General features: G+C 44.8%; 3 protein-coding genes and 2 long non-coding RNA genes across 13 annotated transcripts; 3 read left to right on the top strand and 2 right to left on the bottom strand.

The window, feature by feature from the left end:
* The first annotated feature begins 55098 nt into the window (after nucleotides 1-55098).
* Nucleotides 55099-81746, top strand: LPL (lipoprotein lipase). Its single transcript, XM_084628937.1, has 10 exons — nucleotides 55099-55340; nucleotides 65146-65321; nucleotides 66380-66559; nucleotides 69572-69683; nucleotides 72710-72943; nucleotides 73470-73712; nucleotides 75384-75504; nucleotides 76275-76457; nucleotides 78449-78550; nucleotides 79609-81746. The coding sequence occupies exons 1-10, from the start codon at nucleotides 55244-55246 to the stop codon at nucleotides 79625-79627; spliced, it is 1467 nt and encodes a 488-aa protein (XP_084485063.1). The 5' UTR covers nucleotides 55099-55243; the 3' UTR covers nucleotides 79628-81746.
* A 34086-nt stretch (nucleotides 81747-115832) lies between these two features.
* LOC311520288 lies at nucleotides 115833-123878 on the bottom strand. Its single transcript, XR_014711543.1, has 3 exons — nucleotides 123748-123878; nucleotides 117345-117500; nucleotides 115833-115897 (listed from the first exon to the last, which is right to left on the bottom strand). It is a non-coding gene; the product is annotated as an uncharacterized lncRNA (long non-coding RNA).
* A 73445-nt stretch (nucleotides 123879-197323) lies between these two features.
* On the bottom strand, nucleotides 197324-259029 carry LOC311521119 (uncharacterized protein). The gene is made up of 6 exons (XM_084629249.1): nucleotides 258988-259029; nucleotides 224418-224523; nucleotides 201895-202038; nucleotides 200254-200387; nucleotides 198083-198253; nucleotides 197324-197692 (listed from the first exon to the last, which is right to left on the bottom strand). The coding sequence occupies exons 3-6, from the start codon at nucleotides 201911-201913 to the stop codon at nucleotides 197567-197569; spliced, it is 450 nt and encodes a 149-aa protein (XP_084485375.1). The 5' UTR covers nucleotides 201914-202038; nucleotides 224418-224523; nucleotides 258988-259029; the 3' UTR covers nucleotides 197324-197566.
* On the top strand, nucleotides 234702-241293 carry LOC311521098. Its single transcript, XR_014711790.1, has 2 exons — nucleotides 234702-235519; nucleotides 240226-241293. It is a non-coding gene; the product is annotated as an uncharacterized lncRNA (long non-coding RNA).
* A 106656-nt stretch (nucleotides 259030-365685) lies between the features above and the next one.
* NRG1 (neuregulin 1) lies at nucleotides 365686-1073184 on the top strand. 9 transcript variants are annotated; one of them, XM_084628932.1, is made up of 14 exons: nucleotides 365686-365867; nucleotides 658457-658531; nucleotides 873499-873676; nucleotides 885167-885291; nucleotides 896175-896225; nucleotides 900103-900153; nucleotides 1036504-1036633; nucleotides 1046008-1046066; nucleotides 1052716-1052739; nucleotides 1058866-1058968; nucleotides 1064019-1064145; nucleotides 1064709-1064839; nucleotides 1065647-1065850; nucleotides 1071903-1073184. In XM_084628932.1, exons 1-14 carry the CDS (start codon nucleotides 365759-365761, stop codon nucleotides 1072552-1072554), a joined length of 2019 nt encoding a protein of 672 aa, XP_084485058.1. In that variant the 5' UTR covers nucleotides 365686-365758; the 3' UTR covers nucleotides 1072555-1073184. The 9 variants fall into 9 exon arrangements, with proteins under 9 accessions (XP_084485058.1, XP_084485059.1, XP_084485060.1 ...); XM_084628933.1 differs by lacking the exon at nucleotides 896175-896225; XM_084628934.1 differs by lacking the exons at nucleotides 896175-896225; nucleotides 900103-900153.
* The last annotated feature ends 7942 nt before the right edge of the window (nucleotides 1073185-1081126 follow it).

Here is a 1081126-nt window from a genome sequence, read left to right as displayed (position 1 = left end):
GCATGAAGAGCTGTTTAAGCTAAAGGACAATGCTGGTACAAGAACAAACAGATGACCTGGCCGTGAACAAATTCAGGTTGGAAATAAGGAGAAGGTTTCTAACCATCATAGGGGTGAGGTTCTGGAACAGCCTCTATGATGGGTTCGGTCACAGAGACCCCCTTGGGACTGTCACCTGATGTGCTGAAATTACCTGAGCCCCTTTTCTCTGCCAGTTTGGGCCTCCAGAACCCTGCCTTGTTGAGCCAGACATGCCAGCCTGCTCCAACACAGAGCAGGGTCTGACCCACATGCCCCAAATCTGCAGACTTAACTGAAAACAGCTTAAGAAGTGTTCCTGTCTCCAGTGCCCAGTATTCAGTCTTTCTGGGAGCCTAAACCCCAAATAAATCCGTTTTACTCTGTATAAAGCGTATACAGGGTAAACTCATAAATTGTCCGCTCTCTATAACACTGATAGAGAGAGATGCACAGCTGTTTGCTCCCCCAGGTATCAATTACTTACTCTAGGTCAATTAATAAGAAAAAGTGATTTTATTAAGTATAAAAAGTAGGATTTAAGTGGTTCCAATAACAGACAGAAAAAAGTAAGTTACTAAACAAAATAAAACAAAATGTGCAAGTTTAAGCCTAATACAATAGGAAACTGAATATAGGTAAATCTCAGCCTCAGAGGTGTCCCAATAAGCTAGTCTGGGTCCAGCAATCACTCACACCCCCATAGTTACTGTCCTTTGTTCAAGTTTCTTTCAGGCATCTCTTGGGGGTGGAGAGGCCATCTCTTGAGCCAGCTGAAGACAAAATGGAGAAGTTTCCTGGGCCTCTTATATTCTTTCTCTTGTGGGTGGAAACACCTTTGTTCTGTGAAAAATCAAGCAACAAGATGGAGTTTGTAGCTACTTGGGCAAGTCACATGTCCATGAATGATTCAGCTTTTTGCAGGCCGATGCCATTGCTTACATGTTAGTTTGAACATTCCCAGGAAAGCTCAGATGTGGATTGACGTCTCCCAAAGTCCATTGTCAGTGAAGTTTCAGAGTAGCAGCCGTGTTAGTCTGTATTCGCAAAAAGAAAAGGAGGACTTGTGGCACCTTAGAGACTAACCAATTTATTAGAGCATAAGCTTTCGTGAGCTACAGCTCACTTCCACATCTGAGGAAGTGAGCTGTAGCTCACGAAAGCTTATGCTCTAATAAATTGGTTAGTCTCTAAGGTGCCACAAGTCCTCCTTTTCTTTTTGTCAGTGAAGTGTTTCTTGATTGGGTACTTACTGAGAATAGTCCTTTCTCAAGGAGCTGACCAAATGCTTCACTGAGGCTGCTTAGAATCAAACACATTGAGATACAAGTACATAGCCAATATTCATAACTTCAAATACAAAAATGATACACACATACAGACAGCATAATCATAACCAGCAGACTGCAACCTTTCATAGACACCCCACTTGATCTCCTCTGTACAAGACCTGGTGCAACCATAGGACCCTGGTTGCAACAATGATCTATATGGTCACAGTTCACGTCAATAATGTCACAGCCTCCCAATAGAAGTTGTGGGTGCAAACAACTTAATTAGTTGTAAGAGAGAGCTGGGCAAATTTATGAGTGCAATTGCGTGATGAGGTTGCTTGTGATGGTAGGAGGCAGGGCTCAGCAGGCCTGGGGCTCACTTACAGTTTGTCTCTGATGTTCCTAAAGCTCATGTTTCAGGGTTTCAGCCTGCCACTAGCAGGGATCAGGAAGGGATTTTCCCCCTGAAGTGTATTCTGGGAGAGGGTTTTTATGTCCTTCCTCTGAAACATCAGGGATGTCCACAACTGGAGATGAGATGTGGGGGAGGGCAGGGTGGGCCTCTGAGGTGGCACCGAGCATTCTCTCAGGTGCTTGGCTGGCTGGTTCTTGCTCACATGCCCAGGGTCTAAGCATCCTATGTGGGGTTGGGAAGAAATTTTCCCCCAGGTCAGGCTGGCAGTGACCTGGGTGGGCGGGGTTTGCCTTCCTCTGCAGCGTGTGGATGTGGGTCACTTACCAGGGTTATCTGGGTATATCTCACTTGATCATTTCCCTGCCATTGTGGGGGCCTTAGGCACTGGTGCACCTCAGTCCGTCCTATTCCCTGCCTGCGGCTGCCTTCCTCTAGTCTCCTTTGGGCTGTAATAGTTTGATCTCATTTTGATTGTTGGGTTTAGTGTGTTGGTGCTGGGTGGTATTGGTCTGACATACAGGAGATCAGACCAGAGGATCTAGTGCCCCCTCCAGGCCTTAAAGTCTACGACTCTGTAAGTATTACAGTTCAAATGGATGTTCACATTCTTAGGATCATCGTTAGTGCTCGGAATTGAGGACTGTTGCACTCTGCTACGATATTCCCAATTCCCATTCAGGGAGGAGCTGATGACTTGAAAATAAGCAGATTGTTAATTCTAGCACATGGTATGTTGATTTATTCTAGTATAAAGGACCAAATATGGTGTGTATGCGGAAGCCCATAGAGAAAATCTATGAAGTGTCTCACATGAGCACAAGTTAATTTAACTATGCCTGAAAATATTCTCCTCACTTATGAACGTTACTCTCAGGGCTATTCACAACTCCTTTCATTTTGTTTTTCCTGCTGACGCAGGCTACTGTGATAAGCATTTTCTGTCCGTAATCAAAATACATGTTCACAATGCTTTAAACTATAACGAAATGTCAAAACAGCAGCTTCCACCTGCAAACTGGAAAACCGACGCATTTACATTCACTGGCATTGTCCTGAGACACACCACAGTAGGAGATGCTGGAAAGGGTTCGGTTGTGGATGCAGGTGGAAACCCAAAGGCCACTGCTGCATTGGGGCCCCAGTTGCTCCAGATCTGCTCAGCCCATATATAAAGAATCCAGTGAGGGGGTGGTGATTTAAGCAGGAGGTGATCATATGCCTGCAGCTAAATCCATGCTATTATTATGTGTATTGTGCTTTAGCACCCAGGAGTTGTAGTTATGGACCATGTGACAGGGTGCTGGGCAAGGGGTTGCTGATTCAGCCCTCTGTCATGCCAGCACCTATTTAGGGGGATAGATTAGAGCTGGCTGGAGATTGCCTCCCCAGTTAGGGCCAGGTTGAGACAGCTGCTGCATAATTAGCCTGGGGGGGTATAAAAGCCTCAGGGCAAAGAAGCTAGGGGAAGAGCAGAAAGAAAGGGAAAAGTCAGGGAGTGGAAGCAGGGAGGTAGCTCTTCCGTCCCTCCCTCCCTGCAGATGGTGAAGGGCCAACTGTGCATGGTGAGACGGCAATGAGAACAAGTCTGTGAATAAACTGCACCAGTGGATACTAACCCCAGGGTCTCAGAATGACTTTGTGGACTTAGTAGAGGCAGGAGCTACGGGGGCTCTGCCATGCTCTGCTACAGACCAGGACTCCATTGTGCTAGGTGCTGTACAAACACAGGACAAAAAGATGGTTCATGCCCTAAAGAGCTTAAATCTCTAATGCAATAAGGTTAGTAACCACACAGAGGTACACAGGCCAACCTGGCATGGTGCTGTGTAATAGTATGTTCTCATCTAGCAACTCAAAGGTGGAAACCAGCAGTTTGAGGTACTATAAAGTATAAATGCAGGAGGGCTGCTGCTAAGATTCACTGTCATTATCATGTTTCCTTGCAGTTATCGTATGAGTTACTCCTGACCTCATTTTGGACCTGATGCAAAGCACACTGCAGTTAATGGAGAGACTCCCATTGACTTTAATGGGCTTTGGTTCAGGTTCTTAACTGGTCATAAGACAAACTCCATTTTGTGATGACCTCCAAAGCAGCCTTCCTCCTTAGCACCGAAATCATTGTTATTGCTGCTTTGCATGGGGAGACCGGCTCAACAGCAAGATAACTTCCATCCCTCTCCAGAGAAACTTAAGCAACGATAAGGTTAATGATGACCAGTAATGGAACATGCCTCAGGCCAACCACTAAAGGAGAATGTACCCATGTGCAGAAGCTAGAAACCACTGATCACGGGCTATAATAAAGGGATGAGTTTAGAGAATGCAAAAATAACAGGAAAGAAGACACTCTAGAAAAACAAGTACTGTGGAATTAGAATACCGGGGTAGTATTTTACAACGCACATGTGCAAAAGTGCTTGTATATGCCCCTCACTAAGGGACAAAAATACCCAAACTGTTACATGCAAGCTGGGGTCTGCAAACGCATGTACCTATTCATGTGCATCCACCAGCTTGAATGCACATAGGGTATTTGGGCAACTAGGTCAGGCAGGGGGAAAAATGCATGAGTACTTCAGCATGTATGGATTTGAAAATGCAACCCTTCAGAGGATGTGTTGAAATCCACTGGTATAGAAAGCCGGGGGATTCTAAAAGAAATCAGAAATATGGCTCAACATACTAGATTTCCTCTGCAAAAAAGACTGCAAGGAACAAGACTCATTCCAATGTGAGTGCAATGAGGCTGGAGGAGAAGAAACACAACATGGCCATACTGTAAATGACAAGCATGGGAGACAAGTTACACAGTCAGTGAAGACTTGGAAAAAAACAGAATTAGTTAATGCTAGCCCAGGGGGAATCAGAAAGGCTTTTCGTAGGGGCGGGGGGGGGGGGGGCAGCAGCCAGCCTTGTCTGAAAGTTGCCTAGTGCTTTCTATTGTAAAAATTCTTCTGACCACATTTTGAAGATCTCTGATGCCTCCATGTTTTGCTGCAGAGCTTTGAAAATTGGCAGGCAGACCTGAGGTCAGGGAGGTGCCTTTTGTTGGCCATTCAGATTGAACCAAGTTAAGAGCAGTCCATTTTTCCCCTTATTTGTGTTGTGTTGTCTGGAAGAGTGAACTACCTGGAGCTGAGCATTGTCACCGTAACATGGAGCAGTTTGTTCGGAAGGAAGTCTGTACAGTCCAAAGGGCTACAGACATCACTGAAAAAAACCTAAATCTCCATGTCTGAAGAAAATGTCATTCCCAGAAAACATCTTTTCAATCTCCCCCTGATGCTCAGAACTGCTGTACTAGCAGCATTCATCCCCCTTGTCCTCTGATGTTTTTCATGTTCGGTCTCCACTGGAAGCTGAATATTTTTAGAACGATTGAGCAAATTCCACTGTTCAGAGGTTCGGCAAAGGTGCAAAGACCACCCGTGTGCCTTTTACAACAATTCTAACGACGCTTTGTCAGAGAAAGCACAGCAAAGGCAGCTGACAGCTGTAACTGGAGACTCGGTGTAGATACAGCCCTTGGGGGAGATGAGCGCCTCTGCTGTGAGAAGCATTGGTTTTGGTTTAGGTAAGTTAGGAGAGTAGGAAAGCTGCTGTCTGAGCACGTGTAGAGAATATCGCTGTCAATCTGATAAGCGTGCAGATCACAAGCTACATGCTGAGCATGGCTCCTGGAATGGATTCCCCTTGTGTCTCATCTCAACGGCTGATCGCTGTTGGGCATCTTGGGACTGTACTGCCCTGATGCTGGGTAGATGGGGCCAGCTCCATCAGGTCTAGCTACTGCTCTCCCTCAGCCGCTTCCAAATGGATTTTCATGAAGTGAGGGAGGAGTGTTGCAGGGGCACTGCCAGAGAGGAGGGCTCGGGCAGGGGGTTGGGCTGTTCCCTGGAGGCTTGAACTTTGAAACTGGCTGATAGGAGGAAGGGTGAAGAAGTGAATACCAGTTACCACAGCAATGCCCACGTCACGTTTCTCGGGCAACTGAGATCCCTGAGGTGTGGGCGGCAGTTAGCGATTGTAATTGTTTCTGAAAAACAAAAAATGCTCTTTCTCTTGAGCTACCGTTTGCAACGACACTTAAGACAAATTGGCAGAGTCCAATTCCGGCTGGCAGGAAGCCGGGTGCTGTGGCAGGCTGATTAGGCTGTGTGGGCACAAAGAGGCTTGGGACTGAAATGCAGGTAGAGTGAAATCGCTTGGGGGCTGGTTTTCTTTGCTGCTTTTCTATAATTTCTCTTTAGACTGAGTGGAATGAGGCCCCTGGTTGGGTCAACTGTGGGGACTGAACCTGCGACCTGTGGATTTAAACTCAGGAGTGGCTACTGCTTGAACTAAATGACCCAGCGCTGGGGGGAAGCGGCGGGGCTATAAGACAGCTGCTTGTTAGTCAGTCTGCCCTTGGAAGCATACACAGACAAGGTGGGTGAGGTAATATCTTTTACTGGCCAACTTCAGTTGGTGAGAGAGACAAGCTTTTGAGCCACAAAGAGCTCTTCTGCAGGGCTGGGAAAGGCACTCGGAGTGGCACAGCTAAATAAAGGTGGAACAGATTGTTTAGCATCAGTAGTTAACACACATTTCAAAGGGACCGTTCAAGGTGAAGTGGCCCATTAACCCCTCTCCAGTCATATTTCAGTCAAATACCCCCTGACAAATTGCCCTAGAGAACCTGCTTTGGTACAGAAATGCCCCCTGCCCCCCACTAATCGCACACCCCTAGTTGTCCCCACATCGGAACCCGTATGGGGTATCATCAAACAACTACAACCCATAGTCGATGGGGACCCCATCCTGAAAGAAATATTTCCTGAACCCCCTCTTCTGGCCTGCAAACAATCGCCCAACCTCTCCAAGCTCATCATCAGAAGCAAGCTCCCCACAGATCAGGACACACCAACTCAAAGAGGCACCAGACCTTGCCAGAAACAACAGATGCAAAACCTGGAGACAGATTTCCACTGCTACAACTATCAACACCCCCACAACACACCTTTCAGGATCCCTGGGTCCTACACATGCCTATCTCAACATGTAGTGTACCTCCTCCAGTGCACTAAATGCCCCAACAACAACTATGTGGGTGAAACGAGACATCACTATGCTCTTGAACGAAAACGATAAAAGACAAAAACACCCTGTCACCTGTGGAGGAACACTTCTCACAAAGTGATCACTCTCAGTCCTCATCCTCAAAGGAACCCCACCCCCCGTTTCTTCCCCCCCACCACTTCCTTCCTATGACTGGAGCGGGTTAACAGGCCACTTCACCTTGAATGGTCCTTTGAAATATGTTAACTACTTACAAGATAGAACAGACTGTTTAGTACGTTTGGCTGACACTCTGGGGCCAGATCTACACAACCAATTTGCATCAGTATAACTATGCTGCTTAGGAGCATGAAAAATCCACATCCCTGAGCACCATAGTTAGACTGACCTAACCCCCAGTGTAGACTGTGCTATGCCAGTGGGAGAGCTCCTCCTGTCGACATAGCTACAACCTCTTGCAAAGGTGGATTAATTACATCGAGGGGAGAAGCTCTCCCATTGGTGTAGTAGCGTTTTTCACTAAAGCGTAAGTGTAGACCTGCCCTCTGTAAGCTTCCTGCCCTGAAGAAGAGCTCTGTGTGGCTTGAACGCTTGTCTCTCTCACCAATATAAAAGATACTACCTCACTGTGATGAAATATGCCCCTGTATTCACACCCTACCCACGATTGTAGTAATGTTTGTACAAAATATGCCTTGTAAGGTATCATCTGAAAACTAATAACTCACTGGTCAATAATATCATGGTGAAATGTATGTAACAACATTATATGTAAAGTTATGAACATAAGCTGACATCATGACTGAAGCGTGTTTACCAGATAAGTCTGGGACATGAGTAAACCTGTTTCTCAAAGACAAAGGACAAGTGGACGCCCCAGCCAGGTGTCATCAAAGCTGATGGGCCATCACCTATCAAGTGGCCATTCTTTGGCATGGAATGGGGAAAGCAAGAGACAAGGCATACACAGGTGAAAAAAACCAGCGTGAAACTTCTCTCTCACCAGACTCCATGGCTCCTTGTTCTTTCCATCTGAGAGCTTTATCTAGGGGTCACTCTCAGGAAAATGCCTTTCAAAGGGTGACTGAACTATAAAAGTGAGGGGCAAAACACCCCAAGTTCTCTCTCCCTACCCCCCTCTCTCTTTTCACCTAAAAGGATGAAAGAAACAGCCATTTGACTTCGGGAGCAGATCCTGGCCTGAGAGTTTGGGCATCAGTGTTACTGAAAACATGTGGGAAGGGAGTTCACCTTGAACCAAGCCTAGTTTGTTAAGTTTAGAAAGTATTTTATATTTATTTTTCTTGTAACCATTTCTGACTTCTGACCTCATTACTTCTACTCACCTGAAACCCACCTCTTTATAGTTAAATACATTTGTTTTATTCTGTAATCAAAACTAATCCAATGTTGTGAACTGTGTGGGTTAGTCCATTTAGGGTGGCAAATTGTTGCATCTTGAGCCCCTTAGTGGTGAAATGGACCTAATATATCTGAACCATCCAGGAGAGGGCTGGACAGTGCAGAACACGATTTGGGGATAAGACCTGGGAGTGGGCTGGCGTCACCCTGCACATAATAACTCAGGCTGGTGGAAGCCAGAGCGTGACTGGTGTGTTGCTGACAGGCTGATGGCCCATGGCTGGGGCTATACACAGACACTCAGGGTGACCTGCAGGCTGTTTGTGAGGGGCCCAGGTTGGGAGCTACAGCAGAAAACCATTGCGAGGCAACCAACGTCGCAGGGCAGGGGTGACCCAGCCCCTCACTGGTCTGGATTGCACCCCAGAATCTCGTACTCACCCACCTTGTCTCTAAAATATCCTGGGACCCACAGGGCTCCAACAACACTACAGAATTTTCTGTAGTATCTGGCTGATGAATCTTGCCCATATGCTCAGGGTTTAGCTGATCGCCATATTTGGGGTCGGGAAGGAATTTTCCTTCAGGGCAGATTGGAAGAGGCCCTGGAGGTTTTTCGCCTTCCTCTGTAGCATGGGGCACGGGTCACTTGCTGGAGGATTCTCTGCTCCTTGAGGTCTTCAAACTACAATTTGAGGACTTCAATAGCACAGATATAGGTGTGAGGTCTTTTTTAGGAGTGGTGGGTGAAATTCTGTGGCCTGCATTGTGCAGGAGGTCAGACTAGATGATCATAATGGTCCCTTCTGGCCTAAATATCTATGAATCTATGAATCTAAACACTGCATAGAATTTGAAGCTTACAGCAATCCTTCTAGGGAAGCTTTCCCGCTCAGTCCCCATGAAGATGTAGGGCAGTTGCTTCATTCTCAAGGCATCTACCTGCCCCTCAGTGTTGGCAGCAGTTGCTCTATAATGTTTGTGCATAGCTTGTTAATCTTTGACCTTGTTTTTGTTAGGGCTTGTCTACATAGGGTTGCTCAGGGAAGTTAAGACAAATTAACGAAAGATGTAAAGTTACCCCTGTGTGAATGCTCTCATTCAGGAGCAAAGTGGTTTGACTTCACTTAAGCTTCCCTGTATGGGCTTGTCTTCACGTATCAATGAGAGCTTAAGGCACAGCAACCTAAGGCTGCTCTACTTCTGAAGGAGATCGTCCACATGGGTATTGTGTGCTTTAACTTTGCACCTTTAGCTCAATCATCTTCACTTCCCTGAGTGTGCTGGTGTAGATGAGCCCTTAGCGGAACTGGCTGCTTTCAGCCTCCACCCTGCATGTGCTTCATCGGAGAGCGCTTGAGTGTCCCGAGTGTACCATGGGAAACAGCAGACCCCCTTTCCCACGGTCACCACACCACTGGCCTTGCTGACACTGGCTCCCCTGCCTCAGCCTAGCAGAAGGCTCTAGAAGTGGGACACCGGATGGCCATGACAGGCCATTGACCTCAAAAAGAGCCTGAGCACTTGGCCCAAGAAGGACGTGGGCGCTTTGGAGGGACAGGGAGCCAGGCCCTGACATTCAGCACGTGGGTGTTGGGTGGGAGGGCAGAATGGTACATGGAGAGCGGAGAATCGATTGATCTGTGCCGGGAAGGGGGAAGGAGCTCTGGCACCGGTGCCTGGCAGGCCGAGGTACTTCAGCACTGGCATTAGCATCCAGGGCTTGGGCCATTCACCTGCCTCCGAGGTCTGCTGCCTCAGCAAGGCGTGAAGCCTAGCAGTGCGGTGAACCTGTCTGGGCACCTGGTTGATCTCTAAAGCTAGTCACCCCAGAGCACTGGGCCCTTCCCAGATGAAGGTCATTACAAGTTCCAGGTGGGCTTTCCAACATAGCCAGAGTTGGCCTCTTTCTGTTCCCACTGAAGTCAGTGGGAGTTTTACTTTTGATTTCTTTGGGCTCGGAGTTAGGACACCTTGAGTGTTTAAATTGTAAACTCTCTTGGGTAGGGACCTTGTCTACACATTCATCTGGATCAATTAAATAGTAATAAATAATAATCTGTGAGCTGCAGGGCTTTTGGGAACCAGTATCTTTTTCATGCAAACATCAGGGCCTATTTTATGAGCCCTGGGGATGGCTTTACTTGCATTTGTACTTGGCTTTGAATCACAAATGTGATCAATTCAAGGAGTTGTGTCTGACTCATGAAAGCTGTCTAATGACTTGAAACTGACGGGTTTAAATATCAGCTTGAATTTCTATCTCTTGATTCAAGTATTTAGAAGTCTAAAAAAACCCTGAGACCAGGGTCTCAGCTGGTGTAAAAAACTCTCGCTCCAGTGGTCAGATGAAGGACATGAAAGTCAGTGGAGCTATGCCAGTTCATACCAGCTGATTAAGAATAGGCTCATTTCTGTGCCAGGTCTGGAAACACTCCCCAATATTTTTGTGCTGCCCCCCTTCTTTTCTAAGTGGATTGTATTTTGCAAGAGCCCCCAGAAAGGATTGCTGTCCAATTGCTAACAGGTCTGATTTTTCTGTAGGACTGGTTTAGGACTGTAGGATCTAACATAAATAATTCTTTCTCCTCTTTGTCTGTTCAGGTCACTTCCAATTAAAGGGTAATCTTCCTTCTGTCTTTCCCCAGCAAGTACCCTTAGGCCCAAATGCATTTCTGCAATTCCAGACACATCACATCTCAAGGAAGAAGGCTGGCATCATTGTTATCATTCTTGCCAAGGTCTATGAGAGAGATGAAGAAGTTGTAAAATTCTTTAGTTACTGGTATTTCTAGCTCATTGTTAGCAGGGTCATACTATCAGACCCTGGTGAGGTAGGAATCAATTATCTCGCTTCACTTATCAGTAGTAATTACAGCCATCACTGTTGCTGTATCTGAATGCATAATGCTCCTCAGTGCTCCTAGCCTCCTAATGCTCTGTGCAGTAGGGAAGTGCTATTATTCCCATGGTACAACAGGGAAACTGAGGCACAGCTAGGATAATTCACTTGCCAATGGTAACATAGGAAGTCTGTGGCAGAGCAGAGAATTGACCCTCACCCTACCAAACCCCACGTTAACACCCTAATCACTGGACCATCCTTCCTCTCTAGCTGAAATTTTCAAAGCCACCTAACATAGCTGGGGGCCCACTTCTCACTGGTAGATTGGGTATTCATAGATATTAAGGTCAGAAGGGACCATTATGATCATCTACTCTGACCTCCTGCACAATGCAGGCCACCGAATCTCACCCACCCATTCCTGCAATAAACTTCTCACCTATGTCTGAGCTACTGAAGTCCTCAAATCATGGTTTAAAGACTTCAAGGTGCAGAGAATCCTCCAGCAAGTGACCCGTGCCCCATGCTGCAGAGGAAGGCGAAAACCCCCAGGACCTCTTCCAATCTACCCTGGAGGAAAATTCCTTCCCGACCCCAAATATGGCCATCAGCTGAACCCTGAGCATGTGGGCAAGATTCACCAGCCAGGTACCCAGGAAAGAATTCTCTGTAATAACTCAGATCCCACCCCATTTAACATCCCATCACAGGCTATTGGGCCTATTTATCATGAATAGTTAAAGATCAATTAATTGCCAAAATCATGTTATCCCATCATACCTTCTCCTCCATAAACTTATTGAGTTTAATCTTGAAGCCAGATAGGTCTTTTGCCCCCACTGCTTCCCTTGGAAGGCTGTTCCAGAACTTCACTCCTCTGATGGTTAGAAACCTTCATCGAATTTTCAAGTCTAAACTTCCTGATGGCCAGTTTATATCCATTTGTTCTTGTGTCCACATTGGTACTGAGCTTAAATAATTCCTCTTCCTCTCTGGTATTTATCTCTCTGATATATTTATAGAGAGCAATCATATTTCCCCTCAACCTTCTTTCGGTTAGGCTAAACAAGCCAAGCTGTTTGAGTCTCCTTTCATAAGACAGGTTTTCCATTCCTGGGATCATCCTAGTAGCCCTTCTCTGTACCTGTTCCAGTTTGAATTCATCCTTCTTACACATGGGAGACCAGAACTGCACACAATATTCTGGATGAGGTCTCACCAGTGCCTTGTATAACGGTACTAATACCTCCTTATCTCTACTGGAAATACCTCTCCTGATGCGTCCCAAGACTGCATTAACTTTTTTCAAGGCCACATCACATTGGCGGCTCATAGTCATATTCAGATCCTCTAGGCAGTTTTGAATATCTCCGACTAAACTAACAACATTTGGTGTTTGAGCCATGGATTCCTGATTGGTGCCTGGGGCTTGCTGAGTTCTGAACGGTTACTAGCTGAGATATGTCGCGTGTCCGTCTCCGTGCAAAAATGACAAATGCATTTCACTGCAAGTGGCCCACCAGTATTGGTCCATTATTAATAGCGGTTTGTATTATGTATTGCTTAAAGGCCGCAGCCAAGATCTGTGCTAGACGCTGTGCAAACACACAGGGGGAGACAGCCCAGGCCCCAAGAAGCTTTCAGTCTGGACTCTGCTCAGTGAAGATTTAGGTATGTGCTTAACTTTATCCACATGTTCCGTCTCATCGGGTGAAATTCTGACCCCACTGACATCAGTGGGAGTTTTGCCATTGATTCCAATTTCAACCACTGACTTCAGTGCGACTACTTGCAGTGCATAAAGTTAAGCATATGCACAAATCTTTGCGAGACCAGGACTAAATAGGCCGGACAGATAATGACAGGGAGGGGAAACAGGCACAGAGAATTAAAGTGATGCCCACGGCCTGAGCAGTATTATTTGTATTTCTTCAATCATCTTTCTACTTGGACCAAGAGTTCTTCCCTCTAAATGCACTCCTGTATTGGGAAGGGGAGTTGGGCATAGCATGCCAAGCTTCTTACCCTGGCCAGCTGAGAACAGGGGAACATTGCTCAGGAAATGTGAGCACCAGCCCTGGTTTTTCCAGTGTAAATAATAGCTCGACATTTGCCAAACCTCCCTATTAATTTTACTTTGTATCCCCATTTGGTTTCAATATAAAATAGTGAAGTCATTCTGCGATTCATTTTGAAGCTTTTATATACATGTTTAAAGATAAAAGTCATTAAGGATAGAGGTACCCTGATAGTAAAATATCTAAAGAGGGGGGTTTCAGTGATAAAAGGAAACAAGTAATAGTTACAGATTTTTAAAGCCAAAAGGGAGCAGTTTGGTCAGCAATTGGAAGCAGTGTGGCCGACTGGATAGTGCTTGGGACTGGAACATAGGAGCCGTGGGCTCTATTCCCTCTGCTGCCACTGGCCTGCTGGGTGACTTTGTATGACTCATTTCACCTCTCTGTGACTCAGTTTCTCCACCTGCAAAATGGGAATAATGATCCCGACCTCCTGGGTAAAGTGCTTGGAGGCCCCTAACTGGACAGTGCTGTGTAAGAGCAATGGAGGATTATCTAGTCTGACTTCCTCTTGGTGCAGGCCACAGAATTTTCACCTAGTGATTCCTCCGTCCAGCCTTGTAGCTTGTGCTTGACCTACAGCATCTTTTAGAAATGCCTGAGCAATCTTGATTTGAAGGCTCCAAATGATGGAGAATCCACCACACTTCTAGGTAAGTTATTTCCATGGTTAATTATCCTTGCTGTTAAACATTCATGCTTTATTTCCAGCTACATTACATCTGCCAGCAATGTCCCAGTGAAGAAACGCCCATGGTATAAATAAGCCATTAGTCCTGTTACCAAAACTAGCATCAGAATTCAAAACCAAATGGAAGTTTAGTGAAAGAGCCCAATGCCATGGCCCTGTAATTCATTCCGGGAAGAGCTGGGGTGAATCTAATGGTTCTCTATAAATATATTTTAGAGTAGCAGCCGTGTTAGTCTGTATTCACTAAAAGAAAAGGAGTACTTGTGGCACCTTAGAGACAAACCAATTTATTTGAGCATAAGCTTTTGTGAGCTACAGCTAAATAACTAGAGGAGGGCATCTTCCGGGTTTAGGACCTGGTCCTGCAAGCAGAAAGGCATGCACATGTGAGTAGTCCTGTTAGGTCCAAGAGGACAACCTTGCCTGAGTAAGCTGTGCACGTCCTTAAATGCTGCAGGATTGGAGCCCTACTGTATGCTCCCGCCATGCTGGATCTTCCTTCTGGCTGGGCCCACTATCTGCAGTACTTCTGCTACAGCAGCCGTTTATGATCGTTGTTATTTCTATTATAGCGGTGCCCTGAGGCCCCAGACAGGGAGCAGGGCCCCCCTGTACAAATGTAGCCAAGAGCCCTGCCCTCAAAATCTTACTCTCCAGGTTGCAAGGCTGTGCTCCATTTAAGGCAGACTTGGAGGACGGCTTTCCTGCTTTAGGCCCCTCTTTTTGCAGAGCTTAGTCTCTCTGGAGCCACTGATCTCTCTTCTGCAGATGTCTGCCTGCTGTGGCTCTCGGTCCCACAATGCCCCAGGGCTCTATATGTGATTAGACTCAGGCTCTCCCCCCGTGACTTCTCGATGCAGGGTCCTACTGCCTACAACCTTCTAGCTGCTTTGTGGGTGTTAGTTTCCCAGTCAGGACCCCCTGCTTCTTGTCCCAGTTGTCCTGGAGGCAGAACCTGGCCTAGGTCCTTTTCCTGGCCTCTCACCGTCCAGTTTCTCCTGCCCACTGTAGCTGCTGTCCCCTAACCTATTCAAGGGTATATGTCTGGTTCTCCACTAGTCTTCTGGCTCCTGCCCACAGCACAGTCCTGCCCTTTGGATTATTCCATTGGAGTACAGGTTGTTCAGGGATGAATCTCTTCCAGATTTGACTCCTTCCAAAACCCCATTCCTGATTCCCAGTTCCCTCCAAAATCCTGTTCCCCACCACCACACAGCTGCCTCAGCATCCCTTCCAACAGCTTGCTTCTGAGGAGGAGTATGAGGAATTCCCTCACTTCTGCTCCCACTGCTTGGGATTATTTCTTACTGTGTAAAAATGTCCCGCCCTGGAGCTGCACAATCCTCTGCAGCTCTGCTCTGCAGATCACACTGAATTCAGACCAGGCCTGGGAGAGTGAGTGAGAGGACTCTGAGTCCCAGGTCCCCAGAGGTATTTTGGCTCCTAACTCACATTGATTTCAATAGGAGTTAGGCACCTAAATAACCTGTGAAGCTCTGGGCCTGAGTGATCAAATGTAAGGCAGAGAGTACAGGGGAGCGATGACTGAGCGGGGTGAATGGGCTGGTAGTGAGCAGAGTTGGGTTAGAATCAGGGGAACGGGGGCAGCAGGAGAATGCCAATGAGAACAAATGAGGGCTCCTGTGACCCTCACCTGACAGCTGTTAAAAGTCTGTGACTCACCTTTCTGAGCCCATGGCAAATTACCAGCATCAGTAACACAAAAGCCGACGTCCTGGGAAATGCCATTCATGACAGGGAAATGAATCCCACAGCCTTATAAGTTTCCCACATTATTGTTTTAGTTTTATTGTGGAGTATTAAGGAGGAGAAGAAGCAGCCCGATGCAACTTGATGTTATTTTGGGGGAAATTGTGGCTTTTGTTGCTATCCAGCCACTGCTTTTGAGTCTGACCCATCATTAGGCTTTGGGAGGTGTTGTAGGGTCAGATCTCAGATGTACTTAGCACCACAGTCCGAGCCTGATTCTCCAAAGAGCTCCGCTCCCATTTAGGCACAGAAATAAGACCCAGCAGTTCCCTTTATTCCCAATGGGAAGCCAGCACTTCCGGAAGAGTGGCCCATTGTTCCTTCCTTTGGATTGGAGATCTGGAGGTGGAGCCAGGACAGTGGCGGGAGCTGAGAACTCCCGTTATGCATTGGCTTTCACACCAGTTAGCAGCCGGCTCTGCTCAGGAGCACGGGGAGCCATTTTTGCCATGTGGCACAGCAGAGAAGAGAGACGGGTATATGTGGAGCTCCAAACTAACATCAGCCGCTTCACATGAAATCTTAATTCCTTCTTCCCTGACAGGGTTTCTGTTTAAGGGGGAACTGAAAGAAATAGTGGCCACCTTGTATTAGGAATGCAATTCTTGATCTTGGAGGAAGGGGGGCCCCTTGTGAAATGGGTAGCATTCATGCCCTGTGTTTGCGCCACAGAAAAATTGAGAATTTAACATTCTTTCCAAGGAAATGAGTGGGGGGCGTGCGGGGAACCACAATGCATTTTACACCGTTCTAATCCTGAGCTGCAGCTTTAAGCTAAATACCTTGCTTCATCGCTATTTATTTTGTTAAGCAGTGAGCAAGCAAAAGTCTAACAGCTGAACTGATGTGCCTGAAAGACTCCTGGCAGGCAATCCATCAAGCAAGTATTGATTAGAGCTGCCGCAGCAGCCATTTTGCACAGTAAGCCCTTTATTCTTTACTCTGATAAATGCTCGCTCAGAGGTAAATTAGCTGAGGGTGTCCTTCCCTTCATGTGGTGGGGCTGAATGAGCCTCTGATTCCCCAACAACAGAATTAAAGCCAATGAGTGGAACCACAGCCAAAGCCTCTAGTGCTCCAGAAAAGGGGAAGGGACCCAAGAAATAAAACCTATACAAATGCCTTGGCATTGTATGACTGAGCAATTCCCTGATGAGACTGAAAGCTCCTAAGGGGAATAGCCAAGGGATGCATTGATAGAGGTGGTACTCTCCCAAGCTCCCCTCCCACTTTCATAGCTTCCTAGGTTTTAAGGCCAGCATGAACCATTCGCTCATGTAGTCTTCATAACACTGGCCATTACATTTCAATTACCCCTGTGCTGAGCCCAATAATGTGTGTTTGGCTAAAGACTATCTTCCCAAAAGACATCTAGTCTTGGGTACCTCTGCTGGATTCCTGGAGCTTGGCTCCTCCTTAGTGGGAATGGAGGCTCACTGGGGTTGGCTTCTTTCTCCCAGTCACCACTCATCCCCCCCGACTCCTGGCACCAAAATGAGACATCACTTGCGGTGGAGTGAGCACATCTGCAAGCTGCGATACTTCCTCTCTTCCTTGCTTTTCTGAGCAGGGAACTAGGCAACATTTAAACTGCTATCACTGGACAGCTGGCTTTTCACCTTGGTGACATGAATGAGGCACTCACATCCTCTAACTACATTTTCAGGCTCTCCACCGACCTGCACAACCGCGAAGGCTCAGATGCTGGAGGCCATGGCAGCTGCACGGAAGAGATGCTGGAATGCTTTTTCACTACATGTCCCCCAGTTACAGCCTCGGGGGCAGCTATGAGACGGTGGATACAAAAGAGTATTCTATTTTTATTAACATCCCCTGCAGATAGAGAAAAAGAAACCAACGTCAGGCCTGCTTTGTGCTTTCTTCTTTCTTCTTCTGCTTTCTTCTTGTGGCCCTTCAATTGCAAAAGGAACCTCAGGCGAATGGGATTGGGAATACTGCCAAATTAATAACACACGGTCACTTCCCAGTGTCAATGAGTGGGAGAGCTGCATCTCGCTTTATTGTTGTCAGGTTTTCCTGGGTAGCTGGAGTTGGGGTTCCCTTATTTCCTCCAGGCCAGGGGGGCAAAGTGGGAAATTCTTTGTTGATATTTTGATCATTAAAAACAAAGAGTTACGGGGCCGCGGGGGTGGGGGAGCGAGGGAACTAGCAGGGAAACATGAAGGGGGTTGTTTCGGTGAAACAAACAAGAGGTGGAAGCTAAGTACTCTACAATTAGTCTCCAGGGCCTAGGTGGGATAGCTCAGATGGGAGTCCTGCTCAAAGCCAAGTCCTGGAATAAATCCGGCTGGTTGAAAAGAGTAATAATCGTCCAACTTGGTATTGTCAAACTGTTAATGGGTTTTTCAGGAGAAGCGGCACCATATGTTTGGATGCCTAAGAAGACGTCTGAGTTATTTCTGCCCTGCTTCATTTCGCTGAATGAGATGGGTTGATGGCCCTTATTTCCCATGCTACAGTTGTAGCAGCGGGCCATGACCCATTGCCTCAGTGTCAACCCATGTCTAGATACTTTTCTCAAGGTCCAGTGCTTGCACCAGAATTAAACCTTTCTTATGTCCCCTGTGGCACAAAATACCAAGCATGTGTGGTGGGAAATGATCAGTGGAGCTGACATTTGGTTATGTGCAATGGACAGGTGCGTTACCATCTAGTTGTATTACAGTGGCAGCCACAGGCCCCAACCAAAATCAGGTTATAATAGAAATATCTCTAGTGCAGCAGTTCTCAAACTGTGGGTCGTGACCTCATTTGAATGGGGTCACCAAGGTTGGCTTCGACTTGCTGGGGCCCAGGGCTGAAGCTCCAGGGCTTCAGCTCTGGGTGGTGGGGCTCAGGCTACAGGCCCCTTGCCTGGGACTGAAGCCCTTGGGCTTAATCTTTGCCCCCCATCCCCTGTCTGAAGTGGTGGAGCTTGGGCTTTGGCCCCTGCACCTGGGTTGGTGGGACTCAGGCGGGCTCAGGCTTTGGTTCTCCCTCCTGGGGTCGTACAGTAATTTTTGTTGTCACAAGGGGGTCACGATGCAATGAAGTTTGAGAACCCCTGCTCTCGTGTAAGGTCTGTCAGTGATAGAAGGAAGCAAGAATTATTCATTGATTTAAGGCCAGAAGGGACAATTCTGACCCAGTCTGAGAGGCAGTGTGGTCTAGTAGCTCTCTGGAAAGACACTCAGCAGACCTGGATTCTATTCCTAGCTCTGCCACTGGCTTGCTGGCCTACCTTGTGCAAGTTCTTTCACTGCTCTGTTCCTCAGTTTCCCTATCTATAAGACAGGGGAAATGATGCGACCCTCCTGTGTAAAACACTTTGAGCTCTATGAAAGAAAAGTGCTATTGTAATTATTTATTACTGCGCTGGACAATGTATATACACATAGTAAGAGACAGTCCCTGCCCCAAAGAAAGGGAGAAACTGAGGCACACAGAGGTGAAGTGACTTGCCCAATGTCACACAGCATGTCAGCGGCAGAGCTCTGAAAAGAACCAAAGTGACCTGAGTCCCAGTCCAGTGCCCTATTCACTGTCTTAGGCTTTTCTATTTATGGGCAGCATATCCTTGATATGTAGCAATTAATTCTTCCCCCGTCTCCATTAAAATTAGTTAAACGCTGGCAAATCAATAGCACGTTCCTAAACTGGGCAAGCTTATCAAGCGTTTCTCTATGTGCAGTGCTGTATTTGGCTATGTTGGAAGATGTAGCGATACAACACACTAAGAGGCTACCCAATAAAGTGACACACCAAAAAACTTTCCCTATGGACCAGGGCCAGCTGTACTGTGACCAATACTCAGACTCTGAGCCAGTCGCTGGGAAGAATTGCCAACAGACGGCTGGCAGGAGGCATGGTTTAAAAGACACAGGAGAAGTTCTGCGCTTGAGCTAGACAGCAGCGTGGTCTTGGGGGTACAAATGGGCGGAATACAGCAAACAGTACCATAAATATCCATGGCATATTGCAGAACACAGATAAGATTTATTCCCTGCCTTAAGGGACATACAAGCCAAATAAATCAACACCCAGCTTGGTTATTTATTCTGAATATCAGGACCTATTGTAATTCAGACAAATAGCCTCATTATGTTCTGATTAAAACATGTCCAGTGAAAAGCTGGTTCCTCCCAGCCTGCAGAAAGGTCCCTTATTACAACATGGGGAAATATATGACTCTTTCTAGAGCACGACTCTGCCCATAGAAGCCTCAGTTTAGGAAGCGATCCAAGGTCCAAGTCTGGCCCTCACGACCATGTCTTTCATGTCACAGCAGCCCTGGGAGGTGGGGAAGTGCTGTTATCCCTGTTGTACAGATGGGGAACTGAGATTCATGAAGGCAAAGTGACTTCCCCGACGAAGTCTGTCGCAGAGCAAAGAATTGAACCCAAATCTGCCAAGTCCTAGCCTCTCCCGCTCACCATTGGGCCAGCCTGCCTCTCTTTAAAAGCCCCTTTAAGCATGTGCTTCAGTTCCAGTGATGTCAATAAAATAAGAGCCACTGGCTTCAGTGGTTCTTGAGCCTCTCTTTAAGGCCGAGATCTGCCAAGATATTTGGTGCCTAACTCCCATTGCCTAAATGCATTTTGAGGATCTGCATTGAAGTGCTGTCGTGCATCAAGGCCAGAATGAAATATAGTTTTACGGTTAGAAATGTCCACGCTTTCTTTTTGTTGTTGTTTTTTTTTCCTTCTGTAATTAATGATCCCAGGAACAGGGGGTGGAGAGAGTGCAAATGCACCTGTAAAGATGTTCTGAATCTCTGAGCCATTTAAACTACTGATAACAGCAATCTCTCCTACCTTATTAATGTCTGCAGTGTCTGGTCTCACCAAATAGTAATGGGGACTTCACCTGTCTACGTTAATTGAATTAAATGGTCGGTTTACTAACCTGCAATGACGAATGCCTGAATTTAAAGGCTCTGGACCAGAACCTCAGCTGATGTAAGTCAGTGTAGCCCAAATGACTTGAATGCTGATTTACACCAGCTGAGGATCTGCCCCCTCCTTCCTTATCCTGTTATAAACTTCAGGATTGGCTTCATCTTTATCCAGTGAGGCAACATGTGGAGTGCACGCTCTGCGGGATACTTGTGCATTGAGACCTCTCAATAGGGCCAGAGGAAGGAAACCCAGGACCTGGGACCCCAGGGCTCTGCCCAGTGCTGTGATCCCACCCCTGTGCCGTGGCCCTGCTTCTTTTTGGGGTGCTAGTTGGCCGGGGCGACCTGCACATCAGCTGTTTGCTGGGCAGATTGTGGCCCACCACCACTGCTCTGTGGGCATGCTGGGACCCATCCTTCCTGCACCGACACCCCTGGCCTTTAGGCCGGGCCACAGTGGGTCCCAGAGGAGGGAAGCTTCACCACCCATCCACCCACATAAAGGACTTTGCCAGGGTGTGTGTGAGGGGGACTCTGCTGACTGCACCTGTGATAAATGATGGGGGCAGGTATCTCCCTTTTATGGACACCCAGCCAGCCAGTAGCTATAAAATCCCTCTTAGTAGCTGTTCTCTAATTGCTCTACCTTTGAAGGGTCAAAAAGTCTCACTGCTATCCATAGCTAAAAGGAAGTGAGTGGGCGCCTGGCCAAAAAAAACAATGGGAAGGCTAGAACTTTTTAAAATGGAGAAAAAACTCCCCTTTTGTCTGCCTGTGGCTGTTCTCCCGGGGAGAGGCGGACAGGGCAGAGCTATGCTGTAAGAAGCTTGGGCCAGGTATGAAAAATCATCTGTATCATACCTAGAAACTACTCATTTAAAACCCCCGATATGTAAGTGACTCAGGAAATGTCTAGGGAGACGTGATTAGGTTTATTCCTTTTATTTCTTTAGGGCTTGTGGATTCCTCTGTGCTAACCCCAGGTGCTTTTGTTTTGCTTGTAACCTTTGAGCTGGACCTCGAGAAAGCTATTCAGGGTGCTTAATCCTTATAGTTGCTCTTTTAAAATCTAGCAATAGCCTGAATTCCCAGATATATTTTCTTTCTTTTTTTTTTAAATAAAATTTACCTTTTTTAAAGAACAGAATTGGATGTTTGTGTCTTAGGAGGTTTGTGCAGATGTTGTTTAATTAGCTGGTGGCAACAGCTGAGTTCTTTCTTTTTTTTCCCCTTCTTCTTCTTCCTCAGCTCTCCCCTGGAGGGGTGGCGGGTGAGAGGGCTTGAGGGCACCCCACAGGAAGGAATTCCCAAGTGCGCCTTCCTGGGCTCTCAAAGGGGTTCTGCACTTGGGGGGTTGCAGCATCTACCCATCCAAGGTCAGAGAGAAGCTGTAACCTTGGGAGTTTAATACCAGCCTGGAGTGGCCAGAATTAATTTTTAGAATCCTTGCGGCCCCCACCTTCTGCACGCGAAGTGCCAGAGTGGGGAATCGGCCTGGACAGTGCCCCAGCAGGGTCACAAAAGGTAGGTGGCAGCAAGGGCCCTGCTGTGCCAGGTCAGGCCGTGCAATGAAAGTGGGTAAGAGGTGGCAAACGCTGAGGCAGCGGTTTACAAAGTGGGCGATGAAAAGGCTGGCCCAGGCTGGGCTCTCTAGAGTAAAGAGGCCTGTTGCTATGAGCCCCCTCTGCAAGGACTCCTGTGACGTCACAGGCTGGCATAACGGTGAGCACAAACGGGGCCGTTCCCTGCCCAGTCTGAAACGCTGGTGCCTTTGTAACCCGCATAGGAGTGTGTGTGTCAGGCCCACTCTGGGCGTCTGAGCTCAGGCAATGGCAGCTCATGCTTTTAGCCCTCAGCCAAGATGGCGGCCATCACACCATCCGCAGGCTGGCCGCACGTTATTACGTGCACTGGAGAAAATCAACAGGTGGCTGGTAAGTACCTTACCAGCAGCCACAGGATACCAGCAGCATTTAGTGCCCTAACCCCATAAGTTTTGAGGGCTCATTGTGCCCAGGGTCTTTCTCTTTCTGAAGAGTCCATGGTCTCTTTAAGGAGGTAAGCCCCAGCCTGGGTGCCCAGCGTCTCAAATCCAGCACCTTCATACAGCCAGCATGCTCTGCCCACGAGATAGCACTCCTTGCGTGGCCCAACTTTCCCTCATGCTGGCTGCGTTCCAAGAGCCTGTGTTTTATAAGGCTGCAGACTCCTCCCATTCCCAGCATGCTTTGCGAATGGATACTTACAGCCAGCACATCCCTCCCTGACTGCCAGTGAGATCAGCAGGATTATGCTGTATCCCAAAGCAGACATGCACACACTTTCTATGTGTCTATTTTCTGGTAAGTTCAGTTTCTCAGAGTAAGGGCTTGGGTTTTTCCTTTCTTTTCCCCAGGATCGTTCACTCTCTTACATCCTTTATTTGCTCCTTTTCAGACCTCTTGGAGACATGGCCCTAGAAGGAGACCGCAACGGTACCCCCACAAAGTGGGCTGGTCCTTGTGCACATTGCTCCCTTGGGCAGGTGATGTGTTGCCCTCGGAGTGCCTCTCTATCAACCCATTTCTCCAGATACTGCATTGAAGCACGTGCACGTGGCTGATTAGCATATGTTGATGGACAAGTGGGGGTTGAATGGGGTGGTTATTTGCAGAAAAACCTTCCCCAAAGCCTGTTGGTTTGTCTAACCCAGGAGGAAAGCAGCATCCCCAGCATACTAGCTGCAGCCTTCTGAGTATGGGATCCCATTGCGGAGGGAAGGTTGCAAGCCCAGACAGACCGACAAGCTCTCTGAATGGAAATTGTGGCGAGGCGAGCTGCTGCTGCAGCACTGTGGTGCCTTTGGTTCCCATTGTTACCAGGTAATATCTGTGATCCAGAAACAACAGGCAGAGGGAGGTGAGCGTATCAGGATCCCGGTGGCGAACCAAAGGACATAATTAGGATGAGGAGCACTGGTGCTGTGTGGCAGTCACTGCTGAGCATGTGGCTCTGTCCGAGACTGGAAAGAGACAACTCGGTGCAGCCTGTCCTTTTGGGTGGGGCAGTGTCTTTGATTGGCTCTGGAACTGCCCCAAAAGTGTCCTGCCTCTCATATCACCCCCCCTCCCCCCGCCCTGTGTCTGGCACAGATGGGCCTCCCAGCAAGTAGGGGGAAAGCAGTGCTGGGCATCCTGAACTCCGAGTCTGCCCTGGTGTGACAATATTCTCCTATATGCCCACCCGACGTACTATTGTAATTATCTTTGTATGAAGTAGGCCTTGTAAGATATCATTTGAAAACTTGTAATTTGCTGATCATTATTGTCCTGGCAAAATATGTGTGGCAACAGTGTGTGTGACATTATACAGTAATAACCCTGTATGGTGATGTTAACACACGTTCCAAACCCCACAGCCCTGCCCAAACAGAAGTTGGCAAACAGGTCTGTCCTAATCAAAGGAATGTGTGCTGTGCTTAGTTTGTATTTAAGCAGTAAACCGAGTCATAAATCAGGAAGAAAAGACAAAGAAAGTTCAAACAGGTGAAAAAACCAGCAGGGAGTATCCTTCCACAAAGACTCTCTGGCTCCTGGGTCTCAGGTGGAAATGGTTTTCAAGAAGATGACTGAAAAGGATGGACATCACCCCCCAGGCATCTGCCTATTGCATTCCCTGCACCTGAAGAGACAAAGGAAGCAGCCACTGGACTCTGAGAGTTTGGTCAGTAATCTGCTGGAGCATGTGGTGAGAAACTCTGCTTGAATCTAATATAATTTGTTAAGTTAGACATTAGTAAATGTTTTATCTTTATTTTTCTTTTATTTCTGACTTTTATGCCTTATTACTTGTACTCACTTAAAATTTCTCACTTTCTAGTTAATAAACTTGTTTTACTGTTTTATCTAATCCAGTGTGTTTAAATTGAAGTGTCTGAATAACTATTTGAGATAATAAATTGGCATCTTTTTCCCTTAAAGGAATAATGGACTTAAAATAGCTGTACTGTCCAGTAGAGGGCTGGGCAGTACAGGAGATACATTTCTTGGGGAAATCCAGGACTGGGAGTGTGTTGCAATCACCCTGCAGTGTAACCCAGGCTGGTAAGAGCCAGAGCGTAACCCAGGCTGCAGTTACACACAGACACTCAGGTGTGGCTTGCATGCTGGAAGGCTGTTTGTGAGCAGCCCAGGTGGGAGCTACTTCAGCAAGGCATTATAAGGCACCCAAGGGTGCAGGGCAGGGGTGACACAACCCCCCACTAGTCTGGACTGTGCATCCCTGAACTTCCAGTCTGCCAGAGTATGTGCTCTATTTGCAGGAGCAAAACTACTGCATAGTGACACAGAACGCAGGAGGGTAAAGACCGAGGAGTGCGACTTCTCCTGGGAGCTGAGTGGTGGCTCTTCCAGCAGCGAATAAGCTCTCTCCCCAGGGTTGGTGTTGGAAGAAGAAATTCATTTCCCACCTTATCTTCCTTGAATTTAAAATGGTTAAAAACCTACATTTCCTCACATAGCCACGTCAGCAGAGCTGATTTAATGAAAATTAGGAACATAGAAATTACCAGACTGGATCAAACCTCAGGTCCATCTAGCCCAGTATCTTGTCTCTGACACTGGCCAGCACCAGATGCACCAGAGGAAGGTGTAAGGACCCTTCTGTAGTCAGAGGTAAGATAATTTGCCCCCAACATTAGAAATCAGGATGAGATCAAATAGTTAGAGATTGACTTAAGCCTTGAAGCACGAGCTTTAATAGCCCTTCCAAAATTTTGGTGTCATTAATTATAACTCCGGATGGTTTTGTTATCCATATAAATGGCCAATCCCTTTTGTGACTCTTGCTGTTCTTGGCCTCAATGACTTCCTGTGGCAGTGAGTTCCACAGTCTAATTACATGTTGTGTGAAAAAGTATTGCCTTTTATCAGTTTGGAATTTGCCCTTTTTTAATTAATTTCATTGACTGCCCCTTTGTTCTTGTGTTATGAGACAGGGTGAACAGAAGCTCCTGAGCTACCCTCTCTAGACCATTCATTATCTTATATACTTTTATCATATCCCTTCCTATTCTTCTCTTTTTTAAAATTAAAATGTCCCAATCTTTTAATTCTCTCTTAAATAGTTTTTTTTCCAGGCTCTTGATCATTGTCATGGCTCTTTTTTGAGCCCTGCCATGGTTCTGTGGAAGCCTTTTTGACTTCCCCTCCCTCCAGAAAAGCTTCTTGGGAGGGTAGAGGAGCCATTGATACCAACAGGTTTGGTGTAACATCTACATGCCAGGTTTTGGGCTAAGGAATGGTTCTGTTAGCCAGCTGGATAATGTTGATTAAAATATACTCTCCCCCACAAAATTAACAGAAAATGTGGAGAAATGGGTCCTGCTTCAAACACTTTGAAATGAAAACATCAAAAATCAGCATTTTTCATGAAAATAGGTTTTCATTTTCTGAGCAGCTGTATTCTGAGCTAAATAGCTGATCCAGTACGCTGGCATGTCTGGTATGCTGGCACCGTGATGCCAGTCCAGGTGCAAGCCTGCCTCCAGAAGACACTAGTAAAGACAGGACTGTGGCCGAGGGGCAAGGACAAAGGCCTTCTGTGGAGAAGGGGCAAACAAAGCCTTCAAACCAGGGAAAACACAACTGGTTTCTGACCTGGTTAGAAAGTTCCTGAGGCTCAACAAAATGTTGGCCGCACTTCAGTAACTTTCACTTAGCTCTGATGTGGTCCCATAAATCCCTGCTCCAACCAGTGCTGGAAAAAATACCACACAGCCAGCATCCTGACCTGCTTCCTCTAGAGTTAGGTTTGACAGAATTCAATTTTTATTTTATAATTTTGACAGACAATATCAACATTTAGTTTTAAGCACTTTTAAAAAAAATCTATTTTAAATTTTCACAGTTGCACAAAATTATGGAGTTTCAGCATATTTTTCTATTTTTACCTATTTAAATTTTCATAGTTGCAGGAAATGATGAGGGGGTCAGTTAATTATTTAACCATGGTGGATGCTGAGACTCAAAAAGTTAAAAGCTTTGTAAACTGTTAAACCACAAATTGTCAGCATCACGTGTCAAAATATACAAAGTAAATATCCGGTTTCAGAGTAACAGCCGTGTTAGTCTGTATTCGCAAAAAGAAAAGGAGGACTTGTGGCACCTTAGGGACTAACCAATTTATTTGAGCTCACGAAAGCTCATGCTCAAATAAATTGGTTAGTCTCTAAGGTGCCACAAGTCCTCCTTTTCTTTTTTTAAAGTAAATATCCGCAACTCAGCAAGTCAGATCCATTTTTACTATTCATTCGCTCGTCTATTGGTAACAAGTCTGATTCAAAAATATACAGCCCTGGATTTTGGCTCTAAGAAGTTTCCAGGCAGCATATTTCTTACTTTGCCTGTCTGTACATTTCAATTATTATCAGTGGAAATAGTTTTCCATTGGTTTGTGTGGGGGTGAAACTGACAGTTACTGATAAAAACCTAATCCTTCTAAGCCTTTCTAAGCTTGTGGATCCACTGGTGCGGCTTCCAAGGTCTTCAGCAACAACCATCCTTAACATAGTATTTATGCCCTTGATGTAGTGCCATCTGCCACACTGAACTGGGCCAACGCGCTATCCGATCTGGCACCCATTCGCACAGCCGGAACTGTACTGGATGCAGGCGAAAGAACAAACACAGCCAAACCTGGCACACTTTGCAGGTCTCTACCAAATGGAGGAATCTCTTTCTACGCGTAGCTGGTTGACCCCCTTGTGGCCTGAAGCATGAGAGCCCATAGGAGTCGGAGTTGGAAAAGCAAACTGAGCTAGCCTAGCTCTGCGCCTGTTGAAGTCAGCGGTAAAAAACTCCGAGCTAGACTAATGCTGAGTGCCTTTGAAATCCCACCTTTTGTGTTTTGCCCTGCCTAGTGCAGGCACTGACCTCCTTTCACATAAATGTATCGTCTTTGGGGGTCAAATGTACAGCGCTACTTGCCTCAATAATCTCCTGTAACTGCGACTTCCTGGCTTAGTTATACAGCTGATTAAAGTCTTCCTTGTATCCATCTTTAATTTAGTGCTTGCAAATGAGTTAATTTATCCTGTCGTCTGTGAACGGGCTAATAGAGTTACTCACCTGTACAGCTCCAGGCCGTTCATTATTTTATAGATTCCCATCAAACCTCTACTTCCAATTCCCCTTTCTAAAACAAAGGCCTGCTCCTGCAGTCACTTACTCACATGATGTGCTGGCTTTACTTAGGCTAGTTGTGTTTCTGAAGTGTAGGGGGCTGCCGGCATGAGTCAGGTTTACACACGTGGGTAACATCTTCAGGGTCAGGCCCTCAGCCATCCTAATCTTTTGGTGTCCCCCTCCTAAGGAAGCCCCTCAAGTGGTTCTCATTACCAAATGCACTTTGGCTGTCTGGGCCTGTATGTTCCTGCCATTCAGCATCCCTGGGGAAAAATGGGAAGGATGGTGCAGTGGGAGACCCGGGGTTAGTTCCCTGCTCTGCTGCACGCTTCCCGGGTGGCCATGGGCAAGTCACGGGCGTGGGGGTGCAGCAACGCTGCAGGGGGGAGGTTGCATCTGCAGAGCAGGTAGCCAGACATGAGCTAAATTAACTAGCAGTGTGGCTGCAGCCGCACCGACAGTGGCTCAGGCTAGCTGCTGAGACCAAACCTGCCTGCCCCCTGGCTACATACGCGGGCGGCTAGCCCTAGACAATGTGGCCAGGCTATTTTTAGCGCATCTGTCTATCCACATTAAGGAAGCACCCTCCCTGCTGCTCTGCAGAGATCCCTTAGTCTGGCTGGGCCTCAGTTCCCTGTCTGTACAATGGGGATAATATCACTTCACACCTCACAGGGGTTGGTGAGAATAGATACGTAACAGATCAGGCAGCACTCAGACACTACAGGAATGGCGGTTAGCTAAGTACCGCAGCACGACTAAGGCCGTGTCTACACTACCACTTATGTCAGGGGTGTGAAAAAAACACACATGCCCCTAGTGACGTATGTTTTGCCAGCATACGCGCTTGTGGGCACAGTGCTATGTCGGCGGGAGACGCTCTCCCACTGACAGACCTACCGCTGCTCGTGAGCTGGTTTTATGATGCCGATGGGAGCGCGCTCTCCCATCGGCACGGCACGGCTACCCGGGCGCTCTTACAGAAGGGCAGCCATCTTGTCACCCCTGTGCTGCTGTAAGTGTAGACATGGCCTGAGCCAATGCCAAGCCTTAAAGTGTTTCCAGTAAAGACAGCTTGAGCTGCTAATACTCACAAGGAGAGACAGCATTTACTTCCAAGGTATTCGCATTTCACATAAAACACACTAGCATCATCTAAGAGCACGCTGACAGCATTTCCCTTGGGACCCTTATTAGTGAGTATCTGTTCGATGGTTTGTTGGAGCAGGCTAATAAAATATATAATCCTTCCCTTTGGTGCCAGCAGGTGGCACTGTTTACTCTTTTACTGCTGTGAGGTTCTCTGTAGGAAGCTAGACCCCTCTCTGTCTAGCAAAGAGCATATTAAACGGTCTCACAAACTTCCCCAGGATTGCAGCTGTGTCCAGCTCACACGCAGGATCTCAGCTCCTATGATGAGAGGCGCAGTATAAGAACCTATATGTAACAGAACCCGGTGAACCCGGTGATGCTGAGGAGCTGCATTGGGCTGGCACAGAAGGTTGCGGTAATACCCTACGCTGTGGGTGACAGAGAACTGCCAAAGATGTTTACTGGAATAACCCTTCTTCACAATTAACACTGTCTCCTCTCTGTGATATATTAAAAACAATGGACATGTAAGACCGTCCCCAGCTATAAGACATAAGAACGGCCATCCTGGGTCAGACCAATGGTCCATCTAGCCCAGTATCTTGTCTTCTGACAGTGGCCAATGCCAGGTGCTTCAGAGGGGATGAACAGAACAGGGCAATTATCATGCGATCTATCTCCTGTTGACTTCTCCCAGCTTCTGGCTAGGGACATCTAGAGCATGGGGTTATGTCCTTGATGATCTTGGCTAATGGCCATTGATGGACCTACCCTCCATTAAATTATCTAATTGTTTTTTGAACCCCATTATAGTCTTGGCCTTCACAACATCCCCTGGCAATGAGTGCTGCAGGTTGACTGTGTGTCGTGTGAAGAAATACTTTCGTTTTAAACCTGCAGCCTATTAACTTCATTGGGTGACTCCCCACCCAGTTCTTGTGTTATGTGAAGGGGTAAATAACACTTCCCTTTACACTTTCTCTACACCAGTCATAATTTTATAGACCTCTATCATATCCCCCCTTAGTCATCTTCTTTCCAAGCTGGAAAAAGCCCAGTTTTATTAATCTCCCCTCATATGGAAGCTGTTTCATACTCTGAATCATATTTGTTGCCCCTTTCTGTACCTTTTCCAATTCTAATAGGTCTTTTTTGAGATGGGATGAGCAGAACTGCAAACAGAATTCAAGGTGTGCGTGTACCATGGACTATTATATTGGCATGATAATATTTTCTGTCTTATTAGCTAGCCCTTTCCAAATGGTTCCAGATATACTGTTAGCTTTGTTGACTGCTGCTGCATATTGAGCGTATGTTTTCAGAGAACTATCCACAGTGACGCCAAGATCTCTTTCTTCAGTGTTAACAGTTAATTTAGAGCCCATCATTTTGTATGTATAGTTGTGTTTATGTTTTCCAGTATGCGTTACTTTGCATTTATCAACATTGAATTTCATTTGCCATTTGTTCTCCAATCACCCAGTTTTGAGAGATTGCTTTGTAGCTCTTCGCAGTCTGTTTTGGATTTAACAATCTTGAATAACTTTGTATTGTCTGCAAATTTTATCACCTCACTCTTTACCCCTTTTCCCCCAATAATTTATGAATAAGTTGAACAGAACAGAGCCCTGGGGGACACCACTATGTACCTCTCTCTGAAAACTGAGCATTTATTCCTATCCTTTGTTTCCTGTCTTTTTAACCAGTTACTGATCCATGACAGAACCTTCCCTCTTATCCCATGACAGCTTACTTTGCTTAAGAGCCTTTGGTGAGGAACCTTGTCAACAGCTTTCTGAAAGTCCAAGTTCGCTATATCCACTGGATCACCCTTGTTCACATATTTGTTGACCCCCTCACAGAATTCTAATAGATTGGTGAGGCATGATTTCCCTTTACAAAACCCAGGTTGCCGCTTCCCCAACAAATCGTGTTCATCTGTGTGTCTGAATGTTCTGTTCATTACTATAGTTTCAGATAATTTTCCTGGTACTGAAGTTAGGCTTATCAGCCTGTAATTGCCAGGATCACCTCTGGAGCCTTTTTAAAAAATTGCATCACATTAGCTATCCTGCAGTCATCTGGTACAGAAGCTGATTTAAGTGATATGTTACATACCCCAGCTAGTAGGTCTGCGATTTCATATCTGAGTTCCTTCAAAACTCATGGGTGAATCCCATCTGGTCCTGATGACTTATTACTCTTTATCAATTTGTTCCAAAACCTCCTCTACTGACACCTCCATCTGGCACAGTTCCTCAGATTTGTCACCTAAAAAGAATGGCTGAGGCGTGGGAATCTCCCTCATATCCTCTGCAATGAAGACTGATGCAAAGAATCCATTTAGCTTATCTGCAATGGCCTTGTCTTCTTTGAATGCGCCTTTAGCACCTCGATTGTCCAGTAGCCCCGCTGATTGTTTGGCAGGCTTCCTGCTTCTTCTGTACTTAAACAAAGTATTGGTGTTAGTTTTTGACACTTTTGCTAGTTGCTCTTCAAATTCATTTTTGGCCGGCCTAATTATACTTTTACACTTGACATGGAGGTATAGGAGACATTTCTCTAACAGACATTGAAAGCTTTTACTATTGGCATCTCAAATATATCTAAATTTATCTTGTTTACCTAGAATTAGTAAGTCCAGAATCTGAACTTGGCATGCTATATGCAATTGCCTTTCCACTGCTAATAATAGATGTTACATTTTTATTGACCTGTAACTGGGAGCAGAGGTAATCCTAAATATGAGAGCAAAGGTAAGCAGCGCAAAGGTAAACCACAAATAAATATCTAAAACCTTTTCGACTGACATCATCAAATTGTATATAACAAATACAAATCAGAGCATTCTCAGGGAGACAGAAGGGAAAAGTCTTCTCTAATAGCGCTGGTCCTGATGGGAATCTCTGTATATACTTGTATTGCCCGCATTGTCATGCAGTCTGAGCTCTGAGACAGAGAATACTGCCCCCATTTTACAGGTGTGACTTGGGAGGAAATCTGTAGTTGAGCCAGGAATTAAGCTCAGGTCTTCTGACTTCAAGTCCCCAGTGGCTTATCCACAAGACCATTCTTCAAACCCTAGATAGATGCAAATTCAACTCTCTGAGCCAGTTATCTCTGCAACACCAAGGACACTTTATCTGTTTTGAGGCACAATTCAGTTTTTATAAACCTATTATTTTCAAGGGCTGGGTCTCTTCAGATGGGCTAATAGCATAGAATCATAGAAGATTAGGGTTGGAAGATGCTTCAGGAGGTCATCTAGACCAAAGCTCAAAGCAGGACCAACACCAACTAAATCATCCCAGCCAGGGCTCTATCAAGCCAGGCTTTAAAAACCTCTAAGGATGCAGATTCCACCACCTCCCTAGGGAACCCATTCCAGTGTTTCACCAACCTCCTAGTGAAATAGTGTTTCCTAATATCCAACCTAGACCTCCCCCACTGCAACTTGAGACCATTGTTCCTTGTTCTGTCATCTGCCACCACTGGGAACAGCCGAGCTCCATCCTCTTTGGAACCCCCCTTCAGGTAGTTGAAGGCTGCTATCAAATCCCCCCTCACTCTTCTCTTCTGCAGACTAAATAAGCCCAGTTCCCCCAGCCTCTCCTCATAAGTCACGTGCCCCAGCCCCCTGATCATTTTTGTTGCTCTCCACCGGACTCTCTCCAATTTGTCCACATCCTTTCTGTAGTGGGGGGCCCAAAACTGGATGCAGTAATCCAGATGTGGCCTCACCAGTGCCGTATAGAGGGGAATAATCACTTCCCTCGATCTGCTGGCAATGCTCCTACTAATACAGCCCAATATGCCGTTAGCCTACTTGGCAACAAGGGCACATTGCTGACTCATATCCAGTCCACTGTAATCCCCAGGTCCTTTTCTGCAGAACTGCTGCTTAGCCAGTCAGTCTCCAGCCTGTAGCGGTGCATGGGATTCTTCCTTCCTAAATGCAGGACTCTGCACTTGTCCTTGTTGAACCTCATCAGATTTCTTCTGGCCCAATCCTCCAATTTGTCTCGATCACGTTGGACCCTATCCACACCCTCCAGCGTCTCTACCTCTCCCCCCAGCTTAGTGTCATCTGTGAATTTGCTGAGGGTGCAATCCATCCCATCATCCAGATCATTAATGAAGATGTTGAACAAAACTGGCCCCAGGACTGACTCCTGGGGCAGTCCACTTGATACCGGCTGCCAACTAGGCATTGAGCCGTTGATCACTTCCCATTGAGGCCGACGATCTAGCTAGCTTTCTATCCACCTTATAGTCCATTCATCCAATCCATACTTTTTCAACCTGCTGGCAAGAATACTGTGGGAGACCGTATCAAAAGCTTTGCTAAAGTCAAGATATATCATGCCCACTGCTTTCCCCATATCCACAGAGACAGTTATCTTATCATAGAAGACAATCAGGTTGGTCAGGCATGACTTGCCCTTGGTGAATCCATGTTGACTGTTCCTGTTAACCTTCCGCTCCTCCAAGTGCTTCAAAATGGTTTCCTTGAGGACCTGCACCATGATTTTTCCAGGGACTGAGGTGAGTTTGATGATCCAGAATTTTTCATGTAGGATGACCCAAGGGACAAATGGCTGTTTTTTGAAGAAAGTGAGCAGCTAACTAAAATTCAGCCCAGGAAAACTAGAGGTGAAGCTGACAGGAGGAAAGGAAGTTGATCACAGGAGGATTTCATCCAGTAGTAAGGATTGTTATTTGTTACTTGTGGTTCTGTCTCAGTAACCTCATTTTGCTATAGGTTTAGTTGCTGTACAGAGTATCAGGGACACATGCACTGCTAGAAAAATTCTCTCTCTTGTTTGTGGGGCATCTGCTTAGGTATGGTTAGAGTTCAAGTTCTAAGAACAATTGCAAGGATCCCTACGGCTCAGACTCTCTCTCCTTCTGCCTCCTCACAGTGTCTGCAGACAAACCAGTACGGTGGCCTGTAAAAATGAATGAGGAGCCTGAAATTTGCCTACTCACCTAGCCTGGTTACGTGAAAGGTGCCAAGGACATAGTGAACTCACCACACACTGGGCCAACGGGGATGGACCAATCACTGTGGGTCCAAGAGACCGCACCCCCTCACCCTTGCTGCGCATGCTGCAAGTAGAAGGGATAGATAAAAGGAGGAAGCCCATCTCAGTGTTGGCTGGCTGAGGAGGAAGACGGATATGTGTTGCAAGCTCCTGCAGAGATGCCTGAGTCTCTCCAGTTGGTGGGAATCGTCAACCCGGACTACGCTGGGGACGACCAGATGACTGCAGAGATTTATGGGGACGCCAAGCTGCTGCCAGCCAGGGAGATGCCTGAGATGCACCTTGCAGAAGGAAGTGACCCAGGGAATGTAGTAGAAGTCAGTGCTTAAAACCTGACTGGAGAATCCCCTGGCTTCATAGGGCCCTGGGTTTGAACCCAGTGGAGCAGGGTGTGCCTGGGTTCCCCTACCCCACCCTACTTGCTACTAAGTGTGGCTACTGTTTGTTTGCCTGCCCCAGCCAGGAGGCTGAGGGTCCATAGACTGTTTGTTTACTCTGCCCTGCCTGGGGGCTACAACTTGACCATTTGTTCTGCTCTGCCCAGAAGGTCAGAACCCCGCCCAGTTGTTGTTGCCTTCCCCACCCAGGAGGCTCGGGGGCCATAGTCAGCTTGTTTACCCAGCCCCACTCGGGGGGTGCAAACTGACTGTTGGTCCTGCCCTGCCCAGACCCACAACTGCTGTTGCTTGCCCCAGCCAGGAGGCTTGGAGGCTACAAACTGATGGTTCCACCTTGCCCAGGGGCCACAGGTGGATTATTTGCTTGGCCCCACCAGGGGTCCTGAGGCCACCTTGTTACAATTTTTTGATCCCACAGGGAGTCCAGATGACTGTGTGATGGGATGTACCAACCCTGCACTGGGCCCGGCCCCAGTCAACAAACAGGGCCCTCGTCACAACCTCCTCATCCCTGCTTTTCTCTTGGGGCTCAGTTTCCTCATGTTCTCCTCTCTGAACTCTCTCTCTCTTTCTGAGAGTGACATTCTGCTGCCATTTTACTGGTGGAAACACCACTAAGAGGCTGCAGGAAGAGTGTTTTAGTGTTGGCCTAGCTGCTCCTAAGCTCTCACTGACTTCGGCGAGAGCAGCGTTAGGCCAGTGCTGAGTGCTTTTGAAAAATCTCTCCCGTACTGGCCCAAAGCAGGAACAGAACCTGTGGCTGTGGAACCAAAAGCATATGTACCACATTTAAGCTCAAGATATAAAGCGCTGATAAAATCTCCACCAAGACATGGCTACTAATGCTATGCTGGGACATTCCCAGCGTCCAGGGAAAAGCTGCCATCGGCTGAATTATCAAGGCTGCTTTTGGCACAAGCTCAGTTTTCCTTGGAGGTCTCTCAGTTAACTATTGAGTAAATCTAGCGCTACCTAATCTATGAAATCTGACAAAATTGCAGCCCAGGCTTGTTTGGCTGCCGGTGAAATATAATTTCACAACCATGTAACGCCCACAGGCATCTTGGAATTGTTTTGTTGCAGCATAAGATGCCTTTTATTTAGGACTGAAACTCACTTGATTGCACTAGCAAAATGGGAGTGGACCTTCTTTAATCACTTTTGATGAAAGAGGGCAACAGACCAAATTTAGGGACAGCTTTTGGTCAAACACCATGTTTGCAAGAGCCAGGTTATGGTGCCATTCAATGTAACAAAATGTTGGGAACAAATTCATGTAGCTACAGCAGCACCCCCTCGTGCTTTCTGTGCCCAGCATTCCAGGTGATGCAACCCAAAGGCTGGTTCTCTTTATAAGACAGCAAAACTATCTAATAGTTGAGCAATTAATATACTATTAGGCCAAAGGGCATTTCCCCCAAGTTAGGAAATGAAATTAGGGAGGGAATTAGGCTGATTTAGGGGTCTGTACTTTTTTTGATGCAAGAATGTGTAATGAGCTGTATCTGTGAACCTTTTGTGGGGGCTAGCCCCTGGAAGGAGACTGGCTCACATGCATTAAACCAGCATATTACATACATGTGAATGCAGCAGGGCTTGCTATGCATGTCATTCTCCAGTGAGAACAGATCCCAAAGTAACAACTAGGGGCTGTAGCTCGGCAGTAACTCAGAAATGAGTACAAATAAAAATAAGACACCAGAGAATTAAGCTACAATGAATGTGACGCTCCAACGTTCACAATTAATGAATTCTGATCATTATCCGATGCCAATTATATTCTTCATCCAAACGCCCTCAGTGGAGGACAAAAGAATATTAGGATACCGGTATTTAGTAACTGTCACCTGATCAAGCATCATCCAGCCGGGGCGATGTATATTCTTCAGCCCTCCCTCTAACTGCATGGGGTAAGGCTACAAGGCCCAGCACCTCCCCAGCCCTTCTCAGCAGGGGCACATCACCGGGCCACGCTGCTGTTGTCCCAGCACGAAGGCATGCCCTCAAGGGGCTATGGTTGGAGCCCATTCTGAGGGGACGATTTGCTCATACGGAGGCCCTGCTGCCCAAAAGCCCCACTCCTACTCCCTGGGACCCTTGCCCTGTGCTCTATCTGCTGTAGAGCTCCCAGCTGTACAGACCAGAGACGCTCTGAGAGACAGACGAGGCCTGGGCCATTGAGGGCTTTGTGCATTAATCCCATGGTCCAGCTGCTGTCCTCACCCTGCACAGGAAGCCACGTGGAACCTGCAGCAGCAGAGGAATGTAAGCGGGTTAGCCTTTCCCGCTTACAAGGTGGGCCACAGCGCGCTGTGCGAGGTGTCTGGCCTTTGTAGCCCCAGGCACAGCAGGGCTGTTTGCTTAGCTTTCCCCACCAACACCCCCGCCCCCCCCCCCCCCGCCCCAGACCACCAAGTGCCCTTTGCGTACAGTTATAAACACAGCAAAGAAGAGCAGGGCCAGCTGGAGGAGGCAAGGCTAATCCAGGCTTTCCTGGCAGAAAGACTCAGGCACAAATCATTCTCCTCTTCAGCGCTAGGATTTCATTTCAATAAGGAAAAAAATTAACAAGGTAATTCAGGACTTGAAATGTTGTTTAATACTGTACTGGGCTGTACGGGAGCCTTTCCACTATCTGTACACTAAGGATGAATGACACAGTTCTGCATCCTGTCTGGTTTCCTTAATTACATGATTAATACTGTTCCTTCCTGCATTTCCATAAAGCTTGATGCACCTTGCTAGCCCAGCATCCAGCTGAGGCATGGTTATTTTTTGTTTCTTCTTTTGTGATCTGCTGAGTTTCGCCAGCTCTCACCCATGGGTGCTGATGCTGTTGTTTATACAGGAATAACCAAGTCATCTGCATTTTGTACTTTCACCATCTCCCTGCAACAGCGGCAAGAAATTTGCTCCTTACCATATCAGAGAACCAGAGGGTTAGAAAGGCCCGCAAAGGTCATCTAGTCTAACCCCCTGCCAAGATGCAGGATTTGTTGTGTCTAAGCCATCCAAGACCAATGGCTAGCCTGCCTTCGCTGCATCTCTGGTGATACATGGTTTTGTGCTGCAAAGACTTCTTTTCTTTGTCAGTGTTTACACCAGCCTCAGTCAAAGCAGCAGAGATGTCCTTGGGCTTCTTGCCTAGGGCATGCAATCGAATGTTCAAAACGGTGTGTCCTTTTAATGCCATGTACTTAGATCTTGCATAAGCTGGAGAATAAAAAACAACTTGTTGTGTGGTTCTGCTGCAGGAGACTCCAGCCAGTTCATGCTGAAATTTCTCTGCCATGCTGTCAGAGTGGTTCACAGCTGAGAGTGCCAACCTCAGGGCAGCCTGTCAAAAGCAAGGCAGACACCCCAAACTGGGGCTACATTCTATCATTTGATTTCACCAACCCAGCAACAAATGTGAACTCCTAGAACACTGTAACAGTCTTACCATGGAGTCACAGACAGTCCCCTTGGGCACACCGATCTAGCTTGCCACCCAGGCAAGCTGGACTTAGTCACTTACTCCAAAAATATTCAAGTTGCTGCCAGTCCAAAGAGACCAATCACTTACCCCTGGTCAATTTGTATCTTAGATCGCATATCAGCGACAACGCCAGTAGCCAATCCTGTAATAAACTAACTAAAGGTTTATTAACCAGGAAAAGGAAATGTGAGTTATTTACAGGTTAAAGCAAGCAATCATATATACACAAACGAGTTTCCATCTGTGATTCGAAGAGATGGAGTAATCTGTCAGCACTGAATGTCTTTTTAGGGCTTAACCCCGGTCGGCCTGGGAAGCTCTGTTTTTTTTGTTTCTCAGCGTTAGCCCTAGTGCAGGTCCAAACAGCAAAGAGATGAAAAAGCTTTTTGTTAGCTATTTTTATTTCGCCCTTCCAGCATTCAAACTGGTGGGACAAGTCCTTCTGCCCATACTTCTCCTTTGGTGGATGGGGCAGTCAACAAAGCTTTTGTCTTACAATGGCCCATTTAATTTTTGATAGTACCCCTGGATAGGTGGGGAGCCACTCTTCCCATCTGGGTTCACAAGTTCAGAGCAGGTGTTTTTACGATTATAAAACAAACATATTTTACCAGGTGACATGGGCTACAGACATTACCAGTAAGATTAATGCAGGCAGCCACTTACATGCATTTCACTGTGTAAACACTAAATACATTCTTATAAGACCAATAGTTTTGTTCAAAACAGGTAACATAGAGGTGAGCTGGTTTGGTTTCCAGCGATGAGTTTCTCAGTTCTTAGCTAATGCCTATGGCCCTGGCCAGAGCTGGCACTTGGTTTACCAGTGTCACAGTAACGTGTTGTGGAAGAGCAAGGCTTCGCTTTTCCAAGTTGCCTAAGGGATTTGGATGCTCAATTCCTATTCATTTGTGAGCTGGGCGTCCGATCGTGTCAGTTTTACTCAGGCAGCACTCAGGGGGTAGTCTGAGGGGCAGCCGCCCCATAATCATGCCTTCTATTTGATTGTTGCGCCATGCCACTTCATTAGATCCTGTTAGTTTTCCAAGGGAAACAACTGATCATCTCTCTTGCAGTGTTAATTGGTGCACTATTTGAGTCTGCATTTGCCGATGATTGAAGGCCAAATTCTGCCCTGGAGAGGAGGAACTATGCAAGTGCCTGCCAAAAGTTGCTGGTGTGTGGGTGGATGTGTGGGGGGATTGCATGGGTCTAGCATTCTCGTATCCCCCCCCGAGAGCCGCAGCGGGATTTGCGGTGCTGAGCTTGGAGGTAGAAAGGCAGTGAAGCTTCTTGCTCTTCCTGGCACTGCCTGGCTCTGGAAGCTGCCGAGATTCCTGAGCACAAGTTCCCCAAGGAGGGGAGGGTGCAAGTCAGGGAGATTGCATGGCTCTCTCTTTGTGCTGGTCCCTTAATGAGCCCCAGTGTGCATATAGAGTCTATAGCCTTGATTGAGCAACTCACTTTAAGCATCTACTCAGCTTTAAGTGAACAGATGTAGCCCACGCTCAAGTGCTTTGATGACTAGACCTAGGCTGAAGCGTGTGCTTAGGTGTTGTGCGGCAGTGGGGGGCCTTTCTTTGTAAGACCCTGATGCAGATCACAATGGTAGAGCTCAGCTTGGAGCCCTGGCTTTGAATCCAAAACACGGATTCGTGGGAAAGGATCAGATAAAGAGCGAGCTGCTTTCTTGTATAACATCCTCTTTATTGCTTTATATAATGGAGAACAAAACAAAAAGTCCTGACCAAAATCAACAGTGCAAAGAGTCAGACTAATAAATAACAGGTCTCACAAGATGCTGGAAATGTAGCACCCCCCTGTTTAAGCACTTATTCCCCGACAGGGGGCTTAAATCACGGGCATGCACATATATGAAGTGATGCTTGCTTGGCGCGGGGGAAAGACCTCACTGAATCAAGTAGCTAGGCCCAAAGCGCCAAACCCCGTGCTAAATGGAAAAAACCCTCCTCCAGTCTTACTGCACTTCGCACTCACTGTGTCTGCTTGCCAAGGGAGTCCAGCCCGCACCCCACATCCCAGACCCACGTGCTCTCCATGGGGCTGCGCCAGAAACACGACGCGTATTGTCGCAGTGTTTAATTAGGGCACCAGTGGGCTCCCAAAGAACTCAGGCGGGGCTGCTCTGCTTCTTCACTTGTGGAGTAAGCAAAGGAACGCGAGCAAGGATGGTGCAAGGACTTGGGACAAAAGAATACAGCTGCACTCCAAGAGCACGCGCAGCTGTTTGAGGATGGAAGAGAAAGGGCCGTAGTCACCTCTCAGCTGCTGCAGCTTCACATGGCTTTAGCTCCATTGACTTTGATGGCATGATTCCCAACGTACCGGCCCTGGAGCCAGCAAAGCACTTAAGGGCACATTCAGCTTGAAGTGTCTGAGTAGTCTCATTGTATTCAGTGTCTAACAGACAAAATACTGAGTCAGCAGAAAGGGGCAGGGAGAGCTGGGATCTTAGCACATCCTAGACAGACCAATAGGTGGTGGAAGGGAAAATGGGGGCGGGGGGGGAGCATGACTTACTGCATGAGATTTTGGTACTGTACAAAAATGAGCACCTTCAGCCTTAATTTAGTAGAACAGTTCGCCAGCACCGAGCCCACCGTGGGTAGCAGTGTGACAATAATACTACCATTAAAAATTAGAGCTGGTTGAAAAAAATTGAACTTTACAACAGCAATAGGGGCCACTGGGATTTTCAATTTTAACAAAAAGGGCAACAACATTTTCATGAAAACAAACCTTCCCTGGCCGTCGCTGCTGAGTGTTTTAATGGCTGGCAGCCTTTACATCTTGGACTGTGCTCACGACAGATCACGGGAAGCTGCTTCAGGTTGTCTCAACTCCGCTGGCTGGAGCACCTGCCGGGGCTGCGCGGAGGCTGCACGAGTTATTCACCACAGTAGGTAGTACCCCTTTATCTGACTCAGGTCTGCACCAAGGCCCCTGCACCACCTTAGCAGCCCCTGAGCTGCTCAAGCTGCCATGTCACAGCTGAGGTGCACAGTTCAACCCAAGATCTTGAGCCTGGCCCCGTTCGCACAGCTAGGGATTGGTGTCTTGGTTGAATTCCAGTTTGGGAGACATGGAATTAGGGGTGCCAACTTTCTAATTGCACAAAACTGAGCACCTTTGCCCCACCCCTTGCCCTGAGGGCCCCCCCAACTCACTTGCTCTCCCCCACCCTCACTCACTTTCACTGGGCTGGGGCAGGGGATTGGGGTGTGAGGGGGAGGTGAGGGCTCCAGCGGGGGGTGCGGGCTCTGGGGTGGGGCTGGGGATGAGGGCTTTGGGCTGTGGAAGAGGGTTCAGGGCTGGGGTACGGGACTGGGGTGTGGAAGGGAGTGCAGGGTGTGGGCTCCGGGCGGGAGTTAGGGTGCAGGAGGGGTTCCAACCTGGGGTAGGGGGTTTGGGTGGGTGTGCGGGGTCTGGGAGGGAGTTTGGGTGCAGGAGGGGGTTCTGACCTGGGGCAGAGGGGTTGGGGTGCGGGAGGGGGTGAGGGGTGTGGGGTCTGGGAGGGAGTTTGGGTGCGGGAGGGGTTCCGACCTGGAGCAGGGGGTTTGGGGTGTGGGCTCCAGTGCTTACCTCAAGTGGCTCCTGGTCGGTGGTGCAGTAGGACTAAGGCAGGCTCCCTGCCTGCCCTGGCTCTGCGCTGTTTCCAGAAGCGACTGGCACGTCTGGCCCCTAGGCAGAGGTGCGTGGCCAGGCGCCTCTGCGTGGTATGTGCTGCCCATGCCCACAGGCAATGCCCCCACAGCTCCTATTGGCTGCGGTTCCCAGCCAATGGGAGCTGCGGAGCTGGCATTGGGGGCAGGGGCAGCACATGGAGCTTCCCTGATTGCCCCTGCCCTGGCCACTTATGGGGAGCTGTGCAAACCTAGGGCAGGCAGAGAGCTTGCCTTAGCCCTACTGTGCTGCCCACTGGACTTTTAATGGCCCGGTCCACAGTGCTGACCAGAGCCGCGAGGGTCCCTTTTCGACTGGGCGTACCAGTCGAAAACCGGACGCCTGGCAACCCGACATGGAGTGCTCTATACAAGACCAGAGACCAGAACTGTGCATATGTGTCTGTGTCCATAGTTAGATCACCATCTGCTGGCACAAAAGAATACACAGTTTGTTCATAACAATAAAGTTGTTGTTCTACCCTGCAAGTGGCTTCCCGAGTCCACCTCTTATCGAGGTTCTACCTGTATAAATTCCACCTGCAGTTTCAGTTGGAGACAATATTCTCCTTCCTCTAAACTACTAAGTAGTGTTGTGTTCTACACCAGAGGTGGTTGCATTTCTCTAATGGGTGGAGTGACCCGTAGATATCCCTGACCTAACTCACAGCAGCATTTGAGGCTTAATTTGTGGTTACAAAACACTTTTAGACCAGCAGAATGACAGTAGAACAGGCTAAAGCACTATGCTTGCTCTAAAACCTGTTGCTCTCTGAACCAATGCCACAACCCTTGTGGAAAAGGGTATTGCTTAGTACATGTGAAAGCACAGCATGATCTCTGGAGGTAGGCAGAGCTGTACAGCATCACACATGGTGACACAGACTGATTGATCGCAGGGAGGAAGCTCACACTGGTGCCACTCAGGCCAGAACAACTAGTCCTTTACTTTTATGAGCATTAAAATTCATTTACAGACTTGGAGGAAATTGTGGGAGGAGCAATACAGTTCCCTTGAGTACTTAGCTGGATGGACAGTGAGTTTCTTTTACAAGGAAGTGTTGTTTTATTTTGTTGCCACACAAATTAACCCATCACTATAAAACGGGCTTCATTCCACTAGGAGAGGGGCCATCTGACAGCAGATTTCATTTTGTCTTAGGGCGTGTTGGCTCTTCACTGCTGCAGTTCCAAGGGGGGCACTGGCAGATGGTTAGAACTGATAGAAAAAAATTGGAATTAAAAGAGAAACTAGCCAAAGACTCAAAAACTATCAGCAAATTTCACTGAGCAGTAGGAAGTCTGCCAAACAATCAGTGGGGCCACTGGACGGCCGAGGTGGTAAATGAGAACTGAAGGATGATAAGGCCTTTGTGGAGAAGTGAAATGAATTCTTTGCATCAGCCTTCACTGAAGAGGATGTGAGGGAGATTCCCACACCTAAGCCATTTGTTTCCAGCGACAAAACTGAGGAACTGTCCCAGACTGAGGTGTCAGTAGAGGAGGTTTTGGAACAAACTGATAAATTAAACAGTAATAAGTCACCAGGACCAGATGGGATTCACCCAACAGTTCTGAAGGAAATCAGATATGAAATGGCAGAACTACTAACTGGTATGTATCTTAGCACTTAAATTAGCTTATGTACCAGATGACTGGAGGATAGCTAATGTGACAGAATATTTTAAAAAGTCTCCAGAGGTGATTCTGGCAATTACAGGCTGGTAAGCCTAACTTCAGTACCAGGCAAATTCATTGAAACTATAGTAATGAACAGAATTATCAAACACATAGATGAACACGATTTATGGCTTCTGTAAAGGGAAATCATGCCCTACCAATCTACTAGAATTCTTTGATGGGGTCAACAAACATATGGACAATGGCGATCCTGTTGATATACTGTACTTGGACTTTCAGAAAACCTTTAACAAGGTCCCTCACCAAAGGCTCTTAAACAAAGTAAACTGTCATGGAATAAAAGGGAAAGTCCTCTCATGGATCATTACATGGTTAAAACAAGGAAACAAAGGATAGGAATAAACACTCAGTTTTCAGAATGGAAAGAGGTAAATGGTGTCCCCACCAGGGATCTGTACTGGGACCAGTGCTATTCAACATATCCATAAATGATCTCGGAAAAGGGGTAAACAGTGAGGTGGCAAAATTTGCAGATGACACAAAACCACTGAAGGTAATTAAGTCCAAAGCAGACTGTAAAGTGTTACTAACGGATCTCACAAAACTGGGTAACTGGACAACAAAATGGCCGATGAAATTCAATGTTGATAAATGCAAAGTAATGCACATTGGAAAACATAATCCCAGCTATACATATAAAATGATGGGGTCTAAATTAGCTGTTACCACTCAAGAAAGAGATCTTAGAGTTGTGGATAGTTCTCTGAAAACATCCACTCAATGTGCAGCAGCAGTCAAAAAAGCGAACAGAATGTTGGGAATCATTCGGAAACGGCTAGCTAATAAGACGGAAAATATTATAATGCCACTCTATAAATCAATGGTTCACACACACCTTGAATACTGTGTGCAGTTCTTCTCATCCCATTTCAAAAATTATCTATTAGAATTGTAAAAGGTACAGCGAAGGGCAACAAAATTAATTCAGGGTATGGAAAAGCTTCAGTATGAGGAGAAATTAAAAACACTGGGACTTTTCAATGTGGAAAAGAGAGGACTAAGGGGTGATATGATAGAGGTCTATAAAATCATGACTGGTGTGGAGAAAGTGAATAAGGAAGTGTTATTTACCCTGTCATATAACACAAGAACCAGAGGTCACTCAATGAAATTAATAGGCAGCAGATTTGAAACAAACATAAAGAAGTACTTCTTCACACAATGCAGAGTCAACCTATGGAACTCGTTGCCAGGGGATGCTGTCAAGGCCAAAACTATAACAGGGTTCATAAAAGAACTAGATAAGTTGATGGAGGATAGGTCTGTCAATGGCTATTAGCCAAGATGGTCAGGGATGCAACCCCATGCTCTGGGTGTCCCCCTAGCCTCTGACTGCAAGAAGCTGGGAGTGGATCACTGCAGATGGATCACTTGATGATTGGCCTGTTCTGTTCATTCCCTCTGAAGCATCTGGCAAAGGCCACTGTCGGAAGACAGGATACTGGGCTAGATGGACCCAATGGTCTGGCCTAGTATGGCCCCTCTTATGTTCTTACAGAGCTGGAACAGAGCTAGTAGGCCCCATCCTGACACTCTCCTAGGAGCCAATGCACACGTGCTCTCCAAGGTACATTATCCAGGGTTTGTCCAGGCTAGATTGAAATATCCCAGGTGATGGTGCTCTCATCAGTCCCACGGGAGAGATGATTCAACAGATCTCACTGTCAGGGCGTTAACCTGATAATCAGCTTCTATTTTCCCATCTTTAACACTTTCCCTTCACAGTTGGTTATGGCCCCTCATTCCACCCTAAACAATTCTTCTCCCTTCTTGTTTACGACCCAAGGCCTGGGCTCTTATCCTGTCTCACATCTCCTGAGGCGCCCCTTGGTCAAGCTAGACTTGTTTCCTGGAGCTCTTTTCATCTCCCCTGATGACTCAGTCCCTCTATTTCTGTTTCCCTTCTCTGGCCAGCCTCCAGTTTTCCCTGATCTTTCCCTCTGCCTAGCCCTGGGCTCAATAATTCAGGTGCTATAAACCCAGACTCTTGTAGCCAAGGCACTTCGTATTTCAGAGAAAGCTGGAGCTGATTTCCCCCCATTCCCAGGCACTCGAGTGCAGCAGATGGAAGTGCATTTTAATTAAAATAGCAGCAGGTTGAGGAATTCAATCTGATCATGACTAATACAATCAGTACAGTAGCTCCCTTTGCAATTTGTTATGCAGTAAATTCCTCTCTGGGGGGAAACTGAAATAGTTCAGCCAAAAACTGAACACTTTGGGGTTTTGGACATTTGGATTTTTGATGAAATATCGAAATTGTCTGCAAAATGCAGACACTTTTCTCACACACAAAAAAATTGTTCCATCAAAAACTCAATTTTCCATCGGAAACCAACTTGGAGGGGAAATTTCTAACCCGTCATAGTTTTCCCTTTGAGTTATCAGCTTGTATTTACAACCCGGACTCCATCTTAGTGCATTTGTTGTTTAGGGCTGGGAATTTCCTTAGTTCTTTGCTATAGACGTCAGGGAAAAAGCCTGGTTCCCACGCTGAGTCTGGCTCTCCTCTCTCAACATCTCCGCTGACCTGGCATGAGGGTGGGAGGGATGGCACACTCCTGCTACACACAGCAGCACTTGGGGGAATTGGCCTTTCTTGACCCCTCAGAGGTCTCAAAACTGGAGAGGAGTCAGATATTGTGGTTCTCCATGGCCTGGCGATGGGCAAGCATCTCTGCCCCCTGTACTGCTTGTCATGGTGCTCATCTTGTTCTTTCCTCTGTTGAAGATGCTAACAGACATTTGCCTTTCTTAGGTTTGGCTGCAGAAGGAGAGCCAATTGACAACAATATTTCTTGCATTTCTTCCGTTTCCTCCTCTAATCTTAACCCCTTTCAATCCTAAGGATGCTGCTTCTGCGAGAACAGAAACGGATGGTTCCTACCGCTGAAAAGGATAGATTTGGCATCCATGCGTTGCTAGAAGCAACACTAAAATATTTGTTTGTTCTTTCTCTCACTCCCAATTCTGTCAATCTGCAGAGGGAACAATTTAATGGCTGGTCGAGGGATGGCAGCCAAGCCATTTTGCCTTCCTGCTCCTTTTATGGAGATGTAAATTACAAAGTATATGTCGGCTTGATGGTTAGACTGATAGATTTCAAGGTCAGAAGGGACCATCGTGATCATCTGGTCTGACCTAGTTCTTTTCCTGCTGGTAGAAAGAACCCTCTGTGGTAATAACTGGGTTTACGAATTGACCCTGATTGTAAGCTCAACTGTAAAAGTAAGTAAAAGTTTATAAAATGTTATCCTAACTGACAACAATAAACATTGGAAAAAGGTACAAAAGGAAAACAAACAAACAAAAAAAAGAGCCACTTATATAATTCAAGAACTGTGTTAAAATCATGCCTGGTAAACAAGGGACATATGAGAGCAGAAATCAATGGACCAAAATTGGTGTGGCAAAAATGAAGCCTAATTGGTAAACCAAATAATAAGGCGATTCCACCCATCACTCCCTTCTGGGGTCTTTAAAAGAAAAGACGTTGGGGGAAAAATGAGGAGGGAAGTGAACGCAACAATTGCTGACTGAAAGAAGGGAAGGAATGAGATTAGCCATTATGACTGCCACCCCCACTGGGTCCTAGGTTCTACTATAACACCACTGGGCCTTTGATCCTGAAAAACGTCCTGACCAGGCCAGGCCAAAAGAAGAGACCCAGATGACATCGCTACCTCCACCTGCTTTGACTAATTCCCAAGCATCACCTGGGACGTAACATTTTGTGTCCTTTTCCTTCCCTGCCTTATTTCTTCCCTTTCCTATCCCTCTCCTTTTACCTTCTGTCTAATCAGAATCTGGCTTAGCCAGCCAAGACTGCCTCTCTGGTCACAGGCTTACATCAGTGTTGTAAAATATGCAAAGAAAAGTAATGACCAAAACAGCCCGATGCTGGTAGAAGGTTGCCAGGTCTTGGAGTGGCTGATAAGAAGGCGTGTATGCCTGTATTTTTCCAACACTGAGGTTGCAAGTAAAAATCAGCAAGAGACACAGAAGCTGCATTTTCTATCTTTGCAGTTCTTTTCTCTCCTCTCTTGTGTATGTATTGTTCTCCCTTCTAGAAAATGGGATCAGACTTGAACAGCAGCAGCAAGAATGACAGCTCCAGTCCAGTTCAACAATTTTTTTTCTTTTCCACAAAAACCAACAGTTTTTACTTCCTAGTACCATCTAAAAGACTGTCAAATGGGGAAGGGGGGTTCTTTTTAAAAATTTTCTCTAGCTAAAGGGAAAAGGAACAAGAGATGTTAAAACACTCAAATCTCACTTAATACTTTATATTTCAAATGCTTTAACTATTTTCCTTCATTTCTGTTTCTTTAATAAAAGGTTAAAAAACAATAATGTATTTGCCATGGTATTAAGCAGGCTGAGGTCTCTGAATACCAAACCCTGAACCTTGCTTAAATCTGTTTAATGTTGGTCAGTTTCAGGGTCATTTTAACACTCTTGGGGCCCATTTATTCCATCTAAATTAAAACACCACCACTACCCCTTTCAAATTGTCTCACTGCAATTTCAGCATATCCCACCCCTTGAAACAGTTCAAGAGCTAAAGGCTTTTTCCCCACTTTAGTCAGCTTTTATTTCCTTAAGATTTTTGGGTCAGAGACCATCTTTTTTGTTATATTCTTGTACAACCCCTATCACAATGGGGTGTTGGGACTCTAGGCGCCACTGTAATAAATATTAAAACTGCTCCATTGTCTTTATTAAAGATTATGATCCTGGAAAACTTTGGGGAAATATTTTTTAAAAACAAAAACCTAGATTGCTTACGAAGCAGCTTTCCCAGAATTCTTATGACATCAGAAAAACTAGAGTCAAACTCATGTGTCCCTGATTATCTAACTAGAATTCTTGAAATCCCCCCAGGAATAATAATTTGAAACAAACCAAACTATTTGCCTGTTTCCTCAGTCATATTTATGTCACAGTTTGGTTAGTTACAATGTTATCAGCCGCCACACAAACCAGACTACCCAAATACGACTATTATCTAACTCGCTCCCGGAGTTTGAGCTTCACAGAATTCTAAGCCTCTTAGTGAGTCTTTGAATGGGCTCTTTATGAACACAGGGCCGGTTATTACCTTAACTGCACTGGATATTAAGTAAACAGGAAGATTTGCAAGAATAGCCATTTTCATTCATCAACCTCCCATCTACGCAGCTTCAGATTCATGTATAAACACAAATGACGGACCCCTAGACACGTGAGCACAATTCCCATGGACTTTAAGCATGCAATAGGAGCTGTATACATGCAGGAGAAGGTAAAGTTGGGCACTATGAAATAAGCCTAAGACCACGGCCACTTCTACAAGATGACTGACAACCCTCAGTAGCAGAACTGAGCTCTCGGCGACTTAAAAATCAAGTGAAAGTTGCCAGAGATTTGGTGACTGCAGAGTGATGACAAAGATGCCTGAATCTGAACTCTCTACCAATAGAGTGCAGAGCATACAGTCATACCTCTTACTTCAAATGCCCTTCCTGAACAGCCTCATGACAAAAAAACATTTTTTGATACATTTCTTTTCCATCTTAAGGATGCATTTGATGCAAACTGTTTATTGTACATGTAGTCCTCCTGGCATAGGCTGAAATGAATCCGGTCAGTAGTTTTAAAGTTAGGAACACATGAGTGCTCCCATCATGTGTATTTTGAATTGGGATAAATTTAGTAAACCGTGCAGTCTTATTACTGAAATTCTTGTCCATCCTCTTCCCTTCCCCTATGGTCTATGTATATTCCTCATTTGCTATCATCTCTGAATTTGGACAGCAATCTCTTTGGGGCAGGGTCTGTAACTTTAAGTGATCCCATTATGTGATCAAAACTGACACCCAATAATAATATTCATAATAAAACTGGACAGAAAAAATTCTACTGAACAAGTGCAAAACTTGCCTGTTTCCATGATTATAGCTTTCAAACTGCTTGGCTGATTTAATTCAATCTTTGCTTGAACCTTAGGTCTTAATGAGAGCTACAAGACAAGGTGGACATATCTGGCTTCATTCATGTTTTCGCTGTGGGCCAGACTGAGCTCGAGTTCTAAATCTTGAGTAAGGGTTGGCATATCATCATGCCGAGTTGCAAGAGGTCCAGAAAAGGAATAGCATAATAAGAGCACCCAGCTATTATCAAATGCTTTTCCATGAGCAGATCTCAAAGTGCTTCATTTTACAGATGGGGAAACTGATGTACAGAGGGAAAGTGACATGCCCAAGGACACCCAGAGGCAGAGCCAGAAACAGAAGCCATGTCTCCTGTGCCGCAGCCTAGTCCTCTGTCCGCTAGCCACATTCCTCCCAAGTGTCACTATGCTCTCCTCCTTGCAGCTTAATTCTCTCCCTCAACTAATGCTGCTGGCTCAGCTCTGCTAGCCAATGCTTGCGGGTGGAGCACGTTCTGTTCACAACCTACTCTTCTCTCTCTGTCTCACCTTGACCATCTGTTTCGTAAAGAAGTATTGCAGAGGCAGATGTTGCTGTTCCCTTTGTACTTGAACTGGGATGCAGGGAGCCCTAACATGGACAGCTGCTTTAAGGCAAGTCCCTCTCTGGCTCTGTATGAGCACAAAATGTCCACTCAAAACATGGGGGGCGAAAAAGGCTTTATTTCTGCTTGAATAACTCCAAAATGGCTGTGCCAACTTGTCCCAAACATCTTTAAAAACTCACCTTTGAGCTGAGTCCGAGTATAGAAAATGTCAGCCCAAGAGGTCTTTTTCAAGAAAGTCACAGACACCTGAAAGAAAGGTGTGTGGGGGGAGGAGGGACGGACACACACACACACTAGGAGTTGAAATTCAGCCTGACTTGCAGCATGCACCACTCACCATCTGTTAGAATTTTACTGGAAAATAAAGGGTAAGCAGAATGTGCATGATTTCTGGCCCCAGCCGGAGAGCCCAAAGATAAGGGAATGTGGCTCATCTTTCTGGGGTGTTTCTTAATAAAGAAATGATAAATACATTTCCCCACACGCACCGCTCTGGCTCATCCTACTCCCTCTTTCCTTGGCAAGCAAGGATTCATATTGGCAAGCAGGACCCAGAGCACAGAGGCTCTGTTCCCGTTGCTAAAATTATGCGTTTAATAAATATAGGAAGCAGACAAAACGGAGTGGGAACCGGCTCAGTTCCCTAGCTCTGATCCTGCTGGCATGATGAAGAAACTTGAAGCTCGTTGTAACTGCTAGGATGAAATTCTATCACTTAGACAAAGACCCCTCCTGCCTCTCTCTTTCTCTTGCATATTTTCCTAACCTTGCACAAGTTTTCAAACAGTGGCATCTTTGACCTACTGCAGCAATAAGGTAGGAATCTATCATCTGACTTCAACTTCAGTGGATCAGCACCTGATCACCATACCAGCAAAACAACCAATGGGAGAGGCGATTTGGCCTCCACACCCACCCCCCACCCCCTCCAGAAGGGAGCCCTATCAGCAATGTCTGTGTTATTGCATTGCATTTTGAAAGCAGTGTCTGGCTGGAGGATTAGATAACTCCGGCAGGCAGTATCTGCAGCATGATTATTAATTAGAGCACAGTTACCAACACCGCAGTGTAAGCTATTTTAAACCCAAAGCCTGCAGTTTACTGGTGCAGAGGAGAGTTTCTGTCTATTGTCCAATTCTGTTTGCTTGAATAAACAAGAGGATCCCGTTTAGCATTAAAAATAAGGCGGTGGAGGGTGTGGAGGAGGGTGAGGAAGAGTGAAGTGAAACTGTTGCAGGTATTTATTGGTGACAATCACAAAGGCAGGATGTGGGCTGCAATGGGAGACTAGAAAAGGAGAATCTCAGCACTGTAGCACAGGAGTAATTTGAAAAATATTTAATTTGAGTTTTACAGCAGCTATTTACTAAGGGTCAGATCACGCATGCAGGGAAATAAGGGGACAAAAGGAGCCACATTACTCCTTTGTCATTGTTCCCCATACTGCAGGTAGCAGCATGAGTATAAGGGGGAAAATAGATTCCTGGGCTGCTACTGCCCCTATTGACAGGTGGGCAGGGAGTGGCTCTGCCCCTCATTATCTGCCAGTCTCTCCAATTTAGCTAGAATTTAGGATAAGTAGTGTGTGCTAGGAAAAGGGCTGGTGCAGATTACTTTCCCCATGGATCAAGCAGAGAGCTAGAGGACCACACGGATGGAATGATAATGTAGTCCCTTCCTTTGCTCCTGGGGCAGGCTAACAATGTGTTGCTCCTTACTCAGGGCAGATCACAAGGTTACAGTCCCTCTTTCCTTGGCAAGCAGGACCCAGAGCCAGGAGACTCTGTTCTAAGAAATCAAATTTGTATGATGCTGTTGCAGTAAAACAAATTTGGTACAGAACTAGGGACTAGGCTGGTAAAAATCTTTTAGCCAAAAAATGGAATTTCATTAAAAAAAATTTTTCAGGAAAAAAGATCAATTTCAATAAAATATATGTTTTTGAACAAATTTCAAAATGAAAAATTTTGATTTTTTAAATTGAAACTTTTGTCTTCAAATAGTGGGGGGAAAATTCCACTTTCTCTTCATTTCTTTTTTTTTTAAACTACCCCCTCTTCCAGTGGACAAAAAGGAAAAAAGCTGGAGAAAGTGAAGAAAAACACTTCTTCTATTCATTTACTTTTTCTCAGTAGAAAAAGTTGGGGGAAAGTTTTGTTAAAAAGTGAGAGAAAGTGTGTGTATGAATGGGCAGCAGGGGGATAACACATTATGACACTTTCAAAATATTTCCCCTGGAAAAGTGTGAAAATATTAAAAAGTGAGAGTGTTACTTTTTCTCAATTTTTTAAACTTCACCGTTAGTGTCCCTGCTAGATCAGAGTACAAGTGAAATATTTGAATCTGATTCTCCCCTCGGTTGCAGTGGTGTAAATTAGGAGTACTGCTTTGGAGTTAATGTACTTACGCCAAAGTGAGGGGTGAATACAACCCTTTTGTCTTTGGGAACCTTGGCATTTCTGCTGGCTTGTTTTGATGTTAACCTTCTACATTGTCTTTTGGCGCAATTAACAGCATCATTTTGCAACTCCAGTGTCTGCTAAATTCCATTCCACTAAACTTTTTTTTTCTTGTTAGCAATAACATTATCTATATTTTGGAGAACTTTATTACCTTCCACCCATTTCTATCTTTGCCAGTACTATAAATCAGTTTGTGTTTTATTGATTTAACTATGCTTTCCCCCATAACATTATTTACTTTAAGAGGTTCCAAGATTCAAATCTGAATAATAGTTGGACTGAGTATATTTAGATCTACATATGAAGATTCTTCTCAATCTGATGACAATTATCTGCAGCTGAAAGGAAAACTTGGTAGTACTGGGAAACGTACACACTGAGAAGAGCACAACTGCAAACCATTAGAGTTAAGGGATTCATTCTTCCTTTATCACATCCCACATATCTCAGATTTTCTTGTAATTGGGTGACTCATTTGTTCAAGTTACAAGAAGCTGGTATTCTTCCCCCTTGAATTTCATAAGCAGGAGGGGATTTTGTATGGCATTGGAGGGGCTGCAGAAAAAGGGAGAAATTGATTCCAGTAACAATTTCTTGGTAACACACTTGATTGTACTCAAGTTTGAGGAGCGACATCCTACCCCGCGCAGCTGGTATTTACAAGATGTGCAAGCGAGTGAGTGCAAAAACCAGAGAGCCCCAGTACTAATTCTGTTCTGGAGATTGGTGCTTGTCTGTCCAACACTTGCTGATGATCTATAAAGAGCTGGCTCATTATGCGGTACTGGCTCCGCCTCCTCATTTCTATTTGCTAAATCACATTAAAAGGCAGCTAAAATATATTAAACACCTTCCTTTACAACACAAGTAATTGCTGGAGTCCCAGATGTGAGAAGAGGTAGGTGTCCATCAGACAAGCTCTCTGTTTTAGATGTAGCTGGTAGCACCACCTGTCGGATGACTGCCTGATGTTTTCCATGAGAACAGCTTTTTTTAAGTTCCTTATCGTTTTGCCAAGCTTTACCATTTGGGCTGAAACGTTCTATGCCAGATATCTGCCTCAGGCTGACGTTTTTTGGCGGGGGAAAGTTGTATCTAAAACAGTTCAGCTCTTTGCAAGAATTAGATGAGGGACAAATATGTTGTTTTGCCCATATTACAAAAAATAATCATCTTACAATTGTTTTGCTGAGAAGCTCTAGCACCTCCTTGCTTTACAGCAGGGACTTGAAATTTGGCAGAGCGGTCACTCTGGTGCCAGGGATGCGCCTTTGGTTGTTCCCGTTAAATGCCACTCAAATTTGGTCACCTTATGTAAGCCTTTGAAAAAATCTCAGTTTGCACATACTTGGTAAAGCCTATTTGGAGCTTAACAGCTAAATTCTCCAAAGATGCTGTCCACAGTGAACATGCTGCAGCCGAGGACTGCAGGGACTGAGCAGGATTTTCCTTGCAATTGCTGTTGCAGGCTGCTCTAGTGCCCGGCACTGGAACTGAGAGCAGGGAGACAGTCTCTCCTATGTTCTCAGGGCTCCCCCTGAAGGCATCCAGGCAGCATTAAGGCCTTGGAGGAGAGCCCTCATTCATTGCAGAGGGGGCAAGGAATGGAGGCAAGAAAGGGACATCGGTGCTGGAACTAGGTAAGCACCCTCTGGCTTGAACGGTTTCCATTACATGCAGGGTTTACAATTTGGTTCAATGGCTCTCAGCACCCCCACTATAAAAATTGTTCCAGCACCCCTGGAAAGGGATGCAAAAGTATCACTAGGAAAAGGGAGCTTGACTGAAATGCTGAGGGGACAAGAACTGGACCAAGAAGAGGGGGCAGAAGGAGTAGATTGAGACAATGTGCCGTTAGGGAAGACTGGTACTGGGCGCCAGGGATGGAGATGAGATTGGAATGAGGAGCCAGGGAAAGCTGGAGGAGACATGGACAGAAATTTGCCAGGCTTCAAGAAAGGGAGTCTGTGTTCATGAGAGAACACTCTCGTTTGGAACCCAAAATGGAATCCAAGGTTCCGGAGTCCCAGCAGTCCTCCTCTGTCAGCAAATATCTCTTGAAACCAACTGGCAAAGCATGTCACTTTCCCCTCTGGTGCCTGGCCCACACAGAGGGTGACAACCTACTTCTACAGTCACTCTTTTAGCTCAAGGGGTGGAGGTCTGTGCGGAGGATCTAAAGATTCCAATCCTGCTGGTGGGTCAAGTGGGTATCAAAATGGTCCCACATGATGGGACTTCTGTTTTCCCAGTTTGCTTTTTAAACCTAGGAAATTACACACAAACCCCCTATATTTAAGGTTGCAAACTCAAGCACTCAGAAGTTAGGAAATGCCAGCATTGGCCTTCACTCATACTCAGAGCAAGGTCCAGCCCGTGCATTGAATGAGTCCGGCATCTTGGGGGGGAAAAAAAGAGTATGTGATTATGTAATTAAAGACTGCATCATAATGCATACACGCAAGGAGGTTGAACAACGGTTTCACAGGCAACCTCAATTTTAACATTTCCTAACTTATGAGTCCTTGACTTTGCAACCTTAATGTTCTTTTCATTCAGTTTTGCGTGTTTAAGGGCTTACCTACGCATGGAGTTATTCAGGAATAGCTATTTGAAAAGGCTTTGGAAGTGGATTATGCGACAGGAACACAGCACTCTTGTTCCAGAATAAGAATGTCCACATATGGCATTAATCAGGCATTATTAATCCAAATTAACTCAAGTGTAGACAAGCCCTAATTCTATATAGATTCTTATGCTGTACTGAGTGCTTTCCAGAAGTGCATGCCTAAATTGGAGGATCCTTCTGTAAAGGTTTTTAAAACTGGGCTCCCTAGCTGACAGAAGAGCTCAATTAGAGGATCTGGGTTTACAAAATAAATGTGCCGGAGGAGTAATCATCAGCCACTGCTCCTCGTGCAGGAGACTCCTCAGCAAACTGCTTAAGCAAAGGCAGAGCAAACTGCAGCTGAACTCCAGCTCTGTAAGGACGCTCATGCTTCCCATCTTCTTGCAGGGAGAGACTGAGTGCTGGTATTTGGAACTGAGCATGGGGCCCCTCCTCCGCCCTCACTTATGATTTTATAGCCAATAGGTGGTGAGGGTTATTTGCATATTTCCATTCACATAAGGAGCCTGAAGCAGTGACAGAAAAGGGTCCCTCCTACTCCAGGAGACCTGCTGGCACTTTTTGCACTTAACTTTAGGGAAACTTTGCACGGAGCTGCAGGCTGCACAAACTGCACTCACTTGATTTCCTCTGGACACTGGAAAAGGGAGACCTCTCCAGTGATGGCAAGGGGAGCATTGCTGGCAGCCCTGGGCCTGTGGATCCACTACCTCGCTGCTCTCTGCACAGCTACTGCCACGACACAAGCCACTGTCCCAAGTAAGTCTGAGTCCTTGGAGTGGGAGAAGCACTAGAAGCTGCAAGACAATATCGCTTTTGCAAACATCAACTGAACTTCTGTTTGTGACCTTATACTAAAGGGATGGGGGGTGCTGGGGATGTGCACAGGGGAAAGGGGGGCTGCTGGGGACGTGCACAGGTGGGTATCAGAGCATGCATGGGGGAGACCAGACTGAGGTGATGGGGCCATGTACAGGTGGCTGTTGGGGATGTGCATGTCAGAAAGAGAAGCAGTGTTGGGGGCGTGCATGGTGGCGCCCAGGGATATGACTAGTGAGATGCAGGGTGACGTTGGGTGGATGCACAGGAAGGAAAAGAGGCATCGGGGCATGCACAGGGGAGATGCGTGGGGCATACATGGGGGAAGTTGTAGAGCGGGCAGGAGGCATGCACAGAGGAGGGTGTGGGGCAGATAGGAGGCTGTTTGGGGGAGACACAGGGAAGGTTTTTGTGGGGCAGGCAGGAGGGGGCTGGGGGCACGCACAGAGGAGGGTGTGGGGCAGGTGGGAGGTTGTTTGGGGGAGACTGTGGGGCAGGCAGGAGGGGGCTGGGGGCATGGATGGGATGGTTGGGGGGCAGGCCCCAGGAAGGGGCTGGAGCCATGCACAGAGGAGGGTGTGGGGCAGACAGGAGGGGGCTGGGGCCGTGCACAGAGGAGGGTGTGGGGCAGGCGGGAGGTTGTCTGGGGGAGGCTGTGGGGCAGGCGGGAGGGGGCTGGGGCCGTGCACAGAGGAGGGTGCGGGGCAGGCGGGAGGTTGTTTGGGGGAGACTGTGGGGCAGGCAGGAGGGGGCTGGGGGCATGGATGGGATGGTTGGGGGGCAGACCCCAGGAAGGGGCTGGAGCCATGCACAGAGGAGGGTGTGGGGCAGACAGGAGGGGGCTGGGGCCATGCACAGAGGAGGGTGTGGGGCAGGCGGGAGGTTGTTTGGGGGGAGGCTGTGGGGCAGGCGGGAGGGGGAGGGGGCTGGGGCCATGCACAGAGGAGGGTGTGGGGCAGGCGGGAGGTTGTTTGGGGGAGACTGTGGGGCAGGCAGGAGGGGGCTGGGGGCATGGATGGGATGGTTGGGGGGCAGGCCCCAGGAAGGGGCTGGAGCCATGCACAGAGGAGGGTGTGGGGCAGGCGGGAGGGGGCTGGGGCCGTGCACAGAGGAGGCTGTGGGGCAGGCACAGGGGAGGTTGTAGGGCAGACAGGGGGCGGCTGTGGGGCGGGTCACGCACGGCGGTGGGGGCCGAAGAAGAGGGGCCCGGGGCTCGCAGGGGGCCGGTCGCCCCCGTCCCCAGCCGGCTGCGAGGCCGGGCGCGCCGGGGGGCGGGGCGGGGGGCGCGCCGGGGGCGCGTGCGGGGCGGGGCGGGGCGGGGGGCGCGCCGGGGGCGCGTGCGGGGCGGGGCGCGCGCCGGGGGCGGGGCGGGGCGCTGGAATGCCCGGCACGCGGGCCAAGGTCACCGGGGCGCGGGGCCGGGCGGGGAGTCCCTGCGGGCTGCTCCGCTCCTGCCCGCCCCACGCTGCCGGCGGGCCCCGGGCTGCCCCTCACCGCTCCTCGTCCCGGGGGCTGCCGAGCCGAGCCGAGCCGAGCCGCCGGCGCCGCGCTCTCCGGCCCGCCCGGCACGTCCCTGGTGGCGCTGGGGTCCCGCCTGCTCTGCCCCGGGGAGACGGGGGTCAGGCCCCCAGCCCGGGCAGGGCACCTGGCTGCTGGCCCCAAGTGGCTTCCCCATCCTTGAGGTGCGGGTACTGACTGCAGCGAGACGCCTCCAGGGAACAAGCCGCGGGGACTGGGTTATTTTTTGTCATGAGCAAGGTGGCATCTGATTGCCCCGCTAGTGAGGACGGCATCTCCTGGGTGGCAGTCGGAGCTGGGTACCGCACAGGAGCCGGGCCCTACTTGCGTGTACTGTTTATTTTGGTGGGTCAAGTGGCCTGCCCAGTTGCACAATAGAGCCTTCATGTAAACACAAAACCAAGTGGCAACATGGGTTGGTGTTGTAACAAATGCCTTTCAAGAAGATGAAGCAATTAGAGTCAAGTTTGAAGATGAATATTCTAATCCCACAGTGGATATGCATATAGAGCACACACCGAGCATGGCATAGAGGAATATATCACCTAGAGAATAGTCGACTTTCACTAATTTTCACTTTGCTAATCCACAAAACTAATACACTTTCAACAAAGAAACTTTCAACCGACTTTTCATCAAAGGCGGGAGAGAGACTAATGTTTTTAAAAGTCTGCGCAGTTAGAAAAAAGTTTGGACACATCTGTTGCAAACCACCGAGTGAAGCTAAGATGGTAACTAACTATGGCCCAGATTCTTAGAGGTACTTAGATGCCTAACTGCCTTTGAGGAGCTGGGTCTACATTTTTTTTCTCATTATTTTTCTTATAGCTGGCCTGAGCCTTCCCACACATCTCCCACCCGCCGATCAGGTTGGCAAGAGCAAACAGGACAAATGCCCGCTTTTGCCAAAAAAGTCGGGACGGCCGGAACAGGGCATAAAAAAGGGACTGTCCCGGCCGAAACATGACATATGATCATCCTAGGCCACAGTGAAAGGAATAGATTCTCACCTTGAATCTAATCTTATTCTATCAATGGTAATTCTAGAGCACCCATCACAATAATAGTTTAGTGGCATAAAATGAGAATTCTCTTCCCTCCCAGAGCAAACTTATAAACGTCGTTTTCATTCCTTGCTTTGAAGCCTTTCTACTTAATGTGTTAGTTCTCCCTAATAATAGATGATGTGGGACCCACCTGTAAGAACATCTCAGATCTAGCCATGCCATAAACTCTCACTGAAGTCAATGGGTGTTTTAGGAGCAGGGGAAAGCAGGATCTGGGCCGCAGGAAACAACGTCTGAATCCTTAATAAACAGGGCACGGTATAATCAGAGGAAGATTATATTTATAGGGCTAAATTCTCAGTTTAACCAGTGTAAATCTGGAGTAATTCCATCTAAATCAAAGGAGTTACACCAGTTTACATTAGTGTAAACGATTAAAAATTTGGCCCCCAGCTTTTAATATTCCTTGTAAATGCTGTGTTTGGGATAGCTCTGCCCGAGCTGCTACTGTAACAACTTTCCAACAGAATCTTTGGCACTTCTGAGAGGGTATATTGGAGAACTAACAGCATAGTGCAATCATAGGATCCTGCTGGATTTATAATGTGTGAGAAAATCTCCTATTTGGGAAACTGGCCTGTACATATACTCCTTGGGCATCATTATCAAAAGGGACCTTGTATTTATTATTGTAGAAGTCGGCCCACAGCTGCACTTTATCATCTTAACACTGTTTTAAAGAGTGATTCTTTACAGTGTTTTAGGATGCTAGGACCACTGAGCTTTGAGGACGGTCCTAAAATGTAGGAGAGATGCTCCAGGGCGTCTAAAGGATGGGAAAGTACTCCCAGTGTATCATTTTACAAGCATACCAAATGCACTTGAGGGACGCAGTCATTCCGCAGGGAATGACTCAGGCTTGGAGCCAGCATGTGTGCCGACATTTGTGCCCACGTGGAGTCCTGCTGAGTCCAAGGGAGCTCTATGCAAGTGCAGCAGTTAGCCCATGTAACATTTATTGCAGGATTAAGGCCACGGAGTTCTTTCCTCACGTGTGGGATGAACAAACTAAGTTGGAGCTCTTCGACAGAGTAGTTAAACAATAGCCTGCTTTATGGGTTGTGTTGTGGAGTTGTAACGAACAGTGTGATTTTATTGTATTGTTTAAACCACTCAAATCAAATCAAGATTGATTGTTTCTGTAATTTAGCCCTTGCAAAAGCATTTCACTTGTCTGAGTTACAAAACTTTACTTTGTTAGGGAACATGGGCTAATATAAGAAGCTTGGTGGGGTATTCAAGGTGACTGATACGTGATGTTCTATTGCGCTTTATCAGCTGTAGGACTAGTTATCTCAACAGAACTCTCACTGTTGTTTGTGTAAATATTTGAGCATGTGTGTGTTGATTTCAATGGAGCTGTGCCAGCCGAGGATCTATCCCATGATGTTTTTATGTATCTAACAATTTGAATTTCCACATCCGTGTACAAATGATGAAATTCTTGTTTATCCAAGATTCCTTCCTTAATCCACAGTTCAAATCCATTGATCCATAGTGAATAATTATTTAGATCTTATGATACTTTATATCCTGCACCTAGATGGGGTAGTTCAACTTGCTCAAAATTCAGTTCTCAACCCACCTGACAATAGCGATAAATTCAATGAAGGGCACAGTCTTGCTGCCATTGAAGTCAATGGTAATTTTGCCATTGACTTCAGTCGGAACAGGATCGGGTCCATAATGCTTGATTCTCCTCTTATTGATACTACCCTTCTACTTGAGTCAGGAGCCATTTCAATGTCTAGAGAAGTCAATGGGAGTCTTTCCGTTGGCTTCAGTGGGCAACGGATCAGGCCGTAGCGGGACTGGAGTTCCTGCTGATTTTCACAGCTGCAGCGCTGCCAACATCACGTGGTCAAAAATCACAAGTGAAGCCTCAAAAAATCATGAGATTGACTTAAAAATCACAAGGATTTTTTTAAAAAAATAAATATTTATTTTGCTTATGGGTACTTATGGGCACACTTGTTTCACTTATAGATTTCCCGCCCCCTTCCCGCCACGCTCCCAACCAAGAGGGCTAGAAAAGTTTCCTTTTTAACAAAAGGAAGGTGAAGATTCTCTTGTCGCCTCCTGATTCCAGCACCAGGGCTTTAAGAAAAACACCAAATACTGTGAGACTTGGGATGAAATCGCGAGAATGGGCAACATAGCTAGGGCAGGATCAGAAAAGCAAGTTCTTTCAGAGCAGAGTCTGTACTTGGCCTATTACTCATAACACTTCTACTCCCTTCAATTACAAAAATAAAATAAGCCAAGCATTGTAGATTGCATTATTTTGACTGGCTCCCAGACAAATATTATGGTTAAAATGTGTACAATAAAAAAGCCAGAGTGAATTTCATGGCAAGAAAATGGAATTTCTTTATAGTGCATCATCCCTACAGAGATGACAAAGGCCAGAAAATTATACTTTGTATTTAAAAGTATGCATCTGAAAGGTACTGCAACACTGACTACAATGATATTATTCATGTGCTTAAAGCAACATACGTGCTTTCGTACCTTGCTGAATCAGGACCAGAGCAAATACTAATTTTTAAAAAGGAATAATTTTGCTTTTAAAGAGCACTTAAGTCACATTCTCTGAGGCTTTGTCTAAACACAAAGTTGCACCATCTTACCTAAGATTAGTTGAAAACCTCTGTGTGGATATTCTTCATTTGATTGAAACCTGACTTCTATCAATTTTAGCTTATGTCCATTCAGTGCCAAATTCAGCTAAATTAATACAAGCCATTTTAAACCAATAAATGATTAGAGGGGGGATGCAGCAGTTTCACTAAATTGTTTTTAAAACTCACCTTTAGTTAAACTGACATGAGTTTGTGTATAGACAACCCTACATTTCTTTGGCTCTATGTAAGAACTCAACGGTTAAAACCCTGCATCAGAATTTCCTTTCAGCTACTTTACAAATATTAAACTAAAGTTGTGTGATGAGATTTTCTTCTCATTATGGTCGCTACAATCATTATGCCTTCAGGAAAAGGTAGTATTATTTGAACTAATTTGTGCTGGTACAACAAAAGACATTGCATTTGGGGGAGGTTTAGATTGGATATTAGGAAAAACTTTTTCACTAAGAGGGTGGTGAAACACTGGAATGCGTTACCTAGGGAGGTGGTAGAATCTCCTTCCTTAGAGGTTTTTAAGGTCAGGCTTGACAAAGCCCTGGCTGGGATGATTTAACTGGGAATTTGGTCCTGCTTTGAGCAGGGGGTTGGACTAGATGACCTTCTGGGGTCCCTTCCAACCCTGATATTCTATGATTCTATGATTTATACTTTGAACAGGGGTACAAACTGAACTGGCAAATTTTAGTTTTCTGAGTGGCTGTACATGGCTGTTTAATAATGTGTCTTAGGTGGGCCTACTTTTAGCCCATAGAACCTCTTTGTTATTTTAAAGCAGTATGTAGTCCACATGTATGTAAGCACAGTTCACAGGGAGATCTAGGTTAGATATTAGGAAAGATTTTCCTAACTATAAGGGTAGTTAAGTACTGGAATAGGTCACCAAGGAAGGTTGGGGAATCCCCTTCATTGGAGGTTTTTAAGGATAAGTTAGACAAACACCTGTCAGAGATGGTCTAGATATACTTGGTCCTGTCTCAGAATGGGGTGAGGGACTAGATGACCTCTTGAGGACCTTTGCAGCCTATATTCAGTGTGTGTGAGATATGTATACGAATGAATGTGTACGTACAAACACACACACACACACCCCCCACTGAAATTGCAGATTCTAAATAGAAGGGGGAAAGAATTGTAATTGTAGTGAATTCTAGTTTTAAGATGTGAGATGCAGCCAAATCATCTTATTCTGTGATCTAATCAGATTTGGCATGCCAATGGGAGGTCAGGACAGAACTTGAGGAAGACCTCCAATGAACACCTCAGAACAGCAGGAAGTAATTATTGGTGACTCGCATATACATAATGTACTCTGAGTAAGTAACTACCTGGTGTACTTTGCTGCTGGAGATGCTGCCCTTCAGCTGAATCCCTGACCATTTGTGGCCACTGAAGAGTCCGTGGCACTTATTGTAAGTATAGGGGTGCTAATCCTGGCAGTCTAGATGTATCCTATTCATTTTGACCTCCTAGCTCTCCCCTGCGATTTCAGCTGGACACAGTAACCACCTTCACCTCCTCTAACCAATGGCTTGTGGCTTTGCGTGGTTACATGATTGATGTGGCCGCAGAGGTGACTGCATTTCAGTGGTGGATGAAATGGTCCCTATGTATAAAGGTGTTTTATGAGGCTGAGTTAATGAATATTTGTAAAGCACTTTGAGCTCCTCCAGTGAAAGGTGCTATAGAAATGCAAGCTCTTCTCGTTAATAATCACCTACACTTCAACGTAAGAGCATCCCTGGGAGTTAAGTTATTACAAACTAGAGGGTCTATTTCCTACAGTGTTGTAGCTGTGTCAGCCCCAGCATATTAGAGAGAAGGTGGATGAGGTAATATCTTATATAAAATATCTTTTAGAGGGTATACTCCCAGCTACTCAGAAATAATAGCCTATGTATTGGAATGGACACACTATTAAGCAGATGCCAGTTTAGTCTATATTTTGGATGATTATCAAATAGTTTTAATGCAGTGGGGAATTGCCATGTAATAGCTAAATACAAAGAAAATAGTATAAAGGGAATGCAGGTGGAGTATTCTTGTTTGTCTTCCTGTATGAAAAAGGAACTTACATATGCAAAGTCTTTATGAGGTTCTATGCATTTCATAGTTGAAAGCTGCTTTTATTCCTTTTTAAGACTTTATTGAGTCATCAGTGAGTGGAAAGTTAAACAGTTTGATGTTTAACTAAGAACTAGTCAGCCTCCAGGGCTTTCTTTTTCTGGGTGGAAGAAAAATGATCCTAGTTACACTCAGACTGTTTTTCAGAAAGAAGGTAATGGATTGAAGAGATAATTAATATTTGTGGTGAGAGTGAGAAGTTCTGAATGGGTTGTACATGGTGGGGAGGGGGGGAAGGAAATCCCCAAAGGGGGTAATTTATAAGGAATAGATAAAAGCCAGGTCTACACTAGAAACTTTTACTGGCATTGCAATGTCAGTTAGGGGGTGTGACTTTTCTTTCTTTCTTTATTGCCAGTATACAAATGCCCTAGTGTAGACAGTTCTATTGGCATGAAAGTGCTTTTGTGTGTATAGCTGATATTGCTGTATCACTGTTAATTTGTGATGCTGGATGCTAACACTCACAGTAACAGCAGTGTTTTGTTTCCAGGACTTCAGGGCACATGCAAATACTAACAGTTTAGGCCTCAGTTCAAGAAGGTAATTTAAGCACAGGTGTAACTTTAAGCACGTAAGGAATCCCATTAACTTCAGTGCATCTACTCAAGTGCTTAAAGTTAGGCACTTGCTTAATTACCTTGCTGAATAAGGCAATTTAACTGAACACAAAAGGTTGGGTTTTAAATCAATGAAGATATATATATATAATACATGAAATTTACAGAATGACAGTATTGAAAAATATAGATACCAGGCAGGAAATATTCTCTCATTCTTAACATCTTCCTTCCAGAAAATCAACTTTTTGTCATGGAAAAAAATCAAGCAAAAATGGCTATTATTTGTGTGTGTCTTGTAAAAATGCCATACTTTGTATCTTTGTGTTCCCTGCTCTGGGTCTGAGCATTTAATGATTATATTTAGTGATGAGCTGCCAGAAGCTGAAGAACCGGTTCCTTCAGACGCTCCGGGTCTTCGGCAGCACTGAAGGACCCACTGCTGAAGTGCCGCCGAAGGCCCGGAGCGAGTGAAGAACCTGCCACTGAAGGCGCGCAGTGCCATCAGATGAGTAAAAATTCACAGGGGAGCCTCACCAACCAAGAGCTCAGGTGGGACAGACAGGACGGATGGACAGGACAGGAGTTTGCCCACCCCTTTAACAACTGGTTCTAAACCGGCTGCAAAATTTAACAACCGGTTCGCATGAACCAGTGCGAACCGGCTCCAGCTCACTACTGATTATATTCCCAGAACTCTGTGAAATCCTGCCGCAAATGGTGCCAATAAACAAACTGGTAAACAGAACTGAGAAGTACTGGCTTTTGCTGGGTTGAGAAGAGGAGAAATCAGTACTTGTTAAAAGGAAATCTGCCAACTAAGGCCCCAGTTCAGCAAAGCATTTATGCACATCTACATACATCTCCGTTCAGCAAAGCCTGTAGTTAATCACAAGCTGAAGTACTTTGCTGAGAGTAAGGATGGCCTGGATACATCAGGGCCTAAAAAGGGGGAGAAATATTGGTTTCCAGTTTTTAGGAGCGTATTCCAAACAACGGAGGAAATTACTATTATAAAAGTGTATACTTTTTATACTGCACTGAGTGTGAAACCACTCTCTTCCTTCCTCTTGTCATAAAAATGAAAAGCAATTTATATGTTTATTTTGAAAGCAGAGAAATTTCTCCAAGGAAGAACTGCTCATTGCAGGCATAGCATACCACATGCAGTGTCATTACTAATATGCCCTTTCTCCTTCACTAGGATGGAGAGAGAGCAGCTTTTCTTAGAAAGTTGATTATCAGATTGTCTGACGCAATATTGCCTTTGAAACATGGGCTTCTGTTTTGTTAGCTCAGTTTTAATCCCCAAGGCTGGCTTTTGACCTTCCCACTTGCTTTTTTTTTTTAGTCAGAACAAACCTAGACACCCACATTGCATAAAAGCAGGGATGAGTTTGCTGCTACTAATGAATTACTGAAGAATCTGTTTGTTATTGCTTAAGTGATTTTCATTAAAGCTGAAATTATGGGGAAGATACCTCAATAATATGAAGCTTATCAGTGATTTCTCCCTCTTCCCCAACCCCCTAATTTGAAACACTTGGGTATTTTTCCACAATGCAGTGCGAATTGCTTTTCAGATGCACCAGTTTTATATCTTTTCCATTACCAGATTAAAATAAACGCCTAAAATAAACATACTCCTACAATTGGCCAGATTTTACTGTCCTTATTCTGGCAGGGAAATGGGCCTTAGAGCAGGATGAAATTGATTTTACCTTGTCTTCTGACCTCTTTAGATCTGTGACTATCAAAATGCTTGGTTTTTTTTATTATGCATCTTCCTGAACCTGTTTTAATACCTGTTCCCAAAATGCTGCCTCCACTATAGGAAGCACCAGAGAAACAAAGAGAGACTTTGAGGGGATCGAGAGCAAATTTTCTCTAAGGACAGCTGACGAACCTGATGATGACATCTGCTACTTGGTCCCTGGTCAAGAAGACACCGTGGCACGATGCAACTTCAACCATACCAGTAAAACCTTTGTGGTGATCCATGGATGGACGGTAAGAGAAAACTTCTCCCGGAGCTGAGCTGTACCCAGAACTCCTATTGTTGTCAGTGGGAGCTCCACAGACAACGAGCAATTGCAGTGTCCAGCCCTGCAGTGAGTTACTTAGAAGCATAGAAGATTAGGGCTGGAAGAGACCTCAGGAGGTCATCTAGTCCAGCCCCCTGCTCAAAGCAGGACCAACGCCAACTAAATCATCCCAGCCAGGGCTTTGTCAAGCCAGGCCTTAAAAACCTCCAAAAAAGGAGATTCCACCACCTCCCTAGGTAACCCATTCCAGTGCTTCACCACCCTCCTAGTGAAATAGTTTTTCCTAATATCCAACCTAGACCTCCCCCACTGCAACTTGAGACCATTGCTGCTGCTTCTGTCATCTGCCACCACTGAGAACAGCCGAGCTCCATCCTCTTTGGGAACCCCCACTTCAGGTAGTTGAAGGCTGCTGTCAAATCTCCCCTCACTCTTCTCTTCTTCAGACTAAATAACCCCAGTTCCCCCAGCCTCTCCTCGTAAGTCATGTGCCCCAGCCCCCTGATCATTTTCATTGCCCTCCACTGGACTCTCTCCAATTTGTCTGCATCCCTTCTGTAGTGGAGGGACCAAAACTGGACGCAATACTCCAGGTGTAGACTCACCGGTGCCAAATAGAGGGGAATAATCACTTCCCTGGATCTGCTGGCAATGCTCCTGCTAATACAGGCCAATATGCCGTTAGCCTTCTTGGCAACAAGGGCACACTGCTGACTCATATCCAGCTTCTCATCCACTGTAATCCCTAGGTTCATTTCTGCAGAACTGCTGCATAAGCCTGGTACATTTCAGTGCCATACAGTGAAATGCATTACTGAAACTTGAGCCCATGACAGAAGTATGTTTACAGTAAAAAAGGTTTTACTTTCCCCATTGTATGGCTCCTTCAGCATCTGGTGGGGGCGGGCAGTGACTCTCTCTCACGATGTGTCCGTGCAGCATCTAACCCAGTGAGGCTCCAATCTCAACCGAGGCTTCTGGGTGTTACTGCAATACAAATAATAATGCGACATCTCTTTTCAGGTAACTGGAATGTATGAGAGCTGGGTCCCAAAGCTGGTGGATGCTCTGTATAAGAGAGAACCTGACTCTAATGTCGTCGTTGTAGATTGGCTAAGCCGTGCCCAGCAGCATTATCCAGTATCTGCTGCCTACACTAAACTGGTGGGAAAGGATGTAGCAGTATTTATTGACTGGATGGAGGTAAGCACTTGTACAGAGGGCTAGATGACATGGATTGTGTAGGTGCTCAGAGTTAGAATAGTTTAACAGTACAGTTTAGTTTGTTCTATCTCCATTCTAGATTTCTTTCAAGAGGAAGTTCAGGCCATTCAGAAAGTGTGTGTGTGTGTGTGATTTTTCTAGCCAAAGATTTAATAATAGAGGCAAAACTAGGTAAATGTTCTACGTGGCCCACACACACATCTGAATTGCTTTGGAGAGATCACAACTGGAAGAGTTTGTGTTCATTTGTAGTCGTTTCAATAGTAGAAAGATTCTGATGAACCAGAGGGAATTCAGAGAGGAATGGAAAGGGATGGAGGGGTTGAATGGTCAGGAAAAGTTAAAAGAATTGAAATATAGCTTTCCTTGAAGACAATGAAGGCAGGGCACATGGTAAGAGAAACTGACATTGAAGCAGACCAACGGTCTAAAGTTAGGTGCCTACATCTGTACTTAGGACTGATTTCATAGATGCTGAGCAACCCCAGTACACAACAAAGTCCACAAAGTTCGGCTGGTGCAAGAAAGAGAATGCTGTCCCTTTTGGGGGCGGTGGGGGGGAACAGGACAAATTAGCCTCCCGCTAGTCTCTTTGCCATCTGCCCAGCCGCTGCTCACCTCCTCATGCCCTGTGCCGGCCCGCCCGCTGCTCTCCTCCTCACTGCTCTCCCAACCCTGCTAGTCTCCTCAGTGTCCGTCCGGTCCTGTTCCCCCCCAACGTCTGCCCACCACTCTCCTCCTCGCCGTCTGCCTGCTCGCCTCCTCACCCCCTCCCGCCTGCCACTTGCCTTCCCGTTTGCCTCCTCATCCCGCTTGCCCTCCTGCCTCATCTCGCCGCCCACCTCCTCACTTGAATATCGGGACAAATATCAGGACCAATCGTACATCGGTTGGGTCACAGGACAAAGGGCTAGATATCGAGACAGTCCCAATTTTTATCAAAGCGTGGGGCCCAGGGCGGCTGCTCCGATTTGCCCTACCCAAGGGATGGCTCTGAATGGGGCATATTGATTCCCTGAGCAATATTGATCTACTGCTCAGCATCTTGTTTGATGGAGGCCAATACCACATGTCTCGGGAGAAGGTGAAAGAAACCCCATAGTTGGATAATTAAGGAACAACTTGCCCTCAGAAAATCTCTTCCTAAATCCCATGTGTCAGTGATACGTTTCAGGACATACGTTCAAGTGTTTATATGCATAAAATGTCTTAATACTCTCTGCAACTTTGGATGTTCTCATTATCTATCTAAATGTCTAAGGCCATGGCTTCACTGGGGAAAAGGGGTGTTCTTAAATCACATTATCTAACGCAAGAGAAAATCCTAGTAAAAAGGCAGTTCGGAGTCTTCACACGAGTTAGCAGGTCAGGTTCAGAATCCCGCATCCCCGTAGGCTAATTCCACTCCTTGCTGGGAGGGGTTTCAGAAGCACTCAATGCTCAAAAGCTGGCCTGCTCTCCTCCCACTGATGTCAGTGGCCAATGCCAAGTGCTTTTGAAAATCCCCCCTACACTGTTTTAAAACCCCATTAAGAGCTTAGACTCAGCAATCCATTGTTCTTGTATTATAAGAATAGTCTACCAATATCTGAATGGCAGAAGGAGAGGGTTTTTTTTATTTTAGGGTGGTACTAGGGGACAAGACTAAGAAAAGGAAGATATAGGCTAAAAAGCAGGAGACCTTTCTTAGTGGTGAAATCTCTTAAACCAGGGGTGGGCAAACTATGGTCCGGGGGCCGCATCCAGCCCTCCAGATGTTTTAATCCAGTCCTCGAGCTCCTGCCAGGGAGCGGGATCCGGGACTTGTTCTGCTTCGGCGCTCCAGCCAGAGAGCGGGGTCAGGGGCTTGCCCCACTCCGCGTGGCTCCCGGAAGCAGCAGCATGTCCCCCCTCCGTCTCCTACGTGTAGGGGCAGCCAGGGGGCTTTGTACACTGCCCCTGCCCCAAGCGCCAGAGGGCAGGGCAGCATACAGAGCCACCTGGCTGTGTGCATCCATGTAGGAGCCGGAGGGGGGACATGCCGCTGCTTCTGGGAGCTGCTTGAGCTAAGTGCCACCCAGAGCTTGCACCCCAAACCCCTGCCCCAGCCCTGATCCCCCTCCCACCCTCCAAACCCCTTGGCCCAGTCTGGAGAACCCTCCTGCACCCCCAACCCCTCATCCCCAGCCCCACCCCAGAATCTGCCCCCCCAGATGGAGCCCTCCCACACCCTAGCCCCCTCACCCAGCCTGGAGCCCCCTCCTGCACCCTGAACTCCTAATTTCTGGCCCCACCCCAGAGCCTGCACCCCCAGCCACACCCCAACCCCCAATATTGTGAGCATTCATGGCCCGCCATACAATTTCCATACCCAGATGTGGCCCTTGGGCCACAAAGTTTGCCCACCCCTGTCTTAAAATGTGGAATAGCCTCCCAAGTGCCAAGTGGAAACCGTGTGCCTGGGACCCGTTAAACTTGACTGGACAAAGCACCAGAAAATATAGTACAGGGAACAATGTTGCTATGGTAGCAGGGTAGTGCTGTGATTCGTATGAAAATCAATGATGGGATATGTGCACAGCTCACCCCTCTCTGAGATGGGCAGTGATGAGAGCAGCATATACGAGGACAGCCTATGATTCTATGATTCTATAGCCTTGCTTGACATTAATTTTCTTTAGGAGAGGATTTTCAAAAGCACAAATGGGAGTGAAGTGCCCAACTCCCAATGGCTTTCAGTGGGAGTCTATCTGCCCTTTGTGCCTTTGAACTGTAGAACCACAGGGTTAGGAGGGATCACAAGGGTCATCTTGTCAAGCCCCCCAAATCTGCCCTTAATCTTTTACATGGCACCTAATCCTGTCCCCACTGAAATAAACGTCAAACCCTATTGTCTTCAGTCAGGGACTGAGTAGGTTTACATTAAATTGCAATTTTTCAGATACCTTTTTTGTCTTGTTTTGGTTTTGCACCCTTGGAATTTAAACTTTTTTTTTTTTAAATCTTCCATAGGAGCAATTCAATTACCCACTCGACAACCTCCATTTGCTGGGCTATAGTCTTGGTGCGCATGCTGCTGGGATTGCTGGAAGTCTGACCAAAAATAAGATTAACAGGATCACTGGTAAGAAACACCCTGCTGTTTATCTGTTTGTGTGCTCACAAAGAGAGAATGGGGGACTCTGTTTCTCCCCTGGCTTCTTTCTCTCCTACCTTCGTCTTGACATTTGGTTTGGTTTTAGTTAGGGCTGTTGATTAATCAAAGTTAACTCATGAGATTAACTCAAAAAATTAATTGTGATTAATTGCAGTTTTAATCGCACTGTTTAACAATAGAATACCAATTGAAGTTTATTAAATATTTTGGATGTTTTTCTACATTTTCATATATATTGTTCTGTGTTGTAATTGAAATCAGTGTATATTATTTCTGATAAACAAAAGAAATAGTATTTTTCAGTTCACCTCCTACAAGTACTGTAGTCCAATCTTTTTGTCATGAAAGTGCAACTTACAAATGTAGATTTTTTTTGTACATAACTGCACTCAAAAACAAAACCATGTAAAACTTCAGAGCCTACAAGTCCACTCAGTCCTACTTCTTGTTCAGCCAATTGCACAGGCAAACAAGTTTGTTTACATTTTCAGGAGATAATGCTGCCCATTTCTTATTTACTATTCCACCAGAAAGTGAGAACAGGCATTTTCATGGCACTTTTGTAGCTGGCGTTGCAAGGTATTTACGTGCCAGATATGCTAAACATTTGTACGCCACTTTATGGTTCGGCACCATTCCAGAGGACATACTTTCATGCTGATGATGCTCGTTAAAAAAATGTGTTTTAATTAAATTTGTGACTGACCTCCTTGGGGGAGAATTGTATGTCTCCTGCTCTGTTTTACTCACATTCTGCCATATATTTCATGCTATAGCAGTCTCTGATGATGACCCAGCACATGTTCATTTTAAGAACACTTCCACTCCAGATTTGACAAAATGCAAAGAAAGTACCAATGTGAGATTTCTAAAGATAGCTACAGCACTCGACCCAGGTTTAAGAATCTGAAGTGCCTTCCAAAATCTGAGAGGGACGAGGTGTGGATCATGCTTTCATAATTCTTAGAAGAGCAACGGTCTGGTGTGGAAACTACACAACCTGAACCACCAAAAAAGAAAATCAACCTTCTGCTGGTAGCATCTGACTCAGATAATGAAAATGAACATTCGTCGATCCGCACTGCTTGGGATTGTTGTTGAGCAGAATCTGTCATCAGCATGGACTCATGTCCCCTAGAATGGTGGTTGAAGCATGAAGGGACATGTGACTCTTTTGCGCATCTGGCACGTAAATATCTTGCGACGCCAGCTACAACGGTGCCATGAGAACGCCAGTTCTCACTTTCAGGTGACATTGTAAACAAGAAGCGGGCAGCATTATCTCCTGCAAATTGTAACCAAACTTGTTTGTCTGAGCGACTGGCTGAACAAGAAGTAGGACTGAGTGGACTTGGAGGCTCTAAAATTTTACATTGTTTTGTTTTCAAATGCAGTTACTTTTTGTACATAATTCTACATTTGTAAGTTCAACTTTCATGATAAAGTGATTGCACTACAGTACTTTTTACAGTGCAAATACTTGTAATCAAAAATAGATATAAAGTGAGCACTGTACACTTTGTATTCAGTGTGGTAATTGAAATCAATATATTTTAAAATGTAGAAAACATCCACAAATATTTAAAGAAATTGTATTCTATTATTGTTTAACAGTTCGATTAATCACACAATTAATAGCAATTAATTTTTTTAATCGCTTGATAGCCCTAGTTTTAGCAATGGTGATTGTGCCTATGTTTTATGCCTTTTATTGTTGACTTGCTTGGCCTATTGTGATTATTGATTTGTGTGATGATGGGCCCCAGAGGGCTGAACCCCACTGTGCTAGGCCCCACTGTGCTTGACCTATAAAGCAAGGAAAACCCCCAGTTTGTCTGTGGGTCTGTCTTCACTGCAGAGCTAGTTCAGGTTGTTACTCTGATATTGCCTCTAACCTCCTTCCTGTCTACCCGCAGAGTTTTGTGTTGCTTTAAACCTAGGTTGGTTGGCCCTGCTGGGGCTATTGGCTAGATCACAAGTGCTGCTTTGACTTGGGTTGGTAACCCATCCACTTTGCAGTGAGAACACAGGCTAACTCACTTGAGTGCTGATAGTCCTCCAGTTCCTTCCCACAGTTTTGTTCCCCTCTTCCCCCACTTTTGCCCAGAAAGACAGAACAAGACTTCACAATTCACTGGGACTCCTAGGAGAGAATTGTAGAGCAGCTCAATTCACTGCAACACAAGAATCATGGATATGCCCCCAGAACCCCTAGTGTTCCCCCCAGATGAGTGCAGCACTGTACCAGTGAGGACGGAGTAACTTGGGTAGGGTATTGCAGTGTCGATGCTCACAACCAGGTGAAGCTAACCCCGGTGTTCAGACCCAGGTGCTGAGCCCCTGAGTTAAACTTAGAACTGTCCTAGCAAGGTTAACAATCTGTTTTAGACCCGTTTTGCCATTTTGCTATGGGAATTTGCACAGTAAGGGAAGTGGATGCAAGTGCCACAATTGAAACTTTTATTTACTATTAGAGCAGGTCACTTTTTTGACTTTGATGCAATTTTGAAATTAGAACTTTCTTTAAAAATCAGGAACACTGACCATCTTTTCCCCCATTATTCATCTCCCGTTCTCCCCCCCAACACACACACACACACACGCTTGTTTTTGTACCAGCAGTTGAGCTGGTTGAAATATTTCAATTTTTTGACATTTTGAATTTAAAAAACTTCAAATTTTCAAAATCGTGGAAAAATGGGAAAACATTTTGAGAAAAGTCATTTTTTTCACCGGCTATAAATACTGCAAACATGTAACAGTTAAACTGCCTCTTTTATACACACCATATTCTGTGTATTAATAATAATTAATGAAGCTTTAATGTCTATTTAATGCTTTAGCATACATGAATGTGTGCTTTCATTAATGTATTTAAGGAGGTGACAATGCAAACAAAACAACTTTTAAACTAAGGCTCCCAAACTTGGGGCCTGTAGCACAGATTACATCAGTTTCATCTATTGACTTGGATGTTTTTTACTCCCATGAAGGTTTAGATCCAGCTGGACCTAACTTTGAATATGCTGAAGCAACCACACGCCTCTCCCCAGATGATGCTGATTTTGTCGATGTCCTACACACCTACACCAGGGGGTCTCCAGATCGCAGCATTGGGATACAGAAGCCTGTTGGGCATATTGACATCTACCCAAATGGAGGAGGCTTCCAGCCAGGCTGTAATCTAGGTGAAGCTCTGCGTCTGATTGCAGAAAAAGGCCTTGGAGGTAAGGCTAGTTGGGAAAGAGAGGGCTAACACCTGCCCAAGTGATCGTGGGGTGGGGGGACTTTCAACAGCGCCTAAGGGCTGGGCTACACTGCAGCTGGAAGTGAGTTCCAGCTCGGGTAGACATACGTAGGCCAGCTTTGATTGAGCTAGCATGCTAAAAACAGCAGTGTAGCCATGTCTGTGTGGGCCCTGGGGTGGTCTAGCTGGCCCAAGCAAGGACCTAGGGCCCGGGATGGGACAGTACTTGGGCAACTCATCTGTCCCGCCCCCTGCGCCGCTGCAGCTGTGCTGCTATTTTTATCGAGCAAGCTTAATCGAAGCTAGCATGCTGCATCTACCCAAGCTGCTCCTTGCTCCTCCAGCTCCAGCCGAGGTGTACCCTGGGCTACTTAGGAGCACTGCAAGTCAATGGGGCTGGTGCGCCCTAGGCACTTGTGACCATCTCCCCATAAAGCCCTCATCTCAAATAGATTGTTTTATCACTGATCACTCTGACCGGGGAATCTGATTATCTTCCTTCAAAGATGTGGATCAACTGGTGAAGTGCTCTCACGAACGCTCCATCCACCTCTTCATCGACTCCCTCTTGTACGAAGACAAGACAAGCCTGGCCTACCGCTGCAACACAAGGGAAACCTTTGAGAAGGGGCTGTGTCTGAGCTGCAGGAAGAACCGTTGCAACAATCTGGGCTATCCGGTCAACAAAGTGAGAGCCAAGAGAAACAGCAAAATGTATTTGAAGACTCGCTCTCAGATGCCCTATAAAGGTAGGTGGCAACCGTTTCATTGTGGAAAAGATATTTTGTTCACACTGCATTGTGTGGGAGGAGAATGATGATCTTGCCTCTCTGCAAACTGATGTCAGGAGACGCTGAGCTCCTGAAGATCTTGGAGGTTTTTCCGTTAAGGAGAAGAGGGTGGGGAAGTTGAAGTAACAAAATGTTAAGAGATCCAAAGGGAAAAGGACCTATCTTGTCCAGTGTAGTCAGTAACTCTGCTTGGAATAGTCTGACTCTCTGAATTTTTCCATCTCTTTCTTTTCCAAACCAATTCTTACTGTTGCTGGAAAAACTAAAAGCAAACCCAAGTGTGGTGAGTGACTTATTCTGAGATGTGCAGTCATCAGACTCAAACTCGGTACAGTAATGTCTGTGCCAGAGCCTGTCACTGCAAGACGTACACTTTTTTTTTCCTGATTGCCACAGTGGCTGGTCTGAAAAGGAAATTTCTGGAAAGAATCTGAAAGCTTTCAGCTAGGGAAGGAACTGTTAAGGTAGATGGCTGGCTAGGGCAGCCTAGTAGCATTGACAGTAACATATGAAGGACCCAGTTATGGCTTTGCCACAAGCACTGAGTAAGGAGCAACAAGAAGCTGCACTACTGCAGAAGTAAGCCGAGGACAAGCAGTACTCCAAGTTTCTCTGGTGTGGCCAGTGTTGGCACAGTGGCCAGACTGGAGTTTGTGGGTGTTTACAGTGCAGTGGTGATTCGCTGAACCAGTTACAACAGGGGTGGGCAAACTTTTTGGCCCAAGGGCCATATCGGGGTTGCAAAACCATATGGAGGGCCGGTAGGGAAGGCTGTGCCTCCCCAAACAGCCTGGTCCCCGCCCCCTATCTGCCCCCTGACTGCCCCCCTCAGAATCCCCGACCCATCCAACCCCCCCGCTCCTTGTCCCCTGACTGGCTCGTCCTGGGACCCCCCGCCCCTAACCGCCCCTCTGGGACCCCACCCCCTATCCAACCCCCCTGCTCTCTGTCCCTGCTCCCCGTTCCCCCTGACTGCCCCCCGGGACCTCCTGCCCCTTAGCCACCCCCCCCCCCCCACCATGCCGCTCAGAGCGGGAGGACAGGCTTATTGGAAAGCCTGGGAGGTGGGTGGGTGCAAGCCACACTACACGTGCAGCGGCATCCCTGCTGGGGAGGGGGCTCAGCGGTGGAGGGGCTGGGGGCTAGCTTCCCCAGCCGGGAGCTCAGGGGCCAGGCAGGATGGTCCCGCGGGCCACATGTGGCCCGTGGGCCGTCGTTTGCCCACCTCTGAGTTACAATCAACTTCACAGGGACTCTTTGCATGAGAAAGAACTACTCCTTTGAGTCTGGGCGTGCAAGGTTAGCCCCAGCACCGAGACACTTGAACCTTTCCCGTGAAATGATACCAAGCCAGTACTGAAGCCCAAGCGAACAGTTTATATTGCCATTCCAATGCCAAGCGCAAATAACCCTGAAGTATTTGATTCGGCCATCCTTGCTCCTGTTAAGTAATCCTTAACACACGAGAGTCCCCTTGATGTCCGTGGAACTACTCACATAACAAAGGGCTAGTCGCCTTGAGCAAGGGTGGCAGATTCAGGGTTGTCAGGTTTGCTAGTTTCTTTCTCTCTCTGTCTGCAGGCTGTTTGTAATGATGAATTTTCCTTTTCTGTTCCTTCCTCCACCCAGTCTTTCATTACCAGGTCAAGGTCCATTTTTTTGGCAAGGTGAATGTGACCAAGACAAATCAGCCATTCCTGGTCTCTTTGTATGGCACGGCCGATGAAAGCAAGAACATTGCTTTGATACTGTGAGTATCAACGGAAATCCAGACAAGCACAAGTACAACCCACTGCTCACAGGGTCTCCTGCTAGGCCTCAGTCACAGAGGGTATGAATCTATTGCAGCCCCAACTAAAGAACCTGGCTCTCTAGCACGAACAGTAGAGACTTCTGCTTTGAGCTCTTGTGGTTCAAATGTGGCTAAGATAGCAGCTGTCAGCCGTGCAGTACTGAGGCTTAGCATATAGGCTCCCTAAGGGCCACTTTGATCCAACAGAGATTTGAAAAAGAAACATCAAGTCACGCTTGTGGCTCGTCATAATCAAAAATTCTCCAAGCCAAAAAAATTCAAGACCTTATTGTGGCATCAGTCTCTTCAAGCAGAGCTCTCTGTGGAAAGCAGTGGAGAGTTCTGCTTACACTAGGATAGCTTGGATTTGCTGTTATGCAAGAGTGGTGCTCTTCCCCCCCCCCCCCCCCCACTGTAGAGCCTTAATGTCATGTTCCCATTGAGTTAAAGGCAAAGACTTACATGTAACTTAACATAGTTTTGTTCAACATGGGTCTGCCACAAGCCACACAGATGGGGGGAGAGGGGGAGGCGCGTAGGAGCTGACTAGCAACAGATTGACTCAGAGATGGGAGCTAGGGTGGGTTGTAAGGGCCTGAGCTGAAGTCAGTGGAAAGATGCCCATTAACTACAGTGGACCTTGGATCAGGCCCGGAGTGAGACACTTGCCCATCTCTGAAAATACACAAGGGCCCACTCACAGATTGTAACTTTTTTTTTTTCCACAGACCTGAAATTTCCACAAACAAGACCTACTCCTTCTTGGTTTACACCGAAGTCAATATTGGAGACCTCCTCATGCTGACATTGCAGTGGGAGAAGGAATCCATTTTCAGCTGGTCGGACTGGTGGACCTCCTACGCTTTTGACATCCAGAGGGTCAGAGTGAAGGCAGGAGAAACTCAGAAAAAGTAATTCAGTTTAAATTGCTTACAGTAAAAGTTCAAGATTGGATTTCATTGCCAGTGTGTCAGGACTCTCAAGATACCTGGTGGGGGCGGCAAGTAATTAGGAGCATTTGTTTGAATAAAAGCCAGGGGTCAGATTCATAGATACATGCTGGTTGTTTTGTGCTGCTGTAGTGATGCAAAGAGCCATGAACCTGGCTCAAGCAGCTAATTAGGTTAGGTTTACAGATGTTTCACATCACCATAGCAGCTACAGCATCTCAGGGATTCTGGTCCCATAAATTCCACTCAGCACCAGTCAGCCATGCACTTAAGTATGTGGCTAACATTAAGGATATGAGTAATCCTGTGGACTTCAGTGGAACTATTCTTGTGCGTAAGAACCTTGCTGAATCAGCGACTTTGATCGTATTTGCAGCCCCTCTAGCCTGCCTCCTTCTGAGCATTTGTGTAAATAACATTTTCATCACAAAGAATGCTCATGAGAAGGGAGGGATTCCTGAACACCGTTCCACATTTGTATTCCCACAGGAAGTGTGTGTGTGGCCATCTTGGAAGCTCTTTATTTGTTTGGGAATCCTCCAATCAGGAGGGCAGCAACGGCAGCATGTGACTTTGTTGCGAATGAATACCGCATACCCAAAGCAGCACTCATCAGTAGTTCAGAAGCAGAAATACATTCACATAAACCAAATTTAGAACAGTGACCATATTCATAAAGCTTGAAATCTGTTGGCAGAAAATCTGAACTGAAAAAGGGACTTAAATCTGTCTAATTGTTTGTAGTGTAATACATCCAGCTCTGAATTTTGTACAGTAGTAAGTTTATCAAAATACACAGTAAAAGAGCTGGACAAATATGGAAAATATAATCAACAAGTAGCTTTGGCCAATAAAAGCAGCTGCTGGGTTTGGGTGAAATTGGCAGCATACTTCATTCACAAAGGTTCAGGAGAGCAAGGTTTTTAACCAAGAATGTTCAGAGAAAGCAAAAGTCACATGAATATTCATGTGTGTAAACTCCTGGGCCAGAATTTGCACTGGAAGTGAGGTTCTTCCAGCCATTTAAAAAACATGTCATTAATCACAAAGGGTGAAATTTGGTGCAGAGGGCCTGCAAAAAGTCAAATTTACCTCCTTTCCCAAATTTCTTTCTGCTTGTATAGAAGTGCTTTCCTGAATCATGTCCCAAGAGCCTGATTGCTCAGCACCTTACACTATAACCTTTTAGGAGTTGAGGTCATTCAGCACTTTGCAGAATTGGGCCAATAAATGACAGTTTGGGAGCATGCAGAATTGTCACTCTAAGTGGAGTAGCCATTTGTCCATAACAGTGCATTGGAACAAGTCAGTGTCTTTTTAAAATCTCTTACCAATGAAGTTTCATTGTACCTAAGTTCACTAGAAACTGCCTGGGCTGTTTGAAATGTTACAAATGACACTACGGGAATGTTTAAAAACAAATACCCTATCTGAAAAACAAAACCAGTATCTTAATGTTCTTTTTAGCACTGTATAAATAGATTTTTTTGGTTTGTTGGCATTTTTAAAAATTTTTTAGTTTGGACAAAAATGTTGTGGTAAAATAGTTTGTTTAGACTTTTAAAGGAAATTCTGAAATGGAAACTTGTTGCAAAGCGAAATTTAAATATTTTGTTTAGAAAGTGTCAAAACAAAATTTTCAAAGTGTGTTCTTTTTAGGGGGGGGAGAGTGAGGGGGAAGCGTAGGGTTGAAACTAAAAACTTGGCCAAATTGACGCAAATTGGTGAAATGTTTCAGTGTTGCCAAACCTACCTTTTTTGCTTGGAAAAAAATTTCAGCTGAAAAGTTTCTCCCAGCTCTAGCCGTTCCTTAGCCAATTGCTCCTGCATTTAAGAAAGAAACGATACCATCCTTGACAAAGGCACACTGGTTCTGGGCATTGATTGCATTCTCAGAGCTAAAACGGCTGTCCCTGCTCAGCTGTGTGAACAATCTTATGTTTGATCTGCAGGATGGTGTTCTGCTCTCAAGATGGGATCTCTCACCTCAGAAGAGGGAAGAAGGCTGTGATGTTTGTGAAATGTGCTGATAAGCCCAACAAAACAGACAAAGGGTAAGAGCTCTCCTGGAACATATGATGCCACACAGACAAATCAATGAATGTAGAACATTGCTTTAGGGATGGTCTCAGTATTGGCTGAAACCAGGCAGTACCAAAAGCCTGGTGAGAAAACTGACTTCCATGGTTATGCTGGTCAGTGCTTGGTGAGCTTTGGGGAAGCATATGAACTTTGCCAAGGTTATCAAAACTCAAGTGACTGAATATTTGGGCCTGGTTCTCTGCTACCCTGTATAGTCATTGACCCCTGTGCAAAGGGAGGGCAGAGGGGTCGTAAATCCCTACCAGGCTTACATCCATGCTTTGCACATGAGCGGCCAGGTCAGGTATAAAGTGATGCCTTCTAACTCATCAGGAAGCAAACACACTTTTTTGTCTTCAGGACTGTTTGCGCTTTCTTTTAAAACATGTCCATCTTTGTTTGGGCTTTACAGCTAGGTTTCAGGCCATCAGTGGTGGGGCAGTATTTGATATAGTAGCTCTTTTTAGGTCTCATGGGTGCACCTGTCTATTTAGGTCTCAGTTCTGCATAGTGATGTACCAGACCCTCGCTCCAGGGCTAAGTTCCAGTGAAGTCAATGGGAACTGTTGGTGCTCAGGTTTCAGAGTAACAGCCGTGTTAGTCTGTATTCGCAAAAAGAAAAGGAGGACTTGTGGCACCTGAGAGACTAACCAATTTATCTGAGCATAAGCTTTCGTGAGCTACAGCTCCCTTCATCGGATGCATACCGTGGAAACTGCAGCAGACTTTATATACATGTCTGCTGCAGTTTCCACGGTATGCATCCGATGAAGTGAGCTGTAGCTCACGAAAGCTCATGTTCAAATAAATTGGTTAGTCTCTAAGGTGCCACAAGTACTCCTTTTCTTGTTGGTGCTCAGGACTCCTCTAAAAATCAGGGGTGTGTGTGTGTGTGTGATAATTAGTGACCAACAGCCCTCAAAGAGTTGAGCAGCTAACATATTGTCCCACAAAACAATTGTTTAGACTTCTTACAAATCCCACAAATAAGGCTAATATAGGTTATAAACTGTTCCTATTTCTCTTTTAGAGACCAGTCAAGACCTTAAAGAAAGATCAGCTCTTGAATTTTCTGAAGAATGAAGTGAATGAAACATTTCTGCTTTGGATGGAAAAATAATCCCCATTATGCTGGGTGTTCAGAACTGAATGTATTGAAATATTTAGCAGCTGTAATATTGCTGGCCTTTTAGTCTGCTATTCCTAGCTATTCTAGGAGACGCTTTTGTTCAGTGTCTCAGAACACACAAAGTGGTTACTTAACTATAAAGAACACATTAGCCAAGTAGTTTAAAATACTTCTACAGAAAGTGTAACATCTTGATTACCGGGAAGAATTAAGAGTTATTTTGCCTCAAAATACCACCTTGTAACAAGGTTTCTTGATATAATGTACTGTATAGCAAATTCCTAGTATTTATTGAAAAGTCTCATTTCTGGGCCTGTATTTTGGCTTTTTTAACTTGATTTCTTAATTTTTAAAGACTTTTCTAAAACTGGACAGATGTCTGTTTTTGTGGTTGGGCAACTACCATTCAGCTAATTAATGAGTTTAAAGACCCTTCGCTGACCCTAGCTCAAGGTGGTCAAATACATATTTAGCATGTATTCCTCATTTAGCATTTCCTCATTCGGGAAAGCATGCACCTGCTCTTGCTAAGGCTGGTACTCAAAAGATGCCCAGGACTGAATGAATATGGAAAGAGAAAATTCTGGATAATAACGAATCGTACTTGAGGTAAACTCCAGAGCTGTGAGTACCGATTTAGCCTTAGGTATGACCTGTTCATCTCTACTCTGTTAAATAGTTCATCCTGCAATACCTTTCCAATCATGGGAGATGCTGGCATTTTCTTTGTCCTGCGATGATATTTTAACATTAATGGGTAACCTCTTTTTCAAATAAAGCCATCTAAACTCTGACATTGTGCTAGATTAGGGGCTTCAAAAGAAGCAACAAACTGGAAACTGCAGGAAACTTATTTTTATCACCTGTTTACAACAGCAATGCAAAATGAGGTGAAAACCAGGCCATTCTGCTCTGACACGGAGTTTCAGTCATTCGAGCCACAGCTGTTCTAGCCTCGTGTTCACCTGTATTTTCCAGACATGAAAATGGATCAGCTGTATGATCATCATTCCCTTTGCTGATAGTCTTGTTTCCAAAGACCACTCTCTATTTATTTCTTGCCTATGACATAGGGGTAGAAGCTGTGAGCTGCAAGATTGTCTGTCTGAAATGTCACAAATTTCAGTAAGGTGCAGCATCTAGGCCATTCAAGGAGCCTGAGTGTATTGTTCACAAAACACAATGCTCTGAGATCGCTTGAATTAGAAGTGTCACAAACACACACACACAAGTACTGTAAAACTGAAGGGTTGGCTTTTTTAAAAAATAAATAATGTACATTTATTCTAATGCCATGAAAAGTTCAGTAGCTTTCTTTTATTAAATCATAAATCAAAAACTGGGGAGGAAATCCTGAGCTAGAATATGATTACATATCCGTGTTTTATAATCCTTGCATTTATTACAAAGCATATGGTGAAGGTAGCATTTGTGCTAAGTCATCCAGAAGAAAAACCTACGCCTGTCTGTATGTTGTTTTTCTCAGTCCGCATACCGTTCATTAGCTGATCAGGTGAACAAAGAGCTAACCCAGTGCAATAGGTTGGAATGCCCACAATTCAAAAGGTGCTAAAAATGTGATGTCTTAACCCAGTGAAGTATGGCTGAGAGGATAAGAGAGCTGCTTGGGATTTGGAGCATGTCACTCAAGTCCTCTAAAAGTGAAAAAACAAAGTGATTCATGTTTCCAGTTGACGTTGCTTTTACTTGCATTTTCCTGAAAGTTGAGCTCTTTGGAAAGAAGACATGTGAGGACATGTATACTTTTAATACAGGATGTAATAAAACACCTACAGCACTTGAATGCCCAATGGTGAAAGGTTTCTATACATGAGGACACATGATTTAGCTTGAAATGTTATTTATTACCTGTAAATATATATATTTTTATGTGTGTAAAGGTAGTTTGTATATATTGCTGAGATTATCAAGACTATCTCCATTTATACAGCTGTGTGCTATTAATCCTGTATATAGCTTTCAAAGACCTACTTAACCATGCTTATAAAATAATGCAGTGTAATATACATTTTCTAAAGAAAGCATCTCAATTTTGTACAGAATGGAAACCCTAGACTTCAATAAAATTGTCAAATTAATTCCCTAGTTAAACTAGTTTTGTTTTGCGGAAATAAGCATTGAAACATTAGTAGTATTTTAAAACTGACAAAATTTGCTGGACTCTGGGAACAGGTAGAGGGAGACATTTTCAAAAGCAGCTAGTGATTTTCAGTGCTTCCAGTTTTGGTTGCCCTCCTTGAGATGCCTTAAAGGGGCCTGATTTTAAGGAAAAGGCCGAAAAAATCAGAACCTTTTAAGATGGGCACCCCAAATCAAGGCTCCTCAAATTGCTAGCCACTCCTGAAAATCTTGGCCCAAAGGAAAAAAGTAGTTAATCAAATGTTGGGCCTTCCAAACTTGACACTGTCCATTTCTATAATGTTGAAAGTCTTGTTTTGTTTTTTTGCATATGGCATAATTACATTTCTAGGGCTACCAAACACATGACTAGAAACTTGCTCATGGCTGAGGTGTGCTTGGTGCAGCTAGAGGGATGGGTGGCTGTGTGGAGGACAAAGATAGATGTAATCCACTTCACATTTCCATCACTACCTCCTGCTGTTGAGGTCGTTCTGCACCATAATAATTCACCCAGGACAAGCTAGAGCAGCCTGCAGGCGGCTGGAGCACCGCAGTGCCAGTGTGGATGTCCTGGTCTATTAATGCGCTCTGATCGGCCTCCAGGAAGTGTCCCACAATGCCTGTTCTAGCCATTCTGGTCATCACTTTGAAGTCTACTGCCCTGCCCTCAGGTGACCACCTGTCAGACCTGCCCTTTAAATTCTCTGGGAATTTTGAAAGTCCCCTTCCTGTTCGCTCAGCCAAGCGTGGAGTGCTCTCAGCGAATCTTTCCAGGTAATCATGCCCCCCCGCGCCAGGCGATCCCCAGTATGGAACAATGGCGAGATGCTGGACCTCATCAGTGTTTGGGGGGAGGAAGCTGTCCAGTCCCAGCTGCGCGCCAGCCCTAGGAATTACAGTACCTACAGGCAGATATCAAGGGACATGATGGAAAGGGGCCATGAGCAGGATGCAGTACAGTGCAGGGTTAAAGTGAAGGAGCTGCAGAATGCCTACCGTAAAGCCTGTGAGGCAAACAGCCGCTCCGGTGCTGCCCCTGTGACCTGCCATTTCTACAAAGAGCTGGACGTGATACTTGGGGGCGACCCCACCTCCACTCCGAAGACCAGATGGACACTTCAGAGGCCGTGGCAGCTCAGAGTGCAACAAGGCAGCAGGAGAAGGAAAGCGGGAGCGAGGGTGCTGAGAAGGAGCGGGGGCCAGAGCCAGAGGACGGCCCAGCATCCCTAGATGCATGCAACCAGGAGCTGTTTTCAAGCCAGGAGGAAGGTAGTCAGATGCAGCAGACAGTGCTCGGGGAAGAACAAACAGCAGATGAGGTGCCTGGTAAGCGGCTTTGATTTTGTGAAGGGAGTTGTTGGGTGCGGGCTGTCGGGGAGAGGAGGGTGACAGAAAGAAGGGTTAGGGCTGCATGCATGCCTAGATGCGGAATAGGGCTTTGATGTGCTCTCTCACATCGCAGTAATCGACCTCAGTGATCTCTTCAAAGGTCTCATGCAGAAGCTGGGCAAGCCACTTGCACAGGTTCCTTGGAAGAGCTACTGTGCTCCTTGTCCCAGTCAGGCTAACATGTCCGCGCCACCGTGCTATGAGGCCCGGGGGGACCACTGCAGCACACAGGCAAGCTGCATAAGGGCCAGGGCAGAAACCACATTGTAGTAAAGACCCTCCCTTGCTTTCGAGGTCACCCTCAGCAGCGAGATAGCTTCCAGGATGAACTCATCCGGTGGAAAATGAGGGGACAGTGTTGAGTATAGGGGCCCCAAGCAGCTGTTGGCTCTCCCCAAGGCACAAGATCCCAGAAGACGGTACGGCCCTGGAACAATCAGTCCCCCCTGCCCCTGTGGTTACTCATCATTTCAGGGTACTTGTGGGTTATGCGCGTTCACTGTGGAACAGTTTGTTCTATTGTGTATACTGTGCTTGTCTATAAGTTCGGCCAAATCATTGCTCTGTCTGGTGTGAACAATGCTGCCTCTGTAAAATGTTGCATTTTGGCTTTACAGATGCAACCCTGAGATCCCAGCCGTCCTTGTTATCAACGGCCAAAAGGCTGCAAAGACTCAGGAAGTGGCTGTGAAGAAGCAAAGAGGACATGATACATGAAGTCATGCAGCAGTCCCTTACGGAAAATCAAAAAGCACAGGAGTGGCGGGAGACCAAAAGGAGGCCCCACCAGGAGAATGCAGATCACTGGCAACAAACCATGTAGCAGCTCCCAAGCATTACGGAGCACCAAGCGGACGCGATGCAGGCGCTGCAGACAGAGCAGATCCGCGCCCGCCCCCCCTGCAGCCCTTGTTCCAAAACTCTTTCCCTTGCGCCCCCATGTCACCACCAACCCACTTTCCCCAACATCCGGGTTCTTTTTGCCACCAGCTGCCTCCAAAACCTTTAGCTTCACCACCCAGCCCTGCAAACTACGACGCTGACCCACTGCACTCAGCCCCAATCACCCTGCACTTTAGCCAGCCTGAAGTGCAGCACTCATTGCACAGCCCTCCAGACAGGAAGGCTGAATATGGTAACAGGACATATGCAAATCTGTGATTGTTCCATTTCCCCACCCCACCCCCTTCCTTCCTCCCACACAGCACAGATGTGTCACGCCATGTGCGTTTCCCCAGCAGTTGTGTTTCTTTTCAATAAATGAATTTTTTGGTTTTGGAACATTCTGTATTGCATTAAGTAAAAGATAGCATAGCCCAGGAAAGCAACAGGTAGTCCTGTCCCTACTAGTCAGTGCATCATACATAGCAAATACAGGTGCCTACTAGCATTAGAACCACTGCACTTCACTCCCGTGCAGGGCACCAGACGTTACTGGTGGCTTTCAGCATCACATTGCTCCCTCAACACATCCCAACTCCTTACAGCCCTGCGCTGGACCCCTCAAATAGCCCTGGTCTCTGGCTGTTCAAATTCAGCCTCCAGGTGTTGGTCCATGCCCGAGTGAAGCTTTCACCCTTCTCTTCACAAATGTTATGGAGGGTACAGCATGCGGCTATAACTATTGGGATGTTGTCATGGGCCAGGTCCAGCTTTCCATACAGACAGCACCAGCAGCCCTTTAAACAGCCAAAAGCACACTCAATGATTATTCTGCATCGACTCAGCCTGTTGTTGAACTGCTTCTTGCTGCTGTCAAGGCTCCCTGTGTATGGTTTCATGAGCCATGGCATTAAGGGTTAGGTGGGGTCTCCAAGGATCACAATGGACATTTTGACTTCCCCTATGGTGATCTTCTGTCAGGGAAGAACGTCCCAGCTTGTAACTTCCTGAACACACCTGTGTTCTGAAAGATATGTGTGTCACGCACCTTTTCAGACCAGCCTGCGTTAATGTCCATGAAACGCCCATGGTGATCCACAGGCACCTGGAGAACTATAGCGAAATACCCCTTCTGATTTATGTACTCAGAGGCGAGGTGGTCTGGTGCCTGAATTGGAATATGCACGCCCCTCTACAGTTAGGGAAACCCATTTGTGCAAAGCCATCCACAATGTCACACACATTGCTCAGAGTCGTGGTTCTTCTGAGCAGGATGCGATTAATGGCCCTGCACACTTGCATCAACACTATTCCAACGGTTGACTTGTCCACTCTGAACTGGTTAGCGACAGATCGGTAGCTGTCTGGAGTAGCCAGCTTCCAGATTGCAATAGCCACCCACTTCTCTACCATCAGGGCAGCTCTCAATCTCATGTCCTTGCGCCACAGGGTGGGGCCGAGCTCAGCACACACGCCCATAAAAGTGGTTTTCCTCATCAGAAAGTTCTGCAGCCACTGCTCATCATCCCAGACTTGCATGACGATGTGATCCCACCACTCAGTGCTTGTTTCCTGAGCCCAAAAGCAGTGTTGCATGTTGGTGAGCATGTCCGTGAATGCCACAAGCAATCTCGTGTCGTATGCGTTACTCGAGTCGACATCATCGTCGGACTCCTCACTGTCACTTTGTAGCTTAAGGAGTAACTTGACTGCAATTCATGACATGCTGGTGAGACCCATTAGCATATTCCTCAGCAGTTCGGGATCCATTCCCGCAGACCAAAAGTACAAAAAACATTGAAAGATGGCACCAAATGTGGACAGAAGCACAGGGATTGCTGGGATGCGAAGCGATGCATCACGGGGCATGAGGACAGGACCCAGGATACCCCGTGCCCCCCATCCTCCTTCCCACAAGCCTCAGGGCCAGAATGGGAAGAGGTGCTCTGTGGGATAGCTGCCCATAATGCACCGTTCCAAATGCCGCGGCAAGTGCCGCAAATGTGGCCACGCCACTGTGCTTGCACCTGACAGTGTGAACACACTCCAGCGCTTTCCCTACTGCGCTCTCCGAGGGCTGGTTTAACTCCCGGCGCTCTACATCTGCAAGTGTAGCCAAGCCCTCAGTGAATAGTTTCAGCCACATGCACAAGGGGAAAAAAATCAAAAGTTGAAATCAATTTCAACTTTCCATTTTGAAACAATGTTTCATTCTGAAATTTAGCTAAATTTGTTTAAAAAAATTAAGTGTGAAAATCCCCTGAAAATATGACAACTCTCCACAACAAAACTTCAAGTCAAGCAAAATGTTTTGTTCAAACCAAAACTATTTTTTTTTTCAGTTTGGCCAGTGAAGTGAAAAAAAATTATCCTCTCAGCTCTAGCTGGATGGTCAGAGGCAGAAACGTAGGAACCAGGTCTGAAGTCCTGAGATGAGCCATAAGAGAGGTTTGGTTTGAGGGATGGGATAAAGCTGACCTCACTCTTATTGTAGCTGACCCAGCTCTCCTTTCTTGATGTGGGAGAGGCTGCTTTGGCTGTTCATATCAAACTTTTGCCATTTCATAGGAAAGTTACAGCAGGGCACATCTCCCTAATTCAGGGGTGGGCAAACTTTTTGTTTGTGGCCGAGGGCCACATCTGGGTGGGAAAATTGCATGCAGGGCCGTGAATGTAGGGCTGGGGCAGAGAGTTGGGGTGTGGGAGGGGGTGTGGGTGGGTGGTGTACAGGAAGGGGCTCAGGGCAGGGGGTTGGGGTGCAGGAAGGGTTCGGGGTGTGGGTCCAGGGTGGCAGCAGCACGCAGTGGGGCTAAGGAAGGCTCCCTGCCTGCCCTGGCCCCACACTGCGCCATGCTGCTCCCAGAAGCAGCTGGCCCCACGTCACTGGGGCCCCTGGGGAAGGAGGGGGGCAGAGGGCTCTGTGCACTGCCCTTACCTGCAGGTACCTCCCCCGAAGTTCCCATTGGCCGCAGTTCCCAGTTCCCAGCCGGGGGTGGGGGGCAGCACCTACAGGTGAGGGCAGCGCGTGGAGCCCTGTGTTCCCCCCCCACAAGGGGCTGCAGGGCTCTGGTGCCAGCTGCTTCAGGGAGAGGTGCGGGGCCTGCAGCGCCACGGGGGGTGGCAATCCCGCAGGCCAAATCCAAAGCCCTGATGGGCCAAATCTGGCCCATGGGCCGTAGTTTGCCCACCCCTGCCCTAATCTCATAGCAGTGCTTATCTGACCCTGCAATGCTCTCCAGAATGTTGCAAGAAGGAAAGGAGACAAGAGATTTCCAAAGAAAAGTGTGGAAAGGAAGATGGGAGAGGGTGGGTCAGCTGGGAAAGTGAAATGGGAGGTAGAGAAAGGACAGGAGAGAAGGAGCATTTAATGTGAATATAGGATGCAAGAGGAAGTGGTGACCTCAACATTTTTGTTGCAGTCCCTCTGTTGGATGTTTGTTTTTCCATCAGCACTAAGAGAATCTCACAAAACAAGAGCCAGGGGAGATTCTCCTGCCCATGTGTCTTACTTCTCCTCCCGCACACTGAAGGAACTCAGGGCTGCCAGCTTTCACTATAATTATATGAAGTCTCACAAAATCTGGTGTAGTCTTAAAGCACCCAGGTCCTGGAGTCATGGATTAAGTGAGGCCCTGTTACTAAAATTAGTGTGTAGCCCTCAGTGTTGCAGAGAAAAGCTCGGGAATGTGACACTGAAAGACTCAAAACCCCAGACCCACAAGTTAAAAGAAATGCACAATTTTAAGCCAATCTCATGAATTTTTGAGGTCCTCACTCTTGATTTCTGAATGTTTGGGATGGGCAATACTGAGAATTGAAATATCAGGAAAACCACAGGGCCAAATTCTGCCCTCTGATCCTATCTATCTAGCATCTGAGCACTTCGCTGTAGCATGAGTGGAAATGGGTTTCAACCAACTTGGAGAAATAGTAGACAAGGTCCCACGAAGAGACCAATTAGGAAGAAAAGGAGTCAAAGGGGGCTGGCAGTTCCTAAAAGATGTAATACTAGAGGCTTAAAATCAAACTATTCCGATGCAGAAGAAAGGTAAGAGCTGCCACAGGAGCTTTTTAGCTATCTGAAACCCAAAGGGGATACATACAGGAAATGGAACTAAGGAAGTATACATGGGAATAGCACACGCGTGTAGGGACAGTCAGGAAAACCAAGGCAAGGAATGAGCTACAACAGGCAAGAAATGTTAGGAACAAAAAGAAGGGGTTCTACAAATATGTTAGACAAAAAAAGAATGGCGTGGGTCTGCTTCTCAGTGGAGAAGAGCTGATAACGAAAGATAAGAAGGCGGAGCTGCTCAATGCCTACTTTGCTTCAGTCTACACACAAAAAATAACATGTGACCGGATGACTACTGAGCTATGATAGACAAAGGGGAGGAATGCAGATGAGGATAAATAAAGAGCACGTCAGAGATCTTGTGACTAATTTGAATGAATTCAAATCAGCAGGGCCTGATGCTAATTCACTGAAGAATACTGAAGGAATTAGCTGTAGAAATCTCACAGCCACCAGCAATAATATTTGCAAACTCCCAGATGACAGGAGAAGTCCCAGAAGACTGGAGAAGGGCTAACATAGTGACCATCTTTACGAAGGGGCAAAAAGGAGAAAAAAAGCAACATATAAAATATTCAATTTGCAAATACCTGGGAGGATGAAGGGGTGATCCCTAGCAGCCAAGAATGTACCAAGAACAAGTCATGCCAAACCAGCCTGATTTCCTTCTTTGACAGGGTAAGTGGTTTGGTGGATAGGGGGAATGCAGTGGATGTCATATACCTGGACTTTAGCAAGGCTTTTGACACAGTCCCACATGAGAGTCTCATAGGTAAGCTGGAGAAATGCAGGCTCAGTAGAACTATCATTAAGTGGATACATAATTGGTTTTGTGAAATACTGCACGCATTCTGCTGCTTTGGGTGAATGAGGCATTATCTGAATGGTATTGTTTCTGTAGACATGGATGACATCCAAAAATGTGGTCCAAATGTATTTTTAATAAAAAGAAAGACTGAAGAATAAGCTTAAATAAAATATTTATGCTTTTACATTTTAAGTAGAGACACCTATCTGAGGCTTTAGCTGCCCTAACGTGATTAATTAATTAAACTAAACCTCAGCAGCATTAAAAATCATCTCTGCTCCAGGAACTCAGCCAGCCATCTACATCTTTATCCTCTAGGAAGCTCGCCCACAGCCCTCTTCCCCAAACCCTCCAAACAGATGCCTTTTGCAGAAAGTCACAAATAAATGAAGGAGGGATTTGAGTTCACAAGGTACACAAAGGGAACATGGGAATGGGAACTGGCAGGGGAGGGAGAATGACTTTTGGCAGGGTCCAGTTCAGCAATGCTCTCAAGAACATGCTTAGCTTTGAGACTGTGCTTCTCACCACTATTCAGCAAACCTCACTGCTGAATAGGGATGCTTCCTTGAACGGAGGACTTAGCGCTTTCAAAGTTAACCCAGCTAGAACAATGTGTACAAATCAGGAGAGCAGCTGCTCCAGAACTGGATACAAACTTCGTTGGCGCCTTTAGATAATATAATCAAAAAGTCATTTGCATCACATGAACTCTGCGTTCTTAGAGTTCCACAGGAACTTCTCATGTAACATGCATTTGTAACTTGATACCTTTTTCTTCCTTTACTCAGATTGGATCAATTATTATTACTAGGGCCCCACCAAAGTCACGGTCCCCATTTTGGTCAATTTCATGGTCATAGGATTTAAAAAATAATAAATTTCACAATTTCAGATATTTAAATCTGCAATGCCAAGGTGTTGTAACTGGGGGGTTCCTGACCCCAAAGGGAGTCCTGGGGGTGGGTGTCACGGTATCACCACCCTTAGGTCTGCACTGCTGCTGGCGGCGGTGCTGCCTTCAGAGCTGGGCTCCGAGCCAGCAGCTGTGGAACTGCCTGCAGCTAGGGGCAGTTACTGAAGATGGGTCTGACCCAACCATCAGAGCGGCCCTTGCAGGGGAAAAGGAAGTCCTGTCCCTCCCCAGCCCAGCTGGGACTAGCATCTGGAGACCAACACATGGTAAGAGCCCCCAGCGCTGCCTCTCCCCTACACTAGCCAGATTTCACGGGTGAGTCCGGATTTCATGGTCCATGACACGTTTTTCATCGCAGTGAATTTGGTAGGGCCCTAACTATCACCAACCCACCAAATCAAACCTGTTGCTGAGCAGCGAGGAAGCCTGGCTGGCTTGTGTGTCCATTCTCAACAAGCCACAGAAAGTCAGGAAGCAGCACCCCTGCTAAAGATATTTACCCACAATTATCCTAGAACCCGAAACACTCTAAATAGGGGAGCTATGAAAACCACGAGTGATGTTGCTTAATGACAACCTTATTTCTACAAATGCAACCTGCCCAGAAGCTTCTAATGAGATTTAACTAGCTGGAAAGCATGAAAGCAGTCCTATGGTGTATCAGGTGAGGTATTTCTAGTAGAGACAGGGAAGCGTTAGTACCATTGTACATGGCACGGGTGAGCTCTCATCTAGAATAGTGTGTGCAGTTCTGGCCTCCCATATTTAACAAAGATGAATTCAAACTGGAACCAGTGCAGAGAGGAGCTACTAGGATGGAATGGAGAACCTACCTTAAGGAGCTTGGTTTGTTCATCTTAACCAAACAAAGGGTGAGGGGAGATAGGATTGCTCTCTATAAATACATCAGAAGGATAAACAGCAGGGAGGGAGAGGAGGTAGTTAAGGACCAGTGCTGGCCCAAAAACAAACAGAGATATAAACTGGCCATCAACAAGTTTAGGCTTGAAGTTAGACAAAGGTTTCTAACCACCAGAGGAGTGAAGTTGTGGAACAGCCTTCCAAGGGGAGCACTGGGGGCAGAAAACCTAACTGGTTTCAAGACTGAACTTGATAAGTTTCTTGAGGGGGTGGGATGAGGAGATGGGCCATATTTTAGGCAATCCTCAACTGCTATTGGCAAATATCTCCAATGGCTGGTGCTCGGACACAGATGGGGAGGGCTCTGAGTTACTACAGAGAATTCTATCCCAAGTGTCTGGTGGGTGGGTCTTGTCCACATGATTGGGGTCTAATAATTGCCATATTTGGGGTCAGAAAGGAATTTCCCCCCAGGTCAGATCAGCAAAGACTCGGGGCGGGGGTGGGTGTTCACCTTCACATGCAGCATGGGGCACAGGTCACTTGCTGGTTTGAATTGGGGAATAAACGGTCGATCCTCTGTAACTTGAAGTCTTTAAATCAACCTCAGCCAGAGATTATGGATAAGGCTCTGAGTTTGTCATGGAAGTCATGGATTCCGTGACTTTCCGTGACCTCCGTGACTTCTGCAGCAGCCCAGGCAACCCCTGGGTCAGTCGCACCGGCTGCTGCTGGGGCAGTATCAGGTCCCGCCAGCCCCCAGCAGCAGGAGTTTTGGGGAGAGGGGGCTCAGGGCCGGGGATTGGGGTGCGGGACCGTGCTTACCTGCCGGAGGAGGGTGTTCCTGGAAGGGCGACAGGAACTCCCCTCCCTCAGCTTCTAGCTCCACGTGCTGCCTCCACCCGCAGGTACCGCCCCCGCAGCTCCCATTGGCCAATGGGAGCTGCAGAACCAGGGCTGGGGGCGGAGCAGAGGCAACACTGGAGCTAGGAGCTGGAGGTCGCTGCACTCGCAACCCTCCCAGTACCCGTGGCAACCCCCAGACCGCCCCCCCCAGCACCCCCTGGGCCACCCCCACCCCACAGAGTTTAGTCAGGGGTATACAGTAAAGGTCACGGACAGGTCACTGGCCATGAATTTTTGTTTACTGCCCGTGACCTGTCCATGACTTTTACTAAAAATACTTGTGACTGAAATGTAGCCTTAGTTATGGGCCTACTACAGGAGTGGGTGCATGAGGTTCTGTGGCCGGCGAAGTATAGGTCAGACTAGATTAGTGGTTCCCAAATTTTAACACCCTGTGAACCTCTTGTGAGGTTGCACTCCATATGATTTTATGAAAATATGCTAATGAGTGTGAATATAATGTAACTGGAATATGCTTCATGCAAAAGGTCTCTTGTAAGGTATCATTATAAAGCTTATAATCTACTGAGGGTGGTCATCCTATTTGTATAAATGTATCACTCTTCTATCTGAAACTAGAAATATGAAATATAACTCTGAGGCCCTATTGTAATTATGCAAAGTGTGGACCATTAATGGTCGTTTGGAATCTTGATGGTTCCAATTAACCAGGACAATTGACTGTAGATGGCTCTGTAGATGACTCGCAAGCTGTCAGGATTCCTTCCCCACTCTGATCTCTGGGGTACAGATGTGGGGACGCGCATGGAAGACCCCCTAAGCTTATTATTACCAGCTTAGGTTAAAACTTCCCCAAGGCACAGATTCCCTTCTTGCCTTGGGATCGCTGCCACCACCAAGTGATTTAACAAAAAATCAGGGAAAGGACTACTTGGAGTCCTATTCCTCTAAAATATTCCCCCAAGCCTATACACCCCCTTTCCTGGGGAGGCTTGAGAATAATATCCTAACCAATTGGTTACAAAATGATCAAAGACCCAAACCCCTAGGTCTTGAAACAATGAAAAAATCAGTCAGGTTCTTAAAAAGAAGGATTTTATTTAAAGAGAAAGAAGTAAAAGAATCACCTCTGTAAACTTAGGCTGGTAGTTAACCTTACAGAGTAGCAGAAAATTGAAAGAGCACAGAGGAACCCCTTCTAGCCTTAGATTTAAAGTTACAACAAAACAGGGATAAACCTCCCTCTAGCAAAGGGAAAATTCACAAGTTGAGAAAACAAAGATAAACTAATACGCCTTGCCTGGCTATTACTTACAAGTGTGAAATATGAGAGACTTGTTCAGAAAGATTTGGAGAACATGGATTGATGTTCGGTCCCTCTTAGTCCCAAGAGTGAACGGCCACAGAAACAAAGAACCCAAAACAAAACCTCTCCCCCCCCATCCAGATTGGAAAGTATCTTTTGTCCCCATTGGTTCCTTTGGCCAGGTGCCAACCAAGTTACTTGAGCTTCTTAACCCCTTACAGGTAAGGAGGAATTTAAGCTACCCCTATGGTTATGACACAAGCCTTCCTGTGAGTCAGGATGAATGAAGGGTTGGGGTTTCACAGGACTTGTGACCATGTCACCTGGTACTGGAATCCATCTTAAACCTGGTGCTTTTCCATTTAGAAGGAGGGGTGGGGACCCAGAGAGACAAAAGATTCCCGCCTTGTGCCAAAGCTATACGAGGGGGGTGGAACAGAACAAAGGAGGCTGCAGTCATTAGAAATCCCCTAGCTACCACCTGAGCTGGAACAAGGACTGTACAGGGGAAAGGATTGGGCCCAGGCTAGAAAGGAGTCTAGTCTGTGAAAGAAGCTTATTGGAACATCTCTGAGGGTGAGATTTCATCTGTAATCAGTTTCTTAATGTATTAGGCCTAGATTTGCGTGTTTTTGTTCTATTTTGCTTGGTAATTTACTTTGTTCTGTCTGTTATTACTTGGAACCACTTAAATCCTACTTTTTATATTTAATAAAATCACTTTTTGCTTATAAATTAACCCAGGCTAAGTAATTAATTCCTGGGGGAACAAACAGCTGTGCATATCTCTCTATCAGTGTTATAGAGGGCAGACAATTTATGAGTTTACCTGGTACAAGCTTTATGCAGAGTAAAATGATTTATTTGGGGTTTGGGATCCCATTGGGAACTGAGTATCTGGTGCTAGAGACAAGAGCACTTTCTTAGCCATTTTCAGTTCGGTCTGCAGTTTTGGGGGGATGTGGTTCAGACCCTGGGTCTGTGTTGGAGCAGACTGGCATGTCTGGCTCAACAAGGCAGGGTTCTGAAGTTCCAAGCTGCCAGGGAAAATGGGCTCAGAGGTAGCCTCAGGACATCAGGTGGCAGTCCCACGGGGGTCTCTGTGACCCAACTCATCACACCCCTTTCACTAGAATGTCAAGTCTCGTGAACCCCCTCCTAAAAATGAATATTTCCAGGGATTTTCTCCTTTACCTGAGTATAAATTATAAAAGCAGGGATCTTGGAAATAAAAAGTTTGTTTTTATGACATGTTTATTACACACTATTTATTATTAATTATTATTTATCATTACAGTATTTTTATTACATCATGAAAATGGCAACACTGTTCCAAGATATCACTTTTGTAGCTTGTATCACATTGAATAAGCCTGTTACAAGACAAGGCTCCTCTGTTTCATCAAGGAGTATCAGATGTGAAACAGCATGAAGGTATTTAAGAAGCCAACTCAAAGAGTTCCTCCTACACAAGCATTCAGGTCTTGAGCAGTCCAGGCAAGCAACGCACATTACAACAAAGCTTAAACTTGTTCTTCATAATAATTTTAAAAACAATAAAGCTGCCTATTTAATTTTAAAAACAGCAAAAAATATCTACCTCTCTTTCCATTTCTTATAAGGAGTCTTGAAGTTTAAATCTCCTCAATGTGATAGATATGCTTGCTTTGATCTGCTTAGCTCTTGGAAGTCCAGGGGCTCCGTGCTGCTGGCCCTGTGCTGCCCAGTGTCCCTAGGGACAGCTCTGTCCACCATTAGGGAATTTTTTCCCGAGAACCCCCTGTAACATTTCATGAACCCCCAGGAGTTCACAAACCGCAGTTTGAGAACCACTGGACTAGATGATCCTGATGCTCACTTCTGGCCTTAAAGTCTAGGAGCCTATTTCAAAGCTAGTAATGAGCTATTTTTGAGCTAGAGAGAGCCCTGAAGAAATGTTAAGAGAGCCCATCCATTTTAAAAAGAAGCAATTTTAATTCTTTAGAGCTCCTAGATATTTTGAAGTATTTCCTTGTTACTTTCCCCTAAATTCCATCTCTACCCTACCAGTGAACATGTGAATTTCAATTAGGCTGGGAGGTGGGGGTATTCCTTACTGAGGGACTGATCCAAAGCGCAGGGAGGTCAAGGGGAGTCTTTTCATTGATTTCAGTGGATCAGGCCATAACAGACAGAATAGTATCCCACTTTAACAGGAAAATTCAACTTACCCTTACCTATGGCAAAAAAAAGTATGCAGCTACTGAATTTGCTTCCCTCCTCACAGGTGTATTTTAGCCGACTCACTGCAGGAAGTGGCTGTGAATGCTGTGGGATACCCACCCCTTATGGTCTAGATTCACAAATGTATTTAGGCACCAAACTCCCATTCAGAGGCCCCGGAGCTGGGGACTACCTGGGCCATGGACTGATCACTTTTTGGCCAGGTCAAACCTGGGACCTGGTCTACACTGGGGGGGTGATCGATCTAAGTTATTCAACTTCAGCTACGAAAATAGCGTAGCTAAAGTCGACATACTTAGGGTTACTTACCACGGTGTCTTCACTGCGGTAGGTCGACTGCTGACACTCCCCCGTCAACTCTGCCTACATCTCACTCCGGTGGAGTACCGGAGTCAATGGGAGAGCGCTCGGGGGTTGATTTATCATGTCTTCACTAGACACGATAAATTGATCCCTGGTGGATCGATCACTACGGAGGTAAGTGTAGACATGCCCTGAGGGGCTGTCATAAATATAAAGGGAAGGGTAAACCCCTTTTAAATCCCTCCTGGCCAGAGGAAAAACTCTTCTCACCTGTAAAGGGTTAAGAAGCTAAAGGTAACCTCGCTGGCACCTGACCAAAATGACCAATGAGGAGACAAGATACTTTCAAAAGCTAGGAGGAGGGACAGAAACAAAGGGTCTCTGTCTGTCTTTATGCTGTTTCTGCTGGGGATAGACCAGGAATGGAGTCTTAGAACTTTTAGTAAGTAATCTAGCTAGGTACGTGTTAGATTATGATTTCTTTAAATGGCTGAGAAAAGAATTGTGCTGAATAGAATGACTATTTCTGTCTGTGTATCTTTTTTGTAACTTAAGGTTTTGCCTAGAGGGGTTCTCTATGTTTTGAATCCAATTACCCTGTAAGGTATCTACCATCCTGATTTTACAGAGGTGATTTCTTTACTTCTATTTACTTCTATTTCTATTAAAAGTCTTCTTGTAAGAAACTGAATGCTTTTTCACTGTTCTCAGATCCAAGGGTTTGGGTCTGTGGTCACCTATGCAAATTGGTGAGGCTTTTTATCCAACATTTCCCAGGAAAGGGAGGGTGCAAGTGTTGGGAGGATTGTTCATTGTTCTTAAGATCCAAGGGTCTGGGTCTGTAGTCACCTAGGCAAATTGGTGAGGCTTTTTACCAAACCTTGTCCAGGAAGTGGGATGCAAGGGTTTGGGAAGTATTTTGGGGGGAAAGACATTTCCAAACAGCTCTTCCCCAGTAACCAGTATTTGTTTGGTGGTGGTAGCGGCCAATCCAAGGACAAAGGGTGGAATATTTTGTACCTTGGGGAAGTTTTGACCTAAGCTGGTAAAGATAAGCTTAGGAGGTTTTTCATGCAGGTCCCCACACCTGTACCCTAGCGTTCAGAGTGGGGAAGGAACCTTGACAGGGGCGTTACAACCCAGTGTGCCAGGTTCCAATGCCACTCACTCAGATTTGGAAGGGGTGGGTGTAGGGGTCAGGCTGATGGTGGGGGGAATGCTTGAGAGGGGGAAGAGGTGGGTCTGGTGGGGGGAGAAAATCTATAGTGCTCCCCTTTAAATGGTGTGCCGCAGCCCCCAGTTCCATTGAAAGTCAAGGAAGTTAAACACATGCTTAAGTTCCACTGACTTCAATGGTATTTAAGCCCACACTTAAACACATGCTTGAGCACTTTGCCAGATGGGGCTGTATTGTGGTGAATTTTATTAATTATTGCAAAGCAAATAAATATATATATAAATACTAAGGAAAAGTGATGAGTCAAACTATTGTATAAAGATCACCCAGACAACACAATAACAGAGTAAGATACACATCAGATAGAAATAAAGAATAAATTAATAGAGGCTACATTTGCAGTTCATTAATTATTAGGTGTGTGAAATGAAGGTATGGGAAAGTAGAGGAGTGTTTTGGATGAAATATTTTGCTAAGGCAGAACACCCACCCACATATTTTGGAATGTAATCAAAATTATTTATATATGCACTAATTTTTAAAAAATAGTGTTTTTAGTCCAGATCCAAAATTAAGCCAGATTTCCTCGTTAATTTTGGTAAAGTTCTGTCTGCAGTTTAAAGGAGTTTGGCTTATTTTCTTTGCCCTGCAATCTTAATTTCTTTGAAAAAGGGGACATAGGCCAAAGCTGGGCCCAGGAAAAATATGGCCCCATATCAATCCTATTTTAAGTTTTCAGAGCAGAGAGAAGTCATGGAATATGGTGGATGTAAAAATGTAAGCACAATGACTTGCTCAGGATTTGGGAGATGGCTTGCTTTTTCATTACGCAACTTGGGCAGTAATTCTTTGTTTCTCTTTTTAACTTCAGCACATTAAAAGACCCACTGACAACTCATGAAGAACTTTGAAAAGATTTTACACAACATTTTTATATATTAATCATTTAGATTTAAATTTGAAAAAAAGGGGACTTTTTGAGGCTGGCATTTAAAGAAGCTATGCACCCAAATCCCACTGAAATTCAATAAAAGTCGAGGGCTTGCTCTTTTGAAAACCCCACTCTGAATTTCCACTATGTGCTTCAGAACTGTTAGGTGTTACTCCTTTATCACCAAGGTTTAACTAGTGTGGCGCACACCCTCATGTCCAGTAAAGGATGACTACTTTGTGAAAAAGTCTCTCCTTTTTCATTATATTTTTGTTGTCTCAGCAAATAGGAGAGACCTTGTAGTCAGACTCTTTCCTGCATTATTGGATGGCGTTTTCAGCAATTTTGACACAATGCATGTCCTGTGGTTTTCTTGTCTGACATCTTACTTAATGCTATTGAGCATAACACATTTTCCCCTGTATTGATGTATGCAGCTATTATTGGGTCATGTCTCTTATCTGACCAATCATCATGTGTTAATATCAGGGTAGATACTTTTAGTTCTTCCTTGAATTTTTCCTCTCTTCCTTCATTTTCACCACCTAGAAATGGGCTTGTGAGATAGGCTATGTCCCTCCAGACAGATTTAGAGGGCTTCAACTGTTCCTTTAAATCACTCAGTGTGTGCTACATTGAAGGTAAGGTTGTTTGCAGAACGGAAGATTGCGACTTGTTCATCAAGTTCATGTCTCCCTTTCCATTGTTTTCATGATCTCATTGCAGACTGGTTGTTGCCATTTTTTGGATGTTGAAGATGAATGGACTGTTTCCAAATGAAAATGATATGGAAGAGCAACTGGATGGTCTGGAACAAGGAATTAAGTCATCATGGCTTTATTAGATGATGATTATAAAACATTGAAAATGTCGCACTAACAGTACACTCGTCATCAAACTTATCAGTATTCTGCTCCTTCCACTTCAATGGACAAGGCTTCATTCAATGGCACATTTGATCTTGAAGAACCCAAAGAAATCAATTTTCTACATAAATCCTTTGCATAGCATTGCTTAAATACATTTCACTTCAGAGGAATTATCTACTTTCATTTCTTCAGTCCCTTTGAGTTTGTCTCCTACCACTTCCTTCAGCGTCAGCTATGCTGGGTCCCAGATTCACACACCTGGGTCAGTGATCTGTAAATATTAATCACACATTTGTGGTATTTATCAGCAGCTTTTACAGACAGAATGAGGAAAAAAAGCCTCCTAGTGAATTCAACATCCTGAAGACCGAAGCCTAGACATAAGCTAGTCATCTTCAAATATAACCAGGATATCACATGTCCTACTCACTCTCCAGGGGCGATTCCACAGTCTAGCCAATCAAGTCCTATTTATCACTTTCTGACTCCACCCAATTTCCTCTCCTACTACCAATGACAGTTCATACAACCTACCAGCCACACACTTCCCTCCAATCACCAGCGTCTCCAACCATTCCCCTTCCCCTCTAGGCGTCTAGAACCGTCTCATTCCCTCACAGGCCTGAAGGGAATAACAAGAACTGCAGTGGTCTCATCCTTTCCTGTTTAACTTTTCAGAATGTAGTTTTCATTCACAAACCGAAATCCGAGCTGAATGTTTCTAGCCTCTCTTTGTTTCATCTCTTTGTTTAAGTTCATTGTAAACACTACAGAACGACTTGAGAACTAAAAATTGAACAGATCTGGAAAAATCCTAAAATATCTTTTAAAAAATACAAAATACAATGTAGTTTTCTGTTTGGAAAAAAGAGAAAAAACAGGCAGAGGGCAAGAGGTCATTCCACAACCCTGACTGCCAGTGTGACTGAGCCATCCTAAAAGACAACTTGTTAAGTAAGGGCTGGGAGGTGGTGGTGAAACCAACTGGCTCTTACCCACAGCACAGAGCACTCTGGCAGGTATAAATAGAGGACAACCCTTATTAGAAATCAGGAAAGCTGGCACTCACTCTTTCTTCCCCTCCCCATGAATTTGAGGGGAAATCTTGATTTATGGATTGCAGGCTCACAGCCTTTTGCTGGCCATCCTGTAGACAGGGACTAGCTTCACGGGTTTGCCCACTGCATCGCTGCCGTATTTGCTACTGATTTTATTATAATTACTATTTTCTACCAGCTTTGAACAAAATGATTGTCCAGGAGTGCAGCACCACTGCTCCATGCCACGCAGCGTGCTCCAGCTTCCACCTGAATCACTTCTCCTGGGCCAGCTCCTGTGCTGTGCTCTCTCCTTCTTCCACTTCCCGGCAAGGAGGGGTTAGAGGCCTTGGAGGGAATATCTACACTGCAGTTAGACGCCCTGGGCTGGCCTGTGCCAGCTGCCTCAGGTTTGTGGGGATCGGGCTGCAGGGTTGTTTAACTGCAGCCGAGCTCTGGGACCCTCCCACCTTGCAGGGTCCTGCAGCCTGGGCTCCAACCTGAGCGTCTACATTGCAATTAAACAGCCCTGGAACCCTGTGAGCCCGAGTCAGCTGGCACGAGCCAGCTGTGGGTTTTTAATGGCAGGATAGACTGAGGGGGCTAATGGAGTGACCCAGGAGCCTTTGGTTGGTTTTGAGGGATGGCGTGGCTCCATCCTATATTGCTCACATGGAGCAAAGCAGGCTTTGAGTGGCCCTGTGATTGTCACAGGCAGGGTGTCGGGAGGGGAGCGGCGCCTCAGGCTGCCGGGCTTCCTGCCTGACCCCACCAGACGTTAAACATGCAGCGGCTCTGCTCCCATCTCCAGAAAGCACTGCAGCTCTGAGGCCACAGACAGCTGGGTGGCTGAGGGCCTTCTGGGAAACATGAGGGGATCTGGGACAGGACAGCAGTGAAGAAGCCCTGCCATGGTACAGCCAATACTAAACCATTTGACTGAGGGAAGCATTTACTGTACCTTGCGGCGGTGGATGGTTGGAGGGGGAGAGCAGCATACACTGCATTTTTGAGGGGAGGGAGAGCATTTTTACCTTTTTGTAAACATTTTAGATGACTTCTTCCACAACTGCCTCTGGTGAAACAGGGCTACTGAGCTGCGTGGTGCATTCCCATAGATGTCTGAGGTCCCCATTACTGCCAGCCTCAAATGTTCAAAATCAATGAGTCAGCTGCCTTCCCTCCCCACAAGACATTTTTAAGTAGTAATACATTATTGTTTGCTTCTAGTTTCTGAGCCTTTAGGATGCCAGCAGGCAGGGAGGCAGGGGCAGGGAGGGAGTGGAATTCTGATTCTAGGGCTTAATTTGTAATGAAAGAGGTGCTGGGGCTCAAGCAATGTTTTTACTTTATAACTGACGCAGCAAGCTCAGAGGTGCCAGGGCTGTGAGCTGCCAAGCCTAGAGGTATTTGGACTCAGCCCTGGCAAGCCCTGGAACAAAGTAAGTACTGCTTGACTCCATCTTTCCAGTCCATTAGCCGGTGGAGCGGCTATAAAAAGGGATGCAATCTGCAACTGATATAGACCAGTAGCAGATGACATCCCACTGGAACAAGGTGGGAGAACTGGGAAATGAACTCTCAGCACCCCAGCTCATTCCTTGGCCCTCTCTGTGCCACCCCTTATCGGGGGGGTTGGTAAATCACAATCTAGCTGCAGCGTGGCGTGCAATTCCGTTCCCATGGGAACTTTCACAAAACAGAGGGTGTGGTCAGGGAAGTGCACAAGGGGGCAAGTACCCCCCCCCCCAGTAACTAGTGAGGGCACAGAACTCCTCCAGCCCCAGGACTGTGGAGGGGGCACAGAACATGCCCCTCCAAAAGCAGTGAGATTTAAATTCCTGCACATCCCCCTGGGCATAGTAAATAGCAAAGAGAGGTACATGAAGGTGTACACCAAGGAATCCCATTCAAGTCAACTCCTTAAAGAAAATTAAGGCTTCTGCTGCCTTAAGGAGAAAGCAGTGGCTGGTTAGCATGAAGCACTATTGATTTCTGAAAAAGGAATAATACCAACTTCCCTTACAAAAATAAATTAAGTTGTGTCGAAATACTGAGTTCCTTTTCCTACTTGATTTTGACTCGGGAATCGTCTGTCCTGACAGCTCACCATGATGTTAACTTTGAGATCTGCGTTAAAACAATCCCACTGCTTCAGGGAAGAAAGGTTACTATAGGGCAAATTCCTGCTGAGGCTGCAGGACTGTTACTCCCATGTGACTATTGCTGGCATGGGAACAAACATAAGGTCTGACATTCGGAAGGACTCTGTGTACTTCTTTTTGCTATTTTTGCGATTTTATTTAAAGTGCACAGAGCCAGAAGTGCAGTGGATAGGCATAAAGAGTAGATGTCTTGAAAGACTCTTAGTCCTAGACTGAAGTCGGAGACTATTTTGTCTCCAAGAAAATACCAGTGAGCATGGCTTGGAACTAGCATACTTAAAAAACAACTGTTAGTATCCAGGTATTACATGGCACTTATCACCTTATCACCTGGCAGTCATTCCTGGGTGGTGGGTGGCTTGAGAACACACTGTGAGATAGGGGGATATTATTCGTGCTCCTGGGGACGAGAGAAATACAGGGTAGATAAAATGACTCATCCAAAATCTGTGGCTGAACTCCTAAATCATAGCTCAGCACCCCATCCACTAGTTTATTCTCCCTCCCTAAGGGCTTCATACTTTCAGCCTAATTAAGAGCAGACTGGAGCCTGGTGGATCAAGGTGCAAAGAAATTATGCCCTTGGGGGCCATAATGAGAAAGCAAGCACATGATCTGGGCTATAACAATTCATTAAGCAGGTATATTCCCAACTACACAACCACCGCAAACTAGAGTCATGAGCCACAGATTAGCAAAAACCGAGACCCTCAGTCCCTGGGTTGGAGCCTTAGTGACACAGGCCCAGATCTTCAAAGGTATTTAGGCACCCAACTCCCATTGATAGAGGTGCCTAAATGCCTTTGAGAATGTGGGCCACAGTCCATAGGCCCATGAGCTTTGGAGGTCCAGTGCACATCCATCCCACCATCAACCTCAGCCTAGACCAATCCACACAAGCAGTCCATTTCCTGGACACTACTATGCTAATAAGTGATGGTCACATAAACACCACCCTATACCGGAAACCTACTGACCATACTTACCTACATGCCTCCAGCTTCCATCCAGGACACACCACATGATCCATTGTCTACAGCCAAGCTCTAAGATACAACCTCATTTGCTCCAATCCCTCAGACAGGGACAAACACCTACAAGATCTCTATCAAGCATTCTTACAACTACAATACCCACCTGCTGAAGTGAAAAAAACAGATTGATAGAGCCAGAAGAGTACCCAGAAGTCACCTACTACAGGACAGGCCCAACAAAGAAAATAACAGAACGCCACTAGCCATCACCTTCAGCCCCAAACTAAAACCTCTCCAGCGCATCATCAAAGATTTACAACCTATTCTGAAGAATGATCCCTCACTCTCACAGATCTTGGGAGACAGACCAGTCCTCGCTTACAGACAGCCCCCCAACCTGAAGCAAATACTTACCAGCAACCACACACCACACAACAGAACCGCTAACGCAGGAACCTACCCTTGCAACAAAGCCCGATGCCAACTGTGTCCAAATATTTATTCAAGTGACACCATCATAGGGCCTAACCACATTAGCCATGCCATCAGGGGCTCGTTCACCTGCACATCCACCAATGTGATATAAGCCATCATGCGCCAACAATGCCCCTCTGCCATGTACATTGGCCAAACCGGACAGTCTCTACACAAAAGAATAAATGGACACAAATCTGATATTAGGAATCATAACATTCAAAAACCAGTAGGAGAACCCGTCAACCTCTCTGGCCACTCAGTAAAAGATTTAAGGGTGGCAATTTTGCAACAGAAAAGCTTCAAAAACAGACTCCAACGAGAAACTGCTGAGCTTGAATTAGTATGCAAACTAGATACCATTAACTTGGGTTTGAATAGAGACTGGGAGTCGCTGGGTCATTACCCATATTGAATCTATTTCCCCATGTTAAGTATCCTCACATCTTCATGTCAACTGTCTAAATGGGCCATCTTGATTATCAGGACAAAAGTTTTTTTCTCCTGCTGATAATAGCTCATCTTAACTAATTAGCCACTCACAGTCTGTATGGTAACTTCCAACTTATCTGTAGGTATATAGCTATCTATCTATCTAACTATATGTTCCATTCTATGCAGCCAATGAAGTGGGCTGTAGCCCACAAAAGCTTATGCTCTAATAAATTTGTTAGTCTCTAAGGTGCCACAAGTCCTCCTGTTCTTTTATCCTGAAGCTGCAGCTGGGCCTTTCCAGTGAGAGCCTGACTTCTTGATGCACCAAAAACCAGACTGGTCAGCTAGACCTGTGATCAGTCCTCCCGCTGGAGGCAGGTGCTATAAAGCAGAACAGGTAGTTAGACTACTCCCTGCTCATGCCTGGCGTTCCTCCATATGGGATTCCAAGCCTTCATTCCACCAGACTGCAAGGCTAATGGTAGAGCTCACTGAGGCCAATCCTCTGAGGGATGGCTCTCCCAGCCTTTCCCTGGTCCACGTGGGGACCTCAGCTTCTAACTCCAGCCATGGTGGGGAGAGTGGGGGCTGCTCACTCATGTGCCCAACTGGGTAGGGATGGGGCACAGACAGGAGAGGACCCCAGGCTCTAAAGCTAAATTGGTCTCATCACTCCGGGATGAGGAAATTAGAGACAGCTGCTTTGTAAGGGCTTTGGAATGCCTTGGTAGTCACAGCAATGTGACGTAAAATGAAGATCCTGAGGTTTCGCGGCTTGCGCCTGAGTGGGAGGACTTGCCAGCATATCTGTCTGCATTAGGCTTGGAGAGGATGCCATGAGAAATGTCAGTTGCTCCTGAGGCAAATCCAACTTTGCATGAGAGCCTGGAAATAGCTGGCAAAGAAAAAAAAATACTTCCAGAGCCAAAAGATAGGTGCTGTAACGGGAAAGGTGCCACCAACTCCTGGGGCTAGATTCTAGATTTGCCAATAGTCCCGAGTAAAGGCCAGTACATAGCTATGCTAGGCCAGCCACAGGGCAGGGACTGAATTGTGCCCCTGGCTCCCAAGGGACAGTAATCTGTACCAAAGCTTTTACCAGCTGTAGATTGCTCCTGGGACCAGGTATACCCTATGCATGCACAGACAGCTTGGAGACGCGCTGCTTGGAAACCCCGGGGGTGGGTTATTGACAGCGTTCCCCCCGCCCCGTCACAGCATGCCCAGCACCTTGCTGACAACAACAGCACAGAGTTCCTCAGCCGTCTGTACCAAGGCTGGGAGGGGGAGAAGATCTCTCTTGGCTCTGGTTCACACAGCCTGGTTCGCTTTCTCTACTTCCCCATCCCCCTTCCACTCCTTGCGCTCATGGGCCAATTAGGGCTTTAATGCTGCCCAGTCCCTTCGAATCTGCCCCTTAGGCAGAGCTCTGTCCCTCAGGTTTACTCCGCAGCCGTGTAGCTGGCCATACAGTGACCAGAATGCTGGTACAGGTGTGATGCCCAGTGCCCTGGCACAGCAGCCAATGCACTGTGTGGGTGAGGAGTCAAGGCTGCACCCACTCCGCACCCACCTGTGCAGGATGGGGAGTAGCAGCCCTGCAGAGAGCTCTCTCACCTGGCTTGTGACTCATGATACGGGTAGCTGGGTAAGAGGGCACCCAACCCCCACTCTCTCCCCTGAGCGGGCACGCAGGGCAAGCCGTAGTCTTGTCCATAATGAACAGTCATAGCGTGGAGTGTTGCTTGCTGCTATCCCAGAGGAGGCACATTAGTGCAAGCACATACCAGCAAATGCTGGCAGGGGTGCAAAGGCTACACCCACTGGGAGAGGCAGTCAGACTCAGTGTGCTCCCCCTAAGGCCCTTGGAGACATCACCTGGGCTCTTCAGCTGCTCCCTGCAAGTGTTCCAGGGAGGCTGCATTTGCAGAAGCCAGAGACAGCTGTCACAGAGCAAGTCAGAGAAAAGCTGTATGTTACTACATGGTTAACAGGGTTAAGGGAGCTGCCTGGGGAGGGAACAGAGTAACAGCCGTGTTAGTCTGTATTCGCAAAAAGAAAAGGAGTACTTGTGGCACCTTAGAGACTAACCAATTTATTTGAGCATGAGCTTTTGTGACCTACAGCTCACTTCATCGGATGCATACCGTGGAAACTGCAGAAGACATTATATACACACAGAGACCATGAAACAATACCTCCTCCCACCCCACTGTCCTGCTGGTAATAGCTTATCTAAAGTGATCATCAAGTTGGGCCATTTCCAGCACAAATCCAGGTTTTCTCACCCTCCGCCTCCCCCCCCCCCCGCCCCAAACTCACTCTCCTGCTGGTAATAGCCCATCCAAAGTGACAACTCTCTTCACAATGTGTATGATAATCAAGGTGGGCCATTTCCTGCACAAATCCAGGTTCTCTCACCCCCTCACCCCCCTCCACCACTCTACTTCCCCATCCCCCTTCCACTCCTTGCGCTCATGGGCCAATTAGGGCTTTAATGCTGCCCAGTCCCTTCGAATCTGCCCCTTAGGCAGAGCTCTGTCCCTCAGGTTTACTCCGCAGCCGTGTAGCTGGCCATACAGTGACCAGAATGCTGGTACAGGTGTGATGCCCGGTGCCCTGGCACAGCAGCCAATGCACTGTGTGGGTGAGGAGTCAAGGCTGCACCCACTCCGCACCCACCTGTGCAGGATGGGGAGTAGCAGCCCTGCAGAGAGCTCTCTCGCCTGGCTTGTGACTCATGATACGGGTAGCTGGGTAAGAGGGCACCCAACCCCCACTCTCTCCCCTGAGCGGGCACGCAGGGCAAGCCGTAGTCTTGTCCATAATGAACAGTCATAGCGTGGAGTGTTGCTTGCTGCTATCCCAGAGGAGGCACATTAGTGCAAGCACACATGGAGGGTGGTGAGGGGGTGAGAAAACCTGGATTTGTGCTGGAAATGGCCCAACTTGATGATCACTTTAGATAAGCTATTACCAGCAGGACAGTGGGGTGGGAGGAGGTATTGTTTCATGGTCTCTGTGTGTATATAATGTCTTCTGCAGTTTCCACGGTATGCATCCGATGAAGTGAGCTGTAGGTCACGAAAGCTCATGCTCAAATAAATTGGTTAGTCTCTAAGGTGCCACAAGTCCTCCTTTTCTTTCTGGGGAGGGAAGTGCACCACCTCCTCCTGCAGGGTGAGTTAGATTTCTAATGTACTCATTAGCCTTTCAGCCAGTGCTGCACTTTGACAGTTATACCCTGCCGGGACCTGATTCTGGCCCCTGCCAATCAGGAGTCACTCCACTGAAATCAATGGAGTTCCAGCATGGAGAACCAGGCACCCATGGACCAGATCCACAAATGCGTCAGGGGAACCAAACGGAGGAAGTGAATAGTAAGACATCTCAGACGACATTAGGGATGAGAGAGTTGGGCTGTATATACACGTCATAAAAGTCACCAGGGTGACCTCCAACAAGCCGCTGCTTGTTCAAGTCATCTGGCCAAAGGTCCCTGGGTTCAGACAGAGCAGTCCCGATGATTACCACTGTTACGTGTGTGACTGTGTACAAAAGAGGAGTGTGGGCACTTTGTTTTCTTTTTGCTGTCTCAGAGGTTTCTCTCGTGAGTTTTCGGATGTTTTTCCTTCCAACGGGTAAAGCGGTAAACGAGAAACTGCTGCCTCTGGCAAAACTAATATAAGACCTGACAAGGAGAGAAAGCTGTGGCTTATACATCCTCTTCTGTCTGGCTCCAGCAAACACCTTCTGAAGTAATGGTTTTTCAGTGCGGTGATGCTATGGCAGATGAGTGGCCATATCAGCAAATATTTGCTTTGCTGATTGCAGGATCTTGGAACTGATTTGCAATAGAAGGCCAAGTAGGAGCAATGGTGATCTGTGAGAAAAAACAGACAGATTGCTTTGTCAGCCATCTGCTTTAGACTCAGACAGTCCCTTTCTTGTCGCTTCTATCTCATTAGACTCTGACCTGGATCACAATTTGTCCCTATCGGTTGTTGCCTCTTTCCCGCTGTGTCAGAGGCTGACCCATTATTTCATTCCTTCCTGACCTCAATCTGCCCCTCTGTCATTGGCTGCGACTTCAAGACATCTATGGAATGAATGAAGACTCAGGCCATTGTCTGAACACGGCCTCTGAGCAGAGCAAACCACAGCATCACAGTGTCTCTGAGCAGAAGACTGGAAGAATGCGACTGGTGATTTGCACCCCACCCCTGAACCGGTACTCAGAGGTTTGTGAGAAGGTCGCTAATCCTTCGGACAGCTCGTAGCAGGGAAGGTGGGAGATGGAGGCCACCTGCTCTATAAAGGGCATTGCTCCCCATCTCCAGATTCCAGCCCGTTAAATGGGTTTGCAGGCCAGTGGCACTGAGACAGCAAAGGGGGAAAGTGCCAGAGACCCCTTGAAGCCTACTAGGCTTTTCTATTGCCGTTCTAATCACTGTGGCAAGTGCTCAAAGCTCTGAGGGCCAGATTGTGAGGCCCTTCCTTCCTAGTGGTGAATAGGATCTTACTCCATGGGCATGCTCATTGACCGGAATGGGACTAGCTGTGGGTAAGGTGCCACTTGCGGGGAGTTAGGCTCCTAATAAAAGAGATGGCTGGACAGCACACTCCAGGGTGGTCTGTATTCCCCTCTCCCCACCCCCCATTCAGTATTCAGGACAAAGTAACATTTTCTTTTGGCTGCTGCCCGGCATGCCTGGTCCCATCATACAGAGAGCAGACCTTGAAGCGGGAGCCCTCTGTGGCTGCCGGGGAGAGTTTATATGCAGAGGAGGGATGGGGTGCTAGTGAGCTGTCGATTTCACCTAATAAAAGCCTTGGCTGCAATGGCTGGTGTTAACCCAGCTCGCTGCGCCCTTCTCCCAAGCACGCCCACACAAACCTCCCAAAGACCTGGGTCCTTGGGGAGGGGACAGAAGGAACCATGGGGAAAGGTGAGGCTCTTGCCAAGGGAGGCTAACTACCCCAAAGCTGCGCCGGTTTTCTGTCTGGCAGAATGGATTGAAATTCTTCCCACCTCTGACCCAGTCAGTTGTATTAATCATCAGCAGAGTGATTTGAACAGCATCATGAGAGTTCCCTCTAGAGGAGCAAAGGGACAATCTACATGCCAATGTTTCCCTACTCTCCGCTGGAGCCGTTATTCTGCACGTCTGGCAGCAGGCGCACGTGGCGAGGCACAAGTGCCGACGGCCAGGCGTGGCGTGGCACGTGGAGCGGTGGGGCTGCTGGAGTCCCTCAGCAGCAGCGGTACAAAGGCACACCTCTTGGCGAAAGGAGGAACAGACAAGATGCTTCGGCCGACGCTGAGCTCAGCGTAACGTGGTCCTTCAATTAGCGTAATCCACATACTGTACCGAAGATTAAGATCACAATCACACCGAGGGGCACAGCTGAGATCCTGACATCATTGCGCTAGGCACTGTACAGACACAGGGAGAGGCAGGCCCTCTCACAAAGGGTTTACCATCTAAATAGGCAGAGGCTAGGCAGGGAAACAGAGGCACACAGAGGTGAAGTGACTTGCCTAGGGTCACACAGCAGGTCAGTGGCATGAACAGAACCCAGGTATGGCAGGGACCAGTCCAGTCCAGTATCCACTAGCCCACGCTACCCCTCCTTTCCCCATAATTATATACTCAATCCAACTTCAAGGAGATACGCTACACACTCTATAAACGTTGTACAAGTGTCAGTTTTTAAAAGAGGTGTATGCTACTATGCAAAAGCTGAAATACTATAAAATGCCTCTTATTTACTCACTTCTCCCTCAGATTCCTAACTGCGATGGAAAACTCTGACAGCAGAAGGTCTGTCACTCCTGCAGACAAGCACAAATGTTTCCTGTTTTAGTAATAGGTGTCACGAAATCTCGACTCCCTAAGACAAAGGATTAAAATTGTCTGTAAAAACGCACATACACAAATACAGTGGGGACACTGAGCACACTAAATAGACTAGGTGTAGGGACCAAGAGGGCAATCAATACAAGAACAGGAGGAAAAGGAATATTCCTAAAGGAATTTCACACTGTGACAGACTGCTTTACACAAAACCTGGGAGTTAGGTGCTAAAATCCCACTTCGTGCCTTTGGAAATTTCAGCCTTTTTTTAAAGCAAACTAAAGTTCAATGGCTTCCCTCATGTGGAAATATCTTAAGTATAACAACTTGCATTCACATAGTGCTTTTCAACCCTCCCTCCCCCTCCCCAAATATCACAGCACTTTACACATGTGGGTAAACATTATGGTTGACATTTTACAGATGGGGAAACTGAGGCACAAAGAGATTCAGGGTAACACTGTCAAAAGTGCTAAAGGCACTTTGCTGCTTTCGAACATTTCACTCTTAGTAACTTGCCCACGGCCAAACAACATATCCAGGGCAGATCTGGGACTAGAATGCTACTGTGTTTGTGTGATAAAAGAAATGTTAATACATCCACAGTATAGAGAAAAAGAAACCCACCAAAAAGAGAACTTCTGTTTTAGAACTTAAACCAAAAAAGTCAGTGGAAAATGTAAGACTTCACAGGAAACTCTTGAAGGATGATATTCTGGAATCCCTGGCAATGAAATAAGTAATGTTTTCCAATTCCAGACAACTTATGACATTAAATATTAAATGCTAAGATCATAATTTAAAATATATTTATAAAAGTTAGCAACATTATAAAAGTTTAGCTAATTGTTCTAGGTCTACCTCTTGGAGTAAAGTGTCTGTTAGTTCTATACTGCCACTACTGGCATGGCAGAGTCTTTTGTAGTACTTCTTTATTCCCACCACTTGACAAAAAAGAGAATGAATAGGAGTGGGGAAGGGGGGCTTCAGCACTGGCCTAACTCTGCTCCCGTTGAAGCCAATGGTAAAACCCCCATTGACTTCAAACTATGATCTCCATATATACCATTGCTGTACAAAAGTGTGATATGTCTGCAGGAAAAATTGGGATATCTGCTATGATTCACTGAAAAAGATGGTTTGGAGAGATTTCAACACATCACTTTTCAGTTGTGAATGAGAAGGTGCAGCAGCATGCAGAGCCCAGATGACCTTTCCGTCTGTTTATCAAAGTGCTTCCAGCTCCCTTGTCAAGGCAAGTAAAACAATAATAGATATGAAAGCGAAGACAGTTCAGCTGCATCCAGAACACTTTGTTACATAAAAAACACTCTCAAAAGGTCAATGTGGACCTGATGGCTCTTGTTAACTCTTATTTGTTGTGGCTGTGAGTGCAGAACAGTGATAACCAATTTATGAATTAAGATAAGATGTTACAGTAGCACCAGAACCTGCCCCATCAAATTTGGGTTTTGGTGAATCAGTTCTAAGTGGTATTTAATTTCCTTACATAGAAAAGGAAAATATAAGGCTAGGTTGATCCTGACAATGAAAAGAGGATGGGAAAGCTGGTTAAGACCCTTGACTGGGCCTTATGAGATCTAGGTTCAGCTCTCTGCTCTGCTACAGACACTCCTTATGACCTTGGGCAAATCTTTGAATTTCTCTGTGCCTCAGGAAAAACAGGGTTAAATCTTGCCCCACTGGAGTGTGGTGAGGGTAAATTAATTCCTGGGAGGTGCTCAGATGTAATGACAACGGTGGCGATATAAAATCTAGCTAGAGAGAAAAGCCAAATACTGTGATTCTAAGCACAAAGAGGCCTCAGAAAAAAATGAACGCAAAATTATAACATCAGGCCAGCTTCTCAGCTGATGTAAATGGTGTCACTCCATTGACTTCAGTGGATCACTGTCTAGTTACACCGGCTGAGGATCTGGCCCACTCTTTTCCTCTTGCTGAATACATTACCTCTGTAGAATATATTTCATACTAGGCCAATTTACTGTTAAATTAGACAGTGAAGATCTTAAGAGATAATAATATTTGAAAGAAAGCCCACCCCTTTCTTACTCTAATACATCGAATTTATACTGTGCACGCCAAAGAAATCAGTCCTGTCTGGAGTACTCTAGTATTGTGAGCCTATGCACAAAATTAGGATGTTGCTAAGAAACCTGTTACTTTAGCAACATTATCCCTAGAACGATGGGAAAATGGCTAATTGTGAGAAACAAACATTGTTTCAGTCTATTGTATGTCATTGAATTATTACTGTTGGATTGATCGCTTAGACTAATTGTGGAAAATACTTAATATTTCAGATTGTTTCACTGTATTTTGTCTACTTCTCCATGATTTCTTCTATGCTGCCCCTTATTGCATGAGAAAAGCTCCCCATCAATATTAATTAAGTAGGCACTTTATGTTTTAAATCCATCCTTAAAGCCTACCTCTGCCTTGACTTCTGTCTGGTATTTGTTAGGCAAGTGGCGAATTCTGATTTCTGCTTTTATGCAAAATATGTTTTTGCATTACATCCTTCTCCTAACATTCCACTTCTGTTTCTCTATTTTTTCCTCCTGTTGCATTCTGTCTAAAACCTATATGGTGATCTCTCTGGGGCAGGGGCTGTCGTCTTTGTTACTTGTTTGTACAGCACCTACCACAATGGGGCTCTGATCCTTAGTTTGGGTTCCTACATGCTACCATAATAGACAGTTATTTATTGTTATTGTCCCTTCTTTCAATGCCAGAGTTCTATTCTGATGTCAGCAATGCTCATGTCCAGGGCCTTTGCAAGTAACCTCCCAGTGTGGGAGAAATCAGTGAGGTGGGGTCTAAGTATGCTCTAAGTTTAACTTGTTTTACTTACACGTGTTCACTAGACCTGGAGAGAAGGGCAATCCCTTCTCTCAGGAACCTCAGTGCAACACCAATAATAGGTCCCAGCAGGAAGCAACTCTGCCTCAAGAACTGACTCCAATGAGAGCCCAAGGCAGAGAGCAAACCCTCCTGTTGTCTGCACAACTCCCTTTCAAGGACCACTGCCTCTACCAGAATAAAACTCATAACACAGCATGTCTTCCATAGGCTCAACATTTGCTGGCATGCCATGAATTTGGAAGACGCTGTAGCAACACCAACTGGCAATGCCTGTCATAATGTCATGAATGCCTGTCATAACTAAAGGCATTTTTTTTGCATCGGTCTTCACTGCAGAGGATGTAAGGGAGATTCCCACATCTGAGCCATTCTTTTTAGGTGACAGATCTGAGGAATTATTCCAGATTGAGGTGTCAAGAGAGGAGGTTTTGGAACAAATTAATAAACTAAACAGTAATAAGTCACCAGGACAAGATGGGATTCACCCAAGAGACCTGAAGGAACTCAAATTTGAAAATGGAGAACTACTAACTATGGTATGTAACCTATTCCTTAAATCAGCTTCTGTACCAGATGACTGGAGGATAGCTTATGTAACACCAATTTTTTAAAAAGGCCCCAGAGGTGACCCTGGCAATTACAGGCCAGTAAGCCTGACTTCAGTACCAGGCAAATTGGTTGAAACTATCATAAAGAATAGAATTCTCAGATACATAGATGAACACGATTTGTTGAGGGAAGAGTCAACATGGCTTTTGTAAAGGGAAAAATTGTGCCTCACCAATCTACTAGAATTCTTTGAGGGATACAACAAACGTGAACAAGGGTGATCCAGTGGATATAGTGTACTTGGACTTTCAGAAAGCCTTTGATGACGTCCCTCACCAAAAGCTCTTAAGCAAAGTAAGCTTTCATGGGATAAGAGGGAAAGTTTTCTCATGGGTCAGTAACTGGTTAAAAGACAGGAAACAAAGGGTAGGAATAAATGCTCAGTTTTAAGAATGGAGAAAGGTAAATAGTGGGGTCCCCCGGGGGTCTGTACTGGGACCGGTACTATTCAACATATTCATAAATGATCTGAGAAAAGGGGTACACATTGATATGGCAAAATTTGCAGATGCTACAAAACTATCCAAAGTCCAAAGCAGACTGTGATGAGTTACAACAGGGATCTCTCAAAACTGCGTGACTAGGTAACAAAATGGCCGATGAAATTCCATGTTGATAAATGCAAAGTAATGCGCATTGGAAAACATCATCCCAACTCTACATCTAAAATAATGGGGTCTAAATTAGCTGTTACCACTCAAGAAAGAGATCTTGGAGTCATTGTGGATAGTACTCTGAAAATATCCCCTCTATGGGTAGTGGCAGTCAAAAAATCTAACAACGTTAGAAACCATTAGGAAAAGGATAGATAATAAGACAGAAAATATCAAAATGCCACTATATAAATCCATGGTATGCCCACACCTTGAATACTGTGTGCAGTTCTGGTCACCCCATCTAAAAAAAGATGTATTAGAATTGGAAAAGATACAGAGAAAGGCAACACAAATGATTAGGGGTATGGTACAACTTCCATATGAGGAGAGATTAAAAAGATGGGGATATTTGCACTTTGAAAAGAGATGACTAAGGGGGGATAAGATAGAGGTCTATAAATCATGAATACTGTGGAGAAAGTGAATAAGGAAGTGTTTATTTACTACTTCACATACCACAAGAACCAGGGGTCATCCAGTGAAATTAGTAGGCAGCAGCTTTAAAACAAAAACAAAAGGAAGTTCTACTTCACACAACACGTAGTCAACCTGTGGAACTCGTTGCCAGGGAATGTTGTGAAGGCTAAAACTATAATAGGGTTCAAAAAAGAACAATATAAATTCATGGAGGATAGGTCCATCAATGGGTATTAGCCAAGATGGTCAGGGATGCAACCCATGCTCTGAGTGTCCCTACTCTCAGACTGCTAGGAGCTGGGAGTGGACATCAGGGGATGGATCCCTTAACGATTGCCTGGTCTGTTCATTCCCTTTGAAGCACCTGCATTGGCCATGGTTGGAAGACAGGACACTGAGCTACATGGACCATTGGTCTGACCCAGCGTGGCTGTTCTTATGTTCTTCTTATTATATGTACATAAAAGAAAGATAGCTATACATGAGCTCTAGGAGCCTTGCCATGACATTTAACAAGCAGGGAGCGAGACTGAGCTGTGCAGGATTTCACAAGTGTGTGAGAGCCTGTGTATGAAAAGGAACTGTCTGTTCGAAGTGCCACAGAGTTAGAAGCTTTCTGAACTCGGCAAGAGCCCCAAACTGGGCCGGAGGACATATATCTGAAGACTCTCCAGTGAGTGATCTGAGAGTGTCAAGGGAGCCTGAATCAGCAGGAAGTGGTGGTGATGGCGGGGGTGGGGAAGAATGAGATTTGTGGGACAGTAAACAAAAAAGCGAAAAACAAGTACAGTTGAACCTCAGACTTACGAACACCTCAGGAATGGAGCTTGTTCATAACTCTGAACAAAAAAATTATGGTTGTTCTTTCAAAAAAGGTCACAACTGAACATTGACTTAATACAACTTTGAAACTTTACTACGCAGAAGAAAAATGCTGCTTTTAACCATCTTAATTTTTTTTTAAACTTCCCCCCTTTTTTTAGTAGTTTACATTTAACACAGTGCTGTACTGGATTTGCTTCCCCCCCCCCACCATATCGCTGCTGCTGCCTGATTGCATGCTTCTGGTTCCAAATGAGGTGTGGGGTTGACCGGTCAGTTTGTAACTCTGGTGTTCGTAACTCTGAGGTTCTGCTGTAACCTGCTCTCCAGCAAAGCACGCCTGGCCACGGAATAGCTTGCTTGGAAGTTTCCCAGAACATTGGAGGTTTCCATTCTTAGACAATGACTGAAAAATATTAGGTGAGGTGTTTTTTTTTTCTAAGCTACAAAACGTAAGCAGTGGGTCTCAACCACTTCCCAGGGCACCTTTTATTTACTGCAAACAATCATTTGCAGCCCCTCCCCCTTTTCCAAGCACAATAAAAACAAATTATTAAAAGCATCTTGTAACAAGCTGTGATGAAGTCCTAGCTGACAAAGCTTGGTCCAGTCAGGATTCTGCCAAGTGAGAAAGGAGAGACTGGCGAATCCTGAGGGATACTTCAGTTCAGCCCCCTCTCTTAGGCCAAGTGAGGTTTGGTTTCCTCTCCCAGCTTTTGCTGCAGAAGCCCCTTGGAGGCTGACTTATTGGGGTCCTCAGCCCCTTCTTTCCACACTGTGGAATTATTCCCTCTTGAGGGCACATCCCCTCTGCTTCTGGGCAATGGCATTACCTTCAGGGCAGCTGGCCTCAGGCTTTGAGCAAGAAGCATGGGTCTAGCAGATAGAGGTTACTTGGCTACAGGAACCCTTTCCCTCTGGTATTGTTGATGCCGCAAAAGCCACACTCTTGCCCATAGCCCTGGGGCCATTTTCGAAGCAGTCGACGGCCATGAGGGAAGGTGCACCGAAGGGTTCTTGTTTGGCGGCCATTACTTTGGCCTTGGCAGTAGCTCCTCTTATAATACAATCCCCAGGCAAGGTGGTTTTTACACCTCACCCCAAATTCCTGTTTTGGGAGAAACAATGAGAGGTCAAGTCAGCTCATGTCACAAACTCAAGACCAGGTCCTCAGCCGCTTAAACGGACAGAACTGTGTCAACAGGGGAGCTCAGCCCCCTGGGCTTCTTCTCACCAGCCGAAGGGGTGGCTATAAAAGCAGTTATGAACTACGGATATTCCTGTGGCTGAACGCCTCAGGACCCTCTCAGAAAGGGGGTAACAGTGGCCTCTGTGGCCTATTTCTGCACTATGCCAGTATCTGGAATCTGTAGGGATGTTCAATGGCGCTCCCTCTCACAAATCATGGCTTGCTCAACACAGCACAGGGAGGGATGGCAGCGCTTCTGTCACTGTTCCCCTAGCAGGACCCTCAGTGTCAGCCCACTGCCCCAGGGAGTTCCCGCCTAGCTCCTCTCCCGCAGCGTGACCCCCTGGAGGCAGTGTCAGGAAGGGGAAGAGGGCATTCCTGGCAGTGGTGGGTATTTGTGTCATGTTACAGCAGCAGGGCTGCTCACTAGGCAGACGGCCAGAAACATCAAGAAACCCTTACATTAGAAAGCAAGGAAACATCTTAAGAGAGAGAGAGAGAGAGAGAGAGTGCGCAAGACCAGATGCAACCTCACAAAGGAGCCAGTAGGCTCAGAATACACACAGCCTATGAAACTATCCCCTCCCCACCGTCCCCACCCTGTTTGTCCGGCAGAAAGTCAGCCAGCGAGTCAGCTTTTCTTTTTTCAGTCTTTTCCCCATAAGCCCGGGGAGTGTTCTCTGCTGCGGGGTCAAAAAGCAAAGAGTGCCCTTCTTTTACTGTGTTTCTGAAAGCAAGCCACATTTGCAGCTCCAGATTTGCTTTGTCGATATTCACCATTCATTCTGAATGCAAGCTTTCCAGGCCTACACACAGCAAACTTGCTGATATGACTCAACAGGCATCCTGCTTCCAGGGAGAGGTTCTGCACTGAAGGGGGCCCTCAGAAAAAAAAAATCCTCCACATGTGAAATCAATGGCACTGCATGCAGGGGCAGCAGCCTCTGGCCCTATGCATTGAGTTGCCAGATTGGGGCCTTGCAAGGGCAGAAAGCAATCATTCATTCATCGATAATTTGCCATGTTGGTATCAGTGATGGGTTTTGTAAAGCACCTAAGGTATAGATGAGGCATAATAAATGCCATGGGCTTGGTTCTTATTGACACTCTGGCAATGTACAGGGGCCCTGAAATGGGTCTACATTTAATTCCTTTTTGCATACATTTACACTCTCTTAAAGGATCCTGTCCAGAGTGGTGTAAAGGGGCCCTAGCATCAACAACAATCAGAACCCACATCTTTTCCTCTTTTAAAATAAAGACCTGCATGTATTTTTAATCCCAGAAATGCAAGGGAAGGCATTCACGTTTTTTTTTTTTAACAAGAGTTTTCTAGTCTTCACGATCAAGTTTCTCCTAACATAACCTGTTCCTGTGCTGGGCAGCACAGAAGCATGCCCAGAGAGTTGTCACCAGCAGTGCTGAATTGCAGCACGGAGATGTGGGAAGGCAAAGTTAAGGTCCACCATCGCTTCCTCCAAAGAGGCACATGTTCAGAAGGGCGAAAAACTGGCACCAAAAACTGGAAAAAATAAGAAGCAAAATGTACAGGTTTTATTACTGACATGAAACCACCCAGTCTCACAACATGCCTTTGAATAGTGCTGTTTTCAACTGGAGAAGCAGAGCAGAGACCCCACTTACTATCATTGCACGACCAAGAAACTTGATTAATATTTGGCTCTAAGAGTGCTGATTTGGTGGGCTATAGATGTCGGCGCCTATTAAAGGACAGTGGAGGATTCTTATTTTAAACTACAATTTTTCAATAATTTGATCTCTTCTTTTTCATTCACTCAAATCTAGGGTGGCCTCGTGGCCGGTTTTCGACAAGAAAGTCCGGTCAAAAAGGGGGCCTGACAGTGTCCGGTCGGATCTAGTGACCAGACACCCAAAGTCCAGGTGGAGAGGCGCTGGGTCATCATCACTTGTGCCAGCCCCTACTCAGCTTCCTACCTGCATGGGCGGCTGCAGCTCCAGCCCGGGCTCTGCAGGCAAGTCCCTCCTGACCTGGGGGGTGGGCGCGGAGGGAGAGGGGACAAAGCAGCTAGTGACAGGAGGAGGAGGGAAGAGGTGGGGCTGGGGCGGGGAGGTTCCGACACTCCTGCTGAAGCATCCAGTTTTTAAATATTACAAAGTTGGCAACCCTACAAATCAAGTGTATTAATTCAGATTTAAAACAAGTCTGGGAAATATCTGAAGAATTTCTAGTGAAATCTTAATGGATTCTGCCCCTCCACAACCCAAATTCTAATCTAGCCAATGCTGACCCTTACACTTCCTCAACATCAAGACTTTTCAGAAATAAAGATAGCAGATTTTTCTTTTTATTATATGGATTTTAACATTAACACTTCAGTAACTTTTTTGCCAACAGTAGTAGTTTTGATTGTCCTGGCCCCCCAGACTGGGATTTTCAAAGGAATCTAAAGAGCCACAAATCTCACTCTGAATAGATACAGTCATATAATCTCCAATTACTTCTCTACCAGAAGCAAAAGAGAAATATAATTTGGTTTCTATGCTGCAATCAGATAGTTCCATTCCCCAAACGGTAATTCCCCCTAGATAGTAGAAGACCCAGGTCACTCTTTAAAAAAACCCTCTGATTTATCACACATGTATTTATTGTTCAAAGATTGAAAAATCAGCGTTTCCTGATCTTCTTTATTCTCTCGTGAATCTCACTGCATCTCACTTCTGCTTAATTCAAAGCCTAATAAGAGGAAATTAAAAAGCCCCCAAACTTAGGTCACTTTCTCTCCTGCCGCTCTTCACCGACCAGGTCACAACCTGTTTGGATGTCTCTATAATCCCCAATTAAAGAGTTTTCTCGTGTGCTAAAAATTTAGGCCTCTGTTCAGCACAGTGTATAAATCACATGAGTAGGGCCCTGTGCAGATCACAATTTCTTTTTAGAAATTAGAACATTTTTTAGAACATTCATGAACATGTAATGGGCAAAACAGTTAATTTCAAGGAGTATGCATCGAAGTAATTTTAAAACTAAAAGCAGCAGTAATCAAGCATGTGCAGTGTTCAGTTATTTGTTTATATTTTTAAATGAAAGTTAAGCCTCATTAGTTGGTTGGTTTGTTCTGGACCAGATCTGAGTAAGTTGCATTGCAACCTAGCACACAAGGTCGATGAACTACTCACCTTTGGCCCAGCTACCCTTCCGCTAGGGGCCGGGTCATACCTTAGCGGTGCTGCTACCCTGTGTGTCAGGTTGCAACACCCAGAGTGGGGATCCAGGCCCAGCCCCTTAGACCAGAGCCACCTTTGTACAGTGAGTGCAAAATGGGCTCACTCTCCATCCCTGCCTGCACCACGCTGGGATTATGGTTAGGGTGCCAGGATGGAGGGTGTTGCTGTGGGTGGGCAGTGGCCCATGGGCAATCTAGTATAGTGCCCCCATTGAATCAGGAGGCTATATCTGCCCCCCGTAGTGGTATATGCTCTTTTAGGCCTCAACCCTGCAATACTTATACACGTGCTTAGTTTTACTACCAGGAGTAACAGAGCTAAGCACATGCAGAAGGTTTTGCAGGCTCAGGCCATACATTGTCAGACAAGTCTATAGGATGCTGCTTCTTGAGTGATATGAAATCAGCAGTGGTTCTCAACCTGCGGCCCAATCAGCACACAGCTGTGGCCCATGTGACATACTCAGGACCATCCTGGTAGTACTGGATGCGGCCCACAATGGTAAATAGGTTGAGAACCACTGTGGTGGGGCCTTGAGCCCCCTTGGAGATCAGGGCCCCATTGTGCTAGGCGCTGTATAAACACACAGTAAGAGAGTCCCTACCCCAAAGTGCTCACAACCTACAGAGATAAGATAGACAACAGGTGGTAAGAGAAAAGGAGGCTCAGTGAAGGGGAGTGAGTTGGTCAAGGTTACACAGTAGGTCAGTAGCAGAGGTAGGAACAAACTCCAGGTCCCCTGAGCCATGCCTTATCCACTGGACCACATTGCCTCTCAAGAATTATAGCGCTAATGTGTCAGCTAAGCAATATCTAAGTTCTGACCACATGCAGTTTACACTCAATTATCTCTAATTTATCTCCAGATTAAGTTATCTCCCATTATGACCTTTTTTTTTTTTTGCAGACAAATCCAAACAGACCTTGCCTATTATCAGGGGTATGCTCACAGATTCTTCTTTGTTCCCAAGAAAAAAAAACATTTCAATTTGAATATCCCATCAAAGAAAAAAAAAAGCTTTTAAGTAGGTGAAAAACTAATGAAAAATCATGCTAATTTAAAAAAAGAAAAGGAGTACTTGTGGCACCTTAGAGACTAACCAATTTATTTGAGCATGAGCTTTCGTGAACTACAGCTCACTTCATCGGATGCATACTGTGGAAACTGCAGTAGACATTATATACACACAGAGACCATGAAACAATACCCCCTCCCACCCCACTGTCCTGCTGGTAATAGCTTATCTAAAGTGATCATCAAGTTGGGACATTTCCAGCACAAATCCAGGTTTTCTCACCCTCCGCCCCCCCACACACAAACTCACTCTCCTGCTGGTAATAGCCCATCCAAAGTGACCACTCTCTTCACAATGTGTATGATAATCAAGGTGGGCCATTTCCTGCACAAATCCAGCTTTCACCCTGACCACACAACATGATCTATCGTCTACAGCCAAGCTCTGCGATACAACCACATTTGCTCCAACCCCTCAGACAGAGACAAACACCTACAAGATCTCTATCAAGCATTCTTACAACTTCAATACCCACCTGCGGAAGTAAAGAAACAGATTGATAGAGCCAGAAGAGTTCCCAGAACACCTACTACAGGACAGGCCTAACAAAGAAAATAACAGAACGCCACTAGCCGTCACCTTCAGCCCCCAACTAAAACCCCTCCAACGCATTATTAAGGATCTACAACCTATCCTGAAGGACGACCCAACACTCTCAAAAATCTTGGGAGACAAGCCAGTCCTTGCCTACAGACAGCCCCCCAACCTGAAGCAAATACTCACCAACAACCACACACCACACAACAGAACCACTAGCCCAGGAACCTATCCTTGCAACAAAGCCCGTTGCCAACTGTGCCCACATATCTATTCAGGGGACACCATCACAGGGCCTAATAACATCAGCCACACTATCAGAGGCTTGTTCACCTGCACATCCACCAATGTGATATATGCCATCATGTGCCAGCAATGCCCCTCTGCCATGTACATTGGTCAAACTGGACAGTCTCTACGTAAAAGAATAAATGGACACAAATCAGATGTCAAGAATTATAACATTCATAAACCAGTCAGAGAACACTTCAATCTCTCTGGTCACGCAATCACCGACATGAAGGTCACTATCTTACAACAAAAAATCTTCAAATCCAGACTCCAGCGAGAAACTGCTGAATTGGAATTCATTTGCAAATTGGATACTATTAATTTAGGCTTAAATAGAGACTGGGAGTGGCTAAGTCATTATGCAAGGTAGCCTATTTCCCCTTGTTTTTTCCTACTCCCCCCCCCATGTTCTGGTTAAACTTGGATTTAAACTTGGAGAGTGGTCAGTTTGGATGAGCTATTGCCAGCAGGAGAGTGAGTTTATGTGTGTGTGTGTGTGTGTGTGTGTTCCGGGGGGCGGGGGGAGAAAGCCTGGATCTGTGCTGGAAATGACCCACTTTTATTACCATGCACATTGTAGGGAGAGTGGTCACTTTGGATGGGCTATTACCAGCAGGAGAGTGAGTTTGTGTGGGGGGGACGGAGGGTGAGAAAACCTGGATTTGTGCTGGAAATGGCCCAACTTAATGATCACTTTAGATAAGCTATTACCAGCAGGAGAGTGAGTTTGTGTGTGTATGGGGGTGGGGGGGGGGTGAGAAAACCTGGATCTGTGCTGGAAATGGCCCACCTTGATTATCATGCACATTGTAGGGAGAGTGGTCACTTTTGATAAGCTATTACCAGCAGGAGAGTGAGTTTGTGTGTGTGTTTTTTTGGAGGGGGGTGAGGGAGTGAGAGAACCTGGATTTGTGCTGGAAATGACCCACCTTGATTATCATACACATTGTGAAGAGAGTGGTCACTTTGGATGGCCTATTACCGGCAGGAGAGTGAGTTTGGGGGGGGGCGGAGGGTGAGAAAACCTGGATTTGTGCTGGAAATGGCCCAACTTGATGATCACTTTAGATAAGCTATTACCAGCAGGACAGTGGGGTGGGAGGGGGTATTGTTTCATGGTCTCTGTGTGTATATAATGTCTACTGGAATTTCCACGGTATGCATCCGATGAAGGGAGCTGTAGCTCACGAAAGCTCATGCTCAAATAAATTGGTTAGTCTCTAAGGTGCCACAAGTCCTCCTTTTCTTTTTGCAAAGACAGACTAACACGGCTGCTACTCTGAAACATGCTAATTTAAGAATCACACAATCTGATTCACTAATATAAAGGATACTAACTCTTTGGATGTGGTGGTTCAAAGTGCATGCTGGAGTAGCACAAACCCCTGTTGTGCTGGCAGGCTGTCTCTTGCTTAACACATAGAATCAAAGTCCTGTTCTCTTGGGGTAACTGAAAATGCAATAGCTCTTTCTGTAAGTGGAACTTTTGTTAGTCTGAGAGTCTTGCCAGGAGCTATATGTCAACTGTAGTGGGTACACAAGTTTACTAGGAGATTTATAGATTCATAAGGTATCTACATGGCAGCTGGGAGTGCGCTGCCCAGCTGCTTGGGTAGACAGACACATGATAGCTCTGGTCACCCAGCTATTCTTTTACTATGTTCTAACTCAGCAGTTCTCAGCTGGCCCGTACAAAGCCCCTAGCTACCCCCTACCTGTGCCCTGACCTACCCCCTGCCCATACACAGAACCTAGTTCCCTCCGCCTGCACCCTGAGCTTGCCCCTTCCTGCACACAGGACTTAGCTACCCCCTGCTTGCACCCTGAGCTCCCTCCTGCCCGTACCTTGAGCTACTCCCCTCACTTCACACAGCCCCTAGATACCTCCTGCCTGCACACAGACCTAATTACCCCCTTCCTCTACCCTGAGCAGTTTTCAAACTTTTTGAACTGAGTCCGCCCTTGGAGTTATATTTTTTGGTATATTTCAGACAGGCCGGGTGGCTCCAGAGTGAGTCAGAGGGTGGCTGCGGGGCTACCTCCATGGACCCTGCTGTGCGGCGCTGGCTCAAGCCCCAACAGCTCTCGCCCCCCTCTAAAATAGAAGTAAAACTACTCCTATGCCCAAGGGTCCCGCTCTGCCCCGGAGCCCCGAGCTCCCCCACTCCATTGGGCCCTGGCATTTTTGTGGCATGTTGAGGGGGCCTCAGCCAGAAAAAGATTGAGACCCCCTGCTCTAGCTCAACCAGAAATTAAGAGCTCTTTCTTAGCAAGTCACCCAGTCTCGATTTAAAGACTTCCAGTGATAGAGAATCCACCACACCCCTAGATATAGTGTTCCAAAAGTTAATTATCCTCATTGTTAAAAATGTGCACCTTATTTCTAGTCTGAGTTATCTAGTGCCAGCTTTCAGCCATTGGATCTTGTTAGATCTTTGTCTGCTACGTTCAGAATCTCTTAGAGAGCTTTTCCCTCCTACAGATACTTATAGACCTGGATAGTCACCCCTTTAACCGTCCCTTCCTTAAGCTAAATAGACCAAGCTTCTACTGTATATGGACAGTTTGAATTGGCAGCAACAGCAGCTTTTGAGCTAAAGGGAGACAAACACACAGTTGATAAAAGTCAAAATATAAATGAAGATAATTTCTTAATACCTGGTGACCCAAAAACTGTAACTGAATCTTCTTCAAACTTCTCTGTTGCTTTCACAGTGAGCCTGGCATTTTTCAGACCATGTCAATTCTTCATACCAAAATTAGAGGGTGTCTAAATAGAGCTTTACAGAGGAAGCCATTGGCAACCTGAACTTTGGAAGGGCACTGGCCTTTTCACAATATCGTTGAAGGGGAGCATGAGCTTTTTAATAGTGAAGGACTTCGAGCCTTCATCTTGCACCAGGATTTAAAGTGACAGGTGGTTACCTAATAATGAAAATAATGGTGGCTTTATTGCTTCTTTGGAGATGCGATTATTGCTTCTAACGCATGATGATATCATTACAAGTGAGAATTCACTTCCAAATCAAGAATCTTCCAGTTACCTGCACACTTGGGCTGAGATTCCTCAGACTGGTGCTCAGTCCAGAGACGACTAGTTTTTAAGTTTTACAACATTCTGTTATTGTTTGAGACATCTGCGTGTCACAGACATAGTTTAACAGAGGGAATGACGGGAAAGCTAGGGCAGGAAGTGTTACTGACATTAAACTACACGTGGGTGATTTTTGGGTCAGTGCCCAAGACGTGATAGAGAGGCGAGGGAGTGCTGGCATCTCCATCAGGCAGCCAAGTCCGCAAATTTTGCTGCAAAGACCATGGCCAGGATCCAACAGAAGCTGTTTGGATTTTTGCTTTGCAAGATTACAGAAGAAGAGGCTGAACTGACATTTTCCAAGAAATGTTCAGATACTGTTCTATTCCATTGCCCATTTCTCCCTCAAGCTGGATTGTTATTTCTTGTACAACAGTAGCACCCGGGGTTCCCAACAGAGAGTAGGGCCCTGTGGTGGTCAGGGCTGTACATACACATAGTAAATGAGATAATAGACAAGACTGACTCAGACTTTAAGGCCAGAAGGGACCATCAGGATCATCTAGTCTGACCTCCTGGCCATTGCAGGCCACAAAGGGTGGGAGAAAGGAAGCATTACCGAATAAAGACAATACCAATTTAGCGGAAGGCAAGGGTATTATCATCAGTGGCCATCTTTAAACACTCACTTGAGCAGTCCATCCCTACTCAACAGAGCACTTAAGCATGTGCTTAACTTTAAGGATACACTTCAATGGGACTTACATGCCTGTGTGTGCTTAAGTGCTTTGCTTAAATGCCTTGTTGAATCAGCCCCTGCTCCAGTCCTTATCACTTCACTGGAAAGACCCACCACCACCATCGGCCATGCAGAAAAGAAAAATTTCCCATTTGCTTGTTATGAAGGTGGGGGGAAAGTCACTCTTTCCATTAACCGGACTGCTTCCTGCTATAAGGAGAACAGATCTAACAACAGACAGCAGGATGGAATGAGCAGGTCCTTACGTAAATGTACCTTTGCGTGGATTGTGAGTACACGTTCCAATTTATACTCCATCCCTGAAGATATTTCGCCACTAACCTTTCTGTCCCTGCCATCCTCTCTTGCTGCTGTTCTTATCTCATCAATTCTACCTTTATCATTAAAGGTCTGAAATAGAACATTCAGATACCATCCCAGCCATGTTGAAGCCACAGACAAAGATCATCATTATAAAGAAAAACCGTAAAGTTTTCATTTGTATTAATCTGCGCACATTGTGACATCGCTGATCTGTCATGAAAGATTGGATTTTTTCCTTGCTTTGCAGCGGTAACACGCTTATCTGAAAAAAGAAAAAGGGATGGATTTTCAGAAGTGCTCCGCTCCCAGGTAGGTACCTATTATTATTTATTTGTATTTCAGGAGCTAGGAGCTCTAGCCCTCCCCCCACCCACCCCACCATGGCCATGAAAATTCCTGCAAGAGCAAGTCCCTATTTTCTGACCAGCTCTAGTCTTCACTGACATATTTGAAGAAACCGATGGAGACCATGGCCTCTGTCTCCATCCCCAGTCAGTTGGCCTTATGAAGGAAAGGGGGGGTGGGGTGGGGGAGAATACAAAGTTAACAAGGAGCTGGTTCTATGGTTGTATGGTGTAACACTTAGAAGTAATTAATATAAGTCTAAGTGGACCTGCTGGTGGCTCCAGGCTGGGTTGAGCCACAGGCAAGGGGTGTGGATATGGGCAAAGGGCCCAGGAAAAATGGAGACGGCCACGAGGCATAGAAGGGGCACAAGGCTAAAGGCTTGTCTACACCTGAACTGCAACAGCAGCATAGCCGCAGCTGCACCGCTTCAGTGTAGACATTGCCTAGACCAGTGGGAGGGGTTCTCCCGTCAGTATAGGTAATCCGTCTCCCCAGGGTGCAGGAGCCAGGAAGACCGTGCACCTGCTCAAGGGAGCAAGAATCCCCCCTTACATCCTTACCCCTTGGTCCTGGGCCCACAGGGGTAAGCAAGCCTCAGACAGTGCAAGGGGAGCAGAGACTGGTCACATTCCCCTCGTTGGGGAATCTTCCGACATGAGGCAGAGCCCTACACTGGCCTCTCTACACCCCCTGGCACGAGGGAGTGGGTTGGGGGCTGGGAGAGGTGGGGAGGAGATGTGGCCTGGGCGTGGTGCACTCCAGCAATCCTAAGGCAGTGGATGCTTTGTTGGGAACCATCGCCAGCTGGTGCAGGCTAGAGGAGCCCGTAGGGTGCTGTAATGTGTGGTTAGGCTGGGTAGAAAAATCAGAGAGCTGTAATAGCTCTGGGGCCTCCCATAACGTCTGTGAAGCAGTGGCCCCAAGGGACAGATTTTCCAGACAGCTCATTTTCTAGGGTGCTCAGATCTTTCGAAACTCCAGCCATGTGTCACAACAGGACCTGCTGGATGCTGAGCTCATTTGAAAAAAACCATGGGCCCAGCTGAGGGTATTGATGAACTGGAAACCTGGTCCTTGCGTGTCTGATGTGAGTGCCTAAATACAGCGCGCCCAGCTTTGGGAAACCCAGTTTAAAAACCCTGTCCACAGCAGCCTGTTGCTAACTTGAGGCACCACTGTCATTCGGCACCTTTTCATATTGTAAAATAAAGGATGGATCACTTCGTGGGCTGGGTCTGGCCTTGTCCTTTCCAGCAACGATATGTTTTCTTGGGCAAAACAAAAAGTACATGCTCTGACAGGAACTCGGGGGGGGGGGGGGGAAGAGAAGGGGAGGAGGAGAGGGGCGGGATACAAGCAAGGGAAATTCTCAGTTAAAGCTGCTGTAACCACCTTGGTTTACTGTAGCCAAGTTGTTCCTATGCATCCCAGACCAAGCCATCCATCTGGTGTTCTCACCCCATCTTCTGAGCTTTCTGGTTGCATGTGCAGCCTTAAAATCATGTTCTTCCTTCACCGAGTTTAGCTCAGGCTAACTGTTATTCTAACAGGGGGCTGGCAATTCGGTTTGAACAGCAAACAGGTTGGCAGGGACATATAGTGTTTGTGCTTATGTATCATGGGGTCCCTCCAGACCTGTATTGAAATGGGTAGAACACTACTGTGTGTTATAACGAAGTTCCCCTTGGGGATTGGTTGGACCCGTTTAGATGAAAATGAAATGAAATCTGAAATGTTCTTGGAGGTAGGGGAGAGCAAGAGTGCAATTGTTCTGCATCCTGCTGTCTCGCTGTGGCTGAAATGTGTGTGTGGGGGGGAGGCCAGTCTCCTGGCATTTCTCAGGCTGTGTCTACATTAAGGACATTCTCACCAGTATGATCAATACCAGCCCCATCAGAACGTGGTGCTCTGGCATGAAGCAGGGCTTACACAGCACAGCTTCGTTGAACGGCATCCAGGACTCAGCAAAGCATTTCATCACGTGCTGAGTATGTTACTATTCAGCAAAGCACTTAAGCATGTGCTTAACTCCCACTGACTGCAGCCTGGACCAGTTCGGCCATCCTCATCACCTGAGACATGATACACCTGAGCACCTCACAATCATTAGAGGGCCAGGGAAGTCTGATCCACCTTGGAAACGGAGGCACCAGGTGGATTAAGTGACTTTCCGAAGGTCACATGGGCAATCTGTGGCTGAGTTCAGAAACTGAACCCTGTCTACCATGTCCTAGGGAACACCGGCATGAATTTCTTCAATGTAGACAGGGCTTAAATGCAGCCATACCAGGAACTATTGCTAACCCGACCTCACAAGACATCGAGCTCTGTCTTTGCCTGTGTTTTAACACCAGCTTCTTGTCTCAGCCTCATCTCTGAGGAATGGGAGCAGAGGTGCTCTGGCAGCTGTGGGCGGTCGCCCGCCAGAGACACAGCAAGAGACCCTAGTAGCTGACTGAAAGGAACGCTCCCCCGTAGGCAGCTGTTCCACTTGAGCGTGATTGTTTCAAAGCAACTGCAGCTATAACAACAATGCCGTGGTGCTTCAATAATTACAGCCCGACTCACTGTATTTAACATTTTGGGACAGCAAATTTGCCTGCCAATCATAAAATAAATACCTTCCCCTTTGCAGGAGCTCAAGAAACAATCAACTCAATTCAAAAGCTCGTTCCTCTCGCAAGTACTACCAAGATGGGCTCCGATGAAGCAGAATGACTGTAGTGACCATGTACAGTGTGATTTGGGTCATACGCAGAATCCTCCAGGGCTACCTCTTTAGCTAAGGACGAGGACAAATTCCACTCTACCAATGTTGCTTACCAAGGTGAAAGAGAGGGGTGAGGAATCAAAGGAAGGGTGAAGAGACATGGTTGAGGGAAGGGAGAATGAAACTCCTGTAGGGAAGCAGGAGACTGGGGCAGAAGCACTGAGAGAGATTGATGGGAGATTGAGGAGAAAGAGGAGAGATACAGATGGATTTTGGTAAGGGGGAGAGCAGAAGATGGAGGAACTATAGTGAAAGAGAGAAATGGGAGAGATCTAGAAAGGAGGAAATAGAAGGAAATGAGACCCAGGAATTGGAGAGGGAATAGTAAAGAGAAGAGGGAAAACAACAGAAAGAAAGTGGGGAAAAAACAGCAGAAAGATGATAAGGTCAGATGGAGGAAGAGAGGATGAACTGGAGCGAGAGAAGCAAACTAAATGAGGAAACGGAACGAGAAACAGGCCCCTAAGTAGCTGAATAGTAGTAGCTAAACACATTCTTTACTTCAATTAAATTGGAAGGGCATAAATCTGAAACCGAGACCATTTCACACAATGACTAATGGGACTGTGGAATTCACGGCCACAAGATATCCTAGAGGCCAAGAACTCAGTAAGATTCAAAGAGGGACTGGGCATTTATATGGATCAAAGCATATCTAGAATTATCACAGGTCAAGGAAAATACAGTCTGAGGTTTAAGCCAATCTTTAACTGTTTTGGGTGAGACGCGTCCCCTAGCAGATTATCCCATCTTTACCTACTGGGAGGTTCTTGCTCCTTCCTCTGAAGCAGCTTGTAATGGCCACTGCTGGAGGCAGGACCAGATGGACTACAGGTCTGAGCCATTATGGCAATTCCTATATAACGTTTGGTACGTTGTTAAGTCCTGAGGACTTCAGTGCTTAAGTGCTTTGCGGAATTGGGGTCAGAGCAAGGACACGCACAGAGATACCCCTAACAGATAAATTCTTTTAGAGATTTTATTGTATTTCTCCTGGGAGGAGAAGCCCAGGTTAAATCTCCAGAGGTCAGGGACTCTTTGGGGAAACATCAGGTCTGGGGGAAAGAGGACATTTTCTGGTTGATGGGGCTTCAGGAACCATTTCAACAGCCTTCCCCCACCCCCAGCCCCCTGCCACATACACTTTATTTGGCATGTTAATTTGACATACATCTGTAATGATTGCCACATCTATTTGTTCCCAGCATTTCTTGTTCCTGTAGTGATCGCTCTCTCGGGACATGTGATTATGGAGTTTTTCTCCCATTCAGGAGATTCCTATAAAATGATGTTTCTTCTGTGCATTCTTTTTTCTATGGACATCTGGAAATGCTCAGAGAAGTACATTCCCAGGAACAATGCCCTAGGAGTGTTATGACATATCTGCCTTTAGATGTATGGCTGTTTGGAGCCAATCCAACCTCCAGACTTTCCTGATAACATTTATTTGCAGGGCTCTGACCCAAAGATCTGTTTCAGGAGGCAGGGAAGAATCCACATTTCGAGCCCAGCTATGCAACTCTTTCTCATGTTGATAAGCTCCGATGCGTCCTCGTTAGCACTATTCAAGCCAGCTAGAGGCAGTGGGGTCCAGTGAGTAGGGAACTAGTGTGGCAGTCAGTACAGCTGGGCTCTGTTCCCAGCTCTGCCCCTGACCTGCTGTGTGACTGAGGCAAGTCCCTTTCCCTCTCTCTATTATTATGATCATCATAGCATCCAGGAGGCCAACTCATAGCCGAGGGCCCCATGGCGCTAGGTGCTGTGCAAACACAGAAGAAAAAGACAAGCCCTCCTGCACAGGGATTATTTCGTCTGCATACTCTTCAGGACAGAGACTCTCTCTTACTGTGTGCATAGCCTGGGCCAGCCCTGACCCCCACACGCCCCACCCCCCAAGGGTGGTAGGGCCCCTTATTCTTCCTTCTTCAGGGCTCCGGTGATCCACCTTCTGACCAATGGCTTCTGGGTTCTTTATGCACAGTGCTGCCACTAGGTGGCCAGGTGCATAAACTAATGCACAGCCCCTATGACCTCTTGGCAATTACATCAGGGAATCAAGGACCAACAACTCACAATAAACAGCATGTGGTCCCCCCTCCACCCCCCGAAATGACAGCGGTACCCTGAACAAGGGAGAAGGGGACAGGCAAAGGAATCTCACCCTTATCCCACAGCAACAAACACTAGATGCCCATGAACTAAGTGAATATAATGGAAGCAACCCGCCAAACTCTCCCGCAAGGCCTTACCTGGGTGGTGGGGTTGGAGCTTGGTGTGAAGCGCTGGTGTCTCTTGCTGGGAAGCCAACAGCTGTCTTTCGGCTACAGTGAGGTCAAGCCCTGGCTCCTGGTGCAAGGGACGCTCCACCCCCACCCCCACCCCCAGCCCTGCAGGCAGCCAGTCTTCCCTGGCCAAATGGAGTCTCCAGTCCTCTGCAACAGAGAGCAACTGCACCCTCTCCAGTTACTCTAACCCACCTCCCTCTGGCCAGAGCTCTGTCTACACACACTGCTTCCACCTGGGCTCAGCTCACACCTCAGGGCAGTCCCAGCCACGGGCAGGCTCCCTGGGGCCTGTAGTAGGTCATCTTGACTGTCAGTCAGGCTCCTGGTCCAGCCCCTATCAGCTGGGTGTGTCCCTCAAGTACAGGTGAGACAGGCAGACTCAGTGGCACCTCTTGTCTCTGCCTCCAGGCAGAGACTGCATCTTGCTGGGAAGGGGGCTGTGTATATACAGAGCCTAGCACAGTGGGCTTTTGATCTAGGCTGGGGCTTCTGCACGAGGGATGCCAGCATCCCCAAGGAGCTACACTCTCAAAACTCACAAAACTGTTACCTGTAGAGAGTTTTCTAGGTGAGCTATTGTAGTGTCTTCAGTGACAGAAGAGAAATGGTGTTTGTGGATTTAAGGCCAGATTGTGTTATTGATTTTTCCTTTCAAAAGACTTTGTGCCTTTCTTTGCATCATTGAAAGATTTTTGTAAAGGGTTTCTTCAGTTTCTTTTTGTTAACCTTCAAAATATGAGGGATGTCCAGTCTGGTCTTCCCTAGTTTTGCACTTCTTGGGGATTTGAGAGCTGTGTATTGCAAACTCTCAGATATCCGTTGATATGAACTGTTAACAAAGACGTTATTTCTCACAAGTGTTCTTCAGGCAATTGAGTTAAATAGGCATTAACAAACAACCAAGGATCAGGGACGTGATCCAGCAAAGCTGCTTAAGCCTCTCTGAGGAGAAGCAAGTGTGCTCGGCACAGTGCTTAACTAGCTCCTGCTCCTGCACAAGGCAGTACAGTTACGCAGCATCACCTTGCACAGCGACCCAGCGAATCTGCCGTTGCTCGCCCTGCTGCGAAAGTGACAGGGCGCAAAACTCAGGGGAGCCAGTGTTACCGCTGCTCTACGCAGTCTACACAGTAACCTGAGATTTGTTTAGTGACACAATCTCTTGCATGCAGCTTGAATATTAACTGCAAGGAAAATTACAAGGGAAAATAATGCACTTTTGGAGATTGTGTCTGGTGTGATCTCAGCAGCCAGCCCCCGCTTTCACCGCACTTCTTACTAATCACACCCACAAACACCAACAAACATACCCCTATATTCTGGGAGGCATTACACTGGTTAGCAGTGGGAATGGGTTATGTGCACTGTTTTGCCTTGAGAAGTTGCAGCTGGCTTATCTTTCCAGAATGGCTACGTCCTACTGCTGAGACCACTTGCCTGAGAAGTTACACCCCCTTGGGGCCAGCAGTGACATTTTTTAATGGCAAAATGACATAAGCACCCTCTTTCTTTCCCTGTGGATTGTATGCATGAAGCACATGGAAACAAGGAGATTAGGATTCCTCCCCTCTGGTGCCCTACTGTGAGCGGAGTTAAACTTCCTCCTGCGTGTGCGGCTGCTTAGATTGAGATGGACCCATTCTAGGCACTCTGAAGTAGGAGTGGACTCTTAGACGAGGCTTGCCCCAAGGTTCTGGTCTGCACATGTTATGCTCTGACTGTTACAGCAGAGTTATTATGGAAGAGGGAAAATCATTAAGATTATTATTAGATCTCTAATTTCTGGACCCCTAATTTTTGGCAAGAAATCCCCCTTGGGCAAACAAACCAATTGCTTTGCATAAGCGGAAGCTCTGAAGTGCTACAGCGGCACAGCGGGATGATTCCATGTTGGGATGTGGATCAGAGCGAGACAGGTTGGGGGGGTCACATCCCCCCCCCATATTTGTGGCTTGGCTTGTACTGAGTACAACATCTGCTGAAACCACGGCCTTCACTCTGTCCCCCTACCCCCCCACTATGAGCAGGTAGGGGTCATCGCTGGTGTGGGAGGTCGTGTGCTTACTTCCTCATCAACCCTAGCGTGCGAGGTATAAGTAAAGAGTCTTTCCAATTCCCATCAGATGTGTCTCATTCTAAACAGGAGTTTGGTGCCCAACTTGGATAGGTGCTCTTGAAAGTGCCACTACACACCTGTCTGCATGTTTAGCCATCTTCTGAAATCTACCCTTTTGGGGCCTAAATCCCTTAGACACTTATGAGCCTCAGTGTCTAAGCCATTTTTGAAAATGGCACTTAGACCTTACAAACACTCAGCACAGCAATGCCTAAAATACCTTTCAGAATATGGGTCTCAGCACATCATTTGAAAATGAGACAAAGGCTCCTAAATCCCTCAAGCACTATTGAAAATTTTAATCTACATGGACTGTATGCAGTGGTGGGATAGCCATGTCTGTTCCAGGATATTAGAGTGACAAGGTGGGTGAGGTCATATCTTTTATTGGACCAATTTCTATTGGTTGGACAAACTTTCGGAAGAAGAGCTCGGTGTAAGCTGGAAAGCTCGTCTCTCTCTCAGCAGCAGAAGCTGGTCCAATAAAAGATATGACCTCACCTCCCCTGTCGCTCCAATCTTCATGGAGTGAGTATTCAGGCCCTGCTTTGAGGGCAATTGTGAATATCAGAAATTGGATCTCGACGGCTTTGGGCGAGACTTGAAAAGGCGAGAACTGTGAAGTTGCCAAGTCTGTGATGGTGTTTAGGGGTGAGGCATGAGAAATGAGGTGGGTGTGGACATTAATGTCAGCTTAATTGGTGCTTCCCCTGGTCCTCAGTGATTTGTTTGATAGGAAATACATTAGAGTAGCCTTAATTCGGAGTCAATAACAGTTTATGTGTGGGTGTAGAAGTGAGGGTGTAAATCTGTCATTCCACTGAAGGCAAGAGGAGCTACCCCTGTTTGCACCAGCAGCGGATCTGGCCCCAAAAGCATGTTTCCTTTGTGAGAGCAAAGTGTTAACACAGCCAAGATAACATTCAAGGTTTGTTTGAATTCTTTCCCAAACGAAGAGACACAGCACAACACGGCATACACTGTACTGGTGGTGATTTAAAGTTAACCTTAGAACATCAAATCACATCCCTCAAATAAACAGATTTTAAGATATAAAGTCAAAGTCCTGCCTGACCTGAAAGTTATTCTCATTGTTCCTCTTAATACAGCACCTTTATCAGCCAGCTTGGAAAACAGCATCCTCTAGGCAATGTAATGGGTTGTGCCCACCTCCCGGCCTAGGTTTAGCTGCATTCATGAGTAAGGTTAAGATTTTCTCATGGGGCTTTTTATTAAAAGTCATGGGCAGAACGTGGGCAATAAACAACAAATCACAGAAGCCCTAGCTCCATGCCGCAGGGCTGATGGCTGGAGCTCATTGCCTGAGGCTGACAGCCTGAGCCCCGCTCCTGCACGGGGCTGACTGCTGGGAGCCCTGCTGCTATGGTGGGCTGACTGCTCAAGCCCGAGCCCCGCCACCTAGGGCTGAAGCAGAATCTGGAAGTCACGGAGGTTTCCACAATTGTATCCTTAGTCATGAGTAATTCAACAGGCATTGAGCAGACCATACAGCCGTAGTGAACAGCTGATAGCAGAGGCCAGACACATTTATATTGAAATACAAGTGAAACTGGACAGCTTTACAAAACTGATTTCTACTTGGCCACTCCCCGCTCCCAGTCTGGTGCCTGACCGCTAAAACTCTCCAGCAGGACATGTGTGTGACCTTTATTCCTTATGAAATGGCAATGTACTCCTCTGAACAGAATTCCCTTGCCCGCTGTCTCTGTTTCTTTCCCAGTCCCCCTCCCCACCATGCTCTAAGGCCATAATTCATTGCAATAACTCTCCAGGTCCTAATCCTGCTCCCACCGATGTCAGTGACTCAGCTCCCATTGATTCTGTCAGATCAGGCTGGACCTTTTGATTGTCACCCCCTCAAGGCAGGGGCCTCCTTTTTCTATGGTTGTCTGACAAGCGCTATGCGCACCAGTCAAGCCCAGTGATATGCCAGGATAACTGAAGGGAGTTCAATGGGCTGTGGGTGGGACTGGAGATGTTGGTAGAGGCACAGATGCACAGAGCTCCCCCTAGAGGTTCCTGATGCTACTGGCTATCAATCTACACCTGGCCACCCCAGGCCCTTGGCATGGAGCAAAGTTCTGTTCCTATGAAAAGTAAGAGCTCCATGGGTCTGGCACTAACTCCCAAGGGGCTCCAGGAGCAGAGCTCCCAGCTTCTCTGGTCATCTGAAGGTTTCAGGAGTCCACCCCAACCTTGGATGAGCTGGGGGTTAATCCAGTGTTAATAGACGGGAGCGGATTACCTGAGAGCAGGACGGGATGAACAGTACGAAAGAAGAAGATAGTTCCAAGGATGGGCTGGATTCGATGTGGTGACTTTTCCAGCACTCAGAGTTTTTAAATTGAGAATGAATCTCTTTCAAAAACACATGCTGTAACGCAACCACCCCTATGGACTTGATGCATGAGTCACTGGGTGACAATGTCTGGCCTGTGATATGCAGGAGGTCAGAAGAGATATGTCCATAAGGGTCCCTTCTGGCCTTAAAATCTCTTCAGGGAGGCTGCAAGGGGTGCTGGAGGAGCTCTGTGTCATGCTTTCCAATGCAGAAGACAGTGCAGGATTTTTGATCAAAGAAAGATGTATTGAGTTAGGGGACCTTTGGAGGGCACGAACATTCTGTCCCAAAATTCTGAGCTCATCCATTTGCACGCACAAATCAGACCCCATACATGGGCATCTAGCTGCCCAGTTTGCATGCACAGGTGTCTCATTTGAACGCACAAATACGGGTGGGCCCCGAATTCACAGATATGTCTGAGACAGTGTTTGAAACTTAAGTCCTCCCTGCCTGCCTCAGACAGTCATGCTGCTTAGGTGCTCTGTGCCAGTTACAGAAAACGTGCACTTGTGTACTATATTTTAAATGGCACAACAAGTAGCTACAGCAGATTAGCCTTTCCCACAGCATGGCAGCCTCCCAAAATAAAGACTAGGCCTTGCTTTGTGCATTACAAAACCTCCTTCAATTGGAGGAGAAAACCTTTAAGCAGCATTGGCTGGTGTATACTGTTCTCCATAGGGTGAGGATTATGAAAGTGGAGATAGACATTTGGGAGTCTGGAAGCAGAGCAAAGGGTGTGAAGAAACTGACATGCAGTTTGTGTCTCTTGTGCCATCTAGTGGCCAGTTACAGAACTGCGACAACATTTATTTTCTACAGCAACATCTAAGTCAAAAGCCAAGTGCTCTCCAAAAACAAATGTGTTCAAACAAGGCTGTGAAACATAACGGAGGATTTGGGCTTTGCTGTACGCATTCTGCAGCCAGGGAGGACAAAGATTCAAGGCCACAGGGAGGCTACAGACATAAGGAGAATCAAGGACAGGCACAGAACATAATCCTGCTATGCGCTCAACCGCTCACTCGTCACAAAAACGGTTCAGCCACTGACTCAGTAGTGACCAGGTGAGGTCAGCAACCGGACGGCCTGTGAAGCCACAAGATGTACCATCCAAAAATGTTCCTGCTACTTACTGCGTTGCCACTGACTGTTTTTCATTCAGTTGTTAACGTCACATGGAGGGTTGCCAATTTTGGTTGGACCTATTACTGGAGGTTTTGTCACATGGCATAATCTTTAATTAAACATTAATCTCTAATTCCTGGAGGCTCCAGGACAATTGGCAACCCTAGAATCACATGTCCTTGCTGAGGGGTTATTTTCTCAGATTCTCAGAGCCTGCTGTACACAGATTTCCACCAAGAGTGATTGTTAGGCGCTCTCCAAATACTCTAGAAAGAGCTCGTAGTCTCAGGACAGACAAACAGACAGAGGTTAGCAGAGGTGAATAACAAATAGGCCATTTATATACATACCTATTCTCAGATAAACAAGGCTGGTGAAAAACATAACGGGGCCCTAATATTTTGCCCAAGCAACAAGTATATAATTCAACCCTAACATCTGAATGCTTTCCAGTGGGGAAAGTTCTGTTTTAACCTCCTAGATGAGAAACAAACATTACCATGTTCAAATTCTGGACCCCATTACTCACCTCCATCAGAAGTGTTGCTAAGCCTCACGATTTTATTGGAAGTCTCATGATATTTGGTGGTGTTCTTTAAGCCCCTGCACCCCCTCCTGGAATCAAGTGATTGTGTGAAAATCTCAGCTTTCATTAAGCCTTCGCCCCCAAGTTTCTAGCCCTGATGTCGTGTTTTCAAGCTTTTCTCTACAAACACAAGTGCACCCTGAAGGCTCAGAAGCCAGAAGACAAATAAAAGGAAAGCCCATTTATTCTTTTGTAAAATCTCTTGATTTTTGGGGGCCTGGCTCACGATTTTTGAATGCTCAGGATGGGCAGTATTTCAGTTGTTTCAGGGAGTTTAATGTCATGACTTTGCGACAACTCAAAGTCTGTGCGATTACCCAGACACCTTTCTTGGGCAACCTCCAGGGTTAAATAGGACAGCTGGCCAATCAGAGGGCCGCAGGATACTGTCACTCTGGCTCTGTTGGGCGGTACTTCCTGCAGCACCTCTGCTCCACAGTGCTCCCTGGCTGTAGCTCTGCATGACCTCCCAGAGGCACTGTGGGAACGTCAACCGTCCCAGGTGCTAGTCCAGGGATGCTTACAGGGCCTTATCCCCAGACTTAGGGGCCCATGCCTTGGGTTTGGGTATCTAAGTCCCAGTTTAGGTTTCACTGTGATCCATAAAACCCCTGCCAAACCCTGTAGGTGCCTAAATTCACTCAGTACCTAAGTTTTCAGGGTGAAAGTCCCCTTGGTGCCGACATTTCTACCTCTGAGCATGTGCACTGCTGCCTCCTCCGTGCGTCCGGACACCTGGTTCCCACGTGAGCTTCAGAGTGATTCATGAAGTAGGGGAAGACAGGTGTGTTTGTGTGCAGGGCCCGATCCCATAGGCATGCTCAGAAGCTGCCTAATGGATTGGGTCCCATCCAGAATCTGGCTGGAGGAGGTGGGCGGTGCCACCCACTTTATAACTTTTAGCCCAGTGGTTAGACCCTCACTTGGGATGCAGGAGATGCAGGTTCAATCCCCCCTTTGCCAAAGGGGGAGATCTCCCACCTCCCCGGAGGGTGCCCTAAACGTTGAACTCGGGGATTGTGTGGCTTCCTCCGTCTCTCCTGTTGAAGCTGTTCCACTGTAAATAAATACTAAATAATACAGACGGCAGGAATGACTCTGCACTCCAGTGAGGAGGGCTCCCAATGGGGAGACCCAGAGCCCAGGTCCCCTGCTCCAGTCACTCCTTCATTAGCTATCCACAGTGAATCAGCTTCCACAGCAGAGCCCCAGGGAACCCCACAGCTGACTATCCCATAGCTCAGTGGTCAGAGCGCTCCCTCAGTGGTGGGAGAGCCCTGTCCAAACAATGGCAGAGGAAGGGATTGAACCTGGGTCTCTTGCATCCCAGGTGATTGCGCTAACCACTGGGCTAAACATTATAAATTGCGCACCTCCTCCTCCCCTGGATGTTTTGTGTGGGCTGAGGCAGGTTCCTAACTTGTTCCCACAAGACATGCCGTAGCTCCTAAGCCACCTGATTCCAGGCGCCAGGTTCCCATTCACGGATAGCCAGCAGAGATACGTGCCTCCCTGCAGCCTGGACTTAGGCGCTTACTTCCCAGGGAAGGGTGGTGCCTAGCACATGCCCTTCATGTAGGCAGCTCCCAATGGTTCCCTTAGGCAGCTTCCCACCTAGCGTGCTGGCTTTTATGGATCCTATTCTAAGGGCTTGTCTACAAAATTAAATCAACTTAAGTTAAGTCGCCCTACAGCCAGTGCTGTTATTAAAGCGGTGGGTCATGTCCACACTATGCTCCTGTCAGCAGTGCGCATCCTCACCAGGAGCGCTTCCACTGACTGGAATGAGTCACTGCCAAACACGGACAGCTGAAGCCCAGCAGCCCGAGCTGGCAGCCCTGCACGGGGTTCACAGCTGAAGCCCACCCACCCCCGCCTGGGGACTGACAACCCAGGCTGGCAGCCCTGGGGGCAGCAGTGGGGCTCCAGCTGTCAGCCCCGTGGGCTGACAGTCAACAGACACAGTGTCGCCCTAATTACTTTGACCTAAGCTCTGCGCCCCTCACGGCGGTGGAGTTATTAAGTCGATGTAGTGAGCGACTGACATTGGCAGGAGCACCATTGCAGCATAGACACCTAGAGAGTTAGGGTGACGTAAGCAGTAGCGCAGACCAGGCCTCAGATGCTTAGCTCTCCTCATTCCTTGAATAGGGACATACATTGTACAGGCAGCTAACTGGGCTTTGCGGACCGCAGTGCTGTTCCTGTGATTTTCTAGGCCCCTAAACATTAGACACTGTGCTGCTCAGCATTGTAATGCCTAACTCCCTGCAGGGATCCAGGCCCAAGTATTGAAAACTCTTCTGAAAATGAGAGAGGCTCCTAAATCACTTAAGCATTGTTGCACTCAGTGTTACAATGCCCAACTACCTTTAAAAATCTGGGTCTAGATGATTTGCCCGACGTCACACAGGAAGTCTGTGGCACAGCAAGGAATCCAACCTGGGTCCTAGGTTAACAGTCTAACCACTGGACCATTCTTCTTTGATGGCCACTATCTCGGTCTCACTGAAGAGTCATGCCTTTGACATATTTGAAAGAATTATGGTTAAAAATCACTGTCATTGCTGTTTGAAAACTGTACGTGGAGCATGTGAAGTACGTTAATTTCCAATCACTAACTCAAGTGGGTTTGGAAGAAATGTCCCCTCTGGGTGTTATTCCATAACTGACCATCACAGGCTTCTTACCAAGGCATCTATTAATGGCCTTGCACAAGCTGGAGTAGACGCACCATTGGTTTAATTGAGTGTGGCCTTTCCTATGTTCCTTAACGTTTTATGCATGTGCTAAATACAGTACCTGACACATGTAGTTTGCACTAAACAGCACAGGATGGATAAAGTGGATCTTTCAGCCTTTACATGATTTCATTGTTCCAGATCTTAGCATGTCCTAGGACTGCTGTGAAGGGAACCCAAGACTCTGTGTTCTGGATCCCAAGGGTGGTTCAGGTTCCTAGAGCCTCAGCAAGTTGCAGCACAGGTCCCTCCCTTGGCCCCTCTGGCACATTCCTTGGGCTCGGACTCTCAGCCTGTTACTTCCCAGCCCCAGTGCTGAGCCCCAACATACGCCCACCCCTCTCCTGAACTCCACCCCAAAGATGTGATGCTTCTGGCGACAGTTGAATTCTCTCAGGGGCACGCAGCAGTTGTGAAGCGGACAACACACACACACTTGGCATAGTGTCTAAAACCTTCCCACTCTTATATATTTAATCACGTAAAGCCCAAGAGAGTACATCTCACACAAAACAACTGACACTAAACCTATGTCCCTGCCTCAGTTTCCTCACCACTCCCATCAGATGAGTCAGCAAACTGGTTTTCTTTTCTTTTCTGCTTTTCTTTTCTTTTCTGCTGTGTTTGAGAGTTGGAAAACAATACCTTTAAGACCTGGTGTGCCTAGGGCAGCCCTTATTGGAAATGCCAAGATCAGAGCAGGCTGCAAAAGGGAGAGGAGATACCCACCAGTCTTGAGAGTAACACTGAAGTTAAACTTCCCAACCAGTCACAAACTGTGCCTCCCATCCCCCACACTCATTATCAAGAAGCAAAAAATTAAGTTCAAAAATTAAAACAAATCACACAAGCCCCCTCATTGCATTCCAATTCTCTGGCTCCCAATCAGCACCTCGGTCCAGTACAGTGAGAACTTATTTTAAAACTCTGCTCACATATACAAAATATTCTTCTGCCCAAAGGGTCAGCCATGTTACCAGGTCAATAGGAGTTTGCATCTAACTGAAAATACCACACTGCCAGCTAATCCTTTAGCATCTAAAACTAATGGTTTATTATAAAGAAAAAGAGAACAAACAAGAAGAGAGTTTGTTAAATGGTAAAGCAATCACAAACATACAAAGACTTCAAAGTCCACATATCAGGTTCTTAGCAGTATTGGTGAGTTTTCTGGCTTGAAAGTCCGTTTGAAATATATCCACAACTTTGATGGGTCATTCAGTCCTTTGTTCAGAGCTTCAGTTTGTAGCATAATTCCTCCAGGTGTAAGAAGACAAAATGGAGACGATGCAGCTGGCCAATGCCATCCGATTTGGCTCACCAGGCTTGGGCTGCAGGGCTGTTTCTCTGCTGTGGAGACTTCCGGGCTCAGGCTCTAGGATCCTGTGGCATGGGAAGTCCCAGATCTGGCCTCCATATAACAGATGAGGCAAGGGGCCCTACAGGACCCTTGATGCTGGATGCACATCTCGCAGCACTGAAAACTTTATATGCTGGGCACTTAAACTTTCTAGAAAACTCTCTGTACGTGCAACGTAACTGTTTCAGTGTTGCCAGCAAATGAGACAGATTCCACTTCCAACAGACATGCCTAAAATCCTGCTTTACCAAGGTGAGCCCAGAGCTAAAAGCTGCCAGGGGCCTCTTGGATTAGTGTTGATTGTTATTTTCTGTATTCATGAATATTGTGTCAATTTTAACCATAGGAGACAAACAAAAGACAGAAAAAGTCTGTTTACAGAGATATTCTAGCAGGAGGTAAACAGCTTTGCATTTGGAGACAAATACCCACTCTTGTCTCTATCCACCACAACTTGTGCTTCTTACTATTGAAAAGATAAATGGGGAGGAAGGAAAGCTGCAGAAATTCAGATAATCACCTAGTGATAGTCAACTCCCTTTTTGTAACACAGACATCTGTTAATCCATTGATGAGAAGATTGGAATAGGAAGGCCCAGGTCTCACTGAGATCTTATCTAGTCATAAGCTTCTTCCTAGCGTAGACCAGTTTCTCCTCCCTCCATTTTTAATACTAGTTGTTACACTGAATGAAAAGCGATCATTATGCTGGTTCATTGAATCACTGTCTTAAGGTAACTTAAGGTAAGAACATGATGGAGAAAGTGTGTAACCTGTTTTATTTGCACAGACCTATGGACCCATATTATTTGAGGTTGCCAGCGTTTTTTAGATCGCTATTCTTCTGGCACGGTTTTGATTCCCATCGCTAAGGCCCTGATGACCACTACTACTGCATCTCCTACAGTGGCTGCAACTCGAGCAGTTGGTAGTGGAGGAGGAGGTGGTGGTAATGGAGAAGGAGAACCCACAAGATGACCAATAATAATGAGCCAGCTGTTCTGAGGATAATGAGGGTTTTAAGAGAAATGTAATGCAAAGCGCACTGGAAGTCAACAATGCTCTGAGATTTCACTCTACTCTGCCCCTCTCCCCCGACATGAACATTTGACAAAGCCAACCCGAATTGAGGAATGTTTTGATGCTGATGAGTACATATTTAAGCGAAAAAGTTTCAGACATATTTTACCCTGCTCTGGTGCAGAGCACTTTTGCAAGCCTGACCCTGTGTGTCAAATTGCACACGAAAAATAATACATTCCTCCCCACCCCCCAATTACTACTAGTTAACTTGGGTTTTTGCAGAGGACACAGATGACTGCAGCAAGACGACAAAACGCCTCCAGAAACATGGCCCATACTCTCTACTGTTGCAACTCCACTAAAATCAAAGGAATTACGCTCATCTGAGCAGTAATGTTGGCAACAGATGTCATTAAATAGCACTTGCTTTTCTGCCTGTGAACCTTTTCTGAAAAAAAAATTCAGAGCAGTTTAAATTCCATTCAATCAATCTTTTTGTGCATCATCATTTGCCAATAAAACTACAGGAGAGAACTGAAGATATTAGATATGGAAAGATGCACTGAGTTCGCTAGCTGTGTACATATTTCTATTGCACCCATGTATTAGCTACCCCGAAAAATGCTGCATTGTTCCCTAGGGTATATTTGCCAAAGTATTGTCCAGTCTAATATTAAAATGGTTTCTTCAGATAAGGATTTACATGTAATCCAATCCAAAGTCTCATTTTAGTAATAAATCGTTATAGGCTCCTGGCTCCTCAGTCTTCTCTTCTCTTGGGTAGAGAACCATGTCTATCTCTCCATCCTGACTGGGGATTTTTTCAGGCTGCACAATCCCCTGCCTACACTGTGATATCCCCAGCAAGCCAGACTGCCTAACCTGGCCAGTGTCTGCACGTTGCTTTCTCCCCAGAGGCTATGAACAGCATTTTTGCCGACAGTTATGAGTTACCACACACCGCTTTCTAAGCGAGCACACCTACTCTGAAGCATTACAGAGAACACATATTCAAAACAGTTAAAGAACCCACACACATGCTAATAAAGCTTACCAGAACACACCCCAACTCCAACAAGGGCTCAGGTAGGAGTCAGTCCTTCAAACCCCACCAAGGGGGTTTTCTGGCCCCACAAGTTCAGAACAAGCACCCCCATACATAGTCTTTCCTTTATACAGCCGAGGCCTTTGATCTTCAGACTCTGGGAACAGCAGACAATGGTTCCCTCCCCAGGGAACCATTGTGGCAGATGTAGCATCAGAAGGCTGGGCTTTTGCAGAACCTTTCCAAACGTTTCCTCAAAACCGGTATGTTCTCATGAAATATTTCAGTTCTGACAAATGAACCTTTTCTGGCAAAAAAAAAAAAATTTAATGACTAATAGTCAGCTTTTCAAAAGGGCTCAGTACCCTCACTGAGATCCTGATCTCTGCTGGGGCCTCTAATCACTACTGTAACACAAATAATAAGTATATGGCTGTGGTATGTTCCTCTTCCCTACTATTCTCCTTTGTAATAAAAATAATTTAAAGCAAAGCAGTCCAACAGCGTTTAAACACCACATCTATATTGATTTTTCCCACACAAATATTTGCCCCAAATGAGGCCCAGGCTGCCATTATCACTGATTTTCATCATCATCATTTTCCCCGGTAAGTATTGTGAGCATTAAGTACCCTACAGAGGCCATTAAAGGTTCTACTACACTCTTGCTCGGAGATACAATGCCACCACCTGTGAAGTCCAATCCCCACTGCTTAAAAAAATTCTCCTTGGTGCTTGTAGGCTTGGGCTAAGATTTTGAGAAGCGTGGAATTAAAGTTAGGCTCCTAAATGCATAATTAGGTATCTAATTATTTGACCTAATGCCTGACAGAGGGGCACTCAGAACTCAGAGAAGGGTCCAAAGTGCAGGTCGCCAAAGTATCATCCAGTCTAATATTTAAATGGTTTCTTCAGATGAGGATTTACATGTAATCCAACCCAAAGTCTCATTTTAGTAATAAATCATTTTGGGCTAAATTCTTCACAAACATTGGAATTTCCTGAAATGTAGGGCTGGAAGGGACCTCGAGAAGTTATCAAGTCCAGCCCTCTGCACCAAGGCAGGACCAAATAAACCTAGACCATCCCTGGCAGGTTTGTCCATCTAACCTCTTCTTAAAAGCTTCCAATGAGGGGGACTCCACAACCTCCCTTGGAAGCCTATTCCAGAATTTAACTGTTCTTACAGTTAGAAAGTTTTTCTTAATATCTAACCTAAATCTCCTTTGCTGCAGATTAAGCCCATTGCTTTTTGTCCTAAACTTAGTGGACATAGAGAATAATTGATCACCATCCTCTTTCTAACAGCCAATAACATATTTGAAGACTGTTATCAGGTCCCACCTCAGTCTTCTTTCCTCAAGACTAAACATGCCCAGTTTTTTAACCTTTCCTCATAGGTCAGGTTTTCTAAAACAGTTATTTTTGCTGCTCTCCTCTGAACTCTACAATTTATCCACATCTTACCTAAAGTGTCCAGAACTGGACACAGGACTCCAGCTGAGGCCTCAGCAGTGCCGAGCAGTGCAGGACAAGCACCTTCCATGTCTTATAGACAACACTCCTGTTAATATACCCCAGAGAAAAAAACAGTTTTAAGTAAAAATGAAAAACATTGATAACTATTTTGCTAAAAACTGATTATATATTTTTTTAAAGAATTTTTCGTTATTTTTAGTTTTGATTATTTTTTAAAAGTTCTATTCACAAAAAAGAAGGGGACGGACATTACCGTTCTGCAATCACAGTGTAATAAAACACATCTGATAAACTAGAGAGATCTTGGAGTTTTACAGATACAAGATGCACCACTTCAGAACAGAAAGCAGGACTACTGATTACATTTTGCAAAACAGACAAAAGCCATAACCAAGATTTCTGGGGCTCTTTAAGCTGAGTGTAAAGGCAGTTATAACTATCCAGGTGAACAAAAAGAAGTGAAAGGAAGATGTCTCCTATAAAATGCGTATTGAGTGAAACAGTTTCAACTATTTTAGTGCCAAAAAGATAGAAAATCTCTAGACAGAACAGGTGGGATTTTCAAAGGTGGTCTAACTGTGCTCCCACTGAATTCAATGGTAAAACTCTGACCTCAGTGGGAGAAGAGTTGTGCCAATATTGAGTGCATTGGAAACTTCCAGCTAATTCAGATCATTTGGACGTGCAGCCAAGTGCTTGAATGCTTTTCTGCAGGGTCCTTCTCAGTCTTCTCAGATTTTTCTGTCAAACAAATGACCTAGCACTTGTTTATTTGGGATAGAATTTGTCAAGCTGTCTGGAATGGATCACTACCGTGAGAGCCAACCTCAGGGAAGATTGTGCCCTGGTTTGTAACAAACGCCAAGCAGGTTATGAGTTCTATACTTAGGTTTCTCCAACCAAGTAGCAAGTGAGAGCTCCTTACTCACTGTAACTGATTTAACAAGGAGTCACAGACAGTCCACTGGGTACTCTGGTCTATCTTACCACCCAGGCAAGCTTGCCTTTGTGATAGATAGTCCTTTACATTAAAAAAAAAATCACAACATTCACAGCAGACAGTTCCTTCTGGTCAGAGATTTTTATTCCCTTTCCCCAGAGTTGGAACTGATGGGACAAGTGTTGGCACCTGTGTCCTCTTCATGGTTGCGGGCAATCAAAGTCTTTGTTCTTTGATGTTTCACAATGGCCCATTTGGTTTCAATGGACATTCTTGTGTGTAGGTGCAGCACTTCACATTAATTAATGCCTGTTTCCTGTTGGTAAGTTACGCAGTTACAGAGGTTTACAATGCAAACACTCAGGCCTTGTCTACACTGCCACTTTACAGAGTTGAAACTTTCTTGCTCAGGGATGTGAAAACACCGCCCCCCCCGGAATGATGCAAGTTTAGCGCTGTAAAGTAGCCATGTAAGCAGCGCTGGGAGCTACTCCCTTTGTGGGGGTGGAGTTTTTACAATGCTGGGTGGGTGTGCTTTCTCCCAGTGCTGGTGCCACGACTACAAAGCCATGTTCAAATGCTGCTACGGCTGCGCTAGGGTGACCAGACAGCAAGTGTGAAAAATCGGGACGGGGATGGGGGGTAATAGGAGCCTACATAAGAAAAAGACCCCAAAGTCAGGACTGTCCCTATAAAATCGGGACAGCTGGTCACCCTAGGCAGTGCTTTAACATTGGTAGTGAAGACATACCCTAAGCATAACTTTATACCATGGGTTACAGATTGTATACGTGAGATCAATACATGCAGCTTCCTTTCAACTTTCTTATCAACTTAGGATCTATTTTAACCATGGTAACACACAGGTGAGCCAGCCTGGTTCCCAGATGTGAATTTGTCCGTGTTCAGTGAGGCCTGGGGCTTTGGCATGAGCTGGTGCCTGGTCTGCCAGCGTCACAGAATTCTCAAAACTCCTTACTACAGCCAGATTCCTAACTCCCTTTAACTGCCAGTGGGGGTATGTCTACACTACGAAATTAGCTCGAATTTATAGAAGTCGGTGTTTTAGAAATCGTTTTTATATAGTCGATTGTGTGTGTCCCCACACTCTAAATGCTCTAAGTGCATTAACTCAGCGGAATCATAGAATCATAGAATATCAGGGTTGGAAGGGACCCCAGAAGGTCATCTAGTTCAACCCCCTGCTCGAAGCAGGACCAATTCCCAGTTAAATCATCCCAGCCAGGGCTTTGTCAAGCCTGACCTTAAAAACCTCTAAGGAAGGAGATTCTACCACCTCCCTAGGTAACGAATTCCAGTGTTTCACCACCCTCATAGTGAAAAAGTTTTTCCTAATATCCAATCTAAACCTCCCCCACGGAGTGCTTCCACAGTACCAAGGCAAGCATTGACTTCCAGAGCGTTGCACTGTGGGTAGCTATCCCACAGTTCCCACAGTCTCCGCTGCCCATTGGAACTCTGGGTTGAGATCCCAATGCCTAATGGGGCAAAAACATTGTTGCGGGTGGTTCTGGGTACATGTCGTCAGGCCTCTCCCGCCCTGTGAAAGCAACGGCAGACAATCGTTTCGTGCCTTTTTTCCTGAGTTACTTGTGCAGACGCCATACCACGGCAAGCATGGAGCCCGCTCAGCTCACTGTCAACGTAGGTCTCCTGGGTGCTGGCAGACGGGGTACTGCATTGCTACACAGCAGCAGCAACTCATTGCCTTGTGGCAGAAGATGGTGCAATAGGCCTGAAATCCATTGTCATTGTGTCTGAGGTGCTCCTGGCTGCCTCGATAAGGTCAATCAGGAGCATCTGGGCAGACATGGGCGCAGGGACTAAAATAGGAGTGACTCAACCAGATCATTCTCTTTAGTCCTGCAGGCAGTCCTATCATACCATCTTATGGTGAGCAGGCAGGAGATGAGGATGGCTTGCAGTTCTACTGCACCGTCTGCTGCCAGCCAAAATGGTAAAAGATAGATGGAGTGGATCAAAACAAGAAATAGAGCAGATTTGTTTTGTATTCATTTGCTCCCCCCTCCCTCCCTTTGTGAAATCCATGGCCGAAAATCATTTTGGTGAGGTCTGTCAGGGGCACCTTGAAAACTTTAATGGAGATTCAGTCCTGCCTGAAATACCAGAGGGAGGGATAGCTTAGTGAGTTGAGCATTGGTCTGCTAAACTTAGGGTTTTGAGTTCAATCCTTGAGGGGGCCATTCTGTGTGACAGTTGTTTTTGTTTCTCATTGATGTAAAGCCACCCCCTTTGTTGAGTTTAATTCCCTGTAAGCCAACCCTGTAAGCCATGTCGTCTGTTGCCCCTCCCTCCGTCAGGGCAACGGCAGACAATCATTCCATGCCTTTTTTCTGTGCAGACGCCATATCACGGCAAGCATGGAGCCCACTCAGATCACTTTGGCAATTAGGAGCACATTAAACACCAGGCGTGTTATCCAGCAATATATGCAGCACCAGAACCTGGCAAAGCGAAACCGGACGAGTAGGCGACGTCAGCACGGTGACGAGAGTGATGAGGATATGGACACAGACTTCTCTCAAAGCACGGGCCCCGGCAATGCGGGCATCATGGTGCTAATGGGGCAGGTTCATGCGGTGGAACGCCCATTCTGGGCCTGGGAAACAAGTACAGACTGGTGGGACCACATAGTGTTGCAGGTCTGGGACGATTCCCAATGATTGTGAAACTTTCGCATGCTTAAGGGCACTTTCATGGAACATTGTGACTTGCTTTCTCCTGCCCTGAAGCACATGAATACCAAGATAAGAGCAGCCCTCACAGTTGAGAAGCGAGTGGCAATAGCCCTGTGGAAGCTTGCAACACCAGACAGCTACCAGTCAGTCGGGAATCAATTTGGAGTGGACAAATCTACTGTGGGGGCTGCTGTGATGCAAGTATCCAACGCAATCTAAGATCTGCTGATATCAAGGGTAGTGACCCTGGGAAATTTGCAGGTTATAGTGGATGGCTTTGCTGCAATGGGATTCCCTAACTGTGGTGGGGCCATAGACGGAACCCATATCCCTATCTTGGCACCGGAGCACCAAACCAGCGAGTACATAAACCGCAAGGGGTACTTTTCAATAGTGCTGCAAGCACTGGTGGATCACAAGGGACATTTCACCAACATGAATGTGGGATGGTTGGGAAAGGTACATGACGCTCACATCTACAGGAACTCTGGTCTGTTTCAAAAGCTGCAGGAAGGGACTTTATTCCCAGACCAGAAAATAACCGTTGGGAATGTTGAAATGCCTATAGTTATCCTTGGGGACCCAGTCTACCCCTTAATGCCATGGCTCATGAAGCCATACACAGGCAGCCTGGACAGTAGTCAGGAGCTGTTCAACTGCAGGCTGAGCAAGTGCAGAATGGTGGTAGAATGTGCATTTGGATGTTTAAAAGCGCGCTGGTGCAGTTTACTGACTTGGTTAGACCTCAGCGAAACCAATATTCCCACGTCTTCTGTATTTTCCACAGTATGCATCTGATGAAGTGAGCTGTAGCTCACGAAAGCTTATGCTCAAATAAATTGGTTCGTCTCTAAGGTGCCACAAGTACTCCTTTTCTTTTTGCAAATACAGACTAACATGGCTGTTACTCTGAAACCTGTCAATATTCCCACTGTTATTACTGCTTGCTGTGCGCTCCACAATATCTATGAGAGTAAGGGGGAGACGTTTACGGCGGGGTGGAAGGTTGAGGCAAATCGCCTGGCCACTGGTTACGCACAGCCAGACACCAGGGCGGTTAGAAGAGCACAGGAGGGTGTGGTGCGCATCCGAGAAGCTTTGAAAACCAGTTTCATGACTGGCCAGGCTACGGTGTGAAAGTTCTGTTTCTCCTTGATGAAACCCCCCACCCCTTGGTTCACTCTACTTCCCTGTAAGCTAACCACCCTCCCCTCCTCCCCTCGATCACCACTTGCAGAGGCAATAAAGTCATTGTTGCTTTACATTCATGCATTCTTTATTCATTCATCACACAAATAGGGGGATAACTGCCAAGGTAGCCCAGGAGGGATGGTGGAGGAGAGAAGGACAGGGCCACACAGCACTTTATTAGTTTAAAACTTTAAAACTTATTGAATGCCAGCCTTCTGTTGCTTGGGAAATCCTCTGGGGTGGAGTGGCTGGGTGGCCGGAGGCCCCCGCACCGCGTTCTTGCGCATCTGAGTGAGGAGGCTATGGAACTTGGGGAGGAGGCCGGTTGGTTACACAGGGGCTGTAGCAGCGGTCTGTGCTCCAGCTGCCTTTCCTGAAGCTCAGCCATATGCTGGAGCATGTTAGTTTGATACTCCAGCAGCCCCAGCATTGAATCCTGCCTCCTCTCATCACGCTGCTGCCATCTTTCAGCTTCAGCTCTCTCTTCAGCCTGCTACTTACTCTCTTCAGCCCGCCACCTCTCCTCCCGGTCATTTTGTGCTAGCCCTCCCTCCTCCCCATGGCTAACAGCGGGGAACTTTTCTGTTCAGCCACAGGCAAACAGCCCAGCAGGAACGGGCACCTCTGAATGTCCCCTTAAGAAAAGCACCCTATTTCAACCAGGTGACCATGAATGATATCACTCTCCTGAGGATAACACAGAGAGATAAAAAACAGATGTTGTTTGAACGCCAGCAAACATACACTGCAATGCTTTGTTCTACAATGATTCCCGAGTACGTGTTACTGGCCTGGAGTGGTAAAGTGTCCTACCATGGTGGACGGAATAATGCTGCCCTCCCCAGAAACCTTTTGCAAAGGCTTTGGGAGTACAGCCAGGAGAGCCGCGAATGCCAGGGCAAATTAATCATTAAACATGCTTGCTTTTAAACCATGTATGGTATTTTAAAAGGTACACTCACCAGAGGTCCCTTCTCCACCTGGCGGGTCTGGGAGGCAGCCTTGGGTGGTTTTGGAGGGTACTGGCTCCAGGTCCAGGGTGAGAAACAGTTCCTGGCTGTCGGGAAAACCAGTTTCTCCGCTTGCTTGCTGTGAGCTATCTAAAATCTCCTCCTCATCATCTTCCTTGTCCCCAAAACCTGCTTCCATGTTGCCTCCATCTCCATTGAAGGAGTCAAACTACACAGCTCGGGTTGTGGTGGCTGAACCCCTTAAAATGGCATACAGCTCATCATAGAAGCAGAATGTTTTGGGCTCTGACCCGGAGTGGCCGTTTGCCTCTCTGGTTTTCTGGTTGGCTTGCCTCAGTTCCTTAAGTTTCACACGGCACTGCTTTGGGTCCCTGTTATGGCCTCTGTCCTTCATGCCCTGGGAGATTTTGACAAATGTTTTGGCATTTCAAAAACTGGAACAGAGTTCTGATAGCACGGATTCCTCTCCCCATACAGTGATCAGATCCCGTACCTCCTGTTCGGTCCATGCTGGAGCTCTTTTGCGATTCTGGGACTCCATCATGGTCACCTCTGCTGATGAGCTCTGCACTCACCTGCAGCTTGCCACACTGGCCAAACAGGAAATTGAAATTCAAAAGTTCGCGGGCCTTTTCCTGTCTACCTGGCCAGTGCATCTGAGTTGAGAGTGCTGTCCAGAGCGGTCACAATGGAGTACTCTGGGATAGCTCCTGGAGGCCAATACTGTCTAATTGCATCCACAGTACCCCAAATTTGACCCAGCAAGGCCAATTTCAGTGCTAATCCCCTTGTCGGGTGTGGAGTAAGGAAATCGATTTTAAGAGGCCTTTAAGTCGAAAAAAAGGGCTTCATTGTGTGGACAGGTGCAGGGTTAAATCAATTTAACGCTGCTAAATTCGACCTCAACTCCTAGCGTAGACCAAGGCTGGGAGTTGTGTGGCTAACTCCCTTCAGCACTTTTGAGAGTCCCATCATTGTTAAAAGGCTAATTTGTAGGGAAAAGAAGTAGTCTCATGGCCCCACAGTAAAGTTTCCATTGCATTTTCCATTTAAAACAGGGGGCACATTCCCTTCAACACAAATCTTTCCCCAAATAATATCCCTTTCAAGCTGAATTTTTCTAACTCAGTCTTGGACTCCAACCAGCCCTGGTTTTTAAAGAAGGAAGAATTTAAAAGTCAGTTGATTTTGAAATGTCTTAGACACTTATTTTTTGATCCCCTCAACATTCATAATGGAAACATTTATGGATCTGACATTTCATACAATATTTTAGGCTGCAAGACGCAATATTAAAGCAGCTAGGAAGCATTTTAAAATTGGTGAGAGTTGTCTTCACCTTCCCCCTTTTCTTTTTGCTACAGAGGTCAGTAGAGCACTGCATCTTTACAGACAGCTTCTGTTCTCCCGTGCTGCTTGCCCAACGCACTCTCTCTCTGGCCCTGTATCACTCCAGACTCTTAGCGACAAATTCTCATGTTAGCAGCCTCTAGGCCTCCCTCTAGGACAAGGCATCAGATTGGCCCTTGGATGAGGCCCTAAAGGAAGGCTTCTGTCTGTAGAACTGCCAGTGATCCAAAGGTCCATTGACTTCAACAGGCGTTAGACTAGGCTCTTTGTGCTGCATAGGCACCAGCAATGGAAAATGTCCTTCACTACCCCACTGACCACCTCAACCTTATTCCTGAAGATTGTTCTGAATAGGCAAATTGAGCTGGGTTCAACCAGAACGTCTCATTTCTCACTGCATGGTACCACCCATAAGAGTTCCAAGCCAGCACCCTTTTAGGAGGTGCATGCAAGATACAGTCTCACCTTATGAATCAAAAGTATTTAGTGGTTCTTGCCCTTTATTATAGAGTATCATGTGAATGTTATGTTACCTTATCAATTATTTCTACAGGACATACCCATGATACATGGTAAGCCACGACTCTGGTTTCTTTGCTCCCAGATAGCGTGACAAAATTGCGGGAGGTAGTTAATACAGTTAGACACAAACATTCAAATCCTCTTCTGAGTCATTACAAACTAATTAAATGAGTTTGCTGCTTTGCTGATGCTGTGGATTTTGTTTTAGTCTCCTGTTGGTCCAGGCAGCTAATTACACTATTACAGCTGGTTAACTAATTCCAGAATTTGGTGGATTTTGTCTGACAAATGACTTATTTGCCTAAAAATCTCACTTGTTTATTGCAGCATGATCAATAGAGAGGACACTGAGCAGCAGGGAGTACTACATGGTGCCTGCAGATAGTTGAAGGAACATCAGCACAAAGTTAAACAAGTTCCTCCTCTAATTTTTAAAGTGAGTTAGTGCTCATGAAAGAGGCTGGCCTATCTGAGAAAGGGACAACTCATGAAGGTTACTGGCCCAAGAGATCTAGAGTGCTCCAATTCAGTTTGAGTAACGGTGGCAGAATCTACCTTATAATATTAGAAATGTTTCTATTGATCTGTGTATTTCTCAGATCCTTTTTAATCAGGCTGCAGAAAATTCAGGGTGTGTCATATTTTGACTATGAGGACTGGCTCCATGGATCACATTCTGGGCAGAACTGTTGTAAAGTGGAGCTGCTCAAAACATGGCAAGATACTACAGAAATGACTTTCTACACCAAAGAGGAATAAAAAGTCACACGATCAAATTTTTTCATGAAACAAGTAATTCTGAAAAAATTCAAACTGGAAATGTTGAAAACAGAAATTTGACAGTTTTGACTGAAAGAAAACAATGCAGCATGTTAAAATGCCATTTCAAAAGAAAAATGTTGTATACATATATATGGATACTGTTAGGATATAGATATTCAGGCCTGTCTGCAAAGGCCTGTACTCTAAGAATTTAGGTGTATTCTTATCACTTGGCTAGTGATAGAGGTATAAAAGAAAGAATCAAAATCACTGTCTGCTGGTGTAAGGGCCTTCTCTTACTGTGACAGTCTGAGGCCCTGTTCTTAGTCTAAGGCCTTTGGCTAAGCAGCAGAGGCAGCCATAAGCTGGGAAGCGACCGGTCACATCCTCACATTCCAAACTAGTCACACTGAAATAAGGTGCTATTGGGCTGTTAGGAATACAATCCTGTCCTGATAGTTCCTATCACCTCCAGAGAAAGGGAAGTGCCTAGAAAATGTAAAAGGAAACTTAGTTTGATAGCATCCTGTCTGGCAAGAACTCACTTATCAATAGCTGGGATGTGAAATCCTCACTTCTGTGTTGTCTTGTCATTATAGTTCCCACTTTGCTATTGTTTGTCTGTATAATCTCTGTCTGGTTCTGTGATTGTTCCTGTCTGCTGTATAATTAATTTTGCTGGGTGTAAACTAATTAAGGTGGTGGGATATAATTGGTTACATAATCATGTTACAATATGTTAGGATTGGTTAGTTAAATTTCAGGAAAATGATTGGTTAAGGTATAGCTAAGCAGAACTCAAGTTTTACAATATAATCTGTAGTCAATGAGGAAGTGACTGGGTGTGGGTGTGGGTGTGGGTGTGGGTGGGGGTGGGCATGTGGGTGAGGGAGATGGGAACAGGGAATGGGGGTAAGAAAATTGGAATCATGTTTTGCTAAAGGGGGAAATGGGAACAGGGAATGGGAGTAAGGAAGTTGGAATCATGTTTGGCTAAGGGTAGTAATGGGAACAGGGACACAGGTGTAAGGCTCTGTGGTGTCAGAGCTGGGAAGGAGGATACTAAGGAAGGAAACTGGAATCATGCTTGCTGGAAGTTCACCCCAATAAACATCGAATTGTTTGCACCTTTGGACTTCGGGTATTGTTGCTCTCTGTTCATGCAAGAAAGACCAGGGAAGTAAGTGGGTGAAGGAATAAGCCCCCTAACAGATACTACAATTTATGTGAGATCATTCCAAAGCCTATTCTATAGACACAGATGTCACTTTTCATTCTGATTCTTCCAATCTGAAAATTGAATAATTTAATAAGCTGAACATTTTCCCACAGCAAGATTCAATTCTGCCTAACCCATGTATTCCAACAGGGAAAAAAGGTCTTGCAAAACTTTTTGCCCCGCTGTAGTGTAGGTGTGGGGTGAGTCTGGCCTTTCACAGTCTATCCCTTGTCAGTGCTGGGGGATGCAGGCTTGATTTTGTTTAGGTCATGATTTTTTTTGGTCTGTTTCATTCAGAAGAGATTTTCCTAAATACCTGCTGATGCTATGGGGCATAATGGCATCTGCGGCTAATAACACAACTAATGAAGCGTTTGGCAATGAATGAAACCCAAATGACTTCATGTGGGTTCCTCTCTTCTAACTGGTTTCTCAGAGCAGTGTTTAAATTGAAGTAGGACTCTCAAAGGGCCAGGGATATTGAGAGAAGCGCATCAGAAATCATTGGGGCCTGGTGAATCTGTTCATTGGTATGGTGCTGCTTGAGAACAGAGAGGTCGAAGTAAGTTTCTTCACCAAGGCAGAGATCACATTAGACTACGTTATAGGCTATTTTCAGAGTAGCAGCCGTGTTAGTCTGTATTCGCAAAAAGAAAAGGAGGACTTGTGGCACCTTAGAGACTAACCAATTTATTAGAGCATAAGCTTTCGTGAGTGAGCTGTAGCTCACGAAAGCTTATGCTCTAATAAATTGGTTAGTCTCTAAGGTGCCACAAGTCCTCCTTTTCTTTTTGTTATAGGCTATGTTATTCAGAAATCAAACAAGAGAGAAAGAGTAACATTGGTTTCTTGGCACAGGTAGCAAATCTTAATACCGGTAAGTGTGTTTACTATGTCTTCTTTGTTAACCATGGTAATCCACTTGCTTGATTTGGTAAGCAAAGCAAAATTTAGGTTGAGTATTTTTTAAAAAAAATCTCCCCAACAGTGAGAAGTGTTAGGCTTTGAAATAATCTCCCTAGGGAAGAGCTAAGGGCCTCAGCATTTGTCATAGTTAAAACCGGCTCACAGTCAGCCACGTAGTACTGTAGAAGCAATTGTACCTAGGCAGAGAGATGGTCTGCTCATAGAACTCTACCATCCGTAAGCGCTGTGGTTCAGTAATGTGTCAGACAGCTGAAAACTAAGAGGCAGAGCGGTGAAGTGGATAGAATAATGGACTGGAACTTAGATCTGGATTCTCCATTAACTTCAGAAGAAGGATCCTGAACCTGATAGCTTAGCTGACATATTCGTTGTAGCAACTACTGTGTTCCTAGCTGAATTACATAAGTGATGCTGTCTATTAGGTTTCAGAGTAGCAGCTGTGTTAGTCTGTATCTGCAAAAAGAAAAGGAGGACTTGTGGCACTTTAGAGACTAACAAATTTATTTGAGCATAAGCTTTCATGGGCTAAAACCCACTTCCTCGGATGCATGCAGTGGAAAATACAGTAGGAAGATATATATATATACACACAGAGAACATGAAACAATGGGTGTTACCATACACACTATAACGAGAGGTTTCAGAGTAGCAGCCGTGTTAGTCTGTATTCGCAAAAAGAAAAGGAGGACTTGTGGCACCTTAGAGACTAACCAATTTATTTGAGCATAAGCTTTCATGAGCTACAGCTCACTTCATCGGATGCATTCCGTGGAAAAAAAATGAATGCATCCAATGAAGTGAGCTGTAGCTCATGAAAGCTTATGCTCAAATAAATTGGTTAGTCTCTAAGGTGCCACAAGTACTCCTGTTCTTTTTGCTATAACGAGAGTGATCAGTCAAGGTGAACTATTGCCAACAGGAGAGAAAAAAAAACCTTTTGCAGTGATAATGAAGATGGGCCATTTCCAGCAGTTGACAAGAACATGTGAGGAACAGTAGGGGGAAAAATAAATATGGGGAAATAGTTTTACTTTGTGTAATGACCCATCCACTCCCAGTCTTTATTCAAGCCTAAGTTAATGGTGTCCAGTTTGCAAATTAATTCCAATTCAGCAGTCTCTCGTTGGAGTCTGTTTTTGAAGTGTTTTTGCTGAAGAATTGCCACTTTTAGGTCTGTAATTGAGTGGCCAGGGAGATTGAAGTGTTCTCTGACTGGTTTTTGAATGTTATAATTCTTGATGTCTGATTTGTGTCCATTTATTCTTTTACTCACTGCCAGTTAGGCTACAAAAATATGTCAGCTTTAGTTAAAATATATATTGTGTTTCATTGCTCGTCTGTGCTGTGGAAATTCAGTGTAATTTTGTAGTCTAAATTATACCCAAATGGGAGCTGTCTTTGAGTTGAAGCGTCTGTGTCATAAAAACAGCTCCAATAATGATACACATGAGAAGAAACTGATTGAGCCCAGAAAATACCGCCTACCTAAAACTATAGCTCTGGTTCCAGTGGATTGTTTCTTTTAATTCATGAGGAGTAGTTAGAGAATGTATCATAAAGCCATATTGTCTGAAAATCTCATCTCCAATTCCTAAATGCTGCAACTCTACAACATTCCCCAAATGCAGGTATTGTGCCCTAGCTCTATTTTGCATTGGAGTTCAATCGGATATAGAAGATTAGCTTCTGGTGCTCAGCACGTGACAGGAGCCTTTAGCCAACAGCAGGATGAGAGAACAAGCCTCATCCTCCATCTGTTTATACTAGTTTTGTGCCACTATAATAGAGAGAAAATCAGAAAATGTCATATTTCCTTCTACAGTTCAGTTAGCTTATATTATAGCAGTCCCAGAGGCCCCAGCTGAGAGCAGGACCCTATTGTGCTAAGTGCCACACACACACACACACACACACACCCACCCCGTAAGGTTCCTGACCCAAAGGGCTAACACGCAACACAGACATAGTGAAGGAGGAAGGAAATACCATAAAATCCTATTTTACAGAAAGGGAACTGAGTACTGCTCCACCAAAACTGTATTTTATTTACAATGAAAAACAAAAAACTTTCCAAAATTTCTCACTGAATATTTCAGTGTTTTGACAAATACCTGAAAAATTTCAGCAAGACCAGCAATGTTTGAAAACCAAATCGAGAGAGACAAGGTGGGTGAGGTAATATCTTTTATTGGTCCAACTTCTATCGGTGAGAGAGACCAGCTTCCGAGCTCCATGCCAGGTCTGATGAAGAGCTCTGTGGGGCCCGAAAGTTTGTCTCTTTCATGGACAGCAGTTGGTCCAGTAAAAGATATTACCTCATCCACCTTGTCTGTCTCCTTTCCTCGGACCAACACGGCTATAACAAGACTGCAAAAAAAACCAACCCCCCCCCCCCCAAAAAAAAAACCCCAGACCAACTCTATAAATGAGACACAGAGAGGTTAGATGACTTAACCAAAATTTCACATCAAGCCTATGAGAGGTCCTGGGAATTGGACCCAAAAAGTCTATACTTTACTTCAGTGGTTTAACCACAATCCCTGGTGCTTACTGATACCTAGTGAAGTTTTCATCTGTAGATCAGAAAGCTCTTTACAAAGGAGGTCATATCATTATCTATTGTTTTACTGACGAGGAAGCGGGGCCCTGTGCGGGGAGCGGGGGAGGATGACTGGCCCAGGGGAGCCCCGCAGGCCAATGTCATGCTGAGCATGGAACCCAAGTCTCCCGAGTCGCATCCTATCCACTACACGACACTGTCATCCACCAGCCCCAGACCAACCTTCCTTGGCTACGGGCCAGGTGGAAGCCTGTCAATATAACGTTTATTCAAAATATCGATAGCTGCAGGCTAATGAAATGTGTCTTTAATTACTGCTTGTATTCCTTACGGACACAGGGAGTGTGGGTGGCACTAGCTTAATTTTAGGAAGAAAGCATCCAATATAAAAATTCAAAGATAGGATTTTTTCCCCGCTTGCAGTCAATTTTTTTATTTTCATGTTCACTCATTTATTGCAAAAGGTTCAGTTAATAGCAGAGATACTGCTCCAGTTCCAGTGTATGATGAGCAAGACAAAGAATTATGCAACGTTCGGCATGTAAAAGGGTGTGTGTGTTCTACAGAAGGGTAAGGGTAACTGGCCTAGTCTTTCAGATTGCAAGCCTCTCATTTGTGTACTGGCAGGGGTGAATGAGATAACATGTTTTTTCCACCTGGAATTTCTGGGTCTGGGATTAAAACTCTAGGAATCTGGTTGGATTTTTAGCTGGAATTTAAACAAACTTCTACTTTGTGTAGCATGTGTTTCTTCACTTCTGCGTGAGGTTGCTTCTAACCGTTAGAAGCATCTCGTTCCCCGTCATGTAGCTTATGGCTGCAACAGGAATGGGGCCAGTGACAGGCACCGCCGAGAGCAGGAAATGGGGTGAATGTGCAACAGCAGCTGCTGCCACAACAATCAGTAAGTTCAGTCACAATTTCCCTGACACCTTCATGAAGGCAGCTCTGTGTGTGGCTCATGCTCAGGCCTATAATCACTGTCACGCTGTGCTAACAGCCCTCCTGGCTGCTGACTGCGTACAGAAGATCTTGAGAGCAGCCAGCCCCCGGAGTAAGAGTCCTGCTGGCAGCCTGGCCCGCTGAGGCTCCTAGGCACGCATGAGCTAAGCGTTGCGGTGAAAATCCACCTGGCACTCCAGCGGGGTAGGGTTGCCAGGCATCTGTTTTTTGACTGGAACGCCCTGTCAAAAAGGGACCCTGGCGGCTCCAGTCAGCCGTTAAAAGTCTGGTTGGCAGTGCTGTGGGGTCTAAGGCAGGCTAGTCCCTACCTGTCCCGGCACGGCGCTGCACCCAGGAAGCAGCCGTAGGCCCGGCTCCTACGCGGCGAGGAGGTGTACCCACTGGGCTCTGTGCGCTGCCCCTGCCCCAAGCACCAGCTCCACACTCCCATTGGCCCAACCCTGAGCCCCTGCCCCAGCCCTGAGCCCCCTCCTGTACCCCAAACCCCTCATCCCTGGTCCTACCCCAGAGCCTGCACCCCCAGCCCAGAGCCTATGCGCCCTTCTGTACCCCAATCCCCTGCCTCAACCTGCAGCCCCCTTCCACGCTCCAAATCCCTCACCCCACACCCCAGCCTGGAGCCCCCTCCTGCACCCCAAACCCCTCATCCCCGGCCCCACCCCAGAGCTGGCACCCCCACTTAGAGTCCTCACCTCCTCCTGCACCCTAACCCCCTGCCCTAGCCCAGTGAAAGTGAGCCACCGAGTGACGGGGAATGCAGTGAGTGGGGGCGGGGCCTGGGGGAAGGGGCGTGGCTAGGGTGTTCCATTTTGTGCGATTGGAAAGTTGGCAGCCCTAGAGCTGGGCAATTTTTTCCCCAGCGAATAGTAAATTCACTGGTTGATGATTTTTTCGGGCCACCAAAACTATTTGCAAATTGAGAACAAATTCAGCCAATAGGTTTGGCTGAAAATTTTTTTTTTTTAGGAATTTGAAATGGTTCCTTTTGAAATGACTGGCTTGACTTTTCATTTTGAAATGATGCTTTGTTTTGCAATTGAATTATATTTATATTAAAAAAGGGTAAACGCTTCCCTCTCCCCCTGCTCTGATATAATGAAACACTGAAAAAAGACTGCTTAGACCTAAAGCAAAATTTTGTTCTTTTGTTTCAGAAAAAAAAAATCAGTTTTGGTTCATTAAACTGAATTTTTTTTTAATAGACTTTTTGGTTTGTCCCCAGGAAAAAAGCAAACCAAAAATTAAATCAATTATTAACTCGGCACTAAAGAGAACTTTAAAAGTCAAGGGGTTCTGTTTTCTTATCTCCCCAACGATGCTTTTTGCTGGTGGGGCAGGAATACTGAGAGAGAGAGAGATCAAAATTTCAGCCACGTTTTTTCTCTAATACAGTTTATCGTTGTTTTTTATATAATCAAAATATTGTGATGCCCTAAAAGTCCACATATGTTCACATGTTTTTACTGCGTCAATGAAATACTTTTCCTATTCCTTAGTCAAATACATTGTAGCCATGTGGCTAAATGAATGTGAAGTGCTTTGTCTACCCAGTCCGTCTCTCCAGTCTTAGTCTTGTACAGATTTAACTGAATTTGGCTCAACAACCTCCATTTAATTATTTATCTATTTTTATGCAGATGTTTCCAATTATAGTAGCACAAATGGGGCCACAGGTAAGGAGGATGCGTTATGTCCTATAATATAGAATATCCTTGTTGTTGGTGCTATTGAAATTGAGAGTGTGTGCTTACGTCCATAACCATAATTTCTAGTTCTTTACAACGTATGCTTGAAAGTTCCCATCTAAGAAACAGGCATCATGAGAATGGGCAAAGTAGCATGATTTCTAGGATAAAGATCAAATGACCTTTCCTGTGACATTCAGGTCCCAACAACCTCTGAACTGTGTGTGTGAGAACGCATCACGCACAGCACTTCTGGCAGAGTGCCCAGTGAACACCCATATTCATCAGATAACCTTGTTTGCACAAGAATACATGTATTTTCACAAACATCAGCCAATCCAGGTGTTTATACTGACAAAAACCTGCTTCAGGTAGATGTATGTAGCTGAGTAAACCAAGAGGAGCACGAAAGGAACAAGTCAGAGATGAACTGAGAAACTGCAATTAGTAGATCGCTTTTCTGCTGCTTGCCCAACTCTAGTTTAAATATGCAATTCTGCAGCGGTTCCACTTTCTCCTAAAGATGGACAATGGATAATACCAGTAAGTTCCTTATCAGTTCCAAGGCTACTGAGAAGAGAGAATTCAGGGCTAACTAAATCTTCTGATGCCAATAAGGGCTTATCTGCTAGAAAAATTGCACCCATTTAATGATATTGATTTCAAAGTCAATCATGTTAAACCAGTACAAACCCCTAATGTAGATGCCATTAAACTGTTTTATCTCTTGTTGTAATTGATATAACATTTGCAGGAAAGTCACAGAATTAAGTTAAATTGATTTAATCAGTTTAAGTGCAGCAGCACTAGGGAGTTGCATTGGTTTAACAAGATCAATTTCAAACTGATGTAGTTAAACCAGTGCAATTTTTCTAATGTACTCCTAGCTCCCCCTAAAGTCCCGATTTTAATTCTGAATGTCTTTCTGGCCCATATGGTCAAAAGGAAGAATCCATTGCATCTCACTTAGTGGACCTGTTAAGATTTTCACATCTTTTAAAGGTGAAAAGAAAATGTCTATACCTTAATCCCAATTTTTGCTAACTCCGATTTTGTGTTTCTTGGTTGGGTTCTAGGGAGCTGTGCCGGGCTCTGAGGACATGGTAAATAACCACTTTATTTTAGAATATGTGCTGATAAGAAAACTCAGTGCAGCATATAAACAGGGGAACTGCTGGACCGGATGACATGGCATCTTGTCTCGGACAGTGGCCAGCATGAGCTGCTTCAGAGAACTGCAAGAAGCTCCACAGTGGACAATAATGGAATAACCACAGAGGACATTTCTTTCTAGGCTTTAGAGATTGGATGCATAAGGGTTTGTCTCCCTTCTAAAAACAACTGGCATCCTCACAACTGGGGATGTTCTCAGTAGCCTTAGAAATGTTTCATCTTTTATAAAAGAATCTTTTTAAACCTCAGTGATCTCTTATGGCTGAGAGTTCCAGAGGCTAGTTAGGTGTTGTAAAGAAGTATTGCTTTTCATCTGCTTTACCTTAACTGCCTTGCAATTTCATTGAAAACCCCTGTGTTCTGCAACAAAACATGAAGTCTTTATCTCGTGAAGCTTTCTCTACTTCCATCACCAGATTCTGGAAGAGCAGTTCACGTAACATTCATCAGTGATGTTAACGTTCATTTTACTGACCTAGCATAGACATGGTTGGATGTTGATTCATTAGGGCTACTGTTTTCACTTAGTGCACTAAGCTGGCCCAAACCGGCTTCTGCTGTCAGCAAATTTTCCCTCAGCTTGGGACATAACATCAGTAATCACCCCTCCTTTGGGGAATTAAAATTTGTGGGACTGCATGTCTACTGTTCACCAGTACTGTTCACCAGATAGAGTAAACAAAAATAATCAGAGCCTTCATTTTGAAGGTACATAGGAAAACGATCACCATGAGTATAGACAGAGCTCTGGTTTACTTAGATAGTCTCCTTACTGTGAAAACCTGTAGCTATAATTGGATTAATCTGTACCTTCCATGACGCTTAAATGTTTGAAGACAAAAAAAGCAGAGTAGAGTATTAGTGATAAAAATAATTCTGTAAACAGCACATAGGCACATTTATCAGTCAGCAAACATTGAAATTTCATGTTTTACCGTATGTTCCCTTGAGTGTTTCAGTATAAACCAAATTATACCTGCGTTCCCATAAAAGATGCATTACAGCCTGTAATCTCACAGTGTATTTGAGCACTCCACAGAATTTCAGTGATTGGAAATTAAGAGGATTTTCAAGGAATATGGCACTCGTATTGAATATGTTGTTGATTCACTGCACACTATTTCATTTCCAGGAGCTAAAACTAATTAGCAATTCTCCCAACATATTTCTGTTCCAGATAGAGCTCTGAAATTTAAATGACTGGAGGCTGATTATATGCCTCCTAGACACAGATTTTGCTCTGCCAGTAAGTCATATCTGTCTATCAAACTATAAGTTGTTCATTAGCATAAAACATCAAAAAACAATCTGTCATTCTCTTTGGATTCCATGCATGGTATCTGGTGTGATTATACTGCACAAGTTGTACATCTGGGTTTATACTGACAAGATAACAGCTGTTTACGGTCAAGATCTAGGACCAGATTTTCAGAAGTGCTCAGCGTCCTGAAGCTCCTATTGTTCTCAGTAGGAGCTACCAGCTGCTGAACTGTTTGGGAAGTCTGGCTCCTCATGGCTTTATTTCTCTAAAATTCAGATAATCTCAAGATATTGTAGAGGTGGTATAGCAGTTTATTCCTTCTTAACAAAGTATGTTCATTTAAGAAATATATCTGCATCCTTTGCATTTTAAAAGTATATAACCCTCAGAAGAAAAATTGCAAGGATCGCAAGCGTTTCCTACACTAGTTGCATGTTTTTTTCCATTTTGTTTATCTAGTCACACCCATTCCGTTGAGTGAACAATATCTAAAGAGTCCAAAAGCTGAAACTGAAGAAATCAGTCAAACCACAGACACACTTTCCTGCAATGTCCATGTTCTTCATTACACAGATTACGTGTGCGCTCTCTCTCATAGGACAATACCTCTAGTGGCATTTGATTGAGCAAATTAGCACAGGCTAGAGTAGCTATAACCACAGACGTTCACATGATCAGCGACCATGCTGTTAAGACATGTAGGGTGAGATCCAAGCCTCACTGAAGTCAATGGCAAAACTCCAATTGACTTCAGTGGAATGAGGCTTTCACCTGTAATTTTGCCATGACACACCTAAAACACAAAGGCATATAGAAAACACAGAAGCCACACTAAGTATTAACGACTATTTTTGTTGTTTGAAATATATTACATACAAGGGGTGGGATTTTCAAAGGTACTCAGTGTTGGCCTAACTATTTCCATGGATATCAATGAAAGTTTTGCTTGTTATCTTGAGAGCCACAGCTGAAATCATTCACCACAGTGGTTCAGGGGCATTTTCAACAACCCAGGACCTAAACGACAGCAGTGCTGCCTTGACCCAACTTCCTTCAAAAATCTTCCCCGGCAACAAATTATGGCTATTGAGTAAGAGCTTAGCTGCTACCCAGCTAAGTGAAGAGAGCCTCCTGTACTCCTCTAAGGACTTCTCATTCTCTGTCATCAGTAGGTCTGATGATACACAATAGAGTCACCAATACAGACATACCTACTTATCTGGCCTCCACCTGAATAGTATCAAATGCTTCCCGAGCATCAGACAATAGACATAAGAATAGCAATCTCTCCATTCTTTCACAGCCAGCAGGATAATAAGTTTGATATTAGGGAGGATTTATTGTGTGCTTATGGTCTTGATGAAAGAAAACCAAGCCAAGGTGTCAGTACATTTTCTTACATTCCCTGATCCTTAAATTATTGATACATATTTGCAATCTGAATTCCATCAAGTTTTAATCGAGGGGAATCATAACATGGTGCTGAGCATCACTTCTTACGTAGATCTATTAGTGTCAGAAATGAGCATAGTACTACAGAAAACAAATCCTCTGCTTTTGCTATTCACTGAGTAAACTCAGTACAACTATGGTGAACCATGTAATTAATTTTGGCTGCATGGGCTCCTGCCACCACACTCTTCATCTCCGTGGTTGCAACGAAGACCACATGAGACCCAACAGGTGAGCTCTTCATGCCATTGCCATCTGGACAGGACTCCAGAAACTGTACTCAGTGACTCAACCAGGGCTCAGGAAGGTTAGGTGCATTATGGGTTTGTGCCTTACTTTGAAGCATCCAAAATGAGTCACTCACAGAGGCATGGTAGCACACATAAGGGACTAAAGGTGTGCTATGTTCCTATGAATGTCATTAAGTCACCCACAGGAAACAGACTATGAAGGCACATTTTAACAAGGATAGCTGGGATCTTCAAAAAATGCCTAAGGGAGTTAGGTGACCAAATCCCTTTGAATTGGACACCAAACTTCTCTGAGCCCTTTGAAAGATCCAGAAGATACTGGAGGGGAAGGAATATCCAGTGGCCAGAGTTAGTAGTTAGTCCAGTCCCTATTCTTGGACTCAGGGCACTCAGGTTCAATTTCCTGAATGACCGTGGCCGAGTCATTTAGCTGCTCTGTGCCTCAGTTTCCCATCTGTACAATAGGGATAATAGCACTGCCCTGCCTTAGAGGGGTGTTGTGAGGATAAATGCATTAAAGATTGTGAGGTGCTCAGATACTATGGTAATGGGCAGGCACAGAAATACCTCAGATGGATAAGACTTTTTATAGAGAAATAAGGATTTTTCTTTTCAATGTAATTGTAAAACAGGACATGTGAATTCAGTGTTAAGGATGCAGAATTAAACAGCTCAAATCAGGAAATGGGAAACTGGGGGCTGAACACACAGTTCTGACTCTGCCATTATGTGTTCACAGTTTATCTTATATATAGGCTTGGCTCAATTGGATTTTTTAAAATCATTTTGGTGCATGATATCTCTGTTTATTTTTAAGCCATTTAGATTTGCACAGTTGTGGGAAATTGTGTGTGTGTGTGGGGGGGGAGACAATGGGGGATCAGATAATTATTTAATGACCCTAGATGTGAGACTCAAACAGTTAAAGCTTTATAACCATGGAAACACAAAGTGCCACCATCACATCAACATATACAGCGTAAGTAGCCTTAAATCAAACACTAATACGTTCTCAAGCAGCATTTTGCTTACTTTGCCGATCTGTAAATACCAACGATCATCTATGGAAATATCGATTTTATCCTGTGTAAAGTGAAATCGGCATTTACGGACAAAAGTCTAATCCTTCCAACCCTACTCATATATAAATGTGAATCTAATATTGCAGAAAACGGTGATTACGTTCTGTCACATTATTTGACAGACAGGGTGTTATCACATAGACTCTGGAAGGGCCACCTAGACCAACCCCCTGCGCTGAAGCAGGACCAAGACTTTAAAGTTTGCATTGTAATGATGCATGGGAATAGGGATTAGCGTAATTACTCTAATACAGAGTAAGTGTAGCACAATTCAATGCTATAAACCATAGATTGTCCATCTGTGGGCCTGTGACCACACCTTTTCTCCATGGCTAGTTGAGAGTGGGATCCTGAACTCTATAGCAAGAGAGGCCCTACATTGTACTCTGTTGTCGTAAAGGATCATGGTATGAAGAAGCTAAGGACCACAGCTATAAACATTGAGAAATGCAATCAACAACCTTGGGAGAATTCTCGACATGACCACTCCAGGCAGCATTGCTGAGCTCTCATTTTTTCATATGCTGACGCCATGATATTTCTTTAATGATGTTCTTGATTTAGAAGAAAGAAAAGGAGGACTTGTGGCACCTTAGAGACTAACCAATTTATTTGAGCATAAGCTTTCGTGAGCTTATGTAAAGTGATCTCTTTACATAAGCTATTACCAGCAGGAGAGTGGGGTGGGGGGAGAGAAAACCTTTTGTAGTGATAAACACCCATTTTTTCATGATTTGTGTGTATAAAAACAAACATCTTCTGTATTTTCCACAGTATGCATCCGATGAAGTGAGCTGTAGCTCACGAAAGCTTATGCTCAAATAAACTGGTTAGACTCTAAGGTGCCACAAGTACTCCTTTTCTTTTTGTGAATACAGACTAACACAGCTGTTACTCTGAAACTTGATTTAGAAGAATGCTCCATCTGTGACATAATTTATTAACACTCCCTCGTCCTTCCCAACATGGCTACATCTCCTTCCATCTCTCTGCAGTACTATAAATATGCCTTGCCCCTGCACCCTCCACCTCTGCTATCACAGCAGACGGCTCTTCAACTGCAACAACCTCGATTACAAGCACAAAATCCTTTCCCACAACCAACTCAGATGCCTGCAAGGCAAGGCCGCAGAATGAAGTGCACCAACCATGTCCAGCAGGGACAGCCATCACTGCAGCTAGGAGAACTGCCGGGAGTCCAAGAACAGCTGGTTCTAGCTAGCAGACAACAACAGGCCATTTCCATCTGCATCTACTCCCTGATCCAAAGCCTACTGAAGTCAACAGGAGTCTTTCCATTGACTGCAGTAGGCTTTGGATAGGGCCTGTACAGTATTTAATAATTTGGATGTACCTACATAAAATGAAACCAGTCAATATTTATTTCCAACTGTACGGGGAGCAGTTGGAGACTCAGCACCACTGAAAATCAGGCTACTTGTTATGTGCCTACGTTGGGAGAGATGAAGTAGGCAGGCTGGGCATGAGGGGTATATGGGGGGACTGGAGGAATCCATTGGCATAACCTGATACAAAGGGCCAGTCCCTTCTTTGCGGGCAGAAGATTTGAAATGCTCTTCTACATAGCCTAATAAAAACACTTTACAGTCACTCAACTTTGGGAAAAATATGTGCGTCTATAACCGTAACAGGGCTGGCTTCTCAGCCACAGAACATCAGTGTGGCTTCATTGACTTTTATAGACCATGCTGACTTACACCAGCTCAGTTGGCAGCCTGTAAATTGGAGGGGGGAGGGATAGCTCAGTGGTTTGAGTATTGGCCTGCTAAACCCAGGGTTGTGAGTTCAATTCTTGAGGGGGCCATTTAGGGATCTGGACCAAAAATTGGGGATTGGTCCTGCTTTGAGCAGGGGGTTGGATTAGATGATCTCCTGAGGTCCCTTCCAACCCTGATATTCTATGACCCTCCTTCTAGCTGAAGAGGGCTGTATGCAGGTCCCTCCAGCACCCATCATGCTCCAAAGATGAGAAGGGCCAGATTGAAATTCCTGTTTCTCCAAAAGTCAGAGGTTTTTCCCTCCAGAGGACAGGATTTCTGATAATGACGTCACAGCACAGGCTGATCTCTTCCCAGGATATAATTCTGGAAATGCCGTTATCACCTTATTTCAGGGAATAAAGGAATACAAGATGACAGAAGCTCATAGTGTGGAGGAAAGTCAGGTAGCAAAACTCCTACCCCTATAGGCAGAGGTTCTCTAGCCAGGCCAAACTTATCTGGCTGGTGTAATGTATAGTGAAACCTTTCTTCTTTTTCATTGCCTTGGTCAGCTTAGTTCAATCCTTATTAGCTCTTAGCATTTAAGGTCTGTTTTATTTATTGTGCAATTTTTGTATTATTATATTGCAGTTACCAGCACTAGAGTATTCAGAGCAACTGGATCAGGCCATAAGTAGAGATATTTATTTTATGTCTTGCCTGTTAACCAGAACATGATTATCTACATACCAAAGACTTACAGGCAGACCCTTAACTGGTGTAAATTGCCATGTTGCTGTTTGGGAGCTATGACCAACTGGAGAGCTGCCTCTTTCTGTACTATATCTCTAACAGCAAAACAGAAATTCAAAAGAGCATGTGCAAAATATTCATTTTCAATGCGGGACATAAATTCCCTTCTGTTTGCTACAAGAGTCCAAATGTTTGTTTGTTTGTTACTAAGGTATCTATGATATATTCATCATTCTTTGTGTATCTTTCTTGCATTTATCAGAGCAATTGTGTTATCTACCATTTTGTCTTGTGTTGCACTGCAATATTGTTTCCCTTTTTTCGTTTCTAAATGTACCCAGGTATAGATCAAGTAGCTCAGCAAGACCTGATAGAACAGCCACAAAGAAGCTTCTTCCTATCGCCACCCCACAATTCATTCTTTGCTCTTGTGCCGCTGTCTGATTTTAACATTTTTTTCTTAAAGCAGACAACTTTTTTTAAACGATTACTTTCTTTTATGTCCAGCTTTACCCTGGGCTGTATTATGCGCCCTATACAGCAAACCAAGGAGCAAGTCTCTCTCTTTTTTCCTCAATCCAAGAAAAATATTAATTGAACTATTACAGTTGAAACACATATAAATGAAAGGCTGAGATTTTCAAAGCCATTAAAGGGATCTGGGTCCCCAATCCCCCTAATATTTAACGGCAACTGGGCAGTCAACTCCCTTACGCAGCTTTGAAAATCTCAGCCGAAGTTTTAACAACAGCAGAGAATTGTGTGCACTAGTCTAGACTGATCCAGGCTTTGATATGTTTCCTGTGGGGTCCTCCTCTTAGACTTGGCATCACAAGCTTCGAAGAAATGTGATAAAAACGGGTTCACGTTGATAAATCTATTGCCACTAATAGACACCACACTCTTCCTCCAAGCCTTACAATAAAGTACTCATCTCCATTCCCATTACAGCTTATGATCTCTTAGCAGATCGAACACCACAGGCCTCCCAGATTATCTGGGATTTTGAAGATGTATTTATGTGTATTTCGGGGGAAGAGTTACACATTTTCCCACCTGTCTTTTTAATCCAGTGTTAAGCAAAAGCTCTATGAACCTTGTGCCAAAAAGCTTGCTCTGCCAGAGAGTGTATATACAGGGCTTACTTCGAACTTTACACAACTTAAATTATTACAATTTATATGTCATTGACAGCCACTTTACACACCTGAGCAGTGTAAAGGGGCCTTAGTGTAAATGTGAATCAGGCTTTAAGGCCCAGATCCTCAAAGGTTGAGCTCACAATGATTTCAAAGGGAATTTAGGCACCTAAATACCACTGATGATCTTGGCTCTGGTGTCCCATCAATGACAAAACCAGAGGTGAAAGTAAGCCCTTACAGTCTGGTGCGTTGTACCGGCAAGAGCCGGTACACAGCCGACCCTATCGGCAGGGGGCAGCTTCCCCAGGCCAGCAATTTAAAAGGGCCCTGGGCTCCGGCTGCTGCCCCGGGCTCTTTAAATCGCTGCCAGAGACCCAGGGCTCCCGGCCACCACCACAGCTATCGCTATCATGGGATTCCAGTGGTGATTTAAAGGGCCCTGCCCCTTCCGGTTGTGGCCCCACCCCCCTGTTCAGGACCCTGGCCCTGCGCACCGGTAAGTCCCTTAAGTTACTTTCACCCCTGGACGAAACAGATAGGATGACCTGAAACCCTTGAACAGAATTTTAATGTCCTTCAACAGAAAAAGTAGTAGTTTGGGGTTGTTGGTTTTTTTTAAAGAAAAATGGAGCAAAAATCCGTAAACAGATCTGATTAGGAGTATAGGAAGATGGAAAATACTCCTTTCCCATACCTTAATGAAAAAGCCACAGAAACATTTTCTTTCATTAACAAGTGTGAAGAATTAGTAGACAGAAGACAGACAGACAGACAGATACCCCTGTGGCTGCGTGAGAAAGGTTTCTATTGCTTCTGCCTGCTCTGTGATCAGACGGCTGTCAAGCCAGCAGCTTTCATCAATTGCATGAAAACCACAGATATCGAGGCTTTTGTCCAAGCATGGCTGCTTTCTGCACCGCTGGAGCAAGTCTGACTAACCAGGATGATGGGAATGTGGTGAAACAACCTGGGTTTTTCAGAGAGGTGGAGGAGGTGCGCCTGCCTATGGGGACATGGCTCCCGGTTCTATAGGCATGGGCGCTGGATTTGGATGCCACAAAACCCAGCCCTGCAGGGAGATTTTACTGTTGAGGATGATTCACCAGCCACAGCACTCAAACCAGCAGTCCAAGGAAGGTTCAGCTTGGTTCCCCAAGGAGTCTCCCCACTTCCTGGAGTTAATCTGGCAGGTCCTGGAACTGCTGTCATCCTTCCAGAGGGGACCCCAGTGGGCCAAGAAAGCAACAACAATTTGCCAAGCCCGGGTGGTGAACCTGCAGCTCAGAGCAGAGGATCTTCAGGGGCTACTCCAGCAGCTGCCACCCCTGAAGTAACTCAAGCGCTCTCTGATAGTTTCATGCCCTTTGGTGGCGAGAGCACGCTGCCTCTGGATGTCCAGCAAGGAGCTGCTGTGGATCCTACCTTGCCCCCTGATGCCCAACATATGCTCGTGGCAGGGAATGAGGCCAACAGTTCATACAAGATGCCTGGCATTTCCAAGAGCCCTGAGTGTACTGAAGAAACACACCACTTCTGTAGTGTTCATGTATTTGCTATACCTGATGCACTGGCAAAAAGATCGACAGTCTGCTTCTATGGAGTGAGGAACAGAGCATTAAATATGCTAATCAATGTAGACAGCCATGGAAATGCTGGTGCAACCTTTTGCTTTTTAATCTTAGCTGCAGAAAAAATCACCGACCTAAACAGGATAATGGTTCATACACGAAATTCTGCTGTTCATTATTGTCAGTTTTCTTTTCTTTATTTCAGCACAATTTCAGGTGCTAGGGGAGTGCTCATGTGTATAAAACCGACACGGCGTCTGATAATCATTATTATTCATTAAACCCCCGACTTTAGAGAACGGAAAGGCATTCAGAACCACAAACTGTTTCATTAAAATTGTGAGTGTGTGTAACCCAGGCCCCAGCTCTCACTAGATGTCTTGGTCTATTCTATTGCATTGATAATTAGGTGGTGTGTAACAAACTTTTAATGAATCATGTAAGTGTTCGTTACTTTTTAAATAAAAGTAACTCAAATAAAGCATTGTTCTCATGGACTGAAGGGATGGCATGTGGAGGGAGCTCCCTGTCATCCAAAATGCACCCAGCCAAACTCTCACCTTGCATCAGAAAGGTGCATAAAGACAATTTCAGCCTGGCCCTGGCTAGGATAATAGAATTTCTGCCCTATGATTTTCATTTGCTGTTCAGGGTTGCACTGTCACCAAACACTATCAGTGACTAATACAGTTACACACATGTGAATACACTTAAGAAAAGGCCACAACATAGTGAGATGTATTTACAATCTGGCATCAAGTTCTAAAGAAATTGTAAAATGACTCCAGCGATGTCGCCAGTTTGAACTTTAATCCGTCACCCCAGGCGGCCAGCACCTCTTGAGGGCAGGCTGTGTCAAGAATTGGAGATTTAAAACTTTTCTGACACCCTGGTCAAACAATGTGTGTGTTGGGGGGGTACCATTGTCTGGGACCCCGCGCTATTGCTATTTACAGCTGTAACCTATCCCGTTGCAAGGAGCGCTGCTCTTGAGGTGTGTTGTGCTAAGGAGTTGTGCTGGCTGGATGTTGCACTGGGGGACAGCAGATTCATTACACAGCTTAGACATTCAAATAAAGTTCCCAGAGGCAGTGATCTGTGCCCACCTAATCCGCATGCTGTGAGTGCACAGAGAAACTCCAGCAGAGACTGTCTCTCCCCATGCTGTCCCTGCACATGGCAGTATCTTGGGTTGGTAGAGTGACAAGGAATCAAAGGCAGGAGGATGATGTGGGTGAGGTAGAAAGAGGCTGAAAGCTGAGGGCTGCTGAGAGAGGCAGACAGAAAAAATGTCAATCAAAATGGAAAGGGAAATGGGGAGACTGTATTTAGAAAGAGAGACAAAAAGGGTAAAGAGAACAGCAATGGGAAGGGGGCAGTAGGAGAGAACATGGATACAATCCTGAGGAGAGAGAGATGCCAGCCCTCATTATAGAAGCAGGGACATTGGGGTGGGGGGCCCCTCAGGTACATCCCAAATGGAGAACTGATGCTTCCAACAGTAAAAGGTCCCCCACCCCTGCTTGGATCAAAAGAGACGTTCAATCTGAGAGCAGTGCCTTGGGGATAAACTGTCACATTTTGAACAAAAGACTTGCTCCAAGCTGTTCTGCCTCAGCCAGTGATATGTGATATAGCCTTTGTACGACGCGCTTTCCCTACCCCTGAAATTCCACCAAATCCATCCAACCCCCCTGAAAAGCCATCCGTCCTTCCACACTCCCGCCCAGACCCTTCAGACTTTCTACCCTTGCCTGAGTGAACACCCTCCAGCTCAGCCCCGCCTCAGAAAGGGCTGAAAATGCTAGGAAACAAAGCCAGCCCTAGCATTCTAGGGGTGCCTCTGCGAGGCATATTTTGGTTGCTGTCCTTCTCCCCTTTCTCAAAGAGAAACCAGTTCCTGTACCACACGATCACCCCATTAGGCACAGGCCCAGCCTAACAGGCATGAGGAAGGCCAGCAAGAGAAGTGCTTGGGATTAAAAGTGCACAAAAATACTGTTGGTTTTATTGGTTCGCTGGCTGTTCTCAAAAATGGGGGGGGGGGGGGGAGGGGGAAGGGGACGGACGACGGGACTCCTTGTGGGTCAACTTAAAAATGATTTTTTTCAGTATTTCTGGCAAATTGAAAAACCAGAAAAAAATTCACTTTGGGTCAAATGAAGCATTCAGGACGTTTCACTTCAGAGGACTCCCCCAGCATTCCCCGCTGTATTTTCCACTGTATTTTATTAAACCCAGTTTTTGCAGTTTCTAACTGGGGTGGGGCAAGAAATCATGCATATCTCTCTTCACATTGAGGAAGAGAGCGGATTTACATAAGAACAAAAGAACGGCCCTACTGGGTCAGATCAAAGGTCCATCTAACCCAGTATCTGGTTAGTGGCCAATGCCAGGTGCCCCAGAGGGAATGAACAAAACAGGGAATCATCAAGTGATCCATCCCATGTCGTTTATTCCCAGCTTCTGGCAAAAAATTTATGAGCTTATGCTGTGCAGATTTTTCTCTGCAGCGCAGGACAGTATTATTTGGGGTTTACCTCCCAAAAGGGGTGAGCACGTGAGTGCTGGGGGAGTCCTCTGACACCGAGCTGACTTCAGTCTGTGTCTGCAGCAGGGTGTGGCCCTACCTGCGTGTGTGCTGGAAGAGGCCGGAGAGCCTAATCCAGCAAAGCGGAGAGAGGGAACCCAGGCCGGTTGAGCAGGAGAGGCTCAGTGAAATCCCAGTAGATCAGGTGGCATCCCAGAAGGGGGTCCAACCTGTCGCCACATAGACTTGGGTGTTGCAAATTTGTGTCTATTTTGTCAAACTGTCTCAGTTGAAGGAGAAAAACAAATTGGAAATGCTCAAATGGTTCATTTCAATATTTCTGAAGTGAAACATCTTGAATGCTTCATTTGACCCAAAGTGAATTTTCTTCTGGTTTTTCAATTTGCCAGAAATACTGAAAAAAATCATTTTTAAATTGATTTATATAAATCTCCCCACTGTATTTTCCACTGAATGCATCCAATGAAGTGAGCTGTAGCTCACGAAAGCTTATGATCAAATAAATTTGTTAGTCTCTAAGGTGCCACACGTACTCCTTTTCTTTTTGCGGATACAGACTAACACGGCTGCTACTCTGAAACCTGTCATTATGCTTGTGTACAATTCTTCAATAAGCCACTAACATTGTGTGGCGTCATCCAATGTAGCTCATATGGTCAATATTCCCAGCTTCAGATACACAAATGATACATGCATACAAATTAGATATTCACATTCAGTAAATCATAACCTTTCCAATGATACCTTACATGAGCCATCTTGAATAAAGTACATCTCAGTTCTGTCATAAGCATATTTCCATAAAGAATATGGAGTGTAATGTCACATATGGTTTTCAGCGAGAAAGAATTTCAGCACAAAAAGTTTCTCCCAGTTCCATTCAAGACATATCCCCAAATGTAACTGTCTCATTTACATTGCTGGTGTGGGTTCTTCATGTTCCATCCCAAAGCTGCCTGATGCAGAAATGGAACCCAGCTGCCAGTTCCCTTCAACCCCGAGCAGACACCCCCAAACTGGTGGTATGTTCTATAATTAGATCTCACCACGCTAGTAACAAATGTGAATGCCCAAAGTACTACAATAGTCTTATAATGGAGTCACAGACAAGTCCCCTTCCACATGTCTATCTTGACAACCAGGCAAGTTGAACTATGTGATGAATGGTCACTTACACCAAAAATCACAAAATATTCAGGTTACACCCAGTCCCAAGAGACCAGTCACTCATCCAGGTCAATTTGCATCCTAGATCTCACACCAAAGACAATGCTGGTAGAAAATTCTATAGTAATCTAACTAAAGGTTTATTAGATAGGAAAAAGGAATGAGAGATATTGAGAGGTTAAAGCAGATAAAAATATATGTACAGGCGAGTCACAATCCATAATGTCAAAAAGTAGCAGAGAGGTAGTAATCTGCCAGTTTCCCAAAAGTCTTCTAGGGCTACCCAGAAAGATAATGGAACAAATAACTATGCAATCAATTTGCAAACATCTAGAAGATAATAACACGATAAGTCACAGTCAGCATGGATTTGTCAAGAACAAATCGTGTCAAATCAACCTGATGGCTTTCTTTGACAGGGTAACAAGCCTTGCGGATGGGGGGAAGCGGTAGATGTGGTAGATTTTGACTTCAGTAAAGCTTTTGATACTGTCTCTCATGACCTTCTCATAAACAAACTCGGGAAATACAACCTAGAGCTACTGTGGAGCTACTATGAGGTGGGTGCATAACTGGTTGGAAAACCGTTCCCAGAGAGTAGTTATCAGTAGTTCACCGTCAGGCTGGAAGGGCATAATGAGTGATGAGGGATCAGTTCTGGGTCCAGTTCTGTTCAATATCTTCAGCAATGATTTAGATAATGACATAAAGAGTTTGCGGACGATACCAAACTAGGAGGGGTTGCAAGTACTTTGAAGGATAGGATTAAAATTCAAAATGATCTGGACAAACTGGAGAAATGGTCTGAAGTAAATAGGATGAAATTCAATAAGGACAAATGCAAAGTACTCCATTTAGGAAGGAACAATCAGTTGCACACATATAAAATGGGAAACGACAGCCTAGGAAGGAGAACTGCGGAAAGGATCTGGGGGTCATAGTGGACCACACGCTAAATATGAGTCAACAGTGTAACGCTATTGCAAAAAAAGCAAATATAATTCTGGGATGTATTAGCAGGAGTGTTGTAAGCAAGACACGAGAAGTAATTCTTCTGCTCTACTCCATGCTGATTAGGCCTCAACAGGAGTATTGCGTCCAGTTCTGGGCACCACATTTCAGGAAGAACGTGGACAAATTGGAGAAAATCCAGAGAAGAGCAACAAAAACAATTAAAGGTATAGAAAACATGACCTACAAGGGAAGATTGAAAAAATTAGGTTTGTTTAGTCTGGAAAACAGAGGACTGAGGGGGGACATGATAACAGTTTTCAAGTATGTAAAAGGAGGAGGGAGAAAAATTTGTTACAAGGAGGAGGGAGAAAAATTGTTCTTCTTAACCTCTGAGGACAGGACAGGAAACAATGGGCTTAAATTGCAGCAAGGGCGGTTTAGGTTGGACATTAGGAAAAACTTCCTAACTGTCAGGATGGTTCAGCACTGGAATAAATTGCCTAGGGAGGTTGGGGAATCTCCATCATTGGAGGTTTTTAAGAGCAGGTTAGTCAAACCCCTGTCAGGGATGGTCTAGATAATACTTACTTCTGTCATGAGTGCAGGGGACTGAATTAGATGCCCTCTCGAGGTTCCTTCCAGTCCTAATGATTCTGCGATTCTATGATTCTAAATCTGGGACTCCCTGCAGTGTTCCCTCCAATTTTTTACATCTGTGTGCGGAATGAATTTTGTTATGTGCACCAGTATGGAGGTGATGTGTGGGGCTGAGGCGTTCGGCGTGTGGGAGGGGGATCAGGCTGGAGCAGAGAGTTGGTGTGGGGGGGTGAGGGTGCAGGCTCTGGGGTGCAGGTTCTGGGGTGGGGCTTGGGATGAGGGGATTGCTGTGCTGGAGGGGGCACAGGAGAACGGTAGAGGGTTGGGTGCAGAGGGTGCGGGCTCCAGGTAGGGGTGCAGGCTCTGGGGTGGGGTGCAGGGGCTTGGGGTGCAGGCTGCCCCCGGGCAGCTTGGGGCTGGGTGAGTGGCACCTCTCTCCAGCCATGACAGCTCCGGCAGGCCTGGGCTGGGTCAGTGGAGGGGCTCCTCTCTCTGGCAGCTCTGGCTGGGCTGCGCCAGGCTGTGCTGGGTGAGGGGCACCTCTTCCTGGCAGCTCTGGTGGGGCTGGGCTGGGCTGGGTGAAGGGCACCTCTCCCAACCTGCGTGGCCCTTGAGAGCCTACTGCACAGCCACGCGGCTGCACTGCTTACAGGGAACTTAGGCTCCCCGTCTTCTTGTTCAATTATTCTACGCTGTTAGAATCCAAACAGTCCAGGGATAAAGCATTTTTCCTCTTCTCCATATTTATAGCTTCTTCTCACAGAAACCAAGCTGACAGCAGCAGTTCCCACACAGGTCCCTTCATGGAGTGCGGGGGGAGGAATGCGCGTAACAAAGTCTTTGATCCTTGATCTTCCACAATGGCTCATATGCATTTAACGAACAGGATTTAACATCTTCCGATTAGAGCCCATTTGTAGTACACAAGGCTTTTCCCCTGCTTGATAACTTACATAGTCACAGAGGTTTACAAAGCAAATGCTTGCTCTCGCTTTCTAACATGGGGTAAAGCTGAATGAGAATAATACATGCTATGTCCTACAGCCATATCTTAAAACACCAAACACATTCTTTTCAGTTCAACATCTAGTATCTATTTTGATAATGCTAACACACAGGTAAGCCAGACTGGCTCCCAGCTAAGCATTTGTAAGCGTTCAGTGAGGCCTGGGGCCTTGGCATGAGCTGGCGCCTAGTCTGCCAGCGTCACGGAGCAATTGCATAGAACATAAGGAGAGGTGTAAAGTTAGGGGACCCCCAGTGCTTAATTTGTGCCAGGGCAGAGCCCCCGCACTTCCAGGGTTGGCAGTTCATAGCCTCGGCACCTCTGGGCTGGCTGCATCAGTTATGAATGTAAAAAAAATTTCTTGACCCCTGGTACCTCTTTCATTACAAATTAAGTACCAGGGACCTCATACTGTGGTGAAGTGCATGGCATAAGGAACTGAATGGAACAGAAATGAGTTAGAGAACAGGAAAGGCAGTGTGGGCCAGCTGATTGGATTGGGAGTCATAGAATCATAGCATATCAGGGTTGGAAGGGACCTCAGGAGGTCATCTAGTCCAACCTCCTGCTCAAAGCAGGACCGATTCCCAATTAAATCGATCTATTACTGGATCTACTGTGGGATCTTGAGCAAGTCATTTGATTGGATTGGGAGTCAGGAGACTTGTGATCTATTACTGTATCTACCATGGGATCTACTGGATCGACTCTGATCTACTGTGGGATCTGCTGGTTCTACTGTAGGATCTTGGGCAAGTCATTTGCCACTGAGCATCCCTAGAACACCAGACATTCCGGTACTTCTGGGAACGGCATGGACTCCCCGTTGCCTGCGTGACCCTGCCCCCTCCAGCATGATCTTGCACGCCTGGTGCATATGAGCTCATGCTGCCTAGGGGATGCCATTGTGAAGAGCTCAGCAGTGCACTCTTCAAGATGGCATCCCATGTCCACAATGACCAACAAAGCCATGTCTAGTTTTGTCCCAATACCAGATGGGGACAACCATAGACAAAGAGGTCTATCCAGCTTAAAACCAGACTAATGGCCTGCCTGGGTGCACTGTAAAAATAATACTATTCTGCACAGACTGGATTGAGCCATATGAGCAGAGAAGAAGAACTGGGCACAGATTGGCCCCTTTATTTATCGGAGGCTTATTTCTGCCATCCTTATCTATGCTAAAAGCGCCTGACTCCACGAGGAGTCTTGCTGTAGTCAACAGGACTACTTGAAAGAATAAAGTATCACTCTACATGGGAGAGGTGCAGGATAGGATACAGAGCATCATTAGCCCTAGATTGAATGCATTACAGTAATGCAAGGAACGGACTGGGAGCTTCGTGAATGGTATCTGGAACTGCTGGGCTGTTCAGATGCTCCTTGTGGGGGCCAAGCATCCCGGAGAGATAGTGGCTATATAAGAACCTGTTCATCTGGGGACTTTAATAGTCTGTCTGAACTGGATTCAGAAAGATATAAAGTCAAATATACTGCAGTTGCATGAAAGTAGCTAGCAACTGTCTTATTCCTGGCCCTTCTTATTAGGCATCAGCGTGAGACACCTCCCTGATTGGTGCCTCTGTGATAGAGATGGGCCTCAACCACAGAATTCACAGCAGCCTCTGGATCCGAAATTCATCACCAGAACTAGTCTTTTCAGAGTGTGAATCAAATTGCCAAACCCAAACAACATGTGACCCAGGTCATTGCACAGACCTGGCCAGTAGAGAAATTTGGATTCACACCCAGGTTTGGTTTCTGAATCTCTGCTATGTTTGGGGTGTTAGGATCCTGGATTTTGATTTGCAACATTTACTGCAGAATTTCTGGGGTTCAGAAAGTAGCAACGAGAATGATCTAGGGTCTAGACAGCGTCTTAATATGAAGAGAGATTGAAAAGGTTGGAACTGTTTACCTTACAGCAGTGGTTTTCAATTTTTTTTTCATCTGCAAACCCCTAAAAATTTTCAAATGGAGGCGTGGCCCTCTTTGGAAATCTCAGCCATAGTCTGTGGACCCCCCGGGGTCCATGGACCACAAATTGAAAATCACTGCCTTACAGGAGAGAAATAAGAGGGAACATATTAAAATTATATAAAGTAGTGAATGGTCTAGGAAAGGTAGATCAGGAGCTTCTGTTTAACCTGTCTTGTAACACAGGAACAAAGGGATGTTCAAGGTGGGACATTTCTAACCCGATAAAAGGCAGGACTTTTTCACACAGTGTGTAATTAGACTGTGGACAACAGGGACCAGATCCCTGGGTCCAACCAAGCTGTACTTGCTGTGGGACCTGAGGTTGGGGAAGTAACCTTACCCTTGAGCCTGCTCTAAATTACCCCTGTTAATATAGTCCCCGGGAGATTGCACCCTCAGCTGGGGATAGCCAGAGCACATTGCCCTCTAGCTCCACACCAGCAACGCCTCCAGGTGTCTGGACATAGCGTCGGCGACGCAGCAGGAGGTAGACCCTTGGGGGATCACCCTGCACACCAGGAACCCCCAGCAGATCTGTTAAAGCCGTTCTCCAGCCCACTGGGGAAGCACAAAGGGAGCCAAGTGGGGCAGGGGCACAGGCAGAGGGCTACTCTGTGGGTTAGCTACATACCCAATGTACAAAGCTGCCGAGTGTACCGGGTGTCACCAGAAGTGCACTGAGCAGTTGCACAAATCGAATAATACTGCAATACCACTGGTCCTGCCATATAGCTGGCCCAACGACACACGGGCTGTATGAGAAAGTCTGCTCTGACTAAATTTGCAGCCCAGTTTGCAGCTTGAATGGAGGCATACATTTACCAGCCACAGGGAACACTGTGCTAATCTAGTCTGACTCTTGAATAAACACAGGCCACAGACTCTCACCGGGCCATTCCTGTACTGGTGAGAATTATTCTTCCCTATTAACTAAGTAAAAGAGTCCTCTTAGCATCCATAGATTATAAGGCCCCAGGGAACAATTATGATAATTTATTCTGATCTCCTGCATAACACAGGCCACAGAACTCCCCTGAATTCATGCTCTACTTTGAACAGGAATAGCTTTTAGGAAAACTTCTGACCCTAATTTTAAAGTAGCCAGAACGCTGGTGAATGATTCCAATGGTTAATTACCCTCCCTGTTAAAAATCTGCCCCTGATTTCCAGTCTGAATTTGTCTAGCTTCAGTTTCCAGCCATTGGCTCTTGTTACACCCATGGACTTATCTGCATAGAATCAATCCTCTATCTTTGGAGGATAATTACCCATAATTAATTAGGAGTATTAGCAAACTGTATGCCGTGCTACCAGCTTACTAATAAATGTCGGTGTTTGTAAACTATATAACCAGCGCAGCTGTTTTACGGACTGATTAAATAAGGTCAGCTGCCATAAAAGCAGAGAGCTTTGCATTGTTACCTCTTTTAGCTAGAGGAGCAGCCTGTGAATGTTACTGTTCTAAGCTGATTTTTTGAACTTGTTATTAAACCTAATAAGAGACTTTCATCTGGCAGTTCATATAACACCACATTCTAAACCATACACTGCCAGATGTTGGGTCGAAACCTAGAATGATATGAGGATCATGTTCCTGACCGCTGATTGGTTCTGCAAATTTGGAACAGCATTTAAATGTCGCCCTGCTAATAGCTTTTAAACAGAAATAAAATTATCTCACCCATCTCAGCTATGGTCCCAAGAGAACTTTCTAAGATTTATAGGTGATTCATTTATTTTTCACAATTCCTTCAAACTTTTGAAATTTAGAAATCCGTTTTTCCCCAGGTCCAAAAGAAAATAGTTAATTATAGAACAATTAAAATTAAGGCATTATATATACTGCTAGTTCAGATTTGGGTTATTAGGCTTTACTGTAGAATGTCATTTAAGAGAAAATATGGGTTTAACTGAGAAATGAATATCCAATAACATTTTGGGATCCAGCTGAAATTTGGCAATTTTGGATGTAGAGGAGTACTGGTGAATTTGAAAGGAAAATCTCTCATCTAGCAGTACAACTTGTGATTTTGTGTCCATTACAAACAGTGAAGACAGACAGATTGGAGATTCAGAAATTCCTGGAATGCCAGCAGGTAGTATTTGACAAAACAAAAAAACTGCAAAACTGTCTCTGAAAATAAATTCTGTCCTGTTCACACCTCTCTGAATAAGTTTATTTAAACTCCACATTATCCTTAGTCAAAAACATACAGGTAGAATAATTCTTTAAAGAACGCATAGATTCTAAGCAGTTTTTATTTGCTTGCTTTACTTACACTCTTTTGCTTATTAGGTCAATTGAAAGCTCAGTTGATTCCAGAGCTTTCCACAGCAGAAACAGACACTCTGTGCCACCATCGCACTGCAAACCCCCTTTCAAAGTTTATTTAAAAAAAAAAAATCTTTCTTAGGTGTCCCACAGCTCTGAGCGAATGTGATTTTACCCCTTTTATTACTGAGGCTCTCTGGTAAAGCACCAATTATCTAGAGTAACTAGGCATAGCCAGGTGAGTTGTGTCTAAATGACCATTTAAACCTGTCTTAGCTTCAGCCAATCTATCAGCCTGTTTTTCTACGTCTCATATAAATTTCCTGGAGGAGACTTGTGGAATGATGCCCTTCTAGATCTCAAAGCATGAGACTAAAGAACCACTCTATTAGCATGGGGCTGTGGGAGACTCAAAGTTCTTATTTGAGTCGGCCACTAGAGGGGGACAAAGAGACCTGCAGGGTTACAGTGAACCGTTCACTTTTGTCATTTCTTCCCAAGTGCAAAGGTGAAGGATGTTCCTCCAGTTCCTGTTCCTCTTGCTGTGCCGGTGAGAATTGCAGTCTTTCGCCCGCATGATGTTATTTTTCTTGATTTCTAGAGTTACTTGGATACGTTCAGCATTTCTCTCCCCCACCCTGATAGAAAATGTCTGATTTTTTTTCCCCCATGAACATTCTTTTCAAAATGTTCCATTTTAGATGAAAAATTTCAAATGAAAAGTCTTTTTTAAATGCCGTTTCAGTGACGGGGAAGAGGGGGGGAAGAGACTGTCTTGCATTTGCTTTATTCCCCCCTTTTTACCTCCAATGGAAAAACAGTACAGCGAGAGAAAGTGGTTCTTATCCCGCTGAAACAAAACACTTTTTGAACAAGATGTTTTTAATTTTTGTCAAAAAATGAAAAAAATTGCGGAAAAATTTCAAATGGAATGAAAAATTTCTTTGGATTATTTTGCAAAATAGGTTTGTTTGTTTTTTCAACCAGCTCGAACAATTTTTTTAAACAACCTGTTTGTGTTAATTCTGCAATGACGTATTTTTATTATCCTAAATGCGCCTGCCTCATAAGGCTGGATTTGGAAGCAAAAGAGAAGCGGTAACTACATGTCCCACTTTCTTTGGTCCTGCTTTGAACAGGGGGTTGGAATAGATGACCTCCTGAGGTCCCTTCCAACCCTGATATTCTATGATTCTTTCATTACAATTGCCTCCAATAAACGTTGAGGGCAAATTAGAAGGCCTCATCCAAATCCCATTGTAATCGGTGGGTGTCCTTCCACTGACTTCATCAACCAGCTTTGGATCAGGCCCAGAGATTGGTGTAGTGAAGAATTTTGTTTCTTCAGATATACTGTTCAAGCTGAAGTACAGGGCTGGTGATGGCAGTGCTTATTCCTCAAGCCTACCCTGAAGGACGGGGTCAAACTGGGAAAAAAGCGTGGCGGAACTCCTCTATGCTCCGCCTACAAAACCAAACTCCACCCACAAAAGCTCCACCCCTATGAGTTGCAAAAAATGAGATTAGGTGATGCCAACAGTCAAATGAGGATTTCTCTCTGGGGTCGGCTCCCCTGGGGTTCATCTCTACTCATGGGGGTCTGCTGTTGGGTTTTAGTGCAGGGGTTCGCAAAGTGAAACACATGGTACGACCAGATTTCCATGCTAAGAGATGAAAATCGGACGGTGGCTTATTTTTAGGCAAAGGGGATCGGATGGAATTTTCAAAGGACCACACGTTTCATTGGAAGAGCGTTAGTGAATTAGGAGCAAGAGTCCCATCCACTGGCAAGGGGATTTCTGCTGCTAAATGATCCTGCGCCTTGGAAAGTCCCTCCCTTAATCAAAATACATATTTTACGTTTGAACTGGATTATTTTAAATCCCACTTGTTTAAAATTGTGAGGATGAAACCCTCGCTCCCACAGCATAAACTCACTATCAACTATCATGAATAACAAATTAGGGGGGGCAATTAGCTCAGCTGACAGTATTGGGTCACACGTCCTGCACTGCTGGGCCGCAATGGAGTGCACAACGGGACTCACGACACATGAAGTGATCCACACTACAGCCTTGTAGCTGGGCTGTTACCCTGCTCCTGGGATAAAAGGAGTGAGAGCAGCTGAGGGAGGCTGGCTGAGTAGCTGGCCCCAGGTGTGGCCAGCTCAATCAGGGCCCAGCTGGCCCTGATAAGGGGGCTGTGAGTCAGGAGCCGGGACAGTCTCACTCCAGCTTGGAGTGGGAAGAACCTGGCTGCCTGGGAGCACAGGGCCCTTTGGGCAGAGCAGTGCTGGGGAGGGGTAAGAGGAGCTGGGAAGCTCCTGCCTGGCAACTCCCCAGGCTGAGGCCTTGTTAAAGGCCTAAGGAGGTACTGGGGCTGTAGAGGTGTGGCCCAGGGACAGGCAGAGGCAGCCGGTCCAACCCCTTTTCGATGATGAGTGGCCACTACAGACTGCAGTTTGCCCCAGAGAAAGGGGGCTAGATGAAGACTGGTAGTAGCCACTGAGTCAAAGTGGGTATCGGGGGGTTGGGGAGACCCTGAGTGTGGGGGCACTGCTGTGGGGCAGCACCCCAAGGGTGTGGGAGAGACAGAGGGCCAGAGGTGGTGGAGACAACAGGGCTGGTAACCAAAGGAGAGAAACTGACCAGCTGGAGGTGCTCTGAGGCTGGAAGGAGCTACTTCCCGGACTGACCAGCAGGAGGCGCCACGGCGGTGAGTGCACACAGTGCTACAAGCCTATTAAACAGAATAAATAAAACTGGATTTAGAAATCTGGATTGTGGAGTAGTTATTAATGGAGCTGGTCAAATAGTTTTTTAAAAATAAATATTTTAGAAACAAGGGAAAGTCTGAACTGGAGCCTAAAGGGAAGAGAGAGCTAGCGGGACAGGGGGTGATGCAGTCAGAGTTCTTTGAACGTCAGACACCAAAGCACAATGTTCTGAACATGCTGGAGTCTGGAGAGGAGGGACGCGGTAGCCCACTGGGAAGCGAGATGCATTCAATGAGAAAGGCGAGACACACATGGAGGAGGCCTCTCGGCAGAAGTGGCCCTGAGAGGGTGGAGTGCAGATGCAATGTGGCGCTGGGGATAATAGGCAGAGCTGTAGGAGATATGAGAGGAGCTGCAGAGTTCAAAGTCAGCAATTACCGGAGCCAGATTAAAGCTATCCAAGTCTCTAGGCACACCCTCCAAAGGGGAACCCCAAGGCCCTGCCCCCACATGGGGTGGTAGCCGTACACACTGCTCCACATAACAGCCACCTGCAGGTCTGGTGGGAGTTCACCACCTCACCTCTCCTCCAGGATCACCAACCCAAAGCAATCTCCAGGACCACCTCTTCTTGTCTGAGACAGGCGTCAGGCTGCCTGGAAAGGAGAGAGGATTCAGCCCCCATTTCACCTGACCAGAGGGCTGTGTGCGTGATGAATCCTGCCCACACCACGCTGCATTCATGAGGGGATAGTGGCAGCAGGGGCCTACCATGTTCACAGTCTTCTCCTGGGGGTCTGCTGTTGGGTTTTAGTGCAGGGGTTCACAAAGTGAAACACATGGTACGACCAGATTTCCACGTGGTGGTCGGTTCGGGAACCTTGTGCAGTGGGTCTTGGAGTAAAACACCCCTTTACGATGAACGAGGCAGCGCATACTTCACTGAGCTATTGTTTTAAGCTGTCTGCTTGGATCATAAATGAGGACAAGAAACACAATATTTTTTAATAAGTGAAAGTTTCTGTTCTGCTGTCACGTGGGACACCAGGAGCAGCCCTAGGCTTGAGCTTCTAGTGGCCATGCCTGAATCTGGGCCTGATTATTAGCGGAAGTTTATGGAGAACGGATGAAAATGGAAGGCCAAAGTCAAGAAATTTGTTCTACTAGCCACACGCTATGCTGTGAACATAGAAATGTAACCCCCGTTTGGTGCTCAGTTAGTGCTTAATGGGCACATCTCAGTTAAACACAGAATTTATTTGATTGCAGATGGTGCAGTATGGCCAATCTGCCTAGCTGAACTCACCCCAAGTAAGTTTTTTCTTTACTTGGTTCTAATATTATTGCACATATCAAATTCTGATGCATCTATTGTTCATCCTTGGTGTCACATAAGCTGCCAAATAGATGTCGAATGATAATGAATTTGGTCCCCACCTACCTGAGCTAGAGGCAGAAGACCTTATCTAATTACACCACGCAGTGCCCTCTGACAAGGAGTTAGTATTCCTGGCAGAGACTGGTGGAATTCTGAAGATTAAACCTGGAGTTTCTTCCTTTTCCATAATATCTATGGGGGCGGGGGGAGGGGGGGGGGTTCCTCAGGGCGAGTTAGTTCACTTTTGAATACATAGCACTAGGACACTGCAGAAGAGCAATGCACCAGCCAGCATGCCCCCTCATGGCTGGTCATGGCATAGCAGACTGTCCTCCTCCAGTACCTGGAGTGATCTGCTTCTTGCCAATTTGCACTCCGGACAGGTCCCCCACCCCTTTGTGGGGTAACAGAGATCTGCCAAACAAATAATCCAGCAGCTTCACACCAGGTCTTGGGCCTGATTCTGGACTCAACACCCACCGTATCAGGGAGTTTCATGCCATCCTCCTTGGGGTCTGGTTGGGGAACCCAGCCCCCCCACACTGGGTTCCAGTTCAGGAACACTGGAGCAAGCCTCTAAGCAAGCCTTTGCTTCCTCACTCCTGGCTGTCTTCTTGGACCACTTCCTCACTGATCCAGTCTCTAGGCTCTTTCCCTCAGCTCCTTTCTAGGCTCTTACAGGCCTCCAATAGCTTTGTCCGTGGCGATCCAACGCTTCTCTGTCTCGCCTCAGGCTCTCTGTGTGTTTGTGTCTCTCTGTTGACCCTTTGGTAGAACTTCTTTCTCAGGAGATCATCCCCAGGCCCTTCTGCCATGAAGTCCTTCCTGTATCAGTCACGCAACTCCTCCCCAGTTGGGCCTAATACTAAATTAGGCCTGGCCCACCCTACGGGTGCAACCAGGTTCACTAATTGGTCTGCACCAGTTAACCCTTTGACTGCCAATGTGGGGGTATACACTCCACCACAGACACAAATAGCATGAAAGATAAATCCACACCAGTTTCCCCAAGTTTATACTGTATCATGTCTTCTTGCAAGAAATTAGACGTCGAAAACTGGTGTCAGTAGAAAGCATATACCAGGCATGGGCGGCACGTAATGGAGGCTGTGGGAGGGGCAATGGCGGATTACTGCATTGTCTCATGGGGCCCTTGCCCAGGGGCCCTGGCCACTTAGGGGCCCTCAGAAAAATCTCCCCCGCCACGGCCCCGGGGCTGGAGGAGCTCTTGCTCCCCAATGCAGCCCCAGGGCCATGGTGGGGGCACAAAGCTTGTCCGGTCTCAGGGCCACAGTGGAGTGGGGGAGGGCAGAAAGGAGTGAACAGGGGACCGGGCCTTGGGGGAAAGAGATGGATTGGGGGCAGAACAGGGGCGCTGAAGGGAGTTCTCCAGATCCCAGCTTTACTACCTTAGGGCAAACTGAAGTGAGCTGTAGCTCACAAAAGCTTATGCTCAAATAAAAATTTGTTAGTCTCTAAGGGTATGTCTACACTACGAAATTAGGTCGAATTTATAGAAGTCGGTTTTTTAGAAATCGGTTTTATATATTCGAGTGTGTGTGTCCCCACAGAAAATGCTCTAAGTGCATTAAGTGCATTAACTCGGCGGAGCGCTTCCACAGTACCGAGGCAAGCGTCGACTTCCGGAGCATTGCACTGTGGGTAGCTATCCCACAGTTCCCGCAGTCTCCGCTGCCCATTGGAATTCTGGGTTGATATCCCAATGCCTGATGAGGCTAAAACATTGTCGCGGGTGGTTCTGGGTACATATCGTCAGGCCCCCGTTCCCTCCCTCCCCCCGTGAAAGCAAGGGCAGACAATCATTTCGCACCTTTTTTCCTGAGTTACCTGTGCAGTCGCCATACCACGGCAAGCATGGAGCCCGCTCAGGTAACAGTCACCCTATGTCTCCTGGGTGCTGGCAGACGCGGTACGGCATTGCTACACAGTAGCAGCAACCCCTTGCCTTGTGGCAGCAGACGGTACAGTACGACTGGTAGCCGTCATCGTCATGTCTGAGGTGCTCCTGGCCACATCGGCTGGGAGTGCCTGGGCAGACATGGGCGCAGGGACTAAATTTGGAGTGACTTGAGCAGGTCATTCTCTTTAGTCCTGCAGTCAGTCCTATTGAACCGTCTTATGGTGAGCGGGCAGGCGATACGGACTGCTAGCAGTCGTACTGTACCATCTTCTGCCGAGCAGCCATGAGATGTGGATGGCATGCAGTCCTTCTGCACCGTCTGCTGCCAGCCAAAGATGTAAAAGATAGATGGAGTGGATCAAAACAAGAAATAGACCAGATTTGCTTCCCCCCCTCCCCTTTCTAGGGGACTCATTCTTCTAGATCACACTGCAGTCACTTACAGAGAAGGTGCAGCGAGGTAAATCTAGCCATGTATCAATCAGAGGCCAGGCTAACCTTCTTGTTCCAATAACGACAATAACTTAGGTGCACCATTTCTTATTGGAACCCTCTGTGAAGTCCTGCCTGAAATACTCCTTGATGTAAAGCCACCCCCTTTGTTGATTTTAGCTCCCTGAAGCCAACCCTGTAAGCGCCCCTCCCAGCGTCAGAGCAATGGCAAACAATCGGGCATCTGAGAGTGCTGTCCAGAGCAGTCACAATGGAGCACTCTGATGGGGCTAAAACATTGTCGCGGGTGGTTCTGGGTACGTGTCGTCAGGCCCCCGTTCCCTCCCTCCCTCCGTGAAAGCAAGGGCAGACAATCGTTTCGCGCCTTTTTTCATGAGTTACCTGTGCAGACACCATACCACGGCAAGCATGGAGCCAGCTCAGGTAACCGTCACCCTATGTCTCCTGGGTGCTGGCAGACGCGGTACGGCTTTGCTGCACAGTAGCAGCAACCCATTGCCTTCTGGCAGCAGACGGTGCAATACGATTGGTAGTCGTCCTCGTCGTGTCCGAGGTGCTCCTGGCCACGTCGGCTGGGAGCGCCTGGGCAGACATGGGCGCAGGGACTAAATTTGGAGTGACTTGACCAGGTCATTCTCTTTAGTCCTGCAGTCCTATTGAACCGTCTTATGGTGAGCGGGCAGGCGATACGGACTGCTAGCAGTCGTACTGTACCATCTTCTGCCAGGCAGGCAAGAGATGAGGATTGCTAGCAGTCGTATTGTACCATCTTATGCCAGGCAGGCAAGAGATGAAGATGGCTAGCAGTCGTACTGTACCATCTTCTGCCAAGCAGCCATGAGAGGTGGATGGCATGCAGTCCTTCTGCACAGTCTGCTGCCAGCCAAAGATGTAAAAGATAGATGGAGTGGGTCAGAACAAGAAATAGACCAGATTTGTTTTGTACTCATTTTCCTCCTCCCCTGTCTAGATCACACTGCAGTCACTCACAGAGAAGGTGCAGCGAGGTAAATCTAGCCATGTATCAATCAGAGGCCAGGCTAACCTCCTTGTTCCAATAACAACGATAACTTAGGTGCACCATTTCTTATTGGAACCCTCCGTGCAGTCCTGCCTGAAATACTCCTTGATGTACAGGCACACCCTTTGTTGATTTTAGCTCCCTGAAGCCAACCCTGTAAGCCGTGTCGTCAGTCGCCCCTCCCTCCGTCAGAGCAACGGCAGACAATCGTTCCGCGCCTTTTTTCTGTGCGGACGCCATACCAAGGCAAGCATGGAGGCCGCTGAGCTCATTTTGGCAATTAGGAGCACATCAACCACCACACGCATTATCCAACAGTATATGCAGCACCAGAACATGGCAACGCGATACCGGGCGAGGAGGCGACGTCAGCGCGTTCACGTGAGTGATCAGGACATGGACACAGATTTCTCTGAAAGCATGGGCCCTGCCAATGCATGCATCATGGTGCTAATGGGGCAGGTTCATGCTGTGGAACGCCGATTCTGGGCTCGGGAAACAAGCACAGACTGGTGGGACCACATAGTGTTGCAGGTCTGGGACGATTCCCAGTGGCTGCGAAACTTTCGCATGCGTAAGGGCACTTTCATGGAACTTTGTGACTTGCTTTCCCCTGCCCTGAAGCGCATGAATACCAGGATGAGAGCAGCCCTCACAGTTGAGAAGCGAGTGGCGATAGCCCTGTGGAAGCTTGCAATGCCAGACAGCTACCGGTCAGTTGGGAATCAATTTGGAGTGGGCAAATCTACTGTGGGGGCTGCTGTGATGCAAGTAGCTCACGCAATCAAAGATCTGCTGATATCAAGGGTAGTGACCCTGGGAAATGTGCAGGTCATAGTGGATGGCTTTGCTGCAATGGGATTCCCTAACTGTGGTGGGGCTATAGACGGAACCCATATCCCTATCTTGGCACCGGAGCACCAAGCCGGCGAGTACATAAACCGCAAGGGGTACTTTTCGATAGTGCTGCAAGCTCTGGTGGATCACAAGGGACGTTTCACCAACATCAACGTGGGATGGCCGGGAAAGGTGCATGATGCTCGCATCTTCAGGAACTCTGGTCTGTTTCAAAAGCTGCAGGAAGGGACTTTATTCCCAGACCAGAAAATAACTGTTGGGGATGTTGAAATGCCTATATGTATCCTTGGGGACCCAGCCTACCCCTTAATGCCATGGCTCATGAAGCCGTACACAGGCAGCCTGGACAGCAGTCAGGAGCTGTTCAACTACAGGCTGAGCAAGTGCAGAATGGTGGTAGAATGTGCATTTGGACGTTTAAAGGCGCGCTGGCGCAGTTTACTGACTCGCTTAGACCTCAGCGAAACCAATATTCCCACTGTTATTACTGCTTGCTGTGTGCTCCACAATATCTGTGAGAGTAAGGGGGAGACGTTTATGGCGGGGTGGGAGGTTGAAGCAAATCGCCTAGCTGCTGGTTACGCGCAGCCAGACACCAGGGTGGTTAGAAGAGCACAGGAGGGCGCGGTACGCATCAGAGAAGCTTTGAAAACCAGTTTCATGACTGGCCAGGCTACGGTGTGAAAGTTCTGTTTGTTTCTCCTTGATGAAACCCCCCGCCCCTTGGTTCACTCTACTTCCCTGTAAGCTAACCACCCTCCCCTCCTCCCTTTAATCACCGCTTGCAGAGGCAATAAAGTCATTGCTGCTTCACAGTCATGCATTCGTTATTCATTCATCACACAAATAGGGAGATGACTACCAAGGTATCCCAGGAGGGGTGGTGGAGGAGGGAAGGAAAATGCCACACAGCACTTTAAGCACAGCACTTTAAAAGTTTACAACTTTAAAATTTATTGAATGACAGCCTTCTTTTTTTTGGGCAATCCTCTGTGGTGGAGTGGCTGGTTGGCCGGAGGCCCCCCCACCGCGTTCTTGGGCGTCTGGGTGTGGAGGCTATGGAACTTGGGGAGGAGGGCGGTTGGTTACAGAGGGGCAGCAGTGGCAGTCTGTGCTCCAGCTGCCTTTGCTGCAGCTCAACCATACACTGGAGCATTCTGGTTTGGTCCTGCAGCAGCCTCAGCATTGAATCCTGCCTCCTCTCATCACGCTGCCGCCACATTTGAGCTTCAGCCCTGTCTTCAGCCCGCCACTTACTCTCTTCAGCCCGCCACTTACTCTCTTCAGCCCTCCACCTCTCCTCCCGGTCATTTTGTGCTTTCCTGCACTCTGACATTATTTGCCTCCACGCATTCGTCTGTGCTCTGTCAGTGTGGGAGGACAGCATGAGCTCGGAGAACATTTCATCGCGAGTGCGTTTTTTTTTCTTTCTAAGCTTCACTAGCCTCTGGGAAGGAGAAGATCCTGTGATCATTGAAACACATGCAGCTGGTGGAGAAAAAAAAAGGGACAGCGGTATTTAAAAAGACACATTTGATAAAACAGTCGCTACACTCTTTCAGGGTAAACCTTGCTGTTAACATTACATACATAGCACATGTGCTTTCGTTACAAGGTCGCATTTTGCCTCCTCCCACCGCGTGACTACCCCCTCAACCTTCCCCCCTCCCTGTGGCTAACAGCGGGGAACATTTCTGTTCAGCCACAGGCAAACAGCCCAGCAGGAATGGGCCATACTGAGTGTCCCTGAAGAAAAGCACCCTATTTCAACCAGGTGACCATGAATTATATCTCACTCTCCTGAGGATAACACAGAGAGATAAAGAACGGATTTTGGTTGAATGCCAGCAAACATACACTGCAATGCTTTGTTCTACAGTGATTCCCGAGTACGTGTTACTGGCCTGGAGTGGTAAAGTGTCCTACCATGAAGGACAAAATAAGGCTGCCCTCCCCAGAAACCTTTTGCAAAGGCTTTAGGACTACATCTAGGAGAACCGCAAATGCCAGGGCAAAGTAATCCTTTCACATGCTTGCTTTTAAACCATGTATAGCATTTTAAAAGGTACACTCACCAGAGGTCCCTTCTCCGCCTGCTGGGTCCAGGAGGCAGCCTTGGGTGGGTTCGGGGGGTACTGGCTCCAGGTCTAGGGTGAGAAACAGTTCCTGGCTGTCGGGAAAACCGGTTTCTCCGCTTGCTTGCTGTGAGCTATCTACAACCTCCTCCTCATCATCATCTTCTTCGTCCCCAAAACCTGCTTCCGTATTGCCTCCATCTCCATTGAAGGAGTCAAACAACACGGCTGGGGTAGTGGTGGCTGAACTCCCTAAAATGGCATGCAGCTCATCATAGAAGCGGCATGTTTGGGGCTCTGACCCAGAGCGGCTGTTCGCCTCTCTGGTTTTCTGGTAGGCTTGCCTCAGCTCCTTCAGTTTCACGCGGCACTGCTTCGGGTCCCTGTTATGGCCTCTGTCCTTCATGCCCTGGGAGATTTTCACAAAGGTTTTGGCATTTCGAAAACTGGAACAGAGTTCTGATAGCACGGATTCCTCTTCCCCATACAGCGATCAGATCCCGTACCTCCCGTTCGGTCCATGCTGGAGCTCTTTTGCGATTCTGGGACTCCATCATGGTCACCTGTGCTGATGAGCTCTGCATGGTCACCTGCAGCTTGCCACGCTGGCCAAACAGGAAATGAGATTCAAAAGTTTGCGGTTCTTTTCCTGTCTACCTGGCCAGTGCATCTGAGTTGAGAGTGCTGTCCAGAGCGGTCAGAATGGAGCACTCTGGGATAGCTCCCGGAGGCCAATACCATCGAATTGTGTCCACAGTACCCCAAATTCGAGCCGGGAACGTCGATTTAAGCGCTAATCCACTTGTCAGGGGTGGAGTAAGGAAATCGATTTTAAGAGCCCTTTAAGTCGAAATAAAGGGCTTCACTGTGTGGACGGGTGCAGGTTTAAATCGATTTAACGTTGCTAAATTCGACCTAAAGTCCTAGTGTAGACCAGGGCTAAGGTGCGACAAGTACTGCCTTTCTTTTGACAACTTCTGTCATCCAAGGGAAGATACTGGTTGAATCCCAGGTTCTGGGACACAACTGACAAGCCAGCCATCCCTTCAGGGTGCCTTTTTAGATACAAGGAGACATCTGTCTGAGCCGGTAACCAGTCAGCATGACTGGGAGAGACAGACAGTTAACCCTTCCTATCCTGAAAGAGACGTTTTTCCCTGTCCAGAAGGTGAGGTGTGGCATCACCAGCAAAACTCCCCGGTCTTTCAAGCAGGCACAATGGGGCAGTGCAAAGGCTCGGTGTACCCATCAGGTACCTCGTTGGGCCAGAGGGGAGCATTTCCTACCCTGACAGTTATTCCTATGGTCAAAGGGGAGATGTGCTTTACTCTAGGGGCAGATTTTGGGATGGCAGAAAAAACTCTCCTGGCATCAGCTCAGGAGGGCAACTGGGAAATCCCTTTTATCCTCCAGATTCTCCTTCAAGTCAGAGGCAAAGAAGCTGCTATTATCAAAGCGAACGCTTTGATCAGCTAGGGCATGAGTCTTACCCTGGACAAAGAAAATGGGGCCATGAGCAGCCCTTGCCTGAGGGCAGCCCAGCTGGACAACATGGGAACCCACAGTACATCCCATGTGATCTAACAGAGCAGCAGGTCTATTTCCAGTACTCTACAGACAACCCATCTAGCCTTGGGGGAGATTTACAGTATAATGAAATTAACCCCTGGGCTCCTGAAGAGAATTTTCCAGCTTATGACATGCCCCTCCCTCCCAAAGCAAACGGGAAATATTCCATTTAATTCTAGTGGTGTGTTTGGAAGGAGAGAGCACCCCCTTGGGCAATTCGTGGGACTAGGAGTATAATTCCCAGCTACAGAGCCTTCCGTCTCACCAAGGCAGATCGCGATATTCAGAATGATATTCCTGGGGCCCTGAAATAGGTTTATTGGGACAGACGGAGACCGCACCGTACCCCAATAGTTTCCCAGCTGGGTTTAGAGAGAACCTAAAGCATCTGGCTGGGATGGCCTGGAAGTACGGGTGTGTCCAGATGAGAGGGTTTGGTTCACTGGAGCAAGGACACCAGAAAGTCACCATGTCAGTCCCAGATGGCAACCCAGCAGATCACAGAGGGAATGCAGCGTATCCTTCCTCTGGCCGTTTGTGCTGTGCAGGGAATTCTCCAGCACCAAAAGAAAATCCCTTTTTCCGCTAGACTTTCCCCCAGTCAGATTCTCTTCCTGGGAAGAAAGAGGAAGCTCACAATATCCTGAATGTAGTAACTCAGAGCATGCCAAGCATGTCTGATACCCAGCTGGTATTCAGACTAGTCAAAGGAACAGCTCACTGGTGCTTGGAAACCACCCCCTCCCCTTCCCCTCCCCCCGCACCTAGTCCACAAGAAAATGGAGATGGAACATCAGATCAGGAAAGGAATACGCCATACTCTAAAATCACATTAGGGAAGAAAGAGAGACATGGATTCTACCCTGGAGCAGGTGCAGATCCAATTAGAAATGCCGTAAAGGGGATGGACACAATGTCCTTGCACAAATCTTTGGAGCAAGTCAGTTCAGTAGGAAAAATGGTGAAGCGGTGCCTGAAAAGCTTGTGATGTTCCCAAAGAAGGGCTATTGCAGGAAGGAATCCAAAGTGCAGCTCTGGGTAGCGAAGGTGATAGGAAACAAAACCATGCAGCACATGGCTTTGGAAGGGTACCATGCTTTGGAAACAGGTTACCGCAGTATTTGGCCAGCACTGTAGCACCACCTGGTGACAAGACACGAGAACAAATAATGCCCCCTAGAAAAGCAAACACTTTGCTTTGGAAACCAAGGCACTGCTAAAGGCTGAGCTATCAAATGGAGAAGAAAATCCTTCTCCATCCAGTTCTCTAACAGGAGATATGACAAATGATCCAGAGGAAAGGATGCCAGACTGTCTACTATTGCAAAACTAACAAGTGCAAATTGGCCTTTAAGATCAGAGAAATAAAACTGGCGGATACCTTTGTGCTGATGTTGCAATAAAAATGATGCTATTATCTTTAATCTCATTAGAAACATACAGGCAGAGTGTGTGGGTGGGTGTAGTTTTCATGCATGCTCTTGTCTGCTAATTTTCAATACGTGTAAAATTTCATTAGTATAAATCTAATGCCATCCTATCCCTTTAGAACGGATTTGTGCTTCGCACCAACTGCTTTTGGAACAACAGCAATGTCTGTTCTGCACCAAGGGTCCCCCTGGTTTTGAAATGTCCATATTCTTTCCCTTGAGGGACCATGTGACATGAGCATACAACATGAATGGGATGAATTCTCAGCTCTGATACTTGGATCCTTCTCTGCTTGCACCAGATGCGAATGGTGCTGAGATGCAGTGTGTGGATCTGAGAGGGGAATAATACCCTTAGGAGAGCAGAGCAATAAAAGCATTGTCACTCTTCCTGGAAACAAATCTTTAGCATTCCTTGTGCTACACAATGGCATCCCTGAATAGAGGCCCTGACTCAGCAAAGCACTTACTGCACGGCATTAAAATCAATAGGACTTACGCACATGCTTAAAGTTAATCATATGCTTGACTGCTTGGCTGAGAGGGGCTGGTTTGCTGAATCAGGGCCACAGAGCAAGGGTCTGTGTTGTGCAGAAGGTCAGATGGGATAATTATAGTGGTCCCTTCTGGCCCTAAAATCTGTTGAGTAACTTTCACATAGGACATCCAATAGTCATGAGATGATGATAGCTAGCAGCCGCTGGGGCTTGACTTCACAGAACCTTGCTAATGAACATATTGCTAGCGGTACTATTGAAACCATGGCACTGATCAGGATAATGCTCGGTAAGCATTCGTGGGATTAAGCCTCTGGGCTGGCTTGAAACAGGCAGTCTAGGGGGGAAATCTGTATGGCCAGCTGACCTACTTCTAATAATTCTACCTTCAGACAACCCAGAGAGTAGGTCAAAAATGCTCCAGTAACATCCCCAGACACTGCACCCTACAATAGGGTTTCTACAGGGGTTTGAGGCCAGCACTGTGGAATTGTTTTAATTAGAAAAGTAACAAGTTTAACAGAATTTGGAGTTTGACTAGATAAGTTAGATACTGCAAGGCGTTTTATTTCTATTAACCTACTGCCAATGCTGCCTATTCCCAAACAAAAGTTGTCTAGACAAAAACCCTAAAAGGATGTCTGCTGCTAGGAATCAACCCTCCTTTTAAAACCAGTGCTTAACCCCCTGTGAAACAGGGCAGCTTTGCATATCAGCTGCATTTGCTGTACTCAGCATAAGTGCAATCAGTGCTTTTGATAACGAACGGATTTTCTAGCACTTTCAGTGATATGCACTGTGGCTGCAGAAGCTAACAAGCTTGAAATACAATCAGTTAAAGGTTCACGGGTGGTTTTTTCCATTCATATACAACACAAAGACTTTCTCTTGCAAGAGAGCAGTTGATGCACTTGTAGCAAGTGAATCCATAAAAGATATATACTAGAATAATGAGAATGGTTTGGAAGGATGGAGATAAAACTCCCTATTTCTGTTTGTAAAAGGCAGTTCCTCTACTACAGAGGTGGGCAAACTACGGTCCGTGGGCCACATCCGGCCTGCGGGACCGTCCTGCCTGGCCCCCCGAGCTCCCGGCCAGGGAGGTTGTCCCCAGCCCCTCCCCTGCAGCCGCAGCGCGACGTGATGCCCGTGCTCTGCAGTGCCGGGCATGCGGCGGCAGCGTGGCTGGCTCTGGCTGGGTGGCGGGGCTTTGCTGCTCTGAGCAGCACAGTAAGGGGGGGTATTGGATAAGGGGCAAGGGGTCCCCACGGGCAGTCAGGGGACAGGGAATGGGGGGGGGTTGGATAGGCATGGGAGTCCCGGAGGGGGGCCTGTCTGGGGGCGGGGGTGTGAATAGGGGTTGGGGCAGTCAGGGGACAGGGAGAAGGGGGGGTTGGATAGGGGGTGGGGTCCTGGGGGTGGTTAGGGGCCGGGGTCCCGGGGCGGGTGGACAGGGGACAAGGAGCGTTGGATGGGTCGGAGGTTCTGAAGGGGGAGGGAAGTGGGAGGGGACAGATAGGGGGTGGGGGCCAGGCTCTTTGGAGAGGCAGAGCCTTCCCTACCCAACCCTCCATACAGTTTTGCAACCCCGATGTGGCCCTCGGGCCAAAAAGTTTGCCCACCCCTGCTCTACTATGGTATCACAACACTACTGTTATACTTCTAGGGTGAAACTCACTCATATGAAGAGGATCAGCACTGGACTATACCCCATTTAAGTCCCAATTAAAAGCCCTCAAGCTTATGCATCACTTAAATCCTATGTTAGCTTTGTGCTGGCCCACTGTGCAGGGAGAATTTCACCCTCTGTCCTCCAGTGGAGCTAACGTGGAAGGATCAGTTAGATTGGATCAATTAGAGCTGGGCAAATGCAACAGAAGAAGCCCTAGTTTGTAACAGGAGTGGAAGGTGGCACTTCACCCACTGAGGAGATCTGTAATCTAGTCCCTCTCAGCAGAGGGGTAAGAGATAGCTCTTGACTCATTCTGACACGATTGCCAAAACAATGCCATCCTCCCAGATACCCATAGCAATGGGCCTTTCACAAATCAAGCCATGAAGATATTGAAGGGAACATGCTTCCCTCCCCCCCCCCCCCACACACACACAAACCCCCAACAGGTTGTAAAGTAAAACTACTGCAAAGAAAATCAAAACAATTTAGGACTTCCAGCTATGGGGCTAGATTATGGTTTTACTGATATGATAGACAGATGGTATGACCTGGCTCTCAGTATCTGAATGGGAGAGAATGCCCGGCACTGCCTTGGTCCATTAGATAGCAAATTCATATTTAATATAAAAATTACAGCTCACTTTTCAAAGCCATTGCTAAGAGATTTGGATGCCCTTTCCCATTAAAATTAACGGGCATCAATGTTTGCTCTCCCAAGGAGAATGGCCGTGAGTTCCCGCCGCTCTTTGAAGTGCAGTGTGTGCATTTCTCTCTAATTTGCACACTGCCCACACGGGAGCTTCAGAAGTTCAAGGAAAACACTTCATTGCAAATGTCTGTGTTGCCGCTGTGTCTCAGCGCTGCTTGCAGGAGAGGAAGCGGGGCTTCCCGACAGGTCTTCAGCCAAATCTGCAACGTTGCCAGGATCTGCAGATAAATAAAAGGAGAGGCAAGGGTTATTGTTTGACCCTGTCAAATAGTCACAGCACGGTTATGTGTTTCTCACAGAAGTCCGCATACAATAACTCCTGAACGGATCAAACAGATACTGCCATTCATTTCATTACAACAGTCTCCAGCATCCCCAACTAATCAGTGCTGATTCTACACACAGGGCAGGCTATTTCAGAAGGTATTAGTAATCATAGTATTAGTTACAGTAGAAACAATACTCAGTTGGGGTCAGGGCTTCATTATGCTGGGCACTCTACACACACTTTTCAGGAGGACTTCATTCCTGCCCCAAAGAGATTACAATTTAAAACAGAAATGATCCAAATTAAGTGCTCACTTTTTCCATTGGTGTTTGGTTTTTACCTGGCTCTTCACATCCAAATGCTGGCGCTCCAGACAGGAGCAGTCCTTGTCCAAAAGGCCCAGGTTGTTTGCTAAGAGCTTCCAGTCTCTGTGCTTAAGGGACATCTCCACTGCAACCCTCAGGAGCTGCTTGTCATCCAACCCTGATCGGTCCTTGAAATCGACAGCTGCCTTCGAAAACAGTGGGAAAGAGGTTGCACCTTCTCGCTAACTGAAAGGGGTTGTCATAAAGCTAGCAGACCCCTTACAATGCACTTAGGGCCTCATCCAAACCCACTGACGTCAATGGGGTTCTTTCCTGATGGACTTCAATGGACTATGGATCAGGTTCCTAGTCCGATGTGCACCATCCCTGCTGGGAGCACTGGCAAAGGTTCAGCAATGTGAGCTATTATAATTCCACATGTAATTCTTTTGAGACTCACCTTGGCTTCTAAAGAGGTTCTATAATGTACCCCAGCACTGAGTTCATGATTTGGCTGGAGGGCTAAATCATTTGGAGACCCTGAAATTGGCCTATGGAAGAGCAGGAGATGGAAGTGTCCAGAACCAGGAGAATGGGCATGGAGCACCAAGCAGGGTAAGGGGATCTTGTAACAGACCCTCTTTCCAATCAACTCCCGGCTGCTCCCTGGGCAGCCACAGCTAGTTCTTAGCACTGCTTCTGCAGGAGGCAGACGATTTCCCTATTACTAATGCCCTTGTAAGCCCTCTGACAGGGCCAGGCTCATGTGGAGAGGGGGCACATGCGAGTTACTGTTTCCTGTCTCTGTAATTTGCTTGGGTTTGCCCCATGGATTTGGTAGGGCAGAGGAATTTGGCAGAAATTCTCTGGCACTGTAGCCTGGCTTCCCTCCCAGAAGCCTCTGTGACGGTGGGGGAAGAGGGGAGTATGCCACAGAGTCAGTTGTAGGTCCTCTTGGCTCACAGCAAGATAAGCATGCTTCCCTCGTTCTTTAATTTCACAGAGTGACAAACAGCATGGTAGATCTACTGAGGATTAAAGGTGGGATTTTCCAAGGGAATCAATGAAGCTGGGGACTTAACTCCCGTCAGCTCCTTGTAGGTTTGATTTTTCTCAGGAAACCCCAACCCCAGAAAACGCTCTGTAAATTAGAGATGGAGATTAATGCTCTCATAATGCTACTGGGGTTCAGGGCCTACCCCTGCAAGGGCTGCTGTCTCTGATGAAAGAGAGGCTACTTCAGTAGTGAATCGCAAGAGGCCACCTCTTGTGGGGTGTTATATGGACGTTTATAGTTCCACAGTAATTCCCTTAGTGAAAACCCACATCAGTTATGAACTGACACCAAGGTTTTCAACCATGACTAGTGATTCAGGGGCATCCATCTCTGAGTGCACATCCTGCGACATCTGAACTGGCCCAGATTTTTCAGAAAGTGTCAAGCCCTCTGAGTCTGGCTCCTTTATGGTGCCTCAGCCCGGGTGCCTGAAATCACTAGTCACTTTTAAAAATCTTGGCCTGCTACTGTTGGGATTCCCCCCCAGAGCCAAAGGGTTAAAGTTTTATTTAAAATGAAACTTTTTGCATTAAAAATCTTGAATTTAGAGATCACAGAAATGTAGGGATGGAAAAGGGATCTCGAGAGGTCATTGAGCTCATCCTCCCATCCTGAGGCAGGACCAAGTGAACCTAGAGCATCCCAGCCAAGTGTTGGGCCAATCTCTTCTTAAAAACGTCCAGTGAGGGGGATTCCACAACCTCCCTTGGAAGCCTATTCCAGAGCTAAACTATCTTCATAGTTAGAAAATTGTTCCCAATAGCTAACTTAAATCTCCCTTGCTGCAGACTAAGCTGTTACTTCTTGTCCTACCTTCAGTGGACATGGAGAATAATTGATCACTGTCCTCTTCCTGACAGCTCTTAACATATTTGAAGATTGTTATGTCTCCATTCAGCCTTCCCGTCTCTAGTTGAAACATGCCCAGGTCTTTCAACCTTTCCTCAGAGGCTATAGTTTTTAAACCTCTCATTTTTGTTGCTCTTCTCTTGATTTTCTCCTACTTGTCCATATCTTTCTTAAAGTGTTGTACCCAAAACTTTACACAACTCTTTAGCTGAGGCCTCACCAGTGCCAGGTAGAGTGGAACTTGTTTGCTGCCTTCTCTAACCTATCACATGGGTGTTGAAAAATTGAAAATTTACGTACAGGAGGAAAAGATGGCTGTGAGTCCTTAAGAAGAGCGATGTTTGATGGTATTATTGGAAAATGCATCGCTGATGTCAGCATATGTTGTGGAAGGGTCCGCATCCAAGCAACAAACTGATCTTCATCAATATAACCTAATCAGATATTAATACAATCTAAGAACACAGATATACGGTTTTTGTTCTTCAAGGTTGTATGCCGCCAACTGGAGGTATGCAAATTTCAGAGATAAACCATGCAATCCGAAAGCCATTATTCACTAGCAGTGGTCCCAATTGTTTGCTAAGTCAAACTTGGAATTACACTGCACTGTACAGTATTTGGATTTCATTTTCCCCCTTCATTCCCTGGGAAGTATCTTAAGCGATAGGACTATATCATCAAAAACTGTTCACATGACAGGTTTCAGAGTAACAGCCGTGTTAGTCTGTATTTGCAAAAAGAACAGGAGGACTTGTGGCACCTTAGAAACTAACCCATTTATTTGAGCATGAGCTTTCGTGAGCTACAGCTCACTTCATCGGATGCATACTGTGGAAACTGCAGCAGACTTTATATACACACAGAGTGTGTATCCACGGTATGCATCCGATGAAGTGAGCTGTAGCTCACAAAAGCTCATGCTCAAATAAATGGGTTAGTCTCTAAGGTGCCACAAGTCCTCCTTTTCTTTTTGTTCACATGACAATCTTTCCAGTTTCAAACATGACAGTATCACACTGTAAGAAAAAAAAAGATCAGTAAGTTTTGGCACTGCTTTGCTACTATTAAGGAATCATACACTTGCAGCCATAGTTAAGGTTGTACCTACTTTACATCATAAATGTAACTGTGACCCCAATACAGCATTCTCATTCTCTCGCTTTCAAAGGACAATGATGAATTTGGCCCCGAAAGCTCATTATCAGAGTCCAACTCACACGTCCTTGACTCTCCATCTATTAGCGTGCGAGATCCTGACTCCCTGCTGCTGTGCGCCGTGGGCAGTCACTTACACCTGCCCAGTGTGAAGGTAGCCAGGGGGTAAAATGCTTCCCAATCAGAACAGTATTTCTTGTATCATGCACGTTCTCACAGAGATAAGTGAACACACAAGCTTCAGAGCAATGGGGAATCAGGCATCTCTCCTCTGCTGCCTTCTACTCTTGCTCCCCTCTGAACCGTGATGGTACTTTCAGAAAGTCCTCCTGCAGGGGAGAAGGTAATGTCAGTAATAGGAACCAGAGGGAGTCAGTGTGGTGACTGGCACCGGCTGGTGGAATTGACAGGCTGTAATTATGGGTTTCTTGTAATATGCACAGGGGAGGAGGGAGCTTCAGCTGTCAGTAAAATGTCTTGAGCTAACAATTACATCAGCAACATGGCTGGAACTAGGCCTCTGTCTTATCCAGGGAACCCCTAAATTCCATCTGTCTCAGTTTCTCTCAGGCCTAGATACCGGCAGGGTCCACAAGATAGCACTGTGCTATATCCCTGAGGGAACAACAGATGTTTTCTTCCAGTTTCTCAGGCTGTCCCATCTCTCTCATTCTCTGAAAGCAGGTAGCTCCTGCAGCTGCTATCAAGCCAATAACTCTTCATAATCATGATGTATTCCCTCCCAAACATGGCAAATCATTAACTCAGCAGCTGCCAAATTACCTTGATTGCTTTTATCCATTTCACTGAGGTAAAGAGTGGCAAGTTCATGAATGGTCTTTGGGTCTTCTCTGGGGTACAGGTTCTGCAGCAGAGTCAGCAGCTGGTCCTTGCCGATGGTGCCAGAAGTTATGGTCTGAAATAATCCTGCATAAGAAGGATCAGAATAAAGCTGTCTGTTACATTCTGATTGGCTTAAACTATTAACAAGTTCTTGACATGGTGCTATGTAAAGTTGGTTTGTCTCATTGATTCTGCCTCTGTAACTGCCATGGGATGGGTTGAGGCTAATTCTTGCCAAATGGTTTGATCAGGAGACACAGGAAAGCAGCCAGTATCAATGTTTCTCTAATTTCTGAGAAATACTTCTGATGTCCCCAGATTGTCTCAGAGTGCCCTCTCTGTTCCAGTGTACCCGGCTCTCCTGTGAGCAGCCAAGCTAAAGACACAGCATGCTTCTGGCCATTCATAACTCATGACACTCTTCCCAAAAGCAAGGGACGTTAGCCCCGGAATCCTGGCTAAATATCTTGAGTCACTGCATTTTGCTTTTCTCAATTACCTTGTGCTTCCCCTGGACATGGTGTTTTCTTCCTGTCCTAAAACCATTAGTGTTGATGGTACTGTTATAACGGCTGATAAAAAACCCTTCCAGAGGTGGCTGCATTTTAATAAGGGATCAAATGAGGAGAGCCCTATAATAGCATTCTGAGTAGTGAATGCTGGGGCTAAGATGGTCCACGAACTTCTGTTATATAAATGCATGTTTGCATTTACCCAGCTCTCAGGACAAGCAAACTATCTGTGGTGAATAATGTATTTGGTGAATGACTCAAAATCTCTGGGGGAAAAGCTGATCTACAAGATCATAGAATATCAGGGTTGGAAGGGACCTCAGGAGGTCATCTAGTCCAACCCCCTGCTCAAAGCAGGGCCAATCCCCAATTTTTGCCCCAGATCCCTAAATGGCTCCCTCAAGGATTGAACTCACAACCCTGGGTTTAGCAGGCCAATGCTCAAACTACTGAGCTATCCCTCCCCCCAGTTTAATAACAGAGCCAAATGCAGTCTCTCGGGCAAACCCTTCGTCTTCAGGTGTTATAACTTTCTAAGCCTGATATTCTGATTTGAAAAAGGGAACACAAGAGGCCGTACGGTCCAGGGGATAGAGCCCTGGATTGCAACTCAGGAGACTTGGGCTCTATTCCTGGCCCTACTGTGTGAGCTCAGGCAAATCATTTCCTTCCCCCCTCCCCTTTGTCCTGTCCATTTAGACTGTAAACACTTCAAGGCAGGGCCTTTCCCCAGGTAGGTACAGACACACACATATCTCTGCGGGTCCTCCGGCTGCTAGTGTAATACCTATAGAGGACAGCACAGAACTGCCTCACAGTGAATATAAACTGGCCTAATACACAGGGACCACTGCAGGGCACTAATGTTACTGTCTCACTCATAATTCCCTTCTCAAAATCAAATACCAGGCTTATTAATTATAACACCTGCAGGCAAATGATTTGCATGAGAGACTGAATTTGGCTCCATTACTAAACTGACCTCATAGCCCAGCTTTTTCCCCCCAGAGGCGGAGTCACTGAAGTTACATCTGTCTTACTTACATTGGATTAAACCATTTTTTTACACTGACTCTGCGTTGGAGATACATCTTACAATACCATTATGATCTGTGGAATAGCTGTGCATGTAAAATGCCTCTATAAACAGCTCAGGAATACAGAGGAAATATTGTACTTAGATTGTAAACTCCTTTGTTCCCTGCTTGTACAGAGCTTAGCACAATGGGATGCTATTCCCTGAGTGGGGCTCACAGGCACCACAGCAATATAAATAATAATACTAGGTCTGAGTGGACTTTGCTGTATTCTCAAGGAGACTCGGGTTTCAGCAACATGCCTTTATGTAACTATCACATCAGCAGCGTAACAGATGTGTAATGTCACCAGTCTGGTATCAGACACCGAAGCCGCTAACAGACACAACGAAGGCGGCTCGAACGAACAGACCTTCATTGTCATCTCCTGGAGAACACACTGGCTATGCCACAACTGAGTATTTCCATTAGCCATTTCACTTCCCGCAGCTCTCAAAGACCGACGGCATTACAGCTTGAAACTGGACTCCGGCCAGACCCTCAGCTAGTGCAAGTCTACGTGGTTCCATTTAAGTGAATGGAGTTATAGTGATATGTACCAGCTGAGGGTCTGGTCTGCAGGATCTGAAAGATTGTAGCCCAGATGGATGGGAGCTAATGGTGGCTTTTTAAGCACCTGCCAGATCCTGGACTGCAGAGGCCCAAGGCATAACTTAGACAGCTCTGAGGGCCTGTCTACATTATAGCAACCTCCCAGGGCGATGGTGCTGCCCAGAATGTCAGCAGTGCTGTGTGCTGTAGTTCTACCCCCCAATGCTCCCCTCCCAGGCTGGCCTAGCATGTCCCTGTGCTAGGACTTCTGATAGAATCCCTGGGCGGCAGCTTTAAACCTGGCTTCTGCACCACTGCGCTTGGCTGGATGTAGAGTTTTTCAGGTCCTTTGATTCTGCCCTGGCTCGTCTATGTGGAATAAAGGGGCCAGAGTGCAGTGTGAGGCTCTCACCCTGTACATCTTCATCTCTCTCTCTAGTCTACATCCTCCTGCCTCTACACTTCCAAATAGGTGCTTGCCGTGTCCACAAGATGGCAGTACGCCACAATCCTCCCTTTGGTTTTATTTACCTCACATAAACATATCAATACATCTATTAGGTCTTCTGACAATTCTTCCATTTCTACTAATAGTGCGAACACGAGGATCTCCTGTATTTAGAACTCAAAACCTAGCTGCTGAATTCCAACGAGACAGAATTCCAGCCAGGCTGGGGATTCTCCTCTCCATTAGAATTAGAATCTGGAGCGGAGTCTGAAGCCACTTGGGAGGAGTCGTAAGCAAGGTCTGGCAGTGCTTATCTGAATACCTGGCATTGTGCCTCAAGGTGCATCCATCCTTTGTTCATCAGAAACGAGTGGTCTGACAAATTTCTAATGATGACACATTGCTCCAGTCTTTGAGGTCGATTCCAGATTTCCCAGCCCTGTTGCACTGCCAACATAAAACTCAATCTCCAAACTGGAAATCACAGCTCAAGAATTTAAAAAATGGTTAGCGATTTTAGGTGCCTCGATTTTGGGGTCTCCAACTTGAAGAGAATTTAAAGGTGCCTGACTTAATAGCCACCCCCTCTGAAAATTGGACCCCTTTAATGTGTCTCATATTTAGCATGCAAACACAGAGCACTAGCCAAAATCACTAGCCACTTTCTGAAAAATGAAACCATGCTCTCTAGCCCTATGTATTTGATCAGCATCTTATGTTTTCTCTTTATACCCTTGCTGGAGTTCATGGACACGGCCCTTAGCTGCGCTATTGGACGTTGGGCAGGAAGGAGAGTGGGTTTCACCTGAGAAATAGCTGAGCAGGGGTTTCCTCTGACGCTCTATTTACAGTTGAGCCATGTGCCCCTGGGACTTTTGGCAGCTCTGTTTTCCGGACCTTTCCTTCACGTTAGCTGCTTTGAACCATTCGCAGTGAAAAAGCTCCTTCCCTCACGCTTCGGCTAGCACGGGGCAGCTCTGATGTCTTGGAGCCCATAGTCTTTAAAGAATTTTCCCGTGAAACCCCTCACACCCTGCTGCTGTGACAGACACAGCTGGAGGTGATTAGTAAGGGGGAGATTAAAGCTGGCAGGCGGCTAGAGGTCAGTCAGACAGTTCTAGAGGCAGAGCGATACGCCGACCCGAGCCAAGCGGGCTCTGTAGTAAAGTGACTTGCTGCTGCGGGGTTCGATCTGGGGAGAGAGTTGGCTTCTGCCTAATAGTGCGTCTAACGCCCTTGCAAATAAAAACTTAGCTACTGCTGGGCCCAAGCAGTTTGACTGGCAAACCTTTCCTTCATTATTTTAAACGCATCGGTTTTGGACAAAGTGCACAAAGACTCAGCTGAGCTCTCCAAATATGCCTATAGTGAAGCATCTGGAACCCTTCTGCAGAAATATCCAACAGCTGGAATAAATGTTTAAGGAACTCGGATCAATTCTATTTTATAAACTCACCCTCCTTAACTAATTCACATGGCAGTTCAGAGGGCTAAAAGCATGACTCAGGCCACTTAGAATCATAGACATGTAGGTCTGGAAGGGACCTTGAGAGGTCATCCAGTCCAGTCCCTTGTGGTGTGACAGAACTAAGTATTAGCTAGACCATCTCTGATGGCTATTTGCCTAGCTTATTCTTAGAAACCTCCAATGACGGAGATTCCACAACCTCCCTAGGTAGTTTGTTTCAATGCTTAACTATACTCACAATTAGGAAGTTTTTTTCAGAATGTCTAATCTAAATCTCCCTTGCTGCAATTTAAGCTTATTACTTCTTGACCCATCCTCAGCAGATAAGGAGAACAATTTACCACCCCCCTCTTTACAACAACCTTTTACATACTTGAAAACTGTTATCTTGTTCAACCTCAGTCTTCTCTTCTTCAGAAGAAACAAACCCAATTTTTCCAATCTATCCTCATAAGTCACATTTTCTGGACCTTTAACCATTTTTGTTTTTCTGCTCTGGACTTTCTCCTATGTGTCCACATCTTTCCCAATGTGTGGTGCCCAGAAGTGGACACAATTTTCCTGTTGAGGCCTTATCAGTGCGGAGTAGAGTGGAACAATTACTTCTCGCGTCTTGCCTACAACACTCCTGCTAATACATCCCAGAATGATGTTTGGTTTTTTTGCAACAGAGTTACACTGTTGACTCTCATTTAGTTTGTGATCCATTATGAGACAGTCATGTGAAACTGTGTCAAAAGCCTTACTAAAAATCAAGATACATCATGTCTACAGCTTCGCTCCATCCACTAGGCCACTCACCATGTCAAAGGCCCCTTAGGTCCCTCTGAAAATTCTGTATACAGGGGACCAGATTTAGAAGACATGACTGGAAAAAGAGCTTGTTAAAAGAGTCTAAGATTTCTACCAAATGAGGCAATTAGCAAGGATGGTTCACTATGGCAGGGTCTTAAGTAAGGTAAACTGGTTTCTAAAGAAAGATAGGAATAGCTAGCTGTTAGGTAATGGTATAATTACAAAAGAGACTAAGCATTTAAAACACTATCACTTCCACAAACCGAATACACCTTCTAGGCATGGAATCAATCCAAAAGTCCTGAGCACTTCTTGCATTTGCAATTATTAGCACTCTTAAAAATAATCAGACATTTGGGAAATCAGTAAATCTTTAGCTGTACATCATTATCATTTTTATGAGGTGTTCGATGAAATCACAGATGCTCCACCCTGTTTGTTTAGCGTAATTGCACTGTTTGCATGCAGCCAGGAAATTGGAGCGTAATAAGCCTAATTTATTGATTTTTAAAATGAAAGACTAGGGACTTGTGTGTTAAACGAGATTTTAAAAAATCAGCAGTTTGAACAGCCAGATGTGGCCAAAGCCCTTGTCACTTACTGGATTTTGCTTTAGAACACTTAGATGGGAGCAAAAGTATTGATCTGCTAAAGTGGATATACTTTTCTAGGATTTTTTGTCCTATCTTTAGGGGAAAAAAATATAATCCTCCGTAGGGGTCTCAACGCTTAAAGGTTCTGAGCATGCTGGCACCAATCCAGCAAAGCACTTTAGGGCCAGGTTTTCAAAGGTATTTAGGCCCAGAAGATGAAGACAGATGCCTAATGGGATTTTCAAAAGCACCCAAGCAATAGACCTTCCACAAATTAGGCACCTAAGCTGCTTAGGCACTTTTGAAAATCCTAGTTGGTGCCTATCTGCATCTTTAGGCACCTAAATACCTTTGAAAATCTGTCCCTTAACTCCCTGCCTAACGCTAAGCACAGAAAGTAACTGAAAGCAATGGAACTACTCACGTGTGTAAAGTTGGCTGCTGCTGCTCCAGCCTGCGTCAGGGCCCTAAGGGTCGGTCCACACAGCTTTCTGGAGCAGGCTAGCAGGGCTCACACTAGCGTTCTACGAATAGCCGTGTAAACAGTGCTTCGAAGCTGTGGCTTGGGCTGAAGCTTGGGCTCTGAAGCCGAGGGAGGTGGGTGGGCTTAAGAGCTGGAGCCACAGAATCAAAGTGTCACCAGCATGGCTGTTTTTAGAGCACCAGCGTGGGTCCTGCTAACCCAAGTCTATCGATGCAGGCTGGGAGGCTCCCTCCAAAACGCCAATTAGACATCAGCGTCGTGTCTGCTGAGTCAGCGGGAGTGCCAGCAGAACGAGCAACCCGCCCAGCAAGGATGCTCGTTTCACTCCCTTTTGCTACTTCTCTCCCATGTTTCCTTAAACTCAGCTGTAAGCAGAGCAGCCTAAGGTCTAGAGATGAGCAACTTCCACTGAACTTCTGCGGCTCCTTTGAAAAGGCCAGCCATGCCTGCTGGGACCATTACAATGAGCATATTTCCCTTTTCATAATACAACCAGCTTGAGCTAAGTCACGGAATAATAGCTCTTTTAGAATATTGCCGTGGAAAGATCCATCTCTTTGTGACATTTCTGGTCACCTCTGTTTTCTGTGAAGAGTGGCACCTACCGACCCATGAGAGTGTGGGCCAGTGTGCTGTAGCAGAGGGGGACAGCAGCATTCTTCCCATTACCAAACTTACTTGGGGCGGGGGTGGGGGGGCTGGCTTTAATGATCTCCTCTCAAAGCTTTTTTGTCTTTTCTAACAGCAGGAGAGCTCAACTGAGTGCGCCTGTGTACTGAGCAAAACATGCAGCCATGAATGCATCGACCTACCTGCATTCTTTCTATGCCTTGGAGAGGTATACGCCATTTCATCTCCCACTTACTCCTCACTAGTGTCAGTCCACAAGACAAGGAACAGGAAAAGGCACGGTCATTGTTTTGCAATTTGGCCATATTGGGCACTAATTTCATTTTCACTGCACAACATTACACACGCTTAACCAGCTGTTGAGGCGACATGGTAAATCTTTAAAAGCATTCTGTTCAGGGAACCTTTGCTAATGACAGGTTTCAGAGTAACAGCCGTGTTAGTCTGTATTCGCAAAAAGAAAAGGAGTACTTGTGGCACCTTAGAGACGAACCAATTTATTAGAGCATAAGCTTTCGTGAGTCATGCTTTCTGTAGTCCTCTTCCCTTTTCAGCAAGCATATCTAGAAAGGAACAGGATAGCTGTGGATTTTTTGCCTTTCAATTAAAACCTCAAAAATTGCAGGATCACAAAGTAAATTCCAAATGCATAAGAAAGGAGGTGGCAATTACAAGGTTGGGGACAAATACAAGAACAATTTAAGGTAAATTCTCAAGTTCCTGCAGCTGAAGGTAAAGGATAAATCTGCATTAGAGGGAAGAAAAGAATATAGACAACACTTTGCAGATCAATCTTGTCTAACAGGAAGACTTGATATAACATTCTAGAGTCAAGCATAAATTATTAAATATACACAACCCCCACCTAACCTGAGGCTAGAAAGGCTGGGTGACAACCAGTTACTTCAAAGAGTCTCAGATAAGTGGAGACTGGATCACTTAAGGGTAACAGAATACAGAGCCTTTCCCATCTGAGTCACAGCTTCACATCCAGCCCATAATTGGTAGTGACTGAAAAGTCATCACCGTCCCATGGATTATTCAGTAGTTTATGTAAAATATTGGCGATTTCAATCTAATGCTTAATAATACCTAGACAATCCTTTTCATCAGATCGCAAAGTGCCTTACCAACAAGGACAGTATCATTACTGCTGTTGTACAGATGGTGAAACTGAGGCGCAGAGAGGCAAAGTGATGTGCTCAGAGTCACCCAACGGGCCAGTGGCAGAGTGGGAATAGAACCCAGGGCTCCTGAGCCCCAGTCTAAGGCTCTGTCCACAGCCTCCTTAGAGACAAAGGTCTGCATTACAAGAGCTCCGGCTGTTTGGCTTCTTAGTGGAAGGCGGAGATGCCAAGAGCAGAATGGGCACAAGGACTGAACTACCCCCAAGGTGGGCCCACCAGGACAGCATGGAGGTACGTCTGCAGGGCAGGGCATTGTCCCTACCACCCCTGTTGCACTTTCAGTGCTGTGATCAACTTCCATGAGCACAGCTGGGATTGCTCTAGCTCAGGGGCTCCAGGCACGGCCCTGCGTATACTGCAGCAAATAAGACCTAAATGTTGGCCAAGACCCCCTCGACTGTGCAGCAGGCTGGAGAATATGTGGCACCTTCAAGGAAGAGGAGTAAAGCAATCAGCATGTTATTCTGATAACTAAAGCCAACTTACTCTGTTACCACATTTTCTGTTGTTAATTTTTCCACTGATCACACCAAATGGTGTCATTAGAAACCATCAGAGACCCAATGGAGGATTTGGCAGGGGGAAATTGGGGACATTAGCCCGCATGATGGTGTGACTTTGGCCTGCTCCCAAAGAAGTTAATAGCAATCATAGGACTCAATGAAAGCAGGGTTAAGCCATCTCTAAAGGCTTGATTCTCATTTGCCCAATTTACACTTTCAGAGTGGTGCAAAGGGGTCACAGTGTAAATGAGAATCAGACCAAAATGTTTTAGAAAATCCTACCCCGAAATTAGGTTTCAGATTTATCAATCCACTGAGATGAATGCGTCAATTTCCAGCTCTCAGAGCTCTAGTTTCAGGCAGGGCTATTAGGGCTTAAAATAAAGATAAAATAAAGAGTTAGATACTGGATCACAATGCTATGGGAAGTGGAATTTTGTGCCTGTCGATTCACAGAATAAGTGGGGCCCTGTCACCCTGATCACGGTTCTGCAGTCTTTGCTGTATAGCAGGTTTGTACCAGATGAAGTAAGAAGGAAGGTGGATAGCATGTGAGGGACAGAGGTCTTCCATATGCCTCCTAGCAGTGCAAGGATCATTCAAAATCCTATGCTGTGACCATTCAAGAGGCAAAGAAATCTCCTTTAGTATTGGTAGAGTCTTGACTAGCAGAGCTGTGAACTGAAAACAACCGGGTTATTCTGGCTTGTCTCCACTTGGCTACAAACTAGGACCCTTCTCGCGGAGAGCAATATTCAGCTCACTTTGCAGGTAATGGTGCAGCTGAGTGATATAGTCAGTGCCTGGTTGAGGCACCCAGAGCAGCTGACTGGCCCACTGCTATGTCCTTGGTAAGAACAGTGGATGGGGGAAGGCTGCACTTGAATCTTTGGAGCCACCTTCAGCATCTCCTCTTCCCACTGTCCACACACGCCCTGCCAAAAACAGGCTGCATCACCTTGAAGATGTTTCCAGGCAGTGGGTGAAACCCTGGCCCCAGTGAAAATGACACAAGCTCCCATTGACTGCAGTGGGGGCAGGATTTCACCCAGAGAGGAAGGAAGGCCCAGTAGTTAAGGGGTTAGCCTGGGCTGGGGACTCTGGGTTCAAGTCCCAGTTTTGGCACAGACTTCCTGTGTGAAGTTACACAAGTCACTTTGGTTCAGATCCTCAAACATATTCAGGCTCCTAACTTCCACTGAAATTACCTACGGTTGGTCTACTCTGGCACAGACTAACGCACCATGCAGACATGCCTGACGTGATTTTACTTAGGAGTTCCCTAGTGCACATTCACTAGCGCATGTTAATGTAGTCCCATTTCACACAGTACGACAATAATACACAGTAGGGAACTTTTAGTGCATGTCGCCAGGGTCCACGTGGGCCAGGTAGTATGTGACACATAGGGGCTGACTAAAGCTTACACTGCACCAGTACAGACTAACACAGTATGCAGGTGAGCCCCTGACTTTCTGTGCCTCGCTTCTCCACCTCTAAAAGGGAGATTGCACTTCCCTTCCACACAGGGGTGTTATGAGGATAAATACATTAACAGATGGTGAGGCCCCCACCTGCTATGGGCCATATAAGTATTTCATCTAGATGGAGAAGTTTCAGATGGCCACTCAGTGCACTAATAGAGGGGCAGAACTTCTTTGGTAGTTACAGTACTTCAGAGGAGACTTGTCATTGCACATGTCCAGAGTGGGTTCTCATGGAGTAACATGGACAGAGGGACATGACAGGCAAAGGATAGGGTAAGCACTACCTGATGATCAGATGCCTTTAAAAGGCAGAGCACCAAAAAAGCTTGACACCTGATCATAACCCCCTAGAAGTCTATGGTAAGACTCCCATTGGCTTCTGAAGGGAGAGGGGGGAAGGGTTGATTCTGGCCACTTCAGCTAGGTTGTCGAGAGAACTCAGTCCCCATTTAGTTGCCTAAATAAGAACCAGTGCATCTCCAGTGCTCCACACCCAGCACTGCTGAGCTGTCTGGAAAATCTGGTTCTGATTTAGGTGATTTAAATGAGAGCTGAGCTCTCTTGTGGGTCCGGATCACATATGAAAATGTAGCCCTTAGCGTCCAAACCTCTAATCATCAGGTAGTAAGCAGGAAGAGGTGATCTGTAGCGTTTCTTGCCTCAGTTACCCAGTGTTTCAAGGGAACAGGATCAACCTAGACATGCTCCCTGTGGCCTTATTGATGGATTGGTGATTGGTTATTAACACTGATTAACTGATTAGCCTCTTTGACTGTAGTGGTCAACAAAGGTTCAGTGTCCTGCAGGCTATAGCATCAGGAATATCATCAGCAATCTCATTAGAATGAGAGACCCTAGAAGCGTATGAGAAATAATTTCCATTTTTCTCAAGTTCCTTTATTAACAAATCCACTGATGATGGGTGATCACTCGTTACCAAGTATGATCGTCTTCCATGGGAGTTAGAGGTCCTCAGGTGGCTAATAAGGCCAATCCTTGAACCATAAGTTCTATTACAATGAGGGCAGATGTTTTCAGGCTCAGCAGGAGGGTGTTGACCATGATTGGAAGACAGTCTCTCCTTCCTCCTGCAACTCTTGTCCTCTTCGGCTTGTCAGCGAGCAAGTTTAAAATGCAGAGGACCATCACATAGGACTTCACTCCATTTTAAACAATCCTGGGCAAGCGTCTCCCAAGTGTCAATGTCAATATTACACTTTTTTAGGTTGTCCTTCAGCAAGTCCTTACAACGCTTCTGTTGTCGACCCACGTTACGGTACCCTTCTTTCAGATGAGAGAACAGGACCTGTTTTGAGAGGCGATGGTCTGGCATCCGGACAACATGACCAGTCCAGCGGAATTGCTGATGGATGATCATTGCCTCGATACTGGTGGTCTTTGCCTCTTCCAGAAACTAATACTGGTGCGCCTGTCTTCCCATTTGATCTTCAGAATCTTACGAAGGCAGCATTGATGGTGCCTCTCAAGGACTTTCAAGTGGTGTCTATAGTTTTGTCCAAGTTTTGGACCCATACAACAGTGCTGGGAGCATAACGGCTTGATAAATGAGAAGCTTGGTGTCTGTTCGAATGTCATGATCTTCAAAAACTCTGTGCCGTAAACGAGAAAAAGCTAGATTGGCACAGCTCAGGTGATGTTAAATTTCTGCATCAACATCTGCCTTGGATGAGAGATGACTTCCAAGGTAGAGGAAATGATCAACATTCTCCAGTGCCACACCCTTGATTTTGATAGATGGGGCATGTAATACTTCATTTGAAGAGGGCTGATAGAGCACTTTAGTCTTCTTGATATTAAGAGTGAAACCAAGACATGAGTAAGCATCGGCAAACACATTCAAGATAGTTTGAAGATCTTTCTCAGAGTGGGCAAAGATTGCGTTATCATCAGCATACTGGAGTTCCACCAGAGATGGTGTGGAGATCTTACTCTTGGCTTTCAGCCTGCTAAACCTGAACAACTTTCCGGCCATTCTGCAAATTGATTTCAACCCCAGCCGTAAACTTACCAGCAATTAGGTAAAGAATGACGGCAATAAAAACCGCAAACATGGCTGGAGCAATGATACAGCCCCGTTTGACTCCTGTTTATACTTTGAAAGGTTCACTCTGGGAGCCAGTGCTGCTCAGAACAGTCGCTTTCATGTTATCAGGAAGCAATTTTAGTCGCTTCAGGACATCCAATCTTAAATTGATGTATTCATCAGGACACCCAATCTTAGAGAGTACAGTCCAGAGGGCACAGCAAGTCACCGAGTCAAAGGCTTCAGTTAGATCAATAAAAGCCATGTACAGGGGTTGGTTTTGCTCCCGACACTTTTCTTGCAGCTACCGTGCTGTGAAGATCTTCACACATCCACTAAGCAGATAAACAATCCCACCAACTCTGAAATACAATAGCAGATAGAGAGAGTATGCAAAGCATTCAGCCCTAGGACAGGCATCACTCACATCTCCTGCTGGGGGACCCTGGAGCATCAGTCATTCTCTTCCTCAGCACCATCGCCACCCATGGTTGTCACCTGGCGTCTCCCCGTGGGTCCCTGTGTCCTGCCCCCCAGCACACAGGCCAGGTAATACCTTTTTATCCTGAGTTATGCTTACATCTACTAAGGCTCATACATATGCATGTGTTCCAACCCCTTTTTTCTTACCTGTACTTCCACACCCCACTAATGTAGGGGTGTCCCATTTCTCACTGGCTATCCCCTCAGTTCCCATTAAGATCTACATCAATGTATTACCATAGCAACTTGAAGATATTACAAAATCCCTCAAAGTCATAGAAATGTAGGACTAGAAGGGACCTCGAGAGGTCATCTTAGTCCAGTCCCCTACAATGAGGCAAGACGAAGGGCTTGTCTACACTGGCCCTTTACGGCACTGCAACTTTCTCGCTCAAGGGTGTGGAAGAAAACACCCCCCTGAGCGCAGTAAGTTCCAGCACTGTGAAGTGCCATGTACACAGTGCCCCAGCGTTGGGAGCTACGCCCCTCCTGGATGTGGTTTCTTTAGAGCGCTGGGAGAGCTCTCCCCCAGTCCTGTGCCGCCACTACACAGCGCTTTAACGTTGCCAGTGTAGACAAGCCCTTAGTATTATCTGTGTGGCCAACTCATGCTGAAGCCCCAGGCCAATTCACTTGTGTATTAGTACAGATCAAAGTGATTGTTACATGTATCAGAGTGTATTAGGTATTTACACTTCATGAAAACTAGTGGGATGTTACTTGCATTGTTTTCACTTATCGGTATCCTATTATAACATAGTAGCAAACATTTACATTGTGAATACCCCGGTAATGAAATAACTCGCCAAAGGAGAAAGAAGCCTTGTGGAATGCAAATGAAGAGCTATCAGAAAAGTGCTAATTTCAAAGCAAACGATCATTGTGTGTGATGATCGGAGGCCAAAGACTCACAATGCGTTCCTCACGCTCTGTCATCAAAGGAAAAGCCCATGTGGGTAGTGACCCTGTCAGCTTGTTTTCTGTGAGAAGAAGCTATAAGTATGGATTCAAGGACAGAGCCTTCATCTCTGGACTGTTTGAACTCTTACAGGGAGGTGTACCAAATGCAAAGTGGAGATTCCCAGAGACAAACTGAGTACCCTGAAAAAACTTTTGGGAAACTAGCAGTTTATTACATCACTGCCACCATTTGGAATTACAAAAACTGTGACTCACCTCTACATACATTTTATCTGCTGTAACCTCTCAATAACTTCCATTTCCTTTTCTTAGCTAATAAACTTTCTGTTAGTTTACCATAGAATTGGCTGCCAGCATTGTCTTTGGTGTAAGATCTGGAGTACCAATTGATCTGGGGTAAGTGGCTGGTCTCTTGAGACTGGAAGCAACCTAAATGTGGTGTGATTTTTGTATGTGTAAGAGAGCATTTTATCACAAACTCCAGTTTGTCTAGGTGATAAGATAGACTGGAGAGTTTAAGGGGACTGTCTGTGACTCCATGGTCAGACTGTTATAGTGATCCAGGAGTTCACATTTGTTACTGGCTTAGGGAAATCTAATTATAGAACATACCACCAGCTTGTGGCATCTGCCTGTTTTCTGACAGTCTGCCCTGAGGTAGGCACTCACAGCTGTGAGCCACTCTAGAGCTATGTCAATCTAAACCATACCTGACAGGTGTTTGTCTAACCTATTTTTAAAAATCTCCAATGACAGAGATCCCATGCATCCGATGAAGTGAGCTGTAGCTCACGAAAGCTTATGCTCAAATAAATTTGTTAGTCTCTAAGGTGCAACAAGTCCTCCTTTTCCTTTTTTAGAGATCCCTAGGTAATTTGTTCCAGTGCTTAACTACACTTTCAGTTATGAAGGTTTTCCAAATGTCCAACCTAAATTTTCCTTGCTACAATTTAAGCCCATTGCTTCTTGTCCCATGCTCAGTGCATAAGGAGAGCAATTTATCACCCTCTTCTTTATAACAATCCCCCCCGCAAGCTTTTGTTCGTCAGACTCAACAAACCCAATTTTTTCAATCGTTCTTCATAGGTCATTTTCTCAAGACCTTCAATCATTTTTTGTTGCTCTTCTCTGGACTTTCTCCAATTTGTCCACATCTTTTTCAACATGTGGTGCCCAGAACTGGACACAATACTCCAGATGAGGCCTTATCATCACTGAGTAAAGTGAAGAATTACTTCTTGTGTCTTGCTTGCAACACTCATGCTAATACATCCCAGAATGATGTTTGCTTTTTTTGGCGACAGTATTCTATTATGGACTCATATTTAGCTTGTGATCCACTAGAACACCCGGATCATTTTGAGTTCTAATCCTGTCCTCCAAAGTGCTTGCAACCCATTCCAGTTTCGTATCATCCACAAACTTTGTAAGTGGATACCTCTGCCATTATTCAAATCATTTATGAAGATATTGAATAGAACCAGATCCAGGACAGGTCTCTGTAGGATTCCCAGGGGGGAGGGATAGTTCAGTGGTTTGAGCATTGGCCTGCTAAACGCAGGGTTGTGAGCTCAATCCTTGAGGGGGCCATTTAGGGATCTGGGGCAAAAATTGGGGCTTGGTCCTGCTTTGAGCAGGGGATTGGACTAGATGACCTCCTGAGGTCCCTGCCAACCCTGATATTCTATGCCCTTCCAGTTTGATTGTGAACCATTGATAACTACTCTCCAAATACCCTTTGCCAACCAATTGTGCACCCACCTCATAATAGGGTCATTTTAGGCTATATTTCTCTAGCTTGTTCAAGAGAAGGTCATGTGAGATAATATCCAAAGCCTTACTATTAGACATTTTACAGTATTAACTGGCATGTTGGAAAATATACTGCAATCTATTGCTGCATAGTTTCTGGAACGTAGGCACTTCACGCATCTTTTACTGTAAAATGTAGCTTTAGAGATGCATGGTTCTCTTTTGGTCAACTAGTCACGCCAGCCTGTTTCAGGTCTAAGGCAGTGTGTGGCTAAGCTGAATATCATAGAGACTGTAGACCATGTGTTACAACATAATTCATACTTCTATTTCACCTCTTAACTTTTATTACATACCCTGCAACTCTCCTTTATTGCACAGTCTAGAAATAATGGGAGGGAAACCTATTCATGGAGGAAAAATTAGCATTCACAATTTTAATTGGAATGATGGGGAGATGATAACCTCACAGAGAATGTTGCAAAGCAAGAAAGGAATTGTGCTTGGCAGCTTTTATTTAATGGACAAACTCAACAACAAACTCATAAAAAAATGGAGACTATTTTTCTTATGACATGTGCTCATGCAGGAAAGAAAATAGGACTTTTAATGCTTATTTTTTAAACAAAGAGGTTTAACAGCAACAGTAATTCCAGCAAAGCTTGGTTTGAAAAGCAGCTGGGATTAATAGTCTGAATTTTTTTTTTTCTGTGCCCATCAGCTTTCCCCATCTGGTCATTAGTGTGCAGGAAATGTACTGTGTGCTGTAATTGTTTAATTAATCAAATGAACTCTGGACTTCAAAAATGGTATTGTTGGACTTCTCATTTCAGGCAGTTAATCCTATTGGGCATTTCAACAAAGCCTTTCTTACTTCAGTCCTTGCTAATTAAGCACTAATTTTGTTTTGACTTCAGTGAAGTAAGGTAGGCGATTGATTTACATCTACAGTTAAGTGATGCCTCAGCATAATGTTATCTAACATGTTTCTTGTATCTCTCAGTCACGCTAATCCAATACGATTTATAGTTTACCAATTACGGAACCAACCTGAATATAGAAATGTGTGATCTGATTTGAGAAACTACAAATTAGAAATAACATGCCTACACACGTATCATTCAGGGGGTGATGAGGGTGTGATGTTGGCAGACCCAGTGCAGCTCTTGCCAAGGCGTTAGGCGTCAGCTGAGCTCTGACAAATTCATTGCTGGAAACCAGTCTGTTAGTATGGTTTAGATGGGGACTGGGATTATAATAATGTGTTTATGACTTTATGAAATGCTTGTAAGTTGCTGCATGCATTAATCACATGTATAATTTCTTTATCATTTGCTATAAGGCAATATTTAAGTATTTGCTTTGTAACTGTAAAAAAAAAAAAAATTTGCTCTGAAACTGTGAACCCGGTCAGGAGGGATCGTCTCCTGCCCCTCAAGAAGGCCTAATCAAAACTAAATGGACCACTGTGGAACATCACAATAGAAAGACTTTGTTAATTGCCTCCTTGGGCCCATGAAGACTCTACATGCAAAAAGGACATGTGGGGTGGGAATAGGTATTGTTTCATATTCTCTGTGTATATATAAAGCCTGCTGCAGTTTCCACGATATGCATCTGAGGAAGTGAGCTGTAGCTCACGAAAGCTTATGCTCTAATAAATTGGTTAGTCTCTAAGGTGCCACAAGTCCTCCTTTTCTTTTTGCAAATACAGACTAACACGGCTGTTACTCTGAAACCTCTACATGCAAAAGGGCTCGTCCCATCAGCTTGAGTTCTGGAAGAAGGAAATAAAAATAACTGACAAGAACATTTTTCATTTCTTTTACTGTGTGCTCTCTCACAGGGCTCAAGCTAGGAAACAGAAGCAGAGATCTCCAGGGTCAACCTGGGTTAGCCCTGAAAGACATTCAGAGCTGACAGATTACTAGGACTGTCATCTTTCGGAACCATTGACTGTAACTCATTTGTGCCTGTATGCTTGCCTGCTTTAGCCTCGTAATAACGTTCATTTCTTTTCCTAGCGAATAAATCCTTACATAGTTTACTATCGGACTGACTGAAACCATTGTCTGTGGTGTGAGATCTAAGGTGCAAATTGACCGAGAGTAAGTGACTGGTCCTCTGGGAGTGGGAGTAACCTGAACACTGTCGTGATTTTTGGTGTAAGGGACTATCTATCATTAAGTTCAGCTTGCCTGACTGGCAAGAAAGACTGCAATGCCCAAGGGGCCTGCCTGTGATTTTATGGTAAAACAGTTTGGGGTCTCTGCCCTGCTTCTTGACAGGCTGCCTGAGATTGCCACTCACTGCTGTGAGCCACTCCAGACAGCGTGACAGAGCCACTCAGTCAGAACTAGATACGTCTTCTGCAGTGCCCGCTCTGGTACTCCTCTTCCCGGCTGTTTCTCAATCTCCTGCTGCGGAGCAGAGGGAGAAAACGGCAGCTGCAGAAGCTAAAGAGAAGTCATGTCACTGCACAGGGCTTCAAGGAGTTCTCATGGTGAGCCTCATTGAGCTGCTGCTTTTTCAAGGGTTGGAAGTGCTTTGGTGGATGCTGTGGGGCAAATTTATCACAAGGGTAAGTGGGCAGAACGGACAGTGTCTTCAAAGGGAGTTGTGTCTTCCTATACCTGAGCTCAGTTTGGCCTAGTGATAGATCCTCACGTGATTACATTTGTTGCTAGGGATAGGCAACTTGCATGACACTGGTATATTTGCCAAATATGAGCCATATTTGGTCATCCTAAGTTAGCTACATACTCCTGGCTGCCAGCTGACATCCCCAATGTCAAGTCACTCCTACTGGAAGTGACTGTGCCATATCCCTGAAGCAGAGATGGAATTGGGGAGAGAGAGGGAAAAGTGAGTACTCTGCCAAGCCCTGCCCACAAAGAGTGCCCACCTCCTTGAGACTAAGTGAGACACCATTCACTGTAAACTGTGCAGTTCTTTGTAATACGGACCATATCTATTCCATGCTTGGATCAGCAGTGAAATAGTTAATATTGACATTTTAACTTGTCATGGAGACTGTGAGCTCCCTGGGAAGAATGGAGCAGGTCATACCTCCAGAGGCAGGAGTCACAGAGACATGTGGCAACAATCTAAGGGTTAATATGATCAGTTTTGTTTTCTACAACGCTAGGCTATTTTATAGTTAGGAAGTGAAGTCCACCTCTCTCTAGGTAACTCACTGATTATATTCAAGAGTCCTGCTATTACTGAACTTCACAAGCCTTCTCATTCAAAATTCAGCCAGACAGGGCAATTTCCTGTAATATTTTACTGTACAAGTTTATGTATCTGGGGTAAAGGGGAGTCCCAGGGATTGCATGTATGTGACCACAGTTCCTCCAGGAGCTAAGAACAGAGAGGGTGATTAGGCAAATTCACTCAGGTTGTTTCACCTTCAGGAACATGTCCCCTCCTGGAGTCGCTTGCATATACTGGTCAAAGTGGATGCCCCGGAGACCACCAGACAAAGAAAGGATTTTTGGATAAATAGCCTGAATTTAAATGGACTCAGGGCCTTCTTTCTGATCCACCAAATTGCCAGAGCCTTCTGTCCGAGGGGGTCCTCAATTCTTCCTGGGAAGTAGTGGAAGGAATTTAGCCTAGTGGGACCCCACACAACTGAGAGTGGACCTTGAGCAAGCTTTTTAGCATGTGTATAGGAACTGTCAAAAACTGGTTCTCTCTCTAATGCTTTCACCTTATAAGGAAGTCTCTTTAAGAATAAATATCTAGGGCCTCTGAGGAGCTGGGAGCCTAGAGTAGATGTCCTCAAGGAACCCTGCCAGTGTGGATGCCCTGAACTGTGACAAATAGCTTAGTTCAAACCAAACCCACCACACTAATGGAAGACAGGCATTTAAAACAGACAGTGTTTGCAGTGTCTCTTCATTTTCCAATTTGATGTACTCAGCTAGGAATATAGTAAGAGCTGCTTCAAGCTTTCAGGTAGCTTTTATGACTGGCTTCCTTTTTGGCATTTTCCTAATGTCCCTTATGACACAGCTGTCTGGCAATATCCACAATACAGTACGGATGCGCCTCAACTCCATGCTAGCTGGCATTTTATTTTTCTGACTCCAATACACTTCAAATAATTATGTAGGTTTCTGGAGAATTCTTAGATGATATCAGTGCTGTAGGACTCACACAGTCCCATTGCCATCATTGGATCTCCAATCACAGCTCAGCTATAGAGAAGGTTCCCCATTCACAATGCAAATTTTCCTTCAGGGGTTTTAGCTACCATGGGTGGGGCAAACCCCTAGTCAACTTCAACTCCAGGCTGGCCTGTTTGAAAAACGAGACCAGCTATTTGGCAAAGGTGGCACTTTCATTCTATCCCTCTTACTAAGGGCCACAGCTGTACAGGAGCAGGGGAGGAAAACAGGCCTCATACAAGCTATGACAGGCCAGTATATATGGAAGGGGTGGGGCAGATTAGGCCGAGGGCGATCTCCCCTTCCCATCCAAAAATAAGGGCGGGTGGAGGTGGACATGGACCAGAGTCTGTGGCATTGTAACCTACTTCGTGTGGTGCTCTGTCCCTCTCTATTGGTAGCTGGGCCAGCTTTAGCTTTGGCTAAGAGAGCTGGGTCTTTTTTGCTTAGACAGAAGCTTGTGTAGAAGTCCCAGGTTCCATCCTTGCTACAGATGACCCACCACGTGTGTTGTGGTATTAAGCCAGAGGGGGCTACACGATACAAAGTGATGTTGAACTTCAGCATGATCACAGACTATCAGGGTTGGAAGGGACCTCAGGAGGTCATCTAGTCCAACCCCCTGCTCAAAGCAGGACCAAGCCCCAATTTTTGCCCCAAATCCCTAAATGGCCCCCTCAAGGATTGAACTCACAACCCTGGGTTTAGCAGGCCAATGCTCAAACCACTGAGCTTGCATGGAGCCTCGAGCCCTGCTTCTGGTGGCTCCGACTACCTTGCTGCACCGGTATTACAGTGCCCTGCTCATGGGCTACTGCAGGATAGCTCCGATGCCAGCTTCGCTGCCCCGCACATGTACAGATGAAAAGTCTGCTCTCTCTGACTGGGTCTTTCCAATAATGCTGTAGGCCTCCAGGGCCTATTTTAAGCCACCTTGCCAGCACCCTCTGCAAGGGTTGTAACTCTGACTCAGTGATTCTCTACCTATTTATCATTGTGGGCTGCATATGCAGCTCTCTATGTGTTATGTGGGCCACATCCACACAATATATATTCTACCTGTATGGACCTGAGGATGTCACAGGGGCCACAGCTGTGTGCTGATTGGGTCATGGGTTGAGAACCACTGCTCTGACTGGATGCGGCTGCAGAAACTGCACTGACTCAAAGTCAGCATTTTCTGCCTATCTTCCACTGTCCCCCAGTAATGCCGGAGGGCATGATTTATCCTCAGCACATGCCATCTGGCAAAGGCCTTTGTTTAGTAATTAATGGGAAAGGAACTGATCCCCTACAGACAAGGAGAAGAACCTAAACAGTAGCTGTGTGAGGAGTGATTTACTTGGGTCACCCTGCCATTCCCCTTTCCAGGTTGTCACAATGCTTATTGCTGGACCTGGAAGGTGTAGTCCCAGCTGAGGCAACATGCCCTCACCTTTGCTAAATGTGCTTATGGCCTCACTGACTTTATCTGCAGTGCTAGGACTTATTGCAATAAAAACACGTTCTCACCAGGAAGAAAAGGAGGACTTGTGGCACCTTAGAGACTAACCAACTTATTTGAGCTACACGAAAGCTTATGCTCAAATAAATTGGTTAGTCTCTAAGGTGCCACACGTCCTCCTTTTCTTTTTGCGGATACAGACTAACACGGCTGCTACTCTGAAATTCTCACCAGGATAGCCATAAAAACCAGACATGGCTGAAACTTGGCCCACAATGCAGAAAACTCTTACCTGCCCCAGAACTGGAGGGGACCAGGCATACTGCTCTCCTTGCTGCAGCAGCAGAGGCTTATAATTAAGCATAGCATAAAAGGAATTCAAGCTGTTCTTAAAAAAAAAAAAAAAAAAGTAAGGCTACCAAACCCCACCAGTAAATTCAACACATGACTCATTAAACAGCAAGTGCACCCAGCAGGATCCTTTATTGCTTCACTGGCAACAGCAGGTGGGGGAAGCAGCATTGCAGTCCCTCATAAAGGATAACAGCCTCAGCCTGGGAGCAAGTTCCCATCCAGCTCTTAGCTACCGGAGTTTAACTCTTGGGGTCTTCTACTGCTCATGTCTAGCATCAGTGTAACCACCACCACGACGCTGGTTCTCCCTCAGTGCTAGCTCGTATCCCACCAGATGCTTCACCTTCAGCAGTGGGCAGGGCAGGGACAGGCCTTCCCACAATTCATATTATGCCAGTCTCTGTTCTGACATCCCGATAGAATTCAACTTGCACCAAGACAATAGCAGCTACCAGCACTTCCCATTTAGAACAATGCAGAATATCCTTCCCCCACTCCCTCAACCCCACTGAGAACAAAGGGCAGTGCTTGGCTCGAGCACTCTTGAAAATCTGCCATGTCATCTGGGTGCCTAAATAGGTGCTGAGCACTTGCTGCAAGTCAGTTGGGCCAGATCTGTAGCATAACAAAACTTTTTGCAAGGTCCCACTCAAAGTGGGGGAGGGATAGCTCAGTGGTTTGAGCCTTGGCCTGCTAAACCCAGGGTTGTGAGCTCAATCCTTGAGGGGGCCATTTAGGGATCTGGGGCAAAAATTGGGGCTTGGTCTTGCTTTGAGCAGGGGGTTGGACTAGATGACCTCCTGAGGTCCCTTCCAATCCTGATATTCTATGATTCTAATTCTATAAAGTAAAAGTCAATCAGGAAGATGCTCCACCATGAACAAAGTTACATTTTTGATGGAACACATTTTTGGACATTTTGTCTGGAATGTCTTAGAAAACCATCCTTCTTTGAATTAAGGGACTGGAGTCACACTAATCTACCCCAGCAAAGGATATGAGCCAAGTCACTGAAGCAGATCCCCCCCGAGGATCTGATGTAACAATCCCACCCTTCTTTATATTTTTTAACTACAAAAAATCCCTTTAAATTCATAATTCTTGGTGGCTATTCAACTAACCATGAGGTCATCCACGTCAGATTGTGATTTAGGGTTAGGAATAAAGCTGCAGAAACCAAATCAATTCTAAACAAAGGAATAGGGCCAGACCCACAGCTGGTGTCAACTGATAGAGTGCCGTTAACTTCAAGGGAGCTATGCTGATTTGTACCAGCTGAGGATCTGACCCACACCAGAAGTGGGGAGGAGGATTCTGGGAATTGGGTCCAGCTCAATTTTTAGGAAAAGCTGCCGAGTATAATACTGTGATGTGAATATCAAATTGCTCTTACCTGTGGGTGGACAGCTGTGCCTTTATTCCACGCTACCTGCCATGGAACAAAGAATTCTACAACATAGGTTTCTGTCGAGGGTATTGGCGTTGCAGTGCGGTGAAGTCAGATAAAACTGAGTGCAGATGTGTTATTGAAGGAACTAAAACACCTTTGTGTTACCTTTAAGCCTGGTTTCCAGAGGGCTCTTCGACAGTCAGCACACAGCATTGCAGTAGGCTTGGAATGTTACCTGGTCTTCATCTGCAAGAGGAATTTGATCCAGCAACTGAAATAAATAAGTCGCACCAGCCAATGAGCTGCAGGTAGGAACGCTGAGGAGAGGCAAGACTTCCCCCTCAAATCTAACTTGCCTTTTCCAATCTAATCCAACCTCCCCCTCTTCCTTTCATCTCTATCCTTAGGCCTCAGGGATCCTTCCCATTTGCAAGAGGCTCTTCTGAGACTAGTGCCTGCCTTCATTTTCTGATGGTCTCTTAAACTGTCAGATTCACAGCCTGAATCTTCAAAACCATGTCATTGGGGTGAGCCAGCAGGAGAGCGGCCAGAAAAGACGTCTGAGTGCAGACACTAGAAAGGCTGCATTTCCGTGTATCCACTTCATTCTGCACCTGGAGCCAAAGTGCCATTTCCTCTAACTCGATCAGATTTTATAAAGGAAGCAGCCGTGGGCCCAGATAGCTCTTGGCTAGGAAGCCTGTAAGAAAACCCCAGAATATGGTAGCTAATTAAGAAGCTCACCCCCTCCCCCCGCCCCAAAGCAGTGTCCTACCATGGCACTGTTGTGTGGAAGGGGCCATATTTTAGCTGAGGCATAAAAGAGAGGTGCTGATTGTGACAAGAATGCTGTACAAAAGAGGTGCCTGTGTGCATGCCAAGAGAAGATTTGCCAGTAGATGGCATTCAAGGATATGCAACATTATTCAGAGGTTTTGTAGGACCGATAAGAGTTGCTGGGCACTGCACACAGCTCTTCACGTGCACCTAACGCTCATGACTTGTCATTAACGATCCTGTGGTAATTGGAGCACTAGTCTGAGTGTTAGCCAAGCTGACGGTTGCTCCAGAAAAGGAGGGCTAGCTACATTCTGCCTACCTAAATTGCCCATCATTCCAAATTAATGTGGTTTATTAAAATCCCGCCTTAGCTGTCGACTAGAGCTGCTGTTCTAGGCTCTCAGAGAGCAGATTCCTGGCTACACAGGTACATGTGAGCAGTGGTTGAATTGGCTCATATGCTCGTTCCCTGGAAGTAAGTCATGGGCAATCAAAAACAAAGCCTCTCTTCCTAGGTGACAGGTGTGCACCCTCTGCTTTGTGCACAAGGGATTGCCCCTGATTTTAGGTGTCAGGTGAGCTACAAAACTACCTCTGCTAACTTAGTTGCCTCTGCTTAGGCTAATGGTCTCCAAGTACCCCAGTGTATAATCCACCTCTATGTGAAGGAGACGGTGTGCTTTTTAACACTAGTGCTTGCTGCTAAATGCCTGCAACACTTACGGGTCATATGAATAAACTGTGGTGCACTATAGGGTTATTAGGAAAGGAGGACTTGTGGCCCCTTAGAGACTAACAAATTTATTTGAGCATAAGCTTTCGTGAGCTACAGCTCACTTCATCGGCTGCTGTAGGTCACAAAAGCTTATGCTCAAATAAATTTGTTAGTCTCTAAGGGGCCACAAGTCCTCCTTTTCTTTTTGCGGACACAGACTAACACGGCTGCTACCCTGAAACCTGTCATTATATAGGGTTATTGCAATTTTCCAAAATGAACCTGTTATCTCCAAGGGCTGTCGGGCCATAAATCTTGTTTGAGATGGAGAATCAGAGGGGCACAGACTACTCCAGCTGAAGTCAGCAGGAGCTGTGGGTACTAGCACTCCTGGAAGTCCTGCCCAGTTTTATTCCTCTTTATTTTTACAATCCTAAATTACTCTTAAGGGTTGGGCTATACAGAGGGCACAGAGAGGGGTTACTCACTAATCAGTGCACCCCCTTAGAGCAAGGCATGGTATAGCAGCCTCCGTGACTCTGGCATCCCAGAAGCCACTCCAAGGCTGCAGTGATTTGCACCTTCTCATCACTCAGCCCTCCAGCCAGGTTGCCTATGGTCCCATCCCTCCCAGGGTGATAGAGGCTAACAAGGACCTTATGACCCATCTTCAGCCCCATGCTGGGCTCAATTGTCCCTAACCCTTGCATCAGGAGGGCTTTACATCCCCTTCCTTAGAGGCAGATATGGGAACCCAGACCCACCCATCCTCCTTCCCCTCCGGATTCCATCCTAGGGACCCTGAATCAAGCAGCTAAGGTCAACTTTCTGCTACTTCCCCAGGCCACTTCCTACCTTCATCAACCTCCAGGCCCCCAGCTCCTTCCAGTGCTTGGTATTTCTAGCGCCTTACACCACTTCCTCCCAGCTTGCCGCCAATGCAAAGTCCTCCTCAGGTATCCCAGGAAGAACAGTCTCTGCCCTAACTGTTGCTGGTCAAATAATGAGCCACAGGTGGGGAAGTAGCAGCTCTGTCCATTAACCCCTTGGTGGCTGTTGAAACATAGGGTCTATATACCCCATCGCAGTGCATTGCAGTGTATGTTCCCTCTAATTGTTTACATCCATGTGCGGAATGAATTTTGTTATGTGCACCAACGTGGAGGAGTTGTGTGGCGGGAGTGGGGCCGTGGGGTTCATCGTGTAGGAGGGGGCTCAGAGCTGGGGCACAGGGTTGGGGTGCGGGGGTGGGATCTGGCTGGGGATGCAGGCTCTGGGGTGGGGCCGGGGATGAGGGGATTGGGGTGTGGGAGGGGGCTCAGGGCTGGGGCAAAGGGTTGGGTGCAGGGGGTGAGGGCTTGGCTTGGGTGCGGGCTCTGGGGTGGAGCAAGGGATGAGGGGTTTGGGGTACAGGAGGGGGCTCAGGAGTGGGGCAGAGGGTTGGAGTGCAGGACTCTGGCTGGGGTTGTGGGCTCTAGGGTGGGGCCAGGGATAAGAAGGTTGGGGTGTAGGCTGCCCCAGAGCTGCGGCAGGGAGAGAGGACTCCCCCAGCTCTCTCTCGCCGCAGTAGCCCAGGGCTGGGGGAGAGGTGCCTCTCTCTGGCCGCCACAGCTCCGCGCCTCTCCTTGCCTGCACGGCCCTCGATAGCCTGCTGCACGGCTACACAGCTTAGAGGGAGTTTAGAGTGTTGTGTGTTGCTGTCATTAGCTTTCCTGAGAGCTGGGGTCAGAAATATTTTTATTTGTCTTGTCTGGGGCTTGTAACCATGACAGCAATTCAAATAATAAATCTTAAATTATGAGCACTAATCTGTCTGACTATTTTTTCCATAATTTTCTGAGAATAAATGGTGTTTCATCAAATTGCAGACTCTAAGACGGACACGTCACCAGATCTGCTCCATGCTGCTTTAACAGAGCTTCCTGCTGAGGAAGAAAACCTTTTCAGCTTTTCACCTCTTGCCTTTCCTGTGTCATTATGATTAAGTGAGGAGGAAGAGCAGAGTGACGAACCCTGGTTATGCAGCCTGCAAGCAGAGTGTGGAAGATTTCAACCTGGTGGCTGGGAGACAGGAAATAAGTGGCTGCAATAGCTACAAAGAAAGAAGAACCAAGCACCCTCAGAAAAAATCTAGGGCCAGATTCTGATGTAAATCAGTAGAGATCTATTAAGTCAATGGATTGATTTATATTATCTGGCAATTTGTTTTCAGGGGAGTTAATATGGACAGTACTCCTCTGATGCTGTATGACACCCATTAATAACACTTGTGGCACCTTAGAGACTAACCAATTTATTTGAGCATAAGCTTTCGTGAGCTACAGCTCACTTCATCGGATGCATACTGTGGAAAGTACAGAAGATCTTTTTATACACACAAAGCATGAAAAAATGGGTGTTTACCACTACAAAAGGTTTTCTCTCCCCCCACACCACTCTCCTGCTGGTAATAGCTTATCTAAAGTGATCACTCTCCTTACAATGTGTATGATAATCAAGGTGGGCCATTTCCAGCACAAATCCAGGTGAGCTGTAGCTCACGAAAGCTTATGTTCAAATAAATTGGCTAGTCTCTAAGGTGCCACAAGTCCTCCTTTTCTTTTTGCGAATACAGACTAACACGGCTGTTACTCTGAAACCTGTCATTACTAATAACAGATACTAAACTGGGAGGAATGGTAGATACGCTGGAGGGCAGGGATAGGATACAGAGGGACCTAGACAAATTGGAGGATTGGGCCAAAAGAAATCTGATGAGGTTCAATAAGGATAAGTGCAGGGTCCTGCACTTAGGACGGAAGAACCCAATGCACAGCTACAGACTAGGGACCGAATGGCTAGGCAGCAGTTCTGCGGAAAAGGACCTAGGGGTGACAGTGGACGAGAAGCTGGATATGAGCCAGCAGTGTGCCCTTGTTGCCAAGAAGGCCAATGGCATTTTGGGATGTATAAGTAGGGGCATAGCGAGCAGATTGAGGGACGTGATCGTCCCCCTCTATTCGACATTGGTGAGGCCTCATCTGGAGTACTGTGTCCAGTTTTGGGCCCCACACTACAAGAAGGATGTGGATAAATTGGAGAGAGTCCAGCGAAGGGCAACAAAAATGATTAGGGGTCTGGAACACATGAGTTATGAGGAGAGGCTGAGGGAACTGGGATTGTTTAGTCTGCAGAAGAGAAGAATGAGGGGGGATTTGATAGCTGCTTTCAACTACCTGAGAGGTGGTTCCAGAGAGGATGGTTCTAGACTATTCTCAGTGGTGGAAGAGGACAGGACAAGGAGTAATGGTCTCAAGTTGCAGTGGGGGAGGTTTAGGTTGGATATTAGGAAAAAAACTTTTTCACTAGGAGGGTGGTGAAACACTGGAATGCGTTGCCTAGGGAGGTGGTGGAATCTCCTTCCTTAGAAGTTTTTAAGGTCAGGCTTGACAAAGCCCTGGCTGGGATGATTTAATTGGGTATAGGTCCTGCTTTTGAGCAGGGGGTTGGACTAGATGACCTCCTGAGGTCCCTTCCAACCCTGATATTCTATGATTCTATGATTCATTAATAACACTGAGTAGTGAACTTGTGAAATTGTGACTGTACATTGTGTGACGTGAAATTGTGACTGTACATTGTGTTTTTCTCCTGAAACTATTGCTTTCAGTGATTGGTAAAAGCTTTGTTTTATAAGGTGTTTTTATAAAGGCTTTTAATATTCAGTCACCCCATATGATTCTGGTCACCATGCAGAATGTTTAATGCGTCTTTGTATCTGCCACAGTGGAAGAGGAATAGTACGACCCGTGTGTAACGCGTTGCTGCTTGTGGGGTGCCAGGATTGAACCTCGAATCTCTACATCAAAAGGCACACCAGAATTGCGTGAGCTAACAGACCGAGATCTAGACAAAGCTCAGCGTGGAAGACAGAGAGCCACACCATAGGGGTTACATATATAATGATGATGATGCATGGCCACCCCTAATGTAATGTAACTGTACATTTACTTTTTCTCTCTGTAATGTTCTAGCAAAGCTGTACTGTCGGCAGAGGATAGATTCTCACTTTAGGTTTTATATTTATTCGTTTTCTAAATGTACAAGCCTTGGAAGTTTTTGAAGTTTGAAATTCACTTGTTTTGTTTTTTGGGGTTTTTTGTTTTTTTTGCAGGAAAATGCAACATCTATCAGTGTCCACGATTAAGACATTCTGACAGTCTGTGTTTGCTTCATCTTCTATTCCGTATAGAAAGAGCACTTCAGAAAGAATCTCATTAAAGGAGATGGAATAAATTGTCAATACAAGGTGGCCATATAGAATACCTGTAATAATATGTGCTAAGAGTGATTCTTTGACGTTATTTACATCGTTTCCAGCCTTGACCCCTTTTGCATTGCACTGAAAGGTTAATGCAGCTTTCCAATGTAAAGCACCTCGCTGAATCAGGCTCTTACCTTTATCACGATTTCAGCCCACAAACTCGTCTCCTTTCCAACAGATTGGTCGATTGTTCCCTGCAGCACTCGACCGGCCAGTGCCTGGGAGCCACTAATAAAACACCTTCTCTAGGCAACAGTCCAGTCATGTGCTATTTCCCCCATTTTCAAACTAATACAGAATCTATTAGAAGTGAATCTAATCATGTGCAGAAAATAGTTTTTTCCCCAATTCTAATTAATGTGATCCTCTGAGCTACCCCAAATGAACACACTCTGCCTGGCTGTGTAAAGAAACTGCATCAGAATCCAGACCAAGAGGTTATTTACAAGCCCACACAGAGCAGCGGGAAAGTGGAGATGGTAACCTGGCAGGCAAACTAAGTGATGCTGACAGATACAGACACAGCTGGACAGCAGAGAACATGAGCCAGAGGCATAAGTTGTCTTCTCATTTGCAATGCCTACAGTATGTGTCTTTGATTATGCTCCTGTTGACTTCAGTGGGAGCAAGATCAGGGATTACTCACATGCTTAAAGTTAGGTACGTGCTTACACACCTTGCTGCATCAGGGCCTTAATCAAGTACAGGGAGTCATCACCACTCATTGCCCACCTGAGTACTTTGATTACTTGACACAAAACTCCTTTAGCCCTAGGAACTGGTCTTCTTGTCTGGCTTCCTTGATTCCAGCACAAAAACTCATCTCCTTCCCAACAGATTGGTCTATTGTTCCGTGCAGCACTCGACCTGCCAGTGCCTGGGAAACACTAATAAAACACCTGTGCTAGACAACAGTCCAGTCATGTGATATTTCCCCTGTGATGAGAGTGCTGGAAACAATGACATAATGAAATATTTGTTCATCAAGGAAAGTAAATAGTAAAATGGTCTGTTAAATAATTTTCTAATCTATTGGACAGACTCATACAAGTAGACTGAGGAACATCAAACATTCAGCAAGTCCAGTAACCTGGGAATGGGTGACAGGGGATGGATCACTTGATGATTCCCTGTTCTGTTCATTGACTCTGAAGCACCTGGCATTGGCCACTGTCAGAAGACAGGACACCAGGTTAGACGGACCTTTGGTATGACCCAGTATGGCCGTTCTTATGTTCTTATATTCTTAATTCTTTCATGAATGATTTTTTAAAGCTATGACATTTGGGGACTTAGTTTGATTTATGGCTAATTGTAATGTGAGTTCTTTAATTTTTGAACAGTACAATGTTAATTTTTCAGAAAAAAAGGAAGGGGGCACCTTTCCCATGTGCCTCATGATAGAAGGGTACAAATAATAGTATGGTACAAGAACTATCTATTCACCTCTTCTCAGAATCTATCAACAAGGGACAAATTCACGATGTATGGATGAACAAATGAAGGATAGCAAATTCAAATGACACTTTAGGAGTGTGAGTGTTCAGTGGAACAGGGGCTGGACCCTGCAGAGAACCCTGCGAGGACCAGGGCCGGATTAACTCTCCTGTGGGCCCGGAGCTATTAGATTTTGTGGGGCCCCTGTATACAAGCCTTTTTCCTGGGAGGGAGTTTGGTGCAGGAGGGGGCTGAGGGACGGGATTGGGATGCAGGAGGGGCTGCAGGGTCTGGGAGGGAGTTTGGATGCAGGAGGGGTCTCTGGGCTGTGGGGAGGGAGGTGATACGAGGTGTAGGCTCTGGCCAGGAGGCGCTTACCACAGGTGGCTCCTGGGCAGTGGTGCAGCAGGGCTCAGGCAGGCTTCCTGCATGCTGTAACCCACGCCGCTCCCAGAAGTGGCTGGCTGCTGGCGCATCTCTGTGTGCCCCTGGGGGAGGACAATGTGTCTCCGTGCATTGCCCGTGCCCGTAAGCGCCGCCCCCACAGCTCCCATTGGCCGGACTGCGGGGATGGTGCTGGGCCTGGGGGCAGTGTCCAGACCCACCTCTCCACCCCGCCAGGGGCCGCAAAGACATGCCAGCAGCCAGCTGCTTCCGGGGCGGGCAGGCAGTCTGAGCGCCCCTTTTAGCAGCCCAGGGATCACTGCCTCTGATTTATTTTTGCGGGGCCCCGCTTGTGCCGGGGCTCCAGGCTGCAGCTCCTAAAGCCCCTGCCTTCATCTAGCCCTGGTGAGGACTAGGGGTTGATGTATGCCTATCACTACCTGTCCGGAGAAAGGGAGGCCTGCAGAGGGCTGAAAGGCCATGCTGGTGCAGCCAGAGGCTGGTGGTTTCAGGGATCTGATCCCAGCAGACACAGGCAAGACTTAATTTTCTAGCACAGACCAGGTCTAAGTGTCTAAAGTTCCTTTGTCCCCCTCTTTCTTCCCAATGAAATTATATTGTGACACCATGTTGGAAACTCAGGGAGGTTTTGACAATGGCTCCAACAAGGGGCGCTCTTCAAGGTGCAGGAGTTTCAAACATTGGCATTATTTGGAAACTAGACAAGACTGTCTGTCAATTAAGCTGATGGAAGAAAAAACCTGGCCCCAGAGACTACCTTCATCATCTACCTTTGAACAGGCTGAGGAGGCTACATATCAAAAATAAAAGGAAAGCCCAGGGCCTTGTAAAACTCCTCCTCTTGCATCCCTCACCAAAATGCCCCATGGCCTAGACCAGGGGTGGGCAAACTTTTTGGCCCTAGGGCCACACCGGGTACAGAAATTGTATGGAGGGCTGGGTAGGGAAAGCTGGGGGAGGCTATGCCTCCCAAAACAGTGAGGCGTGGCCTGGCCCCCAACCCCATTCCAGCCCCCCGCAACTCCCACCCCATCCAACCCCCCCTGCTCCCCACCAACTGCCCCCTGGGACTCCTGCATCCTATCCAATCCCCCCTGCTCCCCACCCCCTGACCACCCCTCCTGGGCCCCCCCCACCCCATCCAACCCTCCCTGCCCCACGTTACCTGTGGGGTGGGGGAAAGGGGGGCTTAGTCCTTTCCCTGTGTGTTTCCCCTGCACCTTTGGCTGCTCTCCCTGGCAGTCGGGCAGGGCTCGCTCCCTGTCTGGGCTTGGCTGATGGGGACAGGGGCCAAGCATGCTGGAGGTGGCTTGCTCTGCCCCTGTCTCCGGCAGCAGGGCCCAGGCCCCGCAACCCACCTCCCCCCGACTGCGCTGCCCTGAAGCACCAGGTCTGGTGGCGCTGCAGCCATGCTGCCCAGGTGCTGGGGGAACTGTGACTGCGAGAGAGGCAGGGAAGGAGGGGAGCAGAAGGGGAGGGGCCAGGGGTTAGGCTCCGCCCCGCTCAGCAGTCTGTCGAGGAGTTGGGCTGGCTCCTCTGCAAGCCTGTCCTGACCCTGCACCCTGGCAGGAGCTCAGGAGCCAGAGGGAAGGGTCCTGCGGACCGGATGTGGCCCGCGGGCTGCAATTTGCCCCCCTCTGGCCTAGACATTGGTGCACTGACCCATTTTCCAGAGGGATGCCTGGACTTTGTGGCAAAGAATTCAAGTGCCAAGCTGAATAGTAAGGGGAGAGAGGGCATCTTCGTCTGGTGCCCTTCCCCAATCAAAGGCAAAAGAATACTGGCTGTTGGCAGTAATAATCAGCGCTGGTTTAGTATACTGGGACACACTCCAGGGGTAGCCAGGGTAGGGAGGTACCTCCATCCTCAATGTACTGCTAAGCTGCTAATAGGTAGGTACTTTTCTGCTGCTTTAACTGGTTTTTTGTTTCTCCGGTGTTTGCTTTGCAGCTATCCATCCCCCACATGCGCACTGTGCTTTCCTCCACAGGTGCTACACTTCAATTGTGTCCCATCCAAATAATTGTCATAGGCGGGCTCCCCTCCACATTTCAGCATCTGATCTTCCCTTTCATATATTCACCACACGTCTAAACCTTCGGCATCTGTAGCAAGTCACCGGGGATGGGACATATGGTTTTGTCCAAAAAATGTGGTATACTATTGTTACCCTATTCGGAAGGGTTTCTCCCTTAAATGCAATTAGCACAGGTGTTGGTAGCTTTCCCCCCTCCCCCTGCCTTTTGCTAAATTAGCTGCTTAGCACAGAGTAGTAGCACATCACCCCTATGCCTTTATCTTTAGTCATGTGGATTGTAACCCCCTATACAACTTCTTTTGTCTTGGTTGGATACTTAGGCAGTTGGCAGTTTACTTTCAGTTTTCCTAATAATTTAATCTTTATTGTTTCCCCACTTGTTTGTTGTTGTTACACTCAAAGCTCTTTCTAGGTCTCCAGCACTTTTTTAATCCACTCAGCCACTTTCAGAGGGTTTCTATCCTCTATCTCCACATCCTTAACTAGTGATTTTATGATGATTGCATTTACATTTTTTTTCTTTACTCTTTTCTGTCTTTTGGCCTGTTGTTTCTTCTTTGAGCTCTGTCACTCCGCCCCCCACCCCCCCCCCCCCGGTTCTTTTTCCTAACTTGTGGACCAGGCTTCTCCTCTGCTATCTCCTTCAACTTTCAGTATTCTCCATTATACCGTCCATCTCCCACAAAGAAGAACTCAGCCAGCCAGGCCAGGCCACCCAGTCAGCACCTGGAGAGACTGCAGCTTCCCTTGGGAGCCTATATACCTGTTGGGAACACTGGGGCATGGCCACTAGGTAACTCGAGGGGATGGAAGACCACAAGTGTCGATGAAGCCCCCTCGCACTAGGCCCCTGTGTCCTTGCCCCCCCCCCCCGCCTGGAGGCACTCGCAGCAGCTCTGCGTGCTAGGCCCAAGTGTCCTTGGCCCCCCCGCCTGGAGGCACACACAGCAGTTATGCTGAGAATCTGCAACAGTATGTTGCAGAGTCAGACTGCCTGAAACTAAGCAAGGCCAAACAGGGGAGATATGGAAGAACAATGCTGAATAAAGCAGCTTTATGTATAGTTTAACAAATGATACAGAGAATCAGGGAACTAGCTGGGAACTGGATTGGCTGGCTATATGGATACTTGGAGCAGCTTGCTATTGGATAAGTATGCTGGGAAAAAGGATGTATAAAAGCCTGTGTAACTTCCTGCTCTGTTGTGCAGGATTTGAGATTTTATTCTCCCTGTACCTTTTTGAAGCTTCAAATAAACTTTTCTGCTTCTCCACCCCGTTGTGATTATTGGGTGCAGCACACCGGGTAACGAACCACTCCAGCTGTTGTTCAGCCTCTCGGCACTGGGTGCCGGCAACAGCTTTTGGCGTCCCTGGGTGGGCGACGAGGCTGCAATTTAGCCTTGCCCGGACCCCTCCTGGAGGTCGAGGATTGCGGCGAGAACCGACGCCCAGCGCGCACCGGTGAGTTCATCGGGGGCCTCGGAGGAGACGCGATTTGATCGACCCCAGAGGGCACAATGGTGCAACGCACTCATATAGTGGAGAAGCTGTTGTGGACCACGGTGAAGAACCGGTTCCTTGGATCAGGTAGGATCCTTTTAAAATCCGGATTATATGCTCTGTTGGAACCTGGGGACGCCCAGAGTTACCCTGTAGGTATGGGACAGGGACAGAGCTCAGAGGTTAGGGCACGGTGTACGCCCCTAGAGTGCATTCTAGCAAACTGGAAGGTATTTGGTGCGGATCCGATGACTAAGAGCCAATTAAAACGATTCTGTACAGTTGACTGGCCTCAATATCAACTAGAGGACCAGGAGTGGTGGCCACCAGGAGGGTCAATTAATTACAACACGATCCTTCAGTTACTCCTGTTCTGTCAGAGAACAAGGAAATGGAATGAACATATGTATGCGCATTTGTTTCTGACTTTATGTACTCGACCAGATATTTTACAGCGCTGTAATCTGACTCCAACTGATTTGGTAGCAGCTAATGTTAGTCCCCAGACCCCCACCCCCACTGTAATGGCAGAGCCGGTGTCCCCTTCGGCCCCTACACCCACACCTTGTAAGTCCCCAATGGTTGGCCTATACCCCTTAATCACTGAAACTAAAGTCGCCCGGTCTGGATCAGACAGGCGTCCTGCCACAACTATGCAGGTTTATACTCATGTGCCCTTTAATCCTGTGGATTTGGCTGCTTTCAAAGCACAGGCAGGAGAGTTTTCCACCAACCCAAGCAGGTTTATATCAGTCTTTGAGGGGTGCCTCAGTAGTCACAAGCCGGACTGGGATGATTGTAACGTCCTCCTGCGAACCCTATTGTCTGAGGTTGAAAGACAACAGGTTGTGTCCAAGGCAAGGGAGGAGGCACAGAGACGGTACGACCGGGATCGTATTAATGTCCCTGACCCGGATGCACAAGTCCCCCGAGCAGACCCCAGGTGGGATCCAAATGATCATGGGGATATGACCCGCCTTACCTCCTATAAGGAGTTGCTTTTGCATGGACTCCGTCACTCGGCTGTCCGACATAATAATTGGGCAAAGCCATATGAAGTAATGCAGGATTTAAAAGAAAGCCCAGGGGCCTTTCTACAGCGTATTCGGGACACCATTCGACAGAACACTAATGCAGACCCCGATGATCAGGCAACTGAGTCAATTATTAAGGGAATTTTTACGAGCAGAGCATCCCCTGATATTAAGAGAAAGTTACAGAAAAAGGAGGATTTAATGGGTATGACCATGGCACAAATTTTAGAGACTGCAAACCGAGCTTATAGTCTGAGAGAGACAGAGAAGGAGAGAAAGCAAGTGAGATTGATGGTAACAGCGGTACAGGCCGGCACTAAGAGAAGTGGCCGGGGAGGAAGGGGCCGTGGACGCGACCGTCCGGGCCTGCAGGAGAGACGACTGGGTCGCAACCAGTGTGCCCTGTGTCGACAGGAGGGACACTGGAAAAATGAGTGCCCAAAGAGGAAAGAAAAGGGGGGTGCCCCTATGATGGCGATGGTGGAGCAGGAATAGGGGTGTCAGGGGAGACGGACCACCCTACCCCCGGAACCCCGAGTAAAGATGCGGGTGGGAAGCTCAGAAATAGATTTTTTAGTGGACTCTGGAGTGGCCCGAACTGCCGTAAATCAGCCTCTTCAGTTGCCAGTAGCAGATTCCCTTACTGTGGTGGGAGCCACAGGCAGGGACACCAAGTGCCCAGTGTATGCCCCAGCGGAATGTGCTTTGGGAGACAGGACTATATCCCACAAGCTGGTATACCTCCCTGAGTGTCCAACCCCTCTGCTGGGACGGGATCTACTTTGTCGCCTCGGTGCCACCCTGCATTTTACTGAGGACGAAATAACCCTTACCTTACCCCCTGAGAATGCCTGGATCATGACCCTTGCAGTTGAGCCCTCAGCCATGCAAGCCCCAGAATGGAGCCCGTGGGAAAACCAGGTGTACCCCCTCGTGTGGGCATCAGGGATTCCAGGAAAGGCCACCCACCAGACCCCTATTACTATTCAGCTCATACCAGGGAAAGGCCCAGTGCAAGTAAAACAGTATCCAATCAAGAGGGAAGCCAGAGAAGGTTTACAGGAAACTATAGATCGATTCCTAATGTATGGTATTCTCCGGGAATGTCAGTCAGCCTGGAACACTCCCATTCTACCCGTACAGAAGCCTGATGGCACGTATCGGCTGGTACAGGACCTAAGGGCAGTCAATGAACGGGTTAAGACTCTGCACCCTCTTGTCCCTAACCCGTACACCTTATTGGCTTCTATAGGGGGACAGTATACCCATTTTTCAGTCCTTGATCTGAAAGATGCTTTCTTTACCATCCCAGTTGCCACCCCATCACAGGAGATCTTCTCCTTCGAGTGGGAGGACCGAAAAAGGGTTAAAAAGCAACTTTGCTGGACAGTGTTGGCCCAGGGATTTAAAAACTCTCCCACCCTTTTTGGCCAGGCTCTGGCCAGGGACCTACAGGAGTGGGATAATGAGGAGGCTCTCCTTCTGCAGTATGTAGATGATTTGTTAATTGCCACTGTGGGCCAAAAACCCTGTCTTAAAGCCACCGTGAGCCTCCTGAATTTTATTGGACTTCGGGGATATCGTGTAGCACGGAGTAAGGCTCAAATTGCCCTCCCAGAGGTACGGTATCTCGGGTTTCACATACGGCAAGGGGAGCGTCAGCTTTCAAGCGAAAGAAAGGAAGCTATCTGTCAAGTTCCTACCCCAAGTAACCGTAAGCGGCTCAGGGCATTTCTGGGTATGGCAGGCTTTTGCAGAATATGGATCCCAGAGTTTGGACTGTGGGCTAAACCCCTGTACGACTGTGTAAAAGGAGCAGATCATGACCCCTTCTATTGGACCCCAGAGGCTGACAGGGCATTTAAAATCCTGAAAAGAAAATTGATGGAAGCCCCGGCTCTGGGCCTGCCGGATCTCTCTAAGCCGTTTCAGTTGTATGCACATGAACGAAGGGGGATGGCCCTAGGAGTGCTCACACAGCTGTTAGGAGCATGGAAGCGTCCTGTGGCTTATTTTTCTAAGCAATTGGATCAGGTTGCAAAGGGTTGGCCGGCATGTTTACGGGCGGTCGCAGCTACTGCCCTAGTGCTTGAGGAAGCCGAGAAGCTAACATTGGGAGGGGTTATGCAAATCTATACTCCCCATATGGTCCGAGCCTTATTGGATGCAAAGGGAGGGCTCTGGCTCACCCAGGCTCGGATTGCTCGGTACCAGGCTAAGCTGTTAGAGAACTCTGAAGTCACCCTACAGCCTTGCCCCTCCCTTAACCCAGCCACTCTCTTGCCAGAAACAGAGGAACAGAAACATGACTGTTTAGAGATCATAGATGTCCAGTACTCCAGCCGTCCGGATTTAAAGGATGCACCCCTCCCAAATGCAGGTTATGAGTGGTACACTGATGGTAGCAGTACTGTAATAGATGGGCAAAGGAGGGCGGGTTATGCTGTTGTGACCCTCCATGACACTGTGGAAGCTGAAGGTTTGCCTGCTGGGACCTCTGCCCAGCTTGCCGAACTAATAGCCCTGACCCGTGCACTTGAACTGTCAAAAGGAAAGCGGGTCAACATTTTTACTGATTCAAAGTATGCTTTTGGGGTGCTGCATGTTCATGCTGGCCTATGGAAGCAAAGGGGAATGCTGACAGCCCAAGGCTCCCCAGTCAAGTACGGGCCCCAAATCCTCCGGCTCCTAGAAGCCGTACAACTCCCCTCGGAAGTGGCGGTGGTACACTGTAAAGCCCATCAAAGGGAGGATCAAGATGTGGCCAGAGGTAACGCCCGGGCAGACAGAGAGGCTAAGCATGCTGCCACCCTGCCATCCCCTCAGGCTGAGAACGCCCATATGCATGCCCTTATCCCATCAGTAGGGGAGCTTCCAACCCCTCAGTACTCTGGGGAGGAGAGACAGCTAACCGACAAACTCAGTCTCTGGGAAAAGGAGGGATGGCTCCATTCCCCAGAAGGGAAGGTCCTCTTACCAAAGGGCCTAATCCGGCCGGTGCTGCAGAAACTACATCAAACCACTCATGCTGGCAGGGAAGCACTTATCCAGCTAATGGGAAAATACTTTATCACTTCCGGACTCCGACCCCTGGCTGCCCAGGTACAAGCGGACTGCTTAGTCTGCCAAAAAAAATAACCCCCGACCGGGACATCCTGTGCCACCAGCTGCCCTAGAACCCACTCCGGGCCCCGGACAAGTGAGGCAAATAGACTTTACCGAGTTTCCCCGGACCCAAGGGTTCAAATATCTCCTTGTTATAGTGGATCGGTTCAGCGGATGGCCAGAAGCCTTCCCATGCCGTAACTGCACTGCCAGGACAGTGGCCCTCAAGTTTGTTAAGGAGATCATTCCTCGCTTTGGACTCCCCCTGTGGATGGAATCTGACAACGGGACACACTTCACGTCAAAAATCATTCAAAGCATCTCACATGCCTTACAGATCCCCTGGAAACTCCATACGCCCTGGAGACCGCAAGCCAGTGGGGTAGTGGAGCGTACCAATCAGACCCTTAAACGGCATCTCTCAAAAGTGTGCCAAGAAGCCTCACTGCGATGGCCTGATGCTTTGCCCCTCGTCCTACTCCGTACCCGCGTTCTCCCAAAGGGTAGATTAGGGCTCAGTCCCTTTGAAATTATGTTTGGAAGGGCATGGCCCATGAATGGCACCCCGGTTCTGTCAGGGGAATGGGAGTTGGGTAATGTTTTTTTGTCTCAGTATATGTGTTCCCTGTCTGCTGTTCTCTTGTCTCTTCACAGGTATACCAAGGATTCCCAGCCTCTCCCCTTGGACTCTCCCGTCCACTCCTTACAGCCCGGTGACTCTGTGCTTGTTCGCACCTGGAAAGACGAGCCTCTCCAGGAAAAGTGGAAAGGACCCTATACCGTCCTGCTGATCTCCCATACAGCGGCAAAGATCGAGGGACACAAGAACTGGATCCATCACTCTCGTCTGAAGGCAGTACCTGCCCCCTCGTCAGCAGAACAGTGGACCGTCCAACCTGCTGACTCCTCATCTAGTGACGATCTCGGGCTAAAGCTACTGTTTAAAAGACACAAATAGCGGGCTGGGGTTTGTCGTCTTGGCTTGGTGGTTTATTTAGCCTGCTATTGAAACTTCTCTTTCCTGTACTGCTTGTATTACTGGTATTATGCTGTGCAGTATCATGTGTCAGGGCCCTTTTGCAAAAGTTAATAAGTCATTCTCTTCAGGGCTATCACAAAGTGCTTATGCAAAGTCCTATTGTAAAGAAATAAGTAGCCCAAGTGAGAAAACTCAGAGCCAAGGCTGTTGAGTGTTCTCAAAGGGGGGAGTTGTTGGGAACACTGGGGCATGGCCACTAGGTAACTCGAGGGGATGGAAGACCACAAGTGTCGATGAAGCCCCCTCGCACTAGGCCCCTGTGTCCTTGCCCCCCCCCCCCCCCGCCTGGAGGCACTCGCAGCAGCTCTGCGTGCTAGGCCCAAGTGTCCTTGGCCCCCCCGCCTGGAGGCACACACAGCAGTTATGCTGAGAATCTGCAACAGTATGTTGCAGAGTCAGACTGCCTGAAACTAAGCAAGGCCAAACAGGGGAGATATGGAAGAACAATGCTGAATAAAGCAGCTTTATGTATAGTTTAACAAATGATACAGAGAATCAGGGAACTAGCTGGGAACTGGATTGGCTGGCTATATGGATACTTGGAGCAGCTTGCTATTGGATAAGTATGCTGGGAAAAAGGATGTATAAAAGCCTGTGTAACTTCCTGCTCTGTTGTGCAGGATTTGAGATTTTATTCTCCCTGTACCTTTTTGAAGCTTCAAATAAACTTTTCTGCTTCTCCACCCCGTTGTGATTATTGGGTGCAGCACACCGGGTAACGAACCACTCCAGCTGTTGTTCAGCCTCTCGGCACTGGGTGCCGGCAACATACCTGCCTTTGGATCCCCTGGATGAGTCCTTGCCTATGGCTTGGCAAAACCCTGACTGAATGACATGGGGCCTATTACAAGCCCAGCAGGTAAATGCCTCTGAGGACTCTCACCAGAGATCCTAGAAATCTGTTTGCCATGGAAAAACACGGAATTTGCTTTTTTACAAAGACTCTTTAGTTTTTACATTTTGCAAAAAAATAAAAACATATACAGTGGAACCCTAATTTTCCGATCTAATTGGGACTGGAGCCAGACTGGACCATCAGAAGAATGGGCAGGGCTCGGGGCAGTGTCCGCTCAAAAATGGTAAACATCTCAGTAAAACATTGTGTTCCGCTGATACCTATCTGTGGTGTGGCTAGAGAAACTAAAGGTCAGTGTTTCGTTTTAATTGTGGAAAAACGTGGCTTTGTATGTTTTTTCATCTGATCATTTGTGTTTTTTTATCACGGAAAACTAGGATCCCTGCTCATCACAATCTCTGGTTCAGGGATGACTCATCAGGCATAAACAGGCTCAGAAATAAGTGGGATGACTCAGCACACAATGGGGTCTGGCCTGCAGGCCCTACCACAGTATAAACAATAATAAGGTATCTCTCTATTTGTTATTACCTACAGAATGACCCTTACCTCCTTTCTAAGTTACGAGCTGAGACAAGGTAACAGACACTCACACATAGTGCCTGATCCTTTCCTCGCCAACATCAAAGAGCAAATACTCCCACCGACACCAATGCGGAAAAGACTGGCCCCATCATTCCGACTGGAATCAGTGAGAGAGGATGTGGACCCAAAGACATATGCAAAATAACTCACAGTTTTGCTGAATTACAACTGATTTTCTTAAAAAACATGCATCCCCAGTCAGATTTATTTATATGGAAAGTTTGAAGAGGTCACAAGAAGTTGTGATTGAACTATGGAGATACAAAGCAGGTGTTGGACTCAAGAAGAGAAGCTATAGAGTTACGGGAGGCAAAAATATGTACTTAATGTAAGCTGGTCAGAGCTTTAGGCATGGAACAAGAGTAATCTCTTTATTTTTCTGTAAGAACACCACAGCCATTTGGACAGAAGCCAGCTCTTGTTTGATTTCCCCTAACAAACTGAAATTTACAGAGAGTAGTACCAATAAGGGCTACATCCTCTTGGTCACAATATCTTTAAAATAGTGTTTTCCATTGTTGCCATAGTTATGTTATATATTTACATGCACATGTCCCTTTGGCCACAGGAGGGGGTATTAGGACCAAATTTAAACCAAATGCTCCCTTCCTTAGTGAAAATGCAGCTACTGTAATTTAAAAGCACCATGTTAAATGTGTTAACTAATGCTGGGAAGCACCAAGAAGTGGGTATTAAATTATAACAAAGCATTCTAGCTTGATGGCTCACCGTTCATATTCTGGTGCACACGCTATTCCTTTTTTTTTTTTTTCTTTTTAAATGAGGATTTTGTTCTATTTCAATCAGCACCATGTTCCAACTTGGCTAATGCAATGCACTCACAAAAGGCAGCCCATTAAGCTAAATACAAATGTCTCTGAGTCACTCTAATTCCTTGGATCAGGGACTTTGTCTTCCTACATGTCTGTGAAACAATACATAGTCCCTGGTGCTAGATGAGTAACAAGGCCAAGATTTCCCTACGTTCACAATTGGGCACCTAAATAAGTGGAATGATTTTGAAAAGTGCTCAGAACCCCCCACTGCCATTTCCGTGAGTGCCAGATGCTGGCTGCTTAGTGCCATGGACAATCAAGACACTTTACACAGGTGCATAAATAAGCTAACTTCCCGCCTCCATTTTTTTAAGAAATGTAGGTGTAACTTTTTCTTCCCTTTTTTTTAGACCCAAATGTAACTCATGCCACTGCATCCTGCTTCCAAGGGAGCTCTGAGCACAGCAACATTTCAACACAACTTTAGCACTGAAATAAGCCAACAAATTCTATTTCCCGGGCACTTGCAGCAAGAAGGGTTTGTTCCCAACTTGTGACTTACATTAATGTCGTGTAGCCGAACAGAAAAGCTAGGGGAGGCAGTGTGGTTTATTAGATAGGTTTCCTGACTTCCAGTCTTGTGCCCTGGGTTCTTGTTCCTTGCTTTGCTGTTTGACCTGGTGCAAGTTACTCCACTTCTGTTTCTCCTTCTATCCTTGATCTTGTCCATTTAGGATTCAAGCTCTTTGGGAGAGAGACTATTTCGCTAGGTGTTTATACCCTGCCACATACAACGCAGGCCAATCTTTGTTGGGGCATCCATATAAATGATAATAAATGACATGCTGTGACACATAAGGATAGAGGCATTTCAGCAAACATTTTGACCATCAGCTTTCCTGGCTCAGCATGCACCCTGTTTAGGCTGATGAGAAAACTACCCCATTGGTGGCTAAGGTCCTGGCTATACTAGAAATTCCCTTTCCCATTCTTGCCAAGTGGCAGCAGTTAAAATGATGGCATCTGGTCTACAGTAGCACTTCCAAAGATGCTACAACCAGAGATTATCCCCTGGTAATAGTCAAAGTTCTTCATTGGGCTGACACAGTCAAGGCACACAAGTTTTATAGCCCACGGCACAGAGGGCAGTGGCTAACACCACACCCGACCACCTTTGTCTGCCCTAACCCGACGGATCAGGTACCCAGTTTGCAGCTGGGTGAACTGGAAGTGGCCTCTCAGTTTGCGATCAAGTGAGATATACACCCACAACTTTCGGGAATGTAGTCATGCACCTTAACCATTCAGCCATTGCACCTGGTAACGCTGGCCGAGATCATTTCTAGTGCTCTGTGCAGAAGAAGCCCTGCGGGGCTTGGAGGATGTGATTAGGGCAGGAGGGGAGAGGTGCTTTACAAAGGAGAGCAGTATCATCAACCCCATTTCACAGATGGGGAAACTGAGGCACAAAGCAGGGCCTGCCCAAGGTCACCCAGCAGGCCTTGACAGAGCCAAGAATAGAACTGAGGTCTCCTGAGTCTAAGGAGTGCTCAGAAGAAGTAGGCAACACTGCCTTGATTTTAACAATATATGACAAATATAGTTGGCAAATATGGCAGATGATACAAAATTACTCAAGATAGTCAAGTCCCAAGCAGACTGCGAAGAGCTATAGAAGGATCACTCAAAACTGGGCAACAAAATGGCAAATGAAATTCAATGTTGATAAATGCAAAATAATGCACATTGGAAAACACTGGGATCTAAATTAGCAGTTTCCACTCAAGAAGGAGATCTCGGAGTCATTGTGGATAGTTCTCTGAAAACATCCACTCAATGTGCAGCGGCAGTCAACAAAGCAAACTGAATGTTGGGAATCGTTAAGAAAGGGATAGATAATAGGACAGAAAATATCATATTGCCTCTATATAAAGCCATGGTAGACCCACATCTTGAATACTGCGTGCAGATGTGGTTGCCCCATCTAAAAAAAGATATACATGTATTGGAATTGGAAAAGATTCAGAAAAGGGCAACAAAAATGATTAGGGGTATGCAATGGCTTCTGTATGAGGAGAGATTAATAAGACTGGGACTTTTCAGCTTGGAAAAGAGTCGACTAAGGTGGGGATATGACAGAGATCTATAAAATTATGACAGGTGTGGGGAAAGTAAATAAGGAAGTGTTCTTTACTCCTTCTCATAACACAAGAACTAGGGGTCACCAAATGAAATTAATAACAGCAGGTTTAAAACAAACAAAAGGAAGTATTTTTTCATACAACGCACAGTCAACCTGTGGAACTCTTTGCCAGGGGATGTTGTGAAGGCCAAGATTATAACAGGGTTCAAAAAAGAACTAGATAAGTTCATGGAGGACAGGTCCATCAACGGCTATTAGCCAAGATGGGCAAGAATGGTGTCCCTAGCTTCTGTTTGCCAGAAGCTGGGAATGGGTGACAGAGGACGGATCACTTGATGACTACCTGTTCTGTTCATTCCCTCGGGGGCCCCTGGCACTGGCCACTGTCGGAAGACAGGATACTGGGCTAGATGGACCTTTGGTCTGACCCAGTATGGCTGTTCTTATGTTCTGGTTCACCTAAACAAGACCTCTGGCCTCCTGTGACTGAAACAAGTGCAGCGCCTCTGTGCCAGAACAGGTGTTCTCAGTTGAGCCAGTTAAGGGGACAGGGCTCCTCCTGAGCTATAAAGGGTCAGGGGAAATCAGTGAGGGCAGAGCTGGAAGGAGAACTGCAGAGTGTAGCTGCAGGGAGAGCTGACTGTTCAGATAGCAGGAAGGGCTGTGCCCAGCTTCAGGCTGGGTGGTAGATTTATTTCTGTTTGCGCTTGTTTGGAACTTTCTGTTAATAAAGAAATCAGATTGAGAGTGGTGAGCAAGAGTGCATGAAGCATGGTCTCAAGAACCCTGAAGAAGGGGAAAGCAGGGGCAGGGCACTGCAAAGGCAGCCCAGGCCACAGGGGAGGTTTGGGTGGCAGCCATCGTGTTACATATCCCATGAAAATACAGATCTGACCCTTTCCAAAGATCTCATCCCCGAGAAATTCAATTCATTTCTCTGCAGTGCTGCTCTTGGAGATGACTCAGAAGCTGAGCAGTAGATCACGACTTCATCGGAAATGGCGCCTGTGAAACTCCACCCATTTTCTTCTTCGTACAGCAGCCCCAGGCCACTCACTATCATGGATCTTTTCTTTCTCTCTAGAAAAAGACGGCTGCTTGGCTCCACTGACAAGGAAGCAATTATGAATTCCTGAGACTCCAATTAAAAAGTGGATTGGTTTCCAAAACGCTATTAAAAACACACGGGGGGATAAGGATTTCAATTTATTGTCGTGAAATATAAAGCTTGCCGCCTTATTAGCAGCAGAACAATGAAGAGGAAGTGTTACAGAGACAAATCTTTCTTTTTAACAATGTAAACTAAAAGTACCCCCAAACTCCAAAATGGTGGTTGCAATTAAAGCTTTGTTTCACTTGTAATATATCTAGATGAAATGAATCAGCACTAAGGAGAAATGCAAACCAGCAGGAAATGTTATCTTCTCAACCAGCTAGCAAATTTTGCATACTGCTTTTGTTTGGATCGTTTAACTGGATTTCTGGGGCTTGATTTTTCAAAAAAGCCCAGCACCCAACTCCCCAATTAAATGGCTAGTTTTCCAGAAGTGCTCAGTAACCAGAAGCTCCCGTTGTTCTCTATAGAAGCTACTCTTGAGAACATCTAGCCCTTGGTCAATTAAAAAAAATGTTTTTTTTAACACTTTTGAAAATCCCACCCTAAAGCCTCTTCCTTTCTTGGCTGTGAGTAGATGGGCCATGCCCTCTTCAGAAGGTCATGCAGAGAGGGATCCTGCTGGACTAGCAGTGGTTCAAATAATAGTCCGCTTCTTCTTGATGTTATTCATTAAGACCCCGATTCAGCAAAGCACTTCAATACATGCTTAAAGTTAAACGCATACTTATGTGACTTGCTGAATCAGGGCCCAAGGCCCCAGACCGACCCCAGGATCCTATCACGTGGATCTTTAATCTGTATGGAGGTCAATAGGACTCCACACAGGGGTCCTGCTAGCAGATCCTCATGCATAACAGGGGCCTAAAGGTCCAATCTTGGTCCCCTGTACAAAACCTAAGTACAAAGATTTTGCATAAGGAATAGAATCCTCCTCCATTTGGCTCAAGGGCACAGTGCAAGGGGGTGAATGGAAAGGCGAGAGGATAGTGAATAGGAACTACACTAATGTAAGGTCTGCTTCCTTGACTTGTCCCTACTGTGCACATCCTTTGCCAGCTAAGTGAACAGGGTGAAGTCCCAAAGTTCACACTAGAATTTGGGCAGCCTCGTACCAGAGACAGCTTCACAAAGAGCAAGAGATGGACTTGGTGCTTGTTCTCAGTCGTTATTTTACCTTGTGGCCAAATGCATCTGTCACATTGGCAAGCTGAGCTCGAGACAGGTTTCCCTTCAGATCTGGCCGCAGCATGAGGAATCGGCTCCAGCATCTCTGCACCTCTGGGACCGTCAATGGGCAGAAGGAAGGAAGGAGAACATACAGGGTTTCAGAATGGTCTGCAGCCAAAGGGGGGATGCTACATTGGGAGTTCAAAGCGATCATCTTTCGGTGTTCATGTTTTTATTAGAGGATTTTTGAGAGAATGAAGGAAGAGAATAGTTACTGAGGAACAAGACACCATATAAGGATCGGGCAAAGAGGAACGTGATCGTTTGTGCATATACTAATAAAAACAGCAAAACTGGTATGATGAGTCAGTGTGAAAATCCCCATTGATTTTGATGGGTGCAGAGTTAAGCCAATGTTCAGTGCTTTGGAAGAATCTCCCCCTTCCACATACTGACTCCTAGAGGTAGGACTGGATGACAAGAATCCATCCAAGTCTCCACCACGCCACCTCTGCTGTGGAGAAGAGCAAAGCTCACAACAAGAAAACTATTAAATAGCAAAGGAAAACATTAGCATTTCCACGGCAACTGCTTGGATGATAAAGAGTTTTTTTTTTAACAACAAATCTAACATGTCAGCACCATGGACATTTTGGTCAGACTGTCGAGGCCAGAAAAATTCTGACTCAGCTGTAAGAAGAAAATGACTTGTTCAAGAATCAGCTTAAAGAGGCAGTTCTGAGTCACTGAAGCTTTACCTATTACTTGCTTGAGAGCCTTCTAGAACAACCAAGAAAAAGAAGAGATCCTGTGCAGAACCGCATTGAGAAGAGCAAACTAGGAAAGACAGATGCTGACTTCTCTTCCACCCGCAGGAATCCTACTGCCAGTTTTATTGCTGAATTCTGCCCATCTAAAACAGTATGTCAAAAGTGCTGACAGAAATTTCAACCCTGGGAGGCCTCTTAAAAATCTTCCTCTGTGAAACTGAATATACTTGGAAAGCAAAAAACACAACGTGGCAATCACTCACCAGGACCAGGCTGCCTTCTAGCTAGCTTTACCTTCCATAGTCTCCAAACATTTGGAAAGAAAAGTGAGTGAGTTGAAGGTGTTGCCTGAACTGGCTCCAAAGTATAGACTGGACACCATGCCTTCCCATAGCGACCATGATTCCCCCAAAAGACAAAGCCAAGATTTTCAAAAGCAAGGTGCCTCAGTGTTGAGATGCCTGACTTGAGACATGTTATAAGGTCTGACTTTCAGAAGGCAGGCGCTCAACACCTGCTGAAAATCTTAAATGGGGCAGCTAAAAATTAAATGGCTAGTCACTTTTGAAAACCTTGGCCTTCATTTTTGGAGCATCTCACAGTGCAAAAGCCATGAAAACCCTGGAAGGGGCTTTTGGGGTACACATGGAGCCCCTTGTTAAAATGTTGTCCCTAAATGGAAGAAGATCTGCGGTGATTTCCTTGATAATGATGTTCACCTGCCCTGCAGATGCTGCTAAATCATGCACGGCAGAAAGTATTCATCCTTTAGCTCCTAAATATACTTCCCAAGAGTTCCAGGTTGCACCAAATCTTGGGAATTGTCCCAGCAGAGGGCAATGCTAGGATCTCTTGCAACCTCTTTATCTCAGTGCATGTCTTATTGCATAAGCTGAGCACCATGCTAAGTAGTCAGTACATATTTCCAGGATCAAAGTATAAATCTTTCCAGCAACGTCCACATGATGTGGTTTTCAATACATGATGGTTCCTCCTCTTTGTCCAGGGGAATGAGAAAGTACTGTGGTTGTAATGGGAAAACAAATGGAGAGAGTCCTCAGTTGCTCACCCCTCCTCTCCTCAAGCTCAAGCACGTTGCGCATACACTTAGAAGACAGGCTCCAGGGACGAATTTTGGGGACCCCTTTATTAAAATGTTGGTGGCACATTGGATTGCTGCTTGTTCTGATGACCACTAGAACAATAGCAGCCACAGCAGCAATAATAAAAATGGTCAAGTGTTTCCCCACAAGCTGAAATCTTCACAAACATTGCAGGAGAGACACCCTAAAAGAACACCCTAGAATCTGGAGAGCTTCCTTACTGGTCTGGAAGTGCTTGAGCAGAGCCTATGAACACAGGGAGACAGACATTTTGTCACCAGCTCACAGAAGGGAAACAAATTCCAGCTACAACCCTATCTGTGACCATATTAAAAGCAGATTTTTCATGGAAGATCTGTAGGTATCCCCTCAGGGTGGGACCTTCAGCTGGCTCCCTGCCACACGTAATTCCTTCCTGCATGCACTGGGAATTAAGAATTCAGTGACACCAGTTTCTGCTGTATTCTACCCACTGGCCTGGGTGTACTCCAAGCTTGCATTCATTAGCAGTGCATTTAAACCATGGCATCTGGGGACAGAAGGCCAGGCTGGGGGGGTCCTTGTTTGGGCCCAATGTAGAAAAGGGTTCTAGCAACAAAATTCAGATCCCGACCTGGAACCAGATCCAAAGCTCCCCAGAATTCAGACTGCTGGGATTTGTTCCGGCCCATTTCTGATACTCACAACATAATACAGAACATGAATGATGAGCTGAGGCTTCCCCCATTACCACACCACACTCTTAACCTGTGCTCAGGTCAACCCTGCACGTCTGCAGCTGTAGCTGGGGCTGTAGTTGCGGTTTTGCGTTATATGTGTACCTTATTTTAGGAACTTGTACAATAGGGTTGCCAACGCTCTAGGATTGGCCTGTAGTCTTCTGGAATCAGCATCCATCTCCCGGTGACTACTGAAAGCAATCCAGGAGATTTTAATAGGCTATTTTAAGAAAATGACATTACATCATGTTGGGGAACAAAAATCTCCTGGAATAGCTTCAGTCAGAATTGGCAACCCTATTGTACAGGCCCCATCACCACAGTATCTGAGTACCTCCCAATCTCTAATGTATTTATCCTCACAACACCCCTGCTGAAGTAGGGAAGTGCGATTATCCCATGGCACAGGTGGGGAACGGAGGCACACAGAAGCTAAGTGACTTGCCCAAGATCACACAGAGAGTCAGAGGCAAAGCAGGGAAGTCAAATCACAGGCTAACACCCTAACTCATGGCAATCGGGGGAGGTCCCGGATGACTGGAAAAAGGCTAATGTAGTGCCCATCTTTAAAAAAGGGAAGAAGGAGGATCCTGGGAACTACAGGCCAGTCAGCCTCACCTCAGTCCCTGGAAATATCATGGAGCAGGTCCTCAAGGAATCAATTCTGAAGCACTTAGAGGAGAAGAAAGTGATCAGGAACAGTCAGCATGGATTCACCAAGGGCAAGTCATGCCTGACTAATCTAATTGCCTTCTATGATGAGATAACTGACTCTGTGGATGAGGGGAAAGGAGTGGACGTGTTATTCCATGACTTTAGCAAAGCTTTTGACACGGTCTCCCACAGTTTTCTTGCCAGCAAGTTAAAGAAGTATGGACTGGATGAATGGACTATAAGGTGGATAGAAAGCTGGCTAGATTGTTGGGCTTGACGGGTAGTGATCAATGGCTCCGTGTCTAGTTGGCAGCCCGTATCAAGCGGAGTGCCCCAAGGGTCGGTCCTCGGGCCAGTTTTGTTCAGTATCTTCATTAACGATCTGGAGGATGGTGTGGATTGCACCCTCAGCAAGTTTGCAGATGACACTAAACTGGGAGGAGAGGTAGATTCACTGGAGGGTTGGGATAGGCTACAGAGGGCCCTAGACAAATTAGAGGATTGGGCCAAAAGAAATCTGATGAGGTTCAACAAGGACAAGTGCAGAGTCCTGCACTTAGGACGGAAGAATCCCATGCACCGCTACAGAGTAGGGACTGAATGGCTCGGCAGCAGTTCTGCAGAAAAGGACCTAGGGGTTACAGTGGATGAGAAGCTGGATATGAGTCAATGGCATTTTGGGATGTATAAGTAGGGGCAGATCGAGGGACATGATCGTTCCCCTCTATTCGACATTGGTGAGGCCTCATCTGGAGTACTGTGTCTAGTTTTGGGCCCCACACTACAAGAAGGATGTGGAAAAATTGGAAAGCGTCCAGCGGAGGGCAACAAAAATGATTAGGGGACTGGAACATATGACTTATGAGGAGAGGCTGAGGGAGCTGGGATTGTTTAGTCTGCGGAAGAGAAGAATGAGGGGGGATTTGATAGCTGCTTTCAACTACCTGAAAGGGGGTTCCAAAGAGGATGGCTCTCGACTGTTCTCAGTGGTAGCAGATGACATAACAAGGTGCAATGGTCTCAAGTTGCAGTGGGGGAGGTTTAGGTTGGATAGTAGGAAAAACTTTTTCACTAGGAGGGTGATGAAGCACTGGAATGCGTTACCTAGGGAGGTGGTGGAATCTCCTTCGTTTGAGGTTTTTAAGGTCAGGCTTGACAAAGCCCTGGCTGGGATGATTTAGTTGGGGATTGTTCCTGCTTTGAGCAGGGGGTTGGACTAGATGACCTCCTGAGGTCCCTTCCAACCCTGAGATTCTATGATTCTAACCAATAGCTCATCCATCCAGGCACGTGAACACAATGCATGCAGTATATTTTCCTGTCTGCTGGATGGCAGAAGTAACTTGACATGGTGACATTGACATTGTGACATTGTGGAGGCATCATGACATTGTGAAGGCTATCACTGCCCATGGAAACGTGCTGCCTGGGCATTATAGGGCAAAGTTATGAGTCCTCATATAACTTGGTATTTGCTTGCTTTCTAGGGCTGTGTTGGCAAGAATGTCACTCTTAACCAAACTTGAACCCTTTTCAGTGACAAGTTATAGAAATACAATTCTGTTTGATTTCATTGGTGCATCTCTTGTCATTCTGCATGAGAGCAGATTTTTGATGCACCAATTAAGATAAATTTCTTGCCAGTTGAAGAACTGTTGATGATATTTTTATTAAACAAATCTGTTGAAGAGGTGACTTTCCCTCTGACATGGCTTTGCCATTTCATTGTGGTCAGACATATACAAGACCTTTTATAGCCTTCACTGCTTACTGATTCAAGATACTTATAATTTGATTCCAGTGAAGTGCATCACTAGAAAGCAGAGGCAAAGACATAAAACCATTGATTTACATCAGGCCATATGAACTGAGATTGTTTTCTCTATCCCTCTCCTTTCCTCTCATGAGCACGGATTGTGTGAGAACACCATCTGCTGTCTTTATGGCCTAAAATGCCTCATATACTTACAGGGATTTTGTGCTGTGTAAGTTCCACTGAATCACCTTCCATTCCTTTTAAAAAGGCACTTGTTTCCTTCAACAAAAACTGAATTTTCCAGAACAGATCAATTTAAAAAGGGGTTGGGTTACTTAACGTTTATGCACTGGGTACAGCTAGTTGAAACTTTCTGTTCCAGACATTTCTGATGAAAGAGACTTTCAGAAATTTCCATTAGAAAATGTCCATTTTTATTTGTTTTCAGGTTTTCATGAAAAAATTGAATAATTGAGTCCAAAAGCTGATTCCTGCCCCCTGGTTTTTCGCAACTATAAATTAGAAAATTTTAGCCAAAAACTGAAAAAAAAATCAGTTTTGTGGTTTTTCTTTTTTTAAAAAAAATCCCAAAAAGTTTGAAGGAAAATGTTAATGAATACAAAACCAAATTTCTTTAGTAAACATTTTCACAGGGACAAAACACATTTTCCAAACAGCTAAAACATTCCGAACAGTTGAGAACTTGGTCAAAACTTTTGGTTAAAATGTTAACCCTTTCTTTTGACAAAATTTGTGAAATGTCTATGAAACATTTGGTTGAATTTCAAACATTTTCAACCTGTCTCCACAGCCACACTGTTCACACCAGCATTTGGTATTTTGGGGATTTGCACGGCAGCCTATTCTTTGGTGCGGAAGTGCATTTGGAGGTGAAACAGACAAGCACCATTTGAGTAATGGGTAGCAAATTTCTTTGCTAACTAAAGCAAATAAAGGGTATTATTAAGGGATAAACATTGCTAAATAAATACAAATGCACATGAAGGGGAAGGATTATATTATAAGTAGCTTGTAGATTAATATCCGAGGTGCAACAGAAACAAGCTTTGATGATGTCATTTGCTACTTTGTTCACTGATGGTTTGAAATATGTGCATATGTATGTCTGTGTTGTGCAGAATAATATTGTGGTGGATTTAATGCTTATAACACCATGGTCTACAGAGTGCAAATTATTCCCAAAACTCATCAGTCTGGAATGGGAACTTCAGAGTAAAGCTCTAAACTGAAGCATGATTCTGTAAAACTCACGTTGTGAGGCCCTCCTCATTCAGTGAGGTAATTAAGCGTATGCCTAACTTTATGCCTGTGAGTCTGAAGCAGACCCTGAAAGGTTACTGAATCTACTTCCCTGTCAGTCAATTCAAAAGAATTTGCCCCAAACAGTTCAATCAAGAAAACCACATTAACCTGAGATCTCAAGCCTTCATTGCAAGCTTTTTAGAGAATGCATTCCCTCCTTTAGTCATTTCCTTGTTGATGTGAAGAGGTTACATCATCAGCTATGAACATTCCAGTGTCGCTATACATTTTCATGATCGGCAGGCCTAAAACAAAGTTGGGAGGAGAATGTGGCCTGTTTTTCCCTCCCTTCACAGATGCAGCAAGAGTTAAGCATGCCCATTCAGGGAGAACGGGCTTCTCTGTGTTTATAAGGCTACTGAGAACTCGTGTTTTAATCTCCCTTAGTTTCTCCTGAGCTGAAGAGTCACATTCAAGCTGCTGTTAGATAATGCTGCTCTTTGGCGGATTTGCTATCTATTTCGCTCTAGGAAGAAAAATCAGTAGAATTCCACATTACGTACCCGGTGTATAGCGGTGATCGATTCCAGAGCACCCCCCGTGGCCAGAGGTTGCTTTGCAGGCACACTGCCATTGTTAGCCCCCTCTTGTCTGCCACCCAGTCTCCCTTGTGGCTAACAGCACCCCCCCCGCCCCCGGCATCTGGGTTAGTAACACAAAAGGTTCAGACAACCCCCAGAGTCCATAATAACAAAATGGTTCAAACAAGCAGCACGGAGTCCCCCAGATAAGTCTGTAAAGATAACACTGAAGTTCACACTCAGCCCTCATTCTCCTGCCACATTGTGATGGGGTGCCTGAAGGGGGAGAATTAGGCCAGTTAACTTAAAGGCTGAACCTGGAGGAAAGCCAGGGAGTGCTAAGGCCTTATTTGCTGATGAAGTCCAGCTGAGGGAGGAGCTGGCTGGGCTTATACAGCCAGGAAGCTGGCAATAGAGAGGGACTGCATGGAAGTAGGCTGGGAGTAGGGAGTTTGAGCTGGGACATCCCGGGGGAAGGGGGGAGGTTGTGCGGGGACGATGACCAACAGCTGTAGGATGAAGCCCAGAGAAGAAGCAGCAGGGTCTGAGCTAATGTGGACCATGATTGCCAGATACAGGATCCTTGGACTGGAACCTGGAGTAGAGGCAGGCCTGAGTTCCCCTACCAGCCACTGGGGAAGTGGCACCATCAGGGCAGCGCTGGAAAAGATGGCCGAGACAGGTCGTGCAGAAGGGCTCTTGTCCCCCAGAATGGGGAGTGACCTGTCTAGAGGGCCGAGTCATGAAGAGGAGGCTGCAGTCCCTGAAGCAAGAGGGGTCTGCAGGTCGAAAGAGACAGAGCGTGGTGGAGTGCAACCACAGGAAGGGGCATTGGCTGCCCAGAGCTAATCCCCAGAACAGTCAAGAGGGAGGGAAACGTGTGGTCAGTACAATGCCCTGTCACACATGCAGAACTCTTCCTTTGGGGGTCTGTTCCACCTGAGGCCACCAGTCCTTGCCCTTTCTGGTTGGAAATCAGCCCTCTGCCCCTGGCTTCTTTCTCCTGTCAGTGTCTCCCTGGTTCTGACTTGAGGGAGAAGGCTGTCTATATATTGCCCTCCTCCACAGTCTCCTCCTCATTGGCTGGAAGAAAAGGAGCCCTGCCCCACCCTACAGGGCCCTTAAAGGAACAATGTCCTAGGGTTTCCCCCTGTACCTCATCCCACTCCTCATTCCCCGAGACTGTTCCCTCTCTTTTACTGCCTGGCCATTTCCTGAGTTTGTGTTCAATCTGACTCCCTGGAATGGGGCCCTCTGGCTCCCTCCATTCTTAAAGGGGCACTATACCTGATTGCAGATGGTCTACTATCTGGAGATGGACAGGAGTCACCACAAGTTCACAGTATTCCAGTTCCTACGCATGCTTAGTTAGTGTGCCACTCTTCATGTTAAAGCAATGAGAGCTTGCACTGAACAATTCTATTATTTGTATTCCAGCATCACACCACACGGAACCCAGAGTGGGCTGTAAGCTGCAACCTGCCTCTCTCAGATCTGCATTCTGCACCCAGAGCCCTACCTCCCACAATGCCCTCTGCAAACGCACCCCACCTCCTTACACACCACAGCTGCTCCACCCAGGTAGATTACATTTTCCCATTTCCCCTGCTTGTCAGTTACGAAGCTGCCTGACTAGAGGAGAGCATGCTCTGCGCTTTCAGTCAGGGAAACTTCTCAAGCTCTAGGGATGTACCATGGGTCCCTCTGGGACAAAAAAACCTCAGTAGATCTGCTTGCCAGTTACTCCCCAAGGCGATTCTGAGTGACAAAGAGAAGGAGACTTATGTAAATTGAAGCGAGTCTCTCATCCGAATGATTGAAAAGGACAGTGGCACATTTTGCCCCTGCTGAGCATGGCATATCGTTTTGCAATTCTTTTCTTCATGGTGGTTTCTTTTTTACTGCTTTGTTGAAGTGACAAATTCGCTGCCTACCAAGGACATCAAGTGTCTCGCTGTTTCAGCCCACCCCAGGAAACTATCTGCAGCAGGACTGTGGAGTGGCATGTGTGTCAGCCTGTCTCCAAGGCCACACTGTTCACACCAACATTTGGCATTTTGGGGATTTGCACGGCAGCCTGTTCTTTGGTGCGGAATGCATCTGGAGCTGAAACAGACGAGCACCGTTTGAGTAACGGGTAGCAAATTGCTTTGCTAATGAAAGCAAATTAGGGATATTAAGGGATAAACATTGCTAAATAAATACAAATGCACATCAAAACAAAATGTTAGTTCCTTAATTACTGAAAACACATCCTGAAATGAGTGCACAGGCATAGAGTTATCAGTCTCCATGGAGACCATTGCAGTCTCTTCTAGTGATAATCCACACCCAATGCAACCTATCTTTCCATTTGCTCTCATCTCTTTTAAGGGCCTCCCTTCCCAAAGGCCACTTCTCCCCATGAGCAGGCCTAGAACCTGCTACAGCTAGAGCCCACCTTTGCTGATCCTAAGACAGCTAAAGTCGTCATAGGAGACAGATATAAGGTAGTCCCTCCCCCCTGAGACTGAGATGCTGGCTTCCACAGCAAACTGCAAGAAAGATTAATTTATTTAACCAAGTAACATTTGAGGGATGGTCTGGCCTTGTTAAAAGCACAGGACAGAGACTCTGGGGATCTGGGATGGGATTTTCAACTGCACCTGCATCACTTAGGAGCCCATCAGTGGGTTCACTTCTCAGGAAGTTGTGATGTTTTGTGGCACCTTGAGTATATCACTTAATTTTGCTGTGCCTCAGACCCCTTCTGTAAAATGGGAACAATACTTCCCTACCTCACAGAGTCAAGGTGGATGAGGCAATCTCTTATTGGACCAACATCTGTTGGCAAAAGGGACAAGCTTTCAAGCTACACAGAGCTTTTCTTACCTGAAGATGATGTCACCTCACCCACCTTGTCTCCCTAATATCACCCTAATGTCACCCACCTTGTCTCCCAGCTACAACAACGCTCCTCACGGGGCACTATGAAGCTAAATTCACGTTGAGAACTACGAGGCTATGCATCCATTTCAGAAACCCCCATTGAGATGCATGAGCAAAGTGCACCCCTCCAGAGGCATATTTGGTTTTTAAACTAAAGCTTCAACTTTACAAATGCCGTTCAATTTCACTGGGACATCCGCTACCCCCATCTTTGGTAGGAGATAAATGGCATCCCATACCAGGAAAAGCGGGTTGTGAGTTCAATCCTTGAGGGGGCCATTTAGGGATCTGGGCCAAAAATTGGGGATTGGTCCTGCTTTGAGCAGGGGGTTGGACTAGATGACCTCCTGAGGTCCCTTCCAACTCTGATATTCTATGATTCTATGATTCCTACATCTTTCATTTCCAGCTGTCTGGCTGCTATAGATTTAACACACCATGTATTGGCACTTGGATGGACTTCTTCCAGAGGCATATTTGGTTTTTAATCTAAAGCTTCAACTTTACAAATGCTGTTCAATTTCACTGGGACATCCACTACCCCACTCTTTGGTAGGAGATAAATGGCATCCCATACCAGGAAAAGCAGGTTGATAATTTTGGAATCATTTCTTTCATAGAATCATAGAATATCAGAGTTGGAAGGGACCTCAGGAGGTCATCTAGTCCAACCCCCTGCTCAAAGCAGGAGCAATTCCCAATTTTTGGCCCAGATCCCAAAATGGTCCCCTCAAGGATTGAACTCACAACCCTGGGTTTAGCAGGCCAAAGCTCAAACCACTGAGCTATCCCTCCCCCCAACTCCCATCTCCCTGTTCATTCATTAGGCCCCAAATCAGAATCAGCTAGGTACCTGACCAGATGCTTAACTTTAAGTATGTGAGCAATCCCACTGAAATCAAAGTGCTTAAAATTCATAGAATCATAGAATGCCAGGGACCTCAGGAGGTCATCTAGTCCAACCCCCTGCTCAAAGCAGGACAAATCCCCAATTTTTCCCCAGATCACCCCCTCAAGGATTGAACTCACAACTCTGGGTTTAGCACGCCAAAGCTCAAACCACTGAGCTATCCCTCCCCCCAAAATTAGCCACATGCCTAAGTACTGTGCTCAATTGGCTCCTATATGGGCGCACGCTGTAGTGCTTTTTCCTACCTTTCCCACTGAGACCTGTCAAAGCCCATGTCTTTGAATTTACTCTGCCTCGTTTCTCCCCATTACCTTTCCCTGAAAGGCAACATCTGTATATTTTTGTATGGCTCCATTTTTGAGTACAGGTATCTACAGGGAGGTCAATGAGCACCAGACCAGAAGCCAGGAATACTTGACTCGGCCACTGATCTTTTCTGGGTCTCTGTTTTTAACCATCTGGAAAATGGGGCTAGAATATTTATCTAACTCAGATGTTGTAAACCTGCATTAATATCTGTACATTTTTTAAAAGACATAATGCTCTGTAAAAGTGCTAAGTATTATTCAGGGACTGAACTGAAGTGACTCATGGTGGCTTAACAAGCTGGTATTTTTGGGAGAGAGTTCCCATCTTGTACTCAAAAATCTAAGCTTTAGTTTTAAAAATCAACTCTAGTCCTTGTAGTAGCAAAGATAACCTTGGAAACATGAACCAAGTAGAAACTGATGCAGTGCTGACTCCCTGAGTCTGCAGACATCCTGAAATAATAACTGAAGTGGGAACTACCTCCTTTCACCGCTGAGGCTGTTTCTACCGAAGCCTAATGATGACCTCTTAAATGTCAACATTGTGAACTTTGCTGCTTTGAACAGCAGTGAAATACCAAGAAAAAAGAAGGGAAATCACGTTATGAAGATCTGTACAATCTACTCTGTGTGCCCTGTCATGTTGGGTGTGTGAAGCTTGGACTGTGAGCAGAAGACATTGCAAGGTGAGCCCCGCAAAGGAGGCCCTTAGAATCAAGCTTAAAAAAAATATCATCTTACTTTTACAGGTCTCCGCATGTGCTGTAATCCAGTTTGCCTGAGAAGGATCTGTCAGGTCTATAAGCATTTGTCCTTTGCTCTTGTGGAAATAACTTGCATAGACACCCATAGTCCAAACCTTGCAAACTGAAACACCCTTTGAAAACAAGAAACTGTTTCATTCTGGGACATGATTATTGAAAAGAAAAATTGCTTTAAATTGATTTAAAAGATTTAAACTGAATCTTTATTTAAAGATTTCCAGCCTTTAAATATAGTGATTTTACAAAAATAATTCTGTAAATGAAATCACATCCAATTAGAGTTGGGAAGATACTAAAATAAATGGCAATGTTTGATTTTGTTTTTTTATAGCTTCAAAGAAAACTTGATCCACTAGTTTGTTTCAATCACCCACTATGTCTAGTCTTTTAAACTGGAATATCTTTGGGGCAGGAACCGTAATTTACTATGTGTGTGTATAGCAGCCAGCAAAACATGGCCCTGAACTGTGTAAGGTCGATAGATGTTGATTTAGTATAAATGTTAAATAAGAATAAGAATAAAATGAGTGATATTTCCATTCTCAGCATGGGGAATACCTTCTTATATCATTAATGCCTTGCATAATGATAAAAAGATTAAAGGAAACTTTTTAAAGATACATAGTGTAAGTCACGTATACAATTTTTTATATACAGGTCAGAAGAAAGAATTTATCTGGAGAAAACAAAAGGAAGGCAAAGTATCAAAGGAATCTTCCTTCCTGTAAAATCTGTTGAAATTAGTTTGATTTCAAATATTATTCAGGTGATATTGATGAAATAACATTATTTGGAATACAAATTAACCATCGGAGATGATTAAAGTAGTTTTCTTTGTTTGACCTTTTTCAGAACTACGGTTGCTAATTCTGTAATGGTGATGCATGGGCTCATTTACTATTGTGTGGGGAGTTTTCCCATTGCATTTTAAACTGGTCAGAGGACATTTACTGGATTGTTTTTTTAACCTTTATAGCTCTAACTACAGGGGCTGAAAAGTGAAAAAGCACAAGAAAAAACTTCTTCAAATTAACAAAAATTGATTTTCAAAAATGGCTGCCTAAAGTTAGGGCTAAATATGGCTTTGGGAGACTAAATAAATGACTTGATTTTCAGAAATGCTGAACACTGAGCAACTAGGACTGAAGTCGATGCAATTAGTCTGGAGTTGCAACAGAGGCCCGGTTTACATGCTGAAATTGCACCAACTGAAATAAATCAATTTCTAAACTGATTAGTTAAGTCCCTGCAAGCCCCTCGTGTGGATATAGAATCTTTAGTTCAGTTTGTTACCAAGTTAAACTAAATCAAGATCACTCACTCTGACACTGATTTATGAGGTTACACAAGGGGGCACACTAATTTAACTAAATCAATTAAGAAACTGATTTAGCAAATGGGTGCAATTTGTGTGTGGACGCTAAGGTACGACATGGAGCCAGTATACAGTCGTCTCACTTTGGCCTCTAGAAAATGTCTCTTGCTGTTAATGGACTAAGCAAGTGCTGAAAAACATCCAGGAAGAAAAGAACTAGCCTTGCTTAGAAAGGCCATGGGCTCCGAAATCAAAACTGGTGAACAAAGGAAATGAGAAGATGACGGAAAGGCAATAAAACTCTTACCTTCCTCTCACTGTGTCTCTCTTGAGTCTGTGTGACAGACCTGGAGTGTGGAATCCAGGAAAAACAGCTCTCTGCTTCTCCATTGGACTGAAGTTGCCAAGACTTTACTCTGTCTAGGACAGTGGTGTGGGAGGGAAGGAGAAATCAACATGTGAATAGAAGCTGCCTCAGCTCTCCCTTCTTTCTCCCACAGTCACCGGCACTGGTGGGGGAGGTTGAAAGGGAACTCTACTGCATGTGCTATACAGTGTTGTTGTAGCCACGTCAGTCGCAGGATATTAGAAGGACAAAGACACAGAGCTCTTCAGGTCACCCCGAAAGCTTGTCTCTTTTACCAACAGAAGTTGGTCCAATACGAGATATTACCTCACGCACCATGTCTCTCTTGCACAGGTGCCGACTTTCATTTTTTTGGGAGGGTGCTCCACCCTGAGGCCACACCCCCACTCCACCCATTTCCCCAAGGCCCCACCCCTGCTCCACCTCTTCACACCACCCCATCACCCACCATCTCCACTGCCAAACAGCTGATCAGCAGGTGGCTGGTGGGGGCTGAGCACCCACAATTTTTCCCCCATGGGTGCTCCAGCCCCGGCAAAGGCATGCTGGGTGCCTCAGACAGAAGAGAAACAACACATGGTCCCTGCCCCACATTGCTTATCATCTAGGGGCCAGATTTGCCCAAAAAATAAATGCTCAGCACCCACTGTTGGGGCTAAACTGGCAAAAAAAGCTCAAAAAGAAAAGGAGTACTTGTGGCACCTTAGAGACTAACCAATTTATTTGAGCATGAGCTTTCGTGAGCTACAGCTCACTTCATCGGATGCGTACTGTGGAAAATACAGAAGATGTTTGTTTTTATACACACAAATCATGAAAAAATGGGTGTTTATCACTACAAAAGGTTTTCTCTCCCCCCACCCCACTCTCCTGCTGGTAATAGCTTATGTAAAGTGATCACTTTACATAAGCTCACGAAAGCGTATGCTCAAATAAATTGGTTAGTCGCTAAGGTGCCACAAGTCCTCCTTTTCTTTTTGAGAATACAGACTAACACGGCTGTTACTCTAAAAAAAGCTCAGTTACCTCTTAGATGTCAACATAAATGACCAGAATTTCAAACGTGCTCATCATGTTGAATGCCAGGTTTAGAGACAGGAACAGAGCTTGGGAGATCCCAGGCACCCAAATCCACGTGAGAGGAAGGGGGGACTTGTGACGAAGGCACTGGCCCGGAACTGGCCAAATGATTTATTTCTTTCAGTTTGCTGGAAATTCTGACTCTGCCATGCACTTCCTGCGTGAGCATGGACAAGTCCATTAATCAATCTGTGCCTTAGTCCCTCTTCTTTAAAATGGGGACAGCAGCATTTTCCTACCTGACAGGAAGCTGTGAAGATGCAGTAATTGAGGTGAGTGAGGTGCTCAGATTGACTGCTGACTGAGGGCCATATAAGTACCTAGCTAGACCACTGAGGGCCATATAAGTACCTAGCTAGACCAGGGAAGGGACCTGGGGGAGGGAAAGGGTGCAAAACAACTTGAGAGGCAACATTAACATTAAGAAGTGCTGCAAAGTGAATGAAAATAATGATGAAGAAAGGCAAATGTTCAGGAAGCTTCTCACAACAGCAGACTGAAGAATAAGTACTACAGGGGAATGCTGTCTGGTGCCTGACCCTGCCAATCCTCACCCTTTTTGCTAGGAGGAGTCACTCATAGCAATCCTTGGGTAGCACTTTAAAAGCATAGCTGCCACGGATCTCAAGCACTGCTTTTCTAATGCCACACAGAGTTTTGTAATGGATTTCACTTGGATTTAGGCAATAGATGCATAATACACTGCCTCAAAGTCAACAATCATTTACATTAATCAATTATGTTAATTAATCAACACAGAGCAGCTTCCAGCTGTATGCAGTTACAAACTTGACCAGATGATGTCTTCCTTTTATTAGTCTGTGATTTATAGAACAGACAAGAATATTGTGCTACAAGCAACTGAAAATGGGGGGAGGGATAACTCAGTACTTTGAGCATTGGCCTGTTAAACCCAGGGCTGTGAGTTCAATTCTTGAGGGGGCTATTTAGGGAGCTGCGGCAAAAATTGGGGAATGGTCTTGTTTTGAGCTGGGGGTTGGACTAGATGACCTCCTGAGGTCCCTTCCAACCCTGATAGTCTATGACTCTATGAAATAGCTCTGAGTTGCAAGCTATCTTTTCATTTGTTTAAGTGTATAATATAGTGTGCTAGCAACAGGTCCTTAGAATGTGTGAGTGAAAACACTCTGTCTGGGATTCAAAGGAACCTAAGGAGATTAGGTACCCAAATTCCATTGATTTTTCAACATAATTTGGGCACTTAAATCCCATAGCCTCCTTTGCAAATCCCAGCCTTAAACACTCTCGACCAGATCCTTAGCTGGTGTAAATAAGCACAGCTCAGCGGAAGTCAATGGAACAATGAAGTTCCTTTGTTGGATCATATTAAAGAAGTTCTGTATTAAAATCACAAATGAGTTTGATTCCCCATAGTTTCAATTCCAGGGTATTACTAATGAAGAGGTCTCTTGGTTTTTGGTGCTGTTTCTCTCCCTCTATGTGTGAAACTTGCAAGCTGCTAACTGTGTTAGTACATTCTAAGACAGAGTCTGTTCTCAAAGCAGTTCACAGAGAGAGAGACTCAAAGCAATACTCGAACAACAGAAACAGCACCCAGAGACTCCCCGCCCTTTCCTTGTATTAACAATTGTGATTAAAATAGAGATAGAGGATGTATGTGGATGGATGCTTGGTGTGGATAATAACTGAATGATCAGGGAGGTGCCAGCCTAAGAATCCAGTGTCCATCAGCTGAAGAAGGTGTCAAGTGGAAATAACCAGAGGACCCCCCAGAGGGCAGACTGGAATCCACCCAACAGCCTCAAGAATGGGAGAACCAAAGAACAAGATAACATCTTGGAGCCGTCAGGAATGTGCTATCTTCTGATTGATTCAGCAACAGCATGATGAAGCAATTCCCATAGACTGGCATAGGAAGAAATTCCTATAAAAATAGACTCTAAAAAGTGAGAACTTTGGGGTCTGATTCTGCAAACCAACTTCCAGGAGCATCAGATGAGCATCTGACAAGGCCCTGCTCCCTCCTCATGTCCAGGCCACCTGGCCAGTGGCTTGGCATGAGCAACTCTAAGGCTGGTAACTATGATAACAACCTTGCAGAACCTGTGTGTGTGGGTGTGTATGTGTGTGGGTGTGTGTTTGTATGAATGAATGTGTGAATAAATATGAGATTGAATGGAATGTTATAGCTATAACTAACTGCTTACTATGATTCTTTCTGTATTCACAATAAATGTGGTATTTTGCCTTTTTCCCTTTAATAAGATCCTGCTGGTTTTTATTTTATTGGTACAACATTTTGGTGGAGAATTGCGAAAGGGGGAATATTGGTAAAAAACCTCAGTTATTGTAAATATTGGTGTGCACACCGCCAGCTCTATTGAGCTAGGCATTTCTATTAGGTTAACCAGACCTGCTGGCCTCCGAGAAGGTAGCAGGGAACCTGCTGGCCTCCGAGAAGGTAGCAGGAAAAACAGATTAAACCAGACCTGCTGGCCTCTGAGAAGGTAGCAGGGGACCTGCTGGCCTCTGAGAAGGTAGCAGGAAAAACAGATTAAACCAGACCTGCTGGCCTCCGAGAAGGTAGCAGGGGACCTGCTGGCCTCCGAGAAGGTAGTAGGGAAAACAGATTAAACCAGACCTGCTGGCCTCCGAGAAGGTAGCAGGGAAAACAGATTAAACTAGACTTGCTGGCCTCAGGGAAGGTAGCAGGGGACCTGCTGGCCTCCGAGAAGGTAGCTGGGAAGAACAGGTTAACCGGACCTGCTGGCCTCCGAGAAGGTAGCAGGGAGAAACAGGTTAACCAGACCTGCTGGCCTCCGAGAAGGTAGCAGGGAGAAATAGGTTAACTGGACCTGCTGGCCTCTGGGAGGGTAGCAGGGGACCTGCTGGCCTCCGGGAAGGTAGCAGGGGAAAAACGCATAGATTAAGCTATGATTTCAGAATCTAAGCTGTGTCACTTGCTAAGTAATACCAGCAGTGACAAAGAGATTGAAATATCCATGTTAAGATGTTTAAAAGAAAACAGGGTAAGCCAGTACTAGAGGGAGGAATGGAGTCAGAAGGAACTCCAACCTCACCTTTTGTTAAAGAAATTACACCTTTTAAACAAATCCTTCAAAAATTTGGGCACAGTCCTTGGACTAAACAAGCCCTAGCTGATGTCTGCACTATTTCGGACCTAGAGGATAGATTGGCTCAGTATATCCTCATATACAAACCTTCTAGTGCTGCCAAAAGAGATGCAGCAGCAATTTGGTTGTTGTGGGAGGCATGTAAGGATTCTTCCCTCCGCTTGTCTTCATGTAAAGAGGAAAAGGCACAAATGGAAAAGGGAGCAGACAATTGGAAGGTGCTGGCTACAAATACCCAAAGCCAGCTGAAAATAGTGAAAGAGGCACTCCAGGAATACAAAAAGAGTGAAAAAGTTAACTCTGCAGAGGCTGGAGGGAGGCAGGTAAAGGGGGAGAAGGTCCTATGTACGGCACCACCAGGCATAATTACAAAGAGAAAAGAGAGTAAAAAAAAAAAAAAAGTTAACTCTGCAGAGGCTGGAGGGAATTAAGCAGTTAAACTTTGTATTTCACCCAAACAACTTTTAACCGAAAATGTTAAAAAGGAAAAGTGTTAGAGCATTCTTGGTTTCTTTGCAGCCATTCTGAAAGAAAAATGGGCCCTTTTCCAAAGGAATGTCTGTAAATTAGCCAGGCAAAAATAAACTATCTGATTAAAATAATTTGACTGGACAATTTAGTCAAATTTGCTAAAAGAACATAAGAGGGTTCTATTGGAACTTAACTGCCTCAAATGTATAAAGGGAATGTAAGATGTAAAAAACAGAGCAGTGTGGAAGGGATGTTAAGGAAAAGAAAATGTGTATGTATCTGTCTGTGTGTGTGTAAATATGTAAAGTTCTAAGGACCAGTTAGTTTTGTTTTTGTTTTAAATAATACCACTAAAAATCCATTTGACTCTTTAATTCAAAGTTGCAAAACTGACAGACCTTTTTTGCTAGACACAGGTAATTAGTGTTGTTTGGCTTTGGGATTTGGCATTTAACCCTTAAAAGGTAACTCAGTGCTTTACAAAATTTAAAATGTTTTTAAGTTGTGGCTGCAGCAGGGCAGTCAAAATCAGGAGAATATAAAAAAAAAAAATTTGGATTCTTTTTGGTTGTTTTTTGTTGGTTGTTTTTGTAACAAAATAGCAGATGAGAGTTGTAGTAAAAAAAAAAAATTAAAAAAAGACAGTGCCTCTCTGAAGCAACAGCAGGGGTGAGGTGCACAAAACAAAAAGAAGCAATGTTAGAAATACTGAGTCTTAAAATGGCTCTGAGTAATCAGACTGTCACTTTGATAAAGGTACATGAAAACTCTGTAAGCAAAAAAAAGAAATAGTGACACCTTATGTAAAAATGGATCTGGATAATGTTATAGAAGTTAAACTATGGAAGGAATGTGCATTTGCCCCAGAACATGTGCAGGGTATATTGTAGAAGGGGCAAAAGAAATGCAAACATACCATGCTACTTAATTAAAATGCTATTAGGGCTCCAAAGGGAGCCACAATAGGTTGGGTTTTCTTTTTCAGATTGCTGTGTGTTTTGGAAGCAGAAGTTAAAAGTAATCAAAACTCCGGTGAAAGTTGATTGTGTCCCTTTTAAGATAGAGTCTCTGAGCTGCTGATGGCTTTAAATCCAAAAGCAGGAAGTTTCTGTGAAAATGCAAATTACCTAAATGATAAAGGAAGGAAAGAACTAGCAGCACAAAGGAGCTGCAGATAAAGGACATGCCTGGTCAGCAAACAAATTGTCTAAATAAAAGGCATGGGATAACAAGATAATTTTAATAAATTTAATGATAATAAGTATCCCTGTAACAACATATAGTGTGTATGATTTTTGGAAAAATCCTTTAAGGTCGTATGGTAATGATGCTTCTCAGTTATTACCTGTAAATAAAACTTAAAGCTTAACACAGCAGGAAAAACATTATAAACTTGGTCTGCTGTATAAGAAGGAAAACTCAGGGATTTAATGACTAAACAGTGGGATAATTTCCCCATAACCCTTAAAAGATAAAAGCCTTTGAAACCTGGCCTGCCTATAGAACAAAAACAGGAAAATATGGGGGCAATTTTTCTGTTTTGCCTGCAATCAGCAAGGGTATTTGTAAAAGAAATATTTTAAGCAATAATCTGCCACCCCAAAAGGGGTAGAAACATGTTCTTTTTGTCTTTCAGAAAATCAGGAAAAGCTGCCAGCTGAAAAGCAACCCAATACCATGAATCTACTGTCACAATAGAAATTGTGTTCTGTGTTCTATGTTTTGTCTTGTGTTTTGTGTTGTTGCTAGCACTGTTGTGTGTTTAAAAAAAAAAAATACAGAAGACCTGCAGGAACTTAAAAATAAATTAAGCTTTCTGTCCCAGCTACAGGACAGCCTGATACAAAAACAAGTACATGCCAATGTAGACTTGGTCTAAATTGGTCTGGGTAACCTAAAAGGCCAATGGAATCTTTAGTAATGGCTTAATACTACCATATGGCTTATCCATAAGAAAAAAAAATATTAGAAATAGGAAACTACACAGCCATAGCTATGGGATGCACTGAAATGCAGATACTTGCACTAGCTACTTTGGAACACAAAATGTTCTGGGTCATATTGGGAAATATTAAGGGTTTGATGCATTTGTTAAAAAAGAAAGAGATCATTGTTTGACACTTATCAATATGAATGGATGCAACATGTTTCCACTATTGTAAACCAGACTTGTTAATGGGAGAAATTGTTGTCAAAATTGCACACCAACAGTCCCTGGAGGCAAAGGTATTGAAGGTTAACCCACTCCCCATATTACACATGGGATCCTTTTGGCTACCCTGGACCTTGAGCCAGTGGGCTGGGGAGGGAGGGAAGCTATTGGACACTAGAGGTTGTACCGAATGGACTCCTCAAAAGTGGGTGTGCCTCACCTTGCCTGTTGCCCCAGAACCTTGTAGTAAAGATACATCACTAGGATCATGTATGTGGCATGAATTGGAATCACAAACTCAAATTGCCTCACAGTACTTTCTCTTGAATAGGCTACATAGAAAGTGACACTGACGATTATAAATCTTAGTGTCAAAAGGGGGATTATGTTGGATCATATTAAAGAAGTTCTGTATTAAAATCACAAATGAGTTTGATTCCCCAGAGTTTAAATTCCAGGGTATTACTAATGAAGAGGTCTCTTGGTTTTTGGTGCTGTTTCTCTCCCTCTATGTGTGAAACTTGCAAGCTGCTAACTGTGTTAGTACATTCTAAGACAGAGTCTGTTCTCAAAGCAGTTCACAGAGAGAGAGACTCAAAGCAATACTCGAACAACAGAAACAGCACCCAGAGACTCCCCGCCCTTTCCTTGTATTAACAATTGTGATTAAAATAGAGATAGAGGATGGATGTGGATGGATGCTTGGTGTGGATAATAACTGAATGATCAGGGAGGTGCCAGCCTAAGAATCCAGTGTCCATCAGCTGAAGAAGGTGTCAAGTGGAAATAACCAGAGGACCCCCCAGAGGGCAGACTGGAATCCACCCAACAGCCTCAAGAATGGGAGAACCAAAGAACAAGATAACATCTTGGAGCCGTCAGGAATGTGCTATCTGCTGATTGATTCAGCAACAGCATGATGAAGCAATTCCCATAGACTGGCATAGGAAGAAATTCCTATAAAAATAGACTCTAAAAAGTGAGAACTTTGGGGTCTGATTCTGCAAACCAACTTCCAGGAGCATCAGATGAGCATCTGACAAGGCCCTGCTCCCTCCTCATGTCCAGGCCACCTGGCCAGTGGCTTGGCATGCGCAACTCTAAGGCTGGTAACTATGATAACAACCTTGCAGAACCTGTGGGTGTGGGTGTGTATGTGTGTGGGTGTGTGTTTGTATGAATGAATGTGTGAATAAATATGAGATTGAATGGAATGTTATAGCTATAACTAACTGCTTACTATGATTCTTTCTGTATTCACAATAAATGTGGTATTTTGCCTTTTTCCCTTTAATAAGATCCTGCTGGTTTTTATTTTATTGGTACAACACCTTTCCAGCTGAGAACCCGATCTTTAGAACCCAATTCTACTTCCACTGAAGTCAACATCAGCTGGCTCACCTTCAGTGGGAGAAAGCTTGGGCCCTTAATCTCTTGACTGCTCTTTTAATGTACCTGGTATGTCTTTGACCGAGGCTAAAGCTGTGCAAATTAACTGATTTTTAGTTTTCTGGCCACACAAGAAGGAAATAAAACTATTTTTGGGTTAACACCAAATGAATGTTTTATGCGTTTTTTGATGAATGACAAAGGTAAAAGAAAAGAAGCATTCATTGTAGATCAAACAAAATGTTTTGTTTGACCCCAAATGGACTGTTTTTATTTTAGAGAGGGGTTTTTCTTTTTTACTTTTATTTTTATAACATTGAAGTCAATTTTGAAATGGTTGTGAATCAAAAATTCAAAATGTTTCTTTTCAAAATGAAACAATTGGATTGTTTTTGATTGAAACAATTCAGTCAGTTCCATACAAAATCATGGAAATGGTTCCATTAATCCAAATCTGCATTTTTTTCCATGAAAAAAAATTTAATTTGAAAAATTTCGCTCAACTTTCATTGAGGCACATCGCTGTGTTAATACACTAGCCACAGCCCTAGGTCCTTGCTTTATTGTGCTTCATTATCTTTTTCTTTATATTGCTTCCACTGGACTTCTTCAGCCACGATGGCCAGGGCCGTCCCTACCCATACGCAAAGTACACAGCTGCGTAGGGCACCAGGACATTTGGCACCAAATTTCCTGGTGCCCTGCACAGCTGCATGCTGCTCCAGCCCCTGCCCTGCTTCTTCCCCATGGCCCCCACCCCTGCTCTGCCCCAGCCCCACCTCTTCCCACTCCTGCTCTGCCCCAGCCCCACCCCCACTCCTTTGAGGACTGAAGCAGGGCCGAGCCTGCACTCACTGGTGGCAGGAAGTGCAGCAACCCGTCTGCAGCCGTGCCACCGGTGAGTGTTGGGAGGTGGTTCCCCCCTGCCCCTCAAGCCAGCCCTGCCCCCCCACCCGCAGAGGCCTGGGGGCTGCATAGGGCCCCAGAATAGGTAGGGACGGCCCTGATGACAGCATCACAAACCTGTAAAGTCAATGGGCACTTGGATAACTGTTCATTTCTTTCTCCTCCCCACATTATTTTGTTGTGCGTTCCAGAGAATTCTAGCAAGAATTTCTGTCCTAGTGACTCCTCTTGAGGGAAGAAGTCATCGTGTGTTACAGTGATAAGCGCAGCAAGAATGTGATGAGGCATCAGTAGTAGGAAAGCCTTTTGAATCTTGGCATGGTTGGCCGATCCCAATAATCTCTCAAGGGTATTCGTGTTTCTTCTTTTATGACAGCGGTTGGTGCCAATGCCACCATTGTTTGCAATGGAATAACAAACCCAACTAAATTACAAGCTTTGCAAGAACTGTACAGCTTGTATGGGATCCAAGAGCTTGTCCAGAAATGTCTCCTCACTGAACACCTGGTATAGGGTGACCATATTTCCCAATGCTGAATATGGGACACCTGGTAAAATCACTCGTGTTCAAGTGAGTTCAACGGCAATCAATCAGTACTATGTAGTACAAATGTTAAAATTAACATCAAGTTGAGTGAGCCCCCGTTAAAAAGAAATACTGCATAGCTGGATTCTTTTTATTTTCTGTCTTATCTTTAAAGCTTTAGGGTTCAGACGGGGAGGGATGACAAACACAAGGAGAGATTACACACACACACTGCCATACACCTCTCTCATACTTGGGGGGGTGACCGACTGACTGGACCCTCCCTGCCTGGTGCTCTACGCCCTCCATGACTGGCTGGGCCCCTGGGACGGACCCGACTCTCCTGGTACCTTCCTGAGGCAACACGTGGGAGGGGAGTGCTGGGTCACATGTCCCCCCCACCCAATTTCTGCCAGGGTTCACATCAGAATGTGGCCAGCAGCAGACTTTCGGCACTGTGTGGGAGGGAAGGGATGGGAGCTGCGGGTTGGGGGTGGGGGAAGGGGTGACTTGGCTCATGTCTTTGCACAGCTCATCTCTCTCCCTCTCCCCTCCCCCCCCCCTCCCCTGTGGCTGGAAGCAGCTTGTCCCTGTCAAAAGGCAGCTAACACCTCCAGGCTGCTGCTGGCCACCAACATAACCCAGCCACCTTCTGTTCCCTGGCTACAGTGGGGGCAGGAAGGGGTTAAGCCCTAAGGCTGCATTGTGCAGCAGGGCCCAGGGAACCGGACTGCAGGGGCTTCAGCGAACCTGGCCAGAAAGGGGGCTCAGCAGGGGAGGGTGCCTAGGGGAAGGAGCAGCCCCGCGCTCCCTGGGGGCAGGACCCAGGGTGGGGTGGGGGTGGGTGAGTGAAGAGGGTGCTAAGCCCCTGCCCGGGGGGCTGCTGTGGAGCCTGCAGGGTTGGGGTGTGAACAGGCTGGAAATCGCTTTCCCGCCGCCACTCCAGAGCTTAGCTGAGGGGCAGAGAGGCTTCCCCATGCCAGCGCTGTAGGGGGTTTGGCACATGCAGGGCGTGGCTCCTCCTGGCCAGCGCCCCAGGCCGGAGGGTCTTGGGCTTTCCCGGGGCACGGGCCCAGCCAGAGGCGGTGGGGGAAGGACGGAGCCCGCCGGCCAGGCTGTTGGTGAGCTGAGCGCTCGGACCAGGGGCTGGTTCTCCGCACAGTGCTGGGAGCGGGACGTGCCCCGCCGGGGGGGATATGGAGGAGCAGCGGGGCTGCGGGGCTTGGAGGGGGTGAAGGGGAAAAGCAGGGAGAGGACAGTGCGAGGGGGAGCATGTAAAGGGCAGACGGGTGGGCATCAGAGGCGACACTTAACCGGCTGCCGCCTGGCGCCTGCCCACACTCACTGGCCACCGCAGCTTGCAGCGTGCAGCCAGTGCCGGCCAGAAACGGGATGGGGGCAGGGCCCGGCTGGCCGAGAGCCGGCACGTAGCAGGGGCTGCGCTGATGGACCAGCACGGGGAGCGGCCGGCCCTGCATGCTGCAGCTTGGCCCAGCCACCAGCCTTGCACACCCACCCACATCATCGGCCACTGGACCCCTCCACTCACTGCCGATGGGTGGATGGATGGTGAGCAGGGTTCCCACCATCAGCAGGACGCACCAGTGCCGATGTGTGTGTGTGGGGGGAGGAGTCAGAAAATATGGGACAATTTGCCCATTTTTAAGAAAAAGTTGGGACACCTGCAGGAGGGCATAAATACAGGACTGTCCCTTTAAAACAGGTCGTCTGGTCACCCTAACCTGATGTACAGATTGTTCTCCTCCTGCCTCCTATATGTCCACTAAGGAGACCAAAAGGCTAGTTTCTGCAGAAGATCATTTCTACTCTGGAGAGCCATAACGCTGTACATACAGCTTAACTCACCTGCTGTGACCCAGCTCTATTGGGGTCAGCTGAGTGAAGAAAACAAGCAGCAGTGCACTCCCTCACGTTTCCACCGGGGTCAAGCAGCTATAAATGTGTGGTTGATGCTCCTGTAGTGGTTGTCACAGGTTGGCTGTCCCTGCAGTTGGAGCTGGGCCTACCTAGCCTCCTCCTGTGACTAATCAGCTACCTTGCACCTGATGCTGTGGGGCTAGGGATCAGGCAATAGCTTGAAGATTCCCCGGTCCTCATAGAAACCAGCATAAGCTCAGTTGCTGGGCAGGTAGACAGGCTCCTGTGGAAATCTCAGGGTCAGCAGAAAAAAACCCAGGCCCAGAAACTTAAGGCCAGATTTTTAAAGGTACATAGGTAACAAACTCCCATTAATTTTAATGGGAGTTAGTGCCTAAATATCTTTAAAAATCTGGAACTAGGCCTAACTTCTAGGCACAAGAATCCCCGAACCTCGGCTCTCTATACAACCCCTGGGGAGTGAGAGGCACCTGAGAATGGGATGCACAAAAGGGAAGCTGCCCGTAGTGGCTCATCTCTGAAAGCTTGTGTGACATGTGGGCTTTATTAACAGAGAGCGTTTGATTGTCATAATGTAACCCACACACCTCCTGGGTGTGGGGCTCTGTCCCATCTAGTGGCACCAACACCACTTACAGAGAGAGATAAAATGAGTCTGCTCCACAGCCTTAGCGAACAGCCAGTTGGCTTTTAGCTCATGCTGCAGAGGCTTATGTACTAAGCTCTAGAGGTCCCTGGTTCAATCCTACCCACCGAGGACTGGGGTCTGTCAGTGTTACAATGGCAACAGGAATCATGCGGTGATTTCCTGAGTGGAATACAATGACATCACAGTGGTTGTTTGGGAGCAGCTTCTCTGTTGGGGGTTCAGTTCATTTCACCTGTGTGATGGAAACTTGCCCTGATGTCTACCTTCTGACACTCTTCCAGAGATTATCCCATTCATCCGACTCTCTTGTTGGCTCTGGAGCAGAAATTGTGGCTGAAGTGAGTGGAATTTCCTGTTCCTAACTTGAAAGCTGCCATTATGACAATGAATCATACTGGCCCCTCTTCTGTTAGTGGGGAGACAGGAGGGCTGACATGGACCTAGTAACCCCCTCATGATAATGGTACAATGGGCTCCTGGGGGCAGGAGCGTTAGTGCAGGATGGTGCTTGTTGATACTCCCCTGTAACTGGAAAGGACAGGAGTGCCCAGAGATGTGGGGGTGGGGGAGGGGGGCAGGGGGAGAGGAGCAGATAGAGAGATTGCTCAAGGGCTCCCAGAATGCCAAGCTGCAGATGTGATATCTCAGTCTTACCTAGCTGGTTCCTGCTGTGCTGATGCCAAGTAACAAGCTTCACTGATATTCTGACCTTATCCAGATTTACCCTACAGGACTTGCAACAAGCCATAGCCATTTCATAGAATCATAGAATATCAGGGTTGGAAGGGACCTCAGGAGGTCATCTAGTCCAATCCCCTGCTCAAAGCAGGACCAATCCCCAACTAAATCATCCCAGCCAGGGTTTTGTCAAGCCTGACCTTAAAAACCTCAAATGAAGGAGATTCCACCACCTCCCTAAGTAACACTTTCCAGTGCTTCACCACCCTCCTAGCGAAAAAGTTTTTCCTAATATCCAACCTAAGCCTCCCCCACTGCAACTTCAGACCATTACTCCTTGTTCTGTCATCAGCTACCACTGAGAACAGTCTAGATCCATCCTCTTTGGAACCCCCTTTCAAGTAGTTGAAAGCAGCTATCAAATCCCCCCTCATTCTTCTCTTCCGCAGACTAAACAATCCCAGTTCCCTCAGCCTCTCCTCAGAAGTCATATGCTCCAGTCCCCTAATCATTTTTGTTGCCTTCCGCTGGACTCTTTCCAATTTATCCACATCCTTCTTGTAGTGTGGGGCCCAAAACTGGACACAGTACTCCAGATGAGGCCTCACCAATGTCGAATAGAGGGGAACCATCACATCCCTCGATCTGCTGGCAATGCCCCTACATATACATGCCAAAAGGCCATTGGCATTCTTGGCAACAAGGGCACACTGTTGACTCATATCCAGCTTCTTGTCCACTGTAACCCCTAGGTCTCTTTTTTACAGAACAGCTGCCTAGCCATTCGGTGCTTACTCTGTAGCGGTGCATGGGATTCTTCCGTCCTAAATGCAGGACTCTGCACTTGTCCTTGTTGAACCTCGTCAGATTTCTTTTGGCCCAATCCTCTAATTTGTCTAGGGCCCTTTGTATCCTATCCCTACCCTCCAGCATATCTACCACTCCTCCCAGTTTAGTGTCATCTGCAAACTTGCTGAGGGTGCAATCCACACCATCCTCCAGATCATTTATGAAGATATTGAACAAAACCGGCCCCAGGACCGACCCTTGGGGCACTCCACTTGATACCGGCTACCAACTAGACATGGAGCCATTGATCGCTACCTGTTGAGTCCGACAATCTAGCCAACTTTCTATCCACCTTATAGTCCATTCATCCAGCCCATACTTCTTTAACTTGCTGGCAAGAATACTGTGGGAGACCATGTCAAAAGCTTTGCTAAAGTCAAGGAACAACACGTCCACTGCTTTCCCCTCATCCACAGAGGCAGTTATCTCGTCATAGAAGGCAATTAGATTAGTCAGGCATGACTTGCCCTTGGTGAATCCATGTTGACTGTTCCTGATCACTTTCCTCTACTCTAAGTGCTTCAGAATTGATTCCTTGAGGACCTGCTCCATGATTTTTCCAGGGACTGAGGTGTGGCTGACAGGCCTGTAGTTCCCAGGATCCTCCTTCTTCCCTTTTTTAAAGATGGGCACTACATTAGCCTTTTTCCAATCATCCGGGACTTCCCCCGATCGCCATGAGTTTTCAAAGATAACGGCCAATGGCTCTGCAATCACATCCGCCAATTCCTTTAGCACTCTCGGATGCAGTGCATCCAGCCCCATGGACTTGTGCTCGTCCAGCTTTTCTAAATAGTCCTGAACCACTTCTTTCTCCACAGAGGGCTGGTCACCTCCTCCCCATGCTGTGCTGCCCAGTGCAGCAGTCTGGGAGCTGACCTTGTTCATGAAGACAGAGGCAAAAAAAGCATTGAGTACATTAGCTTTTTCCACATCCTCTTTCACTAGGTTGCCTCCCTCATTCAGTCAGGGGCCCACACTTTCCTTGACTTTCTTCTTGTTGCTAACATATCTGAAGAAACCCTTCTTGTTACTCTTAACATCTTTTGTTAGCTGCACCTCCAGGTGTGATTTGGCCTTCCTGATTTCACTCTGCATCCCCAAGCAATATTTTTATACTCTTCCCTGGTCATTTGTCCAATCTTCCGCTTCTTGTAAGCTTCTTTTTTGTGTTTAAGATCAGCAAGGATTTCACTGTTAAGCCAAGCTGGTCGCCTGCCATATTTACTATTCTTTCTACACATTGGGATGGTTTGTCCCTGTAACCACAATAAGGATTCTTTAAAATACAGCCAGCTCTCCTGGACTCCTTTCCCCCTCATGTTATTCTCCCAGGGGATCCTGCCCATCAGTTCCCGGAGGGAGTCAAAGTCTACTTTTCTGAAGTCCAGGGTCCGTATTCTGCTGCTCTCCTTTCTTCCCTGTGTCAGGATCCTGAACTCGACCAACTCATGGTCACTGCCTCCCAGGTTCCCATCCACTTTAGCTTCCCCTACCAATTCTTCCTGGTTTGTGAGTAGCAGGTCAAGAAGAGCTCTGCCCCTAGTTGGTTCTTCCAGCACTTGCACCAGGAAATTGTCCCCTCACTTTCCAAAACTTCCTGGATTGTCTGTGCACCGCTGTATTGCTCTCCCAGCAGATATCAGGGTGATTGAAGTCTCCCATGAGAACCAGGGCCTGCAATCTAGTAACTTCTGTGAGTTGCCGGAAGAAAGCCTCGTCCACCTCATCCCCCTGGTCCAGTGGTCTACAGCAGACTCCCACCACGACATCACCCTTGTTGCTCACGCTTCTAAACTTAATCCAGAGACTCTCAGGTTTTTCTCCAGTTTCATACTTGAGCTCTGAGCAGTCATACTGCTCCCTTACATACAATGGAACTCCCCCACCTTTTCTGCCCTGCCTGTCCTTCCTGAACAGTTTATATCCATCCATGACAGTATTCCAGTCATGTGAGTTATCCCACCAATTTGTTATTCCAATCACATCAAATAATTCCTTGACTGTGCCAGGACTTCCAGTTCTCCCTGCTTGTTTCCCAGGCTTCTTGCATTTGTGTATAGGCACTTGAGATAACTCACTGATTGTCCCTCTTTCTCAGTATGAGGCAGGAGCCCTGCCCTCTCATGCGTTCCTGCTTCCTCCCGGTATCCCACTTCCCCACTTACCTCAGGGCTTTGGTCTCCTTCCCCCGGTGAACCTAGTTTAAAGCCCTCTTCACTAAGTTAGCCAGCCTGCTTGTGAAGATGCTCTTCCCTCTCTTTGTTAGGTGGAACCCGTCTCTGCCTAGCACTCCTTCTTCTTGGAACACCGTCCCATGGTCAAAGAATCCAAAGCCTTCTCTCTGACACCACCTGCGTAGCCATTCATTGACTTCCACGATTCGATGGTCTCTACCCAGGCCTTTTCCTTCCACGGGGAGGATGGACGAGAACACCACTTGCACCTCAAACTCCTTTATCCTTCTTCCCAGAGCCAGGTAGTCCGCAGTGATCCGCTCAAGGTCATTCTTGGCAGTATCATTGGTGCCCACGTGGAGAAGCAGAAAGGGGTAGCGATACGAGGGCTTGATGAGTCTCGGCAGTCTCTCCGTCACATCGTGAATCCTAGCTCCTGGCAAGCAGCAGACTTCTCGGTTTTCCCGGTTGGGGCAGCAGATAGATGACTCAGTCCCCCTGAGGAGAGAGTCCCCGACCACCACCACCCGCCTCCTTCTCTTGGGAGTGGTGGTCGTGGAACCCCCAACCCTAGACAGTGCATCTCATGCCTTCCAATCGGCAGAGTCTCCTGTTCCCTTCCCTCAGATGTATCATCTAGTCCACTCTCCGCATTAGTACCTGTGGAGAGAACATGAAAACGGTTACTTACCTGTATCTGCACTGCTGGTACATGGACGCTCCCCTTTCTTCTTCTGGAGGTCACATGCTGCCAAATTTCTTCACCGTCCTCCTGTCCCCTCTGCGCAGCCTGCTCTGAATCTTCAGGACGTTGTGTCCGTAGAAGCATATCCTGACATCTGTCCAGGAAATCTTCAGTTTCTCTTATGCAACGCAGGGTCGATACCTGTTTCTCCAGACCTTGAACCTTCTCTTCCAATATGGAGACCAGCTTGCACTTTGTACAGACAAAGTCGCTTCTGTCCTGTGGAAGAAAGACAAACATGGCACATCCAGTGCAGGTCACAACAGCTGAATGCTCCCCATCCATATTACCTTCCTTCTACGAGCTTCCTCAGGAGTTGTAGTAACTACTCAAAGAAGCCGGCAAGATGTAAGCCTCAGCGGGCTCTCCCCAGGCAAACTCCCAGGCAAACTCCCTCTGTTAGCTGCTCTGCTGTTTGCTGCTCAGCTGGTTTGCAGGGCTGATGTAAAGAAATAGGTCTTTGACGTCTTGGTCTTACCCAGATGTGTCCTGTAGGGCTTATGTCAAGCCAAAAGAATTTGTACTATTGCCTCAACGGCCTTACCATCTCTGCCCTTCAGTGCTGATGTCAAATAACAGGCCTCTTCAGTGTCCTGGCTGTTCAGTGTTCAAGCATAAAAAGAGAGAAACTGCTTTATTCCTTCCTCTTCATATACCATCCTCCTTCATGAAGCACTTCCTCACAGCAGAGTTCTCTAGCTTCTTAGACATTCCCCTATGCCTAAGCATGCTATCATACCAGCTGTTCAGAAGCTATCTGTCAGAACATGGGCCTTGCCCAGGTCTTCTCTACACAGTTAATGCAAAGCCAGAGGCTTCTAAGATATCTTGGACTTTCCTACCTCTGTCATGCAGTGCTGATATTAAACAATAGATTTGAGTCCTGGCTGCACTCATTTCTGTCTTCCAAGGGTTCTGTAAAGCAATAGGCCCCTGTCATGCCTTGCGTATCCCACTGGGTCCTCCAGGGATGATGTCTAACCAGAGACCTCTGCAATAGCCTGACTTTATCCACTTTTCATCTTCAGAGCTGATGTCAAGCCATGGGCCTTTGTTATGTCCCAGCCGTAGCCAACTCTCCCCTACAAGACTAAAGTAAAGCAACAGGTCTCAGTGTCATCCTGGCTTCACATGTCTCTGCCTTCTGATATCCCAGTCTTACCCAGATCCATTCTGAACACTTGATGTCAAACAATAGCCCTACTCCTTACCCACCTCTGCCTTGCAGGGCCAGTGTCAGCAACAGGCATTTGTGATGTCCTGGCCTGACTCTCCTCTGCCTTCCAGAAAGGATGTCAAACCACAGGTATTTTAATGCAATGGCTGATGTCAGGAACCAGGCCTTTGGGATGTCCTGCTCTGCCCCACAGGGTTGATGTAAGGCAACAAGCCTTGAATGTCCTATGGTTACCCACTACTGCTCTACATGTCAAGCAACAGGACTTTGATTCTCTGGCCTTCCCCATGTGTGGTCTGCAGGATGGATGTCCTCTCTCCGTAGCCATGTCCCTACACACACCCTCGGCTGGCAGCTGTGAACCAAGTGTAGTTAAACCGGTTCTAGATTACAAGAGGATTTCCCTACACCAGTCAATCCTCTCCTGGCAGGTTAGGTCAGCCTAGTGGTCCATTTATATTGGCGGAACGACACAAAGCAGCCGGAATATCAGTCCTGTTGCCTCTTCCAGGCTCCTTCTCACAACTGCATGATCTCACCACTTAGCTGGGGGTTACCATCTGTCACTCCCCTGTGCTATTCTCAGTGCAGTCAAAGGCTGCTGTCTTTACTGTTTTACCATTAAAAATTCTGCCCATGCCACCAGCACTTTCTTCCTTGTCCCCTTCCTGCCAGCCCAGTTACATGATTGACTCACTGGGTAGAAGGGAATATAGACTGTCACTCAAATCCCATTTTGTCCTCACAACCCACCTCTCTCCACTTTGAAGAGACAGCAAGATAAATTGACTCTTAACCTCCAAAGACTCATTTGCAATAGGTTGCAGCATCTTAATGGGTTTGAACATCTCCAAAAATTCAGTCTTTTGGCCAAGTCCTGTACAGTAAATAAATCTGTTGTACGTTTAGTGCTGCAGATAGAAGAAAGTTACCCAAATTACAGAAGAATGAAATGATCTTTCTCTCTCTGGGGAGGATTTTGCATTTCCTCTTTCTAGCGGCAGAACAAATTGCTTAGATGTATTTGTTGGGGTACTTGACTGAAGTACTATAAGGTTGGTAATATAAGATGAATAGAGAACATGCTAGTGACTTAACTCTTTGCCCTGAGGCTGGTTTTGCCTTTTGCACAATTAGATTGATCCCTGCTAGACACAAATGAACAGGGAAGGGGCTCTCAGAGGCTCAGGGAGCCCCTTGTTAAAATACTGTCAGCACAGGGAAGGCAAGGTTGGGGTGATTTCTCTGCCTCTGGTAGAATACTACCAACCATCCAGACATTCAAGCTGTGGGGCTCATAAAAATACCAAAGAGCAATTTTTTGGTGTGGGTCTTTCCGCTAGGTCTCAGATATTTTCAAAAGAGTTTCCCACCAGAAGGTAATCTCAGGACCCCTCTTACAAAGAGACCAGATCCTCAGGTACTGGAAACCAGCATAGCTCTGAAGTCAATGGAGCTACACTGATTTACTCCAATTGAGGATCTGGCCCAGAGCCTATAATTGGCAAAGAATCAGGTCATCACCAAAAATCTCAGCTTTCCTAGACTGGCCCCATGGATCAGTATATAATGCAAAAGAAAAACAGATGCTTTATAGCTGAGTCTTGAAAGGGGCTGAGCAATTAATGGAAGGTACAGGAGCAGAGGAACATTCAGGATTGTTCCCAATATAGTACGCTACTTCAGCACGTTTCTTCAGTAACGAAGCGCGTGGGTTCAGTGGAACTATTCACATGCTTGAAGTTAGGTATGTGTTTAAGAAGCTTGCTGAACTGATGTCTTGGGCTTTGCTGCTCACTACATCATATCAAGTAGCCTTGCAGTGCATTTCCTCTGATGACACAAATGATTAAAAGCCTCAGAACTAGATGCTTTGCAGTTTTGAAAACTATACAGAAGAGAGATTTCAAAGACTGTCCTCTGAGAAAAAAGGATAAAATGCATTTATTGGGCAATTTCCATACTCGAAGGTGCTAAGTGTGACACTTCCTGATCTTTTGGGTCACATGAGGCCCCCAATGGCAGCAAAGATGAAGTCCCAAAAGCTACAAGAAAAAGACATCTTTGTAGGGTAATCATATGTCCCGTTTTGGCCGGGACGGTCCCTTTTTTAAGCCCTATCTTTCTTTTGGCAAAACTGGGCATTTGTCCCATTTGCTCTTGCCAGCTGATCATCAGGGGCATGGAGGAATGTGTGTGTGTGTGGGGGGGGAGGCAACACCAGCCCCGCATGGGGGGGGAGGGCTCAGGAGAGTGGCTTGGGCTGGGCTGGCCATGAGCGGGCGGCAGGGGGACTCAGGCTGCCCCGTGCGTGGGGAGGTGAGGGGAGCCTCAGGCTGGCCCCGCGTGGGCAGGCGGTAGGGTGACCAGATAGCAAGTGTGAAAAATCAGGACGGGGGTAGGGGGTAGTAGGCACCCATTTAAGGAAAAGCCCCAAATATTGGGGCGGTCCCTATAAAATCAGGACATCTGGTCACCCTAGCAGGCAGCACGGAGGGCTGGGGCCGGCCCCGCGCTGGGAGGGGGGTATTGGACCGACTTCTGTCCCGTTTTTCCCTTGGGAAAATATGGTCACTTGATCTTTGAGGCACTGAAGTACTCTTTACTCATAAGTGACTTTCTCTTGATTATTCTGTTTTCAAGACATGCACAGGGCTTGCAATGATCTTGCTATGTCTATCTGTAATGACCTCACATACCTGCGTGATGCCACGTACTTTAACTGTTCATGTTTCTCCTTTTCAAATGGATTCTTTGGGGTTTTAATAATCAGGTAACTGCTTTTCAGGAAAAATGACTAGCATTGGAGCATGGCAAGTGGCTGCCTTGGAAACATTCAGCACTTATTGAAATACAGCAGCACACCAATACTTCAGTCACTTGGTTCCCCACTCATTTGTTTTCTCCTTGGAGCTCCTCTGTCTTTACTGATTTCAACAACAAATTCTCTCTCTGTCTATTCTGCAGAGCATTCAATCAATCTGCCCACTCTCAGTGAGAGAGATGTTGCTCCCAACTTGTTTGCTTGGAAGGGAAGTAATGTTTTTAGAATCCCATTAAAATTTGGAATGCTGGGCTGTATCAGAAAACAAACTGATTATTTTCCTTGTGAAGTCTCTCGAGATTAAACATCTTGTTAGACAAAGAGGGAAATAATGAAACCTGAGTATTTAAAGAGCAGCACGCAGGATTAGGACTCACTTGTAAATCCTTTAATACAAGTCCTCTTTTCCTCCAGTCAATGACATTGGTAAGCAAAAGTCTTTTTAAATTATGTTGTAGCAGATCTGTTTTTTTGCTGTGCCTGCCCCCACAGCTGATGGAGAAATCGCTGAGCTAAGCTTGTGATTATGTTCTAAACCAGAGTCAGGGAGGAACCCTGCTGTAACTGCTGCTGTTTTAAAGGAATATTGGGTCACAAAAATATGATTTCCAGGTAGCAAACAGGCTTGTGCAGTTGCCTGCTGTGTGCAGACACACTCAGCAGGATTTCCCCGGCTGACATCATGCACAGAAGACCATCTGATTCCCTGAAATATTTACCAGTCTTCATTTTGCTGCAGATACTGAGCGGGTGAGGGGTTGTCCAATGTGTAACATTTTTTTACCTTACATTCAAAGTTTAATAAAACAATCTACATCATCGTCTATTGATTAAATCTATCCACAGTCTGTATTTAAAGACCCTTTATTTGAAGCACTCTCGTAGAACTTTCTCTGATTATTCTGTATATTACAGTAGCACTCAGACGTCTCTCAAGACCCAGCTGGGCTGGGCACTGAATGAACACATCTGGTCTATATTTAAACGTTTCACTGAAGTAGCTATGCTGGTTATGAGTGCAATTTTTTTTTACCAAAATTGCTATGCCGGGGAGAGCCCTAGTGTAGATGCACTTATACCAGTATAACTGTGCTTCTACAGGTAGAGTTTATGCCAGCTGGGGGGGAATTAGCATAAACTATAGTCCTGGTTTACACTTAAACGTTTTGCTGGCAGAGCTATGTCAGTTAGGAGTAAAAGAATCACAACACCCTCCCTGACATAGTTATGCCAGTAAAAACCCTACTTTAGATACAGTGACCCCGGCAAAACAGTGCTTTTGCCCCTATGGCTTATTTTATTCAGGGAACCCTAAAAGCTATACCAGCAAAAGGACGCCTGCCAGCATAAGCTGCATCTCCACGAGGTGGGTGTACCAGTACAGTTATACCAGTATCACTAGATCAGCAAATCCTTTGTAATCTAGACAAGGCTGTACTGATATAAGCACTCCTACACTACTATGTCTGCATTCACACTAGAGTGCTTTTCCAGTTTAACTGTGCGGGCAAACCTGTCCTCGTGTAGACAAGGCCATAGTAAGGGACATTCACTGCCCCAAGGGGCTAACAATCTATACAGACAACGGATGGGACAGGAAAACAGGCTCAGAGAGGGGAAGTGACTTGCCTAACAGGTCAACAAAAGAGCTCTGAGCAGAACCAAGGTCTCCTGACTCCCAGCCCATTGCACCACACTGCCTGTCTCTCTGAGAAGAGTTTTAACCATATGGTTTTGATAACGTTCATTGTGTGATAGTTAGCAGTTTGTACTAGAGAACACACATCAGTTGATGCCATACATTTACCCTAAGCATTGAGACAGAAACACAAAAGTAAAGTAACTTCTCCAGTTTTAAATGTATAAGAACATCTTGGTTTTATTGATCAATGAGATTAGAAAGGCAACACATGTTAACAGAGAGGCAATTAATCCTGACACATTTTTGAGATAATTATTTTCTTTAAATTTAATTTAGAAATTTTGAGTGGCATTTTCAAAAATGGGCTCAGTATTACCTAACCCTGCTCTTATGGGAGTCAGTGGGAGTTTTACCACTGACTGTCATGGAAACAGAGTCAGACCAACATGGAGCACTCAGGAAAATCCCACCTTTTCTGTGGAAATCTGGGCTAAAATGTATAGGCTTGGATGCCTAAAGTTAGACAGCAAAATACAAGTAGCCTGTGTGACGGTGCCCCCCATAAGGCTTTATGGAAACATGCTTATGAATATATATGACATAACTGGAATATGTTCTATGCTACATATGCCGTGTAACATCTCTATGTAAAGATTGCGATCTACTGAATCTATTCATCCTATTTGTATGCATGCATCATTTTTGTATTTGAAGTTATGAATATTGGCCGTGTACTGGCTTGATTTCTAAATAACCTTAGTAGAGCATTTGGTCAGTTCCTGGAGAAAGGAATTCGCAAAGTTAAGTGCCCAATCGAGAAGCACTTAAGGAACAATGCATCTTGGAAGGCTCCAGTCCACATAAAAAGTCTTCCTGGAGACATTCAAAAATACCATGTGGGCAATGGCTTCCGCCTGTAAAAACTGTGTGTCATGCATGGACCTGTGACTGGCCCAGGTGACTCCAGAACTCCATCTTGGAGCTGGACTTTGCATAGGCGAGAGGAGGGGGTCTTCACCCACAAGAGAAAGTCTATTTAAGCCTGTGGGAGATCCCTCCATTTTGTCTTCACCTGGCTAAAGAGAGAGCCTCTCCACCCGCAAGAAAGAAACTGGAACAAAGGACAATAACCACAGGGGGTGTGAGTGATTGCTGGACCTGAACGAGAAGGAGATCAGTCTGTAAAAGGAAGCTTACTGGAACTTACTGGAAGCTTACTGGAACTGGTGAGGTTTTGTCTGTATTCAGTTTTATTAGACATAGACTTGTGGGTTTTATTTTATTTTGCTTGGTAATTCACTTTGTTCTATCTGTTACTACTTGGAACCACTTAAATCTTACTTTTTATTAAATACAGAATCACTTTTTATTTATTAATTAACCCAGAGTATGTATTAATACTTGGGAGGGCAAACAGTTGTGCATCTCTCTCTATCAGTGTTAAAGAGAGTGAACAATGTATGAGTTTACCCCGTATAAGCTTTATACAGGGTAAAATGGATTTATTTGGGGTTTGGACTCCACTGGGAGTTGGGCATCTGAGTGTCAGGGACAGGAGCACTTCTGTAAGCTGCTTTCAGTTAAGCCTACAGCTGTTAGGGGACGTGGTTCAGACCTAGGTCTGGGTTTGCAGCAGGCTAGCGGGTCTGGCTCAAACCAGGCAGGGCACCGAAGTCCTAAGCTGACTGGGCAGGAAAGCAGGAGCAGGAGTTGTCTTGGCACACCAGGTGGCAGCTTACAGGGGGTTTCTGTGATCCAACCCATCACAGCCTGATCTTCAGAAGTGCTGAGCACCTGCCGTTCCCGATTAAGTCAAGGGGAGTTGCAAGTACTCAGCAGTTCTAAGTATTAGGTTGCTTTTATTTAGGTATCTAACTGTGGATTTAGGTGCTTAACTTTAGGCCCCCAACTCTGAGCATTTTGGCATTGGGTTTCTGTGTATAGCAACACAATACTCTTTCACCCCACAGCTACAGTGAGTATTTATTTATTCACTCCTGCTGATATTTCCCAATTCCAAGGCCACACAACTCCCTTTGGAATCAATGGAAGTTCTATGGCTAAATACCAGAGTCACTCTAAAAATCTCAGCCTCTACTAGGACATTGTGGCTCAGGATTGCTGACAGTAGGGGAGGGTTTCTAAGCAAGATGAGTGAGTGGTAAACTCCCATAAAACGTTTCAAATCCACCCACAATGAACAATCAGTACTTGTACAGGGCTTTTTTTTTTTTTAATTCAGAAGACAAATATTGCTTAAGGAAGAGGCAGAAAAAACTCAAGATTTGTGTGTGTGTGTGTATCTGTGTGTATGCACGCACAATTTTTCATAGAATAGTAAAATTAATGCTGGAAAGACTCTTACCAGGTCATCCTCTCTTCCCTTGTGACAGTAAAGGTCTTTTCTAACAAACAGTTAATATCTATTTCAAGCCAATTATTTATTCTAAATCATTGCACTGAAAAACCTGCAGAACTGGAAAGATTTTTGCCCAAATAATTGTACAAGGACATTGATCCAACTCAAATTAATGTTTTATCAATAGCTCCCTGCGTATTTCAGATGTCACCAGTTATTAGCACCGCATAATGGTTAATTAGACGATGCATTGTTTGCAATGGGGAGAAGTGAATATTGAAACTAGACTAACTCTGCTCCCGTGGAAGACAATGGGAAGTCTGAGCAAGAAGGCAGCTGATCGGGGTGTCAAGGAACATTCTAAGGCCTGATCTCTACCACAAAGTTAGGTTGACACAAGGCAACTTATGTCAACCAAGTTATGCATGTCTCTTCACTTCAACTGGGCTACCGCAGACATAAGTGCCCCACTATGCCAATTTACTAACACCACTTCCCCAAGCAGTGTAGAACCAAGGTTGGTGTGTTTAGGTCAACACAGTGCGAGTGTAGACACTGCATTATTTATGTCGACTGTTACTGACCTCCAGCAGTTGTCCCACAATGGCCCACACTGACCACTCTGGTCATCATTGTGAACTCTGCTGCCCGGGTCTCACCTAGACCGAAAGCCCCCCTTTCACCTATAAAGCAGCATGAATTTTTGAAATTCCTTTTCCTGATTGCCCAGCTTGGCAAAAACACCTAGCAGCTCTCCACTGTTGAGTGCAACTGCCCAGCTGACCATGCTGGCTACATGCTCCAGATGCACTTCTGCCTGGAATAGACAGGAGGGGGTGGCTCTCCTGGGCCTGTGTGGAAAAGAGGGTTTGCAGACACAGCTCCAAACAGTCACAGAAACTTGAACATCTACAAGCAGATTGCTTAGGGGTTGCAGGAGAAGGGCTATGAGAGGGACCAGCGGCAGTGCCGCGTGAAGAAAAAGAGCTGTGGTGGGTGTACCAGAATGCCAGGGAGGCCAACAATCATAGAATATCAGGATTGGAAGGGACCTCAGGAGGTCATCTAGTCCAACCCCCTGCTCAAAGCAGGACCAATCCCCAATTTTTGCCCCAGATCCCTAAATGGCCCCCTCAAGGATTGAGCTCACAACCCTGGGGTTAGCAGGCCAATGCTCAAACCACTGAGCTATCCTTCTCCCCCCACCCATCCCCCAATTGATCTGGTTCAGAACCGCAGACCTGCCACTTTTAGAAACAGCTGCATACCATCCTCAGCAGAGACCCCACCACCATCCCCCAAAGCACCCTAGATACCTCCGAGAAGCTCGAGTCACTGGCCCCTGCCGTGAATAGCGAGGGGGAGGAGTATAGGGGATAGGTGACCAGGGGATCCAGCTGCAGAGTGAACCAGGACCCTGTGTTTGATGCCACTGTGCTCCAGCCAGTCCCACCAGTGGAGCACGGGTGAACCCAATGCAGGGGAGGAACGTCGGGTAAGTGTGCAGTATCATTTTCAATTACAGGGATGGCCCCCCTGAAGTAACAGGACACATCTTTTGACTTATCATTAATTGACGTGTGCTAGAAGAGGCGATGGTACAACCCAGAGGGATAGCGTTGCTATCTGCTTTTCATTCCCCTCTAGAGTTAGGTAGTGGGGCGGCCACGGGGGCAGTTTGCTTATGTTCACAGGGATGTCTCATGAATCCTCCTAAATAGCTCAATGAAACTTTCCATGCAGGTACTCTGCAATCCTCTGCTGAAGGTTTCTAGGCAGGGCTGCCTTATTTGATATGGGAAATTGGTTAATTAAAAGCATCTTAACTAGGCCTGTATTACCATATGTCCTCAATTCTTATAAGAGAAATGTACATATATAATGTAGTCAGCAGCACTGAGATTGTGCAGTATCTTCTCTGTTATCAGCCATCTCCAGTATACACTTGGTCGTTACACGTCATATACACATCTTAAAAATAGGAGCCCGGATCCACTACTACACTGCGTACCACCCTAGTAATGCAAAGCCGCACTTAGCCAGCCAGCTAAGCCTCATTTATAGTTGTCTAGGGTCACCAGAACAGTGCAAAGCAAGGGGAACTTCTTGGTGGATGTGGGTAACATAACATTTTATTTTGCCATTAGCACTTCAAAGTTTGTGTTATTTGGGGAAAGATGCACTGACTTTGTCAAAAAAGAGCAAGGCTGTTAAGCCAGGGAGTCCCACAAAGCCAACTGGCAGAGGGGCCACCATACTGTAAAACATATCAAACCTGACACACTCATTACCCCCAACACACTGATGTCATAATACGTAGCTGAAAGGTGTCTTGTAAGGTATTGGATGTAAACTGGTGACACCCTGATCCTGGAAATCAGTGCACGATGTATGTAGGGATTGTGTACAAAGTTATAGATGGGTACTGGAAATATGTCCTTAGACTGTGTTTGGGGGGCAGTGCATGAATTTAGCCTGCCCTAGAGAAAGGAATGTAGATTTACCTGTCTGACTAGCTTGATTGCTAGCACGAGGATAATGGAAGTACATTTACAGAAATGGTAAACAAAGCCATCAAGCTAACAAGCAGCAGCTTAGTGAGCACACCAGGGGACAGAGTTTGCACTCCAGGAATCATTCCTGGTTCTTGAGGCAGACACAATGGACTTTGGGTCATATAAGGGGAGCAAAAAGCCATTTTAGTTATCCATCACTTAGGGAACAAAGGGGACAGCAGCCTTGGATTCTGTGAACCTTGGGTACTGGCCTGGAGAGCTGGAGATGCCCGTAACTTGATGTGAGTAAGAAAAGTGCTTAGTCAGATTGCAACTTGCTAAGATTAAGTCACTAGAAAGTATGTTTTGTTTTGTTTGTGTCCATACCTGCCTCTTTCTTATTTAATATCACTTACATCTCTGTTCTTGGTTAATAAACTTATTCTTGTTTTATTACCAAATCATCTCAGTGCTGTGTATTAAAGTGAGTCTGAGTCTTCAGCTAACCTAATAGGAGGCTGTGGGCTCCATCTCTTTGGAGACAGCAAACCAAATTTCTGTGAGCATCCAGTGAGAGGGAGTAGACACTGCAGAGAGACATCTTGGGGGAATTCAGGAACTGGGGTTCACTGATTGCCAGTCTAAACCTTGCCTTGCAGGTAACAGGAGTTTGCAGGCAAGGCAGACAGGCTGGTGCATCAGGTGCAACCTGTTTCCTCTTGTTTTTTCCTACCCGCCCCCCCAGATGTTCTGATTTAACTTGGATTTAAACTTGAAGAGTGGTCAGTTTGGATGAGCTATTACCAGCAGGAGAGTGAATTTGTGTGTGTATGGGGGTGGGGGGGATGTGAGAAAACCTGGATTTGTGCAGGAAATAGCCCAACTTGATTGTCATGCACATTGTGTAAAGAGTTGTCACTTTGGATGGGCTATCACCAGCAGGAGAGTGAATTTGTGGGGGGGGGTGGAGGGTGAGAAAACCTGGATTTGTGCTGGAAATGGCCCACCTGATGATCACTTTAGATAAGCTATTACCAGCAGGACAGTGGGGTGGGAGTAGGTATTGTTTCATATTCTCTGTGTATATATAAAGCCTGCTGCAGTTTCCACGATATGCATCTGAGGAAGTGAGCTGTAGCTCACGAAAGCTTATACTCTAATAAATTGGTTAGTCTCTAAGGTGCCACAAGTACTCCTAACCTTTTCTTTGTTATGCTGGGGCCACAGATACCATTTATTTATCCCCTCGTTGACATGAAGCTGTTACCTCCTGGTGACTCAGTGCTGAAAGGTAGAAAAGAAAAGAATAAAAGCCATTCTGAAACATATCCCCTGATGCGTTTAGCTAGGGAATCAGGTGAAAAATATCAGACTGTGCTCTTCAAAACCACATTTTCCTGCACTCTACAGAAGATATTTTAGGAGGAGACTTTTAAAAGCACAGAGGGTAGTTCCCATTGGCTTTCAATGGGAGTTGGGCATTTAATACTCAGCTGTGCCTTTGGAAAATCTCCCTCTATTTTTTATTTTGAAATAAGCTCTTAAGTTTTAAACCAGCCCATTTGTCCTCTTCTGGACAGTTCCACCCACTTTTCTATGTAGCTTTATGATCACAGCACCTGTTGGATTAGACATTAAGGGTAGGGCCTATTTATCAGAATTTGACTTGTATAGGCCTATCATTTAGGTCTTCCCTGGGACTGGAAGTACAGGACAGCATTTCAAAAAGTATAAAGAAGAAGCTGGGTTTGAACAAGACTTGCAAACATGGATCCATGAAGAGACTTCCTTTTCTCTGCATAACGCTCCTGGATAAATGAAGCTGTGTGATAACTTGGTTAGCCCAAAGAAAGGTTCCTGATTTCTATCGCAGCTAAATCAATGCTCCCTTTTAATTCTATTAATCCCTTTGGAAAACTTCAGGAATCAGGACCCTCACTAAAAATCTGATGTGTCATCTGAGTTGAACGTGGTAACTCAGGAGTGTCAAGGTCTAAAGATGGCCACATTTTGCATTATTGTCACGGTATATACATTTAGCACTACCCCTTTGCCTCAGTCCACAGCAGACCTCGACTGCTGTCAAAGGGGAGGTTTGCACAAAGATCAAGCTACAGAGGGGTCTTTATTTCATTAAAAACATGGCTTTAACCATCATCGCTATGCTGATGACTCACAAGTCTGAGTCTACTACAGCTATGTCTCCTTCCATCCAGACTAAAATCTCAGGCTCTCTTTGGTGGCTGGATGCCTAGGAGGAAACATTCCAGTTAACTCCATACATGGTCAAAATGGAGCTCCTGATCCTTTCCCCCTCCTTCCTTCCTTAGTCACTAAAGCTCTTCCTTTTCAGCTTTTATTTTTTATTTCCTGGGAATGTTTTGGATTTTACTTAAAAAACATTTAAAATGGGAGGCAATGGTAAAAACCAAAAATGAAGGGCAGCAGGCCGGGGGAGAGGGTTCTCTGGTACCCATGGGGATGGACGGATACCCACCGCATGGCAGTTGAAGAAGCCTTCCACTCCTTGCAGTGGTCAGGTGGTCTCTGCTGCCAGGACCCAACTTCCTGCCTCTCTCGCTTCCCCAATGTGCAGGGAAAGGAAACACGGCTGGGGTCAGAAGGGAAGTGGAAGGCTGCACCCCATGTGCACTGACCCCCTGACTGACAGAGCCCCCTCCTGACCCCATAAGCCCTTCAGGGCAGCCCTGTTTGCTTCCTCTGCAAAAAAAATTCCTCCATCTCGAGAAATCAAAATTTGGATGAAAAACGGATAAAACCCAAACACTGGCTTTTGTAAAAACCCAGGGACTTTGGGAGGAATACAAAACAACAAATACTGAGAATGATGGGCCTTAGTCACTGTGGACAGTATCCTGCTCCCTGTTGCTCAGGCCCATAAACTGGTTGTCATCTTTGATGCAGACCTCTCCCTAGACCCGCACATTCAAGGGGTATTGAAATCTGGCTGCTTCTGCACTCATCCAGGCTCTCATCTGGTGTCCCAGTTTCTGCAACCTTCCTCCTCCCTAGCCTAGAGAAATGCCATTCTCACATCCCCTTTCAATCCATTCAAAATGCTGCTGTAAAGACTAGGCATCCCCACCTTGATGCTCCAGCCACCTCTCGGCATCCCTACACTAGCTCCCTCACTGCCACGATAGTCACCTCCTGGCGATGGGGGAGGTGGGGATGACTACTTGCCTTGCCTTTCAAAATCCTTCATGGCCTATGTCTGCTCCATTTTTCTCTTATACTCTGTCAAGCTGATGACTCTGGTTGCACTCTGTCCACAACGCCAGGCTTTATTGCTCATGAGGCAAATGGGGACGTTGGTTCGGGCTCTTCTGCTATCACACAGCTCAGGTTTTTGCATGCCAACAAGGGCAACGTGAACATTAGTTCACAAGAGGTACAGTTAAATGTATCAGGAAGATTTGCAAAGCAAGAGGTTACTGAGCCAATATCACAAATCAGAGCATGCTTGAGCAGAGGAATGGCAATCTCTTTAGGCCCGAATCCAGCAAAGCACTGATTGGAGCATGTAGGGTTACCATACGTCCGTATTTTCCCGGACATGTCCGGCGTTTTAGTTCTTAAATCACCATCCAGGAGGAATTTTTAAATATCTAAAAACGTCCAGGATTTTGCCATTATTATTTTTCCCCAAAGAAGAGCTGATCATTCAAGAAAGAAAGTGAATGTTGATCACGCGAGAGAGTGCCCGTTTCCCCTGCCTAGCTCCCAGCGCTTGCGCTGCGAAACAGCTGTTTTGCGTGGCTGGGAGGGAGGAGGGAGAATGCGGCACACTCGGGGAGGAGGTTGGGCCGGGGCGGGGATTTGGGGAAGGGGTCTGTGATGTTATGAGTGTAATATAATATCTCATTGAAAGGTGACAGGGCCAGAAAGAGTTAATTAACTCACAGACTGACCTGACCCATGGCCGAACTTTAGAGACCGGTTAGGACGATATTTAAATGAATAGAGCTTTGAAATGCAAGCCTGTATTATTAGCAATAGAAGAGTAGACGTTTGCTCAGGTCTTGTGATGTAAACAAGTCTTGTCTATTGCTTAGCTTTGATTCAAAGATCAAAAGAGGAATATTAACAGTTAGGAAGACACTTGAGTGAAATAGTATTGTCAATATGTCTCTTTGAAGGTTGTGATAACCTGTAGCTAAACTGTTTAATGGATAAATTATCCTGTGCTAATTGCCAGGATGTTTAGGAGAAGGAAGGTTAAGCCTATTATTTTCTCAGGCCAAAAGGCTGCTGGAAATGTATAAAAACCCTGGGACACGATCCTTCTTCATCTCAGATCTGCTTTGGGTTTCAAGAAGGGAAAACCCTAAGCCATAAGGATTGAGATCCCCAGTCACTGACTGGAGTCACCCTGAATATGGACATTGGACTATAACCTATGGACTATTTGTAAAATAACTTTTGGCAACTACAAGCTCATCTCTGCCGTGTATCTGAACCTCAAGAATTGAATTCAAGTCTGTCCTTATATTGATCTTTTAACCAACACTCTCTCTCTTTTCTTTTTTTAATAAATTTTAGTTTAGTTAATAAGAATGGACTATAAGTATGTATTTGGGATAAGATCTAAGTTATCATTTGACCTGGGTCTGGGGCTTAGTTCTTTGTGGTCATAGAATCATAGAATATCAGGGTTGGAAGGGACCCCAGAAGGTCATCTAGTCCAACCCCCTGCTCAAAGCAGGACCAATTCCCAGTTAAATCATCCCAGCCAGGGCTTTGTCAAGCCTGACCTTAAAAACCTCTAAGGAAGGAGATTCTACCACCTCCCTAGGTAACGCATTCCAGTGTTTCACCACCCTCTTAGTGAAAAAGTTTTTCCTAATATCCAGTCTAAACCTTCCCCACTGCAACTTGAGACCATTACTCCTCGTTCTGTCATCTGCTACCATTGAGAACAGTCTAGAGCCATCCTCTTTGGAACCCCCTTTCAGGTAGTTGAAAGCAGCTATCAAATCCCCCCCTCATTCTTCTCTTCTGCAGGCTAAACAATCCCAGCTCCCTCAGCCTCTCCTCATAACTCATGTGTTCCAGTCCCCTAATCATTTTTGTTGCCCTTCGCTGGACTCTCTCCAATTTATCCACATCCTTCTTGAAGTGTGGGGCCCAAAACTGGACACAGTACTCCAGATGAGGCCTCACCAATGTCGAATAGACATTCAGGTCAGGAGAACCTTTTCTTTTAGAGGATGAAATAAGATCTTCAGAATTTATCATCCTGTGTTTGACAGGTGTGTCTGGATGGAGGCCTGAGGATGGGCACTTTAAGGGAACTGCATTATTTGGGCATCTGAGTACCCAGGGAGGTGCTGTAGAAGCTGCTTTGGGCTGGCTGGGTAAATCTAAATATTGGAATATCCACCAGCGTGTGGGGTTTGTTTGCCCTGTTCTGTTTGCAGTTCACGCTGATTGAGTGACCTTCACTGGCTCCCACAGGCAGGGTCACAGGGTCCAATGGGGCAGAGAGGGGGCGGAGACTTTGGGGAAGGGGTTGGAATGGGGGCGGGGAAGGGTGGAGTTAGGGCAGGGCTGGGGGCAGGAGGGTGCAAGCAAATACCCCCTCCCCCCCGTGGAGTGTCCTCTTTTTTGAATGTTCAAATATGGTAACCCTGGAAGCATGTGTTTAAGAGCTTGCTGCATAGGGTAGTCCTTCCTCTAGGAGTTGCCAGAGCAGTCGCTTGGAGTTCTAATCACTCTTTTACCAGACAGTATTTCACTGCCAGTCTCATCTTCTGCAACCGTCTTTGGGACAAAAACGAGACAGTAGCAGTCTCGTTTCCTCTCAGCTTACTCGCGGGTGTCTTGTAAGGACCCTAGTAGTGTAGCTAAGATGTCTTGTCCCCTCCCTTCACCCCCTGGGGCTGAACAGAGAGTTGAGCCTCTCTTGTTAAATAAACACAGAAAAATCAGCGTGTGTGTGTGAGATCGGGCCGAAGCTAAAACTAGCATTTTCAAAGCTGAACAGGCATCTAAACATTATGGATCTGATTTCAGGATCGGGGCCTTATAATAGGCGGGCCGAAGCTCGGACCCCTCTAGCAAGGTTGGGAGTAGTTATATGAACTAGAAGGGATCTTAACTTTGGTGAATATAGAAAGCTGCAAGATCAACCTACTGTACATTTGTGGCAAATTGCCGGTACGATTATGATGGGTCCCGCACTTCCTCTTCTTGGGGTGCGGGGGGGGTGTTCAGGGCACAGTTTCCTGCCCCTGAACTAGGGTATCTACTGTCCCACTAGTAACCCAGAGAAGGGTAGTGGAGAGGGAGGGACCCGGGCCCGCCCTCTACTCCGGGTCCCTGCCCACGTATAGCAGTAAACTGCTTGAACTAGTGCTTCCTTCCCCCGGGCTACTTCCCTCTCCTGCTCTTCAGCTTGTGGGGCTTCCTGCCCTCTCTCTCTGCACAAGCTGGGTGTCTCTTTACCTAGGGTCTTGGTCTTCTAGCCAGCCATGGCACTCCTCCAAACTGCTCTCTGCTCCAGCTCCTTCCCCTGGCTGATTGAAGCATGGGGTTTTTATCAGGTGACTAGCTTCAGGTGCTCTAATTGACTTCAGGTGCTTTTAATTAATCTATAGAAACCTTTCTTCTCTCTACAGGGAATAAGGCTTCTCCTCATCCTGGGACTTCCATAGCTCTCCTGTATCACTCTCCTGCTGCCTTCTGGCCATGCTGTATCACACATTTTACAATTGATTTGTTTATACTTTGCTTGTGAAATAGCCAGGGGTGAAAGTAAAATTGAACTTACCGGTACGGAGGCTGGCTCCAGCCCCCCAGAAGGGGCAGGGCCTCGGGTGGAAGGGGCGGGGCAGGGGTCAGCATCCCCCAGCCAGCCCATCCGCGCTGCCTAGCCTGCGCCCCCCGGGTCCCCAGCGGCGAGGTAAAGGGCCCGGGGTGCCGGCGGCTGCTGCCTTGGAAAGAGGGTGCTGGGAAGTGTCAAATAACTTTGTTTTTAAGTCTGGGACTTAATGTGATGAACTAAGAAGTCATTGAGTGTGTTCTTGCCACCTGGCATGAAAACAGATGACTCTGACCAGGAGTTTCTTCCTCATCCAAGTTGAGCTACTTCTGTGATGAGCTGACAATGAGAATTTTTGTCCTCAGAACTCACAGGGCAGCAACAAGACCTATGACATATCACACCGTTAACATTAAACAAACCCAACCAGCAAGTGAAGGGCAATCATACTGCGGACGAGGTGAGCAATGCTCTCTAAGATTTGTGACTATCTATCCAAAGGAGACCCTCCTCCTTATGCTATAAAACTGTAGATGGAAGCTTCATGCAGCGAGAAGACTAACCAAATACTAAGGATGTGAAAAACAAAAGCATGAATAATTCAGTGGAGTGTCCTGCAGCTTAGCACACATTGTTGGATCATATTAAAGAAGTTCTGTATTAAAATCACAAATGAGTTTGATTCCCCAGAGTTTAAATTCCAGGGTATTACTAATTAAGAGGACTCTTGGTTTTTGGTGCTGTTTCTCTCCCTCTATGTGTGAAACTTGCAAGCTGCTAACTGTGTTAGTACATTCTAAGACAGAGTCTGTTCTCAAAGCAATTCACAGAGAGAGAGACTCAAAGCAATGCTCTAACAACAGAAACAGCACCCAGAGACTCCCTGCCCTTTTGTTGTATTAACAATTGTGATTAAAATAGAGATAGAGGATGTATGTGGATGGATGCTTGGTGTGGATAATAACTGAATGATCAGGGAGGTGCCAGCCTAAGAATCCAGTGTCCATCGGCTGAAGAAGGCGTCAAGTGGAAATAACCAGAGGACCCCCCAGAGGGCAGACTGGAATCCACCCAACAGCCTCAAGAATGAGAACCACCAAAGAACAAGATAACATCTAGCAGCACGGAGCCGTCAGGAATGTGCTATCTGCTGATTGATTCAGCAACAGCATGATGAAGCAATTCCCATAGACTGGCATAGGAAGAAATTCCTATAAAAATAGACTCTAAAAAGTGAGAACTTTGGGGACTGATTCTGCAAACCAACTTCCAGGAGCATCAGATGAGCATCTGACAAGGCCCTGCTCCCTCCTCATGTCCAGGCCACCTGGCCAGTGGCTTGGCATGAGCAACTCGAAGGCTGGTAACTATGATAACAACTTTGCAGAACCTGTGTGTGTGTGTATGAATGAATGTGTGAATAAAGATGAGATTGAATGGAATGTTATAGCTATAACTAACTGCTTACTATGATTCTTTCTGTATTCACAATAAATGTGGTATTTTGCCTTTTTCCCTTTAATAAGATCCTTCTGGGTTTTATTTTATTGGTACAACAACATGGAATCCCCAACTATATCCTTCCTTTCTGTACTCTGCTGTAGATAAGTACTTAGGGCAAGATTTTGATCTCTGCGACCTTTGTGTGAATCTAATAACACTCCAATGATTTTAATGATGTTACTCTTCATTGATAGTGGTGTAATTGAGATAGGTTCAGGCCCCTAGTTCTATAATAATGTGCATTTTCCCAGCATTGTGGATTTGCCTCAACATATGAGCATAGTTTCAGCATCATTTTTACTGAGTGAACTTCCTATTTTAATGACAATTTTAGTATATTTACACTAAGAAAGTGTGTCTGTTCACCATTAATTACAGTAAAGAGAAACACAGGACTTGCCAGACTGGATCAGACCAGCTGTTGGCTTCATCTAGCCCAGTATCGTGTCCTTGACAGCGTCCACTACTTCCTCTGTAGCAGTCTTTGCAGGCCAATAAGGACTGGCCATGTGTTAAACGACTGAGTTCAGACGGGGCTGATAATAGTTCGTTAGGGAAGGCCTTACAGCTGTCATAGAGGTATTGCTTCATTGTCAACATTTTACCTTGAAGCAGGTGCTTTCTTTTTAAGTCTTGTCTCCTGGACCTGGCGCAGCTGTGCACACGGCAATTGCTGTACCTCAGAGCTTACAGTGCGTTTGAAGCTGGGACTAGACGAAGTACACAAACCTTCAGTAGTAAAAAGCATCAGAACAACTTCATCTATTGATATAACTTGCTATGTTTTCTTCTGCAACTTTACAAAACTGCAGCAGCACAGGCACAGCTGCTCCATTTTAAAGAAATGCGCGGGGAAGAGTTCTGAAGGATGGGAATGTCCACAAACAGCCTCCTATGGCAGGGGTGGGCAAACTATGGCCCGAGGGCCGCATCTGGCCCTCCAGATGTTTTAATCTGGCCCTCAAGCTCTCGCTGGGGAGTGGGGTCAGGGGCTTGCCCCGCTCTGGTGCTCCTATGCATAGGGGCAGCCAGGAGGGTCCGCACACTGCCCCTGCCTCAAGTGCTACCCCCGCAGCTCCCATTGGCCAGGAACCATGGCCAATGGGAGCTGCAAGGACAGCGTCTGCGGACAGGGCAGTGCGCAGAGGTGCCTGGCTGTGCCTCTGCATAGAAGCCAGATGGGGGACATGCCGCTGCTTCTGGGAGCTGCTTGAGGTAAGCGCCACCCGGAGCCTGTACCCCTGACCCTTTCCCATGCCCCAACTCCCTGCCCCAGCCCTGATCCCCTTCCCACCCTCCGAACCCCTCAGTCCCAGCCTGGAGCACCCTCTTGCACCCCCAACCTTTCATCCCCAGCCCCACCCCAGAGCCCACACCCTCAGCCAGAGCCCTCACCCCCTCCCACACCCCAACCCCTAATTTCATGAGCATTCATGGCCCGTCATACAATTTCCATAACCAGATGTGGCCCTTGGGCGAAAAAGTTTGCCCACCCCTACCCTATGGTGATATTCCTGGATTATTACATTGGTAGGGTTGGATTTGGGTAGTATATTAGAATAGGGGAATATCCCTTTAAAGATTTTGTTAGCCTTCCAGTGATGCTTGCTGTGTTCGATGTTGTAGAAGCTGCCTGAAAGCAGCCAAGGCAGAAGTGCGTACATAACTTGGCCTTGCATGTTTCTTCCTGCTTAGTAAACATGGTGATTTGGGGCCCAACTGTGCCAATGAGGTGTCTTTGTATTGTTTTTATTTTGCAAATAAAACTTTACTTTACTTTACACTTTACTCCCCTCCTCTTCCCTCCCTGGGTCTACCCCCTGTAGGGGATTCTGGCCTGCAGACAAAGATTAAAGCCATAGGTCTACTGACTAAATAAGTTCTGTGTTTAAACCATTTTCCAGCTTGTTTGTGTCTCACCAAACTATGCCTTTCATCTTGCGAAAGACATTTGAAGATGTACGTAGGCAACAAGGTTTGACTTTGAAAACACGGTCCAGGACAAGATGGACCCTGGAAACTGATGACATAAAAGCTCTAAGAAGGGAATATTGAGCTGCACAAAATTCCTGACACTCCTGGCATCTGAAAGACACCAGCAGTCAGACTACAATCTGGGTCATTTCACTCAAAGTGGAGGAAACTGTAAGATAGGCGTGATGGCAGTTTTGTAGGATAAAATTCTGCAGAGCTATAAAAGCATCAGCAAAACATTGCAAGCAAGTACTGGGACTCTCACAACAGTCCCCTCAAACAGATCATTCAGCTGAACTGCGCTAATTACAGAGTTCATTAGGGCTGACATTGAAGCTGTAAATCCCCAAAAGAATTGCACAAAGGCATGGAATATTGGATAATTTTGTCGATATACAGCATAGGACAGATTTCCAGCACCCACAATTGGAGTGAGAGTTTCAAAAGAGCTTAGTTCTGGATCCTAAATCAAGGCCAGGTTTTCAAAGGTTTTGCTCATCTTCCAAAATACCAAACAGCTGCAGAGAAACCCGCTCCCATAGAAGCATCCTGCTTCAGCTTTTACCTTCACAAAAATTGCACTACAGAGAGACGCAGGCTAAGTTGCTCACAACTAGCACCAAAACAGCTTGTTGATCTAGAAGTGTGAACCTCATGTTGTATGTGAGGGCAGCTGGGTTCAAAACCCAGACAAGCCCTACTTTCTGGGATGGACCTATTAGGACCATTCCATCTCTCACAACTTCCCTGGCAATTTATTTGGAAACTGACTTTTTAGACTTTTTCCATCCCCATGCCAGCACTAGAGACCTGTAACCAGTGCAGTGGAAACACTAGGTAACAAGAGGAAGTTAATTTAGAACACCCCAGGCCAAATCCTCAAATGGTGAAAATTGCCATAGCTCCATCCACTCTCTTCTATACACCAGCTGAGGATCTGGCCAACTTTCTCAGATATAATGCTTTTTACATATCCTGATACTTGACATAGACAATTGCACATGTAAACTTACATTTCTGCGTTAAAGTCACATGAGTTCAGTGATAAATCAAAGGAAATCAGCAGCTCTGGTTGCTTGGTGCACCAAAGGAGAAATGACTGCAGCCTTGGCACGTAAGAGTTTGATACTTTTGCTTCAGTACAAACTGGGAGAAAACCACTTTAAATAACGTATTTCCCAGAATTGTCACCTTTCAATGCCAGATCAAGTCCAGTGGCTGTGTAACTTTGGGATAATTATTATTTGAATTTTCAAGTCACCTACAGCAGTATGTCCTTCTAAGCAGGGTGGAGTCTAATGAGCCACAGCTGCCCTAATGAAGCAGAAGTAATTAGCCAGCATGATTCCATCACCTGGAGCAAGAGGTGACTCCTATCACTCCGTTACAGGCATATGCCACTTGATCACAATGAGCTTAATCGGCAAATTTGCTTCACTGGGACATCTCCTAGGCAGCTAATTAAATCCAATGATAATGAACAACTACTGTTTGACTGTGACAATATTAACAAAAGTTCTGCTAAAACACAGAGGAGAGAACACCCTCTAATGAACCACCAATAGCCATTTAGCAGCAGCATGCCTCCTAAAATCACAGTGGGATATTGGGAGCAGTGCACTTGTAGAGGGAATAGCTGCACAACTTCCTGCAGCCCCCTCCATGCTCCTTGGAGGTCTCCCATGCCGACACTGACCAAGCTTGACCATTCTTAGTTTTTGACAGGAGCATACTTAGAAACATTTTGAGATGCTGGCAAATGTCATGAGTGCCAGCAACTGGGACATGGGCAGTCTGACCTAGTGGTTAGAGCCAGAAACAGGCCCCTAGAGTCAGAACTAAGAGTCAGGAACCAGGAGACAAGCACAGGATCACAGTCAGAAGCCAGCCAAGGGAGCAGGGCTAGTTATGTATTAATTACCAAAGGGAAAACGGCCACTTTGGAGCCTTGGTCTGTGGCATCCTCCAGGCTGCAGAGCAACGGCAACGGCAGTGCTGAGCGTACTGCCAAGGCTGTGAACTGTGTTCTGCTCTGGTTTTCTAACAGTCCAGCAAGCAGGAAAACATAGCGAAGCAAAGGGCTCCATCCTCAGATTGCAGGAGAGCTCCACTTGCAGCTAGGCAGAGAGGTTGGGGCAGAGGTCATAAATCTTTGGGGTTCCCCAATCTTAGGGGTGCCTGGAGAGTGACTCAGACTCTGGTGCCACTTACAGCAGCCACGTGGAAACTGAGCCAAGGGGCCTCGATGCCAGCAACAGGGGTGCTCCAGCCATGCTACTTTTCACTAGCCACACCCCGATATGGCCTCTGTGCCAGGAGCTATGAAGCAGGGGCAATATAGAGCTGCCTACATCTTCTCAATAGCAGCCAGATATTCCCTTCCACCCACGGAAACTTCAGCTGCCTTGTTGGCCGGTCTGTATGGTCCCTTTGCATTGCTGGAGCAGCACAGTGGGGAATTCGTTGTCCCAAGTGTCCAGACCCCCAAAAGGTATTGATTTCAATGGGAGTTAGGCGCCTGGAGACTTTTAAGGATCCAGAACACAATGGTTAATTTGTAGACAGTAAGGAGGTTCTCCCATCCGTATCAGATCCATCCAAAAGCCACGGCATTCCCCAAACACCCCTGCCGTTCTCCCCAAACAACCTAGTACAACCTGATATCACAAAACTGTCTCTGTCTAGCTCACTCACAAGAAAGGTGTGATGTAGGAATTCCTCTGTGAAGTCCTATGGCCGGCGTCATGCAGGAGCTCAGACTAGATGCTCCGAATGGTCTCAGAAGTCTGAGAGTGTTGCATGTGATTACAAACATTGAGCACTGCTGTAGTAGTTGCTTGTCAGAGGCTGAAATGGGGAGGAATGCAGGTAACCTAGTTAAACTAGACAGGTTTGCTTTGTAGGGTGCAGCACAGTGAGCAAAGGGGAGCTGATCCTCTTGAATGTTTCCCACTGCAGCCCTGTGAGCAGTGCCTATTAGATTCCAGCCTGTCTCATGCCACCTCCAGTGGATAGCCTCTCTCCCTTGCAAGCCTTTTTTCCCTTCCAGGCTGAAGCTGGAGGAATGGTAAGTGCCATTTATTCAACTCTTAAGGGGATGGAATTCGAACGCGACTCCCTTGTGAATATATTTATACTTTCCATCATTGCTTTTATGCTCTATGAATGGCTGGAGGAAAAGGATTTCTCCCCCCAGTCTGAGTGAGTAAAGAGAAAATAGGCTCTTAGCAAAGCACTTATGTTCAACTTAATTTTAAAAAGGGTTAATAAATGCAGCTGCTGTACGCTGCAGGCCTTGGCAGGAGTAGACTTACTTCAGCAGGGCTGCAAGTGCAGGAGGTAATCCCAGGTCTGGAAAGAGGAAAAAAATCTCCACTAATAAAGGATAATGGGGATAATATGCATGAACTATTTAAGGCACAATCCTACACCCTCAGGCAGGAGAGTAAGAGAGTGTAAAGCATCCCCCTACTCCCCTGCGTGGACTCCTGAGGGTATGTCTCCCCTAAGGTCAGAGGTGTAATTGCAGCACATGGAGACATAATCCAGCTAGCTCATGTCCCACAGCAGGGAAGCCAGGGCAGCATGGGCTGGCCCCTGAGTAAGCACCCAGTGCCGCGGGCAGTGCACGGAGCCTGTGCTGCCGAGCTGCCTCCACGGGCTGCAGTCACACCTCTGATGGCAGCGTAGGCATCCCCTTTGTTTGTAACCTTTTCAGGACTGGGACGCTGTCTCACTGTGGGCTTGTACAGCACCTCGCCCAATGGGTCCTTGACTCAAGGGGCCCCCCCACCTCCTTCAGAACGGACACATCTCACCCCTGGGAGCATCGCCTCACCCGTGACAGATCTGCTCGGACCTTCCCTTCGCCTGGAAATACAGGGAGTCCATTGAGGAAACAAGTGGATAAAACCCCATGGATCAGTTCTGGCGGGAGAATCATTGACCTGCATCCGCGCCTTACTCCAGAACCGCATGGGACCTCTCCCCTCCCCCACTTTGCGGTGTCTTTAGGAAACTCGCTTGCCATGTGCATACTATTTAGATCATGAGGTCCTCAGAGCAGTCACTTATTTCTGAAGCTCCTTTTGAGCTTCCATTGCTTCTTGTCCTTTCCTCAGAGGTTAAAGAGAGCATTTTTTCTCCTTCCTCCTTGTAACAACTTTTTATGTACTTTCTTCTCTTCTCCAGACTAAACAGACCCAATTTTTTCAATCTTCCTTCATAAGTCATGTTTTCTAGAGCTTGAATCATTTTTATTGCTCTCCTCTGGACTTTCTTTAATTTGTCCACATCTTTCCTGAAATGTGGCACCCAGAGCTGGACACAATACTCCAGTTGAGGCCTAATCGGCGCAGAGTAGAGCAGAAGAATTCCTTCTCATGTCTTGCTTACAACACTCCTGCTAATACATCCCAGAATGTAGGCAGGCAGACCCTACTCCTTGGGAAAAGACACCTGGTTTCCAAAAATCACACCGTTTTCCTGTTTTCTGTTGAGCATCAATTTCATTGACAAACCAGAGTCCACTGGCCACACAGTCAGGATGACCCTCACCCAACACATAACCTCATAATTCTGATGTCCTTTCATGAGTACAGTAATAATAATAATAATCTCCTTTCACCCCTATAAAGGGAGCAGACAGCTCCAGCCCCCTGAGTCTTTTGGCCCTGCAGCTTATAAAACCAACAGGCTTGTGTGATGTTCCAGCTTTAGCCCTGTGACCATAGGCACCCCTGCATTCACACCCTATACACTACCATAGAATCATAGGATATCAGGGTTGGAAGAGACCTCAGATGGTCATCTAGTCCAGCCCCCTGCTCAAAGCAGGACCAATCCCCAACTAAATCATCCCAGCCAGGGCTTTGTCAAGCCTGACCTTAAAAACCTCTAAGGAAAGAGATTCCACCACCTCCCTAGGTAAAGGTGATAAACAGTTCTATCCTAAACAAAGGAAAGTGTGTTTACTTCAATTTACATATTAGTCAAGCCTGACCTTAAAAACCTCTAAGGAAGGAGATTCCACCATCTCCCCAGGTAAAGGTGATAAACAGTTTTATCCTAAACAAAGTGTTGGGGACACTGGGGCATGGCCACTAGGTAACTTAAGGGAATAAAAGACCACGAGTGTCAATGAAGCCCCCTTGCACTAGGCCCCGGTGTTCTTGGCCCCCCCCTTTTGCTTGGAGGCACTTGCAGCAGCTTTGCGTACTAGGCCTAAGTGTTTTTGGCCCCCCTGCCTGGAGGCACATATAGCAGTTATGCTGAAAATCTGGTAATTATTGGGTGCAGCACACCAAATAACAAACCAACTCAAGCTGTTGTTCAGCCTCTCGGCACTGGGTGCCGGCAACAAAAGGAAAGTGGGTTTACTTCAATTTACATATTAGCTGCAAGCAAAGTCAAAGCCATCAAACTAAACCAGGAGGGGTTATACTGAGCTTGAACTCAGAGAATTAACATGGCTCATACAGTCCAGAGACACAGAGGAGTTGCTAAGACTGTAATTTCATTACACCAGTATTACAGTTGTCATTAAATGAGTAAAATTATATTTATTACAGTAGTGCCTAAGGACTAGCCAAGAATGGGCCCCCATTGCGCTAGTCGCTGTACAAAAAGAGGAGCAGATGGTCCCTGCTCCAAGGAGCTTGCCATCTAAACAGACAAGACAAACGCAGGGCAGGGCGCAGGGTGTAACACACAAGCAGAGTACTCAGTGGGATGGTAGCAAGAATCATTTTAGTTCTGGGAGTGGTGGAAAGAAAAGTACAGGGAGAGGAGACATTGAAAGGAAGGCAGGTGAAGGGGGGAGGGCAGAAGAGGGTAAAAAGGGCAGGTGTGTGGTGAAGCTGAAGTGAAGAGACCAAGGGAGAGGGAGGGTTGGAACAAACAGCCAATCAGCACAGGGCCGAGAAAGTCCAGTCAAAACTGCAGAAAGTTCTCTGAAGGTCTCTGCTCCTGTCCCTACTGGCTGGAATCTCTGCTCTCTGGCTGGTTCCTCCTTACAATTTTCCCTCAAGGCTATATGAAGGGGGCAGAATCCCCTGGGTCCTTGTGCCCCACAATGGGGAAGGTCTCCTCTCACAATTCTCATTCCAGGGGCTACTAGAAAGAGGGGTGGCCTCCCCACAGTGCAGCAGTCCCTGCAATGGCTGCATCTGCAAAATAAATAAAATAGTATTGGAAGGGTGGAGTTACGGCTGTGCAGTGCAGCATGCGATGTTGGTTTCTCTGACGTGTGCATTGCGGGGGCTAGTCGCAGTGACTGGAAAGTGAGCATGATGGAGAATGTATTTAGTGTCCTGGTGCTGGTTTATTTCACAGCCAGTCCAGGTCAGGATATACATGCTGTTTCTTTATAATTGCAGCCAGAAGTCTGGCAAAGTGGGGGGTAGGGGAAGGTACTGGAGTAAAGCTCTGCAGTGAGACAGATAGCTTTACGGGTAATGCTTGTTTTTCCTTAGAGCGTCTCGTTCGTGTTAGGGGGAACTGACTCTTCGGTCTCTGTGGTTCTCTACCGTTGTCATACCAGTGCCTGGAGACTGATATTGCGTCAGGTGTGAATATTGCCTTCACGTATGCTTTAAAGTGTTTGCTGTGGTGTGGGGAAATAAAGTTTCCCCAGTGTAACACCATATCAATTAAGTGTTTTGTGTGAGAACAGAAATTAGAAATGGAAGAGACCCCTTAGGCCACAACCCACTCATTCACCTATCCGTTAAGTCTGGCTTCTTGCTGCTGTTCTGCCAAGCTGAAATGCAAATTGGCATCCATTACCACAGGTAGGCTTGAAACATTCAGGCGCTGTTACTGTGCAGGGGAGAGTGTTTACCTCTGCAAATGTTTTGAATAAGTATCTAAGACCCCTTAAAGTGAACAGGATGCTGCTTTTAATGGGACTTTTCCTAGTAGGTCCAAGCCCTCGTGCTGTGTAGTATTGCCTGGAAAAGCATTTCAGTGCGGGAATCATGCCATTATGGTTGTGCCTTACGTCTGTAGGATAACAGGCATAAGCAATGACTCCGTGGGCGCTCTGGGGCTAGAGCACCCATAGGTAAAAAATGATGGGTGCTGAGCACCCATTTGCAGGCTCCCTATCAGCACCAACCCCTCCCCCCAGTGCCTCCTGCCCATCATGATCAGCTGTTTTGCAGAATGCAGGAGGCTCTGGGGGGTATGAGGGAGGAGCGAGGATATGGCACACTCAGGGGAGGGGGCAGAATGGGGCAGGAAGAGGCAGGGCAGGGGTGGAGAGGCTGTGGGAAGAGGGGGTGGGGTCCTGGGGGAAGCAGTGGGGCCTGGGGCAGAGCCAGGTGTCAAGCACCCCCAGGCACTTTGGAAACTTGCCTCCTGTGATAAAAGGGCTTTTGGTTTAACAGTTTTGTGATTATTTTTATTTGGTGCAGTCTAATAAAGCCTTAGTAAGGATCAGGTACAGAAATATTATTGTGAAAGTAGCCTCTAGAGGCCCCAGCTGGGATCAGAGTGCCATTGTGCTGAACACAGAGACAGTCCCAGCAGCACAGAGTTAACAATCGAATGAAACAAGATGGACAAAGAATAGGCGGGAGGGGAAACAGAGTGAAAGGACTTGCCTGGGGCTGAGCCAGAAAGAAGAATCCAGGTCTCCCAAGTCACAGCCCAGCGTCTTATCCACTACCTCCCACCTATGTAACACTGTCTAGAATGCTATTGAATAGTAAGCAAAGTAAGAGCATGAGTCTGGTGGTTTGAATTGTGCCTGGCTTTGCACAGGTGCTCAGTGAAGGACAGGGTGAAAGGAACCTCCTTCCGGACTCGTGGTGCTGCTAAGGGGACAGACACACTGACAGTACTTCTGTTCACGTGAGCAACGAGGACTGCTGCAGTTAGCATGGCCAGTTGTTGTCTATAATTCGACTAGATGATCTCTCATTCCGCTGTCCAGCTTGCAGGCCAAGGCTGCAAAGAAACTGAGTTAAGAGATTTTCTCATGCTGCTGCTAAGAAAAAGACCACAAATGAAACCTTTACTATGTTCATGGTTAGGGACTGTCCCATGCCAGTCCTGGTGAAGAGAGAAAGTCATGGAAAGGTAGTTTAAAAATTCAGCTGAAGGTCACAAGAATTGCTTTATACCCAAAATAACTTCTGTCTTTCCATAGCTGGTGATAACAGTGACCTATAAGGGCTGCTAGATCAGAGCCAATCCTTTACCATCTAACTGGATTGCATTCTCCCACTGTAATGATCTCTGTATGTGTCTGGAGGAGGGGAGGAGATCTGAGTTCTAACCAGGAGGCCACAGGGTTGGTTCTTGCTATGGCTGCAGTTTTGTTCTTAAGTTGTTTTGTCCTGCTCGCTGCACTTTCTGTGCAGTCCAGCTTTTAGGGAACCTTTCCTGAAGCTCACATGGCACACTCTTCAACCACTAGTGTCCTACCCATTCACAGCATGTCCCAAAAGTTTAATGTCATGGGGTGAAACCCTGGTCCTATCAAGCCAAGGGGAGTTTTGCCATTGACTTCAAACAGGGCCAAGCACTCTGTAGTGGTGTGGCCACTCATTGAGCATCCCCTTGTGGCCAGGGGTTGCTTTACAGGCCCCCTGCCCTAACAACCTCTTCTTACAGGCCCCTTAAGCACTCCTGATGGTCATAGCACTCCTTCCTCAGGGCGGTTTAATGGCAGACAAGGTTCACACAAACCTCAGTCCTTAATAGCAAAATCACCCAAATAGTGCTCAACACAAAGTCCAGCATCTTAAGCAGTTGTGCTAGGGTTGCCAACTTTCTAATTGCATAAAACCGAACACCCTTGCCCTGTCCCACCCCTTCCCCAAGGCCTCGCCTCTGCCTCGTCCCTTCTCTGAGGCTGTCAAGGCTGATTCCCCACTCTGGCACTTCGAGTGCAGAAGGTGGGGACCCACAAGGATTCTAAAAATTAATACTGGCCACTCCAGGCTGGTATTAAACTCCCAAGGTCACAGCTTCTCTCTGACCATGGATGGGCAGATGCTGCCACTACCCAAGTGCAAAAAACCCCTTTGGACCCAGGAAGGCAGATTTGGGAATTCCTCCCTGTGGGGTGCCCTCAAGCCCTTTCACCCCCACCTCAGGGGAAGAGCTGAGAAAGAAAACAAATGAACTCAGCTGTTGCCTCCAGCTAATTAAACAACATCTGCACAAACCTCTTAGGACAGAAAAAACCCAATCCTGTTCTTTAAAAAAAGGTACATTTTATTAAAAACAAAAAGAAAGAAAATACGTCTGGAACTTAGGCTATTACTAGACTTAAAAAGAGGAAATGTAATAATTAAGCATCAAGAATGGTTTTCTTGAGGTCCAGCTTAAAGGTTACAAGCAAAACAAAAGCATTTGGGTGTTAGCACAGAGGAGTCCACAAGCCCTAAAGAAATAAAAGAAATAACCCTAACCGTGTCTTTCTAGACATTTCCTGGTCTACTTACATGTCTGGGGTTTCAAATAAGTCAGTTTTAAGTATGATTTAATGATTTTTCAGACCTGGCTTAAAGCTTTTTGCAGCATAGTTCCAGCCCTGTCCTGCCCTGTCCCCTCTCTCCGGAGAGCAACAACAGACAGACCAAAGGGGAGTCTTGTTTCAATTTTAAAAAGTTCTAGACTTCCCATTGGCTCTTTTAACCAGGTGCCCACTCAATTCCTTTTACCTATGCATGCAGTCAGACTTTTTAACCCTTTACAGATAAAGGAAGTAGAGAACAGCTACCAAGAGGGATTTTCTAGCTAACTGGCTGTCTGGGTGTCCATAAAAGGGAGCTCCCCCCAGCCTTCATTTATCACAGAGTCCCTGCCTCCCACTCACTCCAGCCCCGCTCCCTCCATCACTCGCTCTGCCCCGCCCTCACTCACTTTCACTGGGCTGGGGCAGGGGGTTGGGATGCAAGAGGGGGTGAGGGCTCCAGCTGGGGGTGTGGGCTCTGCCGTGGCTCTGGGGATGAGGAGTTTGGGGTGCAGGAGGGGGCTCAGGGCTGGGGCAGAGGCTTGGGGTGCAGGTGGGGGTGCTGGGTCTGGGAGGGAGTTAGGGTGTGGGAGGGGGTTCTGACCTGGGGCAGGGGGTTGAGGTGCAGGTGGGGGTTTGAGCTCCGGCCAGGCAGCGCTTACCTCAGGAAGCTCCCAGTCATTGGCACAGTGGGGCTAAGGCAGCCTCCCTGCCTGCCCTGGCTGCACACTGCTCCTAGAAACAGCTAGCATGTCTGGCCCTAGGTGGAGGCGCAACCAGGTGGCTCTGCACTGTTCGCGCTGCCCACACCCACAGGCGCTGCCCCTGCAGCTCCCATTGGCCACAGTTCCTGGCCAATGGGAGCTGCATTTCTGGCACTGGGGGCAGCTCATGGAGCTACCCTGATCGACCCTGAACTTAGAGGCCGGACATGCTGTCCACTTCTATGGAGCTGCACAGAGCCAGGGCAGGCAGGGAGCCTGCCTTAGCACTGCTGCACTGCCAACTAGACTTTGAATAGCCCGGTCAGAGGTGCTGACTGGAGCCACCAGGGTCCATTTTCGACCGGGCATTCTGGTCAAAGAACAGACGTCTGGTGATCCTAAGCTGTGCCTGAAGCTGCCAGGCCACACCCCTCTCTGTGCTGCCATACACATTCTCCCCCTCAGCTAGTCCCCCACTTCCGCTTCCTGCTGCCTTTTATATTAGCTCACCTGATTCAACCCAGGTGTAGCTTGTCCTGCAGTCAGGGCTGGCTTAGCCCCAGGCTCTTCCATCCATGGGCAAACCACCCTGTTACACAAAGAAGCATGAGAGGTGTGCCATTTGTGATTGCCCTAATCATGAGAAGAGTCCAGACTTAGGTGCCAGTCCAACACCACACTTAAGGACATGCTTAAAGTTAACCCTGGGAATAGTCCCACTAGCTGTATGGCATCCAACATGTATACTTATATTAGAGTTCAGTTGAAGTCATATGTGACAAATAATTTATAAAGAGAGGCCATGTTTCAAGAGAGAACAAGGGGGCCGAATTCAGGTTCAGCTTATAGCCTGCAATGAGCTTGATCCCTGACAGATGTGCTATACAAGGTCAAAGGTCCTACTGCGCCAAACAAACAATTTTAACCAGAAAAACGAAAGGAATGATTTCTCTCTCTCCACTTTTATGGTGTTTGTCTAGTAACATGTAGTTCATACATTAGCAATACTATTCTAGATACAAAATTACTAGTTTTCATATAATTACATTTTAAGATTAAAAAATACTCAAAAGCCACTTGCTGTTCCTATAAGCCTTTGACTATATTACAGCAGGCACAGAATCATTGTGACATTACACTCCATATTCTTCACAGAAATATTGTTCGGATATGAATATGGCACAACTCAGGTATGTTTTATGCAAGATTGGACATGAGATATCATTGGAAAGGGTATGTTCATCCAATGTTCATCCAATGTTCATCCAATTTGTATACATGTATCATTTCTGTATCTGAAGTTGGGAATATTGTCTATGTAACAACTACAACTGTGTGGGTACGTGCTTGGGAAACGCCCACCAGACAGTAAGCAATCAGACTTAATGAGCCATTAGGAAAAGACAATGAGTCTTTGAAGATGTGGATCTCCCATCTTCCCGGGAGTTCCTTCCTGTGGACCTTGCAAATAAACCTTGTTTCATGGTTGCCCTGACACTGCAAGATAATGTGATAATGTCACCTGGTACAAAATACCACCATGGACACTGCTGGTACTTTTCCACTGGAAACAAAGGCTTCCCACCTTATGTAAATTCTATTTAAGGAAGGAAGACATTCAGGACTTTCCTCCATTGCCTGTCCAGGAAGGAAGACTGCTAAAAACACCTGAAGGGAAAGGCAGGATGGAGTCCAGGCTGAGACAGGGGTCCAGTCTCTAAAGAGAAATAACTGGAACTCTGAGCTACAGAAACTCTGCAACTTGCCTAAAACAACATCTAGGGTGAGAAATTAAATTTTGTAACCTGTTTCTTGAGCGTATTAAGCTTAGCTTGCGTGTTTTGTTTTATTTGCTCAGTAATCTGCTTTGTTCTGGTTGCTATCCCTTATAATCACTTAAAATTTACCTTTTGTATTTAATAAACTCATTTTTGTTATAATACTAAGGCTGTTACTCCATTAAGGGAATAATATAAACATAACTTGCCACCCTACATGAAGTTACTCAGACACTTTAGCTTAAACACACTGGATTAGATAAAACAATAAAACAAATTTATTAACTACAAAGATAGATTTTAAGTGAGTACAAGCAATGTGACATAAAAGTGAGAAGAAAAAAGTTAAAGAAAGTTACAAGAAAATAAAGACAAAAATGCTTTCTAGTGCCTCGTTTAACAAACTATATTAGATTCAAAGTAAAGTTTCTCACCACATGCTTCCATCAGCATTACTGACCAAACTTTCAGGTCAGGACCCCTCCCACACAGTGCAGGGCTGCTTCCTTGGTCTTCTCAAGTGCAAGGAGTGAGAGAAAGAGAGAGAGCAAGAGGAGGGGTGTCTTGGGGTGTTTTCCCCTCCTTTTTTATAGTTTCAGTCCCTCTTTGAAAAGCATTTCCAGCTGAGAACCAAGAAACAGTGGGTCTGGAGGAAGAAGGAGACCTAATGCTGTTTCTTTGCTAACATGCAAATCTTTGTCCCTTCCCCTCTTCCATGCCAAAGAATGGCCACTAGATAGGTGATGGCCCATCAACTTTGACACCTGGCTGGGGCATCAGCTTGCCCTTTGTCATTGAGAAACTGATTTAGCCACTCCCCAGACTTGTCTGGTAAACACACTTCAGTCATGATTTCAGCTCGTGTCCATAACTTTACCCCTAATGTTGCTACTTGCATTTTACCATGATATTACTGATCAGCAAGTTACAGGTTTTCAGATGGTACCGCACAAGGCATGCCTTGTACAACAATTACGACAATAGGGTGCGAATACAGGGTGCGTCACAGTATGTTTCCACTACAGGGACTATACAGGCATAGCTATGGCACCATATAGTTATGCCAGCATAACCCTGTCATGTAGCCACAGTCTACACCAACAAAAGGGGCTTTTCTGTCTGTGAAGGAACACCACCTCACTGAGCAAGAGTAGCTAGGTCACCAGAAGCATTCTTCCATTGAGCTAGCTGCAGCTATGCTGGGGTTTAGGTTGTCATAGCTACAGTGCTCAAAAGTGGTGAATTTGGGGGGAGGGAGAGCTCAGTGGTTTGAGCATTGGCCTGCTAAACCCAGGGTTGTGAGTTCAATCCTTGAGGGGGCCATTTAGGGATCTGGGGCAAAAATTGGGGATTGGCCCTGCTTTGAGCAGGGGGTTGGACTAGATGACCTCCTGAGGTCCCTTCCAACCCTGATATTCTATGATTCTATGAATTTTTGACACCTCAGTGATGTAGTCATGTCAACCTCAATTTTAAGTGTAGTCCAGGCCTTAGATCCAAAGCAGGGAGCATTAGACAAGTCAAGCCAGAGGTATATGCAAACCCCATTTTTTGGTGGAATGTAATAAATGAGCAAAGAGAGCATGTGCATGGCTTTAAATAAGATTCTAAGAGGATGAATGTGCGGCTCCATCATTGTACAAATTAGCCCATGATAACTTTGCTTTTGCTTGCATGCTCTGATTATAAAGCTTCCATGATTTTATCTCTGCACCAACCAATAAGGTAGCCATCCACCTTTAACAACTTCAGAAAAAAAAACAGTCTCCAGGAGGCATTCATACCCTCCTTATTATGTAAATACTGCACTTGGCTGAGACTTTGCTCCAGGGAAATTCATTCAGAATGAAGCAGTTCACAAAAGAGGATATGAGCTTGCAGAAGTATAAAAACACAATCACCAACATTTGCTTCCATATGTATTCAAACAGCAGCTGCAGATTTGTCATGGCACAAAACTATGCTACATATACCCGTCAACAATGGTTGCAAATTCCAATCTTTGCTGGCATATTCTAGTGATTGAAAACAAAAAGTTGTTTTAAATGGCTGAGACAAGACATAAAAATTGGAGCTCTCACTGACACATTTAGATCACAGAGGGATTATTACAAAGCCAAATTGTTCTTCCAAACCACCGTTTCCTTACAAACAACACATTTGCAAATATGACACTTTTGTGCCTCAGCTTTAATGCTAAAAAAGGGTCTATTTCCGATTCCTTCTTCTTCCTCTGCTTTAGATTGCTTCTTTAACAAAGCAGATTGTCTTGGATATAATTTTGCTACCTTTTCATCTGGTTATTTTAGAGTGTTACTGTCATTTTAGCTTTTGCTTACACGCTTATGTCATTTAATTCTTAGGTGTGTTAATGTAACATGTAACAGCCCTGAGGTTCGAGTGCCATTGTCCATACCATAATATGTTTGGATTTCTTGTAAATATAACCTTAGACCTATGTTTCCTGAATGCTCGTATTTTTTATCCTAATGTACTTAACATTAATAACTGTCTTAAGTTTCTGTCTGGCCCCTTAGATTTTTAAAATTATTACTGATTTCATACATGAACAAGTAACCCAAAGAGACTGTTTCTAATGCTCTGTAGATGTAAAAACATGTTAACTTGTAGTAGGGTCATATTCAGTGGTAGGCTATGGCTGCTTTCTGTCCCACTGCAGCAGGGCAAAGCAGCCGGAGCACACTGGCCAGTTAAGCTGGGTTTACTGCTTCTTTACATTGCCAGATCAGTTTGAAGAGTCTATGCTATTCCATTACTGAGATTAGTCCAGGCAAAAAGGTTTGGCACAGGGCAAAAGATCCCATTTTTAAAATTAATTTTAATGCATAAATCAGTTAATGGATTTACTTGTAAGTTTTCAGAGTGTTCATTCCAAGCCTAAAAAAAAAGGGCTGTAGTTTTGGGGAGGAGATGCCGTATTCTTTCTCCATAACCGTGAGATTGAATCTCTGCTTCAAGAGGGAGTTCCCTAAGCCACAAAGAGGAAGCACTGCAACTCCTAGAGCATGAGGGGCCACAGTGTGAACCAGAGACAGAAGGGGATGTCAAACTAGGTGGAGCTATTCCCCAGAGGCAGCCACAAGGCCATGCCCCAGCTGTGAGCTGTGACAGGTTCCCTAGCCTGCAATATCCCAGATCACCCTTACTGCTTTTTTCAAAAGGCTAGAAAATTTTGCACAAAACTCCAGTTCTCTGGAATAGTGAGTGATTGTGTAACACCGACAGACCCCAGTCAGCAGCAGGTGGGATTGAACCTGGAACCTCAATGCATAGCCTCTACTGCATGAGCTAAAAGCCACATGTCTCTTAGCTAAGGCTGTAGCAGACTCATTAATTTCTAAGTGGTCTTGGTGCCACTAGAGGGGCTGGAATACCACACCCAGGAGGTGTGGGGGTTACAATTACACAGCTCCTTCCACGAACACACAGCAGCAACCTCACTCACTCAGAGGCAATAGCTGTGAATCCCCCCAGGGCCCTGGCTCATTCTCTAACCAAAGGGGTGGACTCACTCCTTGCCTTGTCTTGTGTTTGCCCTTTCATCTGGTGTTTTGCATCTACCCTCCCCTATTTCTTTTCCTCCTCCTTCCCCACTGTTTTCATTCCTTGTTTTTGTTTTTTTCTCCCCATCTTGGTACTTTTCTGCTCTGAGGCCTTGTGGGAACACCAAGCCTGGTGTTCAAGACAACATTATCTCCTTGTTTCCAGAGGTGAAAGTAAGCCGGTACGCCCCGGTACGGCGTACCGGTAAGAGCCGGTGCGCCGTACCAGGACTGGCTTTCCCAGAGGGCAATTTAAAGCCCTGGGGTAGCGGTGGCGGGGCTGCGGCAGGTATTTAAAGGGCCCTGGAGCACCAGCCGCTGCTACTGCCCCAGCCTTTTAAATCTCCACCTGAGCCCTGCTGCCGAAGCCCTGGGGTAGTGGCGGCGGGATTCTGGCAGGGATTTAAAGGGCCTCGGGGCAGTAGCAGCGGCTGGAGCTCCAGGGCCCTTTAAATCCCCACCAGAGCCCCGCCGCCGCCGCTACCCCAGGGTTCGGGCAGCAGGGTTCAGGCGGGGATTTAAAGGGCCCCGGGGAGGTAGCGGCGGCTGGAGCTCCGGGGCCCTTTAAATCCCCGCCTGAGCCCTGCTGCCCGAACCCTGGGGTAGCGGCGGCGGCGGGGCTCTGGCGGGGATATAAAGGGCCCTGAAGCTCCAGCCCCAACTACCCCACCCCCGGGGCCCTTTAAATCCCCGCCTCAGCCCTGCTGCCGGAGCCCTGGGGTAGTGGCGTTGGGGATCCGGAGTGGATTTAAAGGGCTGGGGCAGTAACGGTGGCTGGAGCCCCAGGGCCCTTTAAATCCCCGACGGAGCCCGGCCACTGCTACCCCAGGGCTCGGGCAGCAGGGCTCAGGCGAGGATTTAAAGGGCTCGGGTCTCCGGCAGCTGCTACCACAACTTAGCCCCAGGCCCTTTAAAGCTCTGCCAGAGCCCAGAGCGCCGGGGTAGCGGTGCAGCCGGGAGCCCCCAGGGCTCCTCAGTGATTTAAAGGGCCCGGGGCTCCGCTGCAGTAGTGGCAGCTGGAGCCCTGGGCCCTTTAAATCACCCCCGAGCCCTGGAGTTCCCAGCCACCTCTGCAGCTGGTAGCTCGGGGGTGATTTAAAGGGCCCCGAGTGCCCAGCTGCCACTACCGCAACTGGAGCCCTGGCCCTTTAAATCAAGATTTAAAGGGCCCAGGGATTTAAGGCCCTGCCTCTTCCGGTCAAGGTCACACCTCTTCCGGTTGAGGCCACGCCCACTGCTCAGGACTCCAGCGTACCGGTAAGTCCTCTAATTTACTTTCACTCTGCTTGTTTCCCACTTCCACACTTGTGACTTGGGCCAAAAGAGCATGAATTTGGACTATCACATTCCCAACAAATGCTGCAATACAACCAGCCAAGAACTATTCACAGAAACAAGTAGAGCTGTGTAGAGAATGGAAATTCCATTTCAGGATTCTGATTGGGAATGAAACCCGGAAACTTGGAAATTCTCCACGAAAGAAGATTCTGGAAAAAAAATTCAGGTCAAAACCTTTTGTTTTCAAGTTTTATAAGAGTTAATACTTTTCAGTTAGGTTTTTTACATTTTGTCATTCTGAAAGGAAAAAATAGAAACGTTTTGTTCCAACAATCTAAACTTCTTGTTTCAATAGGGTTGAACATTCATTCCCCTGCTTCCCCGCCACACACACACACTTTTCCCCTCTAAAACAAGATTTCAGTAAACTTGACATGAATTCACAAAGTGTTTCAATGTCGGTGGAGCTGCAGTCTGACAGAAAACGCCTGTTAACGTTTTTCCAACCAGCCCTAGAAATGAACTGGTAAATAACTAAGTCTTTAAAACAAAAATCATATTCTGTTTTGGATCACTTGTGAAGAGGAAAAAAAAAGATACAGAATTCATCTGACAAACTGTTTATTATGAACCCTTCACCCAGACATACAGAGGGGAAATTATAAGGATATTGTGACTGGCAGGAGGGAGGAAAGAAGTGCACCCACTGGGCCCAAATGGGTAGTTATTCCCTAGTAGGTTATTGTTAAGGAGTGGAGTAGGATGGAACAATAGCAAGGAAGCAAAGTTCAACAGCTGCAATGGGGTTGGAAGAATTAGGACCAGGATAATTGGAGAGTTACCTAGTGGCAGCAGCTGTTGTTCCCCACATGGTCTGTCATAAATATAAAGGGAAGGGTAAACACCTTTAAAATCCCTCCTGGCCAGAGGAAAAACCCTTTAACCTGTAAAGGGTTAAGAAGCTAAGATAACCTCGCTGGCACCTGACCAAAATGACCAATGAGGAGACAAGATACTTTCAAAGCTGGAGGGGGGGGGGGAAACAAGGGTCTGGGTCTGTCTGGGTGATGCTTTTGCCGGGGACAGAACAGGAATGGAGTCTTAGAATTTAGTAAATAATCTAGCTAGATATGCATTAGATTATGATTTCTTTAAATGGCTGAGAAAATAAGCTGTGCTGAAAGGAATGGATATTCCTGTCTTTGTGTCTTTTTGTAACTTAAGGTTTTGCCTAAAGGGATTCTCTATGTTTTGAATCTAATTACCCTTTAAGGTATTTACCATCCTGATTTTACAGAGGTGATTCTTTTTACTTCTATTAAAATTCTTCTTTTCAGAAACTGAATGCTTTTTCATTGTTCTTAAGATCCAAGGGTTTGGGTCTGTGGTCACCTATGCAAATTGGTGAGGATTTTTACCAAACCTTCCCCAGGAAGTGGGGTTCAAGGGTTGGGAGGATTTTGGGGGGAAAGACGTTTCCAAACAACTCTTTCCCAGAAACGCGGTTAGACGTTTGGTGGTGGCAAGGAAAGTCCAAGGGCAAAGGGTAAAATAGTTTGTACCTTGGGGAAGTTTTAACCTAAGCTGGTAAAAGTGAGCTCAGGAGGTTTTCATGCAGGTCCCCACATCTGTACCCTAGAGTTCAGAGTGGGGAAGGAACCTCCACCGCTGCCACCATGTTAAGGTTCCTTCCCCACAGACAATACATAATGCTGGGAAGCAGAAGAACACATGTATTAGCACTGTAAAGGATTCTTTATCCTCATATGCTCAGATGAGTGCAGACCCCTGACATGATGGTTTGGACGTCTACACCACCTTTCATCTGACGGTCTGACAGTGCATTACAAATATTATTGCACTAAAAACTGTCCTGTGAATAAGTTTCAGAGTGATAGCCGTGTTAGTCTGTATCAGCAAAAAGAACGAGGAGTACTTGTGGCACTTTAGAGACTAACAAATTTATTTTAGCCCTCAAAAGCTTATGCTCAAATAAATTTGTTAGTCTCTAAGGTGCCACAAGTACTCCTCGTTCTTAGTTCTGTGGATAGTGGCTGGTGAGAATCAGCTGGAGTACTGTGTCCAGTTCTGGGCACCACCACTTTAGGACAGATATGGACAAATTGGGGAGAGAGTCCAGAGGAAAACAACAAAAGTGATCAAAGATTTAGAAAACCTGCCCAATAAGGAGAGGATTAAAAAAAACTTGGGCATGTTTAGTCTTGCAAAGTCTGAGTGGGGACCAGATAAGTCTTCAAATATGTTAAGGCTGTGAGAAGGCAGTGATCAACTGTTCTTCCCTTCCCAAGTAGTAATGGGCTTAATCTGCAGCAAGGGAGATTTAGGTTAGGTATTAGGGGAAACTTTCTAACTATTTGGGCAGTTTAAGCTCTGGAATAGGCTTCCAGGGGAGGTTGTGGAATCCCCCTCGCTGGAGGCTTTTAAGAACAGGCTAGACAAACACCTGCCAAGGATGGTCTAGGTTTATTTGATCCTGCCTCACTGCAAGGGGCTGGACTTGACCTCTCAAGATCCCTTCCAGCCCTCTATTTAGCTGGTAATGCTCTTATAATAAACACCCATGGACCCCACACATGAGGTGGTCATGTCCATGTGATAAGTTACAGAGATGTGATGAATTGCTTTGAGCCCCTCACCTGACCTCCGTCGAGTAATCCATCAGGACTGCTTCTAGCATTCCAACCATCTGAGCAGCTCTCACACTCAACCTCATCCACTGTCCTCACCTATCCTCATGTCTCCGATTCCATGCGCTGCATGCTCACCTCTCCACTCAAGCACTGCTTTCGACAGGCAGCTCCCCAATGAGTTAGCCATCCATTTTTTTTCTGGTTTTGACCAACAGGGATGAAGTAGCTACGAACACAAAGATGGTCAGGTTTGGGAGGAAGTGATCACGACCTGATAGAATTCAAGATCCTAAGAAAAGGAGGACATGAGAACAGCAAAACAAGGACACTGGACTTCAGAAAAAGGCAGATTTCAACCAACTCAGGGAAACAGTAGGCAAGGTCCCATGGAGAAACCACTAGGAAGAAAAGGAGTCAAAGGGGGCTGGCAGTTCGTAAAAGATGTAATACTAAAGGCTCAACATCAAGTTATTCCAATGCAGAAGGATATGAGGCCAATGGGGCTGCAAGAGGAGCTTTTTAGCTACCTAAAATCCAAAAGGGATACATACAGGGAATGGAAGGAGGGGCATGTCACTAAGGAAGATACATGAGAATAGCACGAGGGACAAAGTCAGGAAAGCCAAAGCAAGGAATGAGCTACAACTGGCAAGAAATGTTAGAGACCACAGGAGGGGGTTCTACAAATAAGTCACACAGAAAAGAAAGACCAGGAATAGTGGGGGCCTGTTGCTCGACGGAGAAGGGAAGCTGGGAAGAAGTATGGGCTGGATGAATGGACTATAAGGTGGATAGAAAGTTGGCTAGATTGTCGGGCTCAACGGGTAGCGATCAATGGCTCCATGTCTAGTTGGCAGCTGGTATCAAGTGGAGTGCCCCAAGGGTTGGTCTTCGGGCCAGTTTTGTTCAATATCTTCATAAATGATCTGGAGGATGGCATGGATTGCACCCTCAGCAAGTTTGCAGATGACACTAAACTGGGAGGAGAGGTATATACTCTGGAGGGTAGGGACAGGATACAGAGGGCCCTAGACAAATTGGAGGATTGGGCCAAAAGAAATCTGATGAGGTTCAACAAGGACAAGTGCAGAGTCCTGCACTTAGGACGGAAGAATCCCATGCACTGCTACAGACTAGGGACCGAATGGCTAGGCAGCAGATCTGCAGAAAAGGACGTAGGGGTGACAGTGGACGAGAAGCTGGATATGAGTCAACAGTATGCCCTTGTTGCCCAGAAGGCCAATGGCATTTTGGGATGTATAAATAGGGGCATTGCTAGCAGATCGAGGGACGTGATCGTTCCCCTCTATTCGACATTGGTGAGGCCTCATCTGGAGTACTGTGTCCAGTTTTGGGCTCCACACTACAAGAAGGATGTGGAAAAATTGGAAGGTGTCCAGCGGAGGGCAACAAAAATGATTAGGGGACTGGAACACATGACTTCTGAGGAGAGGCTGAGGGAACTGGGATTGTTTAGTCTGTGGAAGAGAAGAATGAGGGGGGATTTAATAGCTGCTTTCAACTACCTGAAAGGGGGTTCCAAAGAGGATGGATCTAGACTGTTCTCGGTGGTAGCTGATGACAGAACAAGGAGTAATGGTCTCAAGTTGCAGTGGGGGAGGTTTAGGTTGGATAGTAGGAAAAACTTGTTCACTAGGAGGGTGGTGAAACACTGGAATGCGTTACCTAGGGAGGTGGTGGAATCTCCTTCCTTAGAAGTTTTTAAGGTCAGGCTTGACAAAGTCCTGGCTGGGATGATTTAGTTGGGGATTGGTCCTGCTTTGAGCAGGGGGTTGGACTAGATGACCTCCTGAGGTCCCTTCCAACCCTGATATTCTATAATTCTATGATTCTATGAATGGAAGATAAGACAGCAGAGCTCCTCAATGCCTACTTTGCTTCAGTCTTCTCACAAAAAACGTGACTGGATGACTAACAAAGTTACTATAGACAATGAAGGGGAGGGACTGCTGATCAGGATAAGTAACGAACACGTCAGAGATCTTCTGACTAATTGGAATGAATTCAAGTCATCAGGGCCTGATGTTCTTCATCCTTGAGGGCTGAAGGAATCAGCTGAAGAAATAGCAGAGCCACTGGCAATAATATTTCCAAATTCATGGATGACAGGAGAGGTCCTAGAAGACTGGCAAAGCGCTCACATTATGCTCATCTTTAAAAAGAGGGGAAAGGAGGAGCTGGGGAACTATAGACCAGTCAGCCTGAGCTTGACACCTGGGGAGCTCCTAGAGCAATGTAGAAAACATTCAGTTTGTGTATGCCTGGAGGCTGAAGGGGTGATCACTAGCATCCAGCATGGATTTACCAAGAACAAGTCATGCCAGTCCAGCTTGATTTCCTTCTTTGACAAGGTAAGTGGTTTGGTGGATAGGAGGAATGCAGTGGACATAATATACCTGGACTTGAGCCAGGCTTTTGACATAGTCCCACACGACATTCTGATAAGGAAGCTGGAGAAGCGCAGGCTTAGAGAACTACGATTAAGTGGATACATAATTGGTTAAACAAACAACCACCAACGGAGAGTAACCATTAATGGAATGATATCAGATTGGAAGGAGGTCTCAAATGGGGTTCCACAGGGATTTGTTTTGGATCCGATGTTATTTAACATCTTCATTAGTGACCTAGATGTAGAACTAGAGCATATTGATCAAATTTGCAGATGCTCGGAGGTGGGACGGGGTGGGGAGAGGCAGGGAGAGGTTGGATAGAGCAAAAATTCAAAAGGATCTTGATAAATTGGAGAACTGGGCATAGACAACAAAATGAAATTCAACAAAGACAAATGGGAGGTGCTACACTTAGGGAAGAAAAACCAAATGCACAAATACAGACCTGTCAGATCAACAAAAGGCTTAATGCTCAGCATTCCAACCTGTCCTGTTGCCCTAAAACACCTTTCCTCCCAGCGCACAGGAGCCTGGTCACTTTCTGGGGCCCCTGTGCTAAACAGAGTAAGAGTAAAATAAGACGTTGGGCCTGAATCCCCTCTCACATACAACACAGTCAGTCACTGGGAAGTGCATTCAAGTTGATGGATTTCCATCAGTAAATTTACTAGCTTAAATCTTTTCTGGCAGCTGGTGGGATAATTTTATCAAAGTGGGAAAGAAAACAAATATCAGCCAGAGAGAATGTTTTACTTAATGCAATTGGTTTTCAGGCAAATTATTTCTTCTCTCTGGGGAAAATGCTTTATTGTTGATGGCATGAAGGAATCAAAACATTGCACAGGAAATAAGCTGAACTATATGTCAACATGGTGTGGAGACACGACTAATGATCAAGATTTATCTTCAGATATTGTATTTGTTGCTATATTGGGCAGGAGGGGAGGGCAAGGGATGAGAAGTAGCCTGAAGTGTCAATGGAAACCAAAGTGATTTCCAGCAAAAGTCAATTATGTTCTTATCTGATACCTTATCAATTCAGTTTTCCATATCAAGAAAACCACTACTTGTGCAGTCTGTTTCTACAGCGTCTGTAGCCAATTGATTTCCAAATGTCAATGTGACACAGGAGTGTTACGAAAGCCTAATGTTTCAGAACGTGTCCTATGCAAAGCAAGGTAGCACCTGAACTAAGTGCATAGACATTTTTCGAAACTGGTTCTGCTGGTTCTACTGGTTCTGCTGATTTGTACCTCTGATTTGTACTGTCTGATATGTACCTCTGGGTTTATGATGCTGGAGCTGCGTTCAAACGCATGGCAGGGGTGCTGAAGTGGTCACTCTGGTCTTGTGGTTGGCTGATACGTTGAGGGAGATCCTATTTAACTGTTTTGACACATCTGATTTGATGCAATCAGTTAAATTTGTTAGCACCTAGGGCCAGATTGTCACCCTGGTTACATGCCCCTGCAGTGGCAGTAGGGAAAAAGCACGCCTTTGCTTAACTAGATCCCAGGTTGTGGGGAGGAGAGGACAGCATGATCTGTAGGAGCTGTTACACCCCTTCCTACACAGGTTGGCAGGAAGGGGAAGTAAGCAGAGACTTGGTATCACACTCCAGGGGATGTAGTCTGCACCAGGTATAGGACTGCGTAGTGGGGTGGTCGCCCTGCTCTGGCCCTGAAGAGGTTAAAACAGCCCTGGGAGAGGGCTGCCCTGGGGAGCCAATAGTTAAAGCAGCCCTGGAGAGGGTACGGCTGAGAAAAGGAATTAAAACAGCCAAGCTAGGCTGATTGGAGTAGCAGCCACAGCTGTGGCCAGCTCAATCAGGGCCCAGCTGACCCTTATAAGAGAGCTGGTGGGCCAGAAGTTAGAGGAGTCTCACTCTAGCCCTGGAGTGGGAAGGGCTAGTTGTCTGGGAAGCTGTGCTAGCAAAAAGGCAGCCCCAGCCCGGTGAAGGCCCAAAAAGGTATTGGGGCAGCCTGGGGATAGGCAGAGGCAGCAGGTCCTAACCCCTTGCCAATGATGACTGACCATGACACTACAGTCTGCCCCAGTGAGTGGGAGCTAGATGATGACTGGCAGTAGCCACTGAGGCAAGGTGGGTTTAGAGGGTTGGGGGTTCCCCTGGGAGGGGCTACCCAGAGCATGGGGGTTGCTGCTGGGGCAGAACCCTGAGGTAAAGGGGCACCAGGGTCCAGCAGGGACATAGGGGCCAGTGATAGGTGAGACACTGGCCTGCAGAGGGTGCTCCGATGGCTGGAAAGAGCTAATTCCCAGACAACCAGCAGGGGGTGCTGTGCCGGTGAGTCTTTGCCTTGCTACAGGCTGCTACAGCTTGCTACCCACCTACAGCAAAGGAGTCTGCTCTGTGGCGAAATGCACTGCCATACTGCCCCTTGCTCAGGACTTGGGACAACACCACCACTGAGAGATTACTGCTAGGTACAACAGATCACCATTAGTATACATACATATACATATAATACCACGGTTGGTCCACCAGTGCTATAAACACTAGGGTTGCCAGGTGTCTGGTTTTCAGCCAGAATACCAGGTTGAAAAGGGATCCTGGGGACTCTGGTCAGCACTGCTAACCAGACCATTAAAAGTTCCGTCAGCGGGGCTAAATCATGGTTTCCAGAAGCAGCAGCATGTCCCGGCTCCTATGTGTAGGGACAGCCAGGGGGCTCTGCACACTGCCCCAAGCATGGGCTCCACAGCTCCCATTGGCTGGGAACCGTGGCCAATGGGAGCTGCGGGGGCGGCGCCTGCAGATGGGGTGGCACACAGCCGCCTGCCCATGCCTCTACATAGGCGCCAGAGGGGGTACATGCTGCTGCTTCTGGGAGCTGCTTGAGGTAAGCACCATCTGCAGTCTAGACCCCTGATCCCCGCCCCCCAATACCCCAGCCCCCTGCTGCATCCATGATCCTCCTCCAAACCCCTCAGGCTCAGCCTGGAGCACCCTCCTGCATGCCAAACCCCTCATCCCCAGTCCCATACCAGAGCCTGCACCCCCAGCCAGAGCCCTCTCCCTCCCCCTGCATCCCAAACCCCTGCCCCACGCGGCGCCACCTCCAGCACCCTGAACCCCTCATTTCTGGCCCCATCCCAGAGCCCAACCCCCTGCCTCAGCCCGGAGCCCCCTACCATACTCTGAATCCCTCAGCTCCACCCACCCAGCCTGGAGCCCTCTCCGGCACCCCAAATCCTTCATCCCTGCCATCCCTCCCACATCCCAACCCCCTGAGCCAGCCTGGTGAAAGTAAGTGAGTGAGAGTTGGGAGAGTGAGCGGCAGAGGAAGCAGGGATGGAGTGAGCAGGGGCGGGGCCTCGGAGAAGGGGCGGGGCAAGGGTGTTCAATTTTGTGCGAGTAGAAAGGCAACCCTAATAAACACACACAGATTTAAACCAAACAAAGCTTACAATGCAGCTGCTGGGGGATACTATCCTTCTATTGTTTTACAATTCTCCCCCACCCAGCTCTGTGTGCACGGCCCCCAAGAACCCTGGAAATACAATCTCTTACCCTACTACCTCTCCCATTCTTCTACAGCACAAGTCAGTGTGGCTTGCCTCCATTCATCTTTTTCTTGTCATCCATCTCGGGAGCCAGATTGTACCACATGTGGCTGGATTCTGACACCCCGACTCCTCAGCTCAGGAGTACTTTATCCCAGGGACGTCCCACTGAAGGCAACAGAACGCTCGTGGAGGCAGGTGCTCCTCTGAGTAAGGGTGTCGGAATCTGGCCCTTGGCAAACAGCTTTCGGTGGGCAGCTCCATGCTGCCCCCATCTCAGTGGGAGCACCAGGAGGCACTGTTCCTCTGGGAGACACAGACCTACCCCAGCATGCAGTGGGAATACCCCTGTTGTGAGCCCTTGGCAGGGCCCCAAATATGCTCCCCTCAGCAGCCAGCCTTCTCCACTGACCATTGTGGAAGAAGGCAGGGTCATGGCCCTGCCTCCTTCTTGCACCCCTATTCCTTTTAAGGTAACTTGCAAGCCTGCGGCTGCTACCAAGCAGCATGTAGGCTCTGGTATAGCAAGATACTTAACAGGAATAACTTCAAGCATTTGAGAGGTCCCACTGGCTTTGATAGGATTACACACCTGTTTAAAATAAAGCACATGCTTAAATACCTGGCTGAACCAGGACATTGGAACCTATTATAGAAATGTTTCTGTTGATGTGCTAAAGGTAATGTTAACATAATACTAAAGGCCTAGCTCCTCTGTACTGCTTTATAGCCATAGATCTCAAAGCACTTTACAAAAGAGGTCAGTATTTTACAGCTGGGGAAACTGAGGCATTGAGCAGTGACATGGCTTGCACACAGCCGTTGAACCAATTGTATGTTTGTTACAGAGAAAACTATCGCATTTTTATAGCCCCTTTTGAAATTATTTAATGACAAATGCTAAGACTGCATTGTTCTGTCCCCTTTAGTTCAATAGACAAATGGATAGTTTGGAAGAGCTATAATATCCTACAGGAACCTACTTCTCCATAATGAAAAAAACAATTGTTTTAATGGCTGTGTATGTATTTGATAATTATATAAGGTGTATTGTACTATTTCATATAAAAATAGAGTATTGCTAACAGTAAAATTTGCTTGCATTATAAACTGGTAAAACACTACTGAACCAAGGCCCCAATGCTGTAATGTCCTGCCTTCAAATGGACTGTGTGTGCACTAATCCCCATTGTCTTAAAAGTTTTGTCCGTCCTCATGTTTTCCATTTCAGTGAGAAGGGAGAAACAAAGGGGGAAAATCTATTCTTATGCAATGTAACGGGTGCTTAAAAATGAATGTTTATAATGTTTGCATAATAATACATAGCACTTTTCATTCTCAAAGTGCTTTGGAAACTTGAATTCATCTTTAACAACCCATGGAGGTAGCAAAGTATGTTGTATTATCCCCATTTTTGCAGATGGTGAAACAGAGGCAGCGAACTGCAGTGTTAAAGCCAGCAGTGGGAGTCCGGTTGAGAACTAAGTTCTGATTCCTAGACTGTTACCCGCAAAAAAAATTCTGTTACTCACACACTGTAGGACACCCACCTTACCCAGTTCCTTGGGCTCCATGCGAAAGGCACCTAACTTTACCCCTCCTTGGGCTCCAGGCTCTAGTCCTCCTTGGGCTCAGGGCAAACACCCTTTCCCTGTGGACTCAGGGCTTAATCTTTTGCAGGTTTATGGGGTCTTTTACCAGTGAAAGAGCCTTACACGGTAATATACTACGTAACCTCTATTTATTAACGATCTCCAAAAACCAGAAGGCACATGCTACACACAGGGCCGGCTCTACCGTTTTTGCCGCCACAAGCAGTGAAAAAACCTGTCGCTGCCAAATTTCTCCTGCAATTTGGCAGGAGAGAGAGAAGCTGCTGCCAAATTGCCACCGTGGTTGGCTGAACGGAGAAGCTGCCACCGAATTCCCGCCGCGGCAGAAACTCTGCCTCCGCTTTCTGACTGCCGCCCCAAGCATCTGCTTGGAACCTGGTGCCTGGAGCCGGTCCTGGCTACACATACGGTGCTCACCACTCCCAATAAGACAGATGAACTTTCCTTGATGGCCAGTCGGGATCAGGTCCATTTGGAGGACTCCAGTTTCTGCATGGTGTCATTGGCAGAGTGTTGAGGTCAAGCAGCTCTGATCTTGGAGCTGTGTCCTGCAGCTAGTTCCCAAATAACTTCCTTTTGGACCCCAATTTATATAGTGAAACTTGAGCCCTGATTAGCTATACCAGAACCAATCATTCTACTAAACTTTTGTTAACCAATCCAACATATTGTAACAAAATTCTCTAACGAATCCTACCCCACCACCTTAATTAATTTTGCAAGGTGTAAATTAATTTTGTAACCGACAGAAACAATCAAAGAACCAGACAGAGATCATACAGACAAACAATGGGGAAGTGATGAAATCTGATGAGATTCAACAAGGACAAGTGCAGAGTCCTGCACTTAGGACAGAAGACTCCCATGCACCACTACAGACTAGGGACCGAATGGCTAGGCAACAGTTCTGCAGAAAAGGACCTAGAGCTTACAGTGGACGAGAAGCTGGATATGAGTCAACAGTGTGCCCTTGTTGCCAAGAATAGGGGCATTGCCAGCAGACCAAGGGACGTGATCGTTCCCCTCTATTCGAAATTGGTGAGGCCTCATCTGGAGTACTGTGTCCAGTTTTGGGCCCCACACTACAAGAAGGATGTGAAAAAATTGGGAAGTGTCCAGCGGAGGGCAACAAAAATGATTAGGGGACTGGAACATATGACTTCTGAGGAGAGGCTGAGGGAACTGGGATTGTTTAGTCTGTGGAAGAGAAGAATGAGGGGGGATTTGATAGCTGCTTTCAACTACCTGAAAGGGGGTTCCAAAGAGGATGGATCTAGACTGTTCTTAGTGGTAGCAAATGACAGAACAAGGAGTGATGGTCTCAAGTTGCATTGGGGGAGGTTTAGGTTGGATATTAGGAAAAACTTGTTCACTAGGAGGGTGGTGAAACACTGGAATGCGTTACCTAGGGAGGTGGTGGAATCTCCATCCTTAGAGCATTTTAAGGTCAGGCTTGACAAAGCCCTGGCTGGGATGATTTAGTTGGGGATTGGTCCTGCTTTGAGCAGGGGGTTGGACTAGATGACCTCCTGATGTCCCTTCCAACCCTGATATTCTGTCATCATCCAAAGAGGTTGCACAGAACGAGCACATGAGCTGGTATGAAAATGTGTAGTAAACAATTGACATATGTCTCTCAGGAGGTGCAGTTACAGCTGGTCCCAGAGCCAGATGCTTGGATGGCCCTGGGGTCAGCCACACTGGCCACTGCAGAAGTCACAGAAGTTGTGGATGTTGTTACACAATTTTGTCACATGTTGTCTTAACCATTTAACAGCCATGGTTATAGTTTGCAGTATTTACATTTTAAGGCCACAATTTTAGCTTTAAGAAAAGGAGTACTTGTGGCACCTTAGAGACTAACCAATTTATTTGAGCATAAGCTTTCGTGAGCTACAGCTCACTTCATCGGATGCATTCAGTGGAAAATACAGTGAGGAGATTTATATACACACAGACCATGTAAAAATGGATGTTTACCATACACATTGTAAGGAGAGTGATCACTTAAGATGAGCTATTTCCAGCAGGAGAGTGGGGTGGGAGGAGAGAAAACCTTTTGAAGTGATAATCAAGGTGGGCCATTTCCAGGAGTTAACACGAACGTCTGAGGAACAGTGCGGGGGGGGGGGGGGGGAGGAATAAACATGGGGAAATAGTTTTACTTTGTATAATAACTCAACCACTCCCAGTCTCTATTCAAGCCTAAGTTAATTGTATCCAATTTGCAAATCAATTCCAATTCAGCAGTCTCTCGTTAGAGTCTGTTTTTGAAGTTTTTTTGTTGAAGAATGGTCACTTTTAGGTCTGTAATCGAGTGACCAAAGAGACTGAAGTGTTCTCTGACTGGTTTTTGAATGTTACAATTCTTGTCGTCTGATTTGTGTCCATATATTCTTTCGTGTAGAGACTGTCCAGTTTGGCCAATGTACATGGCAGAGGGGCATTGCTGGCACATTATGGCATATATCACATTGGTAGATGTGCAGGTGAACAAGCCTCTGATAGTGTGGCTGATGTGATTAGGCCCCCCACCCCACTCTCCTGCTGGTAATAGCTCATCTTAAGTGATCACTCTCCTTACAATGTGTATGGTAAACATCCATTTTTACATGGTCTGTGTGTATATAAATCTCCTCACTGTATTTTCCACTGAATGCATCCGATGAAGTGAGCTGTAGCTCATGAAAGCTTATGCTCAAATAAATTGGTTAGTCTCTAAGGTGCCACAAGTCCTCCTTTTCTTTTTGCAAATACAGACTAATACGGCTGCTACTCTGAAACCTGTCAATTTTTGCTTTACAGATTTTATTTTATGGTGTTTTTATTATGTTTTTAATTTATATGGACTCTTTTTGAAAGCAACACAGCTTGTTTATATTCTATTAAACTTTGTGGGGATTTACTGGGAGGAGTTAAGGGAGTTTTTCATCTTGTGGTTTTTTATGTTAGATCACGATTCCTACAGAGGACAGCTCATTTACTCACCGGATTAGTGGCGGGGATCACCGATATCATCAGATGTTCAGCTGCATGTGTGTGTTCTCTCTGTGTGCTGCACTGGCTCTGGCAGTTAGCCCATACAGCAGGCTCCGATCGAACTGCTCAATAAGACCACGAGACTTGGTTTAGTAGCGAAGGCGCCCAGCCGGGTGTGTTGCTGACAAAGCACGGTAAGAGCCCCTGGCAGACTCTACGAGGAGAATAAGACATGTAGGCTCGTGACAATGGAGCTCAGTGAGTGGTGGGACTTTCCATTGCTCCCTTGGCTGGCCAAAGACACTTCCTCTGAGATACGTCTTTATACACCAATACAAAAAAGTGACCTATCACCCTTGACATATCAGGGTGCCACCCTCTGATGTATTAGGGTGCCACCCATTACTTTGTACATGTTTCAATTAAAACGTTTTTATTCATTGTGCTGTCGTCCTGACCTTATCCTTAAGAGGGGTCAGCGTGTTTCTGTTATTTTGGGGGAATGTGTTTAGTAGTAAGATATTCTGGTACCACCTTTCTGGAATGTATTTGCGTGTATATGCTTATGCCTAGCAACACTTAGAAATATGTGTTTCTGGAATATTAGCCCTGTTCTTGTCATATTCTGTGAGCAGGGCCTGCCTCTTGCTCACAGCTTCACTTTGCTTTATAGCAGCAGAGTTTAGACTACTTTAGCCCAGGCCTCAAGCCTCATACCAGGCCTCTAATCCGTGGGCTTATGATTCAGGCCCTCTTCCTATTACTGTGGAAAGTCAAAGAATCCATGACTTCCGTGACCTCTGTTACAGACACTGAGTCCTACTAATAGCTAATTTAGACCCCATCATTTTGTATGTACAGTGGGATTGTTTTCCAATGTGCATTACTTTGCATTTATTAACGTTGAATTTCATCTGCCATTTTGTTGCCCAGTCACCCAGTTTTGTGAGATTCCTTTGTAACTCTTCAGTCTCCTTTGGACTTAACTATCTTGAGTAATTTTGTGGTGTCTGCAAATTTTTCCACCTCTGTGTTTACCCCTTTTTTCCAGATCATTTATGAATATGTTGAATAGGACTGGTCCCAGTACAGACCCTTGGGGAAACCACTATTTACCGCTCTCCATTCTGAAAACTGACCATTTATTCCTATCCTTTGTTTTCTGTCTTTTAACAAGTTACTGATTAGTGAGGGGACCTTCCCTCTTATCCCATGACAGCTTACTTTGCTTAAAAACTTTGGTGAGGGACCTTGTCAAAGGCTTTCTGAAAGTCCAAGTACACTATATACACTGGATCCCCCTTGTTCACATGCTTGTTGACCCCCTCAAATAATTCTAGTAGATTGGTGAGGCATGATTTCCCTTTACAAAAACCATGTTGACTCTTCCCCAACAAATCGTGTTCATCTATGTGTTTGATAATGCTGTTCATTACTATAGTTCAGGGGTTCTCAAACTTCATTGCACCATTACCCTCTTCTGACAACAAACATTGCTACATGACCCCACAATGGGGGACCAAAGCCTGAGCACGCCCAAGCCCTGCCACCCAAACAGAGGTGGGGATGGGGAAGGCAAAGCCCAAGGGCTTCAGCCCCAGGTGAGGGGCCTGTAACCTGAGCCCAACCACCCAAGGCTGAAGGCTTTGGGGCTTTGGCTTCAGCCCCAGTTGGTGGGGCTCAGGCTTCGGCTTCAGCCCCCGGGCCACAGCAAATCTAATGCCAGCCCTGGCAACTCCATTAAAACAGGGTCGTGACTCACTTTGGGGTCCCAACTCACAGTTTGAGATCTGCTGCTATAGTTTCAACCTTTTTGCCTGGTACTGAAGTTAGGCTTACCAGCCTGCAATTGCTGTGATCAATTCTGGAGCCTTTTTAAAAAATTGGTGTCACATTAGCTATCCTCCAGTCATAGAATCATAGAATATGAGGGTTGGAAGGGACCTCAGGAGGTCATCTAGTCCAACCCCTGCTCAAAGCAGGACCAATCCCTAACTAAATCATCCCAGCCAGGGCTTTGTCAAGCCTGACCTTAAAAACCTTTAAGGAAGGAGATTCCATCACCTCCCTAGGTAACGCATTCCAGTGCTTCACCACCCTCCTAGTGAAAAAGTTTTCCTAATATCCAACTTAAACCTCCCCCACTGCAACTTCAGACCATTACTCCTCGTTCTGTCATCTGCCACCACTGAGAACAGTCTAGATCCATCCTCTTTGGAACCCCCTTTCAGGTAATTGAAAGCAGCTATCAAATCCCCCCTCATTCTTCTCTTCTGAAGACTAAACATCCCCAGTTCCCTCAGCCTCTCCTCATAAGTCATGTGTTCCAGTTCCCTAATCATTCTTGTAGTGTGGGACCCAAAACTGGACACAGCTCTCCAGATGAGGCCTCACCAATGTCGAATAGAGGGGAACCATCATGTCCCTCGATCTGCTGGCAATGCCCCTACATATACATCCCAAAATGCCATTGGCCTTCTTGGCAACAAAGGCACACTGTTGACTCATATCCAGCTTCTCGTCCACTGTAACCCCTAGGTCCTTTTCTGCAGATCTGTTGCCTAGCCATTCAGTCCCTACTCTGTAGTGGTGCATGGGATTCTTCCGTCCTAAGTGCAGGACTCTGCACTTGTGCTTGTTGAACCTCATCAGATTTCTTTTGGCCCAATCCTCTAATTTGTCTTGGTCCCTCTGTATCCTATCCCTACCCTCCAGCGTATCTACCACTCCTCCCAGTTTAGTGTCATCTGCAAACTTGCTGAGGGTGCAATCCACACCATCCTCCAGATCATTAATGAAGATATTGAACAAAACCAGCCCCAGGACCAACCCTTGGGGTACTCCACTTGATACCGGCTGCCAACTAGACATGGAGCCATTGATCACTACCCATTGAGCCCAACAATCTAGCCAGCTTTCTATCCACCTTATAGTCCATTCATCCAACCCATACTTCTTTAACTTGCTGGCAAGAATACTGTGGGAGACTGTCAAAATCTTTGCTAAAGTCAAGGAACAACATGTCACTGCTTTCCCCTCATCCACAGATCCAGTTATCTCGTCATAGAAGGCAATTAGATTAGTCGGGCATGACTTGCCCTTGGAGAATCCATGCTGACTGTTCCTGATCACTTTCCTCTCCTCTAAGTGCTTCAGAATTGATTCCTTGAGGACCTGCTCCATGATTTTTTCAGGGACTGAGGTGAGGCTGACTGGCCTGTAGTTCCCAGGATCCTCCTCCTTCCCTTTTTTAAAATCACCAGGTACAGAAGCTGCTACAAGCAACAGGTTACATACCACAGTTAGTAGTTCTGAAATTTCACAGCTCAGTTCCTCCAGTACTCTTGGGTGAATCTCATCAGGTTCAGGTGACTTATTACTGTTTAGTTTATGTCAAAGTCAGATTCAGGACTCACATAATTTGTTAGACCACTCTGTTTATTAGCAAAGTGCTTTGCCAATGCACCCAGATGTGAGCCCCTCTCTGAGGCTCATGATAACTTATTTATACAGCTAAGCCAAAGCCAAGTTAACATAAAAGACAAAAGGAAGCAGAAACTGACAAATATACATACATATCTTATTTGCATACTAACGTTTACCAATCTCCTCGCTCAATAGGAGCTCTAAGTTAATTAGTTTGAGGACCCATTGTCTCACACTCCTTAATGTTTCTCTTCCTGACAACTATATTTCAACAAACCCTTCAAGTAGCATTTCTTTAATGAATTATAATTTCAATATAATTCATTCTACTTTCACATTTATCAATCTGTTCTAAAACCTCCTCTAATGCCACCTCAGTCTGGGACAGTTCCTCAGATTTGTCACCTAAAAAGAATGTCTCCAGTGTGGGAATTGCTCCCACATACTTTGCAGTGAAGACCGATACAAAGAATTAATTTAGTTTCTCTGCAATGGCCTTATCGTCCTTGAGTGCTCCTTTAGCATCTCAATCGCTCAATGGCCCCACTGGTTGTTTAGCAGGCTTCCTGATTCTGATGTACTTAAACATTTTTTTGCTGTTTTTGAGTCTTTGGCTAGCTGCTCTTCAAATTCTTTTTTGGCCTGTCTAATTATACTTTTACTTTGATTTGCCAGAGTTTATTACCTTTCTATTTTCCTCAGCAGGATTTAACTTCTAATTTTTAAAATCCCTTTTTCCCCTCTAACTGCTTCTTTTACTTTGTTTAGCCATGATGGCACTTTTTTGGGCCTCTTACTATGAATTTGAGCCTCTATTATGGTGTTTTTTAAAAGTTTCCATGCAGCTTGCAGGCATTTCACTTTTGGAACTGTACCTTTTAATTTCCATGTAACTAGCTTCTTCATTTTTTCTGTAGTTCCATTTTCTGAAATTAAATGCTACTGTGGTGGACTTCTTTGATGTTTTTCCCCCCACAGGGATTTACATTTAATTATATTAAGGTAGATATTACCAAGCAGTTCAGCTATATTCACCTCTTGGACATGATCCTGTGCTCCACTTAGGACTAAATCAAGAACTGCCTCTTGCCTTGTGGGTTCCAGGACTAGTTGCTCCAAGAAGCAGTCATTTAAGGTGTCAAGAAACTTTATCTCTGCATCCCATCCTGAGGTGACATGTATCCAGTCAATAGGGGGATTGTTGAAATCTCCCACTATTATTGCGTTTTCTATTTTTATAGCCTCTCTAATCTCCCTGAGCATTTCAGTCACTATCACCACCCTGCTCAGGTAGTCAGTATACCCCTACCACTATATTCTTATTATTCAAGAATGGAATTTCTAGCTAAAGGGATTCTGTGGTACAGTTTAGTTCATTAAAGATTTTTAGTATTTTTGATTCTACGCTTTCTTTCACATATTGGGCCACTGCCCCCTCAGCACGACCTGTTCTGTCCTTCTGATATATTTTGTACCCCGGTATTACTGTTGATTGTCCATTGATTATCCTTATTCCACCAAATTTCTATGATGCCTATTAGATCAATATCCTCACTTACTACAAGGCATTCAAGTTCACCCATTTTAGTATTTAAACTTTTGGCATTTTTATATATACACTTGTAAAATGTTCCTTTTTAGCTGTCTGCCATTATGCTTTTCATTTAACTGCATCACCTGTACTTTATCATCTTCCAGTCTGTCCTCCCTACTAGGGTCCAGAGAATCCCCATTAATAGATTCTCCCCTGAGGGATGTCTGTCTGAGCCATGTGCTCCTCCACACCTGTCAGCTTTCCCCCAGCCCTCCATTGAAAAACTCATTTATGGCCTAAATGAAATCTGGTTCTGTTTTGCTTTAGGTGGAGCCCATCCTTCCTGTATAGGCTCCCCCTTTCCCAAAAGTTTCCCCAGTTCCTAATAAATCTAAACCCCTGCTCCCTACACCACTGTCTCATCGACACATTGAAACCTTGCTTTTCTGCCTGTCTAACTAGCCCTGCACGTGGAACTGGAAGCATTTCAGAGAAGCTGCCATGGAGGTCCTGGACTTCAATCTCTTACCTAACAGCCTAAATTTGGCCTCAGGACCTCTCTCCTACCTTTCCTATCTCATTGGTACCTACATGTACCATGACCACTGGCTCCTCCCCAGCACTGTGCATAAGTCTGTCTAGATGTCCTGAGAGATCCGCAACTGTCACACCCAGCAGGCAATTCACCATGCGGTTCTCCCTCTTATCACAAACCCAGCTGTCTATATTTCTAATGATCAAATCCCCCATTACTATTACCTGTTTCTTCCTAATAACTGGGGTTCCCTCTAACTTTTGATAAACATGTGCAGAATGAATTTTATGTGCACCAATATGGAGGTGATGTGTGGCGGGGGTGGGGTTGGAGCGTAGCAGGGGGCTCTGGGCTGGGGATGAGGGGTTTGGGGGCAGTGAGTGAGGGTTCCAGCTGGAGGTGTGGGCTCTGGGATGGGGCAAGGGATGAGGGGTTTGGGGTGCAGACTACCCCAGGGCTGTGGCAGGGAGAGAGGACTCCCCTGCAGCCCTCTCTCACTGCAGGGAGCCGGGGCCAGGGGAGAGACTCCTCTCCCCCCTGCATGCCTGTGACCCTTGATAGCCTGCCACGCAGCTTATAGGGAACTTTGTTCCCTCCCCCGGAGAGAGATCCTCACTGCGAGAGGATACCATGATATCATCTGCAGGGAGGGTTCCTATTATGGGAGAGTTTCCCTCCACTACACTTTGATGGTCTCCTTCCCTGAGACTTTCTTCCTCCTCAACAGCAGAGAGGCTGTCAGACTGGGGGTGGGACCGCACTCCTGTCTCCCTTAGCTCCTCCAGTTCAGCCACTCTCATCTCCAGAGCATGTACTGTCTGAGGGCCATGAGCTCCTAGCCCTAAATATACACATGCACCACCAGCCCGTAAAGCAGGTAATCGTACATGCTGCGATCAGTACAACAACTGGATAGCCCCCTGCTCTGTTCCTGGACTTCTGCCAGCATTCTTTTTACTCCCGCAGCCTTGGTTGTAGTTGGGTTTTGATTCTCTTTTTTTTTAAAATGGGGGGCAGGGGTATTGCCTTAAATTTAGAGAATGTTTCTTTGTACAAAGAAACATTGTCATCAGAGTACACTCTGACTGTAGGTAGTGTTAACACTCACTAATCCAGTGGGTCTTTATCCTCTTCCATTGGTTGCACCATAAAGAGGTTAGTGAGCCTGCTACTGCCTTTAAACTGAGAGATGGCCTTTGTCTAGAGCCATGAAGTCTCATTCTTTTAGATTCAGAGGTTCAGTCTCCACAGATAACCCCATTTGTCTTTGTCCCCTGGTTGGGTTATCATAGCTGACATACTCTCGCTGGCTGGGGAAGCTCCTCCTAATCATCAGTGGCCCACTGCAGTTCAAAACCCTCATATCTGTGGCTGCTTTTAACGATACCAGTAGCTGGGTCACCTTTAGGGACTGAACAAGTATCTGCTGATTAAGCTAAAGGGCCAGCTTTATTAGCTCAAGGGCAATTGTAGATCCATAAATTTGTATCTGTGGTCTAGCCACTACAGGGAGACAAAGTCATACAGGTTACAGTGGCATCTTCTGAGGTCCTTTAGGGCCATGATACCCTATATGTCTGCTGTGTTGTGTCAAAATAGTTCCTATGAAAAATAGTATTCTGTCATGATATAACATGTCATCAGTAAACATGGTTATTGAAATGTATGCATAGTTAACACATTTAATGTAGGTTGTAGATCCTATCCTGAAGGATGACCCAACACTCTCACAAATCTTGGGAGACAGGCCAGTCCTTGCCTACAGACAGCCCCCCAACCTGAAGCGAATACTCACCAGCAACCACATACCACACAACAGAACCACTAACCCAGGAACCTATCCTTGCAACAAAGCCCGTTGCCAACTGTGCCCACATATCTATTCAGGGGACACCATCACAGGGCCTAATAACATCAGCCACACTATCAAAGGCTTGTTCACCTGCACATTCACCAATGTGATATATGCCATCATGTGCCAGCAATGCCCCTCTGCCATGTACATTGGTCAAACTGGACAGTCTCTACGTAAAAGAATAAATGGACACAAATCAGATGTCAAGAATTATAACATTCATAAGCCAGTCGGAGAACACTTCAATCTCTCTGGTCACTCGATTTCTGATCTCAAAGTGACTATCCTTCAACAAAAAAACTTAGAAAACAGATTCCAGCGAGAGACTGCTGAATTGGAATTAATTTGCAAATTGGATACAATTAACTTAGGCTTGAATAGAGACTGGGAATGGTTGATTCATTATAAAAAATAACCTATTTCCCCTTGTTTATTATTTCCCCCCCCCCACTGTTCCTCAGACGTTCTTGTTAAACGCTGGATTTGTGCTGGAATGGCCCACCTTGATTATCATACACATTGTAAGGAGAGTGATCACTTTAGATAAGCTATTACCAGCAGGAGAGTAGGGTGGGGGGAGAGAAAACCTTTTGTAGTGATAAACACCCATTTTTTCATGGTTTGTGTGTATAAAAACATCTTCTGTATTTTCCACAGTACGCATCCGATGAAGTGAGCTGTAGCTCACGAAAGCTTATGCTCAAATAAATTGGTTAGTCTCTAAGGTGCCACAGGTACTCCTTTTCTTTTTGCGGATATAAATAAACCAACTCAAACTGACTGGAGAAATGAAATTTCTGTCTCTGGAGAAATTCCTATATTTTGACATTTGTTTTCATCCCAAATCAGGATGAAATGTCAAAATGGCAAAGCATTTTGTGGGACAGAGTTCAAAAAATTGATTCTAAAATGTTGAAATATTTTGTTTTTAACATTTCACATCAAAATTAAACATTTTGACATTCCTGAATCAAAATGGTTCTTTTCAGGTGAGGTCAGCATTCATCTCTGCATTTGCCTGAACCACAGCCGTGCCCTGTGGGAGTTTTAGTTCCAGCTTCCCCCATTCTCCCCACTGGGGGCTGCTCCCTAGCTGGCCTACTTCTGCCATGACACGTCACCGTCTTTCCCTGTGGCAGAGCTGCTACAAGGCCTCCTGGAACTCCCGTGGGGAAGAATGAGCCGTCAGAGGGCTGGAGGTAGAACTCTGGAGGCATGACAGCAGCTCAGATGGACACAGATCCATGTTGACCCAAAACACAATATTGGCTAGACTGTCCTGATGGAAAATTGAGCCAAAATATCTTTTTTTTCTATATAGCAGAAAATATTGTTTTGAGATATTAAAAGACCCTTTTTGTTCAAAAGGTTTTAGCTAGCACTAATAATAACCTTAGCAATGATAGTAGGCAGAATTTGTGAACTCCACACGTTTGGTGGAAGGTTTGTCTGACCAGTCCACTCAAACGTCAGGGAACCTGGGATTGCTCTGCAATGATACAAGCATTTGCAAACTAAGGAAGACGTTTAACAACATACACAATAGGGCAGCAGCGGGGCAGAATCCTACCTACCACTTTCCCTGAGCTCTGTACATTTAAACATGGTTAGGAGGGACTGTCACAGGGCATGGCTCCTCTCCTGGCAAATATTACACAAATTCCAATGGTTGTGCCTTCACCATGCCTTTTTATTTCATGTTCCTGCCATCAGCCTCTAACAGTGCCTATGCAACTGCTTATTTAGAATATTCAGCTCGCTTTTGGCCCTCTCACCAGGGCCTGAGGACAACAGAGGCCTCCCTGGCCTGGCCTGGCCTGGCCTGGCCTGGCTCGGCTAGCCCTGCCCTCTCCCCTCCCTTCTTGTGCCACCTCTTATTAGCCCATGGCTGTTGGGGTAATTGGCTCAGCTGGGCAGCCTGATTGGGTAGTTACCCCCGTCAGCTTCCTCCTGGGGAACTAATTAACAGTAGAGTGATCAGAGTGCGGGGCTCACCTGTTTGCACTCTGTCACAGGGCCTCGTAGATAAATTGTTGCTTTTCCTGGGGTATCCTGGCCCTTCCCTTCCTTACTCATTTAATTTTTTCCAGCTGCTTTTCAAATTTCCCCAAGGGATTATGTGCTATTTGATCTCCTTTCATGCCATAGTTATGGCATGGCTTACGTACTGAATGGGACAGTATTGTCACCTACTTTTTTATTCCAGAAAAACCGCCAGCTTTTGTGCCATTTTTTAACCCTCATTCTAAATGGTGACCGATGGCATCAGTTTATTTTTCTTTCATGGCAGCGTGCATGAAACCGCCAGTTTTTGTGCCAGAGACATTTTAACTCCCAGCCCTGCCGGACATTAATCATATATTGTTGGAACTAGGCCTTCCCTTATTTTTCTTCAGCTGAGAAGTATTCCCGCTCATAAATGTCCTCAAATTAACATGTACGCAATTTAGCTGTAGCCATGTCAGCCCCCGGATATTTGCGAGACCCGGGAGGGTGAGGTCATACCTTGGTTCAATAAAATATATTACTTCATCCAGCTTGTCTGTCAAATCAATGTGCCACAGAGATCCAGACCAGAAGACGAAGATGCCACTGAACACAAGCTAGGGGCTAGATTTTGTCTGTACCCCCTGCTGCCAGCAGGCCTGCCCCAGAAAACCCCCTACACCAGGGCTTGCAGAAGGGAGGGGCAGGCACCCTAGGGCTGCTTAAATTGACTATGCTGCGACTGCACTAGTGGAGTTCTTCTCTGGCTCTTTGTGGATCCTGTGTGGCCCTTATACAGCTCCAGAGCAGCATATAGGGAATAGCATCGGACCCCTAATCTGTATGTAAGCAGTGTCAGGATGAGCTCCACACTGACATCTGGTGGTGAGGTGTGGCAAGTTGTGGAAAAGAACTTCAGGGGCTGATCTCATTTGCATAGGCACACCCACCCCGCCTAGAATGAGGCCATAGCTGCCCAAATGGTCACTTTGGCTGCTGTGGGATCCCCAGTGTCTCTGTTATTGGGGCAGGAAGAATAAATTGTTATTACCCTGATTATGGGAACTGTGCTTGGAACTGTACTTGGTCTTTTGTTATGACGGAGGGACTCACCATCACCTAAGGAGCACTCGCTAGGCAAGGGTCATGGGTTCCAAAACTCTGTGAATTGTGAGTGAGTGAGTATAAATAAATACTTGGTGGCATGGGCCCTTGGGTGAGGGCCTTACATGCTAATTGCACTTCTTCCTCTCTCTATTGTAGAATATCAGAGCTAATTTTGATTCCATTAGGAGTCTGGTTATAGGCTGCTTGAGCTCGCTTTGGGCTAATGGTGCACCAGCACTGAGACTTCCATACTACAAGCTGAATTCACCAAAGAGCTGAACTGACTAAGAGCTGAAATCACTGAGCATTGTGTTAAGTAGTGGGGGAGCCTGAAGATATATTGTGGAGCAGTTTGCGGGATGGCTGGAGTGCCTTGTGGACAGGCTGGTGGAGCAGTTCATAGGATGGCAGGAGCTGCTTGTGGGACGTGGTGCAGTTCGTGGACTGGCTGGTGGAGCAGTTTGTGGGACGGCGGGAGCTGCTTGTGGGGAGCGGAGCAGAGCGGAGCGAAGCAGTTTGTGGGGTGGCTGGCGGAGCGGAGCGAAGGCCTATGGAGCTGTGGGGCGGTCAGCTTCACATCATGTAAGGTGCCCCTTACCTCTCTTTCCCCCCATCTCCACCCAGGTTGGGAGGTAAAGCTCTGCAGATAAACTTTCGAACTCTGGGGCTGCCCTGACCAGGGACAGAGACTTTAGCGTCATTGGACTTTTGGGACTTTGGGTGATTTTGGGTTGCTGGACTCAAGAACCAAAGGGAAAGGGCATGCCCCAATTTGCTCGGGGTTGTGTTACGAATCCTGTTGGTGGTGTTTCCCCAACATAATGCCCCATTGTTTCTCTCTGTTATTAAAAGGCTTTTTGCTACACTCAGACTAGGTGCTTACGAGAGGGGAAGTATTGCCTCTTGGAGGCGCCCAGCAGGGGTGGTGTATATTTGTCCCAGGTCACTGGGTGGGGGCTCAAGCTGGTTTGCATTGTGTTATTGGAATGAATCCCCTAGATATTGAACCCGGCCCTTGTTACTACCAACTCTGACGGGCAGAAGGGTTACATTTTGATTTTGTCATATAACTATAGAGGTTATTAGCGGAGATACTATAGTCAAAACATAGGGCATCCTTTAATGACGGCTCACATTCAATTAGAGGAGACAGTCATGAAGAAAAGTCATTGCTCCATATTTCTGCAACAGTCATGTCATTCACAAACACAAGGAAACATGAGGAAGATCTAGTACATGAGATTATTTGGGATAGTATGTCTGATCCACATTGGCTGGCACACAATGCAGACAAACTTAAAGTGCGTTCTGCACACTACTTGAAGCAGTTTGAGGATTTTATAAAAGCCAAACCTGAGATCAAAGAATTCCCATTACACGATCCAAGTCACTTACTACATGTATGTCCTGAAAGGAGCATTAAATTAAACCCAATAAGCATTTATATTCATGGTGCAAATGTGTTTGTTCTTCTCTTCTATCCCAGGGCATTTTTTAACTTTACTACTAAGGTGAAATGCAAATAGTTTGCTTTTTGCTTCAGACTAAGGCCCTGAATCAGCAAAGCATTTAAGTGTATGCTTAATCTGAAGCACTGGCTTAGGATTTAAGACTATTTTTAAGTGCTTTGCTGAATTGGGCCTGAAAATATCATAATAAAAACCTAACTGCAACAGGAGGTCAATGGTATTCGGTATTGAATTAGTGAACACACGCTGGCAATGTGGAGCCAATTAACATACATTTTTAATGTAGATGAGACTGGGGGAAAAATGTGGGAAATCTAGGAGCACATACTTATGTAAGTAGAGTCAGGATGAGCTCTAGCCTGACATCTGGTGGTGAGTTGTGGAAAAGAACTTCAGGGGCTGATCTCATTTGCATAGGCACACCCTCCCAGCCTAGATGGTCACTTTGGCTGCTGTGGAATCCCCAGTTTCTCTGTTATTGGGGCCGGAAGAATAAAGTGTTATTATCCTGATTATGTAAATCAAGGACACTGGAACTGTATTTGGCTTTTTCTTATGATGGAGAGACTCACCATCAACTAAGTAGCACTTGCTAGGCAAGGGACATGGGTTCCAAAACTCAGTGAAAGGAGGGAGGCTGGGGATAGGCATTTGTACTATGGACCCTTTTTGAGTGGCTTAAATGCTAACTGCACCTTCTCTTTCCACTGTGTAATAGCAGAGCTAATTTTGATTTCACAAGGAGTCAGGTTACGGACTGCAGAGCTGAATTCACTTTGGGCTAATGGTGTACCCATATGGGGGCTCCTCTCCTATGAGCTGAAATCACTGAGTACTGGGTTAAGTAGTAGGGGGTCTGAAGATATATTGGTAAGCAGCTTGCAGGATGGCTACTGAAGAGGAGCTGCTGGTGGAGTGGCTCACTGGATGACTGGTGGAGAGGAGTGGCTAGTGGCAGCAGAAACTCATGGAGAGATGAGGCAGTCAGCCATTAGAGCATGTAAGATGCTCCTTTACCTCCTTCCCCCCTCCCCATTTCCACACAGGCTGGGGAGGGGGTTTAAAACTCTGCAGATGAACTTTTGAACTCTGGACTCATCAAGGACAGAGACAGAGACTTTTGGGTTGCTGGACTTTTGGGACTTTGGGTGACTTTTGGGTTGCTGCACTCAAGAACCAAAGGGAAAGGACATGGCCCAATTTGCTTGGGGTGGGTTTTTGCTCATGGTTTGTGTTATGCATCCTGTTGGTGGTGTTTCCCCAACATAATGCCACATTGTTTCTTTCTAGTTTCAGAGTAGCAGCGGTGTTAGTCTGTATCCGCAAAAAGAAAAGGAGTACTTAAGGCACCTTAGAGACTAACATTTATTTGAGCATAAGCTTTCGTGAGCTACAGCTCACTTCATGCATCTGATGAAGTGAGCTGTAGCTCACGAAAGGTTATACTCAAATAAATTCATTAGTCTCTAAGGTGCCACAAGTCCTCCTTTTCTTATTATTCTTTCTGTTATTAAAAGGCTTTTGCTACACTCAGACTCTGTGCTTGCAAGAGAGGAAGTATTGCCTCTTAGAGGCACCTGGGCGGGGGGTGGTATATATTTGTCCCAGGTCACTGGTGGGGGCTCGAGGCGGTTTTGCATTGCGTTATTGGAACAGAACCCCTAGATACTGAACCTAACCCTTGTTGCTGAAAACTCTGACAGGCAGAAGGGTTACACTTATATCAAAGGAAAACTTCATGCATTGCATCTTGTGTACAGTCATTAAAATAAATGAAAAGGCTGAAAATGGAAGACACCCGAATCTGAGGTCTGCAGCATTGTTGGTATAAAAGCCAGATTTCTGCATGAGTGTAAGATCGGGACAATTTCAGGGGATTTAGATCAGCACCACGTGAGCTGCTGGGGCAGTATGCCTGCCACATGAAAGGCAATGTGGCATAAAGGGAAGGTTTAGAATTTTACTGTCTGCAAAGCAGAAAACAGGCAAGCTGTGCTGTCCAGAAACATTACCATCACTGTCACCAATCACAAAAAATTTCAGAGCGAATCAGACCTCATTGTGCTGCTCAAATCACAGAGTCATTTAGGTCTCAGAAGATTGCAAAGATTATTCATTTTTTCTTAATTGTTAAGGGCTCAGGTATAAGCCCAATCATGGGTCCATGCAGGGAATGGCGAGAGCATAAGGAGCTCCCTGACCCTAATAACGTGGGCTATCCACACCGCCAGAGTCTGCACAGGAAGGATATCAGCCACTGCCAGGCAGGGAGTGATTGGGCAGGAGGGGGAATGGGTGTAGCCCTGTGCCCTCCTCAAAGTCCTGGCCAGCACAGCTTAGCCAGCACACAGAAGGCAAAGGGCCATCCCTGCCCAACATACTTCCCCCATAGAGCAAGAGGGAAGCAGGGATGGACTTGTAAGAGTCACAGTTCAGTCCCTGATGCTGCTCTGGGGGCAGTGCAGCTAGATACTGCCCCATCCTCAGAATGGATTGGAAGGTGCCCAGGCAGATCTGAATGATTCTGTGCCCAATCCTGAAGTCCTTACTCCAGCAAAGCTCCCACTAACTTCATTGTGTAAGGTCTGAGATCTTATGCATCCAGTTCAAAAAATATGAACTGAGCCAATGTCAAGCATCAAGGCGTGAAAACTCTGCTCAGCTGGGAAAGATTCCTACTCCCCCAGGCCAAGTGCCATTGTCTTCTGCAGAATTCAAATTGGCTTTGCTTTGGTTTTTTAAACACAAAGTCCTAGTCTTCATGATTGCGAGGACAACCTTTGAAAAGTGAACGAAGTGTAAACAAAGCAGCTCTCTCTTGTAAGTCTGCAGGCAGATAGCAGCAGCGCCTCTGCTGCAGCTCACAGCTTTGCTGTGTTGGAGCAGAGTGAAAATCGGTCAGAATCTTAACAGTTTGCTCTGCTGCTATTCAAAACTCTGTAGGCAGCTAAGAGGCATATTCCACAGGCTGTTGGGTGCAGGATATATTTCACAAGCTCTGTTTAACATCGATGAATTTCAGCTTTGGAAAGAGAAGAGAATGGTGAGAGTCGTCCATGTGTTTTTTATATATTAGTTTTAGTTGTAACAGGGGTAAACAATGAAAAGATGGCACAAATGTGAAAGCATGTGGAGGGAAGTAATGTGATCTAGTGGGTGAGGCATTAGTTAGACAGCCAGAGGCCTGGATTGTCTTCCCAGCTCTGCCATGGGCTTGCTTGTGTGATTGTGGGCAAGTTACTTCGCCTCTCTGTGATTCTGTTATCCTTTGCCTATGGTGTCTACTTAGATTGAAAACCCACTGGGAGTAACAGCTATCTCTCGCAGTGTGCACACAGGGCGGCTCTAGGGCTAGCCAGAAAGTGATTCCATTAGGTGAAAAATTTAGAGATTCCAAATCTTTTATTCCAATGAGGAACAAAAATAAACCCTTTTGAATTTAAGGGGGAAAAAAGGAGAGTGCAAGCAAGAGCCCCACCCCAGAATAGCCTGGTGGTTAGGGCACTCACCTGGGGTGTGGGAGACAAAGGTACAAGTCCCTGTCTTGAACCAGGCAGAGCAGGGACTTAAACCTAGGTCTCCCAGGTCAGTGCTCTAACCACTGGGCTACTGGCTATTCTGGGGAGGCTCTCTCCAGCAATTCCATTATGAACTGGAGAAACCTTCAACAAAAATTTTAATTCAAATGAATACATTTCCATTAAACATTTTGATTTCAACAAAAAGTAGTTTTCCCCATGGAAAAAAAAAGACAGTTGAAAAATTTGACCATCTCTCTGTTTCTCATAACAGGACCTTGTGGTTGTGATCTCTAGGTGCTACTGAAATATAAATGATGTCATAGATGCATAGCATTTGAGGCCAGAAGGGACCATAGGAACATCAAGTCTGATCTAGCACATAACACTAGGCCAGAGATTTCATCCGACGCTTCAGGTAAAGCTACTGTTTAGTGAAACTTTTACAACGTATTCAAAGAGCCACTTTAACAGATTTGATTTATAAGCTTTGTCTAAGTCTATTTCTTTTAATTTCATTCAACCTCTATGAAAACAACAAGTTTACATTAAGTAAATATTACTTCAAGTGTGCTCTGTCTGAACTATATCTTCTTGCATCAGGGGAATGAAGTCAAACAATATCTAATGCACTTGCACTTTAGACTGCTCAGGGGATTTGGATATCTGTCTGCGTTATTCAGAGAGTTTTACTTCTATTGCACTAAATAATCAATTTCTAGATGCAGGGTTGTTAAATGCAGAACTGTTACTTTAACATCATAAGAATGCAGTTTTGTTTTGTTCTTTAAAAAGTCACAAAATGGAAAGTGTTTTTTTCCAGGGTGGCTCTGAGCCACATTGCATGTGTGTGCTATTTTTTATTCCTGATATTATGGGTCATTTAATTGGCTGAGCAAAGCAAGGACTTGCAATCAACTTAATTGCGTTCCTGCTTCTCTGTCTGTAGCACAATAACGGTTGACAAGGAGCTGGCTCCACAGATGAGGTTGTTTCCCTCCTCCTAAAAGCTCCCCCTTCCTCTCCCATAAAACTGTGTTCCGCACTTATACCATAAAACGTGCGTGTGGAGGCATTGAAGGGTGTGTTTATATAGCAATCACAGGGTGTGATTGCATCTTGGGTAGATATATTCTTGCTACCTTTACTGTAGGTAGCTCAGGTACCGGAGCAGTCAGGATGTGGCAGCATAGGCTGCAATATGGGCTAGCCACCTGAGGTTACTCAGTGTGCTTGGCTGGCTTGTACAGTCTTCACTGAAGCCCATGCTGCTGGGTCTTTGCTGCTCCAGTACCTGAGCTAGCTAGATTAAAGCTAGCTCAGTTACGTCTACACGAGCAGCAATCACAGCTCATCATTGCAGCATAGACATACCCTATGTGTATGAACGTGATCATGTCAGTCTGTGTGTAGGTGTATAGCCTTCTGTGTCCCCTGATGCTGTTTCTCCCTGCATCAGCCATCCTCCCACCACCGCCCAGCATAATGTACCCACAGCATCCACACTGTGCAATCCTCCCTCACCCACCCACCTCCTGGGTTCTGCACACAGCTGCCAAGTTTTGTGCAGCTCCATGCGTGACATTTCTGGATATCCTCTGAGGCACAAAGGCAATGGCTACCACTGGGAAAGCAGGAAAGAGCAAAGCCAACAAAACAGGAGTCCTAAAGGAGACAGGAGAACAATATGGCAAAGAATGGAATGGGTTATTAAGGGCTGTAGTAAGTGTGACAAGTTCAGTAATAGAGACCCCCTTGGGACTGTCACCTGACATGCTGAGATTACCTCTGAGCCAGTTTTCCCTGCCAGATTGAGACTCCAGAACCCTGCCTTGGTGAGCCAGACATGATAGCCTGCTGCAACACAGACCCAGGTCTGGTCCACGCCCCAAAGTTAGCACTTAACTAAAAACTGCTCAGCAAGTCACCTATCTCCAGCACCTAGACACCCAGCTCACAATGGGATCCAAACCCCAAATAAATCTGGTTTACTCTGTATAAAGCTTATATAGGGTAAACTCAAATTGTCCGCCCTCAAACACTGATAAAGAGATATGCACAGCTGTTTAATACCTTGGGGGAGCAATCACTTACTCTGGGGCCATTAATAAACAAAAGTGATTTTATTAAGTATAAAAAGTAGGATTTAAGTGGTTTCAAGTAATAACAGACAGAAAAAAGTTACAAAGAAAAATAAAGTAAAAACACGCAAGTCTAAGCCTAATACATTAAGAAACTGATTACAGGTAATATCTCACCCTCAGAGATGTTCCAATAAGATTCTTTCACAGACTAGATTCCTTCCTAGTCTGGGTCCAATCCCTTCCCCTGGTACAGTCCTTGATAGTTCCCACAGACATTGTAGGTGTTAACTAGGGGTTTTCTCATGACTGGCAGCCCCCTTTGTTCTGTTCCACCCCCTTTTATATCTTTGGCACAAGGTGGGAAACTTTTGTCTCTCTGGGTCCCCAACCCTCCTTCTAAATGGAAATGCACCAGGCTTAAGATGGATTCCAGTATCAGGTGACATGTTCACATGTACTGTGAGACCCCAGCCTCCATTCTTCCAGGGCTGGCCCGCACACACACCAGAAGATTTGCAAGTAAACAGATCCATTTACAACCAATTGTACTAGTCAGTGGGAGCCATCAAGATTCTAAACCACCATTAGTGGCCCATACTTTGCATAATTACAATAGGACCTCAGAGTTATACTTCATATTTCTAGCTTCAGATACAAGAATGATACATGCACACAAATAGGATGAACACACTCAGTAGATTATAAGATTTGTAAGGATACCTTACAAGAGACCTTTTGCATAAAGCATATTCCAGTTACATTATATTCACACTCATAAGCATATTTCCATAAAACATTATGGAAGGTAATGTCACAGTAAAATTAGACTTCCTTTCGCACATTACTAAATTCCACCCATGCTTATGGTATTTAAGAACTTTAGTGTGAAAACAAAAGGAAGAAAACAGGGAGAGAGTCAATGGCAGGTCCCCACTTGGAGTAGTAGCCGTGTGCTCTTTGTGTACAAGTGGAAATGGAGACTGTAACTCCTATGCAGGCATCTGAATTGGTCCTGCTTTGAGCAGGGGGTTGGACTAGATGACCTTCTGGGGTCCCTTCCAACCCTGCTATTCTAGGATTCTATGATCTCTAGGCGTACTCTGAGGCTTAGCAGATTCCCAGAGGGAAGGTGTTATTCAAGCACCTACTTTCAGTATTATAAACTGTATTAAGGACTTCCCCCTTTTCAGACACAAACCCCAAGATCTGTGGAGGCAGAGTCTCAATGAATTTTTTGTTATTGTGCTTGCTCTGCAACAGTGGAGAATAGGGGAGAAGAGTGAGAGAGAAAGAGGAGACTCCCTCTCACACACACAGAAAAGTTACACATTTCCTTAAAAACAGACAAACTCTACCTGAAAAGAATATTAAGACTGCAAAATCAAACACCCAGGAGTTGGAAAGTACCAGAACTAAGATTGCCGGCAAAACCTTAATTTGGCCTTTTGTGGGTTTACATTATGTGACAGTCTTTAACTTCATATACATTTTTTCCGCAGGACCCCTGCCTCATTCAATGCACAAGATAACCCGTGCTCACTGAGTGGGTAGCTATTCCATATTTCTCTTTTAGCCTTGTGATTCAGTGAGTGGCCACACGCACTATTTGCTGTACACTATCCCAAACCCAGGACAGAATTTCCTCATAGGCTTTTCTTCTCATGACAGTGTCTTAGTCCCCAGCAAACAGTAATGATTTCCTCACAGCACCCCTGTGAGGCATGGTAGTGCCATTCCTATCCCTGTTTTACACATGAGAATCTGAGCACAGAGGTTAAAGCCAAGAACCTCAATTGGCCACTGTAATGTGGGGCCTCTGTCTGTCAGCATCCCCTTGTGGCAACACATTTGTCCCTCTGGTCAGTTGGGCAGAGGAGGTGGAGGCCCAGGAGCCAGCCAGGGAGGCAGGAACATATTGTTGCATCAATAGAGGCTTTGGCATCGGTGGTGGATAATGTGGGGGGGAGAGGGAAATGTGGAGGTATCGGTGGGTCAGCAGGAGGGGAAGGGAAAAAGAGGATGAGAAGATGGGGGATGGTTGGGGGAAGGGACTGGAGCAGTTCGCAGGGGCACCTGGCTTGGCCATTGCAGATCAGTCATGTCCAGCAGTGGAAATGCACCTGTTGACTCTTAGTCCCCAGGTAGTTGTGTGTGTGTGGAGGGGGGAAGGGGTGTCCTGTATCACTGGCAGTCTTTCCTCTTGCACCCAGGTTATCCACAAGCTGTGGGGATGGGGAAAACAGTTGAGAAGCATGAATAAGAAAGCACAGGGTACGAAGGGGGCAAGTTTGGAGAGAACTGAAGGAGGAAGGATATTTGAGGCACTGAGGATGTGGATGTATAAGTGTCAGATTCCAAGGGGAGGCCTATCAAACATCCTGTAAGCGCTCCTGATAGCATCTTCCGACAGTGCAGGAGGACCCCATGAGCTGCAGAGGCATAATGGGCAGGGGGTGGATGGGGAGCCAGACCCTCTGATGGTGGGGACGCTGGATATGAATAGTATTAGAGCACCAAGGGCACAGGTGTGGACGGTGGCAGTGTTACTTGGATGTGTTAATGATTCAGGAAACCAGATTACACTGTGACCCATTGCCTGTGAAAAGGCTAGATCTAGCTGGAGGGGGGCGGGGCTGGTGGTGGTCTGTATGGTCAGTGGGTGACAGTGAAACCGATGGTGTGGGTATATTATTCCACACCTTCAAAATCCCTCAGCTGGGCACTAAGGTGGACTTTGAGTATACAGATGGCACAAGGTAGAGGCTTATTACTGTTTCTGGGCACCCTAGCTTTGGGAGGGAAAGAGCACCTTCCAACAATACTGTTACTCCTTATCTCTTCACTTCCTGGACAGTTATTTTTGGATGTAACTTTAACTCCCATGTTCAGGTACAGGAGAGAGTGTGAGCAGTGGGGCGGATCAGAAGGGGCATCAAAGGATCAGATGTTAAATAGTTACATATGTTAGTATGAAAAGCTGAATTGAAAGATTTTTTTATTTTTAAGAGGAGGATTCGGAGGACTCGACCCAGAAGCAGGAGGTGGGGAAGGGTGGTGGATGTACATTTTTTAGAGGGGGAAAGGACGCGTAGAAGTAATAGACTGTAATACATACAGCAGGGAGTGAACTGTGTAAGGTTTAGAACCATTGCACTGGAGGTTTCAGATCATTTCAGTGCAGGTCACTTTGCATTTGGAAGTTGAATCCCAGGCACTTGGAAGTAATGAGTGGCAGCGACCAGGTGAAGCAGGGGGGGAAAGAACTGGGTTCCCCACTTCCTTGCTCAGTTGAAGGAATCCGAGACCATGACCAGGATATATCGGTCCTTGGTGAGTTAGTGGTTAAATAGGAAGGAGGAAATAAAGCATTTTTTCATGCGTCTTGCCAAGGACCGACAGATTCAGAAAATGGAGAGGTATTGGCTGTACGGGCAGAGGTTGACCTGTGTGGTGGAGCAGAGGCAGGAAGGTCAGGGGAGAAGGCAATGGCTAGAGAAGGAATTGGTCGAGTTAAAGAAGTGTTGTGTTTGTATCATCAAGAGAAGCTGCAGAGTCTCAAGCAGCCATGCTTTATGGGAAGGATCCCCTCACAGCCCCAGCCTTGACCACACCCTCTTCCCAGTCAGGAACGCAGGAGGTGGTAGGGCAGGAGCACCCTGACTTGGAAGTCCGGGGTAAGAGCGGTAATCGCAGGATGGGGAGGAGAATATAAGCACCCTTCATGTCAGGGTTAAGAATAAAAGTAAAAGGAAAGTAGCTGCTGTTAGAGGAAGAGCAACCACCATTGTCACCAGCTTTTTCACCTATAAAAATGAGAGGAAGGAGACTAGGGACATGCTGGGTGCGAGAAATGCAGAAGGGAGGTATACTAGTGACCCTGAAGAGATGCTGGATGCGATCCAGGATTATTATGCCAATTATTTGATGCAGAAGAGCAACAGCAGCAGATATCAGTACAAAGGGATAGGAGAGCATAAGAACAGCCATATTGGGTCAGACCAAAGGCCCATCCAGCCCAGTATCCTGTCTCCTGACAGTGGCCAATGCCAGGTGCCCCAGAGGGAGTGAACCTAACAGGTAATGATAGAGTGATCTCTCTCCTGCCATCCATCTCCACCCTCTGAAAAACAGAGGCTAGGGACACCATTCTTTATCCATCCTGGCTAACAGCCATTATTGGACTTAATCTCTATGAATTTATCTAGTTCTCTTTTAAACCATGTTATAGTCCAAGCTTTCACAACCTCCTCAGGCAAGGAGTTCCACAGGTTGACTGTGCACTGTGTGAAGAAGAACTTCCTTTTATTTGTTTTAAACCTGCTGCCCATTAATTTCATATGGTGGCCCCTAGTTCTTATATTATGGGAACAAGTAAATAATTTTTCCTTATTCACTTTCTCTGCACCATTCATGATTTTATATACCTCTATCATATCCCCCCTTAGTCTCCTCTTTTTCAAGCTGAAAAGTCCTACCTTCTTTAATCTCTCCTCATATGGAACCCGTTCCAAACCCCTAATCATTTTAGTTGCCCTTCTCTGAACCTTTTCTAATGCCAGTCTATCTTATTTGAGATGAGGAGACCACACCTGTACGCAGTATTCAAGATGTGGGCATACCATGGATTTATACAAGGGCAATAAGATATTCTCTGTTTTAGTCTCTATCCCTTTTTAAATGATTCCTAACATCATAGAATATCGGGGTTGGAAGGGACCTTAGGAGGTCATCTAGTCCAACCCCCTGCTCAAAGCAGGACCAAGCCCCAACTAAATCATCCCAGCCAGGGCTTTGTCAAGCCTGACCTTAAAAATATCTAAGGAAGGAGATTCCATCAGCTCCCTAAGTAACGCATTCCAGTGTTTCACCACCCTCCTAGTGAAAATGTTTTTCCTACTATCCAATCTAAACTTCCCCCACTGCAACTTGAGACCATTACTCCTCGTTCTGTCATCCGCTACCACTGAGAACAGTCGAGAGCCATCCTCTTTGGAACCCCCTTTCAGGTAGTTGAAAGCAGCTATCAAATCTCCCCTCATTCTTCTCTTCTGCAGACTAAACAATCCCAGTTCCCTCAGCCTCTCCTCATAAGTCATGTGTTCCAGTCCCCTAATCAGGTTTCAGAGTAACAGCCGTGTTAGTCTGTATTCGCAAAAAGAAAAGGAGTACTTGTGGCACCTTAGAGACTAACCAATTTATTTGAGCATGAGCTTTCGTGAGCTACAGCTCACTTCATCGGATGTGAATGACCCCTAATAATTTTTGTTGCCCTCCGCTGGACTCTTTCCAATTTTTCCACATCCTTCTTGTAGTGTGGGGTCCAAAACTGGACACAGTACTCCAGATGAGGCCTCACCAATGTTGAATAGAGGGGGACGATCACATCCCTCGATCTGCTGGCAATGCCCCTACATATACATCCCAAAATGCCATTGGCCTTCTTGGCAACAAGGGCACACTGCTGACTCATATCCAGCTTCTCATCCACTGTCACCCCTAGGTCCTTTTCCGCAGAACTGCTGCCAACCCATTCGGTCTCTAGTCTGTAGCGGTGCATGGGATCTTCCGTCCTAAGTGCAGGACTCTGCACTTGTCCTTGTTGAACCTCATCAGATTTCTTTTGGCCCAACCCTCTAATTTGTCTAGGTCGCTTTATATCCTATCCCTACCCTCCAGCGTATCTACCACTCCTCCCAATTTAGTGTCATCTGCAAACTTGCTGAGGGTGCAATCCACGCCATCCTCCAGATCATTTATGAAGATATTGAACAAAACTGGCCCGAGGACTGACCTTGGGGCACTCCACTTGATACCGGCTGCCAACTAGACCTGGAGCCACTGATCACTACCCGTTTAGCCCGACAATCTAGCCAACTTTCTATCCACCTTATAGTCCATTCATCCAGCCCATACTTCTTTAACTTGCTGGCAAGAATACTGTGGGAGACTGTGTCAAAAGCTTTGCTAAAGTCAAGGAACAACACGTCCACCACTTTCCCCTCATCCACAGAGCCAGTTATCTCGTCATAGAAGGCAATTAGATTAGTGAGGCATGACTTGCCCTTGGTGAATCCATGCTGACTGTTCCTGATCACTTTCCTCTCCTCTAAGTGCTTCAGAATTGATTCCTTGAGGACCTGCTCCATGACTTTTCCAGGGACTGAGGTGAGGCTCACTGGCCTGTAGTTCCCAGGATCCTCCTTCTTCCCTTTTTTAAAGATGGGCACTACATTGTCCTTTTTCCAGTCGTCCGGGACTTCCCCCGATCGCCATGAGTTTTCAAAGATAATGGCCAATGGCTCTGCAATCACATCCGCCAACTCCTTTAGCACTCTCGGATGCAGCGCATCCGGCCCCATGGACTTGTGCTCGTCCAGCTTTTCTAAATAGTCCTGAACCACTTTTTTCTCCACAGAGGGCTGGTCACCTCCTCCCCATGCTGTGCTGCCCAGTGCAGCAGTCTGGGAGCTGACCTTCTTCGTGAAGACAGAGACAAAAAAAGCATTGAGTACATTAGCTATTTCCACATCCTCTGTCACTAGGTTGCCTCCCTCATTCAGTAAGGGGCCCACGCTTTCCTTGACTTTCTTCTTGTTGCTAACATACCTGAAGAAACCCTTCTTGTTACTCTTAACATCTCTTGCTAGCTGCAACTCCAGGTGTGATTTGGCCTTCCTGATCTCACTCCTGCATCCCCGAGCAATATTTTTATACTCTTCCCTGGTCATTTTTCCAATCTTCCACTTCTTGTAAGCTTCTTTTTTGTGTTTAAGATCAGCAAGGATTTCACTGTTAAGCCAAGCTGGTTGCCTACCATATTTACTATTCTTTCTACACATCGGGATGGTTTGTCCCTGTCAAGGTTCCTCCCCCACTCTGAACTCTAGGGTACAGATGTGGGGACCTGCATGAAAACCTCCTAAGCTTATCTTTACCTGCTTAGGTCAAAACTTCCCCAAGGTACAAAATATTCCACCCTTTGTCCTTGGATTGGCCGCTACCACCACCAAACTAATACTGGTTACTGGGGAAGAGCTGTTTGGACGCGTCTTTCCCCCCAGAATACTTCCCAAAACCTTGCACCCCACTTCCTGGACAAGGTTTGGTAAAAAGTCTCACCAATTTGCCTAGGTGACTACAGACCCAGACCCTTGGATCTTAAGAACAATGAACAATCCTCCCAACACTTGCACCCCCCCTTTTCTGGGAAATGTTGGATAAAAAGCCTCACCAATTTGCATAGGTGACCAAAGACCCAAACCCTTGGATCTGAGAACAATGAAAAAGCATTCAGTTTTCTTACAAGAAGACTTTTAATAAAAACAGTAGTAAATAGAAATAAAGAAATCCCCCCTGTAAAATCAGGATGGTAGATACCTTACAGGGTAATTAGATTGAAAACATAGAGAACCCCTCTAGGCAAAACCTTAAGTTACAAAAAAGATACACAGACAGAAATAGTTATTCTATTCAGCACAATTCTTTTCTCAGCCATTTAAAGAAATCATAATCTAACACGTACCTAGCTAGATTACTTACTAAAAGTTCTAAGACTCCATTCCTGGTCTATCCCCGGCAGAAACCAGCATATAGACAGACACACAGACCCTTTGTTTCTCTCCCTCCTCCCAGCTTTTGAAAGTATCTTGTCTCCTCATTGGTCATTTTGGTCAGGTGCCAGCGAGGTTACCTTTAGCTTTTTAACCCTTTACAGGTGAGAGGAGCTTTCCCCTGGCCAGGAGGGTTTTCAAAGGGGTTTACCCTTCCCTTTATATTTATGACAGTCCCTGTAACCTCAATAAGGATGCTTTAAAATACAGCCAACTCTCCTGGACTCCTTTCCCCCTCATGTTATTCTCCCAGGGGATCCTGCTCATCAGTTCCCGGAGGGAGTCAAAGTCTGCTTTTCTGAAGTCCAGGGTCCATCTTCTGCTGCTCTCCTTTCTTCTCTGTGTCAGGATCCTGAACTCGACCATCTCATGCTCACTGCCTCCCAGGTTCCCATCCACTTTAGCTTCCCCTACTAATTCATCCCGTTTGCTTTTTTGACTGCCGCTGCACACTGCGTGGACGTCTTCAGAGAACTATCCATGTTGACTCCAAGATCTCTTTCGTGATTAGTTGTAGCTAAATTAGCTCTCCCCCCATCATATATGTATAGTTGGGGTTATTTTTTCCAATGTGCATTACTTTACATTTATCCACATTAAATTTCATTTGTCATTTTGTTGCCCACTCACTTAGTTTTGTGAGATCTTTTTGAAGTTCTTCACAGTCTGCTTTGGTCTTAACCATCTTGAGCAGTTGAGTATCGTCTGCAAACTTTGCCACCTCACTGTTTACTCCTTTCTCCAGATCATTTATGAATAAGTTGAATAGGACTGGTCCTAGGACTGACCCTTGGGGAATACCACTAGTTACCCCACTCCATTCTGAAAATTTATCATTTATTCCTACCCTTTGTTCCCGGTCTTTTAACTAGTTCTCAATCCATGAAAGGATCTTCCCTCTTATCCCATGACAACTTAATTTACATAAGAGCCTTTGGTGAAGGACCTTGTCAAAGCTTTCTGGAAATCTAAGTACACTATGTCGACTGGATCCCCATTGTCCACATGTTTGTTGACCCTTCAAAGAACTCTAATAGATTAGTAAGACATGATTTCCCTCTACAGAAACCATGTTGACTTTTGCCCAACAATTTATGTTCTTCTATGTGTCTGACAATTTTATTCTTTACTATTGTTTCAACTAATTTGTCCAGTACTGATGTTAGACTTCCTGGTCTGTAATTTCAGGGATCACCTTTAGAGCCATTTTAAATATTGGTGTTATATTAGCTATCTTCCAGTCATTGGGTACAGAAGCTGATTTAAAGGACAGGTTTCAAACCATAGTTAATAGTTCTGCAATTTCACATTTGAGTTCTTTCAGAACTCTTGGGTGAATGCCATCTGGTCCCAGTGACTTGTTACTGTTAAGTCCAAAACCCCCTCTAATGACACTTCAATCTGTGACAATTCCTCAGATTTGTCACCTACAAAGGATGGCTCAGGTTTGGGCATTCTTGGATTCCACAGTAGTTCCCAAAATTACAGTAGAACAGGCAGAAGGTTTATGCTCCCCTGTTCAGTGTCAGGAAGTTTTAGAAGCAATTCAAGCTTTAAAGAAAGTTGTGGCCCCAGGTAAAAATGAGCTGACAAGTGAATTGCACCAGACTTTCCCAGAGGCTTTTGTATTGACAATCATGTTTAATCAGGCACTGGGTAGGAAGGAGTTGGAGAGATCACTTAATGAGGGCTTGTTGATGCTGCTAAGCAAAGCGGGGGACACATTGCTGTTAGAAAACTGGAGCTCTCTCACCCTCTTGAATACAGATTATAAGATTTTAGCAAAGGTGCTCCTGAAGCAGCTTGGCAAGGTGGCTCCAACGTTGATCTATCTGGCCCAGACCAGTGCAGCTAGTGGATTCATTGTGTGATCTTTGGGAGGCATTTGAGGCCTAGGCAGAAGGTGCCTGGTGAGGGTACCTGTATTCCCCTGGATCATGTTTCTCGAGACATTCCCTCCTCAGGGTCTTCGGCTTCTCCAAGGCTTACCATGTTCCAGGGGACTGGTTGTAATGATTGGTCCAGATCCTCACTTGCTACCCAGGCTCATGTGTTAATGACTTGTCAGAAAGAGGGCCAGTCTCAGCCTAGGATTATGGGGTATGCCAATTATTTGGTTAGGGCCACCGTTATCACTCCAGTATGATGTTCTCTCATTTGTAAATGGTGGCTGGGGTATGTTTTGACATTGCCATGTATACTCTGGGGGTGGCTTGTATTCATAGGAGTGGCATCATCTCCCACCACGGAGGCCTGAACCACCATCTGGCTGCAGCTGGAGTCCAAGAGTCCTTGAAGCTTCTTCCCTTGGACCATCCCTGGTACCATTAACTTTCCACACCCAGGTTTCTGCCATCCAGACCTGGGCGTATTCACATTCTATAAGAAGGCACTCACCCTTTGTGTCCTGTCTGCCCACAGGAATAGGCTGTTAATGGGTTTGGGTCACCGGCACCTTTCCAAGGTGCTGGTGAGGCTGGTTGTGGGGTAGTAGCAGGACCCTGGCCTGTGAGTCCTGCTTCGGTTGTTTCAGTCTCTGGCAGTCCCACTGATGGTGTTGTATTCATGCCTAACCCCTTTGGACTATCCTAAGGGGTGGTCTGATCATCTGGGAGGACTCCTTTGGGGTCAGGCCCCGCAGAGAGATTATTACTGATTCTGGCTCATCCTCCCAGGTCTCTCACCATTCCATCACCTGCCCTCCCGATGCCTTGAGGGATTCTCCTTCAGCTTCTACAAAATCCACCCTTAGCCTCACCACCGCTGATAACATTCCCAGGCAGTGCTGTAGTTCCGACCCCTTGCCTTTCACAGGTAACATCTTCATAAACCGGTCTGTCACAATGGTCTTGGCCACTTGGGCCCCTGATCATTCCTCCAGATGGAGCCACTTTCCTACAGTGGTCCCTCAACCATTCCACTACTATTCAGTGTCTCACCCCCTTGGGGCAGCTCTTGGCTCTAACTCGTTGACAGTGGGTCTCTCTGGAAATATCACAATAGTCCAAAATGACAGACTTTGTAGTCTTTTGTACATTCCAGATCATGATGGGTCTAGCACAGGCAGCCTGTCAAGTATGGGCCAGAATCAAAACCCATTGTTCTGCTAGTGCCACCCTTTCAAATGTAACTAAAAAGGCTTCAGGGTCATCATCCAGTCCCATGTTGGTTAGTTTCCCTGGTACTGGCAGGGAAATCCCCTCAGCAGAAGCATGACTCACTGGAACTCCTTGGGAGCGTAGGGCTGGCACTATCTGCTGTATCATTTTTTCGAAACTCTTGATGCTGGGCCATCAGTTCTCTCAGCAGCTGTTGTTGTTGTGAACTTGGTGGTGGGTGGTCCACTGTTGCAGTAATTGATGCCGGAACTGCTGTTGCATCTCCACTAACCACTTATACCATCAATCCAGTTCCATCTTGCATGGAGCAGCAGAGATCTATCCCCTCTAAGGCTTTTAATTTTAAACTCCTTGTATCAGGTATAGTTATGCCCACATTCACCATCACCTGTGGGGCATAAGGCTTTCCCCAAGTCTTCTCCAGCCCCTACTTCAAGTCATTTGTAATGTTCTTTGCCCCCAGTTTGTAGGATAGGAGGGGTTCTCTAAGTAAAACAGACAGACAAAAGAAAGGTCATCTCTTTTCTTCCCTCGTGACAGAGAAGAATCCAAGTGAAAGCAAAGATGACCTGTCTCTCAGGCGGTCTTTTTGGATTCAGCTGTTTGGACGTAGCCTATCAGTGGGTCTATTGTCTTTTATTAGGGTCTACCTCCAAAGCCCCTCCCCTTGTAGGATCCTGCTTTGCAGCTGGTCCATGCAGCTTTGAGGGCAGTGAGGCCTGCTGCTGTCTCCCTCTTGGCTGATTTCTTTCTGTAGTCCGTGGACTCTGAGGTGGAACTGCCCTCCTCTGTTCGCTGTCCCTTCCAGTGTCAGTTTTCCCCTTTTTAAGTTCCCCCACTGCCTACAAGCAGAGCAAGCCTTACAGATGCACCTTGTTAGCTCGCAACAGACACAGAAGAGCTCATTAGTCTCCTCTCCTCCAGTGTGACGGCATTCCCCTTCTCTCTCTCTCTCTCACACACACACACAGTGAGAAGTGAAGGGGTTGGGTGACAGGGGACACTCACCTCGCGTGAGCACCTCCTGTCAGTTGGGCGCAAACCTGCACACTGTCTCTCTGCTCCCACTGTCCCAGTCAGCTGTTAACCTCATCAGGTGGGTCTTCAGTGACCCAGCCTTCCAGCCAGGTTAAACACAGTCAATATGTGAACAAACATACACACTCTTTCCAGGGTAACAAACAAGGCCTATCACTATGGTTTGGTATCAGCAGCCCTATTTCTGAGATCAGTTCTCAGCCCCTTCTGGGCTAGCGTTAAGTCCATCCCTACCCTAGTATGGAGCAGTGCCCCCTGGCTTCCTCCCTGGAGACTCTTTGCCTTATCAGTTCTTCTTGCCCCAGCTCTCCAGCCTGGTTACTCGTTCAAGTTTGGTCCTCTTCCTGGGGTAACAAAGTTCAACAGATAGTTGGCCCCCTGCAAGGTTTTCAGGCCCATCCTAAAGCCATTTAAATTCCAGCCCTGTGTTGGGGCGTTTACACAAAACATATCCCACTTCTTAGGGCTTTGGCCATTCTGCCAGTGCCTGTTGTGGGGAACCCAGGCCTGCCCACTACTAAGGGTCCCAACCTAGGGAGCCTACAAATAGAAGCCCCATACTGCTTCCTTTAACTCTGTTGCTATTCTGCCACTTCCCATGTAGCCCCTTCCTCCTCACCCTTACCTCAGGGTTCTCTGGCTGTTTCCCGCTGGAGCAGGGTCTCTCCCAAGCCTCTTTACCAGTGGAGTTTTGCAGCCTTCCAGTCCTTCTTCCTTCATCTGGTCCCAGCTAGCAATTGACCTACTCAGCCCCTGCAGCTCGTTTTATCTGAGACTGCTTCACTCTGATTGGCCACTTCCCTTTAGCTTCGCTAGGCAGGCCTGGAGGACCGAACTTCATTACTCCTTTTCCTGCGGTGGGCTCTGGCAGGACCACAAGGCCTTCAGCAGGGGGCATCAAAGGGCACGGTACCCCCGGTCACATAGCTCCCACACACGAAGGAGGAAGGGGCCAGGTGACAGTAGGAGGACACCGCTTCCACCACACACAAGAGGAAGGGACTGGGTGACAGGAGGAGGACATCCCTCCCCACACACAGTGTGGAGGCAGAGGCCAGGTGACGGGAGGAGGACACCCCTCCCCATACACACTGTGGAGGAAGGGGCTGAGTGACAGGAGGAGGATGCTCCTCCCCACACACACAGGGAGGAGGAAGGGCCGGGTGACACCCCAGGGATATACCCCCCCCACACACACACACAGGGAGGAGGATGGGCTGGGTGACACCCCGGGCATACACCCCCGCCCCCTCCCACACACAGGGAGGAGGAAGGGCCGGGTGACACCCCGGGGATACACCCCACCCCGCCCCACACACACAGGGAGGAGGATGGGCCGGGTGACACCCCGGGGATACACCCCCCCCCCGCCCCACACACACAGGGGGGAGGAAGGGCCGGATGACACCCCGGGGATACACCCCCCCCCGGCCCACACACACAGGGGGGAGGAAGGGCCGGGTGACACCCTGGGGATACACCCCCCGCCCCACACACACAGGGGGGAGGAAGGGCCGGGTGACACCCCGGGGATACATCCCCCCCCACACACACACAGAGGGGAGGAAGGGCCGGGTGACACCCCGGGGATACACCCCCCCCGCCCCACACACACACAGGGGGGAGGAAGGGCCGGGTGACACCCTGGGGATACACCCCCCGCCCCACACACACAGGGGGGAGGAAGGGCCGGGTGACACCCCGGGGATACACCCCCCCCGCCCCACACACACACAGGGGGGAGGAAGGGCCGGGTGACACCCCGGGGATACACCCCCCCCGCCCCACACACACACAGGGGGGAGGAAGGGCCGGATGACACCCCGGGGATACACCCCCCCCGGCCCACACACACAGGGGGGAGGAAGGGCCGGGTGACACCCTGGGGATACACCCCCCGCCCCACACACACAGGGGGGAGGAAGGGCCGGGTGACACCCTGGGGATACACCCCCCGCCCCACACACACAGGGGGGAGGAAGGGCCGGGTGACACCCCGGGGATACACCCCCCCCGCCCCCCACACACACAGGGGGGAGGAAGGGCCGGGTGACACCCTGGGGATACACCCCCCGCCCCACACACACAGGGGGGAGGAAGGGCCGGGTGACACCCCGGGGATACACCCCCCCCGCCCCACACACACACAGGGGGGAGGAAGGGCCGGGTGACACCCTGGGGATACACCCCCCGCCCCACACACACAGGGGGGAGGAAGGGCCGGGTGACACCCCGGGGATACATCCCCCCCCACACACACACACAGGGGGGAGGAAGGGCCGGGGGACACCCCGGGGATACACCCCCCCCGCCCCACACACACAGGGGGGAGGAAGGGCCGGATGACACCCCGGGGATACATCCCCCCCCCACACACACACAGGGGGGAGGAAGGGCCGGGTGACACCCCGGGGATACACCCCCCCCCGCCCCCCACACACACAGGGGGGAGGAAGGGCCGGGTGACACCCCGGGGATACACCCCCCCCGCCCCACACACACACAGGGGGGAGGAAGGGCCGGGTGACACCCCGGGGATACACCCCCCCCCGCCCCACACACACACAGGGGGGAGGAAGGGCCGGGTGACACCCTGGGGATACATCCCCCCCCCACACACACACAGGGGGGAGGAAGGGCCGGGTGACACCCCGGGGATACACCCCCCCCGCGCCACATACACACAGCGGGGAGGAAGGGCCGGGTGACACCCCGGGGATACACCCCCCCCGCCCCACACACACACAGGGGGGAGGAAGGGCCGGGTGACACCCTGGGGATACACCCCCCGCCCCACACACACAGGGGGGAGGAAGGGCCGGGTGACACCCCGGGGATACACCCCCCCCCGCCCCACACACACACAGGGGGGAGGAAGGGCCGGGTGACACCCTGGGGATACACCCCCCGCCCCACACACACAGGGGGGAGGAAGGGCCGGGTGACACCCCGGGGATACACCCCCCCCGCCCCACACACACACAGGGGGGAGGAAGGGCCGGGTGACACCCTGGGGATACACCCCCCGCCCCACACACACAGGGGGGAGGAAGGGCCGGGTGACACCCCGGGGATACACCCCCCCCGCCCCACACACACACAGGGGGGAGGAAGGGCCGGGTGACACCCCGGGGATACACCCCCCGCCCCACACACACAGGGGGGAGGAAGGGCCGGGTGACACCCCGGGGATACACCCCCCCCGCCCCACACACACAGGGGGGAGGAAGGGCCGGATGACACCCCGGGGATACATCCCCCCCACACACACACACACAGGGGGGAGGAAGGGCCGGGTGACACCCCGGGGATACACCCCCCCCGCCCCACACACACAGGGGGGAGGAAGGGCCGGATGACACCCCGGGGATACATCCCCCCCACACACACACACAGGGAGGAGGATGGGCTGGGTGACACCCCGGGCATACACCCCCGCCCCCTCCCACACACAGGGAGGAGGAAGGGCCGGGTGACACCCCGGGGATACACCCCCCCCGCCCCACACACACACAGGGGGGAGGAAGGGCCGGGTGACACCCCGGGGATACACCCCCCCCGCCCCACACACACACAGGGGGGAGGAAGGGCCGGGTGACACCCCGGGGATACACCCCCCCCGCCCCACACACACACAGGGGGGAGGAAGGGCCGGGTGACACCCCGGGGATACACCCCCCCCGCCCCACACACACACAGGGGGGAGGAAGGGCCGGGTGACACCCCGGGGATACACCCCCCCCGCCCCACACACACACAGGGGGGAGGAAGGGCCGGATGACACCCCGGGGATACACCCCCCCCGGCCCACACACACAGGGGGGAGGAAGGGCCGGGTGACACCCTGGGGATACACCCCCCGCCCCACACACACAGGGGGGAGGAAGGGCCGGGTGACACCCTGGGGATACACCCCCCGCCCCACACACACAGGGGGGAGGAAGGGCCGGGTGACACCCCGGGGATACACCCCCCCCGCCCCACACACACACAGGGGGGAGGAAGGGCCGGGTGACACCCTGGGGATACACCCCCCGCCCCACACACAGAGGGGGGAGGAAGGGCCGGGTGACACCCCGGGGATACACCCCCCCCGCCCCACACACACACAGGGGGGAGGAAGGGCCGGGTGACACCCTGGGGATACACCCCCCGCCCCACACACACAGGGGGGAGGAAGGGCCGGGTGACACCCCGGGGATACACCCCCCCCGCCCCACACACACAGGGGGGAGGAAGGGCCGGATGACACCCCGGGGATACATCCCCCCCCACACACACACACAGGGGGGAGGAAGGGCCGGGGGACACCCCGGGGATACACCCCCCCCGCCCCACACACACAGGGGGGAGGAAGGGCCGGATGACACCCCGGGGATACATCCCCCCCCCCACACACACAGGGGGGAGGAAGGGCCGGGTGACACCCCGGGGATACACCCCCCCCCGCCCCCCACACACACAGGGGGGAGGAAGGGCCGGGTGACACCCCGGGGATACACCCCCCCCGCCCCACACACACACAGGGGGGAGGAAGGGCCGGGTGACACCCCGGGGATACACCCCCCCCGCCCCACACACACACAGGGGGGAGGAAGGGCCGGGTGACACCCTGGGGATACATCCCCCCCACACACACACACAGGGGGGAGGAAGGGCCGGGTGACACCCCGGGGATACACCCCCCCCGCCCCACACACACAGGGGGGAGGAAGGGCCGGATGACACCCCGGGGATACATCCCCCCCCCCCACACACACACACAGGGGGGAGGAAGGGCCGGGTGACACCCCGGGGATACACCCCCCCCGCCCCACACACACAGGGGGGAGGAAGGGCCGGATGACACCCCGGGGATACATCCCCCCCCACACACACACAGAGGGGAGGAAGGGCCGGGTGACACCCCGGGGATACACCCCCCCCGCCCCACACACACAGGGGGGAGGAAGGGCCGGGTGACACCCCGGGGATACACCCCCCCCGCCCCACACACACACAGGGGGGAGGAAGGGCCGGGTGACACCCTGGGGATACACCCCCCGCCCCACACACACACAGGGGGGAGGAAGGGCCGGGTGACACCCCGGGGATACACCCCCCGCCCCACACACACACAGGGGGGAGGAAGGGCCGGGTGACACCCCGGGGATACACCCCCCCCGCCCCACACACACACAGGGGGGAGGAAGGGCCGGGTGACACCCCGGGGATACACCCCCCGCCCCACACACACACAGGGGGGAGGAAGGGCCGGGTGACACCCCGGGGATACACCCCCCGCCCCACACACACACAGGGGGGAGGAAGGGCCGGGTGACACCCCGGGGATACACCCCCCCCGCCCCACACACACACAGCGGGGAGGAAGGGCCGGGTGACACCCCGGGGATACACCCCCCCCGCCCCACACACACACAGGGGGGAGGAAGGGCCGGGTGACACCCTGGGGATACACCCCCCGCCCCACACACACAGGGGGGAGGAAGGGCCGGGTGACACCCCGGGGATACACCCCCCCCGCCCCACACACACACAGGGGGGAGGAAGGGCCGGGTGACACCCTGGGGATACACCCCCCGCCCCACACACACAGGGGGGAGGAAGGGCCGGGTGACACCCCGGGGATACACCCCCCCCGCCCCACACACACACAGGGGGGAGGAAGGGCCGGGTGACACCCTGGGGATACACCCCCCGCCCCACACACACAGGGGGGAGGAAGGGCCGGGTGACACCCCGGGGATACACCCCCCCGCCCCACACACACAGGGGGGAGGAAGGGCCGGATGACACCCCGGGGATACATCCCCCCCCCCCTACACACACACAGGGGGGAGGAAGGGCCGGGTGACACCCCGGGGATACACCCCCCCCGCCCCACACACACAGGGGGGAGGAAGGGCCGGATGACACCCCGGGGATACATCCCCCCCCACACACACACAGAGGGGAGGAAGGGCCGGGTGACACCCCGGGGATACACCCCCCCCGCCCCACACACACAGGGGGGAGGAAGGGCCGGGTGACACCCCGGGGATACACCCCCCCCGCCCCACACACACACAGGGGGGAGGAAGGGCCGGGTGACACCCTGGGGATACACCCCCCGCCCCACACACACACAGGGGGGAGGAAGGGCCGGGTGACACCCTGGGGATACACCCCCCGCCCCACACACACAGGGGGGAGGAAGGGCCGGGTGACACCCCGGGGATACACCCCCCCCGCCCCACACACACACAGGGGGGAGGAAGGGCCGGGTGACACCCCGGGGATACACCCCCCCCGCCCCACACACACACAGGGGGGAGGAAGGGCCGGGTGACACCCTGGGGATACACCCCCCGCCCCACACACACAGGGGGGAGGAAGGGCCGGGTGACACCCCGGGGATACACCCCCCCCCGCCCCACACACACACAGGGGGGAGGAAGGGCCGGGTGACACCCTGGGGATACACCCCCCGCCCCACACACACAGGGGGGAGGAAGGGCCGGGTGACACCCCGGGGATACACCGCCCCCGCCCCACACACACACAGGGGGGAGGAAGGGCCGGGTGACACCCCGGGGATACACCCCCCCCGCCCCACACACACACAGGGGGGAGGAAGGGCCGGGTGACATCCCGGGGATACACCCCCCGCCCCACACACACACAGGGGGGAGGAAGGGCCGGGTGACACCCCGGGGATACACCCCCCCCGCCCCACACACACAGGGGGGAGGAAGGGCCGGGTGACACCCTGGGGATACACCCCCCGCCCCACACACACAGGGGGGAGGAAGGGCCGGGTGACACCCCGGGGATACACCCCCCCCGCCCCACACACACACAGGGGGGAGGAAGGGCCGGGTGACACCCCGGGGATACACCCCCCCGCCCCACACACACAGGGGGGAGGAAGGGCCGGGTGACACCCTGGGGATACACCCCCCGCCCCACACACACACAGGGGGGAGGAAGGGCCGGGTGACACCCCGGGGATACACCCCCCCCGCCCCACACACACAGGGGGGAGGAAGGGCCGGGTGACACCCCGGGGATACACCCCCCCCGCCCCACACACACACAGGGGGGAGGAAGGGCCGGGTGACATCCCGGGGATACACCCCCCCCGCCCCACACACACACAGGGGGGAGGAAGGGCCGGGTGACACCCCGGGGATACACCCCCCCCCGCCCCACACACACACAGGGGGGAGGAAGGGCCGGGTGACACCCCGGGGATACACCCCCCCCGCCCCACACACACACAGGGGGGAGGAAGGGCCGGGTGACACCCCGGGGATACACCCCCCCCGCCCCACACACACACAGGGGGGAGGAAGGGCCGGGTGACACCCCGGGGATACACCCCCCGCCCCACACACACACAGGGGGGAGGAAGGGCCGGGTGACACCCCGGGGATACACCCCCCGCCCCACACACACACAGGGGGGAGGAAGGGCCGGGTGACACCCTGGGGATACACCCCCCGCCCCACACACACACAGGGGGGAGGAAGGGCCGGGTGACACCCCGGGGATACACCCCCCGCCCCACACACACAGGGGGGAGGAAGGGCCGGTGACGAGCCAGGGCTACACCCCCGCCGATGACAGCCGGGCGGCGGGGGCCGCGCAGGGCGAGCGCGGGAGGTAAACAGAGCCCAGGGAACACATGGCCGCGGCTGCCGCTGGCGGCTCCGGCGACTCGGAGCCTCCCAACCCCGCCTCCCGGCCCCCCTCGGCCCCTGGCGCCGCAGCCTGGCTGGCAGAGGGGCTGGCGGAGCCCTGAGCGCTGGCGGGTCCCCACCTCCGCCGCCTCCCCAGCTCCATGCGGCAGCGCCGGGCTCGGGCAGCGGCGGCAGCAGCGCAGCCGGGCGGCCGCTCCCCGGCGTCTCCCGCCCGGCCCCTGCCCTAGCCCCCGGCGGCGCCCCCCGCCGCCGGGCCGGGCACCATGCGCTCGCCGCCCCCCGCCGCCGGGCCGGGCACCATGCGCTCGCCGCCCCGCGCCGCCGCCCGCCCGCTCCCGCTCCCGCTCCTGCTCCCGCTGCTGCTGCTGGGCACCTCGGCCCTGGCGGCTGCCCCGCCGTGCTCCTCCGCGCCGCCCGGCGTGGGCTCGGTGCAGGAGCTGGCCCGGCGCGCCGCGGTGGTGATCGAGGGCAAGGTGCTGCCGCGGGAGGCGGCCCGCCAGGCAGGGCTGGGGGAAGCGGGGCCGCCCCCCGCGGCCGGGCCCGGGCCCGGGCCCCCCTCCCCGCCGCCGGCCGGCAGCCCCAGCCCGGCGCCCCCGCCCTGGGAGGCGCGGGTGCGGGTGCACCAGGTGTGGGCGGGCAAGGGCGGCGGGCTGCGGAAGGACTCGCTGCTCCGGGTGCGGGGCGAGCCCGGCTCCGCCTGCGGCCGGCTGAAGGAGGAGAGCCGCTACGTCTTCTTCATGGAGCCGCTGGACGCCGGCGCCGCGCTCTTCCAGGCGTCCTCCCCGCCGCTGGAGACCGGCCGCAACCTCAAGCGGGAGGTCAGCCGGGCGCTGTGCCGGGGATGTGGTAAGTGAGCCGCGCCGTGCGCCGGGAGGGCGGGCTGGGGATGGGGGGTCCGCGCCCGCCTGTCCGCTCGGCCCCCGGGGGCTTCCCTGGCCGCTGCCCGGGGGCATGCCACGTTGCTGGGGCTGGCTGCAGAGAGCTGCGTGGGGAGGGCGAAACTTCGTAAGCCGGCCCCACGCCCACTCGTGCCATCCAGCGGGCTGGGCGGGAGTTGGGGGTGCTCGGCAGAGGCTGTGTGAGAGAGCTCTGTGCCAAGCAGCATGTGCTTTGTCTTTGCAAATCAGTGGTAGTTGGTGAGGAGAGGCTTCAAAGTGTCACCAAAGCTGGGGTGCTGGCGAGCTGTCGATTTCACCTAGTAAAGGCCTTGGCTGCTCCCCTATCCTCCCGAGAAATAGGGGCGGGGGGTAGAGGTTTGGGGGAGTCAAAGCCTGGATGTCTTGCTTCGATTTGTACGTTGCGAGTTTGGTAAAACAGAGGCGATGACGGAGCTTTAGCCCTCGGGCCATGAAGAAGAATTAAAGAGGAGCCCAGTTACAAATCAAGGGGTCTGCAAGGTTGGCCCCCCGCCTCGGACTTGCTCCGCTCCGCTTTGACAGATCAGATAACTATCTTGGTTACGCCATGTGGGCAGCATGGCTATTTCGGTCCTTTCTGTTCTACTCCGATTGCAATCATCCTTGCAATCCGGTGATTACCTTTTCACAGAAAGGAGGCAAGATCTCTTCCCAGCCCCTGTATTACCATGGCTGCACATGACAACGCTCTCTAGACACAAATAAGCTCGCCTGGAGCCTATAGGATCCGGCCAGCCAATGTGAACTGTTTGGGTTAACTGGGTTGTTTTCCACTCTCCACCTGGTCATGTTTCATAACACCTGTAATTTACAGTCTGTCACTCCTCTTTAATTTGAATGTTTCAAGGTGATTCTATTGTGTGGCTGGGGCAGGGATGGTTGCTAGAGCCCAAGCTGCTAGGATGAGGTGCTTATCAGCTTAGCTCCTGTATTTTTCAACTTTTTTTTTTAGTCAGACTTGGTTTTTTTCTCCTTCTCCCTCCCTTTCACCAGAGCAATGTAAAGCTGCCCCAGTGTGCAGAGGGGAGCTGTTCACACGCAGTGGTGCTGAGCAGGAGTGAGTGATGTTGGGATTCCCCAGCTCTGGCTGATAGATGTCACTGTAAAACAAGGGAAACACTCTTCAGGGGACCTGTCTTATTAGCTAGCATAAAAGCTGAATAATACTATACAGCAGCTTGTGTTCTCCTGTTGTAGAGTTTGAAGGTATGCCTGTTCAATCCTCCGTAATAACAACTCTGATATCATTAAATACATACAGAAAGGATTTTGTTTTAGCCACAGAATAGGCCCAGCTGAGAACTGCATGTAGAAAGTCAATACTGCTATGAACCTCGTGTGGTAAGAATCACTGTGTAAATCTTCACCCCCAGGATCATTTTGATTCAGAACATTATAACAGTATCAATGTCTAAAGAGTTTCAAATTTTCATGTCAATTTTTTCTGCAAGCCTTCAATGGCTACTTGAAACATAGAACCCATATTATCTCTGCGAGCATGGTTTTATTATTGTACTCAGAATGGGAAATATTTAGTTGGGCATTGTTCTGTGCTTATGCTTTCTAATCATCGCAATTCTGTAGCTGCAGAATCCTTCAAGCAGCTAAAACTATGAGCAATCAGTGAGAAAACAAGGTGATACAAACAGCAATTAACATAGTAGTTCAAAACAGGCAAGGATCTTGTTGTTGTTGCTGTTTCTAGTCTATACCCATGCAATGTGTGTGTATATTTACAGTATTTGTTTGCAGCCTGCAATTTGGCAAATATAAAGTAATTATAGGTTACCTTCTTGCTGCATTTGAACTTAAGAATATGCCTTGTGATGTCTGCTAATGGGTACACATACTGTTTTACATTTACTTAAGACGTAAACTGTGGAATGAATAAAACTGCCACTTTGGAATCAAATGCTGCTTCAATTACTCATGTAGGTAACCCAGTTCACTTCAGTGGAATTACTCCTAAGAGTAAAAAGATAGGGTTGTTCCCTTATTTTTGAAACCTTTCCTTTTCTCACGCATATTTATATGGTGCTGTTTCCCGCAGTATCTAGGCACTGAAATCCAGAAGAAAGAAGGACATGGTATTCCATATAGAAGTGAGCTCAGGTCTTGCCTTCCTAGGGTTTGGGTAATTGTCTTTGATTCTTAAAAAAAAAAAAACCCCACAATTTTCTCAGTTCTCTAGTGATGGATACAGTGCGCAGAAGGCACAGTCATGCAAGGGTCTCTACATCTGGCACTATCTTTAAGCAGAGGACTGAGGTAAATAGTGATAATATATTTGGTAAATAACAGTGCATAGCACAGAAATATAATGAAATCGAGGAGGTGGGGAATAAATTATCTGGCTAAGAAGTTACTGACTGATCAGCAAGATTAGCAGGGGATGGGAGGGATATTCCCAGGCTTTGTTCCCTATACAAATAAACCACAGGAAATAATACACTGTAGTGATTGTATGGAAATGATGATGATCTGTACTGGTTTAAAAATGTCAGGCTAATTTAACATTATTTGGGGGTATTATCTAAAGACATTTAACTTGCTTTTTGGAAGCAACAGAGGGCCAAATCTTGGCTCCACTGAACTCAGTGGCAAAACTCCCATCAAGTTCAACGGGGCCAGGATTTTTCCCAGAGTTTTTCAGTCTCTGGGTCAGATCCTCAGCTGATGTAAATTGTCATAGTTCCATTTTTTACTTTAGTGGTGCTATACTGTTTTATAACAGCTGAGGAACTGGCCCTCTGTCCTTTTCTTTTACTTCACTGCTTTCTCTCCCTCTGATCCTGTTCCCAAAGAAATCAATAGCAGTTTTCCTATACTTCAGTGGAAGAAGGACTGAATGCCAAGTACTTTTGATTCTTGAAATCTTTTGACATTTACTAATATGGGGCCAAACTCTGCTCTTTCTCATCCAAGTAGCCTTTGTTCATGTAAATGCTCGTATTGCATTCCAGTTGAACTACCCACATGGGTAGTGTCTTGACGATTGGGCCTCCAGTCTCTAAGACTCAGATCCTCAAAGGTATTTAGGCACCTAATCCCCATGTACAGATTCTGTGAACTTTACTCATATGATTAATTATTACTCATACAAGCTGCACCATTGACTTCGAAGGTAAAGACTAACTCACATGAGTAAGGTGGCCACGTTGCCGTCTGTCATGGTAGAACATACCGTAGTGGGCTAAGCAGGGGAGGAAAGCTCAGTCAGGATCATTTTGTGGCATTCAGTTGGTCTACTTAGACCTGACAAGCCACATGGAGCCTCCTGGGTCTGTGCCGATCCCAAGGAATCAGCAGGAGACTAATGTCATCTTCATTGAGGCCCTGTGCCTTTGCCTTGGCTCTATACCCCCAATATACTCCCCACCCCCAACTCCCTGTCAACACGGCTTCAACAGGGCCTTGCTACCAGGGAATTCCCCAGACCATGGCTGGTCTCCTTACAGGGGTTTCCCCATCATAAGTTGTTTGATCTTTCCTAGATAACATGCCTGGGGCTTGTAGGGAATGAAGTGGTGCCTCCAACGTGGGTGGCTATCTATCCCTCGTTCCTAGCCTCCATCCCTTCCATGAAGATGCCATAGAATGTCTCCCCAGCTGGGTCTAGGAAAGGGGTGGGATTATGCTATACATTTATTATGGGGGTACAGTCTGGCCTAGGGTTTGCAGGATTGGGCTACATATGATCTAAGGAATGTCTCTATATACTTCCTTTTTAAATGTATGCAGGATGATTTTCTATTTGGCCAAATTTTATCAGTAAAGCTAGCATCTCTTCTTACATTTCATTTTTTATTTGTTTATTTATTTAGGAAGTTCTAAAGGTTTACAAATCATTGGCATGTAATTATCAGAGACAAAACAATAATAATTACAACAGTGAGCTTTCGTTTAGAGAAACATTATGCATACAGTGTATTTTACTATCTTCAATTGGTGTCTACAGTATACAGGAGAAATTTTTTTAGTATAATAAGAATGTGTATCAGCTTTGTATTCCTGTATGTCAGTTGTGTGTAGAACTGTTTTGTCATACATTCTGAGATACTGTATTCAATATTTATATAATATATAGCATTCAGCACTTTATAAGTGTAATGGCATTTAAAGTATATTGACTATAAGGAGATATTCACATTAAAATACTGCTGTGGGGATTTTCTGTTCAGCATTAAAGAGATTTTTACAAAGCTATATTAAGTGATTAGCATTAAGAATAGAAACAGTTTATATATACATATGCACAAATGTAATTTGCCAAAGTAATATGCTGGTCGTCACCAAAAATTATGTTTAAACACACAAATCATGATGTCTAAAATCCATCATGTGAGTGAAGCACTTAGTTTACTGAGAAGTGTAACTTTATTATTTTTTATAGTGTGGATATTCAGTACACACCAAAATAATTTCTCATCCGTGTTCACTAAGTAAAACTGAAATATAGTCATATGGGAAAACCCCTTAGAATACAAACAATTTAAAAACACATTTGAAGCTGAGTTAAAAATTGTTGCTTTACTGTTTACTCACACATGGGAGTATATTTTCCTCTTTATATGCTAGGTTGCACACACACTATTCTAATGGACATTACATACATACTCTGTTATACACAGAGGTTAGATACAATCCCTAAGACTGTGAATCATTTCAGTGAGGTTACCAGCCCTGTCTAAAGAATCAAAATAATACACTGTACATCTCACTGGCCTATACATGTTTCTAATTAAATAAAGGAGCAAAGCATATGAATATCTGTCCTGTACTTTAAATATGTTGTCCACTTACTATTTAAATTGATTCACAGTATTGCAATGCCACTTACACAAATAGACTGAAGTTAAAAAAAAATCAGATTTAAAATATAAATACCTGGCCCTCCCTTGTACTTATTATTGTTATTTAGCTATTCCTGGAATTACTGAAAATAAACTATATTAATAATTCATTTAAATGGGTATATGAATAAATATCAAATTGTGGCTGGATAATATTAATAATGTGTCTCTTTAAAGAAAGAAGATATACATCACTACCTGGAAATGATTGTTCAGAGTTCACATGCTTAAATGCTTTGCTGATTTGAGGCCATATTCATTTTTATATATTCAGTTTCTAATTTTTATGTATATATCAACATTATTCTTGTATAAAGGATATATTTTATATCAGGTGTACATATATAGACAGATGGACATATGCACACATCATATATATATGTACAAGAATAAATACAGGGGGAATCAGGTATTTCAAAGACATTTGAAATCTGGTTTTTCTCTTCACTTCAGTCTGTTTGATTCACATTATTCCAATGACACTTTAAATAATCTAAATAGTATCATATGTAAAGTGTACGATAGACATTTCTCTCTCTCTCCCTCATATATGATTATAATTTATGGGCAAGTTACATAATAAATATTTAAACTTAAGTCTTCACAGTGTATGTCTTCCCTAAATTTAGATTAAACTATAAAGAGTTAACTTGTGTAAACTCTTACTTTACTGGACAGACTTTAAGAGCCCCATCATTTCATTATGGAGACTGTGGAAAATTCTCTACACCTGTCTCATGACTGACTGTGCTTTATGCTCCAAAGGGTTACACCCACAGAAAAATTTAGCAACTTGTGTCAAAACCCGCTTCAAATCCTCTTTGCAAATTAATGTTTCCTACAGCAACCTATGACACAAAAGTATGCGTGCATAAGAACCTTGATCTGCAAACTCTAGAAAATAATATGTGATCTGGAGAAATGAGGGCAAAGGCAAAATACTATGGGCCAGATTGTTACCCCCCACACATCCATGGAGGAGGCTATAAATAATGGGTTCTTTTGGTTATTTATTAATTGAGACATCAACTGGTCAAGCTCAAGTTTGGTTTATTAATCGAAGACTAGAAGCAGCATAAACAGAAAAGTACTGTACTGGGGCTCTGTCGCTCATCTTGTTCTGAATTATGATTGTTTCAATGGACCTTTATAGCCAAGGTGGTTTTCCTATATTACAATTTGCGGTTTTAACTAGGCAGCTGAGGATCAGTCAGCCAACAGGAAATGTAGACAGTTACATTTCCATTCATATTATCCTTCATATTACCCAGCGACAAAGAATAAAAACAGCTTCAAGCTACTTTGACATGGGTTCAGAACAAGTCTTTAACCAATCGTTATTAAATGTCATATTCTGTCATGTTTGCCTTTCATTGTTTTTTCCTTTTATAATGTTCTTATCCACTTACTCTTTTCTTGTGGTTTTCATTACAGCTTTATAACTTGTTCTTCCAGTAGTCAGTCAATTACAACCACAGAAACAACTTTAAGCAGGCTGAAAAGATAGGTCACAGAAAGGTCATGCATCTCCATTCTCTAAGCAACAGAAGTGTAACATACTCAAAGTCATATTCGCTTTTAGTTCCTGACATAAGCTGTGAGGGGTTCTGGGAGCTCTTAAGCCAATTAGGACTGTGTGAAATTTGGGGAGGGAGGGCATCAACGTGCCCTTTGTAACGTGCGGGGAAAGGGCAGGCCAGCGGCTTCAAAATATATGGTTCTTTTCAGTAACATGCATTAGAAAGTGTTCAGATTCTGAAAGCAAAGTTATGTTAAATGTATGCCTATGTTTTATTAGATATATTTGGTCCTCATTCTGCATTTTTTTCTCAGGCAAAATTCCTGCTGAAATCAAAGATGGTGTAATATACAGTCTGTATTTCTATTGCCTGGATTTTCAAAATGCGTGTCGTCACAGTATTTGTTTACTATTTTTAAACATATTTTTATGATGAGTTTTCAAAAACCTGTAAGAGTAATACATCTTTTTTATCATGATATCAACAAGTCTGTTTATGGCAACAGCTACGATTCCTTTATAAACCACCTACTTTCTATCAGGACCAGTTGTCTGTTTTTTAACAGTTATATGTATGTGTTTTTACTTCCTTTGTGCAAAAGAGCATTTGGTAGTATAGAAGAAGGGAATCAGATTCAGAACAGTGAATATGGATTCAATTAATTTTTGCAACAGCTGTCTAAAACACATCCAGTCCTTTTGCAAGGCCATTCCTTCTCGTCTTTCACATTTGTTATTTAACTATGCTGAGCTGTCTTATTAGTAACTGCTGAAGAACAGTTAATTCTATTGTTCTCAGAGCTGAAAGATATATAATTATTGAAAATGTAGTGACGCTAGATTGCATCTACCAGTGGAACAAATCAGAATGTATTAATATCTGTCATTTAAAATATTTTGCAAAAGCAGCTGCCATAAGTGAGAAGCTTTCAATAACAGTTGTGTTTTTTTAATAATAATTTTTCACATATAAAATATTTTCTATAGTAATTTTGTAAAGGGGCAGATTTGTTACAAGCTGTATCAACCATTTAAATCTAGTAGTTTACATGCAGGATATTACCACTACACTAAAATGAAATATTTGGTACTCCTTGTGTAATTACTCCACTAGTAATTGCCCTAATCTCACAGCAATGTGCAAATGAAGACAAAGGCAGAATTCTTCTCCCATTTCAAAAAACAAAAGAAAAAAAATCCATTATTTCTAGTGATTACCGTGGGCTCGGTTTTGCATCCCTTATTCAGTGAATTGACTCACATGAGGTCAGTAGGGCTCCTTGTGTGAGCAACAGTGAATCACATAAGTAAGGGTTACAGAGTTGGGGTCTTCAATGGACATTATTAACAAAAATTCTGGCATGTTAATTTTTTCTGCCACTGGTGGGAATAACATTGAACATAGGTGTCACATTTTTGGCTAATTTTCAATAAACAATTTGATCAAATGAAGCAGCTCAATTTTGTAGCATTTAAAGCCTGATTCTGCTGCCCTGGAATCAATAGGTGCTTTGCTTGATTACGCAAAGCATTTCAGCGCATGGTTGACTTTAATCATGTGAGTAGTCCCAGCAATGAGACTAAATTTAAAGTTAAGCATGTGAATAAATCTTTTTCTGGATAGGGGCCTTAAGCACATTTTGAAGTGCTTTGTTCAATCACGGACTTAAATAAACATGCATAAATCCCATTGAAAATCAGTGGAAGTTTTTTGGGCTTTACTAGATACATTGGTTGTGTTGCATTAGAACTCTAAAATATTTGGAACAAGCTGATCCTGAAAATATTGGGCAACATTATTTTTTTATCAGGTAGGATTTTGAAAGTGTTTGAACTTCCAATTTACATTAGGGTCTGCTCGTGTCTCCATTGATGTCAACAGCAAAACTTCCATTGACTTTCCCTGACAGCAGGAACAGCCCTTGAAGCTATAATTACAGTCCAGCACAAATTGGGTAAGAAAATGGAGTGGCCATTTGTGACATATTAATGAACATGATTCTGAAATTATTTTTCTCCCATCACATTTGGAACACTGAATTGCTGGATCTTTAGGCTTATGTGTATATTAATTCAGGGACATTTTTATATTTTATTTTTTAGATCAAAGGTTTTTCACGATTTTTTAATACATATATATATTTTAACAGGTGTATATATACAAAGCATAAAATAGCAGCAGTAACAACATATAGTTCATGTAAGGTGAGATTATGTTTTACTATGAAACACTAGTCTTCAAAAGCAAAAACATGGTGCCTTTCTATTAATGGTAAGCTGAATGATTGTTAAGGTTACTGAAAGTCATCAGTTACCAACCTGCTAGTATACCGCCAGCTGGTGATGAGATCCTGTGATTGAGTTTCCTTTTATATCAATTTGAATAAAAGAAACATGGAGCAAAGATAGGTTAGAGAGTATTTTCCAGAGGCACAGAATGTTTATGACAAAGTTACTGTATCAGTGGAGCTGTTGTGAGGGTCTCAGATGATTAATATTTTCCAAAAGATTGATTAAATATGAAGAGTGATACCTTTTTGCAAGGTGAACAGATCACTTGTTAAAGATTAGGTATTTGACATCACATTGATAAATACATGGTTCAAATGACCCTGGGTGTCATATTTAAGCAGACCTAAATCTTACTAAATGTATCAGCATCTGGAAAGCAAGATATTTTCTCTCAGACATTTTGAACCCTAGCAACATAAGGGGAATAAACACTTCAGAGGGCTGTTATTCTAAACATTTGTGCTGAGATTTTCAAAGCCACCTAGGGAATTTGCATGCTCAGTTTTCTTTAGGACTCCCAGTTCCTATTAAATGTTAATAGGAATTGGTAATCCTAATCCCCTAGGTATCTTTGAAAACCCCATCCTTATTTGCTAAAGCAGAGGAAAATGGGAATGGCTTGCAGGTACATACTGGCCATGCAACACACTGTTATATAAACACCCCAGTATGGGTTTTGACCGGAGCTTGGTTGGATTATGGGTGCCAAGGAAGAAAAGCTGGAAGGTGAATGTCTCATATAAATCTCTTCTCATTACTGGCTGATATTAGTAGCCACTTTCATCTGACCAGAAGGGACTTCACTGCTTCACAGGTCATTGGTAAGAATTACAGAAACCAGTTTGTCAGCTGGCATACCTGGCAGAGCTCCAGAGACTTCAACAGAGCTATACTAATTTACACCAGCACAGGATCTGGCCCAGGGAATTGTAGAAGGACATTGTCATCCCCCCGCCCCCCTCAAAATAAGTGGAAAAAGCATAAAGTACAGCAGAAAATAACTTGGCTCATGTTTTTCATCCAAGTATCTTTGTTCATCTTGTGTGAAAACCTTTCCCCATTGAGGTCAATGGGAGTTTTGATTTTGACTTCAATGGAATCAGGATTTCAACCCTTCAGTTTGTTTGGGATCTTCTGAAGGGTATTTTTCCACTATACAAATGTGAATATTTTCATTTATTGACAACAGTTAAAAAGATCAGGAGGAAAGTCCTGTCATTTGTACATGCAGAGAATTCCTCAAAGGAGTGACAATTGTAAGAAAGATAGGGAAAGGGAACAGGAATAATAAATTTAAGGGCAGCCTGTATCAGTGGAAACTGCCTTGAGTATTTTTAAATATAAAATTTTAAAAAAATTATACAGAAGACAGAACTGGTTTGTTTTTAATATGAGTTTTATCCATTCTAACTTATTTAGGTGCCTAATTATGATCCTAGGAGCAGGTTTGAAAATTGTGGCTATACTGCACTATAGCTGAATGTGCAGACTAAATCACTCTATTGACTAAATTTTCAAAAAGGCCTCCCTTTGGTGGGTGCAAGTAGCATCCACACCTTTCCTCCCACGATTGCATTGCATGTGCCTATCAGAGTGCTCGTGCTACTAATTATCTGATTTCCATGGGACTTAAGTGCGTGCGAAAAATTAAGTACATTCTTAAATGCTTTTCTGACTATGGATGCTTGACTAAATCAGAGCCTTTGAGAGCATGTAGAGAAAGAAGTTTCCCTTGCCACGCGTGGCTAATTTTTTGTTTGCTTGTTTGTTTGTGACTCAACCTGGCTGATTATCTCAGGGGTGTGACTCATAGCAAACATTTATAAGAAAGATATTTATAGAAGGAGGACAATATATTTTTCTTGTCTTCCTCTTTTGTGCAGGGAATATTTGTTCTTATCACTTCTCTCAATATTTGCACTAATAATACAGAATAACCATTGACTTCTGTGCAGAGGTATTGATTTCAAAAATCCCTTTGAAAAGTCATATTAATCTATTTAACTTCCAGACCTTGCTTCGGAGGCTCAAAAGAGTCTCCTGACCATTTTCAGATGTGTGATCACCTTTTGTCTCCCTTAATTAAGGTTTCACAACTTCCTAGCTTTCCCCCTGATCCTGAGTGAATCAATCTACCATGGTGGTTTAACGGTCCCTGAACTTTAAAAATGACGACGTAGCTCCGCCAGTTTGCACTTTGTTTCAACTAACACAACTCCAAGTGTATGCTTGTGTGTTCGATATCTTGAGCCTTGAATCTCAGTGAAGCTATTTAAAAATAAAAATCAAATACTAAATTTGTGTAGCGTGTGACTTTCCAACACTTCAGGCTTGATTTACAGTACTTCTTTTTGTTTGTACAGGTAACTCTATATACACGTAAAATACCCAGGTATGGACACAGGCTTTATTATTATATGCAGATAAGAACACAGATACTGTGTTTCCACATAAGAATATACAGAGGCAACTGATGCATATTTATTATACACAGCTATTTGGTGAAATATTGTTATAAATGGATGAATCTAGAAGAAGCTGAGGTAGAGTTTTTATACACATGTAGGTATATGGGTGTTTGGTGCAGCATGTAGACCCTTGGGCAGGCAGGTGTTATGGGAGATTAATTTCTTTCTAGATAGAGGACAGTGTAGCTGTAGCTCAAGGTCATTATATTTTGTTTTTGTTTCTTGCAGGTTATAACTAACTCACTGATTAAAGTCCAATGCTTTTCAAACCTGCTTTGTTTCTCTGGTTTCAGAGTAGCAGCCGTGTTAGTCTGTATTCGCAAAAAGAAAAGGAGGACTTGTGGCACCTTAGAGACTAACCAATTTATTAGAGCATAAGCTTTCGTGAGCTACAGCTCACGTCATCGGATGCAGACCGTGGAAAGTGTAGAAGATCTTTTTATACACACAAAGCATGAAAGAATACGGGTATTTTTTCATGCTTTGTGTGTATAAAAAGATCTTCTACACTTTCCACAGTCTGCATCCGATGAAGTGAGCTGTAGCTCACGAAAGCTTATGCTCAAATAAATTGGTTAGTCTCTAAGGTGCCACAAGTCCTCCTTTTCTTTGTTTCTCTCTTACCAATATTTTGTTTTGCCAGACTGTAACGGTATGATTTTCTCTTGTGATATATTTTTCCTGCTGTTATTTAATATTCAGAATACATCTTTTCATTTATTGTTTGGTAGATTTTGGGGGAGAGTCTGCCAGAACATAACACACTGGATTTCTTTGTGTATGTCAAATGGTTTTTTGTAAGCTTCCATTAACGTATGACTAAAATGTTTGGCTTTGTGCACACTCTCTGAAAATGTATGTGTTATGACCCAGTTGTCTTTATTCTCTCTAGCAAGGGCTTTGGCTACTTGAGTTTGTTTTGCTGATGTTGTAGAGTGTATTTACTTTCCATTAGAATTCATTCCGTGATAGTGAGGCAGTGGTGGTGTGTGAATTCTGAAGCACGTTTATCTGAAAGACATCTTTTATGGTACCATGGAATTCTGCTTCCCATATTTTTTTTAATGTGCTGTGAGTTCTCTATTTCAGCATTAACCAAAGTTATGTACAAAGTGGTCTTAGATATTAGGTGTACCTGCTTTTCTAAGTTTTTGCACTTCGCTTGCAAGTTTGGATTCAGGTTGCTGTATACCTGCCCAGGCCATTCTGATATGCCGGTAATCTTGGACCTATTTATAAAAATCTGATCTTTGAAGGGTACATGGGATAACCTGGGAAATTACAGACTCGATTAGTCTAATTTTGATCCCCGGCAAAATAATTAAAAAGTTGATACAGGAATTGATCAGTAAAGAAATAAAGGATGGAAATATAATTAATGCCAGTCGGAATGGGTTCATGGAAAATAGGTTCTGTCGAATTAACCCAGTGTTGCTCTTTGATGAAGTTACAAGTTTGGTTGATAAAAGTAATCGTGTTGACATAATATTTTTAGACTTTTGTAAGGCATTTAACTTAACCTTTCATGACATTCTGTTAAAAATAGCACTACACTAAAGCAATGTAGCACATAGTTTTTAATCCATTTAATACCTAACTGATAGATCTCAAACCCTACTTGTTCATGTGGGAATCATCAATGATGGAGGGTGGAACTTCTCGTGGGGTTATAAAACAATCAGTCCTCAGACCAACATTTTTCAATATTTTTTTATCAATAATCAGTAAGAAACAAAAAATCATTGCTGATAAATTTCGCAGATGACACAAATATTGGTGGAATGATAAATAATTACAAGGACAGATCACTGATACATAGGGACTTAGATCACTTTAAGCTGTGTGCAGCCAAACACTACGCATTTGAATACAGCCACATGCAAAGTCACATCTAGGAACAGAAAATGTAGGCTATATTTACAGGCAGGAGGGACTGTATTCAGGGGTCATAGTAGACAACCAATGAAACATGAGCTCCCGCCCGGTATGATGCTGTGACTAAAAGGGCTAATGTCATCCTAAAATGATGATGATGATGATCATCATCATTGTAATGTCTGGGTGCCCCAGTCATGGGCCATGACCCGATTGTGCCAGGCACTGTATAAACACAGAACAAAAAAGACAGTCCCTACCACAAAGACATTTACAGTGGAAGTATAAATAGAGGAATATTGAGTAGGAGTAGGGAGCTGATATTACTTCTCCAGACAGTATTGGTGAAACAAATACTGGAATAATGTATCCAGTTCTGGTGTGAATATTTTAAAAAGGATGTTGAAAAATTGGAAGTAGCTACAAGAATATCTTGAGGGCTGGAAACATGGTTTATAATGAGAGACTGAAGAACCTTAGTCTACTAACCTTCTCTTCTATAAGGTAAAGAAGTGATTTAATCATGATCTAAGAGTACTTTCACAGAGAGAAGATTTCTGGTAATAAAGGACTTTTTAATTTAGAAATATTCAATCTAGGAAGTTGAAGCTAAAAAAGCTCAAAGTAAAAATAGCAGTAAGGATAATTAATCATTGCAACAAATTACTAGCAGATGTAATGGATTATCCATCACTTGAAGTCTTTAAATCAAGACTAAATGTCTTTTTAAAAGCTATACTCTCATTTAACCACAAGTTATTGGGCTCAATGAGAAATCACTGGGTGAAGTTCTGTGGGATGTGCTATGCAGGAGCTCAGACTAGATTATCACAATGCCTCAAAACCTGTCAATCTACTGTTGAGTGCGTTGTTGAAGTGGCCTCAAATTTAAAGTCTGAAAGAGTTGATTGAAGTGAGTGTATTCTGCTTGCATCCAGCTATTATCTCATGGATAAAACCAGACATGTACTCTAGGATGTTGACAATTTTTACATTGTGAGTTTACTTGACAATGACATTTTTATGTGTTTCCAAATACTTAAGATCTGTGTGTGTAGGTCACATCCTTCTCTGTGGTGTTCGAGTGCTAGGCAAAATTAAACGGTCTTTATGAATGTCTAAACAGAGACCAGATATGTCTCTTCTATTGTTCTTCCTAGAGGTAGGAAAGATTGGTCAGAACTTCATTTAACTCTTCTTGTCCCTTTATGGTTTTTTTCCTCCATGTCTCCACAACTGTGAAAGCAGATAAAGTGGTGGGTGGGTATGTTTGATGGGTGTCGGCGAGTGTGTATTATGGGAAGGCGATATCAAAAGAGGTCTTGTATTTTGTCTTAAAGGTGTTCAGATCAAACTCATTGTCCTCAATTCTCCTGCCAGCTAGTTCCACATTCTGCCAAAAATTCTGTGTGTTTTACTTCTAACTATTGTGAGTTTCATTGATCCTGTAGGCGATGGCTACCTCCGGTGGCTCTGGAGGGAGAAGCAGTCTCTGAGGTAACTCAGTCCCAGCCCATGGAGAGCTTGGTCCAGGAGCTGATTTCCTTCAGGCATGGGGAAAGCTGGGGAATGGTGTGAATTGTACTTAAGGAGAAGGAGATGTATTGTTGGGGCCAGGATTTCAAAAGTGCTCCCCACACAGCAACCGCTGATGTTTTTCAGGGGACCTGCTGGGGCTCGTCACTTTTAAGTACGTGGCCCATGAGCATCATCTGTGTATTTGAGGCAATGGGCCAATATTTTCAAAGGTAGTAGCCTCAAGTTTAAAATGTGTAGTTGCTTAACTGGTTTGATTTTTCAGTGCTGTCTGCAGCTCCTGTGAACACCGTGAGTTTGAAGAGCTGGCATTTGGAAAATAGTACATTCTTGTTTTAAAGGGAGGAGACTTGGCATGGAATTGTACAGCGCAATAAACATGGAGCCATACAATACCATTTTTTTCAGGGAAGAATCTGACTTTTAACTAATTTAACCATCAGTTCTACACTGTTCCACTGAATGAGAAGTAAACTAAGAATGGATAAGGAAAATAAGAGGAGTGACCTTTTCCAACTCTCTTCCTTTCTCTTGCTATGTTAGTGATCAGCGCTAGCAGGGCTGCAGCGTAGCAAAGACTGCCAAGCACTGCAGGCTTTTGCCACTGGAAGTCTCTTGTAACCCAGACTAAAGAGAATCATAAAAAAAGGAAGACATTCAGCAGTGAAGAGATTCCTAGAAGCACAAACCTTTCACTTAAAATACAGCGGCATGCTGAGCGTTTCTTTTCCCATTATTATTATTTATCACGTAACTAGGCTCCTTGTTAATTTTGTAATTTTTTATCATAATTCTTTGGCATTACTGTTTGTCTGAGAAGCGTTAGAGGTTTCCAATTATATGACATCTGCCTAAATAAAATTGAAAACTGGGATATAGTTAGTAAATAACAAGGAGGTATTAGGTCAGATCTATCTCAGTCATTACTTTTTTCCAGAGTGGATTATCTTAACCCTAGCTTTATCTCTCAAATACATAGATAGGGATTGTCAGGCTTTGCTGATTCTCTTGTTTCCACATTCTTCAGTTACCACCAGCAGCTTCCTCAGGGACTCTGGTTTTTTGTTGTAAATACCGATGAGTGATTAATGTACTGTTCTTGCCTTTAACTCCTTCACTGTAGCTCCATTAATTTAATGGCTTAATATGACCTATTGTTCCCTTCTGTTTAATTCTGTTAATTTGTTCCATTTTGAAATTAGGTTACTATGCAGCCAGATACCAAAAGCATCAATGGCAGGACATAACAAGCACTGCAAAAAGAACCTTGTTTTTTATTTACAGTGTTGTAGCCATTGCTGGTCCCAGGATATTGGAGAGATGGGCAGGAGGGGTGTGTGTGAGGTAATATCTTTTATTGCACCAATTTCTGTGGGTGAAAGAGCTTGTTACCAAAAGATATTACTCACCCACCTTGTCTCCCTTGTGCATTACTCACTTTGCTCTTTAACCTATTTCCCATAGTGTCCTCTTACAGTTTGGGGTCATGTTCATGTGGGGTGCAATTCATAGTTTGATTTTGAAAGATTACCACTCAAAAATATTTAATATAAAGAAAGTCCCTCCCGTAGCAAAGAAAATGTCATCTGCTTTTCCAAAGGATACAGTAAATAGAAAATCTAGTCAATATTGTCTTGATTGCATATGTCACAGGAGTACTCTAAAAAATGAGAGATGTTTGGTATATACGTAAATAGCGAGTTAATAGATCAGGTGCCCATAGATGGTGTCAAGAATATGCAGCATTGTTCCTAGTTTTTTAGGACCAGTAAAACTTTCTTGTTCCTGTGCACTGTAAATGTCTCCTTATGTAGAGAAGAACTGCAGGTAAAGAGGGGCAATTGTAAGACAAACTGTGAAAGACCTGTCTATAAACCACAGAGCAGTTTTATGTCATTTCGTTTCATGTGTTTATTGTCATAAGATAATTTACTGGTGATTCGATGACCAACCGTAGGCCATTAAAATGTTGCATGATGGAAGAGTGGCGGTAAGGCTGGGCTCCGTTTTTGCATTTAAAGCAAGGATTCAAACTTTGTATTGCATGAAAAGTGTGGTGTATCCTTCTCCATACATGCAGCACACAATCCGTGAGTAAAGATCGAATTTTCTGAGGGTTTTCCGGTAAATCTGTTAATCGGTTTATGAGTTCTAATGAGTTAAAAACGGTCCCTCAACGGCAGTTGATATTTTTAGTCTCATGATTTTTCAGGCCCCTCAATCTTAAAAGCTAGAGACTGTAGAAGTCAGAAATGTATACACAATGAAATGTAGGTTCTCTCTCTGGAAATACGTTAAAATGTTCTTAATTAATTACTCATTGGCTGCAGGATTGCTGCTAATGCTGCAGCGGCTTGGCCCCTTCATGTGCATTGCCATTGCAGCAGTTGAGGCGGAGGTGTGGGGACTACAAGGAGTATATCGCATGTGCCCTAGCCTAGATGCAATGGTGGCAGGTTACGGGGAGCTAGGTCTTATCGTTACAGTGGCTGTGGTAATGGTGAGCATGCCCATGGCCTGAAGCTTTCTCAGTGAACCGCTGCCAGCTCCGTCCCAGTCTAAGGGTGGGCTGAATATGCTAACAAGCAAAAGCAGCCAGAGCATTTTTTGGTGGGCCTGCAAATAAAGTTTTTGTTGCTCCACCAACCTTAAACTTCACTAATTCCTGGCCATTATGGTCACACCGCTGTGCATTTGGGCTGGTGCCAGGCAGCTGGGGAGAGTCATCAAGATGTCTCTTTAGGATGCACACCAACTGTAATTGATTCGGTTTAAGAGCAGTTTTGACAACTTTGAGTGTTCAAAGATCACAAGTCAGGCCTCCCCAATAATCCGAAGATTGGTTTAAAAGTCATGACATTTAAAAAAATAATAAATTGGGTTCTTTTTATCTGCCTTCTGAGCTTTTAGAGTCTTTATAGGTCATTTGTTCAAAATTTTCTTAGCAACTAAGAAGCCTAGAAACTTATTTTTTTAAAAACAAAAGCTAAGATTCTCATGTAATTACATGATAACAGGAGCTAGGCTTCTAAGAAAAACACAAAGATGGTCAAACTCACCATAAGATTGTGAGAGTTATCAGCACTGTTCCCCTATCTAGGAACAGAGAATCGTGATTTTAAACAGTCTATCAGTTTGACAAACAGGACAAGGTGAGATTTCCAGACAGGCTAGAGCATAGTCTTCACTAAGAGAAGACCGTATAATCCAAGTACTCAATTAAAACACCTGCAGAATTATGGCACACTTCATTCCAGATATTTGGTACTTAATGTTTTCTTCTTAAATTCTCAGCTTCTGGAGTCATTAAGTATTGCAAGAGTCCTGATTTTGGTGCAAGCTGGTAATGCTGTATTAGTCTAACCCACCTGCTGCAGAAGCACAGCACAGCTGCACATGCCCTTCATCCCTAAACAATTGGTTTATGTTGGTTTATGATTTCAAGGTTCATTAAGGAAAGAAGCCAGAAATTGACTATTTTTTTAAATGAAAGCTTAGATTCAGTTTAAGGGGTGCCAAAGGCTGAGTCATTTAACCTGGTGCTTGCATGAGTCCCCATCTAGCATGCAGTACTTCTTCCTCCCCCTCTCCAATTTATGTTTCCCCAGAAGCCTTTCAGTATTAAAAAAATAAAAAACCTCTTTCTATTGTTGAGCCTTTCCATTTTTGTTTGTATCCTTGGTCTTATTGAAAGATATAAGATCACATTTGGCAGATTAGAATGTGTTTGCCTAAACCAGATGTCAGTTTTTGAAACGAAAGTCTAAATACAGTACTTTAAACATCACATAATTTGATTTTAAACTTGTTTTTAACCTTGTAATATACCTGATTGGCACATGTTGCAAAATATTTTTCTTGGAACAATTCCTGTTTATGTGAAAATAATTGAAGTAAAATATATTGATTTTTCTTAGAATACTTCAGAATTTCATCATGACTATTTTCAAGGCTACTGCAAACCTGGTGTTAGCATGTATTGTAGTTAAGGTTATCTGTGGGCTGGATTCTGCAAGTGAACGAGCACTCTGACCCTGATCTAGCCAAGCACTTAAACACATGCTTAATTTTAAGTCAGTGGGGTTACTCACATGCTTAAAGTTAAGTACGTATGTAAGTGCTTGGTTGGATTGGGGCAAAGTGCCAAGCACTTTGCAGGATCAAGACCTATCATGGTATGTTAACATTTTTCTATCTCGGACTGGCACCAGACTTGCACAGGAAGAATGGTTAGTTTGCATACAATTTCTACATAAGAATTTTCACTATGGCCCCACAACAGCACAGGGGGCATTTACCAAGATCCTCAGAGTGGTAACAGTGATTGTAAGATCACGGAGTGTAAATCTTTTTCCTTACTTAGACAACATCTTGATAAGAACCAGCTCTAGGGAAATTTGCCATCAAAGCAACACATGAAAGAATCCTGGAGTTAAAGAATCCCAGATTTATTATCTACAAAAGCAAAAGTAGCCTGATTGCATCGTAATGGAATACATCACGTGTTCTGCAAGGCAATGGTCTAGGGGGCATTTCTTCCACAAGAAAGAGTTACAAATCTCCAAGATGTGACACCAGAGATACTCGTGCAAAGTCTGCTGTTTCCTGGAGTTATGGTAATCAGTCTGGATGTAGTACTATGAGCAAGAATGTACATGTGCATCCTTCATATTTTGAAACACAATGGGCACCAAGGGTAATGACCTTGCAGTTCCAAATTCAGTGGCCCAGTCATTGAATTGGCAGCTAATGAGGGCTGTATGATCAAATTCAGACACATGTAGCTTGTGTGTGCATCTTTCCATGGAAGTCCATAAACCAAATTTGACAGTGATGTGTAAATGGTAATGTAAGCTACCTGGTGGGTGTAAATTTGTCATAAGAGGTTCAGTTATGTAAAATGAACCAATTTGGGATTCAGAGGGTGTGCGAAATTAGAGTAATTTATACACCAGTGGGGCCAGATTCTGTTCTCATTTACACCAGTATAAATCTGGAGTAATTACAATAAAGCAGTAAGTTAGTCCAGATTTAACTGGTGCAACTGAGATCAGAAACTGGCCCCATGAAGGCAAAATGGAATGTGTAGCATGAAAATCATGTAGCAGGAGGATAAAAGTTAAAGGAGAGGGCCTTGTTTGCCTTAATCCCACTCTGTTCCAAAAAATGCCAGGGCCGAAGTTAGCTGTAGTATGAGCTGTAGCACCTGTTTGTGCCAGGGCTGAATTTTGCTGACACGGAATGACAAATGGTTCTAAATTGGGCTAATTTTTCACACCCACTGATCCAAATTAAGCCTGATATGTAGTTTACACCATCACTTACACCATCACTGCATCTGTCCCACCCTGCTAAAGGAGACCGCCTTTCAAGTTCCATTACATACAAACAGCAGAGGCACTGATTAACATGTTGAAAGGATGAGTCCAAGCCACAAAAATTGGATCTAGATTTTTGAACCCTTCAAAATTCAGAGGTGCTGAGATCTGGGATTTGATTCAGGCCCATTTCGCTTGCAATATTTTTCATGAGATGGAATCAGGAATCAAAAAGAAAAAGAAAATGAGCATCAGTAAATATGCATCTATTTCTTAGAGCTAACAGCAATACACCAAGACCACATATCCCTTCAGAGCTAGTTGGAACAATACCATGTGCTGCTAATGGCATATAACATGACAAACTTATCATGGCCCATAGATGAACTAAGGAAAACTAGAGCACTGTCACTTCATCAAAAAGAAATAAAATTGTATCTGTATGCAGTGAAACATCTTTAATTTGCTAAAAGCCAGACATATAAAATGTGATGTTAATATGTAAATGGACTGGTTTTCATTAGGGAGAGTGGGCTCTGTACTAGGAGATGTTGGATTGGATCACACAGATGAAAGGACACCTATAAGTACATCTCTTTGAAATCGCTAGGAACACAAAAAGCATCTTTTTTTAGCATTCTAGAACAGTACAGCAGAAGTCTAGGGAGGAATGCCATGTTGCAGGTTAGGTCAAAACATTTAATATACACTTCTTCCCTCCCGCTGCTGTTTGTTCTGATGAGAACACTGCAGAAAATAAAAATGCAGGACACAGGTTATACTGAAAATGCCAAACTGGCCAGGCTGGCTCCTGTTTTCAACACCTATAGCAACATTAGCACTTCTTCCTCTTATGAAGAGACAAGATTGTCTGGGGCCCATTGCACTGAAAAATCTCCCAGCCTAAATATGTTAGCTTGGCTATTCAAAAGAAGAACCTTGTCAAAAGAAGATATTCTGAGCAGTGTTGTATTTCACAGCATACAAACAGAGAAGCTAGATACAACAAAAATTACTCTTTCTGGAAGTTAGCAGTGTACCACTACTTTATTTCTGAGAATTCAGAATGATAATACACAGAATCCCAAAACAGAGAGAGACAAAGCAGGCTGCTCCCTAAAAACAGCGATGCACAACTCACCCCACCTTGCTCTAGGCTGTCTGTCTCCAGACTGCTATTCCTACCTACATGCCTCCAGCTTTCACCCTGACCACACCACACGATCCATTGTCTACAGCCAAGCTCTGCGATACAACCGCATTTGCTCCAACCCCTCAGACAGAGACAAACACCTACAAGATCTCTATCAAGCATTCTTACAACTACAGTATCCACCTGCGGAAGTGAAGAAACAGATTGATAGAGCCAGAAGAGTTCCCAGAAGTCACCTACTACAGGACAGGCCTAACAAAGAAAATAACAGAACGCCAGTAGCCATCACCTTCAGCCCCCAACTAAAACCCCTCCAACGCATTATCAAGGATCTACAACCTATCCTGAAGGACGACCCAACACTCTCAAATCTTGGGAGACAGGACAGTCCTTGACTACAGACAGCCCCCCAACCTGAAGCAAATATTCACCAGCAACCACACACCACACAACAGAACCACTAACCCAGGAACCTATCCTTGCAACAAAGCCCGTTGCCAATTGTGCCCACATATCTATTCAGGGGACACCATCACAGGGCCTAATAACATCAGCCACACTATCAGAGGCTCGTTCACCTGCACATCTACCAATGTGATATATGCTGGCTAACCTAGTGAGGAGGGCTTTAAACTAGGTTCACCGGGGGAAGGAGACCAAAGCCCTGAGGTAAGTGGGAAAGTGGGATACCGGGAGGAAGCACAGGCAGGAATGTCTGTGAGGGGAGGGCTCCTGCCTCATACTGGGAATGAGGGGCGATCAACAGGTTATCTCAAGTGCTTATATACAAATGCACAAAGCCTTGGAAACAAGCAGGGAGAACTGGAGGTCCTGGTGATGTCAAGGAACTATGACGTGATCGGAATAACAGAGACTTGGTGGGATAACTCACATGACTGGAGTACTGTCATGGATGGTTATAAACTGTTCAGGAAGGACAGGCAGGGCAGAAAAGGTGGGGGAGTAGCACTGTATGTAAGGGAGCAGTATGACTGCTCAGAGCTCCGGTACGAAACTGCAGAAAAATCTGAGTGTCTCTGGATTAAGTTTAGAAGTGTGTGCAACAAGAGTGATGTAGTGGTGGGAGTCTGCTATAGACCACCGGACCAGGGGGATGAGGTAGATGAGGCTTTCTTCCGGCAGCTCACGGAAGCTACTAGATCGCATGCCCTGATTCTCATGTGTGACTTTAATTTTCCTGATATCTGCTGGGAGAGCAATACAGCGGTGCATAGACAATCCAGGAAGTTTTTGGAAAGCGTAGGGGACAATTTCCTGGCGCAAGTGCTAGAGGAGCCAACTGGGGGGGCGCTTTTCTTGACCTGCTGCTCACAAACCGGGTAGAATTAGTGGGGGAAGCAAAAGTGGATGGGAATCTGGGAGGCAGTGACCATGAGTTGGTTGAGTTCAGGATCCTGACGCAGGGAAGAAAGGTAAGCAACAGGATACGGACCCTGGACTTCAGGAAAGCAGACTTCGACTCCCTCAGGGAACAGATGGCCAGGATCCCCTGGGGGACTAACTTGAAGGGGAAAGGAGTCCAGGAGAGCTGGCTGTATTTCAAGGAATCCCTGTTGAGGTTACAGGGACAAACCATCCCAATGAGTCGAAAGAATAGAAAATATGGCAGGCGACCAGCTTGGCTTAATGGTGAAATCCTAGCGGATCTTAAACATAAAAAAGAAGCTTACAAGAAGTGGAAGGTTGGATATATGACCAGGGAAGAGTATAAAAATATTGCTCGGGCATGTAGGAATGATATCAGGAGGGCCAAATCGCACCTGGAGCTGCAGCTAGCCAGAGATGTTAAGAGTAACAAGAAGGGTTTCTTCAGGTATGTTGGCAACAAGAAGAAAGCCAAGGAAAGTGTGGGCCCCTTACTGAATGAGGGAGGCAACCTAGTGACAGAGGATGTGGAAAAAGCTAATGTACTCAATGCTTTTTTTGCCTCTGTTTTCACTAACAAGGTCGGAGCAGACTGCTGCGCTGGGCATCACAAAATGGGGAAGAGATGGCCAGCCCTCTGTGGAGATAGAGGTGGTTAGGGACTATTTAGAAAAGCTGGACGTGCACAAGTCCATGGGGCCGGACGAGTTGCATCCGAGAGTGCTGAAGGAATTGGCGGCTGTGATTGCAGAGCCATTGGCCATTATCTTTGAAAACTCGTGGCGAACCGGGGAAGTCCCGGATGACTGGAAAAAGGCTAAGATTGTAGTGCCAATCTTTAAAAAAGGGAAGAAGGAGGATCCTGGGAACTACAGGCCAGTCAGCCTCACCTCAGTCCCTGGAAAGATCATGGAGCAGGTCCTCAAAGAATCAATCCTGAAGCACTTGCATGAGAGGAAAGTGATCAGGAACAGCCAGCATGGATTCACCAAGGGAAGGTCATGCCTGACTAATCTAATCGCCTTTTATGATGAGATTACTGGTTCTGTGGATGAAGGGAAAGCAGTGGATGTATTGTTTCTTGACTTTAGCAAAGCTTTTGACACGGTCTCCCACAGTATTCTTGTCAGCAAGTTAAGGAAGTATGGGCTGGATGAATGCACTATAAGGTGGGTAGAAAGTTGGCTAGATTGTCGGGCTCAATGGGTAGTGATCAATGGCTCCATGTCTAGTTGGCAGTCGGTATCAAGTGGAGTGCCCCAAGGGTCGGTCCTGGGGCCGGTTTTGTTCAATATCTTCATAAATGATCTGGAGGATGGTGTGGATTGCACTCTCAGCAAATTTGCGGATGATACTAAACTGGGAGGAGTGGTAGATACGCTGGAGGGGAGGGATAGGATACAGAAGGACCTAGACAAATTGGAGGATTGGGCCAAAAGAAATCTGATGAGGTTCAATAAGGATAAGTGCAGGGTCCCGCACTTAGGACGGAAGAACCCAATGCACAGCTACAGACTAGGGACCGAATGGCTAGGCAGCAGTTCTGCGGAAAAGGACCTAGGGGTGACAGTGGACGAGAAGCTGGATATGAGTCAGCAGTGTGCCCTTGTTGCCAAGAAGGCCAATGGCACTTTGGGATGTATAAGTAGGGGCATAGCGAGCAGATCGAGGGACGTGATCGTTCCCCTCTATTCGACATTGGTGAGGCCTCATCTGGAGTACTGTGTCCAGTTTTGGGCCCCACACTACAAGAAGGATGTGGATAAATTGGAGAGAGTCCAGCGAAGGGCAACAAAAATGATTAGGGGTCTGGAACACATGAGTTATGAGGAGAGGCTGAGGGAGCTGGGATTGTTTAGCCTGCAGAAGAGAAGAATGAGGGGGGATTTGATAGCTGCTTTCAACTACCTGAAAGGGGGTTCCAAAGAGGATGGCTCTAGACTGTTCTCAATGGTAGCAGATGACAGAACGAGGAGTAATGGTCTCAAGTTGCAGTGGGGGAGGTTTAGATTGGATATTAGGAAAAACTTTTTCACTAAGAGGGTGGCGAAACACTAGAATGCGTTACCTAGGGAGGTGGTAGAATCTCCTTCCTTAGAGGTTTTTAAGGTCAGGCTTGACAAAGCCCTGGCTGGGATGATTTAACTGGGAATTGGTCCTGTTTCGAGCAGGGGGTTGGACTAGATGACCTTCTGGGGTCCCTTCCAACCCTGATATTCTATGATTCTATGATTCTATGCCATCATGTGCCAGCAATGCCCCTCTGCCATGTACATTGGTCAAACTGGACAGTCTCTATGTAAAAGAATAAATGGACACAAATCAGATGTCAAGAATTATAACATTCATAAACCAGTCAGAGAACGCTTCAATCTCTCTGGTCACTCGATTTCTGATCTCAAAGTGACTATCCTTCAACAAAAAAACTTCGAAAACAAACTCCAACAAGAGACTGCTGAATTGGAATTCATTTGCAAATTGGATACAATTAACTTAGGCTTGAACAGAGACTAGGAATGGTTGATTTATTATAAAAAGTAACCTATTTCCCCTTGTTTATTCCTCCCCCCTTACTGTTCCTCAGACATTCTTGTTAAACCCTGGATTTGTGCTGGAAATGGCCCACCTTGATTATCATACACATTGTAAGGAGAGTGATCACTTTAGATAAGCTATTACCAGCAGGAGAGTGGGGTGGGGGAAGAGAAAACATTTTGTAGTGATAAACACCCATTTTTTCGTGGTCTGTGTGTATAAAAACATCTTCTGTATTTTCCACAGTATGCATCCGATGAAGTGAGCTGTAGCTCACGAAAGTTTATGTTCAGATAAATTGGTTAGTCTCTAAGGTGCCACAAGTACTCCTTTTCTTTTTGCGAATACAGACTAAAATGGCTGTTACTCTGAAACCTGTCTCCAGACTGACTCTGATCCCATGCTACCCTATAGAGCCCCCTGCCTGCAGTCAGGACCAGGAAAATCCCTGCGATTTAAACTGATATATCACAATTTGAACTTATTTTCAATATACCATGTGATGGGTTGGATCCCTTAGGATGCCACCTGATGTGCTGAGATACCACTGAGCCTGTTACGCCAGTCTGGTCACCCTTTCTACCTGTCTTGCTGAGCCAGGATATTTTGTCTCCTCCAGCAAACATACAGGCAAGGCCGCACCCAACTGCAGAAAGAAACAGACACAGAGATCAGTTTTGGGAAGGCTCAGCTTAAGGGACTTGCCCCAGCACACAGGCGTCCACCTCCCTTGGAGTGCAGACCCAAAGGTACATTATGAAATCTGCCTCCTCCCTCAATGTGCAGGAAGATAGGCACAACTTCTCGCCCCACTGCCCGCCTCAGTTAGAAATTGCATAAACTGGGTTTTATTATAAACAAGAAATAAGTTTATTAACTACCAAAGATGGATTTTAAGTGACTATAAGAGATAGCAGACAGAACATAGATTACTAAGCAAATGAAAGGTTTCAGAGTAGCTGCCGTGTTAGTCTGTATTCGCAAAAAGAAAAGGAGGACTTGTGGCACCTTAGAGACTAACCAATTTATTTGAGCATAAGCTTTCGTGAGCTACAGCTCACTTCATCGGATCCATTCAGTGGAAAATACAGTGGGGAGATTTATATACATAGAGAACATGAAACAATGGGTGTTAACCATACACACTGTAAGGAGAGTGATCACTTAAGGTGAGCTATTACCAGCAGGAGAGCCGGGGTGCGGGGGGGGGGGGAAGGAGGGAGAACCTTTTGTAGTGATAATCAAGGTGGGCCATTTCCAGCAGTTGATGCAAACTAATCTAGTTTCACTACAGAAATTGGTTACAAATAGCATTTCTCACCCTAGAGATTGTTGGAAAGAGATTACATAAAGTCTTTTTTTGTTTTTGTTTTTTGGTTTTTTAATAAACGTTTGTTGATGCAGCCATGTTACAAGTTTAGAATCGCAGCTTCTGGAAGAACCACTTATTCTTGCCAGTTTTGTATCTTTCCTCAAATTTCACCTTGGCTTCGCGCCTTGCCTTGCGTTTTAGTGCAGGGTCCCTGAACACATCTTTATTGACAATGGTTTTGTCCAGAGGAATATCTTGAAAGGCAGATGCACTGGTCCCCAGCTTGAAACCTCAGTTAGTATTACTCACAAGCTGGATGCCCTTCCAGCTTGGGCTCAGTCCTTCCTCCCCAGTTCAGTTCTTCTTTTTCCAGGTGTTTTTCAGTGTCTCTTTGGGTGGGGAGGCAGAGGAGCACCATGATGATGTCACTTCCCTGCTTTATATAGCTCTTGTGTAAGGCGGGAACCCTTTGTCTTCTAGTGGAAAACCAGTGGCATTCCAAAAAGAGGAGGAGGAGTATCCAGTGCCAGGTGACTTGGACCCATATCTCTGCATGGCTGTTGCAGCCATTGCTTGTAGGCTGTCTCCAGAGTCCACAGAAAGACTAAGCTCTTTCACAGTCCATTGTTTCTGCTAATGGCCCATTAGCCCTGTCTGGCTTTTCCATTGTTGTACCTGAAAGGCTGGTTGGGGTTGACACCCAAAGTAACACATTTGAAATACAGATACGTAGTTAATATTCCTAACTTCAGATACAGAAATGATACAGGCATACAGATTAGATAATCACATTCAGTAAATCACAAACTTTCCAATGATATCTTACATGAGCCATCTTGCATAAAGTATATCTCAGTTATGTCATATTCATATCATAAGCATATCTTCATAAAGAATATGGAGTGAAACATCATACACCACAAGAAGAATATCTCTTCCAATCTATTTTATACTGTACTTTATAATTTATAATGAAGACACAGGTAATGGGAGAGGAAAGAGAGTGCCCCATGATGGAGAAAGATATGAATATTTCTACAAGAAAGCATGCAGATTTGCATGGAAATTATCATTCTCGAGATTTAAGTGGTGACCTTCTGCAACATACTTTGGAGCCAACAGGATTTCCTCTCATTTTACCCCAGACAATTCATTTTATGAAGCTTCATGGGCAACCTTAATTCTGACATTTTCTAACTGTTGAGTGTTGACTTTGGTGTTATTTTAATGTAGTGTTTTGGTATGTGATAAAATTCAAGCTAATAATGGAAGATGTAATTTTTACTTTCATATCCTTAACTGATCTTGGTTTATGTAGCTTAATTACTTGCCTCCCTGTGTATGTTGTTTTTTATACAGTGTTAGTCAGTAACAAGTCAGTTTTTACCCACCATTACTGTTCAAAGGTATCCAAAACACTGTAGCTCTTTCCCGTTCTAATTATAACAACGCAATTGGGGTGTGTTGAAGTAAATGTTTACTTTTTAATGGTGACTGCTATTTTATTATTCCTTGCTGACTGATTAATGGACACACTGAAGGAGAAAAGAAAGTGTCTATTATGATGAGTATAACACCAGAAATATTTTTTCTGGCAGGAATGTTGTAATGAGGGCCCTTTCATATGGGATGGCTGAGGCTGATAAGTGAAAATTGCCTCAGTCCCCACATAGCTCTGTCATGAAGGATTGGTGTACATGCTATTGCAGAGAAAATAAATGATCTGGTTAAGGCTAATTTGGGGATTTACTCCATGCAAAAACTTTTTAAAATTTCTCTTTCTTTCATCCAGAACTGGCATTATTGTTTCATTGATCACCAGTAAAATGGGATATGAGCATTTTTTAATAATGACAATTTTGAAACCTCAGATTTAGTTTTACCCCTGCTCCCTATTATTATCTCTATGTACAGCATAAGTGAATTGTTTTTGTATTTGAATTGGACACAGTTCTGCAACTGCTGCATAAAAACACCTTCCACTGTTGTTGTTTGTACTACGTTAGCACTAGAGGATCCAACTGGAACAAAATTGGATCTGTTCAAATGCAGGTGATATTTATATGCCAAATACTGTTTGTGAATATTCCCACTGAAGTCAATACCATTATTTGCGGGAATCATTTATTATTAACATTACAGTAGCACTTAGCAGCCCCAACTAAGACTTGGGCCCCAATGTGCTAGGTGCTGTACACACACATGGTAAGTGACAGCCCCAGTCTCAGAGAGTTTACAATCTGAATAAATAAGTCAGACAGAGGGTGGGAGGGAAAACGGAGATGAACTGATTTGCACACAGCAGGTGGGTGTCACGGCACCCAGCTGGCCTGGATGTTAGCCTATTGTTCTATCCACTGCACTACATCACCTCTCCCCAGCTCATGTGAGTTCCCTGTGTGGCTACACACGTAGGGCTCATTATCCATATCTTGCAGGATATTATGACTTCTACTTTAATGAAATTAATTTTGATGACCTGACATAAAAGAATAGCAAGGAGGGGGGAAAGCTGCTCATCCTTCTCCTAATACAAAGAGATTACAAACTTGCATAGCCTGTTGTAAAGAACGCTTTTCCAGTCCATCCTGTGTCTGAGATGGTTTGGAATGCTTTGCCAATTAAGCAATTATTTGACTAGATACCTTTAAAAACTTCATAATGCAGTAATGGAAAAAGCCTTCCAAGCTAGCTTATTGAAGATATACCTTGGATCACAAGAACACTCTTACATAAAGAAGAGAAAAAATTGCCACCAGGGAGGTATATTTTGCTTAGAAGTGAAATAAATTTCAATTCTCACTCTCAATAAGGTAATATCAACATTATTTTTTTGTCAAGAATGGTGCTCAGTCAAAACACCTCTTCTCCAAGTATGCAGCTCAGGGAAAATTATCCTTAAAATACACGTCTTTGAAACCAGCAGCTTAGAGACCTGCTATTCTACATCACAATTTATCATCATTTATTGGAATTGTCAGATGCTTTTTGCCCTGACTGCTTTATTGCTGCCTCTGTCGCTCAGCATTTATAACCAAACTAATTTTGCAGCGATACAAGCGAGTCCTGAACTTTTTGGGTCTGATTCTCATTTATGCTGTGGCCCCATTACACCATTCTGTGTACAGAGGCCTTACAATCGGAATAAATTACTTACTCTCATTTTAAAGCCTTTTCACACTTGCCATAGTCATGTAAAGGAGCCTTAGTATAAATGAGGATGAGGCCCACTGAATCTACATGTTTTACTTGTTACTCTGCTCTTGACCCCTTACATGACTGCTTCTTGGAGCAGCTAGTCCTGGAACCCACAAGAGGAGCAGCAATTCTTGATTTAGTCTTACATGGAGCACAGGATCAGGTCCAAGAGATGAATATAGCTGGACCGCTTGGTAATGGAGACCATAATATAATTAAATTAACATCCCTTTGGCAGGGAAAACATCACAGCAGCCCAACACTGCAGCTTTTAATTTCAGAAGGGGACTACACAAAAATGAGGAAGCTAGTTAAACAGAAATTGAAAGGTACAGCGCAAAAAGTGAAATCCCTGCAAACTGCATGGAAACTTTTTAAAGACACCATAATAGAAGCTCAACTTAAATGTATACCCCAAATTAAAAAACATAGTAAGAGAACCAAAAAAGTGCGACCGTGGCTAAACAAAGTAAAAGAAGCAGTGAGAGGCAAAAAGGCATCCTTTAAAAAGTGGAAGTTAAATCCTAGTGAGGAAAATAGAAAGGAGCATAAACACTGGCAAATGAAGCATAAGAATATAATTAGGAAGGCCAAAAAAGAATTTGAAGAACAGGTAGCCGAAGACTCAAAAAGTAAAAGCAAAATTTCTTTTAAGTACATCAGAAGCAGGAAGCCTGCTAAACAACCAGTGGGGCCACTGGACGATCGAGATGCTAAAGGAGCACTCAAGGAAGATAACACCATTGTGAAGAAATGAAATGAACTCTTTGCATTGCTCTTCACGGCTGAGGATGTGAGGTAAATTCCCAAACCTGAGCCATTCTTTTTAGGCGACAAATCTGAGGAGCTGTCTCAAATTGAAGTGTCATTAGTGGGGGTTTTCGGAACAAATTGATAAATTAAACAGTAATAAGTTACCAGGACCAGATGGGATTCACCCAAGAGTTCTGAAGGAACTCAAATGTGAAATTGCGGAACTACTAACTGTAGTCTGTAACCTATCATTTAAATCAGCTTCTGTACCAAATTACTGGAGGATAGCTAATGTGATGCCAATTTTTAAAAAGGGCTCCAGAGGTGATCCTGGCAATTACTGGCCAGTAAGCCCGACTTCAGTACCAGGAAATTTGGTTGAAACTATAGTAAAGAACAAAATTATCAGACACATAGATGAACATAATTTGTTGGGGAAGAGTCAACATGGTTTTTGTAAAGGGAAATCATGTCTTACAATCTACTAAAATTCTCTGAGGGGGTCAACAAGCGCGATCCAGTGGATATAGTATACTTTGATTTTCAGAAAACCTTTGACAAGGTCCATCACCAAAGTAAGCTGTCATGGGATAAGAGTGAAGATCCTGTCATGGATTGGTAACTGGTTAAAAGATAGGAAACAAAGGGTAAGAATAAATGGTAAGTTTTCAGAATGGAGAGAGGTAAATAGTGATGTCCCTCAGGGGTCTGTACTGGGACCAGTCCTATTCAAATATTCATAAATGATCTGGAAAAAGGGTAAACAGTGAGGGTAAACAGTAAAATCTGCAGATGATACAAAACTACTCAAGATAGTTAAGTCCCAAGCAGACTGCGAAGAGCTAGAAAAGGATCTCTCAAAACTGGGTGACTGTGCAACAAAATGGCAGATGAAATTTAATAATGATAAATGAAAAGTAATGCACATTGGAAAACATAATCCCAACTATACATATAAAATGATGGGGTCTAAATTAGCTGTTACCACTCAAAAAAGAGATCTTGGAGTCATTGTGGATAGTTCTCTGAAAACATCCACTCAATGTGAAGCGACAATCAAAAATGAGTACGGAATGTTGGGAATCATTAAGAAAGAGATAGATAATAAGACAGATAATATCATATTGCTTCTATATAAATCTATGGTATGCCCACACCTTGAATACTGCATGCAGATGTGGTCGCCCCATCTCAAAAAAGATATATTGGAATTGGAAAAGGTTCAGAAAAGGGCAACACAAATGATTAGGGGTATGGAATGGCTTCCATATGAGGAGCGAATAATAAGACTGGGACTTTTCAGCGTGGAAAAGAGACAACTAAGGGGGGATATGATAGAGGTCTATAAAATTATGACTGTTGTGGAGAAAATTTAATAAGAAAGTGTTATTTATTCCTTCTCCTAACACAAGAACCAGGGGTCACCAAATTAAATTAATAGGCAGCAGGTTTAAAACAAACAAAAGGAAGTATATTTTCACATAATGCACAGTCAGCCTGTGGAACGCTTTGCCAGAGGGTGTTGTGAAGGCCAAGACTATAACAGGGTTCAAAAGAGAACTAGATAAGTTCATGGAGGACAGGTCCATCAATGGCTATTAGCCAGGATGGACAGTGATTCACAACCATGCTCTGAAGTGTTCCTAGCCTCTGTTTGCCAGAGGTGGGAATGGGTGACAGGGGATGGATCACTTGGTGATTACCTGTTCTATTCATTTCCTCTGGGGCACCTGGCTGTATTGGAAGGATACTGGGCTAGATGGACCTTTCGTGTAACCTTGTATGGCTGTTATGTTCTTACTGTTTCAAAATGATGGCTATATTGTAGATCGTCCATTTTTTCTTTGTAGATTGTGAAACTGAGATCTTGCTAATTCATTTTAAAATAAAGACTCTTTACAAGAGTTTATTACATCTAGCATTGGTTACATGGTACTTACTGAAATGAATAATTTTACTATCATTGAAAAACACTAGTATAATGTGAACAAAGAAGGTGAAAACTTGACTGTAGCAAAGTTGTTGGTAAAACTACCATTGATAGGATTTCGTCCTAAATGAACGTTTGAGCACTGGAAGGCATTCGGTGGCAGGACAGGTCTCATGGGATGGACTCCACCTGAGTTGGGAGGGAAACAGACTTCTGGGATGGAGGCTGACACAACTCTTTAAAAGAGCTTTAAACTAGGAACTCAGGGGAGATCATTGGAGATACTCATGTAATCTCCATGCCTGATTTTAACATTGAGAGGGAGGAAAATCAAGTAAGAATGGATACAGCAATGGAGAAAGGAACAGCAGTGGGTAGAAGAATGGACATTAAGAGGAAGGATAGTGCTGATACCAGTCAGATGGGTGATACTGACAGTAGAATGACTGTACTCAATCGGATGAGGAATGTGGGCGAAGCCAGGCAACAATAGTTAAGATGTTTGTACACCTATGCAAGGAGCATGGGTAACAGAATGGAGGAACTAAAGCTACTCGTGCAGGAAGTGAAGCCAGATATTATAGGGATAACAGAAACATGGTAGAATAGTCGTCATGACTGGAGTACAGGTATTGAAGGGTATGTGCAGGTTCAGGAAAGACAGAAATAAAAGCAAAGGTGGTAGAGCAGTATTGTGTATTAATGATGTGGTAGACTGTAAAGAAATGAGAAGTGATGGAATGGATAAGACAGAGTCTGTTTGGGCCACAATCACTTTGGGGAAGAAAGCTACTAGAGGTTCCCCTAATATAGTACTTAGGGTGTGCTACAGACCACCAGGATCTGATTTGGATATGGATAGAGACCTCTTACTGTTTTTAATTAAATAAATAGTACTGGGAATTGTGTGATTATGGGAGACTTTAGCTTCCTAGCTATAGATTGGAGGACAAGTGTTACTAATAATACAGGTTTCAGAGTAACAGCCGTGTTAGTCTGTATTCGCAAAAAGAAAACGAGTACTTGTGGCACCTTAGAGACTAACCAATTTATTAGAGCATAAGCTTTCGTGAGCTACAGCTCACTTCATCAGATGCATATCGTGGAAACTGCAGCAGACTTTATATATACACAGAGAATATAAACCAATACCTCCTCCCACCCCACTGTCCTGCTGGTAATAGCTTATCTAAAGTGATCATCAGGTGGGCCATTTCCAGCACAAATCCAGGTTTTCTCACCCTCCACCCCCCCACACAAATTCACTCTCCTGCTGGTGATAGCCCATCCAAAGTGACAACTCTTTACACAATGTGCATGACAATCAAGTTGGGCTATTTCCTGCACAAATCCAGGTTTTCTCACATCCCCCCCACCCCCATACACACACAAACTCACTCTCCTGCTGGTAATAGCTCATCCAAACTGACCACTCTTCAAGTTTAAATCCAAGTTAAACCAGAACATCTGGGGGGGGGGGGTAGGAAAAAACAAGAGGAAACAGGCTACCTTGCATAATGACTTAGCCACTCCAAGTCTCTATTTAAGCCTAAATTAATAGTATCCAATTTGCAAATGAATTCCAATTCAGCAGTTTCTCGCTGGAGTCTGGATTTGAAGTAAAAGAATAAATGGACACAAATCAGATGTCAAGAATTATAACATTCATAAACCAGTCGGAGAACACTTCAATCTCTCTGGTCACGCAATCACAGACATGAAGGTCGCTATCTTAAAACAAAAAAACTTCAAATCCAGACTCCAGCGAGAAACTGCTGAATTGGAATTCATTTGCAAATTGGATACTATTAATTTAGGCTTAAGTAGAGACTGGGAGTGGCTAAGTCATTATGCAAGGTAGCCTGTTTCCTCTTGTTTTTTCCTACCCGCCCCCCCAGATGTTCTGGTTTAACTTGGATTTAAACTTGAAGAGTGGTCAGTTTGGATGAGCTATTACCAGCAGGAGAGTGAGTTTGTGTGTGTATGGGGGTGGGGGGGATGTGAGAAAACCTGGATTTGTGCAGGAAATAGCCCAACTTGATTGTCATGCACATTGTGTAAAGAGTTGTCACTTTGGATGGGCTATCACCAGCAGGAGAGTGAATTTGTGTGGGGGGGTGGAGGGTGAGAAAACCTGGATTTGTGCTGGAAATGGCCCACCTGATGATCACTTTAGATAAGCTATTACCAGCAGGACAGTGGGGTGGGAGGAGGTATTGGTTCATATTCTCTGTGTATATATAAAGTCTGCTGCAGTTTCCACGATATGCATCTGATGAAGTGAGCTGTAGCTCACGAAAGCTCATGCTCTAATAAATTGGTTAGTCTCTAAGGTGCCACAAGTACTCCTTTTCTTTTTACTAATAATACAAGGGCCCAGATTTTCCTGGATGTGATATCTGACAGATTTCTTCAACAAATAGTTGCTGAACCAACAAGAGGTGATGCCATTTTAGATTTGGTAGTGTTGAGTAGTGAGGATCTCATAGAAGAACTGGTTGTAGGGGACAACCTTGGTTCGAGTGATCATGGGTTAATTCAGCTTAAACTAAATGGAAGGATAAACAAAAATAGATTTGCAACAAGGGTCTCTGATTTCAAAATTGCTAACTTTAAAAATTAAAGGAATTAGTTTAGGAAGTGGCCTGGACCAAAGAACTCAAGGATCTGAATGTGGAGGAGGCTTGGAATTACTTTAAGTCAAAGTTGCAGAAGCTATCTGAAGCCTGCATCCCAAGCAAGGAGAAAAAATTCATAGGGAAGGGTTGCAGACCAAGCTGCATGAGCAAACATCTCAAACAGGTGATTAAGAGAAAGCAGAATGCCTACACAGAATGGAAGATGGAAGGGATCAGAATGGAAAGCTATCTCTTGGAGGACACAAAGTGTAGCGATAAAGTGAGACCTGCCAAAAGCCAAGTAGAGTCGGATCTTGCAAAAGGAATTAAAACCAATAGTAGAAGGTGCTATAGCCATATAAATAAGAAGAAAACAAGGAAAGAAGAAGTAGGACTGCTAAACACTGAGGATGGGGTGGAGATTAAGGATTATTTAGGCATGACCCAGTACCTAAACAAATACTTTGCCTCAGTTTTCAATGAGGCTAATGAAGATCTTAGGAGTAGTAGCGGGGTGGCTAAAGGGAAGGAAATTACCACATTTGAGGTGGAAGTCAAACTCAAACAGCTTAATGGGACTAAATCGGGAGGGTCTGGATAATCTCTATCCTAGAATATTAAAGGAACGGGCACATGAAATTGCAAGGCCAATAGCAAGGATTTTTAATGAATTTGTAAACCTGGGGGTTGTACCCTATGACTGGAGAATTGCTAATATAGTTCCTATATTTAAGAAAGGAAAACATGTGATCCAGGAAACTACAGGCCTGTTAGTTTGATGTCAATTGTGTGCAAGGTCTTGGAACAAATTTTGAAAGAGAAAATTGTTAAGGACATAGAAGTGAATGGTAATTGGGATAAGATATAACGTGGTTTTAAAAAAGGTAGATTGTGCCAGACCAACCTGATCTCCTTCAGTGGCACGTAACCCATTGGCAACTGCCAGTAGCAAATATCTCCGAAGGCCGGAGACAAGACACTAGATGGGGAGGGCTCTCAGTTACTCCTGAGACTGTTTTCCCAGGTGTCTGGCTGGTGGGTCATGCCCACATGCTCAGGGTGCCACAAGTACTCCCTTTTTTTTTAGAAAAGCTGGACGAGCACAAGTCCATGGGGCCAGATGCGCTGCATTCGAGAGTGCTAAAGGAGTTGGCGGATGTGATTTGCAGAACCATTGGCCATTATCTTTGAAAACTCATGGCGATGGGGGGAAGTCCCGGACGACTGGAAAAAGGTTAATGTAGTGCCAATCTTTAAAAAAGGGAAGAAGGAGGATCCTGGGAACTACAGGCCAGACAGCCTCACCACAGTCCCTGGAAAAATTATGGAGCAGGTCCTCAAGGAATCAATTCTGAATCACTTAGAGGAGAGGAAAGTGATCAGGAACAGTCAGTATGGATTCACCAAGGGCAAGTCATGCCTGACCAACCTGATTGCCTCCTATGGTGAGATAACTGCCTCTGTGGATGAGGGAAAAGCAATGGAAAGTTCCTTGACTTTAGCAAAGCTTTTGACACGGTCTCCCACAGTATTCTTGCCAGCAAGTTAAAGAAGTATGGGCTGGATGAATGGACTATAAGGTGGATAGAAAGTTGGCTAGATTGTCGGGCTCAATGGGTAGTGATCAATGGCTCCATGTCTAGTTGGCAGCCGGTATCAAGTGGAGTGCCCCAAGAGTCGGTCCTGGGGCCAGTTTTGTTCAATAGCTTCATAAATGATCTGGAGGATGGTGTGGATTGCACCTTCAGCAAGTTTGCAGATGACACTAAACTGGGAGGAGAGGTAGATACGCTGGAGGGTAGGGATAGGATACAGAGGGCCCTAGACAAATTAGAGGATTGGGCCAAAAGAAATCTGATAAGGTTCAACGAGGACAAGTGCAAAGTCCTGCACTTAGGACGGAAGAATCCCATGCACCGCTACAGACTAGGGACCGAATGGCTAGGCAGCAGTTCTGCAGAAAAGGACCTAGGGGTGACAGTGGACGAGAAGCTGGATATGAGTCAACAGTGTGCCCTTGTTGCCAAGAAGGCCAATGGCATTTTGGGCTGATAAATAGGGGCATTGTCAGCAGATCGAGGGACGTGATCGTTCCCCTCTATTCGACATTGGTGAGGCCTCATCTGGAGTACTGTGTCCAGTTTTGGGCCCCACACTACAAGAAGAATGTGGAAAAATTGGAAAGAGTCCAGTGGAGGGCAACAAAAATGGTTAGGGGACTGGAACACATGACTTCTGAGGAGAGGCTGAGGGAACTGGGATTGTTTAGTCTGCGGAAGAGAAGAATGAGGGGGGATTTGATAGCTGCTTTCAGCTACCTGAAAGGGGGTTCCAAAGAGGATGGCTCTCGACTGTTCTCAGTGGTAGCTGATGACAGAACAAGGAGTAATGGTCTTAAGTTGCAGTGGGGGAGGTTTAGGCTGGATATTAGGAAAACATTTTTCACTAGGAGAGTGGTGAAGCACTGGAATGCGTTACCTAGGGAGGTGGCGGAATCTCTTTCCTTAGATATTTTTAAGGTCAGGCTTGACAAAGCCCTGGCTGGGATGATTTAGTTGGGGCTTGGTCCTGCTTTGAGCAGGGGGTTGGACTAGATGACCTCCTGAGGTCCCTTCCAACCCTGATATTCTATGATTCTATGAAAATGTTATGACCACAAATAATATATTAATCATGTAAGCTAAAATAATAAATAATGTTTTTCATGCACAGCACTCAGAGTTCACAAGATGCATGATGAGTTTTTTCCTACCTTTCTCTCAGTCATCAGGCACTAGCCTCTGTTAACAGTCTGACTGGAACGTATGCTGGTGTGTGTAGCAAAGAAGGAGTTGTTTTGCCACTTATTTTTTTAAGTATTTTCTTAACTGTAATGTAGGGTTTGCTCTTGGCCCCTCCAATTAGCATGACACACATCTCAAAGTTGTATGGAAACGGATTGTATCACCCTTACTCACAATGGTTCAGTGGGACTATTCATAAAGGAAGGTACTAATCAATAAGAGTAAGGGGGTTTTTCTTCTTTCTGGCCACCTGGTGAGAATTTAGTTCTAAAGGAGCAGAAGCATGGAATCCACTTTGGCCACATGGTTAGTCCATGCTAGCAACCCTGCCAAGTTGTGTCCTGGCATGGAAACCCCAACCCCACATGAGCATTATAACACAGCTGCTAGCATGACCAGAATATATGTTCCCAGGTCTCATTCCCATGCACGGTTTCTTGCAACTTCCTTCCCAACAACAATATCGAGCCATGGGCTGGGTAGGGAGAAGAATCCAGCCATGAAAGGGGAAACCACTTTACCCAGTGTCCCACCAACTACACTCCGACACTGGGGAGCCTCACCTGCATCCCTCACCACCCATTTATCTTGCCACGGAGAAGGGGGCATTCCCCTTCTCCTTTCCGCAGCTATACTCGGGTGTATGTCACACACGCAGGCTCTCCCCGCAAATGTGACCAGCCAGAGGAGGGATACCCCACCTCTGTATCTCGTTGTGAAAGGAGACATTTTCACCTTCCTCAACTCTCCCAGCTGTATCCAGCTGCAGAGAGGACACCCACATGTCAACTGTTCAGTGCAGAGAACCCCGCCCCCTTCCTTCAACTATAGCCAAATCAAAATGAAAAAGTGAAAGATTGGCTCAAGTGGGCAACAAACCTGCAAGGTGCACAGTCGGGAGCCTGCGCTCAAACAACCACTGCCACCATCTTGTCTGAAAATTGGTTTCTTCTAGTTACAGAAGACTTGACCAGTCCCACACATGCCAGTGTAAAGCAGGTTTCAGTCTGGTTGGCAGAGCTGCTCTCATAGGTCTGTTTCCAAACATGTGCAAGGTCTTCTTCACTATACAGGCAGCCCTGCCATCTTAGTGCTCTCTTGTTTACAGCTATGTTTCTGTCTGCACAGAATAAAATGGTTTGGATGTATATTGCAGAGAATGGCCAGACTGATTCTGATATGGTAACCATTAGCACTGCTGTTCTGATACTGAGTCTTTCAGACACAGACAGGAAGAATTAAAAAGCAGAACAGTAGATTGCAATAAAATTTAATTTTAAGAAAGGAACAAATGTTAATTTCAGCACTGCCTTTAGGGTACCAGTAGAACTGGCTTGGTCAGTTTGGCAGTCATCCCTATCGATGAGGACTTAATTGCTGGGCAAGATGGCAAAATAGTTTGCTCTACAGTTAAGCTCTTGGAAATATCAAGCTAATGTAAAATTGAATCAGGATCTTGGTCTATATTTAACTGTAATACATTGTCAAAACCACTCATGAAATTAGTTCTGTTAATTTTAGATCAAAGCTGTATCCCTGATCCCATTGGCTTTTCTTTCCCAAACACAATTTTGACTATTCTTCTCAGCCCTGGCAATCAATATTCAATATTCGAGCAGGCAGTGCAGCCCGGTTCTTTCTCATCATTTTGTCTCAGATGGGAGGTTTCTGCATGAAACACAGAACAAAGCCGTAACGTGATCAGGTAGCAATTGCAAAGATGTTGACTGTAGTCACCAGAAAGGTGGGTTTAGGTAAATAATGCCAGGTTTTTGAAAATGGAGGTTTTATTTTGGGGACATCGTAATATTAATTAATGATAATGGCTCCTGAATCCTTTAGTATTTGTGCTGTGGCAGCACCTAGAGGCTCCAAACAAAGATCAGGGTCCTGTTGTGCTAAGTGCTGCATAAACATATAAATAACTCCATACCTGCCTGTGACGGGGTTTATCAACCCTGCTCTGGGCAAGTGGGGGTAACCAGTCCCTTTGGGCCCCAGAGGCCACGCCCCCTTGCCTATGCTGCATGTGGAGAAAGCCGGTAAAAGGAAGCTGGTCAGCTCAGTCTGGGCTGACCGAGGAGGAGGATGGATGTATGCGGCCAGCTCCTGCCAAGGAATGGTCAGCCGCCCAGACTGCTGAGGCAGGGATCCTGACCAGGCTACAGAGGGCACACCAGCTGTGGAGACTGAGGGGGATGCAAAGCCGCTGCCCAGAGAGCACAAGCCTGAAGTGGACTTAAGGGAGGAAATGACCCAGGGAATGTATTGTGAGCCAATACATGAATCCTGGGAGGTTGCTGGCTCCACAGGGCCCTGGGTTGGAACCCGGTGGAGAAGGGTGGGCCCGGGTTCCCCTACCTTCCAACCCGCACTGGCAGGTGGGCATTACTGCTGGATGCCCTAGCTATAGACTGTCTGTTTGCTCTGCTGTGCCCCACCCAGGGGGCTGAAACCTCTATTTGCTATTGTTTACCCCAGGCAGGAGATGAGGGCCTACAGATTGTTCCTTGGCTCTGACCGCTCAGAGGGCCAGAGTCCCTGATTGTATTTGTCTGACCCAGCTGAGAATCTTGACGACTGTGTGATAGGGTGTATCAACCCTGCAGTGGTGAAGCAGGGGGGCCTTCTCCCCCCCGCAAATGGACAGCACCCCGTGACACTGCCCCAGAGAACTCACAGTGAAGGACTGTGCCAAGACACAAGAGATGAAAGTAACAGCAAGGGATGAGGGAATGGGTTAGTGGGATGAAGTAGCAGTAAAATAAAACTGAACACGTTATGTGTAATAAATAGCGAACATCTCACCACCTGCTTTGCTGTTTGTGGATGGCAGTTTTCTGATGCATCATGGCAGAGTGGAGTGTTAAGTGGATAATATGGTAGCTTCATGGATTTGGACAGGTTTCCCCAATGTATCAGAAGCAGCAAAGGAGATAGCTCAAAGGTGCTTGTGGGGAAAATGTGCAAGCAGGCAATAAAGGCTGGTATTGTTAGCAGAGAGAAGATGGAGGTTGATATTGCGATTTTGAAATCGTAGGTCTGATAGGCAGGGCAGGGCTAAATAGTGAAGGGTTGTAAAAGTGAAGACAAGAAGCGTGTGTTTGGTGTAGTGGACAAGGAGGAGCCAGTGGAGAAACATGAGTAGGAGAGTGATGTGGTTAGGTCACTGAGCCAGCAAGATAATCACACTGAAGGAGTGTTTTGAATCAATTTGAAGGGGGCAAGGTTGCAGGTACCAAGGTCAGAGAGGTGAAGATGATAATGTACAAGAGATAAAGGCATGGACCAAGAGCTTTGGCAGTCAGGAGAGACAGAAAAGGCCTGATCTTTGAAAAGTGACAAGATTTAGACATTTTCCCTTATGCACTAATGCTCATATCTTTTGTCTTGGAAAAAATTGCTTTCAGTACTGTATGTTTTTACAGTAACAGCAAAATCATTGATCGACGATGGAGAAGTTTTAGAAGTCAAGACACATTTATGTGTAAAGCAAGTTGACTTTAAGTCACAGCTAATCCCTATCCAGTGCTATGAAACACTATCCCACAGTATCAATTATGATGAAAATTCTTACTTTGAATCACTGTTATTTACCTTCCTGGTCTTGCAGTTGGTTGGACTGACCTGGGTTAGCAACACATTGGAACTATCTGTTAGTAGAGGTTTGGTTTTTTTTAGTTCCTCTTTGAACTTGCCAGGTCACTAGAAGCAGAACATGCACATCTGAGCTCACAATTTTGGCTCGTGATATTTATTTTAGCTAAGTCTAAAGGAGCATACTTACTCTGGAGATAAAATAAAACCAACTCCTCCAGACTTGGAGTAAGTGTCGCCTGTTACTGTTTCACATGCAGTAGACAACTTCCCCATGTTGAATGGATATAGCAGACCCCCATGGCATGTTTTGTTACAAGTACAACATTCTGCCTACTCTCTAATCTCAAAATTGGCTGAAGTGAAGGTTGTTGTGATCTTTTAAATCCTTAATCAATGCTGTGTGTGATTCTTCCATCCTCTCACATATTCTTGGCTCCTGAATTTCAGCTGTTGGACCTACAAATGGGCCATGATTTGACCAAAAGAGAGTATTTTCAACAAGCATCCCTCCACCTTATTCAGTATCTAGCATCTGAAAATCAACTGACTTGAATCCATTCCAGGAGGGCAAGTTATTTCATATGCTAGATAGACTATTTCTCCCTCTGTAGCCTTTGGTGATAGGGGTCTGGCAGACAACGTTTGTGTACAAATATATTTGCAACTGTAAAGAGAATCTGATCATCTAAAATCTTCCTGTTGACTAGATAACCTTTAGTACTTTGGCTTCCATCACAAATAAAATTTGAAACAAATTTCACAGCGAAAGCCATATAATTCAAGTCCCTGTCAAGACATTTGCTAAATAGAGATGGTCAGATTTTTTTTTTCATTTGGAATATTTTAGTATTTCATTAAAAAACGGAAAACCGCCCCAAATGGATTTTTTTTCCCCAGTATCGGGCATCTGAAATGTTTGGCTGGAAAGTGCAGAAAGCCCAAATTTTCACCAAAATTTCTCCAAAGTTTTTCAGTTTGGGGATTTTTGACTTTCTGAAAAAAGTGAAAAATTTTGAGGAAGTCAACACTTTTAGCAAAAATGTTTGTTTAATCAAAAATCCATTTTTCCATGCAAAAATGTTTCAATGGAAATTTTTTGACCAGCCCTATTGCTAAGCCAATGTGAAAGAAAGAATTAATAGAAGCAGGCTCTATCTCATGCCATCCACAAGTGCAGTTATTAAACTAAAACAACCTTGCTCCTTTCCCGATTTTCAGTAAGTGTTATGACAGTTTTGCTGCAATTTTGTCCTAATCTTGTGACTTTTGTGGTACCAAAAAAACTGGCCACACATTAGAGTTGCTTATGTCTGCAATCACCAACTAGTCTGCCACTTGTGAAGCAGACCACTTCCATCATTTGCTATGAATATTGCCTTCTGCAAATACTGTGTGTCGTGCAAGATGACAAGCCAGCCATATCTCCCGCTCATCAGTGCTCGTTACTAAGGCTAAGTTCTGTCATGGACACTTTTAGTAAAAGCCATGGACAGGTCATGGGCAATAACGAAAAATTCACTGAAGTCTGTGACCTATCCTTGACTTTTACTAAAAATACCCATGAAAAAATGGGTACCCTGTGCAGCTATGGGAGCAGTGAGGAACCCCCCTGCCAACCACAGTGGCTGGGAGCAGTGGGGATCCCCCCCGCCACCAGGTTCCCCCTGCCCCACAGTGGCTGGTAGCCCTGATGCCTGCAGGGGCAGGGAGCAGCGGGGTTCCTCCTGGCTGCCTGTGGTGCCCGGGAGCGGCCGTGGGGAGCTGCAGGGCTCACCCCTGCCACCTGCAGTGGCCAGGAGTTGCGGTTGCAGACCCTGCTGCCCCTGAGACTGAATGGATCCGGTATAAAGCAGAGGTTACCAAAAGGAGTGGCTGGAGGCAGACCCTAACCCTGATCAAGGACACTAGAACAGGCAGATATGCTGAACCCCAAAGGGGTGACTGCCTGGGAGACACCACCTTTGTCTTTTTCTCTTACTCTGATTCTCCCTCTTGCAGCGGAGGGAGAGGGAAAAAATTAGTTTCTTTGTTTTGTTTAGAGAATCCCTTGTGAGCCACAAACGGGAAGGACTCTGAGCCACCCAAATGGTCTGGTGGGGATTCAGGCAACCTCCACATGCCCTACTGGAACCTAAATATGCTCCTCTTAAGGATGACACTACTTCAGACATGAGTAATAGGTGGATCACTCATGGGAAGGATGCTTGGATGACGGCAGAATCAGTGTACATTTTATAAGTATACGCTGTAGCAGAACGCATGACTGTGTTGCTTTTCTGCCTAATGCCGGTGTACACCCATGGGCAGATATGAGACTGCATTATGAGGGGGAGTAATTTGCTAGGAGGCATGCAGCTTTGCTCGCATGCAGAGATCCTCTGAGCATCATAAAATTCTCCCTGTCAGAATTTTGTTACAAAACTATAAGAAAATGAGGATGGGTGCAGCTATGTTCACATGAATCCAAGAGCTGGGGCTTTAAGAAAAGCACCAAGTATCATGAGACTCATGCTAAATGGTCAGGGATGACTTCAGAAGGGTGTACTGGGACAGAACACGTCACTCTACCTGTATGTACCAGTGGGAGCTGAGGCTGTGGGGAGAGGAGCATCAGCAAGGAATAGCTGACAACAATAGCACAGCAGGGTCTGGAAATGGCCTAATGATCCAGTGTTCAGGAAGCAGGGCATGGGGTCTTGTTGCCCAGAGAGAGAGGGTGAATCTCTTCCTGAAAGAACTAGAATGTTCCAGGCTTCTCCTGCCTGGGAATCCTGCGGAGATAACGTGACTTTTTTTTTTTAATGCATTTTCCCTCAACCCCACCACATTGTCATGTCTGAGCTCCTTGCTTCCAGTGCTCACTGGAGACCCCATCAGTTTTTCAGTGACTAAAAACACTTAAATTCATAAACCCAAGCGTTTAACTTAGCTTGTATTTATACATCAGTTTCACCAGGCACCTAAATGTCTAGTGAAATTATTATTGTTGCTGACTTTTATAGCATGTTTGCAACTGTAGCAAAGCAATTCATGATGTGCTGAGAGCTGGGAATAGGAGAAGAAGCCAAAACAACTTGCATAAAGACAGATATTCAAATGAGCTAAGCAGAACAATTAAATATGAAATTCAATGCATCACTTAGCATAGAATCTCCGGACTTCTTGACTTTCAGCCTTAATAGGTATGTAAACAAGAATTTCCAGGTAAGGAACAAAGTTGTCCCATTTGTCAGGTCTTGGCAAACTGAAGCTGTTGACTTACTCATAGCTCTCGTTCCATGTGTTTACAAATAAATTACAAGAAAGTATGTGGGAGGATCTTTTTTTGGGGGGTGGGGGGTGGAATTCTGCCCTCAGACAGGTATGTAGTTCCCAGTGACTTCACTTATTGATTCACTTGCACATCCAAATGCATAATTAGCCTTTAATAAATAAAACACTTAAAAAGCTATCAAGCCCCAATGCTCCTCTGCTGAAAGACATCACAGACCAAACTACTTTTTAATAACACCTGTCATGCCACTGTGAAGTCAGTGGAACTGGGGAGGCGGAATGGAAAGCAGAATGTAGCCCCATTTCTCTGTCTTGCATGTATAGTTATGCTCTTATTCCCAGTTGGTCCTTACAAAGAAGTGACGTTAGGTGTTGTGACAAAGTTCCTCCTCTGCCTTGGTGGGTCCTGCCTTGGTGGGTCCTGCGCTTATTGGCAGATTTGCTTGCCTCAGAGATTCACGGTAGCCCTCAGTTTGGCCACTTTTGCTAGTGGCTCAAATCTGCCGTTCAGTCAGCTAACCTCATCACTGGCCAACATGGGGAAAAGGAAGGAGAACAATCCCCTCAATCTCTGCTGGTCCACCAAGTGGGTCGGGGGACAGGCCAGGGACCTTCCCCTCTGATGGGACCCACAGTCCAGGTCAACTCCTCCTGTATCCAATAGGGAGTCGGAGGGATGGGGGGAACCCAGGCCCACCCTCTGCTCCAGGTTCTGGCCCAGGGCCCTGTGTATCACAGCTGTCTATAGTGTTTTGTGTAACACCTGTGTGACAGCTACAGCTCCCTGGGCAACTTCCCCATGGCCTCCTCCCAACACCTTCTGTATCCTCACCACAGGACCTTCCTCCTGATGCCAGATAGCATTTGTACTCCTCAGTCCTCCAGCAGCACGCCCTCTCTCTCTCAGCTTCTTGCGCACTCCACCCTGACTGAAGTGAAGTCCTTTTTAAACCAGGTGCCCTGATTAGCCTGCCTTAATTGATTCTAACAGCTTCTTAATTGGCTCCAGGTGTCCTAATTAACCTGTCTGCCTTAATTGGTTCCAGCAAGTTCCTGATTGTTCTGGAACTGCCTCTGTTACCTTACCCAGGGAAAAGGGACCTGCTTAACCTGGGGCTAATATATCTGCCTTTTATCACTCTCCTATAGCCATCTGGCCTGAGCCTGTCACAGTGTCTAAATACCTTTGAGGATCTGAGCTTACGTCCCCAGTCCTGAAAAGACTGATACAGATGCTTAATTTCCAGCACTGTGAGTGGTCCTATTGAAGTCAATGAAATGACACACAATCTGCAGAGTTAAGCATGTGTGTAAGTTTCTGCAGGATCAGCTGGTAAAGATTTGTCTTTGAACTGCTGTGAGAGCTATACAGATACTCTCCCCGTTTTTCTGTCCTTGAGTTTTTCTGTCCTTGAGTTTCACACGTAGATCAGATGGCGTGACTTGGCCTGTAGGTTGCTAAAATGTTAGCTATCTTGGCAATGCTGTTCATAGGACTCTCTGGGTTAGCTTGAACATTTGGTCCTATCAGTGTCTAAGGGTATATCCACAGTGACGTGAGAGGTCTCTTCTAGCTTGCTCAAATAACAATAGCAGTGAAGCCACTGCAGCATGGGCTGTACAAGCCCTCTCAGGACCTTGGATATGTACTCAGGTGGCTAGCCTGTGCTGCTCCCCAGACTGCCCTGGCTTCACTGCTAGATTAAAGCTAGCTCAGGTATGTCTATATGTGCTGCAGTCACATCTCTGATTGCAGTTTAGACAATGCCATAAGAGATGACACAGAACTGTGCTACCTCAGAAGGAGCCCAAGAAATGAATTGTGGCTCACACAGGTTGCCTTCCCTACCCCCCCCCCTTTACTCTGGGGAGTAGTATTGTGCTACTGCTTTCATCATCAACATAGATGAGTGTGGCCTGCATGTTGGGGAGGTGGAGCCATGGGTCTGCCCATTTCTCCCTGTCCCCACTGCATAGGAGAAAGGGGGAAATACTGAGCATGCAACCCCTGGTCTTACCACCAAGCTTGCAGTAGAAATGGAGGAGATCAAGCTGGTGTCTGTGTGTGTGTGTATGGTGGGAGGGGAGGGAATGTTTGTCCTTGTGTGGGTTGTGTAGGCGGGGCCACAGTCTGGCCCTATAGGTATTGTGAGTAGAGCTGGCTGGATGATGAGTGAGCTGGAATGTTTTCATTAAAATGTTTTTTGATGAAGAATGCCTTTGTTATCAACATTGAAAAGCCTCAATTTTGACAAAATTTTGTATAACCCCGCCACCTCAAAATGAAAGAATTTCAGTAGTGCTGAATCATCCTATTTTGACATTTTGGTTTTGCTATGACTTTTTGAAAGAAAATGAATTGTTTTATATATAAAACACTTTCATAAAGCAAAAAAAAAAAAAAAAAGAAGAAGTAAAAACTGGAACAGATTGTTCAATTTTATCTAAACAAATTATTTTGATTGATGCAAAATGAATTTATTTTTCAGAATATAATTTTGTGGAAAATTTTTGATTTTTGTTTTGTTCTATTCTGGAACAAAACATATTTCAAAATTGCAGAAATTCTTGCAAAATGGAAATTTCAGTTCCCATGCAGCTCTTGTTGTGAGTCAAAACACCTTCTGCTTACCTTTATGCAAGGTGAATTTTATATTAAATATTTTAAAATATATCAAAATGTTTGAGATGGCTTCATACATTGGATCAGTCAATCACACATTTTGATTTTTTCCAGAAAAACAAAATTTAATCTGGGCTGCAATATCAGTAATAGCATATTTCACTAGCGTATAAAAAACCCCTACAAATCCATAACTCTCACTTTTTCATTAAGAGGAAATGGAATGTTGAGTTTGGTCCAGGAAATGCAGAACTCGCTCTGCTGTGTTAAAGAAAAAGCTCTCTTGGAATATTAAAAGCAGTGCATTGGATTCAGATAGTGCAATGTTTAGAAGCGTCCACATTTATTACTGGTAATTTTCATTCACATTTATCTATCATTAATTCTGTAAAAATTGCATTTTTCAGAATGAACTTTGAAACCTTTCCCCCTCCAATGCATGCCGTTGGGTGAGGAAAGTGTGTGTATGTACATAAACATGGAATACTAGTCATACTTCCTATTCTAATCCTTTCATATGCTGTACTCTCACAGCTGCCCAAAGCAATCAAAGCGTTCAGTGTCCGTATTTAATGGGAGGGGGAAAATCCACCACCACAAATGTTGCAGTTTTAGAGAGTAAATATAAAATGTTTATCTCAAGATTGAGTCTTCTTAGGTATGTCCCAAATCTCTGTGTTTCCATTTGACTTAAATATTGACATATCATATGTAATTATTTATCAAACCCTCTCTGTGCACAGAATAGAGGAGCAAACCTAGAAACAAGGTCAGATGAAATCAGTTTGAAGGCTAGGCACACTTCTGTGCTGGGGACCCGTATGATCCCACTTATAAGCATTAGCTCTGATGTGCCTGGGTATCCTCTGATGGTTTTTAACTGTCGTTCTTTTTTTTTTTTTCAAAGTCTTATGCCAAACCAAATGCATCTTTAATCAAATTAGTTTTATTTTGGGGGATGCAGGCCTTATCTGAGACCTATATGTGTGCTGACAAAGAACAATTTAAAACACACATTGCATCCTCAACAACTTGCACATAGGGAGAAAAGCTGGCTTCTGGCATAGCCCTGGAACTGTTATAGTTAATTGCAAGGGAATAGAAACCTCTCCAGATGGATATTCAGCTCATACCATTTATGCCCTGTTACGGGCAGCTCAACACAGGAGAAAACAGTACATGTCTGAAGAGAATTCCACATGAAAAATTAAATATGTGCTTGTCTCCAAAAAAGAAAACAGAGTTATTTTCTGTTCTTTGATGCAGGTAAATGACATAAAATAATCTGCCTCTGATCACAGAAGCAAGCGGAAACCATGACAGCAAGTAACAGCAATGTTTCAAGTACTTTGGAAAGATATTAAATGCTTAACCTCAGAGAAAGAAAAAAGTAATTGGACCTTATTTTAGTGTCACTTACACTGGTGCAAATTGTGAGTAACTGCGCTGAAGTGAATGGAATTCAGCCAGTGTAAAAGTGAAGTCAATTCAGTATCGGCCCCATTTTGGTTTGGGGCGTGATCTCACAATCACTAGAACGTGTTCTCTCTCCACTTGTGCCTAGTCTAGCCCTGACATATCATAGACTCATGGAAATGTACCTCAAGAAGTCATCAAGTTGGCCTCTTGCACCGAAGCAGGAACAAGTAACCGTAGGCCATCCCTGACTGGTGTTCGCCCAACTTTTTCTTAAACACTTCCTGAGATGGGGGTCCTATAACCTCCCTGGGGAACCTGTTCAGGGACTTAACTACCCTTATAGTCAGAGAGGTTTTCCTAATATCTCATCTAAATCTCTCTTGCTGCTAATTAAATCTCTTACCACTTGTCCTACCTTCAGTGGTCATGGAGAACAACTGATCACGGTCTCTTCACAACAGCCCTTAACATATTTGAGGACTCTTCATAGATTCATAGATTACAAGGCCTGAAGGAACCATTGTGATCATCTAGTCTGATCTATGTTCTATAACACAGGCCATAGAACTTCCCCAAGATAATTCCTAATCCTGTCCTCCAAAGTACTTGCAACTCCTTCCAGCTTGGTGTCATGCACACATTTTATAAACATAATCTCCACTCCATAATGCAAGTCAGTAAAGAAAATCTTGAATAGTACTGGACCTAGGACTGATTCTTGGGGGGAGGGATAGCTCAGTGGTTTGTGCATTGGCCTGCTAAACCCAGGGTTGTGAGTTCAATCCTTGAGGGGGCTATTTAGGGATCTGGGGCAAAAATTGGGGATTGGTCCTGTTTTGAGCAGGGGGTTGGACTAGATGACCTCCTGAGGTCCCTTCCAACCCTGATATTCTATGATACATCCTCCCAGTTTGACAGCAGATTATTGATAACTCCGTAACTCCTTGCTTAACGTTGTAGTTATGTTCTTATGCGACTTTAAGCAAAACTATGTTAAGCAAATCCAATTTCCCCATAAGAATTAATGTAAATGGGGGGGCGGGGATTAGGTTCCAGGGAAATTTTTTTCACCAGACGAAAGTCTATATTTTATATATATATATAGATAGATAGATATATGTATACTCAGTATAAGTTTTAAACAATTTAATACTGTACACAGCGATGATGATTGTGAAGCTTAGTTGAGATGGTGAAGTCAGAGGGTGGAAGAGGGTGGGATATTTCCCAGGGAATGCCTTACTGCTAAATGATGAACTAGCACTCGGCTGAGCCCTCAAGGGCTAACACATTGTTATTAATGTAGCCTCACACTCTACAAGACAGCACGAATGGAGGGGGGGGAGACAGCATGGCAGACAGAGACACACACCCTGTGTGTGTGAGAGAGAGATGCGCATTGCCCCTTTAAGCACACTGACCGCACTCTAAGTACATTGCCTTTTTAAATACATCAGAAAGTTGAGACAGCGGGTGCTCCCTCTGTCCTAAACCCTGTCTTGTCTCCCCCCACCGCTCTATGGAGATGGGGTAAGCAGGGTGCAGGAGCAGGGGGGAGGGGGATATCCTGACATTAGCTCCCCCACACTTCTCCCCCCCACTCCCTGCACAGCAAGCAGGAGGCTCCTGGGAACAGCTCCAAGGCAGAGGGCAGGAGCAGCACATGGCAGTGGGGGAAGGGACAGCTGAACTGCCGGCAATTTATAGCCTGCTGGGCAGCTGTTGTACAGGGAACTTAGGGGAGCTGATAGGGGGGCTGCTGGTGCACCCTGGTTCCAAGCCCCCACCAGCTAGCTCCAACGGGCTGCTCTTCCGGCAAGCAGTGGACAAAGCAGGCGGCTGCCAAACCACATTATAAGGGAGCATGGCGCAACTTTAAACGAGCATGTTCCTTAATTGATCAGCAGCGTAACAACAAAACAATGTTAACTGGGACGACTTTAAGTGAGGAGTTATTGTATTCTTTGAGTAGTCTTTCAACCAGTTGAGCACACACTTCACAGTAATTTCATCTAGACCACATTTCCCTAGTTTGCTCATGAGAATGTCATATGGGACTGTCAAAAGCCTTACTAAAATTAACATATATAATGTCTGCCACTTCCTCCCTATCCACTGGGTCAATAACCCTGCCAGAGAAGGAAATTATGTTTGGTTTGGCATGATTTGTTCTTGACAAATCCATGCTGGTTATTATAACCTTAGTCTTCTCTACGTGGCTATAAATTGATTATTTAATAATTTGTTTCAGTATCTTTACAGGTATAGAAATTAGGTTGACTGGCATATAATTCCCCCGGTCCTCTTTGTGTCCCATTTTAAAAATAGCATTATGTTTGCCCTTCTCCAGCCATCTTGACTATAAATAATACAAGGAATGGAATGTTCTGAACTGAGCAATTAGTATTTGTCATGTTCACTTACCTTTTTTCTTCTGTTTCTGAATGTTTGTTTTCAATGACTTCAGTGGGACTTTAGCATAAGCTTTAAAGTTAAGCATGTACTTAAATGCCCTTCTTGAATAGAGCAGCTTTCCCGAATTGAGGCCTAAGTCTGTGATGTTAAAACCAGTAAATATGAAGAAGATCTGGCTGCTTACCACAGTCCTATTCCACTCAAGAAAGTTACAGGGAACATTCACTTTCTGAGTGCTGTTGGTGTAAAGATCACACTCCTAGAGTCCTAAATTCATAAATTAATTCAAGAACAGGCAGACTGATCAAATGTGCCAGATTAGTGCTGATGATTTCATTATGTGGCTTGCTCTACACAGTGGACCAAGCTCAACTCGCCATACACATTTGCTTTAGAATCTTACTACTCTGGAAACCTTAGCTTCAGGGTTCTGGGCATGATCCCACAGCAATAAAGATAATGGATATTTTTCCATTGACTTGAGCCCTCCATGAGGCCAATAGAAAAATTAACTCTTTATAGCCCCAATTATCATTATTTTGACCTTTTTCATTTCTCATGTTTACATGTTTTCTTTAATCCCCAAACCATAAACGTCATGTCTTGGCATTTGGGAAATAGCCATCATACAATTTGCCATCTGACTGATAGTCACCATCTAGTCTAATTTTAGGGTCTCATCGTGTTCCTATTTGGCTCAATGGGAGTTTTGGCACTTGTGTATTTCGGTGTAAGCAGGATCAGGTCCAAGACAGTAGGCACAAGGGTTATTTCCCCCCTACAGTACATGTATTCTAATTAGGGCTGTCAATTAATTGCAGTTAACTCATGCGATTAACTCAAAAAAATTAATTGTGATTAAAAAAAATTAATCACAATTAATCACACTGTTAAACAATTGACAATTATTAAATATTTTTGAATGTTTTCTGCATTTTCAAATATATTGATTTCAGTCACAACAGAGACTACAACGTGTACAGTGCTCAAATACAAATATTTACACTGTACAAAAGAAGTCGTATTTTTCAATTCACCTCATACAGGTACTGTAGAGCAATCCCATTTTCATGAAAGTTGAACTTACAAATGTAGAATTATGTACAAAAATAACTGCATTCAAAAATAAAACAATGTAAAACTTTAGAGCCTACAAGTCCAATCAGTCCTACCTCAGCCAATCGCTCAGACAAACAAGTTTGGTTAAAATTTGCAGGCGATAATGCTGCACGATTTCTTGTTTACAATGTCACCTGAAAGTGAGAAGAGGCATTCGCATGGCACTTTTGTAGCCGGTGTTGCAAGTTATTTACATGCCAGATATTCTAAACGTTTGTATGCCCCTTCATTCTTCGGCCACCATTCCAGAGGACATGCTTCCATGCTGATGATGCTCATTAAAAAAATAATGCGTTAATTACATTGGTGACTGAACTCCTTGGGGGAGAATTATATGTCTCCTGTTCTAATTTACCTGCATTCTGCCATATATTTCATGTCATAGCAGTCTCAGATGATGACCCAGCCCATGTTCGTTTTAAGAACACTTTCACAGCAGATTTGACACAATGCAAAGAAGGTGCCAATGTGAGATTTCTAAAAGTAGCTACAGCACTCGACCCAACGTTTAAGAATCTGAAGTGCCCTCCAAAATCTGAGAGGGACGAGGTGTGGAGCATGCTTTCAGAAGACTTAAAAGAGCAACACTCAGATACAGAAACTACAGAACCCGAAGCACCAAAAAAGAAAATCAACTTCTGACTCAGATGATGAAAATGATCATGCGTCCGTCCACTCTGCTTTGGATCGTTATCGAGCAGAACCCGTCATCAGCATGGACGCATGTCCTCTGGAATGGTGATTGAAGCATATGAATCTTTAGTGCATCTGGTACATAAACATCTTGCGCCACCAGCTACAACAGAGCCATATGAATGACTGTTCTCACTTTCAGGTGACGTTGTAAACAAGAAGTGGGCAGCATTATCTCCTGCAATATTTAACCAAACTTGTTTGTCTGAGCGATTGGCTGAAGTAGGACTGAGTGGACTTGCAGGCTCTAACATTTTACATTGTTTTATTTTTGAATGCAGTTATTTTTGTACATAATTCTACATTTGTAAGTTCAACTTTCATGATAAAGAGATTGCACTATAGTACTTGTATTAGGTGAATTGAAAAATACTATTTCTTTTGTTTTTTTACAGTGCAAGTACTTGTAATAAAAAATAAATATAAATTGAGCACTATACACTTTGTATTTTGTGTTGTAATTGAAATCAATTTATTTGAAAATGTAGAAAACATCCAAAAATATTTAAATAAATGGTATTCTATTATTGTTTAACAGTGCAATTAATCGCACGATTCATCACAATTAATATTTTTAGTTGCTTGACAGCCCTAATTCTAATTAATTTTTATTCTGGCTGTAACTAGAGACCTCAACAACACTGTTGACTCGTATCCAGCTTCTCGTCCACTGTAACCCCTAGGTCCTTTTCTGCAGAACTGCTGCTGAGCCAGTCGATCCCCAGCCTGTAGCGGTGCATGGGAGTCTTCCTGCCTAAGTGCAGGACTCTGCACGTGTCATTGTTGAACCTCATCAGATTTCTTTTGGCCTAATCCTCCTATTTGTCTAGGTCACTCTGGACCCTATCCCTACTCTCCAGCGTATCTGTCTCTCTCCCCCCAGCTTAGTGTCATCTGCGAACTGCTGAGGGTGCAATTAATCCCATCATCCAGATCATTAATGAAGATGTTGAACAAAACCGGCCCCAGGACTGACCCCGGGGCACTCTGCTTGATACCGGCTACCAACTAGAGATCGAGCCATCGATCACTACCCATTGAGCCTGACAATCTAGCCAGCTTTCTGTCCACCTTATGGTCCATTCATCCAATCCATACTTCTTTAACTTGCTGGCAAGAATACTGTGGGAAGCCGCATCAAAAACTTTGCTAAAGTCAAGATATATCACATCCACTACTTTCCCCACATCCTCAATGCTAGTTATCTCATCATAGAAGGCAATAAGGTGGTAATTCCCTTGGCATAGGCTTAGATCTTCCCATGCTGCCTTCCCCATAAGTTCCCAGCACAGGGTTTGTGTCAGGGGTGGGCAGTGGCAGAAAGGAGGGGCTTGAATACAATGTACTACAGCTATGCTCAGCTAGTGGACAATTCTTGTGGGACTGTTGTCAGCAGGCACAAGCTACAGAAGCCCCCCAGCTATTCTAACTTGTTCCAGGGCCACAACTGGCTTCCTGCCACTTCTCCTCTGATTCACCAGGGCTAATCAAAGTCATACTAAGTACCCAGATAGAAAGAGCAGCCTGAGTAACAATCATTTCCTTCTTAATTAATCAGGTTTCACTTTCATAAGTTCTCTGATGTCATGATCCTATAAGTTCTCCAGTGGTCCATAGAATAGCCCAGGAAAAGCAAGACGGAGAAGACCTGCATTTCTAATACAAAAACCGAGGAGAATGAAAAAAAAACCCAAACCCCTAACTTCTCAGACTTTCTTCATATGATCAACAATATTTTCAGAGCCAAACTGTGGCATTTAGTCATTGGTTTACAGTGATGCAAAGCCACCTAACCCTAGGGGAACTTCTGTTGTTGGGGAGGGGCAAGAGGTTGTGACCTCAGGGAGGTACAGTTCTCTCATTTTGCAGTGTGGATGCAGCTCCAGCCACTGACCTGAGTCAGAAGGTCCGTGCAGTGCAGTACAAACATGTTAGTATGGTTGTGAGACCTAGGTCCAGCAATTGTAAACCCAGCTCTACAGTGGAGTGTGGATGCTCAAGTGCAGGCTTGGAAACACCAAATCTACAAGCATAGGTCCCACAGACCCAGGTTTACAATGCAGTGTAGACATACCCAGTTGATATCCACCTAGAGAAGAGTGCTCAGCACCTTGCAGGATTGAGCCTTGACTGGTAGAAATGCTACAGTCTTCTTTTGAGAATCCTCTTCATCTCTTACAAAACATCTTCTCCATAAGATTTGAGTGAAATGTTTTCTAGAAAAACTGTTTAATAACTTTTGGGTATTGCAGTGCAAGCCCAGGACCTGGAACCCTGGGTATGTATTTGCGTTGCTAGCCTACACTGAGGCTGGGCCACTGGGGCTTCCGTGCTCTGTCTAGGTATGTTAGCTAGATGGCAACGAGCCTGGGTATGCCCGTCTGAGCTGCAGTCACACCTCTGATGGCAGTCTAGATGTACCTTCAGACAAAAGATGGCAAGTGCACATATTATGCTTTGTTACAGGTGCATAAAAGTCATAAAACAAAAGGTCTCCAGTTAGTTGTGACAGAAAGCAGAGGCTGAGCTTTCATAAAGAATAAATCTTGAAGCCAAATGGGAATCGCGAGACTTGATTTTTCTGCAGGATACACAGTTGTCTCCAAGGAGACTGAACTCAAGCACTTATTCAGAGAGAGATTGCCGCGATGGTTGCATAACATGTCATCGCAAATGTCTAACGTACACGTATCACAAATATTTAAGACATTCATTAAATGACTGAGGATTAAAACGTATTTAAACCCACACCTTTTTGTTTCAGGTGGTTGTAGGTGTTAAAATGGCAATAGCAATCCCTTCCAGGAGAGTGAGAGGCAATCTGGGGTGAGATTTTCAAAGCTGTGTAAGGGATTTGGTATCCTAATTCTCCTTAGAATTAATGAAACTGACTACATGGTTGGTTAAACCAGAGATGGGATATTTCAAAGAGCACCATTACAAACCCTCCCCCCCAAAAATAAAAAGGACAACAGAAAACAACTCAGCAGATATTGTTAGCTAAATCAAAGGACCATGAATTCAGATAACTGCAGCAAGCTTCTGGCCTCTTCAGGTAAAGGTAGTGATTAGCACCAGTTACAACTCCATTGTGATCTCAGTAGTGCAATCTCAGGTCACCGTGTATCTCATAAATTCAGTTACTGCACACAGATGTGCTGATTTTATAAGACATCATTCTGAAATGCACAAATGTTTCTGTTTTGTACCAGGGCCCACCAGTTGGGTTGGTAGAGATCAGTGTCAGTCAGCATTTCCATTCAAACCACATCTGGGGGCTTGAAACCTCAGATCAGTCAGGTTTTTGGCACATGCGCTTGGGACACTTGGGACCAGACTCTGACCTGGTGTAAATTGCTATAACTCCACTGGAGTCGGTGGAGCTACAGCAATTTACACCAGGTCAGTGGTTGGCCCTTCTCTCCTTTCATAGAATCCTAGACTCATAGAATATCAGGGTTGGAAGGGACTTCAGGAGGTCATCTAGTCCAACCCCCTGCTCAAAGCAGGACCAATCCCCAACTAAATCATTCCAGCCGGGGCTTTGTCAAGCCTGACCTTAAAAACTTCTAAGGAAGGAGATTCTACCACCTCCCTAGGTAACGCATTCCAGTGTTTCACCACTCTCCTAGTGAAAAGGTTTTTCCTAATATCCAACCTAGACCTCCCCCACTGCAACTTGAGACATTACTCCTTGTCCCGTCCTCTTCTACCACTGAGAACAGTCTAGAACCATCCTCTCTGGAACCACCTCTCAGGTAGTTGAAAGCAGCTATCAAATCCCCCCTCATTCTTCTCTTCTGCAGACTAAACAATCCCAGTTCCCTCAGCTTCTCCTCATAAGTCATGTGTTCTAGACCCCTAATCATTTTTGTTGCCCTTCGCTGGACTCTCTCCAATTTATCCACATCCTTCTTGTAGTGTGGGGCCCAAAACTGGACACAGTACTCCAGATGAGGCCTCACCAATGTCGAATAGAGGGGAACGATCACGTCCCTCGATCTGCTCGCTATGCCCCTACTTATACATCCCAAAATGCCATTAGCCTTCTTGGCAACAAGGGCACACTGCTGACTCATATGCAGCTTCTCGTCCACTGTCACCCCTAGGTTCTTTTCCACAGAACTGCTGCCAAGCCATTTGGTCCCTAGTCTGTAGCTGTGCATTGGGTTCTTCCGCCCTAAATTCAGGACCCTGCTCTTATCCTTATTGAACCTCATCAGATTTCTTTTGGCCCAATCCTCCAATTTGTGTAGGTCCCTCTGTATCCTATCCCTGCCCTCCAGTGTATCTACCACTCCTCCTAGTTTAGTATCATCCGCAAATTTGCTGAGAGTGCAATCTACACCATCCTCCAGATCATTTATGAAGATATTGAACAAAACCGACCCCTGGGGCACCCCACTTGACACCAGCTGCCAACTAGACATGGAGCCATTGATCACTACCCGTTGAGCCCGACAATCTAGCCAACTTTCTACCCACCTTATAGTGCATTCATCCAGCCCATACTTCTTTAACTTGCTGACAAGAATACTGTGGGAGACCATGTCAAAAGCTTTGCTAAAGTCAAGAAACAATACATCCACTGCTTTCCCTTCATCCACAGAACCAGTAATCTCATCATAGAAGGCGATTAGATTAGTCAGGCATGACCTTCCCTTGGTGAATCCGTGCTGACTGTTCCTGATCACTTTCCTCTCATGTAAGTGCTTCAGGATTGATTCCTTGAGGACCTGCTCCATGATTTTTCCGGGGACTGAGGTGAGGCTGACTGGCCTGTAGTACCCAGGATCCTCCTTCTTCCCTTTTTTAAAGATTGGCACTACATTAGCCTTTTTCCAGTCATCTGGGACTTCCCCCGATCGCCATGAGTTTTCAAAGATAATGGCCAATGGCTCTGCAATCACAGCCGCCAATTCCTTCAGCACTCTCGGATGCAACTCGTCCGGCCCCATGGACTTGTGCACGTCTAGCTTTTCTAAATAGTCCCTAACCACCTCTTTCTCCACAGAGGGCTGGCCATCTACTCCCCATCTTCTTTCCTTCTTTCCTTTTTTCTTGTTTTGTTTTGCAAATTAAAAACATCAGTTCAGCAATAAATATATAAAATAAATAAAAGTATCAAACTTTCAGCAACCTCCACTATTAGACTTCTTAATCATTAGACTTAAAATGTCTTCATTTGTATACCGTTTTGCTATTTTTAAGTCATGTAACTGCACAAAACCTTGTTTTCTCCTTTAATGCTTTCTTTAAAAAGAACTAGAGAATGGCTGCAGTCTTAATTTTAATAAAAGCCATAATAATATACAGGTATGTTGTATATGTGGTGTATTGAAGATTGTGTATGAATTGCAAGTTATCACTTTAAGAGTGGGGAAGTTTCCTGGTCCTGCTTGCAGACTTGGGGGCTATGTAGGGAAGTGTGTGATCAGAGTGGGTCTGGAAAACCAGTCTAGAACAGAGTGGGTTGTGTTGTGTCTATTTGCCTTGTGGAGCAGCCTACTTTCTCTGTGTGTGTGTTTTTGGTTAATATGTGGTGATGTTCTGGATTGTAAGAAATAAAGTAGTGTTATGCTGCAAGAGTATTTGATGTTTTTTATCTAACTTCTCCATGTGTATGACATAAAACATAACAGTATAGATGTATATTTTATAGTAATAATGTGCTGTTTAGGGAAAAAGCGGTGAGTGATTTGACCGTATTGCTCCTGCAGATAAATGCAAAGTAATGCATATTGGAAAACATAATCCCAACTATACATATAAAATTTTAGCTGTTTTCACTCAAGAAAGAGACCTTGGAGTCATTGTGGATAATTCTCTGAAAACATCCACTCAATGTGCAGCGTCAGTCAAAAAAGCAAACAGAATGTTGGGAATCATTAAGAAAGGGATAGATAATAACACAGAAAATATCATATTGCTTCTATACAAATCCATGGTACGCCCACATCTTGAATACTGCATGCAGATGTGGTCGCTCCATCTCAAAAAAAATACATTGGAAAAGGTACAGAAAAGGGCAACAAAAATGATTAGCGGAATGGAATGGCTTCCATATGAGGAGCAATTAGTAAGACGGGGGCTTTTCAGCTTGGAAAAGAGACGACTAAGGGGGGATATACTAGAGGTCAGTAAAATCATGACCAGTGTGGAGAAAGTAAATAAGGAAGTGTTATTTACCCCTTCTCATGATACAAGAACTAGGGGTCACCCAATGAAATTAATAGGCAGCAGTTTTAAAATAAACAAAGGGAAGTATTTCTTCACACAACACACAGCCCACCTGTGGAACTCTTTGCCAGAGGATGTTGTGAAGGCCAAGACTATAACAGGGTTCAGAAAAGAACTAGATAAATTCAAGGAGGACAGGTCCATCAATGGCTATTAGCCAGAATGGCCAGAGATGCAAAAGCATACCCTAAAGTGTCCCTAGCCTCTGTTTGCCGGAAGCTGGGAATGGGCGACAGGGAATGGATTACTGGATGATTCCCTGTTCTGTTCATTCCCTCTGGGGCCCCTGACGCTGGCCACTGTCGGAAGACCGGATACCGGGCTAGATGGACCGTTGGTCTGACCCAGTCTGGCCGTTCTCATGTTCGTATGGCACACTAATAGCATGATTGCCAGCTGATGAAGCACCACTGTTATCACAGTGCACCATCAATTGCCATTGCCAGAGTGCCTGTTTCCACTGTGATGATGCAGCACATCGTGATGACAGAATAAGGTATATCTTATTAGATATTTATGCTGATTTGCTTTAAATTTGTATTGTTAATTTCATTGGGGATCTGACAGAGTTAGTGTATAAGGCCAGAAGGGACCACCAGATGTAGTCTGACCTCCTGTATATCACAGGCCACCAACACGACCCAGCCACCTGCACACCATCCCCAAAACCAGGATTAGACTAAAGTATTGCAGTCCCTGGGAGACTAAAATAATGTGTGCCACAAGCAGAGAACAGAAGGGACTGAGATACACTAATGCTCAAAGCCCCTGCAATGGTAGGGCACTGAGATATACCCAGATGATCCTAGCAAGTGGCCTATGCTGCAGAAGAAGGTGAATAAGGGATGCAAGCTGAGTATTCTTAACTGAATGTCTGTAGTGCTAGAATATAGGGCAGTAATGATCAGCTTTTGTTACTGATTGCTACTGACCAGTGATCATCAATATTTCCCATCTGTGTTCATAGACTTGTGCAGTGCCTTTTCTTTTCTGCTACCCGGCGAGTGTTAATTATGGGATTAATAGGATTGTGATATAGGAGGGTACACAGCCGAATGTCACAGCCTAGTTAACACACGCTCAAGTTCTATCACTTAAGTGGTTTAAGGTCTTTTTATTATGAAATAAATGTCTCTTCTGAATTCCCTGGGGCACAACCCTGAATTGCTTTGAGTATGTCTGCCAATAAATGTGAGAGTCTCAGACGGTATAAATTAGTGTAGCTCCATTAGAGTCAGTGGAAGTATGTTGTTGACACCAATGAGAATTGTGACCCCTCATATTGCTAGTGCCCCAATCCTGTAGAGATTTATGTGTGTGCTTAACTTCTATGTGCTGCCAGTGTCCAGGATTCGCACAGCGTGTAAAGTTGGTCACACGCAGGGTCAGGACCTACATTTGTTAGCACTCCGGAAAAACCCCACAGTGTTTTTCAGGAAATAATACCCAGCCAGGTGTGATACCTTTTAAAAACCAGTTTTCTCCAGGTATTGTTTCTTTTTTGAATTTCTAGGTCACTTTGAACTGTTTACATCAAATGTATTCAAAATATTTGGGATATTAGGAACATTAGGCTGTAATTTCATTCTGGGAATAAAATCTTTATTACAAAAATGTTAAAAGGGAAGAAATTAATCAAGTTTCTTGATACGGCTATGAGAGCAGTAAGGAGACAAGCCAGTAAGGAGTCATGGAGCTGTCTAGTTCTGTTTGTTCTGTCTGTCACTAAATATGCTCCTACTGAAGTCACGATAAAAAAGCAAGAAATGTCAAATTTAAAATAGGAAAGCTTAGATTCTAGAGCAGAGGTGGGCAAACTACAGCCCGCAGGCCACATCCGGCCCGCAGGACCCTCCTGCCCAGCCCTAGGCTCCTGGCCTGGGGGGCTCATCCCCAGCCCCTCCCCTGCTGTCCCCCACCCCCACAGCCTCAGCTTACTGCGCTGCCGGCGCAAGGCTCTGGGCGGCCAAGCAGCGCAGTTGCAGAGCCGTGGCCTGACCCGGTGCTCTGGGTGGCGCAGTAAGGGGGCATGGGGGGTTGGATAGAGGGCAGGAGAGTTCAGGGGTGTGGTCAGGGGTTGGGGGTGTGGATAGGGGTCAGGGCAGTCAGAGGGCGGGGAACAGGGGGGTTGGATGGGGCACAGGTCCCGGGGGGGGCAGTCAGGAACGGCGGGGGGGGGTTGGATGGGGCAGCAGGGGGCAGTCAGGGGTACGGGGCCTGGGGGTGGTGGATGGGGCAGGAGTCCCGGGGGGAGCCGTCAGGAACAGGGGGGGCGGTGTTGGATGGGGCAGGGGGCCAGGCCACGCCGTCAGGGGGCGAGAAGCAGGATGGGGGGGTCGAATAGGAGGCGGGGGCCGGGCCACGCCTGGCTGTCTGGGGAGACACAGCCTCCCCTAACCAGCCCTCCATACAATTTTGGAAACCCAATGTGGCCGTCAGGCCAAAAAGTTTGCCTGCCCCTGTTCTAGAGCTGACATCAGAATCCAGGGATGCTTTGGGCCTGGGTATTTTCTGGAGCCATATGTTTCAGTTTTCCAAGGAAATGACTATAAAACTGAATACATTCAATCCCAGATTCTCAACTATGCCGAGAAGCTCTGGGTGTCAAGGAGACAAGTGCATCTCTCCAATCCTGCGTCTAGTTTAGAGTACCCTAATTCATAGAATCACAGAATATCAGGGTTGGAAGGGACCTCAGGAGGTCATCTAGTCCAACCCCCTGCTCAAAGCAGGACCAATCCCCAGTTAAATCATCCCAGCCAGGGGTTTGTCAAGCCTGACCTTAAAGACCTCTAAGGAAGGAGATTCTACCACCTCCCTAGGTAACGCATTCCAGTGTTGCACCACCCTCCTAGTGAAAAAGTTTTTCCTAATATCCAACCTAAACCTCCCCCACTGCAGCTTGAGACCATTACTCCTCCTTCTGTCATCTTCTACCACTGAGAATAGTCTAGAACCATCCTCTTTGGAACCACCTCTCAGGTAGTTGAAAGCAGCTATCAAATCCCCCCTCATTCTTCTCTTCTGCAGGCTAAACAATCCCAGCTCCCTCAGCGTCTGCTCATAAGTCATGTGTTCCAGTCCCCTAATAATTTTTGTTGCCCTCCGCTGGACTCTCTCCAGTTTTTCCACATCCTTCTTGTAGTGTGAGGCCCAAAACTGGACACAGTACTCCAGACGAATCATAGAATCATAGAATATCAGGGTTGGAAGGGACCCCAGAAGGTCATCTAGTCCAACCCCCTGCTCAAAGCAGGACCAATTCCCAGTTAAATCATCCCAGCCAGGGCTTTGTCAAGCCTGACCTTAAAAACCTCTAAGGAAGGAGATTCTACCACCTCCCTAGGTAACGCATTCTAGTGTTTCACCACCCTCTTAGTGAAAAAGTTTTTCCTAATATCCAATCTAAACCTCCCCCACTGCAACTTGAGACCATTACTCCTCGTTCTGTCATCTGCTACCATTGAGAACAGTCTAGAGCCATCCTCTTTGGAACCCCCTTTCAGGTAGTTGAAAGCAGCTATCAAATCCCCCCTCATTCTTCTCTTCTGCAGGCTAAACAATCCCAGCTCCCTCAGCCTCTCCTCATAACTCATGTGTTCCAGACCCCTAATCATTTTTGTTGCCCTTCGCTGGACTCTCTCCAATTTATCCACATCCTTCTTGTAGTGTGGGGCCCAAAACTGGACACAGTACTCCAGATGAGGCCTCACCAATGTCGAATAGAGGGGAACGATCACGTCCCTCGATCTGCTCGCTATGCCCCTACTTATACATCCCAAAGTGCCATTGGCCTTCTTGGCAACAAGGGCACACTGCTGACTCATATCCAGCTTCTCGTCCACTGTCACCCCTAGGTCCTTTTCCGCAGAACTGCTGCCTAGCCATTCGGTCCCTAGTCTGTAGCTGTGCATTGGGTTCTTCCGTCCTAAGTGCAGGACCCTGCACTTATCCTTATTGAACCTCATCAGATTTCTTTTGGCCCAATCCTCCAATTTGTCTAGGTCCCTCTGTATCCTATCCCTGCCCTCCAGCGTATCTACCACTCCTCCTAGTTTAGTATTATCCGCAAATTTGCTGAGAGTGCAATCCACACCATCCTCCAGATCATTTATGAAGATATTGAACAAAACCGGCCCCAGGACCGACCCTTGGGGCACTCCACTTGATACCGGCTGCCAACTAGACATGGAGCCATTGATCACTACCCGTTGAGCCCGACAATCTAGCCAACTTTCTACCCACCTTATAGTGCATTCATCCAGCCCATACTTCTTTAACTTGCTGACAAGAATACTGTGGGAGACCATGTCAAAAGCTTTGCTAAAGTCAAGAAACAATACATCCACTGCTTTCCCTTCATCCACAGAACCAGTAATCTCATCATAGAAGGCAATTAGATTAGTCAGGCATGACTTTCCCTTGGTGAATCCATGCTGACTGTTCCTGATCACTTTCCTCTCATGTAAGTACTTCAGGATTGATTCCTTGAGGACCTGCTACATGATTTTTCCAGGGACTGAGGTGAGGCTGACTGGCCTGTAGTTCCCAGGATCCTCCTTCTTCCCTTTTTTAAAGATGGGCACTACATTAGCCTTTTTCCAGTCATCTGGGACTTTCTCCGATCTCCACGAGTTTTCAAAGATAATGGCCAATGGCTCTGCAATCACAGCCGCCAACTCCTTTAGCACTCTCAGATGCAACGCATCCGGCCCCATGGACTTGTGCACGTCCAGCTTTTCTAAATAGTCCCTAACCACTTCTTTCTCCACAGAGGGCTGGCCACCTACTCCCCATGCTGTGATGCCCAGCGCAGCAGTCTGGGAGCTGACCTTGTTCGTGAAGACAGAGGCAAAAAAAGCATTGAGTACATTAGCTTTTTCCACATCCTCTGTCACTAGGTTGCCTCCCTCATTCAGTAAGGGGCCCACACTTTCCTTGGCTTTCTTTTTGTTGCCAACATATGTGAAGAAACCCTTCTTGTTGCTCTTAACATATCTTGCTAGCTGCAGCTCCAGGTGAGATTTGGCCTTCCTGATTTCATTCCTACATGCCCGAGCAATATTTTTATACTCTTCCCTGGTTATTTGTCCAATCTTCCACTTCTTGTAAGCTTCTTTTTTATGTTTAAGATCCGCAAAGATTTCACTGTTAAGCCAAGCTGGTCGCCTGCCATATTTACTATTCTTTCGACCCATCGGGATGGTTTGTCCCTGTAACCTCAATAGGGATTCCTTGAAATACAGCCAGCTCTCCTGGACTCCTTTCCCCCTCATGTTATTCCTCCAGGGGATCCTACCCATCAGTTTCCTGAGGGAGTCGAAATCTGCTTTCCTGAAGTCCAGGGTCCGTATTCTGCTGCTTATCTTTCTTCCCTGTGTCAGGATCCTGAACTCGACCAACTCATGGTCACTGCCTCCCAGATTCCCATCCACTTTTGCTTCCCCTACTAATTCTTCCCTAATTTATACTAATTTATACCACCCTGCACTGTTCTGGCTGCTGAGGATTGCTGGAATGCAGGGGTTCTTTGATCTCACCTGGGCTCTTCTGGCAATGTTCCCTACACCAAGCATCGGAGAGAGAGTGGCATGGAGCCAGCAGAGCTGCATCTATTCCACCCGGGAATTCCCCACTGGTGGAGATCCTATGCAAAGGGGCTTTCATCTGTGCCTGGCTGTTTACACATGCATTATACTAGCTCTGCCATACACTGTTCTCTGTGAAAAGTTATTAGTAACAAGTCAGTTAAAAGAGTAGCAGGGTTATGTGTTACTCTCCAAATGGAGGAGCCCAGTCCTGCCTTCTCTCAGCACTCCAAACTTCCATTGCCCTCTGAGGATTCTGGCTGCTTAAGGAATGCAAGGTCAAGCCCTACACTAATGATTGCTGGGTGGCTATCTGTTTTTTTGTATCATCAAAGCATCTTTACAGAAGAGGAGCATTTCAGATCACACACTAAAGTATTTTAATAAACAAAATCAAGTGTTTGCCCAAAACACGTTCTTGCTTGTAATGACACACAGTGCTAAGAAAGTCAGTGTTTTCTTGAATTGCATATTTTTACCCTAAAGTCATTTCCATAACTTGTGATCTGCTCCATAATGCCCAGAGATGAGGGCATGGATCAGCATTCATATTGCGCCCCCAGTCAGTGCCTAGCCCAGGCCAGGGAAGTTAATGATGCAACCAGCGGACCAAATCCAGTGGTGAACCCTGGTCATATGCCACCGGAGGCACATTGCGGGTACGCTAAGAAGTTGCCCAGAGAGTATGGGTTACAGAACACAAACAGATTGGCCTGATTTTCAGAGGCATTGAACATTGACTTCAATAGGAGTGTTTCTGAATACCCAGTCCATGGCTAGTAGGCAAGATTTTCCAAACCACTAACCACAGGGGTAAAACTCCCACTGACTTCCATGGGAGCAAAATTAGGTTAATGAGTACTGTTGAAAATCCCACCCAGTATGTCGCAGGGCGGCTGATGTCTTTAGGATTCACTCTCCTGATGCCAAGGGAGGCTGTGGATGCCAAAGTCATGGATGTGGATAGCAGTGGAGACATTATAGTGGGATGTAGAGCTATAGAAGTATCATATTCTACATGGCAAAAATAGCCATTTGCACTGCAACTTACAAAGCTGTTAAATATTCATGTGCCATTATGCATGGTTGTTGTCTCCCAGCAGCAAATTATTATATGTTATGTAATTCAGAATGGTTTTCAGTAGCCCAGCAGTGAGCTTTGCAATGGTCAGGGAAAGAAGTTGGCTGGCTGGCTGGCTCATCAGCCCAGGCCACATGTCGTTTTCGCTGTGTGAGCTTGTGTTTAGGGAAGGTTCATCTGGAAGCATCAGAGAAAATTAGAGAACTTCTCTGGCCCTGATCATGCAATCTAATCCACGCAGACAGAGCTCACTGACTTCAAAAGGGCCCCCTATAAATGTGGGGGTCTCTCCACATGGATATAATTACAGGACTAGGTGAAGGCCTATGTTTGTTCTCTTTCTACCACAGTATTATTTATTTATATTACAATAGCAGCTTAAAAATCCCAACCAAGATTAGGGCTCCATGAGGTTTCAGACTGGAAATAAGGCATACATTTTTAACAGTGACAGTAACCACTGGAGCAACTTACAGAGCAACTTACAGAGGATCACAGTGGGTTCTCAATCGCTGGGAATTTTTAAATCAAGATTGGATGTTTTTTTCTAAAAGATCTGTTCTAGGAATTATTTTGGGGAAGTTCTGTGGCCTGTATGAAAGTTCTACTGCTAGAAGCTGGGATCAAACAACAGAAGATTGATCACTTGAAGTTGCCCTGTTGTATTCATTCCCTCTGAAGCATCTGGCACGGGCCACTGTTGGAAGACAGGTTTCAGAGTAACAGCCGTGTTAGTCTGTATTCGCAAAAAGAAAAGGAGGACTTGTGGCACCTTAGAGACTAACCAATTTATTATATAATTATTTATTTATTTATTAATAAATTTATTTATTTTATTTATTTATTTATAAATATTTATTTATTAATAAATTGGTTAGTCTCTAAGGTGCCACAAGTCCTCCTTTTCTTGTTGGAAGACAGGATACTGGGCTAGATGGACCATTGGTCTGACCCAGTATGGCCATTCTTGTGTGTTATAAAGGAGGTCAGACTAATCACAATGATCCCTTCTGGCCTTGGAATCTATGAATTGTACATACAGATAGTAAGAGACAATCCCTGCCCTGAAGACCTTACCATCTAAATAGACCAGAGAGACAAAGCAGGAGAGGGGAATGTGATGGGTTGGTAGACGCAGAACTAGTTCTCTAGTGCCCTATCCCCTAGACCACACAGCTTCTTTATAATACATGCGAAGGTAATTCCTTCACTCTGCCATCAATAATAATAAACTGCAAATGAGATTCACCTTCTGCTATTTATTTAATCTGTAATGTTATACAGCGTTAGATTCATTTGGCAAATACAATGATTCTCAGTCAGGAGGCTGAATGATTTTAGAAGTAAATATTTACTTTACATTTACTGAGATTCACATACCATGAAGTGCTGTGTATGCTAATTTTTAAAGAATCCCTCTAGTATTTGGTCAGCTTTAATTTACTTTCAAGTTTGTATCTTCATGTTTGCATTGTGCATATGATCTTTTCTTGGGAGTCGTCTTCTGCTGTGTGAACTTTTTCTCTCTCTTAATACCACTAATTACTGTTTTGCATTATGGTAACACCTACAGGGCCCACTGTGCTAGGCACCCTGTAAGCATATAGCGAGCAGCTGTCCCTCCTCCTAATAGTTGGAGTCCAAATAGACAAGACGGGGAGTGGAAATGACTTGCCTAAGATCACACAGCAGGTCAGTGGCAGAGCTGGAAATAGACCCCAGCTCCCCGTCTAGTATCCTATGCACTGGACCACACTGTCTCTGGCTTGTGACCATGCCATCTTATTAGACACATCTCTGACGTGGGAAGACTTTAGAATGAATGCATGTACTAGATTCTAGGAATGTATAGTAAAGATTTGCCATCTATTTGTCTTCATGGAGAAATCAATTAGTTTCAACCATGGTCCTCTCCAGATGCCTGGTCCCTGCACAGCATGCTGTGTGACAAACTCAAATATGAAACAATGCTGATTTCAAAAAGTCTGTTGGGAAGAGTGTGAGTCTCCCCTTGATTTTATTCTGATTCCTTTCCTTTTCTCTTATTTGGATTTTGTTGCCTTTCAAGTCATTTCTACAGGTTGTAGTTAGCTAATTTTTCTATGTATTTAAAACTTTTTGAGAGTCATGTTGCACTTTTAGCTACAGTTGTATAAATATTAATTGTGTGCTCATTGTGGTGACATATTACTGAGAGGTTTGTACAAGCCATTTTATAATTTATAATTTCATGCAGAACTTGATCAATGAGAGAGAGAGGCATTTTTAGACCATAATAATGCAATGATATAGCCATGAAATGGACAGTAAAGTTACAAACATCTTAGCACTTAAACAGGGGTGCTTTCCCTTAGTGTTTTCATAGAGCACTTCCACCTCAGCATTACAGGTATTCCATTCAGTTGGCAGCACTGATTTTAAGTGATTGGAGACAGTTCATTTGAAATGAAAGAGAGGGCTCTGGATAGAACAGAGTTGTTCTTGTGTGCTCATCTTGCCTGAACTTTTCATCTGCTTTCCAAAAGTGTACCAGAATAAAATTCCAATTGAAAACAAAAGAAATGGGTGTTTACTGTGCTAAGATGTTCTGCACACATGAGCACTATAATTCCTAAGGAACGGATGGCCTGTCTCAGTAACACCTCATCAAATATTTAGCTAATCATACATTTTTAAGGCTGTTGCAGCTGAAATCCTTTTTTTTTTTTTAGGAGCGTTTTTGTGTTTAAATGTTTTGCTGTTTCCCCCTTTGCTTTTTCTCTGCATGTTATAACTAAACGGTATTCCTTAGGTTGTCTCTGATCTCACTGGTCTTGGTGACTGAGGTGAGATTAAACCCCATAGGGTAAATTGGGAGGGGTGCTTTCCTTTTCCAGTGTAGAAGTTCATTTGATATTTTTACTGCCCTCACATTTATTGGGTTTTTTCTTCTTAAACCTACGGCTCAGTCCTGTGCTCTAGCTGGGGCTAGTGTGTGTGTGTGTGTGTGTGTGTGTTGGGGGCACAAATGAAAGGTTCCTGGGGGGTCATGTCTCCCCCCCCCCCCGATTTCTCGGGATGCGTCTGGTGCAGACACTCAGTAGTGAGGAGGCAGCGTTCCCCCTGGCAGCAGTGCTCTGTGTGTCTGTGCAGCCCAGACACATTCCCATTCTCCATCCATTGTACTGTAATTTAAATAAATTACCAAAATAATTAAAACCTGTGTGATTATATTGCGTTATTTTGACAAATAAAATATGCAGAATTTTGCAGAATTAAAAAATATTGTAAGCAGAATTTTTATTTTTTGGTGCAGAATTCCCCCAGGAATATCCTGTGCACCAGGTGTCAGCACTGTTTGACCTGGCCACCCCTACGTTTATATGAAGTGGCAGCCGGGCCAAACTTCAGCAGCATTGTGACCATGGAGCCAGAGCGACACTCTGGACTGCTCCAGCCGCAGCCCTGCTGATTTAGTTTGGGACCACTGCTTAAAAGTGGTCAGGCCATGCCCCCCGCCCCAGCTTCATGGCCTATGGAATTCTGAGGAAGTGCAAAAACCTTGCTGCTCCCCTTCCCCTGCTCTCTTTAATTGGCACCACTGGAAGGGTGGCTGTTGAGGTACTGGCCCTCTGTGCAGATGGTCCTGTATTCCTGTGGATCTTGGGATATCCATGGAGTTTGTGGGCCAGATCTTTGCTTTCTTCTAGGGGGGCCTGATCCACTAAGGAGGAGCACAGAGGAAACTTCATAAGGGACACCTTACAGAATCTTCTGCCCACTGAGCTGCGAACAGAGGAGAAGCAAACAGAGGGAGTTTGCCTGGGAGTTCACCTGGGGGGAGTTCCCACAGAGTTTTTGCCTTTCAGGCTTCTGTGAGCAGTAAATACAATATCTGAAGAGGCTCTTAGAAGGAAGACAATATGGATAGTGAGCTATCAGCTGTTGTGATCTGCACAGGATGTGCCATGTTTGTCCTTCTCCCAGAGGATAGAAATGACTTCGTCTGTATGAAGCATAAGCTGGTCTCCATATTGGAAGAGAAGGTTAAAGAACTAGAGACCCAAGTATCACCACCCTGCATTGCATCAGAGAAAATGAAGACTTTCTGGATAGAAGTCAGCATTTGTTACTGCAGGCACCGCATGCTGAATAATCAGAGAGGACAGTGCAGAACAAGGAAGAAAACTGGCAGCATGTGACCTCCAGCAGAAGAAAGAGGAGAACCCATGTACCCACAAAGCAGATAGAGGTAAGAAACTGTTTTCAGGCTCTATTCACTGGTGCTATGGCGGAGAATGGTTTGGAAGAGTCTTCTGAGGGAAGGGATCAGAAGGAGACCCCATCGACCGGAAGGCATTGGATGCATTGTCCTTGGGATGGGGGTTCCATGATCACCACTCCCAAGAGAAGGAGACAGGTGGTGGTGATCAGGGACTGCCTCCTAAGGAGGACGGAGTCATTCATCTGCCGTCCAGACTGGGAAACTCGAGAAGTGTGCTGCTTGCCTGGAGCAACCGTTCAGGATGTGACAGAGTGTCTGCCAAGACGGATCAAGCCCTCGGACCCCTATCCCTTCCTACTTTTCCATGTAGGCACCCATGATACTGCCAAGAATGATCTTGAATGGGTCACTGCAGACTATGTGGCTCTGGGAAGAAGGATAAAGGAGTTTGAAGCACAAGTTGTGTTCTCGTCCATCCTCCCTGTTGAAGGAAAAGGCCCAGGTAGGGATCATCGAATTTTGGAAGTAAATGCGTGGTTACGCAGCTGGTGTTGGAGAACGGGCTTTGGATTCTTCGACCATGGGATGTTGTTCCAGAAAGAAGAATTGCCAGGGAGAGATGGGATCCACCTAATGAAGAGAGAGAAGAGCATCTTCGCAGGCTTGCTAACCTAACAAGGAGGGCTTTAAACTAGGTTCGCGGTATGGAAACATAAACCCTGAAGTAAGTGGGGAAATGGGATACTGGGAGAAAACACAAGGAGGAGGGTGCAACAGGGGAGGTTTCCTGAATAATGAGAAATCAGGGCTATCAGCTAGTTATCTTAGGTGCCTGTACACGAATGCAAGAAGCCTGGGAAACAAGCAGGAAAAATTGGAAGTCCTGGCACAGTCAAGGAACTATGATATGATTGGAATAACAGAGACTTGTTGGGAAAACTCACATTATTGGAGCACTGTCATGGATGGGTATAAACTGTTCAGGAAGGACAGGCAGGGGAGGAAAGGTGGAGGAGTTGTACTGTAAGTAAGAGAACAGTATGATTGCTCAGAGCTCCAGTATGAAACTGGAGAAAAGCCTGTTGAGAGTCTTTGGGTTAAGTTTAGAGGCGAGAGCAACAAGAGTGGTGTCACGGTGGGCATCTGCTATAGACCACTGGACCAGAAGAATGAGGTAGATGAGGCTTTCTTCGGACAATAACAGAAGTTTCCAGATCACAGGCCCTGGGTCTTACAGGGGACTTCAATCACCCTGACATCTGCTGGGAGAGCAATACAGCAGTGCACAGACAATCCAGGATGTTTTTGGAGAGTGTTGGGACAACTTCTTGGTACAAGTGCTGGGGGAACCAACTAGGGGCCATATTTCTCTTGACCCACTGCTCACAAACAGGGAAGAACTGGTAGGGGAAGTAGAAGTGGGTGGCAACCTGTGCAGCAGTGACCATGAGATGGTTGAGTTCAGGATCCTGAAAAAAGGAAGAAAGGAGAGCAGCAGAATACAGACCCTGGACTTCAGAAAAGCAGACTTTGACTCTGTCAGGGAATTGATGGGCAGGATCTCCTGGGTGGCTAATATGAGGGGGAAAGGAGTCCAGGAGAGCTGGCTGTATTTGAAAGAAGCCTTATTGAGGGCGCAGGAACAAACCATCCTAATGTGCAGAAAGAATAGCAAATATGGCAGGCGACCAGCTTGGCCTAACAGTGAAACCTTCGGTGAGCTTAAACACAAAAAGGAAGCTTACAAGAAGTGGAAATTTGGACAGATGGCTAGGCAGGAGTATAAAAATATTACTCAAGCATGCAGGAAGGAAGTGTAATCAGGAAGGCCAAAACACAACTGGAGTTGCACCTAGCAAAGGATGTGAAGGATAACGAGAAGGGTTTGTACAGGTATGTTAGCAACAAGAAGGTGGTCAGGGAAAGTGTGGGACCCTTACTGAATGGAGGAGGCAACCTAGTGACAGATGATATGGAAAAAGCTGAAGTACTAGATGCTTTTTTTGCCTCAGTCTTCACAGACAAGGTCAGCTCCCAGACTGCTGCACTGGGCAGTACAGTATGGGAAGGAGGTGAGCAGCCCTCAATGGTGAAAGAACAGGTTCAGGACTATTTAGAAAAGCTGGACATGCACAAGTCCATGGGGCTGGATGCACTGCATCCTGAGGTGCTGAGGGAGTTGGCTGATGTCATTGCAGAGCCATTGGCCATTATCTTTGAAAACTCGTGGTGATCGGGGGAGGTCCTGGACAATTGGAAAAAGGCAAATATAGTGCCCATATTTACAAAAGGGAAGAAGGAGAGTCTGGGGAACTACAGACCGGTCAGCCTCACCTCAGTTCCTGGAAAAATCATGGAGTAGGTCCTCAAGGAATCCATTTTGAAGCACTTGAAGGAGAGGAAGATGATCAGGAACAGTCACCATGGATTCACCAAAGGCAAGTCATGACTGACCAACCTGATTGCCTCCTATGATGAGGTAACTGGCTCTGTGGATATGGGGAAAGTGGTGGGCATGATATACCTTGAGATTAGCAAAGCTTTTGTTACGGTCTCCCACAGTATTCTTTCCAGCAATTTAAAAAAGTATGGATTGGATGAATGGACTATAAGGTGGATAGAAAGCTGGCTAGCTTGTTGGGCTCAATGGGTAGTGATCAACGGCTCGATGTCTAATCGCCATCCGGTATCAAGCAGAATGCTCCAGTGGTCGGTCCTGGGGCTGGTTTTGTTCAACATCTTCATTAATGATCTGGATGATGGGATTGATTGCACCTTCAGTAAGTCCCCCGATGACACTAAGCTGTGGGGAGAGGTAGATATGCTGGAGGATAGGGATAGGGTCCAGAGTGACCTAGACAAATTGGAGGATTGGGACAAAACAAATCTGATGAGGTTCAACAAGGACAAGTGCAGAGTACTGCACTTAGGACAGAAGAATCCCTTGCACCGCTACAGGCTGGGGACCGACTGGCTAAGCAGCAGTTCTGCAGAAAAGGACCTAGGGATTACAGTGGGTGAGAAGCTGGATCTGAGTCAGCAGTGTGCCCTTGTTGCCAAGAAGGCTAATGGCATATTGAGCTGCATTAATAGGAGCATTGTCAGCAGATCGAGGGAAGTGATTAATCCCCTCTATTCGGCACTGGTGAGGCCACATCTGGAGTATTGAGTCCAGTTTTGGTCCCCACCGCTATAGACAGGATGAGGACAAATTGGAGAGAGTCCAGCGGAGGGCAACGAAATTGATTAGGGGGCTGGGACAGATGACTTATGAGGAGAGGCTGAGGGAATTGGGCTTATTTAGTCTGCAGAAAAGAAGAGTGAGGGGGGATTTGATAACAGCCTTCAACTTCCGGAAGTGGGGTTTCAAAGAGGATGGAGCTGGGCTGTTTTCAGTGGTGTCAGATGACAGAACAAGGAGCAATGGTCTCAAGTTGCAGTGGGGAGGTCTAGGTTGGATATTAGGAAACACTATTTCACTAGGAGGGTGGTGGAGCACTGGAATGGGTTACCTAGGGAGGTGGTGGAATCTCCATCCTTAGAGGTTTTTAAGGCCCGGCTTGACAAAACCCAGGCTGGGATGATTTAATTGGGGTTAGTCATGCTTTGAGCAGGGGGTTGGACTAGAGGACCTCCTGAGGTCTCTTCCAACCCTAATCTTCTATGATTCTATGTTTCACTACGCAGATAATACCATGTAGGGTAATGTTCTGACCCCATTCTTATGTCTCATATATGATGGGTCTGTGTTTTCCTACAGCATTATTTTTATTCTGAGGAAATACAGCTGAGTATTAATTCCAGCCGTTTCAGTGTCTTGGGGAGTTAAATAGAGAACTTGGGAGGTAAAATATTTTCCTGCAAAAGGTTTTAAATGCTCTTTTCTTAAGTCTCTCAATTTTCTTGCCTATAAAATAACAAGGAAGGTAAGACAAAAGATTGTAGAGCAGGCTGTGATGAAGAGCAGTGTATTTGTTGCCTCAGGAGATTACATTGATTAAGCTACCTGCAGGAGAGCCTATCAAATTCCATACTGTTGTTCTAAATCTGTACCACCTGTCAGAGGAATTAAACCTGATAAATTCTTTTAGCACGATGAGATGCCAATAAGAGATTAGCGCTGCACCTTCTCTCTTGCAAGAGCATCACAATGACAAATGTTTTCTTTTTAAAGTTGTTTTTTCAGCAGTGGAAATAAACAAAGCCTCCCCTTTGCTGGCATGCCATAGAGGTTCAGCAGAGATTGCCTGAAGAAGTTTAACAGTCATTTTGTGCAGGGTTCTATAACTAAGTAATGTAGTCAATCTTGTGCTGAAAACTGGATCGCTCACACTCAGTGGACCCGATTCAGCAAAGCACTTGAGCACATGATTAACTTTAAGCATATGCTTATATTGAAGCATGTCCTAGAATCATAGAATATTAGAGTTGGAAGAGACCTCATGAGGCCGTTTAGTCCAATCCCCTGCTTAAAGCAGGACCAGTCCCCAACTAAATCATCCCAGCCAGGGCTTTGTCAAGCCGGGCCTTAAAAACCTCTAAGGATGGTGATTCCACCACCTCCCTAAGTAACCCATTCCAGTGCTTCACCACCCTCCTAGCGAAATAGTCCTATTGACTTCAGTGACACTTAAGCACAGCTTTAAGTGCTTTCCTGAATCAGAGCCTATTAGAACTGGATGGACCTGAGTTCAAAGTACTAAGGCACAGTGTTCTTGTTACAGGGTGGACTGGGCCTTTTAAAGCCCGCTTGTGCCTCAGTAACAGCCTCTTGATGCGGCCTCCTTGAGGGCAACTGGTCCCTAAAACATCAGCTGGGATCAGGGAATAGGAGGAGGAGGAAACTGTGGCAGAAGTTGCAGAGAACAGGAAGTTTCTATAGGAGGTCATTGACCAGGGGAGGGTTTGGGCCTGGGCCTGGAAGCTAGATCTGGAGTTGAGGGTGAGGGTCAGGAAGAGCATACTTCATGGGAGCAGAAGGACTCCAAAATGGTAGGGCTGCACATGGCCTACCAAGGTAGGGAAGACCTACAGAGAGTAGACTCAAGGGGGAAATGGGAGAAGAGAACCCCGAAGACTGTGTTTGTTAGTCTCTAAGGTGCCACAAGTACTCCTTTTCTTTTTGCGAATACAGACTAACACGGCTGCTACTCTGAAACTTGTCATTTTGTTTTGAGTTTTATGTCAATAAATTAGGCCCTGGGAAAAGGGACAAAAAGCATATGTGGAGCTTGTTTCTGGGGCCTGTGATGGGGTGTTCACCTCACACCAGTCCTGAAGGGGTTAAGATAGGCTAGATGGGCCAATTAACGGCATAGGCTGCGCCTGGAGGGGAGCCAGGGATCAGTAATGCTTAATTAAGGATGAAGCTCACCTGAGCGGGAACAGGTGGGGCATCTAGGAAGCTAAGAAGCAGAGAACAGAAGGGGGTTGCAGGGGGAAATAGTTTGCGGTCACTTCCTGACAGAAGGGAGGTTTATTAGAGATTACAGGGTCTGTCAAGAAGCTAAAGAGGGAAGTAGCTATGGGGACTGGAGGAAGCTCGGATAAGCACTAAACCCAGAGGTGCTAGAGGACAGGAGGAAGTAGGACAAAACCTAGGGAAGTAGCAACCAGGTCTGGGAGTAAGTAGGCCATAGTTGCAGAACATAGGGTCCCTGGGCTGGAACCCAGACTAGAAGCCAAGGCCAGACCTGGGTTTCCCTACCAGCCACTGGGGAAGGGGCACAGCTTTGGACATAGAAAGAGGACCACCCGGAACGGTAGAGGGACAGGTTGTCCAGAGAGACATTGACAGCCTCCCAGAAGGGGAGAACTAAGTGACCTGGCTGAAGGGCGGAGTCACAAAGAGGAAGACTACTCTGAGTCCTGGACCTCAGCAATACAGCACCTTAGCAGGGAGCATTAAAGTGGTGGGAGGGAGGACATGAGGGCCTTGTGTAAATTAAAAACCTACATTATTATAATAAAAAAGTAAAGAAAATATCGCATTATATCTGGTGTGATGATATAAAACTTTTGGTCATATTTTTCAAAAGACGAACCTCAATGGAGTGACCAGGTTTTCAACAGTAGGAACTGCTGGGGTTTGAGTACTTTGGAACCTGGCTTTTAAAGTCTTTCACCATCCAGATATGAACTAACTTAGCTCGTTACAGAGCTCTAGAGACAGATTCTCCACTGTGCATGTGCAGTCATTTATATCAGTGCAAAATTGTTGCAAAAACATTGCCCAGTCAGAATGGTCACATCTTGCATCCAATTTGTCCCAGTGTACGTGACTGCGCAAAGAAGAATATAAAGTCTATCGTCTTTGTAATCTAGGCTGTTCATTTTTTAACAGGAATGAATATAATAGATTCAATATTTTATTTTTAGTTCTCTTGAAAATTGGAGGAATTTTTTAAACTGCCCTTTATCCACAGACACTTAATTCTTTGCATTATTAGATATATTGTGCTCAATATCTTCCTGAAGTAAATCCATGGAAGTCAAAGGAGTTACACCAGGGATGAATTTGTCCCACCCTGCTGATATTTTCTACTGAAAAATGTCTGCCTAGGAGCTGTACTTGTGTTATTTTCTATTCTTAGCAGCTTTTTCCTAGAGCAACGTCCACAATAGTTGAAGCAAATTTCTCAGTAAGGAAAAGGGAGTGGGAGTGATAGATAAGTAGGGGCAAATCCTGCCCCCTCCCCATGGGCACAGGAACTTCCAAACATACTCTCTTTGCATTACAGAGCTCTGCTCTGAGTGGGGGTGTCTTGTCTCTAAAATGTGCTTCGGAGTTGGGGAGGAGAGGGAGTGAGACTAGTGGGGCTGTGATGTTACACATCAAACAGCTCTTCTCTCCCGTGGGTGCATTAGAGGCTAAAACGTGGGTCTGATACTACTCTGCAGCTGGGGAGTGAGGGGAATCTCCCCATCACTCAGCCTGTTTAACCGGGCTGTTGAGACCTGGTGGTGAGACTAGGAGCAGCTCCACAGAGAGCCAAGGCACAATGGCCTTGTGTGTTGGTACTGGCCCATGTCACTGGATCAATGAATTTCTGTAATAGAGCTCTGCTGGACTTGAGATTCTTGCAGCATTTTCAATCTCTTTTCATTCCTGCATAGTGACCTAGCAGTCCTTGTATCTGTGACAGGGAAAAGATCCGAATACTAGCAGTATTCCTTTTTAATAGAGGTGGGTCAGAGATGGGAAAATGCAAGTGCTTCACACTACTTCAGAAACAGTGGTATAAATGGATTAGGTGCTCAGAGAGAGAGACAAATGCAAGAGCAAGAGTGAGGGTGGGGATAGTGACCAAAGGAATTACAATTCAGTTTAGAAAGGGAAAAATGTATTCCCGCTACCTGAGCAAAGCTGGAGGAAGAGCATTTGACTGGAAAGAAGTGGAGATGGCCCAATTCAGAAAAAAAAACACTTGAGTGTGCTTAACTTGATACATCTGCTTAAACCACATGCATTAATGAGCTGTGGAAATTGAACTTATGCATAAATGTTGTGCTGAACTGAGTTATATAGGCCCAGTCCTGTGACTCTTACTCATATCCCCAGTATTGCCAACCCCAAGCATTCAAAAATCATGAATCAGAACCACTCAGAGAAAAAAAAATAGGCTTTAAAATCATGAGACTTTCAAAAAATATACATGTGGGGATTTTTATTTGTGTTCCAAAGTGTGTAGGTTATACTTGAGTCATGTGATCAAGCATTTAGCCATAACCACAATGGCTAGAAACGTATGCTTTTCATAGTGAAAGCTGAGATTCTCATGGAATCACTTGACTTCAGGAGTTGGGGCTTTAAGAAAAACAACTATCACAAGACTCACAATAAAATCATGAGAAATGGTGACTGTTTCCCAAGTAAGGAAAATTTATAAGTTGATATTTTCGTCTTTCACAGAAAAAAAGAGTTCTGCAACAAAGGAGATATATTTAAAAACAAAACAACCTTGTTTTAAAGGCAAACATTTCAAGTGTGTCTATTAATTTTGGCAACCTCAGCCCAGCTTGAGACTCCTAGGATTTGATCTCTAGAGATGCTGAGGTCCCACATCTCCAGTTTCAGTCAATGGAAGCTAGAGACCTTCAGCACCTCTGGTGATGAGGGCCTCTGTGTCATAAACAGGGCATCCAAAAATGGAGGCATCCAAAATTAGTGACCCTCTTGGTAGCTTAAACGCATTTCATATATCCCACAAATGCACCCAGTTCTGTTGATATTCTTTATTACTAACACTAATAACAGTGATTGTAGTTTGACCATTGGGAAGTATTTTAAAAATAACAAGGAATTTGCCAGAAAAGTTCCATCTTTTGTTCTTTTTAATGTTAGCCATCAATGATGGGATAAAAGGGGTCAGAAGGAGAAGAAAGGACTCTAACACCCATGCCCCTCAGTGGATAAATACCAAGGGGAAGGAATCCAGCAGCTGCCAATGAAATTATATGCAGGCCCAGCAGAACAGAATTCATTTATTCTATATCTACTAAATGGTTAAGAAAACTGTTGTAATGCAGGGGTCTTGCTATGGATGTCATTTGCGGTTGTGAAAATATTAAACTGTCCCAAATCTTTGGCCACTGATCAAATGTACTCTGAATATTTGCTCAGGATTGGCCAGTCTGAGTAACTGCTGCGAAAGCCTAACAGCTGCTTCGCAACTTTATTAAATACTCTTACTTACTCCAGACTAGAGGTGGGCAAAATTTTCCAGCCATTTTTCAGTGAAAAACACAGATTCAGAGACACTGAAACATTTCACAATTCATGTTGTTTCGCTCAATAGTTTCACTGTAAAAAAAAAAAAAATTGAAAAAATCTAAATGTTTTCTCTTTAGATATTTTTCGGTTAAAATGACTTTTCATTTAGAAATTTCTTTTATTTCAAAAATCAAGCAAAACCATTTCAAAATGGTTAACATTGAAACAAAATGTTTGGATCTTGTTGAAATGAAACATTTTGTTCAACCTGAAATGACTTTTTTTTTACTTCTCAGCTTGCTGAAAATGTTGAGAATTTTCTTTTGAGTTCATCCCAAACAATGGTTTCCCAGAATTGCCAGCACGTTGAAAACGCTTTGATTCACACAGCTCCACTCCTACTGCTAGCTCCTGGCTTCCAAGCAATACCCTCTGTGCTTTGTTTCTCCGCACATTTTTCTTTTATTGCTCGTACGGACTCAACCTCCCTTTGCAATATGAACAAAAATTACCAGATGTCAGATTTTTATCCCTGTTTATAGCAGAAAACCCCTCAAAGAAGCCTTTACACTTAACGGCCAATGTTATGGTGCCTTAAAGCCATAGCTATGCTAGCTAGTTAGATGAAGTTTAAAAAGTATGGGCTGGATGAATGGACTATAAAGTGGATAGAAAGCTGGCTAGGTTGTCGGGCTGAATGGGTAGTGATCAACAGCTTGATGTCTAGTTGGCAGTGGTATAAAGCTATCGGTATAAAGGGGGTCAGTCCTGGGGCCGGTTTTGTTCAACATCTTTATCAATGATCTGGAGGATGGGATGGATTGCACCCTCAGCAAGTTTGCAGATGACACTAGGCTGGGGGGAGAAGTAGATACGCTGGAGGGTAGGGATAGAGTCCAGAGTGACCCTAGACAAATTGGAGGATTGGGACAAAAGAAATCTGTTGAGGTTCAACAAGGACAAGTGCAGAGTACTGCACGTAGGACAGAAGAATCCCATGCACCGCTATAGGCTGGGGAACGACTGGCTAAGCAGCAGTTTTGCAGAAAAGGACCTGGGGATTACAGTGGCTGAGATATGAGTCAGCAGTGTGCCCTTGTTGCAAAGATGACCAACGGCATATTGGGCTGTATTAGTAGGAGCATTGTAAGCAGATCGAGGGAAGTGATTATTCCCCTCTATTCGGCACTGGTGAGGCCACATCTGGAGTATTGGTCCCCCCACTACAGAAGGGATGTGGACAAATTGGAGAGAGTCAAGCAGAGGGCAACAAAAATGATTAGGGGGCTGGGGCACATGATTTACGAGGAGAGGCTGAGGGAACTGGGCTTGTTTAGTCTGCAGTAGAGAAGCGTGAGGGGGGATTTGATAGCAGCCTTCAGCTACCTGAAGTGGGGGTTCCAAAGAGGTTGGAGCTCGGCTGTTCTCAGTGGTGTCAGATGACAGAACAAGAAGCAATAGTCTCAAGTTGCAGGGGGGAGGTTTAGGTTGGATATTAAGAAACATTATTTCACTAGGAGGGTGGTGAAGCACTGGAATGGGTTACCTAGGGAGGTGGTGGAATCTCCTTCCTTAGAGGTTTTTAAGGCCCGTCTTGACAAAGTCTTGGCTGGGATGGTTTAGTTGGTTTTGTTTCTGCTTTGAACTGGGGATTGTACTAGATGACCTCCTGAGGTCTATTCCAACCCTAATATTGTATGATTCTATGAAAGATGAGGTCAAAGTGCTCATGTTGCCACACTGGGGAGGGGAGACTTGGAAATAAAAAGCAATAAGAAATGGGGAAACCCGCTCTCCTAGCACAGGGACTGTTTGCTGGAGATGAACAAAATGGATGATTTTTTCAAAAGCATCTAAGTCCCAGTTGGAGAAGTAACTGGCACAGAGGGGCCTAAGTATCATCAAAAGTCAGTGGTGTAAAACTGGCGTTACCCAGAGGAAATCAGGCCTACATTCTTTTATAATCCCTTTAATACTTCCAGATGACCCTATAGGATAAGAGAAACCATGAAGAAAAGAAGCAGGCCACGTATTTACTTCCCTACTTTATTTTCTTTCCCCCCATCCACTAGGATCTAACTCTAGAACAGATCAGTTTTTAGGCACTCTCTTGGCTAAATAACTTAAATAAACCTGGTTGTTTATTTCACTTCTGCTACTGGCTATTCTATTGACAAGGATATTCTAGGCACTCTCATGCCATGTTCTTTGGTGGCTCCTCTTTACTCTTTGTGTAGCCTTGGGTGTAACAATAACACTGTTGCTTCAGTTATTCATAGGGGTGCCTGGCCATTTTTCCTTTTTAGGTGGATGATCTTGTATCAGTGAAATTGCTCATTTTTCACAAAGCCAACATGTGTTAGCCCTCAAAATATGGCATTAATATGAGCTAGCCCTCTGCACAGGGGTGAATTTCACTCCAACTTAACATGGTTTGCATGTTGGCACATCACACAGAATCACAGAAATGTAGGGCTATTGATTAACCTCCATTTCAGAGGTGTTCTTTGCTTTTAGCAGAGTGTGGGAAAGGAATACTTCAAAGGAACAAAAACCCAATTAGCTTAAGTGACTAGAGAAGCCTTTTATTATTATTTATTATTATATTATTGAAAAAACCATGAGGGTGCCTAGAATATCCGTGGCTTCAGGCAAGACAAGTGACCCGCTTGTGCCTCAATCAGTTCAGCTCCAAAGTTGGATAAAAAAGGCCCTTTCTGAAAAACAAAGGCTGTTTCTAAGTTGAGCTTGTTTAGAGTGGGAAAAAGCCCTTCCTATAAATGTGATATAGGTATAGACAATCTGTAGTGGAGAGAAATTCCAGCATCCTACACCGCTGATGTGCCTTCATGGTCTATTGGGTGCCCCTATTCATGTGCATCTGCTAGGGTGGCACAGTGCTTAATTCACAACTTTAATAGACCCTGGCGTAAGGACATAGGTGCCAGAGAACTATGGATTGATATGTATTCATTCGGTGCAATGCTGCAAGCTGCAGCAGTTTATCAAAAAGCTGATCTTTGGTGTTAGCAATGAATCATGCTTTTACATTATTTATTCTCGGGGGGAGGGGAACACTAATGATTAATAGATGCTTAAATATTTATGACCCAAGGGACCTTTATGATCATCTGGGGTAAAACTTCCCAAAACACCTAAGTCCCTTCTATGTGCCTAAGTCACTTTTGGAAAGTGGGAGTTAGGCTCCTAAATCACGTAAGCCCTTTTGAAAATGCTAACCTTAGTCTGACCTCCTGAATAGCACAGGACATAGGATTTCATGCAGTGATTCCTGTGTTCGAGAGAATTATTCTTCCCTACTTCATAAATGATCACTATTGGGGTTGATTTAGAGTGCATCTTGTAGAGAGACATCCAATTTCCATTTAAAGACTCAAAGTGATGGAGATTCCATCACATCCCTTGGCAAGCTGTTCTAAGGATGGGAGCTCACTTAAAATGCTGCAGCTTATTTCTACATATAGCGAGTTCTCTAGGATCAAATCACTTTTCCCTGTATAGCTACTTATTATGATGTTACACTCCATATTCTTCATAGAAATATTGTTATGATATGAACATGGCATAATTAAGATATGTTTTCTGCAAGATGGGATGTGAGATCATAGAATCATAGAATATCAGGGTTGGAAGGGACCTCAGGAGGTCATCTAGTTCAGCCCCCTGCTCAAAGCAGGACCAATCCCCAACTAAATCATCCCAGCCAGGGCTCTGTCAAGCCTGACCTTAAAAACTTCTAAGGAAGGAGATTCCACCGCCTCCCTAGGTAACGCATTCCAGTGCTTCACCACCCTTCTAGTGAAAAAGTTTTTCCTAATAGCCAACCTAAACCTTCCCCACTGCAACTTGAGACCATTACTCCTTGTTCTGTCATCAGCTACCACTGAGAACAGTCTAGATCCATCCTCTTTGGAACCCCCTTTCAGGTAGTTGAAAGCAGCTATCAAATCCCCCCTCATTCTTTTCTTCCACAGACTAAACAATCCCAGTTCCCTCAGCGTCTGCTCATAAGTCATGTGCTCCAGTCCCCTAATAATTTTTGTTGCCCTCCGCTGGACGTTTTCCAATTTTTCCACATCCTTCTTGTAGTGTGGGGCCCAAAACTGGACACAGTACTCCAGATGAGGCCTCACCAGTGTTGAATAGAGGGGAATGATCACGTCCCTCGATCTGCTGGCAGTACCCCTACTTGATACATCCCAAAAGGCCATTGGCCTTCTTGGCAACAAGGGCACACTGTTGACTCATATCCAGCTTCTCGTCCACTGTGACTCCTAGGTCCTTTTCTGCAGAACTGCTGCCTACCCTGTGGGTCCCTACTCTGTAGCGGTGCATGGGATTCTTCCGTCCTAAGTGCAGGACTCTGCACTTGTCCTTGTTGAACCTCATCAGATTTTTTGCTCCAGGCCAATGGGAGTTGCTGGAAGCGGCGGTCAGTACGTCTCCCAGCCCGCACCGCTTCCAGCAGGTCCCATTGGCCTGGAGCAGCGAACCACGGCCACTGGGAGCCGCAATCGCCCAAACCTGCGGATGCGGCAGGTAAACAAACTGGCCCGGCCCGCCAGGGGCTTTCCCTGTACAAGCGGCGGAACAAGTTTGGGAACCACTTCTCTATATAAATCCATGGTACACCCACATCTTGAATACTGCATGCAGATGTGGTCGCCCCATCTCAAAAAAGATATATTAGACTTGGAAAAGGTTCAGAAAACGGCAACAAAAATGATTAGGGGTATGGAATGTCTGCTGTATGAGGAAAGATTAATAAGATTGGGACTTTTCAGCTTGGAAATGAGATGACCAAGGGGGGATATGATAGAGGTCTTTAAAATCATGACTGGTGTGAAGGAAGTGTTATTTACTCCTTCTTATAATGCAAGAACTAGGGGCTACCGAATGAAATTAATAACAGCAGGAAGTATTTTTTCACACAACGCCCAGTCAACCTGTGGAACTTCTTGCCAGAGGATGTTGTGAAGGCTAAGACCATAACAGGGTTCAGAAAAGAATTAGATAAATTAATGGAGGATAGGTCCATCAATGGCTATTAGCCAGGATGGGCAGGGATGATGTCCCTAGCCTCTGTTTGCCAAAAGCTCGGAATGGGCGATGGGATGGATCACTTGATGATTACCTGTTCTGTTCATTCCCTCTGGGGTACCTAGCATTGGCCACTGTCGTAAGACAGGATACTGGGCTAGATGGACCTTTGATCTGACCCAGTATGGCCGTTCTTATGTTAAAACATTTTTTGCATGAAACTTTTTGACCAGTTATGGAAAGGAAAACCATTTCCTTGGCAATATGTCCATTATATCATAATGCATTGTGCCTTACCCTCAGTAGAAATGCCTCTAATTCATAGAATCATAGAATATCAGGGTTGGAAGGGACCTCAGGAGGTCATCTAGTCCAACCCCCTGCTCAAAGCAGGACCAGTTCCCAACTAGCAGTACATAGCAAGCAGTACATAGCCCATTTCTAGCATTTGAACAGACATCTTTCTTAAAATTTCCATATGACAATCTGAATAAAAACCTATGAAACTACATTAAACTAGTTATAAAACTGCTTTTTGAGAACCACGCTGATTTCTTTTTAAATGTGAGGGGCGTGAACACCCCCTAAGATCTGACATGCAATTCCACCTGAAGTAAACAGTCAATTAGGCCTCAGGTAATATCTCTGAAGTCTTTGTACAAGCACCACTTCTTTCCATGAAAGAGAAATTTTATGTAACGTGACTGGGAGAAAACAATTTCTCAATATGAACAGGGAAAAATAAATCTGCCATCTTCCACAAACTCTCTCTGAGTCTGCCCAGCCCCACTCCTGTGACTGTACACACTGTAAATTCTGATAAAGGGCTTCATTTATAACTCAGTTTCTACTAGTGGAATGTGGACTGTAAGCCCCCAAAATCAGAGTGGGGGAAGTGATGCACAAAGTTGATGAGGTCAGCTCACATAGGAGTAGAGCCAGGCTGGCTGGGAGACATTCTCATTCACTGTGTCTTCCAGGCAGTCTCCAGAGGCTAAACTCTTAAGAAGTGCCAGCTGGAATTTAAGCATCCACAGATCAGAATCCAGGGTGAAAAATGGCAGAACTTCCCTTTAGTCTTCCAGGACCTTTTTTAAGGCCTGGCTTGAGAAAGCCTTGGCCAGGATGATTTAGTTCAGGGATCTCAAACTCGAATCACCACAAGGGCCACATGAAGACTACATTGGCCTGACACCCTCCCTACTGCCCCCGCCCCCACTCCACCCCTTCCATGAGGCCCTGCCCCTGCCCTGCCTCTTCCTAGCCCTTTCCCGCCCTTATTCCAACCCCTTCCCAAATCCCCACCCCTGCCCCGCCTCTTCTCCGCTTCCTCCCCTGAGAGCGCAGCTCCCCGCTCCTCCCCCCTCCCTTCTGGAAAGCGCTATGCACCACCAAACAGCTGTTTGGTGGCGGGAAGCGCCTGGAGGTAGACAGAGGAGCAGGGATGCGGCGTGGTGGGTGGGGGTGGAGGCAAGCTTGGTGGCCTGTGGGAAATAACTCCAGCAGGGTGCGGGGGGAGGGCAGGGAGCTTGGCGGGCTGCAGGAAATAACCCTGTGGGCCGCGTGTTTGAGACCCCTGATTTAATTGGAGATTGGTCCTGCTTTGAGCAGGGGGTTGGTCAAGATGACCTCCTGAGGTCTCTTCCAACCCTAATCTTCTATGATTCTATGACCTCATTTTCAAGCCTGCTGGACCCAGGGTGATCACAGAGGTTTCTAGAATTCATTCTCTTATCCACTGACTTTCATAAAAGCTTTTTGTCCAGTGATTCTGGAGTATCATTATACCACACAACCCCCACCTCTGTGTCAAACAGTATCCCCTAGAGTTCTGTGAAGCTACATACACACCACAGTTGTCTGTAAACCTCCCACCATCAGAAGTCATGGTGACTGAATTCCAACTTTCATATCCATTGTTCCTGACTATAGGTGTTAGCTCAGTCTGTCTACACCCCTCAAAGCTGAAGATGGGATTTTTCTGTAAATTTCCTTTTACCAATCATCACCTGCTGTGAAATACGAGTTATTGACAAATACCAAATCCTCTGTCACAAATCACAAGCTGTTTTCGTATGTGAGAACCTATACAGAAAGCATCAGGTACCTAAAACTTACACAGACGCATGTAACGGGTCACTCACCAGTTGAACAGCACTATTCATTTTTATCTTCCCGTTGAGCTAGAATCTTGAAATCTGGTTGAGTACAGAAAAAATAAAATCTCAAATGTGTCCTTTCCACCTGAGGTCACGGAAGGTTATTTTTGTCAGATCTCAGCTGTCTGATGTGGAGAAATGAAGGTCATCTGAGATCACTAGTTCTATTTATCATGTTTTTGCCAAGAGAATTGCTCTAGAGGAGTAAGTGTTCTGCAGGAGCCAATACTGGCAGCCACATCCATCCAAAGCGCATGCAGCTATCTGCTAGGACAAGATAAGAGCATACAGCAGAATGAGGCAGTCTGTGCAAGGCCCTTTGTTTTCAGGCTTTACTGATTTCCACTCAGAAGTCCGAGGTTTTACAATACATATATCTACTGTCACAGTAATTGATACAGGAATGATTTTTTAAAAAATCTGCTCATCTGGTTTACATCATGTTTCCTCAGACAGTTTTGGTTGTTAATCTAATACAGACAGAAGGGCTTTTCACTTCAAATTATTTCATCCTTGTGAACCACATGCCTATAAGATATTATTTGTTTCTGCAGCCATAGCTCTGACCCTGCAGCTGGATCTGTGAGGATGGACTTCTGGGCCCTTGTTAGGTGCACGGCACTGCTCCCTAGACACCACAGGTCTGTCCTGGGCCTGTGTTCACAGCTTCTAAGGCAGCAGGGACCACCGTGATCACCTAGTCTGACCTCCCGCATAACACAGGCCATAGGACTGCCTTAAAATAATTCCTGTTTCAGCAGATCTTTTAGAAAAACATCTAATCTTGTTCTAAAAAGGGCCGGTGGTGGAGAAAATCATCCCCTGCTCAGGAAGTGCATTTAGGTGCATGCTTAATTTTAAGCATGTGCTTAATGTCATTGAGGGACCTAAGCACGGGTTTAAAGTTAAACACATGCTTAAGTGCTTTCCTTAACAGGGATGGACTATAAAGCGCATGTTTAAGTGTGATAGTGAAGGAATACTTCATGACTGTCGAAATTAATGTATTTGTTTCTGTTTAATTTAATTATATCTGGTATTTTCCTAACACAGCAAGAGCCAGAATTTGAGAGGTATGTCTTTAAAATAGCTTGCGTCAAGTATCTGCCATTGCTTAGAAGTCTTTCAATTTTGTACTTTCCCAGGACCTCTGAGGATGTTGTATGACACCGTAGCATTCCCTTCTGCATTTACTTTGTGAATTTTGTGTGTATTCTATTTTGTAAAATCAGAGTGCAAAGATATCTAAGCATTTAGCATTGATATTCTCCCTGAGAAGAGGAACTTGCATTGTATTTAATAGCATGATATCATTCCAATCCTTGTCATTGTGCAATAGTATCTCACTGTCAATCAACTCCTATGTAACCAAGGGACATCACTAATACCGTGTTTCCCTCTGCTGCCAGACTTGCAGAGGTCACCTTTAATAAGTCAGCATTAGGTGGCAGGTACCACAAAGTTACCACTTTTGTCTCCTCTCTAAGGCTTTGTCTACGCTACAGCATTATGTCAATGTAAGGCAGCTTACGTCAACCTAATTATGTCTGTGTACACACTACCGAGGATGTAAGTGTCCTACTACACCAACATCATAACTCCACCTCCACGGGAGGCAGAGGGCTTATGTTGGTGTAGTTAGAGCAACGCTCTGCTGGAGCCATGAAATTGACAAGAAAGCCGACTCCTACCTGGGCTACTGCCTGGTCTCCGCTCCAATCCAGGCTGCCACCCAAGCTCTCTACTCCCCACTTGGAGCCTTGCTGACCCCTGGGGTCCTGGCTCCCCACTCCGAGCTGGAGAACGGGGCAGCTGCACCGGGCTTCTCAGCTCCCCGCCAGGAGCATGGCAGTTGACCGGACTATGGGCGTGGATCTCCCTGATGGAATACCGGCTGCCCCCCTGGGCTCTCAGTTCCTTGCTCCCCATTGGGAGCATGGCTGTGCCAGGGGGGAGCTCCAGGGAGCAGCCAGGTTCCTGGCGGGGAGCTGCATGTGGGCTCTCAGCCCCCTACACTGCCGCTTTTAAGTTGGTGGAAGCACTTCTGGTGAGGATGCACACCACCAACACAAAAATGGCCATGTGGAGATGAACCACTGCAGTACTGCAATGGTAGTAAGTTGACCTAACATAGGTTGACTTAAGCTTATAGTATAGACATGCCCTAAGCCTTGGTGTTTTCTGAGATAACTTAGGTTTAAGCTATCTCAGAAAACACCACCTGGTAACTGCTGACACATGCTGGCTTTTTAACTGTCATAAATTAGTACACTTCCTACAAGTGCCACGCCCAATTTTCAAATCCTTATAATTCATTATTTATTTAGATTTTCTTTACAAATAAAACCAGGACCTAATTCTTGTTGACAAGCAGACATGCTGACAATTCCACATTGTATACTTTAGCCATTTTTGAGTTTGTTGTGACCAAAAGAGTATCTTAATATTTCCTTAACATCTTAACAGGGGAAGTGTATATTTTTCACTCTTAAATACTCGAGAATGGCAGAAGAGATCATTCCCAGACTTTGTCTTTCAGCAAGGAACAAACATGAAAGATTCAAGTCCAAAAGAGGATCTTTCTTAAAAATATAATCAGGAAAAACAAAGGGCAGCATCATAAGATAGTACGGCTGAGTAGCTAGGGTGTGGGCTCAGAACCTGGGTTCGATTCCTAGCTTTGCTACTAACTTACTGAATGACTTTAGGCATTTCCTCTGTGCCTATGTTTTTCCTCCCATCCTTTGTCTGTCTTGTCTATTTAGATTCTAAACTCTTCAAGGCAGGGACTATCCCTCACTATATGTTTGTGAAGACCTAGCATAATGGGGTACTAATCTTGGTTGAGGCCTTCTGGGCACTATTGGAACACAAATAATAATAAGGGAAACCTCTTAACTCTAGCAGGAACTACCAGTCCCTCACTATAACAATATGCTCATCAGAGACCACCCCGCACATTCAGATATATGCTACTGTGTTAATTATACACAGTTTGAAAATGCTTCCAAATGAATCATGATTATAAATAAATAAATAAATAAATCCAGGAGGAGGTTAGGAAATACATTTGTTCTGTTTCTTTTTTTTTAAGATCTTCCCCTCTTCTTTCTTTAATACATACTGCAGCCCTCCCCCATCATTGTACAACTTTTCCATGACCTTATCAGAAAGGTAAATTACTGCTTTCATCTGGAGCTGACACCATTGGTGTGAAGCTAACCCTCTTTCCTATAAAACTTCTCACCATCATAGGTCCATGTTCTGAAATTGATTTTTTTAAGCAGAGCTCCCAGCTGAAATCAAGCAGATGTTCTGCTTAAAAATTGATTGCACTATGCGCTCTCCAGTCTTGGATCTGCTTCTGAATGCTGGTCTGCCAATTAGTGTTCTTTTGATACTGTCCAAAGAAAGTACTTCATGTGTTTTCCAATATTTAATGATGTTAAACATTCTGCTGTAGAGAGATTTCAGAGAAACAGCCGTGTTAGTCTGTATTCGCAAAAAGAAAAGGAGTACTTGTGGCACCTTAGAGACTAACCAATTTATTTGAGCATGAGCTTTCGTGAGCTACAGCTCACTTCATCGGATGCATACCGTGGAAACTGCAGCAGACTTTATATATACACAGAGAATATGAAACAATACCTCCTCCCACCCCACTGTCCTGCTGGTAATAGCTTATCTAAAGTGATCATCAGGTTGGGCCATTTCCAGCACAAATTCAGGTTTTCTCACCCTCCACCCCCCCCACACAAATTCACTCTCCTGCTGGTGATAGCCCATCCAAAGTGACAACTCTTTACACAATGTGCATGATAATCAAGTTGGGCCATTTCCTGCACAAATCCAGGTTCTCTCACCCCCTCACCCCCCTCCCAAAAACCACACACACAAACTCACTATCCTGCTGGTAATAGCTCATCCAAAGTGACCATTCTATAATAGCACTTAGCTTTCATGCAATGCTTTTTATCCATCAATATCCGAGCACTTTACAAGGGAAGGTAAATGCTATTATCCCTATTTTACAGATGAGAATCATAGAATCAAAGAAGATTAGGGTTGGAAGAGACCTCAGGAGGTCCTCTAGTCCAACCCCCAGCTCAAAGCAGGACCAACACCAGCTAAATCATCCCAGCCAGGGCTTTGTCAAATGGGCCTTGAAAATCTCTAAGGATGGAGATTCCGCCTCCCTAGGTAACCCATTCCAGTGCTTCACCACCCTCCTAGTGAAATAGTGTTTCCTAATATCCAACCTAGACCTCCCCCACTGCAACTTGAGACCATTGCTCCTTGTTCTGTCATCTGACACCACTGAGAACAGCCCAGCTCCATCCCCTTTGGAACCCCCTTTCAGGTAGTTGAAGGCTGCTATCAAATCCCCCCTCACTCTTCTCTTCTGCAGACTAAATAACACCAGTTCCCTCAGCCTCTCCTCATAAGTCATGTGCCCCAGCCCCCTAATCATTTTCGTTGCCTGCTGCTGGACTCTCTCCAATTTGTGCACACCCTTTCTGTAGTGGGGGCCCCAAAACTGGACACAGTACTCCAGATTTGGCCTCACCAGTGCCAAAGAGAGGGGAATAATCACTTCCCTCGATCTGCTGGCAATGCTCCTACTAATGCAGCCCAATATGCCGTTAGCCTTCTTGGCAACAAGGGCACACTGCTGACTCATATCCAGCTTCTCAGCCACTGTAATCCCCAGGTCCTTTTCTGCAGAACTGCTGCCTAGCCAGTCAGTCCCCAGTCTGTAGCGGTACCTGGGATTCTTCCCATGCAGAATAACCGAGGCAGAGACCATCAAAGTGACTCACCCAGTGTCACACAGCAAAGCTGGAAAAATAATCCAGATCTCCAGATTCCTAGACCAGGGACATATTCCCTGACTGCACATCTCCTCAAATTAAAAGTTGTGGCTGTTCATTAGTACCCCTGAAAATCAGGCTAGTTAACCAACAAATTCTGGGCTTACATGCCTAACTTTAGGCATCCAGATTTGAAATTTTAGCCACCATGGGCTGTTTTTATTATATGAGGCTGTGCATCATTGTAAGATATTGACAATACTGATGTTATTAGTGCAAAGATGGCTTGATGTAGAACACTTAAAAATAATGCCACCGTTAACAATAGCAGTGATGATAATCTCTACAAGTAGTCATTACAAAAAGAAACACTTTGGGCGAGAGGGGTTCATTCGTTGCTGTCACTGTATTGTTTAAAAAAAACCTCATCCATGCATTTGCTTTGAATTCCAAAATCTATTAACTTGCTGCTTTTTGGGTGCATCTGCTAAGCTTTTCCTTAACATCTTTTTTCTTTATTTCCTCCAAATGCAATTATAATGTATAGGCATGTGTGTATTGAAAGCACTGGGACTTGAGAATACGCTTAAGGCTAAAATATTTAGCTGAATCAGGGACTAGATGATTAACTACTATGCTGATTTACCATAGTTTGAATGTCTTGCTAAATTTAAATGACAAATTTGCAGTTATATCTTACATTTAGGCCCATAGGATTCATGTTATGCACAATTTTCCCCTCCAGGCCTAGCAGAAACAACTGGATGAAAGGATTAATACAAAGTTATGCTGCTTCATATAAGGATAAAATTCTTACCATAGTCTTGGAGAGCAGAGATCTTTCATGCTCAATAGATTTGATTTCTCCACTGTGCCTGTCTATATTCTCTGCTTTTTATTTGCAAATGTCATACAGTTCTATAATATTATAGGTAATCTCTGTCAGCACAATCATTTATGTGGCTGTAAGGAAGTGATATAAAACTATGGTATAAAAGAGATCCTGTACTTCCATGAGAAAAATAAGGCATCTTAGTGCAGTTCAATTAATATTATTCGTTATATAGACTTCCTTATATCTGAGTTTCAAAGTTATGAGGCCTGAGTTGGGTTGAGTAGAAACATTTGCAGTTTAAGATGTAGAAGAATGTTAGTTGTATTGGCTATGATATTAAACAACCACTGCTAACGTATGACTGATATTTGTTAGAACTCGAGCATTCTTTCTATCTAGCAAATGTTGTAAAAACTGGTTTATAACTTAATATATCCCTACTTATCAGTAGAAGGACTTTGTAATGAATTTTTTTTAAAGTGAAGATGAATCATGTATTTAAAGATGTCAAATATAATACACCTGCTATAATAAGTCACTCAATGCTGATTCACCCAATTAATTTCAGTTTTCCTTTTGAGTGGAATATTGATTTTTGGCACACTCATATGCTATAGGCCATGGAGTGCAGGAAAAACAAACAAAAACAGATTTGAAGTTTGTTCTTTCAGCCAGATGTCATCAGACCCCATTTTGTCTATTTCAGCCATGCAAGTGCCTTAACACGTATATTTTGGATAACATTTTTCAAAAATTATATTCATTTCTTCTGTGAGCCAGGCATGTTGGGCATGGGGTCTCTGGTTTGGAGAAATTAAAAGTAATTAGATTAAATTTAAGGAAAATCATTTTCACATTTCCATTTTCAAAAAACACCTCCAGAACCCACTAGTTTTCAAGCCAAAATTTTTTACCATCTGTAGTCACAAGTCACCCAAAGACTCATCCACCATATTTGGGTGATGGGTTCCCTCCAAATTGTACTGTTTTGTTAGCAGAATAGGGACAATTCACAGTTATGAAAAGACTTCGAAATTGTTGCATACCAAATAGTGTAATCATAGACACATCCATCCTGCATGGGACAGGGGACCTACATACTCTGGTTCCATGCACAGGATACTTGGTCTGTTTAGGAATTAAAAATCCATATGTGGCAAACACACTTGAGATCAGCACAGTCCTGCCTGTTCTACAGCTATTCAGAGACCTGGTATCCCTGGAATCCCTATTCTGATTCCAATTAGAATCCCTATTCTTAATTCCAAGCAATTAAGTCTTCCTCAACAAACAGACCATTTGCATGTGGAACTGGGCAGTATTTCAGAACATACACCTGACTGCCACTTACCTAGCATGGAAGGCAAATGTGGTTATCGACAAACAAAGCAAATTTGTGCCCAGGTTGGCTCTCTGATATGTTCCCAGACTAGGTGGTGGTTTTGATTTTACTTTACTAAAAATCATCAAACAGATCTTGATTTCAACAGGCCCTATATTATTCAAGCCCTTTGAGTTCAGAGATTTGGGAAGTTTGGATAAATGTTCCAGTTCCCTCTGCATAGGAGCTCCTCCTCATTCAGTGCCCATTGGCTTGTAGAGTATACAACTTTATGGGAGAAAGAAGGACACATTTTTGGGGCAGGTTGGTTTAAAATGAAAAAAGCAGCTTTTTGTAAAGCTGCTCAGAGGTTTGAAATGTTAGAATAACTCCTGTGGGAAGTGGATCAGTGGGCAGAGGGCAAGTGCTGTGGTAAAAGGTGAAAAATAGCATTTATCACACATGGTTTGACACCACATTTGTGGTTTGGAAGACAGGTCTATAGATAGTCTGAGGTTAATAATATTAGTGCATAATAAATTGTATTACACCTCTAATTGTGAACAGTTCTGTGTGTTGTGAGTTCTATAATATGTTACAGTGGCAATAACAGTCACTAACAAATATATTGGGATCATTAATATGTTTAGTTTGTGAGGTGAGGAGGCCTTTTCTCTATTTAATGACAGAAATTATTTCAGGTAGTGTGTCATAATTGGATATGGCTCTGGAATGAGACTCAGGAGACCTGGTTTTCTATTCTTGGCTCCAACACTGGCCTGCCGGGTGACCTTTGGAAAGTCATTTCATCTTCCTGTTCCTCAGTTTCTCCATTTGTAAAATACAGGTTTGTAAAGTGCTTTGAGATCTAAAGATTAAATGCTCTATTTAATATCTTGTTATTTTATTTTATTTTATTATTAATACCCTAATTCATTTGGGTCCCAATTCAGCAGACCAGTCCTGTTCAGCAAAACACTTAGACCTCACATCAGGAAAGTACTTAAGCACCTTCTGAAAGACTTAAGTAAGTGCTTAGAGTTAAGTAAGTGCTTACTTGCCTTTCTTGAATAGGAATGGTGTTTAAATATGTGCTTAAAGTTAAGCATATGCTTAAGTGCTTTGCTGAATTGAGACCTAAGGGAACTAGCTTTTGCAACACTTAAGTTGGTGAGTACTTACATAAGTAGATCCATTGAACTCTGTGGGAGTAGTTGGGCAACTAAGGGTTGCACAGTCTAACCTCAAATGATCAACTACAACACACCAGTCTGTATAATTTATTCCTCTACCCGCTATTCAACTTGCAATTAGGTTTCAACCACATGTCATCTCACACCATTCAGTATTCAGCTCAGTGTAGGTATCCAATACCCTTCTAGTTAGGGTATCATTAAAAGCAAAGTTAATGATAAAGTCTCTTCCATAGATTGTTGCACAATCACATGCTCTAAATAAGTGATTCATTTTCTCAGGCCCAGCTTTTGAAAGGTATTTAGGCATTGCTGTGCTCAGCATTACAACACCTAACTGATTTAGGAGCCTAAGTCTCCTAAGTGCTTAAATCACTTTTGCAAATGAATCAATTGGATTTTGGCTCCCTATATTGCTAAATCACTTTTGAAAATAAAATGAAGGCTCCTAAATCAGTTAGGTTTTGCAACGCTGAGCACAGCAATGCCTAAATACCTTTCAAAACGTGGGTCTCAGTCACTTGGTGTAGTGCCATAGTTTTTAAGAGAATGAAGGAACTAACTGATGTTCCATCTTTGTAGGAATAGATGAGATGGTACAGAAATTCAGGAAAGGTTTTTTTCTGTAATTTCCTGCTCTCTAGCATATTATGGTACAAACTTGATTCCAAATTACTTAGGCAATAAGCCAGCTCTGGATGCCTGAAGTAGCCAAATCCCCAGGATCCTTATGAAACAGAAAATCTAGGGATTCAGGCCTATTATCCTGGTTTATTAAAGAGAAGGATGATTGTCTTTAACTAGATTTTCCGATTTACTGTAAGGATTACTGTATACAGAGGTATTTGCAAAAAGAAAAGGAGTACTTTGTTAGTCTCTAAGGTGCCACAAGTACTCCTTTTCTTTTTGCGAATACAGACGAACACGGATGCTACTCTGAGACCTGTCATTATACAGAGGTATTAATGCTGATGGGTTTCATGGGTCATTTCTGAATTTTAGAAATATGTATAAGAAGGCTTTTTAAAAAAAAAAAAAAATCTCAGCATCAGCTGTCTACAGAGGTGGCATCCTTTGGCCTGTGTTAAGAAGGAGGTCTGATTAGATGATCATAATGGTCCCTTTTGGACTTAAAAGCTATACGTTTAAGATGTTAATAATGATCTTTAGAAGAGCCATAATCTTTAAAAAGCAATAATATAAACTCCTTTCGAAAATCAGGTAGCAGAACACCATATTGTTAGTAACGCTTGGAGCTGTAATACCCTTTCCGTCACATCCCTGAAATGTGACGGTAATGCTTCAAAAGTCAGTATTGCTCCCTGATGATCGGAGCGCACAAGAAATGAAGCAGGTGATAATATTATGAAGATCTGCTGGGGGTGGAGTGTTGTTCTGGTGACTCAAATGGGTGGATCTTGATTTGTGGGTGAGGCTTGAGTGAGTAATAACTTTTGTCCCCCAGTTTGGTGCAAATCCTATGTGAATTAAACCCATAGGATGGAACTTAAAGAAGTTGTGTGCTTGGTTCAAATGGCAGCCTTAGGGTCCTTTCAAAATCCTGTCTGAAGCTATCATATTATTTATATTAGCACAACTCTTAAAAGCCCAGTGGTGGACCAGGACCCCAATGCGCTATGCACTGTACAAACATGCAACAAACGGATGGTACCATATGGGATCTTCTTTTCTCACGCTGCGTGGGTTTGGGACCAAGGTGTAGGTAACAGTGCTCCTATGTCATGGCATACAGGACAAAACCTAGCACTTTTTAGCGAATATCATTCTGCCCACTGAAAGTAGTAACAATGCTTTTCTTTCTACCTAGGCTACAGGGTCAATGAATCACGCTCAGATGCCTCATACACAAGAAACATAACTCACCCACGTATAATTCAAATAGCGTGTTAGGGGATGGGAAAGGATCAACAAATGACCGTACACAACAATATGCATTTTATTTAAATAGACCCTTTCAAACAGATTGGCACTGATCAGCTCTCATTACATTCCTTACAGCTCCAGATGCTTTTCATTTTTAGTTCCTTTATGAGGTCACACTAAAATCCTTTGTTTCCTGCCAAGTCATGGCAGGTTGGCAGATGTGATTATCATTGAGAGCAAGTGCAAAGCAGAGGGCTACATCTCCCAGAATGCCAGAGCAGAGCTTGGTGCATCTGGGCATAGGGGGCAGCGGGGCACAGATGTCTTTGCTCCACCGTTTCACCTCCTCAGGGCTGCTGGGGACTGAATGGGCCTCAGCATAATGTCAGGGCTGTTCTAACTTGTGTCAGCAGATAGTGGCTCCCAAAGAGCTATTTTGCTATGCAGGATTGCCAAGGGGCATTGCATTCTACTCCTGCTCCCTCCATCCCCTCCCCCATGCCTATGCTCTGGAACACCAGTTTTCCTGGGGGAAGGCAGGGGGGAGTTGGGTGGCTTAGCACTCTTGTAGTCAGCCATATGCCTGCTGAAGATTCCCCTTCAACAGGGAAATCCACAGCTGTGCTGAAGCCTGAATTCAGTAAAACATTTCTGAATGCTTAATTTTAGCACATGCTCAACTCCCACTGTGATCAATGGGAGTTAAGCGCATGCTTTAAGTTAACTTTAAGTACTGGCTCACTTGGATAAATAAGGACAGGCTGCCAAATCAGGGCCTAAATTCGCTTTGTGCTTTGTGCTGTCTGAGAATCTGGCCATAAAGTTAACCCCAACCCCATGGGAATGCAGACCCGATAAAGCACTGTGGAGAAAACACATCAGGTGTTGTCTATACGTAATAATAAGCACATTAAGAATGTGTAAATAGATATGGTTTATATGATATGTGTTTTTATATTTATGTAAGCAGTGTCAGGATGAGCTCCACCCTGACATCTGGTGGTGAGGTGTGGCAAGTTGTGGAAAAGAACTTCATGGGTCGATCTCATTTGCATAGGCACACCCACCCCGCCTAGAATGAGGCCATAGCTGCCCAAATGGTCACTTTGGCTGCTGTGGGATCCCCAGTGTCTCTGTTATTGGGGCAGGAAGAATAAATTATTATTACCCTGATTATGGGAACTGTGCTTGGAACTGTACTTGGCTTTTTGTTATGATGGAGGGACTCACCATCAACTAAGTAGCACTCGCTAGGCAAGGGTCATGGGTTCCAAAACTCTGTGAATTGAGATAGGCTGGGGACAAGTATTAATACTTGGTGATATGGGCCCCTTGGTGAGGGCCTTACATGCTGATTGCACTTCCTCCTCTCTCCACTGTGGAATATCAGAGCTAATTTTGATTTCATTAGAAGCCTAGTTACAGGCCGCTGAGCTCACTTTGGGCTAATGGTGGACCAGCACTGAGACTCCCCTACTATAAGCTGAATTCACCAAAGAGCTGAACTGACTAAGAGCTGAAATCACTGAGTGTTGTGTTAAGTAGTGGGGGAGCCTGAAGATCTATTGTGGAGCAGTTTGCAGGATGGCTGGTGGAGCAGTTCATAGGACGGCGGGAGCTGCTGGTGGGACGCGGAGCAGTTTGTGGACCAGCTGGTGGAGCAGTTTGTGGGATGGCGGGAGCCGCTTGTGGGCCGCAGAGCGGAGCTGAGCGAAGCGGTTCGTGGGGTGGCTGGTGGAGTGGAGCTGTGGGGCGGTCAGCTTCAGATCATGTAAGGTGCCTCTTACCCCCGCCCCCATCTCCACCCAGGTTGGGAGGTAAAGTCCTGCAGATAAACTTTTGAACTCTGGGGCTGCCCTGACCAGGGACAGAGACTTTTGGGCCATTGGACTTTTGGGACTTTGGGTGATTTGCGGTTGCTGGACTCAAGAACCAAAGGGAAAGGGCACGCCCCAATTTGCTTGCTTTTTTGCTCATGGGTTGTGTTATGAATCCTGTTGGTGGTGTTTCCCCAACATAATGCCACATTGTTTTTCTCTGTTATTAAAAGGCTTTTTGCTACACTCAGACTCTGTGCTTGCGAGAAGGGAAGTATTGCCTCTTGGAGGCGCCCAGCAGGGGTGGTATATATTTGTCCCAGATCACTGGGTTGGGGCTCGAGCCAGTTTGCATTGTGTTATTGGAATGGATCCCCTAGATATTGAACCCGGCCCTTGTTGCTGCCAACTCTGACGGGCAGAAGGGTTACATTTATGTAGTGCTCAAAGGCCCCAATAGGGATTGGGATCCCATTGTGCTGGGCGTTGTACAAACATTAAGAAAAGACAATCCCTGCCCTGAAGATCACATGAGTCTATTACATTTTCCATTTAGGTCTTTTCTTACTCCTTCCTTTCTTTCTCTATATAGTTTATGAAGAAATAAGTGAAACAGTGTACATATGAAATCTGTTCCTGATAGGTTTATAGACCACAGAGCAAGTACAAACTAAACATATTAATTACCCTATTTACACCCCTAAAGCAGTATTCCTTGATCAAATTCATCTGTTTAGCAATGATATAAGACATTATAAAAAGATGGTTTCTTTTGAGGTTGTGTTTATATAGTGTGCAGTGATTATGTAATTGGTCAGAATAATGAACAGTGTATTAGTCGCTAATTAGCATCTCAAATCACCACAGAAACAGACTATACATTTATTTTCATTTTAAATTTTATTTTCTAGTGTGAATAAGTGGAAAACATCAGAAGAAATGTAATAAACCCTTCTCTTACACCAAAAGGAGACTATAATATATTTAGATTGTCAGTCCGTCAAATTAGAAAAATATGACTCAGTATATGGGACATGAAAGAAAACAAACTGGTGATATCAGAGAGAATTTTAAAACTGAATATCACCCCTGAGTGTTTGTCGGTACATTTCTTATACTGTATAGTGCTGAGTAACTAAAGTTGTTTGGACATTGAGAAAGTACTATGCCTGTTAATTATGCAAACAGCACAAAAACTAAGCCACCATACAGGAAGGATGGTCTTGTGTTTAATGCACTAACTTCTAGGACTCAAGAGACTTTAATTTTAATTCATGGATTTGCTAACTGTTTCTTGTGTGACTTTGGGCAAGTCACCTGGGTCCCAATCTCTCAAAGACTTATGCACAAGCTTAATTTTAAGCATGTGACTTGTCCCATTGAATTCAATTATATTTTCCCACAAAGTATTTCAATGACATTTTTTTCATTTCTGCCTAAACATTCTCCAGAATGTTTCAGGTTTTCATTGAAAAACCAAGGACACAAAAACTTTTGGTCTTTCTATGAAAATCCTTTTTTTGTACAAAAACACCGTACTCTGTCAAAAAGATGTTTCATCAGAAAATTTTCCACCTGCCGTAGTTTAAGGGGCCTACAAATTGAAGGCCCTCAAAGTCCTGAACGTACGGGTTCAGCAGCTACTCCTACATTCCACGGGCCGTAATTGTGGCTGTGTTCGTGCTTTATCAGCACCGGGGAAAAGATTCTTCTTCCCCTTTCTCAAAGGACTTTGTGCAGGGGAGCAGAGTGTTGCCCTGAACATAGCTCTGCTTTTAAATGGGGTCTCACTCACGAAATGAGAAAAGGGCTAACCCTATCTCAGCTGTTGAAAATGACGAGAATGTTGTCAGGGCCTATTCCCTCTACCCCTTTCCACACAAATGCAGCAACAATGCATGTACGCGCTCATAATCACTGTCATCAGTTTGCTCTAACATTTGATGTAATTTGACTCCTGTATTTGTAAAAAAGCTGGGCTGGACGGAGAAGTTCTGTTGAAGATCTCCATTCACAGGAGATGCGTCTTTGTTTACTCTCCGTTTGAATGGTGAAGTGGAAATATTTTAAGAACTAGCTGACGCGGCACATTGATTTGGTGGTGGTTTTTTGGGCAATGAATGATTTCAGTGTCGCCACAGCAAAGACAGAGTAAGATTAGAATGGGTTAGATTATTCTGTGACCAAAGGTTAGACAAAGGAATATCAATAGTTTAGGGTAGGTTTTTATGGGAAGTAGCACAGTTTCTCATACAGAATAATCATGATTTCACCACTTGGGACAACAGCAGAAATACAAATAGTTTGTTCTTTCCAACTAAAGCTGTGCAAAGGCTGCCTATTCCAGTTCCCCTGGGTTTCAGCACACAAGTTTAGCTCACATTTCACCCCACCAGTTTTGCATTACATTTTGTGTTGATGTATTCCCCAATTCAAGCAAAACTCAAACCAGCAGTTGCCTCCAAATTTGGAGAAGTTCAGTAAGAAAACAATGGAACTCACTCTGATCTACTGGCTCCAAGAATGCACCTACTCCAACAAAGTCTGGATCCTGTCTTCCCTGGTTTGGTCCCCTGCAAGGGTGTCAACCAATGTACAACATTCCCCTCCCCTCCTTTCCAGAACTCTGTAGAGGGCAGCTAGTTGGTTGGCTTCTCTCCCGCATCCTTCAACTGTAAAGAGCTATTCAGGAAACCCTCACTACCTTCCTCTCTGCACATCTGTCAGTATTTTCCTGGAGCATGTGAACTGTCCACCAAGATGTTCCTCTAGCCTTAATTCTGCCTCTTATCTAGGATCTTCCATCATTTTACGATCCATGTGCCCCTGAATGCCCTACACTCATGGACAGGTGGATTCCGTAGTAAAGCTGAGGTAGTATGGAAGCAGAGTTGAAATACTAGGCAAAAATTATTCATTGTATGATAATGGAGTGGAGCAGGTGGCTCAAAGCCCTTCACCATGGAATGCTTTATTCAGGAGAATTTGAGTACACAGGTTACAACACATACAAAAGAGGTTTTGTTACATAAAAAAACTCAAACAGAAGTGTTGCTCCGGCTATATCCCAGTTCAGTCTAAAATCCACTTCCCTCTGCACAGCATTTACAGGGTGCGGAGGAGCTGCCTGAGTACTGGCAAGTGAAGAGTTAACTCCCTACTTAGCCCTCACGTAGGCTTGAGAGCATAAAGAGAAGCAGCTGGAGACTGAATGCTCACTCAGGCTCTCAGAGGGAACAAAGGAAGCTCTGGGCCAAGTCCTAAATTGACATAGACCTTTCTGCTTTTTATTATGATTTATATGAAGGTGGTGCCTAGAGATTGTAACTGACATCATGGCCCCACTACACCAGGTGCTGGGCAAACACGTGGTAAGAAACAGTCCCTGTGCCAAAGAGCATAGACCCAGATCCTCAAATGTATTTAGGCTCTTCACTTCCATTGATTTGAATTGATTCATTCATTGATCCACAACAGTATTTAGGTGCCAAGCATCCATTGATTTCATTGGTACCTAAATACCTTTGTGGATCTGTCCCTTACAGTCTAAACAGGCAAAGGGAAAGGAAACAAGCAGCGAGAGCACAACTGACTTGCCTGAAGTCACACAGCAGGTCAGTGGCAGAGCTGGGAATAGACCCCCTGTGCTCTTTAGTCACGGTGCAATGCCCTAGCCATAGGACCTCACTACATCTACTAATCACCTTTCTAAACTCTGTCTCTTCACTCGCAAGCCATTCTCTTTGCTGTCAGGTCACTAATACTGCCCAGCCAATTTCTTTCCCACCTGTTTGGTGATACTGCTCACTCCATTTCCTCTTGACTCTTCCAGCTCATCTTACAGCCCCGTGCTCACGTTATGCATGTTGTGGTGTGTTTTGCCTGTCATCATAATCATTTCATAACCTGGCTTTACCAGATCATCTTTGATGCATGCACCTCTAAAGTGTTAAAAGATCTAGATTTATAAATGGCCAGAACATTTTGGTTTCCTGTCTACATTCCAAACACACACATTTCAGCTGTAACCTTCATGCATATGAATAGCGTCACCCTGGTACAACTCTAGCAGTTCAGATAATTGGTGGTTTGCAGGTATAATTTGTCCACCATAATTGTGGGTATGCAAATTGTAAATACTCCACAAGAAAAAGACATTAGAAAGCAATTAGACAGGCTGGGGCAGTATATTAGATCTGCTGTACTGCAGGATTGTAGAGCTCATGAAAAGTACGATAGAGAAGAGGGAGAAAGAGCAGGAGATGCTTGCATTTTGTGACTCAGTCGTGTATTTGAATATTGCTAAAAGACATTGACTAACAATCTTGAGGGAATAGAATGTATAAATAATAGATAATGCAAGAGTCCATTTGAACTACTGTATTCCTGATGACACATTGTTCCATTAGCCTGGAGATAGAGGTCTGCCAAAGAGTAGCCAGATCACTGCTGAAAACAGAGCTGTGTTGAGAATGTGCTAGAGAGGTGGGAAGTTGGAGAGACTGTACTTTGGTCTCTGGAGGTTTCAAATCTTCTTTCTGTGTTTAAATAAAATGTAAGAATGTGTTAAGGAAATCCAAGTGGGGACTTTGTAGCTCTTCTCTCTCTCTTTATGTTTTGCAAATAATTATTTATCCAGTCATCAGATACAGGCACTTTTGTCTGTCCGATCACCTGATCTAAGGAAAGACCACTGCAGTGAGAGGAAGCTTACGTTATGCTTGAAACAAGACAAGATGTAAGTGCATCCAGATCTCCTGCAGCAGGGCACCTTTCATAGAGAATGCGTTGTCTCCAGTTTCAGTGGGGTTTTGTTCTAGGTAGTGACTAGTGCATCATATCTGCCAACTAGGGAGGGAGAGGCAGTCTTTTGTGCACTTGGGCTCTGGCCCTTTGAAAACTTTCAATTGGATCAGATACAGTATATAGTTTGCTGAGGACCAGTGTGATGTATTTGTGTTTACCTGTTTTCCTTTTAGGAGACACAGTGGCGGATTAGCCACTGGGCCAATGGTGCCCATGCCCAAGGGTCCCAGCCAATTGGGGGACCCTGGAAAAATGGGCCCCGGGCCCCGAACCCACTCCCTGGGAGGAGCACCAGGCGGGGAGCTGGGTAAGCCTCCATGCCCCGGTCCCATTTCCCTGGGAGGAGCGCTGGGGTGGGGTTGGGGGTGGATTTAGGCAGAAGGGGTGTGGAGCGTTCCCCACTTGCTCTGGCCCAGGCCCCCACAAATCCCTAATCCACGTCTAAGGAGACAGACCACTGCAGTTTGGACCGGCTCCTGTTTCTGTGTGTCTTCCGTTGATTTAAATGCAGTGCTGCTGATTTACCCCAAAGGAAGCTCTAGCCAGATATGTTCTTTTGTAGATAATACGAAAAAAAGCAAAAAGGAAACAAACAAAATGATTTAAGCTAAATGTGTTCTCTTCTCGGGACTCAGAACAGTTTGGGATCCCCTCTAATGCAGGTCTAATTTCTGTAGATCTGGGAGTTTTGTGTAAACACATTAAACAGGATTTAGTCCAGGAAGCATATATGTTCTTCCCCTCTTCCCCTCCTCCAAATAAGAACTGTCCTCAATGCTGTCAACATCATTATGTTAGTGGAAATTTCTCAGGAGGAGGTTATCCTACAACTGCCAAAAAACCCTACCGACACAAGACATGCCACTGCACACACTTCTCCCTCTGGGAAGAGGATGGAAGAACAAACAATCTATGACAGATGTTAGTCATATTGTTTAATACACAGCTGGAAAGTGCTCAGATACTACGGTGATGAGCCCTGTATAAGAATGCAGGAGAATAGAACTACGGGGTTCCTTAGACTTGCACTAGCTTCTGTCAGCCTTCTGGCAGGCTACTAGAGTAGATGGATTCCTGGTCTGATCTGGTCTGGCAGTTCCTGGTCTTAACCAACCAGTAAAACCAATTTATGGCTATTTTTGTGGTGCTATTGCAACACAAAGCACCTGGAACCTATTGATGAATTTACGTCTCAGTTCTTCAGGGTCCCCATCAAGGCCTAGCACGTTATAGGTAGAGACCCGCTGTGTATGAGGCTTGGAGTTTGCTTACTTATCAAAAATGAATCTTTATCATAAGCTTCTCCAAAGCTATTTCATCATGGAATGCCTCTTCTGGCTTTTACTCTGTTATTTTTTAACTATATCATTTTCTGTATGTCGGTGTTTTGGACATTACAGCAGAGGCAGGATGAAATATTATGTACCGCCCCTGTGTTTTATAAACTTCCGTGCTTGATTGTTATTAGTCTGAGCCCCCACAGCTGAGGGTGACTGATGCCAGCACTCCAAAGAAGCTGTTTCCCAATAATTGTCGCTGGCATCTTTCATTAGCTTGAGGTTGTTAAGGGTCATCTGAGGAGAATAAAATAAACTGCCTACTTTACATGATTAATTTCTACCATTCCCATCTCCATTCAGAAGCTAGGGCTTACTTCGCAGTGGTGCTCAGAAGTCTGCAGCCCCGTAGCTTGCAAGCAGGGTATCTCACAGGGCTTGTTAGAAGTGTTTGTTTCCATGGCTGGCAGTGAAGGAGTGTCTGCTGATGATTTTGGATGAGATCAAGATTTCCGTTGGTCCTTCAGTTAATTTTCTATCCTAGACATTTTTAAAACAAAAACATATTTATATTCCTGTTGTTGTGACTAAATTATGCTATTTGGGGAAAAACAATTTTGAAAATGAGATGTGTGTGTGTCTTACTGAAAATTTGTAACTCCTCCTTTAATCACCTTGGCAGTTATAAACACTCAACATTTATCCCTTTATGGAAGACTTGTAAAACCTCAGTGAAGTTAGGTGGGCAAGCCAGTCTACAAGAAGTTCTTTTCTTATTTATGAGACTAAGGAATGATGAAAAGACTCAAGACTTGGTCCTAAGCTCATTGAAGGCACTGGGAATCTTTTGATTGACTTTGCTGGTCTTTGGATTGGGCAATAACAACTTCTGCACTGAGCATCTGGACTGCAGAAAGCCATGTGGCATAGTAATAACTCTGAGCATTTTACATTAATCTTGCCTCAGCATGAGGGCTGGACTAGATGACCTCTTGAGGTCCCTTCCACTTCTGCTGTTCTGTGATTTTTCAAAGTGTTGTGCACATCGACATGTTGGTATTCTTCATGGTGCAGGTAGGCTCCAGCTGAGGAGCTACTGGAGTCCTGTGGGACACCAGATCTTTGCAGATCTCTTGGTAGTGCGCCAGATGTACCATGAGCTCAGGGGCAAGCCCTGTAGGTACTGTCACAGGGCAGCTGCCCCTCACTGGTAGATAAGGGGTTGAAGCCACCCTGGGGAGGTTGTGCGGGAGGCACCCATTGAGGAAAAGGCATATATTGCCAGCCAATCAGGAGAAGCTTTATTGGAACAGCCAATCAGGGCCAGGCTGGCCCATATAAGAAGAAGCTGCTGAGCAGAGGAGGGGGCAGTCACTCCCTGAAAGGCAAGGGAGGAGGGCTGGATGCTTAGAGGGCTGGAGCATCATGGACAGAGCAGTGCTGGGCAGGGTCAGTAGAGTAGGAGAAAGCTCCAGGCTGATGACTGCCAAACTGAGATCTAGCACCTGGGTGGGGGGGAAAGGTGTCTCTCCCGGCCACGGAAGCTCTGGGGTTGGGGCTGCAGGATAGGCACCCCTCCCCCAGCCCAGCAGGTCCTATCCAGGGGAGGGCCGCTCCAGCCATGCCTCGGTCTGGCCTGGGGGAGGGCTGCCCTGGCTGTGCCTGGATCCAGTCTGGGCTGTGCCACCCTGGCCACGGCAGGTCTGGGCCACAGGTGGAGTTGGGGCCGGGGGAAGGGTGCCCCTCCCGCAACAGGTTGGGGACCGGGCTAGGTGGGGCCCGGGGAGGGGCGCGCAGCTTACAGAGAACTTAGGCAGGTATAGTTGCATACATAAGATAAAGCTTCTAATATCCAGATGGTCCGAATAATATCAGGATGTCTGGTCAAAGTAAATGTGCTATAGTAACATATGGACTGACCTGGTAATGGAAAAGCTTTCATACCAAGTACGCCCACAAGAGAGGCTAGGTATTTAGAAATTTGGTCACCCTTTAGTGCATATTTAAAGGAGGAGGGCTCTCCAGACAGCAAGCCAGAATATTTAGCCAGGTTCTTTGACTATGAACCTGATTCTGAGTAAGTAATAAGTAATGAACAATGCAGCATTGTAATGTTTTATTGTAACTTTGCCTTAATAAAAGGGGGGAGGGGATATGCAGCACTATTCATTGGTTTGGAAGGACCAATAAAGGTTGTTGTGCAAGGTAATATGGTTCCCTAGGTGCAGCTCTTTATATGCAGCTCTTAACGAGGGTGAAGAAGATTAAGAGGTATAAAAATATGATCACATTGTTACTCACTTTACACACATTTATAATTAAAATTGTTTTCTTTAAATGAAGATTATTATTATTTATAGCACAGAAGCATGCCGAGGCCCCAGCTGAGATCAGGTCTCCTGTACAAACACATGAGAGACAGTCCCAGCCTTGAAGAATGTGCAATTTAAGAGACAAGACAGGCAAAAGGAAGGAGGGAAACAAAGGCATAGGAAGTCAAAGTGTTTTGCCAAAAGCCACAGGCAGAGCCAGTAACAGAACACACATCTCCAGAATCTGATGCCTGTGGCCTATCCATTGGGCAACACAGCCTCTCTATAATCATTAACTTACTTCCTATGGGCAACACAGAATAGGTGCTGTTCTGCAGCTGGTTTTTGTTGTTTAATTTATTTGGGAGTCTATTTAAATTCCTAATGTAGCTGCGGTGTTGAGGATGACAAATCAACCTTGACTTCAGCATAAGGAAAACTGCCACAAGACAACTGGGAAGCTTATAGAGAAAGAGAGAGAACAACTGCAGGGTAAAGATTCAATTTCCTAGCTACAGAAGGATCTGGTAAGCCGAAACCAGTGTATTTGGCTGAACTGTGTGTATTCCCAAAAGCCAGCCAGATGCTGGAATGAGAGAGAGAAGATCCCAAGAGAGAGAAGAAAGTTCTTAAAGGGGGAAGGAGTGTGTCAGTTGTAAACAATACAGAAAGAAAAAAAGAGATAAAAGCTGAAAGAGAAAAGTAGAACTGTCCATAGCAGTGGACAAGGAAACTTCACTGGGAGGCAGCTGAACAGACCTGAGAGGGAGCAGTAGAGACATGGAAGTGCTGTGAAGACACTGGTTTATTTAAATAAAATTCCTCAGGCTGGTGTCTGTAACAAGACCTGTGGGACAGTGGAGCTCCTGCATTGAACAATATGAGTGCTCTGTAGTTGCAAATGTCACACCAGAGCACCAGCTCACACCCCCATTCCTGGGTTGACTGGGGAGTAAATTTTTACTCTGTTGCACATTGTGATACAACTAGATAGATTTGGAACAAAAATCAATACAGATACTGGGCAAGAACTTAGTCACATTGCACTCTGAGACTGTGGGTAACTGCCAAGAGATTCTGTGTTCATAGAAGAAAACCAAGAAGAGAAGGGGAAGTGGTTTCACAGTTTGTGGCATTCTTAAAAGGAGCTTGCTAACAGCTGTGTTACACAACACCCTTTGCAGCATGCTTGTGCGTCGTTTACACAGTGCATGGTCTCCAAGCCGCTGCTCACAACTAGAGAGATGTGGAAACCACCATTTCTTTTACCATTGTTGCAAGGGGATTACAAATGTTCTGAATACATCTACAAAAGTGCACATGGAAGCAAGACTTTCAAGCAAACAGGCAGGCAGGAGAGACTGTTAGTAATGTGGCAAGACCACATTACTTACTAGAAGCAGCCAGAGATCTCATAGACTCGCAGATATTAAGGTCAGAAGGGACCATTATGATCATCTAGTCTGACCTCCTGCACAATGCAGGCCACAGAATCTCACCTACCCACTCCTGCAATAAACCTCTCACCTATGTCTGAGCTATTGAAGTCCTTAAATCATGGTTTAAAGACTTCAAGGTACAGAGAATCCTCCAGCAAGTGATCCATGCCCCATGCTACAGAGGAAGGCGAAACCCCCCCAGGGCCTCTTCCAATCTGCCCTGGAGGAAAATTCCTTCCCGACCACAAATATGGCAATCAGCTAACCCTGAGCATATGGGCAAGACTCACCAGCCAGATACCCAGGAAAAAATTCTCTGTAGTAACTCAGATCTCACCCCATCTAACATCCTATCACAGGCCATTGGGCCTATTTACCATGAATAGTTAAAGATCAGTTAATTGCCAAAATCACGTTATCACATCATACCATCTCCTCCATAAACTTATTGAGTTTAATCTTGAAGGCAGATAGGTCTTGAAGCCAGATCTGCTTGATGCCCACTACTGAATGTGCTATCTAGAGACTGTGTGCAATGCTCAGCCGTTATGGTCCATCAGACCACCTGATAAGTGACAATGAACCCTGTTTATAACTGATGAGTTCATACTTTTATGGAGATTAATGGTGAGCATCAGATCCAATCAGCACCATTCCATCCAGTCTCCAAGAGATTAGAAGAGACTCAATATTTTCCAATAGACCAATAGATTTTAAGAACAGACAGGACCATAATGATAACCTAGGCTGACCTGTATAACACAGGCCAGAGAATGTCATTCCTGTAGCTAGCCCATTAAGGTAGGGTTGAACATCTTTTTCAGTGAGCCATCTGATCTTGTTTTAAAGACTCCAAGTGATAGAGAATCTAACACATTCACAGCTAATGTATTTGCAGAGTATCAGAGGGGTAGCCATGTTAGTATGGATCTGTGAAAGCAGCAAAGAGTCCTGTGGCACCTTATAGACTAACAGACGTGTTGGAGCATAAGCTTTTGTGTGTGAATACCCATTTCTTTGGATGCAGACTATTTACAGAGTTAACTACCTTCATCATTATTCCAGTGCTGTACTTTGCTGACTTGAACTTGTGATCTTGTTAGGCCTTTGCTAAACTAAAAATTCCCTCTCAAACCAATATTGTCTCTTTGTGCAGGTACTTAGAGACAGTGATTAAGTTACCTCTTAATTTTCTCTTCAATAAGCTAAATAAATCAAGTTCCTTTATTCTCACAGTATAAGACATATTTTCAAGACTATGAAGCTCTGATACATAGCTCTTCTCTGAACCTTTTTCAGTTTTTCTAAACATCCCTTTTTAAATGGACACCAGAACGAGGTACTAGGCCTGCTCTGCTCCTAACTTGCTGTGTGATTGTGGACAAATCATTTCCGCTCCTTTTATCTTGTCTATTTAGACTGTAAGCAAAGACTGTTTCTTACTCTTTGTTTTTACAGTGCCTGGCACTATGAGGAGCCTTCCGATGCTACTGTAATTCAATAATAAAAGTATCTTGTTAGTCCTTTTTGCCACAGGATCATGTTGGGAACTCCCATTCACTTGGTTTACCATGACCCCTAAGTCCTTTTCAGAGTCATTACTTCCCAGAATATGTCCTGTAAGAATAAAGTCCCTCATCTTGCAAGGTATAAATAAACAAGCTTTATTATTCTTCACAAGTAAAATAAGTAGTTCATAAATGCCTGCTAGCTTATTATCTTATCAAAATAATAGCACCAGCCCCTGCAAAGGGCTTCGTCACTTCTAGTATTTGGACAGCAGCTGGGTATCTGTTTTGACTTACTGAACCCTGAAAGATGGCATCAGAGCAAGAGGCACAAGTATAGTACATTGACAAGGAATAGGAGCCAGAAATGGAGTTTTCAAACCCGGCCAAGCAGTCCTGGCTTGTAACTATGCTACAAAATATAAACCGGTTCCTTCTTTACCCCTCACCGGGGCAAAACATGTACAGCGGACACACAGTATTACTTGGCGAAGACAGTTTGATCCCTTCATTGACTGCGTCAGATGAAAGTCGAGGAGTTGCACATCCAGACGATGTGGAGGTTCTGTGCCATTGTATCAAACGTTCTTTCATTCTGGAACCACCTCCACTTTTGCTCTTTACTGATCATCTTGTATCAACTTTGTTTTCTGGGCTGTCTTTTCTGCCGTTATGCCTATTTCTGTTCCAGCTTCTTTCCACAACCAAGAGGCCAGTCAATAAAAATCAAATCCCATTCTCCTTTGAATTTAGAATGTAAGTGAGAATGCCCTGCCACAGACTTCCTATGTGATCTTGGGACAGTCATGTAATCTGCCTGTGCTCCAGTTTCCTTATCTGTAAATATAATAGTGCTTCCCCCACAACAGAGGGGCTGTGAGGGTATAATTAAAGATTGTGAGGTGCTCAGATACTTTGGTAATGGGGCCATAGTAACACCTAAGCTAGATAGCCTAAACTAGAATCCTAAATTGTCTAGGCTCACCTTATATGTAGTTTCAGAGTAGCAGCCGTGTTAGTCTGTATTTGCAAAAAGAAAAGGAGGACTTGTGGCACCTTAGAGACTAACCAATTTATTAGAGCATAAGCTTTCGTGAGCTACAGCTCACTTCCTCAGATGCATATCGTGGAAACTGCAGCAGGCTTTATATATACACAGAGAATATGAAACAATACCTATTCCCACCCCACTGTCCTGCTGGTAATAGCTTATCTAAAGTGATTTCCAGTCTGCATTAACAATTAGGAGGGATACAGATTTTCCCCTTACATGCAAATACACATATAGACTTGCTAAAAGCCATCTTATTTAGAGAAAAGACTGTAAACACACATAACCAAAGAAATGCTCACGGATCATTAAAAAGCTGCAGTCTATTGCTACCATTATCTTTAAAGGGATTCTGCTTAAAAGGCTGCCAAAAGTAAATCCTCAAACTAAAAGGAATATACCATAAATGGGATGGGGCTAATGTTTTGTGGCAGCTTGTGGCCAATGGTGTCAAGTGATTGAAATTTTCTTGTTTAATTATAAGTCGAATTCTTGCACCGTAACTATAAGACTTGAAATCAATGGAGAGCAATTGGATTATCAAGGAATGTTGCCTTTATGCGATATAAATTATTGTCAGACTGAAACCATTTATAATCTAATATTCTACTCTCTAGCATTGTTTATTTTTTAACTATAATACAAGAAAGTTAATTCACCAATTACAATTCAATAGATTACCTGGAGTTTATTCTACTGTATGGGACAGATATTAGATTTAATAGTTACTTATTTGCCAGTGGAAGAAAGCTTACTCATCTTACAGTGGGATATTTTAATTAATCTGGTTTCATGGAACAGACAGAGAATTATTCTGCTTTCAGTTACCCCTGTGTAAATCAAGAGTAACTCTGCTGAAATCACTGTATTTGCATGCCTGTAAATCAGGTCAGAATCATGCCCATTGATTTTTTTCTTTATATGATTATCTTCTGCTTTAATTATCACCCGGAAGAAGCCTCCAGTTAAATAACACAATTCTAATCATAGGGCTTGTAGTCTGAACGCTATATTTTGTTCAGATCTTGGAATGAGATGACCAGCTCATGATCTTGTCTGATTGCAATTGAAAACCAGTTATGTGCAAAATATTAATCTGACAGAGTTTTGGGGAATAGAAATTAAAATCAAGAAGCTTTTAAAGCAAAAAATAAAAATCACTCACCCCAGATGGGTGAGTGATTGGCTTAAGACATAAAAAAGTGGGGTTTTTTTCTGAATCAGTGGATGTTTTCATTATCCAGTTAAACATCTTTTGCCACTTTTTACCCCCTCCTTTACGAGACTCTTCCCTTTACTTTATTTTGAAAGTTGAACAGATACACGACTTGTTAGAACTGGGAACACAATATTTTTACCTGATAAAACAGTCCCAGTTTGGAGTTTCTCAGCATATTTCTAACCCAAAAATGTGTGTTACTCACTGGAGGCAAGAGAATTGAGGTATTTTTTAAAGAAAGACAAAAAGAAAAATAAAGAAAGAAAATCACTTTTCCGTGAGTGCTGCACTACCCTTGAACTCTACCTGCTAAAATATTGCATGCTTATGTATTCATTTTTCAGCTAAGCTCAACAGAAACTCTTTCACTTGTAACCATGCCACAGGGAACATTTTTGAGGGGAAAAAAAATCTTTCTAAATATATCACTTCCCAAGGTAGAATTCTTACTGCACAAATATCACTTGTTTATTGTTTTTCTCCCTATTAAAGTTAAAGAAAATAAATAAAAGTTGCCATTTTCAGTTGACTCAATTCTTTGTTCATATGGACTTCGCAATACATGGCATCAAAATACAATTTTTGCGGTTGACTCTTATTTAATGTGTCATGATTTAGCGAGATGCCTTTTTTCTTCCCACATGGGAAGTGTCAGAGTGATAGACAGAAAATTAACAATTTTCTTAACCATCTAACTACTCCTGAGAAAAATCATCGCTGACCATACAATTCACTATTGAATTTTCAAAATTAATTCATGATTTTGGGTACCTAAATAGAAGCACCCTCAAGGGACCTGATTTGCAGAAAGTTCTGTGCAGCCACCCTCTGCAAATCAGCCCTCTTTAAGGGGTCTCAAGTTGAGCACAAACATTGAGACACCTAAAATCACTAATCGTTTCTGAAGATCTTGGCTAGCACACAGTGAACTTTGAATATGTAGCTGTCATATTGTCTTAGAATCTAATGAAGAATGATAGACAATTAATTTGCTTATTTGTATTTTGGTGAGATTTACAAATTTTCATTTATGTATTTAAAAAATCTTATTAGTGTTGTATGCCCTAAAATAATATAGACAGGAAGTCAAATTACTGCTTCTGCCACCAACTAGAGATGGAATACAGGTCCTCCCTGTTTAACTGAGGTCAGGTTCACTAAAGCTCTGGGTTAACCAAAGATGATTAAGCCCGCTGATGTACGTTGCTAAGTTCCGTAGGAATTTCCAAGTGAAGAGACAGAGTGTAAGAGTAACCTTTGGTATCAATGGATATTGACCCTTATAGTGTGCCTTTGGTAACCCTAATCCTGGTGACTAGGTCTTGGAAATAAACTTTACTGTAAACTCCCTAGGTTAGAGACCATCTTATTGTCCTGTGTTTGTACAGCACCTAAGAATGGAGTCCTAACCCAGGACTAGGGCTCTACCAAATTCACGGTCCATTTTGGTCAATTTCATCATCATAGGATTTTTAAAATAATAAATTTCATGATTTCAGATATTTAAATCTGAAATTTCACTGTGTCGTAACTGTAGGGGTCCTGACTCAAAAGGGAGCAGTGTGTCTGTGGGGGGGGGTCCTCAAGGTTATTGTAGGGGGGTCATGGTATTGCCACCCTTACTTCTGTGCTGCTGCTTTCAGAGCTGGGCCATCATCAAGCAGCCGCCGCTCTCCAGCCGCATATTGCCATTCTTTCTTCTGCACTGCTGCTGGCAATGCTGCCTTCACAGCTAGGTGCCTGGCCAGCAGCTGCGGCTTTTCAGCCACCCAGCTCTGACGGCAGTGCAGAAGTAAGGGTGGCAATACCATGACCCCTCTACAATAATCTTGCAACTTCCTCCCTCCCCACACAACCCTATTTTGGGTTGGGACCCCCAGTTTAAGGAATGCTGGTCTCCCCTCTGAAATCTGTATAGCATAGGGTAAAAGTACACAAAAGACCAGATTTCACGGTGGAGACCAGATTTCATGGTCCATGACACGTTTTTCACAGCCGTAGGTCTGTGGTAGGTCCCTACCCATGACTGAGACTCCTATACAGTATGATTATACAAATAATAAATAATAACAATAATGACAACTGCTTTTAGCTGGATTAGAGAATCAAATTATTTGAAGTATAACTAAAGATCAGATCAATGCAAAGTTATTCTGAGAAATGAATTTGACATTGTAAAGAATATTGGATATTTCTAGTGAAAAGCTTCTCAAATGAAAGTGTTAATAAGTAGAGAAAGAACTAAGATGAATCTAATTAAAATGCACAAACCATAAAGACAAAATTCAGTAGTAAACAAATGGCAGGGACCAAATTTGTTTGTAATAAAATGTGCAGGCAAGTGCAACAAAATGTAAAGCACAAGGGCTGTCATGTCATACAAATGATGAGGGCAAATATTTTGATCATACAGATGGAGGATAAATCTCTGAGGGGAATTTATAAAACAGGGGGTTTGGTTGGGTTCTTTAATAAATCTACAGAGAAAAGATCTGTAACAGATTTGTTTGTGACATTGGAAATGAAGAAAAAGTGAATTTCAAAACAGATCCTGGAGCTGCATGTAATGTGAACACAGCAAACGTATGGAAAATATTACTGAATGCCAGGTACCAAAATTCAAAACTAAGCTCATTTCATGTAGTGGACACAAAATGAGACCCTTGGGTAAAGCCCCTTTGTATGTCTGTATAAAGAACAAGTATCACTAAGAATTTGAAATAATGGAAGAGTAGGTTCCATTTGTACTTGCGTTGAACTGCAGTCTGTAAATGCAGATGCCCAAACACGTGTATTACTTGCCTATAAAACAGGGTGTAAAAATACACCATGTACCATCCCATTGGACCTTGGAAACCAAGTGAAAAGTGAACTTGACTGGCTGGAGTAATTAGATGTTGTGCAAATTCAGACACCAATTGACAGGAATAACAGTATACTTACCATCAAAAAACCAAACAAGTTTAAGGTTTCTGTAGATCCTAAAGGAAGTGTTGCCCCAAGGTGGTCATGTCTAGGCTTCAAGATACAAGAGAAAAGGTTTAACTTGCATCCTACAAGCTCTTAGTCATGTCCCAGCTACAACCCATGAGAAGATTAGTGCCTGGTGGCCTTCATTTCAACAAGCCTGACAAATAGGGAATGTCGATGTGGTCAGATAGAAAAGGATATGTCTGGACTTTGCTATTAAGACTTACCACAAATCCTTGGTCATCTTACTGGGATCCAGGTTACCATCTAAAAGCCTTGTGTGGTGGGGTATACAAACCTCACACTGGATCTGAAGTTACCCACGCCCTTCAGAGCCTGCCGAGCATGTTCCAACTGGAGGAGCTGGTAAAAAGGGGCTCAGCAGCCCAGGCAAAGGGCAGTGGACAGGCTGCTGGAGAGAGGAACCCTTTGCAAGGAAGCCAGATGGAGGATTGAGCCAGAGAGAGGATCACAGAGCAGGTAAGGTGCCAGGCAGAGCCTTCTCCAACCATGCTTCTCCAGCTATAGAAAAGCAGACTTTGACTCCCTCAGGGAACCGATGGGTAGGATCCCGTGGGAGGTTAATATGATGGGGAGAGGAGTCCAGGAGAGCTGGCTGTATTTTAAAGAAGCCTTATTGAGGGCACAGGAAGAAACCATCCTGATGTGCAAAAAGAATGACAAATATGGCAGGTGACCAGCTTGGCTTAACAGAGAAATCTTTGGTGAGCTTAAACACAAAAAGGAAACTTACAAGAAGTGGAAACTTGGACAGATGACTCAGGAGGAATATAAAAATATTGCTAGAGCATGCAGGGGTGTAATCAGGAAGGCCAAAGCACAACTGGATTTGCAGCTAGCAAGGGATGTGAAGGGTAACAAGAAGGGTTTCTATAGGTATGTTAGCAACAAGAAGATCAGGGAAAGTGTGGGACCCTTACTGAATGGAGGAGGCAACCTAGTGACAGATGTTGTAGGAAAAGCTGAAGTACTCAGTGTTTTTTTTTTTGCCTCAGTCTTCACAGACAAAGTCAGCTCCCAGTCTGCTGCACTGGGCAGCACAGTAGGGCAGAGTTGAGCATCCCTCAGTGGTGAAAGAACAGGTTAAGGACTATTTAGAAAAGCTGGACATGCACAAGTCCATGGGGCTGGATGCACTGCATCCTAAGCTGCTGAGGGGGTTGGCTGATGTAATTGTAGAGCCATTGGCCATTATCTTTGAAAACTCATGGTGATCGGGGGAGGTCCCAGATGATTGGAAAAGGGCAAATATAGTACCCATCTTTTAAAAAGGGGAGAAGGAAAATCCAGGGAACTACAGACCGGTCAGCCTTACCATAGTCCCTGGAAAAATCATGGAGTAGGTCGTCAAGGAATCCATTTTGAAGCACTTGAAGGAGAGGAAGATGATCAGGAACAGTCAACATGGCTTCACCAAGGGCAAGTCATGACTGACCAACTTGATTGCCTCCTATGATGAGATAACTGGCTCGGTGGATATGGGGAAAGCAATGGATGTGATATACCTTGAGATTAGCAAAGCTTTTGATACGGTCTCCCACAGTATTCTTGCCAGCAAGTTAATTGGATTGGATGAATGGACTATAAAGTGGATAGAAAGCTGGCTAGATTGTCAGGCTCAATGGGTAGTGTCAATGGCTCAGTGTCTAATTGGCAGCCGGTATCAAGTGGAATGCCCCAGGGGTTGGTCCTAGGGCCAGTTTTGTTCAACATCTTCATAAATGATCTGGAGGATGGTGTGGATTGCACCCTCAGCAAGTTTGCAGATGACACTAAACTGGGGGAGAGGTAGATATGCTGGACGGTAGGGATAGTGTCCAGAGTGACCAAGACAAATTGGAGGATTGGGCCAAAAGAAATCTGATGAGGTTCAACAAGGACAAGTACAGAATCCTGCGCTTAGGATGGAAGAATCCCATGCACTGCTACAGGCTGGGGACTGGCTGGGTTTCTGCAGAAAAGGACCTAGGGGTTACAGTGGACAAGAAGGTGGATATGAGTCAACAGTGTGTTCTTGTTGCCAAGAAGGCTAACGGCATATTGGGCTGCATTAGGAGGAGTATTGCCAGCAGATCAAGGAAAGTGATTATTCCCTTCTATTCTGCACTGGTGAGGCCACACCTGGACTACCGTCTCCAGTTTTGGTCCCCCCACTACAGAAGGGATGTGGACAAATTGGAGAGAGTCAAGCGGAGGACAACGAAAATTATTCAGGGGCTAGGGTACATGACTTATGAGGAGCGGCCGAGGGAACTGGGCTTATTTTGTCTGCAGAAGAGAGGAGTGAGGGGAGATTTGATAACAGACTTCAACTACCTGAAGTAGGGTTCCAAAGAGAATGGATCTAGGCTGTTCTCAGTGGTGGCAGATGACAGAACAAGGAGCAATGGTCTCAGATTGCAGTGGGGGAGGTCTAGGTTGGATATTAGGAAACACTATTTTACTAGGAGTGTGGTGAAGCACTAAAATGGGTTACTTAGGGAGGTGGTGGAATCTCCTACCTTAGAGATTTTTAAGGCCTGGCTTGACAGAGCCCTGGCTGGGATGATTTAATTGGGGTTGGTCGTGTTTTGAGCAGGGGGTTGGACTAGATAACCTCCTGAGGTCTCTTCCAACTGTAATCTATGATTCTATAGAAACATAGAATCATATTCTATGATTCATGCCCCACCTTCTGTCTTTGAGAACCTGCAGGGCCCTGCTCCTTAGGACTGTTTTTGCATTAAATGAGTGACTGTTTGGACTGTAGGGGCCAGACCCCAAACTGAAGGGACATATAGGTAGGAAGTTGCCCAGTTCAGCAGATTTGGACTCACTGCAGGGAGAACCCTGCCAGTGTCACTTCCTACAGGACCCTGGGCTGGGACCTGGTGGACGGGGAGGGCCTGGGTCCTCCTATTACACCCTCTTAAGGACAGAAGCCTAGGTGTGGGTGGAGAGCAGAAGATTCACAGTTCAGGATCAGGAACAGGCACCTCTACTGCCTTGGCAGAGAGGCACAGGGCCAGAATTCGGATGTGCTGACCACTATGCTGCCCAGCCCCCATCACATCTTGTTTTAATAAATGCTTTCTCCATTGAAAAGGAAGAACAGCTAAGAGCAATTGAGATTAGGGATGCCAAGTTTACCAGCAACTCAGTCAAAACTTAAATAGATACAGCCAGCATGAAAAGGTGGTAGAACCTGCCAGCAAGTTTGGCAGAGACAGGTTAGCCACAAGATGGAATGGTTCTTGAAGAGTTCCCAAACCAGTGGCAAATCAGTGGAGAGTCTGTTTTGAAAAGGTTGAAGGCTTGGTACATCAGAACAGTTGAGAGCTCAAATGCTTGGATCCATCCATCACAGTCACTGAGTAACAGCAAACAGTAGAGGGAGAGCACAGCACAGCATGCAGAGTCCAGGACTATCTGAACAGATTCAGAGCTTGATGACACGTGTAATTCATGCAGAAGTAGTGCGGTACCAGTTAGAGCCATTTGAAAACCATTCCACTTATTTAGGTGCCTGAATATGGCCTTGAGCCTCACTTTAGGCCTCTATTTTTAAAACATGTTAACCATGGAACATGAGTTATTAGACCCCATACAAGCTAAAAGATATACATGTCATGGAGAGTCAAATACAAGGATCAGTGCTTGGAGCAGCAAGATCTTATCTTATAGATACCCCAACAGTTTGCTTACACAGGCACAGGTCTCAGATTTGTCCCGTTCCTGAGATACCACTGCAAAGGACATCACCACTACACTGAGGGCTGCAGCATGGTCTGGAAGGGTATCAGTATCACCAGGCACAATGGACCTTTTAGAGCATCATTTTTACAATGCATTCAAAGAGGACCATCTTAATATGAGGCATCAGGCCGCAATGGCCCCTTTTATAGTGGTACATGTTGGGAGCTGAGAGCGTACTTGAGTTAGAAAGCGTGCTTCTGCAGCTAATATAGTAGAGATATGAATGGAAGGGTTTGCAGTGAGCTGCCAACTCCAACCCCCTGAGACAGTAGAACATCAGAGCTACAAACACCTTGGGAATGGAAGTTGTTCGTAACTCTGAACAAAACATTACGGATGTTCTTTCAAAAGTTTACAACTGAATATTGAGTTTATACAGTTTTGAAACTTTACTATGCAGAAGAAAAACGCTGCTTTTAGCCATCTTAATTTATAAGAAACAAGCACAGAAACAGGTTCCTTACCTTGTCAATTTTTTTTAAAAATCTCGTTTATGTTTTTAGTAGTTTACATTTAAGAAAGTCCTGTACTGTATTTGCTTTTTTTTTTTTTTTTTTTTTTTTATCTCTGCTGCTGCCTGATTGCATATTTCCAGTTCCAAATGAGGTGTGAGGTTGACTGGTTAGTTTGTAACTCTGAAGTTCTACTGTCGTATAATGTAGGTTTTCCTCCCTCCTGCAGATTCTCACGTGAAAGGGCACAATCTAGTCTATTGTTCTGGGGAGTAGTTCATTCTCTTCTCATCTTTTTGTTGTATACATGCAGCTAAAGTTTTTACCTCATAGTAATGGAGTGGGAATGATTTAATATGAAGGGGGAGACTGCACTGGGGAGTAGATGCCCACTGGAGCGTAGGTACAAATGCATTAAGCAGGGTATCTGGTATGTCCATGTGAGTGGATTATACAAGCCATTAACATTTATCTATGTTGTCCAACTTCTTTGGTTTGTCTTTAATTCTAATTTATTTGATATAATACTATTTGTAAGCTACCAGATCATGATTACATAGCTCTGGTCTGTACTTTCCAGACAAACCATCTGCAGTTAGTTCTTTTTAGGCCAGATTAAAGCCATTCTGACTGTACAAGAGATTTACTTACAATTGCTTCCCTTTGTACTACGCAAATAAGTAATGGAAGGACAATTGTAATATTTATTTGATAGAGTGCAGTATCAGACCAGGTTAGCTTATCGAATCCATGTTACATCTTTGCTGCAGGGCAGGCTCAGGGATGGAAATACGCACAATGGCACGACGAATGAAGAATCAGATTAGGGCATTAGGTTACAGTGTAGGTCACTCCTTAAAATACAAATCTGATTCCATGCACTGAAGCAATACAGATTTGGTTTTGTCCTAATATAACTAAAATATATATATATTCTTTAACAAAGGTATTCTGATATCTACTTTTTTTTAAAAAGAAGGGGTAGTAGATGATCTTGTGAAGTTATAAATTATAAACTAAACAGTAAGAAGTCACCAGGACCAGATGGGATCCACCCAAGAGGTCTGAAGGAACTCAAATATGAAACTGCAGAACTACCAACTCTGGTATGTAACCTATCATTTAAATCAACGTCTGTATCAGACGACTGGAGGATAGCTAATGCAATGCCAATTTTTTAAAAAGGCTCCAGATGCAATCATGTCACGTGCAGGCTGGTAAGCCTAACTTCAGTACCAGGCAAATTGGTTGAAACTCTATTAAAAAAAACCAGAATTATCAAACATATAACACGATATGTTGGGGAGGAGTCAACACGGATTTTGCAAAGGGAAATCATGCCTCACCAATCTATACAACTTCTCTGAGGGTGTCAATAAGCATGTGGACAAGCGTGATCCAGTTGATAGTGTATTTAGACTTTCAGAAAGCCTTTGATAAGGTCCCTCACTAAAGGCTCCTAAGGAAACTAAGCAGTCATGGGATAAGAGGGAATGTTGTCTCATCAGTAACTGTTAAAAGGTAGGAAACAAAGGGTAGAAATAAATGGTCAGTTTTTACAGTGGGGAGAGATAAATAGTGATGTCCCCCAAAGAATATATACAGGGTGCTGTTCAACAGATTCGTAAATGATTTGGAAAAAGGGGGAACAGTGAGGTGGAAAAGTTTGCAGACAATACAAAATTACTCAAGATCGTTAAGTCCAAAGCGGACTGCAAAGAGTTACAAAGGAATCTCACAAAACTGGGTGACTGAGCAACAAAATGGCAGATGAAATTCAGTGTTGATAAATGCAAAGTAATGCACATTGGAAAACATAACTCCAACTGTGCATACAAAATGATGGGGTCTGACTTAGCTGTTACCACTTAAGAAAGAGATCTGGGAGTCATCATGGATAGTTCTCTGAAAAACATCAGCTCAGTGTGCAGTGTCAGTCAAAAAAAGCGAACAATGTTAGGAACCATTTGGAAAGAGATAGAAAATAAGACAGTAAATATCATGATGCCACTGTATAAATCCATGATATGCTCCCACCTTAAATACTGAATGCAGTTCTTGTCCCTCCACCAGAACTGTATTCAAGGCTCTACACATCTCAATAAAGATATATTAGAAGTAGGGAAAATACAGAGAAGAGCAACAAAAATGATTAGGGGTATGGAACAGCTTTCATGTGAAGAGAGATTTAAAAGACTGGGACTGTTCAGTTTAGAACAGAGATAACTAAAGTGGGGATATGACAGAAGTCTATAAAATCATGTCTGGTGTGGAGAAAGTGTATAGGGAAGTGTTATTTACCCCTTCACATAACACAAGAACCAGGGCAACCCAATGAAATTAATAGGCTGAAGGTTTAAAACAAACATAAGGAAGTACTGCTTCACATAACACACAGTCAACCTGTGGAACTCATTGCCAGGGGATATTGTGAAGGCCAAAAGTATAATGGCGTTCAAAAAAGAATTAGATAAGTTGGAGGATAGGTCCATCAATGGCTATTAGCCAAGATGGTCAGGGACACATGTGTGCTCTGGGTGTCCCTAACTCTGTCAGAAGCAGGGACTGGACAACAGGGGATGGATCACTTGATAATTGTCCTGTTCTGTTTGTTCCCTCTGACGCATCTGGCATTGGGCACTACCAGAAGACAGGATACTGGGTTAAATAGACCTTTGGTCTGGCCCAGTGTGGGCATTCTTAGGTTCTTATAAGCATATTTTATCTATCAGAATAATGGATGATTTTCTTTTATGGTGAATGAGTCAAGAAAGCTTTAGTTGGTATGGTGGTCCTGCTGAAACTCCTCAGTCACATTCGTCACAAAGAAGACCTTAGAACCCACTGGCTAAATGATGATAAGGGCAGTTAGGAAGAAAACCTCACCAAAGAAGAAATTAAGAATAAGATTCTTTTATCTTTAACTAAGTTTTTTATACCATCCTCATCAGTGTGGCATCTGCGTGCCCTACAAATATTGACTACAATAGCTTCTTTTTTCCTTTCTCTCCCCATTGAATCTGTGTTGTTTTTAATATATTGAATACATTTTATGGATATGCTATAGCTAAGATTTTTGAAGATATCAAGGGAATTTGGATGCCCAGTTTGCATTTGTTTTTTGGAAATTGGGTGTACAAAATCCCTTAGATAACGCTGCAAATCTCAGCTTGTGTATGTGTGTTAGCATTTGTTTAAACACTCAGAAATATTGACATTGCTCTTAAAATGACTGGCTACAAATACAAAAAAATCAAGTTATTTGATTCCCTTTCCTCATGTTATTTTGCAGTGGTTAATATGAATGGCTCTACACAAATAACATAGCACCTTTCAGTAGCCACCACTTTCCCATATGGTCTGTCATTTTCTTTGGCCTACCTAGTAAAGAACTACAGCTTTCCTTTTTTTACATTGCTGTAAAATGGAAATTCTTTACCCTCCCCACCCCATCAGAAAATGGAACAACCCCAAGTAATTTAAGTTCAAGGGAAAAAGTACTTGACATCAAATGAATATAATCTTTCCTATTCGATAAGTCTCCATTCCTGAAAAGACTTAGGCCTAGTCTACACTACACAGTTAGGTCGACCAAGGGCAACTTGCTTTGATCTAGCTGTGGATGGGTCTACACTTAAATATTGTTCCTGCTGACATATCTGCCCCGTTATGCCGACTTAATAACAACACCTTTCCTAGTGTCATAGACTCAGGGTTGATGTAGTTAGGTCAACACAATATCAGTGCCGACACTGTGCTATTTATGTTGATTATTACTGGCCTCCAGGAGCTATCCCACAATGCCTCACACTGATCACTCTGGTCACAGTTGTGAACTCTGCTGCACAGGGATAGGAAACTGCCCCTCCTCTTTAAAGCCCTGCAAATTTTTGAAATTTGTTTTGCATGGTGAACACACCTAGCAGCTCCCCATTGTTGGGTGTAACTGCCCAGCTGACCATGCCGGTTACATGTTCCAGGCGTGCTCCTGCCTGAAGTACACAGGAGGTGTTGGATCTCCTGATCCTGTGGGGAGAAGAGGAAGTGCAGGCACAGGTCCAATCCAGCCATAGAAAAGTAGACATCTACAAGCAGATTGCTCAGGGGATGCAGGAGAAGGGCTACGACAGGGACCAGCGGAAAGAAAAAGAGCTGTGGCACGTGTACCAGAAGACCAGGGAGGCCAACAGTTGATCTGGTGTGGAGCCACAGGCCTGCTGCATTTACAAAGAGCTGCATGCCATCCTTGGTGAAGAGACCACCGCCATGCAAGAGCGCCATTGACACTTTGGAGGAGCCTGAGTCACAGATCCCTGTTGTGAACAGGGAGAAGGAGGAGGTGGATGAGAAAGAGGAGGAGGAGTGTGGGGGACAGGTGACTGGGGGATCCAGTAAGCCCGGACATGTTTTTGACCCCACTGCAGTCCATTCAGTCCCAACAGTCAAGGTCAAATGAGCCTAATGCAGGGGAAGGAATCTACCCACCACGGTAGGACACTTTCCCACATCACTCAGCAATTACTTCAGCAGGTACCATTGCAGTGCACAGGCTGGCAGCATATGGGCCTGGGCAGCATCGGGCCACTAGCAGCAGCTGTGCTCTCTCTTGCCTCTGTTACCTCAGGAGTGAGATATCAGCTAAAATCACCACAGCCGGTGGAAAATGGTGCCAATATTCAGTGCCATTGCCCTATCTGCACATACTCATGCCTGTGAGCTATTCCCCCCCTCATTTCCCCAACCCAAACCTTAGGGCCATACTCACCTGGCTGGTGTTGTGACTGCTACCATGCTCTATCAGTCCCAAGGAGAAGTGAGGATGTAGTGTTTGCAACTTTTGGGGACCAAGGGGAGTGAGCTCACAATCCTAAGTTTTCATTTCCGTTGTGAATACACTGACAGTGGTACCTCTGTGTGTTGTATCTACAGCTGCTGCCACTGTGGCGTTCAGGTTCTCCCCCTCGACACCCACAGAATGACTGAGCCAGATAAGAAGGAGAAAGAAGATTACTTGGGATGACATGTTCCAGGAGACCCTGCAAGCCAGTGTTGCATCAGAGAACAATACCAAGGCCTGGAGCAACACCCTCACGGACCGCCTGGCCAGGGATAGAGTGGAGAGGAAAAAGGCACCAGAAAAGGAGAATGATGTGCAACAGGAGATGCTTACACTTCTCAGACAGCAAACAAATATGCTGCAGACTCTGGTGGACCTGCAGGTTCAGCAATCCTGTGCTTCCCTCCTTCTGCAGCCCATAGAGAACTCAATATCCCAACCTTCCTTTGACACTGCACCCCATATTCTTCACAGTGATATTATTATGATATGATTATGGCATAATTGTGATGTATTTGATGCAAGATAAGCCATGTGAGCTGTCATTGGAAAGGTTCTGATTTACTAAATATGATTATCCTATTTGTATACATGTATCATTTTTGTATCTGAAATTAGGAATATTGACTATATATGTGTATTACAAATGTGTTCACACCTAGGGAATGCCCACTTGGCAAGATGCTTTCATTCTGAAAAGCTGGGTGGGGAAGGGCCATTAGAGAAAACAATAGGCCTTAGAAGAAGCTTATGTCACACCTGGGGAGACATCCTGAGGAAGCTGCAGACAACCTCTGAGTAATGGCTGCTATGACACTAGAGGGACATGTGACCAGGTCACCTGGTACTGGACTCCATCTTGGGATATCAGTATTTTTCCACTGGCTGGCGTGGGAATCAAGCTTTGACAAAAGTATTCCTGCCATATGCAAAAGCTATATAAGGCAGCGGGAATGACATCATCATAGTTCTTCACTGACTTCCCACGCAAAAAGACTCCTGATAACACCTGAGGAACGAAGACTGAACTTCTCCTCCAACAGCCGCAGCAGCACAGGAGCCAGCAAGCAGAGCTGTAAACAGGGGAGTTTGAGTGGGAGTTTGAAAGGGGAGTTTGTATTGAGGTGCTCGTTTGGGTTTTGTTTTTGCTGTGGGTGCTGGTGTTTTGGAGTGGTTTGTTTCCCAGATTAACAGGGTTTAGGTGGGAAGGCTATGACAGATACAGAGGCAGCAGTGGGAGTGACCCAAGTAGTGGAAGACACAATGAAGATGACTGGATGTGGAAGCTGCGGTATGTACATGATCCTGGAGGGGGTACCTGGAAAGAATTCTGTCTGCGTGAAGTGCCGCCTGATAGAGCTGATGGAAGAAAAGATCCGAGGATTGGAGATGCAGGTGGAAAGTCTGGTTGAGTTTAGAAGGGGGTTCGAGCAGATTAAGGAGCAAAGACATGAGGCAGTTGAAGGAAAAAGCTCAGACTTGCAGATGGAAGCAGGACCGAAGAACTCTGAGGGGAGACTGCTGGGTGAAGAAAATGGACAGTGGAAGCATGTGACTAAGAGAACCAGGCAGAGGAAAAGATGGGCTACTGAAGGAGAAATAGAGCTCAAGAACAGGTTTCCAGGATTGAAAAATGAAGAAGGGGCTCAGCAGGTGGTCACTGAAGGTGGAAGGGCAAGGAAGAAGAGAAGAGCGGCTAGTCCTATAGGAAAAGGGGAAGAGTCAATGGAGACTACACCAAATATGATCCCCAGGAGGATACAGGATGGGTTGAAGAGGATTACAAGGGAGAATAGGAATGGAAAGAACTTGCAGCCAGAGGGAACAGGGGATAGACCAGAGAATTGCACCAGGAAAAGGCAGGTCTACGTGATCGGGGACTCCTTACTGAGAAGAATAGACAGGTCTGTAACCAGAGCTGATCCAGAGAATAGAAAGGTGTGCTGTCTTCCAGGTGCTAAGATATGGGATGTGGACCTGAGGTTGAAGAGGATCCTAAAGGGAGCGGGAAAGAATCCACTGATTGTCCTTCATGTGGGAACAAATGATACCGGTAGATTCTCGCTGGAACATATCAAGGGAGACTATGCCAGGCTGGGGAAGACACTTAAGGAAATTGAGGCTCAGGTGATCTTCGGTGGGATTCTGCCTGAACAAAGGTGTGACAAGATAATGACTTTCAACAGATGGCTCAGGCAGTTGTGCTATGAGGAGGGCTTTGGGATGTATTGCCACTGGGAAGCATTCATGGACAGAGGACAGTTCTCTCGGGATGGACTTCATCTGAGGGAAGGAAATAGTCTTCTAGGATGGAGGCTGGCACAACTGATTAAGAGAGCTTTAAACTAGGAATCTGGGGGAGATGGTTGGGAGATGTCCAGGTAATCTCCACGCTGGATTTTAACATTGAGAGGGAAGAAAACAAAGTAAGAAAGGATACAGCCATGAGTAGGAGAATGGACATAAGGAGGAAGGGCAGTGTGGTAACAGTCTAATAGGTGATACTGGCGGTAGAATGGCCATGCCTAATTGGGTAAAGAATGTGAGCGAGGCCAAACAGCAAAAATTAAGATGTTTGTACACCAATGCGAGGAGCCTAGGTAACAAAATGGAGGAACTAGAGCTACTGGTGCAGGAAGTGAAACCAGCTATTCTAGGGAGAACAGAAACATGGTGGAATAGTCGTCATGACTGGACTACAGCTATTGAAGGGAATGTGCTGTTTAGGAAAGACAGAAATAAAGGCAAAGGTGGTGGAGTAGCACTGTATATCAATGATGAGATAGAATGTAAAGAAATAAGAAGCGACGGAATGGATAAGACAGGGTCCGTCTGTGCAAAAATCACATTGGGGAAGAAAACTACTAGAGCCCCACCCGTGATAGTGCTTGGGGTGTGCTATAGACCGCCGGGATCTAATTTGGATATGGATAGAGCCCTCTTTAATGTTTTTAATGAAGTAAATACTAATGGAAACTGCGTGATCATGGGAGACTTTAACTTCCCAGATATAGACTGGAGGACAAGTGCTAGTAATAATAATAGGGCTCAGATTTTCCTAGATGCGATAGCTGATGGATTCCTTCATCAAGTAGTTGCTGAACCAACAAGAGGGGATGCCATTTTAGATATGGTTTTGGTGAGTAGTGAGGACCTCATAGAAGAAATGGTTGTAGGGGACAACCTTGGTTCAAGTGATCATGAGCTAATTCAGTTCAAACTGAATGGAAGGATAAACAAAAATAAATCTGCAACTAGGGTTTTTGATTTCAAAAGGGCTGACTTTCAAAAATTAAGGAAATTAGTTAGGGAAGTGCATTGGACTGAAGAACTTATGGATCTAAAGGCGGAGGAGGCCTGGCATTACTTCAAGTCAAAGCTGCAGAAGCTATCGGAAGCCTGCATCCCAAGAAAGGGGAAAAAATTCATAGGCAGGAGTTGTAGACCAAGCTGGATGAGTAAGCATCTCAGAGAGGTGATTAAGAAAAAGCTGAAAGCATACAGGGAGTGGAAGATGGGAAGCATCAGCAAGGAAAGCTACCTTGTTGAGGTCAGTACATGGAGGGATAAAGTGAGACAGGCTAAAAGTCAAGTAGAGTTGGACCTTGCAAAGGGAATTAAAACCAATAGTAAAAGGTTCTATAGCCATATAAATAAGAAGAAAACAAAGAAAGAAGAAGGGGACCGCTAAACACTGAGGATGGAGTGGAGGTTAAGGATGATCTAGGCATGGCCCAATATCTAAACAAATACTTTGCCTCAGTCTTTAATGAGGCTAATGAGGATCTTAGGGATACTGGTAGCATGACAAATGAGAATGAGGTAGATATTACCGCATCCAAGGTAGAAGCGAAACTTGAACAGCTTAATGGGACTAAATCGGGGGGCCCAGATAATCTTCATCCAAGAATATTAAAGGAACTGGCACATGAAATTGCAAGCCCATTAGCAAGAATTTTTAATGAATCTGTAAACTCAGGGGTTGTACTGTATGACTGGAGAATTACTAACATAGTTCCTATTTTTAAGAAAGGGAAAAAAAGATGATCTGGGTAACTACCAGCCTGTTAGTTTGACATCTGTAGTATGCAAGGTCTTGGAAAAAATTTTGTATAAGAAAGTAGTTAAGGACATTGAGGTCAATGGTAAATGGGACAAAATACAACATGGTTTTACAAAAGGTAGATCATGCCAAACCAACCTGATCTCCTTCTTTGAGAAAGTAACAGATTTTTTAGACAAAGGAAACACAGTGGATCTAATTTACCTAGATTTCAGTAAGGCTTTTCCCACATGAGGAATTATTAGTTAAATTGGAAAAGATGGGGATCAATATGAAAATTGAAAGCTGGATAAGAAATTGGTTAAAGGGGAGACTACAGCGGGTCATACTGAAAGGTGAACTGTCAGGCTGGAGGGAAGTTACCAGTGGAGTTCCTCAGGGATCGGTGTGGGGACCAATCTTATTTAATCTTTTTATTACTGATCTCAGCACAAAAAGTGGGGGAGTGCTAATAAAGTTTGCGGATGATACAAAGCTGGGAGGTATTGCCAATTTAGAGAGGGACCAGGATATCATACAGGAGGATCTGGATGACCTTGTAAACTGGAGTAATAGTAATAGGATGAAATTTAATAGTGAGAAGTGTAAGGTCATGCATTTAGGGATTAATAACAAGATTTTAGTTATAAGCTGGGGACGCATCAATTAGAAGTAATGGAGGAGGAGAAGGATCTTGGAGTATTGGTTGACCACAGGATGACTATAAGCCGCCAATGTGATATGGCTGTGAAAAAGCTAATGTGGTCTTGGGATGCATCAGGCGAGGTATTTCCAGTAGAGATAAGAAGGTGTTAGTACCGTTATACAAGGCACTGGTGAGACCTCATCTGGAACACTGTGTGCAGTTCTGGTCTCCCATGTTTAAGAAAGATGAATCCAAACTGGAACAGGTACAGAGAAGGGCTACTAGGATGAGCCGAGGAATGGAAAACCTGTCTTATGAAAGGAGACTCAAGGAGCTTGGCTTGTTTAGCCTAACCAAAAGAAGGCTGAGGGGAGATATGATTGCTCTCTATAAATATATCAGAGGGATAAATACCAGAGAGGGAGAGGAATTATTTAAGCTCAGTACCAATGTGGACACAAGAACAAATGGATATAAACTGGCCATCAGGAAGTTTAGACTTGAAATTAGACAAATGTTTCTAACCATCAGAGGAGTGAAGTTCTGGAACAGCCTTCCAAGGGAAGCAGTGGGGGCAAAAGACCTATCTGGCTTCAAGATGAAACTTGATAAGTTTATGAAGGAGAAGGTATGATGGGATAATATGATTTTGGCAATTAATTGGTCTTTAACTATTCATGGTAAATAGGCCCAATGGCCTGTGATGGAATTTTAGATGGGGTGGGATCTGAGTTACTACAGAGAATTCTTTCCTGGGTATCTGGCTGGTGAGTCTTGCCCACATGCTCAGGGTTCAGCTGATCGCCATATTTGGGGTCGGAAAAGAATTTTCCTCCAGGGCAGATTGGAAGAGGCCCTGGGGGTTTTTTGCCTTCCTATGCAGCGTGGGGCATGGGTCACTTGCTGGAGGATTCTCTGCACCTGGAAGTCTTTAAACCATGATTTGAGGACTTCTATAGCTCAGACATGGGTGAGATTCTGTGGCCTGCATTGTGCAGGAGGTCGGACTAGATGATCATAATGGTCCCTTCTGACCTTAATATCTATGAATCTATCTATGAAGTGCTGGACCCAGGCTAAAAGGATTTTTAACCTGTGAATGGAACACCTGGGGATTTCAAGCTGTAAGCAAGTGCAGCTTGCCCCTTAAGAATCTGCAGCCGGCTTGTACCATCAATTAGAGTGAGGATCTGCTATTCATATCCAATCTCTTTAGCATATTAAGCTTAGATTGTGTTTTTGTTTATTTGCTAGGTAATCTGCTTTGATCAGTTTGCTATCCCTTATAATCACTTAAAATCTTTTTTGTTGTAGTTAATAAACTTGTTTTTGCTTCGTTTAAAACCAGTGTGGGAGTCATAACTCGGGGCAGAAAGCTGTTGTGTATTCCTCTCCACATTGAGGGTGGGAGCGAATTTCATGCGTTTATGCTATACAGTTCCCTGTGCAGTGCAAGTTGGTGTAATTTGGCGGTTACACTCCAGAGGAGGTACGTGCCTGAGTAGCTGGGACATTCCCTAGCTGGAGCCTTCCCACACATGTAACTTCAGCTGGGTGTGTTTCTATCTATATGTGGGCTGGGCAACTTGTCACAGCAGTACGGTGTAAAGGGAGCCCAGGGTGGAAGGTCAGGGGGGCTGAGTGGTACCCCAGTTCCAGGTGGCACCCCAGGGGGGGACCTGTTATACCACCCACAACATCCCACGTGGCATCAGGGGTCAGTGCACCTAGGGGGACATTAAAGGCAATCACAGCTTCACATACAACTGACTTGTGAAAGCCCTGGTTGGTGTATGTGTACCTGAAAATGTGTGTTCTTTCCCCCTTATAACTTCTGTTCCTTTTCTTTATTAAGTTTTTAAATGGTTTTTTAATTGCCTGGTTCATGTTACCAAATAAAATTCTATTTTTGGAACAAAATTCTTCTTTATTAGTTCATAACATATGCTGTCTGATGCTGAGCAGTTACGATACCAACCGATTTCCTGTTACTTCATTTTGTCACAGAACCCATAACATCATTCACAGACAATATTTTTAAGTGCATTGACGATGTTGTATTCCTACATACTCAAAACTTACCACAAGATTCATACCGGGCTGCAAAAGAGCATGGCCATGTAGAACACACTATAGCAACATGCACTATTCTGTCTCACAATTAAAATGCTCTTTCAAAGCCTCCCTGAGCTGCATAGCTCTGAATTGAACTCTTCTAGTAGACTTAGTATCTGGCTGTTCAAATTCATCAGACAGCCACACCACCTCTGCCCTCCATCCGGTCAGAAACCTTTCCCCCTTTGTATGGAGAACAGAGCGGGCAGTTATAACCACTGGGATATTTTTTTCACCAAGGTCCAATCTTGTAAGTAAACAACACCAGCGACCCTTCAAACGACCAAAGGCACATTCAAGTGTAATTCTGCACCTGCTGAGCCTGTAGTTGAACCGCTCCTTGGTGCTGTCGAGGTGGCCGATGTATGGCTTCATAGCCATGGGAGCAAGGGGTAGGCTGGATCTCTCAGGATCACTATTTGCATTTCAACATTCCCAATGGTAATCTGCTGGTTGGGAAAGAAAGTCCCTGCTTGCAGCTTTCCAAACAGTCCTGTGTTCTTAAAGATGCATGTGTCATATACCTTCCCTGTCCAGTCCACACTGATGTTGGTAAAGCACTTGCATTACCATAGAAAAGTAGCCTTCTCTGTTGATGTACTCTGTGGCAAGATGACTGCTGCCAAAATAGGGATATATGTGCCATCTATTGCCCCACCTCAGTCTGGGAAACCCATTGCTGCAAAACCATCCACTATGTCCTGCACATTGCCCAGAATCACAGTCCTGCATAGCAGGAGGCAATTAATGGCCCCGCACACTTGCATGACAACAGGCCTTGGGGTAGATTTCCTGACTCCAAATTGATTCCTGACTGACCAGTAGCAATCGACATTGCAGGTTTCCACAGTGCAATCACCACTCACTTCTCCACTATCAGTGCAGCTCTCATTTTGGTGTCCCTGCATGAGAGGGCTGGGGCGAGTTCGGCACACAGGTCCAGGAAGGTGGCCTTGCACATCCAAAAGTTCTGTAGCCACTGCTTGTCATCCCAAACCTGCATTACGATGAAGTGAGCTGTAGGTCACGAAAGCTTATGCTCAAATAAATTGGTTAGTCTCTAAGGTGCCACTATTACTCCTTTTCTTGCTGCATTACGATGTGATTCCACCAGTCAGTGCTTGTTTCTCAGGCCCAGAGCAAGCACTCCACCATCTCCAGCTGCTCCTTGAACACCAACAACCTTAAATTGTTTCTTTCTATGTTCCACAGCAATCTAGCCTCCAAGGAATCATCATGGTCCAAGCAGCTTCTCTTGTGGCTCTGCAAATACTGCAGGATCAGGTGCCCTATGCATGCAACCTCTTTGAAAAGAGGTGTGAAATATTATGGGATGCAGATGAAATTATGGGATGGAGAACACTGCATTACGGGAAGTTGACTCAATGCTCCCAGTCATCCCTGAGTGACCCATTTCAGCCCCATGAGGCATTGCCAAATCTTCCCAAAACACCCTGCACTGGATGGTGGCAAGTTGCACAGTGGGATACCTACCCACAGTGCACTCATTCTGCATTGTATAAGTGCTCTTGGTGAGGACGTGCACAACCAACACAAGGAGCGTACTGTACACACACACGCACAGGCAGTGTAATAACTGCAGTGGCTGTATGCCAATACAATTTAGGTCGACATAATTTTGTAGTGTAGACATGGCCTTATACACATGCTTAGCTTTACACACATAGTCTTACTGAGATCAATGGGACTAGTTACTGTGCATAAAGTTAAGCACATGCTTAAATATTTGTAAGATCAGTACTTTGGGTAAGGAAATACAACTGCGTCAAATTGTGCCTTTTATTAAAAGCAGAACATCCCACAGAGCTCAATGGGGCATTCTGCTTAAAAACTGATGCACAATATGACCTGTTATTTTTCTTATGCGAGTCCCCCATCTTGCAAAGATGTAAGCACACGCTTAACTTTATGCACTGAGACTAGTCCCTCTGACCCCAGTGAGACTGCTTGTGTGTGTAAACGTCACATTTTATTCCAGGCACAGACCATTTTTTAAGAGGAGGTTGACACTCGATATAAAAAAGCAGCACTTTGATTGAAAAGCCAATAGCTGGGGCAAAAGCTTTGAGTGCAACCAAAACTAAACTAGATTTTTCAATATTTTACTTTGCAAGTAAGATAAATTTACAAGAATTTGTGTCTGTAATTAATGGGATACACGATATTTTGGCAACTCTGTGTAGATTTTATAGCACACACAAGGCTTTAAGTTGTGCGGACACCTGCTGCTGTACAGTGTCTTACTTTTGTGGTGGCAGACTGAACTGGCACCTGTACTTGATTTAGTCACATTAAAGGGTCAAAATTATTGCTGCACAGAGCTAAGTTCATGACAGAACCAAATAGCTGTGGGCACAAATCTTCCTTTCGTGCTCTGCTGGTTTCAGTAATCCCCTAAGACTGTGGATTCTGATTGTGTTTCCAGATGGTCTACTCCGATATAAACACTAGTCATGCTCTGTCCAACAGCATCAGCTGCACTGGCAAAGAGCAAAGCCGTAGGTCACAATAGCACTAGAATTACTTGGCAGATGCCACCTGCTGCAAAATCCAGGACCCTGGTATTTTCTGGTTGTTTCTCGGAACACTGTTGTTTATACTTCTATTGAGTGACAGGAATTACAATACCAGGGTTGGGGGGGGGGTAGTAATACTATCTCAGTGTGTTCTTTGTTTAAGTGCTGCCAGCGTTCAGTATATGGGGCAGGAGGGCTAGTGATGCTTAGGTAACTTGGATCTCAAAATCAACACTTAGTGCCCTTATGTCCCAAGGACGGTGTAACCCACTAGTCAGTGTGTGTGGGTCAGTGCCCAATCCACTGAGAATGTGATTCTCTTTCACTTCTTAGTTTGAGATCCTGGCTCTTTAACAGACTATAGAGGCTTCCAGCTCTGGAGGTCCCTAATTCAATCCCTATTGCCAGCCAAGATGGCAGCCATCCCAACAGCTGATAGTACTAGGCAAGACATCTGCTGTACTGCCCCAGGAAAAGATGGCTCATGCCAGCAGCAAATAACAAGCGTGCTGCCATCTCCACTCAGCTCTGGTGGCTGGTGCATTGAAGTTCTGAGAGTCAAGTCTCCACTTTTTCCATCCGTCTGATCTAGGAAGGGATTAAGTGGGCATGCAGTGCTGGTTTGCTTCTGCATACCCAAACCTAAGGTCCAGGAAGCCTGTGCAGGGACATAAATGGGATTCCTACACCCCCTTTTGCTGCCATGTGAGCATGCAGAGTCAAAATCTAGCCGTTAGCTGATAAATAAAACATTTTATGTCAATGCTCTGGAAGGTAACTTGCTTTCAAGGGGCCAGGTTCTGACAGTTTGTCTCATGTTGAATAGTACTTTGCCCCATGAGCAGTCTCATTGTAATTGACAGAACAACACATGGAGTAAGCTGCTGCCATATTTCTCAAGCTGCTGAGGCCCAAATTTGGGATGCAATATGTGATGCAGACTCTCAGTGAGGGGGAAGCATACATTATTCCTACAGGGTGTGACAAGTTCGGTCACAGAGATCCCCTTGGGACTGTCACCTGATGTGCTGAAATTACATCTGAGCCCGTTTTCCCTGCCAGCTTGGGACTCCAGAACCCTGCCTTGTTGAGCCAGACATGCTAGCCTGCTGCAACATAGATCCAGGGTCTGGGCCATGCCCCCAGAGCTACAGACTTTAACCAAAAACAGCTCAGCAGGTTACCTCTCCAGCACCCAGACACCCAGTTCCCAATGGGACCCAAACCCCAAATAAATCTGTTTTACTCTGTATAAAGCTTATACTGGGTAAATTCATAAATTGTTCGCCCTCTATATCACTGATAGAGTAATATGCACAGCTGCTTGCTCCCCCCAGGTATTGATCACTTACTCTAGGCTTATTAACAAACAGAAGTGATTTTATTAAGTATAAAAAATAGGATTTAAGTGGTTTCAAGTAATAACTGACAGAACAATGTCACCAAGCAAAATAAAACAAAACACACAAGTCTAAGCCTAAAACATTAAGAAACTGATTACAGGTAATATCTCACCCTCAGAGATGTTCCAATTAGCTTCTTTCACAGACTAGACTCCTTCCTAGTCTGGGCCCAATCCTTTCCCCTTGTACAGTCCTTGTTAGTTCCAGCAGCCATCTCAGGTGGTAAGCAGGGGCTTTCTCATGACTGGCCCCACTTTGTCCTGCTCCAACCCTTTATAGCTTTGGCACAAGGTGGGAATCTTTTGTCTCTCTGGGTCCCACTCCTCCTTCTAAATGGAAAAGTACCAGATTTAAGATGGATTCCAGTATCATGTGACATGGTCACATGTCCTGTGAGACCCCAGCCTCCTTTCTTCCTGGACTGGCCCACACTTAAACAGGAAGGTTTGTAGGTAAACAGAGCCATTGACAGCTCATTGATTCTGGAGCACCCTTAATGGCTTCCACTTAATATGTTTACATTAGTGATACAAGTTTATGTCTTATTCTCCTAACTCCAGACCTAGAAATGATACACGCAAACAAATGGGATGAACACGGTCAGTAGATCATAAGCTTTGTAATGATACCTTACAAGAGACCTTTTGCATAAAGCATATCCCAGTTACATCACATTCACACTCATAAGCATATTTTCACAAAGCATGTGGAGTGCAATGTTACACAGGGAACTGAAGATGCTCTGAGATTTACACCGTCGGGGTGATTAACTTTAGGTCCTTAGCTCCAGGAAAAGACATTTTTGACAATAGACGTGAGGCCTCACCAAATTTGTGTGGAATATGGGTAATTTTGGGAGCAAAATGAGTGATGTCTCTCAAAATAAGGTACACTTGGGGGATGGGTACTATCCAACATGAGTAAGGGTGATAGAATCCAGCCTTGAATTTCTTGTCTGAGGGATAAATTGTGTCTTTAGGATCAGCCATGGGAAGAGGCAGCAGGTAGTTACTTTGCCCCAGGGGGAGCCCTGGAGTAAAGTTATGATTCAGTTTCAGTTATTTCTATGATCGTCAAGGGAAGTAGCTTGCTGCAGCCTTTGACAGAAAGCCTTGTATTCTCCGCCTCCTACTGACTTAGCAGTTCTGGCTGGCCCATTGGGGTCGGGGTCTGCCTCCTGCCTGCCTTTCTTTGCCCCCTTCCTACCCACCTGCTAAGGTTGCGGAGTAATGGGCATGCAGCTGCAAATTAAAAATGGGGGAGCAAGGGGGAAGACAACAAAATAGCAGCCAGTTTTTCCAGGTTGGGTTTAAAACCTGTAAAGGACAAGAATCTAAATTCTAAAAAACTACTTAGTTCCTATCACATGCCTCACACTAGACTACTGGAGCTATTACTGGAATTTTTAAAAAAAAGTTATACACACACAAACACATGCCCTTCATTTTCATAAAGTCACCTAATAGTAGTAGAATGCCAAACATTAGAGCTGGTTGAAATTTTATTACAAAAAGAAAAACCCCACTCAAAAATGAGAGTTCATTAAAAGATTAATTTTTCATGGGACAAATGGTGTTTATAATGATGTTTTTCAGTGGGGAAATTCAAAATAAAATGAAAATTTTTGTTTATTTCAGGGGACATTTGTTTCAATTTTTTTAAATGTCAAAAAAAAATTAGGATTTGTTTTCCCCCACCTCCTGTCTCCTTTACCATTGACTACAAAGTAGTTAAGGATGTCTCTGTTTGTTTGGGGCTTTGGGCTTTTTTGTTGTTGATGGTGGTTTCTTAATTAAGTTTTCCTTTTGCCAACTGTATCTTTTCCAAAACTGGAGAAAAGTTTTAAAAAGACATTCATTTTAGAATGTAATTTTGTTGTAGCCATTTTGGGCTCAGGATATTGGAGAGACAAGGTAGAAATTCTCGTGGAATTAGTGGTTAAAAAGGGGAAACAATATTCAGGATTTCAAAAGTTTAAAAATTCTTGGTGTTTGAAAGTTGACTTTACAATTTCCATTTTGAATTGAAAGTTTTGTTTGAAATTTTCCTGTGCAAAAATTTTAAATTAAAATGTTTTGTTCATGTTTGTTTTCGGAAGAAAATATCTACTTTTCAATAATCTCTAACAATTATAAACAATCTAGCATTGCATAGAGCCACAGGGAGGATGCGAGGAGTTGTGCATGGATGGCGTATGTAGCTTTGATCATTATAGCAATAGCCCATCTTGGGCCATGCAGGCCCACAGAGATGGTGTGTAAAGGTGCAAGTGTTTGGTGTAGTGAAGATGATTGCACCATAAAGACCTACCATGGCAATATATGAAGAATTGATTGCATTTGTTTTACTAGTGAAGTACACTATCAGATTCAGTGCAGCGAGTCATTCAGGCCAAGTCTTCAGTGGATGCGGTTGATTCCGTACTTACGCATAGGAAAGTAGTTCAGTAAACGTTTAGTACAGTAAATGTTCAGTATTGCAGTGAAATTCGAGTGAGACATTTCCAAAAGTAGCACATTGTTGGATACTTGTCCCTTGCTACTGAAAGTGTGTCAGTAAAGTCCAATCTTTATATACGTTTTAAACATCCAGATGAGTCTGGTCTATTCAGGTTCTTATGCCTCTTCCATCGCCAGACTGTCGGAGCACCTTCCAAGAGTGCAATAAGCGACACAACTAGCATTTGTCGTGTGCGGCACTCCTTTTCCCATTCAGAAGCTCTTGTTCCTGTGAAGATGTGCTTTTAACCTGCAAAGGTAGGAAAATGGATAACTCTGTTAACAAACCTCAGGTTGTGTTCATATCATTGACCGCTTGAGGAGCATTACAGATAAGTCTGGAGCTTCCCTGGCCTCCTGAGGTACAGGGCTCCCACATGGTGTTAGACAGTGCAGGAATGCTACTGGGTATTGATTCCTGGTCCCAATGGTTGAATTTACTTGACGTGTTGCCAGCTCCATCCTAAGTTTGTCCTCTCAGTTTTTCCAGCGGCAGATTCAGGTGTGAAGAACCACATCACAGCTACGATGGCCTGTCTTGTAGTAATGGGCTATTAGAACTAAAATACTCAATATCTAGAACATTATTTTCCAAAGAATGAGCAAGAAATCAAGAGTGTAATACCCAATATAAACAAAATTAAGAAAAAGCAACAGAAATATGAGAGCAAAACTAATTAAAGCTTTTTCTCCAGCACAGCCTGCATCAAAGATTACCCCCACACATGTACAGAGCCCACTTCAAAGGTATTATCTGAGACTGTATGGAGAGCATCAGAGAATAGCTTCATGTGTTCTTCAAAACTGGCATAATTAGTAGAATGGTGGTTCATTTATTTGTATCCACAAGCGGTCCACTCCCCAAACACAAACCTTCTTCCCTATCACTAACAACAATTCTTTTTGTGTGTAGTCACAAAAGGCAGCTATTCCAACTGGCTTAAGCACAAAGATAAACTGTGCGTTGATTTCACTCTTTGTTGACTGTAGTTAGGTTAAAATGCAAAGTATAATTAAATAAATTGCTTGGGTATGTTTTCCAAAGCTCTTAATTTTCAAGCAATATAAGTCAAAAAAAAACTTTAAAACCAGAGGTACCCCATAGGTAAGCTTTAACCCAAGAAAGGATTATTCAATGCTTTACTAGAGTCTAACCCTCACACTGATAAAAAAAACCTGGCCTCCGTTTTTATTTTTCTAGTCTTCTTGTTTCTCATTTAGCAGTCAGAGCCATTCCTAACAGATCTTTACATAGCACTGGATTCACATTTCCATTTCTACCACATTCTGTTCGTCACTGCCTCTCAAAGCCTTTTGCAGACGAGTCAATTATTTGCTGGAAAGAGCTCAGAGTAGGAATTCTGTTTAAGACAACCAGATTTATTTCTTGTAGTTGTCAATTAGCTTCTAGGAAACCCTTAAAGTTCTCTTCAAACAGCAGAAAGAGACTGATGCTTTTCCAGTTTCACATAGAATCACAGAATATCAGGGTTGGAAAGGACCTCAGGAGGTCATCTAGTCCCACCCCCTGCTCAAAGCAGGGCCAATCCGCAATTTTTGGCCCAAATCCCTAAATGGCCCCCTCAAGGATTGAACTCACAACCCTGGGTTTAGCAGGCCAATGCTCAAACCACTGAGCTATCCTTCTCGCCAGATGTTATTTTCTGAGAGGTATTTATGAGAAAGCATCTCTCTAGGGCTGGGCTGGCTTGGTGTCTTCATATCAGCCAATTTGATTATATAGGACTTTACCACTTGTTTTTATGTGGCTTTTTAAAAAGCCAGAATGAAAAAAAGAGAGAAGCTATTATATTTTTTATGAGACTTCAGAAAGAAAAGCCCATGTTTCTGGGATAGGCTTAACTAAAGATGAGACAAGTATAATTACATGAATTTTTAACTTAGTATTTTATACACTTCAACTTAAGGCTTGAGGCAATGATGAGACACACAGATAGTTCATTTAGCATCTTGGAAGTTGGTTCAAGTTACCCAGCAGTTTGAGGAGGTCCCTGTGGCCACTCTCCCCACTCAGCCCTCTCCCCCTCTGTAACCCACCACCCCTCCCCTGCCCTGCCTCTTCTTCTCTAATGTCATCTTTCCATGCAGAGTGACTCCAGCATGTTCAGAGGCAGCCTGGTGTCTGTGGTGTGGTGTGGTGGGGCTACTCCCAGCTATAGGATAGTCCGTTCCCCCTCCCTCAGAGTGCCCTCCTGCAGCAGGCTGTGGCATGACAGGTGTGCCTGCTTCAGTTACCCTTCTTCTGAGGAGAAATAGTCCAAAGCATCTTCCCAAATATAAAGAGAGCCCTTGTGGGGTTCATTCATTACAAAAGTCCCATTCACATAAATCATAACAAAGCCATATCCAAACATTTCAGAGGCTCAGGAAAGACGCTGTTCAAATTCAGTTCTTTAAAATGAGCAGAGGTTTTGACAAAGAGGTAGGACTCCATTATTTTGACTTAAATCGCTTGCCTATTCCTACGGATAACTCACAATTTCATTCATTATCTCTTGGGTTAACGGCAAAGTAACCGGCGGCATCTCTGAACTGTACAATGTGTGAGAATTACAGGGGGGATTTTCAGAAGCACTAAGCATCAGCCTAGCTCTGCTCTCATTGGAGAGAATGGTTAAACTTCCACCAACTTCAGTGGGAGCTGAGTTAAGTCACCATTGTGCACTTCTGACAGTCCCATCCTACAACACACACAGTATTAAGTGCAAATTTCTGTCCTCAGATCACTCCAGTGAATCTCCATTCTTGCATGCAGCTCACCCTACATATACAGGATTACCACTGATGTCAAAATGTGCACTACAGATCTCAGATCAGAATTTTGGGTTCTGATGGGGCACGCACTCTCTTCAAATGGGGTTTTCTGCACTTTGTAAAAGATGGTTTCTAAAAACTGATTTTTATTTATTAAGTTTTCAGCTACCACTATAGAAATTGTGCCAACAAATATTGCTCAAAAACTTAAGAATAAGAAGCAGTATTGCACAGGAGAAAAATGAAATAAACCAGATTTAATGTCCAGAAAAAGAATTAACTCATTTAGTGAGTATGATTTTCACTGTTCAGTAATAATCTTTGTCAGCATTAATGAAAAGTCTGCGGAATGGACCAGGTAATTTTGCATACCAGAGCCTCCTGAGCACATAGTCCTACAGTGATGAAATTTAAGCATCACAATAGTCATAGCAATCAAGCATGAGCAACACGGACATATTAAAACGCGGACAAGCGAGCCAACGGAGGGAATTACAATAGCCGCAGGATATGTGACTAACAAGACTTCTGTGTCATTTCTCCCTTTAATTTTAATGCATAGGGTCTTTTCAATTAACTAATCCCAAGAGAAAACCGTTTCAAAATACAGATTACGGAGACATGCCTCTAATAACTCTTTTGTGACTCAGGATAGGGGACCAGAGTTTATAGATCTGCATATAAAAGTAACATCCTCAGTGACTGGGTCTTATTACCAGCTCATGATCAATGAGGATTCAAAGGGTTTGTGTTTTTTGTTCATGCTTCTTTTTTGTTCTGTTTTAAGCCTCACAGAATTTTGTGTTCTTAGTGTAATTACAACAGTAAGAACAGTTGACAAGAGACATGCATGTCAGGTAATGGAAGGAAAGGGGTAATTCCAAGCCAGTTCTTGCACTTTCATCATGAGTCCCACAGTCGCTGATGTTTTTCTTAATACCCAGCTCTTGGAGTCATGTTACTTATGTGAGAATATTTGCTTTTTTTTTTTTTAAATAAAGTAAGTTTCTTGCCCTCTTGGTTGGGGAGAAACATTTGAAAACACGCACCTGAAGTTTCATGCATCAGAAGGCAAATGAAAAAGGACCCTACATTTATTATTTTAAAATAAAAGTATATTTTATTGTCCATCATCATGTCTGAGCACCTCGTATCATGTCAGAGTGGTCCAAACAGAGGCATGCTGCAGGCGTGTCATGGCATAATAGCATCATGTACAAATCAGGAAAGGAAAGGACTGTAGCGGTATATGATAGATTTAGTATATTGAACCAATGCACTTTTCAAAGTGCAGAAGGCATTAAATATCAAGACAAGAGAATGCTTGTTCCATTTAAACAAAGCTAGCCCCATTATTTGCTCATTTATAACCCTGAAGGGATGCTTTAGCAGCATGCCCAATGGGAAAACAGAATTCCCGGAGCTCCATTTGTCAAAGGATTTCTGCAGCCTGCGGCTACCTTTCAGCTCTAGCCCTTATCTCACGTCCTCGTCATTCTCCTTCTAGCATCTCTCTGTTCACCTCTTACAAGCAGTTCATCCATCCTCCCCTCTGGCTCTCTGTAGCTATTCCCAGCTAGATCCTCATTGTCATGCCCTATTTCACTCCCATGGGCACTGCAGCTGGTTGTGTGTCCTCTCCCATACCACTGTCCTTACATCCTCTTGCTTACCTTGCCTTTTTTTGGTTTCTCTTGCTTACTTTCTTACCTTCCTTGCTGGCACTAACAGTCTTCTGGCTCCACAGAGGCCTGTAAACTCCCATTATAAGAAGCATAATTCAACTATTGGCAGGAGATACAATTTATTAAGAAAACAAAAGTGAATTGTTGGGCATTGATTATTAAATGGCTCTTTGGTAAGCCTGCTGGGGCCTTTTTATCATAATAAATATGGATAATTAAGTATACATGCATATTATTTAGTCCTCAGTATTAAGTTGGATGGTTCATTATGGGAGGAATAGTTGCTGATTTAATGGTCTAGTGGAAAAGGTTTCACCTGAGGGAATAAAGAATTAATCTCCCATCATTCAGTAGCTATCACACCAGGGATACACAGCCTGTGGCCCTCCAAATTGTAGCCCTTGAGGACAACGGTATTAAGGTCAGTCTTTGATTATAATTGAACATGTGCCCCTCTGAGCAGCACCCTGAGTTATTTAAACTAAAGTGTATGAATTGGCCTCATCCCTATGGTCATCAGGTATGGAGTGTGCCTGATGGGCTGGGGGAGCCACAGGAAGGGCAGGATAGGGACTTCAACTCAATCTGAGCCTATGGGAGACCCTAGCAAACTATGGCTCTTCTCCCTTGTGCAGACACCCAAGTCAGCACAGGAGAGAGGGAAAGGAGCACACACTGAGAACCAACAGCCAGTTATGGCTCTCTGAATCTCTGCCCTGGCCCCAGAGCAGCGGCCTGGGGGCTGCTCTAACTTGTGCCAGTTGCCTATCCCCATATGTCAGCTGGGGATAACCAGAGTGCAACATACTCCAGCCAGTTCCCCATGCCAGGGCTGTGAAGGAGGTGGTGTGGAAGCCACATATGTTAGCCTTAAGCCCAGTGGAAACTCCCCACCCTCCAAGGTTTCAGAGTAGCAGCCGTGTTAGTCTGTATTTGCAAAAAGAAAAGGAGTACTTGTGGCACCTTAGAGACTAACCAATTTATTTGAGCATGAGCTTTCGTGAGCTACAGCTCACAAGCAAGGGATTTGCATGGGGCTGGGAGGATGGAAAAAGTTGTGCTCCCTTTGCAGTGTGCAAGCCCCAGAGAATCTCTCCCCAAGTATTGATTGTGGCCCATTATGTAATGTGGGTCAAGCTCAGGCTAGGAAGGTTGGACATCACTGTGCTAGACTAGGAACTATCAGCTGTAACTGTTGGAATGGGAGGTTATTGTTATAGAGACGTGAATGCACCCAGTAGATGTACAGGAAAATAGAGGATGAAGAGATACTTAGATATTTTGTTACCATTTAGTCAATATTTGCCCACACAAATTGCAATTGAGGATTTTTTAAAATATTGCTAAGTATAATGTACTGGCTTTGATTAGGTAATTTGAATAAAGACAGAATTAGCTTTCAGTTTGACAAAATACCCAGCAACAGTTTTTCCTAGACTGTGTTGTTTTTAATGATTCTCCCAACAAAGAGTGCTGAGTTTTGTAATGGTTAACATTGTATTTTTGGTGTTCGTATGGTAAAGATTTGTAAAAATTGGCCATAATTGGAAAAGAAAAAAAACCCAGCAACTTTAAAATAGCCTGCCGAAACTTCATCTGATCTCTGGAAACTGACTTAGTCAGAGCACTGTGGTGTCATGACTAATCCAGGCATCTTGAATTAACAGAATCTTTTATTTCAACTAAATATATTTTTCACTAATACAGAAAGGAGGATGGGGGTCAGGAATTTTGGGTCCTATCCTTCGCTGTGCCACTGACCAGCGGGATGGCTTTGTACAAGTCATATAAAACCTCTGGGCCTGTGTTTTCCTGTTTGTAAAGTGGGTTTTCTACTTATTTACTTTAGAAGGGGAGTGCCAGGACTAATTAATTTTTGTGAAGTATCCTTAGATGAAGTCTGCTACCCCTCAGCCGAGGTACGATGCAATAATTATTTGATTGTACGTGCTCATTGACAATGCTAACCTGGTGTTTTCCTCTGACAGTCTCTGCATGTATACTGTGGCAGAGCGGCAGGCCCCTGCAGTATAAAAGGGACAGTTACTTGCTGACAGGGTGTCTTCAGTTAACATCCTTCACTTTGGAACATGCTTCCCTCTTGGTGTGCCAGAGCCCAGATTCAGGAAAATACTTAATTGTCTGGTCAATTTTAAGCATATGGTTAAGTCCCATGGATTTCAGTGGGGCTTAAATACTGTCCTGAACAGGGATGATTTCCTGAATCAGAGCCTTAGTAAACTTCAGGGCATGCTGCAATGTGTCTATCCTGCTAGGACTGCCCAGGGTAGGCAGAGGAAACTGAGTAGGGAAGAGTATTAAGTTGGAGTTGTTACTGCAATGAGATGAGTGGTGAGATCCTTTTGACACTTTTCTGAAGTTTGTTTTTAGTGGATTTTGGACATGGATTAGGGTTGGATTGAAAGCCCACTGAAGGGCTCCCATTGACTTGGATGGGCTTTGGATCAGGCCCTTAGAGATATTGTGAGCTGAACAGTTTAAACATTTGAATAAACAACATTTTAAAAAGCTGTTGTGATTTGTAGTGTTAGGCAAGAGTTAAAAATGTAGTTAGCAGTGAGACAGAAACCCACGTAACTAACAAGCAGGAACACCAGAAGCTCAAGGACACTGGCAACTGTAAACGCTTGATAAACTTATATGGTTAAATGTCTGCCTAGCAACTCGGCTCTTAGAACAGAACAAGTCCTCCCTTCACAGCCCTCTGGATATCTGTAAACTCTCACTCCCCCCAACCCCTTCGCCTAAAGGGCAGTTATAGATAATCAATGTAATCAAAAGAGTTTTGATGCGTATGTTCTGTTCCTGTCATTGTCATGTTCATTGCGTTCTCTGTCTGTGAAACAATGTTTGTCTCTGTAAGAACAAGATAAATGCAAATTAAGTGATAAACGCAAGTTAAGTGATAAGAGAAAGGTATATAATTGGTCACTGTAACTCCACACTTTCGAAGCAGTTTATCAGTCTTCCCAGTACCGAGAAATAAACCCCTTCAGTATTGTCTGTGCCTGCCTGATTCTTGGGAAAGAGAATCTCCTTGCTTCACCGTAGGCTGCTACTATTCATAGAATCATAGAATATCAGGGTTGGAAGGGACCTCAGGAGGTCATCTAGTCCAACCCCCTGCTCAAAAGCAGGACCCATCCCCAATTAAATCATCCCAGCCAGGGCTTTGTCAAGCCTGACCTTAAAAACTTCTAAGGAAGGAGATTCCACCACCTCCCTAGGCAACGCATTCCAGTGTTTCACCACCCTCCTAGTGAAAAAGTTTTTCCTAATATCCAACCTAAACCTCCCCCACTACAACTTGAGACCATTACTCCTTGTCCTGTCCTCTTCCACCACTGAGAATAGTCTAGAACCATCCTCTCTGGAACCACCTCTCAGGTAGTTGAAAGCAGCTATCAAATCCCCCCTCATTCTTCTCTTCCGCAGACTAAACGATCCCAGTTCCCTCAGCCTCTCCTCATAAGTCATGTGTTCCAGACCTCTAATCATTTTTGTTGCCCTTCGCTGGACTCTTTCCAATTTATCCACATCCTTCTTGTAGTGTGGGGCCCAAAACCGGACACAGTACTCCAGGTGAGGCCTCACCAATGTCGAATAGAGCGGGACGATCACGTCCCTTGATCTGCTCGCTATGCCCCTACTTATACAGCCCAAAATGCCATTGGCCTTCTTGGCAACAAGGGCACACTGCTGACTCATATCCAGCTTCTCGTCCACACTGTCACCCCTAGGTCCTTTTCCGCAGAACTGCTGCCAAGCCATTCGGTCCCTAGTCTGTAGCTGTGCATTGGGTTCTTCCGTCCTAAGTGCAGGACCCTGCACTTATCCTTATTGAACCTCATCAGATTTCTTTTGGCCCAATCCTCCAATTTCTCTAGGTCCCTCTGTATCCTATCCCTGCCCTCCAGCGTATCTACCACTCCTCCCAGTTTAGTATCATCTGCAAATTTTCTGAGAGTGCAATCCACACCACCCTCCAGATCATTTATGAAGATATTGAACAAAACCGGCCCCAGGACCGACCCTTGGGGCACTCCACTTGACATCGGCTGCCAACTAGACATGGAGCCATTGATCACTACCCGTTGAGCCCGACAATCTAGCCAACTTTCTACCCACCTTATAGTGCATTCATCCAGCCCATACTTCTTTAACTTGCTGACAAGAATACTGTGGGAAACCATGTCAAAAGCTTTGCTAAAGTCAAGATACAATACATCCACTGCTTTCCCTTCATCCACAGAACCAGTAATCTCATCATAGAAGGCGATTAGATTAGTCAGCCATGACCTTCCCTTGGTGAATCCATGCTGACTGTTCCTGATCACTTTCCTCCCATGTAAGTGCTTCAGGATTGATTCTTTGAGGACCTGCTCCATGATTTTTCCGGGGACTGAAGTGAGGCTGACTGGCCTGTAGTTCCCAGGATCCTCCTTCTTCCCTTTTTTAAAGATTGGCACTACATTAGCCTTTTTCCAGTCATCCGGGACTTCCCCCGTTCGCCACGAGTTTTCAAAGATAATGGCCAATGGCTCTGCAATCACAGCCGCCATTTACCTTACAACATTACAGCACACAGAGCTGAGGAAGAACATATGTATGCCCCAGCCTTGCTTTGTGATCTAGACAGGAGGACACATGCAGCCACCATTGACTTGAGTGTCGCTCTGTACATACGTCGCAGTCCAGCGCATGGTATCATCACAGGATTGGAGCCTCCATTGGCAGTTGGTGGCTGGATCTTTGAGTGTTCTTGTTTCTCAGTTCTGCATGCCTTAATACTGTTACAGCAGCATGGCACATATTTCCGTTTCTGTACCTTGAGCTGTGAAAGCATGACACCTCCCTAGTGATTACTGAGTTGTCACAAAGGATTTCCCGTTTTTAGTTCTTGAGTCATTTGCACTTATGTCAGAGCTCAGCAAATGCTTTTATGGGATCAATGAAAAGACATGCTCTGCGTAGACAGTTGTGCAGTAAGTCTGCTGAGCTCCTGAAAACCAGAGCGAAGCAGAGAACCTCTAGACCTTCAGTCACTTTACATTTAAGACCTTAAAAAGCTTCTTTGATTCACTTAACTGTGTGAAAGCAAATGGCTTTGCAGTAACTGATGCTCATTGGACCTGTAACTGGCTTGTGCTGAAAATGAATAACCTGAAATTCATGTGGGGTGGGGGAAGTATTCAGGATATAATTCAGGATTAATCTAATATTGAATAAAACACACTTATTCTGTAATAAGAGCGTCAATACATGAAGTTAATCAGGAATAGCTATCCTAGGGTAACTCCTCATGGAGACAGGCCCTCAGATTATGTCGAAAATTGTAAATAAAAAACTAAAACCCACAACAGGGTAAAATTTTCTAAAGCACCCAGGTGACTTAAGACCCTAAATCAGTGGTTCTCAACAAGGGGCACATGTACCCCTGGGGGTACGCAGAAGTCTCCCAAGGGATACATCAACTCATCTAGATGTTTGCCTAGTTTTACAAGAGGCTACATAAAAAGTACCAGCGAAATCAGTACAAACTAAAATTTCATACTGACAATGACTTGTTTATGCTGCTGTGTGTACTATACACTGAAATGTAGGTACAATATATATATTCCAGTTGATTTATTTGATAATTATCTGGTAAAAATGAGAAAGCAAATCTTCAGTAATAGTGACACTTTTGTATTTTTATGCCTGATTTTGTAAGCAAGTAGTTTTTAAGTGAGGTGAAACTTGAGGGTATGCCAGACAAATCAGACTCCTGAAAGGGGTACAGTAGTCTAGAAAGGTTGCGAGCCACTGCCCTAAACCACACTGAAAGTCAATTGGGCACTTATGAAAATTTACCCACAGATACATGTTGAGGAGAACTTTTGAATAAAAATGCAGGTGGGTTTGGCAATTCTTTGGACTGAAAGAAGTATTGAAAGTTTTGCTGTCCCCTTCCCCGTTATAAGAATGAGTTTGTTACTTTGTTGCACTATACGTTTCTTTTTAACTCAGCTGCTCAAACCTACCCTGGTAAAAGCACGCACAGCCAACTGTGATTTCAGTGAGATGTAATGGTGTATCTGAGGGGAGAACTGGACTGTGTCAGATCAGTGTTAATTGGTCAGTAATTCAGATTGGATATGGGGGAATGACAGGAAAAGAAAAGCACTGTCCTTTAAAGGCAGACAGTGAGTGGGATTCAGACTGACATCCCCCAGCCAGGATGCCTAACATGTAGAAGCATGGTGGACAGGTTACAGCAAAGAGCGGCTTTGGAGTGGAGCATACTTATTGGTAAATACATGTCGAATGTGGTGCTGGGAGACAACCAATGTGTGTATCAGCAAATCTGTATATCCAAAGTGGCAATTGCAATTGTGAATGATTGTGGAAAATATAAAGGGACCAACTGTGGCTTTACCTCTAGTCTTGAGCAAGCTAGACAACTCCCTCTCCAGTAGAGAAATTTCTTAAAAACTCCACAGGATGAACCTCACAGGGTTTTCTTCCCCTTATGGTCCCTCCCAGCTGGTTTTACCGTGGGCAGGCACTTTCTGGGCTGGGGTACATTGTGCTGATCCACTGACGTCAAAAAGTGCTGCAGGGTCTTACGCCATGGCTGAACTTGGCCATAAGAGTTAAATTGTACACTGATTTATGTCCTGTTTAATCCTATTGAACATAATGCAGTGGTGTGGGGTATACAGTGGGACTCAGTTTGGTCCCAGGCAGGTTAAATGTGCTTTTAAGCTTTCTTTTAACATGTGAGGGTATGAGAGGTCCATCCTCACATGCTGTGAATTGTCGCTATCACCGTTTATACCAGCTGAGGATCTTCCCCAGAGGGTCCAAAAGAATCTTTATAGCTTTCTTGCTGTTTCCATTACAAACTATGTTTGTGGGGATTAAAACTGAATCAAAGAGATGTGAATTCAGGCATAAACAATTGTATTAAAATACTTGGGCAGATTTTCAAAAGGGGTGCACATTGGGTGCTGAGCTGTCTTGAAAACCTGGTCTTTATTTAGATGCTTAAATGGAAGCTGAGCGTTGGGAAATGGAGCTCCGGTTATCGGTGCTGAGCCCTTAAAAACTTAAGGCTTAAACCAGGCATCATTTTAGGGTTTTTAATTCAAAATTTCATTCAGATCAATTTGGCAAATTCATCTGTGACTGCAATAGCATCAGGGCCAGCGTTGTTCTGGGACTTGCACGGATATTTGCACATTATACCATTTGCCACGATTTTGTACTGCCTGTATGTTAATAGCTCTCAGGGACCAATAACACAATGATGTGACTCACAGTAAATGAAATTCCATTTCAACCTAGAGGACTTCTATAGTTTTCCTGATTAGCCATGCAAGGCAGTGGCTTTAAAAATCTTTATGTAATGTACAAATTGTGACTATTCAGGAGCAGTTTTTTCAAATTGGACTGAATATTCTTAAAGCATCACAATCAGCAAAGTGAGCTGGATTGGTTTTCTAGGTTATTAGTTGTAGGAGTCAAGAAAGCATCCAGAGCTAATGTAGCCTATGCTGACCAATGCGGTGGGGTTGCTACTTTTGCTCACAAGTAGAGCTAAGTGTTTTGAAATAGTGTGGTCTTGAATTCTGGCCCTAGTATTGCAGGGACTCGTTGGCTGATGGCCTTGGTATTGGTATGTATCAATGGAACTTGGGAGAGAGAGAATTCCAACAGTCAAACTGATTTGAATGGTAAAATAATCTTATTTGGTCTGAGATATGCTCTGTCAGGTTTGCACCTGATGTGAGGATTTATCATCTAAACACTGAGGGGACCCCTAATTAAAGAGCATTGCTAATTTTATCTCATATTATGCAGCCAAACAATAGGACATCATTATTGAATGGCATGGCTTCTGACTGCACTAAGTCTTCAGGGTACAGTTTGCAAAGATGCACCTCTCTTGGCTGTAAGGTGGAAACACCTGCATGCTTCAGGGTTGCCAGTTTACGTGGTTGGCCAGTGACTTCCCAAGATTCTTTGTGTGAATGCACGGGTCAGGAGTGAACATATTGGAGCCTGTTTTAATGATTAAAGTTCAGATCTAGTGAAGTCAGGGTTAGAATGTTGAAAAATGTGAGGGTTTTAAATAAAACCCCTAATCCACAATATTACCTATCACACCTTCCCACTTCAAACTTTTCATATGCTTATAAAATCACATTTCACTTCTCCTACTTTAGAGGAGGTGTGAGGTCATTATTTATTTGAATTGTAGTTGTGCCCAGATGTCCCATTGTGCTAGGTGCTGTACAAACACATAGCGAGAGGCTGTCCTGGTCCCAAAGAGTTTACACTATAAATAGACAAGACAGACAAAGGGTGGGAGGGGAAACAGAAGTGACCCAAGGTCACCGAGCAGGTCAGTGGCAGATTAAGGATCTGAACCCAGGTCTTCTGACTCCCATGCCAGTAGCCTATCTATAAGCCCCTTCGCTTTCAGTTTAAACCGAGTTTTACAGAAAATATCCCGAGTTTTACAATAATATTACTCGTTTTTTCCTGATTTTCATCTGACTTTTGTATCGTTCAAATGTATAAAAAATAACTTGTTTTATTAGGAAATACAATTCATTGCAGGAGAGACATGTATTACAATAATACCTTGGTCTGTGTGTATATGCAAAGCTGCATGTTGAAGCAAGGCTATAAATTAGTTTAGATAAGAGTCACACAATAAACAAACAGGCACGCAGACAAGCTCTGAAGTGCGTGCGGAACTGAACGTACTGATGAATCTCAGGCCCACCACATATGCATTTCAAGTTGTTAGCCGATAACGGTTTAGAGATCTGACACGCTAAAATAGGAAGAAAATGAAAATCTGAATCAGAATATGTTTCAGAACACAGGGAAGTATGACAAAAACAAAAACAGGAGAAAAGGAGGAAGCTGAGTGTATGCGCTGCAAATGGTGTGCCCCAATTATTAAATGTAAATATTTATAGGCTAATAGTTCTAAGTCTACAAGAGTAAACTCTTTATTTAAATGAAAAGTTTTATTTGAGGATGAGAGACACATTGTTTTCTTAATCTCAGAGTCTGAGGCATTGTGTTTTGAGTTCTGTTTTAGTTCTGCAGCAAACCACAGTGAATTAATCTACTGAATACTATTTCTAGAACTCTAGGTGGAGCAAATCTAGTGCCAGACTGGTCTGCCTGGGTTGGAAGGGTCACTCCCAGCTGCAGTGTAAACATACCAGGATGTTGAATGTGAGTTCTGTTCTCCATGCTTCTATGTCATGTGACGCAGGAGAGATGAGTCATGTAAACAGGGGAAATACCAGTATATGAATCTTTGCTGGGTAATTAGCTCACGTTTTAAGCATGCTTTATCTTAATCACCACAATGGCAATGTGCCATGTCCATGGATACAGTGACTGCCAGAAGTGGAGATGTGTACTGCATTAGTATCTGGAAGAGGAGGGAACACTAAAGAAAATAAAAGTACATGAAGTTTCATATGAAGAAAACATTTGGAATAAACCAGAAAATCTCAGCTCTTGGGATTGATGCAGGAATCGCTGAGTGAAGCTGTGTTACACGGGAAGTCAGACTAAATGAACAGAATGATCCTCCTTTACTTTGCAATCTATGAAAATTAAGTATTATAACCACAATAGTTCTTTGTTTTTATCCAGGTCAACATTCAGACTTTTGACTTTGCCTTCCGTTATGTGCTTCTACCTTCAGATCAGGATGCATATAACTCATGTTGTGTTCACTTATTTTTCGTTAGTGTAAGTAACGATTGAAATTACTGCTTAGTTGAAAATCTTTCAGAGGGGACAAAAGTCCTTAACTGAAAAATGTAAAGTCTCTCTCTGATCATTTAATATAACACTTTGATTTAATATAACTCCACAGTCTGTGCATCTCTCTTTCCATTCATGCATTCAAAGAATAAAATTTAACTCTTGTGATTATTTTAATATTCTTGTTGATTTTAAGATAAAACCAGCAAACCAGACCGAAAATCAAAGAATCAGTGATTTACTCAATTCCAGCTTTTTACAGGGACGTAGGGTAGAGTTTAGTCAAACAAATGCTAGCAATTCTATTATTGATCACACATCATCAGTTTGCAGGGGAAGGAGCTTTAAGAAAGAATTTCACACTTAGAATATATTGGGTCAAATTTTGTCCGCAAGTCATACATTAAATCCTACTTCTTTCAATAGTTTCACTATTGTACATTACTTTTATTTATTATTTGTACGGCCTAGAAGCTCAATGGCTGGTGCCCCATTGTGCTAAGGCACTGTATACACACACAAAACAAAGGTGGCTCCTTCCCCAAAGATTACAGTCTAGGCCAACATAGACTAGTTTAACGTTAACGATTGTTTCTAAATTTGGGTTGTCAACTGCTGTCTTTTCAGTGTCAGCTATGGCCCAAAAGGCATCAGGGAGCCTAATTCTTCTCCTCTTTTTATCTTTTTGTCATGGAAGGAAAAATACTTGGAAAGCAAAGATTCAGGCTAACGCACCGCATATGAAAGTAGAGAGGCAGTTAGCAGCAATGGGAACTCTCAAAATAGAAAACTTGGGGGCTTTATAAGGGTCCCAGCTGGTTTTTTGTGTTTTGACCAGAGATGGGGCTGCGCCAGCTGAGGAGCTGGCCCAGTGAAGCAACACAGAACATTTGGCGTGTTAGGGCATGTCATCAGCAGGCCTAGGTCCTGGGGGGGAGGAGGGTCAAGCAGCCAGCCTTTTGCAGCTTGCACAAGGACAAGGGGCATTAGCAGTCTGAGAACAGGAGCTGTTCCCTCCATGTGTCCCTGGAGGTGCACGTTCTCCTAAAGTGGAAAGGAAGGGGTAGGTAGGAGGCCATGGCCCCAGTCCTTACCTCTTTGCATTGCCTGGAATGGGTTAGGTACGCTAGTAAGGCTGGTCCAGTGATTAGGGTGGAGGGGCATGGCTTATATTGCCTGCTCTACCGGACTTCCTGTGTGACCTTGGGCAAGTCTCTCTGTGCCTCAGTTTCTTGCCTGTACAATGAGTTTAATAGCACTGCCCTGCCTCACAGGGGCGTTGTAAAGATAAATACACTAAGGATTGTGAGGGTCTCTAATACAACAGTAAGTTGGGGCTAGAGAAATCCCCGGATAGGCTGCAGTCCATGCAACCCCTGTGTGCACGGGTTTTTTGCCCCCCAAGACCCAATCCCTCTAGCGTATCCCTAAGGTGGTATGGCTTCATAGTGCCTCCAGTGCAGGGCTGCACCTTGAGACTTGCAGGACTACTCACATGATTAAAGTTAAGCACACGCCACCTGAGTGCTGTGCTTGGTCCGAGCGCTCACCGCCTTGCACGATCTAACCCTACACGGCACAGTCTTGCCCTTAATGTCCAAGGCCCCAATCCTGAAGGGACTGGAGCTGGGCAGGGGTGCAATAACCTGTTTGCTTGGGTCCAAGTACAGGGCAGGGGCCCAAAGTAGGTGCTCCACCTTCACATAACATTGTCTTCAGATGTGGAGTTGATGCTTTTCTAAACAGAATTTGTATTACAGTGGCATTGCTAAATGGACAAATGCTTTCTGTTTCCAATCCCTGACATGCTATTGCCCAGGCAGTTCTGCCACTGCACTAGGCACATTTTAGGGCTTGCAGCAGAGTGTTAAATCTCACAAAGAAATAATGCCTGGTTTCCCACATAATCTTGTGCAACTTGGATACAGTTCCATATGTGCCATGCAGTTTCTTGAGTTGATGTAATCTGCCACCTGGTGTAGATTATGATAATGGCCTTTGAACAAAAATTCTCCTATCTGATAAGGTATCAATTTAAAGTGTTGCTCAACTGCTCTTGGCTTCATTGTCTATTTAAAAATTAAGATCCACTGTCTTGAGATGCTTCTCACATCTAGGGGGCTGGGGCACATGACTTACGAGGAGAGGCTGAGGGAACTGGGGTTATTTAGTCTGCAGAAGAGAAGAGTGAGGGGGGATTTGATAGTAGCCTTCGACTTGGAGTCTTTAAACCATGATTTGAGGACTTCAATAGCTCAGACATAGGTGAGAGGTTATTGCAGGAGTGGGTGGGGGAGATTCTGTGGCCTTAATTGTGCAGGAGGTCAGACTAGATGATCATAATGGTCCCTTCTGACCTTAATGTCTATGAGTCTATAACTACCTGAAGAGGGAAAGAGGATGGAGCTAGTTCTCAGTGGTGACAGATGACCAAACAAGGAGCAATGGTCTCAAATTGCAGTGCGGGATCTAGGTTGGATATTAGGAAACACTATTTCACTAGGAGGGTGGTGAAGCACTGGAATGGATTACATAGGGAGGTGGTGGAATCTCCATCTTTAGAGGTTTTTAGTGCCTGGCTTGACAAAGCCTTGGCTGAGATGATTTAGTTGGTGTTGCTCCTGCTTTGAGTAGGGGATTGGACTAGATGACCTCCTGAGGTCCCGTCCAACCCTAATATTCTATGAGTCTATTATCTGCTAAAATCATTTTAAAATTTTTCTCTCCCTTTTAATAATTTTTGTCATTGCTTCAGATAAATAATATTTCATAACTTTTAGAAACAGGTCAGGTTAACCATTGCGACAGGGTCGGGCCAGATGGCTACAGGAGAGTGATAGAAGGCAGATATATTAGCCCCAGGTTAAACAGGTCCCTTTTCCCTAGGTAAGGTAACAGGGGCAGTTCCAGAACAATCAGGAACTTGCTGGAACCAATTAAGGCAGACAGGCTAATTAGGACACCTGGAGCCAATTAAGAAGCTGCTAGAATCAATTAAGACAGGCTAATCAGGGCACCTGGTTTAAAAAGGACTTCACTTCAGTCAGTGAGGGGTGCGCAAGGAGCTGAGAGTGAGAGGGTGTGCTGCTGGAGGACTGAGGAGTACAAGCGCTATCTGGCATCAGGAGGAAGGTCCTGTGGTGAGGATACAGAAGGTGTTGGGAGGAGGCCATGGGGAAGTAGCCCAGGGAGTTGTAGCTGTCACACAGGTGTTACACAAAACACTATAGACAGCTGTGATGCACAGGGCCCTGGGCTGGAACCTGGAGTAGAGGGCGGGCCCGGGTTCCCCCCATTCCTCCAACTCCCTATTGGATACAGGAGGAGTTGACCTGGACTGTGGGTCCCACCAGAGGAGAAGGTCCCTGGCCTGTCCCCCGACCCACTAGGTGGACCAGCAGAGACTGTGGGGATTGTTCTCCTTCCTTTTCCCCATGCTGGCCAGTGATGAGGTTAGCTGAGTGAACGGCAGGTTTGAGCCACTAGCAAAAGTGGCCAAACTGAGGGCTGCCGTGAATCTCTGAGGCGAGCAAATCCGCCAGTAAGCGCAGGGCCCACCAAGGCAGAGGAGGAACTTTGTCACACCATGTACCTAGACCAACCCAGTTAACCTGGGTATAGAGTTGGTCAACATTTTTGTAATATTTTTTTTGGCTGAAAATGGGGGTTCTAATCACAACCACATTTTTTTTGCAAAAAATAATTTTCATTTTATTTTTTCTATCCAACAAAATTTCTCAATAAAAATTTCCTCAAACATTTTTAGAAATGTTTATTTCCAAATTGTGGGGGGAAATCCCACTTACCCTTTTTTTCAAATCTCCCTCCTAGAAAAGTGAGGAAAAGGTAAAGAGGGTTCTTTTCACCACACTTTCACTTTTACTGCAACCTCCTTTCCCCTGCTTTTTCCCACCAGAAAAAAATTAAAATCTTAGAAAGAGGGATTTCTCCAATAAAAATGAAATAAGAATGTGTAGTTAGAAATTTTTCATTGCAAAACTAGAAGCTTTGTGCAAAATGTTGAAGGAAACAAAAAACTTTTCATTTTTTACCAGTTTTTTTACTAAGTATGCTTAGCATTTTTTGTCCAGCTCTGCCAAAAAGAGCTGCAATCAGTTTAATCCCTCGGGAAAGACTGGGACTGGTGCTCCATCACCAACCCTAGCCCTACCTATTGGATTCAGACATGTAGCTCTTCCACATGTGCATCATTCACTGAATGCACTGTCCGTTCTGTATGGAGAAGGGCTACAGGATTGGGGCCTAAAAGCACATTTTACACAGCATGGGAGGGGAGCGAAGAGCCACATTTAATTATTATTTGGCTGAACTGTGGCTTTTTCACTAGCCTTGAGTTTATAGGTAACATGGAAGCTAGAGTTCCCTTTGAGGAAACATTCCAATTTGTAACCACAAACATCTGTGGAGCTTTTTGAGACCATTGTATAAAAAGCCCTATAGTAAGTGCAAAGGGTTAGATAATTATTTATGAGGCAAGTTTAAACCCTACTCACATGTTAGTTTCTGTACACAGTTTAGCATTAGCGGGGGGAGGGATAGCTCAGTGGTTTGAGCAGTGGCCTGCTAAACCCAGGGTTGTGAGTTTAATCCATGAGGGGGCCATTTAGGGATCTGAGGCCAAAAATGCGGATTGGTCCTGCTTTGAGCAGGGGGTTGAACTAAGATGACCTCTTGAGGTCCCTTCCAACTCTGATGTTCTATGACTAGTGCCTACTGGTCATGTGAAATGAGTGATGGAGAGCCTGAGCCAGCAGCTCAAGACTTTTGCCTCTCAGACTGCAGTCATTTTGGTTTTACGGGGGAACAGTGACAAATCATGGGTGAAGCAAGGTATTAGACCCTGATTCTGCAAATATTTAGGCACATGAATAAGTTAGCTCATGAAAGCAGAGCCAGTGAAAGCAGCAGTACTAATTGACATTTTCATTTCATTTTTTCTTCCAGTGAAATTTTTCAACAAAAATTTCTACAAACATTTTTGAAAATATGTAACCCGCACACTTCCTGGGTGTGATGTTCAGTCCCATCTAGCAGCATGGAGACCACTTGGAGAGAGATTAATGAGTCTGCCATACAGCATTAGCTAATAGGTATGTGGCTTTTAGCTCATGCAGTAGAGGCTCATGCATTTAGCTTCAAAGGTCCCAGTTTCAATCCTGCCCACCGACAACCTGGGTCTGTTGCTCTTACAAATGCTTATGTCAAAATTTTGGGGAAGACCCACTTAAACTTTCCCCCCATTGGAAAAATGGGGGAAAGGTGAAAATGTTTTGTTTCCTCACACTTTCTGTCACTTTGAGTTCCACCTCTTCCCCATCCCCTTTTTCCCCCACCAGAAAAAAAATTAAAATGAGAGAAAGTGGGATTTCTTCCCTCAAAACAAACAAACATTTGCAAGTAGCTTCTGTGAAATCAGTACTACTAATTACCCGAGTAAAGTTCTTTAGCAAGGAAGAATGGCCCAGTGGTTAGGATATTAGCTTGGGCTATAGGAGAACCAGGTTCAATTCCCTGGCCTGTTATAGGCTTCCTGTGTGACCTTGGGGCAGTCACTTAGTCTCCCTGTAGAATGGGGATAATAGCACTGCTCTGCGTCACGGGGTGTTGGCAGAGTAAATACGTTAAAAATGGCAAGGTGCTTTGATACCTGAAATAAGGGAAGTATTTGAACGTAAAAGTGTTTGCAGGTTCAGTGTGTTAAATCCTATTGTTCAGCTCTGAAAATGTTTCACAATGGCAGTGTATTAACATTACCTTCTGTTTATGCACTTTTAATACCAGCCCACTGAAAACAAGTAGGCGGCTAGAGAAAGAATTCACTCTCCAGTATCGGATCTCTTTTCTTGTCAGGTGTGTGTTTAACATCACGCAGGTTCTGTACAAATGTTTATGAGGCCTCACTTTCATTTGATTCTCATTTTGTAATAATGGTCTTTCCATTTTTATTTCATATTTCTTTATACGATGAGTACCATTTAAAGTGGATGCTGATAATGCTGTTTTGGTGTAATTCCCTGTATTTACTACAAAAATTGCGATGAACTCGATTGTTGCAGGTGGAAAAATGTCCAGTGCCTGATTTCACCACTCATTACTCCAATTTTATGCTTGTGTAATTCCATTGAAATCAATGGAGTTACGTCATTGCAAATCTGGAGTAACACAGTGGTGAACAGATGGTGCTTTCTCGAGTAATTCATGGAATCACTACAGCTCTCTTACATTGTTACAAAAGTTTAGGTACAGTGAAAATGTGTTAACTTACCACCATGTGCCACTGTACTAATCAGAATGCATGGCCCTGTGCGCTCAGATATGCCAGATCAGTCACCAGGCTTGCTGGCCAGTAATAGCATTGGTAGGTGAACAGCTGTGAAGGTATATTTCCAGGCTGGTGTATGGTGTATCTGTAGTAAATTTGGAGAGAGGTACCAGGTTCCACATCCAGCATGCTGAAAATGTATTCCTCAATTGGAAGAGTGACTTTAGGAGCCGATTTCTTTATCCTCTGTAGTGTGTCAGGGAATTTGGGAACTGGGCCATATGCAAAGAATGGAAGCTGACACTCAGTTTATGAATCAAAAACTCTGACTGGGTATTGCTAAAATATCAGCAATTAATGTGATCAAAATCAAGTCCTGGAGATTTGGACAAGTCTGCCAGTCCAGCTAAAATTGGTGCCCCTTTCAGGGTGTCCTCTTCAGTAATTCTATGAGCAGTACAGGAGTAAAACACAAGAAATACAGCAGTCGGACCAGAGCTTGTTCACTAATGGATTTTCAATCATTGCTTTAGTAATCAAGGATTTACTGTCACAGGTAAATCTCTTATCTTTGAATGCTTGTGTCTGTTCAGCAGATTAAAGATAAGCAAACTGGTGGTGAAATGTCCTCGATGAACAATCAAGGTCAAAAACCTTAGCCACTGAATCTTGTGTAAGTATTTCCTGATGCAATTAAACTCTTTGCAGTGTTCACCTTTAAAATGGATTGACTCTTGTTTTTTAGGTAAAAAAAAAAGCTGATGACTGATTTAGTGTAAGGAGACTTGGGACATGCTCTAGTTCAGCCATAAATTATTGGGTTCAATGAGGAATCCCTGTGTAAAATTCTACGGCCTGTGTTATGCAGGAAATGAGACTAGATGATTATAGATGCCTGTCTTGGCCATAAAATCTAATAATAGCCTTTCTGAAAGGAACCATCTGATGATGATGGTGGTGACCCACCTGCATGTGCAGCTTTGAAGCACATTAGTTTGAGAGAAAGATTTGGCTTGTCCCTTTGGGATTGGCAAACCCCACAAGCATCATGAAGACTGTAATGATAACTTTCAAGTAATACTGGCACTTCTGACAGTAGTCATTTTCCTTCAGGTTTTGGCAAAAGAATCTTTCTGGTCTGTCATTTACTACTGTGCTGTTGAGAATGTTCAAAACTAACGAGTTCAGCTGCAGGGTGCAGGGTACATGCAAGCGGAGCAAAGGTAGCTCATGAAGCCTTACTCTAAGACTCAGAAATATCTCCCTGTGTTAAAGCCGAGTCGTGGAAACGGTTTACATCTGTCACAAAGCTGAAAAAGAGCAGCAGGGCCACCCTGAGGATTCGGGGAAAGGTGATTGATTGGGTGAACCAAAAAGTCTTGGGATCAATGGCCCAAGCCTTTCCAGTGTGACTAGCTGTTTTAGGTGCCCAACTTGACACACTTTAAAGGGAGGAAGTTGACTTTCATAAAGTGCTGAGAACTTGCCCTCTGAAAATGAGGGCCCTTTCGATCTTGAGTATCAATTCAAATACATTTTACATAATGTAGTATTTATTGTGTGTTCTCTCCTGCATTTCCTCGGTCAGAATACATAAGGTTCTCTTCATTTTTTCCATAAACTATGCCTATCTGTGATATCAGCAGGATGAAGGATGTCTTTTGTTTAATTAATTAGATGGTGTTTGTAAAGTGCTTTGAACATGTAAAGCACTCTGTAAATGCTAAGTATTATAATCATGTTGTCTTTCCTACCAAGTATATTGCTAGGTGAAAATATAATGCGGCTATAATTAATCAGCTATGGTAACAGATGGAAGCTGCATGGCACTGGGATAGTGCGGGGATTGCAAGCTGCAAAAGCCTCATTAGCTCCCCATGAGGAAAGCACTTTATGTGGAGTGGGTAACAATGATAAAAAAAGCAGCAAATAGAAGCACAAAGGCACTCACATGGAATGTATACAAATCTCTGGTGTGCATATGTGTGATTGCAAGCGTTTCCCTGTACTAGCACAAAGATATAATAAACTTGCCACGGAAAGCTGTGGGGCTGGTCCTACAGTCCTAACCCAGGCGTAGCTCCCTTCCCATAGGGGCTGCAGCTGTTTAGAAGCTCTCAGGATCAGGCCCAGGTGGTAGTCTACACGTAATTTTTCAAGTGTATCATCGCTGAATGTTATCTTTGTAAAACTACTGAATAGTTCGACACAATGTGAGGTAAAACTCCGTGTCCCAGGTGCTCCGGTCCTGAGGCTGAAACTTGTGCCCAGCTGTCTGTGGCCACAAGGGGCTATTCTGGAAGCTTGCCTGAGTGCTTGGGCACCTTGGCTGGAGCCTTCTTCCTCAGTCATGCCCTCTAGAAAGGGGTTAGTGTGGAGCTACTACCTGGAGGAATCATCAGAGGGCCAGATCCATCCCATCTCTGGATGCTTTACACAGCTGGAGCAATGCAAAACCTGATACACAGAGCTCATTAAAGCTAAATGGAGAAACTAATGTCCTTAGGAAGGACAAAACTTGAGAAGCGTCATCCTCATCAGTACCTTGCTCTTTCCCCTCACTTTAGTATTGCTGTGACTTTATTGACCAATATCTCATGAACTGCTAGCGTAAGAGTAAATGAAAACCCATTTGAAAAGCAGCATACCAGCTCTTTTAGATAAATAATAAGAAAAAAGGTTAGATTTTAGCTTTTTTGGTTCTAAGTGAGTAGTCATTAAACCAAGTTGGAAATGAAGCGATGGGTGGTAAAAAGACCAGCTGGTAATCTGAGTCAGTTGGATGCTTTTAAAGTCTGATATCTCACTTCCCATCAGAGCTAGAAATATCATTGGTAGCTCACACCTGATGTGTTAGTAATATAAAGATCAGCTCCACAGGGCCTCATTCTGCCATAGAACTTCACAAAGCCCTGGCTGGGATGATTTAACTGGGAATTGGTCCTGCTTCGAGCAGGGGGTTGGACTAGATGACCTTCTGGGATCCCTTCCAACCCTGATATTCTATGATTCTATGATTCACCTGAGGAAGAACTGCGCACAGTGAATAAGCACATGCCAGCATGGCTCTTAAGAAGATGTAGGACCCATGTTCGATTTTATACTGGACAGAATTTCTTTTGTAAATAGCTCATTTATAAGGCAGGTTAAAACATTTCCATCAAAGCTTCTTTTTGATGGACAATTGGGTTTGAACTAAATTAAAAATTTCACAGAAATTGTCTGCTTTTCTCAGACAGTTTTGATTTTTTTTACCGGAAAGTTGAAAACAGAAGTTTTGGTTTTTTACAAGTCTACTTTTTCTAAACAAATTTTCAATTGCGTAGACTATTGGTCTTTCATCAGTTGAGACTGAGCCGATCACAAAACGTCTTCCAATCTTCTCTCGCTTTGGACCATCCTTTGCCATGCTTGTCCATATCTCCTTGTTAGGAAATCATCCCACCTCTTTGAAGGCTGACTGCGTGGCTGTTTCTGTTTTTGCGGATACCACTCGGATATAGCTGCGGTCCCTCTGTTGTCGCTGAGTTGGGCCACATGTCCCACCCACTGCATATTGCTGAGCCTGCTTTCAACAACAACGTCTCGCACTCCAGACTGCTGCCTAATTATTTCGTTGGGGATGTGATCACAGAGTAAAATGCCCAAAAACATTCGTTCCATCGCCCTCTGTGTGACATACAGTTGATATTCTTCCATCTTTGTCAGCAACCATGTTTTGCTGCCATATAACATTGCTGGAAGCACGGTCGAGTTAAAAAGATTCACACAAGTTGTTTTGCTGATCTTTCTTTGGAGGATGTCCTTGATGTAACTGAATGTGCACCATCCAGCTTTTTTTCTGCACGACAGTTTGCCTTTCTGATCGTGGTGCATGTTGACTTCCTGGCCCAAATAAACCTGTGTATTTATCAACCTCTTGGATCAGTTCTCGTCCAAGAGTTATTTGGGTTCTTGGCAGAACATCTGATCTCATGTATTTCGTTTTCGACCGGTTCATTTTTAATCCAACTTGACTATTTTTCGCTTTCAGTTCTTTAAGCATTCTCTCAAGCTGGGTTGTATTTTTGGCTATCAGCACTATATCATCTGTGAACTTGAGATGGTTTAGCCGCTCGCCGTTGATATTAATCCCACCTTTCAAGTCTGCTCATTGAAAAACCAATTCAAGACAGGCTGTGAATAATTTTGGTGAAACTGTATCTCCTTGTTTCACACCTTTCTTGATGGGGATTCGGAGGGGAGTATCAAACAGCGATATGTCCGTGCTGCAGCCAGAGTTCGCTTCCTTTAGTAATGTGATATATTTCACGCGGATGCCCTGTTCTGAAAGAGCTTCAAGGACAGTGTTAGTCCCTACTCTGTCGAACGCCTTCCCATAGTCCATGAAGGCAATGCACAAAGGGAACTTGTATTCCCGTGAACGCTCTAGTAGTTGGTTTAGAGTGAAGATGTGTTTTAATTTTCAATTAAAACTAAAATATTTCTGTTTTAGTGTGAATTTCCTGCTGGGTAAAAAACATTTTCCAACCATCTCTTTTTGTTTATTATAACTTCCCTAGAGTAGCTCTTTGTAGGGTTTTTACCTGATTCCCCTGAGTCTGAATATTTCTAGTGTGTTTCATACCGTATCCGTGTTTATACATACTTCTATAAGCTGTTTTCTGAATTTGCTTCATATTGTTGGTTAAAAAGACAAATCAATAATAAAAGTCATTGGGGTGCCTCCTCCCTCACCATCACATGCTTATCACCTGCTCCTCATGTACTATGTACCTCTCCACTCCTACATATACTGCTGTTCCATTCGTACACAGCATCTACTCCCCCACCTCTGCACTCTTCCCTCCCCCACGCAGGGCCCAGTCTGGAGAGCCTGGCTTTGGACTCAGTCCTTATTCAGCAAACATCTACTGCTGCCATTCAGATCTGATGGCTACATTGGAACCTGCCAGTCTGCTCTGAGTAAGGGGTAATGCATAGCTGTCCTACCCTGCGGAGCACACCAGAGAGCAGATTGTGGCTCCGAATCCTAATTCCTCCCTAAAATGGAGTAAGTAACTTCTCACTTCTCTTGGAGCAGCTTGTGTGCTCAGTGAACTACTGGAGCAGACCCGAAGCTCCTCCCACTCTCCACCCTTTCCCTGACAACTTGGTTGTGATGAGGCTTGTCAGGCAATGGTCCTACTCTACCTTTCAGAGCTGTAATCTAAACCAGGCAGTAATGGGGGCCTTAGCCTATCTCCCCGCATGGCAGAGTGAGGTCTGTGACAATCTAGCTCTAAGTGGTTATTGAGTGAGGTGATGGAGGGGATGGTATGGTGATGAAAAAGTTGTTTCAAAAGGAAAAAGTCAAAATGGATCATTTTGAGTTTTGTCTACATGAAATTTTATCAAAATCGATACTTTCCGCAGCACATTTTGATTTTGTTGAATGCACATTATCCAACAAAAGACTGTTCCCTCTGAAAAATTTTTGACCAGCTCTAAGTATTATTATTATTATTACAGAAAGGGTAATGACCGATCAAGTTGTCTTCAACGTATGATGCCTTCTTTAAAACTTAACTCTATCATTAAAACCCCGTGTTTCTACTCCAGATATGCTCTTCTGCCCTAACTATACCTGCCTGCCTTTCAGCATATTTTTCAAGGATAACGGTAAAATGGCTAAAAATATAAATTATGATGACATACAAAGGGTTTACTGACACAGATTTATTTGTGTAAAATACGATTTTCATTGTAATATCACCTATAGTTAGTACATCCATCACTACCTTAAAGCACTAGTTTTTGGATTATAGGTGTCAAAAAAAAAAGGTCTTATTTTACTGAACACTTTCAGCCTACCCTTTTCTTGCTGGCCACATCCCTTCTGTGAAGATAGGTGCATAAATTCTGAATTCTGCCTGAGCTGCAGATGGAGAAGCCATGGGAAAAATAGTGAAAACATGAATGGTAATAGTGGAAGTCTATTTCAGTTTAAATGGAAAATGTTTGAAGATTCTATGCCATATTATTGCTAGATAGCTGTAAAGAATGCAAAATCCATAGAGTATCTGCAAATGAACCAGGCTCAGATATGTTAATTTAAGTCTGTTTCCTAGCTTCCAAATGCAAGAAGACTAATGACACAATGCCAAGATCTGAAATGGGGCAAGATTATTTAACATGTTTTGGACTTGGCAGATCAAGGCTCCATTGTGCTAGGAACTGTACAGACATAGAGTAAGAGAGAGGCTCTGCCCCGAGGAGCTTACGGTCTAAATAGACAAGATGGACAAAGGGTGAGAGGGGAAACAGGCACAGAGAGGTGAATTGACTTGCCCAAGGTCGCACACCAGGACATCGGCAGAGCTGGGAATAAAACCGACGTCCCCTAAATCCAGTGCAATGCTTGCCCGATCCAGTGGAGCTCACTGTGCCTCAGCATATGTTGACATGCATGGTATATTTTGAAGAGTCGTTAATTATAGGTCTACTTGTCTCACTTTAGATAAGAATTTATGGTTACAGTGACAGATTTCTGATGCCATGTTTTGATTTCAGACACAATATGTTTTAAACTGATGAACACTCATATTAAAACCATGATAAACAGAGCAGCTGATGCGAGTAGATACGTATGGAATGAAGTTGCCTTCCTGGAACATATGACATTTTCTTAGGTAAAATCCAAAAATAGAACCAGTTACATTAAATTACCATCATTTCTCCAAATTGGAGGCCTCATACTCATGTGAGTGTGTGTATATGTGTAGAGACGTGTGTATATGTGTATATATATATATATATATATATTTCCTTTAAGTCCAATGTGGAGGTGAAGTGTTCAGGAATAAGATAGTATCCCTTTAAATATTTTGTGAGTCCTCTAGTGATGCTCACTGTGTTCTATATGTTAGAAGCCACAAAAAACCAGTCGGAGCAGCGGTCTGTGTATGGCTAGGTCTGGCATGTCTGTGTATATTTAGTAGACGTGGTTATTTGGCACCCAACTTTGCCCATGTAGTTACTTCATATTGGTTTTGCAATTTAAAGAGCAAAAGACACAATACAAAGCATATGAAAATGGTATCCAGACAATATTAAAAACTCTGCATCAGAAAAGATTAGAAAGGGGAAATATGGACACACTGGGGAGAGTCCAAAGGAAAGCAACAACAAGAACAAAAAATGATGAAAGGTTTAGAAATCTGAACTATGAGGAAGGGGTAAAAAAAACCTGATCATTTTTAATCTTGAGAAAAGAAGACTGAGGGAGGACCTGATGTTAGCCTTCAGATATACTAAGGGCTTTTAGAAAGAGGACTGTGATCAATTGTTCTCCATGAACACTGAAGGTAGGATAAGAAATAATTGGCTTAATCTGCAGCAAGGGGATTTAGATTAGATATGAGGAAAAAACTTTCTAACTACAAGGAGAGTGAAGCACTGGAATAGGCTTCCAAGGGTGGTTGTGGAATCTCCCTCACCGGAGATTTTTAAGTGCAGGTTAGAGAAACACCTGTCACGGATTGTGTAGGTTTACTCAATCCTGTCTCAGTGCAGGGGGCTGGACTACATGACCTCTCAAAGTCCCTTCCAGCCCTATATTTCTGTGATTCTATGATTTCTAAAATAGCTTTTCTGTAAAATATGTGGCATCTAAGGAATACATTGATGGGCTACTGTGAACTAAGAGTTTGACTGGGACATGTTTGTGATGCAGCTACCCCAAGCTTTTTTAACATTTATAATACACCATCACACATTGTCTCCCTCTCCTGATTATCACTGTATGGATCATTATAGTTATAACCATGAAATTATAGAAACCTCTAAAATAGCTCTTCCTCCAATAATGCCACAGTATCAGATGTTGATATTTCCAGATCATCAAGAGCTTTGAAGCAAGAATTAGAAATTCCCCCTTTCCATTAGTATAAAGTGCCCATTTCTATGTGTGAATATTTGGAAGCTGTGGGACCATAAATTGGGCACTGGGCTAGGACAGACTGCTCATTCTATGCTTCAGGCTGTTGTAATTTGGGGTGGGGGTGTAGAAATTCCTAGTTTTTTAGGTGGGAAGGAAACAATCTTATGGCTGGTGGTTTGATTAAGAAATACTGGCTATTTGCAGCTGCTCAGAGGCTTGGAATGTTGGAAGTAATCCTGGTGGAGGAGGGGAAGCAGTTGAGACCATCAAAGGTGCAGTCTATCGCATGGCCATGCAATTTATAACATAGATATCCCCACAGCATGTGTCAGCATCACAGTTAGACACTGCAGAGTTGAGAAGGAACACTGGAGAAACAGGAGACTGCACTGATTGCTGTTGTCTGCAAACATACATTGATATATACAAATACATATGACTGGTAGAAATCATTAATTGCCATGAATAGTCCCACAAGAACCAGTGGAACAATTGTTTCTAGTAAGTACTGCACATGATATAAGGGTTTGCAGTACAAGGTTCTGGTTTTTTTTTACATAGGTAATTTACATATTTCCCACCCTAGTGTGGATGAAAGGAAGTGCCGCATACCCTGAATAAAAAACTTCCGTGCTACATGCAGTGTCATTCAACAGACGTGAGCCTCTGCATCTTGCAGATTTAATCATGTGAAAGAAGCAACGGCTCTGAAATCTGGAATATTGGATTAGTCATTAGTTCATCATAGCATGCTGTGACAAATACATTCCGACTCATTAACAGCTGAAGTGCTGAGCACTAAAATATGATTGGTGCACACTCAACATTTTATGTCTTGGTACTGTTTGCAATTATGGAAATGGTGATGGATCAATTTCAATAGCTTCAAGTTGCATAGTAAAAACTAAAGTAGTCCGTAATTAGCATGTCCCAGCTAGCTGTAATTTTCGATTTTTCATTTTTAAAATGTGTTTTATTCATATTATAAAATAGTATGAAATACTACATATATGAAGCATAATACATGTAAAAAGTAAACGCTTCACTCGTGCTACATATCATTGCTAAAATGTAACTTATGTAAGTAAGGCTGCTATAGAAGTGCTCAAACACTAAGTATTGGGGGCCATATAAGCACTGACCTAGACTGATAGGTGCAACTCAAGTAGCTGTGAGTTGTGTGTAGAGAGCAGGAAAGAGGCAATGTCCCTTGTGATTTGCAGAGACACTTTGGGTGATATTAGCAGGAAGGCTGGTCACACACCTAACCAGAAGCATGGCAAGAAGCAGGACAGTGAGGAGTCAAATGAGCTCAGGACCGATGCAGCACAGTATAGTGGTTCTGCAGAACCTGCCGAGCATACGTCCCAGTTGGAAACCATCTGTCCTGAAACATAAATAGTCGCTCTCAGAAATCTGGACACTCCACACCTTGACCCAATCTCCATTGTCACCACATAATAATCCAGAGACTAGAACAGAAGAGGAGAAAAAGAAAATCAGCAGACAGCACCCAGGGGGAGCAAAGGCATAAATACAAGGGAAGGGCAGCCAGTCCCGCTATCGCAGAACTTGCAGGGGACAGTAAACGTTGCAGACTAGCACAGACGTTTGAGTTCTTCATGTTGTGCGTGTTGCTTCTAACTCTTGTCTGTTGGAAAGGTATTTGGTGATATGGTGAAAAATACGTCTCGCTCTTTTGGATGCTTTTCCACCAGTATGACTGTTTGGGTCAGAATCTGCACGAAGAGGCACCTATTTCAGTGGGTACATTACACAAAGTAGGGTGTGGGTCTGCAGTCCTTGCATCTCATTGACTAACCCGATATCACATGGAAAGAGAGTTTAAGGGTACACAAAAACTGCCCCAAGCTGAGACCCCACCCCCACTCCCACATCTTTGTGATCTGGAAAGTAGTGTATTGGCAAATTACTTGTTTATGTTCTTTCCCTGCATGCACATAATTCATTGTCCATTGAGATTTGGGCCAAAGTGGCATTGTTGGGAACTGTGGGAAATATTTGAAGGTGATGACTAGGAAAATAGCCCTCAGAATACCTGTACCTCCAAAGTTGTGTGTTATGCCCAGGCAATGTTGTAGTACCATAAGAATCTGGAACTCAAAAGAGCAGCAGCTTTCCCCTGATCATTTGCTCAGTTACTCCCGTGAAAGCTTGGGCCTTGCTCTGAATACTTGATGAGTCTCAGTGGCCATGTTCCATAAATGTTTTATGTGCTCTAAAATACAGTCTGAGAAAAGAAGATGATTGCTAGAGCTGTCAGTCTAAACTATCCAGCTAAGCTGTGGGAATAGAAATACTGGCCGGTGGAGCTGCTACTGAAAACCACATGGTGCTCAATAGCAATTGTTGAGATTGATACTTGTCGGTGGCTGCAGTGAGATGAAGGGACAGATTCACCCCTGTGGGCACCATGGTGGGGGATTCACTGCAAGGGAGAGCAGACCTGTGTGTTTCAATAGAGTCAGTGCATTCGCTGGATGCCTTGAGCCTATTGGCGCCAGGGCTGCCCCTTCCCAACTTTTGGGACTACACCAGTAGCTGGGTATATCAGAGACTGCAGGCTATTCTTTGTAATTGTTTTCATATTCGAAGGCAATCTCTGTGATGAAATGATATAATGGCCCCATATGGGACTCAGATAGGCAAGTTTGTGCTTGCCATTAATTAGCTGGTTTTAGTTCTTGATTTTGAGCCATTAAAAATAATTAAGTTTATATAAAGTCTAATAGAAAATAACCTTAATCTTCCACCTGCTAATGGCAGTGAAACTCCCGCTGTGCATACTACTTCCTGTTGGGATATTCCAGCCATTTCTGAATTTGAATTGGGGTGAGACCCTCATATCACCAAATTGAGCCATGATGAAAACAGAGAGCTAATTGTAACAAACAAATGAAGATCACATGAATATGGGACCTAATTGATGCTGGCTTGGATCTATTTTTTCTCATTAGAGCATTTTAGACACACTTTTGTTACAAAATCCAATTACCAGATGTTTATAACATTAAAAAAATTGCCCTTTTAGTCTGGAATTTTAAGCATGTGCTTAAATCCTAGCTGAACAGGCATGGTGTCATGGGGTATACGAACCCCACCCTGGGACGGAAAGGGTTAAAGGACAGTATTGGGCCTGGCAGGCTACTGCCAAAAGGGGCTGGAGGTGCCTCCCTGAAGGAACAGGACAGTATGCAGAGCCCAGACAGGGCTGGCAGTTTGGTTTGGTTTTTTCTTTTCCCCTTGTCTGGGACCAGAAGCTGAGGGAGGGAAGCAGTTGTAGAAAGCAATCCAGGGAAGGTAGCTCAGAGGGCCCGTCCTGGAGGCCATACGCTGCTGACCTTCCTAGGGCTCGGGGTCGGAGACTGGTGGAGTGAGCAGGCCCAGGTTCTCCTACCACTGCCTCATGACCAAGTGGGCGCTAACCATTAGCTCCTCAACCCACTGAGGACCCCATCACACGTGGGCTTAAATACATGCTTAAAGTTAAGGCTTTGCCCATGCCTCAATACTTTGCTGAATTGGTGCCGAATGAACATGGACAATAGCAGTCTGTCTGCTGTAATGACATTGTAAGAGGCTTTCTCCCTCTCAGAAAACTCAAAGGATTCCAATGAAAAAAGGCAGTAAACCTGTGAATGAACTTAATTCTGAATAAGGATGATTTTCACTGAGACTTAAGTTTAATTTTTCAAAAGCACCTCCGTGGCATTTTCAAAAGAAATGTAGGGTTTGTCGACACAGGGTGTTAGTGAATGGTGAGCCAGGGTGTGAACGTATGGCACACAAGCGTGTTGGGCAGTAATGTCCCGTGTGGACACTGCCAAAGCACGCTAAAAGTTCCATAGTGCTATTTAACGTTCCTGTTGTTTGAAATGGAAGTATATCAAAGCACACGCTAGGCCTTTGAATTAGTCTACACTTGAGCACCATAGCTATGTTGACCTAAATCCCCAGTGTAGACACAACTAGGTCAGCGGACAAAGGCTTCCATCAACCTAGCTATTGTTGCTTGGGGAAGTGGAGTTACTGTGATGGAAAAAGCCCTTTAGTTGCTGTAGCATGCGTTTATGCTACAGCACCACAGCGGCACTGCTGAAATGTAGATATGGCCTTTCACTGCGCTGTAGCCGTGACCACAATGGGATATTACTGCGCAGCAAGTTAGTGCACTGTCGATTCCCATCCTGGCTTGCTTTGCACTAACATCCTGTGTTGGTAAGCCGTTAGGCACTTTTGAATTTTTTACCCATAGTACACTGGGCCTAAGCCTGTTTCCATTAAATTCTGTGCCATAATTCCCACTGCTTTTAATGGAGGCAGGAGCAGGCCCATTGTGGACAAGTCTGCTCAGTTATGGTTGCACTGAGAAATGTAACAATTTCCTGAATTGCGTCTTAAAACATCAACCATAATGGTGTATTAACATCTGTCATAAAAATAAAGGGAAGGGTAACCACCTTTCTGTATACAGTGCTATAAAATCCCTCCTGGCCAGAGGCAAAACGCTTTCACCTGTAAAGGGTTAAGAAGCTAAGATAACCTCGCTGGCACCTGACCAAAATGACCAATGAGGGGACAAGATACTTCCAAAGCTGGAGGAGGGGAAACAAAGGGTCTGTCTGTCTGTGTGATGCTTTTGCCGGGAACAGGTCAGGAATGCAGTTTCAGAACTTCTGTTAGTTAGTAGGTAATCTAGCTAGAAATGCATTAGATTTCCTTTTGTTTAATGGCCGGTAAAATAAGCTGTGCTGGGTGGAATGTATATTCCTGTTTTTGTGTCTTTTTGTAACTTAAGGTTTTGCCTAGAGGGATTCTCTATGTTTTGAATCTGATTACCCTGTAAGGTATTTACCATCCTGATTTTACAGAGGTGATTCTTTTATCTTTTCTTTAATTAAAATTCTTCTTTTAAGAACCTGATTGCTTTTTCAATGTTCTTAAGATCCAAGGGTTTGGGTCTGTGTTCACCTGTACAAATTGGTGAGGATTTCTATCAAGCCTTCCCCAGAAAAGGGGGTATAGGGCTTGGGGGGATATTTTGGGGGAAGACGTCTCCAAGTGGGCTCTTTCCCTGTTCTTTGTTTAACATGGTTGGTGGTGGCAGCATACGGTTCAAGGACAAGGCAAAGTTTGTACCTTGGGGAAGTTTTTAACCTAAGCTGGTAAGAATAAGTGTAGGGGGTCTTTCATGTAGGTCCCCACATCTGTACCCTAGAGTTCAGAGTGGGGAAGGAACCTTGACAACATCTTTTTTATGTAGTTTATAGTCAAGTTCCTAAATGTTTTGTCTTTCAGTAAGTTTTGTTTAGGTATAATGCTGCTGGGGAGAAGAAAGTAATAAAAATAATGGCAGCACCAAGGAGTAGGGTCCGGTTCTCAATTAACTGTACCTGCTCAGAAAAAAAGGCCCTGGTTGTCCTTGTGGACAACTCAATGTTCAGCGATAGTCCAACAAAGTAAACAAAATGTTAAGACACATAAGGAATGGGAGAGAAATAACACTGAAAATATAATAATGTCTTTATATAAAGCTATGGGTCACCCTCTTCTTGAATACGTTAAAGATTGTGAAGCATTTTGAGATCTACTGATGAAAACTAAGTTTTGTTATTATATTGTTGTTGAGTTCTGGTCAGCCCATCTCATAAATGATATAGCAAAGGTACAGGGTGGTTCAGAGACAGGCAACAAAAATGGTTAGAGGCTTGAAGAGATATATGTGAAGAGAGACCAAAAGGATTGTGACTGTTTTGTTTAGAGAGAAGATGAGAAGCAGGGGCCATGGTAGAGGTATCTAAAGAAAGGTGTTGAGAAAGCAAGTCAGGCTCCCCTGTCAATCACTTTTCAGAATACAAGAAGAGGGGGACCATCAACAAAACTGAAAGGCAAAAAGGAAAAATGATAAAAATGATTTTGTGCAATGCATAATTCATTTGTGGAACTCATTGCCACACAATATTGATGTCAGCAGTTAGCAGGGTTCCATGAAGGACTGAAAACATAAGAACATCCACAGGTACGTGAAATATAGAAAATAGATATAAAAATGAGACGTAAAACTGATCTTCAGGACATACATCAAACACAAACAGATGGAATTAGGAAATGACTTCTCTTTTTGGCAATTCTATTGTCCACTAAAGGGTCTCCCTGTTTTGTTTGACCCGAAATGAAACATTTTGTTTCCAATTTTGACTTTTTAAAATGTTTTTAATAAAACTGAAGGGAATTTCTAATATAAAAGTCATTTCAAATCAAAAATGGAAATAACTTGTTTTGAAAATGTCAAAATGAAATTTTTGGGTGTTTTATTTACACAGTGGGGGTGAAACAGACATAAACTCACAAAGCACTTCTGTGTTACCAAATCTGCATTTTTTTTGTCAAAAAGTGTTTCAGATGAAAAATTTCACCCAGCTCTATCTAGTATGACAATTTCTCTATTCCTAATAACAGAGGGTGTGATTGTACAGCCCTTCCATGTGTGCAAGTTTAGTAAATGTGAATAAAGACACTCTTAACTTTCATTTCATTTAAATAGGCATAGCTGATATACCAAATGGATATACCAAATTTGGTATATACCAAATTGAATGGATTTAGAAAAGGGCATGTATTTTAAACATGATGTCACATGTTAATTACAGTGTAAATATGATTCAAGTCCTGTGACCCTTTTAATTTACATGATTATATGCATTTGACCTTTATACCTCTCTAATAAGTTCTGACAATTATTTTTCTACATGACATTATCTCTGTGGCTACAGATGAGATTTAACTGCATTGCTGAAGATGCAGAAACAATTCCAATACTGTCAAAAATATCAGAAAAACCCAGGGAATAAAAAAATGTGTGCCTTTGCTTTTGAAACAAGTGTTGGGGTGGATAAGAAATGTACTCTAATTATCACCTCAACTTCTGACATTTTATTTAGGATTTCCTGAATTATGTGCTGCATCACTTCAAAGCTTCCATACGTTTTAACTTCCTACCTTTGTAGAAAGAGTGTGGTATGCATTGATAAGCGCTTAAGCAGTTGTCAGAATGCAATTAGTTCATTTTGTCAGCATCTGGATGGGTCTTTTTTGAGCTTCAATATCTTTCCTACCTCCCACCCCACTCTCAAAAGTATTTATGCTTTCTGTTACTTGACAATTTGGTTCCTGTATTCTTAGTGTGTGGCTGTTTGCTGAGGGAGGGAAATTATTTCCTAAAAAGTCCTTTTCCTCCAAGTTTCAATGAATCTCTTTTGGTTACATGATGTGTTCATATCAATGGTATCTTATCTACATCATGACATGTGGCTTTCCAGAGTCCATTTCGGGCATATATGAATGCTCTGGGCTCCCCAGTATCTCGCTGCCTATTTTAACTTACTAATGGGGCTTTAGTTTGCTATCCTTTTGATTCCTCTGAACCCCCTTGAGAATCCCTTGACAAGGGAGGGGGGACTAACTTAAAGACGACAGAGGTTTAAAAAGCCAGTTGCTAAGTGGCTAAAGGAGCTAGCAAACAGGGGAGTTTTTCAAAGGGCGTTTAGAGAGGGAATGTGAGAGGCAGATACACCTAACAAATATATCCTAAACTTAGCCCCCCCCCGCACCCCCCAACCCTGCAGGAATAAAAATGATGCAGGCAGAAGTCCAGCAGCAGAGGGGAGGCTCTCCAGCACATTGCACGTGGACAGGTGGCATGTGTGTGCATGCGTGGAAGAAGCTGATGGCCCTCAGAGACGCAGTGCTGGCTCTTGAGGTCAGAGTGGCTGAACTGGAGGAGCTAAGGGAGACAGACTTGCAGGGACACAGGAGAGCAGCCAAAGTCTGACAGCCTGAGTGCTGGTGAGGAGGATGAAAGTCTTGGGGAAGGAGAACATCATTCTTTGGTGTAGGGAAACAATCCCATAGTTTGTACCCTCCTCCCAGATCATGTCATGGCATCCTCTTGCATGCAGGGTACCACTCTGTGGGATGGGGTCTTTGTTATTAGGAAGGGACAGGTAATAGTAATGAGGGATTTGAGCATTAGAAATATAGAGAGTTGGGTTTGTGATGGCTGGGAGAACCACATGGTAAATTACTTGCCTGGTGCAAGATTGCAGATCTCATGAGACATCTAGACAGACTTATGCACAGTGCTGGGGAGGAGCCAGTGGTCGTGGTACATGTAGGTACCGATGACATAGGGAAAGGTAGGAGAGAGGTCCTGGAGGCCAAATGTATCATGCTAGGTAAGAGATTAAAGTCCAGGACCTCCATGGCAGCATTCTTTGAAATGCTTCCAGTTCCACGTGCAGGGCCAGAAAGACAGGCAGAACTGCAGAGTCTCAATGCGTGGATGAGAGAGACGAAGGTATAGGGAGAAGTGTTTCAGGTTTATTGGGAACTGGGGAGCCTTTGGGGAATCCTATACAGGAAGGCCGGAACCAAAATGGAACCAGACCAAAACGGAACCAGACTAATGGCATGTAAAATTTAAAAGGTTGTAGAGGATTTTTTAAACTAAGGGTTGGGGGAGAGCCAGCAGGTGTGGAGGAGCACCCGATTTGGATGGAAACATCTCTTAGGGATGAATTTATTAAAGGGAAATTCTGTATCCTACTAAAGAGAATAGAGAAGAATTTGGTAAACTACAGGGAGGAGCTATTGAGGTCAAACATAAGAGTCCCATTTAAATACAACATATGAAGGCAAGCAACTGAATATTGACAAAATATGCAAGTGCTTATATACAAATGTCAGAAGTCTCAATACTAAGATGGGTGAACTAGAGTGGTTGTCACTACATGAGAATATTGATGCAATAGGCATCACGGAAACTTGGTAGAATGAGGATAATCAACGGAACACAGTAATATCAGGGTATAAAGTGTATAGGAATGATAGAGTAGGTCACACTGGTCAGGTGGAGCATAGAGTCAAATATAATAAAGAATCTTAAATGAATCAAAGAGTACAGCAGAAGGAATATACTGTATGAGCAGGATGGCGACAGGGATTGTGAAATGCTCAGGGAGATTAGAGCGGCTGCAAAGGCAGAAAATGCCATAATAATGGGGGATTTCAACTATCCCCGTATTGACTGGGTGTATGTCCCCTCAGGAAGGGATGCAGAGATGAAAATTTCTAGACAAGATAAATGATTGCTGTCAGGAGCGACAGAAGCTTCCTAAAAGTGGGGAGGTCACTGGCGTCCGAACCATAGCCCCACCCTCCCACGCTGCCCCTTGACCCTGAGGCCCTGCCCCTGCTCGCTCCTCTCTGTTCCCTTCCCCTCTCGCTTTCCAGGGATGTTGTTGGTAATTGCAGGCTGGTATGCCTAACTTCAGTACCAGGTAAATTGGTTGAAGCTATAGTAAAGAACAGAATGATCAGACATAGATAAGCACAATATGTTGGGTAAGAGTCAACCCAATGAAGATGATGTGTCACCAATCTAGTAGAATTATTTGAGGGAGTCTGCAACCATGTGGACAAAGGTGATCCAATGGATAGAGTGTACTTGGACTTTCAAGAAAGCCTTTGACAAAGTCCCTTACCAAAGGTCCTAAAGCAAAGTAATCTGTCATAGGATAAGAGGGAAGGTACTCTCATGGATCAATAACAGGTTAAAATGTAGGAAATAAAGTATATGAATAAATGCTCAGTTTTCACAATGAAGAGAGGTAAATAGTGGGGACATCTGCTGTTCAACATGTTCATAAATGATCTGGAAAAAGGGGTGAATGGTGAGGTGGCAAAGTTAGCAGACGATACAAAATTAGTCAAGATAGTTAAGTCCAAAGTTTACTGTAAAGAGTTACAAAGGGATTTCACTAAACTGGGTGACTGGGCAACAAAGTGACAGATGAAATTCAATGCATCCGATGAAGTGAGCTGTAGCTCACGAAAACTTATGCTCAAATAAATTGGTTAGTCTCTAAGGTGCCACAAGTCCTCCTTTTCTTTTTGCGAATACAGACTAACACGGCTGTTACTCTGAAAAATGCAAAGTGATACACATTGGAACACATAATCCCAACTATACGTACAAAATGATGGGATCTAACTTAGCTGTTAGCACTCAAGAAAGAGATCTTGGAGTCATTGTGGATAGTTCTCTGAACACTTCCACTCAATGTGCAGCAGCAGTCAAAAAGCGATCAGAATGCTGGGAACCTTTAGGAAATGGAGAGATGATAAAACAGAAGATACTATAATGTCACTGTATAAACCCATGATACACCCACACCTTGAATACTGATCTGGTCATCCCATCTCAAAAAAGATCAATTAGAATAGAAAAAGATGCAGAGAATGGCAACAAAAATGATTAGGGTTATGGAACAGCTTCTGTATGAGGAGAGATTAAGAAGACTGGGACCGTTCAGCTTAGAAAAGAGACAACTAAAGGGAGTGGTAGGAAATGATTGAGGTCTGTAAAATCATGACTCGTGTGGAGAAAGCAAATAAGGAAGTGTTATTTACTCCTTCACATAACACAAGAACTAGGGTTCACCTGATGAAATTAATAGGCAGCAGATTTAAAATAAAGTAAGGGAAGTACTACTTCACACAATGCACAGTCACTGTGGAACTCATTGCCAGAGGATGCTGTGAAGGATAAAATTGTAATTGGTTCTTTAAAAAATGAGATATGTTCATGGAGGATAGGTCCATCAATGGCTATTAGCCAAGAAGGGCAGGGCTGCAGATCCCTAAACCTCCAACTCCTGGAAGCTGGGACTAGGTGATAGGGATGGATGACTCAATTATCTCCCTGTTCTATTTATTCCCTCCGGGGCACCTGGCACTGGCCACTGTCAGAGGCAGGGTACTGGGCTAGATGGACCATTGGTCTGACCCAGGATGCCTGTTCTTGTACTCTTATGTAATGTAAAGATTGGCAAATTCATTATTACCATTTACTTGTATTACAGAAGCATCAAAGGCCCCACCCAAGATCATGGTCCCATTACGCTAGACCAGGGGTGGGCAAACTTTTTGGCCTGAGGGCCACGTCGGGGTTGCGAAAATATATGGAGGGCCGGGTAGGGAAGGCTGTGTTCCCAAATAGACTGGCCCCTGCCCCCTGACTGCCCCCCTCAGAACCCCCGACCCATCCAACTCCCCCCCTACTCCTTGTCACCTGACTGCCCCCTTCCGGGACCCCCGCCCCTAACCGTGCCCCTGGGACCCCACCCCTTATCCAACCCCTTGCTCCCTGTCCCCTGACTGCCCCAATCCCTATCCACACCCCCGCCCCCTGACAGCCCCCCCCCGGACTCCCACGCCTATCTAACCCCCCCGGTCCCTGTCCCCTGACCGCCGCCCCCTGGAACTCCCACGCCTATCCAACCGCCCCCTGTCCTCTGAATGCCCCCAGGAACCCTTTGCCCCTTATCCAACCCCCCCGCTCCCCACCCCTTTACCATGCCGCTCAGAGCAGCAGGGGCTTGTAGCTGCGCGGCCTGGCCAGAGACAGCCACGCCGCCCAGAGCGCTGGCGGCATGGTGAGCTGCGGTGAGCTGAGGCTGCGGGGGAGGGGCCGAAGGCGAGCCACCCCAGCCGGGAGCTCAAGGGCCAGGGCAGGACGGTTCTGCGGGCCGGATGTGGCCTGTGGACCATAGTTTGCCCACCTCTGCGCTAGACACTCTACTTGCCCACAGTGAGAGATGGCCTTCAGTCTAAATAGACATGACCGACAAAGAGCGAGAGAGGAAACAGACAGAGAGGAGTAGTGACTTGCTCAAGGTCAGACAGCAGGTCAGTGGCAGAGAACAGAATAGAGCCCAACTCTTGAGTCATTCGTTTGGGATGACCTGCATAGCTCAGTCATTCACAAGAGAGTCACACATGTCATCCCAAAGGAGTGCCAATCATACCTCTTCTGCCACCCCGGCCTGTCTTGAATTCCGGATACATCACATGATATTCAGTAAAACTGTATCTTTGAAATGTCTTGGAGAGATCACCCCTACAGTGAGGCTCTCTTATCTGAGCCCATGTGTTCCCTGAGGGGAACTGGGTAGGATTTAGAGGGAAAGGGGGAATAAACATACATTTTAGGCCTTGTCTATGTGGGAAAGTCATACCAGGGTAAGGTAAGGTGGGAATTTAAACCAATATTCTAGTATAACCCTTCGTGTGAAAACTCTTATTCCACTATAAAAATAACTTTTTACGTGGTTTAGCTCTTATCACTTGGGAAGAGGTTTAACCAAAGTGAAAAAAACCTACTTTTTTACCAGAATTAGAGAACCCAAATGGGGTTATACTGGTATAACTATACCAATATAATGAGTAAAACTTCCCCATGTAGACAAGCTCTAGAAACTCCCAAAGAGTTTCACTAAACATTGTAATGTGGCTTTTTCAAAATTCTGGTGCCTCAAGACTTTTCAGGGCAGGAAGCACATCCCCCAATGGAAACATATGACTCTGTCCTTTCCAGCAGTCTGGGTGCAGATGGATTAATGGTGAGATGGCGAAAGGTGCATGATAAATGCACGGTGGCTCTGAGTTTCATCTCAGGGATGGGAACGCCAGATGTAGGCTCATGTAAGACATTTGCCTTAATACCATATAACATTCCACTACGGAGTTAAAACTCTACGAAACCCACTATCCTGCTTTGCCAGCAGCTTCTAGGCTTGATTCTCTTTTCACTCACACCCACTTTATACTAGGATAATTGTCCATTTCAGATGCCACTCCTGATTCCAGCTGCTGAGAAAATCCATGGTGTGTCGGGAGGGAAGGCATTTTCCAATTATTTTGTGAAAATCTTGTGGTGGGAAAAATTTTTTCAAATAGCTCCACTGAAATCTAACAGTGCAAGATCTGAATCAGGCCCTTAAGGGCTTATTTGCAGAGGTGCTGAGCTCTGAAGTTAATAAAAATGGTATAAATTGGGCCCTTAATCTCCACTAGCCTTAGACATTAGAGCTCGCTGCTGAATAAGGAACTCAACAGGCATCCTTTGTGTGCACTGAATACATAGCATTTATCTCTGCTTGGAAGAATGAGAGTTTAAATAGACTCACCAGGAATGTTTTGTAATCTGTCCTTCTCTCAAACTAAAATATTTCTTTGGGGTATTTTTTTTTCATCGTGTAAAAAAGGGTGTGTTTATATTTATAGACGTGCTAAATCTTCTCTCTTCTTCCCAATGTTTTTTCTTTAGAAATTTCTTACAATGACCTGCATTGTACTCTGTCTTACATTACACTTCAGTTTTCTTGCAAATCTGTCCCCAGTGCAGGATGCATTTCCTTTGCTGAACAACTCACATTCAGTCAATGAAGGGGAACCGGATACCAGTAGTGTGTGTTCATAAGGCAACGTTGCTACCCAGAAATCTGTGCAGATGATCTGCTGGGAAGGCTTCAGCCCCCCGTGGAACACAGGCACCCTGCATTGATTTACAGCACCTGCGGCAGCTGCTCAGCACACACATCATTGCCAAATGTTGCATTTGCTGAACCAGATCAGATGGCGGGAGCATTTACTGGACACTTTTATAACTCAGAGTGATACAGACCTTGATTTGATAAGTGCCTTAAGAATTATAGCCGTGGAGACGGGATGGAAATTACTTTTACACTCTATGGTTCTGAATTCCAGCTGGATACGTTGACACTGTGAGATGATAAGCAGCATCCCTGGATTCACAGCAGACTAGTCAAATCAGACAAAGTGCTTTAAGCTGTCGAAAGGTGTGAGTAGCAAAATACCATGCACTTTGTGTTTAACGGACATTGAGTCCACTGGAAGATCAGAGTGCATAAGAGCTGGTTTTGCCGTGAAAATGTGGCACTTACTATTGGCTATGCCAGAATGACACTGAACTGACACTTCATTCACTTTATTATCGGCTGAGAACAGACAAAACAGACCTCCACTGGTCTCCTGTTAGTGGTTTGCAGCCTACCTGCTTGCACTTACAAGTGCTGTTCCTAGACTCAGACCCAGCCATCATGGAGAATCCAGCCCACCAATTTGCCAGTGACAACTGTACTGAAGGTACATTGGAGGGCTGGGATTGTCCAAAGCACTCAACATTGACCTAACACTATTGACATCACTGGTAAAACTCTCACTTCAGTGGGAGTGGAGTTTGGCAAATGCTAAGTGTTCTGGAAAATCCCATGCCATATGTACATCACAAATCCAGAAAGGCTATGTTTGCTATCTGGGCTAAGCCAGGTCATTGTGCCCCAAATGTTTCTATAGTTAGTGGGTAACAGGGACAAAATCTGTCTTTGTGGTAGCTTGGCTCTCCCCATGATCTGAGCTGCAGGATCTGAATTATTATTAGTATATCTAGCTTCCCTGTTCTGTTTTGTGTCAGAGTAATACGGTATGGTCTCATACAAGTGCCAACGTCAGGGCTTGATCCAAAGCCCTCTGGAGTCAATGAAAATACTCTCATTGACTTCAATAGGCTTTCCAATCAGGCCCTTGAGAGCAAAGGGTGAAACTAATTTAACCTTTGATACAAACTGGTCCACAGAACTGAATCTGTTAATTGTAGGCCTGTATGGGCCCCGGAGTGGAAGTGCAGAGAAATTGACTAAGAAATACTTGTGAGAAAACTGTCTGCTGTGACTTGGATTGGGATAGGGTTGGACCTTCTGAGTACTGAAAATTCATAGTGATTAGTGACCCTTTTATACAGTATCCTCTAGCTGCAATTAATTCTCCTGCTAAGAATTATCCACCTGTCAAACTTTAAGGATCCTGAAGGGAATTTATTATTATTATTATTCCTCCTTGTGGAAATGGGGAAATTTTAAGAAAAGATTATCCTGGTTTGCAGTGATCCAAGGACGATTTATTTCTTTTGAACATTATTTTTATAGCTGAAGGTCAACTCATGTTTATGTCCTCTGGGTGGGTTTTCCTGTGCCTTTTGCAGCCTCCGCCTCTCTTCTTCATCGGGTTTCTTCTTAACCTAATACACTATCATCAGTCAGACAAAGGTTAGTGTGCTGGCAGCTGTGTAACACATCTCACTACCAAGTGAGAGACCTGAGCTGACTAAGGATTTTGGCCATGGACCAGTGGAGGCGATTCTCTGTGTGGGAAGAGGTACTGCTTATATGAACACTTCTCTTCCTTTGCTGGGGCGACTCACATGGTAGTTCTGACAGTGAATGTTGAGAGCTGCTTTCTCTACAATCCAGCTAAAGATACTAAAATTCAGTGTTATAATGGCAGCGACCGATGAATCTGCCGCAGCTAGGCAAGTATTATAAGGTTAGAGCTGTGTTGTTTTGCAGAACAAATAGTTTAGTGAAACAGTGCGGTGCTATGGGAAGGTGATATCTTTGAATGGAGATGAAATGGAAACACTAACCCTGCAATGAAACCTCCTCTTCCTGCAAACATAGCACCTGAATCTGCTGCATTTACACTGCGTTACTGCTACCCAGCATGAGTCAGGAGCTCAGCATCTGGCCCACAATTTGTAAAAAGATACAAACAGAAACCAACAGTTTCTCTGTTTCCATACCCTGGCTGTTAGAAGGATATTGGCTTTCTACTTAGGCTCAAGCAATTTAGAAAGTTACCTAAGCTCCTCATTTCCTTCAAGGATAGATCCAAGGCGTCCACGATCTCTGGTTAGAGACTATTGAGATGGATATCTGGATGTATTATCACTTACAATGCTACATTTACTCTCCCCCAACCCCCAAAAGACTGCTAACACATTCAACCAAATCACAGGCAACATCTATGGCATTGCTTAAGAATGTGTCAGTATCTGACATATGTGGGGCTGCTGCATGGGCTTCAATACATACATTTAGGAGGAGGGAGAGCTCAGTGGTTTGAGCGTTGGCCTGCTAAACCCAGGGTTGTGAGTTCGATCTTTGAGGGGGCCATTTAGGGATCTGGGGCAAAAATTGGGGATTGGTCCTGCTTTGGGCAGGGGGTTGGACTAGATGACCCCCTGAGGTCCCTTCCAACCCTGATATTCTATGATATTTGAAACATTATGCCCTGATCCATGTACTCAGATCCGATGCCACACTTGGTTCTGCAGTACTATTTTTGGTTCTGGACTCTGTTTGGACACTCCCTCCTCCTTGGAAGCCACTTGAAGAGAAGCACCCATAGGCACACACATCTCAAAGAACTGCAATTACTGCTCGAAGTGAGGAACCTCATCTTTGTTGTAATTTGTTCCTGTCTTGCTACAGTTCCAGTATCCTGCAGTAATCAGAGAAGCTACAAAATTACCAAATGGATAAGTTTGCCAGGTTAACACATAGGTTAATGAAGGCTTTTTGTGTGGGAATAATGAATAGTAGCATTTGTGTCATTCTGTTACACACTGTGATTGCAAGGGATGGTTTTCTGTGAAATGTTGCGTACCGCTGCGTGGCATTGATTCATGCTGAGGTTGAGAAATACTGTCTCTGTGCAACAGTGTTTTAAGTGTCTGAGGTACAAAGTACCCATAGGGTTTTGGGGCATTGAACTGGCATCCATTTACTGCTGGAGACCAGGATTTGAATCCTGGCTTAGACCACAAATCAAAATGAGTTTGGTGACCTCATGCTTAAACCCTTCTGTCTACATAGAAAAACATTAACACACAACTTATTGCCAGTTCTGCGTGGGAGAGGCCAAGGGCTGGCCCCAGCAAAGGTCTTGCGGCAGGGGTTTGAGTTGGACAGGCAAAGATGTGCATGGAACGTCTGAGCAGTGCCTAACCATACTATGCCCTAGGCAGCCATTGTCCCTTTTAATGAGAGAGGCTCACTAGTAAGTGGCGTAAAATAAATGTATAAAAAGTCTAAATTACCTAGAGGGTAAACATAGGGAAACATAGGAATAGAGAGTGAGATGCTTGGCATTGGCCTGATTCTGCTTCCATTGACTTCAGGGAGAACAGAGTTAGGCCAGCACAGAGCACTACTGGGTTTCTCACCCATGTTGCTCAGAGAACCAGTACAGTTGACAGTACAGAACCACCAGTGAGAATTGGTATAGAATTGGAGAAATGACTGTATTTGGAGAGACTGCTGATAGACAGCTATTGCAGATCTCAGATGGTTGGTGTGTTTCTACTACTTGTCTAACTGAGTCTTGGGAGCAACTCTTCCTACAGGGCATTAAGGGCATGACAACATCATTAACAAGAGAGAAGGTAACCAGCGTGCAGTGAAGCCACCAAATGAAATGATCTGTCAGCTCTGGCAAGCTAAGCAAGGTGAGACTGGGTCAGTGTTTGGATGATGGCCTTCTGGTGTCTGGAGAGGTGTGGCGAGTGGCCAGACGGGCAGCTGGTGGAGAGGAGCAGCCAGCAGGGCAGCGAGTGAATGCCCAAGCGGTAAGGTGCGAGTAACGTGCCTCTTTACCACCACCCCTCCACCAAGGATGGGAGGTGAACTCTGCAGATGCACCTCTGAACTCTGGGTCTGCACTGACCAAGGACAGCAACTGTGAGTGGGGTGCAGAGAAGGGTCAGGCACATGAAAGGGATTTTTGGGTTGCCGGACTTAAGAACCTGAGGGGAAAAGGACGTTGCCCAACCTACTTGGGGGTGGGTCTTTTGCTCATGGTTTGTGTTTATGAACCCTGTTTGTGGTGTTTTCCCAAATTAATGCCGAGTTACTTCCCTTCTTGTATTAAAAGTATCTTTTCTACACTCAGACTCAGTGCTTGCAAGTGGGGAAGTATTGCCTCTCAGAGGGGCCCAGGGGTGGTTTGTAATTTTCCCAGGTTACTGGGTGGGGGCTCGAGCTGGTTCTGTGTTGTATCAATGGAAAGGAACCCCTAGATATTGAACCCGGCCCTGGTTGCTGCTGGCTCCACCTGGAAGAACGGTTACAATTATGTTTCTCATCCCCTTACAACCGGAAACAAAGAATGTCATTTTACCACCATAAATGGAAAAGGTGAAATCCTGGCCCCACTGAAGTCAGCAGAAGCTTTGCCATTGACTTCAGTGAAACCAGGTTTTCAAACTAACAGATTCGCTCCTGCTTTGTACAGGAGTTGTCATTTTACACCTGTTCAAAGTGCTGCCATTCTGATTTAGCAGGGTTTACACGCTATTTGGCACAAGTCTAAATGATGACACAAGGGGAGAGGGGGTACCAAAGCAGGAGAATATTTTCAAGCTGTCCTGCATTGGCTCAAGAACATGAGTACCAACCTCAGGGGAGACTGTTAAGAACCAAGGCACAAACCCCTCCAGATTGGCTGTAAGTTCTATACTTAGATTTCACCAACCAGTTATCAAGTGTAAACTGCTCAAGCAGTGTAAAAGCCTTAAGATGGCATCACAGACCATCCCCTTGGGTACTGCGCTCTGTCTTGCCACCCAGGTAAGTTTTCCTTTGTGCAAAATTGCAATATTCAGGTTACTCCCAGTCCAAAAGGACCAGTCACTTACCCCAGGTCAGTTGCAATTTAGATGTCACACCAAAGATCACGCTTGTAGCCAATCGTACAATAAACTTGACTGCTGCCAAACTTTACTGTTCAGGGGACAAAGAAAGTTGGCTGTAGTATTGTGGAATACTTTTGGCAGACTCCCAGAGCACATGTCAGTGGGGCTGTATCTACACTGCAAAGCAATAGGGTTTTAACCCTGGGTCCTGGCTTGATTCAGGCTCAGACTCTCCACCCCCATTGCTCCTGGGTCCTTGAGTCTGAGCCCTGTGTTCAGGTGATTCAGGTGTAGATGGAGGGGGGTTAGGCTTGAGCCTGAGTTCAAATGCCGGGCTTACAGTGCAGTGAAGGTAGAATGCGTTAGGGCATGTCTACACTGCAGTCAAACACCCCTGGCTGGCCCATGGGACTCTTACCCCCTTACAAGGTCCCAGAGCCTGAGCTCCAGCCTGAACCCGAACATCTACACTGCAGCTTTATAGCCCTGTAGCCCAAGTCTGAGTGAGCTGACATGGGCCAGCCATGGCTGTTTTATTGCGGGGGAGACCGCAAGGCCACAGCAGAACCTAGGCCAGGATATTGCGGCACCGAAAGAATTCCTCACAGGCCGACTGGATTCCATCTCAAAAGATGTTTGTGGCCTCTCTAAAGATGTATGTGATATAAAATCCCGACTGGCTCACTTGGAGAATGAGCTACAAAAGGCTGCCATTGAAACCAGAGAAATTAAAGAAGAAACTGCCTCCTTAAAGCTTAGAAAAGGCAAACTGGAAGAAAAACAGGATGACTTTGAAAAGAGACATCGAAGAAACACCCTTCGCCTCTTGGGCATTGCTGAGGGTGTAGACCGGGAGGATTGTATCAGCTTTCCTCAGAAGCTGCTCGCTACATACTTAAATTGGATCCTGAGCTGCCCCCGTTAGATATTGAAAGGGCTCATTGAATGCCTGGTACTAGAAGGCAGGAGTCTGGCAAGCCCAGACCCATCAGCCCAAGCTGCTGAAGTTCAATGATAAAGAATGCTGCCATAAAAGCTGATACCCTGATGTCCGAAGCCCACAACATTTCTCTTTTTCCTGACTTCTCAACTGAGCTTAGCAAAAATAGGGCTGCATTCAATGATATAAAGCAAATCTTGAGGGGGACCAACATGACAGCATCAAGTACCCATCCACCTTCACTGTGGATTTAGCAGGCTCCACAAGATTTTGCAAGACCCCCTCTCAAGCTTGGCAGACACTTAAAAGACTGAGACCAGATTTGACCAAAATTAGAATGTTTTTTTCATCATGAAAAGCATAAAGTTTAAAAATCAGTTTGTTTCCTATGTATCCTTGTAGAGATGGTAACGTTCACTTATAGAAGCCTCCGAGCAAATAACCAGCTGAGCTGAACTCTGCTGTTGATCGCCTTTGGAACTGAGCAGTGACAGCAACTGTAAAGGACTGCAATGCATAGAGCAGTGATACTCAGACCCCAGTGGCTCGGGAGCCAAGTTAGCGATCAGCATTCCCCAAAGGAGCCGCGGGAGCGTGAATTCATTGTTTCATGGACTGTAGTACTAGATATTCATATTTAAACAGCGTGACAGGGAAATATTTAGTATGTATCTATATCTATATTTAGTTATTCTCACAGCAAAATGATTGACCGGGTGTTATTATTTTATCAATTACAATTGGTTAATAGCATAGTAACAGCCTCCGGATGGGTTAATAATTTACACTAGGTAATTAAATCAGACCGTGTTTTTATATCATGTGCTGCCAAGAGCCACAGGAGACACGTTAAAGAGCCACTTGTGCCACCCTCTTCCTGGTGGGGAGGCTAAGGTGGGCTAGACAGAAAACTGGGGGGCCGTCCCCCTCACCATGAGGCTCCTCCTTTCTCCGTGGCCCCACTTGCTGCTCCTCTTCAGGTAAGTGCCCGCCCCGCCTCCTCCTCTCTGCCCCCCAAGCCCTACCCGCTGGCCAGGGTGGAGGCAGAAGCTGGAGCCGGGCAGTGCAGGGCGGCTGCTGCACTGGCAGGTGTCATGGTGCGGGCAGCTGCGATGCTCCCCCGTCTCCTCCGGCAGGTGCCCAGGGCCCAAGGGCTGAGGCTGCTCTCAGCTCCCCAACACCATTCGGCTGTTCACAGATGGTAACAGCTGCCCAGCCAGGGGGACTCAGCTCCGGGGCCAGCAGAGCCCCCGGAGAGCAGCGACTGTGGGGGTGGGCCCAGTAGCCCAGGCTGGAGCAGGTCAGTCCAGGCCACTGTGGGGAGCCTCTGGACCCTCCACCTGCCCTGGGCAGTACGCCCCGGTGGGTGGGGATATGAGCCAGGGGCTTCTCTTTGGCCCCCTAGTCCCCTGCTGGTGGCAGAGCTGGGTGCTCAGCCAGCAGCTGCCACTCTCTCCACTCTGCCTTCAGAGCTGGGCAGCCGGAGAGCAGCAGCTGCTCCAGGGTAGCTACAGAGGGGCTAAGAGACTGGCATTGGTGTAATTGGAACAAATTCTCAGCAGCCTTGTGTCCCTACCAGTAAAGAGCAATATGCATTTGTATTCACAGGGCATGCATAATCAAGGATATCAGGGCATCCAATAGTTTGTTGCCTTTCAAGGTCTCTCCTTTGCTCTTTGCTCAAATAAATAGGCTTATCATACAATTTATATGTGATAAAAAAAATACCCTCACTTGTCACACAAAAGCCTTAAAAATCCTGGGTAACTGGAGGCATGGGGTTGCCGTTATTATTTAGCATTCCAAGTTCATCCTACTTGCTCTGTAGGCACCCCAGCCTGGTTTGAGTTTGAAAAAAGCTTAGCTACATCATTTGGTTCTCTCTCTCTTCTTTTATATACCTTACATACAGGACAAGTGCAGAGTTCTGCACTTAGGACGGAAGAATCCCATGCACTGCTATAGCCTAGGGACCGAACAGCTAGGCAGCAGTTCTACAGAAAAGGACCTAGGGGTTACAGTGGACGAGAAGCTGGACATGAGTCAACAGTGTGCCCTTGTTGCCAAGAAGGCTAACAGCATTTTGGGCTGTATAAGTAGGAGCATTGCCAGCAGATTGAGGGACGTGATCATTCTCCTCCATTCGGCATTAGTGAGGCCTCATCTGGAGTACCGCGTCCAGTTTTGGGCCTCACACTACAAGAAGGATGTGGAAAAATTGGAAAGAGTCCAGCCAAGGGCAATAAAAATGATTAGGGGACTGGAACACATGAGTTATGAGGAGAGGCTGAGGAAATTGGGATTATTTAGTCTGCAGAAGAGAAGAATGAGGGGGGATTTGAAAGCTGCTTTCAGCTACCTGAAAGGGGGTTCCAAAGAGGATGGCTCTCGACTGTTCTCAGTGGTAGCGGATGACAGAACGAGGAGTAATGGTCTCAAGTTGCAGTGGGGGAGGTCTAAGTTGGATATTAGGAAAAACTTTTTCACTAGGAGGGTGGTGAAGCACGGGAATGCGTTACCCTGGGAGGTGGTGGAATCTCCTTCCTTAGAGGTTTTTAAGGTCAGGCTTGACAAAGCCCCGGCTGGGATGATTTAGTTGGGGATCGGTCCTGCTTTGAGCAGGGGATTGGACTAGATGACCTCCAGAGGTCCCTTCCCACCCTGAGATTCTACGATTCTATGATCTACCCACAGTCTTTAAGGAAAAATCCAATCTTTGTATCTACATAAGTCATCCTGCAATGTGTTAAGACAATTACAGCATCCGATCTTACTAATTCTCTTCTTGTACCACCGTGGGATAACCTGGGCCTCAGGGTCAAGGCCAGCTCCATACATAAGACAATTTGGATAGAAAGAGGATTAACAAAAATTACAGCGATTGAACAGGTATCGTATTACAGCAATCGTACAGGGTGCGAGACTGGCCTCCTTCAGGCACATGTCTCATGTCAGCTGCGGCTGTCTCCGAGTTGTTGCTGCACTTAGTTGAAAAGCTGCCTGGCACACGGGGCGGCGGGGAAGGGGGACAAGGGCGATGAGCTGATGTTACTTGTAAACGTTTTATACTCAATGTGTCTTTGATTAGAAATATATGTTTACAACTTGGGTTGTGATGGACCTGTGAGACAATCAAATGCCTCCTCCTCCCCTGCTCCTCTGAAAACCAGGAGATTAACTTAATCATTGGGAGAGGAGATCAGACAGCCTAGGTCGGATTTTCAAAGAGCTCAGCATGTTTGGATCTATGCTGGGCTGAACTCTTCTGAAGCTCTGGCTCTTATCAATGGATGCTAAATTCTTTTGAAAACTACTCCCCCTCCCCATCAGTAGTTATATGTGCATATGCATGTTGGTCAGAATTCATCCCTGGAGTAAACACAAGCATGGATTTGTCTCAATGCATTTAAACTCCCTGACACCAGATCCCCAGCTGACGTAAATTGTAGCTCTATTGAAGCCATTGGAACTTATGCCAGTTCATACGAGCTGAAGATCTGGTGTCAGATGTGAATAGCTCACTGTCCTTTGTATTGGACTGTTTATAAGCTATAAGGACCCTTTTTCTACATTGAACATTAAAAATCATTAAGCACAGTTTTTGAAAGTGGGTAGTTTTATTTTTGCAATAGCACCTAGACACTCTGTTGTGCTAGGCACATATTGTAAAATAAACTGTCCCTGCCCTGAAGAAGTTACATAGACAAAGGCTGGGGGAGAAACAGTTACGGAGCGGTGAAGGGATTTGCCCAAGGTCACACAGTAGGTCAGTGCCAGAACTAGGAATAGATCCCAGAACTCCAAACCAGCACCCTAGCCACACTGCCATAGTCCCCATTTGAAGAGTATTGCGCCACATCAATAAAAACTGCTACATCCATTCAGTGATCTCTTCAAGGTCTGCTACATCATCTAACTGCCAGTCATAATACGTGTGCCTGCCCAGCAATAAAACTTGACCTACAGCACCCTGAATAATGAATGAAACTGTCCTGATGACTTAAATGACTCTGTGTTGAATTAATAAACACCAGTCTTCCCACAGATCACTCCTGAATTCTCCCTGGGCCCTCGGAGAATCCTGATCCTGCTGGTGAGGATTCTCACCCCACTTCAGGCCTCTGACTGGTGCCTTGATATGACTGTGCTTTTCCTTTAAACTGCCACCAGCCATGTATTTTATACAAACCTGTTCCCCAGCTATAAGATGGTCCCTTGCACCTTTCAGGTCACTGCATTTTTAGCCTTGCTTTTGGTGTGTGTAGGTAGTTTTACTTCAAAAGCACATCACTCCTGTGGCATTCACTTTGCTGCAGGGAAACGCTGGCTACAAATTCCAAATGTAAGCAAAGGGGTCGTTCCTGTAATACGTGTGAAAGGTAACCTACAAAGCCCCTTTGGGAGCAACTCACAGTAAAGGGGGAAGGGCAGCAAGTGGGTAGAGTCATGGCTCTGTCATAACCTCCTCCCCCTCCTCTGTATAGGAGCAGTCTGTTGCATCCATTTAATGGAGTGTAGCAAATTTATTCTCCCTGCAGTGTCTTGGGTGAGCGCTGGTAGGGCTCATATCTTCCTGAGGCTCTGCTCTGCCCCCAGTGCCAAGCTGAGGCTAAAAGCCACAATCTATGCTGAGAAAGGAACTGAATTAACCTCACACCAGTTAGGGCATTTTCCATGAATTCTATTGTCATTCAGGGCTAGTTTCTGCATTCAAGGAATGTGGGTTATGGATGGATATACTCATTTGTTTCTTGGACCATTTTGTAAAATATGTCATATATATTTTCCAAAGTGTTGATGAATAAATACCACCATAACTAGAGCTGTATTTCAATACCTGTCGTTTACTCTCACCAAGTTACATGACGGATCGGGTTTCTCCCTCAAGATTCTAGGTGGGTGGAATACATAGTGCATTGTACAAAGCAAGATGCATGTGCCAGTGGCAAAAACTACCAATAGCTACCTATTGTCCAGTGAACGCACTTTTGATTTTTACTGTCAATATTTAAAGTCTTAAATAACGTAGGACTGAACTGCCTGGGAATAATTTTCTGCCTTATGTCCTGTTGTGGTGGTTAGAACTGCTGATCTTTCTCTCCCTATAATAATCTTGAGAAGGGGAGAAGCTACCTGGTGTCATCTGCAGACTGGTAGAGGGCTGTCTAGTGCTGGGAACTGGACACAGAAAGGTCACTGGGCTTTAAGACAGCTAAGTAATGAAGGGCCCATAGAGCCTGGGCCCAAGAGAGGGCCTTCCCTGTCAAGGATCAGTGAGCTGGGTGGTCTCCTGCTTCGCACATTGCAGGGTACACCTCTGGCATCCTTTGCATCGGAGCTACAGGCTCTTAGTTTCCTTTTTAATTTCTGCTTTCCTTCATTTGAGCTCTTGGGTTCTTTCTCCTACCCTAAAGTACTGATGCAGAGCCCAATGGCCTCAAGGGAACTCTCTAATTGACTTCAATGGGATTTGGATCAGGCCCTAATTCATTCTTTCATTAGGCCTTGTTGACTTTTAAAACTTAAGATATGTTTATAGTTATATTTTATTGAATGACCTGCTATCCTTGATTATGGGTGCCCTGTGACTACAAAGGTATATTGTTCTTTACTGGCTGAGACACAAGGCTGCTGACAATTTGTGCCAATTAAGCCAATGCCAGCCACTTATGACAAATAAATTTGGCAAGATCTTTTCAGGGAAAGAAATGGGATATTCTTAATATCAGGTTTCAGAGTAACAGCCGTGTTAGTCTGTATTTGCAAAAAGAAAAGGAGTACTTGTGGAGTCTCTAAGGTGCCACAAGTACTCCTTTTCTTTTTTCTTAATATCAGATTGAGCCTGCAGTGTCGTAGTTTTACATGATTATTCTCCTTCTAAAATGTCTACTTATTGTCCTCACTCCTTGAGTCGTTCCGACAAGGCTGAGTAAAGAAACACATCTAGACCACTTCTTTTCTCCCAAAGAGGGAAGAAATCTTGATTTGATGGCTCCTGAATATCAGTTTACTTACTTCCAATTGTTGCAAGGGTGCCTACTGGGCAAGGCCAGCACATGGAAGGAGAATGGGTTTTAAACAGTCCATAAAACCTGGGCTTTAATACTGTTTTCAGCCAGGAATGGAAGCAAGAAAAGGCTAACCGACGATTGATAGATCTGTCCTATGTGGTTCCATTTAGTGGTCTAGTGGGCATCAGGCACTTCACTTTCGTGTATCTTTGATCATGAAGCATGAAGGTGATTCCTGACACCTTGCATCATAAGCACATAATATATTAGGTTCTAGAACTGTTCGATTCTTGCTGCTCTTTCAACTATTCAGCAGTGAAATTAACTGTTAAAATGCACTTGCCCTGGAGGTCATTTCATGTCAGGAAAGAGTTTTGTCTTCAATTATTTGTGGAACTTAAGGAAGGGGGACTATGAAAGCCCATTTCTAATAATAAAATACAATGCCACTTAAAATAATGCTGGGAAGCATTCTTAGCTGGTGTAAATCAGCCAACTTACGCCAGCTTAGCATCTTGGCTATAAGTACTATAGAAAAGAAGTGAATAGACTTGTTAATATTAGAATTATTAAAAGCATTGTGTTATCTTTTATTGTGAATCTTTGTGTTATCTATTTATTGCAATCTATAGGTATCCATCCTATGCTCTGAGCGCCCATTACATGATTTAAAATGCATGATATCAATAATGATACAATATAAAGGACTGCTCAGTCCATCTTTTTACCCCCCAGGAAATAGTGCACATAATAATAATATGGGTTTATTTAATTTGTATTCTGGTAGTGCATAGGCTCAACCGGGATCAGTGCTTAATGCTGTACAAATACATAATAGGAGTCAGTCCCAGCCTGGAAGTGGTTACATGATAAATATGCAAGACAAAGGGTGAGAGAAAGGAGGTAGAAGTGTCCCCATTTTACAGATGAGGAACGGAGTTCCAGAGAAACTAAGGTCACACCAGAAGTCCATGGCAGAGCCTGAAATCTCCTGAGTCCCACCTGATGCCTTAGCCAAAAGACTACCCATTCTCTCAAACCCAAACCTTAGCCCAACCCTTCCCCACAATCCTGCAAAACGAGATGGGCTTTGCAGCATGCCTTGAAAGGTCACAAAGAAGGCTCTGGTGGGCCCAGGGGGAAGCAATCTACCATACTACAACTGGTGTAATTTGTTCAGACATGTCAGCTGAAGGTCACTTGCTGCAGACCGGGGGAATCTGCTGTGCAGGGCATCCTCCCTGAGGGGCAAATAATTTTCTATAGCTTTGTGTCACAGCTAATTAATAATAAATTAATTAACAACGGTGTAGAGTTGTACATATGGGGCACCAATAGTCAGGGCTAGTTAGGCTTCCAGTAAAGTATAACTGGAAGAAAGAAACAAGGTCCAATTAATGAATGAATGGGGGCCTTATCCAAAGCTCATTGAAGTCAATGCAAAAATGAATCAAGCCCCAATTCATGCATTAATTGGATCTTCTTGTCTTTTTATATTGGAAGTCTAACAGGTCACATCAGTTGTATTATGGCACTGCAAGACTGGCCAGTCTCTTGGGTAACTAGTACTAAACCATCGAAGCTCTGCTCTATAGATGAATAACACCTTGAATTCCACGTGGAAAGTCCTTGGCAGGCAGGGGAGATCCTGGAACCCGGGCAGAGATGAAACCAGAATCACAGAACAAAGACCTTGGGTGAATATTTTCAAAAGTCCCATTTTCCAAAGTGACTTAGGAACTTGAGTTCTATTGCACTTCTGTGAAACAGGCTCTTAAGTGCCTGCCACTTCTGAAGCTGGAATGGATGCTCCTAAGCCGCTTAGGGTTTTTTGCAAATTGTAGCCAATACGACTAACAAACATTAGGGAGAAATGTTCAGAAAATCATAGTAAACACCCCCTGTAGCTGCCAGATCTTCTCTTTACTTCTTGATAGCTCTTCAAATATTTCTTTGTCAAGCTATCTAGGCTTTGCATTTGGCTAAGCAACTTCAGAGGCACTAAAGCACTGAAAAGACAGTGATGTCTTAAGCCAAGATCACGTGCTGGTCCATTTCTCCCTCCCCCGTCATCCCCTTTTCTGGCACAGTTCCCATAGTGAGCTCTCCATGGAATGACTTCAAGGTGATACAATGCTGCTCATTACCATTTGTTATCTCTTTTAGCCGTCAGGAAAGGCTTCGGTGTAAGGCCAAGGCCATTTTGAGTGACTGAGTTTTGCAGATCAGTAAAAGTATGAAAAAAGCTGTACAGAATCATGGTTAGCCTTGTCTCACACATGAACTCAGTACTGTCTAACACACGCAGCTGATTCATAGGATTTGCATCACCGGAGCTGTTAAATCCCCCACACAACTTCTAGCCACCAGTGTGAATTTACTCTGCAAATATATATTGTAAATACTCCTGGCTTGTTTATCAGCATGTCTAAGGGTTGTTGTTTTTTTTTCAGTCCAGAGAGCACATCTGAGTATAACCAATGTTCAAAGACTTTTCACAATGAAAATGTGCATTTCACTTTCAACTTGGAGATGGGCACTGTGCAAGGTGGATTGACTTAAATCAAAGTGATTTAAATCACTGATTTCAGTCATGGTTTAAATCAGCAAGCATGAAACCTTGATTTAAATTGCCTATTTTATTTTTTTGTCTTTTTACTTCTTATGTTCCTAAAGAAGAGTTGATTGTCATTGATTGGTACCCGTTAAAATATCTTGATTTGCAACTAAATATAGCCTTTACACTAGATTTGGTACTTTTTTTTTTGATAACCTGGAGGACACACTATATATCTAGTTACATTTATGTAAGCAGTGATATATAGCTTAACTTACATTTACTCAAACTCTTAATTTTTACATTTTTATTATGTTAGGAAATGGTCATTTCTTACTTTCCAGATGATTAATTTTTAGGTGTGAGTTGTGTCATGTTACATTTAGAATAGAAACTGAAATTCAATTAAAAAGCACAAACCCAGCATTTTAAATTTTTTTATTAGTTGAATAAAACTATCATAAATGTGCTGGATACATAAGAACAAAAGCTTATCAAAATATATTTTTAAAAATATGATTTATTAAACAAAGGAATTCATAGAATCATAGAATCATAGAATATCAGGGTTGGAAGGGACCCCAGAAGGTCATCTAGTCCAACCCCCTGCTCAAAGCAGGACCAATTCCCAGTTAAATCATCCCAGCCAGGGCTTTGTCAAGCCTGACCTTAAAAACCTCTAAGGAAGGAGATTCTACCACCTCCCTAGGTAACGCATTCCAGTGTTTCACCACCCTCCTAGTGAAAAAGTTTTTCCTAATATCCAATCTAAACCTCCCCCACTGCAACTTGAGACCATTACTCCTCGTTCTGTCATCTGCTACCATTGAGAACAGTCTAGAGCCATCCTCTTTGGAACCCCCTTTCAGGTAGTTGAAAGCAGCTATCAAATCCCCCCTCATTCTTCTCTTCTGCAAGCTAAACAATCCCAGCTCCCTCAGCCTCTCCTCATAACTCATGTGTTCCAGTCCCCTAATAATTTTTGTTGCCCTTCGCTGGACTCTCTCCAATTTATCCACATCCTTCTTGAAGTGTGGGGCCCAAAACTGGACACAGTACTCCAGATGAGGCCTCACCAATGTCGAATAGAGGGGAACGATCACGTCCCTCGATCTGCTCGCTATGCCCCTACTTATACATCCCAAAATGCCATTGGCCTTCTTGGCAACAAGGGCACACTGCTGACTCATATCCAGCTTCTCGTCCACTGTCACCCCTAGGTCCTTTTCTGCAGAACTGCTGCCTAGCCATTCGGTCCCTAGTCTGTAGCTGTGCATTGGGTTCTTCCGTCCTAAGTGCAGGACCCTGCACTTATCCTTATTGAACCTCATCAGATTATATTAATTATAATATTATAATTATATTAATGAATTGAACAGGTTCTTTCTGCTTTTGACATCCTTCAAGATTTTAGAACTAGTAGATCTCATCCTCTCACTCCTCCATTTTTATTCATAAATTTTAAGAGGAAAACAAGCTCTCCTGCTTTTTCAACTCCCAGTTGGTTTCTCGTCTTTGAATGAACTACTCATCGAACTGAATTAGTTGAATAAACTGAAAAGAAAAAAATATTCGGTCTGCACCTGCAGACAGTTCAAAAGCTATGTTAAGACTTGAATAAACTATGATTCCAGGTGCTTAGCCTGTGACTTCTACAAATTCGGTGGTTTGAGTTTCTTTAAAACTTGGCAGCAAATATGTACTGCTTACTATTATTTTTTAAATTAATTTAAATTATTTTAGTAGATTGTAGTAAATTTAGGCCTTAACAGAGGTTGTCATAATTTCAAATTTAATTTTAAATAGGTTTATTTAAAAAACCTGTATTTTAAATTTTAAAAATCCAGTTAATTTTTTTTTAAACTGCCCATTTTAAAAACATCATTGATTTTTATCTGTCTTGGTGCTGTGTGTATAGGCTACTGGATCTTCACTAGCTGCTTCTAAACAGCTAGCCAGCCTAGCAAGCTCCATTGTGGACTTCTCCATGTATCACCAAAAGAAGTGTAGTACATGTTTCAGCCAGCAGATGGCACTAGCGGTATAGACAGTCAACAAGGAACCATGCTCAACTTACGTGATGCTACCTTTTTTCTCTGGTTTCCGTTTTCTTGCAAATCTGAAACTTAACTCAGATTCACTCAGTTTCATGAAACTTTCCAGTAAACCCTGGGCAGCATTTCAGGCAAACCTAGGCCAAGTTTCAAGCAATGTCTGCATCTGCACAGATTCCTGAGAAGAATTTATGGGCTTAGGCTGAGAACCTGTGAACCTTCTTAACAGTTTTGCTTGGTTGGTCCTGAGCCCAGGAAAATAAAGCAGGTTTGGCTGAGTTTCATTTTGAGCATGGGTGGTTGTTTTGAATCTAAAATTCAGAACATAACTTTGAAGGGAGTGTAAAGTGCACGTAGATTGAAACAGTAGCCAAGAAAATAAAATCAAGGTAAAGGGATCAATTAGTTGGTGATCTGAGAACAAAATAGGCCTGTTCCTCAGGCCATAAGGCTAGCATAGGCTCATATACTTTAACATACGTGTCACCTGCAAGCCTCACCATACCACCAAAAAAACTTAACATGGTAAAGTTAACATTGATTTGGGGATCTTAACCTTTGCATTTCTACTTAATTTTATAGAAAAACAACTTCTGGTGCAGAAAAATTACAACCACCTATTGTGTGTTCTAGTATTTTTATTGCATTTTAATCTGTTTTTGCTTGTTATACAGGGTCCTGGTCACCTTCATAGAGTGGGTTGGCTGAGATTATTACTATTTATTATTGCAGTGTGGCCCAGGAGTCCATTGTGCTAGTTGCCATGTAAACAGAACAAAAAGACGGTCCAACCCACAAAGAGATTACAATCTACACATAAGGCAAGAGACAAGTGGATACAAACAGATGGGGAAGCACAAAGAGCAGCGTGTTTCCTTTTACTTCAGTGGAATTACACCAGGGTTGAATTTGGCCCATCCTTTGTAAGGGTATGTCTACACTACGAAATTAGGTGAAATTTATAGAAGTCTTTTTTTAGAAATTGTTTTTATATAGTCGACTGTGTGTGTCCCCACACAAAATGCTCTAAGTGCATTAAGTGCATTAACTCGGCGGAGTGCTTCCACAGTACCGAGGCTAGGGTCGACTTCTGGAATGTTGCACTGTGGGTAGCTATCCCACAGTTCCTCCACCGCCCACTGGAATTCTGGGTTGAGATCCCAATGCCTAATGGGGCAAAAACATTGTCTCAGGTGGTTCTGGGTACATGTCGTCATGCCCTTCCTCCCTCTGTGAAAGCAATGGCAGACAATCGTTTTGTGCCTTTTTTCCCGAGTTACCTGTGCAGACGCCATACCACGGCAAGCATGGAGCCCGCTCAGCTCACTGTCATGGTACATCTCCTGGGTGCTGGCAGACGCGGTACTGCATCGCTACACAGCAGCAACACATTGTCTTGTGACAGCAGACGGTGCAATAGGCCTAATAACCATCGTCATCATGCCCGAAGTGCTCCTGGCCACCTCGGTAAGGTTGGTCAGGAGCGCCTGGGCAGACATGGGTGCAGGGACTAAAATAGGAGTGACTCGACCAGATCATTGTCTTTAGTCCTGCCGGCAGTCCTATTGCACCATTTTATGGTGAGCAGGCAGGAGATGAGGATGGCTAGCAGTCCTACTGCACCGTCTGCTGCCAGCCAAAGATGTAAAAGATAGACGGTGTGGATCAAAACAAGAAATACACCAGATTTGTTTTGTATTCATTTGCTCCCCTCTCCCTCCCTCCGTGAAATCAATGGCCAACAATCGTTTCAGTGAGGTCTGTCAGGGGCACCTTGAAAAGTTTAATGGAGAATCAGTCCTGCGTGAAATACTGGGGGAAGGGATAGCTCAGTGGGTTGACCATTGGGTTGAGCATTGGCCTGCTAAACCCAGGGTTTTGAGTTCAATCCTTGAGGGGAACATTCTGTGGTGACAGTTGTTTTTGTTTCTCTTTGATGTAAAGCCGCCCCCTTTGTTGATTTTAATTCCCTGTAAGCCAACCCTGTAAGACATGTCGTCAGTCGCCCCTCCCTCCGTCAGAGCAACGGCAGACAATTGCTCCTTTTTTCTGTGCAGATGCCATACCCCAGCAAGCATGGAGTCTGCTCATATCACTTTTGCAATTAGGAGCACATTAAACACCACGCACATTATCCAGCAGTATATGCAGCATCAGAACCTAGCAAAGCAAAACCGGACGAGTAGGCGACATCAGCACAGTGACGAGAGTGATGAGGACATGGACACAGACTTCTCTCAAAGCACAGGCTCTGGCCATCACGGTGCTACTGGGGCAGGTTCATGCGATGGAACGCCGATTCTGGGCTCGGGAAACAAGCACAGACTGGTGGGACGGCATAGTGTTGCAGGTCTGGGACGATTCCCAGTGGCTGCGAAACTTTCGCATGCGTAGGGGCACTTCCATGGAACTTTGTGACTTGCTTTCCCCTGCCCTGAGATGCAAGAATACCAAGATGAAAGCAGCCCTCACACTTCACAAGTGAGTGGCAATAGCCCTGTGGAAGCTTGCAACGCCAGACAGCTACCGGTCAGTTGGGAATCAATTTGGAGTGGGCAAATCTGCTGTGGGGGTTGCTGTGATGCAAGTAGCAAACGCAATCAAAGATCTACTGATATCAAGGGTAGTGACCCTGGGAAATGTGCAGGTCATAGTGGATGGCTTTGCTGCAATGGGATTCCCTAACTGTGGTAGGGCCATAGACGGAATCCATATCCCTATCTTGGCACCGGAGCACCAAGCCAGCGAGTACATAAACCGCCAGGGGTACTTTTCAATAGTGCTGCAAGCTCTGGTGGATCAGAAGGGATGTTTCACCAACATCAACGTGGGATGGCCGGGAAAGGTACATGACGCTCGCATCTTCAGGAACTCTGGTCTGTTTCAAAAGCTGCAGGAAGGGACTTTATTCCCAGACCAGAAAATAACCGTTGGGGACGTTGAAATGCCTATAGTTATCCTTGGGGACCCAGCCTACCCCTTAATGCCATGGCTCATGAAGCCGTACACAGGCAGTCTGGAAAGTAGTCAGGAGCTGTTCAACTGCAAGCTGAGCAAGTGCAGAATGGTGGTAGAATGTGCATTTGGACGTTTAAAAGCGTGCTGGCACAGTTTACTGACTCAGTTAGACCTTAGCGAAACCTATATTCTCTCTGTTATTACTGCTTGCTGTGCGCTCCAAAATGTCTGTGAGAGTAAGGGGGAGACGTTTATGGCAGGGTGGGAGGTTGAGGCAAATTGCCAGGCTGCTGGTTACGCGCAGCCAGACACCCAGGTGGTTTGTAGAGTACAGGAGAGCGCGGTGTGCATCAGAGAAGCTTTGGAAACCAGTTTAATGACTGGCCACGCTACGGTGTGAAAGTTCTGTTTGTTTCTCCTTGATGAACCCCTGCCTTGGTTCACTTTACTTCCCTGTAAACTAACCATCCTCCCCTCCTCCCTTCAATCACCACTTGCAGAGGCAATAAAGTCATTGTTGCTTCACATTCATGCATTCTTTATTAATTCATTACACAAATAGGGGGATAACTGCCAAGGTAGCCCAGTAGGGGTGGTGGAGTAGGGAAGCACCGGGAAGGGTGGTGGAGGAGGGAAGGACAAGGCCAAACAGCACTTCAAAAGTTTAAAACTTATTGATTGCAAGCCTTCTGTTGCTTGGGCAGTCCTCTGCGGTGGAGCGGCTGGGAGGCTGGAGGCCCCCCCCACCGTGTTCTTGGGCGTCTGGGTGAGGAGGCTATGGAACTTGGGGAAGAGGGCGGTTGGTTACACAGGGCCTGTAGCGGCAGTCTGTGCTCCTGCTGCCTTTCCTGCAGCTCAACCATATGCTGGAGCATATTAGTTTGATCCTCCAGCAGCCTCAGCATTGAATCCTGACTCCTCTCATCACTCTGCCACCACCTTTCAGCTTCAGCCCTCTCTTCAGCCCACCACCTCTCCTCCAGGTTATTTTGTGCTTTCCTGCACTCTGACATTGTCTGCCTCCACGCATTCATGTGTGCTGTCAGTGTGGGAGGACAGCATGAGCTCAGAGAACATTTCATCATGAGTGCATTTTTTTTGCCTTCTAATCTTTGCTAGACTCCGGGAAGGAGAAGATCCTGTGATCCTTGAAACACATGCAGCTGGTGGAGGGGAAAAAAAGGGACAGTGGTATTTAAAAAGACACATTTTATAGAACAATGGGTACACTCTTTCATGGTAAACCTTACTGTTAACATTACATACATAGCACATGTGCTTTCGTTAAAAGGTCGCATTTTGCCTCCCCCCACCACATGGCTAACCCCTCACCCCTCCCTCCTCCCCATGGCTAACAGCGGGGAACATTTCTGTTCAGCCACAGGCAAACAGCCCAACAGGAATGGCCACCTCTGAATGTCCCCTTAAGAAAAGCACCCTATTTCAACCAGGTGACCATGAATGATATCTCTCTCCTGAGGATAACACAGAGAGATAAAGAACGGATGTTGTTTGAACGCCAGCAAACATATGCTTTGTTCTGCAATGATTCCCGACTACGTGCTACTGGCCTGGCGTGGTAAAGTGTCCTACCATGGTGGACGGAATAAGGCTGTCCTCCCCAGAAACCTTTTGCAAAGGCTTCGGGAGTACATCCAGGAGAGCTTTATGGAGATGTCCCTGGAGGATTTCTGCTCCATCCCCAAACACGTTAACAGACTTTTCCAGTAGCTGTACTGGCCGCAAATGCCAGGGCAAATTAATCATTAAACATGCTTGCTTTTAAACCATGTATACTATTTAAAAATGTACACTCACCAGATGTCCCTTCTCTGCCTGGCAAGTCCGGGAGGCAGCCTTGGGTGGGTTTGGGGGGTACTGGCTCCAGGTCCAGGGTGAGAAACAGTTCCTGTCTGTTGGAAAAACCGGTTTCTCCGCTTGCTTGCGGTGAGCTATCTTCTTCGTCCCCAAAACCTGCTTCCATGTTGCCTCCATCTCCATTGAAGGAGTCAAACAACACGGCTGGGGTAGTGGTGGCTGAACCCCCTAAAATGGCATGCAGCTCATCATAGAAGCAGCATGTTTGGGGCTCTGACCCGGAGCGGCCGTTTGCCTCTCTGGTTTTCTGATAGGCTTGCCTCAGCTCCTTAAGTTTCACGCGGCACTGCTTCGGGTCCCTGTTATGGCCTCTGTCCTTCATGCCCTGGGAGATTTTGACAAAGGTTTTGGCATTTCGAAAACTGGAACGGAGTTCTGATAGCACGGATTCCTCTCCCCATACAGCGATCAGATCCCGTACCTCCTGTTCGGTCCATGCTGGCGCTCTTTTGCGATTCTGGGACTCCATCATGGTCTCCTCTGCTGATAAGCTCTGCACTCACCTGCAGCTTGCCACGCTGGCCAAACAGGAAATTATATTCAAAATTTTGCGGGTCTTTTCCTGTCTACCTGGCCAGTGCATCTGAGTTGAGAGTGCTGTCCAGAGCGGTCACAGTGGAGCACTCTGGGATATGTCCCGGAGGCCAATACCATCTAATTTCATCCACAGTACCCCAAATTCGACCCAGCAAGTCAGATTTCAGCGCTAATCCTCTTGTCGGGGGTGGAGTAAGGAAATCGATTTTAGGAGGCCTTTAAGTAAAAAAAAAAGGTCTTCGTCGTGTGGATGGGTGCCGGGTTAAATCAATTTAACGCTGCTAAATTCGACCTCAACTTGTAGTGTAGACCAGGGCTAAGTGTAGTTGAAGGTGGTAGGGGAGGTGGCAGAAGTTTTTAATGTACGACAGAAAAATCCAAGCAATCTTGTTTTGAGATAGGCTGCAAATGATAACTGTGACCTGAATTCCATGTATCAATGTATTAGTCTTTCCTGACTATGTTGAGCTTGTCCTGGCCAATTGGAGCTGCAGGAGGCCGTGCCTGCGGATGGTCAATGGAAACAAAATATCTCGCGAGCCGCCAGCAGATTACCCTGACAGGCCGTGTGCTGAAGGTTGCCAACCCCTGATATAAGTGCACTGAGGTAATTCGATTGGTACTGACTTGCAGTGTTAGCCAACCCCAAGCCTTCAGAAATCATGAGTCAGGCCACCAAAATCATGAGATTTAAAATAATAATAATAATAAGGGGGGGTTCTTCTGGTTGATGAGTCTTTAGGGTGCATTCACTTCAACCTTCGCTCCGCAGCCACAAAAACTAGAAACTTTTTTACAAACAAAAGCTGAAATTCTCCTGTAATCTCTTGGGGCTTTAACAAGAGCATCCAGTACTATGGGACTTACGATGCAATCATGAGAATTGGCAATGCTGTTATAGACTTACCTTGATAAGTCAGACTGATGCTATCCCCATCTTATCCTAGTGCTACCCATGGACCCTCGGGGGTTGCATTGATGCAAGTGTAACAGTGTAGACAGACAGGTGCAACACCTTCCCCACTCACACTGAAAAGCTATGGCCCTTTCTACAACCAGGCTTTTTTGTCATTTGGTTTGGGGTTTTTTTTATTTGGAGAACGCAGGAGCTCTTGGTCTCCTTTCACACTGTTGAGGAGCTGTCCTAAAACCAGATAATGATTCCAAAAATAGAGACAGAAGCAGGTATTAAGAGAGACTTAAGAGCCAACAGTCTCTGAGCTGTCAGCTGAATGACAGACTGAAATCAGTGGTAAACGATGACAAGGTAATCTAGGACATAAACACAATGGGAAGAGTCTTCAGGGATAGCTGCATGACTCTTATCAGTGTTTGTAGGAGCTCTTACCTAAATAACTGTTCTGAGGGTTTTCTGTGAGACAACTGTGTTCTAATGAGCTGCATATTTCTGAAGGATTATTTTGCAGTCGAGCTGGACTATTCCCCATGAGCTCTTGCTGGAATACCAAAGTAGTCCTTAAGCAAGAGTTTTTTTCTTCAAGGCTTTTTTAAAGTTCCAGAATAAGCATCTCAGGCTAACACAAAGGCTGAAATTAGAAGCAAACAGACCCAAAAGCACAAAGAACTCAAGTTCCCAGCCCTTTTCAAGATTCCTCAAAAGTGTGTTAAGCCTAGTGCCAGCTGAGATTCACTGGGTTTTTTAAATATCTCCAGAAACTTCTCAGGAGTGTTAGGAATAGAAGATGTACTCTGTGTTGGATCTTAACACAGGGGTTGATCCTGGGACCAGTTTCTTTCAACATCCTCATTAATGATCTGGAGGATGGGATGGATTGCACCCTCAGAAAGTTTGCAGATGACACTAAGCTGGGGGGAGAGGCAGATATGCTGGGGAGTAGGAATAGGGTCCAGAGTGACCTAGACAAATTAGAGGATTGGATTAAAAGAAATCTGATGAGGTTCAACAAGGACAAGTGCACTTAGGACGGAAGAATCCCATGCACTGCTACAGATTAGGGACCGACTGGCTAAGCAGCAGTTCTGCAGAAAAGGACCTGGGGGTTACAGTGAATGAGAAGCTGGACATAAGTCAACAGTGTGCCCTTGTTGCCAAGAAGGCTAGAGGCATATTGGGCTGCATTAGTAGGAGCCTTGCCAGCAGATGGAGGAAAGCGATTGCCCTCTCTTCAGCACTGGTGAGGCCACATCTGGAGTACTGCATCCAGTTTTGAGCCCCCCACTACAGAAAAGATGTGGACAAATTGGAAAGAGTCCAGTGGAGGGCAATGAAAATGATTGAGGGGCTGAGGCACATGACTTATGAGGGGAGGCTTTTCTCCACACTAGGAAGGCTAGACACTTTTTTTTTTAAATGAAAGCTGGGCATCTCACCTGATCACATGCCTCCAAGAGCTGTGGCTTTAAGAAACACATTAAATATCTCAGCTTCGCAATGAAATCCTGAGAGTTGGCAATGTTGTTTTCCAGCTAGTGTGAAAGTCCGAGGTTTAAGCATTCATCATTGTTTGTGTTTTCATTATGATGGTTGTCAGCTGAGGCATAACTAAGAAGGATCTAATAAAGATATTTTTCTATTGACTGTAGAAATGGGACAGCTAAGCACTGGGGATGGGGTGGAGATCTAAAATAATCTAGGCATGGCCTAACATCTAAACAAATACTTTGGTTCAGATTTTAATGTTTAATCAGGAAAATGTCAAGTACCTTCTGGGGATGGAGGAATGAAGGAATTCCCCAGTATTCTTTTTTCGATCGTGTACAACTGGGGCTTAGCTTGAAAAGCACTGTGATCTAGGGCAGTGGTTCACAACTTTTCCAGACGACTGTACCCCTTTCAGGAGTCTGATTTGCCTGGCGTACCCTCAAGTTTCACCTCACAAGAAAACTACTTGCTTTCAAAATCAGACAAACATAAAAAAGTGTCACAGTGCATTGTTATTTAAAAGTTGCTTAACTTTCTCATTTTTACCATATAAATATTGTACCTACATTTCAGTGTATAGTATATAGAGCAGTATAAACAAATCATTGTCTCTATGAAATTTTAGTTGGTACTGACTTCACTAGTGCTTTTTATGTAGCCTGTTGTAAAACTAGGCAAGTAGCTAGATGAGTCGATGTACCCCCGGAAAACCTCTGGATACCCCCAGGGGTATACATACCCCTGGTTGAGAACCACTGATTTAGGGGATAGTGTGATCTAGGAGTTCAGAGAGCTGGGTTCTATTTACTGCCTGCTATATGTGCTTGGGTCATTTCCCCACTCTGTGCCTCAGTTTCCCCTTTTATCCTATGTCTGCCTTGTCTGTTTAGATGGTTAGCTTTTCAGGGCAGGGGCTGTCTCTTGCTATGTGCTTGTACAGCATCTAAGCACAATGGGACCCTACTCAATTCAGGTTGCTAGGTGCTAAAACAAAAAATAAATAGTAATAGCTTCCCTTTAAAGTCAGGCTGCCATCACCTGTCTTCCAGCTCTAGTGTTTGCTAGTGAGGAGTGAAATAGAACCAACAAAGTGCATGGTGGAGGGTCTGCACTTGGCTTTCCTTGGGACCTCTGAAAAAAGGGGAACTATTAAATCCAAGTTATTTGTTGCTGAATAACCCCTTCATATTTTTATTTGCAGAATTTGCTGTGTACTACAGCGATTTTTAAATTAACTTATCTCCTGCAAGACAGTATGTGTCCTCTGCCATGACTAGTGAGTCAGGCTGAGTACAGAGTACTTGATGTGAAACTCCAGGAGAATAGAATAGAATTAGCCCTGGTCTACACTAGGACTTTAGGTCGAATTTAGCAGCGTTAAATCGATGTAAACCTGCACCCGTCCACACGATGAAGCCCTTGATTTCGACTTAAAAGGCTCTTAAAATCGATTTCCTTACTCCACCCCTGACAAGTGGATTTGCGCTTAAATTGGCCTTGCCGGGTCGAATTTGGGGTACTATGGACACAATTCAACGGTATTGGCCTCCGGGAGCTATCCCAGAGTACTCCATTGTGACCGCTCTGGACAGCGCTCTCAACTCAGATGCACTGGCCAGGTAGACAGGAAAAGAACCGCGAACTTTTTAATCTCATTTCCTGTTTGGCCAGCGTGGCAAGCTGCAGGTGACCATGCAGAGCTCATCAGCAGAGGTGAGCATGATGGAGTCCCAGAATTGCAAAAGAGCTCCAGCATGGACTGAACGAGAGGTATGGAATCTGATCGCTGTATGGGGAGAGGAATCCATGCTATAAGAACTCCGTTCCAGTTTTCGAAATGCCAAAACCTTTGTCAAAATCTCCCAGGGCATAAAGGACAGAGCCCATAACAGGGACCTGAAGCAGTGCCACGTGAAACTTAAGGAGCTGAGGCAAGCCTACCAGAAAACCAGAGAGGCGAATGGCCGCTCCGGATCAGAGCCCCAAACATACCGCTTCTATAATGAGCTGCATGCCATTTTAGGGGGTTCAGCCACCACTACCCCAGCCGTGTTGTTTGACTCCTTCAATGGAGATGGAGGCAACACGGAAGCAGGTTTTGGGGACGAAGAAGATGATGATGATGAGGTTGTAGATGGCTCACAGCAAGCAAGCGGAGAAACTGGTTTTCCCGACAGCCAGGAACTGTTTCTCATCCTGGACCTGGAGCCAGTACCCCCCGAACCCACCCAAGGCTGCTTCCTGGACCCGGCAGGTGGAGAAGGGACCTCCGGTGAGTGTACCTTTTAAAATACTATACATGGTTTAAAAGCAATCATGTGAAAGGATTACTTTGCCCTGGCATTCGCGGCTCTCCTGGATGTACTCCCAAAGCCTTTGCAAAAGGTTTCTGGGGAGGACAGCCTTATTGCGTCCTCCATGGTAGGACACTTTACCACTCCAGGCCAGTAACACGTACTCGGGAATCATTGTACAACAAAGCATTGCAGTGTATGTTTGCTGGCGTTCAAACAACATCCGTTCTTTATCTCTCTGTGTTATCCCCAGGAGACTGAGATATCATTCATGGTCACCAGGTTGAAATAGGGTGCTTTTCTTCAGGGGACACTCAGAGGAGCCCGTTCCTGCTGGGCTGTTTACCTGTGGCTGAACAGAAATGTTCCCCGCTGTTAGCCACGGGGAGGGGGAGGGTTGAGGGGGTAGCCACGTGGTGGGGGGAGGCAAAATGCGACCTTGTAACGAAAGCACATGTGCTATGTATGTAATGTTAACAGCAAGGTTTACCCTGAAAGAGTGTAACCACTGTTTTATAAAATGTGTCTTTTTAAATACCGCTGTCCCTTTTTTTTTCTCCACCAGCTGCATGTGTTTCAATGATCACAGGATCTTCTCCTTCCCAGAGGCTAGTGAAGATTAGAAAGAAAAAAAAACACTCGTGATGAAATGTTCTCTGAGCTCATGCTGTCCTCCCACACTGACAGAGCACAGACGAATGCGTGGAGGCAAATAATGTCAGAGTGCAGGAAAGCACAAAATGACCGGGATGAGAGGTGGCGGGCTGAAGAGAGTAAGTGGCGGGCTGAAGACAGGGCTGAAGCTCAAATGTGGTGGCAGCATGATGAGAGGAGGCAGGATTCAATGCTGAGGCTGCTGGAGGACCAAACCAGTATGCTCTAGTGTATGGCTGAGCTGCAGCAAAGGCAGCTGGAGCACAGACTTCCACTACAGCCCCTGTGTAACCAACCGCCCTCCTCCCCAAGTTCCATAGCCTCCACACCCAGACACCCAAGAACGCGGTAGGGGGGCCACCGGCCAACCAGCCACTCCGCCACAGAGGATTGCCCAAAAAAAAGAAGGCTGGCATTCAATAAATTTTAAAGTTGTAAACTTTTAAAGTGCTGTGTGGCATTTTCCTTCCCTCCTCCACCACCTCTCCTGGGCTACCTTAGTAGTCATCCCCCTATTTGTGTGATGAATGAATAAAGAATGCATGAATGTGAAGCAACAATGACTTTATTGCCTCTGCAAGCAATGATTAAAGGGAGGAGGGGAGGGTGGTTAGCTTGCAGGGAAGTAGAGTGAACCAAGGGGCGGGGGGTTTCATCAAGGAGAAACAAACAGAACTTTCACACCGTAGCCTGGCCAGTCATGAAACTGGTTTTCAAAGCTTCTCTGATGCGTACCGCGCCCTCCTGTGCTCTTCTAACCGCCCTGGTGTCTGGCTGCACATAACCAGCAGCCAGGCGATTTGCCTCAAGCTCCCACCCTGCCATAAACGTCTCCCCCTTACTCTCACAGATATTGTGGAGCACACAGCAAGCAGTAATAACAGTGGGAATATTGGTTTCTCTGAGGTCTAAGCGAGTCAGTAAACTGCGCCAGCGTGCCTTTAAACGTCCAAATGCACATTCTACCACCATTCTGCACTTGCTCAGCCTGTAGTTGAACAGCTCCTGACTACTGTCCAGGCTGCCTGTGTACGGCTTCATTAGCCATGGCATTAAGGGGTAGGCTGGGTCCCCAAGGATAACTATAGGCATTTCAACGTCCCCAACAGTTATTTTCTGGTCTGGGAATAAAGTCCCTTCCTGCAGCTTTTGAAACAGACCAGAGTTCCTGAAGATGCGAGCGTCATGTACCTTTCCCGGCCATCCCACGTTGATGTTGGTGAAATGTCCCTTGTGATCCACCAGAGCTTGCAGCACTATTGAAAAGTACCCCTGGCGGTTTATGTACTCGCCAGCTTGGTGCTCCGGTGCCAAGATAGGGATATGGATTCCGTCTATGGCCCCACCACAGTTAGGGAATCCCATTGCAGCAAAGCCATCCACTATGACCTGCACATTTCCCAGGGTCACTACCCTTGATATCAGCAGATCTTTGATTGCGTGGGCTACTTGCATCACAGCAGCTCCAACAGTAGATTTGCCCACTCCAAATTGATTCCCAACTGACCGGTAGCTGTCTGGCATTGCAAGATTCCACAGGGCTATCGCCACTCGCTTCTCAACTGTGAGGGCTGCTCTCATCTTGGTATTCATGCGCTTCAGGGCAGGGGAAAGCAAGTCACAAAGTTCCATGAAAGTGCCCCTACGCATGCGAAAGTTTCGCAGCCACTGGGAATCGTCCCAGACCTGCAACACTATGCCATCACACCAGTCTGTGCTTGTTTCCCGAGCTCAGAATCGGCGTTCCACAGCATGAACCTGCCCCATTAGCACCATGATGCATGCATTGGCAGGGCCCATGCTTTCAGAGAAATCTGTGTCCATGTCCTGATCACTCATGTGACCACGCTGATGTCGCCTCCTCACCCGGTATCGCTCTGCCAGGTTCTGGTGCTGCATATACTGCTGGATAATGCGTGTGGTGTTTAATGTGCTCCTAATTGCCAAAGTGAGCTGAGCGGCCTCCATGCTTGCCTTGGTATGGCATCCACACAGAAAAAAGGCGCGGAACAATTGTCTGCCGTTGCTCTGACGGAGGGAGGGGCGACTGACGACATGGCTTACAGGGTTGGCTTCAGGGAGCTAAAATCAACAAAGGAGGTGGCTTTACATCAAGGAGTATTTCAGGCAGGACTTCACGGAGGGTTCCAATAAGAAATGGTGCACCTAGGTTATTGTTCTTATTGGAACAATGAGGTTAGTCTGGCCTCTGATTGATACATGGCTAGATTTACCTTGCTGCACCTTCTCTGTGAGTGACTGCAGTGTGACCTAGAGGAATGAGTCCCCTAGATGGGGGAGAGGGGGGAAGCAAATGAGTACAAAACAAATCTGGTCTATTTCTTGTTTTGATCTACTCCATCTATCTTCTACATCTTTGGCTGGCAGCAGACGGTGCAGAAGGACTGCATGCCATCCACATCTCATGGCTGCCCGGCAGAAGATGATGCAATAGGACTGCTAGCAATCCGTATCGCCTGCCTGCTCACCATAAGATGGTTCAATAGGACTGACTGCAGGACTAAAGAGAATAACCTGGTCGAGTCACTCCATATTTAGTCCCTGCGCCCATGTCTGCCCAGGCGCACCTCGGACAAGACGATGACAGCTACCAGTCGTACTGTACCGTCTGCTGCCACAAGGCAATGGGTTGCTGCTGCTGTGTGGCAATGCAGTACCGTGTCTGCCAGCACCCAGGAGACATATGGTGACGGTTACCTGAGCGGGCTCCATGCTTGCCGTGGTATGGCATCTGCACAGGTAACTCAGGAAAAAAGGTGCGAAATGATTGTCTGCCCTTGCTTTCACAGAGGGAGGGAGGGAACGGGGGCCTGACGATATGTACCCAGAACCACCCGCGACAATGTTTTAGCCCCATCAGGCATTGGGATCTCAACCCAGAATTGCAATGGGCAGCGGAGACTGCGGGAACTGTGGGATAGCTAGCCACAGTGCAACGCTCCGGAAGTCGACTCTAGCCTCGGTACTGTGGAAGCACTCCGCTGAGTTAATGCACTTAATGCACTCAGAGCATTTTCTGTGGGGACACACACACTTGAATATATAAAACCGATTTCTAAAAAACTGACTTCTATAAATTCAACGTGATTTTGTAGTGTAGACATACCCTTAAGCTAAGAAGTTGGTTGTGTTCTGTACAAAGGGAGCAGCTGTTACATGGGCTTAAGAACCGGCTTTGGCAGACTCTGGTTTTATGCTGGCATAATGCTCAGGGAATAGGAGTTATTTAAAAATAAATCTCATGGTACTGTACTAACCTATGAAAGATCCGTAATATAACCCAATCAGCCACCACATTTTCCCTGTTCCATATTTATCATATTGCCCCACAATGGCTGCGTAATGATATTGTAGCTGCTAATTAGAAAACTTGGGCAGTGAACTTTTGAGGCTGAGCACATTTATTGGGTGGAATCTCTGGCCTATTTTATGCAGAAGGTCAAACTAGATGATCATATTGAGGGTCCCTTCTGGCTTTAAAATCTATAAATGACCTAGGGTGATGCTGTGTGCGAGGGCATGAAGTGTAGTATGGAGATGTAAAGTAATCTTGCATACAGGCAGCCCGCAGTTGTTTCCCTAGTGGTAATGGCAGAGTTATTTGATAAGCTTCCTGATAACCAACAGCTTGTGTATGTACCACAGGGGTGCAGTATAGGACATATAGGGCCAGATTTTCAAAAGTGCTCTGTGCCAGGTAGTTCCCAGTGGAAATATGGGCCTGAAGAGCTTACAGTATACGAGCCGACTGGACTGAAACTTTTCTTCCTAAAATTATTCTCCTCGGACTGTACAGTCCTGAAGCTGTAACAGTCCATTTGTCCTGGAGGAAGTGCATGCTATTTTAACCAATTCCTGGTCGTTCAGTTAAAGAGCTAGAGACCTATTAAAGCCACTGTACAAGACACTGGTAAGACCTCATCTGGGAGACTGTGTACAATTCTGGTCACCCATGTTCAAGAAAGATGAATTTAAACTGGAACAGGTGCAGGGAAGACTTACTTCGATAATCTGGGGGAAGAGAGGAAGAATTTTGGATAATCTTGGAAGACCAGAAGAACTTTGCTTGTTTAGTCTAGCAAAAAGAAGGCTGAGGGAGCATCTGACTGCTGTCTATAAATACATGAAGGGGGCAATACCCAAGAAGGTGAAGAGCTCTTTAAGCTAAAGGAGGATGTTGGTATAAGAACAAACTGATATGAACTGGCCATGAACAAATTCAGGCTGGAAGTAAGGAGGTTTCTAATCCTCAGAGGGGTGAGGTTCTGGAACAGCCTCCCAACAGGAGGTGTGAGGGCAAACAATTAGTTTTGAGAGAATGCTGGACACATTTGAGTGTGATGGTAGGACAGGGTCACTTGTGATGGTAGGGGACAGGTGCTGCAGCCCTGGGGCTCACTTCTGCTTCCTTTTACATTCCTAAAAGCTCATACTTTTGAGTTTTGGCAGCCTCCTGCCGGGGTCAGGAAGGGATTCCCACTCTCCATGTGTTCTGGGGCTTGAGAGGTTTCTATCTCCTTCCTCTGAAGCATCAGGGACGTTCACAGCTGGAGATGAGACACTGGGGAGAGCGGGCCGGGATTCTCAAGTGGCACTGAGCATTCTCTCAGGTGCTTGGCTGGCTGGTTCTTCCCTCATGCCACATGTCCCAGCTCAGGTTGGCAGTGACCTCAGGAGGGTTTTGCCTTCCTCTGCAGCATGAGGAGGTGGGTCACTTATGAGGTTTATTTGGGTATATCTCACTTAATCATTTCCATCCCCCTGTGGGGGCCTTGGGTTTTGGTGCACCGCAGTCTCTCCTGTTCTCTGCCTTCAGGACCCAATAGTCCAGTCTTCCAGGAGCTGTAATTGTTTGGTCCTATTTCAGTTGGTGGGATTAGTGTGTGAGTGCTTGGTGGTGTTGGTGGCCTGTGCTGTACAGGAGGTCAGACCAGGTGATCTTGTGCTCCTTTCTGGCCTTAAACTCTATGACTCTAAATTCATTTCAACAGTTAGGGAATTCCCAGGAGCAGTAGTTGAATGTTTAGGTTTCTGTCAAGAAAAGGACTATACCAAAACTAACCAAACAAAAAAAGCCCTGCTAAGACTTGAAGATTTCAATAAAAACTACAGGTTTCAAATGGCTAGTTACAGAATGAAAATCTACACGGGGCTAGATTATAACAAAGCAATGACCAAAAATCCAGAGTTATGGAGGTTCCCTCCCCATCACTTTCCTGATTTCTCTGTGAACTTTCATTAAATTGCTACTCTCAGATCTCTGTAGAAAAGATCTGGAGAGGTACGATGACATCGTCTGACAAGTGCTGTCTCCAGAACCATGTAGCTGTCAAAATCTGTGATGAAGTCAAATAGCCTCAAAGATGGAAGATGTCATTCGATTGTCACCATGACAAATGATACCTCTGAGCCAGTGTAATGGATAAAAGTTTATCTCAAGAATCAAGGAACTTACTTTAAAGATTGCACTGCTTTGTTCTCCTACCCACTCCCCAGAATGTCTTCCTTCTTTCTGCTTAGTTTTTCCACCCAGGAGGTGTGTCTGTGCTTCCCTCAGCCTGCAAGGATTTCATGCCTCCACCCACATCAGATTTCTGTCCGAGACAATACTACGTGTGCTCACCGCCAAGTTGTTTTGAAAGCAGCGTCTGTGACTTCTGCAGAGAGATTCTCAGTGGCAAAGTTGTCTCCTCAGAAATGTCTCTTGGAACAAGCTGCATGAAAGAGGGTTCTCGTCATCTCAGTAAAGGCTGAAGAAGACCCAGTAAGAAATCATCCGAAGCACCAGGTGTGGGGGGAGGGCAAAGGGCCCTCCTTTGTTCGCTCACTTTTGAGAGCCTGAACTCAGCAGGGGCACAAAGAAGGGGGGGCGGCAAAGTTCCCCCCCTTTGGTCCCTGACTAGAGCTGGGTGGCATAAACGTGGAGCCCTTTCTCTGTTATCATAATGGGGGGCGGTGAGGAGGGCAGGCCAATATGAGAGACATGGTGACCCCCGTGTGCTAGGTCGCAACACCATTCACTCAGATTTGGCCTGTCTGCCCTTCCGTCATGACTGGCTGAATTTGAGCGAGTGGCATCGTAACCTGGCACGTGGGGTCATAATGCCATTTCCCTCCTCCTCCCCACGTTGGCATTCCTTCCACTGCTCCCGGAAATCATCCTTGTTCAGTCATTCTGGTTCCTATGAAGAATGTAGTAGAACATGATCGCCATTACTGTCAGTGTCTGGGCGCCTCCCACTCTATAGTGTATTCACCCTCACAACACACTTGGGAGGGTGGGAAGGGCATTATCCCCTTTGCACAGATCGAGACACACAGAGGCTAAGTGACTTTCCCAAGGTCACACTAAGGAGTCTATAGCAGAGTAGGGACTTGATCTCCAGTCTCCCAAGCCCCAGACTAGTGCTCTAACAATTGGCCCCGCAATTCCCTCAACACAATGTTCATAGACTGTGATAAACCACTACACTTTAAGAGATCTACACTTCTTCATTCCCTAGAAGGCTCTGTTTCCCTCCTGCATTACGCGAGGAGAATGTTGACTGTTCTCTACAGATCTGCTTAAGATTTTATTTCACATGAAAAACTTTAAGGAAATTGAAGTCGTCCACTTACGTACTTTGCTGAACTGGAACCTTAAACTTGTGCATTCAAGGAATCTAAATTTTAAAGCTGAATTTTAGGACTCTGTGCTATCCCCTGCAGGCTGGAAAGGAGTCTTCTGTAGTGTCAACATTAGTTTCTGGTGTAATAGAAGAACAACATTCTATGATAGTCCCATGCCTTACAGCGGTGAGAAAAAATGCTCTGAAGCCCTGATTGCTTCACATAGAGCAACACTGTCACCTCCTGCAGCTGGTCAGACATGCAGTCGGTAACTGCGATCTTGGCAGACGGTGTCCTTTAGTGTAGATTCTGTCAACACCCCTATTTGTTAAGCACAATCAAACCTCCAGCCAGTAAGGTGCTGGACTGGGACTCAAGAGGCTGAGGTTCTATTCCCAGCTCTGCTATTGACCTGCTGCATGTCCTCAGACAAATCACTTCTCTCTCTCTGCCTCTTTGGCCTACTCCTCCGTCCGTCTTGCCTGCTTGGAACGTACAGGCTCTCCCTATGTGTTTGTGCAGAGCCTAGCATAATGGGGCCCTGATCTCAGTGCGGGTCTCTAGGTGCTAGTTATACAAATAACTATTACACTGTCAGCAGCAGTTGATTCAGTTGAGTAGGAGAGGCTGAGGGAGCTGGGATTGTTTAGCCTGCAGAAGAGAAGAATGAGGGGGGATTTGATAGCTGCTTTCAACTACCTGAAAGGGGGTTCCAAAGAGGATGGCTCTAGACTGTTCTCAATGGTAGCAGATGACAGAACGAGGAGTAATGGTCTCAAGTTGCAGTGGGGGAGGTTTAGATTGGATATTAGGAAAAACTTTTTCACTAGGAGGGTGGTGAAACACTGGAATGCGTTACCTAGGGAGGTGGTAGAATCTCCTTCCTTAGAGGTTTTTAAGGTCAGGCTTGACAAAGCCCTGGCTGGGATGATTTAACTGGGAATTGGTCCTGCTTTGAGCAGGGGGTTGGACTAGATGACCTTCTGGGGTCCCTTCCAACCCTGATATTCTATGATTCCTGCATTTATATTAGGTAAGAAGATTAGCACTAGGACAGAATGCCTTTGTCAGTGCTGATCAATCTCTGTTTTATTCAGCATGCCATTATTATGTGGATTTAAAACCAAAACAGTGCATTCTGGTCCCTCAGGAGATGGTTGTTAATATTATTTTATTATTTGTATTACCATAGTGATTCAGAGCCCCAGCACAGACCAGATCCCAACGTGCTGGGTTGCTGTACTAATGTGTTTTGAGTCAACTGCCTTTGTTAGGCTAGAAACCAGAATGGGAACTTAGCGCTCCTGCCTTGTACAAACTAAGGAATGTCAGACCTGATTATTGGCTTTCCTTGCCCTGTCAGTACTATAATGCTTTCATCGGGGTAGGAAAAAAGAAACCAATGAACTCACTGCTGGCCTGATGAAGGGAATCTCTGCCTTCATCAGAGTCTTGCGTGCACTGCAGGGAGAAATGATCTTTATGCCCATGGCATGCCTTCTTCCTCCCGCCTCCCAAGGGAGGAGGATCAAGTTTGACGGACAGGGCTATAAAATGTAAGCATTATGGATGGTGAAATAGAAAACAAGCTCACACTGCTCCTGTTGACAGTGGTGTCAATCCAGAGTTACTCCTCTGAAGAAACTGGACTATTCCAGTTTTACATGGGTATAAAGGAGAGCAGAATTTAGCTCCAGATTCTGAGCTATCAATTGTAAATGGTCCTGGCAATAAAGTGATAACATCCAACCTATCCTGTTACCATCTCACTTGCTGCTGGCCCCTGTGTCCCTCCCAGACCCCAGTGCCCCTTTGCCTTGGGGTGCTGCCCCCTGGCAGTGTCCCCACACTCTGGGTCTCCTTTCCCAGGGGAACCCCCAACCCTGTATCCCCAACTTGCCTCAGTGGCTACTGCCAGTCAGCATCTAGCCCCCGCTCACTGGGGCAGACTGCAGTCTGTAAATCACTCATCAGCAAGGAGGGTTTGGACCTGCTGCCTTTGCCTAACCCCAGGCTACGCCACTGTACCCTCAATACCTGCTTTGGCCTTTCTATCAGGCTGCGGCCTGGGAGATTGCCAGGCCTGAGCGCCCCAGCACTGCTCCATTCCCTGAGCTCCCAGGCAGCCAGGTCCACCTCTTTCCACAGCTAGAGAGAGATTGCCTAAGGGCCTAGCTAGCTACCCTTTTCTAAGGCCAGCTGTGGCCTGATTGGGGCGTGGCCCCAGCTGTGGCTGCTTCCCCAGTCAGCCTAGCCTTAGGCTATCTCTCTTAGGAGCGGGGTAACTGCCCCCCTACAGGGTCCCTTCTGGCCTTAAACTCTGAGTCTATGCATCCCCTAAGTGGTTGGGAATGGTGTGGTTTGTCTCTGTTTTCACACAATGGCTTGTGGTGATTGAATTTGAGAACACTTTAATAAAACCAATCTGGTAATGGAGCCAAGTGGTTTGGGGCAAGACTCAGCAGCCAGACACCTGGGAAAGAATTTTCTGTAGTAACTCAGAACCCTCTGCACCTGGTGCCCCATCCCTGCACTCTCTGAAAGGTGCCTAATGCACATTAATATAGTATTGTTTGAAACAGAACTGCAGTAATGCACACTAGTGAGCTCTTAGTGAGCACCAGCAAGGTCCCTGCAGGCCACAGCGTGTTAGTGCAGGTTAGAATTTACACCCAGCTGGTGCAGACTAAGGCACCATGTAGACAAGCCTTGAGACTCCCAAGTGCTTAAATCCCTTGTGAAAATGGAATTTACGCTCCTAAGTCACTTAGAGGCTCTTGAATATTTTACACATTGCCTTAATCTGAGGGTACTATGTTCTGCGTGAGGTAATGTATTTTGGTTTCCTAAAATAAAATGAAAAGCAGATGGTATCACTGAGATGCTGTTATGCAAACTGGGCATTGCACCTATAGAGGGAAGTTGGATGATCGCATAGTCAATCGGAGACGTGCAGAAAAGCTGATTTTCAAAACAAAGTGTCTTTATTGTGGATTGTGTTATTGGTTATGCCAGACAGAAAACTGATTTTGCCTGACATGCATGACTCTTTGCTGACAGTTTCCATTGGGAAGTGTAGCTGACATCAGCCTAGTTCCAAAAATTCAAATGAATTGGTACATTTTTTGTCCTGTACAAGAGCACTTCAGTTTGCTTCCAGTCACCTTCACACCTTTCCCCACTGATATGCTTTTCTGTGCACTTCACCTTTTTGCATTAAAGTCTGTGACATGGGTTGAAAGCTAACTTAAGGTTTAAAAAAAAATCTCCCATTGAGATCTTGTATGCTGCGAAGGTCCTTGAACCCTGATAGTAGGTCAACAGAATTATTAATAGAGTTCTGGGTGCATCGGATTTTTTATTATTATTATTATTGGGGTAGTGCCTGGAGTGCCCCAACTCAGATCAGTGCCCTGTTGTGCTAGATGCCAAACCAATGCATTTCTCCCCCAAAGAGCTTCTGGTGTAAACAGACAAAGAGTAGAAGGGGAAGCAGAACCAAGAGAGGGGGAATGTCTGAGTCAAGGTCACACCGCAGATTAAAAGCAGAGCCAGGACTAGAGCCCAGGTTGCCTTGATTCCCCATTCCCTATGCTGTCCACTAGATCAGAACTCCAGCATTCCCTTACAAACATTCAAAATGGTCTGCTGTCATAATGCTAGTGAGTTCAATGGAGTTACATCAGCAGAGAATTTGATCCATAAAACGGGCGGGGGAAGGGTCATGGTGGATTCTCCATCACTGGCTGGATGTTTTTCTAAAAGATCTGCTCTAGGTCAAACAGGAATTGTTTTGGGGATGTCCTGGTGCAGCGGTGGCCAACCTGGGGCTCCGGAGCCTCGTGCGGCTCTTCAGAAGTTAAGATGCGGCTCCTTGTCTAGGAACCGACTCCGGGGCTGGAGCTCCAGGCACCAACTTTCCAATGTGCTGGGGGGTGCTCACTGCTCAACCCCTGGCTCTGCTCCAGGCCCTGCCCCCACTCCACCCCTTCCCGCCCCCTCCCCTGAGCCTGCCGTGCCCTTGCTCCTCCCCCTCCCCCCCAGAGCCTCCTGCACGCCACGAAACAGCTGATTGGGAGGTGCGGGGAGCTGATCTGCGGGGCTGCCGGTGGGTGGGAGGCGCTGGGAGCAGGGTGGGGGGAGCTGATGGGGGGCTGCTGACGTATTGCTGTGGCTCTTTGGCAATGTCCATTGGTAAATTCTGGCTCCTTCTCAGGCTGTGGTTGGCCACCCCTGTCCTATTGCCTGCGTGGTCCAGCAGGTCAGACTAGCTGATCACAATGGGCCCTTCCGGCCTTGGAATCTATGAATGGAACCTGCTCTGTGAAGCTTGTTCAGTTTCTGTTTGCAAAGAGCCACGAGACCCTCCGGCGGCGTCTCTGTCAGTGCAGTGTATTAGCATTAACTGTTGCACAACGAGCACCGTAATTTAGAAGTCAACTGGGTACTAAATGTCAAGGCTTTATAACGTATGTAGATTTACAGTAACAGCTGCTTGTTTGTTCCCATCCCCTGCCCCAAGTGTATGCACCTGCCCATGTTCAGTAGTTCCTTTGCACGCCACTTTGTGGCAGCTAGGCAGTAAAGTTGCAATAAACTTAAGTGATGTCTCTGAGTAATGGGTCCTCTGTACCAACTCACTAAGTTAGGTGTCAAGTGCTGCCGTAGGTTTGATTTAGCTGGCTATTAATGGCTACATGTGGCTTGACACAATCGAAGCATTAAGTGTGGCTAAGCTCCCAGAAGAATTATTCTCAGAAGACCTCCAGGTGTGTAAGTGTTTGTGTGAAGAAACAGAGCAGTATCTCAGCAATTTACCACCCAGGAACTTAAACGAGACAGATTCATTGTAGCAGTTCTGCCTTTTCCCAGATTGTCCTCTCAGTATAAACCAGCACAGGTGCTGCCAGATTTCCTTCTGGGTAAGGAATCTGTTTGCATTAGAGCCAGATCAGCTGGTCAGGAGAAGCCAGAGGTATGGAAATCTGGTGAGATGGAGAGCTGGGCTGGTCCTCGGGAGTTGGGAAGGAGAGGGGTAGTGCTGTTTGGACAGGAGAACATTCTGGTATCTGTTAGTAAAGCAATGAGGTTACCCAGTAATGGAATCAAATCTATTTGAATAACTTTTCGACAGATTGGGGTAAAATGTCTGTAGGTGCCCTGGAGGTGTGTGTTAAAAGCATTGAGCAGTGGAGGAAGCCGGGAGTTGCAGTGAAAGGGCAGTTAGGACATGGAAGATAACTGTCCTGGGAGACTTAACTACCTGAGTGAGAGACTAATTTCTCCAGCAGATTGGGTGCTACTAAGCAGAGGGCTCACAGCTTCATAGGAATTCATTAGCTATCTGAGGGGTTGAGAGCCTCTTGGCAGCACAATATGATTCTTTGATAAGAACATAAGAGGGGCCATACTGGGTCAGACCAAAGGTCCATCTAACCCAGTATCCTGTCTTCTGACAGTGGCCAATGCCAGGTGCCCCAGAGGGAATCAACAGAACAGGGAATCATCAAGTGACCCATTCCCTGTTGCCCATTCCCAGCTTCTGGCAAACAGAGGTTAAGGACGCCATCCCTGCCCATCCTGGCTAATAGCCATTGATGGACCTATCCTCCATGAGATGACTCAGGAGAGATTACTGGGGAAATATACATGGGATATATGGAAAGTAAATGTAAAGGGGGTTTACAGCAATTTTATTGGTCAGGGTGTAACCCGATGTGGGTGTATCTTGGTTCTCAAGAAATAAGTAGGGCCAAAACCCAGTCACCCTATGTTATGAGCAAAGACAAGTCTTCATGAGGTACACAGGTGAGGAAGGGATGGAGACCAGTAAGGGGAGTAAATAATTGCTGCTGAAGTGTGAGGGGGGAAGATGTTGGCTGTACGCCATGAGAGAGAAAAGTAAATTATTTGTGACTGTATTAAAGGGGCTCTGTGGGTGGAGCTACCTGAACTTGTTGTCTTATCCTGAGTGCTATACTAGTCCATTCAGACTGTTAAACATTGTAATCATGGACTCTGAAGTATTGAGAAGTAGAATGAATGACCACAGAGGCAGGTTTAGTACCTTACGCTGCTTTTCACTCTTTTGTCCAGTTGAACTATATTTCAAGTTGATGTTGTCACTTTAATGATAAAAATCTCCCTTTTTAAAGATGGGTAAACTGAGTTAGAGGGACATTAAGAGAAGTCTGTGTCAGATCTGGGGAAATAACCATAGAGGGATCCATATCTGAGTATTATAGATTTGGTTTGGACTGCTGTACAGTTTACACTGATTTAACAGGTATTTCTGCAATTTAAATGTTACAGTTCATCTGGGTTTCACCTTAGCAAAACTACTGTGTTCCAACACATTTAAAAGCAAAACAAACCCAACAAGACCTAAAGATTGTAGGGCTCAAAGATAAAGCCAAGATGTTTGAAAGTGACCAGTGATTTCAGGTACCTCAATTATTAGTTGCCAAACTTATAACAATTTAAAGGGGGTCTGATTTTCAGAAGGCAAGTGCTCAGACTGGGCATCAAAAGCCACTAATCACTCTTGTAGTATCATGGCTCTAGATGTTAATAAACGTATACACAAAACACCTTCATCCTTGGTTAAAATTCTGAGCCTGGTGAGCTCTTGTAGGTTCTGAGAGAGCCACATGTCTTGCAACATTCACAAAGATGGACTGCCATGTGGTTGCTATTTTGAACACCAAAGAAGCTGTTTTCTTAGTAGCAGATGCCCTTAGAATATTCTCAGAATATTTTCTTCCCTAATGTTTTCATCTTGTGTTTATTGGTTTGTACCCGTGAGTTAGCTTCTGGATTTAATTTTTCAAGTAAAATGAGGAAAATTAAAAAACAGAATGGGAGGCTAACGGGTCAAATGGTCAACAAGAAATACACTGGAAGATCTCTAGTTTGTTGTAATGGGATAAGCAGCCATTGAAGATGAATATTATTATCATCAAGCTCGTCAGAACTGAAGATCGTCTTTGCCATGTTGGGCCAATCCTTGTGCTTGCTGAACCTCTCTTTCCAGGATGCCTGGAGCCTTTCCCTGCAGTGTCAACTTCACCATCTCTCCTTAGTACCTCAGTGCTCCAAGCTTCTTCCTTTTGATGGTTTTCTAGTTTCTTCATGTCACGTTGCACTACTCAGTATTTGTCATCTTCACTCCAAAGATACTCCCAAATTCACCAACTCTAATGAGTGTAAGGTGTCTTGGAGCTGTCAAATGCTATGTAGGCTACCCCAAGAGGCCTCAGACAGCACAGTGGACTTTTCTGTCATGCATAATGGGTGCATAGGAATCCTCTCAGTGAGTCCTCTCAGTAGGGATCCCCCTAATGTAGAGCTTATGGAGAGCTTAAGGTGTGCAGATAGATAGCTTTGGATTGGCCCTTCATGACCAGGGTGAATTTCACCCAGAGGAGCTGTCTGCCTGCAAATTGCTCTCTATGCTAAAGATAACTAAAAAGAAATTGCTGGGGAGAAATGTTTACAGCAACATTTAAGCCTGATATTCTTCCTGCATTTCCAAACTGAAAAGCCTGTCATCCCAGGGAGCTGGCATAATTGCTGTCTTAAAGCGCAGATATTACCCAAAACAAATCCAGTAATGTCACTTACCAGGCATTCAGAGCCTTTTCAGCCAGGAAAGACATTTTGATTTCATTCCCTTTCTGCACCTCCTCCCCCCTTCCCCCCCCCCCCCCCATAATTCACATTCTGAGCTGATGCTGCAGACACTTGAGCGACAGTAAATGATTTGAGGTTGATCCCTAGCCTGGGGAAGTATGGACTGCATCTGAATTGTTAAATTACAGTTATTTTTAAGGGAAAAGGCTTGAAATGTTTGCATCTGTGTCATAGCACAGTGACAATGCATGTGAGATCATCCTTACTAAATGTACTGACAATCTCATTTCCAAAGCTTATGGTAATTCAAATGGAGTGATATTATAAATGTGCACATTAACAGTGGCTGCCATCCAAATGTGTCTCTTCTGTGCACTGCAATTTCACTTTCTAGAACACACTTGTTTGGTATAGGTTGAGGTTTTCAAAGCTGCCATACCGTGGGATGGAGACACCCAGCTCCCACTGAAATTGATGAAAATCAGGCTCCATATCTGCTGAGCAGCTTTGAAAATCTCAGCCCCACTATCCACAGTCCTTTGTAAAGCATCCTGTATAATATCCCAAATTCTACTCCCTTCAATCAACTGTTTCTCTGCAGTCTTACACGGAGACTGTCGTTCTCCAGTAGCATTCCAGTGAAATCAGAATCCCGGCCCCGGTAAAACGAATGGCTGGAAGGGGAAATCAGAAACAAGGAAACTGGAGTTAAGGGCTTATCTACAAGGAGAAATTGACGAGAAGACCTATTGCAGAATAGAGTCGCATGTAGACATTCTTACACCAAAATAAGTGTGTCCAGATGGGGAGTTATTCTGCAATAGCTGTAGCATTGTAAAGTCACACACACCTGACCTTACTGAAGAATAACTTCTCCATGTTGGCAGGCCCTAAGATTCAGATGTGTAAAAGTGCGGGTAATGAACCCTTGGAACAGATTGCCAGGGCTGTGATGGAGTCTCTCATCTCTTGGAGCCTTTAAATTGAGACTGAATGTCTTTGCAAGAGACGTGCTCTAGTTCAGCCATGAGTTGGGCTTGATGCAGGAATTACTGGGTGACATTACAAGGCCTGTGTTATGCAGGAGATGGTAAAAAGATCATACTGGTCCCTTCTGGCCTTAAATTGTGTGACCCCTTTTGGCATCATAAAAGCTTAAGGTAATCTTTGCCATTCCCTCCCACACACACTGGTGCAGGGGGCATTCAGGGATGGGGAAGGGAGGGACAGAGTGTGGAAGAGCTGTCCAATGTATCCCAAAATTAATGCTCCCTGCAAAAAAACAAAAAACCCCACTGAACTTGTGATCACTGATAAGACTACAACCCGCACTGCACAGCAGCAGCTTGAAAATATCAGTGAGCAAACTTACTCATGTGTTCCAAACGAGACCGTAACTAAAGGCACAACCATGACAGTGTGCTGTGTCTGTGTCATTGTGACCAGCTCTGCCACCTTCCAGTATTTTCAACCCCCACAATCACAGTTACTGCCCCAGTTCAGCTGGATACTTGTGCACGTGACTGTGAAAAGTCAGCGGCTAGTAACATAGCTAGCATCAGATCCTTAATAAGAATAGCTCTTATTTAGTGCTTTTGATCCTTAGATCTCAAAGCACTTTACAAAGGAGGTCAGTGTCATTGTCCCCATTTTACAGATGGGAGAACTGAGGTGCAAGGAGGAGATGTTACTTGCTCAAGGTCACCCAGCAGGCTAGTGGCAGAGCTGGGACTTGAACACATATTTCTTGAGTCCCAGTCCAGTGCTCAGTTTATTAGGACACACTGCCTCCCTTAAAACTTGTGTAAACTGCCATCATGTCACTGAAACCAGTGGAGAGAGACATACCAATGTACCAGCTGAGGATCTGTCCCTCAATATCAAAAATTGCTTAGAAAAGTCATATTAATTCCTTCCCCTCTTTCGGGGAGCTCTGAGCCACCACAGGCTGCCTTTACCCCTTCGCATCCAAGCAGTCTCCTAGTCAGTCCAAAACATGGGTTGGGCAGGGAAGACTTTGTTTGATGTAGGATGAGCACCCCACCCACACCCCCAGGAGATTTCTCTTTTCCTGAATTAATATTCTTCCTAAAACACATTGTTCCAGATTTCTAATTTCTATCTTTGATCAGGCATCACTTTACAATACACCCAGGGAAATGCCTCGTTTTGATCAGCTCCACAAATAACAGAGATGCAGGCAGTGTGTTGGACTTCCGTAGTGCATTCCACTCTGGGGAGTTGGGGGCAATATACAGTTTGGGGGCCTGACTCCCTTTTCCTTGTTCCAGAGTGGGCGAGTAATTCTCCACTACGCCAGCTGTCCAAATGAACTCGGAAAATCTCTGCAGTGAGCCTCCCCTTTCTGAGAGGAAGGTGAGCTCGCCTTTGATTCCAAATTAGCTGTACAATTATACATGGGAAAACAAGATTGGTTGGAGGTTGTTCAAAACCTTCAAAGCTTTTCAAATAGGCAATGCTCAATTTGACACCCTCCCCATCTCTGTTATATCTTAATGAATATTTCAGCGCTTACTGCTCCAAGACCAGCAGTGAGCTCATCATTACATATTAAATAAAAATAAACCCAGCCCAGAAAATGTTCATGCACCTTCCTGCAGGCAGACAACAGATTCTTTATGAGGGAGCTGTGTACACACAAATTTCTTTCTTCAGCCGCAATATGCAACTGCAAATAAAAGCTTATAGCCATCTACTAAAATCTGTAAAATGTCTGTGCTCTAGTTTACTGGCAACCACATTTCGGAGACTCTTAGGGTGGTGTTTTGCAGACTACTGCATCTATGCAGACTAGCTCTCACGTCATTAAAAATTCCCAAATTTAACTCAGGCAGGGGAACTCTGTATGGGACATAATATGATGAGATTGTAATTTTGCAGCATAATCCAGTGCTGCCATGCTGTGATGCAACTTTGTTTTGAATCCCATAGGACAAGTCTCTCTAAAGCTGGCAATCCTTAAATGTCAGCACTGTGGGCCAGATTTGCAAAAGAGCTTAGCTTCCATTAGGCACCAAAAGAGAAGCCTGGGTTCTCAAAAGAGCTCAGTGAACTGGGTGCTGAGCCAGAGGAAAAGAGTCCCAGTGGGAACTGCTGGGTGCTGAGCGCTCTTAAAAATCATCTCCTGCTTGCAGCAGTGTCTGGGATGATCCCGGAGCACAAACCTCTACATTACCATTAAAGAACCATATGCCCCCAGCCACCAATACATCAATTGGTAAAGTAACCTTCTTCCATTAGAAATGGGGGGAGCTGCAGGCTTTGGTGCGGCAAGGGCCTGTTGGAATATACTCAGGCTGGGTTTGCACTCCCATGTTTTGCTCCAAGTGCAAACCAACCACGTGTCAAATTCAGACAAGCTTGCAAATTTTACATGATTCGGATGCTGTTGAAACGGATCTTTAAAGGCCCACAGCTGGGCAGATTGTTACCGGTACCAGTGAAAATTCAAATTCAATTTGCTCAATTTGCTCAGCAGTTTATTTGAGAAAGAATCACACATCTCCCTAATAAGCCTCAATTCCCCAGGCATAAACCCTCAGTAACTATGTTGGCCTTATACAGTATCCTGATTGGCAAACAAAGCAGGTATAGCTACCGGTCCTAGACGGAGACTTCTTTTCTTCTCTTCTTTTCCCCTCTCAGGTACTTGGTCTGTCAAATGAAAAAAGAAAAAGAGTACTTGTGGCACCTTAGAGACTAACCAATTTATAAGCTTCATCGGAATGCATCCGATGAAGTGAGCTGTAGCTCACGAAAGCTCATGCTCAAATACATTGGTTAGTCTCTAAGGTGCCACAAGTCCTCCTTTTCTTTTTTCTTTTTGCGAATACAGACTAATACGGCTGCTACTATGAAAATTGGTCTGTCAAATGTCATCTGAAGCAGGGTCTTGGTTATCTTAAGGCCCTCTGGTTCAAAAGTCCTACAAAAGTCCCTCGTAGCAGGGTCTTGGCTACCCTGAGACCCTTTGTCTTACAGCATCAGAGACCTCTTCAGATCTTAATTGGGGAACTAACTAACTAACTAACTAACTTTGTTTAGCATTTATACCTTTTGTCCTCAAAGGAGTCACATATCCCAGAAATATGCAGTGTGGGCATTCATTACTGGTTTTCTTTAATTAATATTTCAGAAGGGACTGCAAAACGGAGACAGTCCAAAGATCAGTTGATGTTTATCCTCTCATCAACCATTCACTTGAGCTCTTAGCTTTGTATCATCCAAAAGGGGTTATTTTGACCCAGGTCAATCTGTACCAAGCCCATTGATCACGAGTTTTTTGCGTTTTCTTTACTTTGTGAGCTGGTCAATTGGCTGACATGTTTCAAAGTCTCATGTTGAAACACACACACAGATAGAGCCTCAATTAACCATTCAAGTTCACTGGCAGCGCTCTCAGTAAATTTCCACGCCAACTGTCTGATGCTAAGAAAATCCTGCTCCCAGAATCCTCTAGCAAGTTTTGACATCCCAAGCCACACCAAACCACGCTTACTACATTCATTCATATTAGTCACTGTAATTGATAATAATTTGGCCCAGTCCCAACAGATGCCAACCCAGAAAGCATCTTGACACTGGGCCCATGTTTATTTGAAAGGCCTGCAAACCAGAGGGAATCTTTCAGCTCACACAGTTGGAGTCTTGAGCTTGTAACCCAATTTGAAGCTATGCTAATATCTTGTAGCTTCAAGTTTCTTTGCGAACGTTTCTCTCGGCCCTAGTTAAAATGTTTGTGGTGGTGTTGGAGCATTGTGCGGCTCTCAAGCTTGTATCTCCCACCCACAGAAGTTGGCCCAGCATAAGATATTACCTCACCTACCTGGTCTCTAGTTAAAGTAGGCATTTGAACTTAAGAACAAAGGACATGCTGAAACCCTGGAATGAAAACGGATGCTAGTTGTTTCAGTGCTGCCTCCAAATGTATATTTGTTGGCCAAGAGCTTTGTTCAGTATTGAAAGTAGTGTGGCTGCAGACGGCGATTAGGAGCTTAGCTGAGCAACTTATCAAACACCTATCCACAAGTAATATCTGTCAGTGGGACGCGTATAATTATAGTGATACGCTACCTTATAGCTGAGGGGATGTCAGCTGTCCCTTTTGTAAACCCCTCGTTTCAGGGTTTATCAGCTCATTTGGGCCATAACAACTTGGCCATAACAACGTGCACAGTGTGTGACGGAGCTCAGCTCTGAAACTGTCGTGGTTCCACAACTTCACCTATCATGGATGTTTTAGAGTGAAAATACTGCAAAGACAAATCCAGTCGAGGCTGGGATTGCCCTTTGGCAAAGCATTTAAGCACATCCTTAACTTCAAGCATTTTCTTAGCTTCAATGGGAGTTAAGCAAGTGATTAAGTACTCCTCTTAACTGGGGACATTGTGCCTCTAAGAGTACATCTACACTTCGAGCTGGAAGTATAAACAAGGAGAGATTAATGAGACTGGGACTTTTCAGCTTGGAAAAGAAACAACTGAGGGGGGATATGATAGAGATCTATAAAATCATGACTGGTGTGGAGAAAGTAAATAAGGAAGTGTTATTTACTCCTTCCATAACACACAAACTAGGGGTCACCAAATGAAATTAATAGGCAGCAGGTTTAAAACAAACAAAAGGAAGTATTTCTTCACACAACGCACAGTCAACCTGTGGAACTCTTTGCCAGGGGATGTTGTGAAGGCCAAGATAATAACAGGGTTCAAAAAAGAACTAGATAAATTTCATGGCGCATAGGTCCATCAATGGCTATTAGCCAGGATGGGCAGGGATGGTGTCTGTACCCTGTTTGCCAGAAGCTGGGAATGGGCGACAGGGAATGGGACACTTGATGATTACCTGTTCTATTCATTCCCTCTGGGGCACCTGGCATTGGCCACTGTTGGAAGACAGGATACTGGGCTAGATGGACCATTGGTCTGACTGCGTATGGCCGTTCCTATGTTCTTATGTTCTAAATTCCAGCTTGAGAAGACATACCCACTCTAGCTCTAATTGAGCTACCATGCTAAAAATAGAACGAAGCCATGGCTGTGTGATTGGCAGCTGAGGCTAGCCACCCCAAATACATGCCTGGCAGCTTGATCAGAGCTAGCATGGGTATGTCTCCTTGAGCTGGAAGTTGCACCTCCAGCTCGAGATATAGACGTACCTTAAATCGCAAAATAACCCAAACTTAGTAATGTGATCAAGTGAAAACATGAGCTTCTTCCTTTAGTACCAGGAGCCACATTAAAACCTCCCCTGGAGGCAATAACTGGGGATAAATAGCAGTCTTCAAATACTGGAAAGGCTGCCATAAAAAAGATGGAGACACATTTTTCTCTCTTGCCACAGGGGGATGGCTTCAAACTACAGCATAGCAGATTTATATTATATCTCAGGAAAAACTTCCTAACTGTAAGAACAGTGGGAGAGTGGAACAGACTGCCTAGGGAGGTCATGGGATCTCCTTCGCTGGAGGTTTTCAAAAGGAGGCTGGATAGCCATCTGTCTGAGAGGTTTAGACCTTGGCAGGGGGCTAGACTAGATGGCCCTTGCAGTCCCTTCTAACCCTCTTGTGCCATAGTTCTGTGATAAGAAAGGGGAGGGTGAAAGAGGAGACAGCAGCAATAGTCAGAGGGCGATGGCTGGGAGTGCAGTATTTTAGGACTCAGGGCTTGATCCAGATTGGTTGAAGTCAGTGAAGGTCTTTCCATTGATTTCAGTGGCGGGTAGATAAGGCCTTGAGAGAGCAAAGGCCATAACTGGAAGGACCCGGTGGCCACCAAGGAAAAGGGATGGCTGGGGAGAAGATCTATACCTTTATCCCAGGAAATGAAGCAGGCAGGCACAGGAAAAATATATGCTGTAGTCACAGAGGGCCAGATTTTGACACCCTCCCTCACACTGATTTCAGGGGGACTGCTTGTGGAGTAAGGGGCTGTTCAGTGAATGTAATGATATCAGAATTTGGCCCTGGGGAGCAACTAATACCAAACACAGGGGAATAGGCAGTGCCTTGGCTCCACTCCCCCAGCACAGAACCTAGTGTACATGAAGCAATGCAGTGGCATGTGTGGCATACATTGCTCTTGGGATTAGCTAGCAGCAAATCGCTAACCCTTGGAACAAGGGGAAAGCAGGGAAGGGATTGTGTGTGACTCAGAGCCATGTCTCTGCACTGTGCCTCCTTACGCACCACCCCTTGTTCAGGATGTGCCTGAGAGCACTACCAGTATTATTGATATTCCCCTGGTGCCTAGGAGCCCAACTCCTGGACTAGGACTCCATTGTGCGAGGTGCTGAACAAGCACAGAGACAGTCCCTGTGCTTCTTTCACCAATCAGACTGAATCTCACATCCAGACTGCTATACAAGTAGTTAGTTTGTACTTTATAAGTTTCGGTTTGATCACAGTAGCTGGCTTCACGTTTAAGGGACCAATCGGACAGTCAAAGGATTGTCAGGAAGTCTTGCTTTCAAGTTTCCAGAATAGCCATCTTACTTCACTCTGGTTTTGTTGCAACTCTAGTTACTACACATCCTAAATGTGCAAAGAGGTCTTTGTGGTGCACATGGTGGTTTTCTGTTAACGAGAGCCTCAGGGCTAGTCACTAGAATGACTGCATCTTTTGAAATTCAAAAGGAGACTCGGCAAACAAGAAGAATGTCATTTACTCAGTCATATCCAAATGCTGAAAAATTCACACCACGTATCACTGTGACTGATCTGCCCCCTCAGACCTTTCCTGAGCCCTGACAGGTTGAGGACTCTATTTTTCTCTCTCTTACAGTACATTCTTTTATAACCACAATCGTAATAGCTATGATGAATGCCATGTGTGCAGTAAAACGGTGCACTCGTGTGTCTGTCCACACCTATGTGTACCGCCGTCTCCACCCTGTCGTATTCTAGACATAGTACTTACTACTTCATAAGGACGAATGCTATTTATATTATGGTAGGATTTACAGCCTCTTCTGAGATTGGGGTCTCATTGTGCTAAGCATGGTACAAATATATAGAAAGTGACTGCCCTGAAGAGCTTACACCTAAGCAGGCAAAGGTGTATACAGCAGATCAGTGGTAGAGACAATAATAGAATATTTGTCTGTTAGTCCAAGGCACTATCCACTAGGTCACACTACCTCCCTATCTTCACATGTTAAGGGTGTTATCTATGCACCTAGTTTGTGAAACACAACAGGAGGTGTTAAGACAAAGATGAGATTACAGCGAAGTCCCCTACTATCTCCCATAGGAAAACTAGGTCGTCACTTTTCATCCACTTTTCCATAGTCTCTGAGGAAGGATAACAAGTATTGTAATATGTTGAGTAGCGGGTCAGTATCGTAATAGTTTTTTTTTAAAAAGGAAGGGAAAATGGTTAGCTATTTTAATGGCTGGAACAACTGGGAATACATGATAAAATATTCAGAAAAAGTTAGGAAATACAGTGTTTGGGAAATCTCTACACACAGAGTAGCTCACTCATGCTGGTTTGATGCAATACATTGTGGTGTGTGATTACTTTAAAAGACGAACTCAGGAAAACAGTGTCTTATTTCATGCGGGTGAAAGAGGAAATGAGGAAAGCTGAAGAAGTGATGGGTTTTCAGGGGTGTTTTGCGAATCTTTGATATCTGAATCTGGTTAACAGCAGATTTCCTGTCATCTGAAAATCTCCCAGTGCAGATTAGACAGGAGCTGTGGTCACTACTGATCAGTGTCCAGAGGAATTCTTGTCATTGCATCTTCCTTATTGTTCAGACATTCCAGTTCATATATGTGAGGAAACTTCCTGATGGAGGGGCTCCTTGCTGGGGTTGGTGCAGTTGGACTCATACCGGTTTTCCCTTTGTAGTGAGTGAGGAGTATAATGACTTTGTATTTATACAGTGCCTTTCGTTCATACACTCCACAAAGTACATGACACTCTTATTAACAGACTGTATACAAACTGAAAAGGAGGACTTGTGGCACCTTAGAGACTAACAAATGTATTTGGGCATAAGCTTTCGTAACTGTTACTACAACATTAAAGTCGAGAAATCCTGGAGATAAAAATGAAGATGAAGAGCAAGTTACATTTCTAACGCATCATCAGCCTGGCCATGTGGCAATTCTTTAACATTTTTAAAAGACTAAAACCATGTTCCTATGCTTCTACCACCCGATGCACAACCCAATATGTGGTTGTGCTCAAATTTCCAAAGGGGCTCAGCACCCAACTATGATGCTGGTTAAACCAAGTACCAGCTCTGGTGAAGGCCTTAGGCGTTAGCTAAGAACTGACCAACTTCTAGCTGGAACCCAAACCAGCTCACCTGTATATTAGTGTTGTTCAAATAGGTATCAGTTTTATAAGAATCTATTTGGTGTTTAGACTCTATGGAATGCTTGTAAGTTGCTGCCTGCATTAAGCTCATTTGTAAGGTCTGTATTCCAGGCTACAAGGAAATATATACATTTTGCTTTATAACTTTGAAAGTGTTTGCTCTGAGATTGTGAACCCAGGCATAGGAATTGTCCTTGCCTGTCCATCCAGGAGGACTATCAAAAATTAAGTGGGCCATTATAAGACAAAAGCTTTGTTAATTGCCCCATTCACCCATGGAGAAGTATGTGCAGAAGGCCTCATCCCATCCTGTCTGAATACTGAAAGAGGGAAATAAAAATAGTTGATGTGAAAATTTTACATCTCTTTGCTATTTGAACTCTCACAGGGCTAAAGACATTAAACGAAGGCAGAGATCCCCAGGGATTACCTCAGGTTCAGCTGAAAGACATCTGCTGAAAGACATTTTGAATTGACAGATCACTACAACTCTGTCACTCTTAGGATTTAGATTGCAACTCATTTGTTGTGTATATGTTTGCTTGCTTTAAGCTGTAAATAATACTCTTATTCCTTTTTCCTAGTTAATAAACCTTTAGTTAGTTTATTACAGAATTGGCTACAGACATCGTCTTTGGTGTAAGATCTAGGGTACCAATTGATCTGGGGTAAGTGACTGGTCTCGTGGGACTGGCAGCAACCTGAATATTTTGTGATTTTTGGTGTAAGTGACCATTTTTTTCTAAGGCCAGCTTGCGTGGGTGACAAGATAGACTGGCAAGTCCAAGGGAACTGTCTGTGACTCCATGGTAAGACTGGTTTCAGAGTAACAGCCGTGTTAGTCTGTATTTGCAAAAAGAAAAGGAGAACTTGTGGCACCTTAGAGACTAACCAATTTATTTGAGCATAAGCTTTTGTGAGCTAAAGCTCACTTCATCGGATGCATACTGATGAAGTGAGCTGTAGCTCACGAAAGCTCATGCTCAAATAAATTGGTTAGTCTCTAAGGTGCCACAAGTACTCCTTTTCTTTATACTGTGGAAAGTGTAGAAGATCTTTTTTTTTTCTCATGCTTTGAGTGTATAAAAAGATCTTATAGTGATCCAAGAGTTCATATTTGTCACTGGTTCGGTGAAATCTAATTATAGAACATACTACCAGTTTGGAGTGTCTGCCCTGTTTGTAACAGTCTGCCCTGAGGTAGGTACTTATGGTCATAAGCCACTCCAAACACCGTGACACCAACCACACTGAAATCAGGCTCCTAAATAAATGCCCAGATTTTTTTCAGCAGTGCTCAGCACTTGAGAGCTCCCATTGAGAACAGATGTTGGTAGATAAGTAAGCAATTATCACACATTGAGGAAAGACATTCTCTTTATACTTTTTTGCCCACCAGCAGCCAGGGAGTGGTCGCCCTTAAACATTATATGTTCGTTCTAAACTTAAAAGAGCATCAAATTTTTAAAATGTAAACATTTCATTAAAATACCGGAATGATTCAAATAGCAACCAATTTTCTTAGGAGTTTCTCAGTCATCCACTGTCTCCTACAAGACATGAAACTATCACTTTTACAACTCCCTACTACTGGGGGCAAGTTTAGGGAGTGTTATAAAGGTTTAGTTCCTGAAATGCCGTCTGCCAGGATAGAAATATATTTTTGGGGCAGTTGTCCTGCATGGTGCTCGAACTAGGCAAGTCTGTGTCTCTCAGATTGTAAGGCCACAAGGGATCATTGTGGTCATCTAGGCTGACCTCCTGTATGACACAGGCAGTACCTTTTAGAAAACCCTCCGATCTTGATCCTTTTCATACCCCCAGCCAGGGCTCTCGTGAGATTTGAAGGTACTGCAAGTGAGAGCTGGTCCTCTTAGCCACCTCTTGAGTGTGAATATAGAGAGGTGGTGGAGAGGCACATGCACTTATCTCATTGGCTCTGTGTTAACAATTCTGGGAAGCTCTGCAGTCTTGCTAATGTAAAATATCGTAATTGCTCTATGACTGTATCTGTCACTCATGCCCTATGTCCCCGGAACCTGCTGTTCCACCTTTTAGTAGTAGGACACCTTCAGAAAGGATTATGAGCAGACATGCTGTACTTTGGCAGCACTGGTTTGCAGTATAGATTTCATTGCTTCTTTTTGTTTTCAGTGCACTGAGTACTAATAGGGTATTGACTGTGCGCAGATTTACCAGGCAGGGAAAATGCTTAGCAACAATGACTAGCCCAGCAGGTTTATCTTGATATAGATGAGATGAAGTATTCAACATTAGAATAATACAGAGCTGGTAGCAATCAATGCCGAGTAATAACAATAATATAATAAACCGCGGGGATGGCCCATCTTATAAATCACTAGCCATCGAAGTTGGTCCAATAAAAGATATTACATCGCCCACCTTGTCTCTCTAATATCCTGGGACTGATACAACTATACTGCATAGCCATCATTCTGTGCCTTTAAGTGCCAGCTGAGCTCCACAATAAAATATACTGTATGCCTTCAGCTCAGTAATAGTAATAGACTCCGCATCACTTGTGTATTTTAGCAAGTAGCGTCTGCTAAGTGTGTCTGCATTGCTAAATTAACACTTGATTGGAAATAGCCCATCTGGCAAGAGCCCTTGATGCCAAGAGCTATTGTAACTAAACCAACAAAGGTTCTATCGGATCTGTGACATCTCTGAATGGCCCTTTTTACTTACCTCCATGGTGAACTATCAAGCACTGATCTATTCCAGCTCAGAATGCATATAATATATGCTGGACAGACATTTGTTCCATTTCCAGGTTGAATCTCAAGCTCTTTTGCATAATGAAGATGTAGTTACCTGTGTCAATTGTCTTAAGAAACTCAAGTTTCCATTCTGGCTCTGTGTGCAGCAAGGGGTAATGAATGTTTGCAAGGCTGGTCCCTAAATTAGACTGATCACTTTAGACTTTCCAAAAAGCTCAGAGCCAGGTTCCAAGGGCTTAGCTTCCAAGTAGGCACCAAAACAAGTGGCCAGATTTTCCAGTGCTCAGCACCTAATGCAGGTATCACGTTGAGAGGTAAAAATGCATATTCATCACCTTTAGGTTAGTTTGCATAGCAAACGCAGTTCTTTTATAATGACTTTGCTATAAAATCATTATTTGTGCATCTCATACAGTTTCATCAGTCCAAAAATATGGTAATCCATCAGGTGCTCTGTGAAGTGATTTTGTTCTGTAGAAACTTTGCAAAATTTCCCAAAAAATCTTACAAAACCCAGCAGGATCTTGCAAAATCCTGAAATTTACACCTCATGGTTGCAACCTTTTTCAGCTGACAGCATCGTAAATAAGTTCTGATCCTTATTAACAATGAAATGTCCTAATTGTGACATGAACAAGATGCTTGGCAGAAAACCCCTCTGTTTGACCCCTCTGTCTTTGAAATATATGATCAGTCGCTTCTCCTTGGGCAGGCAAGGCACAGAGTTGTGTTTAAACTGACAGTTTATGCTGTATTCCAGTACTGCTTGATACACAGCTTTCAAGCATCAGAGGAATAGTTTGGTAAAAGTCCTTGGCTAAATTAGGACAACGTTCTAATAAAATAAACCAAGGAGACTGGATTTTCTGAATTAAAATTCCAGGCTGGGATTTTCAGAGGCATCCAAAGGAATAAGGAATCTGTTGTCAGTCACTCTCAGCCTTCCCGTGTGTATATGGAGAACCTTCAGATGTGCATCAAACTGCTAACCAGATGAGAAATCCTATTGGAGCTAGAAGAGCACAGATATCGGAGGTACCAAAGAACCCTAAAGCCAATGCAAGTTTGATACCTAATTCCTTTAGGCTTCTTTGAAAATCCAAACCTCAAAATCCATTTCAGTTTTCTTTCCCCCATCCACAGATCAGTACTTTGTCCATCACTCCAGGACTTCCAGCCGTTACTGCCATCCTAGGCTGCTTGTCTCCTGGCCATCACAACTAGCTGTGCATGCTAGCCTTGGTTCCCCTGTGGCCTGCTCAAGTTTGATCAGTTCTTCTGACATGTGTGCTCTCCCACCTCTAGTTAATGGGGAGGGATAGCTCAGTGGTTTGAGCATTGGCCTGCTAAACCCAGGGTTGTGAGTTCAATCCTTGAGGGGGCCATTTAGGGATCTGGGGCAAAAAAAATTTGGGGATCGTGCCTGCTTTGAGCAGGCGGTTGGACTAGATGACCTCCTGAGGTCCCTTCCAACCCTGATATTCTATGATTCTAGTTGGATTTCTCATCTGGTGATCAGTTCAGGATCTTAAGGCGTCTGACATATGTACCAGGAAGGCTGAGAACGACGGCCACAGCTTCCTTATTCTTCCGAGTACTCTCTCTTCACCTGTCTGGACTTGTTTCAGCTTCACTTACTTCTCTGGTCCCTTAACACTCAGAACACTTCCTCATCCCTTCAGTGATGTGTCAGCCTCACTCCTTTGAAGCCACCGATGACTCAGTCCTGATTTAATATTGCTGGGACATGGTATATCCCCCCCACCCCCACCCCCAGACAGCAGTAACAGAAGGGAGAAAATGCAGGGAGTGCAGTTTATACAGCCTCCAGTTCCTCATTATGGGGCTGATGCTTTTCCATGAGGTCACGCTCTGTATGTGCCTGAAATCCTGAAAGTCCCTGAGACTTTCTTCTCTCATTCTAATGTAGAGAGGTTCCCTACACTCTCTGAAAGCTCTGTTTTCCATCCCCGTCTTTAGCTAACTGGAGTACATTAATGCATTTTCTGTTTAAAGAAGGGACACTGTGCAGTATGAACACGGTGTAAAGGCCATGTTACTGAGCGTGCCCCCGTCTGTCCCACTTCCTCCCCTACTGGCTCTTGTTGCTGAAACAGGCAAAGTAAGACTGATCCAGGGGCAGAGTGCTAGCCTGAGACTCTGGAAACCCAGCGTCAGGTTTTGTTTCACCAGACACGCCCAGGCAGGCTCTCTGGGCACCAGTTCCCCATCTGCAAAGTGGGGATAATGACACTTCCCTACCACACAGGGAGTGCTGTGAAGAGGAATAGATTGTGAGGCACTCAGGTACTACAGTAAAGGGGCCTCGTACATACTGTACTTCAACAGACAGAAGAAAGGAGATTAGCTCTAATGAGCACACTTTGATTGGCTGCCTTACGTCCAGGTGTCAAGTCGATAGTATCCCTTCAGGCCATCAAATCAGCACTCATAACTTACTCATTTTACTCTTGGGTTGGAAGTCGGAAGGAGGAAAATGAAGACTGGCTTTTACACCAGGCATTTATTTTTTGAGCCCAAATGGGAGGGAGAGGTGTCTTGGAGGAGGGAGAGCGGGCATGAGTCCCCCAACGTGGCACAATTAAGGGAAAAACATGGACGGGAAAGTCGGCATGTCCCTAAACCTGTGCATCAGCCCCAAAAACCCCCTGCAAAGTTTTGTTCAGTGTAGTCGCTTTGACAACGGGCAGAAGGAAGAGCTGCGGCTCTGCTCACAGCGGTACCTGGTGTGGTGTGTGTGTTGATAAACTTCCTTTTGCTCCTCCTCGTCTATGATGTGTGCAGCTGTGTTGCAAGAAGCACACATCCCTCTCTGAAGGCACTGATAGTGACAGACACTGCTTGCCGTGTACATCGGGAGCGGTGGGGTGAATTAGTGATCAGCTTCAGTGATTGAGTCATCCTTCCCCCTCTGCCATGGGAGGCTTGTAAGAGTAGCCAGGGAATCCTCCTTAACGCTCACAGGCCCTGACTGAATGGACAGGAACTGTCAGGAACTGGAAAGGGACAAAACTTAATGGGAGCTATGGGGCGCCGGTGTTCATGCTGCAGCAGGAGAAGGAAACAGTTGAAAGTGTTTTCATAACTTCACTGCAGGAAGGCTGACTTGATCATGGTGATAACATTCTGCACTGATAGGACGCTGCACAGGTTCCAACGGGAGAGGCAGTCCAGATGGTAGCGCACTGGGCTGGGAATCAGGAGGTCTGGATTGTATTTTCTGCTTGGCCACTAACCTGCAAAAGTCTCAGATTGCTGAACAAATGTCAGGCCTGGTCTACACTTAAAAAGTTTTGCCGTCTTAGCTACATCAGTTAGAAAAAATCACACCCCTAACTGACACCTCCCCTGGGAAAAGCCCTAGTGTAGACACAGCTATACTGGCAAAAGCAGCTGTAGCTTATTCTGTTTGGGGAACCAGAATAAGCTATACCAGGAAGAGAGTTCTTTTGCTGGTATAAGCTGTATCTACTCTAACGGGGTTTCCTGGGATAGCTATGCTGGCAAACCCTAGTGTAGACAAGGGTTTGATTACAATGATATAAATCATATAACTGATCTAGGCACCTGAAAGTGTGTGCAAAGTAGAAACAACTCACCCTGGGTGAAACTAACTGAATTACAGAATTTAACAATTCTTTGGTTTCTTTAACATTTTTTCTTCTGGCAGCTCAGCATAGACACGTGGTCCTGTGCTCCCATGTAATGACTCAAGGATGTGTGTAAGTCATGTAAGACAACACAATGGATATTCCCTTCGGATCGTCCAATAGAGGCTCTGATTGTGTGTGTGAGCATATATATGTTGTGGCAGAGCTCTGACCTTGTCCCCGTGGGTCCCGCGCTTCCAGGCAGTTTATGCTAGCTTCAGAGGCTCACTGCAACCCTCCATGTAGCCCGTCTCTCTCTAGGGCCAGGGATACAGTCTACTGAGCCCTTTTCATCATAAGCCAGCAATGGAGGTTGGTGAGAGAATTCCCACAGTCTTTGTTGCTCCTACGGCCTCATGCCAAAACAGTTTAGCCTCCTGTCCTGACAGGGGCCTGTTTTCCCCTTCCAGGAGGTCTTTCTGTAGTGGTGGGTTGGGGGGAACCCAGGCCCACCCTCTACTCCGGGTTCCGGCCCAGGGATCCTAATGGTAGCAGCTGTTGGCAGCCAACCTTTCACTGCCAGAGTTGCTACATTTCCCTGGGCCACTTCCCCACAGCTCTCCTGCTTCTCCCTTCTTCACCCTTACTTTAGGGCTCCCTTACTAATGACTTGAGGGTGTCTTCATTAACCAGCCCTTCAGCTGCATTTCCACTCCTCTCTGCCTGACTGGAGTGAGCCCTTTTATATTATCAGAGGGGCCTTAATTAGAGTCAGGTGGTCACATTAGCTTAATGGCCTCACCTGACTCTTTGCAGGTTAATTGCAGTCAGGTGTTCTCATTAGCCTGGAGCAGCCCCTGCTCTGGTCAGTCAGGGAACAGAAAATTGTTAATCCAGTGGCCAGTATACCTGCCTTCTGCTACTCTGCTCACACCCCAGGCCCTCCGGACATTTTCATCTGGCCCCTGCCCCGTGGACCCGACCTACCCCCCCCACCCCTTCACCGTGAGCCAGCTACGTGAGCTGCAGCCGGTCCAGTTCCAGACCGTGCCAAGGAAACTTCTATACCTGCTCGTGCTCCCCACCCTTCACATCCTCATCCTCGCGTCCTGCCCAGACACAAAGTGGCGGGACCTCCTGCCACCTCTAGAGGGCGAGGAGCCCCAGTGGGCCAACCTCTATTCCACCCTGGTCCCGAGGCCCGCCGGGGATATCAGTTGGCGGCTCCTTCACGGGGCCGTTAGCACGGGCATGTAATTGGCGCGGTGCACCCCAATCCCGGACACCTGCCCCTTTTGCAGCGTGAGGGAAACCCTGGCGCATGTATACCTGGAGTGTGCCAGGTTGCAGCCCCTATTCCGGCTCCTCGCGAATATTTTGTTAAGATTTTGGTTGCACTTTTCCCCTCACCCCCTTATTTATGCACTCCCTGTCCGTGACCCCACTAAGTCACGGGACCTCCTGGTCAACCTCCTCCTGGCCCTGGCTAAAGTGGCCATCTATAAAATCAGGGTAAGGAGGTTGGCCCATGGAGTCTCCTGTGACTGTGGGGCCTATTTCCGATCCTCCGTCCGTTCACGCCTCCGGGCAGAGTTCCTCTGGGCAGCGTCCACTGACTCCTTTGACGCCTTCGAGGAGCAGTGGGCGCTGTACAGGGTCCTCTGCTCGGTGTCCCCGTCCAGTTCTCTGCGTTTCACCCTTTGACCGCACTCCTGTCCCTGTTGTTCATTAGTTGTCCCCCGTAATTATTTGGTTTTCCAGGTCCTGTGGACCCCCCTCTTAGGCTGGGGGGGGAAATCCTTTATCAGTGGATCCCAATAAGGCTACTCTGCTGTACCCAACTGGCCTGGGTCTATCACAACGTATAGAACTATACATAATGTTGTCTTGTATTAAATGGTTAAATTAACTAGGAACACTGTTAATCTTATCGTGAACTCTGCCTTTTATACTGATGAGACGTTAGCAGAGTGTTGTCCATTTCGATATTTCTGTGTGGTTTCTCTGGGACTGCCCACCCCCAAGCACAGCGGAGGCAGTTGTAACCTACAGAGACAGCTCTGACTGCATTCTTGGAGGCAGGCAGAAGGTCACTCTTAATGGGCGATCTCAGCTCTGGAACTTGCCATCTGGTAGTTTGCATAGGCCAATGCCCACCCTCTTCCATGTGCCATGCAAAACCCATGTTTTCCCTTTCCTTTCAGCGACAGAGGTTTGGGCCTCGACAGAGGATGGGCTTGGGGAACAGAATACATGCATAGCTTTACTGGTGTTGGGGAGGAATTGATTGAGAAGGACAACATGATGCTGAGTTTGAAAAGCTTTGGTAGGATTTAAACATATTTAGTGTGTAGAGAAAAGCCAAGGATGCAACTGGTGCCTGTTTTTCTGTGTGGACTGGCACAGAGCTCAGTTGTGAGGGGCCATGCTGCCTGCATCTATTATATGCTATATATTCTATCTGCTGCAAAGAAAACTAGCTCCCCTTGTTATTCAGATCCTTCTGGATAGTAGCAGATGATAAGAAACAAATCAAAGCGTGTTGCTTCTTGGGCTGATTTTTCTTTTGTTCTTGGCAACATCATAAAACGAGTTGTGTAATGAGCGATCAAGAACAATGCCATTTGTAAACATGCAAAATTCCAGAGCATTGACCCAGCGAGTTATCTCGTGTAGGTGTAATTATTTGTAAAATAAACCAGGCCTCGGTTGTGAAATATTTGCTCTGGTGATTTTCTTGAAAAGGAAGGGTGTAGAGCTAGATTTGCTTGACCTTTCACAGTCATCCCTTTAGCGCTCTCAGTGGGTGGAGGAAATGTGGAGATGTTCTTTCTATCACTGTGAGCAGGAGAGGAAACCAAACTGATAACCCTCCCCCACCCCACCCCGCTAGGAATGTCAGGAGAGTGGAAGACTTTACACAGTGCAGGGCAGAGCATCACGGGGCTGACTGGGTGCAAAAGCCGCATCAGCTACTGACTGTGCAAGTAGGGCTGCTGCCCTTGTTCCGGTATTGGACATTCCGTGTGCATTACACGCAGACATTCAGGAATGCAGCGTCTCTACTCTGGGGGTGAGGGGGAAAGTGCAACCTACTCTGTAAGCCTGTGTGCTAGGGTTGCCACCTTTCTAATTGCTGATAACCAGACCCCTAAGGCCCCACCCCCACTCTGCCTCTTCCCACAGACTCTGCCCCTTCTCCACCTTTTCTGCCCAAGGCCCCGCCCCCATCGCTTGCTACTATCCCCCCATTACTCTCTGAATCCTATCCACCTCTTGCCTCCCCCACCAGCTGGGCTCCCTCTGCTCTGGGGCCGGGACAGGACCTGCTGTTGCCTGACAAGGAGCCTGCCTGCAGGTAGAAGGCGGCCCCAGTTGAGCAGGGACTGGTGCGGATTAATGACCTGATGCCTCCCCCTACCCTGCAGTAACCAGGCTTTTGGTGTCCAGTCAGTACATCTGATCAGACACTACCAGGTCCCGCTTTCAACAGGACTTTCCGGTTGAAAACCGAGCACCTGGCAACCCTAAATGGCACCCGGATACAGAAGCCACCGGCAACCCTACTGTGTGCTGCGGAGGGTTTGTGGAAGTTGTGTGTATGTGCGTAGGGGTCCCCTCCTAAAGGTCACAGAGTGGCCAGGGAGCTGCTTCACAGTCAGGACAGCAGTAACCACCTTGGTTGCTGACCCCTTTCTTGAGAGGGTACGGTTGGGGTATATGCCACATAATAGCAGATTTACAAGGGCTGCTCCTCACCCTCCCATTCTGCCGCTGCACCACCCCTGCACACACAGGGAATACGGATCACCGCACCGTGGAAATTCACCAGCTCTGCTGCTTTTGGCACTCCCAGAGGAATCTCCTTATAGGGTCTCTAGGATTTTGTCCAGAATATCTGAAGAGGAAATATAGTATTTAGAAAAGATAGTTAGTGCCCCATATATTCCATGATTTACAGCTATGAAACTTATCACAGAATCCACTGTAGGTGCAGAATTATCCTTCCAGAACCTAAGTTCAGATTTCTTTTTTAAAACTATGTTTCCAGCCCTTTTGATTGTGAAGACAACCTTAGCAACATGAACCAAGCATAAACATGGTGACGTCTGCCTGAGTCTGCATACAGACGGAATCAATAGAGCTGCGCCGTGTGAACTACTCCCATTCACCTTAATGAAGTGCTGTCTTTGAAAAGGAACAATTACCATTTCAATGGCATGTCAGGGAGGATTGTTTTATCAGAGACATTGAGCTAATATGTTGTTTATCCCACAGTTGCAAATTACCTCCCACACTGACCAAGGTGCTAGCAGCCCAAGCAGCTTCCTAACTGGCTGCCACAACCTCTGAGTCTGTCGTAGTAATTCTACAGAGCAGAAAACACAACTCTGCAGCACGTTGATCATGAGGCATTCTAGGGCATTGTAAAATAAAGAGAATGAAGTATCCCGTTCCACAGCACAGGGGATGATGGACTGACTATATCATATGATTTCACATTTAATTAAGTGAAAACCCTCCATTTTTCTAAATGTACCTAAGGCCAAACTGGGAGTAATTAAATCCCTAGGTGACTGGCTGGCAGCTAATGAGACTGATAGAGAGTTCCCAAGGCTCAGCTGAGGTGGTTCCTAGACCCTGGGAGTTCCCACCAGAGCAGGAGGCCTGGAAGTTTTGCTCTGAGAGTCTGGGAATTCCCAGAGAGTGGTAGGAAGCCCAGCGTGCCAGGAACTGCATGCTGCCCTAGAGAAGAGCTGCAATTGATAGGTTTCAGAGTAGCAGCCGTGTTTGTCTGTATCCACAAAAAGAACAGGAGTACTTGTGGCACCTTAGAGACTAACGAATTTATTAGCGCATAAGCTTTCATGGACTACAGCCCACTTCATCAGATGCATAGAATGGAACATATAGTAAGAAGATATATATATATATATACACACACACACACACACACACACAGAAGTTGGAAGTTGCCATACAAACTAAGAGGCTAATTAATTAAGATGAGCTATTATCAGCAGGAGAAAAAAAAACTTTTGTAGTGATAATCAAGATGGCCCATTTAGACAGTTGACAAGAAGGTGTGACGATACTTAACATGGGAAAATAGATTTAATATGTGTAATGACCCAGCCACTCCCAGAGATTTTAAACACTGCATCACATTCACAAACTATCAGATTTCTATTTGGATTAGACCAGGAGTAGGTAACCTATGGCACACGTGCCAAAGGCGGCACATGAGCTGATTTTCAGTGGCTCTCACACTGCCTGGGTCCTTAACACCGGTCCAGGGGCTCCGCTGCTGGCCTAGGGTACTGGCCGCCGGCCCCCTGCCAGCTGGGGTTCCGTCTGCCGGCCCTGCTCAGCCTGCTGCCGGCCCCGGATCCCGGCCACCGGTCCGGGGGACTCTGCTGCCGGCCTGGGGTCCTGGCCCCTGGTCCAGGGGCTCTGCATTTTAATTTAATTTTAAATGAAGTTTCTTAAACATTTTAAAAATCTTATTTACTTTACATACAACAATAGTTTAGTTATATATTATAGACTTATAGAAAGAGACCATCTAAAAAGGTTAAAATGTATGACTGGCACACGAAACCTTAAATTAGAATGAATAAATGAAGACTCGGCACACCACTTCTGAAAGGTTACCGACCCCTGGATTAGACCATTATATTTGCTGAGAGAAGTCTGTGTAATCCAAGGGCTTGATTTAAAAAGTTAAAATGTCTGCAAAACTGTAATAAACTTCATTCCAAGTGTCTGATATATAGGTGTCCTCCAGGAACAGCGATGGAATGCTGGGCCATATGGGCTATTTCTGCCGATCCTTCTCGCTGATGTCAGCAGTTCTATTGTATTGCATAGGCTGCCTGTTAGAAAGTCATAAATGCTCGTCAGTTATCTATATTTCCCAGACACACAGCACTACAATATTTATAATGTGTAGACTCCTGTATAGACTCCTCCTACAGGTAACGTAACACAGGTCATTTTCAGAAGATACCTATTGTCAGGGATGCCAAGTTCCCTACTTATAATACTAGGGAGATTTCCACTAGGCCCAGTGTTCATATATGACCTCCTGAGGTCTCTCCCAACCATAATATTCTATGATTCTATGATTGAGCTGTTAGGTTTGAATTATAACAATGTACCAATTTTTTTGCAGTTTTGCAAACACACCGTTTAATTCTGTTTCTTCATGCCTAACTAATGCTGAATGAAGATTGAGCTCACCCTCAGTGTAGGGGATCTCCCCAAAGTCTGCAGTGTTATCAACCCTTGTGATATTATCATGCAGTCGCAGTGTTTCACTTTGGGGCTGATTTCTCTGGAAGCTTCAAATTGAAACACTGTGATTGCATGAGGATAGGCTGTTGGCCTCGCTCAACACCCAACCTGGAGTACTAGTGGGCTGCTTTTCATCTGGTCTCTACCCTTTGACCCGTTGGGCTCTGGTGGCCCTACCAGGGTCTTTGCCTTTCCAACCCATCCAGGCGCAGTCCCCAGGAAAGGATGGGGTGAGTGAGCAAGCGAGCGAAAGTATGCGCCAGGTTTATTGTTACCATATTTGAATATTCAAAAAAGAGGACACTCCATGGGGGAAGGTATTTGCTCGCGCCCCACCCCGCCCCAAATCCACCCCTTCCCCACCCCCATTCCAACCCCGTCCCCCTCCCTGCCCCATTGGACCCCACCTGCTGCTGATGGCTCCCTCGCCGCTCTCCTCTTCACGCCCCCCCCCCCCGCTCGGCTACTCTTCCCTCCTGCCGCAGGTCCCTCTGGCTCCTCGGATCAGAGACAGCTGAGGGGTCTCCACCTGCTGCACCCACCACAAGTGCGAGCTCCGTGGCTCCCATTGGCTGGGAAAAGTGCCAATGGGAGCTGCCAGAGCCATGGAGCGGGGCTTGCAGGCGCCAGCAGCTCGCAGGGAGCCCTCCGCCTCCCCTGGGACCCGACCCTAAGAGCCAGAGGGACCTGCTGGGGGGCGAGGTGGGGAGTCCCTGCGGTGCTTACCTGGGGCGGCTCCCGGGAGCCATCCGGCAGGTCCCTCTGGCTTCTGGTCAGGTTGGCCGAGGGCTCTCTGCCCGCTGCCAGTGCCTGCATGCCCCGCCCCCACAGCTCTGATTTGGCAGGAGGGAGCCGGTGCAGCATGCGGAGACCCCCTCTGCCTCTGTGCCTAGGGGCCGCCCACACTGCAGGCTCCTGCCGGCGGGCGGGTGCCAGGAGCTGCCCCAGGGAGCACCGCCAGCCCCGGGACTTTGTTGCGCGCGGTGAGGTGAGCGGTCCCCGATATTGGGACAAAGGGCGTCCCGACTGATGTGGCAAAATCCCGGACGTTTTTAGATATTTAAAAATTCCTCCTGGATGGCGATTTAAGAATCAAAAAGCCGGACGTGTCTGGGAAAATACGGACGTATGGTAACCCTAGCCAGGTTCTGATCCCTTTAGTCACACCTAGGAGCAGTTCACTCTGTAAGTAGCCCTACTGATGACAGTAGTACCACTCACAAGATCAAGGGTATTGAGATTGGGCCCTACGAAAGCAAAATGTTCTCTTTGACATTCTGCGCTCAATGAACTCATAGAGAGCATTGTCTATGAGGCCCAAAGCTGTAAACCCAATGTCCAGATCACTTGTTCATATCAGTGGGAGCTCAACACAGAGGGCTGGCAGGAGTCAGGACTGAGGGCACGGTTGAATAGATGCCAATATCTAAAGAGTTTCTAAAAAGAACGTTGAAACATTCTTGCATTAGATATCTTTGTTTTATCTCTGGTAATGATCTACTAGATCACTCAGCCCCTGATTCAGCAGTCCATTCCTATTCAGAAAATCACCTGGACTTCATTAAGACTTAAGTACATGTTTTGCTGAATGAGGATGGACATAAGAACAGATGGGCCTAAGAGCTGGCTTGAGGAAAAATTATGTAATAATTCAGAGCTGCGGTAACTTCCAAAAGCTTATGGAAACCCAGAAAATTGAACACCATGGTAAATGGACAGGATGTTTATTCAAATGCTCTTGAACTGTAGTATTCTATGTAGCTATTGTCTTTGTAGTCTAGTGATTCAAGGCTATCAGTGAAGAACTATGGTGAAGCCTAAAATATTTCACATTTTATCAAGCCCCTAGCTATAGAGTTCACAAGGTTTAATCTATTTCACTGCATATGGCAATTTGGATATGCAGTCCCTCCTCTTTTGATCAGCATGAGAGAGAAGCTTTTAAAACAAAACTAAATAACACACTTTTGACAAGATGAACACACGCGCACACACACAGACTTATAGGCTTATACACATTTTTTACATTTGACCTATTTTTGAAAATCCTGCACCAGTCTGGTCCCCTAGTGCCACTTACAGCAGCCTCATGGCTGCTCTAAGTCAGTGGCCCTTAAAGCTTTTACCTTCAGGCCCTACCTTCATCAAAGCACCTGAGCTCAAGCTCCATTTTCCTATTTGCTAGAGGCAATATTCATACATATATATATATGTGTGTGTGTGTGTGTTTAATACCAACCACTAGTGAAACCGAAGAATGCTTTACATAAACAGGCAAAGAAAAAACTATTGTAAGACAATAAAGTTTGCAAAGCCATGCACTGAAAAGTCAGGAAACGCCAGAATTAGAGTTGCCCATTTCTCATCGTCGTCATCTATTTGGTCCCAAATGTCTCAGTAATATCTATTATGGGACCAACTTCCATTGGTGAGCGAGACAAGTTTTTGAGCTTGCCAAAAATAAAAAAGTTGAAAAGATTCTAAATTTTTTCTTATTAAAGTATGATCTGACATCAGCTGTTTGAGCTAGGAGAGAGTGTGACGCTCCGCCCCCTTTTTGACATGACTGTATTCGGCAGGGAACTCAGGCAGGCTGTGGGACTGGGATTATAGAAACTGTAATTCCCTCAATGGAACACACAGCAACATTCTCCAAAAAAAGGCCTGTACATCAACAGGAAAAAATTACATGTGCTAAGAAAACCAGCAAGTCCAATGGAGTAAAGGTCTACAAATTTTGCTGTATTTTTCAACATTCTGCAATTTCTATGCTTTCATCTGGAAACAAAATGAAGTTTCTGCTTTCCCTGGTGAAGGTGTAGCTATCTCCAATGTGCTGGTGAGGCACAGAGAGACTTAACACAGCATTATTGTTGTTTATTCCATTTCATGTAATTTGGCCTTTCAGTGACAAGAGGGCCACCTCATCATGCTGGATGGCAGTAACATTGAAATCACCAAATCCAACATGAAAACAAGTCCCGACTAACTCGGGTCTAGGAACCACCTCAGCTGAGCTTTGGCATGCATTGTATGCCTCAGGACCGGCTGTGCCCATGCAATGATTCCATCCAGCCCCCAGATGCACACAGAGGATGCCATTATGGAGAATAAAAAGGGATCCTCTGCACAGCTTGACCTCACAACCCCATACGGCATGTAAGTGTAGAATTGCAGGCCTTACTAAAATGTCACAGCACACCACTGCTTTCCCAGAAATACTGTAAATATGAGTAGGAGTGTGTATCTGGAGAGCTTGACATTTAAAGGACCTCTTGAGCAGATATGGTACAAGAGACCCCGTCTGTTCATACACTTCTGAAGTACATCAATAGGAAGTATAGCGTGCCAGATTAGACAGTTGATTGTATTTCACCTTTTAAAAGTTGCCCATTCTCAGATCTTTCATGTCCAGGCATGCACCTGGCATGGCATTCAAATAATGGGAGAGTGTGTGAATGTTATGGCTCAACATTTGAAAGAATAGATCCTGTTTAGCTAAATGGAACAGTGGTTTCCCACTCTTTCAGAAATACCTGTACAAGCTTTTAGATTTACACTCCCTGCTGTGTAAAAAGGTTTGGGATAGGCCAGGGGCATGGGTGCTGTTCTGGGTCTCCAGAGTCTGGGTTCAATTCTCTGCTCACCCATAGACTTCTTGTGTGTGTGTGACGTCCCAGGTCTTTCAGCATCCTGCATCCTGGCCTCCACCCAAAGTCTGCTGAAACCTGGGGGCGGAAAAACTAGTAGGAGGACAGCCTCAACCAAGGCCCCACCCAGGGGAGCCCGGATTGGAGGATGGCCCAGGCTCCACTGATTGCTCCAGCCATGCCCCTGAAGCCAGAAGGAGGCACGGGAAGTTGGCTGAGCAACAAGGTTGTTTCCTGTTGTGGCTGCATTGGACTCTACTTGTGCGGCCTCCTGCACCCACCCCTGTTCCTAATTCCTGCTCTGCTCCTGTTCCCACTGTGCTCCTGCTCCGTGCTTGATCCTGGCCTCTCCTCCAGCTCCTGCCCTTACCAGTCCTGTTTCCAACTCTGGCCTCTGACTTTGGCTTGACCCCAGGGTCTGGTAACTGGCAGTTGATTCTTATGCTGACCCTCAGCTTTGTTCCCCAACCTAGATGTCTGCTTTGCCCACTAGACCTGACTCCTGCTCTGTCTACTAGGCCAGACTGCCAACATCCCAGTCCACAATAGTGTGACCCTGGGCAAGTCACTTTGCCTCTCTGTGCTTCAGTTTCCCCTCTGTACAATGGTGATAACAGCAGTTTCCTCCCTTGAAGGGGTGCTGTGAAGATAAATATGTTAAGGATTGTGAGGTGGTCAGGTAATGGTTGTTTTAGGATTGTTGAAGAGAGAGATTTTAGATTGCACCCTTTGCAGATTGGCACACAATCACATTTCATTAACAAAGAAGCAAGAACATGTCCATTTTTAGCAGCTGAATATTAGCATAAGAACATCTTCAAAACTAGGCTGTTTAAAATGAATAAGGAAGTAAATTTGCAGAGATGAGTTAATGTTCCTGTATAGCTGTACAACAGCTCTGTCTCATAGGAGACAACAGAGCCTGAACGCCTGCAGTTCCCTTTGACTTCAGCTGAAGCTGTGAGTGCTTCGCACCTGTGAAAACCAGGGCCACGCTGAATGAACACTTGCTATCATCATATCCTTCTACTCTGGAAGACTAGAACCACCAGTAGAACCAAAGCGGTCAGGTTCTCAGATCCAGTCCGGATGGCCCTTTGCCACGATTGGAGCTTGGTTGTCATCGTTTCTTGCATTAATTTGCTTTTTCCTACAAAAGACAAAGTGTTTGAAGCTTCAGACATTGCTGCAAGGGCTTTTCCTTTCTGAGGGTGATCCTCCAATATGGCTAATGTCGTTGCCGCTTTCATTGTCTCAAAAATGTGTCCCCTAGTAGCAATAAAGATGTTAGGCTGAAAACTAGAAATAGTTGACCCATACACGAGTATAAGCATTTACAACAGTTGTTACCCTTACCTATTAAATATAGATAATAACTCAAGGGACACTAGACTAGACAGACATATCAATCTTCGATAAGGCAAATGGACATCTCAAATTACAATTCAGCCACATAGGAGGGAGGTCTAGCCAAAGTGGCCCTTTTGAGATGCTCCCCAACACTGGAGATGAACTAAAGGGGAGAGTTGCTGCAGGTACCCTCCTCCTACCCAGCCATATGGAGCTGATACCCCACTAGCTCCTTGAGGAGCAGCCCTGGTTGGCCTCATGTCTCCCTGGGAGGCACAGACCAGCCAGCCAAAGAGGTAGTAGCTGGGAACAGATTATGGGTAGATGCAATAAACAAATACTGATCCTGCTCCCATTGAAGACCACGGCAAAACACCTATTAACCTAGGTCTGATTCTGCTGAAATCAATAGCAAAACTCTCACTGACCTAACTGTGCTGACATTAAAGTCCCCTGGACTTCTGTGGTGCAGGATCAAGCCCTAAATACCCAGAAGTAGAAGCCTCAGTCTAGCTCTGCGTATACACTGACCCCAGCCTGCAGGAGGCAGGAGAGAAGTCCCTGCACCTTGTTCCTGTGAGCAAACCTTTTACTAGTGCTTTAGTTCTCAATTAAGAAATTGCCCCTTAGAAAGTTTTTTTTAAAATAATACTACCATTTAAAAGCAATAGATATTCTTCAAAACAATGCAAATCATGGAAAGCATGATTTACACATTAAGGCAAAATCCTGCCCAGACAAATGTTTTTGTAATTATGTATAACTGAGAATTTACTACTCTGTTTAAATATTTATGTATGATTTCAGGTCATAATTTGTAAAAGATGTATCAGTACTATAGTCTAAAGATCTGACTGATTTTCTTTAAACCTGTTCTCCTTTATGAACTGCTCTTGTCAGTTATAGCTGAAATATCTGACTAGAGATGGTTAAAATTTTTCAGATTCACTCGGCTACTAAAGGATACAAAAAATTCTGTTCTACAGCTTATTCAGTCGCCTCTGACTTCATACAAGAAAATGAGCCCCAGTTACCTTATGTAAGCGGGGGAATAGTCCCGCTCTTGTGGGAAACTTTCCTGGTTTCTGCACTACCCCGGTAAAGTGGGCTAGCGAAAGGATCTGAGTCCTCGCTCCCACTTCCTTTACCCAGTGGCCTCCCTACCCTTGAGGACTCCCCTTCCACTGTCCTGTCTGGCAGAGTCCTCATAACTCCAACAAGGCTTGGCCCAGGATTCCTGGGGGGCTCAACCCCCAACCCTGCTGTGGTCACCTAGGACAGGGCCTAGGGTGTCCCCACTCCAGGGTACTCTCTCTGCACTGGGCACTTCTCTGACCCACTGACCATTACATACAAGTTAAAGCAAATGCAAGTTGTTTAATCAACAATTAATTTTAAAAAGAATAAGGAAAAATGGGAAAGGTTAAAGGAAACACATCAACCTGCTCTGTGGCAGGGAACATCACAAACAGTGTCTCTGGAACGTCCGGGCAGTTCACAGTCTGTTCCTTGTAAGTCCCAGGCCTTCTTCTCAGGCCCTGGCTGTGCTGTAGGGATGCTGTGGGTTGGACACTTGCTCTGGTGGTGGCCACACGCTCTCAGGCTCTAAGTGGTAGGACCCTTCTTCCCAGTATCGCCCATGCCCTGTTGGGGTTATGATCCAAGCTTGACCTGCAGAGCCCCTTGGCTGAGGCGTCTCCCTGTGCTGGGCCCGCTGCCCAGGGTCCCCCTCAGTCTCCACTGCTGCTCACCGCACCCAGCTCCAGACTGATCCAGCCCCAGCTGCACCACTCTGTCTCAGGACTGCTGCTGCTGCTCTGCCTCCAGCTCCCTGGGCTGCTTCTTTGGCCCCTCTGCCTCTGGTTGCTACAGCTCTGCTCCCAGAACAGGTCTGCTCTGCAGGCTGCTTCTGTGACTCTGCTCTCAGCACTGACTTGCTTCCTGGGCTGCTTTTCTGGCCCCTCTGGCTCTGGTTGCTGCAGCTCTCCTCCCAGGGCAAGTCTGCTCTCTCTGGGCTGTGCCTCTGGCTTTGGGGCTACAGCTCTGCTCCTCAGCACAGCTTGGGCCCCTGCTTTCTCCTTAGCCTGGCCCCACTCTGTCTGACCCAGGCAAATCCAGCTCACATGGAGGACAGGACCTCCCTGGCCTCCTGACTCCCTGATTAGCCTGCCCACCCTTTCATTCAGGCTGACCTGGAGCATTGGCCTCTCCCCATTGTTCCTGGGGGCTGTCAGTCTCAGGGTCCTGATTCCCCATCGACCCTTCCTCCTTTTTAGTACTGGAAGCTAGCCAACCAAAACACCCCCACTGAATGTTAGTAAGGGGCCAACAGTCCCCTTACACTTATATGGCACCTCCTGGGAAGCTCTGCAAGCTACTGTAAGGGGTGAATTCATAAAGTGTACCTCCCAAAAGAAGAGACAGAGACTCAAGTTACTAGCCTGTCTGGTCAAGGAAACACGAGTTACAGAGAACACACAAGACTAACCCAAATAATGAAAACCTCTTACATTCTCTAATGAATACCAAATGCTTATCCAGCCAAGTCAAAATTACAGTCAACAAGGTCAAACAAAGATATTATGAATGTGGAGATAAAGCAGTTGAACTACTTGCCAGGAGACTTAAGATGGAACTAGCCAACAACAATATATCTTCCTTATTACAAGATGACAGGAGTGCTATCCGTGAACCAATAGATATAAATAATTAGTGTAAGCAGTTCTATCAAGATTTATATAAATCAGACAACCCACTTGGCTCTAATACATTTGAGCATTTTGTCGAAGGCCTACGTTTTAATGCTCTGACTTCAGAACAAGTGATGTTTATGGACAACACTTTCACAATACAAGAGATGGTACAGGCTATAAAACATATGGATTCCGGAAGATTGCAACAAAAGAATTTATAATCAGTTGTCTTCTATTCTTTCAAAGGTCTTCACTGAAACATTCCAAAAAAGAGGCATCTTGTGACAAGAGAACTACTGTAATTTCTTTGTTATTCAAGAAGAACAAAGATGGTCGCAATTGTGGTGACTTCCGCCCTATCTCTCTATTGAACCCAGATTACAAAAATTTTAGTGACCGGACTGAACACCATCATCCCAACAATTATACACATAAATCAGTTGGTTTCATTAAAGGAAGATTGACAGCTAATAATACAAGAAAAGTCGCTCACTCGCAGGGCTGGCCTTATCATGAGGCGAACTGAGGTGGCCGCCTCAGGTGCCAGAGTGTGGGGGGGTGGGGGGCGCCACTAGGACCCAGAGTGTAGAAAATTGTGTCTGCTGCAGGTGCATCTGGATTCTCTCTGCTCGAGATGCACAGAGATGGTGGAGTGCAGTGCTGCAGGAAGGAAGGCACAAGAGACAGAACAGGCAGGCAGGAGAAAAGGGGAGAGGGAATAACAGAAAGCAGCAGGAGCTGCAGGGAGAGAGAGGAGGAGGAGCCTCTTATGTACCTCTCTAGCACCCCCAGGAGCTGGACTGATTAACACCAGCTTCTCAGGGAGCTTCCTCTTTCCTGCTGCTTCTCTGAACCCACTTGAGGAGAACAGGCAGTCTACTGAAGTAGTAGGAGCCAGTTAGGCCCTTAAGAAGAAAAGGAGGACTTGTGGCACCTTAGAGACTAACAAATTTATTTGAGCATAAATTTGTTAGTCTCTAAGGTGCCAGAAGTCCTTCTTTTCTTTTTGGGGATACAGACTAACACGGCTGCTACTCTTAGGCCCTTAAGACGCTGATATCTTCCCTCACTCAGGCCCTGCTACCAGCCTGCTTATTTGTCCCCTTCAATTGAGTGTTCAGAGCCACTATAGCTGGCACAGAACAGCAGTCATGAGTGAAAGAAGAAAACGCCCCTCTGGGGCAGCATTCAGAAAAAGAAAGAAAGCAAAGGAAGCTGTTCTATCTAAGGAGGAAGGAGCTCTCCTGAGATACATAGACACAAATGTTCACGGTGAGCCTTCCGGCCCCAGTGAGGATGTGAGTGGTGAGGAGATGCCTGATCTTCCAGTTAGTCAGAGTGCTGGTGACCTGGCAGCTACTGCAGCATCCATATCTCCATCTCAAATGGATGTAGCCATGCACATTCCTGAAGAAAAGTGTAGATCAGAGAAGACTGTGGTGGAGCTGCAAGAAACAGCTTCTGCTGAGTTTAGTTCCTTAAGTCTAGATGATCTAGGACTGTGGACCCACTTGAGCAGTAGTCTGAGGGACTTCCTTGTACTGCATGGGCCACAGCAAGTGAAAAACTTCATGTTCCCCAAAGACAATTAAAATAGAAGTTTCCATCCAGCACATTACTGGTGTGAAATCCCCAATGCTGACAAAGTCGAGAAGCCATGACTTATGTACTCAAAAACCCAGAATGCTGCATACTGTTTTTGTTGCAAACTCTTCCAGTCTAATGTTCAAGCCACATTGGGTTCTACAGGAACAAAGAACTGGAAAAATCTGGCTAGATATCTGGCATGCCATGAAAAGACAGCAAATCACCAGAGAGCATTCCATAGGTGGAAAGAGCTTGAGATGAGACTAAGGTTAAAAGCCACCATAGATGATCAACATCAAGAGAAGATTGCATCAGAGTCTCTTTACTGGCAAAATGTTCTGAAAAGGCTCATTGCCATTGTGAGAATGCTTGCTACCCAAAACCTAGCACTGCGTGGCACTTCAGATCAGCTATGTGCCAAACAATGGAAACACCCTTAAAATTGTGGAGCTGATGGCTGAGTTTGATGCTGTACTCCAGGAGCATCTAAGAAGAGTCACCACCCAAGAAATGTACACACACCACTACTTTGGGAAAACAATTCAAAATGAGATCATTGTTCCTCAGACATTCTTGTTAACTGCTGGAAATGGCCCACCTTCATTATCACTACAAAAGGTTTTCTCCTCCCCACCCCGCCCCGCTCTCCTGCTGGTAATAGCTCATCTTAAGTGATCACTCTCCTTACAGTGTGTATGATAACACCCATTTTTTCATGTTCTGTGTGTATATAAATCTCCTCACTGTATTTTCCACTGAATGCATCCGATGAAGTGAGCTGTAGCTCACGAAAGCTTATGCTCAAATAAATTTGTTAGTCTCAAAGGTGCCACAAGTCCTCCTTTTCTTTTTGCGAATACAAACTAACATGGCTGCTACTCTGAAACCAAACAGAAGGTTGTGGCAGATCTGAAGTCAGCAAGATATTACTCTGTTATTCTGGACTGCACACCTGACATCAGCCATAGGGAACAAATTACTTTAAAGGTGCGTTTTTTAACAGAACATAGTGAAAATGTCCCTGCAACGGTGACTGTCAGAGAGCATTTTCTAGAATTTATTGACATTGATGATACTACAGGAGCTGGTATGACAAATGTGCTTCTTAAAAAGCTGGAAGAGACGGGAATTGCGGTAGCTGACATGAGAGGTCAGGGTACAATAATGGTGCCAACATGAGAGGAAAGAACAGAGGATCCAAGAGTTAAACCCTCGAGCTTTTTTTGTCCCATGCAGTTCTCATTCATTGAACTTGGTGCTCAGTGATGCAGCATCAGCTTCTAGTGAGGGTGCTGAATTTTTTAATGTAATTCAAAGCATCTATGTATTTTTCTCTGCATCAACTCATCGATGGGAAATTTTGAAGCAACATCTGGGAACATCCTCCTTGACACTGAAATCACTGAGTGCCACACGATGGGAAAGTCGAGTGGAGGCAATAAAGCCTATCACACACCAAATTGGGAAGACAGATGATGCCATAGTTGCCATTATGGAGGATAATGCTATGACAGGAACTGTTTGTGGGAGAACAGTGGCAGAGAGAAATGGAATCACCAGAAACATACATAACTTCACATTTCTGTGTGGCTTAGTGTTGTGGCGTGACATACTGTTTGAAATAAATGTTGTAAGCAAGAGACTCCAAGATGTTGACCTTGATATATCTGGAGCAATGAACAACTGGACAAAGCAAAGTCATACCTACAGTCTTACCAGTCAGATGAGGGATTTCAAAACGTTCTGAAGAGTGCACATAAGTTGGCAGAGGAACTTCACACTGAAGCTGTTTTCCCACCCATTCAAGAATACAAGAGTCACCAAAGAAGAAGATATTTTGATTACGAGGCATGGGATAATCCTATAAGAGACCCCAAACAATTCAAAGTTGAATTCTTTAATCAGGTGCTAGATTGTGCAATACAGTCAGTTGAAGAACATTTCATGCAGCTCAAGGAACACAGCAGTATATTTGGGATGTTGTATTCATATTCCAAAACTCCTCACTATACCTGAAGAAGACCTATACTAGCAATGCAGGGCACTAGAGACAGTGTTGACACATGATGACGTGGGATATTGATGCAAGTGATTTAGGTGATGAACTGAAAGCCCTTTCAAGATACATTTCACTCAGCAGGATCAACTCCAAAGGCTATTCTGGAATATGTGCGCACAAATAAGATGACCACCCTCTTTCCAAATGCTTTTGTTGCTCTGTGCATACTTCTAACACTTCCTGTAACAGCTGCCAGTGGAGAATGCAGCTTCTCTAAGCTGATGTTAATAAAAACACATCTACTCTCCACAATGACACAGGAGAGGCTGGTTAGCCTAGCAGCCATCACAATAGAGCATGAGCTGGCCCAGACTGTGGACCTTTAGGAAGCAGTTAAAATCTTTGCAACCAAGAAGGCACAGAAAACACCACTTTGATTATTCAAACAGATAAAAATGCCCGTGTTTACTATGCAGACAAGAAAAGTTACATTTGCTGTTCAGGTGTTTGAAAGTTAAGTATTACTTAAAAGTTTTGAACAAGGCATTTTAAGTTGTTAGTTCTCCTTTATTGGGGTAGGTAGCAGAGCAGTACCAGGAGAGGAGTAGAACAGGAAGAAGGCAGAATTGAGACCTTTCAAAGTTTTGGCCCAAGCGAGGGGGCATGGGGGCGTCATTTGAGCTCCCCCCCCCCCGTACCAAAATGTTGTGGGCTGGCCCTGCTCACTTGATCCAGCAAGCTCAGATGTTCCCTCCATAGCTAGATGTAGAGAAAGCCTTTGATAGGATTGTATTTCCTTGTCTAATGGCAGTCCTAAGAGAAGTTGATTTGAACCAATATTTCTGAATAGGTCAGTGTATTATACAACTCTCCCCTTGCTTCACTATCAACTAAAGGAATTATTTCTCCCCCATTTCAACAAGAAAGAGGGACTCAACAGGGCTGTTCCCTCTTGCCCCTCATTTTTAATCTCTCATGACCCACTGGCAATGTGCATACGTCAGCAGTCAGCCATTGAAGGTGCAGCTATGAACAGGGAAGAATAGAAAATCAGTTTATATGCTGATGGCATTTTTGTACTGTTGAAGAATCTATCCTCAATCCCATCATTATTGAATGTAGCTGATATTTTTGGGAAATCTCTGGTTTTTGTATTAACAGGAATAAATCACAAGCCGTGGATGTATCCAAAAGATCAGATCCTTCTCAGTTCCCACATTTTCCATTTCAGATATGCTAGGAAATAACTTATTTAGCTGTTAAGATTTGTCCTAATCTTCCCAAAATAGTTTCTATAAATATGCATTTATTTCTTAAAAGATATTTCCAAGAATGTATCCTAACTGTGGAGACTAGAAATAGCCAAAATGACTATCTACCAGAGACTGACTTATACCATTAGCTTGTTGCCTTTCAAGGTCTCTCCTTTGCTCTAATAAATACACTTATCATGCAATTTATGTGTGATAAAAAACAACCTCACTTGTCACACAAGACCCTTAAAAATCCTGGGCAACTGGAGGTCTGGGGTTTCAAAATTAGTATCATCATCATCATCTAGCATTCCATATGCATCCTACTTGCTCTGTATGCACACCAGCTTGAATTGAGATTGAAAAAAAGCTTAGCTATGCCATTTGATTCTCTCTCTTCTTTTATATACTTTAAGAGGTTACCCACATCCTTAAGGAAAAATCCAATCTTTGCATCTACATGGTCATCCTGCAACCCATTAAGACAATTACTAATTCTTTTCTCATACCACTGTGGGATAACCCAGGCCTCAGGATCAAGGCCAACTTCTTGTGTAAAACAATTTGGACAGAAAACTGATTAACAAAAATTAAAGATATATTACAGGATGATAGACTGGCCTCCTTCAGTTACATGTTTAATATCAGCTACTGCTGTCTCAGAATTCTCTTTTTCAGCAGCTATGCTCACGGATTCATGTGAGGATAGGGGACAACTTATCCATTTCACCTTTTTCACTTCTTGGAGTCTATGTTAAGAAAAATGGAAACAAAAGTCATTTTGTAGAAAGTACTTACAGGTGGCTTAATGCTTTGTGGTACCCTTTCAATCTCAGTCTCAAAGAAATTGGGGAAAAGGAGTTAGCCTTACTGTGACAGAAACCTGGGAGGATATCTGGCTTAATGTGAAGATACTTCAAGTTCCTTATCCTTGCGATTCTTCCAGAACAAGATATTAAACAGGTACTCCTGGACTTTGTTTAAATCTAGATTGTATATCCAACATTTGCTGGATGTTGCCAAAGAACCACATGCCAACCTGTTGCACCTCCTCTATACCTGTCCAAAAATGCATGTGTTCTGGAACACCATATTTGGGGCTCTCTCAAAAATGGTGTGTCACTATCATTCCTTCTCCAAACTTGTGTATTTGAGAGGTGCCGGACGAGTTGGTCTTACAAGTTAATATTAAGAAATGGATTGCAGTAACCATGTTAGTCACCAAAAGAGTTATTTTGAGACAATGTGAATCTGCAATTCTTCCTTCTCACACATGCAGGCTTAGTGAGCTTTCTGCTACTGCATTAATGGGAAAAAAAAGACTAATAGAAATGGTTGGAAAAAATGATTGTCTAGTCATACATGAAACTATTGCATACTTCTATAGCTTAATATATTAGTCCCTAATACTCATAGGTTATGTTCTCACTTATTTATCTATTTAATCACTTTAATTAATAACTGATTCCCTGCATGACCTGTACAGGTTCAGGGTTTGTTTTTCCTCCAGGTTTTGCAAATAATGAATGCTGAATGTTGTTATTTATAGATATTTCCATCTTGTGCATGTCGTTATGTTTTGTTTCATTGTTTTAATTTTTTTTATTTTTTTGTTTAATTTTTTTCCCCCATATATTTTTTGTCAAAATATACAGCCTATTTTCAAGACCTACCATTTTTTCAAAAACTGTCAACACTATAAACATTTGTTACAAAGTTTTTCATATTTTTTGTTGAAATCTATTTCAAAATAGTTATGGAAATAGTTATCAGTGTTTTCCGTTTACAGAAAATCAAGATTTTGGTGAACAAAAAAATATCACAAATTATTTTGCTGTCAACTTTGATAAAGAGTATGATTTAATAAATGGTGAAAAGTGTTGCAAGCAACAGGTTCACTCTGAAATTAAAACAAATTCAAAGTTTCACATTTTTAAATATTCAGCCATCTCAAATTACATTGTTCATATGATGCCTTTTAAACACAGAATATGTCCGAGTTACAAGACCTTTTTCTTGTGACTTTCAAATTAAGTATTGTTAGTTCCCAAATCACCCAGTGCCTAGTACAGTGGGGCTATGATCCATGGTGTGGGCCCTTAAGTGCTACTGTAATACAAACAATAATCCAGGATGATCTTTTCTGTCATCTAAAGCACTGAACAGTTGCTTTGATCTGCTGCTCAAGCCCTTTCATAGTGAGGCAGAGTCTCAATTGATATAAGTCAGTGTAGTGCAACAGTTCACACCATCAGATGATCCTCAGCCTCCTTTCCTTTCCACGGAGGTAGTGCTCACTCTGTGCCTCTGGGTGCTCACAATTCTGACATGTTGCAATTCAAGTTGCAGTGGGGGAGGTCTAGGTTGGATATTAGGAAAAACTTTTTCACTAGGAGGGTGGTGAAACACTGGAATGCGTTACCTAGGGAGGTGGTGGAATCTCCTTCCTTAGAAGTTTTTAAGGTCAGGCTTGATAAAGCCCTGGCTGGGATGATTTAGTTGGGGATCGGTCCTGCTTTGAGCAGGGGGTTGGACTAGATGACCTCCTGAGGTCCCTTCCAACCCTGATATTCTATGATTCTATGTTTGCTTCCCAGCAGCACAAGGAAATCCAGTCTGTAGGGGTACCATTGGCTTTCGGCTTTGTCTCTTGACAGGGCTGGCTCCAGGCACCAGCTTTCCAAGCAGGTGCTTGGGGTGGCATTCAGAATGAGGCGACAGTCCGTGTCCCGCGACGGCAAGTCGGCGGCAGCTCCGCCGCTCTTCCGGGCGCGGCAGCAATTCGGCAGCAACTGCTTGGGGCAGCAAAATTGGTAGAGCCACCCCTGTCTCTTGATTATGCCACTTTTACAACTGCTGGCCAGAATGGATTTTTGTTTTTAACAGGAACAAAAACAAGCAGTCTGAACACATTATCTGGCACTTTGGTCTACACTTATTTTCCTGCAGTTTTAAACCTTTAACACTCTTTTGTTTACAACAGTACCCTGGCACGTAAAACTGTCCTCCTCTATTGTACCACTGGTGTATTATTACAGCAATATCTGACTTTCCGTTTCTTGGACCTGTTAAACTTCAGCATATGTATGTCATCTGGAGCAGAGAAATTTTTAATTTGAAAGCTTCAAATGTATTTTTAGCTTAATGCTGCTTCCTTTGAAGCCAATGGCAAACCATAAATTGATTCCAATGGGAGCACGAGCCCATACTCTTCCATACAAGATTTAAACATCCTGGTTTATTTCCTCTGTGGACCCTTAATTTGTTATTAGTTTTACACTGTGAAGCAACGGGAGACCTTAGGCTGTCCTCCAGAGGGGAGGGGGAAAAACACATGAAAATATTGCTAAATCCAAATTTCCTCCAGTTTACTGAGGTGTTAGTTAAAATCAGCGACTTAAGAATACAGAAACAGATGTTAGTAAACTGTAGGCCTGTTTTATTGAAAGTGGGACAAAAATGACATACTTTCAGAACTTAGTCAGCGAGAGAGTGGGCAAATGCAGAGAAGAATGTAGTGATGCTTTAAACTGAATTGTGTTCCCCGCTCATATTTAATTTAGGTTCAGCAGGACACTGGGCTGCACATTGTTACAATTCCATTTAAAAATCATTTAAAAGGAGTTAATAAATGATTAATAGACATTTTTAATAAACAGTCAATTAATTAATTGAGCCCAGCAGGTCAATAGGTTGCTTCTGATCCTATATATCACCTTCTAGCACTGTGTGTTATAACCATCTGTAACCTACTAATATCTGTAGTATGCTTATAACATCTATTAATCATTTATTAACCCTTTATAAGCCATTTATTAAAATAACTTTAAATAAATGTGACCAGATTCTGATTGTATTGTGTGTTGATAAAATGACTGCTAATAAAAAAACATAGCTTTAGAGGTTAAGCAAGATTTATGGCACTTTTAAAAACAAATCAGTATTTATTTAGGGCTATTAGTGTATTGACCCTTCTCTGTCTTAAGCAGATTGCAGTCCTGAGTTTCAGGATGTGTTGTGGCTACTCTGTATGTGGTCCCTGGGTCTTGAACCCAGGTACATAGATCCCCAGGCAACCTTTGCATCCTGCTTATTACTAACTAGTGGGCTGAATAGCTAATGGAGTCCTGGCCCTACCAGAGACACTGCCCATGATTGTCCTGGCTGGAGGAACACTTGGGCCTAATGATTGATCCAGCTGTGCTACTTAATACAGAAGGCGGTACAGGAAGTTGTCTCTGCTACCTGGTGAATTTGTCGCTGGCTGTTTCATCAGACTGACTTCTCATCTGACACCTGAGCCCTGCTGTCCTGACTTGTCCCTGGTTTCTGCTTCCCTGCATGGTTCCTGAACTCTGCCCTGAACTCCAACTCTGGCTCTGACCCTTGGCTTGACACTGTGATGCTGACTCTGGCTCCAACCACAGCTCAAGTCCTGGTTGTGATGCTCCGGCACTATTCCTTATCTCTCTTCCCCCCACCTCACCTCTTGAGGCACATAGTATCCCAAAGAGGATGAGAAGAGCTCAAGAATACCCTGGTCCCTGTAGTGGGGTAGGTATACCTCATCATGGAGACTGGGTCACGTATGGGGTGAAGAAGGGAAAAAGAACTGAATAGCAGTTTGTCAGGTCCTATGTTTGTGACACTGACTACAAATTTGGTAGTATGGCCCAGTGGCCAGGGTCGGTAAGCGGCCCTTCCACACAGGGCAGCGCAGCCCAGTGGATGGAGTCACTGGGGTAGCCCACCTCTGTGGGATTGTGTGGTCTATTGGCCCGTTGGGGTAGTGGGACACCATTGAGGCGAGTGTGGTGCCCCGGGGAGGGGGACTTGGGCCCTCCCTGCTCCTCTGAGTCCCAGCCCAGGGCCCTGACAGTTGTGGGGGTGCTCACCACCGAGTCAGCAGGGATCCTCCCAAAACACACGGACCGGTTCCCCCTTTCACTCACCAGAGAAGATTCTAAGTCCCCTGGGCTGCTTCCTCCCCTTTCTCCCTCAGCAAAGCACCACGTTTCCCCCAGGTCTCTGGGGTCCTCCAATGGCCTAGCTCCCACCGGCACAGTCTCTCCCGGGGGCTCATCAGGCAGTCTGGTGTCCATCTGGGCCTCTGTGTGCCTTGTTCCTGGGGTCAGGGCCTGCAGCCACTCCCTGGGGATAGCCTGCAGTCTGTGTCCTCTCCCTTCAGCAGACCACCTAGACTGAGCTGGGCTGCTTCCTTTTATACTCCGCCTCCAGGCTGAGCATGCCCAGCATGGTCGGAGGGGAGGGGCTTCCTTAGCCCACAAAGCACAGTTAACCCTACTGGTGCGGCGTAGGTACACCCTGTCACAGTCCCCCTCAAAGGAGTGTATTATTATTATATATTCATTTGCATTACAGTACATGGGGTCTCAATCATGGATCAGAGCCCCATTGCGGTAGCTGTAAAACACATAACAAAAGAGAGACCCTGCCCCAAAGAGCTCACAATCAAAGCAGCAGTAGACATGCCACCTCTGTGTACTGGGGAGCTCTGGGAGGCATTCACTCCGAGGCAGACTTCTTCCTGGTCTGCTGCCTGGGTTGGTGTAGCTCTGTTCCAACGTTAATGCAGGACTGTATCTGAAGCGCACAACCTAGCCCTAAATGGCCAATGACTGTTCTCTGAAATCTTCCATTACACTAGTGAAAGGCATACGAATCAGTGACGTGAGATGTGTGCCAGAGGGAGGGACACAAATTATTCATGCAGGCATCTGAAAATAATGTGGAATTCCTTCCTTCCATATCAATAGCTCTCCCGTTTCACCCTCTGTTACAGGATCCTGAATTTCTGATATGAACAAATTTCATCAGTGAAAGTTGAGAGGGCCCCGTATTTATGTTGAACAGACAAAACACAAACTGTTCTGGTTTAACTTGGATTTTAACTTGAAGAGTGGTCAGTTTGGATGAGCTATTACCAGCTATTACCAGCAGGAGAGTGAGTTTGTGTGTGTATGGGGGTTGGGGGGATGTGAGAAAACCTGGATTTGTGCAGGAAATAGCCCAACTTGATTGTCATGCACATTGTGTAAAGAGTTGTCACTTTGGATGGGCTATCACCAGCAGGAGAGTGAATTTGTGTGGGGGGGTGGAGGGTGAGAAAACCTGGATTTGTGCTGGAAATGGCCCACCTGATGATCACTTTAGATAAGCTATTACCAGCAGGACAGTGGGGTGGGAATAGGTATTGTTTCATATTCTCTGTGTATATATAAAGCCTGCTGCAGTTTCCACGATATGCATCTGAGGAAGTGAGCTGTAGCTCACGAAAGCTCATGCTCTAATGAATTGGTTAGTCTCTAAGGTGCCACAAGTACTCCTTTTCTTTTTGCGAATACAGACTAACACGGCTGTTACTCTGAAACCTATTATTGGGTGAGTTTCTCTGACTTGTCTTATGCAGGAGGTCAGACTAGATGATCATAATAGTCCCTTCTGGCCTTAAGTCTATGAATGGTAGCCCCAACTACACACTGCAGTTAAAGTCACAAAGGTGTTACTACTATCTTTGTGTTCATGCATATGTACTTTACCAAACTATCCGTTTTTGGCTGAAATTACCCAGGCCCGCAGGGTCTCTGCTAGAAAGTCACCCCTTTTTTAAGGATTGAGTGAAGTCATTTCACACATTTCCAAATCCATCAGCTGGCGGGGGGAAAAGGTACATTTTTTTTTTACTGGAAAAAATGACAGGTTTTTTTTTAGACAGGGCTACAGAAGAAAAAGTCTCAAACTTGCCATGGTCCTAATAGACTTCGGAATGACTGAATTTGAAAAGCAAAGCTGGTTTTGATTCAAGATAGATAATGACCTTTTAAAATTGCACTTTGAGCGTGTGCAGTTGGTGTTTCCATTTCTAAGTCTGTAGGTGAGCACTACGACAACACCGTTGCAAACACGTGTGCAAACAACATTATTCACCAGGTTAGTCCCATTGAGTTCCTTGTGACTCCTCTTGTACCTAGAGTTACTTCCTTGCATAAGTGTGTGCAGGAAAGGGGCCTAAAAGCCCGATCCTTCTCTCTTTGACAACAGCAAAGCTCCCATTGACTGGGCCCATGAAGAGGGATGTAAACGGGTGTGCATGGCATAGATACTATGGTGATGAATACAGTATAAGAACCAGTATATAGAAGACACACAGCTAGTTAAGGGCTGGATCCTGTCGCTGCTCCACCCCCACAACTCCCATTGAACTCAACACCAACGCTGAGCCACTTCTCTGCCAACAAAACCTGAGACCACTCCTATTCACACACCACCAGGAAAGTCTGGGGTTGCTATGTGACTTGATGCTTAGCAGTCACCACTTGTATAGCTATAAATAGCTATAAATATTTGGGGCATGTGAAAAGGGAGAGGTTAAATAATTAATCCCATTCTGATGATGTAATGTTCCCTTCTGGCCTTAAAATTGATGAATTTTAGGATGATCATTTCATTGTCACGTGAAAAAAAATAACTTTTTTGAAGTATTATGGGAGATTTGATGCAAATCAGTAATAGAATATTAAAGACTCTAGTTTACAATGTGTTCCTTGAAGTATATTCCTTCTCCTATGACACTTAGTATCACTTGTACCAACATGTTTACATCTGTTAGCGGGAAAACCAAGATGAAAATTATTTATATGGTTCCAGGACGTATTAAATCAATCATCACCAATATTGGCAAACAAGATTATTTTTATGAGTGTCCTGCCTCAAAGTACAAAATTGTGCATTGATTACCCAATAATGTAACTGGGAAGAAGGATTATGTACATCCAATTAGCCTGGTCAGTTCAGTGGCAAAGGACATTTTTGGTTATTTAGTAACATAGCACATGGCTAAACTTTGGTTCAAACAAGGTTTAAAAAAAACGTTATCAGATGGAGCATTAGTGAAAAATCTTGCCATGGTAAGGGTGCCCCTGGTTTCTTAGCTCAGGTCTGGTAATTAAAGTACTGGTCAATCGCTCCACCCTCTTTGTGTGTCCCGTTAAATTTGCTTTTATTCCTTGTATGCCGTTCTAGTGACTGCTGGCAAATTCGGTCCTGGAATTGGCCTCCTTCAGAGCCAATCCTATTCGTTAGATCAGTTGGCCAATTGATTGTAAAGAGATGATGCCTAAAACCTGTTCAAAGTCCTTTAGAGCAGGTTCCAAGAGTGTTTTTTCGTCCATGAAGCCAAATTCTAAGTCAAATGCCTTACAACCCCACACAACGCAGTGCAAGGAATTGCTCTTCCTGATGCTACATCTGTGAACACTGTGGAGCCCAATAGCATGGGATTGAATTTACAGCATATCTTTAAGAGAGAGCTCCAGATTACTGAGAAAAGATTTTTTTCTTTGAACCAAATCTCAGTTTTGTTCAGAAATTCACACATACACCAAAACCTGATATTTAGAAAGATATTTGACAAGTCATCATAAACAGGCAGGATTTAAGATGGCAAGCCTGTACTTAATGCCACCATTATTATTTATATTATGGAAGCACCTAGGTGCCTCAACTGAGATCGGGCCCCACTGTGCTAGTCACAGTAAGAGAGAAGCCCCAAAGAATGTACAGCCTCAACACACAAGATAGATTAAGTGGGGAAGGGGAAGCAGAGGCACAGAGAAGGGAAGTGACTTGCCCCAGGTCACACAGCAAGTCCGTGGCAGAGACAGGAATAGCATAGGTCCCAGTCCAGTGTCCTGTCCACTGGATAACCCTACTTAGGACCCAATTCATGAAGTTTAAGGCCAGGAGGGACCACCAGATCATCTAGTCTGACCTCCTGTGTGTCACAGGCCACCAGCACCTGCACACTAAACCCAACAACTGAAGTTAGACCAAAGTATTACAGTCCACATGAGACTAAGAATATAAGAATGGGTCAGCTCAATGGACCATCTAGCCCAGTATCCTGTCTTCCGACAGTGGTCATTGTGAGATGCTTCAGAGGGTGTGAACAGAACAGGGCAATTATTGAGTGATCCATCCCCTGTCATCCAGTCTCAGCTTCTAGTAGTCAGAGTTTTAGGAACACCCAGAGCACGCAGTTGCATCCCTGACCATCTTGACTAATAGTCATTAATGGGCCTATCCTCCATGAACTTATCTAGTTCTTTTTTGAACCCTGTTATACTTGTGGGCTTCACAGCATCCCCAGCAATGAGTTCCACAGTTTGATGTTGTGTTATGTGAAGAAGTACTTCTTTCTGTTTGTTTTAAACCTGCTGCCTATTAATTTCATTGAGTGACCCTGGTCCTTGTGTTACGTGAAGGAGTAAATAACACTTTCCTATTCACTTTATCCTTTCCATTCATGATTTTATAGACCTCTGTCTAAACTATTACGTGCTGAGATATGGATGTCATCAACTCTTACTGAAGTTAATGGGAGTTTAGGGCACTCAGTATCTCCTATGATCAGTCTGTTAAACTGGTGATGTGATAATAGCAAGTTGCCAGATTGTACCTGTGATCCTGTTAGCAATGTGGAGATGTTGCCATAGCCAGCCCACAAGACAAAAAAATATCATCTTGGCACCGTTGATCCTAGGCATCTTGTTAATCAAGAAGACACATTGACCAATGCGTGTTGAGTGCCTTGCCCTTAGCCACATAGTAAGTCAGTGGCAGAGCTGGAACTTGACCCTAAGTCTCCTAATGTTCAGTTCTGTGCTCTGGACAGCAGACAATGCTGCTTCCCATTAAGTATCTTAATTTTTTAAAAAAATCTGACTAGCTAATGACTTTGTGAAATGGTCAACCGAGAAGAGCTCTGCCATTTGATTTACAGCTAGCTGATAAAGAGCAGCATGTGGGTGAATATGTGCAACAGGAGGAAACCATCCTCCTGGTACACTTCCCATTAGTCTTTGTAGTTCATTGCCTGTAGTACAACTCTGATTTGAATTTCTCCTAGCCAGTTAATCTGCTGAAACCTTAATAATCTTCCCACAAGAGGGGGGAAAACCCCTCTGTGTGGCTCCTGTCCTCCATAAGATGTTCATGTCCTGTTTAACCTCATGTTAGTTAACACCTTAAGGTCATGTTCTAACAATGCCTAATTTTTTAGTGAGGACAAGTTTAGGACCAACAAAATGCATCCTGGCTGAGATGCTGGTACAGTAGCAGAGAGCAATGATTAACCATATGATAGTGGGATGTAGAGAACTCTGCTATAAACATCCAGGTCACAATCCAGGAAATCACTTAAGCATTTACTTAACTCTAAGCAAATGACTTAGCATATGCTTAAATGATTTCCTGAACTGAGGCCCTAGATACAAGATCATACAGCAAACAGTCATAGCTGGAAAGAAAATATTTTTGCTGTTGGTCTGAATTTTCTCTGTGAAAAACAAGCTTCTACTTTTCTAAGTTGGATAGATTGCAAACTTCTGGAAATTCTCTCCTCCTCTTCCCTCACTGCCCTGAAGACTGCAACGTTCAGGACCTTGATACAGCCCTGTGATTCTGGTTATCATTGATAACAGCATCTGTGGTCATGTGGAGGAAAACAGACAGTAGACAAATGGAAGCAGTGTAGCTGTTGACCTAAGCAAAGGCCCTGACATCAGTCTTTTAGTAAGGTGGAAAAGAAGACACCACTGATATTTTTAGAAAGCAGGATGCTGGGGGAAGTTACCTCATGCTCAAAGTCTCTGGTTTTCATCATTTTATAATGTGCAGGTTTTAAAAAAATATCAGAATTGCATCTTTTTAATTCTCTCCATTTCCTTGTTTATCTCCTGGCCCTTTCCCCATCCTGTTTTCAGAACATTATTACTCAGGAGCTTTAAACAGAAGCTAGCTCAATAACCTTTCGCTTGTTTTACCCTGCAAGGCAGCTGTCGCACTTGGGGATAGAGCTGGGATAGAATTTCAGGTTAACGAATGGAAATCAGACAGAGATGAAAGATGAAGGGTGAGATTTTCACAAGCACTCAGCATTCATCTAACTCTGCTCTCATTGAAGTCAGTAGTAAAACTCCTATTAGCCTAATTCTCCTCCCTTGAAATCAATAGCAAAATGGCCAATAGATTCAAGGGGAGTAGAGTTAGACCAGTGCTGAGTGAACAATTTACCACATGGGCCTGCTTCAAAGCACACTGAAATCAATAGACCCTTATTTACTCCAATTGGCTTTAGAGCAAGCCCTGGGAGCTCACAAGTATTTGTTTTTAACAGGGTCCAATTTAGACTGGAAATGATGGATGGCACTGAATCTGCAAATACTCTTCTCCTTGTTTCTACAGCAGTAGTGCCAAAGGCTAGTGCTGATCAGTGATGGGGGCCAGTGTACCAGGCACTGTACAAACATTACACAAAGACAGCCCCTGCCACAGAGAGCTCAGAGTCAAAATGCTCCACCCAGCTGCTTTCCTTACCAAGTGAAAACTGTCATCCTAAATTCTGCTTGGCCACAAGATTCTCTCCATCTCCAAAAGGGAACAAATCATTCTGTGATTGTTTGTCTTTCATAATTAACTCAATTTTTACAGCATTTCCATAGAGCATCTCCGCATGGCCATACAGTATTTATTATTTGTGTTATGGTAGCACCAAGACACCCCATTAATATCCGGGGCCCATTGTGCTAGGCATCACGCAAACTGTCAAACACAGTTCTTGTGCCAAAGAGCCTATAATCTAAATAGACAAGACAGACAAAGGAAGGGAGAGGAAACAGAGGTAGAGAGAAATATGAAATGACCTGCCTAAGGGCACACAGTAGCTCTGTGATAGAGTGCAGAACAGAACGGGGGTCTTCTGCATCCTATTCCAGTATCTTACCCTCAAGGCCACCTAACAATTTAGCGTTAACACTGATAAGATGAATGGGGATGGGGTGAGGGAGTTCACCTGTCTCAGTCATTTTTTCCAGCTGTCTGCAGACTCAGGAAGACAAGACTAAATTGGTAATACTCTGTTTTTGTTTTCATTTGCAATCATGAGGGCCAGAAATCTCCTTTTTTTCCCTTTTTTTAAGAAAATGAAAGCTTAGGACACATCTGCACATCCAGTGACCCTCCCCACCCAGGCTGACAGGCTCTGGCTCTTGCGGCTTGCATTACTGCCCTAAGCGTAGTTGTGCAGACAGCACTTTGAAGTTGTGGCTGGAGTTCTGAAGCCTAGGGGGTGGGGTGAGCTTCATTGTCCAAGGTCCAGCCTGAGCTGCAACATCGACACAGCTATTTTTAGTGTGGTAGGACAAGACCTGCTTTCCCAAGCCTGTCGACCCAGTCCTGGAGGCGCACTGCTGTGAGCTGTATAGACATGCCTCTAGTCTGCAGATTCTGAGTGTGCTGTCTGGGCCAAAGCAGGCTGGCATTGGCTCATGGACCAGGTGTTTGACACCTGAAAGCCTGCACAAAGAATTCACTGAACTGTGTGCCGCTATATGACACTGGTATTTACAACTGATTCAAAAATAACAAGGAACTCGCACAGTACTTCTTATGCAGGCTAAGCTGTCTGAAAACCGGCTGTGAATTGGCAGGGCTTCCACTCACTCCACAAAGTGCAGTTTGAGCCTGGCTTTTGGCATTAGCATCACAAGTAAATTAAACCCCGACATTTATCATTACAATTCAGTACTATCTGTTTGGCACTTAAACCCCCTTGTGAATGACTGTGTGATCAGTTTATATCACAGCTTAACTACTTACCATTATCCAGTCACAAATTTTGAAAGTAATTCTTCTGCTACCAGGGGAGTTTTGGTGTTGGAGATAAACAGCTGTTGCTTACAACTGTGATTAATTGGCATATAGACATCTCCAGTAACTATAACCTCTCCTGTGCAAAATGAATGTATCTGAAAGCCTTAGGGTTTATCTACACTGCAGTTAAACCCCCACGGCTGGCCTGTGTCACCTGACTCGGGCTGAAGGGCTATAGAATAGCAGTGTAGACAGCCAGCCCCTGGGACCTTCCTCCCCCAGTGGGTCTCAGAGCTTGGGGTCCAGCTAGGGTTGCCAACTTTGGTTGGATGTATTCCTGGAGGTTTCATCAGACGAGAGACTCCAGGACAATGCTGGAGGGTTGGCAACCCTAGCTACAGCCCAAGCCCCGACGTCTACACTGCAGTTTTATAGCCCTGCAGTCCAAGCTCCAGGAGCTCAAGTCAGCTGACATGGGCCAGCTGCAGGTGTTTAACTGCAGTGTAGACATACCCTTAGAGTACAATCCCTGCACAAAGTATCTGCAACTAGAGCGCCAAATTTGTCCTTTTCTTAACATCCATGGCTTCCACTGACTTCACTGAGAGCTGCAAACTTTGGTCCTACATTGGGTATGTTCTGTCATCTTTAAGGCTCCAGTACAGGAAAGCACTTAAGCACAGGAGTAGTTCTGTTAACTACTGTAGTGACTAAAATTAAGGATGTGCTTTGTTGAATTGGGACCAAATTCCTGTCCACTATAAAATGTGCAGTAACTATTCATGTGCCCCTTTGAGCCCACTATATTTTAAGGGTCGAAATGTCTAGTCGGTTAAATTGAATGCCATGTATACAAACAAAATTGAGGAATCTCAGTCATTCCTTGAAAAAGAGGAAACGCTTGAAAAAGAGGAAACGCTCCCTTTGCATAATGGCTGACAGAGCTTTCTAAGAGGGGCAGGGGAGGAGATGAAAAATAAAATCTCCCAGAGAGCAGCCAGTAGCAGGAAAAATCATGGGGTTTATTTGGCTTGATTCTTAGAGTGAGGAGCAAATTAGAGCTTTAAAGTCCAAATTTTGTCAAGCATTAAAGTACATGCCTACATGCTTTTTGCTGAATAGGAATGGACTGCTGCATTGAGGCCTATGCAAAGAAACCCTAGAAACCATGTCACTCCTGCAGCTGCCCTACTGATGTTTCGGGTGTCGCATATAAATAAAAGAAATTGGCTATTTGGATGAGTTCTTGCTGGAGGGGTATCATGTAAATCATTTAGCTGGCTGTGGCCCAGAGGCTTCATTTCCTCCCGTACTGGGGAGCTGTGCAGTTCTATAGGTATAATTTGTACCTGTCTGTCAATAGATAAGAGAAGCAGTGCTTGAGGAAAGGATTTGCACAACAGCACACAGCCCGCGGGCTGGAGGAGGGGATGGTTTGGCTTCAGACGCACACTGCCAGGCAGTTTTTTCTAGGCATCTGCATGGATGGGTGCAATGTTCCTTCATCATTTGTGCCTGTGGTTTTGTTTAGTTAATTGTGTCCTCTCAACCACACTGCTGTCCCTGAGGTGAGCTATGCAAAACCAGTCAACTATGTGTGCAATTATCATCTCATTTCATTCGTTCTCATGTTAGTTGATTAAACCCAATTTTTCAACTCAGTCCTGTTTGTCTGTTAAATTGCTGAAACCAGAGTTCAGAACAATCCTGTGCTGTGTGGCTGATTTTTTTTAATAGCCCTGTTAGTTGTAGCACTGTTGTATTAACCATCAAATGACTATTAAACTTTACAAACTTCTTTAAAAAGAACAGGAGGACTTGTGGCACCTTAGAGACAAATAAATTTATTTGAGCATAAGCTTTCGTAAGCTACAGCTCACTTCATCGGATGCATGCCATGGAAAATGCAGTGGGGAGATTTTATATACACAGAGAACATGAAACAATGGGTGTTACCGTACACACTGTAAGGAGAGTGATCAGGTAAGGTGAGCTATTACCAGCAGGAGAGAAAAAAAACCTTTTGTAGTGCTAATCAAGGTGGGCCATTTCCAGCAGTTGACAAGAACGGGTGAGGAACAATGGGGAGAGGGGGAGCGGGAAATAGTTTTACTTTGTGTAATGACCCATCCACTCCCAGTCTTTATTCAAGCCTAAGTGAATTGTATCCAGTTTGCAAATTAATCCCAATTCAACAGTCTCTCATTGGAGTCTGTTTCTGAAGTGTTTTTGTTGAAGAATTGCCACTTTCAGGTCTGTAATCGAGTGACCAGAGAGATTGAAGTGTTCTCCGACTCGTTTTTGAATGTTATAATTCCTGACGTCTGATTTGTGTCCATTTATTCTTTTGTGTATAGACTGTCGGGTTTGACCAATGTACATGGCAGAGGGGCATTGCTGGCACATGATATCACATTGGTAGATGTGCAGGTGAATGAGCCTCTGATAGTATAGGTGATGTGATTAGGCCCTATGATGGTGTCCCCTGAATAGATATGTGGACACAGTTGGCAACGGGCTTTGTTGCAGGGATAGGTTCCTGGGTTAGTGGTTCTGTTGTGTGGTGTGTGGTTGCTGGTGAGTATTTGCTTCAGGTTGGGGGGCTGTCTGTAAGCAAGGACTGGCCTGTCTCCCAAGATCTGTGAGAGTGATGGGTCGTCCTTCAGGATAGGTTGTAGATCCTTGATGATGTGCTGGAGAGGTTTTAGTTGGGGGCTGAAGGTGATGGCTAGTGTTATTCCGTTCTGTTATTTTCTTTGTTGGGCCTGTCCTGTAGTAGGTAACTTCTGGGGACTCTTCTGGCTCTGTCAATCTGTTTCTTCACTTTAGCAGGTGGGTACTGTAGTTGTAAGAACACTTGATAGAGATCCTGTAGGTGTTTGTCTCTGTCTGAGGGGTTGGAGCAAATGCAGTTGTATAGTAGAGCTTGGCTGTAGACAATGGATCATGTGGTGTGGTCTGGATGAAAGCGGGAGGCATGTAGGTAAGTATAGCGGTCAGTAAGTTTCCAGTATAGGGTGCTGTTTATGTGACCATCGTTTATTAGCACTGTAGTGTCCGGGAAGTGGATCTCTTGTGTGGACTGGACCAGGCTGAGGTTGATGGTGGGATGGAAATTGTTGAAATCATGGTGGAATTCCTCAAGGGCTTCTTTTCCATGGGTCCAGATGATGAAGATGTCATCAATGTAGTGCAAGTAGAGTAGGGGCATTAGGGGATGAGAGCTGAGGAAGCGTTGTTCTAAGTCAGCCATAAAAATGTTGGCATACTGTGGGGCCATGCGGGTACCCATAGCAGTGCCACTGATCTGAAGGTATACATTCTCCCCAAATGTGAAATAGTTATGGGTGAGGACAAAGTCACAAAGTTCAGCCATCAGGTTTGCCATGATATTATCGGGGATACTGTTCCTGATGGCTTGTAGTCCATCTTTGTGTGGAATGTTGGTGTAGAGGGCTTCTGCAACCATAGTGGCCAGGATGGTGTTTTCAGGAAGATCACTGATGGATTGTAGTTTCCTCAAGAAGTCAGTGGTGTCTCAAATATAGCTAGGAGTGCTGGTAGCCTAGGTCCTGAGGAGGGAGTCAGACAATCCTGCTGTCAGGGTGCCAATGCCTGAGATGATGGGGCGTCCAGGATTTCCAGGTTTATGGATTTTGGGTAGCAGATAGAATACCCCTGGTCGGGATTCTAGGGGTGTGTCTGTGCGGATTTGTTCTTGTGCTTTTTCAGGGAGTTTCTTGAGCAGATGGTGTAGTTTCTTTTGGTAACACGCGGTGGGATCAGAGGGTAATGGCTTGTAGAATGTGGTGTTGGAGAGCTGCCTAGCAGCCTCTTGTTCATATTCCGACCTATTCATGATGATGACAGCACCTCCTTTGTCAGCCTTTTTGATTATGATGTCAGAGTTGTTTCTGAGGCTGTGGATGGCACTGTGTTCTGCATGGCTGAGGTTATGGGGCAAGTGATGCTGCTTTTCCACAATTTCAGCCTATGCACATCGACGGAAGCACTCTGTGTAGAAGTCCAGTCTGTTGTTTCGACCTTCAGGAGGAGTCCACCCAGAATCCTTCTTTTTGTAGTCTTGGTAGGAAGGTCTCTGTGGGTCAGTATGTTGTTCAGAGGTATTTTGGAAATATTCCTTGAGTCGGAGATGTCGAAAATAGGATTCTAGGTCACCACAGAACTATATCATGTTCATGGAGGTGGAGGGGCAGAAGGAGAGGCCCCGAGATAGGACAGATTCTTCTGCTGGGCTAAGAATATAGCTGGATAGATTAACTATATTGCTGGGAGAGTTAAGGGAACCACTGTTGTGGCCCCTTGTAGCATGTAGTAATTTAGATAGTTTAGTGTCCTTTTTCTTTTGTAGAGAAGCAAAGTGTGTGTTGTAAATGGCTTGTCTAGTTTTTGTAAAGTAAAGTTTTTGTAAAGTCCAGCCATGAGGAAGTTTGTGTGGAAGGTTGGTTCTTTATGAGAGTATCCAGTTTTGAGAGCTCATTCTTAATCTTTCCCTGATTGCTGTATAGGATGTTGATCAGGTGGTTCTGGCAACCTTCCAGCCAGAGTATTTATGTTTTTATCTAACTTTTATCTAACCGTGTGTGTGCCATGTGTTGCCTGATCCTTTTGAATGGTTAATAATAATTGTATCAATTGCCAATTTATACTAATTTAATGAGCTGGAGGCACTAGGGTTCTTGTCCCTGAATCAGGCTCCACAGAATTAAAACTAACAAGTTCAATATCTTATAGGGAGCCCCGGGCTGTCTGGCAAAGACAGTCACACTGAGGGCAAAGCCAAGCCTTAGCCACTATTATTAACACAATTAATAAACACAAGACAACTCCAAACCACATAAACAAATAGCAGTAATGCAGTATTAGGGATATCTTTGGTGTCATCCTCTCCGTATGCTCATATACTTATATTTTACTCACACCCTTCCTTTGGGACCTGGTGGTGAGAGACATGCCTGTTTCTGGCATGCCAAATGAGTCTGATGGTCCAGAACCCCAACACCCAAAGGTTGGTGGTAGATAACAATGAAGATCTGACGGGTCAATGATGGAAAGCTATTCCACGCCACATGGTGGCTCGGCCTATAATAGTGCCTGGGCACTATCATCAGTAATTCAGAGGCCCAGCCTTCCATGTGCAAATCTAACTTCCTCTCCCTCATAATATTGGGGTGCACTTATCCTATAGGTTAACATATTAGTGCCTGTATGCCCATTATCATATACATCACCTGTTGCTAAAGCAAGTTTATGATTAAACCTCTGTCAATGATTCTATCGTAAAATATCCAAGCCCAGTATCAGTTCAGTGTTCCTGTGGTTACATACCAGTTCCCATTCTTGAGCAAGCTATTCCCAGTTCCCCAAAATCTAGGATAACTGTCGAGCCATTTTATTATGTTAAGGGTGATAGGCCTATTTTACTTATGCTATCATGAATAAGCCAATGTCTCACAGGATACCGGCCTGTAGGTTCCTTGCGTTACTGCTGAATATAGTAAAAGGATGAGCTAGCTCTGTGGGTACACATGAAACATGACACTTCCCCTGTGTGTACCAGGGACCTGATTATCTCATCTGATCCATGCACAACTGGCAGAGAACAACGAGAAATCAAATTAAAACACCTTTCGTTCCCATGCTGTTCCTAAAAAGCTCTCAGGTTTTGGATATGGGAGGATTTCGCGGGGGGGGGAAGAGAGACTCATACCAAAACAATCATACAAAGATTAGTATTAGAGGCTTTGTGTTATCTTGCTAATTAAGTGGATTTTTAAGCAACTGAAACGTATTTAACACCTTTTAAGGGCTGTTCAAATTTGGAGGCCGGTATAAATTCTGTGGAGCAGTTGGTACTTTTCTTGGAGGTAGGGAGAGCAGGTACAGACCTTATGACTACTTCAAGCCCTGCTGTGCTTAAGAGCCCCAGGCTCTTTAGAAAGGTTAGTTTCCCCAACAGAGAACTTGTTAAGAATCTTTGATTTCAAGGAAACTGGAATCTGTGCAAGCCAAGGTGAAGTTGTGATGTCCCTTTAAGAGGTTCCCTACCCAAAAAGCCTGGGAGAAGAGCAGCAGTATGGGCCTGAGTCCAACATGGGTACTGGCTTATTGTTTGGGGATCACAGAAGGGCCCGCCTTCATTTCCTGTATCCAAAGGAGACGGCTGCATGCACACAGGCAAGAGGATTGCGGCTTGGGGAGGGCAAAGGTGTCATTGTGTTTTGTTTGGACTTTCCCTTATCCTACAAGGAGAGGACATTCCTAAGCTAACCAGAGGGTGCAATTAATCTTCCCTAGCAGCTCAGGAGGAAATTGAAGCATAGGTAGGCAGAGAAACTGAGGTAGCGGCTGCCTCTCACCACAGGATGAGGGGATAGCTCCAGGACAGGGAGGAACTGTTCAGTCCCGCTTTAGTGAGAAACATTGGGTTTTCTGAGGGTTCTCCAAGGAGGGGGTGGGCTAGAAGGAACAAAGTCAGTCATGACCTAAGAGGGAATACACTGAGGTGCTAGCACAGGAGGGCTCTGGTTGGAAAGGGCAGATGAAATGGAAGACAACAAAAGAAAAGGCACTGTGACACCATGGTGACTGGTGCAATATGAATCTATACGTGGATTGAATTTGTAGGAAAACCCCTGTTGGGTGAGGGGGACTTACAGACTCTTTCTTTGAAGAGCGAAGAAAGTTGTTCAGGGAACCTTCCAGGCCCGTATCCATATCTTGATCTGAGAGAACAACGAATGGTGCAAACTGTGGACTCTTGACATGTCAGTTTACTGCAGGCATCCTTTCCCCTTTCCACCCACTGACTCTTGTTATGTTTATGGTTATGGTTTTATATGCAAGACTAAAGAGCCCCTTAATATCATAGACCATCTCCCTGCATTGGTACTTCCAGACTGTTGTCAAGTTGCCTCTTAACCTTTCTCTTCAATGAGCTAAATAGATGGAGCCCCTGCATTCTCTCCATTGGAAGATATGTTTTCCAGACCTCCGATCTTTTTAATAGCACAAAAGGCCATTCTGGCAGCTGGGGATCTGCACAATATCATTTCTCTGACCACGCCCCTATGTTTTATGGAGGTGTCACTATACCTCTGGGAGTTTACACTGGCTTTATGGAGTGTTTGTGTCACTGGAGTGCTGCAGAATAGCCAGATCGCAATGGAAACTCAGGCCCCAGGAGTTCATGAGGACTGCAAAGTATCTGAGAACTGTAGTCACACCAGTGAGACAGCACGGCCAATGTGTTTAAAATTAGTATGTTCTTTGGTTAAAGAAAAAGGTTTGGGTCTTGAAATAGTTGAAAATAAAATATTCAGAAGTAATAATGTAATTAAAGCTTTGGTGCGCAAAGGGACCTTTTTCATTTAGTTAAATGCATCTGGAATTTGAGTGAGAAGTTATTTTTCAACAGATACCTAATTTTTCTTTTCAGCAGTAAGAAGGGGAAATGACACTATTCCTTAGTCATTCAGAGTGCAAGCAGCACCAGGCATAGTCCAGTAAGTTTGGAGCCTGGTATAGAGAGCCTGACTTTACCAAGACATGTTTCCAAGTGTCATAAATATAAAGGGAAGGGTAACCCCCTTTGTATACAATGCTATAAAATCTCTCCTAGCCAGAGGCAACATCCTGTTACCTGTAAAGGGTTAAGAAGCTCAGCTAACCTGGCTGGCACCTGACCCAAAGGACCAATAAGGGGACAAGATACTTTCAAATCTGGGGGGGGCAGGAAGGATTTTGTTTGTGCTCTTTGCTTACGTGCTTGTTCTCTCTTGGGACTGAGAGAGGCCAGACAGAAATCCATCTTCTCCAACCCATCCTAATCCAAGTCTCCAATATTGCAACCAGTCTAGGTAAACCAGGCAAGGCAGATTAGTTTATCTTTTGTTTTATGTGAATTTTCCCTGTGTTAAGAGGGAGGTTTATTCCTGTTTTCTGTAACTTTAAGGTTTTGCCCAGAGGGGGGATCCTCTGTGTTTTGAATCTGAATACCCTGTAAAGTATTTTCCATCCTGATTTTACAGAGATGATTTTTACCTTTTTTTTTTTTTTTAAATAAAATCCTTCTTTTAAGAACCTGACTGATTTTTCCATTGTTCCAAGATCCAGGAGTTTGGGTCTTTGATGATTTTGTAACCAATTGGTTAGGATATTATTCTCAAGCCTCCCCAGAAAAGGGGATGTATAGGGCTTGGGGGGATATTTTGGGGTTAGATGTCTCCAAGTGGTCTCTTTCCCTGTTCTTTGTCTAAAACGCTTGGTGGTGGCAGCATACTGTTCGAGGACAAGGCAAAGTTTGTACCTTGGGGAAGATTTTAACCTAAGCTGGTAAGAATAAGCTTAGGGGGTCTTTCATGGGGGTCCCCACATCTGTACCCTAGAGTTCAGAGTGGGGAAGGAACCCTGACACCAAGGCATGTGTTTCTCCAGTTAATTTGCCGAGCCCCTCACAGTCATTCCTTGAGGGCCCTAGAGAGGGCACATAGCTGTATTCCCTGAATGGTCTTTTTCTTCTCCTTCCTTTAAGTGATGGGAACCAGTTCTCCCAGCAGGATGCCTCTGATTGCTGAATTCCATTGCTGCATTGGGGCCCCCTTCTGACACAAAGGAGCAGCAGAGGAGGCCTGTGGCCCTCCCCAGGAATACCCACAGTGGACAGAGCCTCAATTCTAGACGCAGAGCCAGATCTGCCCTGCTTCCCCAGTAGCCCCAGATGCCAGGGACATTCTGTTGTGGGTCAGGAGTGTGCTGAAGGAGGCAGAGGTGTAGCTGGGGCAGAGTTTTCCAGGGGTGATTCCTGTGCCCCTCTAAAGCCCCACGGGTACCATTGCAACAGGGCTATATGCCACTTAGGGCAGCAAGCTTCTCCTTTCTGTTCCTGAGCTGGCAAAGGAAGGCTGTGTGGTTATAGCAGGCAACTGAGAGTGTGGACTCCTAGGTTCTAGTCTTGGTTTTGACATGCTACATGACATTGGTCAAGGGACTTAGGTTTTCCAGATCCTCAAAGGTAGTGTCCCAAGTTACACAGATTTCAGAGGAAGTTAGGAGCCTGAATACTTTTGAGAATGTGGGCCCCTGTGCCTCAGTGTAGGTAGCTGTAAAGTGGATATATAATGCTTTCCGCCCTGTCTGGACATTGAAGAGCATAGTTAATTAACATTTGTGAAGTGTTCTGAGAGTCTCCTTTGAGAGCCATTATCAAGTACTAGTGAAAAAACCTGCAAACTCAGATGAGCACAACTTTGACGTAGGTGAGAGAGGGCGACACACCCTTTACCTTGGGATAGTCTTGCGTTATTTCAAGCTCTGTTTTCCTCTCTGCCCTTGGTGGATTTCTGTGCTATTTTTAAAATGCTAATGCCAACTAAAAATATAAGTCTGATTGTCAGGCTTCGTACAATAGCTCTAATCCATGTTTCATCCTCTGCATATCTGTCCAGGTTAAGCACTCTTTGTGGACAGCTGAGTGTATTTAAGAACATTCCAACACAGTAGGAAGTTGCTATGAAAACACCTGTGTTGTGTAGACTAGAGCTGATTGGGCATTTTTGTTGAAACATTTTTTTCATCGGAAAATGCAGATTCATCTACATTTCACAGAAATGTATCATTTTTATGAGCCTTTCATCAGGAAAATTTCTCAGGTGCAGTATATGTGGGGGTAGAGTGAAAGGGTTGAAGAGAATGAAAGAGAGAGAGACCCCCTGTGACCAGAGTCCCGGGGGGGCACCATCTGAGGTCCTCAATTAGAGTGAACTGCAGAGTATGGGGCAGACATTCCCGGAAGCTGGTGGATATTTTCAATACTTAGATTTACCAAGCCAGCACAAAACAGCTTCTTTATTACCTCACTGGTTGCACAGAAGCCAACAACACAGTTCCCTTAAAGTAACCTAGCCTCAAGCCTCCACCCAGATACCCATGTCAAGAATGATGAAGATTACTGAAAATCTTATTTCATCATATAAAAGAAAAGGTTCTACCAATCACAAAGGATCGGACACATTACCACCCAGGTTAATGAATATTCCAGATCTCTCCCAAATCCACGCTCTCAGCCAATTCTTATTAACTAAACTAAAATTTATTAAAAAAAGAAAAGAGAGAAAGCATGGTTAAAAGATCAGTATACATACAGATATGAGTTAAATTCCTGAGGTTCAGATTCATAGCAGAGATGGTGAGCTTTGTAGTCGCAAAGAGTTCTTTCAGAAATAGTCCACAGGCTATAGTCCAATGTTTATATTTCTGGGCAGTCCAGTCAGAACTGGGATCTCAGTCCTTGTGGCTTAGGCTTCCCCTGCATGAAACCTCAAGCAGATCTGAGATTAAAAGGATTGGGACCCAAGGATCTTTTATACAATTTCAAGCCTTCTTTGACAAGTCGGAGTCCCTTGGCTTACAATAGGTAATTAGGGTGATTTTGAAGTAGGTCCATCACCAGTACTTAGCTACATGAATTAACATAAGGCAATTGCCTGTTCCACCACCATTTACAGATGATTTGCTATACGTTTCAAAGAGAGAGGAATACAGTGTTTACAATTCAGTTAAATGCTCGGATGTTCTTTTGATCTCTGAATTAACAGAATACAGCATAGAGAGGGACTGTTGATTACATTGTTGACCACTACCCATATGTATGTAAATACACAAACATTATCTGCTCATATGTCTTTAAGGGTTGAATTTGAGTTATTTATCCTGCAGGATGTTTAACCCTTTGTGGGCATGCGTTACATCCCCCCACCACAGCCAGTAGCCCAGTGGTTACAGCACTCACTTGGCATATGGAAAGCCTAGATTCATGTCCCTGCTCCAAATCAAGAAGAGCAGGATTTAAATGGTTTCAGAGTAACAGCCGTGTTAGTCTGTATTCGCAAAAAGAAAAGGAGTACTTGTGGCACCTTAGAAACTAACCAATTTATTTGAGCATAAGCTTTCGTGAGCTACAGCTCACTTCATCGTTTCAGGATTTAAATGTGGGTCTCCATGGGTCAGTTTTATACTGGGCTATTGGCTATTGTGGCTGAGTCTTTCCACTGTATTTTGTCGTAACAATTTTCAGAAGATCTCAGTATGGTTCCGAGGCAGAATAAAAACCAAATTCCCAAATCTCAACATTCTTTGCAAAACGTAACTTTTATTCTCCGGCCAGCCCTAGCATTATACCTGCTTCCTAGCCAGACTGGTTGTTTCTCTAGGCCTGGTTGTCCAAAGCTGGCAAGTTTTGTACAGCGCCAACTGCGATTCTCAGAAGAAGAGAGTCACTGATTTTTCTATCCCATGTACTCTTCCCCAAGCAGCGGTAGGGGCAGGGCTGGGAGCTGCATAAACCTTGGCATCTGTGACAGGTCTAGGTGGCTGCTGCCCATGGATTTTACTCATATGCCACAGTGTGAGAACTGCTGACCCCAAACTCAAATTCATCCAGAGCTGTCCAGAGCGGAGCTCCAGTAAATAGTTTCAAACGCCTCAGGGCGGAGGGCGTGAGAGTAGGGTTGCCAGGCATCCGGTTTTTGATCGGAATGCCCGGTCAAAAAGGGACCCTGGTGGCTCTGTCAGCACCGCCAACCGGGCCATTAAAAGTCCGATCGGTAGCGCCGCAGGGCTAAGGCAGGCTCCCTGCCTGCCCTGGCTCTGTGCAGCTCCCAGAAGTGGCTGGGGTGTCCCTGCGGCCCCTAGGCACATGGATGTCCAGGGAGACTCCACACTCTGTCCCCGCACCACGCCTCTGCCTATGAGCTGGACATGTTGGTCGCTTCCCAGGATTCACCTGAGGTAAGCGCCACCTGGCCAGAGCCCGCACCTCAAACCTCCTCCTGCGCCCCAACCCCCTGCCTCAGCCTGGAGTCCCCTCCCACACTCTGAACCCCTCGCCACTACCCCCCAGCCCAGAGCCCATCCTGCACCCCAAATCCCTCATCTCTGGCCCCACCCCAGAGCCTGCACCCCCAGCTGGAGCCCTCACCCCCTCCCGAACCCCAACCTCCTGCCCCAGTCTGGTGAGAGTGAGCGAGGGTGGGGGAGAGTGAGTGCTGAGGGGGAATGAAGTGAGCAGGGGGCCTTGGGGAAGGGGCAGGGCAGGGGGTGGGGCAAGGTTTTCTGCAATCACAAAGTTGGCAACCCTAGGCGAGAGCCAGTTTCAGGGGTCTGCAGGGCCCCATGGCTGAAGCTCAGAGCCCTGGCACCCACGCTCCCCCAATGGGCTGAAGCCCAGAGCGCCGGTGTGACCCCAACCCCTGTGGGGCTAAAGCCCTGAAACCTCACCACACACACACACCAAATTGTAGGACTGGCACCTAAAGAACAACTCTGATGCCACCCCTTCTCATTACCAGGTTTAGTTACTGTTCTGCGTTCCTCACTGGGTTGTGCATTGGACGCTACACAGTTAATACAAAGACCTACCTGTTTTGAGAAGCAGAGCGAGGTACTGAAATTTGCACTTGTGATACTTTGGCAGAAATGAAATAATTCTACCCATGTGCCACCCAAGTGGTTGCTCCCAGTGTATATCTGTCTACAAAACACAGACTGTACAGTGGTGCTGTGAAACTAATAAAACAGTGTCCAAATATGCAGAAGAAGCTGGTGTCTTTTCAGTAGCTTGTGTATGATTTCCCTTTGTTTTCAGGTGAAATCTAATCTGAGGCATGACAAAAAAGAGTGATCTAAAATAGGGTTCTCTCTTTGATCTGATCTATAAGTAATTTATCTCGAATTAGCTTTCCTGTTATTGGTACTTAATGATAAAAGCTGTGCTGATTACATGTACAAGTAAAGGCAACAGCTACATTGTGTGGTGCATAGATTAGGATGAGAAAGGATTAAAAAAAAATAGCACATTAGTTGCCAAAAAGTGAGTTCCTAAAGCTTAGCAGTCTCTGATCGTGCTGTTTACTGGCAAATGTTCAGGGAAGAAAATATAACTGTTACCGTGCAGAAAATTACAAATTATCCAGTGCAAGTTTCTCACTCCAGGTCTTACTGAAGTTTTAAATTCTTTAATTCAACTGATATGGGACTGTAACAGATGTGATCTTATGAGATGTTCCCAGTATTAGAGGCAGAAGGAATAAATTGGCTGTCAGGATATGTACAGGAAGACCGAGAGAACACATTGCATTTCAATTATCTAGTTAAAGCAAAGGGCATTTTGAAAGAAGAGTTTTTCATTAAAGAGTTGAGGAGAACTTCTATGCAGGAGCAGCACACACAGACTGAACAAAAAGGGAGGGTATAGATTGCCTCACCAAGAGCAACAACCTCAGTCATGAGACCCTTCTCCTCTTAAAATTAATTCTGAAGCAAAATGGTGTCTGGTCCATTTGGGCAGAGCCATCCCTCACCTGCACACTGCCTCCTCTTCATCTTTTAGGGTGGGACACAGTCTGGGAAATGATTTCCCTCCCTTCTCAGGGTAATTTCTCCTGTGGAATAGAGATTTGTATTAGCTGATTGGCTTTGCCACAGCCAAAGGAAACAGGAGAAGAAGAATAATCATGGAGATGAGTCTAGATGTGTGAGGGGGAGGTGGGAATGGGGGAATTGCTGGGGCACCCAAGTGCCTTTGAAAAGCTCCCCGTATAAGCACCTGCAGGAAATTGTTACATATTAAAAGCACACGCTAGTTTTTTTAAAGTGACTAGCGATTTCAGCAGACTAAATTTTTGGGTGCCCAAGTTGACACACCTTCGAGGAGACTGATTTTCAGGGAGTGTAAAGGGGCTATGCCGGGGCTCGACCCTCTCCGGGGTGGCAGGGAGCCACACTGGCTCGCTACATGCGGTTAACTCTGGGGAATTTGTCCAGCCACCGGAGTCTCCCTCGGCAGCCCTTGCAGTAACTGGAATGAGTACCGTAGGTCCGGGCCCTGAGTCAGGGCGGGGCACCAAATAGTCAGTAGCTCAGGCCCTCAGGCAGGGGCTGAGCAACACAGCATGTTTAAATTAGCCCAGGCCTCCAAGGACCTGGAAGAGGGGGAGACTACCACCCATGAGTTGGGTGGCAGGGGGGACACAGGCCCACCCACTCCACTGCGTCCCAGCCCGGGGCCCTAGCAGCAGCAAACGACCCGCTGCTGGGTCAGTGGGGATCCTGACCACAACACACTGACATGGGTTCTGGCAGAGTTACAGCCAGACTAGGGTTGCTGTCCCCAGGCTACTTCCTAACAACTCTCCTCCTTCTGGTGCCTGGGTCCCCGCAGTGTTCTCCGGGGGGTCCAGCACCATGGGTTCCTCGGGACAGTGGACAAGCGGCCGGCCGGCCACTCCCCTGGCCAGCTGGCGCGGGGCACGTCCGGCCACTCCCCTGGCCAGCTGGCGCCGGGCACGTCCGGCCACTCCCCTGGCCAGCGGGCGGCGGGGAGCCACACTGCCTCGCTACAGGGAGTGTGTGCGGTCAGCACAAAACCAGGCCTCAAATTAGGCACTCAAAACTTAAGGCTGCCAAAATTGCTAGTCACTTTTGAAAATCTTGGTCATTGTGTGTATACCAGGATTCGCTTGTTGATTGTAAATACTGTAAGAACATACTTTTCCCCACAGAATGACTGGGTTGGGAGTGAGCAGACATCATCCAAGTAGCCTGGAAAAGCAAAACCCCTAGAGCAACAGGCCACATTGTCATTGAACAGAGCTACAAACGAATCTATTGCAATGGCCTTATTTCCATCATGATGTGTGTCATCATGTCTCATTGTGTGGATGTTAAGGCAACCATGAGGAAAACAACATCACATCAATAAGATGGAATTATTTTTGGCTTCGTGCATCCTGTTTCCTCCCACTTCTGGCCTCCAGTCTTTCCGTGCCTCCTCTCCCTTTCCTGGCTATTGGGGGAGGTCTCTCCATCTCTCCCTCCGTCCCTGTGTCCTAGGTGTAGTCCTAGGGAGCCACTATGTTCATTTTGTTGTGGACCCTGTCCTCAGCCTGCTCCACAGACTTGTGGAAGAACTGAAGAGGAGCTATGATCAAACAGCCAGATGTGGGGGCCCTGAAGAGTTTCCTGAAGCTCCAGGCTGAGTATTACTTCCCTAGAGCCAGGCTCCTAACTTCCATGGATTTCACTTGAAGAATTAAATCAATGGCTATTAGGAGCCTAAGTATGTTTGAGGATCTGGGCCTTAGTTTCTCTGTGCCTCAGTTCTCCATCCGTACAATGGGGATAACAGCACTGCCCTACCTTACAGGGGTGTTGGAAAGTGCTCAGATACCACAGTGGTTGGAAGCCATAGAAGAATCTAAAATAGATGGCAAACCCCATGCACCTGATAGAATGATCTTGGGGAAAGGTATTTTGCAGAGATTTCCTTCCCTTTAGGTGTTTCTGGCAAGGAAGATGGTGTTTGGGTCTGTGCTTTCAGGGCACATGAAATTCAATCTTAATTAAAGTGTATTAAAACTATTATTTTGGGCCAATGCCAAGGTGAATTCATCATGCGCCCTGGTAAGGAATTCTGTAAACAGTTTAGCTCTGTGGTTCCTTAGGTGATGTCAGATGCTTTCTCCTCCGTTTTGGCTTTCCGTTTAATTTACTATAGAAATGACAGCTCTTTAAAGCACAAAAACAGGGAGCACAACACAGCTCTGCCTCAGAGAGTTTTCACAGGGAAAATCGGCAGATTGCTTTTTACTGACCTAATGCATTGATTTCTGGCAGCAGCTGCCACGCAGCCATTAGGCCCTGGAGTTAATCAGTCTTGATTTTTATTGTCAGTCAGTTCCCATGTTCATAATGCAGAATAATATCAATGCTACAGTTTTATTTATAGCCACGTTCACTGCAGTTGCATAAGATCTGCTGAATTGCCTTGTAAGTGACATGGGAAGTTTAGACTCCAGACCAAGCAAGTAATAAATGTGGTAACAGGGAATTATTATTATTATTACTATTATTATTTTATTTATTATCCACACACACAAAAACTATGTTAAAATAACATTCTTTTGTCAAGCACTCAAATATTAGGACATGCCAGAATTAAGGCTGCTTCTGCAATCTCAGTTCAGCCCCCTTGTGCAGAGGCATTGTGATACGTAATGTCTCATACTTATCATCACATGCTGTTTTTTTCTGTAGGACCCCTGCCTCATTCAATGCACCAGGATGGATGGTTCTCAATCAATGAGCATCTATTCAATATTTTGCCTAGCACATTGGGGTCCTGGCCTATGACGGGGGCTCATAGGTGCTGCCATAATACAAATAAATAATAATAATGAAAATGTCAACGTATGTTTCCTGAACTGTTTAAAGGCTCCCACCGTTATTCATTCTAGTCTGATACCACACTCATCACTGCAAGATCTGAGCACTTTCCAGGGATGCATTAAGTAACATGACTAACATGAGGATTCCCTCATGTTATGATGCCAGTAGGTTGCTTGATATAATTCCTTGTGTTAGAGGATGCAAGTTGTGGGATTCCCTCATGTTATGATGCCAGTAGGTTGCTTGATATAATTCCCATAACTCTGACTGCAATATATGGTAATGAAGCTTGATGTCATGCCAGCAAAGGATATCCCTCTCTCAGGGGGCCAGATTCAGGTCAGAGATGGGGCCTCAATTAGTCAGAACCTCCATAGCTGTGGAAGATAGGAAGGTCCCTCATCCTGTGTGCGCCAACAGCCAGCGAGGCAGTTAGCCCTTGGATTGAGCCCTTCCAAAGAACTGTTTTAAAATATCTGATATTTTAATTTCAGAAAAGACATTCAGCTAAGGTAGATGTCTTTAAAGAGTACAAGTTTCCTGTTTCTCCAACTTATTGTAGCAGGTCATTTGGAGGAATCTTCAGGAAGGTTTCTTCTCGAACATTAATCTAGTGGGAGACAAATGCTGCTACGCGTGGCTGATTTCTGCCATTTTGACAATAACTGGAAAAGTGAGAATGGGCAGCTTTGTTAATAACATTTTTAACTGTATTGACTAAGGGTAAAAATTTCAGAAGCACCTAAATGACTGAGAAGCTTTTGAAAATCGTATCCCAAGACAGCTGTTAGTCGTGTTGCTTAATGAACGACTGGAACGTGCTCTGCTACTACAGTGACGAGCACAGTATACAAAGCTATGTAGAATAGAATCCTTTCTTATGCCATCTGGCTGTAACAATGAATGGTTTCCCTGATCCAAGTTGGCAACTCTGTCCCGGTCAAGTTGAATTCTAGTGGTGTCAAGCAGTCAGTCACAGCATCCAATCATGCAAAGAATGAGAACAGAGTGAATTCACTGCTGACTAGCAGCAGGAAGCAGCACAAAATGCTAGTTGTTCGCAATATTTTTGGCTCTCCTGCAATTTAAATATAAGCTTCCTTGCTTCCTTGGGTGCAGGCTGTAGTTGGCTCTGCTAGAATAGCTGGTGAAGGAAACCCGTTTGGAAGACATGTTATCCACGCTGGTATATAGCTGGCATGTTGCTTGCTGGAGTTTCTTTTTGTATAGAACAAAATATCTCGGTCCATTAACTTTTAGTGCTGATTGTGTCATGGGGGGCTGAGGGATGCAGAGGTTATAAATTGCTGTAATTAGATACTCATTTGTTTTGTCTATTGCTTGAAAACATGCAGACTCTACAGCATGTTAGAAAGTTCCCTGAGTTTGGCAGAATAACATTTGTAAATGCATCCTGCAACCCAATATTAACTGTTCTTCCCCTCTGGGGATGATCTTGCTGGGCTGCCATGTACAGAGCTTCCCTTCAATGGGAGTTTATTTATGTACAACTTGTATTACAGTAGGGCCTAATGGCCCCAGTCAAGAATTGGGATCCCATTGTGCTAAGTACTGTAAAAACAAGTGAAAAAAATCCCCAGTCTCTGCCCTCAACAACTCCTGATCTTGACTCATGACAAGATGCACAGTGGGGCCCTGATCTCAGCTGTTGACTCTTGGTACTGTAATAATATACGAGATATACTGTAATGTACTATAGGAAGAATTGGTGTGAGTGGCTGGAGACCAGAAGGATTTGCCAAGGGAAGATGCAGTTTGCATTCTGAGTCTAAATGGTGGGCGGGGTAAGAGAAAGAAGTTGAATGTAGAGTTTGTGCTGCAAGTGCAAAAAGGGTATTTTCCATCTAGGTTGGAAACAGAACAAAAAGGACTCAGTCTTGTTTCGACTGAGTGATCCCACAGAATTCACATATACTTATTTTAAACCAGTGTGACTCCAATTAAATCAGTGGAGTTGCTCCTGATTGACACCAGTGCAGGCGAGGGGAGGATCTGGTCGAGTGGTATAAATAAATATTACTCGTGTGATTTTTGGGGAAAGTCCTATGGAATTTGATAGTGATGAAATGTGATAGGCTTCTATAAAAACTGAATGCAGTAGGGTTTATAGATTTTTTCTAGAAATGTATAGCTTTTAATAGAAAATTTTATCCTTTCTGTATAATTTTAAGCCAGTCTATACAATTTAACAGAACATTCTGTCCCTGTTATGGAATTCCATGGATTAGTTTAAAAATTCTCTTAGAATGTTTTCATTTTCTAGTAAAACCTATGGGATTTTTCCATAAGAGTAAAGGTTGTAGGATGGTTGGCTACATTTCAACATGTGGGTCAGATTCTGCCATCAGACACAGGCACTTAGCACTTGTGGATTTCAGTGAACACTTCATGCATCCACCCAAGGACAGAATTTGGACCTTAATGAATCAATTACTTTAGTCTGATTCACACAAAAAAACCCAGTTATCCCCAAGCTTAGACTGAGTTAAATTACAGCTTTTCTTCTCTTACATAAGAGCAGTTTGGAGTCTGGAGAGTGACTCTGAACTGCTTCTCTCAGATTATTTCCCCCCCATTGCATAAAATTCGATAACAGCTAAAAGGCATGAAAAGTGAGCTCAATATGTGTTGTTTAAAACTGTTTGAAGAAATCTGCTTTTTGTGGATGTAAATGTTTAGGACACCCAGAAATGATTTATTTACTAGCTTTCAAAAGGCTGAATTACCCTTATCCATCACTGTATAAACTCTGTGCCGCTACTATCATTGAAAATATTTAAGAACTCCACAGGTAGGCTGAGGGCCCATTTATCCATGAAATACAGCAGATTTACTGCATTACTCATCCAGAGGCTACACATCAAAGGGGATTCCTGGGGGTACGAAATGCCCATTCCTCCATTTTCTTTGTCTTGACAGCTACCAACAGTCACTCACAATTTTGCACGCTTTGGTTTAGGGCTGGTCTACGCTGCCAAGTTTTTTCCCCAAACAGCAGCTGTTGGCGATGAAACAGCCAAGGTGTACACATGGCAAAGCCACTTTTTGTGACAAACCTCCTCAGCTGCAAATGGCAGCGCTTTAATAAAACCACCTCGAGGAAAGGGATCCGGCTTACTGGACAAAGGTTTTATCGCCAGAGTACCAGTGTAAACACCTTGCTTGCTTTTCTCGCTGTAATTGGCCTCTGGAGGTGTCCCACAATGCCTGAAGTGACCGCCCTGCTCAGTGTTTTGAACTCAGCGGCCCTGCAGGCCTGCGCCCCGTCCCTTTCAAAGCTCGGTTCTGACAGCCACCGTGCTGTGCTGCTCTGCTCCAGGAACCAAAGACCAAATCATTCATGTGGAATGCTTCTGCTGTTTCCCACACGAGGAACTCAGAGGCAGACAGGGGTGGATATCTGTGTGTGTGTGTGTGTGTGTGTGTGAGAGAGAGAGAGGGAGAGAGAGGGAGAGAGTCTGTGCTGTGCAGAGCCAGGGAGGGAGGTGGGGGCTGATGTCCCCTTTCCCCTGCTTCAGGACTGGTTGCTTCTGGCACTGTCTGAACTTACCAGACAGTGTGCCAACACACTCACTCTCCCCCAACACACACTGTCTGTCTCCCCCCCACTTCCTGTCACACACTCTCCCCTGCTATGCCCCACACTTCAGTTGAAAAGTGGCTGGCAATCTATTAGGATGCCCATGGAACAATGGGATTGAGAAACCCGCATCACGTGATGCTGTACCTGCCCCATGAGGCATTGTAAACCCTTCCCAAAGCACCCTGAGGCCAGTTGCCCAGTGGGATAACTACCCACAGTGCACTACTCTCTTGTCGATGCAAGAGCTGCTGGTGTGGATGTGCTCCAGCGACACAAGGAGCGCAGTGTGGACATGCAACAGCGATTTAATTAAAGCACCTTAATAAAAGTGGTCTAACTTTGGGCGAAAAAGCTTGGCACTGTAGACATAGCCTTTGTCTATGATTCCCTCTTACATTTGACACATGATGTTTGCGCCGGTTCTCTTGGTTGAGTTGCAAAAGGGATCTGGAGTGAAACCAGAGAGACAATTTGATGGATGCCTGCAAAAGCCGAGTGAAAGAGAAGTTTGTTAGTTTGTTTCTCTTTTTAAGGCACCACTGGCAGCTGTAGGTCGGGAGTTTCAAAATTGCTGAGAGTTGGACACCCTCACTCCTGCTAAACCAATGGGAGCAGAGTTAGGCCAATGGGAGATTTACCACTAGCTTCAAAGAGAGCAGAGTTAAGCCAGTGTTGAGAGCTATTGAATATCCAATCCATACTGCTGCCTAGAAACAAATTGCAAGGTAGTGATGAATGGGGCTTCAGCAAGGTTTGGGGTTTCTGACAAGAGATGAGCCCAAGCCAAAATCCCATGATTTAAATATGCCTGTGCTTCCAAGTTCAGATCGGAACCTCAACCTCATACCTGTGGGCCATTTCTGTTTAGGGTAGCACGACAGTGTGCATGTCATAGCATCATCCGCAAGATAAAATATCTTTCATCAAAGTTTTTTTCCTCCAGAGATAACAAGAACTGGAAAAAACAGCAAGCCATAATTTTCTGTAGGTCATTTCATTTCAAATCTAGTGTGCAGCTCAGTATATGAAGTGGTTTTACTTGTAGGGTATAGGTCATAAGCATGGAAAAGAAAGTCCACCCATAAGTCAAGAAGCTTGTGAAATGGCTCCTCGTAAAGCCTGTATGTATGTGAGAATATGTCACAATTAACGAACTTACCAATGCAATGCTAAGTAGCATGCCCTTTATACTTACACAAATGCAGTATTTATACCAACCCTAAATATTCCAAAATCACGAACCAAACCCCCAACCTCCGAAATCAGAAGATTGACTTAAAAATCATTAGGTTTTAAAAATAATACATTGGGGGGGGTTAATTTGCCATCTGGTTTTTTGAGAATTCAGGGGTCACGTTTTCAAGCTTTTCTCCACAATCATGAGGGCTAGAAACGTTTTGAATGAAAGTTGATAATGTGACATTCACACTCGACTCCAGGAGCTCTGGCTTTAAGTAAAACACCAGATATCGCAATACCTGTGATAAAATGTGACTTTAATCAAAGACTTTTTTTTGTAAAGGGTAGATGAACACATAGGGCATGTCCACACAGCAAGCAGAAGCCTGTGGCAGCCAGTCTCAAAGCCTGGGTCTACAGATTCGGGCTCACACTGTGGTGCTAAAAGTAGTTGCTGTGTAGACATTTGGGCTCAGGCTGGGGGTTGGGCTCTGAAGCCTAGGAAGGCGGGTGTGCGTCAGAGCCCGAACTCCAGACTGAGCCTGAACACCCTACCCATTTTAGCACCGTATCACAAGCCTTGTGAGCATGAGGCTGTCAACTTGGGCTTTGAGCCTCACTGCTGCGGAATGCTGCTAGCTGTGTAAACACACCCTTCGGGGCTCATTATCAGCCCAGTGTGCCTGTATTTAGGGATGTGCACTGCTGACTGGGCATTGACTGTCTGATTGGCGGCACCGCACAGCGGGACTGGCAGGCTCCCCTCTGTGGCATGTCCCCTCTCCGGGTCCTACACATAGGGGCAACCAGGGTGCTCCGCACGCTGCCCCAGACCTAAGTGCTGCCCCTGAAGCTCCATTGACTGGGAACCATGGCCAATGGGAGCTGTGGGGGCGGTGCTTGCAGATGGGGCAGCACGAAGAACCACCTGGCCGCACCTCTGCTTAGGAGCCAGAGAGAGGACATGTTGCTGCTTCCAGGAGCTGCTTGAGGTAAGCACAGCCCTGAGCCTGCACCCCTGAGCACCCCCCCACCTGCACCGCACCCCCGTTCCCCAGCACTGATCCCCCTCCCACCCTCTGAACCCCTCAATCCCAACCCAGAGCACCCTCCTGCACCCCAAACCCTTCATCCCCAGCCCCACCCCAGAGCCTGCATCCCCAGCTGGAGCCCTCACCCCCTCTCGTACCCCAGCCCCCTGAGCCAACCTGGTGAAAATGAGCAAGTGAGTGAGGGTGAGGAGAGTGGGGGGACGGGACCTCGGAGAAGGGGCAGGACATGGGCGGGCCTTGGAGGAGGGGCAGGGCAAGGGTGTTTGGTTTTGTGCGAGTAGAAACTTGGCAACCCTACAGCTGAGAGAAAGGCACACTGCTGACGCACATTAGTCTTAGCAGCTGGGCAAATTGGCCGTAACAGGTCTGATCCAATGCCGAATGAAGTCAAGGCCCACAGTTGTGAGATGTACAATGGTTGCTGACTCTTACGATTTTATTGTGAGTCTCGTGATATTTGGTGGTTTTTCTTAAAGCCATAGCTGCTGGATTCATGTGATTCAGGGAGAGTCTACACTACAGCTGGGAGGGTGCTTCGCATACTAGAAATAGCATACTAAAAATAGCAGCGCAGCCGTAGTGGCTCAGGCTAGCCATCCAAGTACGTGCCTAGGGGTATTGTACTGCGGGCAGCTAGCCCGAGCCACCATCCATGTTGCCTTGGCCACATTGCTATTTTCAGCACACTAGCTCAAGCAAAGCTAGCGCATTTCTGTCTACCCATGCTGGGAAGCACCCTCCCAGCTATTGTGTAGACATACCCTTTTGTGAGAATCTGTTTTCATTAAAGAAAAGAAATATATAAATAAGATATAGAAATAAAAAGACATAGTAGAAACAACATATGCCTATGGAATGACATAAGTTAAAATGGATTTGTAGGGGAGGAAAGACTTTAAAGAGTTGGAGTGTAGGCAAAGGAGAAAAGACAGATTTTCAGGTAGATGAGACTGAAAAGAGATGAAACTGCAGAGGAGAAGGCTCTTGCACAAACAGTGGTGAGACTGCAGGAAGAGACAGGAGGGAGGGAGGTGATAGTACTAAAGCAAATGGACCAGTGACAGAACGAGGGAAAGATTAAAGTTGGAGCAAGTTCAAGAAGAATCTTTATAAACAACAAGGGCTATTTGGAAATGGGCTCTGAGCTGAATGGGAAGCCAGTGAAGGACTTTGAAGGTTTGCTTCTTATTATGTGTTAGAAGGAACCTCAGCAAAGAGACAAAGGGAGAAAAATAACACAGAATAAAGAGCAGCTTAATGTAAAATATATGATTTTTTTTTAAAAAGTCCAGCCAAGAGAACAAATTAGTCCCTCTGTGCTTGCCTGGCTAGATAACACAAAGAAGAACTAACGCTATTTCTTTCTTTACCTGCTTTAAACCAGCACCCATGGGAGCCATGCCCCAAAGTGAGAGATTTTTCATAAGCACCCAAAGTGTTGTAGGAGCCATGCACTGAGGGGGGAGATTTACAGAAGCAATGAGACTTGTGCTTCTCACTCACTTGGGTGCTTTTGAAAATCTCCCCCCTTCCGTGTTATAAAGGGAATTTAGTCTGAAAGACTTCCAAAAGTTGTGTTTTGTTTTTTTAAATGAAAAAGTAATGACAAGTCGGCATGGCAAGGGGCAGGAATAAATTTTTTATTTACTTTTACTTTTTACACAAAGATGGGGGGAAAGTGAATGCATTCTTCACTAAACTCTAGTTTATAAAAAGGATTTCCCAGTTCATCTGCTTCGTCAGGACCTGAATCCAGTGAGGCGGGATTGTGGTCTTGAGCATGAATTGTCTCTTTAGTCTCTGCTTATCACAAGACAGAAATGACTTTAATGGGGAACAGTTGCACTTGTGTCAGCAATAATGCAGCATTTGCTGCTTCTGTATGAGTGAAATGGGCAGGTTTTTGACAGCAGACTGCTCAAATGCATGTTTCAGCACTTTCTCCAATGGAGAATTAGCTTCCCATCTTCGCTTTAAAATATCTTTTATTTTAAATAACACAAATGCTGTTTTATCAACCACGTACATAGCTTAAGTGATGCTTAAGAGTGTGGAGTCCCATCAAGTTCTAGAAGAATAAGTGGAAAAGGGAGAGCATTTAAAGAGAAACCAGTGCTTAAAAAAGAGATGGTTCATATTTACAGAGTAAGCTTGACTCTGTTCATTACCAGGACTGCATACCAGGAAATCTCCCAAACTCAGATGCAGACTAAGGAACTAATGCCAAGCTCATCACTCCACAGTTAGGAAAAATTAGCTACTATGTATAATGACAGGTTTCAGAGTAACAGCCGTGTTAGTCTGTATTCGCAAAAAGAAAAGGAGTACTTGTGGCACCTTAGAGACTAACCAATTTATTTGAGCATGAGCTTTCGTGAAGTGAGCTGTAGCTCACGAAAGCTCATGCTCAAATAAATTGGTTAGTCTCTAAGGTGCCACAAGTACTCCTTTTCTTTCTACTATGTATGTGTATGTGCATCCTCAGTAGCTGCTAATTTTATAACTGTGGGGCCTGATCCTACACTCCTCTACATAAGTGTAACTCTATGGAAAACAGTGACACTATTCCTGATTTACACTGGTGTAAGCAAGAGGACAATCAGGCTGTGAGATGAGTAATGGATCCTATGCATGGTAAATATCATCTCCAACATTAAAATGTGCAGTCCTCTCAACCCAGCAGGCTTTAAGGTCCTGTGAATTGCCTCTTTGTTTTAAAATGCAATATCTTTGGGAGTAATTACATGAGAGGATTATAAAGCACCTATCTGTAAATTTTGCACAGGCAGATTCCTTACAAGATTATGTAGCAAGTACGGTTTGTGAAAGAAAAGCAGACCCCGTAGATGACAACGGTTTCACCAACATGAATTAAACACATTCGTAACACAAAAGAGGAGTTTGGTGTTTTTAAGGGCTGTTGATGGAATGGTGAAAGATGATCCAAGCATGCTGATAGAGCGATGTACAGAATGCCCTGGAAATGCCTGTTGGGACTGCTTGGCATGTGTAAAAAACGAACAGCCCATTACTTTCTTTCTTCATGTGTGTATTGATCTCAGTACAGTGCAAAGCATTTCTTGGGGACTGATGCTTAGCAAGGGCTAATGGTCCTCTGGCTGGACTTTAGGCCATCAGCTTTTCCAAGCCAACCTTGAGCAGACAGCCCGACATCTCCATTGCTATTGTCTACAGTAGGTGCATGGGAGGGCGGGGTAGGGCATTGCAATACAAACTGGCATGCAAATAGCATTAAACAGTTGAAGTATTTGCTGTTTGGTCAGTGAGATTATCTAAATATCCCCTTCCCTTCTCTTTCTTTCCCCCTCCCCGCCTCCCCTCTCTTCTCCCATTTACTGTCAGGAAGGGCCACTTCTGAAGGGCCAATTCAGCACAGCCTGGCACCGACAGAGACTAACAACAACAGCAGCTACAACAGTGAGTGGATTTAAAATCAAGGAACCGTTTGAAAGATGTGACTTTGTGTACATGGAATGTGCAGTAACTGTACTGAGGACTGGGGATGTGTTTGTGCTCGGCAGAAGTCCTCTGCCTGGGCCATCCTTAGAGCTTCTGACACCCCCCCACCCCCGATCCCCAAAGTAAGGTCCATTACAGGAGCCATGGGAGACGTGACCTGAGAGCCAGTAGCTGGGAATGTCACTAACGAAATGAGTTTTAGAAATTCCCTGAATTTCGGAGAAACTTATTGCAGTGCTGGATATAGGCATATTAATGATATAAGCAAGCCCAGGAAACCAGAAGCCAGACACAGACTGAGCTATCAGGCAAACAGTCATTTGCTCATTCTCTGGCATGCTCCAGGGGACTGGTGCCCATCCTAGTTTGGTGCTGAGTAGGAGCATTGATCTATGTTACATTAACTCTGCCTAATCTATTCTTAGAGCAGCAGAGATCCGGCCTGCTGGCTTGCGGCAATTCAGCTGCTGTCAGCCTGGGCCTCTCCACTCCTCCCTGTGCTCCCCAGCATGGGAGAGAAAGGGAGCATTGACTCTTCAGCTGTAACACCCCCACGTAGTCACTCAGGATCCTGAAAAAAGGAGGACTTGTGGCACCTTAGAGACTAACACATTTATTTGAGCATACGCTTTCGTGAGCTACAGCTCCCTTCATCGGATGCATAAGCTCACAAAAGCTCATGCTCAAATAAATGTGTTAGTCTCTAAGGTGCCACGAGTATTCCTTTCCTTTTTGCGGATACGGACTAACACGGCTGCTACTCTGAAACCTGTCAGGATCCTGAGTTTGAACAGCCCTCTTCCCTGCCCCGGCAGTGGGGAAAGAGCTCTGGAAGGGAAAGATAAGAATGCACGACCCTTCTACAAGGTCCAGGGGAGAAACAGCTGCCCCTTTCTGTTCCCCGTAGAGGAGCGAACAACAGACGTCTGCTGGCTCCCTTCCCGGCTGGGGATGCTACTGAGACCCCTGCCCCGGCATCGTTCGGCAGGTGGATTGGGCTGGTGCGGGGGATGGAAGGAGTCAGCAGATTGGAGGAGGAGAAGGGCAAGGATGGGGTGGTGAGAGTGGGGAGATAGTCTAAGTGAAGTGTGCACATGCACAGACTGAAGGAGACTATGGAGCAGAATGGGGAGTAATGAGTGAATTGGGGAAGGGGGCATGACAGGTGGAGAGTAGTGAATGGATTTGGGGCTTGTAGGCATCAGAGACTTGAGACACATTCCAAGGTGGTGGAAGTGATGCCAAGAACATGCTATGGGTAAGCTGGCCATCAGAAAACCTGGAATCCTAGCTCCCTATTGTGAAATGGTCCCTCCCATGGCAGAAAGGGAGAGAGATCCCTGACCTCAGCCTGTCACCAGTTCAGGACTCACCACAATATAATTTCTAGCACCTTATACTGCCTATTGCACTGTGTGTTTATGCAAGTCTAATGTTTCCCTCTAGGGCAGAGGAAAAATACAGCCTTAGTGATGGGGTTGCCTCTCTTTTACGAAAGGAAACTCTGTTGTCCTCAGCATAGTTCTAACATTTTCCATGTGTTAGATAGATACTGCACACTTAGTACATTACGGACATAGTTTGCTAGAGTGATATTTGTTAAATTCTTGCTCATGAACCATAAATAAAACTGAAATAATGTTATAATGGCCTAAACCAAAATCTGATCGTATTATGCTGCATGGTGAACAATGGGAGAGTTACAGCACAAAACCAATAGCTCACTGCTCTTTGATTGTAAAAATGAGAATTGTTTGTTTTCTTGCCATATTTAGCTGGTTCTTCCCTGATCTGAGAGATTTGTACTGGTTTTTCCCCTGTAAATTGTTCTCTGTTAGTTTGCTCAAGTTCCACAGTACCTGTAATCTGTGATTTGCCTGTGTCAATTGTTGTTCACAAGTGTCAATATCCTGGGTAATCAAACCAGCTGTTTCGGCAGTCCTAGCCCTAATCCTGCAGTATATGGAGGTGAACTTTGAATTCAATGAGGCTACTCACATGCAAAGTTATTCACGTGCATTTGCAGAATCTGGGCCTGTGTTTGTACCACAGGGAAATGAATTTTAAAACTGAATGGTGCCCCTAGAGTATCTGTATAGGACACCTGGGGATTTAGGGCTTTTGCTGACCCTGAGCATGTCATCAGGTAAACTGGATATGATGCATACATTGTGCAATGAGGATGTATGACATTCAGCATAGTGTTTACACGTTTAGGGGTCTCTTACAGGAGTGGGTGGGTGCGGTTCTGTGGCCTGCCCTGTGCAGGAGGTCAGACCAGATGATCATTGATAGTCCCTCTATAAATTACTGGCTCCTCTTTAAAAAAGAAAAAAGCTTGGTGATGTTATTATCACTTGTGAGGGTGCCCTGCAGAGCAATTCATTTTGTAATTAAAAGCCACTGTTTGTCTCTTGAATGTCCCTTAGCCACTCTGTGTCTTCCACATCCTTTGCCTTTTTTAAAGTCCCATTGCCATAGTTCCTTTCTGTCTTACTTTGTCTCACTGCACAACTTTACATTTTTGATTCACGAGTTACTGCACGTAATCAGATCGTAACAAATCCTGGGATTAGATCTGAAAGCTAGGAATTGTTGTTGATTGTATTATGCCTGTTATGTGGCCTCATCCAAAAGAGAAACACATTCAGGCTGCTTAGTGTTCTGTGAGTCTGGTGCTTGTGAAATGCAGGTGATAACTGCACTGGCTAAAGCCATGCAGTAATGCAGGCAGTTATTGTGCAGGGCTCTCAATAGAGCTGTCAATGCCCTTCAGTCCTGGTTTGCCATACCTTGGATATTCAAAACCTCGTTCTCTCCTGAGCAGACACTCCCATCTGTCAGCAAATGTATTAAACACCACACATCTGGAGACAGGGAGGAGACCACCAGACAGTACCTCCAAAAGTTATTAGTGTTTGTATTACAGTAATGCCTGCAGCCTCCAGCCGAGATCAGGTCTCCATTGCACTGTAAAGATGCATAGTGAGAGACAGTCTCTGCCCCAAAGAGCTTACAGTCTAAACAGATAGGACAAAAGGTGGGAGAAAGGAAGGGGTGTTATTCCCATGCCACAGATGAGGAGCTGAGGGTACATCTACACAGGAAAAAAAAAACCTGCAGCAGCAGGTCTCAGAGCCCAGGTCAACTGACTTGGGCTCACTCTCTGGAGCTAAAAACAGCAGGATACCTGTTCCCCTTTGGGCTGGAGCCTGGGCTCTGAGACCAGCAAGTGGGGAGAGTATCAGAGTCTGGGCTCCAGCCCAGGCAGGAACATCTACACCGAACCCAAGTCAGTTGACCTTGGCTCTGAACCTTGACACCGTGTGGCGACGTTGTTTGCTGTGTAGATGTAACCCGTGAGATCACAAGACTGACAAGAGGTCACACCAGAGGGTTGTAACAGAGCTCGGAATTGAACTTAGCCTGATACCCAGTCTGGTGCCTTAATCACAAGATCATCTTTCCTCTTTGTAAATCAACTGTCTTCCCAAAAAAAAACCCCAATGGTGGCATCTTCTACCATTGTGCAATGGTGAGGAGCTGTAACCTTTATGTGGGCTACAGTTCACTTCATTTCCCACCTCCAGTGTCTTAAAAAAAACCCAACTCCCATAGAAAGTAGCTGGAGACCCAGAGTTCAGCAAGAATCGCACAGGGTCAACCTCTCCACATGCAAGTCCCAAAAGGAACTAAAGAACTGAATTTAATTAAATAACTTTATAAAATCGTATAATAAAGAAATAAATAATCTAATTTTTACCGCATGACATGGCGATTTTATAATCCACAGACATTACCTTCACAGTTATACATAAACATATTAAACAAATTAAATTATAAAACAAATTAAAATCTGAACTGTTCAGTCCCCACAGAAACACAGTGAGAAGAAAGGGAAAGTTCCCAGAAGCGCAGGTTTAGTTCACCTAAGTCTGAGTTAGAGTCTTTGATCACCAAATCTAGACAGTCTGCTGAGTCTAAAACAACATCTTCCCTCCCCTTGCTCGTAGGGATCTTCAGCTGGATCCAGGCAGACTCTTCCCCTGCTGAAATCACTGCTAGCCAGTCAGCTGATGGATTAACCCACCATCAGTTACGGGTATAGATTTAAGGAAAACCCTGTTACAAGAAAACACAAAACTGAAAATAGCAAAGTAGAAATGACTCTTTCCCCATTACTGCATTTAAAAAAAGGTTGGTGACTCAGACTAGTTGAGACAATTTAACTGGAACAATTTGGCTAAAATCAAAACAACATTCAAAGCATACAATTAAAAGAGTTATTTTTCCCTCCCAATTTCCCCTGGCTATAATTAGCATTGCCCAGGCTTCCCTGTTAGAGGGTTAACAATATCACTAACGTGCTGCAAAATGCTTCAGAGTTAGGGACAACAGCCTGCTTCCTGCTCCTGGGCTCAACTTCTCCCAACTCACACAGGGCACATGGCCTTCCGCAAAGCAGCTGCCCTGACTGGAGTCTGACCCCAGCAACAGGGAGTAGGGCTAGGCAAACTACAGCCCGCGGGCCAGATCCAGCCCATGAGGGCTTTGGATTTAGCCCGCGGGATTGCCACCCCCGTGGCACCGCGGGGCTAAGGTAGGCTCCCTGCCTGCCCTAGCCCCACACTGCTCCTGGAAGCGGCAGGTACCACGTCCCTGCGGCCCCGGGGGAGGGAGGGGGGGAGCAGAGGGCTCCGCGCTCTGCTCTGGCCTGCAGGCACCACCCCCCGCAGCTCCCATTGGCTGGGAACGGGGAACCGCAGGGACGTGGTGCTGGCTGCTTCTAGGAGCGGTGCGGCATGGGGCCAGGGCAGGCAGGGAGCCTGCCTTAGCCCCGCTCACACCCCGGAGCTGCTCAAGGTAAGCAGCGCTGGGCCAGAGCCCACACCCCGAACCCCTCCTACATCCCAACCCCCCGCCCTGAGCCCCCTGCCACACCCACATCCCTCCTGCACCCCAACCCCCTGCCATGAGCCCCCCAACCCAAGCCTTGAGCCCCCTCCTGCATTCCACACCACCTCCTGCCCCCCAACCCCCTGCCCTGATCCCCCTTGTAAACCCTGCACCTCTCCTGTGCCCCGACCCCTTGCCCTGTGCCCCTTCCTGCACACCGCACCCCCTCCCACACCCTGCACTCCCTCCCGCACCCCCAACCCTCTGCCCCAGCCCTACATTCATGGCCCTGCATATAATTGCCCCACCCAGATGTGGCCCACCCCTGTACTGGAGCATACCCAAAGCTTCTGGATGCGGAGTGCTTAATCTACCTAGCAACAATGAACCAGACACAACTCACTCCTACCTCCTCCCAAGGAGTCTCTTAAAGAGATATCTCCCTATTAGGCACATGGGTTACAGAGTTATAGAGGAAAAGAGCATGGTGGAATGTTATGTATTAAATCAGAATTAAATCTGCGACATGCTCAGAGCAGCCAGGAAGTGAAGAAACAAGGACTGAAGGGTGGCTTAGAAGTATTGAAAAGAGCAAACAAAGCCCAATCCCCCACAAACCTCGAGCTGACACTGATCGACACTTTGGTGAGTTGTCTCAGGGGCATGGAGACTGAAGTACCCCCTCACAGAGGTCAGCGATGAGGCATATCGGTAAGAACTGGAAGAAGCTTGTACTGCCTGCCTTGTTCCTGTACTGTGGGTGAGCGTTCAGGTGCCATGTCTGTCAATGCAGCTAAAGTTTTCACAAGCACTAATCTCACTTCATTGCATGGTCTGTAAGGGAGCAGATGCTCTCTGAGGGCTAAATGCCAGCCACACTTTGCCGCTAGAGTGTGAGGTAAGGCTTGGTTCTTTTCATGGGAAGAAGGCATGTTGTATTATCACATGATGACTTGTGACGTGGTTTTTATTGGTCTCTTTTTGTATGTTGTCAAAGGCTGAATCTGTTTGGTTTTGATGGATTTTTGATTCCCTTCTTTAAGCACTGTTTTTTATCTGTTTGTTGTGACTGGTGTTTAATCTGATAGAAGGGTTCAGCATAAATTTCTGCTTTGTATGCAGAGTTAGTAAGTATTGCCCATCGTTCTGGGGTCCTTGGCTGTTGTATTCCGTTCACTAAGGTCCTTATCCAAACTCCAAGTTTGTGGAAAGACTCCTATTGGTTTTAATGGGCTTTGGAGCAGATTCTAAATGGGCCAAATGAATTACTGTAATAGAATTGATGGTGTTTTCCCTACTGGTAGCTCTGACATTACTGGTTATTTATGCCCTATCAAATGGCAAACTAACAGGCAACCTGGGACATAGCAAATTTAGGCTGCAACCAGCAAAAGATTATCTCATCGTTGATACAAGGTCTGTAGAAAGAAGTCTAGTGAACCACTAGAACGTGTAGTAACTTAGTTGTGTTACAACAAGTTAGCAGCGCGCTACGGAAAGCTGATGTTTGTTACTGCAAAACGTTTATACTTCTGTCTTTCTGAATGCTCTGTGGCGCTAACTTGTACCTCAGGATGCCCTGATATTTGTGGCAACCTGAAATTTTTGTCAGCATGTAAAATGGATGGAAAAATTCCAACGTAGTGCTTTATACTGATTTGAAGATTAAAATGTATAATGAGTTGCTCTTCACTGTAACACTTCGCTTCCTCTTTTGCCTCCATATACACACTCTTATCCCTGCTCAAGCCACTGGCCGGCCATTTTTTTAAGATTACCTTTTCCTTCTCAACAGAGTCTTGAATTGGAGGGTTCCACCATCAAGTTTCCATTCTTATCTTTTTCAACACTGGTTTCATCATTCCTCAGACTTCATGTACCTTATCCAGCAGCATTAATTTTGGTTTGCATGAATTATCCTCCATACATCCCTGTGTGTAGTCAAGAAGTTTATGCATTATGTCCTGTTTAAAGATTTCTTTTTATTCCCATAAGTTTTATTCCTTTAAGTTTCCATCACTTAGGCTTTTGCAGTGTCCAGGGCTTCACTGCTTCCAAGGTCTCTGCATTCTGAAGTCCATAAGGAAAAGTCTGTGCTGGTTCACAATGCATTTGCCAGGTATTACTGTACCATTGATTATTGGTGATTGATCACTTTTTGTTAAAAATAAATCCATTTGGGACTTTTGTCTTCCACTGGCTATGAGGTGACTTTCCCTCTTCTGAACATTTGTGTTTGCAATCACCATGTCCCGTGCCAGACAAGTCTGTGGGACCGTTGCCCGCTCAGAGTTTCTGGTTCCAGTGCCATGCCCTCCATGGAATACTTCATACACAGCCTTCTCAGTGCTAACATGTGCACTTGGATTTGCTCTGAGAATTATCTTCTCATTGGGTGGTATGTTTCCAGTGAAACACAATAACCCACTGAAAAACTCACAATAACCCACTGAAAAATTCGTTTAACTTTTCATCTTCTCCTAACTGTAGCGCATACCCATTTACTATATGGATCGTTACCTCTTCCCAACACTCATCCCTCTGTTGTCCGATGTTCTGGTAATCTCTATCACGTGCCTCTTCGTGGTTTCATCCAGAATAACTCTGATACCATTTCAGGATTTTGTAGCCCTCCACCTAGGGTGACCAGATGTCCTGATTTTATAGGGACAGTCCCGATTTTGGGGGCTTTTTCTTATATAGGTGCCTATTACCCCCCACCCCCGTCCCGATTTTTCACACTTGCTATCTGGTCACCCTACCTCCACCAGCGTCTTAGCTTTACAACCTTTCTATTTTGTCTCTTGTACACATGCTGCATTTTCTCTTCTCCCCTTTGAGACCTCACACAGCTCCAAGCTTCTTCCAGTCAGTGTTCTTATGTCCCAACTGGCATATCTCAGCTCAATCCACTTGCTCACTTCTTTAACTTTAGTAGCCCTTGCCCTTGAATGTAGACAGGAAGAGGATTCACCTCCTTTAAAAGCTTTGTGCAAGGGTTAATATAGACTGAGCGCTAAGGCCCAGATCCTCAGCTGGTGTCGACTGCCATAATGCCATTGACTTCAGTTGAGCAATAATGATTTACACAGGTTGAGGATCAGGCTCTAAGTATTATGCTGCAAAAGAAAAGCAGCTTGCCTCAGCCCATAGTGGCTGCATCTGGGTGTTTTCCAAGGGGTAGCCTGGCAAGTTGCCGCTATACATTCCGCTTATGCTGATCCTACTCTACTGCTACTGTTCCTGGTTAACGCAAAGATTCACATCCTATCCTGTGAATGTGCCTGCCCCCTCTTGACCTTTGAGACAAATGGGGAACTGTGGATATTTGCCTGTCGGATAAGGAAAATCATTGACAACACTCCAAAAGCAAAAACAGGTGTGCTATGCAAATGAGACTTTGAGATGGACTCTCGAGCTAGACACGGGTATGTCACCTGATGTTTTACTCCATGAAGCCAGATCCTCAGCTGGTGTAAATTGACATTGATTCATTGCCACCATTGCCGATGTACACCAGCTGAGGGTCTGGCCCACAGGAGAACAGAAACAATGCAGAGTGTTAATGTTCTTGTATTAACCATAATTCATAAATTAAACAAAGGAAGGTGGAATTATATGATTTATGGAAGTACCAGTTGTTCGTAGGAAGTTAAAGCGTCCCCTGCTTTTCCAGTTGTGTTTGAATTTCAGGGTCATCTCTTTAGAAATCAATATTCTTGTGTCTCTTTGCTTCTTTTGCTAATAAAATGAATAAGAAGGGACATGATAAAAATATATAAAATGATGAGTAGAGAGGTAGATCAGGAACTTCTGTTCTCCTTGTCTCAAAACACAGGAATAAAAAGATGTTCAAAGAAATTGAAAAGTGGAGAATTCAAAATTGATAAATGGCAATACTTTTTCACACAATGTGTAATTAGGCTGTGGAACTCCTTGTCAAATGAAGTTATCGAGGCCAGGAATTTAGCAGGATTTAAAGAGGGATTGGATATTTTTATGGATAGCAAGAATATCCAAATGTCAAAATTTATTATGATGATTTTGGAAGCGATATTAAACATAGTGCTCCTGAGCTTAAATCAGTCTCTAGCTATTAGAGATCAGTATGACACATAATATTCAGGGTAGATTGTCTTCCTACTGTGAGGTTCTTACACCTTCCTTTGAAACATATAGTGCTGACCAATGTCAGAGGCAGGATATTGGATTATATCGACTTTGGGTCTGATCCAGTCTGGCAATTCCTATATACCTTTTTTACTCCTTCTCCACCCTGATTTTGGCAGTGACTGTCAAATATCCAATTGCTGGTGATTATACTGATTTATTGATTATACTCATTCATAGGTTATGAGTCAGGATATACAATTTCTTTGTGAAATTCACAAAGTACGTTGTGCTCAATGTACTCAGAGCTTGAATATAATAATAAATAATGCTGAAAAAACAGAACAGAAATATTTCGGAGTCTGAAGCAAAGCCAATAATCAAGATTTGTAGGGTGGACCTGTTTCAATATTTTCACAGCAGTGATGTCGAAGATTATTCTCTATATTTGCAGTAAAAGAGTAAGCTATGGCAAACCTACAGTCCACAGAGGTATATTTACTCCTAGGGACCTCCCGAAGCATAACATCCATGTTCAACTCCATAGAGAAACACACCAGACTAACAGCTGACCTGAGAGAACTAGCAGTGAGATGTTGGTGAACACTGTGAAATGCCTACCACCACCTCGTCCTCCATTAAACATACAAGGTGGAGACCAAAACCAACAGTTATTTGTACAGAGAGACCAAGAAATGAAAACTGGGGTATTGCACGTACCTGTCAAATTCCAGTCCAAACACTCTCCTCCACAGAGTCCTTAACAGACTCTGTTAAGGACAGAAGAGTGGCATTTAAGAGTGAGTCAGAGTCAGCAGAGGTTGTGTCAGAGGAGTATCGGTGGGTTTATCTACGGGGGAAGGTTATACCAGTGTAAAGTAGGGTGTGAATTTAAAGCGCTTATACTGGTATCACTCCCAGTGGGGACACTCTTACTCCAGCATTATAAGAGGACCTTTTTCAGTATAGTTTGTCCCTTTAGAAGCAGTTTAAATGGAGCCAAAAAAGTCACTCGTATTCCAGAATAAGTGTGTCTACATGGGGAGTTATACCAATATAGTTGGAAAAATTTCCAGTGTAGACAAGCCCTTTGACCAATACACACAATGTATTGGATCCAAGAGCAGCAGCTGAACAATTAGGTGAAATCTCTGCAATAATACGGCTTTGACATTCTGAATAAGTGATTTAAAACCCCTTTCAAGATAACCCAAATGCGTAGTTTTGAATCACTGCCCTGATTCTGAATGGCCAGTATTTTTGTAGAGATTGCACATAAGTACTCTGCTGGACTATACATTAGTTTCTACCCTTTCTTTGCAGACACCAAATATAATTTCTCCACAATGGATTTAGGCTCTGGAATAATTGTCTCACTTCAAACCAAATGATTTGCCACAGCTCCTTACCCTGCCCAGCCTTTGAGAGAAGAGACAAAGAAGGAAGCCTTTTGGTTGCTCCCACTTTCACACAAAGTTTTTAATTGCACAAGAAATTAAGAGAAAAACATTAAAATGACTGAAAAAATGTAGCAGAAAAGTTCTCCTGTCCCAGTGATGCTGGTGTAGCTCTATCTGAGTGTGACGTGGACAGGTATTGTCCATTTAAATTTGCAGTCATGCATTTTCCCCCTTTGCACCCTAGCTGAATGCTAATGTTTCTTTCCCAAGTCTTGAGAAATGAGCATGGAGAGGAAAGGTTGGCTTACGATATGACACCCCAGTTACACGGTTGAATTATTGCATCTGCAACCTTAGCATGAAAGGGGAGAGAAACATCTCCGATGACAACTAGCACTGACAGCAGCAGGAATTAATCAATGTAGAAGATTATCTATATCCAATAGGTAATGTAGGCTCAACTGGCATGAAAATGAGAGCAATATTCAGAGCTATTAAATTAATAGCTCATGAAGCAGTATGTTGTATCTGGTGAAATAACAGAAAGGACAGGTCATATACTGTTCATGGAAGCATGCCTTCTGCGCTGGGAATGAAAATGAGGCAAATTGCTTTGTCCTCCTCTCTTTCCCATTGTCACGATGCAGATCAGTGCTGGGGCTGCTCAGAGCCTGTGGTAACGACTCGCTCCCTGGGTAACGTCTGATTGTGCTTTTGGTCAGTTAGTCTGAGCGGCCAAGGATTTTTATTAGCTGTGGTTCTAAAAAATGAATTGGTCATTGGTATAAAAGGGAAAGCTCTCCTAAGGATAAACAGATAAGCTGGTCAGGAGCAACCACAGCCTTTAATGCCATTGAGCTATGGATGAAGACTTCGTCCTGGATCTTGATGCAGGCAGTCTTGCTTCATTTATCATGCAGTTTTCCTGTAGGAAAAAGAAGAGGAAAAGGAGGATTCTTAGCAGTCACAGCGATGGCCTCCATGTATCCAACTGTGTCCTTGTGTGGCTTCCGTCCTCTCGCTGCATGACTGTCTAAGTGGAGGGGCGGTGGATTCTACGCTACTGGCCTAAGCAGCCTCTGGCCAGAGCAAGGATCCTGACACTGGAGCTGCTCTCGGGGCACACTCGTGGAGAATGGACCTGAGTGTCCGCCCACTGCTGCGGAGCACGACTAAGTCCACTGAAGCCCATGGGGCTATGCTGGTGTAAGTGGGAGTGGAATCAGGCCTACTGTCAGGTGGCAAATCAAAACAGTCCCAAATGTCTCCTTTTAAAGCTCTTGTGATTTTTAAGTCAATCTCATGATTTTTGAACCCAGGAGGTTGTCAATTCTGTGTGCCATACAGTTGTTTGTTACGATGGGGTCTCAAAGGGATGCAGAACTCCTTTGCACTGCTTCCGCAGGCCATCAGCTAGCTGCACCTGCTGGCACAGGCCTTCGGAGGGTTTTCCCCTCAAGGCTAGAGCTGCAGTTGTGTCAGAGCTGTGGGCAGCAGGCAGTTCAGTTCAGGGGCGAATAGGAAAGCAGACTGCTCAGTCCCTTCCCAACTCACTGCAGGGGCTGCTGTTTGCAGGGGAACGGGTGTAACTCAGCTGTTCCTTTCCACATCTCCCTCCTTCCCCATCTGGCTACTACCTGCAGTCTCTTCTCCTGCCCCTCTTCTGGGGATCTCTGTGAAGCTGAGAAGGCTGGCTTCTCTCTGGATGCATGCAGAGCACCCTGAGTGCCCTCACCTTTGCTCAGGTGGAGCTTCTCTCTACCCTGGTGTTTCCTGCCAGAGAAAGGAGACTTACTGGTGTCTCCTCTACCAGTCACACCTATGAGGTCCCAGGAGATTCCATGGGTCAACAGCCACCAGAGACCAGGGGAGGGAGAGGTGGGTGGAATGGAAGGGTTCTGTGTCCCTTACACAGAACTGGTGCTGGCTGTGCCATGCACAGGTTTAGATGACAGTGAGAAATGGGAGACTGGTGTGTGAAAATTAACAGGCTATTTGGGCCACGACTTGAAAACCCTTCTCTTTAAAGGCTTGGGCACCATATGCATGTACAGAATAAAACCAAAGTGGACCCTGATGTTAGAGGTTGGGATAAATTCAAACCATAAGGCTCTGATTCAGCAGAGCACTTAGGTGTCTGCTAAACTTTGAGCATGTGCTTAAATCCATTCCTATTCAGTGGAGCATGTAAACCTGTACTTAACGCCCACTGAGTTTAATGGCGACCCAAGCACATGCTTCGTGCTTTGCTGATCCGGGACCTGGAAGCTGGATTTTCAATAATAACTAATGAATTAGGAGCACAAGTCTCACTAACTTTAGGACTTGTGTTTCTTAATCCTTTATGCACCTTTTGAAAATCCCACCCTTAAATGAATCTGAGAAAAAAAGAAAGCCCTCTTAAAAATTAAAGACAGTCCCTGGGAAATATCGCCCTGGGGCCAGATACACAAAGGTATTTAGGTGCCAAAAGATGCAGGTTTTAGAAAAATGCCTAAGCAAGTTAAGCGCCTAACTCTGATTGAAACTTAACCTGCTTATGCGCTTTTGAAAATCCCACTAGGCATCAGTCTGCATCTTTAGGCGCTTAAAAGTATTTGCCCCAGGTCATTTGAGCCCCTCTCTTTTACACAGTAGTTGAAATCAGGAGGAATAAACGGGAATGGTTCAGAATAGTAGTGATCCCTGGTATTCACACCTGTGCATGCATTTTACTACATCTTCTGAACTCTCTCTGCTTGGGAATTCCGTCAGTTCGAAATGTGCCGTTCTCCCCTGCTTTATCACCTCACTTCAAAGTGCCGTCTCCTTTCTTTCTTGTCGCACTGACAAGAGCAATAACTCATCGTGCCGCTCAGATGAAAAACGAACAATGTGCCAGTGGAGATTCAGCACCTTGGCGTGTAATGGAAATGGAGTCGGCTGAAAGCAGCAGCTGATCTTTGGGGTGGAACCTCTAGTGCCATAAATCCCCGTGAGCAAGTGCAGGCACTAGGTAAATGACACAGAAGCCTTACAAGATTTCTCCCTGCAGAGTGCCAGGGCAGCCTTCTCCCAGCTTCAGAACGGTCCAAAACGCAAATGAGACTCTGACCGAGTTGACCCTGTCTGTGTTACGTATAAAACCAAGCTGTGCTTAAACGCTTTGTGACATTGTGCACGACTTAAGCAGTGTCAATACCCCTCTTTTTTTTGCCCTGGTATAAACAGCAACAACAATCAGACTCCTTGCTAGATAGGGCTGGCATAAATGAACATCCAGCAAACCCCTCTAGCCTACTCTGTTCCCAAAGGCCCCTGATAATGAGTGTACAACAGAGAGATTACAGAAAGCCAAGACACCATGGTCAAGTACCTAGCTAGTATAGTGACTGGCACTTTATAAATGCTGATAGGTTCTTCCCCATTTTTAAAATGAGGAGTTCCAGAGAACTGCTGAACCTCTATACAGCGGTGAATTTTTTCGAGGTTCCCTCTACAGATATTTTTCTCTTCTTTCTGCTACTTGCATTGGTTGCCACGACAGCTCTTGTTCCTGGAGGAAGGCTTATGTGGAATGGGCTCAGTCGGATTTCTCCTGGCATGGACTGCCATGTAGAGAATGCCTTCCCAGTTCACTCTGGACTGCCTCAGATACAAGCTTTCTCTCCTCCCTGGTGCCTCTAAGACGCAAGTCTCCCCTGACAACTTGATTTCACGCCTAGCAACACAATTTTCAATCCGGAGCGACACAAGGCCTGCCACAAAATGAAGGTAATTAATCCCTGGGACTTCCCTAGCGACATGGTGATTCTCCATCACACTCAGTCTTTAACTCAAGACTGGATGCCTTTCTGCAAGAGATGCTCTATCGCAAACAGAAGTTATGGGCTTCATGCAGGAATCACTGGACGAAATTGGCTCGTGTTATGCAGACTAGATCAGGGATAGTCAATAGGCAGACCTGCAGCCAAATCTAGACTGCCAGACCGCAAAATAGTTTTATTTATTTATTATCATTAGTGTTATTATTTTTGTACTATTTTCTCTGGAGTCTGGACCTTGACTAAATCTTGACAAAGAAATTTGGACCTTGACAAACAATAATTGATTACCCCTGAACTAGGTGATCATAAAGGTTACTTCTAGTCTTAAAATATATGAATCTATGAAAATCTGTTTTGTTTTGTTTTTCCTCATGCATTGGCAGTACGGACTCTCCATCTGTTTTTTAAAAAGCTTCAAATAGGATTTTGTTATTCATGGAAGATTTTATGTGCCTTCTGTTATCTGCTCCTGCTACTGAAGTGAGTAACACAGTCTGTGCTCTGTATGTTCGTACAGTTATCTATCAGGCTGTATTGGTGTTACACTCAGCCAGTGTATCTCCTGATCCCACATGGAACTCTATTACAAATACTTGTATGGCAGCCATTTTGTGATAACACACAAAATAAGACCTTCCCAGAACAGATGTATAGAAAGCATTTGAATTATTCTCTTGACTCTCCTTCCTCGCATTTTAGAGGTGGCCCGTGTAGATCACAGCTAAAGGAATAACCATTTCTTTTGTCACCTCCCTTTTTTTTACCTGCGTCTTGAATCTTGCACACCTTTTTCACTCTAGCTTGCTCTAAATCACCTTGTCCACCTCACTCAGTGTCACATTCCTTCTTCTGCTCCTGTTCATATTTCCTTTAAGAACCAGATTTTGCTCTCACTTATACTGGGTAAATGCAAAGTAATTCCATTTGGTTTAACGTACCTCACGTAGAGCTGCAGTTGTGCACCTCAGTGGAGTTACTTCAGGTTTGCAACAGTATCGCTGAAATGAGACTCTGACCCTAAACCACTTTGATGGAGGCAAGCACAGACTGAGAGTATAAAACACTCGCACTGCATGCTCCCATTAAAAGATATTCTCAAACCTTTTCACAGTGGGGATGACGTTAGCAACAGGGAGCAATTTCTGAAGGGTTGAAAGATCTTGTACTGCAACCTCACCACCACCTTCCTGCCAAGTGGGTGGGGAAGGCTTGCATTGGCTCCAGGTAGCTGTCTTGACCCAATCCTGCTCCTGATTGTCCAGTTGGGTCCCCGCTGTTCCCATCTGACTGCTCCATTTCAGAGCCCTCAGCTGCCTCTGGTGTCTCTAGGGAAAGGGGTATTCACACCATCTATCAGTCAACCTGAGAAAGGCCCTTTGCCCTATGCAGGCACCTCAGGGGAGGCACTGCCTGGCATTCCCGATGGTCAGGGAGAAGACACAACATGGGTCCCCTCTTGTACAGTGTAAATTGGCAATAGCAGCAATGAAGTTCATGAGGCTGTTCCAGGATAAAACTGGCGTGAGTGAGAGGAGACCCTGGCTCACAGCCCCTGCTTCCAGGGGGGCTGAGCAGTCAGGAATCAGCTCACCCTCTGCTTCTGAAGTGGCCTTCACCCTCAGAATGCCGTTGGCCCCCTGCAGGCACGAAGCTTAGCTACACTGAGCAGTGTCCGGACACTGCACCCACAGAGCTGCGGGGGCAGGAACTGTCCCCATACGTGCTGGAGCTGAGGGTGCTGGGCATGCTGCTGCACCCTCTGGCTTGAAGTGGTTTCCATTATATACAGGTGTACAGTTTGGTTCAGTGGCTCTCAGCACCCCTGTTATACAATTGCATCCCTATCTGGCCCTGCTTGTCCTTCTGGTGGTATGTCTTCTCTGCACCGTTAACTGGCACTGGTTCTGAGCACCGGGGCTAGCCCAGCCTGGGTGAGCCTCCCCACTGGAAGGCCCTGGCCACATTGCTGTGCCCTCAGTGTTTCTTCACTCACCCCCATGTGTCTGGGGGCGTATCCTATGGGTCTTTGTGCTGAGATGCTCCAGGAGCCTTCCCCAGTTAGTTGTGGGAGAACCTGTCTGTCCTTCCGGGAGAATTGTGGGAAGGGCATTGGAGGACTGTTAGCACTTGAGCGGTTTTACCTTCATCCTCACAGCATAGTGGGTGGGTTCCAGTCTGAGTGAAAGCAGAAACTAGACTCTAACCCATGTTCCCAGCTAGCTAAGCTGTCCTGGGCTGAAAGCACCCCCTAAGCCCGGGTCAGAGGGTTTTCTGTGTGAGCGCTAGGGGACAAACCCGGGAAATAACTTGGGTTCACTCTGCAATGAAGACATACCCTGAGAGAGTGGAGATCACAGCACATCTGGCTCTGACTCTTACTAAGAACAGGTGCAGAAGCCCAGGGTGTGGTCTCAGCTGCCAAATTCCTCTAAAACCCCACAATCAAAGGCAGCTCATAGCTGCAGAGCAGGCCCCGTGTTTATGTACATCTTCTGATCTGTGTACAACAGTTAAATGTTCACCTGAACAAGGCATCTTTTCTGAGCTCACAAATCCCGTTCATGTTGAGGTTCATTTTCCTCTCTGATACAAAAGGTTCCCAGCGTGTTCCTGCCCCGCAGACATCAATTTGCATTTGTTCATAAATTCATAGCTTTCTTGGTGCTGTGCCCTCAGTTTTCATCTTTCTGGAAACCCAAGTATAATCTGACTAGCATAAAATACATACAAATGCTCAACAATAAAAGGGACGGAGTGTACTAATTGTAAACCACACTGGGTGGGCTTTGTCCCCCTCTAGTGGCTGCTCCGCATGGGAAGTTAATGAGTCTGTCACTGCTTCCAGCTAACAGACTGAGTCTTTAGCCCAAGCAATATAGAATCATAGAATATCAGAGTTGGAAGGGGCCTCAGGAGGTCATCTAGTCCAACCCCCTGCCCAAAGCAGGACCAATCCCCAATTTTTGCCCAGATCCCAAATGGCCCCCTCAAGGATTGAACTCACAATCCTGGGTTTAGCAGGCCAATGCTCAAACCACTGAGCTATCCCTCCCCCCCCAATGAGACCCTTGCTCATTAGCTCTGAAAGTCCACAGTTCAAAGCCCGCTGTTAGCTTGAGCAGGGTCAGTTACACTAACCACAAAGGGCCCAATTATGGACCCTTCACTCACATTAGTGAGCAGCTGCTTGCCTGGGTAGCCCCATTGGGGTCAGTGGAACTGCTCACCACTGGAAGTGAGGCTTTCACAGTCAGGGCCAATGGGCTTTTGGGGGGTTATTTAATTCCACCTCTTTATACATGCTGACGCGCCCCACACCATCCTCACCTCTTCTAGTGTCCTGTAGCATAGACCAGGCTGTCCCAGGCCACAGTGCAGCTGACCTGGTCCCCCGACCCCTGTGCTGCTGAGACACAGTCGCAGCACTTGAGGGGGAAGAGGCTGGCTCCTCCATGTGGGGAGAGAGCAAATCCCTCCAAAAGTGGCAGGGAGGAGGCAGCACCATGGCCCCGTTCACCTCTCCGCGGCGGCCTGCAGAGCAGACTGGGTGAGCTGAGAGCAAGGAACTGGACCATGCTGAGCCCTGGGGAGCTGAGGGTGCAGTCGCTCTGCAGCACCCCTGACTCAGAGCTGAGGCTGCCATGTTCCAGCCCTGTTTCTCTGACCAGTGTGGTGATTGTGGAGTCCCTCCCTACCCACCCATCTTGGCTGACCTCCGGCAGGTGGGACAGAAACTGTGATGCAGGTGTCCATATTGCTCGGACTCTGTCTGCAGCCGCCCTAGCCCACCACCTGGCTGCTGGGAAGCCCTTACCTGAATAATAACGAGTCCTTCTTTAACCCGACCGCTCAGTGTTAATTGGAAGGGAGGCATAATGCTTCCTTCGGCTGGCTTCTAGTAGAGGACTGACCTCTCCTGCAGCTGCATGCCCGTCCTCTTCATTGACTATGAAATCCCAAATAGTGAACTCCAGCTGAGTGGTTTTCCTTACTTCAGTTTCTCTGAGCACGTTACGAGGCCCACAATTAGAAGTGAGGGAAACAGATTATTTTAAAAAGAAAAGGAGTATTTGTGGCACCTTAGAGACTAACCAATTTATTTGAGCATGAGCTTTCGTGAGCTACAGCCGATGAAGTGAGCTGTAGCTCATGAAAGCTCATGCTCAAATAAATTGGTTAGTCTCTAAGGTGCCACAAGTACTCCTTTTCTTTTTGCGAATACAGACTAACACGGCTGTTACTCTGAAACCTGAGATTATTTTAAAAGCACACTCAATCCTCTCCCCCTTGTGGCTGAGGCTGCCAGAGCTAGACCTGTAGTTGTTGAGGTGCTAATAAATCTGAACAAGGCACTCTGAGATCATGAACAGTTTGAGTACGCTGGCAGAGCAGGAAGAGGCCGAGGCGTTCATTCGACACGGCACACAAGACTCTTGCTATACTATGGGCGCAGGAATCATTAGCATCCATTGCTGCGTGGAGAGTGCAAGTTTTTCAGTGAAGCTCGCATGGGTCAGGTGGAGCACTGTGGGTGCTGGGACATGCAGCGTAGAAGGTGGAGGCCGGTGGAAGGGGTAGGCAAAGATGGTAGGGTTGCCAACCTTCTAAAGGAGCAAAACCAAACACCCTTGCCCTGTGCCCTGCCTCCTGCCCCACCCCTTTCCTGAGGCCCCACCCCCACTCATTCCAGCTCCCCTCTTTCCATCATTCGCTCTCCCCCACCCTCACCCACTTTCACTGGGCTGGGACAGGGGTTTGGGGTGTGGGAGGGGGTGAGGGCTTCATTTGGGGGTGCAGGCTCTGGGGTGGGGCCATAAATGAGAGGTTCAGAGTGTGGGAGGGGGCTCCGGGCTGGGGCAGGGAGTTGGGGTGCAGGAAGGGGTGAGGGCTCCAGCTGGGGGTGCAGGCTCTGGGGTGAGGCTGGGGATGAGGGGTTTGGGGTACAGGAGAGGGCTCTGAGCTGGGGACAAGGGGTTTGGAGTTAGTTGGGGATTGTTCCTGCTTTGAGCAGGGGGTTGGATTAGATGACCTCCTGAGGTTCCTTCCAACTCTGATATTCTATGAGGGGGTTCAGGGTATGGGCTCCAGGAGGGGGCTTAGGGCTGGGGTAGGGGGTTGAGGTGTGGGATGGGGTGTGGGCTCTGGGAGGGAGTTGGATGTGGGAAGGGGTTCCTACCTGGGGCAGGACATTGGGGTGTGGGAGGGGGCTCAAGGCTGGGGCAGAGGGTTGGGGTACAGGAGGAGGTACAGGGTGCAGGCTCTGGGAGGGGGTTCAGGGCAGGGGGTTGAGGTGTGGGAGAGGGTTGGGGTGCAGGCTATGGGAGGGAGTTAGGACACGGGAAGAGGTGTGGGGTCCAGGCTCCAGGAGGGAGTTAGTATGCGGAAGGGGATTCCGACCTGGTGCAGGAGGGAGTGAGGGCTCCAGCTGGGGGTGCAGGCTCTGGGGTTGGGCTGGGCATGAGGGGTTTGGGGTACAGGAGGGGGCTCTGGGCTGGGGCCGAGGGGTTTGGGGTACAGGAGGGTGCTCTGGGCTGGGGCCAAGGGGTTTGGAGTGCTGGAGCGGGCTCGGGGTTGGGGTGTGGGAGGGGGCATGAGGTTTGGACTCCTAGAGGGACTCAGAGCTGGGGTTGGGGTGTGAGCTCTGGGAGGGAGTTTGGGTGTGGGAGGGGGTTCTGGCAGGGGGTTGGGGTGTGAGTGAGGGTGCATGGTCTGGGAGGGAGTTAGGGAGGGGGGTCTAACATGGGGCAAGGGGTTGGATTGCAGGAGGGGGCTCAAGGCTGGGGCAGGGTGCGGGAGGGAGTTCAGGGTGCAGGCTCCAGCCAGGTGGCGCTTATCTCAGGTGGCTCCTGGTCGGCGGCACAGTGGGGCTAAGGCAGGCTCCCTGGCTCTGTGCTGCTCCCAGAAGCAGCCGGCATGTCCGGCTCCTAAGCAGAAGCATGGCCAGGTGGCTCTGCGCGGTGCATGCTGCCCATTCCCACAGGCACCACCCCCACAGTTCCCATTGGCTGCATTTCCCAGCCAATGGGAGCTGTGGAGCCAGCACTGAGGGTGGGGGCAGCATGCGGAGCTTCCCTGATGGCCCCTGTGACTAGGGGATGAACATGCCGGCCTCTTCTGGAGTGCTGTGCAGAGCCAGAGCAGGCAGGGAGCCTGCCTTAGCCCCGCTACACTGCTGACTGAACTTTCAAAGGCTCGGTCAGCAGTGCTGACCGGAGCAGCCAGTGTCCCTTTTCGACCGGGCATTCTGAAAACCGGATGACTGGCAAACCTAAAAGATGGTGGTATGCCATCCCAACTCTGGGCTGCTGCAGTGGTGGAGATAGCAATACAGCTTCTCCCCTCTCTCTTGTGCCCCAACATGCCCCCATCCTGCCAACAAGCACACTTCCTATTTCAGATCTTGCAAGAGGAGCAGCATAGGGAAATTTACGTCAGCCGTATGCTGCTCTGCACTGGCAGACTTATCCCCAACCCTTTGTGGCTCATCTGCAGCACTTATATTCCACTACAGATGCCAGAGGGGTGGCCAGAACTGACCCTTACATCCACTGGAATTCTTTTATCTGTGTAGAGTGAAACTAAAGCCCAAGTTTCTTTCTGTTACGCTGTTTGCACTTTATTGAAATTGAATTGGCCTCGTTAGCACTGACTCCCCACTTGGTAAGGCAACTCCCATCTTTTCATGGGCTGTTTATTTATACCTGCCTACTGTAGTTTTCACTCCATGCATCTGATGAAGTGGGTTGTAGCCCACGAAAGCTTATGCCCAAATAAATCTGTTAGTCTCTAAGGTGCCACAAGGACTCCTCGTTGTTTTAACCCAAAGCCGACCGATAAAGATATGTTAGAAACGTATGCGAATGATAATTAGGGCCATGGCATGCTAAATAGGCTAGAACTTTGAAATACAAACCAATGTTGTTAGAAGTAATATTAATTGTGTGTATCTTTGATGCTATCTGTGTAAACAGACAGTTCTTGTCTGTCACTATAGCTTTAATTCAGAGATCAAAAGGGAATGTTAACATTTAGATGAATCTTGGATGAAATAATGTCATTGTCTATGTCTCTTTGAAGTTTGTAATAGACTGCCTAATGGAAAAATTACCGAATGTTAATTTGTGTAACTAATTACTGGTGGTGCTTAGGAAGCAGAAGGTTACATCAAAAGCCTATTGTGTACCCAGGACTATATGGTCAAGTGGCTGATAGAAAACTGTATAAAAGAGAGTTGGGTCCTGATCCTGTTTATCTCAGATCTGCTTGATGCTTCAATGCAGGGGAAGCTTAAGCCACAAGACTGGGAACCCAATGCTGACTGGTCTGCCCTGAATATGATATTGGACATTGGACTATAACCTATGAACTAAATTCTAAAAGAACTCTTTGCAACTACAAAACTCACCATATCTGTTATGTATCTGTACCTCAAGAACTGAACTCATGTCTGTCTGTATATTGATCTTTTAACCATACGCTCTCTCTTTTCTTTTTAAATAAATTTTAGTTTAGTTAATAAGAATTGGCTGTAGCGTGTATTTGGGAGAGATCTGGAATATTCATTAACCTGGGCGGTAATGTGTCTGATCCTTTGGGATTGGTAGAACCTTTTCTTTTATATGACGAAATATGATTTTCAGAAATCATCATCATATTTGCCTTGGGTACCTGGATGGAGGCCTGAGGCTGGGTTGCTTTAAGAACTGTGCTATTGGTTTTTGGGCAACCAGCGAGGTAATAAAGAAGCTGTTTTGTGCTGGCTTGGTAAATTTAAGTATTGAATTTCCACCAGCCTTAAGAAAAAGAAAAGGAGGACTTGTGGCACCTTAGAGACTAACAAATTTATTTGAGCATAAGCTTTCGTGAGCTACATCGCATCCGATGAAGTGAGCTGTAGCTCACGAAAGCTCATGCTCAAATAAATTTGTTTGTGTCTAAGGTGCCACAAGTCCTCCTTTTCTTTTTGCAGATACAGACGAACACAGCTGCTACTCTGAAACCAGCCTTAGGGTTTGTCTGCCCCATTCTTTGCAGTTCACCCTAACTGAGTGACCTCAGCTGGCCCACACTGGGACCTCGGCCATAGGGTGTATCACAGTAAAATGAGGTGCTCCTCTTCCTGCACCCCAAATTCCAGAGTTTGTGCAAATTATCCCTGCAAAATTAAGGGGTCAAGACAAAGGAGCCTGATTCTTTTCTCACCTAACAACCTAGTATAAATCAGGAGTAACTGTGGCCACCGGTTTGAAACTGGTGCGCATGGAGAATCAGGCTCAAAGCCTGGAGTTTAACAGTTATCCAGTCATTTAGACGCTTTGGGTGCACTCATCACTGTGGTATTTGAGACCTTTTCTTTGTGTTCTGAATGTGGAAAAAGCCTCACTTATTCTTCACTCATTCAAAATGAAGTCTCCTGAGCACAGCCTAGCTCCGCTGAGCATTCTGGCCCTGGCAGCCTAGTGGTGGATGGTTCAACAATCACTGTGCCTGCCGAGTGCAGTTATTCAAGCTTAACTTGATGTAAGAGTGAGCTGTTACGATGGGGAGCTCTGAATACAGAAAAACATGTGGAGACAGAAGACTTCTCTCTGGGTTGGTATAAACATAGGGGCAACGAACAGATACAACCCAGAAGGTCCCAACAAACAGACATAAATTGCAGCTTCATCAGAGATCATTCTGCCCGTTACACAGCTGGATCCAGCCAATTCCTCATCCTAGTGAGTGCCACTCTCCATTCCCTTAAAGGTGCAGTCCACTGCAATGCTTGTGGTTAAGTACAAACTGACCTATTGTAGATCTTGAAAGTAGTTGACACTGTAGCAATAGAGCAGCGACTTTTCTTCATTATATTAAATGTTTGAATCCTGTGTTAGAGTCCTGCACTTAGGATGGAAGAATCCCACACACTGCTACAGACTAGGCGGTTTACTACAGTGCCTAGGCAGCAGTTCTGCAGAAAAGGACCTAGGGGTTACAATGGATGAAAAGCTGGATATGAGTCAGCAGTGTGCCCTTGTTGCCAAGAAGGCTAACAGCATTTTGGGCTGTATAAGTAGGAGCATTGCCAGCAGATCAAGGGACGTTATCATTCCCCTCTATTCAGCATTGGTGAGGCCTCATCTGGAGTACTGTGTCCAGTTTTGGGCCCCACACTACAAGAAGGATGTGGAAAAATTGGAAAACGTCTAGCCGAGGGCAACAAAAATGATTAGAGGCCTGGAGCACATGACTTATGAGAAGAGGCTGATGGAACTGGGATTACTTAGTCTGCAGAAGAGAAGAATGAGGGGAGATTTGATAGCTGCTTTCAACTATCTGAAAGGGGGTTCCAAAGAGGATGGATCTAGACTGTTCTTAGTGGTAGCAGATGACAGAACGAGGAGCAATGGTCTCAAGTTGCAGTGGGGGAGGTCTAGGTTGGATATTAGGAAACACTATTTCACTAGGAGGGTGGTAAAGCACTGGAATGGGTTACCTAGGGAGGTGGTGGAATCTCCTTCCTTAGAAATTTTTAAGGCCCGGCTTGACAAAGCCCTGGCTGGGATGATTTAGTTGGGGTTGGTCCTGTTTTTAGCAGGGGGTTGGACTAGATGACCTCCTGACGTCCCTTCCAACCCTGATATTCTATGATTCTGTGTTGAGAACAAAAGTTTGCCGTAAGCAAAATAAATGTGGCCAGGGCTGTATTTATAGCAAACACATCTGGTTTTTCAAATACAGTTATTTCATACTGAGTCAGATTTCCAGCACACATTTAGCATCATGCATAGTTTGCTTTTCCTAATGCTTTCAATTATCACAGTTACACCACTGCTTGATAGATGGCATTCTGTGAAAACAAGCAGAAATGACCTCATAGCTGGGAGGAAAATAATATTGTGCAGTATATTAAAGAAGAAATCACCACGATCACCGTGCCTTTGCTGCGAGCACGTGAATGTTACTGAAAATGGGAAGTAATAAAACGAAGGCATACGTGTTATGTGATGCTTAGCACTGAAATCTCTTGAATTTTGTGCCTTTAACAAAGAAATCAACAACAAGGATACACAGGGTGGGATTCTCAGAAATGCTCAGTATTGATCTAATTCTGCCCTCATTGAAGTCAGGGCATAACCACTTCAATGGTAGCAGAGTTGTGACAGTGCTGAGCACTTTTGAAAATCTCACCCATCAAGTTCAACCTAAACCTTCTTCCCAATATGGGATGCTCCAAAGGTTCCTCCCTCAAGATTGCTCAACTCAGACACTAGAGACCCTCAACTCTTTCCCCAAAGAGTCCCACCCTCGCCCTTATTTCCAGGTGGAGTTATGAGCCACTACTCTCGGTGAGTTATCAGAACTCACGTAATCCTTTCCCAACAGAGTCAATACTTGCTAACACTCCCCTCTCCTTTAAAATGTCTCGATGCAAGAGTAGTGGTTTAAAATGCATATCTATGTGCATTGTGGCTGGGATGTAGTTTCATGGGAACTATAAATGTCCCAAGTTTTTTAAAATCTGATCCATATTTGGTGCATTCTTGAAGTTCCTCTTGCTAGCAGCTTCAGTCTCCACTGCAGCTAGATGGTTCTGGCCCCAATTCTGATCCCTCCCCTGGAAAGCTGGTTTACAAGGTGTGGACTATATAGTATTGCTGTGGAGAAACTCACCAACTGAAATTGCAATAAAAGCATACAGCATTTTCAACTAGAGCATCTCTTTATAAAGGGCACTGGAACCCAAGAAAGAGGCCATTGGTTCCTAATACTGGATATCCTTTATACTAGAGACATACAAGGGGTTGGGCTGTTGGAACTTCTTCCCTAAATGCTTAAAATACATACTAGATAACCTTAAAACTTTATTACTCATTGTGTACCAGTGACAAACTGCTCTGGGTTCAGATAATCCTGGTTTATGCCTAGCTGAGGAGTTCCATGCTGCCATTGTTACAATCACATCATTGTAGAGCCCCAGCCTAAGATGGAAACATCCATTCAGAAATCAGGACATTCCAAAGTGCAAGGTTTCTCCTGCAATGTTAAGCTGGCCATGTGGGAATTTGACTTTCAAGTGCTTGGTTCTATAGCCTTACCATAGTCGTGATGCTAGTTTCTATATAGTATGTAAAATACATAGCCTTGCCTCGTGCCAGCTGCATGGATTTGTTAGTTTTCACCAGCCATGCTGCATAGTTGTTGTTTTTAAACCTGGCAGGATAGAACGGTGAATTTTCTAAGTTTGATGTTGACTCTGTATAAGTAGTGCCATTAAAAAATCAGCTATTTCCCCCAAACCAAGTACTCATTTCCTAAGTACAGGGAGTAGCTATAGTATTTCCGTTAGTACCATGTTGCAAAGGTTGGCAGTTATTGATTTCTAAAGGGCAACCTGTGTATTCTATCGTTCTGATCACAATAGCTGTACTTTATGTATTGGTTTGTATGTGTGGCAGTAATCCTCATTTTCAAAAGTCCATCAAAGATGTTCTAAATTGACATTTTAATAAAAATGGACAGCTTCCAAAAGGTCTTGATAGATTATATCTTAGATTATATCAAAATGGATAAAAAGCAAAAATATTTTTAGGAGCTCAGAACATCTTTTAAAATCTGTTTACTATTTCGTGGTTTCTGCACCTGGCTCTAGTTTCTCTTAGTCACTTTTGGTGGTGATTTACTTTTTTGCTCTTTTTTTTTCTTTTTTACAATGCTACAAATGACAGGTCTCATAGTATGATGCTATCACTGTCAGACATTCGCCAATCTATCCTTTTCCCTGAGTCGTATTTCATAAGGCTTTCACAGAAAGCTTAGCATACCCAAGAGCGGACAAAACAAGACTTACACAGAAATGAGATGAGAAGATATTTTATCCCCCTTGGATTCTGCTGTAGGATCCTGACTCAGTAAAGCTCTTAAACATGTGCTTACGCCCTTTTCAGCAAAGCTTTAAAGTGACTGATGCAAAAAGCTAACACCATTTCAAGCTGAGTTTCAAGGAAGGCCATTCTCTTGACATACACAAATAGAGCAGTTAGAGACAGAATATATTAAAGCCTGGCCCGTCAGAGAATTGGATTGATAACAATCAAGATTTAACAGGCTTAAAATTTAAGGATTCTTTTACTGCAACATGCAAAGAGGAGCAGCAAATATACTGGGGGATAAATTATGGCTCGGAAAGCCAGTGGAGGTGAACAGCTGCAGCATGTGAGTGGTGATCTGTCATTCCTACAGCAGGCGTAGTACACACTTGCCAACTTTACTGCTCTTCCATGTAGACCACTGATTATTGGCCCTTTATATGGGGAAACTCAAGCAATCCCCTGTTTTTTTTCATATGGATTTCATATGCAGAGAGTGACTTGGGTATGTACGAAATAGCCCTGACACCACAATGTTTCAGATGCTTCCAAATCCCTGACTTCTTCCATAGTTCAGATGATCTATGTTCAGATTGCTTCTGTTCTCTCATGAGACAGAATTCCAAGCAACCACTTTCTCTTTTAAAGAAAAATAAAAGGAATGTCCAGCTTTCTCAGATTTCTCATTTCCTGCTAATCAAGTTTGAAACTTACTAAGAGAATTTCCTTGAGGATTTTTCAGGTTGTTCCCAGGAATCAGAGAGTAAAAACATGGGAATGAATTTTCTGAGTTCTCAACAAGCCAGGGCATGGCCATATACTGCCATCCCTCCAAGAACATCACTATGGAGTTGATCAAAATAGCATGCCCTTCTGATTGACGTTTTTCGGTTGTTTTAGGATAACACCAATAAGCACTCTCTCTCCCCTACGCATCTCCTTGTCACCATGGAAGGGGAGGAGGAACTTCATTAGAAATACTGTGTGGGAGTTTATTTATTTATGTATTCACCTTTCAGGCGTTTTTATAGTTGATATCTACAAAGCCTGTAGCTCCATATGAATACATGTAGTTACCTCCCCACACTAGGGTTTTGTTGCAGCATAAGTTCAAAATAGGAAGGCAAGCATTTCTGATTGTTTATGCCTGAATATATGCAAATATATTCAAAGTTATGCAAGTTTTCGATATCATTTTGTGGGGGCACACGTCAGAGCGGAGCTCTTCTAAAAATTCTGCTCTGTGGGTCCAGCTATGAGCATGGTGGGCATTCAATGAATGGACTTTAAGGGCAGACGGGATCATTAAGATCTTCTAGTCAGACCTCCTGCATAGCAGAGGCCAGGGAACCTCACCCACTAATTCCTTCATCAAGCCCATGACTTGTGGTAGATCTTGGGCTGATTTGTCAAAGGAATATCTGGGTGAGTGTTGGAATCACCCAGTGTGAGTTGTCTTGCGGATGCTAGTGTAACCCACACACCTCCTGGGTGTGGTGCTCTGTCCCCTCTAGTGGCACCGAGACCACTTACAGAGAGAGATTAAAGGAGTCTGCTCTACAGCCTGAATCATGCAGTAGAGGCTCATGCATTTAGCTCTAGAGATCCCAGGTTCGCTCCCACCTGCTGAGGACCGGGGTCTGTCAGTGTTACATTAGTACTAGGTTTGATAACAGCACTCTTACATGTGATCAGATACAAAGGGACTTGAGCCGAGAACTAGGAGCTGTCCTTTGCCTTACAGAATGCACTACCTGAAGTTACCAAGCCCCTGAGGGATCAGGTCACATCATTAGACTCTTTCTTTTATGTTCTCGCTGTGTTAAGTTTTGTAACTTTTTTTTTGTACAAGTCCTTCAGTTCTGCCTAAGTAAAAATGCTTCAGGGATTAGAGAGATGAAGCCAATAAGCCACATTGGCAGTGACAGCCAGTAAAAACATACACATTTCTACAAGCAAAAGTTCAGCATTGTGTCTCATGTCTTTGGGACGTTGCATTCCCTGATCTAGGAATCTCATACAAGACCAACAGCTCAGAAACTGCTAGTTAATAAGCTTGATTAAACTTTCCACTGATGATGAAGTTTTAGCATCAATGAGCCTATCATTTTCCAAGATATTTCTGCAGTGCAAAGCTGGAAAACTTTCCACCCATTGCTAAGAACTAGTCAGTTACACCTTATTTGTGCATTTTCCCAGTGAAAAGATCATGCCTATGAGTAGCATTAAAAGCTTAATTATAATAATGTATTTTATCATGTGTGGGGTCAATAAACTCTTGCAGCAGCAGGCAGAGGTGTACTGTAGTGGGGATTCACCCACAGGGACTGTTAGATGGTGTTTTCACCACCCTGGGAACTGCACTGGGAAAGGGCAACTTTGACTTGTAGCTCCGGCTCTGCTGTACACAGACTTAACAAGTCTTCTGGATACCCTGGCTATGCTCCGTTTCTGGCCAGATCCACCCACTTTTGGGACAGAACTAGCCAACTGTGGGACAATCTCTGGAACACAGTTTTTACTTTTCACAACTGCAATTCCCCGTCTAGGCATTATTTCCACCTTTGAGGGCACTCTGTCCTGAGTTACACCAGCATAACCCTGGTTTCAGTACAGCTCTATGTGGCTTAGCCCTTCTCTAAATGAAGGATTGGCATTCTCTACTCCTGGGGGAATTCTGCATCACTGCATGTGCACAGAATTCATGTCCCATGCAGATTTCTTTGTTTCCCAGTAGAAAAATGGGGAAGCAAAGAAATCTGTGGAGGATGCATGCCCCTTCCCTGGCAGACCGGACGTGTCTGTTTGAGCAGCCAGACAACTAGCTGAGACGTAAATCAGTGTCAGGGGTGGAGGACCTACCTAGGTGTGTGTGCAGAGAGATCAGTCACCGCCAGGGGGTGGGGTTGGGTATGCAGGTGTGTGTGCAAGCGAGTGAGACTCAGTTGCTCTCGAGGACAAATCAGGGTCAGAGTCCAGAGTCTAGGGTCTATCATAAGCACGGTCTAGAGCAGAAGCAGGCAGACAGTTTGTGCTGCTGCTCAGACAGTTCCTCATGATGGCTTCCTGGTTTAAGCACCAGTACTGGCCAGTGAAGGGGCTGTGAGGCGCTAACAATCAGGCCCTACTGGGTGGTACTTCCTGCCAAGCCTCACAGGTTCCTCCCTTTGGAGTCCAGCTTAAGTCTACAGTGGCAGTGTGGAAGCATCAGCAGCACACAAGTCCATAGGTTCTAGCCCTGTAGGTTCTTACATACAGATTTAAGAGCCTAATTCTAGTCACCCAAGTTTGAACATTTCAGCCACATTTTAGCATTAGCTAGGAATTCATTTGTTAAACTTTGCGGGTAATATTTGGTTATTTCTCAATTCTGGATTTGTTTCACTCACATGAATAGAAAACATTGGACACATCTCGTGGACAAAGTGGTACCAAAGGTATGCAAAATGTTCATGCGAGGGCGTTGAGTGTTGACTGCACATCACAAAAGGTTTGCGTTCAACTACTGTTAAAGTTGTAGCGTAATCAACATTTCCTTCAACTTGGATTCATTACTGAGATTATAATTAACTGTCTACGGGATTTACTATCCCTGTCTCTTTACTGTCTTACTATCATTTACTCCTTTTCTCAATGTATTGGTATTTGGCTGATCCTGGTAAACAGTGAATCTGAGTATTCTGTTTTGCTGCAGCGTATTATTCTCTGAAGCTCAGTAATAGCTCCAATATACCCCTCTGACTGCCTCTCCACGGGGTATCTTGAAGCCTATCAATTCACTCCATTTATTAGCAGGCAGTTGTTAAAATGGAGGGGAATTGACAATATTGGAATTATGCCACCACTTCAGAGGTTGTCATTAATCCAAATGCCTACTGGAGGATGGGATGTGGGCACGTTACAATGTGTGCAGTATTCCCACAGTCTGTAAATTCTTGTCTTCCACTAGAAAAGCTAATTGTTTCTCACTCTAACCCATCTTCTGGGGTTTAAAACCTGACCTTCCAGTGAGATAGGTTTGTCTTTTCTCTGACTTCCTGTGAATGGTCTCTGATCGCAGGTTCTGGGGACGAGCTCTCGAACTTCACAATGTAATCCATGCAGAGAGGAGGGAACGTTAAAAGAAAGGGGCTTAAAAAAGGCATTTTCTCATTGTGTATGAACATTTTTTCTGACACACAGGACATTTGATTGCATTTAGTTGTCATATATTGGTTGGAATGAAAGATCATAGAATTACTGAATGATTTTTCACTAATTAAAACGATGTCGACACTTTCAAAGACTGTTATCAGCCTTTATGAGCAATCTCTGGGGCAAAGAAAGATTCCTGGCATTTTAATTGTGATTTCAATATCCCCATGTTACCCAAAAGGAAAAATGATCAAACCAATTAAAAGTTCACAAGACATTAGTCCTGAGACAAAAAAAGACTAAGGCCCCAGTCACGTGGCTCATGTGCTGTGTAAAGCACTTGAAGATACACTGATGAGAAGCGCTATAGAAGGGCCAAGTAGGAGTAGTAGCAGGTCAAACTCTCATGGATTTTAATGGGAGACTAGTCCCAGGAAGCTCTGAGGATTTAGGCCTCAAAATAGTACTTTCCAGCTCTGAATCCCATCTCTGATCACATTGCAGGGTCCTACCATATCTGACTGGTTAAGAGACTGGGTCCCCCCACCTTGGGGAAGAAGACCTGCCCTGCATCATACATGCTTTAGTTGGCACCTGGCGGGACTACAGCAACACAAGCTGAGTGTGAATCTGCCAGTCCTGTGAACACAGCTGTGCCCCTCCTCAGCAACACAGATTTGACGCCCTCACAGAGGGCACAGCTAGCACAAAAGTGAAATGGGCCTTGCATCTTTCTGTCTTCCAGCTGGCAAATATCTGTTTGTGCTTTCCCTTTATTACTGAGGAGATGGGGGCATTCTCCCTGGGGTCCTGGGACCACTGCCAGGATCAGGGGTTGAGGACTGTACATTGACTGGAGAACAGACCCTAAGTCCTACAAGGCTGCTTCGAAGAGAGAAGTTCCTTCACAGTAAGAAGCTGAGGAAGCGAACTCGGGCATGCTAGGGCTCTAGGCTAGGCTCTAGTTCTCTGGGTACAGCGTGGTATATAATCCACCCTGATGGAAAGGGCTAGGGCTAGGTCATGTTATTTATGAATACAAGCTCTGAACTTTATTTGAAGAATAATTTTAATTACAATTGTAAAAATGCCCTTTAAAATGTGATATTGAGCTACTCAGGGTTACACAGGTTACTGTGGAGGTTAAAGATGAGTGTAGTAATGGACTCAGCATTCCCAAGTGGCTACTCCGTTCTGGACTTTCATGCTAATTTTTGTGTCATAGAAAATAGATTGTTAAAACCCCTTGGTGAGCCCTATTAACATGAACCCATGTTGACTTTATAGCTGAATGTTAAAGAGAAGTCGTTTCCAGTTCAGATACCTTGTGTTTTTCTATTAAGATTGATATGGGGAAGTTCAGATTGTTGTAAGGCTGACTGTCAGCTGCAGTGTCCAATTCATCGCTTCACTTAGGACCTTTCAGGATTCAAGGATCTTTTCCATTATGAAAATACATTCCCAGCTCTGTGAGAAAATGCCCAGGGCAACCACATAGAGCTGCTGTGCCCCAGACTCAGTTGGGTTCTTCTGAGTAAGCAGGAATTGCCTTCCCCTTCCTCACAAACAGCATCAGGATCAAGATGGAACTCGTCCTGCTGTTGCAGTAAGTCTTAGTGCAGTAGTCAGGGAACCTAGAGAGCTGTCCATCGAAAACTGCTCGGCGTGAAATGGCTTTCCTGTCCTGTGAGGATTTTCAAGATTTTGAAAAATTTTCCTGTCCCAAATTGGGACAAAAAGTAAAAATATCCAATTTTTGCAAACCGACAAGCTGGGGAGAAAAATTCAGATCAGGTCAATCAAACTGTTTTGTTTAGATTTGACTTTTCTCTGAAAAAAAATCTCTTTTAGTATAAATTAACTAAAATTTCTAACTGAACAATCATTTCAAACTGAGAAAACGAAACTTTTTGTTTTGGAAATGTCAAAATGGGATGTTTTGACAGTTTCTAAACTTTTCAATTTTTTGTAACAGATTCAGCAAACAAGATCCTTTCCCAGGAACAGTTTCAACTAATCAGCATTTTCAAACAATAAAAGTTTCATTGGAAAATTCCTGATCAGCTATATTTGTCACCCCCTGTTTGTCTTTTAAAAACACATCATAACCTGAGGATGAGAGTGAAGGTTCTGAGGAAGTTCCAACTGGTTCAAACCCTCTACTAAGGAGCACAGGCCAATGGAAACACAGCACTTCACATGGACTTTGATGTCATCCTTACTGCACTGGCTCCCTTTCCAATACTGGATCCACTTACAGATTCTGGTCTTAATTTTTCGTAACTACTTTTTATTTGTAAAACAAAAAAAAATAAACAAAAATAAACAAAAACAAGTAAATTGGTCAAATCTTCCAAATTAGAATATTTAGGTTGGAATCAGTTTTGTGTTACTTAATTAAATCATCTAGTACAACAAACAAATCCACTAGGATATAGGTCTTGGTACACAGCTGTGAGTTCAGACACTGAAAATAAAAGCCCGATTTTATCCCTATACAAGTGCTGAGCTCAGTGCAGGAGCCAAGCGAATCAGGAACCAATTGGTTTATTCTCTCCAGTTGGATACAGGTAACCAATGTCCTAAACAATCTTATTATCTCTGTTACAGTAGTGCTTAGAGGCTCTGACCAAATTGGGGTCCCATTGTGCTAGGGGTTGTACATACACATAATAGATAGTCCTGCCCTGAAGAGTTTAGAGACTAAATGGAAAAGGGAAGGGGTGGGAGAAAGAAGTATCATTATTATCACCATTATACACATCAAGAAAGAAATTAAGTAACTTGCCCAAGAAAGTCTATGGTAGAGCCAATAACTGAATCCTGATCTCATGAGTCCGAGCTCAAAAACCATCCTGCTTCTTTTCTAAATTCCTCTCTCCCGGGCAAATGGCATGTGCGGTAGCTCTCTCCCATGTAGAGTTTATAAAATCTGCAGCCTTCTGACTCCATTGGCCATCACTACCTCATCCATCCTTAAGTAACCTTGTAAGATATGGCGCTCTTTAGCCTGCCAGTCATCCTTAGTGATGGAGTCCTTGATTTAAAAAAACGTCTTTAACTGGGGTGTTCTTAACAACCTCATTCAAAATCTGTTAGAAAAAACGGATAGAAAATTTCAAATTCTGCTGTTCTCACAACCTGTCTTACTCTTCAAGGCCAAAACTAAAACAACAAAACTGAAACATCCCACATGCTAAGTGTTCACCTCCAGCCATGTCTGAGTTCTCCAAGTGAAACATGTATGATGGGAACGTTCAGGAAAAGTGTGTATTTTTCATTCTCAAATGGCTTGACTGATTTCACTGGGACTTAGAATCATAGAATCTGGAAGAGACGTCAGGAGGTCATTTAGTCCAATTCCCTGCTCAAAACAGGATCAACACTAACTAAATTATCCCAGCCAGGGCTTTGTCAAGCTGAGCCTTAAAAACCTCTAAGGATGGAGATTCTACTACCTCCCTAGGTAACCCATTCCAGTGCTTCACCACCCTCCTAGTGAAATAGTGTTTCCTACTATCCAACTTAGACCTCCCCCACTGCAACTTGAGACCATTGCTCCTTGTTCTGTCATCTGTCACCACTGAGAACAGCTGAGCTCCATCCTCTATGGAACCCCCTTCAGGTAACTGAAGGCTGCTATCAAATCCCCCCTCACTTTTCTCTTCTGCAGACTAAATAAGCCCAGTTCCCTCAGCCTCTCCTCGTAAGTCATGTGCCCCATCCCCCTAATCATTTTCGTTGCCCGCCGCTGGACTCTCTCCAATTTGTCCACATCCCTTCTGTAGTGGGGGGACCAAAACTGGACGCAATACTCCAGGTGTGTCCTCACCAGTGCCAAATAGAGGGGAATAATCACTTCCCTCAATCTGCTGGCAGTGCTCTTGAAATAAAGAATTTTCCTTTGAGCTGAGACCAAGTATAAGGAGCAGAAGGTGATGTGATGGAGTTAGTACATACTGCTCCCTGCTGGACAAGCTGATCCTGCTTATCTGAGGCCCACAGGAATTCAACTAGCCATCTGTCAATTAGTAACAAATAATGGCTGCACTACTACGCAGTGGAGATCCTATTGGAACCCTTCAGAACTAAGGTCCCAGTTCAGCAAAGTACTTGAGTATGTGTTCATTGATCTCAATCGACTTAAATCTAAGCGCATGTTTGAATGCTATGCTGAATAGGGAGGGTGAGTCAATTAACTGCAAGTAATGAGCAAGACTTCTTTCCAGAGTCAGCCACTAGGTGGGGACATGATCACATGCCCAGGGCCAATGAATCACATAAGCATGAGAAACAAACTAAAAAGGAATTTGTCTGAGGAAACTGATCGACTAAAAAAGACGGTTTTGGAGCCAAAGTAGCTGCCTCCAACTTATTGTGCGTGCTGCCTGCAAATGCTGTCATTCTCCAAAAATGCCAGTATTAATGTGCACAGCAAATCAAAAAGAAAATATTAATCATGTCAGTGCATGTGGGTGTGTATTCAGCAAAAGTTTGGGCCCACATGACAAGTGCTGGAACAGAAGGCTTTAGGTTTTTGCTGAGCCAGTTCAAGGCACACTTGGCAGTATTCAGAGTTTAGCAAATTACAGCTGTAAATTAGAATGTATATAACTCTTTATTTCTGTAACTTATGCAAGAATTGTCCAATGCCAACCAGAGCTAGCTACAGCTGTGTGAGGTACGTGGGAAAGGCAATATGTTAGGAAGAGCTGGGATGCACCAACTGTGTTAAGAGGACAGATCATTGGAGCTGTGCATGATTTTGCGGGGGTGGGGAAGAGACATGGATGTTGCCTTGGTGAATGGGGAAATGATGCAGCTGTGGTGTCTGGTGTTGGCAAAAAAGAAAGACGCTATTGAGTAGGAAGAGAAAACTCTATTGAAAGTGCATTGAAAAGCCTAGAACCACAAGGAGGAAAGATGCAGATTATTTAATTAACACCTATATTGATATATGTCACAACGGCACTATTTAATAAAGCCTTAGGTGAAATCAGGGGAGAGCAAAGGATGAACTCTACCTGGTTAAGGTTTGGCTATGCTGTCTGTAGTGCGTACATCTTAACAACATGCTTCTGCCATTCAGTCTGCCATTCAGGTTATTTACTAATGCTCTCTTAAAATTGCTACTGAGACTCCTGGTTGGTCAAGCTAATGCAGCATCCATAAGAGAGAGATGACGGTTAAATCGGCGGGGGGGACTGAAACTTGGATATATATACTCTGGAATAAGTTTCAGAGTAACAGCCGTGTTAGTCTGTATTCGCAAAAAGAAAAGGAGGACTTGTGGCACCTTAGAGACTAACCAATTTATTTGACCATAAGCTTTCATGAGCTACAGCATCCGATGAAGTGAGCTGTAGCTCACGAAAGCTTATGCTCAAATAAATTGGTTAGTCTCTAAGGTGCCACAAGTACTCCTTTTCTTTATACTCTGGAATAGAGAGGGAATGTGTCTGGTTCCTGCTAGTTACGTTATCTGGTGGTGATATGTTTGAATCCATCAGATTTGTGCCCATTCCATTAAAAACGTGTCACTTTTAAATGGAAAAAAATTGTGCCACATTTCTACTCTAAATGTGTCCAACTTTAGCTTCCAGTGATTGAATGTTGCTATGCCTTAGTCTGCTAGATTGAAGAGCCCTTTATTATCAGAAATCTTCTCCCTCTGCAGATACCTATAGACCATGATCACGCCACCAGGTAACCTTCTCTTTGACCAACTAAATAGATGGAGCTTTGAGTTTCACCCCTGTGAACAAGAAGAGGGAACTCAATGGGAGTTAAAGATGATCACGTGAAAACATACAATATGAGCCTCTATGCAAATACAAACTTGCCATGCACTTTATCGTGAACCAAAAATAAATCACTCCTATGCAGAAAACTTACAATAGAGGCCTAGCATGCATTCAGAGCAAATGTCCAGTTTGTTATGCAAATACTGTTTTGCAATATGAGCCCAGTTTTAGTTAGACATTATCCAGGTTGGGCAACACACTTACAAGCAAGCTATGCTCAACAGGTTCATTGAGTTACCATTCCATCATTAATAACAAAATTCTACACGCCCCTCCACTTTTTCATAGGAAGTATAGCTAAAAAGCAACCATTCTCTTTTCACGGTAAGATTTCTGTAAGATTACGGAGCAGGAATAACAAGGGGACGGGGTTTAGAATCTTTATGAAAAGAGAAAATCTTTTTGTATAATTTGTGTGCTCTTATTTGCTGTCACTACATTATATGTGACAACACCGTATTATTTTGGACTTGATTCTCCACTGCCTTGCACTTAGTGCAGTCATTTACACCAGTGCCAAATGAGTGTGAAATGCTCCCATTCAGATTTAGCAGCATTTTCACCCATTTTGAACTGGTGTAAATGACTGCACACAATGCAGGGCCATGGAGGATCAGGCCCTTTGTCTTTACCTATGTACGTGCAGTCCAAAGAGCTCTGAGCTATTTGCAGGACCATTTCTGCAGCAGCTGCAGGTGTAACTTGTGGGTAGCAACTGGGAAAAGAGCCACAATCAGCTGCTGCCTTCTTCTATGTCTGCTGCTAAGGAGGAGTCTATGGCCATGGGGGATACTCTAGACTCAAAGAAACCTGTTGCCAGGCAGAGAATCACTCCTGTAATGTTATTTTGGTGAACACTGTAATGACTGAAAGGGTACATAATACTGTCTACGGAACAGATACCTATATTGAACCAAGTTCATTTTTCAGGTGCACCAGTACAACCCCAAAGGTGTAATGACAGGAGATGATTTGGTCCAATATGCATATTAAAAAGTGACACGTTTTGACTTTACTTGCAGTAAATATTGCCTTAGGGGATAGCATATTTGCCATGATCATGCATAATTCCAGAAGCTGAAGGCATTGTTTTCCAATCTTTTCCAGTAAAGCAGTTTTTCTCTCTCCACGGCAATATTTTATTCGGCTGCCACCACGCTTCGTCATTTCGCTTCTAGTTTTAAAAAGTTAAATAAAAAGCAGCTTAGAGTTTTACTTTGAGAGTTCTGCAAAATGGCAGCTGTTTTGGCCATGTTCTCTTTCGAAAGCAGAGTGCATCTGACTACGTGCAGTGATCTTTCACCTGCCCTTCTGAACTATCACTTGCTTTCCCCAATGCAAACTCTGGGGTGGGGACCATCTTTTTGTTCTGTGTTTGTACAGCACCTAACACAATAGAGTGCTGGTCCATGACTGCAGCTTTTAGATGCTACACTAATACAAACAAATAATAATAATTCTGATTCAGCCCGTCAGAATCTAAGGACCAAATAGAGTATCTGAACCTGTTTCCAACGTGTATGAAAACACAAACACAATTTTGCATATGCCTAGCTGAAGCATATACATAGAGTTGTTTGAAATTTTCTGACCCCAAAATTGTCCTGTTAGGAAATAGAGATTTGTTGAAATCTAATTTTTTTCATGGGAAAATGTCAATTTGTTGATTTTTTTCTTAAATTATTTTCCATTGGAAAAAATCAAAGCAAAATTTTCTTTCAAATTGACTTTTCAAAACAAACTGGAATTTTGTTTTCAAAATGTTGATTTGAATGAAAAATTTTATTCAAATTGTAATGTCAACTTAAAACATCATCTTAACGTCATTTCTGACCAAAACTTTTCACTTTGAATTGACATTTAAATGTAGACATTTCAATTTGAAGTGTGAAATTTTTTGTTTTGATATTTATTAATGGAATTGTTTTTAAATTATTCATTCTATGAATTGTTTTTGTACTTTGCCTTTTCGTCCCAATTCAGGATGAAAACAAATGACATATTTCTTGTGGTGTGAAAATTCCATTATCTCACTGGTTGTAATGATACCATGCTGTGTGCATGCAGGTTGGAATTGAGCATGTTTGTTGGTTTTTTAACACAAGGGTATGGCATGTTCAAATATTCACACAAATGTGAGTGCATGAGCTGGAAAATATGGCCAATTATCTACAATATCTAAGTCTGATTCTCCACTCCCCCGTGCCTTATGTAGCCATTTACACTCATGCAAAGTGAGTGTGATATGCTACCAGGTCAGAATGGTGTCCTTTTAGATGTACTTTGCGCAGATGTAAGTGATTACACAAGATGCCAGGCAGTGAAAAATAGGGCCTTCTCTCTATATAGCCAAAATAGAATGTGAGGTTTTAGCCATGTGCTTGGAACTCTGATTAGTGCTGTTGCCTTGTTGCCTTAGAAACTAGGACTGGAAAGACTAGATGTGTTTTTACACCCTTGCCTAGCTGCTGGGTTTCCGCTGAAGATTGCCCTCAGGCTGAAAGGGCGTGAGTCAAATCACTGTGGCTGCTGGAAGGGTTTTGTGTGGGAGGAACTTGTACTGCTCTGTCCGTCCCTGAGAAAGGATGGGCAGAGTCCCATGGTGCACAAATCTGCCTATGATCTCATGAAAAGGGAAATTACTGTCAAGATGCAAGCCAGCCAAGCAAGCCTGGCAGACGACTGAGTATTTGGTATCCCAATCACGGGCTAGTCATGGCTACACTCTAGCTGCTCTGTACTTGGCCAGTTACACAAAACAGCCACGCACCTGGTTTAACTGCCTAGTAAAGCCAGAGATACAGTAGTTTTGTATTACTTGAGTAGCACATAACCTCTGGAGCATACCAATGAATGTGAATATATGTAGACTCACTGGAGTGTGGGCTGAGATAGTGTTTAAGTCTGCTCACGCTGTAGTTTAATTGTAGCTAAGGGGCAATACGTTATATATTTATAACTGGCATTTTCATTGATTTCCCTGCTTATCAAACTATTATTTGGTTCTGAAATAGCTTCATAGATTGTTATGGCCAGAAGGGACCATTATGATCATCTAGTCTGGTCTCCTGTACAACACCAGCCAGAGAATTTCACCCTGTTATTCCTGCAGCTAGTCCGATCACTTGCTGATGAGTTAGAGAGTATCTTTTAGAAAGACATAAAAGTGCATGGCATTCCTGTTCTTATTCCCATAATATACATGATGTACCTTAGCAGGTCATTCGGTTAGAAAACAGTAAGTCCTTTCATTCCCTTGCACCTGGTTATTTATTTATATTTGTACAGGATTATAGTGCCCAAAAGTCAGCAACCCCTGATAACATGCTACTGTGTCATCTAATACAGAGGGAAGAGAGAGACAATGCTTTGACCTAAGTAACTTATGGAAACAAAGTAAGGGTTGGCAGATAGGGTGGCCACTCACACATCCCCAAATACTGGATATTCCAGTACTTCCAGGACCAATGTGACCCCACCCCCGCCAGCATGGCCTTGCATGCATGGTGCGTGCAAGGGGACGCCACGCAGGGGACGCCATTTTGAAGAGCGCACTGCCCCTTGCCAGCGTGACCTCACACTTAGTGCATGCGAGGTCATGCTGGTGGGGGAAGGGTGGCATGCTCTTCAAAATGGCATCCCCCCTCCAATTCTGGACAAAACCACATCCAATTTAGTTTCAGTACCAGACAGGGGACAAACCTTAGAACTTAAAACCAGATGAATGGCCTGCCTAGTTGCAGGAAATACAAAAAAATCTATGAATCTGCATCATCTTCCCTCCATTTGTCCATTAACAAGAGAGGTATTGCATTTTTATGGGCCCAGGGGCAAATCACTAAGACACTGATTGCTCTGTCATCCTGTTCTAACAGGACGGTGGCAAGGAGCATGCCTGTCAATAGCTGTGTGAAGCTGCGGTAAACATGTTATGAGTGGTTCTTGCCAGGAGGTCGATTGGAGGACTGGGGCAACCCTGGAGATTGCAGTGCAATCAACAGGCGCTGCAGGTAGAGAAATTGTGTCCACCCTTGTTCTGCCACACTGGAGTCAATGGGCCGGATTCTTCATTGTCCTTTGTACCAGTGCAAAGTGAGTATAAAACATTACCATTCGGATGTCGTAGCATGTTACAATAAATGACTATAACGGGTGCAGGGCAATGGAAAATCTGGCCCAATTTTTTTCCACAGTTGCTATATGATTGAGACCCAGAAGCCCTGAACTAATGGGATCTTCATGTTGACATGTGAAAAACTAGAGAAGCAGTGAGAGGCAGTGTTGTCTTATAGTAAAGCAATAAGGCATGGTCATTTTAAATTGCAGTATTTCAGAGTAACGTGCAGCATTGACTGGACACATCGCAAGACGCATGGGATTGTCAAAGTTCTGTTGGATGTACGGCTATCTGCAGAAGAGCTCCGAGCCTCAATGCCTTGTTGCTGCCTTGGGAAGGGTTATGAGTATGTTGTTGAAGAAAATAAATAATAATCCCAATGCCAGGTGTTTGGCTACTCCGGGATTCCTGTTATTCAACAATGCTTCTGCCAATGTTGATATCGCTGCACAGAGAAAGATTAGGTTGATAATTTAAAAATGGCAGAGAAGACAGGAAAGACAGGTTTCAGAGTGTTGACAGTTGCTGCTCCAGGACCAGTTCCTAAGTGGCTTCCTTAGAGATGGTCATATTTTAAGATAAACAGAGATGGAATTTATCTGAAAGCCTTTGATGGATTGTGGGTGGGATTTTCAGAAAAGTGGTAGACCTCAGAGTAGAACCCACACGTCCTGATTCCCACACCAGGCCCTGTGCTCTAAACCATCACATGGAGCTCCTGCAGCAGCGTGTAGAGTCTGACATAGAATCTCTGTAAGCAGTTGGGGAAAAGGTGGGTATCATATATTACTTGGGAGAGTTTGAAAGTTTAAAGGAAATAAGACCCAACTGCGTACGTCTGTTACTTCATATGAAGTTGTGTATGAAACTATAAATGTCACTCAGCAGAATGGACAACACTGAGAATGGCTGTGAATTAATAATTCACACATTTTCCTTATATCTGGTGAATCTGTGTAAGGTGAGCTGTGACAGTGTTTCTGAATAATTGGCTGTCAGGCCCGTCAGGGAATTCAACTTTTACTCCTTCAGTGGAATGCCTTTCCCGCTGCCCTTCTCAGATCCAGGTCCAAGAAGAATACCTGCAACATGTAAATCTCTCAGCCTGAGAAATATCAACCTAAAAAATAGCCTGGCCCAATGGGGTACGGAAATAAGTTCCATCGTATGTTACCACCTGTCCAACCATGGCCTTAGAAGCTAAGTTCCATTTTCAAAAATGACTTAAACACTTAGGAGCCTAAGTCTCAAATGGCTCCGAATTGCCAAAGTCACTTTTGAAATTGAGATTTAGGCTCTTAAGCACTCTCTTCCCCCAGTTCAGCAGCCCTTTCCTATTTAGCAAAGCATTTACAGACATTTCCTAGCTGGAAATGGGAGAATTATCACTAAGAATGGAGAAAAGGCAGAAACATTCAGTAAATATTTCTGTTCTGTATCTGGGGAAAAAACAGATAATGTAGTTATATCATCTCATTATGAAAACACTCTTTCCATTCTACTGATATCATGGGAGAATGTTAAACAGCAGCTACTAAAGCTAGATATTTTTAAAATCAGCAGATCCAGATAACTTGCACCCAAGAGTTTTAAAAGAGCTGGCTGAGGAGCTCACTGAACCATTACATTTGATTTTGAATAAGCCTTGGAATGCTGTGGAAGTTGCAGAAGACTGTAAGAAAGCTAATGTTGTGCCAATATTTTATAAAGGATAAACAGCATGATCCAGGTAATGATAGGCTTGTCGGTTTGACATCGATCCCAGACAAGTTAATGGGGCAGCTGATAGGAGACTCAATTAGTAAAGAATTAAAGGAGGGTAATATAACTAATGCCAAGCAACACAGGTGTATGGAAAACAGATCCTGTCAAACTAACTTATCTTTTTTGATTAGATTAAAAGTTTGGTTGACAAAGGTAATAGTGTTGACGTAACATACTTAGACTTCTGTAAGGCATTGGATTTGGTACTGCATGAAATGTTGATTTAAAAAGTAGAATGATAACATTAACAGGGCTCACATTAAATGGATTAAAAACTGGTTAAATGTTAGGTCCCAATATGTAATTGTAAATGGGGAATCATCATTGAGCATGTGTGATTCTAGTAGGGCCCTGCAGGGATCAGTTCTTGGTCTGGAAAAAAACATAAAATCATCGCTGATAAAGTTTGCAGATGACACAAACATTGGGGGAGTGAGTAAATAATGAAGGAGACAGGTCACTGATACAAAACAACCTGGAGCACTTGATAAACTGGGCCCATGCAATCAATATACATTTTATTATGGCTAAATGTAAATGTATACATCTTGCAATAAAGAACGAAGGCCACACTTACAGGATCGGGGACTACCCTGGGAAGCAGTGATTCTGATTTGAGGGTGTGGAGGATAATCATTGGAACCTGAGGCCAAAACAGTTAATGTGATGCGTAAGCAGGGGAGTCTCAAGATGGAGAAGAGACGTTATTTTACCTCTGTATTTGGCACTGGCGCGACTGTTGCTGGAACACTGTGTCCAGTTACGGTGTTTACAGTTCACGAAGGATGTTGATAAATTGGAAAGGGTTCAGAAAAGAGCCAAAAGATTGATTAAAGGCGTGGCAAACATGACTTATGGTAATACACTCAAGATGTTCTGTCTACTTAGTGTAACAAAGAGAAGGTTAAGGGGTGACTTGATGGTAATCTATAAGAACCTATATATGTGATGATGGGCTCTTCAATCTAGCAGAGAAAGGTATAACGTGATCCAATGGCCAAAAGTTGTAGCTAGACAAGTTCAGACTGGAAAAAAGGAGTACATGTTTAACAGTGAGAGTAATTAAGCCTTGGAACAATTTACCAAGGGCCATGTTGGATTCTCCATCACTGGCAATGTTTACATTAAGATTGGATGTTTCTCTAAAAGATCTGCTCTACGAATTATTTTATGGAAGTTCTGTAGCCCGTCAGGATGTCTACACTGCAAAAAAAAAAAATATCTAGGGCAGTAAACCACAGAGCTGGTTCAATTGACTTGAGCTCAAGCGGCTTGTGCTACAGGGCCACAAATATCAGTGAATCCTCATCAGGTTTCAGAGCCTCGGCTCCAGCTCAAGCCCGAACATCTACACTAGTAGATTTAGCCCCATAAGTGCGAGCACCGCAAGCCTGATTCAGTTGACCTGAGCTCCGAGATTCACTGCTGTGGGTCTTTTTTGGCAGTGTAGATGCACCCTGTGTTATACAGCATTCTTGCTTGTGCTCTTGTATCAAGCAGCCCCTCTACAAACAGGCTTTGTTTTCAGTTCACTCTGTTAATTTACATGCTAGTTTTACAGAGAGCTTTTTAAGAGCAAAGAAATAATAAAAAAGGCCTAGACTTTCGGAAGGCAAGCTGCACTGGCAAAACTTTGTGCAACTAACGAATTATAGATACAAAACCCACAAACACACACAACACAGGTGCAATTTTTGCAGCTCGGAATTGCACTGGCAAAAAGGAATATCCTGCTGAAATCTAGCTAAAAATCAGAGCCTCTGCTGCTAGAAATAATCTTTCTTCTCACTCACTGCAAAACACAACTCTCTGCTTAGAGAAACATGTCCTCCTACAGAAGAATGAATAGAAGCATGAAAGCCACCATAGGGCCTCATAGGAAGGGCTAAGTTTGCAGTACAGTGCAAGCTGAGACCGGCCTTCTGCAAAGACTTGTGCACGTGCGTAATTTCAAACCCGTGACGTTTCATTGACTCCAGCGGTAGTGCTCACGTGCTTAGAGTTAACGACAGGCATAAGTCTTTGCTGCAATGCGCCCTTAGTTCCAGGCTGCTGTACAAACAAGTACATGATGACAGGGCATCACACGTATTTCTGTGGAGTGCCACCACTTGGTGAATTTAGAGGGGGATTTTCAAAACAGCCCATGCGACTTGGGCCAGTCATTTCACTACTTGTGCCTCTGTTTCCATTCCCACTTTCTGCCTTGTCTAGTTGATTTCAGTGTGAATCCTCACATGCGCAGGGATTTCAAAGAGCCGGTTTGGGATGTCAGACACAAAAAGCAAAGAGTGGATTTCACTGGAGAAGCAGAACAGCTGTGTGCGTCGAAGTGGCACGGCTTAAAAGAGGCCTGCCTCTGTGCTCCTCGGCCATAGGTTCATCTCACTCTTGGGAACATTGCTACGCAGCTCATTTATGCCTTGGTGCCGGGGTGGGGCCGAGCGGGGAGATCTGCTGTAACACCGAGGGGCTGAGCTCCATAGAGAGCTGCTTTTAAAGGGATAACTATGGGGACGGGGTTTTGTCAAAGAAATCCAAACACAGTTTGCGTTTCCCTTTCACCCATCTCAGCAACCTAGGCTCATGCATTCTGAGCCCAGTCCTGCCTAGTGCAAGGTGCTTTGTATCCTCAGCTGCCAGGAGTGGAGGTAACTCAGAATTGGCCCTTTACCAGAAGGATTTTAAAAGCTCTTTAAACAAGAGCTCAGCCACCTGTGGATTTGCAAAGGGAGAAGCTCTCTTTGCCCAAGGACACCCAGAATTTGGCTGGGCAGACACCATACAAAGGCAAAGAGGGAAAACGAAATAAAAATAATGAAACAATAAAACCGCAGGGACTGTTCAAAATGCCTGCACAGACTCATTAGTAACAGGGGCTTACATTAATTAGGTTGTGGTTGCAGCTTTGCCACATGCCCTGTGGCCGGGGTGGCACGAGCTGGGGTGGCCCTAGAGCAGAACAGGGAAGGAACTGTGTGGCAGCAGGTTCATTGGGGAGAGGGAGGAGCAGAATCTTGGCTCTACCTGTTCCCTAACTACTCACTACCTGCTTCCAGGTAAGCACACTGCATTGGCTTTCACCTACATAGGTAGAAGGGATGTAATGGAAGAATTTTACTCCTCTTAACCCACCTGTGCAGCCACCTAGGTTACTACCTAGCCCTTCGTGAGGAGTGTTTTCCCATCTAGCCAGACCATTGTGTAAACTACACTATGTGCAAAATGAATAGAGAATGGCATTTTATTTTTATTCTGACAAAGTACGGGGGAGTATGCTAAAACGTATGCCTTGTTATTTACAGGCAGGCATGGCTGGATCTTATCAGGGGCTTCTCATTTAAATGGTGCAAAATTGACACCGTAGGTTACAAAGTATCTGTTGAAAAAGGGATGCCTTTCGTTCTTGTTGCCTTGGCAACATTTGCTCTTTTATTCAGCACCATCCTAGGAGCCCACAGAGCTTAATTAGATGCAGAGGGGGTGTTGGGGCTAGAGAATGGCATAAATAGAGAATTTAAATGGCATTGCTGGGGAGGATGTGCTTGAAATCTAAGCTGCAAAGCCTCATTTCCTAGGGAAAGGTGACAGTAAAAAGGAAGGTAGCTAGCAGAGAAAAACACTAGCCAGACGTAGGAGAGCAGAGATTTCTAAAAATACCCTTTCCACTGGTCGAGCTGCAGCTGTGTCACTGTTTATCAGCAGTCCAGGTCATCTGCTACAGTGTTTCCCGGGAAACTCCCTGCATTCCCCATCCTCCGTCCTTTGCTGTCAAAGATGGCGAGTGCCCTCCCCTGCACAAACCATGGAAGTGAAATGAAAATCTCCCAGTGATGTCACTGGCTTTCTCTCACAGGGAATCCCTGAGTGAAAAACCATCTCAGGCATAAGCCAGTTGCTCATGGCTGTGCCCTTTCTAAAGGAGGAAGCCACCAGCCGTAAAGAATTATGGAGAGAAATGGAATTGCCGCAGTCCGCGTGGCACACTTCTTAATGTTTTTTTTCTGAAAAACATTTCTAGGAAGGAAACAAACCCACAGCTGTCTGTAAAAGATTGCTAGCTGGCCGTGGCTGACCTGTACTAGATTATGGCAAGGAGCTTTCCTTAATCTGAATCAAAGAGGGTATAAAGAAAAATGGAATGGCTTCTGAACCACTTCAGGCCCAGTTCTGCTGGCCTTACTTACAGTGAGTAGTGTGTTACTCCAGGAGTAGCACTACTGAAGTCAGTGGGCTATTCATAAAGTACTATTCAACAAAAGCCAGGGTGGCAGAATGGAGCCCTGTGTATGAAATTAAGGGTGTGCAGTTAAATTGTCATTGATATTTGTAAAGCACATTGTTAGTTCTGGTATGATTTAGTTGGTGTTGGTCCTGCTTTGAGCAGGGGATTGGACTAGATGACCTCCTGAGGTCCCTTCCAGCCCTAACCGTCTATGATTCTAGTAAGTGACTTGCAAAGGATTTTTTAAAAATTAACCTTGTGCCCTTTTATACTTCTTCATGCTAGATAGAGGGCCTGAGTGTTTTATATATACACACACTCATGTATGAAGACTTCATTAGTACTGAATAATGTGACCGTAAAGGAGCAAGCTTCCATGGCATGGTCTCTTGAGATGCGCCTGCACACAGTGGCAATTGCTGGATCCTCATGATGAGCTTTTGGCATGCTGTGTGTGTGTGTATCTGTCTGTTTGTGAAATGCAAGGTGGGGAGGGCAGCCGGTCACCACAAGTACAGTGAGTCCTGGTTATTTGTAACTGGCTCTGCCTTCAAACCTCCTTGATAGAAAGAAAAGAAGCAGGAAAATCCCTGTAGCGGGCAACACTATGTTGTTGAAGAATCAAAGACATTTCAGTAACAGATACAAATCTAGGTTTCAGAGTAACAGCCGTGTTAGTCTGTATTCGCAAAAAGAAAAGGAGTACTTGTGGCACCTTAGAGACTAACCAATTTATTTGAGCATAAGCTTTCGTGAGCTACAGCTCACTTCATCAGATGCATACTGTGGAAAGATACAAATCTAAAAGCTCTCAGGGCCAGACCCTGAGCTGGTATAAATCAGTGCAGTTCCAATGAAGTCCGTACACATCAGCAGAGCAGCTGGGCCTTTGAGGTGCATACTGCTCTCTGTTAGACCTCTGTTAACTTCTGGAAGGTTGAACAGCTGTAACTGGGGGGAGAATTTGGTCTCCAAACAATATGTCGTGGCCCCACTGACCTCCTGCGCAACCCCGCTAAGCAGGACCGGTGCAATGGATGGAGTAAGCGGCTTCTCCTGGAGAGGCGCCGCGGTGAGCCTGGGCATTCTCTCATACTGAAAGTGACATTCTACCCACTTGAAGCAGACTGTCTCCCAGTGCTTCCCTGGGGCTGGAGCAGCTCTGCACCATCCCCTGTTGCAGGGCTGTGTCTAGAGTCATGATCAAGCCCCGGATTTGTAATTTGCATCATCAGTGGGTCTATAGACCAAACGTGTAGTGACTGAAAAGCATTAAGGAGACTGAGTGTGGTAAGAACAGAATCCTGTTCTTACTGCAACCTGCCAGTTTCTGGAGCTCGTATCCTGTCCTGGTACTGACTCCTGACTCTGAGATTTTAACAGGGCAGCAGGAAATCAGACCCTGTTGGAAACAGCCCCAGGATTAGTCCCTGAAGAAATTCACAGACAACTGTGAATGGTGAATAAAACTGTAACGTTCATCCTTTGTGTGCAAGCAATTCATAGACTGGAAGACGGGAGATTCATCGAATAAAGACCCTACAAGTGACAATGTGTGGGTGGCTGTCTGCACCCACACAGAATCGCATTGAGTCAGGGGGTGGTCCACATGGGACCAGCAGTCTGCCCCCATGCTATCAATTATAGGATTGGGGCTTTAAGTAATAATTATTTCCCCAGTTCTACTCCTCATCAGCAGGACTGAGCCCTTAGGCATGTAGCCATGACAACCTAGGAGCAAGATTCCTCCCTGCTCCCCTTTTACTCTGGGAGGGGAAACAAATTTCTCCTCCCCATACACTTGACCCACAACTCTGGATGGCAAGGAGAAGGTGGGGCCAGGGTTCCTCCCACTTCCCAGGGCCAGGGTTCCTTTCCCACCCACCTGTTGACAGTGGGGAGTATCAGGTGAGTATAAAATCATAGAATCATAGAAGATTAGGGTTGGAAGAGACCTCAGGAGGTCATCTAGTCCAACGCCCTGCTCAAAGCAGGACCAACCACAACTAAATCATCCCAGCCAGGGCTTTGTCAAGCCGGACCTTGAAAACCTCTAAGGATGGAGATTCCACCACCTCCCTAGGTAACCCATTCCAGTGCTTCACCACCCTCCTAGTGAAATAGTTTTTCCTAATATCCGACTTAGACCTCCCCCACTGCAACTTGAGACCATTGCTCCTTGTTCTGTCATCTGCCACCACTGAGAACAGCCCAGCTCCATCCTCTTTGGAACCCCCTTTCAGGTAGTTGAAGGCTGCTATCAAATCCCCCCTCACTCTTCTCTTCTGCAGACTAAATAACCCCAGTTCCCTCAGTCTCTCCTCATAAGTCATGTGCTCCAGCCCCCTGATCACTTTCATTGCCCTCCGCTGGACTCTCTCCAATTTGTCCACATCCTGGCTGTAGTGGGGGGCCCAAAACTGGATGCAGTACTCCAGATGTGGCCTCACCGGTGCCAAATAGAGGGGAATAGCCGTGTAGCCGGGGGTAACACAGGCGGTCTTGGGATAGCTGTCCCAATATGTATGCTCCCTTGTGCTGCTTAACATAGCTCCCTTTGCTTCTCAGGCCTCTGGCTTCTCCCTTCTCTGGAGCTTTTCTCCCACCCTTCTGGGCCCCCACTCAAGTGCTTTCACTAACCCTCTCTCAGGGCCTCCCCCACAGGAGCTTAAGCTGCTCCCTATGGACCTCGTACTTGGCTTCTTGCCAGTTTGAGCCCTATCTCAAGGCTCCCCGTCCACCGGGTATAACTGCGTTGCTCAGTTGTGTGGTGTAGACGTAGTTATACCAACATAAGGCTGATGTAGCCATTTTGGTCCCAGGATATTAGAAAGACAAGGTGGGTGAGGTCTTTACCTGAAGACCTGGAGAAGAGTTCTGTGTAGCTCGAAAGCTCAGTCCAACAACATATGTTACCTCACGCACCTTGTCTCTCTTGTCTAAGCTTGTGCTTCGCTCATTAAGTGCAGAATAGGGAAATATTCTATGTACTGAAACATGAGCAGGACTGTTCTTCCTGTATCTAGCTCTCCATTAGACATTCCAGTGAAAACATTTTCAGATTGATGCAGAAGGTTTTACTTGCCCATCTCCCTTCAATATTAATGCAAATGTTGTGGATAACTCCCCATGTTTCAGACTAAAAATGGATGCCTATATTCCATAGACTCATAGACTTTAAGGTCAGAAGGGACCATCATGGTCATCTGGTCTGACCTCCTGCACATTGCAGGCCACACAACCTCATCCACCCACTCCTATAATTGACCCACAACCTCTGGCTGAGTTACTGAAGTCCTCAAATCATGATTTTAAGACTTCAAGTTACACAGACTCCACAATTTACGCAAGTTTAAACCTACAAGTGACCCATGCCACGTGGTACAGAGAAAAGCCAAAAAACAAAACAAAACAGAGTCTCTGCCAATCTGACCTGGGGAAAAATTCCCAGGTGACCTGCAAAACCATTCGTGGAAAAGGCCCACAAAGTCTCAGCAACCACCTCTCCTTCCAGAACCTGTCACAACAGCTAGAAGTGTCCAGCATGTGGTGACTAATGGAGCTCTGGGATAAACTTTAGCAAGCCAGTGGGAGAGCCTTCTGGATGGTGGTCCCCAATGCACCTTTTGGCAGGAGCTCAGGAGAAAGCCTGACCTCGCTAGCTGAAGGTCACTCTGCAAGATTCACCTCATTCCCAGACCACTCCCTCAGGAATCAGAACAGCAGGAAAACTTGGAATGCACTCCAAGGTAGAGGGGAATCGACAGTGAAGCCAAAGACCAGGGCAAAGAGCCGCCTGTCCCTCTAATATTCCTCTATGCAGATCTCACTTTGTTTTTGTAATTTGTTCATGTGGAGCCACGGTAATAACTGCTTTGGAAATGTTGATAGCTAGAAATAAGCCACTGTTTTCAGTACATGGAATTGCAGAGGTCAAGATAGTCTGCTCACTGAAGGCCAAATTCTGCATTGCTCTGTGTAGGTGGGCTGGGATGAGACAACAATACAGGGAAGCTTCTCTCCACTGCCAGCCCTAGCACAGCTGTGCAGGAGACTGGCCGGACTCATATCTAGCGCTTCCCAAATTCTAGAGAGAGGACACTGGCAATGTGCCCAGCAGTGCGCCATAACCCCAAGTTGGGATGGTCTGCCAGGGAGATGGTGTGACCAATCTCCCGACTCCCTCCACCTCCCCAGTCTGAAAGCTGGCCTCTAGCAGCAGGCAGAGGGAAGCACATGCCGCACATAGCAGGAGTAAGGCCTGGTGCTGGTGCCGACCCTTTGACCATTCTGCTGCCATATGTTCCACGCAATGGCTCAGGAAATTCCTGCTTCGTCATTCTAGCTCAGCTCCCTTCCTAACCACTCACTGAGGGCAAGCCATGAATTGGCCTTAGTTGCCCAAAGAGTGTTTTGTATGTTCCTAAAGGATTTAGGCTCCGAAGTGGAATGAAAATATGTGTTAGCAGCCTGGTGCTACTGTCCTTGGAAATGGATTTTGTTCCGTCTTTCCTTTCAGTTTTCCTTTAGGCTGTTCTTTGTTTCATCTTCATGTCTTCGTTAGTTTAGATCAGCAAGGTTTTCCTGAAACATTAACATTTCTCATCTCCAAGAGTGACTCTGTGTAAGTACGTTGGCAGCACACATGACAAGACCATCATCTGGTTCTCATGGGAGACTTCAATCATCCTGATATCTGCTGGGAGAGCAATACAGCGGTGCACAGACAATCCAGGAAGTTTTTGGAAAATGTAAGGAACAATTTCCTGGTGCAAGTGCTGGAGGAACCAACAAGGGGCAGAGCTCTTCTTGACCTCCTGCTCACAAACCGGGAAGAATTAGTAGGGGAAGCTAAAGTGGATGGGAACCTGGGAGGCAGTGATCATGAGATGGTCGAGTTCAGGATCCTGACACAAGGAAGAAAGGAGAGCAGCAGAATACGGAGCCTGGACTTCAGAAAAGCAGACTTTGACTCCCTCAGGGAACTGATGGGCAAGATCCCATCAGGCCAGTCAGCCTCACCTCAGTCCCTGGAAAAATCATGGAGCAGGTCCTCAAAGAATCAATCCTGAAGCACTTGCATGAGAGGAAAGTGATCAGGAACAGCCAGCATGGATTCACCAAGGGAAGGTCATGCCTGACTAATCTAATCGCCTTTTATGATGAGATTACTGGTTCTGTGGATGAAGGGAAAGCAGTGGATGTATTGTTTCTAGACTTTAGCAAAGCTTTTGACACGGTCTTCCACAGTATTCTTGTCAGCAAGTTAAGGAAGTATGGGCTGGATGAATGCACAATAAGGTGGGTAGAAAGCTGGCTAGATTGTCGGGCTCAACGGGTAGTGATCAATGGCTCCATGTCTAGTTGGCAGCCGGTATCAAGTGGAGTGCCCCAAGGGTCGGTCCTGGGGCCGGTTTTGTTCAATATCTTCATAAATGATCTGGAGGATGGTGTGGATTGCACTCTCAGCAAATTTGCGGATGATACTAAACTGGGAGGAGTGGTAGATACGCTGGAGGGGAGGGATAGGATACAGAAGGACCTAGACAAATTGGAGGATTGGGCCAAAAGAAATCTGATGAGGTTCAATAAGGATAAGTGCAGGGTCCTGCACTTAGGACGGAAGAACCCAATGCACAGCTACAGACTAGGGACCGAATGGCTAGGCAGCAGTTCTGCGGAAAAGGACCTAGGGGTGACAGTGGATGAGAAGCTGGATATGAGTCAGCAGTGTGCCCTTGTTGCGAGGAAGGCCAATGGCATTTTGGGCTGTATAAGTAGGGGCATAGCGAGCAGATCGAGGGACGTGATCGTTCCCCTCTATTCGACATTGGTGAGGCCTCATCTGGAGTACTGTGTCCAGTTTTGGGTCCCACACTACAAGAAGGATGTGGATAAATTGGAGAGAGTCCAGCGAAGGGCAACAAAAATGATTAGGGGACTGGAACACATGAGTTATGAGGAGAGGCTGAGGGAGCTGGGATTGTTTAGCCTGCAGAAGAGAAGAATGAGGGGGGATTTGATAGCTGCTTTCAACTACGTGAAAGGGGGTTCCAAAGAGGATGGCTCTAGACTGTTCTCAATGGTAGCAGATGACAGAACGAGGAGTAATGGTCTCAAGTTGCAGTGGGGGAGGTTTAGATTGGATATTAGGAAAAACTTTTTCACTAAGAGGGTGGTGAAACACTGGAATGCGTTACCTAGGGAGGTGGTAGAATCTCCTTCCTTAGAGGTTTTTAAGGTCAGGCTTGACAAAGCCCTGGCTGGGATGATTTAACTGGGAATTGGTCCTGCTTCGAGCAGGGGGTTGGACTAGATGACCTTCTGGGGTCCCTTCCAACCCTGATATTCTATGATTCTATGATCCCCTGGGAGAATAACATGAGGGGGAAAGGAGTCCAGGAGAGCTGGCTGTATTTTAAAGAATCCTTATTGAGGTTACAGGGACAAACCATCCCGATGTGTAGAAAGAATAGTAAATATGGCAGGCGACCAGCTTGGCTTAACAGTGAGATCCTTGCTGATCTTAAATACAAAAAAGAAGCTTACAAGAAGTGGAAGATTGGACAAATGACCAGGGAAGAGTATAAAAATATTGCTCGGGCATGCAGGAGTGAAATCAGGAAGGCCAAATCACACCTGGAGTTGCAGCCAGCAAGAGATGTTAAGAGTAACAAGAAGGGTTTCTTCAGGTATGTTAGCAACAAGAAGAAAGTCAAGGAAAATGTGGGCCCCTTACTGAATGAGGAGGCAACCTAGTGACAGAGGATGTGGAAAAAGCTAATGTAGTCAATGCTTTTTTTGCCTCTGTCTTCACGAACAAGTTCAGCTCCCAGACTACTGCACTGGGCAGCACAGCATGGGGAGGAGGTGACTAGCCCTCTGTGGAGAAAGAAGTGGTTCAGGACTATTTCGAAAAGCTGGACGTGCTCAAGTCCATGGGGCTGGATGCGTTGCATCCGAGAGTGCTAAAGGAGTTGGCGGATGTGATTGCAGAGCCATTGGCCATTATCTTTGAAAACTCATGGCAATCGGGGGAAGTCCCAGATGACTGGAAAAAGGCTAATGTAGTGCCCATCTTTAAAAAAGGGAAGAAGGAGGATCCTGGGAACTACAGGCCAGTCAGCCTCACCTCAGTCCCTGGAAAAATCATGGAGCAGGTCTTCAAGGAATCAATTCTGAAGCACCTAGAGGAGAGGAAAGTGATCAGGAACAGTCAGCGTGGATTCACCAAGGGCAAGTCATGCCTGACTAATCTAATTGCCTTCTAGGATGAGATACCTGGCTCTGTGGATGAGGGGAAAGCGGTGGACGTGTTGTTCCTTGATTTTAGCAAAGCTTTTGACAGAGTATCCCACAGTATTCTTGCCAGCAAATTAAAGTAGTATGGGCTGGATGAATGGACTCTAAGGTGGATAGAAAGCTGGCTAGATTGTCGGGCTCAACGGGTAGTGATCAATGGCTCCATGTCTAGTTGGCAGCCGGCATCAAGTGGAGTGCCCCAAGGATCAGTCCTGGGGCCGGTTTTGTTCAATATCTTCATAAATGATCTGGAGGATGGTGTGGATTGCACCCTTGGCAAGTTTGCAGATGACACTAAACTGGGAGGAGTGGTAGATACGGTGGCAGGTAGGGATAGGATACAGAAGGACCTAGACAAATTGGAGGATTGGGCCAAAGGAAATCTGATGAGGTTCAACAAGGACAAGTGCAGAGTCCTGCACTTAGGACGGAAGAATCCCATGCACCGCTACAGACTAGGGACCGAATGGCTCGGCAGCAGTTCTGCAGAAAAGGACTTAGGGGTTACAGTGGACGAGAAGCTGGATATGAGTCAACAGTGTACCCTTGTTGCGAGGAAGGCCAATGGCATTTTGGGATGTATAAGTAGGGGCATTGCCAGCAGATCGAGGGATGTGATCGTTCCCCTCTATTCAACACTGGGGGTGAGGCCTCATCTGGAGTACTGTGTCCAGTTTTGGGCCCCACACTACAAGAAGAAAAATTGGAAAGAGTCCAGCGGAGGGCAACAAAAATGATTAGGGGACTGGAACACATGAGTTATGAGGAGAGGCTGAGGGAACTGGGGATGTTTAGTTTGCAGAAGAGAAGAATGAGGGGGGATTTGATAGCTGCTTTCAACTACCTGAAAGGGGGTTCCAAAGAGGATGGATCTAGACTGTTCTCAGCGGTAGCAGATGGCAGAACAAGGAGTAATGGTCTCAAGTTGCAGTGGGGGAGATTTAGGTTGGATATTAGGAAAAACTTTTTCACTAGGAGGGTGGTGAAACACTGGAATGCGTTACCTAGGGAGGTGGTGGAATCTCCTTCCTTAGAAGTTTTTAGGGTCAGGCTTGACAAAGCCCTGGCTGGGATGATTTAATTGGGGATCGGTCCTGCTCTGAGCAGGGGGTTGGACTAGATGACCTCCTGAGGTCCCTTCCAATCCTGATATTCTATGATTCTATGATCTGTCATTTCCCGCCCTGCGTTGTTGAGGAATGTGCTCCAAACCCACAGCATTCCTAGCAGAATCATTTTAATTCCATGACTAGTAGGTGTTTTAAGAAATTGCTTTGTACTATAATAGCCTCATTGCTTGACTGGAAATCAGCACTGACATGCAAATTCATCACAGTGGCACACCTGCAGACGTATGCTACCAGATGCAAAAGGAGGGTAAAGGTAACAATCAGCAAATGTATCATAACTACATAGCTCTGCCTTTGGCTTCTTCTGGTGTGAAATGTTCACCCTTCTCACGATAGTTCCGGTCTCTCTAGCATGTAGAACTGTGATCTAGATTTTCAGAAGTGACTTGTGAATTTGGGTGGTTCAGTTTCTGGGGTTCCTAGCCAAAGGTCACAATTTAAACACTAGGAACTGGAAACTAATAAAGTAGACACATGCACTATAAACCGTAGTCTTGCTGCCACTGAACTCAGTTGGAGTTTCACCTTTCACTTTGAGCAAATCAGACAAGCAGTAGTGAATGTGTGTGGTGCAGCCAGGTTTTCAAGTAAACTCACTCAAACAAACCACGTCAGTGAGACTAAAATACAGTTTAATATTATAGGCTAGATCTTTAGCTGGTGTAAATTGGCAAAAGCTCCACAGACCACTGAAAAAAGGTTCAGGATCTGGTCCTTTATGTATAATGAGGAGACAGAAAAAACACAGAGACAAAGCAATGAAATTTGCTTGATAGAAACTTAAAAGCTTCAGGTTTCAAAGATGGACAAATGTAATGCCCAGAAGGAACCGTTAGATGATGTAGTCCAGGCGTGGGCAAACTACAGCCCACGGGCTGGATCTGGCCTGCCAGCCATTTTAATCCGGCCCTTGAGCTCCCGCTGGGGAATGGGGTCTGGGGCTTGCCCCACTCCAGCCAGGGAGCAGGGTCAGGGGCTGCTCCTTGCCACTGCCAAAAGCAGTGGTGTGGCCCTGCTCCGGGGGCAGCAGCCAGGGGGTTCCATTCTGCATGCTGCCCCTGCCCCACAGCTCCCATTGGCTGGGAACCACAGCCAATGGGAGCTGCTGGGGCAGTGCCTGCAGACGGGGCAACGCGCAGAACCGCCTGGCTGCACCTCTGCATAGGAGCCGGAGGAGGGACATGCTGCTGCTTCTGGAAGCCGCTTGAGGTAAGCACCGTCCAGAACCTGCACCCCTGAGCCGGTCTCGGCACCCCAACCCCCTGCCCCAGCCCTGATCCCCCTCTTGCCTTCCAAACTCCTCGATCCCAGCCCAGAGCACCCTCCTACACCCCAAAGTCTTCATCTCCAGCCCCACCCCAGAACCCACACCCCCAGCCGGACCCCTCACCCACCCCATCCCCACACCCAACTCCCTCACCGCAGCCCGGAGCCCCCTCCTGCACCCTGAACTCCTCATTTCTGGCCCCACCCCAGAGCCAACACCCCCAATCAGAGCCTTCACCCCCTCCCTCACCCCAGAGCCCTCACCCCAGCCCCAGTTTTGTGAGCATTCATGGCCCCCCATACAATTTCTATTCCCAGATGTGGCCCTCGGGCCAAAAAGTTTGCCCACCCCTGAGCTAGTCTGACCTCCTACACAGCACAGACCATAGAATTTCACAGCGTGGTTGCTCCAGCAAGCCCATAACTTTTGACTGAGCTAGAGTGTCTCGTTAGTAAGGCTTCTAGTTTTGACTTAAAAATTCCAAGTGATAGAGAATCCACCACATCCCCACGTAAGCTGCTCCAATGACCAATCACCTTGACTATTAAAAATTGCACCTCGTTTCTAGCCTGAATTTGTCTAACTTCAGCTTCCAGCCACTGGCTCTTGGCCTTTTGTCTGCTAGATTAAAGAGCCATCAACTATCAGAAATCGTCTCACCATGTAGTTGATCTGCTCACTGCACGGATTTCAGAAGAAGGGTTTAACCAGGCTGCAACTTTATGAGTCAGATTACATCCAAGTTTCCCGTTGGGGGACAGCCCAATGCAGTCACTTGCACCCCACTGACCCTTTGCCAATTCTTGAGGGTGCTCTCATTGCAGGGGGAGCCAATCATTGTACTAGGAGGTTCTCTGGGTGCCTCTACCTGCCTGTTAGCATCCCTTCCTCTTTTGGGGGTTGAGGCGAGAGACGAGAGACCTGCAACAGCATACTGTAAGGTGCATTGGCGCAGGCAGTCCCCCCAGGTAGTGTCCCAGCCCCTGGTTTGTCCAAAAGGGATCAGACACCATGCCCCCATCTCATAAGGAGATGCTCTCCAGATGCCCACTATGTTACCTTCTTTTTTTAGATCTGGAGCCTAAATCAGTGAGTTCCTGCACTGGGAACCTGCCAGAAGTAATGACCACTCAACCACTCTCCCATAGGTCCAGACTTTGCCCTCCAGGAGGGGGAGAATCCCAACCCTCTAGTTACTCCAAACCAAACTCCTTGCTGTGAGGAAGGCAAAAAACCCAACCAGACTTGGGGGAGGGATAGCTCAGTGGTTTGAGCATTGGCCTGCTAAACCCAGGGTTGTTCAATCCTTGAGGGGGCCATTTAGGGATCTGGGGAGTTGGGGATTGGCCCTGCTTTGAGCAGGGGGTTGGACTAGATGACCTTCAAACCCTGATATATTCTATGAATCTGGAGATACGGGGGAAAATGCTTGCCAGCCCCAAAGCAGTGACTCGCACAGCCCACAGTGACCTAGATAAGGGAAGGAAGGTGGGGGTCAACTGCTGGTCAAACTGGCAAACAGGAAGTGGCCCAGAGCACAGGGCTCCTTCACGGCTCTAAATTTCATGACAAATGCCATGAGATCACCAGCCCAGAAGTCTTGTGGGAGCTAGAAATCTTGCGAGGCCTGGCCCTTCCTGTCAGTTAAGATTTCTCCTGTCACAGGAGCCACCAAACTCACCATTTGCTAGGCTCAGGGCCCTCTTATAGACTGTAAACAAGTCATCTTTCAACCTTCTCTTTGTTAAGCTAAATAGATTGAGTTTCTTTAGTTTTTCTCTGGAAGGCAGGTTTTCCAGACATCAAATCATTTTTGTGGCTCTCTGCTGAACACTTTCCTATTTCTTAGCATCCTAAGTGCAGACACCAGAACTGGACACAGTATTCTGGTAATACCGTATATAGAAATAATACCTTCTCACTACTTCTGTCTATAGACCCCTACTTATATTGTATACCCAAGGATGGCATTTGCTTTCTTAGCCTCCAGAGCACACTGAGAGTTCATGTTCAGGTTTGCTGGGTGACTGGTGTTTTGCTGACCAGCAATCCCTTCTGTCAGTTGAAAAGTCAGAAGGACGTTATCTCTTTAATGCTGTTTATTCCAAAGTATTTCTATAGTCCTCTCTGATGCCAGTCTCCTTCACCTCCCTTTCTTTCCCCATCGTCTTCCTGAAGTCTGTCATTTGAACCTTAGAACTGGACAATCTCCTAAACTGGAGGGTTAGTGATTTGTTTCAGTGGGTTTTATTTTCTCTTATACTCATTCTGGGGCTTGGCAGTACGTTAGCTTTTGAACTTTATAATTACAGCAGTTAGTAACAGCAAAGCATGTCCTAACAGCCAGGTCAGACCCATTTGCAGTTCTCTGCCCTGACTTGACAGAATGAGTGATGCTCGGACCCCATTGTGATTTTTTCCAGCAGGGTGTGTCACACTGGTCTGCCTGAACTTGCTAAGGTGAGGGTTGCCTTGCTACACATTCAACACAACCTCAGCCTGTTTTATTCTAAAGGGAGTGCCAGAAAGAGAAACAGGGGAACACACCAGTGAAATATGGAAAAGCAAATATCTCCCTGAGGTAGCAGATGGTGTTGGCTTCCTGCTGAGACTTAATTAGTTTATTTCCATGCATAAAGTCTCAGCGATTCCCCTGAATTTGGGGTGTTGTGTAAGCATGCAGCACAGAAGAAGCTGTTAAAAAGTCAGTGCAATGCTTACCAATCATTACCCTACAGACACACAGACAATAAGAAAAAGAATTGTGTTGTTATTTGCCTACCTGTAACAGTGTGATAAGTGATTTATGGACAGGTATAAAGACACAGGGACTGATTCTGTTCTCACTTACATACGTTTTCCAGCACTGTAACCCTATTGACAATGGATTTCCACTGGCATATATGAGAGCGGAGTCCTACCGTGCCCTGAGGAGCATACTGTCTCCTGTGCTAAGCGTCGGGGAAAAGCGCAGAAAAGTGAGATGACACTGAACAGTTGGCAAACAGTAACTTTTTTATCTCATTGGTGCCAACATCTGTTCTACTGGAGTGATTTCCCATTTTAGAACATTTCTGCAGGCTGTGTTTGAGAAGAGTATAGCAAAGCGTTAGCATTTATATCTGTGCAAGGCAAGAAATGTACATTACAGAAAACTGTAACTTAAAAATGAATGGCAAATCTTATATCCATCCAACTTTCTCAGGTTGCGCTCCTGACTTCTCAACACCTCACACACACACACTCTGACCTGTTGAACACATTTCGCCTTGTTTAGAACTGCGCATGGCCAAGTTTATAGCATTATGTTCAGTCCAGCATTATAGGAGGGATTTTCAGAAGTATTCAGAGTTGGCCAAACTATGCCCCCATTGATGCAAATGGTAAAACGCTCACTGTGTTTGTTGGGCCTTTGCTGAGGCCTTTGGAAACTCCCAAGAAAACCCTAGAAAGCCTGTGAAATCCCACTGAAGTTTTACAGGATCAGGGCCTAGGCTTGGAAAATTCTGGTTTGACCTTGTGAGGTGCAGAACATCTCCTGGGGAAAGCTGAGCACCCTCAGCTGAGCACCCTCAGCTCCAGCTGTCTTCCATGGGAGTTGAATGCTTGCAGAGGATACTCATCATTTATCTGGCTCACACCCCTGGAAGAGAAATGGTCCATTTCACTCTCCATGCCATCTGCTTGGGTTTTGTTCTTAATATTTTATTTTAATACATACAGAGCAATCTTACCCATCAACTTTGCAATTCAAGGCCTTGAGCTTGCTGCCATAAATGAGAATGTGGCATAGTGCCATCTTGTGGACCCTGTTGGTTTCCAACCAGAAGTAGGCTAGAGAGAGACATGGAAACAGATGGAGGTTAAGATATTGAATCTGGTTTCATCCATTGTGGTGAATGTAATAGTTAATCACATAAAAGCATTTCACTGAAACCGAAGAGTGCTTCCTCACAGATACTACAGTGGGGTTTGCCACTGACTCCAGTGGGAGCAGGAGCAGGTCCTGAGTGACTAGATCTCGGGATGATTGTCATGGTTATCCATATTTACAGAAGATCAGTAGACCAAAGAGCAATACTCCATAGGTATGCACTAGTTTTCTATTCATCTAGACATTTTGTCAGGACATATGTTGTAATTCACCCAAACTTAGACAGATATGAGGAGGGAGTGTGTTAGAGGGTTTATAATCTTTACAAATCAGTTTTCTTTTCCAGTGTAACAGTGCCAAATTCCCAAACATTTCTGCTCATGAATAATGCCAAGAAAAGCTAAAAATAAAAGTGCGACCGGAGATCTTGTTTTCTTTCTTCCACTTTGAGCTGGCAGTGAGGTTTGCAGCACCATTGTTCTGCCATATGGAATGAAGACTTGGTTAGCGACACCAGCTATTTTTCAATATGCCAGTACAAAGTAGCCAAATTGAGCATGTTTTGATATGGGGATTCAGCAATAATCTGGAAGGGAAGCCCGAGCATCAGAAATAGCACAGATCATGGCTATGGGCGGGAGTGAAGCATACAAAATTTTCCCCGGAGGAAGGGATAGGGGTGGGGGGAAGAGGAAGGCTGTAAGAAGCATTTAGAAACATTCTGTGAAAATGAGGGAATAACTAGGAAAGCTACAAATTTTAATTCTTTTGAATTAACAGTATATGTTTCAGTGCAAATGCACTGCAGTTTTACACCAGAAAAAAGTAATCAGTCTAATAAATACAGCTTAAAGAAAATAATGGAAGTAACAGTATAATAATGACGAGAGAGGGTAGATCCTGCTGTTAACAGCCCCAGTAGTAGGGCATTTAGATGGAATGAGAACATAGCCATACATCCCACTTCCGGACCCTTCTGTTCTCTCCCCCTCCCACTGATCACCCGAATGTCCAGGCAAAGCAGTGCTGGCGAAGGGGAGGATACATAGAGTGGCCCATACAGTGGTAGCTGAATTTGAGGTCTGTGTAAGGCCCAGGTTTTCAGAAACGATGAAGGATTTTGGGTGCCTTCATCATTGGGTGTTCAACTTGGGACACTTTGGAGGGGCCTAGTTTTCATAGTGTTGAGCATGCATGCCCTGAAAACCAGCAGCAGAACTAATGTGTTGATTACATTGAGAAGCATTATACAAAAAAATAAATGTTTGTTTTTTTTAAATCGTTCACCTATGTTTATGACTGGCCACAGTAAAAAGGAAAAGGAAGCACAGATAGTGAATAATGAATGTTTGAATGGAAAGCTATCTCCTGTCTTAAGGCTATACACAAAACATATAGAAGGGGACAAACTATTGCCAGAGCCACACACAACTGTGAAATTCAGCCATTTGGGCACATTCTTCTCCCTCAACACTGGGCCCAAGAGGATATGGAATAGCCAGGAGACAGCAGGGGACAACCCAACAGAAACATGTGCTGAAAGCCAGGGTTTCTCATGGTTTTTTCAGCAAGACACATGGAAGGTCTTTTCTTCTGTGTATGTTGCAGCCACTCCTCTGACGGTGCTGCCATCCATTCTGCCATCGGCTCTTGGGGTGCGCTCAGTGGCAGGATGTGTGGAGTCTGAAGGAGGATTTGGTGCGTGGGAAGGAAGGGAGAAAAGGGGGTGATTTAGGGTTTAATAGTTTGCTTTCTGAGAAAAAGTGCGGGCTCATTTGTGACTTTGCAACATGGAAACTTGTTTAACAGCAAAATTCCCGAAATGTTATGGTCCCAGTCTAGCACAAGACGATACAATGCCTCTGTGAGAGTTGTTGATGTATGAGAATTAATAACACATAGCATTTTGAAATAGCAGCTAATAATTCCTTCTCTTTGCCCTGTGAGATAGGTGAACACTACTGACTTCTTATTTAGTTATGTATTTTACAGTCACACCAAGAGGCCTCAGTCAGAATCCATGCCCCACTGAGCTAAGCATTGTACAAATACCAAGTGACACGCTATGTCTGCCCCCAGGAGCTTACAAGCAAAATAGACACGATAGACAAGTAGTGAGGGAGAGATAGGGACAGAGAGGGGAACTGACTTGGCCCAGAAAGGCCATACTGAAAATCAGTGGCAAACCCAGGATCAGAACACAGGCTCTGAACACTGTGCTGCCCCAAATGGCAAACATAAACACAGATATTGCCTTATGAGGACAGACCTCAGGTCAGTCTTGGCTTGGCTGGTCAGCAATCCCAGGGGTTTCAGAGGAAGGAGTGAAATGCCCAAGCTCCATCTATTTGTCCAATGCTATATCTGGGAGTCTGTTTTTCCCCCTTTCCCAAGGTGATAATCAGTGTCCGCCCTGAAGCATAAGGTTATATTTACCTTGATTTTGATAAATGAAAGCAATATGGTCACTTGTCAAGTAATCTTATCCTGCAAATATGGAAGTCTGTTGGGGGTGAGAGGGGAACTGAGCAGCCGAGGACAGTAAAGAATTTTCTGAGGTACCACTAATTACTTGTGAGTGGGTATTGGCTTGCCAATTACCCTGAGCAAAGTCATCTTGTTTCTGTTGGTAGCAGCCCTACCTCAGGAAACCTTCCGTAAAATTCTTAGCATAACATTAAACAATTGTTTATGACAACATCTTTGAGCTCATGCCAGCTTCTGTAACAGCTAGATACAAATGGCCAAAGTGTTATCCCCTCTAGAAAAAGACTGCAATGGATGTAACACTAAACCTCACTTATTCAATGGGTGTGTATTTTGGAAACAAATTTGAGTTACAAAGGATTTATTTGTGTTGGTTGTGGTGTGTTTTCCTTCAGGACTTGTGCATTTCCTAATATACATGCTACAAATGATCATTCTTCTCCTAATAGAGTGTTATTTCACCTACTACTTCTATTATTATTAATTATTTGCATTAGGGTAGTGCATTGAGGTCCCAACATGCTATACACTGTACAGACATCCAGTATGAGACAGTCCCTTCTCAAATCATAGAATCATAGAAGATTAGGGTTGGAAGAGACCTCGGGAGGTCTCCTAGTCCAACCCCCTGCTAAAAGCAGCACCAACACCAACTAAATTATCCCAGCCAGGGCTTTGTCAAGCCAGGCCTTAAAAACCTCTACAGATGGAGTTTCCACCACCTACGTAACCCATTCCAGTGCTTCACCACCCTCTTAGTAAAATAGTTTTTCCTAATATCCAACTTAGACCTCCCACACTGCAACTTGAGACCATTGCTCCTTGTTCTGTTATCTGTCACCACTGAGAACAGCTGAGCTCCATCCTCTTTGGAACCCCTCATTCGGGTCGTTGAAGGGTGCTATCAATTCCCCCCTCACTCTTCTCTTCTGCAGACTAAATAAGCCCAGTTCCCTCAGCCTCTCCTCATACATCATGTGCCCCATCCCCCTAATCATTTTCGTTGCCCTCCGCTGGACTCTCCAATTTGTCCACATCTTTCTATAGTGGGTGGCCAAAATTGGATGCAATACTCCAGATGTGGACTCACCAGTGCCGAACAGAGGAGAATAATCACTTCCCTCGATCTGCTGGCAGTGCTCCTACTAATGCAGCCCAATATGCCATAAGCCTTCTTGGCAACAAGAGAGCTCTGTTGGCTCATATCGAGCTTCTTTTCCACTGTAATTCCCAGGTCCTTTTCTGCGGAACTTCTCCTGAGATTCTTCAGTGATTGGGGGAACATGTAAATACCAGCCTACGCCAGGCATTGACACGGAGTAGGCTTCCTGAAGCAGATCTCCAGCCTGCTGAATGGATTCCTTCCCCAGGTCGCATTTACCCAGCTGACTGGTGTGGGTGCTGGTTCTCCTGCATGCACAGAAACCATTCACATATGATTCCTGTGTCTGCTCACCTATTTCCCATTCGGTAATATGGGTGAAGTTAAAAATGTAGAGATGGAAACGGGTATCTTAGAGACTATCACATCATTAATCCTCCTATTCCAGAGAGCTGTCTGTATGTGACTAGCATGAACTGCAGGTAACAGAGAAACTGAAACACTTGCAAAAAAGCAGAGTATAAAAACCTCCATACTTGTTTTGTGCTATCACATGAGCAGTTGCACATAATAAGGATGTGAAAATACCTACCCTATATGACTTTAAATTAAAATGTCACACATGACAGGCTGTGCTTTGATCTTATTTTGGAACTGGTGCCGGCACATAGACCCTACTAGTTGCCAACAACAGCCCAGTTACAATTATTAGGGTTAGGGTGTATAATGTTCATCTGGGTATAGCTCATCAAATCAATTTGGCAACAGGCATTGGCGCACCTTGGTCCTCCCTGGGGCAAATAATAATTTAGTCTCTGGAAGGTTGTAATACTTTAATCTATTCCAGATTAGTGGGCTCAATGGGCAGGGGAGGGAGGAGGGTAACTGGATGGGGTTTAGTGCCTCTGATATGCAGGAGATCAGACTAGATGATCTGGGTGGGTGCTGCCTTCTGGCCTTGAACTATATGGCTTTATAATGTGATCATGAACTAATTCTGATTCAACTCAATGGAAGGATATACAAAAATAGATCTGCAACAAGGATCTTTGATTTCAAAAGGGCAAAGTTTAAAAAATTATGGGAATTAGTTAGGGAAGTGGACAGGACTGAAGAACTCAAGGATCTGAATGTGGAAGAGGCTTGGAATTACTTAAGTCAAAGTTGCAGAAGCTATCTGAAGCCTGCATCCCAAGCCAGGGGAAAAAATCATAGGGAAGGCTTACAGACCAAGCTGGATGAGCAAGCCTCTCAAACAGGTGATTAAGAGAAAGCAGAAAGCCTACACGGAATGGACAATGGGAAGGTTCAGCAAGGAAAGCAACCTCTTGGAGGTCAGAAAGTGAAGGGATAAAATGAGAACTGCCAAAAGCCAAGTAGAGTTGGACCTTGCAAAGAAAATTAAAACTAATAGTAAAAAGTTCTATAGACATATAAATAAGAAGAAAACAAGGAAAAAGAAGTGGCACTGCTAAACACTGTGGATGGGGTGGAGAGTAAAGATAATCTAGGCATGGCCCAACACCTAAATAAATACTTTGCCTCCATTTTTACTGAAGTTAATGAAGATCTTAGAGATAGTGGCAGGGTGGCTAATGGGAATGCATCCGATGAAGCGAGCTGTAGCTCACGAAAGCTCATGCTCAAATAAATTGGTTAGTCTCTAAGGTGCCACAAGTACTCCTTTTCTTTTTGCGAATACAGACTAACACGGCTGTTACTCTGAAACCTGTAATGGGAATGAGGATCTGGAGGTAGAAATGACCGCATCTGAGGTGGAAGTCAAACTCAAGCAGCTTAATGGGCTAAATTGGGGGGCCTGAATAATTTCCCTCCAAGAATATTAAAGGAACTGGCACATGAAATCGAAAGCCCAATAGCAAGGATTTTTAATAAATCTGCTCAGTCGGGGGTCATATCCTATGATTGGTGAATTGCTAATATAGTTCCTATTTTTTAAAAAAGGGGGGAAATTGATCCAGGAAACTACAGGCCTGTTAGTTTGACCTCAATTGTATGCAAGGACTCAGAACAAATTTTGAAAGAGAAAGTAGTTATGGACATAGAGATTAATGGTAATTGGGATAAAATACAGCATGGTTTTACAAATGGTAGATCATGCCAGATGAACCTGATCTACTTCTTTGAGAAGATAACTGATTTTTTAGACAAAGGAAATGCCATAGATCTAATCTACCTGGATTTCAGTAAAGTATTTGATACAGGTCCACATGGGAAATTATTATTTAAATTGGAGAAGATGGGAATTAATATGAGAATTGCAAAGTGGATAAGGAAGTGGTTAAAGGGGAGTGGTTACAATGGGTCATACTGAAAGGTGAACTATCAAGCTGGAGGGAGAGTACTAGTGAAGTTCCTCCGGAATCAGTCTTGGGACCAATCTTATTTAACATTTTTATTACTGACCTTGGCACAAAAAGCGGGATTGGGCTAATAAAAATTGTGGGTGACACAAAGTTGGGAGGTATTGCCAATACAGAGGAGAACTGGAATAGCATACAAGAAGATCTGGACAACCTTGTAAACTGTAGTAATAGAAATGGGGTGAAGTTTAATAGTGCAAAGTACAAGGTCATGCATTTAGGGACTAACAACAATAATTTTTGCTATAAGATGGGGACATATCAGTTGGAAATGACAGATGAAGAGAAAGACTTAGGTGTATTGGTTGATCACAGGATGACTATGAGCCGCCGTTGGAAGCTTGCAACGCCAGACAGCTACCGCTCAGTCAAGAATCAATTTGGAGTGGGCAAATCTACTGTGGGGGCTGCTGTGATGCAAGTAGCCAACGTAATCAAAGATCTGCTGATATCAAGGGTAGTGACCATGGGAAAACTGCAGGTCATAATGATGGCTTTGCTGCAATGGGATTCCCTAACTGTGGTGGAGCCACAGATGGAACCCATATCCCTATCTTGGCACCGGAGCACCAAGCCGGCGAGTACATAAACTGCAAGGCGTACTTTTCAATAGTGCTGCAAGCACTGGTGGATCACAAGGGACATTTCATCAACATCAACGTGGGATGGCTGGGAAAGGTACATGATGCTCGCATCTTCAGGAACTCTTGTCTGTTTCAAAAGCTGCAGGAAGGGACTTTATTCCCAGACCAGAAAATAACCGTTGGGGATGTTGAAATGCCTATAGTTATCCTTGGGGACTCAGCCTACTCCTTAATGCCATGGCTCATGAAGCCATACACAGGCAGCCTGGACAGTAGTCAGGAGCTGTTCAACTGCAGGCTGAGCAAGTGCAGAATGGTGGTAGAATATGCATTTGGACGTTTAAAAGTGCGCTGGCGCACTTTACTGACTCGGTTAGACCTCAGCGAAACCAATATTCCCACTGTTATTACTGCTTGCTGTGCGCTCCACAATATCTGTGAGAGTAAGGGGGAGACATTTATGGTGGGGTGGGAGGTTGAAGCAAATTGCCCGGCTGCTGGTTACGCACAGCCAGACACCAGGCCAGTTAGAAGAGCATAGGAGGGCGCAGTTTAATGACTGGCCAGGCTACAGTGTGAAAGTTCTGTTTGTTTCTCCTTAATGAAACCCCCTGCCCCTTGGTTCACTCTACTTCCCTGTAAGCTAACCACCCTCCCCTCCTCCCTTCGATCACCACTTGTAGAGGCAATAAAGTCATTGTTGCTTCACATTCATGCATGCTTTATTAATTCATCACAGATAGGGGGATAACTACCAAGGTAGCCCAGGAGGGGTGGTAGAGGAGAGAAGCACCAGGAAGGGTGGTGGAGGAGGGAAGGACAAGGCCACATAGCACTTTATTAGTTTAAAACTTTAAAACTTATTGAATGCCAGCCTTCTATTGCTTGGGCAATCCTCTGGGGTGGAGTGGCTGGGAGGCCGGAGGCCCCCGCACCACATTCTTGGGCGTCTGGGTGTGGAGGCTATGGAACTTGGGGAGGAGGGTGGTTGGTTACACAGGGGCTGTAGCGTCAGTCTGTGCTCCTGCTGCCTTTCCTGCAGCTCAACCATATGCTGGAGCATATTAGTTTGATACTCCAGCAGCCTCAGCATTGAATCCTCCCTCCACTCATCACCCTGCTGCCACCTTTCAGCTTTAGCCCTCTCTTCAGCCCACCACTTACTCTCTTCAGCCCGCCACCTCTCCTCCCGGTCATTCTGTGCTTTCCTGCACTCTGACATTGTCTGCCTCCACGCATTCGTCTGTGCTCTGTCAGTGTGGGAGGACAGCATGAGCTCAGAGAACATTTCATCGTGAGTGCTTTTTTTTCACCTTCTAATCTTCGCTAGGCTCTGGGAAGGAGAGGATCCTGTGATCCTTGAAACACATGCAGCTGGTGGAGAAAAAAAAAGAGACAGTGGTGTTTAAAAAGACACATTTTATAGAACAATGGGTACACTCTTTCACGGTAAACCTTGCTGTTAACATTACATACGTAGCACATGTGCTTTCGTTCCAAGGTCGCATTTTGCCTCCCCCCACCACGTGGCTACCCCCTCAACCTTCCCCCCTCCCCGTGGCTAACAGCGGGGAACATTTCTGTTCAGCCACAGGCAAACAGCCCAGCAGGAATGGGCACCTCTGAATGTCCCCTTAAGAAAAGCACCCTATTTCAACCAGGTGACCATGAATGATATCACTCTCCTGAGGATAACACAGAGAGATAAAGAACGGATGTTGTTTGAATGCCAGCAAACATACACTGCAATGCTTTTTTCTACAATGATTCTCGAGTATGTGCTACTGGCCTGGCGTGGTAAAGTGTCCTACCATGGTGGACGGAATAAGGCTGCCCTCCCCAGAAACCTTTTGCAAAGGCTTTGGGAGTACATCCAGGAGAGCCACAAATGCCAGGGCAAATTAATAATTAAACATGCTTGCTTTTAAACCATGTATAGTATTTTAAAAGGTAAACTCACCAGAGGTCCCTTCTCCGCCTGGTGGGTCCGGGAGGCAGCCTTGGGTGGGTTCGGGGGGTACTGGCTCCAGGTCCAGGGTGAGAAACAGTTCCTGGCTGTCGGGAAAACTGGTTTCTCCGCTTGCTTGTTGTGATCTAGAACCTCATCGTCATCATCTTTCTCGTCCCCAAAACCTGCTTCCGTGTTGCCTCCATCTCCATTGAAGGAGTCAAACAACACAGCTGGGGTAGTGGTGGCTGAACCCCCTAAAATGGCGTGCAGCTCATCATAGAAGCGGCATGTTTTGGGCTCTGACCCGGAGTGGCCGTTTGCCTCTCTGGTTTTCTGGTAGGCTTGCCTCAGCTCCTTAATTTTCACGTGGCACTGCTTTGGGTCCCTGTTATGGCCTTCATGCCCTGGGAGATTTTGACAAATGTTTTGGCATTTCAAAATCTGGAACGTAGTTCTGATAGCACGGATTCCTCTCCCCATACAGCAATCAGATCCCGTACCTCCTGTTCGGTCCATGCTGGAGCTCTTTTGTGATTCTGGGACTCCATCATGGTCACCTCTGCTGATGAGCTCTGCACGGTCACCTGCAGCTTGCCACGCTGGCCAAACAGGAAATTGAAATTCAAAAGTTCGCGGGCCTTTTCCTGTCTACCTGGCCAGTGCATCTGAGTTGAGAGTGCTGTCCAGAGAGGTCACAATGGAGCACTCTGGGATAGCTCACGGAGGCGAATACCATCTAATTATGTTCACAGAACCCCAAATTCGACCCAGCAAGGCTGATTTCAGCGCTAATCCTCTTGTCGGGGGTGGAGTAAGGAAATCGATTTTAAGAGCCCTTTAAGTCTAAAAAAGGGGCTTCGTCGTGTGGATGGGTGCAGGGTTAAATTGATTTAACGATGATAAATTCAACCTCAGCTCCTAGGGTAGACCAGGACTCAGTGACTCCTGCAGAGAACTTTGAACATCAGCCCCAATAGTGAAGATTAAAAAAGCTAGTTATGTTTCCTTCCCTTCTGTTTCCATCGAATACATTTATGATATAATAATACCTGCATCTGTCTCTATTCAGCCTATGGCTTGTCAGTCTCTGTAGCTGGTGGAGCTGTTAACCTGCTCTGGGGAGATACAGTTCCCTGGAATTTCACTGTATAAAGCCAAGTCCTTCACTCCATGTGACCCAGGAGAGGATGAATGGAAGAGATGAAGACTGAGATTTGTGAATTACTGAGCATCCTATGGGATAGAATCTTGGAATAGTATGGCTGGTGTCCACACATCAAAAAGGTTGATGAAAAATTGAAAAGGTTTCAGAGAAGAGCTACAAGAATGGTTTGAGGTCTGGAAAACATGGTTTAATGCAAGAGATTAAAGAAACTCAATCTATTTAGCTTACCCAAGGGAAGGTTAAGAGATTACTTGATCGCAGTCTACAAATACCTATATGGGGTAGAGATTTCTGATTGCAGCTAGCTCTTCACTTTAACAGAAAAAGGCGTAATAAGATGCAGTGATTGGAAGCTGAAGCTAGACAAATTCATACTAGAAATAAGGTGCAAAATTTTAACGCTGAGGATAACTAACCATTGCAGCAACTTACTTAGGGACTTGATGGATTCTCCATTGCTTGAAGTCTTTAAAGCAAGACTGGATGCCTTCCTAAAAGAGATACTTTAGCTCAGTAAGAAGTTATGGGCATGATGTAGGAATCTCTGGATGAAATGTGTTGGCCTGTGCTATGCAAGAGGTCAGACTAGCTGATTGCCAATGCAATGGTGTACTCTTACTTTTAAATCTATGAACAACTGGTTCTAATTGGTTACATTAAGGGTATGTCTACACTTAAAAATGTACAGCTGTGCCACTGTCTTGCTCCAGTGTAGACACACTATGTTGATGGGAGGGTTTCTCCCCTCAGCATAGGTTATCCACCTCCCAGAGCCGTGGTAGCTGGGTCAACAGGAGAATTCTTCCATCAACCTAGCACTGTCTACACTGGAGGGTTAGGTTGGTAGAGCTGCATCTCTCAAGGGTGTGGATTTTTCACACCGCTGAGAAAGATATCTCCACCGATGTAAGTTCCTAGTGTGGACCAGCCATCAGTATGTATTTTCTTCAGTAAGTTGTTGATTAATAGTTTCTGCATCCACGCAGAAATAATAATAATAATACCTAGTTCTTGTATAGCACTTTTCATCAATAGATCTCAAAGTGCCTCACAATCTTTAATGTATTTATCCTCACAACAACCGGTGCTATAATCCCCATGGAACACAGAGAGACATTGTGACTGGGCCAGGACCCCACAGAAATTCGGTTTGTCTATTAAGTGCAAATTTCATACAAATCTACTACAGCTGGCCAGCTCCCTTATCAAAGAATGTCTGTCTGCTGGAATAAACAAATACAATGAAAAGGAAAATTATACAACTGGGAAGACCTGAAAAAGAAAAGCATGTAGCAGAAATTATACTAAGACCCCCTGGATCAGGGCTTAAATGCGTTTTGGCAGAAAGAACAATCTAATTCTTGATAAAAATCACTTAAGTGCTGTTGTCAGGAAGATAAGCCTTTGAGTTAAGAAGCAAAGGTGTTACTTTTCTATGAAGTCTTTTTATTACTGTTGTAGCATTTGACTGTGCTGTATTATACACTGAAGGCACATATAAAAGATTCCAACACTAGCAATGGAAGGAAAGGAATTCATTATATATTTTAGGTGGCAGAAATCCAACACATTTCTCCTTTGCATCACGACAGAAAGTTGTACAGTAGTAACCTGTGTATTGTGATTCACTCAGGATGAAGGTGGCGAGAATGGGCTGGATATTTCAAAAGCAAACATGCCTGGAAAATGTGCTGTGTAGAGAAACTACACACAGAGAGGCTAAGATTTTCAAAAGTAACTAGTGATTTTGGGTGCACTATTGTCAACCCCAAATGTTCAAAATCATGAATCAGGCTCACCAAGAATCATGAGATTGGCTTTAAAATCATGAGATTATATAAAAAAATAATATATTTGTTGTTTGTTTTTATTTGCCTTCTGCTTTTTGAGCCTTTGGGGTACACTAGGGTCACATTTTGAAGCTTTCTCCACAGCCACGGGGGCTAGAAGCTTACTTTTTCTTTAAGAATGAAGGCTGAAATCATCACATATCCACTTGACTCCAGGAGCTGGGGCTTGAAGGAAAACAATACTTATCATGAGACTCATGACAAAATCATGAGAGTTGGCAATACTGTGGGTGTCCAACCTCAGATACCTTGAAAGGTCCTGATTTTGGGACAGGGGGAGGGGGCTGGGCTCAGTGCTTTCTGAAAACCATACAGCTTACAGGTGTCTCAAGTTGGGCACCCAAAAACCTGGGCCTTCAAACTCACTAGTCACTTGTGGAAATGCATGGCCAGCCTGTATACAAAAATCTCAGCCCAGAATCATATTACTCTTTTACTGATTTTTTTTTTAAAAAAGCAGTTTACCCCTCTTTAAAGTATGTGCAAAATATCTGCTAGTTTCAGATGACTCTTGCTACTTGTGTTACTCCAAAAGGGGTCCAGTAAAATACATTGTAATTGCTTTTGGCAGTTTGGAAATTGGTAAAATGCAGACATAGAATACCAGGTTTGGAAGGGACCTCAAGAGGTCATCTAGTCCAACTCCTTGCTCAAAGCAGGACCAATCCCCAATTTTTGCCCCAGATCCCAAATGGCCCCCTCAAGGATTAAACTCAGAACCCTGAGTTTAGCAGGCCAATGCTCAAACCCTCCCCACAACATATGTAACATGTATATGTTGAAGTAAAATCTAACTTTCCCCTACAGTCACATTTTTAGTAATAAAAATCCATGAGGGTTTTTACGACTAGGAGTGTATGGGGCTTAATGATTAGGGACACAGGATCTATACGAGCTGGCATCTGTCTGTCTAAATCATTGTGGTAGCTGGGTGCTACAAGACACCATCATGGATCTGAGAGAGGCATTACAGTTTACCCTTAAACCTGGCCAGTGGTCAAACAGTTGGAAATAGGGGGTGAATTCCTTGCTCCGGAGGTCAGTAGAAAAACTGGGATTGCAAAAAAAATCCCCCATTACAACTGGCCTGGTGACTAGAGCACTGACCAGAGAGTCAGAGGTTTCTATTTCTCTGCAACCTTGGGTGAATCATGTTACCTTTCTGTGCCTCAGTTTCTCCAACAATAAAATGGACATACTGACCTCCTCTCTAAAGTGCTTTGAGATCTACTGATGATGTGCTCTATATTATTAGTATTAACATTCATTTAATTGGATTGCGTTTGGAATCAGATATGTGAAGAGGCCCTGGAGGAGGAGACCAATGGGACCACTTGCATGAGCTGAAGGATCACCCATTTGGGGTTGACCCTAACTCTATGTTAGTAGGTAAGGTGGGGGGTTCTATCTCATTCATCACTAAGGGGCTGGACAAAAGCCCAATGAAGGCAATAGAATGAGTCTCGTTGATTTCAGTGGGCTCTGGGTGAGACCCTATGTTGGTGAAGTATCCGCTCCCCACTAGATTCACAGACTCCTCCAGCTGTGCAGCTCTGCAGTCAGACTTGTACAAGAGAGTTGTCAGAACCACCTCTCTTCCCACTCTTGGCTTCCCAAGTAATTTCATTCCTCAGAGTTGGAACAGTCCCCACTGCCTTTGCTGGGGCTGGTCCAGTTTACACCCGCTGAGGGTCTGGCCCAAGTTATCTGTACTTCTCTGATAATGATGGGTTCAGTTTTGCAGTTTGCAGAGAGCCACAAGCAGGGGGCGGTGCAGAGCTTCCCTGGTCTTGGGGGAGCACCAGGACAGGCATCTCTCCCCGGGCGGCTGGCTACACATACACGTTCTGCACCATCCATTAGAATGGTGCAGGATGCTCCCTCCACTGGAGGCTGTTCTTTGCCTCTTTGGGGGTGATTGCTTTGCCGGGGAGGAAGAGGGCAAGGACACAGATGGACTGATATTGCAAGTATGTGTGCAGAAAGGGGAGCTGTGCAGAAGCTCTGCCTGCCTTGTGCTACCCCCAGCTCCCCATTGCAGATTGCAGTCTAGCCCTATATTAACCATCTGGTCAGCCCAGTCCTGCTCTAGTGAAAGGGCTGCTCCATTACTGTTGGCAGTGTGGTACTGTTATGTAAAATCAGGAATGTTGTGCTGAATTTCTGCTGCCTCCGGCATGTTACTGATGGGTGCACCCTGTGCCACTCAGAAGAGAGATCAGGCACAGCCACACGGCCTCCAGGACAATGTACAGAAGGGATGGTCAGTTCTTTTGTCAAAATGCTTTTTCAAAGAAAAGGTTGAAATCCATGGGAGTTAGACACCTAGCATGTCTGAAAATCCCATTAGGTGCCTATCTGCATCTTTAGGCACCTCAAATCTGCCTCCAAGGGTCCATTTGGGGTATTCCATTCACAATGAGGCCCTACATTTTCAAAAGTGGCTAGTGATTTTGGGTGTCCAGCTTGAGACATCTTAACAAGACTTGGTTTTCAGAAAATGAAGAGTACCCACTCTCTAAAAACCAGGCCTCTTTAAGGTCTCACAAGTAGGGCACCCAAAAAGAGCGGCAACCCAAAATCACTAGTCACTCTTTAAAAAATTGGCCAATTTTTTTCTCAGCTATTTGGGAAGCACTTTGTTGCCTGAGTATTATATGAATGCTTGTAATGGTGTAAATCCGCATGCTCATTGGGTAAATCGCATGCATGGCTGTTGCCTCGAGTTAATAACTGTATTGTAGTAAGACCTTCACATTTTTGCTGAGACGCTCTTTTCACAGAGGCTGTGTACGTTTGAATGTGCTTCAGGGCAAGGACAATGAACAGTAGATCTCGCTATATGTGACGCCGAAAGAGAGACTCCTGTCAAAATACGTTCCACACTTTGGTGCCCTTGATTTCGGAACAAAGTACTTGAGAAGGTTTCAATGTCAGACTGTCATTCTCTTGGTATGGTTTTTAGCACTGCCCCATGTTTTCATGAGCCCTTTCAAACAAGTCAGAACTCATCAGCAGCGTCTATGTCCCCAAGCATTGGGTATATAAATATTGACAGGCATTCTCTGTTTACAGTACAGTATTCCTGAGAATTGAACTACTGCTGTTACACTTTGATCTAATCAACTTGCATTATGCCTTCGGTCTCAGAGAAGGGACATTGTCTTGCTGCTTAAAAATCCCCTTCATTTATGCTCTTCTGCAAAATTATGCCATTCCAAGCAAACTCACTTTCTGACCAAAAGGGAAAAAATGACAACTCTGCTCCGGTTTTGTCCAGACAAGTAAAAGCAGAGGCGTGTTGACTTTTTTTTTCCCTCCCAAGTTTTGCTTAATGAACTTGTTTGACTTTTTCAAACAATATTGTCACAGGGTAAATATCCATGCCAGGTAGGTGGGTGGGGGCTGCTGCTGCACATTTAGCATAACTCTGGCGTGAATCACCCTTCTTATGAATGAAAGCCCCTTCCCTACCCTTCCCTCCCCCCCAAAAAAGGACAAGGAGCTTGTTGCTGCTTCCTCTAATGCTGGAAACATCTCATTAATGATTTTAAAGACTATATTGTTGGGTTTTTGCTTTTCTTTTTAATGAAAGTCAGAGAAAAGGGGACTTTTGGGGCAGAGGATTTTTCTGTTATTCCACTCACATTCCTCGTTTTCCAAAGGCTGCCTTGGGACACAGAAGGCACAACACAAGAGCAAGCTACTGCTAAGTTCCTAAAAGGCTGAACGGGAGACTTTTATGGAAGTTGTTTCTGCTGCTCCATTTATAAACTTTTTTTTAAAAAATAATAATAATCAGTTAAGGAGATGCCTAGAGAATTGCCGAGGAGGTTCTTTTCCAGATTGAAAGTAGAATCTGCTTAAAATTTGCCCCCTCTCTGGGAGGTATAAGAACCTATGTTGCATAGACTGGACCAGAGGTGGCCAAGGGGAAATTAGGAGGAAGTGCAAAGCATGCTGTGCTCTACATTGAATCATAAACTATCAGGGTTGGAAGGGACTTCAGGAGGTCATCTAGTCAAACCCCCTGCTCAAAGCAGGACCAATCCCCAATTTTTGCCCGAGCTCCCTAACTGGCCCCCTCAAGGATTGAACTCACAACCCTGGGTTTAGCAGGCCAATGCTCAAACCACTGAGCTATTCTTCCCCCCTTAAAGCAAAGTGGCTTGGGCAAGGTCAGCTAGCAGGCCAGTGGCAGAGCTGGGAATAGAACTCAAGTATCTTGATTCCCACCCAACTGCTTTATTCACTAAACCACACTGCCCCAAGCAATCCCAAACAAAATGAAAACTGGTGCCATGTACCTTGTGCCCATGCTCTGGGTGCACAGTGTGGGCTAGATCCTCAGCTGGTATCAATGGCCGTCGTTCCATGACGTCAGTGGAGCAGTGCCGGGTTAGGCCAGCTGAGGATCTGGCCCCATATTTACAAACGAAGCGCCTTTCTTGGATCAAGGTTATATTCCAGTGGAACTTTGCATCTAGCTTTCCCTCTCCATGGGGCTTCATCACACAGAGATGGACTCTCCTTGACTCCAGCTCGGAGGCATGCTAACGGGGTATCGCTCCTGAGGTTCTTACTTAGACAGGGCCAGATCCTCAGCTCTGATAAGAGGCATAGCTCCACTGAAGTCGCCTACTGAGGAGCTGCCCCAGTAGACATCAATGGTAGTTTTGCTTTAGTAAGGTCTCAGTAGAAACCTCAGCATCTGGCCCTTTATGTTAAGACGTAATTGGAACGTAACATGAATCCATAGGTGCCTCTGAGATACTAACACTACTGCTGCTTTAGCCATGGGCTTCCTCCCCACCATACCGCCAGCCGTTGTATTTGTAGAAGTCCCTGGTTAGCAGGGAGCCCTGGTTTGCCATTAGCTGCTAAGCAGACATGGCCCCCAATGTTTGTTTTTTTCCTCCACACCCATAAAGTTGTGAGGTAGAGAATGCTACCTGGCCACCCTGTAGAGCTTGTTAAACTCTTCTGGCCGCCTGTTCCTTGATATTAGTGTGTAACTGGTGGCTTGCCCTTGGGCTGGAGAGCCTGGAGCCAAGCCAACCCTGCTGACAGACGAGCCCCACCTGAGGGGAATCAGGCAATTTCCCATCATGGATACAAGGTTGCAGCAGTCAGGGGAAGCTCAGGAGGCTGTCCTGAGACCGCAGAAAGTGAGAGAGGCTCCTGTGGAGCAGACCCTGAGACCAAGGGAGTTGCTCCCGCTGGGAGAGGCAGGGAGTAGCCAGCTAGGCCGGAAGGGCTGTGATGGAACCAGGGGAGTTGGGGCTGTGTTTAGCTTTGAACTTTAGGTTAATAAATCAGACCCTGGTGTGATTGGACTGGAAAACCCTGTGTGGGATTTATTTGGGGATCCAAGCAGGGAAACTGAGGTGAAGTGCTGTATGCAGGGCTGCGCTTGGGTCAGCAGGGGTGCTGGGTGTTGGCCACTCTGCTACAAGGCACTAAAGGCTTCCCTGCAGCTGGATCCTGCTGCATCTGTTCTTAATCCGTGGCACAGAGGTAATTTGTTTCGCGGAATTACAGACCCCCAGGAAGTAACCTTAGTAATGTTTTCTTCCTTCCTCTCCTTTAGGGCAGCTGCTACTGTTTGTCACCGGGAAAGATACTCTGTGCCCTTTGCATTGCCTGTAGGAAGCAGTCCCTCGAAATGCTACAGTGCAGACTTCCCAGGGTAGCAGTGATACAGGTCACCCCCAGACTGATAACTGGGCTGGAAAAGTTCAAATTCGTTCATTGAGCCAGGAGCTCACTTGTTTTACCTCTTCCCTTCCCACCGAATATCGTGTTCACCTTGCCTGCCTTTTAGCCATCCAAACAGGTCCAAGAATGAGTCCAAACACCATTGTTAAGGACAGCAGCCGCATCAAAGATGTCTGGAAACAGCATTGACCAGTTTCCTGCATGTGCCACTGATGCACCCCCATTGTAGTGTTGCCAACTCTCATGATCTTATTGGGAGGCTTCTGGTATCTGGTGCTTTTCCTTATAGTCCCCAGCTGGAGTCAGGCAATCGTGTGAGACTCAAGTTTTGTTTTGTTAAAAAGTAAGTTTCTAGCACTCATGGTGAAAGCTTAGTAATGTGAACCTGAATGGCTCAAATACCAAAAGGCAAAGAAAAAGACACCCCTTCCCACAAATGGATTATTTGGTTTTTTTTTAATCTCTTGCTTTTAAAGCCATTTTCATGATTTTGGGGACTTGACTCATGATTTCTGAAGACATGGGCTCTACTGTGCTGTCTGTAATTAGCATGGTACCAGTAGCAAACTAAGCGGCCTCTCTCATGCTGCTCATTCAGTTCCTGCTTGGGACAAATGGTAAGAGTTTGAATGTTAATTTTCTCCCCATGCTGGGTTTCCCCAGAGTAATTAGAAAGAGGGGACAGTTGTGGGAGTTTTCTCTTGCTGCATTCAGAGCAAGGAGACAGTTAAGTTCTTCCTCAAACAGAAAAAGGAGCAACTGGGGACCAAGGACAGTCAGGTGAGGTCAGAGGCTGGCAGTGCTGCTTTGACCGAGGCTGGTTTTCCAAGCTGGCTGCTGGAAGTTGATAGCACAGAACTACTGGGTCCATAGGGGCAGACTACCCTGTCTTTGGTAAGTAGCAAGGGCCAGATCCTGAGGACTGGCTGTTCAACAATCTGCAGAGCTCACGGTGGGAGAGGTCACTGAGAAGGCTGTTAGACTCCCTGACCCTTGGAGCACATCTGGTTCTGCGGAGCTGCTTCAGTGGACTCAGGGTGCAATAGTCCCCCCGGGATCTTTCTAGAAGCCTTCTGGACACCCCCCTTTTCCCCAGCCCTGTCTTCTACAGGCTACCAGTCAAAGCTGGTAATGGCTGCTTTGTGGGACTGGAAAAGTGCAAAGGCTGAGTGTGCCAATGAATCTGCCTGATTCTCCACTTTCCTGTAGCAGGGGCAGCCGTTTACACCTGTCAAAAATGGGTGTAAAATGCTACCGAATCAAAACGGCAGTGTTTGACACCTGCTTGGCCCAAGTGCGAAGGCCTGCCCACGTTCCAAGCCAGTGAAGACGCCAGTTCAGAGAAGCCATTGACATTCAACAAGTTCCAGCTGGCACTGCTCTTCGGCATAGTGTAGGAAGGGAGAAAGGATGGTCCAGTAGTTAGGGCACTTGCCTAGGACTCCAATTCCATTCCCTCCTTTGCCACAGACTCCCTGTGCGAACATGTTACTTAGGGCTTGTCTACACCGCTGTATCTGTGTCTCTGTAGTGCTGCAGTGTAGATGCTGCCTGTGCCGACAGGAAGGATTCTCCCACTGGCATAGGACAGTGTTTCTTGAACTGAGGGTTCTGCTGGGGGTCCGTGATCCCTGCTGATCAAATCCTGCCCCTCCCTCCCAGTGCCTCCTGCACGCCGGGGAGCAGCTGTTCAGCGGCGTGCAGGAGGTGCTGGGAGGGAGGGGGAGGAGCGGGGACAGGGTGATATTCAAGGTGAAGTGGCCTGTTAATACCTCTTGTAGAGTCTTGAATGGTCTCAAATTTGTCTCTGAAATGAATATTAGCAGATTAGCATAAACCACTTGTACAAAGATTTATGTATAATAAGTGGAGGAAAAGCAATTAAAATTCCAAAAATGCCAGCTAGAAATAGACACTTTTATGGTGACTTGGAAATCAGGTAATCTTTCAATTAAGATATTTTATTCTGTGTATATTAGTTTGTTATTGATATCTAGTACGAGTACAAAATGCAGCTGCATTTGATCAATATGTGCGTACATACCAACATACAGCACACAGGACAAGTTAAAACAAAGGTTATAATCATAATCAAACTCCCTGTCCACTTATGAGAAAGGAGAGGGAAGCGGCGTAAGGCTACTACAGTTTTACCAAAGAAATTAAATTAAAAGAAAAAATGATGGAATTACCGGAGGAGTTGAGTATGTATCCTCAAGCGCTCAGGAAGATACAGTAGATGCTATGAGGCTCAGATTCAACAAAGCATTTAAGCACATGATTAATTTTAGGCATGTGCTGAAATTCATCCCTATTCTGCAAAGCACGTATGCATGTGCCTAAGGCCCACTGATGTCAAAGGGACATAAGCATGTGCTTCAATTTAAGCACGTGTCAGGGCTTTGCTGAGTCAGGCCCTAAGAGAGCAGGGCATGTGGAGTATTTTACGCAGATTAAAATAATACGTCGTTCGTATTCTCTGTGGAGCACCGACAATGTGCATAGCTCTGTGCAAGACCCATGTCATACCAGCGTCATCCAAAGTGCTTTGCTCACCTGAGAGTAAAATTTTGTTCTGCTAGGTCTATTATGGCATATCTCATTGTGAAGTAATTACATATTGGCCAACATTTTCAAAAGCACCCAGGTCATTTAGGAGCCTCTGTCTTTCAATGGGACTCTGACTACTAAATCAGTTGTGTGCTTTTGAAAAATGTACCCAGTATGCACCGTTGAAACTGAACAATCCCAGAGATGCCATTACTGAAACTGTTATTTAAGTTTCAGAGAGCAGCCGTGTCAGTCTGTATCCGCAAAAAGAAAAGAAGGACTTGTGGCATCTTAGAGACTAACAAATTTATTTGAGCATAAGCTTTCGTGAGCTACAGCTCACTTCATCGGATGCATTCAGTGGAAAATACAGTGGGGAGATTTATATACACAGAGAACATGAAACAATGGGTGTTACCATACACACCGTAAGGAGAGTGATCAGGTAAGGTGAGCTATTACCAGGAGGAGAGCAGGGGTGGAGGGGGAAACCTTTTGTAGTGATAATCAAGGTGGGCCATTTCCAGCTGTTGACAAGAATGTCCGAGGAACAGTGTGGGGTGGGGTGGGGGGGATAAACATGGGGAAATAGTTTTACTTTGTGTAATGACCCATCCACTCCCAGTATCTATTCAAGCCTAAGTTAATTGTATCCAGTTTGCAAATTAATTCCAATTCAGCAGTCGCTCGTTTGAGTCTGTTTTTGAAGTTTTTTGTTGAAGAATTGCAACTTTTAGGTCTGTAATTGAGTGACCAGAGAGATTGAAGTGTTCTCTGACTGGTTTTTGAATGTTATAATTCTTGACGTCTGATTTGTGTCCATTTATTCTTTTATGTGGAGACTGTCCAGTTTGACCAATGTACATGACAGAGGGGCATTGCTGGCACATGATGGCATATATCACATTGGTAGATGTGCAGGTGAACGAGCCTCTGATAGTGTGGCTGATGTGATTAGGCCCTATGATGGTGTCCCCTGAATAGATATGTGGACAGAGTTGGCAACGGGCTTTGTTGGAAGGATAGGTTCCTTTTCTTTTTGCGAATACAGACTAACATGGTTGCTACTCTGAAACAAGTGCTCCTGCTATTTAAGTGTTTCTTTGCTTTAGTGTAACCAAGCTGGAGATGCTGTGTTTGCCCCAAGCTTCCTCCAAGCTAGTTCAGACCCAGACCAAATAGATCAGACACAGATCAGTGAGTGCTTGTGTGCAGACATCTGGGTGTGTAAGAACAATCATTGAAAAGGCTTTGTGGGAGAAATGTGAGTTAAAGGGGAGGGGAATGTTCAGTGTAGGAGATGTGGGGGGAGGTTAGGAGTATAAAGAGCAGATAAGAAGGCATGATGAAGTTAAGTGTGGAAGAAGGATAGAAACAGAGATTCCGATACAGTCTCCACTGAAGCCAATAAGATCTCTAGTCCTACTGACTTTAATGGGTGTTGGATCAAGCCCAGAGTGCTTCCTCTGGAGGTGTGGATTGACCAAAGGGAGTGATGGAATAAAATAGCCAGGATCCAGGTGTGTTGCATGTAACATACCCTATAGGCACCTTGTAGACCATTTTGACAACATTCTATATATTGGTATGTATAATGTATAACACTTCCTTGGAGACTTGGTGTGTGATAACGAATGCATGCACTGGGAATGTTATAGAAGCAGACTGCCACACAGCCCTCAGAAGATAAAGACAGACCACACTCCCCTCTGTTTTTCTTACAACTATTTCTGTAGTCTTTCCTCGCTTGCAAGAAGCCTGTTTCTAAGAAGAAAGTCATTGAGGTCAGAGGTGTGTGTGGAAAGAACCTCAAGATTTTTCTTTGTGTGTCTTTGTCAAAACACACCTGTACAATATGTTGTGCGGGGGTGAAATGAAACCTTTGCTTCATTGGGGTTGACTTTGGATGTTTATCTTGAAAGAATACAGTTGAGAAAATTCCTGGGCATGTTTTATTACTCACTCCTATAATAACTGATTGGCAGCTTGAAATCTGTTGGTTTAATTAACAAGGTGCTTTTGTTTTATCACCTACACAGAGTAAGTTATTGTTGTTAGGTTGCTTTTCACACTTGATGGCACTGGGTTTGGAGGTGTTTTTTTATTTTTACAAAAGAATAATTGAAACATTTGTTATGAAAAGTCAGCTCAGTCATGTGGACTGTGCTTGGCAAGCCTCTCAGGAAAAAAAGTCAAGCCATATGTTGGGTTGCCCCTTTAAGAAAGGAAAGCTGAAGAGAGAAGAGATTTCTTTTGTAAATCATCTGAGTTGCCTCTTTTTGCAACATGCATGTGGTGAAGGTTAAATCAGCTCCAAAGCTTTTTGTCCTGAAGCAGTAGAGGGTGCTATGGGGACATACTTGAGCCATTGTTGCTATGGAGCTTCTGTAATTACAAAAGGAGACTTCTGCATGCTGCGCATCTTTCCTGACTTTTGCAAAGAGATGAAAGTATCAGAAATATACTTAACTGTGACAGCGGCATCAGGGGAAAAGGTGGGATGGGTGCCTGAAAAGTGATAGAAAAGGTCAGAAATTAGACACAAAGTAAATCTGTCAACAGTGCCTGTGTCACTTAGGACGCTACATTGTATTCAAAGTCAATGGGACTCAAACTCTTAAACCACGTAGGTGCTTTTGAAAATGTATTTATAATCCAAGGACTATGGGGGAGTCTAGTTATCCCTTTTGGAGATCTGAGGATTTTCTCCTGTTTTCAACCTTTATGGTCCCTGTGAGGAAGGGTGTGTCTACACTGGAAAAGCTGTGCCATACCAGTGAGATATTTATAGCAGGCACAGCGTACTGGAAAGACAGAGGAGGAACCCACCCCCAGCCCTGCCCCCTGCCCTTCCACAGACCTGCGAGTCCTCTGTCCGTACAGCAGCCCCACCGGAGGACAGGGCTGGGGCCAGTATAGCCACCGGAGGACCTGGCAGAGTTCTGCTCCTTTCCCCGCTGGGGAGGTCCCATGCCCCTCCTTCGTGTCCCTCCAATGAGTGCAGCATACCAGCAAGAAATGATTTCTACTTGCACCACTGCCCTGGTTTAGCAGAGCTCTTAAGTACATGCTTACCTTTCAGTGTGTGCTTAAGTTCTACTAAAGTCAAAGTGGTTTAAGCATGCATTTAACATAAAACACACTTTTGCTGAATTAGGGATAGACTGCAGCATGTGCTTAAAGGTAAGCATGTACTTAGGTGCTTTGCTGAATTAGGGCCTATTCTCCAGGCCACTGATCTGTGGAATTGATTCCCTTGATGCCTGTTAATACCAAATATTAAAATTAAAATCCATTAAAGGGCTGAAGATCTGGAATAGGGAAGATTTTCTGAACACAGTGTTTTCAATTTTTCTCCCCTTTAGAAACCTTCCAGCCTTAGCAACTTCCCAGAAAAGCCAAGCTGTTTCGTCAATGTGTTTCATTCAGTTACTACTGAATATATTGTAAACAAATGAAAACAAATGACTTAAAAGTCATTTTACAGTCCGCATAGTCGTGTTTAACCTACTCTCCTTTTATCACAATTTGAGCACAGAGACCAGGAGAAACCGCATGTAAATCATACCCGGCAACCTTGATTGATTTTCTGATAAATTTACACATTAAGAACAGTTTTTTAGAAGCTGCCATGGCTTTGTGCATGTGTCCATTTTGGGGAATGAGCCTCTGTAAGACAAGGCAAAAGTAGCAGTAAAGTAAGACCTCATTGCAGCTACCCACTTGACTTTTTTCCCAGTATTTCCCGCCCAAGCATTCAAAGATCATGTGTTAGAAACCTGCCAGCATGATCATGATTAGGGGGCTGGAGCACATGACTTATGAGGAGAGGCTGAGGGAATTGGGCTTATTTAGTCTGCAGAAGAGAAGATTGAGGGGGGATTTGATAAGAACATAAGAATAGCCCTACTGGGTCAGGCCCTACTGGGTCCATCTAGCCCAATATCCCGTCCTCCGACAACAGCAAGTGCCAGGTGCCCCAGAAGGAATGAACAGAACAGGTAATCACCAAGTGATTCATTCCCTGTCACTCATTCCCAGCTTCTGGCAAACAGAGGCTAGGGACACCATTCCTGCCCATCCTGGCTAATAGCCATTCATGAACCTATCCTCCATGAATTTATCTAGTTCTTTTTTGAACCCTGTTATGGTCTTAGCCTTCACAACATCCTCTGGCAAGGAGTTCCCCAGGTTGACTGTGCATTGTGTGAAGAAATACTTCCTTTTATTTGTTTTAAATCTAATGCCTATTAATTTCATGTGGTGACCCCTAGTTCTTGTATTATGAGAAATGGTAAACACCACTTCCTTATCTACTTTCTCTACACCAGTCATGATTTTATAGACTTTAATCATATCTCCCCTTAGCCATCTCTTTTCCAAGCTGAAAAGTCCCAGTCTTATTAATCTCTCCTCATACGGCAGCCATTCCATACCCCTAATCATTTTTGTTGCCCTTTTCTGAACCTTTTCCAATTCCAGTATATCTTTTTTGAGATGGGGTGACCACATCTGCACACAGTATTCAAGATGGTGGGCATACCATGGTTTTATATAGAGGCAACATGATATTTTCTGTCCTATTATCTGTCCCTTTCTTAATTATTCCCAGTATTCTGTTTGCTTTTTTGACTACCGCTGCACATAGCAGCCTTCAACTACCTGAAGGGGGTTCCAAAGAGGATGGAGCTCGGCTGTTCTCAGTGGTGGCAGATGACAGTACAAGGTGTAATGGTCTCAAGTTGCAGTGGGGGAGGTCTAGGTTGGATATTAGGAAAAACTGTTTCACTAGGAGCATGGTGAAGAACTGGAATGGGTTACCTAGGGAGGTGCTGGAATCTCCATCCTTAGAGGTTTTTAAGGTCCTGCTTGAGAAAGCCCTGGCTGAGATGATTTAGTTGGTGTTGGTCCTGCTTTGAGCAGGGGGTTGGACTAGATGACCTCCTGAGGTCCCTTCCAACCCTAATCTTCTATGATTCTATACTCACCTGATACTCCCCGCTGTCAGCAGGTGGGTGGGAAAGAAGTATGGGGAGCAGGAGGAGCCCTGGCCCCACCTTCTCCCTACCATCCAGAGTTGTGGGTCAGGTGTATGGGGAGGAGAAACTTGCTTCCCCTCCCAGAATAAAGAGGGAGCAGGGGAGGAATCTTCCTCCTAGGTTGTCATGCCTACATGCCTAAGGGTTTTTAAGGCCCTGCTTGACAAAGCCCTGGCTGGGTTGATTTAGTTGGGGTTGGTCCTGTTTTGAGCAGGGGGTTTGACTAGATGACCTTATGAAATCTCTTCCAACCCTAATCTTCTATGATTCTATAAGTTACATTTAAATGTTAATTATTCTGTAAAGCTAATTTATTGGAGGTTCTTTTTATTTGCCTTGGTTTTGAGCCTTTATAGTTCATTCGCTCTTGTTTTTCACTGCAACCATGAAGGCTAGATTAGAAATTTACTTGAAAACAAAATGAGAGCTGAGATTCTCCCATAATTACTGGATTACAGAAGCTGGGGCTATTAGGATAAAAAACATTGTTTCCCCCTAAAGCCTAGGGGCAATGGGGTTAAGAGGGTTTGTACCCTGAGCTGATGGAGGTCTGACTTTGACAGTGTATCAGGTGGCTTCTTTGTAGCTTCCAGTCTACCATAAAACCTGGATCACCCCTGTACTGGCTGAATCCCAAAGTTCAGGGGTCTTCAGATCCAGACTTTGGCTTCAGGCCACCTCTAGTTTCTACTGATTCTCAGTGCTGATGTCTGCAGGTAAAAGACGTGATTAAACTCAACTCTTGCCTTTGCTCAGCTTACCTGTTTTAGATTTAGAGGCTGTTAAATGACTGGTCTTGTAGGACACTCCTTCAGTCTGTGTTTATCCAGGAGTACTCCAGACACCTTTACAATTATTGGTGTTTGCTTGTGTCCAAGAGTGGGGCTCAGAGAAGACAAATTACGTTTTAACCCTTAGTGAACATGTATTTAATACTCCATTGGTAAGACATTAATGTGCAATAAGTGTTGTTATCTGTGAAGAGAGATCTAGGTGTAACACAGTATGGTTAAGTGCTAGACAGACGTGAAAAAATCATGCTAAATAAAAAATACAAGATATGTCTCATTCAGTGGAGATCAACGAAGTGCTTGAGCATATTAATTTCAATTGCTTCACCAAAAAGAGAGAAGAAATCAGTAAGTTTTTTCATACTCTACAACCACCATTTATTTGCTGTTTTACTCCTGTGATGCATGATAATTGTAGAACCATTTATTCAAAATGGCCAGAGTTACATTGTAGAAATTAGAGACAGACAAAGGTTCTCTAGCCTGTTGTGCTGTAAGGGTGGGGATTTTCCAACTGCTCCCCTCCCCCCACACTGTGGCCTCCCTGTTCTGCCACTGAAGTCTTAGAGTCATACAGCTGAAACCTGAAGGGAACATCGGATCACCTCGTCTGACATCCTGTATATCACAGGCCACCAACACTACCCAGCACTCGTACACTAAACCCAACAACCAAAATGAGACCAAACTATTACAGCTCAAAGGAGACTAGATTATTATGGGCCACAGGCAGGGAATAAAAGGAACTGAGGTGCCCTAGAGCCCAAGGCCCCCAGAGGGGCAGGGAAATGCTTTAGTGAAAGACGCCCAGATAGACCTGGCAAGAGAGCCGCACCCACACGCTGCAGAGGAAGGCGAAAAACCACTGAGGTCACTGCCAATCTGAGCTGGGGGAAATTCCTTCCCGACCCCACATATGACCGTGAGCAAGAACCAGCCAGCCAAGCATCTGAGAGAAAGAATGGGAGGATGGCTGGGGGAGAGAAAGTCTGGGGGAAGGGCACTGACTACACCCCCTTTGCCCTGGCTCAGCTGTGCTGGCCAGTGCATTGGGGAAGGTTGGAGACAAGGCTCCATCCATCCAAGGCTCCACACCCACCTGTACGAGTGGGAGAATAGTGGGTCAGAGGCTGCTGTCCCTCCTGTGCTGCACCCCGTGATATCAGACGTCTGGGCAAGAGAACAAGGGTGCCCCTTAGCCAGGGCCACAGCTGTGCTCTTCATTTAGAAATCAAGGACTGCTTGCCAGTTTGCTCGCTTTTGTCTGCTGCTTTACTCTTTTTTCTGCACAAGGCTAAAGAAAACCATGGTCCGGTCTGTCTCCATTGGGCCAGCCTGGCAAATTGTTATATTTAATTATATTAATTATACTCCTCAGCAACTGATTTATGCAGTTTCCTTCTGTAGTGAGTAATCTAGTGTATGCTGGTTTGAGGATGTATTGGAAATTGATCCCTTTAATAGGAAATAATATTTCACAATCTCCTTGGATGAAATGGCCCTGGGCAGAGGCCTGAGTGTCACTTAAGCCCCACTTAAGCCCTTGTTTTGAAGGTTTAGATGGAATTTAAGTGGGGCATAAGAAGTGTACCAGCACCTTGTACTGTAGCTATTTGACACTTGCATATAATTTTGCAAATTTTAGATGTCAGTGGTGTAGATCAGGTGGGATGAGAATAAAGGATAGAGGATTCTGTCAGTGAGGAACTGGCTGGGTCCTTTAACATTTCCAGACATTCTCACATTTGGGTTCTTTTTAAAGAAGAGTTGAATTTTTGCAAATAAAGGGTCCTAGTTTGCTAGCTGAACTCCGCTGAAACACCCTCTCAACCTCAACTCTTTTTAACAAAGTTTTGCTTGTGAATTTTCCAGCTGTTTGAATGAGCATAAATAGTTTATATGCCAAGGAGATTAAACAATCCGGGTTCTGTTCAAAAATATATTCTGCTACTCCACCAAAATATCACGCTTTGAGAAAATGCATAGAACCCTGACTAGGCTGACCAGACAGCAAGTGCGAAAAACTGGGACGGGGTGGGGGGTAATAGGAGCCTATGTAAGAAAAAACTCCAGATATTGGGACTGTCCCTATAAAATCGGGATATCTGGTCACCCTAGCCCTGACATAGGATTAGGGATTAGATCTGGAATTATGTTCCGTTCAAAGTCTTTGCAACACATTCAGTAAACAGTAGATAAAACCAACAGCAAGCACCCAACAGTGTATTTCTATTAGAGAACAAGGTTCCCCCATGTGTGTACAGCACCTAGCACAATGGGATCCTGGTCCATGACAGGGGCTCCTACACATTACAATAATTCCAATAATAAATAATAATAATAACGAATGAGCAAAATTGAGGTTGACTGATCTATGTAAATCAGAGGGGTTAACAGTAAGTGATAAAGGAGTATAGAGCTGTGGTGAACTGGCTAGATGCCTTCACTGTTTATTTCTAGACATTCTGCCTAGAGCTGGTCGGGAAATGAGATTATTTCCCCTGTGAAAAATGTCAGTGAAAACAAAATTATCTAATTTTTGTCAGTAATATTCAGATTTTTGTTGGGAAACTGAAAATGTTTGTTTTCAGTTTAGACGCAAATTAAACATATTCTACTAAAAATTCCATTTAGTTGAGAACATAATTTTTGATTAAAAAAAAAATTTGGTGGGAAATTTCCCCCCAGTTCTATCTCCAACATTTGGACTGCTTCCAAAGACAGGATATTTGTACCTGCAGTGTTGCTGTTTGGCGTCCACTGGTTTCCATTCAAACTCACTTTCAACCTTGACTCTCTTTTATGCCAATTTGTCTTGGTGAATAGAGCTATCTAACGCTATGTATTTGAAAAGACCCTTACAGCAATGAGGGGAGATCATGAAGATTAGGTTTTAGCTGCTAGGTTATGATTTATGTTAATGATTCAGCGAAGAGATGTTTCTATTTGTATTATTGGTGCCCCAACTGAGATCAGGGTCCTGAGGAGTTTATGATCTAAACAGACTGCGGGGAGGGGGGCAGGGAAAACAAGAACACAGAAGTAAAGTGACTTGCCCAAAGTCACACAGCAGGTCAGCGCCAAGGGTGGGGGACAGAACCCACATCACCTGGCACCTATGACAGCACCCTGTCCACCAGACTATGCAGCCTTTCTTTTTTTGTGAAGCTTAGTTGTGCTTGATCCTTTATTAAGTACCAGTTATGAAGCCGTAGTTTGGCAGCATTATGAACAGGAAGCTCTCTTAATGAACCTCGCATTTTAAAGCATTTTCCAGGACCCATGAGGGCTAGAAACTTGCTTTTTAGGTAAGTGAAAGCTGAGATTCTCTGGTAATAACCTAATTCTAGAAGTTGGATCTTTAGGAAAAACACAAAAATATCACGAGACTCATGATAAAAGTGGGAGTGTTGGCAACACTCGTCTTGTGGAGAGCTTAGAGCAAAAGATAGTTGCTCCTTTAATGAAATGTGTGTATAAATTGAGTGTAAAACAATTTCCTTTCCAACCAGAAAGGAGCAAGTGGCCTGAAGAGTAAGGTTAATAAGATTAGACACTGATACGAATATCACAAGTGAGGCCTGGTTCATAAACATAAGTTGATCCGTTTCCTAGCAATGGGCATCGACATTGGGAACCAGTGACCAAACAACCTCATCAGAGCAAAGTATCATTTATTTAGAACAAAGTATTTCAGAGAAAAGAGATATTTAAAATGATAATACAGAAGACATGCATACCTACCTTACCAGGTATCTAACCATATTCCACATGGGGGACGTCTAACGTCCTACCTATAGGCTCTTCTGCAGAGCCTCACTGTCTGTCAGCTTGTCTTCCTGTTAGAGCTCACTCCTTAACTCGCAGCCCACTGCTTTTATCACCCTCCTTCACAGCAATCGAGTCACTTTTCAACTGTTTATTCCATTTTGTGCTGGTATCTCCTCGCTTTGGCAAAACAAAGTTTGTCATTTGTTGGAGACAGGATCCTTGAAGCTAACAGCTTGCCCTATTGCCTTTCAAGTGCTTGGTTGGATTTTCTTATCTGGGAAGCCACTAATGAACACATCCCACGAATGCATGCATTATCAACATATAATAAACACTCCACTACGTGAAGTTTAAATTAGATCGATACAGAACAATCAAATTACCCAGTATATCACAACTTTGCCTCACTGACCTGATCATAAACCTGTTGCATCTCAGTGTTCATAATATCATTACATATCAGCTCCTCGTATCATAACAGGCACCTGAGAAGGTACAAATGGGATGGCTGTGGTATATGGGTGTTCCAAAGATCAGCTCGAACATCCTCTACCTGATAGATGGAGACTGTGGATTTTGTCCATATACTAATGGTGAAGATGTGACTGTGGGAAGAGGATGAAAAACAGTCAAAAGCAAATACAGAATAGTCCAATATATTACAAACACTTGGGATTCAATTAGGCTGAGTCATGCCATGGATTATTTTCCTTTCTTCTAAATATTTGATGAGCATGTAACTTAAAGCACATGAGAACTTCCATGGAAGTCACTCATGCTTACAGTTACATACGTGCTTAAATGCTTTGCTGGATCAGGGCCTTAATCACCTTTGAAGAAACTGTTCTGTTTTTTCCTTCGTTTTGCATTTGCATTTTAAGCAGAGTGCTATTTACAGTGCAAACAAGACAGACAAAGGAAGAAAAGGAAATAAAAGAGCGCCCGGGTTAAAGGAAGAGCTACTCTGAGGAGGGATAACCTGTCTTTAATCTGTCAGTGCATGTGGCAGGGCGTTGCTCTTCTGCTGTCATAGGTACAAAGAACACACCTGTTTCCAGGAGCAAATCTGTGTGTGTGTTTGTATGTATGCGCACACAACACATGCGTATGTTTCAAAATTAAGCAAGAAAATGAAATGGAGAAGAATCCACCTCACAAGCTGAGAACATCAGGGCAAAAAGCTTCATATCACTGTCCAAAAGAAGAAAAAGGAAAGGAAGGCTTGATTCTGATCTCACTTATCCTGGCTTTCTACCAGAGTCATTATTCCTTATTTACACTGCTGCACATGAGATAATAGGCAGGTCCCATGAGCTTAACCTGCAGTCATTATTGCCAAGAATATAATGCCAGGCGACTTCATAAGATTTTCTGTTCTGATACATCTGCAAAATCATACCCTCTGTGACCTCAAAACATTTGGTTTCCTGGAAAAGTGCATGTCAATAGAGCTGGCTGGAAAATGGAAATCCCTTCCTGAGAAAAATATCACTGTTTTGGGGGAAAAAAATTGCTCCCAATTCAGGGGACACATTTTTTTTTCCAGGAAGGATTTTCAGAAAAATTCCTTCTTGGGATGAACCAAAATGGAACTTTTTGGCTTCTTGACTACCCTCCTGGAAGGCTCTTGTCAATTTCACTTTCTCCCAGCCAGCCCAGGAGAGGCGCTGTGAGTAGGCAGAGTGCCAGAATTCTCTGCCTCTCCTGCAGCCAGAGCTGGGGAAGGCAGAGAGAGAGAGTGTTCAGGGGCTTAGCCTGAGGTAGGCAGAAAGTGGCCCTGACAAAAGCTTTCTCGGCAGGGAGCCATCCATTCAGTTTTTGCAATAGAAAATTGAAAATTTTTCAGCAAACTAGAAATTTTCCAATGGAAAATTCCGATTTTGTATAAAGGACATTTTCTGTTGGAAAATCATTGCAACAGAAAATTCCTGACCAGCTTTAGGTGTCAGAGACAACATTTATTTTTAAAGAGCTGAAATAAAGGTTATAATGAGTAATTGTCCCAGATACCCCACAATCTACACTTGAACCAGCCAGATTTGAGTTTCACTAACAACTGTGCTCGTCAGCTACAGCATAAGCATGTGTGATGGAACAGCTGAGAGGCACATCCAAGCATCACCGTTGTCTAGTTTCGTAAACAATTGCATCCTGAGGCTTAAGAGCAAAGGTCCAGCATGAGAGTAGAAGTCTGAAGTTCTGTAATAGAACACCCCAATGCTGTGCTGACAAATTGAGCCCAGCCATTAAGGTGAACCTTACGTTAGCGCAGAAGTTAGTGCAAGCAGTAGCTGTGATTGGAAAAAACAAAGGGATCAGGTAGTTTTGGATAAACAAAAAACATGTCATCTTTTATAAAAAGATGGAAGTGAGAAGGACCAACAAAGGATGAAGTGAGCTGTAGCTCACAAAAGCTCATGCGCAAATAAATTTGTTAGTCTCTAAGGTGCCACAAGTCCTCCTTTTCTTTTTACGGATACAGACGAACACGGCTGCTACTCTGAAACCTGTCAACAAAGGATAGTTATTACAAAAAATATTACCCAAGGCAGTTCCATTCTCTTTGTTTATATGCTGTAAGAGCTACTTAGCATGGTTGTTTTTTAAACATCATGCTTAATTGGTCAAAATTGTATTTAGAGTCATTAACACTGTGGCCCAAGAACCTCATAATGCCAATGGGCAAAGGGGTGCAGAGTAGGTAGAGACACCACACGGGCCTGGTGTGTACATTCCAGTTTACCGAAGAATGTTATGTGAGATCTTAAATGAAAGCCAGTGTCACTCTGTAATCACAATCATTGCAACATGTATGTACAATACCGTGTAAGGAATTGTGTGATTGTTCTACATACATATATTCTTAAGGAGTGTGGGTATGACAATATTGCCAGTTTCAAGAGATCCATAATCATGAGTCGGATCCCCAAAATACATGAGATTGGCCCCAAAATCATGACATTTTAAAAGAAGATTACATTGTGCTTTTTAGCTCAGTCTTTTGGTTTTTGAACTTCCCCTGCCCATCCTCAGGGTATGTGCATGTGACAGCAGGCAGAGCATCAGAGGCAGCATGACACTGGGTGGTCTCGCTCCTTTAGGGAGGAGGGGGGTTGGGGCCAGCCCATCCTGTTCTATGACTTGGCCCCTTAAAGAAATAGGTGTTTAAGGGAGCAGCAGACAAGCTGGTGAATGGGAACCTCCTGAGCAGCTGTGAGGTGACTCTGGGCAGAGGGTAGCTAGCTCGGAAAGGAGAATGTTTGTGTAAGAAGGTGGGCTGGGGGGGCCCCTGAACCAAAGGGCAGATGGGAAGAGAGGATCTGTGAAGCAAGGCTGGAACCTGGGTATTGGTAGGCTGGGGAAGCTGACCTTAACCATTGCACAACCTCAGAAGGGTGGACTGTGGAATTTCTTAACCAGTTCAAAGGATTTGGGCCTGAAGGATCAAAGGAAGCGGTATATTTATCAATACTTAATAAATTGGACCCTAGCTAGAGGGAATGTTTTGTTAAGTACTTTGAGCTGTGAATGGGTTATTTTGGAAAAGCCAGGGGGAACTGAGGGTGGTGCCACCAGTGACCTGCTGTGTCATGAGTGGGTGTGATCCAGTGACAACACCTCGCCATACAGTCTAACCCTTCTGCCTGGTGGAGCCAGCAGCAACAAGGGCCGGGTTCAGTATCCAGGGGTTCCTTTTCAACAATACAACACAAAACTGGCTCGAGCCCTACCCAGTGACCTGGGACAATTACACACCACCCTGGGCACTTCTAAGAGGCAATACTTCCCCTCTCGCAAGCACAGAGTCTGAGTGCAGCAAAAACTTTTAATAAAAGGAGAGAAGTAACTCAGCATTAATTTGGGAAAACACTGCAATTAATTTGGTTCTTAAACACCAACCATGAGCAAAAGACCCACCCCCAAGTAAGTTGGGCAGTGTCCTTTTCCCCTCAAGTTCTTAAGTCCAGCAACCCAAAAGTCCCTTTAATGTGCCCATCCCTAATTTGTACCCCACTCATAGTTGCTGTCCTTGGCCAGAGCAGCCCCAGAGTTCAGAGGTTCATCCACACAGTTCATCTCCCACCCTGTGTGGAAAGCAGGGGAGAGCAGTAAGGAGGCACCTTTAGCACTGCACTGCTCAGGCACGCACTTGTCACACCTCTCCACCAGCTACCCTGCTGGCCATGCCACTCCACCAGCTGGTCAAGCTCCAAGATGTCTTCAGGGCCCCCACACTTAACACAGCTCTCAGTGATTTCAGCTGCTAGGGGGAAGAGCCCCACTGCTGGTGCACACTGAGGAGTCTCTTGCAATAGAGACACTTTCCCAAAGTAGATTTAATACTTAGACCTAGGTACCAGTGATTTCAGCTCTGCAGCATGTAACAAGACTCTTAATTGAATCTAAATTAGTTTTCTTATTATACCATGAAGAGAGACAGAGTCAAATGGCTTCTAGGACCCTTAAACAGAACCAACACAGCCAAACACACACTTACACTCATCCTCTCCCAACTCCTTGGGCTTTGGAACCCATGTCCCCTGCCTAATGAGTGCCATTCAGTTGAGGGTGAGTCCCTCCATTGGGGTGTGCCAGGTACAGTTCTGCAGCCCTCAGTTCACACAACAAGGGTAACACAACCCTTTATTACTCCCGTCCCAATAACGAGGAGACTGGGGATCCAACACCAGCTATAGGTGATCATTTGGGCAAGCAATCCCATCATGCTGAGCACCTAGGCAGGGTGGGTGTGTCCATGCAAACGAGATCAGCTTCTGAAGTCTTCTTCCACAGTTCACCACTAGATGTCAGGGGAGAGCTCATTCAGACTCTGCTTACACAGTGTCAGTGTAAGATGAAGCTGGAAAGACTGCAACAGCAATGGCTGGATGGGTTGGTAGGTTCGGACTGAAATGCCTCCTCTTCTAATGCTCCACAAATGTGGGTGTAGTTATAGTGGGGAGATAAGGAATGTTTTCCCCCCCACCAGCTTTCAGCTTGGGGGTGCCTTCCCCTCCCCCAACTTCTAGCTGGCTTGGAGGGGAGGCAGAAGATGGTGTGGAGAAGAGACCTTGCGGATTCTTGGAGCTGAAGTGCTCAGCACACTTCCAGCCCCGGCGGACTGTATAGTGCAATCTCCTGTCAGCTGGTGCATTTGTGACTTCCTGGTGGGCAGGTAGAAGAACTGTAGTTAGCGCATGTCCACCTTGTGTAGTTCCTCCCATGCCAGCTCAATGGCCTCTTTTCCTCCCTCTCACTCCACCACACACTTGAGGGACGTGGGCACAAGGTTAGCTATGAAGAGGAATTGGCAGGGCTTCACCAAGAGGGAAGCAAGATTGTGGGCTGGGGCTGAGAGGAGAGATGCCTCCATTCCCATAGTTTCACATTTCCAAATTGCAGTTCTCACACCCGGTTACCTTGAGGGTTCTTGTTGCCCCTCACCCCAGCATGTGGCTTTCATTCCCATGGTGGGTGTTCTCCAGCTCACCGTTCCTTATCATTGCTCTCTTTACACCTGCACCTGCCGCAGCTTCCCCCCTTACTTGTGATTCCTGCTCCAATTCCCCAGATCCACCCTGACTACTTTCCCAACAGATCTCTCTATTTTCCTCAGTCCCCAACAGCAAATGTATTAGAGCAGGGGTGGGCAAACTATGCCCCGGGGGCCGCATCTGGCCCTCCAGATGTTTTAATCTGGCCCTCAAGCTCCTGCTGGGGAGTGGGAACCAGGACTTGCCCCGCTCTGGCACTCCTGCCAGGAGTGGGGTTGAGGGCTTGCCCCACTCTGCACAGCTACCAGAAGCAGTGGCATGTCCCCCTCTCCGTCTCCTACGCGTAGGGACAGCCAAGGGGCTCTGCACGCTGCTTCTGCCTCTCCCATTGGCTGGGAACTGTGGCCCATGACAGCTGCAGGAGTGGCGCCGGCAGACAGGGCAGCGTGCAGAGCTGCCTGGCCGCACGTCCATGTAGAAGCTGCAGAGGGGACATGCTGCTGCTTCTGGGAGCTGCTTGAGGTAAGCGCCGCCTGGGGCCTCCACCCCTGATCCCCTCCTGCACCCTAACGCGCTGCCTCAGCCCTAATCCCCCTCCCTCCCTCCGAATGCCTCGGTCCCAGCCTGGAGCACCCTTCTGCACCCCCAACCCCTCATCCCCAGCCCCAGCCAGAGCCCTCACCCCCCTGCACCCCAACCCCCAACTTAATGAGCATTCATGGCCCGCCATACAATTTCCATACCCAGCCCTGTCTTAGAGGCACCCAACTGTGCCGGGTGAAACCATTCAGATGGTTTCCATTCTCTACTACTGCAGAACATGTGCCGCCCCTGGTCCTGGGGCTGCCAGCAGGAGCTCCACGGAGTTTGGGGCTGACAGTGATTGTTAATAAATATTAAGCCTCCCTTATCTCGATAGAACTCTCAAATGTCAGGATTATTTTTAGCCCCTGCTGAAAAAAAATGTTGCTATTTCAGAGTTCTATCACGACATCATGAATGAGGCTTCATTTTAGTTAAAAATCACATCTCTCAATTTAGAGACTAACCCATTTATTTGAGCATGAGCTTTCGTGAGCTACAGCTCACTTCATCGGATGTAGCTGTAGCTCACGAAAGCTCATGCTCAAATAAATGGGTTAGTCTCTAAGGTGCCACAAGTCCTCCTTTCCTTTTTGTGAATACAGACTAACACGGCGGCTACTCTGAAATCTCTCAATTTGTGAGAGTTGGTGTGTCTTGTACTAGTCACCAGCAAAAGTGAAAACCAGGTTCTCTGCCAGACAAGAGATGTCTATTCATCTGTCTGCTTATATGTGTACCGAATATTGTTTCATTTACAATGGACCACAGATGATCAGTCTGAACTGAATGCAAATGAAGGATTGTGAGGACTCCAGAGACAAAATCTAACAGGAAGAGAAAAAGGAGCAGGGGGGAAGAAATCCTACCTGGCGGGTGCACTCCAGAGTTTGGCTCCACTGTGCTTGGGAGATGGAGACACCCTGGCAACCTTCACTGAGGAGCCCAAAGGACAATGAAAGGGTCTTAGCCAAGCTCGTTTGCAAACACTGAAGAGAACTTTGGATGAGCTAAAATTCTGCAGGCAAGAGGTAACTTGTTAGTTAAATTTAGTCTCTAGAAATTATGTTATGATTTTGTTTAACATGTAGCCATTTGTTTCCAATATTCTTGCTCACTATTGCTAGAGTCTCTATTCTTTGATCATTAATTTATTTTTGATTTCACTATAAACATATTGCAGTGCTGTGGTGTTAAGCAAAGTGCTGGCCCCAAGCTAACTCTTACAGTCTGGTGTGTATTGTTCCTTTGGGAACAGCAGGCCTGGTAATTCTATGAGTGAGGGGCTAGACTCTACAGGAAATGCTTGGAGAGGGCTCAGATATTGGGCTTGAAAGGTAGTGCTTATCTTGCCAGAGGCTGGTGAAGTCAGGAAGCTCAGTCACAGCAGACACAAACAAGATCTCCTCACACTAAGGGCAGGTGGTGATGAGGTGCCACACAACCCTGGTACCCCTGGGGAGCATCACAATCACATCACACCAAAGAGATCTGATTTTGTGTGTTTATCAGATTCCCTGTAAACAGCCAGGAGTCAGCTTTCCTTACCCTTTCCCACAAATAAATGTGACTCTGCCCCTCACCACATTCCATATGTACCTAAAGATTTTCAAATGGCACCTACTTGGTTCTTTTACCTGTATGTTTTATTATGGGCAGGGCTCGTCGTGCTCCCTATTATCAAGGTTGCTCAGCACTTCCCATTTAAAGACCCTCTTTTCAGTTGCTTATAACTTTGACAAACCTGAACCATTTTAGCTGCAATTTTCCATGCCAGATGTCTGCCAGGAAATGAATCTTTCTTGAAAAATTCAGGCAAAATGATTCAGCCATTCCTGAGACTGAGGCTAGGGAAAACACATTGTTTTGCAATATTAAAAAAAATGTTTGTGACTTTTTTTTTTGAGAAGGTTTAGTATCCCCTTGCTTTGGAGCAAAGGCTAGAAATTGGGCTGGGGGATCTCCAGTGTGGCAGGGATGTGCTGATGGCTGTTCCTGTGAAAATCAATCCAAATTAGGCCAATTTATAAGCTTCTGAAAAATCATAGTTTCCTTATCCTCAGTAGAAACTTGTTAGAATTTGGCGGCTAAAATCTCTGAAGATTTGTTACACTGAGCATGGTCCATGCCCTCATAGCTTCTGGTGCCACCCGGACTGCACATGTGCCATCTCCATGGAACTGCATCCTCTGTACACTCAGTGCGAGAGGATACCATGGCATCATCTGGAAGGAGAGTCCCAACTATGGGATTGTTTCCCTCTGCTCCAGCTTGGTGTTCTTCTTCCTCAAGATCTTCATCCTCCTCAATAGCACAGAGGTTGTCAGACTGGGGATGGGACCACTCTACTGTGTCCCTCTCTGTCTCCCTTAGCTCCTCCAGTTCAACCACTCTGGTCTCAAGAGTCCACGATTGGTCCCTGAGCGTCATCAGCTGCTTGCACCACATGCACACACATGCCACCCGCCCACAAGGCAGGTAATCATCTATGCTGCATTCAGTGCAGTAAACAGGATAGCCCCCACTCTGTTACTGGACTTCTGCCTGCATTATTTTCATTCTTGCAGGGATTTTTGTTTGTCTGTTTGTTTTCTGGGGAAATTGGCCTATGTTTAGGGAATGTTTGTTAGATGTAGCTGCCTCTCCCACTCCTTCTCTAAACCCCCTCAAGAAACTCCCCTCTTGGCTAGCTCCTCTGGTTGCTTAGGAGCTAGCTTTATAAACCCCGTCCTCCTTGAGTTAGCCTTTGCCCCTTGTCAAGGGATCCTAAAGGGTGTAGGGATTAAAGGATGGCAAGCAAGAGCCTCCTTAGTAAGCTTTCAGCCTAGTTTAGCAGACAGTATGGCTCAGCAAACAGCCCCCACAACAGACCCTACTATACTCTTTAGTCAAGCAAGCACACAAGACAAATTAACAGACAACAAACTCACCCCAGGGGTCACATAGTCTCTCCTTCTTCACCTGGAGAACGCCCTAGCAAAACTCTCCCGTTTGCTGCTCCTGTTTGCTAGTCAGAACTGTATTGTAATTTTGTTTGAGTTCCTGAAGGTTACTGACTAGATCACAGTTTCTCAGGTAGACATTAGAATAGCTTGAAAACTTAATTTAAAAAAAAATGGGTGCCACTGACTTCTTTAGGCGCTACTGGGTGCTCAGCACATTTGAAAATCAGGCCACTTATTTAGCTGCTCGGTATGGACTAAAGAGCCTAACTTCTGAAGTACCCATTTTTTAATTCCTGGCAAAGAAGGAATGGAAATTTGCCATCGTCTGCCCAGTTTTTCAAAGAGCCATGAATAAGCATCAGAACCTCTGGGTGCTTATCTGTACTGAAACTCTGACCTGTCTGTGGATCCCCACTGCTGTTACAAACCAGTACTTGGGGAAGTTTACAACTCAAAGAAGTTCACCCTTGGATCTTCCTGTTTAATTGCTTTCAAATGCTGCCCCCATCGGAATGTACCTAGCCTGAGAGATACTCCATTTGCTGGATGACGGTAAGGTTTTTCCCATAGGACCCATGTACGTAAGGAAGAAGTGACCATTTCTAGGGAATTTACAGTCTAATTTGATGAGTCATTAACTAGTGTCTAACATTGATTAATCATCAGTGACTGACAAGTAAACAGTAGTGCCCCACTCTGGGACAGTATCCTTCTAAGGATTACAAAGGGTCATGTTATCCTAAAATTTTGTTTTAATAGTTTAGTTTGCTCATGATGAATAATAATATGACTCACAGAGCGTTGTGACTCGGAGATCCTGATATATGCCATGACTACTAGCCTTATCTTTTGATCTCCCTCATACCATAAGTAGGTCCACTACTCCCCGGCACATTATGTTTGTTGAGTTAGAGGCTAGAAAGCATCCTGAACCATCCTTTTCCTATGTGGGCAACAGAAAAGATAGCAAGAGACTTGGTTGTCTGTTGCAGCTGCTTCTGCACATGTGTTTAACTGGAGCCACTGTGTTATGTGTACAGCATACAAACGGGAAAGTTAGCTAAAAACATAAATCCCAGTTCTGTAGGATTGCAACACAACACTACTTTATTTCATAGAAGTCACACTAATAACACATAAGAACCCAAAACAGAGAGAGACAAAGCAGGCTGCTCCCTGATACAAAGAGGCACAACCTGCCCCACCTTATTGTAGGCTATCTGCAGACTGATGCTCATTGCATGCTTCCCTACAGAGCCCCTAGACCACAAGCAGGAACAGGAATCCCCTGCAAACACACATTTTTAAAGTGATAGCTTGCAATTCCAACACAGACGTCAATATACCACACACTAGAGTTAGTAGATGTTGACCCTTGCCACATGGCAGTGGTATTTAACCTTTGTAACCCGGACCCAAAGGGCCCAGAAATAAAGTTCAGTCTCTTCTCTGCTCTCCTGTTTCTGACACCCTCTCCCCAATATCACCCAATAAGGCATATTGTTAAGGAATCCAAGTGCATTAGCAGGTCTGACATTCTGTCCAGCACAGACACTCTCGCTCCAACATTGCACTACACAGCTCTGAAGGCTGCTCGTGTTTCATAGTGGGGAAATGCACATTCACTAGCAGGCACAAACCTGAGCATCTTCTTCCAAAGGACGGAGCAGCCACTACTTCCCCCAGCTGTCTCCACATCCTAAGATTGGGGTGGGGGAGCTCTTCACAAGCCAGTTGACATTCATTCAAGTAGGAGAAAATTGTAAAGTTCTTCAGGCCTTAGTCCAGCAGGATCTGAGAATGGAAATGTCAGCCAAGGAGAGGAGAGGCATTTTTAGCTAACAACCGCACGTCACATGCTGAGGTGCAATCCATACCAGTGCGGGGTTGTGTCACTGTAATTCTAAATCACTCCAAAGGCTCTTCTGCCATAGTGTCCTTTGTCTGGATGCTCCCAGCCAGCACACAAGCCTGCTCAGTGTGTTAAGCAGCTGTGATTCCACAATTCTCATTCCAGCAGCCTTCTTGTTACATCCCAGCCACACTCTGGTTACACCTGGCAAGATGATCCCAACCTCTCCCCAGTACTGTATTTTCCCCCAAACTGTGTGCTCTGCAATGTCCAGCCCTCTCCTGGACAATTCAGAGGGATATTAAGGTTTGTTTGTTCCTTTAAATTTATAATCCCCAGCAGTTTGCCAACATTAACTGGAGGTAGCATGCACTTGAAATCAAACATGGCACTCAACTGGTTTAGCTTAAAAGTAAAACAAGTTTATTAACAAACGGAGGTAGAATTTTGAGTGAGTTCAAGTACAAAGGATAGAGTTAGAAATGGTTACAAGCAAACAAAGGTGAAAAACACTTTCTAGAGTCTAAGATGTAACAAAGAATGCTACAGCCTTTGTTCAAGGCAGTTTCCTTGCCAATCTACCTTTCAGCAAGATGTCTGCCCAACCCCTCTGATCGAAGCCTCTGTTCTCCTGCAAAGTCCAGAGTGCCCAGTTCCTTTGATGTCTTAGGTGAAAGATCAGTTGGTGTTCTCTGCCTCTCTGTTTATACGCCAGTGAACGTTGGTTATGGATTCTTCTGAAGGTTACTCCCCCGCCCCAAATAAAGTTAATTCAAGCTGTGAGGAAGGTGACATGCAGCCTGGTGGTGAAGAAAGTTTCATGCTGGTATATTCCCCTGCTGATGTTTGCTAAACTGCAAATAGATCTATTTCCCACAATCTCCTTCCCTTGCTGTGATGCATAGTGGTTATCTCCTCCCCTTGTTGGCTTGACGGTCCTATTTGCCTTCTGGGTAAATTGCATTCCCATTGTTTCTTAATGTGTCTCTTCAAGGTGGCCGCACCACATTCCTTTGTCTACCTTGGGCTAACTTTACCCCTGCCTGGCAGATTCTTTTTGATAACATAATTTCCAATATGTTTGTAATTTTGAATTTGTCCTCTGTGCATACACCACACAATAATATGAATGATCAGTGTATTAGCTTTCTATTGATATCTTAGATAACACCCTCTCGATAGAGGTTAGTGAACTGGGGTACATACAACTGATCTGGCCAGCTGAAACTTATTGCCCTCTTGTACTGGGATGCTGTTAGGGTCACACCACCCCGTCTCACCACAACAGCACTGGGACAAGGGCGGCGAGTTGTATGGGCGTGTGGTGCCCGGGCTCCAGGAATATTCAGGGCTGGGGACCCTGCTCCACCAATGTTTGGAGCTGGGTCTGTCCCCCGGCCCTGCCTGGAGCGGCCCCCAGCCCGCGCCTGCCCCGCGCACCTCACCCAGAGCGTCCCCCCGGCAGGCCCCGGCGCGTCCCTGCCTGAATGAAAGCAGCATGGCTCTCCCTCGCCTGCCGGCTCCGGCTGCTGCTGCTGGCTAAGGCTACAGCACTTGGCAGCCCTCCCCTCCCCCTGCACCCACCAGGAGGAGACACCGAGGGGGCTTCTGGCGGGAGACATCTGGAGTGGACCTCACTCACCTGAGCAGCTGCTGGGGCTTTGGTGAGTGTTTGACCCTGTGATCCACCCCTTCCCCCCTTCCCTCCCTGCAGCCACCACTCCTGCCCAAAGGGACAGCCCCCACCCCCAGTGAGGCTATGGTGAGGGACAGCAGGGGAGGAAGGAAGCCAGATGTGATGGCAGTCCCTTCTCTGTAAGTGCCGCACCCCCCACCCCCTCCCAGAGCCTGCACCCCCACCCCTTTCCCACACACCCCCTCCAGCCCCCAAACTCCCTCTCAGAGCCTGCACCCGCTTCCCACATACCCCCTCCCACCCCCAAACTCCCTCCCAGAGCCTGCACCCCCAGCCCAGAGCTTGCACCCAAACTCTGTCCCAGAGCCCAACCTCTCAACTGTCCTACACCCCAAACCCCTGCCCCAGCCCAGGGCCTGCATCTCAGACCTCCTCCCCCAACCCTAACTCCCTCGCAGAGCCTTAGGCAGGTGGGGGTGGAGTTCGCAGAGCAGGGCAGGCTCTGGGCGTTCTGGGCACCACCAAAATTTCCACAAACCTGCTGCCCCTTCACTGGGACCACTATCCCACTGAGCTTTGTTTGTAAGGTTCCTTGCCTTATGCAGTCAGGGGTTGTCAATTTCCCCAGGCAAAGAGCCTCAGGGATTAGTTTCTGCATAATGCACTAACTCCACACAGGAGGCTCAGCCGCAGTGACAAGGGGACACTGAAGGACCAGGAGAGGGAGCAGTAAAGTAGGAGAGGGCTTCCATGGGCCCAGCTGATACTCATTCACCTAGTAAGAGACTGGTGACTGTACGCAGGCTGGGTTTGCTGAGAAAAGGCATACATTATTACAGGTTTTCATACTGTAAAGATTGACTCTCTTGCTGAAATGTTTGGTGAGGAGCAAATCCCAGGCTCCATGGAAAGCAGGTGCCTGTTCCTGGGTTTAGATTTACCATCAGGTGGCTCATTCTTGTGAATAGGTGAGCCTGCCCTAGAACCAAACCGCCAGATCCTCAGCTGGTGTAAGCTGCTCCCTCTCCACTGATGTCAGTGGTGCTTGGCCAGATTACACAAGCTAAGTATCTATCCCAGTACCCACGGCTTTCTATCACACACGCAGCTCTAAGGCCTTGCCTACATTGCGCTGGGATCAGGGCCCCAAACGTCTGCAGTATATTTCCAATAGTAAGGAAATAAATCCTTTCCACCTACTACATCCATCCTGGATCGATGAGCTTGTCCAGCCACTCTGGCAATGAGCTTATTTCCTTTTCACAATGATGACAGTGTCTGCAGGATAGTACAAAATCAAAGGGATGGCTGGATCCCATACTTGACATCTCAAGTGTCTCCACCAGAAACTTCTCAAGCGTGCTTAATTCCTGTTAGTGAAAGCATCACTCTCTATCTGCTTTCTGATAGCTCAGGATAAGCTGAGATAAGGGCACAGATAGTGAGAGGCTGCTCTTGGCCACTTGTGCTAAGACAGCAGCTGTCAGCATCAGTGGGTTTCTTTCAATGTTATGTAGATCTTCGAATGGCTGGGATTAGGTAGCCACCTGCCTACTCCACTTTGTTCCTAGTCCCACATTTGAAGAAACAGGCGGTCTGATGAGGATTTGAACGTCATGCTGTAGCCAGAGCCAGATATGCAACCTGAATAAGTGATGTCAAACATAAGCTTCCCATCAGAATTTGCATTAGCCAAAGCCTGACTCTGACTTCCCCAGACTATTAGCTCATGCATGTTGAGATATTAGATACTACAGTTTTCTTTTCTTGCATTAGTGATGCAACAACCTTTTAAAACAACCCAGCCGTGCCCATTAGGATGCTAAAAATAAGAAAGAGGATTTCCAAAGGCATGTACAGACCGTGAAGAGAAGGACTCAATTCCTTATTTAAACAGGCTGCTGTTGAGTGATATCCATCTGTTTCACACTTACTATTTTATTTGTGCACATTTAGCTGACCTTGCTTGGGCTGCCAGTGAGGTTTGAACACTTGATATTCTGAACTAAAAGCCTATGCTCCTAGCAGGTGAGCTAAAGCACTAACATAGATCATTGAAGTGGCAGGGTCTCATGCTTGTGGCTTGCTTTTGGTGTTCCTGAAGGCAAGGGACCAGTTAAAGAGATTTCAGGTTAAGACATTTTAAGACAGGCAGGATTAGTACAGATTCCCCTCACTCCTCAGCTCTGCCAAGGCACATCAGCCCTTAAATATACAGCTCATCTAGGAGTAATGGTCAAGTAAAATCCAGCGAATGGTTGCTTTCTGGGAAGTGTGAAAATCAGTCCCACTGCATTCAACTGTATTTGATATTCAAAAAATATTGGAAGGATATCACAAACTAAGAAAGGGCACCCCAGATATTATTCAAAAAGAACCTGGGGCTGCTATTCAGTTTCTTATAAACAAACTAGGGAAATGCAACCTAGATGGAGCTACTATAAAGTGGGTGCATAACTGGTTGGAAAAACGTTCCCAGAGAGTAGTTATCAATGGTTCACCGTCATGCTGGAAAGGCATAACGAGTGAGGTCCTGTAGGGATCAGTTCTGAGTCCAGTTCTGTTCAGTATCTTCATCAATGATTTAGATAATGGTATAGAGAGTACCTTTATAAAGTTTGTGGATGATACCAAGCTGGGAGGGATTACAAGGACTTTGGAGGATAGGTTATAATTCAAAATGATCTGGACAAACTGGAAAAATGGTCTGAAGTAAATAGGATGAAATTCAATAAGGACAGATGCAAAGTACTCCACTTAGGAAGGAATAATCAGTTGCACACATACAAAATGGGAAATGACTGCCTAGGAAGGAGTACTGCGGAAAGGGATCTGGGAGTCATAGTAGACCACAAGCTAAATATGAGTCAACACTGTAATACCATTGCAAAAAAAAAAAAAAAAAAAAAACAAACAAACATCATTCTGGGATGTATTAGCCTAAGTGTTGTAAGCAAGACACAAGAAGTAATTCTGCCACTCTACTCCACATTAATTAGGCCTCAACTGGAGTAGTGTGTCCAATTCCAGGTGCCACATTTCAGGAAAGATGTGGACAAATTGGAGAAAATCCAGAGAAGAGCAACAAAAATGATTCAATATCTAGAAAGCATGACCTAAGAGGGAAGATTGAAAAAATTTGGTTTGTTTAGTCTGGAAAAGAGAAGACTGAGAGGGGACATGATAACAGTTTTCAAGTACATAAAAGGTTGTTACAAGGAGGAGGGAGAAAAATTGTTCTTCTTAACCTCTGAGGATAGGACAAGAAGCAGTGGACTTAAATTGCAGCAAGGGAAGTTTAGGTTGGACATTAGGAAAAACTTCCTAACTATCAGGCTGGTTAAGCACTGGAATAATTTGCCTAGGGAGGTTGTGGAATCTCCATCACTGGAGATTTTTAAGAGTAGGTTAGACAAACACCTGTCAGGTATGGTCTAGATAATACTTAGCCTGTCATGAGTGCAGGGGACTGGACTAGATGACCTCTGTGACAGGGTTGATCACAAAGATCCCCTTGGGACTGTCACCTGATGTGCTGAAATTACCTCTGAGCCCGTTTTCCCTGCCAACTTGGAACTCCAGAACCCTGCCTTGTTGATCCAGACACACTAGCCTGCTGCAACACAGACCTAGGGTCTGGGCCACGCCCCCAAAGCTGCAGACTTTAACTACAAACAGCTCAGCAGGTTACCTGTCTCCAGCACTCAGACAGTCAGCTCCCAGTGGGATCCAAACCCCAAATAAATCCATTTTACTCTGTATAAAGCTTATACAGGGTAAATTTGTAAATTGTTCACCCTCTATATCACTGATAGAGAGATATGCACAGCTGTTTGCTCCTCCAGGTATTAATAATTTACTCTGGGTTTATTAATAAACAAAAGTGATTTTATTAAGTATGAAAAGTAGGATTTAAGTGGTTTCAAATAATAACAGCCAGAACAAAGTAAGTCACAAAGCAAAATAAAACAAAACACGCAAGTCTAAGCCTAATACATTAAAAAACTTATTACAGGTAATATCTCACACTCAAAGATGTTCCAATAAGCTTCTTTCACAGACTAGACTCCTTCCTAGTCTGGGCCCAAACCTTTTCCCTGGTACAGTCTTTGTTAGATTCAGCAGATATCTTAGGTGGTAAGCAGGGGTTTTCTCATGACTGGCAGCCCCTTTTGTCCTGCTCCACCCCTTTTATAGCTTTGGCACAAGGTGGGAATCTTTTGTCTGTGCTTGTCCCCATCCCCACGTCATCAATGGAAAAGTACAAGAATTAAGATGGATTCCAGTATCATGTGACTTGGTCACATGTCACTGTAAGACCCCTAGTCTCCATGCATCCTGGGTTGGCGCACACCTACACAGGAAGGCTTGCAGGTAAATAAACCATTTACAACCAATTGTCCTAGTCAATGGGAGCCATCAAGATTCTAAACCACCATTAGTGGCCCACACTTTGCATAATTACAATGGGACCTCAGAGTTATACTTCATATTTCTAGCTTCAGATACAAGAATGTTACATGCATACAAATAGAAAGAATATATTCAGTAGTTTATAACCTTTGTTATGATACCTTACAAGAGACCTTTTGCAAGAGCATATTCCAGTTACATCACATTCACACTCATAAGCATATTTCCATAAAATATATAGAGTGCAACGTCACAAGCTCTTGAGGTCCCTTCCAGTCCTGTGATTCTATGATTTAAACTACACAACTGGTCACCCATTGTTCTGGCTGGGCGTGTAATAAAGGGGTGACACCCAGAAGTACTGATAAGAAACTAGACTGTATTTCCTGGCTCCAGTCACATGGCATGGATCAGGGCTACAAAAGACTCTACCTCTCTCTCCTGGCATGAGAGAGTATCTATTGACTCCAGTGGTTATTGTTACAAATAAGAATTTGAAATTTTTTTGGGGGGAAAGCTTTTTTTAATTATCTCAGTGCAAAAAAACCTTGCGTGAAATCCTGGCTCCATTGAAGTCAATGGGAGTTTTGTCACTGATTTCATAGCAGTCTGGGATTTCATGCTTGTTGCATTTCCTAACACCTGAAAGATGACTGTATTTTTCTTCTTCTGATTAACTCAGAAACAGTCCAGTGGATGTGAAGGAGACTTTCCAAAAAGTGCTTTGAGATCAAACATGAAACACATCTCTCCAAAAAGTAATGTTTAGCGAAAGATATAGGCTGCTGAAAATAGGTGTTTAGAATGCAAATGACATCTCACTCTGATAACATCACTAGCAAAAGGCTTTGATATTGAAGAATGTAATCTCATTATACTATGGATGTGAGATCCCACTCATGCAGGTCTCAGCTCCATATATAGAGCTGTGCGAATAACTGATTTTTTGGCTCGCTGACTGACCAAAAAATTGAAAAAACACAATTTTGGGTCAAATGAAACATTTCATTTTGTTTTTGAGAGTTTTTTAACCCTTTAAAATAAAATTGAAGTAAAATTCAAACTGAAAAGTTCTGAATCAAAATGGAAACATTTTGTTTCAAAAACGTTGAAATGAAACATTTTTTAAAATTTTTTTTGGTTGATTTTTCTGCTGAAACAATTTTTGACATTCATCATGAATTCAGGAACATTTTCAGTAGACCCAAATGGGCAATTTTTATTGAAAACATTTCAGCTGAAAAAATTCTTCCAGCTGGAAGCTGAGTTAGGTGGAAGATGAATAAAAATATCTCAAATGTCCTGTGCCCTTGGCAATGGGTCCTTACATCTGCTCTGCATCAATCTAATGAATTGCAAAATAACACATTTGATATGTGTGACCAGTTCCCTGCTGACTCTGCTGCTGAGGAGGTTCATGGGTGTTGTTTATTCCACCATGCGGTTGGACTAATTTACACTGAACAATTTCCTTTCTTCGGCTGTTGCTACCTGAATAAAGGGAGGACCACATCCCATGTTTGGCACAAGTGTGGAAATGTGCTTAGCTCTGCTGCTGCACAACATCTAGGTTCTCAGGGTAGTGCAGAGCTAGAGTTTAGCCAAGCCAAGGAGCCCCTCCCAGGCACACAGATTACACACAGATTACTTTGTGATGTTGCACATTCTCTTCACATCCCTGAGTGTAGGGAGGGTTCCTGAAGCACAAATCCCACCCCTTCTGCAGCCACAGAGGTTCCCTGGTAGCTGAACTGGGGAGTGGTTCTGATGAACAAGGCGGTAGGGGAATAGGATAAGTAGGGAATCTCAGGGTGGGTGGACATCCTGTGTCTTGCAGTGAACTCTGCTCCACAGGGGAGCCCTATATGGCATCATGCAGGGAGTGGGTGGACCGGAAAAGGGTAGGCTCAGAGGATCTGCAGTGGAGTCACTAAGGCACGAATAATATGAGGACATAAACGCAAAGAGCCATGCTTTATTCAGCAGCTAGAGCGCTCCTTAACCAGGAAGTTCCTACCTTTATTAAGTTTCTCAGTGCAACACATCCTGGTCCTCTCTGGTAACTGTGGAGGACCAGGACCTCTATAACCACTGCACAGCTCCTTTCTATATAGTAAAAGATTAAATCTTACATTATAAACCATAAACAGGGGATGAATCACTTGATGATTACCTGTTCTGTTCATTCCTTCTGAAGCACCTGGTATTGGCCACTTTCAGAAGACAGGATACTGGGCTAGATAGACCTTTGGTCTGACCCAATATGGCCCCTCTTGTTCTTAAGTAAATACGCACAACAATCCAGAAGACACTTGAAATTCCTTGAAACTATTTACCCTGTGATGTTCTCTTATCAATTGCATTGAAATAGTCCTGAGCTGTATTCTAAAGTCCAAGTTTCTGAGGGGGTCTGATCAGTCTTCAAGACCGTGTTCTCACTTCTGTTGAGATTGTGTGTAGGGTTCCCTGTGTTGGGGGCTCTCTACCTGACACACTACCTGTGGGTCCCAAATCCTCTCTTTGTTGTGTTGGGAAGTAGTGGAGATTAACCTGATTCCTCGGGAGAAGTCTTTTTGGAGTCTCCACTAAGTAGGATAGACTGAAACAGTCAACATACAGCACATCTGTAGCCTGGGGGCAGGGCATTCTTCCTCCTCCAGACTCCCTTCACCCTCTGGCTAGTGCTCAAACTGGGCATCAGCCTAAAGATTTGTGCCTTAAGCCCTGCTCCAAAGCTCTCTGAGGTCAACGGAAAGACTCTTGTTGACTTCAGTTAGATTTAGATCAAGTCTTTATTGAGCACTTATTTTCAGAGACAATAAGCAAACAATAAGCAAGGGAACTTTGCAGGCCCCATCATCCTGTATTGTTAGCATTTTTCCCTTTTCCTGTCCCCTGCCTTATACTACAGGCTACATTAAAATACAAATAACAAGAATTGAATCTCCCTTTTTGCAAACCCTGGAAATTAAGACCACTGTTTTCAAAAAATGGGGCCTAAAATTTGAACAGCTGAATTACTTAACTTTGCAAAGTGGCCAATATTAGCCTTACTATTAATAGTCCGAACAGTCTAAGAGCGTGTTCATTGAAATTCAGGGCAGCAATAAAATGTCAAGTAAACAGCAATTATCCCACAAACATTCATCATGTAATCACAGATAACAGTGTTTAGGAGTGCTGGGGATTACATCTAAGCACAGAGTTTTCAAAAACAGAGGCCTAAAGTTAGGAGCCTAACTCCATATTTAGACATAGAAATAAGTGGCTTGATTTTCAAACGTGCTGAGAACCCATTAGCTCCTATAAAGATCAATGAGAGGTGCTGGGGGTTCAACGCCTTTGAAAATCAGGCCACTTATTTAGCTGCCCAAATATTAATTTAGGCTCCTAACTTTAGGCCTCTGTTTTTGAAAACTCTGTGCTTAGATGTAATCCCCAGCACTCCTAAACACTGTTATCTGTGATTACGTGATGAATGTTTGCGGGATAATTGCTGTTTACTTGACATTTTATTGCTGCCCTGAATTTCAATGAACACGCTCTTGGACTGTTCGGACTATTAATAGTAAGGCTAATATTGGCCACTTTGCAAAGTTAAGTAATTCACCTGTTTAAATTTTCCTTTTAATTGCTAAGAGTGGCCGTCCATGCAAAGGACTAAGTGACTGAAAAATGAGACTATTATTTCACTGGAGGAGGTCAGAAAATGATATTTGGAGCTTCTAGACATAGCATCTCTGAAAGCAAATTAATGGATCTCAGCAAGTTACAAAAAATTGCATGCAGGCCCATGTGTCCACTTTCAGCTTGATGTGTCCTAAACTTTAGAAAGCCATTTTATAATGGAAGCAGCAACTGGCCCTTCACTCCCATATGTCCCTACGATGAAATATTATTTTAACACCGGGATAAAACAGTCCTTTAAAAAAAATAAACAAACCAGCAGTTTACAAAGGATCTGAAAGCTGGCTGCGAGTGTTAATGAAGACAGCAGACTCTGCCATGATTTGGGGTGCTGAAAACAAGACAGCAATATATAACCAAATGAAGACTTTATGAGTCGTAAATCTGTCCTGTGATAGCGGCTTGAAATTAGAATTACATTCTCCCCCTAAGTAGTTTGAATTTAGTGGAGCTTTTTATTGAAATTTTTACAAGCAATTGTGAGCTTGTAAAAGCTTTCCTTTCTGTCACAACAATAACTCCAACCTACAGTTCATCAATAAGAAATCAGGGAAAACATCTCAAGGCAATAATTTCTCAGCATTCTGTTCAATCTGACTAATCTGATATGTATACCTCAAGGGTTCTTTGCCTGGTTAAATAAATACAGATTTTTTTTCTAACTTTTTGTATTTGTTGTAGTGCCAATTAGACTGACACCCTAATTTAGTTACAGAAATAATCATATTTTAATAGCCTTAACATCCCAAATTATATCTTTGTCTCAGTACAAGCATCCATTTCCTTTTTAAAACTTCCACAAATATTATTAGCATTAAGGTGTCTAGAAAATAATATGCCTCTAAAAGAGCCAGGTAGCTTCACATAGCACCAGAATAGCTATGTCTGATGGTATTATAGGCTATAGAAAGCCCAATTCAGCAAAGCACTAATTCTGATATTTACTGTAGTAGCAGTTGCTTAAGGCCTAGATGCTCTCATTGTTTCATAGAAAAGTCTGCAAATGATTTTGTTTCTTGCTGTGAGCAGTCTTGGAAGACTATTATCTCTGGGTTATTATATATTATAATGAATCTGCTTTTTGTAACCTGTCTGCAACCGTTCTCAAGAGTCATTGTAGTTACGAAGCTAGACGAAGTATGGTCCAGTTGTCTGTGTACTAGCCTGGGACTCCAGAGACCTGAATTCAATTCGCTGCTTCCCCACAGATTTCCTGTGTGACCTTGGACACATCACTTATTCTGCCTGTGCTTCTGTTCCCCATCTGCAAAAGGGGGATAATAGCACTGCCCTGCCTTAGAGGATAAATATATGAAAGATTTGGGGAGTGCTCAGATACTATGGTAATGGGGACCAGATAAGGACCATAGAGAGACTATCAATGGTGCTGAAGTACTCTATGTAGCTTGAAAGCTCGTGAAATGAATTGTCTTGATTGCAATTGAATTTCTTCAAAAGTAGCCTACGCATGAGCTTTCAATGAGTTTTAACTATGACGAAAGTTTGAAGAGTTGGTAACAAGCTATTTGTTAGCTAGAGTGAAGCCAAGAAACAAAATATGGTGCAATACTCACAAAGAGCTCCTGCTTAATTAATTTTAACTCAGAAACTAACAGATTGACTTGCAAACTCTCAGACAATCTGTTGCGTAAAGAGCATGGACTGGAGAAGATGCATTATATTAGTCATACAAAACAAATAGGTAAAAAGTAACATTTTCAAAAGCATCTGTATGACTTGGGCATTTAGGAGCCTAAATTGTATTGCCTTTCAGTGACACGCCATTGACTCATAGACTTTAAGGCCAGAAGGGACCTATCATCTTTTCTGACCTTTTGCACAGTGCAAGCCACAGAATCTCACCCACCCAGTTCTGTAATAGACTCCTAACCTCTGGATGGTTACTGAAGTCCTCAAATCTTGATTTAAAGAGTTCAAGTTTCAGAGAATCCACCATTTACACTAATTTAAACCTGCAGTGATCCATGCCCCATGCTGCAGAGGAAGGCAAAAAAAAAAAAACCCAAATATGGTGCTCAGTTAGATCCTGAGCATATGGGAAAGACCCACCAGCCAGAAACCAGGGAAAGAATTCTCTGTAGTAACTCAGAGCCCTCCCCATCTAGTGCTTAAGTTATTTTTGAAAATGGGATTTAGCTGCTTTGAAATTTTGTTCTTAATCCCTGCTGCCAGTGAAAAACTCATTCTTAACTATAGAGTCACAACCAACGCTCCCATGATAGTGTCAGTTGTGGACCATCACATTGATACGGTGATTGTTGCTTGCCATTCTGCAGTACAGCTACCCAGCCAAGATTTGACACTTTTCTTCTTTCATTCCTTGCTCTGCCATTGGCTTGTTGTGTGGATTTGGGCAACTGACTTCACAACTCTGAGCCTCAGCTTCCCTATCGGTAAAATGGGGATAATGATTCTGACCTCCTTTGTAAAGTGCTTTGAGATTGAGGGCTGGAAAGTATTACACAAGAGCTAGGTATTATTATTACCATCTCTAGATAACATCCCAATGAATCCCAATATCTATGGACTGTGACCCCTGTATAATTATTTCTTGGCTTATGGATAGTCAGTCAACTGGGGAAGAACCCATTCCTCTAGTAAGACATGCTCACTTAGTCCTTTGTGTCATTCCCATGAATATGATCACTACTAGCTAGAGTCATAAAAGGAAAAGAATATACCTGTTGCACTACTGCATTGCTACTGTCCTTTCTGAATTGGCAAATAGCCTTCATGTCTTTGTAGCCTAGGCGGCCTGTGGAGCGTCTGGGGTCCAGCAAATGCAGAAGCTCACTTTCTGCTTGTTAGACTCTAAGAATTTCTCTAACTTATACCAGTTTTACTCTTTGTAACTCCACCCTGTTCCAACTCAGTAGAGATGCTAGTGTTCAATCTGGATTAATAAACCAAGGTGTCCCTGGAATTGGGTTGTTTTTGGAGAGGAAAAAATGTGAAATAAACTCTTCACTTTGAGTACCAAGAAAGCTAATAAGTAATGCAGAGGAACTTGTAATAAGGTAAACTGAAATGAACCCATAGAAACAACTTTGTGGGCGAGACCTTTTCCTCATAATAATTTCATCAGTAATATTCACAATGATAATTAATCGAGGGAATATGAGAAGTTTGATATCCATGATGTTTCGTATTTTACTTATCTTCATCTACATCAAAGGCAAACCTTCAGAACTCAGTCAACCATGCAAAAATTGTGAGTGTTTGCTGCAAGAGGCCATGGGATATAATTGACTTAGCAGGTGGACTCTGAATTCTTTGATAGGTCTTTGCAGGCCAAAGCTGATATGTATTTTATAAAGCACAGTGGGAAAGTTCTCACTTCCTTTGCTGCAGTTCTAAATGGTGCGCCCAGCCCCTCAAAGTGAAGTGTCACGTATATCACCGGGTGTTTTTATTTTATAAAGAAAACGGTGAAAGATGATATATACAAAGGTGAAATATACAATGGCAGTCATCTCATCCTGACATACAACGCTCCAATTCACTGTCACTTGAATCATCAGCTTTTTTTCTTGTTAATGAATCATGTTGCTTGACAACTGACAGAACCTCACATCCCATGTTTGTTTTATGTGAGGCATGGTAGTAGCTCCAAACATGAGAACAAGTCACAGAGACAGTTGAGCACATTTCAGAATCAAGAAAAGCTGTTTTTAGTGTAAAGTGCTAGCAAATTATCTATCACAGCTTCACCTTTCTTTCTTTCTTTCTTTCTTTCTTTCTTTCTTTCTTTCTTTCTTTCTTTCTTTCTTTCTTTCTTTCTTTCTTTCTTTCTTTCTTTCTTTCTTTGTATCTGTAAGACTGGCAGGGTATATTGTGACATAACAGGGCACAATCCAGGCTAATAAGTGGCTGTGTCACCCCCTGCCATGGAACCTGGGGTGTCCTTTACAATGCCTGGACTGTTCACAAACAACCTTCAGCATGTAAGTCACTCCCAGCTACATCGGTGTGTGTGCGGCAGGCAGCCAGCCAGCCACACCTTGGCTCTTACCAGCCTTGGTTATGCTGCAGGGTGACCCCAACACTCCTCCAGTCCTGGATTCACCCAGAAATGTATGTCCTGTACCGCCAAGCCCTCTCCTGGGCAGTACAGATATATCGAGTCCATTATTTCTTGAAGGGAATAATATACACACAACTTGTTACCCCAAATGGAGTTACCCAGACACTTAAACTTGAACACACTGGATTAGATAAAACAATACAATTACTCAACTAACTACACAGAGAGATTGTAAGTGAGTACAAGTAATGAGGCATAACAGTCATAAATGATTACAAGAAAAATAAAGATAAAATGTTTACTGGTGTCTAACTTAACAAATTATACTAGATTCAAAGCAAAGTTTTCTCACCACATGCTTTCAGTGGTTTTACTGACCGAACTCTTTAGGTCAGGGCCCCTCCCCCAGCATCCAGTGGCTACTTCCTTTGCGTCTTCAAGTGCAGTGAATGTGATGAGCAAGGAGAGAGGAGATAGGTGCCTTGGAGTGTTTGTCCCTCCTTTTTTATAGTTTCCATCTCCTGCTTGAAAACCATTTCCAGCTGCGAGCCAGGAGGCACAGAGTCTGTGTAGAAGGATATTCCCTTCTGGTTTTTTCATCTGTTTAACTTTCTTCATCTTTCCTTCCTGCTTGATGACTCTGTTTACTGCTTAAATACAAATTATGGTAAACACACATTCCTTTGTTAAGGACAGACCTGTTTGCCAACGTCTGTCTGGGCAGGCCTGTGGGGTTTGGAACCTGTGTTAATAAAATCATATGGAGGAGTCTTATAACTTTACGTACAATGTTGGCACACATATTTTACCAGGACAATACTGACCAGTAAATTATGAGATTTTTAAATTATACCTCACAAGGCATACCTTGTGCAAACATTGGTGCATAAGGTATGAACAAAACTGATCTGTATTTGCAAGACTGGAAGGATATATGTTATGCAGATACAACATATTGTCTTACAGTTGAAGTCTTGCTGGCTCCATTTAACACTAGAATGAGAATTACAGATTATCTCCTAGCTGCATTTTATTTTAGTCTGGCTGCATATATTAAAATCCACAACTCCACTGAGCTGTTCATGTTTGACCCACTCGGTTGGCACCCCAGCTACGCTATTGGTGAACTGCAATAAGCAAGTTCACAGCAGTGCAGTGTCTGGGGTCCAAAACATTTTCCTTTTTAAAAGGCTGGCTTTGGACAGTCATAAACATTGATCTTTGTGCCCTCAGTGGAATGAAGCTGTTTGGAAGCTGCTGATTTAGTGGGGGATTGGTCTTATTTTGAGCAGGGGGTTGGACTCCTGAGGTCCCTTCCAACCCTGAGATTCTGTGATTCTATGATTCAGAGCCATAAAAAGGCAGGAGAGTGGCTAACCGAGGTAAGGCTGTTCACTGGAGAGGTAGTCTGGCAATCAGAGAGGAGATGAGAAAAATGATGCATTCATTCAGAAGCCAACTGACACAGCAGCCATGTGTGATAGGGTGGTGTACTCAAAGTCTGATACTAGGCATTATTCTACGGATAACTCATACCATTAAGCGATGTGGGGAGTATTGGCAACTGATACTTTTAAGCATTTTATGGTGCAGGCTTTAATAGCAAATTTTCAGGGCCTGTAAAAGGCTCAGCATATATTGTTGGGCCTTCAAAGCTAAGACAAATGGAATAGTCAAGTCAGGTGAACGCGCCTTAGAAATTTAAAGCACAAAATCAGTTTAAAGAGGATGGCCAGCCCCCCTGTGATGATGAAGTAGACGGACCTCATATCTGATCCAGTTTGACAATTCCTATGATCCTAAATTAGAAGGAAGGTGTTTTTAAAAATATTCAATAATATGCCGAGTGGATCCAAACAAAACCCTTTGAATTGTGGAAGAGTTCTGAGTTGGAACTGGACTTTGAGGCCCTAGCTGAGAGCCTTTCATAGTTTCATGGAGTTACCTAGTTTTATCTAAACCATCAAATGACTGAAACAGAAGTTTTGGGGTAAACTTAAAGCGTCTGTGATTATCATTGTGGTATCTGTCCGAAAAAGAAGGCACAACTCCGTTCCTTTGGTAAATGCAGTTCACATTTTTTAAAAAACGGATGTGTTCTAATGATTTTACCAAGAAAAGCTCCTTCCCTGATGCTCCCCAAGGTCTGGAATTGCCTGATATTCTGCACACACACTGCCAAGCCCATCAGTTTGCGCATGTACCAGCAGACAGCTGAGATAGTGATGGGTGGGATTTCTCTCTTAGGTTATGTCTGCCCTGTCATCAGTAGGTGTGATTGCAGCATGTATAGACAGACCTCAGCTAGCTCGGATCAAAGCTAGCTTGAGTAACAATAGCGATGACGTGGCAGTGGCATGGGCTCGCTCTGCCTGCCCAAGACCCTGGGTATGTTCTCAAGTGGCTAGCCTCTGCCGCCACAGTGTCGCTGCTATTGTTACTTGAGTGAGTTTTGATCTCATTAGCTCAGTGATACTCAGACTGTGGCTCACGAGCTGCAAGTGGCTCTTTGATGCGTCTCTCTTGGCAGCACATGAGATTAAAACACTGTGGGATTTAATTATTAACCAATCTAAGCCACTAACCAATCAGGATGCTTTTACTATGTTATTAACCAGTCGTAGTTGATAAAATAATAATACTTGGTCAGTCATTTTGCTGGGAGAATTATATATATATGTATATGAAGCAATGAATTTACACTACTCTGGCTCTTTTGGGGAATGTTGATCCCTAATTTGGCTCCTGAACCACTGAAGTCTGAGTATCACTGCATTAGATCAAAGTTAGTGTCTACAGGTGTTGCAATCACATCTCCAGAGAAGTAAGAGGTGAGAGGTGTTTTGGTCACATGACTGGTTACCAAATGATGTGCGTTTGGATGGGAGGAAGAAGTTCTGTGCCTTGCTCAATCCCTACTTTCTATCTCCAATGTTCTTGTGCAATAAACGTATGTGGAGGATTCCCCAGAGCTTTGGCCGGGGCGGGGAGGATCGTCTAAAACTGAAATCTAAATAAATATTGAAAGCATAAAGGCCTAATCCTCCACTTCGTTACAGCAGTTCTATACTTCGTAATTCCACATGGCATGAAACCAGTGTCCCGGAGTGGGGAATCCCAGCCTAAGGCTGAGATTTTCCAAAGGACGTTAAGAAAGTCCCATTGAAAACCACCTAGCTCCTCTGTAAATCCCACCCTCAGTCCCTATATACAGTATACTGCCCAAATAGGCTTGGGGGTGGGGGGACAGATTTTATTTGGCTAATGGGGAATTTGGATAGTCAAGAGGACAGGAGCCAGTCAGTAGCGGAGTGGCCTTCCCTGTGGCCGGGCGCTCATCTTTCTCCTTGCAGTGGCCAGGGGTCTGTGCTCTGCCCTGCTTACTTGCTCCCAGGACAGCGGGGCTGTAAAGGACTCCAGGCCTGCCAGAGGATCCATTCAGCAGCAGGATGGTCTCCTCTATAGCCACAGGCTCATCTTCTTCCTCCTCCTCAGAGTCCTGGCTGGGGATCTACTATCCGAACCTCTGCATTATTCAAATCCCTTCCTTGTCCCCCAGCATGAAATACATGGATAACACGGAGGTTCAGATGATAGGGTTTTGGATAAATGGGGATAATACTGTAGCCTGTTTGTAAAACTGCCACACAAAACAGACCCATAATATCCATAAATACAATTCGTTATTTCTTCAGTGACATTCACTCTCCAGTCTTTAACTAACAGCACAGTGAAATAATAAAACTGCTCCATCAATTTTTTAATTACGTCTGTTGGAAACCAATCCATTATTCTTAATTCTGTGAAACTGCTCGTAAAAGAAAATTACACTAGTGCTTCGTGGGTGACTAATGCTGCTAATTAGAATAAATCAGTAGAGCCGCCTCTACGGTGCAGCCTGCATTTAAGTTAGGTTAACCCGGGTAAAGGAGACGTGGCTACATCAGCTTGAGCTTTTCTGTTTTTAATTGAGTCATGGCTGAATCTGCCTTCTAATGGTTTATCATTGAAATCAACTGCCAGGTGTTTGGGGGTTTTCTTCCATTTACTTTTATTTTTTGTAAGTGATGAAGAAAGCGAGGCTAAAAGTAAAGAAGAATAAACAAATGAATTAAGAAAATGTTTTTCTTTGATAAACACAAGCATGAAATATGTTGCACAGATTCTTGTTTCATCTTGTCCTCAACCACAAAGGACAAGAGTGTATTTAGTTTCCCGTGGCCATTTAGATCTCAGCTTGTTTGTCTTAAAATCATAAAAGAACAAACAAAGGCCCATCTTGCCAAAGGCTTACGCCTGTTCTTCATTTTACACATTAACTTCCGTTGGGTGACTTGTGGGGTTTGAGTCTATGCCCACTGAAGTCAATCGCAAAGCTTCTGTTGGCTTCCATAGTGTGAAATTGGGTCCACCGTGTGTAAAGTTAAGCATGTGTAAATCTTTGCAAGATCAGGGTCTAAATCTGCAAGGATGCTATTAAGAAGCTTCGGTACAAAAACTACCTAAAAATTGTCCTGAGCTAGTCTCTTACTCAGCAAAGCAAATAGGCACATGCTTAACTTCAAGCATCCAGAAAAGTGCTTAGCTGGATAGGGATGGATTTAATCACATCCTTAAATACTTTTGCTGAATTGGGGCCATAGCAAAGAATATCCTCCAGATTCTAAATGTATCATTTTTTTAGGATTTTTTTTAATCTACTCTTTTCTTGATGTTTAATGGAAATAGAACCCACAGAAACAACTTGAACATAATAGCAAACTGTTTTGCAGGAACGTTATGACCCACCCATATTAAGTCTGACTATACTTATATAGAAATGAAAGATGGCTGTATACTGCAGAATTGAACTTCAGGTCAAGATTTTGACTACCTCAAAGTCTGGGGATATTTGGATCCATGGTTTTGGTTCTGGCTCACCTCCATCTTTCAGAGGGACAATGTTATTTTTTCTCAAAGTGCAGAAGATCAGTGTTTGCAAACAGAAAAGATTGAAATAAACAGAGAAATGACGACGAGAACTTCCCTTCCAAGTTTATAAGAGTTATGAACATTGAAGAGTAAATTAAATAAAAACGGTAATAATGTGTCTTTGTAAGTGACAGTTAAGTTGTTGCACAAATGGCTAGGAAATTCCAGCCTAAAAGCAGAAAGTCTATCCTTAACTCAGCCCGTTGTACATCTTCATTGCCACACGAAGGGTACAGGTAACATTACAGAGTCATCCCAGACAGCTGGCGTAACAAGGCACAGCTGCAGCATTGCCAATTCTCATGATATTTGGTGTGTTTCTTAAAGGTTTGTCTCCTGAGGCTTGGGTTGACATGAGAAATCTCAGCTTCCATTTGACATAAAAAATTTCTAGCTTTCATGGTAGTGGAGAAAAGTTTGAAAACGTGGCCTGAAGTCATCCTATAGGCTCAAAAACCAGAAGGCAAATAAAACAGAACCCTTGGTGTATTTTATTATTATTATTATTATTATTATTATTATTATTATTATTTTATTCAGGATTTTTAAGTCAGTCTCATGATTTTGGACCATCTGATTCATGTTCTGGTTTTTTGAACTTCAGGGATTGGCAATACTGCAGAAGGACTCTAAGACAGATTTTCCAAAGAGCTCAGCATGCATTTATGCACACACCCCTCCCAAAAAGGAGAGGGGGCGGTGTCAGATTTTCCAATGGGCCCAGCATTTCCACTGTTATCAATAGCGGAAGGAAGTGCGGAATTCTCCACTGTTCTCAGTTGGGGCTGCTGAGTGCTGGTCGTTTTATGAATCTGAGCCCTTTATGTAGATGTCTGAGTGGGGACTGAGCTCTTTTTGAAAGTTTGTATTATCTTGTCTCATTTTTTATTTCCATTGCCTTGCGATGCATAAAATGGCACAACAACTATGATTCCTGACTATGAGAAGTAGATTCCTCTTTGGGAGTCTTCTCCTGTTTATTCTCTTCCAGCAGTTTGCTTCCACTTAGTTGAAAATGTTCCCAGCACTGTTGTAATTCTACACAAGTTTCATTGTGTAAACTGGTGTTTTCCTCTGTTCCACCATCAGGGCTTGCTTGTCTCTGATCTGTTTCTGTTTCAGTTTTCTGGGAATCCACTAAAGTTCAGAAATCAGGAAACAATGGTGTACCTTCCATTCTGTAGTTCACTGCGTTCTCCTCTTCTTCTCATTCACTATTGTGGACAATTTTAAGTAATAAGCCCTACATGCTTTCATAGAAGTCCAGTCCCTAGAACTCATCCTCCTTGTGATGAAAGCCTTCGCCCAGCTCCACTAGGAATTTCTTGGCAGCCCACACTTCTAACTGATATTACTTGACCAGTGATAAGGCTGGAGAAAGTGTTCAACAGCTCCCAGTTTAGCTTTTTCCACAGACGTTGTAGCAGACTGCCAGGGAAGCCATGTTAGAGATGGGCAGAGGAAGGGACAATGGGCAATGTACTGGAATGTAATGTTCAGAGCCAAGTGCATTTCCTTGGAGTTTGCCATTAAAAGCCACTCATGACTACTTCCCTTAATTGCAGCTTGCTGGTAGCTTAGAGGTGAGCTATAGTCCACTGTGGAGCTAGGGAACCCAATGATACTGTTCTAACAGAGTTCAATGCCCTGAGGCTCTACTTTCAAAGCACTCTCCCAGCCTAGCTTCCTCAGCAGGCAGGTTTAAAGCTAGTTGTATTCGATCAGTCGGATCAAATGGGACAATTCTTTGGCAAAGGAACTTTCTACCCGCTGTGCACCATGAGATATCTATACAATGCTACTCAGAGCCTACGGGACCACGCCTGTACCTTTGTAATATGAATCCCGAGGACATCTTACTCCAAGCCAACTCCAGGACAGCTCTGTGGAAATAGCAGAGCGCCCTCTGCTGGCCTGGAACAGTGCCCGCTGATGACTGACTGCTATTGTCAATGTTTCACCCGCCTTGCGACTGCCCCTTGGTCTGCAATTGGGCACCGTTCCCCAAACTTCTGCAGTGACTGTGTGACCCAGTGCCCAGTTTCAGTAAAGCATTTAAATGTGTGTGCTTAAAATTAAGCATCTGCGTAAGTCCTTTGCTGAATTGGGACCTAAGGTGCAGACTGTATGTACTTTCAGTCCCCAAAGGTCAATAAATCCTAATTATTGCAAAGTGTAAATCCCCAATTTAGCCTTTGTGAACAACACCCTGAGAGCAGCTGCACCATCCGGGGTAGTTGCTGAGAAAATGCAGATTGGACGGGGCCACGGAAAATGGGGGAGGAACGGTGGTGCCGAAGTAAATGGAGGAAGAGGCAAAAAAGTTAAATCCGATAATATTTGAAAAAAGTAAATAGAAACGTGTTCTTCCTGTTCTTCCCTCCTTTCATTGCAAATGCAGGAACACAGGGGCTGTTAAGAGCTGGGATCTACATGAGCAGAGGCCCAGAGGAAGAGTGAGCCACCTGCCATGTTGGAATTGGATGAATACGGCTCCAAACCCAGCAGTCATATGGATAACAGCTTCCTGAAACGTTTTGTAGGCATATACGTTGAAACATCTCCCAAAGCATCAATGTTGCATACCAAAAATGGTGGCTGCTGCCTGGCACCAGCTGTTGATTATGGTCCTCCTTCCCCTGGTACCGGCGGTTGGGTACATAGGCCCTCTACAGGCACCACCCATTGGGTACCCGTACCCCTTACAGGCGCTGGTCGTAGGGTACCCGGGCCCCTTCCAGGCACTGGCCATTGGGTACGTGGGCCCACTCCAGATGCCAACTGTTGGGGATGCTGTGGTCCAATCCATAGCTCCTTTCCCCTAGCCAGGATCCTTCCCAACACCAGCATGCCCCCACACCCCCAGTGCTTGCCCTGCCTACTGGCCCTGTTCCCTCACTCCATATTTGCTCTCACTGTATTGTCTTCATATCCACTCTGTGTCAGGCACTGCTAGCCACTCTTTAGCACCTCTCAGTTCCAAAGAGAGATGCATTTCCCCATCCCCACTGGCTTACAACACTCACCTAGGGGAGGGGGGAACCTACAAAGGCTTTTATCAAAGGCTTGCTGTTTGTTTGGAATTTGTCCCCTTGGATTCAGCATTGACCATGTGCACCAAACGGCAGAATGACTTGTGTCATGTTTGTTTGTGGCAGAGGGGGGAAGTACAGTGGTCTTTGGGCCAAGAGCTGTATGGTTCTATGCGTCAGCACAAAGGTGCCTCTGACTAGGGCCTGTGGGTATGACCTTTCCATAAATATTAATTAATCCTAATACTTGGAGGGAAGAGGGAATTAGTAGGATACATTAAACCCTGACTAACTGTGTTTCAGTAGAAATAATTTCTCTTGAATTTCCCCCGGCAGAGTGGGAGGATGTAGTTAAAGCACTGGACTACGAGGTGGGAAATCTGAGGTCAGTTCCTGGCTCTGCCCCAGACTTTCCTATGTGACCTTAAGTGAGTCAGTTAATCTTTGTGGGCCTCAGATTCCCATCTGTAAAATGGGGATAAATATATTACTTTTCTGCCGCTCGTTGTCTCGCCTCTGTTTAGATTGTTAGCTCACTGAGGCAGGGACTGTCTCTCACTGTGTGTTTGTGCAGCTCCTAGCACAGGGGGGCCCGATCTTGGCTAGGGCCTAGGTGCTATTGTAATGCAAATACATGAATTACTAAGAAAAAATTCAAATTCTTCCATGCCAAGGTAAAACATTCCATGGAAACAGCAACTTTCAACATTCATTAGCTGTATTTGTATAAAAATGAATGTGCAACTGCTGACATGTTGTTCTACCAGGTTATGTTTATAGGATTCTCTTGCTTTGCGGCTTTATTTTTACTGTGAACTTTATTCATGTTGTGACTTCGCTTTGTGAAAATCAAGAGGAGAACTAACGGCATGGATCCCTGTCGCCCAGGTTCATGCTATCCCCAGGCTACAGGAAGCCATGTGTCTTTCTCCTCCACTCCATATCGTGTTTTCAGCATGTGCTTTGAAAAGATAATGACATTGTCATGCCCTTAAAGTCAGCATAAGAATCTGCCCCACAGCTCAATAGTAGAAGCAAAGTGGAAGATTCTACTGTCTGATAAAGATCATCTGCTGTTTCCTGTGCTAAGGACGAAAAGTTGAGCAAATATAAAGGTCATCTGTGTTTATATTAACAATACAACAGTTACACTATGTTTCGTAACAAAGTTGGGTCATTATTTATCCACTTGTCCTTTATATCATTGCTTTGAACTGTCTGGATTTGCTTATCGTGATATTTCTAAAATCTGTAAACAGCCAAAGAGAAGAATTTCTGTTTCTCTAAATAGAGTGTTAGGTCATTTTATTATCAGAGCCTTAGAAAGCTGCCCATCTGTTGTTCTTTCACATCTGGAATAGCATATGCAACCTCCTCCTAACTGTTAATTATTTCAAGGAAATTACTACAGTAACTGCGCCATGTATACACTGTATCATTGCTTCTCTTCATCTTGCCTTTCTCACCGTTAGCAATGAATCACAGACAACTTTCCTAAAACAAACCAAGAAACCAACCATCTTCGACACACCTCGCTACAGTAATTTTTCTTTTATATTATTAAAGCAAATGTAATGTTTTCATTTTCACTTGCTAGCTCCTCTGTTTAAAACTACTTACGCATGTTCCTTGGTCCCTATGTTGATAATTAGGTTACCTGTGGGTAGCGTTGAACATGATTATACAATCAGCTTTCAATTTAGTTTCATACAACAGAGCCATTTAACTTTAGGTGTGGAAACGAGTGATTAAATAGGTCTAGAGTACATTGACCTCTTCACATCTCATTGAAAGCATATTTGTTCATGATAGAAGACCCTGGGAAGCACTGAAGTCAAATAGTTCAGTCCCCAGGAAAACGGGAAGCCGCTCTGATTATAAGCTCTTTGGGGTAGACTTTCCTAGTGCAGTGAGGCCCGGACCCCTGACTGGGACCGCTAGCCACTACTGCAGTACAAATAAAAATAATCCTAGAAGCTAAAGATACTTGAAGATTAAATGATCCCCGTTCAAGTAGCATGATTTGCCTTCAAACACGTGTATCATTTCAACACACAGCATACTGTGTGCATGAGCGCATTTCTTCACTGCCACGGATCTTTCGTCCAGACATGGCCCTTGTATGTGGGAATCATCCTCATCAGTTCTAGAATGACGGTGTGGAGAAATACACCGAGGGCGGACTTGCGTGTGGATTTTCAGCAGTTGGGGGAATCGCTTCCTTTTAACCGCTTTAGGGGTGTGTGCCGAGGATTCACACAATGCTGTGTGAAATGAGGTACCGCAGGAAAACACACACCTAGAATATAGCAGGTGCTGTCACTTTACCTCAGCTGTATCAGCTAGCAATCCAGCATGCAAGCAGCCATGCGCGCCATGGCATCCTGATCTCACTCGATGAGCATCACACTTCTGACGAAAACACATCACTGAAGAAAAAGGCTTTGCTGCAGCAGTAGGGTTTCCACATGCCCCCGTCTTCTCCCCAGGATGGCCCAGGGGTGGTATGCACAGCGGCTGTCATGGGCTAGTGTGACGACCTTGGGGAGGCGGTAGGGGGCGCTGTGAAAGCCCTGCAGCCTCTCACACTTGGTAAGTTTGGTTTTTTTTGTTTTTTCTTTTTTCGGTGGTTGGGGCTGGCGGTGTGCACCTGTTGTCATTAAATGCAATCTCTAAGGGAGTAGCCCAGTGTCACATATAGCACACTGCATATTGCTCTGCACACTGCAGCAGGACAGGGGTCCTCAGATTTTTTCATAGCATGGACCACATGCTCAGGGACACCTCCCCTTCCTATTCACAAGTGCACAGATCCGCTGCCCGCCCCATCCATGACCACGCAGCCATCTCATCTACTCTCTGTGATCACGTAATGTCCCTGTGGCACCTATGGCAATTGGTTTTGGGGAAGAGTAAGACCAAGGAAGTACCAAGTGTGTTGTAGACATCTATCTATTTAGCAGCTGGAAATAAGGAGAATGGCCAGCCAGGCCACCTCCATCAAGCGCTCCATGGGCAGCAGCAATCCACAGAGTAGGTTTGGATGGCTCTTAGGGGGATAGTTGAAAAGGCAACAGAATAACTACCCAGTAGGGTTAGGACATGTAAGATAACACTGCTTTCAGGACCAGGGAGATGGGAGCGTAAGGAAGTGAATATTCTCAGCTCAGTGCGAAGGCTTTGCCATAGCTATATGTTATGATATGTGTCAGCAGTGCCTTGGTTATGTTCATCCAGTCAGTATTCCTCTCTTCCTTGTTTCACAGACCAATGGGATCCAAACAGGAAAATGAACGAGAAGAAACAGCAGGAGACAGCACTCGCCAGTCCAATGGACCAAGCCAGAACCCAAAGCCTCTCAGAAGGACAAGGGGAAAAAGCCTGAAATACGAAGGTAGGTGCCTGTGGATTCACTCCGCAGCATACGGAGTCTTCCTGGAAATGGAGGTGCCAGCCACCTCTTCCCGCAAAGGCACAAGGGTGTCCATAGCTGGAGGGAAGGGAACGAAAGGCAAAGGATGTGAGCTACACTAAGAATGTCAGCCAGATCCTCCCCTGCTATAAACTGGTGTTGCTCCATTGAAATTAATCTTCTGTTGAAACCAACAGCTACTGGTCGCTAGCTGAGGAGCTGAGATTGAGTTTTTGCTTTTGGGAAACCATTGATTAGATACTATAGATTCTTTATTATTATTTAATGTTCCTATTGTGGTAACAACCAGGGTCTCCAATCACGGCCAGAGTCCCCCTGTGGTGGGTGCTGCTAAAACCTAGTGCCTGCCCCAAAGAGCTGACAATCTAAGGGCTGACCGTGAGGAGAAAACAACCAGTCTCCATATGTTTTTGGCTTAGCTGAGCCTTCATATACAGTTGTTCATGGACAATGTCATGAGTTAACTTGTCATGTGATTTTCAATGGGCAGCAGTGTTGTTATATACATTTCCTAGTGAACAGATATATTGTATTCACAGCCTTGTTTAACTTCCAGTAGTTCAGAATCTAGTGCCCTTTAATGGCCACACGGGTCAGTAAAAAGACAATGCAACTGTATTGCAATTATACTTAAATATATATTTTATTATTTGTTTGCATATTTGTCTAGTGTTTTTTTTTCTGTCTGAATGGTTGCAGTGTGCATGTGGCTGTATGTGTGTGGATGTACATGGATGCCTGTGGATGTACCAGGATGAGTTGGGTGTGTAGGATGAGTTTAAGTGTTGTTCTGCATTAGTAAATATGCGTAGGCCCTCATTAGTGACAGATGTGTATCTAACACAGTGGGGGTGGTTCAACTTCTTCTTTCTTTCTTTCTTTCTTTCTTTCTTTCTTTCTTTCTTTCTTTCTTTCTTTCTTTCTTTCTTCTCCCATTGTGGTTTGTGCACATCTCATCCAAAGGATTTGTTACATGTTGAGAGAGCCCCGTTTGCTATTTATGTTACTTGTCTGAAAGCTGTATGTGCTGTGATTGTTCCATGTAGGTGAGCCAAAGAGTGCATTAAGTAATTTAATAAGTAAATTCTGTGCTACAAACCACACCACAGATCTCACGGGAGACTCTGGTCTCTAGTAATTGTGGGGCTGACAGCTGCTTCTGTACCAATCAGTAGATGTGAATCCACAGGCACCTCTTTCCAGAAAACCAACAGGTTGATGCTGTAAACTCCCCCCACCCACCCCAGGGGGCATGGTTGAGGACAAGAGTAGCTACTGTTGAAACGCTGACCCTGTATTCCACCAGAACACATCTGTCTAAACCCTTACCTCGGCCAGCTCCACTAATACAGATTTCCAAGTCAGCATCAGTGTAACTTGCAAGAACAGTGACGCTATTTAGGGAGCATTTACCCCTGTGGATCTTTCAAAGGGTAGATGTAAGCCCTAAGTATAAAATAACAATAGCAATAATAATGTAAATTATGGCTAGGCTGGGTATATAAATAAGGCCTCAAGACAAGCAAAGAAATTGTAAAATGACCTGAAGAGATCTGTCTAAGCTCTGTGTAAACTCAAAAGCTTCTCTCTCTCACCAACAGACGTTGGCCCAATAAAAGATATTACCTCCCCCACCTTGTCTCTCTCATATCCTGGGACTGACGCAGCTACAACACCACTGTAAAAATGAAGGAAGAGAACGAAAGTCACCTGTTTTCTATCAAAATTCAAATTTAGAACTCTCCAAACATTACCTCAAGGGACAGGAATATGTGTCTGACACACGAGGAAATTAACACTCCACTACATGCCAGAGGAGTGCCCTAGGAGGCAGACATCTTGGAAAGAGGTGATAAAGGCCAGAAAGGGCGGCAGATAGATTGTGGAACTCCTTCTGTATGCGGGGCTGGAAAAAAAAGATACATTCAAAAACAAAAACCCATGGAAAATACTAGTAGCTGGGCTAATTGCAGACAGTTTAGTAACACTGGGGAAATGGAAAGACACTTCCCTTCTTTAATGTGCACTTCTGTGATCTGGCTTCTGTTCAGGACCTGAGGAAAAATGTGTCTCGATTCCTGCTTCTTTGTTACATGCACTCTTCACAGTCACTGTCTGCAAACCTGACTAAGAATAATTAGCAATTAAATAAACCCAAAGAAACAAGCACTATAGTTACTACACTGTTAAGTATCAGAGGGGTAGCCGTGTTAGTCTGTATGCACAAACACAACGAGGAGTCCGGTGGCACCTTAAAGACTAACAGATTTATTTGGGCATAAGCTTTCGTGGGTAAAAAACCCACTTCTTCAGATGCATAGAGTGAAAATGACAGATGCATCTGAAGAAGTAGGTTTTTTACCCACGAAAACTTATGCCCAAATAAATCTGTTGGTCTTTAAGGTGCCACCGGCCTCCTCGTTGTTTTTGTACGCTGTTAAGTCGGCCTCAGAAATGCTGTGTTTTCATAAACATTCCTTTTGTAGCTAGTAGATTCACTGATGCACCTAGTGTTGGTTCCATGTAGTGACTCCCTGAGAAATGGCACCATTTATGTTTGTACCAATGGAAATTCAAAATCCAAATGGTAAGAATTTAGGGGGAGACTTTCAAAGGCAGAATGGATAGTTGAGGTACCTAACTCCATTGATTTCCAGTGGGAGTTTGGCACCTAATTGCCATTTGTGCCTTTGAAAATTTCCTCCTTACTGCCTACTAACATTTGGGCAAATTATCTGAGGCCAGATCCAAACCCCATTGACGTCAAAGGGAGTCTTGCTGTTGACCTCAGTTGGCACAGGTTCAGGCCCATAATGAACAGCTTTTTCTTCTGCACTAGGATCTATCAGGTATTTGCCGATGTCTTAGCTGATCTTCTACTGTTTGTGTGGTAGCAGCCTGGACCTGACTTGCCCGCCTTTGTCACGCCAATCCAAATGCCTCCTGAAACCTGACCCTCTTTCTCCAGTTACAGCAACAACTTCCCAAAATATTATTGTGTATGGTAGCTTTTAGAGGGAGTAGTTCTTTAATACAGTCAAATACCAGGAGCTGCTCTATGGTTCTGGTTTGGTTCAAGAGGATTTTAGAGCTGAAACTGCTTGCATCTATGAAGACTGTGGCTCTTCAGAGGAGGCCGTGTTGTTGCTGTTGTCCACCCATTGGAGTGGAATGTAGGGCCATAATATGTGGCTCTTAATAAACCATCTTCATGAAGTGAGATGTAGAGCTGGCCTCCTGGCTAGTAAGAATTAGGCCTTACTAGACCTATGGGAGGAAGCTTGCGGCGTCGGGTGGCGATGAGATTTGTTCATGTGCTTGAGCTGGGATACCTTCCTCCTTGGTATAATAATGAGGCTGCTGGCAGTGTTCTCCATAAGGGCCCCTGTGGTCTTTTCCCTTTGGAAGGTGCCCCCATCCTGGTCTGAAATATCCAGAATCTGCTGGCCACAAGGGCCAGCTGCAAGGGCTATCTTCTTAGCAGGGCTGCTGAAGAAGCAGAGATTGTTTGGGGGGGAGGCGAGGAGAGAGAATGTTTAGGGGAAAAATTGAGACTATGATTTCTTTTTGCACGGCCTGGTTACTTGCATTATCCTCTGTCATGGGGCTTCTGCATGCTTTGGGATTTATTGTATTCTTACATGGGTGTCAGATATGGCTAGGGTGCTCTGGCATGGGCCCCTTCTCATTGTTATTTCATAAATCTCAAGAATAAATAAATAATTGCACCCCACTGGGATGTAGTAATATTCTAGCCTGGTTCTTCCCAGACATCCTACTGTATCTGTTGCTAAATGATGGAGAATTACAGTTTTGGCACGGAAGAGGTAGCACAGATTGCAGGGCTCCTGCCCAGTCTAATCGGTAAAGTAGAGATCAGAGGTGAATTCTGGCAAATCTCTTTTCCTGCCTAAAGGCCCAGCCCATGGGATTATGTAGCCTACACTCATCAGCTCCAAGTTTGCTGTTACCACAGATGATTTGCTCACCTGAGGTGCCTCCTGGTGCAATATGTCATTACACATAATAGAGCTTCACTTGTGGGTCCTGGGAGCACTCTATGACCACCCCGCCCCCATCACATTGATTGCTAGGAGCACCAGTTGTGTTCATCACCAAGTAGAAGATGCCTCCCAGCATGCCATCTGGAGGTTGCTCCTCCGGTTGTATCCTGGAGGATCTAGTCCTCACATACTGTTTTCTTCTTCCACTGATGATGGCCTTTCTGAGGTCAGCTATCAGTCAGGGGGTGGGGAGAAACTACACAGAGATGAAACCCTTCAGGATAGATCTGGAACATTAGGGCCTCCATCTGTTTTTTAAACCAACCGTACAAAATGCTGGAGTTTAGTACACAGGAGTTCCTGCAAGGTTGTGTTGGTGTAGAAAACCAGATCCATTATGTCTCTTCCTCAGTGTAAACCAAGAATTAATCATGGCACAAGAGGTAAATGTGTGGGGGTTTCCTGTGTAAACTGCTCTGTTGGACTGGTAAATATTTCTAGTATTGTCACAAATAGTCAACACAAATGTAACGAATGCAAGTTTAGCTTTAGCTCTGCGTGTTTACCATTACGACTTTAAACTGTTTATAGGAAGGGAAGCACTATAAAGGTCCCTGAGGAGGTGGGCAAAACCACATGGATAGACAAGGCTTACTGCAATGAAGTGTTTGGTTTAATATTCAAAGAACACATGGTCACTTTGCAGCAGCTATTTGTCATTTAAAACATTGTTGTTGATACTTGACAGTGACACCAACCTAAACCATTCATAACAACTCCAGAAATGAGGTGTACTAACAACTGGTAGGATCCAGCTGGATTCTTTCTTATCTGTGTGTTGTCAAACAGGGCTACCACAAGCTTGCTTTGTCCATCGCAAATACTGACGCAATGGCCAATACGAAAGACGTGTCTTAATCTTTCTAATCAACATAATCAGCTATCATTTTTACATCCTTTTTCTTAAAGCCCTAGCTTCTGGAGGTATGTCACTAGGTGAGAATCTCAGCTTTCGTTTAAAAAACAAGGAATCGTGTAGTCTCCGTGATTGCACAGGAAAGCCTGAACTCATGAATGAGAGGAAGGATGGTCCAGTTGTCACGGCGCTAGCCTAGGCTTGGGAGACTGGGGTTCAAGTCCTTGCTCTGCCATGGAGTTCCTGTGCAATCTTGGGCAGATCACACAGCCTGTCTGGGCCACAGTTCCCCACCGGCAGCACTGCCCTGCCTCCCAGGGGTGTTGTGAGGGTGCATACGTTAAAGATTGCGAGGTGTAATAGATACTACAGTGATGAAGGCCAGATAAGTACCAGAACCTGAATGGTTACAGCATGAGAAGAGAGGTAAAAAGGCCCCAAGAGATACTGTTTTTAAAAATCTCCTGATTTGGGGGGTGAGAGGAGCTGAGGCGGGCTGACTCATGACTTTGAATGCCAGGGTCTAGCAATACGGTAGCTACATTTATTAGTAAGAAACAAAAACATCCCAGCTAGTACAGACGGGAAAGCAAGTAAAAGAGAGGAGGAGGGCTGGGCTTTTCAGAAGTGCTCAGCATTAGCCTGACTCTGCTCCCACTGAAGCCAACAGTAAAACGACCGACTTCAATGAGTACTTTAGAAAAACCCAACCTCTGATTCCTAAAGGGATACTCTTAGTCCCGATACTAAACATCATCTCACTCCCACATTTTGGTCAGTAACTACGTCAATCTTCTGGGTAGGGGATTGGGGCCAGCTGTTGGGAAAAGGCATTCTCCAAGCTCTTCAAATGCAGTTGCTTGCTAGAGACATCACACTATTTAACACATCGGGAGTAGCTTTGCAGAGACACTGATTGTGGTAATGTACTACCAGCCCTCAGTGTGGTGCTTTTCCTGCAGTCCTGTAGCTAGTGTAGATTGTGAGCTGTGTACAATGGACTAATCAGGCAAAGCCTCATGTTTCTCCATTATTGGAGGCCCACTCTAAGGAGATGTTGAATTAGATCCAGACTGATGTAAATCCATGACCATGGTGGAGCTATGCCAGCTGAGGATCTGGCCTCACTGAGCTTTCTCAAAAGGGGGAAGTGGAGAGGAAATCCTCCTAGGGGACAGAGAGATTTTGGGTAAATGTGTAGGAGGGCAGTAGGTCCAGGTACACAGTAAGTAGTCATCAGGTCATCAGTGGGAAGAGTTGGGGCTTGAAGGCTGAGAGGTAAGGAGTGGGATGGAGAGAAGAGAATTAGAGGTCTGATCCAAAACCCATTGCAGCCAATGAGAATCCTTCAGTGGGCTTTGGATCAGGCCCAGGGTGTAGAAAGAGCAGAGAGGATGAAGGGAGATGACAAAGATGGAAGAGAAGATGCAGAGAGATATCAGAAACAAGTGTTACAACAGGTGCAGGGGACCTGCAGGGATGGAGGGGTCCCATACTTCTTTCCAGGAAGAACTATTTGTTGTGACTGAAACATCTAGGGTGCTGCTTGCCATGTGCCTTTTTAATTAGGCAGCCATTCGGTGCCATTGCACTGCATTGTGGCTTTCTCGTGTTGATCATTGACAGACGCTATTCCTCATGATATCTGCTGTCATCCCATTAGCAATTATCTGGCATTTGATGTTTCAACTTTAATACAAGGATATTGTTTCAACTTTAATACAAGGATATAAAATCATAGAAATGTAGGGCTGGAAGGGACTTCATGAGGTCATCTAGTTCATCACCCCACATTAAGGAAGGTCCATCCCTGTATACATAGGTGACACTATACCTAGACCATCCTGAAGGTGTGTTTGTCTAACCTATTCTTAAAAATCTCCAGTGACTGAGATATGGATTGGCTAAGGGTACAACTTTGATCATACACATCATCCAATATTTTATAGTGGGACAACTATTTATTTTTACAGCATTTAGGCCCCAATTTAGCAAAGCACCCCTGTTTAGCAAGCCACTTGAGCATGTTACATTTAAGCATGTGTTTAAATCTCATTGACTTCAGTGGGATGTAAGTACATGCCGAAAGTTAAGCATGTGCTTGCGTACTTTGCTGAATCAGAACCTTAAATGGCAGACAAAATAATGTATAGCTAAGTGATAAAATATAAAGCTATATTTATACCTTGGGGTTCTGATGAGGTGACAAAACTGCATTATAAGATCCCCACTGGAATGATGACTTTGCCATGCTAGTGTAAAAGGAGTTCAGGGAAGACCCTGGAATGGATACGGATATGGCCTTGCTATCCGAGGGATACTACGGATTTTGCTATCATTGTAGACAATACGCCCCCTAGTGTTTATTGGGAGAACCACCTTACCAACCACTTTTTGCAATGAAAATGAGGGGAATTTACTTGATCATCATACAGGAAGAACATGCCACCTGTGAAACTGGTTGTTTTTTCCCCTAGTGTTGGCTGCATCATGCACCGTACAACAAGGCCAGTCTGAGAGAGGTTTCACAGCAGTTCGTCAGAGCACCGGTGCAGCCATTTTAAAATGTTACTTACCTTAGGAGATATCTTTGACACTGAAACCATCAGGGCAGAGGGACAATTTATAACTTAACACTTCAAAACTTAGAAAAATATGAATTGTTCAAAGCAAATTTTAAGCTGACATTTTTACTCACTAGCTGCGGTATGTGCCATCATGTTAGCTCTCTCGGTCTCCATCTTCCTCGCTGTGGATTAATTTTGCCATAGTAGCACTTTGGGGTCCCAGATTAACTCAGGGCCCCACTGTGCTCAGCATTGTATGGACAGTAAGACTCGGTCGCTCCTGAAGAGCTGATAAGTCAAAGGGTGGGTTGGAAGCACCATTATCCTTTCTGTTCAACTTCACCTCTCTAAGGAACATCAGCCCATGCGGTATTGCTAACCTGGACTGGACTGTCTTTTTGCTGTCTATGGATGCCACAAAGATGAGGGCACATAATTCTTTCCAGTCTCCCTCTCCATTCAAATACTGCCAATTGGCCTCCGCTCGATGGGAATACTGAGCTTTGCCCGTTTTTACTAGCTCTAACCCCAATGGTGCATCACCCATGTTATAGCAGAGCAGTTACAGTTGACCTGTCTATTGTACTTATCTAGCCCCCTTGGCTATAGTACCTGAGCCCCTCTCCAAAGCTCCCTGTGAGGGAGAACAGAGCTGTTATCCCCACTGTACATATGGGGCACTGAGGCACAGGGCGATTTGCCCAAGAGGCACAGGCAGCCTATGGCAGAGCAAGGAGCTGAACCCTGGGGGGCTCTCATGTCCCCACCTAGCACCCCAACCACTGGACCATTCTTGCTCTCTACATGGGCCCAGTACGATAGTATTGAAACACTGTCTATAAACCCGTATGCTACTCTCATCTCACAGCATTTGCCTTTACAGCATGTTGTGCCTAGTGTTTTATTTTGTTTACTCTGTTGCCTTTTTAATAAAATTAAAATGAAACCTCCAGCTTTGCAAACTTCCTTCTTCTATCACCTTAAAATGGTACCCCGTCTGCAAACTCTTGCTCACGCGAGCAGTCCTGCCAACAGCAGTAAGGCTGCTTCCATAAGGACTATTCCCAAAGGAAAAGTTTTGCAGGCCTTTACTTTGTGTTCAAAGTCTTCAGCAAGTTGTTTTAGGCTATCATAATATATCATTCTTGACTAAGGCCCAGATCCAGCTAATGCCAACCCTAAGCATTCAAGAATCATGAGTCATGGCCCAAAAGATCATGGGATTGACTTAAAAATCATGACATTTTCAAAGTAATAAGTGTGGAGATTTTCTATGTGCCTCCTGGCTTTTTTGAACCTTTAGGGCTCATATTTTCAAGCTTTTCTCCCCAACCATAAGGGCTAGAAATGGACTTTTGATTTGTAAATGAAAGCTGAGATTCTGATGTATTCACATGATTCCAGGGCCTGGGGCTTTAAGAACAATACCAGATATCATGAGACTTGGGATAAAATCTGAGGGCTGGCAACACTGCACCCTTCAGTAACTTTATACCTATGCGTCGTCCAAGTGAGTTCAATGGGATTAGATAAATGCCTAAAGTTACACACAAACATAAGTTTGTGCAGAAGCAGGTTCTGTATTTATACTCTCTGGTATCTGAAGAATAAAAAGAGTGTTAACAAAGAAAGCTAACATGGTGGTGTGAAAAGCATGTGAAAGCCATGGCAATCTGTACTTGCCCTTTAACAATCAGAATTTTTGTTAACAGGTATCTGTATGGCTTCTCTCCTGATTCTCCATGATGTACATCACTTTCACCATGTTCTTAAAGGTTGGGCACATTGGGCTTTTGTCTTTGTTTTGGTTTAAGGTTAAGGAAGACTTTGGAATGAAGCATATTTAAAATATGCAGCCAACCCCAGCCAATTATACTAACATCTCAGTGTGGATTGCCTTTGCCGTTCAAATAATAACAAAACCTAGGCTTGAGCTGGTTAGCAGTTGGGTGGCAAGGCAAAGGCAATTAATCACACACTGACACGCTCAATCAGCAGAATTAGAATGTGCCTCTTTAAACACAGATAAAGGCCTAGTTAATTATCTATGGTGGATAGGGTACTTGCTCATGTCTAATCGGCCTTTGGTCTCTCTTCCTTGGGGAGGCAGTTTATTATTTGCTAACTCCAGATCTGAAAGTGCCAAGAAACTGGGTTGTTGGGTTTTTTTTAGAATCCTTTTTTTATGGAAACGTCCTGGCATATTTAGTCAGACCATTGTTTCTCACACCTTCTCCCAAAGGTCAGGTAGAGAAAACCTGCCTTTGATCAGAACATTTCTGTACTTGGTTCTTTGTTGATCAGAGAAGAGTAATATTTTATTGTGGTCTGGAAAGAAAGCGTTCAAATATGTCACACCCACTTGCTCCCTTACTCAAAGGACTCTGTTCCATCTGTATCCGAAGGAATTAGTACAATGGTTCTCGTCAATTGACATTTCAGCTGGCAAACCTGGTACCTTTGGCACACTACCATGGAGGCTTAAAAGGAAGGGGGACCACCACTTTAGTTGCTTTGTGTGATGTATTGAAACCTCTGTGAAAATTGTAGGCTGTCACTTCAAATTTCAAGGGTTTTTCATGGTCCTGCCAGCAGGTGAATGTGTTCTGTAGGGAAGAGTCCGATCTGGGCCTAATAGAAGTCAGCCTGCAGCCAACCAGCCTAGAACAAGGTGAGTTGAGTTGTACCTCTCTCTTTTAGGGACCAGCCCGCTTTGTCTCTCTGGTTTCGGGATTCTTGTGTGTTATTGTTGTGAGTTCTAAAAAATAAAGTCGTGTTACGTTGTGACCTTCCAGCCAGAATATTTGTTTTTATCTAACATCTACGCTGCTGCTGGGAGTGAGCGTCCCAGTCTGGGTGGACAGACACCCCTCGCTAGCACACTCAGAACAGAGTGTGGCCATTGAGGCACGGGTAGTACCCAAGCCCACCCAGCCCCCTGGGTCCACACACGCTTGTGCCACCATGTCCACACTGCCATTTCTAGCACGCTAGCTCAAAGCTCCCGCGTACACATACCTTGTGTATGCGGTGAACACTGCACTTGGTTGATGGCCAGTTGCAGCAGGTCTTGTGCTGCAAAGATGTTTCCTGTATGCCCTTCCCCCCTCATCCGCCCACTCTCCCTGATCTCCAGAGCAAGGGCACAAGTGACAACGGCAGCAGTGCAGAAATCGAAGAGGCAGCAGGCAGGTCCACGAAGAGGAAGGAGAGGAGGAAAGGTAGCACCTTGTTGCTCACGGTAGGGAAGCAGAAAAGCCCTTAGGTTTGTTTTTTTAATGTCATGAAATAATAAAAAGATAAATAGTAAGTCTATGGAGAGTTCATGAGACTGGTCACTTTAGACTTCTAGTGAGTGCTTGTAATGTAACGACTGTACAAACCAGGCTTAGGAATGAGGGATGCGTTGGCACAGTGTTCTCTCCAGATCGGTGCTGCGTATGAGAGAAACGAAATTTGTAATATTCACCAGCCATTGAGGCCAAAATTTTCAAACTTGGTTGCCTACACTAGATTGCACCCTCAGCAACTTTGCAGATGACACTAAGCTTGGGGGAGAGGTGGATACGCTGGAGGGTAGGGATCGGGTCCAGAGTGACCTAGACAAATTGGAGGACTGGGCTAAAAGAAACCTGATGAGGTTCAACAAGGACAAGTGCAGAGTCCTGCACTTAGGACGGAAGAATCCCATGACAGCTACAGGCTGGGGATCAACTGGCTAAGCTGTAGTTCTGACGAAAAGGACCTGGGGATTGCAGTGGGTGAGAATCTGGATATGAGTCAGCAGTGTGCCCTTGTTCCCAAGAAGGCTAAAGGCATATTGGGCTGCATTAGTAGGAGCATTGCCAGCAGATCAAGGGAAGTGATTATTCCCCTCTATGCGGCATTGATGAGGCCACATCTGGAGTATTTAACTATTCATGGGTCAACCATGGATTAATGAATAATCAGATACATTAGAATAACAAGTAAATTGGATTCTGCTTGAACATATTCTATTAAGTCTGGCTACATTCATGGAATAAATTACTCATTTTGAATTATTCACTCAGCTCTAATAGAGAAGAATTTTCACCAGAAATGTTGATTAGTATATTTGGCAGAATTATAAATTGATTGGATGGATGGCAGGCAGTAGATGTGAAATACTTAGATTTTATGAAAGCATTTGATATTGCATTGAAAAATGTATCCAGATTGTATTAGGTGTTAAGCACCATCAACAAAGTCCTGAATTGAGTTAGGAGAGATGTACTCCTAACTGGTATCTAGACATGTACTCTTAGTACCAGATTTAATTAATCTCCTCGTAAATGTTCTGGAAGAAGGTGCAAACAACACACAAATTCACAGACTATTAGGTTGAGAAAAGCTGAGACCACTGATGAGGACAAAAGGGACATAAGGGTTGAGAAATGTATCTGGAGAGGAAACAGAACGAAAACAATTAATTAAATTAAATCTTTCAAAGCACAAGGGTCCCCAGTCACTGCCCAAATGCCAATTTTACACACGGACTTCCCTCTGCAATATTAGGAATTGGGTAGTAGCCAAACCTGTGAGTAAAATATTTCTTAGAGTGGGTATCCTTGGAGAAATATAGTTCTTAATTGCATTTGACTTTTTAAAATGTGCTTATCCATGCACATGTACCATAAGGTGCTGTGGGCTAAGCCAGCCCCGATTACAAGATGAGCCCTGCCGGAGGGGAAGAATTCCCAATATAAAAGGCACCAGGAATCTGCAGGGCAGAGGGCTATGGCTGAGAGAAGTAGCTGGGACTGCCAGGAAACTGGAGCTGGAACTGATGAAAGACTTGTGTTTGTTTGGGACTTTGGAGTTCTGTTTCTGACAAACTCTGCTGGCAGCTGCCTGGTGAAGACTGAATTAAAAGGCTTGGGGCTGAGAATGCAACTGGAAAAGGGGTGAGTTTTAAAGAGGCCTTAAGTCAAAGGAAAATAGAGTTGGGTGGTGGCCATGGTGCCACAGGCCCTGATTCAGCAAAGCATGTGTTTAGCTTTAAGCCCAAGTTTATTCTGCAAAAACACTTAGGCCCTGATCCAGCAAAGGACTTAAACATGCCCATAACTTAAAGCATGGAAGTAGCCCCGTAGAATTCCGTGGGATCAATCACATACCTTAACTTAAGCATGTGCTCAAGTGCTCTCCTGGATCAGGGCCTTTGGTCCCAGTTCTGAAAAGCTCTTAAGCACATGCTTAAGGCCTGTTGATTTCAATGGGACCCAAAAGGTGGATTTCATTACAACATAATGACTTAGGACATGCAAAGAAGATAACAATTCCACTGCAACATGTTGATTCTGAACATATTTTTTTCTCTTTAAACATCAGGAAATGTAAGCTGAGATTTTTCAAGTTTGCATTTTTACAATTCATGGTCTCATTAGTCATCATTTTTAATGCACAAAAAAAATAGGTAGTAGGTGTATATGACTTTAGCAGAACTAATCACATAGCGAAGTATTTAGTGTGACTCACGGTGGCAGAATCTTCCCCTTCCTCACTGTAGAAAATGTGCACAAAGGGATTGAGTTGGAAGGAAAAAAAGTGCTACTCTTCTCAGCTCCACCCACAAAACAAGCTCCACCCACTAGAGACGCACATTTTGCTGCTTTGATTTTAGATTGGTTTTCAGTGACCCGGTGACTGCCCCTTAGCTCATTACTAGCCAGTCAGACTACAAACAAGTTAAGTGCAAATGTATGAATGTTCTCACTTGGGAGAATTGTTTCTTGTTTGCACTGCGGACTTTTCAGAGTTTAGTGCTGGGGATTTTCAAACCTGCCTGGGAGATGCAGGTGTACAAGTCCCACTGAAATGAATGGCACCTAATTGCCAAAGTTCCCTGAAGATCTCAGCTTGAAAGTGTATCATCAAGTAGTTTCAAGGCATATAGTGTGTAAATATAGCCAGGAACACAGACTGCTACAAGGAGCATTTACTTCTACAATACACTAGGCAGGAACTTCAAACAAGTATTTAGTTTTTTATTTATCTACAGATGAAGAGTGCCTATCCCAGAGTGTTCGATATGTGTATTTCTGTAAACATAATGAACGTAGTAGGTCCCTGATCCTGCACAAGGATCATCTTCTCTGAGCCTTCAGATGAATCAAGGAGGATGGTTCCTCCACCTGTCACTGGATGGAGTCAAACAGGAGGAATGTCTTCTGAGAACCAAGCCTCTAAAAGGTACCAGAGCTTCCACACAGCTGGCTTTCCGTTGGCCAGGCCAGCTCTCTTTCACCGTAACATGTGACTCATTTATGGCTCTAAGGAAAGCAGTAAATCTAATATATCAGTATTGAGTCTGGGATCACACAACTTCGACTCAGACTCAAAGTTAGACTGCATTATTTATTACCTATCTGCACTGGCTTCTGTAAGGTGGTCGGCCATGCAGATTCCTTGTTCTGTGTGATTTTTATTTAACAGATAAACTCTAACCTTGATGAGCAGTTTGATTTCTTGAAAGCCTTCTATTGATTCCCCGCGGCTTGTATTCACTGTTATGACTATGCTATAATGTAAAATGATGGGTTAATGCAAGTGCTTGGTCATGCTAGAATAGAATAAGCAGCTGTATAGCACCGTTCAGCTTTTCAGATAGTAACGAATTCATTCTCACAGCACCTCTGTTCGACATTTTTTGTGATTTTTTTATTTTATTTTACAGTCCGTTGCTTAATCAAATTTTGGTCACTGAGATACAGTGGTGAGGTGTGGCATTGACACTTAGACCAGCTGACACATTAGGCCTGATTCTCATTTACGCTAAACCACCTTACATGGCTCTGGCAGTGTAAAGAAGCCTTAAAGTGGGCATTAATTACATTTACATTAATACTAGAATGGTGTAAATTGGCCTTAGTGTGAACGAGAATAAGGTTTGATAAGAATAGTGCTTGGTTTTTACAAATGCAAGTGGCAAACTATCACTGCAGCAAGTCACTTCTCTTTCTAATGGATCTGGGATGAGGCTGTAGGATGACGGATAAGGAAACTGAGAAACGTGTTGAGCAAATGGGCATGATGTTGTGTGGTGGATTTTAAGGGAGTTTGGTTTTTTTAAGTTTGTTGAATCTCCAAAATATTTCCCACATTTGACCATTAAAACGAGACTTGCTTTGCTTTCAGGGTGCATTCTACATGGTTGCATTGGTCTCCCCAAGTCCCTTAAATTTGTTGTAAATACCTGCAGCCCTGATGTCAGAAAGAATAGCATATAGTCCTCTTTCTAAAACTCATAGTCTGTTCAAGTGGATAATTGATTGGACAGCTGACTAAGCACTCTGACCTCTCCAGTATCCAGCAAGATTGATGGCTCTTCCCTTCTTTCCTGGTGAACTGAAGCATGCAAGCCTACCTTTTGTTGTTGTGGAAACATTGAGTGCTTAGATGGCCCTTTATTTAGGTGGCATCAGTGAGATAACCTGTGAGGCAGGGAAACACAGGGCAGTGGGAAGACAATGGATGAGGATCAAAGCAAACAGGAGGCAAAGTGTTCATAAAGTGGGAAGTGGATGAAGAGGAGGATAGATGACCACAGAAGCAGAAAGCCAATCAAGTGGAGTATTCATTATTTTCTGGCATTGAGTCAGAACTAGACCCGTGTCAATAACAATGGCTGAACCAAAAACTTCATGCTGGTCTAGGAAGGAGGTGCACTGTGTGGATGGCAGGCCCCAGCAGGATTTTGTGGTGAGTAAACTAAGAGATCCTCCTTCTTTAAACTTATCAAATGGTGTATCCACCCCATCTTGACATGCTCCTTCTAGCATGTGCTCTCCATACCACCATCCTGTCCACTGGACAATGGAACTCCAATGCTGTGGCAAGAAGAAGTCTCTCTATGCTTTTCACGCAATCAAGGCAATTAGCATTTAGTCACTTGTTTGCTGTTGAGCAGCACACCTCACATTTTATCAAGCAAAACACAATTGCAATTGGGAAGCATCTGATGATGACAGGCATCAAGGGATTTTGCACTAATTTTTTTTTAAGGAGAAAGTAGGAGGAAGAAACTGAAAGTGAAGCCTGGGAACAGCTGGCCTCGCATTTGGGTCACCCAGTTATCCAAACCCAGATTTGTAAAGCTAACAACATGGGAGTAAATCCACCGTATACTTCGGATTTCATCTGATACCCACATGCTGAAACTGCCTCTCTGGGGCATGCGTACCCTGCTTCAGGAAGCAACGCTGAACTTGAGCATCACTTCCCGAGCTGCTCATCTGAACTTGCTGTTACTTGTCTGCACAAAAGGGTCTCAGTGAACTCCACTGAGTAGCGTTAGCACAATGACGTCAGTTTACTATGAGAGGAAGTTCCCACCTGCTCAAGCACGACTGCAGTCAACAGAAAATCCAGCCACAGGGAGCCTCTATAAAGGATTTGTATTTTTATGGATAGGCGTTAGCAGGCATAGATGTGTGGTGGGAGGACCAGCATATGTCCTGCTATATATTTCCATGCACAAAGCCCTACCACTTTCAGGCAGATTGACCTCTGGTTTAGATTAATAAGGCTACAAAATCCAGAAAGGAAATTCTGCTCAAGCAAGTACAAACTGTGTGTGTCTCTCTCTGTAGCAGGCTGCATCTGAGCATGAAATGACAGCTGCCTTTACAGCAGGACAGCTGCCTCTCTCCATTTCAGTGTGCACCACAGAGACCATAAGCTGTGCCAGATGCAAGCTGCCTCCACCACGTGCGCTACAATGCCGCATTATTTTGTGTGTCATGCTGCTTCCCATTTTCGTAGCTATTTTTCCTTTAATTTCCTAGTTGTTACTGAACATGTATATTACAATGGTGCACAGGGGCCAACCAGTCCAGGGCCACATTGTGCTACGTTCTGTACAAGCATATATAGGGGAGAAGCTTCAGAAGGGCCAAAGGGAATTAGAGGCATAAGTTCTACTGATGTTCAACTGGATGCCTATCTGTTCAGTTCCTTTGAAAATCTCCTTCATTGGAAACAGTGCTCCCTGCCCCAAAGAGCCTACAGTCTAAAAGATACAACATAACAGATGGCCAGGCATACAAATGGGCAGGGAAGGAGTGGTAATAAAAAAATAAATGGAAGTTTTAGCACAGACTGGCTGTGTGCACAGTTTATTTCATCTTATGTTTCTTCTCTTTTTAAAGAAGAGAACCATAAACAGTAAGAAAAAACGTAAGAAGTGAGCTGTAGCTCAAGAAACCTTATGCTCAAATAAATTGGTTAGTCTCTAAGGTGCCACAAGTACTCCTTTTCTTTTTGCGAATACAGACTAACACGGCTGTTACTCTGAAACCTAAGAAAAAACGGCTTCCAATACATTTTCAGTAGTCAAGAGCTTCTCATGTCTGTTTTCAGGGTCACACCTGTTGTTAACATATCATCCTGTGTTCAATAAATAACGCTTCTTTAAACTTATTTGCGAGGGGTGGGGAGGGGAGAGGAAGGGGGAAACCCTCTGGCATTGTGTATTTTTCATTTCCAATCCTGAGAAGATCAGCAGGAGCTTCAGTGTTAAAAGAGCTCTCCATCTCTCTCCGTGCTCGATTCTTTTTATAGAACTAGTAACTTGACACAAAAGTATCTTCGCAGAAAAACCATCACCTGTTAATAAGGTCATTTTACGTATGAAGATGAAGGTGATGGGGAAAACTGATGTTTTCAGTTAATTCAGCACCTTTCCTAAGCCAACAAAGACTTGTTTATACTTCCATTGCTTTTTACACCGTAGATTAGTATCAGACCTTCATTAATATGAAGGTGCAACCCACAAAAAACTTTTTATTTCTACTATAACAGAATGCTAGGCCTAACACACAAGCACACTGCAATGGCTTTTTAAGTCTGCATATGCAACCTTACTCCAGGCTAAAAGTTGACCTTTTCTCAAAAATGTTTTTTTTTAATTGCTAATTGAAAAATGTTCTTTGTATGTAACTAATATAAGGGGAGGGTTTTTTAAAGGTGCCTAGCAGATTTGGGAGCACAAGTCTCATTGAATTACAGTGAGACTTGTGCTCTTAAACCCCTTAGGCACTTTAGAAAAGTTCCCCTTAATTCATAAATAAAATTTAACCATTAAAAGTGCAAATATGTGAGGCGTTTCACACAGGAGTATTGCAGTAGCACACATTTGTGTCCTTGTAACTAAAAAAATACTGTTGTAATAATAGTTGATTATTGACTGGCAGATAGAAAAATTCCCTTTCATATGACACTTATCATGGAAGGCAAAAGTAAGAAAGGACAGAATATCTGGAGCACTTGGTCCATTTGGCATTGGTGAAACAAATGATAGAGGAGAAAGATTCATAGAATTTTGCAAGAAACATGACTTCATTATCAGCAGTGCTTATTCTGAACAAAAAGTGCAAGGTGTATATGAGACTCACTGAGAAGGACGTATAAAAACCAAATTGATTTTATCACGGTTAACCATAGATACAGAAATAGTGTTAGGAAGGTTAAAGTAATGCCAAGTGCAGATTGTGGATCAGATCATAGAGACCAAATATCAAACTGAAAAAGTTACAGAAAGCCAAACACTATCTAGGATGGAACCGTGGAGGTCTGAGGTCTGAATCATGAGATATAAAATCACTACCAAGAAGACGTGATGCAGATCATTAATGCGAACAAAGACCAAGTCACTTGGGAATGTCTGAAAGATGGTATCAAAGAAGCTGCAGATAAATATGTAGGGAAGAAGTTAATAGCTAAGAAAGTCCCATGGATAACGTCACCGCTGTAATGGACAAAAGAAGAAAAGTAAAGGCACAAAGATGAACAGAAAAAAAAAGGAATACTGAAGATTAAAAATGATAAAGAATAAATGCAGATTAGTAAAGTCTGAATGAATGACTGGATCAGCAATTGGATAAAGCAAACGAACAAAGTGAGATGTATCAAAAGGTAAGTGCCATAAATTATAGAAGAAGGGTAACCCTTAAGGACAAAAATGGACAATATGTGGCAGACCCTAAAGACAAGAAGAACAAGCGATGACAAGAATATACCAATTAGTAAAAGGCCTGATAAACCTCAACTAGAGATCAATCAAGTCAGCCCACCAATAATGGATGAAGAATCATGGCAGCAATAAAAAGACTTTGAATGGAGAAGCACTGGGATGTGATGAAATACCAGCTGAATTGTTAAAAAAAAAAATAGGGGCCAAAGGCTTAAAAGCCCTTTGAGAGGTAATGAAGAATCGGTTTGAGCCAGGAGAATTGCCAGAAGACTTTACAAAGTTCATTGTGTTTCCAAATCTCCAAAAAGAACAACACTATGGATTGTCAAGATTACAAACAAACAGCCTACTATCCCATGCCTGTAAGATACTTTTGCAAGTTGTTCAAGACCAAATACAAGGAAGGATTGACAAGGAAATAAGCAAACAACAATACAGCTTCAAATGTGGAAAGGGCATGATAGTCACCATTGTGAACTTGAAGCTTATATTACAAAGATCAATTGAAAGAGAGAAAACAGTATACTTGTGTTTTATTGACTTCTAAAAATCAATTGACAAGCACCACTACTTGAAATTGCTCAACATATTGTAAACTGTAGGGATTGATGGATATGAACTCAAAGTAATAAAACAATTATACTGAAATCAGAAGGAGACTATAATGGGAGATGAAAATACAGAACAGAGATCAAGAGAGAAAGAGTGAGACAAGTTTGTATAAGTTTGTATAATGTCAGCAGAGGATCATACAGAATGGACTGCCATGGTTGCAAACGTCCAGTAATGGGGATGCCATATAAGATGATGATCATGATTTATTTGCGTAAGCAGTTTCCTGTTATGATCAAACAAAAAATAAAATTGCTTTCCAGTTTCGTTAAACCAAGAGAGAATAATATTTCATGCAGGTAGCTTTTGAAATTTCATTTAGTCCCAAATCGGGATGAAGTCAATGTTGGAATTTTTCATTAAACAAAATATCCTGAAATTATAAATTTTGACCTTTATATTATAATATAACATAACATAAAAGTCAAAATGATAAAGTCCAAAACATTTTGGCCGTATCAAAACAAAAAGTTTTGGTCATTTCCTGTTGAAAACTTTGACAAAATTGCTACACTTTTATTTTGTTGAATCAGGATAAATAGCCCAACTTGATTGTCATGCACATTGTGTAAAGAGTTGTCACTTTGGATGGGCTATCACCAGCAGGAGAGTGAATTTGTGTGGGGGGGGTGGAGGGTGAGAAAACCTGGATTTGTGCTGGAAATGGCCCACCTGATGATCACTTTAGATAAGCTATTACCAGCAGGACAGTGGGGTGGGAGGAGGTATTGTTTCATATTCTCTGTGTATATATAAAGTCTGCTGCAGTTTCCACGATATGCATCTGATGAAGTGAGCTGTAGCTCACGAAAGCTTATGCTCAAATAAATTGGTTAGTCTCTAAGGTGCCACAAGTACTCCTTTTCTTTTTGCGAATACAGACTAACACGGCTGTTACTCTGAAACCAATGGAAGACTGTTCCTGCAGAAAATTCAGTTCTGAAACATGACTGCTTATAGCCTTCCACCACTTTTAAAGTATTTCATATAACAACTCTGGAAATTCTTGTTCTCCATCTAAATGTCTTTGGACATTTGAATCCTCCTAAGTTTGTAGCCTCAATATCCTGTGGCAAGGAGTTCCACCAGCTAATTATATGTTGTATGGTGAAATATTTCCTTTTGTCCATTTTGACTTATCCTACCCCTGAAGAAGTAACACTGAAGACCAAAGAGAGGGGCCTTTCCTAAAGACTATCTGAACTGGCCAAAGGAAATAATGGGAATCTTATGGCAGAACCTATTCTTCTGCAATATCTAGACCAAAGAGTTCTGCGTATGCTTTTCTGAAGCACCCAGAGTCTCTGAATGCTTTTGAAAACATTCACCCACCAGCAATAAACTACGAAGAAACTTCTATAGTAGAAGTTCAGTTATTATAACCAGTAGTACCTATAGTAATACCTCTATCCAGCAAAGCACTGAAGCACATATGTAATGTTAAAGCACAAGTGGTCCCATTGACTTCAATGGGATGAGACGAGTCCCATGCTTAAAGTTACACACGCACTTCACCGTTAGTGTATATTTGTACAACAGAAAATATCCAAGGTACAAAATAGTTAAGTGCAGCTGTTGGAAGCCTGCATGTGAAGGGCATTGTAGAATTAAGAGATACGAGGCCTTTTTCCAATGCAATTCTTTTTCAAGTACACTACGCTGGAGAAGACACTGTTCAGCTGCAGTTTGACATTGTACTGTTTTGTTGTGATTCAACTGGCCAGTTCATCCTTAAAATATGCAAAACGCTTGTTAGTGGAGGCTGTGGGTGTGCATACTTTGCTTGCCATCTGGTGACCAAGTAAGAGGTAGGGACGTTGCAGAAAATAGCTCCTGCAGGACATTTCATCAATGTCATTGTCTGGTTTTTTCATGTACATGCAGCAGTGTAGTTCCTAGGAGTCTGGGCTGTCCTGGGGCTGGTCTGGTCTGTTTCCTGAGTTCTTCTGAGTTGGGCAGGAGGTGAGTGTCCTGGTCCCTTGCAGTAAACACAGAGGTTCATGTCTGTTGTTGACATACTCTCTCCTCCGGGTTCTGACATTGGTGACCCAGCCTGACCTGCATGGGTTCAGGACTCAGTTGTACAGGTCTCAATGTGGAGGGTGGGCATGCGGGTGTTGAGCCAACTCTCCTTTCCTCCATCTGTTCATGAAGACAAGAGTCAGTGCACAGGGCGAAGTCAATCAATATGGCTAGATGGGTGGGGTTTTGACCCGGGCTAGTTCATCTTGTAGCTCAACATTGAGCCCCCCACCAGAGCGGGTAAAGTTGGGCTGCCTCATTCCATTCAGCATCAGCCATGAGCTGTCGGAAAAGTGCAGCACAGGAGGTGGCTAGCTCTTGCCCCTGGCAAAGCTTCCAGGAGGCAGCCTCTGCCGAGTGGATGCGGTGTGGGTCATTGAAGATTGTCATGAAGGCATCCCAGTTGGAGAGCACAGGGCTGCTCTGCTCCAACAGTGAGGGAGGCCCAATTGAACTCTTCGCTGGAGAGCAGGCTGAGTGCTAGTCCCACCTCAGTCTGGTTTGTGAGGTACACTAAGGGGTGGAGCAGGAAGAGCAGCCGGCATTGGTTCAGGAAACCTCAGAATTTCCAATCATCCAGCTGGGCAGGGGATGGTGCAAGTGATGCACAGTCTATTTGGACACGTAGTGTCGCAGCTTCTCCCTGTGAGCGTGTGAGCTGCCTGCATAGGGGCTGGGCCTCGGCAGTGACCTGTGCCATCTGAGCCTGCAACCGGTCTATTTGTTCGCGCAGGGCCTGTGCTTCGGGTCCACACTGTGTAGCATGGTTCTCCGCCTGCAGACAGGTGACCTTAGGGAGCCACTGGTTGGCAGACAGCCCGTCCCTTCTATCATCTGTGGAGGGGTTAGATGGATTGAGGAGGATGCAGATAGTCTGAGCAAACTGTCATGGCAGGGACAAGAGTAGTCAGAACTAGTGGTTGTAGCAGGAGTTGGGCTGAGTCAGGTTCTGGGGTCAGAGTCTGAGAGGTGCCTTTTGGGTGAATTGACAGTTAGGCGTCAGGAGGCAGGCAGAGGCAGGTTACCAGGAGATTGGGGACAGGCACCACATTACAGACAGCAATTGAATAACAAAGCTGAGGACAAACCAGGGTCAGAAACCAGAGTCTAGGGTCTATCACAAGCAGAGTCTAGAGCAGAGACAGACAGGCAGTCTGTGTTCTTGATCAGACAGCTCCCCTTCATGGCTTCCTGGTTTATATACTGGTATCAGCCAATCAGGCGGCTGTGAGGGGCTGCCACTCTGGTCCTGTTGGGCAGAACTTCCTGCCAAGCCCAGCCTCACATGGGAGCCCAGCCTAAGCCTCCGGTGATGATGTGGAAGTGTCAGCAGCCCAGAGCCCCCTTGACTCCAGCTTTCAGCCCTGCAGGTTCTAACACTGGCTGTTTCTAAACCTTGGTTTTCATTCTTGGCAGTCATCACATTAGCTAGAGAACACCATTAATCTGCTTCCACTTTATATAAATGACTCTGTGTAACAAGAAGAAAAAGTGAAGGGTATTCTGGGAATTCTGTTCTCTTTCCCATAGCCTTCTTCCCCATCACAAAATTACCTGCCCTCTGGCACCAGCAATCAGCACGCCTGGCGTGAGTCTTTCAGCAAATGGTGTGGAGGTCAACCTGCCGCTAAATCGCTGCAGTTGTGAATCAGTGCCAAACATCTCTTTGCTCATTTGCAATGAACTGTCTCCACCGGTTGCACTTCTTTTAAATACAGTCCAAAGACCAAATAGGAAAGCCTTTTTCTGTCAGATGAGGATATGATGGAGGAAGAGACAGGGGTTGGTGAATAATCTAAAGGGGACTCAGCAAACCTTTAAGTTACTGTTATTTTTTTCTATTACAGTAGTGCCTAGAGTTGCCAGAAGAGATCAGGGCCTCCTTGTGCTAGGTTCTGTACATGCAGGTAGTGAGAGGCAGTCCCTGCCCCAAGCTGCTTACTCTCTGAAGAGACAAGACAGATGAAGGGTGGGAGGAAGGATTATTACAGGGCACTGAAATGGAGAGGAAGTAAACGATTTGCTTGAGGTCACACAAGGCATCTGTGGCAGCACTCGGAACTGAACACAGGTCAGATCCAGGGCTGATCGAAGGCAGTGGGAATCTTTCCATTGACTTCAGCAAGTTTTTGATCAGGCCCCATCTGAGGAACTCAAAACACTTTCCAAAGAAAGTGAAATAAGCAAATATTACAGGGGTAGGCAACCTATGGTACACGTGCCAAAGGCACTCACACTGCCTGGGTCCTGGCCACCGGTCCAGGGGCTCTGCTGCTGGCCTGGGGTACCAGCCGATGGTCCCCTGCCAGCTGGGGTTCCGTCTGCCGGCCCTGCTCAGCCCGCTGCCGGCCCCAGCTCCCAGCCACCGGTCCGGGGTGCTCTGCTGCTGGCCTGGGGTCCTGGCCACCGGCCCTGGGCTCTGCAGACACCCCCAGCTGTGGCCCACTGGCCCCCGCCTGGGGCAGTGAGGGCTGCAGACAGGAGCAAGAGGGTGCACAGCTCAGCACCCCACCTTAAAAATGGTTCCAGCACCACTGTAGTGGGATATTTTAAAGTCCTGATTTGCTGCTTACATCACTCTCACGCCACGTGGAACAGCGCGCTGCGTTTGACATTGAGATTAGAATGTACACGCAAGAACTGGAATCAGAATTTTCGGACAGATTTCCAGCGATTTGGCCCAGTGCTTTCTTTTCTAATTAAACCTGAAAAGTTCAAAGAAAGCAACTTGGATTTATCTGTATTTCAGTGGATAGGTGTTGAAGATTTCGAAATGCAGCTCGTTCAGTTAAAAGGCTCAGAATTGGGGGCATCAAAGTTTGAAGATCTGCGGAGTGCACTTGAAGCTACTGAGAGAGATCATGGGGCATCTATTCTGACCTGCTGGACGTCCCTGCCAGTGAAATTTAACTGTTTGAAGAAAATTGCGTTTGCAATGCTTTCAGCATTTCGATCCACATACCTGTGTGAACAGGTATTTTCACACATGAAATCTGTCCTCTGTCTCTCTTGGAGCCAGTTAACAACTGATCACTCAGAAGCCTGTGTGCAGCTTAAAGTATCCAAATACCTGCCAGATGTTGGAAAACTCAGCAAGGAAAAGCAAAGGCAAGGATCACATTAAACTGATAAGATCTGCATTTTAATTTAATTTTAAATGAAGCTTCTTAAACATTTTAAAAACCTTATTCACTTTACATTCAACAATAGTTTAGTTATGTATTATAGACTTAGAGAAAGAGACCTTCTAAAAACATTAACATGTATGACTGGGAGGCGAAACCTTAAATTAGAGGGAATGAATGAAGACTCGGCACCCCACTTCTGCAAGGTTGCCGACCCCTGGAATATTATTATCCAAAAGGCTTGGAGGATAAAGCACAATTTTTAAAAGGGCACCCAAAATATGACACTTAAAATTGGGTTCCACTTTTAATATTTGTGCTTAAGTGACTGGTGCAAGGTCACACAGGAAGTTTTTGTCAACACCAGGAAAAGAAACTGGGGCTCTAGGCTGCCATTCCTCTACCTTACTCTATACAGCTGTTCGCTGAACCCGGTTTGCACGGGTTCACTGGAACCGGTTGTTAAATTTAGAAGCCTTTTAGAACCGGTTGTTCTGCAAGGCACAACCAGTTCTAAAAGGGCTTCTAAATTTAACCGGCCAAAAGTGGCACCTTAGGCGCCGACTCCATGGGTGCTCCGGGGCTGGAGCACCCACGGGGAAAATTTGATGGGTGCAGAGCACCCACCAGCAGCTTCCCTATCGGTCCCCGGCCCCAGCTCACCTCTGCTCTGCCTCCGCCCTTGAGTTACGCTCCGCCCCGCGAATCAGCTGTTCACGCAGGAAGCCAGGTCGGGCTGAGAAGCAGGCGGCGGCTTCGCGCTCAGGCCCAGGGAGGCGGAGGTGAGCTGGGGTGGGGGGCGCGAGGAGGGCCACCCGCGCCGCAGCAGGTAACCCGGGGCGGGGGGGCGCAGGGGAACCGCTCCCCGCCCCAGCTCACCTCCGCCTCCCTGGGCCTGAGCGCGAAGCCACCGCCTGCTTCTCAGCCCTCCCAGGCTTCCTGCTGAACAGCTGATTCACAGGAAGCCATGGGGGGGGGCCGCGAAGCAGAGCAGCTCGTTCAGGGGAGGAGCCGGAGGCGGAGGGGAGGTGAGCTGGGGCTGGGCATGGGGCGGGGAGCTGCTGGTGGGGGCTCTGCACCCACCAAATTTTCCCTGTGGGTGCTCCAGGGCTGGAGCACCCACGGAGTCGGCACCTAAGGCACCACTTTTGATGTGATCAGTGGGGGGAGCGGCTGCTCCCCCTGCTCCCCCCCTAGCTATGCCACCCCACCCCTAGGAGCCAGAGGGACCTGCCGGATGCTTCCTGGGAGCCGTCCCAGGTACGCACCGCCGGGACTCCCCACCTCGCCCCCCGGCAGGTCCCTCTGGCTCTTGGGGGCGGGGTGGGGTGGGCACCCACTACAGTGGCCCACGAGACCCTCCTGCCCAATTCCAGGGGCAGTCAGGGGACGGGGAGGGAGGTGGATGGGGCAGGAGTCCCAGGGGGCGGGGACGGGCCATGACCCCCTCGTGGGGTGAGGAGGGAACCGGTTGTTAAGATTTTGGCAGCTCATCACTGACTATATATATATCCTTCCTCCCCTGGTTGGAAACAACCAGAAACACAAAGCAAATAGAAGGATCCAATTGATGAGGTACTGCTGAGAACTTTGAAATGACATGTCTGATCAATTCTTTTGGTATGAAGAATAATCTCTCTAACCTTGGTTTCGTTACGCTGATTTGCTGATGTAAATCATTTTCAGTAATCAAAAGGCATGGAACAAAGACATGACGAGAGTGAATGGCTGGAAGTTGAAGTTAGAAACATTCAAATTGGAAATAAAATGTAACTTTCCAACCCTCCGGATCACTAATCATTAGAACAGCTAGTCAAGGAACATGGTAAATTTATTATTTGGAGCACTTTTTGGGTGCCATCTTGATATACCTTATCAGGGCCTGATTTCCTGAAAGTGCTGAGTACCGCCACCCACTCTCAGAGAATCAGGCCCCTTTATGTGGTCTCAAGTTGGGCACCCAAAGTCAGTTTAGAAAATGCAGTTCTAAATTGAGATGAGATGTCTTTCTAAAAGATATGCTCTATTTCAACCACAAATTACCTGGCCCAGTAGTACTCACTCACGTAGGAGAGAAGAATAATTCCTTCCACTGCTGGAATTGCTGGGTGGAGTGTAATAGCCTACATTATATGGGAGATCAGACGATGATGAAATCTATGAACAGAGCTTCTAGGGTGGCACATGAGTCTGTTGATCAACTAACATGAAGGGTGTCTTAGGCTCTCACAGATGAGTGTCCTGCCATCCATGACAGTTGCTGCTAATTACCTTGATCTTGCTTTCCTTCCCATTCTGGCAGCAGGCCCATTAAGCATGGTCCTCATGGGAGATGAGATGGTTTTATGGTAAGACCTAAGCAGATCTTGTGCTGGTGGACAGAGGGGACTTCTAGCTCTTAGCATACTGATGATAAAATTGGGCCGGTCATTTTAATTCTGCACTTGAGGTGCTCTCAGTAGCCATATGCTGAAATGATAAATACAGCCGTTCCTGTCAACAACCAGCCGTCTGAAAGACACAGTCTGACAGAGTCGTCAGACTGACTGATGGTAAAATATAGACCTTAATGAATCAGCATGTGGAGCCTGGGGCTGCAATAACTCCATGTTGCATAAAAAATACTTTCCAGGCTCTGGGAGGAGTGTGTCTTGATTGGTTGCTTACTAATCCAACCTGTGTTATTCATATAATACCATTAGCATGATTTGGAGATGATTAACTTGATTTTTGAATTACTGACTGACTCCCATTGCCTGTCATACATTTTACAATGTAAAAAGGAAAGGAGGACTAGTGGCACCTTAGCGACTAACCCATTTATTTGAGCACAAGCTTTCACGAGCTACAGCTCACTTCATCAGATGCATTCACTGTATTTTCCACGGTATGCATCCGATGAAGTGAGCTGTAGCTCACGAAAGCTCATGCTCAAATAAATGGGTTAGTCTCTAAGGTGCCACAAGTCCTCCTTTTCTTTTTGCGAATACAGACTAACACGGCTGTTACTCTGAAACCTGTGATGTAATGGAGACCATGGTGAAGTTCACGTTTCTGTCTATCAAGAGATGGATGTATAGCATTTTCCAGCATGGTCTCCAAGCTCCCCTTTTGACTGATGAACTAGTTTTGATTACATTTTAGCAACCTATATTAACAACACACATACACAAACCCAAATGTTAAAGGAACACTAAGGTTGCAAAGTCAAGCACTCAGAAGTTAGGAAATGGCAGTATTAAGGTTTCCTATGCCAGCGGCTCTCAACCTTCCAGGTGACTGTGCCCCTTTCAGGAGTCTGATGTGTCTGGCGTACCCCCAAGTTTCAGCTCACTTAAAAACTACAAAATCAGACATAAAAGTGTCACAGCACGCTATTACTGACAAACGGCTGACTCTCTCATTGTTACCATATAGTTATAAAATAAATCAGTTGGAATATAAATATAGGACCTGCCTTTCAGTGTCTAGTACATAGAGCAGTGTAAACAAGTCACTGTCTGTATGAATGTGTAGTTGGTACTGACTTCGCCAGTGCTTTTTATGTAGCCTGTTGTAAAACTAGGCAAATATCTAGATGAGTCGATGTGCCCCCTGGAAGACCTCTGAATACCCCTGGGGTATCCATAGCCCTATTTGAGAACCACAGCCCTATGCAACCCTACTTCTGCTGCCTTGTGCGTTTGCACTAGGCTTTAATTACACAATCACATAGTATTTTTTTTTGCAGGACTTTGCCTCATTCAGTGTCACTCCTGAACATCAGGCAGACTCTTTAGGTGCATGAATATGGGCTCTAATTTTATCTACCCAAGTTTGAAAAATGTGATGATGTTTTCCCAGCTGGGAATATTAAGGGTTTGTCCTAGTTCAGGCTGCCTAGGTTTGCCAGTGGTGTCTGGTTCACATTGACTAGAGAGGGGAAGATAAGCCCTGAAAAACAGGGGATTCAGGCAGCTTGACTTTGGGCATAAAAATGGACTTCACTCGGCTGATGTCATTTAAAGGGCGTAGACAAGGTTCTGTCCTCAGGTAAACAGATCTGCTTGCTCTTCAAATCAAAGGTTAGCGCTAATGAGCCAAGGACAGTGTTAATGCAAAATATAGCAGAAGATATACAAGGAAAATACACTGTGGAATCCTGTGCTCTAGCCATGGCTCACAGAGAGGGACATAGCACTTATTCTATGATACTTCTTCCCCCAAAATGGTAACGAAAACATTAATGTTGATTTTCTTTATTTGACGTGTTTTAAAGGAAGTTGTAGTATTTTTGCTTAAGTATTAAAAGTTCTGCATGCCTTCAGCTAATCAAAATCCAGGAACCATGATGCACTGTAGAATGTTGGAAATGGAAGCGATTTGTTAAACCAATTAAAATTCAGGATTTAAAAAAATACTTTGATTATCGCTTAGCTGCAGGAAAGAGAATGCAAAATTTCACATAAGGCCTGAGCCGGGGTGTACTGCAGTCAAGGGAAAGACTCCCATTGACTTCCTAGGCTTTCGATTGGGTCCACAGTCAGGTGCACAAAATAGTCAGTGATATAAATTCTACATGGGTCTGCTACAGAAGCAGACAGAATGGGTTTAATCAGAGATTGTTTATTTTAAAACTAAAAATGAGAAAGGGAAGAGCTGATGTTGCATGGATTATATTGTAGAGATCCTCTGCCCAGATACTGAGCTCCTCTCCACAATGGACATGCAGGTGATCAGGGAGCAAGTTACACTTCCCTGATTCTCATGGTGCATTTGTGTCAGCCTGGTCTCATTATTGTAAGTTAGCGCCCCTAGCTGCTCTAACTCATGCCAGCCAGCAAAGACCCCTATGGAACCATGCATCAGCTTAGAATTGGTGAAGTTTTGATGCACTTTGCCCTACTCTTTCCCACTTACAACACCCCTCCCGCACAATGTACCTCTTCCTACTTCGGTGGTGTTGGAGGCAATTGGCATAGGAGCCAGCTATTCCACTTTATGCCACATCCCAGAGCTTCCCTGCATGGGGGAATTCTCAGTTAGACCGTGAGGACTGAGTTTCATTGCTGGAGCAACACAAAGTTCCTGGAAGAGCGGAAGAGACTCTGGCCTTCTTCTCTATTCTCAAGACAAAGTTAGCAAGGCTCCCAAAGCCCATCAAATCATTTCACCCTTCTTCTGTTGACCTACCACCTTGAATTACAGAGTAAACATTTTCAGCAGAAATGCCTTATCCTGGCGTGGGAGATACAGAGTTAGCTGCCAGAGTGTTCTTTTAGACCTTCTCTCTCAGAGTTAAACAGAGCAAAACAAGGATTTCCCCCTAAACAAGTATCAGTTTGCAAAGGGAACAAAACATGCTCCCAGCAGCTAAAAGGAAAAGGTTTAAAGGGCACATGTAACAAGCCAATCACAAAGATATACTGGTGACACCCAGCTCTTTGATCTACTTACCAAGCCCAGACAAAACTGTTGGCCTGATGCCCACTTTGTAGCCAACATAGGAGCCTAGATAAAAATGCCAGTAGCAGAATTAGGTTCCATCGGCATCAGACAGAAGAGATGTCCATTGGCAAGGAGAAGTATTTTGCTGAAGCAGCAAGGCTTGTTACTTTGCCCTCAGCTGTGTTAAGATGTGGCATTTTCTCAGTCTGACTGTCCTCAGCCCAGCTCCTAGAGAGCAGGAGAGACCAGCAAGGTGTTTTTCACCCACAGCTGGCCAGGGTATTGCATTCTTTCCTCCTAGCTGCGGATCTAGCGACTGTTGTCCATGCCTTCACACCTTCAGTTTAGAGTAATGTGTTATGCTCAACTGGCTTGATTTAGGGCTCCCCAGAAGCTGCAGCTAGTGTAGAATGCTGCAGGGCACTTTCTAAGGAGGCACGCGATTCTGAGGCTGCTGCCAAGCTCATTTCCAGGGGCAATTCAAAGGTCTTCTGTAAAGTCGCAGCATTTGAAATGAATGAGGACACTTTGGCTTTTAGTGCAGGTTGAACTCTGGGCATCTGGAATCAGGGTGCTCTTCAGCAGAGGGCACTTGGCTATGAACATACATACGAACATAAGAACGGCCATACTGGGTCAGACCGAAAGTCCATCCAGCCCAGTATCCTGTCTTCTGACAGTGGCCAATGCCAGGTGCTTCAGAGGGAATGAGCACAACAAGTAATTATCAAGTGATCCATCCACTGTGGAATTAACTACTGACAGATCCGCCAGGACCTTTTGGTAACACTTGTCTAGGTTGTCAGGCCTGTAAAGTCTCATTGAGTTGAAATAAATCAGATTTAGTGTGTCCTTTCAGAAAGCAGTTGAGATGAAGTGATGGAAAGCTCTCTTCCCTAGCTGGGGGAAATGTTATTCTTCAGTTACGTGTAGTATGAAGGGTGCCCAGGTACCGTAGCAATGGGCATCTTAGAAATAGGTTTAATAAATAAAAATGTACCTAATCCAGTAAGACTGAAGTAGTGCCCTCTGGAATGGAGGGCAGCCATGAAGTGGCACAGAGTATAGTGCACAGCTGTGTTTCTGTGGGTGTGTGCACTTGTAGGAGTTTTGTGGGAAAACACCTACTCTCACAAGAAAGGCCACAGGATATTTACTGTCCTTAGAGCGAACACCAGACCTTGATTTGCAATGTCTCATCTGAATGATCCACACTTAGTAACCTGCAGGGGAAACAATTTGTCTCCTTTGGAATGATGAAATGCTGAATCTGCCCTGCTGAAACTTGAAACATGTGGATATGAGCTTCATATTTCTACAGTGGTTGTATAGAGACAACAAGGCTCATTACTCCATTTGGGTATCAGAAAGGTACTTGGCAAGAGTGTTCAACAGAAATAGCAGAATGGCATACCAGTAAAGTTAGGGGTGTGGTATTTTAACTAGACTGATATCCGGTAAACATCCAGTAACACTCCATAAATAAAGCCACTTCACTGATCATTCTGCAGCTTTTACTCTAGTTAGTTCAATAAAGGGTGAAATGCTGGTCCCACTGAAGGCAATGGGCATTTTGTCATTAACAGGACTTCACCCAAAGCCTCTATTTTGCTTGATGCAAAGGAAACAATTGTCAATTCCTGAATGAGGTAGCAATATTACGTGCATGGTAGATTGGTCCCGTGCTATGGGCTGTTTCATTGGCTCCACTTTCTATACTAAGGAATTCAGTAACTGATTCTTTTTGCACTTCTGAAAGTCATACATTATGTATAAAGCTTTGATTCTTCCTTCTGCAAGCAATGGGCTAGCTGAGAAAATTAAATATTGCACACTTGGGACTCAGATGTTCAATTTTTCTTAACGTCTTCCTTGGTTCAAATGCAGTACTTTCTTTGTCTCCCTTTTACCGCCCCTCCCCACCCTTTTAGAAATTGGTGACAAAGGCTTAGGGCCCGGACACCTTTTATTCCCCAAACTCCCATGGAAGGCAGTGGGAGTTGGGGGGCGGAGGTGGATCATGCCAGGATTACAGCATCAGGCTCTAAATTCAGTTATGCACAAATGTTGGAATGCTCAGTTATCTGGGGCCTGATTGTAGAAGGCTTTTTCGTGATGAGCAGTCCCAGGGATGGCAGTGGGAACACGTAAGTAATATGCAGTGTAGGTGAGGGGTTGCAGAATTTAGACCATAATGTATGTGCATACACTGAAGTGTTTCTCCCATGTTCCTGTGCAGAGTGATCACTATTAAAATCAGCGTGTGCCCACAGACATCACAGAGGGGGAGCTGAGATTCTGCAGTGAGTCTCCATTGTGAGAACAGAGAAGTCCTGCAGTGACTCAGATACCACTTTGTGGCAGCTGCGGGTAAATGTTGGCATTTTAAACTGGGATTTTTGAAAGGGCCTAAAGGGATTCCCTTTGAAATTGAGTGGGAGTCAGTCACCTAGCTCTTACTCCTTACTCCTCTGAAAATTTCAGCCATAATTGAGAACCTCGTGCTACCCAAAGAAACCAAGAGTCAGTGAAAAACCACTCAGACACCATTACCCTGTTATGGACAGGACTCCGTTGTGCAAGGTGTTGTACAAACACTGTTGCATGAATCCATTGTGTAGATTGTTGTTGTGGAGAATCAGTGTGTCAGCTCTGTGACAACTGGGAGCTCAGTAATGCTGGGGCAATTCTTAGCTGGCCAAATCCATGTGTTTTCCCTGTGTGTCAGCAGCATGCCACTGAGAACTGGACACATGTAATCAAAAAATCCCTGGTCAAGAAAGAAGTAACTTGTTAATAATCTCTCATGCCAGCTCATACTGAGATCAGAAAGACAGAAATGCTCTACAGTCTGCTCTGGATGATGTGTACTCGCTGAGTGCAGATATTTTTTGGGCGCACAGAAAGAGAGGAAGTAGCTAACATAATGTTTGTTTTCCAAAGGCCTTTTTTTAAACACGAGTCATAAGTGGAGTTTATAAACTGATTCACACTGACTGGGTCTGGATGCAGGGCAGAGAGTCCGTCCTCCGGTAATGGGCCCTAGCACACAGCAATCTTATCTGGTATCCCAAAGCTATTGTCAAATCACAGCTATTACGGTATAATAGATGAATGAGGCAGAATATTCCCATTTCACAGACGGGGAAACCTCAGGCAGTGTGTTGAAAGGGCCCCTCCAAGGTCATAGCACAAGACAGCGTCAGAGGCAGGATCAGAACTTAAGAGTATTAGGACTCTGAAGCACGTGTGCACTCCTGTAGACTGCACTGCCTCTCCTGAAGGAAAATGCTTTAGAAAAATGAACCTCTATAGCTGCCACTGTTGTCAATTGGGGCGGGAGAGACTTTGGAGGACGATTTCCTGGCTCCTGCCATGAAAGGTCCTGCCACCCTTCAGCTGATAGGCCTGTGCCTGCACATTCCCAGCGTTCCAACCGGCATCTGGAAAGGAAAGGAAAGGAAAGGAAAGGAAAGGAAAGGAAAGGAAAGCTTTTACAGCTTTGCTAGAGGAAAAGGAAGCCCCCCCAAATGTCATCCTCACTGAGTGTGTGTGAGACATAGCTCTTGCAAGTCTCCCTACTGCATGAGAGTGATTGTACGACCTGTGGGTTCCCCCACGCCCCCATCATGACGCTGCTGCAAGAATAGACTGGAAGCACAAATTCACTTTTGTCTGACTGCATGGTGACTTCAGTGCCAATCATCTGTCACACTGGCTCTGCTGAGGTGTTGCACCCCTGCGGCTTTTTTTGACAGCAGTCTGTGATACAGGAAAAAACCCAGGCAGAAAATGTATATGGTACTCAGCTGGTGGTAATCTGCACAGCTCTGACTGCTGATGTATGCCAGCTGAAAAACTAGCCTTGTTTGATTCCTGCTGGAGTTTTTCTTTCATGCTTTACATGGAGCATATGAGCTATTGATTGGTATTATTTTATTTTATAATTGTATTATTATTCAATAGAAGCTTGAGAACTTATTGTCCATGTTCTAAATGCACAGTATGTAAAAGAAAAGGAGGACTTGTGGCACCTTAGAGACTAACCAATTTATTTGAGCATGAGCTTTCGTGAGCTACAGCTCACTTCATCGGATGCATACTGTGGAAAATACAGAAGATAACATCTTTTCCTACCCCCCCCCCCCAACGTTCTTGTTAAATCCTGGATTTGTGCTGGAAATGGCCCACCTTGATTATCATACACATTGTAAGGAGAGTGATCACTTTAGATAAGCTATTACCAACAGGAGAGTGGGTTTGTGTGTGTGGCCGGGGGAGGGGGGGGGAGAAAACCTGCATTTCTGCTGGAAATGGCCCAACTTGATTATCATACACATTGTAAGGAGAGTGATCACTTTAGATAAGCTATTACCAGCAGGAGAGTGGTGTGGGGGGAGAGAAAACCTTTTGTAGTGGTAAACACCCATTTTTTCATGTTTTGTGTGTATAAAAAGATCTTCTGTACTTTCCACAGTATGCATCTGATGAAGTGAGCTGTAGCTCACGAAAGCTTATGCTCAAATAAATTGGTTAGTCTCTAGGGTGCCACAAGTCCTCCTTTTCTTTTTGCGAATACAGACTAACACGGCTGTTACTCTGAAACCTGTCACTTAAGATGAGCTATTACCAGCAGGAGAGCAGGGGGGTGGGGCGGAGAAAACCTTTTGTAGTGATAATCAAGGTGGGCCATTTCCAGCAGTTGACAAGAATGTCTGAGGAACTGTGTGGGGTTGGGGGGGAATAAACATGGGGAAATAATTTTACTTTGTGTAATGACCCATCCACTCCCAGTCTCTATTCAAGCCTAAGTTAATTGTATCCAGTTTGCAAATTAATTCCAATTCATTAGTCTCTCGTTGGAGTCTGTTTTTGAAGTTTTTTTGTTGAAGAATTGTCACTTTTAGGTCTCTAATCGAGTGACCAGAGAGATTGAAGTGTTCTCCGACTCGTTTTTGAATGTTATAATCTTGACATCTGATTTGTGTCCATTTATTCTTTTACGTAGAGACTGTCCAGTTTGACCAATGTACATGGCAGAGGGGCATTGCTGGCACATGATGGCATATATCACATTGGTGGATGTGCAGGTGACCGAGCCTCTGATAGTGTGGCTGATGTGATTAGGCCCTGTGATGGTGTCCCCTGAATAGATATGTGGACACAGTTGGCAACGGGCTTTGTTGCAAGGATAGGTTCCTGGGTTAGTGGTTCTGTTGTGTGGTGTGTGGTTGCTGGTGAGTATTTGCTTCAGGTTGGGGGGCTGTCTGTAGGCAAGGACTGGCCTGTCTCCCAAGATCTGTGAGAGTGATGGGTCGTCCTTCAGGATAGGTTGTAGATCCTTGATGATGCGTTGGAGAGGTTTTAGTTGAGGGCTGAAGGTGATGGCTAGTGGCGTTCTGTTATTTTCTTTGTTGGGCCTGTCCTGTAGTAGGTGACTTCTAGGAACTCTTCTGGCTCTGTCAATCTGTTTCTTCACTTCCGCAGGTGGGTACTGTAGTTGTAAGAATGCTTGATAGAGATCTTGTAGGTGTTTGTCTCTGTCTGAGGGGTTGGAGCAAATGCGGTTGTATCGCAGAGCTTGGCTGTAGGCGATGGATCGTGTGGTGTGGTCAGGGTGAAAGCTGGAGGCATGCAGGTAGGAATAGCGGTCAGTAGGTTTCCGGTATAGGGTGGTGTTTATGTGACCATCGTTTATTAGCACCGTAGTGTCCAGGAAGTGGATCTCTTGTGTGGACTGGACCAGGCTGAGGTTGATGGTGGGATGGAAATTGTTGAAATCATGGTGGAATTCCTCGAGGGCTTCTTTTCCATGGGTCCAGATGATGAAGATGTCATCAATATAGCGCAAGTAGAGTAGGGGCGTTAGGGGACGAGAGCTGAGGAAGCGTTGTTCAAAGTCAGCCATAAAAATGTTGGCATCCTGTGGGGCCATGCAGGTACTGATAGCAGTGCCGCTGATCTGAAGGTATACATTGTCCCCAAATGTATTATAGTATTGACTAGAGCAGTGGTTCCCAAACTTGTTCCACCACTTGTGCAGGGAAAGCCCCTGGCCGGACGGGCCAGTACCACGCCACTTCCAGCAGCTCCCATTGGCCTGGAGCAGTGAACCGCGGCCACTGGGAGCCGCGATCGGCCGAACCTGCGGACGCGGCCGGTAAACAAACTGGCCCGGCCCGCCTGGGGCTTTCCCTGCACAAGCGGCAGAACAAGTTTGGGAACCACTGGACTAGAGGCCTAACTGACGAAGGGGCCCAGTTGTGCAAGGCTCTGTACATCTACAGGTCCCTGCCTCCAAGTGCTTACTAACTCAACAGAGAAGACAGACAAAGGCCATGAGGCGAAACAGAAACACAGAAAGTTGAAGTAACTTGCCCATTTCTGCATTCATTTTGATTCCTTTTATCCTCACATTTTCAAGTGGCCAAGTTTAAGCTGTTTAAGCAGCCAAGCAACTTTTGCCCCTTCAAGATCATAAAAGGGGAAGAGTCAATTAAGGGCTCTAAGAAAGCATGACAAAAAGTCAGCGTAGCCTGTCTGAGCAAGCGAAGAAGAGGGGGCAGGAAACATACACACACTTCCAACTATGCTGCAGCCTGGAGTTACCATGGTGAGGGGGGTACCTTGTCATTTGCCACGGTAGCACTTCAGAGTTGTAACATAGAAATAACAGAGGCCATAAGCCCATCCTTCAGGAACCCAGATTTCAGTGCAGTTACTCTGGACATACCAGTGCTGCTGAGAGTTTATCAACGACTGGGTAGCTCATGTGGGACTGCAAATCAAACTGAAGCAATGTTCAGCTCAGGGGGTGGAGGGGATCCTCACAGTTTTACCTGTCACGGTGAGTACAGAATATTGACGTCTCTGAAGGAAAATCTAATTCCATACAAAACCCCACACCAGCACCATTTCCCAGCTTGTTCCTGCGTTGGCATTGTGGGCCTGGGCCAATGACAATGCTAGTCAATGGAAAGGCTCCAACTGATCCTACAGCAATTGGATCAGGCCTTAAGTAAGGGTTTAAGGCTTGTACTGTTAAGTGGCTGCACGTTTCAGTTTGAACAATTTTACCAGTCTGAGAGATGTTACCTATCAGGCAACAGTGTGGTCCAGCTGATGGGGCATAGAATTAGCACATAAAAGACCTGAGCTCTATTTCTGCTTCTGCCACCGGTGTGCTGGGTGACCTTGAGCAAGTCACGTCATCGCCCCGTGCCTCAGTTTCCCCATCTGTAAAATGGGGATAATGATACTGACCTCCTTTGTAAAGCACTTTGAGAGCTGTGGATGAAAAGTGCTGTATAAGACTTAGGAATGATTATAATTAAACCTGGAAAATACTGCCAGAATCAGTAGTCTCTCTCAGAACGGAAGAAACTTTTTAAGAAGAACCATACTAGTTCAAACAGTGGTTATTGGGATGTATCCAAGGATATCTGATGTTATAAAAATTAATCAGCTATATAAGCCAAACAAAGGCTGATTCAGGCTGTAGCTCTTTGCTAGGACTTGTCGGCAAATTCTTCACATTTTCTGTTTGCTAAGAACAAAGAAAAATGGTTTGAAATGCAACCGCTATTGTAACATCTGAAGACGGGGCCTGATTTTCTGCTGGTGTAACTGGGTGCAGCTCAGTAACTTCAGCAGAGAATTTGGTCCAGTATTTTCAAAGCTGCAATACGTGACAGAGAAAAGAGTTTTACTGTGCAATGAAGAAGAGAAAAAAGGGTGCCCTTTACAGAAGGAATGGGCTGATGGATTGGAAGAGCTGAGACAGGAATGATGGAGGGTGACAGGCAAGTCTATTGGGAACTGAAAGACCATCAGGGAGTTTTACCATTGATTTCAGAGGGGAACAGATTTAGGGCTTGTCTACACGGCCCCCACAGTCTAGTCTATAGAGGTTTGAATTGTAAAGTGCTCTAACATGTGTGACCATCTGTATTTGCATACTGTAGTTCAAGCCAAGCACACATGAGACTTCCTCATCCATTATTTCAGTTTCTGCTCAGTGGTATCTGTCCTTATGCAGAGGTGCCAGTAAGGCTTTGCCAAAGGGCTCATCTTCTGCTTCGTATATGAAACAAGGGCATTTTTTTACAGTAACATTTGGCGGCCACTTATCTTTTTCTAAGTACTTGCTGTACTTAATTACGTTGCACTCAGCTCCAGTGTCTATCTGGAATTCACTTTTTGTCCGTTTATTTCCAGTGGCGCAAATCAATCTGTTGTGGAACATTGTTTTGTAAATGTATTCGAAGATCCGACAAAGAGCTCCCTTTTCCGCAGCGTCATCAGAGCCTTGGCCTCCAGCTGTATGTTCACGCATGGGTTTTCCTTTGGTAATTCTTTGCCGTTTGTGCTGAGACTAACATATTGTTGCCAAATGGTTGCTTTTATTGCATGCATGACGCTGCATCCGTGGAGCCTGAACGTCTGTCATGTTGCGATTGCCTCCCTCTTTATTGCAAACAGATCTTGATGCTACCATTTGTTTAGCCCTGCACTCTGTCTCTGTGCCTTGGGTGTACATTTTTTAATTAGATGCACTTTGGTTCAGTAGTTGCTAACACTGGACTTGATCAACTATCAATTGAAGTGAGGGGAAAGCCTTTCACTGGCTGCAGTGGGCTTTGGGTCGGAACCTACTTCATTTGGCAAACACAGTGTCTCCTGGTCCTGTATATAGCCATGCATTTTTGCAAAGTCAAGTCCATTTTCTCAAAATAACCTCACTTTGACTTACTTATCAGTTATACCTCAAATTGTTTGTTCTCTGATTAGCCTGTTTCACAGGCCTTTACTTATTACCTGGGACTGTAACACAATAGTCAATGGTCCCATCTGGCAGCTGGTTTCTCCAAGGAAGATTTGTCATTGACAAGTGACATTCTTGCATAGATCAAAGTGTTCTTCAAATTTCTGAATGGTTTCATTCTCCGACCTGTTCCCATTGGAATGTATTGTAGTTCTCCAGTGTCTCTGTACATGTGACAAGTAGCAGTATGGAGAATTTCACCCTCTTCAGTTTCACGGCCTCCAGGAACTTTTGATAGTTCTGCCTTCATCTCCTCCCATTCTCTGGCAGGTTTCCTTCAAAACTAAGGGATTCGGGTGCCTTCATTTACTCCCTTTTTGCCAAAGATTTAATTTTCTTCTGATACCATGTAGTAAAAGTGAGACGCATAAGTGCTAGTAAGACGCTAGCCTTTATTACCTCACCACAAATACCTAACAGGGACCGGGACACAAAAGGGTAATACTCCTAGTCACATGATAGGGGTCAGTATGCACTGACTCTGGCAGCTACTGTTACAGCCCCATTGTTTTGTTCGGGCCCTGCTCCTAGTTATAAATGTTCAGTCCTCCAATCCGGGCACACGAACAATCACACAGCTGGAACAGTGAATCATGAACCCAGAATAGCTGCAATGAACAGTTTCCTAGTAATTCATAGGCTGAAATTTGTTTGGATAAAACATTCAGCAAACAATTATGTGTAGCAGTCACATTAATAAACATTACAGTCTGTCCGGGGATAGTTCATGAGCATAAAGAAGGGCTAAAGATGTTGAATAATGTATTCATTGGAAATTGTATGCTCAGTTCTAATTTTAACTCACAAGCCAATCTGGAGAATCTATCTGCCATTAAAATGGATTCTTCTTCCCTCTCAGTAAGATAAGCCAACAGCTTCCAGTATTTTACTAGAAAATTGCATAGAACCAGTACATTTAGAGTAATGGGAGTCTTGGCATTGGCTCATTTCTGAATGTTTTATGATCCAATTAAAACTACTCGTTAGAAGTTAGTGATGCTGGGCTAGGATTAATGGGGGGTTACAGCAAACCTTGCCCTAAAAGGAAGTATCCAGATCCCAGCTATCTTTATTTTAAACAATCAAAATTTGGCAAACATGGCAGAGCTGTAAGAAGTTTTTAGTGCTCCAAAGGAAGCGGCAAACAGATGTGTACGTGTTCCTAATGTTACGTGGATTGGGCTCTGCATGCCAGAGTATGCTCTAAATCATATTTATTGAAGGCTGTTGTAAGTGTGTGTGTGTGTGCACACGCACAAGTGTCTGAGGATCCAATGTTCTGGTAAAGAGTTTCTTGTGCAGGGCTTGTCCACATGGGACATTATATTAGGATAGTTAACCCACTGTAGTAATACCGGCGTAACTCCCCATGTGGACACTTTAAGCCTTATCTATATGGGGAACTTTACATAACTATTCCAGAATGATTGAGCTTTTCCAGAATGACTCCCCTGTGTGGACACTTTTATTCCAGATTAAAAGTGATTTTATTACGGAATTACTCTGCTTTCTGATTGGGTTTATTAATCCAGAATGAAGTCACTTTTATTCCCCACATGGGGAGTTATTGAGGAATAGCTCATTTCCCAGCAACTATGCTGGTCAATTTCCCTGTCTAGAAGAGCTTTTAATTGGAATAAAAGTACCCACATAGTAGGGAGTTATATCAGTATAACTACAGCACTTTATATTCACTCCCCACCTTACACCCATATTACTTCCCTATGTAGACAAGCCCTACAGACACATGCACACACGATTAACTTGAGGTATGCGAGCAGTCCTTTGACTGCACTGGATTACTTAAATGTTTAAAGTTAAGAATGTGCATAAGTGTTTGCAGAATCAGGGCCCAAATAATTGTGCTGTTTTGTCCAAAGTTATCATCAGATGTGATTTGCTTGTATCGTGATGATTCACGTTATTTTTTAATTCATGGCTGAAATACTAAAGGCCAGGTGGATAAAAATCAATATGAAAAAAATCAGATTTTTATATTTAAATCAGATATTTCAATTTAAATTAATATATTTTTCTTTTTAAAAATAAACCTATTTGAAATTCTGGCAGTTTACATTCAGTCCTAAACTTACTATTTGCTACTAAAATCATTTAATTAAATAAAAAAATTGAAGTAGTACATGGTGTTTGCTACCGAAGCACTGAGCTGGTGGAAGTAACTAGCTAAGCCCCTTGAAGCAGAGTTTGTTGACATACTAAATCAGATTTAGTGCAGAGGGAATATTTTCTTCATTTCAATTTATTCAGCTAGTTCAGTTCAATGATTAGTTCATTCAAAGATGAGAGGCTGATTGGGAGGTGAAAAACCAGGAAAGCTTGTTTTCCTCTTCCAGGCCATGAATAAAAACAAGGTGTGAGAAGGTGAGATCTACTAGCTTTAAAATCTTGAAGGATATGGTAACTGGAAACAGTCAATTCAGTTCATAAACTACAGATTGTATTTCCTCTGTTTAATAAATCAGTTAGTTAAAAAACAAAATAAAAACATGTTGTGATAAACTTTGTTTCTTATGTATCCAGCACATTTAAGGTAGTATTATTTAACTGTGAAAACAATTTTTAAATGCTGGTTTTGTGCATTTTAGTTGAATTTCAATTTCCATCTAAATGTGACATGTCACAAATCACAAGTAAAATATTATTCATCGTCTGGTAAATAAGAGCTGAATCAAACAGCATTTTCTAACATAATAAAAAGTAATTAAGAATCTGAACAAATGTAAATTAAGCTATATAATTGCTTAAATATGTATAGATAAAGTGCATTCTCCTGGTTAGCAAAAAGAAATGTCAAATCTAGGGTAAAGGCTATCTTTAGTTGCAAATCAACATGTTTTAATGGTTATCAGTCAATGAGAATCCACCTTTCTTAGGAATATAACTAAAAAGTACAAATACAAATAAGAGTACAACTGATGCTTTAAGGGAAGGTTTCCCACTTGCTGATTTGAATTATGATTAAAATCAGTGATTTGAATCACTTTGTTTGAATCAGTCCACCCTGCAAAAGGCATGTAAGCCTCCAGTTCTGCAAACATGCATGTGAGTAACTTTACAGATGGGTACCCCTATTGTGGTAAACAGACCTTCTTATATGATTAAAGTTCAGCTTGTGAATAAGTGTTTGCGCTATCAGGGCGTGAATATGCAGTGGATCAATTATCTTTGATTAAACATGTCTTTTATATACCGGAGCCTAAATGAACAAGGAGAACTTGTGGCATCTTAGAGACTAACAAATTTATTTGGGCATAAGCTTTCATGGGCTAAAACCCACTTCATCAAATGCATGGAGTGGAAAATACAGTTGGAAGATAGATAGATAGATAGATAGATAGATAGATAGAACATGAAAAGATGGGGGTTGCCATACCAACTCTAACGAGACAAATCAATTAAGGTGGGCTATTATCAGCAAGAGAAAAAAAACTTTTGTAGTGATTATCAGGATGGCCCATTTCAAACGGTTGGCAAGAAGGTGTGAGTAACAGGAGGGGGCAAAATTAGCATGGGGAAATAGTTTTTAGTTTGTGTAATGACCCATCCACTCCCAGTCTTTATTCAAACCTAATTTGATGGTGTCCAGTTTGCAAATTAACTCCATTTCTGTAGTTTCTCGTTGGAGTCTGTTTTTGAAGTTTTTTTGTTGAAGAATTACCACTTTTAGGTCTGTAATTGAGTGTCCAGGGAGGTTGAAGTGTTCTCCAACTTGTTTTTGAATGTTATAATTCTTGGCATCTGATTTGTGTCCATTTATTCTTTTGTGTAGAGACTGTCCGGTTTGGCCAATGTACACGGCAGAGGGGCATTGCTGGCACATGATGGCATATATCACATTGGTAGATGTGCAGGTGAATGAGCCCCTGATGGTGTGGCTGATGTGATTAGGTCCTATGATGGTGTCCCTTGAATAGATATGTGGACAGAGTTGGTAACGGGGTTTGTTGCAAGGATAGGTTCCTGGGTTAGTGTTTTCGTTGTGTGGTGTGTGGTTGTCGGTGAGTATTTGCTTCAGGTTGGGGGGCTGTCTGTGAGCGAGGACTGGCCTGAATGGAGCCTAAATGGAACATCTAAATTAGTACTGGATTGGAAATATTCATGGTGCATTAGGGCCAGATTCTCAACTGGGCTAAATCAGTTTTCCATCCAGCTGACCTATGGGGGAGAAGAATCTCACCCTTTTTTCTTGTCGGAAAGTTTATCCAGTAATAACAGAGAAGAATCTAAATGAAATTGTCTGATTTACATTTCTTTCCCTCCCCCATACACACTGTAGTTTTTTGTTCGTTTGTTTTACTTCTTGTAAATGAGCACTGTGCTTCAGAAGTGACAAATTCCTGACGAATTACACAGGATATTAAGTATCACCAGGAAAAACGTACTTGCTTTTCATGACTTTGGTAGAGAGTTGCTCAATTTAATGCATTGTGTGATTCAAATAATTGTTAACTGACAACTAGAATTTGGAACAGAGCTGGAGTGGCCATAATGCTCTTCGCTTGGGGAAAATTTCAGGTAGAAGTTTCACTCTCCCGGGTCCCTCAAAGATCTGTAGGGGACATGGCATCAGTACAGTCCACATGATACAGGGAAGAAAGGAAGGATGGCCTGGTGGTTAGGACAGTAGCCTAGGACTTGAGACCTATGTTCCAGTCTCTACTCTGGAGTAAACTTCCTGTGTGGCCTTAGGCTAAGTGACTTGCCCTACTGTAAAAAAGGGGAATGTAGCACTTCTCTACTGCATGGGATGGAGAAATACAAAAAAGACTGGAAGACTCGCAGATACCGTGGATAGTGGGGGCTGTAGAAGTACTTTAGATCGGTGGTTCAGGAAAAACCCCTCGCTGGCCGGGCCGGTTTGTTTACCTACTGCGTCCGCAGATTCGGCCGATCGTGACTCCCACTGGCCACGGTTCGCCGCTCCAGGCCAATGGGGGCTGCAGGAAGCGGCGTGGGCCGAGGGATGTGCTGGCCGCCCTTCCCGCAGCCCCCATTGGCCTGGAGCAGCGAACCGCAGCCACTGGGAGCCACGATCGGCCGAACCTGTGGACACGGCAGGTAAACAAACCGGCCCGGCCCGCCAGGGCTTTCCCTGCACAAGCAGCGGAACAAGTTTGGGAACCACTGCTTTAGATAAGTAGTACAGGCAAAATGCCACTCCAGTTTGATTGAATTGTGTTGGCTGATTCCAAAGAGAAGCAATTCTCTTCAGATAGCTGGTGATTCAAAGCAGGATAGGAGTAGCAAAGTGAGCCCTGAGGGACCCAACAGAGTTTGAAAAAACTAGCCCTGTGGTTTAGTTGGAGATTTGGGAATAATCATTCATTCTTGGATAAAAGCATAGCATTTATGAGGTAATGCATCCGGCCCTGTTAGTTGGTTTTGCCTTAGACCTGTCTTAAAAATTCATTTTGCTGCCCATGGCCTTGTTTTCAAAACCTCTGGTGCCTGGAGCTGTGTGCAAAAATGTCTGCAAAGTTCTCCTGGCTGCCCGCGCAAGCCCAGTATTTTGGATATAAAATTGGTGCTGGGAATGCAAAGGCCAATTTCTGGAAATTATGCAAATATGAGACTGCCCGGTAGCTGTGCATTTTCACACGCAGCCACAAATGCCTGATAGATGGGGAAAATGATCCCTTTGGGGACGGTCACATGCGTGCACACACACGAATGATTTCACATGCTAGTGTTAAAAAATTGTATTGAGAACAATTCAACCTTTCTCCATGCTGCCAGTTTGTAATAATTTTCTGTTTGATGGTGTGGCCTGGTGAAGTTTATATGAGACCTTAACAGAGTGGTGCGATATCAATAAAACCTATGTGCTGTCACGTGGCAAAACACCGGACTGTGGGTTTGGACTAAATTCAACCAGTAATAAGCATATGCAACTTCATTCGAAATCCCTGGGCCAAATTCAGTAGCTCTGTATACTTTAGTGTAGGCTACCCATCAGAAGTAAGTTGACTGTAATGTTGGTGTGAACGTAAAAGGCAAAGTAGTGTAACCCACATTGATTTGTTATTCAGTAGGGACTAGATTCTCTTTTCACTTAGTCTGATGTAAATCAAGAGTAACCATGGATTTACTCTTGACTTGCATCAGTGTAAGTGAGAGGCGACCCTGAGCCCGACTGAATATACTTCTTCTTCTAAGCATATGCTCAATGTGGCTCAAGTGGCATGTGACCAGGATTCATCACTGAATGTGGGCTGCTGGTTGGATCATTAGCTTCCCCATCTTGGGCCAGGTCCTGACGGGGAGTGCGGCGTGAACTGAATCAATGTGGATTATGCTACTTTGCCATTTCAGTCACGGGAGTTACACCAATATAAATGAGAGACCCCGCAGCCCCAGGTCTCAGTGCAGAGCCTGCGTTGCAGAGTGTTACTGTTTTGTGGATCTGGATGTAGTGGACATTGAGATAAAGTAATTAAACTGGAGGTTGCCAAAATCATTCCTTAAAATAGAACTTTACTTTCTGTGCCCTTTCTCCCTCATTTATCATTTAGAAAAGGCCAAATTCTGCTGTCAGCTATATGGGTGAAGTTCTCATCGACTGCAATAGGAGTTGCACTTCTATAAATGAAAGGAGATTTTAGCACAATATATTTGAAGGAGACTAAAATTTGTCCTCCATAAATCCATGTAATTGCCACAGACTCATACCAGACCTCTCACTGTGTCAGTTTCCTGCCTGTTAATCTGACTAGCAGTTGCTGATTTAAAGCCCCTGAAAGCTCAGAAATAATAAATATTAAAACTCTGATTCCCACATTGTGACATTTTCTGAACTTTCACAGATCAGGTCCATAAAATCGATGATAAATCAGATGCTGTCAGATCCTTTTTCGTGGCAGTGTATATACAAACACATACACAAATAACTCACAAATTTGCCATTTCCAGAAAAAAGACGCTAAAGAAACGTCATCCCCTGCCACAAGCATTACTGTTGCCAAAGGCATTGGTCTGTAGCAGTGACCCTTAAACCACGGCTTGGAGACTTTATGTAACCAGGGTCTGCATCTTTGTAAAGGTCAATAAAATAAAAGCTACTGCTGTACCGATTCAGCGGAGTCCGTGTCCAGGGGTTTTATGAAGCTTACAAATGTTTAACTACTGACAAAATCTCAAGAATAGTCAGAGATGAGGTGGTTTATTCCCATTTAGAAGTTATGGGCCTGATTTTTGTTTATGCTACATTTATACTGAATACACTACATATGTGGTCACCTTAAGCCCCCTTTCTTTATACTGTCAGAGCAGCAGAAAGGGGCCTTACCGTATATGAAAATTCAGGCTTATGCGTCTGAAATTCCTCTCACTTACAGGGGTTTTAAAGTAGTGTCAATCGAGATCAGTCATTGATTGGGTCTGTCTGCACTTTTTGTGATTCCCAGCTCAAGGAGACATACCTGTGCTAGCTCTGATCAAGCCAGTGTGCTAAAAACAGAATGTAGCCAGAGTGGCGCAAGCAGTGGGAAGGTTTAGCTGCCCTAGAACACACTTAGCGTCTCAGAGGAGAGAGTACGCAGGGCGGTTCACCTGTCCCATCACTCGCTCTACTACGACATTCTAATTTTAGGGAGCTAGCTTGATGAGCGTGTAGACACGGATTTAAGAGAGTCCACACAAGGGGATTGTATGTAACTAAATCAATTGAGGCTGTGTCTACACTGCCACTTTCAGCTCTAAAACTTTAGTCATTCAGGGGTGTGAAAAAACGCCCCCCTGAGCGACGAAAGTGTTAGTGCTGAAAATTGCCAGTATAGACGTGCTTTATCGCCAGGATCCGCGCGCCCAGGGATAAAGCTGCCACCGCTCATTCGGGGTGGTTATTTTTTATCGCTTGGAGAGCTCCCCGCCCCCGGCGATAAAGCGTGACAACACTGCCCACCTTAGAAACCAACTTAGTTAAATTGGTGTAGCGGAGACCAGGCCTAATGCCCCTTTATATCACTCTGCCAATGTAAAGGAGCCTTAAACTGGATGTAAATTATGGGTCTGTCCAGACTGCAACCATTGGGAGTAACTGTGGCTTCAGCTGACATATCTGAGCTAGCCACAGTTAGGCTAGCCCTGTAAATCCCAGAAGAGTGAAGTCACAGCTTTACTAGCCCTGTGAGGAATTACCCAGAGGGCTTGTACAGCTCATGTTGCCATGGGTTCACTGGTCTGGGATCCGATCTAGTGAAATTAAGGCCAGTTCAAGTGCATTTACACAAGTGTCAATTGCACCCAATGACTGCAGTCTAGACAGCCCCTAAGTGTAAATGAGAATCGGCCCTTAGCGTTTTAGTCGCAGAGCTGTTTATGTCACTGGAGCACTCTATTTATTTTTCGTTTAGTACGAGGCTCTGTTCCCTACATGTTGCAGTCATTTCCACAAGTGCAAAGTGGGTATTTTAGTAGGATTTTGCTCACTTTGCACTGGTGTAAATAGCTGCACAAGGTGCAGGGCAATGGAGAATCAAGCCCTATGTATCCAATCTACCGCATGTGGGATAGTCTTGTGGTTAAAAGATAGGGGTGGAAGCCCAGAGATCTGGGTTGTCAGTCTGGCTGTTCCTCAGGTTTCTGTGTAACACATAACAAGTCTGTGCCTTGGTTTCCCCATCTGTAAATAGGGATGATACTTGTCTGCCTCACAGAGTTATTTCACTCACATTGATGAAGTGCTTTGTCTTCAGATGGAATGTGCTACAGGATTACCAAGTATTAATGTATGTGCTTAGCAATGTAAGGCCTGGTCTACAAACAGTTTTTGTACTACTATGTCAATTACGGGCATGATTTTTACCAGTGAAGTTGCACCAGTACAAAACCTAGTGTGGACGCATTTATATCAGTATAAAGGTGCCTTCTTCCAGTATAGCTTACTCCACTTCCTGTATGGGACTAAGCTGTGCAGGTAGAAGCTGTCCCTTTATGCTGGGATGAAATCCCTCTATCCTGAGGCCATGTCTACACTACAGGGTCTATAGCGGCAGAGCTATGGCACCTTAGCTACGCTGCCATAATCCCAATGTAGATGGCATTGGAGGATTTTTTCTATTGCTATAAGAACACCGTCTCTCTACGCACCGGTAGCTAGATTGATGGAAACATTCTTCCATCAACCGAGCTGCGACTACAACAGGCGTGAGGTTGACATAGCTGCAGCATTTAGGGGTGTGTCAAGTTAGTGATGCAACTTTTGTGTGTAGACACAGCTATCGCCAACAAAGCTCTATAATTCCTGTGTAGTATCCAGGACACGAACATTTTACTATCGCTACTAAAACTAATTTAACAAGTACAGACAGTGCATTAAAAACATCAGACCCAATCCTACACTTCTCACTCAGGCAAAAGTCCCATTGAAGGCAGTAAGAGCTTTGCCTGTGTAAGGACTGCAGGGTCAGCCTTATGATTTGCAGTGATGATTGATTTAAAAAAAAATCTTGTCTATTTAAACTTTGAAACTGTTGAAGAGCTGTGGAAAATGTTAACAAAAAACTAAATTTGGGGACAATTTTCATCATAATTGTCCATCGGTTGTGTGTATGTGTGTGTGGGTGTGTGTGTGGGGGGGGGTGGAAGTGAACATTTTCTAGCCAATTGTATTGGAAACCTATATTCTACCAACATGCTGCCATTGGTCAGTTCCAGTGCTTCCTGCAAATGGTGACACAGCTGCTGTTACCGGTTATGCCACGGTGCTTGGAAGCTGGCACCAAGAAGATGCTGAGGGAGAAGGGTAAAGTACCAGGAGCTGCCCTTGCCACCTTCTCACTTTTTATCTAGAAGTAATCTCTTCTGCAAACGACTATAGACCGACAACGTGTCTCAAGGGAATGAATTCCCTCTGTGAGAGCAGATTCTGATATCCATACGCATGCCAAGCAGTCCCTTACCATGCAAGTAGCCCTGTTTATTTCAATGAGACTGTGAGGAGTAAGTAAGAGCACCAGAATCCGACCCTCTGTTTTTAGCCCATGATCCTGCGGACCTTCAGTCATCAACTTGCAGTATTGGAACCTAACAAGGAAAGCTATGTCTAAGCATACAGTTCGCTGTCTGCACTTGAAAAATAATAATACAATTAATTCACAATAATTAGTATAATACTATCCGTTAATAAATAGTGGGGTAAAACTTTACCTTGAGCATGTAAACTTAAGTATGTAGAAGATTAGAAGAAAAGTGTTTGAAAGTACAGTACATTTCTCCACATTGATTTTTCTTTCCACATTTTGCCAGATTATGCTTCCTCCTTGCTAAGTAGTGACCCCTTCAGGAAAAACAGAGCTACTGCATCCAATAACATTTTTTCAATCGCAAATTGTGCAGAGACCTGCTTTCCTTTTCCGGGCTTTCCCTGTCTGGCCTGTTCACATGTCAGAACACTTTGTATCAAGAATTCAAGTGCAGTTTGAATGCACTGAACACTGGAAAAATAGACACCGATAGTGACTTTGTCTATTAAAAATTTACGCATGTTATTCTTTCATACACTGATGATGCATATTTCAGATAGGGCTCAGTCTTGCAACTCACTGGATTTTCATTAACATCAGTGAGTGCAGAATCAGATCCAGTTTTGATGGTCACTGCAGTATTGTCAACTCTTACGCTTTTATCACATGTGTCTCAAAATTTGGTATGTTTCTTAAAACCCCAGATGCTGGAATCATGGTCCCTGGCAATCACAGTTTTTATTTAAAGAAAAGTAAGTTTCTAGCCAGCGTGAGTGTGGAGAAAAGCTTGAAAATATGAACCCTAAAGGCTACAACCCTAGACAACAAATAAAAGGAACCTAAAATGTATACTTCTAAATTCACATGATTTTCTTGAAATTTAATTCATATTTTTTCAACAGTTGTAGTTGGCAATATTAGACATTATTATCGCACCATTTGTGCACATGGTGATTATTTTAAATACTTTGAATCCTAGGGACATTAAAAATAACATACCATTCTCTGTTATCTACTAAATGTTGATAAATATTAAGGGAAAATTCAGCAATCCCAATTTTAGGCACCAGTGCTGCCTGTTATTCCGCACAGGTCAGCTCTGCAGGGTCCCATTATAATGTAGGTCTGGTTTCAAACAAGAAAAATGTTTTATTAAACATTACTAAAGTGTCCAGGTTTTTGGGTGACTGTCACTTGGGTGCAAATGTTTACAGGCTCAGGTCCTTAATGAGATAAGAAGAATTCAGCTGGGAGCCTACAGCCTGCATAGTCCACTTTAATATAGTATTTGTTCCTACGAGAATCTGGGCATCATGTGCACTTTACATGGGCTTGACACCCGTGATAGGGCTCCACACAGGGATAAGGATCCACTTTCAAAGAACAGCTTGTAGGATTGAGGTTTGAAAGCCCAACCTCCCCCACACAAGCAACCTGACCCCTATTTAAATTGCAAGACTAGTTTCCACTGTACAAAAAGGTCCCATATTCAGCAAAATATTTAAGAAGGTGCTTAAATCCATCCCTGTTCAGCAAAGGACATATGGGTAGGTATGGACTTCTGAACTGGGGTGATAAGAAAGAGGCTTATTAGCCATGTCAGCCACATGTATTGTTAAACATTTATGCACTTTGCTTTCCAGACCTTCATGAAGGAATCAAAGCATGAGGCCTGGATCTGGTGGTTAGCTCAGCATGCAGAACAGGGCCTCGAACTCCCTAAGAGTCCCCGCAGTATGAAAATGTGGCAGACAAATATGGGGGCCTGTTTTGCTTTGACAGTACAAGGGGAAATCATTAAAGTGAAAGGGAACAATGAGGGTTTTTTTATTGTTTGTTTGTTTTTAAACAAGGGGAGACTTTAACTTCCACCATGCAAGTAGCCACAACGCTCTTTACACTTCTTTGGGGCCTTTCAGTGGAGGCTCTCCAAGAGTTTGGGACTGAACCTAGCCGTGCCCTGGGGGAAGAGGGAAGTGGCCTGGGGTCAGATCTCAGAATGCCACATGGCTCTCAAATTGGGCTCCCCAGTGCTGTCCCTCCTTGTGGGGACTTTCTCCCCTCTGTGCTAGAGCTTTGGCGGGGGACAGGGTCCCAGGCGCGCAAAGCTCCCCGCGGGGCAAGGAGGCGCTTGCAGCCGGGGGGCGGTAAAAGCAGCACGCAGCTGCCGCCGCTCGGGCCAAGGTGCGTGTCCCTGCTCACCAGGCGTGCGCACAGTGATTTCCCGGCCGCTCGAGCGACCTCTGTCGGGTTCTCGCCGCCGCCGCCGCCGCTCCTGCTCCTCCCCACCCACCCACCCACAGCCCTGTGCCCCGGACCTGTACAGGCTCCTCCCGGAGCAGCCTGCGGTGCCCGGGGCGGGTATTAGTGAAGAGGGGGCAAAGCAACGCAGCAGAGCGGAGTTTCCCAAAACTTCCAGGAAGTCCTGGCGCCTTGTCCCAGGTGGCAGCGGCAGCAGCAGGAGCGGGCAGCGAGCAGAGCGGGACCCCGCAGCCGGGACAAGGGGAAGGGGGCAGCAGAGGGAGAGGCGAACTTCCCCCGCCAGCCGGCTCGCTCGCTGCTCCAGCCGGCGCGCCCGGGGCAGGCAGAGAGCGGGGCCCGGAGCTCAGCAGGGGAGAGGGGCGCAGCGTCCCCGGGCGCGAGGGCAGCACCGGCCGGGATGTCCGAGAAGAAGCGAGACGGCAAAGGGAGGAAAGGCAAGAAGGGCGGCAAAGGGGCTGGCCGGAAAGCGGATCCCCAGGACGGGGGCGCTGCGGCCGAACCTGTGGCAGGTAAGTGCCCCCCCCCCCTCTCTCTCCTGCTTCTCGGGGTTTGGCGGAGTCCGTGGCTCGCTGCGCGCCCTGGTCCCTTTGCGCCCCCCAGGGCGAGCCCTGCGTCCTCTCCCCGGGTGACCCGCCGCCGCCGCCGGGCACAGGTGCCCCTGGGGGGCAGGAGGAGCCCCGCCGCCTGACCCAGCGCGGATGCTGCGGGAGCCGGGCCCCGAGAGAGCCGGGGAGGGGGCCGCGCGGGGCTGCTGCTTCCCCATCTCTGCGCGCTCCGCGCTGCGCCCAGCGCCGGGGCTGCGCTGCTCCCTCCTGCCTGGCAGCGCCGCTGGGATCCGCCGAGCCGGGGTTCCTCGGGGCCGGCCAAGCAGCTCGGGGCCAGCCTGTGAGATCCCCCTGGCACCAGCGGGCTCCTTAGTGCTTTCCCCACGCCCACGGCACTTCTCTTGCGGCGACCCTCGTGAGATAACCCACGTGAACTAGGAATAGTCTGTAATAATGGGCTTACTTTGTACAGAGCCTTAAGCTGACACTAGTGTGTGTGTGAGAGAGAGAGAAAGGGAGAGCCCAGTGTCAGCCACATGTCATTCAAGTTTTTAAGGTAAGCCCTTGGCAAGTAGATTTTAGTTTATTTTTTTACTCCGGTGTGGTCCTGGCATCTGTGATAAACCACAGAGCCATCTGATGAGCTGCATTTATGGTGTCCTTTGGCCACCTTGCATGCACTTTGCCCCCTAATTCATCTCCATTGGGACTGTGTCTGAGCCCAAACTTTTGAGCTGCTTTCAACTTTTGATTTTAACAAAAAGAACACACTGTTAAAAAATGTCCCCTGTCCATCCCCACTGTCCCCAAATTAGTCTGGTCTGATAAACCAGACCCCTGGTACTTTAAGGTCAGGTGCTTTGTGAGCTGTCTGGGCTAGAAACAGCTGTAGGTACCTGCCTATGTGGATCAGCTTGCTAGATCAGAGCCTAGGATATTGGGCCTTATTACTAATTAATGTTATGTATTATTTTTATCCTAGTATTTCTCAATCACTGCAGTCAGGATCAGGGTCCTGTTGTGCCAGGCACTATAGAAACATAGGAAGACAGGACCTTGCCCTCAAGACCTTATATTATGTCACCATGATTTATCAACAAGCTATTTTATACACATTTCAAATGTAAGCTCTTTGGGGCAGGGACTGTTTCTTACTATGTGTTTGTGCAGTGCTTAACACAGTGAGGCACTGACCTCGGTTGGGCTGTCTATAATGGACTGTCATATAAATACAACAAATCCAGAATTTGATTTCCCCGTGGCCCTATGTAGTGGTTTACAACAGTGCAAAATGAGTGTAAAATGTTGAAATTCAGATTTGGTAGCAATTTAGAGTCATCCTCACTTTGTGGGGTGCAGGGTAGCAGAGAATCAGCCCTCTATAGCCTAGAGATCTCTTTTATTTTAAATCTCTTGCCTTTCATTGGTACAGTTGGAATATTGTTAGATAAGGCGCCTTGCTTTACAAGGAGCAGCAGCGGAAAATGTGAAAATGCTTTCAAATGCCGAAATTAATGTTTCTTTTAATGTGCTGTGACCCACAGGATGCTGTCACACAATATAAAGGTTTAATAATCAGCCATTGGAGATGACTTGTGTAATTCACTAGTGGCAGCTATCCCAGTCTCATGCCAGTAAACCACACCACCGCCATGTGTGTCCTCTCTCGCTCTGTCTTGCTCAGTGAGAGACAGATTGCACGGCTTGCACTTATTAATGAGTGTGAATAAGAGTTTTAGATACGTCAGGGGAGGCTTCCCTTACGATGCAAAACCAGGTACAAATACTCCTTTGACCTTTTTATTATCTATCTCTCGATCCATCTAGGTTTTATAAAGTTGCTTGTTATCACTGTAATATCTGGGTGGCTTCCAAAAAAAAGGAAGCGCCAAAATCCCTCTCCCTTCCAGCCCTAAGTCTCTAAGGTGCCACAAGTACTCCTTTCCTTCCAGCCCGGCCGACCGGAACAAGCTTGCAGCTCCCTGTGGGGGAGGAGATGGGTGATATAAGTTTATAGTGTGGGGATGGAGATGTGTTTGAAAGGGTGGTTATAGGTAAGCAACGTCAAAGAAATGGCTTTGTAGTTCGCTTTGAATGCGGAGATGGCGGCAGTCATGCTAACTGTGTCTGGTGATGAGTTCCATTGTCTCAGTCCAGTTTTCATGGAGCTTCTGTCTCCTGCAGAGATTACTCTTCTCTGGGCTGTTGACAACTTAATTTTTCCAGCCGAGCAAAGTTGTTATGTGAGGTCATCATTGTGTGAGGAGAGAGATGGTCTCTCCCGGAGTAGGGCCAATTCTAAGCAGGGCCATGAAAATCAGTACAGAGACCTTGAACTGTGTCCAATGGGGAGCCCGTGTAGGGAGCACCGAATGGGGGGATTTATGTCCCCAAACCCTGTGTGTGTCAGATGAGCTGCTGAATCAGGTGTAGCTTCCTATAGGCTCATTCTCCGGTGTAGGGAAATTCCAAACACATGGGTCCAGATCAGGATGCAATAGGATGGGGGCATTGTCCTCTGACCAACTGCAGAGGGAAGTGGAAATTCTTTGTCAGCAAGGATATTTGGGTATGTAACTGCATTTAATGACTCAGTGACAACCCCAATCATGCTGTCTGATCTTAGAATCCAAGGGCAGGTGCTGTCAAGGGCAGGGGTTGCAATGGAGCAGGTGAGTTGTTGGAAGTATGCCTTTCTTCCTAGCAGCATCACATCAGTCTTATCAGGATTCAGCTCCAGCCAGCTGCTCGTCAGCCAGGTGCTGTGAGGCCTTGCCGACATTAGAAAGGGATTGCTGGTATTGCTATCCTGGCAAACCCTCCGAATATAAATGTACCTTTTACTCGCAAAAGAGAGCTTTTGCTAGTATTAGCTTATACCAGTGCCCCAAACACAATAAGCTATACCAGCAAAAGTACTTTTTCGGCAGTATTACTGCATCTATGCTAGGTATAAGAAATATGGTGAAAAAAAATCACATCCCTAAGTGACATTGCTGTAGCTGCAAAAGTTTCTAGTCAGGCCTAAGTCTCATTTCATTTTATGTAATTAAATTCCGGGTCCTTTAAACACATGTGCATGTGACGAGACAACTCATGTAGAGTCATTCCCATGTGTAAGTGTTTGTAGGCTTGAGACCTAAATGTACAATTTAAACTTTCATGTGAAACACAATGCACCTTTATGCGTTAGTTCTGTCACTGAACACGTTCAAACAGCTGATCTGAGGTTTGTGAGTTATGTCTTTTACCTGTTAAGAACCTTCTTTTTTCTTTTTTGATAGTAAGTAACATTAAAAATCAAAGCTCAGCATTTCAACCTATTAATGAAAACTGCTATTCCAAAGTGGGAAAGACAAAAAATTAAACATATGGGGCGGAGCAGCAGATACTAGTTTTATGCTTTAGGTTTTCGTTCTTTATCTCCTTTAAGGTGTCTCTGTCTGTTGGTTTTCTGGGATATGAAATGTGGCAGTTAAGCTAAGGAATTCTTCCTAAAATTCTCTGTACCACTAGAGATAAACTTAGTAAATAAATTCTAGCTTTTCTCAATCCTTTTTTCTATTTTTGATGTCAAAGTAATTCAGATCCTTTCAGTCTTGGGGCTGGAAGCATTGTTTTAATTTGTAACTTGTCATTAGCTTCAGAATCAGCTTTATTATTTAAATGAATCACACAGGGAGGTTTTCTTTTTAACTGAATTGTCTTCTAAAGTTACTCTAGGTAACTGCAGAACATCCGTCAAAGAAAACAGAGATGCAAATTTAAAAAGGCTTTCAGATAAAACAGAAACAAAGAAAAAGAAAAACCCAAACTTTTTAACACTTTTCATTGCACAGAGTAGAATAGGGGCTAAGTGCCAATATTAAAAAGGATCATCTGAGGGATTGTTTGTTGCCATAGTTTCTTCATCCCTAAAATTGTGCGAAGGAACAATATTATTCTCGCTTTCAAATGGTCTTGAACAAATCAATTTTATCTGGCTTGTCCTAACTCCAGAACTATTGTGTCTTTATTCAGTGGGGCACGTCAGGCTCTTGTGAGTACAGGTGGTGGAAAAACTGAGAAACTTAGTATTACAAATGGATGGAAGCTGACAGCTTCTCTCCAAATGACATCATTGACCTGCTATGCTAACTAAGTTTGCAAATAGGCTGAACAGTTCTGTTGGCGGGCATTCTGCGACACCAATGGAATACCCCAGGGCATCCCGCAGAGAAGCACTCACTCCCTGGCAGAAGGGGAAACTGACATCAGAAAGCTGTGACTTTTTGTCAGTTTCAGATGCTTCCTCCAAAAGCCACAGCAAGTGGATGCTGAAGCTTACAATATTGTTGTTATTACTCATATTGCAGTATCTTCCAGTCAGGACCCCATTGTACGCACCTGTCATATAAAGACCATCCCTGCCTCAAAGAGCTGACAATGTTAGCACGTGAAAAGAGTACAGAAGGGGAGAACAAACAGGAGGGGAGAGGGCTGGACAAAATCACAGTGAAATGACTGTGTTTGGTAAAATAAGCACATCAACTGCCTGGTCACAAGCATCACCGCTCAGGTGAGTTTTTTATGGAGAGTTTGGGAGGAGGATAAGGTAATGGCTTTGCGGATATGAGCAGGGAACTCCTACTAGGTGGAAAGGGTGGGAAAGGAGAAAGCATGAAGGTGCTTGCAAGAAAATTGGATTAATGGGCAACAAAGTGTGGCATCATTGGCAGAGCAGAGGTCATTGGGGGATGGAGTCAGACTGTGTGAGTGGGTTAGATCAACAGCTCGATACCTTACTAGGGTCGACAGGAAGGGCAGGTGTGATGGGGTATACAAACCCCACACTGGACTACAAGGGGTTAAAAGGCAATACTGGGCCCTGGTCACCCCACTCCTCCGGGCCTGCTGAGCATGCTGGTGAAAAGGGGCAGTGGACAGACTACAGGAGAGAGGGATCCTTCTCTGGGAAGCCTGACAGAAGGTGGAGCCTGAGAGGAGGCCGTAGAGCAGGGAAAGCCCTGGTAGACCCTTCCGCAGCCACCACCCACTTTAAAAAGCAGCAGGTCTTGCAGGGACTTTGTCTGTGAAGCTTGTGATTGTTTGGACCATAGGAGCCATGCCCCAAACTGAAGGGGCCCATAGGTAGGAAGTAGTCCGTGTCGGTGGATTTAGGCTCGCTTCGGCTCCCACAGGGCCCCACTTACGGGCAAAGGACCCAGATGCATCGGGGAGATCCATATGCTCCTGGCCTGGGGGCAGGTACCAGGCATTGTTACCACCCCTTCCCCTGACAGCAGGACAAGGAGGTCAGGTTCACTAGCCACCAAGCCTCCCAGCCCTCTGAGCACCCTATCACAGTGGGGCTAAGCTGTGAAGGGTCTTCTAGGTAGAGATAAGTTTGTTATGGTGGAGAAGGTGGGAAGCAAAGATGGAGGGAGTAATTTCAGAACAAAGAACCAGGGGATACAACCTTAGCAGCACCATACTGTCTCGCATGACTTCATAAACAGACTAGGGAAATACAGCCTTGAGGGTGCTACTATATAGTTGGAAAACCATTCCCAGAGAGTAGTTATCAGTGGTTCACAGCCAAGCTGGAAGGGCATATCGAGTGGGGTCCCTCATGGATCGGTCCTGGGACTGGTTCTGTTCAATATCTTCATCAATGATCTAGATAATAACAAAGAGAGAACACCTACAAAGTTTGTGGACTATACCAAACTGGGAGGGGTTGCAAGTGCTTTGGAGGATAGGATTAAAATTCAAAATGATCTGGACAAACTGGAGAAATGGTCTGAAGTAAATAGGATGAAATTCAATAAGGACAAATGCAAAATACTCAACTTAGGAAGGGAACAATCAGTTGCACACGTACAAAATGGGAAGTGACTGCCTAGGAAGGAGTACTGCGGAAAAGGGATCTGGGGGTCATAGTGGACCACAAGCTAAATATGAGTCAACTATTGAAAAATAGTGAACATAATTCTGGGATGTATTACCAAGAGTGTTGTAAGCAAGACACGAGAAGTAATTCTTCCTCTCTACTCCGCGCTGATTAGGCCTCAACTGGAGAACTCCCCAGTTCTGGGAGCAGCATTTCAGGAAAGATGTGGATAAATTGGAGAAAATCCAAAGGAGAACAACAAAAATGATTAAGGGTCTAGAACAGCGTTTTTCAAATGCAGCCACCAGGGACTTTTCTTGTGGCCAGAGCCTCCTGGGCTGTGATGGTGAGGGGGAGGGTGAAGTAGTGATATTCGTATGTTTGTTAATATCACTTTTCACAACGGACTTACTAGCTAGCAATACATAAATTACAAAGATTTGGATGTGTATATGTGCATATTTATTTGGTTTTCCTAAAACTAATTAAGTATTTTAGGGAAAAGTGTGAGAGTGGCCACCAGCAAGAGTTGGTGGCCGCACTCTGAGGCCACCAAAAAATTTGTCCTGAGAACTCCTGGAAACATAATCTATGAGGGAAGATTGAAAGAATTGGGTTTGTTATTAGTCTAGAAAAGAGAAGACTGAGAAGGGACATGATAACAGTTTTCAAGTACATAAAAGGCTGTTACAACAAGAAGCGTGAATAATTGTTCTTGTTAACCTCTGAGGATAGGACAGGAGGAAATGGGCTTAAATTGCAGCAAGGGCAGTTTAGGTTGGACATTAGGAAAAACTTCCTAAGTGTCCAGGTAGTTAAACACTGGAATAAATTACCTAGGGAGTTTGTTGAATCTCCATCATTGGAGGTTTTAAAGAACAGGTCAGACAAATACCTGTCAGGAATGATCTAGTTATTACTTAGTCCTGCCCTGAGTGCAGGGGACTGGACTAGATGACCTATTGAGGTCCCTTCCAGTCCTACACTTCTATGATTTTGTGATTTTTGAATGGACTTGAGGAGAGGAAAATTGCATTCACTGAAGCCAGAGGTCTTGAATGATGGGAGGAAGTGGTGCTGACCACAGTAACAGAGAAAGGCAGAACCAAGGGCTTGGTGGAGAAGATTAAGAGCTCAGTTTTGGGCATGTTAAGTTTAAATAGATAATCATGCACATTTCTGAGGAGAGATCTGAAAGGCGAGCCAAGATCTGGATGGAAGAAGGCAGGTTTGGAGGAGCGATGAAGATCTGTGAATCCTTTGAGGTGTTAGCCAAAGCTGTTTTCAAATTAATGTTTGACCAATTCTAGGGGAAAATAATCTTGCCGAATAAGTGACAAATTTATGTTATCGTTTCCAACCCAAAATATTTAAATACTCCTGATATGACTGGGAAGGAAAAGCCCTTTACCTCTATGCAACGTGTGAATGATTCCAAACATACCAGACCATTTTCAGAACAATTTGATAATGAATCTCGTTTAAAGCATGTAAGTATCTTCATGGTTTGTGTACTATGTGAGATCAGTCACTATTCAATTGCCTTTGACGTAACACACCAAGAGCTACTCCAGGATAGCCACTGGAATGCAAATAAAATTGTAAGTACATACCAGTATAGCTACAGTATGATTATCCAATAACTATTGGCTGTGTATAGAAAGGTATTCCCCTGAAATAAGTAGAGAAACTCTCCTAAACTTTGTGCAAATATTGGTAGTTGGGGAAGGCTGAACGTATTTGTCTCTGGTATAATATTGTTCAGATTTGTTTAGTGATGTAAGGATTTTAAAACATTAACCCCTGGCAAAGCTTGTGAGCTAACACTTAAATCTCAGTTTGTCTCACTTGTCTTCCCTCCTGAGACTACTGCAAATGCACTAGTTGAGACAGAAAGAAAACATAAATTGGTGTGAAACAGTACCCGCCCAAACAACTATGAATGCTAGCTGAGATGGTAAGGGGTTGAACTCAACACTCTCAGTCTGGGATCAGCTGAGCTCCCCATCTAGGCCCCAAAATATGTGGCCAAATTTCAAAAGGTGCTGAGCCCTTCTGAAAATCTGGTCACAAGTGTCACAGTAGGAGCTGCTGAATGCTGAGCACATTGGAAAATCTGAGCGTTATTTAGGTGCCTAAATGGGAACTGCACTGTCTTGAAAATCAGGACCCGCTAGCTGAGGTTGCTGAGTCCTGGAAAATCTAGTCTTGAGCTCTTTTTAAAATCTAGCCCTAAATGTCCAATAGTAGTTTGGGGCAGGTGCTTACAATCGAGAGTCAAACAACGAAGAACAATCATGTCGCAAAATGTTAGAAGTTCTGGAAATGCTATGAATTCTTACCAAATCAGTGTTTTGTTAACATTCCAAAAGTAACAAGAGTGAATGCAACTTTAACAGCACTGATAGTTTATCATGTTCCGTTATGATACAAGAAAACAAACCAAGTGTCAATATTTTGTGTGAGTCATTCAAGCTGTACAAAGAACCACATGAATGCACTTCAAGTGTTTCAGTTAACCCTAAATTACTCCCTTCTCCAGTTCAGAATTCTCTGTGGGCAACCCTAAATTCATTTGTTCCAGCCTGAGAAAATCTAAGCTAAACATGGTTTTAATGTGAGGATTGCAATTGAAAAATACAAGGAACGTAGCATAAGTGACTTTTAGCTCTTTTGGGCAGGGATCCTCTTTTAGTTCTGTGTCTATATAGTGCCAAGGACAGTGGGGTCCTGGTCTGTGAGTGAGTGGGGCTCTTAGATGCTGTGACAGTACAAATTAATAATAAGTTAACATTTCATTAAAATTAGGTGCCAACACCAACAGAGCTTGCTATGGAAAAATATGAAATGTAAAAAAAAAGAAAAAAATGGTCAATCTTTATTAACTGGTCATGTTAACAGAAAAGAGAGTTGTATCAATAAATTTCAAAAAGAAAAGGAGGACTTGTGGCACCTTAGAGACTAACCAATTTATTTGAGCATAAGCTTTGCTGAGCTACAGCTCACTTCATCGGATGCATACTGTGGAAAGACAGTCTGCATCCGATGAAGTGAGCTGTAGCTCACGAAAGCTTATGCTCAAATAAATTGGTTAGTCTCTAAGGTGCCACAAGTCCTCCTTTTCTTTTTGCGAATACAGACTAACACGGCTGTTACTCTGAAACCTGTCAATAAATTTCAAAAGTGTAGAGTATGTTTGCAATGTTTAAACCTTATCTGAATGAAAAGTGTTCTCCAGAAGTTTCCTTTTACCTGATTGTAAGCAAAAGACATTGGGAAATAATGTTTTCAGAAAGAACGTACCTAAAAGGACTTCCGACATAGATGTGTGTAAATTAGAAGTTGTTTTTCTGTCAAGGGAGAAGAGAGGATATTTGTTCATTCTTTTGCGGGGTACAATTACTCAGAGCCATGCCAGCTCTGTAATTTCTGTTTTAAAACATCAGCCGTCCCCTCACTTATCCAACCCCTCTTAGTCAGTATTTGCCACGGGGACTATAACCTGATATACTGATGTGATGATGATTTTAGATGAAGGCTGGTTCAAGTGAGGTCCTGGGATTTTTTTTTCCAGTACGTCCTTGGATGCCATTAATCCTGAATTTTTATACTCCTCTAATTTAGCTACTCCCATGGTGCCCCTCTCTGGCCACTAGAGGGTGCTCTGAGAGCACCACTCACAAATCCAAATGTCTCACTTCTGTGTTACTCTCAGCTTCCTGAAGGCCAGCCCTAGACTTGAGGCTTCCACTGTATTTTGGGGGGCAGAATAATGGTTTGGAATAAATCACCAGTCTTTGGCTTCAGAAATGTAATTCTAGTTTTGCGCGGGGTAGGGGGGTGAGAGTTTCATAATCTTGGCCCATTCTCCAGGAGTCTCTCTTCCTGTTGTGTTAGGCTTTGTGATGTGGGGATATAACGTATATCTAACTTTGCTCAGATCCCCAGCACGACATGAGTAGAGAATGCTGAAGACTAGACTTCAATCGAGGTCATTCCCCCAAGTCATGGCTCAGCTGGGTGGGGTTTTATGCTGGGAAAATTCACCTTCCTTTCTATCCAAAATTCACCTGCCTTGCAGTTTAATCAGTTGTCAGCTTGTGCCCTGTGGCATGAGAGAGATTCATCCTGTCGTCTCATGTCTCCCCTCCCTAGCCCCAGCGAAGTGCAGAGTGTGGTGACAATCGCTGATTCTGTGTGTCAGAAATATTTCTGGGAGCAAGGAAGGCCTGGCAATTGGTGGCAGAAGTCACGCAGGGCCTCCACTTAGACTTAACTCCCCTTGTGGTCAGTGGGAGCATGGCTTGAGAAGGACTGCAGGATTTGGCTCTGAATATGTTTGCCAAAACATCCCAAACCTTTCATTTCACAGCTTCAGCAAGCAGGCAGCTGCCTACCCCAGACAGCTGTTGAGCTTTCAGTGTAGTTGTGTGGGAGGCAGGGCATGTTTTATTAAGATCTTTCAGTGCTTTGACTTTATTTGTATTTTATGAGCGTCTTTAACATGGCAGGAAGCCGTGCAAAAGTGGCAGCTTGGATCGAGCAGCCCTCTAAGAGTTCGGAAGTGCAGCAGTGTCAAAGCTATGCGCGCAGGTGAACTGGGAGAGGGAAGCACAGTCCTGGCACGTACTCTGCTCTGGTCCCATGTGATCTGAATATGAAAAGTTCAGTGTGAGGTCATACAGATGCTAATGAACATACTGTACTGTCCTTTTCTCATTCCCATCTTTCAATTCCCCTCTGGTATTTGGAGCCGCTTTATTTCTGCTAAGGGGAAAAAACAATTAGGGAATGCTTTGAATATAGCGACAAATTTTCTTAGAATGAATGGGGAACTTTTTGGTAAACCCACTATCTTGAACATTTGTGTTTCTCTGGTACGTCAACTCGTGGATCCTGTGAGATAATTACTTCTGCTTCACTTGTGGCATTCAGTGCACAAAATCCTGTTGGCACCCATCTGCTCATTGATACGGGCATAACTCTCATGGGAGTGTGGGAGTTCCCCAGGTGGATTTCTGGGAAAAGAGACACTCTGGGTACGTCTACACAGCCTGGAGGAGGGAGCCTGTCAGCCAGGGTTAACAGACTTGGGCTAGCAGGTCTCGTACTAGTGCTCTAAAAGTAGGTTCCAGAGCCCGAGCTCCTTCTGCTGCACAGCCATTAGTAGGACACAGGCCTGAGTCTGTGGACCCAGGCTGAGAGGCTGGCTTCTGCGGGCTGTGTAAACATACCCCATTATGTGGATTGGTCAGCTGAGGCCAAATTAAGCAATCCTAATTCTGGCAAGGCTGAGAAAGAGTTACAGAATTTGGCCCTATATATGGGCCAACTAGATATTGAGCCAGGTCCCCATAGGACTAAACAAAGTAAGCACAATTCAGTGTTGAGATTGTTTGTTTGGATCATTTCTTTAATGCCTTGTCTGCCTCTATCAGCCCCGCTGGGTTGATTGTCCCTTTCATCTCCATAAGAAGAGGCAATCCAGATCAGGCAGATCTAGGTTTGGCGTTTGGGACTTTTATTCATGTTCAGCCCCACTTAACAGCTTGTTCATGTGGCAGTAGCCCTCATCTTGTCCACTGATTACCTGCACAGCAGTTTATATTATTGTACACCTAATACTTGAGATCCCCCATGAAGAATAATGTTACAGCTTCATGTATAGATTTTGCAATGAGTAAACTGAGAGTCTTGGTAAAATACAGTTGCAGGGATGCTTGAAGGACGATTTCATGGGTGCGGCTAATGACAGAAAAGCTCGATTTTAAATCAAGTACTGCAGGAAGCAATCTCATAAATTGGTATTTTAGGAGAAATCTAACAATTCTGTTGGGCACTACAAGTTAGTGGTAGGCTACTTAGTGTTTCTTAACGGTAGTGTATTGGGTGTTCTGTCCCCTGTGTATTGAAATATCACTGAATGCAGCTTTCAGTCCTAGTCTTTGTATTATATTTGGGACATGTGTATTGGTTATTTGGGAAATATATATTGGTTATTAATGCCACAATATAAAATATGACCTCTTATTGTGCAAATGGAATTTGCCTGTAGGTTGGAACTGCATTGAGTATATTGCTGTTATGTGCATTATGGCAGCACCTAGAATCTCAGCTGAGAGTAATTTCCATACTGCTAGACAGCTTCTGTCCCAAAGAGCTTACAGTCTAAATAGATAAAGGCAGGGGAAAACAAGAGGGAAAACGATTCGCACAGGATCTTGTGGCAGGTCAGTGGCAGAGCCTGGATAGAATCCAGGGTTCCTGACTCCTGAGCCAGTGCTCTATCCACTAGACCACACTGCCTTCCCAATATATGAAGATTGCTTTAGAGATCCAGAAGTAACATAGGTCCAGATCAAGCCCTAAACATTAGCACATGGAAGGATCCTCTAAACATGGAGCTCCCCCTCCTTGCTCAGAAAGGGGTGTTGCAGGGCTCTCTCCGGTTCTGGGGATTCATGGGGAGGAGGTGAGAAAAGAGGTAGGTGTCTCAGATAGAATGCACGTTTTTCTCTCACCCAATTCTGTGACGGGAACTCCTCGCTGAGGGAGGCTCTGGGGGCAGCAGCAGACAGAGGAGATCCTGGCAGCGCGACTGCATTGGACCTGCACGACCAGAGAGTGTCAGTGTAGTGCCAGAGACCTGCAAAGGCACAGATGTTTCTGGCTTCCTGCCATTTCCCCCAGTGGTCTAGGTCCAAACGACAGCAACTCCCACCCACCCGGACGGAGAGGAGCTCCATGAGTTTTCCTCCCCTGGCAGGTTTTTCCACGGGGGAGTTAGCGCGGCTGACGGAGACGGAAAGCAGAACATTGTCATATTCCATATTCTAGCTGTACCAGCGTCGGCTTTTCACCACTGTTCTCGGCTGTACCGCTGCAAATGAACATTTGCAACCAGACATCTGCAGCTTGGTCAGCCGTTGAAGTCTCGATCTGGTCTATAGAGATGAACCAGGCTATTGAAAATCAGACACCAGACTCTGAAAGCTGCTAGTCATACCTGTTCTTGGAAAGGGCAGACTGCCAATGAACCATGGACAAAACACTCCATCCAGGCGGGAGCTCCAGAGGATGCAGGAAATGACTGGTAACTAGATCAGACTAGAAAAAAGGTACAGCATGTTTATCAGTGAGGGTAATTAACCATTGGAACCACTTACAAGGGATGTGGTGGGTTCTCCACCACTTGAAGTCTTTAGATAAACTGGATGGATTTTTGGAAGATACACTATTGCTCAAAGAGAAGTTATGGGCATGATGCTGTAATTAGTGGCCTGTGGTGTAGAGGTTGGCCTAGTGATCATAATGGCCCCTTCAGGCCTATGAACCATTGCCAGATTGAATTCCATGGCTCCAGCAGCTCTGGCCTCTCCAGTTGTTTCTGTTCCTAGATACACTTTGATTTAGGAATTACTTTTGTCTACATTAATTGCATTGAAGTATATGAGGGAGTAAATACAAACACTGGTGTGCTGTGCTAAAGGAGGAGAACCCCAGAGTCACACTGGCTAACACAGTTTGCTTGCCCAGACTATGAGACATGCCAGGAGCATATAGCAACTGGATAATTTCTTTGGGTTTAAGAATGTTGCTTGTTAAAACGAATTTTAAAAATATATTCTTTTAACTCAACATTGCATCTTTTCTGAGTTTTCTGTTCCTGTTGAACATTGGTCCTGGCTAAGCACAGTGAGGGGGCTTAGAGGAGGAGGTGTGGAAAATCCGTGTGGCCCAGCCCCTAGCCAAGAGGATTCCCAGAGATTCATGCTGATCCCAAGGGTTCTGAGAAAAGTCCGGGACATTCATGCAGAGACACTGTGCCTTCTGACCAGCTCTGGCCCTTTGCAGCTTCATTGCTATGTGTTCAATCTCTTCCCCTTTCCCTGAATCTCCTGTCGAGTTCCCTCCATTGGAGGCAGGGAAGGGGAATAGCATTAGAGAGGCAACTGAATGCCACCTTCGGTGCATGGATGGCAGGAACCACATGTGGAATGTTTCCTTTGTTAGTGGATCTAAGGGGGACCATCAGGTCACTCTTGCTTGAAATTAGGCATTGCTCCAAATAAATTACCTCTTGGTCATTACACATGCCTCTTGCCTATGGTCCCAGTCAGCCAGTCCTGATTCAGGGAAAACACTCCCCAGCTTTCCCTGACTGTGTGCTGGAAGTTCAGACCCTAATGCTAAGTAAGGTATGTTCTCCAGCTTTCAGAGAGAGACAGAGAGAGAGAGAGAGATTATCATTTTAAATAAGTGTCTTGAGCCCAGTTTAGGCATTTTATCCTGTGGATGTTGGAGTAAATACATCAGTGCTTTGATTGATTTCTTCCCCTCTCTTCTTTCCTCTGAGCACCGACTAAATTAAAAAAAAGTTAGGGAGAGATTTTCAAAAGGCAGATTCCCCTGACTTTCAGTGGGTATTGTGGGCTGGATCCTGCACCCCTGCTGTTAATGGCAGCTCTGCCATTGTCTTCAGTAGGCATAGAATCAGGCAACGTATGCGCTCCTTCCACTGATTCCTTTGGAAGTCTCCTGAATGAACGCTTATGGAAGTGAGCAGCTTGACAGTGCTGGAGACTTAGGTTCTCTGTCTCCTCAGCATCTCCATTTTGCCCCCAGAAGAGGTACAGAACCCTCCCGCTGCATGGCAAATCCATCTCAGCCCTGTCCTAAGCGGATGACCTTTAGGGGAGATAGGGCAGGGAGAGTGCAGTACCCTTTCAGTCATTGGACTCTCTGCCAATTGGGCTGCTGACTATAGTGTTTTGGGCGACTTTTCATCTAAAGTGGACTCGGACCCCCAATTGATTTGACACAGATCTCCTAAAAGCTGTCGATTGAAATGCCTTTGGGCCCGATTTAGCAAACATGTGAGCACTGAGTAACTTTACTCACGTGAATTGTTCCATTAAGATCCATGATAATACTCACATAAGTAAGTTACTCACATGCTTATGTGTTTGCAGGATTAGCCCATTTTTGACTCCTACTATTGGGTCAAGGCCTTGTTTCCATGGGAAGGTTGCACTGGGTTACCTTAAATCAGGTTTTAACCCAATTTAGCTAAACCAGTGAAAATCCCTGTGTGGACACTCTTATTTTGATTTATCTTAAATTTATTCCCAATCGACTTAAACTGAATCAAAATAAGATACTCTTAAATTGAAATAGAAGTGTCTACTCTTGGATTTGCACTGGTGTAACTAACCTGGCTTAAATTCAGATCTGAGGTGAAACTGGTGCAATTTTCCCATGTAGATAAGCCTCAATTATCAGGAGGTTCCTACTTCCATTCACTACCAACCTTCTGTGTGCCCCTTCCCAATCCAATGTGTGAGCCATCTAGTCCTCATCATGAAAATGATATTTAAATGGTCTCTTTGGCTTTGGTATTGAATGTAACAACAAACAAACCTGCATCTTTCCCAAATCTCCCCCGCCCCTTCCTTCTTTCTACTTTCTTTTGTCCTTTGGAAGACCCTCATTAATCATCACTAGTGCACATTAAGAATATCTTCAAAATGCTGAAAAGAAGCAGCAATCAGGGACAGAGAAAGGCAGTTAAATCCTGATGAAGCTTTGTAAAACTCTTTATGACCAGCTTTGATTTCTGTAGCTGCTCCTTCAGTGCACTTCATTGGCAATAGCTGCAACATTGAAGTCAATTACCAGCTCTGGATAAAGGAGGAAAGTGTCGATGTTTACTGTTAAATCTCAGGTTAGATTTTTTTAATTTACCCAAAGCTAGTCTCTGTTAATTCTTGCTGTGTGTGTTAAGGTTTCCTATTGAGTTGTCATGCAGGTTAAATCTGACACCCTGAGTTGTAGCATTGGTTAAGGAAAGGCAGCACATTACTTAGATGAAAACCCATGAGTACCTTCATGCTTCTTGGGTGTTTTTATTTGGTAAGTACTGCGATGCTTGCAATAGCCAAAAAGCGTCTTGATGCCTCATCTTCTCATGCTGCCCTGTTTATGGTACTTAGTTCTGAACTCATATTCCTAAGGTGCCCAGGGGTCTTTGGATGCCAAAAATTAAAATGATTAGTTCAGACTCTCTCCTGCATCAAGGCCTGTTCAAAGGGGAGGTGGGTGAGCACCAGTAACAGCTCCTTCTTTCTCAAACTGCCCAAGTCTCCACATGAGTTAGAGCAGCCTCGGTTGCTTTAACTTAATGCCAGCTTGCCCTGGCCCCATCAGTGGAGAGCTGATGGAGCTTGGGTGCACTGACACGCCACCTCCTGCCCACTGCCAGGATGAGGCAGTTGGCGAGGACCCGGCTCTGCTGCTTTACACCAGCGGAGCTGCTCCTCTGCCCCAGGGGAGATCTCCACTGACCTGTGACGCTAGTGACCGAGTTCTGAGCAGCACAAAGAGGCCAGATGAGGAGGGTGAAATTGAACCTGTTCTCATTGTCCCCATCTCTTCCTGAGCAAAAGGCCGGCCACAGGGAAAAGCTCTGTACTGCTTCCAGAAGTGGCAAAGAATGGATTGTGATGCTAATTAGCTCCAGTGCCGTTCACTTGGCCCAGTTATGTATGCTTCCCGGGGGCCTTCATGCCCACTGTAGCAAAGGAATGTGCTATTGCTGATTATGGGAGGTGGGAAGCCCCCATCAAAGATTTTCTCAGTGAGCTGCGGGGTTGGAATGTTCAGCCCCAGTTCGGCACGCTGTCGGTGCAGCTGGACCAGTGCCACCAGTACAGAGCATAGGGAGAGCACTGGGCCCAGCTCACTCCTCCCCTCTGCAGACAATTTTGATCCATTGCAATTGCACAGTCCCACGTTTCCCTCCTCATACCCCTGCTGGAGAAGTGCAGAGGTCTCAAGGCTGGATCCTGCGAAGAGCAAAACACGTAGGCACACGTTTAACTGTAAGGAAGGTGAATAATCCCATTAGCTTCGATGGGACTACTCACATGCTTAAAGTTAAGCACGTGCTTAACTGCCCTGCTAGACAGACCACAGTGTTCAACATTTTGCAGGATTGAGTCCTTAGTTCACAGAAGCTGGAGATGGAGTGGAGTCCTGTTGAAAGAGGTCTACACTGCTTCCACCCTCTGTAAGTGACCCACTGCTTTCAAACATGAGTCTGCGGGTGACCTCAGCACATAACTCTAAAAGAGCCAGGGAACAAGAAAAAAGATAATTAGCCATTTAAACTAAAACAGTGAATAGTCTTTTGTGTTTCAAGCATAACATTTGAAAGAAATTAGGTTGGACTTCATGCTTTTGGTTTGAGGTTCTGTGTGTGGTCTCCAGTAGGGCAACAGCTGATAAGGAAGAGAAAGAGAAACAGTAATGTTGATACTTATTTCATTAAGTTAATAATTAACCTGACTTACAGGTGGAATTTGTGTATACCTGGTGGTTTTAGATATGCAGGTGTTTTCAGCACCTTTGTCATCTTATTCTCAGGTTCTGCAAAGTAAGAAACTGCAGTTTCTCATTCTACCTTCATGTTTTTAGGAGTTGCAAAGAAATTGCAAAATGTTTCACCTTTTCAGAGTTGTTAGTGCAGATTTAAGGCATGCGCAAACGGATGCAAAAACTTGCCCCTCACAGTTATAGCAAGAAGACGAGTTCAGTTGTAAATGCCCCTGGCCTTTAAGCCCTCCTAGAATGTTATTACATCATAGAATTCCTCCACCAGGGATGTGTCAGGAAAAAGTGCATCTTTTTGTTTAAGCCGTATTTAATTTTTGGTTACATAAAAATGCTGGAGCTTTTATGGACAAAGCCCCCTTAGGGAGTGGTTCTGTGAAATTTGCTAACAGCTGGATGGCACAGATTTGGAAAGTGCTGCTGTCCGTAAGTAAGAAAAATAAAGATTGCTGCGAGAGACCAGTGTATTTTTTCCCAAATAACGCCTTTATTTCCGTATTAATAACTCTTAACGAGGAACAAATCTTTGACTAAAGTGTTCTTTTGATAGTCTTAGGAAGTCAATTCTCTCTAGAAAAGCGGAAATCAGCCCCCAGCAGGGGAGCGTTTGAATGTTATGAATAGCTAGTTTCCTTTTTTTAAAACTCCAGTTGGTACAGAACTCCCTTGACAGATTAACAGGACGCCAGGCATCGCTGGATTGCCTTGTTTCATGGTGAATTTGTAACTAAAGGCTTCTTCTCTAACCAGGGACTGTCAATTTCCTGGAAAAAGTCAGAGTCCATTTCTGATCAGTCCCAAAGAGGCACAGAACAAACAAGACCAGTAAAATGCTTTGAAGTTGTAGGATAAGTAACAACTTGAGGCACCAAGTGCTTGGAATATGGTTATTAGGCCAATTACATTCATAAAACTGCTTTGCACCCATTTATGTTGATTCCATAAATTTTGAGCAGATAAGATAAAAACCAACAACCCAGGCAAAGGAATGTACTTACAGAAGATGAATGCAGGGCTGTTCTCCAGTCAGTTAGCCAGGGATTCATGTTTGTTCCGTAGCACTAGCACTGATCTCCCCTTTTCCTCCTCCTCCCCAGTTCTCTCACACAAGATAGAAAAGACCCTTTCCCTCCACTGGTCTAGACCCTCTTCCTGCAAGCCAGGGAGGGCTCCCTCCCTCCCCTGACCCAGCGAGGGGAGACGAGGTCAGGCTGACCCACTCACTACAAGCAGCAAATATTCCCAAACCCCCACCCAGCCCATCATTATCAGAGGGGACCTGCTTCTCACCCATCTCAGCCATCCTATAGCTAGAGGCTACAGAATGACCCAACAGCTGCCTCTGTGAGACTCAGCTGATAGATGGGACTGCCTAGAGAAGCTCATAAGGGGGTGGGGGAGAGTGGATAGGTGGGCAGATCCGAGGTGTGGGGAGTTTTGGATGGATCTGGGGTGTGATTTAATTGATTTTTTTTTTGAGGTGAGAAAGGAAAGTGAAGCACTGAAGGATTTTTTGAGTTGGGAGAGAAGGGAATGAGCTACAGAGGAAATGGCACATGTGTCACTCATTGAGGGAGCCCCTTGTTAAAATGCTGCCAGTTTAGGGCTGGGTTAGTATCTGGGTGCTTACTGTGTCTTTTTCACCAGCGCTAGTATCTACATTTCTCATAAAGCCTCTAGCGTGGAGCACGCCACATGTAAAAGTTCCAGCCAGGAGTAATGGGGGAAGGGAAAATGCATGACCTCATAAAGTTTTTGTGGAGACACACTATAATCCAAAACCAGAATTGCCAGGTGCTTCTTCAGAGAGGGATCGGGGTTATATTTAAATCATCATCTAGATATCCCCTTAATACCAGCAGAGAATCAATTTCATTTATTCTCTAAATGCACATTTCTTTCACCATGGCATAACTCCAAAAAGACATTTCAATTGATCGGCGGGCTGAATTTAATACACACAGAAAAAAAGTGAAAGTAAGTATCATTACTTTTAACACAGAGGTTTTGCCAAGCTATTGAGAAATGGAACTTTTGAAAAGCAAGACACTTCAGGCTTATTTTTAGAAATTCACTTCTCCAAATTATCCTGCAGGACAAATTGGACAGAATACTGTAACCAGCAAAGGTTCAAGTGGTCCACCACCAAAATGAAGATAGCACTTAATCAATGCACTTTAATCTAGGAGGGAAAGCTGAAGGACAGTGACGATGTAATATTGCTAGAACAGTTCGCCCAAATACCTGTTTGGGAGTGGGAATATTCAGAATGGAGGGGGACTGCCTCAGTTCCCATAAAGTAAGCAGGGGTAAATCTGGTCATAGCTTGAATGTGAACATCCCAACTTTGCCCCCACCCCATCTTTCATTTGGCTGGGGCAGGCTGCTGAGTGGGGATCAGAGGGAGGTTTCTGTAGCTGCTTTACACGGCAATGCTCACCTGAACTCTCCTGCCAGCTGGGCTCATCTGGAGAAGGCAGCTACATTGCAACCTCTTGACACTAGGAGCTGCTCTCACTCCTGCTGGGCATGAGCAATGCTTAAGGGCGAAGGGAGGACTCTGTCCAGAGAGGAAGGAGTGACTGGGATTTGGAAGGAAGAGTCACTGGAGGTGTGTAGAGCCACATGAGGACTGGGGGCATAAGGGAGAAGGAGGGGATTTACACTGTGGGGCTCTTTGATGGGGAGACAAGACTCTAGTAGCACTATGGGGCTCTGTGTGTCTTTCGCCTGCCCCCAGCATTGCTGGCAAAATGACTCCACTGATCATCCTTGTGATCCTATCTTTTAGCTCCATGCTGTGACCATGGCAACCAAAGTTCTTGATTGGTTGCTATAGGATAGTAGCTCTAACGTCTGTTGACGGGAGTGGGGGAAGGAGAGCAGCTGTGGAGCATGGGGAAGTTGCTTGACTGCGGTAATCGTGTTTGGCAGGTCAAGGGTGAGCATCGGCCTGCAGGGATTAGTACAATGCCCTGGACTAGCAAAGTGGTGTTATAATAAACCCCAGATGTTTCTGCTATTTTCAATGTATATGTTATGCTTAAACCTTAAAATGTATCCTAGGATATGGTGGGTAGGGAAAGGTTATTAGCTGCTTGGAAATTCCTTATTTGTAATATATCTATTCCCTCTTGATATTAGCTGCTGCCTGTTTAAAACATAAATCTTTGATTCTGTATTGTAACAGCGACATTTCCTCCAAATCAGCGGTTCCATTTGACTTCATGAGAACACAAACGCAGTTCTCATGTGAGAATTCAGACCGCGTGCTTCAGAAACTGGGAACTGCAGTAACAGGTTTTGTGTAATGGTGTGGGATGGAGAAACAGCACACAAGAGATGTAAGGAAGTCACAGGTGCATGGAAAACACAGTTTCATTCCCCCAGGCTAATGGTTTTAGAATTTGGAGCCATGACCCTTGGAGTATGTCATTGGCCCCAGCAGAGCCACAGCACCATTGTGTGAGCTCTTAAGTCTAATAAATGTTTAGATCAAATCAAAGTCTAGGAGTTTCCCGTTAGTGTCTCTGAACAGAGGGAAGAGGAGTAACGCAGAAGTAACATAAGTAACCATGTTTGTTGTGGGCATTTAAACTTTGTTCCATACAGCTGGGATGACTCAAGAGTTTGGTAAAGACGGGGAGGCTGTCTGTCACCTCTAAATTACTAATTCTAAGTTAGGCTAGGCTGGAAGTGATTGGAAGATGTTACCATGTGATGACTAAAATTGGTGGTCTCAGTCCCCTGGGCAGTGGGCAGGTGTGCACATCACAAAAACTGCCTTCACCAAGAGGAATCCTCCAGTTTTAACCCTCCAGGGCAGGAGTGGGATGATGATACACAGAGGAAGGTGTGAGTGGAAGAGGAATCTGTTTATCAGTGCTGTCATGTTAGCACCCCTTATAAGAACTTTAAAAATCTTTGCAACATTCCTGCTCCTCAAGGATTGGTGGAGAAGGAAGAGGAGCTGGTCACAAAGCTCATCTGCAGCACTTGGCACAGAATTGTAGAGTCCTAGGTGTCAAATCCAGTGCCAATCTGTGTACCCATTCCAGCCTTGGCAACTCTGCCAAGGCTGCCAACTGAGATGCTGGATAGTGTCAAGTTGGATGATTATTGTAGATGGTTTTTATGTTCTGTGTAACTGTCCAGTTAGATCGAGACTTCCCCTCTCACAACTCACTTCACAGTCATCTCATGGGAACAGCCATTGGCCATTTGTACCCATCTCTGTGCAAGTTTATTAAGGACTGTACATTCTTCTTGTTCCCTGATGAATAGCCAATTTGCTCTTTCAGAGATTCCAGCAAAAAAATACTTCGAAATTAGTTTTATTTAATCATTGGTGTACTTATGTACTATAAAGATATTGGATATTCATAAAGCTGATGAGATAAAACACTTTGCAAAGAGAACTGTGTGAATGGAACTAATAACTTCTGAAATGTGTTTTAAGTTCCTGCTAGAAGAAATAAAACACGAATAAAAGGCAGAAATAGAGTGGGGGATCAATTTAATCATTTTGATTTTTTTCATTATTATCTCCTGTCAGGTTGTTTTATTATCTCTCCCTACAGACGGGCAGAGATTCAGAGTAAGGCAAAGCTGAGTGAAGGAGTTTGTCCATATTCTACAGGACATTTTTTGTGTCTGTTTTTTGCATTTCCCTGAGCAATGATGGTGACCTCTTTGGACAGTTACTACCTAAGAATTCCCCATACAACCAGCAGGGGGACCTAGGATATTAGATTTTCTCACAGATCATTAAAAAATGGCCTATGGTTTTTCTTGTGAATGTTCCCTAGGGTGACCAGATGTCCTGTTTTTACAGGGACAGTCCCAATTTTGGGGACTTTTTCTTATATAGGCGCCTATTACCCCCCACCCGCTGTCCTGGTTTTTCACAGTTGCTATCTGGTCACCCTAATGTCCCCTCTCTTTGTTTTTTTACTGCTTTACCTTCTTCTTCCAGCTGTTTGCAGTGTTCACTACCATGGGTCTAATTTGCCTATTGCCGTGGTTCTCAAACTCTTCCAAATCAGGCCTTCCTTCCTTAGCAATGTGGGAAGGGCAGGGTACTCGTCACTTCTGGACATCTGGAAGAGGGGTTGTGCTACCCTAGTAGAGAACTGCCTCTCCATTATGTTTATAAGCATCTTGTCACCATACCAACTTTTGGTTAGCCCGTTTTGTTCTCATTTCCTTTCTTAAACACAGTTGCTGCTGTTGTTGCAGGATCATGAGAGCAGCGTGCCAGCTTTAAGAGACAAGTCAATAGTTTCTTGCCCGAACACATTATACTGTCTTAATAATGGGCTCATTTTTTATCGCAGTGGGGAAATAACTCTCTTAAATCCTGCCTGAGATTGGGTTTGTCACATGGCAGTGCTCTGTGCTCCCTTTATGCTGTATCATAGTATACATGACGTGTGTGCTAGGTCATGCCTGCTGTAGTTATGGTTACAAAGCAATTTACGTCCCAACCCCCTGTTTTCACACATTTTAAGGTTAATTTTTTGATGCTCAGTTTCTGTTTGGAGTCGAATTCCCCCTCCCGCATCCTGCCCCCCAAAGTTCAAGCAAAATACCTTCAGCCATTTTGAGCCCAGCAAGGGTGGAGAACAAAATGAGACTTTCCTCCCATTAAATTCTAGTGGCACTGTTTCAGAAAAGGCAGAAAACACCTTCCGGATGGACATATGTTTCACTGACAAAAGCAGCAGGGTGGACAGTGTTATGTTGGTGGGAGAGCATCTCCCATCGGTATAGCTACCATCCCTCATCGGGAGGGGTTTAATTATGCCGTCAGGAAAGTGCTTTCCCGCCAGCATAGAGCAGGTACACAGGAGACCTTGCAGCAGTATAACTGTGCCACTGTAAAGTCCATAGTGTAGACATAGAGTTAATAAGGCTTTTGATGCTGTCTCACATGACCTTCTTATAAACAAACTAGAAGCCTTGGTGAACCTATTATAAGATGGGTAGAAAACCATACTCAAAGTAGTTATCAATATTTTACAGTCAAGCTGGAAGGGTATATTGAGTGGGGCCCTGCAGGGATCTGCTCTGTGTCTTCCAAAACATGATATTTTTGAGAAATTGCAGAACATATATATGGGTATGTCTGCATTGTAGCTGGAAGAAAGCCAGCGGGCAGCTGACTCTGGTGACTAGCTGCTAACCTCCCGCAAAACTGCAAGGTCCACACTGCTATTTTTAGAGCGCTAGCTTGAATAAAGGTATTACGGGTCTGTTGAGCCAGGCTGGGAGGCACATTCTCAGCTGCGGTGTAAACATGCCGTATGTGCCCTCAGCTGAATGAAAACATCATCAACTTAGAACAGAATCATTCCAAAACATACCTCTTGCACAGTGACTGAGATAGATGGTCATGCTTTTACAGTGGTTTGATACTTATTGTTTTTTCTTTCTGTATCCTCCTGGACCCTCAGGAGCATATGGCATCACCAGTTCTCGCCATTTGTTTTGGTCTTGTCCTGGTCTGTTTGGGCTTCTGAGTGTGATGTTGCTGTGTTATATAATTACTCATTATTATTATTATTTTGTATTTAACTCCAATTATATTATTTTTCACAGATTCATTTTTTAAGGCCAGAAGGGGCCATTAGGATCATCTAGTTCAACCTATGCATAGAATCACAGACATGTAGGGCTGGAAGTGACCTCAAGAAGTCATCAAGTCCAGCCCCCTGCACTGAGGCAGGACCAAGTAAACCTAGACCATCGCTGACAGATGTTTGTCCAATCTGTTCTTAAAACCCTCCCATGACGGGGATTCCACAACCGCCCTTCGAAGCCTATTCCAGAGCGTAATGGCCCTTTCCCCTTATAAGCTAAATCTCCCTTGCTACAGATTAAGTCCATTGCTTCTTGTCCTACCTTCAGTGGACACCGAAAACAATTGATCTTTGTCCTTTTTATAACATCCGTTAACATACTTGAAGACTTATCAGTCTCCCCCCCCCCAACTCTTCTTTTCTCAAGACTAAAGGTGCCCAGTTTTTCTAGCCTTTCCTCATAGGTCAGGTATTCTAAACTTTTTATCACTTTTGTTGCTCTCTCTAGACTCTCTCCAATTTGCCCACCTCTTTCCTAAAGTGTGGCACCCAGAATTGACCAGAATTCCTAAAGTGTGGCACCCAGTATTCCAGCCGAGGCCTCACCAGTGCCAAATAGAGTGGGACAATTACCTCCCAAGTCTTACATACAACACCTGTTAATACATGCCGGGATTGTATTAGCCTTTTTTCCAACTGCATCACATTATTGACTTTTATTCCATTTGTGATCCATTAAAACCACCAAATCCTTTTCAGCAGTATTAGCCCCTACCCAGTGGTTCCACATTTTGTAGTGGTACATTTGATTTTTCCTTCCTAAGTGAAGTACTTTGCGCTTGTCTTTATTGAATTTCATCTTGTTGATTTCAGACCAATTCTCCAATTTGTTAAGTTTGTTTGGAATTCTAATCCTGTCCTCCAAAGTGCTTTCAACTCCTCCCAGCTTGGTGTCATTTGGGAAATTTTATAAACCTACTCTCCACTCCATTATCCAAGTCATTAATGAAAATATTGACTAGTATTGGACCCAAGACTGACCCCTGCATGACCCCACTAGATACACCCTCCCAGTTTGACAGCAAACTATTGATAACTTCTCTTTGGGTACAGTCTTTCAGCCATTTCTGCACCCACCCTTTAGTAATTTCAGCTAGACTTCATTTCCATAGTTTGCTTATGAAAATATCGTGTGGGACTGTGCCAAAAACCTTACTAAAATCAAGTTATCTCATGTCTTCTGCTTCCCACTATCCACTAGGTCAGTAACTCTGTCAAAGAATGAAATTAGGTTGGTTTGGCATGACTTGTTTTTGACAAATCCATGCTGGCTATTCCTTTATAACCCTATTATCCTCTAGGTGTTTACAAACTGATTGTTTAATAATTTGTTCCAGTATCTTTCCAGGTATCGAAGTTAGGCTGACTGGTCAATAATTCCCTAGGTCTTCTTTGTTCCCCCTTTTAAAGATAGGTACTGTGTTTGCCCTTCTCCTGTCCCCTGGGACTTCACCTGTCCTCCAGGATTTCTGAAAGATAATGGTTGCTAATGGTTCCAAGATTGCTTCAGTTAGTTTCTTAAGTACCCTAGGATGAGTTCCATCAGGCCCTGCTGATTTGAATACATCTAACTTATCTAAATATTCTTTAACCTTTTCTTTCCGTATTTTGGCTTGCATTCCTTCCCCGTTCTAGTTAAACCTTTTTAGTGAAGACTGAAACAAAATAAGCATTAAACACCTCAGCCGTCTTGATGTTATCAATTATTAGCTGTCATTCCCGCTTAGTAGAGGATCTACTCCTTCCTTCGTCTTTCTCTTGCTCCTAATGTATTTAAAGAACCACTGCTTGTTGCCTTTTATGTCCCTTTCTATGTGTAAGTCATTTTGTGCATAACACAGGCTATAGTTTTGACCTAGTGTTTCCATCACCTACCCCAATAACTGTGGTTGGTCTAGACTCAGAGCATGTCTTGTAGAAAGACTTTCAATTTTGCCACTTATCATTTTTGGAGCTTTTGCCTAAAAGTGACCATTTCTGTTTTGCATAAACCATCTCTATGTGCCTCTTCTAGTGAAACAGAGACTATATTGAAGTTCTGAACCCTTTAGCTGTACACTTGATCCCAGGTTATAGATTTTGGAGGGTGACCCTTCAAAAAAAAATCAAGTCTTGAATAATAATGTAGCATGGGAAGTACAGTATTAGGCATATAAGGTAGTGAATATAGACTATGATGAATCCCAGAAAAGGAATTGCGGGAGCATCCTGTGACCCCCATTTTCCTCATTTATATATAATTGTGATCTTGCATATAAAGCAGGCCATGTGAGGTATCGGGGAAAAGGTTTTGATCAGCTGAAAGTCATTGTTCTATATAAATATGTATATCTTTAGTGCATATTAAGTTATGAGATTGTGTTGTATGGTTGTCATTAAAATATGCTGTAAATTGGGGAATCAGCCAGATATTATTAGCTCCCCAGAGACAACAGCAAAGAGAGTTACCAACACCCAGGTGGGGTGTCAAACAACCAACAGTCATGTCCAGCAAGGGAGCTACAATTCAATGACTCACCTGCATGAGGCCACACCAGGGGAATTTCTCAACCTTGCCTAAGGACTCAGCAATGCCCCCAGACATGCCTGGACTTGTGTGTTCCCCAAGCACATGGACTGAGGGTATAAAACAGAACAGAGCAGGCCCATGCTTGGCCTTTCTCCTGCCCCCACCTACGCTGCAAGCAACAAAGACACTCAGATGACTGAAGACTCCAACAGAAAGGACTGGCCCAGGTTTCAAGGGTGAAATCTGTGTACTATGAACTGCAGTATCCAGTGGGGTGAGAAAAACTGCTTAATCTAGTTGTTGCCCAGTCTAATAGTGTTGATAGTTTAGACTGCGTGCTTATATTTTGTTTCTTTTGGTAGCTAACTCTGACTTTTTGCCTGTCACTTAAAATCTATCTTTTGTGGTCAATACATTTGTTTTACTGCTATCTTTACCAGTGAGTTTGCCTGACGTGTGTGGTAAATCTGCTCATGTTTGTAAAGACTGGTGTATGTCCGTTTTCCATTGATGAAGTGGTGAACCAATTAATAAACTTGCACTGCTTGTCTTCCTAAGGTACAAGGCTGGGAGCTGGGGGGATTTGCCTGGTGCCTTTCTCTGTGTGATTCATGAGTGGCTCTGGCAGCATTCATGCAAACTAGCTGGGTGTGCTGAGTGATCACAGCTCCTGAAAGGGTTTTCTGCTTGTCACTAGCAAAGTGTTGTGAGACACAGCCAGGCAGGAGAGTTTAGGGAGCATAGCAGTCCCATGGTCCCAGGCTGCCCCCTGGGGATCCCGTCACAAAAATATCACACATTAGACTCCATTGAACTAGGAGCCCAAATCCATAGTTTAAGAATTGCCTTCTGCATTAGCAAATCAATGACTTAAAAGCTTTAAAGTTCTTCATGTCGCTGTGAATATTTTATACCACCTATACTCTAACAGCAACTTTATGCTTTTGATGCTTAAATTAATCTTGTTTTCTCCAAAGGTTTGTACTTTTTAACCTCAGTTCTGCTAATGGAAAAAGAAATCAGAAATCTTCCAAAATCAGTTCAGTTTTTCTTTCCTTACACGCCAATACCTTAATGGAGATAAGTGATTATTTTTGGAAAATATTATATAACCCACTGAGGTAGTCCACTGCTCAGACTGTCCTCATTAAAATATTTAAATTGTGTTTTGAACATGCACAGAGTCTATTGGGCTATCATTCTGACATCATTATTATTAATTATTTTGATTAGAAACATAAGAACTGACATACCAGAACAGACCAATGGTCCATCTAGTGTGTTATCTTACCTCTCTGATATTAGCCACTACCAGATGCTCCAAAGGAAGAGATAACACCTGCACAGTGGGCAACCCTACAATAACATGCCTTAAGGAGATCATAGAATATCAGGGTTGGAAGGGACCTCAGGAGGTCATCTAGTCCAACCCCCTGCTCAAAGCAGGACCAACCCCACTAAATAAGCCCAGCCAGGGCTTTGTCAAGCTGGGCCTTAAAAACCTCTAAGGAGAGAGATTCCACCACCTCCCTAGGTAACCCATTCCAGTGCTTCACCACCCTCCTAGTGAAATAGTTTCTCCTAATATTCAACCTAGACCTCCCGCACTGCAACTTGAGACTGTCATCTACTCCTTGTTCTGTCATCTGCCACAACTGAGAACAGCCGAGCTCCATCCTCTTTGGAACCCCCCATTCAGGTCGTTGAAGGGTGCTATCAAGTCCCCTCTCACTCTTCTCTTCTGCAGACTAAATAAGCCCAGTTCCCTCAGCCTCTCCTCATAAATCATGTGCCCCAGCCCCCTAATCATTTTTGTTGTGGACTCTCTCCAATTTGTCCACATCCTTTCTGTAGTGGGGGGCCCAAAACTGGACGCAATGTTCCAGATGAGGCCTCACCAGTGCCTAATAGAGGGGAATAATCACGTCCCTCGATCTGCTGGCAATACTCCTACTAATGCAGCCCAATATGCCGTTAGCCTTCTTGGCAACAAAGACATACTGATGACCCATATCCAGCTTCTCATCCACTGTAATCCCCAGGTATTCTGCAGAAGAGATATCTCTTCCCATTTGCAGGTACCTAGTGGTTGGCTTACGTCTTGAAGGATGAGGGTTGGTATCTTGTAAACATTTCTGTCCTGTCTTATGGACTTGTGAATATTATTGAGATTGGTGCAGGGTCCGTCTTTTTGTTCTGTGTCCCTCATGCTTAGCAAACTGGAATCCTGGTCCGTGAGTGAGGCTCCTAGGCACTTTCGCAATACAAATAATAAAAAATTATATTAATGACAAAACTCTTCTGAATATCCTACTCAGCTACTTGCTTCAGTAATATCTTCTGAATCTGAATCTTTGCCAATGTCACTTAGGGCTCAAACAAGGCTATCTTGTGTTGCTATAAGATCCCTCTTTTTATAAGGAGAGATTGTTGGCTAATTGCTCAACCCCCAACTGGTCCCTCTCCTTTGATCTGTCCAGCTTGGCTGGCCTTACCAGAAGTTATAGGTCTTGCTGGCATAGCTTTCAGGGTTATTGGAGCACACAAGCTTTCCCACCACATCAAAGTGCATCCACAGGGAAGGTTGAGTAATATCTTGCAGCAGTGAATTCCACAGGTTGTGTGTTACCAAAAAAAAATCACCTGGACAATCAGGCCACGTATTTTTGGTGCCTAAATATGGATTTAGGAGCCTAACTTTTGGCTCCTGTTTTTGAAAATCATGTCTCAATTCTTTTTTCTGAGTGGTTACAGTTAATTTAGCACTCTCAATGGGGTATATAAATAGTTCAGGTTATTTCTTCCAGCGTGTATTACCTTGCATTGAATTTCATCTACCATCCTGCTTACTCATTCACCTGGCTGTGTTAGGTCCCTCTGAAGTGCCTCACAATCCTTTGGTTATTTGACCGATCTAGATAATTTTGTGCCAACTGCAGATTTTGCCACTTCACTGTTCCCTGCTCCAACATACTTTTCCATGTCATTAGTACATAGTTAGTAGTACCTTGTTACATGATATACAATATCATTACATACAAAAATATGTTAAAGAATGTTGTTGAGGTTGCAAAGTCAAGCATTTAAAAGTTAGAAAATGCCAGAATTATGAACAGTTTTTAGAGTGGGGGAGCTGTGCCCCCCCTTACCCCTGTCTGCACCCCCTGCCGCCCCTTAGAGCTGGGGCTGGGAGCAGGGCTGTGGCTCCGAGAGGTGGGGAATGCAGATGGGGTAAGGGGGCCGAGGCAAGGGCCGGGTGCAGGGACAGCAGCTGGGACCCCAGGTGCGGGGCCGGCAACCAGGACCCTGGGTAAAACCTGGGGGCGTACAGCATTCCCTGTACCCATAGTTCCCAAGCCTGCGAAAGGAGAGACATTTTTTCATTTTTAATTCTCCAGATGTAGGGCAGGAATTGCTGGGAGGGAACGTTACCAGGGAAGAAAAGACTCCCCTGTCCCCACAGCTTGTGGCTGTGGTTCTCTGTTTCGGTAGAGAGACACTGGGGGGCATACTTGGTGCACATGGGACATGTGACGGGGGGCTTAGTGAGGCAGGCAGAATGCTCCCAGTTTGAGGCAGTGAGCTGATGGCAAACTCTCTGGAACATTATGCTGATCAAATGGTGATTTCTGAACATGTAACTTGGCCGATGGATGGATTTCCATGAGGACAGCCAAAGGGTGCTCTCTGACCCGACAGCTATCCTCTGTTACATTTCAAATTCCTGTTGCAAACCCAAGGAGGCCTTAGCATCGACGCTGCTCCCCCTGAAACACATATGCTGTGTAGTCATGTAGAGTGATGCTCACTGCTTTGCAGTGGCCCAGGGCAAAATCTAGGCAAGACTTAAGTGGGATCGAAGAGGTTGTTGTAGTCCATGGGATGTCCTTCCACAGAGGGGTGAGTTTCACCCAGACCTTCCAGCACTGTAGACAGGCAAGGAGATGTAAGAGTTGACAGCCCAAGCACTGGCATTCATTTTACAGTCAGAACATACCTAACAAGGTATGTAATATAGGTAAACTTGCCACGGATGGCAATATGCCCTCCAAAGTTGCTTCTTAGGACAGCAGAAGTATTTTAGTGCCCCGTGAAACTTGCTTACATTCTCTGTTTAATGATGAATGATGCCATTTTAATTCAGTGCATTGCTTCTGCAGAACAGAAATGGCAGCCTGTTCCATGCATTGTTGTGTAGATCTCACTGGAACGAGGCCCAGCTGCGGCCATGACAAGTTTAATTAGGCAGATGTGTTGAACAGGCACCTAAAGAAAACTGCTGGCAATAGCACTATGATTTATGGTGTCATTCATTGTCCTAAGGCATGGCGCCTTTGTGCACTCAAAAGATTGAGGCAGGATGGCACCGCTCTGTCAGCACTGCTCCCGCACAGGGATAATCAAGGGTTGAGTGTTATAGGAGTGAGTCCTATTAAGGTAAACCCATGTTGTGTAATTTACTAACCAGCCAGTGCATTTTGCATCTTTTTGCTATATAGTGTACTTAATACACAGTGTCATAAAATGCTTGAGAATCAGCACAACAGAGTAGGCAAGAGAAAGAAGGATAGTTTTACTGAAAATGTTAAGGAAAGGAAGTGAGTCATTGACTGGGTTGGTGGGTAAGAATTCCAGATGGGTGGGACAGCGTAAATCAAAGGACGACTGCGTTCATGGGGTATGACTGAAATTCATGTAGCTATGTAGCTGGCTTCTATTTAGCTGTTTCAGTGCTGTGGTACCTGGATTAAAGCTAGCTCAGACATATCTACACAAGTGGCAGTCAGACCCCATGATTGTCATGTGGACACAGAGTTGTTAATGTAGGTTCTATCAGAACACAGGGCCCATTCCCAACAGTTGACAAGAGAGTGTTGAGACTTCAGCGAGAAACTGCAGAACTGGAATCAATTTGCAAACTTGACACCATCAAATTAGGCCCGAATAAAGACTGGGAGTGGCTGGGTCACTACAAAAAGTAATTTTCCCTCGGTTGATACTCACACCTTCTTGTCAACTGTTGGGAATGGGCCACATCTACCCTAATTGAATTGGCCTCGTTAGCACTGACCCCCCCCCCCCACTTGATAAGACAACCCCTATCTTTTCATGTGCTGTATTTTTCACTCCATGCATCCGATGAAGTGGGTTGTAGCCCATGAAAGCTTATGCCCAGATACATGTGTTAGTCTCTAAGGTGCCCCAAGGACTCCTCATTGTTTTTTAGTAGAATTGTGGCTGCTCAGCATCAGGCCATTTTTATTTAAATATTTAAATATGGATTTAGGAGGCTACTAGGTTTGCAACATCAGCCTTAAGCGCTTTTTATGTACTTAAATGTGAATAATAGCCCCTGGATTGTTTATTTTGATATTAACTGCATTTATTTTATGCTGTCCCCGTGTTTTCAGCCTGCTGGGTCAGATTTTTGTATTGACAATGTGTAACAGCATCATGAAAGTTGATCGGGGAAGCAGGAAATTTTGGCAACTGGGTAGGAGTCAGCGGAGGCATTTGGTAGCTGATGAGATTGGGGTGAAGGGGTAAGCTGAATGTTTCTGCAGAAATGATCAGCAGCAAGTTAATTAAATTATAATCTGTAGGTTAGGCACTCTGCCTCTTTCCCTCCCTCACTCATTTTCATTACCTCTGAATTCAGCTTGCTCTCTCGACAGCATTCTCTTGCCTTGCAGTGCAGAAATCTGGTGACTAAGCTTACAAGCTGATGCTCTGTGTGGCTGCGTTACCTTGTTGAGGCTACCCAGCCTTTTCATGATGAGCCTGATTCTGCCTTCAGCCACACAGGTTTGGCCTGAACATCGTCCCAGGACTTTGGCAGGGTTACTCTCCCTTTACACACTGTAACAGAGAGGAACAGGCTTTCCCCATGTATGCAGCGTTTTTAGTTTTTGCTTTATTATTGTTTTCAGAGAGTGAACATAGATGCTCGGATTAATGCTCTGCTTTCACTTTCTAGTTCCTCATTGTGACACCATCTTGCACCAGCTTCTGGGGAAATGTTAATTGACTCTATCTCCATGCTTTAGACAAGATGATTAATAATAGCTCTCCGAAAGTCATTTCAAGGAAAGAGCTACAACTTCAATGACTGCTTTCGGAGGGGATTACTGTACTTATAAAGGAAAGAATAGGAAGGAGGCACTAATCCAAGTTCAAAGAGCAGCTCCACTTTTCTAGGTAAACATCTGTGCCGGTTGGATGACATGCCACATATTCGAGTTGAAAATTTCACCAAAAAATAAACGAAGCTGTTTAATGAGAGCTCTTGAGACTGCAGGGTGGCAGCACTGCTTTGAAAGTTTCAGCTGAAATGCTAGTGATGGTGCATCTACAGCTCAAACTTTTGCAGAAATGTCCTCGTGGCTTCACTAAGAAGCATGGCACTCGGAGAGTCTTAGTTGTACTTGTCCCGTGCTTATCTCCTGTTTACAGTGCCAAGGTTGGGCGGGCTGACTTCTGTTGGTTTCTTGGTTTTGGTACCTAGACTGCTAGACAGCTCAGGTCTAATAACTACTTACTGGTTTGCCTGTTTCCTTTTTGTTCGTCTTTGCAAATGACAGTGCGCAGTAATATTAAGTCACAGAATCTGAAACATATAGGGCCAGATTTTCCAAAGAGCTCAGTGCCTATGTAGTAATTTCTGTACTCTGGAGGGTTTGGCAACACAGGATTATGTCCTATCATCACTCTCAGTGTTTGGTTGTGTAGATAATCTGCATGGAGCCTCAATACCTTGAAATAGAGTGGCCAGCTTTTAAAAAGTGCCCAGCCCCCTGCACCTCCCTTTGGGCATTGTAGGAGCACTTTGGAAAATCTGGTCTGGAGTTTATAAACTGGAGCTTGGTTGTAATCTTGTCAGCAAGGTGGATGTGGCACGGAGGGGATTTGGGAAGTAGATGTATTCTGTCTTAAGTGACAGGTTTCAGAGTAGCAACCGTGTTAGTCTGAATCCGCAAAAAGAAAAGGAGGACTTGTGGCACCTTAGAGACGAACAAATTTATTTGTGCTTAAGCTTTCGTGAGCTACAGCTCACTTCATCTAATGCATCTGATGAAGTGAGCTGTAGCTCACGAAAGCTTCTGCTCAAATAAATTTGTTCGTCTCTAAGGTGCCACAAGTACTCTTTTTCTTTTTGACTTAAGTGACTGTCTCTCTTTCCTTGAGCATAAGTTATTTTGTATTATGTGTATTATTGAATTGCCTGGGAGCCCGAATCATGAACCCCATTTGCTAGGTCCTGTACAAACACAGAACAAAAAAACCACGCACCATGTCCCAAGTTGCTCACAATGTAAGACAAGAGACAACAGATGAATACAGACAGGGGAGTACAAGGAAACAATGAGACAATATTGGTCAGCATGGTAAGCTGTGGTCTTTGCACACCAGCAGCCCGAAGAACCGATAGAGGTTACTCCTGTGGCTTCCATTTATTAACATAACTGTCAATCACAATTTTTCACACCAAATAATATACATGTGTGATGGCAAGCGTGTCTAATACGTTCCTGTGTTCACCCTCTTAAAAGGTTTTGTACTCTTCTAGAAAGACTCCATGGAATTTCAGCTGCAAGTGTGCTGCTGCGGGATGATATTTTGCAGATTTGCTGTTTAATTTGTTCAGTGTGTTGAGGCTCCATGCAGATTAACTAAACAATCAAACATTGAAGGTGATGAGAACGCCATGCTCCCAAACTCTCCGAAGTCCAGTAATGACAGATTACCTCAGGTTTTATATTATCAACATGGCTTTGCAGAGTAAATGTAGAAAAGTTTGTTCCTTGTCCTTAATATTATACACTGAGACTTTCAAAAGTAACAGCGCCCCCCAGAGAGAAAAATTAACAAAAAACCCAATAGTCAGTCCGCGTTAATAAGCGAAGGTTTAATATCTCGTCTTCTGCTGCCTACTAAATTTTCTCCGAGCCCATTAGCAGTGCTGGGTCTTTTGCTGACACAAGGGCCTTTTGGCTCTACTTGTCGAGACTTCTCACAGTGTTTTCTCTCTCTCATCATGATATCCTGTGTTGCTTTCGGGGGGTGGGGGAGGTGTGAAGTTTGTCATGTCAGTGGAGGTCTGCAGATGGTAGAGAGTGATCCTTAGTGGGGAGTGTGGAAGGCTCAGGGTTAAATATGGATGCCTTTCTGTGTGTCTAATTTAATGTTTAAAACATGAGACCCCCTAGTATTTCAATGAGTTTCTCAGCCAAAGAATGCTTGTAAAGTATACCCCAGTGCACCTTAATATGGGCGTTGCTTCGTTGGGGATTTTCCCATTGTTACTTTTAAACGGTTCTCTCTTTTTTTTTTTTAAATGTGTGGCCTTGTTGTCATTTTTCTACTGGTGTCATGTGTACAACCACTTCTGTTGCGATACTGAAATCCCTGGAAGAGCTCTGTCCAAAGTTTGATCCGCCTTAACCATTGGAGGGCTATACTTCTCAGTGTTAAATATGTATGTTGTACAAATCATTCTGCCACCAACAATTGTTTAATAAGCACTATTTTGTATTACCGAGAGAAGAGGTTTAAGGTCTTGGGCTCACGTGCTCTAGCCCTGTAACAGCAAACTTCATCCTTACCATTTGGCAAATGTTTGCTGGTCACATCCGTGATGCTGGTTGGCATACACAGGAACAAATGAAGCGCAGTCATGCTGGCATGAACTCCCTAGAGATAAAGCCAGGGAAGTAATCAGTGCTTACCGAATGGAAATGGGCCAAAACTAACAGAGAAATAAATAATATTTTCAAGCTTTTAAGGGGCTATTAAAGCAATGGACAGTAAAAGATAAGCATTAAAGATACTAGTATCTCTAAAAGTCACTTTCCTTCCAAACCAATGCATGTCCCACAGAGACTGCACCAAAAGCAGTGATAGGTCTGAAGTGAAGGACAGCTGCAGTTATAATCTGTGTAGCTGCATTTCTACTAAATGTCAAAGTGTAAAGCGTTCTATGCTGTAATTTATCAGTAAGTTCATTGTCATATGTCTGACAGGTATATGGTTAACTTTGCAAAAGCATGGATGAAGGGAAACACAAACAAACATACTGGAAATGAAAAAAGACACTCCTTTTTCCGTCATATCTGAGTGCAAATCGTACCGCTTTCTGTGGAGGGCCTGTAGACAATGAGTGACCATGAATTAGTTGCATCTACTTTTATGTTTCCTGGTAACTCCTGAGTTATGGGAAGAGTGGAGCTGTAAGCGTGCGGGACTCACCCCTGCGGCGCCTCCTGCTGGTGTCCTGGGAATTAGCTCTACTTCCAGCCTTGGAGCGCCCTCTGCAGGCCGGTGTCCCGCTTACGCCGGGCCCCCATGTCCCTCCCAGACCCGGTGCCCCTTGTATGCCAGGGTGCTGCCCCTTGGCAGTAACCCCTCACTTGCAGGGCAGTAACCCCTCACTTGCAGGGCAGTAACCCCTCACTTCCTCCCCGGGGAACCACCAGCCCCTACCCCTCCCTCGCTTCAGTCGTAGGCTCCTGCCAGTCACCAGCTAGCCCCGCGCCCTGCGGCAGACTGCAGGATGAGCCACTCATCCCAGGCAAGGTTGGGTTTGGACCTGCTGCCTCTGCCTAACCTTGGGCTGTTCCCTGCCACCCCAGTACCGGTTGGGCCTAATACTAGGCCGCAGCCTGGGGCTTTCCTGGCTGGAGCTCCCCAGCTCCTCAGGCCCCTCCCCAGCCCTGCTCCAATCCAGGTACTCTGCTTAGGTCCCTGCAGCCAGGTCCCTCCCTCTCAGAGCTAGAGAGCGTCTCCTGAGCTTCATTCCAGCAGCCCCTTCATAGGGCCAGCCGAGCCTGTTTGGGGCATGGCCACAGCTGAGGCTGCTTCCCAATCAGCCCAGCCTAAGGCTCCCAGCCCCGGCCCTCTCCCAGGGCTGGCTTTTAACCCCTTTGGGCCGGGAGCAGGTGACCATCCCGCTACAGGAGCATATTCATTTAACACTGGTTTCCATTGACAGCTCTGATGGGAAAAAGTTCTGCAAGCCATTTTGTGCAGAAACTGTTGAATTAAAATAAGATCCAAAACATTAGCTCTTATTTCTTACTGAGCTTGACAGTTCAACCAATACAAAAACCTGGTACCCTATAGTTGATGTTGCTCCCCTGCTTAATATAACCGTTATACGGACTATATAACAGGGACATGTTTTATGAGTATTCAGATAACTGGTTATGGAAGGTTATGTAAATATTTTTACCTTTTGCGGCTCACCTGCTCCATTATTGACAATATTGATGTGCAAATTTCACCTTCCCCATTTCACAGACAACCTGATCTCCGATCCACAAAACTCAATGGCACGTTTGTCAGCATGCATGTCACTAATGGAGCTGGTGAAAAATGCTGATGATTTTTGTGGGAGATTGTAAAATTATTATTATTTTTCAAAAATGTTCCCCAAAACAATTCAGTTCTTCCATAACCTGGGCTTTTTTGTTTGTTTTAAACCACTTTTTTTGGAGGATAGGGGGAAATTCAGTGTTCAGAAACTAAAAAGGCGGAAGAATTATTCCATTGACTTAATGCTGTCTACCCTGGGGGTTCGGTTGGTTTAATGGCATTGCTCAGGGGTGTGGATTTTTCACATCCCCGAGTGACGTAGCTGGGTCAACTTAACATTTTAGTGTAGACCTGACCTTGGACTCTGGAATTCAGGCCCACTCCCTCAATCCAATATGGCCCTAATCTGCTGATCCCCAAAGTATGCTTCAAAGCCTGCCTCTTTTCTGTGGCCTTGGGAAAGAAGGGGCTAGTTTAGGTTGAGCTCAGTGTAATGTGGGTTGGAATTATCGTCTGGAGTGAGTGTCTTCTCCCCGCGGTGGTTTGGGAAGCTGCTATGCTTATATTTGTTCTTTAAGCTGTCTGTCATATCAGAGGTACCTGGAGCCTTTGGATAGGCAGTGTCTGATAGCCAAATAAATAACATGTTTTACACTACTTATTCTATTGCCTTCAGTATGGCCCATGGAGATGATGGGTATGCAATTAAAAAACCCGTGGCACTGAGCCTCAGAGCCCAGGACAGCTGACTCTGGCTCGCAGGGCTCTGGCTGCGGGACTATATCAAACTGCAGTGTAGATGTCTGGGTTTGGGCTGAAGCCTGGAGTTCGGGACCACGCGACAGGGGTGGGTCTCAGAGCCTGGGCTCCAGCCTGAGCTCAAATGTCCACATTGCAATTTTACAGCCCTGCAGCCCAACCCCCCACGAACCCAAGTCAGCTGACCAAGGCCAGTCACGGCCATGCCACTGGTCTTTTATTGCAGTGTAGACATACCCAAACCAGGGCTCTGACTCAGGTTTGGTGTGTGGATGGAAGGGAAGCTTGGGCTCCATCAGTTTGACTTGGGTCAGCAAGCACTCAGGACCCAAGTCCTAGGTCCCTGTTAGGGGAGTGGATCAGAGCCTAAATCTTGCATGACTCAGATTCAAGCCCTATCCTTTTGCAGTGTGGATGCAGCTCAAGCCACAAATTGGAGACAGAAGGTCTGCATAGAGCAGTATGGACATATTGGCATCTCTGTGAGACACGGGTCCAGTAACTGTAAACCCAGGTTTACAATGCAGTATGGATGCTCAAGCACAGGCTTGGAAACACCAAGCCCAGGTCCCACAGATCTGGGCTCAGTGTACAATGTAGACATACCCTACAGATCCCAGCATGAAGTCTTGCTTCAAGAGGCCTGGCCTGCCACATAGATCATTACTCAACTGCAGATCCCAGTATTAATTGGCTGCATCTCTGTATTGACTATAGGAGCATCATTTTAGTTCTGCATAGGTTGTGATGTCTTGTGTCTGGGAAGTCAAAGAAGTCTTGTTTCCTTCTAGGGTAAACACACCAATATAACCAATTCATATCTTCTCTTTTTCATATATTTTAAGTATAATTCATGCAAATGAGAGATTTTTTGGTTTAGAAATCATTTAGTCAGGTTCTGTCTGTAAATGTTCTGGCTTGCCTAGGTCTACTTCAATTAGCATGGTTTTCTCTTTTGAAAGCAGCCTAATCACCAGTGCTTTCTTTTCTCTCTTTAGCTGTGCCTCCCAAATTGAAGGAGCTGAAAAACCAGGAGTCCGCTGTGGGTCAGAAGCTAGTGCTCAGGTGTGAAGCCAATTCCGAATACCCCGCTCTCAGATTCAAATGGCTAAAGAATGGAAAAGAAATAACCAAAAAAAACAAACCGGAAAATGTCAAGATCTCCAAAAAACAAAAGTAAGTACAGTGATACATCTTGCAAGCTGGGCTGGGGGGAGAAAGTGGAATTATTCCCCAAGCACTGGGAGTATTAATGATCTCAGCATTCACAACTGAGTGCTGTGAAATAAGGAAAGAGAATTAATGGAAATAGGTTATCTCTTTATTTTCACTAGGACTTATATATTGTTGTCAAGTAATAACAAAAATGGAATATCTCATAACGAATACTCTATTTTTTATTCCGATTGTTGTTTTTTATAGTAAAGTGCAGACATTTTTTTAAACTAGTAAATCTTGGGTGCAGGCCATTGATAAAATCTCATGTTTGTTGTTGAAGTGCCAGATTGTTTGAAACTATCAAAAGGAATAACGTTGAGTCTTGCATTGGAAGTTGCTAAGTGTCTCCCGTGACGTTCTGAGAGGCTTCAATTACCACTGGCTTTACCGGGGCACTCCAAACTAGAGCTGTGTGGCTAATAGATTTTTTCGGTTTCTTGTGAATTCTGAAAAATCAAAAGAAAAACGAATTTTGGATCGATCCAAAAATGAAAAGTTTTGGTATTTTTGTCCAATTGAAAAGTCAAAAAGAATTAGAATCATAGAATATCAGGGTTGGAAGGGACCTCAGGAGGTCATCTAGTGCAACCCCCTGCGCAAAAGCAGGACCAATCCCCAATTAAATCATCCCAGCCAGGGCTTTGTCAAGCCTGACCTTCAAAACTTCTAAGGAAGGAGATTCCACCACCTCCCTAGGCAACGCATTCCAGTGTTTCACCACCCTCCTAGTGAAAAAGTTTTTCCTAATATCCAACCTAAACCTCCCCCACTGCAACTTGAGACCATTACTCCTTGTCCTGTCCTCTTCTACCACTGAGAATAGTCTAGAACCATCCTCTCTGGAACCACCTCTCAGGTAGTTGAAAGCAGCTATCAAATCCCCCCTCATTCTTCTCTTCTGCAGACTAAACAATCCCAGCTCCCTCAGCCTCTCCTCATAAGTCATGTGTTCCAGACCCCTAATCATTTTTGTTGCCCTTCGCTGGACTCTTTCCAATTTATCCACATCCTTCTTGTAATGTGGGGCCCAAAACTGGACACAGTACTCCAGATGAGGCCTCACCAATGTCGAATAGAGGGGAACGATCACGTCCCTCGATCTGCTCACTATGCCCCTACTTATACATCCCAAAATGCCATTGGCCTCCTTGGCAACAAGGGCACACTGCTGACTCATATCCAGCTTCTCGTCCACTGTCACCCCTAGGTCCTTTTCCGCAGAACTGCTGCCTAGCCATTCGGTCCCTAGTCTGTAGCTGTGCATTGGGTTCTTCCGTCCTAAGTGCAGGACCCTGCACTTATCCTTATTGAACCTCATCAGATTTCTTTTGGCCCAATCCTCCAATTTGTCTAGGTCCCTCTGTATCCTATCCCTGCCCTCCAGCGTATCTACCACTCCTCCCAGTTTAGTATCATCCGCAAATTTGCTGAGAGTGCAATCCACACCATCCTCCAGATCATTAATGAAGATATTGAACAAAACCGGCCCCAGGACCGACCCCTAGGGCACTCCACTTGACACCGGCTGCCAACTAGACATGGAGCCATTGGTCACTACCCGTTGAGCCCGACAATTGTTTTGGGTCGAACAAAACGTTTAGTTCAACCGAAAATGAAACACTTCATTTAGATATCAAGATTTTTTTAATATTCTATAAATTTTAAAAATAAAGTGTAAGGACATTTCTAAACAGAAAGTCATTTGGAATAAAAAAAATAGATCAGATCATTTCATTTAAAAAAGGTCAATATGGACTGTTTTGATTTTTTTCATATTTTTTTTAGTTCAACTGAAACAATTTGCCAGAATGGACAGAAATTTGCAAAATGTTTCAGTTGACCCAAATCTGCATTTTCACTGAAAAAAAAAGTTTTGGTCAAAAAAACATTACGGCGCTCTAGTGAGAACCTCACAAGATTGGGCACTCCTCTGAGAGCTGTCAGAAATTCATGCTCCTGGTGGAGGAAAATGTCCTTACCAGGTGGCTGATGAAGCATGTGTGGGAAGAATCTGGAGCACTGTTTCTGTGTAAAAGGCAGTCAAAGAGAGAGAGAGAAGTTAAGTAATACCTTATTCTCTCATCTATGGAGGAGGGTTTGACATTCTATTCCCACAAGAATGTTTTGGTTTCAAAGAGCTGGTTTGCACCTTGTCCCTCTTACATAGAAGGGTGTATTAAAGGTACAGTAGAACCTCAGAGTTACGAACACCTCGGGAATGCAGGTTGTTCATAACTCTGCAATCTTTGTAACTCTGAACAAAATGTTATGGTTGTTCTTTCAAAAAGTTTGCAACTGAACTTTGACTTAATACAGCTTTGAAACTTTACTATGCAGAAGAAAAAAAGCTACTTTCCCTTTATTTTTTTAGTAGTTTACATTTAAAACAGTACTATACTGTGTTTGCTTTGGGGGGGAGTTCCAGTTCCAAATGAGGTGTGTGGTTGACTGGTCAGTTTTGTAATTCTGGTGTTCATAACTCTGAGGTCCTACTGTGTGCATTTAAGACACTTGGGGCCCAATCCTGCACTCCTTGCTCAGGCTAAAGTGCTATTAACTTTACAGGATCAGATCTGAAGACACACTTTTCTGTAGAACAAACCACAACTGGTTTTGGTGTTTTGCTCTAAGGTGGGGGATTTTGTTGCATTTTCCTCTGAGGGGGTGAACACTTATTGTTGTGTGTCAAATCCTCCACCCAAATAGCAGCACTTAATCTTTTTGTGTTACACCAAGCATATCTGTTCTCGCTATCAAATGAATGAGACTGAAAAGATACATTCTCTCCTCTCTTACCCGGCATTGTCCTTGCAGTGCACTGCAGTATAGTCAGTGACAGAGGAAGCAGGAAGGGAGTCAGCTAGAGTAGCCACCCCTTGAGTCTGTCTGACTGTGACATAAAGAATTTTTGAAGTTTCTAGGCATGATAAAGAAAGGGCCCTTGCCCTCCGTACTTTGCACCTGTGAAGTCCTGGTAAGTGGAACTGTTCCAGGTGATAAATAGCCCAGTGAATCTAGACCTATTTGCAGAGTCAAGTGTTTCTTGCAGTGTAGTAATTTCAGTCTGTATTGTGGAGACACCTGACCCTTGGCTGCCTATATGTGACAAATGCCATTTTTTCTTCTGTTTTGGCCAATTTTGTTCACCCTACATTATTTGATGTGCTTGAGGAGCTTTGTTGTATGACCATTGGAGAACATTGGACTAATGACTCTCTTAACTCACCAAATTTTGCCGGGAAATGTTGAGACCATTAGTGGAGAAGAGTATCAATGCTACCTTTTAGAAAGGGTGTAGAAGCAAAATCTCATAAAGAAGCAATTGTTAGGCCTTGGCCCAAGAAACTGTATCTGGATTCTGAGGAACTTGATCTCTGACCCTGTCTCAGAGGATTTATTGGGAAGGACTAATGAGGCAACTCTGGTAATACTTGGAATTCTCTGATTTCCCTGGCACGCCCCCCCCCCCCCCCCACAGTCTGCTTTTAGGCTAGGATACGGTACAGAGACTTACCTAGTTGGTCTGTTTGGCTACTGACCTTCTGGAAGTGGAAGCAAATCAAGTGCCTTTGCTGATTCTTTCAGATCTATCAGCTGCCTTCAGTACCACTGCCCGCATGATATTTGGGAATATGCCTGTGGAAACTGGCAGAGACAGCTGAAATTGCTCGAGTGGCTCTGTGCTTTTACCGAAAAGGTGATGAAGTTGTGACAAACTGCACAGGTGTTGTCTGTGAGGGTATATCTACCCTGCAATTAAAAACCCACGTGGCTGACCCATGCCAGCTGGCTATGGCTAAGGGGATGTTTAATTGCCCTGTAGCCATTCCAACTCCAACTGGAATCCAGGTTCTAGGACCCTGTGAGGTGGGAGGGTCCCAGACCTCAGGCTGCAGCCCAAGCCAGAACGTCTACACAGCAATTAAACAGCCCCTTAGCCTGAGCCCTGCAAGCCCAAATCAGCTAGTATAGGCCAGCCCCAGGTGTCTAATTGCAATGTAGACATAGTCTGAGAGTCCTCACAGGTTAGCACTGACAGCTCCTCTGCCCTGACATCACTCCCATACTCTGTACCACAGGAGTCCGTTTGTCTGCCTTCCTGGTCCATGTGTAGGTGAGGTGCTGTGAGTGAAGAGTGTCTAGCTGAGATTCGGAGATAGTCGCCTGTGGTGTGTCCCCAGCTGAAGGAATTTGTCATTCAGTATTGTAACTTGGGGAGAGAGTGGGCTTTTGTTATTGCTTTGGCTGCTACCACTCCAGGCCTGCGAAGAGATATGTATTGTTTTGGTGGAAGATCATGAACATAGCCCTTGGCTCAGTTGAAATTCATGTTTAGATTATACTGTACACATACATAGGACAGGAACATATTATAAAGCTAAATAAATAAGTGGAAAAATAATACAGTGCAGGTGAATGCAGTAAAGATCAGAATTATATTATGTGCAAATTGGATTAATGAAGGAACACAAGCAATTTCCCATACCAAGCTAAATGAATTTAAATGGTTAATATTTCTCTATTTTTAGTGTTTTTATGATACAAGATAATTGAGCAGGCAAATATTTCTTATTCTTGGGCTGCTATATTGTTATATGGACAATCAGTTTTAATATGGAATTTTTATAATAATGATCTATAAAAAGGTGTAGAGAGTCATCTGAGCTGGCTAGAATTAATATTTATTTTACAGACAAATGGCTACTTAAAGAGTGAGTTATATTGTGCTGCAGAAGACACACACTAGCATCATCAGGATTCAAGGCAGCCTAATGTTATTGGCTTCACCAATCCAGACAGTTCAGAAGAACAGTTTATACATATTAATAAAATTCCATTAAGGTTGAAAGTAGTGTCCAACCATCAACAGTGACTTTTGTTAATTTCAGATTTTACACACCAACTCTTTGCTCATTGTGTGGCTGCATAATAGAAAGTGCAAAGTCATTTCAAGAAAGAAACTTTTTTTTTAATTCCAACAAATTAGATGTAAAATTTTAGACAAAATGTAAAAATATCTGATAGGCAAAATAAGTGGCCAACTACTGAAACAGAAATGGAGTAGCTTTGCAGCTTCCTTTAAAATGACAGGGACGGTATGACCAACAGACACCAGAACCAACAGACTTTGGTGTGGAGGAGATGAAATTGCTGACTGTTATTTACTGGTGCAATATCCTGATGCATATTGTTAGCTAATGACATCTGCAGATGTGTCACAGATGCAGTATTTCCTTGGCCTATTAGCTTGCTTGAATGGGTTTATGATCTAATGCTGTTCACCTTGGGATAATCATAGGTAAATCCCATATTGACATTTTGAACCCATTTTTTCATCTACAATGGACTTCAGGAATACCCCTGATATGAGTGGTCTCTGTCCAAGCCTGCTTGAAAGCCAGTGGGCTGGCTGATACAAAAGACTAAACATTTCCTTTGTATCAGTCGACATACCAGGTAATGCCATTCAGAGAAGTCTGGCACCAGTCCATGTCTTCTCACCCGTTAGTAAAATATTCACTCAGTTGCCCACTTCTAATGGCAACATTTCAGTTCTTCATCTTCTTTCTGTGCATTTCAAATCTTTCTGGCACCTGTGTCTAAATAATTTGCGCTTGCTGTTTCACCTGGCTGTTGATATTAGAAATGAAACCACTCATGAAATGCTGCATGCAAATGCACCAGCAGTTTGGGCTGCCATATCAGCTTCATTTGAATATTTGCTTACAGTTAGCTATTCTGGATGACAGACAGAGAAAGTGTCATAGACTGGGACGTAGGCAGTTATACCTAGTGGCTAGAACGGTGGTGGTCAGGTTTAGTGGACAGAGCCAGAGTCAAGCCAAGGGTCAGAGCCTGAGTAGCTGGGACAGTACATTGAAGCACAGATCTGGAACAAGGCAGGAGGACAGGGACAGGACAGGAAGGCAGCTTCGAGACCCTCAGTCTATGATACTGAGCACTCCTATTGTCTGGGCTTTGATGCATTCTTGGTGGGGTTTTCTTCCTTCCATGCATGCACATAAGCCCAGGATTTTTTGGCTGCTTCCTCATTTAAAGTGATTAATGAGTTTGGGTGTGCATGCAGTTATTTGAATTGTAGCATTAGCTAACAATAAGTGCCTATAATACCACTGATGCTATGAATATTCAATTTCTTTCTCAGATTTGGAACCACTGCTATGGATTTTGCACCTAGGAAAAATAACAAAATGCCAGGCTTGTTAGACTTCCACAACTAATTTGACTAATTTGACTCCTAACTTCCTTTTTCTATTCTAAAATTAAAAGTTTAGACCTCACTGTTTTTTCTAAGTTAACGTAATGACCTGTGCAGAGTAGAGGGTTTGTTCCTCTGCTACAAGTGCCACATAGATGGTTCTCATGGATCTTGATACGTGAGATAGAGAGAGGAAAGTAGACCACTCAACGTGAACTGAAATGTGGTAGGAGTCCAAAATATGAGAGACTGTTGAAACTGTGCTTTTAATTATTGTGGACACGATACACCTGAATGTTGGTCTTGCACAAGACTGTAAACTAAATATGCAGTACCTTGAATCATAGAATATCACGGTTGGAAGAGACCTCAGGAGGTCATCTAGTCCAACCCCCTGCTCAAAGCAGGACCAATCCCCAATTTTTGCCCCAGATCCCACATGGCCCCCCTCAAGGATTGAACTCACAACCCTGGGTTTAGCAGACCACTGCTCAAACCACTGAGCTATCGCTCCCCATTGCATTCTCTGGTTATCAGAATTTTATCCCCATTTCATGGGATAAGAGGGAAGGTCCTCTCATGGATCAGCAACTGCTTTAAAAGACAGGAAATAAAAGGTAGGAATAAATGGTCAGCTTTCAGAATGGAGAGAGATAAATAGTGATGTCCCCCAGAGATCTGTACTGGGACCAGTCCTATTCAACACATTCATAAATGATCTGGAAAAAGAGGTAAGCAGAGAGGTGTCAAAATTTGCAGACAATACAAAATTACTCAAGACAATTAAGTCCAAAGCTGACTGTGGGGACTCACAAAACTGAGTAACTGGGCAACAAATGGCCGATGAAACTCTATGTTGATGAATGCAAAGTCATGCACATCGGAAAACATAAGCCAACTTATACTTACAAAATTATGGGGTATGAATTAGCTGTTACCACAGAAGAAAGAGATCTTGGAGTCGTGGATAGTTCTCTGAAAACATCCACTCAATATGCAGCAGCAGCCAAAAAAGCAAATATTTGGAAAGGGATAGATAATAAGACAGAAAATGTAATACCACAATGTAAATCCATGATATGCCCCACCTTGAATACTGAATGCAGTTCTGATTGCCCCATCTCAAAAAAGATCTATTAGAATTGGAAAAGGTACAGAGAAGGGCAACAAAAATGATTAAGAATCATAGAATCATAGAATCATAGAATGTCAGGGTTGGAAGGGACCTCAGGAGGTCATCTAGTCCAACCCCCTGCTCAAAGCAGGACCAATCCCTAATTAAATCATCCCAGCCAGGGCTTTGTCAAGCCTGACCTTCAAAACTTCTAAGGAAGGAGATTCTACCACCTCCCTAGGTAACGCATTCCAGTGTTTCACCACCCTCCTAGTGAAAAAGTTTTTCCTAATATCCAACCTAAACCTCCCCCACTGCAACTTGAGACCATTACTCCTTGTCCTGTCCTCTTCTACCACTGAGAATAGTCTAGAACCATCCTCTCTGGAACCACCTCTCAGGTAGTTGAAAGCAGCTATCAAATCCCCCCTCATTCTTCTCTTCTGCAGACTAAACAATCCCAGTTCCCTCAGCCTCTCCTCAGAAGTCATGTGTTCTAGACCCCTAATCATTTTTGTTGCCCTTCGCTGGACTCTCTCCAATTTATCCACATCCTTCTTGTAGTGTGGGGCCCAAAACTGGACACAGTACTCCAGATGAGGCCTCACCAATGTCGAATAGAGGGGGACGATCACATCCCTCGATCTGCTCGCCATGCCCCTACTTATACATCCCAAAATGCCATTGGCCTTCTTGGCAACAAGGGCACACTGCTGACTCATATCCAGCTTCTCGTCCACTGTCACCCCTAGGTCCTTTTCCGCAGAGCTGCTGCCTAGCCATTCGGTCTCTAATCTGTAGCTGTGCATTGGGTTCTTCCGTCCTAAGTGCAGGACCCTGCACTTATCCTTATTGAACCTCATCAGATTTCTTTTGGCCCAATCCTCCAATTGGTCTAGGTCCCTCTGTATCCTAGTTTGGAACAGCTTCCATATGAGAAGAGATTAGAGTTTGGAACAGCTTCCATATGAGAAGAGATTAAAAAGACTGGGACTTTTCAGCTTGGAAAAGAGACGACTAAGGAGGGGATATGATAGAAGTCTGTACAATCATGAATGGTGTGGAGGAAGTGAATTAATAAGGAAGTGTTCTTTACTCCCTCACATGACATAAAACCAGGGGTAACCCAATGAAATTAATATGCAACAGGTTTAAAACAACCAACATAATGCACAGTCAAGCAGGGCCAGATTTAGGGGCAGGTGACACAGGCAACCAGGTGGGCATTGGGCTTGGGGTGCTGTTTTTGTTGTTAGCGACAAAAGGTCAAATAGGATGTTTGAAGTAACGTTTCAAGTATTCCGTATGTGGATTCATTTTTCACTAACCACCTTAGAATGTTCTGGATCTTTATAGGATCTCATAAGGTATTCAAACATTTAACAAATGGAGGGGGAGCGCCAAAGATGTTCCTCACTTGCTGAGCCATTTGGTCGAGACTGGCCCTGCAGTCAACTTGTGGAACTCGTTGCCAGGGGATGTTGTGAAGGCCAAAACTATAACCGGGTTCAAAAAACTAACTAGATAAGTTCATGGAGGATAGGTCTGTTAGCTGTTAGCCAAGATGGTCAGGGATGCAATCCTATGCTCTGGGTGTCTCTAGCCCCTGACTGCCAGAAGCTGGGAGTGGACAACAGGGGATGGACCACTCGATTGCCTATTCTGTTCATTACCTCTGAAGCACCTGGCATTGGCCACTGTTGGAAAATAGGACACTGGGCTAGATGGACCATTGGTCTGACCCAGTATGGCCGTTCTTATGTTCTTACATATTCTTATCCCACATCATCCACAAGCAGCTAGCATCATGCCACCTGAACTCCAGCCAGGAAGGTGGATCAATGAATACTATTCCATGGATTGGCTCCACAACGTTAGCGGACCCCCTCTCAGCCTATCAGTGGGGTGATGTTGCATCCTGAGTTAGCCGGCCTAGGCTCTGCCAGCCTCTGGTTTGCTCTACTGGCCTACTCCTTCTTCCAGTGGTGCTGGAACATTTTTAGTAGTGGGGATGCTGAAAGCCAGCCCCCTTAACCCTGTCCACCTCTCCCTGCCCCTGAGGCTGGGAGCAGGGCTGTGTCTCCAGAAGTGGGGGGACTTGGACAGGGGTAAGGGGGCTGAGGCCACAGCTGGGGGTGGGCATGGGGCCAGAAATGGAGCCCCGGGTTGGGGGTGGTGGTCGGGACCCCACGTGCAGGGCCAAGAGCAGAGCCTCGGCTGTGGGACCATGCGCAGGGCCCTGGGTGTGGAGCCCTGGGAGCGTGGAGCCTGGCGCGGGGCCTTGGGCATGGGGCCAGCGGCTGGGGAGCATGGCCGGCGGCCGGGACTCCAGGAGCAGAGCCCCGGGTGTGGGGTCGGAAGTGGGGTAGGCCCCAGGAGAGGAGGCCTGGGAGCAGGGGGTGGGGCTGGTGGCCGGGACCCAAGCCCCAGGTGAGGTGAGGGGTTGTGGAGTGGAGGGCCGGGAACAGGGCATAGGTGTGGGAAGCACCCCCAGATTTAATGCATGGAGCCAGCGATTGGGGAGTGGGGCACAAGGCTGGTGGCCGCCTATAAAACCTGGGGTGCAACAGCACCCTACTTCCCGCGTCTATGCCGCCTTCTCCCTCTGATAATGGCCTGCGGGTCTGCAGCCTCCTGTCTCCCCAATGGCTTGAGTCTACAGCTCCCCTCCCCCAGCATCTGTTCTGATTCATCTCCTCCACAGTTGTGCCTTCGTGTGAAAACGGGAAACCTTAAGCTACTTTGCAACAACTGCTCCATACTGTTGCAGGACCAATAGGCACAAGGAAGAGCTGAGAAGGGGCACTGGCTGGCTCTGGGGATTGGTACTAGGGTAGATAGAGCCTTTTACCTCTAGGTTGCCACCTCCAATTTGAATCCAGCCCAGCCCATCCGTTCCTGATCATCATTTCAGTTCGATGAGTGCTTGGCACCCTGTGTGCAGAGAGTTAAGAGTCTCAGGCTGTGGCCACACACCAAGCATTGCAGTGGCTATGTTGCTGTAGTATACACACTTGCCACAGCGAAAGAAGGGTTTTTTCCATCTCTCTAGTAATCAAACCCTTGATTCTTCCGTCCACCTACCAGTGTCTACAGCAGGGCTTAGGTTGGCTTAAAGACTTCTCTCAAGGGTGTGAATTTTTCACACCCCTGAGCAATGTCGCCCTGTTGACCTACAGTTGAGGTGTCGAACAGGCCTTAGTTCTGCTAGGAGTTCACAAGTGTCCACAATATAACAACCACCCCTTCATGTAGCCTCAAATTCCTACCGTATTGGCACTCTCCGCAGTGAGATCAAAGAGTGAATTACCCTCTCCTCCTTAGAGATGGTCTGCCCCGGGCAGGGCTAAACCAGATTGGCCTGGCAGCATGAGGAAGCCTATGGCTAAACCACTTGTGCTGTACCTGTTCTGTGGCCATACAGAGAGCTGAGAATGACTGGTCCAGGTAATGGAATTACTGAGGTTACTTGTGGTGAGGGCCCTGCTGAGAGACACTAGAATGTGCTCCTACCAAATAAATGGGCAGGCAGGAGTTCTGCATTTTAAAATCTAATCTTAAAACCTTGGAGACTGATTAAATTACATCTCCTTGCCAGGAACAAAATGAAGCCTCATGCAGATTAACTGCTGTCCACATTTTTTTGTTTGCGCTGGACAGTGATTTCCTAGTGGGGTTTCAAAGGTTGCTTAAAGAGCTTCTTGCTATCTCATGATTATTTATTCAGATGCTAGAAACTATAGTACTTGCACAGAACTCTGCTACTGGCAGCATGAACCCCAATGACAGGAGAATCTATCTATATTTTGTACAGGCACCCATCTCCATGGTGTCGGAGTACCTCCTGGTCCAGTTTCTTGAAGGGAGAAGGCTGGTTTTTGTAGATTTCCCTTAATAACAAAGAGAACTCTCAAGCAGAAAACTATAAACAAACAAATGTATTTATTTGAGCTCTTTCATGTGCCTATTCTGCAGAGTTCTCCAAACTCTGGTTGGGGTAAACTGGTGTAGTCAGAGGATGGAAGATGAATTTCTTCATTGGATAAATGCATTAGCTGCTTGTCATGATTATTACTCCGATAAAAGATGTAACGTGTTTCTCCTGATTCCACAGGAAGTACTCGGAACTTCACATTTCGAAAGCATCGCTGGCGGACGCTGGGGAATACACATGCAAAGTGAGCAACAAACTAGGGAATGACAGCACCAAAGCCAGCATCACCATCACGGACACCAATGGTAAGACATGGCTATTTGTTTAACTGCAGTTTAAAAGTTCTTGCATTAAAAGAGCCATCCGGCCAAAAGGGTCTGTAGGTGAATGAGAACCTTGCAAGCATTGCAAGAGGTGCGTCCCCACTAGACCACACTGGAAGCAAAATAGAGATGAAAACACGTGAGTCTATTGTGGTGTAAATAAAATAAATTTAAAAACATTAGGCCTGATGTAGGTATAGCCTATTTAGATTAAATTGGTCCTCCTTATGCAAACAAGCGGAGTCAGCATTACAATAGCACCCTGAAGATTCCACAGAGATTGACACCCCATTGTGCTAGGCGCTGTACAAACACATAGTGAGACTCAGCCCCGGCACCAAAGGCCTTATAATCTGAACAGACAAGACCGACAAAAGGTGTAAGAAAGAGGATAATACTGTTTCCATTATACAAAAGAGTAACTGAGGCACATAGAGATTAAGTCTGTGGCAGCGCAGGCAATTGAACCCAGCTCTCCTGAGTCCCAGTCCAGTGCCTTTCCTCAAAACCAGCCCACATCTCTAGGTAATATTCGTATGGCTACGGAATGTGACCACCTCTCTTTTCACATATGTCGATAGTTGTCCTGAAAGCTGGCACGTGAGAGAAATGTTTTAATGCAAGCTACGTGATCAACATATGAAGTCATTCACAGACATAAGCCTGTCTCATATACTGTCATTTAGACTTGTGATTTGAGAAATGGAGGGTCTGAGCAAGCAAAGCTCTCAAGCTTATTCAAAGTCATTTGAAGCTACAAAATTATATTTTTCAAGGCTTCTTTCTGTTTCACTGATAGGAATTGTGACATATGCTTCTAGCAAAATTTAGTTTGTATCACTGTATATAAACCTTTCTGGTTATGACCAGTTGGCAGGTATATGCTTAAACTCTGTTTCTTGGACTTGTTGTTGAGTAATTAAAACGTATTAACAGTTGAAATTCAAGTAGGAGGCCTGTGGGGGTGGGAGGGATCATACACCTGATTAGATCAATACAGCAACTAAAAGACAACTTTTGTCTCTTAATGTGATGGAATTTGAAGACATCATTACAATGCAATGCACGTTTGTTGCACACTGCCCTGAACTAGGAGGTAGGTACCATGCTAATTGGAAAATGAAACTATAATCTTTATTTGTCATCAGTGTAAGTCTTTGGGCTTTTTTGTTAATGTATGGTTGTGCAATGACTCTTAGTGTGGGTGTATAGAATAGAATAGAATAGAATAGAATAGAATAGAATATCTCAAATACTCCTGAACTTAAGGAAAGTTTGGTCCTGATCTAAACTTTGCAGCTGTCCCTTGTCTCTCTAAAGAGGCTGAACCCTAGATCTAAACTAAATCTGATAAGCCGATATCAAACACCAGTCCATACTGTGTAGTAATACTTGATTTGATAAATAAATTCAGCATACATATGTGATGGCCTCACTGACACTGCCCATCTCAGCTGGTTCTACTAGCAAACCAAACCTCTGAGCAGCTGCTATTGTTGGCGGAATTGTCCATCCAAAATTCAGGGCAGCATGGGTGACATCTGGTGACTACAAAAGCACTGGTTCCCCACTGTCTCAGAGAGCTGTATCCATTCACCAGATTCTGATACCCACTGTACCAGTGACCTTCTCACCCCTTGTTCCTCTGCTGCCAGTGACCTCTTCCCCTTTCGACCTTAATGATAGATTTGGGATCCAACCTCTGTCATGAGGCCTGAAGTGTAGACATTATGTGGCTCCTATTCACATGTGTGGTCTGTAACTTGCCATAATAATAAAAACTCATTCAGCTCTTCTGTATCAGCTTCCACTTCCATCTCACAGTCACTGAAGGAGCCTGGAAATGGCCAGGTGCTGTGGCTGGCTGAGGTCTGGAGCAGTCCAAGTGCTGTTGCGGAATGTTAGCACATGTAGAGTTGAATGGAAGCCAAGCGCAGTGGTGCAGTAGAGAGGTGGGATCCCAAGTTCATCCCTGGTTGTGGGGGTTACCACCTGATGGCAGGATGGCGAGCCAGGTATAAGCGACAAAGTCTCGGTATGTATCAGTGGCTGAGAACCATTGCTTTTAACATCCATTTAATTAAAGAAAGTGATCGCTGCTGGAATTTGTGTGTTTATACAGTCGCAGTGTCGTAACCCCATATTCTCTTCATTACATTCTAAATGCAATAATAAAGAATAGTCGTATGTATGTAGTAGTATTAATTATTTGAGTTCTGGTAGCACCTAGAGGCTCCAGTCCTGTTGTGCTAGTTGCTGTACAAACATAAATTAGGCGGAGGTGGGAGCAGCCCCTATAGTTAATGTTCTGCACTTTCCGTTATAAGATCCTGTTTTCAGTGCTGTCTAACATGATCAGACTTCACTTGTTTGGGCTGAAATTTGTCACGTGTCTGATCTGGGCTGAATTTATGTATTTATTTGTTTAAATTTCAGCTAAAATGGTTCAGCTGTTTCTGGGAATGAGATTATATTAAAAGATTGTGACATTCCCCAGGGTACAATCTGGACTGTTGAACAGCTGTGACCGCTCAGTTCTGGAGTGCCTTTTACACTGCTTTGCTGTGAGAGCAACCACTCCTGGTCTGCTCACACCCATCCTCCAGCATGTAAATTACTCCCAGCTATACTGTATGAGTGGTATGGGCAGCCACTCTTGAATTATACTGCAGGACAACAGCAGCAAATTTCCAGTCCCAGACTGTCCCCCAGAAATGTGCGTCTTGCACTGCCAAGCCCTCTCCTGGACAACACAAGCTCACATAAAGGCCGTCACTTTATTAATAGAAAATGATATGCACAAATCCTGTTATCTCAAATGGAGTTTCCCAAACACTTCAGTCCAAGCACACACTGGCTTAGATAAAACAATAAAACAAGTTTATTAACTATGGAAGGATAGATTTTAAGTGATTATAAGTAATGAGGCATAAAAATCAGAGTTGGTTACAAGAAAATAAAAGTGAAACACTCCTGCAGGGGTTGGCAACCTTTCAGAAGTGGTGTGCCAAGTCTTCATTTAGTCACTTTAATTTAAGGTTTCGCGTGACCGTAATACATTTTAATGTTTTTTAGAAGGTCTCTCTCTATAAGTCTATATATTATATAACTAAACTATTGTTGTATGTAAAGTAAACAAGATTTTCAAAATGTTTAAGAAGCTTCATTTAAAATTAAATTAAAATGCTGATCTTACGCCACCGGCCCGCTCAGCCCGCTGCCAGCCTGGGGCTCTGTTCACCTAGGCCGGCAGCAGGCTGAGCGGGGCCTGCGGTTGGGACCCCGGCTGGCAAGGGGCCAGCAGCCAGAATCCCAGACTGGCAGTGGCTCAGCCCGCTGCCGGTCTGGGGTTCCATCCACTGGCTCCTGCCACCCAGGGTCCCGGCTGCCGGCCCCTCTCAGCCCACTGCTGGTCTGGGATCCTGGCCCTGCCCACATAGAGTGGGTACCTACCTTCTCCCTGGTTCTAGCCCATTCTCTTCCTCCCTCTCTGCACTGAGCTGAGGGTGGGGGTGCACTGAGCACAGGGCTGGGGGCGAAGGAGCAGGCTGGGGGTTGGGGTGTAGGGTCTGGCCAGGAGCTAGAATGAGGGAGGGGGCCCAGGGTTGGGGCAGGAGGTTTGGGTGTGGAGTATTAATTTGGTGCAAGGGGTGCAGGTGGGAATGTGGGGGGGGTGCAGGAGCTCCCATTTGGTGCTCAGGGTGGGGGTGGGAATGTGGGGGGTTCTGGAGTCAGGGCTGGGGTCGTGGGGGGGTGCTGGGGTCAGAGCAGAGGGCTGGGAGTGTGGGGGGTGCAGGGGTCAGGGCAGGGGGCTGGGGGGGGTGTGGGGGGGTGTAGGGGTCAGGGCAGAGGGCTGGGAGTGTGGCCTAGGGTTGTGGGGGTGCTCCCAGCCCCCTGCCCAGAGCAGCTCACAGCAGGGGACTGGAGGGGATCTGCCCTGATTCCAGCCCCCTTCCCCAAGACCCCATCCCCACCTCTTCTCCGCCTCCTCCCCGGAGCAGCGAGCGTGCTGCGGCTCCACTTCTCCCCCGCCCTCGCAAGGGCCATCAGCTGATGGGCAGCAGGGAGGGAGAGGAGGAGGGGCAGGAACCCAGCATGCCGGGGGAAGAGGCGGGGGAGGAGGAGCTCTCCTGCCCTGCAGCAGCAGCCAGCAGGACCAAGCTTCTTCATCCTGCCCCTGCTAGGGGGGGGGTGGAGAAGAGCAGGCCGGGGCGGGCAGGATTTTGAATGGCTCGCTGCTACCTGCCGGGGTCCCGGCCCGGGTTCGGCAGCGGGCTGAGCGGGGAGGGTGGCTGGGACCCAGCAGGCAGTAGCGTGCCATTAAAAATCGGCTTGCTTGCCATCTTTGGCACGTGTGCCATAGGTTGCCGACCCCTGGTCTAATGTAAAAGATAAAACTCCAAGCAGGATTCTTTATAGGAACCCCAGAACTTCCATCCTTTCTCAGCAGCTGGGAATTGCTCTTGGACAGTAAGTCCTCCTACCTATTGTAGTGACACCTGGTTAGGTGAAGCCTTTTGGTTGTGGAACGTGTTCTGAGGCCCTTTCTGGGAATACATGTGCTCATTATGCAGGGACTGCACTAACTGGTGAGTGTTTAGGAGTAGCTTTTATCTGGACAACTTTCCCATATCTGTCAGACATGGGTCCCCACTGCTGGTATGCATGCTTTTCAGTCCATTTATTTCCTTATTTAAAGGCTTAAAATATCCCTCTCCAAAGCACCAAGGCATGCATACAAATCCATCTGAAAACACATTCAGAAATCCTAATGGTTGATGCAACTGCCGTGTACTTTTGTCATCTCTAAGATAATTAATTACTGTAATGCACTCCTAACTGAGCTTCCCTTGAAATTAATCTGGAGGTTGAAGTGTATGGCTGTTTGCTTCCTTCATGAGACAGGAGTGAATGAATCAAAGCCCACCTTCCATGATCTGTTGAAGCATCTCACCATGAGTCCATGCCCAGTAGATAAGGCTGGGTGGGTCATGTCTGCTCTTCGTTCCCAGGTTCACTCAGCAACAAGATGGTGTATGTCTTGTTCACTTGTGGAACTCCATTCCCAAGGAGATCCATCAGAAGTCTCTCATTGGCTGCTATTTGAGTGTTTCAGAAGCCATTTTTGTTCTAGGCAGCTACTTTTAATTGATCTTGGGTCTACTCATCGTGTTTTAACAACTGTTTTTTGTTTTCCCTATTCTCCTTCCAAGTCCGAAGTAGTCCCCTTGTGTTGGGAATGCGAGCCTGAAAACTGTCAGGTTTGCCCTAATGCTGCGGGTTTTTTTTCTTCCTACCAGGCTATGCGCTGTATTTGGCTGGACAAATCTTCTCGTAGAATTTGTTGGGAGATGAAAGGAACTTGAATTTCTCACGTAGAGTGCCTTATTAATAGATTTTTTTTAATTTAAAAATACAACTAAAATCAAATTATAAGAATATTCTAAAAATTACAATTTCTAGTTTCTAGCAGTCTTAATGGTATGCGGTAGTTCTTCTGTCCTCTTTTCATTTATAATGAGCGTAACTTGCCCATGGGGTACAAACTGCCTTCTTATTTGGCCTCCTTCCTTTTCACATTTGTTCCCTAAGAAGGACTGTAACTGAGGTCAGAAAAGATGCACAAAACTCTTTTGGAGATCTATAAATAGAGAGCACTGGGATTTGGGTGCATTGTGCTAATTGCTTTTCACATACTAATTTGTCACTTTTCCTATGCAAAGGGGTTCTTGCAGCACACTTTTTACTTACTTTTATTATTTTTAAGGATCATTTTAACTGTACTAAATGAGCATTGATACAGTAATATAAACTAAGGCCAGAGTTTTCAAATGTGTCTTCCAAAAGTATGTAGACACTGAAGGAAGTAACTGTATTTTCAAAAGTACTGAACACCCTGCATTGATTTCAACTTTACGCATCCCGGTTTGGAAATGGTGATGTACAGCCACCATTTCGTTAATGCGTGGGCTTCTTTACAGTGTAACACAATAGTGTTGGTACTATAACACCATTCAGCATGTCAAATGGAGACAGTAAAGAATTCAGGATTTCTCATGCCACCATAGGCTGGTCCATGGAATCCACTATCCTTCCTCTGGAGGTAGCCAATGTCTGATGCTTAAGAGGAAGGCAAATAAAATCATAAATGAAACCCAGCTTTACAAACATTAAATCCTATAGTGCACCTGGCCAACTGTGCAATGCATTTCATGAAAGAAAAATCCCTTTGTGGCCCTATATTGATCAATCTGAGGTTTGATTAGAGCAAGAGACCAGACTACCCCTCTCTTGTGTGTTTGACGAGGCCAGGCTAGAAATTGTGGGCCAGATTCTCAGCTGGTGTAAATCAGCATCGCTCCATTGCAGCCAGTGGAATCCAGCTGAGGATCTGGACCAAGTTGCATTTGTTTTAATGGTGCAATTTGAGTAGGAAGAACAATGTCACCACTTCAGCACCCCTCAAGAATGGATGAGGAGGGAAGGAGCTATGAACATAGCTGTGCCGGGGGAAAAGATGTGTGTGGGCAACTTCCATTCCTTTGGACAGCTTTCAGTGATTAAAAGATTAAATGACAGCAGCAACCATTGAGATCAGATCAGGCAGAAATATCCCTAGGAGTTTGGATTAGGGGCAGAGCTCTTGCAAGCACCAGGAAGCATGACCTCAAAGGAGCCATGAGAAAAAACAGGGGTATCTGAGTAGCAGCCGTGTTAGTCTGTGTCCACAAAAAGAAAAGGAGGACTTGTGGCAGCTTAGAGACTAACAAATTTATTTGAGCATAAGCTTTTGTGAGCTACATCGCATCCGATGAAGTGAGCTGTAGCTCACGAAAGCTTATGCTCAAATAAATTTGTTAGTCTCTAAGGTGCTACAAGTCCTCCTTTTCTTTTTACAGGGGTATCTGTTCCGTTCGGAACTTTCTACAGGAATATGAGTCACATAAAAATGACCAATCTATCAATTCCAAGGAGCTAGAGGGGAAACCCGTAGGGATAACTAGCTCAGCTTTTCAATGATAAATAAATAACATGAAGATATGAATGGACAGATCGTCCTTTTGGTATGTCAGCAACATAACCCTAATTAATCATTTGAAATAAAATGTTTAATAACAATCTTGCTTGGTACTCTAGAGGAGCTACATGAAAGCCATCACTTGGAAAGTGAATGAAACATGCTAAAAGCAATTCCTCCATGTCTGATTATATTTTCATACATACACTATATCACTAAACATAAATGGGTATCTCACCAAACTCCTCCATAGACCGCATACTCTCCATAAAACACTGCAGAAAGGGAGCGCAGAGATGTGCCAGTGGCTTCTATATGAGACGAGGGCACCAGGAGTTATCCCTGGAGAAAGGCACTCTCTGTTCTTAACATGATTAGGATCCCTTCCTGGAGCTTTGGATCATCGCAATCTCTCTGCCAGGCTCTGGAGGAGGAAACTCCCTCTACTCCAGCAGGACCCTTTGCCTGTGAGGGAGACGGGGTCTGCCTTTTATTCCAGGGATCCTCCTCTTTCTTGAAGTCCCTGAGGGGAACACTGCTTAGGAGTGGATTTCTCTGCTCCTCACTTTGCCTTCCTGTCTGTTTCCCCATTTATCTGTGAAGCCCCTCCTCCTCCAGGCATGGCTAGCTGACTGTGCCAGTGGGGCCTGGGTTCATAGAGCAGAGCATTGCTGACCTGGTTTGTGCGGTCATCTGTTTAATGTCAGCTGGATCAGGTATAATCCATTAGTGGTGTCAAATCTGTGCCTCCAGCTCTTATGAAGGCATGGACACAATGGGTGTCGGCCCACCTTTGGGAATGATTTGAAAGGGTGGCATGTCAGGTCAGACTCCAGCAAGTGGACCATTCAGCTGAGTTCACATAGCACTCGTTGTCCGAGCGGTTAGCCCTTCTTTCTCAGCAGTCCCGGCACAGCTTTCATGGATGAGAACAATGGATCAGAGTGAGGACACAGCAGGCAGTTTGTGCTGATGAGCGCTTCCTGGTCTTTGCCTTCTCTTCAGTCACCTGCCGGGGAAAGAGCGCAGACTGGGTCTGGCTGGGGGGACCGGGACTGTGGGAGTGAGGTGCCTCAGAGAACTCCTTCCATGTTACCTCAAAAAAACCCAACGTTTCACTTGCCTCTCCCTCTGCAGTTTTTGCCTAGGGAAGTGGAGGAGCAACAGGCAAATGTTTCCATTTTCAGAGAAGAATTTGTGTCTTTTGTTTAAGCCCTGACAGTGCCGCGCCTCTCACAGACCTTAGATGTGCCCCAAGAGGAAGGGGATATGTGCATAGGTGCTGGAACTGGGGCTGCTTCCCCACCCCCTGGCTCGGATTGGTTTCCATCATATACAGGGTTTACAGTTTGTTTCAATAGCTATCAGCACTCCCACTACAGAAATTGTTGCAGAACCCCTGAATATGTGTGGGGGTGGGAGGGGGAGGATTGCAACGGACAGGGCTATTCACATTGTTGCTGTTGATGGAGACCAAGACGTGAAGATGAAGAGAGGGCCAGAAGCCACTCTCCAGATCACCAGCTCCTCACAATGCTGAAGACACCACTACTGAAAACCGCCTACGGCTTTTCTGCCTCTGCGAGCGCTGGAGGCCACCTTCAGGCCTCCTTCCTCTTTCTCCTCAGCCTGTTTTCTACAGGTGTTGTGCGGAGTGGAATGCATCGCAGCCGTGGTGCAGCACACAGTCCTCGATAAGCAATAATGAGCTGCTGTTGTGTTTTACACCTTCAGCTGTTAATGTTACGAACCGCGCTTGATGCTGTGTGACTGTGCCACTTGTTTTCTGAATGTGGTTCTTCTGGAAGCCCTGTTGGTGCCGAGCTTCTGGTCATACCTCCCGCTACAAATGCAACTTGCTGTCTGTCTTTGTGGAAACATGGGCTAAGCTTTGACTGATACTGCTCAGCCTGTAACGAGAATGATGAGAGAGGCTCCCCCAGCTCAGCACAGGCACTGAATGGAGCACTGTTTCTTTAAGAAGAAAAGAAAATGTTGCTCCAGTACGGCCTGATGCAGAGATGTCTGAAGTGCCAGACCTGCCGTGTCCCCTCTCGTTTTTAACAAGAGTTAATTGTTTGGGCAGCTGAAATTATATATCAGTGCACTGTCTCCATCCCTGACAAGCTGCATAGATCCTTACTGGTGCCCAGCCATGCACCCTCACGTGCTATGACCTTGTGTGACAAGATTTTGACCCTAGTATTTTATATGCATATGTACACTATTCATTTGCAGAGCACCCACCGCAGAGTAGTGGGGGAGCACTTCATAACAATTTTTCCAGCATCATGAGATAATCGTGGACCAAGTGTTCCAGAGAAACAGTAAATTTGCCAAAGGAAACTGGGCCACAAGGGAAAAAATCCAAACAGAAGAGCTAGTGAAAAAGGGAGGCCAGAAAGGTGAACAGATTCTAATACAAAGGCCTTACATCAAGCTTTGATTGCAGCTACATTGAGTGAAATTACATAGACTGGTTCTTGATCTTGGTCATGTCCATGTGCAACCTCAGGATCAAGAACAGAGAACAACCTGGTAGTCTTATTTGCCTTGAAAGATAATCGTGGACAGATGTCCCTCCACTAACTCGTGCCTCGATAAGGGATTTCTGTATTTTTGTAGTACTACAGAAAATGGGAACAATCTGAATGTCCCAGGGAGTTGGAATATTTTGAACAATGTGACAGGGCTGAACAGTTGGGCACAGACCACAGTTGTTCAGGAAGATCTAACACTATAGTATGGCCAGTGGCTATCGGAGTTCTTTTCCCAAATGTCTTCTGCGTTCTTCTTCTGTATTCCTTTTCTCTGATCTTCTGGAAGCTCGCATGCTTAAAATTCTAAGCAGGATGTTCCCGACACTTCTGGAAATGGTGTCATCCATGACCCTTCTCGTTCTCCAGCCAAGCATGAGGATATTGTACTACCAATGGAGTTGTAACTTGTGCAGCAATAAAGAACTTTACCACCTCAGTGCTTGATAACTGTCTAGACAACTTCAGAAAATGTACAGTCCAGGAACATGTGCTGAAGAGCGTTCTACTCAGCCAGACAACACAATAGCATATTGTGATATGGATGTTCAGTGCTCTGGGTCCCCACAGAAACCCGCTCTAACGGAAAGCCATCCATCTACTTATTAGACACTCTGCTAATCATTTAGCAAGGAGCTAAGTGCTGGTTCTATCATGTACCATTGCCGCCGACTTTTATATCAACAAGCAAAGTGAGGAGAAGCCTATGGCATTATGCCAAGAGCAGTCATTCCCTGGGACTTTTGTATAGCAACAACTTGACTCCACTTTTGCGCAACATGAATGCTGGCTTCCAAAGCAGAGTCTTCCGCCTCCACCATGAGTGGGAGTTGGCTGTGCATGTGAGTTAGAAGATTTCCATGAAGTAGAGGAGGATGCCATTGGATATATTCATGAACAAGTAAAATAGGATGACCAGAAATCTTTCTTTGCAAAATCCAACTGCTTAGAAGCACAAGGACTCAATACACTCATTGAACTGCTCCATAAATACAGGCATTTGTGTGCTTTTCCTCAGTTGCCATGGATCCATTATTCCCAGATGAGAATGAGAGACTTGAACAGGGTCATTCTAGCCATAGATCATCCTGTGTTTTCCCCCAGGAAGCTATTTTGCTAGTAGACAGTCAACAGCCATAGGCATCCTTGCCCCCCTGAGGCTGAAGTCTGAGCTTGCTTTTTAGAGCTTTAATTTTTTTCTTGAGCCAGTCCTTTCTTAACAGATAAACTGGCTTTTACTGCTAAGAATGATGAGTTCAGGATCTTCTGAAACCATATTGTAACCTCCTGTTACCTTTTATGTTTTACAGAGCAGTCCAGCAAGACACCCGTATCAACAGAAGGAGCAAAAACTTCCTCACGTAAGTCAAATTAAGTGGTCTCGTCTCTCTCAAATTAGTTCTTCAGACCTAGGTCTGCTCTCTCTAGCTCATTCTGCATATAACAATTTGCCTGGAGCCAGAGCTCCATTATGTGGGAGTGAGAGTGACTTGAATACTGGCCCTGGATTGGTGACTTTAAAATAGGCCTGAACTATTTTTTAATCCTTTAACGTGGAGGTGCTCTTTAGCAAACAATTAAAGAAGGGGTTAAGCATAACTTCCAGTGTCTCTGAGCTGTATACGTTGTCCTGCGTCGTTCACTGCAACCCTCAGCGTGCTGCGGCTCACCTGACCTCTTCTTGGGTTATAGGTTGCTAGTAACACTTCAGCTGCTGGAACACATCTTTACACTTGGTCCATAACAGAATCTTTCCAACTGGCAAGTAGCTGTGTATGACTCTCTGCCTGTGCATGTGCATTTTGTAGGATGGCAGTGTCACATATGTTCATGTTTCCTTGCAGGCTACACGATGATTATCTCCCATTCATGTAAGAGTGGGTCCTCGGTGGCTATGTGGCTCACTTAGGTTCCTGGCTAGCTCATAGTGACACTTTCTTGTCCCTTAGTGATTCCATACGACCTGTGTGATCACGTCACCAGCACCTCATTTATCTTTCTCCTATGGGTGGCTTAACCTGACCGGATCTGCAGTCTGGTACTGCCCTTCTGCAGGTTTCATGAATGCAGGTCGTATTCTTGGTGTGTGCTTTTACTACCTTTGAGGCTGTTTCAGTCTGTTCTGAACTCTTCTGTGTGTAGCCCAATTGGTGTGAGTGTCCCTCTCAGCATTCTGCCCTTGAACAGCTCTGCTGTTAAGTGTTCCATGCGTATGAGGGGCGTGTTTCTAGGCTCCAGGGGCACTCAGACTGGATTGTCTTGCTTTAAAAAAAAATTAAAAAATTAGTGTTACTTTACGAATGGTCCCTGTATGGTAGATGGTCAATATAACACTGTAGTGATACTTTATAAATGGTCATGTCTCTCCTACCATGTCTGGCTGAGGAAGTTGTAGACTGGGGTGGATAAGACATACATCCCACGGATTTGCGAAATTGCACAGATCCGGGCTGGCAAAGGGACTGTGGTCTCTCGCTAGCTCTTCTGGAATGCCATATCTGGTAGGGTTACCATATGTCCATATTTTCCCGGACATGTCCAGCTTTTTGGTTCTTAAATCGCCATCCGGGAGGAATTTTTAAATATCTAAAAACGTCTGGGATTTTGCCATTATTATTTTTCCTCAAAGAAGAGTTGAGCATTCAAGAAAGAGAGTGAATGTTGATTATTCGAGAAAGAAAGTGAATGTTGATTACTCGAGAGAGTGTCTGCTTTTTCCCCCGAGCTCCCAGCGCTTGCGCCCCGAAACAGCTGTTTTGCATGGCTGGGAGGGAGGGGGAGGAATGCGGAGCGCTCAGGGGAGGAGGCAGGGCTGGTGCGGGGATTTGAGGAAGGGGTCCAGTGGGACAGGGAAGGGGCGGAGTTGGGGTGGTGACTTTGGGGAAGGGGTTGGAATAGGGGTGGGGAAGGGGTGGAGTTGGGGCGGGGCGGGGGGGGGGCATAAGCAAATCTCCCCCTCTCCCCCTACCCCCGTGGAGTGTCCTCTTTTTTGAATGTTCAAATATGGTAAACCTATTTTTTGGCAAAGGCTTCTTTTAGTCTGAGATGACAACATTTGTAGGCTAGATCAAGGAGAAAAGTGTGACCACAAGAATTTGCATTGAGCATGCCTGCAGCCTGTCCTTTGATGCATCTCTGTATGTGGTAGCTTGGGAAATCTTGGCACTGGGGTCTAACAAATGCCCATCAGAGGATCCAGGATTCGCTCATGTTCTCAGTGTGGCTGTCAGTATTGCTTCACTTGAGACATGTTAGACCAAACAGTTAATAGCAAGGGCTCCTGTAAGCACTGGAGCCAGTTTTGTTCAGAGGAGTGTCATGCTGGCCCTTGCCTGCACTTCACTTTCATTTCCTCACCCCCTGTGATGTAAGAACAAAACCTGTACACAGCGCTTCTTTCTTCACATAAACTGCGTTTTTGCTACTTGTGTTCTTCCCACTGCCTGCTTCTGCACAGGAATATTCTCCTCTTTGCTGTGACTGGGGCAGAGGCTATGATGTGGTCTCTGAGGTGTTCAAAAGGACATTTGCTGCTAAAATACTGCACTTGCAGATTTAATGCCAAATAGTAAATATCAAAACTACTTTCCACCAATGGGAGTATTAAAGTGCATAAATCTGATGACTACTTATCAAGGGACTGTTTCCAGCCACTGTCTCTCTAGAATTCTGAATAGAGTGTTGGCCACTTAGCATAGGAGATCATCTTACGTCGGTATGGAGTCGGGATGGGTCGGGATGACTCTATTCAGCTCTTGTACATCCAAACATACCCACAAAGCTGTTAATCCTGGATCTATGCTACTTCTGCTCTGTAAATCATTACAGAATCCTCTAGCTGTTTCAGAATACCCTGCAATTTCATACACCCTGCAATACAGATGAGCACATTAGATCTTCTTTGTTGATTGGAGATGGACTAGTGTACAGTGCTCCTGTTTAGACTGCCACCATCCGGTTGCCTAGGAGTGTTGCTTTTGTATCTTTGGAGCTGAAGGAACTTGCAGAGTCACCTTAACTTCAAGTGTGGTTTCCCTCTACATGGATTATTCCTTTTCGGCCTTATTCTCGAACCCCAATGGGCTACAAATATCTCATTCATCTGGTGTACCTACTGTGACCCACCCTGTGACCCTGTGATCTCTACTGGGAATATGGCAGTGTGTTTAACCTCTGCCCAATGGTCTACCAAAAACCTCACTATACATTCTTGGCGTTGTTGTTCAATGCTGGGCATTCCTTGGCTCTGTCTTCCTCTCACTGGTTGCATGGTATTCTACTGCTACCACAAGTAAAGTCCTCTTTCTGCATGGGTTCTGTGTTGTTACTTTCTAGCTGAGATGCTGTCCTGCACACCTTTGCATATGACTACTGTACTCATGTGTTACACTATGTATTGCCAGACCCTCGATGGGTAGATCTTCTGCAACTCCTAAATACATGCCCTGGTTTTGTTGCATGCGTTTGGGCCTCGTACCTTTTGTCTCAGTAGGTCTGGGCCTGGTTTGATTGACCCATTAGCCTGCTTCCGTACACTAATTGCTTCCAGTAATTTTTCTGAAGTCTACCCCATCATTATATGTCTCCCAGAACTGGTTGCTTCACCTGTCCTACAGATTGTGATTCACTCCTGCCCGCTTAAGTCTGCTTTTCTTCAGTCTTTCTTTTTTACCACATTGTGCTGCCACTACGTGCAGTTTTGTTCTTGAACATATCTTCCTTGCGCAGGTTTGTGTCTGTGCCCCCTTCCGGCTGTGGATGTGGCCAGACCTGGTGGCTTTCATAGGCGCTGCTTTCTTTTTAGTCACAGCAGTCCCTAAGCACAACTGTTATTACATGTAGCCTTGATGACCCATTTGGTGTTGTTCTAGAGAGTTACTTGCTCTTGGCACTTCCTTGCTCAATACGCAGAAGAGAATGGCCACTTTCAGGCCCTCTGCTTTGAGGCTGGCCCCTGATTCTGTCACAGGCAGCTGAAAACGTTGTTCCTACCACTGCCAATTTTTTCTTATGTTTCCCTCCAAGGACATTTTTGCATTAATTGTTTATTCATGGAGTGTCCCTTGCTGTAGTGACTTCGAAGTGCCTCACTTTCTGGAGTTGTTTTTCTTTTTTCTTTCCTTTGATGGTTTTCTTTATCTTTTTTCTGGGAAAGATAAGTTTAAGATCTTCCAATACAATGTGATGTTTTTTTTGTTATCTCCTTATGACCTTGTTGTTACCTTCTGTGTGTTGCAGAGCCCGTGTTTGGGATACAAGCATCAACAGAAGGGACTAATGCCTCCTCCTGTAAGTACATACAAACAGTTCAAGTCTTTAAGAACTAGCTCTCCAGACACACATTTTCCTCTCTAGCTCCATGAGTGGATAATGAAGTTATCCCAGAGATACAGTAAGTGACAGGGAGCAACCCATTTGTATATTGGGACTAGCAATATATTTTTAAGTGTCAGTGTTCGTGAATGCTATTGTATCAGTCTTTGAGCTTCAGAACCTGAGCCAGAGAGGGTCAAACCTTTACAGCCTGAGGGCGAAACGTATTATTTCAGAAAGGTCGAGGGGCCATACTCAGGCAGTGCAGAGGGAGAGGAAACCACCAAAGTCCCCTACTGGGAATTTCCCCATTGTGGGGGAGTCCCCAGCAAGCCCTCTGGCTCCTACCTCCCTTTCCTCAGCACATGGTACTGGAATGTGCAAAGCTTCAGCTACCCCCATCTGGAGCATGGCCCCTGAGGGTCCTTCCAAGTCTGTTGTCAGCTGGCTCATGTTAAAGCTTCGCCGTTTCTTCTCTGTTTCCCCTGCCCTGGACTGCCCTGGGTGGCTGTGTGGGGGAGGGGAGACATTTTTGCTGAGTGCTCCCTTAGGTTCAGGCAGAGCCTGCTGAGCTTCTACCCTGCTCTTCGTGGGGCTCCGGCAGCGACGTGGACAACAGAGCAGTAAAAGCTACTCTTCTCCCTCCTCTGCAGTGCAGAGGCAGCCAGCCGGGGGGAGGTGCTGAGCAGATGCATCAGGGAAGGGACAGCAACTGCTGTGACTGCTCCCAGGAGAGCTCCTGGGGCTGCAGGAGAAGCAGTGTGAAGCAGCTGTGGAGGTGGCTCTCCTACATCCTCCACGTCGTGATGGGGCTGATTCAGACCCTTCAGCTTGGCCATCGTAGGTTGCAGCTCAGGGAGCCACTTTTCCATTCCTGACAACGTGCACATAGTCGTCATACCACAAGCACCCTGGAGGGCCACAGTTGAGAAGCCCATACATCCACTGGACACCCCTGGCCCAAACAGCTAGCTTTTGAGCATTGGGAAGGCATCACTGTATAACTGATAGGACGATTGGTGGGGCGGGGCTCATCTTTCTCTGAACCGCTAGGAACTGACTACTGCCAAGGTGAATGGACCATTGGTCTGATGATCCCTCATGACAGTTCAAGTGTTTCTATAAAATGTATTCTGCACGGTATAGCAAACTATATATAGATGCCCTTAGTTCATGTTTAATAGCTACTGTAGGAGCATAATATGGCATTTTCAAAGCCAAATGCCTGGACATGGAACTCAGAATATTCTCCGTACTTAAAATGAGAAATAAGATTAATGCCAGCAGATTTTTTTCTAGCTATTGGATTGATTGGTGCTTTTAACTGTGTGTCAAGGGAAAATAAGAAATTAGGGGCTGGCAAAAATCTTTCAGCCTGCAAGGTCAGAGTAATAAATGGAATCTTACATTTTTGAGGTATAACAGCAGGGCAAAAAGACAACCCACCTGAAAGGCATCCTCAGGACTGGGTATTTAAAATAGCCTCTGAGACTTCCGCAGCCTAATTCTGCTCTCACACTGATGTCACTCCATTCAAGTCAGTAGAATTAAACAGGAAAACTGTTGAGAGAGCACAAGTAGACCCTACAGCCTTGCCCCTCGGGTAGAAAAAACGCTCCCAAAGCAGAATGGTCGTGTTTTACATTCGCTTTGCACGTGGGTAGACACTGACGCACAAGGCATGGCAAGGCGAGATGTTTGACAATTAGGCCCCCATATATGGCATGAAGTTGTTTAGGGTTTTTTCCTGATTTGCCTGGGTCATGCCCATTTCACAGTAGTTGTTATGAATCTTGTAACAGCCACAGGAGGTAAAATAAACTCTTTCCTTCCACCACATTGAGAAGATTAGATGTTGTTTCAGAAAACATACCAGCAGTGTCGCCATCAGCCAAACACAAGAAAGAATCTCAGAACATTGCCCTGGCCTAAATTTTCTTAAGTGACCAGTAATTTAGGTTTCAGAGTAACAGCCGTGTTAGTCTGTATTTGCAAGATTTTAGGTGCCTCATTTTTGTGGGGACCCAACTTGAAACATCTTAAGGGTGCCTGGTTTTCAGTGGGCAGGTGCTCACCACTTTCTAGATGCTCACCACTTCTTTAAGGTGTGTCAAGTTTGGCACCCAAAAATTGAGGTGCCCTCCTCAAAATCACTAGTCCCTTTTAAAATGTAGGTATTGGTGCTTGTAATTATCCAACGGTTCATCTGGATCAGTAGAAAAGAATTCAGGTCAAAGCCTGTTCATATCTTCTTTCATCATGCAAGGATCTATGGATGATACTAACTTACAAATGATAGCGCTGTCAGGTGGTTTGTTTTCCAAATTCAAAGTAAATTACACTTGCAGGATAGTATCCATTAAGTTTATTTTTTATTATTCAATACTGAAAACTGAATTATAGCTTTTATTTTTCTTGTCACTGTAGTTAGGTGTGATAGAATTTCCCCTGCAGGATTGGATGAGCTAAGTGAGCAAATCACTAGTAACTGGAGCCCTTTGCACTATCATTAGCAAGGGCTGCTGAGGTCATCTGAGCAGTTAGGGAATGGAAGTCATTTTTCTTCTGTTTTTAGGGCTGCAGTGACCTGAAACAAATCCCTCACAACCTATGACTCTTTTCTGTATGATGCTGGTAAGAGAGAAGTAATTCTGAAACAAGACAACTCAGTGCCTTGATATCACGTGCTTTTAGTTAACTGCATGCTTAAGACCAGAAAGGAAAATTTGGTTGGCTTTGCAGTGTTAAGAGAATTGCTGTAAAAATGCTCTGCTTCATCGCCATGACAGTCAAATATTGTGTTGCATGGCCTTGCTCTTATTTTACAAAGTGTCCCTAAAGATGTATTCTTGCTTGTAAAATTATAATGTGGTGAGATTCTAAAGTGACCAAGTGCCGTGATAAGGCACCGGACAATTAGTGGAGTACCAGTCATAATCAGAACCTTGCACAGGAAGGAGCTCTGCAGCAAAATCTCTGCATGGGGAGAAGTGGGTGGGTGATCTCTGTGTAATGGATGTTCCATAAAGTGTTTTGCTGGGCACTATTTCTGTGTATGCTGTATTAGCACGAGGAAGAGTTTCTGAGCACTTTTGACCTGCTGGTAATCCAGAGGCTGGGATCAAGAAGGGGAAGCCAGTCATGTTGGGATCTCAGCCGGGATCAGCGTGGGGGAACTGTTTGCAGGACAGAAGAGTCAGATGGGCTTGCGGCTGAGGGGAGAGGAAAATCAGACCTGGGAAGGGCTTAGGTGGTTCTGCTTCATGAGGGTGGCAGGGAGTTGTCCAAGGGTTTATGGAAATGTGAGAGGCCTTGAAGTGTTGTGAAGAGACAGTGGGAGGGTGTGGTGGCTGTCATGAAGCCAGGGCGCCTGTTGTTTGGGAGAAAGAGAAGAAACTGAAGAGGAGTTTTCTCTTTTTCATTCTTCCACACAGAACAAGTGCCATCCTTGATGTTCTAGGGGTAAAACTAGTTCAAACTAATGAGCAGTAGCAGTGGAAAACGTTGGACTTGAAAAGAGTCAAAACCTGTAAGAGAGTCAAAGGAAAGATAGAAACCTCAGGGGAGAATATTTGTCTGAAAGGGTACTGCTGAATAATGAGGATTCCTCACTCACAGGGATGCCTGTACTGATGCAGTGGAATTATTTCCGTATGGCCTTGATTCCACAAAAACCCCAACTTTATTTTTCCTAAAATAGATCCTCAACAGTCCTGTTCGGGAAGTCCTGGTTCAGAAAACCCATGTGAGCTACTTAACTGGGTGTTTGACCGTCTTTATTCTTGAAAAATAAAAAAAGGGAGAGGAAAACCCCACGCCTTTTTGGAATAAACTCTAGCCTTATCATTCATTAAAGACCAAACCCATGCAATGTGTGAGAAGGCAGAGTATTTGGGCTCTAGGTGGATGCAGTGCGAGGGGGGTTAGAAAGGTGAAATCCGCCACCTCCAACCTGGAGAAAGGATCTGGCAGCAATGCAGCTCTCGCCATAAGTGCTGGTGCTGAGGCTGCAGCTGCACCCCGTGGCTCGAAGTGGTTTCCATCATATACAGGGTTTACAGTTTGGTTTATATTGTTCCAGCACCACTGGCTTCCTGGTCGTTGAGTGCCACTGTGTGGATTGAAATAGCAGCTGTGGTCCTCCGCTGCCAATTGTGTCCACTCGTCCGCATGCATCACTGCCCGCTGTGCAAGCGTGTGACGAGCCAGGCCTGAGAACTCTTCCAGGGTGTGCAGGAACTTCCGCACAGCTGCTCCTCCCATGGCCCTGCTGTGCAGCCTCTGTTCAGATCTGACGTGGAGGGCAGCACCTGGTGTTAACCCTCTGCTCTCTGGATGAATTTCACTTTATTTTCTCCTAAACCTAAATGACAAGAACGGCCATGCTGGGTCACACCAATGGTCCATCTAGCAAAGTATACTGTCTTCCGACAGTGGCCAATGCCAGGTGCTTCAGAGAACAGGGCAATTATCGAGTGATCCATTCCCTGTGTCCACTCCCAGCTTCTGACAGTCAGAGGCTAATGACATCCAGAGCATGGGGTTGCATCCCTGACTATCTTGGCTAATAGCCATTGACAGACCTATCTTCCATCAACTTATCTAATTCTTTCTTGAACCTAGTTATAGTCTTCACAACATCCCCTGGCAATGAGTTCCATAGGCTGACTGTGCACTGTATGAAGAAGTAGTTCCTTGTGTTTTTTTTAAACCTGTTGCCTATTAATTTCATTGGGTGACCCTTGGTTCTTGTGTTATGTGAATGGGTAAATAACACGTCCTTATTCACTTTCTCCACACCAGTCAAGATTTTATAGACCTCTCTCATATCCCCCCTTAGTCGTCTCTTCCAAGATGAACAGTCCCAGTCTTTTTCAATCTCTCCCCATATGGAAGCCGTTCCCTACCCCTGATCATGTCTGTTGCCGTTCTCTGGACCTTTTCCCATTCTAATATGTCTTTTTGAGATGTAGCAACCAGAAGTGCAAGTAGTATTCAAGATGTGGGTGTACCCTGGATTTACATAGTGGCATTATGTTCTTTACTGTCTTATTATTTATCCTTTTTCTAATGAGTCCTAATGTTCTGTTCACTTTTTTGACTGCTGCTGCACACTGAATGGATGTTCTCAGAGAACCATCCACAATGATTCCACAAGATGCATCCAAGAGCATGCACAACTGGAAAAAAAAGAAAGCCAGCTAGCTCTAATAGTCAGTTTAGAGATGTGACATGTCAGCTAGCAGTGCTCATCTCTTCTATCCATAGATAATAATTTGTTCAATCCATCCTAGACATAGCTAGATATCTTAACAACTTTCCAGTTTTTCACGGTGCAATAATGCATTTTCCAACATGCATATTAAGCGGAGCAGATTCAGACAGACACAGCAAAGATCACGCAAAGGCATTCTGGCTGTCACACTATCTCAGGTTCAAAATTGTGCTTCCATTAAAATATATACACATTAAACAGCAAAAACTATATTGATTGTATTAGGAGATTGTAGTTTTACAGTGTGTTAATATGAACTTACACTGTCAAAGATAACTGTCTCACTAGTCAGTAGCCTGCATATTAAAATGTTGTAAATGAAATCACATGCTTTTCGCTAGTGATGGGTGAACTGCTTCCGGCCAAATAAGAATAGGCCCAAACCTTTCTCCATCTCCAAATTGTACCCAACCCCTCCATAAAGATTAGTAAAAAGTGTGTGATAAGAACCTCCCCTGCACACTTGCTAATTATTTCTCTCCAGATAGATGCTCAATTAGGACAACCCTCTCCTGAACTATAATCCTTCTGAGCCCCACTGCCTTCTAAGTTAGCAGCAACCTTAGGTGGCCGTAGGATCTACAGCACAGAATGCACTGTCCTTTGGATACTCTTAATCATGCAGTCTTCCTTTTGAGATTTAGGAGCTGGAGATGAAGCCTCCTGCAAAGAGCTGGACAGATCCCTATTATCACAGGTGGGCACTGAGTTTTGGGATGGGGAAGAGAAGACTTTTCTGAGATAAAGCCAGGAGGTTTTTGGAGAGCTCTCCGAGTCTGGGGGCATCCTTACATTAGGGATCTACCCTTTAAAAATTACATTGTGGGGTTCCATGTACCCTGCTTCTCAGTGACTTTCCATTCCAGTTTGCTCCATCTACAAATAGAGTTGTTTTCTCTCTGCTACTCCTTCAAACTAGAGTCAGACTGGGTTCTCTCCTGGTATCATCACCAGTAATAAAAAATCAGGAAGCCAGCTCATGCTCTCCATAACTCCTGTGCCAGCCTTCTAGCCTTCAGAACAGTTGCCTGGGTATAAGTGAGGATGTAGTTTGATCTGCAGAACTTTATTATTGGTGAAAAGATGCAAGAGGGAAATTATAATTTATTACAATAGAACCCTGAGGCCTCAATCCAAAATTTGGGCCCCATTGTGCTAAGTGATGGATAAACACATAGTGAGAGACAGTCCCTGCCTCAAATAGATGAAAATCTAAATAGACATGTGTGGGAGGGGAAAACAAGGCATGGAGAGGGGAGTGACTTACCTAAGGTGGCAGAACTGGGAATAAAACCCAGGTCTGCTGACTTTCTGATCAGGGCTTGATCCACCGAACCACACTGCCTCCCTAATGCTAGTAAGGAAAGAACCCAACAGAAATATGAACACACTGAGTTGCAGTAAGAAAAAATATTTTGTGTTTGTGAAGGGAGCAAGCTAGAGCTGGTCTCTCGGGGAGGGGGAAGTAGGAGGAGAGGAAAGGGGAGGGTGGAAACAATAAACCTGGAATCTAATTTTACAGTAACTTTTCAGTGTTGACACCCACTTTGAGAGCTTTGGAGGCTTGCATAGCTTTTGGCTAAGCCTTCTGACTTCTGGATGCTTACCCAACCCTCCAAATGGATTAAGGCTTGCTCGCTGTTAGTTTTTCTGTAATTCAGAGAATAGATCATTTTTGGTTTGAAATGAACCATTAAGGCCAATAGAGTTACCCTGCTGTCTAGTTTTCAGAGATTCTACTTGTTCTGTTTTTTTTTTTAATGCTACTAGCAAGAAAAGCAAAGGAAATTGCATTACAGCGAGGAGACCCAACAGTTACCCACCACTGATCATAGATCCATAAAAATACAGGCCTGGAAGGGACCTCAGTAGGTCATCTAGTCCAGTCCCCTGCACCCAAGGCAGGACTAAGGAATAATTAGACCATTGTTGCAGGTGTTTGATGATAAAGGTCTGACTAAAATCTACACAAGCAATAAAATGCAAAGCTGAGAGTGAAACTCAATTCTAAACTCTCTCTCTTTCGTATGTCTAACTATTGCAGCACCTAGTGTATGTAAGATGACCTGCTATCTGGAGACCCTGTAACATACAGGCTTACTGGGGTGTGTTAAGATTTTGAGATGGAGTTTCTGTCTTAATTCTGAGTTCCCTTAGTTTTATTTGACTCCACTGTATTCTGAGTTTAACAGATGTTCACGTTTAATACTCTCTCTACATTAGAAATACAAAGAAGATGGTGCAGTGGCTCCTGCATCAGTGTACCCTGCATCAGTGTACATGTGCTCAGAATAAAGAATTGGAGGACAAGCAGAATAGAATAATAATAATCTATCATTTATTTACCATCTTTTATCCCAAGGGAGCTCACACTGCTTTACCGTACCAACAAAATATATTGCTATCACGTCACTTACCACTGAAATGCAGATACCTCTGGGTGAAACGACACAACTGTTTTAACAGTGCCTAGCAACACTGCACAGTCATTTAGTCCAGAGCAGGAAGTGAAGAATACTGTATCCAATTGAAACAGCTGAGGGAATTTAGATAGGCAGAAGGCAGTTACTCATATTGCAGTTTTGCTAGCATAGTGGGACTAACAACCCCAGCTCTTGTCAAAAGTACTACAGGATCTCTGACCACAAGTATTCAGGACATAATTAAGAACATAAGAACATAAGAATGGCCACACTGGGTCATACCAAAGATCCATCGAGCCCAGTATCCTGTCTGTGGACAGTGACCAATGCCAGGTGCCCCAGAGGGAGTGAACCTAACAGGTAATGATCAAGTGACCTCTCTCCTGCCATCCAGCTCCACCCTCTGACAAACCGAGGCTAGGGACACCATTCCTTACCCATCCTGGCTAATAGCCATTAATGGACTTAACCTCCATGAATGTATCTAGTTCTCTTTTAAACCCTGTTATAGTCCTAGCCTTCACAACCTCCTCAGGCAAGGAGTTCCACAGGTGGACTGTGCGCTGGGTGAAGAAGAACTTCCTTTTATTTGTTTTAAACCTGCTGCCCATTAATTTCATTTGGTGGCCCCTAGTTCTTATATTATGGGAAAAAGTAAATAACTTTTCCTTATTCACTTTCTCCACACCACTCATGACTTTATATACCTCTATCATATCCCCCCTTAGTCGCCTCTTTTCTAAGATGAAAAGTCCCAGCCTCTTTAATCTCTCCTCTTATGGGACCCGTTCCACATCTGAAAGACAGCACCTCTCCAGTAGCTCAGTGCCCCTAATATCAATGCAGGGGCATTGAGTCAGGGAAATACTCTGTGGCATCGTTCATTTCAGAATCAGCCCCCACGAGTTTATTGTCGTCTCTGCTTTAGGGATTTTACAAGTGACACTGGGCAGGTTGAGATAATTAATATGAATGAATCTTACATTTCCTATTTAAGGGCAAAAGCTGGTTGCAGAAGGGATCACAAAGGAAACAGTTACAATCAAATAGTTACCATTTCTCAGACCTCTAGGAGACGCACAATCTTCAGTCGCCCTCTGGTTCTCAGTCCTTATGCGGTATTAAGTATCTGCCTCTAACTACTTAATTTCACAGCGTTTTCTTTAGCTATAATCTTTGGTTCTCCTTTCATTCCATGGGAGTTAGGTTGGCACTGCAGGTCTGAGCTGAATTAGCCAGTTCCATGAGAAAGTTTGTATACATCATCCTTTGGCTCACAGACAATTAATACAAAGCCAATTCTCTCCTGTGCCGCTCTCTCCAGTGGAGGTCAAAGAGGTAAAAAGCAGTGATTGGGCTGAGTGCTATTAAAGTTGGAAGAAGCTGACACTGCAGGAGCAGAGGAATAAGTGGAAGAGTTTATAATGCTTAAATACAGCTGGCAGCTTGGAAAGGATATTAAAGAACATTAGCTTTATCCATCTGCATGTTTTTTCTGTGTGAGGAATAAATCCATGAGGCTGGCACTTGACTCGTCAGTTGAATACGATTAGATGATATTCAGGGTCTTAGAACAGTCCCTCCCATATTTATTTCCCCCTCAGGGTGAAGGCTATGACCGCTTATTCCAAACGGAGTGCTTTTCGAAGGTCACTGCTGATTCATAGTGCTGAAATGCACCGTAGGATGTCTCATGGCCTGTTCCCTTGACAGAACTCTAATGCCAGGGCCCTGTGAAATAAATATCCATGCAGTCTAATGCCAGAAGGAGCCACCATTGTGGTCATCCAGTCTGACTTCCTGCATAATATAGGCCATAGCACCTCAAGCGATATGGATCTAAGTGCCTCGCGGTAGGAGCCACTTCTGAGAATTTGCAAAAAGAAAAGGAGGACTTGTGGCACCTTAGAGACTAACCAATTTATTTGAGCATGAGCTTTAGTGAGCTACAGTTCACTTCATCGGATGCATACTGTGGAAACTGCAGAAGACATTATATACACAGAGACCATGAAACAATACCTACTCCCACCCCACTCTCCTGCTGGTAATAGCTTATCTAAAGTGATCACTTTCCTTACAATGTATATGATAATCAAGTTGGGCCATTTCCAGCACAAATCCAGGTTTTCTCACTGTCCGCCCCCCCACACACAAACTCACTCTCCTGCTGGTAATAGCCCATCCAAAGTGACCACTCTCTTTACAATGTGTATGATAATCAAGGTGGGCCATTTCCAGCACAAATCCAGGTTTTCTCATCCCCCCCCCCCCTTTTTTCCAAAAACCACACACACAAACTCACTCTCCTGCTGGTAATAGCTTATCTGAAGTGACCACTCTCCCTACAATGTGCATGATAATCAAGGTGGGCCATTTCCAGCACAAATCCAGGTTTTCTCACCCCCCACCCCCATACACACACAAGCTCACTCTCCTGCTGGTAATAGCTCATCCAAACTGACCACTCTCCTTACAATGTGTATGATAATCAAGGTGGTCCATTTCCAGCATAAATCCAAGTTTAACCAGAACGTCGGGGGGGGGCGGGTAGGAAAAAACAAGGGGAAATAGGCTACCTTGCATAATGACTTAGTCTCTATTTAATCCTAAATTAATAGTATCCAATTTGCAAATGAATTGCAATTCAGCAGTTTCTCGCTGGAGTCTGGATTTGAAGTTTTTTTGTTTTAAGATAGCGACCTTCATGTCTGTAATTGCGTGACCAGAGAGATTGAAGTGTTCTCCGACTGGTTTTTGAATGTTATAATTCTTGAAATCTGATTTGTGTCCATTTATTCTTTTACGTAGAGACTGTCCAGTTTGACCAATGTACATGGCAGAGGGGCATTGCTGGCACATGATGGCATATATCGCATTGGTGGATGTGCAGGTGAACGAGCCTCTGATAGCGTGTCTGATGTTATTAGGCCCTGTGATGGTGTCCCCTGAATAGATATGTGGGCACAGTTGGCAACGGGTTTTGTTGCAGGGATAGGTTCCTGGGTTAGTGGTTCTGTTGTGTGGGATGTGGTTGTTGGTGAGTATTTGCTTCAGGTTGGGGGGCTGTCTGTAGGCAAGGACTGGCTTGTCTCCCAAGATTTGTGAGAGTGTTGGGTCATCCTTCAGGATAGGTTGTAGATCCTTAATAATGTGTTGGAGGGGCTTTAGTTGGGGGCTGAAGGTGACGGCTAGTGGCGTTCTGTTATTTTCTTTGTTAGGCCTGTCCTGTAGTAGGTGACTTCTAGGAACTCTTCTGGCTCTGTCAATCTGTTTCTTCACTTCCGCAGGTGGGTATTGTAGTTGTAAGAATGCTTGATAGAGATCTTGTAGGTGTTTGTCTCTGTCTGAGGGGTTGGAGCAAATGCAATTGTATCACAGAGCTTGGCTGTAGACAATGGATCGTGTGGTGTGATCTGGGTGAAAGCTGGAGGCATGTAGGTAGGAATAGCGGTCAGTAGGTTTCCGGTATAGGGTGGTGTTTATGTGACCATTGTTTATTAGCACTGTAGTGTCCAAGAAGTGGATCTCTTGTGTGGACTGGACCAGGCTGAGGTTGATGGTGGGATGGAAATTGTTGAAATCATGGTGGAATTCCTCAAGGGCTTCTTTTCCATGGGTCCAGATGATGAAGATGTCATCAATATAGCGCAAGTAGAGTAGGGGCGTTAGGGGACGAGAGCTGAGGAAGCGTTGTTCTAAATCAGCCATAAAAATGTTGGCATACTGTGGGGCCATGCGGGTACCCATAGCAGTGCCGCTGATTTGAAGGTATACATTGTCCCCAAATGTAAAATAGTCATGGGTAAGGACAAAGTCACAAAGTTCAGCCACCAGGTTAGCCGTGACATTATTGGGGATAGTGTTCTTGACGGCTTGTAGTCCATCTTTGTGTGGAATGTTGGTGTAGAGGGCTTCTATATCCATAGTGGCCAGGATGGTGTTATCAGGAAGATCACCGATGGATTGTAGTTTCCTCAGGAAGTCAGTGGTGTCTCGAAGGTAGCTGGGAGTGCTGGTAGCGTAGGGCCTGATGAGGGAGTCTACATAGCCAGACAATCCTGCTGTCAGGGTGTCAATGCCTGAGATGATGGGGCGCCCAGGATTTCCAGGTTTATGGATCTTAGGTAGTAGATTGAATATCCCAGGTCGGGGTTCCAGGGGTGTGTCTGTGTGGATTTGATCTTGTGCTTTTTCAGGAAGTTTCTTGAGCAAATGCTGTAGTTGCTTTTGGTAACTCGCAGTGGGATCATAGGGTAATGGCTTGTAGAAAGTGGTGTTGGAGAGCTGCAGAGCAGCCTCTTTTTCATATTCCGACCTATTCGTGATGACAACAGCACCTCCTTTGTCAGCCTTTTTGATTATGATGTCAGAGTTGTTTCTGAGGCTGTGGATGGCATTGTGTTCTGCACGACTGAGGTTATGGGGCAAGTGATGCTGCTTTTCCACAATTTCAGCCCGTGCACGTCGGCGGAAGCATTTTATGTAGAAGTCCAGTCTGCTGTTTCGACCTTCAGGAGGAGTCCACCTAGAATCCTTCTTTTTGTAATGTTGGTAGGGAGGCCTCTGTGGATTAGTATGTTGTTCAGAGGTATTTTGGAAATATTCCTTGAGTCGGAGACGTCGAAAATAGGATTCTAGGTCACCACAGAACTGTATCATGTTCGTGGGGGTGGAGGGACAGAAGGAGAGGCCCCGAGATAGGACAGCTTCTTCTGCTGGGCTGAGAGTATAGTTGGATAGGTTAACAATATTGCTGGGTGGGTTGAGGGAACCATTGCTGTGGCCCCTTATAGCATGTAGTAGTTCAGAAAGTTTAGTGTCCTTTTTCTTTTGTAGAGAAGCAAAGTGTGCATTGTAAATGGCTTGTCTAGTTTTAGTAAATTCCAGCCACGAGGAAGTTTGTGTGGAAGGTTGTTTTTTTATGAGAGTATCCAGTTCTGAGAGCTCATTCTTAATCTTTCCCTGTTTGCTCTAGAGGATGTTGATCAGGTGATTCCGCAGTTTCTTTGAGAGCGTGTGAGAATTTGAGATCTTTGCAAATCTGGGCCTGTGCTTCTAAATCAGTAGGTAAAACTCTAAAAGCTTGGAGGCTCTGTTTAGATGCCAGGTTCCAAACTGAATAAATGTCTCACTAGGAAATTGGCCAGAGGTATCAACACTCTTTGTGATATCATTGTTCTGTTACCTTGTTTTGTGTGGAAACTGGCTGATTAACTGATTACAGGCCTGTACTAACCTTCTTTAACTGGTGGATTAATTGGGAAATTCTGTAGTCTTCCCCATTTTATATACAGTGAACGAGGCGAAGTAAGGTCGTGAATTAGGCTGAATGACTCTTGTCTTGTTCACTTCATTAGTTGTGTAGTGTGGTGTGCTGTGACTGATGCTGGCATGTGTAACTGAGATGGCAAGAGCAAACGGGACAAATGCCCACTTTTGTCCAAAAAGTGGGGTGTGGAGGAACGTGTGGGAGGCGAGCGGTGATGCCAGCCCTGCGCCGGGGGAGGCAGGGCTCTGGTAAGCGGCTTTGGCCAGCCCCGCACGCTGTCCCATTTTCCCTTTGGGAAATATGGTCACCCTACCAAAACCCATGGAAGTGGATGGAAAACTCGTATTGGCTTCAGGGGGCTTTTGATCAGGCTCTTAACCTCTCAGGGTGGGATCGTCATAAAGCTCAGCATTGGCCCCCCTCTGCTCCAAGGGTAAAAACTCCCATGGACTTCAGTTGGAGCAGAGATAGGCCAAGACTGAACACATTTGAAAATCCCACCAGGTGGAAAATGGGAATAATCACACCTCCCTAGCTCCCAAGGGTGAGGTGCTCCTGTACATTGGGGACGGTTTGCACCTATGTAACTCCTTTCACTTCACTAGAGTTATGCTTGATTTATACCAGCATGATCAAAATTGGGCCAGCAGTGTCTGTGCTGATCGCGTAATTATAGACACCCTGTCGCAGAGGGATATGTTGTCAGGCTTGACCTTAGCATTTCTATTGCTACATTATGGATTCCACAGGAGGAAAAAATCTAAAGCTGTCACTGTTACAATAACAAATAGTCAAGGTCTTAGGCTTCCCTCTGGCTATCATCTTTTGGACAGCAGTTATTACAATATCTAGTAGTACTGGGGCAGGCTTCTCTGAATTATCCCCCTTTTTAATTTTATTTTCAAAGCATAACGATAATATAGATGGAATAAAGTTCCATCGGAGCCAATGGTGTTAGCCAACCAGAGATCCGCTGAATTACAGCGAAAGATGTGACCTTGACAGGATACAAGCAATTCAGACATTCTGGTGCATCAAGATATGTCATTATGCTGAAATCAAGAATGTCTCTGCACTCTAAAAAAGCATAACAGAGCCAAAACGCTCAATTAAAGACTGAAAACGGATCCTCGTAGAAGTCAAAACTTAGTGTGGAAATGCTTTGCATGAAGAACAATATTTGTGTTTTAATTAAGTAATTATAAATTGCCCTAAAATTTAGGAGACTGACACAATGGAATTCTAGCTACTATATATCTGTCTCTATCTCCTTCCCTCCCTCCCTCTGGGTTTTGTATAGGTGCTCATCACTCTTATGAACCCCTACCACCTATGATTGGAAAAGCAAGGTTCCCAGGGGACTTCATGAAGTCTTCTTTCTTTCTTTTCTGTTCAGAGGAGGCTCTATTTGTCAATATCATTCTGATTCTGGTAGGAAATCCTTATCAAAGAGGAAGGTCTTGCAATGTTTCCTGAAGGTGGTCTGGCTCTGAGTTACTCCACTCTCCCTGAAAGTTTGTACCACAGCTGTGTTCCCTTTGATTCAGAAGCTTGGATCTCCATTTGTCATGTGGTGCATCCTGGGCTTTCTGATCTTCACTGTCCCAAAGGAATGCAACTGTATTGGCAGTCCATGAAGAAGCAATCTCTAGTGTAGCTGGGAGATGATCCATTAATGACTTTGTGGGATTAGCATCAAGTGGCAGTGGAAGAAGATTCAGATCGAGGGATTGGAGCATAAGGTTGATATATGCTGATGGCAGCCTAACCTGTGTGGGAGGCGGGTACCTGCATTCTGCACAAACTGGAGCCTTTGCTTAGCTTCAGATAGAGTGAATTATAGTCATCCAGTCTGGAAGTGATAAATGCATGGATCACTGGCCAGGCCATTGCCTGAGAGGAAGGGACAAAGTTTATTAGTGAGCAGTAGGTGAAAGAGGTTATTTTTGGTCATTAACATTTAACACTACCTCATCACCTAAGCTTTGTAATGTGTCAAACAGGATTCAGAGGTATCAGAGGGTTAGCCGTGTTAGTCTGTATCCACAAAAACAATGAGGAGTCCAATGGCACCTTAAAGACTAACAGATTTATTTTATTTGGAGATGCAAATAAATCTGTTAGTCTTTAAGGTGCCACCAGACTCCTTGTTGTTTTTGAGGATTTAGAGAATTTGCACCACTTTGCCTTCAATGAAAATGTCCTAGCTAGTTCTTCAAAGTGTTTCCTCTGCTAACCAGCATCAATTTGGATTTGTTCTTTGAAAGATAAATTAAAAGATACTGATTAATAGAGAAAGATAACGAGATACACTGCTAGGTTTGGAATAATTTGTAAAGTTCATCGTTCTAAACAAATGTTTGTTTTAAAAGCAACTCATTGAAATATTACCTTTTGCTTAAAAAAAATTGAGTTACACACTCTGGGTTATGTTTTCAAAGCCATATATATAAAGAACTAGATGCACAAATATTTTTAATTGGCTCAAGGGGCACTGCTTTGGAAATGAACCTATACAATATGCGTACTCTGTCACCAATATCATGGGGATACCAAACATTGCAATTGAGACATGACCTGGATCTCTATTGGGCCATATATATAGCAGCTCTAATCATGGGAATTAATAGGAACCTTGTTCCCATGCACTTCTGTTCTTACAATGCAATGAGAACTATGCTAAACTCTCCTCCAATAGATATTACCCTTCACACACTTTGCATCTTTTTCCTTTGTAAATTGTGAAATCAGCTGCCTTTTGGTAACCTCTTCTAATTAGATGCAAATGAGAAAAGTTACATCTCCGGTGACTTTCATTTTCAAAATGTTATTGGAGATTGTTTGCAGTTAATGTATTTTTATAATTCATGTTATGGCTTTTCATGAAACTCTACCTTTTACACAGAGTAGAGACAAACAACTGTACTTTATGTAGCAATTAAAGCACAATCACTTAAAAATACTATTGTTTGTCATAATGTATGTCCCTCTGAATACTTAAAGGTAGTTGACTAGTTGGTAATTAAGTGGCATATCTGCAGTATCTTAGAAATGCATGGCAAGTTGGCACATACAACCCATTCAGATTGTCAGGAAATAAGCTACTACCCTGGATCAATTGTGATTTATGAATCATGGATGTATGCATCTGAGGGGGTGTCAATGTTTTTCTTCAATAAATATATAAATATATAATGTCTTGCATGTTCCTTCCTATGATTTTTTTTTCTTCTGACTCAGTGCTTTTTAGGTTAGACATTTCCCCTTTGTTAGGGATCTACAGATAAGCAAATCTAAGGAGCTGGTATAGACCTCATTAGAAATTAAGTAAATCTAAAAGTTTAGTTATCAAATTTGCCCTTTCACATCACCATTATAGTATAGGGCCGGATTCTCTTCTGCACCTAGACCTTCTTGCTCCAGGGGAGGGGAGCTTTTTATGGCCCCTGATTTTCAAACTGCCCTGGCCCTCGTGTGAGTTAGAGCAGCATAGGGGTTTCTCTAATTTCTGACAGCAGGTGTGGTACCTACGTGACCAGATGAGCACTGGCCCCCGTCGTGGCCCATCCCTCCCCTGATATGCCACCTACATCAGGGTGAGGGGTAGTTGGTGTTATACCAAGGGAATTCTAACCTTGGCCGCTGGCACCAGATTCTGGATTCTTTATGATGCTCAGGGGCAGAGAATCTGGACCATGGTTTATATTCCTGATCCCAAGCCAGCTGGGGTTATGAAGAGTTTTTCCAGACCTGAGAACTTGTCTTCCAAGATTTAGCATGGAAAAGCTTTTTTACCATAAAGTCTTAAAACTCAGAGTAGAGGTTGAATGTGGAAGTGTTTGGCTGGGCACAGGACTGGATCTGCAAGCATCCTGTGTCTGAGGTTATGTTCTCATAATGCATTTCTACGTGGAGTGGTATTATCATCAGAAATGAAGCTCAGATAATAAAGTCATGATCATGACAAGTTCTAAAGTGCAGAGGATGGAACAGACCACACATTGACTTTTATTAGTGACATTTACTCTGTTAGTATTCAAAGTTACATGAACTGAAATTATTAATAATATGTTCAAATTTTTGACAAGGTATTTTGGAGATACTGTCTTTGGCGTCTAAAAATGTGAGCACGTTTGTTGGCGTGAATTACTATAATGGTTGATTTTTTAATAGAAAAAGATAAAGCAGCATTCTGGGGAAGATATTTAACTTCCTACAATAAACCAGAAGGTATGTTTTTTTTTTAACAGGACAGTTACACTGATCGATATGTCTTGTCTCCACACAGACTTGGAGAACACAGAAATTCCCATATTGGGTCAGACCCATGGTCCCTATAGTCCGTGTCCCGTCTCTGACAATGGACAACCCCAGGTTGTTCCTTCTGAATGTCTTTAATGCTAAGTAACACAGCCAGGGATGTTCTCATTATCCATGTCTAATATGTCATTGAATTCTACTGAGCACTTACCCACAAGGATATTTAGTGGCAATAAGTTCCACAAGCTGGTTCTGAGTTGAGTTAAAAACATTCAGATGTAAATGCTTTGTATATTAGTGTAATTGAATGTCATCTCTTCTTCTTCCATTATAAGAAAGTAAATAGGAGTGCCAGATTTTACCTTTTCTCTACCATTCATTATTTTGTATTCCTTTAACATGTTTTTATTATTTAAACCCATGTAAATCTGGAGTAACTCCACTGAACTCATTTAGACAAGATCAGAATCTAACCCATGAGCCCTTTCTTAAAATGTTCAGTAACAGCTCTCTCCCTCCATTCCTTCTGATAGCTTTCTTTCCCTTAAAATATGTTCTAGAACATGCAAAGCACTTGGATAAATCATTTTGTGCTGCTTATTATGTACAGGTAATTGTGCGTATTAATTGCCAAGTACTGAAATAGCACTTTCTGTGACATGTAGAAAGCTAACAGGCCTTTCCCCACAATCCTTCTCTACAGCACCTCCTCAGGGCGTGGGTGGTTACTTGAAATAGGAGTACATCCCAGTGCACTATGGAACTGTTAGTGCATGGTAGCAGGGTCTACACAGCCAGTTAGCAGGCTAGTGCACTGAAGATTCACACCCTGGCTTGCTGCGCGTTAAGTCACTGTGTAGACAAGACCTTGCACTGGCCCTCAACAGAATAAGTGAATTTCACCATAGAAGACAGGAGCTGAGCAAGAGCGCTGTGGTAACACAGTGCACCAGAGCACGACTCTTATCGCTTGGCTACACTGCAAAAAGAAAAGAAAAAACCATGGCCACAAGTCTCAGAGCCTGAGTCAACTGACTCCAGTTTACACTACAGGCCTAAACAGAGCAGTGTAGACTTTCCTGCTAGCGCTGGAGCCAAGGCTCTGAGACCCTCCCCGCTCCCTGGGTTTCAGCCCAAGTCAGAGCATCTACACTGCTATTTTTAGCCTCATAGTGTGATTCCTGTGAGCCCAAGTCAGTTGACCCGGGCTCTGAGACTCACTGTTGTGGCATTTTTTGCTGTGTAGCTGTACCCTTAGGGCTGATTTCTTCTTTTTTTAATATCTGAGTTATGCATGTAAAATATGCCATAAAATTGTGGGTAATTAGATATGAATTGTGCATGCAATGACATAGTCCTACGAGGTAATACTTGTGCATTCATGACCCATTACTCCCCCAACAAGAGCGCAGTGATAGTGAACAGGCTTGGAGGCAAAGACTTCAATTCACATATGCCAGTGAGTTTTCAACATATGGGCCCAAACAGCACTCCTCCATTCAAGGAAGGGATTTGCATATTGGAGGGATTATTAATTATTACCAAGCAGCCTGCTTTCCTTTTCATTCTTTACAAATCTGTTACTTGGGATGATATGTGATCTTGGCTAATTTTATTATTCTTAAATGTCTTGTTGACATTAAACTGTCATTCACCGAAACCCGCAACCAGCTGTGATAAAAGACAAACATTAAAAAAGTAGAAAATAAGCCCTCCCTACACTGCAGAACAGCACATCGGGAAAAACCAGCTCTCCTTGAAACCCCTTAGCTATGCGCTAACAGTTTTATTCAAATAAAAAAACTAATTCTTTTTAAAACTTGTTTTAGAAAAACAGCAACTCTTCACTAACACTTCTGAGGAGTTAAATAATTCAAACAAACATTTGGTTTCTCCATCATAAAAAACTAGCATTCACCTGTTTTATTTTTTTTTTCATTCATTTTCTTTTTCGTTACAAACTATCAAAGGCAACAATTTGGTTGCACAAAATGGCACATGCAGTTTTTACAAAGTACTAAGAGCCAGATTTACAAAGGTATTTAGGCACTTAGAGAGGCAAGTAAGCTCCTAGTGGAATTTACGAAGCACCTGAGCAAGTTAGGTGCCTAATGCCCACTGAAAGTCAAAGGGGTTTAGGTGGTCTTGCTCATGGAGCACATTTGTAAATTCCACTAGGTTCCTACATTCATCTTTAGGTGCCTAAATACCTTTGTAAATCTCACTCCAAGTACCTACATTTTTGAAAAGACATTTAAGATTTGGTATGCCGATTAGATGTGGTTTTGGTGCTAAATAATGCCTGGGACTTCAAGGGGACAGAGGTTGTACCACTTTTCCCTTTTTCATCCTGACCAGCTTCATGATCTTTCATAAACTTTCCAAGATAAAATTGTAGCTTTGCTACGACTGAGTGTGCACAGGAACACAAGTAAGAAAACTCAGCAGTTTATCTAATGATAAAAGCTGAGTAATATACCAAAGAGCAGAACAGAAGAGTGACTGTTCTTTTTGGACAGACGTAATTGCTGTCAGGGTCACATTCAGTGCCCATCTGCTGTGGTGGTCAAGCGTTCTAGGAACGATGTGAGAGAGGTGTAAAGCATCATGCACACAACTGTAACATTGTAAACACAGGAAACACAGTTAGGATAGCAGTGACAGTAATAAAAGAAAGAAGAGTATTTCCATCCATGAACAATTACATACATGGTGATGGTGATGGGGGGGCAGAAACAGAGGAAAATGATTCCCCCCAAAGCGGTTGAAATATTAGTGGATTAAAAGTTAAACTTCCATCTCCTTAGCTCTATACCAGCCCAGTCACTGATCACATATACATCAACCTCCCACAAACCAGTCTTGCTGTTCCTCCCTTTGTTGATCTGGCTGGAGAAGAAAGTGAAATTGACCAGCTGTACAAATGGTGTATGTGAATTCTGACATCACACAAAAATAGTCAAAGAAAGATAAAACTTAGGAATTGCCAGACTGGATCAGATGCTTTGTTCATCTTGTTCGGCTGATTCTTCAGAGGCAGGTGCAAGAACCCCATGCAGTAGGAAGATGTTGGAATAATCTGCCCACCAGAGGATTCTCTGGCTGACCCCTAATAATTAGAGATTGGTGTAATCTCTGAAGCACAAGGTTTTATATCCTTCTACAACTTTTCTTCTAATCATAACTGTCAATATACCTTTTAGCCATTTATATATCCAATTTCTCTTAGAATGTTGTTAAATTCTTGACCTCTACAGCAGCCTGTGGCAATGAGTTCCACAGTCTAATTATATAGTGTGTGAAGTTGCTCATAATGAGCCCTGTCCTGTATGATGTCAGTAATACCCTCAATTCCCATTGACTTCAGTAGGAGTTGAGGGCCTCAGTACTGTGTCATGCCTAATATAAACAAAGGGGTTGGGGAGGTGGTTCGCACTAAGCAGAAAGTGACCAACTGAAGTTTTTGTCTTTCCTTTGGCTCCTAGCTCTCCTAACTCATCATTTACCCTTACTAGAAGGAACCATAGCCATGGCATATGATCATATATTGTGGCTGAAATCATGTGTCATTTTCAAAAGTCATGAAACTGGATCATCCATGACTGATACAGGAGCAAAGGAATTGCCATATCACGTGAGAGCAGTGATCCATTGATTCCAGTATCCTGTCTCTGCCTAGATGATTTAGAGGAAGGTGCAAAAAAAAAAAAAAAACCCCTAATAGGCAATTTAGGAAAACCTATTGTCTGGAAATTTCTTCCTAGTCCCCCCTTGGTTCATGCTTGGCTTATGCCCTGAAGCATGAATGTCTATATTCCTTCTATAAATCGTTTGTATGCTATCTGATGCCACTTGTAGACTTTTCATTTTCCATACCAATATTTAATTCATTTCTGAATCCTACTAAGATTGTGGCCTCAATGGCTCTAAATGAACAGGTATTTTCAATGACACTCCCCCCTAAAAAAGTTTTTTTCTACCTCTATCTTGCTAGGAAACTTTGGCCATTTCTCCTTGGCCATAATGATCCATGAAGAATTCTAGAAGTATAGAGGGGCACAATTTTCCTGTACTGCCAGCAGCCAACAGAGATTCTTCCTTAGCTCAAGTGGTAGGGGGTTTTGCTTTCCAAGCAAGAGGCATTTGGCTACTAGGGTGTTAGATGTGATGTGAGAACATAGACAATAGAGGAAGGGAATTCTAATCCCACAGTCCTTATGGAGTGCTGAGTGACTGGTGTGCATCACAGTAATTGTAAGGTTCCTAGGTGACTGTTGACTGGCTACAAGGTAATCTGTATGATATATGTATGAATTCTGTGTGTGTCTTTGTACATACAGTAAATATGTACAGCACATAGCAGGAGAAATTCACCTCTGTGCAGAGGGCCAGCGCAACTAAGCTCTGGCTTATCCATAATAATTTGGAAGGTATCAAATGTGTCTTCAGAATTTGCATGCTTAGTCTGCCTTGGGGAAGGGGATTGTCTTGGTGCAGATAGAGCTTAGATAGCAATTTATTCGTCATCAGGGCAAGACAGTAAACCCGACTCTTCATTTCAGGGAAGGGTGAATAAGGAAGGATGCATTTTCTGGCAAACCAGGGGATCATGAGCCTTAATCGTTTCCAGATGGGATTTCCATAATTATGTCTATTTCACGCATGATGCATACTTTTACCATGAGGAAATGTACAGGTTTAAGGTGGAACATTTGTGGAGAGGGAGGGGAATCATCTATACAGATGCAATTTTTTGTCTCTGACAGTCGTTTGGGCTGCACCAGTCAGGTCTGAAGATCTAAGTTAATTGCCTGGGTTTTATAACTCACATATGAATCGACAACAGCAATTTGTTTCTGAGATGATTGTAACTTTGGAATTGATATTCTCTCTTCCCTCACCACAAACCTAAATATTCCCCTTTGTTTTTGTTGCGTGGGAGGCTGTGAAGAGAGCTTGCAGCTACTTGCACTTGGTAGGTGAATGAAAGAAGCGTTTTATAAGGCCCCACAATGAATTTGCATACCTTCTGTGATCTTCCACGCGTCTGCTCCCGGTAAGCATATCACTCTTGTTTACTTCAAGTACAGCCCCACCTTAGATTTTCCAGAAATGCTCCTTTGCTTAAAAATTCCTAAATCCTTCAATAACATGAAATCTGACTAAGCAAATGCAGAGGTGAATAAACAACATTAGCACAAGAATGCGTTTAATAGGTGTTCAGCTAAGACAGAGGACTGGATGGTCCAGTGGTTAGGCCTGGGGTTTGGGAGACCCAGGTCCCTGCTCTGGCAAAGACTTTGTGTGAACTTGAGCAATGGGAGTTAGGCACCTAAATACCTTTGAGGATCTGGGGCTTCACCTCTTTGGGCCTCAGTTCCCCATCTGCACAATGGGGGTAATAGCACCGCCCTACTTCACAGGGGTGTTGCCAGGATATGTTAAAGAATGTGAAGTACTTAGTTACCACAGAAACAAGGGCCAGATAAAAATGACAGAGAAACCAAATTATGATCCTATTCTAATCAAGAGGAGTTTGGGCTCTGATTTCGGTGGGACCAGGATTTGGCTAAGCATGTGACAGAGTAGGTGCATGGGACCCAAATACACAACAATGGCATAAGTGGTAATTTAACCATTGATGTCAATGGGGAGGCAGGTATGTCATTCAGCAACAGACAGATGTTTTCAGAAGTAATTTAAATGCTCTTTATTACACAGCTAAGGAGAATTTTTTCTTAAATTATCTGATGGTCTTAAAGACCTTGCTGTTTGTGTGATGCTTAAAGAAGATGCTCTAAATCCACATTCCGTATTACGGCATTAAAGGTTTGGCTCATGGCTTTATAGAAAGAATGTTGTTTATTGCTCAATAAATCGGGTTACTATAATTGTAAAACTTCTACCTGCATTTCTGATCAGCATTTGAAATAGCTAATTCCTGCAATCGAGAACATAGAAACCAGTATAACATTATTGCAGCACTAAATTAACGGCAACTTTGTCAACCACAAATGTGATCCTATATGAATATTTTGCAATACAAAAATCCCTGTGAAACAGTGCATATGCTGTAAAGAGTTGCCTCTTTGGCTTGGCTGGTATACATCTTTAACAATGTAACGGCTTCTTCAGATTGTTTTCACTTGTATAACGAGTGCAGAATTGTAGTTTCAAAATTTGCCGCCATTTAATAACACCTTTCCTTTTAATTTTTTTTAATATTAAACAGCTTTTGATGTAACATACAGCGTTTCACACACACAATAAATGTCATGTTGTTTGAGATTTTGTTTTGTTTTTATTTTAAATGCAGGGGGTTGCTTCTAGGAAAGGTATTTGTTACATTAGCAAATGAAAGCCTTCCTTCTCCTAATAGGATTAGACCAAATAATTACAAGAGGCTCTCTATGCCATCCCAGCGCTGTTCCCCACAGTGGTGCTGAAGGGCCTCTCTAGGACACACGGAGGTTCAATGTCAGAGTATGGCTGAAAAGGTTACATTTAATTCATGGCCACTTGGGAGAGATGGAGTCACCTTCAGATGAAGGGCTACAGTTCTTCCTGCCATGAGCCCCAGTACACCTAGCCAATAGGAACAGGAAACAACTACTTAAGCCTCAAAAATACCACCAGCCACTAATGGTGGAACTAAGGCACTGTTGCTAAGGGACTATAATTAGCAGGGAGCAGGAAGAAATTGGGAGTTTAACCTGGTGCAACACCATCATCTCACCATGTAGTAAGGTTCACTTTGCGAGACCTGGAGGGTTTGTGTAGGGTTCCATGGAAGCGTTCTGCAAGTTACTGCAATGTTTGTGACATACTTCAGCAGATGGCCCATGGAGAATCCCTAAACCCAAAGATTGCATTATGACACTGGGTATACTAGAATAGGAAGCTCCTGCAAGTGCCATCTATCCCAGGTACTGAGCGCCTCACACTCATTAGCATATTTGTATTCCCATCATCCCACGTGATGTAGGAAAGTCTGTTATCCACCTTGTACAGATGGGGACCCAAGGCACACAGAGATTAAGGCCCAGATCCTCAAAGATATTTAGATGCCTAATGGGAGTGAGGCACCTAAATACATTTTGAGGATCTGGACCCAAGTGACTTATGCAGGATCAAGTCTGTGGCAGAGCAGGAAATTGAACCAACATCCCCCAGGACCCAGGCTGCGCCCTAATACTGGACCCCTGGATCCTACCATGAACCTAATGGATCTATTTTATGGTCTCTCGGCAAGGACCCATTGTGTGCACATGTGGCATCCCCCTGAAATCAGTAAGGCTCTTCAAGGTCCATGTGAGGAGTATTGGGGAGCCTTCAGCATTAGGCCAGCATCACACATTCGCCTGCTGCTGTTTATAGATTTCACAGCTAAGCACTTGTGTCAAGAAGTCACAAGTTCCCTGCAGAAATCAGCTGCCTGAAAAAAGGTGAAGTTCGTTTTGGGAAGAACAAATGCAGCCTATCAGGAGAGGACTGATTTCCTTTTTATTATTTTAATTAGTTTGTACCGTCTGCAACCTTATTACTTGTTTAAGTCTCATCTCCCCTCCCCTCCCCCCGCACTTTGTTACTTAGCCTTCATTTCAGGGCTCAGCCTCTGCATCCATATTTGTATGTGGCATGATCTGTTGCCCATGATCAGCTTGGAAATGAAATCTGAAAGGCATTATTTCAGAATGTGTGCACAGATGTCAACTTGACAGATACATGTCTGCAATGGTAGGTCATTGCTTAGCATGCCAGGAAATGAGCATTTCTGGCTTGCCTGACTACCAGTTTGATATTCCTTGAAATCCTGGACAAACACAATGATTTTTCTGAATAAAAAGCACATTGTTTTAATGGGAGAGGGGCAAGAGTGAAATGCCTCACTAAAGGCCGTCATTTACTTTTCATCTTGGCCACTAAATTAAGTGGTGCCATCTGCAGTTGTTTTCCCCACACACCCTCTGGAGAGCCCTAGCTTGAGTAAATACATTTGAACATAATCATATTAATAGATCAAAGGAAATATACAATCTTATTGTCACAGGTTAATTGTTACTGGATCATTCTTCCTGTTGATGGTCTACTGTACTCTGTCTCAGTAGCGAATTCAGACCGGCCTTCTATTCCTAGCGCTGTTTTTTGTTGTTGTTTTAATATTTGTTATTACTTAGCTATTTAGTTTGGCAAGGTTGAAATCTGTCCACAGCACCTAATGCACAAGCAAGCTTTCTATTGCCAATAGCTGTAACTTACCACTATAGTGGTAGGTAGCATGCCTGGACTTTCTCGACTCTGCATCCACATAAATAATGCATTCAGCTTCCTGTAACTACAAGAATCCACAGAGTTTTTATTGCGGGAGAGGGGAGGAGATAGGGGATGGACAGTGGTGGAAACAGCTGCAAGTAATTATTATTACTGATTAGACTCCAGCTGCATGGGGTTTTTTAATTAGCCAGTGTCTAACCCTAATGGATACATTGTGATATTTGTTAATGTTTGTTAAGTATGGAAGGTTAAGGAATGAACTTTATTCTCTTCTGGCACACACACATGCACCAAATCCCCTGCGTTCTTTTAGCAGGGCTAGTTATTGAAATTCTGGCAAGGAACACTCATCCAGCAGCATAGCTCCAAACTTTGTATCTGATTGTTTCTTAATTATCTTGGTTAAATGCAAGTCATCATAGAAAAGCAGCTTCAGTGACTGTTTTATGTACTGAAAAAGCTTAGCAGCATTACTTTCCTGTTCAACCCACTAACCAACATGGTAAAGGGATAGAAATGTAAATGCAGTAAGCACATTATCCAGGTGCTGGTAACTGTCCCTGTTCCTCTCTCTAGCTCATTACCAGCCAACCATGTAGTAATGTGAATGTCATGCCTTTTTCGTACTGATGCTGTAAACTGTGACATACTAGTCCCTGTGCCAGACTGTGGAATGATATGTGTAATGTATACAATACCAAAGATATAGCAGAGGGGAGATACAGCGGAAAACACCGTTTAGCTATTCAGATGAAGGTTTCAGATTAGAAACGTAACTACAGTATGCAACAAGTCAAAATTGGTTAAAACACAGAGTGCTGACTAAGCATAAAATTCCCCTTTGTCATTCTTACTTGACTGAATTTTAATTACTTGCTGGAAATCCACAACTTTCTCCATCCAATGCCAAAAGAGTGATTCATTCATTTCTTGGCTTTGTGGGTAAAGTAGGAGACAAGTATTAAATATTAAATCTCCTTGATGATGCTGAGATTATGAGACATGGAACGGCGAACTGCGGCCAGTGGGAGCTGCAATCGGCCAAACAAACCATCCCAGTCCGCCAGCAGCTTTCCCTGACAAGCCACATGCAAAGGTTGCCAATCCCTACTCTAATAATAAAAATATAGCAGTAGAGATATATCACTGACCACCTGACCAGGATGGTGATAGTGATTGTGATATGCTCAGGGAGATTAGAAAGGCTATTAAAATAAAAAACTCAATAATAATGGAGGATTTCAACTATCCCCATATTGACTGGGTACATGTCACCTCAGGATGGGATGCAGAGATAAAGTTTCTTGACACCTTAAATGACTGCTTCTTGGAGCAGCTGGTCCTGGAACCCACAAGAGGAGACGCAATTCTTGATTTATTCCTAAGTGGAGCACAGGATAAGGTCCAAGAGCTGAATATAGCTGGACCGCTTAGTAATAGTGACCATAACATAATTAAATTTGTTGCGGAGAACACTGTAGAATTTAATTTCAGAAAGGGGAACTACTCAAAAATGAGGAGGTTAGTTAAACAGAAATTAAAAGGTACAGCACCAAAAGTACAACCTGCATGGAAACTTTTTAAAGACACCGTAATAGAGGCTCAACTTAAATGTATACCCCAAATTAAGAAACATAGTAAGAGAACCAAAAAAGAGCCACTGTGTCTAAACAACGAAGTAAAAGAAGCAGTGAGAGGCAAAAAGGCATCCTTTAAAAAGTAGAAGTTAAGTCCTAGTGAGTAAAATAGAAAGGAGCATAAACTCTGGTAAATGAAAAGTAAAAATATAATTAGAAAGGCCAAAAAAGAATTTGAAGTACAGCTAGCCAAAGACACAAAAAGTAATAGCAAAAAATTTTTTTAACTACATCAGGAGCAGGAAGCCTGCTAAACAACCAGTGGGGCCTCTGGATGATCGAGATGCTAAAAGGAGCACTCAAGGACGATAAGGCCATTGCGGAGAAACTAAATGAATTTTTTGCATCGGTCTTCACGGTTGAGTACATGTCCCAAACCTGAGCCATTTTTTTTAGGTGACAAATCTGAGGAACTGTCCCAGATTGAGGTGTCCCAGATAGAGGAAGTTTTGGAACAAATTAATAAGCTAAACAGTAATAAGTCACCAGGACCAGATGGTACTCACCCAAGAGTTCTGAAGGAACTCAAATGTTAAATTGCAGGACTACTAACTGTAGTCTGTAACCTATCATTTAAATCAGCTTCTGTACCAAACGACTGGAGGATAGCTAATGTGAAGACAATTTTTAAAAAGAGCTCCAGAGGTGACCCTGGCATTTACAGGCTGGTAACCCTGACTTCAGTACCAGGCAAACTGGTTGAAACTATAGTAAAGAACAAAATTGTCAGACACATAGATGAACATAATTTGTTGGGGAAGAGTCAACATGGTTTTTGTAAAGGAAAATCATGCCTCACCAATCTACTAGAATTCTTTGAGGGGGTCAACAAGCATGGGGACAAGGAGGATCCAGTGGATATAGCGTATTTAGATTTTCAGAAAGCCTTTGACAAAGTCCTTCACCAAAGGCTCTTAAGCAAAGTAAGCTGTCGTGGGATAACAGGGAAGGTTCTCTCATGGATTGGTAACTGGTTAAAAGATAGGAAACAAAGGGTAGGAACAAATGGCCTGTTTTCAGAATGTAGAGAGGTAAATAGTGGTGTCCCTTCAGGGTCTGTACTGGGCCCAGTCCTATTTAACATATTCATAAATGATCTGGAAAAAGGGGTAAACAGTGAGGTGGCAAAATTTGCAGATGATACAAAACTACTCAAGATAGTTAAATCCCAGGAAGACTGTGAAGAGCTGCAAAAGGATCTTTCAAAACTGGGTGACTGGGCAACAAAATGGCCAATGAAATTCAGTGTTGATAAATGCAAAGTAATGCACATTGGAAAACATAATCCCAACTATACATATAAAATGATGGGATCTAAATTAGCTGTTACCACTCAAGAAAGAGATCTTGGAGTCATTGTGGATAGTCCTCTGAAAACATCCACTCAATGTGCAGCGGCAGTCAAAAATGCGAACAGAATGTTGGGCGTCATTAAGAAAGAGATAGATAATAAGACAGAAAATATCATATTGCCTCTATATAAAACCATGGTACACTCACATCTTGAATACTGTGTGCAGATGTCGTCGCCCCATCTCAAAAAAGATATACTGGAATTGGAAAAGGTTCAGAAAAGGGCAACAAAAATTATTAGGGGTATGGAACGGCTGCCGTATGAGGGGAGATTAATAAGACTGGGACTTTTCAGTTTAGAAAAGAGACGAGTGGGGGTGATATGATAGAGATCTATAAAATCATGACCAGTGTGGGGAAAGTAAATAAGAAAGTGTTATATACTTCTTCTCATAACACAAGAACTAGGGGCCACCAAGTGAAATTAATAGGCAGCCCATGTAAAACAAACAAAAGAAAGTATTTTTTCACATAACACACAGTCAGCCTGTGGAATTCTTTGCCAGAGGGTGTTGTGAAGGCCAAGACTATAACAGGGTTCAAAAAAGAACTAGATAAATTCAGGGAGGATACGTCCATCAATGGCTATTCGCCCGGATGGGCAGGGATGGTGTCCCTAGCCTCTGTTTGCCAGAACCTGGGAATAGGCAACAGGGGATGGATCACTTGATGATTATCTGTTCTGTTCATTCCCTCTGGGGCACCTGGCATTGGCCACTGTTAAGAGACAGGATACTGGGCTAGATGGACCTTTGGTCTGACCCAGTATGGCCATTCTTATGTTCGTAAATTGTAAAAATGCTTCCATCTAGCACTGGCTGCAAAGCCTTAATTTTCTTTTTTAAGCTTCCCCATGGAATAATTATGTAGTATGTATATCATATATCCCCATGCAGGGTTGAGTCCCTTTACCCTATTTACATCTGTTTTCCAAGGAATCTCTAAATTGAGCTGGGAGGAGGGTGGTAAATCAGCCCCTAAATATGGTGGGGGAGGAGCAGAAAAACACTTTTGCCCTCATCCTTGGGTTCTTTGTTAAGAACTCTACTTGGTGCAGAGCCTGCTGAATGAACTATAGGTGCTGCTTGTGTCATCTTTTTCTGAGGTTTGGCAGAGGGGAAGGAAGGCCCAGTGGTTAGAGCACTGGCCTGGAACTCTGGAGACCTAGGTTCAAATTCCTGCTCTGCCACAGGCTTCCTGTATGGTCTTGGGTGAGCCACTTAGTGTCTTTCTGTGCCTGAGCTGTAGAATGGGGATCACCGCACTTTGCTAACTCATGGAGCTGTGTTGTGAGGATAAAAACGTTAAAGACCGTGAGCCACTCAGATGCTACAGCACTAAGGGAGATGAGAAGAATACTGTTCTCAAGTAAAACACACAGTGTACTCGTCTCTTTCCCACTGCTTACTCTCCTAGGCAGGAGGAATGAGTTGGGTGCTTTCTATTTCTTGTATTAAACTGTCTGCTCATTTCCTGAATGCTACTTTACCATATAATTCCCCTGATTATCTTTTCCATTGGACAGTTCCAGTATTCAACATAGTCTGAGCCTGTGTATACATCAGCTGAGCAATTTATTGCCATTGATTAAAGCTCCTGAAATTCATGTTTCATGTCATAGTCCTGCGTCACAGGGAGTGCCACAAACTCTGCTTCTGATTAGGATGAAAGAGACGCAGTGTCTCACATTTCACTGGAGGCTGAAAAGAGTCAGAAGACCCTTTTGTTCCCATTAAACAACAGCCCATCTTATTGTATCTTTACATTACAATTACTTGCAGCAAAGATTGAAACGATTCACATTTCTTGGGAGAACCCGTCGTTTTTAGTGAAGCACGTTTCTGTAAACCGCAGTGATTGCCCTTAAAGAGTCTGCATCCTGCCAATAGATAGTATATGGGTATACGCTGTACATATAGATGATTCCACAGTAAAGTCAAAATGCATGCTGGGATGAGCATTAACCTTTCAAGTGCACTGACATTCCTAATGACTGGTCTGCAGGTTTCTGATAAATATATGTTGTTGTGATTGCCCCCAGCTGACACACTTCCGGGTACATGTTCGAGAAGGCTTGTTGAAGATTGCGTCCTATCTTTTATTGTGCACATCACAAGGGAATGTATTAGTCTTCACAAAGGGATCCCACTGAAGTTGAGCGCATGCTTAAGTGCTGTGTCAGATTAGGGCCTATATGTATTTAGCACTAAAGCTTTCCTGCCTTTTCCTTAAAGGAGACGCACGTACCAAAAACCATACATGAGGAAAAAAAGTACAGATTTCCAGCACAGCTGTCCTCCCAATGACATGGGGATATGGCAGAGGGAGGGGGAGGGGTCCGCTATGTGTGCATGGGAGAAAGCAGGATTCATGGGACATCTGCTTCTCTCTCTCTCTCTCACACACACACACATACTCTCTCTTTCTCTCTCACTCCCTCTCTCTTTCTGTCTCTCTCTAGTTGGTCAGGAAGTAGACAGAACCTTCACTCCACCCCCGAGCATGCACTGCCCAGAAGTCATCTGCACCTGCAAAAGGGCTGTCATGAATTCCTTCCCCTGTCCCCTTCTTAGAGCAAGATGGGAGCAGGGAAGGAATTGTGACTCCCTGTAGATAGATGAAACCCAGCTCCCTGGACCAGAGCCCAATCCAGCCATTTAAAAGAGGGCTGGACCACACCTGGGCCTATACAGGGCTGCTAGTAGGCAGCTGGAGAGGGAGGGCTGTAACAGGCAGAGCCTCAGAGGGGAAGTCACACTGGAGTGGAGCTAGCAAAGGGCTCAGGGGAGCAGCCCTGTGACTGCTGCTCCAGGAGGGGAGCAGAGCTGGCCAAGGCTGGGAAGCCTGCAGGAGCTGGAGGGCCAGAGACCCCTTGGAGGGGTGGCCCTGAAGCCTGTCACTGAGGATTGAGTTCAGACTGTGTTCTGCCTGTCTGATAACCTCTGTTGTGAAAATAAACCTCCTTGAAAAGCCGAGCGTGGCAACACATGGTTTGGAGCCAGGGAGACGCGACAGCCCTGGTGACACTCCCATTCAGAAAAATTATGTCTTCTGTACATGACACAGAGGCTCAGGTTGGTCTCGCTTTTAGCTTTTGCCGTTCCAGTGAAGGACTTACAGAGAAATAGGATTTCTCCTTAAGCATTTTTTGTGTGGGAGTGTTTCATGGGAGCTCTTTGAAATTCTCAGAGGTTCAGATGGCTGGAATTAGTCCCTGGGGAGATGGATTAGTGGGCAGAGGGCAGGTGAGTCCTCAAAGGTGCATGACAAATGGATCTACCATGTGGTTCCCCAATTTATTACATGGATATCTCCTTATGTATACATATCGATACACACACGTCGATACACTTCGGGGAGAGGGGGTAACTGCTGTCAGTGTCGATATGCATTGGGCATGCTTGGTGGTTTTTTATGACCTTCGTCTTCTAAATGCTGCATTTATTTAATTGGAAGAAAGTGACCCATAATCAATAAGCGGGATCCTTTTAACCTTAATCATCAATCCCGTATTAATGAATGTGCTGCTTTTTAATCCTCCTAGTTACACTGTTTTCAGTTTCTCAGTGTATGGCAAAAATGGAATGAAATGCAAATTGATAGAGTGGTTCCCTGTATTAATACCACAAGAGCATATTGTTGCTCGTGTCTGTTTGAAAGTTCCGAGAGTGCAATGCACGGAATGAAGTCACTTTGCCAATACCAGTATTTTGCTACTAACCATCATCCATTCTCAACCTGTGACTCAACATGTCCAAGTGTAACGTACAATACATCTGCCCATGAGCACATACTTTGTCTCTTCGGGTCCTGATGCTTCCCAGAATGTAGTGTACTCTTAGGGAATCCAGGTAGGGAATATTTTGAGTTAAAGTGAGGTTGTAGCAGCTGGATATTTCAAATCAGATTACCCTCATGCTAAGAGTAATAAGGCTTATCAGGCCTAATTTATAAACCCATAAGCAGGTTTCGGCCTGGTTAGTACATGGACGAGTGACCACCTGAGAATAATGTTACTCGTTGCTTTACTTTGCTGGCAGTGGATATTCTACATGGTGATTATATATTTATTTATTCTTTATTTTGAGAAATGTTTTATGTATATTTGTGGCTTGCTGGAGGGTGGTTCTCTATAGTGTTACATTCTGTGGCTTGTGCTATGCAGGAAGTCAGACTAAAAGGGTGACTTCTATCCTTAAAATGTGTGAAAACCGCGTTAGACACTATTCAGTCAGAAGGACTGATACAGCCTCTACCAACTCCTCTGCTCACTTCCCCCCATCTCAGTCTTGAGAATAATTATTTTTTCTCTCTTCTTCTTGAGAACTTACAGCAGTGAAGGGATTTATATTAAATTTACTGGCAAAGTGCACCACCCAATACAAAAACATTTTGCAAACTTCTAAGTCCAAGTCCACCATTTATTATATGGCAGGAGTCCGATCACAGTCACAAAGCAACTTCATTGACATGGAATCTGCACCACCTTTTCCTCTTGGCCAAAGAGGCCCAAGTCATGTACGTACACAGACATACTGCTGTACACTGGGAGTTCACCTACGGAGACCCTTGCCTAGCCTACTCTTATGATTTGTTACCAGTGGGTTAGTCTGGTTAACTTCTGCACCGGCAAGCTATAGACAAGTCACCCAGACTCACTTACCTTTCAGGGTCTCCATTTCCATTAACCCATTGTTGGTTTGACTCCCAGCTGCTCATCTTCTCTAACCTGCAACAGAATCATGTTAAAGCAATATACATCTTTCTTACTATGGTAATGCAGGAATGAAAAGCCAAACCTTGCAGCTGCCGGTCCTCGGGGAGGTGGTTAGGGATGGGGGTCCAGGGAGCGGGTGGTCAGGGTACAAGGAGCAGGGGGGTTTGGATGGGTTGAGGGTTCTGAGGGGGACAGTCGGAGGGCGGGAAGTAGGAAGGGGCAGGGGCCAGGCTGTTTGGGGAGGCACAGCCTTCCCTACCCTGCCCTCCATACAGTTTTGCAACCCTGATGTGGCCCTAGGGCCAAAAAGTTTGCCCACCCTGCTATAGGTAGAAAGCACCAAACGGCAAGAAATTCCCCCCACCCCCCACTCCCCAGGTGAAGTGAGATAAGGTGTACTAGCCCACCTCCTCTTCCAATGCCTTCCTTTTTCACACCCCGTGCTTTGCAGCACGTTGGGCTACCCCCATTTGCCATCGTTGCCTATCAACTGCCCTGCTCTCCAAATCTTCCCATTTCATGTTGAGGTGCTTGATGTTGTTCAGAACTGATTGTTTCCATGTTATTCGCGGTCTTCCTCTCTTTCTTCTTGCATTTTCTGGCTTTGGTTCAAGGGCGGTATTTGGTAAGCATTCTTTTTCCATTCTCAGCACATGTCCTAGCCACGGATGTCTTCTTTTGTAGATTATGTGTGAGAGGGTGCCTTGACCAGCAATTTTTCTGGCCCAGACGAATCGCTTCTCAGAGCTAGAATTACAGCACTCGGGCAGATTGTCCCCCTGGCCCCGGTTCCATGTGTGGAGCAGGGCCAGAAACGCAGAGTGGGAGAGGATGCAGACTTTGCTCCCTGGGCTCCAATTCCCATGCAGAAGCTTGTTGGCACAGAAGAAGTGAATGGAGCCCTGATAGTCCACAACAAGGGTGTGGCCCCACCCACCCCGTGGTGAGGGAGGGCAGTGGGGTTTGTTAAACCTCGGGGGTGTGGGCGGGCTAGGGGGGTTGAGTGGGTGATGAGAGCAGCAGTGCAGCTGGCTTGGTGGGAAGGGGATCATGGGGAGGGGGGAGTGAGACCTGTGTGAGGGAGGATAGGAACTGAGTGCTAATGCTGAGGAGGCAGAGAGTGAGCCAGGCCTAGTGGTGCTGTGGTGTAAGGGACCTGCAGTCAAGAGCAGGGAGAAGCTGGACCGATGGAGGGGGTTACTGCAGCTTGGAGGGGAGCCAGGCCTGTTGTGATGCTGCTGAAGCAGGCAGCAGGAGAGGTTTGCATCCTAGACGAGCGAAGTGCTGAGACAGTGCAGACGGGCAGGGCCTTGGCATGTGGAGGAGTAGCTGAAACAAATGAGGAGCTACAGTAAGTTACTCTGGTTTTTGCCAGTCATGTTCAGCAGCTGCAGTGATGCGATGCATGCTGAGTTTTTATCACAGCTCCCTCCCTCCTGCCCCACCCCACCTTCGCACAACCCTGCTCCCAGTGACACAGGACAGACAATCCCCCAGCAGGGGCAGTCCGCCTAGCGAGCAGGAGAGAGCTGCGTGCGCTGCGTGTGGTTATGGCACTGGTCTGTGGCGGGGTGTGCCACTCTTCAGCAGAGGGTCGCAGCTGAGGTGGGCAGTGCGGATTCACCTACCGTTTGTAAGGGAGCTTGTTCTAACTGAGATGTGTGAGACTCCCACAAAGCACGGCCTGAGCAACAATTTCAAATGAGTGTGGACATGTTACACAGATTGAAAACCCAGTGGAAGGGCTGAAAATAAATGGCCAGGCCAAGTGCACAGAATTAGAGCTTGACGTACAGTGGGGCCCTAGTGGTCTTCAGCTTGCGGTGTGGTGGTAAAGGAAGAACGGCAGGTTCTTGGTCTGCATACACAGAGGTGTCACAGCATGAGCGAAGGAGGTGATCGTCCCTTTCTACGCCCTCCAGAGAACTAGACATTATTTATTAATTAGATGGGACTTGTGAGCCTGCCCCTGCCACATTCACATCTGTTCATCTCCGCACCAGAGAGATGTCAACAAAGAGGAGAAAACTGAGAGAAGGGCAACGGAAATGATGCATAGGGTAGAGGGACTGAGCTACAGAGAAAGATTCAGAGAACTAAATATATGTAGTTTTTCTAAAAGGCAGCTCCATGTGGGGGAATATGGTAATGGGTTACCCGTATTTGGAGGGATCCAGGTGTGCGAAAAGGTCATAGTTAGGGATAATAAAAAAGCAAGATTTGGAAAATAGGCTGAATAAAAAAAAATCCAGTGGTGAAATGCATTAGAACAGTGGTTCGCAAACTAGGCCTGCCACTTGTTCAGGGAAAGCCCCTGACGGGACAGGCCGGTTTGTTTACCTGCTGCGTCTGCACCATGTTCCCTGGACAAGTGGCAGCCCTAATTTGAGAACCACTGCATTAGACACTCAAACGTTGTGGTCCTCATCTGTAGAAAGGGTCCTCATCCCTACCTTACAGTGGCAATATAATGTGTGTGATTCATTGCCATTTGGGAAGTATTTTGCTATATTTGCCGAAAGATGCAGTATGATCAGCTAGCTAATGCAAAGGTAAAAAGATAAGCAACTCTATGTGATCAAAGGCAATCATTCTGGCAGAGATTTCTGATCACATCATAAACCTTAAGACCAGATCCCACAGTGGAATTACAGCCTTAGATTGTTGATTATATTTTTATAAAGAATGTTGCTATCAGCTGTGGATTTTTTTTTAATGTAACCATGGGTCTTTCCCCAGACTCTCACATGTTGTTCTGCCATGTACTATTGTATAGTTCAGTGGTTCTCAGCCCGTGGGTCACTTGCAGCCCAGTCAGCACAGAGCTGTGGCCCATGAGTCATCCTCAGGGCCATACAGGTAGTATATATATTGTGTGGATGCCACGCACATAACACAGCCTGCAGTGGTAAATAGGTTGAGAACCGCTGCTATAGTTGGCCAAGCAAAGATACTCTGCATGGATGTGTTTCTGGAAGGTGCTGAGTACCTTGGACTCCCGTTGTCTACTGCTGCAACATTTTCGCATTGTCTAGCTTATGAGAGCTTGACTTCTGAGCCTTAATGCTCAATTTGTTTTCATTTAAGAGGAAGTATTTGATAAACATAGCTGAGCGCAGACCCCTATTCGTTTAATTTAATATAATAGGACAAAGTCATTCCTGGTATAATTCCTTTGACACCAGTTGATTTTCACCAGGTATAAATGTGTCCCAGTGGCACCAAAGAAACTGGTGGTGGTGTTCACTCTCGGTAAACAGCAGATCACCCATGGAACTACCTCAGTGCCAATAACCCTGGTTTAGACAAAGATTACTCCCCCTTACACTGCGGTCCCAGTGGGAGTTAGTTATTTTCAACTACCATGAATAAATAAAAAGGAAACTAGTCACTAAGTATCATTCGAAACAAGAAACAAAACCAGGACAATTCAGAGGGACTGATTCTTTGTTTCCGTGCGCCTTGTGCCATCATTCGTACCAGTATAAAATGGGTGTAAAATGCTGTCAATTCCCTGGTGGAAATGATGGCACAAGGCGGAGGAGAGGAGCTGAGAATCAGAGCTCCTTTTCTCATCGTATATGTTAATATTATGCCAATGTATTCTAACACATAAAGGGCCTGATTCTGATCTCCATTACACCATTATAGCTCTTTTGACTTCAGTGAAGCTGCTCCTTGATTTATGCTAATTTAAGTGAGGCATGAATAAGCACCATAGGATGTAACAGATCTTTGCAATACAGAGAAACAATGGACCAAGTTAAGGAAAGAGCAGAAGCTTTATTAATGCTGGATTTCCTTGATCTTTGTCAATTTCAAGCAGGACCGAAACATTGTATTTTCTGTATCAGTTACAAACTAGCTCTTGAGAGATGGATTTTCTTTTAAGAATGTTAAATTTATTTCCAAAACAGAATTTAAAAAGCTGGTGCAATCCCCCTCTCCATAATAAACTTACAGGCAAATTTGTCAAAGATTAAAATGACTTTTTTTAAATATTCGTTTCCCTAAGATGCATCACCTCATTGTTAGGGAGTTAAACTTATTAGAGTGATTGAGAAGGAATGCTATCTGTACCCGACAGGCAGGAAGAAACTGCAGTAGAAAAGCCTACTTCCCTTGGGAGAGATCAGATATCAGACTTGCTGAGCATCAGGTCTAACCCATAAGCCTACCATCTACACCCCCATCTCAGCTTTGTTAGATTGCTGTAATCGATTACTATCTTCTTCTGACCAAACAGTGGAAGGAAGAGAGACAGAGAGAGAGAGAGAGAGAGAGAGAGAGAGAGAGCGCATAACTGCTGCCTGCCTGCCTCCCTTTGATTTGATGGCCTTTATTCCTTCTAATTGGATAAAATAGGAAGTCACTAGCAGTCCTGTGTTGCTGGGTGTACTGATTTCACTCAGAGCCGTCCTGCAGAGGGGTGGGGGTGGGGAGACAAAGGAGAGAGGGTGTCCGTATATCAGAGAAACAGACTGTGAGGGAGGAGAGGGGGGAAAAAAGAGGAGGAAAGTGAGCGAGCGCTCAAGAAGGACAAAGAGGAAGGGGTGGGGGGAAGAAGGGAGTTACCACCCTCCTGGCATTGCGCTTCCTTTCAAACCTCTGTGCAATGATATTGTTTGCAGGGATGCTCAGGGAGCAGGCACCTGCTGCTCTGTAATGATTCAGCCTCTTCCAACCGCGGCTTTAACACAGCAGGATGTTGTTGCTCCTGGCACTGTTACCTCTGCCGCTGCTGCCACCGTTGCTGCTGTGCCTCATTTTGCTTTTGCTTCTGCTGCATGACGGTTGTTTTCTTCGTCTCAGCAGACACCAGCCTCAGACGCTCAAGGTGAGGAGCCAGCCTTTCGCCCTGGGCTATTGGTTCACTTAATCTAACAATTTGTGCTTTGTTTGGTGCGGTGTCCCCTGCCCCACACCACCACCACCAGCCCCCTCGGAAGAGCTGGGATGGCTTGAGAGGCGTTGAAGGAATTATAAAGGTGGCCAGGAAATGGGAGCTAAGTAATTACTAAGCAACTCTATTTCTTGTTCAATAGGAGAGGGTTTTTTTTATTTTTTCCCTCTCCCAGTTCAGATGCTGTTCTTGAACTTGGACTCTCTACTGACTTCCACTGTATGACTTTTTCCAGAATTGGGCGATTTGATTTTTGCCTGTCTCATAGTAATGGACTGTGATAGAGTTAAGGCCTTTTGGAGGTGAGCTGGTTGAGATTTTTATGCTTAAATATGTCTGAAGTATCTGCAGAGACTTTTCCCCACTCCTCGACTCAGCTGAACCCTGCTGCGTCTCTTGAAGGGCTCCCCGCTGAGGACAACATGTCAGGGATGCAAACGGAGGACGGGAGGGTCCAGGGAATAGCAGGCCTTGCCGCTACTTGCTGCGTGTGCCTGGAGGCAGAGCGACTGAGGGGCTGCCTCAACTCTGAAAAGATCTGCATCGTCCCTATCCTGGCTTGCCTGCTCAGCCTCTGCCTCTGCATTGCTGGCCTCAAGTGGGTGTTTGTAGACAAAATTTTTGAGTATGACTCTCCTACCCACCTAGACCCTGGGAGGATAGGGCAAGACCCGGTGATTTCAGTGGAACCTACTGCTCTGTCTGCTTGGGTGCCTTCAGTAGTGCATACCTCACCTTTCCCAGTACCGAGCCCTGAAACCAAGGTTGAAGTTACAGTGCAAGCTGATAGTTCACTAGTGCCCTCCGAGCCTTTCCTCTTGCCTTCTCCGCATAACCGTGTCTTAGATTTTACATTGTTGCCCTCCGCCGCACCTTCCTTCCCTCCGCCCACGCTGGAGCCTGAGGTGAGAGAGGCTACCACAGTGTCTCAGGCACAAACAACAGAAACTAATCTCCAAATTGCACCAAAACTTTGTAAGTAGCAGCTAATTTTTTTCTTCCACAAAGGACTTTGATTGTTCTGTATCTTTTCCTTGCATCTGACATTGCATGTTAGGTTGGAATAAACTGAGCGAGGTTCAGGGGTGGATCACAAGCTCTCTGAAACTGTTGCTAAATAGACATGGTGGTTGTACCAGAAAGGATATTTTGTAAAGCCATATATCCTGGCCAGTTATCAAGAGGCAAGTCTTCACAAGTTATTTCATTGCATACATTATACAAAAGGCTGAATCAGTTTAATTACATTTTGATTGGTATCTTTTTCATGTAATTTAGCATGCCATTTCAGTGATCAATTTGATTTGCATTTGCTTTGAGTCCCTAATATTTGTTAATATCATTGTCCTGTCTCTAAAGCACGTCTATTTCCTCTTTCCTGTCTTGCCTTTCTGATAAATGCCCCTGCCATCTTCCTGAAGCAGTCAGTGAGTGCAGTGGGAAAGGGCGACAGTACATTTGTAGCAGGTCTAAAAATTCCAGAGTTGTTAATGTAGCAATTACAATTATGGCTATTTTTTCATTCAGGGCTCATTACAGGTTGTTGGGGTTTTTTTTCCTCCTCAAGGGTTTGACGCTGCAAAACCTTACTCATGAATGCATCCAATGAAGTGAGCTGTAGCTCACGAAAGCTTGTGCTCAAATAAATTTGTTAGTCTCTGAGGTGCCACAAGTACTCCTTTTCTTTTTGCGAATATAGACTAACACGGCTGCTACTCTGAAACCAATTACTCATGAGTGTTGTCTCATCGATTTAGCTCGGATGATTTGGTTAAGGAGCTCATACATGTAGAATTGGGCCCCGAGTTAGCCTTTTACAAATCAAGCTTCTGGAGAAATTTCTCCGTGTTCATTGTAAAACATCTATGTAAAACATTGTAAAACATATGATCTATTCAACATTTCATTGTAACCTGTCAGATGGAAGCAGGTTAGGCCGGATGGCTTGTGATCTCTGCAACTCTTGTAAGTGAAAAGACAGCTGTGCTAAAGACCAGGCCGGGTATCCACAGTCAAGGTCTCCAGTGGTTAAAACTGGCAACAAATTTTGTTGTAGGCTTGCTTAGGCGACCCTCTAGTCTCTACCTTTGTGCCCTTCCTAAACCACTGCAGGCTGATGACTTGGTGATTCATACGTACTTGGCCTCATCCTGTTTCCATTTAAATCAATGAGAGTTTTGCCACTGAATCCAGCTTTGAAGCATGCTCAGACTCAATGTAGGATCAGGAGCACCCGTTTACTCTTTCAGTAATCATCTTGGGTTAGTTATGTTTTATATTAGAAAATGTCATGAGCCAGATCCTCAGCTGGTGTACGTAGGTATACCTTCATTGACTTGACCCATGGCCCAGTTAGCATAATGTCAAATGATGTTCCAACGATATTGAAAGGAAAATGTAAAGATAAAAATGTATAACCCTATGTAGCCTTTTGCTTCAATAATGTATGATGGCTTGCTGTTAGATGGAGAGTAAGTTTTCTGAGGAGAAGAGTCTGATAAGAAAACCCGGGTGTGCAGTCAAACAAAAGCATTATTTGCCTAGTTTACAATCAGTTGGGAGACTCTGGATTAAGTTATTGGGACCAGCTTTTGCCATGATGACAAAGGGTTTTTTCCTCCCAGAAGTAATTAGCACAGCAACTCCTTTTTGTAGCAGTATCATCGACAAACCTCAGAAGTATCATTAAAGGAGTGACAGATGTCACTGCAATCCCCACCTCTTTGCACCTGGCAAAGTGACCTAAGAACACCATCCCACTGAAATGGCTTGTGGGCTGGGGGTGGGAGGAATCAAGAGCAGCTTCTGCAATAACAGCAACGTACCACCCTGCAAAATTCAACATGGAACAGCTGGTTTGCTCTCACTTGATCACTCAGAGTCTGAAGTAAATGACTAGCTGGTGAGCAGCCACAGGCAACAAGCCATTATCTGCATTCAGATCCACTCACATCTGGGAAATAAACGGCTGTCCGGGAATTAATTTTTTTAGATAAATATCTACTAAGTGTGTTAAGGGATCTGACTTCCACATAGATCTTGATAGAAAGAAAAGAGGGGGTTGGCAATTGATTTTGTTTGGTTTGCACGGAGTGAGAAAGATTTACTGCTGCCTAAAAGCGTAAGTGTAGCAAGTTCTGAAGCTTCAAGCAGCTGCAGTTCCTTGAATCCCTGTGGAAATAAGGGTGGAAAGGCAGATTGTACGATATCTACCACAGAGTTCAAAGAGGCATTTGGTCCTGAGGTATTTTAAACTGGATTGCGAACATAATCTATGTTATGCCAGCAAAAGTTAGAGGGATAAACAAGAAACTGCATTGAAACTTTATTATTTATGAACAGTTGTGTCAAGTGTAAAATTCTGGGAATGGTGTCTCAGAAAGTAACATCTGTAAGTTGGATTGGCCTTATGGCATCTCACCCTCTCTCCTTTTTCCAGCATGACTAGGTAATTTATTCAGAAAAAGCATGTGAGCTTTCCCTTTGCATTGATACTTTTCCATCGAGGACTAAATAAGAGCTGTCATGGCTCCTATTCAGTGACTGACATATCATTTCTGAACCAGACCCTTCAGTGCACTTTAGAATCCGTTTCTCCTCTTCTCTTTTCTATCTAACTCAGCATATTCCGTTTAGAGCTCTACCCTTCAAGGTCATAGTCTGTTGAGGGCTAATTGATTCTTCTTTATCCTGGAATCTGGGAGAGAGCAGGAGAGAGACAATCCTAGTAATTGTGTCAGCTGTGTTAGTCCCAAGACCGGTCTACCTGGTATTATTATACTTCGTGTTCTCTCAGTACAGAAATAATGTCTTTCCTTCCTTGGTGGCTCCCCATTTTAAATGGTCATTTTTCCTTTGCTGAAACAGAAAACAGAAGCAAACATTTCTAAGTGTCCACATGTGTGAGGCATGTCAGTTTCTGCTAAATTATATGTGTGAATGTTTCATTTAGGTGGGGTCTATAGAATATTATGTCTAAGACATGTAGATCTTATGAATAGGAATACAGTGCAGGAACTAAATTCTATTTTTTCTCTTTAAGTGCAATCCTGCAGCAAGGCATCACGTACTCTAATGATTATGTTTCCATAGTCCTCTAATGGGTATGTTTTCATAATAATTGTTTTGTTTATAGCTGCATAATATCTAAACTATTCCTCCCTCCTGATAGATCTTTAAGCTGCTTTCACTTTCCATTTAAATGGATTGTGCCCAAACCAATTAAGTTCTTAAACCTATTCATGTGAGCAAAATTGATAATATGCAAGTGAAGGTAGAGGATAAATTGTAGCTAGAAATCTGTGGTGCTAGCCTTGAGATCTCAGTAACTTTTGAGTTAGAGCCATGGGTTTTATAGCTCCTCTGGACAGCCACAGGGTCTGATTCACCACTTCCTTACACCTTGGCCTGAGTTTTCGTAGCCCTGCATTTTGCGTAGTCAATTGCATCAGTGCAAAGTAACCGTAAAATACTCAGATTCTGACGTTGCACTAGTGAAAAGGACAGTATTAGGTGCAAGGCAACAGCGAAATGGGCCCCAGCACTCTGCACTCCCCTTGCATAGGTGTAATTGACTCCACAAGGTGGGTCAAATTCTGCTCTCAGGTTGCATCACTTTAAATCAAAAGTAAATCCATTTTGCTGGAGTAGCTTAGATGAATAGATCAGCATAGCTGAGCACGTCATTTGGTACAAGATGTGGAACCTGCCGGCAGGCATCTTGCATGGCACTACAGAGCTGCTTGAGCTCGGCCCAGGCAGGCCTCGCCTACACAGCTCCTTTGTCTTTTTATCTTTTCATTTTTATTCTCCTCCGTCAGCTCAGGTGATTTACTCTCTTCTGACGTTTCTGCCACTTGCGATGCCTGGTTTGACATTTCTGGATGAAGTGATGCCTCACTGTGCCTAAAAGCCTGGGTTCTTCATGGCAGAAGGGCTCTTCCTTGTGTCTCCACTCTTCTACACACTGAGCTGGCGTAGCCAAGTGGTCAGCCTATTGATTCCAATGAATTCTACTGCTAGCTCTGCCAGTGACTGTCGCTGTGAGCACATGACCCTTCGCTTCCTCAGTTTCTCCGTGTGTAAGATGAGGATGATAATATGTCCCTATCTCCCAGGGGTTAGCTATCGCTTGCACTGTGCATTAAAGATGGAAAGCTGTAAGTATTGTTGTTACTTGTCTGCCCTTGGCTTAGACAGCTCTTCTGATTTTCATTTCTCTGATTTCTGCCTCATATTTTACTTGTCTCCCCTTTTTGTTCCTTTCCTCAGGAGAAGTGTCAGCAAAATGATTATTTTCGGTGTTCAGGCCATTAAAAAAGTCATCTCAGACTTGAGAACAGGACCATTTAGCTCAAAAACCATCCTCTTTCCACTCAAAATAATCGATGCACCATGGCATAATTGCTGATCTAAATGGGCCTATTTTAGGGTTTGGAAAAAAAGTAAGGGTAAACTTGACTTTTAAGTGGCTTTACATCACATTGTCGATATTGTCCACATTTCTGCTCCTTACCCTGGGTTCTGTCCCCTTAACTCTTCTGGTTTTGCTGCCTCCTTCACCTCTTCTCGTTTTCCAGATTGGCTCTTATACCTCTGCTTTTGATTTTTCTTCTTCACCAGCCCTCAACTCGCCATCTCAGCCTACCGCCCCTCCCCACAGACACATACCACCACCACTTCTTGCTTCCCTTATGCAATGGTTTTCACCGGGCAGGGATTATGTAATCTGACAGGCCTGGGTGTGCTATTCCTTTCTCTTTCTCTGGTAGTACAAGTTGGGGGATGCTTTTTAGGGCATGTCTACGTTGCAGTTGGACACCCACAGCTGAATCGGGCTCGCAGAGTTTGGACGAAGGGCTATTTAATTGCAGTGTAGACCAGAGGTGGGCAAACTTTTTGGCTCAAGGGCCACATCTGGGTATGGAAATTGTATGGTGGGCCATGAATGCTCAAAAAAGTGGGGATTGCAGTGCGGGGGGGTGGGGTGAGGGTTCCGTCTGGGGATGATGGGATGGGAGTGCAGGAGGGTGCTCCAGGGTGGGACCGAGGGGTTCGGAGGAAGGGGGGACAGGAGGGAGTCGGGGGTGCAGGTTCTGGGTGGCGCTTACCTCAAGCAGCTCCCAAAAGCAGAGGCATGCCCCCCTCCGGCTTCTACACATAGGCGCAGCCAGGCAACTCTGCATGCCTCCCTGTCCGCAGGCGCCGCCCCTGCAGCTCCCATGGGCCACGGTTCCTGACCAATGGGAGCTGCGGGGGCAGCGTGCGGAGCCTCTTGGCTGCCCCTACAAGTAGGAGCTGAAGGGGGGACATTCCACTGCTTCTGGGAGCCGTGTGGCAAGCCCCAGACCCCACTCCCTGGCAGGAGCTCAAGGGACGGATTAAAACGTCTGGAGGGCCGGATGCAGCCCCTGGGCCGTAGTTTGCCTACCCCTGGTGTAGAGCTTCAGGCTTGGGCTGCAGCCCCAGCTCTAGGACCCTCCCTCCTTGCAGGGACCTACAGCCAGAGCTCCAGCCCGAGCCCGAACATCTACATTGCAATTAAACAGCCCCTTAGCCCGAGCCCCACGAGCCTGAGACAGCTAGCATGGACAGGCCAGTCCTGGGTTTTTAATTGCAGTGTAGACATACCCTCAGAGGTCGTGCACAGAGCTGTGTTCAGTAAGGGGGCAGGAAGCCAGAGCTAATAAACAGCCTAGGGGTTTATTTCATGAAGGTTAAACATATAGGAGGAGAGCTCAAGAGATGGCCTCCCATTCCCAAAGCATGGATCTTGAAACAGCTGGGGCCTGATCTCATGCCCATTGAAGTCAATGGCAAGGCTCCCATTGACTCTGAAGGGTTTCAGAGTAACAGCCATGTTAGTCTGTATTTGCAAAAAGAAAAGGAGAGTGATCACTTTAGATAAGCTATTACCAGCAGGAGAGTGGGGTGGGAGGAGGTATTGTTTCATGGTCTCTGTATATATAATGTCTTCTGCAGTTTCCACAGTATGCATCCAATGAAGTGAGCTGTAGCTCACGAAAGCTTATGCTCAAATAAATTGGTTAGTCTCTAAGGTGCCACAAGTACTCCTTTTCTTTTTATTGACTCTGAAGATGCCGTCTCAAACAAGGCCTGTTCTGTTGACTGGCCTCCGTTACTCCAGCTACTACTGATAATGGGGGGGTGGGTGGTATGTCCGTGTGTATGTATATGCTTGACTACCCCATTTATCTACAACAGGTTACACCCTACCCTCTGGAAAAATGAGGCTTCCTATGGCCAAGGGTCCAGTGAAAAAGCATTCAAAAGGGTCCGCAAACCCACCAACCCACCGTGCAATACAGAGACGCTGGCTGGCTGCCTAGCATTGTAAATCCTGAGAGATGTAGCTGGGCCTCTGTTAAGCAGGTTTGGTTAAGGATATTCCCGGATACTTAGCCCTCCAATCTCTGTGTATTCCTAAAGCCCTGTCTCTGTAGGATCCAAGTGCTGAGAGGAGCTTTAGATGTGTGTAATCAAGGTAACAATACGCAGAATACAACAGGGCTGTAACGTATAAGCACACGTGCGTGTGTGTGAAACAGGGGTGGAGAGCCATAAATGTGGATCGTTCATATTAGCTACAAGTAGCAAACCCATTCAGATTTCCAAAACATGTCATAATAACATGTTTATAGCACCAGAGAGGATCACGCATTTTATTCGTTTTGTGTAGTTTTGGTTCTTTTTTTAGTTTCTCGCTCCCATTTTCCCCCTTTTCATGAAATTAATTAATTGAAAAACAGTTATTCAGTTTGTATGTGCAGCAGACTAAATTGATCTAAAACCAGTGGGCCACATTCTGTGCTCGCTCGCACTGGTGCAAAAGCCCCCAAGTCACTGGCCTGTACCTGTAGTAACTCAGTGCAGTGCTTGACTCAGTATTTGGTTATGTAAAGCTGATAGCATTAAAATGCGTTGTCTCTAGTCATTTCTAAAGCCTTTGCTTCTAAAGATGCTCTGTTTTTTTCAGAGTGAAGTGATTGCAATTACCCAGGTTTTAGTTTGTTGGGGAGGCTTTTGTTTATAATTGCTTGATCTGAACATTTCTTTGTAAGCCTCTTTTGTAATGGAAAATTAGGTATTTGCTCTTACAGTGGAGAACTTCAATAACCTTTGTCTCTTTATATATGCATATAGCCATTTGTATTTGTTATATTAATGCATAGATAAATGTATAATCTGTAAGTATATACGTAAGTATATATTCATCATGACTTACTTATTAAAAATGGTGTCTGGGGCCATAGCACGTCATTAGTTTTTGATCAGTGGGGAGAACTGCTTAAAAATTGGTGGCATGATAAGGCCCTAAGTTTGGATTTTCACTGCAGGGGACTTGAATTCCTATCTTTCTGCACCTATTGAACTTTTAAGTTCACTATTATATTTGCAGTTTGCATTGCAGATGATATTCTTTGGTTCTAAAAAGAGATCTGCTACTTTCCCAACAGGAGACAAGAAGGCATAATTTGGCTCAGATCACGTTAATATGTATTTGTGCATTTACTCTGTGACATGGAGCTGGAATGATGTAAATGAAGCCTTCTACGTTTGATCATTTGCAGTCCTGCTAATGGAAATGCAACAATTTGCTGCAGAAACCCAAGTCTGAATCAATATCGATTCAATGAGGCAGCTGGTTCAGGGAAAGATCATATGATAGCAATCTACAGCAGACAGCCACTCTGGCTGGATGGCGGAAAAGGGCAGACAGGCCTGATAAAATAGCATGGCAGGTGATGAAGGGCTTCCTGTACGAAAAGCATATTTAATCAAGGTCACAGAGGTGTTAGGAGAAAAGGCTTCATAGATTTATTGTTTGTGATTGTAGGTACTGTACTGTTTCTGGGTGCAGGTAAAATATTTCTTTGGGGAGTTCCAGTCAGTTTATGGAAGCTGTATCTATTCTAAGAAGAAAGTATGCAAAGTGAAGAAGGGAGCATTTGGGCTCAGTCCTCAGCAGCCAGAAAGCTCCCCAGAGGTGCAAATGAGAAATCCGTCTGGCACAGGAGATTCCTTGGGTAGCAGAAAGTTGATGTAACCGACCTGTGCTCACTGCCCTCCCTGCTCCATGCAGGAGCTGTGTCAGAGACACAAGGGGGTTATCAGGAGCAGAGTGGGACAGAATTGATTGTGTGGCATAGTGGCTGACTGCCTCTGACATAATTTAGAGCAGCCCAGAGGGTTACAGTTACACTAGATGTAATTTCAGTCCCGAGGCCAGCCCAGAATAAGGGAAGAGGAAAGGTGGCATAAAGCTCCTCTTTGAGTTCTATTTTACATTATTGTATCAACTATTTCATTGTATTTCCTATTTAAATGAAATAAAACTTTTTCATGTATGATTCTTTTTCTTAATATACTCCATTCTGGAACAGGCTGGCAGAGGGTTCTGAAGACTCAGATGGGTTTTGTCTTTTTGGCAGTTCATGTTTTTCTTCAGTTTTCAAGATGAAAAGAAATCAGTCATGGCTTGGTAGTTGCATGATGCCAGGTAATGCATATGAAGCTATGATCTTCAGTATGATTAGTGACATAATTCAGTTTTGCTCTGGAGTTCCCCCAAAAGGTTGGAATTTTATACTTTTATTAGTCAATTAATTCTTAAGATTAGACACAACAAAGGGGGAAAAGACATCAGGCACATTCATAAGCCTCTCTGAATGCAAAAGAAACCACCAGCCTTATAAAAAGAAATGACTTGACTCTTTTAAGGTGTTGATTAAAGTCATCATGAAGGTGCCAGAATTAGATTCAGTAAGAGAGCTTCAAGTGCATTTGTTGTTTTGGCTATGGTAATTCAGTGTCTGCAGCCTTAGTAGACACACTGGCCTGAATTCAGTAATACTAAAAGCCCTTTTCTGCCATTCTGGCAAAAATAATGTAACACCCTCTCTAAGGCCCATGAACATCGCCAGAACTATATGAAGGGGCCTTTGTGTAGCTAAGAATTGGGCCCTAATACTCATAGCCCTCTGTGTGCTCTGCCTACTCCAGGAAGTGGTACCACTTCGCTCACAGATGCAGCTTTTGTTTATGCCAGTGGAAGTTTTTGAAGGCGTCCACCATAGGAAAGGCAGGATTGTCCGCTACAATATAATGTGTAGGGATCTGACCAATCTAGCTTTAACTGTCCCGAACAAGGGGTCTTCCATCAGCTCCCTTGGGAGATTATTACTCACATCTCACATTCTAGGCTTTCTTGCTGTACTTTTATTTGCTGCAGTTCATATAAAATACCACAGCACACTTCAAGGATTGTTAGACATGCTTCCAATACCGTTAAACAATGTCAATTGCGGGTAGCTTGTGTATTTGTGGTATGGGAGGGATGGAAGGCATTGTAGTTTCTGGGTGACGAATGGGTTTCCTATGTGAATAGTTTGTTAGGGAGAGGATTAGAAATAAAAGAGGAGGGCCTGGGAAGGACTGAAAGAAGCTTGGGGTCACTTAGGCACAGAGAGGACAGCAGGAGAGAAGTCTCCTTCTGCCTGCTGTGGGTGGACCAGGGAGAGATGAACAGGAAAAGCTTTGGCATTTTAAGATGTTGGCGAATAGAGAAGAGACAATGTGCGTGGGAGAAATGAGGGAAGACAGGTTTGTCCTCTCTCCCTTGTAGAAGAAAGCAGAGAAGATCTGGCCCTTGGTGCCACAGACACCCTGAGATCAGTGCAGGGCTCTTTGCCCCTGCATCAGCCTCGGACCCACTCCTTAGGGTTCCCATGGTCACAGCTGGCTCCAGGACGTTCTGCAAAGGGGCACAGGTGTAAAAGCAATACGTTCTCTGGATGTACTGTGAGTCTGAGAAACTCTCTGCTGGGCACCCTCAAAATGAAGGGAAAGAGGCCCAACCTCCCCGGCCTTTGCTACCGCATGCCCCCTTCATCCCAGGCCTGCCCACTGTGGGGACTACGTGGATCCTGAGACCCATGGACAGCACCTCCACCATAGAAGAAAGTGACCCCAGAGTGGCCCCTTCTGCCGGCAGATCAGAGCACCAGGTGGCTCTTCATTATTAACCCCTTCCTGTCCTTTCATTTGAAAGTCGTCGTGCTTTCTGGATGCCACCTCAACAAGTTTCACAAATCCAACCATTCTTTTGTGTCCAGACCTGCTTCGATTCACTTACGGTGCGAATAGATGTTTTCAGGTTACCAATAACAGTAGTCTCAATTTGTAGCTGCTTCAGCCATGTAATTTTAGATATATGGCTGTGTACATATCGTTTGTTATTGCAAAGAAAGGCCATATTTCAGGTTCAAAGAGACAATCAATATGGTAGTGCACAGAGTCTATTTTTCAAAGCTAGTTAACTGAAAGATACGGTATAATTCCCCCTTTGCTTTATAAAACAGTCTGTGGCCAATAAAGCCAATATATGGGCTGTTGAACAAACAGGTCCTAGTATATGGCTGGCAACTTCTCCAGCTATTCTTTCTTGCTAGCTTCAAGCTTTTAAATTGACCCTGCCATGGAGATTAATGGAGGTTTCTTTGGATCGGTAGGTTGCTCAGTAACTTTATAATTTTACTACTTGCCGGTAATCGACAGTTTTCCATTTGCCGCATTCTCCTTATGCCACTGTGAAATCTGAAAGCAGTATTTTCTTTTTTGTCTGCTGTGAGTGGAGGCAGACCAGTGGTAGCAAGCTCAGGAAGTAGAACGCTGTCTTAGTAGCTGTGGTTTCAGATGAAATATAAAAGCACTTACATTGCTAAGTGGGGAGGTTAGCTGGTCAAAGAGGGACTTGGTAACATGGGGGCAGAGGAGAAAGAAAAGAAACGTTTATTTTCCTTATGTTCTGTGCTGAGATTTGACAAATGTGGAGTCTCAATAAGTTACGGTTCAAAAAGCCATGTAGAATGTAAATAGAGTTGTCGCCGTTCGAAAGTTAGCATGTGCCAACCATCCAGGTATGCCCTCTCCTTAGAATGGAAAATAATGGCGGCATCTCAGATACCTCATTGTGGTGACTGTCAGTGAATTCTGACCCATTCTGGATGTTGGTAAATATTGACTCATTAATGCTAACAGCCCTATATACCTGCCATTCTGTTGTTGATTTAATTTCCTATATTTTATTTTTTTCCTGTAATATTCTCCACTTTAATTGGATAGTAATCTATATTCTATTGGCCATTATCCCGCCAATGATCTTGTATGCTATTTTAATTGGGTGAACTTTTTGTATTGAATACCCAACTGGGGGCCCAGCGTTGCTTTTGTGTGACAACTGCATGGTGCTGAACTCAAGTTCATTACAGAAAGGTACAATGGATATTTGCTGAGTGATTTTTTTTTAACAAGGATCACATGAGGACAGGGTAATAGTGCTAGCCGAAAAATTAGAAAGGGATCAGAAGGTTGGATATTAGGAAAAACTTTTTCAGTAGGACGGTGGTGAAACACTGGAATGCGTTACCTAGGGAGGTGGTAGAATCTCCTTCCTTAGAAGTTTTTAAGGTCAGGCTTGACAAAGCCCTGGCTGGGATGATTTAATTGGGGATTGGTCCTGCTTTGAGCAGGGGGTTGGACTAGATGACCTCCTGAGGTCCCTTCCAACCCTGATATTCTATGATTCTATGATTCTAAGAGAGCCACAAGAATAATTCAAGGCCTGGAAAACCTACTTGGGAAAGATTTGAGAAGTTCAATCTAGTTTATCCAAGAGAAGGTTAAGAGGTGACTTGATTACAATCCAAAAGTACCTACATGAAGAGAAGATTTCAAACAGTATAACAAGAACCAGTGGCTGGAAGCTGAAGCTAGAAATGCATGCTAGAAATAAGTCATAAACTTTTAACAGTGAGGGTAATTAACTCATAGAATAATTTACCAAGGGATGTGGTAGACTCTCTAGCACTTGGAATATTTAAAACAAGACTGGATGTCTTTCTAAAAGGGATGATGTACTTCAACCATAAAATTCTGCCTGAATTCTGCGTGAAATTCTCTGGCCTGTGTTGTGCAGGAGGTCAGACTAGATGATTATTGTTGTCGGTAGCTACCGGTGTGGTGCTCTGCTCTTGTTCCATGATGATAACAGTCGGCTGCGTGCGTGTTCCCTCTGTGTGCTGCCCCAGCTCTGCGCAGATCGCTAACACAACAGACCCCAAGAGAACCCCCAAAAACCACAGACTCTAGTAAGGCACAAAGGAACCCGAGCCAGGTTTATTGTCAAACGAAGCACAATAATAGTTCCCTATAGACTCTACAGGGCATACTACGAATATGTGCCCCCGGCAATGGACACAGCTCAGTCAGTGGCGGGACACTCCACTGTCCCCTAGGCTGGACAAAGATGTGCGCTCCGGGAAGCTACTTTTATACAGTTGCAGGACAGATTACTCATCATAGTTCAAACGAATCTATCCATCATGTTGTCCTTTTGACCCTGTCTTTAAGATGCACCTGCCAGTTCCATGTTATGTCTGTGGAGTGTTCTGATGCCGTCTTGGCGCAAGTTCCTCTCATTAGCCCTTATGTGTGTGTGTGCACGGGCCTCTAACAACCTTTTCTTGCCAACTTCTGTGAGTGGGGCCTGCCTCTGGCTCACAGCCCAGCTTTGCTTAACACTTCCTGGAACTACTTTGGTTCAGGCTTCAGGCCTCAGACTGGGCCTCTGATACAAGAATTTATGTTTCTGGACCTCTTCTTACTACAATTATAATAGTCCCATCTGGCCTTGAAAATTATGACTCTACAGTGGTCTTTTGGAAGTTGACATCTCTCCTTTGCTCTGATATTTCAGACCATGTAGATATGATGACAGTGTCTGGGGACACTTTTCATTTGTTAGTAACAGTAAACATAAACCAAACCATGAGAGCAATGTTTTCCAAATGTAAGTGGACGATAGTGGCTGCTTGGTTTGGGACTGAATGTGATCCACTGATCGGTGTTAAGTTGTTAAGGTAGAATAAAGGCAGAATTCGAAAGGAAGCATGTGGAGAATGGGTGGAGCAGAGAAACAATTTCCCTCTTAGAGCTAGTAATGTTAGTATTAGTAACACAGCAGCACCCTGAGGTGGCACCGGATGCTCTGTCATGTTCGGCTCGGTGTACGTGAGCCAGCTCTCATATAGCTTATGTAATAAGAGAGACTCCCTGACCCAAAGAGCTTTTGATCTAAATAAACAAGCTGCACAAACAGGTGGGAGGGGAAGCAGGTGCCACAATTTGCCCAAGGTCACCCAGTACATCATTGTCAGAGATGGGACTAGAGCCCCGGTCTCCTGACTCCTAATCCAGTGCCCTATCCCTTGAACCAAACCTTTCCTTCTCTTGCTTTTTATTATTAGTGAAATTTTGCATGAGAACAGGCTCTTTTTGTCTTCAGCATCATTGGCTTCTCATTCCTGGCCTGAAGTACCCATTCTCTTCCTGTGAATGGCAGTTGCGTGCTGTGGCCGTGATTGCGAGGTAACCATTGGAGAACTACGGCCGCGTGAGGAGTGAGAGCCACGTCATCCACATACAGCCTGATTGCTGGGGCGCTATGTGGATGAAGTGAAGATGAGGAGAAAGTGAAATTCATCACTCCCAGGTTTGGCACAGAGCACGGGATGGTAGCGCAGCTCATCTGCGGTCACTGCTCCAGCCTTTAGCTCTATGTCAGTGGGGATCCTGGAGTCTCTCTCCTCATTTACACCTCTGACGGTCTTTGTGGAGGGAGCATGCAGACCCTTTCTGTTCCTTGCACCATCTGGCCCTGTGTGCAGTGTTTAAATCAGTGTTTCTCAAATGCAGCCACCAGAGGCTTTTCTTGAAGCCACAGCCTCCTGGGCAGTGATGGTGGGGAGGAAGCTGCCAGCAGGGATTGGGGCCTGCCCTCTTCTGCAGCCACAAATGCCAGAGGAGCAGGCAGCTGATGTGAGTTCCCCATCTTCCCAGGGGTGCTGCGGCTTGGGCTTCCGGCTTAGCCCTGGGGTGGCAAGTGCCAGGCTCCGGCCACAGGGCTTCAGGCTCCATCCCCCAGCCACGAGGCTTTGGGCTCCAGTCCCGGGCTCCCCTGTCCCCTCCCGCCCCCCGCCCCCATCGCCCCTGGCTTCCCTACCCACTTCTCCATCCACAGCTTAATTTGTCCCCCGGCTTGCCAGGGCTGTGTAAGTCTGCTGTGAAAAGCAATATTTGTAGTTTGTTAATATCACTTTTCACTGCCTCCCAGCTAGCTGGTAAGTCTCCTGTGAAAAGTGCTACATACAAATATACATGTATCAGTTTTCACAGCAGCAGCCTTACTAGCTAGCAAGTCTTTAAGAAAAAGCAACTGAAAAGGCAAAAGAAACAAACCACACTCTAGGCCACCAAAAAATTTCTTGTGATAACCCCTGATTTAGATGTTGTGGAGGGTGCTGTACAGCCTTCTGTGCCACAGGTGAACTTTGCCCATCGCTGTCCCCAGGGAAGGGGGTCGATACATCAGTGACTCAGCAATGAGCGTGGTTCAGTGTTTTCCACGTGGTATCAGTGAGGTGGTACTAGCACTTTGTGAATGGACAGACATGTACAGCTGGGGGCTTTGAGGGTCACTTTTAACAGTCTGTTGGACAAGGCCGTTTTCTCGCTGGAGGGGGAAAGGTGGATGATCAGCAGGGCCCTACCAAATTCAGAGCCATGAAATCTGGTCTCCCTCCATGAAATCTGGTGTTTTGTGGCCTTTTATCCTACACCATACAGATTTCACGGGGGGAGGCCAGCCTTTCTCAAATTGGGGGGTCCTGACCCAAAAGGGAGTTGCTGGGGGATCACAAGGTTACTTTACGGGGGAGTCGCAGTGTGGCCACCCTTACCTCTGCGCTGCCTCCAGAGCTGGGCGGCCGGAGAGCGGTGACTGTTGGCCGGGCGCCCAGCTCTGAAGGAGCCGTGCAGAAGTCAGGGTTGCAGTACCGCAACCCCCCCACAACTCCTTTTTGGGCCAGGACCCCGGCAACTACAACATCGTGGAATTTCAGATTTAAATAGCTGAAATCATGACATTTATTATTTTTAAAATCCTATGACTGTAAAATTGACCAAAATGGACCATGAGTTTGGTAGGGCTATCCAAATTTTGGTAATGGATATCCAAATGGTCCTTTAATTATCATGGATAAAATGGCCCACAGTTCCTACTCGTGTAAAGTTTATCTCCTTGTAATGGGTGGATTAATGCATTAATATAACTTAGAAGAAGCCACTGAAAAGTCAGAATTTGTTAACTGTCACCACACGGGTACCACACATTTTCTATTCCAAGTAAAGTTGTGGTAAATTCCAACCACGCTGTCTGGTAACTGAAGGCAAATGGAGACCTTTTAATTCTGAATAATGTAAATTGCTCTTTATTTCAATGCTGACTCCAGTTTGCATTGTAAAATAATGCACTTCAGCTGTAAACTAGGCAGTTTTCATAATAGAGTTCAGCATTCAAAGTGTCCTCCACCTTTCCAGTTATAGCTGGGCCTTGGATGTTAGGGAACAAGCAGAACCTCCATAACACCATCCAGAGTCTAATATTTGTTTTGCTAATGTAAAGTACAGTGAGTTCCTTTCAGATCAGTGGTTTGCATGGTGAATGTACGTGATGTATCATAGGGGTGCTCAGAAGAGGGGCCGATCTAAGGAATGGCATTTTGCGATGAGTGCAATGGGAGACTGTGGCTTAGATTTTTGCATTTTAGAATCTCCCTCTGCTTTTCTTCCTGTCCCCTATTAGCTTAACAAATGGAAAGTAGGAGAAAAACTGGTTGCCTTTTAAAATTCTGTAACTGTTCTGAGACCAGCCTGTGGTGAAGGCAATGGGCAATGTGAAAGGTTGGCTTTTGACCCATTTCTTGTTCAATGAAGGAAAAAAAAAAACTTTAGTCAAAAGGGAGCTGAGAAATGGCCTCATACCTCTGTTAATTTGCAAGCAAAGCTTTAGAGCAATCTATCCCTTTGTGAGCTTCTATTCTGATCACACGAATTATCTCAGCCCAGAGAGATCGGTATAGCCAGTGCTTCATTTTCTTGCCCTGAACTAGTCCTTGCTCTTAGCTTCAGACACATGCCGCTTGATATTCTCAGCGTACACAGACGTGGTGATCGGCTCTTCCGTACAGTTGAATACAGTACAGGATTTTTGAATTATGCATAAGCCCATAATATAGAGGACAGCACTCCATAGCTACTATTTGGGGTGATGATGGGCGGAAGGGGGAGGCAAAGTAATATACTGCCACTTTTCATTTTTTATGTGTTAGCTGGGTTAAAAGCAATCCTTGAATTGCACCATTTTTTTCCCCTGCCTGACTATTTAATCACCTGAGAGAGCACCAGCTAGAGTTTTGTGGTAAGATTTATTAGGCTCTGAACTGTCAGCAAAGTGCTTCCTTCAGTCGACCATTGGGAAGGAGCCCAGATTAGACTGTTAATGGGCTTCAGTCTGGAAAAAATTAGTGACTGATTGAAATGTCACAGTAGCGTTGGCCCTTTGGGCTTGTGCGCTAAATGGTACTGAGTTCCTGGAGAGATTGTTTTTGCTTGGGATGTTCTTGAGCTGCTCACTGCCTGCCCCAGATGCAGGATGATACAAGTGCTTTTTCTTTTTCCTTGCAAACAGTGGAGACAATGCTAAGGCTTGTCGCGTTTGCTTTGCGCAGGTGGAGGGTCTTGCTGCAGCTTTCATGAAGCTTTATCCTGCATCTCAGCTTTGAAAGTTCTTTTGGTGTTATAGTGTTTGTGGCATTATTTTATTATTTATTATTTGTACTGTGGTAGCATCTAGGAGCCTACTCATGGACCAGGACCTGATGGTGCCAGGTGCTGTGCGAACTGAACAAAAAGACAGTCCTCACCTCACAGAGCTTGCTTTATGCTGCTGGCTAATGTTCAAATTTGAAAACAAATAACTACTTTTTTTAATTAAAATGACAAATTACCAGTGAATTCTATTATAGTGTTAATACGAACCTGCTGCTGAATCTTTGTTTAAAGGAACCACATGCCACATTCCAGTCTCTGACCGTTTTTCTCGTCAGTTTCATACCAAGAAAGATGGTAGGACTGGTGGGTGTGGGTGTGTGCGGCGGGGGGTGTAGGATGAAAAATACTTTTTAAGCAATGCACAAAATTTGACATTAAATAATACTACTTTGTGCTTCCATCCAAGGAGTTTAAATAGTTACACTATTATTAGTGAGGTGACCCTCATAACAACCCGATGAGGTAGGTAAGCGTTGTTATCACCTTCCCTGTATTACAAATCGGGAACATGAGGCTCAGAGAGATTGTGCCTAATGAATGCAAAAGTTTCCCCTCATGTTGGGTGGCCAGACTGAGATACATAGGGCCTGGTTTTCAGGTTTGCTGAGCAGAAACAAGTCTAATTGCCCAAGTCTATAAAAAGTGTCAACCAAGTGACTTGGCCATAGGTACCCTGAAAGTCTGTAGCAGAGCTGGGAACAAACCCCAGGTCTCTTGGCTCACAGTTCTATACCTCACCCATAAGACCAGCCTTCCTCCCTTTACAACATGCCATTTATGAGCTGAAAACACAAAATAAATGGCCAAAACAATCGCCAGTCTTAAATATTCGTTATGGTTGCCAAAAGCACTCAGAAATTTGGAAAAATCATGAATTTTTTCTGAATCCAGAAATGTTCTCTGTCGGTAGAAAATTGTTAATTTTTGTTAATTGTAACTAGCTAGGAAGCAGGGCTTCGCTATATTGTTAGGGAATATTCTGAGAGCCCAAATGACTCAAAAATGGACTAAATGAATGACAGGAAAATCAGACCCTGACATTTTGAGTTAAGCTGTTTTCTATTGCTGCCTTATTGGCTTTTTAAGGCAATAGATTGTTTGCTAACAGCTTCCTTCAGGGGAAAAAAAGTTTCAGTCCACTGACATTTTGTAAAGATTCATCTAAGGCCCATGTGAGGGACAATTTTGTCCTCCAGAGTCCCTGCAGAGCCTTTCAGAGCTGGTAGGGGATGTGCTAGGGGAAGGTCTTAGCCCAGGCTGGTGGGGAGTTGCATGCAGGAGAAGAGAGTCAGGGAGATTTTGAAAGCCATAAATGCCCTCTGGGGATCATAGAGACAGGGAAGGGGAACTGACTGTTTGAGCTTTATAATCCTCATAGCTGCTTCTCAGCCCTGACCTAAAAAATCCTTTAGCTTTACCCTTGACTGTTGCCATTATGCTAATCAATTGCAGGTCATTGCTAGGCTCCAACCATGCTGCCCTCTGGCATGTAGGTGGGGAAAGCGGGCCAGAAACAATCCTTTTGTCTCCTGCCTCCATCTGCATCCTCCCACTTCAGTACTGCTGCTGTTGTTGTTGGCAGAAAGCGACACAAACACCACCTCAGCTGGACACTCAGCATTGGCTGGGTTAGGCTGCTCCTTCTTGGTGTCCTGCACCAGACTGAGTCTTGGCAGATTAGTTAGATTGCTTCAGAGCTGACCGAGAAAACTTCAGGTCCAGTGCAAGGCCTTCCCGGGTTCCATATGGAATGAGATGGCTCAGCACTGAACAATGAGTGAGAGCATCTCCAGGCCAAGCCCTTTAGGAGGACAGAAGAGGTTTAAGTGTGGGCATTTAAGAAGAAACCCAATGCCCAAACTGTGCACGTGACCAATTGCTGGGACGCCCTCAAATCCTGTTTAGATTGTGTGTAAGGGCTGAATGAGGATTCTCATGATCATATTGTGAAGTGTGGTCCAGATTGCTCGCAGGGGCACAGTGAGGGCAGGGCCCAGTGACACACACCCCTCATTTCAAACCTGTGCAGCTCTCTTATGGGATTCCTGGGATGCAAGACAACCCTTAGGCGGGTTGTCTTCGGGGGAGGGATGGGAGCAGAGCAGTACGTGATGCCCACTGAACAGATGGAGCAGCTCTGCCCCTCCCCCTCGATGTGCTGGGAGCTTTGGGAGGTGGGGTCCCCGCCTCTCTCGTTCCGTTGTTCCATGCTGCCTCAGGGCAATGCAGTTCCGAACCACTCCAATAGAGGGCGATGTCTAAATGGCACAGCTGCACCCCAAATTATTGCTTTACTGTACAGTACTAGTAAAAACATAAACATGCCACGTTCATGGCTCAGTTTTGACTCTGAAAACCCTACTCACATTAATGAACTCTATCATTATCATCAGCTATTCGCCCGAACAATAGAGACGTTACCTACAGCCTGTACAGACTGCCTATTCTGTGGCCCAGAGGGAGCCGTGCAGAGTGGAAGGACGGCTGCCCACCGTGCCCTCCTATACACTGCAGGGTGGCAAACCCATCTTATTGCTGAGGGTGGAGGTGGATTCACTATTCCCATCGTGACCTGCAGCTACTTGAGCAGCAAACCATCCATAAGCTAATGCTGCGTGTCCCTTCCATGTAGTGCTGGAGGGGGTGGGAGTGCAGGTTGCTGTGTGGGAGCTGGGGAGCAAGTGAGATGGCCATGCTAGCATGTCTGGAAACTGTCAAGACAAACAGGTGAGCACCTATGGGCCACGAAGCACTAAGGGCTAGTCTACACTGCCACTTAAGTTAATGTAAATGATGTCGCTCAGGGGTGTGAAAACGACAGCCCTTCCACCCCTCCCCCGAGCAACATAAGTTACAGTGACTTAAAGCTGTGTCCACATCACGCTTTGTGGGCAGGAGACACTCTCCTGGCGTCATAGCACATCTGGGGAAGATACAGCACGGTAGTGTAGACTTGCCCTCATTTAATGCAGTTTTTACTCATGGGTGTCCTAGCTGATGTGCCGTTACCAGGTCACACCCCATGTCCACGCTGTGCCCTGGGACTGCTGGAAGAATAAACCAGGTTTCTAGGGAAAGAAAACAGGAGATTTTTGCCAAAACATCTCCCCTTGTGTAGGAAGGGAGCAATGGAACTCAGTGCTGCATGTTTTGTAGAGTGCTGTCATATCTAAAATACGAAGCAAAACATCATATCCATTTAAAAAGCAAAACAACAAAGAACAGCTTCGCTTGCTCCCCTTAGAAGCAAACCATTGCTCTGTAATCCCACACATCTGGTTTGGATTCAGATCACACTGAAACAAAATTCTATCTGGACCTTTAACTTTTCAGATGAATTTGCGGTGTGTTTTGGTGGGGAGATAATACAGAGGAAGGAATACATAATAGAACAATAAAAAAAAGTTAGGCTTTAGAGGCTACTTGTTTGGGTTTATTAGTAGCAGTGTCCCCATAGGATAATGCCCCTCTAATGTAACCACAGTTGTAGACCAGAATGCAAAACTATTAGCGCATACTCTGGACATCCAAGCACCAGCTACTGTTTGGTCATTACTAGTGTGATCTTCCAGACTGGTGTGATGTTTTACAGATATTAAATCTTAATATCAGAAAGATAGTGAGAAAGCTGTAGACTGAATGTTGAGTGCGGTAGCTCCGTTTTCTCTCTGCTTCCCACATGCCCAGCCTCTGCCTGGAGATCGGGCAACCGTAACCTAAAACATCTGTAGTAAACAACAGTTTATCGTCCTGCTGCTGTTGCTGATATTTGTGATTGATAGACTGTCTCTCTACTTAGTATATTGACAGCCTTTTTTAAGAGGTTCCCCACAACATGAAATGTAGTGGAGGTATATTGTTTCATAATCTGGATGCCTTATATCATGGCCTGGTTATCTGACACTTCCACAGAAGACACTGAAGCTAGAGACTTGTTATCTATTGCCAGGGGATGTGGAGAAGGCCTCCTTTCATGTACAGATTTAAGGTCTTCTATGCAAAAAAAGCTGTCAGTGCTTTTTACAAGGCTAAAATTACTGTATCACTATGAAGATAAAATAGAATAATCTTGACTACACTTAATGTATTGCCCTTGCCTGATTTCCACTAAGAGTGAACAGAATAGTATTTCCAAGGGAACATCTATTATTCATCTGTTTCTTCCGCTAAATGAAAGACCATAGATACTGAATGTGACTAGTTTTACTTTTGCTTCAAAAAATTCTGTGCTGTTTCATGTTTTACAGTGTAATTCAGTTAAACTTTTTAGAGAAGTAGAAGACAATCTTTCTCCATTGTGCTGGGCTTAGAAAAGGCATGCCATTGCTTATTCTAACCACAAATGGCCAATCCAAAAGTATAAGACGTTAGCAGAGAGCAAGCCATAAAGTTTAATAAATCTCCAGGGATAGCTGGAGAGCTCTCTGGTAAATGAGAATTCTGCTACCCCCGCTTTATTTTTTCCAGTTGATTGCCAGTTTTAGGAAAAATTAAACAAACTGGCAGAGGCAGAAAAACTGCCATTTATTTCAAAACTTCAATTTTAACAAGCCTCCATTATTAATGTTTTACTCAACTCATATCCTACAGATCTGTACAGCTTTATAATTGCACAGAATAAAACGCAGTTACGCGTATAACTCCTGCTTTGGCATTCCTGCCATGCTGGTTCTCATTAGGGCTAATTGCGGAGCTGCCACAAGCCCTTAGTTGCAATGTCCCAGAAGCTCAAAAGAATCACAATTTAATTTCCTGGCTCTCCCTCCCTCCACCCCATCCCCGTCTCTGCCAGCAGGGCTGAACTGGCTGACAGGTTGGGAAAGAGGTGGAGTTAATGTTCCACCCACCCACCCACATGTGCAGGAAGTGGAGTAGTGCAGGAATCCAAGACCCAGGGAGGAAATTACCTGTGTACTACCTCTCACAATTTGACCCTTAGCGATGATCCTTATGGAGGTATGGTGAGGCGCTCACACCGTCCAAAAATACTGAAGGGGCTCTCAAGTGAAAGTTCTCTCTAGTGACCAAGATCCCATGCAACTGCCACTAAAGGCAATGCAAATCTTTCCAATGGCAGTAGAAACCTGGCCCTACATCCTTGTCCCATGTAAACCTTTGGAAATGTCAACTTCACTGGGACCAGGATTTGGAACAGTAGACATGAGTGCTGTGGTTTTTAGCTTCTGTTACAAAACAATTTAATATTTTCAGGCCCTGTTAATAATCCACTAGCGAGTGTTTATTATTATTTATTATTAGCATTACAGTCGTGCCCAGAATCTTCAACGGGCCGTACAAACACACAGAGACAAGACACAGGCCCTGCCCTAAGGCGCCTGTACTCTAAAGAGATGAGAGAGACAAAAGGTGGAAGTGATTTCTTAAAGGTCCCACAGCAGATCAAGGGCAGAACCAGGACAACAACCAGGTTTCGAGAGTCCTAGGCCATGGGACTGTGCTGCTGCTTATTCCTCCAAGTCCTTAAAGCATCGATTTGCCAAGGCGGTTGCTTCCATAGCAAAAACTCTCACTTCCTGCATACTGTTAGAACAAGCCCCTTTGAAGAGGCTGCTCTCTGGTTTTCCTCAGAGTTGTACACTGATTCTGGACCATCGAGTTTTAAAGGGACCATGCTCCTGAGTACGTTGAAGCCTGCCGCTCGTCCTTAATTGTAAAGGGGGGCGGGGGGAGAAATGGTAGTGATTCACTTGTGAGCTTTTCAAACATTTCTTTAGAAAAATCAGTGGAGTTGAACCAATATTAATCGTTTTTTTCTGATGTTAAAAGCTGAGAGAGAAACTTAATGAAACATATATCTTAAGAGAACATGTAAAAGACACTTACCATGGGGTACTAATTCTCTAAGGGCCAGGCTGTGACGTGGACTCCAAGCTGTGAAGGAGAGAAAAGGAGGATAGTAGCTCCTGGCAGACCACTTGGCGCTTGTGTGTGCAGCAGTAAGCCGGCACTAGCTAGCTTGTACATGCAGAGGTTGTTGTATTCAGAACATGCTATCACTGTAGGCGACGAAGTGATTAAACGTGAGGTATAAGGGCTAGATTGTGAGTGGCCCCTATGCAAATGCATGCAAGGAATAGAGAGGGCTCAGTGCTGCGAGAAGAATGTTATACGCCTACAGCATCAGGTGAGCTGCCCCGGGGATAGAACGGCTCAGAGCGACCTCCAGCCCCGGGCTCCGCAGATAATGTGCCACTGAGCCATATACCCGGATAATCCCATACAGAACAGAGGCATGGCTGCAAATTCATTTTGCATGACAACTGTTAGTTAAGGCTACAAAACAGAAAATTCTCAGCACTACCACCCGTCCTCTGCGTATCTGCCCAGACTCAGAGCCTGCATTACAGGACTTCGGGGGGACATAGGGTCAGCTTCAGCCTGGGTATAAATGAGTGTTTCTTGGGGTGGAGAGCAGAGGCCGAATTCTGCTCTGAGCAATGCCAATGTAGATGTCCAGGGTTATTCCATTTCCTTATGTGGCTTTCTCACAGCGTGTCCTGCTAGATGACCTTGGGCCTGAAGATCAGAACGACAAATGAATCTCTACTCAGGTCTGAAATCTTCTCTCAAACAGTCATCAAATAGGAAGGGTTTTTCCCCCAGAATTTTAAATGCATGGGTCCAAATCCTTCTCCCCTCTTTGCTGGCAAGGGGGGGTGAGAACCAGTAGAACTGGCTTCAGGGGCATGGTATTCAGGTGAGCAATGGCTTCTCAGGCAAGCTGCTGGGTTTTGTCTCCAGGGGCATAGCAGTGCAGGGAACTGGTGCATCAGTCAGTGCTTGTAGCATGCTACCATCTGTGACCAGCGGGTTTCAGAGTGGAAATTCATTGTGAATAGTACTGCTTCAAGCAGCGTGAACGCTCGCTCTCTGCACCTTCTACCCCTTCAGAGTGGTGCTGGGGGGCAAGGGCAGATTATTAAAGGTATATTTTTAAACACCAAAGGGAGTTAGGTGTCTAGGCAATTTTAAAAATCGCACTAGGTGCCTATCTGCATCCTTAGACACCTCAAACCTTTAAAAATTTTGGCCCTTAGTACATGGTGGAAAGGGCCAGTTCTTGCATTGTTCCTGTAGTATCCATGCTGTAAGGGAGGAGGGCTGTGCCCCCCTGCCCACAAAAGCCCTCTCCGTTTTGAGAAGAAGTAAGTCAAGGGAACCTCCCATTGTTTCCCAGCAAACTTTTCCCTTTCCTGCAGGTTCCTTTCTCCCTGCAGCAGCTCTTCCCTCAGAAGCAAGTCACTGCATTTTTCCCATATCATCTCGGCAGCATTTTGGGCCCAGTTGGGCAGAGTACCTGGGTAGAGTACCTCAGCTTTCCTGGACTGCAGTGGGAATTGAAAGCAGTTTAGCCCTTTGTACAGTCGGGCTCATGATTTGTTCAGCTATGCTCAAAAACTACTAATGACTATTGATTAACTGTCCTCCTCAGACATTTAATTAAGATAGTTCTTCTTAGAAGCTATCTGTTTTGTGTATGTTTAAAAAAAAAGCCATTAAAAAATAAATGGTCTGATGAACGATCATGAAAATCTTTTATAGCCAAATCAGGTTTTTGTTTCTAGCAGCCCTTTAAGAGTAAGCAATAAAAAGTGGATCCTAAATTCTGTCCAGCTTTAGCCTCAAAACTTGCAATCTGGACAACTCTCACAATTTTATCATGACTTTCAGAATATTTATTGTTTTTTTCCTAAAGCCCCAGCACCTGGAATCCTGTTGTTATGTGAAAATCTGAACTTTCATTTAAAAATAAAAGTTAGTCCCTCAGGCTTGCAGACAAAAGCTTGAAAATGTGTGGCTCAAAAAAACCAATAGCAAATAAAAAGATTGTAAATTTTTTTTAATCTCATGATGTTTATGCTAATATGATTTTTAAATGTTAATTTCAGTAAGAGATATTTACTGATTTCATTGTAAAGGAAGTTCCTCAGGCCTGATTATTTTTTTTCTTTAAATATCCCTCCTTATTTCTAGGAAGCCTCTATTTTGCTTGTAGGAAAATCTAAAAATCCATAGATATTACACACAAACATCCCTGGTACTGATGGAAGATCTGGGCAATGTTACAAATGTCTAAAAAAAACCTCTAGAACATTTCCAAAACACTTAAGATAATTCAAAAATTATCACAACCTTCTGGAGCTTTTCCAAAATGAGATTTTTCCCATGGGAAATTACTATTACATCCCTGGCAATAAACAGCCCCCAAAATGACCCAAAGTTGCTGACTTGCACATTTTGTTTTCCTCTCTCTCTCTCTCTCTCACACACACACACACACACACACACACACACACACACACACACACACACACACACACACACACACACACACACACGATGTGCCAGAGTTCAGAGAGATTTCTCTTTCCTCCTAAATCCCTCTGTTTCAAGAGGTGTCTGGCCTATTCTATGCAGGTCAGGGTAGATTGTCAGAATGGTTCCTTCTGGCTTTAATGATCCAAACAAAGAGCTTTATTAGCTCTACCTGTTAAACATTGTGTGGTGGGCATTTTGATGAAAATTAAGCCAAGCTCTCATGATAAACATACTCTTAAAAATAAGCTCCTTCTGATCAATTGCTTCACCTTCAGTTCTTCTAGCATGAGAGTTAAAAGCTTTCCTAGGGCTGCTGGGTCTTGACTCAGTTAAGTAATCTCTCTCCTCCAGAAGGGACATGAAGCAGATCACCCACATTAATAAAACTTTCAAAATGAAAAGGAGTGTTGTGAATGGTAAGGGGAATTACATCCAGTTAACTTCACTCCTCCCTTCTGAGTCAGATTCAAATGTGAATTATATTTGTGTAAATCCAGAGGAACCCCATTGATGTCAGTGGAGTGATTCCATATGTACACCAGATTGGCCCTTAATAACCATTACAATAATGAAAGATACAGTGTGATGTCCGTAAAGCAAGAGTGGGGAGCTAAAATTTAACTACAAGTTATTATGTTGTTGGGTGTAAGTGCTTCTGGTGGTCAAACTGCAATGCCGCGTGAATGAGAAAACAGAGGTTCTCAACATTTCATAGTGTAGACCGCATCTTCCCATTCACAGTCACACAGCCCATAACCAGGGTTCTCAACATTCAAGCCTGCCAGCGTGTGACAAATAACAGACATGTGGAACACCTGTGTCTTGTTGCACGTCGTGCCATCATTGACAGGTTATATTAAACCTGTTTTAAGGATGTTTTCACGCAGTGTGCGAATCAGATAAACCTGTTTTGTGATCTGTTTGCAGTTATTGGGATTGGAGGTAGAGGTCCCTGCCCAGACTATTTGAGGGCTGGGGAGAGGGTCCTCATCTGGGCCTCTCAAACAGTACCTATGCAGAACAGGGAATTGAGAGCTAGGACCTGATTTTTCAGGTATAATGAGCATCCTTCGCTCCCATTGTCTTCGGTTGTGGGTTACACTGAACACTCACAACTACACTAACATATTCTTTGACCCCCATCTAGTGTCTAGAACATGTGAACACGGTCACAAGACCGTCTGTTCTCTTCCTGCAGGTCCCTGTCTCATTCACTGCTTACCTTATAACTTCTTTACTAGTGAGTTACACAGCTTTCTGCTGGACAGCAGAGGAAGGTTGGATACAACAATTCCTGGGTTCTGATCCGGCTGAAGGAGCAAAGTTTAGCCTAATGGTTAGAGCAGTGGTTACAGCCAGGATAGTGAAACTCACAGCTACAGCAACGACATGGAAAAGTTTAGGAAAGTGCTTTAATGTATTTTTACCTTTCTTTTAATGTGCATTAATCGCTGGAAATGAGGAGGAGAAGCAGCATTAAGTGATCAGGTAGCTTTCTGTACATCATCACCATGAACCACCCAGGTTTGAAACTCTCCAGATCAGAACATATATACTTGGAAGAGTGTTAATTGGGTTTACATAAACAGATTCCAGAAACAGCAGCAATCCGCATCCCGCAACCTAACACTTGCAAATCCAGTGAGTGATTCTCTTATACGGGGCTAATAATATGCAGCACAAATAGTCCAACACCCATCTGAATTAAAAGGTCCCCACATTCCAATTCAGACTTAAGATGGGGATCTTTGGTAAAAGATGTTCTTCCCAATTAAGACCTTACAGAAAATGTGATACCTCTTTTTTAGAAATGAAGACATTGTCACATTATCCTTGTATTCTGAATACATTGATTTTATTGGAACTTTCCCATTTAGCCCAAGAGGAAAGTATGAAGAGCTATCTTTGGTTTTACCAAGAATGATTGCAGTGATTTGTACTGGCAAATTAAACAACACATGCTGACACCAACATCAAATGATTATAAGTTTGCGTTCTGTTTGGTTGCCTGGAAACTCCGCTGTAATGATGCAGTGTCCTGATTCTCCGTTCCCCAAACACAGGAGTTACTCTTCTGTTTAAAGTCATGAGCAATGATGCCCAAGGAGGAAAGAGATTCCCAAAATAGACTCTGCAAAATTTGACCTCTCTACCCCCTGCTTTGTCTTGGAATTTTTATTCATCATCATTAAATTTGTAGAAGCTGCATAGAAGTCCTGACCTGATTGCACCAGCAGGAGACTCTGGGTGTGGAAACATACGGCATGATGGTTCACAATGCAACTGAAGGGCAAGAAAAGGAGGCAAAGCATATTTACGTCTTTAGGAAACCAAATAAATTTGCACGTAAAGTGTGGAGATCTGCAGCTAATCTGTGCAAAGACTAATAAAGAATCTAGTGCTGAAAGACTCCCAGAATAGGACCATGAACTGCTTCTAGAGCAATAGGTCTTATATCTGTGTTTGCAGCACTCAGTATGGAATGACAGAAATGGAGGGCAGGTATACTTGGTCCTGCCTCAGTGCACGAGGCTGGACTAGATGACCTCATGAGGTCCCTGCCAGCCCTGCATTTCTGTGATTCCGAAGTAGCTGCTGCAACACACATGTAGGACTGACTGCTCCAGAAAGCCATTAATGGCCTGATTCTGAGAGCCTAATGCATCATAACTTCAGCACAACATCCTCTCATTAGGGTGACCAAATGTCCCAATTTTATAGGGACAGTCCCAATTTTGGGTTTTTTTTCTTATATAGACTCCTATTACCCCTGTTACTCCTATTACTCCTATTACTCCTGGCTGTATTTCAAGGAATCCCTGTTGAGGTTACAGTGACAAAACAACCCGATGTGTCGAAAGAATAGTAAATATGGCAGGCGACCAGCTTGGCTTAACGGTGAAATCCTAGCAGATCTTAAGCATAAAAAAGAAGCTTACAAGAAGTGGAAGGTTGGACATATGACCAGGGAAGAGTATAAAAATATTGCTCGGGCATGTAGGAATGAAATTAGGAGGGCCAAATCGCACCTGGAGCTGCAGCTAGCGAGAGATGTCAAGAGTAACAAGAAGGGTTTCTTCAGGTATGTTGGCAACAAGAAGAAAACCAAGGAAAGTGTGGGCCCCTTAATGAATGAGGGAGGCAACCTAGTGACAGAGGATGTGGAAAAAGCTAATGTACTCAATGCTTTTTTTGCCTCTGTCTTCACGAACAAGGTCAGCTCCCAGACTGCTGCGCTGGGCATCACAACATGGGGAATAGATGGCCAGCCCTCTGTGGAGAAAGAGGTAGTTAGGGACTATTTAGAAAAGCTGGACGTGCACAAGTCCATGGGGCCGGATGAGTTGCATCCGAGAGTGCTAAAGGAACTGGCGGCTGTGATTGCAGAGCCATTGGCCATTATCTTTGAAAACTCATGGCGAATGGGGGAAGTCCCGGATGACTGGAAAAAGGCTAATGTAGTGCCAATCTTTAAAAAAGGGAAGAAGGAGGATCCTGGGAACTACAGGCCAGTGAGCCTCACTTCAGTCCCCGGAAAAATCATGGAGCAGGTCCTCAAAGAATCAATCCTGAAGCACTTACATGAGAGGAAAGTGATCAGGAACAGTCAGCATGGATTCACCAAGGGAAGGTCACGCCTGACTAATCTAATCGCCTTCTATGATGAGATTACTGGTTCTGTGAATGAAGGGAAAGCAGTGGATGTATTTTATCTTGACTTTAACAAAGCTTTTGACACGGTGTCCCACAGTATTCTTGTCAGCAAGTTAAAGAAGTATGGGCTGGATGAATGCACTATAAGGTGGGTAGAAAGTTGGCTAGATTGTCGGGCTCAACGGGTATTGATCAATGGCTCCATGTCTAGTTCCCAGCCGGTATCAAGTGGAGTGCCCCAAGGGTTGGTCCTGGGGCCGGTTTTGTTCAAGATCTTCATAAATGATCTGGAGGATGGTGTGGATTGCACTCTCAGCAAATTTGCAGATGATACTAAACTGGGAGGAGTGGTAGATACGCTGGAGGGCAGGGATAGGATACAGAGGGACCTAGACAAATTGGAGGATTGGGCCAAAAGAAATCTGATGAGGTTCAATAAGGATTAGTGCAGAGTCCTGCACTTAGGACGGAAGAACCCAATGCACAGCTACAGACTAGGGACCGAATGGCTAGGCAGCAGTTCTGCGGAAAAGGACCTAGGGGTGACAGTGGACGAGAGGCTGGATATGAGTCAGCAGTGTGCCCTTGTTGCCAAGAAGGCCAATGGCATTTTGGGATGTATAAGTAGGGGCATAGCGAGCAGATCGAGGGACGTGATCGTCCCCCTCTATTCGACATTGGTGAGGCCTCATCTGGAGTACTGTGTCCAGTTTTGGGCCCCACACTACAAGAAGGATGTGGATAAATTGGAAAGAGTCCAGTGAAGGGCAACAAAAATGATTAGGGGTCTGGAACACATTACTTATGAGGAGAGGCTGAGGGAACTGGGATTGTTTAGTCTGCGGAAGAGAAGAATGAGGGGGGATTTGATAGCTGCTTTCAACTACCTGAGAGGTGGTTCCAGAGAGGATGGTTCTAGACTATTCTCAGTGGTAGAAGAGGACAGCACAAGGAGTAATGGTCTCAAGTTGCAGTGGGGGAGGTTTAGGTTGGATATTAGGAAAAACTTCTTCACTAGGAGGGTGGTGAAACACTGGAATTCGTTACCTAGGGAGGTGGTAGAATCTCCTTCCTTAGAAATTTTTAAGGTCAGTCTTGACAGAGCCCTGGCTGGGATGATTTAATTGGGGATGGGTCCTACTTTTGAGCAGGGGGTTGGACTAGATGACCTCCTGAGGTCCCTTCCAACCCTGATATTCTATGATTCTATGATTATATGATTCTACCCCCCACCCCTTGTCCTGATTTTTCACATTTGCTGTCTGGTCACCCTACCTCTCATAGAAATTCTACAATCAGGCAAATGTTTGATAACTTTTCAGAGCCTGGTAATTCTAAGGACATAAGTATTTCACAGGCAAGAGACATGGAATCAAACAAGATGTTCTCATTAATGTTAACAAACAGTTCATTATTCCTGTGGCAAAGCCTTCCTCATTCATCTAGACTTAAAATTCTTGCTGTTGCCTTTATAAGTTTTGCATATTAGTTTGCTTGCACTAAAAGGCAAGTACCAAAGAGGCCTGTCAAATTAGCAAAAAGAAAAGGAGTACTTGTGGCACCTTAGAGACTAACCAATTTATTTGAGCATAAGCTTTCGTGAGCTACAGCTCACTTCATCGGATGCTAACACGGCTGTTACTCTGAAACCTGTCAAATTAGCTGACCCTTTCCATGCTCTAATCCTTCCATGCCTGTTTGCCCAGCAGTGAATCACTCCTGCTGTGTGTTAGGTGTTGCATCTTTAAAGAACTCCACCATTAAGGGAAAGGAGAGGTCTTTAAAAAGAATAAGGATGCCAAGGACAAAGTAGATGTACGAACCCAGCTGGGGGAAAGAGAGAACAAAAATGTTTGACACTGAAAAACTCAGTCTTTAATGGACATGTGTGACTGCGCAAAGGCTGTGTGATTTGAGACCCCAACTTGTCTCTTCCTCAGGACCTTTACTGGCTCTATCGGGAAGGGATGCGTTTAAGGAAATGTCTGCATGAATAGAGCTGTTCCTTGATGTGTTTCAATCTCCAAAGTGAATTCAGTAAGAGTGATAACTAATCCAGCCTCTAGGCGAACAGGGCCATTGCTCTCAGGACACCCCACCTGGTCCGAATCTAGGACATGGCAGCTCAGAGCGGGGTTGTGCATTGCAGTAAATAGCCCCTTTTCATAAGGAGAAATGTTGCACCGAGATATCTACCCTTTGCCTCTCCTCTCTGTTCATACTGTAGGCTCTTCAGGGCAATGTCTGTCTCTCGGTCTGTGTTTGTACAGCGCCTGGCACAATGGGGCCATGATCTCAGGCGAGGCCTGCAGGCTGTGTTGTAATCAAAATAATAATAATTGTGGGTATCTAGAAGGAGAAATGATCTGGAGGTAATTGCACTTATATTCAGGGAACCTCTCAGTGTGGTATGAATCATGTAGGATGACTGTGCTCTTGTCAGTTTGATGATGAACTCTGTTGGTTGCTAGCACCATGAAGCATACAGTCTTGAGTTCCTAGCCCCTCTCTGTGAAAAGCTCATGTTTGCAACTCCCATAAATAAATCCCGTGATCATTATGGAGTTGCTTGGAGGGGCTGACTTTTTTGCCAATACCATATACTGTTGCAAATGCAATAGTTCAACATACAAGCTCGGATTTTCCAAGGTACACAGGCACCTAGCTCTCAGTGAGGATCTGGGCCAAAGGATCTGATTCTCATGTATGGGAAGGGCCTTTACGCTGCTCTGCCCTCATAAAGGAGCTTTGGTGTAAATGCAGATTCAGCCAGATGATGTGGATTTGGGGCTGATGGAACAGCTCGCCATTTGGTTAAAACTTATACAGAATATATTTAGATCCTTCCCTTTTGTATTTAGTTCTGTGACTCAGGACCTCTGAGGAAAGGACACTGTAGTCTCTGATCTCAATCAAAGAGATTAGAGCCCTTGGTCCTGAAAATTGCCACCATCTCTCCCTTCAGTGGGCAGCTGCACAGGAAACTGCCTGCCGGCCTGCAGTAACAGTCAAGCTGAAGAAGAAACATTAAGCAGGACTGCTCACAACTGAAATTCACTCACTGCTTAAGAAATTCCTCCTCCCCCTCTTTGCGTCCTGCTGTGTTCCCTTCGTCGCTATTCCACATTGCTCTGAGTCATCTGCCCTGAGCCTAATGAAGCTAAGAAATTAGTGTGCAGTGTCAAATGCAATTAAAGCATTTTTGCAATGCGGCTCCACTCCGTTATTTTTGGCTACATGTACGTAGCAGGGGCTCCTGCTACATCACCAATCAAAGACTCTCTTCAGATGTAGACTTATGCTGGGGAATTAGTCCACTGGCTTTACAAAAACGCCTTCGTTTTTGCACCAGCTGACTGGCCAGAGTTGGATTCAGGCATAGGCTTTATTGGCCAATGCCTAGCGCCCCTCAGCTGCTGGAGTCATGTGATTACATCAGAATCCCAGCTTTCATTTAGACAAAAAGGTAGATTTCTAGTCCTCATGGTTGTGAAGAAAAACTTGTAAATGTGACCTGAGTGGAACTGCTGTAGTGATGTCTGCAGAGAACCTGGAAAAACAGCTCTGAGAGGGCGAAGTGCCTCATGACTCTCAATGAGGTGTTAACTCCAAGACCCACTGCTCTGTGGCAGCTTCACCAACTGCACCTCAGCAGAGGACTCTGTGTATGGCAAGTGAAGAGTGCAGGGTGCTCAGCCCAAGCACCCTGGCTGCTGTGTTAACTATGGGAATGCTGTTCCCAAGGAGTCACTCCTGGTGGAGGAAGTGGGCCTTATGCTGCTGTCCCAGGCTTTCAAGGAAGGGAGAGAGGTTGCCCTGCTTCCACCACCCCAAATGGGGTGGAGCTATAGCACCAGATTGGGGCCATGTGTTGTGGTGTTGTCTAGGGCTCCGACTTGCCTTAATCTACCCCAGAGACTGGCCAGCTGAGCTGATGATGCTGGCTACATGCTGGTCCCAAAGGCTGCACCACAGATGGTGGCGGGAGAGGATAAATGCGTAGAAAACACTAGAACAGCCTTCCCAGGAGTAAATGTCAAGAGAGGAGGAGAAGACCAAGGAATAAGGTAGCAATAACTGGAGCAGTGGAGATTTACGTACCATCTTCCACTCTCTTAGTATCCCCTGGCTTTCATTTTGAAGAGGGGAGGTGTGGGGCTGGGAGTTGCAGGGCTGTGATGACGGAGAAAGATTTGGCCTCCTCTCAGTTCCTTCCCTCCCTCCTGTGCACAGCTGCATGGCCCATACCACGAGCATGGATTCCAGATTTTCCCTTTGAAAATCTGTTCAAGCAAAGCAAGCGTTTTTGCACTTCATCTTAAGGCTTGGGCTTTTTGCTGACACTCCGTGCTGGGTGTCTCCTGGCAGTCAATGTAATGAAGACTCATGAGCAAGGGAAGGGCAGGGGTCTGAGGAGGCATTGAGAGTACTTCGGAATTGCACAGTAATGCTTCCTGCAAAAGATTTTGCTGCAAAAGATTTTGTGCTATTTAGAAACAAGCCCACCTGCCTACAAAATAAAGTCTTCTAGAAATTGCAACTGGGCTGTCTTGTTTTGCAGTTCATTTTATTCTAGGACTAAGGCGACCATATGAGGTCGTTGATGTCTCCATGATATTTAGAGAGAATTTGTCTTTATTTCAGTGCTTCAGCACATTACATAGCTTGAACTCCCTCCCCCTCCCACCCCCCCCTTCATGGCAGGTTAACGTTTTGGGTAAAGACAACAGGACAGATCCTGTATGTATTCCCGCAGCCCTACCAGTGGTCTACTAGTTGTAGGATGAGTTGTAGTTGCTCATTTCAGGATGGAATTTCTACTCCTTTCTGCAGTGGGCAAAACACAGGCTCCAATTAAAAGGAAACTGGGAAAATGAACAGCAATATTAGTAATAAAAATCAAATGCCATAATCATGTATGTTCTTCACTGGTGCTGTTTGTGGCATTGCATTTTGGAACATAGTGACTTAACTCCCAGCATGAATGAAGAAATATTTCATGAATATTTATGGGAAAGTGTTTGAAAGACCAAGTAAGTCAAAACCATCTTAGTCATGAGTGAAATAATCTTGTAACACTCCATTAGCTGTCTAATGCCCTGTTTCTGGTGTGCAACTCTATTCTTTCCTGTTGTGTGCTCAGTTTTTTTTTAAACAGAAGCTGATACACTGCAGAGATACCTACTGCAGAAGGGCGTGTTGTCACTTGGAATTTTTCAATTACAGTTGTTGTGGGGAGACAGCAAGTGCTGTCTCCCTGGTGTGTACCACTTTTGTTGTTAGACCAGCGAAATAAGATGATATAAATTCTGCATTGCTGCAATGCCTACAGAAAACTTGGCAATGGCTAGGCAGTGGGTGTGCTGAAATCACTGCTTATTATATTGACCAGTATTGTCGCATTGTTTCCTTGGGGTCCAATATCAGTCTGTCACCCACTATTGTCTCTTATCTTATTCTTAGATTGTAAGCACTTTGGGGCAGGAACTGTCTTTTTGTCTGTACAGTGCCTAGCACAATAGATTCCTATCGATGCCTAAAACTCTTCGATGCTACTCTAATGCAAATAAATAATAGAAGAATATTTTTGGAACTTTGCGATATAGTTTTAGTCAAATATGCACTGAAATTAAGACGCAATTGGGCACATCCTCAGCTGTTGTAAATTTTCATCACTCCATCAATGGAGCAATGACAGTTTATACCAGCTGAGGATCTGCGCCATCTGAAACTAAAATGTACCACAGTGGGCCATACTCTCCTCTCCCAGCACTGTAAATCTGGAGTAACGCCATGGAAGTCAGTGGAGCAACACCATTGTAATTGAGGAGTAAGTGAGATTAGAGTCAGAGCCATTGTCTTCACCCACTGTGGTGACAACAGAATTTATGCAAGAGGAAATGTCTTACTTGTTAACTTTTGGAGGGCTTGGGTTGAAGACAACTCTGATTTAAAGGTTCAATGTTTGGATAGTAAAAATAATGCTGTTTATGTGCATTTTAGCATTTCTGGGCAATATCTATATACAGAATCCTATTTTATATAATTTCTCAATTATTCTGACCACTTAACTACATCTGATGTTGTTCAGAAGAGCACAATATCCATTTTCATACTAGTTCACTGACCTTTTCAGTGCTTTCTGCCAATTTGCATAACACTGAAGTATGTGTGTTGATATAAACTGCCATAAAACAAAGTACAGTACACTTTTGGTATACTGTGCCTGTGTTATAATGTTAGCATTTAGGTCATTGGACATTAGTTCCAGCTAGAGGAGTTAGTTCTCATCCGTTCATCCCAGGTTGTATCACTTGTGAATATTATGATGTCCCTTTTTTAAACAACCCTTACTGGTCTGTAACCTCATTTTAGCACTGGGTATCATGCAGCATATATGTCTATTGGGTGTTCTTGTTAATAAAGTACTTACTGTCAGTGTTTTACGTATGATTGTTGAGCATCACATGACATGTAACATAGGATGGCATTACCAGCAACAGTTGTCATTGTATTGTACAACTGTGCAAGCATTTTTCCTGGCTTTAAAAAATTATATAATTATTTTTAGCACAGCCCCCAGAGCCATGACACAGTGAGGTCTTGCTGTTCTATGATTATGGAATTGTCAGTGGGTTTCAATGTTGTGAAATATCACAACATAAGAAAAAATATCATTGGGTGAGTCAGTGCCAGACTGAATCTAATTGCAGACTTCACTGCATTTCTCCCGGTTTCTCTAAGGAGGGGAAGGCAGATGGCGGGGATGAAGGCATCTGTGTGGGGGAGAAGAAAATCACAATGATTGTCTCAAACTTTGAACACTACACTGAGAGATACAGCGTGACCAAGAATTCCTGGTGACCAAGAATTTGTATGCACATAATGGATATTCAGCTGTTTCAAAACTAGGCTGTGTACAGGTGTTACAGAAACCTGCTTTTCACCAAGAGAAGAGAAGCCTGCTTGTCTCATCCACTGAGATGTGTCCCCCTCTGTTCCCACCTGTCCTGTCCCGTCCTCCCCCTACACATGCATTCTTCTGACTTTTGTTTGCCTCTGATTAGACTGTGACAGAAGCAACCTCCAATCTAAGAGCCTGGTTCTCATGTACATTGAGGCCCCCTCATGGTACTCTGGCCATGTAAAGAGGCCTATGGGTAAATGAGAATCAGCCCCTCAGTCTTTATAGTAAGGTACCTGACTTGAGTTGATACAGTGCTGTCATGTCTCAATAGCCAGAGATTTACAGTGTTACATTCCCCTCCTCCCTCTCCCCCCCCCCCCGCCCCATGAAAGTTAATGGAGCTGTGCTGACTGACATCGGCTGAGAATCTGGGCCGTATTGTCTGCTGCTGACTCACCGCTTGCTGCAGCAGTGAGAGTGGGAGAATGTGTAATTTGAAAATATACTGACATCTAATATTTCCTCCAAAAAAAGTCTTCTATTAAAATGTGGACCGAATAGGGATGAGGCAGAAGAACCTGGCTGCCTCACCAATCTCTAACCGATGGCTTTCACACAGGTAACCTGCTGCAAAAGCTGGGTACCCTAAGACACCGCAGGGGGTGGGGGGGCGTTGTTTTTTAGTCTTGAGTATCATCGATTTAATTGCCTGTTTCTTTTCTTTTAAACTTTGACAGAACACCCCCCGCCACTTGTTTTACAGAGAGGTGGTTTTTCTCTACCAAAAAAAGCAGCTTTGTCCAGAGACTCTGCTTTTGTTGGGTCACTTGTAATAGCACCCGCAACTTCTCAGAGCAGCTCTGTACCAACAGCTGTTGTGTTGTACTCCCAAACCGCTGCAAACACCTGAGCCTTGGTCATTGTCGTGTGCCTTAATTTCGGCCCCACGCTCACTTGGTGAAAAGCAGAAAAGATGTATTACTGTGGCTTCCAAACTGCAGTCATGCTGCTCTGTAATTGAAGCTTTGCTCCCCCTGCGTGGCATGGTCAGTCGTGCTCATCCCCTCTTGGAGTAGACATTGCAGGCTTTTCCCGTGCGTTGCCCCTGGAAACATTGCAGTGGGAGTTCAACACCTTGGAGCGTCTGGGCTACTGTGCTTGTCTGAGAGCACTGCCCCTCACTGCAGGTTCGGTGGCAATAACACAACTTAGTCCTGAGTAAGCAAAGTGAGGGTTTTTTTTATTTCCTGCTATAGTCAACTTGAGTCTAAGATAAGAAAAAGGAAGCCCCAGTATTGATTCTTCTCTTGTCAGCTCAGATCAGTTGTGAACATTTTCCCCTGAGGGGAAACCTAATAAATGTTTTGTGTACAATGGGCAGCTGCTTTTGACACCTTAGAGACTAACAAATTTATTTGAGCATAAGCTTTGGTGGGCGACAGCTCACTTCATCGGATGCATAGAATGGAACATATAGTAAGAAGATATATATACATACAGAGAACATGAAAAGGTGGAAGTTGCCATACCAACTTTAAGAGGTTAATTAATTAAGATGAGCTCACACCTTCTTGTCAACTGTCTGAAATGGGCCATCTTTATTATCACTACAAAAGTACAAAAAAATTTTCTCCTGCTGATAATAGCCCCTCTTAATTAATTAGCCTCTTACAGTTAGTATGGGTACTTCCACCTTTTCATGTTCTCTGTATGTATAAATATCTTCTTACTATATGTTCCATTCTATGCATCTGATGAAGTGAGCTGTAGCTCACAAAAGCTTATGCTCAAATAAATTTGTTAGTCTCTAAGGTGCCACACGTACTCCTGTTCTTTTTGCAGGTACAGACTAACACGGCTGCTACTCTGAAACCTGCTTTTGACAGTGATCAGTCAGGCAAAGCTGCTTTTCCTAAAGGGACCCTCAGTTGGAGAACCACTGGCTTAGAGAAAAATGGGAGATAGGGCACTTTGTCCTTCTCTGGGCACTCAAAGAATAATAGAAACAAGGAACTGGCAGCAAATACTGTCAAAATATAAATTAGAAAGCTTACAAAAATCAAGGCAGGGTTCCCTGTTTGGTTGTGATGGTAACACATTCGCAAGGGCAGCATCCTAGTAGAAAAGCTGATAATAAAGAGAGAGAGAGAGAGAGAATGCTATTCCCAGTGGTGAGTGACTGTTTGCAACCACCTAGGGAATAATGCAGGGAAAAAAGGCAGCAGGTGATCCACTTTCAGCAAAAGTCAAAGGAATTTATACCAATTAAAAATGGAGGAATAGACTTGTTCTCATGGTAAAAAATGGCAATAGTCCAAGATCAGAAAGGACACAAGACATGAGGTAATTCTGCAATCTTGGGAGCTGTGGAGATGAAACTGAATGTACCATGCACCTGTGAAGCAGTGTCAGATAGCTTCAGCGCATGGTTTGGAAAGATTGATGACAGGACGTGACCGAATGGGAATACACCAGTGATGTGGAAGTGCAGGAAAAGGCCTGATGCAATGTCCATTGAAGCCAGTGGAAAGACTCCCGTTGACTTCAGTGAGCATTGGATCAGGTCCTAAGGTAGGAGAGAGGACTGCAAGGAAATGTGTGGGTGGGAAGAAGGCAGTGAGTATCACGGTAAAGAGGGGATTGTTGCCAAATGTGGAAAAGAAAATAAGAGCAGAAACTTGAGCTGGAGACTGGCTATTTAGGGTCCCACACAACAATGGACTGACAATAAAGCCCAACATCCAGCACTATGCCATGTGTTAGACAACTCTTTCTCTTCCCATAACCCTTCACTGCCACAAGCTCATACAGAGGCTGTAAAGGGAAAAACATGAATGTTTATGGCTCACAAAGGGAAGTAAATGTTTCAAAGAAACACCAAAAAGTGAAAATAGGTTAGAGGGGAGGTTGCAGGTCAGAGGAAGGGAGAACTCGGAAGATCTGACTTGAGTTATAGGCAGCCACGTAGCATTATGCTGGACACATTGTAACAATACACTGTGGTTACTGACCTGCTTAAGTTTAAAATTTATATATATCCTTGGATTTTGGTATACTAAAAAGAATGATTATCCATATGCTCTAAATGTTTGGGTCTCTATTGCGACGCGACACAAGGTGCAAAAATAATAATAAGTTCTTTGTTTACCAACTAATTTGTCCTTAAAGAAAAGCTCCACTACTTTTTACTTTGTTCGTAGTTTATTGTCTTTAAACCACATTCACCATTGCAGGGTTATAACGCCCGAATCCGAAACACAACATATGCGTTGTGTCCCAGATGTCTTCTAAGAAAGCATTCTGCAGCCAAAGAAAGCAAGACAGCATATTGAATACACACAGGGACCTGATATTACTGAAAACATCTGCACAGCCAGTCCAACAAAATGTGAACATGCTATTTGTAAAGTGGTTCTTTTCAACCAAACTGTAGTGTTTTTAAATACTTCTCTGTGATAAGATCTTTCACCTCCCTGACTTTTTTAAATGGTTCCATTTCTTGTTGGTTTTCTCATTTTGCAGATAAACCTTATTTTAGGGAAAGAAAAAGAGACTAGGGTGTTCATGGTCTGTTCTCTTTATTGGTTGCATCAACTCGATAAAATGTAAATTACATTTGGTTTCTGCCTGGAAACAGCACAAAATCTGAACAGCAACTACGTCTAGGTTTGGTCTTAGTATTAGACAGCTCTTGAGCCACTCCTCTTTCTGTTAACACTGCATGTGTGTTTAGTGCAGTAAGAAAAATCCCATAATTATCTTTTGTACTATCTTACACTGGCTAAACTATTATTCAGCTATATGCCTAAATTCATACGTTACTGTAAAACATGTAAGTAGAAATATGACTATAACCATGTGTACTTTCTCTCCCAACTCCAAAGTTGCCAAAATTGGAAATATAATGGTAAATTACAATATAGATATATTAATTATTTAAATTTATTTACTTTATATGTGTCACCCACTGTATTATTGCGGTGACCCTAGGATCATAGGCCATAGCTCCAATTAAAAGCTTGGCAGTCAATAGGAGAGAGTGCTGAGGTTTCTGCCTAAATTTTCAAAAGTGGCTTGTGATTTTTGGTGCCCAACTTGAGATGCCTCTAAGGGCCCTGATTTTCAGAGTACAGGTGCTCAGTGCTGTTTGAAAGTCAGGCCCCTTCAACCTTCTCAGGCTGGGTGGTCATTGAGAAAATCAGTTTTGCAAATGTAAGCGCCTGTTTCTAAATATTCTATTGTAAAGATAGCAGCCATCTAAAGGATAAAGGTGTGCCCCAATAACTATAGGAACACCTGACATAGCGGTGGAGTGAGGTGGATGCTAACCTGGCTAAAGGGAGGCCACACACTTGTCCTATCCTTCCCCTTGTGCTGCCTTTACCTTTCATTTATCTAGATCAGCACAGGGACTAGCTGCCTCGGGGGGGAGTTTACTAACATCCTTCTTAGACGCTACAACATTCAAGTAAAATAAACTTTATTTAAACACTTGATTAGAGATTAGGTGCAAAATTATTTTTTCCTGCCAAGATCTAAGCTCAGAGCTCTCTATTTCCTCTGCAGTGGTGGATGACATCATTAACACTTGCTGACACTATATTAAGTGTTAGAGAAGCCATCCAGTGTTGCAGCAGCAACACAATACACTGAATACAAGTCCTGGGTTGTGAATAAAGATGGAAATGATTTTTTTTAACTATTTAATTTTCAAAATGAACTATAGGTAGAGCCGGTAACAATGTTTGTAGTTAAGGTTGTGTAACATTTTCGATTATAAGCCCCTGCTTTCAGCTGCTTATAACTTATATAAATTGTAGCCATTCAGGCTGAAATTTTCCATGCCAGGTATCTACCCCAAGCTAAATTTGTCTAGAAAGTTTCAGACAAAAAGTTTAGCCATTTCCAAGAACAAGGTTAGGAGAAAATAGGTAGTTTTGCTAATGTTAAAAGAGAGAGAGAGTGTATCTGTATACACTTACATATCTATTTTGCTTCATCTTTAGAATATAGTGTGTTTTGGTTAATGGAAATTGTGCATCTGCAATATAACCGGAAGTTATATTGTTTGTACATGTAGTGTGCAGCCTAAAGCCTAATCTAGTTGTCCTTGCTAGATAGTGTATGTGAGTGGTTAATATTAATATACATTATATTTTCAGATTCATATTAAAAAACTGGCCCTTTAATTCTAATGTGAATGTGAATGTTTTACCTCTGGTCTTTCTATTGCCTTTTTTAGTTTGTTTTTTAAACTTTTAGTAGACTGAGGCAATCCAGCATGTAGCCCAATGTTGGAGCCTTCTGTATGACATCATTGGCCTCAGACAGTGATCCTGAGGACCTGTTCTGTGTAGCTATTTACTAGCCAGTTGGATTCCTGCCAGCTGCCTAATGGTCATGAGTGAGTCAGTTTCATTCAGCCTCTTAGCAAAGTCAATTTGTCCAACAGCACACAATTTGCTTTCATGTGGGTGGCACTGCGGTGACAAGCATATTCCAAAAGCCTTTGCACCCATAGGTAACAAGTGAGTTTCAAGGCTTTGGGGGACAGTATCTGATTGTCAAGGGGGTGGCAGAAGCAGAAGGAATGTGTTAGTGAATGCCTACTAGGAAAATTAGACATTACGCTCACTTACAGGACTTCTGTCCTCTCCAAATGGTTCAAACAATACAACCAGTAGCAATAGATAATAGGAATGTTTGAGGAAAATATTGGCGGCACATTTGGCTTTTGATTCAATGCTAATGGTATTTGATGGGGAAAATACAAGAGGGGTGGGTGTGCACTGGCTCCTGGAGTGAGTCACAGCTGTACAGTAAGCTGGGAGATGAGTTCCTTATCATTTGGATGAATAACCAACTCAGATTGTGTCTGGGTACCATGTTGCCCTGAAGCATTGTGTTTTTATGAATGATCTGTTTTACATTTAGATGAAAGATACACGTTGGCTGACTCACTTAGGGGTTTAAATTGCAAAAGGATGGGCAATTAAAAATTAACACTAGCACCAAAAAGCAATCAGGAACAACAGCCAACATGAGCACAGATCCTTCCAGCTGCGTTGAGGAGATGCAATGCAGGCCGTGTTCCTGTTTTCCCCTTTGCTTTGCTCTGGGAGGATGTGGGAAATGCTAAATAGTTTATGCTGCCTCTCTTCCCACAGATGCCACTGCATTCCTTGGCCATCCTCAATGACACTCCAGCAGACACAGATCACTTTGGCTTTGTTGGAGACTTTTTTCCAACTGCTACTCCTCAAACTTATTTAGGCTGGTCTATGCTCGTCTTCTAAAAGAAGAGTCTCCCACACGGTTGAATTTTGACCCATATCTGCATCTCCTCTGTCCTCCTCTTTATCAACTCATGTGCAGGTATTTTCTAATAACAGACACTCAGTACCAGGCTCAATAATAGTTTGTGTTACAATTAATATTCCAGGATTTCATCCTGGCCAGTATTTTAATTAGTGTACAATGTTTTTGGCATTAGCTGCTATTTCTTTATTTAATCTTTGAGTTGGTTTGGTTTTGTGCTGTTGTTTCTGGAGCTGCAGAATTAGGATATAACTTGCTCTGTTAAGACTAAAGGGCTAGACTTTACATTTGACCTCAGTTAGGACTTGTTCCTTTAGTTAATTGCATCCTGGCTGCTATTTTTTAAAGCCTGTAACTTAAAAGACAAAACAACCTAACACAGGCATCCTCTCCTGGCATCAGCGTAAGGAAAAAGATGCTGTCCTCTGCTTGTATCTCTTTTGCTACTCAAAATCTAGGCAGCCCAAATGTTCAAGGCCTGCCTCATCCATTTAAACCCAGTGCCCTGATGGACTGGCAACATTCCAAGACCTGCATCCCCAGGCTGCTGCACTGGGAACTAAGGGTCCTGCAACAAGAGCTTGGTAGCTCCTGTGGACCCATCCTCCATCATCATGATAGTTGGGTTGATGCCTAATCCTAATCCATAGGAAAGCATGTCTCCCAACCTCTGTGGGGCTGGGAGACCACAGTAATCCTAACCCAACAAGGGGAGGCTTGCCCCTGCTCTCTGCACAAGGCGCCTAAAGTTGCCACCCTTTGAAAGGCATAAATCAGTTTAAACCACAATATCCATATCTGTACATCATAAATTCTGAGGCTGCACAACTCACCTCACGCAGTGGCTTCCAAACCCAGACAACCCCATGCAAACCACACAAACTGCACCAGCCCCACAATTATCTGAAGCCAGATAACCCACAAGCAAAAGAAAATATTTGAACTTGACATTGTGCCATGTAACCATTAACTTATAAGAAAGAGGAGTGTGGGATCTTTTGCAGACAGAAGTAACAGACGCCTATTGATTTGCTAATGATGGAAAACGCCACTAGGAGCAGGAATCAGGAGTTTAACAAGGGGGGACCCAGGGTTCATTGTCTGCTGCCTGGAGCTGGTTTTACACTCCCAGAACATCCTGGCCCCCTCGTCGGGATGGTACTCTTCTGCCTGACCGCCTCCTTGGGTAAGAGCCCAGGCGGGGTGTGGGACAGGCAGACCATGGGACTTAGTAGGGGGGGATGGGGGAGAGCTTGGACTTGGATACAGAGTAATATGTGGGGAATAGTGTGAGCCTAGGTATGGGGCACCAGGAGGGGAATGTGTGTGGAACTGTGTGCAGGGGGGAACGTGTAGATTTGGGTACCAAAGTAGTGTGGGAGAGCTCAGGACTGGGCATGGGGGAGTGGTGTGGGAGAGCTCAAGGCTGCATCCAGGGTTTGCTAGGAGGAATGTGTGGGGCAGGGTGCAAGGGAGGGAGAGCTCTGGACCCCCTCCTTATGGAAAATTCTGGCAGCACCCCTGGCAATCATCACAGGCTCCAGGTGGCAGAAGGAACTGTTTTGAGAACAAGAAGTGTGTGATCAGAAAGCCATTGAGAGTCCGAGACAGTAGTTATTGGTAGACGTGCCATCCCCTAAAGCCCACCTGAGATGTCTCCAATTGTCTGTGTTTGTTAACTGAAGGGGAGATTTTCAAAGGAAGAAATGGGAATTAAGTGCCCAATTCCCCTTGCAAGTCAGTAGAACTAGGCACCTAAATGCCCTTTGTACCTGTAGAAATGACCCCTGGGCCATTTAGGGTTTTAATTTAGCTGGTGTTCTGCTGTAGTTGCATTTAATTTTCTGAAAAAGGGACAGTGTAGCAATAGCCCCCTAGGATCAGTGTCAATTAATCTTTTGTATCCCTGATGCATTTCAGGTGACTAGGGCTAGGAAATATAGTTAGGTCCCTGAGCAGTACTCCCACGTGACACACCTCAACTATAAATGGGGTTTCGTATGTAGTAAGGTCCTACGTAATTTGAGTAAAGGAGGCGGAGATAGGCCCATAGGTTGTAAACTTCTGGGGTCAAAGATCATGTTTCTCTTTGTGCCTGTACAATGCTAAACACATTGTCAAATTACTGAATAACAATTAGTGATAAAAAATTATGTTTTCTTTCTGATCAAAATATTATAGCTCCTCAGTCAAAAATCCCATTTTCTGCATCTTCCCCGTCACCTGAACCTTCCTGCAGAAGTTCCTTTTCAGTGGCATACATCTCCTGACTGCAGAGTCCTTGGGTATGGTGTTATAGTGTTTTAATACATGAGAAATGTCTCAGTCCTTAAAGAGGTAGGCATTTCAGAAATGTCAGCAATGCTAAACATCAGTTTAAACACTGCACTCTTGTAACGGATTCTTTTTTCCCTCTGAGACAGCTTCAGACTCTGTGTGTGAGATGCATGCAGTATGCATGACCGCAGACAATGTAATTGAGGCTTTGCTCTTTCAGGAGCACACATTAGGAAGAGTCAGGAGTCTTCCATAGTTAAGGCTGTAACTAGCTTTCCATTATAAACTTGATTATAATCCTCCACCCCACTCAAACTAAATCAGTCTATGATTCATGTCTAGTCCTCTGCTGGAGAATAATTGGTTTAGAAAGTAAGTGGGTAATTGGATGGGGGAACTAGCCAAATATAAAAACCAGAAGATTTCACTTTTGTATAAGTTTCCCAATTATTATTTGGTTTGGGGTTTGGAGTTTTGGTGATGGGTTTTTTTGTTTTTTTGTTTTTTTATTTATTTAGTATCCTACAGTTAACTTACAACCAACTTGAACTAGAAACTCTGAATGTGGCTTATTCTGTTGTGCTTCTCCAACACTGCAGCATCCCGAGGCACAATGTATAATCCAGATAAACTCCACAGGCTCCCTGGTCTGGGACTAAAGTAAGGTTGATAAACTGTTCAGGAAAAGAGAGACCCACTAGCTCTGTATAACCACAGGACCATGTAAAGTCTGAAGAATGAGAAAAGCCTGAGAGCCTCTGTGGTCCTACAGCATTTGGAAATTTATTATAAAACTGTCCAGTCTCAGCTATTCTCATTGGGCTTGTGGGTTTTATATGATCTGCAGGACCAGAAATAACTGCCCAGGCTAACCTAGGACAGGGAGCATGCAGAGCGCACAACCTTTCCCGGGCTAAAGAGGGCCACCCTCATAGTCAGATCCTGTAATATCCACTGGAGTGGGGCTGGAGTTGAATCTTCTGCCTGTCATTGTTTCTGAGCTCCACAAGAAACTACATGCTCTCCAGTATGAAGTAAATAACTCCTCTTTGCATAGGCAGAACTTTTAGCTGCTTCTCAGTATTTCTAACTATATACACACAGTTGGGTTTTGCCCAGCTCTTGGGCAAGAGGTGGGAGGGGGGTGTATATGTGTTTAAGAAACTTCTCCTCCTACTTGTACCTCTGTCCCCATGTTCCCCAGGGTAGAAGGACTTTCCTGGTGGTTGCCCCTAGCAATATTCACTGCCCCTCAAAATGAGGGGGATGGAGAGAATGTAGGACCACAAATATGGCAGTCATTTTAAATGGTCAGGAAATTTTAAGCTTAGATTAAAAAGGAAACTTCTGAGAGTCGGAAAACTAGGAGGGTCGTTGGTAGGTGAAACAACCTAAACCTCTGAAAGTCTGGAAATTCTCAGATAAGGCTCCAGTGCTGACCTTAACTTTACTCTCGACCAGCATCCCCTCTCTAACGTTCAACTATCACCCCAGACCTCCACTATCCTGAATCTTGCACACAGCACTCCCCAGGTGGTCCACATAGGACACTGCCTTTTCGAGCACCCTCCTATGATCTGGATAAACCACTCTGCACTGCTTTATCACACTCATCCTCCCAACATTGGTTAGAGACCATACACTGCAGACCTTAGCCAGAGACAAACTTCTTCCACATCCATGCTGAGCATACAGGCTGCAGACTCCAGCACCCTATGTGTGAGATGGGCCTGCGATATCCCCGGTGTCTAATCTAGAGCAGAAGGATGGCAGCAGGTGAGCTCAGTGACTATAAGATTATAATTCATAAACACAGCAGGCAAAAGAAAATTCTTTTGTGTTGTCGCTAGTGGGGCTTTCCCACCAGTAAGTGGAAGATACTCATGGCAACATGTCCAAGTTAAGGTGGGCCTGGGAAACCAGTACTGGACATTCAGGTTTACATGAATACATAAGCCTACATTACATGTAATTACATGAAACTAAGTCTCCTGACTTTGTGGTTTATTTTCATGTAATTACAATGCTTCAATAATGCTGTTTCACATTAGTAGAGACCTATTTACAAACTGAACAGCATCTTACTATTCTTTCTCTGGACATTTTACATTCTCCAGGATTTTTATTTTTGTGACAGGTAGTAAAAAGGGCTGCCTCCAACTTCAGCATAATTTTAACTTGTTACAGGTGTAAGGACGAGAACAAAGAAGGTGGCTCATCCCCTCTGACCTTTGTAAGCCTGCAGCCATAATCAGCCATAAATCCTTACCCAGCCGCCACCTCTTGTACCTGAACAGCGGGCATTTCATGGTTTATCCCAGAAGACTTTCCATCCCTCCATGGGCTCAGTCTAGTGCCAGCACCAAGTAGCACAAGGATGATTACCTTGCATGCCCCTGCAGATGTGGGTTTCCTCTACATGCCTGCTTAAATAATTGTAAGGAATGTCAATAAATTCATACTAGGTTAAAGCGAGAACTCGGGGACTTCTTCAAAGGAAACATGATTGGCTGAGTATAGATCTAACTCCACTGCTCTGTGTCCAAAATCAGCTGCTAAAGTCATCTTCCTGAAAGTCCCTCCCCCTTAGCCACTGTGTGTTATTATTTATTTCTAGTACAGTAGTGACTAAAAGTCACAGTCAGGGACCGGACCAGTCACAGAACAGGACGGTGCTGCCCCAAAGAGTTTGCCATCTAAATACTGAATTTTAAACTTCTCATCTTTGCCTTCAATGCACTGCACAACTCTATCCCAACCTCACCACCGATCTCATTTCTTAGGGTGTCTCCATTCACATAGCCCTTCTTGCTGCTCAGTTTGCTGGTCTCCTTCCAAGGATAATGTAAGCTTCTGGGAGCATGGTGTCTCTTGTTTTGTGAAGCACCTAACACACTTTTGGCCCCGTTTCAACAGTCACTGCCTTCTTTGTTTGCAAATGGAGATTTTGGGGAGGGCTGTTCTCATTAAGGGTTGTCAGAAATACAGTCGTCAGAACAGCTGATGGGAGCATGAGGTAATAGTTAAGGCTCAGTGGGAGATAGTTTTGGTTTTTTTGCAGTAGTGCACATGATATTCCAACCTCTCTCCAGACATTCAATAAAGGGTGGTGGTCCCTGTCGGAAGAGCTCAGACTCTAGAGAGGTCCTGAGGGTGTACTACTGAAGTCAATCGCAAAGCTTCCATTGACTGAAGGGGTGCATTAGCCATGGGAAAACAGGGGGTGTAGAGGGGGTGTATGCTTGTGACACTCAGACCCACTTTGCTATCCCTTCAGACCCATCCAGGGCCTTTGGTGAAGTCAGTGGATGAGGACAAGCTGGCTCAGGGTTAATTCAGACAAGATCAAAGAGGTGTTAGTGGGTTGGGGGGCAGTACACAAAAGAGTGGACAAGGATGATAGCTGCCCCCTCATTCAGAGATTGTGTCTGCCATGTGTGACTCATCAAATAGTAATAATAGCCAAACAGGCAGTTCTTCATCTACATCTGGCCAGCTGGTCTTCAGCTTCTCTGCAGATATTGCTACTGTCATTCATGCCTTTGTCATCTTGAGACTAGACTGCTGTGTGATGTCCTTTTCAGCGATCATCTCCCATCCCCTCCCCATAGCACCCGCAGAAGTTGTTCACATAGGATATGTCTACACAGCAACCACGGGGTGCGGTTGCGATTCATGTAGACATATCTGAGCTGGCTATAATCTAGCTAGCTCGAGTACTGGAGCAGGGAAGCCACAGCAGGGCGAGCTTCAGCACAGGCTAACCATCTGAGCAATTACGCAGAGTCACATGGGCTTTCCAGCCCACGCTGTCATAGCTTCATTACTGCAGTATCTAGCTGAATTCAAACTAGCTTGGGTATGTCTGAAGAAGCTGCAATCCCACCCATGATTCAGTGTAGGCATGCCCATAGAATAGTCATATTTGGGTAGTGTGTAATGTATTTTGAGCTGTCCTTTAATGCAGTCTGACAGCTGATAATAAGGTGGAAGAGCCAAAGTTGTGTGGCTGGCCACTCTCCGTAAGTACCCATGCACCATACTTTGAGATCCAACGCTTTAGAAAATGTAGCTGTGTACATCCCTCTTCCTCTTAGTACCCATTTTTATCTGGGTGTTTTCCTTAGAATGAGGAAGGTGCCCTCCATAGCTGTCACTCAGTCCATGGAACCCACTCATCTCATCTCCTACTCCCCTGCATGTCAGCCACCAATCTTATAGTGAAGAACCGCTGGTTAGAATTCCCTCAGAATGTGTGCCAATGCCATTCCTGAATCCCCCTGATGGTAATGGTTGAGTGATGCAAGCCACTTCTGCCTTCCCCTCCTACAAGGGCTGAATGTACAGCCTCCAACTCAGCTAATCTTACAGAATTTTTGTTCATGTGATCTGTCTCTCAGGGCTTGTCTCCACTTACCAGGAGATCAACGTGTGGCGATCGATCCACTGGGGGTTCACTAGACCCACTAAATCGACTGCCAATCGCTTTCCCATCAAATCCGGTACTCCACCGGAACAAGAAGCATAAGGACCCAACGCCGTGTAGACACTGCAGTAAGTAGACCTAAGGTATGTCAACTCTAGGTACATTATTTACGTAGCTGGAGTTGCGTAACTTATGTCAAGTTAGCCCCGTAGTGTAGACCTGCCCTCAGAGAAAAAAAAATGAATGAATTGGCCAAGAATAATTTACAAGTTGCCCACTTTTTATCTTCATACACTCACTTCTGACCTGTAATCTCCCAGACAACAGAGATAGAAGCCCCACTATTATCAAGTACAGGGACATCCCTTGCTAAGTAACACAGGCTACTGCTCTGATAAATAGTTTGCAATATTTTCCCTTAGGTTACTTGGCATAGCATCTGCATACTGCCTTTGTTCGGTGATTCACCAAAGGCAATCTCTTTAGTGCTGAAAATGGTCCTTTGTGTGCAAGGCAATCTGTTCAGCACTGGTGCAGTAAAGACAACAGTAATTGTAAACAATGAAGCACATCAGAAAAGCACTTTTTTCCCCTTCCAAGTGTAATTGCATGTTTTGTCTGGAGTTCAAAAAAGAGCTATAACACAGGAGAGACAATAAGAATTGAGATCACTGAAAACAGTGTTTGTAATTAATTTGGGACCAAAGTTCAGTGCAGAAAAATGCCAGTGTGTGTGTGTGTGTGTGTACACACAATGTTAATATGGCAGGCATCCATCTTGAAAGATGATGATATAAGCACCAAAACCGTTCTGTTACTGTGTGTCATGCTGTAGCAGTGTGAGTGGCTAAAAAGTCCAGTCATAGAGCGACAGTCTTTGCCACAGATAATGCAGGCATGAGGTGTGGGGACAGAGGATGAAGCTGACCCACTGTTAGCACTTGAGGCCTGCTGTGTTGTCTTCTTCTCTCGCTTCGCTTTCCCATCTCACTCATCCCCCTCCCTTCAGCCTCTTTGGTGTAACACATCTCTCCACTGTGAGCTGTAGCTAAATGCATCTTCCTCGCTTGCGGTGTCAACACTGAATTATAGAAGATCAGGGTTGGAAGAGACCTCAGGAGGTCATCTAGTCCAACCCCCTGCTCAAAGCAGGACCAACACCAACTAAATTGAAAGTATTCTAGTCCCGCTTGCAAACATCCTTGGACCTGAGCCTTGGTCGATCCAGTGGCCTTTAATTCTCTATACAGGAGATCCTTTGTATGTATTTTAGGTTGAGAGATGCAATAAAATGCAAGTGTTTTCAATATGGCTGGTCTCAGCAGAGGAATGATTAGTGTTTCTTCTCTTAACTTACAGTTCCTGGTGCAGCGAGGAGATGTTTGGGATGTTGGTTGTGATTAAGGGATGCTTTGCTATCTTTTTATTTCTTGTTCTTTAGGCTCATAGGGTCTGGGAACATAACTGAGACATCTAACTCAGCCTGTGTTGGGACAGGGGAATGCCTCCAGTTTTTCTTCAGTGATCTCATTGGCCAATTTAAAGCCTTGATCCTGTAAGCAACTCTCTGCAGGTGCACAGTCAATGGGGCTCTGTTCACATACTGGAACCAACTCACCCAGAGTTGCTTGCAGGGTTGGGGCCTAGGAGAGGTGACATTCCTTGGCCAAAGAATGTTTACATCAAGTAAACATTAAGCCACTACAGTACACTGAAAGGCACAGAGCTTGATAGGTTTTTTAAAGGGGAATGTATGGATTCAATTTGTCCTCTGCTAAAGGGAGAACAGGAATTTCATACAGGAATATATTTGAAAAAAGAAGAGTCGCAAAAAAGTCAATTTGCCTTTCTTGTAGTTTATCTGTAGTATCCTGGCAGTCATTAAATATGATTAAGGATCTGAAGAAGAGCTTTCTTCATCACACCTTCTCCACTTACACTTGTTTGTGTCATTTTTATTTTGACCGCTTAGTAACACCCATCTCTGAGAAATCCATGCAGATCTTCTGTTCGATCTTGCAGCGAAGTCAAGCGATACCTGTTTATGCTATCGTAGACTGTTGCCATTGTCAGAGAAAAACACAGTTCTCAGTCTCAGGTTGGGTGCAGCAAGTCAGCTACACTTTATTATCTCAAGCAATTTCACAGAGGGAGAGAGTGCCCTAGGACACAGGGTTTCCCCCACCTAGGCGGGTCTCTCTAAAGATAAACAATTGGCTCAAGCATTTATACCTTTATTTGCAGACAATAATAAGCAACAGCTGCATATTGTTTATACATATTCCTTCATGATATCTTATTTTCCTCACCAATTTCTCTTATAGTCTACATTCTATTCTTATCTCATACAAGGTCACAACAGCCTCTTTCACAGTTCTTTTCCACTCATTTCGTACTATCCCCGCTTCTACAAATCTCACATTATTAAAGATATTATTCTACAAATCTCACGTTATTAAAGAGTTAGCCTGACTCCTGCTCATTTCAGAGGTCTGCATCCAAATTCCCTTTATCTACTTCCATAGCATGGAAGTGAATGGGATGTCAGAAGTTCAGCATTAGAATTTCACTGGGGGTCAGTTCAGCTGAGTGGATGGGAACTGCACGAGAGAGAATGCTGCTTGGAAATGCAGTGATATTTAACTACTGCTGCACGCTGAACGGAAGTTTTCAGAGTCATCACATCTCCTCCTTGGGTGGTGACAGCTAGTTTAGAACCCATCATTGTACATGTATATTGGGATTATGCTTTCCAATGTGCATTACTTTCCACTGATCGGTGTTGAATTTCATATGCCATTTTGTTGCTCAGTCACCCAGGTCCTATAAAGGTAGCAGCCAGTCAGGCAGCAGCACAGACAGCTGCAGCAGCACAGGAGCTAGCAAACAGAGCTGTAAACAGGGGCGTTTGAGTGGGAGTTTGAAAGCGGAGTTTGTCTTGTGGTGCTTGTGTGGGGTTTGGTTTTGCTGTGGGTGGTGGTGGTGTTTTGGTGTGGTTTGTGTTTCCCAGATTAACAGGATTTAGGTGGGAAGGCTATGACAGATTCAGAGGTGGCAGTGGGAGTGACCCATGTAGCAGATGACACAATGAAGATGACTGGATGTGGAAGCTGTGGTATGTACATGATCCTGGAGGGGGCACCTGGTAAGAGTTTTGTCTGCATGAAATGCCGTCTGATAGAGCTGATGGAGGAAAAGATCAGAGGTTTGGAGATGCAGGTGGAAAGTCTGGTAGAGTTTAGGAAGGGGTTTGAGCAGATTATGGAGCAAAGACATGAGGTATCTGAAGGGAAAAGCTCAGACTTGCAGATGGAAGCAGGACTAGGGAATTCTGAGGGGAGACTGGGTGAGGAAAGTGGTCAGTGGAAGCATGTGACTAAAAGAACTAGGCAGAGGAAAAGACGGGCTAGTGAAGGAGAAATAGAGCTTCAGAATAGGTTTGCAGAGTTGGAAAATGAAGAAGGGGCTCAGCAGGTAGTCACTGAAGGTGACAGGGCAAGGAAGAAGAGAAGAGCGGTTAGTCCTATAGGAAAAGGGGAAGAGTTAATGGAGATTACACCAAATATGAGCCCCAGGAGGATACAGGATGGGTTAAAAAGGATTACAAGGGAGAATGGGAATGGAAAAAACTTGCAGCCAGAGGGAACAGGGGATAGACTGGAGAATAGCACCGTCACTAGGAAAAGGCAGGTCTATGTGATTGGGGACTCTTTATTGAGAAGAATAGATAGGCCTGTAACCAGAGCTGATCCAGAAAATAGGAGGGTGTGCTGTCTTCCAGGTGCTAAGATACGGGATGTAGACCTGAGGTTAAAAAGGATTCTAAAGGGAGCGGGAAAGAATCCCCTAATTATCCTTCATGTGGGAACAAATGATACGGCTAGATTCTCACTGGAAAGTATTAAGGGAGACTATGTTAGGCTGGGGAGGACGCTTAAGGAAATTGAGGCTCAGGTGATCTTTAGTGGGATTCTGCCTGTTCCTAGAGAAGGGCAACAAAGGTGTGACAAGATTATGACTATCAATAGATGGCTTAGGCAGTGGTGCTATAAGGAGGGCTTTGGGATGTATGGCCATTGGGAGGCATTCATGGATAGAGGACAGTTCTCTCGGGATGGACTTCATCTGAGTAGGGAAGGAAATAGACTTCTAGGATGGAGGCTGGCACAACTGATTAAGAGAGCTTTAAACTAGGAATTTGGGGGAGATGGTTGGGAGATGTCCAGGTAATCTCCACGCCAGAATTTAGCATAGAGTGGAAAGAAAATGAAGTAAGAGTGGATACAGCTGTAGGTAGGAGGAAGGGCAGTGTAGATACAAGTCTAATAGGTTATACTGGTAGTAAAATAACCGTGCCTAATAGGGTACAGAATGTGAGTGAGGCCAAACAGCAAAAATTAAGATGTTTGTACACTAATGCAAGGAGCCTAGGTAACAAAATGGAGGAACTAGAGTTACTGGTGCAGGAAGTGAAACCAGATATTATAGGTATAACAGAGACCTGGTGGAATAGTAGTCATGACTGGGCTACAGGTATTGAAGGGTATGTGCTGTTTAGGAAAGACCGAAAAAAAGGTAAAGGTGGTGGAGTAGCACTGTATATCAATGATGAGATAGAATGTAAAGAAATAAGAAGCGATGAAATGGATATGACTGAGTCTGTCTGGGCAATAATTAAATTGGGGAAGAAAACTATTAGAGCCTCCCCTGGGATAGTGCTTGGGGTGTGCTATAGACCGCCGGGATCTAATTTGGATATGGATAGAGCCCTTTTTAATGTTTTTAATAAAGTAAATACTAATGGAAACTGTGTGATCATGGGAGACTTTAACTTCCCAGATATAGACTGGAGGATGAGTGCTAGTAATAATAATAGGGCTCAGATTTTCCTAGATGCGATAGCTGATGGATTCCTTCAACAAGTAGTTGCTGAACCGACTAGAGGGGATGCCATTTTAGATTTGGTCTTGGCGAGTAATGAGGATCTCATAGAGGAAATGGTTGTAGGGGATAATCTTGGCTCAAGTGATCATGAGCTAATTCAGTTCAAACTGAATGGAAGGATTAACAAAAATAAATCTGCAACTAGGGTTTTTGATTTCAAAAGGGCTGACTTTCAAAAATTAAGGAAATTAGTTAGGGAAGTGGATTGGACTGAAGAATTTATGGGTTTAAAGGTAGAGGAGGCCTGGGATTATTTTAAATTAAAGCTGCAGAAGCTATCGGAAGCCTGCATCCCAAGAAAGGGGAAAAAATTCATAGGCAGGAGTTGTAGACCAAGCTGGATGAGCAAGCATCTTAGAGAGGTAATTAAGAAAAAGCAGAAAGCATATAGGGAGTGGAAGAAGGGAGGGATCAGTAAGGAAAGCTACCTTATTGAGGTCAGAATATGTAGGGATAAAGTGAGACAGGCTAAAAGTCAAGTAGAGTTGGACCTTGCAAAGGGAATTAAAACCAATAGTAAAAGGTTCTATAGTCATATAAATAGGAAGAAAACAAAGAAAGAAGAAGTGGGACCGCTAAAAACTGAGGATGGAGTGGAGGTCAAGGATAATCTAGGCATGGCCCAATATCTAAACAAATACTTTGCCTCAGTCTTTAATAAGACTAAAGAGGATCTTAGGGATAATGGTAGCATGATAAATGGGAATGAGGATATGGAGGTAGACATCACCATATCTGAGGTAGAAGCGAAACTCAAACAGCTTAATGGGGCTAAATCGGGGGGCCCAGATAATCTTCATCCAAGAATATTAAAAGAATTGGCACAAGAAATTGCAAGCCCATTAGCAAGAATTTTTAATGAATCTGTAAATTCAGGGGTTGTACCATATGATTGGAGAATTGCTAACATAGTTCCTATTTTTAAGAAAGGGAAAAAAAGTGATCCAAGTAATTATAGGCCTGTTAGTTTGACATCTGTAGTATGCAAGGTCTTGGAAAAAATTTTGAAGGAGAAGGTAGTTAAGGACATTGAAGTCAATGGTAAATGGGACAAAATACAACATGGTTTTACAAAAGGTAGATCGTGCCAAACCAACCTGATTTCCTTCTTTGAGAGAGTAACAGATTTTTTAGATAAAGGAAACGCAGTGGATCTAATTTATTTAGATTTTAGTAAGGCGTTTGATACTGTGCCACATGGGGAATTATTAGTTAAATTGGATAAGATGGGCATCAATAGGAAAATTGAAAGGTGGATAGGGAATTGGTTAAAGGGGAGACTACAACGGGTTCTACTGAAAGGTGAACTGTCAAGTTGGAGGGAGGTTACCAGTGGAGTTCCTCAAGGATCAGTTTTGGGACCAATCTTATTTAATCTTTTTATTACTGACCTGGGCACAAAAAGTGGGAGTGTGCTAATAAAGTTTGCAGATGATACAAAGCTGGGAGGTATTGCTAATTTAGAGAAGGACAGGGATACCCTACAGGAGGATCTGGATGACCTTGTAAACTGGAGTAATAGGAATAGGATGAAATTTAATAGTGAGAAGTGTAAGGTCATGCATTTAGGGATTAATAACAAGAATTTTAGTTATAAGCTAGGGACGCATCAACTAGAAGTAACGGAGGAGGAAAAGGACCTTGGAGTATTGGTTGATCATAGGTTGACTATGAGCTGCCAATGTGATATGGCTGTGAAAAAAGCTAATGTCGTCTTGGGATGCATCAGGAGAGGTATTTCCAGTAGGGATAAGGAGGTTTTAGTACCGTTATATAAGGCACTGGTGAGACCTCACCTGGAATACTGTGTGCAGTTCTGGTCTCCCATGTTTAAGAAGGATGAATTCAAACTGGAACAGGTACAGAGAAGGGCTACTAGGATGATCCGAGGAATGGAAAATTTGTCTTATGAAAGGAGACTCAGGGAGCTTGGCTTGTTTAGCCTAACTAAAAGAAGGTTGAGGGGAGATATGATTGCTCTCTATAAATATATCAGAGGGATAAATACCAGAGAGGGAGAGGAATTATTTAAACTCAATACCAATGTGGACACAAGAACAAATGGATATAAACTGGCCACTAGGAAATTTAGATTAGAAATTAGACGAAGGTTTCTAACCATCAGAGGAGTGAAGTTTTGGAATAGCCTTCCGAGGGAAGTAGTGGGGGCAAAAGATCTATCTTGCTTTAAGATTAAACTCGATAAGTTTATGGAGGAGATGGTATGATGGGATAACATGGTTTTGGTAATTAAATATTCATGGTAAATAGGCCCAATGGCCTGTGATGGGTTTTTAGATGGGGTAAGATCCAAGTTACCCGGGAAAGAATTTTCTGTAGTATCTGGCTGATGAATCTTGCCCATATGCTCAGGGTTTAGCTGATCGCCATATTTGGGGTCGGGAAGGAATTTTCCTCCAGGGCAGATTGGAAGGCCCTGGAGGTTTTTCGCCTTCCTCTGTAGCATGGGGCACGGGTCACTTGCTGGAGGATTCTCTGCTCCTTGAGGTCTTCAAACTACAATTTGAGGACTTCAATAGCACAGATATAGGTGTGAGGTCTTTTTTAGGAGTGGTGGGTGAAATTCTGTGGCCTGCATTGTGCAGGAGGTCAGACTAGATGATCATAATGGTCCCTTCTGACCTAAATATCTATGAAAAAAAAAAAGGTTTGTGAGATCTCTCTGTACCAAGGTACTCGTAGGCCCCTGAGTGATGTGGCTGCGCATGAATGGAACTGCCATGCCGTTGCTACTCTGCCTTTAATTAAGTAGTCATTAAAAATGAAACTGTTTCACTTCCTCCTGTTCAATAGGTGACAGTGATTGAAGGGCCCTGTATGCCCATGATGGCAGAGAAATTGAATCATTAAATTAGAACAGTTGTAAGACCCCAGATTCTGATTAGCTAAACAGCTTGCTTTGGTTAGTGATTAATGTGGTTGCAAGAGTCAAATCTGTTTGCCTAGAAGATAAAGAAGACAACCTCTTATGAAATACAGTCTTTGGCACACATCCAGGTATTGGAACAGTGAGCAAAGTAGTTGTTAGATGTAACACAATATTGCGATTTTAAGTCCTATTTTGGAATGACTGCCACAAAAGGTGTGAAGGGAAACCTCTGATTTCTGTTTAACCAACAGTCAGGAACATGTCCATGTTGTGGTTCACATTTTTGTAAACTCATTCCCGCCGCCTCTCATAATATTCTGGAAGCTGGTTTGGTTTTTTGGGGAGGCCCTGCCCTGTACCACTTCTTCCAATTCCCCCAATTTTTTTTGTGTTACAAGGTTTGGGTTTATTTTTTCCCTGTCAGAACTCAGTTGAGGCATTCCGGAAGCCTGAGATTATGCTGGCGTTGGCCAGCAGTAACCTGCCTGCTTGACTTTCAGTCTGCATGGTGGGAGGTTGCAACAGAAGAAAATAATTTCAACTTCCCCTTTTCTCTGTGGGATAAGAAGGCCAGTGCCACCTGAAAAGTAGGCATCTGGAAAAGGCAACAGGGGGATTGGTAATTCAGCCTTTCCCTGGTGGGTTCATGTAAAGATCTGCTCTTAATTTAACGATGCTTTGCCCCATCAAAAAATCCCGCCAAAAATGTAATGCTGTCTTCTCTTGGAACAAATTCCGCTGAAGCACAAGGGGGAAGACTGGCATCTAAAGGTGTATTTCACACCTGTCGGTGCCAGCTCTAATGAATCTGGCCCTGAGGATCGCAGGTATCTAATAGAACAATGAATAAATGATTTAAACAAATGAAACAAATTATTGGGTTAAGGCGTCCGTAACAAGCTTGTTTTCAAACAGGCCCAGAATAATAAGCAGCCCAGATTCTTTTCCAAGCTCAGATGAAAGCCTATCCTTTGCACTCAGTTTTTCCCTGCATTCAAAAGTTGAAACTTCCCAGGTGCTTTAAAATGAACCACTCTCAACCATTAAGCAACACTTGATCCCCATGTTAAAAGCATTTGAATTGTTGGCACCCATTATGCTTAAAATATAGGCCTATGCCTTCTGCTGCAGTTCGGAGTTGGAGATCTGTCTAGTGCTGAAAACGGAAGAGGAGTTAAAATAGCAAAAGGATTTATATTAAGACACTCCCCCACAAAAAATACAACTAATAAATGGAAGTACTGTTTCACACAATGCATAATTAGCTTATAGAACTCCCTGCCAAAGGATATTATGGAAGCCAATAGTTTAGGAGAATTCAATAAAGGATTAGATATTACATGGACAGCAACAATATCCAGAAGAGTTATAATAGTTAGGACTTAAAAATAAATGAGAGGTTTTGGAAGAAATATAAACCCTCAAGCTTCAGGGCATAAGTCAAACTCTAGCAAGAAAATTTCTCTGGGGGCAGTTTATTCCATCACTGAGCTTTAACAGAGTTTCCTGCACCTTCCTCTGAAGCATCTGCTGTTGACCCACTGCAAAAGACAGGATACAGGTCTAGATGGATCTTGGGTCTGATCCAGTCTGTCAGTTCCTGTATTCCTAAGTAAATGTGGATTCAGAAGTAAAACAATCAAACACCTTGGTGAAAAATCAAGTTTTGGTGTATCTGAAATTATTAGCAACAATATTAGAGTTAGGCTATCTCCTCTTACAGATAAATTCCCTCAGGGCTCATTTCTGCCCTCAAATGTTCACACAGTTCTGGTGACTTGAGTGGGATCTATCAACATGCATCTGAAGGCTGAACAAGGCAGTATTAAGAACCGTTATAACTTTCTGTTTGCTGGGCCAAAACCATTCTTTCCATGTGCAATATGGAAGAGAAGGGCCAAAATAGCCTGCAGTTTTCCATGCAAGGCGTTTCCATGGGATCATCCTTCCCAGGATAAGAGCAGTGGCAATTGTGCATCCTGCCTACTAAGCAGACAGGAGTTACGCCCCCCCCGTTCCGGCCCCTCCCCCCCCCAAAAACCATGTGGTCTGTTTCCGAAGACGTCCACAAATGCCTAGGATATTTGTGTTGAAGTCATAGGATATTACTGAGGATAATAGGATATAGGTGCTGGAACTAGGGGTGCTGCATCACCTCCTGGCTTGAAGTGGTTTCCATTTTTTACAAAGTTTACAGTTTGGTTCAAGGGCTCTCAGCACCTCCACTATAAAAATTGGTCCAGCACCTCAGGTCGAGGTATCGTTTCTTTTACTTTACTCCCGCAGGGGAGGTAGGGTGTTCACAGTATGGATGGACAGTCAGTTAAGATCACAGTGATGGGACGATGGAGTTAAGGAGAGGGATGAAGAACTAGAAGAACACATGAAAATTCAGACATACCAGAAATCCCAGAAGAGGCTGGACCAAGAAGGAGGGTAGATTTGAGTCATCAGTGTAGAGAGACCAAGGAAGTGGATGAGATTACTCAGGAGTCATCATTAATGACATAATCTGAAGAGCCTGACCTATTGTAAAATTAGGCCAAATGTGTAGAGGTTAAATGATCGTGAATTACATAAATGATTGATTAGCGGGATGAATTGAAGAAAATGTAAGGATCAGCTGGTAACTGTGACTGAATGTAGCGGAAGGGAAAGTCGAGCTATCAGTATGCCTTTTTATTTTTCAAGCTCTGATATTTTTCCTGCCCAACCAAATCAGACATGCTATTCACTTACTTTCTAATGGTTATTCTATAGAGAAGACATAACCATCGTTATAACCCCCAATATTCGAAGCAATATGCTCTGGCTGCCTGAAATACCCCTCAAACGCCCTGACAATGAAAAGCTCTCCAATCTTTCATTCAAGGCTCAGCTCAGCAAGCAGCTTTTGAAACATGCCCAGCACTTTCAGTCTGAGCCCAAGCCTCCAAAGAGCTCAGTGCCTATTTAGGTGCTGCAGTAACTGATGGGGTTTTCAAAAGAACTCAGCATGTTGGGTGCTGGGCTCTTTTGAAGATCTGGCCCTAAGCATCGCACTGGGAGCGAACACTTTATAAACAATGGCTCTATTTTAGGTACATAAATGGGAGCTGAGCTCTTTTGAAAACCCGCACCCAGGTGCGGATATTGAATACTTAAACATCTGACCCAGAGATCTTTAGAAAATCTACCTGTTTGTTTTGTAAACGCCTTTTATATATTCTTGCCATCCCCCGAATTTGAACCAACCTTCTCAGCCTGCTATTCCCATTTTCTCAGCCTATCGTACTATCTGCAGTTGCTACTGAATGGCAACACAATCTGCTGACAAACTCAGAGAGAGGATGATGTGGATACCGGAAACTTTTCACCCTGAAATGAGGCATGACGTTGAAAATAAATCAGAAAAATCAATAAGGAAAACGGAGAGTCTATTCTTCATTTAATGTCTGGTGTGAATCAACAACATGGGATTGATTACTGGGAAATTTCATGCCAGTTAGGAAGTTCACTAAAGCATGTACAATATGTCTTTGTCCAGTCGCCCTTCTTACACCAGATACGTGTCAATAAGAAAATGATAGGGGATAGAGCTGCCAATATTTATATTTTGGAACAGCTGTAGGATTAAAGACTCCTAATACTAAATATTCGTAATACTCGAAGGCGGGGCTGAAAGTGGAGTTCCTTTGCTGCCCCTCCCTCCCACCCTCGACACCCTTAAAAAAAAGATACTCTCAACTCTGTTATGTCTTTCAAGGGTGACTAGATGGCTTTCATCTTTGGTTTTCTCCTGTTTCCTTCTTGAAATGTTTGGATCAAAAGCATTTCTTATTTCCTTGTTGAAAGTTAAACTTTGGTTAAAACTGGGTCAGTCAAAGTTTCATTGTCTCCTGGGCGAATATATCTGCACACATTTGTAAGAATACAGACAGTGGAGTGGAATTGCTTCTCATGCTTCATATTAACCAACTGGAGAGTAATAAACAGTGCAAAAAATAACAGGGGAGCAATAGAATAGGGGCTTGACAAAAGGAAATAGATCACAAGGTTTTTGATGGTTTCATTTCTTTTTATGTGATTTGTTGGGTTTGATACAGGGAACGGCCTCATTATCTCAATGGTTTATATTTTAGATAGCGCCAGAGTCTAGCTCCCCATACACAGAAGCATAAGATAGGGCAATTGCCACTAATGTGCTATGTGACCTTAGGCGAGCCACTTCCTATCTCGGTTTCCCATCTCACCCTTTGTCTGTCTATCTATTTTGATCATGACCTCTTTCGGGTAGGCACAGTCTCTGACTATGTGTTGTACAGTGGGTTCCTGATCTGAATTGGAGCCTATCGATACTACCATAATGCAAGTAAAGAAGAGTCCAGAGAGCCCTTCCCTTCTCTTCCCCCCCATCCCCACCTCCAACACACACCAGCAGGCAGGCAGCATCCCAGGGAGCAGGAAGCCATAGGGATTGCCAGCTGGAAAACCCAAAGAAGACATGGCACATCGACAGGCAGACTAAGGCCAGTGTGGCAATTGCCACTGTAGTGTGTGCTACTCCTAGTGATCTTGGAGATCTGAATTGTTTCTATGTCTCCATCACATGCAGTATGGCTCCAGGAGCTGCCAACGGTATGGTGATCTTCTGCGCCCCCTACAGTATAGATGTGACTTTTTAAAAAAACATCATTTGTCCATGAGGTTATGTTAAACTCAAGAATTGTCACCAGGAAAGCAAAAATAGTTGTTTGTTCTCACTTGAGGGTGTGGTTCTTTAGTCACATTGAGAAAGCTCAAGAAAAGGACCTGCGTATCATTGTAGACAACTCAGTGAAGATCTCTGCTCAATGCGCAGCTGTGGTCAAAAATGCAAACTAGAGGTTAAGAAGCATAAAGAATGGGGATGGTGAATAATATGGAAAATATTGCAGTTCATTTATATAAATGACTGGTGAGATGTCCTCTGGAATGCTGCACTCAGTACTGGTCACCCCATCTCAAAAAAGATATTGTAGGACTGGAAGGAATTCAGGGACAAATGACAAAAATGATCAAGGGCTGGAAAAACTCTCATATGAAGAGAGATTGAAAAGATTGGGATTGTTACCTTAGAAAGGATACAAATACAAGTGGACATGATAAAAGTATATAAAATAATGAATATTCTAAACAGGTAGGTCAGGAGCCTCTGCCTCTTAACACAGAACAAGGGGTCATTGAATAAATTAAAAGGTGGGAAATTCAAAGCCAGTGCAAAGAAATTCTCTTTCCAACCACACATAATTAGACTGTGGGACTCCTTGCCACAGGAAGTTATTGAGGCCAAGAATTTAACAAGATTCAAAAAGAGATTGGACATTTATATGGATGACAAGAACATACAGAGTTATCATAACTAATGACAACAGAAATATTGGAAGGGATATTAAACTTCATGCTTCAGGGCTTAAGCTGATATCTGACTGTGAGATCAAGATGAGACCTAATGTATGAGGAAGATTATCCCACATCTCCCTACGGTGGGGTTTTTACACCTTCCTCTGTAGCAGCTGATGCTGACCACTGTCAGAGACAGGATGTTGGGCGAGATGGTCCTTTGGTCTGACCCAGGATGGCGATTCCTGCCTTCCTAGAAATGTTCTGCAAGATCAAACTACACTTGAATATGGATCTGATTAAGTATAATTATTACAGATTTTTCATAAACAGGACGGAAGGGCAGCCATTGGTCTTCATGAGGCAGAGAAATTAGGAGAATGGGAAACTGGCTCTGTTAGACAGTATTCACGTGTAATACATTAGATCAAAAGAACGTCCATGCAAAAGGATTGTTACAAGTGTGTTAAGTTTGCAGAGTGATGCACTGAAAAGTCCTGAATTTTTTCCACTGGAGCTACTTGGCGAATAACAGCACTACACATCGTGACTAAGGGTGGCAGTACCTGGACAGATAATATCAGCATACAAATACCTAGCCAAAATAGAGACATAGCTAGAAAGCAAACTGCACTGACTCAATCCAGGGAAAGCAGAGATGATAATGGTTGGCAGAAGAAAATACATATAACTGAGGATCTACTGACTGCATCTTGCCCCTGAGTTATCAAGGTGGTGTGCAGCCTGGGAATCTTAGAGCAACAAGGGGCAAAATTGTCTTTTTCCACCTACAGCCGTCCAGGACTCTGCATCCTTTCCTGGCAGATGAAGATATGGTGCAGGCTTCTGCCACCTTCAGGCTAGACTATTACAATGTGCTATTGTACTGGGGAATGGCCATAACGGCCATCTTAAACTTACAGTTGGTGCAACATTTAGCAACTGACCTACAAAGCAGGACAAACAAAGAGGAGCATGTTCTAGTAGGGCTGGTGATCAGACTAACTATCCCGTCACTTGTAAACTGAACAAAGATGAGATGGAAGTCGCTGAGACCCTCAATGGACTGCCACAAAGCCAATTTTTACAGAATCACATTTCAGAGCAGAACCACATTTCCATGAGAAAAATCCCAAAGTCACTAAAATGTGATTCTGCTCTGCAAAGTGGCATTCTTACTCAGATATGTCTTCCTATGTGTTTTCAGCCACTTCGGCTCACTCTGCTGATTAACATAAGGCTTTGTTGCTTTTACCCTTGTTAATGCTAAGGAGCCAACCCAGCTATGGAAGAGTGAGCTGGATTTTGGCTGATGCATGAACAAAATTGTAAACTAAAACCAGATTGCAGGATTTTAATTAATGGTGATGAACCTGCCTTGACTTTCAGCCTAGACCTACGCTATAATGTTTTTTTGGTACAGCTTTGTCGGTCAGGAGCGTAAGAAAACCACAACCCCTAGTGACGTAGCTATGCCAGGAAAACCCGCATTATAGATGCAGCTACGCCAACAGAAGAGTGCTTCTGTCAAAGTAGCTAATGTTGTTCAGGGAGGTAGTGTTACTATGCCAACAGAAAAACTCCTGTCGACATAAGCTGACTTGGGATTCTCCCAGTATAGCTATACCGGCAAAACATTTGTAGTGTAGACAAGGCCTCAGACTCTAAATGTGAGTTTGAAGGACTGGCAATTAGACAAATATCTTGTAAGCCAATCAGATTTGATTTGGGCATAACTGAGAGACAATAACTGTAGAACCCCACAACACCAGCTTTACACTCACTGCTCCAAGAAGAGCTGCACTTTCAATTATTGTTCTCGCTTACCATTATGCAAATCTCTCCAGGAATCTTTTCTGATTCTCTCTAGAAGAGTATGTCCTGGTCCATACTGACAAAATGAGCAGATTTGCGCCCATTAGCTGATGATTAGGAAAAACTTTAGGAAAAACTATTAGGAAAAACTTTTTCACTAGGAGGGTGGTGAAACACTGGAATGCGTTGCCTAGGGAGGTGGTGGAATCTCCTTCCTTAGAAGTTTTTAAGGTCAGGCTTGACAAAGCCCTGGCTGGGATGATTTAATTGGGGATTGGTCCTGCTTTTGAGCAGGGGGTTGGACTAGATGACCTCCTGAGGTCCCTTCTAACCCTGATATTCTATGATTCTATGATGAATTTGACAGGGCAGCGGAGGGACACATCTACATTTTCATTTGCAAACAGTTTTGGCCAGAATTTAAAACTGAAGTCAAGCACCTAATTCCTTACTGAGATATCTAAATAAAAAAGCCTGCAGCTCCCATGGAAGCTAATGGGAATAGCAGCTGTTCGCACTTTGTAAATGAGGCCACCTTTACGTAGATGCTTTGTTGTGGATTTAGAAACCGGACTTTAGGCACATAGATTTGCAAATCTTGGCCTCAGATTTTTAAAATTGTTCTTTTTACTCATTTTAGGACCCTTGGGCCAACCTTACCCCTCGTGTAACTCCCACTAATATCGGCTCATTCTGTGTATGCTGGAGGATGGGAAAAGAGGAGATTTCACTTAATACCAAGCTGTTTTTCCTCATGGTTTTTAATGGGGTTGTCAGATCAAACTGCGGGCTCTGATGTGACCATAAACTTTATGGGAAACATCTGATCTGGATACATCAAGTAAAGAGACTAAGAGAGGAAAATAAATATGATGTGAAGGTCATTATAGATACAGGATGTTTTCTATCTTATTAGACCTAATTTTCTGATGTAAACAAGCGAGGTGCTGTAGAACATAACAGGACAGCAGGGTGAGTGATGGGTGAGACAGGGACACACAAGTCTTCTCGTTTGCAAGCAGTTAACTGCACAGCAAACTCAGTGCATTTGTTTCTTCTCTCAGTACATCTGCAGATGGCCAGTAAAAGCCATAGGAAGCATCCTCAATGAAATTAGTAATCTGTCTTGTCTTCTGGTGGGGATGAGATGCAGTTAATACCAGTCAATGCAGATTTGTGGTGCTCATGCTACCTTCCTCATTAAGATTTATTGGTGCGTGTGTGCATTAATGTAGCTGTGCTCTTGTAACAACAACAACAAAAACCTGTCATCATACAGACACTTCCATATGCTGGAGGAGAGACACTATGCCTCAGGCACTGAGCAGAATTAAGAGGACAGTCAAATCTCCAGTACCAGTTTGTGACACAACAGATCAGTTACAGAATTCACACCCAGAGGCACTACCGTTTGTTTTTGTAGCAAAAAGGCTGGTCTTTTTTTTATATCTATAGCTTTTTAAATTACTCAAGCTTGTCCTAGAAAAAAAAATCAAACCATGACTAAGAGTTGCTACAAAATTATTTTGCTTCAGTTACTCTCATAAGACAATAGCCCATATTTTCACATTCATACTGTATCCTGTATTCTGTCTACCATTAGCTGACGTTGTTGTCCAGGTGTTTCGATTCTCTGCTGTTCCTTGCCTGTCCTTGACAGGCTGGTGGAGTGAGAGTTCAGAGTGCTCCCTGATGGTCACTGGCAGCAGAAGCAGGTTGATCATAATCTTAGGGAGAAGAAAAGATGTCATTTCAGGCACCATGACTTCAGTCATGTTACATAAAATTAAAGTCAGGAGCCTGAGGGAGCTAGCGGCCATTGAAGTTGGGCACCTAACTCTCTTGAAGCGACTTTACAAATCCCGACTAAAGCTGATTGAAGCTACTGAAAGAAGAAGCTGCTGCTTCTCTGAGGCCTTCACCATTGACCCATCCTCCTGGAGCTGACATCAGGAGGGTAGGTGGTTTTAAAAGCCTCTCCTTCTCGAGCAGCCACTCTTGCTGTTGTTGATCGTGACCACTAACCGTCGCCTTCCCCGAGCGCACCTGGTGTATGGCCCTTATTTTAGTCCCAAAGTTACCCACACAAATTGGCAGCCCCCTCATTTTTATTGTCAAAGTGCTGAAGGTTGTGACCGAGGTTCCAGACTCTCACACTCCAGCATAAGGAATCTCACAACGTTTTTTAATTTCCTGTGAGGAAAATGTTTGTGTGTCCTTTCTTTTGGGTCTTTATTGCATGTTGGGCCTTCGCCGGTTGAGTGCTGGCCTGGGGGATGGCGTATAGGGAACCGGATACCCCGCTCATACCCAGACGATACTGCTGCCTGGGCTCCTGGAGCCCTACCATTGATTTCCCCAAGAGTTGGGGGCAGGGTTGGACATATATTTTCTCCATATGACACATCAGACCCCACTATGGACAAAGATGTTTGCTTTTCATTTTTGCTGAGAGATTAGGCAAGTTGCTTATCTGCACTTAAAAGAGGCCTAATTTCTATATCCTTTCCTCCTCCTCCTTGTTTATTTAGCACTTAGGGTGTCTCCAAAGAGAAAATGTGGAGGCAAGGGAGGAAAAGTGTTGTTTCATCTGTCCCTCCTATTTAAAGGAGAGTCTGGTTCTCCTTTCTCCTGTCACGTTCTCCTTAGGCCCTAGCAGAGTCACATTAGTAAGTGTGGCAGGCAAGTTGTCGGCTTCCCATCAGACTCCAGTCTGTTCAAAGATCTCTTTTGTCGCGGTGTTTTCTGCAATATCAGACTTCAAGTCCTGATTTGATTTAATCTTAATTAGACTCATTCAGCCATGAGGAGGTTTCTGTAGAAGAGTCTATTAAAAAATTAGAAGAAGAAACTTCTGATTGCAATCACAGCTGGAATGCCGCGTCCGTAACATCCTCTCCCTTTCTGCACACAAATGGCCCTCCGCTGGAGCTCTGCACATCTCAAACGCCATAGAGTTCAAAGGGAGAGCATAAAGCTGAGGAGATGCCACTCCATCCAGCACTTAAAGGGGCCTGATTTTCAGAAAATGCTGAGCATACACCATTTAAAAATCAGGGCCCTTTTGAAATGTCTCACGTGAGATGACCAAAATGTGTGGCATCCAAAATCTTTGGCCACCTTTGAAAACGTAGGCCTTAGATGTGTTAATTCTATTATCTGGACACATACAGCAGAAAGCTATCAGAATGCCCTGTCTCATGAACCACGGGAGAGTCTCAGGAAGCAGCCTCCATCCGGCATCGTTGGGAGACATTCTTGGTGTAGGGTATGTCTACACAAGAGCTGAGTGACATATCTAGGTCAATCTAAGTTTTAAGAGTAGACCAGGCCACAGTCTCCTTTTTTTGAGAATTTTTGAAGTGCTTCCAGCAGATTAATTAAACTGAGATTTTTGAGCTCCAGCAAATCCCATCAACTTCTATGGAAGCAGCACATGTTCAGCACCTTTAAAAGTCAAGGCCATGGGATTATATTTTAATGAAAAAAAAATATCCAGGCTCAGTCAGTATTAAGGACAACCCTCAGTTCTACCATGTGCACATCAACTGCTTAATTCTTGCCCAGACCTTTTTCATCCAGTGCACTGATTCCAAGGAGAAATGGGACTGATCCACAGCCATGAGCAGGGGGATGTGAAGGAAGAGACTTTGTAATTAGGTATGTCTGACTGGTAATCATGTGTTTTTAAAAGTGCACCTTGAAGTGTGGTCTTTCACTTTAATAAAAGATACTGTTGCATATAGTGGGCAATAGACCTTGCACTTAGAAATTTTAATTTAAATGCTCCAGTGGAAAAATGTAATGGCCATACATAAAGGATCTAAAGATCTTCTTGTAGTCTTGATGCCTGTATATAGAACAGAGACAGCATTTTCCTTTTCCTGGCTCATTAGCCTTCCAGAACACTAGTACCTAGAGTACTCCAGTCTTTATTTCATATCAGCTGCAAGATTTTATGGCAGAACAATGCTTCTTAGGAAGAATCAAAAAAAGACTTAGAGACATCATGTCACAAATGGCAAAGAAGGATGTATGTTCTACTTTTTAGATTTGATATTGTGACTTGATGGGGGTATTATTACACTTGATTCTATCAAAAAGTAATTTTAAAAGAGCCCTTCACTCATATAGGGCCTGCTTTTCCACTGCCCTGCACCTTGTGCAATTACACCCATTCACTCACTCACTCCAATGGTTGCATTTAACGCCTACTTTTGCAAAATGAAAGACAATGGAAGATCCTAATCCTTAGGCCATGTCTACCTAGCGATCTTACAGCTGCACAGATTCAGCTGTGCCACTGTAAGATTGCTCATGTAGCCGCTCTGTGCCAATGGGAGAGAGCTCTCCTGGGGACATAATTAAACCACCTCCAATGAGCGGCGACAGCTCTGTTGGCGGGAGCGTGCCTCCTACCGACACTGCGCTGTCCACACCGGCGCTTCTGTCGGTGTAATTTATGTTACTCCTAGGGGTAGCTTTTTCCACCCCTGAGTGACATAAATTATACCGACAAAAGAGCTAGTGCGCACCATCACCTTAGTTTCATTTATACGCACTCATATTTCTTGTATTCTATATTTTAAAGAACGGTGCACAAAGAAAAGACATTGTCCCAAGAAAGAAAAGGAAGAAAATTAATTGACTTGCGCATATCAAAGACCTGAATCCTCCTGAGGCAGAGAGATAGGGGCCACCCCAAATTAATTTAGAAGGGATCTCAAAGGATATATGGGCACCTAAAGAAGTGGATTGTTCTGTGAAGACCTTCTGTGGAGAGATACATGAATACAAGAATTTTGTCAGGCATAATAATCTGGATTAATTTGTGCAGTTTGTGGCCGGGTAAAGGTTTTTATTTCTTTCAAAAGAAGTAAGTATAGCAGCTAAGGCTGGGAAAACTCTATTACCAGAAGTCCAGGGCAAGTAGAAGTGTTATTTGGGCAAGTAAAAGCATCATGTTTCCTGCCGTCAAGAGAAGAACAATAGGTTGAGCGATATCCAGCCAAGCAGTAATGAGCTACCTGTCACAGGGGAAGGTGGCTGAGAGACAAAGTGGGAGTGGAGCAAAGAGAATTGAGCTGCCTCAGAGGTGTTTAGGGACAAGGGAGTGTGCAGAGCATTAGAATTTAGCTCTCAGTGAGAGGGGCGGGGCGAAAGGGAGGAGTGGTTGAGAGCACTAGAGAGCACTAAACAGAGCAGTGGAATTAAGCTGTCAGTCAGAGGGGTGGGGCCAGAAGGAAAAGCGGCTCAGCAGAGCAGTAGAACTGAGCAGTGACATTTTAATTTATATAAAAGCAAGGACCCAAGCTAAACACATAGTTTAAGCAGCCAGTTAAGCCAGTTTTATGGGGACTTTGCATTGTGAGAGCAGCACAAAGCAGCAGGAGTGTAGCAGCAAATGTGGCCCTGGGTTTATAGAAAAATTCCATTTTAAATGGCCATAGACTGGAAATTTCCCATGGTAAAGTTCACTGTTGATTTTCTGTCAGAATATTTATCTGTAGCATTGCTGATAGCAATTTGTTTCTGAATATGTGGGCAAGGGTTCCCTGATTCTACACAGATTTTCATTAGAGTACAGCTATAGCACTCTAAAAACTGAGTTTTTCAAAGGAGCCTATAGGAATTGAATTTCAGAAGGAGTTGAGTGCCTGGCCCTTTGAAAATTCCACCTGCCGCCTGTATCTCTTTGTGCAGACACTACTTGAATGCAATACATACTCATTACAACAAGTTGTAACTTGTGTGTTGAAACCCATTTTACTATTTAACATAATATGAAAGAGGTTTTCCTACTTGAGCATCATTCTCATATCTTCGTTGGCTGGAATTAGCAGAGCTAATTTCCACACTTTTTATCCTTTCATTGCTTGGTAGTTACTCTTCATATGGGCCTCTCACCTGTTCCTAATTAACTTTGTACTAATAATCCAGAAAGCCCATTGGCCTAATTGTTGGGGGTGGAAAAATAAAAAGGTGGGTTCTCTTTAACACCAGGTATTAGGAATTAAACTGTGTATATGAAGCTAGAGTTGCTAAAATCATAGTTCTCCATAGCTCCCCAGATGTTTGTAAAGACTTACAGTGGGATACATTTGTAGAGGGTGAAAGCACTGTATTTGTAACTGTTATGATTTTATTTATTAGTTGTTTATCACCAACACTGTGTTCTGTATCAAGATACAAACAGGCCTGCAAACCAAAGAGTTTGCAGTCTAAAAGAAAAGGCTAAGAACATTAGAATATGCACAGGACACAGTCACTGATGAGTTTGGCTATTGCATTGAGAACCACGTGGACACACACTTGCAAGATCAGGACCTTTATTATTGGGCAGGATTACCCACTTGTGACGGGATCCCTGGGGTACAACCTGGAACTGTGGGACCTGCTGTAACTTTCCTCCCTGGGCTAACTCTTACAATGCCATGCTAGTGAAAAGCAGCAAACCCCTCCAGGTGCTATGATCACTCAGCCAACAACATGCAGGGACACACCCAGCTAAATTGCATGAATGTGCTCTAAACCTCTCATGAACTATACAGAGGGAGACACCAGCAAATCCCCACCAGCACCTGAGAAATATCCCATTTTACACTGCTCAAGACCTTCTTTTGAACAATGCAAACTCATTAATTAGTTTGCCACTTTGTCAAAGGATAGTGGACATGCACCAGGCTTTATAATCTGAGCAGATTCCCCAAGCACTTTAGACAAACTCACTGGTAAGGATAAAACATTAAAATAAGTTTCTTAACTACAGAAAGAAAGATTTTAAGTGATTATAAATGTTAGACATAAAGGTCAAAGTTGGTTATGTAGATATGTAAATAAAAATAAAATCGCAGTCTAAATTCTACACTTTATCAGACTAAGCAAGATTTGAATCAAGCAGTTTTTCTTACCCCACTAGGCGTTGTAAGCAGTTCATAGCTCTTAATACACAGGCTGAATTCTTTGCTCAGTCTGGGACCAATCACCCTAGTTCAAAGTCTTTTCTTCTTGTTGCCTTCAGAGTATATGAGGGAGGAGAGAGGCCTGAGGTGATGTCACAGACTCCAGTTTGTACCCCCAAAAATCCATGGGCATAGAAAGATACTGTCTCAAACATGGAGTCAGGGATCACATGTTCTACGTCCCCTGCTGAGTCACTGGGTTAAGCAATTCCAGTTGTCTACCTGCTTCAGGAAGGGCCCACTGGGACAGTGGATTCTCCTTAAAAGGCCATCAGCGGGCAGCTAGTCCTAATGTAAATCTGTCTTGGGGGTATTAGTTGCTCCTTTCAAAAGGCTTTGTGTAAGTTTGAAAGCTCGTCTCTCTCACCAACAGAAGTTGGTCCAATAAAAGATATTACCTCCCCCACCTTGTCTCTAATATTCTGGGACTGACACAGCTACAACAACTCTGCATACCTAGAATAAGGTCATGGATAAAATCTCTGTGACTTGCTTTTTCCTACTGTATCTCAAAGTGATAATCCCCTTTGATGTAGTTCTGTGATGTGCCAACCTCCACCTGATCACACAGAATATGTGTGAATGATGGAAGGCAATAAACAGCATCCTGTTCTAGCTCATTTATAAAATGTGTCCTCTATTGACTTCAGGCAAAATTCTCATCTCAGTTACTGGAAGACAGGTCGGGGGTAATTCCACTGAAGCTAGGGGAATTACTGTAAATTACAGTGCTCTGACTAAATTTTCAAAGGAGATGCATGATTTTGGATTCTTACATTTTGGGTGCTACCTTGAGATAGGTCATAGGGGCCTGATTTCAGAGTATGGGTCCTTAGCATTTTCTGAAAATCAGACCCTTTAAGGTGTGTCAAATTGGCCCTCCAAAATCAGCCATCGTTTCTGAAATAACTAAGGCCTGTTATCCTTAGGGAAAGCCACACTCTTATCATCCCAGTCACTGTTGGATGCAATGCTTTAGAGCAGTGGTTCCCAAATTTGTTCCACCGCTTGTGCAGGGAAAGCCCCTGGCAGGCCGGGATGGTTTGTTTACCTGCCGCATCCGCAGGTTCAACCGATCGCAGCTCCCAGTCTCCGCGGTTCGCTGCTCCAGGCCAATGGGAGCTGCTGGAAGCGGAGGCCAGTATGTCCCTCAGCCTGCGCCGCTTCCGGGCCAGTTTGTTTACCTGCCGCATCCGCAGGTTCGACCGATCGCGGCTCCCAGTGGCCGCGGTTCACTGCTCCAGACCAATGGGAGCTGCTGGAAGCAGCTGGCAGTACGTCCCTCGGCCTGCGCCGCTTCCAGCAGCTCCCATTGGCGTGGAGCAGCGAACCACGGCCACTGGGAGCCGCGATCAGCCGAACCTGCGGACGCGGCAGGTAAACAAACCGGCCCGGCCCACCAGGGGCTTTCCCTGCACAAGCGGCAGAACAAGTTTGGGAACCACTGCTCTAGAGGCCTGTAGATAAAAGGATGGAGTAAAAAGGATTTATCAAGTGGTTTCTCTTTTTGGAGAATTAGTATCATCATTCTTCACATTAGAAACATTTTTCTGTCTCCTAATTAGAAAAGAGAATTGATGACAAATACACAGTGTTCTATAGAGGTAATAGATTAATAAAGGATATGCAGAAGGCAAGAACTATTAGTTGAAAAATAGCAAGTGGGTTTTGGTGGTAATTCATCTCCAAATCCATTTCTTTTGTTTTCGCATGTTTAATAATTTAAATACATTTAACCACAATTTTGGGCAAAAATTATGTGTTACTGTTTCCTTAAATGGAAAACATTTTGGTAGCTATGCTGATCTATCCTTTTTTTTTCCTGCTACTTTTCCTTCAAACCCTTCTCAAGGGCATTAAACACTCTTCTTAATTACTTTTTATTGATCTCCTGACATTTCTGTCTAGCTTTGACTACTTGTTTTTAGGAAACAAAAGATGCTAAGCTAAAAATGTTAATGGTGCTTTTGAAGGCACAAAGTTGTTCAATATTTTAGTCATGCTTCTTGAACTCATTTCTGGCTCGATAAAATGTGTGACAGATTTTTCATTTCATTTACTATAACTGTTGGGGGGAGGGTTACCTTCGTTTCTTTTTTATCAACATCAGAAATGTAAGCAAAGTACCTCTTTAGTGACACATTTCTGAAAGGCTGAGCAAAGCCAACAGAGCAAAAAATATAATAAACTGGAGAGCACAAGATCTTGCTGCTAGAAATTAAGCAAATAAATTCTGTGTTATACATTCTTATTCCAATTTTATCAGAGAAGCCATTTTGCCATTAGTAAACACTTTAATCAGAGCTGTCATCTGCTGATTTAGATCATTATTTCCCCCTCATCTGAATATTTTAAGCAAGTCTGATTAAATGATCTTTGTTTACAACCCTAACCAGAAGGGAGTAGCTTTATATAGCTGCTTGAAACAGTTCATTTATTATATGGTCATTCAAACTGTTTAGCTCCAGAATCTGACTTCAGCCTTAGGGACATTATCAACATCCATTTCTGAACTCCGTTGTGGGGATTACTTGCCATGGTCCATGTAAATGAAGGCAAATAGGATGTGCTCAAATGCCAGACAGGAGAAGAACACTCTCCATCTCTCTCTCTCTCTGGGATCAGTTTTTCATTTGAGTCTATTCATATGTGACTCTAGCAGATAAATCCTTTGTGCCCATATGCCCCTTTCTCTCATCGCTACCTTATCACACCATACCACACAGTAGCATCCTACTCAGTGAGTTTCAAAAAGTCCAGAGAAATTAATTGTACCTTGTGGTCTATTTCTAAGACACCACGGAAAGTAAAGTATGACCCAGTCACTATAACTTGACTTGCTGTTGGCATATTGCTGACCAATGGCCATATTTTGTCATCAGTTTTAAGCCAAACTCCCCATTGATTTCTGCTGGAAAATGAATGGCATGATATGTCCATAAGTGTTTGTCCTATTTAATGTTTTATTATCATTCAACCCAGATTTTCAAAGGTTAGCATAAGAAATCATTTGTGCTGTAGTATTTGGGGGGGAGGGGGTTACTTTTTTTTACAAAGAGGTAGTTTAGGTGACAATTCATTTTATTTCTCTGAATGTTATAAATAGAAACTTTAAAAATAACATTGGCTGGAACAAGCAGGCAAAATCAGGTAAGTGGAGGAAGAGAACAGAGAGTTCTCTCCAAACAGAACAGAAATGCAAAGAAAGCCAGTGACACAGCAGTATTCCGGTGGCCATGTCATTGAGATGTCCCATCCTTTTAGTCTAGGGTATAAGATACACATGATTGATCTAGATCTCTGAGTCCCAGGAAAGACTGAAAAAGTCCTGAAGTCAGCTCTGCTTGACTGTAACTGAATAGCCTGAGGAAAGGCATATTCATTTCTGGTTTTGCCCTTAGTTAGTCAAAGTCAGTCTTGTCTTAGTTGACCTTGAAATATTTAACCCTGGAGAAATACATTCTGTGGAGCCTTTGTGAGTCTACAGATATGCTGTAGTTTAGACCTAAATCAGTGCTATTATTCTGTATTCACATGGGGATTAACCTTACAAACTGGATTCACACGAGTAGACCTTACGCAGATGATTTCAGTGGAACAGCTGATTAAGGGATTATTTAGGGGAGTGAAGGTTTGCAGGGCTAAGTTCCTTAGTTTAATGTTACACTAAATGTAATACAAATACATTTGGGGAAAATGTTCAAAAGCACACGTGAGCATAAGGCACACAGTTCTCACTGACCTGCAGTGGGAGTGGTGTGGTTATGTGCCTTTTGGTCATTTAAAAATCTGCCCCTTAATTCTTACCTACCTCCATTACTGAAAATAACATAGGACTTTAGGACTCTTGTGCAGAGGAGACCCCTGTATGTATATCTCCCTCTCCCCACTCCATGACACAAGCCCCTCTTTCCTTGGAGGGCTCTCCATTGGGCGAAGGATCTGCAGGTGAGTAGGGGGCTTTGAAAGGGCACACTTTCCCCTCCGCTGCCCGAATACCATTACCAAGTGACATAAGGAAAGGAAAGGTCATGCTGGTATTCACTTTCCTGTGGAGCTGCCTCCACGCTGGGGAGTCTCCTTAAAGGGACATCCCAGGGCAAGTAGCCATGCTGTCAGTAAGGTTGCCAAGTCTCACACATCTCATGTGACGGTCACACCTGCAGCCCCCTGCCATGCTTTGCCACAACCCCACTGGAATGCTGTGTGTTAATCCAAATTAATCCAATTCTCTACAATCCCTGCTCCTGGCCACTGGGGGCCAGTTGCCAGGCACCACGCCGTGACCACCGGGGTGCAATGCTGCAAGGCAGGGATGGAGTCCCAGCCCCAGCACTCCGGGTCTGCCTACTGCAGCCCCAAGGCACCTGCTAAATATACCTCCTCACCGCCCTGCAGCCCCAGCTTCCAGCACACACATTTACCCCCACCCAACAGCCCCTGGCATCTTCAGCCCTACTCACTCACTCACCCCATGACATCCTCCGTGCTTTCTGGGGACAGGGTCTCTGTGGGGATAGGCAGCCAGACTTCGTCTCCTACTCCCTTCGCACCACACCATGGCCCCCCTTCCCCGACTGGCTAGCAGTGACAACAGCCAGGAAGGATAAAGAGGGGGCAGCTGACATTCACTGCGGGCATGTTACAGAGGAGAACGGGGCAGCAAATCGGCAGGGGGAGGCAGAATGTGAGAGACAGGGGAGCCAAAATGAAGGGTGCACAACGGAGTGGGAACACAAAACCACAGTTTTCCCCCAAGGAATTATCCCCCATAACAGAAACCCCCGTCCTGTACTGAATGTCACTCAAGGAGCTCCTCAAAACATGGCAGCTCTGAGTCAGCAAGTTGGGGCAGAGGCTCACATTTGGTGGGCCAGACACCCATTCTCTTTTGTGCATTAGGGGAGATTGAGAAAACTGACAGAAGGATTCAGAGGCATTCAGCTTGGAAACTTCAGGCTGTTGTTTCCGCACACAGACACAGTCTGGTCCAAGCATTTCTAGGACTAAAAGAAATTATCTCATCTAATGTCCTTCTCACCATTTAAGCTGTTAGTTTCCTTTTTTGCATTTCACACCATTTGGGCAGTGCACATAGGCTCTTTGCTTTCACTTTAGCTTCTAGGCAGCTTCTAGGCAGTTTCAGTTCTGGTTCCCAAGCACTAGTAACAGGGTTGTTGTGGCATTGCCAACTCTCAGGATTTTATTGCTAATCTTGCAATATTCAGTATCTTTCTTAAAGCCCCTGTCCTTTTGTTGCAGGGAAATCCCGGCTTTCATTTAAAAGAAAAAGAAAGTTGCTAGCCCTCATGGTTGTGGAAAAAAGCTTGGAAAATGTCAATCTTAAGGGCTCAAAAGCAGCAGACAAAATAAAAACTCCAAATTTATTATCTTTTAAAATCCTGTGATTCTTAAGCCGAACACACGATTTTTTGGCCTGACTCATGGTTTTGGAGCTCTTGGGTTTGGCAATACTGCTGTTGTTTTTTTAGGTCACGTTCTAGGCGAATACTCGTGTTTTTAAAAAGCCAAACACACACAAAAACATTTCTAATCTATAAGTTTTTGTAAATTTCCCCACTATTTTGCTTTATCTAATATTTGGAAGTAAAACTACTGATGTCGTTCCTTTCCCTGGTTTATTTTAAACTCTCATCTTCTTGTGTCGATCTTCAGAAATCTTTGTTTACAACTTTACAGTGAACATGAAAAAGATCAAAATCTATCTAATAATTATTGTATGTGAGACAAATTCAGCATTTGGACCAAGGCCAGGACTAGCATAGCTGAGCTAAAATGTACACTTCTCATCCAGCCTTTGCATTGTCATTTGGGCTTTATTAAATTACTAACTGAAACTCAGGAAATAACATTATCTGGCTAGAAATATCATTTGGCCAAGCTCCACGAGCAGCTTTACAGGGTGGTGGAAAATCAGTTGCTAGGTCACCTTCAAGAAGTGTTGATACATCAAGATGCAAGGTGCTCATTGGTGCAAGTATTTGCCTCAGGGCACATTCAGGGGCACTCTAAGACTGATTCAGTGATTGAGAGACCGTCTGAAATCAGCCTGTGGCCAGAAAGATGGAAAACAACCCATTAAAAGGCTTAATGATGTAAATGCTGGTTTATTTGTTACAGGGAAATAAAGATTTTGGAGGAAGTGGAGAGTTTAAAAAGACACTGGTCTATTGTCACTTGAATTAATGGTTCTTCGCCATGAAAGCCAAAAATATTGGCCTTATCTACAGGAACAAGTTGCACCAGTTTAATCTAAGGTGTGATTTTAAACCGATTTAGTTAAGCCATGCAAAAGGCAGTGTGGACACTGTTATTTCTGTTTACAACAGGTTTATTCTGGTTTAAATTGGCTGAGAATAGGATTAAGATGAAGTGTAAGGTCCTCCTATCTCCCTAATCGCTCGTTCATCATGCCCATTAGAGGATCCTCCTAATACCACCTCCAGCTTCCTGTGGGGGTTTGTAACAGCCGCTTAGGGTATGTAGGGAGCACAACACACCAGGTCTGTTCTCTACAATTGCTTCTTTATTACCTTCCAAAATGGCCCCCAGGGCCCAGGCAAAACTCCTATATATATATGTATACACACACACTCCAAACATATGTTTAGGGACTATCCTAAACCCCAAGGATACAATATCCCTCCCCCTCAAAGTTCAAAAAACTTCTTTGAGAAGAAAATCAACAGCTCAGTATAGTAACTGGAACTCTAACTAGAGGTGCAGCGTAGACGACCCAACCTCATGTGGTAATGAGGAAAAAGGGGATTATTCTGCCCCAGTTCACCCCCACTCTACAGATTCTTCCACAAGTCACCCAAACACTAGATTCAAGCAGGGGTTGTGTTGTCTCATGGCAAAGCAGAACTGGTGTAGATGTTCCCAGCGTAGCCAGGATTGGCAATAAGTCCACAAGCACCCCAGTACTAAGGAGACTGAGACCTCCTTCCAGAGGGCCATTCTAGTACCTGCTCCAACAGGAGCAAACTCTACCTCCCCAGACTCTGAACTTGGGTTTGTTACAGGAACAGTAGCATCCACTGATCCATCACCGCCAGATGGAGACAGTGAGTCCTGTGAACCTGACTCAGGTTCCTCACCTCTTCCTCAGGCAAGTAGATGATCTATGTGCCATCTCATCAGGAATTCTCCTACAGCAACCTGATAGGAAAGTGGTCCTGTAGCTTTTACAGTTGTGCAGGGAACCACTTGGGCATTCCCACGAAGCTCTGAACTCAAATGAGTACTCCAGGAGACACAAAGCAAGTGCTCTGCTGGTGGTCACGATAGTGTTTCATATTTTCTTGATGTTGATGCACCTGTTTCTCCGGACAAGGTTTCAAGAAACTCCAGCGGACATGTATCCGCTGCCGTATCAGCAGTTCCACAGGCAATACCCCTGTTGTAGCATGAGAGGTTGTTCTGTAATTACACAAGACCTGAGACAGCCTGGTCTGCAGCGACCCCTCTGTAACCTTCCTGAGTCCATTCTTAAAGGCCTGAATAGCTCTCTCTACCAGCCCATGTGTGGATGGGTGGTAGGAAGCGGATGTTATCTGTTTGATCTCATTAGCCCTCAAGAAGGCCTGGAATTCCTCACTGATAAAGACATTAGCATTGTCGAAGACCTCGGTCTCAGGCAGTTCATGTGCGCTAAACAAGAAGCAAAGCTCCTCAGTTGTTACAGATGAGGTAGCTACTCTGACTGGAATGACTTCCATCCATTTAGAATGTGCATCCACCACAACAAGGAACATTGACCCAAGGAAGGGACCAACATAGTTGAGGTGTAGTCTGATCTAAGGCCTTCCTGGCTATTCCCTTGGTGATAGGTCTGCTACTGGAAGCAATTTTCTTAACTGTTGGGATGTGGCATGGCACAATACTACTTACTTCATCTCTCTATCTAGGCTTGGCCACCAGACATAACTTCCGGTTACAGTTTTCATTTGGGTCATCACAGGGTACGTTCTGTGCAATTTCTCCAGGATTAACCTTCTTGCCTTGGGATGTATTATAACTCGTGATCCCCAGAGGAGAATTCTGCTTTGGAGACTTAGTTCACAACACCTGTGAAAATAAAGATGTGTGTCCAAAGATACTATCAACTTGGGCTATACTAAACGAGAGACCTGGGGCAGAACAGAGCCACTCCAGGTTTATCAATCAGCTGATATTGGTAGACAGTTAGCAGTAATGCCCAAAATTGCAGGCATGGCGGCCATATAAGGAATAGCTTTGACTTCGTCCAGAAGTCCCAAAAGTGGCTTGTGGTCAGTTGTTATAGTGAATTGTCACCCATAGAGATATTGATGGAACTTCTTGACAGCAAAGACAATAGCCAATCTTTCATTATCTAACTGGGGATACCATTGTTCTGCTGACGATAAGGAGCGTGAGGCGTAGCAGAGTGGCCTGTCAGTCCTATATTCCAGTGTGAAAGTACAGCACCTGCACCACAGAGTGAAGCATTGCAAGTAAGTAACAGGTCACACGTGGGGTCAAAATGCACTTGGAGTTTGGCTGACTTCAGAAGCCCTTTGGCTTCTTTGAAGGTGATCTCCTGATCATTACCCCAGTGTCCCGCTGCGCCATTTTCTAGCGGTGCGTGAAGGCAGGCAAGCATCATTGACAGATTTGCTAAGAATCATCCATAATAGTTTAAAAGGCGAAGGGACGTCTGCCTTGAGCTCACGTGCAATTTTTGGAACTGGAGCTTTTTTGATGTCTTTAACTTTCTCTTCCAATAGTTGCAGTTCTTTTCCTGAAACACTATGTCCTAAATAAACCACCTCCTTAGCCATGAAAATGCACTTTGAGCACTTGAGTCACAACGCCACCTCCCTTAACTTTTGTAGGACTGTTCTAAGTTCCGTAGATGGTCCACTTTTGTCTCTCCTGTAATAAGAACATTGTCTAGGTATACCTGGACATTGCGCAATCCAACCAGTAACTCTTCCATGACTCTTTGGAATATAGCGCAAGCAAAGGAAATCCCGAACAGTAAGCAGGTATACCTATAGAGTCTCTTATGTGTATTGACAGTGATCACAGCCTGTGAGTCTTCATCCAGGACTACCTGTTGGCATATCTAGCTTGGTAAACAAGACTCCACCCACCCACTTGTTGTAAAGCCCTTCTGTGCAAGGAATGGGGGAGTGTTTCAAGTGGGTAGCCTGGTTTGCAGTTTGTTTGTAATCACCACACATACATATGGAACCATCAGCTTTTGCTACCGGCACTACCAGAGCAGCCCACTTAGAGGATTTCACTGTTTAGCTAATCCCTGCAGTCCCTAAACGTCAGAGTTTCTCTTCTACCCTGGCTTGTAGAGCGTAAGGAAAAGGGTGGGCCTTGCAAAATCAGGGGTGTGAAATGGGATCTGCATATTTTTTTCACCTTGAGATTCTGGAGTTCTTCTAGCTCCTCTCTAAATACTTACTCATATTTTTTCAAAAGGTCATTGATTGATCTTGTGCTTATGTGATACAATGATCCCAGGAGTCTTTTCCAGTCTAGCTTCAAGGTGAAGAGCCAATACTATCCGAAAAGGTTTGGCCCTGCCCCAGCTACCACAAAGAGAGGGAGACGAGCCCCCTCGCCTCCGCTTCCACCCTCCCTAATATGGGAATTTTCTCCGCAGTGCAGGATTTGAGTATAGCTCAAGTAGGGGATAAAGTCAAGCTGGAGAACGCATCAGCGATATCTTTGTAGGTCTCTTGCACCAACACTATAGCTGCTTCCTCTGTATCAAGCTCCATTTTTCACATTCTGCCCATTCAGCTGTATCTTGACTAGGATTGGTGCCTCACAAGAGTTCATTTGATTCACGAGAGCATGCAACTCATCTGCTTCCTCTTCCTCCGGTTCAAGGTCCCCAGCTGATGCTCCTTCCACATGGTGCATCCTATTCCCCTTCATCTTCCAGGTATCCCTGCATTCCCTGACTCTCATTCTGCAGCACCTAGCCAAATGTCCCTTCTTTTTACAATAATGACACTGAGTCTTCATGCCTGCACTCTATCTGAGAATGATTCCCCCCACATCGGTAGCCCACTCTTTTTCCCTCTAGCATTAGAAGATCAGGAGATTGGACCTTCCTAGTGTGGCTTGACCATCCCTTTCCTATCCCTCAACTTGTGGATCCACTTGGTGGGGATCAAGAAAAGATGGCAAGTGCCTCTGGCAGCCATCTCCAGCACCACAGAAATATCCATGGCCTTTTGGAGTGTTCGAGTGGGCTCTGCAAGAATCATTCCCTGCATAGCTTCATTATTATGCCATCATTGATGGTCATGCAGCATATCCTCCCAACCGTTTCCAAATTCACACCTGGCTGTCAGCTGGCATAGTTATACCACGAACTGTGAGACAGATTCATTAGGCACCCTGATGCAGAAGTAAAATTTAAACCACAGGACACAAACAGGTGGCTTTGGTTCATAATGATCCTTCTCTGCTTTTAATTATAGCCTCCAATGTCACCATTTCAGTAGTTCTTGGCCCCAGGAGATCATGAATCAGTCCACAGGTCTTGCAACCCACAACACTGAGGAGGATAAAACTTTCATTTTGTCTCGTCCATTACACCATTAGCCAATAGATAACAGTAGGCGTGTTCTACATAACGTGTCTATGTTTCTTTCTGAGTCTCGAATTCATCTTCCCTGCTGTAGTGCATCCTTCCCTAGTGTGACTGAAGAACCCAGAGTCTGCACCTCCACGCTTCTCCTGCAACTCATTCTGGCTTTTCAGGGCTCCTAGGACCCTTCTTCTCTCTCAGGAAACCAGCCAGTCCCAGGAAGCAGCTCCTCGGAGTGCCACAGCACTGCATCCACCTATAATGCCTTGCACACATCAGCCAGCACACCTCCTCGCCAGTATGTTACAGCTGTGTAGAGTATTTAGGCAGCACAACACACTAGCTCTGATCTCAACAACTGCTTCTTTATTAACTTCCAGAATGGTCCCCAGGGACCAGGCAAAACTCCCCATCCCGGAATACATGTTTAAAGACTATTCTGAAACAAGTATCCTAAACCTTCAGGATACAAGGTTCCGTAGGCCTCTGTCCTTGGTCACCTTCTCTTTCCCCTCTGCATCTTATTTCTGGGTAATCTCATCTGCAAACACAAATTCAGCTACCATCTCTGTGCTCACTTCTCTGCTCCAGATCTGTCACTTCCTGTCCAAACTCAAATCTCAGCCTGTTTCTCTGACATCTCCTCATAGGTGTCAAGTTGACAGCTGATGCTCAACATGGTTAAAACAGAGCTCCTAATCTCTCTTCCCACACCACCCCAACTCTTCCCACTACCTCTTTTCTCATTCACAGTGGACAGCACCACTGTCACTCAGGACTGTAACCTGGGCCTTATTTTCAACTCAGACCTCATTCTAGGTCCTCACATCCAGGCTGGATCTAAATCTTGTTGATTCTGTCTGCATAACATCTCTAAGAAATGGCCTTTCCTATCTGTTCACCCAACTAAAACTCTCCTCCAGGTTCTCATCATCTTGTGTCTCAATTACTGCATCTCTTTGGCCTTCACAAATGCAACCTTGCCCCATTCAGAACCATTCAGAATGCTGCTGTGAAGATCATTCTCCAAGCCTGTCATTTTGACTGCGTCGCCCTTCTCTTTGCATTCCTCCGCTGGTCTCAGACTCAAGCTGCTTGTCTTCACTTTCAAGGCCCATCATGCTCTATCCCTACCCAGCCTATCATCTCTCATTCACTATTAAGGAGTCGACTCCGGTCTCTGATCTGCCCATGATGCAAGCCTCCATCTTGTTACATTTTCAAACAAGCATCTTCATGCTTTGTCACATGCTGCCCCACATACATGGATCGTGTTCCCCGTAAACGTCCACAGAGCTACCTTATTATCTTCCTTCAAAATCCTCTTTAAAATTCCCCTTTGCTGTGATCTCACCAAAACACTTGACAGGGGTTAGGCCATTGATGTGCTGAAATCTCAGTCTATTAAGCTGACCAATATCGGCTTGTTGTTTCCTTGTATGCCCATTCCATCTGTTTGTATCCATCTGTTGTTTCTTATCTTATATTTAGATTGTGAGCTCTTTGGGGCAGGAACTGTCCGTGTTCATAGAGCACCTAGCACAAGGGGTCCTTGCTCCATGACTTGGGCTCCTAGGTGCGACAATAATACAAATAATAAGTTATAATTAATAATCCATTCAAACTGAAATCAGAGTGCCCACGTAAGGGTTTACATCAGTTTAGCTAAACCAGTTTAAGTTAAACTGCTGCCGCTTCTGTGTGTGCACATGGTTTTATTTTGCCACCAATTTTTTATCATGTGGCTTTGTGAATGAATAGTCAGAGATGTCTGCTCTGTCTCCATGTGACAGTGATCTCATTTTTACCATTGGGAATCATGGGGCCAGAGGTTCACCATCATTTCATGTGCCCCCACAAAAAGACATCATCCCCGCTCAGACCCCTGGAGCTTCCTTCCTCCCACAGTCCCTCTCTTAAAGACAGAGTGACATTGTGACTGGCCTTGCTCTATTGTGAATGGGATGTGGGGGGAGCGGGGAAAGCCCTAATCCCCAGTGTTAGACTGTGAGCTCAATGTCCAGTGGAGATTGGAGCTGTCACTGGTGCTAGATCCCCCTTCCATGCCTGCTGCCAGGGTAGGGCTGCTGGGAGGAGCGTGTGCTGCATCTGTGTATATGGTGGCTTCGCTCCTGCTCTGATGTATGCTCCATAGGGCTGCTGAAGGAGTTTTGCCTGAATTGGCAAAAACTAGTTCAGGGGCTCCTGTGGTGGCTCAGTCCCGCTGCACCCCTCCTAGAAATAGTATGTAGCATTTTAAATTAACTTCCTGAGCCCTGCAGTATGGCTGTTGTGAGAGGGCATGTTTGGAACATTCTTCCACAAGACTACTGGGCTTTAATTGTAAGGGATCCTTGAATGTGGGCTGGGTGTTAAAAGTCACAGTGACTGCTTCTTTAATCGGCAGTCCCCCTATTGGACTCCCTCCTGGCTCTTATCGTTCATACTCATTTTCTCTGCAGTGTCCTCTCCCTTTGGACCACTGAGTCTGGATACCAAGGGTCCTCTCTTAATCTGGACCAGAAAGAAAACATTCACAGGGATAGCTACAGTCTCTAGGTTAGCAAGATTATAGAGCTGAAGTTTAGCTGATGTTACTTGTTAGTGATTTATGTACTAGGGAGGTGGATTTATGGATAGAGACGCGTGTATTACAGTGGGGCCATTAGCACAGCTATAGTTAGGAGCCTGTCAGCATTTCATTGTAAATCACCTTTTTGACGGGTTTAGAACAAGACTGTTGAAATTATCGGCTGGCTGAAGTGTGCCATTGAGTCTCAGCCTGAGCACATTTTACTCTTCTACCACGTTGCATTTTCTCATTGACAGACATTAGATCACTTTTTTAGAGGCAAGGAAAGCCTGGTATTGTGGAGCCTTTATTGTACTTTCTAACCACACACACACATTTCAGAAGTGCTAGGCACAGTAATGTGTGTGTTGAATTGGTTTGCTCTAACACACTTTGCTGCAGGTGCTGATTAAATCCAAATTACTGTCAGGCTGTATTAATAATATAATTGTCAGCGAGGAAATAGCAGGTGAATGAGACAGCCTACTTGGAGGACAAGGACAATTAAATTCTCTCCTTCCCCATGACCAGAAATACTCCACTCTTTGTCTTTAGAACAGCGAAATTGACAACAGGAACCGTCATTTATGCATTAAGGGCCAAATCCCATTCACACTGGAGTTTTGCCCTTGGCTTCCATGGGCCCTAAATAAAGACTCTGCAGTACTGAAATAAGATGAGCAATCATTCTCTATCACCTTCTCACTGAAAGGCCATGTCTACACTAGGACACATAGGGCATGACACATAAGCCATGCCTACACGACACTATTGCTGTAGGAATACCAGTATACTGTATTGTCAAAGAGCTCCTAGTATGAACACAGCAATCCTGGAAAAGCTGCGCTTTATACCGGTTTAGTAAAACCGCCAACCATGACCAAAACAAGCTATCGTGTAAAAACTTCCCCTAAACTAGGGACTTTGAGCAGCTCTGTTGTTCAGAGATCACATCTTTTCACACCTCTGACTGACATAGCTTTGCTGTCAGAAGCCTGGGGTGTAGATCAGGCATCAGAAATTTACATCTAATTAAAATGAAAAACATGTATTAAACACTAGCAACTTCTACTGCCACTTGTTAAAGTTGATTCCTCTTACCCTGTATGGAACAAAAAAATCTTTGAGGGTACAAATCTCTGAACAGCCCTTGAGAACCGCTGGCTATTATATTTTCAACTAATCTGTTTTAAAATCAGCAGGGTTTATCTCCGAAAGTAGTCAAGTAAAAAGGGAAAACTGGGAAGGAATATGTTGCTTTGTGTAAAAAATTGCTCTGAAGTCACCTTTTTCCTGGCAGGAGCACATTTGATGGTGTATCATTTCACACACACACATTCATTTTTAAATGGTATTATACTATTGGGCTGGAAATTAAGTGAGAGGGGAAAAAGAAAAGTCTCCCTGATATATAAAGCACGCTGCTTGATGGCAGTTTCAAGTGCCTTGACAGTTCTCTATAAAAAGACCTTGCTTACAAGACCTCTAGGATTTGGCTAAAAGCAAAACACCTACTAATATCATTCTCCACTACTCTCTTCTGCTGTGATAAGTTCTCAGAAGGAAAACGGAAATGAATGTCTGCATTTTTCAGAAGAACAGCTGACCTGAAGAAGGGCTCTGTGTAAGCTTGAAAGCTTGTCTCTCTCACCAACAGAAGTTGGTCCAATAAAAGATCTCACCTACCTTGTCTCTCTTTTTCAGAAGAGGCATATCAAAGGGGTGCTTTGATGGAGTATTGGAGTGGAATTTTCCATGTGTACCCACCCAGAAAAGATTGTCGCTCTGTGGCTGGATGAGCAGCTCTCAGGCAAAGCCAGAGGGTGGCTCCCCTAGCAGAAACCACATGCCAGATCCAATAGCTTTGTTAGGTGCTATGATCTGTTTGTCAGACTCTAATAACCTTTTCCATGGAGAACAGTGCATGGCTGGCATGAAGAATTGGGATACAACTGTCAAGCAATTAATAGCTCTTCTTTTCTGTGGGTTATTTCTCAAAGACTTGTTTTAAATTGCAATGTGCTTCATAAAAATGTTCTGAGGCCTTGAAGAATGTCAGTGAGAACATGAATATCAAAGTAAATTGGCAAATAAATTCAGACTTCAGTGCATTAAGAAGGAAGCTGTCTCTAGCAACAATCCTCGGACAACGGTCTTTAGGAGACCTTTCCAAGTGCCACTGTCTTATCCTAGTTATCAAGGAGACACCTGACAGCTTGCGAGTCATCTTTTTTACTTTCTGGGTGAAATTCTTTGTGCAATAAATTCCACTAGGGATCTGGGGGATCATTCTACACTGGTTTCTGATTTACACAGAAACTCCATGGGCTGGGAGCACAAACTGGGAGCCAGACTTTGCTGTGCACCACAGAGGGGCCCAGGAGTTGTCTGAGGGATGAGAAAAGCCATAATGCTTCATCATTGGCATGTCCCCTTCCATGCCCAAGCATCCATAGGGCACTGCTCCTTTGCACCCATGTTAGGGTGGAGAGGGAGCATGAGTAATTGTCTTTATTTTAGAAAACCTTTGTACCCTCGATACACTGAATAACTTTCAGAAGCATTTTTATTTTATTTTATTTTCAGGTATTTATATTTCCCGACAGAGTTAGAGAATATTTCTCATTGTAGCAAACCTTGAACAGAAGGCAGATTTGGGACATTTCAGCTAAATCCAATCTGCTAACTGTAAAACCCCTTTTCCTCTCACTCCTCCATTGCTTGGGACCCAGTACATAAAGCATTTCAGCAAGTGCTTAACTTTAAGCACGTCCCCTGGCTTAAGAGCCTGAGCTCCAACCTGAATCACAACATCAGAACAACACACAACTGCGAGCCCTGCGAGCTTCCTGGATGGGGAGGCTTGCTCTCAGATGCAGTGTAGACATACCCATTGATTCATACTGAGCAGCACTAGAGATTGGACATTTTAGAATGTGTAGGGGAGGATTGGACATTGGTCACTCACGCAAGCAGATTTAACCTGGGACCCTGACTTAGGTCCCGAGTCAGCAATGCACTTAAGCATGTGCTTAAATCCATCCTTCTTCAACAAAGCTCTTAAGGACATACAGAAGACTTACCGAAGTCAATGGGACTTAAGAATAGAAAGTTAAACATGTGCTTTCTTGGGTGGGGATGAATTTAGGATCATGCTTAAAGTTAAGCGCATGCTGAAGTGGTTTGCTGTATTGGGGCCCTAGCAATGGAGAAGTGAGAGGAGAGAGGGACGTTACAGTTATCAGGTTGGATTTAGCTGACATGTCCTTTATAATGAAAAGCTTGCATGACATTTTAGGAAGCTGGTGAATGGACTTTACTACCTAGCATTCAAAGACACTTTGTCTCTATCACCATCAGCAGATTGCATTAATCTTAAAGAGTTGAAAGATTAAACTGAAATTAGGAGTAGACCAATAGAAATTAGTAGAGTTAGTATATTTCTGTTTATCTACAGAATTTGAGTGCACACCTGGGACTAATAAGAAAAATTCTACAGCTAAAAGGGGAAGAAAACCAGACTTTGAATCACACATCTCTATGGGATGGAAGTATTTCATTAGTCCATCTCATAAGCAAATAGGTAGATATCATCAGCATATAAATCAAGACTAAAGCATTAATTTATTGAACTTATAATGTAGCACTTACTACAATAGCATGCAGGAGCAGTAAAAGCTTGGCAGACTGAGCAATAACACTGACCTAGATGGCCTGTTTTATGAAGCACTTCACTACCTTATTTCAGTTTAACTCAAGCCACAATGGTTAGGCGTAGGGGTTTTTTATAATTGAATGTGTTGTTTAAAATAGGTGAGACACACAAATAGCAAAACATTTCACATAGGAAGACAAAACCATAGATCTGAGAGGAAAAAGAGCCTGTAACCAAGAATAAGAACTCCAGTATGTGTCCTTACGTACTTGCTGGCTCAGTGAACTACTACAGCACCAGTCCTGCAATCAGATCCAGGCAAGCAGACCTCAGCAGTCAGCAGGTGCAAGGGTTTGCCTCTGCAGACCTAGCTGCAGGATTGGGACCTATGTGTGTTAGTGTTTCCCCTTTGGGGGAATTGTTATTGCAGAAACCAAACAAGAACAGGGGTTTATTAATGCCCTTGGAGTTAAAATCATTGTGTACATTTATTTACTGTACACTACATTTGTGGGATAGAAATGATGACGATGTTACTGGTTATATTACAGTCAGACCCAGAGACTCGAGTCAGGATCAGGGCACCATTGTGCTAGGCACCGCAGCTTGATAAAGAGCGAGGCTAGACCCTTTTCATGTCTAGTTGGCTGGTTCAAATCCAGGTCAGCTTTGTAGATACCTCTGTAGCAGTGTGTGCCTCTGATGTCTGTTCATTGGCATGTATGAAATAGGGCTCCTGGTGCTCTGAGGGTGTCAGCCCACTTCCTAATAGGCAAGTGTCCTAATTACAAAAACATCACTCCAGTTGTCTCTTACTGACAATCTTATTGGCAGCCAAGGGAGATCTGGGTGTGGTTCTGTGGAGAGAATTCAGGGAACAGGGAATTCCTTTGTAAATGGAGAAACCTAAAATGTAGCCTTGCTGGGGCTGTAATGAAAGGGAGCCATCTTGTTTCTCCAAACTCCTCAGGGTCTAGTTGCTATAGAGCTCTTGCTCCATGTGCAGTAACATCCCTCTTATCATTTCCACCTGGCCCTGTTGGGGCGGGGATCCCCATGACTCACAGGCCCACTGTGGATGCACTTTTGGCTCCATTTCCTGAACTAGCTCCGTTATCCTATTTCGTATTATCTGTCTCTTTTTCTGAGTATCATTAGAAACCTTCCCCTGATGCTTCCAGGCTTGTCTTCTCTTTGGGGCAGCTGAAACTTGTCAGCGTGTTACATTAAGCTGTATAAGCAGTGCCTAGGACATTCACAAGGGATCATTTCCTTTTCATAGAGGCCAACCAGTATTATGCAAGTGTGTTGATCAGGAATAAAAATGTAAGAGTGATACTAACACTTGAGTATGCCAGGAAAGTTCCTGGCATTTGTCTTCAAGGTTTCCTGCCCGCATCTATGCAGCATATGTAGTGTATCTGATTAATTTCCCACTAGGTATCAATCTGCCGTACACCTGAGAAAGCTGTACTAAGAAAAAGAAGGGGTATATAAGTCCACTTTATTTCTAGAACTGTATTACTGACATGAGCATCTCTGAGTAACTCGATTGATAACGGGACCATATCTATTTTCATAGGTTCTCAGGGCCTGGTTTTCATTTACACAAGGACCCCTGTAGGCATTGTGAAGAGGCCTCAGAGTATAAATTACATTCACGCCCACTTTAAAATGCCTTTGCACTGCCAGAGCTGGGCAAAGGGACCTACTGTAAATGAGAATACGGCCCTCTGTATAGGAGACCATTCTCATCAAATGCGTTGCAGACTTCCAGGATTCTTTGCACATTTATATTGTGAATTTGCAGCTCAGTAAATCATTTGCATTGGCCTCCTGTCTGCAAAGGCTTTAAATGAATGGGTTGTGATGAGCCACAAACTCCCTACCCCGGTTGACTTGGCCACCCAGATTGTTCAGGATAACGTGTATTCTCCAGCTCGGGGTGGAAGTCAGCTTTTGGAATGTCCCTTCTATAATAGCAGCCACAATTGCCTCCTTGTCTGTCCCCCCACTCCAAATGCGAACATTTTCTCCGATGCTTGACACAGGACCCAAACATAAGGCACTTACCTATTCGACTGTTGGTTTCCCATGCATGTTTTCAGAGCCTACTTTCCTAGACACATGACCTTTTGGCCATACCTTGTGCATTTTTTCTATCTGTACCATGTACCCCAACATGACCATCTATTTTGCTGTTCTTCTGTCCTCCAATTGGATTGGGGGCATTTAAACCCCCCATTACCAGTGAATTTGCCATCTCTTGCTGCATTGTTTAGCCTCTTCCGATTTCCCTGAAGTGAGAGCTGACCTCATCTGTAGCGTTGTAAAGAGTTGCTTGTCCGAAATCCCAATTGCAAGCCAGGTCTCTCTGTGCTCATCTCGCCTAATCACAGATTTCCCCAAGTTTCTAATTTCCCCTGTGTTATGTGCAGTCAGGGCTCACGTCTCATCTCGTGTTTTCATATGAAACACTAATCAGACTTCCTTAAAAACAGCCTCTAAATTTCCCTCTCTATCTCAAAAGTAAACAAAACAAAAATGTTCCTGGTCATGCTGCCTGGTGCATATGTCTCCTCTCAGCCCTCCGCGGTGAGCTGAGATGCTGTGCAGATCCTGCCGGACTGCTGCTGCCAACTGGGTCAGTCTGTCGGCCTATCAGGGAGGAAGCGATCTGGCGCAAGGAACTGAAGACTTAGTCTTTAGTTTTCTGCTTTTCTTTTCTCGGTTTGCACTCTTGAAGGGAAATTGCTTCTGACTCTGTGTCATGGAGGTGAGCGGGACAAACTGCGTTGGTTCAACAACAGTTTACATTCTCTCAAACTTTCCTGAAGTTTCTATCTCCCAGACCCAGTGATTTCCTGTTTCCTTTTAGCTGGCCCTGATCTTCAAAGAGATAGTGCCACTGTAAGAGAGCTATAGAATCGTTCCCTGGCTGTTAAGGTGCTTGATTCTGGCTTCTAAAAGCAGAACTGGCTCCTTAAAAGATCTTCTGTGAACTTACACAGAATATCATCCACACTGTGACTAATATAATAGTCCTTCTTGAAGATTAAGGCTAAATATCTATTTTAAAAGGTTATATCCTATGGACTAGCCCAAGCAGTGTGTTCTCGAAATGTGCCGTTCAACAACAAAAGCCACAGATCTTGTAACTCTTCTGCTAGAACCTGTGAAGAGGATCACGGTGTGAGCTCAAAAGCTTGTCCCTTTCACCAGCGGAAGTTGGTCCAATAAAAGATGTTACTTCCCCCACCTTGTCTCTCTAAGGCAGGGGTGGCCAACCTGGGGCTCCGGAGCCACGTGCGGCTCTTCAGAAGTTAAGATGCGGCTCCTTGTCTAGGCACCGACTCCGGGGCTGGAGCTACCGGTGCCAACTTTCCAGGTGCTCACTGCTCAACCCCTGGCTCTGCCCCAGGCCCTGCCCCCACTCCACTAATTATAGAACATACCGCCAGTTTGGGGTATCTGCCCTGTTTTTGACAGTCTGCCTTGAGGTAGGCACTCACGGTCATGAACCACTCCAGACAGAGTGACATGCTTGTTGAAGAAGTGAAAGGCATGACACACAGCTGATTTTCAGTTGTGAGGTGCTACCTCACATTGTTCTGATGTTGCACACTAGCTTAGAAATGTTTGTGCTGTGTCTGTGGCTTCACAGGTATGTCACAAAAAGCTGAGACAACCTCCCCCGACCCCCTCACATTTTGGATAGACATTTTCTATGCTATGGTGGTACAGTAGGTAGCAAGCACTTCTGAGTCAGTAGGAATTGATGCCCCAACATGGAGTCTTGTTACTGGAGTTGTCAACCTTCTGACAAAATGGACAACCTGGCCATTCAAGGCCACTTTCTGCCACCCTACCTCACATTGAGTAGCATCTTATTTTACAAATAACCACCTGGAAAGATACTCTTCAACATTCACAAGGTGGCAGAATCTAGTCCTAAAGATCCTATGGCATTCTTCAGAAGGGTAGGAGCATTGACCCCTGTGTTATGGCCAGATTCCAACTCACCATACATAATTGCATTCTGCCAACCTAAAATTTTCTTTGCAGTTTTAATTGGGTAATTTAGTCTTTGCTTCCTGTGCTAAAATAATATGTAGATTTGCAGTGTACTATTACAAACAGTGGTCATCTTTCACCTCAGAGGTGGCTGCATTTCACTGATGGATGAAGGTTATGGTCTTTCTATTGGTTCAGTTTGTAAAATGCTTTGGGAGCCATCCGAATAAAAGGTTCTGGATAAATGTAAGCTGATACATCTACCCATTTTCTCTCTCCAAAAGTCTGCAGCTTCACACTATGATGACAAAGGCATTTGGTGAAACTTGTGATTTTGTGATTCTTTGCGTCTTCCTCTGTTTGTTTTATATTTTGGCCTGCAGTGGTGTGTATTCTACCCATTGTAGGGATCCTTGTATTTTTTGTCCCAGATTTTCTCACAAACGTGTGCACACAATACTGATTTGTGCGTGAATATTATGAAGTTTTAAAGCTTGGGCAATCACAAATTGCTCATTTGAAAAGTTACTTCTATATGTGCCTCAGTTTTGCAATTGACTAGAACAGGCCAAATTCATGAGTATGCTCTGGCTGCTTTATGCCATGCCTGCGATGCAAACCTGGCTCTTTAAAGCCCTTATTATCGTAGTAATTTGCCAGCCAAACGGGACTTTTGGCTACACTGCATCACCAGAGTGATGCAAAGCAGCCAGAATATACTGATGAATCTGGTCCTTTGACCCAAAATGCCTATTTATAATACACCAAACATTTTTCTAGCAGTTTTTTCTTGCCCAGCGGTTAATCTTATATTTTGAAATTTCAGTGTGTAGTTTTAAGGATGGCTAGAGTTTCCTTTTTAAAAGCATGAAATGTAAAGAAGCTGGAACATATCCATCCATATTTCTGGTGAAACTAAATTTCTCCTGTGTGTTCCAAAATCACAGAGTTTGGAATTTTCAAAAGCAGTTGGTATTGGCCTAACTCTGTTCCCATTGAAGTCAATGGAAGAGCTTCTGTTGACTTCAGTGGAAAACCTACCCAGCGAGCTTCTGTTTGTGTAGTGTTTGTATTGGGAACTTTACCCATTAGCAGCTGTCTGCAAATACCTCTTCAGAGGATCTATATAAACATAAAGGAATCTTACAGCATGTCTTGGAGTTGGGCAGATAATTAAATATTATTAACTCTGTTTTATGGGGATCACTCTTGGGAGGTGCCAAGCAAAGAAGTCAGTGGGAGTTGAGGATGCTCATTACTTAGCAGGATAAGCCTTCCGATGGTTAATCTGAAACATACAAGGATGAAGTGACTTGTCCAAGGCCATATGGGAAATTAATCCACCCTGCAGATCTTTCAGTGGCTAATGTTCAGGTCAGTAGGGAGTTGGGTTTGTGCATAGAATAGGGTGATTGAGCTCCAGTTGGGAGAATGTGGGGACAGTAAGGCTGATTCCATTTAGAGATATGTGGTGTCATCGTTTCAGAATATGTTGTCTCAGAGTTGTCTCTTTTTTCATCTCTGTCCCTGTCTCTCTCGCTGGAGTGAGTTATAACTAGGCTGCGGTTGATAGTGGTGTTTAGTCATAGAAACGTATGATATACTGAGCGTTCTCTCTCATCTCGTCTCACAAAAGGAGACAAGTCTGTCTACTTACAATTCAGCAACTAATCTTATTCATGACCTATAAGCTGCCTTCAGATAGAATAATGATCCTTTCTGTGCACTGAGGCTGGTACTTTATTTTCTCTTCACTTGAGCATTGACATCCTACCTGTGACCTTGGGTGGCTGAGAGTGTGTCTTCTGATGTTACACCGATGTCTGCAGAAACTAGATTAAAATAGGCATAGGCTTCTATTGTGCTTAGATCGCACAGATGTTCACTCGCAATGAGAACACGGAGCCTTCTTAGAACTCTGGCAGTGGTAGCAGATGGAGTCATAGGCTCTTATAAAGGATCCGTGTGTCCTAAAGCTGTAGCAACATTATTTACTGTAGAGTTCCATTTTGGGAAAAGGGGGGAGAGAGAGAATCCAAACGAGCATGCATTTCCATGTTTCAAGACACAGAAAAGTTAGAGATCTCTCAGGTAAGCAAAAAATTGCCATGACTTTGCAATGACTGTCTGATGTGAAGTTGTGCTAAGGTTGAATTAAGAGATTGGGCTTCCCTGAGGCTTTTGGGTGGAGTGTGAAGCATTTTTTAGAGAACGGTTATTAAATGTGTCTAAAACGTCTACGATTTTGAGAAAGATAGTATCTAGGATACCTCTCTAGTCTTCTATTTGTGCTCGAGTAGCTCCCTCAGGAGAGAAGAGGTTTCATTGTCTTTCATTGCCTTGTGAATATTTGCATTAGTGAGAATGTTACGTGTCATTTATGCTGCGTCCAGTTGTTTAGTAAAGAAAATGTTGCTCGCAGTCATGAAAAAAGAAAATGGAACACCCAGTATTTTTAAATGTCTGCTTATGCCTGATGTTTACAAATTGTTTTATGATTTGTGGTTTATCCTTTAAGGAAATTAAGACAATGAATTAGGGAAAGTGGATCATGCAAATAGATATACATATCACTCGTGCCTATTTAATATGGGCTTATAAAATAGAAATGAAATTAGGGTAAAAATTTTGACTAGATGATTAAATACGTAACAGAGAAATATGTTAGCTACTTCTGTGCTATGCCTTTCCGCTGCAGCTCATTGTCAATACATTGTAAAATAACTCAGGCCCTCAGGGCCCCCTCTGAGAACTTTATGAGTTACGGAAGGCAAGAGCTATGGGGCTTGTTATGGATTGAGTGAAATCTGCTCTGAGGACCACCTGCTCCAGAACTCAACATTTCTTCCGCCATGTGGGTTTAAGGGAAAGCGAACACCATGATTTTGGTGCTTTTTAAATTTAATTTGCAAAATAGACATGCAGCGGATAGAGTTAATACTGGTTTATCCACCAAAAATTATGCATCAAAGACAAGCTGTCTCCAGAACTAACTGACTGAGGACAGAGTGGATTGAGACTGCAGTGCTAGTCTATCAGAAAGACAGGAAAAAAACGTGCATAAGATTTATAAGACACACAATGCCAAACTTAAGAGTGAGGGGAAAAAAAAACTCCTGGCAAAACTATGTAAATCCCTTCTATCCTGGGGTTTGTCTGAGAATGACACTGTATTCCCATCTCTCACAATTTGTTCAGAGCCACTGCAGCCATCCAAAGTTCACTTTACATCAGCAAGGCACTAACGGTTACTTCCAAACTCCATGATGATCAATTTTGATCTAGCTGTTGCTTAAAGAAAAAGTGCCGAGCAGGATGACCGGAGCAATTATAGATAGCTACAGGCTCGTTCCCTACAACTATCCTTATAATTCAATTTCAAACATTCCATTAGTCTTCGTGGTAGTAATAAGCTTTGCCGGTGGGAGTTCAGGCAGACAGTATTGCTTTTCATTTCAAATTAATGCATTAGATTTTTGAACCATAGGATGTCTTCAGAACAATGGTCTTACTTTCAAGAAGAAATGTTTTAAAGGGGCTAAAAGGAGGGCAATACGCAGTCAAGCTTCATAGGTTGAACTAAATTCAGAAGGGAGTCTAAGCTAGTGTAAGTTACACCTTCCAGTCCTATCCAGTCTAAAATGTATCACCTACTGAGACCCACATTCACTTCAACGTATGCTTGTTCTACACTTAAAACTTACACCAGTGTATATTTCAGTTAGGGATGTAAAATGTTAACCGATTAGTCTTACCGGTTAACCGCCTTCACCATTAACCTCAGCGGCCCCACACCAGCAGGAGTGGGCCCAGCCATGGCCCCCAGCCGAAGCAGCCAGAGCAGCACCACCTGGCCAGAGCGGGCCCAGCTGCTTACTCTGTTAACCGTTTAAACAAAATATTTTAATCATTTAAATGGTTAACTTATTAAACAGCATTTACATCCCTAATTTCGGTCAGGGATGTGAGTGTTTCTGTCAGTATAGCTAATGTCATTTGGGGAGCTGGTGTTCCTACACGAGCAGAAGAACTCCCATTGGCATGTGCTGCATCTATACTAGGTGGCTATGCTGACCTAGGCTGTGCAATGTAGACATAACCTCACACTTGACAGAGTCTTTGGACTACTACAGCCATGCTTAGACTAGGTTTCCCCATAGGGTTGACCACAACCAGCCAGCATGACGCACTCTCTACAGTAGGTGAAACATCATGTTAAAACATGTTAGCCCAGGCTTTTAAAGCATGGTCTATTGACCTAGACTAGATATGGCCTTCATTTAACTGAGCCTACCTGAGGGGCAAGGGGAAAGGAATGGATTGTTATCAGGATTTACTATTAATTTTTCACATTTCATTAGCACCTCGGGGCCCCAATCAGGATCAGAACCCAAGATGTAACAAGTGGGTGCAAACAAATAGAAGGAAGGAGGGAGGGAGGCCCTGGAAAACAGCATTAGGAACTCAGGTTTATACAAATGAGCAAGCTATATGCACAGCTGGATGGTTTTGGATCAGTTAACTTTAAAACAAAATTACAAAATATAAACAAATTAATAAGGTAAACCTTAGAAATCCTGCCTGCTTTGCGGCTCCCAAAGTCTAAACAGCTCGTAGACTCTGGGAGCTGGGCCTGACCTGGGAGTTTGGTCAGCAGTGTTATGGGACTTCACCTTGAACTCACTCACTCTAGTTTCTCTTTATTTCTCTTGTAACCATTTCTGACTTTAATGCCTTATACTTGTACTCACTTGAAATATCTCTCCTTGTAGGTAAATAAACTTGTTTTATTCTTCAGTCAGAACTAATCCAGTGTTGTGAGCTATGTGGGTAACTCCATTTAGGGTGGCAAACTGTTGTATATTGAGCCTCTTAGAGAGGCAACGGACCTAATATATCTGGACTGTCCAGGAAAGGGTAGGAGAGTGCAGAACACATGGTTTTGGAGGAAATTCCAGGACTGGAAGCATGTTGCGGTCACCCTGCAAGTGGTAGCCAGGTGGTAGAAGTCAGAATGTGACTTATGTGTGGCTGGCAGGCACTCGGGGTGGGGGGCGGGGGGGTGACCTGCATGCTTGAAGGCTGTTTGTGAGTGGCCCACTGGGAGCTATATCAGCAAAGCATTATAAGGCACCCAAGGGTGCAGGGCAGAGGTGACCGAGCCCCTCACTAGTTTGGATTGTATCCTGGAATGTCATAATATCACATTATATTGTATTATTAATATTTATTATTTAACATGTATATTGTGGTAGCACCTAGAGGACAACCAATCGAGGGCCTCACAAACCTATAGTGACTGACAATCCTTGCTCTGAAGATCTTATCACAATAGGCTTACTGCAATTGAAGTAATTTCATAGATAAATTACACAGTCCTTTTAATGAAATGTCCTTGAGCTCTGATGGAATTTACAGGTGCTTGATGGGTTGCAGTATGGAATTTTAAACTCTCCCAGTTTATGTGCATGGAGCATGTCTAAAGAATTGTAAACCTCTTTGTGCTCTTTAAGTTGGTCAGCACTATATGCCCCCACTAACTATTGTTTTCCATGACTCAGATTATTTCTAGGAGGCCACATGCAGATAGCTCACAAGAATGACTAATTCTTCCCTACCCCATGTCTCTTCCACACACATGCCTAAATTGTATTCAAATCCGAAGACTGTTCAGTAAAGAACCAAAGCATCCTGAATTGTATTTTCTCTCTTCTCTCTTCCAGCCACTTCTACATCGACGACTGGGACAAGTCATCTCACAAAATGTGACATAAAGCAGAAAGCCTTCTGTGTCAATGGGGGAGAGTGTTACATGGTCAAAGACCTTCCAAATCCCCCCAGATATTTGTGCAGGTAAGAAGCCTTTGGCTTATTTCAGTGGAGCCACCATGTTTCTCGTGTAATTTTTCTCAAAGTAATTGCTTTAATATCTGAACAGTTCTCTCTCCCACAAACGGCCCAGCAGATATTTAACAGAAGCATTAGACGCATCTTCACCTTTGTGTGGCAGAGTTGGTATGAAAACTCTCTAGCTATTGAGAATGACTCCTGTGTAACAGGGCTCATGTTCATTGCAAGGTTAACTCAAGGTATAACTTGAGTTTTGCCCCTAACCTGACTCCCATCTCTACACAGAATCTTTAGCTCAAGTTAAGTGGTGCTCTATACTCGAGCTAGCTAGCTTATTTGGGGGGGGGGGGTGGGGAAGGAGGGAAGGGGTTGAAACCTGAGTGGTGCTGACACTTGGGGTTTGTCGATGCTACAATCACGGTGTGTGATTGCTCATGTAAACATACCCAAACTAGCTTTAATCTCTCTAGCTCTGGCCCAGAGCAGAGAAGCCACTTGACACCCTTGAGCTAATAATGCAGTGGGGATGCAATAGCTCGAGTTACAACAACTCATCAACTGCTAATCCAATCACTGTGCCGCTAATCCCATCACTCTTTGTAGCTGGAGTGTTGTTTCATGGTGTGGTTGGTCTCATCTGAGAGGCTAGTCTAGACTAGTGGAATAACTCAAGTGTACTCACTGTTGCAATGAAGCCAAGCCTATAGATAGCTCACACAATAGTTATTAAAACTCCACAGATGGTTTCATAATACAGATAGTGCTATGTGCCCAGCTGGCATATGGATACCCTGAGATAACTATTATTTGAAATCGTGGCTGTTAGATCTTAGAGGACAGGTATCACTGATTAAATATACCCCAAATAATGAAAAGATACATTGTGGAATAACTATGTCTGATATAGCACATGCATACAGTATAGCACATACAGTAGTTAATTTTTATTAACATGTTGTAGTAAAACAAATGACTTATTAAAGATCAATTAAAATATTATTTAGAAAACTTAGTGCCACCAGAAAATGTTTTGTTTTGAAGTTAGGTGACTACAAAGTCGCCGGGTCTAATGAGGTCAAATTAATAACAGGAGTTATTACTTTGTTAAATGCACATTTCATAATAAGCAATGTAGATTGCCATCTGAACTCATCAGTGGATGTCAGTGTTTTAGACACAGAGCCTTGATTCGGGAAAGCACTTAAGGATGTGCTAACATTGATCCATATTCAGGAATTCACTCAAGCACATTCTTAGCTTGAAATGCGTGCCTGAGCACCCTTCTTGAATCGAGGCCTAGTTTCGCTGTCACAAACAAGTCCAAATTATAGCCTCCACCAGCCCATTATTCTGCAGAAGACCCAGGATAAATACAAACAACGAGGAGCAGACTAACACGGCTACCCCTCTGAAAAGTATAAATTCAGTTGCTGTGGCTGAAGCTTTGCATCTTGCCATAGCACATTGTACAACAGGTACCTTTGGATGCTGCAGTGGTGCTGATCACAGACCAGAGCCAGATGCAACTGGGTGCTCTGAATTCTCACTGACTTCAGCACGTGGCATTCAGTATCCTGAAGAACTGAACCTTAAGGGAACTTTTCTCTGTAAGAATATTAGCATTTTCAAGAGAGGCAGCAGAAGCTAGTCAGTAAGATACACAATCTGGTGTAATCACATGAATTTTCAGTCTTATAAAGGCTAAAAATCAAAACCCAATAATTGCTCTTCTGCAACCTCATGTAAAGTGCGGGTGGAGAGATACCTTGCTTTCACATGGAAAGAAGATAGAAATTGCTTCCGGGAAATACTGGCTGCACTCTAGTGAAATGCTTTCTGTTCACTTCAGTTTTGCCTTTTTCTGTGGATCTTACCTGCAATTAACCAGATTTGTTTTGTCACGAATTCCCAAGCTGCTGGAATCATGACTATTTATTCTATTGCTGTTTATAACCATTTTCTTTAAAGTAAAAGCACCAACTTTGATTTGGGACAATTGCACTAAAATTACATGATCATCGTAACCGAGCAGTGCAGGATGACCCAATTTTAATACTACACCCCTGGGAACCTACCAGAAACCAGCTCCAGTGCTTCCACCTCTTCATTTCCTCCTCGTACCCCCTTCAGAACTTTTCATAGCAGCCCCCATGGCTGTGCGCGTAACACGTTTGCTGCGTGCAGAACATTTTTACTATTCGTTGGTATTGCTCTGTTGAATTTAGAGTCACCTCTTTTTCACTGTATTTCAAGACACTTTTTGAAATAGCCAGATCTGACAGTGTTTGCACTTTATTATTGTCATTTTATTTTGTGTTAAATGTACCAGGCCCTCTTAAATTATTTTTTCTGATGTAGAAAAGAAATAAGTGTTAAATCTAGAATCAGAGTGAAAACAAAAATAACTCCCTAAAATTTGTGCAGGGCACTATTCTGGGTAGCAAAAGAAATATCTGGAGAAGTCATTACAATGTAAAATCACAGGATCTGATTTTTATTTATACTAAAGCAGTGGAAAGGGAGCTCACTGTAAAGGAGAGCTAAGCTCACAACTAGTTTGCAATTCTTCTGCTATGTCTCTTTGATATTTACCAGCCCTGAAGCTGTTTATACTGTAACAAAACAAGACAAATGTCTCTGCGATACAGTGACATGAGAATCTGAATTGTGTTTTATTGGGTACATACTGCAAATCTGAAGAAACAAAGTAGCATTATTTTCTTGCATGGTTAAAGATACGGATGTCTATTTTTAAGTGTCTGTTAAAACAAATATCTGTCAAGGACACATTGCTTCCTTCTACTGTGATAACAAATCTTTTTCCAGAATGTGCCCATGGAATCAAAAAACTTGAAAGATGGTACTTGCTCTTCATGTTTCTGCCTTGGTAGCAAGTTCACATTTTCCATATGCTCCATCTGTTGAGAGCAAAAACAAAATTTTTAAAGCATGAGCCTCATTGTTCTAAATTGTTTTTAACACGAATCAAAAAATGTGACTCAGATGCACAACAACCATGGAATTTTCCAGGCAATGTCTCTGGTCATGTAAGCCCCCCGTGAATCTGTCTCCTATTGCTAAAGTCAGAAGTTGTGTAATCAAAAGTGATTTCCAAAAAACTGAAGGTATAATAATTAACACTGTGTCACATTTTGTTTTCACTGATACTAGTATAAATTTTGAGCGAATTGATTGTTTGTTAGTTACCTGGATTTATTTCTGAGATGTGTATGTATCTACAATGTACTGTACCTGAAATGTTGCATATAGCAACATCTACAGTGGCACAGTGTTGTATACATTTCTCTTTTGTGTAATCTAATTACAATCCTGGACTAAACAGAATAATCTCAGTCAAAAAAAGAGGGTTTGGAGGGTTTTTTTAATGAGACATTGGGTAAAACTTTTTAAAGTGCCTAAATGAGAAAGGAGTCATTTTGAAAAGTGATTTAGGCACCTGGACCCAGGTCCTCAGAGGTATTTAGGTGCATAACTCCCATGGGAGCTAGACACCTACACACCTTTGAGTATCTGGGCCTTGGAAGCCTTCACCTCATTGGATATGTCTACACAGCAATGGAACACCCATGGCTGGCCAGGGCCACCTGGTTTGAGTTCACTGGGCTCAGACTGGAGCCCAGCTCTGGGACTCCACAAGGGGAAAGGGTCCCAAAGCCCAGGCTCCAGCCCAAGCCCAAATATCTACACAGCAATTTTTAGCCCCCACAGCCTGAGCCCCGTGAGTCTGAGCCAGCCATGTCCATGCCATGGGTCTTTTCTTCCACTATAGACGTACCCATTTGCTTTCAGTAAGACTTAGGGTATGCCTACTGTGCAATCAGAGATGTGACTGCAGCTTGAGTAGGCATACCCACACTAGCTTTCAGCTAGGTAGCCTGGCTAACTATAGCAGTGAAGACAGGGTGGCACAGACCCTGGCGTGGGCTAGCAACACGAGTACACACCTGCAATCCCAGGCAGCCTTGTGCATCACCAGGTCTTCGCCTCTATTTTTAGCCTGCTAGCTAGATTAAAGCTAGGCTGGTATGTCTACAAGCGGCAGTCACAGCTCTGAGAGCAGTGCAGGCATAAACGTAGGCTTCTAAGTGCCTACATCACTTCTGGAAATGGGACTCACGTTTATACTACGGTATCATAGCGACAGGGCATGCTGCTGTCACGCCTTACCTTGGATGCGTCCTTCATCGAGGAAACAGGTTTTTCCATCGCTGTAGTTACTCCACCTCTCCGAGAGGCAGTAGCTAGGGTGATGGAAGAATTCTTCCGCTGACCGAACCTTCTCCATAATGGAGGTTAGTTCAACCTGACTGTGTTGCACAGGGCGCGACATTTTATGCAGCCCCGGGCAATGTAACGAAGGCAATATAATGTTTAGGTGTAGCCCACGCCTTAGGCTTCTCAGTCACGGAGGTGCTTTTGAAAATTTTACCCGAAGTCTAATAGTGCCAGACCATGTGGTATTTTAACCGTATTGTGAAAAGGAGAGTGGTTAGCAGATCTCTTTTATTTGGAGAAGACTCTATATAGTATTCTTCATGTTTTTTCAAGCCCTGTTTTGAACAGTCTTTCCATAACCCATTTTTGATTACGCTAATTTGATATTTCCTTAGTAACACACCACACAATTTGTGTTGCCTTTGCTGCTGTTATTCCCTCAAAGTGATTTTATGCTACAGCTTCGGTGGTTGAAAACAGTGCTTCTTTCTAGCAGAGACATTACTTGACTTTGCTTAACAACAAAAGAATGAATTTCTTATTTTTATAATTGTCTATATCCTTGTTTGCAAATGGAATGGGTTGAGTAGGAATTAATTAATGTGATGATCCAGAAAACTGTTAATTGAGGGGAAAAAAGGTAAGCTTATTACAGTGCTAACTGAAAGGTTTGCCAAGTCTGAGTGGGTCAAGAGGCAGGATAGTGTTAACAGTTCTGAACTAAGCAATTAAAGGCACAGTTCTTACAGTGGTTCATGTAAATATTGATAACATATTCCTGTGCTACCTACCTATACTACATATTAGCTTATAGTAAAGAGACTTGTTCTTGATCTTTTCTATTAATATGTACAGTTAGTCAAAACATGGAGACTAGTCGTTTTACAAACTTAAAAATCACTAAACACAGAAATCATCAGGGACTAGAAAAACTTTTAGAGTGGTAGATACGCTGGAGGGCAGGGATAGGATACAGAGGGACCTAGACAAATTGGAGGATTGGGCCAAAAGAAATCTGATGAGGTTCAATAAGGATAAGTGCAGGGTCCTGCACTTAGGACGGAAGAACCCAATGCACAGCTACAGACTAGGGACCGAATGGCTAGGCAGCAGTTCTGCGGAAAAGGACCTAGGGGTGACAGTGGACGAGAAGCTGGATATGAGTCAGCAGTGTGCCCTTGTTGCCAAGAAGGCCAATGGCATTTTGGGATGTATAAGTAGGGGCATAGCGAGCAGATCGAGGGACGTGATCGTTCCCCTCTATTGGACATTGGTGAGGCCTCATCTGGAGTACTGTGTCCAGTTTTGGGCCCCACATTACAAGAAGGATGTGGATAAATTGGAGAGAGTCCAGCGAAGGGCAACAAAAATGATTAGGGGTTTAGAACACATGACTTCTGAGGAGAGGCTGAGGGAACTGGGATTGTTTAGTCTGCAGAAGAGAAGAATGAGGGGGGATTTGATAGCTGCTTTCAATTACCTGAGAGGTGGTTCCAGAGAGGATGGTTCTAGACTATTCTCAGTGGTAGAAGAGGACAGGACAAGGAGTAATGGTCTCAAGTTGCAGTGGGGGAGATTTAGGTTGGATATTTAGGAAAAACTTTTTCACTAGGAGGGTGGTGAAACACTGGAATGCGTTACCTAGGAAGGTGGTAGAGTCTCCTTCCTTAGAAGTTTTTAAGGTCAGGCTTGACAAAGCCCTGGCCGGGATGATTTAATTGGGGATAGGTCCTGCTTTGAGCAGGGGGTTGGACTAGATGACCTCCTGAAGTCCCTTCCAACCCTGATATTCTATGATTCTATGATTATTCTTTTATCGGATCAAGGAAAAGGCTGTGGTCCTGATGATTTAAGCCATCCAATTTCTTTAATAAATAGTTGGTATAGCCTCTAATTAGCCAGTAGAGAAGATACAGGCCCAGAGTAATTTCTCGGTTATACCACTGTAAATCCAGAGCAGCTCTTATCTTCATTGGCCTTATTCTGATTTACACTGATGTAACTGAGCGTGGACACTGGCCCATATATAGAAAAGGAAAGAATTGAAAATGCTATGTGGGTAACCAAAAAAGAGAGTGATGACTAGTGACAGTATTGGAGAAATTACAATATAAGAAGGTACTTTCAAATATTGCCTGTTCATACATGTATAATCCAGAGGAGACAGTTTGACAGGCAGAATTGTAATCTGCACTGAATTTTGGTTGTCCGCAATAAAATGCCTTTCACATGCACGAATAATCAGAAGTGGAAATGGTCATCCGACCCTCTGTCTACACTGGGCCCTTGTTTGCAATGGTTGGCAACTGCACCAGTGTTGACAACAGTTTAAGTGTCAGTATAAACACAGCTAAATTGTTTTCCAGTGCTGTGTCAAGAAGCCTGACCCCGATCAGACTGGAAATGCACTAGCATGTAAATTATTGCCAACACCAATGCAGCTGCACCCATTGCTGACAACAGGAATAGAACAAGGAGCAAGCGGACCCCAGAGGCCAGTGACTGTGGGCCTGATCCTGAGCCTTTTAATCAGCAAAATGCTCATAGACATCATTTAAAGTTTGGCCTGAGTCAGGAGATGGAAATCCAGGGTAGGCATGAACGGCCCTTAGTCTGAGATTTAGTAATAAAAAGCATTGTAGAAGAACACGGTATCATTACTACTACTACGAGGATGGATACTTAACAGTAAAAGCCTAGTGTAAAATAAGAATTAAATTAACAGGATAAAACACTCTATTGCAGTTTTGTTTCTTCCAGTTTGCTAATACAAATCCAAATTCAACCTACTTCCCTGCCCAGTGGCATAACCTTCCTCTGTCTTTATTATTTCATTCTTTATTGAATTTATCTATGGTAGTGCTCAAGGATCCCTGTTGGAATCAGGGTCCTAATGTGCTAAGGCCATACAAACATATCAGAAGACAGGATCCGTGCTTTGGAAAGCTTAAAATCTGTTCCTTTGATAAACAGATTCATCTCTACAGCAATCGGTTTAGAAAAAACCTCTTCAGACACTCAAAATGTACCTGTATTGAAAGAAAGTAAATCTTGTACAATGCATCTGGACAAAGATGCATCCATTTGTATTTAACACTGCTTATCTTGTATCGTATGTTCTGTATGAAATTCCAAAACACTTTACAAGGTTAAAAAATACAACTACTATGTAAGTGCAGTGTGTTAATATCCTTATTGTTAATTAATGCCACAGATAATAGTGAGCAAAGGGAGAGAGAACTTTAAAAAGCCAGGCAAGGGAGAAATGAGATTTCAGTGCAGCTGAAAATCTGATATGGGTTGAAGAGGTACAGGAAGACTGTTCTAGATGAATGCAGCTGCAGAGCAGAATGCTCTTGAATTTAGATTGCAAGAAGGTACAAATGGGAGGCCAGAATTAGAGAGAGAGAGACCAGAAGCAGGCTGGAGCAAGCTCATGAAGTGCTTTAGAAACAAACAGAATAAAGCATAACTTGACATAAATATAACAATTTAAATGTGTCAACATAACTTGATTTAGCATGAAGGTAAAAGTCAGATAACTTAGTAGAACACTGAGAATGGAGTGAATAGGTAGGAGAAAAGCAGATGGCCCTGTGGGACTCCATAAGAGGACCATCAGAATCATGTTCTAAGGAAACCAGAGAAGCCTGCGTAGCTATGCCGGCCTTACAGAATGAAGTCCCACGCAATGTCAAAAGCTGCACTGAGGTCCAGGAGAATGAGGAAGAAGGAAAAGCTGGCCGCAGCTGCAGAAAGGAGGTCATGGACAACATGGGGGAGAGACGTTCCTCGTTACAACCAAAGTCGAATTCATGTTGCATTTTTCCAAGGCTTATGATGTGTGCTCCATGAGATGAGATGAGATGAGATGAGATGAGATGAGATGAGATGAGGCTACTTATATCTACCTCCCTGCTTGTTGTTTTTTGGTCTACCTCTTTTCCATTTCTCAAATACATTTAACCATAACTGCTGCCTTGAACAAAGCTGTGTTTAAAAAAAAAGAAAGAAAGAAAAGCATGAGCTTGAAGGTAGAACGTGCTATTAAAGAAACAGCAAAGTCCGTAGACTTTCCATAGGTCCTGCAATATACATGATTGTTGAAGGCAAGGATGTAAAATTATTGTCCAACACCGTGTCGTTAATTGGGAAAACTTGGTGTGGTTCCGTAATCAGTGTCTCAGGAAGGAACAATGAGCAGTCCATTTGTACTAGAGCTGACTTTTTTTAAAACTGCACAGATTTTCTTGAATAATTTTTTTTTTTAATTTTACACAATGATAATTCTCCGAGGACACATTTTTTCTTTCATTATATTTTTTCATTAGTTTCTGGCCCCCATGCCCCTGAAGTCATTTAGAGACTTTCCATGTTCCATAGGAAAAAAATTATCATTCTGATAGTTCAGTGGTTTTGGTGTTCTATTGCTTATCACATTTTTGCCCTTTAGGTGCCAACCTGGATTCACTGGAGCAAGATGTACTGACACTCTGCCCATGAAAATCCAAAACCAAGAAAGTATGTTAAAATAATCTGAACTTTGCTTTCTCCCCAACTACAGCAACACAATCACTATTACTTGGTGTTTTCACAGTTCAGCTGGAACTGGCATCCTTTGATTCTGATTATGGCTTGAATCTCTTAATTATTAATCTGTACACCATGGCATTATCGCATCAAAAATGTTCCTAGTTTGTGTGACTTTTTTTTTAACTGGATCCTTTTCATCCTCTGCAGAATTTTGTTGCTGTTGTTTCACTCTGCCAACTTTCTTGGTTGGTGAAATGCTGCAAATTGTTACCCTAAAGGAATATGTAGACTGAGATGAATGTTGTACAGATTTCATTTCCTAGCTGCCTTGCGAATACTACTTTACAAAAGCGATTTGGAAATTTGGAATGGTGAATTTTTTGCATCCTGAAATATACTGTGATCTCGATTGGTTTGGGGCTTCTGCAAAGCAAGTGGGCTGCTCTCAGCATCTTGAGCCATTTTGACATGCTAAACCAAGATTCAGTTTCTGAAGGTGAACTCACCAAGTCAAATCAGTTCACACTGAAGGAGCTTCTTTCTTAGTGTATATTCACCTCTTCTCTTTTCTCTGTTTTCTCTACCATTTTTTTTGTTTTTCCTCTCAGGTGCCCAAATGAATTTACTGGTGATCGCTGCCAAAACTACGTAATGGCCAGCTTCTACAGTACGTCCACTTCCTTTCTGTCTCTGCCTCAATAGGAGCATGCTTAGTCAGTGCTGCTTCTTTGTCGCTGCATCTTTCCTCCGATTTTTTTTTACCTGTAACTAGATTTATTGCCTGAGGCCTAATATTGATTGCCTCTGCTTGTTGCATGAAAATGATAACAAAAGCAATTGCAGTACTCTGTTGGATTTGTTGGCATTGATGTTTAGGCATTTGAGACTTAGGAGCGTTCTGAAATTAATATTGAATGACGTCCTACGGAGTTGTAGCTGACAAGAAGTTCAAAGATACATTTAAAAGTCTCAAAAAAAGAAAAGGAGGACTTGTGGCATCTTAGAGACTAAACAAATTTATTTGAGCATAAGCTTTCGTGCGCTACAGCTCACTTGCTCACGAAAGCTTATGCTCAAATAAATTTGTTAGTCTCTAAGGTGCCACAAGTCCTCCTTTTCTTTTTGCGGCTACAGACTAACACGGCTGCTACTCTGAAACCTGTCATTTAAAAGTCTCGCTTTTTATTTGCTAAAAGAAATAAATCCCAGCACTAAAACAGCAATCGCTTTATAAAATCTTTATAAAGATAGTAACCTTCCAAACAAAAGGGATATACATAAATTGCCTTGGAAAATAAAAGCTTACATGCTCCAGGTGTATCAAATGAACACACTCAAACAGGAGTGAGGGCTTTTTTTCCTTTATTATCCAAACATTTTACATTTCAGTAGGAAGAAAATTACATGAAGAAAGAGAAGGGGGGAAGGGGACCTAAATGATGCTGATTGACATTTCTTATTTATGGGGGACAGGTGCAAAAGATCAAATATTTCAGAGCCAGATTAAATGGCTGAAGAAATGTGCCATGTAGACTCCTTTGGACACACACACACTGTAGGACTGGGGCCTTAGAGACATAGTTTCATAAACTTCCTCTTGGATGGTCTTGTTAACTATTAATTATTATTTAATAGTGAGAAAGTGCGAAGTACGTTGCATATTTATTTTGTGCCTTCAGATATAACCAAGTCAGATGTAAAATGGAGGGAAATTGCCTGGGGTTTACATTTTTAATGCACATTCGCTATTCATAATTAATTTTTGCTGGCGTTCCACTGCATTATGATGTAAGGGCAGTTCTATATGAACTATTTTTGATGGATCACTCACTAGCATTGAAAGATTTCAGAGACTGCATGATTGCTCAGTTTAGATTTCCATTAGTACATAGGCTAAAAAGCTGTTAGCACACACTGGACATTTTGGAGCCCTAATAGAGACATAGGTCTTCTCTTACATCAGTGAACAAAGAATGTACATACATAATTCATATTGTCTATCATGGGAGTTACCCTGGTAAATCCCCAGGACAATGGCAGGCGATTCGACTGCACAGCATTCTAGTATTTATTTTACACTGCATTTTAAAAGGTTTATTAGTGTGAGTAATTTTTAAAATGCCTCTTACATGTATCAACCAAAAGACTAAAATACCTTTCTAGGCTGTGCAGTCCTTTTGTACCTGAGTATTAGATTTGTAATTATGAACATTAATTTATTATTTTGAAAACCAAATTTTCTGTGCTTTTAACAAGTGTTACAACATTTATTTTTAAAAAAAGTAGTGCAAAGGCTAAATTACACTTTTCCAAAATTAATTCAAATGGAGACTCAGACATGAACCACAAGTTCATTTTTTCCACACAGAAAAATAATATATTTGGGGGTTTTTTCTCATTTGTTTTTAATTTTTCTAACTACGCTTGGGATTTTTAAACAAGTCATTGGGTTTTTCAAAAAGGCCATGATTTTCAAAAGCACCTAAGATCCAGATCCTCACAACTCCCTTGAGGGGTTAGGCACCTACAGATATGATATGTCTACACTGCAAAAAAAAAAGAAAACAGAGGCCGCGAGTCTCAGAGCCCAGGTCAGCTGACTCGGGCTGTTGGGTCTTGCGCTCCAGTGCTGAAAATAGCAATGTTGACTTCCCACTTGGACTGGAGCTCTGAAATCTGGCAATGGAGGAGGATCTCAGAGCCCTGAGTCCAAACGTCTACACTGCAATTTTTAGCCCCCACAACAGAAGCCCAAGAGTGACCCAGACTCTGAGACTCACTGTTGTGGGGCTTTTTGTTGTGCAGAAATACTCCGAGGGACTGAGGAGCACAAGCCTATGGAACGCCTGTCTTTAAATCACTGAGGTATTTTTGACAACCCCATTGAAATTCAGTGGGTGTAGAGCACCTATCTACCTACCTTGGGCTACTTTGAAAATCTAGCCTATTTATTTTATTCTACCATTTTCTATATACAGTAGATCTGAAGCATAAAGTGGCATTTCTTAAGATGCAACAAATCTTAAAATGACACTTCTGGAAGTAGACCAGGGAGAGCCCATTTCAATGTAGCCAGAAAAATCAATAAAGAAGCATTTCTATTACATTTGTTTTACAGCCACGTATAGGTCAAGCCATACAATTAAAAAGAGAACTTTGCCTGATCTGAAGAATCATTCTAACATTATATCTGGGGCTGAAAGGCAAGAGCTTATGCTGTATCCCACATACTGAGCAATTGATTTAATTAAGTTTAGTCAGGTAAGCACATTGAGCAAATCAGATGTTAAACAAAGCAAGCACCAATAGAAAAAGAAAAAAATGGAAGCTAGATTGCGCCATCCAATTTCAAGCAGAAGTCCTCATTGATTTCAAGGGGCACGTTTGCTTTGAAGCGGATGGTTCAATGTGGCTCCATACAAAGACCTATGGATTAAAATCCTAATGTCATTTTTCTGTTGTTAATATTCAGCTTAAAAGGTGGGATATTTAAAAGCATTGGCCTCGTTCCGCTGTGGCTGCAGTCAGAAGGAGTTTGACTGTCAGCGGGAGCAGAGCGAAGCCAATGCTGAGTGCTTTTGAAAATCCCATCCTTAGCATACCCCACATACCCCAGTAAGAGGTTGTCTAGATACGGAGCCCTGGACTGGACTCAACATATGCAGGTGTTCAAACAAAAAGATATCTCTAAGACTATTGTACTCCTCATACTGCACTGAAAAGAGAAGTATTTTTCATAGGTATCTTAGTTAAGGCACCTTCCCCCATAGAAATAGTTTTTCCTTCCTTTAAGTAGAGGAGGAAACATTGTAGAAGCATTTTACACCACGGACGTTGGCAAGGTCATTCGCTTCCAGCTTCATGAGCATGCTCTATCGTGGTTAAAGGGCCTTGCACTGCAACATGACAATTGACAGGTTTCGTGTATTGCAAAATTTACCATCAGGATTGCAAGTGGACAAAATTTCCTACCATCGTGAGGGAAGGGGAATAAGATGCACAATTTGTTATAAAACTGACAGTTAATGACTGGTGCAAGATCTGGTTCAAGCAGAGACTGGCTGTTTTTCCTAAAAGATCTGCTCCAGGGATTAGTTTGGCGAAGTTCTGTGGCCAGGAGGTCAGACTAGATTATTACATTGGTCCCTTCTGGCCTTGGAATCTATGAACCTGTGAAAAATCTGGGAGTCCCTACAGCACCCTTTAATTGGGACCCTAGCGGCAAAACCCAAGTACAATCTACTGCCTTCATCTGCCATGCCAGGTGGGGAGGGGATTCATTCCTGGTGGTCAGGAGAAGGTCTAAAGGGAATGTATGCAGAACTAGTGAAAATATATTCCCCAGGGATTCAGGTTACATCCACAGTGCTCAGTCAGCATGGAACAGGTAAACATCTTCTCCTTTTATCCTGTCCCTGGTGGTCTGAGGACCCCTTGCATGGCTGTAAGTTTAATTGTGAGTCTCTCAGTAGATTGTATGGTACATCTGCATGGGGGGTATGTATGATTTGTGTGTATGTGCACATATACACACGCACACACTCACATAAAATGCATTAGAGTGGCAGAAGGGACTAAATGTGGGAAAGAAACCTGTATTCCTGAAGGTAAGACCTGCAATACACATCACTTATTAAATTTGGTCAATTTTAGCCTTATCAGGCTTGGTGATCATTTTTTTTCATGGTTGAATAATTTGTTATGAAAATTATGAGACTCTTCTGTCATGTAACCTTGAGATTTGTCTGGCCAATAAATTACAGGGGATGATGGGCAAGGTTTGATTAAGTTCTGACGTACTGTAGTGACAACTCCAGCTCTCACTGGACTTGCTGATTGCTGTACAGTAACTCCCTCACTTTTCAGTTTTTACACATAAATTATATTTTAGGTTTTGAAATTTACAGTTGGCAGATTTGCTCTAAGATCATACAAATTTCCAAAATAGAACCCTGGCTACCGAGGTATTAGAAGTTTTCAGGTAAAATTTTCAAAAGTGGTTAGGTTATGTAGGCACTAGGTCCTACTGACATTTTGTGGAACTCAGGCTCCTAAGTTAGGCATGTTTGAAAATTTTATTCTTCATCTCACCCCAAGATGAAAGTCAAAGGCCGCATTTTTTTTTTCAATCTAAATTGCCTGACCAATGCTCTGGAGCGTAGCAAACTATTTGACGTTGATATGATGGGCAGGATCACTCAAAAGTGAACATTTACTGTCTTCTCAAATTTAAATTAGACTTGGGGTCACATTTTCAAAACTGCCTTAAGAACACAAATTTTCAAAAGCAATTTAGTAGAGATTCAATGGGACCGAGGCTACTAAGTTCCTGTGGCCCAGATTTGTAAAGGTATTTAGGCACCTAACTCCCATTAAAATCCTTGGGAGCTAGACACTTAAATACCTATAATAATCTGGCCCTAAGTCACTTTTGAAAATGGGTCTTACCCTCCTAAGTCACTTTTGAAAATTTTACCCTTAAACTATGTGTTTTAAAGTTTGCCCAACATGAAATCACATTTACAATGGAACTTAATTATTTAAAATAATCTTTGTGTTTCTTTTTAAAACACACGGGCAGAAATTCAACAGGAAGCATATTGCATCTGTTGAATATGAGACAACAACATGAAATGGGAATGGATACAATGTAATAAGCGCTTTATAAAATTAAGTGTCGGGGTACTCTGCTTTCTTTTAATCAAAAAGAGACTGAAGCTCCAAATAGCAAAGATAAATTATGCTGTCTAGGATCAGAATGAGCGCTGCATGTTTCCTCAGCATGGTTTCTTTTTAGGACTTATGACCAGAGTATGTTCCCGTTTTAAGGACCAATTTCCAATGAATTATTTGAAAAAGAAGCTGCATGATATGAATGACTTCTGTTCAAATTAAATTAGAACCGGACTAGCAGTCTTACCTATAAAACAACATAAATGCAGTAATATATATGCATGAGCATGTCACTAATTTTACTGAAGATTTAACCAAGCTTTCTATGCAACTAATGTATATTGTTAGCAGTGTTCACCTCGGCATGTAGTACCAGCTCCTAAGAAAGAAATCTGGATGGATTCCAATTTAGTTAACCCTTAAAATGTTACCGATAGGCAAGGAAAGAATTGTGCACTTCACTCTCCCCAATCTGTGTAAGCTAATTGAATATCTACTTCCGTAGAAAATTAGGGTCAGGTTCTAAACTTCATAATAAACAAAAAATTTAGGAAGCGAAAGCTAATCTGGTTGAAGTGTCACCCAATGGGAAGAGAAACCTATATTTGTTGGATTTTGATGGATAACTTTGTTATACAACCCAGTTAGCCAAAGCACAGAGTAGTGGTATCCTGGTCCCATTGAAGCCCATTGGAATTTTGCCATTGATGCCAGTGGAGCTAGGATTTTATCCAGCATTTTTTAGTTCTACAAAGGGAACAAGAAAACAACCTCCTCCACCCATGGAAATTACATGGGTCTCCCAGAATACGCAGCCACGGAGAAATTTGCGTTCCCCACTGGTGCTGGCTGTGGAATGCCAGATTAGACTATTGATTTTATCAGAGCGACAGCTCCCCCACCCCACACACAAACATCCTCCCACAAGTCTGGGTTTTTCCTTTGGACGCATGGCTGGCCACCAAGGGAGGATTCTGCAGGGGCTGCGTGGCCTAAGGACACGGGGTCAGATCCTCAGCTAGTGTAAGTGGGTGTGGAACGCCCTTGCAGTCACTGGAGCTGTGCTGATTCAAGCCATCTGAGAAGCTGACGAGGGCCCATTCTGTGGCAGATATCTGTTCCCATCAAACAAAATAGTAATGGTCAGGATGAAGTTGCCCCTAAACAACAAGAATGGCAGTGTCTCCCACCAGAATCACCGTTTTCAGGAACTGGGGGTAAGCACCCCCTAAATCCTCTCTCTGGCAGGGTAATTCAGCTCAATGTAAGGACTCCATAGACTATAATTGTCAGTGATTAAAAATAAACTATTTCAAGCATCACCACCTAACCACACTTCCATTACCTCTCAGTAAGATCTTTAAGGGTTAACTGCTGTGTTCACTGCATTGTGCCCGTGCAAATGCCATATTCCTATTCCGGTGTGTAACACCTTTGATACAACCGTTATTGACCCGCAAGCTTACAGGCGCTTATCTGAGCACTGACTGCCCTGTTAACCACACGCCACTCGTCCTGTTTCAGTGTGCAGACACAGAACAGCCGTAATATTCATGTGTAATTTGTTTTTGAGTACAGTGTATTGCTCTTTTCTGAAACTTTTTCCCTTTTCTTTCTTTTTTGTCAACTTTCTGCATTGGCAGAGCATCTTGGGATTGAATTTATGGGTATGGACCAATCATTCCTTTTAGCCTGCAGATTTTAGAGCCTGAGAGATTAAAACCTTTTTTCCCCCTCCTTCAATTTCTAACCAATTTCTTTACGCTTTAGAAGGGATCATACAGCTATAACAATAACCTTTGTCGACTTCCTAGTTGTGATTAACTCACTAGAATGTTAATTAACATAGGATACTTTAAATCTCCAGACTTCATATACATTAGCCTTGAAGTCGCCATACTTGACTTTTCTGTCAGATGGCCTTAAACACTTGTTACATTAGCATTAGTTATGATCTTTTGGTGTGGCTGGGTTTTGGAAAAGCCAACTGAATTAATTAAGCAAAGTGGCTAATGGACTGTCTTTAAAAAAAGTCAAGAAGATAATATAGCCACTTAAATTCTGCAACAAAATAAGCAATATTGAGCTCAGTTTTTAAAGTAAAATTAAGTGACTAAATCCATATTTAGGTGCCTAAATCAGCGCTTAATTGCCTGCAGTAGGTATTTAGATACTTGAGTAAGAGCTGACAAGCCTCCCTTCAGATACTCAAGTTTACAAAATGGGCTCAATCTATCCAATAATAAATCTAAACTATGCAAGGGCAAAAGCACTGACAATAGGTACCATTTTCACCATGGTGCAGTAAATATAAGGATTAGAGCCTGATCTTACAAACCCTTTAAATGAGTAGTCCTTGCTCATATGACTAATGTTTTGCAGGAGGTGAAACGTCTCTTGAACTGGCTGAATTATTAAAATGAAGCTAAATTTGATGTAATTCATTATAATTTGGAATTTCCTAAAATTCTTTACAAAAAATATGAAGTAGACAAATTGTTTTTTTCATTATTTGCAAAAGAGAATTAATTTTGATTCCTATTAAAATTGCCTGGATATATAATTAATTCATAGCCACGGAAATAGTGTGTGGAGTGCTGACCATTATAAATTTGAAGAAAAAAATCACAAGCAAAATATTCTGCAAGGGCCAGACTTTTAAGGTATTTAGGTGCCTACCCCTTATTGGCACCTAAATACTTTTAAAAGTCTGGCACTAGGTCACATAGTACTGTGCTGTAATAGAAGAAACTCTATTACTAAAATAATGTCTGGTGAATTATTTGCTATAATCCCACGCAGACTCACTTGCAGACTTTAGCTCATATACAAACCTCTATCAGGAAAGAGCATTTTAAAGCACTTCAGACTACCGCTTGAGATATGATTCTTTCTTTTAAAATTTCACAAATGTCTGTTAGAGGACAAACTTAAAATAAATCCATATACATTAGTAATTATGAGTAGTTTAGGGTAATTTGTAATTAATGGTGCCTTTGCGACATACACATATTTCACTATTATGATTTAAGGCTAATGGTGATTTGCATTATCCTAGCATTCTTGAGGAAGAACTAACAAATCTATAAAGGATTTTTTAACAGTCAGTAGAAAAAACCATCTGTAAATTCACATTGCACATATATCTCTCTAAGGACTTTTCCCAAGGCTGTTTTGAACTTCTTCCACGTTATTTTAAAAAAAATACTTCAACATTGTAGTTATTGTTCTGCAAAATATTATTAAATGAATCTGTAAATGTTACACCGATCAAACTAATGAATACGAAAGGCAGGTCAGTGTCTCACTGTCACTGTCTCACTGTCACTCCATTCAAGTCAGTGGAGCTACACCAGTTTAAGGATCTGGCCTGTGTTTGGTCAATCTTCACTTGGTTTATTTGACCAAGAAAGATCTCAGTTGTCCCACACCCTCTCTCTGAGTGTGACGCTGAGCACTGGCTTGAATACGCATGGATTGTGGTTCAGAACATTCACAGCTGGTTCATGCCGCCTGTTTTCCCAGCTCTACCTGTGCCATTCTGCAGGCTGGCATTGGGGAAACAGGCTTGTGACCTGACCTTTCCCACCCACCCCCTTGGGTGCAGAGACTACAGTTGTGATGGGCCACCACTAGTGGGTAGGAAGTCTTTGTGACCTGCATTGCTGTGAAGAGCCAGGCGCTGTCTCTCTCTTCCCTTCTGCAGTATTTCATTTCCCAACCATATGGGTCCCAGGGCATTGGGAGAGGGCACTGGCCCCATCTGTGCTGCTGCCTGGAAGCACAGCGCACTAGGCTGGACTCCCTCATTGTAGCTGCATGCTGTGGCCAGGGTGGATAGAAGCCAAAAAAGGGGGTGTTAATCCTGGCCCATCAGATCCTCCCAGCTGCAAGCCATGTAGAGTAAGTGCTCCTGGTTCTCCTAGCCCATGCTTCTTGGCAGCAATGGGGTTCATCGGGACCTGCCAATAAACGTCTGGGTGGGAATCACGGCCAGGCTTAGCCATGTCGGTCTCAGGATAGGAGAGAGACAAGGTAGAGGAGGTAATATCGTAGACCAGCTTCTGTTGGTGAGAGAGACGAGCTACACAGAGCTCTTCCTCAGGCCTGGGAAGGCTACTCAGAGCACCACAGCTAACTACACGATCAAACCGGTCGTTTACCACGAGTAGTTGGCACATATTCGAAGGGGCTATTCCCGGTGAAGTGGCCAGATCAAAAGGGAAATTAGTTCACTAGGCAAGAACCCTTTCACTAAACTAAAGGAGCAGCTCTGCTGTGAGCACCCCGGCCATCATACCCGCTTCTGCTGCCGTCCTTCAGTCTCCTCCACTTTTTAATTAGGGCCTGGTTCTCACTTACCCTAAGGCCCCTTTACACCACTCAGAATCAGGCTCGTGGAGCTTGTCCTGTAGTACCCACAACACATTGTGCTCCACACCCATGAGGAGGCGGTGGACTGTCGGTGCAAGATTCACTTCATAAACACACACAAACCACCGTGTCTATTTATATATCACACATGACAGACACCACATGACTACCACAGAACACACCAACGTACCTATAACAAGCCTCAGCGTCTCTAACACTGTTATCAAAGCTATCACAGTGCAGAATGTAGTTTCCATTACCTCAGTGTCTGGTGTAACCTCAGTGACGCCTCTGGAGTTAATAGGATTTACACTGATATAACTGAGAGCAGGACTTTTCCAGAGTTATATAGAATAAAATATATGCTAACATAATAACATGAAACCAGACTTCCAGTTCAAATCATTTTGAATTTACATGTAATATGTTGTATTTAACATAGTTCTCCTATATGTTGGTTTATTGTGTTCTCAAAATGCACCATTTGCTTGGCTAACCAGTAAGTACTTTCACGGAAGCGTCTAACTAGCCTAGGCTAGGAGTTATGCTGTATGAGAAATCCCTTCGGACTCTGCTTAAACCTTTTTTTCAAGCATTTCTTCACTCTGTTTTTTCTAGTATCAAGCATGCTGTGCCAGGCCTGCAGTTGACTCCTCAACTTATAACCTTGTCTTTCCCTGTATTTCACCTTCTGTCTTTTCCTGTCTGTCATGTTTGTTTTGGGCTTTTTTTTCCCCATTTGACTTCCTGTTCTTGGATTTTGAGTTGTTTAATAAATTTTGCAGCATTCTAGTTTTACCACACTGACTTCTTCTTCCCCTCTGTTAATACTCAGTGCTATTAATTTTGTCTGACGGTGTTCATGATCTCTTTACTGGTGTTTTGATTTACAGTGGGGTTGGCTTGCAGGAAGTATTCATTTCATGATAAGGTGCATTGTATCATAGAAACTAAGATACTTTTTTTGGGGGGGGGGGAGAATCTCCATTGACGCTGAAACTTGTTACCTTAGACAATTAGTTTCTGCAAGAGTGGCAGGCCTTAAAGGACATACAATATTTGAGCAGCTTTTGTGTACTCCCTTGCATAGCCACTGCCATTCTGGAGTGGGCAGTACATACACAGATACAGGGTTATGCCTCATCAACCAACCACAACATTTCTTAAATTAATTAACAGGTTCTCAGGAAATTATTATTTATTTGTATTACCGTAGCACCTAGGATTGCTACCTAGACGTCAACTAAATTCTCAAAAGTCCCTTTTCCATTTCTAAATAGTAGCCTAACTGGCTCACCATATGTTATGAGTATGATGTATCTTTATTACCAGTAAGTTCAGTCTCCCAACCAAAACTCCTGAATTGGCCCTTTCGCAACATGAAGAATCAGGACCTTCATGGAGACATGACTGTAAGGCCAATCCCTACATCCAATCTCACTCACCATCCCCTGACGCCTCACTTTCCCCCTTTACTCAGATCATATGACATAGAAATGGAACCAACCAATACCCTTAAGCCACATGGATCTACTGTCAATCACTATAATACTTAGCCTAGAATAGACACCAACTCACCCATGTTGGTTCCTAAAGCCTTTCTGACAAACCTGACCTTGTTTCCGAGAGCCTCAGTACAATCAGCTAATGTAAAATTATACTAAGCCACCTCTATAGACCACTCAGGGTTTCTTCCAAATTTCCACACTGGGTACACACAGAGGAAGCCCACGGAATGCCAGAGCATGTTGCTAATCCTTTGCTTTAGCCATGTGATAACCAAAGGATATGCTGGGGGTTCTTCACTGTCTCACATTGCCTGCATCTCCGTTGACATCGGTGGGTATGCAAGGGACATAAGACAGTGAAGCATTTAGCTCCTGGGTTTAAAGAGACACTAATGGAGACCTGTATTGCCATAAACCTGTATGAAGGGATCAGAGGGCAGGTCAGGGTCAGGTCAACAGTAAGTGTATCTCTGTGCCTAGCGGTGACCTTCCATGCCCCTAGGTTACTCCTGTGTGGTCATAGGCGGACTGACAGGTCAAGAGCACACCAATTAGAACTGCCCCCTAGGAACCAGGCCAGCAGATTTCAAATCCTGTGCCCATTCCGCCAGGACTCAGTCCCCACCATGGTGGGGAGCTGCATTTCTTTTTGTTTGTAAATCTCTCTTATGGCTGTTTCACCATTGGTGTCAAGATGATGCCCTGCCAGATTTAAGGCCAAGTTCCTACTGGCGTCACATCACTGTTAAGGCTACATTTCTCGATTGCCATGGGGAATTCTGGCTAGTTCATCCAGCAGTGCCAAATTTTTTTTAAAAGCCCAACCATGGTGACCATTTCAGTCCCAAAGAGAGGGAAACAGGCCAGAATTCGCAACGCCGTGTCTTGAGTCAACCCTCAGTTGGGCCCAGATCTACTCAGTAGGAGTTAGGCACTTAAATGCCTATGAGGATCTGGGTCTACGTGTCTCCAGTTCAAAGTTCTAAGCATAACATTTCCGTACTGCAACATACAATGATGCTTTCGCCAAGTGTGACCGATGACGGAACGTGAAGGCTGAGCCAACCCAAACATCGCTGGTGCTAATGATTTCTTTAGAATGGTGAAATATCTCTGCGAATGAGATCAGTGAAATAGAACAGGTTTTCTTCAGAGGGCAAGGCTACTCTCTAGCTAGAACCATTCCTTTAATACAAATCTGGACATGTAAGTAATCATACAGTGTTTCTTTGATACAGTGCATCACTAATAATTGCTATTGCCATATTTGGGGGCGAAAGGCTCAACTGCTGAGCGTTATTAGCGACCTCTGACCATTTGTCTCATTTTCATTGGTGATACAATTACAAGCCAACCTCATGTTATGAATGTAAAAAGATACTCTGAAATTTCTCCTGTAAAGACCACTGAGATATAAATTTGATTTTTTGGGGGGGGAGGTGCTGCGGGAAGGGACGACATTGAATGTTAAAACAAAATAAGAGAAGAAGAAACAAGCTAAATTTGTTTTCTGAGACTGGGAATTAACCTTTATTCCAGCTGTCTTTGCAAGAGCAAAACATCCAAAGCATTTTCAAATCATATTATTACCTTAGCGCATTGTGTTTTTATTTTCAGCAAATGATGATATTTTGTCAGTTTTAAAAGTCATATTTTGGATATTGTTCTAGTGAACAATATAAGTATCTTTTATTTTACTTGTTATGGTTTTTTTGGCACCCACTAGCCGCTGATATTGTGTTAAGAGATTAAGTTCTGATCCTGCAATAGAGTTTTGCCCAAAGTGCACGGTGATCATGGGTTTTTTTTTTACTGTGTGGTCCTGTATGGTGGTATGTAGCATGTCCACTGTCATCTGCTTGAATCGTCAGCCTGCATCTTGTAATCTTCTCTGTTTTTGTCCCTTTCTAGAAGCAGAGGAACTATACCAGAAAAGGGTCTTGACCATAACTGGCATCTGCATTGCCCTCCTTGTAGTTGGCATCATGTGTGTTGTGGCCTACTGCAAAACCAAGTAAACTTTTCTCTTCCTTTTTATCTCTATGATTATCCCTAAGGGCTTTATACCACAAACCCGCACAGCTGAACATAACGCTAACTGCCCAGGAGTAGTCCCATTGGACAGTTGTGGGGTGATAGTCAGTGCCTGATTGAAACCTGCCATAGGCTTGCATTGTTGATTCACACCATTGCTATGTGATGGCCATGTATGTAAGCATGATGATTTCATCATGCAAAGTCAATGTGTGTTTATCTAAATTCAAATGTAAGTGACAAAATTGGAATCGGTACACTCAGATTAAATACTGGCAGATACAAATCTCACTCAATAGTGGGTGAAAGTATACTAATTTTATTGTGATATTAGAAGTACAATTATATATAATTGTATTTCTAATATCACACCTGGGATGATATCAAAGGGCTTTGCAAATATTAATTTATTAACTAATCCTCCCAATTAGAACGTGATTCAAACTAACTTTACTGATCTGTTCATTCCTTTTTTGTCACATGTTCATAATTCCCATGGGAATCATGATGGGACAACAGAGCCCAGCTTTTTAACACTGTAATGTGGGTTTTAGGGACTAGAAGTAAAAAGATCAGACTAGTTTGTAAGTATCTGAGAACAAGATCAGCGGCTGTAGGAACTTGGAAATCCAAAAGACTAAAGGATTGAATTTGATGTATAGACATGTGCTGTTAAATTCTGTAATGTCTCTGTAAATTATGGGGCTAATGTAAAAAATTTAGGAGCAAGTCCCAGTGAAAGTCAATAGGACTTGTGCTGTCAAATTATTTTGCTGCTTTTATAAAACTCTTCTAATTGTACCTACCAAACACTAAAATAAAGTATTGTACGTCTACCACATTTGCACAAAGCAGATGTTCCATTAGATTTGCTCTTCAAGGACTTGATCCAAAACTCACTGAAACCAATGGACAGTGGGGTTTGGATCAGGCTTCTAACCTACAGCTTTTTAAATATACACATCCTAAAATACCTCTCTAGAGCAGCCTGGAATCCAAACCAGCCCTTGACAATCAGGAGGAGCAGGAGATATTGGGAATTGCTGTCAGCGGCCTGCGAAATATTTTTAAAGCACTTGATGAGTGTGAAAAGGGGACTGATAGGTTAAGCCCTCCAAATGTAGCAGTGGAGTCATGCTAGCATTTGGATATGCTCAGTGTGCTCCCTCCTCCCACATCCTGTCTTTAGCAAAACCCCACATGGGTTTGAAAAGAATACATAAGAAAAGAAAGATCTAGAAATGCCTGGGCATCTTTGCAAATGACACTGCTGATGGAGTGTGAAGACGACATCGAACAGCGAATCTTTAATTCCGAAGTGTTCTATCTGCATAGCAATTAAATTAATGAAGAGACGTCGCAAAACCACATTAGGTTTCCCGTTACTCTTTCCTCTCAGCTTCCTTTTGCAATTTCTTTTTACTTAATGTCCTTTAAATGCAAGAAGAACGACACATTTGCAAAATGCGCCCAGCTATATTTCTGAAGGTGAAAAGTAGCACAGACTCATAGGGCCATATTCTCACATGGTGCAAATTGGCAGAATTCCATTGACTTTAGTGGAGCTATGCCATTTATACCAGCTAAGAATCTGACCCCTAAATTATGAATCTAAGCCTGTTTAGGACCCGCCTACACTACAAATACAGCTGAGTCAGGTGTCCTAGTTACCATACAGCTATCCACTAACACGGTTCCAGCTTCTAGGGTAGATGCGACCTGAATCATGTTCCCTAACTTGCCTAAAGTCGTGTGCATTGGAATTGTGTAGTAATCATATCTCCTGACTCTGCTGTATTTGTAGTGCATCCAGGAAACCTATGCTACATCTTGCCCTCACCAGTGCAGGAGGAGTGGAAATCAGTGGTTTTCAACCTGTGGTCCGCGGACCCCTACGTTTAAGATTTCCAAAGGGGTCTGCACGTCCATTGGAAATTTTTTTAGGGGTCCGCAAATGACAAAAAGGTTGAAAACCACTGCACTAAATTATAACAAAAACCAAAATGTGCCTCCAGTAATTCATGCAAAAATATTAAAATGCACAGTGTACAGTAACTCATTCTTTGCATTCAAGCTTCCTTGATCACAGCATCTTTTAAGAAGCTTCAGCTTCTTATTTTCCTTTTTTGCCAAGCCTGGAATATCCTCCCTTGATTTCTGAAAAGGGTTGAAAATAACATGGTTATATCCTGCAGTATCTTATCCTGCTAAAATATCTACACTTCTGTAGACAGCTTTGGGAACTGTAGGTACTATAGGCAAAACCCTATATACTCTGCAGTAAACTGGACCTAAATTTTACACTCAATTCCCTGGGTTCTGCAGCACTATTACGGAAATTCTGCAGTACCTTCAAACAAATTTGGAGGATATTTATAAATTAAGTATGAAATTGAATAACAGTTGTAATACTGTAGTCCTGATATATTTTATACTGCAGTTTCAGGTTTTGGTGTGCTATAGATTTTGTACTGGCAGCTTGTTATTAGCCCATAGAAGTGTTCATAGATGGTTTAGCAGCTGAGCAGGGGACATCAAGGTTGTGGTCTAAGCAGAGGAGTCCGAGGCATTTTGAGATAGTGGCAGAAACACAAAAGTTGGATGTTTTTGTCAAAACAGCAGTGAACCTATTAACAGTGTTGACATCAATGTGACAATCACTAGGTTTCAGAGTTAACGTTCCATTTACATAAATGAGGCAGTTCACACCTCTCAGAGCTGTCAGGGTGTCCACATACTTAGGCCAACCTTACTTCATCAGTTAGCACTTCATTAATATTTTCAAGATTTCCTCTGCAACCATAAAGACTCTAAATATATTTTTACGTGAAAGCTTGAATTGTAGAGCACAGTTCTGTGGCGGGGGGAGAATTCCATGGCAAATTCTGTAGATGCACTGTCCCAGGACACACAGTATGAAACACTGGGCTACCTCCTGTCTTGACTGAGAAAAGTCATCACAGTAACACATTGCTAGCTGCAAGGCTTGCGGAACAGGTACAGGACTGGAGGGCTCACGGTGAACAGCCTCTGCAGGATGCATGTTGCTGCTCTTCTGAACAGGATCTGCTGCTGCCAGTGCAAAGCATTTAGCTGTTGTTTGTGTAACCCTTCTGCCCGTCAGAGTTGGCAGCAACAAGGGCCGGGTTCAATATCTAGGGGTTCCATTCCAATAACACAATGCAAACCGGCTCGAGCCCCCACCCAGTGACCTGGGAAAAATATATACCACCCCCGCTGGGCGCCTCCAAGAGGCAATACTTCCCCTCTCGCAAGCACATAGTCTGAGTGTAGCAAAAGTCTTTTAATAACAGAGAGAAACAATGTGGCATTATGTTGGGGAAACACCACCAACAGGATTCATAACACAACCCATGAGCAAAAACAACCCCACCCCAGGCAAATTGGGGCATGCCCTTTTCCCTTTGGTTCTTGAGTCCAGCAACCCCAAATCACCCAAAGTCCCAAAAGTCCAATGCCCCAAAAGTCTCTGTCCCTGGTCAGGGCAGCCCCAGAGTTCGAAAGTTTATCGGCGGAGCTTTACCTCCCAACCTGGGTGGAAATGGGACGGGGGTAAGAGGCACCTTACGTGATCTGAAGCTGACCGCCCCATAGCTCCATAGCGGCGCTCCGCCAGCTGCCCCACGAACTCCTTCGCTCAGCTGCGCTCCGCTCCGCCAGCCGCCCCACGAACTCCTTCGCTCAGCTGCGCTCCGCTCCGCCAGCCGCCCCACAAACTCCCTCGCTCAGCTGCGCTCCGCTCCGCCAGCCGCCCCACGAACTCCTTCGCTCAGCTGCCCCACGAACTCAGCTCCACAGCCCACAAGCAGCTCCTGCCATCCACACACTGCTCCGCGTCGAACTGCTTCACCAGCCGTCCCGCAAACTGCTCCACAATATATCTTCAGGCTCCCCCACTACTTAACACAACACTCAGTGATTTCAGCTCTTAGGTGAATTCAGCTTATAGTAGGGGAGCCCCAGTGCTGGTGCACTGTCAGCCCAAAGTGAGCTCAGCAGCCTATAACTAGACTTCTAATGAAATCAAAATTAGCTCTGATATTCCACAGTGGAGAGAGGAGGAAGTGCAATCAGCATGTAAGGCCCTCACCAAGGGGCCCATGCCACCAAGTACTACTACTTGTCCCCAGCCTCTCTCCATTCACACAGTTTTGGAACCCATGACCCTTGCCTAGCGAGTGCTACTTAGTTGATGGTGAATCCCTCCATCATAACAAAAGGCCACGTACAGTTCCAAGCACAGTTCCCATAATCAGGGTAATAACAATTTATTCTTCCTGCCCCAATAACAGAGACACTGGGGATCCCACAGCAGCCAAAGTGACCATTTGGGCAGCTATGGTCTCATTCTAGGCGTGGTGGGTGTGCCTATGCAAATGAGATTGGCCCCTGAAGTTCTTTTCCACAACTTGCCACACCTCACCACCAGATGTCAGGGTGGAGCTCATCCTGACACTGCTTACATTTGTAACATGGGTGTTCCCTGGCTCGGCTCCTAGACCCATAGGATGTGTTATAGATGAATTGTTTCCAGCATGTCCATCCAGCCCATGCTATCAAACCCGTAAGCAGCCTGCATGGTACCATATTGCATTTACATGTCAAGCAAAGGCAGAAGTACATCCACTGTGTTTTGTGGTTTGATGCATAGTTATGAGGAGTGGCAGCTCAGTACAGTAGAGGGGAACCAAGCTATATATAAGTCAGTGGATTGTAAAATCCAGAATGTCACCTAGTCAGTCTGATCTTCAGAAGAGAACTGCTTCTGAAATGGAGTAAGTTTTGGAAGTGGATCTCCTCCTCTCCCACCTTTCCCTGTCCTTCTGCAACTTCCTTCACTCCCACACACACCTTCCCCAGCTCTGCCAGCGCTTTTCACCCTGCTGTTAGGAATTGCTCGGAGACCGTCAACAATGGGCATGGGCTGACAATAAAGTGCTTCCATCATGCTGGGTGGCGCAGCTGCCTCTCTTTCATCTATTAAAACCATTTCCCTCTTTCCCACACAGGAAGCAACGGAAAAAGTTGCATGAGCGTCTTAGGCAGAGCCTTCGCTCTGAGCAGAACAACATGGTGAACATGGCCAATGGGCCCCACCGTCCCAATCCACCGCCCGAAAACGTCCAGCTGGTCAATGTAGGTAGCCGTTGCATTTATCTGAGGGCCTTTCAACTGCTGGCTGCTAAAAATGAATGATCAGGGTTTCCAAGAATGTGGGATTTCTCCACCAAGAAATGATTAGACACTTTTTAAGAAATGATTCTAATGTACAGTAAATTCAGAGCATTTTCATGGACAACCATTTCAGAAGAACATTGGATGTCAGTCACTAGATCGCTCTGTGTCGGAAGCTGAGATGTTAGAATACCAGCCTTAGCAGAAGAAACTCAGAGCTCATAGCAACGGTACTGTAAGGAAGCATGTCTTTGGAGAGGTTTCTCTACAAATAATGTACCAAGTGGATATTTAATCTTCCTGGTGTGGACTAGCCTAACTGCCAGTTGGTAGATTGTGATGCTTTTTGTTTTGTAGTCACCAGGTTACGGTCAAACCCATTTTCTTGTTCCTCAAGCCAGCAAAGGCTGGTGAATGTTGCTCACCCGGGGCCCAAAATAAATATCTGAAAAAATGTGTGTGTGTGTGTGTGTAGATGTGCTGTACGTTCCCCGTGTAAACCTGAGATACGTCTGTTTCTTCAGCAGTATGTATCTAAAAATGTAATATCCAGCGAACACGTCATTGAGAGAGAGACAGAGACGTCATTTTCCACAAGTCACTACACCTCGACAACGCATCACTCCACCACTGTCACCCAGACGCCCAGCCATAGGTACCAGAATGAGAAAACAAACCTCCCTGCCTAAGGAGAAACTGGTGTTGGATGTCAGTTCTGCCACCATAGCATAAAGCAGATGCATAAAAATGCACTGGTCACGGGGTTTTAATCTAAAGATGTATGAGACTTAACATCCTGCCACCGAAACTAATTATCTTCCTCGGAGTTTACTAAGACTAATGATTGTGTGGAGTTCCATTACTGGTACTGTGAATTTTAATACACACAAATTGCTGAATCGGGGCGATACTGTGTATTCTTGGAGATACTGTGAGATCACTTAGTATGGCTCTAGCTCAGGGGTTCTCAAACTTCATTACTACATGACCCCAGAAGGGAGGACCAAAGCCTGAGCCTAACCGAGTCCCTCTGCCCCAGCCCAAGGGGACCTGTATCCTGAGCCCCACCACTCAGGGCTGAAGCCAAAGACTGAGCCCCACAACTCACAGTCCCCAGCAAGTCTAACACCAGCCCTGGCGACCCCATTAAAACAGGTCCCGCTGGGGTCCCAATCCACAGTTTGAGAAGCTAATGACTGGAAAAGTCTTTCCCCCCCCCCCAACTTAACCACCCATTGGTATTCACAGAAATAAAACCATCTTGTCATTTGTAGGATGGCAGAATTCACACCAACTAGGGTCTTCGATTGCCATAAACTGGTATGGAGTTTAACAGGCATATCCCAAGCTGCATGTAGCCCTCGCTTTCCCATTGTTAAACTTCCATTAGCTTGCTTTCTCCTGTTCTGAATTTCAAGTAAAAGCTCTTTCTCTCCTCTTTCCCCCTCCCCTCCCCCATCAGTTGGAGTAACGGCCAGACTGAAAGCATTATCTCGGAAAGCCACTCGGTGCTTGTGAGTTCTTCCGTAGAGAACAGCAGGCCCACGAGCCCAGCAGGACCCAGAGGACGCCTCAGCGGCATGGGAGGTCCACGAGATTGCAACAGCTTCCTGAGGCACGCAAGAGAGACTCCTGACTCCTACCGAGATTCACCTCACAGCGAAAGGTACTACGAGAAATTAACTTTGATTCCTCTAGCTGCCGGGGCAAGATGGGCTTGAAGAGATCCAGAGTGAATCCTCGTGCCTGAGGACCACAAAGAAAATTCCGTTTCTTTAGAAAATGTTCCTCCTTATTCATAAATGTGCCGAGCAGTGCCCCATTAATCTTCCTTCTTCCCTTCCTTCCTCTTCTGGTCCTGGCTCATGGCTACTGGGCATTAGTTCACATACATACAAGACCTAATTGGCCAGAGGTTCTCTCGCATATGAAGCTAGAAAAAGAGATCAAAGGGGAGACTTTTACTTAGTTCTGTTTCTCGGTTGCTTCCTGCACTCAAGTAAGGCAGCCTATGGAGTTTATGAGAGACAAAAGAGGAAGATAAAGAGGATTGATTGATCGATCCACTGGGGGAGAGATTTTTCAAAAGCACCTATGTACCTTAGGAGCACAAGCCCCTTTGTCTTTCAGTGAGATTTCTGCTCCTAAACCCCTTAGGTGCTTTTGAACAATCCCCCCCCAGTGTGTTTGTAAGTGAAAGCAGGGCTAGAACTGAAACCGGGTAGGGTGACTGACACTACTGGAGTGTCGGCAGCCTACGTGCACAGGAGAGAGAGAGGCAAAAGGGGAAACTGAACGAATAGTTACAATGCCTGTGAAGCGCTGTCGTTCTCGTCATTATAGGAGCACAGGAGAGCCCCACTCAGGATCTTTTGTGTGAGGCATTGCACTGTACAGACATGTACAGAGACAGAGTCCCTGCCTCCAGGAGCTTACAATTGGAAAGGACGAGTGGCATATGAAGGAGTGGGGGAGGGGCATACTGTCAAGTACAAACCATTTCTTTATACACTGTTGTGTTTGCAACTTTTAAAAATAATTATAAAGACATTAAGTTAGCACCAGCTAGCCCCGTCGGCCCTTTAAGCCCTCATAGGCAGCCCTAACTTAACACTGAGTGTGGTCATACAGTTCTATGGGTTAGGATATAAGAAAAATTAGAACAAACCATTGTTAGACCAGCTCTCTGAGTGTTGTGAATTCACAGGGACGGTTTAACTGCCTGTCTGTGGTAGCATTAATATGCCAAATAAGCATAATCAAAGAAGTTCTTGAGTTGTGCAGGAGACACTTTCATGAGTCAAAAAGTAGCGTGTGCAAATGACAGCAGAAGCCTACATCCTGCACTGGTTCTTACAGAGAGAGGAGCTGGCTAAGGTAGGGAAGCGTGAATAATGGACATGAGCTCTATGAATGTAGCATGTAGGAAGGCAAAACATAGCTAATGCTGGGTCATTACTAGCTGTCGCATTATTGTGAAAAAACTGCCTGTAATTTTACTCTGGAATTTAGCTTTCAATAAATGCAGCGTCTAGCAACCCCAAAATCAGGGAACCAGCTATGGCCCTGATCCAGCAGAGCACTTAAGCACATGCTTAACTTTAATCATGTGAGTAGTCCTGTTAATATTGATGGGCTCACTCGAGTGTAAAATTAAGCATGTTGTGATGGGTTCAACTCACCACTGTGGCGCCGCCTGCTGGCCATCCTGGGAATTAGCTCAGGGTTGCCAGTGCGCCATTCTCAGGTGGTGTCTCGCCCATCATCACTCCTATCTCTGCATCCAGGATCCACATCACTCCCCAGATCACGTCATCCTCTTCTGGACACAGCCCTCCGGCTGTGCCCCACTCAGTTCTTTTCCCCCTTCCAGGGGACCAACAGTTCTTCGACCAACCACTTGCCTCAGTGGCAGTCTGCAGTCCAGGTTCTAGACACTCATCCCAGTGGCAGATTGCAGTCCATGCACTGACCACTTTGCTCATGGGCCAGTGTGGGAAATAGGGGGAAGCCTGGCCCTGCCCACTGACCCAGGGACCCTATAGCCAGCAGCCACATACTGCCCCTCCTCCAGCTCTGCCATCTCCTTCCCTGGGCTACTTCCCTACAGCCCTAGCACCTCCTCTGCGCTTGTATCAGGGTCCCAGTTTGGCAGCCGTCAACCTGGAGCTTCCTCCTACTCCGCTGACCCTGCCCAGCACTGCTCTGTCCATGGTACTCCAGCCTTCTAAGCAGCCAGTCCTCCTCCCTCAAACTCCAGGGAGTGACTGCCTCTGCTCTGCTCAGCAGCCCCTTCTTATATGCGCCAGTCCGGCCCTCATTGGCTGTTCCAATAAAGCTTCTCCTGACTGGCTGTCTCTACAAGCCTCTTCCTTATTGGCTGCCTCCTGTGCAGCCTCCCCAGGTTGGCTTTAACCCCTTACATACCAGTGAGGGGCAGCCACCCCATCAAACATGTGCTTAAGTGCTTTGCTGGATTAGGGCCTATAGCAGCAAATATTGTATTCTGTACCATCTACGGGCTATATGGATTGTACTCCCAAGTTCGTGCAGATAAAATAATCATTAGTATAGCATATTTGATCTTCTGGGTGAGAAGAGAGGATGTTGTTTGCACTGCCCTTCTGGAGCGTCTAGGTTACCCCGGGCAGCATTTTGACACATTAGCAAGCTTTTTGGGTATATATCACTTCATTCTAACGAGGAGAAAGAGGGCACCACATCTCCAAACATTGCATTTCCTGCAAATAACATTCCAGGGGGAAATACAGGGTGCATTTTTACAATAAATCACCAGTGGCCCAAACCTGTGCCTGATGTGACCATGAACCCTGGGTGTTAAACTAGGCCTCATCTATCTTCAGCCTGCAGGAAATAAATGGCAAATTATTTCTGGGAGATGGGTGGGGGAGAGAGAGAGAGACTCTAAATTAAAGCTGAATTGGAACCATAAAAAAACCGGTTAAAATAAAAATGAAGATTCCCTTCTCCTCTAAGACTTTGCTGCGCAGGGAGTTAATGAGACAAGAATATATTCCTTCCACACTCTGATCTCTAAGGTAAACCTGAGTCACATCTTAATTTTACTTTAAAAGCTAAATGAAGGTTGAGGACCAGCTCCTCAGCTAATGCATGTTGGCCTGGCTCCATTGAAGTCCATGGAGCGACACCAGTTTACACCTGCTGGGCACCCACCTAGTATTCAGTGGAACATATTTGCTGCATCTCACACCAGAGAAGCTTGTAGAAATCATCTCGGTGGCTGACCTAAGACCTGGTCTACACACTGTGATACAGCAGGGCCAGAGAGCAGCAGGAGTGGTCGATGGGAGGTATATAAACCCTAGGCTGATCAAGGCCTTATTCCCTGTGGACTACGGAAAGGTTACTATAGGGTAATTGGAGCACCTGGAGCCAATTAAGGCCCCACCCAAGACCTAATAAAAAAAACCCTGCTTCAGTCAGACAGAGAGAAGGAAGAAGAGCTGACTAGAGTATGGAGGAGTATTGCTGTTAGCCAGAGGACCAGGGGAAGGGAAACCCTGCCCAAGCAGAGCAGAGGGACTCCCCTGGCACAGAGGACTGAGGGAAACCCTACCCAAGGGGAGAGAGGGAAAGCAGCCCGCAAAGCTGAAAGGGCTGGGACCCAGGATAGGAGAGCGGACGTGGGTCCCTTCCCTGCTCCCCTCTCTCTCCCACCGAGGCACTAGCAGAGCCCACAACGCCCAAGAACAGGGGCAAGGGGCGGCGCCCTGGCCCACCACACCAAGAAAAAGTGCAGGACCCATCACAGTAGCACTGGCCATTTTCCACAACTCAAAGTGATTTGTGTTGATTTCATTAAACCACTGCATTTCTGTGTGTGGATCCTCTTATATAAGTTTAAACCTGGATTCTATCCATTTAGTTTATGTCGGTAAATTTACAGACACACGCTAAACTGATACACCCAGTTTTAAACCCGTATAATTGTCATGGGAACATATGACATAGGGCTGGAAAGGACCTCCTGGGTCATCTAGACCAGTCCCCTCCTGTGACAGGAAACTCCATCATATAATCCCATTCACAAACATATCACATGCCATCCAGGTGTATCTCTATCCGTGCGTCAATACACAATGTTGGACCGGTTTAACTAAACCAAATGAAGTGAAACTTCCTGTCAGCAGCACTTGTTGGGTGGAAGGTTCTATCCCTTCAGCACCAGTTATAGAAAGATTTGAATAGAACAGAGAGCTCCTGAATATAAGGAAAAAGAGGGAATGATTTAATTCTGTTATTCGACACACACACCTATTCGTTCCTCTCTGGTCTCACGGTGGCCAACTTGATTCATTGCCACAAACGGTTACAGCTGTCGTTTTTTCCCTAGAAACAAAGGGCAGATGTAAATCAGCAGAGCACCACTGAAATCCATGGAACTATACCCGTTTACTACAGCTGAGAATCTAACCCAATTTCCCCTCCTTCCAATTATCCTGCTGTGTTTAATCAAGGGGAATATGCAGAACTGAGTCATGCTTTGGATAACAATTTTGGATTTAGACTGATTTTGACAATTTCAGACTCAGATAACTATTCACCAATTAAAAATAAAATGCACTTATCAGCAGTAGGCCTGTAACTTGTAAAGACGAGGGTATGTCTTAAATTTGGATACAACTGAAATTCAAGCTGGTGAAGTGCAGGGAAAGGAAAAACAGGCAAAACTAAACAATGTTAAATGTCATGCTGGGCACTGTGCCTTTGATCAGACATTTTGAGCCAGATCCTCAGCTGGGGTGAATTAGCCTGGCTTCCCTGAGTGCAGGGGAACTACACTGATTTACACCAACAGAGGATCTGGCCCTTTGTCTTTCTTGTTTGAACGTCAGTAGGACTTTTGTTTTAAGGGTCGGCTGCCTACCTGGCAGCTTAGCTCCATTTATAAAAATCACCTTCAACTGCTAACCTTCCCCAGAAGGATACCAAGGGACACTGAGTACATTCTCTAGAGGGACCATTAATACTGAGCCAAACCGTCCTTTGTGTCGGCTCTTGTTTCCACACAGGGGACAGGAAATGCTATGTGTTTTGATTTCTGAAGCTGTTGCCGGGTCATTCTGTCAAGGGGCTGGCTCCTCATGCCCCCACAGAACTGGCAAGGAGATTGTGTGCAGCGGGGGGAAGGTGTGTCCTGAAAAAAGACCTTACACGGATCATATTCCACGTAAGGAACAGCTGCCATTTTAAAATGCTATTTTACGCATTTAAAAGCCAGCTCAGTGCTCTAAGACAGGATGGTTTCTCCAGGGGTCAGCACCCAGATGCTTCCACTGAACAAGGTGGAGATTCCAGTTCATTTTGGAAACTCAGGCCCGATATGTTCTAACATTAGGGGTCCACCTAAGTACTCTGGTTCCAATTCTGATGGAACTACTGTCACTGTAAAGAACTACTTAATCAACATGAGTAAAGGTGGCAAAATCTGCCCCTCTGTTTTTACCAGAGATATGCAGGCTCAAGCTTCAGATAGCCTCAGCTCTGCTCATTTTAGTTCTTTTTCCCTGCTCATTCCCTCAAGTCCCAGACATGGGGCAAATGTTTTCTGGAACAACAAACACTACAATTTTTATAAACTACTTGCAACTGCATTGTGTTTCTTTCATCTCCTGCTCCCTCACTCCTGTCGCTGGACTCGCCAAAGAACTGAAAATACTTTCCCTGCTCTTCCAATAACCTTGCACCTCTGGTTTCATCAAATTCATCTCCTCTCTCACTTTTCCCCATAAGCACAAAAGCATTCTAAGCTAACACACCATGTGGCTAATAACATTGGGAATGTCTGTCCGTCAGGTGCATTGATTATGGGAGCACTGACAAAGGCTGCTGCGTTTTTCAGTGATGGCCTAAATGAAAAGCAGTATGCATGCCCTACTGCCAGGATTATCCCTGCACGCAGCTGCGTGCACATGTCAGATCCACCGCTCGCATGCATGCATGCAACATCCAGTGGGCAGGTGCAAGACAAGCGCATGCAAAAATATATCTTGACAATTGCATGCATTAGAAAATGAATTCCTTTATTCCCAAGGGTATCTCACGTGACATCACAAACGTGGGACACGGATAATATGGCAATGATTTGTTCCTCAAAGATGGCCTTTCTTATGTTTTCTCTTATGTTTATTCCTTCTCCACCTTTATGGGGCCTTTTTGTATGTGTTCTTATTCAGGTATGTATCAGCTATGACCACACCGGCTCGCATGTCACCTGTTGATTTCCACACTCCAAGTTCTCCAAAGTCCCCCCTTTCAGAAATGTCTCCACCGGTATCCAGCTTAACTGTATCTGTCCCTTCTGTGGCGGTCAGTCCCTTTATGGAAGAGGAGAGGCCTCTGCTCCTGGTGACGCCACCTCGGTTACGGGAGAAGTATGACCATCACATTCAGCAGTTCAACTCCTTCCACCACAATCCTGCCCATGAGAGCAACAGTCCGCCACCTAGTCCTCTGAGGATAGTAGAGGACGAGGAATATGAAACCACACAGGAGTATGAGCCAGCACAAGAGCCCCCAAAGAAACTAGTCAACAGCCGGAGGGCAAAAAGAACAAAGCCCAACGGCCACATTTCCAACAGATTAGAAGTGGACACCGACACAAGCTCTGAGAGCAGTAGCTCTGAGAGTGAAACAGAAGATGAAAGAATAGGTGAGGATACACCTTTCCTGAGCATACAGAACCCCATGGCAACCAGCCTAGAGCCAGCCACTGCATACCGACTGGCTGACAGCAGGACTAACCCAACTAGCCGGTTCTCCACACAGGAAGAATTACAAGCAAGGTTGTCCAGTGTAATAGCTAATCAAGACCCTATTGCTGTATAAAACATAAACAAAACGCATAGATTCACATGTAAAACTTTATTTTATATAATGAAGTATTCCACCTTTAAATTAAACAATTTATTTTATTTTAGCAAATTCCACTAATAGAAAACAGGAGGGGGAAAAAAACTTTTATAAATTAAATATATGTATGTACAAAGGTGTTATGTGCCATATGTAGCAATTTTTTACAGTATTTCAAAAATGAGAAAGATATCAATGGTGCCTTTATGTTATGTTATGTTGAGAGCAAGTTTTGTACTGTTACAGTAATTGCTGTTCCACGGTATTTTGCAGAACCTTCCGACCTTCAATTCTCCTGGCTTTTTTGTGCATTGCATTATGGTAACTGGATGTATGACTGGCAAGAATTGCAAAAGTCCCTATGTTTGCTTGTAGTAGACCCCCGCCCCCAATCACAATACCCTATAATGGCATACCCACCAACAAAACAATACTGTTTTCTTCTATAAGAGGTTTTATTTGCTTTCCGTATCTGAAAGGAGTTGTGTCTGCTCTCTTCCAGCCAACAGGTTTGCTTCATTGGGCACTGGAATAATAGTACATCAAACAGCGTGCTACTGTTAATGACAGCAGGATAACAAAAATTGCATTAAATAATGTTACATATTGGAAAGAGAGTAATGCTGTGATTTTAAACTGAGTATATTATTAATCAGAAATCAGCTTGTACTCACTAGGAACTGTCATTACATTTTTTTCCAGATATTAGTTGTCCTAGTTATCCCTTAGAAAATGGGCTCAGAGTAGCAAAGGCTGTGAACCCAGGACTTGACAAAAGAACAAGATTTCTATTCGCTTAAGTTACTGGGAAAAATACACCCGGTGTCTGTAACCAGACAAGGAAAAGAACTAGCTGGGGAAAAAAGCCACTAATAAAAGTGCAGCCATTTTTACCCGTATTTTTAATGTTGATTTTTAATAGACAAGTGAGTCTTTGTTTCCAAGGGGACACGGTGAGAAAAAAACAACAGGAAACCTGTAACAATGTCTACTCTGTGACTCGTTGGAGCTGCGATTAGAGTGAGAGTCATCCTTGCACACAGAAAGGACGTGCAGCCAAATCAATTTGCTGAATAGCTAAACAGAGCCCTGGTGGGAAAGGCACAGCGGAAGAATCACTGAGTTCATATCTGGTGACCTGATTTTTTTAATAGTTCTATGAAAAAGCCCATTTCTGTAGACAAACACGCTGCGCCGTTTAGCCCCACAATGTGCACCGGTGTTTGTGCTTTAGAATCTTTGACTGGTCATAGGCAAGTGTGGGATCGATACTGGAGTTATTGCACCCTTTCAGACAGAAGCAAATTGCCTCTTTTGCACCAAATTCTGATCAGTTTAGTGGGGTGACCCCCTCATTTGATTCTGATTTTACATTCAGCTGGCACAATGCAGACTCAGGACTGATGTAAATAGCAAGCATTCTGCATGGACCCCTGGGAGTACGAATAGGAGAACATCAGTGCTGTGAGCATTGCTGATCCTAACTAGGAACCATTTCAGGACAACAAAAATTTCAGCCATGATTTACTCTTGGGGCCACATCCCGATCCCACTTACACGGGTGTAAATCAGAATATATCAAGGCGATTATGCCAGATATACACCAGTGGAACTAAGGTCGCAATTCAGCAAACCTCTAAGCACATGCTTATCTTTAGCATTTGCTCAAGTCCCATTGACATCAGTAAGACATGAGTAAAGTTAAGCAGATGCTGAAGTGCTTTGCTGAACAGGTTGGACAGCTCATTCAGGGTCTAAAAGCAGCATCTGGCCTATTGTGGTAAATGAAACTGCTCAGTACTCTGGATGAAGGCGAGGAGCTACAGTACTGTGTTATCAAAGCAGACGACGTCAGCTTCACTTTTGCTTTGAGATGAGAGTACTTAGCCGTCTGATCAAGCAGCCTGAGATCTTAGGACAGCAGGGAAATGGTGACAAGATTAAAGGGAGAATCTTTCTGATGGAAGGGAAAGCAAGGGCAGGTGATTTTCAGTGAAAGAGCTCAGGCAGTGGGCTCAGTCGTACTTGCATATCGCTGCGCATTTAAAAAGCATATGGGAGACTGCAGAGTTTTTAATTAATGTGTTACCAAGACTCATATTCCTTCCCAGTTTTCCCTCTTCTTTTGTATGCATTGCTGTATTTTCACTGTGCTTAACCACTGTCTTTGTATTGCATCTACACACAACCAGGGCCCTGTGTAAATTCTGGATGCTGTGCGCTCATTTCATATGTTAGTCATTATTGCTGTTGGCAGTGTGGGAGAGCTAGTGGTCTCAGCAGAGACCAGGGCCCCATTTTGCTAGGAACTATACAAACACATAGTAAGACGAAGTGGCTGGGGTTTTCAAAGAGGCCTAAGTGGTTTAGGAACAAAAGTCTTATTGACTGTCAATGGGACTTGTGCTCCCAAGTCACTTAGGTACTTTTGAAAATCCAACCCAGTCCTGCCCCAGTGAGCTTACTAAATAGACTAGATGGCCAAAGGGTGGGAGGGGAAAGAGAGGGAAAGTGACCTGCCCAAGGCTGCACCACTGGGAATAGAGCCCCAATCTCCTGGGTCCACATTCAGTGCCCCATCCACTGAAGCACGCCATGTCTTGGTGACCTCTGTGGCTTTTCACAGATTAATCAGAGGGGGAGTGGGGCTGATCACATGAAAGCAGAATAAATTACTTACAACACTGAAAGTATTATCAAAGATTACAGAAGAGCACTACAAAATGGAAGTCCGTGCCTTGTGCACGTGGGACACCTGGGAAAATCTGTTATATTCTTCTGATTGCATTGTCAAGTTCTCAAGCCAAAGGAGCTGCCCCAGTGTACAGGTGGAGTAAGGCACAACAGAGCATGAGCCCTGAGAGCTTTAAGCTGGGGTTTTCAGAGATGCGTGTGCTCAATGAGTGTCAATGGGAGTTGGCTGCCTAACTCCCTTAGACGCCTTTGGAAATCCCAGCAAAAACCAAACGTGTGTTAAGTCAGTAGAGTTACCCTGGTTTTGCACCAGTGTAACATAGCAGAATTTGGCCCCTTGCATGAGCCATATTAGAAATATGCACTGAGAATGGTAGGACCTAGCTCTGCACAGTCTGAGATGAGGTTAACGAACCAGTAACCTGGCTAGCCCTGACACTGTTGCGGCCTGTTGCCTCCTGGAGATGGGCTTCAGCCTGCAAGAGGTGCTGAGCAATCCCTGGACCTGCTGCTCACCTCGCAGGACTGAGGGGGAGGAAACTCAACTCTCAGCATTAGAGCAAACATGTTTTCCGGTGGCAGGCCAAGTCATCTCTTGGGGCCATTTGCTGCACTCTTTGTACTATTGGGGTCCCTTTAACAATGTGCAACCCCCTGGCAGCCTCACTGTCCCTCTGCTAAAACTCACAGTAAGTGCAACAGCAGTCCGAGGGGGAACGAAGACTCGGTGGCTGTAAAATGACCCTGAGTTCCATGACCATGACATTTACCCCAGCAGGACGTATTTATACTAAGCAGTTTTGCATTTTGGGAAATTCTGCATGATTAGAGGATCCCGTCAGGGTGAACAATGGAAAGTGGTGTGTAAAACGTGGGGGCCTGATCCTCAGCTGGTATAAATCAGTGCAGTACCATAGCTGCTGATTTACACTTGCTGAGAATCTGGCCCTGTATCCTCACATTTGTGTTTTCCCCCATCTCCCACCTCATCCGGCAAAATTTCTCCCTGGGTGTGAAAGGACCATCATTTCGCTTTGCTTTGCCATGGAAACAATAAAACTTTCTTTCCTTGCTCTTGTTTCATGACAATGAAGCATCGTCTCCTGTTTTCATCCAGCGACTATATCTTTGTACAGATTACAAACCATTACTCGTGCATTCAGAATAGCAAACTTGTACCTGCTAAAAGGGCATGTCGCCCACTGGCAAACATAAGCAAAGCCTGTTCTCTGTCTTCGATACTGGCTAGATTCCATCAGCCACACTGACTTCCAGTGAGAAGAGCACCTATGAAATGCTGCAGAGAAATGCAGACAAAGAAAATGGCCACATATCATTATTTTAATGATATATTCTGTTGTAAATACATCTTGTACATACTTGAATGTTTTCCTCCATCATTTATTGTCTTTCTGAGTTACATGTCAATGATGCTCTCTCAATTCCTTGTGTAACACTGTAAATACCATAATGTCCTTTATTATTTATACTTAGGCATTTAACACAGAGAGAGTTGGCTTCATATTATTTGAAGATATATGTCAAAAATAGGTTTTGTTTTCCTTTTGCTTTAAAATTGTCATGTATCCTCTTGTTTCTCTTTTCCTTTAAAAAAAATAATTTATTGTTGAGAAGAGAGGATTGTATCTGTAATGAAACTGTTCAAAGAATGCACCCTGGAAGGCCGTAAGGTACTGATAAACTAAAGAATTTATTATCCCCATTTGGAAGCAAGGAGCAAGTGTTGATTTATTTAAGGGTTCCGTTGCAGTAAAAGAGGTGCTGGAATAAACTGCTGCTGTCTGGGGCTGGCACAGTGGCTCAGCAGACTCCGTCAGTCCTGTCGGGCTCCCTGGCCCAGATACGACTCTCCAGCGACAACCTTGTCTAGTGTCAACATTTGTTTTGGTGAGTTACGTGGTCATTTGGGCCTGATTTTTCTCTCGTGTCCTAATTTCTGGAGTCGAGTTTGCCATCCCGTCCTCTGACTCCTTTGTTCCTAGAGATTGCGGGTCTAATTGCTGCTGAGCAGTTTGGCGTAGACCAGGGTTCAGTAATGATTTTCAAAGAAAGTAAAAAAGGAAGAAAGAAATTCTCCAGTGTCATGTCTCACGTGTCCTTAATGGCTCAACTGAAAGATGAACAGGTGCCTTGGAGTGGAGCAGCAAAATAATATAGAATCATAGAATAGAATATCAGGGTTGGAAGGGACCCCAGAAGGTCATCTAGTCCAACCCCCTGCTCAAAGCAGGACCAATTCCCAGTTAAATCATCCCAGCCAGGGCTTTGTCAAGCCTGACCGTAAAAACCTCTAAGGAAGGAGATTCTACCACCTCCCTAGGTAACCCATTCCAGTGTTTCACCACCCTCTTAGTGAAAAGGTTTTTCCTAATATCCAATCTAAACCTCCCCCACTGCAACTTGAGACCATTACTCCTCGTTCTGTCATCTGCTACCATTGAGAACAGTCTAGAGCCATCCTCTTTGGAACCCCCTTTCAGGTAGTTGAAAGCAGCTATCAAATCCCCCCTCATTCTTCTCTTCTGCAGGCTAAACAATCCCAGCTCCCTCAGCCTCTCCTCATAACTCATGTGTTCCAGTCCCCTAATCATTTTTGTTGCCCTTCGCTGGACTCTCTCCAATTTATCCACATCCTTGTTGAAGTGTGGGGCCCAAAACTGGACACAGTACTCCAGATGAGGCCTCACCAATGTCGAATAGAGGGGAACGATCACGTCCCTCGATCTGCTCGCTATGCCCCTACTTATACATCCCAAAATGCCATTGGCCTTCTTGGCAACAAGGGCACACTGCTGACTCATATCCAGCTTCTCGTCCACTGTCACCCCTAGGTCCTTTTCCGCAAAACTGCTGCCTAGCCATTCGGTCCCTAGTCTGTAGCTGTGCATTGGGTTCTTCCGTCCTAAGTGCAGGACCCTGCACTTATCCTTATTGAACCTCATCAGATTCCTTTTGGCCCAATCTTCCAATTGGTCTAGGTCCTTCTGTATCCTATCCCTCCCCTCCAGCGTATCTACCACTCCTCCCAGTTTAGTATCATCCGAAAATTTGCTGAGAGTGCAATCCACACCATCCTCCAGATCATTTATGAAGATATTGAATAAAACCGGCCCCAGGACCGACCCTTGGGGCACTCCACTTGATACCAGCTGCCAACTAGACATGGAGCCATTGATCACTAAATAGATGGAAAGATAGATATAGATGGAAAGATTTTTGGATATGAAATTTAAGACACTCCCGCATCAATACGTTGCTCGTTTAATAGCAGTTCCTGGTCCAGTTTTGTCAATCTTTCTTCCAAGGAAAGTGTCCCAATTTTTGTGTTGGGTTCCTTCTCTACTTTGTTTCTTTGAGGCTGTGTTGCTGTCAGCTGGAGCATTCAAGCCAAGGTTTAAAAGTGCTCACAGTCGGGGCTGGATTTTCTAAAGACCTGATTTTTGTTTGTTGTTTTACGTATTGTTGTAGCACCTAAGAGCCCCAGCACGGATCAGGACTCTAGAGAGCAGTGATACTCAGACCTTAGTGGGTCAGGAGCCAAATTAACGATCCACATTCCCCAAAGGAGCCACAGGAGTGTAAATTCATTGTTTCATTTATATATATATATATATATATTTCATTTATATATATATAATTCTCCCAGCAAAATGACTGACCAAGTATTTTTATTTTATTAACTACAATTGGTTAATAACATAGTAACAGCCTCCTGATTGGTTAATAGCTTAGATTGGTTAATAATTAAACCACATGGTGTTTTAACATCATGTGGTGCAAAGAGCCACTTGCGGCTCGCAAGCCTCAGTCTGAGTCTTGCTGGTATAGCACTAAGCATTGTACAGACAGAACATAAAGACAGCTCTTGCCCCAGTCGACTTACAAGTTTAGCATCCCATTGTTCTTCTAAGTGAGAGCTGAGTTCTTCTGACACTGGGGATCACCCCAGAAGTGCTGGCTTGGGCCGAGAGCTCAGGCTTGCTCCTTTCACAGCTCGACATGGTTGAGTTCTAGTCTCTATAAGTCTCCAGTGGGTGAGGCAGCAGATGGACAGAAAGACCTTCAGAGCAAAGGAGGAGGGGCGCCTGCCTGTGTGGTTTGCAGCAGGGGAAAGGGCATACTGCAAGTGGAGTTCCACAGGGCCGCAACGTCTGGGCTTGGGCGGGGGACTCCCGGACCTAATTTGCTTTGTCTCAGGTGCAGCTGAGCGAGCGCAGAAGAAGAAGGTTTAAAATGCCCAGCCGGCTCCTGGCTGAGCCGTGCGTCTTGGCGCATGCCAAGCCGTACAGGTTGCCCTCATTTCCACTTGGGGGAAGCAGGCCCAGAGATGGCGATTCCTGTGAGCACTCTGTCAACAGCCTCTTCTGCCTGCTTTTGTGAACTCCTTGGGCCTCAGTCCCATTTCCACCCAGGCCCTTTTACACCACATTAACAGAGTAAAGGGGACGTGTGCAAAGGAGAATCAGGCCCAAGTCTCACCCAGGTGGTTAGACAGCCTGGTATTCTGCTGGACCTATGTGTTTGCCACAGGAGTACCATTGTCGGTATTATTGGCTTTTATCGGGCTTATCTGATTTGCTGCCAAACCTTTCCTGCCACTCACGGCCAATTGAACGCATGTGGGAGGAGACACAGTAGTAGAACCCCAATATGTCTATGGCACTGTGAATTCTCTTTGCCTTCGGAGAATTTATTTTCCAAGGTCTCCTTTGGCCTGTGCACCCTTCTGTAGCTCTCTGGGCAGAATTGCTATTTTAAAGACACTGCTCCCTGGTAGCCCTTTGCAGCGCATCTTGGGAAGCATCGGCAGGCCTGTTTGCCGTATTCCTGGCCAGAGTGCACTGCCGGGAGAGAGGGTAAGGGCTGCACAATTTGCTCATGATGGGTAACAAGAAGTGGAGAGTTTTAGCGAGTTATGGGAATTCGTCTGTGCCTGACTCGAATTTGGCCAAAATCTGATGGCAAACAGAGGCAAAACTGCCAAAAGCGGTCTGCTCAGCTACTTTATAATACCACACTCCCTTTCCCAGCACATTGCAGACACATCCGTGCTTCACAGGAATGAGCTGAGATCCATATTTTTTCATATCACTCTTCTGGTCCATCAACATGTTGAGTTGGAGAGGATTCATATACAAATCAAATCTGAACGGGCCATTCTTCACACCCCAAATCCTGTCAAAGAGACAAGCCCAGCATCACCGTCACACTGGAGCTGCTAGCTGGCACACCTCCACGATGTGACATGCACAAGGGCTGTGCCTAAAAGGAACACGAGGACTTGTGGCCCCTTAGAGCCTAACAAATTTATTAGAGCATAAGCTTTCGGGGGCTACAGCCCACTTCATCGGATGCACAGAATGGAACATAGAGTAAGGAGATCTGTACGTGCCTGTGCTCTGTGGAGGCTGCCCGGTAAAGCTGGCTCCCCTGGAAGTCACACCCTTTGAGCAGCGTGGAATAACTGCTCCAGCAGCAGCATGGGAGAGGCGCCCCCGGGCAGGAACAATCTCTCCTGGGGCTACTTGTCTGGCATGGACAAGGTTGCTTTGTTGGGTGAGTGTAGAGGGGGAGTGAGAAGCATGCCTCTCTCTCTCATCTGTCGACCCCCTTTTTGGAGTCCTACAGGGGTAACAAGGAGGAAGGATGGTCCAGTGGTCAGGGCACAAGCCTAGGACTTAGGAGACCCAGCCTCAGTTCCCAACTCTGCCACAGAGAGCCCGTTTGACCTTGAGAATGTCACTTAGCCTCTCTGCGCCTCCGTTCCAAGCAGTGCAATGGGGATAATAGCAGCAGGTGTTGCAAGGATTAATACATTAAAACCATGAGGCAA

The sequence above is a fragment of the Lepidochelys olivacea genome (assembly GCF_965140295.1).
Source record: "Lepidochelys olivacea isolate rLepOli2 genome assembly, chromosome: 5".
Classification (NCBI taxonomy): domain Eukaryota; kingdom Metazoa; phylum Chordata; order Testudines; family Cheloniidae; genus Lepidochelys; species Lepidochelys olivacea.
Note: the sequence above shows the minus strand (reverse complement) of the source record. Positions and strands in the feature narration are given on the sequence as shown.

Coding starts and splice junctions, on each gene's coding strand:
- LPL (XM_084628937.1), top strand. CDS start 55,244: ATGGCAAGGGGAGCATTGCTGGCAGCCCTGGGCCTGTGGATCCACTAC. Junction 75,505..76,274: donor AAGAACATTGCTTTGATACT/GTGAGTATCAAC, acceptor TTTTTTCCACAG/ACCTGAAATTTCCACAAACA. Junction 76,458..78,448: donor GCAGGAGAAACTCAGAAAAA/GTAATTCAGTTT, acceptor TTTGATCTGCAG/GATGGTGTTCTGCTCTCAAG.
- LOC311521119 (XM_084629249.1), bottom strand. Junction 198,254..200,253: donor CACAGCCATCTTTTCCTCCT/GTACGTAAATTT, acceptor CTGTTTTCGAAG/GCAGCTGTCGATTTCAAGGA. Junction 197,693..198,082: donor ATTTGGATGTGAAGAGCCAG/GTAAAAACCAAA, acceptor ATTTATCTGCAG/ATCCTGGCAACGTTGCAGAT.
- NRG1 (XM_084628928.1), top strand. CDS start 938,624: ATGTCTGAAGTATCTGCAGAGACTTTTCCCCACTCCTCGACTCAGCTG. Junction 1,064,146..1,064,708: donor AAAACGTCCAGCTGGTCAAT/GTAGGTAGCCGT, acceptor CTGTTTCTTCAG/CAGTATGTATCTAAAAATGT. Junction 1,065,851..1,071,902: donor GATTCACCTCACAGCGAAAG/GTACTACGAGAA, acceptor GTTCTTATTCAG/GTATGTATCAGCTATGACCA.